Source organism: Ornithodoros turicata, chromosome 10, assembly GCF_037126465.1.
Source record: "Ornithodoros turicata isolate Travis chromosome 10, ASM3712646v1, whole genome shotgun sequence".
Classification (NCBI taxonomy): Eukaryota; Metazoa; Arthropoda; class Arachnida; order Ixodida; family Argasidae; genus Ornithodoros; species Ornithodoros turicata.
The window spans coordinates 18459453-19440822 of record NC_088210.1 but is presented as its reverse complement, the minus strand read 5'-3'; the positions used below and the strand labels follow the sequence as shown (position 1 = coordinate 19440822).

At 46.4% G+C, this 981370-nt stretch overlaps 96 protein-coding genes and 9 long non-coding RNA genes across 169 annotated transcripts; 50 read left to right on the top strand and 55 right to left on the bottom strand.

Annotated features, from left to right (window-relative positions):
- Positions 1-1767: 1767 nt before the first annotated feature.
- LOC135370847 (uncharacterized) lies at positions 1768-5575 on the bottom strand. The gene is made up of 10 exons (XM_064604723.1): positions 4910-5575; positions 4762-4851; positions 3714-3909; positions 3561-3642; positions 2863-2992; positions 2706-2767; positions 2594-2645; positions 2348-2435; positions 1986-2086; positions 1768-1899 (listed from the first exon to the last, which is right to left on the bottom strand). Exons 1-10 carry the CDS (start codon positions 5525-5527, stop codon positions 1804-1806), a joined length of 1515 nt encoding a protein of 504 aa, XP_064460793.1. The 5' UTR covers positions 5528-5575; the 3' UTR covers positions 1768-1803.
- A 14082-nt stretch (positions 5576-19657) lies between these two features.
- LOC135370846 (G protein-coupled receptor kinase 1-like) lies at positions 19658-32499 on the bottom strand. The gene is made up of 18 exons (XM_064604722.1): positions 32053-32499; positions 30597-30673; positions 30456-30529; positions 30290-30391; positions 29425-29499; positions 29307-29368; positions 29183-29234; positions 27860-27951; positions 27703-27802; positions 26891-26972; positions 26675-26805; positions 25990-26084; positions 25809-25916; positions 24485-24551; positions 24163-24426; positions 23462-23627; positions 23162-23295; positions 19658-21119 (listed from the first exon to the last, which is right to left on the bottom strand). The coding sequence occupies exons 1-18, from the start codon at positions 32163-32165 to the stop codon at positions 20832-20834; spliced, it is 2082 nt and encodes a 693-aa protein (XP_064460792.1). The 5' UTR covers positions 32166-32499; the 3' UTR covers positions 19658-20831.
- A 1078-nt stretch (positions 32500-33577) lies between these two features.
- Positions 33578-42136, bottom strand: LOC135370845 (zinc finger protein OZF-like). Its single transcript, XM_064604721.1, has 3 exons — positions 39965-42136; positions 38180-38350; positions 33578-36461 (listed from the first exon to the last, which is right to left on the bottom strand). The coding sequence occupies exons 1-2, from the start codon at positions 41342-41344 to the stop codon at positions 38183-38185; spliced, it is 1548 nt and encodes a 515-aa protein (XP_064460791.1). The 5' UTR covers positions 41345-42136; the 3' UTR covers positions 33578-36461; positions 38180-38182.
- Positions 42137-43039: 903 nt separating this feature from the next.
- Positions 43040-44356, top strand: LOC135370844 (elongator complex protein 6-like). The gene is made up of 3 exons (XM_064604720.1): positions 43040-43868; positions 43930-44079; positions 44147-44356. The coding sequence occupies exons 1-2, from the start codon at positions 43215-43217 to the stop codon at positions 44050-44052; spliced, it is 777 nt and encodes a 258-aa protein (XP_064460790.1). The 5' UTR covers positions 43040-43214; the 3' UTR covers positions 44053-44079; positions 44147-44356.
- LOC135370843 (E3 ubiquitin-protein ligase TRIM37-like) lies at positions 44076-51448 on the bottom strand. 2 transcript variants are annotated; one of them, XM_064604717.1, is made up of 17 exons: positions 51067-51448; positions 50893-50994; positions 50536-50835; positions 50227-50473; positions 49336-49667; positions 49163-49239; positions 48382-48559; positions 48168-48275; positions 47615-47669; positions 47393-47551; positions 46961-47055; positions 46716-46807; positions 46442-46602; positions 45625-45720; positions 45413-45548; positions 45266-45348; positions 44076-44605 (listed from the first exon to the last, which is right to left on the bottom strand). In XM_064604717.1, exons 1-17 carry the CDS (start codon positions 51085-51087, stop codon positions 44487-44489), a joined length of 2361 nt encoding a protein of 786 aa, XP_064460787.1. In that variant the 5' UTR covers positions 51088-51448; the 3' UTR covers positions 44076-44486. The 2 variants fall into 2 exon arrangements, with proteins under 2 accessions (XP_064460787.1, XP_064460788.1); XM_064604718.1 differs by having other exon boundaries at positions 46716-46804.
- A 427-nt stretch (positions 51449-51875) lies between these two features.
- Positions 51876-59176, bottom strand: LOC135370842 (uncharacterized). Its single transcript, XR_010415465.1, has 2 exons — positions 58750-59176; positions 51876-52090 (listed from the first exon to the last, which is right to left on the bottom strand). It is a non-coding gene; the product is annotated as an uncharacterized LOC135370842 (long non-coding RNA).
- Positions 53244-60389, top strand: LOC135370840 (glucose dehydrogenase [FAD, quinone]-like). Its single transcript, XM_064604716.1, has 11 exons — positions 53244-53546; positions 54564-54766; positions 55315-55504; positions 56250-56381; positions 56905-57029; positions 57093-57260; positions 58049-58193; positions 58315-58478; positions 58728-58911; positions 59009-59225; positions 60126-60389. The coding sequence occupies exons 1-11, from the start codon at positions 53390-53392 to the stop codon at positions 60301-60303; spliced, it is 1863 nt and encodes a 620-aa protein (XP_064460786.1). The 5' UTR covers positions 53244-53389; the 3' UTR covers positions 60304-60389.
- Positions 60390-60680: 291 nt separating this feature from the next.
- On the bottom strand, positions 60681-73537 carry LOC135370839 (scoloptoxin SSD14-like). Of its 2 annotated transcripts, none has more exons than XM_064604715.1 (11): positions 73228-73537; positions 72357-72599; positions 69160-69282; positions 67895-67995; positions 66258-66453; positions 64965-65128; positions 64611-64894; positions 63523-63728; positions 61836-62076; positions 61639-61765; positions 60681-60925 (listed from the first exon to the last, which is right to left on the bottom strand). In XM_064604715.1, exons 1-11 carry the CDS (start codon positions 73458-73460, stop codon positions 60843-60845), a joined length of 2001 nt encoding a protein of 666 aa, XP_064460785.1. In that variant the 5' UTR covers positions 73461-73537; the 3' UTR covers positions 60681-60842. The 2 variants fall into 2 exon arrangements, with proteins under 2 accessions (XP_064460785.1, XP_064460784.1); XM_064604714.1 differs by having other exon boundaries at positions 61652-61765.
- A 5861-nt stretch (positions 73538-79398) lies between these two features.
- On the top strand, positions 79399-106070 carry LOC135370838 (endothelin-converting enzyme 1-like). 2 transcript variants are annotated; one of them, XM_064604713.1, is made up of 18 exons: positions 79399-80100; positions 95217-95288; positions 95722-95844; positions 97068-97145; positions 97260-97387; positions 97732-97835; positions 99715-99848; positions 100534-100626; positions 100718-100795; positions 101213-101325; positions 101964-102022; positions 102135-102186; positions 103090-103157; positions 103233-103342; positions 103502-103567; positions 103653-103739; positions 104221-104297; positions 104401-106070. In XM_064604713.1, the coding sequence occupies exons 1-18, from the start codon at positions 79444-79446 to the stop codon at positions 104498-104500; spliced, it is 2199 nt and encodes a 732-aa protein (XP_064460783.1). In that variant the 5' UTR covers positions 79399-79443; the 3' UTR covers positions 104501-106070. The 2 variants fall into 2 exon arrangements, with proteins under 2 accessions (XP_064460783.1, XP_064460782.1); XM_064604712.1 differs by lacking the exon at positions 79399-80100 and adding an exon at positions 81778-82730.
- A 2223-nt stretch (positions 106071-108293) lies between these two features.
- LOC135369753 (large ribosomal subunit protein bL20-like) lies at positions 108294-110832 on the bottom strand. Its single transcript, XM_064603270.1, has 7 exons — positions 110728-110832; positions 109562-109619; positions 109447-109496; positions 109243-109353; positions 109071-109148; positions 108533-108598; positions 108294-108467 (listed from the first exon to the last, which is right to left on the bottom strand). The coding sequence occupies exons 1-7, from the start codon at positions 110830-110832 to the stop codon at positions 108363-108365; spliced, it is 573 nt and encodes a 190-aa protein (XP_064459340.1). The 3' UTR covers positions 108294-108362.
- Positions 110069-155967, top strand: LOC135370837 (uncharacterized). Of its 2 annotated transcripts, none has more exons than XM_064604710.1 (19): positions 110069-110287; positions 139677-142237; positions 142843-142915; positions 142982-143105; positions 143185-143319; positions 143377-143577; positions 145960-146431; positions 147236-147350; positions 147959-148049; positions 148500-148784; positions 148840-149063; positions 150374-150526; positions 151212-151416; positions 151769-151861; positions 151946-152115; positions 152543-152731; positions 152857-152936; positions 153105-153209; positions 153295-155967. In XM_064604710.1, exons 2-19 carry the CDS (start codon positions 139765-139767, stop codon positions 153477-153479), a joined length of 5373 nt encoding a protein of 1790 aa, XP_064460780.1. In that variant the 5' UTR covers positions 110069-110287; positions 139677-139764; the 3' UTR covers positions 153480-155967. The 2 variants fall into 2 exon arrangements, with proteins under 2 accessions (XP_064460780.1, XP_064460781.1); XM_064604711.1 differs by lacking the exon at positions 110069-110287 and adding an exon at positions 125060-125150.
- An 888-nt stretch (positions 155968-156855) lies between these two features.
- Positions 156856-159469, bottom strand: LOC135370265 (large ribosomal subunit protein uL18m-like). The gene is made up of 5 exons (XM_064603977.1): positions 159368-159469; positions 158951-159089; positions 158773-158886; positions 157707-157824; positions 156856-157003 (listed from the first exon to the last, which is right to left on the bottom strand). Exons 1-5 carry the CDS (start codon positions 159456-159458, stop codon positions 156914-156916), a joined length of 552 nt encoding a protein of 183 aa, XP_064460047.1. The 5' UTR covers positions 159459-159469; the 3' UTR covers positions 156856-156913.
- A 191-nt stretch (positions 159470-159660) lies between these two features.
- LOC135370264 (small ribosomal subunit protein mS23-like) lies at positions 159661-161003 on the top strand. The gene is made up of 5 exons (XM_064603976.1): positions 159661-159819; positions 159946-160110; positions 160171-160245; positions 160530-160656; positions 160836-161003. The coding sequence occupies exons 1-5, from the start codon at positions 159776-159778 to the stop codon at positions 160920-160922; spliced, it is 498 nt and encodes a 165-aa protein (XP_064460046.1). The 5' UTR covers positions 159661-159775; the 3' UTR covers positions 160923-161003.
- A 161-nt stretch (positions 161004-161164) lies between these two features.
- Positions 161165-171239, bottom strand: LOC135369752 (probable ATP-dependent DNA helicase HFM1). The gene is made up of 33 exons (XM_064603269.1): positions 171182-171239; positions 171059-171129; positions 170851-170989; positions 170635-170780; positions 170445-170525; positions 170217-170357; positions 170043-170089; positions 169283-169433; positions 169080-169212; positions 168376-168623; positions 168256-168303; positions 168153-168199; positions 167959-168092; positions 167452-167535; positions 167270-167361; positions 166958-167064; positions 166844-166891; positions 166068-166165; positions 165075-165209; positions 164924-165009; positions 164035-164118; positions 163825-163980; positions 163585-163684; positions 163431-163528; positions 163336-163372; positions 163109-163263; positions 162919-163030; positions 162766-162832; positions 162622-162710; positions 162464-162548; positions 161855-161966; positions 161560-161795; positions 161165-161340 (listed from the first exon to the last, which is right to left on the bottom strand). Exons 1-33 carry the CDS (start codon positions 171237-171239, stop codon positions 161223-161225), a joined length of 3543 nt encoding a protein of 1180 aa, XP_064459339.1. The 3' UTR covers positions 161165-161222.
- Positions 171240-171495: 256 nt separating this feature from the next.
- LOC135370835 (uncharacterized) lies at positions 171496-171878 on the bottom strand. The gene is made up of 3 exons (XR_010415464.1): positions 171775-171878; positions 171649-171683; positions 171496-171565 (listed from the first exon to the last, which is right to left on the bottom strand). It is a non-coding gene; the product is annotated as an uncharacterized LOC135370835 (long non-coding RNA).
- Positions 171879-172114: 236 nt separating this feature from the next.
- Positions 172115-182469, top strand: LOC135370833 (CUE domain-containing protein 1-like). 3 transcript variants are annotated; one of them, XM_064604703.1, is made up of 11 exons: positions 172115-172273; positions 172737-173012; positions 173196-173416; positions 173490-173757; positions 175105-175330; positions 175580-175630; positions 176782-176922; positions 177376-177445; positions 178092-178212; positions 178357-178373; positions 179544-182469. In XM_064604703.1, exons 2-11 carry the CDS (start codon positions 172884-172886, stop codon positions 179599-179601), a joined length of 1302 nt encoding a protein of 433 aa, XP_064460773.1. In that variant the 5' UTR covers positions 172115-172273; positions 172737-172883; the 3' UTR covers positions 179602-182469. The 3 variants fall into 3 exon arrangements, with proteins under 3 accessions (XP_064460773.1, XP_064460775.1, XP_064460774.1); XM_064604704.1 differs by having other exon boundaries at positions 172116-172133; XM_064604705.1 differs by lacking the exon at positions 178357-178373.
- A 44-nt stretch (positions 182470-182513) lies between these two features.
- On the bottom strand, positions 182514-191204 carry LOC135370834 (phosphatidylinositol transfer protein alpha isoform-like). Its single transcript, XM_064604706.1, has 8 exons — positions 191099-191204; positions 190308-190338; positions 189664-189827; positions 189358-189535; positions 187884-187964; positions 187619-187792; positions 186008-186130; positions 182514-184810 (listed from the first exon to the last, which is right to left on the bottom strand). Exons 1-8 carry the CDS (start codon positions 191113-191115, stop codon positions 184766-184768), a joined length of 813 nt encoding a protein of 270 aa, XP_064460776.1. The 5' UTR covers positions 191116-191204; the 3' UTR covers positions 182514-184765.
- Positions 191205-191464: 260 nt separating this feature from the next.
- On the top strand, positions 191465-209201 carry LOC135370831 (proline dehydrogenase 1, mitochondrial-like). Of its 3 annotated transcripts, none has more exons than XM_064604699.1 (13): positions 191465-192201; positions 198894-199102; positions 199195-199241; positions 200724-200867; positions 200928-200992; positions 201643-201824; positions 202568-202649; positions 203041-203133; positions 203716-203862; positions 204639-204734; positions 204818-205002; positions 205510-205598; positions 206627-209201. In XM_064604699.1, the coding sequence occupies exons 1-13, from the start codon at positions 191884-191886 to the stop codon at positions 206830-206832; spliced, it is 1863 nt and encodes a 620-aa protein (XP_064460769.1). In that variant the 5' UTR covers positions 191465-191883; the 3' UTR covers positions 206833-209201. The 3 variants fall into 3 exon arrangements, with proteins under 3 accessions (XP_064460769.1, XP_064460770.1, XP_064460771.1); XM_064604700.1 differs by lacking the exon at positions 191465-192201 and adding an exon at positions 192263-192375; XM_064604701.1 differs by lacking the exon at positions 191465-192201 and adding an exon at positions 192438-192516.
- Positions 193607-195818, bottom strand: LOC135370832 (carbohydrate sulfotransferase 11-like). Its single transcript, XM_064604702.1, has one exon. It carries the CDS (start codon positions 195410-195412, stop codon positions 194459-194461), a length of 954 nt encoding a protein of 317 aa, XP_064460772.1. The 5' UTR covers positions 195413-195818; the 3' UTR covers positions 193607-194458.
- Positions 209202-218949: 9748 nt separating the features above from the next.
- On the bottom strand, positions 218950-219522 carry LOC135369751 (alpha-crystallin A chain-like). The gene has a single exon (XM_064603268.1). The coding sequence runs from the start codon at positions 219520-219522 to the stop codon at positions 218950-218952; it is 573 nt and encodes a 190-aa protein (XP_064459338.1).
- A 448-nt stretch (positions 219523-219970) lies between these two features.
- LOC135370827 (heat shock protein 68-like) lies at positions 219971-222199 on the top strand. The gene is given in 1 exon segment (XM_064604695.1): positions 219971-222199. A coding segment is annotated over 1 exon segment (1923 nt). The 5' UTR covers positions 219971-220151; the 3' UTR covers positions 222075-222199.
- A 5233-nt stretch (positions 222200-227432) lies between these two features.
- LOC135370829 (thioredoxin-related transmembrane protein 2 homolog) lies at positions 227433-228544 on the bottom strand. Its single transcript, XM_064604697.1, has one exon. It carries the CDS (start codon positions 228346-228348, stop codon positions 227527-227529), a length of 822 nt encoding a protein of 273 aa, XP_064460767.1. The 5' UTR covers positions 228349-228544; the 3' UTR covers positions 227433-227526.
- Positions 228545-228916: 372 nt separating this feature from the next.
- On the top strand, positions 228917-230532 carry LOC135370830 (uncharacterized). Of its 2 annotated transcripts, none has more exons than XR_010415463.1 (3): positions 228917-229284; positions 229370-229621; positions 229942-230532. XR_010415463.1 is itself a non-coding variant. In XM_064604698.1 (3 exons), the coding sequence occupies exons 1-3, from the start codon at positions 229234-229236 to the stop codon at positions 230345-230347; spliced, it is 705 nt and encodes a 234-aa protein (XP_064460768.1). In that variant the 5' UTR covers positions 228920-229233; the 3' UTR covers positions 230348-230532. The 2 variants fall into 2 exon arrangements, 1 of the variants encoding a protein (XP_064460768.1); XM_064604698.1 differs by having other exon boundaries at positions 228920-229284; positions 229370-229617.
- On the bottom strand, positions 230477-239224 carry LOC135370828 (vacuolar protein sorting-associated protein 33A-like). The gene is made up of 16 exons (XM_064604696.1): positions 239108-239224; positions 238288-238353; positions 238062-238189; positions 236926-237010; positions 236705-236806; positions 235889-236005; positions 235633-235807; positions 235114-235304; positions 233755-233845; positions 233621-233695; positions 233462-233541; positions 233297-233383; positions 233095-233226; positions 231780-231948; positions 231579-231701; positions 230477-230636 (listed from the first exon to the last, which is right to left on the bottom strand). Exons 1-16 carry the CDS (start codon positions 239207-239209, stop codon positions 230545-230547), a joined length of 1815 nt encoding a protein of 604 aa, XP_064460766.1. The 5' UTR covers positions 239210-239224; the 3' UTR covers positions 230477-230544.
- A 238-nt stretch (positions 239225-239462) lies between these two features.
- On the top strand, positions 239463-278371 carry LOC135370826 (small G protein signaling modulator 2-like). 6 transcript variants are annotated; one of them, XM_064604692.1, is made up of 25 exons: positions 239463-239679; positions 254386-254461; positions 256704-256866; positions 257584-257751; positions 258115-258182; positions 258880-259040; positions 259469-259612; positions 259674-259828; positions 259940-260005; positions 260193-260260; positions 262170-262334; positions 262479-262622; positions 262686-262914; positions 263960-264024; positions 264096-264310; positions 265749-265953; positions 266142-266294; positions 266349-266417; positions 268289-268566; positions 269188-269312; positions 269387-269469; positions 269584-269693; positions 272662-272758; positions 273154-273321; positions 273996-278371. In XM_064604692.1, the coding sequence occupies exons 1-25, from the start codon at positions 239527-239529 to the stop codon at positions 274082-274084; spliced, it is 3417 nt and encodes a 1138-aa protein (XP_064460762.1). In that variant the 5' UTR covers positions 239463-239526; the 3' UTR covers positions 274085-278371. The 6 variants fall into 6 exon arrangements, with proteins under 6 accessions (XP_064460762.1, XP_064460761.1, XP_064460760.1 ...); XM_064604691.1 differs by having other exon boundaries at positions 257602-257751; positions 266142-266417; XM_064604690.1 differs by having other exon boundaries at positions 257599-257751; positions 266142-266417.
- A 2762-nt stretch (positions 278372-281133) lies between these two features.
- LOC135369750 (uncharacterized) lies at positions 281134-286778 on the top strand. The gene is made up of 11 exons (XM_064603267.1): positions 281134-281149; positions 281197-281338; positions 281409-281585; positions 281651-281711; positions 283234-283364; positions 283460-283566; positions 285113-285270; positions 285343-285441; positions 286030-286144; positions 286223-286295; positions 286706-286778. Exons 1-11 carry the CDS (start codon positions 281134-281136, stop codon positions 286770-286772), a joined length of 1146 nt encoding a protein of 381 aa, XP_064459337.1. The 3' UTR covers positions 286773-286778.
- Positions 286779-287380: 602 nt separating this feature from the next.
- LOC135370822 (uncharacterized) lies at positions 287381-294853 on the top strand. Its single transcript, XM_064604686.1, has 14 exons — positions 287381-287451; positions 287519-287658; positions 288891-289070; positions 289625-289685; positions 289748-289881; positions 290726-290838; positions 290914-291071; positions 291820-291921; positions 292017-292131; positions 292707-292779; positions 292887-292949; positions 293400-293475; positions 294112-294230; positions 294739-294853. Exons 1-14 carry the CDS (start codon positions 287404-287406, stop codon positions 294794-294796), a joined length of 1440 nt encoding a protein of 479 aa, XP_064460756.1. The 5' UTR covers positions 287381-287403; the 3' UTR covers positions 294797-294853.
- Positions 294854-295715: 862 nt separating this feature from the next.
- LOC135370823 (uncharacterized protein F58A4.6-like) lies at positions 295716-298450 on the bottom strand. The gene is made up of 4 exons (XM_064604687.1): positions 297707-298450; positions 297516-297630; positions 297296-297441; positions 295716-295942 (listed from the first exon to the last, which is right to left on the bottom strand). Exons 1-4 carry the CDS (start codon positions 298276-298278, stop codon positions 295771-295773), a joined length of 1005 nt encoding a protein of 334 aa, XP_064460757.1. The 5' UTR covers positions 298279-298450; the 3' UTR covers positions 295716-295770.
- Positions 298451-298648: 198 nt separating this feature from the next.
- Positions 298649-301991, top strand: LOC135370824 (serine hydrolase-like protein). Its single transcript, XM_064604688.1, has 4 exons — positions 298649-298942; positions 298990-299181; positions 299693-299891; positions 301399-301991. The coding sequence occupies exons 1-4, from the start codon at positions 298914-298916 to the stop codon at positions 301936-301938; spliced, it is 960 nt and encodes a 319-aa protein (XP_064460758.1). The 5' UTR covers positions 298649-298913; the 3' UTR covers positions 301939-301991.
- Positions 301992-302584: 593 nt separating this feature from the next.
- On the bottom strand, positions 302585-314643 carry LOC135370821 (bleomycin hydrolase-like). Of its 2 annotated transcripts, none has more exons than XM_064604685.1 (11): positions 314430-314643; positions 313565-313719; positions 310636-310788; positions 308568-308798; positions 306934-307026; positions 306674-306829; positions 305759-305917; positions 305620-305687; positions 304873-304993; positions 303548-303611; positions 302585-303287 (listed from the first exon to the last, which is right to left on the bottom strand). In XM_064604685.1, exons 1-11 carry the CDS (start codon positions 314437-314439, stop codon positions 303136-303138), a joined length of 1362 nt encoding a protein of 453 aa, XP_064460755.1. In that variant the 5' UTR covers positions 314440-314643; the 3' UTR covers positions 302585-303135. The 2 variants fall into 2 exon arrangements, with proteins under 2 accessions (XP_064460755.1, XP_064460754.1); XM_064604684.1 differs by lacking the exon at positions 314430-314643 and adding an exon at positions 314314-314364.
- A 5711-nt stretch (positions 314644-320354) lies between these two features.
- LOC135370820 (uncharacterized) lies at positions 320355-330786 on the top strand. Of its 2 annotated transcripts, none has more exons than XM_064604682.1 (3): positions 320355-320461; positions 321752-329340; positions 330474-330786. In XM_064604682.1, exons 2-3 carry the CDS (start codon positions 321878-321880, stop codon positions 330601-330603), a joined length of 7593 nt encoding a protein of 2530 aa, XP_064460752.1. In that variant the 5' UTR covers positions 320355-320461; positions 321752-321877; the 3' UTR covers positions 330604-330786. The 2 variants fall into 2 exon arrangements, with proteins under 2 accessions (XP_064460752.1, XP_064460753.1); XM_064604683.1 differs by having other exon boundaries at positions 320360-320461; positions 321767-329340.
- A 1233-nt stretch (positions 330787-332019) lies between these two features.
- Positions 332020-334582, top strand: LOC135370262 (uncharacterized). Its single transcript, XM_064603970.1, has 2 exons — positions 332020-332229; positions 332705-334582. The coding sequence occupies exons 1-2, from the start codon at positions 332170-332172 to the stop codon at positions 334574-334576; spliced, it is 1932 nt and encodes a 643-aa protein (XP_064460040.1). The 5' UTR covers positions 332020-332169; the 3' UTR covers positions 334577-334582.
- A 2125-nt stretch (positions 334583-336707) lies between these two features.
- LOC135370260 (membrane metallo-endopeptidase-like 1) lies at positions 336708-350180 on the top strand. 4 transcript variants are annotated; one of them, XM_064603967.1, is made up of 21 exons: positions 336708-336854; positions 336924-337062; positions 338679-338794; positions 338857-338922; positions 339160-339399; positions 339456-339658; positions 341154-341297; positions 341762-341902; positions 341962-342089; positions 343005-343233; positions 343299-343403; positions 344103-344165; positions 344225-344334; positions 344388-344443; positions 345370-345421; positions 345485-345552; positions 346223-346326; positions 346377-346445; positions 347412-347516; positions 347570-347646; positions 349955-350180. In XM_064603967.1, exons 1-21 carry the CDS (start codon positions 336815-336817, stop codon positions 350073-350075), a joined length of 2376 nt encoding a protein of 791 aa, XP_064460037.1. In that variant the 5' UTR covers positions 336708-336814; the 3' UTR covers positions 350076-350180. The 4 variants fall into 4 exon arrangements, with proteins under 4 accessions (XP_064460037.1, XP_064460038.1, XP_064460036.1 ...); XM_064603968.1 differs by having other exon boundaries at positions 341950-342089; positions 343356-343403; XM_064603966.1 differs by having other exon boundaries at positions 341950-342089.
- A 303-nt stretch (positions 350181-350483) lies between these two features.
- Positions 350484-350942, top strand: LOC135370723 (uncharacterized). Its single transcript, XR_010415439.1, has 3 exons — positions 350484-350597; positions 350656-350750; positions 350815-350942. It is a non-coding gene; the product is annotated as an uncharacterized LOC135370723 (long non-coding RNA).
- A 4643-nt stretch (positions 350943-355585) lies between these two features.
- On the bottom strand, positions 355586-357704 carry LOC135370259 (uncharacterized). The gene is made up of 4 exons (XM_064603965.1): positions 357685-357704; positions 357124-357193; positions 356625-356975; positions 355586-355931 (listed from the first exon to the last, which is right to left on the bottom strand). Exons 2-4 carry the CDS (start codon positions 357158-357160, stop codon positions 355684-355686), a joined length of 636 nt encoding a protein of 211 aa, XP_064460035.1. The 5' UTR covers positions 357161-357193; positions 357685-357704; the 3' UTR covers positions 355586-355683.
- A 3179-nt stretch (positions 357705-360883) lies between these two features.
- On the bottom strand, positions 360884-362412 carry LOC135370819 (uncharacterized). The gene is made up of 3 exons (XM_064604681.1): positions 362306-362412; positions 361775-362134; positions 360884-361226 (listed from the first exon to the last, which is right to left on the bottom strand). The coding sequence occupies exons 1-3, from the start codon at positions 362340-362342 to the stop codon at positions 360982-360984; spliced, it is 642 nt and encodes a 213-aa protein (XP_064460751.1). The 5' UTR covers positions 362343-362412; the 3' UTR covers positions 360884-360981.
- A 4951-nt stretch (positions 362413-367363) lies between these two features.
- LOC135370258 (uncharacterized) lies at positions 367364-369033 on the top strand. Its single transcript, XM_064603964.1, has 3 exons — positions 367364-367469; positions 367622-367972; positions 368696-369033. Exons 1-3 carry the CDS (start codon positions 367433-367435, stop codon positions 368938-368940), a joined length of 633 nt encoding a protein of 210 aa, XP_064460034.1. The 5' UTR covers positions 367364-367432; the 3' UTR covers positions 368941-369033.
- A 1171-nt stretch (positions 369034-370204) lies between these two features.
- Positions 370205-370914, bottom strand: LOC135370257 (acetylcholinesterase-like). The gene is made up of 2 exons (XM_064603963.1): positions 370491-370914; positions 370205-370436 (listed from the first exon to the last, which is right to left on the bottom strand). Exons 1-2 carry the CDS (start codon positions 370850-370852, stop codon positions 370265-370267), a joined length of 534 nt encoding a protein of 177 aa, XP_064460033.1. The 5' UTR covers positions 370853-370914; the 3' UTR covers positions 370205-370264.
- A 3907-nt stretch (positions 370915-374821) lies between these two features.
- On the top strand, positions 374822-376504 carry LOC135370818 (uncharacterized). Its single transcript, XM_064604680.1, has 3 exons — positions 374822-374930; positions 375085-375435; positions 376165-376504. Exons 1-3 carry the CDS (start codon positions 374894-374896, stop codon positions 376410-376412), a joined length of 636 nt encoding a protein of 211 aa, XP_064460750.1. The 5' UTR covers positions 374822-374893; the 3' UTR covers positions 376413-376504.
- Positions 376505-377681: 1177 nt separating this feature from the next.
- On the bottom strand, positions 377682-379446 carry LOC135369749 (acetylcholinesterase-like). The gene is made up of 3 exons (XM_064603266.1): positions 379382-379446; positions 377969-378628; positions 377682-377913 (listed from the first exon to the last, which is right to left on the bottom strand). The coding sequence occupies exons 1-3, from the start codon at positions 379444-379446 to the stop codon at positions 377742-377744; spliced, it is 897 nt and encodes a 298-aa protein (XP_064459336.1). The 3' UTR covers positions 377682-377741.
- Positions 379447-381245: 1799 nt separating this feature from the next.
- LOC135370817 (uncharacterized) lies at positions 381246-383387 on the top strand. Of its 2 annotated transcripts, none has more exons than XR_010415461.1 (4): positions 381246-381260; positions 381754-381823; positions 381976-382326; positions 383050-383387. It is a non-coding gene; the product is annotated as an uncharacterized LOC135370817 (long non-coding RNA). The 2 variants fall into 2 exon arrangements; XR_010415460.1 differs by lacking the exon at positions 381246-381260 and adding an exon at positions 381475-381489.
- Positions 383388-384559: 1172 nt separating this feature from the next.
- Positions 384560-388197, bottom strand: LOC135369748 (acetylcholinesterase-like). The gene is made up of 3 exons (XM_064603265.1): positions 388187-388197; positions 384846-385505; positions 384560-384791 (listed from the first exon to the last, which is right to left on the bottom strand). The coding sequence occupies exons 1-3, from the start codon at positions 388195-388197 to the stop codon at positions 384620-384622; spliced, it is 843 nt and encodes a 280-aa protein (XP_064459335.1). The 3' UTR covers positions 384560-384619.
- A 1423-nt stretch (positions 388198-389620) lies between these two features.
- On the top strand, positions 389621-391302 carry LOC135370256 (uncharacterized). The gene is made up of 3 exons (XM_064603962.1): positions 389621-389728; positions 389883-390233; positions 390962-391302. The coding sequence occupies exons 1-3, from the start codon at positions 389692-389694 to the stop codon at positions 391207-391209; spliced, it is 636 nt and encodes a 211-aa protein (XP_064460032.1). The 5' UTR covers positions 389621-389691; the 3' UTR covers positions 391210-391302.
- Positions 391303-392494: 1192 nt separating this feature from the next.
- Positions 392495-397377, bottom strand: LOC135370254 (acetylcholinesterase-like). Of its 3 annotated transcripts, none has more exons than XM_064603960.1 (6): positions 397178-397377; positions 396289-397076; positions 394037-394477; positions 393874-393979; positions 392780-393680; positions 392495-392726 (listed from the first exon to the last, which is right to left on the bottom strand). In XM_064603960.1, the coding sequence occupies exons 2-6, from the start codon at positions 397069-397071 to the stop codon at positions 392555-392557; spliced, it is 2403 nt and encodes an 800-aa protein (XP_064460030.1). In that variant the 5' UTR covers positions 397072-397076; positions 397178-397377; the 3' UTR covers positions 392495-392554. The 3 variants fall into 3 exon arrangements, with proteins under 3 accessions (XP_064460030.1, XP_064460031.1, XP_064460029.1); XM_064603961.1 differs by having other exon boundaries at positions 396289-397071; XM_064603959.1 differs by having other exon boundaries at positions 396289-397377.
- Positions 397378-400291: 2914 nt separating this feature from the next.
- On the top strand, positions 400292-405644 carry LOC135370253 (xaa-Arg dipeptidase-like). The gene is made up of 8 exons (XM_064603958.1): positions 400292-400402; positions 400570-400724; positions 400814-400944; positions 401785-401958; positions 402026-402170; positions 402954-403193; positions 403270-403528; positions 405454-405644. The coding sequence occupies exons 1-8, from the start codon at positions 400347-400349 to the stop codon at positions 405512-405514; spliced, it is 1221 nt and encodes a 406-aa protein (XP_064460028.1). The 5' UTR covers positions 400292-400346; the 3' UTR covers positions 405515-405644.
- A 623-nt stretch (positions 405645-406267) lies between these two features.
- LOC135370252 (transcriptional adapter 2-alpha-like) lies at positions 406268-410947 on the bottom strand. Its single transcript, XM_064603957.1, has 10 exons — positions 410666-410947; positions 410504-410595; positions 410353-410450; positions 410222-410281; positions 409984-410145; positions 409433-409654; positions 409172-409332; positions 407711-407792; positions 406645-406718; positions 406268-406550 (listed from the first exon to the last, which is right to left on the bottom strand). Exons 1-10 carry the CDS (start codon positions 410816-410818, stop codon positions 406356-406358), a joined length of 1299 nt encoding a protein of 432 aa, XP_064460027.1. The 5' UTR covers positions 410819-410947; the 3' UTR covers positions 406268-406355.
- Positions 410948-411212: 265 nt separating this feature from the next.
- On the top strand, positions 411213-411994 carry LOC135370250 (DNA replication complex GINS protein PSF2-like). Its single transcript, XM_064603955.1, has 2 exons — positions 411213-411817; positions 411886-411994. The coding sequence occupies exons 1-2, from the start codon at positions 411302-411304 to the stop codon at positions 411925-411927; spliced, it is 558 nt and encodes a 185-aa protein (XP_064460025.1). The 5' UTR covers positions 411213-411301; the 3' UTR covers positions 411928-411994.
- LOC135370251 (thioredoxin domain-containing protein 17-like) lies at positions 411966-413439 on the bottom strand. Its single transcript, XM_064603956.1, has 4 exons — positions 413185-413439; positions 413024-413105; positions 412148-412229; positions 411966-412077 (listed from the first exon to the last, which is right to left on the bottom strand). The coding sequence occupies exons 1-4, from the start codon at positions 413324-413326 to the stop codon at positions 412009-412011; spliced, it is 375 nt and encodes a 124-aa protein (XP_064460026.1). The 5' UTR covers positions 413327-413439; the 3' UTR covers positions 411966-412008.
- Positions 413440-413503: 64 nt separating this feature from the next.
- Positions 413504-416081, top strand: LOC135370248 (mitochondrial fission regulator 2-like). Of its 2 annotated transcripts, none has more exons than XM_064603953.1 (7): positions 413504-413815; positions 414063-414163; positions 414220-414338; positions 414410-414516; positions 414901-415001; positions 415684-415864; positions 415919-416081. In XM_064603953.1, the coding sequence occupies exons 1-7, from the start codon at positions 413732-413734 to the stop codon at positions 416006-416008; spliced, it is 783 nt and encodes a 260-aa protein (XP_064460023.1). In that variant the 5' UTR covers positions 413504-413731; the 3' UTR covers positions 416009-416081. The 2 variants fall into 2 exon arrangements, with proteins under 2 accessions (XP_064460023.1, XP_064460024.1); XM_064603954.1 differs by having other exon boundaries at positions 415684-415868.
- An 850-nt stretch (positions 416082-416931) lies between these two features.
- Positions 416932-419519, top strand: LOC135370816 (derlin-2-like). Its single transcript, XM_064604679.1, has 6 exons — positions 416932-417193; positions 417547-417612; positions 417684-417851; positions 418787-418982; positions 419066-419156; positions 419305-419519. Exons 1-6 carry the CDS (start codon positions 417101-417103, stop codon positions 419408-419410), a joined length of 720 nt encoding a protein of 239 aa, XP_064460749.1. The 5' UTR covers positions 416932-417100; the 3' UTR covers positions 419411-419519.
- Positions 419520-420412: 893 nt separating this feature from the next.
- On the bottom strand, positions 420413-431706 carry LOC135370814 (kinase suppressor of Ras 1-like). The gene is made up of 19 exons (XM_064604675.1): positions 431386-431706; positions 430541-430681; positions 430323-430467; positions 429414-429717; positions 428533-428687; positions 427790-427844; positions 427618-427698; positions 427440-427537; positions 427115-427357; positions 426392-426516; positions 426133-426234; positions 425959-426044; positions 425011-425098; positions 424838-424926; positions 424629-424725; positions 424078-424211; positions 423672-423809; positions 422841-422970; positions 420413-422218 (listed from the first exon to the last, which is right to left on the bottom strand). Exons 1-19 carry the CDS (start codon positions 431542-431544, stop codon positions 422066-422068), a joined length of 2523 nt encoding a protein of 840 aa, XP_064460745.1. The 5' UTR covers positions 431545-431706; the 3' UTR covers positions 420413-422065.
- Positions 431707-431889: 183 nt separating this feature from the next.
- LOC135370815 (protein phosphatase 1 regulatory subunit 7-like) lies at positions 431890-437111 on the top strand. 3 transcript variants are annotated; one of them, XM_064604678.1, is made up of 11 exons: positions 431890-431997; positions 432691-432819; positions 432934-433011; positions 433104-433162; positions 433779-433844; positions 433957-434087; positions 434171-434333; positions 435416-435532; positions 435629-435733; positions 436059-436145; positions 436919-437111. In XM_064604678.1, the coding sequence occupies exons 1-11, from the start codon at positions 431982-431984 to the stop codon at positions 437093-437095; spliced, it is 1128 nt and encodes a 375-aa protein (XP_064460748.1). In that variant the 5' UTR covers positions 431890-431981; the 3' UTR covers positions 437096-437111. The 3 variants fall into 3 exon arrangements, with proteins under 3 accessions (XP_064460748.1, XP_064460747.1, XP_064460746.1); XM_064604677.1 differs by lacking the exon at positions 431890-431997 and adding an exon at positions 432048-432117; XM_064604676.1 differs by lacking the exon at positions 431890-431997 and adding an exon at positions 432079-432154.
- Positions 437112-438036: 925 nt separating this feature from the next.
- On the bottom strand, positions 438037-445062 carry LOC135370247 (inositol polyphosphate 5-phosphatase K-like). Of its 2 annotated transcripts, none has more exons than XM_064603951.1 (14): positions 444919-445062; positions 444784-444856; positions 444598-444714; positions 444423-444531; positions 443374-443490; positions 443208-443315; positions 443081-443148; positions 442905-443016; positions 442729-442838; positions 441681-441837; positions 440409-440546; positions 439564-439904; positions 438205-438514; positions 438037-438146 (listed from the first exon to the last, which is right to left on the bottom strand). In XM_064603951.1, the coding sequence occupies exons 2-14, from the start codon at positions 444819-444821 to the stop codon at positions 438123-438125; spliced, it is 1749 nt and encodes a 582-aa protein (XP_064460021.1). In that variant the 5' UTR covers positions 444822-444856; positions 444919-445062; the 3' UTR covers positions 438037-438122. The 2 variants fall into 2 exon arrangements, with proteins under 2 accessions (XP_064460021.1, XP_064460022.1); XM_064603952.1 differs by having other exon boundaries at positions 444784-444851.
- A 3478-nt stretch (positions 445063-448540) lies between these two features.
- Positions 448541-450813, bottom strand: LOC135370245 (uncharacterized). The gene is made up of 4 exons (XM_064603949.1): positions 450649-450813; positions 449356-449507; positions 448936-449283; positions 448541-448880 (listed from the first exon to the last, which is right to left on the bottom strand). The coding sequence occupies exons 1-4, from the start codon at positions 450731-450733 to the stop codon at positions 448620-448622; spliced, it is 846 nt and encodes a 281-aa protein (XP_064460019.1). The 5' UTR covers positions 450734-450813; the 3' UTR covers positions 448541-448619.
- A 1283-nt stretch (positions 450814-452096) lies between these two features.
- LOC135370244 (microtubule-associated serine/threonine-protein kinase 2-like) lies at positions 452097-457586 on the bottom strand. The gene is made up of 10 exons (XM_064603948.1): positions 457076-457586; positions 456936-456988; positions 455877-456080; positions 455283-455444; positions 454851-454942; positions 454328-454493; positions 453791-453963; positions 453112-453182; positions 452927-453043; positions 452097-452870 (listed from the first exon to the last, which is right to left on the bottom strand). Exons 1-10 carry the CDS (start codon positions 457398-457400, stop codon positions 452305-452307), a joined length of 1929 nt encoding a protein of 642 aa, XP_064460018.1. The 5' UTR covers positions 457401-457586; the 3' UTR covers positions 452097-452304.
- Positions 457587-458270: 684 nt separating this feature from the next.
- Positions 458271-468611, top strand: LOC135370242 (uncharacterized). 2 transcript variants are annotated; one of them, XM_064603946.1, is made up of 15 exons: positions 458271-458377; positions 459553-459645; positions 459703-459780; positions 460481-460613; positions 460720-460838; positions 462022-462069; positions 462364-462495; positions 462577-462756; positions 463358-463381; positions 463452-463687; positions 463752-463873; positions 465859-465973; positions 466041-466205; positions 467706-467828; positions 468325-468611. In XM_064603946.1, exons 1-15 carry the CDS (start codon positions 458371-458373, stop codon positions 468496-468498), a joined length of 1749 nt encoding a protein of 582 aa, XP_064460016.1. In that variant the 5' UTR covers positions 458271-458370; the 3' UTR covers positions 468499-468611. The 2 variants fall into 2 exon arrangements, with proteins under 2 accessions (XP_064460016.1, XP_064460017.1); XM_064603947.1 differs by lacking the exon at positions 467706-467828.
- Positions 468612-470627: 2016 nt separating this feature from the next.
- Positions 470628-477310, top strand: LOC135370241 (uncharacterized). 2 transcript variants are annotated; one of them, XM_064603945.1, is made up of 14 exons: positions 470628-470880; positions 471535-471612; positions 471675-472380; positions 472765-472944; positions 473001-473216; positions 473277-473346; positions 473409-473525; positions 473590-473706; positions 475104-475184; positions 475235-475312; positions 475375-475546; positions 476330-476494; positions 476877-477014; positions 477066-477310. In XM_064603945.1, the coding sequence occupies exons 1-14, from the start codon at positions 470752-470754 to the stop codon at positions 477228-477230; spliced, it is 2412 nt and encodes an 803-aa protein (XP_064460015.1). In that variant the 5' UTR covers positions 470628-470751; the 3' UTR covers positions 477231-477310. The 2 variants fall into 2 exon arrangements, with proteins under 2 accessions (XP_064460015.1, XP_064460014.1); XM_064603944.1 differs by having other exon boundaries at positions 471466-471612.
- Positions 477311-478287: 977 nt separating this feature from the next.
- On the bottom strand, positions 478288-481165 carry LOC135370240 (neprilysin-2-like). 2 transcript variants are annotated; one of them, XM_064603942.1, is made up of 3 exons: positions 480840-481165; positions 480509-480774; positions 478288-480446 (listed from the first exon to the last, which is right to left on the bottom strand). In XM_064603942.1, exons 1-3 carry the CDS (start codon positions 481032-481034, stop codon positions 478322-478324), a joined length of 2586 nt encoding a protein of 861 aa, XP_064460012.1. In that variant the 5' UTR covers positions 481035-481165; the 3' UTR covers positions 478288-478321. The 2 variants fall into 2 exon arrangements, with proteins under 2 accessions (XP_064460012.1, XP_064460013.1); XM_064603943.1 differs by having other exon boundaries at positions 478288-480440.
- Positions 481166-483522: 2357 nt separating this feature from the next.
- LOC135370811 (solute carrier family 2, facilitated glucose transporter member 8-like) lies at positions 483523-485236 on the top strand. Its single transcript, XM_064604669.1, has one exon. It carries the CDS (start codon positions 483603-483605, stop codon positions 485112-485114), a length of 1512 nt encoding a protein of 503 aa, XP_064460739.1. The 5' UTR covers positions 483523-483602; the 3' UTR covers positions 485115-485236.
- A 1702-nt stretch (positions 485237-486938) lies between these two features.
- LOC135370812 (carbonic anhydrase 1-like) lies at positions 486939-492327 on the bottom strand. 4 transcript variants are annotated; one of them, XM_064604670.1, is made up of 8 exons: positions 492202-492323; positions 491975-492061; positions 491629-491715; positions 489437-489598; positions 489191-489339; positions 488474-488563; positions 488193-488429; positions 486939-487238 (listed from the first exon to the last, which is right to left on the bottom strand). In XM_064604670.1, the coding sequence occupies exons 1-8, from the start codon at positions 492218-492220 to the stop codon at positions 487011-487013; spliced, it is 1059 nt and encodes a 352-aa protein (XP_064460740.1). In that variant the 5' UTR covers positions 492221-492323; the 3' UTR covers positions 486939-487010. The 4 variants fall into 4 exon arrangements, with proteins under 4 accessions (XP_064460740.1, XP_064460742.1, XP_064460741.1 ...); XM_064604672.1 differs by having other exon boundaries at positions 491975-492031; XM_064604671.1 differs by having other exon boundaries at positions 488193-488414; positions 492202-492319.
- Positions 492328-494104: 1777 nt separating this feature from the next.
- LOC135370804 (peroxisomal acyl-coenzyme A oxidase 3-like) lies at positions 494105-502993 on the top strand. Its single transcript, XM_064604661.1, has 14 exons — positions 494105-494431; positions 495264-495497; positions 495586-495660; positions 496426-496515; positions 496594-496826; positions 497390-497486; positions 497575-497757; positions 497887-498009; positions 498931-499051; positions 499191-499424; positions 499877-500031; positions 500104-500236; positions 500847-501001; positions 502587-502993. Exons 1-14 carry the CDS (start codon positions 494273-494275, stop codon positions 502701-502703), a joined length of 2109 nt encoding a protein of 702 aa, XP_064460731.1. The 5' UTR covers positions 494105-494272; the 3' UTR covers positions 502704-502993.
- A 1500-nt stretch (positions 502994-504493) lies between these two features.
- Positions 504494-506052, bottom strand: LOC135370809 (bolA-like protein 2). The gene is made up of 3 exons (XM_064604667.1): positions 505880-506052; positions 504807-504901; positions 504494-504718 (listed from the first exon to the last, which is right to left on the bottom strand). Exons 1-3 carry the CDS (start codon positions 505943-505945, stop codon positions 504622-504624), a joined length of 258 nt encoding a protein of 85 aa, XP_064460737.1. The 5' UTR covers positions 505946-506052; the 3' UTR covers positions 504494-504621.
- Positions 506053-506093: 41 nt separating this feature from the next.
- Positions 506094-511748, top strand: LOC135370802 (ATP-dependent DNA helicase Q5-like). Its single transcript, XM_064604659.1, has one exon. The coding sequence runs from the start codon at positions 506278-506280 to the stop codon at positions 508936-508938; it is 2661 nt and encodes an 886-aa protein (XP_064460729.1). The 5' UTR covers positions 506094-506277; the 3' UTR covers positions 508939-511748.
- LOC135370803 (two pore channel protein 1-like) lies at positions 509967-523568 on the bottom strand. The gene is made up of 23 exons (XM_064604660.1): positions 523088-523568; positions 522637-522788; positions 521971-522147; positions 521367-521480; positions 521173-521303; positions 520926-521014; positions 519999-520033; positions 519856-519914; positions 519687-519786; positions 519437-519617; positions 518534-518643; positions 517381-517447; positions 517068-517112; positions 515355-515411; positions 514478-514549; positions 514344-514416; positions 514143-514250; positions 513545-513706; positions 513177-513274; positions 512989-513104; positions 512810-512894; positions 511319-511512; positions 509967-510694 (listed from the first exon to the last, which is right to left on the bottom strand). Exons 1-23 carry the CDS (start codon positions 523227-523229, stop codon positions 510572-510574), a joined length of 2490 nt encoding a protein of 829 aa, XP_064460730.1. The 5' UTR covers positions 523230-523568; the 3' UTR covers positions 509967-510571.
- A 653-nt stretch (positions 523569-524221) lies between these two features.
- Positions 524222-528062, top strand: LOC135370808 (large ribosomal subunit protein eL6-like). Its single transcript, XM_064604666.1, has 4 exons — positions 524222-524542; positions 524610-524753; positions 526666-526899; positions 527860-528062. The coding sequence occupies exons 1-4, from the start codon at positions 524243-524245 to the stop codon at positions 528019-528021; spliced, it is 840 nt and encodes a 279-aa protein (XP_064460736.1). The 5' UTR covers positions 524222-524242; the 3' UTR covers positions 528022-528062.
- Positions 528063-529726: 1664 nt separating this feature from the next.
- On the bottom strand, positions 529727-534362 carry LOC135370810 (mediator of RNA polymerase II transcription subunit 19-like). The gene is made up of 6 exons (XM_064604668.1): positions 534151-534362; positions 533895-534048; positions 533668-533767; positions 532431-532542; positions 532015-532118; positions 529727-529910 (listed from the first exon to the last, which is right to left on the bottom strand). The coding sequence occupies exons 1-6, from the start codon at positions 534326-534328 to the stop codon at positions 529833-529835; spliced, it is 726 nt and encodes a 241-aa protein (XP_064460738.1). The 5' UTR covers positions 534329-534362; the 3' UTR covers positions 529727-529832.
- Positions 534363-534529: 167 nt separating this feature from the next.
- Positions 534530-544623, top strand: LOC135370806 (leucine-rich repeat and WD repeat-containing protein 1-like). The gene is made up of 14 exons (XM_064604662.1): positions 534530-534731; positions 535265-535487; positions 535581-535697; positions 536691-536843; positions 538462-538776; positions 539039-539153; positions 540226-540332; positions 541050-541242; positions 541347-541422; positions 542476-542607; positions 542720-542817; positions 543460-543627; positions 544179-544327; positions 544443-544623. Exons 1-14 carry the CDS (start codon positions 534664-534666, stop codon positions 544536-544538), a joined length of 2010 nt encoding a protein of 669 aa, XP_064460732.1. The 5' UTR covers positions 534530-534663; the 3' UTR covers positions 544539-544623.
- On the bottom strand, positions 544557-554403 carry LOC135370807 (inositol polyphosphate 5-phosphatase K-like). 3 transcript variants are annotated; one of them, XM_064604664.1, is made up of 15 exons: positions 554210-554403; positions 553989-554105; positions 553755-553827; positions 553012-553074; positions 552802-552918; positions 552194-552302; positions 552013-552129; positions 550465-550572; positions 550338-550405; positions 550140-550251; positions 549884-549993; positions 549665-549821; positions 549465-549602; positions 548095-548721; positions 544557-545007 (listed from the first exon to the last, which is right to left on the bottom strand). In XM_064604664.1, exons 4-15 carry the CDS (start codon positions 553056-553058, stop codon positions 544975-544977), a joined length of 1743 nt encoding a protein of 580 aa, XP_064460734.1. In that variant the 5' UTR covers positions 553059-553074; positions 553755-553827; positions 553989-554105; positions 554210-554403; the 3' UTR covers positions 544557-544974. The 3 variants fall into 3 exon arrangements, with proteins under 3 accessions (XP_064460734.1, XP_064460733.1, XP_064460735.1); XM_064604663.1 differs by lacking the exon at positions 553989-554105; XM_064604665.1 differs by lacking the exons at positions 553755-553827; positions 553989-554105; positions 554210-554403 and adding an exon at positions 553183-553197.
- Positions 554404-555348: 945 nt separating this feature from the next.
- Positions 555349-557706, top strand: LOC135370239 (NADH-cytochrome b5 reductase 3-like). The gene is made up of 3 exons (XM_064603941.1): positions 555349-555608; positions 556278-556667; positions 557217-557706. Exons 1-3 carry the CDS (start codon positions 555363-555365, stop codon positions 557511-557513), a joined length of 933 nt encoding a protein of 310 aa, XP_064460011.1. The 5' UTR covers positions 555349-555362; the 3' UTR covers positions 557514-557706.
- Positions 557707-558504: 798 nt separating this feature from the next.
- LOC135370801 (vacuolar protein sorting-associated protein 29) lies at positions 558505-559365 on the top strand. Its single transcript, XM_064604658.1, has one exon. It carries the CDS (start codon positions 558593-558595, stop codon positions 559139-559141), a length of 549 nt encoding a protein of 182 aa, XP_064460728.1. The 5' UTR covers positions 558505-558592; the 3' UTR covers positions 559142-559365.
- A 3361-nt stretch (positions 559366-562726) lies between these two features.
- LOC135370800 (eukaryotic translation initiation factor 3 subunit C-like) lies at positions 562727-578017 on the top strand. 2 transcript variants are annotated; one of them, XM_064604656.1, is made up of 20 exons: positions 562727-562832; positions 563753-563860; positions 564601-564666; positions 564821-564897; positions 565763-565884; positions 566001-566172; positions 566895-566995; positions 567887-567996; positions 568313-568442; positions 568899-569161; positions 569237-569411; positions 570365-570523; positions 571318-571602; positions 572406-572531; positions 573602-573755; positions 575187-575270; positions 575394-575707; positions 576035-576197; positions 577708-577767; positions 577946-578017. In XM_064604656.1, exons 2-20 carry the CDS (start codon positions 563766-563768, stop codon positions 577972-577974), a joined length of 2685 nt encoding a protein of 894 aa, XP_064460726.1. In that variant the 5' UTR covers positions 562727-562832; positions 563753-563765; the 3' UTR covers positions 577975-578017. The 2 variants fall into 2 exon arrangements, with proteins under 2 accessions (XP_064460726.1, XP_064460727.1); XM_064604657.1 differs by lacking the exon at positions 562727-562832 and adding an exon at positions 563074-563092.
- A 3718-nt stretch (positions 578018-581735) lies between these two features.
- LOC135370798 (titin-like) lies at positions 581736-594825 on the bottom strand. Of its 6 annotated transcripts, none has more exons than XM_064604651.1 (3): positions 586750-594825; positions 582683-586245; positions 581736-582020 (listed from the first exon to the last, which is right to left on the bottom strand). In XM_064604651.1, the coding sequence occupies exons 1-3, from the start codon at positions 594814-594816 to the stop codon at positions 581918-581920; spliced, it is 11733 nt and encodes a 3910-aa protein (XP_064460721.1). In that variant the 5' UTR covers positions 594817-594825; the 3' UTR covers positions 581736-581917. The 6 variants fall into 6 exon arrangements, with proteins under 6 accessions (XP_064460721.1, XP_064460722.1, XP_064460724.1 ...); XM_064604652.1 differs by having other exon boundaries at positions 582683-588978; positions 589483-594825; XM_064604654.1 differs by having other exon boundaries at positions 582683-588969; positions 589978-594825.
- A 20066-nt stretch (positions 594826-614891) lies between these two features.
- LOC135370797 (AT-rich interactive domain-containing protein 1A-like) lies at positions 614892-618704 on the bottom strand. Of its 3 annotated transcripts, none has more exons than XM_064604649.1 (5): positions 618599-618704; positions 617257-617385; positions 615478-617190; positions 615189-615304; positions 614892-615111 (listed from the first exon to the last, which is right to left on the bottom strand). In XM_064604649.1, exons 3-5 carry the CDS (start codon positions 617163-617165, stop codon positions 615062-615064), a joined length of 1854 nt encoding a protein of 617 aa, XP_064460719.1. In that variant the 5' UTR covers positions 617166-617190; positions 617257-617385; positions 618599-618704; the 3' UTR covers positions 614892-615061. The 3 variants fall into 3 exon arrangements, with proteins under 3 accessions (XP_064460719.1, XP_064460717.1, XP_064460718.1); XM_064604647.1 differs by having other exon boundaries at positions 614892-615086; XM_064604648.1 differs by having other exon boundaries at positions 614892-615086; positions 618515-618600.
- A 2314-nt stretch (positions 618705-621018) lies between these two features.
- On the bottom strand, positions 621019-626680 carry LOC135370796 (proline-rich protein 36-like). Its single transcript, XM_064604646.1, has 4 exons — positions 626519-626680; positions 621402-624983; positions 621213-621328; positions 621019-621150 (listed from the first exon to the last, which is right to left on the bottom strand). Exons 2-4 carry the CDS (start codon positions 624956-624958, stop codon positions 621083-621085), a joined length of 3741 nt encoding a protein of 1246 aa, XP_064460716.1. The 5' UTR covers positions 624959-624983; positions 626519-626680; the 3' UTR covers positions 621019-621082.
- Positions 626681-628786: 2106 nt separating this feature from the next.
- Positions 628787-633881, bottom strand: LOC135370238 (uncharacterized). Of its 2 annotated transcripts, XR_010415267.1 has the most exons (4): positions 633725-633881; positions 633358-633429; positions 628990-629114; positions 628787-628931 (listed from the first exon to the last, which is right to left on the bottom strand). It is a non-coding gene; the product is annotated as an uncharacterized LOC135370238 (long non-coding RNA). The 2 variants fall into 2 exon arrangements; XR_010415266.1 differs by lacking the exons at positions 628787-628931; positions 628990-629114; positions 633358-633429 and adding an exon at positions 630455-632158.
- A 1956-nt stretch (positions 633882-635837) lies between these two features.
- LOC135370794 (histone-lysine N-methyltransferase 2D-like) lies at positions 635838-641709 on the top strand. Of its 4 annotated transcripts, none has more exons than XM_064604645.1 (5): positions 635838-636014; positions 636075-636145; positions 637518-641267; positions 641338-641453; positions 641516-641709. In XM_064604645.1, exons 3-5 carry the CDS (start codon positions 637543-637545, stop codon positions 641593-641595), a joined length of 3921 nt encoding a protein of 1306 aa, XP_064460715.1. In that variant the 5' UTR covers positions 635838-636014; positions 636075-636145; positions 637518-637542; the 3' UTR covers positions 641596-641709. The 4 variants fall into 4 exon arrangements, with proteins under 4 accessions (XP_064460715.1, XP_064460714.1, XP_064460712.1 ...); XM_064604644.1 differs by lacking the exon at positions 636075-636145 and adding an exon at positions 637134-637426 and having other exon boundaries at positions 635838-636024; XM_064604642.1 differs by having other exon boundaries at positions 635838-636024.
- Positions 641710-643780: 2071 nt separating this feature from the next.
- Positions 643781-649307, bottom strand: LOC135370793 (bromodomain-containing protein 4-like). Its single transcript, XM_064604641.1, has 4 exons — positions 649129-649307; positions 644247-647795; positions 644058-644173; positions 643781-643995 (listed from the first exon to the last, which is right to left on the bottom strand). Exons 2-4 carry the CDS (start codon positions 647768-647770, stop codon positions 643916-643918), a joined length of 3720 nt encoding a protein of 1239 aa, XP_064460711.1. The 5' UTR covers positions 647771-647795; positions 649129-649307; the 3' UTR covers positions 643781-643915.
- Positions 649308-650891: 1584 nt separating this feature from the next.
- Positions 650892-656728, bottom strand: LOC135370237 (serine/arginine repetitive matrix protein 1-like). Its single transcript, XM_064603940.1, has 4 exons — positions 656611-656728; positions 651673-654836; positions 651484-651599; positions 650892-651421 (listed from the first exon to the last, which is right to left on the bottom strand). The coding sequence occupies exons 2-4, from the start codon at positions 654807-654809 to the stop codon at positions 651342-651344; spliced, it is 3333 nt and encodes a 1110-aa protein (XP_064460010.1). The 5' UTR covers positions 654810-654836; positions 656611-656728; the 3' UTR covers positions 650892-651341.
- A 1797-nt stretch (positions 656729-658525) lies between these two features.
- LOC135369747 (uncharacterized) lies at positions 658526-659014 on the bottom strand. The gene has a single exon (XM_064603264.1). It carries the CDS (start codon positions 659012-659014, stop codon positions 658526-658528), a length of 489 nt encoding a protein of 162 aa, XP_064459334.1.
- Positions 659015-661378: 2364 nt separating this feature from the next.
- Positions 661379-661939, bottom strand: LOC135369745 (uncharacterized). The gene has a single exon (XM_064603263.1). It carries the CDS (start codon positions 661937-661939, stop codon positions 661379-661381), a length of 561 nt encoding a protein of 186 aa, XP_064459333.1.
- A 1579-nt stretch (positions 661940-663518) lies between these two features.
- On the bottom strand, positions 663519-682100 carry LOC135370792 (neprilysin-1-like). Its single transcript, XM_064604640.1, has 25 exons — positions 681981-682100; positions 677574-678019; positions 676992-677516; positions 675793-675908; positions 674635-674691; positions 674244-674276; positions 673464-673637; positions 670770-670949; positions 670632-670691; positions 669543-669742; positions 668385-668558; positions 668238-668324; positions 667439-667542; positions 667143-667374; positions 666986-667084; positions 666202-666279; positions 666030-666139; positions 665913-665971; positions 665801-665852; positions 665098-665165; positions 664904-665040; positions 664723-664791; positions 664428-664535; positions 663799-663875; positions 663519-663740 (listed from the first exon to the last, which is right to left on the bottom strand). Exons 2-25 carry the CDS (start codon positions 677975-677977, stop codon positions 663632-663634), a joined length of 3312 nt encoding a protein of 1103 aa, XP_064460710.1. The 5' UTR covers positions 677978-678019; positions 681981-682100; the 3' UTR covers positions 663519-663631.
- A 1999-nt stretch (positions 682101-684099) lies between these two features.
- Positions 684100-687367, top strand: LOC135370236 (uncharacterized). Of its 2 annotated transcripts, none has more exons than XM_064603939.1 (4): positions 684100-686784; positions 686945-687002; positions 687079-687185; positions 687292-687367. In XM_064603939.1, the coding sequence occupies exons 1-4, from the start codon at positions 684297-684299 to the stop codon at positions 687303-687305; spliced, it is 2667 nt and encodes an 888-aa protein (XP_064460009.1). In that variant the 5' UTR covers positions 684100-684296; the 3' UTR covers positions 687306-687367. The 2 variants fall into 2 exon arrangements, with proteins under 2 accessions (XP_064460009.1, XP_064460008.1); XM_064603938.1 differs by having other exon boundaries at positions 684100-686790.
- A 1404-nt stretch (positions 687368-688771) lies between these two features.
- LOC135370789 (mitochondrial ubiquitin ligase activator of NFKB 1-like) lies at positions 688772-692874 on the top strand. Its single transcript, XM_064604633.1, has 3 exons — positions 688772-688956; positions 690054-690265; positions 691803-692874. The coding sequence occupies exons 1-3, from the start codon at positions 688831-688833 to the stop codon at positions 692518-692520; spliced, it is 1056 nt and encodes a 351-aa protein (XP_064460703.1). The 5' UTR covers positions 688772-688830; the 3' UTR covers positions 692521-692874.
- A 7781-nt stretch (positions 692875-700655) lies between these two features.
- On the top strand, positions 700656-705036 carry LOC135370235 (uncharacterized). Its single transcript, XR_010415264.1, has 4 exons — positions 700656-700884; positions 700982-701093; positions 701577-701659; positions 704099-705036. It is a non-coding gene; the product is annotated as an uncharacterized LOC135370235 (long non-coding RNA).
- A 13228-nt stretch (positions 705037-718264) lies between these two features.
- On the top strand, positions 718265-734366 carry LOC135370790 (protein yippee-like 2). 6 transcript variants are annotated; one of them, XM_064604638.1, is made up of 6 exons: positions 719442-719790; positions 719877-719943; positions 721374-721606; positions 723608-723651; positions 725266-725374; positions 730319-734366. In XM_064604638.1, exons 3-6 carry the CDS (start codon positions 721505-721507, stop codon positions 730406-730408), a joined length of 345 nt encoding a protein of 114 aa, XP_064460708.1. In that variant the 5' UTR covers positions 719442-719790; positions 719877-719943; positions 721374-721504; the 3' UTR covers positions 730409-734366. The 6 variants fall into 6 exon arrangements, with proteins under 6 accessions (XP_064460704.1, XP_064460709.1, XP_064460708.1 ...); XM_064604637.1 differs by having other exon boundaries at positions 719442-719799; XM_064604636.1 differs by having other exon boundaries at positions 719442-719799; positions 719863-719943.
- A 7157-nt stretch (positions 734367-741523) lies between these two features.
- LOC135370233 (uncharacterized) lies at positions 741524-743646 on the bottom strand. The gene has a single exon (XM_064603937.1). It carries the CDS (start codon positions 743607-743609, stop codon positions 741648-741650), a length of 1962 nt encoding a protein of 653 aa, XP_064460007.1. The 5' UTR covers positions 743610-743646; the 3' UTR covers positions 741524-741647.
- A 6484-nt stretch (positions 743647-750130) lies between these two features.
- On the bottom strand, positions 750131-757727 carry LOC135370232 (uncharacterized). The gene is made up of 2 exons (XM_064603936.1): positions 757642-757727; positions 750131-752793 (listed from the first exon to the last, which is right to left on the bottom strand). The coding sequence occupies exon 2, from the start codon at positions 752766-752768 to the stop codon at positions 750837-750839; it is 1932 nt and encodes a 643-aa protein (XP_064460006.1). The 5' UTR covers positions 752769-752793; positions 757642-757727; the 3' UTR covers positions 750131-750836.
- A 15105-nt stretch (positions 757728-772832) lies between these two features.
- LOC135370231 (uncharacterized) lies at positions 772833-785615 on the top strand. 2 transcript variants are annotated; one of them, XM_064603934.1, is made up of 2 exons: positions 772833-772897; positions 782551-785615. In XM_064603934.1, exon 2 carries the CDS (start codon positions 782560-782562, stop codon positions 784426-784428), a length of 1869 nt encoding a protein of 622 aa, XP_064460004.1. In that variant the 5' UTR covers positions 772833-772897; positions 782551-782559; the 3' UTR covers positions 784429-785615. The 2 variants fall into 2 exon arrangements, with proteins under 2 accessions (XP_064460004.1, XP_064460005.1); XM_064603935.1 differs by lacking the exon at positions 772833-772897 and adding an exon at positions 778266-778622.
- A 2076-nt stretch (positions 785616-787691) lies between these two features.
- LOC135370230 (uncharacterized) lies at positions 787692-789786 on the top strand. The gene is made up of 2 exons (XM_064603933.1): positions 787692-787781; positions 787891-789786. The coding sequence occupies exons 1-2, from the start codon at positions 787749-787751 to the stop codon at positions 789736-789738; spliced, it is 1881 nt and encodes a 626-aa protein (XP_064460003.1). The 5' UTR covers positions 787692-787748; the 3' UTR covers positions 789739-789786.
- A 2221-nt stretch (positions 789787-792007) lies between these two features.
- On the top strand, positions 792008-801223 carry LOC135370787 (coiled-coil domain-containing protein 92-like). Of its 6 annotated transcripts, none has more exons than XM_064604630.1 (7): positions 792008-792182; positions 792593-792671; positions 792856-793100; positions 793164-793211; positions 793283-793416; positions 794721-795019; positions 797438-801223. In XM_064604630.1, exons 3-7 carry the CDS (start codon positions 792884-792886, stop codon positions 797823-797825), a joined length of 1086 nt encoding a protein of 361 aa, XP_064460700.1. In that variant the 5' UTR covers positions 792008-792182; positions 792593-792671; positions 792856-792883; the 3' UTR covers positions 797826-801223. The 6 variants fall into 6 exon arrangements, with proteins under 6 accessions (XP_064460700.1, XP_064460699.1, XP_064460701.1 ...); XM_064604629.1 differs by having other exon boundaries at positions 792008-792213; XM_064604631.1 differs by lacking the exon at positions 792593-792671 and having other exon boundaries at positions 792008-792195.
- Positions 801224-809039: 7816 nt separating this feature from the next.
- LOC135370786 (uncharacterized) lies at positions 809040-819962 on the top strand. The gene is made up of 3 exons (XM_064604626.1): positions 809040-809348; positions 815736-815816; positions 816093-819962. The coding sequence occupies exon 3, from the start codon at positions 816122-816124 to the stop codon at positions 818018-818020; it is 1899 nt and encodes a 632-aa protein (XP_064460696.1). The 5' UTR covers positions 809040-809348; positions 815736-815816; positions 816093-816121; the 3' UTR covers positions 818021-819962.
- Positions 819963-823128: 3166 nt separating this feature from the next.
- Positions 823129-825549, top strand: LOC135370228 (solute carrier family 22 member 7-like). Its single transcript, XM_064603932.1, has one exon. It carries the CDS (start codon positions 823184-823186, stop codon positions 825431-825433), a length of 2250 nt encoding a protein of 749 aa, XP_064460002.1. The 5' UTR covers positions 823129-823183; the 3' UTR covers positions 825434-825549.
- A 189-nt stretch (positions 825550-825738) lies between these two features.
- LOC135370229 (uncharacterized) lies at positions 825739-827658 on the bottom strand. The gene is made up of 2 exons (XR_010415262.1): positions 827310-827658; positions 825739-826028 (listed from the first exon to the last, which is right to left on the bottom strand). It is a non-coding gene; the product is annotated as an uncharacterized LOC135370229 (long non-coding RNA).
- A 3860-nt stretch (positions 827659-831518) lies between these two features.
- LOC135370781 (BLOC-3 complex member HPS4-like) lies at positions 831519-913676 on the top strand. 6 transcript variants are annotated; one of them, XM_064604622.1, is made up of 13 exons: positions 831519-831636; positions 907494-907626; positions 907997-908093; positions 908210-908350; positions 909691-909798; positions 909874-910005; positions 910083-910177; positions 910278-910347; positions 910741-911310; positions 911767-912072; positions 912862-913000; positions 913090-913195; positions 913257-913676. In XM_064604622.1, the coding sequence occupies exons 1-13, from the start codon at positions 831534-831536 to the stop codon at positions 913393-913395; spliced, it is 2139 nt and encodes a 712-aa protein (XP_064460692.1). In that variant the 5' UTR covers positions 831519-831533; the 3' UTR covers positions 913396-913676. The 6 variants fall into 6 exon arrangements, with proteins under 6 accessions (XP_064460692.1, XP_064460691.1, XP_064460688.1 ...); XM_064604621.1 differs by having other exon boundaries at positions 911434-912072; XM_064604618.1 differs by having other exon boundaries at positions 910741-912072.
- LOC135370226 (glycine-rich protein-like) lies at positions 832722-841514 on the bottom strand. The gene is made up of 5 exons (XM_064603931.1): positions 841503-841514; positions 840860-840914; positions 840676-840796; positions 834418-834745; positions 832722-832900 (listed from the first exon to the last, which is right to left on the bottom strand). Exons 1-4 carry the CDS (start codon positions 841512-841514, stop codon positions 834421-834423), a joined length of 513 nt encoding a protein of 170 aa, XP_064460001.1. The 3' UTR covers positions 832722-832900; positions 834418-834420.
- LOC135370429 (neuropeptide-like protein 31) lies at positions 844666-846021 on the bottom strand. The gene is made up of 2 exons (XM_064604170.1): positions 846010-846021; positions 844666-845016 (listed from the first exon to the last, which is right to left on the bottom strand). The coding sequence occupies exons 1-2, from the start codon at positions 846019-846021 to the stop codon at positions 844666-844668; spliced, it is 363 nt and encodes a 120-aa protein (XP_064460240.1).
- On the bottom strand, positions 850217-851455 carry LOC135370741 (uncharacterized). The gene is made up of 2 exons (XM_064604562.1): positions 851444-851455; positions 850217-850486 (listed from the first exon to the last, which is right to left on the bottom strand). The coding sequence occupies exons 1-2, from the start codon at positions 851453-851455 to the stop codon at positions 850217-850219; spliced, it is 282 nt and encodes a 93-aa protein (XP_064460632.1).
- On the bottom strand, positions 866417-877944 carry LOC135370428 (keratin-associated protein 19-2-like). The gene is made up of 6 exons (XM_064604169.1): positions 877933-877944; positions 876821-877094; positions 876707-876713; positions 875775-875784; positions 870436-870688; positions 866417-866598 (listed from the first exon to the last, which is right to left on the bottom strand). Exons 1-6 carry the CDS (start codon positions 877942-877944, stop codon positions 866417-866419), a joined length of 738 nt encoding a protein of 245 aa, XP_064460239.1.
- Positions 883405-886248, bottom strand: LOC135370914 (uncharacterized). The gene is made up of 3 exons (XR_010415472.1): positions 886133-886248; positions 884335-884544; positions 883405-883492 (listed from the first exon to the last, which is right to left on the bottom strand). It is a non-coding gene; the product is annotated as an uncharacterized LOC135370914 (long non-coding RNA).
- On the bottom strand, positions 894648-903438 carry LOC135370779 (putative RNA polymerase II subunit B1 CTD phosphatase RPAP2). Of its 2 annotated transcripts, XM_064604614.1 has the most exons (13): positions 903197-903438; positions 903001-903115; positions 902831-902929; positions 902169-902192; positions 902016-902081; positions 901267-901397; positions 898521-898733; positions 898279-898316; positions 897486-898177; positions 896516-896622; positions 896343-896423; positions 895756-895824; positions 894648-894958 (listed from the first exon to the last, which is right to left on the bottom strand). In XM_064604614.1, exons 1-13 carry the CDS (start codon positions 903244-903246, stop codon positions 894808-894810), a joined length of 1836 nt encoding a protein of 611 aa, XP_064460684.1. In that variant the 5' UTR covers positions 903247-903438; the 3' UTR covers positions 894648-894807. The 2 variants fall into 2 exon arrangements, with proteins under 2 accessions (XP_064460684.1, XP_064460685.1); XM_064604615.1 differs by lacking the exon at positions 902169-902192 and having other exon boundaries at positions 903197-903437.
- LOC135370784 (meiotic recombination protein SPO11-like) lies at positions 904264-905656 on the top strand. The gene has a single exon (XM_064604625.1). The coding sequence runs from the start codon at positions 904434-904436 to the stop codon at positions 905544-905546; it is 1113 nt and encodes a 370-aa protein (XP_064460695.1). The 5' UTR covers positions 904264-904433; the 3' UTR covers positions 905547-905656.
- Positions 913482-916352, bottom strand: LOC135370783 (telomere length regulation protein TEL2 homolog). Its single transcript, XM_064604624.1, has one exon. It carries the CDS (start codon positions 916097-916099, stop codon positions 913688-913690), a length of 2412 nt encoding a protein of 803 aa, XP_064460694.1. The 5' UTR covers positions 916100-916352; the 3' UTR covers positions 913482-913687.
- LOC135370780 (active breakpoint cluster region-related protein-like) lies at positions 916316-968259 on the top strand. The gene is made up of 23 exons (XM_064604617.1): positions 916316-917785; positions 955153-955244; positions 955622-955729; positions 956746-956931; positions 957024-957131; positions 957278-957323; positions 957983-958035; positions 958140-958259; positions 958342-958475; positions 959358-959425; positions 959500-959606; positions 959673-959732; positions 960659-960797; positions 961382-961446; positions 961542-961581; positions 961955-962029; positions 962133-962230; positions 962430-962597; positions 962729-962838; positions 963416-963555; positions 963978-964112; positions 964366-964471; positions 964856-968259. Exons 1-23 carry the CDS (start codon positions 916510-916512, stop codon positions 965091-965093), a joined length of 3672 nt encoding a protein of 1223 aa, XP_064460687.1. The 5' UTR covers positions 916316-916509; the 3' UTR covers positions 965094-968259.
- Positions 963402-968492, bottom strand: LOC135370785 (uncharacterized). The gene is made up of 4 exons (XR_010415452.1): positions 968360-968492; positions 966299-966367; positions 966063-966241; positions 963402-963533 (listed from the first exon to the last, which is right to left on the bottom strand). It is a non-coding gene; the product is annotated as an uncharacterized LOC135370785 (long non-coding RNA).
- Positions 968493-975820: 7328 nt separating this feature from the next.
- On the top strand, positions 975821-980675 carry LOC135370778 (uncharacterized). The gene is made up of 2 exons (XM_064604613.1): positions 975821-977057; positions 977298-980675. Exons 1-2 carry the CDS (start codon positions 975966-975968, stop codon positions 980514-980516), a joined length of 4311 nt encoding a protein of 1436 aa, XP_064460683.1. The 5' UTR covers positions 975821-975965; the 3' UTR covers positions 980517-980675.
- The last annotated feature ends 695 nt before the right edge of the window (positions 980676-981370 follow it).

The window sequence follows — 981370 nt, the reverse complement described above, 5'->3', positions numbered from 1 at the left end:
TCTGGCAAGCAACTCACACATGACAGAAGGGCCTTTCTCTGTCTCTTGTGCAGTGTAATGCTTCAGGAATGTTCACCAGCATGAAGTCGCAGCGTAAACAGGTACCACATAGAGAAGTGCCACATGACATGGCTAAAGGATGTTATGAAAGCCAACAAAATGTCAATGTCATGCCAACATGATTTCTCAGTGTCACGCTTGTAGGGTTCTTCTTTTCTGCAAAGCAGGTGCGTGTGCAACAAAGGAAAAGAAACGTGCTTCTCCAGAAATCAGACGTAGGTGTGTGTTTTGCTGCCCCTGTTGGGACTTGTTTGCTGTTCTTGTCACCCACACTTCTTTCACTTAAAGCAGCAACAGAATTCACTCAAGTAGAAAGAGCAGTCCATTCTTGTCAAGCGAAACCTGCGCAGAATAACTCGAAAAACAGGGATTTCAAAGGTAACGAAAAGAAGTAAGTTCATAAAGTACGGTGCTGGACAAATGTTTACGGAACAAGCTCCGGCGCATTCCTTCCTCAGTGCCACGCTAGCAGCGAGTGGGACCGTACGGACTTACGGACATATGGCTAGGTGCATACGGACATGCGAGTCACTCTGAGGAAGGAATGCACCGGAGCGTGTTCCGTAAAGTTCCGTATAGAGTCGCTACTTAGAACAGTTTCTGCATTGCAATATAAAGACAGGCAAGTACTGAAAGGCAGTTCACATATTAGACATATATGTGCTTAGTTTTCGTAGCAAAGATTTGTCCTTGTGAGTCTCTCTTGCTAGAAAGCTCTCTTGCTTTTGCGGCGGCTGTGTTACTTTGTGTGGTGCACCGAAGTCTCGCTGCGGAGTAGTTGGTGCTAAACTAACGTTTACATAATGTGCATGTTCTTTTGGTGGTCCACATTTTTCTGTTGCGTTGCATTATATCACCGTGCAAGTTGTGGTGTGCATTTCTTACCTCATGGAGCTTGCACAGTTTTTGTTGCTAGGCAATAGCGCATACCCTTTTGTATATTTTTTTTCTTACCTCACGAATCACCACATAGCTTACCCATCAGGTTTCCTGTGTTTTCTGGAATGAAGTCGTAAAGACTAAATGTTGTATTTCAGAATCTTACCGAATCTATATGTTATTGCAGTCCTCGTGTTCCACACTCCCAAAACGTTTTTTTTTTGTGTGTGTGTGTGTGTGTGAAGCGGAAGTATCGTAAAATTAATTTCTAGTTTTAAGAGGTACGTCCTCATGGGACGTCAAACCTACCCAAGCGTCTGGCAACATTGCTCCCCAAGGCAAACTTCCATCTCCTCACCACAGCTGTTGGCAGACCTCCAACGTTGAGTGGAGAGCGGAGACGCTCACGATGAGGTGACCTACTCCTGGATAGTCGGAACCTATGGAGTTTTCTGGCTTCTTTTAAAAAGAAGTTGAAACATGCTTACTGTTTACTGACAGCATGTTTTCTTTTGCGTACTACGTCTTTGACAGAGGTTAATTTATACAGTAGAACCTCTCTATATTGAAGTTGGTCGGAACGCTAGAAAAATTCACTATATCGGTATCTTCACTATGCCAATAGTTAAAAATGGGGGTTTCAACACATTGAGGCCGCAACTTTACTTCACTATATCCATATCTTCACTATATGCAGGTTCACTACAGACAGGTTCTAAATAAAGTACTAAATATAATACTACATAATCTCTCTTTTTGTTCATAGTGGGACTTTAATACAGAAAAGTGGCATTTGCATCGGAGCAGGATTTTGGTTGAAATGTTTTTATATCAGAAATATTTGTAATCTAACTACGTACAGTACTAATGTGCCGACCGTTTGCTGTTTCTCTTCGGTGTGGTGACGACACGTAGTTGCTGTTCAGTCTTGCGCACTTCTCGCATCTTGCGCTCCAGTTCCTGTAAGGTACCAAAGGCCAGGTTGAGTTTCACGTGGTACCTCGCACGTCATCGGACTTTGTGGCAATGCTCGGAGGTGTACCTACGTTTTGCATGCGTAGCAGATCTAACATTTGCTGTGGACTTCGAGTGCCCCTATGTGCAGAGTGCGCATCACGCCTTTTCTGGCTATTCCTTCCCGTAGCATCTGTGTGGGGAACCATTTGCATGACGAGAAATGGAACAACGAAGTACCACCGATAATTTACAAGTGCAAAGGCAAAGGGCTTTTTTTTTTTTTTTTTTTTTTTTTTTTTAGTTGAAAATTAACGTTGCACATTTCTGAGGCTGGATATGACATGCAAATGTGAGAACTATGTGCCTCTTGACTTTTGGATCACTAATCTAGGTGGACACTGAAATCTCTGTGTGGGAACACATGAAATGTGTATGTACGGACATCACATACCGTTGTGTGGTGTGCCGACCAACCGCGTCTGCCTGCCCACATCAGGGTGGTCCTTGTACACGCAGCCAATCACAGAGAGCTTCTCTTCCTAAGGACAACAACACACAGACAGTTTGTACGGAACGACCTCTACGTGACCTACGTTTTAACTTTATGGGGTTTTGTGTCTTAAATAATCGAAGGAAGTCAGTTTAGTAACACCCACTACTAAACACTCGAAACAAGCATGTGCAGGCATTGGCTTACCTCTGTTTGAGAGCTTAGCTTCTCCTTCTTTGCGACCCTTGATGATACTTGTCTAGTGAGGGAAAAAGCAAATGTAATTCCATTCCTTTGTCTGTGATTTCCAGAACACTACCTCTTTACGATGGCTTGCCCTTGGGTAGGGTCAGGACTGTCATCATCGCATATGCAGCCGCCCTGCAAGAAGCATGGCAGTGCATGTAAAGACAGATCCTCGAAGGGCAGCTGCGATTGTGGATTTGACTGGATCGATAGGATTGACAGGATTGTACCTTTACGCTTTCGTAATACTCGTGGAAGCAATCGCAGGAACCTTTAGCTGTGACGTGGTGTTTCGTGCGTGCCAATCGCTTCACAGTGAATGGCGATTCCCCTGATGCGTGACCTTCATGGTTGCATAATCTGCAAGGGGTTTGGGCTTGTTACTGTAAGTCGCAAAGGCTGCTGCGAACGCAGCAGCTGAACACAGTCTGATGGACATGTTAATAGCATCAGACACTGTTACAGAGAAGGTATGGGCTAGGGGGCCCTGTAGATGAAGACCAGGGAGCATGAGCCATGCCTTTGAGCCAGGGGTATCTCTATAATGTAAAAGCCCGGGTCTGGACACACTGAGGGACGACACAAACACACGACTTAAACTAGCAAAGTTTGCTGACAATGACATAGCCTGTGTTAGAAACTTCCGGGAAAATGTAATATGCCACGGTAATGTCATTACTTGATGAAAGTAATAGTGTTAGTAATGCATAACTGAGTGCAAAAAACTAATGAGCAATGTAGCACATTGCTTCACAAAACTGTAATGAGCAGTGGTAATGCATTACAACGTAAATAAGTAATATCTGCTAATGCTCTATGTTAGACTTTCGAAATTCACAGGTTTCAATTCTGTTTTTGAATGTGCTGAATTGTATCGTGCGAAATAAGAGGCACACCTGCGGATGCTCAGCTTAGTGACTTCACCAACCTGACATCTTCTGCCCTGAGGAAGCCTTCATTTATTTGGGATTCCTTGTGTGCTTTTATGGTCCGCAGCTCTTCTTGTAACGCTGGAAGGCAACAAGGCTGTCGCTGATACGCTGTCATACACCATCGCATAAGATGCATGGTCTAAAGTTACCATGGAGCTGTTGGCGAAGGTCATCAGATGCTTGTCTTTCGGCAGAAAGTATACTTTCCGTGTGCTCCATTTCTTCTCTGAGCTGCTCCAGTAGGACACGCTGCTGCTGCACGGTCTCCTGCCAGGCCTGTAGTTCATCTCGTAGTCGCCTCGATTTGCACTGCAGTTCTCGTCGTTCAGTTTCCATGGTTCCGACCTTCAAAATGCAAATAGCATGCTCTAACACTGCCTGTGGACCAGCAGCGTATTGCTTTCTTCATGCACAGGATTGACGGTCTTTCGGGAGAGGCCTACCATTCCACATACCGAAATACAATGGAATCTTATTGAATGGTAGTCGCTGAAACGGAACAGCGGCCACAGAGTTGTTTGCTTTTGTATTTGTGCAATGCAAAAAAGCAATGTGCACAAGTGTCGTTTATTACTTGTGCTCTTCTGGAAGCGATCCGAGACAGCATGTAATATTGTGCACAACAGTTCATCAACAAATGGAGCTGGGTTTCATGGTCCCTTCAGGTTCGATGTAGGGTTCCCTGTATTAGCAAGAGCGTTTCCCTGAGCGCAGGGTTGGTACTCTAAACTCTACAATTTTGAGTAGAATAGTGTGTTATGGCCGGAGGCTGAATTCATGAAGTAAAATGCGGTCTTTGCTTGACTAATTTTGGATTTCAATTACGAAAATACAAACACCATACCTACACATATGCAAACTACCGTACCGTGTAGGAAAAATGTTTGAATGTCACCCAGGAGGTTTCTTTTTACTTTTATGTAACTTTATGTCACTCGTGACCAAAGCATGAATGTTTATTATGAGGAGCAGAATAACATACATGGGTGTCATATATCTTATTGTAACCCCGTATCAAATATCAGGAGAGATAATGGCCCCTAGAAAATTTTCAAACAAGGCCGCTTGTCCCTCCAGTCCCTGTCCTTCCTGTCTCAGCATTCTGTGGTCGTCCAAACGGCAAGCCACATTTTTGTACTGGATCATACAGGATTTCCAATTTCAACATTTCAAATACAAATTACTGCAACGGTTTACCTGTGCCAGGAGTAGCCCCTCGGAGAGCCGGAGTACTTCGATCCTCTCCATTAATCCATCTGATCCGCCACGCGGGTCTTCGGCCGTGTCCTAGACGAGATAAGGTGGACCTTCCAGATTTTGCATATAATTATGCAAATGTACTCACTGGACAGAGTGGTGCTGGGTTGTCGTTGAACTCTGTTTGCACACCACGAGAACACAGCACAGGACCGACCTGAACAGAGACGTCGAATGATGCTCTGTTCTGAAGCTCTGCTGTGCGGGAGGAAGAAATCAGTCCAACGCGGGGGATAGCATATGTCTCATTGCTGATCTGTTGGGGTACCACAGTCACCTCTGAAACTTCGCACATAGGGCACGTGTCTGGGTTTGTGCATGAACCTTCGTTGTGGCCCACGTTGTAGGTATCGCTCGCAGATGATTCCACGGTGTCAATGGTGGTTGGTGAAGTCTTCGACAACACCCTCGCTGCAGATTCTGAACGACTGAGCAGCTCAATGTTTTGCAATGTTTCGATGCTTTGGATGTCAGTCGTAATGACCTCGGTCAATAAGTTTCTTCCCTCGTTTTCTTGTTGTCGTTTCACTTCACTTATTTGTGAAGTAAGTTTCATGTTGATAGTATCGCTTCTCTCTTCGAAGTGTTCCTCATGTTGAACCTGCTCTATTAGAGCATCACTGCAGCCACAAGCACCAGTGTCACCCTTTCCCTCAACAAGCTTGACAACATCAGAAGGTCTTCTGGAACTTTCAGAAACATCCATAGGTGGTGCTAGTGTACTCTGACTTGCAGAAGTATACTTGTCTTCTACCCTTACCGCAGTGCCATCTGTGGGAGCAAGGCTTTCTGTTGCCGAAATAGCAGTGGTATGTCTGCATTCATCACTTTGCTGAATGTCCGAGTCTGAAGTGCTGCCGGTCATCGGTTGTTCCCAAGTTGAAAGACTGACCCGAAGCGTAGGCGCCTGTTCAGCATAGTCCGCAGACACGTTTTCTTCCTTAGTAGTGTCTCTCAGATCTTTCTCAGTACACTGATAAGCTGCACATCCATTGAGTAGCTTTATGTCGAGCATCCCTTGCTTGGATTCCTCTCCTGATGATGTTTCTCTCTCTACAGCACCCTTCTCCTCTAAGTCTTTCGGTATGGCTTCGAAACGACCTGCATCAACCACTTCATCTATGGAGTTGTCTGATGGTATTTCGTGCTCTACGGACTCTCCTTTCTCCTCTATGACACATCCTTCTTGCTTTTCCTGATTACATTCCATTAACTGCGTGCTAGCTAAATCGGACGCATCTTCGAGATCAGGACACGTGTGACCCTGATCCTGGCTTACTGAACGAGCTGTGGTGGTAGTTTCGTCACTGTGGGATGTCGCCTTGTGTAACATATCATCCGTTAATATGTCTTCTTTGTGGATCTCTGTTAAATCAGGTGCCTGTGTCACTATGTCTAGCTCAGTTTCACTAATAAACTCGTCTTCAGCATGCAAAAGTGCAGAGTGTGCTTCTTCAACAATGTCAGATTCCAGCCCGACTTCACACGTAGGTTCAACTTTGCATTCAACATCCGATTTCCCACAGCAGGTACTTTCACTATTGCTGTGGGGTACTTGGTGTTCTTCAGGCACAACGCTGTCAACTTGCATGCCTTTTAACTGCTCTTCCCTAAGAACGGGAATTAGTTCGCTGTTTAGTTTTGATTCCACATCAATCGCTTCTGATTCCGTATATTCAACGTCACATTCCCCTCGAGTGTTGGTACATCCCTCTGTTCCAAGTTTAGTCTCGCCTGGAGGAGTGACTGACAGCGAGACTCCCTCTGCCAGGTCGCCTAGTGCTGATTCTTGATGGTCAGCGGTCAAAGTGTGATTTTCTTCCACTTGAGTGAAGACCTGCTCGTCCTGGGTCTCGCCATAAGATGCTGTCACACTTTCATATCCAGCTGCTGCCTCTTGCGCTTCTATCTGTCCAACAGGGTTCATGGCAAAGGAATGTAACGGTTCATTCTGCATAGTTGACGCAGACTGCTCTGTACGGGTTGAGAGTGCCACTTGGTCTTCAGGGGATGCTGTAATGTTATCCTTTGTCTCTGTCTCCAAATCCATGTCTTTGCTAAGGGCTGAGTTTTCCACATCGCGAGGCATAATGTCACTGCTATCAGCGAGCATTATACATGATGCCTCTTCAAGAATATGACCGTCATCGTCTGGTGAAGAATTTTTCGTATGATGAGCACTTATCTGCGTATTTGTGGGTTCTGCTCCTTCCAACTCTGGTATGCTTTCACCTAGGGTTTTGTCTGTGTGATCAGCAGCAGATTTGTCAACCTCGTAGACATGGCCCTCTTCAGGCGAGGAACACTGCGCTGGTTGTTCTATGTTCGGCACAGGATCTATGTTATTAGAAGACGTACTTGGATTTTCTGACTCTGCATTTACTAGTGTGGCCTGTTCTGTTGTACCATCATCGAAGGCATTGGCCTGCCCATCAGCATTGCCGAGGCCAGTGCCTTCAGCTGAATGACCTTCAAGCCATTCAGTCGTTTGATCATCGCTGGACAGAGATTTCCCACGCGATAACTTTTGTGCATCCAACACCGTCTCCTCGATTCTTTCTGGGGACGACTCTTCTCGCTGTTCAAGTTCCTCTTTGTCGACCAGTGCTGTTTGTTGCTGAGTCTCAGCCTGCTCTATCCTTCTTGCCATAGACTGATTTCCAGCTTGATCGTCTGTAATGTCCTCGAGTATGGTGACGTTAACCGTATGATTCTTTATATCTGTGAAAGTGTCTTCTGTTAACGTTTGGGTATTACCTTCTTGCAACACGTCGAACCCAGCCTCTGTGCGTAATTTATGGGTACCGATATCTGCTGAAGGATCCGAACAGCTGGGATCCGTCTCTCCTATGGCCAACTCTACGAGTTCATTTCTGGGCATTTCTTTTGTATCATCACCAAGGGCTTCTGTTGTAAAATCGAGTTCCAAAAGCAACGCAGGATCCTTGAAGTTACCAGAAGAGTTTTTAACCGTTTCAACTTCATTTGATAAATTTTCGTGGTGTACGTCTGGTTCAAGCCGGTCACCACCTTCGGGCTCTGCAGCTCCTGTAAGATTGTCCTCGATCACACTGGGGTCCTTGGCTTGCATTTCAAAAATACAGGGAAGAGGTGTTTTAGCACACAAGAAGGTTGAATTGCTGTTCTCAAATGCCAGTGAAACCTCGTCATCATCTTTTGCAAGTGGAATCATATCTCTATGTATTTCTGGTTCAATCACTGGCTCGCTTCCAGAGTCAGATACCACAGAGCTGTTTTTACGTGTGTAATTTTTTACTAACGTCTCTGTTTTGATACACAGACTATCACTTCGCACTGAATGCAGAGAAGATGTCAGTTCTTCCTCAGGCTCAGTGATGACTCCCTGCTCATCTGTTTCGAGAATAGATTCGCATCTAGTTTCAGCAATAATTTCAACATTACCATCCGTGTCGGTGAGGTCTTCCAGTACATGTCTACTGTCATCAAGTATACTGTCTTGAAACCGAGACACCTCATCTTCCAGATCTTCTATGCCTTCCGTTAACACCCCACTAGAACTTGCTTGCAATTCATGGGATATCGCAGCATCCAGCTCATCATTGTCTACCACTGGAATTGAAGTACTTTCAGAATCATCAATGACTTTGTAGTTATGCTTTGTGCTGATACAGTCTTCAATTTGATTCCCATCAACATGGTTGTTGAGGACACTAGACTCAAGTGCACTCGGCACATCCAAATCAGCTTCCTTTGAGTTATCGTGTTGCTTGTGTGATGCTTGTGCTTCCTGTACAGCCTCACATTCTTCAGTTGCCTCCATTGAAATGTCCATTGTTATCTCATCATGGTCTTCAGCATTATCTTGATTGTGTTTCTCTCCCTTGCATGTTATCTCATCATGGTCTTCAGCATTATCTTGATTGTGTTTCTCTCCATTGCATGTTATCTCATCATGGTCTTCAGCATTTTCTTGATTGCACTTCTCTCCATTACATGTCATCTCATCATGGTCTTCAGCATTATCTTGATTGTGCCTCTCTCCATTACATGTCATCTCATTGTGGTCTTCAGCATTATCTTCAGCATTATCTTGATTGTGCTTCTGTCCATTACATGTCATCTCATCATGGTCATCAGCCTTATCTTCAGCATTATGTTGAATGTGTTTCTCACCATTATATGTTATCATTTCAATTTTATGCTCAAGTTGTGCTTCTTTTATTTCTTCCGTGCTGCCTGCAGCATCGTTATTCTCATGTCCCGTCAGCAACATGATATGCCCTTCAGAAGCCAACACACACTCTGTAGTATCGCTAGGAGCTGATTGGCTTGCTTCCTCTGTAATCATTCCTTTCTCTGCATCTGTGAGCTGGCCATTTATGATACCAGGTTCAATGATATCAGTTCCCTGCAATGTCTGTGCGACACTTTCAGCATGGACGTCGGCGACGTCTAAGTCACAGTCTATCTTATCGGTTATCTGGAAGGAAGATCCATCAGCACTGGTGAGAGAGGTCTGATGCTGTTTAGTCAATGCTTCTCCCACCTGGATGGGTGAGCTTTGATCCGCAGTTTCAGATATCAAGACCTCCGCATTGATACCGTCCTCACTTTGTGTGTCTTCGAGTTGTTGCTGTTCTTGTGGTTCTTCTGAACACGCCATAGAACTTCCCTCTTCGCATAGGCTATCTTGGCCCTCTCCTCTTTTCATTGGCGGTACGTGCTCTGTGTGCACACAAGTGTCCAAGCATGTTTCATCTTCAGACTCTTCTCTTTCATTGTTAACTATTCTTGAAAGGAAGTCTTTGTCTATATCTTCGTTGCTGTTCAAATTAACTTGGCCCATTTCCTCCGCAGCTGCTGAAGTTTCACTATCACTATTATTGCCTAACTGACTGTGTTTAAATGCACTCTGAGAACTCGTCTCTTTGTAGTTTCTTCTATGTGTATATAATGTACCTTCTGTGAGTATGCATGATTCCTGATGATTCCATGAACATTCATGATCTTCCTTAATAACTGTCCTATCACAGTCTGTAAATGTATATGAACTGTTTTTGGTGTTAGCCATGTCTTCAGTGACTTTTGGAATGTTTGTTGTCAAATTTTCACATTCATTTTCATCGCAGGCATTTTTGCACAACATTTCCTCTTCTATGCTTCCAAGTTTTATATCAGTTACATGGAAAGTGGCACACACATCCAAGGGCCTCACATCCCTGCTTTTGCCGATTAAATCTGCATTATCAAAGATACCAGCATCAATATCCTTATATCCTCCTTCAATGTGTGGACCTGCAGTGGCATCTGTGCTGGTGGGGCTGTCGAGACCCTCGTATATATGCTGAAGAGGCAAGGAAGTATTTACTGAGTGCAAGCGCCGGTCATATTCATTCACGTCCTTCATTGGTGCATGCGTATCTGATATATTACTGACTAGACCATCTTGCAACTCAGTTATACGAAGTTTGTCATTAATAGGAATGCTGGTGTAATAATTGTAAGAAACTTCCCTACACATTGGCACCTCGTAACCTGAGACATCTTTGAAGCTTCCAGTATTTCTTCTGTTTGCAGCACTGTCGTCGAGCGCAATAAAATGTTGCATGGACACCAGTTTTTCCACAGCATCACCTACTGTCCGTTCAAGATAGATGTACTCCTTCCAAGTATTGCTGGTGTTTTCCTTCATACTCTCCAGAGCTGTATCATCTCCCATGTTACGTGGGCTGTCATGACGCACTTTATGTCGGTCGGTGTATTGATTGGCAATTTTCTCGGAACGCTTCGATGTTCTCTTCCTTCCATTGTCCTGTATCTCCGGGAATTTATCTTCTAGTGTCCGAATTCCATTGACAGTTCCTGCTGAGCCGTTGCTCGTACAGATATCTTCAAGATGGATGCGAGTCTCTGTTTCCTTTAAATATTCTTCTTGTAACATCTTTGTTCTCGACACGTCTTCAGAAATGCAATCGTCATTTGTTGAATTTATTTGGAAACCGTTTGTGGTGGGTACTACATGACTGGCTGTGTCTTCATTCGTTCGTATTGCGTCTACATCAGCAGTGTTTCCACACCGACATCCGTTCTCTAGTGCCAGTGCAGTTCGTAAGCGATGGTTAGAATGCCTTAGATGAGCCAGTGTAGTGTCTTTCCGTGTCAGATCTTTTCGAGCGTCGCTCAGTAAATCCCTGCTGAGTTTTAAGTCCCTCTTTAGTTGTTCCAACTGGGCAGTTAACTGTACGACCTCGGGTGTGACACTAACCGGGTTACTGCCCTGTAACAAAATGTATGCATCATTTTAAGAAGGACTGAAGTAAAGTACATATTTACAAGACTCATAAAGTTATCAACTACAAGTAGCCCAATTGGTGTAATCAATTTCGTCAAGGATTACTTTTCATACAATAATAGCAACATAATTACTTTTGCAAGTAATTTATTGTGTACCTGCAGTTACTTTTTTTAGGCATTCAACAAATTTTTGTGATGCTTTTGCAGCCTTAGTTCAGGCGTGCTCTTGTTTTTCCGCTAAATGTAAGTTTCTACTTATCATACTCTACCATTTCATTTCACTTCACTTCATTTAACTTCATTGGCCATTTCATCTGTCATTTCAATAAATATTTTTATATTTCTACTCAATTATATTTTTATTTTTTCTCTATATTTCTGGTTGTTCAACAACCAAGAATAAAGTCAGACATCATACATATTGAACTCAGTGCAACTGAGTCACTTTTCGGAGCAACTGTAACTGTAATTAAGTTACAATTTTTGTAACAGTATTTGAGTTACCTTTAAGAGCATGTAGTCATAATTGTAATTCAATTACTGATGTAATTCTGGTAACTGGTGTAATTCAATTATAAAAATATAATTTTTACAGGTCTGGTACTTGCATACTGCAAATGAAACTGTTCCAAAAAATGTGCACCACATAGTGACAGTTACCTGCGCTACACATGCAAAACCTCCAGGGGACAGTGGCTCCAGTGTGGGAGTGGGTGGTGATGCTTTTGCCCCTGTAAAAAAAAAAAAAAAAAAAAAAAAAAAAAAAAAAAAAAAGAGAAAAGTTATTATAGTACACCTGGACCAATGGCACGACATCTCACGTGACGTACGTCGCAGACTGTTCTTGCTCGCTTCTTCCCATGTTCCCGATGTGATAGGGAGTAGGTTCAGGTGCTTCTTCCTGTAGAGAATTACAATCCAAACGTGCAGATATTGAACTTTGGTAATGAGTACATTTCGATCACTATATTTGCACACGCTTTGCATTTTATTCACAGGTACTTTGCAAAAACGTTGTGCACGTCAAAGTGCTGTAGAGAAAAATCCCAGCTTGAAAAGCGAAACAGAAATATATTCAGAATTCTACAGGGTTATTGCTTTATTGCACCATCTTATGAGCTTCAGGGACCCCTGCAGTCTAGCACACCCTCTGGGTAAGGCCCCTCTCACACCCCCTCCCCCTTCGGAACCAGTCTAGCACAAAGATTTAGAACTACGCGAATAACACTAACGGAATATTGTTAGCGGTTCTGAATGTCCATGAGGTTTTTTTTTTCTTCCTTCTTTCTTTCATTGTGCATGGGTGCAGTTGCATTTTGCATGCCGTTTTTGCAGTAGTGCTATACAGCCCAACGGACATCCTCTCGAAAACTCATTAACTCTATAAATAGGGTCTTTCAGGTAAAAGTGAGAGTACAGAATGGGGGGGGGGGGGGTGCAATCCTCGGTGAAAGTTTATTTATTATTTACCGTGAAACGAGTGCGTACGTTGTAATGTTGATTGACAAATTTTGCGACGCGAGTGAATCCAAACCGAAAAGCGGGGATGAAAAACGCTCGTTCCACGTCAGAGGGTCACATGCTTTGGAGCGGTCGAGATGATTGGACGAGCTGCTTCTGCTGGCAAGATAAACCGTTTTGCGGCCCGATGAAGCGTCGACGGCTAAGGTGTGTTGCTGAGTCGCACGCTTTCAGTTCAGGTTCATTGGCGAATTCTGCCCATATATGTGCGCAGAATTCGAAGCAGCTGCACGTCCTTTTTATCGGTTTCGGATAGAAGTCTGTGTAGTTTTCGTTCGTGTGTTATAGTACATTGTAGGATGTCATTTACAAAGTTTGTGGTTTTGTATCGAAAATCTCGGTATTCGCTTTTCAGTTTCGTTCGCCGCTCATCTCGGCACCCTGAGAGGAATAAGCACCGCAACCCCGTTCCTGCTTTATATCCAGCCGTTGCTTTCGTTCCTCTGCAGTTGACCTTGGGCCTTCCAAGCTTGCGAACAGACAATTTTCGCAACTGCTTATTGCGCACGCGCTGCAGCGCCGATGACCTTGGGTGCGCCGAACAAGGTTATCTCAGAGTTCAATAGATGGCGCTGCATGGGAAGAACAAGAGTGGGGACAACGCGCGAACTCGTCGGCCCCACTCCAAGACCGGTTTTGTCCTTTATGCTACCCACGTAGGTTTGTTTCGGTGTGCGCCGAAGGTGGTTTGCTGGGGATCCGCTAGGAAACGACGCAAATGTGAAAAAGGTCCAACTGACTGAAAAAAAAAAAGGGGGGGGGAAAGGGCTCTGCGGAACTTCTATAATGACAACGATAATTGATGGCATTACGTCGCGCGACAACTGTCATCATGAAGGAAGCCGTAGTGGCTGGCCTGTCTTGTACCCTGCCACCCAGTTACTGGCGTCCTCGGCAGGGATCGAACGCGCAACCTTGGGATTACTAGGGACTTCCATGAGCGACATCTCATCACATCATGAGCACACGTAGCACACTCTAAGAAAAAAAAGGAGTAAAACTGGGAATAATTGCAGCTTCTACTCCCCGAGTCTGCAATTACTCCCCATTTTAGTTTCCTAACCCGACATTTAGTCCCGACATTTACTCCCCAGGACTGCAAATTGTCACTGAACTTCGCGAATGGTCTCCTGAATGCAACAGTCTACGTAAATATGTGCCCTTGGTCAATTTGAAGGGCATAAGGCTATATAGCTCAGCGTAGCAATTTTCCAGCCACACAGAGTAAGAAACAGTTAGCGCACCTCTCTTCGCAAATTGTGCCCTATGTATGGCGCAAGATTTTATATCACTCGATATATCACGGTTGACTGTTTGCTTCAAAGTATTTTCGTGCATGCACACGAATTATGTGCTTGAGACTCTTACAACAGCGCGTGAAATGCAGTCTCCACTCTGTGACATTCATTTAATCCCGTGCATTTACTCCCGAAAGGGACTATTTTTTGTGGCAATGCACTTACTCCCCCAAAAAGGAGTAAAAATACTCCTTTTTTTTCTTAGAGTGCATTTCCGGTCTGTTTACCCGTCTCGAGCTGCGTTGGTATGCGTTGTAGACTGTTCGCGTGGCTTGTGTCCCGCTGACAAAGACCTGGTGCTCCCTCGGATGTCTGGCGGCGGTGGACAGCAAAACTGGTCCCGAGCGGCATCAGCGGAAGCAGGCCTCGTCCAAGATCCTCGATGCATTGCAAGACCATTGCGCTCCTGCCTCAGCTTCCTGTAACGAAATCTCTGTGCTGCTGAGAGCGTACCATGATGGGTGGCGTTGATATATAGGGTGTTTCACCTTTCCTATTAAAAATTACTTGTCTGAACGCTATGGGGTCAATGCTGTTTACCTTGGCGGAGATTTTACCATTACCGCTGAGCACTTTTATCAATTTTAATTCGCGAGGAATGGAATTTGCCCAATTGAACTCCAGAATCTTGACGCTTTTATTTTATTTTTCTATATATTCTTTACAGAAACAAAGCGCACGTCATATTTACCCACACTGCATTGTAAAATACATTCCCTACTGCTTTAGTAATAGCTGAAGAGAGAGAGAAAAAAAAAAGCGACAAACGTCGTTTTCATGCACGCAAATAGACCTCTCCCTGTTTGTAAACAAATGACGTCATAGTGTTTGACACCGCCACCAATTTGGTAGAGTTGAACTACGTTCGAAGCTAGAGGCGAACAAGGTAGCGGCCGAAAGCCACGGTCTTGAGGGGATTACAATGGTCCCTGAAAGGGACGCATTCGTGGAACCCAGCCCTCCCCTTCAGATTTGTTTCGGTTTCAGTCTGTCTACCAACGTCATGATGACGTTTCTCGGGTAGAGGTCTATTGTCGGCCGAGCTCAGTTCTCCGTCAAATTAATGCAAGATGCGACGGAAGGCAGACTGTCACCTGCCTCTTCCTGTTTCCTTCTCGCTCTTCTTTCAGATAAATTTGCGTTGCAGCCATACGGCCGTTATCAGCAGAAGCTTGGAAAGGGGGAAAGCGAAAGGGCATGTACTGGCTTCCTCGCATTGCTTCTTTAGGAGATCTGAGCGCGGCCGGCACCTTGCGCGCCTCGAAACGACGGTTTTCGGAATTTTTATTTCGGCATTGTAGTCGTGAATGTATTTTAGAATAGAATGGGGTAAATCTGTAATGCGCTTTCTTTCCGTAAAAAAAAGAAAAGGCCCACTTGGCAAATTTCGGAGTTGAATTGGGAAATTTAATTTCTCGCGAATTAAATTTGATAAAAGTGCTCAGAAGTCATGGCAAAATCTCGCCCGAGATAAATACTGTTGACCCCATAGTGTTCACATAAGTAGATTTTTTTAAATACGATATTTTCACGTTAGGTGAAACGTCTTGTATGTATATTGTGATAGGAGACGCATACGATTCTTTGCGCAATTTATTTTGTTTCGACGTATTCGTGATTTCGTTCTGCAGCGAGCAAGCAGCGCGTCACACACGTTTGAAAGATTTTTTGCCTTACAAACAACTAAAAAAAAAAAAAACGCCTGCATCTCTTAGTACGTCGGACATGTTCTTCGCGACTTCAGAGTCAAATTTTTGGTCATTTCTCCGTCACTTCCGTAACGCCCATAGATATATGTATTTGGAAAACGTGAAATGTGTAACATCCATTCAATGTGAATTGCGATAAGCTATCGAAGAAGACCAGTATCGTGAAAATCAGTTGGCTATTTACCGAAGTGTAACTTAAAGTTTGTCCCATCATGGGACACACATTATGATGGAATACACGATAGATAAAATTACTGGGTTGTGGCCATCTCCCATTCTCGCACTGTCGTATTTTGCGGCGGTCGACTTATATTATGAAAAATCAACTATTTACCTCCCTCTCTCCTGATTCTTTGCAAACCACCCATTGCCTGATCGGAGAGAGACATCTTGTTGCTTGGAAGTATCAGGATATACACGCGATTCAGTCTTCTGATAACTTTCACGTCCCTATCGCTCCGTGCATGATCGACGACAGCAAATATGGACATCGAGCAGAAAGTTTTCACGAACTTATAGCATTTGATTCTTCTTGCCCAGTTCAGATCTGCAGAACATGACATCACACTTGGCGTCCGTCCGTAACAGCCTTCAGCGGCTAAGACGAAGGAATAACCAGGGAAGTATCCGTAATTTGCGCTCCAGAACAAGAGTGTGGTTACACCTCATAGTCAGCTCCTGTACCTCTTCCTATAGGAGCATAGGTGTCATATGGATACGTCAACCTGATTTGGTGAATGACCCAACGTTTAGAAAACTTTTTGAGACAGTTCACGCACCTAGATATGACTACCAATCGATAACAAAATAGACATTTGACGAAGAATAGTCCTTATCGCTGAAAGTATACCGATCTCGAAATTAGCTACGGTTGTGCTACGACTAATAAGCTCACATGTAACATTCAAACGGTAAAACTTTGGGAGCGCGTGGCCTCCTTATTTGTAGATACGTACCACGCAGACAGGATATTGCACACTTCATATTTTCATTCATCGTTATAGATATTGTCAAGAAGGGTCGATGTACAATATTTGCGGCTTCGTGACCCTTGGCATAATCCACGACACCGGCACCCTTGAAAACTATGTAGGGCAGCGGGTGAGGTTATTTTTCAATCTGTTGCTAAGCAGCGGACCGACGCAAATTTTACGCTTTTTGAAAATTCTGTATTTATATTCGTACGAACTCTGCTGCCTCCTCGCGCAGTACATACTATCACGATGGCATCTGACATCTAAGAACTGATATGGCAGTGGGGCACGACAAGACGTTTCTTACTTTCGAGTAATCATGCAGGAGTTCCCGTTGAAGCAGACGACACTAGACCGCAAGCTCCTCTGACACCCGTGTCCGACACTTCGTTACGCGCTAATCATAGCTTAAGCAATAAATTGCTCACCTTTCGAGAAACGCTTGGATGGATCTAACTTGGAGTCCGAACACTGCATTAGCAAGTGAAAATCCTAGTAGACGGAGCCGATGGATCTCTGTGTCGCCCGCCGTTACAACGTTGCCATGGGTAACCAAAACAGGTGGCGCACCCGCTTTAGCGCTCTCTGGACGGCTCTGACAGCTTTGTTCTGCCGGCATTTGTAGATACTGTATCGAGCGGAAAGAAGGCGTGGACAGGGAAAGCCACATTGATAGAAGAGCTGCATACACGTACGCGAAACACTCGTTATAACGAAATTTCTTGTTTCCAATTATCGCTTTAACTTTCATCACGTAAATTAAGTGGATGCCAATGTGCTCACTACTAATGTTTGTAAACTGGATGGAATGCTTGTTTCAAGGCTCCCAAAGCGCGTTTTCGCGGGGGAGTTTCCGAGGCTGCTGCCACCGTTCTCGTGGCTCCTCCGGTTATAGCGAATTTTCCTGGTCCCGTTCACTTCGTTATAACGGGGATATCGCTATAATCTGACACCATACCATCGTCGCCCACCAGGCTATGCCTCTAACACAACCAGTCTAAACCCCCCTTGTTGCATCTCCCCGGGGCAGAGCCGTAGCGACGGGGGTGCGAGAGGGGCAGCCGCCCGGGGCGTCCTCGCTAGAGAGGGCGCCGAGCGGCAAGCTCTGGCGGGTTGGTTGGACAGTACGAAGTAGGAATGAAGATAATTTGAATTTACGCACTCGGCAGTGTAAATGGGCGTTTTCTTTTCTTTACTTGCAAGGCTTGCCGGCAGTGAGGGAAGGGGTGGGGGCGCTTCAGAATTGCCCTGCCCCGGACGCAAACTCGCCTCGCGACGGCTCTGCCCTGAGAATGAGGGGAGGGGGAAGGACCCCCCCCCCCCCCCCCCGGCTACAGTCATTCACGAGACTCGGCGGCCAACGCTAGTGACGAAATGCAGCGTTTGCTGGTAAGATGGAATGAAGTTCGACTCGTGTTCCTTTATTTTTAGCGAATATCTTTCTAGGCTCGAGGCATTTCCACTAACATTTCCTTACCGGTTCGCTGGATACGGCAGGCTGTCTCCGGGGGTCAGGGGCGGAGTTTGGGGTAATATTTGAGGATGGACGTGGGTCACTCAATAGGCTTGCGATACTTCGTCCTAAGTTATGGCGGATAAATGTGAAAAACAGTAATTCACTTTCAAAATTTTACAGCAAACGTATAAAATCGGGGCTTCAACCCTCCTTGCGCGGTGGGTGGGGGCGAGCGCACCTCACCCTTACAGAGGAACGTCGCGCGTACATCATAGCGGGGCAGAGTCTACGAGAGGAGGGGCAATTCAGTACAGAATGCAGTGATTGAAAATCGGCACCGCAAATCAGTGGCGTCGCTAGGGTACGCGTCACCCGGTGGTGGGGCTCTTTGCGTCACCCCCCACCCCACCCCATGCCCCATTAACGGATCCTTTTCCGTACCAGGCGATTCACGATAAATAAACATATTACAGCGCACTCAGAAAAAAAAATAAAAAATGCGCCTCGTAGAAGGCTCCTCATGTTGTTTTTTGGCGTCACCGTGCCGCAGAGAACGGGAGGAAGTGGCAGTATTGGTGCGGCGCGTCACCCCTTCCGTCGCTTCACCCGGTGCGGACCGCACCCCCCTTAGTGACGCCATAGCCGCGAATACCGAAACGTGTCCGGCACTGCAACTGCTGGCCTCTCCAGCCTTGCGAGCACCAATGGGAATGGCCGTAGCTCTCGCCCCACAGACGTCACAGCTCGACGCGTAGGTGTGCTCGAGGGATTGCATCTAAAAAGGCCAAGCACGATACGTCAGAATTTACGTCTTTCAGGTTGTTTATCGAGGGTGACACTAAGGACATTTCACATACCGTTTCTGCATTGCAGTTTAGTGTAGGGATAAATTAATCGATCTTTTTCCAGTTATTTACTTTTATAAAATGAATTTGAATTAAAATTCCTAACGTAAGACGCATCTGGTCCTTGCTGTGAAGCGCGTCTTGAAGCGAGGCCTACGAGCACCATCTCATGGCTGTCCTGCGAGTGGATAGACGCTTCGTCCCCCCCTCCCGGGATTAGCCTCCAGGCCCACCTGTCATGCGAGAGGTACTGGACAACAGATTGCCAACGGTCTTCCTATGCAACCACCTGACTGATAATTAAGTGTTACGGGCATTACAGAATGCAAGATGAGACAATTATTGCTACGGGACGTACTCATCATTTGTAGAGGAACACATGCAGAATTACCTTCTCCCGTATATATGTGCCCAAATTTGATTGGTCTCCCGTATGGATAACACAGTTGCAAAATGTGCTCCTTTTATGCCATAGTCACTGTCAGGAGTAGATCTGAAAGGTGGTCCAGATGTCCTGACTTCTACCTATAATCCAGTACATACGATAGCAGGTGTTCAAAGCCTCCGCTTGGGCTCTGTCCTCCTCCTCGGTAACCTGGTAATTTACCTACAAATCGTGCCAACAAAATTTTATATGTGCTAATAGAAGGCTGACAAGTCCACGCCGGCCTAGCGAGTACCCTGGCGTCAAATTTGTCCACTTGCACGCTCACCCTCGACGCACGCTTTCACCACACTCTCACGGAACAAACGGATATCTGTGTTGAAAGGGTGATTTTATTAATATGTCTATGACCCCTAAAAATAAAAAATAACTTATCTAAAACTGATCTATTCCAGGCGCGATGCACTGCCAATGAAAACAAGAGACAAGACACTGAAACCACATTGCTCTACAACTCTGTACACCCAATGGCAGTCACTCTAGAAAAAGACTAGGATTGTATCCACCTGGTAACAACACACTGGTGGGTGGCAACACATGGTGAACCCTACTGCAGCAAACACTTTGAAAGGGTGCATTCTTCACCAGCCAGTCCTCCAGGATATGCTATGTACAGTGCCCGACATAATGCGTATTTACAACACCGCCCAGTTCACCTCAGGTACGTACTAACTAATCAAGAGACAACAGCTGCAAAGCTATATTGCTACATGTGCTACACCCCTGTGGCCCACACTGGTCGACGAAAAGAAGAAGAAAAAAAAAAGGCTCACTAGTGTTCCGCCGATAGCTACCCGGGACTGACCAGTGCAACACATTGGTATACACATGTAGCCACGTTTATGGGATTTCTTTTTAGAACGTTGCAGTTCAACACAACCTACGGGAGTGGATTTCAAGTATCGGAGGCTTCTACGCACACAAAACGAAAACAACACAAAGGTGTCCCTCGCATGCAGGAAGGAAGTCCCTCTCTTCCAAGCACATGTGCGCACTTGTAGGCTTGTGTGTACGCGGGGTACCCACCACATATACTGTCTCAGCGTCACGGCACCGGCGCGCAACATTTATATACACCTATATACATACATACATACAACTTTACAAGCTTCATCACGGACACTGGCAGCACCTTTTGACTGCATCCAAAAATCCACGACACACACACACACACACCCCAGACTAGCCTTGCTCCTACCAGCCAAAGTAATGCCCCCTCCACCCCCAACCCCCCCCAAGGAATGTCAAACTCAGCCCACTGCATGTACAGTGCAGATCCTGTACTGCGCAGCAAGCTACGGGGGCTGCACACCACCTGTCCACCTCCGACAGAACCCGCTGTCAATTATACACTTTCTAGACAGCAGTACAGTGCTACGACGTGAAGGCGGGCGCCTCTCAAAATCCTCTTTCCCAGCTAATGCACATCACTCACTCGCACTACCGCAGGCTGTGGCATTATGCTTACAAAGGAAGGGGGGTGCGCTCAGTTGCCGTTACGGTGCGGGGAAGGTGCTGCAGGGGCCGCCACCAGGTTGTTCCTATTGTCAGTGGTGCCGTAGATTTTGCCAGCCTTTTTCGCCATCGACGCGAGCAGCTCTTGGGAATCCTTGAGCGTAGAACGCAGGGAAAGTAGCCACTCCTTCAGGCCAATTTCGTCGGGATTGGTGAGCACTACTTTGGCCTCCCCTTTCATCTTGAGCACTATGCATTGCTCGCCCTTCACCTGCACGTAGTCCGAGCAGACGTCTTCCAGCTGGTCCATGAAGATGAGCTGAAATAGAGAGGTGCGTGGTCACGAAGACGTTTACGATCCTTCGGAGATGCTGCTGAAAATGCAGGTGTCATGTGCAAGCAGATACAGTCGATATTTTGGACACATAAAATTTTGGGCTTTACAACTTTTGTGGACAAAACTGTTGGCATCGTCAGACGCACCGTAGAACCAACGTATTTCTGCGTCCAATAATTCGGACTGTTCCTCGGAAGACGTGCTCGATTATTCGTACTCATCTCGCCTTGAACCTGCATAGTTTTTTGGGATTTACTGTCTCCCAAGCGCCAGAAATACAGCGGAACATTGTTCTTCCGCGTCCAGTATTTCGGACTGCTTTTACGAAACGAAAGCCATTCGCAGTTTCCAACATGACGCAGGCATAGAAGCGCATCGCATGTGCGTGAAAGCAGAGCATATTTGCGCGTGACCGCAACCGAATGCTCTGCTTCAGATGCATTACAAGAGCTCATATTTCAATATACGTGTCTTCGACAAGAGTATCTCTGATATATCTAGGATATTGGTGATGTTACTGCAATAGACGCGTTTAGTAGTAGATGCAAAGACGCAAATTCATCAACATCATCTTCGGCACTGACAACATCACAAAATGAAAACGGAGGCAGCGACGACAATTTCGTTGATACTCCCCGTCGGCAATGGCAACCCCTGCTGTGGTGACTATACAGATGAATGCATACAACGATAGTACAGTAGAACCTCGTTAAAGCGCACCTGGTGGTGATGCAAAGCAAGTACTTACAAAGCGGTACTACGGGATAACCGAAAGTTGCACATACACAACCACCTACTAGCCGACTGCTCAGAAACACCATTTGAGACGCAATTTACAAAACTTGCACAGTGCTTACCCTTTATTTCGTGCTCGTTAGCAGAAATCTGTTATTTTCATTTGCTGACATGTGTGTGCTGTACACTTCCGCTGCACGTATCTCCGTTTTCGTTTGCCGGTGCCGCGCGTTTTCCCATGGCTTACCCCTTTCCCAGTTTGTGAAGGCCACGGAGTTCCAGCACGACCTCACCCTTCTCCCGTGACCTCGCACTTTGAAAGGAGAAATGCTCGGCTGTACGGAGGGCCGAAGGGACAATGTGATAACTGGCCATGTGCTTGACACCATGACTCAGTCTGTAATCCAACCAAGATGGTGGCCAGTACGACGGGACAAGAAAACAGTACGGATTAACCGAGAAGTATGTGAAGAACCACTGTGGCTTAAGCGGTTATTGAATGCATTACGTTTAATGATACCTCCGTCAAGGACACGGATCAAGTACGTTTAAAGCGGAACTACCGCTTATGCGGGTACTTTTGAATGAGGCTTTACTTACTAAACTCGGTGGAATTTGCTGCGATACGTTGTTGCGAAAAAAAAGAAAAATCTATAAGTGTATGCTTCGTGCATATACGTATACATTCTTCTTTTAAGTCACTTTGAATGTTCTGAGCGCTGAGTGAAGACTTGAAATAAAGTGGATTTATGCTACTCACTAAAAATTCAGACTGCCTGATAATTCATACCGATTTTGTGGCTCCGAAAAGTATGGAAAACGCATACTTAAAAACTGAACTGCGCAAAACTTTTCTGAGCATGTACAGTGCTGGACAAAAGTTTACGGAACACAGTCCAGCGTGCATTCCTACCTCAGAGTGACACACTACACGCTAGTAGCCCGTACAGACCCATTCGCTGCTAATGTGTTATGCTGAGCACGTACAGTGCTGGACAAAAGTTTACGGAACACAGTCATTTCCTCCCTCAGAGTGACACACTACACGCTAGTAGTCCATACGGACCCATTCGCTGCTAACGTGTTACTCTGAGGAAGAAATGCACCAGAGCGTTCTGTAACCAGCACTGTACAAGTATGTTCCATGAGTAATGTGAACTGGGAAGAGAGGGAGGGTAAAAATTTTTTCTCATGGCATTCCAGTGGTAGGCATAAAAGCAGTGTACGAGAAAAAAAAAAAAAAACTGTGCCATTAAGATACGAAGAGAGCATTACTGTGACGTTCTTACCTCAGGTTTCGCACTCCCAGATTCGGTATGCAGCTCGAGTCTGTTTGGGTACAACTTTCCATATCGAGTTTGGAATGCAGAAGCGAAAGGTCCTCCGAGCTTCTTTATATAACCGTGGATAATGCAGTCAGATTCTGCAGATAAATAAAGCTTTGTTAGAAAGGATGGTTAAAAGGGCAAAGATCCATATAACAAAATATCCTTAGGTGCTTTTCGTTACAGATCTGTTCTGTGTGACTCTGACCTATGTTTGCTGGTATGACCTAGTCTAAAGCCCTTTTTTTTTCCCCACGACATCACCTTTTTCGTCCTGAAATTTAATCTTCATTTTGGCCTTCTTTTTCTGTTCGAGCTTGTCTGCTTCCAGGTTGACTGTTTCAAACACTGTTTCTGCAATCTCCTGCTGCCATCTTTCTGATATGACAACTGGGAAGTTCTTGTAGAGTATCTCGTCAGCCTCTGTAAGCTGTAAAACAAAAAGCCCCTGTCTTATTCTTCATGCACATGTTGAACCTTTTCAATTCATAGGGCAAAATATGAAGAACTCTGCAGTATTTTAAGATATTTTTTTGTGGAATACTTGCATATGCTGGTGTTTATGTCCTCACTTGTGCAACATTCCCCAGAATACTCCAGCAGAAGACGCAAAAAATTTAATACCTTGTATCATAAGCTCGAGCACACATAATCACGTCTCTTCATGCGCTGCTAACCGTGGGGAATATCGTGCTGGGCACTCACAAGATATCCTCCAGCAGATTGCACGAAAGGACGCAGATGGTGTCGTTTGCTATTTTTGCATTACGCCACTCCTGATATATTCTGGCACCGTACAAATGATCAACATAGCAAACGGCGGAACTTCTGCCCCATGAGGAGTTTTTTTTCTTCTGCTTCTTCCACTAGAATATTCTGTGGCAATGTCACAATTTTCTTTATCCGCAACCTAACATCAAACCTTTCAAAGCCCTAGTTATGCAATTAAACCTTGCGATATAAACCTTGATGCCTTTCGTGTCCTCCTCATCAAAGGAGCCAATGTCGAAGGCATCCGCAGCATTGACCTCTCCTCGTGGCGGAACGAGTGGAGGTGGGTAGCGCTGCAGGTAGACCAGCTGCCAGTCCAGACCATTGAAGAATGGGTGAGATTTGGCTTCTTCGGCTCCTTTGCCCTTGCAGCCCAGGCGCTTGTCAACGTCCCTCTGAAGCAGACCTTCCAGCAAGGACTTGAGTTCCGCGGAGAAGCTATCTGGCAGCTCCACATTCTAGAAGAGCCATCCGCACAGTTACACATCCTGCCACATGTAGCCAAAAGGTTCTCACCATCGTAAGGGTCATGCGGTCAATTTCATGCTTGTCCTTGGTTTTGTGTTGCCGAAACGGGCTGTGACTGCAAAGGTCAACACTTCTGTATTACGAAATCACAACTATGGCATCAGAGCTGCCAAGTAATTCATTACAAGCAACTAAGTTACTGTAATGAATTATACTTTGAGTAATGAATTACCGTACCTGAACACTTTTAAAAACGAGTAACTGCCGTATTTATTTGATTCCAGGCCGATACTTTTTTCAAGATTTCTGGGTACGAAACTACGGGTTCGGCTTAGATTTGAGGATGCTCTCAGCGCGACTCCGCCCGGTTCCATCCGCTTCCGCCATCTCCACGGACAGCACACGCTGCCAGTCATTAATGCGCTTCCAACGTGCAACACGTTCGCGTCGGTATGCCGCCAGTCATGCGATGCCACGACACTGCGGTATTCAAACGTGAAGTCATTCTTGCTGCCGAGCAAGCATCAAACCTCCAGCCGCAGTGAGCATTCGGCATCAATGCCCCTGGAGGAAACAATGCGCCGTTTGCAAACTTGCGAGTTGGGTAGCGGCGGCTTGGCACGAGATTCTCGCAGAGCTAATCATACGATCATTTTTTAAGTGTTCAATTTTCAACGCGGTGAACAGATCCCAAGACAATGCACTGTGGGAGGAGGACAGCAACGAGGAGTCTAGTGACGATAACAGTGATGACAACGATGGGTGGCATGCGGAGTATCGATAAGAAATGCGTGTTTCTTTGCGTTTGTTCATAACTTTGTGCAGATCGGCTTGCATTCGAGGAAGTTTACTTTTTCCACCATCGGATTTCCGGGGGTCGGCCCAGAATCGGGACCGGCCTAGATTCGAGTAAACACGGTAACTATAATTTAGTTACGTTTTGCCCGTAGCATGTACTCGAGGAGCATCTACTTTCTGCTGTAAATGTCAGTCTCTTTCCAAAGGCCGAGTCTTCTTAACTGCAATCAGTTTCTTTTTTTTTTTTTTTGCTTATAGCTACCGGTCTTGCACTGGTTTTAGCATCGATTTAAAACAGGACATACATATTCGACAACACAGGATGCATCACTTACGGTGTGGTGGACCTGTCATGTACCATAAAAGGTTCGGTTATAAGACTCACAAAAATTAAAACCCTCCGAGTCACTGAACAGAAAACGAAACGGGAATATAAAAAACGATACGTGTTTTCTTGACCAGGTGAAACGAGGAACAAAATTTTTCAACAGCACAATGGCTTTCTCGTGCCAGCATTGTCACGCTACCTTGCAGAAGCACAGGAATGACTTTAAGAAGCACAGGAATGACTTACCCTTTAAGAAGCTTGTACAGCATGCACCCGAGGGAGAACCAGTCGGCACTGGAATCGTAAGCAGTTCCCTTGGAGAGCACCTCAGGGGCCATGTACCCATGGGTGCCCCTGCAAAGCACAGTGGGTATATTGGCAGGCGACAGGCACAACATACACAAAGAGCCAGGTAAGGTGCACCCACACGCTGGCATGGGGTTTCTTCTTGGAGTAGTCACACGCCAGGCCCAAGTCTGAGATACGCACGTGGCCATGCTCGTCCAGTAGTATGTTAGCCGGCTGCATTCAAAAGAGAGGAAAATTTCGGTAAGACAAACCCTATTATAATGCACCTAAAAGAAAAGTTTTAGCTAGGATCAATACAGGTGAGCGTGGATAACATTTATAGTGTCTGCGCTTGTAAGAACCGCAAATTAAAATAGGTATATCCGCATCCGCGTGGACATTGAGTATGTCCGCGATTATTGCATTCATAGAAGACCTTACGAGACGAAAATGTTGCGATGAGAAACGTTTTTATTTGTTTGCACAAAGCTTAGTTTCCTTCTCAAGGTTCCGCGTTGAAGCTTAACTTGAATGTCTCCTAGCGCTATGTTGTGCGACATGTGACCTGCTATCAAACGACGGAGTTCAGTAGGAGCAGTTAAGTAAAATGGAACGCGGCGGATGACAAGCTCCTGCATGTCATTCTCAATTCACTCTGAACAGCTACACCACCTAGGGGATGCCGGCAGAGACCATCTGCGGATAAAATGAGGTTAGCCGCATTTTATCCGTGTGGACTTCAGACCGTACAATTTTCATATCTGCACTGATATTTAATGATTAACAGCACGCGCCAACATGCATCCCACATTATATGCACTTACTTTAAGGTCCCTGTAGACCACAAATCGCCGATGCATGTGCTCCAGTCCCAAGATTACCTCAGCTGCATAGAAGCGCATCTCCTGTTCCGTGAACACACCGTGCTGGGAAAGGTGGTAGTGCAGATCCCCTCCTACATAAATGTACGCAAGAAATTAATCGAACTCCCGTGTTCACGTTCAACCTAAGAACTGTACGTTTAAACTCCAGCAGCTCACCATTCATGAGGTCTAGAATAAAACAACACTTGTCCGGTGTCTGGAAGGCATATGTCATGCATACAATAAAGGGGCAGTCCTCCTGCAAGTATGTCAAAATAAGCGGATGTGACATCCAGATTAGCACCTCAATTGCCAGATAATTACCAATATATAATTCCTTTTTTTTTTTTTTTTCGAGATATAACTATTGCTTTCTCGTTTGGAGTGCAACTCCTACCGGAAATATAAATGAAATGCAAGCGGTACAAAAGAGAGCTTTGAGTGTGGTTGCTGGCATCGGTTCTTCTTTACGTAATGTAGATTTGTTCAAATGTTACAGTGTCGTTCCTATATCCAGCTTCTATAAGTACAGATTAACACTGATGCACTCAGGCTGTTCTCGTAATAATAACGTAAGCTTCGTAAAATCATGTAATTTAAATAAACTAGTGTCTGCTTATTCATTTTGTAATGAGTAGTGGTGTACACCTTTGTGTAGAACGAACTACGGCAAAGAATCACTACAATATACGTCTGCTTCAATCTTTAATCAGTATGTTAGTATTACACTGGATCCATTATTAATGACCAAAAAGAACCTCACTAGCTTCATTCTAAACGTGCACTAATCACTTTTATCCTCATTGTGCATTTAATTTTGTTACCTTGTTACTTTCTATATTGTTATTTTGTATTGTTACTTTGTCATTTTGTACTGCTGCTGTACGGTGTACATTGGGAGGGGGGCCTTAGTCAAGCCTCCTCGGCTTTTTGCTTCCCCTTCCAACCGAAAAGAAAAAATTGATATCTAACTGAATTGGCCTTCTCACCCCTGTGCTGACGAGCGAGAGCATGATTCTCTCATTAAGAGCCAACGTCTCCCCCATCTTCATCTTAATGCGCTTCTTGTCCAGGCATTTCATGGCGTACCTACAAGCCCACATTTTTTAGCAGACGTCCTCAACTTGAGACGAACCTAGCACTCACATTTTCCCTGTATCTGCCTTGCGGCACCCGTACACTTCACCGAAGCCACCTCGACCAATAATCCGGTGGACGCTGAAGTCGTTCATCGTCAGCTGCATGTCGTACAGGCCACATATGAGCAACACACCCTTGGATACACACGGAAACAACCAAAATATTCCTGCACAGTCAGAGAAATACGACAGACTCGGCTGGGTGCCAGAAATACTAGTGCTCAAACCAGGGCCGGACCCAGACACTCGCTTTAGAGGTGGGTGTGGGGGGTTCTTTGTCGAAGTACGTAATTGGGGGAAAACTCATACTAAACCTATCATTTTTTTGGCCCGTCTGAATTCATCACTGGCTAAAACAGTGAGTATGTCAGAGTAGGAGCAGGACATATTGGCAGAACGGGCTTCTCGACATCTCCTTGGGCATGTCAAGTTGAACAGGGCCATCAACAATACATGCCACTCAAAGCTGGCGACGCTCACATCATTATTTCGTTGTAGGTCGGGCTGATACTTGTCAGTCCCATACGTTTACTTTTCTTTTACAACTATATGTTCTTACTCGAATAAAATTTGACTGTGTAGACACTGTGCAAGCCAAACGCTGGCTTGCCACAACTTTCATTTATGTCTAAACAAATAAGTTTGACTGTTCAGTGACAAGAAAGTTTGACTGTGCCAAGGTGTATAATCATTTCAAACGAGCCTCGAACTCAAGTCTATCGCCGGGCTACTTGCATCTTCTGACATCTCCGTGTTTTACGTGAGGCATCTGTGGATAGCACATTTACTTCTTTCCATGTTTTTTACAGACATGTACCGTTATGTAGTCCTCCCTACGTCTGCTATCACAACTTCATCAAAACTTTAAAAAAGGAAGCCTTTGAGTCAGTATGTCACAAATTATGGGCAGCTTGATTTGTTCCTACTATGCAAAGAGTATGGTATATACTATTGTAAATAAGCTTCGTGAAGTACTCAAGCGCCATTGCAGGTAGCTCTACTATCAGCAGCACGCACTCAAAGTACAGCTTGCGACATACTCGTCTGGAAATCGACAGCTTGCGGTTTATCCGGCCTGGAATCTCCAGGCGTTGCAAGATTGCTCGTTTCGACTAATAAACATGCACGGGCTAGCATGCCGTACGTGTCTACTAGTCGGAAGACACATTCTTGCAACACCTGTAGGTTTAAGACGGGATAAACCGCAAGCCGTCGATTTCCAGACAAGTTATGTCGCGAGCTGCACGTTCAAAGCACATTCATTTTGCGGGACACTCTGATAAATGAACAACCAATAAACAACCGTCCACCATGCAACGAGCCCACTTGCCTGAATGTTCAATTCCAGGTTCTTCCACTGGCAAAACCTTGTGTACTTTTCACTGCAAACACAAGAACAATGACTCAACCGGCTCCGAACCTTGCCTACCACGCAAACGGCAAACGCGTCGCACCTTTCAATAAACTTCCTAAAGATGTCTCCACGTAGGAGGCTGAAAATTTCTTCGATGTAAGGCTGCGTAGGAGTAAGGATCAATACGAGACACGTCGAGTCAAAGTGAACCCGCTTACCTGAAATAAATTAACTGGCACCTCATTTCGCATGAGGTACTTCTGGACGTGACCCACGGACTCCAGAGTGTAGTTCTGAAACGAAAAAAAATAGACTCATTTGAGTGTGTTATGAGGCATGCACGAAAGATTAAGAACAGTGCTGTTTCCGGCAGACGCAGCTTAGTTTTAACAAGGGCTGGCTATTGTTGTCCAGCCTAAATGGCACTTTGCCAACGCATAAGCAAAGTGCAAGATGAGTGAGTTACCACAGTGCTTTTTTCCCCCCTTCTTTTGTGAAGCTGAGGTGTCTCCTCCACCCCACCATAATGGATACACCTCTGGTGTATACAGGGTGTATACAGGGTTTTATTTAAAGCGAGCGATAAAAGAGAAGCGAGCGCTACTTTTCAGCTACTTGACTAAGAAACAGGTGCTACTAGTGAAGCAGTACCTCCTTCTTACTCAAGTAGAAGAAACGTACCACTTGCTTTTCTTTTATCGCTCGCTTTAAATATAATTTCTGGACACGTTAGAGCAAACACCCTGTAGAAAATGGCACAAAGCAGTAGACTTTCGTAGAAGATTTCCCATTACACCGCGTTATCATCAGTAAATTACGTTAACTTTCTGGGTTTTCTTTCCCACTGAATGAATGTGGAAACGTGTAGCGACATCAAATACATTGCACACTCGGTGTTCACTGGCTCCCGTTCTTCATTACCGCCACCTTGTGTGGCATGCGAGAAGCCTGCATCTAACCTAGCCATCCAGACACGTGGCCTAGTAATAACACATTTGAAGACTCCTACGCAACAGAGAACCGGATACTTTCAAACACTTATGTGCTTTACACACCTAAAGGCGGTGTTGATTCTATACTCACGTGCGTATGAGATAGCAGCTCCTTCATTATGTAGTTGTCGTAAATCTCGCGAGCTGCCGTCCTCCGTTCCTCCGCCGTTTCCAGCTTCTCGTAGCGTTTGATCTAAAACAATTTTAGAAAGGCTCCACCTTATGCTCGCCGGCACGATGGTCGTCGCCACCATTACCTCTTCGTAGAAGCTGAGTTGAGGAACTTGCTCCTCACACACATTGTCGCAAAAATCTTTAAACAATAAATATCCTAGAGAGAAAGGCAGCTCGTGTCAGTGAAGCGGGGCGACAAAATTAGAGGCAGGACTCCACCGTACCTAGTTTCTGGTTGAAGATTTTATCAAATGTAACTTCAGCCATCTTCTCAAGGTGCTTGTGCATGACACTGCGAACACTATAACAGAAAGAAAGAAAAAGGTAAAAAAGCTGCATTTCAACCATGCCTGTCACCTGAGTTGGACGGAACACATTCAACCAATGTCAATGCGTTTGAACTTGCAGTACTTCATGGTTCCCGTTTAATTTTGGAACAAAAATTTAGGGGCTCTTTTACGGCTCAGCAGTCATCTTCCCTGGGATGTAAAAGACTGTTTACAATATTACACAATATTGTAATGGCTTCAATATTACACAAAACTATTTATAAGCTACAGGTGTCAGACGACAGGATATATGGGGGATTCACGAACATTACTGATGAGGACGGTTGATGAATACAACATTTCTTTCACTTTCAGTTTCCGCTGGTGATTCCTATTACAATGAGTGGTTACCCCTGTGGTTTCGGAACTGCAGTTCTGACACAAGATGAGCGGAATTTATGCCAACAGCTCCACGAGAATAGGAAAAAGATGCAAAATCCAGGATTTTCAAGGACTTTGGAAAATTCCAGGGTTTTCCAGACCTTGAAAACAGAATTTTCACATTTCAGGGTATTTACGTGATATTTCGGCCAAGGTAACGCAGCTATTGAGAGAAGAGACGGTGCAGGCAAGTTGGTAGAGAAGCTAATTCTGACTCAAGGCACTAATAGACATAAACATACAATCTTACAGTCACATTCTACTCATGTATGTTGCTCACTGAATATGAGTAGTAAACAGGAAAAAGGGGACTGTAAATAGGGGGCAGGAGTCATGTCACCCCTGTGCGATATATTTATTAAATTAGTACGTCGCGAAAGTGGGGGTGGCTGTAGAAAAAAAAAATTGAGATTTTACGCAATTCAATGTGGGGAGAAAGTACGTGTTGTTATCAAGTCCATCTGCCAGTTACGAAGTTGCCGACAGCAACATTTTGCTTCCGTGCCTTTATTTTCCACGATCGTGCAGCATAAACACTAACGATTAGCTTCTCAAGGCCAGAAGGCTCGAGGACTAAAATAACGTATCAGACCACATAAATGGACAACAGATGTCGTTAGATCGCTTGTCTATCGTGTCTGCTGTTTACAAAACAAAGTAACTGTCTACGAATGGGCAAACGTAAAACTTTACAAGCAAAACAAGGGCGAGGCAGCCAAGACGACGCGATGATTTGCGTGCAGTGTGTTCTCAAACTTGTTTCATGCGCGCCACTGCAGTGAGCTGCATATATACAAGATTATGTCTCGTGTGTGCAGTGTTTGGGTCATAGCAATTCATCCTGCTGTGCAAAGAGCAGCAGGTAACATTCTCTACAAGTAGTCCGAAACAAGATCGAGAGCGGTGGGAAACTGATGGTGCATCACGAGCATCGCGAGAATCCTTGCACAACTGTAGAGCAAATTCGTACCTCGGATCCGGAAGAACGATTTTCTTGCTAGCTCTGGCTGCAGGAGTAGATTTACTTTTCTCCATTGCCATCAAATAGCTCACATCGGCTAAAACTGCTTCTAAATCAGCCATCTTGCTTCCTAGGCCTAACACTTGGGCTCCAAAGAGTACGGAGGAAATCACCGAGGAGTTACGGGGGTCGCACTGCGCCAAGGAAATCAAAAGTGATCGGCGCTTGAAATCGGGAACCACAGCCGGACGTTCCCTCACGCCGACGGTGAATTCCCAGGTAGCCTGGACGCCCACATACTGCGACGATGCAGGATAGCGTAGCGTATTCCAATAACAACGTTCTACGCAAGGATGCGACCGGAGCAAGTGGACCGCTACCGGACCGCCGCCACCCGCCGCTGCTATCCTTCAAGCGCAGTTCGAAGTTTCGCGGAACGCACCGCGAGGGGGCAGAAGGGCGGATGCGGCGACTTGCGTGCGGCGCTCGGTGTGGCCTGCAGTCTAGCCTTTCGCTTTCGATGTGTGTTTACCGAGCGATCTGCCTGCCGCGCGGCAGCATGTTGCCGAGAGGCGCACTTGTGCGAGCTCCAGGGCTTCATGTTGTCGGAGATTGGAATGGTTAACGGGGTTGTGTAATGTCTAGGGTTTTTGGCATTCGTCGGAAAACTCGGAAAAACACCCCCTAAATGCGTTTTTGTAATATAATGCTCTCTATTCTGAATACATCCTTCGATTCCAGCGGTCCCTTTTCTCGTATAAAAAGGGCAGGAAAGGGAAATTCCAATTTTTATGCAAGGAAATATTCTCAGTTGTTGTGCGCAATGATACTTATGTACTCTATGCTCTCTCAGAGAATACTGCCATCTCCACTCCTTTTTTTCTTTAGCTTGCCATGCTCTCACATATAAGCATCAAATTGTCAAAATGTGTCCAGAGCTTACTGCTGTGTCGTACGACAGCAAATCAACGTACACCTTTGTGTACTCAATTTCTAAACGCTTCTCAATTTCTATGCCAATTTCAGACCTGGTATTTTCCACGGTATTAACTTCGTGCCCTGCTTACCCAGAAATGCCAACTCGTTACCCTTTTCCCGTAATACAGTGCTCGTATGCCCACCCCAATTTGGGTATCATTTTTTGTTTTAATATTGGTACATACATCTGATCCAAAATCTGATTTTTTCCTACATGGAATACATGCTGATAATCATCCCCTTGAATATCCGTAAAAATAAATAACCGGAAAGCCCTAGTAATGTCCCTGCACTCCTGTGTAATCGAAGCAATTATTTCCAAGAAAAAAGCAATGCCAGTCCCAGCCCTATTATAAATTCCATATAATTGCCAGTTAGTTTTATTTGAATAGTATTTACTACTGCCACACAGCTTTCACCATTGCCAGTAGCACTTACCCTTGAACAGAAACAAGACAGTTCCCTTTGCAACACTTCCTCCTTTAGATGAGAATTTAAAAGACTCAGCTCAACATTGGTCTGTAGGAATTGATAAAATCAAAATCGAAGTACGAAATGCCACTTGTATGTTTTTATTGGTAGCATAAAAAACTCAAGAAAAACTGATGAGGTTACACGATTTGCATGAATACAGTTCAAGAGACAATGTTTTTCGCGTCAGGTAAATGGAAATGTTGTGGATACTGATGCTATGTGACCCATCTTCCATGCTGCAAGCCACATGCTTGTGACGACCTTCAATTTACCCGACATCACATCCATAAAAGCGATTACAGAGGATTATTCTCCTAAAACGGGACACAGCAACACCTTAAAATCTACGATATGACATACCGACCTACCATTTTAAAAGTGGACCTGCTGGCATCCTAATTTGTCCCATTTTTCTACACTTTCCAGACAAACATGAGAAAGACACGCGGAAAAAATGTTTTCCACATGCACAAAACAGAAGGCTGAGAACTGCGGGACAATCACGAAACAAGTACAAATGTTGTGCAAAATTAAAAAAAAAAAAAAAAAGAAAAGAAAGAGAAAGAAATGCGGCAACGTCGAGAATACATGCAGAATGATCACACACGTACGAGGTATGTATGGGAGGACTGTGAAATGGCCTGAACCACATAAAAAAGGGTTCATCTACAAAGTAGAAACACAACAGTAAAAACACGGTTGCAGACTGCTGTCGACTGTTCAGTGAGCACCGAGGAACCAAATCGTTCTGTAACCGTTGCAAACCTCCTCCCAGGTGATCAACATCTCACCTGGGGGAAGCAAGCACATGCAAAAAAAAAAAAAAAAAAGAAACGAAAGAAAAAAAAGAAAAAAACACGAAGGCCGAATTCATCAGTGACTGCCAAGCACAGCTTGGGAGGGAACAAAATACGGAGAAGCTCCGCAGAACAGGCTACGACGGACACTAACTGAACCGATAGAGGTGCAACAAACACAAGCTCGTAAGACACGCAGTACAAAAAAGGCGCGTGCACTTCCATCAACGTCCTCTCATCTCACTGCTGGCGTTCGTCATTCAATGATTGCACGCATCGGAGCGCGTCCTCCTCCACAACTGTGCAGCAAAAATGAAAACAGCGAATTTGCATATTCACGAGATTCTAATTTGTGACGGATGAGAGGACTGACAATGTGATGGGGGGGCCCCCCTGACAAATGTGGGACCAAGTATGTACACTGCACGCACGCACACATGCACATTACTGACAATGCACTCAATTAAGTTATCTACTTGCTACCACTTGAAAACACTTTCTTTCTCTCTGTGTGTGTATTACTTTTTTTTTTCTTCCTGTTTTCGGAGAACGCATCGGAGGCGCGTGACGAACATCTAAATTCATTCCGCCTCTCGAGACTGCCGAGGCAAGAAACCGGGTTTTTGAAGAGACTGCTTTACTCAGAAACCTCGTGCGATATGGAGAAAAGTTTTTGGCCAGAGTTCACTGCTGGGCCCAAATCGGATGTCGATACTTGGCACCCGCTTCAAGAGTGGTTCTTCTTAAAGCGCTCTCCACGCTGATTTGCGGTCCCTTGCAGCGTTGAGACGCGCTGTAGTCCGTGCTTCCAGACAAGAGCTTTCAACAGAATCACTGGGGATGAGCATTGCCCGTGGGGCTAAAAACCAGGAAGAGTTACAACACAGGACATAAACATCCTTGCATAAACACTTTTGAAGCCATTCACAACACAAGGATCGGGGGGGAAAATACGATTGAGGGGGCACACCACCTTCGGACAACAGACAAAAAATGAAGGCTCCACGCTTGCACGTAACAGAAAGACGACAGTTGGAAGGGTGCAGGACGGTGGCATACGAGCTCTTCAGTCGGTCACGCGATTCAATGCAGTCCAGCGCGTCGGTCGCTCGAACACGTTGCCAGAAAGAAAAAAATAATAAAAAAGCCCTCCTGTAAAAGTTTTGTGCACTTACAAACAGCAAAGGATACACACTGCAAAAAACTGCAACTTGCAGCCTTGTCTTCAAACACAACTCCAGGCTTCACACACTCAGGTCACCTAAGGTCGCTTTACGGGCGAAGCCGCCTGCACCCACGCTGAGCCAGCAAACAAAGCAGCACGCACGGACGACGACGCGAAACGCCCGGTGCACTTCCCGGGGGCGGGGAGCATTATCCTGGGCTGTGGGGAGAGTATTCATATCGTCGCAGGTCACGGTCGAAGCCGCAGACAACAGTTCTTGCTTGTGCAGTAGACGCACGTTGCCGTTTTGCCTCTTGGGGTGCCTTCTTATGGGTACGAGGGCCCCTATGCTGCCATACAGTAACCACGTAACTCAGGTTCCTCATCACCCCGTAGACTTCAACTTCAAAGCGAGAACAAATCTAGACTACCAAGTTTTAAAACGGTGACACCGCCCCTCCTCACTTGTGTGCGCGGGAATTTATTCTCCTGTTTTTTTTTTCCTTGTCTTTTTTTTTGTGCGTCAGTCCAGGGGACAAAACGTGCTAAGAACGAGAAGAAACAGAGAGAGAGAAAAAAAAGGGGTGGGGGTGGGGGCGAAATTGTCCGAGCAGCACGGAATGGGGAAAAACGAGCTGCACGTCGTGTTATTTTTCGGAAGTCCGCCTGTGGGCCCAGCCAGCACAGGTACAAACGTCGTGGGTCTTGAAAGGCACTAACATTAACGATGTGATGCAACTGGTTGAGAGGGGGAGAGAGCCCCCCTCCATAGAAGCACCACGACAGGAAAAATAGTGGAACAGCTTGAGGTAGTCCGGTTGCAAGAAACCCGTTACACGAGGCGTAAACACTGCTCAATCGATTCCTTCTACAAAACACAGGAGGCGTGCCACCACTAAAGCTACCCGACTTGGAGATCATTTTTTACACATCCACGTTCTTTTAGATTGCCACTGTATGAGTCAGCACAGGGGTCCCGGGGTGTCTCCTGGGATGTAGCCAACCTGAAATGCAACACCCGCGTGTGTAACTTGGGGCAGTAAAACACATAGGACCATGTAATGGGTTGCAGAAAATGTGGTGAGATATATTCGTATACGTCGGAAGGCTCCCTCTGCGAGGTTCCGGGCATAGAATTTACCTCGGAAACTTCATTTAATTAATTAAAGTATGAACTAGAGAGGGGACGAATCCAGAATTTAACGAATCCGAGGAAGGTTCTGCAAATCCATGTATCTTACGAATCTCCAAACTTTCGAATCCTTTCTAAAAAAAAAAAAGAGTTTGAAAAGTCAGGGACAAAAAAAAAACAAAACAAAAAACGCTTCTACTGGAAAATGTTTTGAAGCAGAAGTTCATATCTTTGTTTAATGAAAGTCAAATTAAATAATCGTTCACTTTCAGGAGGAAATGTATCCATATGCTTCTTCTTAAATGTAATTTATTTAACATGTTGTTCATCAACTACAGGAAACACGTAAACTCTCGAGTCTGAATTATTTCCATAAAACTAAGAAGCAATGAAAAGCAAAACCATTACTTTTAACGTCAGAGCTGCATGCTGTTATTTTGGCGCGCCCCAGGGCACTCAGGGCCAATCAGGTGGAGGCACCAATTTTAAACAAACAAACATGGCTGGTGGATTCGAAAGATTTGATTCGCCGTTTCGGGGCACTGGGATTCCGATTCCCGAATCTCGGATCCCTGCGTGTTTTTCGAGTGGAAGTCGAAGTTCATTTCCGCATCGTAGTAAAATTTAAGCTACGCCATTTGTATGCATGTACAGAAAAGGGGCCCGATCTGACTTTTCATCCCATTGACACACATGCATTTCCCGTTTCTTAGCCTCACGTAGCGGGTCAACAAATTGCAATTAAATTTTCTCTGACAGCTACATACTGGTATGTAGATGTCATTGCAACAAGAAATCCTAAAAAGGAGATAAATTGACTTATCCGCTTATTGCATACAGAGGCTCAATTATGCAGTTACAAGCAGAGTTGTGCCTTTTTTGACTGCTACTTTTCTACTGTTCTGACCTGTACTATACTGTAAATGTTATAGCCATTATAATACTGCGCTTCTTTTTTCTTGGAGGGGGGGGAGAGGAAACAGTTACAGCTGTTTGGTGTTGCACAGTGCAAAAAACGTCGTAAATGTTTAGATTCTTCGAAAGCTTATCTCCCCGTCATCGTGCAAGCACCAGCTCTTTCGTTTGCTGCACCCACATTTGTAAAATGTAGGACGTTCATCTGCTCTTGGATGAGTGATGGGGGAATGATTACCACATGTAACCTGCCTGCAAGACGAAGTACGCTCTATCATAAAGAGAGGCAGGATAAATGAAACAATGCGCAACGTAATATGTGCTGGCACGCGTAGGCTCGTGTTTTAATAGAGATTGTGAATTTTTTCATTAGCCATTCATCACACCTCGTTTGCAGGACTTGCCACGAAAAACAAACAAAAACAGTCTCGTACCCGGAACAACATTATAAATGCATTTCCAGAAAAACAGCTAACACAAAAGTTCGAAGGAGCACGTTAAATTATCGCACACTGATGCAAATGACACAGTGCCTTCATCACTGCGGGAGACATTTGGAGACAAAGTACAAACACACAACACGCTAAGGCAGTAAACATTCACGCTCGTTGCCACAGGAAATGTTGCCCCGAACAGCTTGTAGAAAAAAATTCAACACAGCTGCAATCCCCTCACCTTTCAAAGGGCAGAGAGAACAGCACCCCCAGGCACCACTACTGTGGGCTTATCCGCTTGCTGCGGTGCACATGGCGCACACAGGGCCCCGCTTGTGCTGGGCCCTGGTGTTGGAGTTGAGGCCCCAGGCTGTAGAACACCCTTCAACCCTCCCATGCTCTGCATGCTTGCCTGCGGCACAAGATAACATTCCAGGCTTACATCTCGCAGCTTTCTTAGACACTGCATCACTTTAAAAAAAATCATAACTGTTTGCTGGCTAATGAAAGCAATGATGCAAGGCATTGCATCGTATGAGGTTAAACGACGATGGCTCAAAATACAGTAGAGCCTCTTTCTAGTGAAGTTCGTTTGACTGAGATCAAGAAGGTAAAATAATACACAGTCCAGCTTGATGAAACGTCGTCAAGAAAAATAATATCGAAAGAATGAAGCACAAAGTCAGAGTAACTATTTAATAAGTGAGCTTTCGGGCAGAGTCTGCCCTTCTTCAGACAAAATAAGCAGTTAAAACATTGCTTATATAAGGAGTGGGATCGGTGAGAGAAAGAATCAAAGAACAAGAGAGAAGCAAGGCAAGGATGAAATCACAAAGAACAAAACAGTAGGCTATACATTTGATAGATATCTGATGCCAAGACCGTTGGAAGAAACGCACACCACTCTGACTTCATGCTTCATTCTTTAGATATTATTTTTTGTTTGACTGCTAAAAAACTTCATGGTATCAGTATCTCCACTGTATCAGTAGCTCGTGGTCGGGGTTTCAACACATTGGGTTTACTTCACTATATCCATATCTTCACTATGTGTGGGTTCACTATATAGAGGTTCTATTGTATGTGAAATTCACTGTAATAAAACAGTGTAGTACCCCGTAAACAACAAGAATTAGCTGAGGCAGGCCACAAACATGAACGGCACAAACATGTAAGCCTCCAACAACTGAGTTATTTGATTTCAATGTAGTGCCTGTTTGACAAACTGCCAAGCCAATGTTAATAGAAGTTATTTGTATGGCTGCTCATCAAGCAAAACCCTCACAGCTCATCAAACTCTGATGTGAATGGTCTACGTGGCCTACGAATGAGTGATGTGAATTGAAATTTGTTTCCAGGTAGGCTCTAAGCAGATCTTGGCAAACACTCACACTTCATGATATTGTAGCTTCCTGTATTGGAGATTGAACGGCATACTTCGAGTCAGAAACAAAGATAGATAACCTCCGATGAAGTGTGTTTGCACATTTAAAGCACGAAAAATCTCTTGGAAATAGAAGCATTGTCCATACTGATACATGTGGAGCTGCTTCAACACGAGGGCAACATTACTAACCAACTCAACATGGCAGATTTCCTGGAAGTCTACATATCTGATTGCTGAAATTTCCATAACATAAAAACCTGAGACTGGATCTATACCACCAGCTCACTTGCTACCTCTCTATCCTCTCGTTATACTTTTCCAGTTATGGCAGTTTTGATTTCCATACAGATTTCCACTGGCAGACTTCATGGAAGTATCTAATTACTGGTAAGATTCCAGTTATGGTTATCTCGATTTCCATATCTCCCTTACACTTATGGTAAAAGTGGAAGATATTGCGTGAAGTCAGGCGATTTCTTGGCTTATGACCCTGTGCTACCTGTTCTTTTCGGCGTTCTTATCAAAGTGACAATGATGTAAATCGGGGGATGAAGACAGGTTTTACCAGATTCATCCCAAAAACACAATGCATACCTGGGGTCATATTAAGGCCTACTAGAGAACGAACGTGAATGTTACCTGTATATTGGTAAGGCTGCGTGGAGGCACCATCGTGGGCGGTGGCGACCCCGGCGACGAAGCCGCAGAAGACGTGGTGGTAGCTGCAGCAGCTGCTGCGGCTGCCGCGGCCAAGTGCTGGGGCCCCAGCGTCAGGTGAGGAGGATGATTGGCAAGGGCGGGGTTGCCCCCCGGAGCGGCATGCTGCTGCCCGTGCGGCTGCCCGTTGTGCTGGGCAGGTGCTCCCTTGGGTACATGTGTAGCCATGTGGCACTCGAGACTTGACTTCATGACAAAAGATTTTCCACACATGCCACAGAAGTAGGGCTTGTCAAGGGCGGGCGGTCGCAGGTGGATCTTCATGTGAGTCTTCATATTGCCCTTCTGGGTAAACCCCTTGCCGCAGACCTGGCAGGTGTGAAGCTTCTCGCCCGAGTGGGAACGCATGTGAGTCTTCATATTGCCCTTCTGGGTGAACCCCTTGCCGCAGACCTCGCACGCGTACGGCTTGCGCCCCATGTGGCTGTTCATATGATACTCGAGGCTGAGCTTCTGCGAGAAGCTCTTGTGGCACACCTCGCAGGCAAAGGGCTTGACGCCCTCGTGGGCCATCACGTGCGTCTTGAGGTTGCCCTTGAGGGTGAACCGCTTGCCGCACACCTCACACGCGTACGGCTTTTCCCCGTAGTGGGTCGCCAAATGAGTCTTCATATTGCCCTTCTGGGTGAATCCGCGCCCGCAGATTTCGCAGCGGAACGGCCGGGCCCCCGTGTGCGAGTTCATGTGCGTCTTGAGGTTGCCCTTCTGCGTGAAGCGCTTGCCGCACACCTCGCACCCAAAGGGCTTCTCGCCCAGGTGCAGCGTGTGGTGGTAATCCAAGCTCGACCTCTGAGTAAAGCCCTTGCCGCAGACGTCGCAGTTGTACGGTTTCTCTCCAGAATGACAGTACATATGACTCTTCAGATTCCCTTTCTGCGTGAAGACTCTGCCACAAATCTCGCACGGAAACTCGCCCCGCTTGGCGGCCACCTTACCGCTCACGGGGTGCGGCCCCCCCGCTGCACCCCCGTGGGGACCCGGCGGCTGCCCCACGGGGCTACTCTGCGTGCTCACGCTACTACTATGCACGCTATTGCCGACTGAAGTACCCACCGAAGTGCCCGGATGGGGCCCTCCGATTCCCGCACCACCCCCGCCAATACAAAGTGCTGCATTCTGCTGCTGAGGTCCTGCATTGGCGCCTTGCTGCTGCTGCTGCTGCTGTGATGAATCGCGAGGCCCGGATTCGCTGTATAGCATCGACTCTTTCTCCAAATTGTAAAAATTGAAGAGCCGGTGAGCTGAGGTGAAGAGCGGGATCTGTGTTGGCAGCCCCGACGAGAATCCAAAGGTGGGGTCCATTGTTTACATCTTGGCCGGGACCACTGCCTAGGCGCTTTGCGTAGGGCCCGGGGCGGCCGGGACAAAGGACGCAGCCCCCGAGAGGGACTCCTCGGCACCCGAGGTCCTCGCGACGCCGTGCGACGCCTGGACACAGCTATCCATCAACCGCGGCGATGGCGAAGCTTCACAAAAAACCAGCCATCCCCTGGCGTTTGAAAAAACGGCGCCCCTGCTAAACCGTGATGAAACAAACAAATTTCACGGGGAAAGAAGAAAAAAAACTTGCTCATTTCGCCGTGCCGCTCGCTGTTTCACCGACTTCCATACAGCACCAGCCGCAGGTTTTTGCCAGGGATGCCCAGAAATAACTTTGGGCAGCCCCGTTATCCCTAAAAATTTGCCCTAATGCTGTCAGCTGTCAAGAAAGGAAAGCCGAATGGAGGCTGGAAAAAATGGCCTTCTGGTGGCCGAAAACAAACACATACAAAAAGAAAAGAAAAACAACATTTCAAAAATTTTTCACATTTCTTACCTCTTGCCGCGAAAGGACTTAAATCAACGTTATTTGACAATATAAATGGTTCAGACGCGCCAAATATAAGAATTATTTTTCTTTCTAAAAATATAAAAAAATGCCGTTAAAAAACAAAACTTTCCCGCACTTTTGCTCTTCGGGGTGTAAGCTACGGTGCTGTGCGCAGTTATAGTGAAAGAGCAAGCACTGAGAAGGTATAACGCACACCTGCTGAGCGAAGTAACAAAGGGACGCGTTCACCTATATTACTTTACTGTTAATTATAAACAGCTAAAAAACCTTATGGATCGCCGTACGCAAAGATACGATTCATTGTTGCCAACAGCAATCGCTCACAAAAGAGAGAAATAAAAAGCAACTTATCGTCGCTTGTTGCCAGATGAAGTAGCTGGAACTGGTCGCATCGGTTTAAAAAAGCTACACAAGCGGGTAACAAATGTAAACTATTTTTGCCAAATAAAGTTGACACCTGCAAAATCTTCAAAATACTTATTTTGTGTGAAGAATGTGTAAACATCTGAAGCTATTTCGTGCTGTACCCTGGTGCCCTGGTGTGCACAATTGTAGTGACGAGGTGTGCAGAGCGCGAGTGTTCTGGTTTCGGATTTCGCTTCTCGAGCGGCTTCCACAGTCGAGGTCTGCACCACCAATTCTGACAAACAGCGTGCCAATATAAGTTTTGTTTTTCTTTCACAGTTCAGAAAGCTACAAAGTGAAAACGTAAATCTCATCACAATATAATATTTATGTGCCCTCTACGGTTCATTTTATGTTATATGTCATACTATAGTGACGCTGGAAAATAAGAGACCGCGGAGGCATCGATGTTTCGTCAGTGAACACGCACGGGGAAAAGCCATAGAAATCATAGTGATTTTTAAGGGGAATCCTCTCTACGAATCCCCCGGCTCCCACTCTTTCCTACTGCCCTCTCTCCATCTGTGCACATCTGTACGCCGCTCATGTAGCCACAGTTGCGTTGCGGCGCTAACACGGAACGAAAAATACATAAAAACATCGGATTAATGGTAGAACAAGATGGTGAATAGACATTTTGTCTCTGTTGTTTTGAAAACAGTAGACCGGTGAAACGGCGGCAGTGGACAAAATAAGTGTATGAAAAAATGTCACCGGCTGCGGCTACGGCTAGTTATGGCCGGTTGTGGCTAGGCATGGCGTGGACAAATGGCGTTTCGTGCGTGTGAGTGAAATGTTTTCTGCGCGGTTTTCTGTCGTTTCCATCGAAAATCTACTTGCTTGACAAACCGAGCGGTCCGATTTTCGGTCACAAATTTAACATCGCGAGTAAGGCGAGGAAATTGAGTTTGCTCAGTAAGACAAAAAGGCTGCCTGATGTTCTTAGAACTGAATTCGTTTTTAGACTTCGACGATGCACCGTCTGCAAGCAGGCTGATATTCGTGTCAAGCAGTGACGTGCCAGATCATGGCTTCGTGCTGAACCATTTGCTCATGCTTTATCTAAAAACGGGTAGAAGAGTATTCCAGATAAACTTCGTCAACCAGGAAACCTTCTATTCCAACACATGTCAGAGACTGGGTATCCGACTGACGCAGTATAAAGAAAAGAAGGCCTATTTTAACTTTGACTGCATGCGCCTTTTGAAGCAATACATAAGTGACTGTGGTGAAAATACTACACATCCTTTTGACTTCGTGTGTCAAAAGGAAAGTGAAAGGAACTTGGAAGGCTTATCGTCCGAAATTGTAAAGACCATCCTGGACTTCCAGGGGCAAAATCCGTCTGATGTGCTTTTAGTGATTGATGATCTGACAATCCTACAAACGCTGGGTGTGCCTAACAGCGACATGATTAGGTTCCTGCATCTGCTGAGGACTCGATCCAATGCACGCATAGTTGTGGGTGCGAAATGGTTGGAAGACGACCACAGTAGTAGTCAGCTGTGCTGCTATCTCGCACACTTGGCTAATATGTGTATTCGTGTTCAGGGTCTCCCTACGGGCTACAGCTCAGATATTCATGGACAGGTGAGAACAAACTAGCGCTTGTGAGCGTGGCCGTCATTTTGTAACGTAACTTGCCCTTCAGATTTCAGTGATGCACAGGAACGAAAAAATGGTGGAAAAATCCAAGAAGATGCACTTTCGCCTCGAGGAGAAAGGCGTCAAACTCTTTCCAGTTGGCCTTCACAAAGTTCCGATGAAGATATAGTAGAGGAAAGATGCAAATTTGTTATCAGTATGTTTATTTACACAAAAGCGAGCCTCTACAAATAAATAACGTGTGATGTGGAATGTTTTTCCAGGATGGTACCCACCATGCACGGAACACTGTTCTCTGATGTTTGTCGAGGATGAGACAGATGTGCTTTGTGCCACTGGAAAATTATGCCTCAACTCGGCATGGAACGCAAACAGTGATAGAAGTTAGAGCCTGTTTTTTTTTTAATATAGATAGGGTCGGAGTTTCCTACTCTTTCCAGAAATTTTCCATAAAGCGTTAACACTGTTAAACACCCCCCAGTTTTGCCAAATGAAAACACCGAAAAGTCAGAACCCCAAGTGCAGCTCAAATGGCACATGAAAGGTTAAAAGTGCTAATTGGACATGCAAAGGTTTTTGGCAGGAGGAAGCAGACTAGTGGAACTACTGGTCAGATGGGGGTTTTGAAAGAGGGGGCGTGAACGATTTTGTCGCGCTCCCCTGTTGGTGGTGTAGAGATGGGGACGCTGGCAACGAGCTCCCTCTGTTCTTGTGTGGTCGACCTGTAAGAAAAAGGGGGGTAATGCTACCATCAATACTAATACACAATAACGAAGCGGTACCTTTACCATTCTTGTGTAATAGTACTAACACATTCGTGCGCAGCATTGATGCAGTACTACATTTAGCACATTCATTCTGTGCCATACTGCGGATCTCAGCTGAATTTTTTTTTTCAAACTCTGGCACAAAAGGTATAGTGCTTCAGACTGATAGAAACATAACAAGTACCAGCACATTGGTGAGAAGCTTCTAGCTTTGCCTCAAAGAACAAGAAGGGCAGAGAACAATAACAGAGAGATTAAGGTAATACAGTGAAGCCATGAAGCTGTAGCGTATAGATGCACATTATTGGTGGCCACTATGAAACATCAAGTAATTGTTGCATAACAGGGAACAAATATATGTTTTAAGTGTTAAGGGGATTTGTGCTGCTCTGAAACAGATTGTACAGAAAAAAAAAAAAAAGTATTGTCAACTAACAACACCAGAACATTGATAGGCTCTTGCTGGCTCTGGAGGGTGATGCATGATATGATTAGAGAGCGTTTATGCCTGGACAAGTAACAGTAACAATGCTAGATATTCGTTTCACTGAGCACATAGGCGGAGGAGAATACTGTCCCCACATTGAGCACATTTAATCTCCTCGTCTTATCTACCTGATGCATGTGTTCTTGCTCCGTCGTTACTCCCGAGAGAGCCCTTGCGGGGAGCGCGAGCCTCAGCTGTCACCCGCACTTCACTGAAGATAACGTCAAAATGTTAACATTCCCAATGCGCAATCAGGTATGTTCTTGTTACTTCACCTTGTACATGTGTGGGCCGTGTGCACAACAGGAGGCACCAAGAAGTCGGAAAAAATCCCCGAAGGACGCTCACATAGCAGTTCAGGTGGAAGTGACGACGACGGCTCTTCCCTCGTTGAATCCAATGGCTGTTTTTCTGCAGGGTGTCACGATTGGATGTACATGGCATGTCACTGGACACCCGTAGAGCAGTATGCACCGAGTATACTCACCTGACCTCTCGGGGGGACTTGCAGGAACGTGCGAGCTCTCTCGCGATAACAAAGACAGGAGGAGGAGGTGCCTGCAACCGTCGCCGTGTTTTCGTCCTGCCACAAGGAAAAGCTAGAGTGAGCTTCATGTATAGTCAACTCGTTATGGAGGACTACATAGAGTTCTTAGCAGTCTTTTTAATTTTTGACAAAATATCTCGCTTAAAAATTTTTCGGGACGGTATAATGCACTCCTGCTTGTAAGATATACCATGAACTTTGGAAAGCAGTCTGTTATAAAGGCTGCAGTTTTGGCATATGTGAACTTGAGGATTTGGCATTCTCCAGCCCATCGGGTCAGCGTGATAATGTTATACACCGCAGTTCACACCACGACCTACTAGATTATAACGACCATGTCATAATCGGCAACCCCTATGAGGAGCCCGTCCGCACGATCCACTACTCATCGGCCCACAAGATCTACATCATGATTGGACAATGGAAATTTGAAGTTTGAATGCGCAGAAGCGGATGTACGACTACCGTAGCAGACGACAGCAGCAGCTCCTATGAAAACGCGTAGAATGATGATGATAATCAACTTTAGAAATAAGCATCTCTCGTGGGACACCCACCGCTTGTACAAAAATACTAAGGTAAGCTAAAGTACAAAGTATTGTAGAAATTGAGGAAGCAATAATCGGGCCGATGAGTGGCGCCACCGCTATAGCTTCCAAATACGGCGCTGGGAAGGAGTGCCTGCGACATGGTCGTTATAATGTAGTAGGTTGTGGTTCACGCACAAATATTCTTGTTTATGGTCTTAGTATCCCACCATTCACAGCTTTCTTCCAAGCCCGATGGCTGCCACCATGGCGGTCCTGAAGCTCTAAAAGGCGCAGCAGCACAGATTCATCGTCTTCCTCCGTACCAGTAGCTGTGCCCCACCAGCGACAGCAACGGGCCCTTGCCTGTTCTACATCACGATCCCCAGACCTAAAGAGTGGAATTTTACCTCCATTTGATCAAGCACGTGTTGCTTTTCCATTGTGGAAATCATGAAACCTTATTCATCTTGCTTCTGATTGAGTGAGGTTACAAAGACTCACATGGTCTCATCGTCAACGTCGTTCTCATCTACAGCTGGGGGCTCAGACGGGGTTTCTTTTCCGTTTACGAGCAAAGCCTCGCTCACGCCCTGCTGGCGAAACATTCAGAAAGTTGGAGCCATACACAATAACTATGAGTGCACACATTAATGAAAATTAGTATATATTAAGATTCATTCAAGTGTACTCCACACAGCCACACTTTACAATACAGAGAGGAACATGTAATGGTACAGCCATCTTACCTCGCTGTCATTGCTCGAGGAGTCCGCGTCGCAGCAGCCCTTCGTACGCTCTGCAACCTTAGGATTGTTGCTGCTGGCACAAAAGGCCTCCGCACCTGCAATAAGAAAAGCTACATCAGCACTACTTTCTAAGAAACATGTGAGGAACGCAACTTGCCTCTAGAGTCACTAAATAAGCTACACTTCAGGGTGTCAACACTGAGGCAAAAGGGAGAGTTGGAGCTTCCATGTTTCCGTTTGACCTCCAACACCATCCATGGAGCGCTCTTCGAAGTGTTGTCTTCTTCCACTGCCGAACGTCGTCTTCATCTTTCCACCGCCGAAGTAGAGGTGGGGCTGGAGGTCAAGCGGAAACAACGTGGCAGCTCCAACTCTCCCTTTTACCTCTGTGTCGATACTCTGAAGCGTAGCTTATTTAGTGACTCTACTTGCCTCGACAGCCGACGTTATTCCCCCCGACCGAAGAGAGCAAATGCCAATCCTCCGAACAACACTGGGTGCTGCGTGAACTTCTCGGCGACACTGGCAACTCCGCCACTATCGTAGCATCTGATGTGCCAACTGTACTGGCTGTGCTGGCTCCCAAGGGCTCTGTATACGACACAAGCTCTAATTACAGTTTCACGAGAGAAGTTGGTTAACCTCAGCACTTGCCTGCATTCTCTTGATTGCTAGAGACTGCATTCTGGGCCATTTGAATGGCAACCCGCTGGAAGCAAAAGGTTTGCTCAAATGTAGATTCTGTACACTTGTTGCGTTGGGAGGCTCGAACCTTCAATAATTCCGAGACAAGCTCGCTACCATAGCAATATGCATGCACCTGAAAGGCTGTTTACAGGGTCCGCTGCTAACAGTAGGCAGGGTAGAAAAATGTAAGCACTCTGTGTAAGCTGCATAAAAACGCAAAGCACGCTACTCTGTCATGAATGTAAACAATTTGTAAGTAAGAACAGGTAAGGCGTATGCAGGGACGGATTTGGGGGGTGGGGTCCGGATGTCCCGACCTCCCCTCAATTACAGTCGTTCCATAGAGTTTCAGTTGACCTTGGTGGTGTAATAGCACGCGGTCAAAGGCAGAACCCCGCCCCCTAAGAAAAATCCTGGATCCAGCTCTGGGCATATGTGGTTTTGCGTTCATCCATTAGAGCCGCAAACACTCGGCGGTGCAGCGAATAGTTAAAGGAATCATATCACGCATGAGGCTCACCTCCTTGAGATGTTGCACTTGCTGCAAAAGCTGCGTGTGCTGCACCTGCAGCTGTTCGATCAACCACTGCTGGTCACGACACTTATGAAAGAAAGTTGGCGGCCTCACCTAAGAAAAGTAACGGTGCTGCACTTAATCCATATCAACTGCTTTTCTTACATTTTTAATTTATTTAATTATTTTGTTTTTGTTCGTTTGTTTCAATGAGCCATACCTGGAAGCGCAAAAGCAGAGAGTCGTTAGCCAAGTAGCCCTCAGAGGCCAACAGGTCCAGCCTGAAGAAACGGTTGTAGCCCCAACATTCTCCCACCTCAAAGTCCGAGGCAAACTCCCTGACGATATTCTTGCTGGGGTCACCTCCCTGGTGGCTCATCTCAACGCGGTATTCGTACCTGAGGAACAATACCGGACCCATTTACTTTTTGCATACTCTGTCTACGTCGATTTATAATACGAAAATTAAGTAAATATCATTTTTTAATCTGTTGTGGCCCTTTAAATTTCACACTGCTATAGCTCATCGTAAACACAGCAAAATATAATACAGACGAGTTCAGGTTGCAACTTGCAAACTTGCGCTTCATTTTCTCGCAATGCATGGTAGAAGAGGTTAGTTTTGTCTCTGGTAACCTTTTCCACAACGTCACCCAGCAGACACTTTTGAGTATATTAGTATAAAATAACTATTTCAAAAATCATAGCTTTTCATTTATTTTGTTTCATCACTGATTGACAGGGACCAACGACGAAAAGCCACAATATGTGGCTCGTTATTTATTTCGGGCATATAAATAATTAAATAAAATTACACTGTACCACAGCAAGTATAGCAGTTTTGTACATTAGACAACAACGACAACAACAAAAATAAAAAAGTGCAATGGAAAGTTGTCCAAGGGTGTGGGTACTGTAAAAAAAGTATAGGGCTCCAGCAAACCGCAAAAATATAAAATGGTACCCGAACATGCACTTTCATCTAAACAAAGAGGACTCACTTCGCAGTCTCCGGTAGACCCGACGACAACTCCAGGAAAACGGAGAGGTAGTTGCCTCGAACAACACCGTTCCCATCCTGCAATGTGCCGAGCAGACAGTCCGTTTGCAAACATGAAGCACCTAAAGCTTAAAACAGTTTTTAAAAAGAATTAAATTAAATAAAAATGCATACCGGATAGACTTTGAGTCGCCAGGTCAACCCAGACACCGATAGTGGGGCACTGTAAACGGGATCTGCTCTTTGTTGCAGCAGGGAGAAGCTTCGTAGCACAAACATGCTTCCCTCGTACGGAGGCACCATCTCCGAGGGAAACTCTTCGGGACCTGGTGGGGATGGAGGACTCCCTGTAGGCCCTCCCCTTCCGAGAGCTTCACCGAGGCGGCGCAAAATGTCAGGGGCGCGCCCAATGAGCTCACTGCGGGAACATGCAGCAAGCTGTGTCTCTGCAGCTTGCAGTAACTGTTCCAACTGCTCAGTCTCTTGAGTCAAGGCATTCTTTTGTGCTGCGTAAAAGGGAAAGAGAAGAATTAATATTGAATGTCATAGTCTAAAATGAAAAAAGTTCATGTGCAGCTGTTTTACTGCAAATAATCACCAACTTGACTAATCGACATAGGCTCTCATTGGCTAGCTACTGGGCTAGCTACTAGCTTTATGGGCAATCAATCAATTAATCGTATCGGTATCGAAACATCAGGTGTCCAATAGCGTGCCACATGAAAAATCTGAGAATCTCGAATTTAGAATCAGACTTGCATATTAAAGTTGAACTATGAATAAGCTACAAATATTAGCTTATTAGTTGAGTCGTGTGGAGGTGTGTTACATACGAGCATCAACATTCAGGTATCCAACAATTACGCATGTTGTATTCTCCTGCATTTCCAAGCGTGCCAAAATTAAGGGGGGGACAAAAGCATGCTTCCCATATACTCCACAAGGACAAAACTTTTGGAAGCCCATAAAATGAACTCGCCCAAATTACACAGCGTGTCGGAAGATGGGCGGGAACATGGTATTGGTGCATAGTTATCTGTGTAGACAGAAGATCGAAACACATGCCCATGAGAGCCAGAAGTTTTCCCTTGAGCTGGGCATCCAGGCGGGCGATCATGTGTTCCACTGCATTGCGGATTTCATGAACACGGAGATCTTTGGCCCTGCGGACTGCTTCGACACTGCGTTCCACGTGAGCTACTAGTCCGAGCAGATGAAGCAGACGCCGACGCAACGCTAGCACCTGCTCTCGCACCTGGCTCACGTGCTGTGAGTGGACTTCCTCCAGAGGTTTAAATACGTGACCAAGATGCTGTGAAAAGATAACACACATTGATCCGCACATTACTACTGCAATTCTACTCTGCACCGTACCGTTCCTCCCCAGAGGGCACACTGGTGGCATATGCAGAGGCGGCAATTCCAGCAGTACACGCTCAGTTTTTCTCCTTTGTGCTGAGAGCAACGTTCCTCGGTGGATGCCGTGGATGCTGCTGAGGTAGATGCATCCCCAGCTGCACTGGGGGATGCCTTGCACCCTGTACTTGCTGCACCCAGTTGCAGAGAGTCAAGCTGTTGCGTGACCTCTTCAACCCAACGGCAGTTAACCAGTTCATGGAGGTGAAGGGCAGCACGGCAATGGGGGCACTGTGATCGCTGCTCCGTCAGCCAACGCTGCGAAATATCATCGCCATTATCAGCCACTTTCGTAGCGTTAAAGTCAAGACTCACCCTAATACATGCATAGCAGCATAACTTGGAGCAGTGGGGACACAAGTGAGCATCACGGAGACGTTCCATGCAAATGAAGCAACGGAAGACTTCTGCCAAGCCCTGTTTGAAGCGTTTGTGATGTCATAACTAGGAAGAACTGTTCTACGATTAAATGTCGATAAATCAACGTACCTCTACTCCGTGCTCTTCCATGTTCGTGAGCCTCTACCAGTTGCTCTCAAATGGTACGTATCGGCTGAGCAGGTCAATCAGTGTCCTCATTGCTCTGCGACAGCACAGAGGGATGTGACAATTTACATACTGAAGCACGAGCTACACATGACGATGAAAGGTGCCTAAATCTGTGAATTTTGACACCGACGGAGCCGAGAAAAGTCTTTTGTGCCTGAAGCACAGCCGTCTTTGGCTTGCCTGTCGTATTGGATATATGATATATCTTCACTGTCGTGTGAGGAGTACAAAACAGACGACGATAACACAATAGGGCACCTTTCCCACGGCTGGGTATTGAACGTAGCAGCAAAGAGGATCAAGCAGCAGACGTTACCATTTATTTCACCATTTTCCCACTAGGGCACGCGCTCTTCAATCAATATTACCAGTTTCGGTTTCTTTTTTCACGGTGCATACCGTACGCACGGAATACGTGCATAATGTAAAAACCCCGAGACTAGGGAACACGAAGGGACAGACACAACACGATCCCTTCGTGTTCCCTAGTCTCGGGGTTTTTACATTATGCATCATCTTCACCAGCTCGTTTGTTTCCTAGCCATTTTTTCATTGTCGTACGGAATACGTAATACATACATACATAATATGAGGACTCATCACCAAGGTATATTTTTGCCGTCTGAAAAGTACATGCAATACATTCGCACGTGTAGTGTTTCAAAATCTATGCAGAGTGCTCCAGTAGCCCAGTAGCCATGTCCATAAATTGTAATGTAAAATAAATAAATAAACACATACGCACACACTCTACGGAAAAATATGCGGTCCACGTACTACAAGAAAATTTATTGAATTTTAGTTGATAAAGAAGATTCAGTTTCCTGAATTGAAACACTGATGTTCCGGCGTGGACTTCAGCAATCCGACATCGTCGACGACTGGAGCTGGACGGGGCAGACCGGTCGGGACCAGGTGGATTTGCGGGAACGCTGCAGTGCGGTTCATGATTTTGTGCCAGTTCCTGAAAAGGAATCACGCAAACACGTTTACGTGCGATCTACAAATTTCACGTTTTATATCGTCTGGTCACACATAATAAAAAAAACTATGTATATTCAAGCAACTACTTCCGCACTTCATTTTTGGTCCACCGCGTGTCCAGTGGTTTATCCAGAATCCCAAGCATGGAGGGGTGTTCGAAAAAAAAGGGGGGGTCATTATTATAACTATGTCATTACCGACATGTCTCTAAAGCTCAAATCGCAAGGGCACCCCCTGTAGGGGGTGCACTGGTGAAAAATTTAGGGGGTGCAGGGGGGTCTGGATAAATCACTGCGCGTATCATTCGCTGAAAGCAGAAGCAAAAGGACTCCTCCTAGAGAATGCAGCTGCCGATCGTACGACAAATAGCATGCGTTTTTGCACAAGAACAGGTAATCGTAGATGACTTCTAGCGCCCGAGAGAGAATCTCTCCTCCCGCCCTCCTTTCCAGACTCCGTAAAAGAACGAGTTAGGCTGACGTCACACAACGACGCAGCAGGGTCCAACGAATCCTCACTATATGCTCACTATGCTTACCAGCTCCGGTGGCGCAGCGGTAACGCGTGCGCTTGGAGACTGGGAGGTCCGCGGTTCGAATCCGCGGGCCGGGTCTGGGGTTTTTCCTGGGTTTCCCTCAGATGTGTAATAGGCGTATGCCGGCACAGTTCCCCTGAAGTCCTCCCCCCGAGCTATCCTCCCGCTCGGTCTTCCACTTCACCGTTTCCTCTCCTCCTCTCCACCACTTTTCCCTTCCCGAGAAACATGCCGCCTAATCAGGCAGGCAGACCTCTCGGGTTCCTCCCAACGACCCTCCTCCTCCTCCTACGTCACATTTGGCTCGTTACGTCACGGCATGTCGTGCCGTACCCCGTCCAAGATCGAGGCAGCTTGACAGACAGCTGATAGGATATTTCTTTAGCGAACTGCGCATTGCGCAACAACAACCAACGGAAATATTTTGAGCAACCGCGTAAACGTGAAAACAGACACGAACATAAACATTACAAACAGACGCGGCTGGTTCGCCGCTGCCTTGACATGACTGACACGTCCGTCCATCTTCCGCATAGCATTGTTGTAGTAAAAATGTCCGCATCGTTCTGGAGAAATGGAACGTACGACAAGACGCAGTTGGGAAAGGTAACGCACGTCCTTCCTGAGCACTGTGGATTTGCACTTTCACTTCGCCCTTGTCCAGGTGCGAGGGCGGAAACACAACGTCCGCGGAGAGGCCGCGAGGTACCGTAAATCCGTGCAACGACGAACAACTGCGAGACGATGCTTTCGGCGTTGTCCTCTATCGAAGTACCCTTCATTCCCAAGTGGGCTGCGTTCCTCATGGCCCACATTCTTGCCCTGCTGACAAAGACGACCCCGCCGTCAACGAATACACTGGACACCGAGTACCCCGAAAAGTATTACGACTATGTCATAGGTAAGTCCATCCCCTCACATATGGTGAACAGTTGGAGCAAGATAACTACGACATTTAGGAGATGCGGACATGGTTCAAAGATCTTCCAGACCCGGCACATCCCTCACACTTTCGGAATTGACCGTCGCGTGGTTGCCGAAGGTTTTTGCCTTGTATCACATTGTAATGTGGTTACAATCACGTCTCTGTGTGTATTAGCCCAGTGCACCGCTCTACTTACTAAACTGTAACTGTAAAGAGGCAGCACAAAATGTCGCACCAAGCCACGAAATATGCTGGATGCCTCAGATGCAAAACCTTTTCGAGGCGAGGGGTCTGGCGTTGGATAGCATGCCACACCCACTGACTGAATTCAATTGAAGCACTCGGTGACGACAGAAATTGAGAGGGGGGTCAGGACATTCGGACAGCACCCTAGATCCGTCCGTGGCTGCATATACGACCTTCCCCACAGGAAGGAATCTAGAATAATTTTTTTTTGTTCAGAGACCTACGTTGTAAAATATGGCGCGAGGAGCGAAAATTAGGAAGACAATCATAGACAGACATACGTATGTGCACAAAAAGTACGTGTGCAACGCGCAATCTTGATGCGCAAGAAAGCTTTCGACGTCGCGCGTCAAAAAGTCTCTTCTCTTGGCTATCCGGGACTACCAAACTGTGACGTGACCTTGTCCACGTGACCTTGTCAACCCAATACCAACATTCATAAAGTATATTGTTTCTATTTTCCTTACTTCTTTTTGCTATTGTATATTTGGCGCCGCAAATCCCCCGTCTGACTCAGAGCAGTTTAACCGGTCGTCTTGCTCTGTCGCTGTAGCAGATGAATCTCGGCAGCCAATAAAAGTGCTAGTATGATCTGACGTCACAACGCTCCGGAAGGAGCTGGGAGAGTTCGCCGTCGCTCCGCACATTCTTGCAAACAAATTTTCTCGGGAAAGCGCGCTATGTAAAAAAACACGGTGAAGCACACAGCAGAGAAAAGTTAGTTTTTGTTCGCTCTCCACCACACAGTGGGAGGTGGCTCTGCAGGCTGTGTACTAGCCAACCGGTTGTCTGCGGATCCTTCAACATCGGTGTTGCTCATTGAGGCCGGAAAGGCTGAGGACGCCACCACGGAAATACCCATATTTGCCTTGATACACTCCCACGGGCCCTACGATTGGGATTTCACGACGACGACGCAGAACTACTCTTGTCTCGCTCTTCACGATCAGGTATTGTGCTACTCTGGTGAAACCACTTCTTTCTCCGTCGACAGGCACATCGAACTGTTTTCAAATTTCCATCAAAGCGTCAAATCTGGGAAGTCGATGAACGTTCAACTTCCCGTGTACTCACACGAGTGACATCCTCACGGAATATTCTGCAGTGGAAGAGAGAAAGATAGAGAGAAAAAAAAAGCTGCTCACGGTGGAGGTTTTATGGCCTCGCACGGCGGTGGAATATCGGGAGTGTCGTAGCCGACCATAGCAGACGACACCATCGGCCCTGTCGTCTGCTACGGAAGTTCTGCGGGTTTCTTCCGAAATTCGTGGAAGCGCGACGGCATTTATATTTTGCGAGCTTGAGTATTTGAACGAGGTTGATCTAGAACACGAAACAAAAGAAATAGCATATCTTTCATCCGTAGTTTAGTAGTACGTCAATCAAATCAGTGTAATTACTTGTTGCCAGACGAGAGCGCCAGAATCGACATGCACACACTGCAAATCATGATAATCATCATCATGCCTAATCTAGTGTCCCCGTATACACACTGTAGAAGAGTGTATGGCCCAGAGGAAAAGCACTGGGTGGGTCGAGTGTTATCAACTACATGATGTACGTCCGTGGAAACAAGCACGACTACAACCTGTGGGCGAAGAACGGAGCATATGGCTGGTCCTACCAAGAAGTGTTGCCATACTTCAAGAGTATCGAGACCTTCAATATTCCAGTGCACGGAGGTACAGGTAAGACTGAGTGAAGGGTGTGTGACGGGACGTCAGAGAAAAATGAGACAACCGGAGCGCTCAGTCCTGAAAGGTAGCCGCGGCAATGCATATGGTCCCCAAAAGGCTAACCTTTCTCTCTCTCTCTTTTTTTTATAATAAACATATCCTCCCTCTCAAAAGGACTAAAATTAGTTTTTTTCTTCTTCTTCTCCTTCTTAGTGTATAGTTGTTTACGGCGGGAATATTCACGCTAGCTTTAACAAGAACTTATGGGTCCCAAAGTGCATACCCAGCCTTTATTTTACTTAGAAGCCGCGGCGTTCGACAATATCCCGCAAGGCTGCTGTTTACTACAATACACATACACAATGCAGGAATAGCTCTTGGGCAAGAGGGGCAACAAACGAATGCCTAGCTGTTCTAATGAGGGCAGTCTCGAGGGGCAGGCTTCAGAATCTTGATAAGTTACAGTTACCATGGATCACCCAAAGCCAACAAAAACATCACCTAGACGATCAAAGCGTACGTGATGGTTTGTACGACGTGACGTCTTCGAGGGTCCGCCAATTACAACATGCTTTCGGCGGCCATATAGCTAGAGACAAACTTCAAAATTATTTGCGACGATTGACTGAAGCAGACAACGTTCCGACTTTACATGTCGACGTGGCGAAGGAGTAGAGGGACCTTCTGTTTATTGGTGGCGTTGGCCTGTCTCCATGCGACCAACAACTAATTCTTACGCACGAACGACATTTTCTAGAGTACCATGGCACCAGTGGCGAGCTCCCTGTCTCCTACTCACCTACGGAAACCCTACTTAGTAAAGTGTTTCGACAAGCGGGATACGAACTTGGCTTCGAGCACGTGGACTACAATGGCGCAAGGCAAACGGGTAAGCTACACTCTGAAAAGAGAAATCATTGACCTCTGTACTATGTGGACTACGGATTGTTCGGTTTGTGTGACACCGACTGCGTGCTTCGGGCTCTGGTGCGGAGTAGTTGTCGTCTGCTAACTCGGTACGAGGTACCCGAGCGGAGACAGTAGCGGAGACGCGATACTACGGCGGCGGAGGATGAAAGCAGACGCTTTTTAGAGCAGATGACAAGAATGGAATACCATATTAGGAAATGTAACCCCATTCATAATCGGAACTTTGGTTCCCAAAAGTTGCAATTACAAGATCCCGTGTAGGCTCAGCGGATCAGCCACCGCAAAAATAGAGCAGACGATACGTAAAACAGGATGTAACTTCGCTCTCTTGTCGACCAATGGAATGAAACTTGCACAACTAGAAAGCGAGTTCACTCTTTCCCTCTGATAGGATCAACGTTGGGGATCTCCATACGCGCAATCCAAGTAGTGCAGAGGTCAATTACAGAATAAAGTGCAGTCAATGACTCGGTGAATCTCAGGTTTTTCACGAGTGCAGAACAACATTCGCAACGGTGAGCGGGTCAGCTCGAGCAAAGCGTTCATACTCCCCGTGATCGACGAACGCAACAACCTAGACGTCACTCTCAACAGCAAGGCTTTGAAGGTGAAAATGGACATGCCTCATCCTCGGACGCGTCCTCATGTCGCATGCTATATCCCGTTACAGATCGTTTTCAAAGGAAAACGTGCAATTGGCGTCGTGTACGAGAAACAGGCCGAAACGTATTTCGTCCGTGCCAAACGGGAGGTGATAGTGTCTTCGGGAGCTATCGGATCGCCCCAGCTGCTCATGCTTTCAGGAATTGGACCGAAGGAACACCTCTATCACCACGGGGTATGTCGCTTAATTTGTATTCGGAATAAAGATGGAACATGCAAGGCTGTCTCCTGGGAATTGCGGAATTGATCCCGTGCACAAAACAATCTCTCACATGTGCGTAATGTAAGCATGGCCCGATGAAAAAAGAAAAAGAAAAGGTCAGAATGCACTCTGCAAGTAGGGAGTGAATCGAAACAAAGCGTGTGCCTGTCTGTTCTTCCGTTCGTGGCTGTTTCCTGTGAAGGTTGCTTTCACTGCAATGGCTGGCAGTGGCTGTTTGTCCTTTGCGCCATGACCACGTATACCAGTGGTTCCCAAACTGTGGGTCACGACATGTTCCGAGGGGGGTCGCGAAGCGGCCCACGAAGTAAAAAGAAAAAAAAAAGAAAAGAAATGCCACGCCGTGACCGCGCTATTCTGCGTAGCAGAAGACACGGAGGTTTCTCATAAATGCGCTGCATGCGGGGTGCCCGACGCTTTCATTCCTGGGCCCAGAGCGTCTGCCCGCTCTGCCGCACGGGCGTCCTGCCCGTTCGTCTGGTAGGTTCGTCTCATATTTTCATGGTCTGCGGGGCCGGCGAAGTTTGGTAACCACTGAATACAATATGGTAGAACGCATTCTACCATGTTCTATACATGATTCTAGTGCGACAACGAACGAATCCGGCGGTGACGGCTGTAGACACTGGAAGGATGTGGCACAAGGTTGTCTGACGTCTGAGCAGCGTCGTTTCTCACAAGGACATGATGCAGTGACGGAAGCGCAGCTTCTGGCTAACCAAAACTTGCGTTTTTTTTTCCAGATTAACCTGATTGCCGACCTCCCTGTGGGCAAAAATCTCCAGGACCATGTTTACGTAGGCGGGCTTGCTGCAACTATAAAGAAGAAAGCACAGATAGATCTCCATGCCGTTCAGACATTCAAGGATTACATCTTTCAGCATTCAGGTGCAGTGCGCGTAGCGACCATTGTAGCTTTGCGCGGGTTATGACCCGCGAGACTTGATTCACTGGAAGTACCTCCCAACAATGGGCATCGTGTGTATAGCGTCCATTGTTCTTCTTGCAGGTGGTCTTTCCATCCCAGCTGCCATAGAGTCCGTAGCCTTTGTTAGCACGCCCTTCGTGAATGCGAGTTACGACTTCCCTGACGTTGAGATAGTGATCGTGTCACTCGGACCGCAGTCTGAGGAAGGGGAGCGCTTTCTTACCGACCACGGGATCACCGGAGAGGTACGAAGTCAACAACATTGGACGACGTCCAACTCAGGAACGGCTACTTGAGCTTTCTGAGGGGGGTCCAGACTACATTGCCGCCCAGGGCAACTTATGTGACGATAGAAATTGAAGGTGGACATCAGGACATCCGAACCCCCCCCCCTCCCCCCTACTCTAGATCCACACCCGGTCCAACTCTATCTCACGAATGTGGGGCAACCAATTTGTCTATAGCATGTGTATAAGCTGTTTGTTTTGATGCAGGTCTACAGAAAATATTACTTACCAAAGCGGGCTGGTGGCACGAATGCCTTTCAGCTTGTACCTATCTTGAACAGACCAAAATCGCGAGGATTCTTGAAGCTCAGAAGCAGAGACCCCGATGACCCTCCCATCATTGACCCTAAGTACCTCACGCATCCTCAAGACATCAAAGTGGCCGTTGAAGGTACTAGTGACATCGCATGTTCCGCAGTTCCATTACAGTTCCTTGAGGCATTCGAGGATTCCACGAGAAACGCACGAATAAATTACTTGTCTCGCAGCATCCAAGTGGGCCTTGCGGGTCATGAAGACAAAGGCGTTCAAGAAGCTTGGGCTAAAACCGTGGAATATTCTGTTTCCCGGCTGCGAGAGGTACGAAATGTACAGCGAGGGGTACCTGGCTTGCCTCGCTAGACACAATACCATGAGCACGTGGCATCCTTGCTGCACGTGCGCCATGGGATCGGACGACTACGCTGTAGTGGATACTAGACTTAGGTACGTACTGTCCGGCCTCGGTAGTTCAGTCGGTAACGTGTTGGCTTGCTGAGCTCAAGATCGCAGGTTTAATCGAGGACGTTAGCAATATGGGGGAAATAAACATTGCTTCCACAACCGTGTGTCGGAGATTTCCGGCGCACGTCGAAAGAACCCCGGGCGGTCGAAATTATCCCCAGTTCTACCCTGCGCGGCACGTGCAACATGTCGCCATACTATAGGCAGACAAACCTTAAGTGGAACATCACGGAACATCACGGAACATCACCATTATTATCATTGTTTGGGTATGCACTGTGTGTGTGTGGGGGGGGGGGCGTCTGCATTTTTGCAGCATGTTGTCAATTCTGTCAGTTTACACAGGATGCAGGGTCGCTGAATTCTAGCTCCCATAGGCGGATATCACCGCAGGCGATGCTGCAGTTGTCTTCATTTTCCCAGACGTGGGCACTTGTCACTCCCGCTAAGCTGTGGCCAGGAGCTTTGGCCATGAGACCGGCCCTTTGCCTCCTGCTGTCATTGTATCTGTTTAGGATATCGAGACGGACCTATTGGGCTATATTGTGATGGTCCAGGACAATAGTGTGGAAAGGGATCAACTTGGTGGCACTCGTTCGGCTGATCTGCACAGCGCCCGCAAAGATCCGAACTCTCAGCTCAACTCTCCGTTCGCTCGCTTATGCTCAGCTCATTCGCCACATTGAGTATGAGCGAGGATGCTCAAGTTTTGCCCAGTATACGCACCCTACACAGAGGGAGCTATAGTGTTCAGACAAGTTAACAGCATGTTATCTGCGCCACCTGCCTGCTACACACATCGTGTTTAGGTTCTCGCGATAGTCCTCTTCCCTGCGCCATGAGAGTCAAATTACTTTTACTGTCTCCGTTTTACTCGTACAGAGTGAGAGGAGGTGTCCGTGGCCTGCGAGTCGTCGATGCTTCCGTAATGCCTAGGATAGTGACAGGCAACCTCAACATCCCCACTCAGATGATCGCAGCAAAGGCAGCGGCCATGATCCTAGAAGACTACAAAGCTTCCGAAGCGAGCAAGGCCGCGGAAACCGAGGAAGCGTCCTGACGAAGACCGTCGTTTTCATTGGTTCCCATGAGTGCCATCAACAAAACTTGGTGGTTATAAACTGAATAAGAGAATCCTCGTCCTGTCTCGGGTTTTCTCTCTTGCACCATTTCTTGGGCGTCATAGATCTACCACGTGATATGTGAGCGATTTTTTTTTTTGTGTGTGTACTAATCTAGCTTCATCAATCGTTGGCAAACCCCTCACTCCACCCCTTTCTGTTATCGACACCTCTACACCGCTCTTAGCCACAGTTACTTCGCGGCGCTAAGACGCTATCACCAACTCATCCCTTCATATGTCACTTCCTGGAGTTGACGTAGTCTAGTCACAATAGGCTTATACGAAGTAACTTTGGTGAGCATCACACATACAGATAACATCGTAAAACTGTATTGCATTCTTATAGTAGACAGTATTCAGCGTGTCATCGTTGTGGTCCGCGCCACGCGCAGTGGGTGCTGCTCTAGACGCCATCCATTCCTGTAGAACTTCTCTGGCGGTAATCGTAGGTGCTATTCAGGCTCCAAGTTGTATAGTCACGTGCAATCACGTTCACGGTGCCGTCCCAGACGATTTCTGAGAGTGTGTGGCCGCGGTGTAGTAGTCCTGCCAACACGTCCTGTAACGGATAAGGCATGACCTTTCAGACACGAAGTTAGGGCTCATTCGCGTGACCTCATCCCACGGGGGAGCGCCACAGTCGCGTGATGATTTGCCACCATGACGTTTAGGTCTTGACCTGAGGTTTCTGACTGCAACGCCCTCATACTAAATCCTGTGGCATAGTGGTTAGCCAACGCCTTGGGTGGTTAGCCAACGCGTTGGGTTAGCATGATCGCTTTCCATGCCGAGACTGGGAAGTGACGCGAGGCACAGGTTGTGCTGTCTCAGATTGTCCCTGGGTTTTCAGGTAGACCTTCCAGAGGAATGTCAGCACGGTTCCCCTGAAGTCGCCCCGGGACGCATACTAAACCCCCGTCCCCTCTCCTTCCTGCTGTCAACTCTCTATCTGTCCACGTCACCCATCCATGTGTCACCCTCATCGCATTCAACCGTTCATATTGTGTTTCCAAGTCCTTGTACTTTGCAGATATTTGTACACGGTGCAGATAACATGGAACACAAATTATGGAAGTCACCGGACTCTATGATGCTCCGGCGATCTTCATATTTTCAACGCTTATGGTCTTCTAAAAACCATACAGTAGCAACGTACGAAAGCCGATACGGAGCTTCGTCAGACCTACACCATGGCGGCAGTCTCGCCTGTTTCGAAGGTAGCGCCCTCTAGAGGGGTGACGTCAGTGAATAAACGCTAGACAAGGGTTCCACCTCTCAGACGCACATTGTCCGCTATGCGTTCGTGAAAAACTGTGCTGGGATACAATTGACTGTGAAGGCGCCCGCAGTCGATGGCCTGCTTGACAGAATGTTCCATCCACCTAATTCGCATCAGCACCTGGGATATGCAACAAACAAAGGAAACGCATTGAGACCCCAATGAACGCAGTAATCCTTTCGTGTATTACCTGCGCTATACCAGTTATGATGGTGCCAGAGCCAGTGGAAGTGATGACCAATATGACGTCACCCCTGCCGTTGACCATGATGCTCGGCGCTGATGACGACAGGGGTCGCTTACCAGGAGCGATAGCGTTAGCTGCAGTCGGTGGCAGGCCATGCTCGTTCCATTCTTTGGGTGTCGAGAAATGGTCCATGGCGTTGTTCATCCAAATCCCAGTCTGGTGCGAGAGAACAAGGGCTCCAAACCTGAACAGACAGAACAAATCAGGACAACATCTCTGCCTGAAGATTGCAAGACATGCAGGTAACGTCCTTTGTTGGGGGAAGGCTAGGGTTATCGGTCGAAGCAAAGATAAATAGATGGATAGATAGATATTTATTTGTGCCCATGAATATGACGTGAGTCTGGGTAGAAAGATAGAAAGGAACGTGAAATTCTAGAAGCTGCGCGGCATGTGTGTCATTGTGTCCTCAGTTTTTCTTTCTGAGAAAGAGTGGCAGCAACCTTATTTGTAGTAGGTGACCTTCCTTACAAATTTAAAAGCGACAAAACCCCATAGTAAACCCGACTGGGTACATAAAATCGACAACGCACACGGGCACTGAACCCAAGCAGCACAATGTACTGAAAGTCGAGTGCAATAGGGGTGGACGGTATGTGTCTTATCAATGTTCCTTAGTTTCAAGAGTCTGTTCAAGATCTTCCACCTACCCGTCCACCCCTATTGCACTCGACTTTCAGTACATTGTGCTGCTTGGGAAGGCAACCAGCTCACGTGCGTAGTGTTATACGGTGATGGCATTCCACGCCAATACTGGGAGGTGACCCGGGTTCGACTGTCCGGGTTGCATTCCGGGTTTCCATGGCTTTTCCTCGGACGCTTTAAGACAAATGTCGGCACAGTTTCCAGTGAAGTCGGCCCAGGACGCACGTTATCCCACTGCGACAATCGTGACGTTGCCCGCCTAAGCGTGGCCGACTAGGCAAGCAGTTCCATCATCACCGTGTCTCAGTGCATGCGTGTACATGTGTGTGTTGTCTCCTATGTAACCAGCACTGGGATCTTGAGCTCTTGTATTGGTCCCAGTTTTTTTTTTTTTTTTTTTTTTTTTACACGCTATTGGTGTTTGGGCATGGGCGGCAGCGCAGGTGAGAACGACAAGCCTATACGCACGGCCTCTGTTCCATATATCTTTCGAAAACACTTTGAAAGAGCGTGTAAAAGGAAGAGGGGAGTAGTAGTATGTCGTAACGTCAGCTATCCCTCTGGTAGGGCCGATCATGTGACTCGTGACGTAGGCAGGCACTGGAGAGCTGTCGAAGTCACGCGACGGGATTGGGCCGTCCGTCAAAGGCTGCCTTCTGCGAGTGTTTTTGTACATTTTCATTTACTACTTTTTTTTTATTGGAGAATCTGGAGAACATTAAATACGGGAGGAGGAGACAGAGAGAGGAATTCCCGGTTAAAGGTTCCTCCCAACAATCATAACAAATGTTATAAATATTTCACTTCCCCCATGGCACTTCCTATACGTGGCGTATAATAAAACTATACGCCACGCTTTTGCGTGGGACTTTTGATGCCGTGGTCAGTGGTCAACGAGGAATGATATGGCACTCATAGTTTCGATATCGACTGGAACGGATGCGACATGATCGCTTTACAAACTGGTGGGTCAGCGTCTACGTACTCTGTGTTGATGCTGCTGATCACGGCAAGGGCGTCTCCGTTGGGAGCGACGACGGCCAACTGTCCAGAGCCGTGGTCTCGGATGTGCTTCCCAGATATGCTATAGAATGATGGCTTGGGTTGTGGCTTGTTGCGTATTTTATTGGACGTTAATCTCCTCACGGTGTCGTGGGTAAGAGACTGTGCGAGATCCAATAAAGCTTTCCTCTGAAAGGAGAGTTTTAAGTTTCCTCTCTTCAGGATCCTGTACCGAATTTATGGCATTGCAGTTTACGTGACTCACGCTGTCTGCTGCCAAAATATTGTTTCTCCGACGTGACGCAGAATTATAACGAAAGAAAAAAAAAGAATTCGATCTCCCAAAGTGTCTGGCAACCTTACTCCTGTCGCTAGGAGACAACATCAGATCTCCGGGGTGACGTCTCATACACTCTAAATCTTTTCACACCTTTAAAGGTGTAACAACGTGCATGGCGCACGCCTTTTTAGGTGTAATTTTGGTAACATCATAATGGAGCACGGTTTCGCACAAATTTTCTTTACTCGAGTGTTGTCTGTCCTCCAAAAATTCAGTCTTGCAACATCTCAACATTGTTCAACAGTATTGTAGACACTTGCGCGTGCTCGATTATCGATAGCGATGCATATATGCATTAGCTCGTACCTACGATATCCAAGACATAATGAAAGCAAGATTTGCATTGACACTTGATCTTTAGTAATGCGTTCCAAATTTTGTAAAATATCATCCTGGAGATGCAATGTTACGCAACCAGGTTGAATGTTCATAGCGCACACCTTTAAAGGTGTGAAAAAGTTTACAGTGTACTCGTAAAGGACCCAAAAGCTGCGTTTACATGAAGGCGACACAATTATTTTATTTTATTATTTTTATTGGGCGTCGCGCCCAACGACGAAGTGTCTTCGGGATAAAAGAAGGGTACGGACGCGACCGCATTTCAAAACATCATTCAAGGCTTCGTTTTCGATCAAATGCTAAATTATCTCGGCAGGCTGCGCCGAAAAAGTGACCATCACCAAACGCGTTCGTTTGACGTCATGTGAAGACACCCTATATATACTACTAACCTGATTGGTTGTCACGTCTGGCGAGTACGGGTCTGAAAAATTAGAGCGTCGCGCAAATCCAAACTTCGAGGCCTCTATCATGCGATGCCAGGTGAATTCGTTGTCTCGTAAATAACCGGCATTACTGCGGAACTTGTCCATGATTCCGACGATGTAGGAGAGGATCGGCCCGCCCGACGGCAAAGTCGTCGTGTACAAGCTGGCCGTGTCGCCGAACTTTGTCTCCAGGGCCTTCTCTGATATGGGATAAAAGCTTCGAAAGTCATCCGCGGTAATGATGCCCCCTGCGCGTCGAAGAACATAAATGGTCCGGTGGTCATCCCGCTTGGGCTCACCTTTGGACTATATACTCACCCGCTTTCTGTATCTCGTTCGCGAGTGCTTCGGCTAATTGCCCAACGGACAGAGCGTCTGGTTTCGACCGAGCCAGATAGCGCAGTGTGTTCGCCAGGGGCTTATTAACGAACCGGTCGCCAACAGTTAACGTCCTGCCCACGGTGCTGTTGAACAGGATATCCCTGTTGAGCGGATATAAGTCAGATGCGCGAGCTTTTGCGCGTTAAAGTAGCACGGAAGTAATTTTTAACACCCTGTTTTCTTTGTATAAACTGTTAAGGCGGACTCACTTCTTAAGAATTCTAGGGGGAATTTTTGTTCGCAGGGTTCTCGTAAACCTCGCTAAATTTCTACGCGAAACAGGTACGGGCGTGTTCCCCTTGAGTTTATCCAGGTAATGACATAGTTTTGAAGCCATGATGCGATCCACTGATTTTTGGCGAATTAAAGTCTGTCAAGTTTTCAATACGTGAGGGTCTATGGGAGATGCAACAAAATCGCTTCGCTCGCCACGCCCGCCCGCGATATTTGGGCCAAAATGATGTCATTCCCTACTGTAACAGTCAGGGAATTGATTGCAATCCACAAATTTGACAAGCTTGCTGCAGTTTTCCAGATCCCTGCGAATGAAAATAATGGCTTTGTCGTTTGCTATGATGTCCTGCAAGCTGGAGCCGATTACATTACTTCCTTAAAGCGCGGGAGGAAAGCAAAGCGAAGAAAACAGTTTTGCGACGGTGCAGCCAACTCTCTCCAGAACCGAACGTTTACTAGACCGCATGAGTCCGGTAGGTCAGTGAAATGCACCCCCACAAGGTCATATTTACCGCAGTAGTTGAATTTAAAGTACGCCGGAAATAGCTGTGCACAACGGTGTTGGAGAGCAGTACGTGACCTCGCGCTAACGCTACACCGTCCGCGCTCGCTGATTGGTTCAGAGTATCGTCTGCTAGTATACGCTGTTCAGGGCCCTGAAGAAGCATTGCAGGGGAACTCCCGTGCGACTAGGTTTACCAACTACAGAAGAAGAAAGTCCTCACACACAAAATGAAAAGAACAGGCGCTGTCCTCGACTGACCGCGCGGGCATTATGCCGTCATTGGTCGTCCTTCTCCTCCTTGTTACACCCCGCGGGGCGAGTCGAGAGTGAGCGAGCGCGGCTGTGTTTGTGTAAGTTTATTTTCTTTTTTTTTTGAACAGCATGCATCAAAACCTTTTGTGTTGCTCGGCAAATTTACACATACTTTCATCAGATGTCTTAAACTGAAAATAGTTTAGATGGCCCTCTGTACTCTATCGTTGTATACCAACCTAATTTCCGCATTCATGTAGTAGCGTATTTGCAGTCGCCGAATATGTTCTTCCAGATCATCGTACACCGTGAAGCCTTTCTCCGCGAAAGTGATAGCATCTTGGAAGAGCTCTCTCCACGGCACCGTGCTCCCTGTTGTCTTCAGTAGCAATTCGTAGCCGCGTAGCTCGCCGAACACCGCGACAGCTAGACCACCTGAGCACATGCAGAGCTATATTTGTATTTGATGAACTACGCCGGCTTCACACAGCGTGAGAAAATGAAATTAAACGTTGGAGGTCTTGATGCCTATACGGGCATCAGCAGCACGCGAGCAAAACGCTGTCCTGACCCTCGCAAAGGGCAGTTGTGTTCCGCTCTAAGTGTTCTTTGACAGGACCGGGATAGCGTTTTATTCGTGCGATGATGATGGTGCCCGTATACTGTAGGCATGTTTTCGCATGTTGTGTTAACCGGCTTTTGTCTCCTGGTTAAGAGCATGTCTTCTGGAATAGCTCTCCTTTCTAAAAAAAAGTGAGAGAGGGGGTAATTGGGGATCTCTCACAGCTCGCCTCATAGATTATAGTTACTCCCCATTTTCCCTAGCACTGCGATAACTCCCTAAACGTCGCATAAACGTCCATTCATTTATTCCCGAAAGGGACTCATGGCATTGTATATGGACCTTTTTCACAATGGCCTATGCGCATGCGCATGACCTTGAGGCGCCAGAGAGGATTATCTTTGTCTTCACTAGAATGGCGCACCATGGGGACGACAGAAGTGGGGACCAGTGGAGAGACCGGACCGGTTTTGGTCAATTTGTGCTATCCACGTGGATTTGTTTCGACGCGCACCCTGCATTGGTTCGTTGGAGAACCGCTAGGATACGACGCGTATGTGAAAAAAGGTCCACTGGCAACGTATTTAGTTCGCAGAAGGTCTAAAATTGGTAACTTTTTTCTCAAAATGCCACTCCGGACTCGGAAAACAGCGTTTATTTTATTTAGTCATTAAAAAGAAGGTGCCTCAAGGATTCGATGCGCGAAATTTCAATCGTGATTACGAACGCTGTGCACTTCTGTCATTTTTTGAAGATCTGCGAAGCCTCCCACAAGTTTCGATGACGCGAGGAGCGGGTGATATAATCATTAGCCCACAAACTGCAATAATGTCATGTTCTGTAGAGGGCGCTCGTCTCCTAGCAACGATGCCGGCATCCGGGAGGGTCACATGGTGAAGTCACGGACGCTGATCGAAAGAAGGGGAAACGGGAAAGATGTCTTCTCCCTCATTGTGTTTTCTCGAAGGTTGGAGCGGTCGGAGGGTATGTCACGTGGGGCTCCGCTAACGGAGCGCAAAAAGTGGGAGACGCGAAGAGCAACCCGGAGACAAGAAGACCCCCGGAAGACGCGAAGGGCAACAACGTTGCCAGATGAGAGCCGGACGCTCCATCGGAGCCTAACATGACGTCACAGTTCTCAAAAACAAAAATTAATTTTGTCTAGCTTTCGCATCACGTAGAGCCAAAATATTTTGCAGGAGTGTAAAGTGATAGAGTGTAAAGTGTAAAGGATTCTGAAGACAAGAGGTTTCATCGACATGCAAACTTGCTACATATAGTATGTATCCTGGAGACAAGAGTTTAAAGGCTCACCGAACAGAGACTTTTCTTTTTCGACTAATTGAAACATGTCGCTCCTGGCAGCCTTTGCAGCCTTCTCGCCGCAGTTTATGGAATAGGCTTGTTTCTTAGCCCTGAAAGATCAACACGCCTCAGTTGTAGCATAGCTGCTTAGAAAGTTGTTTAAGAGATACCGAGAGCTGTCTGTATAGTTACGGAAGGACTATAGCAATGCTGATACAGCCACGGTCACTCGAATTACTGAGTGATCGAAACAGTAGAAAGCTCAAGACATTATTGCCGCTTTCAGTACCGTTACCGGCGGGATAACATCGATTCTGCTGCAGGAGAAACATGTCAAAAATATCGCACTTCAGCACCCTTCAAAAAGAACGAAAGAACACGCTGCAAATGGTTGGACAATGCTACCGTCTTTTGTTTTCACAATATCTTGCTGGGATAAACAGCAATTTTCGAGGACATTGTCTTACTCTCGGTCCTGTAGGTCCGCTGTCGCGAGTCCTACAAAAAAAAAAAGGGCCTCTTGGCCACCCTAGCCAAAGGAACCAGCTCTCCAATGATACCAATATATTAACAAGCAACGAAGACCAGCCATGAGCGGTGCATTCCAACATTGGAATGGCCTGGCCAAATGGCCAGGCCAAATCTCCTGGCGTGACGTAATGAGGTCCGTATGACGTGTATCCACCGTAACTAGCTTATGCCACCTAGATAACAAAAGGCGATGACACTTTCGATAACGTCGCGCACCTAGACCAGCTGCCGTACATTTTCAATGAGAGAGTTTTTCTCTTCTTCGCTCTTTCGGTGACGTCACAACTATCGCCAACTGCAGGGCCGAGTGCGTGCCGCCAATTGAAAGAATGCTCAGGCCTTCTGTTAGTGGTGGAATTGAACGAGCGGCCGCGAGGTGTCATTTCCCAGAGGAAATTCGTCTGCTACAGATACGGCGCGATGCTACTTGTAGCACGAACTCTCCACGTCACACTGTGACGTCAACGCCACTCACTCATTTAGTGGCTCTGTGAAGGAGGAAAGGGGGAACCTCCATTCGCACGCGCTACAGGTCAGCTAGGATTATCGTTCTTGCACAAGCGCACATTAAAATTGAGACCTTCGTGGCTCTTTTAAAACGTAGGCTTTATTCCCATGGATCTCCTCAGCCATTTTAGTGTGACCAGAATTTCAGGGTAAAAGGTAAATATATAGGAAACTATCAGTCTTTCACACTTCACGGAATACATGTGCTGGAAAGTGTTCGTCAAGCACAATATTACCTGTTGTAATAGACGGCGTAAAATCCTCCTCCGAGACCACACCTGTGAGGCATTACGACGCATATGCAGAGTAGAGTAGCGACGGCTACGTCACCAATGGTTCCGTTTCTCTTAAATATCTTTCTGGAACGCAGATGTGAGGGAAGTTTTAAAAAATCAAATACCAAAATACCACTAAAGGCAACACTTTTAATGGAGTCAGTATCACATACAATACAAAAGTATCTTCGAATGGCAACGATGCCCGAGCAGAGCCAATGCCACCTGGATAAACAAAGCCCGCTCAGTGCCCCCCAGTGTTGTACGTATCGCCGTTACAAGTAACGCCGTTACAGTAATCGATACTTTTTCGGTATCGGAGTGCGTATCGCGATACTTTCTTAAGTGGGTATCGGAAAAGTATTTCCGTTACAAATATATGGTAACGCATCGTTACCGATACCGATACTTTTTAGTGCCCCACCCTTTCTTCACCGACCATATTTCTTACTCTTATTCATTGTTATTGCCCTCGACAAGAAGCTCGTGGACACGCCTACGTGCTCCGTAACCGGAATTATGAAATTGTACCAAACACGTGTTCACCGTTTTTCTTTGAAACTGAAGGAAATAACCACGCTGTCTTCAACAAAAGAGTTGAGGTCAACGAACAGAGGTCAAGATTTTGACAGTGCGTTCTGGATTCCACTGCTAAGCTGCCGTGTCGCACTGAGTCACGCTCACATATACTGTGGCATTGTTAACTTCGGAAAGATTCCTGGGTCATTGGACTCCATGGTTTGTGTGGGCCTGACACTAACTTAATTGTCACAGTGGCCTCTGTCAGCTGCCGAAGACACCACGGCTTGCATGGATGGCAGGAGACAATTTCAAGTACCAGCTATTGATAAAAGTCAAGCATAACGTTTCCGAGCTACATATGAAATATGCTGTCTTTTCACTGCAAAACTGTTCACGTAAGCATATTTCCGTGTTGCGCCATATCCGTATTTCAAACAAAAGTATCGCCCAAGTATCGCGTTACTTTTTTTTAGTAACGGTAGCGGTACTTCGTTACTTTAAAAAAGAAGTATCGATATCGGTATTTCGATACTTTTTACTCAAGTAACGGGTATCGGTATCGCGATACCATATTTCGGTAACGGGTACAACACTGGCTGCCCCCTCTCCACCTCCTCTGCTACATACTGAATGAATGAATGCATGAATGAATTTTATTTCCACTTTAAGTCGTGGTGGGGAGCCGTGAAAAAAAAGTCGCAGTAACGACTTGTGACTTGTAAATTGTTGTGACTGTTGACTTGTAAATACTGTGAAGTCTGATTATTTTCCGGGTGCACTCATACGAGCGACATACAGCAGAATACTCCAGCGGAAGATTCGAGAAACGTCATAGCTTTCTGCTGCCACCTAAGCGCAAGTACTCATCGTCACGTCTTCTCGTGCACTGCCAGCACTGTTAACCGTGAGGAATGTTTCGGGGCGCGGCCACAGCACATTCAGTAGCAGACGACAGCAAAGGACGCGAACGACGTCGTCTGCTAAACGTGCAGTGCGCTGCGCCACTTGCGGCGCCGTGCGAATGCTTATCATACAAAAGAGGATGTGGAACAGTCCTATGCCGTGAGCAGTTTCTTTGTGCTTTTTTTTTTCTTCCACTGGAATATTTGGTTGGAATGTCGCGTGTTTGAATATAGGGACAGATCGAGTCGGGACGCCTTCTGTTTCAGCCAAAATGGCGCAGACGATTTCAAGCAGATCCTTTCCGTGGATTCAAGTGGCTGCCCATGTGGCTCATGCGACAGTTTCGTCTCCATAGCTACGGCCACCGAAGCACGGTCATAATTGGCGGACTGTTCCTGACTATGTCACGTGGCTTTGTTTGTCTAGGTGAGCTCAGCCATAAGATATTCCGTAGCAGACAACATGACCGATGGTGTGTGCTGTGAGCGCGGTACGCCACTTCCGGTATTCCGGCGCCGTGCCAACACCACCTAAATACAGAAAGTCTGCTTACTCGTCGACGTGACGTAACAACTAAGAGTCAGCCAATTAGGATCGTGTTTTCAACGACATAGTCAATCACGAACGTGCTTTCAGCGGGCGAACCGTGAAGACGAGCCACCGTCAGCTTCATGGACAGCAACTGTCGTCTGCGATACAGTAAACGTCCCCCGTACTAAATGGGAAAACAAAATAAAGCGTAACAAGATCCCATATTGCTGGGAAGCGTGTTGTACTGCAAGTTTAAATATACGAAGTTAGCTGTCATCATTTGTAAGTTTCCCTGAACGGCGAATTTATATGTCGACGTGACGAAGGAGGGAGAGGAGGCAATAAGCAGGCCTTCTGTCACAGGGGTGGCATCCAATGTATTCCTCCGTAGACGAAAGCGTGCTGGGCGAAGGCAATGCATCCTGGACAGGTCCTGGTCGCACGTCACAGCAAACGTCAAGGCGCACGTGACCTTAAAGATGGCGGCGCCCGTGATCGGCGGCCAAACCGTTTGTAAACAACGCGGTTGTTGTTTCTGGACGACGTTTTGGATGTTTTTCGATCACGGTAATTATTTTTATCCGATAATCTTGCAGTAAAACGCGCAGTTTTGCACACAAAGCCTCGTATTGTTGACTTCCAAAGATGTGATGACGACTGCGCGTTAAGATTTACCGAGCCGATGACATGTACTTAAACTAAGGAGAAATGGGCTACCATGTTGCGGAAGAAGCACCGCATAGTTTACGCTAGCAAAATGCGATAATCTCTTGGTGTTATGACGGCGAAAATATGTCGGTAAGCGGCAAAACGACATATAAACAAAGTCACATGACCTGAAAATGACGTTTTCTATGACGTGCGACCAGGACAAGATGGCAGTTTTGCCAAAAGCACCCGCTTGAGGGTAGTTACAACAATGGCGGGTTTGTGTCACCCCTGTGCCTTCTGTGCAGAATCTAGATGGCGTTGGTATTCATCAAGAAAGACGAGGCAGCACTTCCACCCCGTGAGCAGTTTTTTTCTCTCTCTCTCTCTGTCTCTGTTTGCGTTTCTTTCCAGCAGACTACTTGGTGAGGATGTCGCTGGTGTGAACAAGCTGGTGGGACCATTCCATGCCACGCTGTTTTTGTCCAGTAGCATAACTTACGAGTGCGCCTTCTATCGTGCAGCTATATTTCAGACTATAGCTTATTATTCACCTGGGGACGCCTTGGCATTCCTTGGCTCCAGAGACTGCAGCCCATTCGTAGTACACCCCCATCACGGTACGTGAAACACTCCTACGCTGTCGTGGTACTTCGGGTGGAGGTGCCTTTTGTCGAAGCAAAGCCAGGACGGTCATTCCAAGGATAAGACCCACAACGAGGAAAAAGACTGCAATTGAGCGCACCGTACGTTTCTTCTTCTCGTCTAGGTCCGTTGACGTGGTCGTTTCAACGGTCCTGCAAAGGGGAGGTTACTTTTACTCCTGCGAAGGGTGCGATCACTTACTGCTTCTTTGCACGTGTAGACACACAAATATCCATAACAAAAACAAAAATCCTGAGACTAGAGACGACATCAAAAACGTACACGAATTAAAAGTGATGACGGTGGTGACGTTACAATGTGGTCACACTGAGGTTGCCTCTGCAAACACAGATATACAAAGCGGACCGCCTTCTTAAAGTATGTACTGTAAAAACCACGTCACTGGAAATGTGCCAGTGCTCGGGAATGCCGTCGGTAAATAAAAATATATGAATATTATATATTTATAATAATATATGAATTATAAGTGAATATAAACAAACAATAAAGTCATATAAATGACGTCAGTGAATATTACATTCTTCTTATTTTGAAATCGTCACGCTCTCCACCTCACGTTGGAAGACTGCCGGAGGCGCTGCAAATTGCCCATACCATGCCGTCGTACTTCTCAAAGGTAGAAATTTCAAGTTTTAAATTTCAAAGTAGAACATGTCGCGCTTTGTACTACTTTCTATCACTGGACCAGAGTTTTTTTTCGTGGTAACTGAAAAGTTAGGGATGTAGAAGATCCGCGCGGTATTGTAAAGGTACACGTACTCAGACGTCTCCGATGAACTGGTGGAGCGTAACAAGGATTCGGTGCGTTCATCGCTTCCTTGGATGCTGTCTGCCGGGGTCCTGATTCCCCTCGGCGATTTACCCTTGTAATCAAGCTTACTCGACTTGGAATGGGGGCTCGAACTCCTGTTACTGTGCGACCCTTTCTTCAGGTGTTTGCTGTCGCTCCTGGGATGTGGAGAATTTGGTTTGGTACCTTTCCCAGAAGGCATGGACTCTGCAAGTATGGTTGTTTATGGTTCTTAACCGCAGTTTCGACGTCTCGTGCAGTGGGATGATGATGCTGTCTTCTTCTTCTTCTTCTACCAATGAGATAATGGCCGTGAGCCACTAAGGGAGATTGGCCAGGACAAAAGGGGCGTGAGATGTTTGTTTATGTCTGTGCAGTAATGATGGAGACTAAGGCCAAGTCGGATCCAAGTATCTTATGACATATATGACATGTGATGACTAATGCAGGAACTGGATATGCACGTATGTAGGAATATGCGTATGACGACTATACAGGGCCAAAAGGATGACTGTATGAATGTGTGTGTACATGAAAGTGTATGAGAGTATAGGAAGGAAGTGCCTAGAAGCGGTTGCAGAGCACGATGTAGGATACGAGACCCGCTACCACAGCCCTATATGACAGAGCGTAGTGTGTTATGCTCCGAGAGACAGCACTGACGCCAATGAGAGTGGGGCTCCTAACAAGCGCAAGGGGGTCCAGATATACCTTCTGGGGTCCTTCTTCTTCTTCTCTTAACCGGAGGACGCATTTTCTTATTCAACTCTGGCGCAATACCGAGTGGAGCCGGCGAAAAATAGCCAGAGTAGCCAGAGTATAGCGGAAACCATGTCATAACTCTTCGGCGAAAATTAGCCAGAGTAGCCAGGGAGCAACAACTCTTCTCTACTCTGCTCTGAATTAGGGTAAGCCGGCGTTATGGCGTCAGACACAAGCTAGCAGACGACGCTACACGTGTCGTCTACTACAAACCGTCCTGTTGACAGACAATTTGGGTGATGTTCTCTCTGCGATTTGGAAATGGAGGACTGGTTAAAAACTGTAGAACGTTTTCAGAGGGTGCGTTTTCTTATTCAACTCTGGCAACTCCGAGTACTCCCAGCCGGCGAAAATTAGCCAGAGTAGCCAGGGATACTCTGCTCTAAAGAAGGGTAGCCGTCGTTCTGACGTCACACACGAGCTAGCAGACGACGATGCGTCGTCTGCTACCAACCGTCCTGTTGACAGACAATATGGGTGGTGTTCAATTTCGCAATGTAGGACTCGTTAAAAACTGTCGAGCATTTTCAAAATCTGCTGGAGTGCACGCATCTGCGTCAAGTTGTTAAACAGAGTGTCTGCCAGCACTTCCACATCGTCTCGCCCGTCAGGTCAGTCCGCCATTTTGAGCGCAGAGTACACTCTTAGAAATGAACTTCACCGCATAGCACGCTCCTAGCCAACCATCATCTCGAATGATATCGTTATCCGCCCTGATTAACCGAAAACGGGAGGCGTACGCCATTTTTGTGACAATTATGAACAGCATAAGTGTCACAAAAAAGGCGTACGCCTACCGTTTTGAACCAATCAGGGCTCATAGCGATATCATTCGAGTTGATGGTTGGCTAGGAGCGTGCTATGCGGTGAAGTTCATTTCTGAGAGTGTAACTCTAGCCGTTCGAAAATTACGGTCAAAGGTGGCTACTCTGGAGTCACGTGATGATAAAGGCTCTGATGTCATTACCCAACTCCCGGCTACTCGGGTTGAATAAGAAAACACGCCCTTCAAGTGGGTGTTTGCTGGAGCTATATGGTGACTTCATATCCCCTCGCCCTTGCGACACGTCAACCTATACTCGGACGGTTTTCTCTCCAATGAAGCGCGTGTCGTCTGCTTCGCCGGAACCGCGCTTTCGCGTAATTGGCCGACGCCCTTCCGAGTAGGATGACGTTACGCGGAGCTGCGCTGGCCTTCTGTGTAGGTGGTGTTGCTCAACGTCATGTCTTTTCGTGCTCTTCAAACCATCATGGGGGATGTCCTGCGGCGAATCGTAAGATATTCCATAGCAGACGACATGGGTCAATGGTGTCGATGGGACAGATTATCTTGTCCCAGATAGGCGCCTCCCCCCCCCCCCCCCCTGTTTTGAACAAATCATGACACAGAATGATATCATTCGGAATGATGGTTGGCTATGATCGTGCTTTGTGGTGAAGTTCTGTTGTAACAATGTAGCCACTAACAGGCTAACAGGGGCGCTCTTGACCACATACATATAGAGTCACTGTACCGGGTACAGTGGCTCTACATACATAGCACGCAGTATGCCAATCATCATCGCAGATGATATCGCTCTGTCTCACGATAAGCTGGGGGGGGCGCACACCTTTTTATGTATCAGCTTTCCAACCTTTTTTGTTAATGCCCCAAAATCCACTCGCTAATTATCATGTATCCAAATTGACACAAAAGGGCGTACGTCCCCCTCTATCTTGGAATCAAAGCGACCCCATCATTCGTTCGTGGCAATGACTGGCGCGCTCATCGTGCTATGCGGTGGAGTTCTGCTTTCTTTTTACACTCTTAAAAATGAACTTCACCGCATAGCACGCTCCTAGCCAACCATCATCTCGAATGATACAGTTATCTGCCCTGATTTGTTGAAAACGGGAGGCGTACGCCTTTTTTGTGACACTTATGCTGTTCGTAATTGTCACAAAAAAAGGTGTACGCCTCCCGTTTTCAACAAATCAGAGCAGATAACGATATCATTCGAGATGATGGTTGGCTACGAGCGTGCTCTGCGGTGAAGTTCATTTCTAAGAGTGTAGTGTGGAGTATATTCCGGGAATTTGGTTCGCGTGAACCAGTCCAGTGTGCGTTATAGCCACGCCGTTAGTGACTGTATAATATAAAAGATACTCTTCGTCCCTTCTCTTGGTGCGTGTGAATAATGTAGATGCGTCGTTTTATTGCTCATACACAACAAAGTGTCTTTAGGATATCATGAACAGAACGCGAACGTGGGAGCACCAACGTATATGCCGTTCCTGCGACACGATTTTTTTTTTGCTACACCAACGTAACACAAAATCTTGGTAACGGTCTCATAGAACATGCGCCAACAAGGGGCTGCTGTTAGCCGACGTGGCCGCAGGCGGTATCAGGTAACGCGCTGCCTCGTCGTACTGAGGCGGAGGCTCCTCAAACTGTACCGTACTTCCCCCAACATCCAGGACGAGCGTGGAATTGGGAGCCACCCCGGACACGATGGGGTCACCAGAGTTCAGATTGATAACCCGAGGACGCGGTCTGAACTGCGGCAGGCCGACCTCGGCAGACTCGGAACTCAGCTGGTTCTGTCTCCGCAAGAAAGCTGTCTCTCTGCGTTGCATCCACAAACGAATAAATACGTGACACAGAGCTAACACAACTACGCACGCCACAAACATGAGGATGATATGCGAGGCCGAAATGGGCCACAGGTCCTGCTTGAACGCCGTCTGCTCCGCGTAATTCGGCCGACACCGGTACCTCGTCTCTTCGTCGACCAGCTCCGCACGGTACTGTTTCGGACAAGTGCATCGCACGGTGAAATTTCCGTACTCCAGTGTAGGCAGACATTGCATCCGGGGGTCCTCGTGCGAGCACTCTTCGTTGAAAAGGCAATGGCTCCCGAGAGCCTTCTTCTGCCAGCAGACGCGCCGGAGTTCACGGTACCCAGCTCGGCACGTGCACCGACGAGTTGTCCGGTCGCAGACACTGTACGAGTCCACGCAATGGCGATCTTCGGAGCACCCGCCGTTCAAGCTGAGGTGGGAATATGCGGCACCGAGCGAAGTGAGCGTGAGAAAAGCAAGCGGCTCCAAGTTGCATTGGAGAGCCATCACGATCGATTATTTGAGGCGTGCGGCTCGAAGCTAAATCGGGGCTGCATCATAGGTGGTTTTTTAAGACGTGGGCCTCGGCTGCATAGGTTGTGGCACGTAGGTGGTTGTCGGTATCTGTAACAGACATATGGAACATCTGCGATGGATGCGCTGCACTGTGCAGGGAATTGTTTGAGAAGCGCTGATCGTCCTCTACGAGATGCGCCAGACGCTGCAGAGCGGGTGGGGTGGCGCTGCTTGTCAGACGCATATTCGGGTCAGTCCCGTTCTCGGTGGTTCCTGTGTGGAAATTATAACGAAATTGATTTGGATGAAAGAAGCAACGACGTGTGCATAGAGTTATGGTACATTCATAAATATGCTACATATGAGCACTGGGGTATACCGTACATCTCGAGTGCATTTATTGATTAGGCCAACCTATATTTTCTTTTCTCTATTATTTTTTTTTCTTTTGTAAATCACTGACTCACATCACGCCACAAATGATGTGAAGCTCACGTAAGAGGTTAAAGTTAGGTCAGGTCTGTCGATTAGTTTTTTCGTGATGTAAGAAGCCAATGTTAAGATAAGGTAACAATGTTCCTGAAGACCTATGTTGCTTTAGCACGTCTCGTTTGCCACTTCAAATCAAGCTTCAGCACGAGTTACAATGGTGCTGATACATACACCAGGATCCATCCGCTTGCAAAGTTGAGCAAATTCCTCAGTGGCGTGTCCTCATGGGGCTACGGTATAGTGCTTCGAGCACACGTTACAGTCCTGAACGCTGCTTATAGAGCTCTGGCAAACCTATACACTGTGAAAGGGGCATTGAGAAAATTCCTCAACGTTCGTGCAAGCGGGCCCAGATCTTCAGCTTCTGGAATTCTGTTACTTAAGAAGTATACTTTATTACTTTAGTGTATACTTTGAAGGCTTAGCCAACATGTTCTCATCAACAACAACAACAACAACAACAACTACATGAATGACGATGGTATGAGGTGATTCACCGCAACAATTGCGGTACCATATACTTCAGTGCACGTGGAATAATATATGAGTGGGATGGCGATTAAAAATACTATGAGACATACACACACGACACACGCAAATGAGATATCACACACGCAGGTTGTCATCACAAACGCGTGTACATCCTGCGTTGTTGTGAAGAACCTTTGACATGGCCGACCAACAATACTTGAGAATGACCAGCGGGAGGTTGTGGGTTCGAATCTCACTGGCGGCTGTACTGTCCAAGGCTTTCCCTGGTCTTTCGGGTGTACTTTCCAGGCAGATGTCGGCACAGTCCCCCTAAAGTCGGCCCAGGAGGCGTATTAACCCCCCTCTCTCTCTCCCTCATTCCTGCCGTCCCGTGTCTACCTCCGTACGCCGCTCATAGCCAAAGCTGCTTCGCGGTGCTAAGACGGAATCAGAAAAGGAAAGAAGATACTTTAAAATGGAAACACTTGGGCGCGTATTAATCCCCCGCATGTCTTTATCTCTCCAGAATCTCCAGAGGTCACGTAATCGTGTTCCTGATGAGCTCACGTTGAGGATGAGTCCTGCGGAACTGACTGAACATACGCGTCAAGCACACCCATATTTGTTGACGGCCATCCGCCATGAGCACCGGATGGAGTAGGTGGTTGCGATGACTTTCACTGAAATCATCCGTAATGCGGATACGTGGGCTCTGCACTTAAAAATTATAGTGAAAAAATACATTCTAGTAAAAAAAAAAAGAAGAAAACTCAAAGTGCAGCATGTTTCGTCGCGTCTTACGTTGAGCATTCGCACGGCGCCGGAATACTGGAAATGTCGTACAGCGCACGTAGCAGACGACACCACCTGCACTGTCGTCTGCTACGGAATGTCTCGCGGAATTGACATAATCAATTAAAGCCTGATGGGCGCTTTCATTGGCTTGTCACTAGTTATTCCTCTGCTAACTTATGTGTGCAGCCGTTTGGTAAAAATATCGCCAATAAGTGACGTAATTAACCTTAATGAGTAATGCACAGCGCTGCGCCGTGACTTACTAACATAGAAACCCTATACCTGTTGGCCAAGTCATCGCCATTATACAAACAGGAAGCCCGTTCTCATGCGGCCACGTTTCTGCGTTGCCTTTTCCCGTATAGGGCAAAAACTGCTTATTCTACTAGAAGACGAACACATAACGCTCACGTGCGCAGGAATGTTAGCGGAAGCGATGATCCTTGGACTTTCGACGGTTGCTACTCCAGCAACCAACGCGAGCGTCTATTTAACACTTCTAACATTGATGATCCGACTTACTCCGTGGACGGTCAACACAGACGATGGCTTCCAAAGAGAAGGCCTACAAGGAGCCTACGGGCCCTTCAGCGGAGCCCTTACAGAGGCCACCCCGAGGCACTCCTAAAGAGATCAAGTTCACATTCCGCAAGGCTCCTAAGCGCTATACAGCCGCTTTGGTCATCATGGGAGTTGTCATATTCGTTCTTCTTCTTACTATCGTCCTACTCGCCGTCCTCCTGTCGCCGGACACTCAAAGAGAGGAAAAAGTCCTGGTGCTGAATCCCGATGGTCTTGCCTATGAGGTGGGACATCTGGCCCTCGCATGCAACGACTTCCACAAGTTCGCCTGCTCGAAATCTCCTCGTAAGTCGTGCACCGTTGCTGGACTGTTCGGTACCGGTGAGGACCTCATCCAGGAGAACGTTGTACGACAACTTGCCGCGGCGCTGAAGAACATTGATAAAAGATCGAAAGTGAGTGTCTTCTACGATACGTGCATGAACTCTGGAGGCGGTAGTGTGGGAGCTCTGCTGAATGCCTCGAAGCTTAACAGATACCTGGACGAATCCAGGGATGTGTTCTACCCAGATCCAGACACCAATTTGCCGGTGTTTAATTACGTCATGGCAAACCTGAGTGTGGACATCTTTATGAGATTCAGGATAGAAACGAATGCGTCCAATGGGAAAGGCATATGGGTAAGTCAGTTTGTGCTAACTGTTGCTTTAGTAGGAGCCTATAGCCGTATACAGTATATGTCCGAAACGGGGCGAAAGTACACGGATGTCTGCCACTCCGGAGCCCGAAGGCGCTCGGGCACTGAAGTGTCATTGGTTGCGTTCTGTCGCAGCTTCACCAAAACATCGTCCGATGGTGTTTCGTTCCTTAAACCGTGAATTACATTCCCACGAAACATGCTAGTAAAAGAAAAGAAGAAGAAAAAAAAAGTGCCGGATGTTTCGTCGCGTCTTATGTTGAGCATTCGCACGGCGCCGGAATACTGGAAATGTCGTACAGCGCACGTAGCAGACGACACCACCTGCACTGTCGTCTGCTACGGAATGTCTTCTGGTGCGCAGCAGGACATTCCCCGTGGTTAGACGAGCACGAAAGGACGAGACATTATGTTACGCAGAAAGTTGTGACGTTCTGTGCATCTTCCGCTGGGATATTCTGAAGGATACCGCTCGTGTGGGGCACTAAAGTGAGAAAAATTATCCTATGGCGTATTGAAAGATGATGTTACCTTGACGTCAACGCAAAAGGAACAGGATTTGTGAGAGAAAAAGCCGCAATATACGCCTTCCATCAGCGGTGACAGAGCCGTCGCGAGACGAGTTTGCGCCCGGGACAGGGTAAATGTGAAGCGCACACTGGTGGAGCCACAATCTCCATATTATTTTTTAAATCCAATCCAATCCAATACGGCCAGATCATTGGAAGGTGGTACGCGAACAGTGATCTCACTGTGGAAACGGCCAACCACGGCGAGGAGCTTTCATCTTCACCACGACGCACCGGGCCACGCCCGCCGAGAATCGGAATGTGTTATGGGGAATATTCAACTTGCTCGCGCGGCCATAAACTTCGTGTCCTCAAAAAGGGGAGCGGTCTGCTCTTCTGAGAGGAAGGAAGAAAAAATATCTAATAAGAAAAAAACAGCTGCATTTCCTGAAGATCCCTACAAGATACGAGAATATGACTGCACGTAAACTGCGCTTCACCGCATACCCATGTGTGCTGGGCGAAAACAACTTTACAACCTTCCAGACTTTTATCGAAGGACGGAATGCTTCTGACCTGTTGGTGTGCAAGTACAATTATAACGCTCACTTTGACCAATTAGATGCGTACCCAACAAGAGTACAATAGCTAAAAAAAAAAAACAGAGAAACAGAGAGCAACTGCCTAGTTTGCAAAATTTTCCGATTAACTCTTTTCTTTCCCGGTTCTTCTTGTGAAGTCAGCAATGGTTTCCCCGCGAAAAAGTCTACAGAGAGCAATGGTAATGTACTTAACGCACCGCTGGAAGTTAACGATGTAATGTCCTTAAAATTAATTATTGCCACTTAAACTTAATTACCACTCGGAAAACTACGGTTGCAGTGCAAGGTACTGACGCAGAGGACGAACGCGTTGCCCTACCACCATCGGGAACAAAAAAGTAGCCTGTTTGTTTTGTTTTTTCGTCGGTATTTCTGCTTCGCAGACGGCTGGGACGGCCTAACCGGTACCGCAACCGGCGTCTACAGGTAGACGTTCTGCACTTTTCTCCCTCTCCTCTGCCCTCTACCCGCGCGCGCGCACGCACACGTCGTGTCTATCAAGTGGCGCCCTCACTTTGCCCTCCCCCACCGCCCCTCCTTTCCTCCTTCCCGAAAAGTTTCGAGCGACTTCTCTTGGGAGTTTGTTACTGAGTGTTACCACGTTGTTGAGCCAGCGGACTTTTCGGTGTTGTTGCTTCCGTCGTGTACAGTGTCGCGTCATAGTTTGATTTCTAGGGAAGTTCCGAGTGAGTGGTTGCGAGCAACAGCCAGCGTCCCCGATAATTGTGTCTGGGGGGACCACCAAAATGTCGGCCGACAACAACAAGGCTGTGGACGAAGAGAAGGCAGAGCCCCGGGAGAACGATAAGTGCATGGACGATGCGTACGCTAGAAACCACAGGGACAAGGGTCCCAAAGGGATGTCTAAACTGGGAGCTCAAGTGACATCTGCCGTTTCGAACATCCCAGCGCTGGTGATCGTCTTGCTTTGTGTGTTGTTGTTTGTCTTCTTTATCATTATAATCGTCCTCGCGGTCCAAATTAACCAGGGCGACTACAACGACTCAACGAACAAGTGTTTCAGTGCGGAATGTCTGAGCATCGCTTCGCAGGTGATGACATCGTTGAATCAATCTCACCCGGCATGCGACGATTTCTACACTTACTCGTGCGGCGGGTTCGTGTCTCAGCATCAACTCGGTCGGCGGACTAAAGTCGACGTAGCAGAAGTACTCAAGGAGGATGTGTACCACATCGTCCGAAATGCGATCGACTTGATTCCGCAGGACGCCTGGGAAACCTCACCGCAGTCCAAAGTGAAACGGTTCTATCAGGCATGCATGGAAGATCGAAGTATTACCGCCGATGCACGTTCTGTGTTTGTGTCGATGTTGAGAAAAGCTGGGGGTTGGAGTATCATGAGAGCGTCTTCGTGGTCTGTACAAAGTTGGGACAAGGATTTCACGCTCAAGACGCTGGTGGTAGACTACGGAGTAACGCCGTTTTTCCGCATCGGTGTTACACCGGATGTCCATGGAGATCCCAGTAGGAATGCAATAAGAGTAAGTGTTCCGAGAAATATAGAATCATGCGCTGCGTTAGGGGAGAGGAACGCTTTACGGAATAATGTGCAAGTATGCATTTATCGATGAAAGTCGGTTTCCATGAACCGAAGTCCTCTTGTAAGATTATCTTCAACGATGTGTTGGGCAAAGGTCTGCAGTAGGCTCTTCAGACACCGGTCCTTTGCTTTCCAGGATAATCTAAGTACAACAAACATTAGCTGTGGTAGCTTAGATTCTCTTCTTTTTTGTTTGTTTGTTTGCCCCATTTCTGCGTTCCTTTATTGGTGTATTAATGCTACTAGCGGTTTTCAACTTGAACCACATTTGAACCTTGATGGGTAGAAATCCAGCGAACCGGTAGAGATGTGGGAAGGGAGTTGCCTCAGGACAGAAGCCGCCGATATTTCGAAACAGAGACTGTTCTTCTTCTGGGCGGCCAGAAGAAGAACAGTCTCTGTTCGAAATATCGGCGGCTTCTGTCCTGAGGCAACTCCCTTCCTACATTTGAATCTTGTGTGCTGAAAAGGGTGTGCGGAGGAATGCCGGTTGAATCACGCCTTCCATTCAGTGGAAGTCGAGGTCATCTGGTCAAATTAGTGCCAGACGAGGCACACAATGCAAGGACATCACTCCACTAGTCCTGCGGAAGAAAACTATCTGGGAGTGATTGGATATGTGACTCATTCTTTTGAATTGTTTGACATTGCGGTCACCACGGCGGTCGAGGTCTTGAAAATCTGTAATGACTCACTTGAAGCGTTGGCGTAGAGCATGCGTTGGCAAAATTAAGGTTAAAGCTCTTTATGCGTGTATACCATAAAGTTGAGTTCGTCGATGAGCAAGCTTTCTATTTCCACTCGAGAGAAACTGTTCCGTATTCACACATAACTGGTGCAGCCCATGCGATTGTTTTCAGGTATATTCGAGAAACAGAATTTCATCGTGGAGTCCTGTTTTTAGAGTTTAATTTTGATACTTTGTTGTGAGGCTATAGAAACAAGCCCTTGTCGCTTGCAACGTCACGGTATATTTTGCGTCCGTATCGATTACAATCCCAGACTGGCAGGGTGCCAAAAAACATATTTGTCTATAGGGCTATATTTAGCCGCATATGGAATCATTTCCTGGATTCAAAAGTTAACGCGGTTCATCGCCAGCGCTATTTCATTAGGTCATTCAGATGTCGAGCCTATTGCATGGGAATAGTTTATTTGCAAAGCATAATGACAAACATAACGTGGGTTGACCTTGCTGTCTCGTCCTAGCTAAAGGACGATAAGAAAAAGGAAAACGTGTCTTAGCAGCATCACGGTCACCCTGAGACAGCTTCTGCTCTGCATGAATACAATATTTCTTCTGAGGCCACATATTACAGGATGCTATCTTTTAATGGGCCAGCCACAAAACAGTTGCCTTGACGAACATCTGCGTGAAAAAGAAAAATAAGAAGCGTGTTTGCATTATCAGTTACAATCGGAGCATGACCGGACGACCTTACTGGACAGCCGGCTGGGTGTCGTCTGCCACGCTTTGGGGGCTGAGGACATTCATTCGTCCTCAGCTTAGCCGGATTTTACGGGCCGTGGAGGTATTGGATGCAGATACTTTGATAACAAGGGACTGCATACTCTTGTCCGTGGTGAAAGGGATGAAGTTACAATGTCGTTCTCATTTAAACAGATAATAAACACGGTTGGTTGGTTTCCGACAATAGTCTTCCGGTATCCGCCAATCGCGACCATGCTTTCGGCGGCCGCAGCTATGGAGACGAGCCACTGGTAGCCACAGAAAGCCTGTGTTTGAAGTCAACTGTAGCGATTGGCTCAAGCAGACGACATCCAACCACAATATATTCCGTAGCAGACGACAGCAAGAGACGCGTGCGGTGTCGTCTGCTAGGAGCGGAACGGAGCTTCTTCTCCGTGGTCTGGTATTTTTGCGTTTTCTCCTTTTTTTTTACTATACTATGTGGGGATGTCGCAGAGGGGGGACAGTTGTAGTGAATTCTTCAATCGAGATGCATAGAACGCTGCGGAGCCACTCCCTGCAGATGCTTCTTCAAGACATGCTGGAGAAGAAACTTTCATACGCAACTGCTACACAAACTGTCTGACGTTCGCGGGTCATCAACGGCACGCCCTTCCTCTGAATCGTCGCCGCTATATTCCGCGTATATTTCGATCAAAGCGTTATTTGTCTGCTTCCTATACTTCATCGACAGAGCTCTGTTGCGACGTGCATCTGTGGGTATAACGCCCCCTTCTGTTCGCCTTATGAGACCCCGTTCTTCGTGTCACCGTGGAAATTGATCGTATCTAGGGCATCATATTTCGCTTATGTCGAGCGAGTTCAAGAAAGACATAATGCCACTCGCCTCTTCCAGTCTTTGCCTTGAAGTGTGTCGAGCTGAGGTCAGTTGTGGTGGTGACGACAACTGTGTGCAGCTTACAGTGGCTGAAATAGCCGTCTGCATTTGTATCTTTGTCGGTATTCAGAATGTTACAATATTCACGTTCAGTTCACATAAATGTTGATCAGTGATTGTTATACTGGGCTTTGTTTTCGGAAATAGGCCTTTCAAAGTGTAACGTCCCCGAAAAAAATGTCCCCCGGGGAAATCGTCCCCGCAAGAAAAGTATCAAGACAAGTAGTTTTCGTCAAACGGCGCTGTGGGTAGCCCCCTGAACCTCATGGTGAACTGTCAAAAACAAGCCTAAACCGTGCCTAAACTAACCTAGGACCCGGTTCTAACGTAGGTCCCCACCGGGGACGTTTTTTCTGGGGGACATTTTCTCCAGAGGACGATTTCTCCGAATCCCGACCACAGCATTGATCGATTGGAGGTGGAAGGAAAGAGCTGTGCTACTGCCACACTGGGTCCTCATTGGGAACCGAAATTACGCCAGCCTAAACGACGACGATGTCGATGTAGATGTCGATGTAGTGCGAAATATGTAGTTGAAAAGGAGAGACTTAGATAACACGCACGATGAAAACGCCACCTTCCTCATCTTGCTTTCTCAATACGACGATGACTTCACCATTTGTTACGAATTTCGCAAAAAACTGTTTCACGACCTCATTTTGGGCTCCCTTGTAGTTCAGCGAGCGGTTTACGCAGATTTTCTCCATCCGGGACACAATATATAGTTCACGTGGACGTGATCTTGGTTGCTTTGGGCCGGCTGGGCCATCAGACGAAGCTGTTGGGACCGGTTTAGATATAAGGCGACCACCGTGGGCACAACGACTCCCTTCCTCATTTTAATAGTTAGCTCTTCAGTTCTTCTTCTATAGACTTAAAGTAATGGCTCGCAGAAGCCAACATGTCCACGTTTTGATGTATAATTGAAGTCCTTCCGATCAATTTTATAATAAATTAAGTTTAATGGATGAAGTAAGACAATTACTTTAAATTAAAAGTCAGCAAAGCAAATTCTACGCCAAAAACCTCGGAGACTACTCCACCGAAGAGAAATTTTTTTTTCTGGCTCAAACGTTCGGGTTCAGTTTCATATCCCCAGAATTCGTGCAGCTTACCAAGTGCGTAATTTAATTTTGTTTCCCTCTCTCTCTCGCCTCGCAAGAGAAATTTAGTCCTTCAAAATGTCATCTCCGTTCACTTGAGAAGGACAGAGAAAGTAACAATCCGATGTTGACGTCTACTTTCCCTTCAGTGCCCTCTCAGGGGAAACAATGCGATGATTACCAAGCTTTTGTTTCTGTTTCATGATATATCGCCAACAATAGGAACATTTCTTGCACCATTCATAATGTCGCCTTCGGAGTATTATACAAATTGGGTCCAATCACGAACCACTATGACTCAGGTTCCTGCATCGTTATTAAAAACAGCAGTAGAAGTAGCAGGCAACGGCCTTGCATCGAGAGATGCAGTATACTCTTAAAAATGAACTTCACCGCATAGCACGCTCCTAGCCAACCACCATCTCGAATGGTATCGTTCTCTCTTCTGATTTGCTGGAAACTGGAGGCGTAGGCCATTTTTGTGACAGCACTCTTAAAAATGAACTTCACCGCATAGCCCGCTCCTGGCCAACCATCATCTCGAATGATATTGTTACCTGCCCTGATTTGTTGATTGTTGATTGTTACCTGCCCTGTGTTGTAAGTTCATTTTTAAGAGTGTATCATCAACATTTCCGTTTGAGGTCTGTCCATAATGAGCCCATTAATAAGTGGATCTAACTCAATTTGAGATTTATGTGCGAAATTATCGAAATTCAGTTGATGATGAGTCGATCATATCAGATCAATCACAGTCAAACGCTATACGCACATATTACATTATCAAATACGCCTGCAAAGACGGTTGACAGCCAGTTTTTATTCTCTGCAGGAAATACACTGCATACTTTCCACTGGTACCGCGGGTGCGTGTCAGTTGTAGTACGCTGAGAAAGAGAGGAGATTAGTGCGCGCCAGGATTATTCGATCCTTTCCTTATTCGAAAGCTTAATATTCATAGTCGATGGCAACGGCTTTCGGGCGTTTATTACGGGTGCAGTTAAACAAACTGGAATTTGCTCAGTGAGCAACTGTCTGTGTGTGCATAAGATTAACGCAGACGATACAGACGCTGTCGACGATATGCCTGCAGTGTCTGAATCCAAAGTCTATAGCTATAGGATACGATAAGAGAGCGATGCGAAGCAGAGCTGTAAATACTGCAGCTACATTGGCAAGGCACGCAGCACGCAACTAAAAGAGTTATGAATGTCCTGCAGTTGTATAGGTACGCTGCATATCGGTGCAAAATTGGCTGTTTTCCGTGTATTCAAACGTGTAAAATGTCATAGCTATCTGTTGTCACGTGAGCGCGAGAGCTCAGGGTCATGTCTTTCTGTGCTCTCCTAATCATGGGATCCTGGAGCACGACCACAAGATATTCCGTAACAGAGGACAGTGCCGGATTGTGACGTCCTCTCAGTTCTGTAGTCTTCCATTGTTTCTTCCAGCGCCGTTCGGATGCTCCTGGCATTTCTTCGGCGACATTTCCTTGGCACATGTTTTCCTCCACGCTCTCCGACGACATCTCTCCCGATCAGGTCGCTCATGCGGATAAACGATGCTCGTCTGCTAGCAGCAAACGCTGCTTTGAGAGCGTTCCTTCGGGTTCTCTAGCAACTCTTCCATCGTTTCGTCCATCGTGGTTGGGATGCTCTTGGTATTTCTGCCGCGACATCTTCTTGGCGCGCGCTTTCCTCCTCGCTTTCCGGCGACATCTAGCCTGATAGGATCGCACGTGCGGATGAACGATCCTCGTCTGCTATAGTGTCGTCTGCTAGCAGCAAACGCTGCTTCGAGAGCCTTCCTTCGGGTTCTCCAGCAACTCTTCCATCGTTTCTTCCACCGTGGTTGGGATGCTCTTGGCATTTCTTCCGCGATATCTTGTTGGCGTGTGCGTTCGTCCTCGCTCTCCTTCGCCGATATCTCGCCATTTACATCGCTTGTGCGGACTCGCGGTGACACCCACTTCCCTTTCCTAAGAGCACGTTGGAGTTTTTCTAACTGTAAGACAGGTGACCATTTCACTCTTTCCACCAATGTGCCAGGGATATTTCTGCAAATGTCATTACCACAGGCCCGTGAAATTTCTTTAGTGTTGAACTGTCACTGTGTCAGCTTATTGTCGAATGCGTTTTGGTGCCGTTCTCAAACGACGTTTTTTTTTTTTTTTTTTGTCGCCGGTGATACAAGAAGGCACACTTCCGGTAACGTTAGGTACGCTCCAAATCGTGAAAAATCATTTGGGTGTACGAGGGCGCACTGAAGATGTTCTGGAAAGCAATTGACGCTTCCTGATTTGCTACTGAACCGTGAATGCCTTTGAAAAGCTTCTCGGCCTATATCGACGTTGTTAGTGATGGAACTTGAAATGGCCGGAATTTCCCAGGCGTACGTTCCTTTGTATGTGTTCGACATTCCTATGTTTCATTTTAACACATGTTTTCTTTTTCTTATAGAAATGCGCATGTACCCTCCGTTCACCTACATAGGCTGACTTTGTTTCATAATGTGCTTCTCACATAAGGCTCCAGCAATTGATGCGTACATTCAAAAATATTTTCCCTTCTGTTTCCAGAAACTGCCGAATATTTATTGACCTTAGGATTTGTTTGCTTCCCCCTCCTCTCTCTCTCTCTCTCTCTCCTTTTTTTTTTTTTTTTGTCAGAAGCGGCATTTTGACTTTTTGTGGTACGGGGTATAATACAATGCACAACACTTTGCGTGACTCCAACGAAAGTTTCCGTTACGACCGGCTGACGCTGTGGCGCACGCACACACGCACGCGGGAGCTGCCGTAGGTGTGTAGACAAGCGTGTCTTTCCTCTGTCCGGGTCAGCGGAGATGGCGGTTAGTTCCGCCCTTAGTGGCTGCGTTCACATTGCATTAGATTTGCGGAGGAGTCAGGGTCGAGGTCAATTGTTTGCTCTGGATATGGACAGAAAAAAAAAGTGTTTGTGTGTGTGTGGGGGGGGGGAGAGGGTGAGGAAAGAAGAGAATAAGACAGAACACCCTGATCCATCGGCGATCTTCTGTAACCCCTTGTTGGATACTTATTTGTTTGGTTCTGCGTTCTTCCCGCAAGGTGATTAACCTACGCTGTGTGATCGGTACAGGCTTTCGCCAGCGCTACAGCAAGGTAGAAAGATTGTAAAGTAAGCTCGGCGTTCTGTCCAAATTTGTGAATTATATATTAGTCGAGGCGGAACCTGAGGTAGACCGTGAACTCACACGAGTGACATCCCCGAGGATTATTCTAGTGGAAGAAAAAGAAAAAACTGCTTTCGAGGCGGAAGTTCTTCGTCTTACGTAATGTTTACAAATCGCACGCCGCCGGAATATAGGGAGTTGCCGGAGTTGCCCACGTAGCAGACGACACCATCGGCACTGTCGTCTGCTACGGAAGGCGTGACGTTGAGCGCTCAATGTCACGTGGCAGCAGAAAGCTATGACGTTTTGCGCATCTTCCTCGGGATCATTTACCCTAAAAACAGAACTTCACCACATAGCACAGTGAAGGTGGTGGCGGTGCTGATGATAGGGCTTGCCGTTGTCGGCCTCACAGAGACAGTGAAGGCCAACCACTGCACAGAATGATGCCTCTATCACACCCATTTTTAACCAATCCGGTGGGCAGAACGATGTCATTCGGGACGGTGATTGGCTAAGAGCGTGCTGTGTGGCGAAGTTCTGTTTTTAGAGTGTTCTGGAAAACGTCGTTCGTGTGCAGGTACGAAGTGTGGGACGTCGAATATTAGCGACAACTGAACCGTCTTCACCAATAATAAGTAATGATTGCCCGTGCCTATGGTAGACGCTACATGTCTTTGCGGTACGAGATTGTGAAGCGTTAACACGTGGATTCTTGAACGGAAGACGAATTTTCATCATTCCATTGAGCATCGCTGGATTTTTCTCCGTAGTCAACGCCCGCGCATTGTCTGGACTGGCCACGATGGCCGTCTATTGCAAAAAAAGAAAAAAAGAAAAAAAGCAAGCCCTCAACCAAGGATAACTTTTTATCTAAATATCAAATATGCACTTAATCGTGTGAAACAGGCCCCGCGATTTGCCTTTGCCTCAGGCCCCGTACACCCCTAGCACCGGCCCTGCTTACTTTTATTTTTACTGTCGCCCCCTTGATGACGCCAGTCTCCTACTCTGCCACCACTGACGGGGATAGTTTATTCACGATGCGAACAACACCAGTATCCTGCGCCAACGCGAGTAATGTCCCATCCATTCGACAGGGTGCACAATATAATATTTTTTTTTTGTTGACAACGCAGGCAATGTAGCTTTGCCGCCTTAATTTCTCAGGCAATGCGAAGCTGGTGCCAACTTCGACAGAGTCTCACTTTTAATTTTGCAGAAATACAGCTATGAGTGCAGTTGGGACGTAAGAGGCTCATGTTGTTCAGTAGATAAATTTTCTGAGATTGCACGTCTAGATCTAGAATTATGCGTTAAAGGAGTGTAAGGCCCCTGTCAGTCAACTCTTTGCAGTGACGGAAAAATTCAAAGGGCACCTGCGGCTGACGTATGGGGCGAGATCCTCATGCGGCGGAAGACGCGTTGCTCTTTTTCTCCTTGAGCGTCTCGAGAAGAGATGATTATAGAGTACGAAATATATTACATGGGCTCTCTCCGACGCGAGTATAAAAAAAAAAAAAAAAAAAGGGTGGGGAGCGGGTAAATGACTTTCGTTTCTCCGAGTCCCGGTTTTGGGGCCTCCGAAGGAACTTTCCTGAAGGATATGCACTGCAGCAATATATAATATAGTTGCAGTACTATACAGTACTATATAATGTACGTACACTGCACTTTCTCCCAACTGTTATAAGCACATCTGCCATCCATATACTCCAAGATCGTCACACGGAGAATTTTTTTTTTCACCATTCAGCGTGTCGAAGGCGTGGTATTGTACACTTTTTTTTGTTCCATAGGTTCAGCTGAGTGTAATAACAACGATGAAAATGGAACAACGACAACAACAACAACAACAAAAAAAGGCGACGTTTGAGCACTTACAAATACATCTGTCTGAAACAGTGTTTTAAATGGAGTATGGCCCCATGAGATGTTGTTTTCTGTAGAATTTGCCATTTGAAATGGTGCTTTATATAGAATACACTATTCAAAAAGGGAGTTTTAGGAAAACACCATCTTGTATGATGAGAAACTTACGCCGCACATGTATGTGCCATACGGGACAAGACATTTACACCTGAAAAGTGTAAAAAAAAAAATACTGCGTAAGGTTCCTTGATCATCATAGTTTGTCTTTTCTGTAGCCTTTTGGTTTTTTAGCTTTCTCGAACCGTTCTTGTTTCACAACGAATACCCATTGCCTAGATACAGACGTTTGTTTCAGGAATACTGAGGTTTGTGAAATTGACAAAAAAATAAAATAAAAAAGCCATAATGGATGTCGACAGGCAGACATCAATACGGCTGCGGAAAACAATGAGCTTTGACTGAATGGACGGTTCGACGCCGAGATCCATCCTGTCATGGCAGAATATGTCATTCAGCTGTCACCTCGGTGACTTCTCTGTGTAGTCACAACGATTGTTCTATATAACCCCGCCAACATGCTCCACCAATTATTACTGGTGTGCCTAAAATACTAGGCGAATTTGACGAGAATGAATTGCTCACAATATTTTTCTTTTTCATTCTACGAGGGTGCTTGCACGTTCCACGAGGAGACGCTCGAAGAAATATTATCCGGTATTTTCGAACAGCTTTAATTGGAATACCGTCAATTTTTTGGGAAGAATATTGAGATTTTGCGGCCTGAATTTTTCGCGGAACGGGGCGCATATTCGCGTCCACTAAATTTCGCGAGTTCCCGATGCTAAAATTAGCGTCTTTAGTGGCTTGCTTCGTGATGAGCCTGAGATTGCCCGGTACCGAATTTGAGAAAAGCCACATTTCACAACGCTTGCGCTGCAAACGCAGTCAAGATGCTTACCAGTCACCCGTATAGCAAACTGTGAAAATAAAATTTGTAAAATAAAATTAAAGTGTCACTATAGTGTATCAAACATTTGCTCATGCCTTTCAAATTCGCGGAATTTGGGGTCTTATATAATTGATAATTATCAAATTCCCAATTATCACCATGATGATGATTATCACCATCATCATCATTAATGACAAGTTTCAGGGAACGAGCCTTTTTGTGGAAGCGACGGAAGTGTAGTTCAGCAGAAGGCATCATCATATATACCTCACCGCCGTTTGTTGCTTCCGCAACAAGAAATTGCAGTTGTGGGTTACTCCGCAATACTTAACCTAACTTTTTCGTCTTGTCTCGAGCCTACCCAGTGACTCTGTAGCACAGGAAACGTCTTCTTCGAACGATGCGGCGAAGTGGGCGGGTCCCGTCCTTGAGGAGGAACATAGTCCAGTATGCAGGAACCTGTAGCGCAGGTTGCTCATGCCAGTCGGTCGACAACCTCTTCTTGAAGGGGGGATAAAAGCTGAATTCGTGTGTGCAACGGTTGAGGTGACTGGCCCTGTGCATTGCTTATGGGCGCGCGCCACCAGGATAAGGCTCCGTGGAGCGATACGATACCAAACTTAAAAGGGGGGGGGGGCGAACCGAAGGGAAAAACAGATTTGTGCTGACCTGGAGGAACAAGGATGTCCAACTGCAAAGGGTGCAACACGATGAATAGATGCAGCGATGGTGGACACCAGCCGTGCAGCAATGTGGACAACGGAAGCGTTCCAATAACGTGAATTGGAAGGACTGAATCAAACTACAGTCACTACATAAGCTTATATAGTGACTGTAAGTCAAACCATTTACGGCAAACACAAGACCCACCAACATTCTTAGAAATGAACTTCACCGCATAGCACGCTCCTAGCCAACCATCATCCCGAATGACAACGTTCTCGCCCCTGATTTGTTGAAAACGGGAGGCGGAGCCTATTCTGCGCTGTGCATAATGCACAAACTAGGCTCCGCCTCCCGTTTTCAACAAATCAGGGGCGAGAACGTTGTCATTCGGGATGACGGTTGGCTAGGAGCGTGCTATGTGGTGAAGTTCATCGTTGGTGGTAGACAAGATCGTGCTGAAGACTGGGAGGTAGTGGGTTCGAATCCTACCACCGGCATTTCTGGCAGACTTTTCGGACGGATGCCGGCGCATATCCCCCCTGAAGTCGGCCCAGGACGCATACTAACCCCCCCCCCGCTCGTTCCTGCTGCCATCTGCCCACGTCTGTATCCCGCTTATAGCCACAGTTGCTTCGCGGCGCTAACGCGAAATCAAATCAAATCACAACGAAGTCGAAGCTGCAACAAAACGTCGTTCAACACGCAAAACAAAGACCCCATTGTTATTGTGCTTCCCCTTAGAATGCGCTATACTTCCAAAGCAGAAGACAAAATTGTTCAACAAGAGCGGCGTTGCTGTGACGTTAAACGACTCGATCACTCTAGCAGCAACGAGACAAAAGTGGGTGTCTTCTCTCTCACCCTCTCTCGCTCTATGTATTCCAATCTGAACCCTGCTCATTGTTGTTATGGTCCTTGGCTCCTCGTTTTGGGTAAAGTGGCTTTTACTCTTGGAAGGGGCGTAGTAGCGCTTGAGGAACGTCCGTTACCGTTTGCTCTTCGTCGTTGGAAGCTTCACTCGGTCCTCGCATCACGTGTCTGTCTTCGCATATATACTCGCCACGTTCTTTACTTTTGCGTCTCCGCTGTGGAATTGGAAGAACAATGTTGTACCAGTGTTGTATACAAGATTGATAGGTGGTGGATTCGAATCGTACCACCGGCTGTGCTCTCTGAGGTTTTCCCTGGGTTTTCCGAAGACTTTTCAAACGAATGTCGGCACAGTTTCCCCTGAAGTCGGCCCAGGACGCATATTAACATCCCTGTCTCCCACTCCTTCCTGCTGTCCACGTCTGTGCGCCGCTTGTAGCCACAGTTGCTTCGCGGCGCTAACACAGAATAAAAAAAAAGATCAATGTTGCCAGCTTCTTTCGTTTTTTTTTTTTAACCTTCAGAAACCACGATACAATACAATACCTTTCCGAAAAATATTCGGGAGTGCTTTTGCTATACTAGCGAGTGAAGCGCGGCAGTGTATATAAGTATTTTTCCAGCATCCCCCAACTCCCAAAGGTCTTACAGTATCCCCCCTAAAATACTTGTCAGAAAGCTCAAAAAACGTGAAAACCCATGCGGGTGTCACATACCTCCCCACCCCAGGGGCAGATCCAGACCCTCGGTTTGGGGGAGGGGAGAGAGGGAGAGAGGAAAATCCCATGCATAAACTGACGTTTTTTTTTGGGGGGGGGGGTGCGATCCGCCCCTGCACCACCCCCCACAGACGAAATTTCGGCACCTCCCTGGAATGAGAAATATGTGACCCGTGGCGGTGTCTCGCGGTGTGCTCGCTTCGGTATCTCTCTCTCCCACCTCTCTCCACACTTCCTTCCGGCGATTCGAAATACGATCCCGCGGCGATAAGTAGAGGTGTCGCCGGTAGCGGTTTACATCCGTGGATACCGCGTGGCATCTTGATCTGCGGGTGGAAAGCGAACGTTTTGAAATTCGCGCGCCTCCGACGAGCGTACGGATGTGGTCATTTGTGGAGGACATAATATTCGGACGTAAAAACCTGCGAAAAAGACCTCTGCAAAAGTCTTGTGTGTCTCCGCGTGGATTTGATGTTATGTTAATGAATTGTTTGCCATAGATTCTTCTCGTTGCTTCACCATTTTATGTTTTTATTTCTATTTATTATTTTATGTTTTCCCCCAATTGTATGGTGTGTCAAATTTGTTCCTGTGCTTCCAACCCAAAATACGTGCACGTACATCTATTCTTAATATGACAGTCAGCGTAAAACAAAATGCTATCTATACAGTTTCGGACTGCGTGACTGCTGCTAACTTCTCCTTTTGTTCATTCCCTCTCAATAACAGGTGGACCCAGCCGGATTTGCATTTCCATCCTATGAGTATTACATGGATTCAGCACCAAAGCACTACAAGGAGGTAGGATGCGAGTTGCACTTTATGGTACTCCATGTAATATAATAATAATAGTAATAATAATAATAATAGTAATAAAATCTATGTCTCTGTGTACCATAAATTTATGTTTCAGCCATTTCAGAGACTACTTTCTATCTGATTCCAGGTGAAATTAAGTGCAATTATGTTGAGGCATTGGTGGGATGAAGGAAAGGATGCTTCGTTACCACTGCACATTACATACACGTGCCAAAATGCCGAACCCTAATAATAACTCGTAATATATTAACCTGATCTTACCCACACTGAAAATGCCAGAACCCTAATAAAATGTAACTCTTAATATATTAACCTGATTTTACCCGCTGACCTTGCACCTGCACGTTGCATGTGATCTTGCGGCACTGTTCTAAAGGTGTGGGGTTGGTTTTTATTATATGAATTGACATTGCAGCTTGTTCAAGCATATAAGGACTTCATCGAGAAAGTAGCCGACCTGATGAGAGACGAGCGACCATCACATCAGACAAGTAACATTGCAGACTACGTGGCCAGCTATGAGAGACGCCTGCTTGAGGTACTCTTTAGGTTACTCACTTTAATGTCTCGGATATAGCAACAGACTTTATTGTGCAAGCCTAACCTAGAAGCGTATTGTAGCAACGATCATTAGGCATGCACAAATAGACAGCATATAGACAATGTGCGTTAGAGATTGATGAGATAGTTCTTCTATATGATTAAGGCCTGACTTTCTAACTCTTTATGGTTCCGCCCGACTAAACCCGATATCTACCCCGACTTTAAATTAGAAAAAAAAAAGAACAGGGTTTAACCCGATATTGATATATTTATATTTATAACAGATGGACCAGGGGGATCCCTAGTCATTGCAACTAACACAGAACTTTGGAAACTGTGTTGTGAATGTGTAAATACGCTCATACAGACTGACAGAGCAGAGACCCTGCGGCCCTGCGGCCCTGAGACCCTGCTGAGCATGGAAATGAATGATTACTCTGTGTCTACTGGTTTCTCGTTAGTATTATGCCGAATAAACCGAAGATTTACACCTGAAGAATTGGGTTTAATGAAGTTCAGTTCGACCCGATTACGCACAAATTATTGAAGCAAGATATAATCCGATATTTACCCCCCAAATGTTGCCAAAAAATATAACCGGAAAAAGTCAGGCCCTATATAGTATGATATGCGGAAAGAGGGAACTGCCCATTCCCAGCGTCACGAGTTGGATAGGGTAGAACGCAAATTTGAGATGAAATACTTGCAGGAAGTTAGTGTTACTATTTTTTATTACATTAATATACAATTTGTAGAGAGCGAATGAATGAAGCTGATGTATGTTAATAAACTCCTGGAGAAGTAAATCTGTTTGAGCTTCATAAGGTACATTAGCGATAGCAGGAACATATCCTTTTCGTATAATACTGACCATAAATTTGCGTGTGATATTTTACCGAGACTCGATGACAATACACTATCTGTGATATCACAATAGAGTTACATAGAATTTGTTTAACGGACGTCAAGGGCAAATGTCAATTTTCATTTAGAATGCCCGCTCCTTTTGACACTGAAACATGTTGCTTGTACACGTCATTCGGGTTCGCGTCCTCGCACTAGCACCACCTGGCTTGCAAGGAATGAGTCACTGAAATTGTAAAAATTTGGAGAATAGCACGGTCCCTGATCCATATTCTCGAAAGTGTGTTGGTGTGCCCAAGAGAACAGTCTATCTGTTCGTTACCTTTCACTTACTTTTTCGTAACATTATTTCAGAGATTGGACACACCTGGAAACAATACTGTGATGTTTGAGAGACGGACAGTTTATAATCTAACTCACATCCTGCCTGTTGTAAGTGGTGTATTTTTTGTACATTTCTTCAGTTTAATTTTTTTATCAGTTGCGTAGCTCCTATGTATCAAATTCACCAACTTTTTTCCACGATTGGTACCATTCTTGTTTCAGATCAAGTGGCAGAGGCTTCTAGAAGCATACTTCCCTAGTACGCCCATCTCTATGGAAATGCCAATCTACTTGACGCATCCACATTACTTTGATGAGCTCGGCAAAATCATCTCCACCACCGATACACAGTAGGTCTTTTAATACGCACGCCGTAGGCTTAGCGGATGCATGGCTACTCAGTATAACATTCGTGTTGTACACCGGTACAACACCGGTAATCTTGTCACGGAGTCTTGACGGAATTATTGATTTTCCTTTCCAATTTATCTATGAAAATTGTAATGTTGTATATGTGTTTCTTGTCTCGCTTTGAAACTGCTTTCCAACTTGTGTTGCTTAAAGAGTTTGTACCAGCTCCTGTGGCATAGTGATTAGGATGACCGCTTTCCCCCTGAAGTCGGCATTTGTCGGCACATTGTTGGTCACATTGGGACGTCTATGTGTTAATGATGTGTCTTGCTGTTACTTGTAGCACACTGAATCACTACGTCATTTGGAGGATGGTGATGAAGTATGCGCCACACTTGGACAAGCCAATCCGTAGCCTGTACTACAAGTTTATGCAAAAGCTGCATGGTAAGGATGTCTAATTCAAGTGGCATCATGTTTCAAAAGCTACCATGGTCTCTGTATCCAAGTGGAATTCTTCATCTTATGATATATACACATCCATATAACACAAGTTCAGCTAGGCCTTCACTTAAGATGTGTCAGGTCAGGCACGTACCTGTTTCGTTTGGGTCCCCTCCGTGGGCAATCTGAGTCATTACAATAGTTCAGACCATTCTTGGGTAGCAGTGATCACACAGTGTTACAGTGTCATAAACTGTACGATCAGAAGGATGTAAATTTTACAGCGAAAAGAAAGCCGAGATGTGATTCACCTGCTCCAAGACCTCAACACAGATGTGCAAGATACCATATAAACAAATGTTTTTTCTAACTGCTGGTCAGATGTACCTGAAGATCCATAAAGCAAGGGTTCCTAAGTGGAGGGTCGATAGAACCCCATTACAGGCTCATTGGTGGCATTATGCGCAGGATCCATTGGCTCTTATGGGAGTGTGATGCAACTGAAATGATTCTAAATCATTCAATTCATTTGCAAACATATTAACTAGAGCGGTGCGAATATTCGAAACTTCAAATATGAAACAAATATCTGATGCTATTTGCAACCTATTTTCAGTATTCGAAATTTTCGAATATTTTTCGAGCGCTGTGCTGAAGCGAAGTATCGCTACACTGTCGCAATTCTGCAAGTCGGCTTCGCCTCATTACATTTAAGAGTTAGGTGAAGCCCACTTCATGTTACTGCCATTGTTCTTTTGGTGTACTGCTCCATTCTGCAAGTCGGCTTCACCTAATTACACTCGAGTGTTAGGCTAAGCCCGCTTTCCATTGTTTACAATATTCTCTCACTAAATCCAACAAATTTTGTGAGCTCATGGTGAACACTGTGCTCTGGGCATTGCAGGTTCCAGTAAATGTTCTCCAAACTTCCAGAGTTATGATCAGTAACAGATGGAAATACCATGTGCAGTTTCTAAAAGAAAGTACAGGCAATTCACAATGTAAACATAAAAATGAGGAGATGCATACAAAACAGGCTGCATGGAACATGTTGACTAACTCTCAATGCAGTTCATCCCACTAATGCAGTCTACCCTACACAGCACAGAGGGACTTTCTCTCACAATATCTTATGCTGGGTGAAAAGGCTCACATGTTCGGAGCAGAAAATCATCTAATGAGCACAGCACCACCAAATATTTCACCATGAGGTACTCGGAATTACTCTAAACTATTCGCAATGGAAATTTTGCTATTCGCACGCTCTAATATTAACGCTTATTTTAGTCCTAAAAAGGTACATATAACTTTTACATATAAAGTGCCACTGCAGACTAAAAAAAATGGTGTTTATTATAAATCAGCCTTGCTAAAAAATCTAAATGCCCCCTGTAAACATTACACAAATTTTTGAAAGAACCTGGATTGTTCAAGTGTAAGCGACGTCACTTTGTGCTCTGGCGTCGTCTCCTATAGCGATGACAAATTTTATATACAGGGTGTTTCACCTAATGTGGAAAAAAAAAAAAAATTAAAAATCTATTTGACTGACCACTATGGGGTCAACACTATTTACGTCAGGGGGAGATTTTGCCATGACATCTGAGCACTTTTGTCAAATTTAATTTGCGAGAAATTGAATTTTCCCAATTGAACTCTGAAATTTGCCAACTCTGAAATTTGTATCATGGCAAAATCTCCCCAGAAATAAATATCGTTGATCCCATAGTGTTCAGACCAATAGATTTTTTTATGTTTTATTTATTTATTTTTTCACATTAGGTGAAACACCCTGTATACCTTCTTAGCAGCTGCTTCTGTTGCCCATCGTGTTCTGTCTTCTGTTACCAGCACAATCTGACGAATTCCATGTATGTTCCAGGCGCTGAAGATGTGAACCTTCCTGAGGAGGAATGGTGGGAGCAGTGTGTGCGTCACACAAGCCACTACTTGGGCCATGCCGTTGGAGAGCTCTACGTTAACCAGTACAAGGACAAGGAGAAAGTTCTTGAGAAGGTCAGGGACACCTTCTGCGTTATTATCTCTGATGCTCATTACCTCATCTTGATGAGGTTTGAAGGCCGGATACATTAAGGACCTCACGTATACGGAAAGGAAAAACAAAATGTGGCAGGTGGCATTGGGTAGGGTATCGCCCCTGGCGATAGAACTCCCCAATCATCATCATCATCATCATCATCAACTAAAGTAGTTGTTGTAGCAGATTGATGCAGGCTACACGGAATGCAGAATGACTCAAAATATGCCAAAATAGCTTCACCTTACAACATTCAGTTAGTTAGGCAACGGCCCGTCTTTCTCTGTGTGATTACCAGACACATGCACATTTAAACTTGGAACGCGTTTCACGGCAAAAGTGCAGAGACGGTAGCAGCAGATACAGGTACGCAAAGTAGGTAATGTTACCTGCAGTAGTCAAGATTGATAGTACAACTGAATGTGCCAATGCTGCACTATAAACCTGCCTCGTAAAAGAATATCGACACCCTCTCTATCTTCGATGCACCACAGCTTGAGTTCAAGTGGGGCGGCCACCCCATTGCCCCTTCTTCCCAGCAGCAGACCTGTTGGAAATTTTTTTTTCTTTTACTCGCGAGTCTTTTTGAGCCTGCAGTTATGTGGTTATCCAAGCGTGAATGAGAGTGTAGGAGCTGTCACCGCAATTATGAACATTTTGCAGGCAAAGGAGATAGCTAAGAATGTGAAACGAGCCAGTGAAAAAACGCTGAGTCATGTAGATTGGATCCAAGACAAGCGGCAAGTGAAAGAGAAAGTAAGAAAGTCTTTTTAGAGCCTTACGGTTACGGCCATTAGTGAGCTGCTGGAGGGCTTTTCTCAAAATCCTTTATAATTGTATCGTACAGATCGGTGACGTCGACGTCGAGCTTGGCTATTCCAACATCATCACTGATTCTCGCTACCTCGAAGAGTACTACAAGGACGTAAGTATGCTTGAAAACTGTTTCCTGGCTGGAAGAGAAACACATTGTTTGCCAATGTACATTGATGTATAAAATACAAACGCCGGGAAGTTAAATCTTATTTCACTGAATTGTGCAGCATTCATGATGCATATCTTCTTGGTGTAGCCGTGGAAGCCGCATATGTTTTTCGTGGTAACACAAATACACGTTTCACGTCTGTTTATTTTGTATCTCCTGTTGCCAGTTATAGTATGTATTTTGATGTCTAAGGCCTACATATATACCTCCTTCTGCCTGTATGCTTGCCTCTAAGCAGGGTTCTGTTTCTCATGCTTGTCCCAATCACCCGTGGCAACATCAAGTTTGACAGACTGTGACTGATTTACACACCAGGAGGGCATGTACTCGTACTCACGCAGAAATTTTACCTTCCAGTTTATCGTAAAACTTGGGTCACACCTCGAGAACGTATTTGAAGGTGAAAGGTTTCTACGGATGAAGGAGGCTGAGGAACTGAGCCAAGCTCCCGGTACAAGCATCGACCAAGTGTATGTTCATGTTGTGTAGCTTACTTATGACCATATTCAAAGTTTTTTGTGTTTTTTTTTTCAAACTTTCAAGGTTTAGACTCATGCTCTCAAGAATATTCTGGTCCAAAAAATTTTGAATTTAGTCATGTAGCAATTCAAATTCTGAGGTACAGTTTCACTACTTCAAGTGGATGCACTAAAATAGATGCCCTTGGATTGAGTGACACTGTAGCATAGTAGCTTTCCCGGTGAAGACCATGCCAGTAAGGACAGATACACAATAAAATATCAATAAATATACACACAGATGACTAATACACACACACATAGGCGAGGAGCTCAGAAAGGTTTACAGTTTCACAGGACAGCTACACGGACATATTAACAACACATCAGCTGCAGGACACCGCATATGTAACACATACATTGAAATTGAAAGTGTTGCTGCTCTTCTCGAATTAGAAGTGCCTGCGCCGACAATGGTAATTAATGAAGTTTTCAAAAAGGATTATAGTTGGAAATGAACCCTTTCGTCTATTAGTTAACTTGCTACTCATCAAAGAGAGCTTTGCTCACGACCATGATACTTTGAACTTTTAAAGTTTGTCCTCAAGCAGATATGAGAAGTAGTTCTTAACACCTTTTTTCATATGCAGGTGGACAACATACCCTCAAAATGCAGTGGCGCAGTACATATATGAACGCAACAGTGTGTGTAAGTTAACTAACATGCTACCATGTTGCACCGTTATTTCAGAGCACACCAGTAATGTTTGCATTTCATTATCACACGCTCACCTGCTTTTCAAATGTCTCACATCGTTTAGTGGTTCCACTTGCCGTGCTACAGAAGCCCACCTTTAGTTTGAGCCAGCTAAAGTAAGAAATCGTCTTTTATCTTCTTTACAAGTTAAGGGGTGTCTAGTGATGAATATTACAATTGGTTCTGTCACCTTGTGCAACATTTATGTAGCTTGAGAAGTCGGCAGGAAGATATGTTTTATGAGTAGGGTTTCTCGCTTTTCGGTGATTAAACTTGTTGGAGACATCCTGAAAAGTAGCAGAAATGGGCACAAAACCATGCTAGTCATGCAAGTTTGAATTGGCTTATGTCAACATAAGGTAACAGGATAGCTTCTCTTTTTCACCTAGCTTTGCCGTACCTCGTAATGGCCCTGTGTTTTAGGGTAAAGCCTGTTTTTACCCCCCTCCCCCGATTTGGATAAAAAAAACAAAAAACCTAAAAACAAACTTTGCAAAGTCCCAATTCAGCCACAAATACGGACATTGGAGAACACTAAGCATTGGACATTCAGCACAGTTGTTCCGTATCTTATGTCATTCTACATTCTAAAATGTGAGAAGCGCTCCTTTTTTATTTTCAACCAGAACATCTACTTTTTCACCCGATGTCACCCCGATTTTAACCCCCCCCCCCCCCCCCAAAAAAAAAAAAAAAAAAAAATAAGTGAGGAACTCTATAAGTAATATAAATGAAAAAAGCCAGCGTATCCTGTTATTGCACAATGTAAAGGAATTTACTGTATTAATGTCTTATTTCAGTTAGTTTAATAATGGGTCACAGATTTATTTCAATTGGCAGTTGGGGAGGTTGAGGAAGGAGAAAGCAAAGTGAAGAAGACAATTAGACATTATTCTGGACGTTCTCGAAGGAAATGGATGTGTATCACAGTGTGGCTTTATAATCATAGAGTTGAAACACTACAACAGGGTTTCACGTGAATTAGCGTAGTATCATGCCCGCATGTTGATTTTCTGCAGGTCGATACAGTACGGTTCCTTGGGCAGTCTGATTGCTACGCACATATTTAAGGCACTAGACAAGAAGGGTACGTTACGTTTTTCCGTAAAGGAAAACGATAAGTTTCGTGTTACAAACTTAGAGCTTCGTGTTCTTGCTCCAGGGCTTGACATGGGGCCACAGTTGATGGAAGATTCCACCCGAAGAATCTACACAGAAAAGCTACAATGCTTGGCAGAAAGCTATCCGGACGCTACCGTGAATGGAGAAAAGGTGCAAAATGCTGTTGCATGAAAGAATGAATTCAATTTTGATAATTCTAAGAATTGATTATAGTAATGAATTTAAGAATTTAATGGCCAGCATTAAAAAGCTCTTTTATAGTCATCTATCGCTATCTGTTTAATTTTGTAAATGCCTTGTACTGTTCAGATTGACGGTTCAAGAACGTCAGGGGAGGCGTTTGCTGATATCGCTGGAGTCAAGTCGGCGTTTCTGGTAACCACCTCTTTATTCACGTCATGCTCAGAAATGCCTGTACAAAGGTCCTAACGCTCATACATACTTAATGTATGTTCTATAGGCATTTAAAGAAGCTGAAGAGTCGACTGGAGCTCTTCCTGCATTAGATCTCAGCCCTGAACAATTGTTCTTCGTTGGATACGCGCAGGTACGTCTAACTCTCGATCACCTGCATGCCTTTCGATATACATCCCATGGCTAGGATTCTCTCGTCAACTTCTAACACATGATATGGACGCTAAGCAAGTTATAACGTACCTGCGCACAATAAAGATCGCAACACTGAAATTTGTCTACTTGCATCTGTGCCTAGAAGTTATTTTTATATACTGCCAGAGCCCACTGTCAAAACCTGTGTGTTATCATTGTTGCCACCATAAGTTGTATTTATCTCATTCTGAGTTGGTGACCCTATGGACGACAAGTGATGTTACCCAAACATTTTGGTACAACACATAGTTAATTGGGTACACAATCGCATACGTGTCCGCACAAGTCTAACCAGTCGGGCCTGTGCTATCATTGCTTGTCTCTCTCAACGCTTACGCACGACGTGAAACGTGTTACGAACAGCTCACCAATCTCAAGTGCTGCTTTCCGAAATACTGACGGAATGCATTCTTTCACAGTCTATGTGCGAGAACATCAGGGACGACCGCGTCATCAACGCCAACGCCACAAGCACGTCAGCGCCAAACAGACTAAGGTATTAGACCAGATCAGAAACTATTTGTACGATAATGTTCTTCCGTACGGCTTTGCTGTACCTGATAATTCCATTTGTCTAACACTCTGGTTTTACACTTCAGGGTGCTCTTGACTGTCCAGCAGCTGCCAGAGTTCTCTACTGCCTTTGGGTGCGCGTACGATTCGCAGGTGCAGACTGCGAAGAAGTGTAATGTATGGTGAACAGTGGGTAAATTCCTGGTTGGTAAATAGGAAAACAAATTGTTTCGAAAAGAGCATGCTCCGTAGAAACGCTCAATTTCCGTAACTGCTTGCTCATGTCATGTATATGTCTTCCAAAAATTGTGCGTGTTTGTGATATCAGCTAGGAGGTACCTTGAGTGCTCACGTGTACAAAACATTTGAGGCAAATGGAGGCAGGACGTCAAAGTAGAAGTATTGTTGCATAATGGAAACGTTCAAGGTCCAGGGGAGTGTAATTAGAGAGAAAGAAAAAAAAAGGGGGAAATATGTGTGCAGTATCCTTTTCACAAAAATGCGCACAGAGAAGGCACATTCTAGTTTTAGACTCGTTTGGCTGTGGTGCTTCAAAGAAGCTTGCTTTGTACAGAAATTTCATTTGTGTAGTATTTTGACGAAGTGCACATCACAAATTTCATGACATCATCTCGCTTTCTAGATGGCAGCTTTTTTGTAGCGTGCAACAAACACATGCTGAAATGAAGATACTTTATACACAAAGTAAAATCAGCCAAGTTCGCCATGTCAAAAATCAACTGTCAGAGTGAGAGAGCGTTCAACGAAAGTTCATCCCGGTAGCACTTGCGTTCCAGCACCAAGAACAGTACAGAATAGGATATTTATTGTAAGTGCCCATTAACAGGCTACACCACTAACAGGGTACATACCACAGAGAAATAATGGTAGACTAGATATTTTCTGTTCAAGAAAATATCACTTAACAGACAGACTCAAAGCTAGTTAACAAATGGATGGGCTGGTACATACTTTGTGCTGGAGTGGCAATGATTGTCGAGTACAATAACTTTTTAACTTTTAAAATACTTTTTAAACTTTTTGGCATTATAAACTTTCAAGACTCAAAACTGCCCTGCCTGATCTGCATGACATCATTGCCATCAGGGTGTTGAAGAACTTGAAGAAGCTGAAGAATAGTTATTTGGCTGTGGAATTAGAGCATTCAATAGGCCCTCGTAATTTTGATAATGAGATGATAGTAACCTTAAGGATTTTCTCAAACTTCACAGCAAGTTTTCGGATAAAGTGAACGGCACATCTAACACAGCCCCTTGGGTACATTCCATCACATACAAAGAGTGATATTTAATGTTACTGTCGTGATGTTTAGTCGTCTGGACATTTATTTTGCACCTTTCATGCTAATCAGAGAACAGTATCTTCATATCCGGACAACTGTGTGCCTTCCTCAATATCATCTGCAGTGGCCAACAGGTTATGGCCAGTTACTGCACCGCTGCTGCTTACTGCTCAATAGTGATTGCTCTGTATATGTATATAATGACATGCGAATGGGGTGTACATAGAATGGTTCGATTTTTTTTAACCATATATTTTCATATTTGTGGTTACTGTGACTGCATATGAAAATGTCGTATTTTTCGTATTATTTTACGGGACAAGCTGCTGGCTTAGTATTTTGTACTCCCTTCCGTACCCACTTGACGTGTTGTACAAATCATAAAAATTATTGCCATGGCATACTTTGTACATTTACGAATGCTGGGACAAATTAAAGTGATTTTGTTGTGGACATTTCAAAACACTTGCTGCACTTACACTTTCGTATATTCCGTAATAGAATTTCTTGACAGTGTGTTGTACTGCAGGCATTATGGCACAGTCGTGCCTCGTTAATATGGACAATTTTTGCGAGTACCAAACTTTTTCAATGCATTATCATCTCATTAATATGAAAACTTGCTTTTCGGACTATGGACGATCCAGCAAGGTACAAACCATATGTAGCACATGCACTTTCGTCTCGTTATTATGTACGGTATTGGTATGGAGGGCAAGCGTCTATGCCCACCCCTCTACAGCCCTCTATAACAGTCCACAATAACTATAACAGGAAAGGGGGTTATTCATGCACGTGAAGGGCCTGGAGAATTCAGCATGACATCATGACTGTTCCGAACACGTCCACTTGGGGCTGACCCTCTTGCAAGGAGTTGTGCCGTTAGTTAAATATAGTGCAGTCGCTCGGCAGTTTACGAAAACAGAGGCGGTACTTTTGTCATGGCAAGTTCAGACTCTGGCGTCAATGACTTCAGCAACGCCAAGCCAATGGTTACATCTGCTCAAGCGCGACTACAAACAGCTCTTCGATTCTTTGAGGACAATGGGGATGAGCAACAGGCTCTACGTATTGCTGACATTTTGCGAAGCTTATATCGATGTGCAAGCAAGTGTACCTGCAAGCAGGCACGAATTCGGGACCTTTTTTTCAAGAAACCTCCATTATTGTTGTTGTTATTTCATTGGTATTCGATAATATGGACGATTGTGTCCAATGTTCAGCTTGGATAGTAATGCCTACTAATAGCATTTTATGTTAATAAATACACCAGGTAAGCTGTGTTTGAAAAAGAACGCGGTTACACCGCAAATAATACAAGCGGTATGGGCGCGTCGCTGTCATCCGGAAGCAGTTTGGGTTCCACAATGTTCTAAACTGTTAGAAATTGTGATAGAGCCGTAACGTAGTTCTCTACTGCTTCTGTCAAACAGGCATCGTAGAGCCCATGAAGTTCTCTATGCTGTTCTACTTTGGAAGAGCTAATGCAAGTGCACGGGTACTAATTTAATTTTGTTTAGTAGGCATTCAATACCCTTGCGAATTTGTAATTGCAAGCTATGATGTCTCCTTGCTTTACTGCCTGGCCCAGAGGGAAAGGTGAAATAAAAAAATGAATGCAACATTGAAATGATTTGCATTTTTGAGCAACTCTGTACCATCTTAACACGAAGCATAAGGCCTGGAAGATATACTTGGAAAAAATATAATGTGAACGCTTGTCAAGATTGGCTGGGTCAGTGCATGTGCGCAAAGTACCGTAATTTCACGCGTATAACCCGCACCGCAGATAAGCTGCAGGACCTGTTTTTAAGAACATTTTGCAAATTTTCTAGCAGATAAGCCGCAGGCAATATGATGCGACTGATTTGTGTGGTAAACCAGTGGTGCAGTTATAAAATAAATCAATTAAAATGGATAGCACATATTCGACCCTTCCTGCGGGTCTTCCAACAAAGGAGACCATAGAGAAGGCCATAAACCTTGTGGTCCACATTCCGGGGTCGGCACGGTGTACAACGAAGAAGGTGAGTTCTAGTGTTCTGCTAAGATCGGGTTGTGCCCTTGTTGCATATTTCTTTTCTGGATCGACAGGTCAGTGGTCTTCCACAAGACATGAATTACTATCACCCCTTTGGTTAAAGTTGTATGGGGGAACCAGGAACGTCAGTCTACTTGAATGTGAATGTGCCCCTGTTATGCATTGAGAGGGCGGTGCTGTTCCGGAGACACTGTCGGTGCTTTCGTTAAAACTGGGGTATGGGGAAAATACCCCGGAAAAATAATCCTCAGGTAAGCCGCAGAGTGTCTGCAAAAAAAAGAAAAGAAAAGGAAAGAAGAAAAAAAAAACGGAATCCCTGCATGAGCCGTGGCTATACGCGTGAGATTACGGTATGCGCGCTACTACCATATTTCCAAAGAATACACGTTACCATCACAAATTCCTTTTGTGTTATGTGAAGAATGCACCCCACCAACCAATAGGCATTTTTGAATCTGGCTTTTCCAAAACCAGAAATGAGATGTATTAGCAGCCCAGGACAGGTTATCTTATACGGATGAAAACCCGTTGATGGAAACTGCTCTCCTTCTTCGCATTTGCAATGTACAGCAGAGGCGACCATCACTCAAGACGATGTGCTATGACGTCCATCACGACAAAAAAGAGGTCAGGGCTACCCATTCATTTTATTTTATTTTTTTCTTTTGCTGGAACATGATGACACTACTTTTACGAGTTCCCTTCTAAAGCATACCCCTCGTGATGATCCCATCTGGAGGTTTCTCCAAGGCTGCCTTTGGGCCTGCTGGCTCGAGGAACCTCTTCATGCGAGCTAAGCCAACAAGGCTCTGCAACAAGTACAACATCTAGTGAAGGCACATCTGAAATACATTTCATAAGCGTATAATCTTACTTTGAATGTCCGTGGCTCTGTGTACGCCAGGTCGGACAGAACTCTTCGGTCGATCGCAACTTTGCACTAAAAGCAAACAAAAGACAAGGAAATTGGTTTGGGGAAGTTTTGGGGAAATTGGTTTGGGGATGTATTCTAATGATGCCTGCTGAAGATGTGCCAATTTTTGTGTTTTCTGGTAACAGGTTTCTTGCACTATGTATGCTACACACAATTGACTCATCACAAATGAGTCCAGTGTTGCCAAGCTGAATGTTGAAGCTCGCAAGCAGAACTTCAATGCAGCGTATACTGTCACATGTCAAACATGGCTCAATGTGAAACAACGGGTATGAAGAGAGTATACCGAAGTCACAGAATGGTAGAGCACTTAAATTGGGATACCCAGAAGACCAGTAGAAATCATGCAGGGTATCTCGTTCTGTCTGAGGCGCAAAGTAAATTGTGCTGAGTGCTTGTGCATTGGCACTAGTGTAGGTCACTAATACAATGGGAAAACCACTGCAGCAGCTTCTTCGAAACTATTTTGGTTGCTTGCCTTCGATAAATTGGTGAGAAGAGGCCCACAGGCCAGACCAAGTTCTGTTGAGGCTGCGTTGATTCTAGTCTCCCAAAGCTGGAATAGCACAATGCAGTTACAGTTATGCAGACGCTTGGTGACAAATACCGCTGTCGTGAGAAGCGGAATAAACCTAAATGATTATGTATACCTGGCTCCTTTCGACTTTCACAGCCTTCCGGCCCTGACAGGCGTGCTGAAGGGCACGATGCACCGATCTTATAGCCAGCCGATAACAGTTGCGGCTTCGACCATAGAAATGCTGAAAAATGCAGTTTGTGATTTTCGAAACGTAAATCCAGCAACGCTAATCACCGCACGTGTCCGAGGTATGTACAGGAGCACATTTACTCACGGCTGATAACTGTAAGATCCTTTTTCGTTTCCAGTACTTGTTTCCGGATCCTGTGTTCCGTACAAGATTCGCGACAGTAAGAAACACCATTACAACCACACGTCCATACACACACCTCGATCACAACTCAAAAGCTGAATGACTGTGAACGCAGACACCACAACCCACAACCACTACACGCCAAGATCGCTCACTCACGGCTCGCTTGGCTTGACCGCTTGACGGCTTGACCTGACTCGGCCTAGCCTGTGGCTGTGGCTCCCCGATCCAGAATGGCGTTGATGTCGATGGAGATGACTGTTGTCAGCTCAGCTGCTGCTGTCGAACGAATGACATGACGGGAAGAACGACGAGGGACGAACAACACCCCCTACACCCCACACGAAATCTACGCCGTGGCTTGCACAGTGCGGTTTGTTAGGTTTGGGTCGTTTTGCGAGGCTTGCAAAACGAAAACAACATGTAGGTGACGTAATTTAGACCCGTCTTCTGCTGGCTATAAGTCAAAAGCCACATCCAACACATCTATCCGAAAAGAAAAGAGAGAGCTTCCTCCATGAGAGAGAGCCACAGTGAAAGGAAAGGAGCATGAAAAGGAGAGGGGAGTAGAAAGCGCGGAATGCTACTGAATGCCACAGGAGTCGCGACCGGCGGCGTTCGTAAGGTGTGCCGTTTGTTGTCAGTGGCACGTTTTGAGTTTGGGTCTCGTTTTCGTGCACGACGTTTGCACTGTTTGGTGTGCTCCCTTGTGTTCCCGTGGTGTGTGTGGATGATATACGGTCTTGTTCCAATACTGAAGCCCTATGGGCATTGGATAATTTCTCATACAACTACTGCACATGTGAGTATGCGTAGTTGTCTTATCTCTATTCCTCTGTGGCATTTCTATCTTTTTGTTCAATGAGACTTTCCCGGTTGCTGCTCTCGCCGTCTCGAACTATTTGTTTGATATTGCGAGGAAAACAAACGCGGAAGAAACGGTGGTGTTTACTGTTACTCGTGGTCTTTGTCACGCTCGCCGGTAGTGGACGTTTCCAGAAATCTTGATACGAAGCCTGCCTGTCATTTTGTTCATATAATCCTCACGATTTCCCGCGTGATCAAACATTTTGCCTGTGACACGTGTACCAACCTTACTGAGACAGGATTGGAATACAATTTGAACCTGCGCGAACTTATCCGTACTTGGAACTCCGCTTCTCTGTCTGGGTTGATCGATTTTCCCTTAACCGCTCCGAATGAGTCATGTCTGGCTCTGGATCGTGTCAATATTATTCTTACCTGTGCCGTATCTGCGATTTTCCCACTGTCGTACTGACATTTGATAAAACATACTTTGACGAAGTTAGTTTGAAAGTTGTCCGGTGCTTTGCGCACGACTCGCATGGATTGCGCGCCTATGTAGAAAAACAATGAAAAATAAGACTGTATTTTCACCGTCAAAAGCGAAATGATGACATGCTGGTGATTCGGGTTTATTTCGCAGAAATTTTCACTTTTGTGTGTGCATTTCTTAACGCATAAGCAGAACAGGCTTGGGTGGATATAACTCTTACCCAATGCTTGGCTGACACTATAGCGTATAAAGGTATGTGGATGTGCAAAATTCATGATAATTTCCCGGCTTTCACAGATTTTCTTTTCATGAGAAGAAAAAAAAAATAACTGGCGATATGCTAACTTTTCATTCTTGTTATAAGAGCACGAACGTTCAACAGATGAATAAAAAGTGCAATACCGTGCCTAAAAAAGCGTTTTATTTGAAATTTTGACTTCGTTTTTCATAGCACCTTGCCAGAACATACTGTCTTTTATTTACGGGGGACTCGGAAATCTTGCCAATGAAAAAATGGCTAGGAAGCAAGCGAGCTGGTGAAAATGATGCATAATAATCGTGTTTGTGTCTGTCCCTTCGTGTTCCCTAGTCTCGGGGTTTTTACATTATGCATTGAAAATCTTGTGGAGTTTTCCGACGATCAGGAAAACGGCGCAAATAATTTTTTTAATTTTTCGATTCGGAAAACGCTCGCTGCCTTAAAAATCAGCCTTGTGCGGAGCAGCGTGACCTTGGAGCTCCAGCCCGATCTCCTGACATGACGTAAGGCAATCAGCGTGAGGTAGCGTGAGCCACCTGATCACTCCTGTCCATCCCAGCGCACATTATTTTCTTTCAGCGTCAGTCATGCCGCTGCGAAACATGCAAGCACAAGATTCATGCTCAAGAGTCTTGTGTGCATTTGTGTTTTCTGCGTTGCTCAGTCCAGACTTTTGTCCATGATGGATTCATGAGAGAATTTTGAACGAGCAGAAGCGGACAGGTCATCTTAGCAGACGACAGCAGCCGTACGCGTATTTCGAAGCTTCGGGACCCATTAAAACGGACGGGATTTATGATGATAATCAATGTACGAATCTTCCAAGAACCCGTGAGTTACGCAGTGATGCACTACGAAAGTCCTAACGCAAGCCTGTGTACAAAATATAAGTATTCTAGAAGATGGATGGGTGGATACTGTGACTTTTCCCTTTGGAACGGGCGGTAGCCTGCGCCACCTGCCTAGAGTTGACACATTACTGAGATTGAAATTCCTTCAGATGATCAGACCTATTCACACTGCCGATGTTTGCATTGGGAATAACTACATTATTCCTATGACCAGCGCCACGGCTAACATCCAAGGTGCGGCATAGGGAAAGCTGCAAATGACATGGCCGCCATAATCTAGTAACATATTCCGCTGAATTACACATACTCCCTGAAGTATATCTACTCCAGAGCCAGATGCTGTCTTCTACGGGAGATGAGCCACGCGCCAGTCGCGTGGCAGATGGCGCAGGCCCTTTCTTCCTCCCTCTGCTTTTTTTCCGTGCCCCTCGTGCATCCTGAGCGGTGCTGGGCTGGATGGGTCTTACATCTGCTTCCTGTCTTCCTCTAGGGCTTTTTATTCTTTTGATCTGAAACGCATATGGGGGCCCAATCCTCGCATTAAGGTAACTCTGTGTAGGCACACGACAGAAAGAGAATCAGGCAACGCAAGTGTTCAAAGCAGGTTCAAAAGGTCTCTGCTACCTTTTTAGAGCTGTATGGGACTTCCGGCTCCTTCAAGACGGGCATTTTTGGGTGTACATATACAGGGTGTCCCACCACAAAAGGGCCAGGGGCTAAAGAAAAAAAAGAGTGCTCTACACAAATTGAAAATTAATTACTACTAATTAATTGACAAGGGGCGATGAATTTTTTTTTTTTTTTGATAGACCACACAACTGCCAAGCACGTACAGTTGGTTCCATTTGTGTAGAGCACAACGTTTTTTGTGTAGCCCCTGGCCCTTTTTCTTTGGGACACCCTGAATATATATTTTGTTCTCCGTGGTTTGTTGTTCCAAATTCGTCGCTGTGCAGACCGGTAGAATAATGACGACGATAGTTTTCTTTTTTATTGCTACTTGTTTCTGTCTTGCTGCTTGTCCCTGGACACGCATAGAAGTAAAAGGCTTCCTGCTGGAGACTCCTTCAGTCAGGGGACCCGTAAAAATTACTTTTCGGAAGTGTAATTGAATTGCAATTGCAGAGACGTGCTAAAAAAAATCAAATTACTGCCACGTCTAGAGCGTCATCATTGTAATTTAATTAGAATTATGGGTACTCTGAAAACTAATTGAGCTACACCGAGTTCCGTTGATTAAAAAAAAATCTTTTTGATGTACAACTTTATTGTGCTTCCTCGAGGAACTCTTTACTAAAACGGAAATATTTATTGCGAGGACAAAGACTAGTGGAGCACAATGACTAGATGTCTGTGCTTAGCAGAACCATCGGAACATACATGAACTGAGACTACAAAAGCGCCGGAGAAATTTTCGAATCTGATTAAAAATGCCACAGTTCTGAGAAAAAGGGACTTTTTGCGCACAAAGCATGCCAAATCGCATATCCAGAAGTAATCCCGAGTGCATTACGAATTGCCTGCAAACGCAATTCGATTACGGTTAGTTATACAATGTCGAAAGTATAAACGTGGAACCAATTAATTACTTTGTAGGTCTGTTCCCTGTCGACAGTGCTTAGGGAGGTCTGTACAAGACATCAACAAATATTTTGGTTAAGTTACTGAATACCGGGCAAAAAAGTAACTGAGTAGAGCGTTGAATACTCAACATTGTAAAATATTTGAGTAGACTACTAAACACTCCTAAAAGGAACTCGTTACTTTCAAGATACTGTCAAGTTACGGTTTGTGAAGTTCACTGTCAAACAGGTAAAAACAAAATATAGAAGGGTATTCACTCCTCTCCATATAGGTTCATATAGGTGTCATCGCACGAAACAGGAATATGAAGTATTTTATATAGGAGTAACTTACGAAATGAGTACAATTTGCTCCCCCAAAGTATTTAAGTTAGAATATACTATAAATACTCAGTTTTAAAGATGTTTGCAAGGTACCAAGTCTGCGCTTAGGAAACGGGTATAATCTATTTCTGCACTCGCTAAGCTCCGTGAGCCTCTTCGCAACTCCGCGGTCAGATATCCTTCCAAGCTTCGGCTGTTAAAGTTTCTTGACGTTTTGCCGCATGAGATATACAGTATACAGCGAGGATAACTCCGTCTTGTCGTGCAACGGAGGCCGCAATAAACAGGGATGTCTGTTTTCACAGCCATGTCGTCATCCGGATGTGTTCCGGAATATCCATTCGACGCTCTGTGTCTCGTCTCGCACGTCCGCCGAGATGTTATCCACGGACTCGGGTTCCTCCTCCTCGTTGGTACTGATTCATCTGAAAGTGAGCTTTCGCGGGGACAAATCTGTTGTACGACTGCATTAAATGTAAAATGGTGAACTGGAAGTTTGGCAAAAGTTGACGCCGCTTTCTTCGAGCAACTCGACACCAATTGGGAAAACTATACGATATTTAGAAAAGTTATTGGTATACGAACGGAGATTGAGTAATTTACTGTATAGGGATACTGGGGGAGTATCCAGACAGGCTTTGTCACAACTTACGTTCTCGTGTTTTTATTTTAATCACCATCATCATCAACTGCATAATGTAAAAACCCCGAGACTAAGGAACACGAAGGGACAGACACAACACGAAGTCTCAAAAAAATCATCTTCACCAGCTCGCTTGCTTCCTAGCCATTTTTTTTCATTATCATCAACTGTGTATCGAAATGTCGTTCAGTGCAAGGTGTGTTTTGTGTGACTACGCCCTAAAATATATTCACCGACTCGACTCGCTCTCCCCGGAAAGAAATGTCACCGTTCGGTTAGTTCGCTTTTCCGCTTCCATGTTCCACTTTTCCAAAGGGAAGATCATGTAACCCAAAGTCCAACTCTTCTGAGTAATGCCTTTCATGCACTTTTCCTGGACCCAATTTTCGCTTTTATTTGAGTCCTTTTGATTGTTGTTATCTCTGTCGCATCTAGATAACAGAGGCCTGACCAAAAAGAAAAAGAAAAGCCTTACAATATTTACATGGATTACACAATCGTGACGACGTCTGCTTGTTGGCGATGATTCGTAGCTCAAAGCAGTAGTAAAAAGGCATACAGACAGCACTTGACACAGGTGACCCCTTTTGAACTCTCTACGTAGTAAATGTTTTTACGCTCTTCAGCATGCGAAAGAGGACATTTTAAATAAACACCGTTGTTTTGATTCCGCCTGCTGAATTGAAAGATGTAGTAACGATGTTGAGAAACGTATTTGCAAAACTGAAACTGTCTTTCAAATAGAATACACCCTCTTGAAATGGTGTTTTCTGCAGAATTAGCCCTTTGAAACAGCGCTTTTTGTAGAATACAACATTACCTGGGGTGTCCTTTGAAGGTGTCCTGGTGAAGCACCCTTTGGCATGGTGTGAAATTTACCCCACAGAGGTGTGCGCAGTACGTAGTATTTTTAAATACGTTTGTGGGTGTAAATGGCTCGTCCTATGGCACACACCTTTGCGGTGTAAGTTTCACACAATACAGAAAGTTCATTTGTAGAATACCATTATCAATGGTGTGTTTATACCAAAAGCGTCATGTCAAAGGGCATATTCTGCAGGAAACGCCATTTCAAGGGGGTGTATTACATTTAAAACACTGTTTCATGCTGAGAGTTTTGCAAAGTCATTTTCAACACCGTTACAACGCCTTTCAGTTGAGCATGCAGAATAAAAACAAAACAAAAAATGTGAAGAATACTAAACCACCCTCTTGTACACGCTCAAATGTGTAAAAACGTAGTAGCACTTAGGACAAGACATTTACGTGAAAAAGATGAGGAAAAAGAAACGACACTATTTCCCGTTACTGATAAACACTTCATCTTGATGTGATCCTGAATACTTTTTTTTTCCGCTGTTTTTAGCACCTTGTCCGGGGATTTTTCCCCCCGAAGACATTCCGTGTGGATCTCAGTCGATTCAGCACGTTAGAGGGGCAGACAAGTGAGAGTCTCCCCCCCCCCCCCCCCCTCTTACGACCGCTATATATTCTGCTGTTCTGCAGGATGCCTATTTTCTTCTACGACTCGTTCAGTCAGTTTCTTTCCTTTTTGTTCGAGTCGATTTAAAACGTTTCTGGCGGTGAAGAGAGTATATATGATTATAAGTCGTGTGCCACATTTCGAGTATGACCGGTTCCAGAAGGTGAGATATGGAGCGATTACTTTTTTTGTGGCCCAAATTCGGCGGACGGGACGGACTAATTAGATCCCGAGACGTATACGTCTGTAGTTCTACGTATGTTCTGTTGTGCCTGTATTATATATGTATGTGGATGGTCCATTTATCTCGTCTCTAAACTAGACTCTGTGATGGCATAATATATATGGCTGGTGATGGCGATCAGATTGTCCCCCTCACTTCAGAGCTGGGCAGCAGCAACCTCCTTACTTTTTGAGGTATAGCACGTTAAGAAGAAGTGATCTTTTATTTTACTTCTCACTTGAGAAACGTCTCTACAATAGCAGACGCTGCTGTGATAAAAGATGCAATATAGTGACGGATACTATATTGGTTTGGGGGGGGGGGGGGGGGACTCCACAGCTGGCCATATGTGTGGGTCTGTTGGGAACGCAAAACATATCTTGCTGTAAAAAACCGAATGTTATTTCTGAATCTGTAATTCGGCTAGAAATCGGGTGCTACCGTGCTTGTGATTCGGGTGTTATCGGTTTCTTCATTTTTTTTTCCCTCTGTGTTTTCAGTATCTGACCGAGTTTGTGTTATTTCAATTTACGTGTCTCACACTGTGAAGATACACAGCTCGAAGATATTGTTTTTCAAATGTGACACAACTGTAAGGTAATGAAAATTAATTGCTAGATTTGAGACCGTCTGACGTCAGGTGGTGGAAACGCGTTTGCAAACATTGCTCCTCCAAGGTCGAGTCTCCGTCTCCTCACCACAGCTGCTGGCAATCTTCCAACGTGGGGCGGAGAGCGGAGACGCGCTCTCGGTGACGTCACTAGATTCTTGCAGAATCCGAAACTCACGAAACTTTTATGCTGGTTCCTTCGAAAATTCGTGGAACCGTTTAGCCGTTGCACCAACGGCGTTTATTTATTTATTTATTTATTGATTTCCAGTACCCTGCAGCGCAGTAAGGCATTTTAGCAGGGGGTGAGTATTACACAGTAGGAAGAAGAAAAATCAAATGAGATGAGTACGAGACAGTCAAACAAATAAAGAAGTTTATATTTTGCGTAATGACCGACTCTTTGCGTGAGGTTGATTTATAATACGAACTGATAAAAAATAAGTATTTTCTTGGCCCGCAGTGACGAGTGAGAATGCTAGGGTAAATTGAGCTCGGATCACTTCGTCTTCGTGAAACTTGTTTGTTGCAAATTTCCTGTGTCCGTGTTTTTCCGTCCTCGCAAGGTGAGTGACGTCACGCGTAACTTTGGGTGCGCACGCAGCGAAGACAGTATAATGTGCACAACGGAGTGCATCCCTCGCGTCTATAAATATGCAGTGGTTAGTGCCGACGTCCATTGTTTCAACGGGTTAATGATGGGGGAGCAACCTTTGCGGGATTCTCACTTTGACCTCCGATTATATATGCCTTTCTGGTAACGGGACGGTCTCGGTGTCGCATCTAGCAGCGTCTTTCTTTCCCTTCCTTCCATTGTAACGTGTAAGGCGGTAGTACAGTTTCGCTCGCGTTTTTCCGCGTTCAAAAAGCGTAACGAAAATAAAGGTTGGAGTTTGAACGAGCGGAAATATATCTTGCGATGTACAGTATGGGCGTAGGTGCATACCAGCTGGTGGACAAACTGCATAGTGCAGAAGCTTCAGTCTGGGCACGAACAGAAGGACGACACCAACGCGAGACTGAAACAAGTGAAAAAAGTGTCGTCCTTCTTTTTCTGCGTATAGAGTCAGGCTTTTGCGCTATGGATCTTGTGATGAGTCTGGTGGACGGCAAAGCAGAGAAATTAATGTACCCAAGTCTCGTCTTGGGAGCGCAACTGCTCCGTTAAACGGGCACTAAGGCGCAAAAATTTCTCCTGGCGGGATGGGAGATGCCGTTATCCATGTATTCCACGAGTGACATTCTTCAGAATGCTCCGGCGGAACATGCGAAAAATGTCATATGTTTCTGTTTTCAAGCGAGCGCTCAACGTCATGTCTTCAAATGCACTGCTAACCATGTGGAATCTCCTGCGACACAGCCACGAGATACGCCGTAGCAGACGACAGGAAAACACGCTGACGATGTCGTCTGTTAAGTTGAGCGGTACATCTCTCTCGATCGCTCTCGTAGGCTTTTCCTCAGTGCTGCCGTCGGTAGCGTTGCCAGTGCTCAAAGAGAAGCGTCGAAGACAGTACCGTGTGCAGAAAGCAGTATCGAGGATGGCACTGAGGAATTGCCTGAACGTTCGTGCAGGCTGCCCCAGGTGTTAGGACGTTTGTAACGCTCCTTTTGTTTGGGCTAGAGATGTAGTCGTCTCGTTACGGGATTTAGAAAGTTCCAACGGTGGTACTCTGGTGTCAATGAACAAAAAAGGGCAGTGACAGCCGGGAAAAGGGATCTTCGTTTTGGTCTTTAGGTCTAGTGATGTCTGGTGATTCTGTTAGGTCCAGATAGAGACGGTCAGTCTTGACCCTCAGTACTGTACTATTTACCCATGTACATAGTGCAACATGAAGTCCTGGTAGTTGTTGCTGTTCCTGCGTTGTCCTTCGCCCCCTCTCCCTGTACGGACCCGCGTCACACCGCCACCATTCTTTCACGACGACTTCTCTTCGGACTTCGAAACCCGAGGTAGAAGGTGACTATGACAATTTGCACTTTAATGGCACAAAGCCAACAGCATTTAAATGATGACACCAGCACACACGCGAATGTAGCAGGGCAGATGCTCAGAGTTCGTCCAGTAGGTCTGTTGGGCTGTTAGAGAAGTCCTAAGCGATCGAACTGAGTCCAGCGCTGGTGTGCAGAGATTCAAGAATCATGTACTGCACAGCTTGATGGTGGCTTCTAGTTCACATATGTGTTGTTCCTTCGTGTAGCGTTGGCAGGTCATGAGGACGTGAGCCTTGGTAGATATGGGACAGGGGGTCAGGGCAATGAAACTGAGGGAGGAGCTAAAAGTGTTTGTAGAGCGCAAGAAAAAAAGTTGCCGTTGACGCTGATCCTCCTACAGGGGACATGTAAACAAGCATAGGTAAGTGAAAGTTGCTCTCCGCAGTGTGTGCACTCGGGTGGGGCCTCTTCCCGGTGTTCGAGCCCATGTGTTACGAAGGTGTGTCCCACCTTGCATGTACACCGATCACTAATCTTCCTTCTGTTTTGCCTCCCATCACCATATGTTCCAGTGGAAGAAAAAAATAAAAAGAAGAAAATTACTCATGGGACGGAAGTTGGTGTTGCGTGGAGAATTCGCACGGTGCCGGAGTTACGGAAGTGACACACTACGTACTTAGCAGACGACACACTCTGCGTCTTTTCCTGTCGTCTGCTATGGAATGTCTTGTGACAGCGCCGCAGGATATATTAGCAGCGCACGAAAAGACGTGACGTTTCGGAAGCGGCTTTTACAAACGAAAGGGAGCTGCCGTGCGACCGTTGCCGCGTTTATTGCCATTTGTAAGCAATGCAGCAACGGCGACGTCGTTATCGAGCTGTAGCCAAACTCTCGCAGGTCATTTCAGCGCGCGCTTCGAGAGAACCGGTTACGCAGCCTTGCGTAATGCCTGCCATCATCGCAATGGAATGGGACCCGTTGTTCTTGAACGTGATTTTATATACAGTCATTGACCAATATTGGTCCAAATTATCCCTCTCTCTGCACCTGGTGGTAGACGGGAATTAAATATCATCCGATGTTATCTTCCTTACGTCAGGCTGTCTCTCCTTCCTCCAACGAAAGGCGCGATCTTGAGATGGGAGGTATCTGCGCTGGCGCGCCCCGCTAAGCTTTGGGTTACAGCGAGCGATAACATGTGCCTTTTCCGGATAAGATAACGGTCGTTCTCGCGTACGTTCGCCTCAGAACGGGGAATTAAACCACACCGGTTTTGAGCCCATGGAGCATTTCTCATAATCTGTAAGAACGCAAGCTTCACATGTGTGCGTGTTATGGAGCAATCTTCCTTGCGCCAGAAAACTCCAAACCTCTATCGAGCTCTCTAATCGAGCATCTCTAATGTCGCACGGCTATATACGAATGTTTGTTTGCAAAAAGAAAAGCAAACGCAGTATACTATATATCTTAATGGTGATGATGATCTTGATTATAGGAACTGGAACAAAATGGGTGTCGTAAGCTAGGACAGGATCGGACCTACTGCTCCCAGTACCCCTACGCTATAGATTATAGCTAATGAGAATTGAATAAAGATGAAAATAAGAAATGAAAAAAAAATAGTACCCCTGTCGCACGGGCTAGTTTAGTGTCACTTTCAACGAGTGACACTTGCACTTAGCGTCACTCATGTGCTCTCATACGGCATCTTTTAGTGATAATCGGCAGGAAGTGCACTAACGATTTAGTGAGTTCCCCAAACTCACTTCACTTCTCTTCGGCAAAGAGAGTGTCTAGCCTCGACGGCAGGCTTTGTGGTACAGGTAAAAATGTTGAGAAAAAGCGAGGGGCCCCGACACCACAATACAATTTTTTATACAAGTATTTTTGACAGTGTGTTTATTCGATTTCAGTGCAGTGTGACTGTGCTGAAAGAACATGTCATTACTCTCGGTAACAACCTGTGAAAACTTGGCGATCCGGCGGCTGACATTTTCGTTACGGCGCATGTTTGAGGCAAATTTGTTATGCTAGAAGACGATTTGCAGAAAGTGTTTCTAAATCAAAGAAAAACACTCTCAGGAAGGTATTGTGGCGCACACTTAAAAATTTTGCCTTATCGTATCTATCGTAAGCAAGCACTAGTGAAAGTGACATGGTTGGAGTGCACTCGACGAAAATGACACTAGATTATCTCTTGTGAGGGGGTATAAGATATCAATCTTATCTACATCTAATCAGCTTGGCTTAACTCAAGTACACCGTATGCTTTTCACAAACGTTTTTCACAAACAGCAACAAATAAATGAAGTGATACGGAATTAGGAAATTAGCCAGCTCATTTGTGCCTCACTAACACGGGGGTCACTGAGTCGTGGTGTGATACGAAGTGGTGACGTCATGAGTGAGCATATAGTGTGTTTTTCGCAAGCTTGCTATCGTGTGGTGAAATTATAAATAGGTTTTTAGGCTGGTTAGGTTATACTACAAATACTTCTCGCTGCCCAAGTGCTGAAGTTCCGTGGTGTGGTCATAAAAAAAGAAGAAGAAAAAAGGAAAGAACTTCCGCCTTTTTGATCGAGCGTGTACTGTATACGGACTTATTAAACTGTACTGCTCTATAACAAACAGACCGTGACCGAAAGGGGATCGCCTCCTTCGCAAGCACGGCGGCCATTCGTTGTGCGTGTCACGCTGGGAAATCTCTTCACGAAATAAACGCTCTCCTTCTACACTGCCGTCTCGTATGAAACGTTCCAGCGTTGTATATGCGTTGATTCTGCGGGGCCCCAAAGGGGCCACACTTCGTTGTTCAGTGGCCATTGTGGCTGGCTCGCCGTATGTAGCAGACGGATACACGGCGGATTTTTCCTTGCCTATAGAGATAATTTCTCCGAAAAGGGTTTCGTGCGTGGTCTATTTATCCGCACTCATTTCTGTCATCTCGAAATGGAGATTATAAGGTCTCGAAATAAGCGGTAAGACGGAACTGAAAAGGCGTACAGGAATAGACTAAAAAAAAAAAACCCATCGTGTGCTACAAGTTTTCCCGGCGATTTTAATCCAAGTGCCAGCTAAATTAATCCACGTGCCATGCAAACTTTATGGGGGCATGGATTAATTTAGCTGGCACTTGGATTAAAATCGCCGGGAAAACATGTAGAAACGCTACACTCTAAGAAAAAGGAGTAGAATGGGGAGTAATTGCACCCTCTAGTCCCCTAGACTGCAATTACTCCCAATTTTAGTTCCCAAACCCCGACATTTACTCCCCAGGACTGCAAATAGTCACTGAACTGCGCAAATGGTTTTCCGAATGCAACAGTCTACGTAAATGTGTGCTCTTGGTCAATTTGATGGCATGAGGTTGTATAACTCAGATAAAACGTAGCAATTTTCCACCCACACAGAGTACGAAACGGTTAACGCTTCTTTCTTCGCAAATTGTGCCCTGTGTATGTCGCAAGATTTTATATCACTCGATATATCACGGTTGAGGATTTAATTCAAAGTATTTTCGTGCATGCACACGAATTATGTAGACTCTTAGAACAGAGCGTGAAATGCGGTCCCCACTCTGTGACGTTCATTTACTCCCGAAAGGGACTATTTTTTGTGGCAATGCATTTAGTCCCACCAAAAGGAGTAAAAGTCCTCTTATTTTTTCTTAGAGTGTAAAAACACACAAAAAGAAAGGAAGACACACATATGATAGCGCAGGTAGCAAACGTAGCCGGCTACCTGCGTTCCTAGCGGTTTTGGTACTCTGTTCAATACAGTGAACCCTCGTTAATATGACCCCCGATAATCTGACATACGCGCTTTACGACCATACTCCTGGGGAACAATTAAGTGAAACCCCCGCAAACACTCCCGTTAATACGACAATTCCGCATTATGACCAAATTTTTCAGGAACGACCATGGTCATAATAACGAGCGTTCACTGTATATGGTCGGTGATTCGTACCGCCGTCAACAAGACATGTTTAGGATCTTCTTGTCAAAAAGGAAGCACTCAACATAACTGACAACCATTCGCCAGTCACGACAAGTGTGGGAACTTGTCCCTAATGTTTCTCCGTTCGCTTTCCGAGCTGCTTTTGTTCACACGCGCGTGCGTGGGACATCGATGTGCTCCAGAAAAAAAAAGTGCTTGCCAAGGAATCCACTGAGACCCTGGCTAATCGGTGGATGCGCCACTTCGAAGAAAACATCGTCAATATCCGGGCACTTCCTCGTTGCGAAGATCCTGCTCGCACAAAAACTCCATACTGTGTTTGGGGTCAATGTGACTTTGTCTTTCACTGCGTGAGAACGACACCTCCCTCATCAGGTGTGATAATTGATCCTCCATACGACGAAGTACGCCGATCGACAACACTCGTGACAAGAGTGCCGCGCGCCGGAGGAATCATCTTGCAGGGCATTGTCGCCCACACCCAATCATCCATCCGTTATTTTCGATCGTCTCCAGATCGACAACAGGATGCTATATCGATACGTGTCCGTTCACCTGCTCGTGTGGGTATCGTTTCCTCATTTGTGGGATATCCTATCGGAAAAGAGTGTACGTTTTCGCCGAGGTGGAATGGCCGGCTGCGTAGGTGGACGGGTCAGGCCTCTTTCCTGACCGAAGGATGCCCTCGGGGGGTATCGCACCATGATTTCGGGGAAAACAATCCTTACAGGCTATGGACCATAGTGAATGGTCGACGTGGGATGAACCGGCAATTAGTTTGCCTTGGCCTTTACCTGCTCAAGGTGAACGATACCACCTTACCCGTGAAACCCATATCCAGTACTGAGAGAGGACAGCAGGAAGGTGTGGGGGATACGGGGTTAGTATGCGTCCAGGGCCGACTTCAGGGGGAACTGTGCCGACATTCGTCTGGAAAGTCTTCGGAGAACCCAGGGAGAACCTCAGACAGTCTCTGTGTGGAAAGCGACCGTCCTAACCACTATGCCACGGGAGCTGGTCATAGTCATTCCAATCCGTTCATACCTTCTTTACGGCTAACCTTTTCAGTGACTTCCATCTTTCATCGTTCTTTTCGGCTTTTGCCCCTTGGGCTTTACCTTTTGTGCATTCACTATTTTGACTGTTTGCTTCTTGTATTTCCCTATATATTTGTTCTTTTACTTGCCGCTTTTAACTTTTTACGCATGGGAACCTTTTCTGTGTGTTTGTTATTTGACTTGCCTTATCCGACTCCTCTCCTGTCTCTAGGGTTAAGGTAGTCTATGTTGAAGACAGTTGAACTATTTCGTTAATAGCAGTCAGAATAATCGCATAAATTGTGCCTCAAATCCTCAAACCTTTGAGAAATGATCCACAAATTACCGTATGGTGCTAAACTAGATATTTATTTCGTGCGAGCCAAAAATGACAGGCTACATATTTTCATCAACTTTACCCCACCCTATATGGGTAAGTTGAGGACATCAAAAAAGTAATGCCGGCTTTTAATTTTGTCTTTTGTTTGGGAAATGGTCAGCCACGAGTAGTGCAGTTGGAAACACAGGGCAATGACACAGCATCGTAACGGTGAGGTCATATTTTATTAACCGAGGAGCAGAAATGAGCAAATTGGAAGTCAGTGCTCGCGAAAGTTACAGATCGGACAAAAAAAAAAAAAAAAGGCCCCTCTTATTTCGACCACATCTGCAAAACAGCGTCTCACGGTTTCTAAAAAGCTACGTGCAGAACGTCAGCACGTTACTTCAAAGCCCAGACAACGACGGTGCTCAGGCCTGGTATAACAGACGAGAAAAATATATTCCTAAGAAAATGCCACGCGCAAAAACCCAAGCTGTCCTCAACTTGCCCCCGTCTTCAAGTAGTCCAACTTTACCCTATGCTATATATTTTGACTATACCATCATTTTTGTAACCTGATGAAGTGTAGACAGCTACATCCGGTCGCTTGACATTGTTTTTGTTCTCGTTGCAACTGCTTCATGACTGTTGAATATTTCAATTCAACTATAATTTCGAGCCAGATAGACCGTCCTGGAAACAAACTTCCTCTCTCGTAGACATCCGGCTCGTTCGGCATCCGGACACGATGTAATAAGGTTACTTTTCCGCTCGACCTATACAACAACAACAAAAATACGCGCGGCAAACGATTTGGTTGGATCGGTTCGAAGAAACAAATTGGTAGGCCATCTCAATTGGAAAGCGTCCGCAAGGTAACAATTGGTTTGTATGACACGTGTTCACAGCGCCCAAGAGACAGCAGCCAAGAGGGGCCACCTGTGTATTGGATCGTCCCGATTCATCAGTCCTTCGTGGGCACCTTGTGCACTCCAAGGGTTCTCAGTGTGGGCGCCTTTGGCCACGCCATCTCACTCGGCAAATATATCCGGCGCTTGTTGGCCTTCAGTCGGTCCTCCATCGTTTGCGTGCGTGCGTGTATGTCAAGTGGGGCGGGTCACTCTCTCCTTCCAACCGGTCAGTGTAGTCTTGCTTCATTCTCTCACCCACGCGCGCGTTCCGACTGGCTTCCTGTGTGTGATACGTACGAAAGCTGCGAATGCCCTGCTGGACATCCTCACGTTGCCGCGATCTTGGTCCGTAGAAGCGTGTACACCGTGGAGGACAGCTGTCGAGGAAGTTGAGGAAAATCATTTGGTGCTGTCCAGCTGATTTTGACGACCGCGCGGTGTATGTTGGGATAAGTGGTGCCGGGTTTATACGAATGTCGCGGTGGGAAAGTGTAAGAAACTGCAGTGTCTTAGTAGCCGGTCAAGGTGAGATGGGGCGAGTGGCAGTGTCGTTGCTCCTGGCAACCATCCACGGAAGAAACCGACGATGTTTCTCATGGCTAAAGAAGCATAATTATTTGGACAGCCACCAAGTGACTTTTAACGGACTTAATGAAATTATTTCTCTTCGCTAATCTCCACACGCTAGTCCTGTTGCACTATACAAGATAAAAAGAAGTAAGTTGGGAGTAATTACAGCTTCTCGTGGCAGTTACTCGATTGCAATTACCTTTTTTTTTATTTTCGTACCATAATCCTGAAATTTACTCCGCATCGTTGCAAATCACTCCCTAAATTTCTATGTACTTAGTCCAGAAAAGAACAAACAACAACAACAACTTTATTGCGAGATGGTGCATGGGGAGTTTCATCGCCAGGGGGCGATGAAACTCATTCAACTCACTCAACACCCATTGCTGGTGGTGATCCGGGGAATGAAATAATGAGCCCCTTCACAATAAGGGTCGAAGTCCTATGGTGTCCAGAAAGGTGAAGAGAGCTTTGAGGGTAGAGCTTTGGTGGGCTGGATGTGGCCAGGGACAAAGCAATTTTTGTGAGAGAGAGAGGGGGGGGGACGAGAGTCAAGCCGAAAGGAACAAAATTCTGGAAACACGTCTAATTTTCAAATGACTATAATTCTAATCCCGTTGCTTAGAGTGTGGTAGCTTCTTCAGTATGATCACGTGTGGACCACGCGTATACATGAATATGTTTATATTTCCGAGAAACGAATATAAACTGAAAACTGATAAAACTGATGGCAAATGGATTAAGTAAATAGCGCTATCTGTTACTCAGACCGTGTGTTCACACGGACGACATCCCCACGGAATATTCCAGTGGAGGAAAACGCAAAGAACTGCTTACAGGGGCAGGAGATTTGTCGCGTGTTTGTGTTGAGCGTTCGCACGGGGTTCAGAGTATCGGTTGTGGCCAACACCACCTGGAGAGAAAGCCTTCTTACTCGCCGACGTGACGTAATAACTAAAAGTCAGCCAATCAGGATCGTGTTTTCAACGGCGGTAGCCAATCAGAAACGAGCTCTCAGCGGTCGTAGCCATGGAGACGAACCACCGTCGTCTGCTAGCAGTGATTGGACGTCCCTGCGTACTAAATGGGAAAACTTTAAAATAAAGTGAAAAACGGTCCCATATCTTTGTGAAGACTGATTTTCTGGAAAGGGTGTTGCACTTTTTGTCTACAGATTCAGGTCTACAGGTTCCAAGTTAGTTGCAATCATTTGCGAGTTCTTGAATTCGCAGAACTGCGAATCGCAATAGCAGACGAATTCTGACTTTATATGTCCACGTAGCGAAGGAGGGAGAGGAGGCAATAAGCAGACCTTCTGTATAGGTGGCGATGTTGTGGCGTACCGTTCACTTAGCAGACGACAGCGTCTACGTCTTTAACTGTCGTCTGCTACGGAATACCTTGTGGTTGCGACGCAGAATACTCGCGACGGTTAGCACACGTAGCACCGGGTCAGTCAACCGACGAAAACGGTCAGTACAATATTTGTTCCGCTCCTCAGGTTCATATCCATCCCTTCACGCGCAAGAAAATCGGATGGAGTATACCAAATCAACGACATCGTGACCTCATGGAGGAAGTAAGCCTCAAGGTTATCGAGAATCGCTGCATCCTTTCCTTTCCTTTCTTGATGCCGGTCTGGGTGACTCGTTCTGGATGCTCAACTCGATTTTCTTCTTGTTGGAGAGAAACGTACCACATTAACCCGAGAACAGAAAAAGAAAAAAAAAAAAGAAAGTAGGCTCTTCTTGTTTCGTGCACCTTGCGCTGTCCTAGAAACTGCGCCGAGAAGAGTGAATTACAGCCGTGATTAGCGCTATTTCAAACAACATAGAACAAGAGCAGCGAGTTCATATTCTGGCGCGTGATAAATTAGCCCATTGTTGGAGGCCCAAAATTTTGTACGTTGAAAACAGACACCGCTCTATAGGTGAGTCTGCTCTCACCGATAGCTGTCGGGAAATATGTGTCAAGATTATAACGACGTCTTTCCGTTATTTTCATTTTGTGAGAACGTTTTCTCTGTTAATCTGAGGTTGGTTTGTTCACATGACATCATCCGCAGGAGAGCGCCACTGTCGCTAGCAGATTTGCCGCCACAATGTATGGGTTCGTACGTTGACTGTCCATGCCTTCACCTACTTCGCATTCACCGTACATTTGGTGTTTCAGAGTTACTGTACTCTGTGAATGTCACTTGTACCACAATCCAGGCAACTACCATGTCTTCAACGTTAATAGTCCTGCAGAAAGCGCATGGCAGTGAACAAAAAGCGTAACCAAACTTCCAGGGACCTATGCATCGTGGCTACGATTTTCGCCTTTTTTGGGCTAGCGCCCTCTGGAGGGATGACGTCAGCGAATAAACTCTATATAACTAAACAAATAATAAAATATAATAATAATAAACTATGTATAACTAAAAATAATAAAATATCATTTTAATAAATAAATTAAATAAAAAATACAGGGTGTTCAAAATTAAGCTTTCACGAGCGCTACGCAAACACAGCGATGACAGGAAACCGGATGATAACTTTACGCTACTTGTGTAAGAAACAGGTGCTGGCTAATCATGTAGCACCTGTTTCTTGCTCAGGGAACAGAAAAATAGCACCAGTTTTGCTTTTGTTCGCTTATTTATAAAGCGCTAGTGAAGGCTTAATTTTGAACACCCTGTAAAATATAATGTAATAAACTATAACTGCGCTACATTATGTGGTCTGCAAAAGGTTACGAGCAAATCCTAAGGGAAAACGGTACGATTAAATGAAAACCATCTTGAGCTCATGAATGTCACGGAGTTAGCCGCTCTGAAAGGATAGCGCGCTGTTCGCTTATTTTATCTTTGGAACTGATATCGTGGATATCTCCCGATGTTGAGAAACTGTGACTGTGTTGGGATTGAATGAGGACAGCTCTGAAGGTCCCAACTTATTACCGTGTTACCGATATGATATCCTCGCAAATCGTATAGGGAAGATGATTTCTGCATCCTCAGGATATAACTTGAAAAACTCCGTAGTATAGTACGTGTGGTGTATTTTGGGGGTACATTTTTGTACACCCATCGTGATTTCCTCAATTTAGCCTCCCCCATCGCCCTTTGGATGCCGATGACAAATAGAAACGAAAACCGTTTTGTCCCCTCTCTTACCGTGTAACATTTAGGCGTATTCTTCGATTTATCGTCCCCCGGCACATTGTGTGCTGCTATTTTGGTTACTGTATACGTCTGAAGGGAAATGTGCATTCTTTGCATTCTTCAAAGACGGCTTTCTGCCCAAACTTCCTACAACCGAAATAAGCTCAGTACAATCCAGTTAGAACGAGGAACGTGTAAGATAGACAGAGAAAAAGGACCGTCTAGTATTTATTCGCACTAAAAATAAAATAACATAATGGAAAAGGACTGGATATTAGGCAGCAACCATCATAGCATTGCCGTTCCCGAAAATGCCATATATTTTCGTTTCCTACAAGAACGGCATCGGTGCAGAGGTTGTTCACCAATGCAAGTGCGATATACAGCAACAGCACGAGCGAAAAAGTCACGCGAATCCAATAAGAGAGGATGCACGACTTTCGTGATCTCCCGTATATATGTAGAAGCAACAAGAGGAAACCACCGCGATGTTTCGTTTTTTTGGTAGCGGTGGCCCCACGGCGGCCTGGTTTCTCTCTGGATCTCGCAATTTGAGGTCTATACTGCGAGCGAGGCCGTATAACAGTTTTCGCCCGCTATAATCACATCTTCTCACTATAGAGCCCGTTCGACATCTCTGTGATGTTCGTTTCTTCTTATTATTGCTACGGGCATCGGCGTTAACGTATAAAGGTACAGAAAGAAAAAATACGTCGGCACCTATGTAACCGTGGGGCCGGCAGGGGACATTACCATGTCGCCCACGGTACGACATTCCAAAATATAGGACACGTAGTGTCGCAAGTGAAATGCGAATGACAGTTGACGGGCTATAGCTTGGGATTACGTCGGAATGCCACCAGTGCATTCTTTTTTTTTTATTTTTTTATTCCGTGTCAGCGCCGCGAAGCAACTGTGGCAATGAGCGGCGTACAGATGGAGCGAGGACAGCAGGAAGGAGTGGGGGACAGCGGGGTTAGTATGCATCCTGGGCCGACTTCAGGGGGAACTGTGCCGACATTCGTCTGAAAAGTCTTCGGAAAACCCAGGGAAAGCCTCAGACAGCACCGCCGGTGGAAGGATTCGAACCCACCACCTCCCTGTCTTCAGCACGATCTTGGCTATCGGAATGCCGCTGGATGTTTTTTTTTTTTTTTTAAATACATAAACCGGGTTCCAGTGAGAAGAGCGTTTCGTATTGGACCACACTTTGCCGATATGCCAAAGTGGAGGTAGTATGCATAAGGTGAAGGCAAGAAGGCACTTTGGAAATCGATGTTCTGAGGCTGGAACGCAGAAGAAAGGACAACACAACACGCAAGCCTCAACTGCCTAAGAACAATGAAAGAAGGAAGTCACTGAAAAGGTTAGCCAGCTGTAGGACTCCAACCCACGTCTTCTGGATTGCCGGTCCAGGGCTCTACCAATTGAGCTATAAGCTAACACACCTCCCGAACGACTTCCAAAGTTGCGTCAATTGTAAGCCAAGAAAGCCACTTTCGTAGAAGACACAAGGACGGAAAAGATAAATCCCGTGCCTCATGGCGCGAGAACTCGTGAACGATACATACTTTGATATCTAACGATATACCGCGACAATGGATAGCTGGATACACGCTATCCTGGGATTGGAATGTTCTAGAAAGATTTTTGCTTTGAATGGATGTAACGAAATTTGCCTGCATCTTTTTACGTTTCAGTATAGTGTGCTTTTACAATTTGAGTGTCAAATTTTGGTCTTTTTTTTTTCTTCTGCACTTTAGTAACGGTCCTAGACAAATGAATTGGGGAATCTAGCAGTCTAGGACGTACATTCACTGTGGATTTCGGAAAGCTATCTTACAAGATGAGTATCATGAAAATCGGTGTATGCAGCTCCTTTGGATGCAGTAGACAGTAATCCTGCACATCTCTGGTCTCCGGAGGAAGACCGCTTTATATAACACCTGCGTGCTCAAGCAGCTGACGCAGCATCTGGATGTGACATGAATATAGCGGCAGAAGGTTTTTACTGATAAGTCTTTCATTGCGTCACTTGCTTTTTATATCTCGGATGATGGTGTCACCCATTGATTGAAACTATCTCACTGGTGTACGTCATCCACGAGAGCAGAAATTCAGGGCATCTTAAAGCTCTGGAATATGTGAAGCCTTGTACACCTCACAAATGTACCTTTTTATCGGACTCAAATATCCGCGCTACATTCAAGGTACATCCGGGCTCCGATCGCAAAATTTTCGGCTTTTTCAAACCGCTCAGAAACATTCTTCACTGCTTGCCTCTGGCTCCAGCGTGATATTATCTTCCAGTGGGTTCCGGGACATACTGTGGTGTTGCAGGAAATGAGGCAGCGGATGCTGCTGCTGTCGCTGACCACGGTGACGATGGACGTGACTTTATCCCGTTTACTCATACTGATGAGCACTTCTTCCTACGGAAGCTTCCTGCAGTATAGTCGATCTGTGGCAGCTACAAATGACTACCCCGTCATGCACCCCGCCATGGAGTTTCCTGCTCCTCGTGATGTATGAGAACTCCCCGAATCGTCGCATCTGTGGCACGCTTGCAGACACGGAGCGCGTCTTTCTCCACTGCGGTGCCCGTGAACGACAACGGTCAGCTTGTCCTTTGAGTTCGATAGTGCTACTTGGTCATTGAGCCAACACAACGTTACAGTGTTTGACCATCGAAGCTCTTGGACCACGAGCGGCGTCCCTACGGAATATTCTAGTGGAAGAAAAAGAAAAAAAACTGCTCACGCGACGGAAGTTCCGCCACGTCCTCTGTTGAACATTCGCACGGCCCTATACATTACAGCGGCTATACATAGCAGACGACACAATCAGCCCTGTCGTCTGCTGCGGAACATCTCGTCTGCTACGGAATAGGTTTTCCCTATGTTTTCCCGAAGACGTTCCAGACGAATGTCGCCGCAATTCCCCGTGAAGCCGGCCCAGGACACATAGTAACCCATTGTCCTTCACTCCTTCCTGCTGTTCTCTCCCATCTGTCCACATCTGTACGTCGCTCATAGCCACAGTTGCTTCGCGGCGAAAACAGACTATTTTCTGACAGCTTACCGAAAAGCATTGGTCCCACGCAAAATATGAGGCCACGCGTTGTATACATACTGAATACACCAGAAGATGGCGACAGGCGCACTCGGGGAAAAAAAAAGAAAAACTGGTGACCAGCTATTGCGCCAAAAGTGTTTCTGGCACAGTTGCTGTTCACAACAACAACAAATAAGTAATGACGATGTAGTGGGATGTTTCGCCGCTGAGACGGCACACTATCCCATAGCTTGAGGGGGAGAAGACTGTGAATGATGAAGAATGTTCAGAGTTCGCGCGCAGGAGCCCTGTTGCTGCTAAGAAGGTGATGAGGGCTTGAAGAGCTCGTAGCTCTTACGAAGAACGTGCGATGTTTGTATTTTCACAACGAGGCAGTTAATTATGAAATCTAAATTCTCGTTGCAGCACGTGCACTTTTTTTCTGGAATGGAGCTTCTTCCGCGTGTCGTTATTCTACTCCTCGTTTATTTATGCTTATCCGACGCGATGTTCCATAAACACGCTTCATGTACGTCGAAGGCTGGACTCAGCTGTGGCTGTCAGCAGAGTTTTCACGTCCAGGTTGTCGGAGACGAGAATTTAGTTTGAGGGAAAAGGGACACAAGACCGAACACAAAGTACCGTCAAACCCGATGGCGTGTTACCTTATTCGGACCTACACCAGCCAGCTCGCATTCTGCTTTTACGTCCGAGACATGTTGCAAAAAATTCAAACTTGCGATTCAGTGGCTTCCACTGCACACTTGAAATAAACTGAGGCTTCTTCGCTCATTCTAATCGCTTCGACGTAGCATGGGTTCCACATCAGGCTTGAAACTAGCTTGAAACGGCAGCGTTTGAACGGTGTCATATTTGCAAGCACTAAATATGAACACAGAATGCAAAACTGAGAAAAATAAGGAAAGAGAAACTGGGTATGAGCGGATAATGGAACTACATCAAAATTATACCGATCATTAAAAATTGTTAGTAGTAAAACGTAGGGAAAAGAAAAACTTATCCCGAGTTAATCTATGGTCGTGTTCAACCTAAGAGCGGGCCTACGCTTGTTCCTTCTGGATGCAATAACGCGACAAGTTGAGCACCGATACCGAAACTATTGTGAGCTAAAAAAGCGGCACCTGGTGGCCCTGTAGTATAATAAATTCACTACACATCATGCCGTTCTCAGGTTGAACCAGAGATGGGGAAGTTACTCGACGAAAGGAACTCGTTGTCAGTTAAGTTACTGTGCAAAAAATATAACCAAGTTACTAACGACGTTACAGGTAATGGAAATGAACTTGAAGTTCCAAAGATACTTTGGGAAAGTAACGAGTTACTTTGAAGTTACTTTGCTGCTTATTATACACCTAGTTCATGACCTTTCTATAATTAATTCAGATCGTGCTCTCACAACGGGCGGTGCAAGACGTTTTGTGCAGATAGCTTTATTTGTACGAAAACTGCTCCAGTAACGCACCTTTATGTGCTTTTCTAGCGAGGTATTTGATGAGTTTGATCTCGTGATAAGGTTCTTCGATGGAGCACAAAGTAAACATTGAAAGTCAGTTAGGTTGCATGCATATTTAGGAGGGGGGAGGGCTTGAGCTCATGCCTTCGGTAGTAGTGTATATCGGAAAACGAAAGGGGTTTTCTCCTCTCTCTGTTCTCTTGGATACCCTTCCAAAAGTTTGTTCTTTTTTTTTTGTTGGGTGTTAGCGCCGCGAAGCAACTGTGGCTATGAGCGACGTACAGATGTGGACAGACGGAGAGAGGATAGCAGGAAGGAGTGGGGGACAGTGGGGTTAGTATGCGTCCTGGGCCGACTTCAGGGGGAACTGTGCCGACATTCGTCTGGAAAGTCTTCGGAAAACCCAGGGAAAACCTCAGACAGCACAGCCGGCGGTAGGATTCGAACCCACCACCTCCCAGTCTTCAGCACGACCTTGGTTACCACCAACGAGCGGACGCCTTAGCCCACTCGGCCATGCCGCTGGTATCCAAAAGTTTGTCTGGACTATATAGCAAATCTACGACAAGGAACGTGTTCTCTCAAAGAGTTACGGGAACTCGGAAGTAACGAATATATTTACCCAAAGTAACGGCGTATCGTTTTTAAACGGTTTCTTAGCCGCGGTCTCGAATTACCGACGCTTCAGAACGGAGAATTACACACGAGCAAAAAAAGTGCAGAAACAAATCCGGTAATAAGCAACTCAAAACACGCCTATATAGCGGGTCTTTATCAACGGTACCCACGCGCTTGGAAGTTTCTTGGGTGGAGACCAAATAGCTGCGTCAGAGCCTATGTATTTGCGTGGAAGCCTTTTCTTCCGGTTGAATACGAGATCGAAGAATCGGGACTTGCTCTGAATAAAGCTTTTTTTCCTTTTTATTTCTTTTTTTCGTTTAAGGTTGATTAGCATGCTAGCGGCACAATGGATAGCAATGCGGAAGAACTAAAGGGCGAAGACAGATATAAAATGTGCACGACGACCTTGGAGTATATTCTTCGCTGTCGTCTTTCGGCCTTTATTGTTTACATCCTCCTCAGACGTTGCTTTTTTTACTTTTCTGTCTGTTCATAACAGCGGCCACTGTGTAGACAGATGACGACCACAAAATGTTTCCACTTGAATGTTCACATTGATAATAGTGGCGGGATGCACGCTCCGCACATGGAGAAAGGTGCTTAGCGTTTAGCGCATGCGCAGTGTGAACACGTTGTTTCCTTGCTTATGCAACTAAAACTATGTATTGACAGTGTTCCGTTTCTGCCAACGTATACAGCAACGTTCTCCTGCACTTCCGCAATCTGTGATGGCATCGCGCTGTGTGTGTTCGACCTGATTCGAAATACGTTTTTTTGGGCTTCACACATTATTCCAACTTCACTCAACACTGTCCATGGTTGCGTAATTTGGTGATGAGCAATGACTGGTGAATGATTATAGTCAGATCCGTATAGAACTCAGTTCGTCTAGGGGAGGATCGTAAAACGCCCACTTCTCTTCTGCGCAAGAAATGCCGAAAAAAAATATTGTATTACATTTACATTTCGTTACACATTATTACAGTTACATATGTACTCTTCACTTTAAGCCACGCACGCATAAGCTCTGCCAAAAAATCTAAGTTAAAAAAAAAGAAATAGCAAAGTTAATTCTTTTTTTAGTTCGAATATATCACTTTATTGCTGGCGCTATCAGCCTCGGGAGCTGTCGCCCCGGCGCACCTCTAGGAAACGCGATCTAGGCGGCTGCCCTCCCCCCCCCCCTCCCGCCCCCACCGCCCCTTCGAAACGACTCTACAGTCGGACCTTGTCCCCAACAGTTGAGTAAGTTCAGGTGACACAACCTTTGACCAAACCTTTGTGATAAGATAATCGAACGTTCACCTTGTTCCTGTGAGGGTGCCCTGCACTACTATTTCTTTCCCAAATTCTTCACGCGGGACATGTTATACGTGTAAGGACAGTGACAGATGAAATATACATAGGTACCGAACTGAGCTAGACGCTACTGCACGGGGGCGTTACATGGTGCAAGAAAGTATGACCATTCCTGCACTTCGTTCCAGACAATCAACTTGTTCTTCGTTTAGCATCGCTAGCCAAGCATCACCTCTCAGTGCACAGAGAAGGACGAGACTTTTCTTTTATATTTTATCACCGTCCCTTACTTTTTTCTTGTTTGCATTCCGTGCATGATGGCTTTCGTTTTCGCGCTCAAGAGATTCCCAAGCAGCGGGAAGAAACGCCTTGCATAATGCCACTGCATTTCTCATTTTTGAGATGGCAAACTTTTACCCTCGGCAATGCACTCTCTGTGCACAAGGGTCTCCTTAATGTCGTTAAGCCTTGGGCGTAGTGCAGTGTGTTATGCACAGGGGCGGCGCAACCGCCATAGAAAGTACACGAAAAGATATTCCGTCTTCTCCAGTATATGAACGTCGTAAAATGGCATTAACCGTGTGTTCACATATGCGAGATCTTCACAGAATATTGCGGTAGAAGAAGAAGAAAAGAAAACTTCTCGAGGGGCGGAATTTCGACAGCCTCCCATGCTGAGCATTGTCGTACTGAGCAGACGACATCATCTGCCTTTGTCGTCTGCTACGGAATACATTGTGACTTGCCGCAGGATATTCCCCATGGTTAGAACAGCGAAAAAAAAAAAAAGAAAACGTGACAGTGAGCGTTCTCACGCCCACGCATCTTCCTCTGGAATATTTTGGGGAATGTCGCTCATGCGAATATTACACGCTAACGGTCGTTATCAGCGGTGTCGTTAACGTAACAGCACCGTACACATGTTCAGTGATGTATATCTCAAAACGCAAGTCAATACCCGGAGGGTGACGCTCCCCACCACCTGTGTTGTTGCTCTGCTCTGTGAGTCACGCTGGAGCTATTCCGGTCATTAAGTACACTCGGTTTAGAGGACTTTTCTTTTTTCCTAATAGGAGCAACCTTATGAGTCATCTCTAATGCCTTCAGGTGGAAACTGGTTTTTGGTCAGTGTGGTCCTTTAGTAGCAATGTGATAAGGAACTTCACGGGAATTCCTGAACATCAAGGCGACTGACCCTGAACAGCAGCAACGAAGAGTGATCCTCAGAATAGATTAGTTTCATTTAGAGGTATCAATGCAGTATGGAAATTCGAGCCCTCACTTGTGCAATGGAAACGCGGATCCCGAACGGGTTGTGGAAATTCGATCTCGCATCTGAACCGGATAGTGACCGAACGAACCTTGGATCGAGACCTTTTCCTGTGTCGCTGTATAATGTCGGAGTGGTCCACAACGACAAACTCTTCTTAGCATCACGTGACCTCGTTCATGACCAGTGTAGGACAGCCCGACTTTACTGTTCCTAATAAGTGCTCACAAGCTTCAGTCCTACCTGACATCCGTAGATGTAGCAGGAAAGCTTGTCCTAGCGAGTGCGAATAAATGTTAATCAAACCGCGCCCGTCTTACAGTCTTAAACGTACCCTGTGAGTTTAATAATGCCTGTCACCCTCTTCACAGAATGTCGCGTACGAATTTCTCGGAACTACAGCCACAATGCAATATATTGACACCTTGCATAGGATTGCCGCACGAATGCAATCACCTTGCCCTTGAGCGCATCAACCGTGTATGGTTCCACATGAACGGGTCTTGCGGTACCAAATGAAGGACTCATTAGAGCCAAACGTCCGAGTGGTGAGTAACGCATGCAGAGATGACGTCTTCAGCAGCCTTCCTGGTGCGTTCGCGGCTTGAACGATTGGAATATCTCCCGTCCGTGATTAAACGACTCTATCGACATTCCCCTGAATATTCCAGTGGAAGGCGCTTTCTGCAGCCACGTGAGCGCTCAGCGTCACGTATTTTTGTGATCTTCTAGCCATGGGGAACATCCCGCTGTCACAAGCAGACGACAGGGCCGACGGTGTCGATCGTCTGCTACGTGCGCGGTACGCCACTCCCGATATTCCGGCACCGTGCGAATGCTCAACATAAAACACGGCGAAACTGCCGCTTCGTGAACAGTTGTTTGCCTTTTCTTCCACTAGAATATTCTATGGGGATATAGCTCGTGTGATTACACGGTGCATGCATCCAGTTTCTACACAATACTCTTGCAATAGTCGTTCCCGAGCGGCGGTGTGTTATTGCGCCCTTGTCACAGTCGTGTCCTGCGAAAGTTCACCATTTACAAGTTCGTTCACCGTGACATTCCGAGGATGTGAAACGCAGGAACTGAAAATGTCTATCGAGCTTTCGTATCTAAGCTATAGTTTGTCGTTCTTACACCCTTAGTAAAGGCAGCCGAAAAGTGTGGAAAAGGTGTTGCATATAGTTCACCCTTCACCATGGTAGAAGAGTGTCAAATGTCCATCATACTTCAAGCCTGAGTCTGGGCAAGACATCTTGTGCACGAGCAGAGACTGTGCCCGGCGAGCATCTTGCAGTAGCGTGATCAGCAATAGTTATGATTTGTACTATGTTATTTCCGCAGTACTTTTGAGTGTGGGTAATATACACCATAATACCTGCAAATGAATGCAAAAAGAGAGGCAGAAAAAAAAAAAAAGAGAGAGAAAGAACGTGATTGGAGAATGACTGGTTTCATGTAGTATACAAATTTGTGCACATTTCTGCCTTTTCTTTCTTGATATGACCAATTTGATAGAGTTGAACTACGATCGAAGCTATTGGCAAACAAGGTCGCGCCCGAAAGCCACGGTCTTGAGGGGATTACGATGGTTCCTGAAAGGGACGCGACCTTCGGTCTTACTCTTCTTTCAGTAGGAGGCACCGAACAAGTGCCCATTCGTGGGACCCAGCCCTCCCCCTTCCGATCAGTCTGTCTATCAACGTCATGATGACGTTTCTTGGGTAGAGGTCTATAGGCAAAGCATGGCTCCAAACGTGTAATTCATATTGTACAATACCATTCGCGCGGAGTATCAAGTACACAAAGGCGAGCCTTTGCTTTTGGCGTACCGTGTTTACTCGCATAATTGACGCACCCCAACTTTAGCACCACGCCGCAGCGCGAGCGAGCGCCAAAGCCTCGCGCATCTTGCAGCGGAGGACAACAACGAGTAAATCGAAAACACTGAATACCGTGCGGAATACCGGAATACCGTGTGGAAAGAAAACGAAGCAATGTGTCGAATTAATTACAGCTTTTACAGATGTCTGTGGCCTTTTTTTTTTTTTTTGTTCTCGGCACTTTTCGTTTTTGTTTCTTTCTTTCTTTCTTTCGTTTTCTTTTCTGTAGTCTGATGACAAATATTCGTGGGCATATCGTCGCACCGGTTCGAGAGCAGCTCGCGCTCTACATGGCGTTTGATACTGGAATATTCCCTTCCGGATATCCCCACAAGCGTCTTTATTGGGCGAGTTGGCGGCGGAAGAGAGCGAGGAGGAAAGCAAGTGCCAGGGTGATACCGCGGAAGAAATCACGCTTGAAAGGAACGATGGAAGATTTGTTAGAAAAATGCGAAGGAGGGCGCTCGAAGCGATGCTGTGCTGCTATAGCAGGCGACACAAGCAGACGAGCAGCGTGAGAAGGAATTACAAGGAATATCTGTGGCGAGCGGATAGAATCTTCTGGTGTCGCACTGCGTACGCGAGAAGCCGTGATCATAAGGCTTGATACGTGCACCCAACTATCTCTGACGTTGCTCGTTTCGCACTCGCGTCTCTGCCGATATCTCGCCCGGTAAGATCACTCGTGCCGATACCCAGCGGCAACGTTCGACGACCGCGTGCTGAATGAATTGAGATAAGTTCTAGATTGCGGCCGCTACTGGTTGATACGTGCGCGAGTGGTCATACGTCACACCTTATATCTTCAGATATAATTTAGAAATGCTTTATGAAGACTGGAATTTCGTTAGCTCTGGACTGAACGGAAGTTGACCTCGTGTGGGGAGGTCGTTCTTCGACGACCAGCAAATGCGTATTGATTCCGGGAAAGCCAGATTGTATGTTTAGGAGCAAAACAGTACCTTGAACAGTTCCTTGAGCCTTGAGACCAACTTCCGATTGGTTCACAAGTACAACACCATTTTTTTTTTTAAATACTGGGTTATCTGATCAGTCTCTTCACTTGATCTGCGGTTGCGGTATCTGATTTGAGAATCGATGATGTAATGTAACAGCCTATTGAAGTGTTTCCTTTACACTAGATTTTTCTCTGTGTTGCATAAGCCGTGACGACATGCTGGAAAAGGCAAAATATTCATGTAGCATTGTTCTTAGTTTTAGTTTGCTGTGATGGCTCTCAGGTTTTTGTAGAAGTGTGGAGCCAAAATAATGGCTATGGAACCCGAGTTATTGTATTGTATTGTACCCATATGGTATACCATAACCAGCGTTCCATAACTGATCCTCCCGACCTGAACATTGTGCAGTCCAACCCAACGTTTCTGCTTGTGTTTGTACCTGAAACTTACATTTGTCTGTTATTTCTTCCACAGGGCCCGAAGTATGCCTTGTCACAAGATTTTGGGGCCTCAACACCAAACCACATGAGACGCTCCTGTAGGCCGTACAGTGGCACAGGAGATGTACAGGAGACATGTGACGTCAAAACAAGAATCTCGCCTCCCCGTTGGTCGGAGCCACAGGTCAAATGGCACCACTGAGTCCAGAACCATAGCACCTTCTCGTGATGCAGATTCTAGTAAACTGTCACCAAGCATTAATAGCGTGAATTTGAGTGACAGTGAGCCAGAGAAACTGGATGAAGAGACCACTAAGGCAGTAGAACCTTTGAGTAGATCTCCCAAATGGACGCGTATTAAGAACCGCTTCGAGAGGGAGGTAGCATCAACATCAAGGATTCCGAGGTCAAGGAGGTCGCCACTGCTTGAGACAGCCAGCAGCCAAGTATCGACGCTGAATCGAAGGATGCCAGTGACGAAGGGAGCGTCTAGCACTACAATCACATCGAAACTGATAACTGCAGATATCACGAACAAGAATTTTCCCGAGAAACTCTCGGTGCACGAGTTCAAGTCTGCCCAGTTGGCTGCTAAACGATTGCTCGAATCTAGGCCCAAGAAATGTAACAGCGATGGTGAGACCACGTGTTCAACCCGCCATAGACCTAAGGCACTGCGTCAAGCCAGCCCTGAGAGTAGTGGTAGGAGGCCTCAGTGTCAAGGGCCCACTGTTAGAAAGGTCGAGTCAAACTCGAGAACGCTCGTATCGTTGAATGCCAGTAGTGCTGCTGAATCGCCACCCCTCGCACCACTCTCAGTCCACTCTGATAACTCTGTGCCTTCTACTGCTCAGGATCAACTCTCTTTGCATCTTCCTGAAAGCAGAACAGGACAAGCTGTGCCTTCTACTGCTCAGGATCAACCCTCTTTGCATCTTCCTGAAAGCGGAGCAGGACAAGCTGAAGTAAATGGGCACTCGGGTGGAGTGATATCTGATTCATCATCCGTCATGCAAACATCGCAGTGTCATCTTCCAGGGAATGTTTCTGTGACAATCATAAGTAATAGCGTTGAGGACCCTGCTCGATCTGAGAACGCATCAACCGAAAGAAACGGAATATCGACTGCGACAAATGCAGATGAACCAAACCGTCCTCAGGTCACCCCGAAGAAAGTGCCCAGCAGTAATCATGTCATACAGATCAACATTGAACACCCCAAGAGCACAACCGAACAGCAGCAAACGCCGTCTGCTGCGTCAGGTCCTAGCATCAGTGGCAGAAAGAGCACGTGTGAAGGCAGCAAGTTTTCCTACAGTGCGCTTGTTCCATATCGCAGCAGGGAGCCTGTCACACAGAAGGCATCGAAAGTCGCATCATTGGCGAAAAGCTTTGAAAACCTCATTCATTTAGATAGCGCCGCTCAGGGTCCACAATACCTGAAAAGGGGAACGATATGCAACCGATCATTGCCCTCAGAAACAATTCACGACATGCGGAAGAGATTCGGCAAGTCTAGCAGCTCATCACCCTGCACAACCATACAGAGGCCTCTCTCCGTAACACTGGACAAAACGTCCGCCACAGTGTCCAGGACACGTTCCTTTCGCACCTCAAGTGAAAGCCTAGAAGAAACGCAGACAAGACCAAAAATGCAAGTTGCTGTCAAGAGATCCAACTCGATAGCGAGCCAGTCAACGGCCTACATGAGAGCAAGGGAGCGAGAGTTCAAAGATACTGTGCCGGCACAGAGCGCGCTAAGTGCGGTTACAAACAGTATAGGGCTGGTCAACTCCGTGAGTTCCTGCGCGTTATTGCAGACCGTTGATGTGCAGCCTGCTGAACGCAAGGCAGGTAGTTCAGGCTCCGCTGCCGAAAGTGGAGAGAAGAAGTTCAGCCTCGTTCAGCAGGCCGTCATGAACTTGGAAGCGAGTAGTCAGATCACGACGCATAAAAATCACTGCAGGCCGATAGATTTATCTGGTGCTCTGGCAACGAGGAGAAAAAGTGTGGAAATGTCCAAGACAGACTTTCAGTCGCTGAGGAGTAGGAGCGCCAGCGCTTCGCTCGACGATAGGTACTTTTCACCAGTAACGACGAACAGTAGTAATATAGAAAAGAAACCCGCGCTACCTCCCAAAGGGGCGGGGATTCGACAGTTCCGCCAAGTACCCCCACCGTGTGCTTCGTCATCGTCTGGAACTTCGCAGAGTATTACCGTTTCTGTGATGGCGAGCCTTGCTTCCGAAGCGTCCAATAGGGTTAACACTGCAAAGACGCGGGACTGTGCGAGGAACCGAAACGATATCTGTGCGAGTGACAATGTGGTGCAAAAAGCCGTGAGGCCCAATCAGTCTTTTCTCTGGAGGCTGGGCACAAGGCCACAAGTGCCGCCACCCGTGAACGGGTCCAAAGACGAATACGCCGAAGAAAATATTTATGACACACTAAGCAACTGCAGGTCTGCGCTGTCTTCGGACGAAGGCGTAGTGGTGTCCGAAAGGTCCTCGGAAGAGAGCTGTAAGAGCAGTCCGGTGCAAGGATCTTCGGGAAGGGCTGGTTCATTGCCGAAAACGCTACAAAACCGTTTCCAGGGTGAGTATCCTTGTCCACTACGAATGCTTTGGGTCACTGCTACTTTCCCTATACCTTTCATCAATCTGTACATAGCACATAGCTTCACAATGTTTCTAGGTGGGAATCCTCATTGTCCATGGTTGCTACTATTACTGACTTGTCTCGTTTGCGGGGTGGTAGATTGACTTCCTGTTGTCATTTTGGTCGTATACAGTGGCTCTCTGCTGTAAATGGTGACGCTTAAGCGTGGATGGATTAAGGTGGGCATCAATTGATGCCCACCTTAATCTATATAGTATAGATAGAGGACCAAGGGCCATACTATAACCTTGTAACTGCTGCTGGTTGTGCTGAGGTACCAGATGTTTAGACTACTTTAGGTTAGGTTAGGTCGGGTCTAGGAAGGTGAGGTCAAGGTAGGTTTTTCTATGGTTTCTTGAAAGTGGAGGGAACAAACTGTGTGTGTTTAGCAGACGTCTGCATAGCTTGTGGGCTATGTTATTTTTGTTAGGTTATGTTATTATATTTGCTAGCCCATAAAGTTGTGGTCCTCACGGAAGAAACACATGGACACGCATTTTGAAGTCGGTGAACCAACAGCAGTTGTCAATTTCATGCCCCAGGTCATTCTGTGGACAGCGACGAAGGATGGGCAGACGTCAGTGATTACGAGTTTGATAGTTGCAGAGGGGCTCGGTGAGTGGAACTTTTTGAAGATAACCGGTTACCAGGATGACTGCATTTTACTCGCTGTAATTGCAGCGAGGACAAGAAGCCAGCCGCTCGCAAGGATCGCCGGTCCTGGTCTCATAATCTACACGAGCTAGTTACCAATATGAATACTGACGAGTCTGATAAGGGCTACGAAGATATCACCTGGGAGCTGGTACGAGACGGCACTTCATTTCTGACAGTTCCTTCGGTGTGTATAATCGTAATATACCTTTACCTCGCGTACCTCTAAGGTGGATACTGGAGACAGCAGCTCCTCGTCTACGACGTACGATCACTTGTACGAACCCATCTACGACCTCCTCGATAAGGATGGGGTGCCCCCAGACCTTATACCCGAGACAGACAATGTCTACGCTGCGCCATTTGTAAGTGTTGTTTCAAGGGAACGTCCGAACATGGCTTCATAATTTATGATTTTGTAGGAGACTGATAGGGAAGGCCCTGCTTCTCACGCGTCATCGTCGTCATCAAGCGTGGCGCACGGATCATCTTCTGATACGTGCAAGAACGAGTCCCGATGCTCTGGCAACATCCATCTGCAGCTATCTTCACGTTTCAACCTGGTGAAGATAAAGAAAAGCACGAAGAGTGCCACAGAGATCGGAGTTGGAGTTTGCGTTGAAGTGAGTTTATTTCGTATTTATGGCTAGAGGTGTGCGCGGGCGCGGGTCGCTGGTAAAACGCGCGTACACCCACTGGTCGGGCGGGTACCCGCATTCATTGTAGTGCGGTAGACCACGAGAAAGTGTTTCCTTCGTTAGCGGGCGCTGCCGCGTTTGTGCACAGTATCCCTGCATCGAGCGCGCCTATAGTGAAAGGTCATTTTCTATGGCAGGGTATAGTCTCCAAGAGGGGAGGACAGCCCTCAAGCTTGGGTTGGGTTGCATTTTCTCTTTTTCCAGGAGGCAAGAGTCGACAGAGTGCTCTTTCACCCTCCCACATTGGGGGTGAAGGAAAGACGGGTCTCCGAAGATGCGCAATGAACAGCAACAACAAAATGTGTTCCTTCACGAGTTTTTTGCGGACGATCTACCGATCGGATTTTTGTTCTGAAAACGACTACGATATCAGGTGACCGAAAGGAACGTATGTGTTCATTGGGACAACTTCGTAGCTTTTTTATAATTAAAAAGTTAATTAACGATTTTAGGTAATTAGTCATTCGACGGTTGAGCAACACACATGACGAAGAACGTTCGCGGGCCCAGAGATGATAGAAGTGAAAACAGGATGTCTATAGCCCTTATATTTTTTTATGAAAAATCTGCGCCGAAAAAAAAAGAAAAAGGCACCCTGTATAATAATTCGATGGCCATTTTTCTCGATAGCTATGCGTGCATTTTGATATGCCAAAAGTGCAGTTTTGACATGCGTAGATGCTTTCGTGCTTTTCTAAGTTTGCTGCAGTGCTCTATTGGCTGCCACTTAGTGATGCAAAACCGTCGATAGTTTTCTCAAAACTATCGAAGTGTCGAAAAGCTATCGGTAATCGATCGAAAACTACCGATTGTTGACTGTCGATAGTGCTATAGATAGTGTTGAAAAACTATCGATAGTTTTACGGTGATTGACTATTGATAGTACTGTTCTTTTGTTTTTCTTTGCTATCGACAGATAGATTTGGTTCTCACTATCGACGTTTTCGTTCCCGTCTTCGTTTTCGCACTTGCACAGTGACAACGAAAACAGAATCAAGTTCTTTCCGTTTAGCTGTAATATATGAACGATGCACTGCAAGCAGCGAAAGAAGATGCTCATCATAAAATTGTACGCACTCATGAGACTACAGTGCCAGTCAACCCAGTGCAGAGAGCATCACGTGACCTTGCGGTTGGTTTGAGCGGCATGAGAATCTCAATGTCAGCGTCGGAGGGAAAGCTGCTCTGGGCTGTATTGTAAAACTTGTACGAGTGAGGCATTTCCATTTTTTTGTTTTTATCTGCTGCCAGATAGTTTTCCGATAGCCGACTATCGATAGTTTTGCATCGCTACTGCCACTCGCATGTGCAGTGCGGGTCCGCTGTTATACACCCGCGGGAGCGGGTAGTTCTATTAAAACTCGTGCGGGTGCGGGATGAGAGACCTTGTCTGCGGGTGCAGTGCAGGTCGGGGCTAATCGGGTTCGGAAAGCGGTTTATCTGGCCAGCAGATCGGCACCTGCGCCAATCATCTCCATCGCTCCAAATCACGTGACCCTCTGAAGTGCAATGGGCGGTGTGCTCCCTGCGTTCCCGGTCACCGTGGTTTCGGTTTCGGCTCCTTAGCATATCAAAATTCGGGGATGGATATTTTAACGCACGCACGTGCGTGTTTCAGGATTTGTTAGACGCGGAATGGCTTTTAGCGAGGATATAGTCTCTTATCCTGCTACCTCGAAGTCCCCTAATTAAGGAGTTAATTAATGAATTTTGGGCAATTAGTCATCTTGTAGTTGCACACTTTCTCTGAGAGGATGTCCTCCTGGCCGACAACTGTGCTGCTATTATAGCTCTTTTAAATAAAAATTCTGTAAAGACTAAAAACAAACATCCAGTATATTCAAAAACCTCCGAAGCGGGTGTAGAGGAATAAGGGAAGGTTTGCTTACGCAATTTTTGCTGGTTTGAGTTTCTTTCTTTCCTTTTTTTTGAGTGTGTGTGTGTGTGTGGGGGAGGGGGGGATCTTCCTTGTCTCGGGTATCGTCCTCCTCGCAGTGGGAACAAAGGACGGGATGTGGGTCGCAACCTTCCTCTGTTAGTTCTGATGCCCATGAAAGGGTCAGCCTTGACGTCAGTGACCCGAGAGTGAGACCTTCAAACCGGTCGCCGTGGGCATTCTTGTCCGCTTCCCTATCGCGCCTTTTGTCCCCTTTTAGCCAGAGAATTTGCTCTTGGGATACAAACTACCGTGTATCTACCACGCAGGGGGGACCCCAGCGCAACGCGCGCGTTATCGACAGTTATTGTTGTGAAGCTGCGATACAGCGGTGTTACTAACAAACGGATTACAAATTCTGCATCCTACAGAACTCCAGGAACAGCAAGTCAAAGAAGAAAGCTATCGTGGACTGCATTTTGCGTCAGGGGCTGCCCCATTCGTCGTCGAAACGAAACAGCATGTTCGGCGGTGCCTCCAAAAAGGAAACGGCCACCTTCTACGTTCGCCTCTCTGTGGATCGCGAGTTGTTTGACGGCGAGAAACGCAGACATAGCGATGGATCAGATGCGGGAATGCAGGGGAACGCAGGAGGAGAGCTGCAGAATTCCCATTCTGGCATTGCGCAACGGAATGCACCGAGACGACGGCCGATTCGGCGGGCGTCGTCTTCGGCGGGAACCATTCAGAGGCCGAGCATGCCACCACCTCTGCCACCCACCACGGCGACAAAAGCAGCAGCAGCAGCAGAGACCATCAAAAAGTCTTCCTCGGAGACTGAGGCTGTCGGCATGCAGCGGACGGAGAGCTCTCTGTCTTTCTTCTCTGGTTCTGCTGTGACCGGTAGGTTTTATATTAACCTTAGGTCCCGGTGTTTTGGGGTTAAGCTCTGTACATCCCGGTTCCCCCTACCCCCACCCTAGAGTCACTAAATAGGGAACGTAGTAGCTACACTGAGCCACGCAGGCGTGTTCGCCCGTCATCTTGGGTCGGGCGAGTGGGTGTACAGCTCTTACTGTTCGTAAACATCGACACAGAAAAGCTGCAGGGGACAACTGTAAAACTAGCGTCTGACCAACAGTAGAAAAATACCTGCATCTATAGCGAACTAGTGCAACGAATGATATTGTTTTTAAGTTACTCATTGAATGGTTTGTAGGTATCATTCTCCATTAAAGCATGAAAAAAAAGGAAGAGAAAACAAAAAAACTGTCTCTGAATTTCAACAAATCGGGAGAGTGAATGATAACGCTCGCTTGGTTGTGATATGTTTCATCAGCTGTCTGCAACCATGCAGGCGCCTGCGGGACCATTTTTTCCTACACCCGCATTCAGCAGAACCGCTTGGCCTGTCCTGTTCATCTGAAATGAAAGAAGCCCTCTTTTTATTTACCACCCAATATCACCCAGTGTTACCCTGAAATAGAACCTAATTTTGCAGCCCCCCCTCAGTGGCAGATCCAAACCCTCAGTTTGGGGGGGGGGGGGGGGCTTTCTTTGTCGGAGCTCGTAAGTGGGGGGGGCGGGGAACTAAGGTGCAACCTAGCATTTTTGTGGAAGGGGGCGATCACCCAACTGCCCCCCCCCCCCTTCTTTTTGCATTGCACCATGTCAGTGCCGCTGATGTTTGTGTTTCGTGTGTTCTAGAGTCAAGGCCAGGGTCCGGATCGCTCAGTCCCATATATGACACATTCCCTCCTGTCTTTGGAACCTCCCTGATGAGTGATCTGGCATCATACACTCAGATGACGGACTTGGACAGGTAACCAATATTCTTTCTGTGAGATCCTCAGCAGTAAGAGATGTAGCCTTGTAAGTGCAGCAGTAGAATTGCTGCTCTGAGCATTTGTAATTTGAGGCAATGGCAACAAGGGAATACAAGGGACGTTCCAAATGATGTCGGGTTTATTTTACCCTATGATCCCTAATAAAATACTCACTTTGGAGCATTGCTTTTATAGCAAGAACAATGAAAAACAATGCATATATTCTGGATTTTTACCGCATATTTAGAAGATTTTCAGTGCAGATTCTCATGCATATTTTGGGAGTTTTTAGTACATATTTATCCACACTCTAGTTATGTTTGTTCAAGTTGCACAGAATTACATATTAGTACTGAGTCTGCAAAAATTACATTGTGGGCCACATTGGGAATGCCAAAAGTCTCTTTGTGCATGATTCATTCAGTTGAACGCTTGTAGCAGTTCAAAATTAATGCGTAGTTGTGCAGCAGATACTGTTACGTGCTTCACTTCTTTCTCTTCGGGAGCTTAGTCAGTCTTTTGTTCCCATGCACCACGAACGATGCATATGCACTGCAGTAACTGCCCCGGTCATTTAAAAGTGTTTTTTTTTTTTCTACAACAGTACGGACAGTTCAAGTCTCGTGAATGCAGCTGATAGCAGTGCTCCAAACACAGAGTCCCTCACCAATGAGGAGTCATCTCCGGATTCCGAGGTGAGTGACAGATATACATGATAAAATGAGATTTCCAAGCATTGCTTTGACAGCCTGCTTGACAAGTTTGACATTGCTTCACATTGTATAACTTGTTCAAAATTATCTTTCACAACCTTAGTATTACCACTGGCCAAGGAATAACACTTCCTCAAAAAAGAAGGAAATTAGCAGACGACACCGTACAAGTTCAGTGCTACTTGCTGTGGCATATTCATACCTCCATTGCTCTTCTAGGTTGCTTGTGACCATGTAATGTTCCTTCCACATGAGTTGCCAATGATGTACTTCTAATATTGCTGTTTCCATGTGAACTACAACTTGAAATCAAAATGTCTAGAAGCGAAGTAAACAGCCAGAATATGTTCACAAAGACATACGCTTAATGTGCAAGAGCCAGCCACGTAGGTGCCTTCACTTTTGAACCGAATCTCTTCGTTTAAATCACAGCCACTGAAATCTCCATTTCTGGAAGAACCTTTATACCAGTTCTACCAGAAAGACCTCGTAGAAAGAGCGTGTCACTGGCATACGGCTGATGGATCTACTACGGAGGAGGATGATGGGACATCAACCGTCAAGACGACAGACGACAGTGGTCAGACAGAAGACAGTGACATGGACAGCCAACTATCCGACCAAGAGAATGGTCAAAAGCAGCAACGGTCAGCGATGGAACTGCTCCACTACGGCACAGGCATGGGGTTACGCACGCTCTGGTGTGAAGTGCCTGAGGTAATGTCGGCATTTGTGCGGGGGAAGTGCGGCTAATGTTTGTCGTATTTGCCAGGTCATCGAAAGCGGAGTCTTGGCAAACATGACACCGCAGGAAGCACGGCTCCAGGAGGCCATGTTCGAGGTGATCACCTCGGAAGCATCCTACCTCAAAAGTCTCAACGTCCTCGTAGACCACTTTGTGAGATGTCCAGATTTCAGCAAGGACGGCATTCTACACAAGAGAGAATGGCGTGCACTCTTCGCCGACATCCTCCCCGTGAGAAATGTCTGCGAAAAGTAAGTTGAAAGTGGTACTTCACAATGGGGGTGGAAGGTACGCACCACCCAGTGAGTGCTGTGATATCGGGTGGAGGGGACCCTCGGTGTCACAGCTTGCTTACCGTTCCTAGTTGAGGATGTGCATGTCAAAATTGCACGTTGCATCTGGCGACTCCCATTGATGCTGCGGAACAGGGCGTTTTTGCTCACTGAATTCTGCACAGGTTTCACATATAAAAAAAAAATGAAGGATGATTAATGTAATTAATGCCACCCACTGCCACTATCCACTAGGGGTGTGCGAAAATTCGAATCGAATATCAAACGCTCGAACTATTTGATTCGCGAATCGAATATCCAGTATTCGATTTTTCGAATATTCGACTACTCCGCGAATATGAACGACACAACCCGAAAGTGGGCTTCACCTGATGCTTCCGTGCATGAGGTGAAGCCTCCTTTACGAAATTGCCTTTGCTGCAGGACCAACACAGGCGGGACGGTGTTTAGTTTAAGACAACGTTATCCAAAGTTAGTTTTGTAGACATCGTCTGTGGAAGGGGTGGTGCCCCCCCCCCTCCCCCTCCCCCTGAAACAATTAGTCTCATCTGTATAACATGCTACTGCCTGACAACAAATTTTGAAATGGAGGTAACCACTCCAGTATGTGTAGGCTCACCTGAAAAGCAGGAAGCACTCTCATGTAAAATTAAAGAGTAGGGGCTTTAAACAGAATAATTGCACGTCTCTCTTGTGACAGTTAATGGCAGAAAAATTACACTAAAGCCATGGGCTACAAAATGGAAACTTTTAGTGCAAAAGTCACATATTGTAAATTTTGCACAAATATTCGATATTCGGAATTTTTCCTCCATTCGATTCGACTTAAAATATTCGAATTCGCACACCCCTACTTCCACTCCATGTCCTACCTTTCCTTACTCTCAACTCTCCACTGCCTTCCTCCTCTCTCATGCGGCATACTTCCCTCTCCACGTTTTGACCACGGATCGACACCGACACTTTTTCTTGGAACTTCGCTTCTAATGCTAACGCATTAATAATGTGTGCATTATTCTCACGCCTGTGATATTCTTGACTGCAAGTGGTTGAACTGGTTGAAGTGCGTTATGAGGTGACGTGCATCCTATCAAAAATCCTGAAATAGCCAAAGTTTGGAGCATTGTCTGCAGCAATTTTCTACTTATTATTTTTAATTTTCACTGGGAGTAAGTTAATCTTTACGGGAACTTCTCAGACTAATCTTTGATGTCACGGGAATGTTGTCAATTAATTAGGGATATTAAAATGACATTGTTCTTTTGCAGCTTACTTGCGGACTTCGAAAAACGGTGGAAGGAGAGCATAGTGATCTCGGACGTCTGTGATATTCTGCATGAGCACACCATTAACCATTTTGGAGTGTACATTCGGTACTGTTCCAACCAGATACACCAAGACCGCTTGCTTAAAGAGCTCAGGTATGTACAGTTGATTACGGGAAGAACACAAGTAGCTGTCCTCACAGAAATCAACACTGGCTGTCATCAACAGGCTTCGAAAACCCTACATACATAGGTGCAGCAAATGAGGTCAGGATGATCTGATAGCACATGGAATCATATATGTGTTCGGTGTATCTATAATGTTGAGTATCTGTTGTGCTAAACATCTGTAAATGCAGTCTGAACAGTGACTGTTGGTTATCAGTCAGGAACAGGAAGTGGAGGAAGTTCAATCAAAGAGTAGTTTTGTATGATCGTTTTAAAACTACTTATTCACTCTGGATTTGTTGGTAGTACTGAAAATTTGCGCTTTTCATATTAATTTAGTAATGGATGAAAGTAGGAAACTAGGAAAGCAACACCCTTGACATATTCTTCCTCCCTACTGACCCACATAAAATACCACTCGGTACCATGTTTAACAAGTTCGGACTCTTTACTGATCTGAATGCAGCTGAACCGAAGCAGAATCACTGCCCTGAGCTGACCCAAACCAATAAAACAACGTTTGTTTCATTTGATCTTTTAGAATGTGATGTCCTGGTTGTCCTTGTTTGGAATCGAGAATCTCAATGACAATTTTGCTCGAATTCATCATGAAACGTCAGATTAGCTGTTGATACAGGTTGCGGTGTCAAATATTTGTGCATTTTGTTTGTAGGGAGACCAGGCCAGAATTTGTGGAAGTACTGCAACGTCTGGAAGCAGATACCAAGTGCCATGGTCTTAACATGTATTCCTTTCTGATGCTCCCGATGCAAAGGATCACACGGTTGCCCCTCTTGGTCGATGCAATCTTTAAAAGGCTGGACATAGATTCAGCAAAGTATGACATTTGTAAAGAAACACTGGCAGCATTGAACAAGGTGACTCCTTTTTATAGCATTTCCTGAGCACATGTAGGCATTCAAACTCTGGACATGCTTTTGTACGTATAACACGTTAAAGCTTTAGACTAGAGCACTGCACGGGGTCGGGCTTACCTGAAAACCCAAGCCCGGCCCAGCCCATGGGCCGGGCAGATCATCCTGGGCCTCAAAATACGGTCTGTGCAGTGCTCTACTTTAGACATCTGAATCGAACATCTTAAAAAAAAAGCGATTTCAAGACTTTAAATGCTTCGCAAATCTTGCAGTGCAAACAGAAATATCCAAAACTGGGCAAACATGCTTGAAGCGAGGACATTGTCCTTGAGTGAGATCTGTTTCTTCCTTTTAGGTTGTATCTGAATGCAATGATGGAGCAAGAAAAATGGAGCGCATGGAAGAAATGCTGCACATCAGTCGTATTCTCGAGTTCAAGGATTGCAAGGTACATACAACACACCCGAGCCCTCCACTGCTCTAAGGCTATGTCTTAGATACTCATCATTCATGTGCCTCATGGTTTATGCAGGCCATTCCCCTGATTTCATCATCTCGGTGGCTGGTAAAGAGGGGGGAGCTTCTGCGGGTGACGTTTGATCTCAATGCAAAGAGAACTTTTGGCCGTTCGGTACGATATTCCAAGAGCTCACTCTACCTGTTCCTATTTACTGACCTGCTTCTCTTGACAAAGAAGAAAGGGTAAGAACATTTCATCCTTCATGCTCATGGTGTACGACATCTACTACATACTGTAAAACCCCTAATTCATGGCCCCTTAATTTCCGAAATTCCACAAACTGAAAAATTAGCAAATTTTTAAGGGCATGCGGGCGCTTCGGTCCAAAAATGACAGTTCAAAAACTATGCTGCAATTTGCAAACTTTTTCATTGCTGGTTTTGCAGGTTACCTGTAAGCATTCAAACTACCTTGCACCACAAGCAGGCACACTATGCCGCGTTTATCAAATTCGGTACAGGCAATCTTGGGCGTTATCACGAAGGAAGCCAATAAAGCCACATCTAGGACTCTAAAAAAGAATTGGGGTTGTGAAATTAGAGAGTTTTACAGTACCCTCTATGCCTAGCAATGCGAGAAAGCTGAACCCATTCTCACTACTTTCTGCAGAGAGGAGTACTACAGTGTGGTCGATTACTGCCCTCGTAACATGGTCCAGACCAGCTCCACCGAGGGACAGGACAGTGGCATTTTCCTGCCACCGCGGCTGCCCGACTGTTGTCGCAACCTATTCCAGATGACCATCCTCCAGAATCATGAAGGGAAGACTGTAGAAATGCTTTTGTCAACAGATTCTGAGTAAGTAAAAATGCTGCTACAACCCTTCTTACAATTACAAATGAGATTGCGTGTTTTGCCCCAGGTGTGTATGTTTTGTATAATTAGTTAGTTAATTACCTCATTAGCCATTGCATCTATTTTAGGAGTGAGAAAACAAGGTGGATAGATGCGCTCACTCCAGTGATGTCTTCAAACCCAGACGAAAGGATATACGAGGAATGGGGTAAGCAAAATTAACAAACAAGCAAAATTAAGCAGTTGCTTTTCAGTAATTAGAATAGTATCTGCAACATCGGTATGGCCATACTTTAGTCACACAACTAATACTTTACAACCTGTATTACTCAATGACTAGCTCTAAATTACTGAAGTGGCCTTGTTTGTCTTTCAGACTGCCCCCAAGTGCAGTGCAGGCATGCCTACGTTCCAAAACAGCCCGACGAACTAGCGCTCGACGAATCGGACGTCGTTAACGTGTTCCGTAAGATGTCAGATGGTAAGCCTCCGACCTCTCTCACCCTGCATGTAGCGCACACTTCATCTGCACGAGCAAAAACAACAATGTGAGAGTAATTTTCCAGGTTGGTACGAAGGGGAACGAATCCGCGATGGTGCACGCGGATGGTTCCCAGCGTCACATACAGTCGAAGTCATCAACCTGCATGTGCGATCACGAAACTTGCGGCAACGGTATCGTTTGCTCATGGCTTCACAGAGCTATCTCGAGGGACAGCTCAGAGGAAGAAATGGCTCTAAGGGCAAGTGATGCAACGAAGCTCGGTGACGGCTCAATCACCTATACGTCACACGTCAACTGTTCTCACCTAAATCTCATCTCATCTTATCTGATGTTGTCTTTGTTGCTCCTGTGACAGTGATAAGGTTTCGACACTTTCTGACTTTTTTTTGTATTAACTCGGAGATATTCGATGCATCGAAAAATGTTCCAATCACTGCCTCTTTCCAATTCCTGAAAGAAATGCCATTTTTATGTCTGTATTTTGATACTACATACTATATTTTGTGTACCAGTATATCTGTGCATTCCAAAAGCTTGCACAGCAAAAAAAAAAAAAAAAGGAAACGAAAGAAACACGGACTACAGCTGCCCTTCAGTGCACATGGGCACGAATGAAAGTTACAAAAAGATGTTCTGTAACGAAGTATAGGCAAGAGCTATTTATAGTACACTTAGGCATTGCGGAGAAATGGATAACAGTTTCATGTTTTTCATGTGTAATTGTCTTTCAGTACACTGTACGTTACACTCTTTGGTTCCTTATAGTTCTGCCATGCTCAATTTACCTCCATTCCCTGTCCCTTTCTGGGAAATGTGAATATTTGAAAAAGACAGATGTAACATCTTTTTTGCCTTAATTAACTGGATTATTTTTTTAATCCTAGTAAATGTATACTAACCACTACATTTGTTGGGGACCAATGAGGCACATCAGTGAACAACGGCATTATAGTTCAGTTAAGTTCTTAACTATCAGTTTGACGAGCGTGCTGTAAATTTTTGCTCGCTGCTGGCCGAGACATTGCTTTTGACAAAGTGTTCTTGTCCTTTTGTGCCTCGTCATGTATGTGTGTGCATGTGTACATGCAAGTGTAAATATACCGCATCATGCAATAGGGACTAGGCATACGTGTATGTACGGTGCTTATTCTAATAATGCTAAGTCATGGACGTGTTCAGCTGCATTCTTCTAGGGTAGGACATGTTACTATGTAGGTGCATCCTCAGAATTTCTAGCAAATTGCAATATTGCTTTAGTTTGGAACCAACAGATCCGCATTACAGTTGAGCTTGTTTATGATAATTGTGAGTGCAACACGAAAAACGCCATAAAGGGATCATGCAAAAGCCCGACTCTGGGCACACAGGGGGACGACGCGAATCACTGGTTCAAAGACACCAGAGAACACAAGCCCCCTCTTATTCGTTCTCAGAAGCATGTACTCATCCTTTCTACGGTTGACTGTCCCGGAGGACTACCCTTTCACTGTTGATGTCAGATAGTTTCTGAAAGTGTGAATGCATTTTTCTACTTGACTACCAAAAGAGTTGGACCGATGCCAGTGCAAAAAGTTTCCATATTTGTAAAAATCTTCAAAAGTTCCCAACGTCAGATATGTTCATGTGTACATTATCATGTTCGTGATTCTGAGTCGTGCCAATGTCGGAAGCATTGCCACTTGTGGTAAAAAGATTGGGTCATCGTTCTTTACTTCAGCTTCTGGGTGTCTTACAAACAAGCTCAGCTGTACAAGGTGCTTCTCCTAACTATACACTAGCTCACTGTAACAGCATTCCAGGTTGACACATGCAAGAGTCAAACCAGTAACAACCATCCTTCTCTCAATGGACAAGGAGGAAAAGCGGGAACAATGCACATCTTTTAGGGTTCTCTGACAACTACACATTACAGGAACAAGTCTATAAGCGATCCAATTGCGAGAAATCTACTACCAAAGTAACTATTCTGTGCAGCCTTTTGTTGCATTTGTAGTCTGACAACGACAGACCAGGACTAACAGAGTCTGCCACTTCAATGTACTGCGACTGTCCTCTACTATGTGGTCTTACCGTTGTGACTATCTTTCCTACAATTAAAGGTGTATCACGATTATGAAGGAGATAAACCAAAATCTGTAGCTACGCTTCTAAGGTTATGACATTCGCAGTAACGTCAGAGGATTCTCAAATACAGGCATCGGTCTCCTCTTGTTCTGAACAACTGCCCAGTCAACGAACAAAATTTAAGCAATGCACTTAATAGCTCGTGCACCTGAACCATGAACATTTACTGCAGCTGTTTTATTGTGAACAATTGGATATTTGGGAGCTTCTCGTAGTTATTGACGGGGCCCAGTACATCCAGGAAGAGGCTGGATTCTTTTTTTTTTTTGCCAATATCTGAGTGAGGTGTAAATGTATCTGTCGTCCCTACTCATGTTCAGTCATTCCATTTATTATCTTTGTGTTTTCATGTGGGAAACATTGTGCCACCCACTGCTAGTCATCATCACCACCACGTAAGCCATGCAAACAGCATGATACATAATGGGGGTTCATTGAGTGTCTCTTATCTTCCCCCTGGTCTGGACAGGATTGTGTGAGATGCTTTATAATTGTGCCACACAGCGGTAACATAAAAAGCTTTAGTACGTACTGCAATTCCTACACTGTTTATACAAACATTATTTATGTACGAATTACTACTTTCATAAAGAATTTTTCTCAAAGAAATTGCAGCGTTTCCTACTCTTATGGTGATGGGGCCTTATTTTCCTTCCGAGTAGAAGTAATGTTGACGTCAAACTTGAAAAGCGATAAAAAAAAAACCTGAGCCGGGAAACAAAGAGAAAGACTACACAACACACAGCACAGACTGACGAATAAGATTTTGTTGACAGACCTGCTTCTTAAATAACCTGAGCCAGCAACGCCCTCTTCTGCAAGGTTACCCCTTTTACACCCTCAAGCCAGCCTAGTGCCTTTATCATTTCAAAAGCACAGGACTTATCAAGAGGCCCTCTTGTTATCAACTTTCATAAAATCCTGGACACATCAGTGAGCAGCACTGAAGTGACACTCATGCACCTGTTCCCCGCATTTTTATCTGTATCTCTTCAGGATATAATAATGCACCGACCTTATCATTCTTATATAAAATTTTGGTCTCAAGGAAATGAGCAGCACACCCTTGACAATTTTTTAAATGTTCAACCAAGTTGCTAAAAAAAAAAAAAAAAGATAAAGGCACTAGGCTGGTTTGAGTGTGTAAAAGGGTAACCTTGCAGAAAAGGGCGTTGCTGGCTCAGGTTATTTAAGAAGCAGGTCTGTCAATAAAATACTGTTATCCCTGCATGAGATTTCTTATCGCTTTTAAAGTATGAACTACCAAACGGCCCAGTTTTTAACCATTTTGGATGTCAAAGGCGAGTAACGTAATGCATGTACATGAATCATTACTTCATGATCAGAGAGCAGTAAACATCCACCTGGAAACAGACTGTAAAGTGAAAATAACTGGCAACAGTACTGCAGCAAACTGTCATCAGACATGACCGAATCAACAGGTAACATTTGGATGGTGTACTATAAGAACCTTACTGTGACTTATACACAAACAATATTACATCAAAACTATTTATTTCACAAACAATTACCAACTAGATCAAGAATGAGAGGCGCTACGGGTCGTTAATTCTCCTCGGCAGGATGGGATCCAGCTCGTTGAGCGTTATGCCTTCTTTTTTCATTTCTTCCAGGAATGTTTGCAACTGAAATACAACAAAGAACACAGATGCGCCACAATGTAATATGCCCCCTAATGTATACAGGGGGTTTCGGTAACCATGTAAAACAATTGTAAGAAAAAAAAGGTAGGGGTGCTCTCTCCGTTGGAGAGGTCCGTGAGGTTTTGTGCGTAGGACTTACATTAGTGACTTTATATTTGTTTTACTAAATGACTAAAAATTAAATTAAATAGCAATCTAATTAATTTAACCTTACACCAAGCTGTAACACCAGTACGTTACAAAATACAAATACGTCAGATGCAGAAAAGCATTTTATGGAAGAAAGTCCAGTCAATTCATTAGTTTTCATTTTATAAAAATTTGATAAAATTACTTGCAGTACATGACAAAGATTCCCTGCAAATAAATGTGATTGATCGCATATTTACCCTTAGTATATGCCTGTCTATTAATTTTTTTTTTTTTAAACATGTTTACTGAAACACCCTGTTGATACCATTCCATAAGTGCATAAGCCACAGCGTTAGAATGCAAACAAAAACCAATCGAGAAAGTTTTCAAAATGTCCACTAAAGCAAAGATGCCATGCCCTTTGAGGTCTCATCGTAGTGTGGAAATACAGTATTTTTACAGCATTTTAAAATACAGTAATAATAGTATTTTTTAATATGAAATTCTGTATTTACAGAAATGTTCAGACAATGTTTGATAGGACAATACTTACACGTATTGATGCGAGTTCACCCGAGTCAAAAAAGGTGTGGAGGAACAGGATCCCACTTTCTAGGCACCTACGTGCTAACACCCTCGCAACATTCGCTGCTGCACTTCGGTCAATGTTACTGTAAAATAATAAAAGAAAGGGAGTAAGGCAAAAAAAAAAAAAAAACCTTTGGGAATGTTTGCACCGTGGTACACCCAGGGTACTGTACTTTCAAGTAAACTTTCTGCTAATTTATCTGGTGAAAAAAAAAAATTCCATGTGTGAATACCAAAATGTTGCGTGTACATATCTTGTGTTGAACAAGTGCGACTTTACAAGTGTGAGAAATGCACAGTGCAAGTCAGATTTGCTTGTCGCCTTTATTACATGTACTGCTCGCGACATGGTTGTCAGAAACCTCCAGCCTGTGGCTGAGTGGTGCCCTATTGGAGGTGTCGCATACGGAGGAATTATACCAATATGGTCTCCTAGGGGAGGCTATCTCCTATCCCTCTCTCTCACTAGCAGATGACACCCAGATATCTGACCATTATCTATTCAGACAGGTGACGGCTGAGCACTGCCTCCCCTGGGAGTCTGTATTGATATAGTTGCTTCAAGAGAGACACCGAGCCAATAGGGGAGATTTCAGACAACTGTGTCGTGAGCAGTATGTCAATGCTAGCAATGGAGAAGCAGTCATTATTTGCATACTGCGACAAACACTCACAGCCAACATCACAGGATAAATATGCTTTTGGCTCTCAAGAAACTATGCAAGTAGGTCAGCTTTCTGCACAGCTCCATGGTCCCCTCTTTCCCCTGTTGCCCATGGAGCAGCATAAGGGGGTAGCAGCTCAAGGTGAGGAGCATGTGGTTTCCCCTTATTGTGGCCTTGCAAATGGACAGACACTTCGTTATGCTGCTGCTAATGTTTTCAAAATGGCTTTCCTCAGTATCAGCCTCAATTCCTACAGTTTGTGTGGCAGGCACTGATGGTGACTTTTTTTCTTTTTTTTTTCACATATATTCATTGTTAGTAGAGGTGCCCTTATGTGTAAACAAAACAGTGTGTCTCAACATTTACCTAAATAACTGCTTCTGGATGCCCCACTCCGTTGTAGACGCTGTAAGAACAATCTTCCCAGTGTTGTGAACGACTGAGGCAGTGATGTGTTTCTGAGTACGTTCTACCAACAGCCTGAAACGCATACAATTCATCATGGCTTCGATTGGCAGCAATAGTGAGATCGAATCATCCTTACTTGTGCCAATAATTGCGCGGTGGATTGTCCAGCGCATATCCAAGTGGTTTTGCAGCTAGTAGCATCTGCTCTAAGTTACGTGGGTTCCTGTTCACAAATTGCCTTGATACGCGGTCATTTTCACTCAGGGGCTCACTCGCTGCGAAACAATATAATTTTTAATTATTTTCTTTTTCCTGTTCGTCAATCTGAAAACCATATCACGAGGCAGCACCTATTTAGTCACAATTGTCACACTCTGAATAAGATCGTCTTAGCAAGAGTGTGAAAGCAATCACTTGAACTCAAATAATCCTAAGTTTCTCGCATGCGACTTCACAGCGTGACTGCAGCTACATGCTCAATTTTCCTCTGACATGACATATCGCATGAAACTCCTGATTTCAGAGAGTGGTGGAAGACACTGGCACACTATACCTGCTACTAACGATGCAGTATGTCTGTTAAAAGCATCAACACAGACGCGTTTTCTGAGACAAACTGAACCACAACACCGCGCTAACGCCATATTTGCTGCAGTTCCCGTTTCGTTCTTGTTGCATTGACCGCAGTTTCGCATCACGGATTCACAGAACCTGCACCGTTGTTTTGCATCCTGTAGAGTATCCTAAAAATTAAGTTGTCGACTTCCTACAGAAAATACACATATTTTTTTTCCCCATTGACATAAGCCTTAAAATTAATACACAGTGGTTCGGTTTCCATGGTCACGTTGGTCACGTGCTCACGTTCACCGCGAAAACGACAAAACTGTAGGCGAGGTGTACTACCGGACCGCTACTACTGAAAATATCCTGATTTAATTCCTCCCTTGTAAAGTAAGAAATGGCTGGGAGTAGGACACACAAATTGGGCACAATTCTAACCAGGTAAATAGCTTCTAACTGCTCCAGTTTGCACCGTTGTCCGGTGCTTACCTTGTGCTTGCATTTCCAAATTTCCACTCTCTTCATACAGAGTTTGTGTGTTTGAGATGATCTATTTGGATATTTCAGAGTTCAAGGTCTTATGAAAGCTGAGGCATTAAAATATGAAGACAGGCCTCTGTGGTACGATGTTTATGAAGCCTTCCCTCCAATAGATGAACCAAACTATTACAGAGTACCACAGAACAGCACACCTATACGTAATATATTCTACTCGGAAGACGTCATTCGTGCGTAAGTTGATTTCCACTAAAGGAGCTTATACGTGTGCTGAGCGCTGCTTCTTTTATCCAGGAGGTTTGTGAAAGAGTTCGGGCAAGGTGGTGTCATTGATCTGGGGAATCCCCAATCAGTTTCTAACTGTGAGAGGTAAGCATTGGGTCTCTTTGATATTTTGTGGTGGTGTTCTATGGACCAAATGTACACTTACCTGTAATGAAATCGTTGACTATATTTTATTGAAAAACACAGATGTTGAGGTCAGTAGTGTAGTCAGTTTTTCTCTTCGTTTTTTGGGCCATTGATGGAAAATCCGATGGAGTTGGGGGAATCCCGAAGCCCCATAAGCACTTCTTGCCACTACGCCCCCAATCTGTACATCTGTATCTGTATCTGTACATCTGTACTGTACGCCACTTCTGCTCTCATGACAGGTTTGTACAGAAGTATCAGCATATTAAGAAACACTCGTCCCAAATGACAGAAGATGAACTTTTCAAAGCTGCAGAAGATGCTCTTAGTGCTGAAGGGTTCCGTTTACGTCATGCGATACGCCCCATGGTAAGGCACAAATATGTTACATCATCTTATCTGATCCCTGTATGTAGTTTCTCCAACTTGAGTTCCTTGTGCCCAGCTTGTTTCCACTGTGGTGGAGTCATTTTGTATATTCTTTATTCTGTGATTGCTATTTTATTGTGTATACTCCATTGCTCATTCCCTTTTTTTTATTCTTGTAGCAAGGGCAAAATGAAAGTCCCAGCAAACAGGCACCGCTCTCTGAAGAGTATGCTGACATGCAAAAAGATACAGCCACAAATCAGTGAAGGTACGTTAGTGGAGAACATGTACATAGGAATAGGACAACATAGTCACTGGCAAAAGATTAAAGACAATACTGACCCTTACTATTTGTTGTGTTAAGATAATAAGGTGGATGTGACGGAAGCATAACTGCTCTGAGTGCAACTTTATTGACTTTTATCTTCAGCACTACAACAATCTTGTGCTGTTTAGCGACATCTTAGTTGACATTTCAAGAAAGCTTAGCGTTTGCCAGTTGATGAAGATGAGTAACGTAAGATACATGAATGTGGCACATAGCCTTGAAGCACGAGCGAGATGTGCTAATCTTCTTCTGCGTTGATGTCGAAGTAACCCTTCTTGCAGTATCGCTGGTTGACAATGCTGATTACTCTTCGAAGCTCTTCTTCGGGGTCGCCAAAATATTTTGAAATAGCATCCCTGCAAAGATGATGTGGGGAGAAATTAGCTCGTGCAACACAGTGTGTCGGCATACACTGTACGTGGTGCAGTGCACAACTAAAAGTGCATTTAGGCAGTAGAATTGAAATAAGCATTTGTCAGCAATATAATGCTTCCCAAAAAGGTGCAATAAAATGATAAAAAAGGGGGAACAGGCATTTCCTTAAATCTCCAGCATCCAGCCATTAGATTTCTTACTCCAATGCTTCAACACATTCTCGCTGTACTGGTTTTCTTGTTGTAGAACAGCCTGCAGCACTTTGTTCGAGGCCGTTTGAGAACCACGGTGATGAAATGTAATTGGAGGATGAAGGTCCACATCCCACACGTTCACCTCCGCCGATTCCATGTCGTCTTTGAGTCTTGGGGCTCACATTAGGAATGTTACTGGTAGACGCAGAACCTTTGTTCTGAACATGGTTGTCCTCATGATCCTGCAAGGGATGTTGTTCGTTATTTTAAATGCATTGAATGATGACCAGGCATGTTGTACCTCAATGTTGGCTGTCTCAATTATGCATTCATCTTGAAGTACAGCACTGTCTATTAAAAAGCTGTTGTCTACTTCACCAAACAGGTCGTCTACTTCTAGGCCATCCAGTGAACTAGGAAAGATTGCAGTAACTTATTATTAAGGGAAAACATTGGTGTCTAATCCATGTTTCAGGAAAAAGCTATAGCTTTCACATATGATGAACAGCTTTTTTTTTACATCTCGCTCATAACTGTTTTTCGTTAAAGTGAAGAGACATATCCCTTGGTCTACTAGCATGACAACTACTATTATTTTCGTTGATACTACTACACGAGGTGTTTGTTTTCATCTGTTAGAGATTTTTTAATAAAAATGCTATGATGTCAGCATAGATGTTGTTGGCTCTAGCTCTATAAGAAAATTGAACAGATAAAAACAAATACCTTGTACGTATGTTACTACACGTCGGTTATTACTACAACTACTTTGTCTAATGATACATAAATCATCTCCCAAATCAGCATCATGACCTACATAAACACCCATATATGATGCACTGTATGCCAAGAATCAATATTTTGGTTAAAGTGCTACCCCCAAAGTTACACCCAGTGCATGTAAACCTACTCATCAACTTCGAGGTCAAAATCTTCCCTGTGTCTGGTTCGTTTTGATCTTTCAATGCTGGTGGCAGATGAAACATTGCTCGCACCTGCAGGCATTTGAGAAAAAATGGCATCGACTCTCTTGAATAACTAAAAGTGCTACAGTGTTGTCAGACATACCAGACAATAGAAGCTTATCCTGTACCACTGAAGGCTGCTTTACATTAACATTCGGGCGCGGAGGCACAGCACGGGCACGGGAAGCTTGGCTGAAACCGCCTTCTCGTTTTAGACTCATTACAGCACACAAAAAATGGAGAATACCTTGAAATGTGTATCTCTCTCTCCGGTTTATGGTCCGCAGTAACTTTCGGTTGCTTCAAGGTGCTCTCTGGGAGGACGCATCTTAGTCATCTCATTTCCACATTCATTTTATGTTTATGTATTTAACTTTTTTCCCACTCTGACATTTCCTACCTCCTACAGATTCCTGTGCTGCTCCCGTTCCATTTTCTTGCACTTTCCTCTTTCTCTGTGAGAGGCTGTGGAATATGGGAGCAATGTGATTGGATGGCTGGGGTGCTCTGCCCTGTAAGATATTGCATACACTGTGTAAATGAAACGCTCTTGTAGCGGTAGTTATGCGTAGGTTAAGTTGTATTAGTACTTTGAAGTAAGGGGAGCGAAGAGGTACGTCTGTGTGCGGTAATGAGTTCCTCACGAACTCCGTCTGCTTAGTTGGTGTCCACTGTGCCTTGCAGCAGTTGTGCTTGCACGCTGTCTTGTCATTGCACTTGTGGCCGCAAGTTGATGGCGTGGCACCTGCGTTAGTATACCACCATCCGTGTCAATGACTTAAACTAATCCTTTTCTCGATTCTTTCACGGCTTATACCATTGCTTTGAGCGGGCTTCGGAGTTGATGACCTTGCCTGTAATAAGTGTTTTCGGAAGTTTCGTGTAACGTAGCTGCTGTCAATCTTGACATACCTTTGGTGTCTTGCTAAAGATGCCTTGCTGATCCGTCTCAAGTTTCTTGAGAGGCGTGAGGTACTTTGGGGTGAACGTCATCCGTATGTCCACCCCAACTGTGGGTGATTCGTAGCTTATGCAAGAATACACTTAAATACTAACTTAAGCTTACCAATCTTCTCATTGACGACATTTACTGTCAGTTTTTCCCCGCTGGCACTTCGTGTCACAGTGAGTGTGCGTTTCCATGGTCCACAAGAAGTTAGAACACGCTGCCTAATGAAGTACATGAGTTAGAGCATGTATAGATTTTTTGTAAATATAATTGGTAATTAATTTATGAGATTATCATTAGTATTAATTAATTAATCAATGGTAAGCGATAGTAATCTAGAAGTCTCTAGTGTAAGACTTGCTCAATGCGCTGGTTTAAGACAGGTTTGTCGTCAGCATCGCCAACAAGGAGGTGTACGGCTGGCTGAAACATGGCGTTTCCCTGGTTGTCCTCAGCATTAGTCAGCCTCAGCGTGACACAAATTGCTGCGCGATTGTCTTGTACCGGTAACGCCTGACGGGAGAGTGGGTCAGTCAGATCTTAATGAGTTGATTGCTGGCTCGTTACCTGATCCACTGACACATCATATCTCGGGAACCTGCGGACAGCCTCGATGATTTGTGATCCAAATGGAGGATTTCTCTTGACAATCTAAGATAGATAGATAGATAGATAAGATAGTGTGTGTACGAGAGATGGAAGGGTTCATGGGTTCATATTTGGTCTCTGTGAATAGTCTTTCTAAAACTGAAGCGAATAGGTAATGTAACTGAACAGGGGACTCACGCTGCACATGTATGGATATAAACATTCATGCTGCGTGCTTATGCAGCATGTACAGCTCATGTCAACCTTAATAATAACACTGGAGAAAAAAATATGGTCTTGTTCGCGAGCGCGATTACTGCAACCCTTGGGGCCGTGAGGAAAACTTAATCGAACAAAATTATTCTGTCCGTTTCACACAAGGATTTCGTTCACTTAACATTCCCCCAGTGCCCCCATGGGGGCTGTTATAGCGCTCGGAATTTTTTTCTCGGAAAAAACAAATTTTTTACAGTGTTGTTATTAAGGTTGACGGGAGCTCTACAGCGCTGGACAAAAGTTTACGTAACACACACAGCACATTGCTTCCTCAGAGTAACTCGCAAGCGTGAATGTGACTGTACGGACCTAGACATGTGCCTGGGTAGCCCAGCCACATGCTGTTTGCAAGTCCGTACGGTAGCATTCGCTGCTAGCTTGTCGCTCTGGGGAAGGAATGCGCCGGAGCGTGTTCCGTAAACTTTTGTACTGTACATACAGATCATACGGTCTTAGAAAAATTAAAAACATCAGAAAAAAATTCATTTAGAAAAAAAAAAGAAGAAAACAAATAGAAATATTCACACGACCCTGGTTCTTATAGCATGCACTCATTTGCACTTAAAAGTAAGTGTGCAAAGGTTTGACTTGCCAACTCTAGCTCCCTGGGATTGGAGCTCATGATTTTTTCCAAGCTGGTGACGCCAGCTTTGACAAACGCATTTGACAGAGCTACACCTGCGAGCAGAAATATATGTTTTTGCTCGCATCAAATTTATACGGGCGGAACTGTCTGGACTTACCTATTTTGTTTATCTGTCGGGCGACGTGATGCGAGTTCTCCCAGAGCTTGGCTTGTAGACACTTGCACAAGGTCACTGCATTGACTATGCTGCTGAAGGACTTCTGCTGCCTCTGCAGTATGTACTCGAGCAGGGCTACATTGGGGTTGCATACAATGAGGCTGGTGAAACAGTGGTTAAGTTGGTATTCCTGAGCTGAATTTGTCAACAAAATCTGATGGCGATTTTTGGGTTCTACATCACATGTAAAGATGTGCGGGTAAAATTACTAATCTACGAAAACAGTGGTATCAATACTACTTGGATCAGCTAGCCAATGTTTTTAAGCACATTACTGGAGCTGGCTCTCTCTGGTGGTGCTTTCAAGCAATGTGAATGTTTGACCCAGAACATGAATCTTGTTATAAACGAAATTTCTTTAGCATGTCTTCATGATTGAACACAAGTGAGGGTGAAAGCAAATTTGTAGTAGTATCTAGAGCATATCTGTTACTCCTCGAAAAGCTTTGAATTCAGTACAGTGAGTGTTTCAGGTTTTATGGTTAAGATTTTCGTAGTTTCACATTTGTGGTCGTTTTTCGTTTACACTTTGCACCTATTTTATGTCGATCTGTTAGTTAACCTGTCGCTAACCTATTGGTTATACAAGTAAATATGATAATTGCACTCGTAGCTAGGTGGGTTTCATGGGATCCAACTCTCCCCACCCCCAAAACTCGTACCTTTGAAAGTGCACTTAGTCCCTGTTTGTGGACACGAGCTGCCCGCAAACAGTGGGCCTTTGTTTCGAGAGGCAGCAAATAGTAAACACATTAAGTTAGATTAAAATTATTCTGGTAGCCGAGTTGTGGGGGGGACCAGTCATAGCAAATACCTTTGTTTATGAAATGGTACCAAACTGTCGAAGTGAAACGACGACGTTAGTGGAATGCCACTTCGTAGATAACAGGTGAACATTGCAAAAGGAACGAGATTCATAAATTCATAATCCACCTTTGGAGAGACGTTGGCCAACCCGCAGGATGCGTGATACATCTTGTCCTAGAGATGGGTCTGCTATTGGGAGACAGCCCAGAATGGCTTGCAGTAAGCTGCATAGAAATTTAAAATGTCACTAAAATTATAACTAATGCTATGACTTGTGATGTTTCCACTTAAAGAGATTTGAGCATTTACTTTACTAGTACCACTTACTAGTACTACTACTTTACTAGTAGTTTTCATGGATTTCAATGTGTTTAAAAAGAGATTGTTACAGCCTCATGGTCAGAAAGTCACCCTTACAATATTGAGAATCAAACAGAGTTAAAATTGTACATGAAACTTGTAACACCATACATAAACTAAGAGGCTTATTACAATATGCACGTGTTACACTGCATGCAGATGTGTTGAGGGGAAAAAAGATTCTACGGGTTGTACTTGGCGATATACGGACCCTTGAGCACGCACCTGCGTGAAGCTCTGCCGTCGGAAGGGTGAGGGTTACGACAATACACATTGGCTCTCATACGCATGTGACTTCCCAAGATGCATTGCATACATGTATCATATGCTTCTTATCCGTATCTCTCTGAACACATGCTCAAAGTCGACCAATTTATATGTGCGATTCTGTTGCAGTAATTTTGGAAATTGGAACGCTTCTTATTTGATTTTATTCTCAGTCAATTCAATTCCGCACAATAGCAGGCCTGCCTAAGTCCAAGGACTTTATAACAGAGGCTTTATAACACTTTATAAAAGGACTGCTATAACAATCAGCTTACCAGTTCACCTTCATGTCTCGTGTCTTGATGCGGCCTTTTAGAGGGAATCTAAAAATATGGTGTGAGCTTACGTGTGAGCTGATGCACTGATATGATCAGATCTCCATTGGTTACCGTATTGTTGTGGATGACTTGCTGCTGTTTAGTGCATTCAGAGTCATTTTTTCACTCGTTCTCAGTTGAATGTCACTGTACTCCGCACATGTAGACAACATTGTCACCTGTCAAATTAATGAAAATAGTCTTCAGGTGTGTTTCTTTACCTTACAGATAGCACAGTTTCTGGAGACGTATGGAGACAGATATTGCATGCAAAAATTGAGAAATGTCGTCGAAGCAGTAATGGAAATTGAACGTTTGTTCAGTTCAGTATGCACAGTGGAAAATATAGGATCTTCCGAAAATTCTGTGATTAGAAACGCTTACAAGTTCACAAAGGGTGACTCTCTGTGGCATATCAGCAAACTTCTTCATTGTTTCGAATGAAATGCTGTATCGAGCCATAACACGGCCAGCCTCTGGAATGAAATATGGGAAGGCAACTTAGTTATGTTTGTAATCAGAATTCTTGCTGAACTTGTAGCTGGTAACAAGCCAGGTCCATTTACCTGTTGGTGTCAGCTCTGTTGAATCAGCATTCATATTTACAAGCTGAACAGCAGCAAGCGCATTGATTCCTTTGAGACAGATTTCTAAAATATAATTTAAGAAAAGAAAATTGTAAAAATTGTGTAAAAAACACACGTGTGCAATGTGTTTCAGTGGGTGGTGTTTCAGTTCTTTGGAGTTCTGTGAACCTCACGTTATGATCACATCCCCTGTGGGTGGTGTTACACTGGTGTTACACTGGTGTTACACTGGAGTTACACTGGAGTTACATGCTAGAGGAGCCATTCATTTGGCCAGCACAAGTGGACTGGTGGCTCCAGCATTATATGCATAAATATAATTTTTGTTCTTACCATGGAGTTTGGTTTCAATTTTGTCAGTGCTGAGGCCACTTGGAATACCTGCTAGGTTATACGACGAAACGCTTAAGAATCAGTTGTGTGTGAGCCGTCGCTTGTGCTACATAGGCAACTCCTATACAAGTCAAATTGTACTTTCGCACTTGCCATAGTACGTAGGGTTCTTCAAAACACGAGTGTAAAAAAAGGTAGACTTTATCCATTCTACGCTTTCCGATAGGTCGGTTATAGTATTAAGCACAATTTCGGCATTCAGGTGCTCCACGATGCTCTTGTGCAGGCTGAAAAGTAAACATAACTTTAAGCATTATTAATGAGTTTCTGTAACACGTTAGTATTACCTGCTTTCGACCATTTGTGTTCCGTGCAGGAAATTTTCATACTTTTCCTAGATTTAAATTCACCGTGTATCACGCAATCCGACACACAAGTTAGACTTACTACCTTTAAAGAGTCCTTTGTCATGATGACCGCTGTTCCAGATGTGTCAAACTGAAAAAATATGAAATCTGTCTTCTGTGCTGCCACAAAAAAAAAAGGGGGGGGGGGGGGGCAGTTGCTAACCTGCGGTCGTCCTGCACGACCGATCATTTGAGCAACCTGGTGGTCGGGGTAGACTGTGCTCTTCCCGTGGCTGTACGTCGTGGTAGATTTTATGATGACAAGATGAGCTGGCAGATTAACTCCCATAGCCAGTGTACTGGTCGAAACCAGTACAGGGAGGTCACAAGACTGAAACATTTCTTCGATCATTGTCCTGTCGTTCATGCCCAGTCCGGCGTGGTGGTACGCTATTCCTGCTGACAGCAGTTCTGCAGGGGGAGACGTACATAGTGGCACACACAAATTTACTAGACATGTGCAAAAAATTTTTTTTAAAAGTGTAAATTGTAAAAAAAAATTGTAAAACTGAAGTGAATCATGGCAGTGAATACGAAGCAAACAGACACATAGCCAAAACAAAATGCGAAGTGAATAGTCATATAACTGGACTGAACACACATGCAGCATGTATATGTAATAGTATACATATTCATATAGATCAAAATATGAAGTGTTGTTCACTTTGTTTTATGCCCTCTCTTGTACAGGTCTTGACCTTATGTGCGCAGGTTCGGAACAAGTTTAATATATTTGGTTAGGGAAAAACATTGCTTCGATTCGAAATACGAATATAGAATTTTGTATTTGCTTCGTAAAGATTCGAATGTTCGCACGTGCCTAAAATTTACGATTATATGTAGGCATTTTGTTGAGGGTGTGCATACCCTTCAGCTTGCTGTCGTGAAGTAATGCAGCCCTCTCTATCAGACGTTGCAGTTGAGCAGCGCTAGCAGCAAAACGGGAGCACTTGGCAATGGTCGTGGCTGTCTGCACTACTCCCTTCCGTGTCGAGCAAAACTAAGACAGACGGGTTGGCTTGTAAGCTTTTTCAGAGTAAGGACTATGTCGCCTGTTGTCTTATACTTACCACAATGGTGGGTTTGCCCTCTGAGTACGAATTAATTATTGCAGGGACCTTGTAGGAGAGTGAAATATCAAACTTGAACTCTCCTCCCTGTCGGTAGGGGTACCCGATGACAACTTTCTTCAGTTGGACTGGCCTATGGGATTCACCAATGCTGGTGGATAGGAAGTATGTTAGCTCTCTGCCAGTACACAGATATCGGACTTATGTATACAGTACTTAGTAAGTCACCTTCGTGACCTCACAGTATATACAAGGACCAATCAAGAGGTATCCACAATGGACTTATGTTTTAAAAAAGTAAACCGCTTACGAATTTGAAACTCAGTCACCATCGAGGTAGTTCCTTTTGGAACCAACACACTTAGTCAGGAGCTGTTTTCACTGACTAGTTTTAATGAAGAAATTAAATAAAATTATTTAAATAAAAAGAAATTAAGTAAAGTTATTTAAATAAAAAATTTAAATTAGGATATTTTAAAAAATTATTTTTAAGAAATTAATATGATTTCAAGGTGTTTGGGAGATTCACATGTACGAATGCAATGAACCAACAAACTGCAACGTTTGGCAACGAGTGCCAAAGTTCTAAAAACGTATCAGACACTGAAAGCAGCTCTAGGCTAACTGTGTTGGTTCCGAAAGGGACTATCTCAGTGGAGTCCAAGTTTCAGACTTGTTTTTGCTTTAGTAAATATAAATTCATTACGAAATTTTTTTATCGGTCCTCGTATGCGTACATCGTACTGGACACACTACTTACACGTAATGCTTTCCTGGAGAATCTTTCGATCCAAGCCACTCTGCTACCTAGTAAAAAAAAAAAAAAAAAAGGCGAAATATTTGGAACACAATGCAGAATGTGATTACGCGCTTCCCTCACAGGTGCAGACCACACGAGTTCTTAAGGTTTTGTGAGGTTACTACGGTAACTCACATCATCCGCATTAGGTATTGTTGCAGAGACACCAATGAACCTGAGACCTGACGCTGATTTTTGAGCTGACTGCATCGTTTTCATGCGACTTACAACAGCCTCTAGAACGGGCCCACGGCTGTCGTCGCTTAGCAGATGGATCTGAAACAAAAGCTCCTTCTCATTGGGCTTCCTGCATATGTTTCCTATTTCATCCTCGTGGAGAATTCGAGAAACTCGCGAGAATACCTCATCAATAAGGAAGAGTGAGACAGACTTCATAAGAGTAGGATGATCCCTCCAGCGGCGGGTAGCACTCTCCCACTTTTCCTATTTACAGTATGAGGCACAGTGCGTATAGTGCGTAGGCCGCTTGACGGCTTCTAATGCGGAGCCTCGTGACCCTCTGCTTATACTTCTAGAATGTGTTGTAACATACCGGAGTAGTCAGGACAACATCGGCGCTTTCCAGTGCTCGGCTGTCATCGGTGTCTCCAGTGAACTCCGCACAGGAGATGCCATGCGGACGAAACTTCTCTTGCCAATCCTTGTAGCGCTCCGCACAGATCGCCTTCAGCGGTACCACTGCAGTGATTGAAGTCAAATTTTTATTTAGAATTACTCCGATAATTAAGCACTGAACTGTGTGACTTACTATGGATTGCTCTGCTGCTTCTATCAATTTCTTGAAAACTTTTCCGCATCAGAAGGCGTATGAGGGCCAGTTCAAAGATAACAGTCTTTCCAGACCCCGTGGGGGCAGCTACGACGAGGGAACTGTCCGAGTTCATCACCTGTTCGAGACGACATTCTGGTATTGACCTTTTGCCACAGTCTTACTGTACATAGAGCTTGTTTCTTACATCATCAAAAACTTCAGACTGCACCCTGTTGAAGTAAGGGAATTCCTTGAAGATGGAGCAATATTTTTCAGCTGGAACGTTAATGTCAAGGTTTGTGCATTCAAGGCAGTATTGACGTAGTACTTTCTAGCATGTAGCGAAGGATACGGAGCTCATTGACAGCCTTTAAGCCTCTGGGCATCTTCGGTGCATTTCCTGTAATGGGTAGGATAATTTTTTAATGCCTATGAACTGTGTGGAAAACTTTACTTTGCATTACCGGGTTGGCGAGGGTAACCACCTGTTACAGTGGTGCCAAAATTAAGTGATCCAGTAACATCACCTTGCAGACGCTGCCTGCATGATACAAGTTTCATGTGTGTTGCTATCCCCAGCTCAGTACATTCTAACCTTGGAAAGTTGTCAGATTTTTAATGCATAGTTATGTTTACCATTGAGGCAGTTGGGGTGTGTGAATATCACATTGGAACCTCCCTGCATTCTCATTTTCACTAAATTCTTCAATGTCTGGAAATTGTAATATAGCCGCGCGAATAATTGGCATAGCTATACTGCGAAAGATTTTACAACATTTGCGGGACCTTCATTACCTGCGGCGTCAGATAAACTTCCATCTGTTGGTGTCCTAGAAAAAAAAAAAAAAAGAAAGAACAAAACCATGCAGTTAAATCGTTTCTGTTTGTACTTTGTGTTTCTCCCATTTGCACCCCAGTTACCCATAATTGACTAGAGAGTCCTCATTTCCTTGTTGAAACGACGTAAAATATGGAAAGTTGGACATTTTTGTTTCTTCGTGTTGCGTGTGACCGGTCGATGTAGCCGTAGCAGACGACACATTTTGCGCTGTCGGCTGGCTAACCGACATGCAAGAATTGGAATTAGATTTCGAAAGAAAACGATAAGCCTTGTCGTTCTTTGTCCGCGATCATTCTTATTTCTCGAAAGTAATTTGGCACATCCAAACAAAACCAACAAAATATGTAATGTGCGAAAGAGGGAGAGAGAGGCAGAGAGCGTGGGACGTGGGACCTCGGGACCCCTGCCGTCATCTCTTTGAATCACTTCTATTGCGGAGGTGTGGACTCCATGTAGCTTCTGCCGTCGGGGAGCGGCTCAGATATTTGTGTTATTAGTGGTATTCGTATTATCTTGACACTTGTAACAATGTGCCATTGAGTTATCGTGTCCGGAGAAGATAAAGATAGTTTGCGCTTTGTAAGTGTTTCCTTCTGAGCGTAATTTGGAACGGATACAGTCGTGTGTATCTCAGCTGTGCATTTTCCTGCATGAAGACGTTGTTTACAGGGCGACGAGGATATCGTTTGCAACCAGTCTTTGGGACCCAGACATGTGTAATAGTCCGAGCTCGCGAATGTGTTATGTTAAAACACTTAACTGGCGACCTTTCAACATGTATGCTGCGTCATGCACGGAGGTACAAATACGAAGTACCTAATGTGCAACGTCTGTGAGATCTTTTGCCATTCCTGCGAATTGCAGACGAAGTTAATCCTGCCAGTTTTTACTTGATGCGTAGTAATAACTGATTAGTTTTTCTGAAAGTACTTCATATATGTATCTTGTGCCTTAGAAAGGAAGCGCTCGCAATAAACGGAATTGAATGCAATTGCTAGTAAAAACTACTGAATAAAAAGCCTTGTGTCGCATCTGTTTTCAGAGAATGGCTCTACCGCAATGACCAAGAAAGTGTTTCCATAAGATGAACTGCAGAAGTCGAAGCATGTCTGCAGCTGTGGGACACATAGATAATTTATTTGACTGCTGGCTCTATTACAATTTTACACAATATATCTAAGGCCACAAAATGACCACCGAGGTCCCGTCGGACCTGAACAGTACAATAGGACAGCAGACACCCCGGTCTGCTTCTGCGGAAGAGCCGAAAAATGCGCAGCATGCTCGACCCCCAGTCACACAACTGGAGTTTCGTCAGGTGGGCAGATAACGTGTCTGACTTTTCTTTGTTGTCTGAAACTTTTTTTTTTATTCGAAGAGCATTATCTACTGTGCAGAATCAAAGCAGATAATTCTACCGAGTGTGCACTTTGATCTTTGATGTATTGATGGATGATCCTGCAGTGACTGTACAATAACCGAGACTGAAATGACTCGGCAGGCTATGCGTGACTTCCGGAGCATGTTCCCGGAGATGGAGGCTGCAGTCATCGAAGCTGTGCTGCGTGCTAACGGTGGTGCAGTCGACGCAACAATCGACCAGCTTCTGACAATGGCCCAGGATAACGATAACGAACGTTTGCGCACTGAGTTAGAGGCCACTGAAAATGCAGCTCCTCCACCTTCGTATCAGCAGGCCACTGTGGGTCCCATACAAAGCAGGTCAGTGTCACGGTCTCACGTGTAATGCTCGTGGGGCCCTGTGTCGTTAATGCGCCACGGCTTTCCGCCGCAGTGAAAACCCGTCACCCGTTGTGGATCCTGCGCCCCGTAAATCTGCCCCTTCCCGCAGCAGCGTTCAGTCATCGCAGGGCATGAGCCCTGCCAGAGCGAATGAATCAAAGAAGCGCAATTGGAAGCCAGCCATTCTTGGACCTCTGCCACCTTCCTTTCTGCGCCTCGAGCAAAACCCCACATCTCATTCATCCCATGGCCAGCACAGACGTATCTCATCAGCATCATCCGTATCCTCCGCAACTTCACGCTCGCAGGGTCGGGTTGAGGTATGCCTTTGTTGTAGTAGTTGAAGAAGCCGGCGTATTTTTTACGTATTTGTGGTTTGATTGACAGGACCCCTGATTTGTTGGAAACGGGAGGTTCAACAAATCAGGGGTGAGAACGATGTCACGGTGAAGTTCATTTTTAAGAGTGTGCGGTTCCACTGGCGTGTCAACAAAATGCCGCCGGGTGGCAGATTTCGTCCAATGGGAGAGCGGCGCTCTCAATGTTGCCAGACGGCTGTTGGCATAGTGCCGGTGAAAAGGAATGCAATACTCTGAGCGAAGCTGAAGCTATTCAGTGACTCTAGTACATAATAATTAGAGCCTGAAGATTTCGGGAAATATTTTTTTCTAAATTCGGGGGGTAAAAATCGGGTAAATAAACATGTGCTCGAAATTGGTGCGAATTCAGGTGGAAGAACTTGCAGTATGCTATATTCGGAGAGAAATGGGCCTCATTTTCTCAAGCTAACAGTACTGGCTTGGTACAAACTGTGATGTAACTGCATTTTCTGCCAAACAAGTTAGTGTGCATTCCTACAGACGTCTCAGTAAGGGCAATTTGACGGGTAAAAATCTGGTTTCACCCTAAAGAGGCAACCTTCAATTTGGGTTGCAAGTTCGGGGAAGAATCGGGTTAAACACTAAAAACCTCAGGCTCTAATAATAATGCATAGTGGGTACCAACAGGCATGCACATCAATGAGATTAGGAAAATGGAACCACATTAATGCTTGAGACAAACTCGTGAGTGGGAGGAGAAATGTCAATGGTGTTGCTGCGACACATTGTTTAACATTAACAAGGAGCGGTTGATGGGACCAAGCTCGACGAAAGAGTGAGGATAAAAAATGAGATGACACCTCAGCATACGTGAGGGCACATGAAACCTAATAGTACTTGGTAGTAAGTCAGGAGAATCAATGATGGCATGGCAATGAAACTCAACATTCATCGTCTCAAAATAAAGTTGTTGTTACGATGAGATAAGGTTGTCTATAATCTACTGGGTGTACGGCAACATTGGTTCCTCGACGGTCGATTTCCGCAACCGCTGTAGATGCCATAGCACGTGGAAAACGTCACCTATTCTTGAAGAATCGGAAGCTGTAAAGTTTTGAGAACCTCTAGAGAATTCGTGGAAGCACGTATGTTGACCAACGGCTCTTATATTTTGCGTGACAAGTCTGAGTGAGGTTGATTTGTAGGGTGAAAGAAAATGAATATAATTTTTCTGGAACGATGGTGTTTTTGAGTCTTTAGTGGCACTTTAACCTGTAGTAGTAATACCTTCCCTGAGGTAGTGGTCGTGTGATTGCAAGACCAGTGAATACTTTGTCCTCTTTTCAGTCTCTTGGTTCCGAGCAGCAGCAGCAGCAGGTTCAGGGCGTAAGCGTGCTTAGTACGGCAATGCTGCAACAACGCATGGAAGAAAATGAGCGGCAGCGACGTCTAGGAGCTACAGAGGAGTTAGCGCAGTATCTTGAAGATGAACGCATTGCCATTCTGCTCCAGAACGAAGAATTTGTCCGAGAACTGCGACGCAATCAAGAATTCATGTCCACACTCGACCGAGGTATGTATTTATAATACCGTGTACTGCTGCATGCAAGAGCAAAAACTAGGCGAATCATGATGTGACGCTTTTAAGCGCCAAGGTTATGTACACCGCGGTTGATGCGCACCAACCGAAAGCTAGACATTCAAAATAAAAGTGTGGTGCATAACTAATACGCGATTGACTTAAGTATAGGAAAGGTTTGATTTTGTGTTAGTTATCATCGAGAAGTGGGAACTGAAGCTTGTTTGACTTTTTCGTTTTCAGATATAAAGGAGAGGACCTCAGAAAGAAGTGGCAGCTTAGTACCAGACGATGGTAAGCATATGTCTACAGTGTAACTTCACTGCTATGCTCCTGCTTGGTACAATCGTGTTTTCCTAGTTTTTCCCAGTTCTCCTGTGAGAACAATGTAGCACACATTTAGACAGACTTTTTTAAGTAGCACAGAAGCCATTTTTAACACCATATACACCCATATACACCCCACAGGGTCATAATTATCGCAGAAATTGCATTTAAAGTACGCCGCAAAAAGCGACCATGCGCAACGGTGGTGGAGAGCAGCACTAGCCTCTGATCTGCCTGTGACCTCGCGCTGTGACGCTACACAGTCCGCGCTCGCTGATTGGTTCAGAGAAATGTTGTTTGCTATTCGGCTGTTCGGGGCTCTGAGAAGGCATTGCTCCTGGCTCGGTCATGATTCGGCCGCTCCTTCTATCCTCAATTCTCCGGGCAAACTGGCAAAACTGGTGTACGGCGGTAAAGAGAAAGGGCGCTCACCCCCATTGGCCAACGAACCAGAACGTGCGGACCGTCATCGGTGACGTGCCATTATGCTTCTCCTCCCCGTTACACCTGGAGTGGCGAGTTAAGGTTGAACGTGCAGAGCTATGTTTACGCGAGTGTTTATTAGCTTTTTCTGGGAAACAAACTGCGCACATCAAAACCTTTTGTGCTATTCGGTAAATTGACACACACACTTTCATCAGATGTCTTAATCTGAAAATTTTTTGGATCGCCCTCTGTACTCCTTTAAGCCCTGAGCTCCACCCAGCCCTTTCTGGGACACCCTGTATATTCCTTCCTTCAATACTGCACGTGTGTGTATTTTTTATTTTTTTGGTACTAAGTGATAGAAGGATAAAAACATTGAAACTACTACTTATTATTGTACAAGCTTTCATGCAGTGGTCTGCATTTCATCGGGTGCCTTGACTCAGTTTCGACGTTCAGTTACTAAACCAAAAAACATATATTCGCAGTATAATCTGAAAAGTAAAAGTATACTCACAGTAACATCACACAGGTATGACTTGTACAGTGACATAGGGGTGTGACTAAGGACACGATTGACTTGTGTGCTGAATTGTACGGCAGTTAAACTTCGTAGTAAAAACCTTGCAAGTTGCAATGTTGTTGTTCAGTGGCGGCCAACTGTAGCATGTTTTGTTGTATGCTTTGTGCAGCTTCGGAGTATTCACATCAAGATGATGATGATGATGTACCACAACTACCTATGGATGCTTTTCCGTACACACGTTCAACGGGTGAAGGCGGGGAAGATTCAGATGCAGCATTCAAAGAGAGACTTAAGAACATGGGCAAAGGTACTGGAACTCAGGAGTTTACTTGTTGGAATAGTCTGGGGAGTAGGTCTGTTCTTTGTTCCTAAAAAATGTGCTACCTATGGTACCTTTTGCTATTTTTGGTACCTTTCTTTGATCCTGCTTTGTTATTATCCAGCACAAAGATAAAAGACAAAAAGGACATACAACAACCTTTCTATGGTTGCGTGTTGCCTTTGTGCTGCTCAAAACTCGGTAATATCAACCCAAGAATGGGTCCAGAATGAAACCATTAGCACTTTCTTAGCATGTATAAAAATTTCTTTTGAACTTAAAGACATTAGGAAAATTTTAGAACACAATAAAAAAATGTATGCACTGATATTTTACTGTTAACCGTAATAAAACTTCAGTGCAGGCTTTTTCAAATTTTCTAATCTTTTTATTTTTCTTTTGTAATTGTTTTCTAACATCTTCCTTCTCTCCCTTTTTCAGCATCTCGTCGAAAGTTTGCGCAGCTGGCTCGTCTCTTTTCTCGAACAAAGAAATGTAATTTTAGGCAGATGTATCCTTTTACCACAGACTGATTGAGAACTCAAAGTTGTTCAGTGCAGAGTGAGTGAGGGTAAATGCACGTATACACACAGTGTCATGGTTAAAGCCCCTAGCTTTTTGCAGTGGAAAATAACATTTCTGTGAGGTGTTGATTACAAATCTGCGGGTAAGAGAAAATTAACACACACACACAAAAAAAATGATCCCAGATTTTTGCTTACCGACTCATCCCGAGTAGTTTTCCAGCCTTCCGTAACTGCGTGCGAAGTGCACACTCGTTCAGTGTGCAGAGAAAATTATACTCATCTCTGAGAATTCTTCCCCAGGCATTGCTGTCGCTAAGTTTTCTTCTGGGGCAGATTCAGCCGTGTAAGTGTCTGCAGTACCAGTCGCGTCAGGCAACCGATTTAGGTTTAACCCACGAAAATGTCACAGATCGATTGAATATTTCGCGAAAACACGTGCAACAGTTCCACAAAATTTCTCAGAGTTGCAGAAAGCCAGGGGCTCTAGTCAATGTAATAGCCTGCCACACATTCAAGATTTGAGAAACCTCTGGACCCACGGATTTGCTGTTCTTCTGTTCTGGGCCAATTATTTCGGATGCGAGTTTCTGTGTGGAGCAGTGTTGTCTTCCTTGACTTTGTGGCACAAAGGTTGGGAGACGGTGCCAACCCCTCGAGAGACAACCTTCTACTTCATGAAGACAACTATGGGGAACTTTCAGAAGAAGAACAGGAGGGCGATACTAAGAAGGAAGAGACGTGGAACAGCCACGTAAGTTGTTCCGTTCCTGAGACTCTTGTTCCTTCCCTGTAGCATGACATGATGGTTGCCGTGGCCTCCAGGCCGTCAGCCTCTGGGCTCTGTCATTCACATTGTGGATGCAACTTTTTTCTCTCTCTCCCTTTTTCTCCATAGCATGTTTGCTTTACTAGGTAAGGAAACATTCTCCCTATCCAGGTTTGCAGGAGTGTTCGTTCAACGACTGCTTTTGTTACATTTAGCTGTTCTCAGACGAGTATGCACTACGCCTATCTTTCCTAGGTACCCTTCCGGCTTACCAGGGTAGTTCGATATGGTAGTCCTGAATGGTAGCCATAGCTGTGCGATAGTCTCGTATGGTGTCTTATAGTGCACTGCGTGGGCCACATTCTGTGGCTCGAGGCCCTTCCTTTAATCCACCTGCCTTGGCCTGGCCTGAAGAATTTCTAGGTTTCCGAGCCCAGGTCCTAACTGAGGCACGAGAAATTGGCTGAGCCCGAGGCTGTCCAGCCCAGCCTATATAGTGGGTTATAAAAGTTGATTATGGTTAAAGGGGCGGTCACATCTGTTCCAGTCGAATATGGTGCTTCGTTTTCAGGTTTTATGATTTTTCAAATTCAGGAGAGGAGCGATGTTAAATGTCACCTCGTTGCTCCTTTAATATCCAAGCACTCTTCGGACGAAAAAATTACCCTGGTAGACTGTCGGTCGAGGACAGACATAGTGGTACGGGTTTCACAGAAGGGTTTCCGAATGCGACCGTCTTAACCAAAAGCGGCGTCACACAGGCGCCCGATCGAGGGCCCGTCAATGTGTGGACCAGGCCTGGACCCACAATGATAATTTCCAGCCTGGCCCAGGCCAACACCACCCAGATACAGAAAGCCTGCGCACTCGTCAACGTGACGTAACGATTAAGAGTCAGCCAATCAGGATCGTGTTTTCTACGGCCGTAGCCAATCACGAATGTGCTTTCATGGAGAAGAACCACCGTCGTCTGCGAGTTGTGATTGAACGTGTCCGCGTACTAAATGGGAAAACCTGGAAATAAAGCGCAAAACGGTCTCAGTCTTTCTCAAAACTGATTTTCGGGAAAGCGCGTTGCACTTTTGCACGTTCCAGGTGTGCTGCCAATCACTTGCGGGTTCTTGAATTCGCAGGACGGTGAATCGCTGTAGCGGACGAATTCTAACTCTTAATGGAAAGAGGGAGAGGAGGCGATGCGCAGGCTTTCTCTATCCAGGTGGTGTTGCCCAGGCCCATGTATAGGCTTTACCTTTTGGATTTGTCAGTCCACCCTTCTGTGGTTTCACGATATAACATGTGAGACTTTTATTCGCTAGCACGTCGCCAGCCGGGATGGTACATCGCCCAAGAGCGATCGTTGACCCAACTGTCTAAGTTGCACGCAGCAGCAGCAGCAGCTTGCTCACGTGTCTCCAACAAGAAATGCTGAGGTGCTGCGAGGTGATTGACTCGGATTCAAAGCTCATTACCACATCGCTGTACATAACCTTTGTAGCTCAGCCTCTAATGTTCCTGAAAATGCTGTAGCAGCAACCCTCTTTTTATTTTCGAGAATCAAATTTTCGAACAGGAACGATCGTTCTTTTTAAAGACACAGAGAGGTCTACTTACTGAGATTTTTTTCAAACGGAGAAGTTTTTTTTAGAAAACGGATTCAACTGCCACCAGCTGAATATCGTGTCAGCAACCGATATTTGGGGTTCCGCGCTTTCGGTCTTTAGTTTAGGGCGGATTCGGTGTATGTTTTTCTGCGCTTATTTATTTTCAGGAAATCGGCATCTTTCTGCAATTTTTCTGCCGTGTACACTGTTTACCCTGAAGTTATCGGCGAATATAAATTGCAACGTAACTTCGAAAGTACGAATTTCCGGTACGAAATTAGCCCCTGTGAGACATCTCAAAAGGAACACTTTATTGCTTCACAGCAAAATGGTGGTACCTAAATCGTGAAAACAGAGCTTTCTTTTTTTTTTTTTTTTTCCATGAAATTTAACTTGTGCAGCTATTAATCTCCCTGATCTTTCCTGGGACATTCATTTGTATTGGGTGTTTTTTTGTCCAAAACCAAAAACTGGGAACCCTGCTAATATTGTAACGACAACAGGAACGTGACACGTGCATGTGCAGATCTTTTGAGAGCCCTGCAGACAATACTCAGGTTGCTTTATTTCAGTGTCATACTGTGTAGAGTGTTGTAGATTACATTGCTCGACATTAGAATGTACAACAATGACAGTTTTTATCAACTTACACTGCTATGTATTTTTGTGGTTCCTAGTCAGTAGTGCTGTACCTTTTAGCATGCTTGCCTACGTGTGTCATGACATAAAACACACGACATAAAAACAGCTGTAAAAACACACAGTTTTCTTTACAATTCTGGGAAGCAGTAGAAAAGCTGTAGTTCTGCTTCTGTTCCGCCACAGATGTGGCACTGTATCAGCAAGGCTTTCATCTTCCCGTTGCTCTTCAGGCGATTTTTTTTTCTTCTTTTTTGTCAGATCTTGATAGCCTATGATATGACGGATTCATAGGCACCAAATGTGATCTTGATCCGCCACATGGTCCGCGTGGTTCTGGATAGTTTGCACAGCAAGATTCGACTGCGGATGTTTCAACGCTTGTGCTCATTTCACGGCTCTCAATGAGGATTCCCTCCCATTCTGCTTTACCCAGAAGCCCCTACTTAAAGAGTTAATTAATGAGGTCTAGGTAATGAGCTGTCTAGTAGCTACGTATTCTCTTCAAGAGAATGCTCGTCTAGGCATAACCCACCTGCAAAAAATGGTATCTGTGCTGCTCTCATAGATTTTTCCTTTTTTAAAATCTGGTGCAGCTAAAGAAACCTGTATATATTACACAAAGCCATACTTGTCTCTGGGGCACGCTGTTTTTTTTTTGTAATAACATTTACTAATGGGGAATTTTTCTGCGGTGGAGTGGACATTTACCATGGGAACAGGTACTCCCGGCACCTCCCCACGAAGAGGCGCGGGCATCATTTTCTATGATAACACTCATTTTGTTTGTGGGTGGTGTGGGAAAGAGGGACGGAGTCTCTCTCGAAGCACTGGGTTTTAGGAGTACGATAACCTCTGAACGCAAGATCGCATTAGTGTACGATGTCGCTTGGCATTTTTAAGGAGACAAATCTCACCCACATCTTCAACCTGATTCATCTAAAAATGGGATAATCGTTTCACAAACCCTTTAATGATATTAGTGTCGAAATGGAACCTAAACTTTTAGTTCTTGTGATTTTCATGTGGATAGCGAGAAAACTCATGTTTTGAGAAACGCAGCAAATAATGCATTGTTGCCTTAGTTAATAACACCCTACCTTAGGCTTTTACCCTAAAACATGGGGCCCTATGTATGCACTGTACTAGAACAGTGAGTGCAAGTTAATTACGAAAATTGTTGAAAAGTTATCAAAATAACTAATCATTTCCTGAAGTTTTTTCTGAAGGATTCTCACCATTTTTGACTACTCAGTGTACAACAAAATACTGTCTGTCTAGAGAGTCCCTGTTGTCTGTGGGAGAGGGAAAACTTGGTCAGTCGATCTTTTATCCACCCAAATGATGGAGTTTACCTTTGTAGCGAGCTTGATGGAAAAACATGATAATGTGGTCGACTGACAATTAGCAACTGCTTAAAATTATTGTAAAAATAGTGACTGTTTGACATTGCATCATTAGTAGGAGTCTCCAAAATTCTCTAGCAAGTTGAGTTTTAGCAAAAACATCCAATATATACTCGGAGCGGAAATGTGCTGCATGCCATGCCATGCTCCGCGACACGGGCTGGGTATTTCAGAGACAGTGCATCTTTGATATGGTAGCAGGTGCCAAACAAAGTCTTTTGTGTGAACATGCACCTATCTCTGTACATTGTGATGTTTGCACAATGAAACTATTAGGTAACTAGACATGTTACAACATTCAGGTTCTGTTTCCTCAAGTCTAGCCTAGCAGGGCTACTCAAACTTCCAAATGGCAGGCGAGCGGTGTCCCTTTAATTTCAGCTACATATTTATTGAATTTTCCAGGTACTACTCAGAGGGAGGCATAGCTATTTACAAATGTATAAATACTTATATCAGAATGCCGAGTGCCACATGTTTTGCCCTTGACAATTTCCCCTCCCCGACTTTTGTCTCCATTGGTGTGCTTCTTTAAATGTGTTCGTGTGCTTTTAGTGCATTGTAAACTGTGTATATTAAATGTATGCATCACCTAAGTTGTGAAGATTTCTAACGAGCTGGCAGAAACAGTACACACCAATGACATCTTGGCCACATTTATTGCTTTTGTTTGACAGATATCAACGCTTGTCTGTTCTCGTCAGTACCACTCGGTAGGCCCCTACATCCAGCGTACACAACAGTTTTTCTTCCTTGTTATCATGCCTTTGCTTGTTCATAGATGGTTTGCTGCCAGTCTATAAAGTTGACATTGCTTTCACCATTAATTGACCTCAAAATAGAATGTATCTGACAGTCAACAAGGGCAGGTCCCGTATCGCCCATCGCGCTTTAGGGGCGTCGGAAGGTAGAGGGGCAGATTTGTTTGAAAATCTTCTAAACAAAAACACATTCCACACACCAAGCAAAAATCAGAGAAAAGCTGGCCATTGCCAAATGCTAGTAAAGTGAAGCTGCTCCAGCATATTTTCAAGTCATTCTGCACTGCATTGTAACTCAGCATGTTTCATTTGTTTTTTTTTTAGTTATTAATGTACCAATTGTTTGAACTTCAGCCCCCCCCCCCCCCCCTTTTGCGATGACCTTCCGACTTCCCTGTCGTGCTTCAAGTACGGATGGCAATGGCACCAAAATGTGGCATTGCTATTTCATTAGGTTGCCTACCTTGGTGCTCATTGATTAGTTAGTAATCTCTATTCTCTGCAAAGCCCTACTCTAATGGGTGCAGGGCCCACCAATATATTCGACAGTTGAGAAACAGCAAGAGGCCCTGTGCTCTGCACGGTGTTCCCTCTGTCCATGGAAAAGGCTCCCTAACATATGCAGTGGTTAGTCTGCTCCAGAAGTGACAAAGCACACCAAACATGCAATCTATTTCTTCGCCCTAAGCATTTTTCGAGCGGTCCGAAGCACTCGAGAAATGCGCTATTCACAGAATGTGCATTCCCTATTACATGACATTGAAGATATGCCTTAGTACAATAACCAAGACCTGGGAAGATCGGGGTGAATTCTTAGGACGTTACCAAAGTGCCGTAAGACCGCTATAAAATAACTAACATCTAAGGCCACTTCCTAAACATCAATGGTCACACCGTTGAGCCCCAACAATCCATATAGATTTTTAACGAGAAAAAAACATTTCTGTTCCGTAATTTTGGCTTTCCCGGGGAGGCAAAATACAATATGGCACAGAAGTTGAGTTTGATGTGTGGAAACAGCAGCTACTGTTGACATGGATGCTAGCATACTGAGTAAAGATATTGCTGTCTCTGGGCCAGTCAAACACTCTTGTACAGCAGTACAACTATAGTCACAACAAGCACCACCATGCAAAACGTAGCCACTGAAAACAAGATTCAGGGGTGACATTTATTCGTTTTTTTTTTTTTTTGCTTTGGTATTCACAGATGCTCAGCTAATATCAGTTTAATGTCTCGCTAAATAGCTGTGTTGCGGTGGAAAGTTTCCCAGCATTTAAACAGAGAAAAGAAAAGTACACATACCCGCGTGACATTCTTTAATCTCCGAAGGCAGGTAATGCCAGATCGTTAGTCGTTTACCAGCTAAACACCTTACTGAAGTATCACCTTGCAAACATTTAGAGATTGTCAATGAACTGTTACACAGAGAGGGAAAAAAAAAACACGCAAGGGAATGTGAATTTCCAAACATTCAATATGGCTACCTCTGCACGCTATGTACACGACGGTGATAAGCAACACCATGTTTACGTATGTATATATCTCTTACACTTAAATCCATTAGCCTGTATGATGAGACAAACTATGGTTCAACATCCATGAGGCAGTTACCATACTCTGGTACTGAAGAGCAGAGACGGAAGTTTAACAGAGCCAAGTTTACTCACTGTTAGACGCAGTGGACAATAAGTCCTCATTACTCCTTCACAACTTTCACCTGTACTAGTATTACCATAATACTGTCCACTAGTAATTCTTTTATCTTTCGTGTGGCGTCCAGTCCTGGAATGTTTGCAGGCAGCAAAAAAAAAACAAAAAAACAAGAGGGTCCCAAACCAGACACTGCAAGCAGACCTCCCCAGTTCTTTTTCGTTTGTTTTCGATATTTTTAATTTACAACGCATGCGCACTTCTTAAGTTAGCAGGACTAGTCTTTGAGATGCAAAGAGGCAGGACAAAAAAATTTCCCGTTGCTGTCTCAAAATCTTAGCCTGGTTTTCCACACAGCATGAGCACAATGTCCACATGAGGGCAGTGAGGTTCACCCCGTGCATCACATTTGCAGTGTCTGCTGAGGGGACGGGGTCGCTGTACCCCGGTCCGGCAGACATCTCCTTCGGCCACGAGCTCACTCTTCCCCTCGGGTGCCTTGCACTTGGCCCTTCTGTCGTTGCTAGAGTGGGGGAAAATGGGGGGACCCATGTTTCAGTCTCATTGAGTTGCTGTTGTCTTACTTGTCACACTTAGAAACAAAGCCTGGTCGCTTAAATGGCGTGACGTAACAATTAAAGGGAGACTTCGGATCGATCGGAGAAAAAATTGCTGCACATCGTAGTTTGTGCATAACATCCACTGTGTACCTGCCATAAACTGTTTGTTTGTTTGTTTCTCATGTGACGAATTATGCCTCAAATTGGAAAGGAATCAAACCAAAACAGGAACGTGGAGAGGAGGTCGCAGGCGTTTCTCCCTCTCGAGGCCACCGCATTGACGTCATTTTACATGGAACGGACAAGTGCATGACTGCACCACGCGTGTCGCAGGCGCTGTGTTACGCTCCCGAAACAAAACAATGGACGGAGATTCGTAATCAGAATATTCAGACACCAATGGAAAGAAACTGTGCTCAGCTGCTTCCCTGAGAGTCAGGAGACAGCGCAGGAACGGTATGACTAATGCTTGGAGACCAGAGAAAGAAAGAGGCAGCACCTCCATCGACGCCAGCCTTTCTCAAATTTCGAGTCCTTTTTATGATCCCCCTTAGTTTTCAACTGAGATATTTCGCAACTGTGTCCTGTTTGCGTAAATGTTTGTGGGAATACCGCAAGAGTGAAATCCATTTGGTTGCAAAGTCTCCCTTTAAGAATCCGCCAATCGCAGCTGTGCTTTCATCGGCTGTAGCCATGGAAACGAACTGCTACTGGCCGCATGCGCCGCAGCAGAAAGACATATATTTGCAACAGTGTTTTATGCTCAAGTTTACGCATCCCGTTTTGATGTCCACAAATTCAGTGGCCTTGTCTACAGTCAACGTTTATCACACTAACTTTACTATAGCAGTGTTCAACTTAAGAAGGAAAAGAAATCTAGTCCGTCAGCTCAAAATATTACTGCGCTGCAGATACAAAGGCTGGACGCAGAGAGGTCACACTCTCTCTTCCGCCAAATAATGTAATCCATCATACTCACTCTGCTTCCGTATTGGCTGTTTAGACTGGACACTATGCTGCGTGGTGGCGCTGCAGTATTTCTCCTTGCGCAATATTGAGTCTCCCTATCCCCAACGGCGGACTAGATTTCTTTTCCTTCTTAAGTTGAACATGAGTATAGCTGTGCTATGTTGAAGGTGTGCAGCGGAGGCAGTACTTACCTCATCCAGTTCTCGCCGAGTCTTTTCCTCCAGTTCTCTGATGTCATGTAAGGTCAGCCCATGCCACCGATCAATCCAACAGAACACCTGACGGTGGAAGTTTGTGAAGATTCTTCGTTCAGTCTGTGGAGGGCAAATAAATTATTATTATAAAGAAAACATTATGTAGTGAGTGTGTTCTCCCAACATCCATTCATAGGCCACAAAGTGAAGCAAAACAGTGAAACATTTCATGGGTTCATAAGCTGGTCGCTGGTGTTAGTCGCAGTGTTCAATTCACCAAGTCGAAGTTGAAGTTAATGATGGGATATGATTAGCGTTCCAGGTTCTCGGATATATCCGAAAAACGTGCGCGAGTAAGATTTGAAGCAATTCGGATTTATTCGAAAAGCTCCCCATTTGTGGTTCATACGGCAGTAATCGAGAACTGAACAGGAAAAGTCATGCCTTGATGACTGGTTAGATCGTTTTTTTTTTTTTGTGTGTGTGTGTGTATGTGTGTGTGTTGAGATTACCTCACATCTGTGCACCCTGCCAAAAGCACGACATAGAAGGGTGGCTCTGTTAAACCAAATTCGCCGTGCAGTTGTCTTTCGCAATGCATTGGTGTAACGCGGTGAACCCCATCCGTGCATACACGTAATCCGCACTTCTAAATATTCAAATTCTAAATCTTCTAATATGTGATAAAGCACTGTTCTGGCACAAAGCACTGTTCTGATGTGTTCTCATCTGATGCGGTCTGTTGCCTGAAATCATTTTATACCTGCTGAAAGATCTTTGAGCATCTACAGACTCTATAGGAATGAGTTTACAATACATGCCCTGGGGAAGTTACATTTTTAGTACACCCCTTTTTTTGTTCTTGGGCTGTAGCCATTACTTAAAGGCCTCAACTTCTTGAAGGCAACCTCCCAGATATCAAATCAAAATCCCCCACTGCTACCGCTAAACTGCATACGGGAGGGACGCCGCCCCTTCCTCAGGTGAAGTGTACACAATAAACTTGGGCTAATGTTATCCTAAGCTAAACTACAACCTGTCTGTTTTGTCCTGCATCATAAACAATTTCGTAAAGCAGGCTTCAATTTTGTAGGAGCGGCTTCACCTCATGCAGGGAAGCGTCAGGTGAAGCCCACTTTCGGGAGGTGTCGTTCGTATTCGGCGAATAGTCAAATTATCAGGAAGCCTGAATATTGAGTATTTTGATTCGCACGAGTGATTGATATTCGATTCGAATTTGAGAACTCTAATATCCACACACCCTTAAAAATAAATGATTCCGTGAAACTCTGCGATTCTGCGGAATCGCGGAAAACGAAGGGCCTTATCCATCGTCCCTGCTTGCATTCTAATATCAGCTGGATAAATGTATGAAGTCTGTACTCTGTGGTGTAATGGTCATGATGTGGTTTATAACGGATATAGCAGTACACTTTTGTCTCCTGGTTGCTCAAAAATGTCTGTACTGTGCAAAAAAAGAAAAGAAAATGCGAAAGATTTCCCTGCCAGGAAAGGTGGACGTAAAGCTGCCAAATTTCACGCTTCAGCTGCACAACATATCGGGAAACGAAGTATAGGTGCGGGAGACAGTAAAACAGCCCGGTTTACCTTCATGATGTAAGACTCCACACGGGTCTGCAGCCCGAACCACTTGAATTCGACAGTGACTAGCTTGTAGGCACACATGACTGGTGTGCAGTCCTTCATCCACTCCCCTTGTAAGGGCCCTCTGCCCGTCTTTTTCGACTTAAATTTCGTTGGATCCTCATCGTCCTTGTAATCCTGTAGAAAAAGGTCCTTTGATAGTTCTGCAATGGACCTAATTTTGGCATGACACTAGCAGCCATTTCTCAAAGACATTACTTGTCCTCACCTTCGCTGCGACAGGATCGTTGGCTATGTCGATGGTTTCTACTTCTCGAAGCTTGAGTTTCTCTGGTGGGAGCTCATGCGCCTTGAAACGAAGAAAATAACTTTAAATCGCATCAACGTGGGGGTAGGGAGAGTGTCAAAGACTAGGGTGTCGAACCGAAAGGCTTTTCGTTTAGGTTCAAAGAAAAAGGTCCAGTTCCGGCTCACCTCCGGTGTAAAAAAAAAATAATGGTTCGAAACAGGTTCACTTTCACATGGTGTAAGGGGAATTGGTTGCAGCAAAAATAAACCGCTTCATTCTTTCCAACAGAGGGAGAAATGAAGAGAGGTTAGAAGGTCCCACCGTGTGACTTATAGACAAAAACAAGGAACCAGTCTTGCGCTCCGGCACATCGTTGTAATGTGAGGTTTCTGGAGTTTCCTACCCGAACACTGATGGATGCCATGCATTGTGCACTTGGTCTTGCATTACGTACGCTCGAGGATTGAGTTCAATTTTCCATTTGAACCGAAAACATATTTTCGGTTTCCTTCCGGAGCATAAAATTTTATTTCGGTTTTCGTTCTGTTCCGGTTTGCCCAAAAATAGGTTGTTTTTCGGTTCGCTCTGGAACCCTGTTGGGGACACATCCTCTACGCAGAATATGTCTGTCATTTTGCGACAGCGTCGTAGGAGCCGCACCTTTGCAAACCCCCTCTCCAACGCTGAGCTTGTTCAGTGCATTTTGTCTGTTATCTGTAGGGTTCCCAGTTTTAATTGTGGTTATATTTTTGGAGGTATTACGAGATAGGGCAAAGATAAGAGACAAAGGGAAGTTATAAGCCAATTCAATCTTGTACTACTGTAATTTGTTTGGCATTCATTTTTGCAGTATTTTGGGAGGTCTCGGAAATTATCGAAAAACCCTAGTTATCTGTTACTGTCTTATCTTATCTGTTATTAGGGGAAGACCCTCGGGACAGCCAATATCTTGAACACAATAACGGGCCCGCTTGCGCAAAAAAGCTGTGCGAGGGAAATGTAAGGAATTTCATTAAAGTGCAGCTTTGCAAACTGCTTGAGCCACGTGCTGCTCCCCTAAACTTTGGTCAACTTTGTCCAGCTCATGCCAAACATGTTGTCAAAGCCGTGGCTTAAAGTTTTCCTTATGTTGGATTCCTAACACAATTTTTTTGTGCAAACGGGCCCTGTTCTACTGTTCTGGTTCTCATATTGTTTCACATGCTATAAGGCCCTTTGATTTCACTACGTCAATTTTTTTTTTTGTTGTTTTGTTTCCAAAATTGGAAACAGGCACGTGTCTTCACCATGTTGTCACCACTAAATTTGGCGCAAATGGGGGCACTAAAATTTGCGGGTCGATCGGCTTACTTTGCGATTTAGTGCGATTTAGTGCTTTGCGATATAGTGCATTTGATCAAAGCGATATTGCATGAGCTTGTGAGGAATGGTGACGAATGTAGATATCACATACATTTTCTTGCGTGCCGTTATCAGGTGCGTGCATGGTTTCTATGCACAAGGTGAAGTTGTTCTTCATGTAGTCTGGATTAGTGAGAACTGTCCTGCAGTAAGGATAGGCATTCCATGCCTCTTCGTGAATTTCAAGAGACCCTTTTGGAGCAAGGAGTCGAAGGAAAGCTGGGACCTTGCTGTAACAATAAGTCATGTTGTTCTTGATAAGATTCACAAGGATTCTTACCTCACTATGTTCACAATAAGTCGCACGCTTAGCCTATTCTTGATAAGATTCACGACATAAGATAAAGTGGACTCTTACCTCGCTAAGTGGTAAATCTTGTACGTGTACTGTCCTCGCGTAAATTTCCCACCGAGCAAGGGGAAGTTTTCAAAAGGCTCATTCTTGAGCACTTCAATTCCTTCTCCACCACCGGTCTCATTTTTACTTGCTTCCGCTACAGAGTATAATTGGCCAATCTGGTACTGCAGAGAGAAATGTCAGCCTTGTCAAGAATGCCATTGGCCGTACACGAGCCAGTAGCGTGGACAGAAAAGTGTTTTAGATGAGGTTCCACGCGAGTTTTAAATGGGGAAGATGATTTCATCCCCTTTCTTCCCTACGAAAGGACCTTTGGTAGTGTGTCCGGGAAAGAGAAACAGGTGAAATCCTCCTCCCCAAGTCAAGATCTATTGGAACTAAAAGACGGTAGCTGCATTGCCATTCTAAGTCGCATTGTAATGTGGGATCCTCTGAACAGCACCATGTGCTACATAATTCTAGGGTCCTACATGCTTGCGCTGCAGAGTGCCATTCATTCGCCGGACTACTAGACAGCCTGACTACATCTCAGCATAAATCAAGGTATTGCATCAAAAGATTTTGCTCCTCAATTACGTCTCTGAAAGTATGTGTGTCACTTCACTAAACAGTATGCAACAGGAACAAGACAGAATTGTATTTACCTCGGGAACTGTGATGGGTAGGACTACGCGACTGCAAATGAATGAAAAATTGCGGTTAGAACTGATTTTGACACCGTACTTCATTGCATATCACTCATAACTTTTACAAACCGGTAAAATCCGATGAAACGACAGCGATATTAGGCACCGAAACAGCACATAACTAGAGAAATCATCAAACGTCGCCCAAGTCATATCGGCTGCAAGAAATTCTAATGAGACTGGGTCCCAAAAGCACATGTCTTTTTTTTATCCCCTGCCGATTTTATGTCCACGCCTCCTGGTTGATCGATATTAATTTATCTAATAAAGCCGTTTTTCCGTGCATGTTTATCGTTGTTAGAAATTACGAATCGTTTATCGCGCCTTATTTTACCATGAAACCGCAACCGTGCCACGACTACCGTAGGCGCTGGGAGAACCCTTCTTACGGAAAGTGTACGGTTTCATTGCAGCTTGCAGGGGACACTGCACTCTCCCCGACAGGCACAGCTGTAATGGTGTCTTTCGCCTGAGGTGTGTCACTATCTTTCTCAATTAAAAAGAACTCGCTATGTTTTTGCCGATACTGCACAACAGGCGGGATTCCGCACCCACTAATTCGGTTCGTATCCCATACATAGCTTTGCAGAAGAATCCAACCCTACAGAATGCACCTATCACGCCGGTGAGCCGGCACTAACCCCAACTGTGCATTCCACACTGAGCGCTTTCCTCCGAGGTTGTTCCGTGTAATGGCAGTGTTCCCTTGGGTATACAACTGTGCAAAACATAGAAGTATTTTTACTCACAACTCCTTTATAAGCATTTCGACAGTTCCTGTTCCTATCACTTTCTCATAGATCGGGTGGAGGGGACTTACGTCACAGTCAAGTGGGAAAAGAACCCGGCTGAATGCAAAATGAATTGTGATTCGACCGAATAAGAAATTTCTCGCAACTCGCCAAAAACAACATTATGTCCTTTTGGTTACAGTTGTTTAGTAACAATATAGGCTTGTTCACAAGTAGGGTGTTTATTGTTTATTTATTTTAGGTTTGTAATCGTTGGACGTTATTATTCACGTTTTCAGGGCGGACTTGCGGCGGAAGTGCGTCACATATACGTTGCCAACTTACGTCACGCAGGATAGTGCGCTGCGCGTGCGCTTTTTTGTACGACACGTGCGTTCTTGCTTTGCCCGATTGTACAGTGCCTGGCCATGAATTAATTCGGGAGCAGCTGCTCACACTTGAGGCTACAATTCTATTCCGCTTGATGAGCAGTTTCTAAACCACAGCCCCATTATCCCAGGGCCGAAATATAAAATGTGAGAAGTCTGCACTTCCGTTGCACATAAAGACCAAGACCGTTCATAATTTAATCTGCACAGTTCTCCAAACGTCCTTTTGTTGTTTTTCACTGCATATAGATCAAGATTGTACCTTGTACACCGCTCGTGCCACAGAAGTTCCCGCCTGCCGCCTTGAATGGGGCTGTGCGGCTTGCGCTGCCATTGGCTGTTAATGTAATTGGCATGAGCTTGCGGTAGCCACGGGCGGGCATCTCACAACAAGCGCTTCATCGTTCAGTGGATATGGCCGCGCTCAGGGCCCTTCTTGAATTGTCGTCGAACTGTGCTGTTTACAGCAGTGTGTATCGAAACTGTCGCAGCTCGGGGAGATACTTCGTCCCAGTGAAATGGAAATCGACAAGCGCTGCGGCAGTTGAAACGTCCGTTTCGGGAACCGAATCTACGCAGCAACATTTGGAACCGCCACAACGGGATCCATTGGACCTGAGCTTTACAGACGCTAAAGCAGCGTACAAGAGTAAAACAACGTGGGAACTCATAAGAGCGTACATAGTGCTCAAACTAACCTCAAACAATCATATTGTAAATAACCAAGAACGGGTAAGTCGTATAGCGTTTATCATATGCGTTCGGTGTGTGTGTGTGTACGTGTTCTGCAATACCTGCTGGAATGCCGCTGCTGTTGAGTCACATTTTGCGTGTTCTTACTGTGGTTCTTACCCTAATTAGCTCGTTGCACGTGCAGTGAGCGTGGTGTACCGTTCTGCGCACATGGTGAGCAATTATTGTGGTACATATCGTATGTTTTTGTATGGTACATTATCACCATCTGAAAGCTAACTAACGTCCCTTCCCTCCGAATGCCCGACGTACTCTTTCTTTCTACAAGTCTCTCTTTAGAAACAAATTCTTTAGGTAAGTTTCAGACCTTCGTATTGCCTGCTCACGGTTTGCCCGCTGCGTGCTGTGCACGGAGTTGCCTTCATGTCTTTACCCTATACTGCGTGACCCGTGGTGTTCAGATGGGCTGTACCAATCATAATTTGAGGATCCCAGCGATCATTAACATTCTCCTTGTAGCAAACTCTTCATTTTTGGGAAGTGGCAGCTGTCCAAAACACGAGTGCCACACGACGACAGTGTAGCCAGCATTGCTAGTTAGAGGCACATCCTGGTTTTGTTATGCTCCTGTTTGTTCTGCGTAAATGGCGATAGCTTTTGCGATAAGGCTCGCCTTGACTAGCCTTGACTGGATGGCAATGGGACGCAATATTAGGACAAGGTCATTGCGGCACTTTACACTCGATTGTTGTGCAGTGCATGGATTCTATTGTAGTTTACTTGGTGGTCTTGGGCTGTTCCTTTTTTAGTGTAATTTGTTGTCTGTCTAGCTGTATAGCACATAGGTGTTCCGATTAAATTTACAAAATGCTGCTGACTGCATACCATAAATCTTGAGGTTACATTGCTACGGCCACACAGCACTGTAGAAGTGCTGTTGCTGTAGAAGAACCGAATAGATAGTGTGATCAACACTGCAGTATCTACTGTAAGCCTTGGGACGATTGGCACAAAGTTCTGAGGGGGGGAAAAAATGTGTCAAGAATTTTGTTCCCAGACACAAGATAACACACAGGTTGTGGTGGTGTTGTGCATGCAGGATTAGCCAAGACTAACAAAACGTGGGTATTCCTGGATGCAATCCAGGTATTGGCACTGGTATGTCAAGCAGCAGATAAAGTTTTACGTTTCACTGAAGCAACAGCTACCACTATTGCACAGTGGCCTCTGCTTGTTTTGTTCGCTCGTATTTGCAACAGCGATAAAAAAAGGGGGAAATTGCTAGCCGGCTACAGACAAATAGGTATTTTTGCTTGACATTGGGTGCCATTTGTGACATTTTGTCAAACCAGAGTTCCTAAACATCTTGTATTGTGGCACAGTTTTGATTCAGTTACAGCAGTCAAATATGAAGTAAAAAGTAGAACATACTGATTCCAACACATCTTAGAATGGTCCTTTATTATCTGCTAAGCATTTTTTTTTTAATCGATTTCAAGTGTAGGACGTAGGTAGTTGTTATTGTAGGTCACATATCTTGTTGTGAAAATTCGAAGCACCTTGTAGGATTCTCGGGTTTCACTAACATGTTTTGTATGCAAGGACTATCAATTTTTTTATTTGTACACTGAAAAGCTCCCTCGGAAAAGCCGCTTTTACGATGCTAAAAATTTGTGCTCTGTAGACTCCTAAAAAAGTGTAGATAAATCGTTGTAATGGACTTTATTACTGTAGACGCATTGACTATAAAACGGCAAAAAAGCAGGCGAGCCGGTGGTCTTCGATGTTCCATTACTGGAACCCTGAGATTGTTGAGAGTTTGTTCATCTTGCGCCTTAATTTTGTTCCCAATTTCAGGGTGCAAGTAACGAAACATTGACTGCCACCAGTAAATCAGGCCGCAATAGTATAAAATTGCAGGGCGCATGAAATTGTAAAATAAAGCTCGGTTGTACCAAAATTGTGAGTGTGCAAAAAACAAAAAGGATGCTCTGATAGCAATGAACCTGCCTGAATTTTCAGGCTACAAGGTGATACCAAATACACTAGAAACAAGGAACCATAATTGTATCACAGTTTTACAGAGGAACTTCCCTCGTTTGCATCAAAGCGACGACACGACTAACAGGTGTGTGGAATAGCAATAGGGCTGATCATACTCAGCCTAAGCATTCACATAGTATTGTCAGTGAGAGTTCAGAATCCAAACAATGCACAACCTATCCTTGTGTTTTGGCCTGTCCAAAAAGAAAGCAGAATTCGTGAAGTGATAGCACCCAAACGAAGAGCACCGAGGCTATCCGTCTTCAAAGAGGCCGAGATCCATCTCATAAACTTTCTCCAAGCGTCGAAGTGTGTCCGTGGAGATTGAGCTGTAATACCGCGCCATGAGGGACCGTGTTGGCTCCGACGAGTACGTCGCGTTGCGGGTCGGAAACGAGACGACATCGTGGAGGCGTGCCAACCACAGAACGTAGTTCGAGTCGTCTTCCAGCGTGTTGTACGCGCCGATAACGTCGTAATGCAACTGACACGGGAAGCACAAATCGCTCACCGGTCGCCAGTGTTCATTGAAGGCTGCGGAATCGTCGGACACGTCGAGGTCGGACACGTAGCTGAGAAACTCTTGGAACGTTACGTCGGCGCCGGACTCCAGCGATTCCGCGGAAGGATCGGATCTGTACGTCCGCACGATCTTTCTCCCGAACCTCTTCGGAAAGTAGTCGCTCCAGGCGTGCTCGAATTTGTTCCTGTACGCTGACAAAAGGCGCTCGTACGGATGGCGTATGAAGAAAAACTTGAGATAGTGCTGCAATCTGTAGCGCACGTCCGCAGACGACAGTTGACTGAGCGTGCGAAACGCATGCGGGTCGTGGCTCTGGTTGGCGAGGATCGTCAGCGGACTGGCGCGGTTCTCGCGGAGGGACAGTAGAACACGTTTCCAGTTTGTAGAAGCTACTTTCGGCACAAAACAGTAGAGCAGCTTGTGTTCGTCGTCCACAATGACGTGATCCAATTTCTCCGGAGGGAGCTCCCGGTCGTTCCCGTGGCGGCAGGCTGCCTGTAATAAGCGTTGCCGGCGAAATTGGATGTGCCCAACCCGTGTCGCCAGCTCGGTGATGTTCCGACGGCGAGCATGGCGTTCGGGACGCCAAGGAAAACGCACTCTTATTAACCCGACGATGGTGAGCGCGAGAAAGAGGGACGAGATGAGCAACAGAATCCTCTTTCGTGAGAAGGGGTTTACCATTTCGGCTTGTTCGGCAGCACTTCCTGTCAAGTATTCGGCCGACGAAACATCTTTGCTCTTCGTATCATCTCAGGCGATTCGTAGTAAACGCCCGGTGAACAGGGGCAATATGAAATCCAGTAGCGAACACTCGCTTTGTTGGCGTAGGCATGGTCGTCTTGCTTGCCGCAGCGCCGAACTTTTATTTTTTCGGAGAGAGGGTAGCGAGCTTTCGGGGGAGACGGCTTGAAGCATTTTGTCTGTCTTCGTGCTATCCGTGGGTGTGTGTGGCGAGGGGGGGAGACGTCTGAAGGACCTGCGGGGATCGTCGTTCCTGGAAGGCCGCAGTTGAAAGTGGTGATAGGCCTCCAGCGGCAGACAATTGGCGAGTTTCTGACGTCGGATGATCACGCGGTGCCCCGAACGACCAGTGTGAAATGCCGCGTGCCTGCGAACGTCCATCAATCTTCTCCTTTTATGAAGGAGAGAGAAAAAATAAAGTGACTGGCTGTGAGAGGGATGACGGGCTGATAAACTGGGCTGAAAAAAATGCATGGTTATGTTGCTTGGTGCAATGAACTATCTGCTTTGCATTGCGTTTTGAAACCAGTTGGAGCTGTAGGGGGACCCTCTGTCCTTATTCTACACCATACAAATGGGGCAGGTGCATTCTGTGCAAGAGATCATTTTTCTAGTTATCTGCCCAGCACACAGCAGGTTGAAGACAAGAGATAAATTCCAATGGATTTTCATCAAGTTATTATTGCTACTGTGCCTTGTTTGTGCTCTTTCATGCCATATATAATTTTTGTTTGTTGTCTCATGTAGTTCAATATTCGATGCAAGTACAGGGTGTGTGCAGAAAAACGTGACCCGCATTTTTACATGTAACTCGTTGTCTACATACCCGAGGAACTTCCGGTGGCGTATTTATGCGTGCGAAAGGTAAAAAAAAAATCCTGGAAGCCATACTCAGCGTAAAAAAAATAAACAGAGCGCGAAAACATGGGCTTCTATGATTAGAATAGGGCGGTCATCACAGTGCATGGTAGCGCATTTCCGTCTCAGGGGAGTTATGTGGAGGCACCGCTAGGGGTACTGCCGATGAGCATCCATGTTTGACATCTTTCGATTTATGCACCGATAGCTCCCCTAGCGGTACCTGAACACAACTCTCCTACGTCCACCATGTTGCCCTATTCTGATGCACGGAGGCCGACGTTTTCCACAATCTTTCTGCAGATTTCGCACGAATAAATGCGCCATCGTGCGCCACAGGAAGTTCGTTAGTTAGGTAGACAACAAGCTATGTGCCTAAATGCGGGTCATGTTTTTCTGCACAGACCCTGTATATCTCGATCAACGTCGTGCCATATTGTGTGGGCAACAAAATGAACGTGCAAGTTTTGATCTGTCTGGGTACCCTATCAAAAATATTGCGCATTGTCTAAAAGAAATCGAAAGGTGCATCCAGTATAGGTAATTTCACTACAGTTATGATTTTCCCACATTTCTGATCCAAGAACCTGAAGATCCAAGAAATAATTTAATCGAAGTCATATGGAACAAAACAAGACGTAAAGGCATAAACTAACATTATGTCAGAAAAATGCAACCGTTCTGAAATGGATAAACAAACAAATTGTCTGTGCGACGTCTTCACATTCAAACGTATTGAGTATGTTCTGCTGAGCTTTCTTACACAGCAAGCCATCATTATTCTACATCTTATTTCAGAATTATGCAGCTTTTTTTTTAACAGTTCAAGTACTTTAGCATGAAATTTGCATAGGGTGGATTTGTATGGATTGTTTGGCGACAAAAGCTCTGGTGCATTAAGGCATACTTCATTAGGTATGACCTGCCTATAAAGCATGACATGACATGCTTAAAATATGCAGTGTTTTTATCACTGTAGAGAAAACTTTATGGGACTTATCTCCTTGTACATGTTATTGACGTGGAGGGCCTCTTTGAGCCATTGTGCTGTCCTTCTTGAAACTACGAGATGACGCTGGCTGTTATTGAGGTCACCATAAAAGTTGGATTGGATTCAAGTTTGACTCCTCGCAGCTCCCAAATTCACTGTAGTATTGGTATTATATTGCTTGTAGAGATTGCACTGGCATATATCTGAGAACTGGAAGTGCACCGATGACAAGAATGATTGCCAAGTCACAAACTTGCACGTGCTGTGAACTGTACTTCTGCTCTCACACAAAGAAGCTACAGTCCACCTTTGTGCACTGTGTCTTCATTAGTGCAGCAACATAATATTTCGTATTTATTAACTTTTACTCCACGTTATAATGTTAGACATGAAAGCGACAGGGGCGGATCCAGACCCTCGATTTGGCTGTTTTGTTTAAGAGTCATATAAGCATATATATATGGAGGCCCATGCACTGTTTACGATCTTCCTGATGACATACAAGAGGAATTCTTGGAGCTCATCAACAAAGCAACCAAAGAGGAGTTCCAAGAATAACAACAGTTCAGCAACTCTAATTGCTGTGCCTAAATCCTTTCCGCTTGCCCCAAGAGCAGCAAATTCGCCCTGAAAATTATTCCCTTCTCATCAACCTACATCTGTGAAAGTGGTCGCTCGACTCACCTGGTATTCAAATCAAACTCCAGAAACGGGTTGGATGCTAGAGCTAGGATGTGATGTGCCTTGAGCCACACAGACCCACGTATCGATTTGCTTGTATCAAGAATGCAAATACATCCTTCGCATTAAAATACATGGTTAAATCAAACCTTCTTAAAAGACATTAATAAGCATTTTTGGTAGCTTTCTCTGCTGTGGTTAGTGTCTTTTAAATAAATTAAAATGTAAATGTATCCGCGTCATTGAAAAACGTAAATTTTCAGAATGATTATCAAGGTGGGGGCTCATGGTAAGTTTGGTACAACTAAAAGGGGTCGTGTAAAAAGTTTGAGCAAACACTGCTCTACGATGTGAATGTGCTTTATCCGACGTGCCAAGTGCAGAATTTATTACAAATCAGTCCAGTACAATGTTCATACTGAGCATGTCACGTGTTGTTCCAGTCAGAGCAAAAGACCTTTGGCAAAAGGGTGCGAAACAGACACATTAGCCACACATACACACACACACACACGTACGTACATGATAGCAGGTCTAATAACAACTAGGTTAGAATCATGGTGAACCACTGTAAACATATTTTTATTCGCGATGTATTAATTTTCGCGAATTTCGCGTCCGCTAAAAAATCGCGAAAAATTGTACTCTCGAACACAGCTTGACGTTTACCCCGCGAAAGGAAATACTCCTGGAATCGCGAAATTAAATACTCTCGAATAACTTCGCAAATGACTGAATGCACGATTCACGAAAATTAATACATCGCGAATAAAAATACTTTTACAGTATCTTGCCTTCCAAAATTCTTTTAATATACTGTATGCACTGAGCTACTGGTTGCTTTCTTCCTTTTTTTTTTTTCTCCTCATTCTGGATTTTGTGTCTATTCAGCTGATGGAACTGGGTCAAAAAGTGCTCGGCAAGAGGCTGTTCAGACTTCTCATGAAGCATACCTTTTACGGCCACTTTGTGGGTGGCGAGAGTGACACTGCCATCCAACCCCTGATCAAGAGGCTTCGCTCGTTCGGCGTCAAATCCATCCTGGATTACAGTGCAGAAGAAGATCTCTCCGCCGAAGAAGCGAAAGAGGCAGAGATGGCGTAAGGAAGTTTTGGAGAATAGCTGTTGCTGGCTCTGTGACTGTATGCAGCCCTTTCTACACTTTTCTAACTTGATATTAACTGCCTTGCAGGTCTTGCATTTCTGCGGCTGCACACGATGTGGAGGGAGAAACAGCTTGTGAGAGTTACTTGATTTTATTTATAAGCATGTCTACACACTTTACAGCATAGTGTACGGATGCTGCTTGCTCCTCGTCTTTTACGGCTGCAACACGCTCGTTTTCCTGCCCTCGTGTGTACTGATTTCTTTCTGACTTGTCAGTAATTTATTGCGACAACACAGTTTTCCTTCTCATGCTTTCTGTGTAGTGGGGTTGAGCTCTCGGCAGGCATAAACATCGCTCAAGCTGCATGTTCGAACGCTTCCGGAATTGGGCTCCTACAGCTCCAAGAGTAATACAAGTGACAATGATACCGTTGTAGTGGATGGGGCAGTTAAACACACAAGGACAAACAACACAGACCTCATAATGCCCATTTGCATACTTCAATTGATTAATGGCAGTTGAAGAATGGGTATCGGCCAGTGGGATTTGAACTCACACCCTCTGATTGGCGGTCAGAGATATTAGCAATTACATCGTGCTAGCTACCATCTCTTCAATGTAACAAGCCACGCTATATACCTCGTCGCGTTACTCTCAAACCACCTGTCCCTGTGGCCCCGTAGCCTCTTTCCCAGCGACGGCACAATAGAGGTGGTCTGCCAAAATCGTCTGCTTCCGTTGGGATGAATAACTGTGGCTGCCGTCTTTAACGTGTATGACTGACGAGACCGTCGACATTCCATATAACTAGTCGTCCGGTCATCATCCGAGCAGCTTATGAATGTTTGAAAGATCGAGGAAAAAAGAGGATCTCTTGCCTCCGCGTGCGACAGACAGACAGAGAGAGACAGAGATAGAGACAGACAGAGGAAAATGAAGGAACCCTGCTAGCCCATATGCACACAGTTCCTATGACTACCACGGGGTGGCAGCACTAATGGCAGAACCCATTCGTTGTTTCGCGATTTTATGTATAGGAGACGATACGACATGCACTAACCCTCAACACATTCTCTCTAACATTGTCGCCAGTCACTCCCACATTCACGCAGACACAACACAACGCAATCGTGGTGGGCAATCAGAGTTTGTGGGTTCAAATACCACTGCTAGTGCCTTCTCTTCAACTCAATCAATCGAAGTGGACAGTAATACACCTGTCGGGTTGAGCGCCGCACCGCCTTTGATCATAATACTCGTATCTGAACATTTTTGTTGATATATGGCGAGACAGCATAAGAGCCGCTGTCCCGGAGGCATATCTCCGCCAGCAGATAACGTAGTGCACACGGTACGAGTGGGGCATATGAGATGATGGAGGACAGCAGGGAGATGCAGGCAGGGAAGCTGACTAATGGCAAATTCCGCCGGTCGTCGTAGTGCAGAAAAAGTTACACTGGCTGGACAGCGTTCGATTTCTGGAAGGAGCTGACTTGTAGCACCTAGCTCGTCCCAAAGTATAAACAAGTTACTGAAATAGTTACTGAAGTAATTACGATCTGAATACTTTTGAAGTTACTGTAAACCCATTCTTTTTGTTGACTATGTTTCAGCCCATCTAAAGCAGTTTCAGACGTCTGAGCAATTCGCCGACAGGCGCTATCCCCACGTGATGGTGCGCACTTACTTTTACCTAAACGAGGCGCAGTGTGAAAAGAACATGGCCACCTTTCTCAAGTGCATCGACGCTGTCTCAGGTACACAGTTAGGCTATTCACGTAGACGCGTGATCCACAGGGGGTTACGTTTGGTTTCAGGTGCGACGAAAGGTACGGGCCTGGCTGCCATAAAGCTTACTGCATTGGGTCGTCCTCAGCTGTTGGTAAGTACAACTGCGACCGTGGTCCTGGCTTGACTACCTAGGTTATGCCCAGGGGAATCAAGTGCCTTTTTTCCCTTTTTTTTTTTAACTGTATCGGATAAGTTGCAGTTAATATACGGGGCACCCCAGAAAACGTGTCGTTGAATTATAATAAACTACGCCACCTAGAATCATGCGACCAACGGCATTTGTTTTTACTACGTTTTTGCCACCTTCCAATGTGAATGTCATCTAACTTGAGGGTCGCCTTTTAACCCAGCAATGTGAAGCATGTGCCGAATTTACTCTAGTTCATGATAATCGACACCGATATTGAGGAGCTATGCGCTCCCTACCTGCTATGGACCGACCACGCAAATCGTTCAAATTTGAGGAGAAAATATTATATGGGGGGACCAGTGTGACGATCGCGAAAGTTCTTGCAGTTCAGGACGTCTATCTAAGCAGCACTCCTGAATCGTTTTCAAAGTATGAGCTTTTCAAAATACTTCAAATCGTGTGACACCACCTCATTGGTCATGACAGCCTACATGTAATCGTATTGTGAATGCCCAAATATATATTTTTTTGTTTTCATCCGCATTTTGCGATGTGCACAAGTATTTGTGTGTTGCTAAGACAACGTGTGGTCCTTTTTCCTTCGCTTCCAGATGCAGTTGAGTGAGGTTGTCGTGCACACCCGCAAATACTTCCAGGATGTGACTGGTGCAGACAAGGCGATGGCACTCTTGGAAGTCACTCCCACAACACTGGAGAAAAAGTTGAAGGTCTCCAACGAACACAAAGACGCCTTCCGGACGTGGCTGCAGCGAATGGACTATGACCGCAAGGGGTGAGGCGAAGCCACTCGATGAAACACAAATCTCCTGTGTGGCATGTCAAGGCCACTGCTAGGCATGACTGAAGATCATGGCATCATCAAGCTGCAGTATTACGACCCACGTGATGGACACCGGTACTTTACGGCTCCTTTTTGAGAACTTTTGGGCTATCAAACTAGGCTTTTACAGTCTTGAATTGGCTCTCGCAGAGGAACAGAGTTCGAGCAAATTGCGAGCGTCTACCATCGAACAGGTAGACGGTAGGATGGGACGAGCAGCGTGAACTCGCCTAAAATGAGTCGTTTATTGAGCATCAAGGATAAGAGGTAATCCTCTGTAGAGAATTCCGTGTGGAAGAAAGTGGAAGAGCCACAAAGAAGTTTTCTCAAATCTGAACTCGGGGGGGGGCTATTGTGTGCTAAAGTTTCCACCATAATGCCACGTCGGCAGTAAACACGCCAGAGTGCGATTCGTTGCGTTGCGAGCAGCTGCATATATCTTCGTAGCATTTTCCGTTAGCTGCCTGTGGAAGGATAGCTGAGTTGGAAGTGACCCTCAGCACAGTTCGTAGCGTTATTTAGGAGTTGGCTTCGGTTGAGGCAGATCTCTCGCACCATGTACATACTACGTTCTGTACGTTCAGTGTGTTGTATTGTTTGCAGATGAATGTGCACACAGACATTAGCCATGGTGCCTGTCAAGCCCCATAGATTAACTATGTGTTTCCTGGTTTTGTTTCGTTTTGTCGCAATAGACTGATGAACTTGTTCTCCTGGAGTGGACTTGTGGAAACTGACTACTTCATCTCTGATCTATTTAAGGTTCCCAACTTGAAGGTGTGTTCACGTTTCTGTCACATATGTTGCAAGACGAAAGTAACCTGCTTACTTTATACGTGTGTTGTGAATAGCCAATTGCTTTTCATAGCTGCCTGCAGGTTGTCATAAAGTAAACAAAACAAAAAAGCGAGATTAATTTAATAATTCAATTGGATTAATCGATTAATTCTATACCCTATCAACATTTTGGTGGTTCCGCATGAGCAAGTTTTTCACGAACGGAAATCCGTCACTAACTGATATTGCTGTTGTTTTTTATCGTTGTTGTGGAAAACTGATTGCCCTTTCTACGACTCTAGGGTACAGAGCCAAAATATTTTGTATGTTAAAAGGACGTTCGCTGTGCCTGTGTGGTATTGTAACTGCGTTATTACACCTTTACGTGCAGACGGGGAGGATGGAGCCCATTATTTCTGCCCTGACAGAAGAGGAGGAGGAGATGTTCAAAAACATGATGAGAAGAGTCCACACTATCGCTCGTGTGAGTAAGATTGCAACATGTAAACTTGGAAGTACCGAAAGTTTGACGAGGCTCGTTCAACCTGCAAACCGAGCACATATCTGGATAACACGGTGGTGCCTCTTATTGAGTGATTGGCAAAGTATACCTGAGAATTTGTTCTGGCGGCAGAGTATGTATAGGGTTCTTCGGTTTCGGGTTTTATGATTTTTCGAATTCGGGAGGCAAAAATCGGGTGCTATTTACACGCGAGAATTCCGAAGGCGAAGATTTACATCAGATTTAACCAGAATTAGGTTGAATGTGGTGCAGTTCAACCCGATTACACCCGAATTATTGAAGCAAAATATAACCCAATATTTACCCCCCGGTGCTGCAGAAAAATGTAACCCGAAAAAGTCGGGGCCCTACCTATCAATAGGAATAACTTTTCCTATGAAGAGGAAATCGATTAGTAACTGTACTTCTTACACCTGTTCTCCCTTTAACAACATGCCCTTGTTTTATACTGATTACATTTTCAAATGGTCTCTAATCTCCATACGTGCAACATGTGGCTAATTGTTTCTATAATAATTGTTTCTGTTATATTTTGCAATTCAGGCAGCCCGTGACAAGGACGTGCGGGTCATGATCGATGCAGAACAAACATATTTCCAGCCAGGCATTAGTCGCATCACGATGGAACTGATGCGGAAATACAACAAACAAAAAGCAATCATCTTCAACACATACCAATGCTATCTCAAGGTGAGCGCAAGCTACAATGCCCAAACTGTCGTTCAAAGGGGCAATAAACAGATATACAAGGTGCACTTTTTTCTAATGCAGTGTGATTCGTTGCCTACGGTGAAGGTTTTCAAAAAATTGTTGTCGCAAAAAAACTAAATATAATGGCTCTAAACCGACCGAATATTCACTGCACTCTTTCGCGCTCATGTCCTGGCGACAATAGCCGCGTGACATTTTGACGTCACGCACCATCAACCATTCAAAATGTGGGAAGCTTATACATGGACTTTGTTGTAATATCGGGAAGTGAGGTCAATTCTAAACATCTGTCCACTTGTCAATCCCAAGGAAGCCAGATCAAACGGTACCAAAAGCCCACAATGTTCCATTTCATGTGCGCACTATGTTTTCAGTGCTGTATTTCTCTGCGAGGTCACCGCGATGCTCCCGCAACCGGTTCCTTCACGAGCTGCAGCTTGCCTCAGTGGGGGTCCGTCATTGGCTAGGAAAGCAAAATCTCCCCCACCTCCAGCACCCGAAATGCGGTGTTGCTATACGTTGTGACGTGGTCCGGTTCCAGGGATGAAGGAGAGACTCGCGCGGATTATGTTCTTTGAATGGCATTGTTTCGTGGTAAAGACGCTCGCTCGAAGTAAATGAATTCCATATTTGGATATCGTGAGCCACGTTCTTTCATGTAGCATAATAATTGGGAAATGTTTGTCGAGCTGTTTAGTGCCCCTTTAAGTATGCAAAACATGTAATGCTGATTGTCTCTTGCGTGCGTCTGGCAGGAAGCGTACAACAATATTGTAAGAGACTTGGAGCTGGCAAAAAGACAGGACTTCTATTTTGCTGCTAAGCTCGTGCGTGGAGCCTACATGGAACAGGTGAGGTTGGCAGGGCGTTTGCTCTATGTTGCAGGTAAATATGGCGTCTGTAATAATTTTGCTGTCATTACCGATGCTTCCAGGAACGGCTTCGTGCGCAGACCCTGGGTTACGAGGACCCCATAAATCCATCTTACGATGCCACAAACGAAATGTACTACAAAACGCTCACAGAGTGTTTGCGGCGCATCGCTGAACAGTCGGACCGAAAGACGTCCGTCATGGTTGCCTCCCATAATGAGGATACTATCCGTTTCACTGTTAAACAGTAAGCGGCTTGCCATGCACCAAAAGGCAGTCTTGCATGTCAAGGCCACAACCTACTAGATTATAACGACCATGTCATTCGCACCCCTTCCCAGCGCTGCATTTGGAAGCTAGCGGTGGCGCTACTCATCGACCGGTTATTGCTTCCTCAATTTCTGCAATACTTTGTACTTGTGCTTTCTTTAGTGTTTTTGTACAAGCTGTGGATGTCCCACGAGAGATGCTTCTTTCTAAAGTTGATTATCATCATCATCCTACGCGTTTTTCATAGGAGCTGTTTCTGTCGTCTGCTACGGTAGTCGTGCGTCCGCTTCTGCATGTTCGAAATTCAAATTTCCATTGTCCAATCATGATGTAGATCTCACGGGCCGATGAGTAGCGCCCCTAGCGGATCGTGCGGACTGTCTCCTCATAGGGGTTGCCAATTATGACATGGTCATTATAATCTAGTAGGTCGTGGTCAAGGCAGCCCGTGTATGTATGATGCATTTCTTTTTCTCCCTTGCAGAATGAAGGAACTTGGTATTGGCCCAGGCGATAGGGTGGTTTGCTTTGGCCAGCTGCTTGGGATGTGTGACCAAGTCAGCTTTCCACTTGGCAAGTATTGTTTTCATATTAAGGCATTATCAAATATGATGTTTGAAGTACAGGGTGTTACCCTATAAAAGTCTAACCGCGCCGGCATGCCGTGCTCGCCAATTACTCAATGCAGTCAGTACAATATGTTGCCTACGTATATAACTCATAAGGACATTCCATCATGGTAAATATCGAAGTGATTGAGCACCGTAACGCAAAGTTATAGCGCAAAACGTGAGGTTCCCGTAGTCAAAACAGCCAAGATGGCGCCTCTCAGTCAGCAGACGACATCTCTTTTGGGTGTCGTCTGCTGAGTATGCGTAGGCATTTTTCGTTCCTCACGTTGCTTACTTCTGAGCGAAATGAAAACTGCAGTTCCATCCGGCTGGCAGGATATGCGACACGTTGTCGTGTGGGAAGCAGCATGTCAAGTACTCTTCTCAACGCCGCCATCTTGTTTGTTTTGACTATGGGAATTGCACGTTTTGAGTTATAACTTCGTGCTGCGGCACTCAATCCCTTTGAAATTTACCAAGATTAAATGTCTTTATGAGCTTTATACAAAGATCGCACAACGTGCCACCTGCATTGAGTAATTGGCGAATACGGCATGGGGGCACGGGTAGACTTTTATAGGGTAACACCCTGTAGAATGTTATGATCACAGACATTATAAGTGCAAAGACATTAGGTGCGTTCTTTTAAGCGGGAAAAGCTCAGCTCTCACTCTGCACCTGGATTAAAGTGCACGTGAGGCGTAGATGCAGTTCAGCAGCACTGTTACCTGGTAACAATACTGCCAACTAGAAAGAATGAGAAAGTGTAAATAGCAGGCCTTGTCGTGTGCTGCGGAATGCTATGCGGTTTGCTATGCCCAAATTTCAGTACCACAGCAGTTAGAAAATAGCGAATTTGTCGCAGAGTAGTCAATTCTGGCAATCTATTAGGCTTTTAAAAATTAACCCAAGATAAATGTGCCTTTTCAGTCACGTAACTTCATTCTGTCGCGATTAATTCTTAAATATGCTGAACCATGTCTCTTTCAGGTCAAGCAGGCTACTCTGTGTACAAGTATGTGCCATACGGACCGATTGACGAAGTGATGCCGTACCTGTCTCGCCGTGCAGTCGAGAACAATAGCCTTTTGCAAAAAGTGGGCAAGGAAATTGGACTCCTAAAGAAAGAGATTGTACGCCGTCTCCTCAGAGGGAAGATATTCTATAAACCGCAAGGAAAATACACTCCTGTCTGAGCTAAGCTACGTTTTAGAAAGAATGCGCACAAGTGCTGTCTTTGAGGTTGTCCGAGCGCACCCTTGTTTTACACACATTTCTGCTTGTACGGATATGGGAGTTTCCGAAATCGACGCTGCAACTGATCTGAATCGCCACGTTTCTGTTTTTTACCAGGCTTTTAGCTTCGTTGCTCGTGTGCATGGGATGATGGGATGTGTGGCTGCTCTTTCATCTTCAGTTGCATTCTGTGACTGCGGAAAGCCAGTCGAGTTACACCACCTTAAAGAATCTCGGAATGCTTTTTCAAACTGTACAAATAGTCCGAGCCTTCTGCGTTTCTGTAGTCACCGTGCTTGCTGGAAAGGTGTGTGAAACTTCAAATTGTAATGGTTGTGTGGTTCCGTACCAAGAGAGCATCCCCTCCCTCTTTAGTGTTGCATAGGGCGTACCGACAGTGACTATCGCAGCAGTGATGTTTTTGTTTTTATTAAATCCACGCCCGAAAGTAAGGTGTACCACATTATGTTCATCGTTCCTTTGGAAGTCCATGTTTTAGTGTTGCTGCATTTCTTCCGTAGTGCTGCATAATTGCAGGTTTGAAGGACTAAGCAGTTGCTTCGAGCAAACTTTTGTTGAGAATGTATTTGTAAGTTGTCTAAACACTTTCTTTTTCCTTTTTTTTTTTCTTTTCTTCTTTTTTTTGTGTGAGTATGACTCAACTCGATGTGTTTGTGTAAAATTGTCGGTCAAGGTTTAAAGCTGTACGTCTCTGTGCATCTTTCGTTGGATTATCATATAATGTTAGTTTGCAGACCCTTTTGGAAAAGGGCTCGATGCGTACTTTTGCGCTACACTCTTTATTGCCTATCTACCTACTGTATTGTATAGTGCCTTGAGCAGCCTGTTCAAATTTGTGTTCAGTTTGATCTGTTCTAGTATGTTGTTCCAGTACGCAGTGTCATGCTCGACTGAACAGCTGTGTTCTGGTGAGGGCATTCTTTTCCTGAATTGGCTGCGTCCAGTTGCGGTGTAGCAGGCAGTGAGCTCTTGTTGCGTTATCCTGTCGTCTGATAAACTTTGCAGAGCTTTGCATTTACCTTTGCTCTTAATTTATGTTTCTGTTGCATTTGTTTTTCTAAGCTTCCTTTCACAGACTAGTTAAGCGTTTATTTTCTAAATAATGTTTATTTATCCCACTCAATCGAGCAACACTTGAAAATTCCTTCTGTGCAAAAACCGAGCATTAAATGTGAGCAGACATTCCAAGCCACGCTTAAGATAAAGAGGTAGCGGTACATTATAACTAAACAGAAAAGAACTGTTCATCCTGTACATTTATAAGTAGAGCCTGAAGTTTTTTAAATATTTTTTTCTAAATTGGAGTAAAAATCTGTTAAATAAGCATGTGCTCTAAATTCATGCAAATTCGGGTGGAAAATCTTTCAGTACGCTAAATTCGGGGAGAAATCTGGCTCAGTTGCTCACACTAACGGAACTGGTTCAGTACAAAATGGTGACGTAACTGTGTTTGCTGCCAAACAAGTTAGTGTGCATTCCTACAGATGTCGTAGTGAGGCAATTTGCGATTTGAGGGCAATTTGCAGGGTGAAAATCCGGTTTCACCCTAAAGAGGCAACTTTCAATTCAGGGTGCAAATTCGGAGAAGAATCGGGTTAAACCCTAAAACTTCAGGCTCAACTTATCAGTCGGGTGTGCTGTGAATGGGTTACATTTGCAGAACTCTGCAAGCAGTGGTCTGCACTTTAGTACCTCTTTCACATGCACTGCATCTTCCTATTTCTTCTTTTGTTAGTTGACACATTTACACACATTTTACATCACCTTTGTGGCAGAATGTAGGCTACATTTATCATTAGTTATTAGTTACCATTTATCAGTTAGGCAGGTCTTGGTTGCGCCCAGCTTGGTATGTACATATGCCGTAATGCTTCCAAAGACATGCGGCCTCTAGCACAAGGCACACTTTTCTTCAGTTTTGGAGTTCAGCATGGTCTGCTGCGATTTGTTCCCAACGGTTTTCCAATGTATGTGTCGAGCTTTGGGGCAACTTTGTTCTCTCATTTACGAACATCCTCCTCAGTGGGCGGAGGCAGTCTTTTAAAATATACCTGTTCGGCTTATCTGTAGTTGACCTCAAGGAACACGTACATTGTTTCTCCTATACTTTTGAGTAGGTTTCCGCAAACACACAATGGTTGTGGCAAGCGGCTGTGTGGAAGGCCCCGACCCATGTACAGCCACTCTAAATCTGGAACCTTGACATGATGCATTATGGTGATAACTAGAAGCATCCACGACTTAGTCGCACAATTTTGCAGTGTGCCTGTCTGAACTGTGATGAAAATAAAGATGTGATGTTAGACACGCATACTCTCAATACTCTCATTGTCTCCACGATGTGCTATTTTTGACATTGACAATGTGCGCCTGCGATATTGCGGGGGGGGGGGGGGGGCTCAAGTAACTTCATGAGGTGTACTCAGATCACCTTCCCTCTCCCCCTCTCTGGCATCACTGTTTGTGTTCGTTTACCCTCGTAACGTCATCCCGACTCCCGTTCTAAAATTCCAGGATTCAACACGGCGTGCTAGAGGTTAACTCCCTTCGATGTGGGTCGCTGGAGTCAGTGACATCAGTGATTTATCCAGACCCCTCCTACACTCCCTTAACACCCCAAAGTATATGTGAATAATTCCAGCTCATTCTGAGCACTTTTATTTTTTTGTTGAAAATTGAAAAAAAGGTAAGGCTAACCCCTTGGTGTTTTCTGAGGCCAAATTTCCAAGGTTGTTCTACCCCTGCCATTCCACGTGCAAAATAAAGAGCACTTTCTACTGAGCATGTGTGCATAATTACAGATCATTCTGAGCACTTTTATTTTTTTGTTGAAAATTGGAAAAAAGGTAAGGCTAACCCCTTGGTGTTTTCTGAGGCCAAATTTCCAAGGTGGTTCTACCCCTGCAATTCCACGTGCAAAATAAAGAGCACTTTCTACTGAGCATGTGTGCATAATTACAGATCATTCTGAGCACTTTTATTTTTTTGTTGAAAATTGGAAAAAAGGTAAGGCTAACCCCTTGGTGTTTTCTGAGGCCAAATTTCCAAGGTGGTTCTACCCCTGCAATTCCACGTGCAAAATAAAGAGCACTTTCTACTGAGCATGTGTGCATAATTACAGCTCATTCTGAGCACTTTTATTTTTTTGCTGAAAATTGAAAAAAGGTAAGGCTAACCCCTTGGTGTTTTCTGAGGCCAAATTTCCAAGGTGGTTCTACCCCTGCCATTCCACGTGCAAAATAAAGAGCACTTTCTACTGAGCATGTGTGCATAATTACAGCTCATTCTGAGCACTTTTATTTTTTTGCTGAAAATTGAAAAAAAGGTAAGGCTAACCCCTTGGTGTTTTCTGAGGCCAAATTTCCAAGGTGGTTCTACCCCTGCCATTCCACGTGCAAAATAAAGAGCACTTTCTACTGAGCATGTGTGCATAATTACAGCTCAATCTGAGCACTTTTATTTTTTTGTTGAAAATTGAAAAAAGGTAAGGCTAACCCCTTGGTGTTTTCTGAGGCCAAATTTCCAACGTGGTTCTACCCCTGCAATTCCACGTGCAAAATAAAGAGCACTTTCTACTGATCATGTGTGCATAATTACAGATCATTCTGAGCACTTTTATTTTTTTTGTTGAAAATTGGAAAAAAGGTAAGGCTAACCCCTTGGTGTTTTCTGAGGCCAAATTTCCAAGGTTGTTCTACCCCTGCCATTCCACGTGCAAAATAAAGAGCACTTTCTACTGAGCATGTGTGCATAATTACAGATCATTCTGAGCACTTTTATTTTTTTGTTGAAAATTGGAAAAAAGGTAAGGCTAACCCCTTGGTGTTTTCTGAGGCCAAATTTCCAAGGTGGTTCTACCCCTGCAATTCCACGTGCAAAATAAAGAGCACTTTCTACTGAGCATGTGTGCATAATTACAGCTCATTCTGAGCACTTTTATTTTTTTGCTGAAAATTGAAAAAAGGTAAGGCTAACCCCTTGGTGTTTTCTGAGGCCAAATTTCCAAGGTGGTTCTACCCCTGCCATTCCACGTGCAAAATAAAGAGCACTTTCTACTGAGCATGTGTGCATAATTACAGCTCAATCTGAGCACTTTTATTTTTTTGTTGAAAATTGAAAAAAAGGTAAGGCTAACCCCTTGGTGTTTTCTGAGGCCAAATTTCCAAGGTGGTTCTACCCCTGCAATTCCACGTGCAAAATAAAGAGCACTTTCTACTGAGCATGGGTGCATAATTACAGCTCATTCTGAGCACTTTTATTTTTTTGTTGAAAATTGGAAAAAAGGTAAGGCTAACCCCTTGGTGTTTTCTGAGGCCAAATTTTCAAGGTGGTTCTACCCCTGCCATTCCACGTGCAAAATAAAGAGCACTTTCTACTGAGCATGTGTGCATAATTACAGCTCATTCTGAGCACTTTTATTTTTTTGCTGAAAATTGAAAAAAAAGGTAAGGCTAACCCCTTGGTGTTTTCTGAGGCCAAATTTCCAAGGTTGTTCTACCCCTGCCATTCCACGTGCAAAATAAAGAGCACTTTCTACTGAGCATGTGTGCATAATTACAGATCATTCTGAGCACTTTTATTTTTTTGTTGAAAATTGGAAAAAAGGTAAGGCTAACCCCTTGGTGTTTTCTGAGGCCAAATTTCCAAGGTGGTTCTACCCCTGCAATTCCACGTGCAAAATAAAGAGCACTTTCTACTGAGCATGTGTGCATAATTACAGCTCATTCTGAGCACTTTTATTTTTTTGCTGAAAATTGAAAAAAGGTAAGGCTAACCCCTTGGTGTTTTCTGAGGCCAAATTTCCAAGGTGGTTCTACCCCTGCCATTCCACGTGCAAAATAAAGAGCACTTTCTACTGAGCATGTGTGCATAATTACAGCTCATTCTGAGCACTTTTATTTTTTTTGTTGAAAATTGGAAAAAAGGTAAGGCTAACCCCTTGGTGTTTTCTGAGGCCAAATTTCCAAGGTGGTTCTACCCCTGCCATTCCACGTGCAAAATAAAGAGCACTTTCTACTGAGCATGTGTGCATAATTACAGCTCAATCTGAGCACTTTTATTTTTTTGTTGAAAATTGAAAAAAGGTAAGGCTAACCCCTTGGTGTTTTCTGAGGCCAAATTTCCAACGTGGTTCTACCCCTGCAATTCCACGTGCAAAATAAAGAGCACTTTCTACTGATCATGTGTGCATAATTACAGATCATTCTGAGCACTTTTATTTTTTTTGTTGAAAATTGGAAAAAAGGTAAGGCTAACCCCTTGGTGTTTTCTGAGGCCAAATTTCCAAGGTTGTTCTACCCCTGCCATTCCACGTGCAAAATAAAGAGCACTTTCTACTGAGCATGTGTGCATAATTACAGATCATTCTGAGCACTTTTATTTTTTTGTTGAAAATTGGAAAAAAGGTAAGGCTAACCCCTTGGTGTTTTCTGAGGCCAAATTTCCAAGGTGGTTCTACCCCTGCAATTCCACGTGCAAAATAAAGAGCACTTTCTACTGAGCATGTGTGCATAATTACAGCTCATTCTGAGCACTTTTATTTTTTTGCTGAAAATTGAAAAAAGGTAAGGCTAACCCCTTGGTGTTTTCTGAGGCCAAATTTCCAAGGTGGTTCTACCCCTGCCATTCCACGTGCAAAATAAAGAGCACTTTCTACTGAGCATGTGTGCATAATTACAGCTCAATCTGAGCACTTTTATTTTTTTGTTGAAAATTGAAAAAAAGGTAAGGCTAACCCCTTGGTGTTTTCTGAGGCCAAATTTCCAAGGTGGTTCTACCCCTGCAATTCCACGTGCAAAATAAAGAGCACTTTCTACTGATCATGTGTGCATAATTACAGATCATTCTGAGCACTTTTATTTTTTTTGTTGAAAATTGGAAAAAAGGTAAGGCTAACCCCTTGGTGTTTTCTGAGGCAAAATTTCCAAGGTTGTTCTACCCCTGCCATTCCACGTGCAAAATAAAGAGCACTTTCTACTGAGCATGTGTGCATAATTACAGATCATTCTGAGCACTTTTATTTTTTTGTTGAAAATTGGAAAAAAGGTAAGGCTAACCCCTTGGTGTTTTCTGAGGCCAAATTTCCAAGGTGGTTCTACCCCTGCAATTCCACGTGCAAAATAAAGAGCACTTTCTACTGAGCATGTGTGCATAATTACAGCTCATTCTGAGCACTTTTATTTTTTTGCTGAAAATTGAAAAAAGGTAAGGCTAACCCCTTGGTGTTTTCTGAGGCCAAATTTCCAAGGTGGTTCTACCCCTGCCATTCCACGTGCAAAATAAAGAGCACTTTCTACTGAGCATGTGTGCATAATTACAGCTCAATCTGAGCACTTTTATTTTTTTGTTGAAAATTGAAAAAAAGGTAAGGCTAACCCCTTGGTGTTTTCTGAGGCCAAATTTCCAAGGTGGTTCTACCCCTGCAATTCCACGTGCAAAATAAAGAGCACTTTCTACTGAGCATGGGTGCATAATTACAGCTCATTCTGAGCACTTTTATTTTTTTGTTGAAAATTGGAAAAAAGGTAAGGCTAACCCCTTGGTGTTTTCTGAGGCCAAATTTTCAAGGTGGTTCTACCCCTGCCATTCCACGTGCAAAATAAAGAGCACTTTCTACTGAGCATGTGTGCATAATTACAGCTCATTCTGAGCACTTTTATTTTTTTGCTGAAAATTGAAAAAAAAGGTAAGGCTAACCCCTTGGTGTTTTCTGAGGCCAAATTTCCAAGGTTGTTCTACCCCTGCCATTCCACGTGCAAAATAAAGAGCACTTTCTACTGAGCATGTGTGCATAATTACAGATCATTCTGAGCACTTTTATTTTTTTGTTGAAAATTGGAAAAAAGGTAAGGCTAACCCCTTGGTGTTTTCTGAGGCCAAATTTCCAAGGTGGTTCTACCCCTGCAATTCCACGTGCAAAATAAAGAGCACTTTCTACTGAGCATGTGTGCATAATTACAGCTCATTCTGAGCACTTTTATTTTTTTGCTGAAAATTGAAAAAAGGTAAGGCTAACCCCTTGGTGTTTTCTGAGGCCAAATTTCCAAGGTGGTTCTACCCCTGCCATTCCACGTGCAAAATAAAGAGCACTTTCTACTGAGCATGTGTGCATAATTACAGCTCATTCTGAGCACTTTTATTTTTTTTGTTGAAAATTGGAAAAAAGGTAAGGCTAACCCCTTGGTGTTTTCTGAGGCCAAATTTCCAAGGTGGTTCTACCCCTGCCATTCCACGTGCAAAATAAAGAGCACTTTCTACTGAGCATGTGTGCATAATTACAGCTCAATCTGAGCACTTTTATTTTTTTGTTGAAAATTGAAAAAAGGTAAGGCTAACCCCTTGGTGTTTTCTGAGGCCAAATTTCCAACGTGGTTCTACCCCTGCAATTCCACGTGCAAAATAAAGAGCACTTTCTACTGATCATGTGTGCATAATTACAGATCATTCTGAGCACTTTTATTTTTTTTGTTGAAAATTGGAAAAAAGGTAAGGCTAACCCCTTGGTGTTTTCTGAGGCCAAATTTCCAAGGTTGTTCTACCCCTGCCATTCCACGTGCAAAATAAAGAGCACTTTCTACTGAGCATGTGTGCATAATTACAGATCATTCTGAGCACTTTTATTTTTTTGTTGAAAATTGGAAAAAAGGTAAGGCTAACCCCTTGGTGTTTTCTGAGGCCAAATTTCCAAGGTGGTTCTACCCCTGCAATTCCACGTGCAAAATAAAGAGCACTTTCTACTGAGCATGTGTGCATAATTACAGCTCATTCTGAGCACTTTTATTTTTTTGCTGAAAATTGAAAAAAGGTAAGGCTAACCCCTTGGTGTTTTCTGAGGCCAAATTTCCAAGGTGGTTCTACCCCTGCCATTCCACGTGCAAAATAAAGAGCACTTTCTACTGAGCATGTGTGCATAATTACAGCTCAATCTGAGCACTTTTATTTTTTTGTTGAAAATTGAAAAAAAGGTAAGGCTAACCCCTTGGTGTTTTCCGAGGCCAAATTTCCAAGGTGGTTCTACCCCTGCAATTCCACGTGCAAAATAAAGAGCACTTTCTACTGATCATGTGTGCATAATTACAGATCATTCTGAGCACTTTTATTTTTTTTGTTGAAAATTGGAAAAAAGGTAAGGCTAACCCCTTGGTGTTTTCTGAGGCAAAATTTCCAAGGTTGTTCTACCCCTGCCATTCCACGTGCAAAATAAAGAGCACTTTCTACTGAGCATGTGTGCATAATTACAGATCATTCTGAGCACTTTTATTTTTTTGTTGAAAATTGGAAAAAAGGTAAGGCTAACCCCTTGGTGTTTTCTGAGGCCAAATTTCCAAGGTGGTTCTACCCCTGCAATTCCACGTGCAAAATAAAGAGCACTTTCTACTGAGCATGTGTGCATAATTACAGCTCATTCTGAGCACTTTTATTTTTTTGCTGAAAATTGAAAAAAGGTAAGGCTAACCCCTTGGTGTTTTCTGAGGCCAAATTTCCAAGGTGGTTCTACCCCTGCCATTCCACGTGCAAAATAAAGAGCACTTTCTACTGAGCATGGGTGCATAATTACAGCCCATTCTGAGCACTTTTATTTTTTTGCTGAAAATTGAAAAAAAGGTAAGGCTAACCCCTTGGTGTTTTCTGAGGCCAAATTTCCAAGGTGGTTCTACCCCTGCCATTCCACGTGCAAAATAAAGAGCACTTTCTACTGAGCATGTGTGCATAATTACAGCTCAATCTGAGCACTTTTATTTTTTTGTTGAAAATTGAAAAAAGGTAAGGCTAACCCCTTGGTGTTTTCTGAGGCCAAATTTCCAACGTGGTTCTACCCCTGCAATTCCACGTGCAAAATAAAGAGCACTTTCTACTGATCATGTGTGCATAATTACAGATCATTCTGAGCACTTTTATTTTTTTTGTTGAAAATTGGAAAAAAGGTAAGGCTAACCCCTTGGTGTTTTCTGAGGCCAAATTTCCAAGGTTGTTCTACCCCTGCCATTCCACGTGCAAAATAAAGAGCACTTTCTACTGAGCATGTGTGCATAATTACAGATCATTCTGAGCACTTTTATTTTTTTGTTGAAAATTGGAAAAAAGGTAAGGCTAACCCCTTGGTGTTTTCTGAGGCCAAATTTCCAAGGTGGTTCTACCCCTGCAATTCCACGTGCAAAATAAAGAGCACTTTCTACTGAGCATGTGTGCATAATTACAGCTCATTCTGAGCACTTTTATTTTTTTGCTGAAAATTGAAAAAAGGTAAGGCTAACCCCTTGGTGTTTTCTGAGGCCAAATTTCCAAGGTGGTTCTACCCCTGCCATTCCACGTGCAAAATAAAGAGCACTTTCTACTGAGCATGTGTGCATAATTACAGCTCAATCTGAGCACTTTTATTTTTTTGTTGAAAATTGAAAAAAAGGTAAGGCTAACCCCTTGGTGTTTTCTGAGGCCAAATTTCCAAGGTGGTTCTACCCCTGCAATTCCACGTGCAAAATAAAGAGCACTTTCTACTGAGCATGGGTGCATAATTACAGCTCATTCTGAGCACTTTTATTTTTTTGTTGAAAATTGGAAAAAAGGTAAGGCTAACCCCTTGGTGTTTTCTGAGGCCAAATTTTCAAGGTGGTTCTACCCCTGCCATTCCACGTGCAAAATAAAGAGCACTTTCTACTGAGCATGTGTGCATAATTACAGCTCATTCTGAGCACTTTTATTTTTTTGCTGAAAATTGAAAAAAAAGGTAAGGCTAACCCCTTGGTGTTTTCTGAGGCCAAATTTCCAAGGTTGTTCTACCCCTGCCATTCCACGTGCAAAATAAAGAGCACTTTCTACTGAGCATGTGTGCATAATTACAGATCATTCTGAGCACTTTTATTTTTTTGTTGAAAATTGGAAAAAAGGTAAGGCTAACCCCTTGGTGTTTTCTGAGGCCAAATTTCCAAGGTGGTTCTACCCCTGCAATTCCACGTGCAAAATAAAGAGCACTTTCTACTGAGCATGTGTGCATAATTACAGCTCATTCTGAGCACTTTTATTTTTTTGCTGAAAATTGAAAAAAGGTAAGGCTAACCCCTTGGTGTTTTCTGAGGCCAAATTTCCAAGGTGGTTCTACCCCTGCCATTCCACGTGCAAAATAAAGAGCACTTTCTACTGAGCATGTGTGCATAATTACAGCTCAATCTGAGCACTTTTATTTTTTTGTTGAAAATTGAAAAAAAGGTAAGGCTAACCCCTTGGTGTTTTCTGAGGCCAAATTTCCAAGGTGGTTCTACCCCTGCAATTCCACGTGCAAAATAAAGAGCACTTTCTACTGAGCATGGGTGCATAATTACAGCTCATTCTGAGCACTTTTATTTTTTTGTTGAAAATTGGAAAAAAGGTAAGGCTAACCCCTTGGTGTTTTCTGAGGCCAAATTTTCAAGGTGGTTCTACCCCTGCCATTCCACGTGCAAAATAAAGAGCACTTTCTACTGAGCATGTGTGCATAATTACAGCTCATTCTGAGCACTTTTATTTTTTTGCTGAAAATTGAAAAAAAAGGTAAGGCTAACCCCTTGGTGTTTTCTGAGGCCAAATTTCCAAGGTGGTTCTACCCCTGCCATTCCACGTGCAAAATAAAGAGCACTTTCTACTGAGCATGTGTGCATAATTACAGCTCATTCTGAGCACTTTTATTTTTTTTGCTGACCAACCTCAGGAAGTTGACAACAGGAACAATCGCATGTCGGCTAGCGCGATACCGTCAGCATACGGCGCATCACAACGGGGATATCGGAAACGTCAACGGGGAAATCGCCCACGCAACTCATGTTCGGGCGCGATCTGCGTTCTGTACGTTCTTCGTGATATGCTACCTTCAAACCCTTCAAGCAGGTCTGCCCATGAACACGCCGCTCAACGCGTCAGGAATTTCGATGCTAACCAGCGAGTCACAATAAGGAATTTCCTCGGCAAACCACATTGGATTTCCGGAGTCATCCTGAGCAGGTCGGTCCTCATTGGTATCTTGTACGCACCGACGGCGGCAACATGCTGCGTACATGTCAACCACCTGCCTGATTTCACCGGCCCACCGACGTCCGCAGCTGATTGCCAAATGGTTGCTGTTTACGCGCCAACCTTCTTCCCGCTGCCATTTCTGTGCGTACAGCACCAGCGGCCGCCAACAAAGCATACGGGCACCACCCCGACGAAACTCATCAGCAGCCAGGACACTATCGAAAGAGCCTGTCCTGCTTACCACGTCGATCAACCCGAACAGCAGCCGTGCTTCAGAGGTGTGCCCAACACTTCCTCACCGACCAAGACCCACCACGGGAAAAAGAAAGCTTCCCAAACGACTTCAAGACTTGTATATGTGTAAAAAAGAAAAAAAGAAAAAACCGAAGGGGTGTGTTATCATCCAAAAAAAGGGGGGGTATATGTGTATTCTGTCTGCTGGTTGTCTATTTAAACATCGCGTCTATCCAGAGGCGGATCCAGGATTTTTCTGAGGGTGGGGGGCATGCTATTACACCACCAAGGTCAATTGAAACTGTATGTAACGACTGAAATTGAGGGGAAGAGTCAGAACATCCGGCCCCTCAACCCCCCCCCCCTTGATCCGCCCCTGCGCCTATCCTTAGGTTAGCTGTAGCAGCATTGTGCGAGACCCCCGAGAGTTAGCGATTCTCAAAAACTCCATCTGTGACAGCAAGTTGGACGCTGGTCAAAAGGATAACGTCTGTCGTGACACTTTGCAAGTACGGTATTATCTGTATTGATCCTAACACATGTGAGGACCAGGAAGAATACAAACACATACTAAACGCGCTGTAACAGGCTTGCAGCCCTATCATGAGCAAGTTCCACCAGAACAGAAGTGATGGGCACCAAGATTTTCGATATTATTGACTTCTTTCTTTTCTTCAGCACACCTCTTTGTGGTTCGAACACAGTAAAACACAAAAAATATCAGACCGTGACTTAAAAAAACTATGGCATTTATTTATGACGATAATTTCATAAGAAAGCACAGTAATGGTGATGAGGATGATATTATACACAATGCCTATGAACTTCAAAAGACATAATTAAGACGTCGGTTTGGGATCATTTTCAACGGCTCGCTTCACATGTTGAACAGAAATGGGGACAGTCCTTTCTTTGCGCTCGATGGCTTTCTTCCGCGGAGCCAGAAGCTGCAAGGAACCCTTAGCAGACATAGTGCAGGTGATTGATTCTGGGTCCACGTCTTCTGGCAGAACGATACGTCTGGTAAACTCTCGATGGAAGTAGCCACGATCGTCTGACTTCTCTTCGTGCTTTGCATGGATCTCAACGCAGTTGTCCACAGTCTTCACAGAAATCTCTTCCGGAGAAAAGTTCCTCACGTTCATGTTGACCGAGAACTCTCCCGACGTAACTCCGTTCGATACTGCTGACTGGTCCATTTCCACATTTTCTTTGTCATCCAGGTATGCTTTTAGCGGAGCCAACCAGCGGTACATGTGTGGAGAGGATATGTCACCGTCGTCGGTGGAAGGTTCTCTGAAAAACTGTTCGGCGATGCCCATTGCGTCAGAGATATCCCTCACAATGGCACGCGGACAAATGGCCATGTAAGGGTGAAGTCGCTTACGCAGAGAGCTAACACTCTTCGGCATCTTGCAGTCAGGTTTCAAATTGTGGCGCTTGGACAGCGCGCCTCGCCTTTTATACTCGTCGCCAACCTTTCTGAAAGGGCGGAGAAGATTCCAGAAGCGGCTGTTCGTTGGTTGTAGAGGGTCACGTGCTCATAGGGCGCGCTTCGCAAGTGCAGAGAAACTTCTCGAATCTTCTCGGAACGCTGAGACTCGTCTCGGCTATTATAGTTTCATTCCGTGCAAACTCTGTTTGTAATACCACTTTTATTGTTTGATTCAGTGACTATTATGTAACATAAATGAAACTGTGCTATTTTATTAGGGATTTCAGTACATGTGATGCGGACACTGACGATTTTCTACTTCTGCGACCGCTAGCAGACGACGCGGAGACAAAAGGTCACGGGGTCACGGCGCGCGGATCATTCAGGAACAATCTAGCGCTTGCTCGTCTGCTCCTCGTGACGTCAGCGAGTAGGCGGCATGTGGTTCGTCGATTCCATTCTGGGCGGTTGCCGACGCTTCGCGAAGGCGAGAGCGCCGTATAAATAGCGCTCGCTCGCGCTGGTCAGCAATCATTGAAGCTTCAACGCAACGCTTTTCAAAGCAAGTTCAACGTTCTCTTCGAGAGAATACACAAACGCTACAGAATGCCTTCACGAACCAAGAGTGGAGCCCCGGCTATCGGCATCGACTTGGGAACCACGTATTCCTGCGTCGGTGTCTTCCAGAATGGTCGGGTGGAGATCATCGCAAACGATCAAGGCAACCGGACGACGCCGAGCTACGTCGCCTTCACCGACACCGAACGGCTCATCGGGGACGCTGCAAAGTCACAAGTCGCCCTCAACCCCGAGAACACAGTGTTTGACGCCAAGCGCCTCATCGGACGCAAGTACGACGACCCCAAAATCCAGGGTGATCTCAAACACTGACCCTTCAAAGTTGTGTCAGACTGTGGGAAGCCAAAGATAGCGGTCGAGTTCAAAGGGGAACAGAAGAGGTTCAATCCCGAGGAGATCAGCGCAATGGTCCTGACCAAGATGAAAGAGACGGCTGAAGCATACTTGGGTCAAACAGTGACTGATGCAGTCGTCACCGTCCCAGCCTACTTCAACGATTCCCAACGTCAGGCGACGAAAGACGCGGGAGCCATAGCTGGACTGAACGTACTCAGGATCATCAACGAACCAACAGCTGCTGCTCTGGCTTACGGTCTTGACAAGAACCTCCAGGGCGAGAAGAACGTCTTAATTTTCGACTTGGGCGGAGGCACTTTTGACGTATCTGTCCTCACCATCGATGAGGGGTCAATGTTCGAAGTCCGCTCCACTGCGGGAGACACTCACCTCGGAGGAGAAGACTTCGACAACAGAATGGTGACCCACTTTGTCGAAGAGTTCCAGAGAAAGCACCGCAAAGACCTTCGTAAGAGTGCCAGAGCTCTACGCCGTCTACGAACTGCCTGCGAGCGAGCCAAGAGAACTCTATCCAGCAGTGCGGAAGCGAGCATCGAAATCGACGCCCTCTTCGAAGGCATCGACTTCTACAGCAAGATCACCCGCGCTCGCTTCGAAGAACTCTGCATGGACCTCTTCCGCAGCACGCTCGAACCGGTGGAGCGGGCCCTCAACGACGCCAAGATGGGCAAATCGCAGATTCACGACGTTGTCCTCGTTGGCGGCTCGACCCGAATTCCCAAGATTCAGAAACTGCTCCGCGACTACTTCAACGGCAAAGAACTGTCGATGTCCATCAACCCGGACGAAGCCGTCGCCTACGGAGCTGCCGTCCAAGCTGCTGTCCTCAGCGGAGACAGCAGCGAGGCGATCCGAGACGTTCTTCTGGTTGATGTCGCCCCTCTTTCCTTAGGCATCGAGACTGCCGGTGGCGTCATGACAAAGATCGTCGAGCGGAACAGCCGCATCCCGTGCAAGACGTCGCAGACCTTCACAACCTATTCGGACAATCAACCAGCAGTCACGATTCAGGTGTATGAAGGTGAACGGGCCATGACCAAAGACAATCACCTCCTGGGAACCTTCAACCTCAACGGTATCCCTCCAGCTCCCCGAGGAGTTCCGCAGATCGAAGTAACGTTTGACCTCGACGCTAACGGTATCTTACACGTCTCTGCTCGGGACAAAAGCACGGGAAAGCAAGAATCCATTCGCATAACGAATGACAAAGGGCGGTTGAGTAAGGAAGAGATTGATCGGATGCTGAGCGAGGCTGAAAAGTACTCCCAGGAAGACGAACGGCAACGGGAACGTGTGGCTGCCAGGAACGGACTGGAGTCCTACGTGTACTCCGTCAAACAGGCTGCTGAAGAGTCAGGAAGCAGGTTGGACGCGGCTGATCGGGATAAGGTCCTGTCAATCTGCAAGGACGCAATCAGCTGGATCGACTCTAACACGTTGGCTGAGAAGGAAGAATATGAGCACAGACTGAAGGAGTTGCAGCAGGCCTGCAGCCCCATCATGAGCAAGCTCCACCAGGGCGGTGGAGATGGCCCGAAGCACTCAAACTTCAGCAGTCAGAGATCCGGACCAACTGTTGAAGAAGTTGATTGATGAGTACCAGGTCCCTAGGAAGTTCATTTTGAAAATCTGGAGGACTCTACCGTTAGACAAGTGGTAGTAATTTATTTGTAAATATGTACATTTGTATAAAGTATCTATTTGAGCAATAAATACCTGCTGTTTACTGCTGACGTGGCCTTGTTAAGCTCATATGCACTACAAACAGCGTGCATTCACTTCATACGATTGCACGTAGCCATTCTGTTTATCCATAGGCAGGGGCGGCGAAGCGCTTGAATGCATGGGGACTCCAGATCCCAACCGTCGCCCACTTCCATCTCCCATAGCCACCACCATGCCCGGGTCCCAAAAGTTCAGGATTCGATTCATGAAATTCGCATGCGGCACTTAAGGTAACACTTTGGCGCCTCACCTCCATGGGAATTTTGGGCCCCCTTCACAAATTCAGAGGTTCTACAACTCACCCACCGCTTCCGCCACCCCAGTCCATAGGGCAGAGCTATCCGCTCACACTGTGTACTACTAGGTGATGGACCATTTCTAAACGTTTCTAATCTCTAAACTGGCTCTAAAAAAGAAAGAAAAGAAAACACGCGACAACTGCCGTTTCAAGGCGCGGAAATTGTCGGCGATGCGAAGGGGGGGGGGGGGGGGGCATGTACAGCTCCCGTCAACCTTAATAATAACACTGGAAAAAATTCGGTTTCATTTCCGAACGCGATAAGAGCCACACTGAGGGAACGTTAAGTGAACAAAATCCTTGCGTTAAATTAACCGGATAATTTTGTTCAACTAAGATTTCCTCATGGCCCCAAGGGTGGTTGTAGTCGCGCTCAGGAACAAGACCATACTTTTTCTAGTGCTATTATTAAGGTTGACGGGAGCTGTACCTGCCCTATCACTCTGCCTAGCTTCTGCTGATAACGGCAGCATGGTTGCAACGCAAAGTTATTTGAAGAGCGAGAAGGAAAAGGGAAGGGTCGGGTGATCGTTTTTTCTCCGCCGCATCTTCAGCTCGCCTGCCTGGCCGAGCACCTGAGCTCGGCTCAAAACGAGTTTTTTTTTTTTTTTTTTTTTCAGCTATTGCCAGAGTAGTGGGAGTGTATTTTGCGGTGCAACGGGGGTAAAACCGACGCGCTCTTTCTGTTTCTGTGAAAAGAAAAGGAAAAGAAAACGTGATGGTGACTGGGCAAATTTCGGAGATCAGTTGGAAAAATTCAATTTGTCGCGAATTAAATATGATAAACGTGATCCCATCTAATAGCAAAATCTCCCTCGAAATAAATAGCGCTGACGACATAGTGCTCGGACCCGTAGATTTGTTAATACGATTTTTTTTTATCACGTTAGGTCTATAGGTATGCGTGAGACGCGGAGGAAAAATTTCGACAGCTTTCCTTGACGATATCCTGGCATACAGATGGCATAACCGTGGTGGGTATTGTGGAAGGGCTCCGCGGGATGAACCACAGGCTCGGGGGGAGGGGGGTCGGCAGGGGACCCGCGGGTATTACTCAATATACCCACTTTGTCGGCGTAACTCCGTTCGATACTACTGCTGCTCCTGCACAACATCGTCTTTCAGCGGAGACACTGCCCAGCAATATGTACGTGGAGAGATTGATTGATTGATTGATTGATTATGTGTTTAATGGCACAAAGGCAACAAAGGCCATAGAGCGCCAAAACTATGGTGAGTGTGTCGGAGACGATTATGGGAAAGATGATGTGAGAGAGAGTGTGGTAGTTAAAACCTATCTACAGGTATGAGCGATGAGCGATGATTGATTGACCAGGATAAGAGAGAGGGGGATGACGATAGCAAGCGAGCATGGCAGTTAAAAGCTATCTACAAGTGTGACAATGAGATATTTACATGAGGAGTTCGGTGATAATGGATAAAAGCGGAGCAATGCTTATCATCTACATCTGACTAAGAAACCCACACGTGGTCAAAAATTTGATTACGTTATCAAACGGCACAAGAGGGGTGTCACCCAGTAGAAGGGCTGGGTGGAGTGGGACATGGTATCTGTAGAATGCGGTGAAATACTGTTGGCGTTGGTGTTCGAAGTGAGGGCAGGATGCCAGTACGTGCAAGACAGTCAAGCTGTCACCGCAGTGCGCACAAGCTGGCGGATCCTGACCTCTGAGTAGGTGGTGATGCGTGAGCCATGTGTGTCCAATCCTCAATCTCGCGTAAAGAACTTCGGATGATCTGTTGATGTGTTCAGTCCGATGCGGGGGAGAAACGTGTGGCTGTGTGAGGTGTAGCTTGTTATTTTCTTCCATGTCCCACTCCTGCTGCCACTGTGTGCAGACAGCTCTCTTTAACACTGGCAGGATGTCTTGGTAGGGTAGTCCTAGAGCTGACTCCTCTTGTGCCAACGCTCGCCGAGCCTCACGGTCGGCTCGTTCATTCCCCGGGATCCAAGTGTGGCTGGGGACCCAGCAGAGACAGATTGAAAAGCCTCGGGAACAAAGTTGGGTCGCAAGCGCTCGTATACTCGCTTGACGAGGTGATTCTTGCTGTCATAGCATGAAAGCAGCGCACGCACAGAGCTTAGCGAATCGGAATAAATCACTGAATTTTGAAGGTCGTTTTGTTGAATGTGCCGCAGAGCCAGGAGAATCGCGTAAAGCTCTGCGGTGAAAACTGTGGCGTTCGTGTTCAGGCGTGCCGTCATAATAGAATCACCTTCAAGGGCAACGGCCGCCACACCATTGCTTACTTTAGTCCCATCAGTGTAGATTGCATGGTGGTTCCCGATGGTGAATCTCCAGGAATTCCTGGAGAATGACAGTGTGTGCAGTGGATTGTTTGTCAAACTGTGTCATTTTTAAATTGGATTGTATTAGATGTCTCTGCCAAGGCGCAGCATCGAGGACTGCCTGCTGCAAGGGAACGCCAGAGGGGCTGAATCCCACACGGGAACTCCACACGAAGCGGGAACGAGGGTACAACAGAGGGCTTTGCAAGGAAGAGTCGCTCCAGAGCGGGGTTCACACTAGAGTGTACAACTGGGTCATCGCCCTGGCATCTGTACCTTAGCGCAGCCTTCACATGTTCAAATTGTCTCCGTCTCTCGAGCGACCATTCATTGCCTTCAACATACAAACTCTTCACCGGGGACGTCCGGAAGGCACCGGTGGCGAGTCGGATGCCTTCGTGGTGGATGGGGTCCAACACCTTCAATGCCGAAGGCCGCGCCGAGCCATACACGACACTCCCGTACTCAATTACTGATCGTACAACCGAGTCATAGACCCGCAACAGTGTGACTTTGTCGGCTCCCCACGATCGATGGGATAAAACTTTGCGTATGTTGGAGGATTTCAGGCACTTCTGTTTTATATAGTTTATGTGTGGCACAAAAGACAGCTTCTTGTCAAACACCACCCCCAGAAATTTTTGCTCATCAGAAACTGGTAGTGTGTTGCCACCGAGGAGCAGCGAGGGCTCAGCAAATGTGGCTCGCTTCCTAGTAAAGACAACACACGCTGTCTTTTGTGCGGAAAACTTGAAGCCGTTTTCATCAGCCCACTTAGATAGACGGTTGATCGTGAGCTGCACCTGCCTCTCAGCTGTTGAAAGATTTGATGCCGAGTAGGAAACCTGGACATCGTCTACGTACAGGGAGTACTGGACGCCAGGTGGGATGGCTCTGGCTATCGAGTTCATTTTCACAACGAATAGCGTAACGCTCAGCACAGACCCCTGTGGAACCCCGTTCTCTTGTACGAGAACGAAAACCGCTTTGGTGTTTGTCAAAGATGCCTGCCTCTTCCAAAACATATACGAGCCTTGCATTTACCATGGAGAGAGGACATCGTCCGTCGTCGATGGAACCCAAGCAGCACACAATATTGAACCAATATGGGCTGGGCATTGGCGATATGGGTCCAATACGGGACCCGTTTTTCCAGGATTTCCCCCATATACCGGATCAAACGTGGCAATATGGGCCCCGTATTGCCAAGTTTGAACCAATATGGGGAAAATGTCGGCAATATGGGCCCCATATTGTCCGTGTACACCCATATTGACTGAAGGTTCGTTGAGGAACTGTCACGTGGACGAATATAGCCAAGGGGATGAAATCGCTATAGCGCCGGGAGCAAACATTATTAACAAATTGTGGCGTTTCCAGAGCCTCAATCGATAATTTTGTCCAAATCCCCCCTTTCTTTCTGTCCTGTACAACCCCTCCAGGAGTGCCGTCATTTCAGGTATAGACACACGTCAGCAACGAACACATGTCGTTAACATATGCGAGCTCTTTCAGACCCAGGTGGAAATACTGAAGTGATTCCAGTTGCAAGTGGAACCACTTGCAACTGGGGAAGGGCCACCACATGTCGCTAACACCCCACTCCCTAACTTTCTACAACTTACTCCCGTGCGATAGCGATTCTGGAGACACTATGGCCTCCACCATCTACAGCAAGTTGGACGCTGCTGATCTGGACAAAGTCGCGCAACTTTGCAAAGACGCAGTTATATGTACCGCGCCGAACACATTGGCAGACGAGGAAGAATATGAGCACATACTAAACGAGCTGCAGCAGGCTTGCAGCCCCATAATGAGCAAGTTCCATCAGCTCGTTCACGTTCCTTCCACCCGCAAATTAAAGGGCACCTTCTACCGAGTAAGTGTGCTCAGTTTCAGCTCAACAGACACACTTTTAATTTTCTTCTGAAAAGTCTTGTCCTGAAAAGCCTAACGTCTTGATGTTTCCTGCACAAAATTGTAGCGAGAGACTGTGCTGTACAGTTTCTCGGACGTTCCTTGCTGCAGCTCCTCCTGAGTGTCTCTGCTGAATTCTGGCTCCATTTGAGCACTTTTATTTATTTGTTGAACTTGTAAAAAAGTGTAAGCCTAACCTCTCATTGCTTTTAGGGTCAAAAATTATTTTTTTGCTACAATTTTGTGCAGAAAACATCAAGACGAACTGTGCAGCACAGTTTTTCGGACGTTCCTCGCTACGTTGCTTTCGGTGCTAACTTTGGACTGAGCAGTATAATAGTGCTCAGTCTGTGTCAAAGGAACCTAAGATTTGTGATACACGTTATTTGTTCTCCTTGGCTGGTGTCAATCAGTCACGCATTAGATACTGAAAATTTCTATTGAAATATATGTTGAGTACTGCTGCTCTAAATAGAATAAAAACTGCCTGTAATAGACACAGACCCTATTAGCATGTTAACATGCAGAAAGAAACGTGTACAATTTTTCCTTTGCAGTGATAACATGAATTTTTAAAAAAATTTTTTCTATCTTTTCATAATAATATGTTGTTGAGAGATAATGAAGTAGGGTACACTATCTATGATACACCCTGTAGTTAATCAGCACATCTGCATTGCATCCTTGGGCTACAGACACAGCCTGGTAAATGACGTTTTAATATACTATATATCCACAACGAGGCCTCGTGGCCATGTCAAAACTAGTGTCCACAGTATCTACACATTTTTTTGTTACTCTTCCTTCTTCTTAGCTTCATCTCCAGGTTGCTTCTTTTTCTTGATAGGATTTTCTTTGCACTCATTGTAGAGATTATTGAGATCGAATGCATTGATCACATTTTCTGCAGAGAACGCAAAGCGGATCAACTTTGAGTTGCTGTCAACGGTAGGTCTCCTCCGAATCGGCTTTCCGCCCTTGAACAATATTACCGTGGGCAGCTGTCTTGTTAAAGTTGAGGTGCTTATATGATGTGCCTCTGCGACCTTGGGAAATCGCGTAACGTCCACTTTCCCGAACCTTAGGTTGTCCAGCGTGTACTTGGCAGCAAGCTCCGAGAAGATTGGAGCAAAGTTAACGGACGATGGGCTCCAGACAGCGTAGAACGTGATCAACCAGACCACTCGCTTGTCCCGCTGGATCTCTTCGTCCAAATCGGTCTCGTTAAAGTAGACCACATTGTCTATGCCTTTAAAACTGGGCTCCGGCAATACCATCATCTGCACCAAGCATATGACACTGTATAATATTCCCAAGCGTGGATCATTGTAGAAGAAGAGCAGGATGTTGGCAACTTTAGTGTACATGCACGCCGTCGATATGTAGGGCACGAGTCGAGTGACTCCGGTCTTGCGAGTTCGGAAGAGCACAATAACTGCGAGGAACGTGAGGATTTCAGTTTCTCTGAAATCAAGTTCACAGCTGTCTGTGAGGAAAAGCATGGAGCAGAACGGCCGCACGAGTCGAAGCACAATGTACAGGACAGCCAGGATTATGTTAACCAGGTAATGGGGATGGAGAAGAACCTTCAGTTCTGCGAATGTGACGACAGCCATTGCAATACTGGAGACGGTTGCGTCGATTCACTCGAAGCACGAAGGATATTTTGGAATTTGGCTGAGTCGGAGATAAATAAAAGCACCACCACCGCTGACCACACGAAGCGACAAAAAAAGCTGCACTGCTGCTGCTGCACGCTGTACTCGATTGCTGCACCTGCAGCACTCACAACTTTGGATTTGGATTTGACTGGCTTCGTAGCCACTTGGTTCCTTGCCGTCGCTGCAGAGTTCTGCTAGTGCCGCCAATCAGAGCAGAAACTGTCGAAGGGCAAAATTATAAATAACAACATATTATTTACGAGACACGTTGGTTACCTTTAATGAGTTACGAGCTCGCATTGAGCTGAGGCAAGACAAATGAACCAAAAGACTGCAGACGCGGATGGTTTCGGTTTCACATTGCACCGATCCGTTTAGCCTCAGAGAACAACGTACTTCAACTGAAAACATTCGCAGATTGGAGGAGCCTTCCTTCAATATCACCTATTAGTCAAATTCACCAGTGGTTGTGGCGAAATCTCCCTTAAAAGCATGCATTTGGAGAGTATTTTAGCATGCAGCTATCGATTGGCTACGAGGGCTACCCGGCTATTACAAGTGTGTCCTTTCTTCAAGAAACTGAAACATGGACTTTCCCGTTTTACAATTCCTGTATGGCCTTCAGATTGCTTTCTGATAAGGAAAAGGCGACACGAGCACACTAGAAGTCACTAGAAACAACAGAAATAAGCGTCAGATGATAACGAAGAAGTGTGGCGGTAAGGTGGGAACACGCTCCCGAAAGCAAGGACCGTCTTGCGTAGGAAGAGGGAGGGACACGTCTTGAGCAGGGAGCGTTTTTTTTAGACCGAACTTCAGAGATGTGAACCCTACAGTTGGATGGCATCATTGCTGGTTGCCACCTTATTGGCTTCTTTTCTGATGCCTCAGGTGGGGGAAAATCATACCTAATCGTTTGACAATGCAGAAGAAATTAGCATTATACTCATTTCACAATGTTTCTTACTCTGCAAAGGACGGACTGGCCAACGGTAATGTCACGGAATTGAATGGTACCATGGATATGACACCCACTGGTCACGTCCTACCACACAGAGCATCTCCTGGTCTTATCAAGAATAAAGCTCTCAGCATGCTCTTTAACATGTTTTTGAAGCTCCACGAAACTTCAGGAGCGATGAACCTCCTTCCAAGCTATGCAAGTTCACAGAACACTGCAACATCTCCAGTAAAAGAAACAACGCCGCCCAACGAGGAGCCGAGGCAGGTACTTGTTCTTGTACTTTGCAATCTGAACTGGGTGTTCAAACGTTAGTGTAGACAGAAATGGAAAGCAGGGTAAAAAGCTGTAGGTCTTGTACTCGATACCTGATCGAGACTCTGAAAAGATTATCGAAAATATATACCTGGCCATATTATCGGTAGCAGCAGCTGGAAGGAAATTAGATATGTATATGACAGATGTATATGTATACTTTCTGGCTTTGCACTGTGGACCCCCCACAGGTGCTGCTAGCAGAACAGTAATGTATTGTTGCAAACGAGGCAATAAAGGGAAAGTGCAACGCATCAACCTCATACGTGCAGGTCAGACCTCCGCCATGTAACCCTGGAACACGAGTTCGGAGCTCCCCTGACGACCAAGTTGCCAGAGCCAGATGCGAATGACTTGACAGTCATCCTCTCGGTTGGGCTAACGACGGTCATCATTCTTATGTGCTTCGCCTTCTTACTCATCATGCAATGCTGCGCGGATATTATTTGCATCGACCTATTATACTACTTTTCAAAGTGCACTGGCTGGAAGCAACGTCAGCGCCATCCTCGTCATTCGCGTCACCATCGTCGACATCACCGGCCGTTCACAGATGGCGTGGTAGTGCCGTACTCCCCCTCTACAGAAAGACTGTTGCGTGGCAAGTCAAATTCCAGGAGCCCGGAACCGCGTCAGGAAGCAGTACGTATGGAACAGCCCGATGTCAGGGGCACGTGAAGCAAATTCAAACGGCACATCTTCAAATGTAACAATGTGAACTATGCTGATTTTTAGAGGTGTTTACCCGTGAAGAAGTGTGGTTGTGATTGTCCCCGTGCTAGTGTGCAGTCACAGATCTGCATTGCACTATTTACATGGAAGATTTAATATACATGCATACAATTTATATCTAACAATGTAAATTGGCTTTGTAGTCACTGCGAGAGCTTCACTGGCTCGATGATGGACTTAAGGAATGTGGTTCCGTTGATCAGCTTAGTTGTGGCTACAATGTATTCGACTGGTGCTACGGGGAAAGAGAAGAGAGTAAAACGTTACATAAATATATACACGTAGTTTTTTAACATAACAGCAGATACGGAAGTGCTTGTGCACTTCCACATGGAACGTGTGAAGTTCCTACGGTGCTTTTTTTAATAGAAGTTCTGCTTGTGAACTTATTAAAGCTTTGTAACAAGCAGAATGAGGTATAAGCCAGCTGGTGTGAACTATGACCAGGTATATTGTTTCCTTGACAGTACACACAGCTTGACAACACAGCTAGACAGTATGGCTACACCCTGGTGTTGTCAGGTTTTATGTATTTTATGTATGTATGCTTTATGTGTTATGAAGAAGAGAGAGAGAGGGGGTGGGGGTTAAAATTAGATGACTGCAGAGTGCTTAGCGTTCTCCAGTACCCGCATTGGTGGCCGAATTTTTACTTTAGGCAAGTTCGTTTTGGGGGTCTTTCGGGTTTTACCACAAGTGATGATAATGCGAATCAGGGGGGGTAAAAACAGGTCTTAGCGTGTATAACTTTAAAACACAAAGCTCCAAGTATGGTGTGTGTGTGTGTTGTGTTATGGAACTTGGTTTTAGCTCATTCTAAAGGGAATTTTACCTAGACATCGAAAAAGTTGTTTCAGACAACATTCCTACACTGTACAATTGAACCTCTGTATGCAACGAGGGGATAAGTAAAAAAATCCCAAACCGAGAAAAGGGGCCTGATCTGGTTGTCAGTCCCATTGACATAGACGCATTTCCCATTTCTTACCTTCCTGTAGCGGGCCAATAAATTGCGATAGGGTCCCAAATTTTCTTTGGCAGGTACATACTGGTACGTAGATGTCATTGCAGAAAAAAAAAAAATAGCAAAAAGGGGATAAATTGACTTATCCCCTTATTGCATACCGAGGTTCGATTTTGGCTCTTAATAACGCAGAAGTTACGCAACAATACAAACCGTCATCTTGCTGAGACAAGAAACGAAGCGCAGATATTTCGGCAAACGTACATCCGCCGAGGAAAAATACGAGGGTCACCTTCTGCTCATCCGTGCTCGACTGCAACGACGAGATTGACCCTCCTAGAACAAAGACAACGTACGTTGTTACTGGCACGACAAGAAGCATTCCTTTTTCCAGAAAGCTGTAGCCACACTTACGCCTGCGCCTCATCCCCATGGGCTTCTGCTGAACTTCAGTGAACGTGGGGCCAGGGAGTAGTTTGAGTACGTCGTTAATGGCACGCCATCCCGGCTGAGCAAGGAACTGTGCCAGGCGAACGCTCAGAGGGGCGTACCCACTGTGCACGTAGGAGATGTCGTTGGGAGCCTGTATAGCGAATGCAGAGGCGTTAGTGGGGAGTGCGTGTGGGCTTGTAAAGTTTTGTGAATGTCTACCTCGTTCGAAGGTAAAATATAAGCGGCTCGTGCTACGTGAATATTCAGATTTTTTGAATAATGTACACTCTTAAAAATGAACTTCACCGCATAGCACGCTCTCAGCCAACCATCATCTCGAATGATATCGTTATCTGCCCTGATTTGACGGAAACGGTGGGCGTACGCCTTTTTTGTGACACTTATGCTGGTCATAATTGTCACAGAAAAGGCGTACGCCTCCCATTTTTCAACAAATCAGGTCAGATAACGATATCATTGGAGATGATGGTTGGCTAAGAGCGTGCTATGAGGTAAAGTTCATTTTTAAGAGTGTAGAAAATAATTGTATATTCCATTCAAATTCCGAATCAAACAGGGAATTCTATATTTTTCTATATTTGAATTTCTATATTTGAACTTCGACTTGAAGCACTCTCTCTCTTCCAAACCGAATAATATATCTGAACTGTTCAAAGCTGTCCGCGTGAGCCCAAACACACAACAAAAGGTGTACAAAATCAAGCGGAAGGCTGCTTCATATGAAGGTTCATATTACATACAGGGTGTGTCACGTAAGACTGAAATTGCATCACGTAAATTCACGATTTGTCTTTCTTTCGGAAAAGTCGTTGAATATATCTATTCCCCGATGGGGCCTACTTTGAGGTGGTGGTGTATCAGTAATTAGTGCAGCTGTTAATTAGCATTCATAATTAATCTTCATAATGAGTGAAAATTGTGCAGCAGCTAATTATGAAGATTAATTATGGAAGTTAATTCACGGCTGCACTAATTACTGATGCACCACCACCTTTGAGTAGGCCCCATCGGGAATAGATATATCCAACGACTTTTGCGAAAGAGAAACAAATCGCGAATTTAAGAAAATTCTGGTAAGTCTTACGTGACACACCCTATAGATTAAGTACATATGCTACATATCCACATGCATACTGTATGCGTGTTTGGTTCGGTTAGGTCACGATTCGCATTGGGTATTACATAACTATCCTCTCGGTTTTAAAATGACTGTTCGCACAGTCCTATAAAATGGCACATGGAAAAGGACCAATCAGAAAGCCATGGATATGCATACCTGCTCATTCACATCCTCGACTGTGAGTTTTAACGTCTTGCGCGTGACTGAGTACGTCTTGGTCCCCTGCAGGTAAAGCAACCCTGCTCTTTCGAGGTCCTTCAAACACAGTATGTACTGGAACCCGTATGTCTGAAATGCAATTTCAGAGCTAAGACAGATATGCTTTTCGATTAAGTTCTGCCGAAGCATTCCGTCGTACCTGCAATATTTCCTTTTTATAGTATTCCAACACCTTCTGTTTCAACCCATTATTTGCAAAGCACTGCATACAAATCAGCCTGAGGACCTGCAAAGCAGACACAGTATGGGTATTACATGTAACATCCCATTTTTTTTTGTAAAACTAGTGTGTACATATGCTCACTTTATAAATGCTTTCCTCTCTCGCAATGCATTCTTCAATGTGAGGATTTATCTTGTCAGTGTCTATACCGTTCATGAACTCTGTCACAGACAAAGATTATCGTTATCGCTTATCACTACATCATTATCTGCCCTTGTCGAACACAAATGTTAACCCGACCTTGTTCAACAGCGAGCAGGTCGAAGAATGATTCCTTATCAGTGACTTCTTTTATAAGTTCCGCCATGGAAGTGTCTGAAGAACACAACAATGCATTAGTGTAATAGAAAGAAAGTATAATATGCGACACGTACGGTTCGCAAGCCATCTCCTTTTCTGTTGCATTGTCGGGAGACGGTCTACAAACTGTTTTATCTCTCCTATTGTCTTTGCTTCGTGCCGCACCTAGAGAAGACAGCACCTGCTTCAGCAAATGTTATTCTGTAGTCGTGTTCAACCTAGGAACAGTACGTCCAAGCCCTGTTCCTACTCGATGTAATAGGTAGCTGCATCACACTATGCCGCGACAACTGGCACAGCTAGATCAAATGCAGTAAATATAGGCAGAGGTAAGCGCGGACAAGACTGACAGTATCTGCGTCTGCACGGTATCCGCGCGTGTGGGATCCACGTCTGTGCAGAGACTGAGTACACTCTGCACATCCGCGGTCATTGCATTTCTAGCAAGAAGTCTCCATGACAGAAATGTTATGTTAGAAACCTGTTTAATTTTCAGCATAGAAACTTCTTCAGGAACGCTACGTCGACCACAGTTGTCCAGTAGTTAAAGCCAGAGTAGATAACATATGAGTAGGGAGTGACTTTTTCGGGTTAAACCCGATTCCGCCCGGTTATTCCCCCCCGAACTGACCTCCGACCAATTCGGGTTAAACCCAATTTCTCCCCGAATTCCACTCACTATGAAACCCTCAAGTGACATTTCCACTGAAGACGAACAAAGGTCGTCACGTGTAACACATGTAAGAATGGGTCACTTATGTTCCCAGCAATACACCCATGTGTGTTAACACTGTCTATGTCTTTGGGGATTACTGCTGCAAGGTCAGGATCCCGCAAAAACAAAAACAAAAAACAAAAAAGAGAGATTAGGAAATGACTTAATAGACAAGAGGAGAAACAAAAACACCTGATAACACCCGAAGGCACAATTATCACCCGATTTCTCCCCGAATTACAGATTTAAAAAATAGCGCCCGATTTATACCCCCCGAATCTGCGAAAGGCATTCAACCCGAAAAAGTCACTCCCTACATATAAGCAAATAATCAGTGCTGGCAATGGCACACTTCGACACCATTTTTGGATTCACCTATCCTGCTCTCAATTACGGATTCACCTATAGGACTTCTACAGAGACACTAATGCTTATCTGTGGATAAAATGTGGATATCCGATCGTGCAGCTGAGGCTGGTGGTTTCATCCGCATTCTATCCATGCAGATTTTCAAGGCATTACATTTCTATCTGCAAACAAGGATGTCGTGCTGATAACCGTACCTGCACACACCTCTAACTATAGGTCTCCTACAGGCAGCATCTCGTGGCGCTGCGGTATAATTTCTCCCACGGGGTAACTCCGTTAGGGCTGATGAAGTACATTTCGTGCCATTCTTAGGACGAACAGGGGTCTACGAATATACCACTGAGCTTACCTCAAACTGTGAGGAGAGATTCCTTGCTTCCCAGCTGAGCATGGGCCCAACCGCATTAAAGTTCTTATCTCTCAGCTCCGCAAAGAGCGACTCTGACGAGTTGAGGCAGAACTGTTTTCGTTCTGGCTGAATTTCGCGTGCCTCTCCCTCAGATTGGTCTTGGAACTTATGTGGAGGAAGCTTGATGATATCTGTAAAATATGTTTTGCCTGGTTTATCACAGAGAAATCAGCAGATGTAGGATATTTGTTAATAGCCCACTTCTTGTTTTGCGTGCAAATTTAATTGGGAATTGCAGCGCTCTAAGTTGATGGAGGATGCCTAGCTGATAGGAAAACCGATCCACATGCTTTCTTAACATGAATATTATGCGTGTTTGCTTTAACAGCACGCAAATGTGCTCGAAGTGTGTCATCTCAAATGAGTGTTTCCATAACATGACAAGTAGGTGGTTTGTCTACTATGATGGTGTCTATTGCCCTGGATATTCCCCTGTGCTGCGGCAACGAAAGCACATACTGTTATGGATTCCAAAGATCTCGTCGAGAAGACCTTCATAAGTGAGCTGTGTAGCGAATGGTGTTAGCAGGTCGATGGAACGATCGATGAGCAGAAGGGTGTCTATCTGTGGAACAATCTGCGGTTCGCTTCCTGATAATTCCTTCCTCATTCGTAGCATCATGTCAAACACCATCTGTAGAAAAGAACTGCAGTTAATGCATATCAATGCCGCATGTAGTACAACAAGTATATGACGAAAACGTGCTGGGCACACCTTTGCATATTTTCCTTTTCCGTGGACGTTTGGTATAACACCGTAAAGAGACTGGAGAGTCATAAGAGCTTTGGCAACATGATACAACGCCGTTGTGTCATTTTCGATGTGGCATTCCTACGTAGTTAGTGTAAAAGGATAATTCAATATAGGAGGAGCACACGGACAAAAAATGAAGAAAAATGGAACACAAAAACTGGCTGCATCATTAGGCATTGTGCTGAACGTGTTTAAATACTGTTTATAGGCTCACCGATGGTGGTAAATTTTGGGTGAAATTCTTTTTGAAATGCTATTAAATTTTTATTGAAAGCCTCTTAATAATTTGTTTTTCATTTTCTATTTTGCGATATTTTATTCATTTAATTATAATTTAGCTTCACCGTTCATTTTAAATTTAGTCTAATTTATTCATTTAATTTTTAATTTAATTTAGTCATTCAATTCATTAATTGGTTAATTTATTCTGCATAAACTCACCGGTAAAGATAGAGCTTCTAAAATTTTTGACCAGCTACGATTACTTCACAATCAATAACTTTTTCCTATGTAGGCAATAATGCAATGCCTCCTTCACGTGAACTTCACATGCATTTATCTCGTCTTAAACTTTGGAACGCTTTTTGAGTGTTTGCAATCACAAACACTGTCAATCTGGCAGCAAACCGCCGAGTATAAACAGGCCCTTCCCTTTGCTGTGCACATGGCTCCTTCATGCAGTGGCGGATCCAAGAGGGGGCGGTTGGGCGAATCCCCCCCCCAAATGGAGGGTCTGGATTCGCCCCTGCCTCCATGTAACAAAGTGAACATTCTTACCCTGTATGCAAAATCCATTTCCATCGAAAGGACATCGCTGTCGACTGGAAAAAGTTCTAAGGCATATTCCTCAAAATGAATGGCTCCGTATACGCCACGTTCCTACATAAAGTAATACTTAATTCAGTAAGTAATTCAGTGAGTAAAGTAGTACTAAGCTTTATGAGGCATGCATACGTGCATAGCGTACGTGAGAGGGTGAAAGGGAGTAGGTTTAGTACCTGCAATTTTCTCATGCATATGTGACTTTTCCGTGGTACAAAGAAGATGTAGAACTCCTTTTTGGGGTTCCTCGATTTTTCCTCCCTAAGAAAATAAGAACGGGCAGTGCAACATGCAATCACCGTAACATGTGTCTCGATTCACTTATGAGCCAGAGAACAGGAAGGCCAGAACAGCAGCAAACTCTGGACTTTTGTCAAAAAAGCTGGCGAGAACAGCCGTACCACGTGTTCACATAGGCTAATGCCCAGGTCATACAGAGAGTCTGAATGGTCATTGAAATCAATGGTCATTGAATGTGCATATGGCACCACCCAGTGCTCTTCAGTGCCGGGTAGGCCGGAAATTCCTGGGGCACAGGCCATGCCTGGGCCAGGTATACATAGGGTCCTTTGTTTTCGGGTTTTATGATTTTTCAAATTCGGGGGGGAGAGGGATCGGGTGCTATTTACGCACGAGAACTCAGGGAGAAATCGGGGGGCCACGATCTCTGTTTAATATGTCATCAGGGAATTTTCGGGTGAGACGAAAGGCATAGGAAACGAGCCACTGCGGCAACACTGGGACGAGAAACAATAATCTTTATATTTCCGCTCGGAACTGGGGCACTGAACGACTGCAGTATTCAAACACTTGTCCGAGCTCCACAAAAGCTCACCTTTGACTCGTGTAGGAGGGGAGTATAAAAGGAGGACAAATAGGATGTCACGAATAACCCTCTTTGCTGGTATTATGATTCACTTTTCCGACAGTTTACCTAGAACGACAAGTTGAAGGACCGCAAGGATTTTGGGTAGATACCGGGTTTTACCCAAATTCTTGAAAACTTGTTCGAGGGAAATTGTCGAATGAAGGACTCTAGGTATACATAGGTCCTCACTTTTTTGGGTTACATTTTTCAGCAACATTGGAGGGGGGGGGGGTTTAAATATCAGGCTATATTTTGTTTCAATAATTCGAACCGAAGCTGATTCAACCCCATTTGGGTGTATACAGCCATCCGGCTGGACTCTGGCGGGTGAACCAAAGGAATGCCGACCTCGGGCCAGGCCTGGGCCTAAAATATGCGATCCATGCCGTGCTCTACTCCGCACACCAAAATGTGTTGAACTGAGACAAGGTAGTGTTGGCTTACACGAGTACATGCTCTGCAATGACATCCATGAGCTCAAGCTTTGGTCGAACCATGAAGATTATGTGCTGCGCATCCGTTTTGATAGAGCAGTTTGGTAGAAGGTGGAACATTTTCCTGACATTGTGTTCCTGTAAAGCACATGGAATAAGCTATAACGTGTCTGCAGTGTGATGCTGCAATGTTAAAAGGCGTTGCTCCGTTGTGAGCATGTTTCGATGCAAATTACCTGTAGCAACATGTACTCTGAGATGAGGCCAAAGGGCTCCTCTAGGTGTACATCCCATACAATAGCCTGAAAAAAGAAACGTACAGAAAGACACACGTTAGCGGCCTGTTGATGAAACGATTACGTATAACTATCGCCTCGTCAAAAGTGTAACGATCCGCACATATTTCATCTTGTTTGTCCTGGTGACTCATGATCAGTGTTTATCCCCTAATGACTTCCCAAAATACCTGCGAGAAAGGCTAAGAAAGGCAAGGCAGCACCTCTCGATATGAAAATCCTGGGAAAATCCCTGCTCGCGATTGATCGCAATCGTGGCAGAATGGATTTTTGCTGCTGGCAGCATTGATAGAAATATATATGTCTCAAAGTGGTTTCGGTACGGTAGGTTATAAACATATCTATGGTTTCAGTTTTCAGTAACCATCACAATAATGGGAAACATTCTCTTACACTTAAAATTCAGACGCACACTGCACATTACGTCAGATTGCACGATAATTTACATTCCAGGAAATTATTAAACTGACAAATACATAGTTTAAGAATCTGAATATAATGCTATTTGACCGGTGATTAAGTGACTTTGACTATATTGACGATAATATTTAACTGTAGTCGAACTATCACCACTAGTGAAATTTCCTTACAGGTTGGCGACCTGGCGAAAAGACAGCCATACTATCATATTTAAAATACGACATGCACAGAACCGTACACGCCTCAAACACGCAACAGGTGACCGAGAGATAACTCCTTGTGACCGATAACGGTATGCCTTGCCGCTTCTGGTGTGTCTATGAAGGGAATATGGCTTTACCTTTTCTCCTACATATTTGTCTAGTAATTCAAACAGTCCTTTCCGCGCTTTTTCACGCAACTGTAACAAATTCACTCTACCCGAGCTCAGGTGAGAGGCCATTTTTAAACAACAATCCCCCGCTTCCGTTTCGCCCACTTCCGGTTTAGCAGACACCCGTGTACTTGCGCCGGCATATTGCGGCCTGGATAGAGCGTCATTCCTCATATAACGCAATTAAGCGCTCATAGCTTCAAAGGAGCACGTAGAACCCATTCGAATAAGCGCGACAGAGCACGATATCCTGCGCCCTGCGTATTGCGCCATCTGACGCACTATTTCTTTTCGCGTACTCGTACATCGACGGGAGCAACACATGAGCGCGCGCTGGGAAGCGGAGAGCAGCCGGAGTCCCGTTAGTACGGGTGGTACCCTACAAAATGGCATCTACCGCAGGATCCGTGTCAAAGTGTGACTCTCCGACTCGGATAATGACGGCCTTTCGAAGCAAAAGCGAAACGAGCGAATCGTCCAGCTCCGGCCTCGTCGACAATGAATACACGGAGAAGCTCCTTCGGATCGTCAAAAAAGAGGTGAGTAGCTCCGGTGGTTTTCGCGCATATTGCAACTGTACTTTCGCGGCTCGGTAAAGCTAACGCAGCAACGCACTGTCTATATATCACTCGCATACTGCATGTGCAACAGCTATAGAGACGATGCGTCGAAATATGGATTCGGATCTGCGATGTTATAATCCCTGCTCCAATATTGCAACCATGTTTGCTTCCCGGCGGGCGGGATTATAATTTCATTTCTGTGTCTGGTCATGCTGCGCATCCAGTTTGCACGGCAAGAAGTCCTTCAAGGTGCATAGTCAACAGCCTACCGCGTACGACGCGAGAAAATCCATCCCGCATCGCAGTTGAGGTCCCGCTTTTTCGATGATTGCTTCGGGAGCTAAGCCGGTCGGCGTTCGTTAGCAGATGACGATGGGTACGAGCCAGCAGAACCTCGCGGGAGAGATCCGTTGTCTCGTAGTTGAAGATGCTGCAACACAAATCGACTTATTGGGGAAAGTAATCAATGAGAAACTCCGTACCACTCGTTTTCCATGGGAGCCCAGCCGTGTGTGTGTCTGCATGGTTACATCGCAACTTTCACTGTCCAATGACTTTGCTCTCAACCGGAATCCGTGTGAACCTGCTCCCGAAGACTGCACCAAATTATACGCGCGAGTAGCTTTTATGCGTGTTACATAGTGCGACTACTGGCATTCATAAAGGTTCGTGTAACAGGTGCGTCATCTTCGAAATCTCCATGTACAGTGCTTCAAAAACTCAGCTGCACATCATAAAAAAAATTAAAAAAACTGCATTTCCTATCGTATTGTAATATTGCCTCGTGCAACAAATTTTGTGCAGCTCAAACGTTCATAACGTATGCTGCCTAAATGAACAATTATATTTGTACATATGTGCCTCGTTCGGAAGATGCTTCAGCTCTTCAGTATCCTTGGGAAGAACACCCATATTTTTTCCTATCGCGATTGTGCGCACATTTTTTTAAATAAATACGCATAATAATCGGTTAACATATTACACATAATAATAATGCGCATAATAATTGGTTCTTTCATCACGAGGTCGATCTCACCAAAGATTCTCCCACCGTTCTCCCCGTCGTTCCTCATAGATTTTGTAATACCCATCCGCCGCCCCATTGACTTCCAATGTGTTATTATGTGACATTTGCTATGTGAATATGCACATTCCCTCACAGAATTCCAACAGCCGCTCGCCACCTCAACAGAAAATCCCCGTGCCTCACTCTGCACCTCCTCGAATTATGCATGATTTTTATTTTTATGTTTTTAAAGGATTTTGGAAAAAAAAAAAAGAGAGATAGAGAGAAAGCTGTAACGTATTTCTTGTCGAAATGAATGCGAAAATCAGTTTAGTGAGGAGGACTTCCTTTTTCCTTGCCTTTCTGTACCTTCTTTCTCTTTTCTGAGAAATGAGTGGCGAACGAGACTGACAGAATGGCGTAAATGCAGGCAAGCTGGTGGATAAATTCCATGAGAGGCAAGCCTGAGGGATGGGCAAGACACGTAAACAAACACAAACACGAAGGCTCAAAGTCAATTTAACACCCACGCAGTTTCGCGAAACATTCTGCGAGATAGTTTTCTTTTTTTTCTTCTTCTTCTTCTTTTTCTTTTATGCAACCATTTTGCAACTCCGCGTCTAACAGCAGGTAAGCGTCCTCTCCCTGACAGCCTGTCAAGAAGAGAACACATTCCCTCTTCTCGTGGGAACGCTATATATTAAAAGAAGAAAAAGCGAACAGGAAAATAGCGTGACTACACATCCATACTGAATGCAGCCGCATAGTAGGACACTCAAATCTGCTCTTGCCTCAATGACAGCGCAAAGGCACACCCTTCTTGTCCACCTGTCAGACGACAGAAAAGGGTAGCCATTGATGTTATGGACTTATATATATATATATATAGGTACTAACAAAATATGAGGCAGACAACGAAGATGTAGGAAGTAGAAAAAGGGGGAGTTATTTATTTACTAGTGGAATGTTAAGGGGGAAGTCAACGTTGCGGCGGAAGCTCCGCCTTCGTCAGGACTGGCGAAGGCGGAGCTTCCGCCGCAACGTTGACTTCCCCCTTAACTTTCCACTAGTAAATAAATAACTCCCCCTTTTTCTACTTCCTACATCTTCGTTGTCTGCCTCATATTTTGTTAGTACCTATTTAATTTCGCGGTCGCCCGAACCCCTTTCTTCCAGCATATATATATATATTTTGTGAATGAATTTCGCTGAAAATTTCGCGGCAGCATGACAACACGTGACAACGTACTATATGTCCTTCCTACTTCCTTGTCTTTCGTAACAGAGGTGGTGGTGGTGGTGGTGGTACTGCTGGTGAAAGGGCCGTTGTCGACCTCACAGATGTGGGCAACGTCACGACTGACGCCCTGTGGGAATGTGCCAACATATGTCTGAAAGCGTCTGAGGAAAACCCAGGAAAAACCCGAGACAGCACAGCCGGCACCGGGATTCGAACCCGGGTACCTCCCCAAACTACACCGCATAGCACGCTGTGCGCCAACCATAGCCAAGAATGATAGGGTTATCGCTTCTGATTCGAAAGACAGAGGGGAGCGTACGCCTTTTTGTGTCAGTTTGGGGACACGTGATAATTGGCACAAAAAGGCGCACGCCCTCATCTGTCGCGCCTCTTGAGATGGAGCGAGAAAAGGAAATCGCAAATTGGCGGTTTCCAAAGACGCAACGGTCGAATACCGTGTTTCACTCGCTCGCTGTTTATCAGTGCTCGCAAGTTTTCCGTGCCAACCAGTGGGTTGTCGACTCGTCACGGTCAAGCCACTCCGATGTGGGGCTTCCTAATCTGTCCGGCCGTCCCACTGACTGTTCTTTGAATCTCTACCTCCGCGTTAGATATTGCCCGCATGAGAAATTGGAAATTGACGTAGACAGTTCGTGCACAAAGCGTTCGAGCTATTTAAAGCAACTCATCAAAGGATGTGCGTTCATCCTTCACGTTCTCATATTTATGTTGCGTCCATTGACGTTTTCTCTCTGCTCTCATTGGTGGTTTACACACTGCAGTGATTAGTGAGTGACGCAAAGATAGAAAAACATCCTGTAATCTTAGAAATGAACTTCACCGCATAGGACGCTCCTAGCCAACCATCATCTCCAATGATATCGTTATCTGCACTGATTTGTTGAAAACGGGAGGCGTACCCCTTTTTTGTGACACTTACGAACAGCATAAGTGTCACAAAAAAGTCGTACGCTTCTTTATGTTTACCCGAGAATGTCATATATATCGTGTTTCTTACTCTGTTTTGCGGGACCGTCGATCAACATTTCAATTTGTCATTGTGTAAGAGGTGGGTGCCCGACTTATTGTGTGCATTAAGTCGGACACGGCTATCGATACGGATCGTGTTTTTTTTTTAAAATTAGTATTATTGTTATTATTATAGGACGGTGGTTATCGTGGCGCCGATTATTTTTCGAAACTAACTATATAGTAAACCCTCGTCATAGCGAAATTGTTTTTTTTTTTTAATTATCGCTTTACCCGGAATCTCACACTTGTCCCGACCCAAATGCATGCCTTTCGAACCCGATTACTCGAAGTGTCCTTCCAGCAGAACCCGCTTAGTGCGAAGAGCGAACCATGCCGGAGCAACCTTACGCCTTCTTCTTTTGTTTTTGTCTTTTGTTAACTACAAATCTACGGAGGTGTTCACTATCTTCAAGGTTTTATCTGCTAGCTTGAACACTTTTTCAAGGCTCCCGCACTTGTTTGCGATGCGATGCTATACTGTCACTGTTTTTGCGGCACTTCCGCTTATATCGAACTGTCGCGTCCCGGTCCCGCAGGGATTCGTTATAACAATAAGAGTTGCCGTGTAACAATCGATAGCCGGTAGTTTCACACCTCCAGATATATACGTAGAGGCATGCAGAAAAGGAAGTCTTCCGACACATCCATGTGCAACTCCTCTATCGTTTGCTGAGACGGGAAGTGTGCGTTCCGGTGTCGCTATTCTGAAGACGCTTCTGCGACGCAAGTCTTATGGCGCTCATTCAAACCATGACTCATCCGCCAATCGTTCTGTAAATAGCCAAACGTTCTTCATTGTCGACCAATTGATGGAGACGTTTTGTGTGGGCGCTTGTCGAATCGGGCGCATGGGCGTAAACAGTACCTGGAATTCGGTCTGTTTATGTCAGATGATTGAATGGAACCCTATTGGTGGCCGGTTGCTATGTTAATCTTGTTTACGACCCACTAGATTATAGTGACCACGTCATTTGCACCCCTTATTCGCGCCGCAACTTGGAAGCTAGCATGGGCGTTCCCAGGATTTTAGAGTACAAACGCAGAAATTGAAATAAACTGAAATTGAAATTGAAACCCCACCCCCTTAACACATCTTTTTCTGGAGGCGGGCGTTGCGCACTGTGTGGGTGTTCAGAGGTTCCTATCGTGACATCTGAGAATAATCATTACGACCTTTATCACTAAAGAGCGCACTATTTTCACAAGCGACCTTGGAGTTCCAGGGGGGGGGGACGGCCCCCTTTGCTTCCATCTCGGTAGCTATGGAAGCTAGCGGTGGCGCTAGTCATTGGCCCGTTCATTGTTTCACTATAACAGCTTACCGTATAGGGTTTTCGTACGATGGGTGCTTGTCCCACGGGAGATTCTAAACAGGAGACGGTCTTGCTAAAGGTGCAAAATAACTAATATGATCATCCTTCTATTCGTCCTGATGGGATTGGTGGTGGCAGCGGTGATGGAGCATGCTTGCCGTAATCGGCCTCGGCGGCTCAGGCGGGCAACGTCGCGACTATCACGGGGTTGTGCGTCCAGGGCAGACTTCACAGAGAACCAAGGGAAAACACCACAGCCGGCTCCCGGATTCGAACCCGGGTCACCTCCCAGTCTCGGCGTGGAATGCCAAGATCGTATAACCACTATGCCACGGGAGCTGGTCGTTTTGATGGGAGCTGTGCAGCTGCTGTGTTGCTGTCGTCTGCTACGGCCTCGCGTCTGCACTCGCAGAAATGAACTTCACCGCATAGGACGGTCCTAGCCAACCATGATCTCGAATGATACCGTTATCTGCACTGATTTGTTTAAAACGGGAGGCGTACGCCTTTTTTGTGACAATTATCAACAGCATAAGTGTCACACACACACACACAAAAAAAAGCTTACGCCTCCCGTTTTTAACGGGCTGATAACGATATCATTCGAATTGATAGTTGGCTTGGAGCGTGCTATGCGGTGAAGTACATTTTTAACATTGTGCCAATTCAAAATTCAAATTTGCACTATGGCTGGTGTGTAGCGCCCCTAGCGGATCATGCGGACGGGCTACAGGGTCGCTATAACCTCATTAATTATTATTCTTATTTATATTTATTTATTACTATTATTAATCTTATTAATTATTAGTATTGGTATTATTACTATTATTGTTATTATTATTACGATCCTGATGTCGGCATGTCGTCTGCTTCAGAAAGTTGCCGCAGATTTGAAACGCAGGCTTTCTGTGACTACGAGTGGCGGCTTGTCTTCATAGCTAAGGTCGTGCAAGCACAGTCGCGATTGGCGGCCGTTAATAACTACAGCACGTCGTTTTAAGAGATCAGAACCCCAAAACCCCAGCGTCAAAAGAACCTCAGGTGGTCGAAATTATCCGCAGTCCTAACCCTGCGGCACGTGCAGTATGTCGCCACACTAGGCAGACAAACCGTACGTGTAACATCACGGCACCATTATTATTTATTATTATTATAAGAGATCAGAATTTGACTCAAGCCCCGTCAATTTACTCTGCTGTTGAAATTGTACTGCAGCGCCACCAGATGCCGCCTAGAGGGCTTCTATAGTTTCGGTTTCGGCGCACTACTTGTCGCGACGCGGAGCGCCTTTGAAGGATGAAGCTGCGCACGGTTGAGGAGAAAGGATGAAGATGGCGCGTTCTTCTTAGTGCAAATAAGCTTACAGGGCTGTACAGATATTCCGATATTTCGAATACAGAATCGGATATTTGTATATATTTGATTCGAATGTTGAGAACTTTATATTGGAAACTGGAATCGAAGCAATTTCTCTTCCAAATTTGGCCCAGTACTGGCTAGATGTCGGCATTGCTAGTTCAATACTCGACCAATGTTAGGCCCTAATATCCGGCCAATATTTGGGCACAATGTTGTCCTGTTAGGGGTGATGCTTCAGTGCTGCGGATACGAAGATCCTTGTACGCATACATACATGGTGTTTCAGTTAAATCCCTGGGCTAAATATTAATTCGCGAACCGCTGCACCAATCGAAGAGCACCATATTTTTGTCGCGGCTGGTCGCGGTGAAGCGCAAAAGGACGCTCCTCCACTCCCTTATCCACGAATGAATTACGTCTTTTTGCGCTTCGCCGCCACCAGCCGCGACAAAAATATGTAAACCGAAACCAATTAATTACTGCAACAAATGACCCGCTTCGGTGGCAAATTTGTCTCGAAAAGCTGTCCACTGAAGGTTCCAATGGGGCTGAATATTCGCTCGTACGCTGTATTTTGTGTTAGGCTGAGCCCCATCGCATCATTATTTCTGTATGTATGTATGTATGTATGTATGTATGTATGTATGTATGTATGTATGTATGTATGTATGTATGTGTGTGTGTGTGTGTATGTATGTATGTATGTATGAATCATGTATGTATGTATGTATGTATGTATGTATGTATGTATGTAATGTACGTTCGTGCGTGTGTGTGTGGTGTTAGGTTCAGATATGTGACTTTTCGCTTGATTTTCTTTCTGTTCGCACTGACCCACAAGTAACCATGTTTTTAACAGCGTTGGAGTGCGGGCCGGTGTAAAGTTCCCCGGATTTTTGTCTCGACCCTCTCTCACGAAGGTGACAAATAATAATAATAATAATAATAATAGTAATCGTCGTCATCCTGACTACACGGCTGCAGTCACAAGGTTTCCTTCTCGGCCCAGCTGGATACGTGCCGGAAGGCCAATGCCCTACTGCGTAACGAGAGGATTAATTAACGTCGCAAATTGAGTGGCATCAGCGCTGGGACTTCGTCAACCGTTTCAACATGCTTCGGTTGCGTTAAATTTGGCAGTCGCCGAAGTTCCTTATATCCGCGAGATTTAATGTACGCTCGCTGTCGTCCTTTGTGAAGAGAGCGAACGGAACATGCCATCATTCTTGAACCGGAACTTCCTTACATTAACCTACTGCAGAGAATGATATCGCTGTCGTCCCCGATTAATGGAAAGCGGGGGAGGGGTAGTATACTCTAAAAACAGAGCTTCACCGCATAGCACGCTCTGCGCGTAACCACACTGTTAAAACAGAACTTCACCACATAGCACGCTCCTAGCCAACCATCATACCGAAAGATATCATTCTGTGTCATGATTTGTTCAAAACAGGGGGGAGGCGCCTATCTGGGACAAGATAATAATCTGTCCCAGATAGGCGCCTCCTCCGATTTTCAACAAATCAATGCACAGAATGATATCATTCAGAATTATATGGTTGGCTAGGAACGTGCTATGTGGTGAAGTTCTGTTTTAACAGTGCATGGCCACGAACGATAGGGTTATCGCTTCTGATTCGAACAGAGAGGAGGGCGTGCGGTGAAGCTATGTGGTGAAGCTATGTGGTGTGGCTATGCGGTGAAGCTCTGTGTTTGGAGTGTATGGCATTTTTGTGACAATTAACGTGGCTACAGATGTGAATCGGTATGATAGTTTGACAAGGGGACGTTATACGGTGAAGTTATGTTTGAAGAGTGTGCTTTCGGTCCCATGCACATGCATTATTTGTAACTGCGTACATTTTCTGTATATTCACACGACATTACCCACAATACTTCAGAGAAATATGCAAAAAAAATAAATAAAGAAAAAGCCACGTATGTTCGTGTTATTCTGACCACTTGAGGCTCAGTCGCGAGATAGTCCGCAGCAGACGACAGGTAGAGACGCAGACGGTGTCGTCTACTAAAGTAACTAAAGTGTGCAGTACGCCGCTCTCCATATCGCGGCGCTGTGCGAATGCTCAACATTCCCGCGGTGGAATTTTCGCTCGCGAGCAGTTTCTTCCTTTTCTTTTTCTTCAACTAGAATATTCCGTGGGAATGTCGCTCGTGTGAAACTATATACGTGTATATACGGTTTCTCACACTCAAGCACTCTAAGCCCATGGGGGGGGGGGGGGGGGGGGTAATGGCAGGATCGGCTCGCCGTTGTTGGCCACTCAGAAGTGGGCGTCGTCACGACTATAGAAAAAAAAAAAAAAGAAAGAAAAAGACGGATGAAGGATTGAGGATGAAGGGTGGAGATGTGTAGAGGGTGCTTGTCTTCTAAACCCATGGTGGTGGTGGTGGTGTTGAAAGGGCTTGCCGTTGTCGGCCTCACAGAGGTGGGCAACGTCACGACTGACGCCCTGGGGGAATGTGCGTCCTGGGCCGACTTCTAAGGGAACTGTGCCGACATATGTCTGACTGCCGTCTGAGGAAAACCCCAGACGGCACAGCCGGCACCGGGATTCGAACCCGGGTACCTCCCAGTCTCGACGTGATATGGCCAGCACGCTAAACCCATGACTACAGCACACAGCACGCTCTTAGCCAATCACCATCCCGTATGACATCGTTCTGCCTCATGATTGGTTAGAAACGGGAGGCATACGCCATTTTGTGGCATTGTGCAGTTCATAATTGCCATATAAATGGCGTACGTCTCCCCCCCCCCCCCCCGTTTTAATCAAAATCAAGGGAATTTTTTTTAAATTCTGTGTTACCGCCGCGAAACAACTGTGGCTATGAGCAAAATCAAGGGAAAGAACGTTGTCATTCGGGCAGATGATTGCATAGGAGCGTGCTATACGCAGTGCACTCTAAAAACAGAGCCCTTTCAGAAGCACCACCATTACCACTACCACCTAAAAACAGAGCTTCACCGCATAGCACGCTCCTACACTCTTAAAAATGAACTTCACCACATAGCACGCTCCTAGCCAACCACCATCCCGAATGACAACGTTCTCGCCCCTGATTTGTTGAAAACGGGAGGAGGAGCCTATTTTGTGCCGTGCATAATGGGCACAAAATAGGCTCCTCCTCCCGTTTTCAACAAATCAGGGGCGCGAACGTTGTCATTCGGGATGATGGTTGGCTAGGAGCGTGCTATGTGGTGAAGTTCATTTTTAAGAGTGTATATATAGCCAACCATATAATCTGTAATGGCTATCGTTCTCTGCTCTGACTTGTCGAAAACGGGAGGCGTACGCCTTTTTGTCCAACTGTCACGAAAAAGGAGGGGGGGGGGCGTACGCCTCGCGTTTTCTACAAATTAGAGGTGAAAATTGTATCATTCGGTGCAACGGCTGGCCTTCGTCGTGTTATTGGTGAAGCTCCGTTTTAAGGGTGCTGAGCGCGACAGTTGTTGCATGAGCGCACATTAACATTGCTGCAGGAAGAAGCGTGTGTAATTTAACTGCCCCGTCGTTTAATCCAAGAAAAGCAGCAGGAAACGGCCGATCGTATCGCGTCTCAACGACTCTGTTTATGTTCATTGACCGGAATGTCGAACAAATGCGGGACAGTCTATATACGCGTCTTTACCCGGCATCCTGAGCGGGTATGACTCGACGGTGCCTAGCAACATCCCTACTCGCTTTAAAAGCGCTCCAGTAATCCGTGCATATTGGGTAGTTATCACCATCGTGGGCTTCCCGTCCACTTTTACTCGCCTGCACTCTTAAAAATGAACTTCACCGCATAGCACGCTCCTAGCCAACCATCATCTCGAATGATATCGTTACCTGCCCTGATTTGTTGAAAACGGGAGGCGTACGCCTTTTTTGTGGCACTTATGCTGTTCATAATTGTCACAGAAAAGTTCAACAAATCAGGGCAGGTAACGATATCATTCGAGGTGATGGTTGGCTAGGAGCGTGCTGTGCGGTGAAGTTCATTTTTAAGAGTGTGGTTTGGCCACTATAGATGCCACGTTGTAAAATATTTCCCTAAATTCCGCCACAGGCAGGATAAACGGAGCATCATGTAAATGTGCTAGTCTTACTAACTTACTTGCTAATGTGTAATTATCACATGTGCTCAGGCAGTATCACACGAATGCGACGTTCCCATTGACATACGCACTCTTAGAAATGAACTTCATCGCATAGCATTCTCCTAACCAATCATCATCTCGAATGATATCGTTATCTGCCCCGGTTTGTTGAAAACGGGAGGCGTACGCAATTTTTATGACAATTATGAACAGCATAAGTGTCACAAAAAAAGGCGTACGCCTCACATTTTCAACAAATTAGGGCAGATAACGATATGATTCGAGATGATGGTTGGCTATAGGAGCGTGCTATGCGGTGAAAACCATTTTTAAGAGTGCGTGAGTCTGTTTATTCACTCTCCGAACAGAACTTCACCGCGTAGCACGTTGTGCGCCAACCGCTGTCACGAATGATTATGGGTTATCGCTTCTGATTGGGAGGAGAGAGTGGCGTACGCCTTTTTGTAGCAGTTATATCATATATCCAAATTGCAACAAAAAGGCGTACGCCCCCCTCGCTCTTCGAATCAGAGGGGGTAACCCTGTCATTCCTGGCAGTGCACTCTTAAAAATGAACTTCACCTCATAGCACGCTCCTAGCCAACCATTATCTTGAATGATATCGTTATCTGCCCAGTGATTTGTTGAAAACGGGGGGCGTACGCCATTTTTGTGACACTTATGCTGTTCTTAATTGTCACAGAAAAGGCGTACGCCCCGTGATTTCAACAAATCAGGGCAGATAACGATATCATTCGAGATAATGGTTGGCCAGGGGCGTGCTATGCGGTGAAGTTCTGTTCTGAGAGTGAATATGAATGCCGCGCAGTAAAGAAACAAAATCTACTCATTATTTTATCAATAAGCGGTACAAAAAACTGTACGCTTTGTTGCCGCTGAAATGTGGTGTTGCTAACGTTACGCTATTGTTTACGCCCTTACTTCCAAAAGTTACTCCTTTAAAGTATAGGTTCAGGAAGCTCTCGCGTGTCCCGCTGGGAGCACGGAGCGTAAGAGAGCGACGTATATTGGAAGACATATTCGAGATGGGACAAACGGCAGCCTTCACGCTCAATCGATGCCTTTTCTGCACTATAGGCGTCAGCTCTCTTTACTTATTCTATTCGGGTATACGGACGCCTCGCCGCTCAATGCCTATACGGGAAAAGATTCCCAAAGGTGGTGACCCTCTCGCGCATTTAGCTATTGAGGCCCCCCTGCCATCCACTTGGGGCGCTTTTGCTCCAAGATAAGGCCACTAGACGCTTTCGCCGAGTGTTTTTCGTATGGCTGTCGTAAAGTCCGGGTTTACGAAGCAGCGAGCGTGATGGAGTAATGACGCATATTGAACGTAAAAGTAATATGCAGGCGAGCGGGTGTTTGACACTGGAAATATATTCCTGAGATTGGGGGAAAAAAGCCTCGTCTTGTGCTGTTCGTTGTGTGCATTTGTCTTTTTCCCATGCACAGGGATATGCGGCAAACGTTAGTCAGTTAATGTTAGTCAGTAAAGTTAGTCAGTTAACCCGTTAGTCAGTTAATGTAAGTCAGTAAAGTTAGTCACTTAACCAGTTAGTCAGTTAATGTCAATGCTGTCTTACAAAAGGCTTGTCTTGTGCTGTTCGTTGTGTGCATTTGTCTTTTCCCCATGCTCAGGGATATGTGGCAAGCGTAAGTCAGTTAATGTTAGTCAATAAAGTTAGTCGGTCAACCCGTTAGTCAGTTAATGTCAATGCAGTTATGCAATGCTGCGTTAATCCATTTCCTCTTTCTTTATTTTTTATTTTTTACTGTTCCGTTATCATTTTCATTGAAGTTATGCTTTCTCCATATTTCTCTTATTTTTACCGTTATTCTTCGTTATCTACCATTAAATACTTCGTTTATTCGCCATTGTAACTCATTATATCCGCATAACCGAATAAAAAAATGAGCAACGTTAGTGTTATTTAATGCTCCGTTCCTGCCGTTGTATTCCGTGTCTTCTATTGTTTTACAAAAATGACCGTTGGGAGCTTCGATCCAAACGTTTATGACCGAATAAAAGACGTTCTTTCAGCCGTACGTCCAGGAAGACGTTGGCAAAGCTCAACATCTAATTATAAATATACAGGCTGTTTCAGTAAGATCCCCGGGGTTAAATAATTCGCGAACGGGTGCACCAATGGAAGAGCTTTCTTTTTTACAAGTATCTTTCCGATACCACATATACAAGCTGCGCGCCGTGTGAATGAGTGGGAGGCGCTCATTATTTAAATAAAAATTCAAATGAGTTTCTTGAAAAACTTGAACTTCTAAAGCAGGGCGCCGTCGGCATTAAAATGGGTACTATACCCCTTTTGGGACCTCCAGTGGACACCTTGTAGAGAAAAATCTGCCCCCGAAGCGGGTCATTTGTTGCAGTAATTAATTGGTTTCGGTTTACCTATATTTGTCGCGGCTGGTCGCGGTGAAGCGCAAAAGGACGCTCTTTCACCCTCTTATCCACCAATGAATTACTTACGTGTTCTTGAGCTCACTTCGAGACTGCGGTAACGAGACTGCGAATGCTGCTACGCGCCGAGCACTTCAACACGGTCACCTACAAACAAAGGTCATTTATTTCACCATCGGGGACGCAAAGAGGGTGCTACGTGAACTGAGACAACAAATGTGCAACTCTTCTTGGCTGACGGGATCTGCTCGATCTTCGCTGCTGTGTACAGGGTCGACCCCTACGCTACGCTTCCACACTCTTAAAAATGAACTTCACCACATAGCACGCTCCTAGCCAACCATCATCCCGAATGACAACGTTCTCGCCCCTGATTTGTTGAAAACGGGAGGAGGAGCCTATTTTGTGCCGTGCATAATGGCACAAAATAGGCTCCTCCTCCCGTTTTCAACAAATCAGGGGCGAGAACGTTGTCATTCGGGATGATGGTTGGCTAGGAGCGTGCTATGTGGTGAAGTTCATTTTTAAGAGTGCAGGTACCCTCGTCGTTTCCTCGACAAGCAGCGTGTCTCCTGCACAGGCTCCGGCCGAATGTCCCGTACAGCGGTCGGTTGCTCTACAAACTGGCCAAGTCCCCCATCTCCAAACTGCAGTGAGTGCGATGTTGTCGAGGACACGCAGAGCACATCCACCTCAGGTGCTCCAAGTATGCCGACAGTCGCAGGGCACTAGAAGCAAGTCTAGCTCGCCTGGATGCCCGGCCATTTGACCTTGTAAAGCTCCTGGGTCCACAACCATTCAATTATCAAGCGGCTGCATTGAAAGCGCTCCTATATTTCCTTGAAGAAACGCATCTGATTGACATTTTGTGACACTTTCTGGTTCCTGGTTTGTGACAACTTACAAGTGTACCCACAAGTTCGGGATGTTTGTCTCCCCTCCCCCCCAACTACTGGGTTTTCTGCCTTTTTTATTATTTATTTCAACTAACTGCGGCTAAGTGGTCTGGGGTAGCCAGCCTGACTTTATCGTGACTTAAATCCCCATTTTTTTCTTTTTCTCTCGCATCACCTGACTTCGCAACGGGGAGTGCTGAAGAAAAAGTGGAAAACGCGTGATATCAAGGTACTATGTGATTAACTGTGTTTCGTCCGTGCGATCATAACACGGAAAGGGCGCATATCAGTCAGATGAGCGGGGTGGGGGACTGGCTAAGCCTGTCTGACGCTATTACTTCTTCTTCAGCACTCCCCGTTGCGAAGTAAGCTCAAGAACACGTAATTGATTGGTGGATAAGAGAGTGGAACAGCCTCGTTTTGCGCGTCCCTGCTTAGAATTCACGTTTTTTTCACGAAGCTCATTTGAATTTTTATTTAATAATGAACGCCTCCCACTCATTCACACGGTGCGCAGCTTCTAGTTGGTATCAAACAGATACATGAAAAAAAAAAAAAAAAGTCCTTCGATTGACGCACCCGTTTGCGAATTATTTAGCCCGAGGATTTAGCTGAAAGACCCTGCATGTAAAAAGGAAGGACTAAGAGAAAACGCGCTCCCCCTGTAACGACGCTCTGCCTCAGCGACGCTCTTTATGGGGGAAAGCACCCTTTGCAGGCACCGAGTGCGTTGTACTTAACGGGACGTGATGGAGGAGATGCCGTTCACCGATGGTGCGGTCTTTGGCGCAGCATATAATAACGAAGAGCCACGATGAATAATGGTGAATGAATGATGAATAATGAAAGATTCTCAGAAATGAGACGTTTCTCCCTTGACAAAACGGAAAGTAATTGTGTTAGCGTTGAATAGCCGTTAGCTGCATCGATAGATGCAATATTCAGTGTGTTCTTTGAAAAAAAGGAAACGAAAAAAAAAAAATATCGGCCCGCGTACATCGTATATGTGAAGCATCAAAGCCTTTTTGTCTTCTTTTCCTTTTTCTTTCTTTCAAAGATGAGTGCATCATATATTAGTGCTTTCCCGATACTTCGATTGTATGCCTAGTATAATGCCCGGAATAGGAAAAAAATGATCGATTGATTGACAAAACAAAAAACAAAAGTGAAGTTATGTTGTCACGTATGTGAAGTTTGCGTCATGTATTCTCTTTCTGGGAAGACAAGGGCTCAGAAACACAATCGTGGGATATCTGCCAGTTGAATGTGCGTTTCATTTCTCTACATTTTTCCGATGCAGGTAAAACAGATTATGGAAGAGGCTGTGACGAGAAAGTTTGTTCACGAAGAAAGCAGCAGCATCACATCACTTTGCAGTGAGTATCGCGTTCACTCGTTTGTTCAGATATTATACGCGGTCCGAATTTAAGGAGGTACATATATATATGAAAGGCAGGGTATTCGGAGCAGCCAGTCAGTGAGTTAGAAGCGAAAGCGAAGAGCTTGGCTGTTACGAAGAAGGTCACACGATATACTTCAGTCGAGTACGAAGGAAAATCAAGAAGACAAATCGGCTGCGTCTTTATGGGCGTTGTGCCAAACGCGTTCCAACGGAATATAGCTTGATAGAACCGCCGCTGACAGCTTCATGATTTCAAAATTCAATCAAATCCCATTGAAATCCTCTTAATGTTTTTGTGACATCGTTTAATGTATCTTGCGTTGTTACACTCTAAACATAGAACTTCACCACATAGCACGGTGAAGGCCAACCGTTGGACAGAATGATACCTTTATATCACTCCCGATTTGTGGAAAGCGCGGGGCGTACGACTTCCGTTTCTAACCAATCAGGGGGCAGAACGATGTCATAGTCCGGATGGTGATTGGCTGAGAGCGTGCTGTGTGGTGAAGTTCTGTTTTTAGAGTGCAACCACCGTTCCGCTTTCTCATGATTCGTTGAGAACGAGAGGCGCACGCCCATTTTGTAACACTTATGCAGGTATACTAATTGTCACAGAAAGGCGTACGCTCTTAAAAATGAGCTTCACCACATAGCACGCTCCTAGCCAACCATCATCCCGAATGACAACGTTCTCGCCCCCAATTTGTTGAAAACGAGAGGCGGAGCCTATTTTGTGACACTTATGCGGTTCATAATTGTCACAAAAAAGGCGTACGCCTCCCGTTTTCAACGAACCAGGGCAGATAACGATATCATGGTTGGCTAGGAGCGTGCTATGCGGTGAAGTTCATTTTTAAGAGTGTACAAGCAAAAAGGGAGTACTAAACTAGGGAGTAACTACATCTTCTACCCTAGATTGCAATTACTCCTCATTTTAGTCCCCTGACCTGATGTAGTCCGTATTATTCCTAATATATATAGGTATATATATATATATACAGGCTGTCCACGTAACTATGGAAGTAATTCTTAAAAACTATAAAAATCACTGTTTCCCAGTTTCAACAAACGGCGATGTACTCTACGCCTAAAGGCCCACCTTAAGAGAGCACAGGCAAGCTTCTGTGTCGATGCATTAGTTAACTTTCGTTCATTAAAATTTTAATTATCAAAGATATGAGATTGACCCAATGAGAACATCGAGTCCCTTGGGTTCACTCTATCCACAACCGTGGAGGACAATGTGTCAGTTGGTCTCCTCAACAAAGAAATCACTTATCTACACGACCGGTCCTCCTCGGGGGCCTCTCAGCGGCCTCCTTGACCTGGTTTCACCTGCGTCTGCGTTCCCCTTTCTTCCGTCATTCTTTCCGTCTTCGCCTTGGGAGATGCATAAAACCCTCAGTTGTTAGTCAGCGCTCCCTGTGTGTACATGTCTCTTCTCTTTGTCCAGTCTTCACACTGTTTTTTCCCATTCGAGACGGTTATAGCGCGAGGAAAGGGCCTGGAAATAGGGCGATCTGGTGGTCTTTTCTTTTTACCCTCAAGTAGAAGCGCTCCCGTTTTCCTTTCCCCTGTATGCGGGGAAGGGAAAACGTTGTCGCAGCAATCTGTCCCCTCTGCGACATCTTTTTCACTCCCCCGCATACAGAGGAAAGAAAAACGGGAGCTCTTCTACTTGAGCGTCGAAAAATGATCACCAGATCGCCTTATTTCCAGGCCCTTATTGTGACACCGGTAACGTTACCAGTGACCCCAATGGACTCGATCTTCTCAGTGGGTCAATCTTTGATAATTAAAAAGTTAATCAACGAGAGGAGGAGGGAAAAAGTAATTTTTATATATTTAAAAATTACTTCTATAGTTACGGTGGACACCCTATATATATATACATGTGTGTGTTTATTTCCACAAATAATAATCAAATAGCTTCAGTCTATCATTCCATGGCCATGCGTCTACTCCCTGAAAGGATTAAAATAATTCTTTCCAAGAGTGTGGTTTATACACATTTTCAGAGTACCGCAAATATAGTCTGGCCATCACGATGCGACGGTCGCATGGTCCTGTGAAGCTGTCATGGACGGACATACACGGCTGTCGACTTTGGCGGGCGGTTATAAAGCCGTCGATGGGAACATATACTCCGGATACTCGGAAATTTAGAAAACGGATCCTTGAGATGGGTGACGCTTACACGAACATTTTTCCAGGTGCGGTTGACGCATGCCTATCTCACGGGCTAAAGCGTCGTGCGCTCGGCCTTTTCAAGACAAATTCCACGACTGCTCTCCTCCAAAAGGTCGCTAAAAATCTGGAGGTCGCAGCCGTCATTGCAAAGATGGTGTCGGACATTGAAAACGCAGATCCGAACAAGTAAGTGAAATGCTCATCATATCGGAGGTGCAGACTGAAAAAAAAATAAAAAAAAAATAAATAAAAACAGTTAAGGGAGCGATGAAGGTATATTTTCCCAAATTTTCAGTTATTATTCCCGCAGTTCTTGAGAATCAAGGAGATTAATGCTCACTGTTGACACACGAATGCTTCGGGTTCGGGTACACAGAGGATTAGCAGCGACTGACACAGTTCCTCAATCTGTTCGCTTCAGCCTGTTCACCAAACGGCTTGGCATGACAGCACGTGATGCTGTTTTCGAGCCCTTATGATTGATTGATTTGTAAAAAAAAAATAATAATAATAAAGATGTTAGTCTCGAGCCACTCGGGACTGGCTACTCCAGGACGCGTTATTCAGAAAAGAAATGGAAATTAGACAAATAAACTCCTCTAGGTTAGGTACATTTCGTGGCATCGAAACTTTCAATTAGATTTAGCCTATTGCCATAACTATAACGACTAGGGCGATATGGCGCAATGAAAGTCGTTCCAGTGGATATAACACGTAAAGGGAAACGCACTTCTATACAACTCCCTGTACTCTTTAGAACGTTACCAGGATAAGTAGCAGCGGATTCTTTGAATGTAATGATTGTTTGCGAATGCGACGATGCACCGCGTGCTCAACCCATTCCCTGGGTAGTGTCACAAAGCCCGCGTCATTGAGGCGCTCCCCCCGGGTACTTTTACCTAGGCGGTCTTCTTCCAGCAGCGACAGTACAACGAAGCTCAAGAGTCAGACGTCCATCCCTGCTAGGAGGCCTCCAGGATCTGTGCAGAGCATTCGCTTTCTTTGGATTCGTTTGGCTCTCTTTGAAAAGGTGCTAGCCAGGATTGTGGACCATCTAGTCCAGAACAGTAGGTGAGCGTCCGTTTGTGTCTTATGGTGCTTTAACGATGCCTGAAGACCTTATGACTTGCGGACTGTCGCCATACCCATTGAATTAATTGGATAGGCTTTATGACGAAGTAGTTTTTTGGCTGCTATGGTCTTGCTAACCAAGAGCTTCCCTGATTCGGTGCACTCTTTTCCAACCTAACATGCATGTAAAGCCTTGCACTGACAATGAATCCGAAGAGAGACCTTGGGCGAAGTTGTTGATAAAATAAAAGGGTCATTTCTGCTGTAGTGTCTTTGCACGGTGCATGTCGTGCTGTGTACTAACCTTTAGTGCTTTTGCTCTATTAACCATACTAACACCGTTTATGTACTACACTCATGAAGCAAATATTACGAGAAGGACGCCCTCGTGTCCGATCCAGTTTCCGGCCAAATCCTGGCTTCTTTACTTGGTAAGCTCCGTTGTCTTTTATCTCAGCTCTGAAGGCTAATGCTCTGAAGCTGTAAGCTATAATGAAGGCTCGGGTACTAATGATATTGCGACGACGATGGAAATTTTCTCTCATTTGTCAATTGTGATCTCGATAGCTGTACCATTCTGATTGGTTAAAAAAAAGACAGGCAACAACAACAACAATAGATGATGACGATGAGTGTTTCATCGCGCTGGTGCGGTACCTTACCCCATTGCACGTGGAACATAATATGATGAGAATGAAGAATGGATGAAAGTACGAGAAAGAATTAAAGCGTCTGGATCGAGCAATCCAGTGGACGACAGGACGTCCATGAACAGGTGAAGAACCCGACGATGGAGCACAGGATCTTCATAGGGGCCAATGAGTGCAGCTAAATTGAGCGGTCTCTTGCTGATACGGGCAAGCTCATCACACAGTATCCGCCTTTGCGAAAAATAGGTTATTCCGTTCTAACACTGGTCTGCTACTTTTACAACAAAAGCTGGGAATTATTGCGTTACTGAATGGGCCCTCGGAAACTTGGCTTATACTCAAGACATAGTATCCCGTGCTCCCATACAATGCCATATCCGGTCTCCAAGTCCCCCTGTGCGGATAATCTGTCACACACTGGCGCGCAGTTCCTGTCGCTCGCCTGGCCAACATCCCAAAAGCATAATTTGATTTTCAGTTGGGCCGTGCGCGCTGGACTATTCCAAGATGAAAACACAGGACCACTTCTGGACGGATCCTCCAGCGGACGAACTAGTCCAGAGGCATCGACTCTCGAGCGGCTTACCGCAGTCCAGCAGTCCATCCACACCTCCGTCGGTTCGTAGGCCTGGATTGCACGTAAGATCGGAGGCACTTTCCAATGAATTCTACATGTGAGCGATGGCTAATGCACTCGAGAACTACAGTTCTTCCCATCAAATTTAATCCTCGTGCCACCACTTTTAATCCATGAACCGTGTAATGTAATCTTATTATCACCATGTGATTTTAATCCTAAGTTCCCAGCATCCTTTCTGCATTCACCTATTGAGTTTAAAAGTGGTGTCACGAGGATTAAATACCACGGTACACGGATTAAAAGTGGAGACTCGAGGAATACGACAGGAAAAATTTTAGTTTGCGTATCAATACGACATTTTTGTTCACATTTTTTCCCCCTCTGCTTTCGTAAAAGTCCCCCGCCCATTTTCCCTTCCGGCATATCTTACCGGCTCTCCCTTATTTCGTTTCGTGCGACGAGTAATACCTCTAGTATACTCCACTAGTACCGGAGAGACCTGAAGGCATCCGGAAGTTCCGAAGAAGGCCACAGGAACATTCCACTGGTGGCAAGGGATTACGTCGAGTCTCTGCATCAGAATTCCAAGTCGACGTTACTCTACGGCAAAAACAACGTCCTAATGCAGCCGGTAAGTTCCCACAAGTGCTAGATGCAGCAGTGTTGGTAATTGGCTCATTTACATATACCAGAGAGGGAGCTCCGAGGCCATGCCTGGCTATCTGTCGCTTCACCACGCGAGCGAAAGCCTTATAATCAAGTGGACCCCTAACCAAATTATGAACGGGTGCTACAGCAACAGTGACAACTCTTCGGGAGATTCTGTGAGCAGCGGCCAGGACAAAAGGTACATTTCCTAACACTATCACAACCTGGCTTCCAGAGACTGTGGGAGGCAGTAACAACGAACGACTTTACTTTGCTTGCCGTCTTATGTTTTGTTTGTTTTATCGGTCAGAGCATCTAGGAGCATGTCGTATGAGTCCCCTTCATTTTTCCGGCAAAACTCGGGCCTTGATTCTCCGTGAGTGAGGTTCTTTTTGTTTCATCTAATACGTTACGTAACGCTTATGTAACGTGTTTTTGAGTTGTGTGCAGCGCTTTCTGCTGAAGAAATTGTATAGCGTTCAGGTGTGTCATTGCAAAGGCTTGTTGGTCAGATTAGCCGACGCGTGCACTGTTTTAATGCGATTTCTTTTTTTTTTTTTAAGCGTTTTCTGGGATTATGCCATGAGCGTAAACATGGAGAGCATCGTGTACCTTCATTGTCATCAACACTGTAAGTTACGTCCGCTGTTGTGGCTTTACCGCGTATTCACACCAGCGGCATCCCCACGGAATATTCCAGTGGAAGAAAAAAAAAAAAAACTGCTTAGGGACCATGAAGAGATCCTGTAATGCATTCCTGGCCGCTAATGCATTCACCATGTAGAGAACGCATATATTGGCTACAAACCACAGCCAAAAACGCGATTGCTGCGATCCGACCTTTGCCGGCGCGGCGGAGAAACTACATGTGACGTCAGAAGCAGGTGACCTTCCCCGCTGGCAGGCTGGCTTGGTGCAACCTCGGAATGAGCAAATGATGCAAGTGACGTCAGGCCGCTTGTGGAAGTGTTGCTCGACTCTTTTTTTTTTTTTTTGCGCGAGAACTGCGCCCGCGTTGAACGCAACATGACGTCACTGAGCCTAGGGTTGCCACCTGTCCGGATTTCACCCGAACAGTTCGGAAATTCAAGTCTTGCGTTCGGTGTCCGGATGGGGTGTATCCCGTTTGAAACCATTAAAAATAACCTTTCACAAATAAACGCGTAAGCAGCCACTGTTAGAAATAAATCGCCAACAATATACGCTTAAAAACCAACGCACAAAAATAATCGCTGAAATATCCCCGCGTAAATGAAAACGCTAACGAATCCACGGTTAAGAATATATCGTTAAAAATAAATCGTTTCAGAATCCCCTCACGTCTGCCCTACGGTTGCTACAATCACGTGATATGGCCGCGAGTGAAATGGACAACCCGCTTAGAGAAATAGTCCCGCTTAGGATTTAGTCTTAAAGATTTATTAGCGTAACCCCCCTTATGCCTGCACTGCCCAAAGCAAGGTGAACTGCAAACAAGGGACTTAACTAACCTCACAGGGCCAAACTAGCCTAAGCTGTCCAAAACTAACCCCAACTTAAACAAAACTAACCTAACATAACCTGACCTAACCCGAGGCAGAATGCAAGCAATCCGCCTCAGCGCTGGATGATGAGGGGATTTTGAAACTTTTTTTTTTAATGGTGGATTCTTTAGCGGTGATCTCTGGAGATTTATTTTCAAACATGTATTTTTTAAGCGGTTTATTCTTCAATGTTTTATTCTTAAGCAGTTCATTTAAGTTTAAGTTTTCAGTTAAGAAGTTTATTCTTAAATGGGGGATTTCGGGTACCCCCTTCCGGATGAAGGTGTAATCCGGACATAAAATGTTCGGGAATTGGCCAAGTCGGAGTAAAAACGACTCGAGCTTTTCGTTTGCGTCATCGTCGCCAAAGATTGAGCGATAGCTAAAATGAGCAATCAAAGCTACGTTGATCCATATGAAGATACTGTAGACAACCTGGGGTATATATCTGACAGCGTCTGAGGACAGCACCAGACAGCACCGGGATTCGAACCCGGGTAGCTCTCAGTCTCGATGTGAGATGGCCAGCACGTTAACCAACTGAGCCACGTTATGGGACGTTATGCATTCTAGCCGGCCAATCAGGGGCTTTCCTGCTTGTGACGCCGTTCAGCGTGTCCTAGCTGCCATCCGGACTTCTACTGGTTTTTCCGCCTGACGCCCAGTAGTCTGAAATAACTAAATAAACTTTTGGTGAAACAACGTTTCATACATCGTGTTGATTTCAAGGTCTATGTACACAAAGCCCATGGCGTTACGCTTGCAACCCCCCCCCCCCCCCCCCCCCCCCCGGTGTCCGGTATTTGCCGACGGGAAAGGTGGCAACACTAACTGAGCCGCTGGATGTTCCCCATGACTAAGAGCACGAAAACAGATCAGGTTGAACACTCGCATTCACGTGACAGTAGAGAGCTATGACGTTTTACGCATCTTCCGCTGGAACATTCATTCTGGGGAATGTCGTTCGTGTGAATATACGGTTAGCATACTGTTCTATGGTGAACGTGTTCTTCCCAGCTGACACCGATGGTACGATCGTGCTGGTCGGCCACGATGGCGTACAACAGCCGCCAATCCATTTTCCAAAGGGCGGCCACATGTTATCTTTCCTCTCTTGTTTGGAAAACGGCCTTCTACCTCACGGTCAACTAGATCCACCACTATGGGCCCAGAAAGGCGCAGGTTAGTCGTGCATCTCGGACATACACGTGGAACGGTGTCTTCTTGTCGACGGACCAGACGCGCTGTGTGGTCGAGCCCTTGACCGCGGTAATCAAGAGGTGCCGCTGTCTGCCTTGTTGACTCGGCGAACTCCATTTACTGCAGGTAAAGCGCTCCCCAAAGTGAAACGAAAGTCCAAGCCGAAAGTAGATGCTAAGAAGACGAGCGAAGGCGAGTCCACTGGGGAGGACGGCGAAAGTACGGACTTTGTGTTCCGCGTGATCACGTCCTTGAAGCCCGAAACCATCGGTGAGATATTTGACACGGAATAGATTACTTATTACTTTCTAACCGTTTACTTTTACCTCGCAGCCGAAGAACTGTTGGAGCCCAAGCTATCTCGCGCACCATCTTCGTGGCAACAACTTCCGAAGGACAACACCGTAGGAACGGCGCGGATGTCGCGCCTCAAGCATTACTCTTCTTCAGGATCTTCTGCCTCTACAAGCGAGTGCCACTCTATCGCAGAGGATAGTCCAGGCCCGACTGCTACTGTTCCGCAGGATGAACTCAAGACAGCGGTTGCCACCAAGTCCGCTGGGTATGACGAATTGTAATTTGGGGTTCTGTTTTTCTTTTTTAATCCGAAGAACCCCACCTTTGGAGGTTCCAGTGACCGAGAACTCAGCACGAGAAGCCATGCCCTGATGATTGGTTGATAGGGTTCGTTTCCTTTTGTATGGAGATTGCCTTCCAGCGCAGGTTGTCATCCCTCGCGACAAGCGGGGCTGGCAAATCCACCGTGCGGCAGTCTTTCACGGAACATTGCGCGAAGCATCTAATGCGGCTAAACTCCTAGAGGCACCTGGACGTTGGAATCACTGAGTAGGGCACTCTATCTCGCGACACTGTACGACATGAAGGAATTTTGAGGTCATTTCGGCCATCTTTCGGCCATCAATTGCGACTATGTCAACGAATATCCCGATTTCGGCACGTTCATGTCGGCAGGTTGTTGTCTGCAATTTTTGCCGCATAAGAGTAAGCGTCATTGCGAGGCAGCTTATCGTTCCTTTTGTGAGTATGTCGTTTCAGCCATCGCTTCTCTCCGAACTTCAGATAGTAACTCAACTAACTTGTGAAAATATAAACGACGAAAAACTCCGAATACTCTGAATTCCTGGAAAATAATACAGTGCGAAAAACGTTCTCCGGACGTGCTAAAAAAATAAACTTCGAAAACCCGGAACCCTAGCTATAGCTAGGGTTCCGCGTTTTCAGTTTTAACCGAAAAACACCGAATACAAACGAATGTTCGAGGAAAGATTAGGAGGATTAATCGCTGCGCATGTCAAATTTAACGAAGAAAAAAGAGCTCTGCTTGTACGATTTAGGTACCGCCACAGCAATAAAGGGCGAAGCAAAACACGCCAGAAAATCACCGGAAAACGCCGATTTTATGACAATAAATAAACACCGAAAACCATACGCCGAATCCGCCCTAGAATAAAAACCGAAAGCGCGGGACCCTAACTATAACCAACGGCGGACATTTTCCGCGGTGCAACGGTTCCGTCTGTAATCCTGTCCAGGAACTCTGGGCCTTTTTGAGGAAACATTTTGATAACAATTTCCTGCTTTTACAGACAGTCCATACAGCTCCTGTGCGATACCATGAAGAGGCAGATCATATCGAGGGCGTTTTACGGATGTGAGTAGATGAAGCTGGAGTCAATGCCTTGCAGACGCTTCTAAGTGCTCATTGGATGTCGTATCACACAGGGTTGGCGCACTGCCGTCATCTTCGCACTGTCCGCACGCATCTCTCCGGATTGGTGAACCCTGTGATTGTGTCGGCCACCGAGCCCTCTGATGCTACCGGTGGAGTTACGCAAGAGGTGTGGGCAGCTATGGCAGTGGACGGGAGGATCGAGAACGCCACAGAGGTCTACCGTTTGGTGTACTTCGGAGGAGTGCAGCACTCTGTTCGAAAACTCGTGAGTCCATCACCATTACCAATGTGTTCGTCCACGTTCATTCGTGTTCCAAGGCTGGTTCATTAGTCAAACAGTGTCTCGAGCGATCTTAAATCTCATTTCGCTGCCCTTCTTTAAAGACTGTAGACTCGGCAGATTAGCTATAGAAAAGCAAAACGTTTAACCCCAATGATAATGTGCATGTATGGACTGACATGAAGAAGCTGTTACCCCAACACTACCCTGGGTTTTAGGCAGCTCGTTCTTTCGGCCGACGCAAAAGTCAAAACTATCGACGAATAGCTCATGGCAAGCAAAGTGTCCCAGTACTATGGCTCCGGTGTGGTTCGGTGAAGTAGCGGCTACACGTCCAGTCGCTACGTCGCCATACGTATATCTCCCATGCTGGGTGCGACAGCAGAGAAAAGTGGAACCCTGCTGCGATGCCGAGAGTAAATAGGGATAAAACAAACACGAAGAGTCTAATATAGGCGTGCCGGATTCTGCTAAAAAAGAAAGAAAGAGAGAGAGAGGTCGGCGGGGTATTGAGCGCAGAATTTACTTTAGTGATTTACAAAATTTTATTTTATTAATGGATGATTAATTTAACTCTACACCAAACCATAACGCCCAAACGTAACTCATCGGAAAGACGTAATGCTAACGCCATATATGGACAACGATGGCGTGGCACGGAGACCACAACAGAAGCAAACTTTCGTCACGCGGGAATAAACTTCATGTTAACAATTGGCTGGTGGGAACACCAACGTGTTTTGATCGTATTGTCCTTAGGGGAGTTCTTCCCAAACTCTGCTACCCTGCGACCCCCCCCCCCCCCTGTCTTTCCGGGATGCAACAAGCTTGTCGATTTCACTACGTGAGCAGCAATATTTAAAATTGACGCGGCTAGGACACCGTCGCAAATAAAATTTAAAAAAAGAGAGAGAAAGAAAGAAACGCATGGCAGCAGGGCTGACTGTTCCTAATGACTGAAGTGAGTTTGTTTGTTGGGGCGCAGCTTGTGTGTTAGGGCAGGGCTTGTTTGTTAGGGCGGAGTTTGGACACAGCAACTCTCAGTTCCGGCTCGATGTTGAGCTGCGATCTGTACTTTGTTTTCATCGACACCACCGCGGTAAGCCAAGTTCGCATAAGTATGTCGTGGCAAAGGGAAGGAGGGTCCACATGGCTTTAGTGCTCAAGAGCCTGGCCAAAATTCGGGGAGTGACTTCTGAAGTGAAGTTTGCTCCCTGCGTCGCTGTCTTTTCTTGCCGCTTCGCGACTCCCCGCTGAACCTATCGCAACCCACAGTTTGGGAAGCACTGCCTTAGGGTATTCTTTGGGGCTGTCAAGTTACATGTAAGAGGAGAGATGGTTGAACCACATACCTAGTTATACCTAGGCAGGCGGTCACGAGCCTCGTCATCGCTAACATGAACCATGGACTGAACTTCCCCAGGTCTGGCCTTACTTGTTAGGCCACTATCGCCTAGGCAGTACAGAGGAGGAACGCATTGCTCAGGACAGTAGCTTTCAAGCTGCCTACGAAAACACCATGTCTGAGTGGTTGGCCGTCGAAGCAATCGTGCGGCAGAGGGACAAAGAAGCCGCGACATTGGCTAAGCTGTCGTCCGAGAGTACCACCAGTGAAATTCCACTAATTGGCAAGTATGTCTTACAATGGTATACACGACACGTATACAAAGCGGGCCAACTCATATGAAAGAAACTATACCAAAGCGACACAGGTTGGCATGCATGGCACCTCGAACATACATTTTTTTTACCGCGTGATATATGAACAGTGATGTGGGCATCGGTCACGCCTAACGCCTTGTTTGTCGGCCTATAGGTCCGAAAGATGCCAACCTAAGCAACGATGTCTTTGAAGACGTGAGCAGTGACGGTGGCTCGTTCGACCAACCAGATGAAGGTCCGGTGCAGAACGGAACGGAAGGAAAGCCCCAACGCAGAGAAAGCAGTGCGGATGGTGATTCTGAATCAGGTACCACAACAGCGGGTGTTGCAAACGGCGAATGTTCTCAGAACGGTTCCGTAGATGCGATGAATGAAGACGAACTGAGCACGACGCAGAAAGCACAACGTAGGCTACGACGGCATAAGAAAGGTAAGTATGAGGGGAAACTGAAAAGCTTACCGTACTAGGCCCGCACGTTAGTAGGTTCTGTCACGGCTTCCGCGAGGACAAGGGCAACGTTCGCAGTTCACGTACCCGATCCATGTCAGGAACGCTGTCCGCGTCTGTCCGTCCATCTTTTGCGCTCGTGCGTCATATTTCATGTCATCCCGTAGGCTTTTGGACATGCGTATTGAAACGTGGACCACGTTCAAATTCGTTCGTCAAGCGAGTACGAGCGCTTGCGACCCAACTTTGTTCCCGAGGCTTTTCAATCTGTCTCTGCTGGGTCCCCAGCCACACTGGGATCCCGGGGAATGAACGAGCCGACCGTGAGGCTCGGCGAGCGTTGGCACAAGAGGAGTCAGCTCTAGGACTACCCTACCAAGACATCCTGCCAGTGTTAAAGAGAGCTGTCTGCACACAGTGGCAGCAGGAGTGGGACATGGAAGAAAATAACAAGCTACACCTCACACAGCCACACGTTTCCCCCCCGCATCGGACTGAACACATCAACAGATCATCCGAAGTTCTTTACGCGAGATTGAGGATTGGACATACATGGCTTACGCATCACCACCTACTCAGAGGTCAGGATCCGCCAGCTTGTGCGCACTGCGGTGACAGCTTGACTGTCTTGCACGTACTGGCATCCTGCCCTCACTTCGAACACCAACGCCAACAGTATTTCACCGCATTCTACAGATACCATGTCCCACTCCACCCAGCCCTTCTACTGGGTGACACTCCTCTTGTGCCGTTTGATAACGTCATTAAATTTCTGACCACATGTGGGTTTCTTAGTCAGATGTAGATGATAAGCATTGCTCCGCTTTTATCCAATATCACTGAACTCGTGTAAATATCTCATTGTCACACTTTTGTCACACATTGTCACACTAGCTTGCTTGTTGTCGTCATCCTCTTCTCTCTCTTATCCTCGTCAATCTCATCGCTCATACCTGTAGATAGATTTTAACTACCACACACTCTCTCTCACATCATCTTTCCCATAATCATCTCCGACACGCTCACCATGGTTTTGGCGCTCTATGGCCTTTGTTGCCTTTGTGCCATTAAACACATCAATCAATCAATCAATCAACGTTCAGATTCCTATGCCCCACTGTTACCGTCATTCTGTGCGCCTTAGGTACGCCTTCACAGATAAGTATTCGAGCGCGCACTCCAATTGCTTGCACGGCACGAAAGCTTTTTGACAAGTGTGTATACTGCAGTAATTTACGAACTTACATTTTTAGATAGTCCGGCGCGTAGAATTCTTTGGCGCATCACACAGTTTTGGTTCGCAGACGACATGCAGAAGAGAGTGTCGTCTGCTTTGAAACTCTCTGTTAATTGGCGGGACACCAAACGCACGTAGCAGAAAGCGTGTAGCACGCATCGCGAAGTCTGCATTGCAACAGACTTCGTGATGTGCGCTTTCGTTGACGTCCAGGAGCGTCGGAAGTCCCTCACGGCAGTGAGCCCTAACCTAACAGAGGAGCCATTGATGTGCTTATTAGAAACGACTCGTCCGGTGCAACCCGATGACTGTGGAAGGCGTAACGCATATGGGAAGGCCACCTCGCGTTCTTGACTACCCATAGGCGAAAATGAAATTGGCGCTTGAGCATCGCAAACTAAAAGATTGGTTTATTGTTTCATTAAGTGCGATAAGACAAATAGAAGCAAGCGAGAATTTCGTATTCGACTTTTTAAACGGGTGTTCGTTTTCACTCTGCGCGGTAACAGAGCGACAGAGCTAAAGCGAGTCTGTCCCTGACGACACGTACAGATGAAAAATGGGTTGGCGGGACCCTCAGAAAAACCTGCAAAGTTGATGTCCGTTTGCGTTCTAGTTGAGAGCCAAAGCAGCCAGGGAATCATAGTGACGAATCCATCCATTGATATTGCCGGCTCTTCGCCTTCTTCGAGCTCGATACCACCAGAAGTAGGCCAGCAGGGAGTGCTGGAAAATGTCGCAGAGGGCGAAACAGGAGAAGATCCCTCCGAGACCGGTGAACAGAAACCAGCAATGGACGAACTCCTCCCGGGAGACCACGGAGGTGACCAGCTCTCAGTCGATTCGCGCTCCAGCTGCGTATCTCCAGCTTCGTCCAGCGGGGGAGTGTACTCTGTAAGTTATTTTCTTTTTCTTCTTTTTCTTTTTTTAATACGAATTTTCAGCATGAGAAGAAATCATGGAACGCCCATTTTCAGTTCTGGTTCGGGTTCATTTTTGTTAAAGTTCACCCTCGTTCGAAGAGTCGGTGCGCAAGATATAGATATACCATCAGTGAACATTACGCTCCCTTCCACGAATTTTCGAAAGAACCCACAAAAAATAAAAACGTCATACTTTCGGATTGTCCGACAGTATTGGTGACGTCACCTGGAGCCCTGGCGTCTGACTCGTAGCAACAGCGCGCGTCTCCGCTCTCCGCCCCAAGTTGGAAGACTGCAAGCAGCTGTGGCGAGGAGACTATGAAATCGACCTTCCAAGCAATGTCAACAGACACGTGGTATAGATTGGGTACCCCGTGACGTCATATTTCTGACGTCGCTGTGACGTCACTAGACATTATTGTTACGCGATCTCCACGTCACATAGTGCAACGATATTTTGGAAGCGTACAGTGTGTGACACGCGGATTGCAATGACGTCCATTCGGTGCTATATTCTGAAGCCACGATGTTCTAGTCCGCAATGGTACTTCAAACACTGGGTTCTAATGGTTTTTAACTTTACTGGTTCCAGACCGACCTACTGGACCTGTTTTCTTTGAATCTGCACCGCATCGATAAAGACGTTCAGCGGTGTGATCGAAACTACTGGTACTTCACCAGCGAAAATCTGGAGAAGCTGCGGAACGTCATGTGCACGTAAGAGAAGTGTTTGCAATGACACAATTATCGCGGTAATTGTTGTAACGATTGCGATTATTCCGTGATTCTAGGTATGTGTGGGAGCACCTCGATGTCGGCTACGTACAAGGAATGTGTGACCTGGTTGCTCCTCTTCTTGTGATATTTGACGACGGTACGATACGTCTGCATTCTCTTTGCCGAGGAAATCTGCTAAACAGAAAAATATAATTTTCGTAATTAGAACGTCCGCGAATAATTTTACATCTGTGTCTGTTCAATTACCTAGAGGTCCTAACGTACAGCTGCTTCTGTGAACTCATGAAGAGGATGGCAGCCAATTTCCCGCACGGTGGAGCCATGGATCACCATTTTGCAAATATGCGCTCGCTCATTCAGGTAAGCACTATATTACGAACTTTTCGATTTACGAGTGCCTTTTTAAATAGAATTTTGCAACGTGACTGCCGTATACTTTCCCACGCGTCGGATAAGTTGGCAATTAGGATAGAAGCAGGACAGACGGGATACAGAGAGAGACAATGGAAGAAGTCTTCCTCGGCAACGGAAGACGGTGTGCGTATTCGATATTGATACATAGCGGCAAGTGCCACGGCGCACTGCCCTGAGTGGGCGACAGTGACGTAGAACTAAAGGTATAGATACAGGGACGGTTGTGACGATATAGTACCATCGCATGTACCGCGGTCGTACTACCACCAATAACGTCGTCTAGCCTGATGGCACTAAAAGAGGTATTCAGCAAAGGTCTTAGGTTTCTTACGGAAGCCGATAGCAATTAAAACTCCTATTCCTATCTTCTTCACGATGCCGGCTTTATTCTCATCTTTGCTTCTCGCATTTGCGGCTTCCATGTCTCCGCATGTCTTCTGATTGGTGAAAAAAGCAGGCGTACGCCTTTTCTGTAACGCTTTACGTATGTACGCCCCTCTCGTCCTCAGCGAATCAGTCGATAGAACGATATCGTTCTGAGTGCTGATTGGCCTCGAGCGCGTTATGCGGCGAAGTCCTCCATTCTCTTCCAGCTGAAGACAGGCCTTGCTGATCGACCCATCTAATACTGTACTCTCCCCGATGAACTCGTGCACCTCACCACATCCCCATCCTTCAACCTCCTCTATCCTCCATCCGTCCGTCCTTCCTTTGTGTTTTGTTTTGCTATGCGTTTTCCTTTTCTTTTTTTGGCTATAGTCGTGACGACGCCCACTTCTGTGTGCCCAACAACGGCGAGCCTATCCTGCCATCACCCCCCCCCCCCCTCCTTTCAGAGTGCATGATTGCACGACCCATGAACTATCCCAAGCAGCACAACATCTTGGTCCAATATTGGGTCAAGTCAAGATGTTGTGCTGCTTGGGATATGACTAGAGCTGTGCGCGGGTGCGGTGGTGTCCACGCGGGATACTCGCTTGCGGATAGCGTTTCGAGATCCACGCGACTCTGCGGTGCGCGCGGATGTTCGCATTTTAATCCGCAAAGAGGTGTCTCTACAGACGTCCTCTAGGGCGAGCCAAAATTGAGAACACGCATTGAATCCTAAGTGGCGTCGAAGTGTGCCTTTAACTGCTATATTGTTTGCTTATTAACTGCTGGCCTTTAACTATTGAACAACTGTGGATGACACAACGTTGCTAAGAAAGTTTCTATACTCAAAAGTAAAAACGTTTGTAACATATAACATTGATAGCATTGCTGTCATGGAGACATGGAGATTTCGTCCATACATTGAAAGGTTAAACGCACGTGGTGTTTCCAGAGAGTGCGACAAGCGTGCAGGTACATAAAGGACAACCTGCGCTGTGCGCTTTTTTAAATATCGATCGACGGCGATTCCCAGAGGAAGCGTCTGCCGAGTCATGCACGGCGCATTACTAATTATCTAAGTGAGCACTGGGAGGAACGGGGCTTTGGTGGGAACTTGTCTGGGTGGGGTGTCGAGCTGGAGCAGGATCATATTAGGTGTCTTCGATTGGGCGGCACTTCGTGAACTACCGTAAACTGTGAAGGTTCGCGCGTTATAGATTCAGCGGACGTGCAAGCCTTCGCGCTTCACTCGAGCATTCGATTGGAAAAAAATGCCGCGGGAGTGCAGCACCAGTCCATAAAAACGCTGCACCTCCGCCGACGTCTGTGCAACGTCTCGTGCGCCGTGCAGCAGACGACCCACATACTGTTGCTGCGAAACATATGGTTCGACGGTATTTTATAATTGATCCGATGTACATAGTGGCAGGCAATCAACTGTGTTGAAGGAGACCAGTTCTTGCTCCCTGTGTTAATTAATATGACAACAGTCACTCAAAACACGCGACACAGAGAAGTCTAGCACAGAGCCATCTAGATACAGAAAGTCTGATTCGAGGGACGGCCGCATCCGTTCCATTCGATTTCGAGACTATACATGACATTCTCGGGCAAACATGCATAAACAAGCCTCCGCCACAACTTCCGGTGCCACGAAGACTTCCGGTCCTTCCGCGACTAAGGACGCTCGGAACCAGCCGCCATGCACAATTATATCTTTCGCTTTCCTGATTTGTTGAAAACGGAAGGCGTACGTCTTTTTGTGTCAATTTGAATTGCCACAAAAAGGCGTATGCGACCCTCTCTCTCCTGAAATCAGGGTATCAATCGGCACAGTGGTTGGCGCAGAGCGCGTTTGCTGTGAAATCGGATGTCATCTTGGCACCAAACCGGAAGCGGTGAAAACGGCATGTATAGTGTCATTTTATTGCTCCTGGACCACCGGTCAGGGTAAATCCCGCGCGAAAGAGTGGCGTAGTTCGACTGTTATTCGACGGAATACATGACATGAGCAGACGCTGGGATGCTGAGAGTATGCCGGAATTTCCTCTCTGTAAAAAACGAGTAAACGTCACTCCCTAAGAACCAACGAGGGCGCGACCTTGAGAAAAGGAATGCGACGGCAGTGCGGGCGTCTGGGCGCCGCCTTTCCTCCTCTGAGCGCCGCCCTCTCACTCCTCCGCTTAGGGAGTGACGTCACGCCGCCGGAGCTTCCGCGCGTTCAAAATTCAGATTTCTATTATTCAATCATAATGGAGATCTCCCGGACTAGGGGGCCTCCATGGGTTGCTGGTGCTTCGCACGCACTTTGCTGCTACGCACATGGAGGCTCCCTATCGCGGACCAGAGCCTGTCGCGGACCGATGTGTAGCGCCCCTAGCGGTGGTGTGGTGTACTTTCGCTTGCCTTCCTTTACACTCTCCAGATGCACTTTTTGATGAATCGAAGCCAGACCTATTGACAGTGGCTGAAACCGACATGAAATTCGTTTGGGTTTGTCGTTCTGGCCAACGAAAGAACACCGTTTCATTTTATTTTCCAGATCCTCGACGCAGAGATGTTTGAGCTCATGCATCAGAATGGAGACTATACTCATTTCTACTTCTGCTACCGATGGTTCCTTCTGGACTTCAAGAGAGGTGCGTCATACATGGTTACACATGGTATTCACACTAGCGACATCCCAACCGAATATTCTAGTAAAAAAAAAAAAAAGCAAAAACTGCTTACTGGGCGGGACTCCCGCAGCATCTTATATTGAACATTCGCACGGCACAACAATATCGTTTGTGCACGTAGCAGACGACACCACCAGCCCTGTCGTCTGCTACGAAATATCTTGCGGATGAGCTGCAGCATATGCCCCACGGCTAGAAGAGCACGAAAAAACATGAGGTCGAACGCTGGCCCTCACGTGGCAGCAGAAAGCTACGACGTTTCGCGCGTCTCCCGCTGGAGTATTCTGACGAATGTCGCTCATGTGAACGTACGGTATGTACGTTTTTCTCAACTCATGACGACGTGATACTTTCAGAATTGGTGTACGACGACGTGTTCAGCGTCTGGGAGACTATCTGGGCAGCTAGGCACGTGGCTTCGAGTAACCTTGTCCTTTTTATTGCGCTTGCCATGGTAGAGTATTATAGAGACATTATTCTGCAAAACAATATGGACTTCACGGACATCATAAAGTTCTTCAATGGTAGGTGGTCGGAAGACATTGTCTTCCTTTGTTCTTAATTATCTTCCAACGTACCGGTACAAGTCGCGTGGTTCAGAAACGTCTTTTCAAAGCGGTACCTTTATCCGGCCGGCCCGGTGTAGGTCTGTCTGTGGGCCCTATAGGGCCAAGCTACTTGTCACGTGATACCACCGCGGGGTCCCGGACTGCGTTTGCGGTGCGCGGAAATTGTGTAACCACCACTGCAACAATGCAAAAAAAAAAAAAAAGGGGGGGGGGGTGCTCTGACCGTTGGAGAGGTTTCGGGCATAGAATTTTTCATGGTGACTTTCAATTAAATTAATTGATAGTTACTTCATTAATAATTAAAATTATATTAATTCAACACCACACCGAAACCTTACATGAAATTTCCTAAGTATCAGCCCATAACCGACCGTAAACACGTAAATTCTACGTCATAAAATAAATAAATAAATCATACGATTTCACAGAACCTTAAAAGACTTTCAATAAAAATCGAATAGAATTTTAAAAATGAGTTTTACAAAAAATGTGTCACGTACGATGGCAGTATAAAACTATCGTATTTAAACGCGTTCGGCGCAACAAGACACAGCCAGTCCTGCCCTGTAGGATTACTTTGCAGTGCTGTCCCTTCCACCAAAGTAACGTGTCTCGCGTTATGCCAACAGAAATGGCGGAACGCCACGATGCCAAGGCTGTTCTCAAGATCTCTCGAGAACTCGTCCTCCAAATACAGACTTTGATCGACAACAAATAAGTGGCCCCTGAGGCGAGGGAACTCTGAACCGTTGGCTTGCTGGACAATCCACAAAATCGAGCCAAATTTCAACTGTTGTGCTACCACAATTGTATTGTTGTTTCGTTGTCGCCCTTTCGACTGTCGTTATCAAGTTTAACACCCCTGTCACACGAGGACTCTTCGATGACCGTTGAAACCAATGACAATTGAACAGCGTCATCAAGCGTGCAACGTGTGAACTTCTCAAGGGGCATTGGATCTAATGCTCCTTGACACGATGGCACGCCACACGCTAGGTGGCGCTAAGCGCATGTTCAATCTGGTTCGGTCCAGAGTTCAATCCTGGTTCAATCTAAAGTCACTGGATTGGGGAAAGTAACACCATCTTCTCCCTTTCCCGCCGCGACCTTGGGGCGAAAATGGCGGCCACAGCATGGGTTGGTATGCTACGGCCGCTATTTTTGCTCTAAGGTCGCGGCGGCAAAGATAAGAGGATGGCGGTACATTTCCCAATCCAGTGACTTTAGTTCAATCGCCATTTGTTTCAACAATCATCGAAGACTGCCCTAGTGACACGGGTGTTAAACTTGAGTGGGATTATGTTTTTCCTAAAAGAGTGACATTATAGAAGTATAAAACGCTGTTGCTGCGAGCTTCGCCGTTGTGTAGACTATGAACTGTTGCTGTGCACGTGGTTTGCTTCACACGTCGAATGTTTGTTATGGCTACGGTTATACACATGGCATATTTTTACGAGAGAAAGAATGTATTTCTGTTGTTTACTTATTATGGCTACGTATTATGTACAGCGTGACATACTGACTGTGGCCTGGATAGTTTAAATTCTTCGTGCGGCTTTCCCGTCGAGATCGGGCACTACTTTCGATGTTACGCTTAGACATTTTTTTTTTTTTTTGTTTTGCTGTAAAAAAAAAGTGTAAAAGGTGTAAATACGACGTTAGTCACACGTGAATGGGTCCTCCGCGCAGTTTGGTTGCTTCTGTAATTCCCAGAGTTATATATCAGGAACAAGCAATGCAATGTGTGAGTCTTTATGTGTGCTGTATGCCAGTCAAAAACGGGAAAAGACCGGGGGCGGAGAGGTAACGTTGGGTAGACGAGCGGTCTGCCTGGCTTTGCTCGGGGAAGAGGGGCCTACGGGAGACTGTTGTGCAACGTTCATTATACGGCGGTATAATGGGAGAGATGCACCGTATACACACTTGAAGGGGCGCTGCACTCTTAAAAATTAACTTCACCACATAGCACGCTCCTAGCCAACCGTCATCCCGAATGACATCGTTCAGCCCCCTGATTGGTTAAGAACGGGAGACGTACGCTATTTTTGTAGCATTATGCAGTTCAGAATTTCCACAAAAATGGCGTATGCCCCCTCCCCCGTTGTAATCAAATCAAGGGGAAAGAACGTTGTCATTCGGGACGATGGTTGGCTAGGAACGTGCTATGCGGTGAAGCTGTGTTTTTATACAGGTGTCTCAGTTAAATCCCCCGGCTAAATAATACGCTCTTCCACTCTCATGTCCACCAATTAACTACGTCCTTACACCAATGAATTAGTTCCTTTTGCACTTCGCCGCTACCAGCCGCGACAAAAATATGCAAACCGAAACCAATTAATTCCTACAACAAACGACCCGCTTCGGTGGGAGTTTTTTTCTCTAAAAGGTGTCCACTGAAAGTCATAAAAGGGGTAGTACCCATTTTAATGCCGACGGCGCCCTGCTTTAGAAGTTATGTTTTTTCACGAAACTCATTTGAATTTTTATTTAAATAATGAGCGGCTCCAACCTATTCACACGGTGCGCAGGTTGTAGGCGGTATCGGACAGATACTTGTAAAAAAAGAAAGCACCCGTTCGCGAATTATTTAGCGAACTGGGACACCCGGTATAGTGTACGCGCACGTACGAGAGTCGTACGCCTTTTTGTGAAGATTAACATAACTGCGTAAGTGCCACAAGAAAGGCGTGGGTCTCCCGTCTTCAACGAATCAGGGGAGAGAACGATGTTATTCATGATGGTGGTTATGGATTGTGTTATGCGGTGAAGTCCTGTTTTAAGAGTGTATTGGATTAGCGGTTTCTGTACCTCGGTGGTATATACGTGCATTGCGTGTCATTGTTACATGATAATGTTGGCTATGCCTGTATTTACGCACATTTATGGAAACATATCATTCCTCGAATCTTTTACTATTGCTGCGTATTTTGTCCCCCGTGTTTTGCTTTCCTGATTTTGTCGCGTATTTTCTCGGTATAAAGCCGGTCCACCGTTTTCTAACAAGAGTGTTGTCCTGTTGCCGGCTTTGTTTGAATGGTGACGAAGCGTTCTTGATAATGCTTCTAACATAAGGGTTCGATACTCTAGTGCCAACGTGGTGATATGCTTGTGCTTGAGTCAGTGATAATATGTTCATGTTATAATACAGTGTGTATAGGGGAAAAAAAATGCGTGTTGCAAAGTGCGAATTTCCACTATTTCTGGCGTGCGTTCGAAACAGTGATATTTTGTGCTTCTGCATTCCGCTCGCCGTTTCTTAACGTGTTTACTTACAAAATGTTCTTATCAGATGTGATTTGCTGGAATAGTGGCATATGTGTATGCTACGGCTTGTGATGTACAGTTACTTTATTTTCATTGACTCGTCACTCTTTGGGTGTTACGTCTCGTCTGCAGGTCATGAGAAGTTGACTGACGTTTATTTCCCCGTGGAATGCATCGACTCCATTCAGCCGTGTGTTAATTGTCTTTCGTCTCGACAGTATTCAGGACGCTTGAGTTGGGACAGTTAGTTGTCGGAGTCTGGTGTATAGTCTACAGAGCGTCAATCTTATCGTAACGCTTTAATGTGCGGTAGAACGATCAACGGTGCCTTTCTGAAAACTAGACAGTCATTTCATGACGGGCACTGTGAACTGAAAATTGGCTAAAATACGGAAGGAAATTATGAGGCAACATGTGGAGCCAAAGAGAGATTGCAGAAGCGTTTTGCAACCCAGTCCGACGCATGTGGCAATGCCTCTTAAAAACTGAGTTACAGGCAGGGTCCTTCAGAGCCTAGACTGTTTATGTGCCACACGTCAAATTCTACCGACACTGAACTGAAATCGATACGTGCATTATGCTCTGAGAAGCCTTTCTTTATGGCATATTCGGTTGGCGTCGCCATTTTGCAAGTGGGCTTCGCCTCACGCTTGCGAGCGTCAGGTGAAGTGCGCTTAACAAGACTGACATGGAAACAGCAAGTCGGCTTCACCTTATACTTCGAAGCGTTAGGTGAAGCATGCTTTACAAAACTAGAAGACAGACAAGTGCGCTTCGCCTTACGTTCCCAAAAGCTAGGCGAAGCACGCTTTACAGGGTTGACCTACAAACAGCAAGTTGGTTTCACCTTAGGCTTGTAAGCGTTAGGTGAAGCGCGCTTTACAGGACTGGCCACAAACAAAAAGTCGGTTTCACGATACCATTGCTAGCGTTAGGTGAAGCGCGCTTTACAGAAAAAAAATAGAAAGCTGGCTTTGCCTCACGCTTATAAGCTTTGGGACACAAAAATAGCAAGTAGACTTCACCTTACGCCTGCGAGCGCTAGGTGAAGCGCGCTTGCTGAATGGCGATGCTAACCAAAATATTTCCCCGGTTGGCTTGAGACTAACGATTGCAGAGGCAAAAGACCACAACGTGCGTGAAACCGCGTTTCTGCTTCGTACTTACAAAAATTTTTTCACGTGGTTATGCACTTAAAGCTTTTCGGGGCAAACACCTTACTAAAGCCCTACTTGTTTTACAACGTTTAGGTCAAGTTATACGTGAAAGCACTAAACTGTACGAAATAACGCCTTTTTGGTATTTTCTTATAAATACTACCGGCTAATCGCTTTAACGTCGTTTTGTGGATGTGATCATATTTTAATGCTTCCATCTTCATCTTTTATCCCTTTTGCGTCTCTGGATTTTTGAGATCATAAAATGTGCAATGCTTTGCGTTGTTTCATCGTGACAAATGGAATTTCCTAGTTGATTTGAAAGCAATGTATATTAAGTATTCCTTCGACGTGCGAGAATCTAATGTAAACGGACGTTTATTTCGAACACCACAGGTGTGGGTCGCCTACAAATGACGAGATAAGCGTATTTTTGAAGCCTATATTTTTACCTTCGAAGGGCTGTGTAGTTGGTGAGATAATGCGATGCAGAGTGAGTGTGTGCTGAATGAATATACGAGAATGTAAGAGAGACAATTTGGACGTTGAACAAATTTTTTCCTTTCTCAATAAACGACTGACCAATAAAACTGGAACTTCATTGCTTTCGACAACATAACAGCATCGACACTGCAATGTTTCTTCAAGTTAGAACGCTGCATTGACGAAACTATAGATAGAGTATGCACGATAATTGACGGAATGCTCCCTTTCTTTTTTTATATATTCTTTTAGACAAATACTTGCGGGGGGAAACGATCTCGAAACAGTTTCAAGGTGGTGCAATCGATATCCTACGTGAAACGTGCATAGCGTGCTCTAGCCGCGCCATTGGGTCCGATCGAATTAATTTATTTGTTTTGATAGCCTCAAAGCAAAGTGGAAGGCGTCACGCAATCCACAGTCACCGCACGCAAAGCGTCGGAATGGTGGAACTGGTGTGACACCTAATAGGAGCTGACGCATTTTCTTCTTCTTCTCTGTATGGGATGAGAGTGGTCAGCCGATTTTTTTGGCTTGCTACTCTTACACTGACGCCTTTTCGGTATTCTGCCCGCTCCGAAGTTACCTTGACGTCGGAAGAAGAACAACAAGAAGAAGAAAGTGACGAGTTAAGTACCCTTCTGTTGAAATTCATTCCACCACATGAGTGCCGCGCAGTCCTTGGAAGTAAATTATAGCTGGAAGTAATATCCCTTACTCACCAATTAGCCAATCACTGTAATTAACAACTCTTTCTCGGAGAGTAGCTTTCATGTTGAATACCAGTCCGTTGACAGGTACTCAACGAAGATGAGACTAGTTTCTGAAATTGGAGAGACAACCCGGAGGTTCTACAAAGTAACAGTAACTAGAAGTTGTTGCAGTTACTTTAGAAGTTCCCGTTTATTTCCCCAATTTGATAAACTGGTCGTATCTTCGTTTACCACCTTTCATCATTGTTGTGCTGTACTGACAAAAAAAAAAATCAATTTTCACTCTAGATCGTTCAGGAGACTCAAATTTATTTCTGCATTGGATCTGAGGCCCACTTGAGGAGACTCCTCGTTCTTCCTTAGTAGTGTCAGTAGTGCTTCGGACGCGCGCTACAGTCCTCACCGCTGCTCGTGTATACAGGGTGTTTGCTGTAACGTGTCCCTGAATTATATTTAAAAAAATCTAGACATTGTACAAGGATGCCGCTTGCTGCTTTGGTCTTTGCGGCACTTTTGCCACCAGGGAAGACTGCTTTTGTCAAATTTCAACTGCAATAAATTGAATTTTTAAAATTGATCTCGCTAATTTGCCAAGTCAACCTCACGTTTTTCCAACGGAAATGGAAAGCGCATGTTCGATTTATCCCGAAACATCACTGAAGGCGTCCAGCACCACAGCGGGAACACATGAAAAAATATGCAAAAAGCGCCGGGACTCACAAGTCGCCGCAAAGGCCAATGCAGCAAAGCGGCATTCTTGTAAAATGTCTAGATTTTTTAATATAGTTCAGGGACACGTTACAGCAAACACCCTGTAGAGCACTGCCAATGCTGGTGAGGAATTTGCTCGACCAATTTGCCGCGAATTGCGCATGTGCGGCGTCGAGGTTGTGACGAGGCTTCCAATTCCGCTTCGTGAAAAATGACCAATGATTGCTTGTTCTTGGTCCAGCTTTCTCAAAGTCATTGTAAAGCAATACAGAGTTGCAGTCTCAAAAAATGCAACCCCATTACTTCTACATCACAATTTTCGTCGCAATTGCGCTCGTAGTTTTTTTAAAGAAAATTTAAATTTAAAATAACGGGCAACACTGTGTCGAAGTCGCCACCATCTGCGCATTGCTCGTCAAATACGGCGGCGAACCTACATTGCATGCACATAACACTGTGTATAAATAAAAGAAGTCCAGGATCATCATCATCATCATCAAGTCGGCTACATAGTCATCATGAGCAGCAAGCCAGTCGGGAACATATAGACCACTGTTGCTCGACAAATCGGGGATTGTTTCCCACTAGACGTCGCCCAGGGCAGTTTTACCGCAATTTTGCTGGCAGATCAAAAATATTTAGCGTTCTCTGTCACACGTATAACTTGTGCTCAGTTTACAAGCAACGACCTGTTAAACTATGCCGGCAACGAAACCGGCCTGACTGCTGCATTACGGTATCTTTAAAGAAACATGGGAGGGCTGAAAAAAAAAAAAAAAACTGTTTCAGGAGGAGTAGCTAGAAATTAGGAGTACAGCGGTGCAGCCATCCTGGTGCACAAGAGAACTTTTAAATCTCGTGCGTCAGAAGAGCTGCTTCGATTGATTGCCAGTCTGCGACGTCACGCCACCCGCCCAATATGCTATGCAAGTTGGTCGTCTTTCTGCGCAGCTCCCCAGTTTCGCTCTCTCCTCTATTACCCGTGGAGCGACATCATTGGTCCTTCTCCCAAATAAGAGGATACCATTATAAAGTTGAGCCGCACGTGGTTTCTTCAGTGGACTCATGCCGGCCTACCAATACCGCCTCATTGCCGCGTCGTGATTGGACAGTCATTTGGTCACCTGGTTTCTCCAAACATTACCCTGTCCCTCGCCTGTCCCTGTCCTGTCGTAGCGCGTATGTTTTCCTTTCTTTCTTTCTGCGGTAGTATTTGGCGTCACCAGTCACCCGTCTGAAGCAGAGCAGACGACAGGTCGCCTCGCTCCCGCTCCGCAGCAGACGATTCTCGGCAGCCAATAAAAGCGCTCAGCTGATTTGACGTCACAACACGACAGAAAGAGCTGGAAAGCTGCCGCGCACGCTCTTGTAATCAAATTTTCTCATAAAATGCTCGCTTCCAAAAGAAAATATTTTACTCGACAGTTCCAGAGGGCAGTATGCTCATACCACGCGGTAAGAAAATGTGGTGTCACGCTAGAATGCATGTTCTTTACACGCAGTGCTAGAGTCAGAGAAACGCGAGACATGGGACGAACCATTCCAGGGCCCCATCACCCTTTCTTCTGTCTCCGTCATTCGTGTATTCGAGTCCGAAAAGAAAGCACCTGTGAACGCTGAGCTTATAGCGTATCGTAACAGAATGTAAGTGAACAGATTTTCTCCTGCCTCGCGCGTGCTATACGACGAAGCTTTCGTGCACCTCTTTTCCCAGAAACATGAAGTCCTTCTACTGGCGAGCCGTGATGTTCGTCGTCTCGCTGGTAGGATGCGTCTATCAAGCGTCCGAGATATTAGAAGAGTACCTCGACTACAGGAGCGCCGTCGATCTCAGAATCGAGGGTGCCGGGACTCTAATCTATCCCGGCGTGTCGTACTGTGTCACCAATTGGTACGTCTCGCTGTTTGACAACGCCTACTGATTCATAGCAACGTACACGATCTTGTTCTTGACAGGATCAACAAGGAAAAACTGTGCTTGCGATATCCAAGATACTGCAACTTTTCCGACAGCATGGTGAGTACACGGCGAGAAGTTAATCCAGTTACTTCACGATACGTAACGCTTTCATTCATGCACGCTCCCATTGGTAGTGGTGTGTACGGTAACTTCACGGTGACGTTATCAGCGGCCTACTTCTGGCCAAGCCACTGCACATACATTAGTGAGTTTCAGCATACCGTTGATAATGTTACCGTCTCTATCAGAACCAATCGCACTCGTGCGTGACTCAGAATCTTATCCACTGGTTGGTTCCGGGTGATACGGTGAGGCGCTAGCCACGTGATCAACGGCCTGCTAAAACTCTCTATTAGTGAGCTTCAGTATATCGTACGCTATCACCTGTGCGTACGTGAGGGATAGCAGTGAGCTTCAGTATATCGTATGCTATTACCTTTGCGTTCGTGAGGGATAGTTTCAGTATATCGCATGCTATCCCCCTTTGCACACGTGAGGGATAGCAGAGAGTTTCAGTATATCGTATGCTATCACCTGTGTGTACGTGAGGGATAGCAGTGAGGGTCAGTATATCGTATGCTATTACCTTTGCGTTCGTGAGGGATAGTTTCAGTATATCGCATGCTATCACCTTTGCGTACCTGAGGGATAGTGCTGGTAGTTCTGCGCACGCGCAGAACACATAAAGAGAGCTACGAAGGAGAGAGAGAGAGACGTATAGGAGAGAGTACATAAGGGATAGCGTGGTTGTTCTGCGCAACGCGCAAAGCTCTGCTTGTGTCTTGCGCGTGCGCAGAACCGCCACGTTATCCCTTACGTACGCAAAGGCGATGGCGTACGATATACTAAAACTCGCTAGTGTTGGTGGTTCTGCGCACGCGCAAAACACATAAAGAGAGCTTCGCACACTGCGCAGAACCACTACACTATTTCCTACGCACGCAATGGCGATAGCGTACGATGCATTAAAAGTCCCTATTATGATAACTATTCGCTTCGGGTTTGCAACTACTCTTCGCGCAGCCCTGCTTTCACTAGCGAGCTTAGTGTGTCGTACGCTATTGCCTTTGCGTACGTAAGGAATAGCGTGTATTTCTGCGCACTGGTTCTCTATGTTTTGCGCGTGCGCAGTACCACCAACGCTATCTCTTACGTTTCCAAAGGCAATAGCGTGCGATGCGCTATAAAACTCTATTAGAGAGTTCTAGCACATCGTGCGCTATCGCCTTAGCATACGTAGGGGATAGCCTTGGTGGTTCTGCGCAGTGCGCGAAGCTCTCTTTCTGTTATGGGCGTGCGCAGAACCATCAACGCTATCGCTTACATTACGCAAAGGAGATAGCGGACGGCGCGCTAACGCTCACTATTAGAGAGTTTTAGTACAACGTACGCTATCGCTTTTGCGTACGTAAGGGATAGCGTTGAATGTTCTGCGTACGCCCATAACAGAAAGAGAGCTTCGCGCAGTGCGCAGAACCACCAACGCTATCCCTTACGTACGCAATGGTATAGCATACGATGTACTAAAACGCTCTATTATCTGTGACTTTGTCGTTATAATCTTCTTTTCAAATAACAGATACCGGAACTACGAGCGTTGCTCGAGGTCGATGGCTACCTCACCGAGATTGCCACCGATGGCAACATGATGACGCAGGCGGGGTTCGTCAACCCACCCAATTATTTCATCGATTTCTATTTGGAGAACGGGTAAACTTTACTTTTGCACCGACACTTGGGATAAATATCTGCGCAGATTTCCTGCAGCGAGATTCACGCGTGTACGAATACTGTCGCGTTTCTAGGTCCATCGAACAATCGTACTCGATGCTGCCAAAGTACATGTGCTACACTTTGAATTGGAGGAAGTATCGTAGCATGGAATACGTGCACCAAAACCCGCTATACTTTGGTAAGTCAATACATATTTATATCCCCGTACGTTTCGTATAGATACGGTTGTCGACGCAGTTCCCCCTGAAGTCGGCCCAGGACGCATACTAACCCCCCTGTCCCCCACTCCTTCCTGCTGTCTCTCTGTACGCCGCTCGTAGCCAGCGTTGCTTCGCGGCGCCAACACGGATTCAAAAACGAATAAAAGTTTCATAAATACTGTACCCGCCCACATGTAGTGTAGGGATACCCTTCCCTACCTAGCTATCCTAGAGGTATCGACCGTTCCGGACTAAAAGAATATGCTATTTTTTTCTATTTCGTGTTATAAATCCACCTTGCTCAAGGACTGATATAAACAACATAAATAGTTTCGGATTCTCCAAGGTTGGTGACGTCACAGTGAGTTCTTGTGTCTGTCTCCTAGCAACGCAGCAACCTTGGAGGAACAATGTTGCCAGATAAGTGGCAAATTACGCGCATAGAGACGTCGTACTTCTCAAAAATAGAAATAATGTTTTGGATAATACAATGCGAGTCACTTGACCCCTTTTAGTAGTACCAAACCAACCATGACCCCCACCTTTATAATCCTTCTGAAAATTTACTTTTTTCGATGACGCAGATACACTCACATTTTAATTTATTTAAAAGAGGTTAACCACAAATCCAAGACGTCTGTGGTTGGTTTAGGAAGGCGCATGACGCTTCCGAGTCACAACGTAGAGTGCCCATCCGTGTCAAAATGTTGCTTGTACAGGGTGTGTGCAGAAAAACGTGACCCGCATTTAGGCACATAGCTTGTTGCCTACCTAACTAACGAACTTCCGGTGGCGCACGATGGCGCATTTATGCGTGCGAAATCTGTAGAAAAATTGTGGAAGCCATACCCAGCTTAAAAAATAAACGGAACAACGAAAACTTCGGCTTCCGTGCATCAGAATAGGGCAACATGGTGGACAACAGGGTGTATGTGAAAGGGCAACACGGTGCACGTAGGAGAGTTGTGTTCAAGTACCGCTAGGGGAGCTATCGGTGCATAAATCGAAACAATGTCCCACATGGACGCTCATCGGCAGTACCCCTAGCGGTGCCTGCACATAACTCTCATGAGACCGAAATGCACTACCATGCACTATCATGACCGCCCTATTCTAATGCATGGAAGCCCATGTTTTCGCGCTCTGTTTATTTTTTTACACTGAGTATGCTTCCAGGATTTTTTTGTAGCTTTCGCACGCATAAATACGCCGTCGTGCGCCACCGGAAGTTCCTCGGCTAAGTAGACAACGAGTTACATGTAAAAATGCGGGTCATGTTTTTCTGCACACACCCTGTAGACTGATAATGAAATGCAAGCTCTCGTCGTAGACGATGTACTTAGAGCATGTTTTGCACGCTTTCAAAGCAAACACGTAAAATAGTAGTTGCGTTAATAAAACATGTGCATCGGCTTCTCCGTCTGCCTAGCGTGCGCACATTCCCCGCTGGCGGGAATATACCGCCGACTGTAGCTCTTACGCTGTCCCTGAGTGTAGTGTCTTACAACTGTCATTTATGCGCAGAACTAAACCTGCTAATAACATGGGTACAGGACTCCGTCATTGAAATGGATCCTTACGAGTTGAACATGGGTTTGCATCACGTTGACACGACGAGTGCGGGACAAAAGCACGCCCTCATCGTCGAACCCAGCGGCTATTATACGGTGACCTTCCAGCAGGTAAAATACATATTATAGCTCTCTTGCGCGTCAGCGCTCAACTTTTCAAGCTTGCATTGCGTTCCTATGCAGAGAGGTGTGATGGGCCTTCCACATCCGTACGATACCAAATGCACAAATTACAGCGAATTCGATAACCTCGAAATCTACCCTGTGAAAATGACACGACAGGTAGGTTGCTGCATGTGCTAGTTATCAATGGGTGACCAAAATGCCTACGTATGGCTACTGGACCACAAACATTTCCAAAGTTTCTGCCAGAACTTGTCTGACGGTTCGGCACAGCAATGAAGGATGCCTTTTCTTGTACAGCCGCCGTCAGACTTAACAGTAACGCGCTGGCGCGTGGCCTGCGCATGCGCCAGCGTCCGCGAACGAGACGTAGGTCGGAGACTGCATGGGCTGAAACTGCCTGAATGGGCTGAACACTGCCTCACAACAGCGGCACGGAATGCTCGGGTGAATCGGTCTCTGCTTCGCAAATGACGCTCACCACCAGCTGTGCTGCATGCGAACTGCGACCGAGACTCAATATCAGAGGCCAACGCTGCGTCTGCTCAGGTCACGCGCTCGGGCGTTACAGTTAAGTCTGATGGCGATTGTGCATGCATTGCCATCAAGCGTGCACCGACATGGTAGAATTATAGACAAAGATTCCAAGCAGATTCCAGACCGTCCTGTATTTTGTCCAAGATGTACTTAACTGAAATGAACTGTCTCGACGGCATGGAACTTGACCACGTTCTTTCTGTCTCACAGATTTGTCTCGAAGAATGTCAGATGAACATAACGAGAGCCATATGCAATTGCATTGACCAGGGATACGCGTTTCGAAGTCGGATTAACGAATCAGGTTGCACCTCTGCGGAAATGGGTGAGTTCCATTCACACTGTCCTCCATATCGCATTTTTTCCCCTCACTATAATGATACCCTGTGTTTCTCCAACGCAGACGAGTGTGTGCTACCTAAAAGCAGGCCAGTGTCGCTCGTCGAGTGCGAAAAATTATGCGGTTTCCCATGCGAGTGAGTCCGCGTACCCACACGAGCGACATTCCTCAGAATAATCCAGCGGAAGATGCGTAAAACGTCATAGTTTTCTGCCGCCACGTGAGCGCGAACACTCAACGTCGTATCCTTTCGTGCTCTTCAAACCATGGCGAATATCCTGCGGCGCAACCGCAAGATATTCCGCAGCAGACGACAGGGCCGATGGTGTCGTCTGCTATATGAGTGCCATACACCACTCACGATATTCCGCCGCGTGCGAATGTTCAGCACAAGACGAGGAGCAACTTCCGCCCCGTGACCAGTTGTTTGCTTTTTCTTCCACTAGATTATTCCGTGGGCATGTCGCTCGTTGGAGTACACAGAGCAAAGCGGTGCCAACGGCGGCTACCATCAATGACGTCATTTTTTTCCCTTTCTATTTTCAGAGAAACCATGTACGATATCACGCAATCCTTTTCAAAAACTTATGGGTTAATGGCTGAAGAAGGGTAAGAAAACGAAATATCCCTATCCCTATCGTACGGACACGCTCAGCTGCTGTTGTAGTCAATGGCAGCTGAACCTCCCAACGGCCATCCAACTGAATGGCACTTCGCTGTGCTTATGACTCTTTCCGCGCATGACTGGGTTCAGCTTGCCTATCATGTGATCCTGCCACGTGATAGTTGCAGCTACGCTTCAGCTTTTCATTCCTATTTATCGTGATTTGCTTAAAATGTGTTCTGTCATAGACGGTGCACTTTGAGGGCAAGTTTCTGTTCCTTGCATCCAAAAAAGCACACATCCAGGCCACATTAAAGCAAGAAGAGATCATTAGGAGGCGCTAATCCACTTGTTGAATGCATGGTGCATCTTAGTGGTTGCCTCCATCTTGATAGTTGATAGGATCAACTGAGACCGCGAGTTCCACTCCAAATGAACTGCCGTTGAAATATCAATGACAGCTGACGTTGCCGTGCAACATCAAAAGTGTAGTTGGGCCTAATCAGTCAATTGACATTGGCTCAACGGTAGTTGAAAGTGTCCGTGTAACGCAGCTTTTCTTAAAAACTTCCCGGAGCTCCGTTCCCATAAAGAATAATCTCCCTACAACAGAGTCTACTTTCTGAAGCTCAAGTTACTGATGACGTCTAGAAACGTCGAAGTCGTGCACTTCATTCCTGCAGTTACAGTTAAGTTTGTTCGAGGTAATCCCTCGCGGGTCCACTGTTTGACTGTAAACCGCGGTCTCCTTTCAGTTGACGGAAGTCCTGGGAATAATTGGCGGTTACATGGGGTTTTGGATGGAAATGTCCACGTTTAAGTTGCTGTGGAAGCTGCTGAACATGGTCAGAGACGGTTTGTCCAAACGGACGCGCGACCCCTTGCTGCAGTTGAGGTAAGTAGACCAAGTAGACGTTAGCATGGACACCAAAGGACTCACGCCGCCGACAATCTCGTCGGCGGGAGGTCACCTTCACGTCGCGAGCTGAGATGACCATAAGCAAAACTCTTGCTCGCACTAAGGTTCACTAGGCTATGCTTCGCTGTAACGGCTCATCATGTGGCCATGTCAGTCAGCATTCGACCAGGAAACTGGGCAGCTTTCAGATTCTTCAAAACCGTAGACGGAACCCAGGTCCTGCGCGCATGAAAAGTAACAGGTGGCAGATTCGATTCTCGCAGCGCTTTCGATGGCTCCCCTATTCCAGCCTTTCATACATGCGTCGTGACCACGATGAACAGGAACAGCCACAGCCCGCGGAGTCTTTTATCAGATAAAATACTAGAGTTTTAGAGCATCGTACGTTATCCCTCATGTACGCAAAGGCCTTTACTGAGCCCTAAGCGGTGGAGGCGCTCGGAGGAGGAAAGGCGTCATCTAGACGCTCGCGGCGTTCCTTCTCTCAAGGTCGCGCCCTCATTGGTTCTTAGGGAGTGACGTTTTCTCGTTTTTCCAGAGAGGGCATTCCGGGATACTCTCGACATCCGTCGTCTGCTCTGGTCGTATATTCAATCGAATAATAGTCAAACTACGCCACTCTTTCGCGGGGGATTTTCGATACCGTGGCTCACGAGAAATAAAATGATCCTCTGGTTTCGAAATCGACTGAAACAGACTGATGCGACAGTCCCTTCGGCACTGTATTATCACTCTGTACGTGAAGCGGAAGTAACATAAAATTCGTTTCTAGTCTTCAGAAGTATGACGTCAATGAACCTGCAATGCGTGTGGCAACATTGTTCCCAGAAGGCTGATGTCCGTCCCCTCACCACAGCTGATGGCAGACTTCCAACGTTGGGCGAAGAGCGGAGACGCTCCCGTTGTTGATTGGTGAAAGACATCAGCCCTCGATGACGTCATCTACTCTTGGTGAACACGAATCTCTGGTGTCACGTGGCTTCTTTCAAAAATGCGTGGAAGCGCGAAACGTTTCCTGCCGACATTTTGTGTACTGAGACTTTAAGCGACGTCCGTGACACTGTAGGGGCCAACCACCACGTGATACACCCATAACCACGTGACGTGATATTGCCACGTGATGTTCTTAACAACGCCCAAAGATGCAGCCAGTTTTTTTTTTTTTTTTTTTCTGTTCTCTCTCTCCCATTTGATGGCATTCGTTTCAGGATCAGCTTTGCGTGTTCCCTGCTGCTGAGCGTGGTAGCGGGCTCTTGCGCCCTGGTGTGCATTACAAGTTCCATCTGGGACGTCAGGTCGTTTCTGCAGTATCACACGACCGTGTTGTTCGAGCAACAGAACATGCACGGCATTACCTTTCCTGCCATGACTGTGTGCAACGAAAATGGGTTAGTTGGTGCTCAGCCATTTTCATTATACTCATCAGTCACCTGGTGAATGTACATTTCTTTGTCCTCGTCACCACAAAGTGGGTAAAAAAAAAAGAAACACAGAAAGCACAGTCAGCATGCATCCAATTTGTCATTATCACATATTTCTCCTAATGTACAAAATATATTGTAAAAAATTTGAGAAACTTTTTGACATACAGATGTGCAGTGAACAGCCTATCTAATTTGAATATATTTTCTCGCATTATGAGGGAGTATGTACTCTCATAATGTCAATTTTAGCATAATTATACTCTTAGGCGTGACTTTGAGAATTCGCCTAAGTCAAGCATATGCTTCCCACAAGAAAATTTGCAATGTTCCACTCTAGAGAAATAGATAACATGAAAGCAAGCTTTTGCAGCATCACCTCTACCTACAAACACTTTTTGTTTACCCAATGTATAGTGGCGACTACACGTGTAGTCGCCACCATGTTCTGCGTTTCACCTACAAGAATTCTGGCCTTTTTGCGAAGGCACTGTTCTAACTTAAAACGTGACGTTTTGCAGAGTTAACATCACCAAGCTATGCATCGATGCAGACCGTGCAGAATGCTTCAACGCGTCATTTGTAAGTCTAGTGGTCGTTGCCATGCCATCAAGCTACGTGCTATATGATTTCTATGCACATAGGCATATGCTGTTGGAACAAACATGGCACTAATGAAGAACATGCTCAATTACTCTTATCCTATTGGCTTCATGGTGGAGTCATGTTGGATGATATCCTCTGGGGAAACTTGCAACAGCTTCAATTGTAATAACATGTGCGTATCTGTTTCACCTCTCCAAAGCTGGTCCAGCTCAACAGTTTCAAATAATGCCAAGAAAAATGTTGCAATTCCTCTAGAAAAAGTTGATCAAAATGTAACATTGCTTTCACCTGAATGCTTTATTTGGTACAGCAAAGTGAATCAATTAACGAAGACACACATTCAGGTCAATCTCCACACATCATGCGATACGAGTCTTTTTGAAGAAACTGTTCAGGTGGATCACCTTGAATTCAATAATATTCATGAATTCACACGAGCGACATGCTGCTAGAATATTCTAGTGGAAGAAAAGGCAAAAAACTGCTCACAGGTCACAAGTTCTGATGCGTGTTATACTGAGCATTCGCACGGTGCCGGAATATCAGGAATGGTGTACCAACCAACTTATTTATTATTTTATTTTATTTATTTATTTTTACCAATAAATTTGGTATGGGCTTACAGACAAAAAGCTGCAGCTTCACGAGGTCTGACCCCCATGCACTTGACATGACAATGCATACAGTGTCCAAAACAAGAAAAATATCAGGGCACGGTGCCTCAAAAAAATGTACTTAGCAGACATCACTGCCTTTTCCCGTCGTCTGCTAAGGAATATCTTGCGACTGAGCCGCAGGATATTCCCCACGGTCAGCAGTGCACAAAAAGGCATGACGCTGAGGGCACGCGCTTACATGTCAGCAGAAAGCTATGACGTTTTTCGCATCTTCCGCTGGAGTATTCTGTCGAATGTGAACATGCCGTACGTGTCAATGAGACGTCAATGATGTGTATTTTGCTAACACTTGAGGTGGGTATTATGACAACTGGCTCATTGAAAGGTCGCTCTCTGCAGGTGGAGGTTAAGTTATACGTCCAATTGGAAGGCCATGTGTTTCACCTTTAGTCTCACTGAGAGCACTAACCAAAGCAATGTCTACGCAAATTGCAACGAGCCTTGGAAATACAGTGAGTAGCGCTTCATCAACCAGTCACGATGCATTCCAATCTGCTGTGAACGTTTTGCACAACTTCTCCTGGTAGGGCTTGAATTACGATTGGCTGTTGAGCGAGAAAGGGTGGAGGAGGAAGAAGTCGCCCCGCTATCAGCACTTCTTCACGAGCAGGGACTCTTCACAGCAGGGATGCTCAATCCGTTCATCTTCACTTACGGAGAGAAGTACGTTGTCTCTGTGCTCGAGGTACGTTAGCCACCCCTGGGGAATGCGTTCCTACTATCCAGTCCTGTCTTCAAGTTCACTTCGAGTGCATCATATTAGTTCACTGCTGTACACAGGAATCACTAGCTTTTCTTCCTGATCACGCGCTGCATGCCGTATGTAGCTGAACGTGACTGAATCTCCGATTGGTCGCTTTCAATTGGATGCATTTTTTTAGTAACTTTCTTTACATCATTGGTAAAGCAAATCTGCCATATTGCTGTATATGTGGAGAACTCAACATAATTCCAATCAACATGATCTCCCTGTCACCCGTAATCATCTTTAACACCCTAAATGGCCTTTAGTGTGAGGGAGCTGCTGAGGAACTGGCCGGATAACTCAAGGTGATCACAGTCTGGAGCACTTGCCAAACTTCACGTGGACAGCTAAGCTCCTTACACATTTTATAGCCAGCTTTGCTTTTCTACACGCACACGATTTTGAGTGTCCAGCTCCTCGTTTTCGGGGAGGTAACATCGCCAAATACGTCATAGCTGGACATATGTAGTACCCTGGAACAGGGGCAATTCTGTACAGAATACTCCACATTTTTCAAAGCATGTCAGAAATGACAGATATCAATAATAGTCCGCCGCCCTCTGCTTTTACTATATCTTTCCATCAGCACCGCTTCTCACAGTATCTTCATTCTATAATGTTTTCCTTTCATGCAAAAGTGTGCTGTTCTTGAGGCTGACTTTTACATGTAAGACCTTGTTGTTCGTAGCACGAGATCTTTTCTCTACCGCCCCCATACGAGACAATGTGCACAAAGTATGACGAGAAGCTGGATGAATACAGCTATGCTGATGGAGTTGTACAGTCAGAAGTAAGTCCTTCTTTGTATTACACAAGATACAACACATTATTCGCGCGCATGAACGTCTCAGACGACCGCAACATGAACTCTGCATTTGCCATCAGGAATGTAGCAGCAAGTGCATAGCAGACAACTGGCAGAAGAGCTGCAACTGCTTTTCAAAGCTATACTCTGTCAAACACAGAAGAAACGGACCAATATGTGAATATATAGACCATCGTAAGTGTGCCCTAAAATGTAATGATATTAAACAGCGTTCTGTGTGTGTACTACGGCCACTGTTCGTATGCCATTGCAACATGCCAAGTTGCAAAAGCATTATTTTTTGTAAGGGAGTAAGCTACGTGTGTGGTTGCCATAGCATCTTTAATATTTAGATTCATGAGAAATTTGATTACATTCATCTATGTAATTATAGCGAAAGAACAATGTTGATAACAGCCGTAAGTACTGGGATAAACACCCGGTAAATTTCAAATGTGCTGCCAGTACATACTAGTTAGTGCATAACAGAATCACGAAAAGAAATAGCCACTTACTTGAAAGAAGTGCTAATTTGTTGGAAACTTATATCTTATTCTACTTATTATTATTATTCTATAATATTTATAATCTATAAAAATATAAAAATTTTTATATCATTTATTCTATTTATTATACTTACTTCTAAAAACTAGGTCCCCTTGTATGTTCTGACCCCAACGGTTTTCTGTATTTACAAATTTTGTGATTGTTTCGCTCTTTCACTGAAAGAAGACATTATTACAGTCACTAATGGGGTGTTTGCATTGCAGTGAAATGCACAGATAAAATGAAGAAAAATCTTTGGCTCCATAGTTGCCAGGCATCGTGTACAAGACCTTGCCGGTACGTATAATATGAGCCATAGGTTCCTTATCAGTAGTAAAAGTCTCTCCGAGACAAAAAGCCAATGCAGAGTCTAGTGAAGACCTCCGCAACATTTTTTTTTACAGGGAAGTCAGGTACCGTGGTATGGTATTTCGCACGGGAGTTCTTCCAGAAGTCTCTCTGGACAAGTAAGTTTCAAAACAAGACCATCCACATGATGCTTCACACATTCCTTCGATATTCTATGTCGAAGTCCATGTGTCTAGTCCCTGTATACTATTACACAGAGTTTCCGAGTTGACTTGTACTTGGAGTAGATAAGAAAATTGATAAAGAAGCAACAGTTAGCACGGACTAAGTTTAGGCATGTTTTCGCCACCTCCCGGTTGATTTTTATTTTTATTTAATTGTACTAGAAGCACATCGTTGGGTCATGATAGCGAAGACCTCAACACCGCACTCAAAAAAAGGTAACAAAAGATGGAAAGTAACGCACCTACAACAGGATCGTGAGAAAGTTATTTACGCTACCTAGGCTGGTTTCTATTTTATTTATCTCTTTTTCTTTTTGTCTTTTCATTCAACCGGTGGAACCATGGGTCAAACTTGTATCGCTCATGTTACGCTTTGCCTCCCAGCCGTTCCCATGTTCAAGTGACAGTTGTCCTCGGATCGAGCAAGAAGAAAACTATCTACACCTTCCCCAGAATACCGGTGAGTTATGGCAACGGGAGGACAAGGACAATGACATGACGCAACAATTAAGAGTCCGGCAACCACGACAGCTTTGGCGGCCGTAGCTATGGAGACGAGCCGTCATGAGCTGCAGGGGCAGCCACTTGTGGCCACGGAAAGCCTGTGTTTGAAATAGTCGGAATGTGTGTTTTAAATCCATATACAAACGGACGAGAGGAGGCACTAAGCAGGCCTTCTGTACCTAGGTGATGTTGGCTGTACCCAATTTGCGTGTGGGCACGCCAGGATGTGCCACCGTCGCACACACATGTAGAACATGAATAATGAAAACAAGGTTATGAAAACGGTGTTGGAAAAATACGTACATACATACATTCATCCATTAAAAAATAATTATTATTAATAGTTAAATAACAATAATAACAAGACCTACTTTTTAACGGATATTTAAAAACAGCTCTCACAAATGAGTGCAGCAGCGTACCAATAAAAGTGTGTTACTTAATTTCTTTATCGATAATGCCTGCATGGTAGCACAAGGGTCAGCAGTGCGCTGCGTAAGGAAGAAGTGACAATCACGCAGATAAAACTGCACGGCCTTCCCACGATATGCCTCACAGGCACATGAATAGGTTTCATTTGCTCTTTTCACAGTTTGAAGACTTGGTGATCTATATTGGTGGTCACATTGACATGTGGCTAGGCTTTGCTCTCATTGGTGTGTGCACCATTTCTCTGGATCTCGCAGTCAAGTACAGCAAGTTTTTCAAAGGGTAAGTGCCTTGAACCTGTAGTGGAACGGAGTGACTACCTAGAGATGTCACCAGCTCACATACTCATGCAGTTACACGCATGTGTGCAACTGAAGCACCTTGCATAAGAAATGTTCTCCACGACACTTCACTGTAGGTGCTTTGTAAACATGGAAAGATTTACAGGAGCACTCATGGTTGGAGAAGACTAAGGTTTTTGGTGTAAAACTTACTTGAGTGGTCATTTAAATTATCTAAATTTTATTGACTCACGTAATTAAAAATCAAGTAATAGGAATCCATTTTATAAAATTTAACTGGCAAATAATGAGAAAACTAAGTCCATTAATTTGATTAGCTTAACTCCACACCAAACTGCAACAAGTATATGTCATATAAATGCCTACAAAGGTGTAAATCCGATGTCAAAAGGTGACACAGAATAAAAAATAATGGCAAACCCCATACATCAGCATACAGGGTGTGAATGCATAATCTAATTTCCGCGTGTTCCTTTAATCTTTTTCAGAAAAAGCTCTTCAATCAACCTGATGTTGGAACCTCCGTACAAAACAGCGCAAGACTAACCAAAGGCTCCGTGATCTACAGTAAAGCCAATGTACAGAGACCGAATAAAAGGAATGACAGTTCATTTGTATTCCACACTACATACGTTCGGGGTCTCAGCCACGAGAAGCAGGTTCGGATGACACCATCGAGGGAAAAAAAAAAAAAGAAACGTAACACGACTTGAAACGAATGAAAACTCTGATAAGGCACCCAGTTTCACGTATCACTAGAGGTGTGCAGTTACACCTGTGGATCTGTGCAGGTACCCACACAACTACTGCTACTACTTTATTTGAATGGCGATGAGTGGGGAGTTGCATCCCCAGGGGCGATACTCTACCCCCGGAGTTCTCAAACTGGGTACCGTGACGCCATGTCAAGGGTCTCGCGGGCAGCTCCCCCGAGCTACAGAATAAGGAAAACGCCCTCTAGAACGTTACAATCGCGGCTAAATCCCCACTGGGGATGTCCCAGACGTATTTAATTGTTTGTACGTTGGAATAAAAATAACTGTGTTCTCTATTATTAGTTTTGTATGATCCCACTTGTGTCCTTTCAAAAGATCTGGCCAGCCTGGTGGGGGTAGGGGTTCCTCCAGGGTACCCACAAATGTGCAGAGGTTCCATGGGGTCACAAAGTTTGAGAACCCCTGCTCTACCCCACTGCTGGCAGTAATGCGGTGAAATGGAGTAAAGAGTCACATCACAGTGAGGACCAAAGTCCTAGGGTGTCTAAAAACTTTTCAAAGGTGCTTTTAGGGCAGACTTTTAGTGATTTAGGGCTTTTGGTCTGCACAACATCATTGTTTGCACATGCATAATGCAACACTTTTAAATCTGCACTGATGAAGTTTGAATAAAACTGCTGGGGTAGCAGGCACAACACTACGAAGTAACCCACATCATGCACTTCCAGCAGCCACACGGGCACACCGTAAAGAGATCCATGTCCTTTTATTTCAACGCTTGCTGGCCACTAATATTCTTGGGCCTCATCCTTCTGCCAGCTGCCTTTCTGGTCGACTTGCAGCGTGTTGCTTATGATGACCGTGCGACCTTCGTAGAGACCACAGATATTGCATCCGTACCCACACCGATTGACACATCTTTGCTAGCCGAGGATCTCCTCTCCCGGTACGAGACTTCGCGAATTCGTACTGCTCTCTGGAAGCAAACGATATCCCCAATGCTCAGATATGGAGAAGCTTCGCATAAAAAAAGTTAGAACCTTATTGTAAAATCTGCTGTAGCATCAGAGTGTAAGTCATTATTTTCAGGTTAGCTGATGCTCGATAATGGTGTATTATTAGGTATGCATATAAGTGCGTACAAAGTCATGCTCATTTCATCCGCTGCAATGCTCCTGCTGCTCTGATTGATAACAACGTGTTGTTCTCGAAGAACACTAAAGTATGAATCGGTAGTCAGGAAATTAAATACAGCAGTGTTTCACATTATAAGGGGCAATTTCATTCTGTACTCCCCTCTTGCAAGGACATACCTGATACCAGTGCCTATGCTTTTTGTTCTGTCTCTGCTTCTAAAACCATAAACATTGGTGTATTCATAGGTACAAGATATGATATGTGTTATTTGTATACCATTTTGCAGAATGCACAAACACATGTTAAAAAGGGTCACAAAGAGCCTGTGCATGTATAGCCACCGCCATAAATACTAATAAAAATCATCGCTAAAATTCAGAATATATTTTACGCTTAGGGAGTGAAGTCTGACACAGTATGAACCCGTGTGACCCATCTCCTGTGAGACGTGCTTTCAATGGCGCAGTGTACGGAGGGGAAGCAACCTGCGGCATGCCTCTCCCTGGCTCCATTAGCAAGCAGACGGTAACGCAGCTGCACTGTTGTCATGGTATGACTACAAGGCAGGCTCTTCACACGTGCTTAGATCCCCATTTGGGGATGGTACTAATGAATCACAATTCAAAACGGAAGCTGAAGCCTGATCTTGAGCCCATCACGTCACTTACTTCAGTCACCATAAGCCCACTCTCTCCACCACCAGTTCAGACACCCCCAAAGCAGGACTGACACAGCACCAAGTGGATACCAAGAGTGACGGTAACTCTCACTAAACTGATAGCTACTTTTCCCATCTCCAGTAAATTGTGCGAGCATCTCTTGTGTAATACTCCACTTACTATCCTACTTATAATAGGGGTGTAATGCAACAATATTGAATACCGGCACCTGCAACTGAATCATTACTTACTCATCTCAAAGTAGCGCATGTTACGTGTCTCACGCATATGGCTCTCATGCATGTGGCAGTATGCACCAACATGCTAGTGCAACCTTCTCTCATACTGAAAGAAGGGGGAAGAGGCACTCAAAGCAGCAATACTAACTGGGTGCACTTCGCGACACTGGTACATCACCGAATGGCACTGGGTGATCAACCTCTACAACAATCGCAGAAGGCTGGAAGTTCTTCCTAATACTTTTGCGTTACTCGGTGGAACTTAGTAGGTAGGTTCATCTCTACATACGTTACCTGACTAGTTTCTTGCATGCCTTGAAATATCCTCTCTGCAGAAGGCTCATGGCTATGTAGATTCGACATCTGCACAGTGTTAATGGGTCTCCAATGCGCAGGGCTAGACGCAACTGCTGGAATGATACATGACTTGCAGCTTGAGCCTGTAGAATGAAGAACAGTTTACACTGTGCAGGAACGTGAGAACTTACGACGAACAGACCAAGCATGTACTTACAAATTTGGCATCATAATCACCAAGAGCTGAGTAAGCACCACCTAGTGTTGACAACCATGCCATTGCATTCTCGACTTCTATTTGTTCCGCAAGAACGCATCCAATCCTTGCCTCCCTGAAGAGAGAGACACACAGCTGCAGGCACGAAATACAATCAAGAATGCAGTGAGGTGAAAAAAAATAAATCATACCAAAGCTTGTCCAGCACAGCTTTCCATTGTTGAAGTTCTACACGAATCTGCAGCATGACAACATGTTGACTATCGAAATGACATTGTCTCAAACTACTCGTGCATTTCTCTTCTATAGTTTTAAACGCCAAGAATCGATAGCAATGTGATACTGAAAGTTCAAGCAGCATAGACCAGAACAAGCGCTCGTCTATACTTGTGAAGTACTGTCCTGGACTTTTCTTTTTTCCAAGAGATGCGTCACTGGCACAGCCCACAGAGCCTTTCTCGTGAGGCGAAGTGTCTGATGATGCTGGCAGCCCACTACATACATTCGCATCTTTAAGTGCGAATACAAACCATTCGCGCGCTTTGCACAGACGATGTTCATTGTCTTCCATTGCGTTGCACTTCTTTGTAGGCGGAATGAACTCTATAATTCCAAAATCATCTTCGTGTGACAACACGCAATCCCGCGAAACAAGGAGGACGCGGTTTATACTTGGCACCGTGAGCACGACCGCGTGTACTGCAACACCACATTGCATTTTATGCTTTTGTCGACGTAGTAGATGATTGCACGACATCACCATTGCAATAGAAAGCCATAAATAAAGGTTAGGTGACAAGAGCTTTCGTTTTTTCAGAGAAACAACGTAAGAAACGCAAGCAGTGCAAACGAGCGACACAGCCAACACGTACTCGAACCGGATTGGATTGGATTGGATTCTATGCACGGAGTTCTGTCGTTCCGTGTGGCCCTGCGCCCTGCCCTACGGCCTTGTACAGGGATCTCTGCCAACGCGAAAAAGCTACTCAAACGTATCAAACGAGAAACCGAGACACCCTCGAGCACCAGAAACCGACAAGGCCGACAAGATAAATTGGATAAAATCCCAGTGAGCAATGAAGGGCAGTGGCCAAGCCCAAGCCGCCCAAGCCATGGGCCAAGCCAAGCGGATCCCATCCACCGGAAAACATGAATCACCGAAACTCCTAACAACATGCGCTTCTGCTCCTTATTTCTTGATAAAAAATTGCCAGTCAAGTTGTATTCCGCGATCACCATTGATGTGCAAAAAATGGCGACAATAGCTTCAGAAGAAAACTATCTGGTATCAGTAACCTGACCTTCGATCCATAGAAATAAATCATGTGCTTCCTTGAAGCCATGAAGAAAGGAGCTAAGCATGCTTGGAGCAGTTGAGGGCTGCTGTGCTTGACGGTGATGGCCCACATTATTCTACGATCTGCCTGGTAAGCGTTGTCCCATATTGTGGATAGCATCATCTAACGCTTTGCAGGCGCCCGTCGAGGATCCATTGCAGGTGCAATGCAGGATGGCAAGCACACGAGCTACGGATTCCTACACCCTACGGTTTCCTGGCGGCTCAGGAATGGACTAAGGGTAACGGGGAGAAAAATCTATTGATGCTGCACGGGTATCAAGATAATGCGTCAAGCTTCGACAACCTCGTTCCGCACCTTGATCCACGGTGGGTTATTGGCAGTTACGATGAGGAACTCGTGAAACCAGCGCCGGATTTTGGGCGGTATGGGTCAGACGGGGCGTATCCCCCAGTACCCCCTACCTTTACAAGATCCGCTTTTTATGAATGAAAATTTTTCTAGATCCTCTCAAGAATTATAATACTTTTTATACAGTACAATATTTGAGCAAACTGCAAAATAGAGAAATAATAGCACATAACAAACAGTCGGAATCGCAGCTGTCTGAAACTTGTTGTGGTGCCAATGGTGCCAGTAAGTTGAAGTGAGTGAATTAGTATTTTTTGACAACATCGAGAATCAAATACTTCAACTTATTGTGGACGTCAATAATGGGTGTATCATACAGTAATATGGTAGTAATGTGCTCATGCACAGTACTGATCATGCCTCCACAGCACCGTACTCCAGGGCTCCCCACCGTTGTAAATCCGGCACTGCACGAGACGCTTACATAATCCTTTGGAATGTTGTAGTAAGTGCCCATGTAATTGGCAGGTGGCGCATAGTGGCCCTGGACTTCACCGGTCAGGGCCTCTCATCCCATCTTCCACGTGGCTCCATCTACAGCACAGATGTTTTTATGATGGATATCCGACGAGCCATCACCTTTTTAGGTTGGAAGGAATATTCCCTACTGGGCCACAGCATGGGGGGTCTCACTGGGCACCATTACGCAGCTACTTTTCCACGAGAGGTCAGTAAGAAGCGTGATTGGCAGACGCAGGAAAAAACACGGACAAGGTGCACGTTCAACTTCAACTGGCACTTTTCTGACTCCCTAGCAAGATTCTGGAGAGGTTTGTTTAAAAGAGGAGCTCTGTTCTTGCAGGAAAGACAACATTGCTTCATGGTGGCCAAAGAGTCGCCCGAAATGTAGCCTACAGCAGTGTTGAGACACTCTGTCATTTAAAGCTTGACCTGTCTAGCCAGTGTACTGTTTTCCACACGAGAAGAGAATGGAGTACCGTAATTTCACGCGTATTAGCCGTGGCTTATGCGCGATTTTTTTTTTCTCACGGGCGCTCTGCGGCTTATCTGATGACTATTTTTCCCTGGTATTTTCCCCATACGCTGGTTTTAACGAAAGGGCAGACAGTGTCTCTGGAACAGCACCGCCCTTATAATGCACAAACAATGTGTAACAGCGGCGCGTCAACATTCAAGTAGATTGACCATCCTGGTGCCTTCCCCCAAACAGCTTTAATGAAAGTGGTGACAGTGATTCACGTCTTCTGGAAGGCCACTGACCCGTTGATCCATGAAAAACACACAACAAGGGCAGTTCGATCTTGGTAGAACACTAGAACTGACCTCCTTTGTTGTACACCATGCTGACCCCGGAGTATGGACCACTAGGTTTATGACCTTCTCTATGGTCTCCTTTGTCCCACAAATTAGTCGCATCGTACTGCCCGCGGGTTATCTGCGAGTACTGCTTATCTGCCCGAAAAGTTTCAAAATGCTCCTAAAAACGAGTCCTGCGGCTTATCTGCGGTGCGGCTTATAAGTGTGAAATTACGGTAGATTATTGTCCATTCATAAAGCAGCACACAGTGTCAGCCGGAAATTTCTGAGCCCGTTTTCGAACACGGTTACCTTTCTTGCTGCAGAACGCGACCTACTAGATTATGACGGCCATGTCATAACCGGCAAACCCTATGGTGAGACCGTCCGCATGATCCGCGAGGGGCGCTACTCGTCGGCCCTCGAGATCTACATCACGATTGGACAATCGAAATTTGAATTTTGAACGCGCAGAAGCAGACGTACGACTGCCGTAGCAGACGACAGCAACAGCTCCTTATGAAAACACGTAGAATGATGACGATGATCAACTCTAGAATGAAACATCTTCTGTGGGACATCTACCGCTTGTACAAGAATACTAAGGTAAGCTTAAGTAGAAAGTATTTGTAGAGGTCGAGGGAGTAATATCTGGGCCGGTGAGTAGCGCCACCACTCGCTTCGAAATGTGGCGTTGGGAACGGGTACCCATGACATGGTCGTCATAATCGAGTAGGTCGTGCTGCAGAATTGGGAACTTACTCCCTTGCCGGGATACATTCGTTGAAGTTGAACACTGTGCCTGGTGTTTCTCCTGTGCTTGTCAACTACGTTGCAGCTTAACCAACACACTCTGCTTGCTTAATTATTAGTGAGAAACATTTTGTTGTCCATGAGACATTCCTTCTGTATTCCAGGTAGAGAAACTGGTCGTCCTCGACGGATTCTGCCCCATGCACGTCCCTCCGAGCAAAGTTTGCGGCAATTTTCGGCGGATAATGTCGGAACACTTAAGATTAGAGGGTAAGGGAGAAAGCGATGCCACGTCATACACAGAAGAAGAAATTGTGAAGCTGTACACCGACTCTGCACTTGTGCCTTACCTACCAGAGGACGCGAGATGCCTCATGAAACGCGGATGTAGGAGGACAGCGGATGGAAGATACGTCTTAAACCGAGATTATCGAATCAAGGCCACCTACTGGAATCGCGTGGGGCGGCTGGCGATGATTCCCTTTTTTCAGAACTTCAGGAATGAGATGCTGGTAGTGAACGTTGTGCCCGGGCTGGGCGTGTCCCCAGTTGGTCTGAGGAAGCTGGCCAGTGCCTGTGAGACATCGTGTTCCAAGTTTGTGTTCACAGTGATTGAAGGGAACCACCATGTCCACATGAACAAGGCCGCTGAAGTGGGGGAGCATGTTAGAAAATTTTTAGAGGGGACAACAAAAATTAAGTGAGCAAACTTATCTGTAAGAAAGTAATTAAATAGTTTGCATTATGGCAAACGTCACTAATTGGTGAATTTTGTTCTTTTCCCATCCAGTCTTTCTAACATAAAGCATGACGTAATTTTTGTGCTGCTTTTCCGACACCTGGTAAGCCAGAGGCATCTGTGCAGGCATGTGCCGGTCTAGCTGCAGAACAGAAGGTGGGCAACCAGAGCAATGTGTGCAGTGGCGTATCTAGAGCTACCTGCGCCCATGGCAACATGGTTAATATGATGTCCTTGGGGATGCGTTTTCGTGTGGTCCGCACTAGGTTTCACACTACAACCTCCCTAATGGCGGGTGCTTTAGATCATTTATGAATGTGCCAGGTTGAGTGCCCGACCTGGCACATTCACACCCGACCACATAATGGCGCCCCTGTTCACCTGGCGCCCATGGCACCTGTCCACACCTGCCACACCCTAGATACGCCACTGAATGTGTGTTGGCCAAAGTTATGACTAAGGTTATGACTAAACATTTATGTCCTTCGGTGACATCCTCAGGATGAGTGAGGGATGTCAGCATGTTCTTGGGGATAAGGACAACGTTGTACTTGCTACATTAGCACTTCCTGTTCCTTGCCACACCCTGAACAGGATTACACCACAAACAGTTAGAAGCTCGCTCCAGTTTATTCAGGAAAACCCATGTATGCCCAGTGTCCAGTATATTGACACTGCATGTAACCATCTGCATACCTGCATGGTTAGTTTTCAGCCTAATGAAAAGCAAGATGCTGCTGGTCTCCAGCCCTGGCCAGCCTTTATGCATTGATCACGTAGCCTTTCAGGATGCTGAACGCACACTACAGTTTGTTAAATGCAGGAGTAAAAAATTTGAGAGTGTAGCCAGAATAGACTAGTGCTTAATAATTGCACCAGAAGATGAAAAGGTGCAACATGAGATTCCTCGGTCATTTTTTTCTTTTCTTTTTGCCAGAACGTGTTGAAATAATCGTAACACATGCAGGTCGCATACACTCCCAAGCTCAACCACGTTCTCATACACGCACAGAATAAGGTCCGATAGACAAAGCGTGCTGTACGGAGACGTTCACACAAACGTAATCGTAGTTCAGCAACTAGAAATCCTTTAGGAGCACAAGGGGAGGAGCCAAACGACCTGTGGAGAACAGATCTCGAGTTCACAGCTTGCTCAACAGAGTCATGCCGCAAGAGCACCCATAGGGTCCCATGCAGGAAGCACTTTTGGGTCCTTATTGGCGACAGAGAGCACACCGGGCGAGACGAATTTCTTGTCGACTACAACTTCAAACGTGAACTCCTTGAACCACTCCTGGGTCATGGCAAGGTACCCTGTAAGTGCCACCAGAGCCAGAAAAATTTAGGCTTAGAAATACGGATATAGAAAGAGTGAAAGTTCTGAATTCTACGGTGAGAATTTTAGCAACTCAATCCAATCAATAGTCTATTTGGTATACTGCCTGTATACATTAGCCTGATTACTGCAAACCACCCCTCTACTATTAATTACTACTATTATTAGTACTACTACTTACTAGTATTACTACTACTATGTACTACCCATTCTTTTATGGCACACCATGTTTACTCACCCTTGTTACCGATATCATCCCCCCAAGAGTTTTCCACACGGAACTTCACGGGATTGTTGTCATCCTGCATAACATATTACATGCATGTGAAAAACTAATATGAGCGCTACAGAGGAACAAAGTGCATCTGTAAAGTCTGCTAGTCATGACTGGGGCACAACCAGCACAAGTCACAGCTTGGGTCCTTTCTTGATATTTTTCTTTTTTGCATTCCATGGCGCACTGATCTTGCTGCTTCTAAGGAATACTTAGGATTCATGCTATATGACGTAACAAACTTTTTCCAACACAACTGGTTAACAAGTATGGAATGCAATATGGTAGGACCTTGTTATTGTAACTCCGCCTTTAGGGAAACCTAGCTACTGTAAATGCAAGCGCTGGTCCTGAGTGAATTATTGCGCACTCTATGGCTTAATGTACTGATATAAAGGGTGTCTACCAAACTGCTGCCTTCAAATTCCCTTACTTTTCCAGGTTTTCACTGTCTATTTCAAACGAGTTCCCTGACCAAAACATAAGGGAAGTTGGTGCCTGCTGCTACATTTTGATACCCCTCCCAGATCCCTCATAAAACGGATCATATATTGAGTACTAATGAGGCTGCCCCACTTTTCTGCCTCCAAGGTTGTCGTATTGGCGAATTGCTATAATCACGGCAACGTTGCTGAGGCGTGGCCGCTCAACCGCTGATCGGCACTCGCGGTTCACTGTGCATCATCGCAGCACTCGTCTGCGAGTTTCCCTGACTTCAGCTGCTTTTTTTGCAAGTTCCCTGACAATTTCCAGTTTTCCAGGTTGGTGGACATCCTGATATAGTAAACCAGGACAACTCAGTACACTGGTTATAGTAGCAACCTTTTATGCTGTGGTCGCTGCCACAAGAGGCATGGGAGCGGGAGGAACAGACCCAATCAACTTCCAAAGATAGTTGATCCCCTCGAAAGCACACTGCATTAACGCTCGTACAGAAAGTAAGCTTGCTCGAAATGATGGACGGGAATGAAAGAAGACGAAAACAAATCGTCACTGGCTCGCCCGCGATGATGTCAGTTCTAGTCAAGACCTAGTCAACCTGCAGAGCATTTTGCAAAATACGAGTCGTGCTACAAACCAGACGTCTACTTCTGCCAGCTCTACAGTCCTTGTCCTGAGCCCAATAAACCTTTCACTGATTTTCACTGCCTTTAAGTACCATTTATGTGGACTTTAAAGGTTTTTTAGGATGCTCCCGATATAGTAACACTTCTGATATGGTAAATCTATGGCTTGGTCTTGACCAGTTTACTATAAAAGGTTCTACTCTACCAGATGAGTTCACTTACGTCAAGTGAAACCCCAGTGAAGACCATAGCGTGGGACATCATTGACTCTCCATAGAGAAGTCTCTCTGCTTTACTCAGGCCAAGAGTAACACTGGTCCCAAACATTAAGTCATACTCATGCCTGGAAGAAATGAGTATGATGAATGATGATGAAACAGAAATGAGTGATGTAACAGAACCAGGGATCGGAACCGGTATTTTTTTGGGTGCGGTTCGGGTTCGGGTTCAGGCATATTGGTTCGGTTCGGGTTTAGCTCCGCTCAACCGAAATTATTAGCTTGAACCGGTTCAGGTATATCGGTTCGGTTCGGGTTCGGCTCAGGGAGAACCCCACCCCCACACACAGACAAAAAAAAATCTGTCAGCGGTCGGGGCATTTACAGGGATTGGAACAGTTACTTTTTTCGGCATCGGTTTAACCGGTCCACGGGCAGTAATTTTGCTACATGCAAGCAAGCTTACACTCACCGTACACGATTGTAGGAGAAAGGTGTGAGATAACCGTTCAGGTGAGCAAAAAAAAGGTCGGTCAGTAGTACAATTAATTCACCTCTGAACCGATTCCCGAACCGGTAACCGTATCAATTTTTTTCGGTTCAGTTCCGGTTCGGCTCAGGACAAGCAAAAAAATCGTTCGGGTTCGGTTCGGTTCGGTTCGGGTTCGTCAGAAAATAACGTTTTTTTCCGGTTTTCGGTTCGGGTTCAGTTTCGGTTCCGATCCCTGAACAGAACTGCTAAGTAGCTTACAAAGTGAGGTCTTGTATACCACGCTTCCTGTCAAACCGCTTCTGAATTTGGCAACCAAACCAAACAGCCTGGGGAATGAGTACAACATGAACATGATCAGTCACAGAATCAGTCACATGTTTCAGCGCGTGTATAATACCTCATTTTCTTTTATAGAGTCTACGACGGCCTGCATGAGCACCTCGATTGGTTGATTGACGTAGAGGACTTCTTGTCCACCAACCATATTTCCCAGGTACTCCACCGTGTACGTGTTTTCGTAAGGGCACGTAGGCCGAGGGTCGTTCACCAAACAGATCTGCAAGTCGAAATTTTGTTGCGTTAGCAAAATAAGGAGTTATGTAGGCCAGTGCGAATAGTAAGCTTGAAATCGAAGCGAAGAGTTACATGTCGGAAGCGAACAGTTATCCAATTGAAGCATACATCATATGTACAGCTCGAATCAGAGTTAACTTGAACGCCATTCCTGCCTGCGGACCCCTGCGGTACTCATAAGAAATGACGGCGGAGGGCATTACAAAGGCGATGTTCCAGAGACGTACCAACAGGGGTGCGAGAGGGGCAGCATAAAGTGTACATGTATATTTTGTGGGAGAATTATTAAACGGGCATTGTTAAAAATGGGCATTTCTGGCGTCATGACAAATGCTGCTTCCCCTTAAGACTTTCTGAACGGATTTTATTTGGACATCTCTCCGATTCTAGATTTGGATATACTGTATACAATCGCATATTTGATTTACAATTAGAATGGACTACACAATTTGGTATTTCACACAGCTTTGTGGTGTCTACGCCAATATCGCAGTGATTAGGCCAACATTTAAAGAAGTATTCAACAAAGTTATTCACTTTTACGCACTGCAAATCTTGCATTCTTGTCGTTCTAGGAACCATAATACAATTAGAGCTTCGTGTTTCGGGATTAAAACTGGTACATCCCTAATTTAGAAATAAAAAAATAGAAAAGGCTCCAGAATTCCCCCCCCCTCCACATCCAGGAATGGCGTTTAATCTAGAAAAGTCGGACACTAAGCAAGGTCAATCAACTTGCCTTATCATCTACGTTAAAATGTTGCTTAACGTACTTCTCGTAGAACTCGACAGGTGTGATGGGGCCCACTTTGCAGTAGGTCTTGTTCTTGTTGTAGTACTCCCACGTAAAAGTGGAAGGTGGGGAACCCAGGCAGATTGACACTATACGGTAACACTGAAAATGCAGGAAGAAGCAACGATTGTCAGCAGCAGCAGCAACATCATCATCATCAACAATCATTATCATTGCAATGACGCGCAAAAGGTACGAGTACGTACGGTTTCCGTCATGCCTTTGATCCGTACTGCTATGTCTCCATCTGAAGCACCGCTCTCCACCATCTGCCTCAGGTCTCTTGCATACTCCCGCAGCTGGAAATATTGGCAACCTTGAAAGTGGAGCTCCACTGATCTGCGAGCGGCACTAAAATGGCTCCGTGTGCTCCATGTGAAAAGCATAGACTTGCAACCTATTTCCCTTCAAGGGGCATTTTAACAGTGACACCAAAGCAAAAGGAACTGGAGTCATCTGTTGCGTCATCATGATTCATGAGTGGACGGACCTGCTCTTTATGCTCCTCTCACCTTCTCATGTAGGCCAACAACTTAGAGCTCTCTCTCACTGGTTCCCGCAAACGATTTGTCCAATCACAGTGGGAGATCATTTGAGGAAAGCAATTGGAGGCCTCTCTGCATTCTTGAGGAGTAGAGGGAGAGGGAATGCTTAAATTGCGGATTCTCGGGCGCATAAACGACGAACGCGTTGCTGTTCCTTTCAGGAGAAGAAGTTCTCAAGAATGGCAGCAGTGTGGAGCAGCCTCCGATTGGTCTCCTCAAAAGATTTGCCCAATCATTGCGGGAGATCATTTGAAGAAACCAATGGGAGGCTGCTCCACATTTTGAGAAGGAGCGAAGAGGGAGGGTGTCCGGACAGGTACTCTTGCGTTGGTGTCGAGGTAACCGCACCTTTCATCGTGAGGGCAGCATCAGATGGCGCTGAGAGGTGGGTTTGATTTTTGGTTTCAATTTTTCGTTTGGTCACCTCTCTGGTACAACAATTTCACATTTTTCAGTTGAATTTACTCTACGTGTGCGGCTTTAACGGCTCAGTGGCGTTGCCGCTTGTGACAAGCCGACTCTCCTAGATGCAGTCACTGCGGTCACCCTTCTTCATTGACTGCACTACCACCCTTTCCGATCCACACTTTCAGTCTTTCTCAGTCAGCTGGACTCTCAAACTGCCTGGTCTGTGGTGAAATCCAGCCCACCAACGCTCCGCCCTAAATGCTCTTCTGAAGTTTTTGGACAATGTAGGACTTCGGTCCTCACTGTGAGGAGACTCAACATTCCATTTCACCACATTATCGCAAGCAATGGGGTACATAAACAAAATACAGAAAACGACACTGAAGATTTTAGTTTAAGTTTAATTTGTACAAGCTTTCGCGTGGAGAACGCGAAAGCTTGTACAAATTAAACTTAAACTAAAATCTTCAGTGTCGGTTTCTGTATTTTGTTTATGTGATCTACAGGACTTGACTCCCCTCTTCGTATAAGCAATGGGGTAGCGTATCACCCCTTGCGATGAAACTCCCCGCTCGTCATCATTTAAATAAAGTTGTTGTTGTTGTTCCTCGATGTTCTGAAAATAAGTACCGCAATTTCACGCATATTAGCCATGGCCTACGCGCGATTTTTGTTCCCGCGGGCGCTCTGCGGCTTATCCACCAGTGCGGCTTATCTGATGCGTAATCGTGCATACGCCGCGGCTAACACGCAAGAAATTATGGTAAACGCTTTTCGTACAGAACATCAATGTCACGCAACATATGATTGGTGAACCGCCGGAAACATGTGCTCGTCAAGGTGAGGAAATACGGCAACAGACTGCCCGTACAGCAAAGCAGACATACTTTACTCTTCAAGGTGGCATTCATCTGCATTGTACTTTCAGAGCAGAAACTCTCCGGGAAGTTCTTCTTTGGCACAAGGCCGTACTTCTTGACAATGTTGCACAGCATATGCCACTGGCCCCCATCTTCTGTGGGATTATACAGCAGAAACGACACGAGACGGCCATCCACGGGTTCTCCCTTTCGAGCAGTTGTAACCATGTTGTTGAGGAAAAAGTTGCATCTTTCAACCTGGAACAGAAGAGTAGCGCAAGCTATCATATAATTCTACTTCACACAACAAGGCGATGCATACCGTAGTTTGTTCTCGAAGCATCAATGCATCGATATCTGTTTGCATACATCCCAATCAGGGTACCTACCAAACTGCATCCTCCAAATTCTCAGACTTTTTCAGATTTTCACTGACTACTGTGTAGAGCCTGAAGTTTTAGGGTTTTACCCGATTCTTCCCCGAATTTGCACACCGAATTGAAGGTTCACCCTTTAGGGTGAAACCTGATTTCTACCCGACAAATTCCCCTCACTGGGATGTCTGTAGGAATGCATTATCTTACTTGTTTGGCAGCAATTGCAGTTAAATCACCGTTTGTACCAAACCATTACAGCTACTTTGAGTAACTGAGCCCGATTTCTCCCCGAATTTAGCATACCGGGAGTTTTCTCACCCGAATTCGCATGGATTTAGTGCACACGTTTATTTACCCGATTTTTACGCCCCTGAATTTAGAAAAAAATATTTCCCGAAAACTTCAGGCTCTATGTATAAGTGGTTAAATATGCGTGCTCAATAATTCGCGAACTTGTGAGTGGTCAGGATGAGGCAATAATTCGCGGAACCTTAAATTTGTGGTACCCTGACTTTCGACCCTGCACCAGGCGTCGTAGGAGCCCTCCACCTCGAACTTCCGGCAAGAAGTTAACAAAACGTATCACAGCTGGGCGGTAACCCGTTCCATTTGTCTTCCTCTAGCGCCCTCCCGACTCAGAGCTGCGATCTCCTTACTCGGCTGGTATCTGGTGTGCGGAGCAGGTACGATTGGCATACGATAGTGAGTCTGATTTGCGTGCCTGCATGCTCAAACTCATATATGCTGGCTGGATGATCCAGGCTTACAAAGAACTGGAATCACAGGATGCAGAAATCCGCATGGGATTCTTGAGGGGATCAGATTCAGATCAGATTCAGATTTTTTGGGGATCTCTTCGGGGACCCTTTAAGAGAACCAATTTTTTTTTCCCCCTGCAGAAGGGAGACTTCGTATACGGTGCCTAATTTATAACCCTTGTCTTTTTCTTTTTGTTAAAGGTCACTTATTAGTGAGACTGCCGTACTTTTCTGCTTCTGAGCTTGTATCGGCGAACTGCCAATCGCAGCACCGTTGTTGCGTGGTCGCTCAACCACACTGATCAGCACTTGCAGATGCAGATGCGATGCAGATGTGATTCGCTGCATATCGTCATGGCACTTGTCTGCGATATTCCCAGACTTCAGCTGCTTCTTGACAGCGTCCTTGACAATCCCCTCACTTTTCCTGTCGCATAAAAATTCCCTGACCATTACCGGTTTTCCAGATTTTCCAGGTCGGTAAACACCCTGCCAATTTACCGAATTTCAGTTTCACTTTTCGTCAACCTAAGCTCTATAGCTTACAGACGGCATTGTAAATCACTGGAATCCACACCATTTGAAATTTGCACGCAAAGAGATGTGTATGTGTGAAGTCAGGTTGGAAAATGAGGCCACGGCGTGGCTTCTCCTTTTCCAGGGTTTCCCACGGCCCGCCGAAGAGTGTGTAGAGGAGGGGGAGAGTATGTGAGGAGGGGGAAGAGGAGGAGGAAAGGATGGCAACATGTCACGAAAATGTTGCTCCCCCACTGTAGGTGCTGGTCCCTCTGCCAACTGTCAGGACAAAAAACTAGTAACTGTGGAAACATGTTGGTTCCAAGCTAAGGAGCTCACAGGAAGTGTTGTTTGAAGTGAAATGCTCACAGACATACATTATTGCAATGATGTGAGGTAGTTAACTCTTCCTTTGAAATAGACAAAGCGAAAAGTTTCACTTACTTTGTCCCAGAAGAAGAGATATGACTGACTGAATTCGAATTCTTCCAACTCGTAATGGCGCATCATAGGTATACGGGTAGCGTTCAGGTAGGCAAAAAGCCAACAAATGCCACTGCTTTTCTGGTTTGTACCTGGCTTGCCCTCTGGGTCCACCTAGGTTGACACGACAGAAAGAGACAACTTTTACTCGACATTCTACAGCACGGTAAAGCAGCTGCAACTTACTAGAAATGTGCCTAGCTCAAAGCAGCGTTGGGGGAACTCGTTACTGTAACAAAGTTACCTTTTTTTTCAGTAACTTTTAACAACTCATTACTTTTGAGTTCCACTAACTTCATGAGGAACCCGTGTTGTCTTTTAGGGAACTTGGTGCAAATTCCTTTTATTCAATTGTGGTGCATAAGTAGCAAGAGCTGTGTCCCCATCTCTGTTGAGACAGCCATGTGCACACCAGTTGCACGTGCACAACACCAATTAGTCTTCGTCTGACTCTGCACCTTTGTTGTTGGGCAGTGAAGGCTACAAATTCAGGTTTGCCCTTGCAATAGGTGACACAGGTGGAGTCCATCACAGTGGCCAGTAGCCATATTTTCTATTGGTGGAGGGCACTGTGTAGCTATATAAATGCCACACTTCGTTCTACGAAACATTTGCAGGGATGACAACTCATCCAACTTAAGAAGCTGATCCTTGCTTTGTTCTCCACTGAAGAAGTTTATTAGGACACCAAAATCGTAGAGCACCAGCCTAAGGAAGTACGTAGATTTACATATTTTTTTTTTTATCATGTTCACAACAGGTACAATTCTGATGTATCAAAACTATTCTAGAACATTTTGCACCACCCGGTGTGGCATCGAGGTCTGGAGTAAAGTAATCATACAAAGGTAAACAACAGAAGCGTCCTCATTACGTAGGAAGTAACTAGTTACCATTTTAAAATAACAAACATCTCTCCATTGAGCAACTTCTTTATCTCAAGGTTAGAGCAATAGCCTGGACTAACACCAAAGCTGAAACAGTTTCACATTTTCTTACAATGCTCAGAGTCACAGTGAAGAATATTTCACTTAAATTTGCAGTCAATTATTTTCAACTGAATGTTAGAGCAAGGGCTCTTGCTGCTGTACATGTAGTCGCCATAAATAGCTTCCTGTTTTAGTTTCGCAAAGCTGTCATGCCTAAACATCGGAGACAAAACTTGGCGATTCACGTTTTATAATACCTCAAAACCAACCTTATCTCGACTGCACACGCTTGTGGTCCTAGCTCATAGTTACGGCACCGTAAAACCTCAACAGGATGCAAACATGTCATTTCATTCTTCCTTTTTATCTTTGAAATGACCATGATCCTGTCAATAAAGTTGTGCAAATAGCGTGGTGCTTTAAAGCTGGGTGATAAGACAAGAAGCGAATGAGCAGCGTGACTCAACCACTACTGGCTTTTTTTTTTTTTTTTTGCTGTTTGGCATTGTGCAGATCAATGCTTACCAAATATATTTGCGAAAGGTAGCTTTCTCAAGTTAAGTGGCATTACACATTGGTGGTCGCCTTCAAAGTGAGCGGCCTTTGACGACTTCTCCACAGAAACCGGCTATTAGCCACGGCTTATGCACGATTTTTTTTTATCTCACGGGCGTTCTGTGGCTTATCCACCGGTGTGGCTTATCTGATGACTATTTTTCCCTGGTATTTTCCCCATACGCTGGTTTTAACAAAAGGGCCAACAGTGTCTCTGGAACAGCACTGCCTTCGAATGCACAAACAATGTGTAACAGGGGCGCGTCAAATTCGAGTACACTAACCATCCTGGTGCCTTCCCCCAAGCAGCTTTAACGAAAGTGGTGACAGTGATTCATGTCTTCTGGAAGGCCACTGACCCGTCGATCCATGAAAAACATACAACAAGGGCAGTCCGATCTTGGTAGAACACTAGAACTGACCTCCTTTGTTGCACACCATGCCGACCCCTGCCTACCCCGGAGTATGGACCACAGGGTTTATGGCCTTCTCTATGGTCTCCCTTGTCTCACAAATTAGTCGCGTCGTACTGCCCGTGGCTTATCTGCTCGAAAATTTTCAAAATGTTCCCAAAAACGAGTCCCGCGGCTTATACTCGTGAAATTATGGTACAAGTGCATCCTGGTGCACAAGAGTTATTTCGAGGCTCAGAAAAGCAGCCGGACTGCTATGTTGTGCCTGTAGCTACGGTCAGCATGCCTTTCTGTTTTTCTCCTTGCGGTTGTATTTGGCTGGGGGAGTTGGCTGCTGCTGTGCACATCCATGTAATTTTCTCGGGAAACAGTGACAACAAGAAACAAACTGTGACAGTTTCTGGAGGCAGTATGTCCATATCATGCGGTAAAAATATGTCCAACATGAAAGGTGAAAGGATTAGCCAGCTGTAGGGATCGAACCCACATCTTCTCGATTACCGGTCCAGGTCTCTACCAATTGAGCTAAGCTAACACGCCTCTCCAGCGACTTTCGGGGTGCGTCATCTGAAGGGACGACAAACCAGCCACTCACTCTCATTCACCCTCCTTTCACCCTTACATTTTTTGCTCACTCATACACACATTCATACGACAGAAATCAACGCAAGCGGCACCTGTTGAACGAGAGAGAAACTGATGTTCTGAGGCTGGAACAACATCCAGCAACATCCGGTAATCCAGAAGATGTGGGTTCGATCCCTACAGCTGGCTAACCTTTTCAGAGACTTTCATCTTTCATCGTTGATTTCTTAGGCAATTTGAGGCTTTGTTTGTATCTGTCCCTTCTATGTTGTTCCAGCCTCAGAACATCAGTTTCTCTCATGTCCAACATGCCATCCATGCTCCTTTGAACACAAAATGTGCTGAAAAGGAGTTGCGCGTTTTGCCTCAGATCGTTCATGCAACTCAAAGCACAGTTTTTATGCTTACCTTGTGACTGAACACATGAGCTGTGTTCCTAGCACCTGCACAGGAGACCAGGACATCCTTGAGATCCACCTTGGTACAGACATTCTGTGCTAGCCTGTTCTTCGGATCCTTGTCGAAGGCCTTCTGGAAGTCCTCCAGGGCATCCTTAGTCAGAGCTGGAATAAGAAGGGTAGCCTCGTTGCACACTTAGCAACAAAAAGAAACCTTTTCAATCATACTTTAGGAAATAAATAAAGCATCGTGAGCAATTCCTGGGGCGGTGTTAGGGGGAGTGGAGGGGTGCTGGGAAAATCACTGGTTATCCGTTAGTAACTTTGAAAAGAAGTTGTTCATGCGAGCTAACAAAGCTTTTTGCTGATGGCATTTTCAACTTCAACTACACGCTCTTCGCATTTCTTTGATAGCGAATTCCAACTAAGGCGTCATATTATCATGAAAGTAACGAGTTCCTTTTGAGAGTATTGAATACTCTACCTTAAATACTAAGGATTGGGAGCAGTGCCCCCGAGATGCTGTCAATTTTGCATGTCATGCCGTAGTGTTGACTGTGATGACACATAGGGACGTGAGCTACTAGGCAAATCCTAGTGAGCCGCGTTGACGGGGGGGGTCACAGCTCCATGCAATTTACCAGTTGCAAGTCGCCCAGCCTGGATTCCATTTTGACAAAAGAGCTAATAAGATACCGGGGATGCTTAGAAGACCCTTGCAGCAAGAAAAAGAAGAAAAAAAGATAAGAAAACTGAAACCTGAATATGGAACGGTCACTGGACCCATGCTGATGAATGTTGCGCCTTGCATGCATAGTGCATAGCGCACATTTCATACAATCCCTCCCCAATGAAGACAGCAGCGCTCGTCTCACCGAAACTCATTCCTCTCTTCTGCTGTGGAGTAGTATGAGTAGCCTGAAAGTTTTCTCCCAAGAACAGCAGTTTCGGATGACCGTACCAAGGACTCTACGCTGTAGTTGTACTGACAGTACTCTCACTGTACCCACAGACTGCGCCAAAATGACCAATACAACCAAGAACCAAGACCTGACAGTTGACACGACTAAACGAGTACAGCACTCTTCCCATATCGGGCACTCCACCTGAGAACGAGAGTATTGCTATAAACCGGAAGTAGAAAGCCGTCTCGTTGAGCCTGGGGTGTTCTACTGGCTGTACCAATCGTGCGCTGTACACTATGGCTTTGAGGCGCAGGTTCTAAGCGTTCTAAGACCAACCATTGCGCAGTTCCCCTTCATTCATGTGTACTATTGTGACACATCCTTGTGGAAAGCTCGTAAAGTTTATTGCGCGTTTTTCTAGACGATTCATTCGGCAGATTTTCATTAGTTTTTTAAGTCGACAAAACTTTTCTGTCTTCTGACCACGCCTGTCCATTAGAAATTTTCAAGAGATTTGGTCATTCACTTGATTTAATGTGAACTTTCGTAATCGCCACTTGTCATCCATGCATGGCCAAGAGGAGCGTACATGACGGGTTCCAATCTTTCAGCTACTTCCCCTTAGTCGTTCACGGTTCCATTTTCTGATTGTTGAAGGAAGATTAAACCTGCCAATTTGAAAATTTCAAAACGATTCGTGAATTTCTTGATTTTCTGTGAATTTTCGAAATCGCCACTTGCCATCCGTGTATGGCCAAGAGGAGCGTGCATGACGGGTTCCAATCTTTCGGCTACTTCCCCTTGGTCTACGTTGACAGTTCCACTCTCTGACTGTTGAAGGAACATTAAACCTGTCAATTTGAAATTTTCAAGACGATTCATCAATTCCTTGATTTTCTGTGAATTTTTGAAATCGTCACTTACCATCCATGTATGGCCAAGTGAAGTGGGTATTCCCGAATGTAAGTATTTTTCGCAGGAAAGACCAGTTCGCGCTCTGCATATGTGCATGACAATGTTCTACAACAAGTTCAAGTTGTAGATGTTCAGCTGCAATGAATCTCATGGGAAATAAAGAAATTTGAACATGCTTCATGTATCTCGCCTTGTTCTTGCAGCACATAACGTCATCAGCAAATATTTCGCCGAATACCGCCGGTTCTTGGTGTTAGGAAAATTGGCATTTTTTTTCCTGCCGTATTTACGCTTGACCACTATACAGTCCTGTCTCGATTATCCGGACACCTCGGTAGTCGTCCCTTTTCGCCTGTGGGTAACAATAGTTCAGGATAACCGAATCAAGCAGACTTCCGGAGAAACCCGAAAAATCTGTGGGGCATTTTTATAGCTCCAGAAAACGAAACAAAGAAAAGATCGTTACTTCAAAGCATATATGCTTCGAAGACGCATGCGAAAGCGAGGTGCTTGAAATTACTAGGCACGAGTGTGACAAAATTTTGGTCCTAGCTAGTAGATGCGAAGCCCCGAAAACTCCCCGGAAATTTTGGGGAAAAAAACGTTCTTTTTTCGGGTTTTTTCCTCGTCTCCGGAAAAATTGCCAAAAATTTCCAGGCGACAAAATTCAAAAATATAAAGTTTCAAGCCTTTGATGCATTCCAACCCGCCAACAGTGCCTTAGATGCCTCTAATCCGCCAATAAGCACCAACTTAGAGCACCGATCACCATCGCGTTCACATAATGTCGGAGTTCTGGTTCTATCTCTATATCTCTATGTTCTGGTTGGAGTGGACCATGCGCATATGGTCCACTCGTCCATCGACATCGTCCAAAATCATCCTCTAAACGAATCATCTAGAACAACGCATAATAAACTTTACGAACTTTCAACAAGGATATGTCACACTAGAACATGAATGAATCGGAATTGTGCAATGATAGAACCAGCGCCACAAAGCCACATTCTACAGCCCAGCCCATGTCGTACATACATCGTACCACAGCCGCCACAGCAATCCCCAGAGGCAAAGCGAAATGTGAAAAAACCAGCGAAGCCTTGTGCTGCTTGAAATAGTCACAAGCACTTCCGGATGAGCTCGTAATCTCGTTCTCAGGAAGAGGGCCCACGACTGACGTCGTCAGAATTGTGTCGATGTCGTCGGATCGGATGAGAAATGTAGATACGGTAAATTATGATAAACTGTTTTGGTGCTATAACATCGCAGTGAATAGTGCGCATTTTGATCATTTAGTTTTGGCGATACATGGAAGGTATCACACACGCGTGTGGTTGAGGAAATGTGATAACAACGGCTGGCGTGGCAAGCGTCGTCTGCTACGACATGGCATGGCCGCGTAAAATAGCGTGGGCAGTGTCAAACGTGTCGGCCGACTGCCGGCACTCAGATCATTTAAAGTTTACACAAGATTTAGATCATTTGAAGTACACACAACCACAGTGGCTGAGCTGGAACGGAGCTGTGTAAACAGTAAAAATAAACGACTCTGAGCTGGAACTCGCTTCCAGGGGCCATGTGCTAGGTCAGTGCCAGGTTTAAAGGGGGTAGGGGCAGGCGGGGCGTATGGCCCCCACCACTGCAATTGTCACTGTTTGTTCTGCAAACGATACGGCTTTAGGTTCTCGCCAAAATCACATGTGCAACAATAGCTTTCGCATTTAGAAAAAGAGACCTCCCTCTACAGCTCAGGAAGCCCCAGCGATAGTAACATCATGGTGACGTCGGCCAGACAGGCGATTGTCTTCCGAGTTCGTCTGCTTCACGTTCGCAACGCAATATACTATGTGCAAAGACTCCAATATGCCCCCTCTCCCTAGTATTATTCTTAATCAATATCAACATCAACATCCCCAATAAATACGCTGACTTCCGCTTACTAGAGTCACTGTACCGGGTACAGTGACTCTACCGCTTACCCGTGGGAGCTCTGACGCGACCAATGTCGCGTGGAGCACAGCGTTAAGGGCGAAACGCGTTGGACGTCGTCTCCGCGTCAAAACGTGGCGCGTACGCCATGGCCTTGCACACGCGGTGAAGAAACGCCTGTGAGGCGACCACCCGAAACGCATGGGACGCATACGGGGCGAGTGCCGCGCGCCGCTGTTGCTATATTCATTGACCACAAATATCCGTTATAACGTGCCGATGCTCTTCTTTCCTGTGGTTCCTGTGTTCCTTCATTCATTCACGTAAATTTAGTGTGTTGAATAATGTCCCAAAAATTTATGCGAGCTGCTCGTACGCAACCTTGTCTGCCGCACAACGGCCATCGTTCTGTCTACTTCTCGGAGAACGCGTCCAGACGCGCGCGAATATCTGTAGTCTGTCGCGAAATCTTTATCTGAATCTGTTGAACAACTGTTTTTTACGAGGTCACACGCTCGCCGACCACGCTCGCATCCTGAAAACGTCGGAAAAATGCTCCAAGTGTTTAGACCTTTATGCTCCTGGCTGCGCGAGCACGTCCGACGCTCACCCAGAAATGACACATTCCAAAACCGATCACAGAATGTCTGCGACCTGCAGACGCCGTCACGAGTGGCCGCCGGTCGGTAGCCAGAGGCTCTCCCTGATTGGACACGTCCGCACAAAAGGGCTCTCCCTGACTGGCCTTGTCCAAGTGACGTTTCTCCAATTTCCAGAGATGGAATTCCAGAATACTCTCAACGTACGTGGTCTGCTTTTGCCATATGCGTTACATCAAATAGAGAGAGAAAAAAAAAAACTATTTCATTAATACACGTCGGATTTTCGACGTTATTGTCGGTGACGAAGGAGGAGCAAAACGGCATTATAGTTTCGGAATCGACCGTGACGGATGCGATAGTCGCAAAGTTGTCAAAAATGGCATCTGCTATAGATGGCTGGAAACAATGGCGTTTCACTTCGTAACAGGGTGGTAGCTTGCGCCACCTATGCTAACTTACGTTGTATACGTAGCTCTAGAAAACACGTCCCATTGTACGCCATAAAATAATTGACAATATTTATTTTTGTCCCGCAGTCTCTCGATCCTGCCAAGACCTATTGCACGTCCCATCTACGGCTCCTATAGATATTTGCAAATATCGCGAATATGCCAAACATCGGCACATCAGTCCCCTGTGAAGTCGGCCCACGCAACATGCCGCTACACCAGCAAGCAGGTCGCTCGGCAATAACACGCCCCTTCAACCAACCCCACCTTGCGTATTTGCTTTACATATATTTCACGTACACGTACCAAGTAATGCTTCCGTTTGCATTTTAGTCGCCAAATGCCTACACAGCCAGCTGCAGTCAAGGATCAGTGGATGGATGTAAGAGAGGATGAGGGGATGAGTTTGAAGATAAAAAACGATCAGGCCTACAGAACCATATTTTTCTCTATCGTCGTCGTCGTCGTTATCATCATGGTGTTAATATGGCGTAGTGGTAATAACAGTTGGTAGTATAGCTTTTGACCTAATGCTTTTCTTCCCAATTTCTTTGCCGTAAGCTAAATACTTGGTAGGCTGACCACTCGACGTTGCCTAATGCTGACATCGAGTGTTCATTGGAACGTTGTCCCATAGTCCTGAGGAGCGCATGACTCTTTTCTATTTTTGTCTCGTTCCTGTCCGGTCCCCCCCATCTGGCCATCATACACATTACTGGGAAAGGTACCGGTGGGATCCGCTCGACGCATTACCTCCCCCCCCCCTCAATCACCCGGAAATGGACGTGCGCCGATGGAACTTAGACCGGCGGCGGCGTCATCATGCCAATTTTCACCCACTGGCGGCGTCAGCGGAGCAAACAAACACAAGTCAAAAACAGCGCAAAGCCGCAACGACCGCAACCTATACCATTGCGTACGTAATGGACAGCGTTGGTGGTTCTGCGCACGCGCAAAACATAAGGGGAGTCGCGCATTGTGCAGAAAAACCACGCTATTCGCCTTACGTACGCAACTGTCGATAGCGTATACGATGTACGGCTTGTGTCAAAGTGAACTTGAACACCGCGCCAACCTGCGAAGCGGGCCACCCTGGCAACGCCCAGCTGAAAAACAACGCCTTAAAGAGTCACCCCCTCTGACTGTAAATAGATGACAGAAACACCCTCGCCGTTGTTTCTACTAAGCGCCACCAGGGTCTTGCAGGCCGGAATGGCGTTCAAGTTAACTCTCATGCGAGCTGTACTAAAACTCTCTAGTGAATCGGCGAATACGTGAGTGAGCGAGACGTGTTTCCGTCGTGCCTTTAAATTTCAATAGTTCCCGTGTAGTTACAAGCAGACAAAAACAAGTCCGACGTTGCGAGAGGGCTGCAAAGCGCGTTTTCGCGGTCGAAAACATTGCGAAAAGTGGCGAAAAGGCCCTCGGCGCGCCGGTTTGGAAACGGTGGCAGCGCACATGTCTACCTCCGGAAGGAACCCCCCCCCCCCCCCCCCCCCCCCGGTGAGCGGGTCTGTGATTCTGTTGTCCCAGTCTAAGCGCATAAGCCTCTCTGTGACATTTAACGTAAACAGTCACAAAAAGGCGTAGGCCGATCTCATCGGGATGATAGTTGGCAAAAACGTGCTATGTAGTTAAGTTCTGAGAGAGAGTTAGAGAGAGTTAAGAACCAGTGGTTCCAGTACAGGCAGCATCACAGAAAGTTGGGGTAGTCGGTAAAGATTCAGTGCACGCAGCCGACAAGAGAACCGGAGATGCTAGCGGCGTTGTGGAAGGCAGGTTAATTCCGCAAAGATACAGACATTCATTTCGCGTATACTTCGCAGTAATCTCTTACACGTAATGAACTGAACGCAGAACTCGGATATATTATTCCTGCCTAGTGACACAAAGAAAGACAGGGACCAAGGCAGGCAGCAAACATCTACTATTGCAGTCTTGGGGCTTAAAGACGAGGTAATGGTTAAACTTCGCGATTCAAATTTCACCGTAGAGCGCGCAACCTGGCCTCGTGCCCATGGCGTAAGGTGGTTTCGCGCACGTGATTGGAAGAGCTGCCGTTCTGAATTACATGTTGTGATTATGGCTCCAGCTTGACTATCACCAGGTATGTATTGATTGTCACATTCCTTCAATGTGTTTCCCAGAATTGGCGCTCAGACCGAATGTTGAGCTGACGAATGCCTGTTGATGGAGCGACATATATCTTTTTATTTCGGGCATCATGCGGGTTAGTAACAGGCAAGAGGGGAGTGGGTATAAAATGACGTTCAGCGTGGCTTATAGACAACGACAGTTGTAGTTGCAGTTTCCCCTACAGAGCCCAAATGTGCAGATACAGTAGAACAGAGTAGATAGGGGAGATATACGTATGGAGTGTGAGCTTGTAACGTCCTGAGGCTGTGGGACGTAACGCCAGTAACGCCAGATAAATGCTCCCGATAAGGAAAGTTCGTTTAGTTACACTTCAGGTACACAACTGCTATGAAACGCGAAGGAGAATAAAAATTATGACTCGAAATAACGCTGGCATCGCACAGGGTCATGTCATTTGGATCCTTTCAAGCGCCGCATTTGGAAATTTGGGCTAGCGGTGGCGCTGCTCATCGGCCCGTTTATTGGTTCCTTAACTGCTCTAATACCTTGTACTGCGGCTCACTTTAGGATTTTTTGTACAAGAAGCATGTCCCACTGGAGGGTGCGTTCTTGCCGAAGTTATAAATGATAATCATCACCATACTATGCGTTTTCATGGGAGCTGCTGCTGTCGTCTGCTACGGTCGTATGTCCGCTTCTGCACGTTCAAAATGCAAATTTCCATTAATCAATGATGGAGATGCCGCGGGCCGATGTGTAGCGCCCATCGCGGATTGTGCGGACACGCTCCTACATAGGAGTTCCCGATCATGATACAGGGCGTTTATGTTTATTCACTAGGAGGCGCTCGGGCTCATAGCGAATAGGGAGGCTCCATGGGTTGCTGCGGCTTCTCCGCACGGAGACACACATGGAGGCTCCCTGTAGCGAATGCAAGGCTCGGAGCGCCTCCTAGCGAATAAACATAAACGCCCCTAGTAGGTCGTGGGCAACATTGTTCCCCGGAGTCCGATTTCCGTCTCCTGACCGCAGCCTCTCAGCTGCTGGCAGCCTTCCAGCGTTTGCTGAAGAGCGTTTGGAGAGAGACGGGAAACTATCGATGACGTCCCTACTCTTGAAGAATCGATGGGGTTTGGCAACACCTTTGGAAAATTCGTGCAAGCGCGTTACGTTCACTGACCGGCAATTATATGCTTTGCGTACAGACCCTTTGGTTGATTTACAATGCGAAATAAAATATATTTTTTATAGTCTGCTATCGTTGAATTTCGACCACTTCTCAAGAGTGTTTGTCTCACAGGAAAGAGTAATGTAGGTTGAAGCAACCGGAAGAATGAAGTCTTGGAAGATCTTCGTGCAGTGACCCCCGTAAGCCTGTTCACCGCTTACACAGGCGCGGTTTTGTTTCACCCTTCCGTTTGAAGATATGGCGGATAAAAAGGAAGATGCCAAGAAAGAGGAGAAAAAGGTGGGAGAAAAAGAGGAGGAGAAGGGGAAAACGGACTTCGCTGCTGGCATCACAGACAACAAGGAGGGCGTCACCAACCGGCCGAAAGAAGTCGCAAAAGTGCTTGAAAAGGAAGAGATCGCCTATCAGAAGGATATTATGGGCCAAAAGGATCTCCCGGATGTCCACGAGGAACCCACAAAGAATACCGAGATGTCACGCATGATTCGAAAGGAAGAAAGGCGACTGAAGAATCTCGGGCAGAATCTAGATGACCCAGAGGCCCTGCACAGGAAGCTTCAGGAGGCCACGACAAGAAGCATGGCCCATTCCGAGTATGCTTCCTCAGCAAACATCAAGACAGACAACAACATGAGGTGGAGCGACGAACCGAAAGGAGAACGAAAGGGAATGATGACGGCCTCGAATGTGTACACGAAACTGGCTGGGGAAAAAACGGAGGCCGCGGCTGGGATCGGCGGGGGCGCGGGAGGTCGTACGACGATGAACCAGCTCGGTGAGACCGTGGTAAAGCGCATCCAAGACGAAGAGCGAGTATATGCGCGTGACTTGGCCATAGGAAAGATGGTGAATGCTCCGGGTGAAGTTCCACGGGCTCGTGCAGGAGCTGGGCCGACCGCTGCCAACACGAAGGCGTATGGTTATATAACAGACAACAGATCAAGAATGTTCGAGCGGGGACATTCTACCATGCAGCGAATGGCTGCAGAGGAAGAGTCCTATGCGAGGGATATGCGTATGCATCTCCAGAGGGATGGCCAGCAAGAAAACGTGGAAGCTCCAGGGAGGGATGGCGCGCCGTCTTCGGTAAGACGAGCATCATTTCGCGCGGAGGAGGGAGAACAAGGCGTTGATATCCAGCAACGTGACGGCGTGGAGGAGGGCCCTTCAGTACATGAACAAGGGCAGAGACGTAGGTCGTCTGCAGCGCAAGCAGAAGCTCGGAGGGAGTCTGCAGCGCAAGCAGAAGCTCGGAGGGAGTCTTTGGCACAGGCAGCAAGACAATATCGGGGAGAATCTGCAGCGCAAGCAGAAGCTCGGAGGGAGTCTTTGGCACAGGCAGCAGGCCAATATCGGGGAGAATCTGCAGCGCAGTACCCAGCTGGCCAGCAGTCACCAAGGAGAGTGGGACCTACCGTCCAGCCACAAGAAGAGATTTCCTCTACGGAATCATCAGAAGACCAAGGGTCCTGCTGGAACATGCCTGATGCTGTGCAGAAGGTAATGATGAAATTTCGCGGTCAGACACCAAAGAAAAAAGAGCGCCCGCCTATTCTCGAAATGGAAGTCGACGAAGATAACTATGACCCTTACTACCATCGCTTCGAACCTGAAGAGTCCTCTATACAGGTGGACATAGATCGCCGGGTAATTTACCCGTCTAAGCAGGATGTTCGAGTAATTTATCCATCGAAGCCCGTTGACCGCCCACCGCCCGAAGAGCCTCGGAAGCCATTGCGAGAGAAAAGGCATCCAGAAGAGAACCGCCGTGAGATTTATGTAGAGGACAATTTTCGCGTAGCGTACCCTGACGATGAGCCTTGCCAAGTCATCTATCTTGACGACGGTCGCCAGCGCGGGCCTTACGGTGGTGAGGAGCGACGGATTGAGCAAGGGATATATGCTGATGACAGACGTCGCTTGGCGTATCCCGAAGATCGCCGGGCACTTGCGGTATACCAATCTCGTGCCCCACAAAGCTTTGACTATGACAGGCGACGTCCTAACAGGGTAACCGCGGTGCGACAATCTGATCGTTACCCCGGTCAGGAGTCCTATTTCGAAGTTAGTGTGTCTGACGACGAAGTCAGCGTGGATTGGGAAAACGTGTATCTTGTGCAGTGCCCAGCCTCCAGCCCTGGCCCGGAGCCAAGGCGACCCCCGCCGCAACAATTAAATGCCCCCCAAGAAAGTTTTGCATTTATGCAGTCACCAACACAACATGAAATCCAGGGTGGGCCGCAGTATGTGAACCCTCAGATAGTTCAGAGCCCGATGCAGGGGGGGCCTGCGTTCATTGCAGCCCAGATTGGGCAGACAATGCAAGGGGTTGGTCCGTATCTAGACCCTCAGACTGGACAGCCAGTACGAGTACACTCTTCGCAGTTCTTGCAGGCGCAGATGCAAATGGGTCAGCCATCTGGACAAATGGAACAACTAATGCCCGGACAACAGATTTTTGGCCAGCATATGGGACAGCAAATGGAACAACAAATGTTTGATCAGCAGATGACTGGACAGCAAATGTTCAGTCAACAAGCTCCAGGTCAGCAAATGACAACACAACAAATGCTCAGTCAACAAGCTCCAGGTCAGCAAATGACAACGCAGCAAATGCCAGGGCAGCAAATGGTCAGTCAACAAGCTCCAGGTCAGCAAATGACAACGCAGCAAATGCCAGGGCAGCAAATGGTCAGTCAACAAGCTCCAGGTCAGCAAATGCAAGGACAGCAAGTGCCCAGTCAACAAGCTCCAGGTCAGCAAATGACAACGCAGCAAATGCCAGGGCAGCAAATGGTCAATCAACAAGCTCCAGATCAGCAAATGCAAGGACAGCAAGTGCTCAGTCAACAAGCTCCAGGTCAGCAAATAGCAGATCAACAAAATCAGATGCAGCAGACATACGGGCAACAGATGCATGATCAACACCCGCAAGCGCCTGCACAGCAGACACAGGAACAACAGCCCCAGGGTCAAGTACAAGGACAGCAACCGCATGTGCAGCAGGCACCCGTACAGGACATACAAGGAAAGCAGACTCAATGTCAGTCAGGACAGGGACAACAGACACAGGGAAAACAGTTGCAGGGCCAACCGCAGATGGTAGAACAGACTACTGGGCACACGCAATTGCTCGAACAGCGACTACCTGGCCAGCCGCAAATGCTCGGGCAGCAGGATCATGGACAGCAGATGTTCGGACAACAAATTCCTGGGCAGCAGATGTTCGCACAACAAACGCCTGGGCAGCAGACGTTCGCACAACAAACGCCTGGGCAGCAGACGTTCGGACAACAAGGTCCTGGACAACAGGTGTTTGTCGGTCAGCAGCTCGCATGTCAGCAAACGCCAGGGCAACATATGTTCGCACCGCAGCCAACTGCGCAGCAATTGCCCAGCCAGCAGCTGAGCATACCGACACAACAGCCAGCCAGCCTGCAGATGCCAGCGCAACAAGCGCTGGGGCAACAAATGCCATTCATGCAAGCGCCCGCACAAGTGAACGGGCCACTTCTGTTCGGAGCGCCCCAGTACGTGCCACCCCAGATTATACAACAAATGCAGGGCGAACCTCAATACACGGTATCACGAATGTCACAACAGATTCAAGAACACCCGCTTTACACACAGCATCAAATGATGCAAACACAGAGCCGTCAGCCACAGCCTCCACCTCCACCACCACCGCCGCCGCAGCGTCTGGAATTGGAACTTGGGCACCGATCTCAAATACGGCTCGAACACCAGACGTCAAAACCAACTCACGGCCGCGATTCACGGCGGCGTGGGAGGAAATCTAAACCCCTGTCGGACGACGACGATTACGACAGTGAAGAGGACATCAAGCGTTCACAAAGGAAAAGTAAGCGAGACGCGTCGGACAGAAAGTCTAGGGAACGTAAGGCTGCCGAAGACAAACCACCCATGAAAACCATGGCAGTGCAGACTGTCGCAGAAGGACCCGTCGATCAAAAATCTCAGACGGACAGATGCAAACAGGATGCGAAGGGCGTATACGCCAGAGCTGACACGGACGACCAAGGAACACAGCGGAATAAGCCGTCCGAGAAGGTTGTTGACACGCAGACCTATTCTACGTTACCATACGTCGGCGGACCAACAGTGTCTTTCATCAACTTGTATTCACAAGTCTCTCCCATGGTGCAGCACGGAAGTCAAATGGGTGGTCCCGTAGGACAAATGGGCCCACCCATGGGACAAGTAGGAGGTCCTATGACTCAAATGGGTGGCCCAGTGCCTCAAATGGGTGGTCCACTGCCTCAAATTGGTGGTCCAGTGCCTCAAATGGGTGGCCCAGCGCCTCAAATGGGCCCTCCTCTTTGTCAGATGGGTGGCCTCATGGGTAGTCAAATAAGTAGCTCTATGGGACCCATGACAACGGCCATGGGAATGGCGATGATACCGCCTGTGCAGCAACAGCAGCAGCCACCACAACCACCGTGCGACGAATGTTCCCCAAGGTCCTGCTGCGAAGACATACCCTTCGATGAGCTTAAGCGCAACATCGACGAGGACATTGCAAACATTGTGAATGAAAATTTAGACGTCAAAATCAGCGACGAAGACACCAAGATCTTGGTGACGAGACCGGACTCGCCGTACAAATTGGTCTACCTCATTCCACAGCGTCCTCAGATTCCCAAAGATGAAAAGTCTATACAGACTGCGAAAGAGCCAGAGAGCAAAAGCATTCAGACGGACGAGCCCAAACCGAAGGAAGAGTCCTCAGAAGACGAGGAGGAAGAAAGGCCTCAAGTTTTAGTTTGTGAAGTCAACACTAAGGAATGTCAAGTAAACGGCAAACGAGTCCGCACAACAAAGTCGTTCCGAATTACCCAGTCTGAGGAGGAGCACACTCCGTCCGAAGACGACGCCGACCACGAAGCAGAGCATACATCGAAGAGCCGTGCGGCCAAAGATGGGTCACGGAAAGACCGTCGACCATCGACGAAAGAGCGCACACAGAAAGACCGTGCACCAAAGGACCATCCACCGAAGGAACGCACGTCGAAAGATCACAAAGAAAAGGATCGCAAACCAAAAGACCGCCAAAGCAAACGGAAATCCCGTTCCGCGGCCAAGCGAAAGAGCAGTTCAAAGCGCGGGACTTCCGAGGGAGCGTATCCTCGCAGCCTGACCATTTCTATCGGACGTTCCAGTTCCACCAACGCGCGGGGCGCTTCACAGACACCGTCCAGAGTTCAATCCCGCAGCCAGTCTCACAGTCCTAATCACGGCCTAATACATGCCCAATCACGTACGTCCCGCACCCAGTCTCGCAGTCCAACAGTGGTGCAACGACGGTACGCCCAAGTGGATGTCTCCTCAAGCCTCTCGCCAGCCAGTAGCCAGACAAACGTATCGATTATCGGTGGCGTATCTTCCAATGCGGACACCGCCAGTACAGAACAAAAACACTACTACGATTCCATGTCCCAGCAACCATATCAAGACCGCTCCATGACATGCATAGCGTCTTCGTCCCCTTACAGGAGATCTTACTCTCCCACGACCACATCGAAAGCAGCCAGTTTGCATCGAGTGTACACCAGCGGTGCGCGCGAGCAACATGATTTTGGCTACCACGATGATCGTCCTCCTGCAGCCCCAGTATCGCGCAAGAAGTACATGGAGCGAATCTATCCGTCCATGCCACAAGATCACCATCCGCCCGTGGCGGATCGACCGCGATCTGTTTCTTGCGGGAGGAGAAGTTACCCAGCTCGCAGCTACTGCGCACTTGAGATGTCGGATTCTCGCTACGACAGGACGGATCGTCCTTCAAGTCCAATGACACAGGAATCCCGCAGGTACAGAGGGAACGATGACATAGCGACCCAAATTGCTATGCAAATAGCCCCTCAACTGGCCAGGCAACTATCTCCCGAAGTGACTGCACGTTACGCTGCCCAAATGCAGTGTCCAGTGTCCATGCCCAGTGAGGTATGCCGTCCGCCGCCTCAATACGCGTATCACGTCGCACTCCCTGCACCGCAGCCCATTCCGAGTACCGTGCAACGCCAAGTCTCCCTCCAGGTGGTAACCGAAATGCACGGCGGATATCCGTCCCCTGCTGGCAGTCGCGTACCGTCGCGATCGCCTTCCCCAGAGGTGGCCCCTGCAGTGGAAAATAGCAGAAAAGTTCTTCCGGAACCCCCCGACATTAATGACCTTAGGAATGTTGTGATGGGCCATATGAGGGAAGGAGGTTCCCGACGCTCAGGAGCGGCCATGCCTGCAGACTCGTATAGTCCGTCTCAGCCAAGACCGATGCTGCTACCTAGCGGAACCGAGCGGTTTTACCAGAGGACGATGACCTTGCAAGAACAGGAACAGCAGCAGCAACAGCTGGAACGACAGGCTGACGCGCACATAGACAGGACACCCGACCGAATACATGATCGACTGCAACAACGATCGAGGTTACCCGAAGACACGCGCAACACACAGTCCCAGAAGGCAGAAGCAGTCAGTCAAGAGCAGCAAGACGGGACGCAGCTGCAGATGGTTGTGCAGAAAGTACTCCAGGACCCGCATGTAAGATCAACAATTTATCAAGCGGTTGCTGAGCAACGGGCTCCAACAAGGACCTATCAGGAAGCTGCTGAAAGGGTCCCAAAAAGTACCCACCAAGAGGCTGACCGGACAGAGGCTCATCAGGGAGATACCGACAGACAAGCAGCCTCATCTCAGCAGTCTCCTGGCGATCGTTCACCATCAAGGCCTAGTGACCAGTTGCCGCCAAAAAATTATCAGGAAGCTGGCGACCGAACAACAAAGGTTTACCGAGAAATTGATGTGCGAACTCCAACGATGTCAACAGTAATGCAAACCACGCAGAATATTCAAGAAGGGTCAACACCTGTGTATCCTCAAGAGACTCAGGAATCACGTCCAGGGAGGGAAGATAGCAATTACTATGCGAGGTATCGGAATCACAAATCAACCGAAAGGCTCATGGCTCAAGACGCAAATTACAGAGTTCAAGAGACTAAGATGGTTCAGCACAACCGCAGCGTAACCCCCACACCGAGTCAGGCGCAGTACGCACAAAGATATCAAACGGTACACGGTTCAGTTATACAAGCACAGCCCTCCCAGAATTATCAAGTAGTTGCATCAGTGAGTCAGGCGTTGCCCACCGACAGATACCCGGCAGCAACCATGTCATTGAGCCAGCCTTTGCATCCCCAGAGATTCCAAGCACCGGTTCAGTCGGTGAGCCAAGCTCTTTCCAGTCAGCGATACGAAGCGCATGCTGAACAACCTAGCCAGTACTACAACCAAGCTATGGTCAGCGCTTCCGTCAGTCGGACCGCCATTCCGCCTGCCTACCAACGTCAAGTCGCACTCACAAATTACCCGAGTTACATGAATCCACCCGGGCCACCTGACATCCAACCAATCCCTCGGTTCATTCTACCCATTCGACTTCAGGTAGCAGGCAAGCACAGTACGTCTAAGCCGAACATCTCTGCGTCGTACGGTCCGCAGGGAGGAAGTAACATGATGGGCATGCCGCCGCCTAGTGCATCCCCCATTGGCAAAAGCATGATGGAGGCAGGGGAAACGAATCTGCAACGTGAATACGTCATGCGTGCCATGACTTCGACAGAAATGCCTTCTCCGACGCCACAAACTCCCTGCCGCGGTGACACAAAGAGAGCTGCCCATAATAGGTGAGGTTCCTCTCAACTTCCTCTAACACTGTTGCAGTAAACGCGAGAAACGCCCTAGCCTTCTGGTGCCACGTAAGTGCGAGCGCTCAACGGTCATGCCTTTTCATGCGCTACAAGATATTCCTTAGCAGACGACAGAAAAAGAATCGGACGGTGTCGTCTGCGCTAATTGCGCACTAGCCACCCGCAGTATTTCGGCACCATGTGCATGCTCGACATGGCGCGCGGTGGTGCCCTGTGGGTAGTTGCTTTTTGTTATGCTATAGAGTATTCTGTTGGGATTTTCACTCGTGCGAATGCATGGTTACTTCCTCTCAGTTGAGAGAGAAACTCTACACGCAATGTAGGATGAGTATTGCTGAGGATCGAGAGGGTAGGAATTTGCAGCAAATAAGTTGCTGACACGATAAACACTATGCCGTGCTATAAGGCGCGTTCACACGGCCTGCCGGGACTCCGGAACGGCGAGCGCAACGGCAGAGGCCCCGCGCTCCTTGCGCTACTGACGCCGTCGGACGGGTGATGAGCAACCAGTCGTGGCGAAGGAGAGCAAGGCGTCTGCTTCCCGCTCCTGAAACTGAGAGCTGAGCAGCTGGCCAGCTGGCCGGACAGCGGATATGGAACTGGCGCAAGTCTCGCTCTCGTCGAGATACCTCGAGATTACGACTATCGTCGGGAGCCTTGAGTGTGGACACTCTTGCCGCTCTGCGGCCGTCTTTTCAAGCAACGGGAGTGTGCAGTGGGAAACCTACACTCTTAAAAATGAGTTTCACCACATAGCACGCTCCTAGCCAACCATCATCCCGAATGACAGCGTTCTCACCCCTGATTTGTTGAAAACGGGAGGCGGAGCCTATTTTGTGACACTTCATAATTGTCACAAAAATGGCGTACGCCTCCCGTTCCCAGCAAATCAGCGGAGAGAACGATGTCATTCGAGATGATGGTTGGCTAGGAGCGTGCTATGCGGTGAAGTTCTGTTTTAAGAGTGTAGCTTTATGCACGAACGAAACGCACGATAGACGCTCGAGTGCCCGTTTCCAGAATCGTCCTTGTGCGAAAAAAAAAAAAAAAAACGAAATAAAAAAAAACGGATGTGTGGAATGTGTCTCATTGCTTTTAACGTTTTGCAGGGCGTACCGCCTCCGCATTCCGGCACAAGAAAAGCAGGTGCTGACGTACGCCCTTGTGGCCCTTGTAGCACTCATCAGCATCGTACTCGTCATCAATACCATCACCAAGAAGCGGCACGCCAATGAATAACGCGGGAGCACAAAAGCCAACCTGGTCCTTGGAAGATCTCGATCACCGTGAAGCAGTCGGTTCTGAGTGTAAATAGCTGTGCTGATGGTCGTGGTGGTCGATCTAGAAATTCTACTGCTGCTGCAGTCGTACTATAGTTCAAATGCAGCCTCTATTGAAATAATAAAAAAGGCGGAACCTCTGTCTGAATGTATTGTGGCAGTGGAAGCACCGGGTTTATGTAGGAAAATGTGAAGTGGGGTGATCTGGATAACCCCCTTCCTGGACCATACGAAGCGTCCTGAACCATCGTATACACCGTCCACCTTGCGTTCCTGACTGATACGTTGGGCTGCGACACGTACAAAATAGTATGCGTAACCTTGAAAAGAACTAATTTCACGCGTATAAGCCGCACCGCAGATAAGCCGCAGGACTCGTTTTTAGGAACGTTTTGAAAATTTTCTGGCAGATAAGCCGCACTCGCAGATAAGCCGCGAGCAATGCGAGACTACTGATTTAGGCGACAAAAGGAGACTATAGAGAAGGCCATAAACCCTGTGGTCGGTACTCCGGGGTCGGCATAGTGTACAACAAAAGCAGGTCAGCTCTATAGAGTTCTGCCAAGATCGGATTGTGCCCTTGTTGGGCGTTTTTCGTGGATTGATGGGCCAGTGGTCTTCCAGAAGACGTGAATCGCTGTCACCACTTTCGTTAAAGCTGCTTGGGGGAATGCACCAGGAACCCGTCCCCGTTACGCACTGTTCGTGCATCGGCAGGGCAGTGCTGTTCCAGAGACACTGTCGAACCTATCGTTAAAACCGGCGTATGGGGAAAATACACTAGAAAAATAGTCATCAGATAAGTCGCACCGGTGGATAAGCCGCAGCGCGCCCGTGAGAAAAAAAAAAAGAATCGCGCATAAGCCGCGGCTAATACGCGTGAAGTTACTATAATGGTAGGGATCTGTGCTGCGTCTTCGACATAGCTCTTGCGCGATCGTTGATTAGATTCCTCAGAGGTGTCCTCAGTTGCTTTGGTACTGCTATACGGGCACGGGCTACAGTCCTCGACTCGGCTCGTGCGCGCGTAAAGCACCGCAACGTTCGTGCAAGCCTGCCTGTCCTTATGGACGACAGCCAGAGGGGGAAGAAACTGTGTCTTTTTCTCCGCTTCCCCCTTTATTCGACCGTCCGCCTCCAATTTTCAATGATCCCTTTCCAAATCTTTTCCGTCCCCTTATCCCTATCCACCATTTTGTCTTTCGGTCACACCGTAGACAAAGGTGCGCTAGGGGCGATACTCTCCCCCATTGCTGATGGTGATGTGGGGAATGGGGTAACATCACAGTATAACATCACCGTGTAACGAACATCACGGTACCGTTACCATTATTCAGTTCAGCATGCGGCCCTGGTATAGCTCAGGCTCACGGCCATTACGGTGAGTCCATGCATCATACGGCCATCTTTTGACTGGACAAAAAGAAGAAAAAGAAGCTCCCTTGGCGGCTCAAGGCCATCTTTTGATTGGAAGAAGAAGAAGAAGGAAAAGGAGGAGGAAGAAGAAGAACTGAAGAACTCTGTCATGAACGTATTTTTGAAGAGACCGTTCCGAAGAGTTGGCAATACAACTATCACCCTGAAGGTAATCTGCATGGTTTTCGGGAGTCGGGCGCTATGTTTAAATCTGTAATTCGGGGAGAAATCTGGCGATAATTGTGCCTTCGGGTGTTGTCGGGCGTTTTTGTTTTCTTCAGTTCTTTCTTTCTTTCTTTTGTGTGACTTATGCCGGCGCGAATCCCGAAGGCATAGACAGTGCTGACACACGCGGGTGTATTTCTGGGCGCGTAAGTGACGCATTCTTACATGTGTTCGACCTTTGTTCGTCTTCAGTGGAAACGTCACTGAGGACTTCACACTGAATGGAATTCGGGACGGAATCGGGTTTAACCAGAAAAAGTCACTCCCTATTATATAATACGTGACAGTGCGGTATTCAGGGCATTTCGTGTGCTACGGATTCGGTGGACAGAACAGGTGGAACGGCACGTCTTCTTTCGTCGCTTGGCCGTGCTAGAGATAATGCTACTTTATACAGCAGCGTTTATCTTTACTTTCAGGTACCATCTTTATGCGTTCGGTACACCAAACCTATCCTGTTTACGACAGCCACCACCTTCATTCTGCTGTCAGTGATAGCGTCGAACGAGGAGGCGTTCCCCAAACTGAAATTCGTGATGGAAGGCCGCCAATTGGAACCAAAGGTGCGAGGATATGTCGTCGATACTGAAGGATGTAGGATTCCAGATTTCGATCCGTTCGATGACTCTGTTATAGACTGTTACAAACCCGTATCTCCTTACAAATGTGACGCGAGACCCTCATTTATTCAGCAGAAGGGCAATGTCCTCCTCCTCGACACGCACATTCTCAAGATTCACTACAATATCACCCCGGAGCACTTGCGTTGCACATACAGCATTATCAAGAGGAACGACTCGATAGGCAATTCAGACTACGTCACCGTTTACGGCGGAAGACGCATCCTTCAATTTGGCAGGCCCATACGCGCGGAATACGTCAGGGTACGGTGCAAGCACGCAGCAGCAGCTACACTTGTCGACGATTTCTTCATGTTTCCCGTTCTGAAAGCCGACGTGGAACACCGGTGCGAGAATGCCAAGCCTTCCAAAGACCACATGAATATCGTTTTCTTGGGCTTAGACAGTGTCTCGCGACTAAATTCACTCCGGCAACTTCGAAAGACGAGGAAGTACCTTTACGAGAACCTGGACCCAATAGAGCTGTACGGTTTCAACAAAGCTGGTGACAATTCCTTCCCGAATCAACTCGCCATGCTCACGGGCCAGTCCGAAGCAGAAGGTAACGCGGTGTGTCGCAAGGGCTTTTACGACGACCAACAACTCATATGGAAGACGTACTCGCAGATGGGATACCGAACCATGTTCCTCGAAGAGACTCCCAGGTTCGGGCTTTTCACCTATCTCTGCAAAGGTTTCCATCAGAACCCGACCGACTACTACCCACGGCCTTTCATGATAGCGCTGGAACTTTCGGGTGTTCAAGCCCACAATATAAGCTCGGGGCCCTACTGTGTTGGATCACGCCTGCAGTCCACGATGTACCTCGAGTACACTACGTCGCTGCTAGCACTGCTTCGAGATCGACCTTACTTTACTTACACGTGGTTGTCGGACTTATCGCACGACGAGCTAAATTCGGCGGGCTACGCCGATCAGCTCTTAAGGAATACGTTGGAGACGCTATCTAATACGGGAATCCTGAACAGGTCGCTCGTTATACTGTTGAGCGACCACGGCCTCCGCTACGGAGCCATTCGTGGAACACTCATGGGGAAGTACGAAGACCGTCTTCCATTTTCTTTCTTTCTTTTCCCGCCGTCATTCCGAAAAGAGTACCCGGAAGTTATGCAAAACCTTCGCATTAACCAACACAGACTCACTACGCCCTACGATGTTCACGCCACTTTGCTCGAACTAACAACATTCCCGAGAACTATGGCCGAACCCCAGTTTCCGACCGAGCGGGGCTTGAGCCTTTTGCACGAAATTCCGCGGGAACGGACGTGCTCTTCTGCCTCCATTCCTCCGCACTATTGCTGTTGCAGGACGCACGAAGACAAGAGCATATGCAACGCTTTGGCATGGAGTATAGCCAAGTTTCTCGTCCGCGACGTGAACGAGAAACTGGACAAGGATGCCCCCGGACTGTGCGAAACTCACCGACTGGTGGCTGTCCTGGACGTCCGCAAGATATCGACTGGCGGTGGAACCGACTACTTTCTGGTGACTGTATCGACCACGCCAGGCGAAGTCATCATTGAGGGTACCGTAGGGGTTGTGGGGAACGGGAACTTCACGGTAGATAATATTAGTCGGTTGACCCTGTACAGAGGCCAGTCTCACTGTGCCCGCACGAGGTTAGCAATAAAGCTATGTGTGTGCAAATAGCATCGCCTCTTCCAGCGCCAATTTCTCAAAAGGCGTCGGAAAGAACTTATAGGACCCGAAAGAACTTTCTTCGCACTGAACATGTGAGCACACTGTTAAAACAGAACTTCACCACATAGCACGCTCCTAGCCTTTTTTTGTGACAAATATGAACAGCATAAGTGTCACAAAAAAGGCGTACGCCTCCCGTTTCTATCAAATCAGGTCAGATAACGATATCATTCGAGATGGTGGTTGGGTAAGGGCGTGCAATGCGGTGAAGTTCATTTTTAAGAGTGTGGAGAAAGATTAGGGCGGTTCTGCGCTTTATTTCGAAGTTTTCCCATGTAGTACGCGGGGACGTACAATCGCCACTCGCAGATGACGGTACCACCGTTGAAAACACGATCCTGATTGGCTGACTATTAGTTGTCACGTCACGTCGACGAGCGCGCAGGCTTTCTGTGTCTAGGTGGTGTTGGTCGTACCCGACCCGACGCTGTTTCACGACCTACTAGATTATAACGGCCATGTCATAATCGGTAACCCCTACGAGGAGCCCGCCCGCACGGTCCGCTAGGGGCGCTACTCATCGGCCCGCGAGACCTACATCGTGATTGGACAATGGATATTTGAAATTTGAATGCGCAGAACTGGACGTACGACTGCCGTATAGCAGACGACAGCGACAGCTCCTATGAAAACGCGTAGAATGATGATGATAATCAACTTTAGAAAGAAGCATCTCTCGTGGGACATCCACAGCTTGTACAAAAACACTAAAGAAAGCTCAAGTACAAAGTATTGCAGAAATTGACGAAGCAATAACCGGGCTGATGAGTAGCGCCACCGCTATCGCTTCCAAATGCGGCGCTGGGAAGGGGTAGCTTATGACATTGGTCGTTATAATCTAGTAGGTCGTGCGTTGTTCACATGAACTCGCTCCAGCCGGAGGCTATCGTAGCGGCGCCTAGCGGGTCGAGTACCTATACCTTTACTCTTCTCTACTGTACCTGAACCTGAACATACCCCTTGCTGTCGCATTGACTCGACGCGACGCGGGATCAACACTACCCGACAGCGTTCACATGTGCGAGTCGAACGCGACAACCCAACTCGACCCGGTGCTGTCAGGCTCATGTAAACGCGGCGTATGTGACGCGGAAGAATCGAAATTATAATTTCTAGTTTTGAGAAGTATGTATATGACGCGGTGTGTCTACTGAATCTACCAACACCCGACAAGAACCAACCCACAACGCGTCTGGCAACATTGTCACTGGAAAGTCATTTTCCGTTTCTTCGCTACAGCTGCCAGCAGGGGAGCGGACGAGCTGTTGCTAAGAAACAACCGTCAGAACTCCTAGTGACGTCGCATACTTTCGAAGAATCTGAACGAAAGTTCCGAACGCTCTCACAGCTTTTTATAAAAACTCTGTAAAGGCTAAAAATAAACACCCTGTATATAATGAGAAATAAAATACATATACATATATTTTTAGTTCGTATTGGCACTGTAAGTATTGAAATCCGCACACAGACAACATGTAGAGCGTTTTAGAATGTTCGTAGTTGCAATGTATTCCTTTCACGTCTTTACGGGAGATGCAAGCTGTACCAGCCCAGGAACAACAGCGCAGGGTGCATGAATACTAACTCCCAGGCACCCTACAACCTACCACCCTACAACACGGCACCCTCAGGCACCCTACAACAGCGCATCCTACACCCTACAACGCCCTACAACAGCGCACCCTACACCAGTGGCGTAACTAGGGTGTGGCAGGTGTGGACAGGTGCCATGGGCGCCAGGTGAACAGGGGCGCCATTATGTGGTCGGGTGTGAATGTGCCAGGTCGGGCACTCAACCTGGCACATTCATAAATGATCTAAAGCACCCTCCATTAGGGAGGTTGTAGTGTGAAACCTAGTGCGGACCACACGAAAACGCATCCCCAAGGACATCATGTTAACCATGTTGCCATGGGCGCAGGTAGCTCTAGATACGCCACTGCCCTACACCCTACAGGCACCCTACAACAGCGCGCCCTACACCACACCACATCACCCTAAAACAGCGCACTTTACCACGCCCCCTTGGGCCCTTTATGAAAAGTGAATTAAAAATGCCGTCCACTCCGTGTCACGAGGATACCTGAACGTGCACGCACTTTCATTCCATTCCGTGCGCACAGCTATTACAGGTCGAACCATTTTGACATCAAGAGCCATTGCTTTGGACATCACATCTGTGCTACGATGAGGCGGAAGCCATCGTTCCAAAAGCCACTAGGGAGCAGTAAGGAATAATCCCAAGTGCTCTTATAGAGCCTGAACTTCTTACGCACATGACTAATTTGTATTCCAGCCTTGCGGGAGAGGGTGAAACGCATTTCTGCGGCTGCGCAGTTCATCCATACGACCAGGGCTCCCAGCGTTTCCTCGCTGGACGAGATTCGGGACTACGCTGCGAAACAGGACAGCATCGTACAACGACCCGTACTGGGGTATGTCTACCGTATGTGCTTTAGATGGGATTGAAGGGTCTATGAACTCTACCAAGCTAGCCCGCCGACTGTGTTGACTCCAAAAGGCGATTTTATCTTGTTGGCTGTGACACCTTTTGTATAGATGAATCTGATCGGTCCGTATCTTCACCACGTATTGCACGCTGCTAGCCAACCATCATCCCGAATGACAACGTTCTCGCTCCTGATTTGTTGATAACGGGAGTGGAGCCTATTATGTAATGATTATGCACGGTATTATGGCTACAAAATAAGCTCCGCCTCCCGTTTTCAACAAATCAGGGACGTTGTCAGAGCGTTGTCGCCACAACCTCATTTTTAAGAGTGTATATAGAGCAGAACGTTGTCATGTGTACCTCCACGTTGGCGTCTGATGGGATGCTGCAATTCTTCAAATGACGTAACAATGGATGGAGGTATCTGGATGGCGGTACGTCAACTCGCCGGTATCCGAAAAAAAAAAAAGAGCGTCTTTGTATTTACGCTGCACACGTTATGAAGGAGAGGTATTTAACAATAAATTGTAAATAGAATTACGAAGCGTAGAAGAACAATATTACACCTATTACACCCGTAACTAAATAGTAGCTGTACCTAACGCGTTACCAGGAACGCGTTATTCGGTAACGCGTTATTATTTTTGGTAACTAAGTAACTTTAACTAATAACGTACTTAGTTACAAAAGTTGATAACGCGTTACTGCAAGTTACTCGTTCTTTTTTTTTTCCTCACTGTCATCTACCACCACTGCCAGTTGTGGTTTTTCCCGCGCACATGACGTCATTCGAAGAGGCTGAAGCACGTGGAAATATCCACAGCGAAGAGCAAAGGATACCAGAGGATACCAGAGAGCAACGCCTTTCTCATTGCTCTAGTGGCCACAGTGTTCCAGAGAACTTGCTGTGTTCTTTGAGTTTCTCCTTTCAAGGATTCACTGCTCTCAGGGCGTTTAGTGCTTTGTCTCTCTGTCCCCTACTTGGGAACTCATATCATAACTAATTTATACTGCCAAGATTTTGTTACACCAACTACCCCAACTTTGGACTTTGGTAAACTCATGTCAGCCAGCTTTGAGTACCAGTTGCTACTGAAGTGCAACTCATCATGGATCAGCTGAAAAACAAAAATAAAAATAAAGAAAGAAAGTACGCGATGCTTTCGTATTTCTGCTGTCTTGTATGCAAATGTAACGTATAGAAGTAACTCGTTACCTCCAAGTAACGAGTTAGTCTTTTATTTGTCTTTATTTGTCTTTAGTCTTTTTATTTGCTAGTAACGGGTAACGTACTTAGTTACTATTTTTTCGAAGGAACGAGTGACGTATTTAGTTCCTTTTTTTGTGTAACGTGCACAGCTCTGCTAAATACCTGAAGATAGGAGTTAAATACCTGCAAATAGAAAAATTATGCGAACGCGTGCTCCCGTCCTGTTTAGCATCCCTCACCTTCAGTTTCATCTCGGCTCTCCGCTGCTTTAGAATCTGCTTGCAAACATTGTATAGAGCACATTATGGCACGGCGACTACTAAGCTATCTATGACACAGAGTCAAACTAACACAAGTATTATTATTATTTTTTTTTTTTTTGCTTATAGAGCGGAGGGCGCAACCCAACTGGAAGTGACATTAACTGGCACATGTTTCCTACTCACTGGGGTCTTCTTCACCCTATCACTCATCACGGCCTACTTTTTCATTGCCCATGAGCAAGGTAACAAGCTGTAGCTCACTATATATGTTCCTTTTGGTTTACATCTATTGGTTCGCATGCAGTTCGTCGCTGGCTCCGGCAAACAAAAGAGTATGAACCATGTCCAACAGATTACTGCGCCAATCTCGGTAAGTATATACATGCATCTATACAGCTGCCTACTCAGCGAAACATACTTGACGAAGACCTGCTTACAACCCTTAGTTTAGCCTTACTTAGCCAAGGTGTGCAGAATGCTATCCCTTTGCACGGACTATAATGCATACCATCTACCCCACGGTGCACAGCGGTCCATACCGAGATGGCCTTCACTTCAGTGGTTGTGCCCTTCTTGCAGCTTTTTGTACCGACTCTTACCCATGCAGCTCAAGAACTGTCCTCTGCTGTGGAGACAGATGATGACCTTTGTGGCAATTTCTACCACTCCATGTGCGACAACATCTGCGCGAAAAATCTAATGCGACCTCAAGATGGCACTTGGAGCGTCCAGGGCAGCGTGTACACAGAAAGGCTCCACAAGCTAATGCATTTCCTGGATTCCACGGTAGCAATAGATCATCCTGTCAGCAACACCCTGTCCGCCATGTACATCTCATGCAAAAATGGTCGTTAGTACCTCATGGTCGTTTATCCGTATGCGAGACGTCTGCAATACCTGCAGGTGGAGGACCAGAGACAGAAGCAGTTACAGAGCTCTTGTCTGTTCTACGAACCCTCGAGATCAGCGATTGGCCATTGAAGTCCACCAGGAGCGTAGATGCAAGCAAAGTCATAGCCCAAGCCACGCGGCACTACAACCTGCCCATGGTTATCACGCTCAGTACCAGGGACGACATCTTTGACGCCAGCAAGCCTTGTATCTACGTGAGTTCATTGCATCAGAGTCCACATTGAACGACCCTCAAGCTTCCCGTTGCTTTGCCTGCTAGTGCAATTAAGTATACTATACTGTCCTGTATCGTACGGAAATTAAACACACGCCATATTAGAATTCATCGACAAGAGATCGTGAGGTCTGTCTGACGCATGATCGCTGCTGCAAGAACCGTAGCCAGAAACAATATTTTGGGAACAGTTCTATGGGTACTTTACATGTGGGGTTGGGGGTGGGGTGTAGGATTGAGGAGGGTACGGGTTTGTGGTGAGGGGGTTGAACTTTCGTCCTTGGCTGCACGATATACTGGCTACACTCCAAAAACTGAACTCCATCGTTCGTAGCCATGGTTGGCGCAGAGCGTGCTATGCGGTGAAGTTCAGTTTTTGGAGTGTATGCCACCGCCTTCTTTCCACTTCCTCCTTCCTTCCTCCTCCTTCTTCCTCTTTCCTCTGTCGCACATATCATTGTGTCGTAACGCCTTAATTATTTCACGACCCCAATACATGACATTCTCGGGTAAACATAAACAAGCCCTCGCCTCAACTTCCAGGGCCACGAAGACTTCCGCTCCTTCCGCGACTAAGGCCGCTCGGAACCAGCCGCTATGCAAAATTATATCTTTCGCCTTCCTGATTTGTTGAAAACGGGAGACGTACGCCTTTTTGTGGCAATCTGAGTTGCCCCCAAAAGGCGTACGACCCTCTCTCTCCTCAAATCAAAAGCGATAACTGTATCGATCGGCACAGTGGTTGGCGCGGAGCCTGTTTGCTGTGAAACCGGATGTCGTTTTGTCCCCAAACCGGAAGCGGTGAAAAAGCTATACGTATAGCTCGCGCAAATGACACGAAATTACACGAGAACGATAGCGCTATCTACACTGTTAAAACAGATCTTCACCACATAGCACACTCATAGCCAACCATCATTCCGAATGATATCATTCTGTGTATTGATTTGTCGAAAATGGGAGGATCGAGGCGCCTATCTGGGAATGACTATCTTGTCCCAGATAGGCGCCTCCCCCCTGTTTTGAACAAATCAGGACACAGAATGATATTATTCGGAATGATGGTTGGCTAGGAGCGTGCTATGTGGTGAAGTTTTGTTTTAACAGTGTAGGAAGCGTTGTTCAACTAGATCTTGGTCGTTCTCAAGTTTCTCACTGATAGGTGATGACGTTGACTTGTCTCACTCTCTTCAAAATGAACTTCACCGCATAGCATGCTCCTAGCCAACCATCATCTCGAATGATATCGTTATCTGAGTTGATTTGTTGAAAACTGGAGGCGTACGCCTTTTTGTGACACTTATGCTGTCCATAATTGTCACAGAAAAGGCGTACGCCTCCCGTTTTTAACAAATCAAGGCAGATAACGAAATCATTCGAGATCATGGTTGGCTAGGGGCATGCTATGCGGTGAAGTTCATCTCTAAGAGTGCATGTGTTGCCATCCGTACAGGGCGCCCCTTCCTTTCTTTCAGGTAGAAAATCCGAGGCTCTTGCTACGGTGGTCAGTCCAGCTTCATCCGGAATGGTACCCCCTGGCGAGAGACAGTTATCACACTTATATCGTCCAGGTTACAACATACATTCTCGGCTTGTTCAACAGGACTTCTAGAGAGGATGTAGGTCCCACCGTACTAAGTCACTCTAGGAAAAAAGAGTAGTTTTACTTCTTTTGGGGACTAAATGCATTGGGGAGTAAATGAATGTCAGAGTAGGAACTGCATTTCACGCGGAGTCCCAGGAACAAAATTCGTGTGCATGAACTAATATACTTTGAATTAGGACCGTCAACCGTGATATGCCGAGTAATAAAAAGTTTTGCGATATATGAATAGCGCCAAATTCCGCAAGAACGAACCTCTACTTTTTTCTGCGTGGGTGGAAAATTAAGTTATACATACATCAAATTCACAAAGACCGTAGACCGTTGCATTCAGGAGACCATTTGCGAAGTTCAGTGACTATTTGCCAGTCATAATTACACTCCAAGGGACTGCAATTGCTCCAATTTTACTCCTTTGTTTCTTAGTGCGCACATTAGAATGCACCTTATCTCGAGCGGCCGTTTTATGCCCCCGTATAGGACATTGCCGAATTCGCCAGCCAGATTGCAGAGTTCGAAGGAACTCTTGCAAAACAGTTGGCACCGGGGGACGAGGTTGCGGCATTCCTGATACATTTCCACCGTTACACCCTTACCGACTTGCTTCAGATGAACGACATGGTTAGTTGCATGAAGATAACTGCGCAACGCGCAAACCTGAAAGACAGTTTATTTTCCAGGACCAGTGGATGGCAGCTTTTGCCTTGGCGTACAGGTGGAACGAGACCGTTAATTTTGCCGAAAAGATTCCAACGTTTATTGACAACGTGCGCTACCTTCAGTTTCTGAACGGCGTAATGTTAAAATTGTAAGTACGACGCCCTTAAACAAGTCTTGTGCAGCGGTAAAATAACCATATAGGTTAAGAGCATTGGGAAAGATTGGATCTAGACTTGTCTTAGGCCCATGTCACACCACCGTATTTGTCGTCCGTTTGCTTCAAAAATAGAACCTAAGGACAGTCGAGCCCCCGTACGTTCCAAGGGGTCTGTTTTGGCTCCGTCAACGAGAAAAACGTTAGTGTGAATCGCGGGCCTTCGCGGGCCTTCGCGAAGGGCCTGGTTATAGGGCCTGATTAAGGGCTGTGTGCATCCGATTTCATTGTGAAGCGTTTTTTTATGTGTTCTCACCCCGACCATGTCATAGGCACCCCTTCCCAGCGCCGCATTTGGAAGCTAGCGGTGGCGCTACTCATCGGCCCTGTTATTGCTTCCTCAATTTCTGCAATACTTTGTACTTCAGCTTTACCTCAGTATTTTTGTGCAAGCGGTGAATGTCCCACGGGAGATGCTTCTTTCTCAAGTTGATTATCATCATCATTCTACGCGTTTTCATTGGAGCTGTTGCTGTCGTCTGCTACGGTAGTCGTACGGCCGCTTCTGCGAGTTCAAAATTCAAATTTCCATTGTCCAATCATGATGTAGATCTTGCGGACCGATGAGTAACGCCCCTAGCGGATCGTGCGGACGGCCTCCTCATAGGGGCTGCCGATTATGACGTGGTCGTTATGATGTAGTAGGTCGTGGTTCTCACAGCTTCGGGGAACCCTGTGCCTTGTTACGGAATTTTACTAAATAAATCGTCTCCACTGTTCTGGAATGCATGAGGGACGCTTCCCTCATCCGTCCAGGAATTCTGTACATTGCTGTAACGTTGCGGCCGTGGATGTTCCCGCAAACGGGCTATTCGCCGTGCATCTGCAGAAATATATCTTGTTGTTCAGCCCGGTCAAGGTGGTCAACTACATCGGGTGGCGCATATTGGAATACTTTGCGTGGACGCTTTCGAAGCCGGCCTTCAGCTTCCGGCAGGAGTTCCAACGCAAGAGCGTCGGTGCTACAGAACCAGAGGACCGCAGTGTGCACTGCATGAGACACGTCATTACTGTCATGCCGTTCACGGCAAGCCGGCTGTACCGCTTCTCCGTCGCGGAACCCAACACTCCCGCGTTGGTACGGATACGTTATATGCTTGCAAGTTAGAAGTAGTAGGTTATTACGTTGTCTCTTGTTTACAGCGCCAAGTATCGCACATGGTAACTTCTATAAACTTGGCTCTAACTGTGCTCTTACAGGAAGCGCCTTGGATCGATAAAATAACCACCAACATCGCCACTTCCAAGGTACCCTCTATGCGTGCAAGAAACGGCCCTCTATCGATTGAGTGTAGAAACGTACCGAAAGCCCCAAAATGACGGCAGGCACATGCAGATGCAATATTTTGAGTACCTGAAATGCCTAAAAAGGCGAAAATATTGCGAGATATCGGCGCGGTCGGAGCAAATAACCTGAAGAAATGCGCACACTATACGCTTTGATGCACATCTCGCGGCACACGGCGAAACTCTAGTTGGGATACCGTTCCTTGATGAAACGCTGACGCAGGGATATACATCATAGCTCGGCGAGACAATACCCACCAAATGCACGGAAGCTTACATACGGGTTAGGGACTATTCGCAGTGCTGGAGACTAAATTTCAAGCTCTGCCTACTCTTCTAAGATGGGGAACAATCGCAATCAATCGGACTAGTGGCTGTACTTACAGCTTCCTCAAGTTTGTCCACCGTCAGCGTGCCCTGGAGCTTTTCCATCTGTGTAGAAATAGGGAAGCTCCATGACAAGCTCTGGCTTGTCTCCAAAGCTTCAGTGCACGCATGTGCCTGCGCCTATATATGGGCTCACTATGGGACGTCACTGGGTCCGAACTAGGGAGAGAAAGTTCAGTGGCGATGCTACGCGTCTTTCCGTGTGTCTCAACATCCACGCAAAAAAGAAAAGAAAAAGTGTGTGGTACCTGAACTAATTTCGTCTTTCTCTAGGTCGCCCAAATATCTATGAGCTTTGGCGCTGGAAGGGTACCACAGGAAGAGGATATAGACGATGTGAGCACACCTTTCTTCGGCATAGACTCTTGTTATCGTAACGAATTCCTTCGCCCTAGCGCTACACGGTCCAAGTTCCAACGTACACGAGGAGGCTTTTGGACGTTGTAAAACAGCAAGCAATCGCGCAAATGAATAAGCTGGTCTTACCTAATGCTGTGCTCTTTAGGTATGTGCCGCGTGGTGATTATATCGACTCTCAACTTTGCTTTCTGCACACAGGGACGTCGACCACATGGGATTCCAGCCGCTGTACCGCCCATATCACAATGTGCTGCGTACGTAACTGAATATCTGTTCCTTTCAAATATCAACCTGAAGTATTGTGTGCAAAGTACGTGACAACATTGTACTCTGTCCAATCAATGACGCCGCTGTGCGCACGCCACGTCACAAGCACGGTGATGTCAAGATGCGCTGGATTAGCCTTCTCGCATAAATACTTTGACAGCGTGCTATGATGGCGTAGCTTTATATTGTGCAGTACCGAAGCATGTATCTTCATTCGTCTCGCAGACCTGCTCAACGTATACCAGGATATCTAGGAAACTTTCCTGGTTTTCCCTCAGTGACTTTTTAGATCCAAACGGGATACACATTCACTCGCAGTCTTCAACTGCCCCCGTGTCGGAGGCACTCATTGGCATCCTTTGACATTCTGGCTATGTTCCGATGTTCCTCGAAGCGAGGAACTGGGTAGATGTCTCAGACTTCCAAGAGATTTAGCGCTGGAACTTCCTCCCACCTTCCCCCGCCCTCCTGCATACGACTGGTCATTCAGCCACGAGCTAGAAGTGTGTGCAACCTAAACCCATAAGACGCAGATCCGCATGGCTGCATGGTCGGCACCGCCGCGGACTACTGTTAAAACAGAACTTCACCACTTCACCACATAGCACGCTCCTAGCCAGCTACTCCTAGCCAACCCTAGCTAAGTCATTCCCAATGATATAATTCTGTGTCCTGACTTGTTCAAAACAGGGGGAGGCGCCTATCTGGGACATGCATAATGTATCCCAGATGGCGCCCCCTCCCATTTTCAACAAATCAGGACACAGATTGATATCATTGGGAACGGCTTGGCTAGGGTTGGCTAGCAGTGGTTGGCCAGGAGCGTGCTATGTGGCGAAGCTCTGTTTTCAGAGTGTAAACGTTGCTTGTCTCGGTATTCTGGCCCTAATGGTCGCCTCTTGCACATTTTCAGATTTGCCAGTAGGTTTGACGGAATATCCCTTCTTCTCTCCCAAACACCCAGCGTAAGCTTCTCGTTCGTCCCTCTCTTACGAACTGTGAGCCTTGTCCGTCTCTTTGCATTACAGTAGCGTTAATTTTGCGCACACGGGGTTCTTGATTGCTGAAGAGCTCATGAAAGCGATTGTTGGACCCGGTGAGTGACTTGTTTCTGGTTATGCTCTCTGACACGAGGCACGATGAGGCGTACACTCTTAGAAATGAACATCACCGCATAGCACACTCCTACACCCTAAAAACTGAACTTCACCTCATAGCACGCTTTGCGCCAACCATTGCCACGAATGATAGGGTTATCGCTTTTGATTCGAGGAGACAGGGAGGCGTACGCATTTTTGCGTTAATTATCATGTATCCAAATTGACACAAAGGCGTACGCCCCCCTCTCTCTTCGAATCAGAAGCGATAACCCTATCATTCGTGGCAATGGATGGCGCAGAGCGTGCTATGCGGTGAAGTTCAGTTTTTAGAGTGTAGCCAACCATCATCTCGAATGATATCTCTATCTGCCCTGATTTGTTGAAAACAGGAGGCATACGCCTTTTTTGTCAGTTATGAACAGCACAAGTGTCACAAAAAAGGCGTATGCCTCCCGTTTTCAACAAATCAGGGCAGATAACGATATCATTCGAGAGGATGGTTGGCTAGGAGCGTGCTGTGCGGTGAAGTTAGCGGACCAATTTTCAGTGCAGTGAATCAAACTGGAGCAAAATTGGATTGCCTAGTGCAAGCACAAGCGGATGTTGTCCCTTCCAGTCGGTAGTCACTTTAGGAACTAATCTACGTTTTCCTATTACTTCGTGCAGGTCGCCTTTATTTGAACATGACCTTTACAGACGACTGGTGGACCGAATACACTCGAAATAATTACAAACCTACAATGCTATGTTTCCGTCACATTCACAAGAATGTAAGAATGTAAGATTTGGGCGGCCATATGTTTACGCAGCCTTCTTTCAGCTCAACCTCGATGAACGCGAGACGAACCTGTTGGTTCGACGAAACGGCGCTTTTCATCTTGCATATAAGGTAAAGGTATAAAGTATAATTAATAAGGTATATTATGGTTCACAGTTGATAGAATATAATCTTCCACGACATATCAGTTTCCAGTGTCCAGAGAAACAGTAGCATTACATGCCCTTCCATTTGTTCCAAAGAGGCTCTGTATGTTCACTACGATATTGAGTCTTGAGTGTGTGTATGCGCCTATATGGCTTTCGTTGTACTGCTTTTCTCTTTAAAAGGCACTGTGCTCTGATATTTTTCCTGCTTTCGTGCACTGTGTGCATTGTTATATCAATTGCAAGGGGGGCAGACCTCATCAAGCTGCAGCTTTGCAGGTTTTTGCAGAGTTCGAGATAACTCGTTACTGTAACTAAGTTCCTTACTTTTGCGCCGTGGTAACTTTCAGATGAACTCGTTTCTTTTTCAGGTAACTTTGCCAAAGTAACTTAAGCCAAGTTCCAAGTTACTTTTAATTCGCTCTTCACCCACGTCCTCATATTTTCTTGCGTTCTCTCCTGTTCTTTCATGGCATTTTATACTATAAAGCGTGATATTGAATCAATGACAGTATTCTATTCAGGAAGTAAGAGCCGCTGCCATTTAAATGAAGCTGAACCATTGTGCGCCTACAGCGAGTAACATACAACGCATTCGAATTGTTGGACATAAAAAAAAAAAAAAAGTGTATTGCACTCCTCCGCAGTCAACTCAACTGCTCCGATTTGTCCGATGCTATTGTCGACTGCTATTTTGTCCGATGTAACTCGAAAGTAACTCGTTCTTTTTTTCAAGTAACTCCGTAACTGCGAGTTACATTTCAGGCTGAAGAACTTCGTTATTAACTTAGTTACATTTTTTACACGGTAACTCGTAACGAGTTCTTTTTTGACGGGTAACTTAACGATCTATGGATTTTTTTCTGTATCCCCATACCAGATTGTATTGGTAAAAGACGCAGCAAAAGTAACCATATTCCCGCTCATTCAGGCATTCAAGGTGTTCTTGGGCCAACAGGCTGAAATGGTTCAGTACAGCCAGCTGCCTCGATTGGACTACACCCAATCACAATTGTTCTTTTTTTTCTTCGTGCGGGTAAGTGCGTGTGCTGCCACCTCGCGGGATATTAATCTGCGTGGCGCCTGCAGAATATGTGCGTAAGCGTCCGCAAGGGGTACCTGCGGGCATCTGTCCAGTCCGGATCGGGCACGGCGCTTGACGACCCGTAAGTGTTCCCAATGCAGGCGCGGTAATGTTTTTGTCGCTTATATAGGAATTTTGTTTCTTCCGTATTAATTTTTACTAGAGATGAGACGAATCCAATATTTTCCAATCCGAATCCGAATCCACACTCTAAAAACTGAACTTCACCGCATAGCACGCTCTGCGCCAACCATTGCCAGGAATAATAGGGTTATCGCTTCTGATTCGAGGAGAGAGCGAGGCCTTTTTGTGTCAATTTGGATATATGATAATTGACACAAAAAGGCGCACGCCTCCCTCTCTCTTCGTATATCAGAAGCGATAATCCTATCATTCGTGGCAATAGTTGGCGCAGAGCGTGCTATGCGGCGAAGTTCAGTTTTTAGAGTGCACTGAAGGTTCTACGTATCCACGAATATTACGAATCTCGAATCTTTCGAATCCTTTCTTTAAAAAAGTTTAAAAAGCCGGAAAAAAAAGCACTTCTAGTGAAAAGTGTTTTGAAGCAGAATATGATGCCTTTGTTTAGTGAAAAACAAATTAAATAATGCTGCAGTTTCAGGAGAAAATATACCCATCTAGTCCTCCTTAAACGTAATTTATTTAACGTGTTGTTCATGGACTACGAGAAATGCATAAATTCTCGAGTCTGAATTATTTCCATAAAACTAAGCAACAATCAAAAGCAAAACCAGGTTACTTTTAAACTTGTAATGTAACAGTTCCTGCCTGAACTCTTTCAGAGCAAAATACACAGCTGTCGGCCAATGAGGGCTTCGGCGGACTCCGGAGGCGCCAATTTGAAAAAGAAAGGAACAAACGTGGTTGGTGGATTCGAAAGATTCGATTCGCCGTCTTGGGCACTGGAATTCGGATTCGCGAATCTCGAATCCCTGCCTAGGATACGAGGATTCGGTTGGCACATTTTTGGCCTAATTTTTACCGGATATTTATAAAGATGTAGGTTCGTTGCTGGGTCTTGTAATTGCTTCTTCATCCCCAATTTATTATGAAATGGATGACTAAGCACGTGCGCAACATATAGCCAGTGATGGCCACTAACTACTTCTAACTACTTTGTGATTGAGTAGTTTTAACTAGTAGTTCAACTACTTTACAGGGGAGTAGTTAGAACTACTTTTTTAACTACTGCAATTTAGTTTAACTACATCTATAACTATACTTAACGTTGTCCACCAACACCAATCCCTTGTAATATTATTGGACACCTAAATATGAATCACAAGCAATAATGAACTTTGGCTCAAGCCATTGCTACGATCGTCAAATACAAAGCTTGCGGCGGGATTCTTTCTGTGCCTACGCGATAAACTAAGTTGCAGAACTATTTCGCAGCAAATGGGGCTTCCCTAGACAAGCATTAAAAGTGAAGATTTAGTACACATGCACGCACAATTGCTCTGCACCTCCGTTCTCATCAAACAAGTAGCTCAAGGTAAAAGTCGGAAGCACAATCGTGCCGTAAAGCTGGCGGCAAAATCGGAAGTAGTTGGCGCCTTCAGTAACGTAGTTAACTACTTCAAATAGTAGTTTAACTAGTAACTACAATCAGGTAGTTTAACTAGTAGTTTAACTACATGTAGTTAACTACTGGCCATCACTGCATATAGCGGTGTGTAGAAATATGAATATTAATATCGTTTTCAATGGTATCTCCGAGCTCTGGTTCATCGCACGATATCATCTCGAATGATATAGTTATCTGCCTTATATAGTACGCCTTTTTTGTGACAATTATGAACAGCATAAGTGTCACAACAGATCAGGGCAGATAACGATATCATTCGAGATGATGGTTGGCTAGGAGCGTGCTATGCGATGAAGTTCATTTTTAAGAGTGATGAGCTCTTTCTTTTAGGAGATATGAGCTCTTTTCTTTTTTCGGAAGTGTTTATTATGATGTGCCCAAGTGCTGTAATCAGAGCCGTTTCGAGGGGGCGCGATAGGGGCAGACTCCCCGGGCGCTTTCCCAAGAGGGGGCGTCAAGCAGGAGGGATGTCTGCGCGTTGGTTAGTAATTCATAAAGTGAAAGTGAGGATTTTCGCTGGAGAATGCAGGATAGGATTTTTCCAATTTTCCGTAGAGATTGGACGTGTAGGATATTTATGCGACATGCGTGTAGTGAAAGATGCAGAGTGCAGAATGTAAATTACACGCCCAAAGTACTACTTCTGCCCGTAATGTGTAATGGGTGCTCGAGCACTGTTCCACAGGGACTTGCACCCTATACGTAAAACGTTGAACTAAAAACATTTTTGACAAACAGCTACCGCCTACAAAAATGAATTGTAGTTTCACTGTACTCACAGGGCCAATGTGAATATGCTGCTGAGTCACTTCGAGCAGTTCCGGAGGTCCTTCAACTGCCCCAGCCTCTATTCTTGCACCTTCTGGAGGCTCGAAGATAGCGATTGGTTTAATTTGACCTAGACCTTTTTGGTATAAAATATGCACCACAAATAGTAGTTGATTGCTATCTGTTGCTTAATTGTCTCGTAGTTTGTCAATAAAAGTGCAAACGAAATCCAGCTTCAAGTCATCGGGGTAGTTGGGGGGGGGGGGGGGGGGGGGTGCTGGCGGCTCGGCGCACCGAGGAGTGGGGTAAGGGAAGGGTAAGATGTGAAAGAGGAAGGGAAAGATGATGATACGGGAGAGGGAGGGTCGTCCACCCCCTCACACCTGCAGTGTGCTCCGGGACACGGGAAGTCTCTCGGTGATCACTGGGATGCCACGGTAACCTACAGAATGAAGTTATTCCATATAACGCTGACTAATAGTAATGGTCACTACTATCTCACGATAATGTCACGTGATCATCGTCACGATAGAAGAAAAAAATGAAGGTGACGAAGTTGTAAGCACAACAGAAGCTGAAAGAACAAGGAGTGGAACAGCAGCTCTGCCATCGCATCGTACCATGACCTGCTGCTGCTGGATCCTGGACGAATTCGAGTACACCCCAGGTACTACAAAATGAAATCATTGGAGTAATACTGCTTCCTCTGTGTAGGCACCTCCTTCATAGGCTGCTGAGCATCGCTATATTGGTGGTACTGATTTTTCTCCTGTATCGATACGTTATCGAGCCAGCATTGTATGGTCATGGTACGTAACAGCAGAAGATCATGGGAGAAGCTCCTGTACGTTTTATTTTCTTATTTGCTTTCAGAAGACGAGTCTGCTCGCAAAGTGATGATTGCATGGAGAGCTGCTGCTGACGAAGCGAGGGCCCATGGCAGGCGTCTACCTGGGTAGCAAACCAGGACTGATAAAAGCTGATAAAACTGATAAAAAGCACTGCCAGCGTTCATTGTGTTTTCAATCACTGTCTGGCACAGAGGTGCACCGGGCACGCTTCCAGTCCAGTCCACTAGCATTAACTCGCGAACGTTATCAATCGAAATCACGGTTGGCTACGAACTCCATAGTGTAAAAGCCTGAGTCTGGCACACAGAGGGACGACACGAACACACGACTCAACAGCAAAGTTTACTAATCACAAGAATACCATGTACATATATAGTGACACAGCACGTCGTCCCTCTGTGTGCCCAGACTCCTGCTTTTACATTATGGAGTTATCCACCACTGGCCTGCATATACGCTATCTTGTCAGTTGGCTACGAACGTCTTCTGAGGTGAAGTTTAGGGTGCACACGGCGGCGGACTAAGAAAAGAAAAGAGAAGAAGGAAACGAAGAAAAAGATGAAACTAGGAACGTCATATTCGGAATCTTACGTAGCGGCTGTTGAGGCCAATGCTACGTAAAAGGATGAACATCGGTGCATCTCTCACGGCAAAGTTCGACTCCCGCCTTCTGGTGCCTTTTCGTGAGCACCTCTCTTGAGGAAACGGCGCTGGTTGTTCCAGGAACAAGGCATGCCCATGAATATGCAGCCCCGCAAGTACGATCGCTATACGTTAAAAAAAAAAAAAAATGTCGCGCATCAATGTTATCTGCCGTGACTCGAAGTGTCAGAGGAGTAGTATTCGTGGCGCGACCGTTCCGCCTTCGATAGGTTGGCTCAATACTAGCTCCCTCTGCAGAGGGAGCTAGTATCCAATCATGATGTACATCTCGCGGACCGAAGAGTAGCGCCCCTAGAGGATCGTGCGGACGAGGTATTGCCGATTATGAGATGGTCGCTATAATCTAGTAGGTCGTGGTTCAGACGTGTACAGGTGAACGTCGTCAGGAATGAGAAATTGCCCGTGTATTCATCACGAGCGACATTTCCCAGAATACTTTAGCTGACGCTGCTAGGAACGTCATAGCTTTCTGCTGTGACGTGAGCGCGAGCCCTCAGCGTCGTGTCTTCCGTACTCTGGGGGGTACTTCTTGCGACATAGCCACAAGGTATTCCGTAGCAGACGACAGGAAAACACGCTGACGGTGTCATCTGCTAAGTGTCATCTGCTAAACCTGCAATACGCCTCAGCCAATATTCCGGCACCGTGTGGGCGCTCAACATAACACGAGGCGGAACTAGAGCTTCGGCTCCGTGAACAGTTATTTGCTTTTTCTTCCACTAGAATCTTCCGTGAGTATGTCGCTCGTGTAAAACACTGTGTCGAACGCCTGAAAGTCTCACCCCAATACATATTACTCTCATATTTTCCTTTTCCGTTTTTTTTTTTTATCTTATTGGTCTTTAATCTATCTCATCTTCCTTTCACCTTTTATTATGTCATCCTTTAGTCCCTAATGCTATCTTTTCTTTTTCTTTTTTGTGGAATAGCAAGTCGACATACCGTTTGGCTGACATTTCCTCCTTTTTTTCCCTCTCTGTCGCAATAAATGTATCCCGAGCCCCACTGCTCGGAAATCTGCACAAATGTCAAAGGGCGTTGGTGGGATTATCGATCGCGGTATTTTTTTAGCATGACCAACAAGCAGACGCTAATCCACTCAACCACGCCGTTTTTACTTAGTTCACAGCCATTTTCATTTATGTGCAGGTGTGTAACCATGTTCTGAGTTAAAGTGAAATAAAATTTTATCGGCACATTATTGACCATATTAGTACCTTATGAGACCCATACTTTTTACTGTTGCCCGGCGCCTTCTGACAACATCTCCGTGCAAGGAATAGCAGACACTTTTATCGGAAAGAACTTATCCGGATGGCGGGATATGGCGGGTTATAGTCAAAATTATCACGCATCAGTCCATACAATGACTTCGGTCGACCGAAATAAAAATGTTTGAAACAAACATGATTGATGATAACCGACTCAGTTGATGGAACTCTATTGCATTGATCTCCGCGGTCTCCTGATCAGCTTCTAACTGATACTGAATTATTTAAATTTTCATGATTATCTTTCTTTCTTTTTTCTTTTTTTTTTGTACTACTGTGCTTCCGGACAGTCTGAGTCGGACAGTATTGTACAAGCCAAGGCCGAAACCCGGCGATAAGGGTCCCGATGTAGACTATACGGGGACCTATAAGTGCAAACCTCGGGACACATCCTAATTCCTTGAACGCTACTAAGGTAAGTCGATCGAGATAACCTATTTTACACACCGGGCATTCTAAACATCTCTCTTTGTGTTTCGTGCAATGATGCTTTCGGATGTTACAGCCTGCATACAATTCAAGATGTGTTGTGCCTATTACCGTGCCTCCGTCAAGACCTTTGGCGCTTTCAAAGCTGTGCAGGCCCTAGTCACTGAGTCACCGCGTTTGCTGGACTTGAAACGAATGGTCCCAATATGCATGTTGAGGAAGTAATGAGGAATAACAGTCGGTATAAAAAATATGTATAAGGTACGAGTAATAGCGACGGTTCAACATGAGAGCTCATCGTTAAACCATCTTACGGATATCTCCCTCAGCAGCAGCTCTGTGACTTGAGCTGGAGTCCCCCTGGACTTCTCGAGGTTTACTGATAGGAAATATTCTATATGCTCCCTAGACCACCAGCTGGACCGCTTAAAGGTCGAGGTTCCACAATATTAAGCGATTTCAAGTCATTTGAACTCAACTTTGAACTTGAAAATACTGCAAAAGACAGTGCAAACTTTTTCCTCCCAACAGATTTCCTCTCTGAGGCAAACCCCAAGAGCGAAGATGCGTCTCGTACGGATACTCGCCACTAATTATTATTATCGCGTTTGAATACCACTCGGACACATCGAACAACTACTTCTGAAATGCCTCCGAGGTCCTCTTGCAGACGAACATTGGATATGTTTTATATTTTAACCCTGGTGTCCCCGCGGGTGCTCTGGCAGCGACGGTCGCTCCACGGGAGACGCCATTCGAGAAAAACCTTCGACAAGAGGTGAAGGCTGTTAACGTGGAACCTCTCTCTGTGCCCGACCTCGAGTTGAAGGTAGATGAGACCAAAGCCAGGGACGCGAAGCTCACCCGAGGAAAGGCAGAAGGACTGAGCAAGGTGGTCACCCCCTATGGCCGTTGCTTCCAACGCAACGATGACCTGCTATGTCACGTTACATTCAGCGGCCTTCGCGTCACCTACGAGGCTACGAAGGTACTGTGTTAGGGAAAAGACGTCCAAGTGGACATGACACACAGCTTGTTCGAAGTGCTCCTCGACAAAACCTCGGATACAAATCTTTTATCTCTTCGTGCAACGGCGAAACAAGTTACTCCTCTTGTGTACGAACGCGGCATGAACCGCACTTGTCTGTAGACCACTATTGAGTAATTCTCCTGTTACGCGTGCAGTCCTCAATGAGGATTCCCCATCGTTAGATAAACAGAAAGCTATCTACTCTGCGTGAAGGTCACGTTGTATTTATACTATGTGGGGCATTGTGTAAGCGAAAATATTGAACGGTTGCCATCAGCGTGCAAATCCAGCCACTTTTATCTGTATCTGGCAGATAACAACATTGTGTTCGTGAAGTGTGTGGAGTGCCGGGTACTGCACATGTGAATGTGTTTTGTAGTACATCCTTTAGTGAAAAGGTTTATGTCTGTTTAATGAACTTCACTGTGCGTGGTCTTTTGCAGACGGAAAGACGGAACTGAAGGACGTCCGTGTTCAGGCTCTGCACCAATACGTTAGGGAGCCAGTAAATGGCAAAAGCCAAGGGTGCAGGCCAGCCGGTACATGGTGAAAAAATTTGGAACCCGAGAAAGGGACAGAGAATGGACGACACGACACGTTCTCGAACACAGCAACCCGTTAATAACAGCAACACCTACGTACCCAACAACTTCCGAATTGGTGGCGAGGGAGCAACCGACGCCACGCTTACACAAGTCCCCCGCGTGACAGTCTCTTTGTACTCGTTTAACAGTCTGGCCACGGGGTCCCGAACAGAATCTAGGACACTTGTCTCGTCGAAGGCCGGGGAACAATTATTACAAAGTCTAAGATGGGCGACAAGTTCGGTATAGTTTTTGCATATCAAAAATATTATAAAACGTCTTGCACCGGCCATTGTGAGATCAATATCTGAATTAATTATGGAAAGCTCACGAACCAAAAAGTGCACTATATTACGTAGCAAGTAACACTATCTCGTTACTTTCAAAGTAGTGTAGGAACTTCAACTTCATTTTGATTACCGGTACTTTGTTAATAACTTAGTTACAATGTTAGCGCAGTGATTTAACTGGTAACGAACTCCTCTGTCGAGTAACTTCCCCATCTCTGTAGTATACAATATTAAATTCAGCCTGGGGAAGGCTCCTTGTCAAGGACGGAAAACATGTGAGCAGACTCGCATACCAAAGGTGATCTTACACTAACTTGGTCGAAACTTTTGAACTACATGTTGAACTCCATCGTCATCATCCCTGTTTATCTCTGTTCATCATCTCTCATCTGTTTGTACTTTCTGTGTGTAAGCGTACTGGGGTAGCCAGTTCGACTACGCCGAAACTCACATCCCCATTTTTTTCTTTATCACATCACCATGACCACCACAGAACGTGGTTACAATGACTCGGGACAACGGCGCGTCAGAGAAGAAATCGGATTCGTTTTATTTACTTGCACCATTACACGTGCTTGCAGGCCATCCTGCGTCCTTTTCACCTTTCATATGTACAGCGTAACTTCATTCAACGACAACGTAGAAGCTAACGCTTTCTTCTTTTGTTGGGAAGGGTTCTTGAGCGAATGCCTTCTTCAGGGCTTCTTTGAAAGGTCCTGTGACAGCGACCTTGTCGAGCTCCTTGACCAGAGCAGCCTTGAGTGCATCGTCAAAGAGAACAGTCTCCTCCCTGCTGTCGCCGAACTCCACTGGCTCCCTAACGTATTGGTGCAGAGCTACAACACGGACGTCCTTCAGTTCCGTCTTTCCGTCTGCAAAAGAACACGCAAGTTAGGGTCTTCCGTCCCTATCGTAATGCTCATTAAAGAGGAATATTGCTTTCGAATAAAGGATGTACCCCAAACGTATATTCACATGTATACCGTATACCCGGCACTCCACAAACTTCACGAACACAATGTTTTTATCTACCAGACACAGATAGAAGTGACTGGATTTGCACGCTGATGGCAACCGTTCAATATTTTCCTTTACAGAATGAGCGTGGCCTACACGCAGAGAAAACTTTTTTTTTTATCTGAGGATCCGGGATTAATGACTGCCCGAGTAACTGGGGTATATAGACGACCTGCGCCCCTATACGTCATTGATTACGTAACGCCACCACGCAAAGCATGCTGGTGGGCATTATCAGCTTTATCAGCCTATCAGCCGACGCGTTTCTTCCGCTTCCTCCCCACCACAGCAAAATATAACCTCGAACCAGTCTTCTCGTGACGTCACATGTCTGTAAACAGAGAGTCCCAGCAAGAACGTCCCGGCCAGGAGACGCGCTCAATCACCGTGTACGGCGCCGCTGGCGGCGGTGACCCAACTAAAGTCACGTGACAGTCGTTCCTCCAACCTAGAAGCGCGCTACCCTAGTAAATTGTGGTCTACAAACAAGTAGATGCTGCATTCGCACATGTTTCGCCGTGGCATGAACAGTGCATAAAGATTTATACCCGAGGCTTCCCGAAGGTGTACTTCGAGCAAGCTGTGTGCCGTGTCCACTTGGACATCGAAGGTCTTCTCTGGCTTAGTAGCTTCAGCCTTGTAGGTGACGTGGAGGCCGCTGAATGTCACGTAACATAGCACGAAATCGTAGCGTTTGTAACAACGACCATGGGGCGCGACGACTTCGCTCAGTCCTTCGGCCTTTCCCTGGGTCAGCTTCACCTTCGTGTCTTTGGGCCCATCTACCTTGAATTCGAGATCGGGCAACGAGAGAGGGTCCAGGTTAAGATCCTTCACCTCCTGTCGGAGGTTCTTCGCGAATGGCGTCTCCTCTGGAGCGACCGCCGCTGCCAGAGCACCTGCGGGACAACCACAGGGTTACAATATACAGCATATCCAATGTTCGTCAGCAATGGGACCTCGGAAGCATTTAAGAAGTAGTTAGATGTGTCCGAGTGGTATTCAAACGTGATAATAATAATCGGAGAACGCGTGTCATTCACTTACCTGCAACCAGAGTGGCGAATATCAGTACGAGACGCATCTTCACTCTTCGCGTTTGTCTCAGAGAGAAAATCTGTTGGAAGGAAGAGTTTGTACTGTCTTTTGCACTGTTTTCAATTTCAAAGTCGAGTCCAAATGAGTTGAAAGCACATAGTATTGTGGAAACCGCGACCTTTAAGCGGCCCCGTCAGCTGGTGGTCTAGGGAGCATGTGAAATATTTCCTATCAGCAACCCTTGAGAAGTGCAGAGGGTCACCAGCTCAAGCCACATAACTGCTGCTGAAGAAGTTATCCATATAACGATGAGCTATTTTGCTGAACCGTCGCTATTACTGCGGTACGCTCGTACTTAGGATGACATTTGCTCAGTGGCTATACGGCCTTCACAGCTTTGAAAACGACAACGGCCTAGACGGAGGCAAGGGTATCGACAAGCGAAAAACATTTAATTCTTGAATTTAGCTGTATGCATGATGGAATCATCCCAAAGCATCATTGCACAAAATACGAACAGAGATGTACAAAATGTCTGGTGTGTAAAAGAGGTTACCCCGACTTACTTACCCTAGTAACGTTCGAGGGACTATGATGTGTTCCGAGGTTTGCATCGCTTTTATAGGCCCAAAGTCTGAATCGGGACCTTATCGCCGTGTTCCGGTCTTGGCTTGTACAATACTATCTCACCCAGACTGTCAATAGGCACAGTAGTGGTCAAAAAAGAAAAAAAAAAGAGCAATAATTCAGTACCAGTTAGAGGCTGAGCAGGAGACCGCGGAGATCAATACAATAGAATTTCATCAGCTGAAGCGGTTATCAACCATGTTTGTTTCAAACATTTTGATTTCAGTCGACCGAAAGCATTGTTCATGGAAGCGTGACAGTGTTGACCAAACTGACAGGCTCCTATACCCCGACATCTTGATAAGTTCTTTCCGATAAAAGTGTCTGCTATTGCTTGCATGGAGATGTCGTCAGACGGCAAAGGATGGCAACAATAAAAAATAATGGACCTCATGGTGACAGGCACCAATATAGTCAATAATGTACCGATCAAATTTTATTTCATTTGAATTCAGAACATGGTTTACGCTGTACATAAATGAAAATGACTGTGAAGCGAGTAAAAGCGACGTGGTTGAGTGGATTAGCGTCTGCTTGGTGGTCATGCTAAAGAAATACCGCGATCGATAATCCCACCACCGTCCTTTGGTTTTTCTGCAGGCTTCCCAGTCAGGGGTTGGACACACCGTGTATTTCACGCGAGCGACATGCTCACGGAACATTCTAGTGGAAGGATAGGCAAATAACTCTTCACGGAGCCAAAGTTCCACCCCGTGTTATGTCGAGCATTCGCAGGGTGCCGGAATATCGGGGAATGGCGTATTGTGCTCTTAGCAGACGACACCGAGAGCGTCTTTTCCTGTCGTCTGCTACGTAATATCTTGTGGCCGTGTCGCAAGATGGGTACCCCACGGTTAACAGTGTACGTGAAGACACGGCGTTGAGGGCTCGCTCTCACGTGACACCAGAAAGCTACGACGTTTCTAGCATCTTCAGCTGGAGTATTCTAAGGGAATGCCGCTCGTATGACTACACGGACAGATCCTCCTTCTTGCCTATGTTTACCTGCCTACGGCTGAACATAGCCAGAGGTACTATTTCACCTTGCCGAATTTCCTCCTTATTCACGGCGAATTCCATTTGTTCCGCAGTACAATATGCACTTATGTGCTTGATATCCGGCGTGAGAAAAACAACCACCTGTATTGTGTTTCTACTGGTGCCGTCAGTGGATTCTGTCCGCCGGTACTTCGTGAAGGGAAAAGATAAACAGGAATTAGTAGGTTCAGCCGAAAGAGCATTGTGTATAGGGCGTCATTTCTTCGATGTTTCCTTCAACATTAACAGCAAGGCAGCCGGAGACGCACCGTATCTGTTGAAGATGGTCGATCTTTCAAAGCAGGAGCCCGAAGCCTCAACGAATTCTGTGCAAGCTAGTAATATAAAGTTGGGGCGCTAGTATATAAGTCTAGAGCGGCGGTTATGACGACTGTAACAGCAGTGTCTGGCCTTAGACAGGTCAGTGAGGCGTCAGACGCAGCATTCGCTAAAGACTTCGATGCATGGGCACAGTGCTCCCTCCTTTTACACGCCATGCTAGACTCTGCCGGGAGGATCAGCTGGTGCTATAAGTATGTATTTACGGTATTTACTCTGGACGATCCGTATAGGTCGTGGTCACTGGCTGCAGTTCCTGCCGTACATACACGCCTTGTAGATGGAAGAGTGAGGACCCCCCAGCTGACACATTCCTGCTCTCGTTTCGCTATAAGTGTCAGTGAACTGCAAGGGAAGTAAAGGCAGCCGATACTTCCTTTCTTTCCCCAAAGCACACCCTACTTTTAAGAGTCTGGGAGGTCTAGAGCACATAATTCTTCATTGCTCGCACCACCACCGTTTCACAACCATACTTTCAGTGTGTCTCTAAATGAGGTGGACTCTCGTCCTCTCACAATGTCATTTTGCTTGGTCGACGGCCAAAATCAGCCCACCAATGCTTAGTCCGATAGAGACACTACAAAACTTTTGGGACACGGTAGGATTTCGGTCCTCACTGTGTAGGGAGTCACTATATTTCATCATATTCTGCCAGCAATGGGGTAGAGTATCGACCCTGGCGATGAAACTCCCCGTCACCATAATTAAAATACGGTTGTTTTTTAGTGTAGGCATCAAAATGTACAGATAAGTATAGCTTCAAATGAGAGTTGGACGTGCCGTGGTATAGGTCCCATGCAAATATTCTTGATGTTAGTACGGCAGTGGAGAGAGCGTTTTTCGGTTAAGTCCTTTGCACTTCAATCGAGCAGTGCAGTCGTCGGGGCAGTATACAAGAAATGCGTACACTCTCCATTGGGGTGTCACCCCAATGGAGAAATGCGACACCCCGGTGTTCCGTAAGCTTTTGTCCCAGAATACTCTACTGAATATGCTAGAGACGTCATAGGTTGCAGGTGTCACGTGAGAGCGAGCACTCAATGTCGTGTCTTCACGTGCACCCCTAACCGAAACATCCTGCGACACAGCAACAAGATTTTCCTCAGCAGACGACAAGAAAAGACGCCATAGAGGTGTCGATCTGCCAAGTGTCGTCTGCTGAGAGCAGCTACGAAACAGACACTAGAAGCATGGAGAGATGACCGGCACGTTGCACAAGGCTTGCATAAGCATGCATCGGCCCATCAGACTCGGGATCGCAGGCGCTAGTTGCTCTGGAAACTAGCGTTAAGTCACACGCAGGGAAAAGGAAAGCATGAAGAGGCCTTATGTTATCTAGATGGTGTTGATCAGGATCGTGTTTTCAATGGCCGCAGCCAATCACAAGCGTGCTTTCAGCAGTCGTAGCCACGGAGACGAACCGCCGTCGTCTGCGAATAGTGATTGAACGTCCCCGCGTATACTAAATGCGGAAAACTTCAAAATGAAGCGCAAAACGGTTCCATATCTTTCTCAAGAGCCGTGTTGCACATTTTGACTACAGATTTAAGTCTGCATGTTCAAAGTTAGGTGCAATCATGTGCGAGTTCTCGAACTCGCAGAAAGGGGAATGGCGGAAGTAGCAGACGAATTCTGACTGTGTTCACGTAGCCAAGCGTATAGCGTAGCGTAACGTAGCCGCGGTACGTACGCGGTAACGTAGCGTACGTGCAATGGCGGGTTTGTGTCGCCCCTGTGGCTCACAATGACTCGTGACAACGGCGCGTTAGAGAAGAAATCAGACTCGTTTTATTTACTTGCAACATTACACGTGCTTGCAGGCCATCCTGTGTCCTTTTAACCTTTCATATGTCTAGTATAACTTCACTCAACTACGTAGAAGCTAACGTTTTCCTCCTTTGTTGGGAAGGGTTCTTGAGCGAATGCCTTCTTCAGGGCTTCTTTGAAAGGTCCTGTGACAGCGACCTTGTCGAGCTCCTTGACCAGAGCAGCCTTGAGTGCATCGTCGAAGAGAACAGTCTCCTCCCTGCTGTCGCCGAACTCCACTGGCTCCCTAACGTATTGGTGCAGAGCTACAACACGGACGTTCTCCAGTTCCGTCTTTCCGTCTGCAAAAGAACACGCGAGTTAGAGCCTTCCGTCCCTATAGCAATTTTTCATTAAAGAGGAGTACTGCTTTCGACTAAAGGGTGTTCTCCAAAACATATATTCACATGTACGGTATGCCCGGCACTCCACACACTTCACGAACACAATGTTTTTATCTACATAGACACAGATAAAAGTGGCTGGATTTGCACGCTGATGCAACCGTCCCATATTTTCGTTTTCACAATGCCCAACATCGTATAAATACAACGTGGCCTATACGCAGAGTAGATAACCCTCTGTGTATCTGAGGATCGGGGATCGACGAGATCGAGGAATGTCCGAGTAACAGGGGTATAGGCAAGAACGCCTCTGCCAGGGGACGCGCTCAGTCACCGTGTATACGGAGCCGCTGCCGGCGGTGACCCAACTAAAGTCACGTGACAGTCGTTCCTCCAACCTACAAGCGCGCTACCCTATTAGTCAATTGCAGTCTACAGACAAGTGATGCAGATGCTGCATTCGTACATGTTTCGCCGTGGCGTGAACAGTGCATAAAGATTTATACCCGAGGTTTCCCGGAGGAGCACTTCGAGCAAGCTGTGTGCCGTGTCCACTTTGACGTCGAAGGTCTTCTCTGGCTGAGTAGATTGAGCCTTGTAGGTGACGCGGAGACCGTTGAATGTCACGTAACATTTCACGTCATCCGCGCCTTGGAAGAGTCTGTAACAACGACCATGGGGCGCGACGACTTCGCTCAGTCCTTCGGCCTTTCCCTGGGTCAGCTTCACCTTCGTGTCTTTGGGCCCAACTACCTTGAATTCGAGATCGGGCAAAGAGAGAGGGTCCAGGTTAAGAGCCTTCACCTCCTGTCGAAGGTTCTTCGCGAATGGCGTCTCCTCTGGAGCGACCTCCACTGCCAGAGCACCTGCGGGACAACCAGGGTTCAAATATAAAGCATATCCAATGTTCGTCAGCAATGGGACCTCGAGGCATTTCAGAAGTGTAGTAGTTAGATGTGTCCGAGGGGTATTCAAACGTGATAATAATAATTATTATAAATTAATTAATAATTAGAGGACGCGTGTTATTGACTTACCAGCAACCAGAGAGGCGAATATCAGTACAAGACGCATCTTCAATCTTGGGTTTGCCTCAGAGAGAGAATCTGTTGGAAGGAAAAGCTTGCATTGTTTTCAATGTCAAAGTTGGGTTCAAATGAGTTGAAAGCGCATAGTATTGTGGAAACCGCGACCTTTAAGCGGCCCCGTCAGCTGGTGGTCTATAGGGAGCATATAAAATATTTCCTATCAGTAACCCTCGAGAAGTGCAGAGGGATAGCAGCTTCAGTCACGGAACTGCTGCTGAAGGAGTTATCCGTAAGATATATAACGATGAGCTATTTTGCTGAACCGTCGCTATTACTGCGGTACTCTCGTATATAGGACGACATTTGCTCAGTGACTCTACGGCCTGCACAGCTTTGAAAGCGACAACGGCCTAGACGGAGGCAAGGGTGTCGTATTGCCAACGTTAGACTGGGACAAGCGAAAAACATTTAATTCTTGAATTTAGCTGTATGCAGGTGGAATCATCCGAAAGCATCATTGCACAAAATACGAATAGAGATGGTCAAAATGCCTGGTGTGTAAGAGAGGTTACCCCGACTTACTTACCTTAGTAGCGTTCGAAGGATTATGATGTGTTCCGAGGTATGCATCGTTTTTATAGGCCCCGAAGTCTAAATCGGGACGTTATCACCGTGTTCCGGTCTTGGCTTCTACAATACTATCTGACCCAGAATAGGCACAGTAGTGGCCAAGAAAGAAGAAGAAAAAAAAAAGAGCAATAATTCAGTATCAGTTAGAGGCTGATCATGAGACCGCGGAGATCAATACAATAGAATTTCATCACCTGAGTGGGTTATCAGCCGTGTTTGTTTCAAACATTTTTATTTCAGTTGACCGAAAGCATTGTTCATGAAAGCGTGATAGGGTTGACCAATCCGACAGGCTCCTATATCCCGACATCTCGATAAGTTCTTTCCGGGAAAAGTGTCTGCTATTGCTTGCACGGAGATGTCGTCAGACAGCAAAGGATGGCAACGATAAAAAATAATGGACCTCATAGTGATGGGCACCAATATAGTCAATAATGTACCGATCAAATTTTATTTCATTCGAATTCAGAACATGGTTTACGCTGTACACAAATGAAAATGGCGGTGAAGCAAGTAAAAAGCGGCGTGGTCGAGTGGATTAGCGTCTGCGTGTTGGACATGCTAAAGAAATACCGCGATCGATAATCCCACCACTGTCCTTTGGTTTTTCGGCAGACTCCCCAGTCAGATGGCCGACACGCCATGTATTACAAACGAGCGACACGCTCGCATAACATTATAGTGGAAGAAAAAGCCAAAATCTTCTCGCGGAGCTGAAGTTCCGCCATGTGTTATCTTGAGCATCCACACGGTGCCGGAATATCGGGAATGGCGTACTGCGCTCTTAGCAGACGACACTAGGCAGATCGACACTGCTGTAGCGTCTTTTCCTGTCGTCTGCTACGTAATGTCATCTGGACGTGTCGCAGGATATTCCGGTTAGGAGGGCACGTGAAGACACGACATTGAGCGCTGGCTCTCATGTGACACCAGAAAGCTATGACGTTTCTACCATCTTCAGCTGGAGTACTCTGGGGAATGTCGCCAGTATGTATGGCGCCCGATGTTCACCTGTTCACGTCTGAACATAGCCGGCAGTACTATCTCACCTTGCCGAATTCCCTCCCTATTCCAGGCGAATTCCATTTGTTCCCCAGTACAATATGTACTTACGTAATTGATATCTGGCGCGAGAAATATAGTACATGTGCGGATAGAATACACACTATATACAATGCAATATACATACAATAACAGGCTGTTTCATACAATAACAGGCTGTAAAGCGTCCCTTGCGGCTGCTCCTTATTTTCCGTCACCCCCGTGTGTCAACCAGGCGGATGAACACGAAATTGACGGCTGGATAGCTGATCCAAAGAGCGCATTAGTGCACTGCTCCGCGCAAGAAATATGTAAACCGACACAAATTAATTACTCGGAAAAATCACTAAGTATCGACGCGATTTTTTTTAAATATTTTTCGCTGAAGGTCCCGATGCGTAAATCAGAGTTTCCGTAAGTGTGCGAAGTAAACGCTAAAAGTTAGCATGTTTATTTAATTAGTGAGCGTATGCAAATGAGCCGCTGACTACTCAGTTCGTGGCTGATGTCCCAAGCATCCCTACCAAAAAGAAATTTCTTCGATGGCGCCCCTTGTTCACGAATTATTCAGCCGGGGGATTTTCCTGAAACGCCCTGTATTCAATACAGTGCCGGTAGACAGATAGAATCTCTAGATTCTATCCACCGGTACTTTGAGAAGGAAAAAGATAAACAGGATTAAGTAGGTTCAGTCCAGAGAAGTATCATAGAGCCTTCTGTATATAAGGAGTCATTTCTTCGATGTTCTCTTCAACATTAACAGCACGACAGCCGGAGACGCGCCCTATTTGCTGAAGATGGTCGACCTTTCAGAGCAGGAGCGCGAATTTTGTGCAAGCTAGTAGCCATTCAGATAAAAAGTGGCGATAACAGAGTGGCGACTGTGACGACTCTAGCAGCAGCGTCTGGCTTTAGACAGGTCAATGAGGCTCCAGGCGCAGCGTTCGCGAAAGACTTCGATGCATGGGCACAGTGCTCCCTACTTTTTGCATGCCATGCTGGGCTCTGCCGGGAGGAATACGTTTTTATAAATCCCGGGATCAGCTGGTGTTATAAGTATGTAACTACGGTATTCGCTGTGGATGTTCCACACAGGTCGTGGTTACTGGCTGCAGTTCCTGCCGTACGTACATGCCCTGCAGCTGGAAAAGTGAGTGTCTACACAACCGACACATTTCGGCTCTCGTCTCGCTACAAGAGTACGTGAACTCCAAAGGGAGTAAAGGCAGCCGTTACCCCCTTTCTACTCCCAAAGCACACCCTTTTGTTTAAGAGTCTGGGAGATCTAGAGCACATCCTTCTCCATTACTCGCACCACCAACGTTGCAGAACGTCTACGTTGCGTTTCAGTGTGTCTCTAAATGAGGTGGACTCTCGTCCTCTCACAATGCCAAATTGCTTTGTCCATGGCCAAAATCAGCCCACCAATGCTTAGTCCGATAGAGACACTACAAAACTTTTGGGACACCGTAGGATTTCGGTCCTCACTGTGTAGGAGTCACTATATTTCATCATATTCTGCCAAGCAATGGGGTAGAGTATCGACCCTGGCGATGAAACTCCCCGTCACCATAACTAAAATACGGTTGTTTTTTAGTGTAGGCATCAAAATGTACAGATAAGTAGCTTCAAATGAGAGTTGGACGTGCCGTGGTATAAGTCCCATGCAAATATTCTTGATGTTAGTACGGCAGTGGAGAGAGCATTTTTCGGTTAAGTCCTTTGCACTTCAATCGAGCACAGCAGTCGTCGGGGCAGTACAAGAAATGCGTACACCCACAAATGCGTACACTCTCCATTGGGGTGTCACCCGAATGGAGAAATGCGACACCCCCTGTGTTCCGTAGGGTTTTGTCCCAAGCTGTACTTCTGGCTATGTTCAGACGTGGACAGGTGAACATCGGCAAGAAGGCATTCATACGAGTGGGAATTCCCCAGAATACTCCAGCTGAATATGCTAGAAACGTCATAGCTTTCAGGTGTCACGTGAGAGCCAGTGCTCAATGTCGTGTCTTCACGTGCACCCCTAACCGGAATATCCTGCGACCACGGCAACAAGATTTTCCTCAGCAGACGACAAGAAAAGATGCTATAGAGGTGTCGATCTGCCAAGTGTCGTCTGCTGAGAGCGCAGTACGCCATTCCCGATATTCTGGCATCCGTGTGGATGCTCAACATAAAACGGGGCGGAACTTCAGCTCCGCGAGCAGATTTTTGCTCTTTCTTCCACTAGAATGTTCCGTGAGCATGTCGCTCGTGTGAAATACACGGTGTGTCGGCCACCTGACTGGGAAGTGTGAGCGGTGAGCTTGAAGAACGGTGGTGGGATTATGGATCACCGTATTTCTTTAGCATGACCAACAAGCAAACGCTAATCCACTCAACCACGTCGCTTTTACTCGTTTCACAGCCATGTTCATTCATGTCCAGTGTAAACCATGTTCTGAATTCGAATCAAATAAAATTTGATCGGTACATTATTGACTATTTTGGTGCCTATTATCACTATGGGGTCCATACTTTTTACTGTTGCCATGCTTCGCCGTCTGACGACATCCCCGTGCAAGCAATATGCCAGACACTTTTATCGGATAGAACATATCGAGATGGCGGGGTATGAAAGCCCGTCGGTTAGGTCAAAACTATCACGCTTCCATCAACAATGCCTTCTGTCGACTGAAATAAAAATGTTTGCAACAGATATGACTGGTAACCGACTCAAGAGACGGATTTCTATTGTATTGGTCTCTGCGGTCTCCTGATCAGCCTCTCACTGATACTGAACTATTGCTTGTTTGTTTACCACTACTGAGCATCCGGACAGTGAGTCAGATAGTATTGTACCAGCCAAGACCGGAACCCGGCGATAAGGTCCCGATTTAGACTATGGGGCCTATATAAACGATGCATACATCGGGACACATCATAACGGTACTAAGGTAAGTAAGTCGGGGTAACCTGCTTTACGCAGACCATACATTTTGAACATCTCTGATCATTTTTTGTGCAATGATGCCTTCGGATGATGCAACCCGCATGCAGCTAAATTCAAGATGTATTAATCATGCTAACGTGCCTCCGTCTAGGCCTTTGTCGCTTTCAAAGCTGTGCAGGCCGTAGAGTCAAAGAGCAAATGTCATCCTAAATACGAGAGTACCGCGTTTGCTGGTATGGGTAATAGCTACGGTTCAGCAAAATAGCTCATCCTCGATATCTCCCTCGCCAGAAAGTTCTGTGACTTGAGCTGTGTGTCCCTCTGGACTTCTCGAGGGTTACTGCTAGGAAATATTTTATATGCATCCCTATAGATCACCATTGACGGGGCCGCTTAAAGGTCGCGGTTCCACAATATTAAGCGCTTTCAACCGATTTGAACTCAATTTTGAACTTAAAAACAATGCGAAAGACAGTGCAAACTTTTCATTCCAACAGATTTTCTCTCTGAGACAAACCCCAAGAGTGAAGATGCGTCTCGTACTGATATTCGCCACTTTGGTTGCTGGTAAGTGAATAACACGCGTCCTCTAATTATTATTATCACGTTTGAATACCCCTCAGACCACATCGAACTACTACTTCTGAAATGTCTCCGAGGTCCCTTTTCTGACGAACATTCGATATGCTGTATATTGTAACCTTGTGGTTGTCCCGCAGGTGCTCTTGCAGCGGCGGTCGCTCCAGAGGAGACGCCATTCGCGAAGAACCTCCGACAGGAGGTGAAGGCTCTTAACCTGGACCCTCTCTCTTTGCCCGATGTCGAATTCAAGGTAGATGGGCCCAAAGACACGAAGGTGAAGCTGACCCAGGGAAAAGCCGAAGGACTGAGCGAAGTCGTCACGCCCCATGGCCGTTGTTACAAACGCAACGATGACGTGCTATGTTACGTGACATTCAGCGGCCTCCACGTCGCCTACAAGGCTGAAGCTACTAAGCCAGAGAAGACCTTCGACGTCCAAGTGGACACGGCACACAGCTTGCTCGAAGTACTCCTCGGGGAGACCACGGGTATAAATCTTTATGCATATGTTCATGCCACGACGAAACATTGTACGAATGCAGCATGGGCTCCACTTGTCTGTGGACCACAATTGACTAATAGGGTAGCGCGCTTGTAGGTTAGAGGAGAACGACTGTCACGAGACTTTAGTTGGGTCACTGCCGTCAGGGACGCCGTACACGATGATTGAGCGCGCGCCACTGGTCGAGCCGTTCTTGCCTATAGACGACTCTCTGTTTACAGACATGTGACGTCACGAGAAGAGTGGTTCGAGGTTATATTTTGCTGCGGTGGGGAGGAAGCGGGAACAACGCGTCGGCTGATAGGCTGATAAAGCTAATAGTGCTCACCAGCATGCTTTGCGCGGAGGCGTTACGTAATCAATGACGTAGGGGCGCAGGTCTTCTATACCCCTGTTACTCGGGCAGTCATCAATCTCCGAACATCAGATAAACGGGAAGTTATCTACTCTTTGTGTAGGCCACGCTGTATTATACGATATGGGGCATTCCGTAAATGAAAATATTGAACGGCTGCCATCAGCGTGCAAACCCAGTCACTTCTATCTGTGTTTGGCAGATAAGAACGTTGTGTTCGTGAAGTGTGTGGAGTGCCGGGTACACTGTACACCCGAATATATGTTTTGGAGTACGCCCTTTAGTCGAAAGCAGTATTCCTCTTTAATAGAACATATAGGGACGAAAGACTTTAACTTGCGTGTTCTTTTGCAGACGGAAAAACGGAACTGAAGAACGTCCGTGTTGTAGCTCTGCACCAATACGTTAGGGAGCCAGTGGAGTTCGGAGACAGCAGGGAGGAGACCGTTCTCTTTGACGACGCACTCAAGGCGGCTCTGGTCGAGGAGCTCGACAAGGTCACTGTCACAGGACCTTTCAAAGAAGCCCTGAAGAAGGCATTCGCTCAAGAACCCTTCCCAACAAAGGAGGAAAACGTTAGCTTCTACGTAGTTGAGTGAAGTTATACTAGACATATGAAAGGTTAAAAGGACACAGGATGGCCTGCAAGCACGTGTAATGTTGCAAGTAAATAAAACGAGTCTGATCTCTTCTCTGATGCGTCGTTGTCCCGAACCACTGTTGCAACCAGAGGAAGGCCCGAAGCGATTGAAGTTTTCCACCATTGATCTGCGAGTCTGCTCACATGTTTTCCGTAGTCCTTGACACCCCACGCTCACGAAACGAACTCGTTAACAAAAAAAAAAATTACTGTGCAAACATTGCAGCTAAGTTACTAACAAAGTACCGTTAATAAAAATGAAAGTTTCTGAGCCTACTTTGGAAAAGTACCGAGTTGCTACGAAATATACACCTTTTAGTTACTGTCGTTTCCATATTTAATTCAAATATTGATCTCACTATGGGCGGTTTCAAGACTTTTTATAGTAGCTTTGATAGACCAAAACCATAGCAATATCGCATATGACGAAAGGATCCTGCTTTTATGCACATTTTTAGGAAGGATCTCGTAAGAAGGCTCTTGAACGGAGCACACGGAGTTGTCCTTTACCCGAGTTTTAATCCTGTCCCCTCTGTCATTATAAACACACTGCTCGTCGCTATGATGAGCATTACCCCGGGAATGTCCACCAAAAATGTCCAGGATTTGTAACATTTACCGCGTAACAAGGGAGTCAGATGTGCCGTGCGTGTACATCCGGCGACCATGCAGCTCCCGTATCAGTGTAGGGCAGCGAAGAAAAAGGAACTTTCCCCAAGTTACTTTGACAAAGTTGCCCCCCCCCCCCAAAAAGGAGAGAGTTCAAGAAGTTCCTGGAGCTCAAAAGCAACGAGTTAGGTTCGACGTGAACAGACGTGAAGTTTTTCTCCGCAATTTTCCCCAGCGAAGTTTTCTTCTACAGTCAGACCAGACGCCATTGCATATAGACTGCGCAGTTGCAGAAGAAGTTTGCTTGTCGCCCGCACGCATCCTGGTGGATACGCAGTTGTGAGCATGGGAGCCCACAGCGTAAGTTTTTGTAGCTGTCTCTATGGGCAACGTGCTAGGCCTAGAAACCAGTGCTCTTCACATTGTTTGAGAACGGGTGGGAACGACGGCACTGGTGCGGACTGCATCCCTTCCCCCACAGGTGACGCCACTAGTGACGCCGCTGAGCGAGAGGAAAGGCAGCGTGCAGAAAAGCGTGAAGATTGAAGATCTGTATGTTATCATACTTTAGGATTACGGTTGTACCCGAAATGAGTTGAGGCACAGACTTGAGATGGAGAAGGGGAGATTTCTAGTGCGCCCGTACATTATGATGCGCCTTTATTGGATCCGATTCATTGGAGTGTTTGCCAGGAATGCAGCTCTTCCATGACATCGCTCATGGTTTTGCAGGTGTGCTTCTTATAATCCGAAATTATCTCGAGCGGTCCTGTGGTTATTCGGACATGCTGCTGCTCGGCAACAGTGAAATACGGCCAGGGATCCTGCCGGATGTTAGGGAGACTCCTGCAAAAAAGAAAACTAAATTCGCTACTTTCCAATCAGGACCCTGTCTCTTACCCTGTCTTGGCAAAGCCCGTCCACATTTCGATCATCTTCCGGCTGAGGATCACTTCCGCCGCGGTCCCGTCCAGGGAGGCGTTGTGTATCGGGGTCCCAAAAACGAAGTCGAGTTCCTGAAACCTCGGTGCGCCGATGCATGTATTGAAGGTGGAGAAGGTCGCCTTGTGGTCAAAGACATACGTCCGTACGTGGTTGCCACGTGAGGCAAGATACTGGGCGAAGCTCAAGACGGGGCAGTCGTATATCATGTCCGCCACCATGTCGTAGACCCTCGACATGTTTGTGCCGTCCCTACCGTAACGGCTCAGCAGCTTGCCACCTTCGTCCGCCCTGTCGATCTTGTACGCGTCGAAGATCATGTTGACGGCGTTCCTGACAGATTCTGTGCCCTGACCTACTTCCACTGATATGGTGGCTAGGAGTACGCAGGCTTCGCTGGACGTGCTGCCGATGAGGACGTCCTTTTTGTTGATGTCGGTCGTTCTCGCCAGTATCCAAGGCGGCTCCAGCAGAGGAACGGTGCCGTAAGATGGTCCGAAATAAAGTTTGAAAGAACGGCCGAGATCTACGAGGCTTTGTGCTGGAACATTCTGCAGGCACTGGATTAGATCCGTTGTCAGCGTATTTGTGCACTGCTCCGCGCAAGAAATCTGTAAACTGAAACCAATTAATTACTCAAAAACATCACTAAGTGTCCATGTGTGTTTTTTTTTTTTGCAATATTTTTCGCTGAAGGTCCCCATGCGTAAAACAGAAGTTCCATAAGCGTGCGAAGTAAAAGTTAAAAGTTAAGATGTTTATCTTATCTTATCTTAAAATTATGAAGGTACAAAATATTTACGATTTCCTCCTGCTAAAAACATACCTTAAGGCTGTAAAATATAACAATACGTTAATCTTGTCAATATGCAATCTACAACGTCGAATAGTTAGCAAAACACGTCAGGATCTATTTTGGAAAGTCCCAAGGACGCGAACAATATGCGGAGATCAGTCGCTACCCCATAACATCGCAAAGCTGTTGAATTCTTATTTAAAAAAGGGAATTGATCTTAACTCCATGTCGGCTGTTGCACTACGGGCCATGTTTATGCTCTAGTGTTATGTTTATTGTTCTAGTTAATGATGTATCTTATTTTGCTTTTTTTTTTCTATTATGATGTCTAATTTTCTATGACGTATATATGTATTTATTCCGTTTCCTTGCTACACTATAGTATTTTTCACGACTAATATTGATGTTCACAATTAGTATATTCCGCTTGCTGTTGCTGCACTAAATCAGGGGGATGCGCCCTCGTCAAACAGCATGATGCTGTTTTTTGGCCACCCCTATGTAACTCTGACTTGTATTGAAATAAAGATGAATTGAATTGAATTGAAAAAAAATCTAATTAATGAGCGTATGCAAATGAGCCGCTCACTACTCAGTTCGTGGCCGATGTCCCAAGCATCCCTACCAAACAGAAATTTCTTCGATGGCGCCCCCTGTTCACGAATTATTCAGCCGGGGGATTTTCGTAAAACACCCTGTATTCAATACAGTGCCGGTAGATAGATAGAATCTATAGATTCTATCCACCGGTACTTTGTGAAGGAAAAAGATAAACAGGAATTAGTAGGTTCAGTCCAAACATAGAGCTTTCTGTATATAAGTAGTCATTTCTTCGATGTTCTCTTCAACATTAACAGCACGACGCGCCGATTTGCTGAAGATGGTCGACCTTTCAAAGCAGGAGCCCGAAGTCTCAGCGAATTTTGTGCAAGCTAGTGGCCCTACAGATAAAAAGTGGCGATAACAGAGTGGCGACTGTGACGACTCTAGCAGCAGTGTTTGGCTTTAGACAGGTCAATGAGGCGCCAGACGCAGTTTACGCGAAAGACTTAGATGTATGGGCACAGCGCTCCCTCCTTTTTGCATGCCATATGCTGGGCTCTGCCGGGAGGAATACGTTTTTATAAATCCCGGGATCAGCTGGTGTTATAAGTATGTAACTACGGTACTTGCTGTGGATGTTCCACACACGTCGTGGTTACTGGCTGCAGTTCCTGCCGTACATACATGCCCTGCAGCTGGAAAAGTGAGGGTCTCCACAACCGACACATTTCGGCTCTCGTCTCGCTACAAGGGTACGTGAACTCCAAAGGGAGTAAAGGCAGCCGTTACCCCCTTTCTACTCCCAAAGCACACCCTTTTGTTTAAGAGTCTGGGAGATCGAGAGCACATCCTTCTCCATTGCTCGCTCCACCAACGTTGCAGAACCTCTACGTTGCGTTTCAGTGTGTCTCTAAATGAGGTTTGCTCTCGTCCTCTCACAATGCCAAATTGCTTGGTCCATGGCCAAATTCAGCCCACCTATGCCCTGCCCTATAGAAGCACTACAAAACTTTTTGGACACCGTAGGATTTCGGTCCTCACTGTGTAGGGAGTCACTATATTTCATCATATTCTGCCAGCAATGGGGTAGAGTATCGACCCTGGCGATGAAACTCCCCGTCACCATAACTAAAATACGGTTGTTTGATGTTTTTTACTGTAGGCATCAAAATGTACAGATAAGTAGCTTCAAATGAGAGTTGGACGTGACGTGGTATAAGTCCCACGCAAATATTCTTGATGTTAGTACGGCAGTGGAGAGAGCATTTTTCGGTTAAGTCCTTTGCACTTCAATCGAGCAGTGCAGTCGTCGGGGCAGTACAAGAAATGCGTACACTCACCAATGCGTACACTCTCCATTGGGGTGTCACCCCAATGGAGAAATGCGACATCCCGGTGTTCCGTAAGCTTTTGTCCCAAGCTGTACTTCTGGCTATATGTTCAGACGTGGACAGGTGAACATCGGCAAGAAGGCATTCATACGAGTGGGAATTCCCCGGAATACTCCAGCTGAATATGCTAGAAACGTCATAGCTTTCAGGTGTCACGTGAGAGCGAGTGCTCAATGTCGTGTCTTCACGTGCACCCCTAACCGGAATATCCTGCGACACGGCAACAAGATTTTCCTCAGCAGACGACAAGAAAAGACGCTATAGAGATGTCCGTCTGCCAAGTGTCGTCTGCTGAGAGCGCAGTACGCCATTCCCGATATTCTGGCATCCGTGTGGATGCTCAACATAAAACGGGGCGGAACTTCAGCTCCGCGAGCAGATTTTTGCTCTTTCTTCCACTAGAATGTTCCGTGAGCATGTCGCTCGTGTGAAATACACGGTGTGTCGGCCACCTGACTGGGAAGTGTGAGCGGTGAGCCTGAAGAACGGTGGTGGGATTATCGATTACGGTATTTCTTTAGCATTACCAACAAGCAGACGCTAATCCACTCAACCACGTCGCTTTTACTCGTTTCACAGTCATGTGCATTCATGTCCAGTGTAAACCATGTTCTGAATTCGAATCAAACAAAATTTGATCGGTACATTATTGACTATATCGGTGCCTATTGTCACTATGGGGTCCATACTTTTTACTGTTGCCATGCTTCGCCGTCTGACGACATCCCCGTGCAAGCAATATGCTAGACACTTTTATCGGATAGAACATATCGAGATGGCGGGGTATGAAAGCCCGTCGGTTAGGTCAAAACTATCACGCTTCCATCAACAATGCCTTCTGTCGACTGAAATAAAAATGTTTGCAACAGATATGACTGGTAACCGACTCAAGAGACGGATTTCTATTGTATTGGTCTCTGCGGTCTCCTGATCAGTCTCTCACTGATACTGAACTATTGCTTGTTTGTTTACCACTACTGAGCATCCGGACAGTGAGTCAGATAGTATTGTACCAGCAGAGACCGGAACCCGGCGATAAGGTCCCGATTTAGACTATGGGGCCTATAAAAACGATGCATACCTCCGAACACATCATAACGCTACTAAGGTAAGTAAGTCGGGGTAACCTGCTTTACGCAGACCAGACATTTTGAATATTTCTGATCATTTTTTTGTGCAATGATGCCTTCGGATGATGCAACCCGCATGCGGCTAAATTCAAGATGTATTAATCATGCTACCGTGCCTCCGTCTAGGCCTTTGTCGCTTTCAAAGCTGTGCAGGCCGTAGAGTCAAAGAGCAAATGACACCCTAAATACGAGAGTACCGCGTTTGCTGGTATGGGTAATATAGCGACGGTTCAGCAAAATAGCTCATCCTGGATATCTCCCTCACCAGCAGTTCTGTGACTTGAGCTTTGTGTCCCTCTGGACTTCTCGAGGGTGCTAGGAAATATTTGATATGCTCCCTATAGATCACCACTGACGGGGCCGCTTAAAGGTCGCGGTTCCACAATATTAAGCGCTTTCAACTGGTTTGAACTCAATTTTGAACTTAAAAACAATGCGAAAGACAGTGCAAACTTTTCATTCCAACAGATTTTCTCTCTGAGACAAACCCCAAGAGTGAAGATGCGTGTCGTACTCATATTCGCCACTTTGGTTGCTGGTAAGTGAATAACACGCGTCCTCTAATTATTATTATCACGTTTGAATACCCCTCAGACACATCGAACTACTTCTTATTCTGAAATGCCTCCGAGGTCCCTTTTCTGACGAACATTGGGTATGCTGTATATTGTAACCTTGTGGTTGTCCCGCAGGTGCTCTGGCAGTGGCGGTCGCTCCAGAGGAGACGCCATTCGCGAAGAACCTCCGACAGGAGGTGAAGGCTCTTAACCTGGACCCTCTCTCTTTGCCCGATGTCGAATTCAAGGTAGATGGGCCCAAAGACACGAAGGTGAAGCTGACCCAGGGAAAAGCCGAAGGACTGAGCGAAGTCGTCACGCCCCATGGCCGTTGTTACAAACGCAACGATGACGTGCTATGTTACGTGACATTCAGCGGCCTCCACGTCACCTACAAGGCTGAAGCTACTAAGCCAGAGAAGACCTTCGACGTCCAAGTGGACACGGCACACAGCTTGCTCGAAGTACTCCTCGGGGAGACCACGGGTATAAATCTTTATGCATATGTTCATGCCACGACGAAACATTGTACGAATGCAGCATGGGCTCCACTTGTCTGTGGACCACAATTGACTAATAGGGTAGCGCGGTAGCGCGCTTGTAGGTTGGAGGAACGATTGTCACGAGACTTTAGTTGGGTCACTGCCGTCAGCGACGCCGTACACGCTGATTGAGCGCGCCCCACTGGTCGAGCCGTTCTTGCCTATAGACGACTCTCTGTTTACAGACATGTGACGTTACGAGAAGAGTGGTTCGAGGTTATATTTTGCTGCGGTGGGGAGGAAGCGGGAACAACGCGTCGGCTGATAGGCTGATAAAGCTAATAGTGCTCACCAGCATGCCTTGCGCGGAGGCGTTACGTAATCAATGACGTAGGGGCGCAGGTCGTCTATACTCCTGTTACTCGGGCAGTCATCAATCCCCGATCCTCAGATAAACAGGAAGTTATCTACTCGTTGTGTAGGCCACGCTGTATTATACGATATGGGGCATTCTGTAAATGAAAATATTGAACGGTTGCCATCAGCGTGCAAACCCAGTCACTTCTATCTGTGTTTGGCAGATAAAAACGTTGTGTTCGTGAAGTGTGTGGAGTGCCGGGTACACTGTACACCCGAATATATGTTTTGGAGTACGCCCTTTAGTGGAAAGCAATATTCCTCTTTAATAGAACATGCAGGGACGAAATACTTTAACTTGCGTGTTCTTTTGCAGACGGAAAAACGGAACTGAAGAACGTCCGTGTTGTAGCTCTGCACCAATACGTTAGGGAGCCAGTGGAGTTCGGAGACAGCAGGGAGGAGACCGTTCTCTTTGACGATGCACTCAAGGCGGCTCTGGTCGAGGAGCTCGACAAGGTCACTGTCACAGGACCTTTCAAAGACGCCCTGAAGAAGGCATTCGCTCAAGAACCCTTCCCAACAAAGGAGGAAAACGTTAGCTTCTACGTTGTTGTTGAGTGATGTTACACTGAACATATGAAAGGTTAACAGGCACAGGATGGCCTGCAAGCACGTGTAATGTTGCAAGTAAATAAAACGAGTCTGATCTCTTCTCTGATGCGTCGTTGTCCCGAACCACTGTTGCAACCAGAGGAAGGCCCGAAGCGATTTAAGTTTTCCACCATTGGTCTGCGAGTCTGCTCGCATGTTTTCCGTAGTCCTTGACACCCCACGCTCACAAAACGAACTCGTTAACAAAAAAAAATTACTGTGCAAACATTGCAGCTAAGTTACTAACAAAGTACCGTTAATAAAAATGAGCTACTTTGGAAAAGTATTGAGTTGCTACGAAATATACACCTTTTAGTTATTGTCGTTTCCATATTTAATTCAAATATTGATCTCACTATGGGCGGTTTCAAGACTTTCTATAATAGTTTTGATAGACCAAAACCATAGCAATATCGCATATGATGAAAGGATCCTGCTTTTATGCACATTTTTAGGAAGGATCTCGTAACAACTTGAACGGAGCACACGGAGTTGCCCTTTACCCAGATGTTGTATAGAATCGCGCCGAGTTTTAAACACACACACACACACACACACATTATAAACACACTGCTCGTCACTATGATGAGCATTACCTTGCGAATGTCCGGCGAAAATGTCCAGGATTTGTAACATTTACCGCGTAACAAGGGAGTCAGATGTGCCGTGCGTGTACACCCGGCGGCCACGCGGCTCTCGTATCAGTGTAGGGCAGCGAACAAAAAGGAACTTAAACTTTCCCCAAGTTACTTTGACAAAGTTGACCAAAAAAAAAAGAAGAGAGTTCAAGTAGTTCCTGGAGCTCAAAAGCAACGAGTTAGGTTCGACGTGAACAAACGTGAAGTCTTTCTCCGCAATTTTCCCCAGCGAAGTTTTCTTCTACAGTCAGACCAGACGCCATTGCATATAGACTGCGCAGTTGCAGTAGAAGTTTGCTTGTCGCCCGCACGCATCCTGGTGGATACGCAGTTGTGAGCATGGGAGACTAAGTTTTTGTAGCTGTCTCTATGGGCAACGTGCTAGGCCTAGAAACCAGTGCTCTTCACATTGTTTGAGAACGGGTGGGAGCGACGGCACTGGTGCGGACTGCATCCCTTCCCCCCACAGGTGACGCCACTAGTGACGCCGCTGAGCGAAAGGAAAGGCAGCGTGCAGAAAAGCATGAAGATTGAAGATCTGTATGTTATCATACTTTAGGATTACGGTTGTACCCGAAATGAGTTGAGGCACAGACAGAGATGGAGAAGGGGAGATTTCTAGTGCGCCCGTACATTATGATGCGCCTTTATTGGATCCGATTCATTGGTGTGTTTGCCACGAATTCAGCTCTTCCATGACATCGCTCATGGCTTTGCAGGTGTGCTTCTTATAATCCGAAATGATCTCGAGCGGCCCTGTGGTTATTCGGACATGCTGCTGCTCGGCAACAGTGAAATACGGCCAGGGATCCTGCCGGATGTTAGGGAGACTCCTGGAAAAAAGAAAACTTAAATTCGCTACTTTCCAATCAGGACCCTGTCTCTTACCCTGTCTTGGCAAAGCCCGTCCACATTTCGATCATCTTCCGGCTGAGGATCACTTCCGCCGCGGTCCCGTCCAGGGAGGCGTTGTGTATCGGGGTCCCAAAAACGAAGTCGAGTTCCTGAAACCTTAGTGCCCCGATGCATGTGTTGAAGGTGGAGAAGGTCGCCTTGTGGTCAAAGACATACGTCCGTACGTGGTTGCCACGTGAGGCAAGATACTGGGCGAAGCTCAAGACGGGGCAGTCGTATATCATGTCCGCCACCATGTCGTAAACCCACGACATGTTTGTGCCGTCCCTACCGTAACGGCTCAGCAGCTTGCCACCTTCGTCCGCCCTGTCGATCTTGTACGCGTCGAAGATCATGTTGACGGCGTTCCTGACAGATTCTGTGCCCTGACCTACTTCCACTGATATGGTGGCTAGGAGTACGCAAGCTTCGCTGGACGTGCTGCCGATGAGGACGTCCTTTTTGTTGATGTCGGTCGTTCTCGCCAGTATCCAAGGGGGTTCCAGCAGAGGAACGGTGCCGTAAGATGGTCCGAAATAAAGTTTGAAAGAACGGCCGAGATCTACGAGGCTTTGTGCTGGAACATTCTGCAGGCACTGGATTAGATCCGTTGTCAGCGTATTTGTGCACTGCTCCGCGCAAGAAATCTGTAAACTGAAACCAATTAATTACTCAAAAACATCACTAAGTGTCCATGTGTTTTTTTGTTTTTTTTGCAATATATTTCGCTGAAGGTCCCCATGCGTAAAACAGAAGTTCCATAAGCGTGCGAAGTAAAAGTTAAAAGTTAAGATGTTTATCTAATTAATGAGCGTATGCAAATGAGCCGCTCACTACTCAGTTCGTGGCCGATGTCCCAAGCATCTCTACCAAACAGAAATTTCTTCGATGGCGCCCCCTGTTCACGAATTATTCAGCCGGGGTATTTTCGTAAAACACTCTGTATTCAATACAGTGCCGGTAGATAGATAGAATCTATAGATTCTATCCACCGGTACTTTGTGAAGGAAAAAGATAAACAGGAATTAGTAGGTTCAGTCCAAACATAGAGCCTTCTGTATATAGGTAGTCATTTCTTCGATGTTCTCTTCAACATTAACAGCACGACGCGCCGATTTGCTGAAGATGGTCGACCTTTCAAAGCAGGAGCCCGAAGTCTCAGCGAATTTTGTGCAAGCTAGTGGCCCTACAGATAAAAAGTGGCGATAACAGAGTGGCGACTGTGACGACTCTAGCAGCAGTGTCTGGCTTTAGACAGGTCGATGAGGCGCCAGACGCGGTATTCGCGAAAGACTTCGATGCGTGGGCACAGTGCTCCCTCCTTTTTGCATGCCATGCTGGGCTCTGCCGGGAGGAATACGTTTTTATAAATCCCGGGATCAGCTGGTGTTATAAGTATGTACCTACGGTATTTGCTGTGGACGTTCCACACAGGTCGTGGTTACTGGCTGCAGTTCCTGCCGTACATACATGCCCTGCAGCTGAAAAAGTGAGGGTCTCCACAACCGACACATTTCGGCTCTCGTCTCGCTACAAGAGTACGTGAACTCCAAAGGGAGTAAAGGCAGCCGTTGACCTCTTTCTACTCCCAAAGCACACCCTTTTGTTTAAGAGTCTGGGAGATCTAGAGCACATCCTTCTCCATTGCTCGCTCCACCAACGTAGCAGAGCGTCTACGTTGTGTTTCAGTGTGTCTCTAAATGAGATTTGCTCTCGTCCTCTCACAATGCCAAATTGCTTGGTCCATGGCCAAATTCAGCCCACCTATGCTCTGCCCTATAGAAGCACTACAAAACTTTTTGGACACCGTAGGATTTCGGTCCTCACGATGTAGGGAATCACTATATTTCATCATATTCTGCCAGCAATGGGGTAGAGTATCGACCCTGGCGATGAAACTCCCCATCACCATAACTAAAATACGGTTGTTTGATGTTTTTTAGTGTAGGCATCAAAATGTACAGATAAGTAGCTTCAAATGAGAGTTGGACGTGCCGTGGTATAAGACCCACGCAAATATTCTTGATGTTAGTACGGCAGTGGAGAGAGCGTTTTTCGGTTAAGTCCTTTGCACTTCAATCGAGCACTGCAGTCGTCGGGGCAGTACAAGAAATGCGTACACTCCCAAATGCGTACACTCTCCATTGGGGTGTCACCCCAATGGAGAAATGCGACACCCCGGTGTTCCGTAAGCTTTTGTCCCAAGCTGTACTTCTGGCTATGTTCAGACGTGGACAGTTGAACATCGGCAAGAAGGCATTCATACGAGTGGGAATTCCCCAGTATCCTCCAGCTGAATATGCTAGAAACGTCATAGCTTTCAGGTGTCACGTGAGAGCGGGTGCTCAATGTCGTGTCTTCACGTGCACCCCTAACCGGAATATCCTGCGACCACGGCAACAAGATTTTCCTCAGCAGACGACAAGAAAAGACGCTATAGAGGTGTCGATCTGCCAAGTGTCGTCTGCTGAGAGCGCAGTATACGTCATTCCCGATATTCTGGCATCCGTGTCGATGCTCAACATAACACGGGGCGGAACTTCAGATCCGCGAGCAGATTTTTGCTTTTTCTTCCACTAGAATGTTCCGTGAGCATGTCGCTCGTGTGAAATACACGGTGTGTCGGCCACCTGGCTGGGAAGTGTGAGCGGTGAGCCTGAAGAACGGTGGTGGGATTATGGATCACCGTATTTCTTTTGCATGACCAACAAGCGGACGCTAATCCACTCAACCACGTCGCTTTTACTCGCTTCACAGCCATGTTCATTTATGTCCAGTGTAAACCATGTTCTGAATTCAAATGAAATAAAATTTTATCGGTACATTATTGACTATATCGGTGCCTATTATCACTATGGGGTCCATACTTTTTACTGTTGCCATGCTTCGCCGTCTGACGACATCCCCGTGCAAGCAATATGCCAGTCACTTTTATCGGAAAGAACATATCGAGATGGCGGGGTATGAAAGCCCGTCGGTTAGGTCTAAACTATCACGCTTCCATCAACAATGCCTTCTGTCGACTGAAATAAAAATGTTTGCAACAGATATGACTGGGAACTGACTCAAGAGACGGATTTCTATTGTATTGGTCCCTGCGGTCTCCTGATCAGCCTCTCACTGATACTGAACTATTGCTTGTTTGTTTACCACTACTGAGCATCCGGACAGTGAGTCAGATAGTATTGTACCAGCCAAGACCGGAACCCGGCGATAAGGTCCCGATTTAGACTATGGGGCCTATATAAACGATGCATACATCGGGACACATCATAACGGTACTAAGGTAAGTAAGTCGGGGTAACCTGCTTTACGCAGACCATACATTTTGAACATCTCTGATCATTTTTTGTGCAATGATGCCTTCGGATGATGCAACCCGCATGCAGCTAAATTCAAGATGTATTAATCATGCTAACGTGCCTCCGTCTAGGCCTTTGTCGCTTTCAAAGCTGTGCAGGCCGTAGAGTCAAAGAGCAAATGTCATCCTAAATACGAGAGTACCGCGTTTGCTGGTATGGGTAATAGCTACGGTTCAGCAAAATAGCTCATCCTCGATATCTCCCTCGCCAGAAAGTTCTGTGACTTGAGCTGTGTGTCCCTCTGGACTTCTCGAGGGTTACTGCTAGGAAATATTTTATATGCATCCCTATAGATCACCATTGACGGGGCCGCTTAAAGGTCGCGGTTCCACAATATTAAGCGCTTTCAACCGATTTGAACTCAATTTTGAACTTAAAAACAATGCGAAAGACAGTGCAAACTTTTCATTCCAACAGATTTTCTCTCTGAGACAAACCCCAAGAGTGAAGATGCGTCTCGTACTGATATTCGCCACTTAGGTTGCTGGTAAGTGAATAACACGCGTCCTCTAATTATTATTATCACGTTTGAATACCCCTCAGACCACATCGAACTACTACTTCTGAAATGTCTCCGAGGTCCCTTTTCTGACGAACATTCGATATGCTGTATATTGTAACCTTGTGGTTGTCCCGCAGGTGCTCTTGCAGCGGCGGTCGCTCCAGAGGAGACGCCATTCGCGAAGAACCTCCGACAGGAGGTGAAGGCTCTTAACCTGGACCCTCTCTCTTTGCCCGATGTCGAATTCAAGGTAGATGGGCCCAAAGACACGAAGGTGAAGCTGACCCAGGGAAAAGCCGAAGGACTGAGCGAAGTCGTCACGCCCCATGGCCGTTGTTACAAACGCAACGATGACGTGCTATGTTACGTGACATTCAGCGGCCTCCACGTCGCCTACAAGGCTGAAGCTACTAAGCCAGAGAAGACCTTCGACGTCCAAGTGGACACGGCACACAGCTTGCTCGAAGTACTCCTCGGGGAGACCACGGGTATAAATCTTTATGCATATGTTCATGCCACGACGAAACATTGTACGAATGCAGCATGGGCTCCACTTGTCTGTGGACCACAATTGACTAATAGGGTAGCGCGCTTGTAGGTTGGAGGAGAACGACTGTCACGAGACTTTAGTTGGGTCACTGCCGTCAGGGACGCCGTACACGATGATTGAGCGCGCGCCACTGGTCGAGCCGTTCTTGCCTATAGACGACTCTCTGTTTACAGACATGTGACGTCACGAGAAGAGTGGTTCGAGGTTATATTTTGCTGCGGTGGGGAGGAAGCGGGAACAACGCGTCGGCTGATAGGCTGATAAAGCTAATAGTGCTCACCAGCATGCTTTGCGCGGAGGCGTTACGTAATCAATGACGTAGGGGCGCAGGTCTTCTATACCCCTGTTACTCGGGCAGTCATCAATCTCCGAACATCAGATAAACGGGAAGTTATCTACTCTTTGTGTAGGCCACGCTGTATTATACGATATGGGGCATTCCGTAAATGAAAATATTGAACGGCTGCCATCAGCGTGCAAACCCAGTCACTTCTATCTGTGTTTGGCAGATAAGAACGTTGTGTTCGTGAAGTGTGTGGAGTGCCGGGTACACTGTACACCCGAATATATGTTTTGGAGTACGCCCTTTAGTCGAAAGCAGTATTCCTCTTTAATAGAACATATAGGGACGAAAGACTTTAACTTGCGTGTTCTTTTGCAGACGGAAAAACGGAACTGAAGAACGTCCGTGTTGTAGCTCTGCACCAATACGTTAGGGAGCCAGTGGAGTTCGGAGACAGCAGGGAGGAGACCGTTCTCTTTGACGACGCACTCAAGGCGGCTCTGGTCGAGGAGCTCGACAAGGTCACTGTCACAGGACCTTTCAAAGAAGCCCTGAAGAAGGCATTCGCTCAAGAACCCTTCCCAACAAAGGAGGAAAACGTTAGCTTCTACGTAGTTGAGTGAAGTTATACTAGACATATGAAAGGTTAAAAGGACACAGGATGGCCTGCAAGCACGTGTAATGTTGCAAGTAAATAAAACGAGTCTGATCTCTTCTCTGATGCGTCGTTGTCCCGAACCACTGTTGCAACCAGAGGAAGGCCCGAAGCGATTGAAGTTTTCCACCATTGATCTGCGAGTCTGCTCACATGTTTTCCGTAGTCCTTGACACCCCACGCTCACGAAACGAACTCGTTAACAAAAAAAAAAAATTACTGTGCAAACATTGCAGCTAAGTTACTAACAAAGTACCGTTAATAAAAATGAAAGTTTCTGAGCCTACTTTGGAAAAGTACCGAGTTGCTACGAAATATACACCTTTTAGTTACTGTCGTTTCCATATTTAATTCAAATATTGATCTCACTATGGGCGGTTTCAAGACTTTTTATAGTAGCTTTGATAGACCAAAACCATAGCAATATCGCATATGACGAAAGGATCCTGCTTTTATGCACATTTTTAGGAAGGATCTCGTAAGAAGGCTCTTGAACGGAGCACACGGAGTTGTCCTTTACCCGAGTTTTAATCCTGTCCCCTCTGTCATTATAAACACACTGCTCGTCGCTATGATGAGCATTACCCCGGGAATGTCCACCAAAAATGTCCAGGATTTGTAACATTTACCGCGTAACAAGGGAGTCAGATGTGCCGTGCGTGTACATCCGGCGACCATGCAGCTCCCGTATCAGTGTAGGGCAGCGAAGAAAAAGGAACTTTCCCCAAGTTACTTTGACAAAGTTGCCCCCCCCCCCCAAAAAGGAGAGAGTTCAAGAAGTTCCTGGAGCTCAAAAGCAACGAGTTAGGTTCGACGTGAACAGACGTGAAGTTTTTCTCCGCAATTTTCCCCAGCGAAGTTTTCTTCTACAGTCAGACCAGACGCCATTGCATATAGACTGCGCAGTTGCAGAAGAAGTTTGCTTGTCGCCCGCACGCATCCTGGTGGATACGCAGTTGTGAGCATGGGAGCCCACAGCGTAAGTTTTTGTAGCTGTCTCTATGGGCAACGTGCTAGGCCTAGAAACCAGTGCTCTTCACATTGTTTGAGAACGGGTGGGAACGACGGCACTGGTGCGGACTGCATCCCTTCCCCCACAGGTGACGCCACTAGTGACGCCGCTGAGCGAGAGGAAAGGCAGCGTGCAGAAAAGCGTGAAGATTGAAGATCTGTATGTTATCATACTTTAGGATTACGGTTGTACCCGAAATGAGTTGAGGCACAGACTTGAGATGGAGAAGGGGAGATTTCTAGTGCGCCCGTACATTATGATGCGCCTTTATTGGATCCGATTCATTGGAGTGTTTGCCAGGAATGCAGCTCTTCCATGACATCGCTCATGGTTTTGCAGGTGTGCTTCTTATAATCCGAAATTATCTCGAGCGGTCCTGTGGTTATTCGGACATGCTGCTGCTCGGCAACAGTGAAATACGGCCAGGGATCCTGCCGGATGTTAGGGAGACTCCTGCAAAAAAGAAAACTAAATTCGCTACTTTCCAATCAGGACCCTGTCTCTTACCCTGTCTTGGCAAAGCCCGTCCACATTTCGATCATCTTCCGGCTGAGGATCACTTCCGCCGCGGTCCCGTCCAGGGAGGCGTTGTGTATCGGGGTCCCAAAAACGAAGTCGAGTTCCTGAAACCTCGGTGCGCCGATGCATGTATTGAAGGTGGAGAAGGTCGCCTTGTGGTCAAAGACATACGTCCGTACGTGGTTGCCACGTGAGGCAAGATACTGGGCGAAGCTCAAGACGGGGCAGTCGTATATCATGTCCGCCACCATGTCGTAGACCCTCGACATGTTTGTGCCGTCCCTACCGTAACGGCTCAGCAGCTTGCCACCTTCGTCCGCCCTGTCGATCTTGTACGCGTCGAAGATCATGTTGACCGCGTTCCTGACAGATTCTGTGCCCTGACCTACTTCCACTGATATGGTGGCTAGGAGTACGCAGGCTTCGCTGGACGTGCTGCCGATGAGGACGTCCTTTTTGTTGATGTCGGTCGTTCTCGCCAGTATCCAAGGTGGCTCCAGCAGAGGAACGGTGCCGTAAGATGGTCCGAAATAAAGTTTGAAAGAACGGCCGAGATCTACGAGGCTTTGTGCTGGAACATTCTGCAGGCACTGGATTAGATCCGTTGTCAGCGTATTTGTGCACTGCTCCGCGCTAGAAATCTGTAAACTGAAACCAATTAATTACTCAAAAACTTCACTAAGTGTCCATGTGTGTTTTTTTTTTTTGCAATATTTTTCGCTGAAGGTCCCCATGCGTAAAACAGAAGTTCCATAAGCGTGCGAAGTAAAAGTTAAAAGTTAAGATGTTTATCTTATCTTATCTTAAAATTATGAAGGTACAAAATATTTACGATTTCCTCCTGCTAAAAACATACCTTAAGGCTGTAAAATATAACAATACGTTAATCTTGTCAATATGCAATCTACAACGTCGAATAGTTAGCAAAACACGTCAGGATCTATTTTGGAAAGTCCCAAGGACGCGAACAATATGCGGAGATCAGTCGCTACCCCATAACATCGCAAAGCTGTTGAATTCTTATTTAAAAAAGGGAATTGATCTTAACTCCATGTCGGCTGTTGCACTACGGGCCATGTTTATGCTCTAGTGTTATGTTTATTGTTCTAGTTAATGATGTATCTTATTTTGCTTTTTTTTTCTATTATGATGTCTAATTTTCTATGACGTATATATGTATTTATTCCGTTTCCTTGCTACACTATAGTATTTTTCACGACTAATATTGATGTTCACAATTAGTATATTCCGCTTGCTGTTGCTGCACTAAATCAGGGGGATGCGCCCTCGTCAAACAGCATGATGCTGTTTTTTGGCCACCCCTATGTAACTCTGACTTGTATTGAAATAAAGATGAATTGAATTGAATTGAAAAAAAATCTAATTAATGAGCGTATGCAAATGAGCCGCTCACTACTCAGTTCGTGGCCGATGTCCCAAGCATCCCTACCAAACAGAAATTTCTTCGATGGCGCCCCCTGTTCACGAATTATTCAGCCGGGGGATTTTCGTAAAACACCCTGTATTCAATACAGTGCCGGTAGATAGATAGAATCTATAGATTCTATCCACCGGTACTTTGTGAAGGAAAAAGATAAACAGGAATTAGTAGGTTCAGTCCAAACATAGAGCTTTCTGTATATAAGTAGTCATTTCTTCGATGTTCTCTTCAACATTAACAGCACGACGCGCCGATTTGCTGAAGATGGTCGACCTTTCAAAGCAGGAGCCCGAAGTCTCAGCGAATTTTGTGCAAGCTAGTGGCCCTACAGATAAAAAGTGGCGATAACAGAGTGGCGACTGTGACGACTCTAGCAGCAGTGTTTGGCTTTAGACAGGTCAATGAGGCGCCAGACGCAGTTTACGCGAAAGACTTAGATGCATGGGCACAGCGCTCCCTCCTTTTTGCATGCCATATGCTGGGCTCTGCCGGGAGGAATACGTTTTTATAAATCCCGGGATCAGCTGGTGTTATAAGTATGTAACTACGGTACTTGCTGTGGATGTTCCACACACGTCGTGGTTACTGGCTGCAGTTCCTGCCGTACATACATGCCCTGCAGCTGGAAAAGTGAGGGTCTCCACAACCGACACATTTCGGCTCTCGTCTCGCTACAAAAGTACGTGAACTCCAAAGGGAGTAAAGGCAGCCGTTACCCCCTTTCTACTCCCAAAGCACACCCTTTTGTTTAAGAGTCTGGGAGATCGAGAGCACATCCTTCTCCATTGCTCGCTCCACCAACGTTGCAGAACCTCTACGTTGCGTTTCAGTGTGTCTCCAAATGAGGTGGACTCTCGTCCTCTCACAATGTCATTTTGCTTGGTCCATGGCCCAAATCAGCCCACCAATGCTTAGTCCGATAGAGGCACTACAAAACTTTTGGGACACCGTAGGATTTCGGTCCTCACTGTGTAGGGAGTCACTATATTTCATCATATTCTGCAAGCAATGGGGTAGAGTATAGACCCTGGCGATGAAACTCCCCATCACCATAGCTAAAATACGGTTGTTTGATGTTTTTTAGTTTAGGCATCAAAATGTACAGATAAGTAGCTTCAAATGAGAGTTGGGCGTGCCGTGGTATAAGTCCCATGCAAATATTCCTCATGTGAGTACGGCAGTGGAGAGAGCGTTTTTCGGTTAAGTCCTTTGCACTTCAATCGAGCAGCGCAGTCGTCGGGGCAGTACAAGAAATGCGTACACTCACAAATGCGTACACTCTCCATTGGGGTGTCACCCCAATGGAGAAATGCGACACCCTGGTGTTCCGTAAGCTTTTGGCCCAAGCTGTACTTCTGGCTATGTTCAGACGTGGACAGGTGAACATCGGCAAGAAGGCATTCATACGAGTGGGAATTCCCCAGAATACTCCAGCTGAATATGCTAGAAACGTCATAGCTTTCAGGTGTCACGTGAGAGCGAGTTCTCAATGTCGTGTCTTCACGTGCACCCCTAACCGGAATATCCTGCGACACGGCTACAAGATTTTCCTCAGCAGACGACAAGAAAAGACGCTATAGAGGTGTCGATCTGCCAAGTGTCGTCTGCTGAGAGCGCAGTACGCCATTCCCGATATTCTGGCATCCGTGTGGATGCTCAACATAACACGGGGCAGAAATTCAGCTCCGCGAGCAGATTTTTGCTTTTTCTTCCACTAGAATGTTCCGTGAGCATGTCGCTCGTGTGAAATACACGGTGTGTCGGCCACCTGACTGGGAAGTGTGAGCGGTGAGCTTGAAGAACGGTGGTGGGATTATCGATCACGGTATTTCTTTAGCACTACCAACAAGCAGACGCTAATCCACTCAACCACGTCGCTTTTACTCACTTCACAGCCATGTTCATTTATGTCCAGTGTAATACCCCTGTCACACGGGCATTTTCGATCCTGCTCGACCGAACCTGCTTGAACCCAATGCAGATCGGATGGTGCTACACGGCCGCTTCCAAGCAGGATCGAACTTTGATCCTGCTTGACTCAAGACAGTTCCCATAACAGGATTGAGAATTTGAAGAGGGCTCGACGGCCGCCATTTGCATCCTCGACCCCGGTGAACTGTCATAACTTAAGACGGACATGCGCGCGAAGCTACAAATGATGCTTACATCGGTTTACGATAAATTACCACTAATATCACCGTTATATAGGAAACGCGAAATTAATGAGTCCCGTTTATTCATTTGCACAAGTCAACCATTCAATGCGCATTGAAAGTGGCCGCGTAGCAGCGTCAAAACTCGAGCGTGCTCGGGAAGTTCGATGCAGATCGGATTCGAGAAGGATCGAAATGCCCGTGTGACAGGGGTATTAACCATGTTCTGAATTCAAATGAAATAAAATTTTATCGGTACATTATTGACTATATCGGTGCCTATTATCGCTATGGGGTCCATACTTTTTACTGTTGCCATGCTTCGCCGTCTGACGACATCCCCGTGCAAGCAATATGCCAGACACTTTTATCGGAAAGAACATATCGAGATGGCGGGGTATGAAAGCCCGTCGGTTAGGTCAAAACTATCACGCTTCCATCAACAATGCCTTCTGTCGACTGAAATAAAAATGTTTGCAACAGATATGACTGGTAACCGACTCAAGAGACGGATTTCTATTGTATTGGTCTCTGCGGTCTCCTGATCAGCCTCTCACTGATACTGAACTATTGCTTGTTTGTTTACCACTACTGAGCATCCGGACAGTGAGTCAGATAGTATTGTACCAGCCGGACCGGAACCCGGCGATAAGGTCCCGATTTAGACTATGGGGCCTATAAAACTGATGCATACCTCGGGACACATCATAACGCTTCTAAGGTAAGTAAGTCGGGGTAACCTGCTTTACGCAGACCAGACATTTTGAACATCTCTGATCATTTTTTTGTGCAATGATGCCTTCGGATGATGCAACCCGCATGCAGCTAAATTCAAGATGTATTAATCATGCTACCGTGCCTCCGTCTAGGCCTTTGTCGCTTTCAAAGCTGGCCGTAGAGTCAGAGCAAATGTCATCCTAAATACGAGAGTACCGCGTTTGCTGGTATTTGTAATAGCGACGGTTCAGCAAAAATAGCTAATCGTGGATATCTCCCTCACCAGCAGTTCTGCGACTTGAGCTGTGTGTCCCTCTGGACTTCTCGAGGGTTACTGCTAGGAAATATTTTATATGCTCCCTATAGATCACCACTGACGGGGCCGCTTAAAGGTCGCGGTTCTATAATATTAAGCGCTTTCAACTGATTTGAACTCAATTTTGAACTTAAAAACAATGCGAAAGACAGTGCAAACTTTTCATTCCAACAGATTTTCTCTCTGAGGCAAACCCCAAGAGTGAAGATGCGTCTCGTACTGATATTCGCCACTTTGGTTGCTGGTAAGTGAATAACACGCGTCCTCTAATTATTATTATCACGTTTGAATACCCCTCAGACACATCGAACTACTTCTTATTCTGAAATGCCTCCGAGGTCCCTTTTCTGACGAACATTCGATATGCTGTATATTGTAACCTTGTGGTTGTCCCGCAGGTGCTCTGGCAGTGGAGGTCGCTCCAGAGGAGACGCCATTCGCGAAGAACCTCCGACAGGAGGTGAAGGCTCTTAACCTGGACCCTCTCTCGTTGCCCGATCTCGAATTCAAGGTAGATGGGCCCAAAGACACGAAGGTGAAGCTGACCCAGGGAAAGGCCGAAGGACTGAGCGAAGTCGTCACGCCCCATGGTCGTTGTTACAAACGCAACGATGACGTGCTATGTTACGTGACATTCAGCGGCCTCCACGTCGCCTACAAGGCTGAAGCTACTAAGCCAGAGAAGACCTTCGACGTCCAAGTGGACACGGCACACAGCTTGCTCGAAGTACTCCTCGGGGAGACCACAGGTATAAATCTTTATGCGTATGTTCATGCCACGACGAAACATGTACGAATGCAGCATGGGCTCCACTTGTCTGTGGACCACAATTGACTGATAGGGTAGCGCGGTAGCGCGCTTGTAGGTTGGAGGGACGACTGTCACGAGACTTTAGTTGGGTCACTGCCGTCAGCGACGCCGTACACGGTGATTAAGCGCGCCCCACTGGTCGAGCCGTTCTTGCCTATAGACGACTCTCTGTTTACAGACATGTGACGTCACGAGAAGAGTGGTTCCAGGTTATATTTTGCTGCGGTGGGGAGGAAGCGGGAACAACGCGTCGGCTGATAGGCTGATAAAGCTAATAGTGCTCACCAGCATGCTTTGCGCGGAGGCGTTACGTATTCAATGACGTAGGGGCGCAGGTCATCTATACCCCTGTTACTCGGGCAGTCATCAATTCCCGATCCTCAGATAAACAGAAAGTTATCTACTCTTTGTGTAGGCCACGCTGTATTATACGATATGGGGCATTTTGTAAATGAAAATATTGAACGGTTGCCATCAGCGTGCAAACCCAGTCACTCCTATCTGTGTTTGGCAGATAAGAACGTTGTGTTCGTGAAGTTTGTGGAGTGCCGGGTACACTGTACACGCGAATATATGCTTTGGAGTACGCCCTTTAGTCGAAAGCAATATTCCTCTTTAATAGAACATATAGGGACGAAAGACTTTAACTTGCGTGTTCTTTCGCAGACGGAAAAACGGAACTGAAGAACGTCCGTGTTGTAGCTCTGCACCAATACGTTAGGGAGCCAGTGGAGTTCGGAGACAGCAGGGAGGAGACCGTTCTCTTTGACGACGCACTCAAGGCGGCTCTGGTCAAGGAGCTCGACAAGGTCACTGTCACAGGACCTTTCAAAGATGCCCTGAAGAAGGCATTCGCTCAAGAACCCTTCCCAACAAAGGAGGAAAACGTTAGCTTCTACGTTGTTGTTGAGTGATGTTACACTGAACATATGAAAGGTTAAAAGGACACAGGATGGCCTGCAAGCACGTGTAATGTTGTAACTAAATAAAGTAGTAGTAAAATAAAATAGTAAGTCTGGTTTCTTCTCTGACGCGTCGTTGTCCCGAACCACTGTTGCAACCAGAGGAAGGCCCGAAGCGATTTAAGTTTTCCACTGCTCACATATTTTCCGTAGTCCTTGACACCCCACGCTCACAAAACGAACTCGTTAACAAAAAACATTACTGTGCAAACATTGCAGCTAAGTTACTAACAAAGTACCGTTAATAAAAATGAAAGTTTCTGAGCTACTTTGGAAAAGTACCGAGTTGCTACGAAATATACACCTTTTAGTTATTGTCGTTTCCATATTTAACTCAAATATTGCGATCTCACTACGGGCGGTTTCAAGACTTTTTATAATAGTTTTGATAGACCAAATCCATAGCAATATCGCATAATACGAAAGGATCCTGCTTTTATGCACATTTTTAGGAAGGATCTCGTAAGAAGGCTCTTGAACGGAGAAAACGGAATTGTCCTTTACCCAGATGTTGTATAGAATCGCGCCGAATTTTAATCCTGTCCCCTGTGTCATTATAAAGACACTGCTCGTCGCTATGATGAGCATCACCCCGCGAATGTCCGGCGAAAATGTCCAGGATTTGTAACATTTACCGCGTAACAAGGGAGTCAGATGTGCCGTGCGTGTACATCCGGCGGCCACGCGGCTCTCGTGTCAGTGTAGGGCAGCGAACAAAAAGGAACTTTGAACTTTCCCCAAGTTACTTTGACAAAGTTGCCCTAAAAAAAGGAGAGAGTTCAAGAAGTTCCTGGAGCTCAAAAGCAACGAGTTAGGTTCGACGTGAACAAACGTGAAGTCTTTCTCCGCAATTTTCCCCGGCGAAGTTTTCTTTTACAGTCAGACCAGACGCCATAGCATATAGACTGCTTGCTAGCATATAGTTTGCTTGTCGCCCGCACGCATCCTAGTGGATACGCAGTTGTGAGCATGGGAGCCCACAGCGTAAGTTTTTGTAGCTGTCTCTATGGGCAACGTGCTAGGCCTAGAAACCAGTGCTCTTCACATTGTTTGAGAACGGGTGGGAACGACGGCACTGGTGTGGACTGCATCCCTTCCCCCACAGGTGACGCCACTAGTGACGCCGCTGAGCGAAAGGAAAGGCAGCGTGCAGAAAAGCATGAAGATTGAAGATCTGTATGTTATCATACTTTAGGATTACGGTTGTACCCGAAATGAGTTTAGGCACAGACAGAGATGGAGAAGGGGAGATTTCTAGTGCGCCCGTACATTATGATGCGCCTTTATTGGATCCGATTCATTGGTGTGTTTGCCACGAATTCAGCTCTTCCATGACATCGCTCATGGTTTTGCAGGTGTGCTTCTTATAATCCGAAATGATCTCGAGCGGCCCTGTGGTTATTCGGACATGCTGCTGCTCGGCAACAGTGAAATACGGCCAGGGATCCTGCCGGATGTTAGGGAGACTCCTGCAAAAAAGAACTTAAATTCGCTACTTTCCAATCAGGACCCTGTCTCTTACCCTGTCTTGGCAAAGCCCGCCCACATTTCGATCATCTTCCGGCTGAGGATCACTTCCGCCGCGGTCCCGTCCAGGGAGGCGTTGTGTATCGGGGTCCCAAAAACGAAGTCGAGTTCCTGAAACCTTGGTGCCCCGATGCATGTGTTGAAGGTGGAGAAGGTCGCCTTGTGGTCAAAGACATACGTCCGTACGTGGTTGCCACGTGAGGCAAGATACTGGGCGAAGCTCAAGACGGGGCAGTCGTATATCATGTCCGCCACCATGTCGTAGACCCACGACATGTTTGTGCCGTCCCTACCGTAACGGCTCAGCAGCTTGCCACCTTCGTCCGCCCTGTCGATCTTGTACGCGTCGAAGATCATGTTGACGGCGTTCCTGACAGATTCTGTGCCCTGACCAACTTCCACTGATATGGTGGCTAGGAGTACGCAAGCTTCGCTGGACGTGCTGCCGATGAGGACGTCCTTTTTGTTGATGTCGGTCGTTCTCGCCAGTATCCAAGGGGGTTCCAGCAGAGGAACGGTGCCGTAAGATGGTCCGAAATAAAGTTTGAAAGAACGGCCGAGATCCACGAGGTTTTGTGCTGGAACATTCTGCAGGCACTGGATTAGATCCGTTGTTGGCGTTACCGGACAGCCGAGCCGGTCTGCGATCATGGTGGCGTTGTGGTCGAAGTACCTTCGGAAAGGTGACTCGCTCTGAAGTATTATTCGGGAGAAGTGCTTCCTCCAGTATGGGTTGCTGCTGAGAAAATGGGCGCCTACAGACCAGGCTCCGGCGGCACTTCCCATGAGCACGACGTTGTTCCTATCGCCGCCGAACTGTTCGATATGGTTGAGGATCCACTGTATGGCGAGTTGCTGGTCGCGGAGCGGAAGGTTTCCTGGAAATGTCGGAGCATCTGTGGGAATATAACAACGGGATGGAGTAGATTAGTCTGCCATTGACCTAGTGATGGAAAGGCCCTGAGGCTGGGACACAGACTGGGGCGGGAAGGATCCTGACGAGACCAGAGCGCTACAAGGGCTGGCCGAACAGAAAATAGCAGGGCGTAGATAATCCGAAGCAGGTATAATGATTTTAATGGAACGTACCAAAATTGAGAAATCCGAAGGCCCCCATTCGAAAATTTGGAACCACCAAGACCACGTCGCCGAGCGCAGAGAAATAGCGGCCGTCGTATCGGTTGTTGTCTCCAATCTACAGTCAACATAATGTCATTTGTGGAACACAGCCCCATCGGTTCTGTAGTAGTACCTGAAATTCGATGCCGAAGAGAAATACTACGACAGTTTTCCTGCAGCCTTTCTTTGATACAGACGTGCACGGCGTCCAGATATTCAGATGCAGACAGTCCTCAGAAGACTTGCCCTGAAGGTCACTTCGGAGACTGAAGAGGACTGGGGGTATCTGGGAACAGCCTGGTTTCCGTACCGTAGCGTCAATGACCTTGGTGAAACGTCCAGTTGGAACGGGCGCTCTAAACCTGTGCTCTCCTGCTGTGGAGTCTGCGAAGCTAACTCCAGAAAACGCAAACACTGATCTTTCTTCTACGGTGAAGGCTACTCCTCGGACAGTCCCATAATCCGGAACGTGCACTTCGATATGTTCGTTGGAGTAGAAGAAATGTTTCGACGCCATTATGAAAAGCACAGTTATGCCAATGCCTATGAGCGGAGCGATTACAAGCAGGGTTACCTGCAAAAGAGCAACAGCATCGGTAAGGGAAAGTCTCAGTGCCGTGATGCAAACCTTTGAGTGAACATGCTTCCTTCATTTAATTTGCGCAATTCGCTTTAACCCATGTGCAAGTGCTCTGCCCTAGTTCTGTGTACCTACGGCTTCGTCTGGGAGACTGAATGTCAATATTTCCCAATTTTTCATTCGTAAGTTGGAACAGTGGATGCACCGCTTGCGACGATTTTACAATACCGAAGACATGACTCATGCGGTTTGTAAGACAGCCGAAAGTTCCTGCTCATGTTTACCTCACGTGGTAGAGAACTCATGCAGCATTGATTGCTCCACCACTTGAAGTATAAACATTAGCAGACTATAGACGCGCGGAATTTACAGTATGCAGGGCCAGGACCTTACGATCTCTGCTCAGGATTCTACTCGGACCCTACACCAGTTGGTCTGTGCTACTGTCGGTCCCTGTCTGTATATCGTACCGAGATTCGCGTGCCGGTGACCAAATACGCTCCCACTCTTAGAGTCTGATTCTAACCACCATTGACCTTACGTTCAGTGAACGCTCCCGGAGCTCCCCTGAGCTCCCGGACGATACCGCGCTATGTTACCGCAGGCTACAAACCCACTGACATTTTTCCGAACGAAGCCGTCGATGTTTTCTTAAAAAAACGCAATTTGAAAGGGCGTCACTCGCAACAAGATAATTGGTACCGGGAACGTGTCTTAATTTTGTCGTTCATATCCGGGGACCGCATTGAGCCATACAGGAACTACGTGAGCCGCCTACCACGCGGTTTTTGGGTAGCCTGTTTCTGATATGGATGACATAGCACAGAACTTAAAACGACATAAGGCATCTATGCTTGGGTTACTGAGCGTCGCTCAAGCACAGATCCACGTCATGCGTTCACGTGATTTCAGCTTCCATCAGAAATACGCGGCAAATCACGCATCGCGCTTCCGAAGGCTTCCACTCACAGTCCCGTTTATTATTTGTTTCCTTATACAGGGTGTTTCAGTTAAATCCCCGGGCTAAATAATTCGCGAACGGGTGCACCAATCCACGAGCTTTCTTTTTTACAAGTATCTGTCCGATACCACCTACAAGCTGCACACCGTGTGAACGAATTGGAGCCGCTCATTATTTAAATAAAAATTAAAATTAGTTTCGTAAAAAAACGTAACTTCTAAAGCAGGGCGCTGTCGGCATTAAAATAGGTACTACCCCTTTTGGGACCTTCAGTGGGCACCTTTTACAGAAAAATCTGCCACCGAAGCGGGTCATTTGTTGCAGTAATTAATTGGTTTCGGTTTACGTATTTTTTTCGCGGCTGGTCGCGGCGAAGCGCAAAAGGGCGTATTTCATTGGTGTAATTCATTGGTGTAAGGACGTAATTCATTGATGGATAAGGGAGTGAAAGAGCGTCCTTTTGTGCTTCGCAGCGACAAGCCCCGACAAAAATACGTAAACCGAAACCAATTAATTACTGCAACAAATGACCCGCTTCGGTGGCAGATTTTTCTCTAAAAGGTGTCCACTGAAGGTCCCAAAAGGGGTAGTACCCATTTTAATGCCGACAGCGCCCTGCTTTAGAAGTTGCGCTTTTTTACTTAACTCATTTGCATTTTTATCCTAATAATGAGCGCCTCCCACTAATCCACACGGTGTGCAGCTTGTAGGTGGTATCGGACAGATACTTGTAAAAAAGAAAGCTCGTGGATTGGTGCACCCGTTCGCGAATTATTTAGCCCGGGGATTTAACTGAAACACCCAGTATATGTATTCCTGAATAACAGGTCTCAAAGTAGCTCACCTTTCTCTTGCCTTCCCAGTCTTGCGACGGGCCCGGTATCCCGCTTTGGTTCCCGAATTCTGTAGCACCACGTAGCAACTGCAGTGGCCGTGTGTCTTCGGTAGGGAGCGTTACGATCGCTGACGGCGCTCCGTAGTCTTCATTAAGCTGCCCTGAATTTTCGCCAGCTGTTGTGCCACCCTCAGTTGCTTGGGCCTCCTTTCCCGAATTCGGTTGGCCCTTCTGAACTGCCCATTGCGGAGCGTACTTCAATGAGGAGATACCTTCATCGTTCTTCTCTTTGGCTTGTAATGAACCTTGACTGCCGTCCCGCGTTCTAGAAGCATTCCGTGGTCGTTCACCGGTATCTTCGAACATGGTTTTCCTCGGTAGAACTGCTTCGTTGCCCTGCGGTGGCTTTCCGCGATCTTGTTCCCGCTCCTGCACGTCCAAGCAAGTCTCCGTCGAAACCGTACGTTGTAGATCGCGCGAAGACACAAGTCTTTTGTGCACCGGGGCGATGTCCTGCACTTGTTGTTCTGGTGTCGTAATGGTTACGGAGGCCTGCCGATCCGGATCCAGATCACCCGCCGTGGAATCGACTCGAATGCGGGGTGTACTTAGTGCCTCCGGCGATGCCGTGACAGTCGGACGCCTTGAACGTTTGGGGAATCTAACAGACTCCGTGGGGGAACGCAACTCGGACGGCCTTGTCGTCGATGGTTCGGTTCCTGACGAAGCGGTCGTATCCTCGGTGCCTCTTCCCCGGTTCTTCCTTTCTTTCTTCGATTTATTGCGATCCATCTATACTGGATGACGACGGAATTAAATGCGACTCTGTGGGCTTCAACCTGGTATATAGCTTTTACTATATCTCCGTTACTGTAGCCTTTGAAAAGTGCTAACTTACATGAAGGCAGATCAACAGTGACAATCTTGCGTTGAGAAAGTATTCAGCGCACCCCGAACGGACATCAAGGCCCACACAACAGCCTGTTCAGCTAAGCTCGTGAGGCTTCTTCTGGTGTGATTCCAACCTCGTCATGTACCTTACTGATGCTGTCCCGTGCAGCGTGCAAAAGAAGGTCATCATCGTCGTCGAACTAAAGCCTGATAAGTTCCGATTTCCCCGAGGATGAAGAAGAAGAAGTTCCGAGTGGCTAACAGCCATTGCTCTGAGGTGGAAGAAGTAGTAGTTCTCAGTAAACTTACCTAGCACCGCAAATGCTTTGAAGCTAGCTTGAGACATTGAGTGTGCACATTGCGAGGTATTGAGAACGCAGGCCTACGAGGCAGGCACCGGCTCGGATGCTCAGTCGGTAACGTTCTGGCTTGCTGAGTTCAAGATTGTGGGTTCGATACCGGCCGATGACGGCAGCGATGTGGGGGAGGTAAACATTGCTTCCAGCTGCGTCTACCGGGGCACGTCAAAAGAACCCCCAGGTGGCCGAAATTACCCGCTGCCCTACCCACGTGCGGCATGTCGCCACACAAATACTTCCCTTACTGTGGGGACGATAGCCAGAAATGCGTTCGCGTTATCTTCGATGCTGTTGTTGACGTTCATAAAGGGTTTGCTCTCCAGGGTGGGGAGGATCAACTGGGGACTGGGGACGCTCGCGATAGTCGTCTGGGGGACTCGGCTGGAAGACGCGACTGGGAGACAGGGCGCTCCTGGGCTAGTGGCGATAGCGCTGCTGTGCGCGGCATTATTGGCTCTGGATCTGACCGGGATGTAATAACGTCTCTGGATTTCCTATGTTTGCTTGGAGTGTCGTTCCTCGGAGGCAGAACGGAGGGCCTTCCCCCGGATGGGTTTCGCGTGCCTGGTGATGGCAGTAGGATTCCCACACTACAAATACTTACTAATACTTTACTTAGGCCCGGTTTCACCAACGCTGGTTAAGTTTGCACCGAGATCAAGCGTTGCTAAAACTTGAAGTTAACGCTCAATTCTTTTTTGCATACGCTAGTTGGTGACGTGATGAATGTTTCAGTAATAATAACTGCCTTTTGTGAAGCACAGTTAAGCGTCAAATTCAAGTTAAGGGACCGTTGACCTCGGTTCAGGTGCTAACCGGCGTTCATGAAACCGGGCCTTACAATGGCTTACCAGCACGAGAAAGAAGCACGACACAGGCTGGTTCTCCACATGGGTTGCAGCCAATTTTGGTGTAGTGGGGAATGAACAGTCTGACAGCGTCGCAGAAGCATATCTCACATCCAGGAGACCTATGAAAGTCTTCCTGCGTCGACTGTAGCTACTCGTATCGAGTGGGGAGTCAATGGATGGGAGGAGCAGGAGCGGAGACGGACATAACGTCACGAGAGCTCCGGCGCGGAACTTTGGACCACCAAGGGTCGACTCTTTCGACTCTCGAGTTGCTCGAGCCCATAAAATGAACGCACACGAAAAAAAAAAAACGCAACTGAGTACTCATGTGAAGAAGATCAAGGAAGGTGGGGGAGCAAATCAAGGCAAGTGCGACGGGAGGAATAGCTTGCGCCTGGGCGCTTTCGTGCCCTCTCCAGTACTTTTACGCGCCTCCGATATGAACATTTCGCTTTTAAGTGGCTCTAAGTGGCATCCGAGCTGCTGCACCTCCTGCATGAAGTCTACCTAACACGCGCTAGATGCCTAGCTCTATAGAGTAGCGTGGATGCAGGCTAGCTGGTGGATAAACTCCACGATAGACAAGCCTGAGCGATGGGCAAGACACGTAAACAACACAACACGAAGGCTCAAAGCTTGAGCCTTCGTGTTGTGTTGTTTACGTGTCTTGTCCATCGCTCTTGTCCATCGCGCCGCCTTCGTCGGACCTGCATATACACGGCTCTAACCCGGATGAGAGCTACTGCGTCGTTACCGGCAGTATATTTATTCTCTTTCGGAGCGACACATAATAGGAGGCGGAGTAGCTCCGTTGCCGCTGGCGTTCTATATTTGATACATCAAGAACTCCGTTTTTAGCTTTGTCCAAAGAGCACAAGTGTGTGTTTTGTTCTATATGTACTTAGAACCCTAGTGGTTTTGTATAGCACGAGCCATGGCCAATCTCCCTTTGCGGATCAAGGTCAATGGACGAGGAGGAAGAAGAAAGGGGAGGAAGAAGGCCCGTGTCCCATTCTAGCCCACCATACATGTCCCAGTCAGCCCTCCTTTCATTTGGAGTCTCTCGCACTTCCAGTTGGGATAGACCTGTGACAGCGGGTCTTTCGTATTTTCTTTCCCACTCGCGCCACTTTTACGCCCTCCCTGCATCATCCCCAGTCCACCCACCATCATCCCTGCTCCATCATCCATTGAGTGTTATCCAATCCCGAGTATTAAACGAAATCCGATGGTTGAAACGTAGATTTATGGATACCAAACATATGCGTCGAAACCTCTGCACGCTGCGCTCCCACGTCACGGAGTTATGGCACTTTAAATACGAGGAGATCCTTTCACTCTTGGCTCGCCTCCCCCTCACCCGATCTCGGTATGACGTAGTACCGCAGGGCACAACGAAAGTGCGTAGTTCCCCATCCTCATCACGACGTCTGTAAACAGGGACGCAGCCAACGCTGGGACGCGGTACGGCGATGTGCTCGGAACGCAAACGAACGGAAGCGCTATGACGTAGAGCCATAGAGCAACCGGTCAAAGCGTCACTTCCCGCCTATTTCATGGAGCTGCTCGGCAGCGCTTGGTGGGGGACTTGCGAATGGGAGATTTTTAAAACTCGGTAGCGTAAAAAAATAATAGGATGTGGGACCTCGCGGACGACGTGCGTGGAGTGAGGCGTACAGACCTTGCCAGAGTTCTTGCAAGTTCTTTCCGTGTGGTTTCTCAACCCTTTTCAGTAGCCCTCGTTCGCCACCTCCGTTACATTCTCCGTCCAGTTTTTCATAATCTACATACTCAATTTCAATTCCACAGCCCTGGCCAATCTCCCTTCTTGCTAATGGCCATTCTCCACGGAGCAGCAGAAGAAGGAAGACGAAGAAGAGAGGCTGACTAAGGCTAGGCTGTTTTAGGAAGAGGAGAAGAAGAAGGTGAGAACCCTAGCAGATGCTCAACTGTCCTCACATTCGACATGTCTATCCGAGAATTGGTGGCGAGGTCGTTCTCCGGACGCGATACAATACTGAGGTAGGACACCAGACGAAAGCGTAAACGTGCAGAGTTGATCAGGGATCCACTCTTGTCCCAAATACCGCATTCACGCCTGTTTAGTCCGCACGTACAAAATAAAAAAGAGCACTCGATACGGTGGTACGTGCTCGTCCTCGGAAGCAAAGGCCCTTCTTGTTTTGCAGAACCGTTAGCAAATCCCTGCGTGAACAAAGCCGATTCCAGCTACCAGCATCGCCGCATCGCTTTCTTTGCGAAATTCTCGAAAACGAAGGTTTCCATGTGCAGTGGAGTCACGCTGAACCAGCCGCGTTCCGTGCTGAATACGCTTCATCCAACGGTAAGGTTGTCTCTACCATAAGACAGCCACTTCTTTACAGCACATTCCCGGCTCTCTAACAAAGTACCATTGCGAACACACCTTCCCAGGAGATGAAGGACCAGTCGTTGCAGTAATTTGTGAATACGACTCGGAGGCATCCACAAGACACCAGTACTGCTACGACCTCATTGCTGTTGGTGGTCTAGGAACGGCGTTGGCTGTCAAGGACGCAATGGTGGTAAGTTGCCATCCTCGTGTCTCCCAAGAAATGGTTGCAAATTTCAGATGAGCTGCTCCATGCTCCGCCTCATGAAATAGAAGCACGGGGGGAAGTTCTTTCTCCGTGGACAAAAGTTGTCTACAGTTAATCACAACCACGTTTCTGCAGAAGGTCGATCACGACGTGTCACACCTCATGAACGCTAAAAAAGAAAAAAAAAGAATACCGAACGAGCCTTTCTGGCTTACTCCGATTCAGCTTGGCGGCGCCGTCTCGTACCCTAAGCCTCTTTTCGCCGTCGCTCCTTCGCACAGCTTTCATAATCCATGGCGCGCCCACGCAACACGTCTGAACCTGTCGACCACCACAGCTGAACTGCCGACGCGCCCACTCCTTCCCTCTTCACTCACCGCGCAAACCCTCCGCATCGTGCCTACAGACAGACCACGCCGCGATTCTTTCATGGCGAGGACAATAATGCTGACGCATTAAAAGGACAACATCTGGATTGAACGAGAAAATGAAAAGAGATTCACAGTGCGTATACACACCACAGCGTATATATACCTGTTGTGACTCCTAGAGGTAGTGCCCAACCTCTCCGCTCCCTACATGCGTCCACTCACACGAGCATTGACGAAACTCCCCAATACCGTCCTCAATAGCCTTGGCAGTGCTCAAAGCAGGAGCACCGTTGATGACTGAAGCGCGTGCCAGACGCACTACCGAAGCTGCTGAGGGCACCGCTGAGGAATCTGCTCAGTGAAAGCGAGTCCCGGTTCGACGCAGACAGATCAGTTGGCTAGCTTTTATAGTACCCACCCCACCCCAGTTAACGAGCGTACTGCGTACTTTCAGGAGAACAAGGAGATCGCTGGAAGAGTAGCCGTCATTGGGTGTGCCGAAGACGGACATGGAGGAGCGAAAGTGAAGCTTCTGACAACGGGCGCCTTCGTTGACATCGACGTCTTGGCCATGATCCACCCCACCAGAGAAGGCGCCCTCTTCGCAACCACTCTATGTAGCGCGACTGTGTGTCCAATGTGGTCGACACACAGAACCTTCCTCTAATTACATATTCTCACGGAATGCATCGCAGGTCGATGTAACCGTGCTAGGACGAAGGCGTTGTGATACGGACCTCTACTACGACATGTCTGCAAGTACAATGGACGCCGTGGTTGCCATCTACAACAATTTGTCGCTACTGCGTTCGCACTTCGATCCTGCTTGGAAGCTGAGCGGTAAGTTTCGGTGGTGGCGAAATTCGCCGCATCTCTGCACGTGCAGCAAAAGTAGAGGTGTGCGCGGGCTTACATCTGCATATCCGGGTAGACATTCTGGTTTGCGGAAGTGAGCCAATCACAGACGATTTCAAAGCTTGTTTCCATAGTCGACAAAAGCACGGTTGCGATTGGTGGACTTTCTTTCATCATTAATGTCTTAGGCACTTGAGGCTTTGTATGTATTTGTCCTTTCTGTGTGTTCCAGCCTCAGAACATCAATTGCCATAAGGCCCTTCATTGTTGCCTCACGTCGTCTAAGCGGTCAGGCTTTGTTTCTAGGCGGCGGTGAGCTAGCACAGCGCCACAAGGAGTCCTACGCCCCTGTAGCATTTACAGATAATCAAGTGGATACCGATAGCTTCCGAGAACCCTAGACTCGAACCCAGACACTCCCCCTAACATTTTGAGATTACGCCATATTTTTTCCAGGAGCACAAAAGTACACTGAAGTATCCTCCTGCATGTTGTGACGTCAACCCCCCTCCCTCCCCATCCGTGTAGAGCCTGCCACCCCCCCAGGGACGAAATTCAGCGTAAACCAGTTCGAATATGGTGCGATGCCCCCCATCAAGCGACATGCGAGATATGTACTCTGCCAGCCCTATGGTGAAATACAGGCAGGGTTACTTTGTACATTGAGACATTCCCATGTACAATCTAGGGATATTTCAGGGGAAATTTCTGATATGAGTCAGTGAGTAAAGGTTACGACCCTTTTATTCCGTTGGCACTTTTACGCAGCCATCATAAACAAATGCGGCACACCGGGAGTGATTCCGGAAGAAATGGCAATGCGGGTGCTCTACAGAGCCCACAAAGGAAGACACATGCCCTTATTATGCGAGCGCATAGTCCACTGCGTTCACATGGCTGCTTCTTCGCTTGGCTGTTCGGTGGAAACGGACACGTCCATTCCCTACTACGACATGTGGAACAACCACGCCCTCTGTAGGCGCTTCCTGGCTTACACAGAGCGCCCTGGTAAGTGAGTGCTCGTCTCCCCCTTGTCAGTATTCTGTCAAACTGACGTTCACTTCAAACTACGTTTTCATTGAAGAAGAGCTCTTCACTAAGGATCTAAGCAGGGAGTACGTCATCGCTGGATCTACAGACATGGGCAATGTGTCACAAGAAATCCCCAGTATCCAAATATTCTACAGCGTGCACGGTAGAGGCGAGGTCGCGGGGTCCTCTGTAGCCGACACTGTGCTGTCCACAGATGGCGCATACTACCGTACTCTCTCCTGTGCCCAAGCCCTAGCTCTCACGCTCTTGGACATTTGCGTGGATTCCGAATTTTTGGAAGAAGTTCGTAGGTAAGGCTTCCGCTCAATTGGATATGACCACTCTTTCAGGATGAAAATGTGCTGTCGTTTACGCAAATTGTATGGGAGTATTTCTATTTAAATCCAATGAATGTGAGTTCGGCGCCTTGGCCCTTCTCTGTGCCTGCTACTGACCGAGCACGACTGCCATTTGATATACCTAACCCAAAGTCTGCACAGGCTGTGACAGATAGAATGGTGGTCTACACCTAGATCTGGAGCGGCTATTTTTTATTTATTTTTTATTTTTTGCACGGGGCAGAACGCACGTTTCACCGGTCGATCCGGAGCGGATCCATTTGGTCTTTTCACATCGACTCGCTCCACGACGGAGCGCTCTATCTTGCTTTGCTTACGCCGAGTTCGGATGGCCGATCTGGAACGCTCTTTTTTCTTTGATCCGTCGTGCTTCACTCTTCGTTTTAGATAAACTCGCTTCACGACGGAGCGCTCTTTCTTTCTGTGCTGAGAAAGCTTATGCGGTCGATCTGGAGCGGCTTTCTTTGCTCCGCGGCAGAGCAAACATGTTTCACTGGTCGTTTTAGATGAACTCGCTCATAGGGGAACTTCCATAGGGGAACTGAGAACAAAAATTTTGGAAGTTGTACAGAAATCGTTTACATGCGGCAGCTTCATCGAAGTATTTGGTATTTGTATGCAATTGCAACGACCACGAGGTTGTGTCACTGTCACGTGACCCTATAACTACGGACTATGGCTACGGACAGCCCTACACGGTGGTTGGCGCTACAAAGCCGTATTTGCTCACATAATTGACGAACCTCCTAACCAAAAACACAGTTACATATCGTGTGCGCCAATAGACCTCTCCCTGTTTGTAAAACAAATGACGTCATAGTTTCGACAGCGCCACCAATTTGGTGAAGTCGAACTACGGTCGAAGCCAGCGGCGAACAAGGTCACGCTCGGAAGCCACGGTCTTGAGGGGATTACGATGGTCCCTGAAAGGGGTCCTACTTTTCTTGCAATAGGAAGCAGCGAACAAGTGCCCATTGGCGGAACCCAGCCCTCCCCTTCTAATTTGTTTCGGTTTCAGTCTGTCTGCCAACGTCACGATGACGTTTCTCGGGTAGAGGGCTATTACGCGGGGAAAACGGGAGCTCGCTCAACGCTACGGTGCCAGCCACGCTGCTGAAGTCATTCTACTTGGAATACCAGAAAAAGTTCCAGTACTTGGACGTCCAAGTTGGGGCGCGTGAATTATGCGAGTAAACATCATACTGCTTCAAAGTCAGGAGCAGTCAAACTCGGTCTACAAAATCCATTGATTTGTGAACAATTTTTCAGGAACTTTAACAGTTCGTAAATCGATGGGTGACTGTTCACGACAGCTTCAATGATTAAAGGAGGATGTTCAGCTCACGTCAACCTTAATAATAACACTGGAGAAAATACGGTCTCATTTTCCGAGCGCCATTACAGAAGCTCTTGGGGCCATGAGGAAATGGAGGAAATTGTAACTAAACAACATTATTCTGTTAGTTTAACACAAGGATTTTGCTCACTTAACATTCCCCCAGTGCCCCCAGGGTGGCTGTTACCGCGCTCGGAAAGAGACCGAATTTTTTCCCAGTGTTGTTATTAAGACTCACGGGAGCTGTACCAGAGGTGTTACTGTGGCACCACATCCCGTAGGTGATTTGTTACCGGCATGCACTGAGGTTGAACACTGCACCTTATGAAGGCTGTAACATTGTCATTGCATGTAAATTTTGTACGAGTGGCAGTTGTGTTTCTTAGCTGCCGTGCTTCGTCAACGTGCACCCTCTGTGAATACACCAGTCAGTGTTGTCCACTGTACACGTCGACATCCTCTGATGATAATGTATATGTTAATAGCTTTGTCATTTACCAGGAGGGGGTCCTTATTGTTTTTGTACGTAATGTGTTGGCAGCGAGTTCCAAAACAAGCGTGGTCAGAGCCTGGCGTCGCAGACTTCGAGTCCCATGTTGTGAAGCAAGCACTTGGGCGTTGGATGAGCTCCGAGGAGGACCAGCTGCTACAACTACCATTATATTTGTGGACTATTATTCTAATATATGTAAATTAAAACGTGGATTTATGTACTAAAATGTACGCAATGTATGCTGCCATCTAAGGTCTGTACCAGGGCAACAGTGTCTGTAGCCTGTGTTAAGCTGTGGATGATGATGACGCTAAGGACGAGAGAAAAAAATGGCATTAGTAGCAGCAACTGCCACAGTTCCCCTACTATGTAATAACGAAGAAACATAGGTGAGCGGAGGACAGATTCATTGCCTCGGTTTGCTGTTTTTGTTATCCTGATAGCGTGATAAAACAGGAAATTGAATTTATTATCCTGATCTGTCCGTCATTTCCTTTGTAGCTCCGTACATAACATATTCCACCACAATCATCCACAAAAAATTGTAGACAGCAGGCGATGTGGCATTATGTACAGCTCTATACACACCACGTAGGTTGCCGACCAGCCGGTTATTTGATGCTTGTGCCGGCTCCCAGTTGAAAGGCAATACCAACGGCGTTTCACCGGTCTTTTACCACGGGCAGTGTTTCGTGAAATTTTTTTTGGCAAATTCCCCTAGTTCCTTCGAAGGAATTTGGAATCGGACCAACTCTGCTGTAGTATTGCTCCTCCTTTCCCTTTTGGTCTCACTGACCCAGCTGGCACTTTTCATCTCAACCCGACAGCCTCGTGAAATCAATTAACACTAGTCAGGCTACCAGAAGAGTCAAAAGTTATAATTTAATAAGAGACTGTACACAATGCAATGAATGCAATTCACATAAGAGAATGTCTCGTACATCCCCAGACTACAATGAAAATCCCTTCTTTACGAGACCTTCCGACAACAGGAGGTCGTATATCTTTCGAGTTTTATTGACGTCAATTTTAATAATCGCTCGAGCATTCGCTAAACGGAGGGAACCCAGCTTCTGGTACTCGTTGATCAGCATTGTCTTAAAGTTCAGGTACATGTCGGGAACCAGCCGAAGGCTCGCACACAGCTGAAACGTGGAACAATGCAGCCACGTTAAATTGGTGCGAACGCTCTCTTGCGAGTCGTACACGAGTACAAGCAAAGGCCAGAGCTTCAGTTACCTCTTTCTCGCGATTAGTCAACTTTTCATATCCAGGTAGGCCAGTGATGTCTAATGGAGGCGCCATTTTCCGTCCTAATACAGAGAGCGGGAAAGAAAGGCGGGAAACAGACAAGAGTAGGTTTCTTGTGCTTTGTAAACAATTTTCAATTTGCACAAAATAAATCTGACAACACGTTTTGTTTTGCGTCTTTCATTCCTTCCCTTCGTCTTGGAGGCGAACGAGGTACCTACGTGCAGGCCCTGTTAAAAGGCATGGAAGACACCTCCGACGGATACCTTTCTTACAGTGTGGTAGTACGAGCGTATGATATTCCGAAACTATCGCGCAAAATATTTCTTTTGAGAAGCCAGCATTTTGTGAGAAAGGTGGTCTACAAGAACGTGGGCAGCGGCGTTGAATCCTCCCAGTCCTCCTGGCCTGTTGTGACATGAGATTATGAGAGCACTTCTACTATGTGCCAAGAGTCGTCTGCTATGGCGCGGGAGCAAGGAGATCGGTCAAATACAACGTCAAAAAGAAAAAAAGGCGCAGAGCAGCAGGTGAAGGTAGAGGCTTTTCTCTACCAGCAACATTGACAGCTCTCTTGTGCACCAGGATTCCACTCTTACTTTTTGTGTGAATAATCCTAGTGCTTGTAATCCTAATTTCTACTGCTCCTGGCATATTTTTGTAGAGCGCCTCCGTGCTGCTTTACAAAGATGAGGCAGAGGCGGATGTGAAAGGAACAGCATGATAATAAGATATGACCGCTAGTGGCATTTTCCACGTGCCGGGCATTCCAACTGCCTCACACTACACTGAAAATGCGGGGCTTTGTTGGTCACTTAGCTAAAGGGGCAAGAGCAGGATCGTTGCATCATTAGGATATCGAGGTTGCCATTTCAACAAAAAGGAGAGAATTTTAAAACGCACACACTGCAGATTTCAAAGACAGCATGTTGGATGTGAAGGAAGGAAAGAGGATCATCCCAAAGTACACATCTTTGCACAAAGGCTTTGAAGAAAGCTTCACAAAGCTCACAATCGTTGAAGACAAAAAGCATACGTAAATGTGAAAGCTCACCTAGTGGCTTCCTCAAGTCCAGTGCAGTAGAAGAATCTTTGATCAGCTGTTTATGCAGCCATACATGTGCCGCCTTTTCATTCTGGAAATAGATACGAGCAATGCGGAGAAAAGGAGTGGTGTCATCATGCAGGATTGCAATATTGTTCAGAACGCAATCTACTAGATTATAGCGACCATGTTGCTTGCTTACATTACATGCTCACACTTACACTTACTTACATCACTTGACATTATTGCTTGCTCAATTTCAATACTTTGTACTTGAGCTTACCTTAGTATTTTTGTACAAGCGGTGGATGCCCCACGAGAGATGCTTCTCTCTAAAGTAGGTTATCATCATCATTCTACGCATTTTCATAGGGCTGTCATCTGCTACGGTAGTCGTACGTACGCTTCTGCGCATTCAAAATTCAAATTTCCATTGTCTAGTCATGATTTAAGTCTTGCGGGCCGATGGGTAGCACACCTAGCGGATCGTGCGGATGAGCTCCTCATAGGGTTTGCCGATTACGACACGGTCGCTATAAAACCTAGTAGGTCGTGGTTCAAAGCGATGACCTATTATTATTAAACAGTGCTCATACAAAATGCAAGGCTTGTGCGATAAATAAGGGTGGTCCCGAGGAAGGCAGGGGTTCTGCTGAAGCTTCGATTTTTGTACGGTTACCTTCTTGTGTGTTTAGGGTTCTATAAGTACAGTCGCCGACCGATTTTTCGGACATGCTCGATTATTCGGACTCGTTCACGGAACGGCCGCGGGTCCCATAGAGGTGATGTATAAGAACGTCCAAAATTTCGGACGCCGTGCAGCTCCGTCGCTCGATATTTCGGACTCTGTTTGCCCAACCCGCAAATTTCTCTCACGGGGTGACGGAAAATATTGGTATCATCCGAAATTCGTATCAAAAGAAATCAACCAACTAAAATATTGAGGCAAAAAAATAAGCAGTGATGATTGTTGATTTTCCATTCCTCTGAGTAGAAGAGGTCTGTCGTAGCGCTTTTGCGTCTTCATTTTTGGCCAACGGCCCAGCACGTGCCGTCCGCCCGGGAGTCGCGCGACAGCACTGTAAAGCGAGCTTCACCTAAAGCACGCGTGCGTTAGGTGAAGCCGACTTGCGGACTTGATGACGGCGGTGCCTCTGTCAGTGTACCTACAGTGACGAAATGTCGCTTCGGGAAATAGAAGCTGATGCTATCAGGCAGAGCTGGAAGCGCGTTAGGAAAGCATCGACAAATTTTTCCAGCCTACTAGGGCTTAGTAAAGTTTATTTTGAAGCGAAATCCGTTTTTTCGGACTGCTCGATTATTCGGACTCTTGCGCGATCCCCGCCGAGTCCGAAAAATCGGACGGCGACTGTAACAAGCATATTACCTCGATGACCGGTACAGTCGCTTTCTACCAGTGCACTGTGCACCACGCTCTTAAATAAGACGTCTGCATCATGTACTCCTCACCTTCATGTTATTCAGCAACTCTGCAAGACCTACACGTTTTGAGTGGTGCGACATTCTCCAACGACTACACTGCTTGTAAAGATGTATGCTGTTGGTCCTTATCAGTCCGACCGACCTTGACTCTTGGAGCAACTTCATCTGCTGTTTTAGTAACTGTTCACCTGCATTGGAGGTGTAGACCCACATTAGAAGAATTTATTCTCGTGTCGAAACACAACACATTATACTTCATTCCTCCTTCATTATCGCGGCAATACTCACCATGAAGCCCCTCAATGAGAAAGTCAAAGTCCTCCGGCGGCAGGAGTTGCATGAACCGAATCAGAACGGAGCAGGTGTGCTCTCCTAACGTTGCACTGTACCTCCGCCAGAATTGTCGGCTCCTCTGTTGGCTGAGCAATCCATGCTTTCGAATAATCCATTTGCGTCTCGCTCTTTCCAAGAGGCGGGATCTGTAGATGCGCAAGACTTCGACCTGCAGGTCTACAAGTGGTGCAGCAAGTGTCACACTCAGCAAGAACAATACTGTAATCTTGTGGAGCTCACTGACTGCAATATGGCACGAAGGTTCTATAATGGGGAAGCCTGTACAGGTCAATACAATCATGTGCTCTCATAAAACAGCTGTTCTGTGAATAAAAAGTCTGTGCAGCTGCGGGTACAGGAGTAAGCAGTGCGATAAAACGACGTGCTTGAAATCTGGTGAGGGAGGCAGTTTTCGTGCACTGCATTATCGGCTCTTATAGTTCCAGACGTCTAAATTACACCTGTCTCGTACCTTCCAAAATTGGCCTTCTACACTTCGAACTCACCTTTGTCTGCTTGGTCTTCACACGTAGTAAAGTCGAGCTCAGCCACATCTAACTCTGCATAGTTGTCGAACTCAAACGAGAAGTCTCCACGGGCTGCCATGTAACCGGCCATATCAACCTGCTGCTGCGAACAGAGGACAGGCCGTGGCGGGTCCCCTGAAACTGCAAGCATTTCAATACCATTAGCATGCTTCAATGGGGCAAAGTTTCAATGGGATGATGAGTAAATTCTTCAAACCTTCATAGAATACTGGGGATGCACAGCACTCATTCTCGTAAGACGGCACTGGCATCACATCTGTAAAATATGTCACACCATGAGAAGCAATAGCAGCAAGGAATCCGCGCGGTTGTCGAATTCTTACATACCTCCAAGCTCATGATTCGATGCATAAATGTAGTGATGTAAAAAATGTGATTCGCATTCTTTAGCTGTTTTACCGGCTACCTGTTTTGCGATATCGCTCCTGGAAGGAAACACCTTGAGCTGGTTAGGGGCTCTCACTTGATAATGTCATACCAGTTGCCGATCCCGTGGTCCAAAATTGCATCGAGAAGCCTCAATTCTTCTGTCCCCGTCCACGAGTTGGAAATGACGGGGAAATCCGTCCTCTGTTAAGTAAGTGATGTCTGTGGTATCAAGGGCTCCGAGTTTATGAATTCGTATGAAGCTTGGCCTCACCACAATCGTGTACGGGTGGTCATTCTGGTGCGTGGAAGATTCGCTTCCCTTAGCGAAGCAGCGGACACATATCGGACATTTCGGTTCACACGTTACACACAACACGTACGCTTCTGAGAGCAACGTGCCACAGAATGAGCACAGCTGCTTCATTTCTTGAACAGTTCACTGGATCACTGTAATTATTACTTAACTTTGTAGTCTATTCTGCTTCAACACATGTAAACAGCATGACTATGGCCAAAGCATGACGTTTGCTTGGAGGCTACGGCTATGGCTTGGATCGACAAGTCCATACGGTATTTGTCTAGCATGGTCGCATGGTCAACTCCAGAAAAAGGAGAAAAAGCATCGAAGCGGCAGAATAACTCGGCAACAGAGATAGGGAGAAACAATCAGAAAAAATGAGAGATAAGTTACCAATTACCAAACATGACGAGTACGTTTAGGTTTGCCTAATCCCTTTCGTACGGTTTAGGTTTAGGTTTAGGTACGAGGAAAATGTCCGCCAGGGGAGTTCCCGCAATTCACGAATCCACAGTCGGTTCATATTCCAGTCCAATCCATGACAATCCAATGATTTTCCCGCGTTTTTGCGGTGTTTCCGGATACCTTCCGGGTAACCATTTGTAAGGTATGGACTGCGCACAGATAGAGTTCATTGCAGAGCAGACAACTGTATCTATAATACCCAACTTTCGACACGATAGATTGTATCTAATTTCTGGCGATGTGGGCCCATTTGAGCCTAATATGCCAGTAGAGGTGCCGCTGTGGATCGCAGTGCATCTCAAGCAGAGGCAAAAGTGTCATATCATTCCACCTCCTTGGATGAATTCCAGCAGCCTCGAGGAAAAAAAGAGAGAAGAAGTCGAGTCTCCGTTCTTCACGAAGATGCCAAGCGATCATTACCGTGAGGTCACTCAGATTTTACTCGATGTAGCCGCCGATGACATTCCTGAAGCTGACAGCGTCCAAACCCACGTGAAAGATATTTGGGACATTCGCCTGTCGAAACTGAGGACCTCCATTGACGCTTTTATGAAGAACGACGAACTGTATGCAAAGATTGACCACCTCACGGTCATGGAAATAAACACCATTAGGGGATTCCTCACCACTGCTCTGGGTCACCTAGCTGAGTTGAGGGAGGTAAGTGTTGTCTACTCAGTATGCATAGCTCAACGCGCCTCACCAAATGTATTTTTCCTTCCTTATAGAGAAGAAGCGGCATCAACGAGTCAAGAAGTCAGCTGCCTTAGTTCAATGTTTAAATGATGTACATAGTACAAGATGTAAATAGTCGTTAAAACTTGTTTATTTTGGTGATGTCTTGACGGAGTTTACTCTTCTTCAAACAACATTGCTATGAGAGAAGGATTCTCACACTGGGCACCGTCAAGTTTCTTCGGCTGCAAGGAGAATCGGTCATGTCAGGCACATGCATGTAATAAGGACCAGACATGGGAGGAGCTTACTTACCGATCCCCAGCGCAACAGTGTTGGGACGCTCTGGATGTTCAGACTTGGTGTCGTCCTGAAGGGATTTCCCACATTTTTCCAGCTGGAATTTTATATTTAGCGCATCAGGCATTACATGAAGTGGAAGTAGGTAATAAGACAACCTCATACGTGGGACAAGATATTACTCATGCTTAATACATGCAGAGAAAATTCTCAACATCCAATGAAATGTTATCTCAGAATTCAGATGAAACATTTGAGCAGCACGCATATCCAACCTTGCACTCTATGGGAATGTGGCTTTCTAAGTTGCCAATCATCCTCCCTATTTTCTAGACCTTGCCCCATGAGGAATTTTCTTGTTCAATTCATTTGATGAAGCACACACAAGGATAAACTGAATGAAGGCGTTGAATGTTTTCACTGATGTATGTTTGGGGGGTATGACAAATTGTTCTCTTGAGGAACCAAAGAACTAGTTAAGAGATGTGCTATAAAATATGTTGAGGTTCATGTAATTGTGTTGAAAAATAATTTTTCTGTCCCTATGTTGAAGTTCAACCTGTGTTAGGCACTTAGAACTTAATGGACACCATTCAAGTGACTCTTCTGGCACCATTGTAGGGTTGATATGATTGAACTGTGCAGGTGGTGTCAGGCATACTTTAGTGTATGTGCATAATTTACAGAATTCACATTTCTCCTGTCAAAAAGGTGCGATACTTTTAGGTGGGTTCATGAAGATTTCACATATGATCCATTAACTCTGGTGCAATAATGCCTCCTGAACAGAATGGCATATACAACAGCGAAGTGCATGTGTGCGTGGAATGCGACGACACAGAACCACCTAGAATCGGCGTGGCATAGAACGACATGGAATACACGGCTTACTATGCTCTGTCACCAACTTCACATGTGATAAACGTGGCATTTGCAGGAGCGGATTTCAGGGCTTCTTGAATGAACGGTTTTGCTAGGAAAAAATTAAAAATGGAGGAGTTGATTGAATCTTGATATCTATCACTTTACTATCTATGCTGAGAAAAACATACCTGCGACGCAATCGGGGCACCAGTTCTTACCCGCACTATCTTCAGCCCCAGTGAACAAGCATACTGCCACATCGTTAGATTTCAGTGACTTCGTTACGTTCTGAAATTCATCGAAGCCTTTGACGTGAATTTGCTTAACCATGTCTTACAGAGCTGGGTAGAGACGCCTTGGATATCGGCGATCACAACAACCGTAGAAAAGTTAGATAAACCAAGAACAGCCGCCCCTTTTGACTGGCTTGACTTGTAGTGCTCGTGGCTCGGCGCTCGGCTTCCTCCATCATCGAAGCCAAGCCCAAGCCAAGTCGTAGTCGTAGCCGGAACTAATCGTTGACGATCTCGCGCCATGGCTCGAATGTGCTCGTAGCACTGACCACACTGACGGAAAGTATTTATTTTTTCTGCCCTCGTCTCGTCTTATGAAAGTGGCTTTCACTTTACGTATGACGTCCACTTCATTATACTGGTGGTAAAACTGGTTGTCCATACAATTCTTACAAGGCGATCCGCGTACTAGAGGTTGCCTGGCCAGTTCGCCCTTGTCAACATGAGTGCCAGGACGACGTCCAGGTTCGACAGCTTTGGCTACAGATGTATGACGTGGCTCGCCGAAAAATTCCAAATAGCTCAGGTCAGTGTGACGACCAAGTTCGTTATGGTCATCGTATCGCATTTAACGCACGCACTTTCAATGAAACTTCCATTTGACATGTATCAGGGGCGAATCCAGGTCCTGACTTTGAAAGGGCGGTTTCTTTCTCGAGGAGCGTAGTTTTGGAGGGGAGAGAGTCAAAGTTTCCGGGGTGGGTGTGTCGCCCCCCCCCCCCTCCCCCGACCATCACTAACATGTATGCGCGATTATTTTCCCCCTTTTGTAGGTAACTCTCCGTGTACTGTTTTCACGCGATGACGAAGACAGCTTTGAGGTCCAACAACCAAGCCTCCCAGAGCCCAAATTGTGCGACAACGTGCCCTCAAGGTTTGTGTATCTTTTCATTTGGTCACAAAACAATACATATCTTCTGCTGTGTTCAGGTGTCATTGCAACACCGTTTGCACCCTTCCGCCGGCTGCAGAAACTGCATTGATGGTACTGCAAGAGGAAGTAGCATCACTGAAGCATCAAGTGTCAATTCTGTTTGCTGACAGAAATGGTGAGTTCCGTGCCTGTCTGTCTGCCTCGGTCCGAGGCACGTGGTATTTAATGTTCTTTGAACCATTGCAGCTCGCGTCACAGTCTCAGTGCCGCCACCGCCTCCTCCTCCTCCTCCCCCCATGGTTTCTATTCCTACTACGCCACAGCATGCAAGTTCTGAAAAAAAGAACTTAGCGGTAAAGTACTTACTGTACAGTACGGAACAGGTTGGGGTTACAAACATTGTGAAACAAGAGTAAGGCTGAAAGCTGGAACAGTTCTCCCTGAAGTTGGCCAAGGGTGTACGCTAACCCTCTCCCAGTTTCTCCAACCCTTGCTTTTCTCAGTGTGTGTGTGTAGCACTCAGTCAGAAAGGGGGGCAAGGGGCACCCCTCCCCCCTCAGTGCATTAAGACTGGTGTCTGGTATTCTGTCATTCTGTGATATTGGTATACATGCAGTCATTCTGCACTGCATGTATTCTTGTGTAGACGCGTGGTATTTTTACTGCATGTAAGCATTCCGTTGAGAATTCCTGCTTGTAGATTTCATGCAATTCAAGAAATACAATTTCAATTTCAGCGTGCTTCAAGTTCTAGATGTGCGCAGGAAGCTCGACAAAAAAGCGCGCTCCTGGAGGTACTCAAGGACTTGGGAAAAGTGACGTTGAAGAAAGTCGAAAAGTATGTAGAACTTTCAAAGGGGTAGAAGATTGAACTGGTTGGTATGGCACTGTGAAAAGGGTTGCACGACTTAAAAGACACATCCTTGTGAGAGATGTCTCGGGGGATCAAAAACTGGAAAATTGGGGGAAAAGATTTTGTTTTTCCTTGGCATCAGAAACGTTGCCCAAAATTTTGAATCCTGAATATAAAAAACGACATATCAAACATAAACGAGGCCAAACTTTCCTCTTTAGTCATTCTGGTCAGCTTCAGCTGTAGTACTTATTCTTCTGATATGAGTTGGTCTGTTGTACCCTGTTATTTCACATTTTTTACTACTTCTCTAATGTTCGCTTATCAGTCTGTCATGCTAGAGCGAATGTTTTTTTTTTTTTTTACATGATTTGTTTTTCAGATGGTCAAAATTTGTGGAAGTTTTGCATCCCTATATAGAACTACTCCATTCTTGTGCCATCTCCACACGATGACACAGCACACTTGGCACTTGGTGTTGCATAATGTAAAGGGACGAAGGGACAAATACAACACGTGTTGTGTCTGTCCCTTCTTGTTCCCTAGTCTATGGGTTTTACATTATGCATCATCTCCACCAGCTCGCTTGCTTCTTAGCCATATTTACACTTGGTGTGGCTGCAAGAAAAACTGATGAGCAGAGTGCATACAACTGGTCATTTCTCAGGTCACCCAGTGGAACACCACTGAAAAGCAAGTCCTCTACATGCGAGTCTCTTTCTGCCGACCCCAACACTCGGCTCACTGCGGCCCTGCGAGCCCGCTATGCATCGCTTCACCCTGGCGATAGTTCAGATGAAAGCACCACTGAACCATGGAGCCCGGCTTCTCCCAGATCACCTGTGCATGTGGGTTGCACAAATGGAACAAATGGCAATGGTCTAACTAACATTCATTTGCAGATCTATCAAAGAAGACGTCTTCCATTGCGAAAAAGCAACAACGCTTTCACTCCTGACCTGCAGTCCCAAGCCCAGAAGGTCTCTGCTTAACGTGTGCGTGCATGTACAAACTCCAATGCTCATATTTTATGTACATAAATAAATAATTTTATAGTTCACAGAATGATACCTTGCGATGCTTGTAGGGTGCTCGACAGAGTGAGCTTGTACTCACATGGGAGTTGGTTGTAGTAAGCCATTGTAGTAAGAGGCATGCATATCTCTGCATGCAACTCTCACTACAACCAATTGTTTTTTGCTGATATGTGACATTGATCATTTTGATTTTAGGTACTTTAGTCTGTTTCATACACTACTGTTGGGCACATTACAGTCAGTTCCAAAGTCAACAATCAGAAGACGTTTTGTCCTAGAAATATCAACAAGCATACACAAACATAGCAGAAGCAGTGTAATGTTCGGGCCGGAAGTTTGATTTCTGATCACAACAGTTCTGAAACTATATAGCCGTGCACTTTTACTAAACGAATACAAAAGCAGAGAGGGCTCGTGCGCAATTGCACGAAAGTGTCGCACAGAAGCCTTATTGCTTGAGTGAAACACTCACTGAGTGTTTGGCATGGTGGAGTGGCATGAACTGGTGCAGTGAATGCAGCCAAATCGAAGAGTTAAAATATGGCAGCCATCTATGGGGGTCTACTACGCACTTCGCTCTCGCATTCTCTTCTACATTTTTTCTCATGTTTCAATTGTGTTCTTAGGCACCTTGAAGATACTTATACCGAAACTAACCTCACGGCCGCTCGACCCGACCGCTGCTCTGCGCTCCACTGAGCGGCCGAAGTAGTAAAATCCATTCCACTGTTTTCTATTCTTTACATAAATCTTAAGTCCTGTCTAGGTTTCGTCTGTGGTATATGCTCGGATACCTGTCCTGATTCAAAAAGGATTAGGCGAACCTGAACCCTGAACCGCCTAAAATCAAAACTGGAGGACTGGCGGCGACAAATAAAAACTAGAGGATAGAGGTGTCCGTTAACCGCCTGAGGCTGAGTCGCTGAGGTGACTGAGCTCGCTGAAATACACGTGTAATACACTTTTGGCACGTAAATTATGGACAGTAAGCTCCACCCCGGCGTGCACGAAGAACTGCTCTTTCATTAGTAGTCACGAACTGACATCATGGCTCTCCAAATGCTGGTACAAGAGTTCTTGCAAATCCCGGTAGTGACGCGAACATATACTACAGCATGTATTCTGACGACAGTCGCAGTGGTAAGTACAGTGCTTACTCCGGGATATAATCAGAAAACGATAGCTGCGTATCTGCCTATAGTCTGTTGGGTACTTATACCGTGAGTCTGATTCTATCGCTATCTTTCACTAATAGGAAGTAAGGCTAGTGTCTTACATCATGAACCCATAGCTTGCGATGAGACGTTGCCGTTTTTCCTTGCTGCCTCCTTCATATTGCCTTTTATATTGGGATAGTCGTTTATTGCTACACGTGGATTGACGTTAGATTCCAAGCGTTCATTCACGTGAATACCTGCTATGATAATATGTGTAGTGATGCCAATACGATATGTCAACGTGAACTCATTTGAGCTTCTATTTTATGTCCACAGCAACTTGACATAATCTCACCCTTCCAACTGTACTTCAACCCAACATTAATTACAAAGCATTACCAGGTAGGTGCTGCAGGTCTATTGGTCTGCTCGCTGTAATAAGTTGTTTCATTTTTTGCCTTCTTGTCTTCCAGCTATGGAGACTGATGACAACATTCCTGTTTTTTGGAACTTTTGGTTTCGCTTTCTTCTTCAACATGCTGTTCACAGTCCGCTATTGCCGAATGCTTGAGGAAGGATCTTTCAGGGGCAAAACAGCTGACTTTTTCTTCATGTTTCTCTTTGGTGGATCACTCATGATAGTATCCTACTTTGTGCACTACTGCTACGATGCGTCTTTACCCGTAGTATTCACACGAGTGACATTCCCAAGAATAGTCCAGCAGAAGATGCGAAACACGTCATAGCTGTCTGCTGCCACGTAAGCGCAAGTACTCAACATTATGTCTTTTGGTGCATTGCAAACTGTGGGGAATATCCTGCGGCTCAGTTGCAAGGTATTCCGTGGCAGACGACAGGAAAAAAGATGGTGTCGTCTGCTAAGTGGGCAGTACGCCATTCCTGATACAGTAAAAGTATAAATTTTCGTGAGGACTTAATTTTAGCGAATTTCGCAATCGAACTTTTTTCGTGAAATTAAGGTTCCGCAAAATATCGGTACATAGCAGGGATGAAAAAGTATGGGTGCTGGTATTCGCGATGATATGAGCTCTGCAAAGGCAAATCGACTTGTTTGACGTATGTCATTGTCACAGAATTGGAGTTCATGGTAAGCCTCTATAAGCCAGCTGGCATGTAGAGGCCGGTTAATTCTCGTTTACTGCCGGCGGTGTCATGAACCCCCGATTTCCGCTTCCGTCCGCTTTCACACAAATTCGCGACTTATTAAGGCCGCGAAATTAACCACTTTTACAGTATTCCGGCACCGTGCAAGTGCTCAACATAACATGCAGTGGAGCTTCTGCCTCATGACCAGTTCTTCGCTTCTTCTTCTACTACAATATTTTGCAGACGACACATCGATCCTGTCGTCTGCTACAAAATATGCTGTGGTTGTGCCACAGGATATTCCTCATGGTAAAAGAGCACGGAAAGACAGGTCGTCTAATGCTTTTTTTTTTTCATCTTCTACTGGAACATTCTAGGGAATGACGCTCGTATGAACACACAGTATCTGGCATGTACCATGACCTGTGTCTGCATCATAAATACATAACCTTGACGATGATCACCACAGATCATTGCAATCTTTGTAAACCAGCTGTTTCTTGGTCACGCATTCACCACAATGTTGGTGTACATCTGGAGTAGACGAAATCCATATTTCAGGTTAAATTTCTTTGGACTCATCAACTTCCAAGCCCCGTATCTTCCCTGGGTTCTTTTAGGTTTTTCTTTGTTGCTAGGCAACTCTGTGGTTGTGGACGTCATAGGTAAGTATGAATTCTGTAATTAGCGTAGTTTGGCCAAAGCCAGATTAAAAAGCTAGATGGTACAAGTGATGCGTTCAATGCAGGCGTGATCGTTGGGCACATCTATTATTTTCTGGAAGATGTCTTCCCAAACCAAAGAGGTGGTTTTCGAGTACTCAAGACACCACGTGTAATGTGAGTTTGTGCACATTTTTATGTGCTGTATCTCTACAAGACAATTTACATAAAAGCTAAACTCAAAGGCATAAATGCGTTGAGAGCTGTGGTAAGAAACGTGGCACACTATGCTGCAGAATAATTTTCTTGCTTCTCTTCCTCATAGAAAATACATCTTTGAAGAAGTACCGTCGGATCCAAACTACAATCCACTTCCTGAAGAAAGACCAGGTGGCTTTGACTGGGGCAACAATGATAACAGGGGTGGCTAAAAGGGAGATTTTAGTTAAAAAAAAAAAGTATTTACAAAGGAAAGGAACCATGATTACCCCACCACTGACAGTATGAAGTTTTTTGTTTAAATAAATATTTGATTTAATATCCAGTGCTTCCCGACGCATAAAGGCTTCAAAGTAATTTGTAAGAAGCAATTATTAACCCATATTCTTTTGCTGGGCGCTTTGTACTTACATACATACAGTCGTTAAAGAAGTACTTGCAAAATGGAAGATGCCATTACTTTCACATCAATACAAAAGGAACAAGATTAATCCATTGTGTAATTTGTGATCCAAGCGTGAAGGAAATCACTACATACCCTTTCTCCGCAAGAGATTTACAGCGATGACCCCCCCTTGTATCACCCAAAACCTGAACACACCCAAAATGAACGGAAAACACAACACAACCTACTAAAATGAGTGCGCAGTGTCATGTCGTATTTTCTCTGCACCCGTGCTCGGGCTTTGAGATGAGGACGTAGCCCGCCAGATCCTCAGCTTATCCGCCAGAAAAGAAAGCAACACCTCTCCTTACGCTCAGGATTCAACTTACTGTTTGACTTAGTAGTTTGCATACTTAGCATGCATAGAATTTTTAATAAATCTCTATGCCAGGTCTGCATCTCCTGAAACAACTTTTGTTCAACAACTACAGTCTGCTTATTTTGTTCAAACTTTTTTTTTTTTTTGATTGAATGAGCAGGGTACTTCCATTAGAGCAGTGCGCAGGCCCGTAAAAAGAAGGCTTCACCCAGCCGGGCTTGGGCCCTGTGCAGTGCTCTAACTCCGATCTGCCAGGAGGCCAACTGGAAAATTGGAGCACTGCTCTAGGATGCATCACTTCGTTCATTTTGGCCATTGGTGCCTGCTTTGCACCAATCTGCTAATTTGATCAATATCGATTTTCCCACAAAGGCACGCATTTTAGTTCTAGGATGCACGATTGATATACAGCTGTGACAGCGTGTTGATTCTACGCACTACATCATGATGTAAAGACTTTCCCATTTATTCGTTCCAGGACACAAATGCACAACATAATTTCCTCAGAGACTGACATACACTTTTACACCAGTGTCACATTCAGGAGAGAAAAGCATTTTAGAAGTTCCCTACAGTCCTGATCATACCCTAACAATCCATAGGAAGAAACAAAAGGTTGAATTCGTTTCTTCTGTAGCACATCTTCGAGAGACAATTTACTCGTTAAGCCTGACTATGTACAGAGAGAGCGTCTGCTTGGATTTGGGACGATAATCGTGATGCATAGGTTTCTCTAAGTAAATAATATTTTATACTATTAACTATCATAAATAGATGTTACATGTTCATATCCACATACAAAGCTCATACCAGAATATACATACCTGCATAAAACTTTCACACTATACTATGCAAACTCTGAACTACTTTGGCATGATGCAGGCATAACAACCAGAAAGTTTATGTAGTACAAGTAAGTATCAGTTCAGAATATACATGTCGACAGTGTTAACTGAGTATGTACACCCCCTCTCTGCTGGACAAGTACTCCCGTCGTGGGACTCCAGCAACTTCAGAGCTTCCCGTGGGGGCATGCCTCGTTCAGGTGTATAGCTCCCTTGCTGAGAGCTGTTGCAGGAGCCTATGTTCCAACTGCAGATGGGGTACTCAATTACGAAGTCTTAGGTACGCACATATTTATGGCTTAGCACCATTCTGTCTCTGCAAATAAATTAGGAGCACTGCTATACATACTCTGAAGCAACAGTAAAAATTATTATACAATGCTTCCTGCAAGTCGCTACACGAAGATCAATAATTTATACAATGTGTTCTTCACACAGAATCTGTCTTCTTTGTTGCACAAATGCTTACAAATTACGCAGCTTGATTAGGTAGTGTGTCATGTGAGCAAAACGATAACCAAACCTAGCTGGAAAAAAAAGTCCTATTATATTACCAACTAACTTTCCACAAATTATTACACATAATTAGGGCCCGGAATTTTAGGCACTTTCCTATAAATGCCTATAAACGCCTAAATGCAACATTTGGGGGGGGGTTGCCTGCCTTTTGATCGACTCTCTTGAATTGTAGCCTTTTTGAACATTTTTAGATGCCATAACAGCCTTTTTTAGAGGTGCAAGTGTGAGTGTGCCTTTCAGTCATTTCATTTTTTTGCTTTTTTTTTTCGTTTGGTTTCCTTCAGTACCTTTGGTTTACTAGAAGGGGTTCATGTATACGTGATCAAAAGATTTGACCTTGTGAGATCTTCGAGGGCGGAAAACTAAAAGTAGTATTCAATATCACGTGGTCATAGGCCTCCTCAGCATTCATGTACAAGTCAAAGCTTGTACCGGTACTGTAGCCTTTTCTTCCTGGATTTTTGTGTTTTATTGCCTATTTTGCCGTTTTTGAGGGCCCAATTGCCTGCCTATTTCCATCGCTTTTTGTGCCTAAATTTCCGGGCCCAACACATAATATATTCAAATCCTACAAAAAAAGGTTCTTCAACACTTGTACTGAATCTTTTTATGCTTTCGAGATACCACAAAGTACCTCGAGCAAAGTCAATACGAAGTACGGTAAAAAAATAATAATAATAATAAACACCAGGTAGGTGTCAGGGAAATGAACGAAGCAGGAGAACTCGAGGGCGGCACCCTAGAAAGCAGACTCTGAGGAACGGGACAAGTGCGTTGGATGGGACGGGCTTCGTGCGAGCCGTTTCTTTGGGAACCTCTGCAGCTGCAGCTGCAGCTTCGAAAATGCTGGTCGATCTTGAGGTCTGTAGGACCAGCACAGCATCAGGAAGTCCTGCACATATCAATATTTATTTAGTTTTATTTATTAATTACACGCTGATTCCCAATAAGGGCCTTAGCAGATGTGAGCATACACAGCTATCCATTTACAAACTGAGTCATAATTAGAGCCTGAACATGAAAGAACTGATGTTCTGAGGCTGGAACAACATAGAAGGGACAAATACATAGAAAGCCTCAATTTGCCTTTTATTAAAGGCATTATTTGCCTTATTAAAGCCTCAATTTGCCTTTTTTTTTGCCCCAATTTGCCTTTTCGCCTCAATTTGCGAGTCCTACAACTTGCTAACCATTTCAGTGACTTTCATCTTTCATCATTAGAGCCTGAAGTTTTAGGGTTTAACCAGATTTTTACCCAGCAAATTGCCCTCACTGAGATGTCTGTAGGAATGCAAACTAACTTGTTTGGCAGCAAATGCAGTTACATCACCGTTTCACCAAACCAGTACTGTATGTTTGAGTAACTGAGCCCGATTTCTCCCCGAACTTAGCACACTGGAAGCTTTTTCACCCGAAGGTGAAAGGTGATGAAGTGCAGGTGTGTACACCTGCATGGTGTACACACATTAAAGCAGACACTGAAATCATTTCTGCGTATAGTGGTTCATTCGTACCTTAATATCCTGTGAAGCCTGTATGTTGGCCAGAGACTGCTTGATGCCTTTGGCGACCTGCCAGATAATGGACTCAGAAGGCTGACCTCGAAATGGCCATTCTCCACAAAGGAGCTCATACCAGACAGTGCTGAAAAAATTACACGGTAAGAGACACACATCAATAGATGCACTGCCGAGAAAACACATAGGGGCAATGCTGTTGTAACACTGTACTCGATAAAAGGGTGTTACCAGGTGTCAGCTACAAGACAGCTATGCTCACCACAGCTCAACGTTTCGTATATTATAGAGCTGTGCGAATATTCTAAATTTCGAATATGAAACAGATATCTGATGCTGTTCGACTGCTATTCGCAGCCTATCCGTAATCGAAATTTTCGAATATTTTTCAAATAGTAATGAAGCGAGGTATCGCAATCGCCATTCTGCAAGTCGGCTTCACCTCATTACACTGAAGCGTTAGGTGAAGCCCGCTTTACACTGTTTGCAATATTCTGTCACTGAAGTCTACAACATCTCGAGAGAGCACAACACCACAAAATATTTCACCATGAGGTATTCGAAATTATTAGAATTGGGCCTTTTCTGATTATTCGAATTAGATTCGCCATCTGAAGAAACTATTCAGATTCGATTCGCAGTGCAAGTGAAATATTCGTAAACTACTATTCGCAATTGAAATTTTGCTATTTGCACAGCTCTTGTATATTACTTGCGTATAGTATAACTAAGCATGATGTTCTGCGGGTGGATGTTACGCATACATCTGACATACTTCTACTGCGTTCTGCCTTTCTCACAACTCAGTAACATCCAAACAGCACTCACCCAAATGCATAAATATCAGAGGCTGTAGCAAATGGCAAGTCATCAGCATCGTGCTGACTTCCTGCCCGTAAACTTCTAACAACTTCCGGAGCAAGGTAACAGAGCCAACCTTGAGGAATTGTGAGCCAGTCACCTTTCCTGTAGATTGTGTAAATACGCATTATTATTATTATCATTAATTTAATTTTTTCTATTCAGTGTACAACAAGTACAATTGTTCGTAAATTGAAGAACATAGAAGCGGAATGCGAGCAAGCTGGAGTAGGCCAGTCGTTGGTGACATCCCCCCCCCCCGATTGTTTGGAAGTACTCACGGGGACAGTCTCGTCCCGCCATTTGTACGTAGGTACTTCCTCGGACTCGCGGGAAATGTTACCAACAACTGGTAAATTGGTTTAGCTCTTACCTGTTACCATGACAAAGTTTTGTGACTGAGAACAAACCAAAGTCTGTTATGACCACTTTGCCATTTTCGTAAAATATATTCTTCGTCTTCAAGTCCTTATGTACAATGCCGCGTGCGTGCAGGTAACCCATTCCCTGGGAAAGGACAAAGTGTGTTAGACAAGTATGTAAGTTACTAAGCCTGTCTAAGGAAATGTGATGGTACATTACACGCTTCTGCATGTCATGTTTAGGGTCCCTAGCAGGTGCCTTACTTTTAATTAAGCGGAAACAACTACACCTCGAATACATACAAGTCTGTGGTTTTGAACTCAATTTTGCCAGAGGTAATTTTTTTGTCGCCAAGCACAGTGGGAAAAAGCCAACAATTAATGAACTCGGAGAGCGATTTTACGAAGGCTGTGGGGACACTCGAAACCTCAAGTATTAATCAATTAGTATTAACCAAGTATTAATATTGAACCTAAACCGAACTGTAGCTATCTGCTTGGAATTTTACCCTGTGCTCGTTGAACTACAGCAAAACGATCAGCAATTCAAACGCTCACATACCTGACATATCTGAAGCGCAATACCGCTGATCCTATTCAAATTGAACTTGTCTTTCCTCAGGTGTATGTGCCTGTACAGTGTCATTCCTCTGCAAAGGCTACATAGGAAGCGCACACAAATTATGCACTAATTACATTCACCGCGATGAGATAATAGGTGACAGAAACTCTACAAAATCTCATAACAAGTTATTTAAAGGCGTTACTAACCTGGTAATGATCGCCAGCTTTGGTGGCTTCATGCAAGCGCCCATGAAGAGGACGAGATTTTCGTGCCTGGTCTTGCGAAACGTGGCAACCTGCGCAACAACAGCGTGCATGGTTGTTGTGGATGATCACATGTTGTACATGAGGAGTTACAAACTATAGAGAATTCCACTAACTTCTTGCTTGAACGTCTCCAGGGTCTTCTTGTCGTCCGTATGGTCCATGTTGAGCTCTTTTACGGCAACGCTGCCGTGCCAATTTCCTCTGCGGAAGAGAGAGAGAGAGTCAACAGTAAACTTTCAGTGGAGTCTACAAAGAAGTAGACACAATGCGTTCCAGTACGGTTGAAAAGTTAGAGGGGCATTAAAGTACAAACAGTTCTCGGCGCGGAATGAATTCTGTTACAGTTACGGCAACACAAAAGGAACGGAATTCATTCGTTGCATTGTTTGTGAATTTTCGCTCCTCCTCTCTTTCTCAAGAAGGCTGACAATGTGGAGCGGGCTTCCATTGGTCTCCTCAAATGATTTGTCCAATCATCAAGGTTGTTTGAGGAAGCCAATCCGAGGCATCTCCGCATTGTCGCTCTTCGTGAGGAGGAGAGCGAAAGCGAAAATTGAAGTTTCTTTTGCTGATAAATTCCTAGCTATGCAAGCGGTGAACCCCTGATACTTCTGTGTTTTGTAACAGAATCTTTCATTTCACAATGAGAAATGTTAGTACTTCAGTACCCCTTTGATTACATATTTGTAAGTTCATGGATAAGACTAAATTCTCTACCCATAATGCTCCAAACAGTTTTATCCACTTTGTATTTATTACCTAAGATCACCAAATAAATTTTGTGAATATACACAAAACAAAATCAAGCAGACAACAGTCTTGTGAAGCAAATAGTGACTTGGATGAGCCTATACTTCACACAAGAAAGAACTATGCCCTCACACTTTCCTAAACAATTGTGAAACCATACATGATACACTAAATGACTCAATGCTAATTTATTCATGATCATTTTAGTATATATATTATACTGATTAATATTTATTTACTTATATGTTAAGCAGGCACGGACCAATGGAGAAAATCTGACTGCACTGCTTACACTGTGCAGAATTTCTCACCTGTAAACCCTCCCAAAGCGCCCTTCTCCTATTTTCTCCTCGATTTGGACGTCATCGAAGGGAATGTCCCATTCTCGCAGAGAAAGCTATAATGGAAGTACGAAAAAGCAAAACAAAAAAACATGTCAATGCAGCACTACCAACGAATTAGAGACTGCTAGGTCGGACACTTACACTATTTTGACGTGGCCAAGCCCTGTCACTGGGATCAATGTCAGAGACTTGACTGTCTTGTGAGTCTACCCTCGTTGAAGCCAGCGTTTTTTCGGAGTCCGTCTGCAAAGTCAAGTTAGCACGTTGGAAAGGGTTGCGATCCCTGTACAATTCAAAGTTGTGGCAACCAAATGCAAGTGAGAGCATAAGGAGGGTCATGCCGTCTGCAAGTTTTCCTTACGCTCGAGCGCCTTGTCTGGATGTCTGGATTGCTACTCACACTGATGCTTCCAGAACCAGATGTGCCAGAGACGGTACGGTCGCTGTCTGTAGACTTTTGCGCTTCAACTGAGCCGACAGTGACGGAGGACTTTGAGGACATGGTTAACTCGGAGCTACTGATATCTGGAAGGATGCAGAGAAAGTGTCAGTGCAGTACTGTCATCGTGAGACAGTTTACCTCTGTTAAGCGATCATACTTACGAGGTTATCTTCCTACAATGCAGAGTATCATATTCAATGTACTATAAATAGGTTCTGAGGTTTTCAGATTTTACCCGACTCTTCCCCGAATTTACCCCCGAACCGCACATTTAGTGACTCGGGTAAAACCCCATTTTTTCCCCCGAACAGGGAGTCCTTCTGTCGTGCTGTGCGGAACCACGGTGCACGCCTGCGATAGTTGGAAGGGATCACCGACGGAAGGATGTGATACTGCAGCCGTGAGTGCGAAACGCATAAGATGTTTACGAGGAACATCCTGCAGCTCAGCAACATGGCACGCGTTCCATAGCAGACGACAGAGCTTTATATAGTCATCTGCTACGGACACTGTATGCCACCCCCGATATTCCCGCGCCATCTGAAAGTATATAACGTAAGACGCGGCATAATTTCCGCAACGTGAACGGTTCTTATTTGTTTCTTCCACTTAGAGTACTCCGTGGGAACGTCACTCGTGTAAATACGCAGATCATCTCGCACGTGTGTTGCCGCCGCTCACCTGGAAAATGGAACTGCTGACCACGGGAGGCCGAGGAAGGTGTAGCCTGATGGGAATGAACGATGAAAGCCGGAGAGGATGGCGTGGAGGAATTGCATGAAGATGTGTTCGAGGAGGAGTCCGGACCATGGTATGACGGAAGACTAATCACTGGGTGATGGCGTGCTTTCTCACGGAGTGTCTCGATCCGACTGCTGTTCAGGGAACCCACTATGTGGTGGCTGTGGTTAGGAGACTGGATGCCTAAAACGGAAGTCACGCATTTGTGCATTATAATTATCTGTTTCATGGCGCTGCATGTAACATCAGGAGACATACGACTCACCTCCCTTTTGATAGTGCTCAGCAAATACATCCACCAGTTCGTTCGGTAAGCCGCAGGACGGTGGGACTTTCTCCATGCAGTCTTTATGGCATCTAAACCTGTAATAAACGAAACATTTGCATCGATGTGGGATGGGCGGCAGAGGTAACACGCAGATACGAGAGTGTTTTCTGCTTACTTGCACTCTTTGCACTTGTACCCGAAAAACATGGCCTTGTCACACTGCTGGCATGTAGTGACCTTTACGCTTGAAGTGAACCTAATGAGCAGAGTGAAAGCAGAATCAAAGCAAATTGGTGCATATTTTACGCTTAGAAATAATAAGTTTTTTTTTGTGACTGTAAGCACACCTATGATGAATTGCGTGAGCCATTCCGTGCATCCTTGGTGACCTGGGCACGACAGCTGCAATAAAGCATTTCAAATTAGCTAAGCATTAATGTGGGAAGAGTGAATGAATCGGAAATGATGCTTCTCGTGTTCTACATGAACACGAGATGCGGAATGTTGCATCTTCTACAGGTTTTCCCGCCGATTTTAATCCAAGCGCCATCGAAATTAATCCATGTGCCAAACTTTAATGGGCATGGATTAATTTAGCTGGCACTTGGATTAAAATCGCCGGGAAAACTTGTAGTGCCAGTATTTGTGGCTAAGTTTGCATTTTGCCAAGCTAGGTTTCAGGTTTTTACTGGTTTTACCCTAAAACACAGGGCCCTAAATATTTAGAGCCTGAAGTTTTAGGGTTTAAAACAATTCTTCCCTGAATTTGCACCATGAGTTGAAGGTTGATTCTTCAGGGTGAAACGCGACCTTTACCCAGCAAATTGCCCACACTGAGACGTCTGTAGGAAAGCACACAAACTTCTTTGGCAGCAAACGCCTGCCCTAACTGAGCCCGATATCTCCCCGAATTTAGCGTACTGGAAGCTTTTCCACTCGAAATTTGCATGAATTTAGAGCACACGTTTATCTACCCAATTTTTACTTCCTGAATTTAGAAAAAAATATTTCCCGAAAACTTGAGGCTCTCAATATATTCAGAGCATTTGCGACTTCCTGTGAGTGAACAGTGGTACGAGTAGTTTCTTACGCAAAGCAGCTGGCTCATCAACAAAACAGGCATCTCCCTGCTGATCGGGAGAAACAAATGGTGGCGACCTGCTCGGAGACAGAGGAGAACAGTTGGCCAGTTCCAGTCCCGGCTCTGTTGCCAGCCTGCGGCGTGGTCCGCCTTCCGTGCTGCTGCTAAAATTGTATAAATTTCCATATCGTTGATGTAGCTCTCAATAAACACAGACCTTTTGCGCTGCATTAATGTGCATAATTAGTTTTAGAATCATGCTCCGGAATAATTACTCCCTTTTATTACAATTTTTGTGTTTGAAAATCGGAGGCAGGAAGCGGGTTTTATTTTAGAAGCTGTAAAATATGGTAAAATTGAGTAATATGGTGGAAAGAGCAGATTTTTGGGCGGAAAATAAGAAGAAGAAGAAAAAAATATTGCCTGTCCGATGAACATGAGTGAGATAGTGAGAATTTGCTGAACAAATGGAAAAACTGGTTGAATCAGACACAGTTCGCCAGAGTGAATGCTGTCACGTAGCAGCCATTGAACGGGAAAAAAAAAAGAAGAAAAGAAAAGAAACTAAAAGAGAATGGTCAGGAACTTCGTTGTCTTTTCTCACTGTCATTGATTTGATTGTCCATCTGAATGCATGTTTGCTTCTTGACAATGGACCAAAACAGTTTCAACCATTGATGTTTGCTCCTAGTTGTCAGAGAAGAAAGACCTGCTTCCAGTAAGAGGCTCGTGGGAAGGAACCAATCTGAACATTTGTTGCAGTCAGAGCGAATAGCTCTCCTCTGACTTTTTCTGTACGTTGCATGGCAGTCAACAATTTCGGGAAACCAAATTACTGCTGCAGAATCCAATACCGAGCTAGCGAGTGTCTTGTACGCGAGAAGGCTTACGTGAGGCACTGGGGCTCGCTGTGTTCCACACGGTTCTCGAGGTGCTCTTCGTGGGACTTGCTCTTAGTTAGAGGCAGTGCATCGGGCATAATGAGATTAGACTGGTGGCGCTTCACCGGAGGAGGCGTTGTGGGGAAGCGACCTCCTGGGAAGTTTGAGCGCACCCCAAGCGTACTCCCACTGCACAACTCATCTGAGGGGACCGACGTGTGCGTGCGACGGGGGAGGAGGTTGACACTGCTCCGATCCCACGAGTCCCAGTGGAGGTCTCCCTCTCCGGTCGTCGTACCCTGGAGTTGGCGATCTGCAGCGGTTGTCAAGCAATACATAAATGCATTTCAGGGCACCAACACTTGACAAAAAAGTTGGAAAGTTGAGGGTGGGATCTGTCCGTTGGAGAGGTCTGCAGGGTTCTGGGCGTGTAATTTACTTTGGTGACTTTGAGTTTAATTAATTTTATATAATCAATTATTAATCGATTAATTATAAACTGGTCAGCATAGTTAATTAATGAATAATTAAATCAAATTAATTGCATTAGTTTGACCCCACACTGAACTGTGACACCAACATGTTACATGAAATTTGTTAGGCGTTACCCACGTAGCAAATGTGTATTTCTATGAGCAGTCGTAAATGAGAACATATATGTTCAGAAGTCCGATTAGGTTCTGGTAGGAAAGGTAAATGGAAGAGTTTCTTGGTCAAGTCCAATGTCCAGAGTAAGTGTCCACGAATCATTTCAATTTGTTTTTAGCATTAGCACTTTAAGTCCTAAAGTGCCATAAGTCCTAAAATGTGGTACCACTCAATAGAGAAAATGGTCACAAAATGTCCTAAAATGTCGTACCACTCAATATAGAAAATGGTCACAAAATCACAAAATATTGTGGTTCCGGTCACACGTACCTGTATAAACTTTGAGGTTACGCAAAGCAATGAGGAATCTTCTTTTCTCTTCTTCACATGCTTTGACATCAGTGAGGAAACGCTTGAGCTCTTGTTCCGACTTTTCTAGCACCTCGTCAAAATTCACTAGTCTTCCAGACAGTCCCTAGAGGGCAGGGTAATCCTTCAGTCTGAGCGATAACCCAACCAGAAGCAGCCAGAACAGAAGTGACAAGTACCTGAATGGATTGCTGTGATAGTCCAACTACCTTGAGCCATAGTAGTAGTTTTGGATATTGTTGAAGCTCGTTCACGATCTCATTTTTACAGTACTTCCGTTTAGCGATGACTTGACGGCTGAACAACTTGATCAGTTTCGTCTGCAATACATGCGCCCAGAAAGAATGTGTTACCTCATTCAATACGTTTTCCTTCACCTTGTTTTGTATAGTCACTTTTCGTGCCAACACTGTGAGCAAAGCCACCTTGCAATACACACACAATAATGCCAGAATGGTGAATTATCCCAACCCTCCAACACCCCGATAACATCCCCAAATGTTTGGCAACATCCTTCAGTAGTTCAGCTTTAGACACATGTCTGCAATGATACATAAAGCGGTTACAATGTAACTATAATAATGCCTCTGCCACTAAATTTTTTTGGAACATCCCCTGTGCTTGTGATTCTGGACAAACCACTTCAGAGCAACATGTCCCATTTACAGAGCAGCACTTCTGCCATATGTGGTTGTACTGCACGTTTATGCAGCCTATACCTTTCCCCTGCAGAGGCACAATGTAATAATAGCATCATCACAGGTTTCTGAACTGTATTCTCTCTGATGCCAAGCAAAAACTACGGATGCATATCGAAATGTAGCGCAGTTTCCCGTAACACACCAGACATTCCGTGATGTCTGAAACCATTGTGCAGGACCTTAGCACCTAGAAAGCAAGCACAAAACAGATATTCTCGTCTCGATGCTCCTCAAATCAGTGGTCGCTCTGTTTCCTCTCACGTTAGCTCATTTTCAAGCGAATCAAGGCAGATGCACCCAACACCTCTCACTGGTGCACTTACTTCAAGTGCTCTGATTTCGTTCTGTGTAAGTTCCACACTCGTAGCGCACTGTGTTCGCAGCCCATCTAAATGTTCCGCATTGATATCTATCATTGCTTGAGCTGTGACGCAGGCTTCAACTGCAGTTTTTATTTTGTTTTCTTCTTCCAAATCTGCCATAGTATTTGTGGGCTACTGATGAAGCATAAACAGCACACAGTGATGCACCATAATCGCTATCTTCTGTCACCTCGACGAATATAGCAGCATTACTTGGTTCTCCCATCATCACTTGCCGCACCACTAAAGCACCCCCGCCATTACAAATGTGAAGGCCTATCGAGAAATCGCGAGAGTGAAAGTGAAAGTGTGGTACGTCAGCATATCTGAGCTCTGAGCCAGACAGTGTAATTGAATTGATTATTGATTGAACTAGAGCTCTGATAATTTTTTGCTTCGTGATATTTGTGCGAAATCAGTCAGTTTGTAAACTCTAGTCATGACAATCGGCGCTCTCCGTGGTCTGCGAACAAATTGATGAAATCTGCCAATCCAAGCCAAGCCAATACGATGTTTCACGGTACTTTTGGTATTTTGTTCAGCGACAGAAGTTGAAAATGAGCCAAGCTCCCGGTATTTATTGCGCTTGCTAACTTTTGTACGAGCTGTTGCACTGGACGATTTATACGTTATTTGTTATGTCGTTCGATTCTAGGCGGAAGTGTAGCGATGATATCCGATCAAGTCAGTGCAGTATGCTATGCGTTCTGTAGAGAGGGAGGTCCGCAAGGTAGATTCAGACTGAAACGTAGTGAGGCTGGGTATCAATTTCATCGTCCGTCCCGTACTATTCTGCGTCTCGTGTCTTGTCACTGCATAACAGCACAGTGGACGAATATTTAAAATTTGTGAACTGGCGGGATGTGATTGATGGACGGAATGGAACAGTGCCGGCTCACGGATGTTCCATCCCACTTGTTTTCTTCTTTGCTGTGCGTGTCGATGTCACGTACAAGACAAACGTACATGCACGGATTATTGTTGTTTGCGTATAAGCCGTGACACGCTGTGCAGGCTGTCGGTGTCATGTACACAGAACAATGCAAAGCACGGATGACAGTCTGCCGGCGACCCCGCTTGTTCTCGTTGATTTCATTGGCTACTGGGCCATCGTTAGCAGTTATTGTAGGAGCGCTCCTTCCATTTACAGCATAAATCGTTCACAGATTGCTAGCGCACAGAACCAAGGAAATGACGTTTGACGCTGCCATTCGACGCATCCTGATAAATATCTATTCCGTTTTTAACTATGTCTGCGTTTTCCAGTCGCAGATAAAGAGGTCAAACCTCTGTTACCTGGTTCCCAACCAGCACTGGCCAAGCCCACTGATGCTGCACCAGAGAAGGCTGAACAAGACAGACCAACAGAGCAGAAAAAATCTGAAACAGCTCCTAGTACGTGTCATTATTTGAAAGTGTCGCATTTATTTATTCGTCTAGCATGTTGTTATCTATACATATCAGCAGTCATGACTGGTAACTGTATGTGATGCGTAATATTGAAAATAGCTCAACAGCAAGCTACAGTACCGTCTAAGGACCCAGTACAGCCAAAGGTGGAAGTGGTGCACGCCCAGCCACCACCAGGTGAGGATGTACTCGTATCGCTGTACAGCATGTGCCGAAATAAAGCTGCATTTTTTTAGAACGCCTTTTACAGATTATTTGTGCATTTCTAGAACAGAGAGGCTGTGTGGAAACAGAAATATCAGTGAAGGACTTTGAACCCGATCAAACGGTAAGCTCCTCTACGTTTGGTAACTTTGGAAACTGTACTGTCTCAGGGCCCCCACGGCTAGATTAAGTAAGTCCCTATGAGCAGTGTACCTTCACCTGCAGTTACCTGCCAGCATTAGCTAACCCCTGCCGCAGGCAGTTATCACCCCTCGCCCCACTGGGGCCCTGAGCGAGGCAATGTCCAACCCCTGGTATGCAGTCTGAAAGGATGCCCTGAAGTGAACTACAGGCCAGTAGCTATGTGCCTTTATCTGATGCAGTATTGACGCATCTGAGCACTTGTGGGTGCAGAATTTGTTTGGAATAAAACAAAATCACAAAGCGGACGATGCGGAATATTTGGAGTGTGTATTGATATCCGGATGAGATAGGAAAAATGAGTACATTTGGTGAGCCGTCCAATGACAGTCTGGCAGCAATGTACATGTCATTAGCATATCATCAACAGCTTGAACATTAATATTTCGTGCTGAAAGAGTGCAGTGACTGCTCTTGAGTACCATGGCATGTCAGGGTTGACCTTTCGTACAAGACACGGTATCACGGTTTACCCGCACTTCCCTGTATATTGAGGAATCTATGAGATACTCACTTGAGGAAATAAATCTTCATTTCAGGAAGTTGACTTCAATCATTACCGCATCGGAAGGATAACCAACCTCGAAACATTGCAGGCTCCCATAGTATGTTACCTTCAAGTTATGTCGCATGCCTTTTTTTTTTCTTTTCATCTTAATTGATGTGTGCTGCTTGGAAAAATGGAGCTTGGAGTTTCTCTCTCTCTCTCCTTTTTAGTTCATTTGTTTCCGAAACAACCTCATCAAAAAGATCGAAAATCTCCAGCACCTCACTACCCTGAGAGAACTTGAGCTTTATGATAACCTCATCACAAAGATTGAGAACTTGGATGCGCTTGTGAACTTGGAGTAGGTTTTCTCTCGACGTTCTTAGCATCCCCGGTGTTTGTGTGTGTGTTTGTTTACTAAAGTGTTGTTCATTTGCGTTGCAGAATCCTGGACGTGTCTTTCAACAGGATACCCATTATTGAGAACCTCGATGCCCTTGTAAATCTGAAAAAGTTGTTTCTGGTCAACAACAGGATCACGAAGATCCAGAATTTGGACAAGCTCGTTAATCTGGAAATGTTGGAGCTGGGCTCAAACAGAATCAGGGTATGAGAGACCCTCATGTGCTTATACTATACTGTTTTCCCCACCCAGTTCCCAGTGAGGGACTACAATGAGTTCATAAGTCACACACAGTATGTACAGCGATTGTGAAGAATTGGTGTGACTATAACAGTACGACTCAAAAATTGGGAGTTCCTAGCTAGTTCCGTAGACTTCCGATGAAACACCTAAGATGAACCAGGCACATGGCGGGATCCTTGGTTGAGTGCTTGGCCTGTGATCTGCATGCCAAACTTGGACTTAAGTACAAAAGACGTTCCATATGTGCACAGCTGTGTCATGCTCAACATCGTTGCTCGACACCTACAACTGCCTAGTTCATTGCCTGTTTAATATAGTTCTTTGTGGGTGTGTACACTAACAGATATTTCAACAGGGAATGCTGTTTAACAGTCCATACAAGGTTTCTGACTTGGGGACTTGGGATTTTTGCTTGTGAATGAAGTAGTTTGGCTCATTGGCGCGGCTTTGGTAGTTTAGGTGAGCAGTGTGGGCTGACGTAGGCCACATATGACAGCACGTCGGCAGAGGCTTGGCTTAACATTAATACATAACAAGCTCGTTAAGGTACAGTCATACGTACCACGACCTACTAGATTACAACGACCATGTCAGGCGCACCCCTTCCCAGCGCCGCATTTGGAAGCTAGCGGTGGCGCTACTCATCGGCCCGGTTATTGCTTCCTCAACTTCTACAATACTTTGTACTTCAGCTTACCGTAGTATTTTTGTACAAGCGGTGGATGTCCCACGGAAGATATTTCATTCTAAAGTTGATTATCATCATCATTCTACACGTTTTCATGGGAGCTCTTGCCGTCGTCTGCTACAGTAGTCGTACGTCTGCTTCTGCGCGTTTCAAATTCAAATTTCCATTGTCCTATCATGATGTAGATCTCGCGGGCCGTTGAGTAGCGCCCCTGGCGGACTGTGCGGACCGGCTCCTCATAGGGGTTGCCGATTATGACGTGGTCGTTATAATCTAGTAGGTTGTGGTACGTACACAGATCAGAAGGTAAGCTTGTCTTGTGTTCAGAGAGGGGTAATTTGACATTTTGAATTAGGTGATTGAGAACCTGGACAAGTTGAAGAGCCTCAAGCATTTATTTGTGGGAAAGAACAGGATATCAAAGCTAGAAAACCTACATCCACTAGAAAACTTGGAGCTTCTCAGCATCCAGGTATGATGACGTGAAAAGATTGGTGTACTTATTCGACTTCTAATGCAGTAATGCAGAAGTGAGTGGGTACAGCAGGCGAAACTTTGCGACTTTCAGAGTAATCGTCTCGTGAAACTAGAGGGCCTTCAGAACAACAAGAGGTTGAGTCACCTGTACATGTCGCACAATGGCATTGAAGCAATTGAGAACCTGGATAACAATGTAAGTCTTGCCTTACTATTATTCTCCAAAGGAGACTGCGCATGCTTCCATAGTGTTAATTAAGCTGTCGAGGAGGACCTTTATGGTCAAAGGAGGACAGTTATGGTTGCCATGGAAGTCGATAGCACAGTGTCGACCTCTTTCCCGTTTCCTAGGTTTGAGTGGCTTAGCTAATATTGACGTACCCTAGACGTAGAAAGAATTTGGTTTGGCTTCCTCATGAGGTACGACCAAATTCTTTGGCAGCCTAGGCAGCATGCGTTATGACTAAGGTTTAGTTGCGTGCATGTCGTCGTGACTCACACTGACTGTTTTTCTATTTCAGGTTATGCTTGAGACTCTGGACTTGGCTGCTAATAGAATCAAGCATTTGAAGAACATCGACCATCTTGTGAACGTTGAAGAGTTCTGGGTACGTACAAGTCTCTTTTTAAAAAATAACTGTTAAAGAAACAGTGTCGAAGAATTTTGATGATTGAGGTGTGTCCTTACCACGTAAGCATTTGTGCCGATTTGGTCCGAGGTGACACCTTAGAGGAAATTGTGGCAGAAATGTGTACCTAATGGTGAATTCGGGTGGTCAAAATGTGGCCACATGGCATAGCGCTCGGAAATTGCTAGCCCTGCGCCCGTGCGTGATCACGTGCTCAGAAGGAGTGCTCAGAGGAGTGCTCAGAAGCTAGTGGTCTTAGACGCTTGGATCACGCTAGGGCCATCGCGGTCGCTCGTCCTCAGGTTTCGTCGTCTGCTAATGGATGTGAACTTGGACGTGGGGGCCAATGCGGGCCCTCGCCACCCTTGCGGTGCGGATGTGACGACACCGAATGTAGTTGGGCGACCCGCTGCCCGGCTGTATCGAGGCCAGGAGAAAAAAGTGATAGCTGGCAAATTCCTGCTTTTCGAGCGACACGCAAACCTGCAGGATTGCTGAGTTGTGACCAAGCGAACATAACTGCTGGGCACCTGGATGACCACCCGAATTTGCTATATGTTACTAATGCACATAGTTTTTTTCAAAGTAATTATGATGTTACCAGTTTATCGGGAATTGAATTATCGTAAGCCTAAGTAATCTCAAGTATTCATTAATACTTTTGAAGGGGAGTGTGCCCTTCCCTTCACGACTTCCAAAGATTGTATCGTCTATATTCTAGCAGGTTCCTCATATGTTTGCATACTTTTCAGTTCAATGACAATCAAGTTGACAACTTTGATGAACTGGAGGTCTTAAGGAAGCTGCCAAAGCTGGTAACTGTGTACTTTGCAAGCAACCCCATCGAGAAAGATCCAATGTACCGGCGAAAAATCATGATGATCTGTCCGACTGTTAAACAGATTGATGCCACCATGTGTAGGAAATAAATGTTCTTTTTTTACAGTTTATTGTTTCTTGCTATCAAAATGTTGAATGCTGATCTGTAAATAGCAGCAGTTTGGGCATATTGAGTTTCTGATACATGCTGAATGTGATGAGAGCTACGGGCATGGATTGGCATCTGCCTTCCAGGGGACAGTGATTGGGGCTATGCCTAGTAATGGCGAATTCGGGTGGTCATTTCGTGGCAACACTGCCTAGCGCTCGGAAATTGCTAATCTCTTGCCCGCGCTGCATCGCGCGATCGTTACCACCCGAACATGAGTGCCGAGAATCTAGCGGTTTTAGTCTCTTGGGTCACGCTAGGGGCATCGCGGTCGCTAGTCTTCGGGTTTCATCGTCTGCTAACCCACCGGACGACACCGTCGCAACCGTGCTTATCCCGGCGCCGGCTGTGCTGTCTGGGGTTTTTCCTGGGTTTTCCTCAGACGCTTTCACCCAGTCGGCCCAGGGCGTCAGTAGTGACGTTACCCACCGACAGCGGCGAGCCCTTTCGTCGCACCACCACCAACAGTGCTTCAGCGACTGTAGCCATGACAAGCCGCATGAGCCACCGGTAGCCAAAGCAAGCCTATGTTTGAAGCCTATGAATATCCACGAACGAATTAGTGAGAAGAGGCATCAAGCAGGCCTCCTGCAACTAGGTTGATTGAGACAACAGAAAAACGTCGCAGGCAGTGGAGTCACGCCGCAGAATGAGGGTGACGCGACGGAAGTGCCCTGGTCACTACCGTCGCTTCCTCCCTCATTCTGCGGCGTGATGACTTCAAAAACATAAAGGAGCCACTTTTCCAGCACGCGATTTTTTTACTACGTGCCGTATATTTACTGTGCCTATCATTTGTAGAACACCGACATAGCATTAGCAGCATGTCGAGTACCCAGACCAGTTCCTGGTTACATCATACCATTAGTTCTGCCTAAACGGTTTCATAATACTCGAAATTTATTGGCGCTGAATACATTGCATATGGGTCTGTTTCCAAACTGAAAGGATTCTTATCGTAGAGCAGCCTAGACAATGAGCGGCGTCTTGACCTGGAAAAGGGTAGGGTTACAAAACAACGCCACACCAAGCCAAAACACCAATGCTCACCTTGAAAGAACCGCTCATGCCTAGCACATCAGAGTCGCCCCTGAGATACAGAAGACGATATCTGCCCACCAATAGAAGATTTTGGCTGCCAAATAGCACCCGGTAAAAGGTAGGCCCGGACGAGGGTCCTTCGTTCCGGACCGAACAAGAGCTCGCCGCTAAAACCCAGGGGGACAGGGCTTCGGCCTTGTAGTCAGGGTGGTCACAGGGCGATGGAGTGTCACAGGAGCCGCCGCTTAGAAGCACAGGTTTGCGATGTGTCCAAGCGCTGTTGGGACGGGTGCTTGGCTGTTGCCGTTCGGAATATGTCCTGCAGAACGCAAAGTTCGTAACTCTTCGCTCTGAGAACTGAACTGGCTTCAAGGCTTTCGCAACTCGGCTGTTGCCCGATATAATGGCTTGGCGCTTCTGTCAATAGTACTTCACTGTACTGCGCTGGACAAAAGCTTACGGAACAAGTATCTGGATTACTCTCCATGGACTGTTCCACTGCTCTGGACGGGTGCGAGGGTGTTGCGAAGGGAGCGAATCACACCGCTTCCGCGTTAGACCAGCACTGTACATTGGATTTCTGAAGGCTTTCTGCGGGGATTTTTGTGGATGATTTTCATCCCAAGGGACAACTTGGTCTGCTGGATTTTCGGCCCTCTCTTTCCCTCTGTCGAATCCTTTCATGTGTAACTGAGAAGCCCTCACCGACGGGTACAAGAACATCACCTCACAGAAAGCAGTACAAAACAACTTTTACGAGGTTCACCTACCCAGGAAATTTCCATTCCTTGCAGGGTTGCGCTATGGAGCAGGGTTACAGATAACCTTCCCAGCGCCTCGCCATACTAGGTTACCCAAATTTTCAGGAAACGACCACATGGCTTATATAAGCTCTTATATACACTGCATGTATTTTCTATTAAAATTTGTGGCTGGGTTAGTTTTTTTTTTTTTTTTACTAGGTTACCGATCTCAGGTCCCGAAATCCCGGGATAATGAGTATCGGCTTTTTGAACAACGAATATGTAGTGGTCGAAAGAACGATGTTTTACCGACTTTTGGTTCAAGCGGCCCTCCCCAATATCATTTCCAATCTGAAACCCAATCAACCTTATCGTCGAACCACGCAAGCTATATCCGATAACGAAATCATGAGTCTTCCTGTCCATAAAGGTAAGAATTGAGAAATTATGCATTCGGTAATGACTGCAATGCTTTTTTTACATACGTACGTATATTTTGCTTTGCTCAAGTAGGCCGTTCCCGTTATTACGAAGGACAAACCCCTGTGCGGTATACGATCTACCTAAAGTGACGTTCTGTGAACGCTGCAAGTGCCTTGTGCTTTAGACAAGAGAAGTTTCATACCTGACCGACTCCACCGTTTCTTCGCTCTCAAGAGACTTCACGTCTTCCCTGAACGTTCGACATGTAGATACATGCTTCAGAGAATTCCGGTCGTGGAGCCTGCAGACCTTGGTAGTCCCTTGGCAGGGTACGGGCTCCACAGCGGAGTGAGGTGGACGACGTCCCAGCGGAGGAGAAGGTGGCGTGGGAGGACTTTCATCGCCGCATGTACAACGCGGATGGCTCGAACACACAGAGTACAGTTTTCGGGCCTCTGTCATCAAGTGGGCCGGAAGGCTGTCTACAGGGTGCCGCGACGCCCATACAAAGCAGATGTGGTCACCCAGGCTGGTGAAATTGTCCTACGTTTTGTATGCCGTTCCTTCAGATTAGTGCTCAAAAGCATGAATGGCACCTAAAAGATGCATCTTTGTACCGCGTGATATGAACATGCTACATTCAGAAACGGTCGCGCGAAATATTTCCTTTAAGAAAGCGCGCTCCTCCTGGCGTGACGTCAGCCCATCCGTTCACTTTCATTGGCTACCGAGAATAGTCTCCTACGCGCGTCACTATTGGCTGTATGAGATGACGTCAGAGACTTGCAGCCGGGGAAGAGGCTTTACTCACATGCGAGATTGAAAGGCCTCTTGCACGCCAGGATTACTCGCACACTTTTTGTGCGGATAAATCCCCCACCTTCCCTCACAAAGGGGGGGGGGGGGTGCTTGTTCTAGTGCTCTTTTTCGATGGTAGCGCTTTGCTATGGGTGTGCACGAGCGCGTTCAAGCCACGTATTGGATGTTGATGGACTGACAATGAACAATGATATATGCTGCACATATTAAGTGTTCTTTCACACGAACCTTATATAAAGCAACCCAGTCCGACGGAAGCACGTCCATGTCAGCGTTCGTGTAATACCAGGCAAAGCAGTCATGGCTGATAGTCCAGGGTCCCACCGGAAAGAAGAATACAACAGGCTGCTCTGGCCTTGCAAACACCTGCAATTAATACGCGGGTTAGGTCTCTGAATGCGGTAAAGAACGCGAACAATACGGTACTACAGTTTGGAGGAACCACGCGACGACGTGTTTGTCCAATCACTGGGCAGCAACAAAGGGGTATTCGTGGACCGGCATGGGTTCAGAGGGACCAAAGAGGTTTCTTTATGGGCAGTAGGGGAGAGGGGGAAGTGGGGAGCTGTGCAGACGACTGACCTACTTGCATAGTGTGTTGTAGATGCATTTGCTGTAGATGCAAACCGAAATAGAAAGGAAGGAGGGAGGGTGTGATTTTTACCCTAATCGTGGACAGGTCAGCTTATTTTACTGTTCGACGTCCTCAAGGAGACTGCGATCAGCCCAATCTTCAACGTGTCGTTATCCCATAACGTGATTCGCCACGAGCTCTTGCGCGAGCCTACCACAGCGGCTTTGGAGCGCACGAACTTTAAATATAACGATCGCTATGTGAAAGTTGGAAGGTCGGATCGCTGCTGCCGGTGATGCTCAGCGGGAGCAGCCGGTTTGTCTACCAAACCAGCACGCTGGTCTAGTAGATGGAAATTAGCCATTCGCTTGCAGCGGCGCTGCGCTAGTAGACAACCGTAGAATGCGGCCCATCGCTGTTACCATTACACGGACGACTGGTCCTCACCTTCCATTGGATCGAATTGCGGGTATCTCACCGTAGGATGGATTGGTTGTGGTTGTGGCACTTGCTGATCGGAAGCAGAACGCGCGGTCGAACAAGCTCGTGATATAGTGTCCACCATCAAGGTTCGAATTTATTGTCATTTTGAACGCAAAACGGGCGCTTTCACTTTGCTAATAACGTTGCCTACGGTACGTAAAATGGCGAATGGAAGAACTTCGCGAAATCAACGACAGGTGGCGCCTACATATGAACTGCGATGATCGCCGGTCTTCGATCGTTCTTATTGGGTTTCGACTGAGTTTGGACTCTAACGCCTTTGTATGAAACTGCAGTTGAGGTGCATCTTCTTGAGCGCGCAATTGTTTTCCTCGCGTAATTGACGCACCTCCTGTATGCGGACATTATGCGAGCAAAGACGGTATTTTCCGTTGAAGCTCGGGTTCTTCACCGCAAACATCGATATTTACTGGACAAAGTACCTTGATTGTGAAACTTCCAGAGACAGGTTTGTGGTCGCTTTGGATATATAGGTCGTGGCTCTGGTAATGGTGTTGTTTTACGTCCAGGACTACGTTCTCGTAAGCATCCCTTGTGAAGCGGTACATGATCCTGTCCGTCCACGCGGGCTTACGGCGACTGAAAGGGCACGGAAGTAAGCGAATGTGTATTCAGGGTGGTCCATCAACCATGATAGAAATTCATAGTAAAAAAACGAAGGCCCCGTAGAGACATGCGGTCAAGGGATTTTTTTCTGCCAATAACTTGCCATATATTGGTAACATTTTAATTTTATTTCAATTGACGGAAAGTTAATTTCTTGAACTGAGCCCCGAAATTTCCCAAGGCAACCTAACGTTTTCTTTGCGGAAATGGGTTCCCCGTGGTCATTTTACTCCGTATAGCACATAATCCCACTCGTAATGCAATGGCAATTGCTGAAATAAATTCGCTGAAAATTCGTGGAAATAAGCCCTTGGCTTAGCCTCTTTTTTGACGGCTCGTAGTTTGAGCGCAAAGCTGCGAAGAAATGAGGTTACATTGACACGCCACTCGGGGGAAAGGGTTACAAATCTTATCCACGGAACAACCAGGCGCGATGAGTGCGGGAATCAGAGCTATCTTATCAAAAATGAGGCCACCCGACGGCTTGTAACCCTATCCCCCCTCGTGTGGCGTGTCAATATAACCTCCTTTCTTCGGAGCTTTGCGCCCAGACTAGGCGGAGCCAAGGGCTCATTTCCACGGATTTTCGGCGTATTTATTTCGGCAATTGCCATTGCATTAAGAGTGGGATTATGTGCTATACTGAGTAAAATGACCACGGGGAACCCATTTCCGCAAAGAAAACGTTAGGTTGCTTTCAAGAAATTAACTTTCCGTAAACTGAAATGAAATAAAAATGTTACAAATATGTGGCAAAAGTTATTGGCAGAAAAAAAATCCCTTGACCGCATGTCTCTCCGGGGCCTGCGTTTTTACTATAAATTTCTAACATGGTTGGTGGACCACCCTGTATCGTCACCGTACCTGAAATTGTAACCTTGACTGTCCACGAGGTACTTGTAGGTGGGTAAGAAAGTGATCTCATGTTCTTGGAAGTGGTGAAATGCTTTTTTGGCCCTCATGGCGTTTCTTAACTGTAAGAGTTGACTGCAAGTGTAGGAATCACTTGCGTAGAAGACCGACCTGACCGAGAAACTGACCTGATCTTTCTGTAAGAAATTGTGTACTGTCCCCTTTCCTATGGAGAGTTGCAGGTCGTGTATGGTGCAGTCATCGATGCGAAAATTTAGGTCTCCAAACCAAAACGCGTAACTGGAAATGCCAAGCTCCCATGAGTCCCGTTTTCCTTTCACGATGAGCGTGGACAGGAACTCACTTGTGGTTCAAAACACTGGTTGCATTCAGGTCGTCGAACGTCTGCTTCTCAATTATAGTGTTATACTCCTGAAATTAAAGCAGCATTTTATCAGTACAAGAACTGCCGTACGTGAACTAGTACATGCATTTATACGCTGTGCGAGTTCACTTTCGTGAGCGGCGAGGTGGCAGTCGATGAAGCACGTTGAACAGCCGTACATTATCATTCGAACAGTCACTCCGCCCTTGTTGCCCTGAAATGATCCAGAGAACCTCACTAATGCGGAAGGGATAAAATACACTGTTGATTACCCAGACACCTCCGAGACCAGTCCTTGTGTACGTAGACTGGACCCCGCGCAAGTAAATCAGGTGTTTACGCTTGAGGAAGATGGCCAGCACGAGACCTTGTAGCCTTACGTGCTTCACCTAGGGGGTAATTTCGTCTCATGCGGTATAGGCGGCATGAGTGACAGTGTTCTCCAGTGCGTACGAGCGAAGGTGGTCGATATGGCCGTGTACTGCTTGCGACGCACTCGACTGTAATCTCCAGCTCGCGGCGCAGCGATCCCCTGTCGGCAATATCGCGCGCGAAGGAGCTGTACCAAATTCCGCGGGGAGGCCAGTGGCGAATCCAACGGGGGGGGGGGGCTATCACCCCCCCCCCCGCCCGCCAACTCTAGGTCTCCCTGTGTCCCCTCCCCAGTTACGCGCTTCGACAAAGAAACCGCCCCCCCCCCGAAACACAGGGTCTGCACCAGGGTTGCGGAATGGGATCACCCATTCCATTCCGAGGAATGGAGATTTGTGATAATTCCATTCCTTTCAATTCCTCGGAATGAAAAGGTATGGCCAATTCCCACTCCTGGAATGGCTTGGCAACCCCACTCCATTCCTTTAATTCCATCAGTAAAAGAAAAGGGACCGGTAACCGTGCTGGGTAGCCCATCAGCGCTTATAGAGAAGATTGACATTACCCATCACGGAAAAAGCAAAAAGACGAGGTTATTTCGCCCTTGACCGTGTAGCACCCAGACTAGTCCATTCCAATTCCATTCCACCTGCGAAAAAAATGCCTAATTCCATTCCATTCCAAGGTCAGTTTCCGCCATTCCTATTCCATTCCGGGCTCTGATAAATGTGGAATGATTCCGGAATCATTCCAACCCTGGAGTGGCAACTCCCCAACTCTGGACTGGATCTCCAGCACCATTGATCGAGAGATGTACTTCGGCATCGTCTGTCTGCAATGCCATTCTTGTCTTCTGGCCTCGGAAATTTTGGTACACTTCCTTCGCTAGAGGATCGTTCCACCGCGAGCTGAAGGTTACAGGTCACGTGTTGTGTGGCAAGCCGTATACCTTAACGTAACGGTACTTGCGCAGAGCAGCTCTAACAGCTTGTATCCATGGCTCTTCAAAAAATGCTTGTCGCAAAAGGCACTGGGGTCGAGCACTCACTTCTTGAAACCTGCAATGGGCGTGCAATGTAAGGTTACGTGTCTACGGTATTCAATAAATAAATAATGGTACTAACCCTACAGCGTACAGGTCTGGTAAGGCACTTCTGTTGACCGGGTGGTCAAGGCCCAACGCAGAACACAAGTCCTCGATAGGCCCCCGGCAAACCACGTTCCAAGTCATGATGTACACTCTGACAAAGGAGAAGACACTGTGCATAACAAAGCGTATCGTTACGTTACTTACTGCAAAAAAAAATTACTTAAAATCCTTCATTTGAACTTCTGGTTCGGAGGACATCTGTCACGGCTGATGCATGTATGACCAGGACTACACTTTGGAAACAGGAAGGTACAGTGTAGTCAAGTCCCAAGGGTGTACTAGACGTATGCATTACCTCGTCAGATTCAGTTATAGGACTTGGCGGTAGCTCAACTGTTTGGAATGGCAGCGACTATGACGTCTGAAGCTGTTCGCTGGCAGTTCAGATGATCTGGGTATCACGAATGATAGCGCGAGCCAAGAACGTCATGCGGTTACCGTGACGTAATCGCTTTAAAGCACCCCCAGCGTGCAACAAGTTGACGTCGACATTTCTCGTGGTTCCCTAGTGTCTACAGCCATTCCCTTAAACGCCCGGTTGCCTGGCACGCACCTAGTATGCGAAGGCCCCGCGTGCACCAGGTCATGCATTGTGTAAATGTTTCCGGAATTATTATTATTCATTATTATTATTATGCATCGACTCCTCTTGTGTTGTGTTGTTTTGGCAGCTTTCGATGCTCCCAAATTCAGTGAGCGCATAACATTTGAAATCAGACAGAACCAGACTCTATGAAATGGGGCTTGTGGATTTGTCTGCATAGCGAAGTTTGGTTAGAATTTTGTTTCCTCTGAAGTAGTCGCGTTGAATCACCGAACCAATATCATCTAGAACGAAAGCTATTTTCAAAGCCCTTGCGTTTTCTTTGTCGTAGCTGCTGACATCATTGCGAATGTCGCCCTATCGCCTTTAATTGAAGAAGTTTCTGTTGAAGAGCATCCGTATACGACTACCACCCATTGGATTTCATGGCGCTTTAGATACCTAAGCTGTGAATCCAAACTACGCGCATGTGGCAGGGTGTGGACCATACAGAAGTTGGAGCCGCGTTTTATTTACATGTGGTGGCTGATACGTCATATGTCCCCGTGTCGCGCATGTAACATGACTGCTGTAGAGCCACCGGTTTCCGGTTGGAACACACGGGTGCTCAACGTGGAACCGGCCTCACGATATGGGTTGAGCGTCGTTTGGCCTTGTTGCACCGAACGCGTTCAACACTTTGGGCGCGTTAAGTATCGGTTCCAGAGCGCACGGAGCGCGCTCTTTTTTACTAAATGCTATCACTCCTTTCCCGGAGCGTGGCGCTCTCGATGCACTCTCACTAAAGTCACGGGATTGGGAAAGTACCGCCATCCTCTGATCTTTGCCGCCGCGACCCTTGGAACAACAATGGCGGCCGCAGCATACCAACATGCCAACACGTGCAGCGGCCGCCATTGTTGTTCCAAGGTTGAGGCGGGAAAGGGAAAGCATGACGTTACTTTCCCCCAGGGAAAGGTAAAAGAAAAGGATATTGCACAGTTAGAATACCTGAAACACAAACGGAAACGACTTCAGGACGTAGAGGGTCACAGTCTCAATGGTCTTTTTTCTTAAAAAAAAGGGAAAGAAAAGAAAGAAGGAAAACAAAAAGCTGGAGGTGGGGCGGTACCGAAACGGAAACGTAACGGAAACGAAAGCAACGATGGTGGTAACCGAAACTGAAACAGAAACAAATAAGGGCCAGTAACGAATGTGGTAACGGAAACGAAAAAGATTCCGTTACCTTTCCCTGCTTTCCGCAATCCAGTGACTTTAACTCTCACACTCCAGCTTGCAGGTCGGGGCACGTAAGTGCTGCTCTGACTCCGTGACGTATGGAGGAAGGGGACGCCGTAAAACCAATGAGACGTCTTGGAAACTTCGCCGGGGCGCGTATCGCGCTCTGTGGCTCTGAAATTCCGTTTAGTGGAGACACCGGAGTACGAGGGACAGAGTACATCGAGCGCGTTGGGTAGAGCCGCTACTTAACGCGCCCACCTGCTTGTTCAACCCCAGCTCAAATCATTAGATGCGGAACTCCATGGAGGAAAAACAAAACTGCACGTGGCGTCAAGCACCGAAAACTGTGTGGTCCCTCCGGCTGTCGCTTGTTTCGAATTCGACTATTACGTCATTCGCGTCACGTGACCCCTGTGGCATTTTGGTTTTCCCCGGCAACCTTTTGCAGCTATGGCCTTAAAGGAGCATTAAAGTGGTATCTAAGATGGCCAAAAAACTGTTGTCATCTTGTCATTCCCACAAAATATTTCTGTCCAAAGTTGTTTCACCACGGTGCAATTAATTTGGAAAATCGCTGCCGCGCTCCAACTGCGGACCACACCCACTCTACTGTAACGTTGGTGGTAGAGAGCCCCTCATTCGTTCGTAGGAAAAACCGTCTGCTACGAACATTGCGAGCTGTTTCTTGTTGGCTTCTATTCTTTATATGATTTATATCACGTTTTCTAAAAAAAAAAAAAAGAAAACAAAGCATATATGCAGCCTGAGAAAATAAGATTACGATCACAAGAGTAAGGCGATGGCGGCGGTATTGTGGCGCCACCTGTTAGCCACTGACCTAACTGCGCAGTGAAAACGGTCGGACAGGCTGCACACTGTCGGTAAGCACGGAGTTTTCGCTGTACAAACGCAGTTAATTTCGGGCTGCACCACTCGTTCTTCCCGTGGTATCTGCGGTCCCAAAAAGTCGTGGTTGTGTCGTGGACAGCCTTCAAACCCTCCGTTTCGGACATCACGTAGCCGGAGAACGCATGGCGTCTCCGAAGCGGTAGCAGACGCTCCGGACTGCGCGATGTTGCTCACCTCGATCATGTGATCACAGGACCAATGAGGAGCGTCCTTTCCACTTACGTCACATAGTGACGCGCGTGGTGACGCTCATCACGTGCCTATCGTGAAGGCGAACAGGCGAAGGAGGGTGTTTCGCGCACGGGAGGTTCGGGGAGCTATTGCAGGCGTCCCAATTTCGCTACGGTTGCACTAATTGTGGGAAAACTGTTTTCGGCCGCCTAACATTCCATACTGACCAAAAACAGAAACAAAGTTGTGGTCCTCTAGACTGCTCCTTTAACAAAATCACCACAAAGGTTGTGGTATATGCGTAACCTTTGGCATGTAAAAAACATGCGTACGAAATACCTCGGTCCAACACTGTGCGGGTTTTACTGAAACGAATTATTACGAAGCGAGCTCTTCGCCTCTGTGAAGCGAGAGGGCGCTAAAAGCAACACGGTACTGACATCACCGGGCATCCGGCAAGGGAGAGAGAATGCAGGCTTGGAACCAGACAACGGAATCATCCTCCGGACGAACCGCCGTATAGTATGGGGCTGTTTTCTGCTCTTCGCATTTCGGTTCCGGTTTGCTATTGTAATCATTTATGAATTACTCGCGCAGAATGAATGCGAATGTTGTATTCGGTATCGGGGGATGGTTGGCGTTGGGTATGATGCTCACTTTTTTTTCGAATCCTTGCGAAGTCTTTCTTTAACTCATGTTTGTTCCGCAACCACTCCAGGCTCGTAAAGAGCAGCGGTTCGCGGTTACACGGTTCGTATTTCGAAAGTGTCTCTGGGGGGGTCAAAACGTGCAAGCTTTTTTTTTTGGAGGCAGGCGCTGGAGACGGCCTACGAATAGGGTACACATTTGGGGCTCCAGGGAGGGCACGGCACAGAACCCCACCCCACCCTCTGTACACCCAAAGCAGGATAGGGGAAATAATGCGAAGATTGTTTGTGGTAGGCCCCAGTGGACCGAAGACTGGCGGATTCGACGAGTTACTTACCTCTCTTACTGCAAAAGCAGTACTGGCATGACATATTCGCCAGCTTGCTAGCAAACTCCCTCCGTACAGAAATACCAGGACACAGTATATACTTATACAGTATACTTTCACTTATATTCACTCATCGAACGCTGTATTGCTATAAAGTTGTTTTGACGTCTCGTATTCACGTCTCTATATCTGCAGCAGTCGATTTGCTCAGAATATTCGCATCTGTAATTGCAGTCTCGTTCAGTTTGCTGATCCTGAGACGCTTCTGACGAAAGGGCGAACACGCCACGACGTTGATGGTCACCTGGTTATTGCCCGTCTGCAGCACACGCATGACCTCATCCTTGGAGAGACCGTCCAGAGACGCACCGTCCACGTGTGTCATCACGTCTCCAGGGAAGAGCTTCCGGTTGTTCACGGGCGTCGAATTGACGTGCTACAAGAGAAAACCACAACTGCGGTGCAGGTCATGCAATAGGCGTCTCGCTTACCATCAGCACGAAGACCCTGGTGTATTGTTTGGTGTCCTCGTTCCAGACCTTCACATCAGCAATGTCCAATCCATAAGGTTGGTTGCCCGTGCACAGCGTGGGTACTCCAGCCAGTACTACGGTATCTTTGGCAGCCATCTTCAAAACGCCCATGACATCTCGACGTGTAGTCAGTAGCCGGTAGACACTGGAAGCCATCACCGAAAGCACAAGCTGGTCTCCCGAACTGCCGATCATCTTTTGCACTCTTCCGAGCGGCACATCGTCCACTGGTGTGCTGTTCACGGAAAGCACGACGTCCAATGGGAGTAACTGCGACCGGTCGGCCGGACTATCGGCGGTTACTTTCTGAAAGTACGAAGCAGTTCCTTCGAACACGGGAACTATACGTGGTGCAAGTGCGTTAGGGCTCAGACTCACGTCCACATATACGAAGTAACTGTTGGCGGCTTCACCCTCAGCCCTTCGCAGGGAAAACCCGAAGCTCCAGTACTTGTTGAACTTTTTCTTTCTGAAGAGGATGAGGTCAATCTTTTCGGCACCGGGCGGATGGCCATCCTTCCCGTCCATGGCTGTAACGCAAGTTTCCAGAGTGGCTATATAAATAATCCGCTGCTGCTGAGTAAGGTGAAATAAGTGAAGGGCAGGACAGACCACCATTAATTGCTAGTCCATTTGCTGGTTTTCGTCCGTCCTATCCGCAACACCGAATATCCTTTGGATGTACGAATAATATCCTAACGGATTCGTATGTCTGAGGACGGATATCTGAGGGATATCCATCGGACGTACGAATTCGTTACGACATTATTCGTACATCCACGGGATATTCGGTGTTGTTGGGTATCCGTTCCGTGCTCCCGTATACCTCCCCTTATTTCGCCCTGAGGGTATATGTACACACCAGCTGGCTTGCCTCCGCCCACTCATGTAGCTAGAGGGGAGGTTCAACCGCCCCTCTACCGTACCTTTGCTAGTGCTTCTGGAAAGGGAAACGAGGGTGATATCCTCCTCCGCCATATGAGGTTGCCATAGAACCCCTCCCGAAATATTTTTCTGGCTACGCTGCTGCCTCCGCCTACTATGTTCGTCAATAATATAGCCTCTTTCAGTTTTGTCGTGTTTTCCAACATTGCTTTTAGCATGCTCGCGTCCGTCGCAGTCTTGGATAGGACTGAAACCCGCGTGCATGCTAAAGGATCCAAAGGGAAGGACACGTCAGACTGGGACAAGCTCCCGTGGCATACTGGTTAGGATGATCGCTTTCCACGCCGAGACTGGGAGGTGACACGGGTTCGAATCCACCGGCTGTGCTGCCCGAGGTTTTCCCTGGGTTTTCCGAAGACTTTCCAGACGAATGTCAGCACAGTTCCCCATGAAATCGGCCCAGGACGCATACTAACCCCCCCCCATCCCCCACTCCTTCCTGCTGTTCTCCCTCCATCTGTCCACGTCTGTACGTCGCTCATAGTCACAGTTGCTTCGCGGCTCCATGGAAGGCCCCCACCCATGAACCTTTCCCATCACATCCCAGACTGGCTTTTGTATTTCTCCATGAAATCACTCAACACTCCTCGGCGCACACAACCATTCGCACGGACAGGCATTTTCCCAGCACACCCCATAATGCCCTCCACCCAAAAGAAGAGAACAACACCCCAGTCCCTACTCCTGGAGATGAGTCTTTGGAAAATTGCTGTGTAATGGACTTACAGCTGAATGCGGTTTGAAGGGACGATTGTCCTGGTGTAGTGGCCTGGTAATCGATCCCAGAAGTTGTCATCCCAGAGGTGTTCATGAAGGAGTCGCTAACGTTTACTTGAGTCTTGCTTTGCTTTACCTGTAAGAAATTCCACGTAAGCGCTTTATTTTACAGTCGAAAGAGGTCCCGTGAAGGTCCGGTACAGTCAGGTAAGTCAGAGCCGGTATGTCAGAAGAACAACCTGTGTTCGTGCCATCGGTGGCCCCAGCCTGAGACATTTGCAAGTAAAGGGTTTATTACATGACGTCATCCACAGGAGACCGCCACTGGTTAGTAGGCAAATGTGATGCCATCGACCGCCATATTGTAGGTCCCATCCAAGCCGTTACCCATATCGCACTCACCGTATATTTGACCTTTCAAAGTTATTGTGCTATGTATGATTTGTATCATATCCAAGTAAATTTCATGTTTTCGGCGTTAATAGTCATCCAGAAAACATACGGCAGCGAACGAATGCGAGAACATAACTTCGAGGGACCTACAGTATGGCGACGAGGTGACGTCAGTGAATAAACCCTATACAGTGCTACATATAGTGAACCGAACTATATGGTGAATCGACCACAAAATACACCATGGCGCATTCCAGCAAGTCTTCCGGGTGTCGGGTATGTCGGATAGCATAGATACAAATATAGCCACTGATAGTCACAGTGAAACCGAAACAGGGCGGACGGAGAGCACCGCGGCGCTTCAAAACGCCATATTCCTTCGCGAATGGCACACACAAATGAGGTCACGTTTTAGTCGCGTTGGTGTCTTCATTCGCGCTCCCAGTCCACAGCGGAAAGAAAAGGCGGCTCCACCTAAGGGTTGCATTCTCAATGTCGTAATCCCGTGCGGAACGTGGTCGCTTTATCGCTCGCGTTTGCTTTGTATACAGACACCACGTGCACTTAGGGTTGCCACCTTTCGTAGTGAAAAATACCGGCCGAGGGAGAGGAGGTGGAATAGAGGGAAAGGAGGAAATTGTTCGCGGGAAAGGGAAAGTAAGTGAGGGGTGGACAGTATACAGAGAGAGAGAGAGAGAAAGAACGAGCGTACTGGCTCAAGACAACAACAATAATAATAGTGTATAACTAAGAAAACGACTGGTGACTACGGAGTTGGGTCTGTGCTCGATTTATTCAAGCTGCAGTGGAATGCTGAGAGCCACAAATACCGGCAAAAGGCTGCCGGTATCACCTTCCTACCGGCAACCGGCAGAGAGAGCAAATAACCGGCCGTGCCGGTATAATACCGGCCTTGTGGCAACCCTACGTGCACTCCTGGAGAAACCCGTGCCCTTCAGGCTCCTGAAGAGCACGGTCTTCGGTAGCCATCTTCGGAAAGGGCTACCGAAGATATAGGGCTATACCGATAGAATGAAGCAGAGCAATGCCATACAGCTAATATGTAAGGAATAATAACTGTAGTAACTGTGCCCGGGCTGTTTCGGTTTCACTATGGCTACAATATGAAAAGCTATATTTGAACGTAGCTTTCTTGCGCCTTATTGTTTGTTATAGTAGTTCCAGTCTAACAGGGAGGGGTCTGTTCTTTATGTTGCGCGTCCACGAGCACATATGCCTTATGCTGACGCGCATGGCTTCAAGACAGGGACCTCACGTTCTCCGTGCATAACGAACCGGCTGTAAGCACATCAGTCTCTGTACTAGACAGACGTCAACGTTACGACGAACACTTGCCGTTAGTACTAGCTTCTTAAAGGAGGGTGCTGCGTAGCAGAGAAGGGGCTTCTGATTGCTGGAACTGATATCCGTCATGTCCTCCATCTGCAAATGCTTCCGCGAGTCCTGAGAGTCTGCACCACTCTTTCGGTCGCGTTCCGCATCGGACGACAGGATCTCCTTAATGACCGGGATGTCGCATAGTTGAGTCTTCTCGTACAGCTGCTTCCAGTTGAAGTTATCAAAGAACGGGTGAGTCTTGAGACTGGCGTAAGTCTTAGATCCCAGCCGCTCGACCGGGTTCTTCTTCAACATGCGGTAGGTCATGTCCTTGGCGGTCGTCGTGGCCGAGTGCGGGTGCTCTTCAACGCGGGGCCACTTGAGTGGAGCAGTGATGATCCGCTCTCGTAGCAACTGCTTGGTCTTCCCTCGAAATGGGACGCGGCCAGTCATCAACTTGTACATTACGATACCTGATGACCACCAGTCCGCTGCTCGTCCTGTTCAAATGGGAAAAATGTCGAAAAATCGTTTCGTATACGTGATGACGGCTTACCATAGGGCCGCCTCTTCAGTATCTCCGGGGCCATGTACGGTATGGTTCCAGCCGACTCACCGTCGTTGAATTCCAATGGCGTCCTTCGGAAGTAGCCGCGGAGCATTCGCTTTGCGACTAGAATATCGATAACGGGCATAGCACGATTGCAAACAGATTGTGGAGCACTATCGTTTGATGCTTACAGTGACCGCTGCAGACTTTCGTTGTGTCAAAATCGATCACTTTGACACGTCCTCCAGGGAGTATGAGCATGCTGAAAAATAGGGTACATTTTCGTCGGTTGTACATCTAACGGCCGCATTCTTAAACGGTATTAGATTCCTTGGGGTGCCCTTAAGACTTCAATGGTGGCGCGCACGGACGGTACCTCCAGCGAGGAGCTCCTCGTGTAACCATCCATCCTTAATATCTCCAGGCTTCTTTCATGCCACATCGAGAGCGTAGAATGTTATATTTAAAACACAGTAGGTTCTTTCATTTAGAACATGTTTTGTGTTGTCGTAATTCTGTTCGCCGACCTGTTAAACAAAGTCGAGGAACTTCACGAGCGACTCGAGCTTGACGCTCGACGAAGCTCTGGCACTACCTCGAGATACTCGAGGAAAGCGTGGGGGTTTCCTCTCCATCGGGGGCGCTCCGGGTGGACGTCCATTCATGAATGGCAAAACCGACTTCGTGAAGCAGCTGGAGCTGAGGATCATCTAAGAATACGGCCGTAACTTTGTGTTTGGCTTTGTCTCAGGAGCGTGTGCGCGGCGAATCGTAACAAGTGCCACCACCAAACAATGTGCTCAGATCAATCCTGAAGTTGTCATCGTAAACGCGACACACCGACAGCAACGTGGGTTGCTGAGCACTTACTTGGAGACCTTGATGTCCCTGTGTAGAAAGCCACGCAGGTGCATGTGTTCAATGGCAAGGATAAGTTGCGCCATGATGATCTGTACGGCGTCAATCTTCATATATTCCTCTTTCGTCACAACCCGCATGAGGTCCAGCCCAGGGACATACTCCATTAAAGTGACATACGCTTCCTGAAAAGAGGTGTCATTCATGTAGTTCCTACTGTAGCAAGAAATGTGTTTTGTTCCTACAACCGAAGAGCTGCATGTCTAGATAGGGTTTGATCATTTTAGTTTATTTCGCTGCGTTCAAGCTTTCACTTGAAATGACCAGTAACTACAGGGCGACCAGGAATGAAAACTGGCCTGAACCAGAAAGCTGCACGTTGTGCTTCTAGGGATATAGTGCCTGGACATAAAATACTGGCTCCACAACGAACTGCTGCGATATTTATACAACGTACAAAAATTTATTCATTCTGATATTTGCATGGTTAATCAGTGCTGTGTATCACTATGCATCTTCAGCCTTGCAAGCGACGTGAGGAATATTCACCTTCACACAAAAACAGCAATAATACTTGACCAAGAATGGGTTTCGCACGACAGAGGCGACCACTTTGTCCATGGCCGCCTGCTTGTTTCTGCTGAAACGGTCCATGGCCACCAGTTTAACCGTGGCTGTGAAGTTCGCTGGTTTGTAGTTGGCGAGATATACAGCTCTGCAGAAAAGGTTATTTCGCCGTTAAAGACGCCGCCGCACTTTGCGTTGTAACGTTCGTGCATCTCCGCTTCGACATTTATGTACTTGCAGTTCCGTATTCTCGGAGAGTTGGTGACGTGGGTGGGTGAGGTCCACAACAGGGTATGACCCTGCAAGCTTGCACAATATTGCAGACTTGCATTTCTCGTTGCACAAGAGTATAGACTAAGAGTGAATGATAGCGTTATAACGCGAGCTGCTACCATTACTCAGTATCTGTACTTGGAGGTACCTTCAGGACCAGGACTGCGGCAGCTGTCAATCGCTTACGGGAAACGACAAGGCGGTTGCGTTGTCTTTGTGGCTACATGCTTACCCAAAGCCACCTGCGCCCAGCATTTTGAGGCTCTCGAAGTCACGCATTTTTGGGATAAACGTGGAGAAAGCGGGTTTCGGTGGAACGTCCAACTGCAAAGGAAACGCGCAAGCAAGTGAAAGGTTGACAAGCTGTAAATTTCGCCAATAGACGACTTCAGAAAATCCCAGTGCGCTTTGCGCACGCATTGCATCCTGGGCGCTTGATGAGCGGGAGAACGAAGAATAACCCTTCACATTTCGCTTTCGCTGACCTTGACACGTCGTGGACAAAATGGTCCGGTAGGGGAGAAATCAGAACAGCTTGGAGGCCACCCGTTTGTTTCGTATTAGTAAACTCCCACAGTTCCAAGCGGCGCTATGCACTCTGGGATTTTCTCAACTCGTCTATTAAGCGGTTGTTGTCGACCGTTCACTATGGTTGTAGTCTCACCCGATCGAGTTTGTGAACGATGGCGTCCCCTATCCCCATCCAGTCGGTGACAGACACTTCAGCTATCTTCTCCAAGGAGGTTGCTACTTCGCCCACAATAATGGTAAGCTTGCGGATGGTCAACGCCAGTGCCTTAGCAACATCGGGATCCTTTTTCGTACACTGAGCAAACAACACCGCATGTTACACTCGCTTCTCGTGCCATTTTGTCACACGAGCGGCATCCTGACGGAATATTCCAGGGGATGGAAAAGCTCATGTAGCAGAAGTTCCGCCGCTCGTTGCCGCAGGGTGCCTGAATATCGGAAGTGACGTACCGCGCACTTCGCAGACGACACCATCAGAGTGTTTTCCTGTTGTCTGCTGCAGTATACATCTCGTAATAATGGTATATGATTGTATATCGGTGCATTCCCCACGGTTATAGCAGTGCATGAAAAGATAAGGCATGCACAAAAGAGTACTAGTTGTGATGTGGAATCATGAAGCTTTACTTTTTCTTTTTTTTTTCTTTTTCATCTTTCGCTGGAATATTCTGTTGAATGTCGCTCGTGTAACTATACACGGTGAATGTCCTGTCTCGTGTTGACTCACCATCGCGTGAAGGCCGACGAGGTTCTCGACCATGTCGCGCACGTCCTCGTAGTTGATTACCTGCTTGTTGAGCTTGATGAGGCATTCCTGAGCGTGAAGAACAACTTCCTCTTGGCAAAAGTGAGACAGAGGGTCACGCTGAAGGGACACTTTGCTTTCGCGCTTTATGAAGAACTCCAACAACACTCCCGCAGTTTTGGGAATCTGCAGAGGATAAACCCGAGAATCTGAAGTAATTGGATAACGAGGCATAACTTAACAAACGGCAGCCTGAGTGGAGAATTCTCTAAGCCATTACGCCAGAAGCGGGTTCGGGCCCTGAAGTTGGCAGTCTTGAGGGTCTAAGGGTGCATGAACGCATGTAGGTTTTACTTGGTCATGCCGACCGATAGGATAGTAGCGGTTGAAGCATCACATCAGAAGTTCTGCTAACGGTGCATGTGAACCGATTTCTATTGGCGAATTCGGGTGGTCATTTCCTGGTAACAGGGCCTAGCGCTCGGAAACTGCTAGGCCGGAGGCCGAGCCGGATCACGTGACCGTTGCCACCAGAACATGAGTGCTAAGAATATAGCGGTTTTAGGTACTGGGGGCATCGCGGTCGCCTCGCATTCGAGTTCTGTCGTCTGCTGAACCGCGTGATTTCAACCTGCGAGCCAATGAGGGCACTTGCCACCGTTGCAGTGCCGATGTGACGACACCGGATATAGTTGAGCAATCCGCTGCTCGATCGTTTCGAGACTGGGGGAAAAAAAACGTGCTAGCTGGCGAATTCCGAGCGCTCGGAAAGCGCCACGTGAACATGCGAGATTGCTTCATTTTGACCGAGCGAACATGACTGCTCGGGATCTGGCAAAAAAAGTTGCCACAAAATGACCACCCGAATTCGCCATATACATCAATGCAGAACGACATTACAGGTCCTCGCACACATCGCAGGACGCGTACTCATAGATCCTCCGTGAATCTATTCCCATTCAAACGGTTCCCGTCAAATGGCAAGTGAAGAAGCTTAACAGTGTACAGAACATGCGCTAAACGTATCCAACGTTATCTTACTCTGGGGAACAGCGCTACGAGCATCTTCGCCGAGGTCTTCCGCTTGTCAGAAGCTGCAATAGAATTTTCAATATCATTAGGCTTCATCACGGCAACACGAGGTACAACGACGTTTTAGGAAGCAGTGCTAGAACGTTTACCTGTCTTTTGTTGCTGCTGTTGTTCTGTGGACGACATGGTCGCGGATTTACCTCGTCGGACACAGAAGCAATATGGTCCCACAGATCGCAATGGTTCAAGCGGCGCGATGGTTCCACTGGGAGCTGGTGAACAAGAAGAACAATGCTCTATAACTGCTCGTGTGCACGAGACAGGGCATCCTGTAGCACGTGCTGTTCTCAAGACGTCATTGTCCTCATTTTGAAGCGTCACCGTGTCACAAAGCAAATAGACGTGAAAGGAAGTAGACCCGCCATCCCGTCTTTTGGTACCGCGGACTCTTCCGCTCCATGAGCCATCTGCCATGCAGTAGTATCGTTCATCTCGTCATCCCATCCATTTTAGTCATTTGTTCCATCGCTTCATCCTCGCTTGCTCCGACCCATTGACACGTGGCCTATTGCCTTTGGCTGTGTGCCGGCTGACTCGCCGCTAGCTCTTTAAGCACTACCACACGCACTACAACACCATCACCTGCCCTGGCCAATCGCCCTTAGTGGCTAGCGGCCACTGCCCCCCCCCTTCCTCGCTGGAGAAGAAGAAGAAGAACGATTCCTCACCACTATACGACCACCATACATTTGCAATTAGAGAATGGAAATCCTCATTGCAAAGACACTTTTGAACAGTTTTGGCCCCTTCAATGAGCTCCTAACGTAGCGCAGTCAACTGGCAAATATATGCAACACCTAAGACAAATATACCACCTAAGAAGGGCCCTTTGGGGCTCTTATCGTTATCTGAACGTGCAGTAACATACAGTGGCCTGGAGAGTTCTGGCCCTATCGGGATCTCATCGTATCGGGCCCTGGAGCGTCGCAATTGCTATGCGGCGCTCGGTTTCTCACAATGCTTGTGATAAAAGATCGATGTAACGTACTGCTACAACGAGCAGCGAGACTTCTTGCAAGATGGTTTGACGAACATAAAAGTGAGGTTGAGCATATATCATGGCAGACACCTTGAGGAATTGCAGGTCAATTGAGAAATCGTCAGGGCATTATCGCCAAAGGAGACCCTGCGCCCTACTAATAAATAACTGTGCTGTAAAACCTACGGGTGTGACTTGCTGTGCGACTCCTGCACGTTTCTGTGACATGTGATACGTAGGTGAACATGATATTTCGGAGAAGAGGAAGTGAATTCCAAATAATGTACTGTTTACAGAGAGCCAATCTCCCTTGAGGATGCGGGGCCATGGTATGACGGAGGCGAAAGAAGAAGAAGAGAGCGAGACAGCTGTACATTTCCTTCAATAATAGCCATCCAAGCTATAATGGAAGGTGCGTTCCAACTCTCTGTTATTCCATTATATAGGCAACTTGATATTGGAGACGAGGTGATTGATTGATGTGAGACTGCGCGGCTGCTTCATGCTGGTCCTCCCCGTTACTTTTCTGGGGACAATCAGCATTCACGCTCTCGTACCGGTCGCGGTACTGTCGCATACTCCGCAACGCACTCGCTCAACAACAATCAACGCTCGGCAGCAATCACTCAACGCACTCAACAAGGGCTCAACGCACTCAGCAGACACTCAACACAATCAGCAACCATTCAAGCATCCAAGCAGTCAAGCACTCAGCATTGACATCTCATCACTGGAACCCGCCGGGACCGCAGCGCTCTTGTTCCCGCCATCCCGCTGCTGCTGCATCAACATCCACAATCACAAGCCGTGTGTCCAGTCATCCACCTTCCACGAGTCGTCCTCATTCTTTCGCTTCATGGCATCGACGCGGACCTCAACCGCATGCACCGCTCCGCGTCGGAAGGGGGGAATGATGTGGCGCCCCGTGGAAGACGGCGACGACGCGCCTCTGCTGACGCGCACTACCGCGCCTGGCAGCCAGTTCTACCGGCACCGTCCTAGCGTGAGGCCACGTCCATCTTCCCGCTGGGACATTCCATCAACGCCGGTCAGGACTCGTGTAGAGGAAGACCACCTCCTCTACAATGTCATCCTTTATGGACACCCTTTAAAGCCTAGCGTATACGCTACCTGGACTTTTCAGAATGATGTTCTTCCTTCTTGGTTAGCGGTCCTTTTTGGTGATGTCCATACCTGGGTACGTTTAGCGGAACAGTGTATGACTAGCCCTGTAGGCCCAGTGTAGCGGCTGGACTGACAGCACGCCTTCAGGGCATTCAGGTAGCACTGTCAGGTTGTTTAATACTCTCCGCCACATGGGCACGTCCCCATAACTGCATGAGTGCGAAAGCTCGTTCACCTGTTTCCTGTGATGGTTGACGTTATTATTGATTACGTGTTCTTGTTAATCCACTGTGCTGCATGGGGTGCACCGTAAAATTGTTCCATGGGCTTCAAAAAGGTACTGGTTTCAAGTATGTACCTCAAATGTTTCCACCACATTTAATGCACCTTTCTATGTTCTTTTCTGATTCAATGTCATCCCATTTCCGTACGGACGTCTGAGTTATTTCCTTTACCACGTAGGATTTCCAACACGTGCCGTTTCTCTTTCCGAGGGCTTCCAACCACATACAGATGCGTCGCTGGTTCGGCTTACAGAAGCCGATGCATGTGCAGGTTCGCTCTCGGTGCACTCCAGAGAGATTTAACTCGCACTATATTGTTAATCCGCAGCCGAATGGGACAGCGTCATGAGTCAGCCAAGCCTGCATTCTGATCGTATCGAGATGGTGCCTCAGGACATACTCAACCGTAAGTCGTAACTCTGTATCACGTGAGCACATTCGTTGCCACAGACGTAACAAGTTCATAGGAAACCAAGGAAAGGCAAAGTACTGAGCGACTACAGATAAAGCGCCACCTGGCGACCGCACATACATTTTTCACCTGGTCCCTTGAAAATCACACTGCATGGATCACATTGCACCAGTTCCCGTGGTATAGTGGTAAGGATGGCCGTTCTCCACGCCGAGACTGTAAGGTGGTGCGGGGGTTCGAATCCCCGCACCGGCTGTGCCGTCCGGGACTTTTCCGGCAGACTTTCCAGACGAATGTCGCCACAGTTTCCCCTGAAGTCTGCCCAGGACGCACACTAACCCCCTTATCCTCCCTCCTTCCCGTTATCCTCTGTCCACGTCTGTACGGCGCTCATGGCCACAGTTGCTCCGCGGCACTAATACGGAATAAAACAAAGAAGATCATATTGCATGCGTGCACTATAAAAACGCAACTTAACAGGAAAGCTGGTCGTTGAAAACGGGGGCGTACGCCACGTACTATATACGAGGCGTTACAAAAATAAAATTACGTAGGTCCCTTTTCAGGAAACCAGAAGACGTAGACACTCTTGTATTCTTTAAATTTTCTATTTACATCGACCTTATAATTGCACCAACGTAGAGGTCAAAATAGAAGCAGCCCAATGACGACGCATGGGCATCCGGTGTTCCAGAGTTATCACCAAGGCAAGCAGAACATGAAACCACCGCAACATACGCGTATATGGAGCAGCGAGACCTCACTACACCACAATTCGTAGCGGCAGATCATAGCGCTCCTGTTCACAGCCGTCGAGTTGTCGCGAGGTAAGTCCCTCGTAGCTCAGTATGTTTCGTATAGGTTAGTGCAATGGGGCTGGAGTAGTTGCGACTGGATACAACTGCACTGTGCTTGAATCCTCCTGCCACGCAGTTCGTTCGGTGACCAACAACTGGAGCGTTCTACATTTCGTATGGTGGGGACAATCACCATGTTGCTTGTGGTCCTCCTTGTGGTCGTCGCCTGCGTTGTCTTCATTGTGCGACCATCAGGTTGGCTGCGATCTTTTACTTTTAGCCTTTGCGGTGTCATGATAAACTGTAATTTAGCCCCTCTGTACAGAACCGCAGACCCGCCCTGTAGACCGAATAGTAATTTAATAATCCGTATAGTTGACGAGTACAGTTGCATGGTCGCTATGGAGTCTGTATATCTTCTTCGGCAAACTATAGATTATAGTAACGATAACACAACGTGTGGACGTAGACGCCTCGGTGTAGAACAGACTTCTCCTATAGTCCTATGTGTCGATGCATAAGATTGTAGAGACTTCGACCAGTGTCTTCTGCAAGAACTAGGTGGAGCTCGTCCCCATGCTGCCCAAACTCAGTAACAGAGTGCCCGACCCTTTTTTCACTCAAAAGCAGCAACCATGGCTGCCGACACTAACGTTCTACAGCCGTCGATTTTGGAATGCCCCAACTTCAGGCTTAACGATCGCTATTCTCGATACGATCATCGCCCAAAGTCTCGACTAGGCACCAGTCTTGTTCTTTCATTTCACACGCTGGACAAACGTAATAGCATGTGCATTGAAATAGAAGCATCAGGTCATGAAGCACTGATCCTTCTACTCGACAAGAACACTCTGCGTTCGAAATAGCGGCAAGGCTCTCGTCCTTAGATTTCTACTTGCGTTCACTTGCACCGCAACGCAAGACTTTCCACTCTTTCATAGCATGTGCGTTTGGTGAAGACCTACCGGATCAGGTTTTTGTCCGCGACCTTTTACTGGATCATGTTTGCTGTGACACAACCGCGAGTCGGAAGTGAATGTGTCGGCCCCCAACAACACCGAACATCCTCTGAATGAGAGGATAGAGAGGTAGCAAGCGAGCTGGTGGTATAGATCCATAACTTAAAAACCCGAGACTAGGGGACAAAAAACGACAAACACAGACAAGGTCTCAACTGGAGACCTTGTCTGTGTTTGTCGTTTTTTGTCCCCTAGTCTCGGGTTTTTAAGTTATGGATCCTCTGAATGTACGAATCCCTTAGGACGTTGTTCGTGCATCCAGAGGATATTCCGTGTTGTTGGGTGGTAGGTTGCTGTCAACAAGTGACATGATAAGGGTAGAAACGTCGAAACGGGTCATTCCTATACTTCAAAGTGGCCATAACCAGGGAGCTGCCGAACAGTGTAACCAGATATATTAAGCGACTTTATTAACGCAGGCGTCAGCGGAAGGATGGCTGCCGAAAATGACGAGAGAAGCTTGAAGGGTAAGGGTACATCATATAACTTTCATGTTATTCCTTAAAACAGTCTAAGACGGTGTTTAATTTATCGTGTTTCCAATCTTTGTGCGACTGCACGCACCTGCGTGCACTACCACCGCGCATGCGCAACGGCTGCAGCGCCGTCTTGTATAGCATACGCAAATCGGTAGCATACAATCTAAAAAAATCTATTTGAAGAACACCAGCGAGTCACCCTATGGAACCTTGTAGAGGTGGTGACTGCAACGTATATCTCACTCTGTGAGCACAAACAACCTCATTGAAATTCATTTGTAGATGGATTTTTTGAGGACCAAGCCAAACATTTCAACAGCCCCATCCAACATGAAACGGACTGGCGCATCCCACGAGACAGACCACGTCGACGAACCCGCGCTACCGCGCCGTCCACTGCCCATCCGACACGGCGTACGTATCATTACTGCAAATCACCGAACGGTAGCAGGCGACATTGGATGAGCCTCAAAGATATGCTGCTATGAATCGCAGACGCAGCCACGAAGAGCAAAGAAGCTGTGGTGGCTGCTCGTCCGGAGACAAGAAGGCAGCTAGCCTGCGTCTTCACATTTGGAGAAGCTACGGTAGAGAACTACCCGGATGATGGCGTCTGCGACTATTCCATATACGTTCAGCTGTTCTATAGAAGGGGTGGAATCCAACGTATGCATGGTAACCTGCTGGTTGTTACATAACGAACAAACGCAGAAACTTTTGCGGCTATAGTATTGGTCTGGGGCTCTTCCAGTCTCGTGACATTGTGGCATAATAGGATAAAACAGCCTCGTCTGAATAGGATAAGAATGTGCCCCTTCTATATCTCGAAAATCACCCAATGAAATTATCCATCCATGAGCGTACCGAGGTGGGGGGTGCCACCCCCCTGGAACTCCAAGGTCGCTTGTGAAAATAGTGCGTTCTTTAGTCATAGGTCGTAATGATTATTCTCAGACATCATGATGGGAACCTCTGGACACCCACACAGTACGCAACGTCCGTCTTCAGAAAAATATGTGGTAGGGGGGGGTTGCACTCTCCCCCCCCCCCCATGGACGCGTCTTGCCGCGCGTTTCGCTTTGAAAAAATCCTGGGAACGCCCCCATGACTAGTCATCCTGGACTAGTTCAAAAACTACGATTATCCACGCATTCAGTACACTTCCACATATTGTTAACGCTCTATGTCTTGCTCCTTCCACTATTTTCCACGTTTTACTACAGCATTTCCCGCCTCCTCAGTGTTTTTTGACACATTTCCACATTTCTTTTTTTAGGCCCGCACAAGAAGGCGCTGAAAGGTAAGGCATCACCCTCGCTCGAATAGATATTCGAGCAAGAGCTGAGCGTGCAAAAAACTACCGAATGCAGACTCCGGACTGCAGACCTTCTTGAAGAAGTCTAAAGAAGCCAAGAAGACAATCTTCTTAGCGTCTTTTTCTTCGGACATTTTGAAGCAAGTGTCGGAAGTGAGGTCCCGCGAATTTGCCGTCCAGATGTACAGGATGAGCAATTCGTCGAATATTCGGGGATTCGGAATTCTCAACGAGTACCTTTCCGGAGGCTCCTTCTACGACCATCGTCACGAACTGGCGGACTTCCTTGCCGTAAGTTTCGGTTCTGCAGAACCTCCGTAGCCTGGTTGAAGTGCACGTGCTCCTTCTCCCTTAGGCTTTGGGAAATCATCTGCAGGGCATCGCGGGCTCCCTAATCTTCTTCGGCGCGAGGCTTTATCGGCTGCATCAGCTGGTGGACAGTTCCCAGTACATACGTGCTTTAAAAGTCGCATTGCGGTAAGTATATTACGTTAAACATAGGAATATTACATTTCACGAAAGTGTTACCCCAATGAATGTTGGCGTTACTGTACTTGTGCTTTAAAGGGGTTGTGTATCCAGTCCCGAATATTACGCGAAATCATGGTTGAAATGTAGGTTTATGGGTGCCAGACATCTCCGTCGAAACTCCTTCACAGTGCGTTCCCGCGTCACGGAGTTGTGGCACTTTGAATATGAGGAGGTCCATTCACTCTTGGTTGACATGCATCCTCCACGCCCGATCTCGGTATGACGTAGTACCGATTACGCAACGGAAGTGCACAGTTCCCGTCCTCATGACGACGACAAGGACGCGGCGAACGTTGGGACACGGCGAGGCGAATAGTGCTCGGGACGGAAAGCGAAAATGAGCAGAAGCGCTATGTGTCATTATACGGACAAAAAAATCTTTATTTTGTTTCGTACGAAAAATCATCCTTGCTCGAAAACACTGTACGCGAAACAAAAATTCCATCAGTGAACATTGAGCGCCTTCACGAATTTTCGAAAGAATCCGCAAAACTTGGTAGTTTCGGTTTCTCTCAAGAGTAGGTGACGTCACCGGGAGCTCTGGCGTCCGTCTCCTAGCAACAGCGCGCGCACCTTCACAGTCTGCGCATTCCGCCCCACTCCAGCATCCTGTGGAGGCAGCGTTGCCAAATCTCATCCACAGGAATTCGCTAGTGGCGTCCCGAAAAGTCGCTAGAAGTCGCTAAAATTGAAACTGAAGGTCGCTGAAAAAGTCGCTGCCGCTACTGTGCCTTTTTGTTCTCAGCGAATGAGCGCGCTAGACGACCAACAGAGGTCATGACAAAATGAGTCTGAGTGGCAGTCAGCACCTCTTGTCCGTGAGTTGTTTAAATTCGGAACCTTGAACATCTTCTCCCGAACTTTCTCTGCTTTGTCAACGGAGGCACTGAACGTAATGGTGTTTTGTTTATTGTTTGCAAAAGGCTCCGACTCCTTCTCGTGTTCCTCCGACTTACTATACTTCTTTATGACTGACAGCCTCGCATAAATCTCGCACTAGCATATACGCACTGGGTCCTTGTTTCTCGTCCCCTGTGGCCCGGTGTCGATCCGGCCAAAACGTGGAGAGGGAAGTACGCCGCGTGAGAAAGCAGGAGGGTAGTGGAGAGTTGAGAGTGAGGGAAAGTAGGTCACGGAGCGGCAACGGTCTTGGCGGCACGCCAGATACTCCAACGAGTCTGAACTTGCGGGTGTGCAAGGCGCGTATGGGCTGAATTCAAGTAAACAGTGGAGTGTGAACCGAGTATGAGTGCCAGCAAAACTATCGAGAGTCGTATGAGAACCGAACTATCGATACTAAGAAAACTATCGATAGCACTATTGATAGTCGACTATTGATAGACAGTCGATAGTTCTATCGATAGTATACTATCGATAGTCGGCTATCGGAAAACTATCGGGGAGCAGATCAAAACAGAAAAAGAAATTAAATGCCTCACTCCTACAAGTCTTACAATACAACTCACAGCAGCTTTCCCTCCGACGCGAGTTTTGCATCACTAGTGCCGGGCCAAGTAGGGGCCGAAAGAAGACGGATTCTGAGCGAAGGCGACGAGCTACCGAAACCGAGAAACAACGCAAGCAACGTCAGGCAGCGGATGCCGCTGCTCGACGCCGAAAGCGGGCGAAGGAGACGTAGGAAGAGCGAAAGCACCGTTTCAAAATACGCCGCCGGAGTGGAAGAAGGCTTGCGTCGCTGTTGTGGCTCTGTAGTTAGTAACAGTTAGCGATAGTTAGGGATGGATAGTGGTAGTGGGCGGGTCGGCTGAATGCTAACGCATTTCCGACGCATTAATTAAATTGATCATCATTCCAATTTTGCGATACCTTTTCCAAATTCAGTAGCATTCTGAAGACACGAGGTTTATTCCGTAGTGGCACTTGAGCATGAAGAAACAGGCAGTAAACCACTGGCGAATTCTTTTCCGCAGCCGATCTTCTCTATTCATTATGGTCACGCACGTCAGTTCGCACCATCGACCAATCCCGGAGCCCACTGCAGCGTGGACAATAAATGCATTCAATGACAAGGATACCCCTAGCCTGGTGAGTTTGCCCTAACCGTGGTAGTGGCCTCACCCCTTCGTAACCCCGTGTCATTGTTGCTAAACAGGAATTAGCCTTGGCGTTCCTGAAGGTGCTTCATCCTCCAAGAAATGTCACCATTTTTCTAAGCCTAACCTTAGCTGTTGTGCAATACCACGACGCCGACAATGATGAGAATCCCCCGTCGCTTGGTGGTACTTGCAAGGGATCGTCACTTGCTGTCTACAGAGAGGTACCGTTCTGTCGTTATCCTGCATGTGGCTGTGGGCCGACGAGAGAAATTACGGGGGCCAGGTATGACTTCGGATGAGTATACTGTCCGGCCCCCCCTCCTCACGTCTCCTGGTGCTAACATACCGTCGGACCTTGAGTCGGACGAGCCCCTGAAGAGGCTCGGCCCCGGGGCTCCATCCCCGGCTGCCTCCCCCTCTCGCCGGTCCTGGTTATGACCTATTCATAATCCTGTGTCATGGTGTGCGTATCACTATAGTTTATTAACGAACAGAAAGAAGGCGTCAAGCACTGCTTTGAACCATAAGAGCTATGACAATACCCAGTGACCAACAGGGGCAGATCCAGACCCTCGATTTGGGGGGGGGGCAGTTTCGGAGCGCGTAGGGGGGGAGGGGAGAGAGGGAAATTTCATGTGTATACTGACGTTCTCGGGGGCGATCGCCCCCCCCCCTTGGATCTGCCCCTGCTGTCCAAGATGGCGAAGAGTGACATCTCAAGAACTGAGCTGCCATGATACATATACGGTACCCCCAGTTGTTACAAACTGCAGGGTGTGTGCAGAAAAACGTGACCCGCATTTAGGCACATAGCTTGTTGCCTACCTAACTAACGAACCTCCGGTGGCGCACGATGGCGCATTTATGCGTGCGAAATCTGCAGGAAAATCGTGGAAGCCATACTCGCTTAAAAAATAGACAGAGCAACGAAAACTTCGACCTCCGTGCATCAGAATAGGGCAACATAGCGGACGCAGGAGAGTTGTGTTCAAGTACCGCTAGGGGAGCTATCGGCGCAGAAATCGAAACGATGTCCCACATGGATGCTCATCGGTAGTACCCCTAGCGGTGCCTGCACATAACTCTCCTGAGACCGCCATGCACTACCATGCACCGCCCTATTCTAAATGCATGGAAGCCGATGTTTTCGCGCTCTGTTTATTTTTTTACGCTGAGTATGGCTTCCAGGATTTTTTGTAGCTTTCGCACGCATAAATACGCCATCGTACGCCACCGGTAGTTCCTCGGGTAAGTAGACAACGAGTTACATGTAAAAATGCGGGTCATGTTTTTCTGCACACACCCTGTATATCTCAGGCAAGCTGTAGTAGTCGCAGTACTTGCAATGCCCTTTTCTTACAGAGTCGGTAGCAACGCAAGCACCTCACACCTCACGTCACAAGACCCCTCCAACGCGGAACTCACAATAAAAACGCGACTTTGATTGAATTGGGTACCAGGAATCCGAGGCGAGGTGGCGTTCTCGCGTTGAAGGGCCATGGGGCCATGGCCGTATCTGTCATGGCGGCCGTTTTGAAATGTCATCGTTTCCTTATACAAATCCTTTGCTTTCCACCATTTCTTTCTCTCTCTCTCTCTCTCTCTCTCTCTCGGGTGTCTTCTACCCTTTCCCCTTGTGATTTACATGGCTGATTAACAGACGCAATCCAAGGGACCACGATTAAAATACGTCACTCTAACCTACGCCTTCCTGTATGTAGGACTGCGTCGAACCTGACTACATTCTCAACGACTACAATCGAAATGACATGGTCGTCTTTGAAGTCAATACCCAGACGCGAGTGGACCGTTGTTATGAGACTGCGTACTCTATTTCTGACAAGGTAAGCGAGCGTCATCGACGAGGGCTGTATGCGTAGCAGACGACTCCCACACGCCGCAATTTCGCGCTTACGTTAGGATCTTCGCACAATTAGTGCCTGTATACAGAGGACCTGCTTAATGCCCCCTCTCACATGCAGGGCATAATAATACGTAATTGGAGTAGATTTACAATATAGGGTATAGAGAACCAGGAGTCGTCTGCTACGACCAATCACCGCAGACGATTTCAAACACAGGCTTCCTGTGGCTACGAGCGGCTGCCCATGCGGCTGACGACGGCTTGTCTTCATAACTACGGCCTCCGAAAGCACGGTCGCGATTGGCGGCCGCTTAACTGTTACGTCACGCCGTTTAAGCGATCAGGCTTTGTTTCTTTGTGATGTTAGCCAGGTTCATCAACTCGAGGCGTACATGTGGGAAAGGCCTAAGTCCATTGTAAAAGTGCGTATATGCAGGACAGTCACATAAAAACGTGACTTTTATCTTTCTTTACAGATGGGCCGCGTCCAATCTGAAGCAGGATCCCTGAATATTGGATGGGCTTTATTCAACGCCGAATTTGAGGACAACTCGGAAAACGGCTGCGCTCGTGACCCCAGTCCATTCCGTCGTCTCCTCGCTGTACGAATGCGTCTCGATTCCAACGTTTCGAAAACGTCAGGAGCGTAGCTTTCCTGCAACGCCGGTTAATCTGCCATTATTTCGCTTCGCTGCTAATATTTAACGATCCGTTTGGTACTGCGCAAACCGCAACATCTAAAAATAAAACTATATTGCTTCTTCGTTCGTGTCTGGTAATGACAGTTTCAGGTGTAGCATGATGGCGGATATGCTTCTGTTGCTGCGATGGTTCACGTCAAACCACCATCATGATGAAGATCCCACGGGCCGATGCATAGCGCCCCTATGGAGGAACGAGCGAACAAAAAGTTGCATAGGAGTTGCGGATTATGACATGATAGCTATAATGTAGAACAACAACAACAACAACTTTATTTTAAGATGATATTAATGGGTGGTTTCATAATGTAGTAGGTCTTGCGTAAGGCACTAAAACACACGACAAACGACATCGGTGCTCAGTATACAGGGGAGATTCCGCGGAAGGAATGCTAAAGGGCAACGAAAGTCTTCATATTCTGCGAGGAAACAGGACGTAGTGAAACCTACGTCTGTGCGCTATATGTCATGCATATATTTACCATATTATAGACTACAATTAACCGAACAAACGAAATCTCAGAGTAGCACAACAGAGATTACGATGTACAGGGTGTCTCACCTAATTCGTAAAAAAATACTCTGTCCGAAAAAGATGCCGCTGACGGTATACTTATCTTCTGGGAAGTTTTGCCACGACTTGCGTCGGTTTTAATTCGCTTTTTTATTTAGGGAAGTTTAATTTTCAGAATTAAACTCAAATTTTTGCAAAGTGAAGGGAACGTTTTTTTTTTCTCATGCTTCTTTATTTTATTTTTTTTCTGAGATAGACTATATCTGCCATGTACGGAATACCCCAACCCACTCAAAGACCCTCTTCCACTGGTAGCAGCTACAATATATATATTCGAAATAATTCGTCGTTCTGAGATGCACAAAGTGCCTGCCACGCTCATTTTGCAGTGGCTTGAAGCACAGTGTGAGAGGGAGCCCTGGCCCACCCCTTCAGCCTCCCCTCTCGGTGTCACACTAGCCGTTGCCGCTGATAATACGAGTAGCATCCCTGTGCCACCGCGTATCGTTTCTCTTTCTGTTTTTCCTAAGGGCTGGGGCACAACACTTCATGACTGCGAAATGAGGGTGGCCGCCGCATTGCGCGTCTCAGGACCACGACCTACTATAGATGTTAACGACCATGTCATGATCGTCATCCACTATCAGGAGCCCATCCGCACGATCCGCTAGTGGCGCCACTCATCGACTCGCGAGATCTGCATCGTGATTGGACAACGGAAATTTGAATTTTGATTTTGAACGCGCAGAAGCGGACGTACGACTGCCGTAGCAGACGACAGCAACAGGCCTGGAAACGCGTAGAATGATGATCAACTTTAGAAAGAAGCATCTCCCGTGGGACATACGCCACTTGTACAAAAATACTAAGGTATGCTGAAATACAAAGTATTGCAGAAATTGAAAAAGCAATAACCGGGCCGATGAGTAGGGCCACCGCTAGCTTCCAGATGCGGCGCTGGGAAGGGTGCCTCTGACATGGTCGTTATATATAGTCTAGTAGGTCGTGCTCAGGCCGATGGCCGAATCTCGGTGCCGGCTGTGCTGTCTGGGGTTTTTCCTGGGTTTTCCTCAGACGTTTTCAGACATATGTCGGCACAGTTCCCTTAGAAGTCGGCCCAGGACGCACATTCCTCCAGGGCGTCAGTCGTGACGTTGCCCACCTCTGTGGGGCCGACAACGGCGAGCCCTTACACCATCCACCACCCACCCACCACCACCACCACCGACGGTTTTCGATTTTTCTTCCACTAGGATCTCCCGTGAGTATATGTCGCTTGTGTGACTACACGGTGAGGGGTTTGGGGTATCCCCTACATGGGCTGTCGGTTCCAGACAAAAAGCGTTGTCTTCACTTGCAAAATTTCCAGTTTAACTCTGAAAATTAAATTTCCCGCGAAGAAAAAACTAATTGACCGACGCAAGTCGTGGCTAATAGTTCCCAGAAGAAAAACAGCGTTGACCACATCTTTCCCGGACAAGTAGATTTTTTTACAGGAATTAATAACACGTTGAAGCACCCTGTAGTTGCGTTACCCCCGGCAACAGCCTGGTGCGCTCGTGCATGAAGGCAGAAGAAGTTGTATGTCTCGCGATCTTCCACTCGACATTCTGTTTCCTCATCAGTGGCAATTAAGACTACAGTAGAGAGAACCCTGACTGCATCACGGAACCATCAGAACCGAACCAATGCCCGCTCGTCCCAAGTCGCCTACAGTACGCCAGTACGCCTACAAGTGGCTGCTTTCCCTTGGGCTGTATCTGATCGGGACCGGCGTACTGGCCATCCTCATACCTTCCATATTACAAGACAATACGGTACGTGACGCAATAGTCGAGTGTCGCGCAGTGGCGTATCTAGGGTGTGGCAGGTGTGGACAGGTGCCATGGGCGCCAGGTGAACAGGGGCGCCATTATGTGGTCGGGTGTGAATGTGCCAGGTGAGGCACTCAACCTGGCACATTCACAAATGATCTAAAGCAACCGCCATTAGAGAGGTTGTAGTGTGAAACCTAGTGCGGACCACACGAAAACGCATCCCCAAGGACATCATGTTAACCATGTTGCCATGGGCGCAGGTAGCTCTAGATACGCCACTGGTGTCGCGTCGTACTGAGACGTTGCAAAGACACTTCGGTGGAACAGTTTGGTGCCGGCACAGCCCACATAGTCCTGTCTCCTAAATTGTTCTTCCGGCTAACCGAGCGTAACCTAACCTAACCTAACCCAACCTGACCCGGCCCAACTTGATCTGGCCTAACCTGACCTAACCTAATCTAACTTGATCTGACCCGACACAGACTCACAAACGCCTCCTCCACCCCGCTACCGCCGCTGGTATAAGTGTCGTTGTCGTTTAGTTGATTCCCTTTTCTTCAGCCTTCTAACGTTGTCTCTTTGCAGGCTAGCGCTTTTAGGAACTGCGCTATTGCAATGACAATCATGTACATCACTAACGTGATCCCCGTGCAGCTTACCGCCTTTCTGCCTCTCGTATTCCTCTCCTCCGACTCAATCCGAACTGACAGTATTTCGCCGTATTATTTTTCCGTGAGTACACCCGGACGTCATAAATGTGGTCACACGTCGCTGACTAGAACGTTTCCTTTCAGATGTCCCAACTACAAGCACTCGCATCTTTGATCATAGTGGTATCCGTGCAATCCACCAGCCTGTATTCCCGTTGTGCCTACAAGATAATCCAACACGTAGGCACACGTGCACGTTTCCTTCTTTACAGCCTCGTGGGAATGTCCTTCATTGCTGCGTTCTTCCTCGAGTCACTCGCTGCCATGCTCGTCTTGTTCGCGGTATGCGAGAAAATCGTTGCCGTGCTGAAGATGGACGAAATCCAGCGTGTGCAACGTAAGGTTCTCTTTGACACGGCCACTTGCCACATGCCGACGAGATTGCGCAAGAACCTGCAGGATTACGTGCTGTGCGAAGAATGTGCACTGCCCGAAATGGAAATGCCGTGCGACATGGACATAGAAGGCGGGGTGTCCTCTGAGGGGACAGGTGATGTGCCCGGTGAGGCCCCTGCCGCGTTGTCCAGCTTAGCAACAACCCTTCAGCCTGAATCGGTGGACGTTCCGATATTCCTTACTCGCAGTGATTTTCCCGCCGATGGCTTTAGCGAGGGACACGGTGAACAACGGGATGCACATAAAGAACGTCACGTCGAGACTGTCAACGAGATCGAAACTATTTCATCCGGGTTCTTAAAGAGGCGTAAATCCTGCAGCGAATCGCAACCGGAGCAGGCACAGCAGAGGGAAACAGCGCCTCAAGGACCAGTCTCAGAAATGGCATCAGCGAGTAAGTAATCCTGTTAGGACAACAACACCTTATTGTAGTGATGATGATTGTGGTGTTGTGTAATGTGTGGTGATGTGACAGATGTCAACCCCTCCATACTATACTAAGAAAGGGCACACACCCAGTCCGCGTCCCGCAGGTTTCTCCAGTTCCTGAACTATGATCGTGACTGACTTTAGGCATTCAAGACTCAAGAGGACTGATGTGCACAAGCTCTAGAATCCATTTAGAGAACGATATCAGAATAACGAGCAAGAGAACGAAGGACAGTACCATAGAACTATTTGTGAAGTGTAAACTAGACGTATCTGCGAATATTCAAAATTTCTAATGTAGCCTAGTTATTGTTCAGAGTAACATATGCAGCTCTCCTTGCGAATGCAGCGTGTAAGATCACCAATCACGGGACAAAAGCTGTGGTGAGTGACAAACTCGACCAAGCTACAAAAACGAGTCTGCAACGGCCTGCCACGACGTTAGAAACGGAGGAAAAACACTCTGAAGGTAACAGAGCAAAGCAGGAGAAGATCGACGACGCGCCATCCCATGAGGCCCCACTACATGGTGAGTATCGCTACTGATTGGTGAAAAAAAAAAAAAAACATGATTGTCATCAACAGACGTAAAAAAAATTGGCACACAAGCCAGCGCGCGAGGAGTCAGCATACAAGATGATGCCGTGAGCCAGAGACATGACCTGATCACTGAGGCTGCGATGATTCTCCCCACTTCATCCAGCGAGACACTGAAGTCTAGAAGGAAGACCCGTATTTCACTCGACATAAGTCGTTCACCATCGCCGCCGCCGCGAAAGAAACCACCTCCTTCGCAACACTGTACGTTACCAAAAGCACGATACTTGAGGGAGTTGTTCCTAACTGAAACTATGTATTCAGGCCCAGAGTTCCTTGAAACATTCGTGAAAGAAAGCGTGATTTTGCACAGCATCGTGACATGGAAGACCTCGTAAGTCAGGGCCCAAGTAAAGGGCACCTTTGTCGAAGATTCACTTTGTAAACACTTTGCAGGCGGTACGTCGTCATGCAGGGCCATCTGATGTATGGCATCGTGCTCCTCAATGTTGTCGCCTCTATAGTTCTGCCGAGGAGCCCGTCCAACACCTTCTTTTTCGAATACGCAAGCAGGTGAGTGAATGTATTGTCAGACACATCCTATACGAGTCGCGTGCATTTATTCGTTCTTTACCAGGACGTTCAACGTTACCGATATTCACGAGGGCAAGTGGCTAATACTGTCGCTTCCAGCTGCGCTCTCCGCCGTAGCTGTTGCTGTGCCGTGTCTCGAACACCAGCTCTACCCGTTCTTGTAAGTGATCATTAAATATCTGGACTAAAGGTACATGAATAAAGTGTGCAGGACATCCAGATCTCCCACCCTTAGATCCGCGCATGCTTTCAGCAGCGACACGGTACATCCTCTTATCATCTATTGTCCTCTTCAGAGACTGCCCCTTGGAGTCTATACTGAGTTTCCTCCTAGAAACTCCGCATATAGCTAGATTATTCTGCATAGTCGAATACACACTGTGGCTAGAAATGAGGGTTCGGGTTATGCCGGTAGGTCGGGTCGGGGGTCTGTGCATTGAATAACTATTGTTTTGATTGTCTACAAACAGCACGTTGACTCCACGATGAGCTCAACTGGCGTTATACGTAATAATAATGGCGGGGTAAACAGCGGACATTGCACGGATGCGCCCGCCCGTATAGAGACCTCGAAGGCAGGTGGGAGGGTGACTCATTTTTCACCCAAGAGCGGTAACGACATGCTCACGAAGCGGCGAGACCTCTCAAACGGGACGGCAAATCTAATAAAAGCTGGGCTGACATGGGGAATTCGTTATCTTCTGTCGTTACCATTGTGATGACGCGGGACACACAAGGCGGCTGGGGCCTGTGCTCTGAGTAGGTCAGGACAGTGGTCAGTAGGTCGGATTCAAACATGCATTTTCATTTTTTTTTTCGTTTTTCGAGGGGGGAGAGGGAGGGGAGAGGGGAAAACTTAGTGCAAAAAGTGTGCAATGAAAGCTTCCCCTCTCCCCCCGGATCTGCCACTGGATCAGGAGAGCAATATCGTTTGTCTTCAAATTTGATGAAAGATGGAAGTCACTGAAAAGGTTAGCCAGCTGTAGGACTCGAACCCACATCTTCTGGATTGCCGGTCCGGGGCTCTACCAATTGAGCTAAGCTAACACGCCTTCTCCGCGACTTCCAAGGGTGCGTCCCATCTGAAGGGACAAACCAACCACTCTCTCTCACTCATCCTCCTTTCACTCTTACATTTTTCTCACTCGTACACACATTCATACGACGGGATCGACGCGAGCGGCATCAGTTGAACAAGAGACAATTGATGTTCAGAGGCTGGAACACACAGAAGGGACAAATACATACAAAGCCTCAAGGTGCCTAAGAAATTAATGATGAAAGATGGAAGCCACTGAAAGGGTTAGCCAGCTGTAGGACTCGAACCCACATCATCTGGATTACCGGTCCAGGGCTCTACCAGGTAATCCAGAAGATGTGGGTTCGAGTCCTACCTTTTCAGTGACTTCCATCTTTCATCGTTAATTTCTTAGGCACCTTGAGGCTTTATATGTATTTGTCCCTTCTGTGTATTCCAGCCTCAGAACATCAATTGTCTCTTGTACACCTTTGAATTTTCAAACCCAAAAAATAGACCGCTTTCGCTAACAATTGCAGCGACGCGAAACCTGGACCTGACGCAGAGCGAGAGATACGGGAAATAATTGCTGACAACGAGATGATCATGGGACAAATAAGGTAACAACTTCGATAATCATGTCGTATCCCAACGCAAATGTCCTTTTCAGAGTCCCAGAGAAAGCCCCCATCGTCTGCTTCGCAATATGGCTATTGCGCATGAGCAGTGTGTGGCGCATATTAACAGGGTTCGTGGACGTTTAGTGGCGTGCACAGAACCGCAGGTGCTGACTACGAAACTTCCACGCAGGGAATCGGAACCGCATCTGGCCATTGACTACGGTCTTGTTGTCATGCTGTTTCTGTTGCCCGCCAGGCTGAACGAAGCGAACGACCAGACGGTGATTAACATCATAAGCAAACTACCCTGGGGCGCCGTGCTTCTCATCGGAAGTGTCTATGCGTTGAAGTCTGGATGGGAGGTGCGTGAAGCCGTTACCTCTAGGGCCATGCTAGGGCGAGGCGGTCGCGTTTGTCCCGGCAACTCCTGCGATAAAGAACACTGCCCCAACCAGTGATGCTCACTGCCCAATGCTACCAATGCATATAACCGTAAACATGTCTCATGTACATATAGGGTTTATTCACATAACGTCATCTGCAGAAGAACGCTACTGTCTCTAGCAGATTTGCCGCCATAACGTAGGTCCTCAGGTTTTTACTGTAAAGGCCTGCACCCACATCGCATTCACCGCCAGTTTCCATGTTTTCAACGTTAACAGTCCTCAACCTTCGAGGGACCTACATCGTGACGAGTTCGCCGTTTCGATGCTAGTGCCCTCTGGAGGGTTGACGTCAGTGAATGAACTGCATAACTCGCCACCCCGTTGGAAGATCGTCCCCTCCGCCCAGAGGTCAATTTCTGGGGAAATCACTGGCCACAACAAAGAGTAAAAGAGCCCCCCATAATATAGGATGAGCTATGTCGGTTCGACCAACACTCAGTTCTCTAAAACCACAATGCCGCGGTTACCCATGCCCCGCTTGGGGCCGCTGCTTGACGTGGTCGAGTGACGAAATTTGGGCTTGTTAGCGCATGTGTTGTGTTCCTTTCTTATGTCCTCGTCTTTATAGCGCTCAGTAGCAGAATTGCGCATGTGTTGTGTTCCCTTCTTATTTCCTCGTCTTTATAGCGCTCAGCAGCAATATTTGACGTGGTCGCCGTGACCCGATGTTCCACGTATTCAGATTCACTTTTGTTTCAGGAAATCGTAGAGCAGAGTTGGATCAAGCAACTGTTGCGGACCCATCTGAGTGGATCGAACCCGTTGCTGGCGCAGTTTCTTCTCATATGCACCTCCTGTCTATTCACCGAGTTCATCAGCAGCGTTGGGACTGTCTCTGTCTTGCTCCCCATTGTCACTGAACTTGTATGTTCAAAAGCTTTGTTCACGTTTTAGGGTGCAGCATAGATATAGCATACAGCGGATACAAAAAGTTCACGCTTCAAGACTTCGGTAGTACAGCTTGGGAGGAAAGTCTACGGAAAGCGGCACTGGCGTATTTCTTCGTCCGAGCGGCCCCCTGCTGGGTAACAGAAAGCTGTCGAATAAGAAACGGGTGTCTGGCTGTTCTGTGCACCTATCAGTATGTGTCCGCTCCCGTTTGCCGCTAGGGTGTCGCTCCAATGAAGAAATTCGAGGCAGGCACAAAGTGTTGAACCTGCGTCCCCCGATTTCCAGTTAGAGATCCTAACGTTACACTATTGGAGAATATGGGTTCTAGATTATCCTCTTCCTCCTCTTCTTCTAGGCGCGCGATATCCCTTGTCACCCAATGTACCTGGAGGTACCGCTGACGCTAGCGGCATCCACGACTCTGATTCTGCCCACCTCCAGTATAGCCATGGCCCTTCTGTACGACATGGCCGACGTGGGCCCGCCAAGCACGGTAATGGTGACTCATACTATTCTTCGTGCAGTGCTAATTGCGTCATTGCAGGTGTTTCCCGGCCTCGTTGTAAAGGCGACGACTGCTGTGGTCATTGCATTGACGACTAACTTCGCTGGGTGGTACGTCTTCCAGTGGAACGTTGCCTATGAGAACAACTCAACGTCCATCAACGGTACCTTGCCGCTGTCCAGGGCGCCATTGCACCAAAGCTGATCCAAGTTTATTGTGACGTCGAAATGTTTTGACACGAATACCATTTGGGAAACAATTGTTTGAATATATTCTCGAACAACTTTATTTTGAAGATGATGAATGGGGTTATCGACTGGGATTACAGTAAGGCAATTGCATGAGGCTTACCTTACGGTGCGGAAGTTGTCTATTGGAGTCGCCGAGGTAATGCGATGTTAAAAATGCGTTACCTTTTAAACCCTTAAAACCAGCATTAAAACGCTTTGGGAACTCTCCTTCACAACGATAACTCAGGACAGCATCCGCAGCCAAACGAGCCTTTCGGGCTTCCTTCGATTCAGCTTGGCGTCGCAGCCTCACCTGCCTTTCGCCGCCGCTCCTTCGCACAGCTTTCATAACCCATGGCGCGCCGACGCCGCGCCCCCTCCTTCCCTTTCCACTCACCGCGCTTGCGCCGAGGGCCCGAAACTCGCGGGTTCCTTTGCCGGATAAAGTGAGGCGCTTCATGCGTTTCACGTCATCGGATGTCGGTGGCTAGTGCTTACTGATTGGTTCCCATGAGGATGAATTTGTTTTCCGAGTGATTGGCTGTTTTCAAATTTGTTCGCGGGCGCTCGAACAGGCGGCAGCGCGTCGTCTGTGCCGGCTGCAACCGGCGTCCACGGAGCAGTGTCGCCAGGTCGACAATTTCAGTAATTCTACTGGATTTCAGGTCGGTGTACTGAAAAAAGATCAAGAGAGACTTGCTGACACTGATTACATTGTAGTTCGCGTACTAGCGGGAAAATCATGTCGTTCGTGCTGGGAGCACTAAAAAAATCCCAAAGAATTATTTTTGGTGCAGTGAGGTGTCTACGTGTTATGCGGCGAGCAGCTGCCCAAGTAAAACATTGAATACATTACAGCAAATACATTGAAGTAGTATGCGCATATTCCGTAAAACTACGCCACATAGAATCATGCCGTCAACGTCATTTCTTCTTTTTCGTCTTTTTCATCATTAGCTTTTCTGTAAAACCTAAAAATAAACACTCTGCCGCCGCACGTCTACACGTCTACTCTACACATTACCGTCGCATGAGCATATTGAACGGAGTTTATTACGATAAAATTTATCGACGTTTTCGCACGAGGGGACACTTGTGTATCGGGTTCATAAAAGTGCCAGAGCGGCAACTGAACGCCCTCGCGAATTCCCACGTGTTCATGAGGGGACCATTTACTGTGTACCAGGCCGGACTGCTGGAGTCTTCGCTTCGCTGAAGTAAGGCTTCCACGTATCTTGGATCGCTAACCTCGCAAAGGTTTCGAGCGTATTCGATGAAAAACACCTGGGTGGAGTCGTACAACTGGAGGCCATTCAACCGGTACGTCTTCTGCTTCTCAGAAACGTAGGCGCTGTACGCGTCAGTTGCCGACCCCAGAGCCAAAGCGTCGAACAGGTCACTGTAAGAACGCCGAGTAGCGGTAACGCTATCCGACGTGTTTCCCTGCTTCCACTGCATGCCCGCGTACTGGTCTGCCAGGCAGTCCGCCGTGTCATCGAAGAACTGTAACGGACTCCATGTGACGTTCTCGAGCGCCATGTTGGAGCTGGCAACGTAAAGGGCCTTGTACACGGCGCGGTATATCCTTGGAGCCACACGAGGGATTCGCAAGTGTCTAACGGACACATCGCTGCTCTTCTGGAAGTTGAAGACAGGAAAGGGAATCTCGAGAACTCGGGAAGGAAAAGGAAGGTTAGCTGTGGTACGAAGAATGCCGCCCCACCAGTGTGCAGCTAAGACGTCGCTTGTTGATTCACGCCTCAACTGGGACGTTGTCCGGATGAAGTCTAGCAGTCCTGTCTTCGAAGCCTTGAGCTGCGTGTACGCTGCAACCAGCTTCTTAAAGGTCCAGGAATGTTCCAGAAGATCCGGCTCAAAGACTTGCCACGCGACGTCGTCCAGAAATGCAAGAAGACGTCTGACGACGTCCGCTGTTACTGCAGTGAACAAAAGGGAGCTGGACATTAGGCACGCTTTAAGTTCCTTGCGCAAAAAATTGACCAGGTCATTCACGTCTCGTCGGTCGCCGAGTTTGGAGACCACTTGTGGAGCATCTTCTCGCAGGCGACGCATAGCAATTACTGGTTCCACCTTGTCCATAAACCGAATGCACGTTTCGTATTCGTTTAAGCTGAACGGATAAGAGGTATGGCGCGCGTAGGCAAGACTAGCTGGTGAGTTCGCGTCGTCGGCTGTTGTGGCGAAGGGCGATAACAGAAGCAGAATCCTAAATCCCAAGTAGTTCGCCATTTTAGTTTTGGACGATTGCCCGCGCAGCAGCATACTTTCATTGAACCTTTTGAAAAGAGATGGGTCTGGCAGGAGCACAGTTGTTTCGTTTATGTCCAGCTGATTCCCGGCTGTCAATTGTGAGAACAGTTCATCCCATGATATGAAATCCAAATTTGGCAGCTCGCTGACTGACGACCGCGTGCAGTTCCTAAGTTTCACAGCGATATCATTTGGCGTCTTGTCCACGGCCAAGACAAGTTGGCGCTCTGTCTCAAGTGGGTCATAGAGGGACTTCTCATCCAAAGCATCAACGATCTCCTCGTAAGCGAGACGAATGAACGTATAATCCCAGTTATCCTGCCAGCCCTCGTTAATAATGGGGGCCGGTCCCGTAAAGGCGTACGCTCTTCGAAATCCCGTCGACGATGCCGGGTCAGGTACCTCTCTCAAACCGAAAAGTGGATCGAACGAGAAATCTCGTATCATGCGGCCGATTGTTGCCGAGATTGAAAAATTTCCCGCACCGTCGTATGGCCAGCGGTCCAGCCCCGCAGTCACGAGGGCACTTCTTGCCAATGCTCGGAAATCTTCGTCTCCCGATATGGCGCAAGAAAGAAGAAGCGAGCGCAGTTGCTCGTATACCGGTTGTGGGGACGGCTTAGTGAGAGCATTGAAGATGTCCAAAGTGAAAACATCGAGGAGGTCGTCGTCCACGGACGACACGGCATGCCCGCTGGGCAGGGGCCTTGCATGTGTCCAGCGGGAACAGGCGTACGCGTAGAAGTCGTCGCAGGGATCCAGCGCCAGTTCGGTCGCAGCTCTTATGGAAGCGGCTTCCTCCATACATGCTTCAGACCAGCACGTTGAGACGTTCCACTTGCGGCCAGCCGTAACGCGTGGGGATGTTGTAGTCAAAGTGCGGCTGAGAACCATGTGAAACAAGTTGCCGGCCCTGCGACTAACCACAAGTGTCATCACACGAATTAAATTAAACTATACATCCCTTTTAAATACGCATACCTGGTCTCTGATGTGGCGGAGGTGTTATTGAAGTAGAAGTCGGACGTTTTCCTTGAGGCGGCCGTCGGTAAGCTGGACGGTTCCTTCACAGAGCTCCTCGGCGATGGTCGTGCGGGCTCCTTGTGGGACTCACTTCCGATGCCGACACGTAAGGTGCTTGCAAACACAGCTAGCATGCACGCAAGGAACACGACCACCGAGCCCATGATGAAGACTCTACGCTTCGGACCGGCGCGCGGATAACCATCTCCATCACCGTCATCCAGCTGCAATGAAATATTCGCAGGTAAAAACAATAACAAATAGAATGCGAATTCTTCCGAGGCTTTACCCTGACTGTAGAACGACTGCTCTCTCCACTATTGTCACCCCTGGACTGCGCTGTGGAAGTGCCAGTGATTCCAGGAACCATCGACGTTGTAGAACCTGCGGATGAACTATGCTTCGTTTCAGGGCACAGGCCTGCGTCTGCTGGAAGGGATCTCGTCTTCATGGGTAAATAGCGCGGAGGAAAGCTTGGATACATTTTAGTTCTACAGGTGATGCAAAAGGCAACAGCAAATATGGGATAAGGGAGCGAGACGAAAACAGAACGTATCCTCCTCCTCCTTCTTCTTCGTCCAATCAAAAGATGGCTTCTTCTACCCCATCGATCCTTTAAATGACGATGACAATGACGCTAATGTCCACATATGTGCACGCACGGGACTGGAAAAGCATTAAAAGAGAGAGAAAAGAAATGGCTCCTAGTCTTGTTAATTGGTACTTCCGAGGCTGTGAAAATAGTTTGGACAAATGTCGTCTAATTAACCATGATGTATAATTACCATTTCGGCGCGAACACGATGGATATCCCCGATTGGCGCTACTAGCAGACCATGATGGCAGTTGCGGTAGTTTATCAATTTCAGGTTCGACTCACAATAAGCTGAGATCTTCGAACAGCTGTAAACGTCGTATAGCGGTTTGCGACTGACAGGGGCCACTTCGGTAGGGGCCAACTCTTCGGTAGCCACTGCATGTGTTGTCTTGAGCTCTGTTGATAAGTTTAGTGGTCTTGTCTGACGAGTTACGAAAATAAAATGAAGAACGAACTACAACAGAAGAAGTAGCCCACGCATATCCCTACGCAGCGCCGCTGTACGAAATAAGAGTTTACAATCCTACTGCAGCTGCGCCTCTGACATCCTGTGACGCCTGCCACTCTCAAGTGGCCGACATGAACTTGACACTCCTGACATTTATAATTATAAAATAATAAAATAACGAAGTGTCTGATTGGCCTTCTCTATGTCCTTCGCTAGTCTACACTGTGTTTGCGTTGTAGCTAAAATGACAAACCGCTAACTTTCTAATTCTATTCTGTCTGGGGACTTCGTAACAAAATCACTACAAAGGTTGTGGTATACCCGTAACCTTTAGGATATCAGGAACGTGTGTACGAAATATCTCGTTCCAAAACTGCGCATATTTTATTCAAGCGGATTTATTACGAATCGAGCGCTCCGCCTCTGTGAAGCCAGAAGGTACTGAAAGCAACACACTGCTGACATCATCCGGCATCCGGAAAGGGAAAATGCAGGTTGGGATTGGGAAGCAGACGACAATGTTGGATGACGTCACGGTATTGCATGGAGCTCCGTTCTCTGCGCTTCGCATTTCGGTTTTGGTTTGCTATTGTCATCATTTACGAATTAATTACTGGCGCAAAATGAATGCGAATACTGGATTCGGTATCGAGGGGGTGGTTCGTGTTCGGTATGATGCTCACCTAATTTTTTTCGAATCCTTGCATGAGCCTCCCTATAAGTCTATTCTGGGACCGGAAACGTATCAGCACCGAAGCCCCCATCTCTATTACCAGTATTATGTATCTTCCCACATACTCTACTCACCTTACTTCGAATGTTCTGTGATCTCAGCGTTGTGCGACTTTAGCTTCGCCTCCATCTTTGATACCAGTAGACGCCTCCGGGGTCATTATGTTCAAAAATTTTCGCCACAGCCGTACACATGCCAACGTGATCTATAAGATTATAACACACATGCAACGCCCAAGTAATAAAAACTTGAAGGACGATTAATGTAATTAATGCGGCGGATATGCGTTAGCATTCAGGATCCGCCGAGCAGCGGCACCCGCTGCCTGACGTTGCTTGCGTTGTTTCGTGGTTTCGGCAGCTCGTCGCCTTAGCTCACAGTCCGTCTTCTTTTAGCGCCTACGTGGCCCGGCACTCGTACCCGGTACTTGAATTCAGCCCATACGCGCCCCTTGCACACCAGCAGGTTCAGACTCGCCCGCGTATCGGGCACGCCGCCGAGACCGCTTCCACGTATGTGCTCCTCTCCGTGACGTCACCCGCCGCGGGACGCGTAGATTGGCTTCCTCTCCGTGACGTACTTTCCCTTACTCTCAAAACTCTCCACTGCCCTCTTCCTCTCTCACCCGTGAAAGGTGAAAGGGCTCGCCTCACAAAGGTGAGCAGCGTCACGACTGACGGCCTGGGGGAATGTGCGTCCTGGACCGACTTCTAAGGGCACTGTTCCGACATGTGTCTGAAAGCGTCCAGGAAAAACCTCAGGGATTTGAACCCGAGTACCTCCCAGTCTCGACGTGACATAGCCAGCGCACTAACCACTGAGCCACGCAAGCCGGTACACGAGCTGGTATAATAATGGTGCCGTGATATTGCACGCCAGGTTTGTCTGCCTATAGTATGGCGATACGTTGCACGCAGGGGGTAGGACCGCTGGATAATTTCGACCAGCCGGGTTCTTTTGACGTGCGCCGGAAATCTCCGACACACGATGCTGGAAGAAATGTTTATCTCCCCCACATCGCTACTGGCCTCAGTCGGGCTTGAGCCCGCGATCTTGAGCTACTTGAGCTCAGCAAGCCAACACGTTACCGACTGTGAATAACCGCTATATTCGAAGATCGAAGAAGAAGAACATGATCGGCGTCTCCGCGAGCTTGTGCAGCCACGGCCATTTCCCCGAGGATGAAGAAGAAGAAGAAGCTTGTGCAGGCTTTGGGCTATGCGCCGCCCATTTTAAGCAGAAGTAGTAGAAGAAGAAGGCTGTGGGTACGCAAATGGAGCTCTTCATCATAGCCGCTTTTGCGGCATGGCTTGGCTCCGTAGGAATGGGAACAAACCTCGGTTACTCCTCCCCTGCCATTCCGAGTCTGCAGAAAGCCAATGCCACCGACGCCCTAACCATCAACGACGACGAAAAGAGTTGGTTTGGGTCCCTCCTAACCATTGGAGCCCTTATTGGAGGACTCCTAGCTGGCTTCCCCACCGACATCTTCGGTCGCAAGAAAAGCTTAATACTTTCCGGCATCGGCCTGTCGTGCGGATGGGTGGTCATCGCCACAGCGAAGTCCGTCGTCATGCTTTGCAGCGGCAGAGTCATTGCAGGGTTTTTCACCGGACTCATCTCGCTCGTGGTACCTGTCTACGTGTCGGAGACGAGTCGTCCTGACGTGCGCGGCAGCCTGGGAGCAGGGATACAGCTGTCGGTGACGATCGGCATACTGGCTGTGTATATATTTGGAATCTTTCTGAGCTGGAGTTCCTTGGCGCTTGTTGCCACGGCTCCGACGTGTCTGATGGCTGTCATGATGCTGTTCATGGTCGAGTCACCACGCTGGCTGCTAATTCAAGGCAGGCGAGAAGACGCCCTTAATGCGCTGAAATTTCTGTACAGCCAAAGCCAAGACCACGAAGCGGAATGTCGAGCGATAGAAGACAACATCAAAATGAACCCTGTGGAAAAATTTAAGATGAAAGAACTCCTTCAGCCCTTCATATACAAGCCCATTTTGATCAGTGTCTTCCTCATGGTCAGCCAGCAACTGTCCGGTATCAACGCCGTCATGTTCTACGCGTTATCAATTTTCGCGGACGCTGGCACCGACATCCGCCCTGAGATTTGCATGGTCATCATTGGTGTCGTGCAAGTGGTAGCAACATTAGTGGCAACCATGGTGATGGACAAGGGTGGACGTAGGGTGATGCTTCTCATATCCGTCGTCCTTCTCGGAATCAGCCTGGCAGTGTTAGGCGGATATCACTACATGAAAAAAACAAAAGGCGACGCAGCGGTTAACGACATGTCCTGGCTTCCCCTCTTGTGCCTTTCAGTGTTCATCATCGGTTTTTCCTGCGGTATGGGCCCCGTGCCCTGGCTCATGATGGGCGAGCTCTTGCCAGCGCGAGTAAAAGGAATCGCGTCTAGTATCTGCACGGGCGTCAACTGGGGTATGGCCTTCGTCGTCACGAAGGAGTTCGATCGTATGCTCAGCTTGTTCGGGGCTCATGGGACGTACTGGTTCTTCGGGGTCGTCATGGCACTGTCGTTCATTGTTATTTTCGCAGCTGTCCCAGAGACGAAAGGTAAAACGCTCGAGGAGATCGAGATGCAATTCAGAGGGATCACGTACGAGCCGCTCAAGCCGGAGTCGCCTCCTCCTGGACCCGGTGATCACCCCCAACTGCTAGAACATCCAGCCGCTGCCGGAGCTCTACCTGTGGCTGCAGGACCAGGAGTCGTGGCTTTGAACGTACAACAGCCGGTATTGGGCGTTCCGCTGCAGCATTGACAACGCGCAAAGTGAGAATGTGGAAGACTTGAGACGGGTCACTTGTTCTGACTTATATCTGAAATATTTTATCCTTGTATCTTAGCGGTCGTAAGCGCGGAATAAATCGACGGCGTGAAGGATATAGTGGTGCAGGTCAAGTCAGGAGGTCGCCCTATGCAGCTGTGACGTATCCCAAACCACCTTACCTGCCGTTTTCAAATTACAAGACTTGGGATACATATTCCCACGGAAAGTACGAGTGCAGTGCGCAATCCTTGCGCAAGAGAGCTTTCAACCTCGCGGGTCGAAGGCTCTCCTTCCGAAGAGTGAGGCGCGCGCCTTTTTCTTCTTTCCTTTCTTCTTGCTGTTGTATATAGCGCCGCATATCCGACGTGTGAAGGTCCGAAAGCAAAGGAGTCGACCGGTCGTCTTGCTCCCGCGCCGTAGCAGACGATTCTCGGCAGCCAATGATAGTGCTCGAATGATCTGACGTCGCAGCACGCCAGGTGGAGCTGGGATAGTCCGTCGGCTAGGGTGCCTGAATGCGCGCTCTCTCTCCTCCGACGAAGGAGGAGAGCGCGCGCATTCAGGCACCCTACCGTCGGCGCTGCGCACATGTTTGTAAACGTGTCTTCTCGGGAGCTACTTTTCAGAGCAAATGTTTTGCGTTACCGTACGAGTGTTTGAGGAAAAAAACTACAGTTCTTTCCAGCTTCATATTGAATCTGAATCATATTTTTTGCGGGTATGAAGATATGCGTAACGGCCTTGCTCCCCCAGTCTTTGTTGACTCAGGCTTCAGAAAATGTGTGTGTTGTGTGTATTTGCAGCTCTTTTTATTGATTTATTTATGGACGTGATGAATTGACACCAACAAGCCCAAAGAAACTCCTAGAGGCAGAAACCTGCCATTGCCACGCTGGGACTGTATGGTTATCCCAAAGGCCGGACATACATAAAAGCCATCTTTTACGCTTGATACTTTGTATGTCATGTATTGCACATAATACATTCCTCAAGACCGTATAACCGTGTCTTATGCAGACAGACACTCCGAATTACAGCGTGTGTCGCCACAATCTGCACTGCACGCCATCGTTAGGGGTGGGGGGCAGTCACAACATTAAGATTGATGGTTCGCAAATCATAGATTGAATAACAATTAAGTCACCAAGAAACACAGTTCATTTTGCACTTTTCAAATTGTATTGTCACATAGGACTTCGGTCCACACTATCAGGGTTGCAGGGTCCACACTATCAGAGGAGCAGGGTTGCAGAGTTGCCACTCCGGAGTTGGCATGATTCCGGAATCATTCCAGATTTAGCAGAGCCCTGAATGGAATGGCGGAAACTGTCCTAGGAATGAGAATGGAATGGTCTGGGTGCCCCGGTGGCAGTTTTGGTTTCAACGTGCTGGTTTCTGCCCTCGCACCCTTTGCACCGCAACTGCACACGGTCAAGAGTGAAATGACCTTGTCTTTGTGCTTTTTCCGTGCTCGGTAATTTCAATCTCCTCTAGCACTGCTGGACTTGCCGGTGTGATTACCGGTCCTTTTCTTTATTGAGGGAATTCACGGAATGGAATTGGGTTGCCAAGGCATTTCAGGAGTGGGAACTGACCATACCTTTTCACTGCGAGGAATTGAAAGGAATGGAATTATCGCAAATCTCCATTCCTCGGAATGGAATTGGAATGGAATTGGTGGCCCCATTCCGCAACCCTGATGAGGAGACACATTACCGCAGGCAATGAACCATGAAGATGACTGACGAGTTGTTCCATTCTGCTAATAGGATCATCGAAGCGCTTCTTTTCACGTGGTACTCCCAAAACGCATCGCCTACTTATCACGTTACTGTATTGTAACGTGCTTTTATTGCGTTTGCATCACGTCAGAATTTCGTGTTGACGTTATCGGCCAAGGGTATATCGCAAGAAGACGCTAAGCGTCCATAGTGTCATCCAGACCACCTTGTTGACACTACTACCAACGACGACAGTCGCACCACTGGTATCGATGAACTTGAAAGAGCGGTAGACGACGCGGTTACTGAGGTTCCTCGTCTCTCGCAGGTTTCCGTATACCACATTCTTGCAGTTGTTCACATACACAACGAGGTTCCCTCGTAGCTTCATCAACTGGAATGAGAGAAAGCTCCTGGTTATTTCTGGGGTGTTCAGCCGCGGCGCATGCTCCTGACAGCGGATTTCGGAGTGAGGCACACTCCTGTGTTACGCTCATTAACCCGTTTCGCATTATCAGTGATATGACCTAGTGACAATTTGTCACTGGATTACACGTGACGCATAGGAATCCTGGCTTTTTCTCTTCAATCGTATTGTTTGTTTAGGCTTCAAATGATGTGGTTGGCTAGCATGGGAAGATACATCGTCATGCACTCTGTGTCCGTCACATGAAGTACACACTAATCGTCATTGCGTGAGATACTCTCGAATGGACAATCCTTTTTACACATATCGCAAAATACCTGTGATTCTCGAACCCCAATAATTGTAACTTCCACTGTTCCACAAGCAACTGTGGGAGAACTTGCTCCCGAAAATACGAACCACGTTGACGGCTCAGGATTTTCCAGGGTTCAGTATTTCAGATCGAGAAGAGTAAAATCAGATCTGGGTTCAGGCCCCGATGAACACACATTGGCACTCGTTCGGATATTTTTCGCAACGCTTTCCAGTGAAATGGAAGGCGAAATTTATCAGTGCGATTTCTCCGAGACTATGCCGAAGGCAGGAAGGATTCCTATGCAGGAAGGAACTACGAAGGTTCTCCCTCGGTTTTCCGGCAAACTTTCCAGACAAGTATCGGCACAAGCTTGCCCCCGAAGTGTGCCCAGGACGGACAGTACCCTCCCCACCTGCGTCCTGCTGCCCTCTTTCCATCTGTCCATGTCTGTACAGCACTCAAAGCCACGGCCGTTTCGCGGTACTAATTAAGAGAACAGGAAGGGAGTTGCCTCAGGACCTGTTGCCTCAGGAGTTGTCCTGAGGCAACTCCCTTCCTACATTCTATCGGTTCGCTGGATTTCTACCCATCTAATTAAGAGAACAGTTCTTAAAAAATTAAATTACCTGCGAGTCTCCTATGGGAACTGGAGTGCTGAAGACAATCACAGTGATTCCGCTCGTGCAAGGAGGAAATGTCAGAGAGCCAGCATAGAGATAGTAGTCGAGAGTTGTGCTGGGCAGGAAATGCGACAGCGGCATCACCATTTTTGTCCAGTTCCCACGGTACTGAAGATTATCGGTGGCGTTGATGAACGGGTCCAGCCATGGGTTGGACTGCGAGCGTTGCTGAAAACGGGAACACTGCATACATTCGCCTTATACAGTGAGGGGCTTCTTATACTTACTTTGAATAATATGACAAAGATCGCCACTCCATTTCCTTTGAGGAAGCAAGAACCAGACGTCGGCTTCTCCGAGCTGATCAGGAGTTGCAGCTGCAAGAACAAAACACTGAGTTGTCCAGCAAGGTACACGCCTGCATTCTTAGAAATAGTAGAGTATTTTTTCTTAATCATTTAGGGGACTAAGTACGGTGCCACATCCACGATCCAGGGACGCGCGGAGCCAGACCCTCGCTTTGTGTGTGTGGGGGGGGGGGGGGGGGGGGGGAATTCGGTTTCTTTGTCGAAGGCCGTAACTGGGGAGGGGGAAAGCTAATGTGATAACCTAGAGTTTGGGGGGGATGGGGGATCCCCCCCGCGCGGCTTGGCTCCGCCACTGGCCGTAACCATTAGTTCCTTTCGGGATTGAATGTGCGGAAGTTTATATGAAGTTTACAGACTACTTTGCTGGGGGAGTAAATATCAGAGTCAGGGAAGTAATTGCAATCTAGGGAACTAGAAGGTGTAGTTATTCTTTAATTTACTCCCACTCTCCCCCTCTCTCTCCAACCCAAGGACCATTCATTTTATTACTTTTTCTCTGCAACGAGAAAGATAGTTATTTGACATTGACTGTTCAATTTGGACCACTGCTCCTCCCCAGGCGCCCTTGGACATCATAGACATTACAAATGCTGCCTTGTTAACGCAGGGCTACAAGTCACACACACGGAACCGTACCTCTGCAGCAAATATTTCGTTGTCTATCTTGTGCTCGGAACCGTGGCCCGTTCCGTTTCCGAAGTGAAACACCGCTTTGGAGAGATTGTAGCGCACTGACAGAGGTCCTCCGTAAGATTCCAGGTCAGCCTCTTGTGGCGTTATGTACACTGCAGGCAACAAAACTTGAACTTACTTTCAAACGTAGAAAGCAGACGACACAGAAATCTGGCGTTCGAGGACCAGAACAGCGCTTTTGATGCTCACAAGCATTTCCTCCATTCTCCACGAAGAAAGTGAAGGGCACGTCGTAGCCGGAAAACTGGATTGGTTCGAAATTCTTGAAACTGGTTTGCATAAAGCTAATCTTGATAGGAGATTGGAGGTTATCACCGCACTGCTTGTACTTGGAATCCCATTCACTCGCCTCTGCATGGCACATGGTACAAGATTAACAGTGAGGTGGCAGGACGATCCACTTGAATGCTTTTGAGACGTAGGTAAGAGTTTATAGTGGTCGGTTGAAGTTGATAAAGTGCCAATATTGCTCCTGGTGAGATGGAAGATGTCGTTACTTTAACACCAACACAAAAGGAACGCGGTTCATCCGTTGTGCCGTTCGTATAAGCGAAAGAAATCGCGATGCACGCGCTTTCTTTCTTTCTCTCCTTCTGAAGAAGCACGACAGTGCGGAGAGGACTCACTCAGATTGAACTCCTCAAATAATCTCTCGCCATGATCGGGCATATCGTTTGAGGAGACCAATGGAAGCTCCTTACTTTTTCTTCTTCAGAGTTTAGCGTAAGGTCGTACAGAATCACGTCTGCATTGTGAGGAGCAAATCGCAGACAATTGCCCTTTTTCACAATTGTTTATGCGCATGCACTACGGCACCAATGACCTTCTGTACGGCGGACAATTGGTGGTGGTGGTGGTGGTGGTGGTGGTGGTAGTAGTAGTAGTAGTAGTAGTAGTAGTAGTAGTAGTAGTAGTAACTTGTATTTCAGTATATGCTCCGACGTCCGGCCATTTCGTCAAGAGAGGCCACTGCGAATGATCTGGTCTCCCTTCAAATCCGCGCTCGCTCTGGAGGGGGCAAAAAGGGAGCCTGCTATTTTTTAGCGTTTTTTTTTTTTTGGGGGGGGGTGAGAGCATTTTTAACAATAACATCTTAAATAATAACCTTGGGCTATGATACTATAATATACTTACTGATCAAACTACACACAGTTTCAAAACTACTGAATTACGGGGTTTTTATACTGGCACCGTACAATATCCACATCATATCCACATGTCCATGAATGACTGTCTGGAGATTCCTAGGATCAGAAAACAGGGGTAAAGTCCAGCTCCCATGGATATCCAGTGGATGTAAGTTGGACCCTCACGAAAATCCACTGGATATCCAAATATCCATGTTGCGACGTCTTATGCACGTCGTGTGCAGTCGGTGGTTTGCTGGGAGGGTTACCTCCGTGTTCAATAGAAGGCGTTAGATGGACGACAGCAGTGGGGACCAGTAACTTCCCCAGAAACCGACCTCTAGAGAGTACCGAGCTTACAGGAGGGGGGGGGGGATGTGTACAAATGTTGATGTTACAAATATACAGGGTGTCTCTTATTCGTTACAGAGCTGTGAGAGCAGCAAAGATGCCATTTTCGCAGGCGGGTTATGCGGCCGAGCGGTCGTCCTTGTTGAACACCCTGGGAAGCGAACGTACGTTGACATAGAGAGAGAGATTATGCGTTTAATGGCACAAAGGGCAGGACCATAGTGCGCCAAAACTATGGTGAGCGTGTGAGATATACATTGCCAAATTTTGCTATGCAAATGAGCCGAAACCAGAGCTATGCACGCGCACAAAGAGCGACAGGCATTCCATGTGGGGGTCCACGTGCTTTGGAGCGAGAGAGCTGATTGGAATAGGCGCTAATTTGTTGGACCGCTCTCCGGCCCAGATAAGGCGAATGTCGTCTCGTTTCCATGACCATCTCTAGAGAGATCATGGTCGTGGTCGTTTCTGCGCTCGAGAAGAACGTAGTTCTGGTTTCGGCTCATTCGCATAGAGACATTTGGTATCTCAAAGTGCGTTCGCTTCTCAGTGTTCTTTCAGTAGGATGCAGCGAACAAGTGCCCATTCGTGGAACCCAGGCCCCTCATTCCGATTTTTTCGGTTTCAGTCTGTCTACCTTCGCCATGATGATGTTTCTCTTCTAGAGGTCTATTCTGCTACTTCGCATTTCCCAGAAAACATCTAATTAATTAATGAGTTTTAGCGAATTAGTCGTCCAGTATAGTTGCATACGCTGTTCTGCAGGATGTACGCCCTGCCGCAAAGCTCGCCTGCCAAAATGGTATCAGCGCTGCTGACGTCTTTTCTATATATTAAAAAAACTAGAACGAATAAAATAACACCCTGTATAGCGTATCGCCGGTGTTATCTTAGCTTGCTTACCTTTAGTTGTAGCCATGTCACCTTGTTTTGCGCACTGCGGCTTCGTATATGTCCAGTCGCTTCCATCGCAATAGTCCTTTCCTTTCCCTTTTAAGACGGACATCAAGAAGGACGGACAAAGAGCGAAAAGAACAAGTTTGTAGCGATTGCTGTAGCTTACTATAAACATAAGAGTATATAATATATAGCATTAGTATAATAGCATATGGTTAGTGGCAGCAAGGATGGTAGCAGGCGGCTCAAGGACGACCAATGTGTGCTTGCACCTGCTGCGAAGCTCAGGGAGCGCGGATATATATAGCAACCTCAATAGTACTCTCTGCGTAATTAAAGGAACTCCACTTACAGCCCAGGAATGGCAGCGATTGGTGGAGACCGCTCACGTGTGACAGATCAGCGGATACTGTGAAAGTCATACAGAAAAACACGCAGCCTGTAAAACCAGAAGCTGTTTAAACAGAGCCCTTGACAGGGCAGTCGCAAAGGGGGAAGCAAAGTATACGCTATGAGTTACTACTGAGTTGCTTGAGTACCACTACGGTGCGATTCGTTTCGCGTACAACACATCCATACCGCCGAGAGCCGCAAACATAGCCAGTGTTCTGGGACCAGGTGGCTTCGAGCGTGCACGTGCTATGCAGCACGTATTTTCGCTCGTGCGGATTTCGTACACAAGAAGGTGGAGCTACGCGGGCTTCTGATGAAGAAGAAGAAGTTGTCTTTGGTTGTGTGCCACACTGGAAGAAGAAGAAGAAGAGGTGACCGTCCTCGGTAGCTCAGTCGGTAACGTGGGCTTGTTGAGCTCAAGATCACGGGTTCGATCCCAGCCGAGGGCGGTAGCAATGTGGGAGAGGTAGCTTCCAGCAAACTGTGTCGGAGATTTGCGGCGCACGTCAAAAGAACCCCAGGTGGTCCAAATTATCCGCAGTCCTACCTTGAGGCACGTGCAACAAGTGGTGCTAGTTACGGCTACAGTTACCACATTATAGAAACGTATAGTTACTTTTACCTTTTGAAAAAAAAAAAACGCATTAAACGAATCAAATATAACTATAAAATGCTTTGTTTTGGCACGTTGTGCTGTCCATGCATATAGCTATACGATTACACGTCACTTTTGTAGAGAAGTAACTAATTACAGTTACAAATTAGTTTTATAGAAAATTCACTGCATAAAGTATAACTCGATACAGTTCCTTCTAACACCCAAGAGTGCTTACAACGCGTGCATGATGTACTGGCGGTGGTGCTGAAAGAGCTCGCTGTTGTCGGCCTCACAGAGGGCATGACTACGGTGGGACTAGTCCCACCATAGCATGACGATGTACTGACCACATCTTCTTCTTCTTCTTCTACCAATGAGATAATGGCCGTGAGCCACTATCGAAGTGAACGCAAGCATACCAGGAAGAAGAAGAACGAAGCACAGACATAAACAAACATCTCACGCCCCTCTTGTCCTGGCCAATCTCCCTTAGTGGCTCACGGCCATTATCTCATTGGTAGAAGAAGAAGAAGAAGAACGAAGCCGATTGCGCGCGACGCTAATCACGACGCGTGTTCTTTTCAGCACGTAGTTCGCACCCAATCGAAAGATCAAAAGGAGCGACTGGAGCTGCTGTCATGTTCGAAGGTTCCCAGGCATCCCTGATGAGAGCAGAAGGCGGCGGTCAGGCCCACAACCGGAATAAGCCGCTCATTTCCATCCAGAGCATGTACCTCTGCGTCGGCGTGGGCGTCATTGTTGGTATTGGCATGCTTGTTGTCATTGGATTCGTGCTCGTCCAAAAGAGGGTCGTCTGAGTTCACCAGCTCGACGAGAGAAGGACCTCCATCATCGAATGCTTCTGCTGTGACGTCACAGTTGACGAACTGTTCCTGGTCCCACGATGTAATGTTCCCTCTGTGCGGCCCCTGACGAATGTCTTCTGCAGTAAAATGACAGTTCTGTCTCGAAGTTGCCGTTCTGTGTTTGCTGTTTGGACTTCGACAGGTAGAGCAATCTAGTCAATCGTTTCATTGTCTAGAGTCCAGATATTGTCTACTACGGTGTAAGCTATATGTCGCTCTAAATATTTGCATGAGGTCCTCGTATGATTTCGGACACGATAGAAACACATCAGGAAACTATATCGAATCTGAACGCATCCATTCTCTGAGTTCTGACCGTTTCTGGAAGAATAACTCAATTACTCGCCTAGAAAACGCGAGAGCAGTATATGCGCTGCTATAGTCATGTCGCTACTGAGGTGTCAGGTAGACGCTACGTTGACCCCTATGAATTAACTGAGTTGCAGACTACATATATATATATATATATATATATATATATTGTTGGTGACTAGAATCACATTCTGCGCAGCGGGCTTATGTCTGGAGCGGGCGCAGCGCCTAGCAGCCGCCGCCGTACGCGCAACTCGGCGGCAGAAGCGGAAGCGCGGAGGTTGCCATGGAGAGCTTATGTAGTATGGGAGAGCGCTAAAGTGGAAAGAGGCGATAGGGAGGTCAGCATGAGAAGTAGGTGGTCTGGGTAGTCGTTGCAACAGGGAAAACTTCGACGCTTTTAAAGCCATTGCTCGTTGTTTTCCTTGTGGTCTCTTTGTTCTGTAGTGTCTGTATGTAAAACAGCAGCGTTTCAATCAAGATGTCAGTCCAAGAGGAAGGCCGTGCTCATTCTTCCTCGATGGACGATTTCATGCCCCCTTTTCCACCTGGACCTTTGGATAAGTATCGCAAGCTTGCATCCTTCGACTGGAGGAAGTTGAAGATTGCATTAGAAGGCGAAGACATTATTAGATTTAAGGTATGCACGTGTATAACTTGTGTAGTATACACGATGTCACGTTGAGGTGTTGTGGTGTACGCAGCTGTCAATTTGTGAAACGCGTTGCAGCGTCCACTACGTATGTGGATCCCAGAAATTCGCATGTGGAAGTGAGTGAGCGACATTTTTGCAACGATGGCATGAGAAACCACTGGCTTTTATGCGTTGTGTGTACATCAAAGGTGACATGTGTACCACTGCAGTCATCCCCTCTACTACGTAGAGGCTCCACGCATACTCCCTCTTGACATGACGTTCATTATAGCCAGGTGAAGATAATGTATGCGTACATGGCTGGGGATGGGCAGTATTTAAGCACATTGTTTGTTTGTTTTGAATACAAGTATCTACAGATTTTGTAATAAAAATATTTTACAGTATTTATTTTCTCAAATATTCTGTGAATATGGTGTGCATAAGACAGATGTTGAATATATTGCAGCTTGAAAGTTTAAAGACTGCGCAATTTTTGGTTATTCAATTCGCTTTTAATTTTGCAAGGCACTCCTGTTAAAGTTTTCTTCCTAGCATTCGGTCACGGTGCTATGAACTGAAGCGAAATAAAGAAAGAAAGAATCCTCTTTGTAGCAGTATGTTTCCATTTAACCTAGAAAGTGAAATAGACATGTTACAGGGAACCAAATAATTTCCAATGCTTTTCTATCTTTTGCCTTTTTATTTAAATGGCTCGTAATCACTGTTTCAAATTTAGCACAAGACTGCACGTGATAATATAACATGAGCAGTAACAGTATATGTGTGATTGATATATATAACTGTGCAATAAATGCCTCTTCCCCCTACATTACAGGAGAAGGTTTTCAGGACGCTAGAGAACGATCCCCTGTTTGCGAGACAGCCATTTGACGACGTCACGCTCGAAGAACATCGCCGCCTGTGCTTCCGGCGGATGAAACGCATTTTTGAGTACCAGTTTTACAGCCAAGAAGAGTTTTTCCAGAACCCATTCCTCTCCTCAGCATGTAACAATTCCATCGGGGCTTACGACTGGTCCCTGGCTGTGAAAAAAATCCTCTGCTTTGATGTAAGCATATTTGCATGGCCGCTTAATGAGAAGAGAAAAAGGCAGCGACATCCCGCATCAAGATTGGCACTGTTCTTGTACATTTCAGATGTTTATAGGCTCCGTGAGAGGACTTGGCACCAAGCGACACATGAGAATCTTTGATGACATTTTGAAGTTTGAGGTAACGTATGGCTCATCACGTTCAGGATACGTTACAGAGGCATGAACAATTTTTAAAGAATGGTAGAAATAACGATCCTGGTGATGGTACGCAACATAGATATGGCTACTACTGAGCTTTGCTACTACTTTACATAACCGACCGTTGCCTCAACTAGGAAAAAAAGAACCCCAGAAAGAACATATAGTTGCATGTAACATACATTCAGTTCACAATGAGTTGCAATGGTACCTGCTGGAAATGAGCCCACAGAACACAAGTCTGCAGGTCTATGGGCATAGTGCGATCATTATTTCACTGACATTTTTGTGCATTGCAAACAGACACTTCAATGTTGAAAAGACATTCTCTCGGTTAAGATTCACCTAGAAAGGTTGAAGTTTACGCCTTTGTGGGAACCGTTTGTATATGTCACTTTCATACACATGCAGACACAGAACATAGCCACTGAATAAGTAACCACATCAGTGAAGAATTAGTCTGAATCTGTGATAACAACCTTCATTTCTTTTTTTTTTCAATGATCGATCTTGCATTTACCTTCCCTTCCCTCATTTTCTTTGAACAAACATATATTCCCTTTTTTTCTTCCTGCTATAATCCCTAACGGTACTGCAGAGTGCTCCATACAAATAGCTGTAAATAAATGTTCACATAAATATCCTGAGCTTGTATATCTTGCAATCTGCTTTAGAAGCCATGAAAGTAAGTCATATCTGCTCATACAACATAATAAGTCTAACAGAACTATATCTTGTCCCTCAGGCTGCAGGATGTTTTGCTTTAACCGAGCTGAGTCACGGAACAAACACGCGCGGAATGCGTACGAGGGCCGTTTACGATCCGGCAACACAGGTAATGACTTTGCAAGTTTTTTTATAGTACCGTTCACCAAAACAGCCCTCTGTCGTAATGCGTTATTTGCCGTTCTAGGAATTTGTGCTCGATACTCCCGACATTGAAGCGACGAAGGTGTGGTCGGGCAACATGGGACAGACAGCAACAGATACTATACTCTTTGCGCAACTCTTCACGCCCGACAGCCAGTGTCATGGCTTGCACGCCTTCCTCGTTCCCATCAGGAATCGAAGAACGTTGCTTCCGTTCCCTGGTGTGGTTGTTGGAGACATGGGTCCAAAGCTGGGCCTCAACGGTATTGACAATGGGTAAGTGAGGAGGAAGGCCACTGGATTTGGATTCGTGGGAGCACGAGATAACCTGTAGCAGACACTGGTGTCACACCCCCACTATGCAAGTTCCCCCCCTGAGATGAAAACCGTTGAGCACATTATAGGTGCTAACTGTAAGATCTGCATTTATTGCACCAGTGTGGGAAGCTGGGGTAGTCGGTACTTTGGCATACTGGGATGTAAACAACAGCTATGACACACACACAGGGAGTAACAAGCAACAAACAGAACAACCGTTGACTCTCAACGGAACGTTTAAAAACACACCGCAAAAAAACAAATAAAATAAAGCTCTGCAATTTTCCACACAGGGAATAACAAGCCCCAAACAGAACAACTGTTGACTCTCAATGCAACGTTTAAAAGCACACACCAAAAAAGGAAGAAGAAAATGCAAATCAAGCCACGTGATTTTTCTTGCGTCTTTTATTTTGATGGTGTGTGCTTTTAAACATCGCGTCGTCGTTGCTTGTTCCTCCTTGTGTGCGTAATTGCTGCTGTTAACATCCCAGTATATCTGTGTTTATGTTTCCTTCTAGGTTTCTAGCGTTCCATGGCTACCGTATTCCGCGAGAGAACCTTCTCAACAGGACTAGTGACGTTACGCCAGAAGGTCAATATGTGACACCTGTGAAGGCAAGCATTAGCTTACTCCGTTTTGTAAATATCTGGACGTAAAGGTGCTTACCATTATTTATATAAATCCTCTCTCTGTGTATTGCAGGATCCCAAGAAACGGTTTGGAATGACGCTCGGCTCTCTCTCCATGGGTAGAGTCGCGATCGTTGGAATCTGCACGACAAACCTTATCAAGGCCATGGTGATCTCAACCCGCTACTCGGCCGTGCGGAGGCAGTTCGGACCCGAAAACGAAGAGGAATTGCCCGTCATTGAGTACCAACTTCAGGTAACGTAGAAGGATACACACGCCCCCTATCGATATGTGTGTGAGGAATATCCAATAGCTATAACATGAGCCCCTTCCAATAAAGTTTACGCGCTTTGTTTCCAACTCTGTGTTTGTTTTCAATTTCAGCAATGGCGTCTTTTACCCTACCTGGCAGCTGCTCACGTTATGAATTATTACTCTTCTGCTCTCTACAAAGAGTTCGTCAGTTTTCACATTGCGGTTATGTTTGGAGAAAAGTCTCCGGAAGTTGTGAGTGCGTCTTTTGCTTCTTTTTACTAGCTATACTTAGGGCCTGACTTTTTCGGGGTTTATTTTTGGCCAAATTCGGGGGGTAAATATCGGGTGATATTTTTCATTTGAAAATTCGGGTGTATTCGGGTTAAATCCCGTTACGGCATATTATGTCGTCAGGAATTCGGGTGTATTCGAGTGATTTTTTTTTGTTTAATAAAAATTGTCTTAACATGGAACTAATGTTTAGCAATGTTATCAAACTTTATTTTAATGCACACTTATGAGTGTGCCACGCGACCCGGATGTTTTCGGGTAGATTCGGGTTAAACCCGAATTTTACAGATTTTGTTCGGGGGTAAATATCGGGCGGATACGGGTTTAACCCTAAAAAGTCAGGCCCTAGCTATACCGTACCAGTCATCTTGGTTCCTCCCTTCTATTGTCCCTATATTCCTGCCTTCTATAGCAAATTTTTTATAAGTATCGCAGTGAAGTATGCAGTTTTGACAGTACACACCCAAACACAAACTGCTATATCTTTCCATATGGTGCTTAAATTACTGTGCAAAATATTTTTTAAAAAATGTTTGCAGCTAAGTATTTATATAGATGTAGGCTTTTTTTCAGCGATGCCTCCGTCAGCAGCTTCCACCTTTTTTCTGCGAAATATAGGTGCCCACAGACATGAGACAAACGTGATTGTGTTTGAGTAATTCTCAGGATACTACTTCGTTGCCTTTGTTTTGATCCCTGTGACGTCCATAAAGCTTTACGGCTCTTGGACCAACAAAATTTGAGAGACTCTAGTCTACAATGAAATTAAGGGCTTCTAGTATACTTATGTGCCAGTTAAGTAAATATATTTCTTCTTGCAATGAAACTCCCCATTCATCAACTCACAATAAAGTTGTTGTTGTTTTTCTTCTTTTATTTTAGTCTGAGCAAGGTGTAGAGCTGCACATTCTATCATGTGCCGCAAAATGTAAAGCTGGCTGGTTGGCCAGGGATGCTATCCAGGAAAGCCGTGAAGCCTGCGGAGGACATGGATATCTAAAAGGTAACAGCTTTCGTTTTTTTTTTTTTTTTTCTCCATTAATATCTTGTTGCAAATCATCATCATAGTATAAATAATGTAAAACACGAATGTGCAAGATCCTTCCTGGCTTGAGCTGAATAGGACACCCGTTCTCTTTTAGCATCGGGACTCGGCGACCTCCGCAACGACAATGACGCAAACTGCACTTACGAGGGAGATAACAACGTGCTTTTACAGCAGACGAGCAACGCGTTAGTCATGATGATGCAAAATAAGAAAGCGGGTCAGAGCCTACCGTCGTCTATGGCAACCATACAGTTCCTCAACAACATGGATTCCATTCTGCAAGAGACGTTCTCTGCAAGGACTGTCGACGAAGTGTTAAACATTGATGGTAATTACTGATTACCATAAATCACTTTAATTTCACTGCCACAATGTTTTCTGAATCAGGTACAAGGCACATATTCGCAGCCACTTAATTTAATAAATTTTGAATACTAAAATTAGTGGCTTGATTGGTCTGCTTCACGATAAGCACAGGATCACATGGACCACATATGATAAAAATGGCAATGTGCCTGCTTATTTATTTATTTGTTTTCATTACTCTACTGCACCACGTGAGTGGTATGCTTGGGCCGCAAAGTGGTTCAAATGCTTTCTCGTAACCTGCACGAGCAGCTATGAAAGGAATATGAAGAGCAATTCGTGGTCAAAATCTTCACATGCGCTTCACGTTCGCACATTTCTCAATTAACGAAATGGACAAAAACTAAGTGCTCATGAACACTGAGGGTTTTGCAGTATGTTTCGAGAGTCGCTCAATTTTGCTTCATTTTACAGTAATCTTGTCCGCGTACAAGTGGATTGCTTGTTATCTTCTGAAAACAAGTGAAGAGAAATATGCAGCATTGCAGTCTGAGGGTCAGTGTCAGTTCACTGCAAGGAACAATTCCCAGGCGTTCTGCATGCGAGAACTTGCCCTGGCATACATTGAGGTAAGGTCAGAGTTTAATGCCCCGTTGTGGTGTACGTATATCAACATGTGAAAATATCTCCTTACACATCAGCATACCATAGTGGAGAAGTTCCAGGGTTTCATCAACGACGTCAAGGACCCCCAGCTAGCTGTAGTTTTGCAGAGGCTCAACACCTTATTTGGACTGTGGAGTTTAGAGAAGCGCCTTGGAGATCTTTACGGTGGTATGTGATTTTTGACTTCTCGACTCTGCAAAGTAAGCTAATGCCATGAGCTGTTATGACCAAAATGAACCTGCTCACATCCACACAACATCCTGATGATATCTTGATTGTGATATCCCAGAAACTGCCACGCAGAGATTCGTACTATACTTTGTACATTGGGGTACTTTTTGCATTGCAGAAATGCACCATAAACTTAATTTGCAAATACTGACAAGTTCATGAGGTGTTAACAAATAATTCTGGATTAATTTGCCATCCTCAACACACACACAGCAACATGGCAGAAGACAGAAGTCAAGAGAAATGGTACTTCATTGTAGAGAGGAACTATTGCGCCAGTACAAGTAGTACCAGGTTGTTCCTTTTGCAAGAAATTAGCTCACTGAAATCTGCATAGAGGGAGCTTAGGTCCTACTGAAGAATTTTTGCCGCCTCGTGTGTCGCCAGAGGTGTTTGCAACAAATTTTAGATATCTCTGGCATATTGGTGATTTGCTGGAGAGTAACCTTTTCCTTTGCGTTGTTCAAGCATAAAGCGAAGTAATTTACATTTATTGGATAACATATGCATAAGATAAGACATCCTCTGCTGTTTTTGTCTGCCATAGGCGGGTTCTGTACTGGCGAGACGCCAAAGGTCCTCATACGGGAAGGAATTCTCCAACTCTGCAGTGACCTGAAGAATGACGCTGTTGCGCTGGCTGACGTGATAGCGCCTCCCGACATTGCCCTCAATTCCATTCTTGGATGCTCAGATGGGCAAGTAAGTATATACTTATTCCTGCACCTCTCACTTTCTGTGATAAACCCAGCGTCTTACCAGTACTATCTGGAGAACTTCCCCAGCTTATTCGTGTCTAAATTGGGCTAGAGACGAATTCGCTTTCGATGTCACAAATTTTGCTCGCAAAAAAGCACCGTTGCCAGCAGCAGCAGCTTCTGCAACATTCATCAGTCGTAGGCAACTCCAGGTCGATTCGTGAAAAATCTTACTGTGCCTTTACAACGCTGAAACTGTATCCAGAGCACATGTGCAATTTTTCATGTGTGTGTGTCTGGTGTCAGTGTATGGTCTAGTGTGATGTTGACAGAAAGTTTTGCGCTTACCCCAAATTTATGAGTTGTGGCGAGTTTAGCCCCAACTTATCAATTAAAATATATCTGATTCTTACCTCCCTAAAAGGAATTTAGAGAGTCAGGCTCCACATATGTCTCATGTAACAGCGAGCATATCTTTGCAGAGTAGCTTATTGGCTGTTCCCATTGTGGCCAGAGCGCTAAAGTTCCTGATAGAAGGCCCCTACAAGAATACTAACAATCATTGAGCAAACTGCTTTATTTCATTTTCATTAAAAGACATTCCCTCTATTCATCATACCGTATCACTGCGCATTTCTCTGCATGCTGAAATAAAACAAGGATGACCAGCGTGCCGAGAAAAAAAAGAAACATGTTTTCCAGCATGCCGAGATATGAAACCAAAGGTGTGATTTCAAACGTATCAGTGAAATTTGAGGAGAGGCAACAGCTGAAATGGCATTTAGCCTGCATACAGGGTGTGTAATAGTTTACAGTACCGGCACTGGTTGTATCCGTATCAGAGCAAACGGCAACAGACATGGAGACCATGGAGGCTTGTAACTGAAGCTCCCCCATTTCACATTGTCCATACATAGAGCCTGAAGTTTTAGGGTTTTACCCGATTCTTCCTCGAATTTGCACCCCAAATTGAAGGTTGCCTCTTTAGGGCGAAACCCGATTTTTACCTGGCAAGTTGCCCTCACTGGGATGTCTGTAGGAATGCATTAATTTACTTGTTTGGCAGAAAAATTCAGTTACATCACCGTTTGTACCAAACCACTACAGTTAGTTGAGTAACTGAGCCCAATTTCACCCCGAATTCGGCACACTGGAAGTTTTTTCACCCGAATTCACATGAATTTAGTGCACGTTTATTTACCCGATTTTTACCCCCCAAATTTAGAAAAAAATGTTTCCCGAAAACTTCAGGCTCTATCCATACACAAAGAGGCATTTCAGACTAGTAGTGAAAGTACATCAAGGTGCTTAAGTCTGGTTCAGATACAAATAGTATATCAGCTGAGATATGCAGCATACCCATTGCTTGCGACATACTTGCCTGAAGTCATTGAAGTCAGTGATTCAGCTCCTTGAGGGGCAACCAAGCCAATACGGGCTGCCGTACCTTCGAATGGCTGTTTCAGACAAGCGTGCCGCAAGCAGTACCTCTCTTTACTATTTGCTACAACAGTTACAGATAAGGTCCTTGAATGCTTGTTGTACCCTGAACTGTGGAAGTGATATAACTGATAAACTTTGTTTGACAGGTGTACAAGAAGCTGTATCAATCATTCCTCCATTCCCCAGGGAGTATGCAGAGAGCCCCATGGTGGAAAGAATTTCTGGACAAGCCTGTAATGGGCTCCCTTTTAGCAAAGTTGTAAGGTGCCATTTAATGAAGAGACTACATGGTTGTGTTGTAATATCCTTTTTACGGCGCTCAGAATCCATTTGCTGTGGATTCTGGGCAAGGCGCAATAGTGCACCATCGTTTTTATGTCAATATATTTTACACTATTATTGTTATAAAGCTTTTATAGCATCGTATACGCATGGTGATGGCCACGGTATACCTTGTTTGTTATCACGTGTTACGTACACACATGTTCACCTCAGACAACCTGTGATGTAGTGAATATTCGAGATTGGCAATATATTTCAGTACTGAACCGTGTGCAGCTTGCTGTATTTCTGTCGATCGCTGGCACCCTGAAGGCAGAAAAGCTGTTAGCGATCATGTATTGTAGTCGCCAGTATTTTTTTTTGTTTCATTGTGCGCAATTAACAACATAAGACTAATTAGCTAACTTTCTAAAATGGTGGTTTGGGGGATGAGATATCAATTGGGAAGTTGTAGAGCCCCTTGAGAACTACACAACTTTTCCGATGTTTCCAATAAGGTGCATTTTGTGTGGCTTTTTTCCTCTGGCATAAACACAAAAATGCTGTGGTAAAAAGTACCATGGGACAATGCAATCGCAGTGCATGGACACTGTCACAGTTTTTCTTGTTTTGTCTTATCTGATTAATTATGCACAACGAAAAAATACTGGCAAAAAAAAAGAAAGAAATGCAATGACTTTGTTGAGATGTCCAAAACATCAAAACATATTGTGTGGGGAATGTCTATTAATTGATCAAACATGTGTCGATTAAAAGAGCAGCGCAAGTCACCCTCATTTTTTTAATTTTTTTTTAGAATTTGGTTTGTGGCGGGATACTCAACAGCTGTCGTGCATTTTCGTGCAAGATAAGTGGCTGTAGCAAGCATGCAGCAAGAGATATATAAAGTAACCAATTACTGTATCTAAATGTTCTCAGACATGAGTAGCTATAATGTAATTATATCTTGCCTGGGACTTGTACTCAAGGAACAATCACGTTTTGCCGTATGTTACACGAATTAGTTTTAAATTTTTGTCTGCAGTATTTGCGCATACACAAACATTTGTCATACAGCCTATTGTGTCGACTATGAACTACTGCCACGAAAAACTGTGCCCATTACTTTGTGGAAGTGTAATCTGTGGACACTTTAAACAAGCACGACCAGAAGTAACTCAACAGTAATTTAACCTTTGACGAATAACTAACTTAATTGCACTTTTCGAGTGACTTACACAGCTCTGGAGGCCTCTCACCACCACACACCCAAATTTGTTGCCACCATTAAAAAAAAGGAGGACCATGTCGCCTGGCATGGCGGTTAGGATGGTCGCCTTCCACGCCGATACTGGGAAGTGACACGTGTTCGAATCCCGGCGCCGGCTGTGCTGTGCTGAGGTTTTCCCTGGGTTTTCCTGGCAGACATTGCAGACGAATGTCAGCACAGTTGCACCTGAAGTTGGTCCAAGATGCATATTAACCCCCCCCCCCCCCTCTCCAATTGTTCACTTCACGTCTGTACGCGGCTCACAGCCGCAGTTGCTTCGGTGGCGCGAAATTACAAATTAAACGAAAATTACAAATAAATTAAATAAATTAACAAATTAATTAAATAATTAAAATTACAAATTGAGCAAAAACACGAAATTAAAACTAATAATTAAAAAGGGAGGGAAGGGAGGTACCCTGTAAACTGTTTTCCAGCCCCTCCTTTTAATATTCATACCCCGCGTCATTTAAGATCCCGGTAAGTTGCTTCTCCTGAAGAACAGGTTTCTTAACTTCAATATCTCATCAAGAATGCAGTCATATTTTATATTATTCGGGTGTGTCATGCAAGTGGCTGGTCATATCAAACAGCGATATACAGCAAGGCGAAATGAAGATGTCGACTTTGGGATGATCAATTTCTCGTGGTCATGCTTTCTTGGCCTGCCACTGTTCAGGTGTCAGGGTCTTCTGTGAGAAGGCATGGATAACTGCAAGTTCTTTGCTCAGCACCGTGTTTACCATCCTGCATGGACGGCAGTCAGTTAGCACTTTGGAGAGTGGGTCTTTCTTTCTTTTCTTTTTTTTTTCTACAAAGAGGTCGGAAGTCATACCGGTGCCTCTCAAGTAATGCCTTTCCTTCAAACTTCGGAGATACGATGACTGCATTGAATTTGGCACCACATCCATCAGAAATGTCTTCAAGTTCCTGTTGAGTAAACAAAGTTGGCAATGCATGGAGACATTTTATGCATCAAGATGAAACAGACAGGTGGCAGCACCACTGCACTGAGAACGAAGATGTGTGGACTAGAGCACTGCACGGTCCGCATTCTTAGGCCCATGCCCCGGCCCTCCTTTAATTTACCGACATGAACCCTGCCCTACTGCTCCATACCAGGCCCGGCCCAAGCCCGAAGAATTTATAGGTTTCCAGCCAGAGCCAGATAAATTATAGGCTACCTGGTGCAGTGAACCGGGCTGTGAAAGTTGACCATGGCAAACTGACAGTAGGGGTAACACAGGCTCTAGCCCGACATAGGCCTAACAATATACCGGCCCAGGCCCACAATGTCCAACCCGAGCCCAGCCCAGGCCCATAAAAAGAAGGCTGTACCCGGCCTGGCCTGTGCAGTGCTCTAGTGTAGACTTTCATTGTTGGACATACAACAATGCATTGCACCTGTATGTCCTGGCATGCTGAAAGCCACGTTGTCCAGCAACTCTGGTCTAATGGATCCTACCCATGCACAGACAGCCTGCAAAGTTCTGAACGCACCGTACGAGTAGCATACATTGTGCGACGAATTGTCTAAGGTCACTTTACAGGCTGAACTGCGTTGACGGAAGCCGATTTATTACGTCTGTCATGATGTTCATGTTTCTCGTTTTCGTTTCTGGCTTCCGTTCCTTTTCCTTCATTCTTGCACGCAATTTTTCCAGTTTAACTTTCTTCCACGGACGTGCATTACTGTGCGAGGCTTGTCTGTGCACCACAACTTTCTCGAAACTGGAAAATTCGCAAGTCCCCCTCCCTCCTCTTGTATTGTTTATATTCAAATGTGGGTTACATCTGAAAAAGTGGAAGCACTGCCTGCGAAGGTAACTCAAGTGCACTCGTTTACCGAAGTGTGACTCCAGCCAAGAGATGTGAAGTATCAATATTATTTTTAAAAAAGTATCTTACAACGTGGATCGCGTCCAATTCTTTCTGCAACTTATCTTCTAGATATTCTTTCGTGTACCCAGACATTGTAGTTTAAGCAGCGCTGTAGAATATGGTAGAATGTGCTTCTGTAACAACAAACGGACACAAACGTGCGCTGTTCACTGTTTAGAACTACCGGATCCGGATTTGACTTTTTTGCCTCCCAGTGTTAGAAACATGAACGTATGTTGTAGCCAGTTGTAGCCGTTGTAGCCACACATGGCAGCACGCTTGTGCTGTGAAGCGCCAACACACACAGTCGAGATAGCTTGCAAGGCAAGGCTTTTTGCTAGGTCTGCAAGAGCTACGAATACATGGTGGCCACTTCATACGTAAAAAATATGTGGAATATGTGTCTTTCGTTCTAGCAGAGAGTCATGGAAGATGTTACAGATGCGTTGGAGTGCACATTGCACACCGTATTTCGGCACACACGTTTCCGAAATTCCCTACAAAAGAGCGCTGTCGAGGCCGTGGCACAGCGATGCCAAGATGTTTTTATATCTATGCCGACTGGTGCAGGAAAGTCGCTCTGCTTCCAGCTACCGGCAGTGTCTGGTCCTAGCGCGGGTGTCACAGTTGTAGTATCACCTCTAATTGCCCTTTTGACGAACCAGCTACAGGCTCTGCGAGAGCTTGGCATCGCTGCAGAGACGATAAATTCGACCATGGCACAGACGGAGAAACGGAGGGTCCAAGATGACCTGATGTCTTTGAAGCCAAAGACCAACCTGCTATACGTCACTCCTGAACAGGTTGCCACGGAAGGTTTCCGAAACATTCTGCAAGCCCTGAATGGAATTGCCGCATTGGCACGCTTTGCTGTAGATGAGGCCCATTGTGTCTCGGAGTGGGGACACGACTTCAGGCCCGCTTACTTGAAGTTGGGCGCGGTACGAGACATGTTCCCCGACGTTCCCTGGGTTGCGCTCACCGCTACGGCTTCTGAGAAGGTGTTCAGGGACATAGTCAAACAACTGCGGCTGCACGAGCCTGTGCAGTGCTTCAGGTCCAGCAGCTTCCGACCTAACTTGTACTACGACGTCGAATTCAAGGAAAACCTCGACAATGCCTATGAAAACGTGAGAGATTTTGCCATAAAGGCGCTCGGCAGCGACTGGGAGTACGAGAAGCCGGAGAAGAGGGGATGCGGCATCATATACTGCAGGACTCGGGAGATGTGTGAAGAGGTGGCCCACAAGCTGAGCGGTCTCGGCCTGGAGACGAAACCGTACCACGCCGGCTTAAAGCCGCAGGAGAGGGAAGAAAATCAAGTGCGGTGGACGAAAGGCCATCTTCCGGTCATTGCAGCAACAATCAGCTTCGGGATGGGGGTTGACAGAGCCCCGGTGCGATTTGTCATTCACTGGACGGTGTCGCGGTCGGTGGCGGCCTACTACCAGGAATCTGGACGAGCGGGGCGCGACGGCGGCAAGTCCTACTGCAGGATCTACTATTCCCGTAGTGACAGGAAAGCGATTTCCTATCTGCTTCATTGTGAAGTGCAGGAAGCCAAGAGCCAGCAAAAGAAAGTTGCAGCCGAAAGCTCAATTAAGAGTTTCAACAGCATGGTCACCTACTGTGAAGAGACGCTGTGCAGGCACCTTGTACTTTCGCGCGAGTTTGGGGAGGAGATTAGGAAGTGCGAAAAGTTCTGCGACGCCTGTTCCAAGCTCAAAGCTCTCGAGGCAAAACTGGCTTCCTTTCGGGGCAGCATGCTCACGACGACATCGAGAAAGTTTTACAACGATACGGGGGACGGCGAGCTGTACGGAGGCGGACGCCGTGGACAGCTGCGCGAGACCAAAGCGTACGGCAGCGACGACGATTCGGGAAGCGCGGAAGACTCCTCGCGTGCGCTGTCGAACCTGATCCACGACGAACTAGAAAAGCGACGAGGCTCCAAAAAGCCGGTCGGAACGAGGAGATCCGTACCGCAGAATTGCCCCGTGTTGGAACCAAAGTGTGCGGCGATAAAAGAGGTCTCTGTTGAAATGCGCGTCGAGTATCTCACGAAGCTCCGCGTCGAGATGGAGAAAAACTATGCCACTTACGCCGTGATTAACGAGAAGCCTCTCCTGACGTCGCTGGATATCAAGAACTGTGCGGCCGAGGCCGAGCTGAAAATCTTCAAGACAAAAAAGAATATTCACATGTACAGACGAGAGCTTGTCGGGTGGTTCAAGTCCCTCAGGGACTTGACGAACGTGGGCGACCTCCACGAGGCAATCTGTACTTACAGACCCAGTAGGGATGTAAGATCAGAAAATGCCGACTTCCGAAACCAGCGTAGCCTTTTAGGCTTCCTCAGAAGCAATGGTGTTAAGGAGGAAGTGAGGGAGCCACCAAACGACGACGAACTGCGAAATAGCGTGGAAAGCGACAATCCAAAAAGCCACAGTAACAGCGTTAACTCATCACCGGAACTGAAGCTGCAAGACATCGAGCGAGAAGATCCCACATCACGCAGCACTTCCGACAGCATGTGTCGTCAGAACGTGAGTTCCAGTCTCGAAAATTCATCGAGCTGCACAGTTTCACCCGAGGCAAACAGTAGCACGGACACAAAACAAATAAAGTACTTCTTCGAGCTGTCACCCGCGAGAACGAAAACACCGTCCGCTGGGAACGCGACGGCTGCCAAGCTCGAGTGCTGGGGTGAAAAGTCGGGAGAGCGACGGCATTCCGAGGCCGGTATTTCAGGGGACGCTGCCGATAAGAAGCGGAGTGCCGCGGATGAGTCGAAGGTGCCACACTCTAAAAGGATGTGCACAAGCGACTGTTCCGAACCCGCTCAACACTGTGATTCCAGGGAATCCACAGTCTCGGAGAAACACGAAAGAGTAAAAGAACTCGAGAAAGCAGTGCAGTGCGTCAACAAATTTTTGTACCCCATGTTCAAAGACGGCAAAATAACGAGGGAACAGTTCAAGCAGATATGCAAGGAGATGTCGCACAAACTGGTAGAAAGTAAGGCTGTCAACACGCAAGCTGCAAAGGAGCTTCTGCATAAGTATTTTAAGGACAACCAGAAATAAGGTTAAGTTTTGTTTCGTCGTTTTGGTTGATTAGTTGTATGTTGTTGCAGAGTGAGTGGTGACATGTGGAGTGGTCGCCTTTACAGATGGACGGAGGACGATATTTTCCGTTATATGACGCCGTACGTGCTTGGATTTGGCACGGTGCTTCTGTTCGTGCGCTCGTATGGGGCACTTCTATGTAGTGTATGAAACTATGCGAAGTTGCGAGCCAACTAGAGCACATAAACGAGTAATTGCACATGCCTGCCTTCACAAGTAATTTAGGCACTTTTCCATTACACAAAAATTTGAGCAACGGTAGTATAATTGAGTTGGCGATAGAGGCGTTCTGGAATTCACATCTTCTGATCCGCCACGTTTCACTATTGCGTTGGGAAAAAAAAGTGCTCTTCCACAAGTGTGTGTCACGTGTCCCGCTGAGCATTATACAGCGTCGGAACAGCTTCAGGGCCCCCGTTTGCACAAAAATTGTGCTAAGGAAACTATGAGGAAAACCCTTAGCTAGAGCTTTGAAAGCGTGTTTTGCACGAGCTTCAAGACAACAAAGTTTAGGGCTGCAGTACATGCTCAAAGCAGTTACAAAGATGCGGTAAAGGAAGTGCGAGTGGGCCCAGAAGACTGTGAGACATGGAGATTTTACACTTTCATAGACAGTGGAATAGTAAAAGCGCCATGCCCTGAAAATTTCCAATTGCCTTGGTGCTATAGATAAGTCACATTATAGATAGGAATGTAAACTTCAAACGGGTTAGTGAAAACAGCACGCGAAACATTTAATTTCATGTCACATCCTATAACGTATCGTTCCTAATCTGTTTAAATCTATGTATCCACACGGCATGCATTTAGGCTTCATTTGGTCACCATGCTGACACCCTATGCAAACATGCACACAAACTCACATTTATTTAATAACTAATAATGGGGTTATAATGACTATGCTATGAAGCAGTGATGGTGAAAGGATTGAAATACCTTTATTTACAGCACAGGGGGCCATCTGCATCTTTATGGACACAGCACAGCACTGGGTGACATAACTTTATTTTCATTTCTTTTCATAAATTTTTGAGAGCGTATGCTAACAGTGTAAAACAAACAACTGTATAAAAATAAATGATATAATGTAGCAGCATTATTTGCTAATATATGAACACAGTTACGAGACAGACACTGTAAAAGTGCATTCTGTGTCTCAAAGTATATATTGCATTTGCAACAATATGTCAAATTGAGGTACTCTAACGTTCTATGGCGCAGGAATCACTTTCGATAGAAGCCTCCGCTATAAATATGTCCCGCGATTCTTCCTTTTAAAAATCGTAGCTTTACGGATTATACTAGTCACTGATAGCATAGTCCTTTTGCAAATCACACTGACAGCACCTTAGCATATGCACGTTGTCAACTTGCATCCCCTCTTGCCTACAAGCAACGGGGAGTTTGTGGAGGTGTAGTTTGATCGCTGCTGCTGTAGTGCTTCCACGACTGGGCCTACATGCTTCTATTCCTTCTTTCTTCGGATGCACTGCACTGCAAGCATGACTCCTTGAACACACAAATATTAAATTTTTTGCCAGTCTTGCGATCACCAGAGAGTCGTGGTTATATCAACGAACGATGACAGCACTCAAAGGGTGAATGTCCGACGAAGGTTGCTGATCTGCAACGAGTTCCCATCAGACGTTTGCGGATTCAGTGTGGCCCGCTCGGACGAAGACGCTTCTTCATATTCTGCACGGTCGAGCCATTCCTAAAAAAAGGAACGCATTGAAAGATGTGAGCTCTGAGGAAGGTCTTCTGGTTTCGGTTGAAACGGGATTCTGATGAGATTCTCTTATTAGATTAATTTATTGAATTATTTATCATTAGCTGAGATGCCCAAATTAGTCCACGAACTACCCACCGGGACATTGCTTTCCTACGTGCTATAATATCATGATTTTGACTAGGCTTCCACGTAGCGATGCGCTCTGCCACAAGTGCGAGGCACGTCCAGAAAGTAAGTTCCGACTGGCTTAAATATTAATAAATAACAACAAATTGTTTTCAAACTTTTTTTTTTTTTTTTTCACTGGGTTCCACATATTGCAAACTACATTTCTGTGCAGTTCCCACCATTACTGAGATGCTTGTCGGGGCGGGGCATCAATTTTTCCGTCCCTGCATCATAGACCAATGCTGCCTGTTATGAAACTAAAGTATGGTGGGCTGGTTCAACAACTCGCTTGCAACGCCGACCGCAGTCCTGCAGCGCCAATACATGCCGGCAGAACTTGCGTTCTGGGTGTACCTCATAGGTAAAGTTTGTTGCTGTATTAGAATGATGAAGCTTGTCATGGAAATTATCACGATGCAAGACAAACGAAGTACATACCTTAACCTCTTCTGCGTACATCTTGAGACAGAAGGAGAACTTTGTTCTCCAGTGTGTTCCTCGAAAGCACAGTGTGTCTTGCTCTGCGACACTTGGATAAACAAGAGGCCCCAATAATGAAGACCCTCTGGGTTTTGTGCAGAACGCAATCTCTGCCTTTGATAGCCGCATTTCTACTTTGATGAGACTATCCTCTGGAACAGAGCATTCAGCACTTTCAGTTACGCCAGCAGCCGGTGAGAAACTAGAGGCACGTGGCACACAGTGTTTGCCAACCTTTAGTCATGTCTGAGTTTGTGTGACCTCGAACATTTTTTTACAATGTTATTCAAGTGACTAGAAACAACACATAATGTATGTGTGTGTTTGTTGCAGCAATTGTGACAAGCTTTTCAAGTGCAGAAAAATAAAACTTACAAAACTCGACAAATTTGGAAGAATGAACAATCATTAAAGGGGCACTAAAATGCAAAAACAACTCTCTCTCAAATGAAAGTCTGTGTTTCAATTAGTATAACGCAAGCAAAATTAGTTCACACAGCGCTACCGTTTAGAAGAAAAAACGTAATGAAAACAGAGCCGTCTTTGGCGGCAACAAGTGGGATACCCAGGAGGCAAAGATTGGCGGCATCCAATGAGACAGCGGGAGAAGCGCGTGCATACCTATCGTGGCCACGTAGATTTGGAACGGGCCCGATTGTAGTGTTCCGTATATGCGTGGCATGATGCGCACTGCTGCATTTTTTAATACCGGATACCCTCAATTGTAGCCCACAACAGTTCTCGCGAATGTTCCGCTGACAACATTTATCTTCACGTCCTTCGGACGGCGACACCAGTCCACTTCACAACGCGCACTATGGCTTTCACTGGGACTGCTCCATGGCGTGACATCGACCCAAAACACTGATGCACGAGCTGAAACGATGCTCACTGCTTAGCGCCGAAGCAAGAAAGAGCCCGGTATAATTTCGATTGTAGCTCTGTGACGGAATCAAAGTTTTGAATCGTGATGACAAGTATGAAATTAACATAGCGTGGAACGTAATTTGAAGTGAACTTGGTTTTGCATTTTAGTGCCCCTTTAAGCACCGGCTATCACTGATCTATGACTTTCTTTTTTTTTTTTTCACATTCCCAGCGATATCAGTGTAAAGGGACTTGACCATATTGGTAGCTTACTGAATAGAATTAAAAATTCAATTGGCATATCTCTCATAATTGATTTGTCTTTTTTTGTTTGTTGTTCTGTTTTTTTTTTTTTAATTGTTGGTCTTAAGATATTTTGCACGTCGAAGGAACATCAACAAAATGTTCAGAAGGCATAAGTACTGGCTTTTCCTTATCAGGCATACACAGAGCGTACATACAGCATACAGAGCATAAACATCATGCTGTTTTTGTTTTGTTTTTTTGAATAAAACCAAATACAACTCTCAAACATATTCAATTCAAGTGCAAACTTCAAAATATCTGCACAGGCTTACAGACCTCGTTTGTCTCCAATTTTCGTCTTGTACTGGATCCTGAATATGAATGCTTCCAAGACAAAAGCCACAACAATTTGCAGAACAATCTGTGGAATTATAAAAAACAATATTTTCTTACCACAGTTCACCAAAAAAAGAAAAGACTCAACGCTGACCGGCTGGTTACGAGAAGTGACCTACCATAGTAATGAGGTAGAAAGACACAAAAAACAGCCTGCTGAACTCTGATGCCACAGCCGCATATCCGTCCATGATGATAAACCAGTTGTTCACGGCCATTAGGACAAACAGTGTCACTGTAACATGAAATCGGTGTCAGAAGCATCACGATCAAATGCTTGTCATGAAGAGAGCTCCAGGGAACCTACCATAACTGTTGGCGATGTTGTCAAAGTTTGTCAGATAATAATAACCCGCGCCAGAACTGTTGCTGCTGGTTGCGTAGTACAACTCTACCGTTGTGTTTCTAAAGAATTTGGAGCGAATTTATGAGCCATAGTACATACACGCATTGGGCTATTTTTGTCGCAGAGAAAATTATGTCTCAAAGAGAAGCAGAATTAACGCCCCTGCTTCCCTACAAACGTGCAAAACTCTTAAAAGAATCTACGGTACTTTTTGTTTCTTTCTTTGTTTGTCACACTCAGCACCAAAAACAGCTGACGTGACTGTTTCAGTTGAACTCCAGAAAACTGCCACTTTGGGTGCAAGGTAACGCAAATGTCTCACGACTGACCTGCAGCAGTCTTCCATCCTGTACCCAGCGAAGCACTCGATTCCAATGATGGCAAAGAAGTAGTAAACAATAATGAGCACTAGGCTGACACTGGTGAACCTTGGCATCAGGATAAAGACAGTTCCTAGGACGTCATGGTACCTCTTCCTTAGCTTGAAGAGCCTCCAATGAAAGAAATAAGGGCCAACTGTCAACTCACAGAGATGCATTATTTTTAGAGCCTGAAGTTTTAGCGTTTTACCCGATTCTTCACCGAATTTGCATCCCAAATTAAAGGTCGACTCTTTAGGGTGAAACCCAATTTTTACCCGGCAAGTTGCCCTCACTGGGATGTCTGTAGGAATGCACTAACTTACTTATTTGGCAGCAAATGCAATTACATCACCGTTTGTACCAAACCACTACAGTTGGTTTGAGAAATTGAGCCCGATTTCTCCCCAAATTTAGCATACTGGAAGTTTTTTCACCCGAATTCGCATGAATTTAGTGCACATGTTTATTTACCTGATTTTTACCCTCTGAATTTGGAAAAAAAAAATATTTCCCAAAAACTTCAGGCTCTGATTATTTTGTGTGTGTATAATGACATACTCCTCACCTCAGCAGCCGCAGAGACCGGATCACGACGATCCGCAAGAGATTAAGATTAAGGAAGGTGCCGATACAGCCCACTACAATAGTCACCGTGATGATCACAAAGTCAAATCTGGAATGGTGGAGTAATTTTCCAAGTTGTCAAGCTCTTTTTAGCTTATGTTCTCAGTATATAGATATAATTATCGTTTCTGATCGAGCTTACTTGTTCCAGCTGTGATGAAAATATTCGCCAATACCAAAAGCAGCCATTTTTAGGAACATTTCAAGGATGTAAACTGCAGCGGGCAAAATCGCATTACTACACTAATGTCTTGCCAAAGAAAGAACAGTACTTACATATTAACACTCCTACCAGGACCCAAGCTGATAGGCCACTTTTTCCTTCGCCAAAGAATGATGTGTGACCACCTCCAGAAAGACATGTAAGGAAACTGTATGTATCTCCATTTCGACAATCAACTGGCTAACAACTTCTTCTCTTAACTGTCAGTTGAGAGAGTACGCTATAAAGCATTGCGTTGCATCAGAGAGATGAAAACACAAGCACGAAACAAAGATATGATAGGGTCTGAAGTTTTCTGGAAATATTTTTTTCTGAATTGAAGGGGTAAAAATTGGGTAAATAAACATGTGGTCTAAGTTCAGTTCAATTCAATATTTATTTTCCTTAAGTTTAAGTAAGTAAGTAATATTTATTTTTGCATGAACTTATTTTAAGTTCATGCAAAACTGTGTGGAAAAACTGGATGTCGTCGTCATTACTTTGAGGCTTACCCAGTTGTTCCTCTGCACACCAGAGGTTTTGTTTTTCTATAGGCTGCATATTTAATGTCTATTGGCCTAATGTCTATTTGCTGCACTTTTCGCCCCCACCGCTACCATGGAACCTCTCCTGCCCTCCGCTGGGAAAAAAATCCTGTGAACGCAGACACAGCTAATTGGTTAACGTAGGTTGAACTGATAAAACTAGTAGCACTTCAAACAAGTCTTATCAGAGTGATTTTATCAACAAACTTGCAAATAGGCAAACTATCTGGCGATGATTTACGGGCAAGATTAAAGTGCTAAAAAACGCAGGACTAAGCTTGCATGTCGTTCTGTCTTTTTGGCCCATGTTTTTAATAATGCTTCAATCAACCAAGTATGTACCCACACGCTTGTGTTCGTGTTTCTTCAAGGTGGTTCACAAGTTTTAACGTTCATCAAAACCTACTTGACATTTCTGCAGCTTCTATGATGTGCCAAGCAAAACTTGCAGCAATCACTGTATCTGCATGGGAGAGTACACACAGCAAAAGTTGAAAGGAACCTCACTAGAACATGCAGCATGAGAACACACTGTACTTACATGTTCTATCCTAACTGCTTTGTATGCAAAGAAGGATAACGGAAACGGTGTTGTGAGGAAATTAGAGCGGGCTATGGTAAACATTATACATATTGCTAGATAACTAGGACATGATAGCTATGTAGTACGTATAGTAATTCATTATACTAAAATTGACATGGATAAAAAACATTTTCCAATATATACAAACAATTTCCTGGAAAAAAAGGGGGGTCTTTTTTGTTACCTCTAATTGCAAAGATGTCTGGATCTTGGATTTTCCCAAAACTTCTGATTAATTATCCTGAGAGATATTTTATTTTCACATTGGAGAAGTACGAGCTTGCTGATTTTTTTTTTTTTTTTCTGTGTGTCATGTGGACTATGACATGAAAAAAATCTTTCCTTCTTCCACAAGAGAGTGTTTTTGACATTTTTGTGGCATGGTTCTTACATAAATGGGGTAGCAAAAAACTTTCGCAAAAAGGAAAAAAAAAAAAAACAGACGTGTTGCTAGCATTGGTGTTGCAATTGACATTTTTATGTAAAGTACCACATATTTCAAAGAAAAGTATGATTAGCGCGAAAAGTGCGATCCTACAAACCTAAGGACTCCATAAGAGAAGATCCACAGAAAAGTGTAGTTGTCTCACGACGTGAAGCCGAAAATGATATTAATTGTCAACAGAAATGCGCGTGATCTCAACAATAACGGTAACACCTTACCTAAATTCCCTCGCATTTCTAGCAACATATTTGAAACATATGAGGTCACCATTATATCTAGGGCCTGACTTTTTAGGGTTAAACCCGTATCCGCCCGATATTTACCCCCGAATGAAATCTGTAAAATTCGGGTTTAACCCGAATCTACCCGAAAACATCCGGGTCGCGTGGCACACTCATAAGCATGCATTAAAATAAAGTTTGATAACATTGCTAAACATTAGTTCCATGTTAAGACAAATTTTTATTAAACAAAAAAAATCACCCGAATACACCCGAATTCCTGACGACAGAATATGCCGTAACGGGATTTAACCCGAATACACCCGAATTTTCGAATGAAAAATATCACCCGATATTTACCCCCCGAATTTGGCCAAAAATAAAACCCGAAAAAGTCAGGCCCTAATTATATCTGTAGCAATTTTCTGCAGCTCAGCTATTGAAAAGGGGCAATCTTAGACTTTATTTATTTTTTTGTTTTTTGTGCATTGGGCATTACGAATTTGATGGGACAAAACGGTTTGCTTTGCCTGGAATTGTCAACAAGAAATTCTTGTTAGATAACCCTAGTTGCCTGGGTATGGCAGACAGGTATCATTCCTTTCAACTGCTAGGCATATTTTTGCCTTTGGTATACACAGCAGATAAGCGTGCGTGCAGACCATCATCATATTACGATAACACTGCGGAGAAGCAGCATGGACGTGTCCAAATTGGAGATTAGTAGATGGGTAACTAAAACTGAACTCACATGCAGCTCGAACATTCTCTGGATGTTCTCTGGACGTTTTTTTACATATTCGAACTAATTTTGCTATTTTTGTCTGCTTGCTAATGTCCATATGAAGACTTAAAAGAAAATAAACTTACAAATAGTCATGTGTGTCCATTTGCAGGTTGCCAGTTTGTAAGCACCTGAAATTCAAGATGGTGGTACACGAAATATGAAAGTCAAGAACTGATTCCTTCTTTATGTTATACAGGAGACACTTGTAAAACTATTGACTTTGGTACTGTACCACTAACCAAAGAAACTGTACCAGAAACACACGTGCATAAAAAAAAGAAAAAAAGAACTTCCCCAATTGGGCTCTGGTATAGACAGCGTGTAGGTACTATTACACATGATATTGCGAATACGAGGTCATGCAAAATTAGATGCGATGTCCGGGAATTAGCTTACCTTGAAACAATTTTCTCTCAAATGGTCTTTTCAGCTCACAGAACCATGGCGAGTCTGACCACTGCCTCTGATAAGTGAATGATGATAACTGATTAGTAAGATTAATACGGCAATAAGTGAATGATATGCGAGAAGCCTGATTTTTTTTTTGTCAACTTCTGAGCCCTGCAGAAAATTTTCAAATGTCCAGTTCATTAGAAATCACTGGAATCTACCAGCCAACAACGATTTATGCAAACTAAACAATTCCTCACAGTGCTATACAATTTCAAAAATGTATGTTGAATATCATAGAGGCTGACTGATGCCACGTCCCCTTTAAAGGGACACTAAAATGCAAAAACAATTTGGTCTCAAATGAAAGTCTGTGTTTCAAATAGTATAATGTAAGCAAAATTAGTTCACACAGCGCTACCGTTTAGAAGAAAGATGCAACGGGAACAGGGCCGTATTTGGCGGCAGCGAATGGGATTCACAGGAGGCTAAGATTGGCGGTATCCAATGAGACAGCAGGAAAAGCGTGCACATACCTATCGTGGGCGTGTGGATTTCGAACGGGTCCGATCGTAGTGTTTCGTATATGTGCGGCGTGATGCGCACTGCTGCATATTTCAATACTGGTTCACTGAATTGTACCCCACAACAATTCTCGCGAATGTCACACTGACAACAGTTATCTTAACGTCCTTCGGACAGCGATGCCAATCCCCTTCGCGACGCACACTTTGTTTTTCACAGGGGCTGCCCCATGGCGTGGCACGCGCAGTATGGACTAAATTCACAGATGCACGCGCTGTAACGACGTTCTGTGCTTAGCGCCGAAGCAAGAAAGAGCCCGGTATAATTTCGATTCTAGCTCCGTAACAGAATCAAAGTTTTGAATTATGGTAACACGTACAAAATTAACGTAGCGTGTAACAAAATTTGAAATGAACTCGTTTTTGCATTCTAGTGCCCCTTTAAAGAATGAACCAATGGGTACTCGGAACCACTGGAAATTTGAAATTGAACAAGCCCACCCAAGGAGAAGTTATTGGCTGAATGTTTGTAAGATGACATCCATACAACAGAAACATTCTAAGAGTGGGAACACTGGGTGGCTGCTTATGACACATGATGAGAAACTAAAATGCTAACAATTGCACAACTTCACCTCCCAAGTTAGAGTGCACGCTCCGTAAATTTGGAGGAAGTCATCCTTGTTGAGAAATCCTTTTCGGTCAACATCCATAGTCTTGAACATCAGATACACGTCTTGCCTTTCTAAATTGCAAAGAGACGAAAACAAATTGCAGCATTTGCAGGTAATAAGCATTTGCGAAAATTCTGGTAAATCTGGTTATCCCTCCAGCAACGACTGAATGATGTACCCCAGATGTTTGAGTGCAAGCCTGTCCTTTTACTTTCAATATACTATGATACCTTTTGAGGTACTATGTATAAACAGTTGCAGAAGCAGCTTGGGTTCCGTGCACAAGGCGAGCACATTAAAGGGGCGCTAAAGGGGCAACAATTTATTCTCGCGGAATGAAACATGCTGTTACATTGACAGCAATACAAAAGGAACGCGTTTCATCGTTCATTCACCTATTCCATCTGCTCTCTGAGTGTAATATGTACATACCTTACATATATAGGTACACTTATTACACTTACACTTATAGGTACATACATTAAAATGCAAATCTCTCAGACAAACCATGCACAGGTGCTACATGCACGACCCAATAGCTTGAGGAAACATGTTGAGGCGTGCCACTGTATCGGCTCCGATCGGATTGCGAATTGACTATAATAAGCAAATGTGCAGTGTCGTGAATGTTTGTGAACACCACAATGTACACCATGGTGGCGGGCCAGATGCAGTGCCAGCTGCCGTGCAGTAAGCCAGCAAGGCTCACAGAATGACACTTCAAGTACTTTAACAGAAAGTACAGCAAAATGTACTTCAAGAAAAGTAGAAAGCATTACTCAGCAGAACTACTTGAAGCAGCGTAACTTTTCACTAAGCAGTAGCGCTTACTGATATCGAGGATGTGTGTGAAAGGCAACTTACTTGCTCTGGGTTTCAGGTATTTCATTAGCCCTTCAAAGTGTACAAAGTACAGGGAAGACGGCGTCGCACGGTTGACAAGGAGGCGAAACGCCTGCTGACAGGCTTTCCTGCGGTGCAGCAGGAGTTTCCGAAACTTCTCTTTTTCGAGGGACGAGAAACGTTCGTAGACCACCGCCAAGAGCTGCGAGGATTCGGAACCAAGGCATTCATAAAAAGAGTACGCACAAAGAACTTACACTGAGAAGCTTACCAGGTTCATGAGGAAATAAAGATGAACCAGGAGGAAAATGACAAAGAAAAACGCAGCCCACTTTGATCGCGCATAATAAGGCATCATCACATCTGGAAAACTGGACAGTGAAACAGAGCATGTGTGTAGCCCCGCTGGACACCTTTTCTGCACAGTATATGTCACTCACTTGGACGTAGTCAGCAACACAAACAGGTTGACAAAACTGTCGTAAAATGTGTCGAAGTACTGAAATGAAACATGCAGGTGTCATCAATTTGTTATTCAAGAACGAGAACGTAGGATTAAAAATATGCCGGAGTTTATGCTCACCAGTGCAGATTTGTCTGCTGTGAAGATGTGAAATCCTGTAGGGACGAAACAACACTATTGAAATACACAGCGTCTGCACTCAAGCATGTGTGTACAGTCAGTGTGTATGTTTGAGCACTTGCAAGCACACACACACACACCACATGCAGACAAAGAGCTTCGGCTATTTTTCTCCACTGTGTGTACAGGTTATTCCAGGGTTACGTGCACCACTGAGGTATGCAGCATCATCATGAATAAATATTTCCTGTTTCGAAATAACCTACCAAATCATACGAGCATTCAGCAGCATAAACGTATGTTCTTAAATACCCAAATACTATGCTAAAAATGCTAAATAAATACGCTATGTGCAGTGCTTCTATGGGTTGTGAGTCTGGTTATATCTTATTATAACGTGGCACGCGGTTTCATTTGTAATTTAGCGGCAATGTCAGCTATTTTTAGTCATGTTCCGTTAATATGAAATTCAGATACAACGAACAAATTTGTGGCTCCCATGCGACTTCGCTACAATGAGGTTTTGCTGTACTTTCTTTTTTCTCAACAAAATCTGAATTAATGTGATTTCTTGATTTTCTACACCAATGTAGTTGTATGCAGTAATGAGATTTGTTTTCTGACCAGTTGTTGCCTTTTCTTGCTACTATTATTTAAGCAAAACAAAAAAAACATCAGTATTACATTAATATAAACTAAGATTAAATTGAATAACATAACATAACATAAACGTAATTACATAACTTAAACGTAAATACGTGCTGTTGGAGGGCACGTGCAAAGCAAATAATAAATAAATATGAAAACAAATGGTGCATGAAATTGCTTTCTCAGTAACTGCGGCTGAAACTTGATTCCGTTTTGGACATCCCTTTCTAACACTCCCTGTTTTGTGAACGTTATAACATCAAGGATTTTAAAACTTACCTAATACTGCAAATATGGACATAAAAAAGAACAATATGACGAGCATGTCAAGTACAGGTGGGAGTGATTGTAGGATTTGTCGAACAAGCCTGAAAAGGACCACAATGACAACATAAGCATGTCGCGCTGTAGCCGTGGTAACAATGACTCATCACTTGAACAGTCCTGGTTTGAAAGTGGACAGTGCCATGGACAGTTGCAGCTAACCTGTTCTCACTTCAAGAAAACAGATATTTACCATACTTACCTTCGTACCCCTCCTAGGTAGTAGTTGTCAACGAGAAATATGGGTCGTAACGCTCTCACAACTCTTATGTGCGTCGTCTGCCGCGCTGCCACAACAATCGCTTCGACGAACATTATGACGAGCACCATCAGCTGCAGCACATGAACGAGTGAGTGACGAAACAACTTTATTATCGGACTACACGTGTTCCCTACCTTGAACAATGTTCTCTGATGTGAAAAGAACGGCCTGACACCCATCCAGCGCATCTTCATGAACAGTTCGACAGCTAATACGGAGAGTGCCAGAAGCTCCACAGAAACGTGTAACTGCAAAGAAAGAAGAAATTAATTTTACGAGTTCATTCTGCATCCAAGGGCGCATAAAAGGGGCACTAAAGTCTAAAAAAATTATCCTCACAAAAGGAAAATGACATTATGTTGACAGCAATGTAAAAGGAACGGAATTCATTTCTTGCGTCGTTCGTGATTTAAGCGAGAAGGAAACCGCAACTTGTGCCTTCCCTTTTCTCTCTTCCTCCACGACAATGTGGTCCCATTGGTCCAGAGGAACAATTTTTGCACTCTGGTGTACCACTAAATGGAAAAAAAGGGGGCAGGCACCCCCTCGCCCCATCTGCTGATGCCCTTGTACACGGCTTTCTCTTTTATGCGTGGTACTACCCCTCCAGACCTCCCTCTCCTCCTCCTAAGGCTACTACCTTTTTTTTTTTTTCCTTTCGATCACTTTCCTGCTAATGTAGCATTTTAGTACCGCCTGTGGTTTCTGCTGTGAATAACCGTTATTTTTCATACTTACAGCAATTGACACATCGAATCCTGTAACTGCAGGTTTCTCCATCACTGCCAGTGACATGAGCACTATTGCTGAAAGCAAATCCAAGCAGTAGAAGAGCGTGTTGTGCACAATCAAATAGGCTGGCAGTGCCTCTCGGTTGCATGGGTGGAAGTTTAATTTGTCGTTGTTCCGTCCTTCCTGGTATAGGAACAAGCAGAAGAGTATTTATTACTCGTACATAGTACTTTGAAACATATTTATGTGGAAACAAAACAGAAAATACTGTTAAGTAAACCAGATGACATTAAACACACCCACCTTAACCTTAAAAAGAAAGAGATGAACGTGATTTAACGTGCGAGCTCTTCATGCTTCGAGCTCATGCACAGGGCTTGCTATTTAGATCATGTACCTCAGCGCCCAGCCAATGTAGGGAGCATGTAACACATAGTCCGAGACAACTTAACTACATGTCTTGAATGAGTGCATATTAATTATTTGTTGTAGTCGTTCACAGACACATTCTACAGAAGTGGCAGCATCGAGGACCTGTGCTTCATAAATACTGATTATTTGATAAACTCAATACTCGATGACGATTTTCTCAACAGATCTTCGGGTGTTTCGATTATTTGTGGTGACCTACAAAGTGAGCAAATGGGAACAGGAGACACCATAATGAATTACCTCTATAAATATCGCAGCTTCGTGGTAGTTCAGTTGCCAGCATCTCTGTACACTTGTATAACTGAGGGCTTCGCACCTGTGGCTGAGTTCAATAGGCCTTCGCGGGTCGGTCTCTTCAGAGTTGCTCAAGTCGTAAGGTATGTCATCGGACGCTGGAAGCACAGTTGCCTGAATTTGATTATACGGTGTACACAGTAGATTGTTTGTTTTGATACGAGCTACTCCGCCTTGAGGTAATGTGGCAATGTGATGTAGTTGACATTTCTTTTGTCATACATTGCAATGGATCAGTGTACAGGATGGGTGCAGATAAAGTAGCCCCACATTCATGCACGTATGACATTGTGGGGCTACTTTATCTGCACCCACTCTGTATATGGAATTCAAACTGTTGCTCAGGGTTTATATTTACGCACGGTTTTCCAAGATTGTTGGTTTGATTCACACTCACCAACGACTGTCCGAGCTACAGGAGATACTGGTGGATCAGTGTCAGTGCTGTCGTACGTTTCATGTATCTCATTATCAATTAACGTGCCCTCATCAACGTCCCTTCGGTTAATTCGTGTACGCCCCGCAATTAAACGCGACATGATTGTTTTTTTTCGCGCAAGGTTGCCAGAACTGTATAGATGATCAGAATATTTGGTCGACAAGTTTGTATGTAGATTTACGCATAAGGTGATGTGCTCCTAGTGCTCTTCCCGTTCACATCGCATGTTCGTTTGAGGCAGCGCATGATACATTCAGAACTTGCTATTAATTTTACAGTTACGGAATTCAGACTGGTCAGGATGCATCTTTTGCTACAACAGCAAACAGCTTACAAACGCTTTGCTAGCTGTGTCTGGCTTCGTTTCTGTTTTGTTTTTTAATGGTTTATGAATGTCATAAATCATAAACTTCTGCTACAACATCGCACACTTGACTTGGCTCGCTTTGGCTAACATCCTAGTGGTCCTAGTCCTACTCGCTAAGGTTTCTTTCAGCATGGATTCCAGCATTTCAGCGGCAAACGGTACGGCGAGTTCGGCAACCATGTAGCTGGCAACCTTCTCTTTCTCTCTCTCCCTTTCTGATCGTTTCGCCGAGGTAGGTTTACGTTTCTTTCATGTATGTGCAATAAAATCCAATGAAATCTTCATTAATTACCGCTGATAAATTAAAGTAGTTACTCCTACAGTTGTCGGTGACCCTTATTGCACATACTCTTTATATATTTCAGCTCAAATCGAAGGTGATTTGCATTCGTTTCCGCTTCGAGCTGCATGATTGTCGCACTGTTTGCGTGGTTGCTTGTAGCCGGGAAACGTTAACTTCATCTGGCGGTTGATTTTCGGCAATTCTTCGTGAGTTAGTTGTCGAGCGGACAGACAGGATGTTACTACTCTCTAAAGCGTTATGTCATGCTAGTTTTGGATGTTGACTGGGCTAGCACCAGTGACAAACGTTGCAGAATTGTGTAACTGTGGTACATAATGTACCCTGAGAGATATTTATTGGCTGCTGAATACAGAGAAGTCGTGAACGAAGGAAAAGCCTACGCGTATTTTGTCGCGTTCAAGCCACTGTTACACAGACGCATATCAATGTATTGCTGTTACAGATGAGCGATACAAAAGCTGCAAAGCCAGGGGCTCCAAAGCAGAGCAAAGCCCCGGCAGCGTCAAAGGGTGCGTCGAAGGGTGATGCAAAGGAAAAGAAACCCCATCACCCGCGTAACGTGAAGTTGCCCGGTGGAGTATGGCTCTTCTCACGGTCCCGAATGTACCACAAGAGGGGCCTGTTCAAGGTCAACCATGCACCAGGACAGAAGGAAAAGCGTCAGCGGAAGCGGACCAAGATTGTAAAGAAAATCCGGGGTGAAAAGAATGGTGGAACCCGTGTCGTTAGATTTAAGAAGGCTGTAAGTACGGAAGTGCCGTGTGCCTTGTCGTGGTAAATCTGATGCAGTATTTATTTTGAATGCACAGAGGAACTATTATCCAACCGAGGATAAGCCGAAGCTCAAGAAGACCAGGAAGATGAAGCCGTCTTGCCTGCATCCAATCTCCCTGCGCAAGAGGATTACGCCGGGCACCGTACTCATCCTCCTGGCTGGTGTGCACCGCGGAAAGGTGAGACATGATGTCGCGCTCCTATAGGCAGACATTTAACGCGGAAAAAAGGTAGGGTTAGCCCAACGACCCTACCCTGATCCTGCTGACAGGCTGCTTGATAGGCCCAGCAGTTTTGAGCCATCTCAAATTTCATGAACTATTGAAATATGACAGTCGTCAGAAAAACCAGTCAGTGACAGGAATTGAACCAGGGTTGCCAGTTGAGAGTGTTAACCAATTGTGCTACGCTGGCATCTGCTTCCTGGTGACTTTCCAAGGGCTTCATTCGATTACACACGCTCACTCTATTCACATCTTCCCATGCATACATGCAACACAAGTACGAGGCAGCAGCATCTAGTGAACACAATGAAATGTAACTGTTCTGAAAGTGAAAGTGACAAACACTGGCTGGTGCCAATGGCGACATGCACGGACGGCTTCCTTTGCTTGGGATGACCAGAGTGTGTTGTCGCACAGTAAGAGAGTATATATCCTTTCGTCTAGACGTACTGCCTCTCTGGCCGGAATGGAAAGTACTCGGACATTCTATTCTTGAAAGTAGGCCCCCTTTGCACTTGTTCCTTTGTTAGCCAGTAGACCAACAGTGTTTGAGTTGCAAGTAAAACTTAGCACTGTGGACATACGGAGTTGTTGGTGACACTTTGCTCCACCACTCCTGCCTCCTCTCCCCACACTAACGTTCGCCATTTCCTGCTGTAAAATTCTCCAGTTGTGAGTTTGCATTGGTCGCGTCTTGTCTTCTATGTTGTGGCCCTCGTTAAATTGCTGTCATATGTCTACGCCATGCAAGTAAAATGACTGCCATATTTTTGTTGTTCATGTTCTTGGGCACCTTAAGGCTTGCGTTGTGTTCATTTGTGCGTTTCGACCTCTGAAAAGGTAATTTCACGGCCTTCGTAGTTGACAGTCGATGTGAACCACAGGTTCAGGTTCGCCTAATCCCTTTTACAACAGGGCAGACATCCATAAAAAGAGTCACAGGCGAGTCTCCAAGCTCTCATAAGAGGAGCGAGGAATTTTAGTCAATGCTGGTGGGTTCGTCTTGCGGAGGCGCCACTTGATGGCTCTGGCTTCGGATGGCCGTCCGCTGTGTTTAGCCGGTTTCGGTTTCGAGACGGGGTCTGCCGGCTGTCTCGTGGAGCACCCTTGATTTTATTTTGGAGGCCTTTTCCCACTTGAGGAGGACTTTCTTCGTGTCGTTGATCTGGGGTTGGGGGCTGGGTGATGCCTCGAAGCCCAACATGATGGCGATAGGGACTGGTGTCTTGGGCACTCCGTCTTCGCGTAAGGCCGGGCAAGTTTGCAGGATGTGTTGTATGTCCTCTTCTTCTCCGGTGTTACATAGGGTACATGCTGGGTTTGCGTTTCCAAAGAGTCGCTTTTGTGCACAGCTTTGCTGACTGCTAGAGGGCTCTGCTTTTCTTTCCATAAACAAAAGTGCAACAGCCAATTTTCAGATTTCCACCGGTTGCCTAGCTTTTTCTCCCGCTTGCAAGGTACTAGTTTACGTGAGGGCCTTGTGCTTTAGGGTTCAGATTCTGTAAAATCCGTTTACCTCCGGGTTTGCATTAAGGTCACTTGCAGTAAAACCTGAAAAAAAAAGTTACCAAGAACATGCAAATTCACTATTGGAGGCAGTGCAGCCGCTTGGCATCTTTTGTACATCTAAAACGTGAACCACACTTTCCTTCTTTCTTTTTTCATTGTTATGTCCCGTTTTACCCTCTACAAAGACAAAACTTACTTTAACGAGAAATAGAACCACAAATATACAAGACCTTGCAGAAGCGACTTGTCGGCTAGCTCCCATAAGCCTACTCCTGCGAGCCTATTCCTTGGTGCTCTAGGTGTTGCACGGCCGGCAGCGAACTTGCGCTTGCCATAACGGGAAATCCTTCTCTCGCAGCGTGTCGTGTTCTTGAAGCAACTGAAGACCGGTCTGCTCCTGGTGACTGGCCCCTACACCGTCAACGGTTGTGCCATGCGCCGTGTCCACCAGACGTACGTCATCGCCACTAGCACCAAGATCGACATATCCAACGTCAACGTCCCCGAGCACTTGAACGACAGGTACTTCCGCAAGCCCCGCCACAAGAAGCAACGCAAGGACGATGGGGACATCTTTGAGTCCAAGCCAGAGGTGAGTGGCCTCCTGCTGGCTGGTGCCAACGGCGACATGCACGGACGGCTTCCTTTGCATTGGGATGACCAGAGTTGCGTTGTCGCACAGTAAGAGAGTATATATCCTTTCGTCTAGACGTACTGCCTCTCTGGCCGGAATGGAAAGTACTCGGACATTCTTCCGCCGCAAGTCGGTCCCCTCGCATTTGTTCCTTTGTTGGACAGTAAACTGTAGTGTTTGAGGTGATAGAGAAATGAATACACGGTGTACGATTTGACGTGCACCAAGGTTTCAAAAATTGGTCGCACGCTTGAGTCAAGCGAAACCAGCTGAATCCTTTTTGTGATCTGGCTTCCTGGTCGACAGCATCTTTTCGTGTTCAATAAGGTGAGATTATTTAGCTTTTAAAATATTAGTGTAAGGGCAGAGTGTGTTCATGGTACTGTACAATTTCCATTTCCATGTGACAATTGTGTACATGTTCATGTTCATGTACATGTTCCAATTTCCATTTGACACGTCGGGTGTCTTCAAGCAGCATTTTGAAAAGTTAAGCAATTAACTTTGTCTAATTAATAAGACACAATGAAAACAGCATTGGAGACTAGGGATCAGCACCACAAACATGATTCTTTTTTTTTTTTTCTTCTTCTTTTTTTTACATTGTCGTGGTATTTGTTGGGACAGCATGTAGGTACGGGTACAGTAAGGTGAACCTGTGGTCCCAGTGTCTTGTAACCCCAACCATGATCGATGTACCGATGTATACCGATGTATATTGGTAGTGTTCTAGTGCATGACCGGCTTCACGATAAAGAAGTTATATGATCCTTGGTAAGAGAGTCCAAGCTATACGATGTAAGCACGGAGCGAGGGTTTCCATAGAAAAATGTGCCAAGGTTGGAATCTTGCCGTCTGCATTGCATATGTTCCAGTAGTTCCTGAAAACGAACACATTGTTATCTTTTTGTTGTTCAGGAACCCGTTGTGAGTGAACAGCGCAAGAAGGACCAGATGGATGTGGATAAGCAGGTGCTGAAGGCCATTAAGGCTCACCCTGAAAAGGGCATGATGCTCCACTACCTGGCGTCGACTTTCTCTCTCCGCAACCATATGTACCCGCACAAGCTCAAGTTCTGAGCTCTTTGAAGTGTACATATGAGAATAAACTATGGGCCTCGGATTTCCAAGTGCTGGTGACGTATTCTCGAGTGTTCTAACAGCATTTGGAGCAGGGAATAAGGGGTATTCGTAGAGCAGCGTGCATCCGCAGAAGAAGCCACGTGTGCCTCAGCCTTGATTTGGGATAAGGACCAATGAGGTCGCTCCACTGGTAATAGGGAAGAGAGGGAACCCGGGGAGCTGTGCAGACAGCTGACCTACTTGCATAGTGTATAGCAGCAGTAGCAGTACAGGGATTTGGGCGACCAAATGCCTGCATCGTTTATTATTAAAGTGTTATACGAATGGTCGCTACCATCCTTTGTGTTCTCGAAAAAAGTAACCAGGACATTATTGTGTCTTGTACAACTGGAGACCTATCTTTCAGTGCTGTGGCTATGCGATGTCATTGGTACGCTATAGCAGAGATGTGTAGGTTGCAGGGCCCAGCTTAGTTTTGTCTCTCGTTTCTGCTCTTTCTACTGTCCCTGTTCATAGCAGTTTGCTTGCAGAACAAAAGCAGCATCTGGCAGTCATTCTGGACAGATGCCAACAGTGGGGTGCTTTGTTGAAGGGATGGTCGTGCAGATTGAGTGATTCCTGTTCACTAAAAATTCGCTCTCGTACTGTAGATACACACCACTGAAAGTTTCATTCAGAATAATGCAGTAGTTTTGGAGAAATCTGCCGAATTGTCTTGGCGCAGTATGGCCAGAGCTGCTCTTGTGCCAAAAAACCCCAAATCAATCACTCAATCTGCCGAAATATATGGCAGCATAAATGTCGTTTCTGCAGTTGAGTTATGTGGCCAGGTGGACGTCCTCTCTCAGAGTATGTCACTACAAGATTACTAATTACCTAAATTCACTCCTTAATTTAAAGGATTTAGGGCAAGAGAGAATGGGTGACAATCCTGATTTAAAACCGTTCTATATTTTAAAAATCATGGAATGAACGCATGCTATGAAATATCCAGTGCCAAATTTTGCTGTGCAGTAGATCAAAATATAGTACAAAAGAAAGACATGGACAACAGAAGTGGGAGTATTAATTTTAGAAGGGATATTCTGACTTGAACATGAGAGAACTGATTTTCTGAGGCTGGAACAACATAGAAAGGACAAACACATATAAGGCCTCAAATTTCAGTGACTTCCATCTTTCATATTTCAACTTATTACTTAAAAGGTATTGAGGGATGTCTACATTGTGACGGTGGCTCTGCCTTCGTCAGGACAAAGAAGGCAACTTTTTTGTGCAGATGGAAAAGTGGAACCTCTGCTGCAATGTTGACATTATTGTAAAATAATGCCCTGATGAAACATCGATTTCTTAGGCATTGCTTAGTTCTACCACAAGCACACCACAGCAAAATGTGAGGGTGTCTTGTCTTCAATGTCAGTCTTTTATAAAACTGGTATTGGACATGAGAGAACTGGTGTTCGTCCATCTTTCACTGGTATTGGAGTTTCTCATGGAGACCACCTTGGAATCTCCATTGTCGGAACAGTCAGAAAAAACAGGATTTGAACCCATCATACTTCGCCATGGCTGCCACCATTATAAAACCCCTGTTGCTAGTCAAAATATGCTTCACGTGCCAAGAGGGATTTTTTCTTTCTTTTTTTTTTTCTGTTTCAGTTTTCTCCTGGGATGTTGTCATCCAGTAATGACTACCTTGTCCCGTTTCTTTCGGGTAGTTGCTTTATTTCTGATATTGATTTAAGGATAAAATGGAACATGTACATGCACCATGTGTGGTTAAGAACATATGTGCTAGCAGCAGTGAATCAGAGAACCCTTTGTGAACCGTTTGGTAGTGGTGCTGCAGTGGGAGGATTTGCTGGTGTAGCTTCAGGGCTGTGTTTCTGAAAAGAAAAACAAATATATAGTTTGTGATCAGTGTCATGTAATGAACCACAAACCTCATTGTCGAACCAGTGTAAGATCCCACAGAACTGTTATTATTTAATGTTTTGTAGTGCATGCTCTGTACGGTTGCACCATGGAAATCATCAATCACTGGGAATTAATAGAGCCTTGTGGTTTCGGGTTTTAAGTTTTTTGAAAATCAGGAGGTAAATATCGGGTTTTATATCAGGGGCTGTTAAAACAGGGTAAAATTGGGCTATATGGGTATTTATTGGGTGGAAAAGAAGTAAAGAGAGCACCTCTCATTTCATAATGGGGAGGGGGGTAAAAATGGGTTTTGTTACATTTAACACTAATTTCTAAACCTATTCTTGATGAAATTAAGTTTGGAAGTGATGTTCAGTGGTTGAAGATGTTGCCAGGTGTGCTAAATCAGTAGGTCGTACTGTGCTAGGTCGGTACAGCAACAAAACTGCTGAAGGTAAATTTGCTTCTTTACGTTAAGCAGATAAGCTTTTTACTGCAACTTGGTAAGTGGTAGCAGCTCAGCCTTATCTTTTGACCACGCCTGCTCAACATGAGTCCGGTCCGAACCCATTCTCCAATGCCTTGCTCACACCAGCAAGCAAAAGCAAGCTTTACCTGGTTTCCTCCTAATACCTACTTTACTTTTAGGTATATAATACCCCTGTCAGACATACCGTATTTTCACGCGTATAAGCCGCACCGCAGATAAGCCGCAGGACGCGTTTTTAGGAACGTTTTGAAAATTTTCCGGCAGATAAACCGCACTCGCAGATAAGCCGCGGCAATACAAGACGACTTCTATGTGCAACAAAGGAGACCATAGAGTAATGCCATAAACCCTGTGGTCCATACTCCGGGATCGGCATAGTGTACAACAAAGGAGGTCAGTTCTAGAGTTCTACCAAAAATCGGATTGTGCCATTGTTGGGCGCTTTTCATGTATTGATGGGTCAATCTACTCGAATGTGGAATGTGTCGAATGTTCGTGCATCAGCAGGGCAGTGCTATTCCAGAGACACTGTCGACCCTTTTGTTAAAATCAGTGTATGGGGAAAATGCCTAAAAAAGTAGTCATCAGATAAGCCGCACCGGTGGATAATCCGCAGAGCGCCCGTGAGAAAAAAAAATCGCGCATAAGCCGCGGCTAATACTCGTGAAATTACGGTACTAATTTAGTGTCACTTATTTGAAGTGCACTCCGTCCCGTAATGTCACTTTCACTAGGCTCCTGCTACACGGCATAAGTAAGTGTCACTAAGCAGTCATGGTGATGACGATGGGCGAGCTTTAACTCCCACCTAACATCGGGGAGTGCGCCATGCTTTCTTGGTAAAATCATTTTTCTTACGTCCAGAAACATTTCATAAAGATTTTCTTCGCAGTTGAAGTCGATTGAACGTCATAAATATAATTGTTGCGAACCAAGACAAGTATATTTATTTGACAAATTTTCAATCTTCTTCTTCACCTCTTTGGTAGTGTTTACTATGTCTTGCGCGTGCAACTGGCCCGCGATGTCAGCATACACTTTCGCGTTTCGCTTGGTCCTCCCATGTTCTGATAGCATAGGTTTCTATCTCAGACCACGATGCCCTGTCTTTTTTGTCTTCCATTATTCAGTGCTTCACTGCGAGTATTTCGCGATTTCGCCGGTAACACTTAACCACCGTGCAATGTCAACAAATATGGATTGCCGCGAAGTTGATTACGAACTCTACTGGGCAGTCTGTGAACAAGAGCACCGGTAAATCACGCCAAAAATCCTTACGTCTTTCTTATACAAATAAGCGCTGTCTTAACAAATTTGTCCAAAAATAAATTCCGATTGGGTTGTTTCTTTCCTTTTCCAAAAATAAGCTTTTTGTTACGCAATCGCCTGCCATGGAGGCTACGTACTTGATTGTCGCAGGCAAAGTGAAGTGAGTTTGGCGAACTCACTTCATCGTAAGTGTACTTTGCATTTAGTGTCACTAAAAGATGCCGTGTGACTCCGAAAGAATGACACTTACTGCAAGTGTACTCGCTGAAAGTGACACTAAATTAGTACATCTGACAGGGGTATAAAAGTCTTACCTTCTTCTTCTTTTTCTCTTTCTTCTTCTTCTTCCGCTCTTTGTCATCATCATGGCGCTTCTGCTTCTTATGTTTCTTCTCGTGTGAACCGTCAGCAGCACTTTCTGAAAATGCAAATAAGAGGGCTTTCAGTCGCGCTTGACATGTAAGTGTAACGTAGGAAAAGCATCAGCCTGCTCTTGATTCTAATCTGATTCCACGTTCCTGCTAATTGTATGGTGCTTAGAGAAGTGTGAAATCTCTCCTTTTTGGTGTAGATACATTGGCAGAAGTCGTGTGTCTCTTTCACAGTTGTACAAAACCTCTCTAATCCTGAAGGGTGCTCCTAGATTGTTCTTTCTGCTACTTTCCTTTTGTTGTGTTCATTTCAGAAAATGAAGAATAAGATTGTAAACAGCTGAGAGAGCTTCCAGTACCTTGCTGCTGTGACTCTTGGCTTGGTGTGTCACCCAACTTATGCTTGTGTTTCTTGTGCTTGTGCTTTTTCTTCTGGGGCTGCTGGCTCATCATTCGGTACTGCTCCGGAAGCTGCAGCGCAAAGAAATATTGAGATTTATATTGACTCCCGCAACAGTCGGAGTTCCTCATTGGATACAAAAATTTCTTGCACACATGAGTGCGAGACCAAAAAAACGAAGACAATCATCGATTGGTTAGAGAATTGCAGGTATATAATGAACTCTTCTTTCAAGGCCTGTGGCTCGAATGTCTCACAGAGAGAACGACGGAAGCTACTGGCGGAGAAGTCTGTGAGGCGGGACCATCAGCAACAAAATGAAACTACGAATACTTTGCCGTAAATTTGTGTTAAATATTCTACTACGTGATTTTAAGCACCATAAAGGTTCGTGGTGCATCTCCTGCTTTTTAGTTTTGGTCTTGATAGGTTTGGGCTCACTTTACCACTTCCCTGCACCACATTCGCTGATGCAGAAATTTGTTACCCAAATGATAAAAGGGGGAAAACAGGGTATCTGGATAAGCGAAGCATGACGGCACAGGATAGCAACCTAAAATGGACTCCGCTGGGCTGACACGTGTGCTGTGTATGTATACATAGCTTGCACGGCTTGCAGCGGCCCTCCAGAAAGAGGGAAAAAGCAGCATGCGTATAGGCGGGGTGCGCCGGACCACCAGAAAGAGGGAAAAAGCACTGGTAAAGCTATGGTGTGACGTCACGTGCAAGCCATCTATAATGTATATAGGACATTGTATTGCGCACCTATAAATTTGTGCAGGTGGCTAGATGCCAGTAAATATTGAGGTTACTGAGCATTATAGCACAAAGTCATAATGCAAAACGTACAAATCCTGTAGTCAAGACGCAATGCAAGTGGCTTCATTGCGCAAAGCAATTGCGCTGCTACATCCCAGACTGTGATGACATCAATCACTGCAGTCAACAGGGTGGTAATGTCATATCCACAGGTAGGATTCGATTTCTTATCTTGCGATGTGATACTTGTTTCCCGAATGCTTTCTGAATTGAATTGCCTGAATAGTTTTGCATGTTCTACACAATGTTTGTCTGCGATGAGTAATTTCTGGGCACCACAGGCATGCCTCGCCTATTAACCCTTGTAGGTCGCTATCCTGTATGCTTAGAAGGTATGTACTGTTGTTGCTATCTTCTTGTGCACAGCATAAACTTACCGGGCCAGGGTGAAGTCTGAATCCTACTAACTGGGCTCCCATCAACGGAGCGAGCTCCTTTCCACCTACGGGCGGCTTCTCGATTAAAGAGCGCAGAGAGCTGTAAGTAAGTAAATAAATAAATATACAAATAAAATAGCACATATGCATGCAAATTCTGTGGAAGCCCCGGCCTTGTGCCGTAACTGTTGGCACGTATTTCCTCTCCGCACGTGAAAACCACACACCTATTGTCTTGGTCTCCCGGTGCATCAATATTGCCAGGAAGATTCGGGAGAAAAGCACTCAGCTGATCTTTCACTTTCCGTCCACTGAACTTATTGTAAGAATGCTCCAACCCATAGGATACCATCAAATTTGTGGCTCCAGTAAGCTCACTTTCTGCAAAGGGAAGAAAAACATGTTTTTCGACAGTCGGTCTCTATGTGACCAACTTAATATGATCCGTGTAGAGTCAGAGTTATTCCCGTTACGTCCACTCACTTGGAGGTTCTTTCATCAAGTAAAACGGCCCACTGTGGACAATAGCTGGTGTTTTCCCCAGTGATATTGTAGTTTTCAACGTCCCAGTTGTGTCCTGACGAGACACAACTGGAGAACGAGACCCCCGAGGGCTCGATTTTGGTGAGTATTGGTCTGGCCGCCGTACAATATCACCCATCGTGCGCCATGTTGTTGTTTGGTTTGGATCATAGTTTGGTCTGGCCTGGTTAGCAGCAAGTCGTCCACATCCACAACATCAGGATTGAATGCCCTGTTATACTGATCGCATATATGTATTACAGTTATATTTCAATAAATGTGACGAAATAAATACTAATTTGGACGATGTTACCTTTAAAAAGTTTGCAATTATCGAGTGGTTTTGTCAAGCTTTCACGTGTGCCGCGCATTTCAGTTGAGGTGACAGGTGGTGATATGTGATATTGTTGTGTTAGTAATAATACTGGTACTCTTATGGTTATGGTGCTACTGTGATCCTGTACATGCACAAGAATGATAACCGCCAGTAATATACTCTCAATTATTGGCCATAAAGCTCCGTCAGAAATACGGAAGTTAGAGTAAGTTTGCATGGTCATCCTAGCGATTAATTAAAGCACTTTCAGGTGGTGGTGGTAATGGAAGAACACGCCGTTGTCGACCTCACAGAGGTGGGCAACGTTACGAATAGCGCTCTGGGGGAATGTGCGTCCAGGGCCGACTTAAGGGAACTGTGCCGACATATGTCTTACAGCGTCTGAGGAAAAACCCCAGACAGCACAGCCGGCACTTTCGGGGCATGACCTACCCTGTACAGACGCTTACTGTTCACTAGAAGACAATAAGAGCAGAGCAACAACAAAAGTTATTGTATCTCACGAAGTTATGGATCTTCCTCTTCCTTGTCTGATCGTAATCAATATTGGTATTTCCAAGTAAATCGAGGAGGAAGCCTGACACAGTCTAATCCACGCTAACACCTAATTGTTAATGTTATGATGCTGCAGCCTATTCATGTATACACATGCTTTTCCTTTCTTGCTTACTGAGTATGTCATGGTACTAGCATGATGCTTGTAGTGATTCAAACTGCAGCACCTGTACTTCATTTCAGCTTAAGTGGCAGGGGCATAAAATGCCTAGACAAGGGTGAATTCCAGGGTCTGGAAAATCTTACTGAATTGGATCTCTCTCGAAATGCTCTGAAGACAGTGCCTGACCTAAACCTCCCGAGTCTCAAGAAGCTCAACATCGAGGAAAACTTAATCCAGGATGTCACATTCTTGAAAAACTATCCAAGTCTCACAGAATTACTGCTAACAGGGAACCCCATCTTGGTAAATGTTTCTCAATAATGCTAGCTTTCTAATTAATGAGCAGTGAACTTGGAAATGTTATGATGTTGACATGCATGAGTTATGTTTTTGCAGTTTGCAGATCGGAATATTGCAGTTTCGCTGTTGCCAAAGCTGAAACTCATTGATGGAAACGATTGTCAATCTTTACGAATCCTGGAAGCAAACGGGGACAAAAAAATTATTCCGCAGGTATTATGTTATATTTTTCTCTTTGCTATATAAGTAGATCGAGAAAAATGGTTCAAAGAGAAAAATGGTTATAACCTGTTCTGGTTGGTGATTCATAGTCAAAACGGTAAAACCCTCAGCGCATTTTTTTTGTGTGTGTTCCGTCCTCGTCTTTCCCTGCACTGAGGGTTTCATCGTTTTTAACTAGTACATCTAGTTTGGTTGTACCTAGACTTACCAACAAAGTTCTGTGTTTCTTGCGCCTATTTTTATGCAGCAATCTGAATAAAATCTAATTTTTGAAAAAATTCTGATCTGAAATCTTTTATTATTTAGTCCTTGGCGAAGGAAAAAAAAAACTACTCTTTCTATTGTTGACTAAGTTTTATTTCTGTATCCTGGGAATGTATGAAATACGTAGTACTTATTGCAATATAAGCACGTGCACAGGATTGTCTACCAAGGTGTCACTGCTACCAGATCATTTGCTGTGCTGCCATGACAGCAGCGACACAAACTTGCATTAAACGCATGCGTCGACAGCGCAAGTTTTGAGGAATTCCTCCTCTTCTTCATTCCTGGTGTGAATCTTGCTGTACCCCACCACTAAAATGTATTTCAACTGCACGGCCGAAATCATACGTCAAGTTGATAACAAATGCACTATAGATCTGGAAGCTGTTTCTGTCTCTAGTTAAACATTGTGCACAGTGTACTGTAGAACAGTCAGCTGCAGGTTTGAGTATTCTGTAATTCGTGGATTCCTCTACGCGCCTCTAGCAATAGGTACTGCCCAGGACATTGTAAAGACAAATAGAGGCACTTTCTCGACTTTTGGCAAGTGCGTTGGATAAAAATTAGTAATTCTTAGGAACGTGTCCAAAGTTTAAAAATAAATATTTTTGTTGATTTTTTTTTTTCTTTTTCTTCTTTTGTACGTGCTGAAAATCTCAGCTATCATTCACGCAAGCAGTCTGATGTTCTCAACGTACATGCTGTGTTTTTCACCTACAGGTTGCACGTATTTGGAAGTCATATTTCAAGGACAGTTTGACTTCGAAAATGAGCGAGGATGACGTAAGAATTCTAAAAGCAGATTTTCTCAGACGCTTACGACAAGCATTCATAGAATGCAACGAGTTCCCGCAAAAGTTTAGGAAGTTTAAGGTGAGTAACTTCTTACTTGTATCTTGGTATAGAACGCAAAAATATATAGATAACGCGAACGGAGGTGCTGTTGCTTATCACATTTTGACGTAGGATTTACGTCTTTCTAATCGTTTCTGTTGCCGACGCTCAAGAAATTTCCTGTGACAACTTGCCGTTACATTTTGGTGTGAGGTTAACTCAATGAAATTAATGTGATTACCTTTAGTTTAGTTTGTAATTAATTAAAAGTCATCAAAGAAAATTCTACACCCAACCGAATAAGGAAAAAACAGCAGGTATTGACGCAGACAAGACAAGAGAAGATGGATGAGAGCAAACATTTTTTTTTTTTTTCGTACCTAGTTTTTCCTTATTCAGTTATATACCAACAGGCCGAACTTATGACTCTTTATACCCAAGGCCTTGCAGACCTAAAGTTTAGCCCCCCTCCACACACACACACACAAAAAACTGTAAAGTAGTATTTTAATAAAATAAAAAATGTAATAACATAAAATAAAAGTCCCTGCACGCACGCACAAACAAACAAAAGTGAAATTTTAATAAGATAAAAATGTAATAGCATAAAATGAGAATCCAATAAATCATCCCCAGTTTGTGTGTGTTATGAGATTACAGCAGTGCTCCATATACATTTTTCTTTTATTTTCTTTTTTACGTTACAGATTATAAAAAAAAACGAAAAACAGCTGCACTGATCTAATTTTTGCCAGCGGCCAGGCAGATGTCCTCTGAGAAAGAGCATCTAACAACATAGAGATATTGTAACAACTGGAGGACTACTTACCTAAAACTCATTAATTAACTTTTTAATTAGATGTTTTCATAAGACAGCAGAATTTGAGACGGCCATTATTTGAATCCACCTTCTTTCCCCCAAATCCTGAAACCAGGCACATACTTTGAGGTGCATGAGCCACCATACTTGAGTATGCAAATGAGACGAAACCAGAACTATGCTCTTCTCGATCGCAAAAAGAGGGAAAGGGCATTCACGTTGGAGGGCCACATGTTTTGTACCGATCGAGCAGATTGAAATAAACGCTGATCTCTTGACCAGATAGGCCGCTTTCCCACGCAGATAAGCCGAAGGGATGTCGTTTCTGTGCTTCTTGTTTGGCCTCATTTGCATCCCAAAGTTTGGCGATTCATATCTAAAAGTATGTTCTCGTTTCAGGATTTTTTAGAAAAAAGGTCGATTCAAATAATTGTTGCCTCCAATTCTGCTGTCTTGCGTTGTTGTGAAAACATCTAATTAAAAAGTTTAACAACTTTTCTAATCTAATCTAAAGTCTAATCAAAAAGTCTAACTAATCTAATTAATCTCATCTATTCTAATTAACATACAATTAAAAAGTTAATTAACTTTTAAATTAGACATTTTCGAATTAATGCAGGACAGAACTTGAGATGGCCATCATTACGACCACTACTGCTCTAGGTAATTAGTCATCCTGTAGCTAGTGGTCTTTCCCACAAAAAAAAAATGGCTTCAGCGCTACCCTCACAGCTTTCATCGTCTTTCTTTTTTCCCTTTCTTTTTTCGCTTAAAGCGAGCATAATTAATATTATATGCTGCTGACTATACATTCTGCTTTTGCATGCTTCTATGCAGGTTGAAGCACTTGGAGAAGAACTATTTCAGGAGAAGGTGAGACGTCAAGCATCACCTGGTCAGACAACACCACTGAAGCAACAGGTGAAAAGACAGGACCAGGCAACACGTACGTCCCCGAGGACGCCAGTTAGAAATAGACAGACCCCATCCAAGGAAGCCACGCCTCTAAAAAATTACCTATCCACAAAAGCTGGTGTCAGGCAGGTCTTGTTTGATGGCGACCTACCCTCGCCGCGGAAGAGGATAGCGTTGACGAATGAAATCAGCGCGGCTACATCGCAAAGGAGTAGTCCTCGCAAGGCTTCTTCAAAAGTGAGCGGCGGATTCTTAACGTTGTGTTTGCTGCATTTCGTGCAGGCATGCAGCGTGGGAAGGGATTGTAATGCTTAGTGGCAACCAATGTGTTAATGTGGATGTAAGCGTATAGTCAAACCTCAGCTTATGAACAACGAATGTTTTGAGAAAAAAAAGCGGTTACTAATGATGGACTGCTTGATTGATTAAGCAGGCTTTTGGGCAATCCTGAATGTGTTTTCAGTGCTCATTTAATATGTGGAGGTGTTATGATTTTCAGGGTGCTGTGAAAGGGGCGGAAGTGATTGCTTTCCTTCGTTGTCACTCAGCGGACCCAGACGACTCCAACAGCCAAGTGTGGCACGCTGCCTTCGAGCCTGACTGTCTAAAGCCCGGTATGCTACTTAGTTTGAACAGCCGGTTTCACCTACTGAGGCATGTCCGAAGTGTTTTTAGCTATTTTCTGCGCGCATTATGCTAGCAGACTATAGGACGATCTAGCAGCTGCACATTTATTCTGCCTATTACAAATTTCCATAGAAACAAAGGGGAGCAAGAGGACTCGCTGTTGGGCACGTTGGTGACTATACATGATGATCCAAAACATGTGTCTTCTTGCGCTGTGTTTTGGATCTTCATGAAAGGGGAGCAACACGTGTCGTAGTTTATGGAAGTGTGGGAACTTGTTGCAGACGGTACGAAGCTTGCTTCATTTTTTCCAGTGGGGCATTCCACCGCTCAGACAGTGGTGTAACCATGGGTGAAGGGGCGTTTTTTGGGGCGTTCACCGCCCCCCTCTCGCCCCCCCCCCAAATCTTACCTTTGATAGTGCCTCTGGGAGAGGGAAATGAGGGGGAAATCCTTCTCCCTTATGTAAAGTCCCCATAGAACTCCTCCGGAAATATTTTTCTGGCTACGCGACTGACTCCAGACGATCCAGTCAGGCTGCTTGACTGCCTCAGGCTAGTCTTTACAAGATTTGTGCACACGGAATGCCTAGGCATATCAGCAGTAATGGAGGTCACAGCTCAGAATATGTTTGCTTCAAGGTTTGGACGGACCTAATAGGTAGCGCGAAGTTGGGGGGAAAGCGACAAAGTGACATTTTTGCCATTACTCGCTCGTGCTTTATTCGATAAACTATATTTTGAGTTCGGATCTGCGCAACTGTTCATCTGCCTAGTTTCTCCATACGCAGAAAAAAAAAAGATGGTCGCAGATGGTCGTGAGGCCCGATTCGATAAACTGGTGTGGAATGACACAGTTACCATGGAAAGTACAGTGCTGGGTAGCTTGGACGACTCGGTTACATCAATCGTATAGACCAAGCAAAATATGCAATGTGTCCACGAAAATACTGATGTGTGCAAAACGTCATCATGTACACGGTGTCTTCTAGCTGAGCGGAACTTGATCTGCATCTTGCTGTAGCTGCTCATCGTCATCAATACTTCTTCAATGTTTCAGGAAAATCAACCAGCACGGTTGCTACCTGCGGAGGCAGTGTGATCAACTTCATTGACTGCAGCACGGCGAGCGTGCTGAAACGTTACAAGCATGGAAACCTAAAGGAGGTAAGGTTGATCTTGTGGCATACATTCCACTCTTGGTAGAGAACTTGAATTTTGCTAAGAGTTTGCATCTCTTGGATTGAAGCGTAGCCGAAGGAAATTATTAAGGCCTTCTGTTTTGGGATTAAACCTGGTCAGACCTGTTTTCGCTCCCAGTTTGCATCATCATCGCTTAGGGTAAAACCCGAATACCCCAGAAAACTAGCTTTTTTAGCTGACATCATCTAATTTTACCCCACTTTACGCACCTGAAATAAAATTCCAATTTTCACCAACGATTTTCAAAAACATAAAAACCCGAAAACACAAGGCACAAGTCGTACTGATGTAAGCGCAGAAAGTTGGGCTAGTTGGTGAGACAGCATACCGCAGATGTTGGGACGCGGAAGACAGGGACTGAGTGTTTGTGTGCTTCCTTCAGTCCCTGTCTTCCGCGTCCCAACATCTGCAGTATGTCGTACTGATGTGGCTCTGTAGTGCCAAATGCAGACTTTGAGAACTTTGAGACTGAGTTAAAGTTAAGTTAGTTCTCCGAGCATTAATTTGCAGATTTTTTGTTCCCGACCTGAGCAGTACAATTTGTTACCGGCATTGTAAATCATTTGAATCCACATGGTCTAAAATTCCCACACTGAAGAGACATCTGCGCGACGTCAATATGACAATATCCCTGAATCTTTAATGGTAATGATTTACCTTGAATCATGTGAACCCTTGCAGGAATTCTTTTGTGTGGCATGGTCTACGTTGATAGTTGAAGGGAGGCTTACCACAATATTGGCCGCTGCTGGAAAAGCTCAGGAAATATCGCTGATTCACCCGGAGCAACTAGTCTGCTATAACACATTTCCAGCCCACACTGGCTACGTAAACTGCCTCGCATTTTGTAGGAGTCAGCCAGCGTGGCTCTTTAGTAAGTATTCTTCTTTCTACATTCATGTAACAGAGTGTGCAAGTATGTATGTAGCAAAGTTATGGTGAAAATATGTAGCGTATAAAACTTTTCCCATGTTCTAGGTGGGGGCCTGGATCAGAAAATCTTTCTGTGGGACATTGGGTGTCCCGTGATCCCGAGCTACAAGACAAAAATTCAGTATGTACCTTACCAGTGCAGCCTTTACTGAGTATCATTGAAGCTGAGCATTGAGCTAGATAGTGCTTTTATCACACCAGCAAAATATGATACCACTTCATGCGCATATCACATGGGCGTGTCTGTTTACGACAGGCACCTGCCGTTCTTGGTTACTGTTGTGCCCAGTTTTCTGTATATGATGCACAACCGGAATATATTCAGAGTTGAAACGAAACTGCTGTAACTGACTTTGAGTTTCAAATTGTCCCTCACAGCCCACTTTTCATTAATAAAATGAGATACCTACTAGAATATGCCAATTTTGAACAAGAGCATATTGAACGCCTCCAGCCTGATGACATGCCATCTCGTATTTTTCCCAAAGTCTGCATGAAGTTGTCATTGTGACACACCAGGCCATATAGACTTTGCAGGATTCTGTACATTTCCCTTTGGAAAGTATATTCCAGAGATGTGGTGTGCAGTTGGTGTAGTTGATGGGCGTGCTGCTGCCATCTTTCTTCAGGCCATCCCATTTGCATTGCACCCTCAGACGTAGTAATGCACTGCAACATCATCTGCCTCTTCATAGCCTGCCATGATTTCTCTCCACTTTTGCCTTTAAAAGCAAACCATCCCCTTTTATTTCTAACTTTTTACATGTACCTTAGCTTTTTAAAGATTCCAACTACCTAATCAGATGTTTGATTTTAGATCCAAAGCCCAAATAGTTACACTGCTTCCACAAACCTGCTTGACCCGCTCCAAGAACGTAAACACAATGTCCAACGTGAAGTTACGACATCCCATACTTATCACCCCCCCCACATACAGACAGGGTGTCCTTTTGTTCACCACATACCGTTTTACTCTCTCCTTTAGCATCCTTGTTCCCTTTCCAATATTTGCATTATCTATCTTCCTTCTAGCAGTTGCCCTCAATACCACTGAACCAGCGTGATTGAGACCTAACACTTTGGAACATAATGTTGAGTTCAGTCTAATGCCGGGCAACAGTAAATAAAAAATACAGTACTGTGGTCCAACTCTGGCTTGATGGCTTCATTGCAGAAAACTGCTGTGCTTGGACCCAGGCAGTGAAGTTCTCCAAATACAAATCAGCACGAAACACAACCACCTCCTTGCCGCGTGCCATAGTGGGCTCTATGGATGGAATTTTGATGGTGTCATAAAAACAAGCAGGTACTGAAGTCAAGCAACTTGGAACTGCAAATGACATCATTAAAATGGAACCTTGCATGCACACCTGAATCCTTCTACAGTACTTTGAAATTCACTTTGATGCTGCCCTCAGGTCACCAAATGTGGAATTCAAACTTCCAAAGAAGGATGGTAGAACGCTGGATGAACCTCTGGTGGACGGGTTGATCATCTTGCCAAACGACACCGTTGGTGAGCTGATGTCATATGAATGCAGAACGGATTTGCTGGTGTAGGCTTTTCAGAAATTTGGTATTTCCTCTTTAAAAATCTTCATTCACCAAGCAGGAACAACGGTCTTTCAGTTTTAAAGTTAAATGCCTTTTCACAGAGCTACGGAAAGGGCTCTTCTGTTTTGCCAACAATCTCAAGTTTATTTGCATACTTAGTGCACGCCCTCTTTTCCCCGTTTCTTTTCGCGCCACATCCGAAGCAGACCAGTCGATCGTAGCAGATGGATCTCGGCAGCCAATAAAAGTGCTTGGCTGATCTGATGTCACAACATGGCACCGCAGTGCATGGTCTCGTAAACCAATTGTCTCAGGAAATTCATGCTTCCTGAAGGAAATGTTTTGCATAACAGTTCCTGATGGTAGTATGCCATATCATCCAGTGGGAAAAAAAATGGGTTTTGTTCAAGCCTTCCATGCTTCTTTAACAGTGTAAGCCCTATGCAACCGAACTGCACAATACTGAAGACTACGTTTGATGAAAACATAATTCCATAAACATGTTACAGAGCAACAGCATCCTGCAGTAATGAATGCTTTTCTTCTTCTTCTTTTTTTAATGCACGTGCTGTGATATATGAAACGGTCTCTGCATTGATTCCAGTGTCCAAGTGTTCAGGAAGTCAAATGATCGGCACATGGAGCTTGTCTGCCAGTTTGAAATCCAAGGACAAGCACTCGTACCAAAGGCAGAAGGTACTCGTGAAGTATGACGGTATATACGAGTGGAGCACGACTCAAGTGGACTACCTCTATCCTGCAGCAGCAGCAGGTGAGCATGTGCTTGCGACGGCTGCATAAATAACAGTTTAAGCCCGGAAGTAATCATTTTCTAACAGTGGAAATATGGACTTGCGATGCCCCTGGGGGTATGTTCAAGTACATCCTAATCTTAGAGCAGGGCACCAAATAAAGCCCTGGCTTCATAGTGACGTTTCACATGCTGTGCACTTACAACACCTACTGAGCTTACTACATTTATTGTGTGTCCCGACAGTCACGATAGACCTTTTGTTCGGAGTTCGCATATTCTAGCAGATATTTCATTAGTGAACGTGGGCTGAGACACACGGCCGAATGGCTATGCCCAAATGGCAGGAATTGCATGAATATGGATAATGGCACTGTTCACGTTAACCATGTTCTAACGGCACAAGGTTGTTTTGGGATGTGCAAAGTACCATAGCCCGAAAGCGCAAAAGGTGTGCCTCTCATAATGTAAGAGTTGAAAGCTTGGTAACTCGTTCACAGTTTGAGCACAGATGTCTGATGCTTGCATAGCATTCACATATTTTGATGTAGTACGCACTCGAAACATTTTAGGTACTCTGGCCTGTGGCGATGATGCTGGATCGATATGGATCTACAATATGGCTGCCACCACGGGCAGCATTTCTCAGCCTGTTGAGGTTCTCAAATGGCCAACCACCTTAGAATGTGACGGTTTTAGCGTAAGAAAGAAAGACAATAAGGTGAGCATTTTTTTTATTTTTCACCGAGACACTGGTGGCTGCAGCAGCTGATAAATATTTACATCAGAACTGCTGCAGCTTTGAAAAAAAGTTCACTGATATGTTTATCTTCCAGATTAACATTAACTCTGTGGCACTGAGCACTGATGGAGGCTTCTTGGTTGCTTGCACAGACATCAACATCATTTGCATCTGGAAGTTACATTCTTAGTCACAGTCATGGCAACCATTATCATGTTTGTAAATGCTTTTATTCATCCCATAAGTACATACTAAAGTTTCTTTCCCATAAAGTGGATTCATGTATTGAGTTATGTTCATCCATCACCCAAAATGCTATTGCTGCTTACGATTGACACAGCAGATTATCACAGATCCGAGGTAGACCAAGCTAACCTGACTGGCTCAGAGTAAAGTACAGTGTGCGTTGAAATTGTATTAAGAAATGAATGAGCCATTTAAATAATGTAGGATGTATTACAGCAAGTTTGGGATGTCATGCTGTGAAATCTCCGCATTATACATTAGGCACACTAATGGATAATCTCAAATCCCTGCCATGGAATGTCGTAAAAAAAAAATTCTGACACGTATTTACATGCATAGTATAAAATATGAGGCTGTCCAAAGCTGCCTGGATGAGGACGTCAAGAGAAAGATTGGATGGCCGACCCTTTTATCTGGAAAATGAGATAATACATGTTTTGTTAGTTCACATGCAAGCGCGTGCAATTATTGTGGGCCTAGTTCTACGAAACGTAAATATAGTAGAGTATTGACCATGAAGTCAAAAGCAGTAACTTTTTGTGACCATCCAAAATTAGTCAGCTGGATTTACTTTTGAGGTACATAAACAGCCGCCATTATAAGCAATTAAAACTGCATTGTAATTCGTGAAGGGGTAATTGCACATTGCATTGTTGCCATACCATAAATGCAGCACACTGCTTACTATTTCGCAGGTGCCACCACCTGCAGCCTATTGTGCAAATAAAAATAAAAAGAAACTGCCACTCAAATGGTTCATATGAAGACAAAAGCAAAACATTTTATTCATCCGATAAAATCCAACGAACTGCAGTAATTTGTTCTAAAGGTCACTGAAACTAGAAAAATCCAAATGAAGTTATGAGTAGTGTTTGAAGCTGCAAAACAAAGGTAAAATCAGGTGATTCCATCTGAGACAGCAGATTTTTGGGTGACAAAGGAAAAAAAGAGAAAGAAAACAAAACACAGGAGAGAGGCATAAGTGTGAAGCATCATTCATTGTTCACCTGAGCCCATGTAGGTGGCTATATTTACGATTTTGTTTGGATCCTGGGGTTTCCCAGGTTTAACCCCAAAACACAAGGCTCTAAGACAGAGAACATAGAGGTGTGCGAATAGCAAAATTTCGATTGCGAATAGTTGATGAATAGAATCGGAATAATTTCTCCGGGTGGTGCATCAAATTCAAGTAATCAGAAAAGGCCCAATTTAAATAATTTCAAATACCTCATGGTGAAATAATTTGTGGTGCTGTGCTCATTAGATGATGTTCTGCTCCGAACATGTGAGCCTTTTCACCCAGCATAAGATATCGTGAGAGAAGGGTCCCTCTGTGTTGTGTAGGGTAGACTGCATTTGTGGGATGAACTGCATTTAGAGTTAGTCAACATGTTCCATGCAGCCTTTTTTGTATGCATCTCCTCATTCTTATGTTTACATTATGAATTGCCTGTACTTTTTTTAGAAACTGCACATGGTATTTCCATCTGTTACTGATCATAACTGGAACCTGCAATGCCCAGAGTATAGTGTTGACCATGAGGTCACAAAATTTGTAGACTTTAGTGACAGAATATTGTAAACAGTGTAAAGTGGGCTTCACGTAATGCTCGAGTGTAATGAAGTGAAGCCGACTTGCAGAATGGAGCCGCACACCAAAAGAACAATGGTGGTAGCGTTAAGTGGACTTCACCTAACTCTTGGATGCAATGAGGCGAAGCCCACTTGCAGAATGGCAAAAGCGATCCTTCGCTTCAGTTGAAAAATACTAGAAAATTCTGAATACTGAAAATAGGTCGCGAATAGCATCAGATATTAATGTCATATTCGAAATTTCGAATATTTGCACAGCTCTACACCCACGTCACATGGGCAGTCTAGCCTTCAATAACCAATGAGACCAACATGCATATCTTTGAGAAGTTGACATATTATACGCCTGTCGCACAGCAATTTAATGTCATTCACAGCAAATTGTATTCCACCCAACACGGTGACACCAGATAGCATTCCATTTCAGGGAGCTCATTCGCTTTTCCCTCTCGCACCAACTGCATACCCTCGACAGCAGAGGCAGCAAAAAAAACAATGTTAACTAGCAAAAGAAACGTGTTTCTTTATTTCTGATATATTAGGGAGGAGAGTCTTTACGCAATTTTCTTGTTCCAAGTCAGCTCATTCAGGGCAAAGCTGATTTGTGCCAAACACCATACAGCCGTACTAACAACCATCTTGCCTGTCCATTGGGATTCAGTTGCATACCTGTGTCTAGGTTTGTGCCTTCCACAATGATCAAAGCTAAGCAAATAGTTTCGTTGGTCCTGTTGTGACAACTACGTCCATAAGTAGACAATACATTTATTAAAGAAAAATGCCCACAAATACCCACACACAACACTGTTAAACTGTTTCGTGGATCGTCGTCATCAGCGACTGACATCTTTGTTTGCGTGTAGCTCCATCTTGCTCAAGCGAATTACTTCTGACGTGACAGCCATTCGTTGGGAATGACATTCACTTTGCCGTGTGACAGGGGTCTCATACCCGTAACACACGGGCAGGCTAGAACTCCTTTGGAAGGCCGCTTGGAGAAAGAAGTTCGCGCTGCTGGCACAATGGCGATCTCGCTTTAGTCTTAGCGCACTTCGGAACTGCTCAACGCCTCGGCGATACGGGCGTAGACTTCCCCACGCAGGCGACCTCAACTGTCTTCCCGTAACTTTATTACTGCCCATGGATCCCTTGTACACGTGGCATTTTGGACACGAGATTCTTTATCATCACCCGAATCACCCTGAGTAAGTTTGGAAAATTATTTTAATGATTGATAAAAAACTTGAAGATGGGCATTTTTGTGCTATATAATCGGGATCTGCCAATCATCAATAGAGCCTGAAGTTTTCGGGAAATATTTTTTTCGAAATTCGGGGGGTAAAAATCGGGTAAATAAACGTGTGCACTTAATTCATGCGAATTCGGGTGGAAAAACTTCCAGTATGCTAAATTTGTTGAGAAATCGGGCTCAGCTACTCTAACTGTAGTGGTTTGGTACAAACGGTGATGTAACTGCGTTTGCTGCCAAACAATTAAGTTAGTGCCTTCCTACAGATGTCCCAGTGAGGGCAGTTTGCCGGGTAAAAATCGAGTTTCACCCTAAATAGGCAACCTTCAATTCGGGGTGCAAATTCGGGGAAGAATCGGGTAAAACCCTAAAACTTCAGGCTCTAATCATCAAGCAGCTTTCGAGGCTATGCCTTTCATGTCGGAAAGGAGATAGTCGATCTCCTTTTTTCGAAAAGGCCGGTTATCTAAAAAGAGAATCTCCGTTATCGTGTGTCAACGGGCAAAAACACCATCCCGGTAGGTGTCTTCCTCTGGAAAGGCCTTTAGAGTGCCCACATGTCAAGGGTGTCACTTACGCCACAGGGCCCCGAGAAGGGGCTGCTGTGCACAGCTGCTCAGCCACACTATTCTACGTCACACAGCTAAATCAGTCTCACCTTAAATGGTTCACTCATGCCTAGCACATCAGATTCCCCTCGCAGGTAGAGCAGTCTGTACTTTCCCGACACAAGAAGGCTGTGGTCACCAAACAGTACTCTATAAAAGACGGGATTCACCAGCTCCTCGTGCGAGTGGCCCTCCGCACGCGGCACGGCGTGCTGCTTGCGCCCCGCCGTCCCAGACGCTTCCTCGGGACTGCACTTCTGCTCCAACGGCGAGGCACTCCCGGTGTCCGCGTCCCTCGAGCCGCCCAGCAGCTCTTGCGAGGCGCGTCGTGCGTCGCACGAGAACGCGTAGTCCCTGCGCGATGCGTGAGCTTGGTGCGTGGAGCTGGCCTCGCCGCTCGCTATGGAGGTCGAACCGCGGTGCTTGCGCCTCGGAGCGTCGGTGTCCGAGGTCGTCGCGGGGTCGGAATCCTTGCGGGACCGTGTGGCAGACATGGAACGCAATCCCGAGTCGCAGTCCGGCGGAGAGTGCGTGCGACGGCCGGAGGCTGAACGGGATTGTTTGTCCCTGCAGACACGATTGCGCTGCAGGCGCATGCCGACGGTGGGATGTACGTCGGTGGGCCGTGTAGATGCCCACACGTAGCCGATGTGGTCGTCCAGGCTCGTAAAGTTGTCCTGCGAATAATTAAGGCGTCTTCTAAGTGGCGGACAGATTACTTCAGCGTAGGGTTTCCGATTTTTCGGGTATTGAAATATATTGGAGAAAGTAAATACGCATCGGAAATCACTGGAATAGGCACTTCTCTGTCACTTGATGTTGAACTGCTTAGAAACGGACAGGGGAAATGTGGTCGCTTGCAAAAAGATACACGATCTTCCCCCTGACTCCACGCGGTGTCCAAATCTAGCAAGTAGCCTGGATACAGTTTTGGTGCTTTGTACTGTCACGAAAAAAAATGTAGGTAAAGCGCTGCATTCATTGTATGCATAATTAATTCCAGTTTAGTTCATCGTCGATTCGCACCGAGTGTCCTGACGTTTACAATATTACTGAAAAATTAAACACTGTATACCGGAAACCCTACTTCGACGTCACAAATAGAAAAATACGCGAAAAATTATCTTCGGCACTCCTGCAAACAATATCTGACATATACTGGGTGTGTGCAATGAAAATGTAATAAAATAACAAGAAAAAGACAGTCATAGCAGAAAAAAAAACCTGCTACAGCGGCAAAAGTGTTTAGTATTCTTAAGAGCACTTTTGAAAGATCTATTTTTCTGGGCTTTCCGGGTTGTAACCGAAGTGACAATGCAAATCAGCGGGTAAAAACCGGTTTTTACTGGGTCTTACCGCAAAACGGAAGGCTCCATTCACCTTCCTTTGTGCAGCGTACGTACTCCAAAAACATGCTTACCCTGTATAGTGCAATCCAGTCCCAGGATTGGACTTCAGTTCCAGGATGTGTGTAGTACCAAGCAAAACAGTCCTGGCTTATGACCCATGGTCCAACAGGCATAAAGTATATCATGGGATGCTCAGGCTTTGCAAATACCTAAAAGGGGAGAAACATGCTGTCACGTGCTGTAATGTGTAACAGGTTATCCTTTTAAGTACCTTTATTGTGAAGAACCCGGAGACGGGTTTATGGTCGCTTTGAATGTGGAGGGTGTGACTCCCGTAATGATGCGTTTTCAGGTCTAAGGTTGTATTGTCATAAGCATCCTTTGTGAACCGATACAGAATACGGTCGGTCCACGCCGGTTTGCGGGTACTGCAAAATTTACGGAAACCCGTCAAACATTGTCCGAAAAGACTCATATATCCGGGACGGACCTAAAATTATATCCCATGCCGTCTATTTGAAACTTGTAAGTCGGGGGAAAGGTTATATCTTGTTCCATGAATTCGTGAAATGCTTCCCGTCGTACCCGCACCCTCAGCAGCTGAAAGGGAAAGAAATTCATCTATTCAGTTTCAAAATAGTTCATTCCTGAACTTGAGAATACAAGCACGTCTGAAATTTTTGTTTTGTTTTTGTGAAACATTCTTAACATCTTCATATTGAAATCACATGTGGGATATCACCAACCTGGTCCTTTGGAAGCATTTTCTGGAAAGTGCCATCTTCAATTGATGATCTCATCTCCTCCATCGTGCAATCGTCAACACGAAAATTGAGGTCTCCGAACCAAAATGCATAGCTGTAATATTATTAGCATGTTGTATTAATTGATGTTAGCTTTAAAGTGCAAGTGTCGGAGAGAGAGAGATGGGAGGGGAAACATACTCGTGAGTCAAAATATTAGTCGCTTGAGAGTCGACGAAAGTCTGCTTTTCTATGATGGTGTTGTATTCCTGAAAATTATTAAATTTGGGTTACAGGAAGCGACTGCGTTCATATTTCGAGGCCTTACATTAATACGTTGCAGAGTTTCGCTGTCATGAGCAGCTAAATGAGTGTTCACGTAGCAGATTGAGCAACCGTATGCACAGAGACGAATGGTTACGCCACCTTTGTTACCCTGGAAAAGAAAGGCACTAAATATGTAAGACAGAACTGTGACACTCCAAATAGACAGAGCTTCAACACGTACAGTCCATAAGTTGAATTGTATTAAATATGTGCAGTGTAGTATTCAGTTATCGAATCTGAAAGCTTTCCTATACAGGGTGTTTCCTTTTATGTACAACAAATTTTCATAAGAACGGGAGTTTCCTTAGGGCAGTTTTACTTGTGGCATCCGATTACTCGACGGTGCTGCTACTAGGAATTTTTTCCTCGGTGGGGAACTAATTAACAGATATTTTAATCAACTTTTTAATTAGTGACTTTAGGGAGCACATTGCAATTGCGATATTAAAGCCTGATCACCACGTGATCCGCTTGAACCTCTGATGAGGCACTGAAGTAATGTCAGCGCGTGCCATAGACCCAAGTATTTCACTTCGGCCTTCCGCTGGAAAGAAAGTGATCACAAAAAGAGAGACGGTGACGTCGATATCCCCACCCTCAGAAAAACGTCATACTCGATGTTGGCAAACCCTTCACGCGGCATGTTTCACTATCTTTGTTTTGATTTTTCTTGTTCCTTCCTTTTGTTCTTTCATGTGTTCGCAGTTGCTTGCCGGATCAGTCATTTCATTCTGCCAAGACACAGCTCTTGCCCTTCCCCGGTACGATAAGCGCTGATGAGTAGTGGTGATGCGCAAAGTTCTTTGCAAGCAAAAAAGAAAACAAAGATCGTGAAGCATTACGTTTTTCTGTGACGGTAAGTGAGGGCGTAGATATCGATGTCACCATCGCTCTTTTGGCGATCGCTTTGTTTCCAGCGGACGGCCGAGGTGAAAAACTCTGGTCTATAGCACGTGCTCAGACTACTGTCAGTGCTTCATCAGTGGTTCAAGCGTATCATGTGGTGACCAGCCTCTAATATTGCAATTGCAATGTGCTCCCTAAAGTCACTAATTAAAAAGTTGATTAAAATATCTCTGTTAATTAGTTTCCTAACTGAGCAAAAAATGGGTTTCCTAGTAGCAGCCCCGTCGAGTAATCCAATGCCAAAAGTAAAACCGCCCTAAGGCAACTCCCCTTTTTATGAAAATTTGTTGCAGATAAAGGGAAACACCCTGTATATCTGCCGAGCCATTATTACAAACATTGGTTTGGACAAGATGAACAAAGCTAGGTACTCTTCATATATGCGGAAAAAAATCGCACGCTTCAGGGTAACGCTGACCATGCGCTGACCATGCGGATTTTTCCATGTTTTCTATTGACTAGTTCGAAGAGCTGCCCACGTCGAGCATCATTTTTCACACCATAGCTGAGGCAGACTTGTGCAATACTATAAACAACATGGGTAACCAGTCTAACTAGAACTTTTTCATTAACATGGACTTTTGGAGTTCTTTACAGTCCTGGTACCCAGCAACAAAGGAAATGTGTAAAAACACAAACCTACCCAAACTCCACCGAGGCCAGTTCTTGTGTAGGTCGACTGAATGCCCCTCAAGTGAATCAAGTGCTCACGTTTGCTGAAGATTGCTAGTACCAGACCCTGCAGTCTGACATGCTTCACCTACGAGTCAGAAGTAATGTGATGCAACTCGGCGAAATGGACACCTCGTAGAGAACATGCATACCTTCACATAACAGTACTTCCGTAAGGCATCCTTGACTGCTTGTATCCAAGGCTCTTCGAAGAAGGCCTGCGTTATTAGGTGCTGAGGTCGAGCGCTCACTTCCTGGAACCTGAAGGAAATGGGTAAGGTAAAAATCTTGGCAGTAATTATCTATTTCAATTTCTGCTGGGTATGCAAAAACAAGTGAACAATTTCTTACTGGGTATGCAAAACAAAGCAAGCGGTAACTGTTGATGAGCATGTATCAAAATGAAGGTTAGAGTGAAGAAATGAAATTTACAACAGTGTCAGAGTTGGTGGATAGCATGTGACCCTCTGAGCCTTGTGAGCCTCAGATCATCTTACATACACCCGGTGCTTTGGGGAGAGTCTGCTCTCCACAGAATATTCCTGCATCTGCTGCTCATCTCCTTATCTGCTAGCAGCAATTCAGCACCCTCTTTCGCATTAACCGACAGATCTTCCACACCACTGTTGTTCCGATAGTCTTTACATTTCTTCCGCGACATCTTGGCACGCGCTTTCCTCGTCGCTCTCTTTTGTTGACATTTCACTCAACAGAGATGCTCGTGCAGATAACCGGTCAGGGTTTGTACATTTCGACTTACCCAATGGCATACATGTCAGGAAGAGATTCCACAATTATTGGAGGTTCGAGGCCAAGAGCACAATGCAAGTCCTCTATGGGGCCACGGCAGACTACGTTCCACGTCATGATGTAGATCCTGTATGGTATAGTTGGTATGGTATGGTATGGTATGGTATGGTATAGCTTGTGCTTTGTACCTTTCATTGTGCCGCCGATCTCAATCACGTACCTGAAATCTCTCATGAGTGAATCTCCTTCCTTGCAGTCCGACGACATCAATGTTCAAGTTCACCTGAAAGAGGACTGGAAGTTAGCTGCAGTCACTTCCACACTGGATTTTGTGTTGAGACGTAGAACTCTACAAAATGCTATAAAGTACCTCTCGAGAAATATGGATTACCGTTTTCTCGATTGTTACTATTATGTGGGAGACAAGCATAGCTACTAAGGGCAGCTGGAGTATTGAGAATACTGCGTGGCATACAAATCAGTCATCTCGACATTCACAGCTGCTCTTAGGCATCATGCGACCGAACAGATTCGTTAAACACTGTGATGTAATGTGGTATAGTTGCAATGTCCACGCATTCTGGATTTCAATTTTTTTTACCCCTATATGATTCTCGGACGTGACATGTGTAAATATGGGTCAGTTGTACCTGAGATATATATATACACTACAAAAAATTTGTCACAGAAGAAAACGTACTTTTAGTCATGCTACAGTAAAAAAGAATTATACATCATCCAAGACTTAAATATGTGTCAGAGTGTGTTCTGGGTATCTGTACTGTGTCTCAATTTTTACCATTTCAGCCATAGGTACTGTTGTCCTGTATCTGAAGTATAAGCTGTTGTAAATGCTACCTGCAGTAGTTTCCATCACCGCCCGCCATAAAAATAAAAAAAAAACGTCACGAAGGCAAGTATCTGCTAGCTTACGCTTGAGGAAGAGTTAGCAGGAGTACTTACTAAATTACATTGCTTGTCAAATCCAAAGACTATGTTTGGTCCGTCTCCAAATTTACTATAGAGCCAGAGGCACCTGCGAAAGCGAAACGCTTGACGTGAAAAGTGATCGTGAGAAAAGGGATCTTCTCAACAAATGTTACGTAAAGATACGTAACAGCTGTTTAGTGAGAGACCTACCCAACTGTATTCGTCATAGCGGTTACAGATGGGTCAAAACGCGGAAAGTCAACTCACGTCGAAAAAACGTCTTGAGGTCAACAGCGAGTCCAACGTTTGCAAAAATATTTGGCATGCATTCATTGTTTGCCCATTCTCCGTGCACTCGTCCCATGTTGTCCTTCGTTACCATCGCTACAAAACCGCGCAACTTAATTGCACGACACTTTTAACGTGCTTAACATATTCGACAGGAGGAAAGTAGTACCGATTACCACATCGTAAGTGATTCTAATCACCTGACTTTCGTTGCTCCACTTGGGCGCATTAGTCGGTGCCACCAACCGCGCACTCCATTTTGTGGTCCCAAGGTTAAAATAGCTTGTCGAAGTATTAAAACAGCGCACCTTCCTATCCGTGAACTTCAATCCTTAAGATAACCCCCTGGCCCTGGCATTCATCTGCCTGTCCGCTCATTGCACTGACCTGCTGCCGTCACTGCCGTCTCGCGCCACCAATCCACCAATACGCCTTGAGCTCATGCACCGTGCGAGTGAGCGCGCGATATTCAAACATGATACAACCACGCGCACTCTTACAAAACAAAACCAGCAAAAATAATGCTTAGTATCGTTTCATTTGTACCGCGATTGCCTCTCTAGAATCAATTGTGGTTTGGTTTGATTCCAGACTGCAGGGATAGTCACATCAACCCCCCCCCCCTCCACCTCCTTCACTACCCCGAAATATCTGCCAAAAGGGAAAATAAAACAAATAACTAGCAAATAAAACGAACAGCCAGCTCATACAGGTAGCATTTGGGCAGATGGAAAACGATGGTGAAATCCTGCTCATCCAAGGAAATGTTTCGTATAACACTTCGCAAAATGTGCCAGGGACTCATGCTGACCCGCTGGCCCTCACTCATTCTCCATCTGGCCACGTCTGTACGTCGCTCATAACCACAGTTGATTCGCGGCGCTGACACGGGATTTTAAAAAATGTCAAGGGGGGTTGTTGAAAAAAAAAGAGCAGGTGGCGTACTCCCCCCTGAGACCGCGTAGGTGAATCCCTGATCAGAAGAGAAGCCAAAGAGTGCTAAAGAGAGTGGTGCTAATGAAAAAGCTCGCTGTAGTCGGCCTCACAGAGGTGGTAAGCGTCACGACTGACATCATCTTCTTCTTCTTCTCCTCAGGAAGACGGCCGCGAAATCCACGAGAAACCCCAGATATGATCCAGACAGCACAGCCGGCACCGGGATGCGAACCCGGGTACCTCCCAGTCTCGACGTGACATGGCCAGCACGCTAACCAGTCAGTCATGCGAGCTGTTCGAACTGTTCCGTGGCCAATGCGCCACTTTCCTGAAGAAGAGGAAGAAGAATATTGTTCCAACAGTGCGTGGGGCGCGGATAAGCGAATAAGAAGAAGAAGTTCTCGCCATTGCTGTACAATGACGTCGTTTTTGCACGAAAAATGGCCCACGCTGTTAGGACATCACCGGCTTCTAACGGCCCTTGCATTCAGTGGTTTTGGACTATTAATGACGTATTGGGGTTACGTGCGCTACCAACGTCGAATCAGGACAGGGCGGCTGCTTCTCATCCCAAACAGTTCATACAAGGTGACCTTGTTGGAGAGAGAGGTGCTCACCCACAACACCCGCCTTCTTCGTTTCGCACTGCCTTACCAGGGACAGGTACGGTTCACTGTCTTGTCACACGAGATGCTGCTGGGGTGGATTTCTCCTTATTCTGCTTCGATAACTATTTGAATTTAATTCCGCGTTAACGCCGCGAAGCAATAGTGGCTATATCAGTGGCGTACAAACGTGCAGAGATGGATAGAGTAGGACAGCAGGAAAGAGTGGGGGAGAGGAGGGAATTCATTTATTGAATTTCAGTTGAAATAATCGTAGGAACTCTTTCCGCGACGGAAGGCAGTTCTGTAACCGAATGATAAAGGGCTATCTGGAAGGTTCTTCCTGGGAAGAAAATACCATGAGGAGGACTTCGACAGACGCCGGAGCGCGCTCTCGGTGGCGTTCTCCGCTCCCCAAAAAATCTGAAACTATGCAGGTTCTTTCGGAAATTCGTGGATTATTTGAGCAACATTGATTTATAATCCAAAGTAAAATATTTTAGTTCGTAGTTTAAGGACATTGATCTCGAAGTCCAAGATTAATGTCCAAGGTCAAATACCTGGTATCGGACGCGAAGGCCAATGAACTGTGGTTGAGAACTACGTACTAGAAAGAATAGGACGCCCCTGGACCTGGACCCCCCCCCCCCCCCACACACACACACACTTGGATCCGCCTCAGCCCATGTCTATCCAATTTAACAAAGTGCCTCGTGCTACTTGACAGACGTTGGGCCTCCCAGTGGGCAAGCACATCTACGTGCACGCCAAGATCAAGGGTCGACTCGTGGTGCGTCCTTACACTCCAATCAGCCATACGGACCAGCGGGGCAGCTTTGACATCATCGTCAAAGTGTACTTCAAGGAGACTGCCCTACAGTTTCCTGGCGGAGGCACCATGTCCCAGTTTCTCGACAGCCTCCAGCCCGGCGACTCCGTTCATATTCAAGGACCCAAGGGCAGTATGGAGTACAAGGGCCGAGGGGTCTTCTCTTTTAAAGATGGTCTCATTGTGCACAAAGTCGCACGTATCGGCATGATTGCTGGTGGCAGTGGCATAACTCCCATGCTGCAGCTGCTTCGCTGCATTTTCAATGACACCGAAGATAACACACAGGTGGGTATATAATCATGCAGGAAGTTTCTACCCCGAGCTTTTCGCTGGGTACTTGTTAAAGTGGGATGGAACTGAAGTCTGAGCCCTAGCGAATAGCGATCATGCACCAACCAGAAATGGAAGAGGTGCGGCATTGGACAGTATATATGCTACATGCGCTGTCTGAAATCATTTCAAACACACGGTGACGACAGAAATTGAGAGGGAGGGGTTCAGTACATCCCCACCCCTCTTAGATCCGCGCCTGGCTCCAAGCACCTGAGCGACAGATCATCCCCGCACAATATGCAGTCGTTCATCCCGCACATGTGGACCACATGTAAACTAGCCCTCAAGAGATGCGACTGCGGCGGTGTGTCACCTTCGAGGCCCACTAGAAAAATACGATATTTTCCTAATGAATTGTCTGTAAACAAATGACGTCATAGTGTTCGACAGGGCCACCGGTAGAGTTGAACTATGCTCGAAGCTAGGGGCGGACGAGGTCGCGAGAAACCCTTATCAGAACGCATCTTGGATGGGCGTTGAAATAAGGTGTCTCTATGACAGGTGAACTTGATCTTCGTAAACCATACTGAGGACGACATTATCCTGCGGTACGAGCTGGATGACCTGGCGCATTCGTATCCCAGCCAGTTCCACATTTTCTACGTGGTCAACACGCCTCCAGCTGGCTGGCGCTATGGCAGTGGTCTCCTGAATGTTGGCCACATCAGAGAAAACCTTCCTCCCGCTGGCCAGGACACACTCATCTTGCTCTGCGGTCCGCCTCTCCTTGTCAGCAGGGTCTGTCGGCCTGCGCTCTCCAAGCTCGGCTATACTGCAAGCTTAGTGTATGCCTACTGATGCGTCCGTGCCATGCTCGTAGTGCTATATAACAGTAGCGAAGCTACCGATATTCATCATTTCATACGGATTAGTGACAGATTTTGACTTTTTTTTTTTACCACGAAGCCACCATCTTAGAGAGTTGCAAATTGCATTAATACGAGAAACAACCTGTTTATAGTGCTGTAAGAAGTAAAGCTTAGTTCGCATTTCTGCGTTCTTTCGGTCGTTCTGTTCTTTACTCAGTTTTTCTTTTGCATGTGACAAAGCTACGAGAAAGCATATATGCATCGCTTTCGCGGTGTATTTTGATTTCTTCCTTTTTGATTTTTGGGACTCCTGGAATATCGTATGGACCTTTGCGGGAAAATCCTGTGAGAACTCAAGCGTTGTAGCACTGTATTGTCAATATGAGGAGCAGTGGTGTACCCAGAAAAAAACGTTTCGGAAGGAGTTCTACGGGGACCTCATATGGGGGGAGGATTTCACCCTCGTTTCGCTCTCCGAAATGCACAGCCAAATGTGCGGTTTCGGGGGATGGGGAACCCCCGAATAACCCCCCCCCCCACTGGCACATCCAGTGGTTTATCCAGAATCTCAAGCAGAGAAGGGGGGGGGTCAGTATCAGTTACGTTCTATAAAGCTGAAATAGTAAGCCCCCCCTTGGTGCACAGGTAAAAAAGTCGCCAGGGGGATCGCCAAACATCCGGGGGGGGGGGGGGTCTGGATTTTTCAATGCCCGCATCGCCGTTTTTCCACATGCTATTGAAAAATCTTTTTGTGCCATTGCCGACTTGTGCCTTCTGCCAAAATAATAGAGCCCCTTCACTGTAAAACCACGATAAATAAAGTAGGGAAAGAGGGGGGGGGGGGAATCTGGCTACGCCGTGGGTTACACCAGGTACATCCTGTTGACATCAGATTACGCCTCTCCCGATTGCCATACTCTTCCTATACGGGGCTCCGAAAAAAAATTCGGAACGTTGGTGGCGTGCCCTGGCGGTAAGCATTGAAATCTTTTACCATTGGAACACGCATTGCAATCGAGGAGGCGGTGTTCGGAACTCTGCTGTTTGCGCTGGAGGTATTGTATTAAAATGTTGGTCCTCGTTCTTGGAGACTTACATGTGCCCCATAGATGCCACAGCCTACCAGCCAAGTTCAAGAAACTCCTCGTCCCCGGAAGAATTCAGCACATTTTGTGCACCGGCAATTTGTGCACGAAGGAATCGTACGACTATCTGAAGACGTTGGCAAGTGACGTACATATTGTTCGCGGGGATTTCGACGAGAACCTGAACTACCCCGAGCAAAAGGTGGTAACAGTTGGCCAGTTTCGAATTGGGCTTTGCCATGGCCATCAAATTGTGCCGTGGGGGAACCATGACATGCTGGCCCTGCTGCAGAGACAGCTGGACGTTGACATTCTGATATCTGGTCACACCCATCGTTTCGAAGCGTACGAACACGAGAACAAGTTCTACATCAACCCAGGATCTGCAACGGGTGCGTACAACGCTCTGGAAAGCAATGTGGTACCGTCGTTTGTTTTGATGGATATCCAGTCATCTACTGTGGTAACCTACGTTTATCAACTCATCGGCGACGAAGTGAAGGTGGAGCGAATCGAGTATAAGAAAGCGTAAGCCGGAATTACGACCTCATTGCTGTGACACTTCACGTGCTCCTGTAAATAAATGCAGGTTTATTTGCCCCCCCCCCGTAAACAAATAATTCTATGTACCATTCCATTGCAAGTGAACTTCTCGTGTGTAAGAGAACTATGTATGCAGTGCTGTCAAGTGCTTTTCAAGATGATGTAGCATATGTATCCAATATTTGTATAAATTTGGGCAGATTATGAAACGATTTCCACTTTGTAGTATTCTCTTCATCGCTGAGAACACAGTATTTACATTTCATGTAGCTAAACACAGTATTCAGTGATGTGAGCAGGATTTTCCCACTATGAAAATTATAAGGTCTATCGATGATAATCATCAAAGTCTGAGGAGCTTGCAGCTGCAAGGGGCAAAGTTATCTAACATTGTGGATGTATATTCAGTCGAGCAACCAGCTCTAGGGCATGCTGCGCTTGGTTTGGGAATTATTTGTTCAGCGCACCAGCTTTTCCTCACATTTGTTGGGTGCAGACACACCAGCAGCTCGCCTACGATATAAGTGCCATAGATATCGGGAATGCTGTACAACGCAGCTTGAAAAATACAATTCACTATATTGTACATTTTTCATTTCTCTGCAAACTTGTTATGCATTGTATGTTCTACATCACCGAGCAATACAGAAGAGGAAAATGTATTGAATTCTGCCGTGGTGATATTGCAGTATATGATAGCACGAACTGCTCTGTTTATAAGAAACATGACTACGGAGAATTTAAGGATCGTCGTTAAGTCGACAGTGTAACTGCTTTTTTTTACAATAGCTACTGTTTTTATTATGGCACATTTTATGGCTCCCAGCAACACCTTTTGATTTGATTTTTAGTTCATTTCCATCATAATTTGTCATGTAACATCTCTTCTGAAGCAAAACTCTGCAAGGAAGATTCACTTGAAAGCATGTCGCATCGAATAGTCTTTTGGGCTGCCATGCCATCAAACACTGTGGCTACAATGTGGCAGGCAGACGACAGCCAGACCATCACCTTGAGAATGTTCTGCTCTTCGCATGCATCCATGTTATGTCCCTCCCAGGCAATAATATGACCCAAGGAATCTGTAAAACCTTTATTTTTGTCTGAAATGTAACCAAACATATTCGATACTGCTAGTGACTTACTATATGCACTATTTATTACTAAGAGAAGAAAATAAGTTGAACATAAAGAAACAAAAGGAAAGTAAAAAAATTTGGCGGAAAGTTGCATGTGCCATGTGAAATTAACCAAAAATTCACGTTCCAGTTAGTGGTTTCAGTAGTGGATCAAGTGCTTAAAAAAGAAAACATCTTGTAGGTAAAATGGTATTGCATGAGTGTTGATGTTCCATATTTTGGTAGGACATTATAATAAAAATAGTATTGAGAACCATCTACTGTGCACACATGTGGTGAGGGCTCTCTCAGTGAAGTAGTGAAGCAAAAAGAATGAAAACAGAAAGGTGCAAGCAAAATGAAAACGCATTATAAAGGTCCATTCCAGAAGAAAAGTACTGCACCAGTTCTTTAATGCATGCGAGGTCTATGGCAAAAGGAACGTGAGAGGGTTGTACTCCTTGAACTAGTTCGGGAGGTGCAGGCGAAAAAGATGGACCTTATAATTAGATGCATGTGAGGAAATATTTTGTTATTGGATATCAGAAATGTAAATGTACAACTACATATTGTAAAGGTCAGTTGTGATTACTAGATACATCCAAGACAACAAATTGTACAATGGTTCATAGCGTTACAGGATGTTTAAAACTCTATATAAATTCTCCTTGTTGTGTCCTAAGTTAAATGGCATTTTTTCCCTCTCTCTTTACATCCTAAAAATAAAAAGTGTTTCAATTATAAACTTGGGTGTCATGGAATTCATGGAACAGTGTTTCACAACATATTTATATACACTCCCAATCCGTGGCCCGGCCCTCGTCTGGGGCAATAGCCATAAAAAAATACAGTGGTATAAAAAATTATATAGGACAGTTTCCATATACAGTTATTATCGTTAGCTACGTAGACATGACAGCTAAAAAGTAAAATATAGAAATTACTCAAAATTTTGCACTAAAAATTCTTTCGGCTATCACTATATTGCACCATAGCCTCCTATATAGGAGGCTATGATTAGCTATGATATGATTGCACAAACGGGACCTCTGCCGGCCGCATGGCGCCTCATCTGGGGAAGGCGTCCGGGCCGGTTGACCCTCTGGAGCACGCCTCGGGACGGCATTCCGAGGGACAGACCGGAAAATTATATGATAGAACTCAAAAGTAATCATTATTTTTCCCATGTTTAGGTGTTCGCAGATAATTAATAACATTCAAAGGAACGAGCTTTGCGTGCACGTGCATGCTGTCTGCGAGTCCTAGCAAGAAGACCAGCAAATATATACGTATCGTGTCGGCATGGATCTGGAAATGGATGATATACCCGAGGTTCTTACGATTCACGAACAGAAGCCGCCGCCTGTGGTACCAGACCTCGTGGTGAACGTCTTCACTGTTGTGGCAGTCTTGCTTGTGTCTGCAGTTCTGGTGGCCATCGGACTAACCTTCGGTCGGGACATGCAGCAAACAATTAGGCGAGCGGGAGAGATTGCACTTGAGAGCACAGCTATACGCAGAAATATGACGTTTACCGGCTGACTACTACTGGACACTTTGATTTGGTGCTTCTGGACATGGAGTTACTTTTGGAGGAAGTGCATTTCGCGCTGACTATAGTATTCAATGCTTTATATGCTGGTGTTATTTTGCGTCAGAATATTACTTTGTAATACACATGAAAGAACGAGAATGCGGTGTATCTTTTTTTTTTCTTTCTTCGTTTCTTTCTTGCCTGTGGTTTGTACTAGCATAGAGGGTTAGAAAGCTTTCCTTGTACAGGGTGCTTTTTATCCCTTCCAGAATTTTTATAATAAAACTACGACAGCCAGACATCCTGTGGGAAAGCGTATGTCACTGGACGACTACCTACCTAAACTCGTTAATTAACTTCATTCGGAGAGCAGAATTGTAGCCAGTCATTATTTAAATCCGTCCCCTTTTTAAATATACTAAAACGAGCCCGTACTTTGAGATATAAATCGCAAAATCGGCCAATTAGCAGAAACCGAAACGCTTCTCGAGCGCAAAAGGAGCAGAGGGCCACGTGTTTTGCAGTGATGGAGCTGATTGGAGGATTGGAGCAGGCGACAAGCCGAAGGATGTCGTTTTTGCGCTTGAGAAGTGCGTCGTTCTGGTTTCGGCTCATTTGCAAGTTTGGCGATTAAAATGTCAGACTACGTGCTCGACTCAGGATCTAAAAAAAGAGAGGGTGGATCCAAATAATGATTGTATATCCAATCCTGCTGTGTCGCATTTTCCCGAAACGAGCCGCGGAAGTACAGCGGTTCGCGATGAATGATACGCCACATTATATTTGACTGGTTCAGGTTCAGATTCGCTCAGTTTATTATGAAACAGGGCACTGGCACACGGTGTCCACTGTTGGGGGCGTTGACGGCGAGGCATCATGTCTTCGTGTTTCAGGTATATCGGTATATCGCTGTATCTGTCGTGGCGTCGTGGGCACGTCTGGTAACTATGTGACTATATTTTCCGCCCTCTGGTGAAGCGAATCTGCACGACTGTGATCGTGCTGTCTCCCGTCAATTAATTTAGAAGGTACTGTTGCAGATAAAATTTATTCATAACGCTAAATTTATGCGCTGGTCAGTAACAACGCATCACATGCATGTAACGCTGGTCATTGTCATAACGAGGTAGTTGCAGCTGTCACGAAACAATACACATGTTCGTGTAGTGCCGACTGCCGCCTTGCTACAGCCTTCGTTTCTGAAACGTTGTATCAATGTATTTACGTTAAATATTTGCCTACATCGCACATTCGTCGTTTGTCTGTGTGAGGTCGACAGTTTCAGCAGGTAGTTATGTGCGAGAAACATCAGTGAGACTGTTCCGCGTGTTCATTTGCTATGGGTGGCCATATTTGATTTGATTTCCACGACGTTTGCATATGGTCCCGGAAAACTGAACGTTTCTATAATACTATGCTTTCCGCTAAATAATATTACGTTCTGTAACGTACTGCGTTTCACATTCTGCCTTGCGTTGTAATTTACCGTCACTCGTGTAAGTTATTTCCATTGTAGTGCACTGCCTGTAAGCCGTCAATGAGTTGTCGAGTGGAAGTTTACGTACGTTCACAGGGCGATGCCGAAATACAAAACACGTACTGTGTGTCCAAGTGCGCGTTCAACGTCTTCCCGTCATTCACACTCATTTAGACAGACAGTCGGTTGACTTAAGTCAATGTTTCATCTGCGAACATGCTGCACAAAATGTCGTATGAATGACATAGCGGCTGAAAGCTCGCACGAAGATAAAAACGCGAGACGGTCTACGAATGGTCTTACAATGGCATTGTGTTGTGTGTACCAGGCCTGTGTCCGATCATGCACCATTCTCTCAGTTGCTGCGGTTGTGTGTTACGAGGCCTCAGTATTCTCAGTCATTTAATGTTTGTCTGACATCCACTATTTATGGCATTTTTGTACTTACATTACTCTCTCCCTATCTTCCAGGTGATAAACGAAAATGAGTAGGTTCTTCGACACAGGGTCAGACTCCGAGTCTGAGACAGAGTCATCTGAGGAGGAGCAGGTGCCCCAGAAGGCAGCAGCAATCACCTCGTGAGTTTTGTTTTGACTTGGGTTGTTTTAGGCTCAATTCCTTTGCTCGTATGTCACAGCCAGGTGGCAATCGGTCTTATGTCCTTGTGGGTAAATATGAGAGATATCCAGGAAGTAAGTTTCCATAGGCTATTAAACAAACGCAAAAACATCTTTTGAAGATGTTCTGTTTGTACTGGGTTGTTCCACATATTTTAAATTAAATTTCTACACTGTTTTCACTGTTGTTGAGGCGATTGTCATAGCCGGGCGTGATTTCTTGCATCCGCTATTGTCGGAATGATGCTGCCTGTTACGGAACTATAGTATGGTAGGCTAGTCTAAGCTTCGATGGATACGACAAAAATGTTTTCGTCGTCTGCTCCGTCGTCTGCTCTCACGAATTGTTCGAGACCTATCCCTTGAACCACACACAGCAAATAGGAGAGGCAGTGGGCCACTCTATTGCCTTCAACATTTTAAATATACGAAGAAAGATGCTTCAACACCATCTTAGTTCCTCAAACTAGTGTTTGTCACGCGCCAGGGGACAAATAAACTCTCGCCCATCCCCACAGTGGTGACAGCCATGCATGAGTGCCAATACTTGCAGTCGGAACTTACTTTATGGGTGTGCTTCATAATAACAGTAGACAGTCAGCAGGCTACTTCACCCATATTTTGAAATTGCTTAAAAGAATTGTGATACGATGAACCTCAACATAACTACACCTTTGTGCTGTTTTCTCTGACCTCCGCAGGGCCTATGCCTTCAGTGACGATGAAGAAGAAACGAAACGTGTTGTTCGCAGCACCCGTGAAAAGAGGTACGCTTTCTTGTAGTAGAATTTCCATGCTAGAGAATTTGGTCTTTTGTGGACTACTAAGATTGATTGATTGATTTTATTTGGTGCTGCTTTTCGTCTTTCTTACATTTGCCACTGAGGTCATCGAACAAATTTTTGTCATTGCCTCCACAAGGTATGAAGAGATTATGGAAATTATCAAGCAGATAAAGAATCATAAGAAGATCAAAGACATGAGTAAACTTTTAACAAGTGAGTAATCTGTTTGCTTTCCATTATTACAAAGAGATCAACCTGCCAATATGGCCAAGAAATGATATTTATTTTATGCCATATTATATAAATCGGCCTGACTCAAAGAATAGCTGCACTAAATATAAATGTTGTCAATGATCATTACACGCTTCAACGAATTGTTGAAGGAACCCCCAAAACTCCATAGATTAGGATTTTGCAAGAGTAGGTGATGTCGTCGAGAGTTGGCGTCCCTTTCGTAGCAACAGTGTGAGTGTCTCCGCTCTCTGCCCAACGTTGGAAGTCTGCCAGCAGCTGTGGCGACAAGGCGGAAATCAACCTTCAAGTAGCATGGTTGCCAGACGCATTGCCGGTTGTGTCCTCTATCACGTCATACTTCTCAAACTGGAAATTAATTATTTTTTTGCATTTGTCGCTGATGCGCCATTAAAACCCGAATCATCATCATCATCATTTTGTTACTTCAGCATTACGTTGAGGAACAATAACTTTATGAGAAGACAGTGTGAGGTACGTGAATTGCAATGGCATAATTTCAGTAAGATTCTGAAGACACAAGGTTTATTCCGCAGTGGGACTTTATTCCATAGGTTTATTATTCTGTAGGTTTACTCCGCAGTGGAATGTATCACTCCCGTTCGAAATTCCACGTTTCAACAAAAAAAGCGGTACAGAGTTTGTCACAGGTGGTAACGCCAAGCTTGTGTTGGCGAGCAGGCAGGAGCCGTTGATATGAGTTGCAATAAAAATTGGCCATTGTGAATGTAAGCGGGAGGGCCCATTGGTACTGGCTCCCCCTCGCAGCACTTGACCTGTCCGTGTCCACTGTGGAAAACTCTTTTATGAAACATTGAATTTGTAGGCTTTGAGAACCTCTCTAAGGCATACCAGAAGGCCAAGGTGGTCATCGAGAAAGAGGAAAATGGAGTGGTTCCCAAGTTCTATATCAGGAGCTTGGTGGAGTTGGAGGATTTTGTGTCCGAGGTATGTGTCCTCTCTTTTTTTTCTTCTTTGCGCATCATAAAGGGGGTTCGTTTTCATTTGTGGTCGTAGAATTTGTGCGAAGCAATGTTAGGGTAATCCGTGTCCTCTCCGTGCAGTGCTGGGAAGACCGAGACGGACGCAAGAACATGTCGAAGAACAACTCGAAGTCGTTGGCTACTCTGCGTCAGAAACTGCGCAAGTATAACAAGGATTTTGAAGCGGACATCCAAAAGTACCGCGAGAACCCTGATCAGGAAGAGGATGAGCGCGAAGAGGAAGAAGACAGAGGTACGTCAAGGTTTCTTTTGTGGTTACATGTGGTTACAAACGTATGAATGATGTCCCTTCCTTCTGCAATACAGCTGCGTCTTTCTCAAATGTGTTGGCATGCTGCAGTGGTGGGTGCCTGCCTAATTATTTTGCTCACATTTTGTTTCACTGTACGGGGTATAGCTGGGACCCTGTGTCTTTGGGTTTTGTGCGTTTTGAAAATCGGCTGGGGGGGGTGGGTAAAAATCGGGTTTTTCATTTCAGGAGCCGTACGGCAAGATAGAATCGAGTTATACCAAGAGGAAAAGCAGATTTTCGGGTAGGAAAAAATAAAGAGCGGTTTTTGCACTTTAGATGAGCACAAGATGCGAAACAGCCATGCATACATTTTACCGTGTATGACGGTGGTGCCAATTTGAGGGGGGGGGGGGGGGTAAAAACGGGTTTTACCCTAAAACACAGGGCTCTATGTATAACAGTCTGGAGACTGTACACAAAAAGGGCACTTTAGTCCACCCATGGTTATTAGTTCTCCTTAATCTATGTTTCTGTGGCATTGGACTGAGGCTGTGTTCCTTTTTTTTTTACCAACATCAGCCAGTCAATCATGATGAAAGAGCTCGTTTTTAAAAAGTACAAATCCCTGTGTTAGTGGGCAGTAGGGAATGTTTCATCACCGTTTCATTTTTCCCTGTTGGTGCAAGATTTATGGGATATAACCCTCGATGAATCCCTTGTAGAATCTGACGATGAAGACACAAGTTTCAAGAAGAAGCCTCCCACCAAGGCAGAGAAAGACGAGCCCAAGTCGAAGTTCATGAAGGGAGGATCAGATGATGAGGTAAGATCTTTTTTTAATGACACACAGTGTGACTCAAATAACGCGGAATATCGTGTAGAAAGTTTATAACCACCATCATGGCAGTTGTGGGAAAGTTACTGTAGCTGTGATTTGAATGTTAGCAATAGCAGAATGAGATGATCAGATAAGGTCACTGATCAAAGATTGATAAGGAGTTCAGTGCTGAAATTGACACTACGGAATGCAATACAGTACTTGCACGTCTGCCAGTGGTTTTGCAAAATAACATTTGTTGGCTTTCTTGCTTTCTGTTGTTGACTGTGGAGTATCGTGCTTAGTCCATTAGTTTCGAAAACGTCGCAGTGGGATGTTCACCTTGAGAATAAGCTGACATTTGTAAACTTAAATTATGCGTTTTAACTGCACATAAAGCAGGCTATATGCTGCAGGACAACCTGATGACATAAAATGCAATTGCATAAGATTGTGTTTGCATGTAGCAACATGAGAGCTCTCCATTTCTGTTTCTTGTTGTTCTGAAGCGCTATACTTCTGTCCGTTCGTGCTGTGTATACTCGGGTACAAGTAAAGTTTTACGATAAAACGTGACGAAATATGTCAGTATGTTCAGTAATATTTAAGAAAAACTCCAACTGTGAAGTTGCTTACAGACAGCAGTGTGGTTTGTATGTTTGCGAACATGTAAATGCTGCCATCAGAAAAGAAGTGTACCCATCAGCTGTTGGAATGAGAGTAGCCTGAGAGCAACTGCTAGTCTATGCTGCTAGTTTATGTGCAAAGGTTTCCTGCTATAACACAGGGAGAACAACCGAAACGGAGCAGTGGAATTTTGTTGCAAGAATGTTTGTGTCACATATGCTACGAGCATTGTATATGTTGTGGCTGTACCTTTTGTGTTGCACTACACAGGAATCAGATGATGATTCCATGGACTGGGGATCTTCTGGAGAGAGTGAAAGCTCCCTTTCCAGTGACGACGAAAAATACGGGGGAAACCTGGCCATCAAATTCTTGAAAAAGTGAGTGCATCTCCTGTGCAGTGATGCATGCATGTACTGTAATTTGATGCAGGCTGTTTTGCAGCGGAGATCGGATGTAAAAAAAAAATCACCCCATCAGCTCTCATTAGACAAAGCCATTACCACAGATTCTTCATTGAAGTGGTTCATTCGGACGCCTCGTGTCATGGCAGTCTGCTGTGTCCCGACATTGTCATATTATTAGTGTTTTTCCTTAAACTAAGAGAAAATCAGGATGTGCCGAGAGGATCAGGCCCTGCTCATGGTACGCCGTTGCGAGACAATAATCTTGCCTAAATAGTGACATCGTTCCTAGGTCTGGGGAGAAAGACGAACAAAAGGAACAGAAGAGACGTGAGAAGAAACGTGAACAGAAAGCAAGGAGCAAGGAAGAAGATGAAGAAGAAGGGTGGGAGGAAGTCAAGGGTGGAGTGCCACTCATCATGGTGAGGATTTTTTTAGGAACGACACGATGTAGGTCCTGTCATTCTTTGACCGCAACTGTTATTCTCTCAAACGAGTTGATATAGGTACTATGTAGGTATATATATAGGTACTATGTAGGAACTATGTACTCCTACTTATGTAGGAGACTCAATGGCAAGGCTTATCCTAACCGCTCATTGTAGTCAAAGTTAATGTCCCAGCTATTATGCTACCGTAATTTCACGCACATTAGTCACACAGTTGAAATCAGTGGCGTAGCAAGGAGAAGGGTTTTCAGGGGGTTCAAAACCCCCGAACTCATAGCTTTGGTGATGGTAAGGGTAAATGGGGGGGGGGGTGAGATCCTCCTCTCCATGTAAAGTTCCCATACAACCCCTCCCAAAATTGCTGAATTACAACTGGACAACGGAATTTGCTGTCTGTTCTAGACTGACAGTATGTATTTCTCCACTTAGGAAAAACCTAAGATGTTTGCAAAAGATGCCGAAATAAACCACCAAGTAGTGCTGAAGAAACTGAACGAGATCCTAGCAGCTCGTGGCAAGAAAGGCACCGACCGCTCTGAGCAGATTGACCTACTCTGCGAGCTTCTTGTCATCTCGAATACCCACGACCTGGGTCCGGGGTTCCAGCTGAAGATTGCGTTCTCCGTGGTGTCGGCCATCTTTGATTACAACCCAAACATCGCGACGTGCATGAAATATGACATGTGGCACAAGTGGGTACCCTACATATTTTCCTTTATATAGTTTGCGGGGTTGTTGGAAGTGACCCTGATCTTCCTCGCGTCCAGGTGCCTGGAGTACATCAACATGTGCTTAGACGTGCTCTCTGACAACGCAACCGTCTCGGTTGGTGAGCACGTGGCGGAGGAATCCGAAGCTCTGACGGCTGCACCCTACAAAGTGAAAGGATGTATCCTGACCGTAGTCGAACGTATGGACGAAGAATTCACCAAGATGTTGCAGGTAATGATATGCAAAGCTGTGCCATTGATTTTTTAAATGATTCTACTGTTTCTGTTCAAGTCGTGTGTATCATCAAATGCATTGCGTTGATGTAGGGGTAAAATTTAGCTGGTTGGTGATCCATTGAAGTGGATAGAAGTCCTTATGCTGGAGACGTCGTCAATGTGAGATAACAGGGAAATACGAAAATGGAATTATCACAGTTTGTGTGTACCTCATGTATGACATTGAGTGGGCATGCATAACTAAAGCCCCTAGCTTTCTGCGGTGAAAAATTAAATTTTACGCGAAGTGGGATTTACAAGTCCGCGGGCAATGGAAATTAGTCAAAAGCTAAAGTTTCTGCATTCTTCCAGGATCACACAAATGCGCAGAGTATAAGCGAATCTCAATTTACCGTAAGAGATACATACACAGTGTGTGTGCAAAGAGGGATTTGCACACGCAACTCGTCTATGGAACTGGCAAACTTCTGGTGGCACATTTATGAGTGCGAAAGCTATAGAAAAATCGAGCTGTAATAACAAACTAACCAACTCCAGGAAGTGTGAGGTGAAGCCAATTTTCAGAATGGTGACACCAAGCAAAGAAATGCCCATAATTCTGTGATAAACCGAATATTCCGCAAAAAAAACAAAAAGAAACTGACGATTCTGCGGTAAACGGTATGTTCCGCGAGACATGGCCAATTCGACGAGATTTCGCGGAAATCTGGGTCCTCTATGCATAACATTCTTGAGTGGTCTAATTTCCCCTTTTACAATGTGAAATAGTGAGACGGCTTTGTACAGCTGCTTGTTTGTTTGCACGGCCATTGCATGGAATAGGCACAGGTGTAATGATCATTTCATAAAATTCCAAGGAAGGTTCGTCTTGGTCAGGTCTGATACGTATCTGTGTTTTGAAGTTTTGTTTTAACAAATTCACAGAAAATGTGGCCATATTTCTTTCAGGGCTGCGATGCTCACTCTCCCGAGTACGTAGAGAGGCTGAAAGACGAAAAAGAGGTGTGCAAAATAATAGAAAGGCTGCAGGCATACCTGGAAACCCGTGGTTCCTCTTCGGAGCTTTGCCGTGTCTACCTCCGTCGCATAGAACACCTTTATTATAAGGTATGTTGTGTCTGTGATGCGTTTTTTTTCTTTCCCGTTTTTGTCAACATACCGTATTTACTCGCATATTTTGCGCCTTCGCATAATTTGTTCACTCCTAGTTTAGCACTAAAAATGACAAGAAAACAAAAAAATCGCTTAATTTGCGCACCCGCGGTTTTTCACGCGCGGATATCTGGCATGCGCGTCTCAGCGACTGTGGCAACTGCTGTTCGCAACACCTTTAGTGCTACCTCAGTTATTGCGGTGCTTTTGTTTGATTTGCGCGCACTTTTGGGTGATGGTCCACGGACGCAATGGACGATACTGTCACTGGAACTACAAAACGCGGAAAGAAACGCTATGCAAACACGCTATCACAAACCTTACCTTACAGCACAACATAAAAAAGTTGGCAAACACAGCGTGCTTTCGGTTATCAAGTGAGACTAGTGGCGTCTTCCAGCAGCGTCTCGACGTATTTCACAGGTATGTGAGCTGTAGTGGGCCGGCATTTCGCCTCCCCACCATCGGCGGTTGCGCGGTATTTGGTACTTCTTTCGCGCTTGTGCAATGCAGTGACAACGTCAATACCGGCTCTGTTGAGAGTCGATGTGACAGGCGTACTAAAATTTTTGAAATATTGTGTCGTTTGAATATCGTAACGAACGTTCCCACGAAATTTGTGCACCCCCAACCTTCCAGATTCTTTTTTTGGGGGGGGGGGGGAGAAAAAGTGTGCAAATTATGCGAGCAAATACGGTAAGTGGTTCATGGCAACGGCACTCATCCGCTTGAAAACCACCTTCGTGCAGTTTGATGCATCAGTGCTGAAACGGAGGCAGGCAAAGAAGGCCGAGGTCCAAGAGGGAGAGAAGAGCGGGGACTCGCCCGAGATTCCCCAGAACACGAGCCTGGAGGAAATGGAACAGCTGTGCAAGTACATATACGCGAAGGACAACACAGATCGTATTCGCACACAGGCAATCCTGTGCCACATCTACCACCATGCCCTACACGACAACTGGTACCAGGCGAGAGACCTGATGCTCATGTCACATCTTCAGGAGAGCATTCAGCACTCAGACGTCCCCACTCAAGTGAGTGGCCCATTTTGCTGATTGTGAAACGGTACAGGGAATGTTTAAGGGGTACAAGACAGGTCGACGAATATTCTCCAATTATTATGCTCGATGAAAGAACGTAGCTCACAATGTCCAAATATGAAATTATTTCGCTTCTAGCGAAACAGTGCCATTCAAAGTGTATAATGCACGCGAGTCTCTCCTTGTCCTTGAAACCGGGTCACGTCACCGTGATCCGACGTGTGGCAACACCGAATTCTAGGCGCTGGAGGTAGGGGAGATTTTGCTCTCCTAGCCAGTGACGGACCCCACTGACACAAGCTCCAGCTCGCGAGGGAACCGGTTGCGGGAGCATCGCAGTGAGCTCGCGGAGCAGTGCGGCACTGAAAAAATAGTGCGCACGTGAAATAGAATGTGGACAGTTTTTGGTACGGTTTGAACTGGCTATCTTGGATTTGACAAGTGGGAATACGTTTAGAATTGACTTCACTTCTCGATTTTACAACAAAATTAATGTATAAGCGTCCCGCATTCTAATTGGCTCATGATGCTGCGACGTCAAAACGACGTGTCGCTATTGTCGACAGGACATCGCAAGGCGGGGCCTAAGGGCGAAAGAGTGCAGTGAATATTCAGTCGGTTTGGAGCCATTATTTACTTTTTGCGACAACAATTTTCTGGAAATGTTCACCATCGGCAATGTATCACGATGCATTTAAAAAAAAGTGTGCCCTGTATATGTACCTGTTTATTGCCCCTTTAAGAATGGTTCCGTGCCTTTATGCTGAAAGTGTCGCTGTCTTCATCTTTCGTGACAGATCATGTACAACCGCAGCTTGGTACAGTTGGGACTCTGTGCATTCCGCCACGGAAACATTCGAGATGCTCACAATGCCCTCCTTGATATTCAGAGTGGTGGCAGGGCAAAAGAAATGCTTGCTCAGGTAGGCTTTTTATTAAAACAGTGCTATTGCGGATTGCTTAAATTTGTTTTGTGCACTTCTTTGCCGGTGTTACAACACCAAGTTTCCATTCGGTTACAAACTTAGTCAAAATCGTGCTGAACTCTTAATTGTCTGAGTGACCATGACTGCTACTGAGTGACCATCGCAGACATATGTGCCCCACTGCGGAGTTCTTTCACTTTAAAGAAATGCTGTGACATATAAAGTAAAATCGTGGCGGTCTCTGGCACCTGCCGGGGAATCGTTTCGATAATCTGTTGCATCGGAACATTTCTCATCAATGATACCAATGATGGTTAAATTAGTTGTTAAAAACAAATGCAGCGTTGTGCACGATTTGGTGTACTCATACAAGACCCCGGACGGACTACTTCCAAAATGCACAGATAAACAACATGCTTGCCAGCGCTTATTCTCTGCTGCCGTTTCTGCTTCTTCGAGATTCCAGTTTTTTCATGATAAAGTAGCTGGCCGATTTTTTAGACGCGATTTTTCAGAGGTTTTCGGACTGTGACCTTCGCCATATAATTAATACATTTATACTGTTTTTCCGTTCGGATTGAAGCCCGAAAGCACGACTTTCCGGACTAAAACGCTTCCGGACAGGCACCAATATGACCATTTTGGGCACTACGGGGTAACTTTGAATCCACCATTTTGGATTGTGCCATTGGATTGGATTGGGAATGGGAATCCTAGGCGAGACTTCTCTAAGACTTTTGAACTGTACCGCTAGGTGACGCATTTTTTAGTGCAGTCGAGGCGATATAAAGTTAAGTGATCGTCGAATTTCTCAGACTACTGCATTATTCTGACTTCTTTGCGGTCACCGCCAAGTCCGGAAAATCGGTCTTCTGCTGTAAACAGGTGCACTAAGCAACGTAATTTTGGTTGTATAGTGTTCGTTGAAGCTCTCATCTGAGAGCACGTTGTTTTTGAGTTTTTGTGTTTCTGTAAGCATCATCATGGAGGGGAAAGGAACCGCCTGCTTCACGCCCAGCTGTCATAGCACACTGTTACGTTCTACATGTGTACGTTCTGGATTCCAGGGCCTTCTGCCACAGCGACAGCATGAGCGTACATCAGAGCAGGAGAAGATTGAGAAGCGAAGGCAGATGCCTTTCCACAAGCACATCAATCTGGAATTGCTCGAGTGTGTGTACTTAGTTTCAGCCATGCTACTTGAGATTCCTCAAATGGCAGGTGAGTTATAAGAGCTGGGCTGTCTTAGAGTCTTTAAAGAAGGACAGAAAGCACTTCGGTCACTATCCACCCATCTCTTGAAACGAAGCGGTTAAGCTGCCCATTAAAATGCATTGTGCCAAGTGATTCATTCGATGCATAAATATAGCAGAATTGGTTTTTTCTGTTTAAATCACGGCCGTGCGCAACAGTGGCAATGCCCGCAACTAGCCGCCCGAGGTGCTTTGACGTCATTACGGTACAGCCCGGTGATTGGTGTAGAGGAATGTCTGGTTGTCTGAAATGTCTAATCTACAGGTGTCATGCTAGTTGTATGATGATATTTGTTTCCCTAAACTATGAAATATGTTTCCACTATATCACATGTACACTGCAGTATGCAGTAGAGCCTGAAGTTTTCGGGTTTAACCAATTTTTCCCCGAATCTGCACCCCGAATCAATAGTTCCAGGTTAAACCCGATTAATACCCGTGAAACGGCTCTTCAGGAGGAAGGGAGAAAAAATATTGGAATGCAGCGCCACCTGTTGACGAAGTCTGCAGTCAGCAACCGTGCGAGAAGACGTTTTGAGAGAGTGGCTATATACAGCACGACTCTCTGGATGGTGGTGAACACTGAGGAGTGGAAACCGAAAGTAGCAAGAAGGGATTACTTTGACGCTCGCAGCAAAGAACAAACGAAATGGGGGATTGAAACAAGTCAGCCGAGGTCTCTGCTGCGGATATACGGACTTTGAAGTACTAGTCAGACGTAAAAAAAGTGGAACTGGTGCACCTTCGACTCCGTCGACTTCATCTGCCATGGCAGCAACCGTATTCTTTGTTGCAAGTACTGCACAATTGAAATCTCTTCGAAACGAGACAGAAAGCCGTATGACCGCTTCCATAAACACATTGCGTCCCAAAGGCACCTAAAGCTGAAATCAGGTGCAGAAAAGGCTAGCAATGAACGAAGACAGCAGCCCATGCTGATGGACACGGTCGTTCGCCAGAGAAGAATGCGAAAAGCAGGCACAGGGCGTGATCCACGATTTTGTCAAAACAACAAGATCTACGTAGGTCCAGCATGAATGATGGACTATTACAGATCAGCACCATGCTTTTTGTGAACAAGGAGCTTAGGTAAAACATGTTGGTTGTGCATGTTATTGCTTTGAGAAATAAAGCTCGATTTCTCCCTCAGCTTACAATGCTGGAAAGGTTTTTCCACCCGAATTTGTATGTTTTTGGGACATGAATTTATTTCTCCGGTATTTGCCCCCTGAATTTTGAAAAAAATATTTTCCGAAAACTTCAGGCTCTAAATTATGCACTGCAGTTTGATCTCGTTTCTACCAATTCTGAGCTACACCTGCAGTAAGTTGCAGCGTAGCTGTGGCAGAGAAAAAGTATTATCAGACGTTCTTATCAGTCAAGTTCCTCCCTCCTGCAGCTCATGAACTGGATGGTCGAAAGCGAATGATCAGCAAATCTTTCCACTACCAACTGAGAAACACAGAACGCCAGCCACTCGTTGGTACGTAGCTTTGTCTGCAGCACTATTTTCCTCTCCAGCTTAAAAATCTACAAGCTTTCTTTGTGTACGCAACACTGTGCAAGGCCACAAGGGAAACGGTGACGACCTACGTAATCCCCGCAGGTCCACCGGAAAGCATGCGTGAGCACGTGGTGGCGGCTTCGAAGGCCATGCGTGTGGGCAACTGGCATGCCTGCCAGAACTTCATCATCAACGAGAAGATGAACGCCAAGGTGTGGGACCTGTTTCACCAGGCTGACGATGTGCGTGCTATGATAGCGCAGAAGATCAAGGAGGAATCTCTGCGCACCTATCTCTTCACCTACAGCTGCGTCTATGACTCGCTGTCCATAGAAACTCTGTCGGCAATGTTTGAGCTGCAGAAGTCCGTCGTGCACTCGATCATCAGCAAGATGATCATCAGCGAAGAGCTCATGGTGAGGACCTGCATTCTTGCTATTGTGGTACTAAAGCCTTTCACGTGAGTTGCTTCAACCATCCTCTTCTTCTGTTCATTAGTACAACTTCATCCTTGCTTTGCACGTTCATTGTACCAATAATGTTTTCCCGTATGCCTTCAACAACTCACTGTGACCACTGGTAGCAACTCTGCTTTTATAAGTTGGGCCGACTGTTCTTTGACAGCTTTCGCAGGCAAATGCCTCGCAGTCCTATGTTAAAACTTGCTTATTTATATATGATTGAAGTACAATAAAATGAAATGACATTTTCAGCAGTATGATGCGATTTCATTTAATTTCTAGGCATCGTTGGACGAACCCAACTTAATGGTGGTGCTTCACAAGACAGAACCCTCACGTATCCAAGCCCTGGCCCTGCAGCTGTGTGACAAAGTAACCAGTCTGATCGAGTATAACGAGAGACTCTGGGAACTTAAGCAGGGTTCATTCTTTGGCCGCAGTGCAGGTAGGAGTGAGTGCTGTGACCAGCGTTAATTAGTAGTATTGAGTAGTAATTGTAGTAGTTCTGTTTACTTTATGGGCAGGCCTGTGCATACTTACTAAATGCCGTAGTACAGCTTGGGACAAAAGTTTACGGAACACCGGTGTGTCGCATTTCTCTATTGGGATGACGCCCCAGCGGCAAGCAGGAGCAGACACACCTACTAGGAAATCGATAGATTTAATCGATCGATTAAGATCGATTTAATAGCTGATAATAGCCGAATAGCCCATTTCTTATCAGATCTCTTCCTGGTAGCTAGCATGGGGCCGCTTCACTGAAGAAATAGGCCAGTGCCGTGTTCCGTAAACTTTTGTCCCAAGCTGTACCAATAACTATAAAGGAACAGGGAAGGCCCTCCCCTACTGAAAATTGTTCATGTTGTGCAACAAGATTCGTGCAGGCTTGCACAAGACTAATGTTGTAGCCGGAGGTTGGCAAATGCCTTCACTGTCTTTTCCCACACCCTCAGTTTTTTCCAACAGAGGGTTCCCCCTCGCTTCCCCTCACATTTGCTTCTATGAACCTCCCTCATTTCAAACATTTTTCTAAACATTTTTCTCACCCAGCCTGACCTCAGCTTCCGTGGGGTGAATATGGGGTGGGGGTGCCGTCACTCTCATCTGCCCCTCGTGAGGATGCCCAGCTCCGATTGTAGCTTACCTGTTGCACACACGAGAGGTGTGATCCTCACGCCCTCTAGCCACACCCTCCTCCCCCTTCTTTCATAGAGTCGCTAAGTGAAAGACTGATGCTGGGGCTGCACTGTGTAGTGGAGAGTTCGCTGCATGTAGATTGGACCTGCTCGCTACAGTGATGCTACGTGACGCCAGGCGACCGGGCGGGACCTCGAGTTCACGCTGCGCCGCTCATTGACAGGGTTGCCAGATTTGGCTACTTACTTACGGTCGTCGTGCCGAGATTTGGGCAGTGGCGGCTTGCTTGGCTGTTTTCTGGCTACTTTTGTGAATACTTCTTCACGGCACCCATGAGGCTCCTGTGCACCAAAAGCAGGGTAGTTTTCATCGTGCACCATATAATGCCGACGTACACACACAGTGCATCTGTTCCTGTTTCCTTCGAGGATCGGCTTTACCCCAGTTGGTACAATGTCCTTCGGACTGTTTTGTTTGTGTGCTGGGGTTTTAACGCTCGATGAAGAGCTCTTCATTCAGTTCAACATGATGCTTGCACACAATTTCCTACTTTTGGCTATTTTCACTTGGCATGTTGGCGACTTTCCAGGATTTTGTCCTGGCAACCCTGCTCGTGGCCGTGTCTTCAGGGTCTTCAGGGTCTTCTTGTAACCTTAATTGTGCCATGATGAGACACCATGCCGTAAATATATTATGCATGGTGGCTCCTGACAGGATGCTCTTTGAACGAAGCCAGGTTTTGAGCAAAGCCAAAAGTCACTTTCCCAATCCTTGAGCACGATGCATTGAATAAGATACTGACTCTGCTCTCTTTTTAGGTGGCATACAAAGCTTCAGGGACTCTAAGGATGGCTATGGCCAGCGTGATAGGAATTGGGGTAAGTAAAATGACCACTGCCACCAGCAGTATATTTTTGTTAGTACCTAATAAGCCCGTATGCTGTAACACCAAGGCCCTCGAGGCTGTTCTTGGGCACATAATAGGTAATAAGATAAGCTAAGATAAGATAAGTAATAAGATAAGCTTTATTCTTATTATTGTTCTCTTCATTTCAGGTCGACGCCAGGGGCAGAGGAATTATTAGCTTCTACTACATGGGGAACAATAAAATTGAAAGACCTCCTGGAGTGCACTGCTGGTATCGTTTATTCGAACTGCGCTGTACAAACCTCGAAGAATGAGCAGCGTTAGTATGCAAGATTTTTGACAAAAGCCTTCCAGCTGATTGTTTGAATAAGGGTGGTTGGCACGGCGTAACTTTTTGATGCGGTTAGCTTAGAGGTTGAGAGCTTTGCAGGCTTCAGTAAAGTTTTTATTTAACGAATTAAAGAAAATAATACGTTTACAAATCAAATGGTACAGAATAGTAATAGTATAGTACTGGTAATTTTTTAATCTCTGCCTTTACTTTAGTATTGTATGCTATTTTCGTGCTCTCTCTGCAGAGCGAGGGATCCTGTGACAGTGCTCCCAGATGTAGAGGATAAGTGTTAACCTATCAGTCTCGTGGTTGAAGCCTCCAGGCAATGTTGGGTCACTTTCAAAACTATGAGAAAGTTCCCACAGCCTTTAGCATGGATATGCTTTTCTTGTGGCTTTCTTAAATATTTTTGAGTGTTTTACATATTGGAGATCAGTTCATTTTCAAACCTTTTGTGACTTGCGAATTTAAATTCAGTTGTTTTTGTTTATTCTTTTTCTTGACTTCTGTACATGTTTGTGCTTGTGTCAATGGCTCTTGCTTGCACATCAAACGATTATTACTTCTCGTTGACATCTTTTTGTCCAGGTTTTAATGCTACAGAATGTCACTGCCCCACACACTTGCTTTCATTAATGAATTTTGGTCCTTCTGTGACATTCTGTGAGGCCCGTCTCATCACGGTGTAGGCCGTTTTATGTAACCGGTAAAATTTACATAATTTTTATTAGTTAACAAAAATTACGTTATTTTTTCTAGTTATATGTCATTTTTGCAAAGCTAGTCTTTCTTTTGGAAAATTTTGTGGGATAAAATTGTTTGATATATTCAGCAGCTGCCTTCTTTGATTCCTGAACTGGATAGTGTAGATATATAACTCCATAGAGTTAGAGAGTAGAGTAGAGATAACTCCAGCGCAGATATTTGTTTACCGAATTCCTTGCTTCACATTTTCCCACCTCGAGCTGTATAATTCATCATTATAAAACGTTGGTTTCCACGCTGTTTGAAATTCGCGCGCGGAAAGCCGTATGCGCAACGTCAGTGCGAGGACATGTGGGCGTTTCCTCGGCCTCCAGCCTCGCTGCAGAGAATATCTTAGAAAGAGGTGTGGGGGAGGAGGTACACACGTGACCACCCGTCATGCGGGGCCGATGACGAGATAATCCAGTTTTCTCCTCCCCGGGTCTGCTGCGGGAGCTAGAAAAGGGACCTTTTCGCACAAGGTTATCTCCGTATTCAATAGATGGCGATGGCTCCACTTCAAGGCCGGTTCTGGTCCTGTATGCTACACATATGGGTTTGTATTGGCGTGCGTAGAGTGTGGTCGTGTGGTTTGCTGCAGCGCCGCTAGGATACGACGCGAATGGGACGCCAGGGGGCGAACTTTCCCTTTCACTTGATTCCCTTTAGTCCAGTGGCCAATGTGCGGTGGTTTGCCCCCCCCCCCCCCCCCATGCATTACGCGGCATCAGTACAAAGCCACGTCTGAAAGGAGTGAAAGATGGCGTTACCTTGACGCCACGGATCGGGTTTCACGCCATAAAACGCCATAAAAGGAACGGGTTTCATATCCCCGCCCGTGATTTATGAGCGGAAGAACCCACGATTTACGTTTTCTCCCTCGTTCTCCTTCTGAAGTAGCCCGACAATGCGGAGCGGACTCTCATTGGTCCAATTTTTAAATTCCGTGTTAGCGCCTCGAAGCAACTGTGGCTGCGAGCGGCGTACAGATGTGGACAGATGAAGAGAGGACCACAGGAAGGTGTGGGGGCGGGGGGGACAGTGGGGTTTAGTATGCGTCCTGGGCCGACTTCAGGGGAACTGTGCCGACATTCGCCTGGAAGGTCCTCGGAAAACCCAGAACAAACATCAGACAGCACAGCCGGTGGTAGGATTCGAACCCACCACCACCCAGTCTACAGCAAGACCTTGGCTACCGCAAACGAGCGGGACGTCTTACCCCGCTCGGCCATGTCGCTGGTCATTGGTTCAATCATCGCTGGAGGTAGTTTGAGGAGACCAGTCCCGAAGCCGCTCGGTCGCGCTGCTAGAGAAGGAGAAGGAAAGGGGGGGGGGAGGCGAAAATTGAGTTTTTTTTTTCTATTAAAAAAAAGGGAAATGCATGTATGTCATTTGGACGGACAGTCGGATCAGACCCCTCTTCTACACAGGCATACAAATGGTCCACCTTACATTTTACACGTTCTTACCTGACGTGACCGAGTCAGCAGTGTTGCTGACCGTTGAAAAAAAAAACTAAAAAATAAAGATAAACAGTGAGCACTAAGCTAATACACGTCCCGCTCATTGGTGGTAGCCAAGGTCGTGCTGAAGACTGGGAGGTGGACCTTCGTCAATGACCAGTGGGACGTCAGATCCTTCGCTTGCTGCGTACGAGCTCACCTCCTCTGGGAGAGGTTCTACAGGTGCATTTTCCTCCCTTCCCGGGCCTGCTTCTGCAGACATTTCTCCTTCGCGTACTTGAGAGGACGCGATGGCGACCTCACTGGATGGCTGTTGAAAAACAGAAGACTCGGTGGTCTTCTCGTTGGGTGGTAGTAGAACTTCAGAGGACGCAGTGGCGACCTCAGTAGGGGGTTGTGCGAGCCCATGCTCTTCCTCGGCTGCAGAAACTGCCTCGGTTGTCAGGGCAACGACCTCCCGGGGGTCTAGAAGATATCAGTCCCCGACGATTTCAATGACGTCATCGCCTGTGATGCTGGCGTATGTCTTTACGCGGAAATGACCCTCCTGCCCACAACGGCGGCACACCTTTCTCATTCCACTGTACAGGCACATAGCTTGAAAACCCCTCACCGATATGAAGTTGGGCACCTCCTTTGTGGCATCCAGGAGCACCTTGCGTGTGCCAGTCTCGACGGAGGGAAAATCCCTGTACCTCTCCCTGTGGGTTCGAATCCTACCACAGGCTGTACTGTCTGTTTTTCCCGGGTTTTCCCGAAGACTTTCCAGACGAATGTCGGTCGAAGCCGCACCACTAGCACCCCTCTCCAACCCCCACTCCTTCCTGCTGTCCTCTCTCTCCACAGCTGTACGCAGCTCATAGCCACTAAGCTAATAAGTTTTATTATGCTCGTCATCTAGGACATTTTGATTGTACATGTTTAGCAGGGCGATAAGCCCGATCCACGCTGCTCCACTACGCACACGGGTGACCTGGCATCAGCATTGTTCAGCCATCAAAGTCAGACTCGTTAACCCCGTACATGCGGTGTTAACCAGTGTGCGGATGTGTCATACTCCTCCATGAGTCATGTGTCGCACACCCGAAAACCATGCTAACAGGGCATGCACGCATGCATGCAGGACATTTTGCATTTGAGTTATTCGAGGAAACCCAGCTGCAATTACTTTACCAAATACCAACACTTTCTTGGTTTCGGGGGTCCCTGGAAGCACAGTGGAAGTCTCGGGGCTGAGAGAGACTACGTCATGACACCGGACATTGGATTGAACACGTAATCAAATGATTGATTATGTGTTTAATGGCACAAAGGCAACACATTGGAGGGGAGGGGGTCAGTAATCCCCCTATATCCGCCCTTGCGCAGGGAACTCGTGCGTAACTGTCACTATCTCGTCCTAAAAATAAAAATAGAAACACACACACACACAACGCGCTAATATACAAATATATTTATTTTCCGAATGGCCTGTGCGGATCTGCAGTTGCTTCAACAGATCTTTGGGGGTCCGCAACAGAAAAGGAACGTCGCAGTACATAAGCGTAACTGTTTTGTCGCCACGGACAGCGGGAGTATGGTGAATAAATAATGAATGGAACCAGAGGCATACCTCACTATTAAGTCGCGAAGAATATGACTACCGCAATTATTACCAGACCTAGTGAAGCAGCGACCACTAGAATAATTCCTACTGATCTTCGTTGCGTCCTGGAATGTGTCCTGAAAGAAGAAAAAAAGGAAGGCATGTCTCAGAGATCCTTTCGAGAATAGGGGTCTCAGTTTAGTGGCCGTCCTTCCGATATAGTATTTGACCACATTCACCGAGTTTAGTTATAGCTCAGCATTTTTTCATCGCCCCTTTACGCAGGTAACAACGTGGCATAGTTGTGAGGATGATCGCTTTTCCACGCCAAGACTGGGAGGTGACGCGGGTTCGAGTCCGCGCACCGGCGGTGCCCTGGGTTTTTCGTTCAGTCTTTCCAAACGAATGTCGGCACAGTTTCCCCTGAGATCGGCCCAGGGCGCATGGTAACCCCCCCTCCCCCCTGTCCGGCACTCCTTTGCGGTTTTCATCTCTCCATCTGCCCTAGTCTGTACGCGGCGCTCATAGCCACAATTGCTTCGTGGAGTTCGCACAATTCACCATGGAGTTTAAAAATATACTATTACGATAAATTCCTGATGTTCTGCTTCCCTGCAAGCTTCACGAAGTTTCACATCACAGCAACGTTGCCTGACCTTATCTACAGGGAGGATTGGCAGGACGCATTCATTACTGCTTTAAAGCACAGTTTGGGCTATCCGATAATATCTGCTTACAGAGCTATCATGATCTCACTCAGAGCTCGTGCTTACCGTGCACACTCTAAGGCATTACTTACACTGATTCAGTTGTTTCAAATTTCTGGACCTTTTGCTTCTGATGTTCTGGGATGTCTCCAATGCCATTGTATCCGGACGTGGAAGGATGACAGGACTCAGTCCGTTCACTGCAATCGAGCAACGAAGATGGACTCTCAGCCCCGCTTTCAGCGACTTTCTTGATGGTGTTCACTGGTACAAATGTGAGCACATCCTTCCTGAGACGGTGCGTCAATGGACCGAACGTGTCCAGGGACACGTGGCCCACTGTGAATTCTTGCAGCACACCGGACGTAGTCGGTTTTGGACCTCCTCTATCTCTCCTCTCTTCAGTGTCTGATTTTGGCTTCATCCGTTGAGCACCTAGCGCACTGCTCGCTGGAGTGTACTCTATCGGTATGGCCTGCTGCTCAGGAGGAGGTACGACCTGCTGCGGAGGGGTAGGTATGGCCTGCTGCTCAGGGATCGGGACGACACTTTGAGATGCATTCTCCATTGGTTGACAGGTGACTATCTGCTCTGTCGCTGCTTGCCTCATCATGTCGTCAATATGGGACGTGATACCTGAGAGTTCCGACAGTGCTTCGGTATCGCAGTGTCCCGCGTCATATTCTATGATCCAGTCGGTCGCAAGCTCCGTCGGCGCAAAGACATACTGCGTGGCATCATCGTTCTTTCTGAGGATGGCTTCTGTAGTCTCACTCGGTTGTTCCGAAAGAACGTTCATGACGCCTGTGGCACGTGCTGCAGTTCTTCCGCCCTTTGAAACCCGATCAGTGCTTGCTATGTCGGACCTGTTGCTTTGCGCGGAGAGTTGGCTCGACACAGAGGATTCGCTGTCGGTCTGCGATGCTGCTTCATCGTCGATGCTCCCGGCAGCTTCCAGTGTGCCCCTGAAATCGCCAAGCAGCGTAGTCAACACGTGATCTTCGGTTAGTTGGCTTTCGGTGTGCGAGCTGTCTTCGGACCGCAGTATTCTACTTGTAGCGACCTGAAAGTTTCGCTCCATTCCTAGTATGTCTTCAAAGCTGTTTCTCTGCATCGAAACTGCTTCCTTGTGTTCCCCAAATTTTCGTTGTCCTTTGATGGGAGGTATAATAATTGGCGTTTCCCATTCAGTTGATGCTCTGATTAAATGCAGTTCGTCAGTGTCGTCTAAGGAAGAAAGCGTTGCCAGGCGAAATGAACTGTACTGTCTGGCCGCTGGCTTCGTTCCGCTTCCCTTGGGAAATAGACTGTAGTCCTGGCTATACCTGGTTGACGAGAGCTCCGGCGCTACGTTTGACTCAGTTATATAGCCTATAGGCTGACCTGACGCTGTGATCGCTGGAGCACTCCACTGACGTTCCTTTGGTAACAGTTGACATGGCATCATCAGAATACTGTCTGCTTCGGCTTGCTTCTCGCGCAGCCCTGGGATCGTCCGATCGTCACTAGTAATAGTGTCTCCTATGCTGTCACCCATGAAGTCATGGTATTGCAAGTCAGATTGTTGTTTCGTCTCTGAATGCGATCCCAATCCGGGTGTGCGAGGTGAGCTCATGCGCGAATGTCGTCCATCGAGCACGTTCTCCGTCATATCGATGGTAGCGTCCAACCTCGTCATCGCTTCATCTGTTGCAGTGGTGTCATAATTCAATACACGCTCTAGTGAACTTCCTCTAGCTAATGTCTGTGCGCCTTGCATAATTTCAAAAACGTCGAAGTCCGTGGAAGCGGTCTCCCTCGCGTAACTTTCATAGTTGGGTTTCAGACATTCCGGTACGGTATCTGTGTACGTTGTCTCCTTCCGTTCTGGGTCGGATGTCTCACCGCTGTCCTCTAGCTTTCGAAGGGAGTAACTGCCCTGCATGCTTTCAATAATAGTTTTGGGCCGCACCGCCCTAGCCTCTGTAGGCGATATGCTTGTGAGATTCCCTTCATGATAGTCCACTGGTTTTCCGTTTTGATCCTCATCACTTCTTACTTGAGCGGCTTCTCGTAACTGCCCGTGCAGAATGATGGTCCAAAGATCTGACTCCACTGTTTCTTCCTCCTTCACCATAGACTCCATATCTTGCTCAAGGTTTGGTACCGCCCTGGATGTCGTACCACTTGCTTGTTCTCCAACATCGTGTGTTATTCCTTGGCCGAAGCCGGGGTCTGACTGTGCTTGGGTACCCGATGTCTGTTTTGACTGTACTTCGTTGTCACTCACGCGCTGATTCTGCGTCCCATCATATCCTGTTGTGCCTTTGCTTAGGCTGACGTTGCTTCCAGATTTTCTGGCCTCGTCTTTCACGTATTTTCTTTTCACTTTCTCCTTTGTAATTTTACTCGGGCATCCATTCTCATTTATGCCACCCATCTTGTACTTTGATCGCAGTGTTTCAGCAAGTTCCCGGTCAAGTAACTCTGTCACTTCCAGAACTTCTCTACACGACGTTTCTCTTTCGATGGTTGTTACTTTTGTGAACCGGGACGGAAGTCTTCTTGCCAGAGACGTCCGAGCCTCTGAAGCGCTGACAGTGATGTCCGCATCTTCCTGATTGCCGCCTTTATTCCTGTACTGAGATACGTCCCTTGATTTCATCTGTTTTACGGTTCTTCTTGTGATATAGTCTTTCGCTTCACTATAGCCTGTCTGTGTTTGTATGGTCACACCTGGCGTGATCCGCATTCCTGCTTGTTGCGGAACGCTCACTTCGATCCTTGCTGCTGGCGACCTCTGGTCCATGTGGGTAATCGTGCCTGCTCGCGCAATGGCATCTGGTGCAGCTGGCACGTACAAATGCTCTTCAAAAGCTGGCACGGTGTGTCTATGGGAGACAACGCTTGGTATGATTGTTTGCGTTGGTATACCTTCGCGAAGATGAAGAGGCACCCTTTCTGCCGCCATCGGCCAGGAACCCATGTGCGCTATGGGACTTGGTGGTATCGCTGGTAGCTTCGACAAATCAGTCTCTACAGGTGCTGGGATGTGAGAAATGTCTTCAACAGCTGGAACGCGGAAGACGATAACTTCATGGGAGACAATGCTTGGCAAGCCAGTGTGCATCTGCGGAGCTTCATGAGGCGGAGCGGCCAAGGATTCCAGTTTTTCTTCTGCTACAGGCTGACGTAGCATGTAGATGCACATGCTTGATCTTACCTTGGACACCTCAGACACGTCGACTTCAGTGAACACTGCAACGCGTGAAACTTCTTCCAATGCTGCAACGGGATACGCGACGGCTCTGTGTGCGACGACACTTGGAAGAAAGCTGGGTGTTGGCGGACCTTCACGTGGAAAGCTTGGTATAATTTTTGGTTTTTCTTCTGCACCTATAGGCCGATAGATCTTATGGGCTACCATGCTTGATGTTATCTTTGTTACGTCTGGCACTTCGGCTTTTGGTGGAACTTTTGGTTTTTCTTCGACAGCTGAGGGCCGAAGGACCTTGTGCGCTACCATCCCCGTTATTTTTGGTACCTCTGGCATCTCGGCTTCAAGGAATGCGGGAACCCGTGCGACTTCTTCCAGTGCTGCAGGGACATACTTGAAGGCTTCACGTGGCGGGCTTGGTAGAACTTTAGGTTCTTCTGCAGCTATGGGCCCATAAACCTTGTGCGCTACCATGCTTGATGTTATCTTTGGTACTTCTGGCACCTCGGCTTCAGGGAATGAAGGAACTCGTGCGACTTCTTCCAGTGCTGCAGGGACATACTTGAAGGCTTCACGTGGCGGGCTTGGTACCACTCTAGGTTCTTCTGCAGCTATGGGCCGATAGACCATGTGCGCTACCATGCTTGATGTTATCTTTGGTACTTCTGGCATCTCGGCTTCAGGGAATGAAGGAACTCGTGCGACTTCTTCCAGTGCTGCAGGGACATACTTGAAGGCTTCACGTGGCGGGCTTGGTACCACTCTAGGTTCTTCTGCAGCTATGGCCGGACAGACCTTGTGCGCTACCATGCTTGATGTTATCCTTGGTACCTCTGGCATCTCGGCTTCAGGGAATGCGGGAATCCGTACGACTTCTTCCAGTGCTACAGGGACATACTTGAAGGCTTCACTTGGCGGGCTTGGTAGGACTTTAGGTTCTTCTGCAGATATGGGCCCATAAACCTTGTGCGCTACCATGCTTGTTGTTATCTTCGGCACCTCTGGCATCTCGACTTCAGGGAATGCGGGAACCCGTGCGACTTCTTCCAGTGCTGCAGGGACATACTTGAAGGCTTCACGTGGCGGGCTTGGTACCACTCTAGGTTCTTCTGCAGCTATGGCCGGATAGACCTTGTGCGCTACCATGCTTGATGTTATCCTTGGTACCTCTGGCATCTCGGCTTCAGGGAATGCGGGAACCCGTGCGACTTCTTCCAGTGCTGCAGGGACATACTTGAAGGCTTCACTTGGCGGGCTTGGTAGAACTTTAGGTTCTTCTGCAGCTATGGGCCCATAAACCTTGTGCGCTACCATGCTTGTTGTTATCTTCGGCACCTCTGGCATCTCAACTTCAGGGAATGCTGGAACCCCTGCGACTTCTTCCAGTGCTGCAGGGACATACTTGAAGGCTTCACGTGGCGGGCTTGGTAGAACTTTAGGTTCCTCAGCAGCCATGGACCGATAAGCCTTGTGCGCTATCATGCTTGTTGATGTCTTTGGCACCTCTGGGACCTCGGCTTCAGGGAATACGGGAACCCGTGCGACTTCTTCCAGTGCTGCAGGAACATACTTAAAGGCTTCACTTGGGGGGCTTGGTAGAACTTTAGGTTCTTCTGCAGCTATGGGCCGATAGACCCTGTGCGCTACCATGCTTGGTGTTATCTTTGGTACTTCTGGCATCTCGGCTTCAGGGAATGAAGGAACTCGTGCGACTTCTTCTAGTGCTGCAGGGACATACTTGAAGGCTTCACGTGGCGGGCTTGGTACCACTCTAGGTTCTTCTGCAGCTATGGTCGGATAGACCTTGTGCGCTACCATGCTTGATGTTATCTTCGGCACCTCTGGCATCTCGGCTTCAGGGAATGCTGGTACCCCTGCGACTTCTTCCAGTGCTGCAGGGACATGCTTGAAGGCTTCACGTGGCGGGCTTGGAAGAACTTTAGGTTCTTCTGAAGTTATGGGCCCATAAACCTTGTGCGCTACCATGCTTGATGTTATCTTTGGTACTTCTGGCACCTCGGCTTCAGGGAATGAAGGAACTCGTGCGACTTCTTCCAGTGCTGCAGGGACATACTTGAAGGCTTCACGTGGCGGGCTTGGTACCACTCTAGGTTCTTCTGCAGCTATGGCCGGATAGACCTTGTGCGCTACCATGCTTGATGTTATCCTTGGTACCTCTGGCATCTCGGCTTCAGGGAATGCGGGAACCCGTGCGACTTCTTCCAGTGCTGCAGAGACATACTTGAAGGCTTCACGTGGCGGGCTTGGTAGAACTTTAGGTTCTTCTGCAGATATGGGCCCATAAACCTTGTGCGCTACCATGCTTGTTGTTATCTTCGGCACCTCTGGCATCTCGACTTCAGGGAATGCGGGAACCCGTGCGACTTCTTCCAGTGCTGCAGGGACATACTTGAAGGCTTCACGTGGCGGGCTTGGTACCACTCTAGGTTCTTCTGCAGCTATGGCCGGATAGACCTTGTGCGCTACCATGCTTGATGTTATCCTTGGTACCTCTGGCATCTCGGCTTCAGGGAATGCGGGAACCCGTGCGACTTCTTCCAGTGCTGCAGGGACATACTTGAAGGCTTCACTTGGCGGGCTTGGTAGAACTTTACGTTCTTCTGCAGATATGGGCCCATAAACCTTGTGCGCTACCATGCTTGTTGTTATCTTCGGCACTTCTGGCATCTCGACTTCAGGGAATGCGGGAACCCGTGCGACTTCTTCCAGTGCTGCAGGGACATACTTGAAGGCTTCACGTGGCGGGCTTGGTACCACTCTAGGTTCTTCTGCAGCTATGGCCGGATAGACCTTGTGCGCTACCATGCTTGATGTTATCCTTGGTACCTCTGGCATCTCGGCTTCAGGGAATGCGGGAACCCGTGCGACTTCTTCCAGTGCTGCAGGGACATACTTGAAGGCTTCACTTGGCGGGCTTGGTAGAACTTTAGGTTCTTCTGCAGCTATGGGCTGATATACCATGTGCGCTACCATGCTTGTTGTTATCTTCGGCACCTCTGGCATCTCAACTTCAGGGAATGCGGGAACCCGTGCGACTTTTTCCAGTACTGCAGGGACATACTTGAAGGCTTCACCTGGCGGGCTTGGTAGAACTTTAGGTTCCTCTGCAGCCATGGACCGATAGGCCTTGTGCGCTACCATGCTTGTTGATATCTTTGGTACCTCTGGGACCTCGGCTTGAGGGAATACGGGAACCCGTGCGACTTCTTCCAGTGCTGCAGGAACATACTTGAAGGCTTCACGTGGCGGGCTTGGTAGAACTTTAGGTTCTTCTGCAGCTATGGGCCGATAGACCATGTGCGCTACCATGCTTGATGTTATCTTTGGTACTTCTGGCATCTCGGCTTCAGGGAATGAAGGAACTCGTGCGACTTCTTCCAGTGCTGCAGGTACATGCTTGAAGGCTTCACGTGGCGGGCTTGGTAGAACTTTAGGTTGTTCTGCAGTTATGGGCCCATAAACCTTGTGCGCTACCATGCTCGATGTTATCTTCGGTAGCTCTGGCATCTTGGTTTCAGGGAATGCTGGAACCCCTGCGACTTCTTCCAGTGCTGCAGGGACATACTTGAAGGCTTCACGTGGCGGGCTTGGTAGAACTTTAGGTTCCTCTGCAGCCATGGACCGATAAGCCTTGTGCGCTATCATGCTTGTTGATGTCTTTGGCACCTCTGGGACCTCGGCTTCAGGGAATACGGGAACCCGTACGACTTCTTCCAGTGCTGCAGGAACATACTTAAAGGCTTCACTTGGGGGGCTTGGTAGAACTTTAGGTTCTTCTGCAGCTATGGGCCGATAGACCCTGTGCGCTACCATGCTTGGTGTTATCTTTGGTACTTCTGGCATCTCGGCTTCAGGGAATGAAGGAACTCGTGCGACTTCTTCCAGTGCTGCAGGGACATACTTGAAGGCTTCACGTGGCGGGCTTGGTACCACTCTAGGTTCTTCTGCAGCTATGGCCGGATAGACCTTGTGCGCTACCATGCTTGATGTTATCTTCGGCACCTCTGGCATCTCGGCTTCAGGGAATGCTGGTACCCCTTCGACTTCTTCCAGTGCTGCAGGGACATGCTTGAAGGCTTCACGTGGCGGGCTTGGAAGAACTTTAGGTTCTTCTGAAGTTATGGGCCCATAAACCTTGTGCGCTACCATGCTTGATGTTATCTTTGGTACTTCTGGCACCTCGGCTTCAGGGAATGAAGGAACTCGTGCGACTTCTTCCAGTGCTGCAGGGACATACTTGAAGGCTTCACGTGGCGGGCTTGGTACCACTCTAGGTTCTTCTGCAGCTATGGCCGGATAGACCTTGTGCGCTACCATGCTTGATGTTATCCTTGGTACCTCTGGCATCTCGGCTTCAGGGAATGCGGGAACCCGTGCGACTTCTTCCAGTGCTGCAGGGACATACTTGAAGGCTTCACGTGGCGGGCTTGGTAGAACTTTAGGTTCTTCTGCAGCTATGGGCCGATAGACCAGGTGCGCTACCATGCTTGACGTTACCCTTGGTACTTCTGGCATCTCGGCTTCAGGGAATGCGGGAACCCGTGCGACTTCTTCCAGTGCTGCAGGGACATACTTGAAGGCTTCACTTGGCGGGCTTGGTAGAACTTTACGTTCTTCTGCAGATATGGGCCCATAAACCTTGTGCGCTACCATGCTTGTTGTTATCTTCGGCACTTCTGGCATCTCGACTTCAGGGAATGCGGGAACCCGTGCGACTTCTTCCAGTGCTGCAGGGACATACTTGAAGGCTTCACGTGGCGGGCTTGGTACCACTCTAGGTTCTTCTGCAGCTATGGCCGGATAGACCTTGTGCGCTACCATGCTTGATGTTATCCTTGGTACCTCTGGCATCTCGGCTTCAGGGAATGCGGGAACCCGTGCGACTTCTTCCAGTGCTGCAGGGACATACTTGAAGGCTTCACTTGGCGGGCTTGGTAGAACTTTAGGTTCTTCTGCAGCTATGGGCTGATATACCATGTGCGCTACCATGCTTGTTGTTATCTTCGGCACCTCTGGCATCTCAACTTCAGGGAATGCGGGAACCCGTGCGACTTTTTCCAGTACTGCAGGGACATACTTGAAGGCTTCACCTGGCGGGCTTGGTAGAACTTTAGGTTCCTCTGCAGCCATGGACCGATAGGCCTTGTGCGCTACCATGCTTGTTGATATCTTTGGTACCTCTGGGACCTCGGCTTGAGGGAATACGGGAACCCGTGCGACTTCTTCCAGTGCTGCAGGAACATACTTGAAGGCTTCACGTGGCGGGCTTGGTAGAACTTTAGGTTCTTCTGCAGCTATGGGCCGATAGACCATGTGCGCTACCATGCTTGATGTTATCTTTGGTACTTCTGGCATCTCGGCTTCAGGGAATGAAGGAACTCGTGCGACTTCTTCCAGTGCTGCAGGGACATACTTGAAGGCTTCACGTGGCGGGCTTGGTAGAACTTTAGGTTCTTCTGCAGCTATGGGCCAATAGACCATGTGCGCTACCATGCTTGATGTTATCTTTGGTACTTCTGGCATCTCGGCTTCAGGGAATGAAGGAACTCGTGCGACTTCTTCAAAAGCTGCAGGGACATACTTGAAGGCTTCACGTGGCGGGCTTGGTAGAACTTTAGGTTCTTCTGCAGCTATGGGCCGATAGACCAGGTGCGCTACCATGCTTGACGTTACCCTTGGTACTTCTGGCATCTTGACTTCAGGGAATGAAGGAACTCGTGCGACTTCTTCCAGTGCTGCAGGTACATGCTTGAAGGCTTCACGTGGCGGGCTTGGTAGAACTTTAGGTTGTTCTGCAGTTATGGGCCCATAAACCTTGTGCGCTACCATGCTCGATGTTATCTTCGGTAGCTCTGGCATCTTGGTTTCAGGGAATGCTGGAACCCCTGCGACTTCTTCCAGTGCTGCAGGGACATACTTGAAGGCTTCACGTGGCGGGCTTGGTAGAACTTTAGGTTCCTCTGCAGCCATGGACCGATAAGCCTTGTGCGCTATCATGCTTGTTGATGTCTTTGGCACCTCTGGGACCTCGGCTTCAGGGAATACGGGAACCCGTACGACTTCTTCCAGTGCTGCAGGAACATACTTAAAGGCTTCACGTGGCGGGCTTGGTAGAACTTTAGGTTCTTCTGCAGCTATGGGCTGATAGACCATGTGCGCTACCATGCTTGATGTTATCTTTGGTACTTCTGGCATCTCGGCTTCAGGGAATGAAGGAACTCGTGCGACTTCTTCCAGTGCTGCAGGGACATACTTGAAGGCTTCACGTGGCGGGCTTGGTACCACTCTAGGTTCTTCTGCAGCTATGGCCGGATAGACCTTGTGCGCTACCATGCTTGATGTTATCTTCGGCACCTCTGGCATCTCGGCTTCAGGGAATGCTGGTACCCCTTCGACTTCTTCCAGTGCTGCAGGGACATGCTTGAAGGCTTCACGTGGCGGGCTTGGAAGAACTTTAGGTTCTTCTGAAGTTATGGGCCCATAAACCTTGTGCGCTACCATGCTTGATGTTATCTTTGGTACTTCTGGCACCTCGGCTTCAGGGAATGAAGGAACTCGTGCGACTTCTTCCAGTGCTGCAGGGACATACTTGAAGGCTTCACGTGGCGGGCTTGGTACCACTCTAGGTTCTTCTGCAGCTATGGCCGGATAGACCTTGTGCGCTACCATGCTTGATGTTATCCTTGGTACCTCTGGCATCTCGGCTTCAGGGAATGCGGGAACCCGTGCGACTTCTTCCAGTGCTGCAGGGACATACTTGAAGGCTTCACGTGGCGGGCTTGGTAGAACTTTAGGTTCTTCTGCAGCTATGGGCCGATAGACCAGGTGCGCTACCATGCTTGACGTTACCCTTGGTACTTCTGGCATCTCGGCTTCAGGGAATGCGGGAACCCGTGCGACTTCTTCCAGTGCTGCAGGGACATACTTGAAGGCTTCACTTGGCGGGCTTGGTAGAACTTTACGTTCTTCTGCAGATATGGGCCCATAAACCTTGTGCGCTACCATGCTTGTTGTTATCTTCGGCACTTCTGGCATCTCGACTTCAGGGAATGCGGGAACCCGTGCGACTTCTTCCAGTGCTGCAGGGACATACTTGAAGGCTTCACGTGGCGGGCTTGGTACCACTCTAGGTTCTTCTGCAGCTATGGCCGGATAGACCTTGTGCGCTACCATGCTTGATGTTATCCTTGGTACCTCTGGCATCTCGGCTTCAGGGAATGCGGGAACCCGTGCGACTTCTTCCAGTGCTGCAGGGACATACTTGAAGGCTTCACTTGGCGGGCTTGGTAGAACTTTAGGTTCTTCTGCAGCTATGGGCTGATATACCATGTGCGCTACCATGCTTGTTGTTATCTTCGGCACCTCTGGCATCTCAACTTCAGGGAATGCGGGAACCCGTGCGACTTTTTCCAGTACTGCAGGGACATACTTGAAGGCTTCACCTGGCGGGCTTGGTAGAACTTTAGGTTCCTCTGCAGCCATGGACCGATAGGCCTTGTGCGCTACCATGCTTGTTGATATCTTTGGTACCTCTGGGACCTCGGCTTGAGGGAATACGGGAACCCGTGCGACTTCTTCCAGTGCTGCAGGAACATACTTGAAGGCTTCACGTGGCGGGCTTGGTAGAACTTTAGGTTCTTCTGCAGCTATGGGCCGATAGACCATGTGCGCTACCATGCTTGATGTTATCTTTGGTACTTCTGGCATCTCGGCTTCAGGGAATGAAGGAACTCGTGCGACTTCTTCCAGTGCTGCAGGGACATACTTGAAGGCTTCACGTGGCGGGCTTGGTAGAACTTTAGGTTCTTCTGCAGCTATGGGCCAATAGACCATGTGCGCTACCATGCTTGATGTTATCTTTGGTACTTCTGGCATCTCGGCTTCAGGGAATGAAGGAACTCGTGCGACTTCTTCAAAAGCTGCAGGGACATACTTGAAGGCTTCACGTGGCGGGCTTGGTAGAACTTTAGGTTCTTCTGCAGCTATGGGCCGATAGACCAGGTGCGCTACCATGCTTGACGTTACCCTTGGTACTTCTGGCATCTTGACTTCAGGGAATGAAGGAACTCGTGCGACTTCTTCCAGTGCTGCAGGTACATGCTTGAAGGCTTCACGTGGCGGGCTTGGTAGAACTTTAGGTTGTTCTGCAGTTATGGGCCCATAAACCTTGTGCGCTACCATGCTCGATGTTATCTTCGGTAGCTCTGGCATCTTGGTTTCAGGGAATGCTGGAACCCCTGCGACTTCTTCCAGTGCTGCAGGGACATACTTGAAGGCTTCACGTGGCGGGCTTGGTAGAACTTTAGGTTCCTCTGCAGCCATGGACCGATAAGCCTTGTGCGCTATCATGCTTGTTGATGTCTTTGGCACCTCTGGGACCTCGGCTTCAGGGAATACGGGAACCCGTACGACTTCTTCCAGTGCTGCAGGAACATACTTAAAGGCTTCACGTGGCGGGCTTGGTAGAACTTTAGGTTCTTCTGCAGCTATGGGCTGATAGACCATGTGCGCTACCATGCTTGATGTTATCTTTGGTACTTCTGGCATCTCGGCTTCAGGGAATGAAGGAACTCGTGCGACTTCTTCAAGTGCTGCAGGGACATACTTGAAGGCTTCACGTGGCGGGCTTGGTAGAACTTTAGGTTCTTCTGCAGCTATGGGCCGATAGACCGTGTGCGCTACCATGCTTGACGTTATCTTTGGTACTTCTCGCATCTCGACTTCAGGGAATGCTGGAACCGCTGCGACTTCTTCCAGTGCTGCAGGGACAAACTTGAAGGCTTCACGTGGCGGGCTTGGTAGAACCTTAGGTTCTTCTGCGGCTATGGGCCGATAGGCCATGTGCGCTACCATGCTTGTTGATATCTTTGGTACTTCTGGCATCTCGGCTTCAGGGAATGAAGGAACTCGTGCGACTTCTTCAAGTGCTGCAGGGACATACTTGAAGGCTTCACGTGGCGGGCTTGGTAGAACTTTAGGTTCTTCTGCAGCTGTGGACCGATAGACCATGTGCGCTACCATGCTTGATGTTATCTTTGGTACTTCTGGCATCTCGGCTTCAGGGAATGAAGGAACTCGTGCGACTTCTTCAAGTGCTGCAGGGACATACTTGAAGGCTTCACCTGGCGGGCTTGGTAGAACTTTAGGTTCTTCTGCAGCTATGGACCGATAGACCATGTGCGCTACCATGCTTGGTGTTATCTTCGGCACCTCTGGCATCTCAGCTTCAGGGAATGCGGGAACCCGTGCGACTTCTTCCAGTACTGCAGGGACATACTTGAAGGCTTCACCTGGCGGGCTTGGTAGAACTTTAGGTTCCTCTGCAGCCATGGACCGATAGGCCTTGTGCGCTACCATGCTTGTTGATATCTTTGGTACCTCTGGGACCTCGGCTTCAGGGAATGAAGGAACTCGTGCGACTTCTTCCAGTGCTGCAGGGACATACTTGAAGGCTTCACGTGGCGGGCTTGGTAGAACTTTAGGTTCTTCTGCAGCTATGGGCCGATAGACCATGTGCGCTACCATGCTTGATGTTATCTTTGGTACTTCTGGCATCTCGGCTTCAGGGAATGAAGGAACTCGTGCGACTTCTTCAAGTGCTGCAGGGACATACTTGAAGGCTTCACGTGGCGGGCTTGGTAGAACTTTAGGTTCTTCTGCAGCTATGGGCCGATAGACCGTGTGCGCTACCATGCTTGACGTTATCTTTGGTACTTCTCGCATCTCGACTTCAGGGAATGCTGGAACCGCTGCGACTTCTTCCAGTGCTGCAGGGACAAACTTGAAGGCTTCACGTGGCGGGCTTGGTAGAACTTTAGGTTCTTCTGCGGCTATGGGCCGATAGGCCATGTGCGCTACCATGCTTGTTGATATCTTTGGTACTTCTGGCATCTCGGCTTCAGGGAATGAAGGAACTCGTGCGACTTCTTCAAGTGCTGCAGGGACATACTTGAAGGCTTCACGTGGCGGGCTTGGTAGAACTTTAGGTTCTTCTGCAGCTATGGACCGATAGACCATGTGCGCTACCATGCTTGATGTTATCTTTGGTACTTCTGGCATCTCGGCTTCAGGGAATGAAGGAACTCGTGCGACTTCTTCAAGTGCTGCAGGGACATACTTGAAGGCTTCACCTGGCGGGCTTGGTAGAACTTTAGGTTCCTCTGCAGCCATGGACCGATAGGCCATGTGCGCTACCATGCTTGATGTTATCTTTGGTACTTCTGGCATCTCGGCTTCAGGGAATGAAGGAACTCGTGCGACTTCTTCAAGTGCTGCAGGGACATACTTGAAGGCTTCACGTGGCGGGCTTGGTAGAACTTTAAGTTCTTCTGCAGCTATGGGCCGATAGACCGTGTGCGCTACCATGCTTGACGTTATCTTTGGTACTTCTGGCATCTCGACTTCAGGGAATGAAGGAACTCGTGCAACTTCTTCAAGTGCTGCAGGGACATACTTGAAGGCTTCACGTGGCGGGCTTGGTAGAACTTTAGGTTCTTCTGCAGCTATGGGCCGATAGACCATGTGCGCTACCATGCTTGATGTTATCTTTGGTACTTCTGGCATCTGGGCTTCAGGGAATGAAGGAACTCGTGCGACTTCTTCCAGTGCTGCAGGGACATACTTGAAGGCTTCACGTGGAGGGCTTGGTAGTACTTTAGGTTCTTCTGCAGCTATGGGCCGATAGACCATGTGCGCTACCATGCTTGATGTTATCTTTGGTACTTCTGGCATCTCGGCTTCAGGGAATGAAGGAACTCGTGCGACTTCTTCAAGTGCTGCAGGGACATACTTGAAGGCTTCACGTGACGGGCTTGGTACCACTCTAGGTTCTTCTGCAGCTATGGCCGGATAGACCATGTGCGCTACCATGCTTGATGTTATCCTTGGTACCTCTGGCATCTCGGCTTCAGGGAATGCTGGAACCCGTGCGACTTCTTCCAGTGCTGCAGGGACATACTTGAAGGCTTCACTTGGCGGGCTTGGTAGAACTTTAGGTTCTTCTGCAGCTATGGGCCCACAAACCTTGTGCGCTACCATGCTTGGTGTTATCTTCGGCACCTCTGGCATCTCAGCTTCAGGGAATGCGGGAACCCGTGCGACTTCTTCCAGTACTGCAGGGACATACTTGAAGGCTTCGCGTGGCGGGCTTGGTAGAACTTTAGGTTCTTCTGCAGCTATGGGCCGATAGACCATGTGTGCTACCATGCTTGATGTTATCTTTGGTACCTCTGGCATCTCGGCTTCAGGGAATGAAGGAACTCGTGCGACTTCTTCAAGTGCTGCAGGGACATACTTGAAGGCTTCACGTGGCGGGCTTGGTACCACTCTAGGTTCTTCTGCAGCTATGGCCGGATAGACCATGTGCGCTACCATGCTTGATGTTATCCTTGGTACCTCTGGCATCTCGGCTTCAGGGAATGCTGGAACCCGTGCGACTTCTTCCAGTGCTGCAGGGACATACTTGAAGGCTTTACTTGGCGGGCTTGGTAGAACTTTAGGTTCTTCTGCAGCTATGGGCCCACAAACCTTGTGCGCTACCATGCTTGTTGTTATCTTCGGCACCTCTGGCATCTCAGCTTCAGGGAATGCGGGAACCCGTGCGACTTCTTCCAGTACTGCAGGGACATACTTGAAGGCTTCACGTGGCGGGCTTGGTAGAACTTTAGGTTCTTCTGCAGCTATGGGCCGATAGACCATGTGCGCTACCATGCTTGATGTTATCTTTGGTACTTCTGGCATCTCGGCTTCAGGGAATGAAGGAACTCGTGCGACTTCTTCCAGTGCTGCAGGGACATACTTGAAGGCTTCACGTGGCGGGCTTGGTAGAACTTTAGGTTCTTCTGCAGCTATGGGCCCATAAACCTTGTGCGCTACCATGCTTGATGTTATCTTTGGTACTTCTGGCACCTCGGCTTCAGGGAATGAAGGAACTCGTGCGACTTCTTCCAGTGCTGCAGGGACATACTTGAAGGCTTCACGTGGCGGGCTTGGTACCACTCTAGGTTCTTCTGCAGCTATGGCCGGACAGACCTTGTGCGCTACCATGCTTGATGTTATCCTTGGTACCTCTGGCATCTCGGCTTCAGGGAATGCGGGAACCCGTGCGACTTCTTCCAGTACTGCAGGGACATACTTGAAGGCTTCACGTGGCGGGCTTGGTAGAACTTTAGGTTCCTCTGCAGCCATGGACCGATAGGCCTTGTGCGCTACCATGCTTGTTGATATCTTTGGTACCTCTGGGACCTCGCCTTCAGGGGATACGGGAACCCGTGCGACTTCTTCCAGTGCTGCAGGGACATACTTGAAGGCTTCACGTGGCGGGCTTGGTAGAACTTTATGTTCTTCTGCGGCTATGGGCCGATAGACCATGTGCGCTACCATGCTTGATGTTATCTTTGGTACTTCTGGCATCTCGGCTTCAGGGAATGAAGGAACTCGTGCGACTTCTTCAAGTGCTGCAGGGACATACTTGAAGGCTTCACGTGGCGGGCTTGGTAGAGCTTTAGGTTTTTCTGCGGCTATGGGCCGATAGGCCATGTGCGCTACCATGCTTGATGTTATCTTTGGTACTTCTGGCATCTCGGCTTCAGGGAATGAAGGAACTCGTGCGACTTCTTCAAGTGCTGCAGGGACATACTTGAAGGCTTCACGTGGCGGGCTTGGTAGAACTTTAAGTTCTTCTGCAGCTATGGGCCGATAGACCGTGTGCGCTACCATGCTTGATGTTATCTTTGGTACTTCTGGCATCTGGGCTTCAGGGAATGAAGGAACTCGTGCGACTTCTTCCAGTGCTGCAGGGACATACTTGAAGGCTTCACGTGGAGGGCTTGGTAGTACTTTAGGTTCTTCTGCAGCTATGGGCCGATAGACCGAGTGCGCTACCATGCTTGATGTTATCTTTGGTACTTCTGGCATCTCGGCTTCAGGGAATGAAGGAACTCGTGCGACTTCTTCAAGTGCTGCAGGGACATACTTGAAGGCTTCACGTGACGGGCTTGGTACCACTCTATGTTCTTCTGCAGCTATGGCCGGATAGACCATGTGCGCTACCATGCTTGATGTTATCCTTGGTACCTCTGGCATCTCGGCTTCAGGGAATGCTGGAACCCGTGCGACTTCTTCCAGTGCTGCAGGGACATACTTGAAAGCTTCACTTGGCGGGCTTGGTAGAACTTTAGGTTCTTCTGCAGCTATGGGCCCACAAACCTTGTGCGCTACCATGCTTGGTGTTATCTTCGGCACCTCTGGCATCTCAGCTTCAGGGAATGCGGGAACCCGTGCGACTTCTTCCAGTACTGCAGGGACATACTTGAAGGCTTCACGTGGCGGGCTTGGTAGAACTTTAGGTTCTTCTGCAGCTATGGGCCGATAGACCATGTGCGCTACCATGCTTGATGTTATCTTTGGTACCTCTGGCATCTCGGCTTCAGGGAATGAAGGAACTCGTGCGACTTCTTCAAGTGCTGCAGGGACATACTTGAAGGCTTCACGTGGCGGGCTTGGTACCACTCTAGGTTTTTCTGCAGCTATGGCCGGATAGACCATGTGCGCTACCATGCTTGATGTTATCCTTGGTACCTCTGGCATCTCGGCTTCAGGGAATGCTGGAACCCGTGCGACTTCTTCCAGTGCTGCAGGGACATACTTGAAGGCTTCACTTGGCGGGCTTGGTAGAACTTTAGGTTCTTCTGCAGCTATGGGCCCACAAACCTTGTGCGCTACCATGCTTGGTGTTATCTTCGGCACCTCTGGCATCTCAGCTTCAGGGAATGCGGGAACCCGTGCGACTTCTTCCAGTACTGCAGGGACATACTTGAAGGCTTCACGTGGCGGGCTTGGTAGAACTTTAGGTTCTTCTGCAGCTATGGGCCGATAGACCATGTGTGCTACCATGCTTGATGTTATCTTTGGTACCTCTGGCATCTCGGCTTCAGGGAATGAAGGAACTCGTGCGACTTCTTCAAGTGCTGCAGGGACATACTTGAAGGCTTCACGTGGCGGGCTTGGTACCACTCTAGGTTCTTCTGCAGCTATGGCCGGATAGACCATGTGCGCTACCATGCTTGATGTTATCCTTGGTACCTCTGGCATCTCGGCTTCAGGGAATGCTGGAACCCGTGCGACTTCTTCCAGTGCTGCAGGGACATACTTGAAGGCTTTACTTGGCGGGCTTGGTAGAACTTTAGGTTCTTCTGCAGCTATGGGCCCACAGACCTTGTGCGCTACCATGCTTGGTGTTATCTTCGGCACCTCTGGCATCTCAGCTTCAGGGAATGCGGGAACCCGTGCGACTTCTTCCAGTACTGCAGGGACATACTTGAAGGCTTCACGTGGCGGGCTTGGTAGAACTTTAGGTTCTTCTGCAGCTATGGGCCGATAGACCATGTGTGCTACCATGCTTGATGTTATCTTTGGTACCTCTGGCATCTCGGCTTCAGGGAATGAAGGAACTCGTGCGACTTCTTCAAGTGCTGCAGGGACATACTTGAAGGCTTCACGTGGCGGGCTTGGTACCACTCTAGGTTCTTCTGCAGCTATGGCCGGATAGACCATGTGCGCTACCATGCTTGATGTTATCCTTGGTACCTCTGGCATCTCGGCTTCAGGGAATGCTGGAACCCGTGCGACTTCTTCCAGTGCTGCAGGGACATACTTGAAGGCTTTACTTGGCGGGCTTGGTAGAACTTTAGGTTCTTCTGCAGCTATGGGCCCACAAACCTTGTGCGCTACCATGCTTGTTGTTATCTTCGGCACCTCTGGCATCTCAGCTTCAGGGAATGCGGGAACCCGTGCGACTTCTTCCAGTACTGCAGGGACATACTTGAAGGCTTCACGTGGCGGGCTTGGTAGAACTTTAGGTTCTTCTGCAGCTATGGGCCGATAGACCATGTGCGCTACCATGCTTGATGTTATCTTTGGTACTTCTGGCATCTCGGCTTCAGGGAATGAAGGAACTCGTGCGACTTCTTCCAGTGCTGCAGGGACATACTTGAAGGCTTCACGTGGCGGGCTTGGTAGAACTTTAGGTTCTTCTGCAGCTATGGGCCCATAAACCTTGTGCGCTACCATGCTTGATGTTATCTTTGGTACTTCTGGCACCTCGGCTTCAGGGAATGAAGGAACTCGTGCGACTTCTTCCAGTGCTGCAGGGACATACTTGAAGGCTTCACGTGGCGGGCTTGGTACCACTCTAGGTTCTTCTGCAGCTATGGCCGGACAGACCTTGTGCGCTACCATGCTTGATGTTATCCTTGGTACCTCTGGCATCTCGGCTTCAGGGAATGCGGGAACCCGTGCGACTTCTTCCAGTACTGCAGGGACATACTTGAAGGCTTCACGTGGCGGGCTTGGTAGAACTTTAGGTTCCTCTGCAGCCATGGACCGATAGGCCTTGTGCGCTACCATGCTTGTTGATATCTTTGGTACCTCTGGGACCTCGCCTTCAGGGGATACGGGAACCCGTGCGACTTCTTCCAGTGCTGCAGGGACATACTTGAAGGCTTCACGTGGCGGGCTTGGTAGAACTTTATGTTCTTCTGCGGCTATGGGCCGATAGACCATGTGCGCTACCATGCTTGATGTTATCTTTGGTACTTCTGGCATCTCGGCTTCAGGGAATGAAGGAACTCGTGCGACTTCTTCAAGTGCTGCAGGGACATACTTGAAGGCTTCACGTGGCGGGCTTGGTAGAGCTTTAGGTTTTTCTGCGGCTATGGGCCGATAGGCCATGTGCGCTACCATGCTTGATGTTATCTTTGGTACTTCTGGCATCTCGGCTTCAGGGAATGAAGGAACTCGTGCGACTTCTTCAAGTGCTGCAGGGACATACTTGAAGGCTTCACGTGGCGGGCTTGGTAGAACTTTAAGTTCTTCTGCAGCTATGGGCCGATAGACCGTGTGCGCTACCATGCTTGATGTTATCTTTGGTACTTCTGGCATCTGGGCTTCAGGGAATGAAGGAACTCGTGCGACTTCTTCCAGTGCTGCAGGGACATACTTGAAGGCTTCACGTGGAGGGCTTGGTAGTACTTTAGGTTCTTCTGCAGCTATGGGCCGATAGACCGAGTGCGCTACCATGCTTGATGTTATCTTTGGTACTTCTGGCATCTCGGCTTCAGGGAATGAAGGAACTCGTGCGACTTCTTCAAGTGCTGCAGGGACATACTTGAAGGCTTCACGTGACGGGCTTGGTACCACTCTAGGTTCTTCTGCAGCTATGGCCGGATAGACCATGTGCGCTACCATGCTTGATGTTATCCTTGGTACCTCTGGCATCTCGGCTTCAGGGAATGCTGGAACCCGTGCGACTTCTTCCAGTGCTGCAGGGACATACTTGAAGGCTTCACTTGGCGGGCTTGGTAGAACTTTAGGTTCTTCTGCAGCTATGGGCCCACAAACCTTGTGCGCTACCATGCTTGGTGTTATCTTCGGCACCTCTGGCATCTCAGCTTCAGGGAATGCGGGAACCCGTGCGACTTCTTCCAGTACTGCAGGGACATACTTGAAGGCTTCACGTGGCGGGCTTGGTAGAACTTTAGGTTCTTCGGCAGCTATGGGCCGATAGACCATGTGCGCTACCATGCTTGATGTTATCTTTGGTACCTCTGGCATCTCGGCTTCAGGGAATGAAGGAACTCGTGCGACTTCTTCAAGTGCTGCAGGGACATACTTGAAAGCTTCACGTGGCGGGCTTGGTACCACTCTAGGTTTTTCTGCAGCTATGGCCGGATAGACCATGTGCGCTACCATGCTTGATGTTATCCTTGGTACCTCTGGCATCTCGGCTTCAGGGAATGCTGGAACCCGTGCGACTTCTTCCAGTGCTGCAGGGACATACTTGAAGGCTTCACTTGGCGGGCTTGGTAGAACTTTAGGTTCTTCTGCAGCTATGGGCCCACAAACCTTGTGCGCTACCATGCTTGTTGTTATCTTCGGCACCTCTGGCATCTCAGCTTCAGGGAATGGGGGAACCCGTGCGACTTCTTCCAGTACTGCAGGGACATACTTGAAGGCTTCACGTGGCGGGCTTGGTAGAACTTTAGGTTCTTCTGCAGCTATGGGCCGATAGACCATGTGCGCTACCATGCTTGATGTTATCTTTGGTACTTCTGGCATCTCGGCTTCAGGGAATGAAGGAACTCGTGCGACCTCTTCCAGTGCTGCAGGGACATTCTTGAAGGCTTCACGTGGTGGGCTTGGTAGAACTTTAGGTTCTTCTGCAGCTATGGGCCCATAAACCTTGTGCGCTACCATGCTTGATGTTATCTTTGGTACTTCTGGCACCTCGGCTTCAGGGAATGAAGGAACTCGTGCGACTTCTTCCAGTGCTGCAGGGACATACTTGAAGGCTTCACGTGGCGGGCTTGGTACCACTCTAGGTTCTTCTGCAGCTATGGCCGGACAGACCTTGTGCGCTACCATGCTTGATGTTATCCTTGGTACCTCTGGCATCTCGGCTTCAGGGAATGCGGGCACCCGTGCGACTTCTTCCAGTGCTACAGTGACATACTTGAAGGCTTCACTTGGCGGGCTTGGTAGAAGTTTAGGTTCTTCTGCAGATATGGGCCGATAGACCATGTGCGCTACCATGCTTGATGTTATCTTTGGTACTTCTGACATCTCGGCTTCAGGGAATGAAGGAACTCGTGCGACTTCTTCCAGTGCTGCAGGGACATACTTGAAGGCTTCACTTGGAGGGCTTGGTAGAACTTTAGGTTCTTCTGCAGCTATGGGCCTATAAACCGTGTGCGCTACCATGCTTGATGTTATCTTTGGTACTTCTGGCACCTCGGCTTCAGGGAATGAAGGAACTCGTGCGACTTCTTCCAGTGCTGTAGGGACATACTTGAATGCTTCACGTGGCGGGCTTGGTACCACTCTAGGTTCTTCTGCAGCTATGGCCGGATAGACCTTGTGCGCTACCATGCTTGATGTTATCCTTGGTACCTCGGGCATCTCAGCTTCAGGGAATGCGGGAACCCGTGCGACTTCTTCCAGTGCTGCAGGGACATACTTGAAGGCTTCACTTGGCGGGCTTGGTAGAACTTTAGGTTCTTCTGCAGATGTGGGCCCATAAACCTTGTGCGCTACCATACTTGTTATCTTCGGCACCTCTGGCATCTCGACTTCAGGGAATGCGGGAACCCGTGCGACTTCTTCCAGTGCTGCAGGGACATACTTGAAGGCTTCACGTGGCGGGCTTGGCACCACTCTAGGTTTTTCTGCAGCTATGGCCGGATAGACCTTGTGCGCTACCATGCTTGATGTTATCCTTGGTACCTCTGGCATCTCGGCTTCAGGGAATGCGGGAACCCGTGCGACTTCTTCCAGTGCTGCAGGGACATACTTGAAGGCTTCACTTGGCGGGCTTTGTAGAACTTTAGGTTCTTCTGCAGCTATGGGCCCATAAACCTTGTGCGCTACTATGCTTGTTGTTATCTTCGGCACCTCTGGCATCTCAGCTTCAGGGAATGCGGGAACCCGTGCGACTTCTTCCAGTACTGCAGGGACATACTTGAAGGCTTCACGTGGCGGGCTTGGTAGAACTTTAGGTTCTTCTGCAGCTATGGGCCGATAGACCATGTGCGCTACCATGCTTGACGTTACCTTTGGTACTTCTGGCATCTCGACTTCAGGGAATGAAGGAACTCGTGCGACTTCTTCCAGTGCTGCAGGGACATACTTGAAGGCTTCACGTGGCGGGCTTGGTAGAACTTTAGGTTGTTCTGCAGTTATGGGCCCATAAACCTTGTGCGCTACCATGCTCGATGTTATCTTCGGTAGCTCTGGCATCTTGGTTTCAGGGAATGCTGGAACCCCTGCGACTTCTTCCAGTGCTGCAGGGACATACTTGAAGGCTTCACGTGGCGGGCTTGGTAGAACTTTAGGTTCCTCTGCAGCCATGGACCGATAAGCCTTGTGCGCTACCATGCTTGTTGATGTCTTTGGCACCTCTGGGACCTCGGCTTCAGGGAACACGGGAACCCGTGCGACTTCTTCCAGTGCTGCAGGGACATACTTAAAGGCTTCACTTGGGGGGCTTGGGAGAACTTTAGGTTCTTCTGCAGCTATGGGCCGATAGACCCTGTGCGCTAAGATGCTTGGTGTTATCCTTGGTACTTCTGGCATCTCGGCTTCAGGGAATGAAGGAACTCGTGCGACTTCTTCCAGTGCTGCAGGGACATACTTGAAGGCTTCACGTGGCGGGCTTGGTACCACTCTAGGTTCTTCTGCAGCTATGGCCGCATAGACCTTGTGCGCTACCATGCTTGATGTTATCTTCGGCACCTCTGGCATCTCGGCTTCAGGGAATGCTGGTACCCCTGCGACTTCTTCCAGTGCTGCAGGGACATGCTTGAAGGCTTCACGTGGCGGGCTTGGCAGAACTTTAGGTTCTTCTGAAGTTATGGGCCCATAAACCTTGTGCGCTACCATGCTCGATGTTATCTTTGGTACCTCTGGCATCTCGGCTTCAGGGAATGCGGGAACCCGTGTGACTTCTTCCACTGCTACAGGGACAAACTTGAAGGCTTCACCTGGCGGGCTTGGTAGAACTTTAGGTTCCTCTGCAGCCATGAACCGATAGGCCTTGTGCGCTACCATACTTGTTGATATCTTTGGTACCTCTGGGACCTCGGCTTCAGGGAATACGGGAACCCGTGCGACTTCTTCCAGTGCTGCAGGAACATACTTGAAGGCTTCACGTGGCGGGCTTGGTAGAACTTTAGGTTCTTCTGCAGCTATGGGCCGATAGACCATGTGCGCTACCATGCTTGATGTTATCTTTGGTACTTCTGGCATCTTGGCTTCAGGGAATGAAGGAACTCGTGCGACTTCTTCCAATGCTGCAGGGACATACTTGAAGGCTTCACGTGGCGGGCTTGGTAGAACTTTAGGTTCTTCTGCGGCTATGGGCCGATAGACCATGTGAGCTACCATGCTTGATGTTATCTTTGGTACTTCTGGCATCTCGGCTTCAGGGAATGAAGGAACTCGTGCGACTTCTTCAAGTGCTGCAGGGACATACTTGAAGGCTTCACGTGGCGGGCTTGGTAGAACTTTAGGTTTTTCTGCAGATATGGGCCCATAAACCTTGTGCGCTACCATGCTTGTTGTTATCTTCGGCACCTCTGGCATCTCGACTTCAGGGAATGCGGGAACCCGTGCGACTTCTTCCAGTGCTGCAGGGACATACTTGACGGCTTCACTTGGCGGGCTTGGTAGAACTTTAGGTTCTTCTGCAGCTATGGGCCCATAAACCTTGTGCGCTACCATGCTTGTTGTTATCTTCGGCACCTCTGGCATCTCGGCTTCAGGGAATGCGGGAACCCGTACGACTTCTTCCAGTACTACAGGGACATACTTGAAGGCTTCACGTGGCGGGCTTGGTAGAACTTTAGGTTCTTCTGCAGCTATGGGCCGATAGACCATGTGCGCTACCATGCTTGATGTTATCTTTGGTACTTCTGGCATCTCGGCTTCAGGGAATGAAGGAACTCGTGCGACTTCTTCCAGTGCTGCAGGGACATACTTGAAGGCTTCACGTGGCGGGCTTGGTAGAACTTTAGGTTCTTCTGCAGCTATGGGCCGATAGACCATGTGCGCTACCATGCTTGTTGATATCTTTGGTACCTCTGGGACCTCGGCTTCAGGGAATACGGGAACCCGTGCGACTTGTTCCAGTGCTGCAGGGACATACTTGAACGCTTCACTTGGCGGGCTTGGTAGAACCTTAGGTTCTTCCGCGGCTATGGGCCGATAGACCATGTGCGCTACCATGCTTGATGTTATCTTTGGTACTTCTGGCATCTCGGCTTCAGGGAATGAAGGAACTCGTGCGACTTCTTCAAGTGCTGCAGGGACATACTTGAAGGCTTCACGTGGTGGGCTTGGTGGAACTTTAGGTTCTTTTGGAGCTATGGGCCGATAGACCGTGTGCGCTACCATGCTTGACGTTATCTTTGGTACTCCTGGCATCTCGACTTCAGGGAATGAAGGAACTCGTGCGACTTCTTCAAGTGCTGCAGGGACATACTTGAAGGCTTCACGTGGCGGGCTTGGTAGAACTTTAGGTTCTTCTGCAGCTATGGGCCGATAGACCATGTGCGCTACCATGCTTGATGTTATCTTTGGTACTTCTGGCATCTGGGCTTCAGGGAATGAAGGAACTCGTGCGACTTCTTCCAGTGCTACAGGGACATACTTGAAGGCTTCACGTGGAGGGCTTGGTAGAACTTTAGGTTCTTCTGCAGCTATGGGCCGATAGACCATGTGCGCTACCATGCTTGATGTTATCTTTGGTACTTCTGGCATCTCGGCTTCAGGGAATGAAGGAACTCGTGCGACTTCTTCAAGTGCTGCAGGGACATACTTGAAGGCTTCACGTGGCGGGCTTGGTACCACTCTAGGTTCTTCTGCAGCTATGGGCCGATAGACCCTGTGCGCTACCATGCTTGTTGATATCTTTGGTACCTCTGGGACCTCGGCTTCAGGGAATACGGGAACCCGTGCGACTTCTTCCAGTGCTGCAGGGACATACTTGAACGCTTCACTTGGCGGGCTTGGTAGAACTTTAGGTTCTTCTGCAGCTATGGGCCGATAGACCATGTGCGCTACCATGCTTGACGTTACCTTTGGTACTTCTGGCATCTCGACTTCAGGGAATGAAGGAACTCGTGCGACTTCTTCCAGTGCTGCAGGGACATGCTTGAAGGCTTCACGTGGCGGGCTTGGTAGAACTTTAGGTTGTTCTGCAGTTATGGGCCCATAAACCTTGTGCGCTACCATGCTCGATGTTATCTTCGGTAGCTCTGGCATCTTGGTTTCAGGGAATGCCTGAACCCCTGCGACTTCTTCCAGTGCTGCAGGGACATGCCTAAAGGCTTCACGTGGCAGGCTTGGCAGAACTTTAGGTTCTTCTGAAGTTATGGGCCCATAAACCTTGTGCGCTACCATGGTTGGTGTTATCTTTGGTACCTCTGGCATCTCGGCTTCAGGGAATGCGGGAACCCGTGTGACGTCTTCCACTGCTACAGGGACAAACTTGAAGGCTTCACCTGGCGGGCTTGGTAGAACTTTAGGCTCCTCTGCAGCCATGGACCGATAGGCCTTGTGCGCTACCATACTTGTTGATATCTTTGGTACCTCTGGGACCTCGGCTTCAGGGAATACGGGAACCCGTGCGACTTCTTCCAGTGCTGCAGGAACATACTTGAAGGCTTCACGTGGCGGGCTTGGTAGAACTTTAGGTTCTTCTGCAGCTATGGGCCGATAGACCATGTGCGCTACCATGCTTGTTGATATCTTTGGTACCTCTGGGACCTCGGCTTCAGGGAATACGGGAACCCGTGCGACTTGTTCCAGTGCTGCAGGGACATACTTGAACGCTTCACTTGGCGGGCTTGGTAGAACCTTAGGTTCTTCCGCGGCTATGGGCCGATAGACCATGTGCGCTACCATGCTTGATGTTATCTTTGGTACTTCTGGCATCTCGGCTTCAGGGAATGAAGGAACTCGTGCGACTTCTTCAAGTGCTGCAGGGACATACTTGAAGGCTTCACGTGGTGGGCTTGGTAGGACTCTAGGTTCTTCTGCAGCTATGGGCCGATAGACCATGTGCGCTACCATGCTTGTTGATATCTTTGGTACTTCTGGCATCTTGGCTTCAGGGAACGAAGGAACTCGTGCGACTTCTTCCAGTACTGCAGGGACATACTTGAAGGCTTCATGTGGCGGGCTTGGTAGAACTTTAGGTTCTTCTGCAGCTATGGGCCGATAGACCGTGTGCGCTACCATGCTCGATGTTATCTTTGGTACCTCTGGCATCTCGGCTTCAGGGAATACGGGAACCCGTGCGACTTCTTCCAGTGCTGCAGGGACATACTTGAAGGCTTCACGTGGCGGGCTTGGTAGAACTTTAGGTTCTTCTGCAGCTATGGGCCGATAGACCGTGTGCGCTACCATGCTCGATGTTATCTTTGGTACCTCTGGCATCTCGGCTTCAGGGAATGAAGGAACTCTTGCGACTTCTTCCAGTACTGCAGGGACATACTTGAAGGCTTCACGTGGCAGGCTTGGTAGAACTTTAGGTTCTTCTGTAATTACGGGCCCATAAAGCTTGTGCGCTACCATGCTCGATGTTATCTTTGGTACCTCTGGTATTTCGGCTTCAGGGAATGCGCGAACTCGTGCGGCTTCTTCCAGTGCTACAGGGGCATACTTGACGGCTTCACTTGGAGGGCTTGGTAGAACTTTTGGCTTTTCTTCTGCAGGTATGGGCCGATAGACCTTGTGCGCTACCATGGTTGATGTTATCTTTGCTACCTCTGGTATTTCGGCTTCAGGGAATGCGCGAACTCGTGCGGCTTCTTCCAGTGCTACAGGGGCATACTTGACGGCTTCACTTGGAGGGCTTGGTAGAACTTTTGGCTTTTCTTCTGCAGGTATGGGCCGATAGACCTTGTGCGCTACCATGGTTGGTGTTATCTTTGCTACCTCTGGTATTCCGGCTTCAGGGAATGCGCGAACTCGTGCGGCTTCTTCCAGTGCTACAGGGGCATACTTGACGGCTTCACTTGGAGGGCTTGGTAGAACTTTTGGCTTTTCTTCTGCAGGTATGGGCCGATAGACCTTGTGCGCTACCATGGTTGGTGTTATCTTTGCTACCTCTGGTATTTCGGCTTCAGGGAATGCGCGAACTCGTGCGGCTTCTTCCAGTGCTACAGGGGCATACTTGACGGCTTCACTTGGAGGGCTTGGTAGAACTTTTGGCTTTTCTTCTGCAGGTATGGGCCGATAGACCTTGTGCGCTTCCATGCTTGATGTTATCTTTGCTACCTCTGATATTTCGGCTTCAGGGAATGCGCGAACTCGTGCGGCTTCTTCCAGTGGTACAGGGGCATACTTGACTGCTTCACTTGGAGGGCTTGGTAGAACTTTTTGCTTTTCTTCTCCAGGTATGGGCCGATAGACCTTGTGCGCTACCATGGTTGGTGTTATCTTTGCTACCTCTGGTATTTCGGCTTCAGGGAATGCGCGAACTCGTGCGGCTTCTTCCAGTGCTACAGGGGCATACTTGACGGCTTCACTTGGAGGGCTTGGTAGAACTTTTGGCTTTTCTTCTGCAGGTATGGGCCGATAGACCTTGTGCGCTTCCATGCTTGATTTTATCTTTGCTACCTCTGGTATTTCGGCTTCAGGGAATGCGCGAACTCGTGCGGCTTCTTCCAGTGCTACAGGGGCATACTTGACGGCTTCACTTGGAGGGCTTGGTAGGACTTTTGGCTTTTCTTCTGCAGGTATGAGCCGATAGACCTTGTGCGCTACCATGGTTGGTGTTATCTTTGCTACCTCTTCTATTTCGGCTTCAGGGAATGCGCGAACTCGTGCGGCTTCTTCCAGTGCTACAGGGGCATACTTGACGGCGTCACTTGGAGGGCTTGGTGGAACTTTTGGCTTTTCTTCTGCAGGTATGGGCCGATAGACCTTGTGCGCTACCGTGCTCGATGCTACCTTCGGTGGCTCTGGGATCTCCGCTTCAGGGAATGCAGTAACCCGAGATACCTTTTTCACTAGTGCAAGGGGTCTCTCTTTCCGAGGTATTACGTCAGCCGGCGATTCTGTACCATAAATACGATATTTGGGAACAGCAACTTCTCTCGATACCTCTGCTGCGTGCTCCTGCGCAGGCACGTGGACTAGCGAAGTTTCTTCCGCAGTGAGAAACGTTATGTCGACATCACTCTCTTCGCGGGGAACCATACTTGATTGCTCTGAAGGTACGTATACATATTCTTCTGGGAACTGAAAGGGTTGCTTAACTATATCTGAGAGAAGCATAATTTCTTCTTCAGCTGGTGACCCGATACCAAAGACTCGAAACTTGGGGACAACAGTAATTGTTTCTTCCGGTACTACGCGTTGGTAGTCTACAGCCGGCGCAATTGGTGGTTTGAATAATTCTTGCACCCGCAAGGCTCTTTCTTGACTTAAAAATTGTTTATCAATAACTGCATCCTTGCTAGCAACTGTAGCAGGTTGCTGTACATGTTCATCTGTGAAGGGAAGAGCTTGATCGACTATTTCTGACAGGCGCATAATTTCCTCTTCCGCTGGTGAGTCGACGCCAAAGACACGAAATTTCGGAAGAACCTCACGTTTCTGCTCCGAGTACCCTACGGCAGGTGTAGTTTGTGCTTTGAGTGCCACGTCGGGCTGAATGCTCTGTAACGAGACGTCGACATGTTCTTCAGGACTTGGTGTTTCGCCGCCGAAAACAGTAACGCCACGACCAAGGGAACTAGGGAGGCCTGCTGAAATACGTTGGTATTCCGCTTGTGAAACGGGTTCCTCTTCCACGTGCAGCATTTGTTCTTCATCTATGCGTCGTTGGACATCAAACACATGGAACTTCGGAACAGTTACCGCCTCCTCTTCCTCCGGTACCCCTGCGTCCCATGAAACGAGAACAAGTGGTTGCTCGAATATTTCGGACGTAATTTCCTTTGCAGTTCTGTAACCTGGACAGAAAACGACTACCTGGTGCGATACCGTGCTTGGCAGTAGTGTTGATACATCTGCATATTCTCCGGCGAGCGGGGCCTCTTGCCTGGTGATGTCCTGTACATATCTTGCATGTTCTTCACCTAGATACCCAGTACCAAATATACGAGATGGCGTTATATCTTTCTTTTCAAGTAACGGAACTTCCATTTTGGGAAGTCTATAGATGGCGTCTACTTCAAAACTGAAAAACGTCTCTTCCTCCGTCATCCTGCCCTCGGCAACGTCTGCTTCACGCTCGTATGCTTCAGTCACTTTTTTTTCGTCAGAAAGCCCAGTTGCATATCGATCGACAGACATTGCCGATCTCTCCTTTGTATCCAGTTCCGTTAGCGACAAGAGTGGTTCCGAGGAGGTTAGCTCTGATTCGTGGTCCATTGGGGGTCTCCCACCAGTCTGACTTTGAAGCTTATCGATGGCACCTCGTGGCATAAAGCGCTCCCTAGCAGCTCGTGGCGGTACTTCCAATGCTGGACCCGTGGATACTTTTGTAATCTTATTGCTGAGAAATCGTACTAGCTCAAGTATGTCGTCACCATCAACGGGAGCCGTCTCACGTATGCTCCTCTCTTTGCCATCCAAGATGTTATTGCTATCAGGTACAACTGGTTGTGCCAGGTTTGAATCGGTCTCCTGGGGGACATGATTCTGTGGCGCCTGTATGACACGGTCGCTTGAGGTGCTGGTATAAGAAGGAGTGTCTTCCTCGTGCGTCCACTCAGGTTCTTCCTTAAATGCGTCTAGTTGAATATCAGCTATAGGGGTAGGTACTGCGTTTAGGAGAACTATTATATTAATTTCGCTTTTTATCACTCGGGGTTCAGAAGACTCGCACGCTTCTTGCAGAGATTGGTCCGAACCTCGCAGAAAGGTCGCCGTGGTGGTGCTGCTGCCAGACATGGGTTGTTGTGCCGCACTCCGGATTGAGCTTCGTTCGTTCTTCCGTGCCTCCTGTGTCTCAAGCTGAGTTGTGGTCGGAGGCGGTATAGTGGAAGCAACGTGCGCTTTGCCAAATGAAAGTAGGAAATCTTTAAGGCTTCTAGCAGGGTTAACTGCTCCCCTTGATTTTACCTGGCATCTTTTTGACACGGAGCAGTTCACTCCGAACGGCGTTCTTTGGATCGATGATTCTGGAGTGAGGGCTTCCATGTGTGCAGCCACGTTGGACGCGGTCTCCCGTAAATTACTAACATTTGTACCACTTACATACTCGGAAACGCTCGACCTGTAGTCCGTGTCCGCTGCCCTTGATGGTTCCTGAACGTTGTTGTGCCCAGTATTATCCGGCTCCGGTGCCGACTCGTAGAGGCTGACGGCTTCATGACTGCTTTGAGACAAGACGTGCAGGTCGCGCTCGTCCGGGATGCTGTGCTCCGAAGTTATGCTTATTTGCCCGGGTCCTGCGGCAGGTGACCGACTCTCACTGCCGAGGCCAGTCTTAGGGGAATGGTTCTCTTCCTGCGATTTTTTCATGCTGTCGGGTAGAGGGACATCGCAATGCACTTTCAATTTGAAATGTGAACCGTAATCACGAGGGAATTTAGACTGGGCTGAAGCGAATCGAACCACCGGAGAGAATTTTGATGATGTTATAATGCCAATCTGGCCGTCGAACACTATGACGTTTACCTTTGTTGCCATGGTAATCCTAGTGTGCTGTCGCGTGGACATCGTGCGGTAAACTTTCTCCTCCTTCAGATGCTTCTCGGATCCAGCTGTAATGCGGGTGGAACCTATACCGATATATTTTATGAACGCTTGCCTTTCTGGTCTTGTCCGTACGTTTTATCGATTGGCAGATAAAGTAGGACGGTATAATGCGAAACTGGAGAGAATGCTTGCCACTCTGTTATCAAAAGGTGTTCTGTAATAATGAGCATCTGGTTCTTCGCCAGTAAAATCATCAACAACAGGAAAACAAAAATATGGTAACAAAAACATGAATAGCCCAGGCAAGACCTCTCGCCACACAGGGTGACTAAAGGGGACAAAAATGAAGAATGAAGTAAAAAAAAGTAAAAGAAAAAGAGCAAATAAAACTGCCTTTCGGTTCGGTATTCCAGTCCATTTCGTTTCCTCAAGATGTCGCATGGGTGATTCACCTTTTGAAATTAATCTGGCTTTATGTTTTCCATTTTGGTGAAGGAAGTCTGTCACTCAAGCACGTGCCACAAAAGCCTATGAACTCGACGCCGCGGATGATATAAGACATACTAGGTAGAGAATACATTCCTGGAAAGTATATATACACTCGCAACACAGAACACCATCGTACAGTTCTTCCCAACACAGAGAATTCTGGTTACGTAATATATATTGAACTTGGACGATCCTGGTCAGGTCTGGTCTAAGGCTAGTCATTGTCTATACACATGGGACCTTTGGAACCTTTCGGCAATCGAGCTAAAAAATAATAGCTTTGTTTATTAGAGACCTGAGACCTTACATTATTTCCTCAACGTTGTATTTCAGTTGATATGAGGGCTCTTGAATCTTGCATGCTTCTTTTCTTATTTGCCTTTACCTTCCTTTTTTTTACACCACGTATTATGGGTGTCGTTAACTATAGCTATGCTATTGAACCCCTATGAGAACTTGCTGCGAAGTTTTCATCGAACATATCTATCGCTTTCACGTGTAATAAGGCCAGCTTGTACCGGGGATATCTCTCGATGTATATGGGTAATTGGAGCATGTTTACACGTAAGGTGTGTCAGCCTAGTGTGGCGACATGCTGCACGACTACTGCTCTCCACCTAGCGGACCCCAGCGGAAGCACTGAACGAATGATGGTAACCACAGACGACCTCTATGTTTCGTAACCGCCCCTTCCCCCCCCCCCGCCCCCCGAAACTGCCACAACTTACAGAACTAAACGCTTACAGTTCTAAAACGACAACAGCACTGCTCGATGCAGCAGTGCAAAAATACTGCGAAGAATATTCAATGTAGGGAATTCAATTCAAGGGAAGAAAAGATACTATCCCAGTCATCACAGGAGCAGCGTGAACGAAAACAACGAAACATTTTTTAAAGCGTGTCTCGTGGAAGAAACCATGAATCACATTGATTCATTCATTCGCAACCATTCTTTCCTCCGCCATCTTGTGCTACGCGAGCGCCTCTACAGGTAGTTGGAGGGGCGGATATCTTTCATTGCGCAGGGTAGTTCCTTTAGCACTGCTACTTTAGGCACTTACAATCGTACGTCATGTTAAACGCACTGTCAAAGCCGCGGCAAAGATGGTGGCAATGTCAGTTCGTTGCTGCCAGGCGTACCAGCCGCAGAGGTCTGTGGTGGCGGTTTCGTTTCACACGTACCCTGCATACCGTGTACTTTTGCTTCGCAGCTAACCACGGTGACTGTCCACAATTCATTCATCGAAGCACATGCCTTCGGTTTCTTCTTTTGATGTCAGTTCAAACAGTATAGTATCGATTGCACATTTCGGAAAGGTTGTGTCATTGAGATGCCACCCTTCTCTCCAAGTACAATTACTGCTACTAAAAGGAATGACCCCCGCTGAAAAGTGTGACCCTTCAGCTTTATTGAGCTGCAACTTCAGGAACAAGCGCTGTACTACCATCGGCGTAGGTGTAGTGTTTCATCTGCAAACAAGACAGTCTAGCTGGTGCGTGCTACTTCCTTGTTGTGACATTCATGGGTGGCCCTGTCTTGTGAAGGTACGGAATGTTATGGCCGTCGTGCTTCGCTTGAGCTGTAAGAGAACAAACGTGGGAACACTTTACGATGAGTTAGCAATTTTCCTTTAATCGTCCACGCGCGGTATACACAGTTAAGGGTAGTACGTATTACTCACGTGGGTAGGAAGATCCCACCACGGACAGGACTACGACCATGGCTACAAAGATGAAGACAACAACTAGGAGAATAATCAGGGACCTCTCTGGGTACAGTAGTGACCTGTCGTTGTCGCTGAAATGGGAAAAACAATCCCTGTTCAGCATCACCCACTTATCTGCACGTGAACGTGCTCCCCAGCACTGGAGCCATGCCGAGGAACTGTCAGTCTTACTGCCCACGGGCGTCGTCAGCCAATAACTTTTTATCGAAAATATCAATTGCTTCTCGCAACGGGAAGTTTGTACCTGGGGTATCTGTCGATGTACATCTTTTTCATGGCCCTCTCCATGGAGACCAGGTCTTGATTGCTGCTAGGCATAGCGGTCATGTAGGGCTGTTGCGGCATTCCGGATAAGTAAGCCGGTTGCATGGCTAACTGTGCTTGCGATGGCTGATACACTGCAGTCCTCGTGAGAAGGGCCGGGGCTGACGGTGTCTCAAACGCGGAGGACTCTGACGGCGAAGAGGAACTGTAATGGCTGTAACGACTACGACGACGATGCCTCTTGCGCGACCTCGACCTCTTTCCGCGTGATCTACGTCGACGCCTGCGATCGTCGTCGTCGCTGTCGCTGTCTCTGTCTCCAGACCGCTCAACCATGTAGATAACCTTCTCTCTGTTCGAAAGGACCCCTTGAGGTTGAGATAAAGGCGGTGGACGCGGACCTTGCATCATGGGCGGGTACATCATTTGAGGCACCATTTGTGGCACCATCTGTGGCATCATCATTTGTTGCGGCATAGCAACGGACGGTGACTGCATGGGCATCATTGAGGGAACTGACTGAGGCATCAACGGTGAAGACGGCATGGAGTGGATCCGACGTGGCCGCCTCATCATAGGGTACTCGGGCTCGGCAGAAAAGTCCGCTTCGTGGTGTATGATCAGGGGCTGTGAGGTTTGTGCGCCGGGAAGTGATTGAGGAATGGAATGTGTCTCGTGGTGGATGATCACTGGTTGGGGCATTTGGGCCTGCTGGTGATGAATAATCACGGGTTGCTGCGGCATCAGCCCCTGAGACTGTTGCTGCGGCATCATGTACATCGGCTCCCTGCTCCGACTGCTCTGGTAGGTGGTTTCACTCGGAGATTGTGTTACACTCCTCATGTACACAACACGGGGATAGCTACGCCCACTATCGCCACTGCTTCCGGTAACTTCGCTGACGCTCGGTCGGCGCTGGTAGTAGTTGGCGGAGGAGTCACCTACGCCAGAGCTATAAGAGTCCGAAAGCCTTGGTCGCCTCTTTCTCCGGCATTTAACGTCGAGTACAACGCCCTCTCCTTGTTGCACGAGAGACGTCACTGAAGTCTGTACCGTCGCGAACCTCGGTGGATATCCCATCATACCAGGCTGGGAAGCCGCACCATATGGCATTTGTGCCATCATTTGTGGGGGTCCCATCATACCTGGTTGCATCCCTCTCTGGTACACTGACACGCTCATAGGAGAAGATTGGCCAGGTTGTGGAGGCTGCATGCCCGGTGCTTGTGGGCCGCCAGCCGGTACGCTCGTACGTTTTATGGCTGGGGCCGCCTTCGAAGGTGACGTTGCTCCAGGGGAAGGCTTCGCAGGTTTCGCAGGCGACGCAGGGGATGCCGCAGGTGTACTTTCCGTACTGGATGTCTCAGTTTTTGAACTATCTGCTGGTTCGGGCTCTGCCGCCTTCTTCTTTCCTTTCTTTCCCTTCTTTCCCTTCTTGCCTTTCTTTCCCTTCTTGCCCTTCTTTCCTTTCTTGCCCTTCTTCCCTTTCTTTCCTTTCTTTCCCTTCTTGCCCTTCTTCTTCTTGCCCTTTTTCTTTTTGCCCTTCTTTTTCTTCTTTCCTTTCTTTTTCTTCTTATGCTTCTTCTTTTTCTTATCATCCTCCTCCACTTCCTCTGCTTCAGCCTCTTCCTCCTCCTCCTCTTCCTCTTCGAGCACTTCTTCAGGCATGACTACGGGTTGCGGACAAGGCCCTCTGAAATGGAAACAATCTTGTCACGTGTGCGCACTGGCTTGATCGCGAACAGTGGACATCACGAACCTCTGCGAGTGAAGCTAAAATAAGACAGACTTGAGCTCGCTTTCCACCGAACCAATATCGGCAGAGCTGGTCAGTCGATATTCCGAGTTACTGCGCCCGGCTGTCAAGCACGACGAGCCTGGCCGCCACCTAGTGTTGAAGTGAAGGTAGCCATTAGTTCACACGTGTGTGTCCCTGCGTACGAACTGTAGCAGGCACCTTGTGCAGAAATAGTCGCAGTGCCGCAAGCAAATGCGCTTCAGAAACTGCAGAAACTGAAGGTGCTTCATCTGGGCATGACTAGCAACTAGGCGACTGACGGAAAACCCTTGCCACAGTCCGCGTGAAGCATTTTCCTACTTTGCTGTCCGACGTCAATCACGCAGTGGCGGTGAAACCTCGTTATACTTCATACTACTTCAACGTCTCCGCAAAGAACGTGAAATTTGCTATCACGCCTATCCTTCGTTTCTGAGGAGACCACGATGGGGCACCATGTATGCTGCTGTCACCCCACCCGTGAGAAACGCGGCTCAGTCATTAATTACTGTTGGCGACCTCGGTGAATGCAAAGGAAGAAGAACCTGGTGGCATATGGTACATGTTGCTGGCACTTGCCCCGCGAGGAACATTAAATACGGTGCGCCGTGCGCCAGGACTTCAGCAAACGTTAAAGAACCACACATTGTGTAAAATTAGTCCACGGAGAGACGGTCACTTCGTAGGGTCACCAACCGGATAACTAACAAAGTATCACTTAATTGTAGCCCTTGGACCGATAGAGCAGCATGATACTGTCGAGACGCTCTCGGGGAAATGATACATGCCCGTAGCCCTGATAGTTCCCTCGGAACCGACAAGAGTAGAAACTACTGTTATCGTTAACATTGTGGCGAACAGTCTGTGTGCACTGAAGCAAGAAGCTCAGCAGGGTCTGCCGATATTCCGAATAGACACTGTAAACAGAATAACTTCTGTCCGAAGAATCGCCAGCTCCCGATTCGAGACTTTTGCTATGATATATCCGTTCACCGTGTCATCACTGGACTTTCCACGTTTCGAGTCTTTGTATGCAGGATTCCGTGGCATGATAAGCCCACACTACTCCATCAACCCTTCTAGCTTCAACAAATGAGATACAAGAAAAGCTAAAATCCCATTCTACGGCTAGGTGTTCCTCGCGGTTGCACAAGGTAGCTGTGCGCGACCAACTGCAGACAGCCTAATCCACAAACATAACCACCTAACTGTCGCAAACGGTCGTTGAACATCTACTCACACTCACTAATGTCAGCGACATAGCTGCTTTCTATTTAATTCTGGGGGATGGGCCAATGGTCATGTAGAAGAACGACAGGCTTACCCTGATGGTCATACTGTGCGGGCAGCTCGAGGATACTGGCACGGGAGCACGAAGGGAAGCGGGCCAACTTCTTCATCTCATTACGATCATTGACTTTTACCATGCTGAATTAGGGGAGTAGGTTCCCATGCTGAATATGGACCATCGGTTTTACGTTCACTGGAAAGGAAAGCTATGTTAGCAAAGTTGTGTGGCTCAGCGACATTCCATTGTGGAAGCGTTCTGCCACTGATGGTTTTTTAAACGAGGAAAACGTAGCGAACCTGACGGCTGACTCGGCCGATCTTGATGACTATACAGGGCGCTTCACCTAACGTGATAAAGAATCGTATTAAAAAAATGTACTTGGGAGAACGTTATGAGGCAACGCTATTTATCTCGGCAGAGATTTCGCCATGGCTTCTGAGCACTTTTGTCAAATTTCATTCGCGAAAAAATTGGATTTTCCCAATTGCACTATGAAATTTGCCAAGTCAACCTCACGTTTTTTTTACACAATCAGAACGCGCATGCCGAATGTACTCCATCCTATTATAAAATACATTCACTACTACAACGGTAAGAGCCGGAGAAAACTTGCGAAACCCGTCGTTCCGAGGCGCGCACATTGCGGGCCACGCTTCGATCTCGCGAGAGAAACGATGCGAGGAAGCCATGTACCTGCCCGCTCACTTTTCCTCTTCCAAGCTTTTGCTGAAAACGAACGCAAAGTTATGTGCGAGAAGGAAACAGGAATGGGCGGGTGACCGCTTTTCTTGCGCCGATTTTTCCTTAACTTGACGGCCCCCGTTTCCTGAACAGCTGTCGGCTGACAATATCAAGCTTGCCCAAGAGAAGCACAAGTCCTTCTTCGACAGCCATCCAGTCCGCATTTTGATGCGCTAGCATTAGAGTCCTCGCCGCGAAAAAATCACGGCGTGGTATATCTGTAACCACGGCGCGGCGCGCATGCGCGGTGAGTGGAGAAGGAATGAGAGGGCGCGTGGAGAGCGCGACACGTCGGCGGCAGTGCAGCCATGCAGCTGACGTGGTCGACAGGTTCAGACGGGTCTGCGTGGACGCGCCATGGGTCACGAAAGCTGTGCGAAGGAGCGGCGGCTAAAGAAGGCTGAGGCTGCGAGACGGCAACGCCAAGCTGAATCGTAGGAAGCCCAAAAGATTCGTTTGGCTGAGTATGCTGTCTTGCGTTAGCGTTGTGTATGGCCGTGTGAAAGGTTGTGTAGCGCTTGTGAAAGGTCGTTGAAGGCTTGTGTAGCGTTGTGAAGGGGAGTTCCCAAAGGGTTTTTAAGTTTTAATGCTAAGGCATTCCGTCGGTAACACCAATGGATCGATCATGTTTTTTTTTCTTTTGTCACTTGACAACGAGAAATAGAAGGATCTTACACCTATGGGGACATAATTAGTACTGTGTTGCTATCACTTCGTCCTGTATTGTCACAGGTCAGTTCCTGATCTTTCTTATCTTTGAAGCCAGCTCCGGGGAAAATGTCGCTTTGGCTCTTCTTGTTTACTTGCTCGTGGTTTCGCAATCGTCACCAATCGTCAGGCTGAAAGCGAAATCGAGAGTCGCCCGTACATATAAGCATCACAAACACCGTGCTCTTTGTCGTTGTAAACGTTATAACCGTAGTATTTGTCTTGTGTTGTTCTCAAGCCCACAGGCGTGTCTTTTGCAATAGCTGAGTACGTGCAGTCCGTGAAATTGCTTTGTTCTTGAGATATCGAGGCTATTTCGGAACCCGTAAGAGCAGGACAGCAAGCCGCATTTAAAGAGCTTAGTGTCAGTTGATATACCATACATTCGATCTTTGTGGAACTTCAGAGGCAGCCGGCATGAAAATCGCCCGGTTATGAAGTTTGCTTCAACAGTTCGTAAATGTAAGCGTGCTCGGAACCTCTATTTTCAAGGTGATGTTCATGCATCTGTGCAAGTCTTTTTTATCGGGTAAAGGATGTCTTACTTTAAGGGCAGTTAGTCTTCGCAATGCAATCAACAGTTACCACAGAGCGAAGGGAAGAATCGTTGGTCTATACCGTGGCGTACAGAGTTTACATTTTTTTGACACATTTTTGGTGTATTATTGCCACGTGCACACCGACATTTTTTCTCATTTTGACAAATTTTTGGCGTGGTATGATGTACCGGAGATGCGCCTTCATGGAAATTTTGTTGGACAATTTTTGTAAATACGTGTTGTCAGCTATGGAGGTCTCAACAAGTATAGGTTTCCCGAAGTACCATTGTAATTCACACGACCTCCGTATAACGACAGCGGCAGGATATGCAGCATCCTAGTTACGAACACATTTACCGTTCATGGTAGATCGGACTGTTGCCATTGCTGGCACTTCATTTCATGGACAGCGTCACGACTGTGTAGGCTGCCTTCATTGTTTCCAGTGGTGGCAATACGCAAATATGATGCACGAGACTTTAATAGATGATAATCATCACGTTTACGCAAAGCAACTCATTTCTCTCTCTTATGTCTTCGTTATATTTCGCCAAGGACCGGCTGTTGTGAGCGAATGGGACTCTGGTTTCAGAAGGGCTGGAAAGAAAATCCCATGCGTCAGATACATCCTCACTGATGCACAGCGTGCACAAACTCACATGGAAACGAGGACCCTATGATGGCCAGCACAACCACCATTGCCGCGAAGATGAATATCGTTCCCAATATCAATATCAACGACCTCTCCGGAAATAAGGATGGTCTCGCCATGTCACTGAAAAGACGCGAAGCATTTTAGATAACCTCTTGGTATGCAACGAAAGCTCGAATTATGAAACGTGGCGCACCTGGGGTATCGATGCATGTAAAGCTTCCTTATGGCCCTCTCAATGGAGCTCAAGTCCTGCTGGCTGTCTCCTGTCTGCGCGAGGAATTGACCTTGGACGTTACCATATCCCACGTTTCCTGCGCCTCCGCCCTGGACTGGAGAGAGCAGTGGGTCCTGTGGCGGCTGCTGATATGCCGGTGAACCTATGGCAGATTCCGCCGTAGACGATGAAGAACTTGACATTTCGTCGTATCTTCTGGACCGCCTGTCCCTCGACTTGTACCTTCGGCCTCGGTCATTATCACCTCTATCGTAGCGGCGTCCCCTTTCTGTTTGATAGAACACCTTCTCAGAAGTTGAGACTTGAGGCTGTGTTCTCGGCAGTGGTGGTTGCATCATTGATGAGGACATTATGGGCGGCATCATGGGAGACGCGACCTGAGAGTAGGCCGGAGGTATCATTGGCATCATCATGTTTTGCATCACGTTCGGCATCATCCGGGGCATCATGAATGAATTTGGCCGCGCAGCCATCATCATTGGTGGCGAATCCATCGGCATGTAAGGGGGAGCGGGAGAACACATGAATGGTGGAGACGGCATAGACTGGAACCTTCTCGGTTGCTGCATCATTCTGTAATCTGGTTCAGGTGACTGCGTCTGATGGTAAATAGGTTTCGAGGACTGATACGGTAAAGGTGACTCAGGAGACTGCAGCTGTGTTTGAGTGTGTATTATTACAGGTGGTTGCATAAAGGCGTCATTCGGAGCCTGGTGGTGGATTACCACGGGAGGCGGTGGAGATTGTCCGGGAGGAACTCCTGATGGCTGGTGATGAATGACCACCGGAGGTGGCGGAGATGCCAGCCCTGGCTTTGATGAACGCCGCCTGTGCCCGCTATTTGAACTGCTTCGGTGGCTTATGCGCGGATTGCTGGGGGGACTTTCACTTTGGGAGTAATCGACTGGGCTTACACTCCCGCGACCACGACTCCTCCTTCGGCGTGCTTTTTCTCGACTACCACGCCGTCGTTGAACACGGGCGGTGGATGCCAATCCCTGGTCTGCCGTTATGACGAGAGGATTCTGCGGTTCTGGCATTGCATTTTGAAAGACCATAGGGCTTTGTGGTGGAACCAGAGGCGGCTCATGCGGTACGTATGAAGGCAGCTGGCTCCCACGCTGGTAATCGGGTAAAAGAAGTTGCAGTAGTCGCCGCTGCGGAGGAGGAAGCACCTGCATCAGCTTATCCACGTGTTTCTCAAGGAGGTATCGGTGCGATGATGAAAGCACGATGTTCTGTTGCAACAACTGAAGTTCAGATGGTGGTAACTGCAACTGCTGCAGAACCATCCGCTGCTGAGGCGTTAGCGCCTGATTTTGTTGTAACATGAGATCTTGTGGCTGTTGCAAACCCATCAGATCACCAGTCTGCATTTGTGGTTGTTGAAGCTGCGCCTTCTGAAGGAGTAATTGTTGCTGTTGAAGCTGCTGCTGTTGCAACTGAAGTTGAAGCCGTTGCTGGTCGAGCTGCTGCTGCACACTCGACTGTTGCAACAAGGGCTGTTGTAGAAGTTGTTGCAGTTGGTTTGACTCCAACTGGCGCAAAACGTCTTTTTGCGGCCGGCCATAATCTCGTGAATCTATTGAGGTGCCTGATACTGCCCTCGGTGAACGTTTTCGACGTCGGATCTGGATACGCGAGTCTTCATCTCGCGGCGGTTCCACAACAAATATCTCTCGTTCTACAAGGCGGGGTTGCGAGGGACTCTGTTGAACTTGCTGTGGTTGCTCTTGCGGGAATAATTGTGGCGGACTTTGTTGTGGAGGTTGAAATGTGTATTGCTGCGGCCGAGGGAGTTGTTCCTGAAGCTGCTGCGTTGCCTGTAGTTGTTGCTCGTCCTTGTCTGCCATACGGGTTTGTACTTGCAGCTTGTACCGTTCATCAGACGGCGACAATGGAGCTCCATACGGCATCTGGGTTGCCATTGGCTGCTGAGGATACGGCGTCTGTTGCTGCCGAAATTGTGATTGGTCCAGAAATTGCTGCCGCTGGAGTTCTCTCTCAAGCGCTTGTTGGTTCGCTTTGAGCATCTGCAGTTCTCCTTGCTGAGCCGCCAAACGTTGTTGTATCATGGCCTGCGTCTCGGTTCCTTGTGCCAGCATTTGCTGCATTGGGCTGACCATAAATTGTGACATATCTCGCGGTGGCGAAAAGGGTGGCTGTGTTTGGGTATGTATTATGATGGGTTTTGGGGACTCTGCGTCAGCCGTTAGCCTTGATCTTCGCCGGTGTCGTTTATGCTTTCTGAGTCGCTTTCGCGGAGATAACTTTGACGCGCCTACGTCTTGAGATGCTGATCGCATGAGACGAGGTTGCTCCTGTGGCGTTTGTGGAAGCTGCTGGTGGTGAATAATGATTGGTTTCGAAGGCTCCTGGTATACCTGCTCTGCTGGTGGTTGCGTGTTGATCTGTATCTCCGGAGGAAGGTCGGGATACTGTGTGTTCGCTAGGCTTTGAACAAACTGCTGCATCTGGCTCATGCCAGGCGCTCTATATAAGAAGTCACTTGACACAACTGGCGGCCTTCCTCCGATTTCAGTAATCACTGTGGCTGAAATACTTTCGTCGGCCGAAGTCACATCGTAGTAGGTCGTCGCACTTTCAGTGTCGCTGTAGTAGCCCGCCCCCGACGGATACGTTCCTTGTCTGTAGTACTGTTCCGGTGCAGCACTGGTTTCAAGCGATGTATAGGAAGGGGTCTCAAATCTGGGCCTGCGCCGATACTTGACGTCAACTACCACGCCTGGTCTCCTGGCCCCGAGAGTTGTGGCTGATGACGTGTCTTCTGTTCCATATGCCCTGGTGTAGTCAGTGATGTTCGAGCTTGTTCCATATGGCGCCACCATTTGTGGTTGGAAGCCTACGGTTTGCCCCATGGCTTGTCCCATGCTTTGTGGATACATAGACAACGCTGGGTATCCCATTGGATATCCTTGTATGCCTCGAGCCATAGGTTGCATGGCTTGCGGAGCAGCAGTCCTAGGCCGAGCACCTGCCGGAGGACCTGGTGCTGCTGCTGTGGATTTTTGTTGAGGTGCCCCTGCTGTTGCCGGAGGAGCAGGTGACGCAGCTGCAGGAGGTGCAGGAGCTGGTGATGCTGCTGGAGGTGGCTGCGTGGCTCCATCTTTTGGTTCTGGTTTACTCTCTTCTGCTGGAGGTGGAGTTTCTTCAGCTTCAGCTTTCTTCTTTCCCTTTTTTCCTTTCTTGCTGCCCTTTTTGCCGCTTTTCTTGCCTTTTCCTCCTTTTTTCCCTTTCTTGCTGCCTTTTTTGCCTTTGCCCTTGCTTCCTTTCTTTCCTTTTTTGTCTTTCTTCCCTTTCTTTCCTTTGCCTTTACTACCTTTCTTTCCCTTGCCTCCCTTCTTGCCTTTGCCCTTGCTGCCCTTCTTTCCCTTGCTTCCTTTCTTCGACTTGCCACCTTTCTTTCCTTTTCCTTTGCTGCCTTTCTTTTTGCCTTTCTTCTTTTTCTTTGCATCGTCGTCCCCCTCACTCTCTTCAACCTCTGCTTCCGGCATGGTCAGGCCTTAGCCACGGTTCCCACTGCAAACAGAAGTAGGTATCACGTCAAGTTGTCAGTCTCATTGTGTACGTCACACAGTCACAACAGTGAGCAAGCTGACAAATTACTGTCCCGATCACAGTAGAGACTGTACAGCGGTATAGTCGGAAATGAAGGCGCATGAGGCGCTCTTGCATTTTTTTCTCGATAGAATAGGAGAGGTTCTGCAGTGCATAGATATGCGTCATGATAGAGTTCATGTATTGCGTTTGTGTCTTTGTATCTCTTGCGCACAGGTCGCACTCAAAAAGCTTTCGGCTCGCAATCAGAGGGCACTAGTAAGAGATATAATGTAACGTTGTGACGTTGGAAAGGCAGATGTTTACCGCGCTATCTAGAAGTAACGACGCAGCTAGTGCTTCCGTACTCACGCAAGGAAAGCTGCCAACAGGAACACACAAGAAGCACTTTGCGTGACGCACACAACCCTTCGAGATTAGCGTGCGCACGCGACACAAAAAGTGTTACTGTGCGCAGTGTACACCCACTATTTCTTGGCGCACTTTATGCCATACTGACTTTATGCCATACTGACTTTATGCCATACTGAAACTATTGACCTAGGTAGGTCACGTTCACGAGCCCATAGTTATTGTGACCGTTGCCGCGCTCCCTGTTAGCCGCCTTACACAATATTTCATGTCACGAGAAAGTAGGACATTACTAAAAGGAGCATCATCAAGAGCACAGCATGGGACATGTGCTGTATCTCCCATTCGGAAACGGGAATGGCATGCATTCGCCATTTTTGTAACTACCCTGTTGCGGTCGCTTGTGGCACAATCATCTTGTCCGGGCCACATGTCACAGCCAACAACATTCCGTTTTAGCACTGACCCTGAATGCATCGCATCGGCGGTGAGGCGGCTTCTTTAGTAGTTGTCAGCATTACGCTGCCTTATTTCCTGATCTGCGCGATTTAGTGCAAGGACATCCGATCAAGTAATAAAATTAAGTTATAAAATAAGTTATACAAAATTACGTACAGATACAATCGCGTTGGTCGCAAACGGTTTGTTCGCTGACCATGGGTGCGGCCATTCTCACGGTCGTATATGTTGACATTTGCAATGACGAGTGGGCGGGGCCTGTCCAGAGTAAGTGCATTGTGTTCGCATAGCACGTTACCGTTTATGAACCGGTACGGGGCAGCGCACCCCAGTGATTTTCGGGAAGGCTTTGCGTTGTAGAGGCAGCACTGTCGTGCAGAGGGAGGATATGAGGGGAAGGGGAATACCAAACCTTTTGCATTTCTGTATTTTTCACATCACAAAAGGCCATGAAGATACCGTATCGTAACTAGGAAAGCGAGAGTAAGTCTCCATAACACAATACACAGGAGCACCGTAACGCGGCACTGGCTGCATATCACGCGATAATAGAATACACCTCAGTTTTCCTTATCCTGTTGTGTATCCTTTGGGCATTGACATGTCCATGTACGCGTGTCATGCCAGAACTGCAAAACACGTAATACAACATATATCCTATTAAAAGCGGTCAACGTGGACAATACCTGAGGATACCGTTGAAAGAGCCTCTTGCCGACACAACACACAGCTCTGTTCCGCAACGAAAACCCCTGGGGCGGGTTCCAGGCAGCGCGTGTGCACTGCAGCAGCGCAGCCGATCGCGTGCTTTTGCAATGAGCGGCACGACGATGATACTGTGCTCACGGGCTGCCCTGCAGCCGCCCCAGAAATGGCGTCGCTAAATGGTGCACAATATTGCCTAGTGCAGCAAGCTTCAAGTGCGGACAGAGAACGTGCCATATATTTATTTTATCGCTATTACAGTGACGTCGTCGTGAACAACGAAGAAAAAGAAGTGTGGATGTCTGGCCACATCGCAGCGACCTCAGTAGACCGTTGTTTGCCCTGGGTTTTCCTCGGACGCTTCAAGACAAATGTCGGAAAAATTCCCAGTGAAGTCGCCCCAGGGCGTACGATCCTGCCCCCCCCCCCCCCCCACACTCGACGAACATGCCGCACGGCTGGGCTGCAGAGCGCTCGGACATGGCACGCTGCCACCGCAACCGCCATCAGCACCACCACAGTGGACCACAGAGTCTTGTAACGTGAGCAAGCACGTCTGCAATCTTTTGAGGCTTCAGTGGTCCATCTGCGGTGCTGGATGCAACCGGCAAAGTACCATGTTATCGGCTCGACAAAAAAAAAAAAAAATGATATTGTTCCTCGGACGTGTCTGAGGACGGTTCTCTCAAGCACACTTCTTCAGCTAGACGTCCGAAAAGCTGCATATCGTAACAGCACCTTCTATCATGGTAAAGCAAATATATTAAAATGATGCGTACTAAATCATTGATTAATTGCTTAATATGATTGATGGTACGTTAAACCATTGTAAGGACGTCTTCTCGTTTCGCCGTTTATGTGAGGTAAACAATTGAGGCAAAGAGAAGAAATAAGGGAGGCCTTGCACTCCGTATGATCAAATTTTACCATGAACTCTGTGCATGAATGGCGATATGTATTACGACGGTGGATCAAATATAAAGGAGACTTTTGTTGTTGAGCGCGTTCTATCAATTGGCGCGCGCTGCCACGTGAGAAGCCGCCCGGTCTTGTTACGTTTCCTCTGTGGTCCGTCATACGATGCCTGAGAAAGAGGTACACGGGTCGATTGCGCAACGTATTATTATAACGTTCCTTGCTCGTGAGAGTGTACACTTCGAAAATAGTACTGCTCTCGCTCTAAAAACGAGGAGCAGGGTCAACCAATGCTAGGCAGGCAGTCCCACGCATACCTTGTATCGCCAACTGTAGGATGGGACAAGCGTTAGCTTGTAGACCTTTTTAGAAACGCAAGCGCCACTGTGTATTGGCATCGAGGCGGAAGACCAGTCACAAGGACTGGCTCCCAAGCGCCTTATATATATATATGTATTGGCATCATCGTGGAAGACCAGTAGTGTGTGGGGAAAAATTTATTCATGGGTGACCTAGGCTCACTTCCAAATGTTCATATACAGTAGTAGCACGTAAGGGTTCATAGGAACTTCGAGCGCCTTGAAGCATTACGAGACGACCAGGGGCGGAGGTAGAAGAAGAACAACAACGTTACCGGTGTGCGCAGAAGCAGCCTGAAGCAGACGACAGAGCAGTGTCCTTCAAAGTTCCCACGCTGCTTTGCGCCTCGCGCATAGTGGCGCGCGCATCTTATTAACATTGTCTATTGACACCCGGGGGAAGCGGCGTGCGGGAAATGAGACGGGGGAGTCGGGACGGGGGAATCGTGCCACCGCCACCTGGTTGCGCCTTCTCAGACTCATTTATTTCTTGAAGGGACGCTTTTGACAAAACTGCCGATCAATAGCAAGCTTGGGGTTTGGTTAGGGTCAGTCAGTCCACTCCTTTTTCTGCTATCTACATTCGTAGAGTTGGGCTCTATGTAGAGTACGCAAAAATTGGCTGCTTAACTCAGTTTTTAGTGGCTTACAAAGTTTTTTTTGCATTTTATAGACGTCTAAACCCAACTTTTTGTCATGCCTAAACATGCAGGCTCTAATCATCAAACTGGCTGTACCTTGATATGATTGGTGGTCATAGACAACCACTCGTTGATCAATCCCACTCATTTCTGGGCCAGCTCACAGTTCCCCCAAATTGCTTGTTGGTCCAGGATGCCTTCTTATTCGGCCTGAGTGGCTCTCCGCAATGGTTGAGACACAAAAACAGGGGAAATAGTTTTTCTACATTTATTGAGTACGTCATGGCAGTCTCGGAGATATTGTACTTCTCTCTGGGGCACTTCCAGGCACACTGTACATCTCCGCCAACATCCATAGCGTTCTTCACATAGGTGTGAATCACCCAGGCATTCATCCTTCTCCATCCATGGTAAAGCGGCAAACCGTACGAGAGAACAGTATATGTGACAGAAGCACTAATTCTCTTCCTGCACATCTTCTGAAGCGATGAAAGAACATTATAAGCTTCACTATTTATATCACTCATGTAGACTTACCACATTCGCAGCTTCCTAAGGGTAGGAGCCGATGTCATTGCAGAGGTATCCCTTGTCGTCGTACGCCATCAGACTACACTGCTTCTTTCCAATGATTGACTCGTTCGATATGCTCAAAGAGAGATCTAAGAAAATTTATTGACATGAGCATCATGGAATGCACAATGCAAACAAGCTAAAAGTGAATACAGCAATCAATGAATCAATGGCATGTTTACTACAAAAAGAAAGTACCGGGTGGGTGAATCCCAGCGAATGACTTGTATCACCCACTGAATAAATTGTAGAGTAGACGGTGTCGCTCTATACATTTGGTGACCCGAACGTGATTGTCATCGTGTACAATAAACACATACAATAACACTGTGATATCTACTTTTCCTTTTTGTTTTCCGCCGAAGTGATCGAAAGCACATTACTTAACGGGAAGTTGGGTGAAATGATTTATTTGCTGTATTAATTCCCAACAAGTCAATCATACTAATTTTTTTTTATCGCACTTGGAATCACAGTTTCCGTATTTTGGGTTGCTTACATTTCGACCTTTCGGTAATTCGGTTTTCTGAATTTTCGGCCTTCTCATTGTTCGGTCTTCTGATCTTTCGGACCTAGGGTTTTTGGCCATATGGTTATTCGATGTTTTAATTTTTCGACCTTTTGAGTTTCGACCTTCTGCTAATTCGGCCTTATGAGTTTCGACCGTATGATTGTCACCCGGGGGAAACGGCGTGGTGGAAATGAGACGGGGGTAACCCCTGTCCAGGGGTATTGTGCTACAGCCACCGCCAGCACCTCAAATTCTTTTATTTTCGAAATCAGACAGGGGATTGCACTGAAGTTTTAACATGTGCTGCCTAGTCTTTGAGAAACCTCGAACACGTTGAGGGAAAGGTTTTACGGCCATAAATCTGATATTGTTAATAACCATCCTGTTTCCACACATTTTAACCTTCCTGGACACGCTTTAGGTACAGACCTCAAAATCCTTATCATTGAAACGGAATATAACAGTGACACGAAGCGTAAAAATCGCGAATCCTTTTTAATTCCAGGAAAATTCCAGTCTCTGAAGCCTTACGGTTTGAACACCCACGGCAGCCCACTACAATTATTTAACCAGTAAATGCTTTCACAAATATAATTTTTCGCATAAAATACACGTACACAAACTGCAAAACAACTCTCCATTTTGCTTTCCATATTTCCTCCGGTTCTCACGGTCCACTGGTCACCTTTGTACTCCGCACCTGTGTCCTTATTCCATCGCCATAGCCCCCTTTTCATCCTTAATTCCTCGAACGTCACCTACATGTGTTCTCGCTTCTGATACCCCCAGCTTTTTGTTCCATGTTCCATGATCCATGTACGTACCAGCCTGTAACATGTTCATATTTTTGAAACCTGAAGTGCAGTCTCTTGCACGAAAGTCTTGTTTAGCATGTATAAATAAATAAGTTGCTCCTGCTATGTAATATTACTCTTTAATGAAAAATATATAAAATATAACTAAATAGATAATAAATAATAATATTAATAAATAATAAATATTAATAAACAATAAATATTAATAAATAAATAATATTAATAAATAATGAATAATATGTAATAAATATATATAAATATAAGTCTTGATTATATTTGGTCCACCAGCAAGGAAGCGCATTGCCAACTGAAGAGGATACGGCGTTTGTTGCTCCCAAAATTGTGATTGGTCCAGAAACTGCTGCTGCTGAATCCCTTGGTTTGAATCTTGTTGGTTTGCTTTGAGCATTTGCAGTTCCCCTTGTTGAGCTTGAGTTGTTGTATAATGGCGGGCGTCTCGGATCCTTGTGCCAGCATCTGCCGCGTTGGGCTGATCATAAATGGTGACATATCTCGCGGTGGTGAAAAGGGTGGTGGCTGTGTTTGGGTGTGTATTATGATGGGTTTTGGGGGGCTCGACATCAGCCGTTAGCCTTGGTCTTCGCCGGCGTCGTTTATGCTTTCTGTGCTTTAGTCGCTTTCGCCGTGGTGACTGACGCGCTGAGGTCTTGAGATGCTGATCGTATGAGACGAGGTTGTTCCTGTGGCGGTTGTGAAATCTGCTGGTGGTGAATAATGATTGGTTTTGGAGGCTCCTGGTATCCTGGCTGTGCTGGTGGTTGCATGTGGATTTGTATCGTCGGAGAAACGTCGGGATACTGTGTGTCTGCTAGGCCTTGAACAAACTGCTGCATCTGATTCATGCCAGGCGCTGCATATAAGAACCGGCGACATCCCTCCGATTTTACTAATCACTGAAATACTTTTGTTGGCCGTAGTCATATCGTAGTAGGTCGTCGTACTTTCAGGGTCGCGTTAGTAGCGCGCACCCGATGGATACGTTCCTTGTCTGTAGTACTGTTCCGGTGCAGCACTGGTTTCAAACGATCTATAGGAAGGGATCTTGAATCTGGGCCTGCTCTGATACTTGACGTCAACTACGACGCATGGTCGCTTGGCCCCGAAGGTTGTGGCTGATAACGTGTCTTCTGTGGCTGATAACGGTTGGAAGTCTACGGCTTGCTCCACGCTTTGTGGATACATAGACATCGCTTGGTATCCCATTGGGTATCTTTGTATGCCTCGAGCCATAGGTCGCATGGCTTGCGGAGCAGCGGTCGTAGGCCGAGCACCCGCCGGAGGACCTGGTGCTGGTGTGGATTTTTGTGGAGGTGCCTCTGCTGTTGCCGCAGATGCACGTGACGCAGATGCAGGTGGTGCAGGAGCTGGTGATGCTGCTGGGGATGGCTGTGCGGCTCGAGCTTTTGGTTCTGGCTTACTATCTTCTGCTGGAGGTGGGGTTTATTCAGCTGCAGCTTTCTTCCTCCTTTTCCATTTCTTGCTGCCCTTTTTGCCACTTTTCTTGTTTTTCCCTCCTTTTTTCCTTTATTGCCGCGCTTTTTACTTTGGCCTTTGCTTCCTTTCTTTTCTGATTTGTCCTCCTTCCCTTTCTTCCTTTTGCATTTACTATCTTTCTTCCCCTTGCCTCCCTTCTTGCCCTTTCCCTTGCTTCCTTTCTTCGACTTGCCACCTTTTTTCCTTTTCCTTTGCTGCCTTTCTTTTTGCCTCTCCTTTTTCTTTGCAGCGTCGTCCTCCTGACTCTTCAACCTCTGCTTCCGGCATGGTCAGGCCATAGCCACGATTTCCACTGCAAACAGGCCTACATTGTGTACGTCTCATTATGTACGTCACCCAGTCACAACAGTGAGCAAGCTGACAAATTACTGTCCCGATCACTCTGGACCTATGAAATTGATTTGTGATAGTATAGACTGTACAGCGGTATAGTCGGAGATGAAGATGTACGAGGCGCTCTTGCATTTTTATCGATAGAATAGGAGAGTCTTCGACGTTCTGCCATGCGTAGATATGCATCATTATAGAGTATTGCGTCTGTGCCTTTGTTTGTGCCTTGCCTCTTGTGTACTCAAAGGGCTTCCGGTCCGCAATCGGACGGCACGAGTAACAGGTTTAATGTAATGTTGTCTCCTAGGAAAGGTAGATGTTTACCGCGCTATCTGGAAATAACGACGCAACTGGTGCTTCTGTACTCACGCAAGGAAAGTTGCCGACAGGAACACACAAAAAGCACTTTGCGCGAAGCACACAACGATTCCAGAATAGCGTGCGCAAAAAAAAAAAAAAGAAAAAGAAAAAAAGATGTTATTGTGCGTTTTTACTGTCAGCTCTTGCGGTTTTCCCTGTGCGCAGTGTACATCCTCTATTTCCTTGTGCACTTGATGCCATACTTTAAGCCCCGACTTTATGCCATACTGAAACTATTAACTTTGGTAGGTCATGTTCACGGCCCCATAGTTATTGCGACCGCTGCCGCGCTCCCTGTTAGCCGCCTTACACAATATTTCATGTCACGAGAAACTAGGACATTACTAAAAGGAACATCATCAAGAGCACTGCATGGGACGTGTGCTGTATCTCCCATTCAGCAATGGGAATAGTGGGCAGTTTTGTAACTGCCCTATTGCGGTCACTTGTGGCAAAATCATCTTGTACGGGTAACATGTCACAGGCAAAAACATTCAGTTTTAGGGCCGCCCCTGAGTGCATCGCATCGCCTGAGTGTCACTGAAGTGTCTCTTTCTAACGCTCTCTACGCTCTGAAGTGTCTCTAATTCTCTTGTTACGCTTCCTTATTTGCAAATCTACGCGATTTAGTGCAAGGACATCCGATCGAAATAAGTTATACAAAACGACGCACGGATACAACAGTCGCGTTGATTACAAACGGTTTGTTCGCTGTCCATGGGTCGTGTATATTGGCATTTGCAATGACGCGTGGCCGGGACCTGTCCAGAGCAAGTATATGGCGTTCGCCAAGCACGTTACCGTTTATGGACCGATATGTGGCAGCACACCCCTGTGATTTTCGGGAAGGCTTTGCATTGTAGAGGCAGCGCTCTAGGAGGGAAAAGGGAATACCAATTCTTTCGCATTTCTGTATTTGCCATATCACAAAAGGCTATACAAAGATACAGTCGCATAACTTCGAAAGCGACAGTAAGTCTCCATAGCGCAATACACAGGAGCACCGTAAGGCGGTGCATGCTGCATACCACGCGAGCGCATACACATCAGTTTTTGTTGTTATCCTGTTGTGTATCCTTCGGGCGTTGTCATGCTCATGTATGCGCGTCATGCCATAGCTGCAAAACACGTAATATATGACATTAACCCCGGTCCACGCGGACAATACCTGAGGATACCGTTGAAAGAACCTCTTGCCGATCCACACAGCTTTGGTCCGCAACGGAAACCCCTGGGGCGGGTTCCAGGCAGCGCATGTGCACTGCAGGAGCTCACTGCACGACGATGCTACTGTGCTCGCGCGCTGCCAGGCACCCACCCCTAGAATGGCGTCACGAAACGGTGCACAATGTTGCCTAGTGCGGCGAGCCTCGAGTGCGGACAAAGAACGTGCCATATATTTATTCCATTCTTCTTCTTCCCACGGAGAATGGCCATAGCTGTTCCATTGCTATTGCGGTGACGTCGTCGTCAGCAACGAAGAAAGCAGGGTGTGGGTGTCCTGCCACACAGCAGTGACCTCAGTAGGCGGCTGTTTGCCCTGGGTTTTCCTCGGATGCTTTAAAACAAATGTCAAAATTCAAATGTCAGGCAAACACACGCGAGCTTGACAGTGTTTGATTCCCGAATTGTGCCGTCAATCTCTACAAAATTCCGGTCGTTTGTAAACTCTTACGAGCAAAACTTTAGGTACGTTAGCTATAGTTACAGTAACGTAGTTACGTATAGTTACAGTTACGTTAACTACAGTACATTGCGTAACCGACAGTTGTACCGCTTTCTCAGACATCGTATGACGGACTACTGAGGAAATGTGTACCACACCGGCAACTACTACTGACCCACCTACCTAGCACGTGCACAAGCGGCGGCGCGCACCAATTGATAGAACGCGCTCTACAACAAAAGTCTCGTTTATATTTGATCCACCCTCGTAATATATATCGCCATTCATGCACAGAGTTAGTGGTAAAATTCGATCATGCTGGGAGTGCAAGGCCTCCCTTATTTTTTCTGTTTGCCTCAATTGTTTACGTCACACAAACGACGAAACGAGAATACGTCCTTTCAACGGTTTAACGTACCATTAATCATATTAAACAATTAATCAATGATTTAATGCGCATCTTTTTGCAACATTGTTTTATCACGATATAAGGTGCGGTTACGACATGCAGCCTTTCGGACGTCTTGCTGAAGAAATGTGCTTGAGACACGCCATCAGGCACGTACGATGGAAAATATCGTTTCTTTCTTTTTTTCTTTTTTGTCGAGCCGGTATATGGTACTTTACAGGTTGCATTCAGCACCGCAGATGGACCAGTGAAGCCCCAAAAGATCACAGACGCACTCGCTCACGTTACAAGACTGTGTGGTCCACTGTGGTGGTGCTGGCGGCGGTTGTGGCGGCAGCGTGTTACTCGGCAGCGTGTTACTCGGGTGGTGGGATCCTGCGTCCGTGGCCGACTTCACAGGGATTTTTGCCTACATTTGTTTTAAAGCGTCTGAGGAAAACCCAGGCCAAACAGCCACCTATTGAGGTCACTGCGGTGTGGCCAGACATCCACATCTCCGTTGTGACGCCGCCATTTTCACGTGATCGCTGTGCGCATGCGCATCCCGCGTCTCTGCTCTTCTGGTTGAAAACAGTGGAACCATAGCTGGAACCATGGCTGAAAACAGCCGTAGCCATTACTACGTTAACGCTGCTATACGCCATTTCCCCGTTCCTGGATTGCTTCCGTCAATGAGTGAGGCTACGCTTCTCGGCACCAGAAATGTGAAAGGACCCAGGAACGATAACGAATAGCTTTAGTGCTGGATGACTGCACTGCACTCAAGAAGCGCCAAGAATCTTCTTCTTCCTCTTCTTCGAAAGAGTTGTGCACAGCTTATTGGTCCGGCATGTAATGACACGGACATGGTTTGCTTCAGGGTCATGTTGCATACATCAAACGGACAGTTACATTTTGTAGAGGGAGAAGAAGCAGGAATAGGCCTCGAAGCCTAAGATGGATACTCAAAAAGTTAATGCACGAAGTATGCTGGAACGAAAGACACAACCGCAGCGCTCCTCACGTGCATTTGTTTTCAGCCAGTAGCAGACGACATTCGAGAGGGCGCCACATCTCAGGAAAATGGTCCATAGCAATAAAATAAATATATGGCCATTCTCCGCGGGACGAAGAAGAAGATATGGCACGTTCTTTGTCCGCACTCTGGCTGCGGAGGAAGAAGAAGAAGAAGAGGCTCGCTGCACTAGGCAACATTGTACACCATTTCGCGACGCCATTTCTGGGGCGGTTGCAGGGCAGCGCATGAGCACAGTATCATCGTCGTGCCGCTCATTGCACGCGCTCGGCTGCGCAGGTGCTGTGCACACGCGCTGCCAAGAACCGGCCCCGGGGGTTTCCGTTGCGGACCAAAGCTGTGTGGATCGGCAAGAGGCTCTTTCAACGGTATCCTCAGGTATTGTCCACGTGGACCGGGGTTAATGTCATATATTACGTGTTTTGTAGCTACGGCATAACGCGCGTACATGAGCATGTCAACGCCCAAAGGATACACAACAGGATAACAACAAAAACTGATGGGTATTCTATTGCTCCTGTGGTATGCAGCCTGTACCACGTTATGGTGCTCCTGTGTATTGTGCTATGGAGACTCATTGTCGCTTTCGTAGTTACGCTGCGGTATCTTCATAGCCTTTTGTGACATGAAAAATACAAGAATGCAAAACGGGATGGTATTCCCCTTACCTTCCTATAGCGCTGACCCCGCAACGCAAAGCCTTTCCGAAAATCACAGGGGTGCGCTGCCACATATCGGTTCCTAAACGGTGACGTGCTAGGCGAACGCAATGTACTTACTCTGGACAGGCCACGGCCACGTGTCATTGCAAATGTCAACATACACGACCGTACGTGCGAATGGCCGCACCTATGGTCGGCGAACAAACCGTTTGTAACCAATGCGATTGTTGTACATGTACGTCGTTCTGTATAACTTATTTGGATCAGGTGTCTTTGCACTAAATCGCGAAGATCTGTAAATAAGGCAGCGCAATGCTTACCACTCCTTAAGAGACACTTCACTGCCGATGATATGTAACCTGGACATGTAACCCGGACAGAGGATTTTTCAACAACGACGGCAACAGGGCAGTTACAAAAATGGCATTGCCGACTGCAGGGCATTGCCGAATGGGAGATACAGCACACGTCTTGATGTTGCTCCTTTAGTAATGTCCCAGTTTCTCGTGACATGAAATGTTATGTAAGGCGGCTAACAGGTAGCGCAGCAGTGGTCCCAATAACTATGGGGTCGTGAACGTGACCTACCAAAGTTAATAGTTCAGGTAATAGTTCAGTATGGCATAAAGAGCACGAGGAGAATGTGGGTATACATAGCGCACAGGGAAAACCGCAAAAACTGACATTAAAAACGCAGACTAACGTTTCTTTGTGTTGCGAGCGCACGCTATTCTGGAAAGGTTGTGCGCAAAGTGCTTTTGTGTGTTCCTGTCGCCAACTTTCCTTGCGTGAGTACGGAAGCTACAATTGCATCGTTATTTCCAGGTTGCGCAGCGAACACCTACCTTTCCTAGGAGACATTACATTAAACCTCTTACTCGTGGCGTCTGACTGCGCAACAGGCACCCCCCTCCCCCCCCAAAGGCAGAAACACAACACTTGAACTCTATAGTGACGCATATCTACGCATGGCAGAACGTCGAAGACTCTCCTATTCCTAAAAAAAAAAGAAAACTCCTAAAAAAAGCAAGAGCGCCTCATTCGTCTTCAATTCTAACTACTCTACCGCTGTACAGTCTGAAGTAACGAAATCAACGTCATATGTCCAGAGTGATCGGGTCAGTAATTTGTCACCTTGCTCACTGTTGTGACTGGGTGACGTACACAATGAGACTGACAACTTGACGTGATACCTAATCCTGTTTGCAGTGGAAACCGTGGCTAAGGCCTGACCATGCCGGAAGCAGAGGTTGAAGAGAGTCAGGAGGACGACGATGCAAAGAAAAAGAAAGGCAAAAAGAAAGGCAGCAAAGGAAAAGGAAAAAAAGGTGGCAAGTCGAAGAAAGGAAGCAAGGGAAAAGGCAAGAAGGGAGGCAAGGGGAAGAAAGGTAGTAAAGGCAAAGGGAAGAAAGACAAAAAAGGAAAGAAAGGAAGCAAGGGTAAAGGTAAAAAGGGCAGCAAGAAAGGGAAAAAAGGAGGAAAAGGCAAGAAAGGGAAAAAGGGAAAGAAGAAAGCTGCAGCTGAAGAAACTCCACCTCCAGCAGAAGAGAGTAAACCAGAACCAAAAGCTAGAGCCGCGCAGCCATCTCCAGCAGCATCACCAGCTCCTGCACCTCCTGCAGCTGCGTCGCCTGCTCCTGTGGCAACAGCAGGGGCACCCCCACAAAAATTCACAGCAGCACCAGGTTCTCCGGCAGGTGCTCGGCCTAGGGCTGCTGCTCCGCAAGGCATGCAACCTATGGCTCGACGCATGGGATACCCAATGGGATACCCAGTGATGTCTATGTATCCACAAAGCATGGGGCAAGGCATGGGGCAAGGCATGGGGCAAGGCATGGCGCAAGGCATGGCGCAAGGCATGGGGCAAGGCATGGGGCAAGGCATGGGGCAAGGCATGGGGCAAGGCATGGGGCAAGCCATGGGGCAAGCCTTAGGCTTCCAACCGCAAATGGTGGCGCCTTATGGAACAGGCCCGGACATCACTGATTTCACCAGGGGATATGGAACAGAAGACACGTCATCAGCCACGACCTTCGGGGCCAAGCGACCAGGCGTGGTAGTTGACGTCAAGTATCGGCGCAGGCCCACATTCGAGACCCCTTCCTATACGTCGCTTGAAACAAGTGCTGCGCCGGAACAGCGCTACAGACAAGGAACGTACCCGTCGGGTGCGGGCTACTATAGCGACACTGAAAGTACGACGACCTACTACGATGTGACTTCGGCCGACGAAAGTATTTCAGCCACAGTGATTAGTGAAATCGGAGGAAGGCCGCCAGTTGTGTCAAGTGACTTCTTATATGGAGCGCCTGGCATGAACCAGATACAGCAGTTTGTTCAAAGCCTAGCGAACACAAAGTATCCCGACCTTCCTCCGACGATACAGATCAACATGCAACCACCAGCAGAGCCGGTATACCAGGAGCCTCCGAAACCAATCATTATTCACCACCAGCAGCTTTCACAACCGCCACAGGAAGAACCACGTCAGATACGATCAGAAGCTGAAGACCTCAGCGCGTCAAAGTCATCTCGGCGAAAGCGACTTAAGCGCAGAAAGTACCAACAACGTCGGCGAAGATCAAGGCTCACGGCTGATGCGGAGGCCCCAAAACCCATCATAATACATACCCAAACACAGCCACCACCCTTTTCACCACCGCGAGATATGTCACCATTTATGGTCAGCCCAATGCAGCAAATGCTGGCACAGGGATCTGAGACGCCCGACATGATACAACAACGTTTGGCAGCTCAGCAAGGAGAACTGCAGATGCTCAGGGCGAACCAACAAGCGCTGGAGGGAGAGCTCCAGCGGCAGCAGTTTCTGGACCAATCACAATTTCGGCAGCAACAGACGCCTCCGTATCCTCAGCAGCCAATGGCAAGCCAGATGCCGTATGAAGATCCATTGTCGCCGTCTGATGAACGGTACAAGCTGCAAGTACAAATCCATATGACTGACAAGGACGAGCAACAACCACAGGCAACGCAGCAGCCTCAGCAACAACTCCCTCGGCCGCAGCAGTACACCTTTCAACCTCCACAACAAAGTCCGCCACGACAATTCCCGCAGGAGCAACCGCAGCAGGTTCAACAGAGTCCCTCACAGCCCCGCCTTGTAGAACGAGAGATATTTGTTGTAGAACCGCCGCGCGATGAAGACTCACGTATCCAGATCCGCCGTCGAAAACGTTCACCGAGGGCAGTATCTGGCACTTCAATAGAATCACGAGATTATGGCCAGCGGCAAAAGGACGTTTTGCGCCAGTTGGAGTCAAACCAACTGCAGCAACTTCTACAGCAGCCCCTGTCGCAACAGTCCAGTTTGCAGCAGCAGCTCGACCAGCAACGGCTTCTGCTTCAGTTGCAACAGCAGCAGCTTCAACAGCAACAATTACTCCTTCAGAAGGCGCAGCTTCAACCAGAAATGCAGATAGGTGATCTGATGGGTTTGCAACAGCCCCAAGATCTCATGTTACAACAAAATCAGGCGCTAACGCCTGAGCAGCGGATGGTCCTCCAGCAGTTACAGTTACCACCATCTGAACTACAGTTGTTACAACAGAACATCGAGCTTTCACCATCGCACCGATACCTCCTTGAGAAACACTTGGATAAGCTAATGCAGGTGCTTCCCCAAGCGCAGCGGCAACTACTACAACTTCTTTTACCGGATTACCAGCGTGGGACTCAGCTGCCTTCGTACGTACCGCATGAGCCGCCTCTGGTTCCACCACAAAGCCCCATGGTCTTCCAAAATGCAATGCCAGAACCACAGAACCCTCTGGTCATAACGCATGAAACATCATCGTTACTGGACTTGGGAAATCCCATCGTTGTTCGCCAAAAGACCCAAGCTACCGTAGATGCTTCCCAACCTATTATCATTAGTCATAAAGCCCAGGCGGCAGATCAGGGATTGGCATCCACCGCCCGTGTTCAACGACGGCGTGGTAGTCGAGAAAAAGCACGCCGAAAGAGTCGTGGCCGCGGGCGATCAAGCCCGGTCGATTACTCCCAAAGTGAAAGCCCCTCTAGCAGCAACCCATGCCTAAGCCCGCGAAGCAGTTCAAGTAGCGGGAACAGGCGGCGTTCTTCAAAGCCAGGGCCGGCATCTCCGCCACCTCCGGTGGTCATTCATCACCAGCCCTCAGGAGTTCCTCCCGAACAATCTCCACCGCCTCCCGTGGTCATCCACCACCAGGCTCCGAATGACGCCTTTATGCAGCCACCTGTAATAATACACACTCAAACTCAGCTGCAGTCTCCTGAGTCACCTTTACCGTATCAGTCTTCGAAGCCTATTTACCGCCAGATGCAGTCACCTGAACCAGATTACAGAATGATGCAGCAACCGAGAAGGTTCCAGTCTATGCCGTCACCACCATTCATGTGTTCTCCCGCTCCCCCTTACATGCCGATGGATTCGCCATCAATGATGATGGGTGCGCAGCCAAATTCATTCATGGTGCCTCGGATGATGCCAAATGTGATGCAAAACATGATGATGCCAATGATGCCTCCGGCCTACTCTCAAGTCGCGTCTCCCATGATGCCGCCCATAATGACCTCATCATTGATGCAACCACCACTGCCGAGACAACAGCCTCAAGTCTCAACTTCTGAGAATGTGTTATATCAAACAGAAAGGGGGCGCCGCTACGACAGAAGTGATAATGAACGACGCGAAAGATACAAGTCGAGGGACAGGCGTTCCAGAAGATACGACGACATGTCAAGTTCTTCATCGTCTACGGCGGAATCTGCGATAGATTCACCGGTATATCAACAGTCGCCACAGGACCCACTGCTCTCTCCAGTCCAGGGCGGAGGCGCAGGAAACGTGGGATATGGTAACGTCCAAGGTCAATTCCTCGCGCAGACAGGAGACAGCCAGCAGGACTTGAGCTCCATTGAGAGGGCCATAAGGAAGCTTTACATGCATCGATACCCCAGGTGCGCCGCGTTTCATTTGAGCGTTCGTTGCACACCAGGAGGTCATCTAAAATGCTTCGTGTCTTTTCAGTGACATGGCGAGACCATCATTATTTCCGGAGAGGTCATTGATATTGATATTGGGAACCATATTCATCTTCGCGGCAATGGTAGTTGTGCTGGCCATCATAGGGTCCTCGTTTCCATGTGAGTTTGTGCACGCTGTGCATCAGTGAGGATGTATCTGACGCATGGGATTTTCCTTCCAGCCCTTTTGAAACCAGAGTCCCATTTGCTCACTCCTGTTCTACCAACAGTCGGTCCTGGCCGAAATATGACGAAGAAATAAGCAAGAGAGAAAAGAGTTCTTATTTTTTTTAACGTGTGCGTGTACTGCCACCACAGGAAGGCAGCTTATACTGTCGTGACGCTATCCATTCCATAAAATTCAATGCCAGTTCGATCTACGGTGAACGGTAAATGTGTTCGTCCTTTACTGCCGGTGTTGATTTTCAAAAGCTAATGCACGTCGTTATACAGAGGTCGTGTGAATTACGATAGTACTTCAGGAAGCCTATACTTGTTGAGACCTCTATAGCTAAAAACTTATTTACAAAAAAATACCAACGAACTTGGCCCATGAAGCCCCATGTCGGAGGGGGGAGGGGTACATCATACCATGCCAAAAGTCATGTCAAAAGTGTGTATGTGGCAATAGTTCGACAATTCTTTCCTTTCGCTCTTCGGTTAGTGTTGATTGCATTGCGAAGGCTATAACTGCTCTTCAAGCAAGACATCCTTTACCCGATGAAAGACTTACACAGATTCATGAACATCACTTTGAAAATAAAGCTTTCGAACTGTAGAATCAGTATTTATGGGATGGTTTGCTATAGGTTGCCATTGTCGAAACATGTTGATACCACCGGCCGTAAAGGTTAGCCAGCTGTAGGGCTCGTACCTACACCATCTGCATTATATTGGAAGAGCCCTGGACCGGTAATCCTACCGGTTCGAGTCCTACAGCTGGCTAACCTTTTCAATGACTTTGGCAATTATACATTGGCGAGAGAGCAAGCACCAGATACAAGAACAAACAAGATGCTTACATGACTGCATACATGGCTGTTGATAACTCAAGGGCAAGACAAAACAAAGAAATAGAAAGACAAAAATAAAGACGAAATATACTGCACAGTACAAGTACACAGTGAAAGTGTAATTATCAGAGATATCTTTGCTTCCCAGTGGTCCACATGACCAGTGCAGTCATGCGCCACAACACGTTATACAACCACTGAAAAAAAGAAAGGATTATGAGTTGCTTGCATACATCATCTGGCTACGTCATTATTACATCTGGATATTAGTTTCAGGAGTCAGGTTACTTCTAGTATCAATGCACATTTCCTCACATTTCAGAGATACTGTAGCTTTACACGTAACACAATTTTATTGCCATAGAGTACTGCCATATTACCATCAAGTGGACAACAGAAAGGGTTCAGTGAACGTGTACAAGCAGTCTCATACCTAGAATTTTTGGTTTTCGGCATCTCATCCGCCATCAACGAACGAACAAATACGAGTTTTCTGTGCACATGGAAAACAGTACTTCTGGTTCTCTAGTCGTTCGAACTATATGAGGCGTCAGGGAGAGATTAAAGGGGCTGGAACGCTTTCATAGATGTGGTTTGTTACATCATGGGTGTATGTTTTCCACACCATAATACTGGCGTAGCACAGCTCGGTTGATAATACGTGACGTTCGCCATGCTCTTCGCCAGTTAGCCGCAGGCCGGCGCACAGGTGGTATCAACAACGTCATTGGCAAACCCTCCCACAAATAGTAGTAATAAACACTGCAACCAAGAATGCTACGCAGGTCGAGCAGACGCTCCCTGCCGCCATCGCTTGTCTGCATTCCTGTGTTGTCCGTAGAGAGGGAGGAAAGTGTAAGAACAACACTGGGTACCGCTTACGTCAGCGGCACAGACCGCCTAAACCAATTCCGTCATAAAAATGGTGTCTCACATGTGTTTCGGGATGGTTAATTTAAGATTACTAAAAATATGGAATCATTTTGCATGGTTTAGACACATGGGCGTTCAAAAACGTTGTAACACTAGTATTTGTCTCGTGCAATTCTCAAGACCACAGGAGTGTCTTTTGCATAATGGCCGAGTACGTGTAGCCTGTGAAATTGCTTTGTTCTTGAGATATCTAAGCTATTTCGGAACCCATAAGAGGAGAGAAAGCCACATTTGCGACCATCCAGGGTCTGCACTGCAGGATCTTCAGGCTTCGCAATGCAATCCACAGTTACCGAAGAGCGAAGGGGAAAAATCGTCGGACAACTATTGCCGAATACACACTTTTGACATCACACTTGACATGGGCCTTCATAGAAATTGCTTGCTAGCTCAGCTATGGAGGTCTCAACAAGTGTAGGTTTCCTGAAGTACCATTGTAATGGTACCTCTGGCGGTGGGATATGCAGCATCCTAGTAATGAACGAACACATTTACCATTGATCGTAGATCGAACTGTTGCCATTTCTGACATTTAATTTTATGGACAGCGTCACAACTGCATAAGCAGCCTTGATCGTTTCCTGTGGGGGCAGTACACGTACACGTTTAAACAAAACAGCTTTTCCATCTTTTTTCTTATTTCTTCGTCATATTTCGGCCAGGACCGGCTGTTGGTAGAACAGGAGTAAGCGAATGGGACTCTGGTTTCAAAAGGGCTGGAAGGAAAATACTATGCGTCAGATACATCATCACTGATGCACAGCGTGCAGAAACTCACATGGAAACGAGGACCCTATGATGGCCAGCACAACCAGCATTGCTGCGAAGATGAATATCGTTCCCAATATCAATATCAACGACCTCTCCGGAAATAATGATGGTCTCGCCATGTCACTGAAAAGACACGAAGCACTTTAGATGACCTCCTGGTATGCAACGACAGCTCGAATTCTGAAACGCGACGCACCTGGGGTATCGATGCATGTAAAGCTTCCTTATGGCCCTCTCAATTGAGCTCAAGTCCTGCTGGCTCCCTCCTGTCTGCGCGAGGAATTGACTTTGGACGTTACCATATCCGACGTTTCCTGCGCCTCCGCCCTGGATTGGAGAGAGCAGTGGGTCCTGTGGCGACTGCTGATATGCCGGTGAACCTATCGGAGATTCCGCAGTAGACGATGAAGAACTTGACATGTCGTCGTATCTTCTGGACCGCCTGTCCCTCGACCTGTACCTTCGGCCTCGTTCATTATCACCTCTATCGTAGCGGCGCCCCCTTTCTGTTTGATAGAACACCTTCTCAGAAGTTGAGACTTGAGGCTGTTGTCTCGGCATTGGGGGTTGCATCATTGATGAGGACATTATGGGCGGCATCATGGGAGACGCGACCTGAGAGTAGGCTGGAGGCATCATTGGCATCATGTTTTGCATCACATTTGGCATCATCCGTGGCATCATGAATGAATTTGGCTGCGAACTCATCATCATTGATGGCGAATCCATCGGCATGTAGGGGGGAGCGGGAGAACACATGAATGGTGGAGACGGCATAGACTGGTACGGTAACGGTGATCCAGGAGACTGCAGCTGAGTGTGTATTATTAGAGGTGGTTGCATGGAGGAGTCATTCGTAGCCTGTTGGTGGATGACCACGGGAGGCGGCGGAGATGCCGGCCTTGACTTTGAAGAACGCCGCCTGTTCCCGCTACTTGAACTGCTTCGGGGGCTTAGGCGCGGGTTGCTGCTAGGGGGGCTTTCGCTTTGGGAGTAACCAAGCGGGCTTGATCGCCCGCGACCACGACTCTTTCTTCGGCGTGCTTTTTCTCGACTACTACGCCGTGGTTGAACACAGGCGGTGGACTCCAATCCCTGGTCTGCCGCCTTGGCTTTATGACAAATGATAATAGGTTGGGAAGGATCTACGGTAGCTTGGGTCTTTTGGCGAACAACGATGGGATTTCTCAAGTCCAGTAACGATGATGTTTCATGCGTTATGACGAGAGGATTCTGCGGTTCTGGCATTGCATTTTGAAAGACCATGGGGCTTTGTGGTGGAACCAGAGGCGGCTCATGCGGTACATATGAAGGCAGCTGACTCCCACGCTGGTAATCCGGTAAAAGAAGTTGCAGTAGTCGCCGCTGCGCTGGAGGAAGCACCTGCATCAATTTATCCATGTGTTTCTCAAGGAGGTATCGGTGCGATGGTGAAAGCACGATGTTCTGTTGCAACAACTGAAGTTCAGATGGTGGTAACTGCAACTGCTGGAGAACCATCCGCTGCTGAGGCGTTAGCGCCCGATTTTGTTGTAACATGAGATCTTGTGGCTGTTGCAATCCCATCAGGTCACCAATCTGCATTTGTGGCTGTTGAAGCTGCGCCTTCTGAAGGAGTAATTGTTGCTGTTGAAGCTGCTGCTGTTGCAACTGAAGTTGAAGCCGTTGCTGGTCGAGCTGCTGCTGCACACTCGACTGTTGCAACAAGGGCTGTTGTAGAAGTTGCTGCAGTTGGTTTGATTCCAACTGGCGCAAAACGTCTTTTTGCCGCCGGCCATAATCTCGTGATTCTATTGAAGTGCCTGATACTGCCCTCGGTGAACGTTTTCGACGTCGGATCTGGATACGTGAGTCTTCATCTCGCGGCGGTTCCACAACAAATATCTCTCGTTCTACAAGGCGGGGCTGCGAGGGACTCTGTTGAACCTGCTGCGGTTGCTCCTGCGGGAATTGTCGTGGCGGATTTTGCTGTGGAGGTTGAAATGTGTATTGCTGCGGCCGAGGGAGTTGTTGCTGAGGCTGCTGCGTTGTCTGTGGTCGTTGCTCATCCTTGTCAGCCATATTGATTTGTACTTGCAGCTTATACCGTTCGTCAGACGGTGACAATGGATCTTCATACGGCATCTGGCCTGCCATTGGCTGCTGAGGATATGACGTCTGTTGCTGCCGAAATTGTGATTGGTCCAGAAACTGCTGCCGCTGGAGCTCTCTCTCCAGCGCTTGTTGGTTCGCTTTGAGCATCTGCAGTTCTTCTTGCTGAGCCGCCAAACGTTGTATCATGGCGGGCGTCTCCGGTCCTTGTGCCAGCATCTGCTCCATTGGGCTGATCATAAATGGTGAACGCGTGGTGAAAGGTGGCGGTGGTGAAAAGGATGGTGGCTGTGTTTGGGTATGTATTATGATGGGAGTTCTGGGCTCCGCATCAGCCGTTAGCCTTGACCTTCGCCGGCGTCGTTTATGCTTTCTGCGCTTAAGTCGCTTTCGTCGAGATGACTTTGACGCGCTGAGGTCTTGAGATGCTGATCGTGTGAGGCGAGGTTGTTCCTGTGGCGCTTGTGGAAGTTGCTGATGGTGAATAATGATTGGTTTCGGAGGCTCCTGGTATACCGGCTCCGCTGGTGGTTGCATGTGGATCTGTATCGTCGGAGGAAGGTCGGGATACTGTGTGTTCGCTAGGCCTTGAACAAACTGCTGCATCTGATTCATGCCAGGCGCTCCATATAAGGCGTCACTTGAAACAACCGGCGGCCTTCCTCCGATTTCACTAATCACTGTGGCTGAAATACTTTCGTTGGCCGTAGTCACATCGTAGTAGGTCGTTGTACTTTCAGTGTCGCTGTAGTAGCCCGCACCCGACGGATACGTTCCTTGTCTGTAGTACTGTTCCGGCGCGGCACTGGTTTCAAGCGACGTATAGGAAGGGGTCTCGAATCTGGGCCTGCGCCGATACTTGACGTCAACTACCACGCCTGGTCGCTTGGCCCCGAAAGTTGTAGCTGATGAGGTGTCTTCTGTTCCATATCCCCTTGTGTAGTCAGTGATGTCCGAGCTTGTTCCATATGGCGCCCGCATTTGCGGTTGGAAGGCTACAGCTTGCCCCATGCTTTGTGGATACATAGACATCGCTGGGTATCCCATTGGGTATCCCGGGCCTCGAGCCATAGGTTGCATAGCTTGCGGAGCAGCAGTCGTAGGCCTAGCACCTGCCGGAGCACCTGGTGCTGCTGAGGGTTTTTGTGGAGGTGCCGCTGCTGTTGCCGCAGGAGCAGGTGACGCGGCTGCAGGAGGTGCAGGAGCTGGTGAAGCTGCTGGAGATGGCTGCACGGCTCCAGCTTTTGGTTCTGGTTTACTCTCTTCTGCTGAAGGTGGAGTTTCCTCGGCTTCAGCTTTCTTCTTTCCTTTCTTTCCCTTTTTCCCTTTCTTGCTGCCCTTTTTGCCGCTTTTCTTGCCTTTTCCTCCTTTTTTCCCTTTCTTGGAGCCCTTTTTACCTTTGCCCTTGCTTCCTTTCTTTCCTTTTTTGTCTTTCTTCCCTTTCTTTCCCTTGCCTTTACTACCTTTCTTTCCCTTCTTTCCTTTTCCCTTGCTCCCCTTCTTTCCCTTACTTCCTTTCTTCGACTTGCCACCTTTTTTTCCTTTTCCTTTGCTGCCTTTCTTTTTGCCTTTCTTCTTTTTCTTTGCATCGTCGTCCTCCTGACACTCTTCAACCTCCGCTTCCGGCATGGTCAGGCCTTAGCCACGGTTCCCACTGCAAACAGAAGTAGGTATCACGTCAAGTTGTCAGGCTCAGGTCAGGTTGTATTTTTTTTCTTTTTCTGATAGAATAGGAGTCTTCCACGTTCTGCCATGCGTAGGTGTGCGTCATTATAGAGTTCCAAGTATGGCGTTTGTGCGTTTGTGCCTCTTGCGTACATCTCGCACTCAAAGGGCTTTCGGCCCGCAATCAGACACCACGAGTAAGAGGTTAAAAACATCCCGCAGTAAACACCTATGTTTCCTAGGAGACATGAGAGCGTGCGCACGCAACACTAAGAAACGTTACAGTGCGTTTTTAGTCTCAGTTTTTACGGTTTTCCTTGTGCGCAGTGTACACCCACTATTTCCTTGCGCTCTTTATGCCATACTTTAAGCCCCGGCTTTATGCCATACTGGAACTATTAACTTTGGTAGGTCATGTTCACGTCCCCATAGTTATTGTGACCGCTGCCGCGCTCCCTGTTAGCCGCCTTACACAATATTTCATGTCACGGGAACTAGGACATCACTAAAAGGAGCATCATCACGAGCATAGCATGGGACACGTGCTGTATCTCCCATTCGGCAATGGGAATGCCCTGCAGTCGACATTTTTGTAACTGCCTTGTCGCCTTCGCTAAGTCACCTGGTCGGGGTCACATGTCACGGGCAATGAGACTCAGTTTTAGCGCTTCCCCTGAATGCATCCCATCGGCAGTTATGTGGCTTTGAAGTGTGTCTTTAGGAGTGGTCAGCATTGCGCAGCCTTATTTGCAGACCTGCGCGATTTAGTGCAAGGACACCTGATCCAAATAAGTTATACAAAATGAGGCACAGATACAACAATCGTGTTTTTTACAAACGGTTTTGTTAGCCGACCACGGGTGCGGCCATTCTCTCGGTCGTGTATGTTGACATTTGCAATGACGCGTGGCCGGAGCCCCTCCAGAGTAAGTGCATTGCGTTCGCCTACCACGTAACCGTTTATGGACAGACATGGCAGCGCACCCCTGTGATTTCGAAAAGTATTTTCCGTTGTAAAGGCAGCGCTGTAGGAGGGAAAGGGGAACACCATCCCCTTTTGCATTCTTGTATTTTTCATATCACAAAAGGCTATGAAGATACCGCAGCGTAACTACGAAAGCGACCGTAAGTCTCCATAGCACCATACACAGGAGCTCCGTAACGCGGTACATGCTGCATACCACGGGAGCAATAGAGTACTCATCAGTTTTTGTTATCCCGCTCTGTATCCTTTGGGCGTTGACATGCTCATGTACGCGCGTTATGCCATAGCTTCAAAACACGTAGGATATGTCATTAAAACCGGTCAACGTGGACAATACCTGAGGATACCGTTGAAAGAGCCTCTTGCCGATCTACACAGCTTTGGTCCGCAACGGAAACCCCTGGGGCCTGATCTTGGCAGCCCGTGTCCACAGCAGTAGCGCAGCCGAGCGCGTGCAATGAGCGGCACGACGATGCTACTGCGCTCACGCGCTGTCACGAGATGGTGCACAATGTTGCCTAGTGCAGCAAGCCCCGAGCACCTCGAGTGCTGGCAAAGAACGTGCCATATATTTGTTTTGTTGCTATTGCGGTGACGTCGTCGTCAACAACGAAGAAAAGAGGTGCGGATGTCTGGCCACACCGCAGTGACGTCAGTAGGCCGCTGCTTGCCCTGGGTGTTCCTCAGGCGCTTTAAAAGAAATGTGGGCAAAATTCCCTGTGAAGTCGGCCAAGGACGCATGATCCCCCCCCCACACACACACACAGCACCCGAGGAACATGTCGCAAGGCAGGCTTGCAGAGCGCTAGGACATAGTACGCTTCCACCGCAACCACCGCCAGCACCACCACAGTGGACCACACAGTTTTGCAACGTGAGCGAGTACGTCTCTGATCTTTTGATGCCTCTCTGGTCCATCTGTGGTGCTGAATGCAACCTGTAAAGTATGATGTTACCGGCTCGACAAAAAAAGAAGAAATAAGGAAGAAGAACAAGAAAAAAAAACGATATTGTCCATCGCATAGGCGCCGACTGCGAGGGGGCTTGGGGGCCTGAGCCGCACCGGAAATTTCCCAGAGGGGGGTGGGGGGCACGCCCCCTCCGGAAAGTCTACCCATCTCACAGTCAAGATGGAAATTTCGAGGAATATGCTAAGAATCGCGTGTTTCATGCAAGTCATCATGAAAATCCTGTAAAAGTTTGCCTCACAACGTCGCAACACAGAATTGCCGACATCCTGCACGAGCTGTGTTCATGAAAGGGGGGAGGGGACGTTGTGTCCCGGCCCCTTCCGGCAGATTCAAAACTCTCCTCCTATGGTTCATCGTACGTGTCTGAAGGCTGTTCTCTCAACCGCCTTGGTCTACGCTTCTTCAGCTAGACGTCCGAAAGGTTGCATGTCGGAAACGCACCTTCTATCGTGATAAAGCAAACGTTGCAAAAGGATGCGCATTAAATCCTTGACTAATTGTTTAATACTACGTTAAACCATTGAAGAGACGTCTTCTCGTTTCGCGGCTTATGTGATGTAAACAACTGAGGCAAAGAGAAGAAATAAGGGAGGCCTTGGCACTCCGAGCTTGATCGAATTTTACCATTAACTCTGTGCATGAATCGCGATATATGTATATTACGAGGGTGGATCAAATATAAACGAGACTTTTGTTCTAGAGCGCGTTCTATCAATTGGCGCGCGCTGCCGCTACGTACGTAGTACGTAGCGGGATTTGGGGATGGTTAATTTAATATTTAAAAATATGGGGCCATTTTCTGGAACTGAAGGGTGCACGGTATCAAGCAGATGTGGGCTTCCAAAATATCATTAGTTAAGATACCCCCGGAGCTGACCTTTAAAAAACGTAACAGTTGTATTTGCCTTGTGCTGTTCTCAACCCTATACAGGAGTGTCTTTTGCATAATGGCCGAGTAGGTGTAGCTATTTCGGAACCCGTAAGAGGAGAGCAAGTCGCATTTAAACCTGCACCGTAGGATTTTAGTGTCAATTGATCTACCATGCATCCGTCCTTTGTGGACCTTCAGAGGCAGCCGGCAACAAAATCGTCCTGTTACTATGAAGTTTGCTTCTACAGTTCGAAAATGTGAGCATGCTCGAAAGCTTTATTTTCAAGGTGACATTCATGCATGTGTGGAAGTCTTTCATTGGGTAAAGGGCAGTTATAGGCTTCGCAATGCAATCAACAGTTACCGCAGAGCGAAGGGAAGAATCGTCGGACTATTATTGCCACATACACACTTTTGACAACACTTGTGGCGTGGTATGATGCATCCGACATGGGCTTTCATATAAATTTTTTGTAAATATGTGTTGTCAGCTATAGAGGTCGTAATTCACACGACCTCTGTATGACGAAGCGCAGTGACTTTTGCAAATCAACAGCGGCAGGATATGCAGCAAGCTAGTAACGATTGCCATTCCTGGCATTTCATTTTATGGACAGCGTCACGACTGTATAAGCTGCCTTGATCGTTTCCTGTGGTGGCAGTACACGTACACGTCTAAACAAAGCCAACTCTTTTCTCTCTTTTTTCTTATTTCTTCGTCATATTTCGGCCAGGACCGGCTCTTGGTAGAACAGGAGTGAGCGAATGTGACGCTGGTTTCAAAAGCGCTGGAAGGAAAATACCATGCGTCAGATACAACCTCACTGATGCACAGCGTGCACAAACTCACATGGAAACGAGGACCCTATGATGGCCAGTATAACCAGCATTGCCGCGAAGATGAATATCGTTCCCAATATCAATATCAACGACCTCTCCGGAAATGATGATGGTCTCGCCATGTCACTGAAAAGACACGAAGCATTTTGGGTTACCTCCTGGTATGCAACGAAAGCTCAAATTATGAAACGTGGCACACCTGGGGTATCGATGCATGTAAAGCTTCCTTATGGCCCTCTCAATGGATCTCAAGTCCTGTTGGCTCCCTCCTGTCTGCGCGAGGTATTGACCTTGAACGTTACTATATCCCACGTTTCCTGCGCCTCCGCCCTGGACTGGAGAGAGCAGTGCGTCCTGTGGCGACTGTTGATAAACCGATGAACCTATCGCATATTCCGCAGTGGACGATGAAGAACTTGACATGTCGTCGTATCTTCTGGACCGCCTGTCCCTCGACTTGTACCTTCGGCCTCGTTCATTATCACCTCTATCGTAGCGGCGTCCCCTTTCTGTTTGATATAACCCATTCTCAGATGTTGAGACTTGAGGCTGTTGTCTCGGCATTGGTGGTTGCATCATTGATGAGGACATTATGGGCGGCATCATGGGAGACGAGACCTGAGAGCAGGCCGGAGGCATCATTGGCATCATGTTTTGCATCATGTTTTGCATCATCCGGGGCATCATGAATGAATTTGGCTGCGAACTCATCATCATTGATGGCGAATCCATCGGCATATAGGGGGGAGCGGGAGAACACATGAATGGTGGAGGCGGCATAGACTGGTACGGTAAAGGTGACCCAGGAGACTGCAGCTGAGTTTGAGTGTGTATTATTAGAGGTGGTTGCATGGAGGCGTCATTCGGAGCCTGACGGTGGATGACCACGGGAGGCGGTGAAGATTGTCCGGGAGGAACTGCTGAAGGCTGGTGATGAATGATCACCAGAGGAGGCGGAGATTCCCGCCCTGGCTTTGAAGAACGCCGCCTGTGCCCGCTACTTGAACTGCTTCGCGGGCTTAGGCGTGGGTTGCTGCTAGAGGGGCTTCCACTTTGGGGGTAATCGAGCGGGCTTGATCGCCCGCGGCCACGACTCTTTCTTCGGCGGGCTTTTTCTCGACTACCACGCCGTCGTTGAACACGGGCGGTGGATGCCAATCCCTGATCTGCCGCCTGGGCTTTACGACGAATGATAATAGGTTGGGAAGGATCTACGGTAGCTTGGGTCTTTTGGCGAACAACCATGGGATTTCTCAAGTACAGTAACGATGATGTTTCATGCGTTATGACGAGAGGATTCTGCGGTTCTGGCATTGCATTTTGAAAGAACATGGAGCTTTGTGGTGGAACCAGAGGCGGCTCATGCGGTACGTATGAAGGGAGCTGACTCCGACGCTGGTAATCCGATAAAAGAAGTTGCAGTAGTCGCCACTGCGCTGGAGGAAGCACCTGCATTAGCTTATCCATGTGTTTCTCAAGGAGGTATCGGTGCGATGGTGAAAGCACGATGTTCTGTTGCAACAACTTAACTTCGGATGGTGGTAACTGTAACTGCTGGAGAACCATCCGCTGCTGAGGCGTCAGCGCCCGATTTTGTTGTTTCATGAGATCTTGTGGCTGTTGCAATCCCATCAGATCACCAACCTGCATTTGTGGTTGTTGAAGCTGCGCCTTCTGAAGGAGTAATTGTTGCTGTTGAAGCTGCTGCTGTTGGAACTGAAGCCGTTGCTGGTCGAGCTGCTGCTGCACACTGGACTGTTGCGACAGGGGCTGCTGTAGAAGTTGCTGCAGTTGGTTTGACTCCAACAGGCGCAGAACGTCCTTTTGCCGGTGGCCACGCGGCCACGCTTGTTGGTTCGCTTTGAGCATCTGCAGTTCTCCTTGCTGAGCCGCCAAACGTTGTTGTATCATGTCGGGCGTCTCGGTTCCTTGTGCCAGCATCTGCTGCATTGGGCTGATCGTAAGTGGTAACATATCTCGCGGTGGTGAAAAGGGTGCTGGCTGCGTTGGGGTATGTATTATGATGGGTTTTGGAAGCTCCGCATCAGCCGTTAGCCTTGATCTTCGCGGGCGTCGTTTATGCTTTCTGCGCTTAAGTCGCTTTCGCCGAGATGACTTTGACGCGTTAAGGTCTCGAGATGCTGATCGTGTGTGACGTGGTTCTTCCTGTGGCGTTTGTGAAAGCTGCTGCTGGTGAATAATGATTGGTTTCGGAAGCTCGTGGTATACCGGCTCTAGTGGTGGTTGCATGTGGATCTGTATCGTCGGAGGAAGGTCGGGATACTGTGTGTTCGCTAGGCCTTGAACAAACTGCTGCATCTGATTCATGCCAGGCGCTCCATATAAGACGTCACTTGACAGCGCAACCGGCGGCCTTCCTCCGATTTCACTAATCACTGTGGCTGAAATACTTTCGTTGGCCGTAGTCACATCGTAGTAGGTCGTCGTACTTTCAGTGTCGCTGTAGTAGCCCGCACCCGACGGATACGTTCCTTGTTTGTAGTACTGTTCCGGCGCGGCACTGGTTTCAAGTGACGTATAGGAAGGGGTCTCGAATCTGGGCCTGAGCCGGTACATGACGTCAACTACCACGCCTGGTCGCTTGGCCCCGAAGGTTGTGACTGATGACGTGTCTTCTGTTCCATATCCCCTGGTGTAGTCAGTGATGTCCGAGCTTGTTCCGTATGGTGGCCTCATTTGTGGTTGGAAGCCTACGGCTTGCCCCATGCTTTGTGGATACATAGACATCGCTGGGTATCCCATTGGGTATCCCATGCGTCGAGCCATAGGTTGCATGGCTTGAGGAGCAGCAGTCCTAGGCCGAGTACCTGCCGGAGGACCAGGTGCTACTGTGGATTTTTGTGGGGGTGCCCCTGCTGTTGCGGCAGGAGCAGGTGACGCAGCTGCAGGAGGTGCAGGAGCTGGTGATGCTGCTGGAGATGGCTGCGTGGCTCCAGCTTTTGGTTCTGGTTTACTCTCTTCTGCTGGAGGTCGAGTTTCTTCAGCTTCAGCTTTTTTCTTTCCCTTTTTCCCTTTTTTGCTGCCCTTTTTGCCGCTTTTCTTGCCTTTCCCTCCTTTTTTCCCTTTCTTGGAGCCCTTTTTACCTTTGCCCTTGCTTCCTTTCTTTCCTTTTTTGTCTTTCTTCCCTTTCTTTTCTTTGCCTTTACTACCTTTCTTTCCCTTCTTGCCTTTTCCCTTGCTCCCCTTCTTTCCCTTACTTCCTTTCTTCGACTTGCCACCTTTTTTTCCTTTTCCTTTGCTGCCTTTCTTTTTGCCTTTCTTCTTTTTCTTTGCATCGTCGTCCTCCTGACTCTCTTCAACCTCTGCATCCGGCATGGTCAGGCCTTATAGTCACGGTTTCCACTGCAAACAGGTGTAGGTATCACGTCAAGTTGTCAGTCTCATTGTGCACGTCACCGATCACTCTGGGCCTATGAAGTTGATTTGTGATTGTAGAGCGGTATAGTCGGAAATTAAGACGTATGAGACGCTCTTGCATTTTTTTCTGATAGAATATGAGAGCCTTCGACGTTCTGGCATGCGTAAATGTGCGTCATTATAGAGTTCAAATATTGTGTGTGTGCCTTTGTTTGTCCCTTTGTGCCTCTTGCGTACATGTCGCACTCAAAGGACTTTCGGCCCGCAATCAGACGCCACGAGTAACAGGTTTAATGTAATGTCTCCTAGGAAAGGTAGGTGTTCGCTGCGCAATCTGAAAATAACGATGCAACTGTAGCTTCCGTACTCACGCAAGGAAAGTTGGTGACAGGAACACACAAAAAGCACTTTGCGCGAAGCACACAATCCTTTCAGAATAGCGTGCGCAAGCAAACGCAAAGAAACATTACTGTGCGTTTTACTCTGTTTTTTTTTTTGCGGTTTTCCCTGTGCGCAGTGTACACCCACTATTTCCTTGCGCTGTTTATGCCATACTTTACGCCCCTACTTCACGTTCACGGTCGGTAGTTATTGTGACCGCCGCCGCGCTGCCTGATAGCCGCCTTACACAATATTTCATGTCACGAGAGAATAGGACATTACTAAAAGTAGCAACATCAAGAGCACAGCATGGGACCTGTGCTGTATCTCCCATTCGGCAATGAGAATGCCCTGCAGTCGACATTTTTGTAACAGCCCTGCTGTTGCCGTCGCTTGTGGCAAATCATCTTGTTCGGTCACGTGTTACAGCCATAAGATTCTGTTTTAGTGCTTCCCCTGAATGCATCGCATCGGCAGTGAAGTGGCTTTGAAGTGTTTCTTTAGGAGTGGTCAGCATTACGCTGCCTTATTTACAGATCTGCGCGATTTAGTGCAAGGACATCCGATCCGAACGACGTGCATGGATGTCTGGCCACGCCGTAGTGACCTCGGTAGGCCGCTGTTTGCCCTGGGTTTTCCTCAGACGGTAAAATTCTCTGTGAAGTCGGCCAAGGATCCTCTTACCCCGCCACACACCACTCGAGTACCATGCCGCAAGGGAGGCTTGCAGAGCGCTCGGACATAGCACGCTGCCGGCACCACTACAGTGGACCACACAGTCTTTTAACGAGAGCCAGTACGTCTGTGCACGATGGTGCACAATCGCGTTGATTACAAACGGTTTGTTCGCTGACCATAGGTGAGGCCATTCGCACGGTCTGCAGTGGCGGATCCAGTTGGGGGGGGGGGGGGGCGATCGCCTCCTCAAAATGTCAGTTCATACATTGGATTTCCCTCTGCTCCTCCCCCGCTACGCGCTCCGACAAAGAACCGCCCCCTCTCCCAAACCGAGGGTCTGGATCCGCCCCTGTGTGGAAGCGCACCCCTGTGATTTTCGGGAAGGATTTGCATTGTAGAGGCTGCGCTGTAGGAGAGAAAGGAGAATTCCAGCATATTGCATTTTTGTATTTTTCATATCACAAAAGGCTATGAAGATACCGCAGCGTAACTACGAAAGCGACAGTAAGTCTCCATAGCACAATACGCAGTACCACCGTAACGCCGTATGCTGCATACTACGAGAGCAATAGAATACACCTCAGTATTTCTCATCCTGTTGTGTATCCTTTAGGGCGTTGACATGCTCATGTACGCGTGTCATGTCATAGCTGCAAAACACGTAATATATGCTATTAAAACCGGTCAACGTGGACAATACCTGAGGATACCGTTGAAAGAACCTCTTGCCGATCCACACAGCTTTGGTCCGCAGCGGAAATCCCTGGGGCCGGTTCTTGGCAGCCGAGCGCGTGCAATGAGCGGCATGACGATGCTACTGTGTTCATTCGCTGTCAGGAGATGGTGCACAATGTTGCCTAGTGTAGCGAGCCTCGAGTGCGGACAAAGAACGTGTCATATATTTATTTAATGCTATTGCAGTGACGTCGTTGTCAACAACGAAGAAAAAGTGGCGTGGATGTCTGGCCACGCCGTAGTGACCTCAGTAGGCCGCTGTTTGCCCTGGGTTTTCCTCAGACGGTAAAATTCTCTGTGAAGTCGGCCAAGGACGCAGGATCCCCTTACCCCGCCACACACCACTCGAGTACCATGCCGCAAGGGAGGCTTGCAGAGCGCTCGGACATAGCACGCTGCCAGCACCACTACAGTGGACCACACAGTCTTGTAACGAGAGCGAGTACGTCTGTGATCATTTGAAGCCTCTCTCGTCTATCTGCGGTGCTGAATGCAGCCTGTAAAGTACCATGTTACCGGCTCGACAAAAAAAGAAAAAGAAACGATATTGTCCATCGTGCGTGCCTGAAGCCGATTCTCTGAAGCGCACTTGCTCAGCTAGACGTCCGAAAGGCTGCATATCTTAACCGCACCTTCTATCGTGATAAAGCAAATATTGCAAAAAGATGCACATTAAATCATTGATTAGTTAGTAGAATAAAGTAGACCACGGAACTTTCAGCAACCCGCCATGTGTGCTACTGGTTCTACTGCAAAAACTGTAAAGCTGTTACACAACCTGAATCAAAATCCTCTCGGCAATCTAAACAAATCACAGCGAGATCCCTGACATCCTCACGGGAAAACAATATAGCACACACTACAGATCTACAAAATACGGTGTCAGCAGTTCACACACGAGTTCGCACGTAGTGTTCACGATACAGTTGTGAGACGAGTCTCACTCCAGGAAGGCTACCAGCAGACGGATTGCCTTCTGTTGATTGCGCGGAGTATGCCAAGCACCCAATAAATGAGCCAGCTCCACTGGGCGGTCCGTCATGCGTAAAATGCCAGCAAGGAGTGACCGCCGTCATCTACCGCATTACACTCGGGGCACAACGTAGACTGAACCAGACCCATCCTGTGTAGTAGAAAACGGCAGAACGGGACGCCAGCTCGAAGACGGTGAATAAGAGTATCAGCAGCTCGGGGTACACCGCGAGGTATGAAAAATCTTAGGTTGAGGTCCATATCTGTCGTTGAGTATTCAGGTTACGGCTACTGTCTGCAAACCACAGTTGACGAGAAACGTCGTACGTGACGCTGTGTAGTAGCCGGCGGGCGTCGTACGCCGTGAATGGGATAGCACGAGATCGACGCATACTGTGCGTGACGCAAGGCCAACAGACAGAAGGAATGACCTGCTACACGGAAGGACAGGATGAGAATGATTGTTTATTGAGGCGCGCGGGTGATGCGAAGGCACACTACACTGCTCCCCCACCCCCCTGGTGGAAGAGGTGAGAGGATGAAGCATCACGACGGAAGAAGGCTCGAAGCCCTAGAGAGCTCCTGGGTTTAGGCTTCTGAGAAGACTCGCAAACGTGCGTTGAACACAGGTCGGTGTCATCAAAAGACACCGGTGGGCAGGGATGCAATGAACGCTGGCTTTAAGTGGTCGACAGACATTGTCTGATGGCAGCCGTCGATGTTGACGAGGACGTGTTGACGTCGATGTTGACGAAGTTTTGTGCGACCGGGATATGACGCGGTAAGGACCAGCGTATGGGCCACCAGGGATTGTGAGGGGTCGGTAACTGTAGGAAAACGTGCGTCGCAGTGGATAGGTCAGAGGGTACATGGCACGGTCTAGAAGATGTGTTGCGTGTGGGCACAGGCTACAAAGACTTGAAAACGCCGCAGAGGAGAGCGAGATATTCGGGAGCATAAGGTGGACTGGCTTGTGGGCTGACGAGCTCGGCTGGAAGTCGCAGAGGGGTTCCGAAGACGAGCTCGGCGGCGGAACAGCCGAGGTCAGGCTTGAGGCAGGAGCGCAAGAACAGGAAGTATGAGTGGCAACGCGCGGGCCCAGTGAGGGGGGTTGGGGAGGGCCCGGAGGCTGGAGCTGATGTGACGATGAAGGCGCTCCACGAGCACGTTGGCACATGGGTGGTAGGCGGTCGTTCTAGTGCGTTTAGTACGTACGAGACGGCAGCAAACAGGGCTGACTCGAACTGAGCTACGCGGGCCGTGACTACCTCGTCCGGAACGCCATAACGGCTAAACCAGGTGCGCAAAAGAGCATCAGCGACGGTCTCTGCGTGACCGTCTTGCAATAGAGTTGCTTGTGGCCACCTGGTGAACCTGTCGATGATGGAAAGTAGCATCGAAATCCGGAAGACATCGGTAGAGGACCGACGATGTCTATGTGTAGAGTTTGAAAGCGACGATCCGGAGTGAGGAACTTGCCGGGTGGCGAACGAGTGTGCCGATGTACCTTAGACTTCCTGCAGCCGATGCACTGCGTAACGCACAATTTAATGTCCTTGTACATATCGGATCAAACGTAGCGCTCGGAGAGTAACCGCTTGGTGGCGCGAATCCCGGGATGGGCAACGTCGTGAAAAGCGCGAAAGGCTTGGTGTCTCAGTGCCCTTGGAACGTATGGACGCTGGATGCCAGCTGACGTGTCGCACGTGAGTGTAAGCGGGATGTCAGGAAGCGCGACCTCAATAAGCTGGAGCGATGTAGACGCGGATTGCTTTACAAGGCGAAGTTCCTCGTCATCTTGCTGAGCACGAGCAAGATGCTGGGGTGAAAATATTTGTGGATAGAAACGAAGATATTCGGCTGAAGACGTCGACTGGTACGTTTTGCACTTCACTGATTTGCTCAATAGTCGCGGAAAACTTGGCGAGGAAAGCGAGATGGCAAATTTCCCGCGGCGAGTGATTCTGATTAGCGGCACGGAACGCATGGACAAGAGGAAGGTCGTCCGTATGCAGGGTGAAAATCCGTCCTTCGAGGAAATAACGCGCCGCACCGCAGAGTAAGCCGCTAAAAGTTCACGACCAAAGACGCTGTACCGTTGCTGGGCGGGGGACAGCTTTGCGGAAAAGATGGCAATGGGCCTCCACTGTTGTCCGATACGCTGCTGTAGCACGGCTCCAATGGCAGTACTGGACGCAGCAACGGCTAACGACGTGCCAGAGGTACAGACCAGACCAGAGATACAGAACTACGACTCGGCCGCGACGTGCATGTGAGGGCTTCGAGTGGCACCAAGATGGATGCACTGTTAGGAATAAATCGGCGGAAGAAGTTTACGAGCTCAAGGTAGCGACGGAGTTGACGTTGTGACTCTGGTGTCGGAAAATCCTGCACAGCCTTGACCTTGGATGGAAGCGGCTGTATCCCGTTGGAATCAAGATAATGGCCCAAAAACTCTAGGGCTGAAACTCCGTATTCGCATTTTTGTACCTTAATTAGGATGCCGTGTTCTTGCAGGCGAAGAGAACAGCTGGCGAAGATACATTCGGCGCTCCTCTGGTGTCTCGCCTGCAACAAGAATGTCGTCCTTGTGAGCAAAGACGAAGGGCAAGCCGTGGACGACAGAGTCTATGAATTTTTGAAACGTTTGAGCCGCGTTCCTCAAGCCAAAAGGCATGCGCAGAAATTCGAATAAGCCAAATGGTGTCGTGACGGCTGTTCTGGGGATATCTTCGGGTACCATGGGAATTTGATGATACGCCTTGATCTATTTTGGAAAAGAGGGTGGCGCTATACAGTTTAACAGCGAAGTCCTGAATGTTAGGAAGAGGGTAGCGATCGGGCACAGTGAGGAGATTGAGGGATCTGTAGTCACCGCAAGGTCGCCAGTCCCCGGTCTTTTTCGGGAGGGTCGGGTCGGGTTGGAACTTCTGCATGGCGATTGCGAGCTTCTCAGGTGCAGGGCGACGACATCGTGAAATGACTGGAGGGCCTTTGGTGATGATGCGGTGCACAACGTCGTGTTTGACGGGCTTCGACCAGTCGCATGGTTGAGTTATTGAAGGAGAGTCTCGGAGGATGTCAGCGAACAGGGACTGTAACGCCGTGATGGGCATAGTTCGTAATCCTCTAGAATTGTCCACAGGTATTCCGTGTACGGCAAGAGACGTGGTAGAGTCTTGTAGCCGGCGACGGGCAATGTCAACCAAGAGCTGCCGAAGTGTTCGAGGAAATCGGGTTCCCAGTATTGGCTGATTCACCGCAGCGACGGTCGAGATCCATCGAAATCGACGACGAAGACCGAGGGGGCAAGGTGAGGGACTTTTGGCCCAGGAATTCCTGTATTGTTGACCGCCGTGACATGCCAAATAGGATTCTGGCGGCGTTGGGAGTGGATCGCTGGAAGAACGGTTACAGCGGCGCCAGTATCGACGGGTAGTTTTATCCTGGTCTTCAGTTCTGTAAGGTAGAAAAGGCGACAAGGTGCAGAAGGCAGGGCGCCGGGTGTCGCCGTTATCGGCGCGAGAGACCATTTCCCGGCCATTGGCATGGTGCACTACATTTCCTCGCTAATGCACCGAAGTTGAGATGATACCAGAAGTACGGGAGAGAACAGTCTTGCGACCGTTCCTTCTGGGAAGAGTCTGGTGTGGATGAACGAGCAGAACGGCATCGGAAACGGTCTCGGGAGGCACGCCGTGCGGGAGACCGAGCACGAGAGAGTAACGCATTGCAAGAAGTGGGCTCTTGTTCCATGCTCTTCAATTCCAGAACTTCCTGTCGGAGAAGAGATACGCGGTCGGGATCCGAATTGGCGGCGGTTTGGCATTGGTGTTTAGCGGCACCAGCTCGGACGCCAAAGTCAAAGATGGTGCCGGTGACGAGTGAGCGATGGTTGGCTGAGCTACTGCGAGGACTTTATCAGCGACGTCAGCAAGAGCCTCTAGTGTTGTATTCGGAAGGGCCGCGAGTACCATGCGGGCTTGAGGGGGGAGGCGAGTGAGGAATAATTCCTTGAGAAGCACATTGTCAAAGGTACGTAGTCGTGTACCTAGAAGTCTGTTCATGAGTCGAAGCAGCTGGGAGGGCCGACGAGCCCCAAGTTCCTCAGCCGCTGACAGCTGGCGCAAATGCTCTCGCTCAGATGCCATTGTTCGATCCGTGATAGCCTTCCGTAGAATGCCGTAAGGGGCGGTGCTCAGAGGAGTGGTGAAAACATACATAACCTCCACGGCAATTTCTGGGGGAAGGTTGCTGACGACGTGATGAAATTTTGTAGCTCGCTGGGTGATGCCAGCCAGGGCGAACTGGCTCTCGGCCATCTATAACCATATGTCGGGGTGGGCCTCGTAGAATGGAGGCAGCTTCATGCCCACGCGTCCGATGGTGGCCTGCTGTTGCAAAGTGTTGTCACCGACAGACATATCACGTCCGGGTCACCAATTGTGGCGCAAGGCCAATAGACAGAAATAACGACCTGCTACACCGAAGGACATGACTGTTTATTGAAGCGCGCGGTGAAGCTACGGGCTTGACGATGGTGATGCGAAGGGACACTACATTATGTGCTTCTGTAGCGAGACAGCAAGCCTTTTCACTACTAGGGATACTGCAGTGGCTGGGTACCCACTAGAACCTAACCTCGTGACCGTCCTGGACAACAGCGTCGTGAACAAGGGCGTCATGCACCATCGAAGCGCACGATGAGTATGGGTCGCGGCTACGTAGCGCAGATAGAGCGACTTTGCTGTCGCACTACACGACCCAACGATTCCAATTGTTTAATTGCGCGATTGCAATTGATTAATTGTTTAATAGGGTATATGCTACGTTAAACCATTGAAAGGAAGTCTTCTCATTTCGCCGTTTTCTTTGTACATGACTTAGAGATTCCTTTGCAGTGGCTTCTTGCTCTTGCTGAATGTCTAACTGAATGCATCCGGCCTAACTGCGTGCGCACCATCTTGGTTAATTATCTTACGGCAGGAGAGTATGATGGCTTGAGCGTTTTGTTTTGGAAGTTTCCTTCGAATTGACCTCGACATCCACTTCTTTCGACACAGTTCACAGCTCACCATGGACTGCACTTTTTATGATAACGGTACCTTCACTCTCTCCCCTTTACCAGCGGTATTTCCTCCAGATGTACTGTCATCAGTAAGTGTACCCGGGGAGCTTCTTACCTTTCCCGTCTGGGACTGTCCATAATTCCTTTCGTAACGGTGAGTCGAAGCAGGAGATATACGAACTACACGGTAAGGGCTGTTTTAAGGGCATCAGGGTAACGCTCACCGGCAACTAGTTTCCCCACTTGCTTTCCCAGTTAGTGTTTCCTCGTGCATTTTATAATCCACAATCCACTACCGGAGGAACGTCATGACGTTGATACAGACTGCAACCGAAACATATCGGGAGAGCTCGGTTCCGCGAATGGGCACTTGTTCGCTGCCTCCAATTGAAAGAAAAGTAGGACCGAAGTTCGCGTCCCTTTCAGGGACCTGAAGACCATGGCTTTCGGGCACAACCTCGTCCGCCCCTAGCTTCAAGCGTGGTTCTCAACTCTACCAAATTGGTGGCGCTGTCGAACACTATTGAGGTCTTATTCGTGGGCTGTACGTTGCTACCCGCAGTGCGAGATACTGGTTATCGCCATCACCACCACCACCACCACCGCGAGATACTGGTACTTTTTTTCGCTGCGATTTTATTCACTTGCACAGGGTGAATACGAACGCCCTAGAAAGGCACCAGTACGGTTTCGCAGACAATCGTATGGCCTACACCAACAGTTCTGTCGCCTCTTATTACCTTAGCGTTACGAAACTGCTAAATCAAACTCCGCAGTGCTTCAGGGGCATTACGGAGGGGAACCAGTCATGCCACTCGCTGTTTCGCATTCCATGTAGTTTTCTCCACTGTGAGACTTTATTCTGTCCCTCTAAGAACGTTAAAATGGACGAGTCTTGAACGTGGCCGACATGGAAGCGAGGCACCAGGTGGGATTGCAGCAATGCTTAAACGTCCCAAATATTGCATCTGACGTTCGATGGATTCATCGGTGTGTTTGCAGCACACTGGAAAGTGTCCGCGAAGTACTTTGTGTTCTTCAGTGCCAAGTTGACCCTGCGAAAGTTGACAAATGTGTTCGTGGCAAGCGTGCGGTATCAGACATGTCATATACCTCTGTTTCGTGAGCGCCATGTTTGAGGAAAGTACTTGATGCTCTATGTAGGCGTCGTTCTCTTTTGCGCAGTTGTCCTGCAATAGGAATTGCACATTGTTTTGTGTGAGGTAAACAAGTGAGGCAAACAGAAGAAAAAAGCGAAGCCTGCACTCCGAGCATGATCGAATTTTACAATGAACTCTGTGCTTGAATGGAGATATATATTACGGGGGTGGACCAAATATAAACGAGACTTTTGTTGTAGAGCGCGTTCTATCAATTAGCGCGCGCCGCCGCTTGTGCACGTGGTAGGTAGGTGGGTCAGTAGTTACGTGAGAAGCCGACCGGTCTCCGTTACATCTCCTCAGTAGTCCGTCATCCGATGTCTCGGAAAGAGGTACACCCGTCGATTAAGTTTCTTCCTCGTCAGGGTGTAAACGGGACGCCCAGTTCCTAGGTATCGTTCGCTATGTGAATACGGACTAGGGAATGCTGCAGGCACTACGTGGTACTTTTACTAGGCTGCACTAGGACTGCTTGTCTTGACTGTTATCACGGACATCGCTCCGTAGCACGAACTTTATGTCCTTCGCGTTCGACATAACATACAAGGTATAGGCCGACGCATACCAAACATGTTGCCTTACCAGCATGTAGTAAATGAAGAAGAGCATGTCGGCTGTTAACTGTTCCGCGTTTTTGAGTCGGAAATCGCGCTGCCAGATTCGGAAGATGTTGAGCAGTTGATGAAATGCCTGAAAAAAGAAAAGGGGAAGGTTGAGTTCTGGAGGAGACTTGAGTACGCCACTTCCTTATGGACAGCATTCCGCCGTGTCGTAGCCACCATTCGGTAAGAAATCGACATAGTGCTATACAGGGGCGCCTTTTTGCCCCTCGAGTTCGTAACAGGCACCGTTTCCAGCAGTCCCCACTTTACCTTACCTTAAAAGCCGGGATAAGTGCCGCGCTCTCTTCCAGGACAGACTCGTAGACCGACGCTCCATCCAGTTTCTGCAAGCGGCAGATAAAACATAGGCAGTTTTATCCTTTGGCTCAAATGGTCAGGAACTGTACGTGCTAGCTGTTTTTTTATCGCTTTTATAAGAAAACTGTGTAGGCTTGCCTGGTTCCTAACCGCGGGGGTGCCACTCATCTGGTTGTACTGATCGACGAAACATTGCCGTTTGGTTTCAAACTGCGTTGCCGTGCTTTGACTCCAAACCATCTCTGGGAACATCTTCCCCGTGTCGTAGAAGTAATCTGGGAACAAGAACATTCAACCTAGGCGTCTCGAAGGACCTCTGCGCTCCAACGTACTTTTCTCGTACATCATCTGTGTCATAGCCTTCGCTAGCCGAACACCGTATCGCGCCGAGTGGATGACGCTGAAAAAGATGTTTTTATGAAATATATCAGTGGCTTCTAATAGAGCGCCACCTGTCGCGCGCGTGGGCTCATGGGAACTTAGAGGGCCTTAGAGCATTATGAAACAGCCAGAGACTGAGGTGGAATAACAATATTTCAGGTGTGCGCAGCAGCATCGCCAGCCGGGATAAACCGTAACCGAAAGAGACGACGCTCAAAGCTCCCATGCTGCTTTGCGCAGCGCGCTTGGTGGCGCTCGCATCTTTGTAAAATCGTCTAGTGTTCGTGTCCAGGAGGTGATTCCTTGCCTAACAAATAAAGCACACTACACTCTGCGCATTGCGTAAGTGTATGTCAAAGCTTCCTTGCAACGCATGTTCCAATGCATATTTCTTCCACGAAGTTTCATATTGCAGAAGCATCTCATTATTCGAGCGTGTGACAGGAAGTTGATACATATGTATGTCAAGCTCAGTCACTGGAAAGTTGTCGCCAAAAGTTGGCAACCACAAGGACAAGGTGACTCCACCAGAGGGTACCTTATAGTAGCGTACATACCCGTCGGCTTCAACATGATATACCACCCGCTATATTCTCTACTGCGCAAAGTGGTGCGACGCGTCCATAAGACAGCTTGTTGACTGATCATACTTACAATACTGAACTGTTTGTTGGAACAGATATGTTGAAGAGTCCCATTGGCACAACTGAAAAGGAAATACGCACGCTATGCAACTTTTACGTGCCAGCTACACTGGGCCACCTACAGACTGTTTGCCTGAGTATGTCGTATTTGGCATGAAGGTCGAAAATGCTCCCGGGCCACCTGAAAAGTTGGGTTTGCAAATGGAAAAGGTCACCGCAATGAAGCCGTATTCGCTCACGCTTTGAGGTGGGCCCGATTCGTCGTATAAGCCTCCACATAGTCTTTCCGGAAATGTTTCGTGCACGAGAAGTACACAGCTAGGCCATCGCTGCCCGTCATCGACGGGAGCTGAAAGAGATACCAGGGTGAAAACGGCGTACAGAAAGAGGGGAAGAAGAAAAACACTACACCTGGTTCATGTGTGCCTGAAATTTGTCTTTGATTGTCACCCACACGGGATAGAAGTTGAGAATCTTCTGAGATGAGATCTATATTGTGAGGATCGCGGTAAAAAAACTGATGTACAAGCAGCTATAGGAACATCCTCAAGAAAGAAATCTTCAGTTGCCCCGAGGAGCCCTCTGTGAGCACGGGATCTTTTTTGTGTGCGCGCGCGCGTGTGTGTGTGATCCTGTATTTATCCTGTATCGCCTTGTGTGAAAAGGGTTCCATTATTGGGGGGAGTGGGGTGACGCAAAGAGCTCCCGCTCCGGCTGACGCTACCCTAATGACGTCACTGGACTGGACCGCCCCTCCCCAAGCCGTTCATCCCGCGCGGAATTGTCGCGGAACGGAAGATGTCGCCTTTGGTTCCCGAATCGTAAACCTGGACGCATCCGCATCATTAATCTCACACGAGATATTGCCTGTCAAAGACACGCAGATAGAGGTGGAAGGTAACGGTGGAAATGCTTACCTAGAGACTGTTACAAAATGTCATACGAACTGTCTATGCACCGGATATGCGGGGGGGGGGCAGTGAGGAGATTCAGGGATGAATTGGGAAGATGGGATGGGATATCAACTACACCCATTGACGACAGGCCTAACTGCAGTGCGTGAGAAATACAGGGCATGCGTACAAGTGCAGTTCTCGTAGTTCCCAGACGTCCTGATACAACTTGCTTCTTTAAGCTCACTTAGCTACACTTGAGCTTACTGTGCGAAATACCCGTCCTGCGAGTATATGCTCACCTTTTTCTCGGCGATATACCTGGTAAAACTGTCCATCCACGTCGCGTTCCGAATATTTTCGATGAATACTCGGGATATCTTGTCGGTGGACATTCTAGCCTGTTTAGAAACACCCATCCACTGTAGACACGTCAACACGTTAAAGGCGGTTACTTACAATGACTTCCTTGAAGTGAGACTTGTTGATGTGTTGGGAATAAACGTTTAACAGGTAGAGAGGTATGAGATTGTCGATGCTGTGCAAGCACGCCCTCCATCGGTCCAAGCTTGGCCTGTACGCACCAGTGGCATGCTGGTACCACAACACGCGTAGTGGTTTTAGTTCAGTTGGCAGATATACAGAGGCCTCTACCATCGCCCAAAATCCGATGTAGTTGAGCACAACGAACCTGCGTTGGATAGCATCAATGAAGCGACCTCAAGGCCTGTCCTGCGACACTGGAAACGACGTACGCTTGTTGACGTTGTAGAAGAGAAGGCAGATTTGTAATGTAAGCTGGGGACTTGATCAGTATCCTCGTGGTGCCAGCCAAGTTGTTGAAGACAATGTCCAAGAGCTGGGGGAAGAGTGGTAGAACAAAAGGCATAACTGCTGTGAGGAACATTAGCCTTATACTCGGAACACATTATGACGACCCAGAACCATGCTGCAAAAAGAGCCTTCCACCCAACCCCTTATAGATAAGGTCAACTACACGTCGGTTAGCGTATCCTTGACGGTGACTCGGGATCTCGCTAATTACTTGTGCAACAGATAATCGGCAATGGAATAACTGTAGCAGGAACTGTTGTATTCACCAGCGCACACTAACAAGAACACGCCAACCGGTCCACGAGAGGTGCAAATGCGCCGATGTCCCCCCGCTGATGCGCTGATGCTGAGGTCGTCGAGCAAACTGAAACTGGGAGTCCGGAAGCGGACCTCAGTGCGACAAGGCATGCCTTGCAGTCAACACGAGTCTGGGCGGCGCAATGCCTTGAAATCAGGGGGACCCCAGATCCCAACCGGCGCCTTCTTCCATCCCCCCCCCGCCACCCCCAGTTCATGCCCAAAAAGGCATGGCAACAGCTTATGGCATTTTATTCGTATGCGGTACCTGAGATAACACTTTGGCGCCTCATCTCCATGAGAATTTTGCATGCCCTTCACAAATTCAAGTGGTCCACAGTAACCCTTGTAACCCCCACTTCTGCCGGCATTATAACGACAGACGCTTCCGTAGACATTTAAGGACTCTAGAAGGAAGCTTACAGTTTTGTAATCCGCGGGGAGCAGTTGCAGCTGCGTTATCTTGAACCGTGTGGTACCTTTGGCAGTGTCTGCGGGTCGACTGAGCGCCTGGTGGAAAAATGCGACATAAACGTTACATATGAACTTTTCGCTCGGCATATACCTTACGTTGACGATCTCTTTCGCGAAGATGGTGATACTGGGCGCCTGGGCATTCAGGTTGCCTCTGCCCGAAACGGTGCCCCCGACTTCAAGGGCCTTCTGGACTGCATCATCAAAGTAGTTCACTTGTTGATTGCGGTACACATCGCTCTTTCGCAGGAGTACATCAGGCTCGTCTATCTGTAACAGAGAACTTGGCTAAGACAACATTCCAAGAAGTGAATATCAACGGTCGCCGACAAGCATGGATGCACTTTTGTGGTGTCGCCACTAATGTGCATGTGTAAAGCACGAGCGCCATCGCCATCATTAAGTGTTCTTGAACTGGTTGTGGTCCGAGCAAGACACGACTACTTTCCGTACATATATCATCTGGGCACGCAACCCTGGGGGAGTCTTCGCAGAATCACTTTAACCCAGTAGTTCTCAAACGGGGTTCCGCGAACATGATGATGTCGATCTCACGCGAGTGTGGCTCGGGCTGGCTGTGGGATTGACATCGAAATTGCTGGACCATGTGGCTGTGGTTGGCGCTCATAGTAACGAGCAGAGATAGTAGCTATCGTCATTTATCGTTGTGTAGTAATAGGGTCACAATCACGGGCTCCATAGCCCTCCCACGCCCCCACCCAAAATCTTACATTTGGGAGTGCAATTTGGGGAAGGCAACAAGGGAGAAGTCCCCATAGAGCCCACCCCTCGAAATATTTTCTGGTTACCATCCTGGTCGAGGACCACTGCTCCAACCCCGTTTGTTCGGTGGTAACCACCACCGCGCCCAGTCAAGCTTCGGCTTGTACAGTGCTGGACAAAAGTTTACGGAACGGGCTCTGGCGCATGCCTTCCTCAGAGTGAGAGGCTAGCAGCGCATGGTACCGTGCAGATGAATGGGTTACCTAGGCACCTGTCTGTAAGTCCGTACGGTCCCATTTGCAGATTGCGTGTCAATCTGAGGAAGGCATGTGCCAGAGCGTTTTCCGTAAACTTTTGTCCAGCACTGTACCATCGCTGCCAATGACCACGCCGTCCTATCACCTTCGTTGCTATTTGGTCTCAAGAACGTTCTAGCCAGTGGCTGTGTAGGAGACCTCTTTACCGCTCCCCTGCAGTTGTTCCATTTGTTCGCGTAGACCCCTCATAGCCACGGGTGACCCACACGCTTACCGCGATGATGAATTTGTCAACTTCTTCTGGGTCCGGCTCGATGGTGACCTTGACGAGAGCGTGGATATTTAGAAGGCGGGAAGTTTTTCCTGCAGCTGTCCATATCTGCGTGCCCGCGGGTGCCGTGAAAGGCCAGCCGCTGAGTTCACACTCCTGTAGAACAGTCTTCCACGAAGAATATCCGTGCGCAGTTGATGAACCTGCGGAGCGTGTCCCACCATAAAGCTGTGCACGTGGAAATCTAACTGTGATACAGGCATAGGCAGGCATAAGCAGGGGACTGCATTAGAACAGAAACGGTATACGGTCGCCACGCACTTGCAATGAGAGCACGAATGGGATCACGCTGCTGTACCTACGCCGCCAGCTCCCATCCCAGTGAAGATGGTTGAGCACGATTGTCAACCCGAGACACGCTCAACCGGACTGACTGACACCCAGTCCGAGTGGCCATAATAATCAGGGCTGCCGCTAGGAGCGTGGAGAGCAAGGCAACCTCCATCTTGCTGTTACGCAAGGTGGAGATTTCATGCTTAGGAAGCCCCTGCGCCCACTACAAATGTCTACGCTGTAGGTACGAACTGATATTTGCGTTTGTAGCTTAAAGACGGTTTCCACTGACTGCAACAGGCAAGGATTTGAGCAATCAACCAGGACATGTCACACTGCCCAATCAGGTTACAGCTGTTGAAACAGGTACTGTATCAGGACCAATCACGCTAAATATTATTGCTAAATGGTGTCTGAATGACTATATGGATGGGTGTGCCATGGGTGGATACTGGATTCGGCAAACACGGCACGCTTGGTGACGCTACTTCGAACATCGCGCACCTGGAACACACTTGTCTGTAATCTCGCCAGCAGTGTCGTACGGCACACAGCGCCACCAAATTGGGACATTTACGTGAGCGCAGTCTTCCTGTAATGCTCGCAAGCTCTCCACTCTGCTGGCATCCTTTCAGCGTCGAGTCGAGGGGGATCGTCCCGCCACGAGCAGGAAATTACAGACAAGTGTGTTGCAAGCAGCACCTAGTGCACAGAACTGCGTGTCACTACATGCTGTACTATACAACGTCTGCTCCTTACTCTCATCTCTGCATTGATTGTAGAGTTCGTACAACTTGTCCGTGCCCTGCAAAGATGTATCTGGAAACGAAAAGGAAAAACAGGAGCAAAACAAGCAGCGATACATAATTTTGTCAGAATATGTTCTTCTGGCCTCACCAGTAATGCTTTGGTATATCGCGTTCTCCAACTGCTCGTAGAAGAGGGTGTCTGGTGTCACGTGGTCTGGTCTGAGACCTGCAGAGACTGTATGATCCTTCTGGAATGCTGTGCAGACGTGGTCATAGAAGTCGTTGCAGGGATTCACTTGTCTATTGAGGATTTCGGTTAGAAACCTTCCTAAAGGAAACGGATACAGATAGTGTGCATATATTAGGCTGCAACCAACTGCCGGGACGCCAGTTTCAAGACTAACTCGCACGTACCCTAACCTGTTATACCCTTTGTGGGGGGCTACTCTACGGACGCAGCACTGTTCATTTACCACCGACTACGAATGCTTGCAGTGGTAGCCAGAGGTACTGTGTACTTTTTAAGAACTGAGTAGAAGCTTCAGGACGAGAGCTGCAGAGATTTTGAACAGGGTCTCCTGTTCTGCTAATAGAGAAGAGAGCCGTAGCGACGGGGGCGCGAGAGGGTCAACCGTCCCGGGCGCCCTCGCCAGAGAGGGGACCGAACGGCAATCCCTGGCAGGTTGGTTGGACAGTATAAAGTAGGAATGAAAGGAGCTTGAATTTACGGTCTCGGCAGTGCAAATGGGCGTTTTCCTTTCTTTGTTGACAAGGCTTCTGACGGCAGTGAGGGATGGGAGGCTCATCAGATTTGCCCTACCCGGGGCGCAAACTCGCCTCGCCACGGCTCTAGTTATGCTGGACTCAGTAAGAAGACTGTCTCCGTTCAGAATATCTGCTTGTCCCGACCCGGGGCTTCTTCTCCAATCTACCTTCACCGTATACCGCTAGACTTCCTACTTTTCATATCTGTGACGACAACGGTCCGCCAACGAGCGATAACAATCCAGTCAGCAGGCACCCGAATAACCATTCAAAGATGATGATGAAAACCCTTTGCTAGTTGACAATCGAGGGGGGGGGGAATAATGGATGCATCTTTGGACATTGTGGCAAACGTGTTCAGACGCGCTAACTTTATAGGGCCACCGGTGACAGCAAATTTTTGGCGAAAATCTTCTCGAAAGGGCAGCTAGCTCAATGACAGTTGAAGAAAAGGCACAGTCATTCAATTGAAGTATGCAACTGGGCGTTGTAAGGTTTGTGTTGTGTTTGTCCTTATCCGCTACAACGTTATATGGGCAGCTAGTTGTTGCAAACGCAGACAGACGGGACGCAAGCGAAAACTACCTTGCAACCATGTCAAGGAGCATCAGGATTTCGAGATGTTCACGCCGCCACGGGATCGTGATACAGATGTCGTTTGGCTCGGTCCGCATACAAAAGTGTGCGTGAAAACCCCTTGCATCAGGTTGCCTTCAGACGGGATACGAGTTAAGCCTCGATTTTTATTTCAACTGGTTTGTTCGTTTAAAAAAGCTTACTCGATCCCAGAAGGTTCCGAATCTTCGGCGAAACAGTCCGAGCATTCCAACGTACGTAATCCCAGTACGTATCTTAGTATCGAGATCAAAATCCAACAGTCCCACACACCCGTTCAGTGCAGTGTTCTGCTAGGGGCTTCATGGCTGGTGGTATATCTAAATGCCATATTGCTATTACCAACGTTGTGACACAGGATAAAAATTAAAATAATTCAAAACAAAATTATTCAAACGTATCATCAAATTTAAAATAAAAAAAAATGGCAACGACTTCCAGTCTTTCGGTCAGTCTTTCTGACCTCCACTTAAGCTTGTATCGCATTAATACTAACAGAAAACAAGCTCTGGCTTTCTTCCTTGTAAGCCTTTCAGTTACCGCTCCGCATTTTTAGTCGCTTAATCAATTAATTTGATTTGATTCGGGTTTTATTGGCGCATCAGCTACAAAGGCCATAATGCGCCAAATGCCACTGAAGACTAGCTAGTTAAAAAGTTCATGTTCAGGAGTAAAATTGTTAGATTAGTATTTAAAATCACATATCTTTAAAAAAACCAGTAGATGGGTAGAAATCCAGCGAACCGGTAGAGATGTAGGAAGGGAGTTGCCTCAGGACAGAAGCCGCCGATATTTCGAACAGAGACTGTTCTTCTGGGCACCGTCCTCATCATTGGGATGGTATTTAAAGGATTATGTGTGACGTGTTTAAAGGTTCATGCGAATTGTGGGTCAACAGCCCGGAGGGAAGAAAGGGTCCGTACGGGCTTCTACGGTCGGAGTATCTTTAAAAAACCTATACACGTTCTCAAAAGGAATAAAACTGTCATCACCATATAGTTTCTATAAAAGAGAGCAAAGTGATGTTGACGAAGATGTTGGTACACTGAACACGTGATGAGGATGTGAATGATCGAAAGCTGTTCCCCACAGTGGTTGCATTCCTGTGGGTACGTGCGTCCCAAACGAAGGCGGGAGGATAGCACTTCGTACAGTCGACTGGACATACCAAAGTAACTGGAGCCTACATAGGGCTTGATACTATGTAATTTATTATTGGTTTGCCGGTCCCAAGATGCTTGCCAGCCGTTATTGATGCATCTTTTTAGACATAGTTTGAGATCTTGTTATGGAATTTAGAAAGGGGTTATGTCACTTGTTAACGCAGCCGTAGCATCATGATCAGCTCGTTCATTGCCAGGTATCCCAACATGACAGGGTACCCAGCAGAAGAGTAACTGATAGGCCATGTTAGCTATAGTGCTTAGTCGTTAGTTAACTGAACGTGCAGTAATAATCGTACCTTCATTAGCACAGTATTCGGTATTACAGATGTAATAATCTGGTCCTGAAGGACCAGGCGGTACAGGCCCAGGTGGTCCAGGAGGTCCTGGAGGTCCTGGAGGTCCAGGTCCTGGTCCTGGTCCTGGGGTTGGCCATCCCGGCCCAGTCGGCGGCCCCGTTGGTATTTCGTCAGCTGAAATGTAATCGGCACTTTGTCACAAACCCCTTTCTGAATTTCACCGGGGCAATGACCGTTCATTGCACTTGTATGCCTTCTCAGGTTCCTTCTGTTCGCACCGGCCTCAGTGTATCAGGTGTTAGAGCATCCGCGTGCTGGTCCCATGGTTGCAGGTTCGATTCCGGTCGGTACGCCAGCAACTTTGGTGACAGGGTAGAAGTTGTCTAGGAGGACAGTTTTCGCGAGGACAGTTATATCGGTGTGCTGAGCTTTGGGCGCGCGTTCGTTGGCCAAAATTAATTCCACAGACCGACCACTGCGGCGTCGCTCATGATCATTGTTTTCTCGCGACGCAAAGCCTTGGCCAATCAATTGGCCTTCTGCTCGCCTTGTATTTGTACAGCAGCATGAACATTGTGATGGTTCGCAGCGCTGTCAGCAAAATACATGTTCCGTTTTCAATGTCCTGGCTCAGACAAACAGATAAGACCAATGAGGAACGGTATATTTATTTGAAGGTTCACCGAAGAAATGTAATTAAAGGTGTACTCGCACCGAATGCAACGCGGGCTGTTCCAGCCCATGTCCCGAGAACAAATGCTGCTGATGATGTTCACTTACTTTCTGTCGTTTTTCCCCCTGCTCCGCCAGTGCCTGAAATGAAAATAGGGAATTAGAACTTCAAAATGCTGTTACTGTGTGTATTCACACTAGCGACATCCACGTGGAATATTTTCAGTGGAAGCTCCGCCTCGTGTTATGGAGAGCGTTCACATGACGCTGAGATGTCGGAAGTGGCACACATAGCAGATGACACCCTGTCGTCTGCTACGGAATATCTTGTGGCTGAGCCGCAGGGATATTCATCGTTGTTAAAAGAGCACGAAAAGACATTAGAAGACATTGAAAAAACATCGACATGACGTTGTGCGAGTCTTCCGCTGGCGTATTCTGGGGAATATCGCTCGTATGAATGGGGGCACGGTTAGCGACGTTATCCCTCCGCACGTACCTGTGCCTCCGGTACCTGTTCCTGTTCCGTGGCCTGGGATGTGAGTTGTCTTGTCAGCTGCGAATGTTTTAGATACCTTATTGGTCGACCTTCCGCACAATGCATGGTATGAGGTCATTCAGATGCGCGAACCCAGACAGAACCCATCATGGATAGCGACAATTAAATGATGTGCCATTTACCCCTAGGAACACTTGCACCCTACTATAGCCTGTTTTGCAGTGTTCCGATAGCTTCCAGTTTTCTAAAAGATTTTGCCAGCGTATCATGAACTGTATCAGGACTACGCAGCACATACTCTTACATCAAAAGCAGATTCTAGGTTGGGACTGCAAGGGATGGCGTGGGATGCGTAGAGTCACTAAATAGGGGTACAGAGTAACACATTCCTTTTCCGCGCCGGAGCCGCCACTCGGTGCCCCCGATAGGGCCGATCGTGTCACGTGGTCTCTTCCAAGAACGCGCCATCCATGTTGAGTCTCCTCGATCCAAAACCAGTTTCCTCGGTTGTAAGCTGGCTCGACTGCGCGCTGTTCTCCGACGGAGAAGGGGGAGATTGGCGTCCCGTTGCTAGGCGACGAAGCCACGCCGGACCCAAGATGGCGGTCCCGCTCGCCGGCCTGGCTGAGTGTCGCTACTCTGCTTCCTATTTAGGGACTCCAGGGATGCGGTCCCACACAAGAATAACAATAACAATAATAAAGGTTTTTTTTCGTTCGACGCAATTTTTTTTACGAAAAAAAAGAGAAAAAGAAAGAAGCTAAGACTGGAACATAGATGCAGTTTTTGGAGGAAGGTTTTACGACCAGACGGGCATTTTGTCAAAGAGCATGTAGCTAGGCTAATTACTTGAAATATAATGAGAAACCTAACCATTCCTTAGATTCACGAGACGGCTAGTAGTGGCACGCGACAAAAAAGCGGGGGGCTTCTAACGCGCGTTGTTTCAAATAATGATGTAGCCAGTACAATATGCTGTCCCGTCTGGACACAGTTCGGATCCTCGGATCCTCGTATATCACGTCGTCACGCTTCACTCCGGAAGATATCAACAGACACATGTCACAACAAGATGGTATCCCTCTGAGGCCCCGTCGCGTTTCTATTTTCTCTTTTTTTTTACTCGTCATTCTTTTGAACGAACCTGCATACACGTACCTGGGAATGTAGATCCAGTTACCGATATAATTACGACGATAACGACAAAGATGAAGATGATGATCAAAATGATTATTAACGATCTCTCTGGGAACAATGTCAACGTGGTGTCTTCGCTGAAACGTAAAATACAACACTTCTTAATGCGGGTCATTCATATGAACTCATGTTATTGTCCGAGAAAGCTCTTTGTATGACATACCTGGGCGATTTTTAGTTTTTGTTTTCTTTTGTTTTTACACCCCACCCCCAAATGTGCGTAGGATACCCGAGGTCAGCGCCTGCAGCTGTCGCTACTTCGATAACCTCCTTCGTGCGTACTCAGCTGCAAATACGCCTAAACCTTGAGGGAAGTGCTGTGCTAAACTAGAGAGATACTGGAGGAGCAGACTAGCAAGCAAGTTCTCCTGCTGGTTCCTCCTGCGCGCCGTCTAATCCATGCACAGCATTCAATAGTATTCTTGTCATGTCGTCTGCCCTAAAGCGCGAACGTCGAGCTTATTTAGCTGTATTCCTGTTAAGCTGTATTCCACAGCTCCCTGGACAATACCTGAGTGGAAAAAGTTTACCATCCTTTGTGGTCATAGCAGATCTTTATGTCTCATATTTTGTAACTCAATTTTCGTAGTGGTATGCGGGGTTATTAGTGCTAGGCATGGTTTGTTTTACTCCCCCTCATGCAATGCCCTTTGAGGCTCCTAAGGTATAGTAAATAAATGAGTAACGTAGTGTAACGCTGTCAAACGGAAGTCCTTTGACAAGCTGATATCATATGCTACCAACCATGTATTAATAGACCTCTACCCGAGAAACTTCATCGTGACGTCGGTAGACAGACTAAAACCGAAACAAATCGGAAGGGGAGGGCTGGGTTCTGCGGATGTGCACTTGTTCGCTGCCTCCTATTCAAAAAGAAAGGCAGGACCGAAGGTCGCGTCCCTTTCAGGAACCATCGTAATCCCCTCAAGATCCTGGGTTTTGGACGCGACCTTTGTTCGCCTTCCTCCGTCGACCTTCGAGCGTAGTTCGACTCTACCAAATTGGTGACGCTGTGGAACACTATGACGTAATTTGTTTACAAACCGAGAGGTCTATAGAGGATATTACACAAGTTGTACAAAAGAGCAGACGTTGGGAATGCGAGTATCGGAAGTGAGGTCAGCTGACGGCTTCTCACCGGTTTCAGCAGGGTTTCTCACCTGGGGTAACGATCATGATACATCTTCCTCATGTCTCGCTCAATGGATGACATTTCTTCGTGGCTTCGCTCCAGTGGTAGAGGTGGAACCGGAGGGCCCGCAGGAGGTGGGCCAGATGCCGCGAGGAAGACGGGCACAGGAGGAGCTGCACCTAGTTGCGGGACGCCCCCTGGTGGTGCCGCCGTCAGCGGTGCGACAGCAGCAGCTTCCACGTCCGATCTCTTTTTGCGTTCTCGCCTCTCCTCTACGTCGTAGTAATGTCGCTCCGTAGACGACATAACGCTTTGGACGTCCCCCGCGGCCACGTTGACCTGCGAGTGAAAGGACGGCGAAGACACCCTGATGTGGGTCACTGGTTCTGGTGGCGGCATCTGGCCAGCGTAGTCATAGTAGCCGTCGGGAGCAGACTCGTAGTACTGTACGTCCACGTAATACCGGTCCTGGTCGCCCATTACTTCGTCGGGATAGTATCCAGCAGGTGGGGGCGGGTACCCTTCTTCATAGAAGCGGCGCTCCTGTGGGAACCTGAGGAACGGTTGCGAAATAAGTGTGAGCTGCGAGGAGAGCACTGTTGGTACCTACTTTCGGGACCACTCCAGAGTAACATCGGGAACCAACGGTGCCTTTGTCGTCGGTGCCTTTGTCGTCGCTGCGGCCGAAGCTGGAACCGGAGCTTGTGGGGAAGGAGTTGACTGCTCGCCCTTGGAAGATGCATCTTTTGATGGTTCCTTTGAAGCCTTATCTTTTGATTTGTCTTTTGATTTGCCTTTTTTCTCCTTGGACTTGCTTCCCTTCTTTTTCTTGCCTTTTGATCCTTTCTTGGATCCTTTCTTGCTCTTGGAGCCTTTCTTGCCCTTGGAACATTTCTTGCCCTTGGATCCCTTTTTGCCCTTGGATCCTTTCTTGCCTTTGGATCCTTTCTTGCCTTTGGATCCTTTCTTTCCCTTTTTCTTCTTGGCATCATCGTCGTCCTCCTCTTCTGGCATGTTGGAAGTTGGACACTACCCTGTTCTCCACAGGCACTTGTTCTGCATAAGCACAGGCATTAATGTGAAAAGATGGTATTCCGTACCCGGACCACTCGATTTTTTAACGAAAGGAATTACACACAATGAAATAAACACTTTTACCTGAAAGAAGTGAAAAAAAATTAACAAATGGGAAGAAGAACAAGAATCGAATGCTGTCTGAAACATGTACAAGATTGAGTTTTATTCAAGGCGGTCCGCCATGCTTACCGAAGAGGCATAAGCACTTTGGGGGGCACAGTTTTATGCCGATACGATGTTAACGGGCGAGGATGTGTCTGATAAAACACGTGTATGTAAACAACGTACTAAATAAAATACACCATGAGAAACAGATAGTACACGCGATACATACAATACGTAAGAGGTACACCCGTAAGGTAGGATGTCTTGTTTACATCCGGCTAGCTGCGTGATGCATGATTCAAGCGGCTCCCCGCGATGACGCAGCCACATCCCCTCAACACGATGCAGTACCTGTATAACGATAGTAATAATGTGTTTGACTGCACCGTATATTATCAGAATGTCCGCGGCCTTCGTACGAAAAACGTTGAGTGCCTCCACAATGTCATTGATCTTGATTTTGATGTCCTTTGTTTGACTGAGACGTGGCTGTGGCCAGGCATACCAAGTTCCTCGTGTTTTCCAGAATATTACACTGTCTTTAGGTCCGACCGTTGTGAGACGCAAGCCCAAAGGGGTGGCGGTTCGCTTATTGCTGTGCGGTCCCGTTATAGCTGTCGCCGTCGTTCCGATCTTGAGCTAGTGCCCGATTGTGTTTGGGTTGAGCTCATCCTCAGTGGCAATGACCGGATACTAATAGGCGTGCACTACTTTCACCCTGGATTTAGCCCAGATGCCCTTGAAAGGTACTTCCTACTTCTGGGAGAAAAATTAATTCGACTGCAATGTAAAATATTAATTTTGGGTGACTTCAATGCTCCTGGTGTCGACTTTATTAGCAATAACGTAACAGCGCATAGCTCCTGCTCAGTCCGTTTCTGCCATTCACTTCTTGACTTTGCTCACTTTCATCAGCTCGTGCAACTGAATAATGTCCCTAACAAGGACGGTTACACGCTGGACTTATGTTTTTCAAACTTCAGTGCCTCTGTCGAGCGCGCGCTCTCGCCTATCGTTCCTATTGATGGTTATCACCCCCCTCTGTCCATTGTACTCCCACACGTACGGGCCGATGTCACGCGTCCCCAGTCCTCCAGGTTGGCTCTCAATAGAGGCGACTATGTCGGCCTCTATCATCATCTTGATTCATGTGATTTCTCGTCTGTACTTAGCTGTTCTGACCCCAACGACGCCGTATCTCGCTTTACCGAAATTTTTGTTGACAGCATTACTGAGTATGTTCCGCAGTATACACCTCGTCGTTCAAAGTATCCACACTGGTTTTCCCCTGAATCGCGTCGCTATCTCAGTAAGAAAAAGTATTTTCACAGGAGGTATAAAAAACATGGGAACGCGGCTGACTACGAACAATTTGTTATTTTTCGCGCACGTTTCAAAAAAGCCGTTGTGCACGACCGCAGGTTGCACTTGAGCACCGTCGAAGCGAATGTAAATGATAATCCTCGTAACTTCTGGAAGTGGCACAAACTTCAGAAACGCGGTCCGGTCATGTCGCCTTCTCTCAGTGACGGTCACGCCTTGTATTCTGACCCTCCAACCGTTGCAAAGATGTTTGCTGCGCAGTTTAGTTCGGTGTACGACGGTACCAGTAACACTACTGCTTCCGCTGATTTCAAGACCGCACCGTACACTGATGATTTGCCCACATTTGTTATCACTGAGAGTGATGTAAGCGACGCGATCCGCAGGTTGAAACCCACAACAACACCCGGCCCCGATGGAATTCCAGCTGTTTTTCTGAAAGCTTACTCTGATATTGTTACACCTGTACTATCGTTTATTTATAACTTGTCACTGAGATGCAATAATTTCCCTAGTCACTGGAAGTCATCCGTTGTGATTCCTATCCACAAGTCAGGAGACCGGCACATTGCGACCAACTACAGACCGATCAGTATTCTATGTGCGCCTTCCAAAGCGTTTGAGCACATCATATATACGCACTTGTCGTTCTTCAAACGCAAGCTCGTTGACTCTCAACATGGCTTCATGACAGGCAGATCTACGGTAACAAATTTGGTATCCTTCATGTCCTCTGTTGCCCCTGTCGTCAGTGCTCGCGGTCAGATTGATGTTGTCTACTTCGATGTATCAAAAGCTTTCGATTTAATGAGTCACGGCGTCCTACTAGATAAGCTACGTACATCCGGTGTTTCTGACCCGCTTGTTGCATTCTTCGAGTCATACCTAAGTCAACGTTCCTGTTCTGTTTTTGTCTCGGGCGCGTACTCAGATGCATATGTCCCCACATCTGGGGTTCCTCAGGGATCCAACCTAGGTCCCCTGCTTTTTAATATTTTTGTGAATGACATGTCATCCTGCCTCAAACATTCTACTCTACTTCAGTATGCGGATGATTTCAAATTAATGAAAGTGATCTCTTCGGTTTCCGACTGCTTACAGCTACAGGCAGATATATCCAATATACTGTCATGGTGCAGTGCCAACGGTCTCAAAATTAACAGCGCAAAGACGAAAGTTGTCTCGTTCACACGCAAGACAAATATCTCAGTGTTTCGATACTTCTCCGACATTGAAATATGTCGTGTTGACAGTATCCGAGATTTAGGAGTTATTTTTGATGCCAAACTGCTATTCCATGAACATGTCACAGCGGTCCGTTCTTCCGCTCTTCGCACGCTGGGCCTCCTGTCATATACATGCAAGGAGTTTCAGACTCCTGCTGTCTTCGTTAAACTATACAAGTCCTATGTTCTTCCTAGGCTTGAATATGCCTCTGTTGCTTGGAACGCACTTTCAGGTACTGATACAAAGCGTCTTGAGGCTGTACAAAAACGAGCGCTTCATATCATACACAATGGCTTTTTACGAAAAAAGTTATTGTATGACTATGACACACTACTGCAATATTTTCACCTTCACCCACTGGCCACACGTCGCTCTATCGCCGACGCCCTATTTCTGTACAAATGTGTCCATGCCCGTGTTGATTCGCCACTCCTGCTGAGCCTCCTAAACTTTTGTATTCCTCGCGCGGCTTTTCGTAATCCACCAGTCTTCTACGTTAAACGCTTCTGCCCCAGCGATCCGATTACCCGAAGCCAAATTCTTCTGAACTCGCTTCCCCCCACATGTGATATTTTCCACACCTCAAGCGCATCCCTTAAACGCGACGTTATTTCTTTCCTTCAGCAGTGAATTTTCAATCGTGATATTCTTTCCTTTGTTTTGTACAGTATATAGTCTCATTCCATCTTATCACTTATGTGCTGCGCGTAATCTATGTATTGTAGTTTTGTTGCTGATATGTCATTGCATGTACTGCGTGGTATACTTGTCTGTAAATATGTAAGTACGTATGCCTGTTATGTTTGTAATGTACCTCTGCTAGTATCCCACTGTATATGTATCATATATATGTCTGTACATAATTATTTGTGCGTTTATGTCTGTATTGTATCCTCTGTGAGTTATGTGTATTGTGTGCGCCAACACCATGGCCTTAGCGGCCGTTCTTGGGCACTAATAAAAATTATTATTATTATTATTATTATTATTATTATTATTATACACCGCTGGAGATACACAGCTAGAGTAAACATGGACTGCGCACCGAAACCTGACGATACGTACTACGGTAAGACCGTGTGCAGCTACAGACTATTGCAAAGCACAAACACGGCATTCATTATTACATTCCATTCACTGCAGACTTTTACGCTACACGGGTAGGTCTGACTTTCAGAGGTCGAATCAAGTCGTCTTTGACCAACCCTTCAGCAAAGCTATGCTTATCAGTCTGCGCACAAAAACATAATCGATTTTTCGCGTGAGGGTTTCATAATTAACTCACCATTCGGGACGAAGTTTGAAAATCCCTTTGCTTCGACGAGCGCCTTCCGCTAGATGCTGCCGTTCCTTGGCGTGACCCAGCGCGTGGGCCACGTTCTTCAGACCCGTGCTTTCACCTGCACTGGCTACGTCATTTCGCGCGTTTATTAAATGTTTGTTTTCATCGACACAGGACGAAGCCACGACCCATCAGTCCAGGTCGTGGACGAAACCTGTGTGCAAGGAATAGCCACCCTTCCAGTCGTACTAAACATTCCTACTGTCACGCCCAGAGCAAGCCGCCAATCGGATCGACATTGCCACTGGAGCGTCGCAGGGACAAGCGCATCGCTAAGGACAACAGGCGAACTCTCCCGGAACCCTCCGTCCGTCCGGGAACCTTTTCCTTGTGCCTGGACGTTCGTTCCAAACAGGCCGACCAAGGGGCACCACTCTCCATCCATCCCGGGCCCCGGCTTGAGACTTACTCAACACCCCTCCCCTTAGGGAACTTCAGCACCCCCTAAAAAGGAAAACCCTACTCAAACATCTGGCCGTGTACTCTGACCGAACCATAGCTTAAAGAGACAGGGGCATCAATGTGTGTCAACGCCATGTCTGCGCTAAACGTGTGGCCCGCGAAATACTCCCTTTTGCAGTGAGCAAACCCTACCCTACAGCATCTATATCGCCACGGGTATCTGTTTCAGCCATGTCTGATGCCTTCTTCGTCGAGGTGCAGAGAGACATCATCATCATCTTCTGGAGCGATTAATTCCCGCTCTTTCGTACTCCAATGGCGAGTTCGACTGGCTGGCCGGTCCGAAGCGGTCTGTTTCATTAGTCCATCCTGGCCGGATTCGCATGCGTCGCTTATCGTTTCCCAGGATATTCGGTTTCTTTGTTCGTCAATAAAGTTACCTATTGAACCATCCTCGTACAGTGACACAATCAGTGCCTGACAACCGCTGTTAAACTTCCGTTTGTTTGAGAAACGAGATCATGGCCTGTCATACGCAGTTTTACTTTAGGCTGACACAGGAGCGTCGGAAGATGCGTGTACCGGGGAAGGGGGGAACTTCCTCTCCTACAGGGGCCTCGCCTCCCTCTGTTTCATGCACAGAGATCGGGCGGGGAGTATTTTTACAAGATATTTACAGAATTTGCATGTTCGCTTGCAGGAGCTTTACTTTGCTTACTACAGGTAACATTTCTCTCTCTCTCTCTCTCTTTATATGTGTGTGCGGCAAGAAAAAATTGTTTCTTCGCGTAAACGTAATCAGTGATGTGGTCACTATCGCCGTATGGCAAGCACACTTCTGAGTGACTGCTTCCCTGCTTCTGACACGCCATCTCTAAGGATTCACTACTGATTCATCTCCGTCATGCCTATACATGGGCAGGCACAAAAGGCGAGCCTTGCGACGGAGCTCACAGGATGATTTCAAACAACGGAAAATACTCCACGAAGCCATGAACGCGTTTAAACTAAGTTTAAAAACTTTTTTCCTGTACATTCTTACAAGATGTGTGACAGTTTCATAGGAGAGACTCCTTTTATCGTGAACGCATTGTACTACGGGTCAGATTATCGAGGTGACAATGAATTACTGTTCTAGTTAGCGAGATATAGATCCCTGAACACACCTCCGCGTCTATATAGCTATGACGTCAGAGAAGGGAGAGCGTCCGCCATTCCCATTGGTTCTCGTAAGCGCGCGACGTTACCCGCCTGAGCGTGGCCCACTACGCTATAAGCCGTTCCACTGCAGACTCCGGTTGAGTTTCGGTATTGGCGGTGCCAGTATTTTCTACGCGTCTCAGGTATTTGAGATGGAGTACAAACAGCTCTCCGAGATAGTACTGGGTGCTAAAATACTAACAGAATTATTTATAATACCGTAATTTTGAGTACGGTATACTGAAGATCCGTACAAGTCTGCTGCACGTGTCGTCAATCAGATGATGTGTTGTCTACAAGGCGCTTTGAAAAGATGAAAGCGTTCAGAATGAAAACATTTTTTCATCAAATTTAAGGGATCGAAGCGTTGTGTGTATACGAGTTAGAATAATATGTTTGTCGCCGGTGCGTTAGATGAGCATACCTCTTTCCTTCCTCGCGAACGACGAGGACGAAGAAGTTCATTCGGTATTATGGCGCCGGACTGATCGGCTCAGTTCGCCAAATAAATTCGAGCTTTAGCTCCACCAGTAGCATATCCTCCAAGAAATGGCGGTTCGCCGATACCGGGAGCTGCGTAACACCATCGCCTCTACTAAAGATGTCGCCGGCCGGAAAACTTTTATGTAGCTACGGTGCACCCGTCAAATTGTGCAAATGTCTCTGGACAAGCATGTCGGCAAATCAGATCGAAAGGCAAGGCGCAGCAGCAATGCATCAAGGACAGAAATAATTGCCCTTAGACCGTTGTCCGTCGGACCGTCGCATGCGATGAGGAAGGTGTCCAGGAAGCAGTACAGTAAGCAACAACGTGTGTCCGCGAATTTGCTCCACATTAAACAGATCGATCGTTCGAGCTTGGCATCGGGAAGCCTGACCCGCGCCAAGTACGTACTGTCTTCAGAATCTCTGCTGCGTTCTTCAGAAAGCTCCGGGACAAACTCTGCGTTGAGCAACGAGTGCGTTGCTTCTGGCTCGCGTGCCAAGGAAGGGGCTCGGAAAAAAATAAACCAGGTTGTGTCCGAGAGCTCGCTGACCCTCAGTCTTCCGAAGGACATCACCACCTCCTGGTTGGAGAGGGACACCGTGCAAGCTTCTGAGTCTGACGCGAAAGGTCGCCAAAGGCCTCCTCTATGGGATCCTGGCAGCAAGACGACAGCAAAGAGCATATTTAGCACCAGGTCCCTGACCGGAGAAAACAGGCGAAACAGCGCACCGTTTGCGTCGGGTCTCACCGCTTTGGACATCCTATCCAGACCGTCAGAGCGTCCCGCAGAAGCCACGTTAGAAACATCAGACTGCGAGGACGTCCACCTGTTCCAGTCGTTGGATGCATCGAGGCATACTCAATCCGAGTTTCGAAGCGTGCCTTCAAAGTTACGCAGTACGAAAGACGCCTTGTCCGATACGCGACTGCAAGAGGAACTGTCAGACACATCGTCTGCAAGTGGTCAGCGATCCTTGGGTGAACATGCTGTGTCAGAATCTGGAAAAGTGTGTTCCTGTAAACATCCCGTGCTCCTTAGCCTCACAACTGATCCAAAGTGGGAACCTACGCCTAGTATAAAGACGCCGCTACAGTCGTCGAGGAATGTTGCGGACACGTCGAAATCTGACGCCAAGTATCCGGGATACATTTCACGAAAGTCTTGGAGCGCAGAAGCGCTACCCGCAGACACCTTCCTGCCGGGCAAGGAAGATTCCAATGAACTCGTCATCACAAGGGACGCAAAACCGCATTCGACATTAACCTTGTTTAAGCGATCGTCTGGTGAAAACAATGGATGCTCAGTCGCGCGGCTCACTATAGATGATATGCGCAACGAGAGAAAAACGATTGCAGCCGAACACGCTGACATAATGGTACACGATAGCCTCAACTTACTTCGAACGAAGTCCAGAGCAAGCGGCACTAGGGTCCTCAAGGTACCGGTGAAGGACGCTGGGACGGCTACGACGGACGTGCGCACAGTACCATCACAGTCACGTCTGTTACCACCAGACATGCTCGAAAGCAAGCGAGACAAATTTACACAGTCCTCAATTCCACAGCTCAGTGTAATGGCAGTAGCCAGTGATACTCCAGACGGAGAAAAGGTTAGGTGTAATGCGAAAGAATACAAAGCCGAGTTCCCAGCTCCCACAGAATCTTCAGCGGTCCAGACCAAAGCAGACGACGAACCGCCTAGGAACTTTACTAGGAACGTTGCAGTCCAATCTTCCGCACCAGCGGCAAGCAAAGCGTCACTTCATTCCGAAACGACAGACACGTTTAGAACTGCGCAGGAGAACATCGAAACAGAGAAGTTGTTACAATCGACTGGGACAAGCCGTCCAGCGGGCAAAATGACATGGACCGCTCCAGGTAGACGGCACAATGACTTCACTCTAGATAACCCCGTCGAAGGTGTGACTGAAACACATCTGTCGGATTCGAGGGGTTTCCAACCTTCGCTCACAACTGAGACATGTCGCAGAGCGAACGAACTGTCGAGCGTCCTCGAAACGTCCGTTGGAGCGTTCAGCATTGAAGAGGAGAAACGCCCCAGAAAGTTCGCGCCAAGCAACGATGGTCACCTCATACTAAGATTGACATCGTCGACACCACCGGTGCGTGAGGACGATGTCCCTACTGTCTTGTCATTTTCTGTTGACGACCTGAGAGAATCGCCTCATATGAAAAGCGACGAGGACGATATGGAGGATGGAATTCTGCTTTCGAAGTTGCTGGAATACGTTGAAGAGAAAGCTGACAGTTCCTTGGAACGGAGCGAACCCGGAGAGCTGATCAACTTGGGCAGGCAAGGGCAACTGCCAAACCTCGACTCTTCGAGGGATCAGCACCTCCCGCAGCAGTCTTCCGTAGCGGATTGCCACGTACCTGAAGTTTGCCAAATCGTGGATCTTTCTGTCCTACGTTCGCTGTCGCAACCAGTTCTCTCCACGGCCCTCGTGCCGCTACTGGCTTCCACGGAAATTGTTCCAATGTATTCCCAAGAACGCTTGCACGATGGCATTCCTGTGACGCTAAGACAAAATAGAGCCGTGGTCGAACTGGATATGACTCCCGTGGTCGCCCCGCAAGGAGGAGTGCAGCCATCAAAGAGAAATCTTGCGCTTGACGGCAGTGGAAAGCTTCGTAGAGGTATCGATCGAGAAGCATTATTATTCTTACGTACCCATTAACCGCGCTTTTTTTGTTTTGTTTGCTTTGTCACGGGGTACTCGTAGTACGGCATATGTGTAGGGGACCTCGTATAGTGACAGGAGCGTGTATACTCTTGACATCTTACTTGTATTCATAGGGACTCGGCACAAAGAACAGCAGCTTGTACTGAGAACCGCCAGTCACACTGTGCTTGAGTAAGTGTTGTGGACCGGATAGGAAAATCACGACGGACCCGCAGCACAGCTGACACACTCTCTCTTCCCTTTGTAGAAGGACACGAAATGGCCTGGACACTGCGGCTCCAGTTATTGCATTTTCATTCGCAGTCTTGGCTCTGGTGGCAGCTGCAGCTATCCTTCTGCAGAGAGGACAGCAAGGTACGCGTGTCGTAGGCCTCTCTTACCTTATGCGCAATGACATGATGGTGAGCTAAATGTCATGTCCAAGTTCACTTTCCTCTCTCTCTCTCTCTCTCTCTTGCAGTGTCGGACATGTGATGCGTCTGGTCATGGCGCCGAAATAAAATTATCGTGGCGAACCCCGCCTAACTATAATATCATTATTTGCTTGTTGCTCTTTCGGCTTTGGAATCTGAGCTTCCTGAAAGCTAGTTCCCTGCCACACTCTAAGAAGAAAAAAAAAGGACTACTTTTACTCCTTTTGGGGTCTAAATGCATTGCCACAAAAAATAGTAAATGCACGGGAGTAAATGAATGTCACAGAGTGGGGACTGCATTCCACGCTCTGTTCTAAGAGTCCCAGGTACGTAATTCATATTGGTGAATGAAAATACTTTGAATTAAACCGTCAACCGTGATATAAAATTTTCCGACATGCATAGGGCACAGTTTCGCGAGAAAGAACTATCTTTTTCCTCTGTGTGGGTGCAAAATTGCTAAGTTAGCTATCCTGATCTCATCAAATTCACGAAGAGCACATATTTACATATAGACTGTTGCATTCAGGAGACCGTTTGCGTAGTTCAGTGACTATTTGCAGTCCTGGGGAGTAAATTTCGTGGTTATGGGACTAAAATTAGGAGTAGTTGCTGTCTACGGGAGTAGAAGCTGCAGTTGCTCCCCATTTTACTCTTTTTTTTCTTACAGTGAGTCGTGCGACTCCTTTCTCCAGTGTTTGTGGAGTCCATGCAGTCGCGCAGACTTGGGCTGGTCGAAATAAATAATTGGCGATATCAGCCTATTACCTACAAAAAATGTTCCATGAAACTTTCGCGGGTTATTACCCAGGCAGAAATTTAAGCTGAATTCCAGATGAAATTTCTCCATGGGTTGGCGATTGAGTTGAGTTGAGTCGTGACTGAAAAAACGAATGCAAGCGCGTATAATAGATTATTTTCTACTCTGAGATGTTTGATGCCTGCCTGTAAATAAATACTTTGGAAGGAATGAGACTCTTGAATGAATGTGTGAATGAACGAGACTGAGAATGAATGAGACCGGGGGTTTCGCGTGAACATGCGGCAAGACCTAGCGAGCCACGACGTAAGCACTCAATCGCAGCAGCTCGCTTTAGTTCGAACTCAGCTTTATTCGTACAAATTTTCAGTCCCCTTCGAGTTCGAATTGACGGAATTGCACTGTATTCGCTTCTTCTAAGCAATATGAAAGACGAGAAGCAACATTCGAACATGGTAAAAGATAACACAATAATTGTTTGAATGAACACGTTTGTCATTTGTTGTGCCTTGTCGCCAAGCGCATACGCTTCCATTCAGGAAATCACAAAGGAAACGTAAGCGGGTATACCCACTGATCTCTATGTATAAAGGCTGGATCGTGCATGGGAGAGGGGCTCGTGGGCATGGAGGAAGCACTCTATGCGCGATCCAGCCTATACCTATACTATAGAGATCAGTGGTGGGTATACCCACCACGATGGGCGTCATGGAAGGTTTTGTGCTGGCAACGCCGTGCTGAAGAAAGGTCAGTCATTCAATCCAATCCAATCCATTACCAATCCAATGTTTTCGTGTTCTTGTGTTCCTAAATTTCTGTCCGGAAGATGCCTTTTGAATCGTTCAATCAGTATATTACAGTAGATAACGTGTGTCTTGGAATTAACGTTGTCACTTTGAGTGTCCTATATAAAATTTACCGTTCCAAAGTGAAGAACTGCGAAGCTGTGCAGGTAAACGAAAAATCTTCAATGCTTAGTAAGATGCTTCATGCGTGTAGTCGCGAACGTCGCTGACGATTTCTGATATCGCTCATCAACCGCGATTCGAATTTACAATGGTTTGAAGAAAATAAAAGAGGAATGTTCAAACTTGCCGAAAAGATGGCAGGTTCTTCGACCCATTCGAACCCCAAGGTTCGACCTCACACTTTGTGGTTGAAAAAAACAAAAAAGCTCTCGGCATCCCTTCCCGTGAAGCGCCCTAGTAGTGTCCACATATATGCATAGCTCTTCGTGCTTCGTCTAGTTATTTTGCCAGATCGAGTTGTTTTTAACCAGAATTTATTCGAATAACTTTTGCGGTTTTTCGGATATTCATGAGCATAGGCGGAGAGTTCTCAATCTGCCTGAGGGAGCCGGGCACAGCGCTGACCTCCCCCCTTTTTTCATGCACAGAGGTCGGGCAGGGCGTCGGGAATTCAATGTTGTGACGTTGTGAGGCAAAATTTCACAGGATTTTAATGGTCACTCGCACGAAACACGCCATTCTTAGGATATCCCTCAAAACTTTCATCTTGAGCCTGCTAGGTAAAACTTCCTGGAGGGGGTAAGGCCCCCCAACTGGGAAAGTTCAGGGGCGGCTAAGGCCCCCAGGCCCCACAGCAGTCGGCGCCTATGTTCGTGAGAGTGATGGGTTTGGCAGAGGCATTGCAGTAAAACAGTTCCGTAGATTGGAATGGAAGTGGTCGTGTCGCGAGATTTATAAAAGTTGGGAGGGCCTAATTTGACTTCTAGTGCAATGTTTTATACCGAATGTGGTTACCTAGTGCTGCACATAAAAGCTTCGAGTGCAAAGTAAGACTCCGAGACAAAGGAATACAGAAAATTTGTCTGTACACCTTGTCTCGGGTCCTTGTCGAGTCTTCTCTTGTCGGGTCCGTCTTGTCTTGTTGGGTTTTTAAGTCATGCACCAGCTTGTCAGCACCATTTCGCTTTTCTCAAACATAAAAGCTTCTTGTTTGTATACACCAATCTAGTGAAAACTCAAGAATGCATATTTCTTCCACTACACAAACTTCATGCTAATACTTCATTTTGCCATTTGCCAGACAGCACGGCATTTTGAGATTGACAAGCACCTTGCTCAAAGGCTGACTGAAGATTACCCAAATGGCACAGCAGTTCATGCCATCATTAAAGGAGAAGTCAAAGCTATAGGCAAAAGCTTGAAGAGCCGACACGTTCCAGGAACATCTGCAGTTGTTCAGCAGTGTTGCCTGACAGAGCACAAACTACAGTGGAGCCCACTTTCACGATTCTGGTAATCACTTCATACCATTCTAATAGGCGAGAAAAATGACATTATCGTCCACTGTCATTGGGATCTGAAATGCCATTACTTACGAAGCTCGTGTCTCACATTCTTTTTTCTAATGAGCCCACTACCTAGGGTAACTGTGTGTTAAAACTTTGAAAGTACTGAACATGGCTTACAGGTTTGAAAGTGCATTTAATGTTTTCTGAAATGTAATAATTTTGTGTTGATTTTCATGTGGACCTGTTTTCATATGTGCTACCTGCATGCTCATCTCTTCAACTTGTAGCACTAGTTCATCATTTTTGACATTCACCGACTCACCTGATTCATGACCGTCGTTCGATCTGTACACTTAGCTAGATTCACTTCGTTCACTGCACGTGCTCATCTAGAGCAAGACCCTCGAACAAGGGAGTAACGTATCGCTTTTCTGCCCCCACGTGTTGCACACAAAGCAGGTTGTTTTCAATTATGCACCTTATTATTGCAATGCATAAGACATTATCGTTAGCCGCTCTACCAATACATGGAATAGCACTACCAATCTCAAATGACCAGCTCCTGTGGCATAGTGGTTAGGATAATCTCTTTCCACACAGAGACTGGGAGGTGACGCGAGTTAGAATCTTGTCACCGGCTGTGCTGTCTGAGGTTTTCCCTGGGTTTTCCGAAGACTTTCCAGACGAATGTCTGCACAGTTCCCCCTGAAGTGGGCCCAGGACGCATACTAACCCCCTGTCCCCCACTTCTTCCTGCTGTCCTCTCTCCATCTGTCCACGTCTGTACGTCGCTCATAGCCACAGTTGCTTCGCGGCGCTAACACGGAAATTAAAAAAAATTTAAATCTCAAATGACATTGACCCGTACAAACCGAGTCAAATCTGTCAAAGAGTTTGAAGGTTCATCGAACCGTTCGAACCCTCAAGATCCGACCTCGCCACTTTGCAGTTTGAAAGCAGTTTGTGACATCCCTACTAGACAGAGGCAACTGGAAGGCTCTGTCGACGACAGATCAGGTATAATACGGTACTACCTTCCGCAGAGGTCAGCACTTGCCATGTCCGCTGATTCATGTTCACTCGCGCCCCACTTAGATCTCACGAGTCGCTCGTTGGCAGCTCGTGATACACGAGCGTCACCCAAGTTCGGTTATGCTTAACTCACAAAGCTTGAGCATCTCTTCAGTTTACTCATGCTCGGCTCATGGTTGCAAGGAGCAAGTTTTGAATTCACGAGCAAGTTTCGCGAAGGTATGCCCCCTACGCTCTTCAGTGGTTGTTGCAGATGTGGACGTTGTTAAATATGGAATGACAATTAAGCTTGGCAGCAGGACGGATGCAGCGGAAGGTACTGCTTACGATATGAGAAGGAGAGGAATGCTAAGGGCTTGAAGACTCGCGCACCCAAACCGACGATGACGATCGTGATGATGGAGGGTGCTGATTCTGTCTCGCAGTATAAAATAAGGGGTATATCCGCTCTTGTCCGTAGAATAAATCTGAACTTGTTTCTCAGCGCTTACAACATGCTCCATTCACAGGTCACACACCCAGCGTGAAATCCAAAGGATTGTCAACGCTGTTCCCTTTGCCCTGTGCACGAAGCACAAAAGTGGCGATGTAGCTGTGGAGGTTGTGGATCCCACCGACTGTGAGGAGCTGCCTCTGAAATGTGTCTACGACCACTTTATTCCCAACAGCGAGGGACTCGGCGGTGCTTTTTTCAGTTGGCTCCGCGGCGAACAGACCAAAGGGTTACAGGAAGAAGAATTCCTTCTGGAAGAGGGCACAGTGCTCTCTGGGTTCGGCACCCTCGTCTCTGACGGCACCTCGACCAAGTTGGTGCCGCCGGAAGATGGCGTCAGCTACCACATCACGACGCTCAGCCACTCGGCCCTGCTGTCGAAGCTCAAGTCGGAATTGGCGATCATACGTATCGGCTGTCTCATCTTCGGGGGGACGGCGGCGTTCCTCACGTTTTACATCCTGTTCACGTGGTGGCGCGCACGACAGGCTCGGGTTCAAGAGGAAAAAGACGCTATCCGGAAGGAGGAAGTGAGAAAGGAACGAAGGAAACTGAACCGGGAAACGCAATCTAACCACCCGGCCTGTGTCGTGTGTCTCTCCCACCCCGTAGAGGTGATGCTGTTGGAGTGCGGCCACGTCTGCCTCTGCGCGGACTGCGCGGAACAAGCGCTTCCGTCGTGCCCTGTCTGCAGGGCTCCGATTGTGAGGAGTGTAGCAGCGTTTTTACCGTGATGCCTTATTCTGTCAGGACAATTCTAATGTAAACGAATTGCGGTTTGTCGCCCGTTACAATGAAAGCAATGTTTTTTATGGACCAGGTACGTCAGCTCTATGTTACCAAGCTTTTGTGTGAGAAGGGAACCGGCCACGCAGCATCAGATATGCCCGCAGACTTTTACAAATTCCCTGGTGCACACTAGGTAAGAACTGTCGCCTGTGTCATGATTTTACCGGAAGAAGTTCCAAAATGCGGCACATATGGGCCTTAGATCGATATGTAACAATGGGGAAGTTGTGAACAGAAGCTTTATTTTGATGATTGGTAGTTGAAAGCTGAAGTAAATGCTTACAAGTTTTCACTACAAACATTTCATTGGTGGTATGTATATTCCTTACAAAATGAACTGCAAAGTAAGAGTGCAGGGTGGGCCTTTTTCTGATCATTCATTCTTTCCTCCTGGAGCTAACAGGGGACCAGAAGTGTGTTGATCTAACCCTAGATAGTCTCGCAAATCAAGGAACTACGATAGAAAATGTATTTTACCTTACTCTGGCGGCCTTTCCCTTTTTTCTTACACGCCCCCTAAATGCGACATTTCCATTTTCAGAAGGGCAAAATGTGACAAATTCAGGTCCATTGTAGGTACAGTGGATATCCACGGTGGATGCAAACGGGCAGTAGTAGGGACGGTTCATTGGCATTTCATGGTTTTGCTTTGAACCTTTGTTATGCTTTAAACATATTTCACAAAAGGAGTCATAGCCGTTTCTTTTTTAAGTCATTTCGTTGAACACGTATAGGTGTACCATCTTTCTCTTCTCTTACAGCTGTGCACACGTTTTCAGTAGAAATCGGCATCTATCTTTCTGCCTTTTTTTTTCTTCTTTTTTTTTTCATCCTCGGCCACCACACATTTCATTTTTGGCTGCTCTTGTTTGTCCAGGACCACTAGGTCGAAACAGCTTAGCGGCATTTCCTTCCTAAAAAGAAACAGGTACTATACATTGCTTGTCATACGAACGTCCGCAAATTCGAGAGTCCTGTCAGCTCTGAACCGAGATGAAGGGTGAGGTGTCTAAGTCTAATTCGATTACGCAGACAAACGCTGAAGTGAGGAATTGTTTGGAGTATTAAATCGCCATCAACATAACGTCCGTGTTTCATACTGTTTTCGGTTTGAGACGTTCAGTAGGTCCCTAGAAAGCCAAACTTGTGCAGTACGCCTTTGTCTCATTCGCAATAAATCCACCATGTAACATCCCGTCTGGGACCTGATTCGGACTGTTCTTGAAACGGCCGACACGGGACACCCTGCGGATATACGGCCACGAACGTCCATCTATGATATCTCCCACAGATGCCCGACGGACGTCCATTTCCGGATATAGACGTACGGATCTATCCTGTACGTCCGACGGACGTTGAGTGAATCCTGGCGACAACTATAGAGGGACAGGACAAGCACACGACTCGCCTGTCCTAGTTGTCGCCCAGACTCAGGCATTTCACATCACGGAGTTTGTCCACCAGCTGGCCTGCATATCTGTGCCATACTCTCGTCTGCTAACTGTGGGGATGCCCTGTCCAGAGCCGTAGCGACTGTGGGGCGAGAGGGGCAGCCGACCCGGGCGCCCTCACCAGAGAGGGTGCCGAACGGCGGGCCCTGGCAGGTTGGACAGGATAAAGCGGGAACGAAGAAAATTTGAATTTACGATCTCGGCAGTGCAAATAAGCGTTTCCATTTCTTTGTTTACAGGGCTTCTGACTGCAGTGGGAGAGGGGGAGGCGCTTCAGATTTACTCTGCCCTGGACGCAAACTTGCCTCGCTACGGCTTTGGCCCTGTCATACCTTTGAAGTCATGGGGGCCCCAGGTGCCTATTCCGAACCACTGTCGAGCGCCACCGACAGTGTTGATACAGGAGTATCGGTAGGGGAGCTCTCCCTAGTAGCACAAAACGTTTTTTGAACGTCGAGGAAAGGTCTAGCCACGACCACATTTTCATCCAAGAGACGTCTTCAACCTGATCTACATAACGTCTTCCCGGGATAAGTTGACGGTTTCCCGAGTCTTGAAGACGTGTTTGTGGTCGTATTGAAGATGTGTAAAAAATGTTTAAAACACATGTTTGAATGTCAGAAAATTCAGCCCTGTGGATATCCACCGGGTATAGTTTTGCGGAGATCTGCCTCTTTTTTTCTTTTTTCAACCTCAGTCACCGTCCCCACACGTTCCATTTTCTGTTTCTCCAAGCAGAACTGTAAGTAACACTACCACGTGACCTTTCGGCCAAAATCGAAGACTCGGTTCACCAAGGCGGACCGCGTTAGCAGAGGTGCTCCCACCGTAAGAACAGCAGGCTTCCTTTTTGCCGCCCTCCACGGCGTACATGTAGGAGGACCAGAGCATGGAGGTCGTCTATTCCCTAGCAAAGGGAAAACAGATACTATCCATTGCTTGTCTTAGGAACTCCAGCAAACTCAATTGTCGCATAATGTAAAAACCCCGAGACTAGTCTCGGGGTTTTTACATTATGCATCATCTTCACCAGCTCGCTTGCTTCCTAGCTATTTTTTCATTGTCAATTGTCGTGCTCGCCTCTGAGTCAAAATGGAGGGTGAGATGTCTAAGTTGAATTAAATTACGCACACAAACAACACCGAAGCGGGATGTTGCTGGGAAACTCACCATCAACACACCGTCTGTGTTTTTTACTGCTTTTGGTTTAAGTAGGTCCACTTAGTGCACACATATCGTCCTCCTTTAAGGTACATTTTGAACAGAAATGGTGAAGACGTATTATAAACGGAAAGTTGGTACGTCGTAAACGTGAACTGAAGATGTTTACAGGAGGTCCTCCTTTAGGATACCTCTCCAACAGGGATGGCGAAGACGTATTATAAACGGAAAGTCGGTACGTCTTGCAAACATGAACGGAGGACATTTGCAGGAGGTCTTCCTTTAGGATACCTCTTGAAGAGAGATGGCGAAGACGTATTATAAACGGAAAATCGGTACGTCATATAAACATACCATAAATGATGGCTTCTAGACGTCGCGTTTGGCGTCCTGGTCGTCTTCTATCCTAATTTGACCAAATAAAGACGTTTTTGCGACGTTTTGTGCTACTAGGGCTACGACCACCGGGAGCGATATCTGCCAGTTTTGGTATTTGTTGACTTGGCTGCAGAGTTGAGCCAGAATTTAACATGGAGCAAAAGTCTCGCCCAAAGCACGACCAATATGAAAATGTTGCAATTCGTGACCGAGCACCGCAGTTTATTCAGGACCGTTTTATGGCCGTCCTACATGCAAACGGAGTGGACAGAATTAGCCGCGACATTGCACTCCAGCGGAGTCACGACAGTTGACAAGTGGAGAAAAGTAAGTTTTAGGCTCCTCTCACACAAGTCCCAAGCTGCTGCCTTGGTGAGTCGAAAAAGTTTCGCGGGAGACGTTGTCATTTAATTCAAGACGCATTGTGGCGCGGTCTAAACACCGACGCCGACCGTGGCTGTGTTGATAGGTGCCACGCCAAGTAATTACTTGCAGCCATCTCGACAGCTGTCGCTCCGCTTAACGACAGGGCCGAGACCGCTTCCGCGAGCGACACACCGTCGCATACGGGCGACGCGTTTGGGACGCGGGGAATACCAAATTCTTATCGCCAGCGTTACGTTGCGTCACAGGCCACGTGCGCTCGCTCCAGAACGACACGTTTTGCGCTACCGCCCCTCTGGGGCCCTATTGCGATCCCTGTCGGTAGCGCGAACGTGTCGTTCGGGAGCGAGCGCTACGCTGTTCTGTATGGCAGGCGACACTGCTTTCATCAACGACTTGGTGATAGCTGGTCATAACTAACACCAAATAGATAAACAAAGCTCGATCGCCTAAACGACATGACGTATAGGCGATTGACCAAAGCAGACAACGTTCTACGTGGCGATGTCATAGCTCAGTGTATCATTTATGGAATGTATTTATGATGTGCAGCTTTAGTTAGGCGCCTACGCTCCACACCAGCAATCTGGTTTAATGTACAGTCGACAGCAAAAGAAACTTTTTGATCGTCATGCACTGTGCGATGTTTTATTTGCTGTCGACTGTACAACAGAGCGAATAACACTTTTCTTTTATCATGCGCTTTACAATGTTTTATTTTCTGTACAACTGCGAAGGACCAGCTTGCTGTCGTCGAGCGTGGGCACCTATATGTGACACCTCGCCAAAGCCACATTGCGCAGTTGAGGCGTTCTCGTCGTCGCAGCTGGTCATCAACTTCGAGCATTGCCCAGTGATCTGCCTGCTTGGCCGATGTGTTGACGCGTTGCTCGGGGGGCCTTGCGTCCTGGGCCGACTTCGTTGGGGACTGTGCCGGCATTCGCCTTGGAGCGTCTGAGGAAAACCCAGGGAAAACACCCAGACAGCACAGCCGGTGCCAGGAATCGAACCCGGGTCACCTCCCAGTCTCCACGTGGGAGGCGGATATCTTAACCGCTCGACCACGGGAGCTGGTGAGCAACAGCACAATACATCGGAATACGATATTGCTTGGAGAATGCCAGCGAGATATGCTTGACGCTATGGCAACGACGATAGGCGCACCGTGTTATCTGGAGCCCGCCCATCCATAAAGAACGCCACCTATGTAAAGAAGGGCTGCTTAATGCTTCCTGTTTCTCCTTCGCTACCGCTACGTGGAAATATAGAGTCGCGATGTCGTCTGCTTCGGCTAATCGCCGCAGACGACCGGCACACAATCCGTTTGTGCCACGTGGTCTGTACTGTATAGCGCTGGAACCGGGAGGACCTCGATATTCCTGGTTACGAAATCCCCGGTCTCGAAATTCCCGTTCCCAAAGCAAGGAAAATCAAGGAGAATGCTCCATTGCTTCGTAAGATGATATGCCGCGTTTAAAAACAGGGTAAAAACGGGTTTTCGATGTCTGTCGAAGTCGTTTTAGCAAACGAAAGCCACGTATTTTAGCAACCCGGTTAGGCTTACCAGGGCGGACACGACGGAACAGAACGTTGGTCAGATTATTATTAGATTAGTCCAACTTCGGTGTTTGCGTCTACATGTCCAGGTTAGTCTGCGTTCGCTGTTGGCAGTTTCCCGCGCGTGACTACATTTTATCGATGTACTCGTGCTGTGCAATGGAACGGAAGACCCAAAGGCTGAAAGTGTACCGTTATTCATCGCGCGCCAGCGAACTGCTGCTCCCACACCATGCTCTGTTTAACGCACATACATTATGGGAGAGAGAAGCGTAGGCAGAAGGGCAGTTACTCGGTCGTGGACCCGACAAAGGAGAACCTACGAGAACGTGTGTTGGGGGAACGACTTTCCGGACCCTGACACTGTCACCTTGAAAGCAAGGAACGTCTTGGCCTCCCCGTTGGCCTTGGGTGGCATCGCAGTCTCGTATAATTAGGGAAAGGCGGTGGTTGTCGGGTGTTGATGGTACAACGGCTGGAGTTGTGCCAATTTCGCGCCCAAAAGGATGTCTGCTTTGCGAACAATAACGCAACTGCCCCTAGGCCACCTGTACCCGACGGACATCCGAGCAGTTGCAGAATGTCAATGTTGGGATATTACCTGGTTCTATCTTGTACACGTTTGTCGGCAGCACGACGTTTTACTTTTCTCGCTATGACATCACGTACTTGCATTTCCAAGCGTACCTCACTACTGTGTCTGCCATATGATATTTCTGTAGTGTGTTATTGGCGATTTTGCTCCAAAAAGCGACGCTTGCTGATAATGACGGGCAGCCATTTTCATCTCTCTCTCTTTCTATCTCTCCCTGTGGCTCTCCGCAGTGAATTCTTCGTTCCAATCTAATCAGTGCAGTTGGAAATTAGAAACTTTGCGTTACACTGATGCAGCGTATAAGGTTGGCCATATTCCGTCGTCTTGCAATGCCAGTCTCCCGCTAGTACCGTACAGGGAGCAGCTACCATGGCAGGGATTTTCCCAGCACCCCCCCCCCCTAATGCCTCTCAAAATGATTGCGACACCCCCCAAATACCTGCCAGCAAGGCCAAAAACGCAACAGCAGCAGCAGCAGATATGGGCGTCACGCACCCCTCCTACAGGACACCAACGGCACCCCCCACCCCCTCCGGAGCCGAGATCAAATTCGAACATCCCTGTACCATGGTACGGGCTACAGCGAATGATAACGGACGGACGATATGATTGCGCGTCGGCTTTTTTATTGTCTCACTGATGGGGATTGTTACGCGGGTCGTTGCTCCCAGGTTCCGGACCCCAAGAACGCTGTTCTGGGTTTGTTCAGGAATAAACTTATGAAACTGCAGTCAAACCTCGCTTTTACAAGGGGCTGGAAAGTGTGCCGGGAAACCCGAGGAATACCTCGGACAGCACAGCCGGTGAAAGGACTCCAACCCACCACCGCAGAGTCTTCAGCGAGACATTGGCACTTATAAGACGAGGCGACACCACACTTGGATGCCGATGGCTGCAGGACTTGCCTCACGTCAGGAGACATTATATCCTGAAGATTTGTTCATTGTCTCGAACCATAGAGCGTCGCTATTATGGCCGCTTCCGCATACATTGTGTCTGTCTCTTCGTGCACGTCGAGTTATCGCTGGGACAGGTGAATGTGTGTGTATGCCTTCCGAAAGCAGCAGCTGGTGAGCTATACGATTCGTACGCTGAGCGGGTCATCCTGTGTGTAATCCATTGAGGGTCCTTTACGGTATATTGGTTTTAACAGAGCCATGGGGCATAGGAATATATAGGAAGTATATAGGAAGCATAGCAAGGAAGTATATATGGGACATAGGAAGTATATAGGGATGAGAGTGCAGGAATGGGAAACATCATTTATTGCGTGAAATAAGTCACGAGTCCTGACCCTTAGCAGACTGAACGATATCAGAAGGCCCCTGATATCGACCGTAAGTACAGCGAAAACTCTCTGCAGAACAAACGCGCACATTATAGCCAATAATTTGGGTTTCCCAAATGCGCATCAAAACTGTAGGGCTTGGATACTATAGATGGGGACGGCGTCATCGCCTCGATAACTGAGGAAGGTATGCATTCATATATGCTGCCGAGAGACATCTGCGACGTCCATCAGGTTGCCTCAGGGCAGGTGGCAAAGGCACCTGCAACCGACACCCAGGACACATCACACGACCCCTCACATACCCCTTGGAAGGCATGTAATTAAGACAACGACACTTCTTGGAAATAATGAACTTGGCATGTCACAATCTGTGTGTACTTCTATTGCTTTTACTCGGGAAAGGTCTCGGCGAAGCTCAACAAGCGTTTATCGTAATGGTCATTCCCGTGCAGTACATTGCGCTCAGAGTTGCGTAGTGGTGACTGCAAGGATCTTGGTGCACGTAGCTCCTGGTGGTGGTATCTTTATTACCTAGCTGTTTGCCTGTTTCACGTATAGCGGCATGCTGCTTGGGTGGTGGTGGTGGGGGTATAGGAAAAATCGTCCCCGGAGAAAATGTCCCCCGGAGAAATCGTCCCCGCAAGAAAAGTATAAAGAAAAGTAGTCTTCGTCAAACGGCGCGTGCCCAGCTGTGGGTACCCTCTGAAATGCATGGTGAACTGTCAAAAACAAGCCTAAACTAACCTACACAGTAAATTTTTTTACACCCAGTTTTGCACCAAATCCGTGTTTTTCTACATAAGCACCCCTTTTTACTCCCTTAGGTGTAATAAAAGGCGTAAAAAACAGCGTAAGAAAAGGTGTTCTGAAAATTACACGGATTTCTACACCTACAGGCAAATCAAATGGTGTTACTAGAGTGTGAAAAAGGGTGTAAACACCAAAACACCCTTGTTACACGATTTTTACTCTTTTTGCGCGAGTTAAGGGTGTTAAAATGGTGTTAAAAGACGTCAATGATGGTTTTGAGAGAAAGGCTATACTACCATCACTGGTGTTTTAGAAGGCACGAAGGAAGCACACACTGATGAGATATAGTGTTTATGACAGGCCAAAGTCAGATGTTTGCAATTAGCTTCGTTTCGTTATTTTTCTTTTTTCCAAGAGGTAAACAGGCGTCGGTCCCCTGGCGGAAAACCCCGCCAGGGGACCGACGCACGTTGGAGTCGGTGGGCGGCAGGCCAAGCCAAGTCAAGGCCGTCGGCGCGGCGTTCGTTTTGGTTCGTGTGGTATGGTGAGGCCGCGTCCGTTACAGTGAGATAGAGCTTGTTTTTCAGCAAAGATGACAGACGTAGCGTGCCTAGTTGTGGTGCTTCATGTGGACATTAGACAAAAGTGCCTGCTTGAAGAGGACACTCCAACTGCTTTGAGGAGTGCTATCTCGGCTTGGAGAATTTTGGCGTCATACGTGAACGCCACTGACAGGATTCAGGTATGTTGCTTCTTGTGCCATACGCTTGAAGTAGAACACAGAACTACACATGCAGAGCGTTGTGATGACTTAGTAACAACATTGCTGTCACCTCTAGGTTCAGGATAGCGACTTCAGTGGGTGTTGAATTCGCGGAGGGCGATGAGATAATGCATACGGCGACAGTACCCGTCTTGCAACCTCACCGCCAGGAACGCTCGAAGGATTCAGTACGTATGAGTCGACTGTTATCCTATCTCTGCAATTTAAGCTATATTGTGATCATATAATAGTAGTGTTGCTCAGACTCTCATGCGTCCCTCGGAGCCCGCTACCATGTGTTGAAATAGCTTGTTTGGAAACTTGAAATTGCGCGTCGTTGTCGTCGCCAATGTCATATTCCTTTTCTCTCGCCACGGCATTGTTCGACATTGTGCAGAAAAGGAATGTCAGGCTCCCTTCTGGTAATTCATGCTGGTAGTTCATGGTGAACAGTAGGATTCAAGGGGAAGACGTCGAGCACTGAAGTGTTGCCTATCAAGCAAAAGCTATTGTTTTCTGTTGGAAAATCAGTGTGTATTGGGTACATATCTGCTGTGCTGTGTGCACTTGGTGTTTTCTCGCTGAAAACCGTAAAAATTCAAATTGGGATTATATTTACATGTAAAGTTACTGAAAACAGTAAGTTGTGTTCCCTGTTGGGGCTTTTACAGACCTCCTTGCTGTCCACGCCCTGCGAATACTGGGTTCGAGCGTGAAGGGTTCCGAAGCAATTAAGAACATGTTTGTGCATTATGTAAGTATATTCCACTTATAATCATGATCATAGTCCTGCAATTTGGTAAATTTAGAGAGTACGCAGTGGTACCAGTGAATCTCATGGTAATTGAATTACTGGGTCGTGTAAGAGAATATCTATCACTATTTTTATCGATATTGAAATAGATAAGCTATGTATATAAATATTGACGTTTTGTCGGTCCAGAGACAGATGTCTTAGAGGTAGAAGGTCGATAAGGCATGGTTATGCCCAACTAAGCGCAACGTACAAGTGCAATTTATTTGAAGGCTGATGACGTCGCACAAGTATCTCAAAAGCTGTAGATCTGGTACCGATATTTTTCATTGAATGTCCACTTACATATCGATGTACTAACAATTTACAATATCGATGTTTGATTGTGTTCATCAATATTTTTATCGAATCTCGATAATGATATATGTGGAAATTTTTTTGATATCTTTGCTCCTCTACAGGTTTTCCCGCACATTTTAATCCAAGCGTTACCCAATTTAACCCACTGGTCCACCACATTAATAAAAATCACCAACCAATTTAATCCAAACGCTACCCGATTTAATCCAAGCAACGTGTGTAAATATATTCCTTCATGGAAATAGACATGACTAAGAGTTTTGTGATTATGCCAATGTACCTGATATCCGTTCTGTTAATGTATCCTGAGTTTAACACCTGATCTGTCAACCCCTGGCTTTTGCAGTGTCTTATGACTGCTTTTTGTCGTTATGAGTTTTCATGACTATTTTCAGGATTTGTTCCAATAATTTATTATATCGGATTACTGTTGCTTCAAACAGTGTCATACAGTGTTTTATGACTGTCGACGGTCATATTGACTTTCCATGACCATTTCCATGCCATGTGTCATGAATCGATTTTATGGGACTAGCGCTGCGTCGAACAGTGTGATAGTGTTTTATGAGTACCGATGGTCATTATCACATTCCATGACTATTTTCATGATATGTGTACTAAATCAATGTTATGGGACTACCACTCTTTCAAACAGTGCGATACAGTGTTTTATGACTATGGATGGTCATTATCACGTTCCAAAGCTATTTGAATGACATACCATGAATCAATTTTATGGGACTACTGCAGCTCCAAACAGTGTCATATACGTGTTCTGTGACTACTGACGGTCATTATGACATTCCATGACTATTTTCGTATGTGCCGCCACGAATCAGTTTTATGGGACTACTGTTGCTTCAGTGTCATAGCTCTTTTCTGACTATCAATGGTTGTTATGACACTCCATGAGTTTATTCATGAAGTGGGTCATGACTATGCTTTGTCCGAACACCGTTTTCCATGCCGTGTTGTAAGTGTTTTATGACTTCAGACGGCTGTTATGATATTCAATGGCCATTTTCATGGTTCTGTGTCATGAAACGTCGTTATGGGGCTGTTGCTGCTTCACACAGTGTCATATAGCGTTTATGACTACCAACAGTCATTATGACATTCCATGATATTTTCATAATATCACAATGGCCTGACTCAATGCAACTCAGCTTCTTCAGATCATGTCATGCAGTGTTTTATGACCATCTACTAACATCTTAGTGACCATCGGCAGTCATAAAAAAGTGCGTGACACCGTGTGAAGGACCAGTATAGCTGCATAGAGTCATGACCCGCATTATGAAAATAGTCATAGAATGTCATAATGGACAACTGTAATCTTAAAACAATATATGGCAGCGTTTGAAGCCGTGGTAGTCCCATAACATTGTTTCATGGTACATATCATGAAAGTACTTATGGAATGTTATAATGACCGTCGTTAGTCACAAAACACTGTATGACACTGTTTGAAGCAGCGGTAGTCCCTTAAAAGCAATTCATGGCACCATATCATGAAAATAGTCATAATGACAAAAAGCAGTCATAAACACCGCATAACATGCAAAAACCAGGGGTTGTTGGATCAGTATTCATAAACTTGTGATACATTGGCGTAACCATGAAAGTCTCAGTCATTACAGTTACCATGACGGAATAACACAGAATACCTTTACACATGTTGCTCGTATTAGACTACGTAGCGTTTACATTAAATTGGTTGGTGTTTGGATTATTTTGGTTGTCCAATGGATTAACTTGGGTAGCGCTTGGATGAAAGGGAGAGACCAGTGGATTAAAAAGAGCGAGAAAACCTGTAGTAATTACACAACAGTCGTACAAGTATGCAGTTGAGGCAGTGTTTCCATTTGGAAGGCACAGTCTCTTTGCACATGGGAGCTGTATGAACATCTCAGACAACATTTGTCCTAGATGATAACAGTTCTGAAATTGTTATGCAAATTCCCTGAGCAGTGAAAGAAGGACGGGGTCATATATTTGTGTACTACAATTCTATCCAATGTTCAAGGCCACACTATTCACACCATACGCATTCCTAAACCTGTGTTTCCCCTTTCATAGGATACACCTGTGCCGGTGACACCGCGCATCATGTTCACTGGGAGCAGCATTGAAGAAGCGGAGCATATGGACCTCTATGTCGGCGAGTAGCGCCTTCTCAGAACCATCGACCTTGAAGAGGGCTGCCATTCTTGCAGCTTTTGGTTAATTCATATTGTCTACAGTGCAAAGCCGCACCGTACATTTTGAAGCCTGGAAGAGCGGTGCCTGAAAGTGAGTGACTCTCGTGCAAGAAGCCCCGTGGATCAATTTTTTCAACAGTTACGGAAAAGAGCTTGTGGATGCTTCGAACATCTAAAACATTTGCTACTTTAACTGACTTGTAGTGAGCCCTGCATCCCCCCCCCCGCCCACCTCCCAAACAGGCAGCCATTTCATCAAGGAATTGGAAATTCTTCGGAAGCACGGGTGTGTTCTTTCTTGTTCTTTGGCACTGAACTCTCATAAGCATGGGGGATTACCATTCTTCTGGCAATGTAGCCGTCCATTTGTCAACATACCTGGCACAGCGCATTACATTTAGGGAAATTACTTTGGGTATTCTGTGCTTCCATTTCTAGTCTTTAGTATGTGCTCTTGTTAAGAGATAGTCTTCTATCCGTTTTCTTTTTTCTGCTTGCCAGAAAAGCTGTTTTCTTTTGTAAAAGCTGTTTGCTGGCTGTTTTCATTACCCTTTCGCATCAACGCTATTTGCAGTAGCTTCTTATTTGGTGTACTGGATCTGTAGTGGTGCCTTATGTGGATTTAAACATTTAATATGCCTTTTCATCTTATTTTTTGTCTCATTGCTGCTGTTTCAATTAGTTATGTCATCAAGAATTCAGTTCTGCTTTGCCTTTTTTCCACATACTGTGCATATTGTTCCACTCTGGGCAACGTTATAAGGAATTTAGTTTCACATGTGTACATGCACTTGTAGTTCGCCAATAAACATAACTTTGTCGTCATACATTGTTCCAGGCATATTCCTCACATTCAGGCACGCTGTTGAGCTGGTCGGGCTATCCTTCTTTTCCAATCTGCGGAACACCAGTCCTCCAGTGACCTGCCATAATGGCTTTCTATTGCTCGTCTGGTGCGCCAAAAATCTCAGATTATACAAGGTGACAAGCCGAGGCCTCGCAAGATTTCCGTAACCAGCATGTGCAGCTATGCAACAACCAGCTCAACAGCGGAGGTCCGTGCAATGCTGCGTCCGAAACACTCCATTGTAAGGGTGTTTCTTCTGCAAAACACCCCTTTCAATCGGTGTTTTTGGCAGCTTACACCTTATGGAAGGGGTGTTTTGTGCACGTTACACCTTTTGAAAGGGTGTTTTGTGCCGATTACACCCTTTTACAAAGGTGTAAAAAATTACACCCTGGTGTATGGTGTAAAATTTACACTGATATGAGGTGCGCTATGGGACAAACCATTTACACTAAAAAGGTGTAAAAAAATTTACTGTGTAGGACCCGGTTCTAACCTAGGTTCCCACCGGGGATCTTTTTCCGGGGACGATTTTTCCGGATACCGGCGGTGGTGCGGGGCGGGGGGATTGTAGTCCTGGTTCGACTTCGCGGGGCACTGTTCTGACACCCTCCAGCAACCGTCGGAAGCAGAGCTTCCGACGGTTGTACCTCGAAATAAAGTGACCGAAATCCCCGTTGCAAAATAAACTACTGCAAATAAATGTGATCTGACTATAAAATGCGCAATCGCGCGCGGGAAGCTGCCAACGGCGAACTCACCTGGACATACAAATGCAAACACCGAACTTGGACTAATCTAATAACGAACTAACAACATCCCGCAACGTCGTGTCCGCCCTGCTCAGCCTAACGGCTGCTAAAATGTGATTTTCGTTCGTTAAAACGACTTTGACAGACATCGACAACCCCTAAATTTGAGCGGTGAAATAGTGATGTCGTGTTTTTAAACACGGCATATAATCTTACGAAGCAATCGAGCATTCTCCTTGATTTTCCTTGTTTCGAGAACGTGAATTTCGAGATCGGGGATTTTGTAACCGGGAATATTGAGGTTCTCCCCTTCCGACCCCTGGAAAACACCCAGAGGACACAGCTCTTCAGTGGCATATACTGCGTAGACGAATGACGAACATGGTATTTCCCCTCGATAATTATACATTGGAGCTCTGAGAATAGTATATTCTTCTGCTTCGGATGCCTCCGTTCTCTTTCTCTCTCGCTCTCCCTAAGTAAGTGGGAGAGGGGTTGTCTTCTGCGTCGAAACGGTCACCCGAATTATGTCTCTTGTCGCAGGTATCCCCCCCCCCCCCCCCCGATCCTTCCCCGTTTTTGATTTATCAAATTATTCTGAATGGTTGACCTCAGCTGTGCAAAGTGTTAAAGGGGCACTAAAATGCGAAAACAAGTTTAATTCAAATTACGTTACACGCTATGTCGACTTGGTACGTGTTATCATAATTCAAAACTTTGATTCCCTTACGAAGCTATACAATCATAACTATACCGGACTCTTTCTTGTTTCAGCGCTAAGCAGTGAACGACACTTCATGCTCGTGCATCGGCGTTTTTACCCCATGCTGCGCGTGCACGCGCGTGTGTCACGCCATAGAGCAGTCGTGGTGAAAAACATAGTGCTCGTTGCAAAGCCGACCGGCGTCGCTATATCTGAAGGACGTGAAGATAAATGTTGCCAGTGGAACATTCGCGGAGAACTGTTGTGGGCTACAATTCAGTGAATCGGTATTGAAAAATGCAGCAGTCCGCATCATGCCGCGCATGTTGGGAACGCTATACGATCGGACCCGTTCCAAATTCACACGTGCACGATAGATATGTGCGCGCTTCTCCGGCTACCTGATTGGATGCCGCAAATCTTTGCCTCCTGGCTCCTGGGGATCACATTCGTTGCCGCAACAGACGGCTCTGTTTTCATTGCGTTTTCTTCTAAACGGCAGCTTTGTTTGAACTAATTTTGTTTGAATGGTATACTAATTGAAACACGGACTTTCATTTGAGAGCAAGTTGTTTTTGCATTGTAGTGCCCCTTTAACAAACGTATAATAAGAGAAAGAGAGAAAGTGATAAAAAGGCGAAAATTTTCGCGCCCTGACAGGCGGCTAATTTGCGCGAAATACGAAATAAAATTACAAATCACTGTCTGTCGTGTATTTTCATGCCCTTTCGATGCCGCTGAGAAGTAAATTAAATGCTTCGAAAGTAGTAAAACCAGTGGCATGGCCGAGCGGGTTAAGGCGTCTCGCTCGTTGGTGGTAGCCAAGCTTGAAGACTGGGAGGTGGTCGGTTCGAATCCTACCAGCGGCTGTGCTGTCCGAGGTTTTCCCTGGGTTTTCCGGAGACTTTGTCGGACGAATGTCGGCACATTTCCCCCGAAGTCGGCCTAGGACGCATACTAACGCCCCTCCTGTCCCCTGCTCCTTCTTGCTATCCTTTCTCCGTCTGTACGTCGCTCATAGCCACTGTTGCTTCGCGACGTTAAAATAGAATAAAAAAAGTGATAAAGAAATAGAAAAAAGTGTGTAACGGAAACCTCTCACTGATATACGCTAGCACTCTGGCACATTTTATATAGGCGGGCACCAACGGGACATTCTAAGTACTATGATACATGCGGTGTTCGTTCAAGCAGAGTGGGGATTCATTTATTTAGAACCGTTTATGCTATACGAACCTATACGAAGAACTTCCAGTGAATGAACCTCTCTCCCCCTTATACCTCCTCTCTCTGGCATTTCCTATTCCTCGCGCGGAGACGCGGCTTCAAGCATAGAGCCATAGCTCCGCGAACGAACCATTTGAAACTTGTTGTGAGCGCAAAACGTCTGGTAATGGATGAGTCATGAATGCCCAGAAGAGGGATTGCCGCCAGCTGTGAACGGAAATTACAGTCAGAAGGACGCGTGACCGTTGGCGGGAAAAAACGGCTGAGAATCTCATGGACGCTTTTGAGGAAATGTTCGTCTGCAGTTGTTGGAGACTCGTCTGCGATCGGAGATTTCCGGCGCACGTCAAGAGAACGGAACGGAACCGAAAACCGCTTGGAACCGAAATTTCTTCAAGAACCGGAACCATAACGTAACTGCAATTCACCATCGGCAATTAACCGAAACCGTAACGCGAACCGAAAATTTTGATTTCGGTTACCGGTTCATATGAATCGGCTCGAGCGTGAACGCGAACAACTTTGGATGCGATATTTGTATCGCTCTACAACTCTGATTAGTGGTGTAGTGTGTGCGTATGTTAAAGTAGTTCTCTTCGTCATACCTGTTTTTCATTCAGAAGTTGTGTAGACAACATACCATCAAATGCGCTTAGACCCATAATGGGATGACATACGCGTCGTATGACATGTATTGCGTACGTCCCTTATTTATGGGTTATGAACTGTATTATTGCGATCATTTAGGATACCACGCGTTACGCGTTGCTTGACCGCTGGACGCTCGCAGTTTTTCTTACCTCCGGCTCCGAATCCTACCACCGGCTGTGCTGTCTCAGGTTTTCCCTGGGTTTTCTGGCATACTTTCCAGACGAATGTCGGCGCAGTTTCCCCTGAAGTCGGCCCAGGACGCATACTAACACTCCTGTCCCCCACTCCTTCCTGCTCTCCGATCTCCGTCTGTCCACTTCTGTACGCAGCTCATAGCCACAGTTGATTCGCGGCGCTAACGCGTAATTAAAAAAAAAACGTAATCACACTGGTCACTTCATTTGTCCTTTCAATAAATAGTGCCATATCTGTGCTGCGTCCCTCAGAGAACAAGAACAAGTTTTCTTTTCTGTTTTTTTTTTTTTTTTTTCATTAAACTAATATGTCTTGAAATTCATGTAACTCGGCGTAACTCAATTTTTTTTCCGAGTAGCTGTAATTTATTTATTTACACCTCAGGGGCTCAAAGTTACAATTATGATTTTGTAATAGTAATTGCAATTTAATTACTTTTATAAGCATGCGTACTTGTACCTAAGTTACCTCAGGAAAGTAATTTGTTGAAGTCCGTCACCTCCTCGCTTGACTCTCGGTTTGGGTCATGCGCACAAGAAACCGGAAGTGCACTTTTTTATTTTTCTTCTTAACTTCCGTGTCCGCAACGCGAATCAATCAATCAATCAATCAGAGGACAGCAGAAAGGAACGGGAGAGAGAAGGGTCAGTAACCACGACATACACCCATTCGCATTTCGCAACCGCTCTCTCGGTTCCGAACTCCGCGCAGACACGAAAAGCCACCGGCGAATGAAGCCTGTTGCCTTACTTGGCGTTAGCATAAACCGAAAGCGGCTAAACAGGGAAACGGCAGCCGAGGCGGGCCTTCAAAGCTGCGTCTTAAATAGCCCTCCCTGTATATACGGCTTTGAGTTCATGAAGCTCTTTGGGGCCATAGGGGAACGTCAGTAGGGTCGCGGACTATATCGGGTTAAATGCCTCGGGGAGGATCGGGTGCTATTTTGGAATTTAGAATTCGGGTACTACAGATCATGGATTATCTGTAGTACCCGGAGATGTTATCGGGTTATTATTCTTCCCTTCTGTCCAGCATGCCGTTCTGCATGAAACATGCATACCTCGCAATTTACAGTGTCAAGCACCCCGCAGGTCGTAACATAAAACGTGATTCGAATAATTTATACTCTGAGGAATATCAAGCCGTCTTTTTTCTGGCTGTCTTTTCCCGCCAAATAAATAGAGGAACCCCCAACAACAACAACAAATAAATCGTGACTATGACCTGGGGTGATTTATCACTGGAGAGCACTACACTACCCCCATTACACGCGAAAGTTAAAGTTATGTGCAAGTACAACAGTTGAGCTGTCCTCCACTGACTGCCGCAAAAAGGAAGGTGAAGAAGAAAGAAAAACATATACATCAAAGAAGCACCAATGGTCATTGAGATCCAGAGCATGACTCTATACAGCGTCTGGAGCAAACCGGTAGACAAGAGGAACTCCAAGAACATCAGAAAACATCGACGGTGTTGCCCGTGGCTCTGACATATGGGCCAAGAATTGCAGCCAGGTTAAAAGCTGTGGGAACCGCGCCCAACTCTCAACTCAACTGAGCACAGAGTTGCCGCTTCTCCGTTTCGTATATAGAGGCACATTCTGGTAGGACGTGCTCAATGTTCGCTATACGACGCCACATTTGGATCATAGGCTGCTGTCACAGTATCCGATCAGGGAGTTGAATTGTAGTGAAGGCTATAGTTGGAAAGTAATTGTAGCCTTCACTGGGGAGTGAAGGCTACATTGAGACGAAGCCTGTGCAGGGGGGGCGTAAAATAGCGTGGTAAACGGTCAGGAGAAAGACAAAGTTGGATCCACCGAATACATGAGAGACCTGTCAGTGATGTCCTGACTCCACTACTGGCGAGCTAGTGGCTGGATGAGCTCAATCAACCCCCAACCCCCCACCAACCCCCCAACCCCCCAATGAACTATGAACTGCTCCTAAACTGATTTCGAGAGAGAATAATCGGGAGGAATCGGGTTGAACCCGAAAAAGTCGGACCCTATACATTGAGTCGGCTGGTGTATTCGTGTTGTGAATGCAAGGCGCTGATAGATCATCGGAACTATTTTGGGGACTTCTGAGATGTACTGCTTGTGACACGCTTGGTCTGGAATCAGCACCGTGTGGTTTATTCCATCTCATATCTCCAGGTGTTGTAAGGTCGTTTATTTTGAGTAATAAACGCGTGCAGCGTATGGTATTTCTTTAAATACAATATTGGAACAACATTTCCGGGGGCAACCAAGGAAATATGGGCTGCAGAACTACTGACAGGCGATTCCAGACAACCGCGTGCCGCAAGCAGTACCTATCTGCGGCGCTGCATTGTAAACTCTGAAGCATTCGAGGAATTCCGGCATCAGGCAGTTTTTATGTAAATTTTCAGCGCCTGGAAGCCGGCTAATAATATGAAGCGTTACTCAAGACAAAAGTTCCTTCCGCTCAGTAGAAAATATACCACAGGAACGGCAGATTCCGAAACTCTCATCGACAGTGTATAGTATGGAGCAGGGTTGCGAAATGGGCATAAATAAAGAAAAGATAAGAATTAAAGAAAGAAAGAAATAGGAAGGAATAATAAATAAATAAAGAAAGAAAATTAAGAAATGAGAAATAAAGAAAAAGAATTAGGAAACACCGAAAAACTACCAAACGATGAAAGAAGGATGAGGTAGATTAAAGACAAAGATGACAAAAAAAAAGATGACTAACAAACGGTGAAAGAATGATGAGATGGATCACAGAAGATGACTTTAAAAGGAAAGCATGAGGTTAATGCGTTGAGGGTGAGAGTGGGGCACCAATTCCATTCCAATTCCATTGCGAGGAATCGAGATTTGTGATAATTCCATTCCTTACAATTCCTCGGAATGGAATGGTGTGGTCAGTTCCCACTCCTGGAATGGCTCGGCAACCACATTCCATTCCTTTAATTCCATAAGCCCATTCCATTCCAATAAAAAAAGAGAGAAAGGAAAAGGTAACTGTACTGGCTAGTCCAGCAGTGTTAGAAGAGTTTGGCATTATCCAACACGAAAAAAAAAAACACAAAGAGAAGGTTCCGGAAGGATCCTAACATCATAACAACATCGATACATACACTACTAACTGTGATGATAACCTTTTTTTTAAATTTTAATTCGGACATGTGAGCAATCTTGCTGATCAGGGATATCGTGTGTTCAGGTTCACAAACATGGCCCAAGCAGCACAATGTACTGAAAGTCGAGTGCAATAGGGGTGGACGTGTGGGTGGAAGGCCTTGAACAGACTCCTGAAACTAAAGAACATTGATAAGACACATACCGTCCACCCCTATTGCATTTGACTTTCGGTACATTGTGCTGCTTGGGGGGGGGGGGGGGGGGGGGGTGCTGGAATGAGGTGCCTGATAAGATAACCAACTTCGCTGTGCTGTCATAATATGCGAAGCTGTGCAAAATACTCTTTCTACGTCTGCTCAAGCTGCGTGGAGTGACCGCGGAGAGCGCCCATGTATTATTATTTTCGAAATGAACGAGAAAGGGAGCCCCGTTTATACATGTCGAATATTGAACAATATTATTATTAATTGTTATCGTTGTCGTTGATTTCTTCCGATATACTAAAACTCGCTAATTCTTTTTTCACGAAGCAGAAGAAATACCGTCGATGAAACGGCCCTCATGGTTTAAATATGAAAATAGAAATACAATGATTTATCTTATGGGTAACCCCGTATACACACAGAATGAGAACTGCATATATGATAAGAAGTGTACGTGATTATGGCCGGTCATCCCAGCGGGCAACGGCCATCTGATATATAGGAAGCTGCGTGTCAACATCTAGTTTCGTGGTAGACAGATTGGTACGATCACAGATTAGGACGTTTCCTTAATGTCTGTGTTTACACTTACAGAGGTTTGTTCTGTTTCCACTTGGCATGAAAGACAACAGACGACAAACACTGGCCAAGCAGTACAATGCACTAAGAGATAAAGAGAGAGCGCGCTTGTCTTCTGATCACTGCGTGGAACTGAACCGCTGCAAGGATAAAGTTCGTCCCCACTTGAACTTGCAGTAGTGCTTATTTGTTTTGGTGCTGTTTGTCTATACAATTCTCGACCCTGGCGGGAGTGTTTACAGTTTAGAAAAATTCCAAATTCCATTACGTATAGTGTGGCAGACAAAGTAAAAGAAGGCCGTCACTTAGCGGCGCATTTTAATGCGTATATTGTTAATGCTTGCCGCACAGATCTTATAGACAGACCCCGTATAGTTAATGTGAAAATCTACGCTATAATCTACAAGGATATACGGTATTTATCGCGGCTGTAGATGAAAATGAAACGTATTCTGATATCTTTAACCTAAGTGACAGCGAGAAGTCTAGACGTATATAATATGCAAATAAGTAAACGCGAAGCGCCCCCCCCTCCCCCCCCCCTCCTTCACTGCCGTCAGAAGCCCTGTAAACAAACAAAAGAAAACGCTCATTTGCACTGTAGAGATCGTAAATTCAAATTCTCTTCATTCCTGCTTTATACTGTTCAAACAACCTTCCAGGGCCTGCCGTACGGCGCCCTCTCTGGCGAAGGCGCCTGGGGCGGCTGCCCCTCTCGCCCCCCATCGCTACGGCTTTGTGTTCGACCAATGCTCCGACAGCCGACGGCATTGTTGCAACACGTGGAATACTGTCCTGACTCCCCGTCGAAACCCTTGTCGCCCCACGTGCTTCGTGCTCTTGCGCCAGGCAAATCATGCGTCTCTGTGCACCTGCGTTGGGAATTGGAGTGCGTTACGCAATTATCTCCCTGAATGACAATGCTGAATGAGCTTGTGCTGCCTGCGTCATATGCACAGTGCTGATATCTTGTGCATGCGTGCGATGCGCGAGATGAAAAAAATTATCAGAGTTGTCGCTAACAAGCACAAAGAAAGAAGGCCGTGAAGCACACGGAAGGCTAAGTGAAAAAAATGCGAAGTAGTTGTCCGCCCATTTCATCGAACGCCGTTTCATCGACGCCGTTTTATCGAATGTCATTTCATCGAACGCCGTTTCATCGACGCCCGACCAAGGTTAGGTCAGGAGAGCCTTTTACGTATTTCACACGTTGCCGCAAGAAAAAGCGGCGGCCACCGATTCGATGAAACGGCGTTCGATGAAATGTCACGGAACCGTTGTAGCCCGCCCTGTAACCTAACTACTGTAGTTAACTACAATATACGCGTAAAAATAGAAAGTAAAAAATAAGTTGAACTATTACTTGTAACTACCATATTTGCAAGTAGTTTCCAACCACTTTTTAACTAGCACGCAGTAGTTTAACTAGTATTTTAACTACAAGTAGTCCACTACTGCACATCCCTGGGAGTTTCCATTGATCTTCCCAGAGCCTTCGACACTACGGACCATAAAATTCTAGCATACAAATTATATCGTTATGACATCAGAGGAGTTGCACTTTCGTTGATGATATTGTACTTAAAATACCGGTACCAGTGTGGTGTAATAAATAATATAATGTCTAGTCCTATGAAAATTGAACGCGGGGTAACGCAGGGCAGCATACCGGGGCCTCTCATTTTTATCGTCTATATAGATGACATTGTTACTGATAGTTCTGATGCTGAATTTATAATTTATGCGGACGATAACGGTATTCTGCTCTCCGGTACCGAAGGTGATGCTCTGGTAACGCAACCCAGTATGCTCTTCCGCAAAGTACGTTTATGGGCGGAATCAAACTGTTTAAAGATAAATGCGAGAAAAAAAATAATAAAATAAAGCGGTACTATTTAAACCGAAAAATAAGAAAGTTGTTTTGACGTCAAATTTCCAAATTGGAAACGGTGCCATTCTTGTAGCGTGGTTAAAACTATAGATATGTATTTTACAGAATCGATGTCCTGGTTATGTCACTTCGAACAAGTGAGACTAAAAATATCAATGATTATTGGTGCATTACATAGACGTAGATACTTACTCACTCCAGAAATCATTAGAATAACATATAACGCTTTAATACAATCATACCTAAATTACTGCCATTTGGTTTGGAGTGAACATGGCAGCCTAAGCTATTCCTCGCAAAAAAAAAAAAAAAATTAACAGAAGAAAAAAGAAAAAAAAATACTCTGTATACTAGTAGATATTCCATTTCGTCATACCACAAAAAGTATCTTTTAAAAATATTACTATTATCCCCTTCGTCTTGGCCGCGGCTGGGCTAAGTTCCCCCGAAGCAATTACTTTCAACAAGTGTTTCTTTTTAATCTTTTTTTAATTGCAATTAAAATTTACTGTGTCTGCGCTTCAACTGAAGATGTCGATATTGACGTTGTTTATAGTAAGAAGGGTGACATTGTCGATTATTTTTTGTGTTCTTGAGACGTCTTTTTTTTATTGTTATATGCTATCGTGTGAGTTACATAGCGATTATATTAATGTGACCACCAGTTACTTTCCGCTGCTGCACTGCTGTATGGGAGGTGAGCCCTTCAAGTCGATTTTTACTCACTTCCATTTCGCGCTTTTGTGAATAAAGTAATACTATTTCAGCAACATCCCTCTGAGTAAACATACTAAATTTTATATTAAAAAGTGGCGGCATCTTTGGGTATTTTATAACACACGTTACCTTTATGGGGCGACAACATGCGCTATCTTCATAGGGTCATCTTCGGGCTACTTCCGGTTGCGACTGTAGTTCCTTTTCTTCCTTCTCCTCCTCTTCTCTCTCTTCCCCTCTCTCTACACTGCTATACGCACGGACCTATACACAGGGGTACAGATGTGGACAGGTGGAGAGAGGACAGCAGGAAGGAGGAAGTGACAAGGGGAAGGGGTTAGTATGCGTCCTGGGCAGACTTTAGGGGGAACTGTGCCGACATTCGTCTTGGAAACGTCTGCCGAAAAACGCAAGGGGTTCGAACACGCATCACCTCCCAGTCTCGGCGTGATGGAAAGCGATCACCCTAACCACAACGTCACCTGAGCTGGTCTTACACGGCTTTGGATGTTGATCGTTTGTAGTGCATCTGGGGAAAGGTATGAAAGATGAGGTGGACGAAATCCTCCTCAGCCCTCCCCATTGCAAAGTTTCCATGAAGTACCTCCCAAAATATTTTATGACTACGCTATACCGCTTTATTGTACGCAAATTTTAAAATTTTAAAATGGCTTTATTTTACGAATAAAAGTACATTAGCATTTTAAGAAAAATGCTGCGGGGTGGCCAGAAGCTCTCACACAGCCACCATAAGGGGGATACTTTTTTCTCCTCTTTCTCTGGGCGTCACGTTCCCGTCATCCTCCCTCCTTTCATGCATTTGCTCCAATGGGAAAACGAGAAGTGGAAAGAGGGGAGAAAAGGAAACCCTGGTACGGTTTTACGTAACCATGCGTACCATGTAACTTGAAAGTAACGAGTTACTTTTAGAAGGAACGCCGATCGCCCACTCGTTGGTGGTAGTCGAGGTCGTGCTGAAGACTGGCAGGTGGTGGGTTCGAATCCCACCACCGTCTGTGCTGTCTGAGGTTTTCCCTAGATTTTCCGAAGGCTTTCCAGACGAATGTCGGCACAGTTCCTCTTGAAGTCGGCCCAAGACGCATGCAACCCCCCGTCCCCCGCTTCTTCCTGCTGTCCTCTCTCCATCTGTCCACAGCTGTACGTCGCTCATAGCCACAGTTGCTTCGCGGCGCTAACACAGAATAAAAAAAAAGGAACGTCGATCAGTGCCCTACTTCGTAACTGCTGACTCCGTTAGCTTAGTATATATCTTGGCGATGTTTTTGACGCAGATGCTTATAACCCATTAGCAACTACTCTATCTGTTCGAGTAACTTCCATTGGCTCAACCACCACGCCAAGAAGATCCTCGCGATCGCTCATATTTCCATTGTTTAGCTCCGTTGTGTCAGAGGAGCCTCCTCTGCTCTGTTGATAATTGCAGAAGCGTGAGCCAGACTAAGAAAAAAAAGAAAAGAAAGAAGAAGAACATGAAAACAAAAGTAAAACGCGCGCGGGAAAGTCTTGTCTTTGACACACCTGCTCGAAGTGTTAAATGCTGAGGCACGCAAAGCCGTCTCTGCCGAAGTCGTTGCTCATTTCCACGCCTTGCCTGCCGTCAATGAAACACAAGAAGAAGTCCGGGACACCCCCAAATCCACATTTATGCCGTCTCTGTGATGTGAGGTGTACTCGAATATATTCCGCGACTTTCGATCAAAATGCTTTGATTTGTCACTTTGCGGTCACTTTGTTTTGCTTTACCAATTAAACGGCTTCAGCTGTTCGTGGGCACTGAAAATAAACGCTGAAATTTGAAAATAAATTATTACGTATTATTCGTCAATTAGTTTTAGTTTACTAATTTAACTAGTCGAAAAGGACTTTTTGTTGCTAATTAGATTAACCAGTTTTCCTTATTGTACAAATTAAATTAAGTTGAAGCTATTTTACTTCGTTAATTAAGCCAATTACATTAGTTTCGTTAATTCAACCCTGCGCCAAAGCGTTGACATGAAATTCCTCCAGTGTCAGCTTCATTAACGATCGGAGAGGATCTATTAAATTGTACGTCAAAACGAAAGTCCCAGCGAAAGGAGTTTACGATATTGCATAACGCACGAAAAAAATCCTCTTCCGGTAAAAAAAAATGTTCCAGGTACAAATCCTATTTCCTCATCATTCACGCCTCATTTTCTTACGCTGATATGGAACACGACTCCATGAAGCGCTCGCGCGTGCGATAATGAAGAAAAATATCGTCGGAAACTTCGAATTTCGCTCATGTCACTTCCGGTTTCCAAGAGCGCCCGTCATCCGCGTGCAATCTCTTTTGCTGCGAGGGATTAAAAATAGCTGTTCCGAGCTTTCTGCTTATTGTAACAGGCCCTCTTCAAGGGAGAGGGTTGAGTTCTGTTGACACGAACTGGTTCAGAACGAACGAAGCCCGCTTTCTATTGCACCAGGCAAGGGTTGCTTTCAGAGAAACAGATGATGTGCAATACTGAACTGGATGTTTTCTCGAGAAATAAATGGAACACGTAATTGAAGTCGTGTTTTTATCGAGAATCCAATATCTGAAACAAAACACTATTTTGGAGGGTGAATAATCATATTTTAAAAATATATGCAGGTACACCTACGATTACGATGTCGATTTCAGGATATCTCGATCGACTTCAAAAAATTACGACGTATATCTTGCCGGCGATATGCACTGCTTCGTTTGGCGCCAGCTTCTATTCCGAGAAAGAAAGGGTTTCTCCTGCCATAGGGGAGTAAGTATTGCCTCATAGGTGGTGTAAACTGTCATTGAACGCCGCGCAGCGTACCGCGAACATTGAACTCTGACTCTGCAAGTTGTTCCTCTCCCTTGCTTTGAGTATCGGTGCGCAACAACCAGGAGCGTGTCGCCTCGAATAGTCAATCAAGTAAAACACTGGGGTGATTCACCTTCGAGGCGGGGAGATGCATACGTTTCAATCCCCCAAAATAAAGAAGGCTTTCTCTGATTCAAATCGTCACATGCCTCTTTGTTTGGCCTTCGAGACGCGAGGGCCAGTGCCCTGCGCTGCGGATAGCAGAAACCGAGAGCAAAGATCCGATTGGCTGTTGCGTCCGAGAAAAAGTGTGAGGCCGCCGACTGTTGGCTGCGCAAAGCGAGCCCTTTCGAGCCCAACTGCGCAGTCTCTCGCTTGCAGAACAGCTGGTTGTCTCGCGATCAAAACAAGCGTGAGCCGTTGTGAAACAGCCTTTGTCAGTGCCTAAATCTGCAGGATATTACTGCATTCATCTACAATTCACATGCAATTCGACATCCTACACATACGGGTAAGCGAAAATTTACTGTATAAGGCGCTGTGAAAAGATAGAGGGTGTTTTTCTCTGTAGTGCGGTCAGGCCTTTCTTTGTTTTCGTTTCGTCCACTGCGATGTTGCATCTCTTGTGGCGTGAAAACCCTTATACATACTGAGGGTGTCATTTATTTGAGCAACATGCGAGTCTCTGCTTTCCTGTTTGCTGTAGAGGGATTCATGTTACGAAATGTGCCCATTCTTCATCTACACAAAGGACCGTAGTCGTTTGCTTGAAAAAGCAAAAGATGTCGCAGTGCAAAGCAACTTGCAGTAACTTCTGCTGCAAAAGATGTCGTCTGAGTGTAAATTCACTTTCTAGCCTTTAGGATGGTGTCAGTTCTTGTCTGACTTTGCATCTACGTAGCATCCGCATGCTTACTGCCTCGTTATGGTCACCACCTAGGATCTCTGTTCTGCCTAGGATAACATCTGAAGTGTTCTCTTTACCGGACTGTGACTACTTGGCCGTGCTTTTCGACGTGCTTCGAAAATAATGCGTGCCTTTTCTCAACTGCGCATCCTGATGGAAAAGGAACAAAGAATAAAGAAATAGGCGTACGATTCCTATTTCATGAATGGTTGTGTAACGTTTAAGTTAGACGATCGTAACGTGTAGATTAACGTTCATTTAATAATGCGAGAGGCGCTATTTCAAGTGCTGCTCAACGAACAGCTAATTCCAGTCCCGTGCTTCAGACAGCTATGATAAACACACCATTCGTCCCCTGCATGGGAAGGACGTTATCACGAATGTGTATCCCACAACAATATGTCTTTAATATTACGGTAATGAGTACTGGCGTTCGCTTTTCAACCTCGCATGTCTACCACCATCAGTGCCTAGTATTTTCCGCGCCGCTCTCGACCCATACGCTGTGGATCGTTATGTAAACACAAACATAGCATTCGATCTGTCGTGCATGCGACCACTGTCATTCCGGGGATTAGACACCCTTGGTATTAGCTCGTTGTCTCCTCTCACAAGTGGCGACTGATGGTCTCAACCGCTTTTTTGGTTTAGCACGGTTCTACGGTTCTGCTCGGGTCAATTCATCTGGCAGAACCTGTTTCGTGCAGCATTTGTCTAGGCCTAATGATGATCACTTCGCAGTACTGCTTCGCTCAGCGCAGTACAATCTCTTGTTGACACTCCTAACGCGGTTCATTTTTTGAGCTGGGAATAAATGTTGCACAAGGATACGTAGACATGACTTCGTGCGATTCATGCCCATGACTTCGCGTCGCAAGTGTCAGCCTTCGCTGCGTTGTAGTAAACATGTCGAAGAGCGATGTGCGTGCTAGCGGAACGGCGATTACTAGCTTACTTGAGTGAAAACGTGAGTGAAGTAAGTCTGAAGGCACATTTTGGCATAAACGAGCCCTGTCATTTCTAACTGTTAAACGCGCAGAAATGGACATGCAGGTGTTCCCGCCTTTTCGCTGGTTAAATGCGTACCGTGCAGTACAGTACACAGAAATGCTCCACGCAGGTAAGACAGTTACAGAAGCTGCATTCGAGTGATTGTGAAAGTCGGCTGAATGAATTTGTGCTTGCGCCATGCTTGCTCTCATTTCCAACTTTCTCTTGTCGTTCGTGGGTCAAACTGACGAAGTGGCACAAACTGTCGTAATTCAGCAAATAGGACACATGAAATATCTTGGTTTAAAACGTCAAAATTACGTTAGAATGTTGAAAAAAATGTCAGCAGAGGGGCATCTGGGTATTTGCTGTTTGTGTACAACAAAAGGGATGAGCAACGTACTGAATTGGGAAGCACTGTGCTGTATCGCTGTAGTAGTTTATACCTGCTTCAGCGTTTACCGACACCACAATATCTTCAAAGGCTGCACGATGAGGAACATCCAGAACTCAGAGTCAGGAGTAACGTTTTTGACTAGTATCGCTTGTGTGTATGCTCGTGCTTTTGTGGGGCCAAATAAATCGTATGTTGCTCAATCAAATCTGTAGTGATATGGCATTTTCTTTGGCGGTCAACCTCGCTACGTTGTTTGGAGCATCATCTGTATAGTCGTAAGAAATGAAATGAAAGAGTAAGAAAATTAAATTTTTTTTTGGCTCATGAGAACAAACAACAAGCAATATTTGATCCAAGCGGAAACGAAATGGCCGTTGTAAACCATTTTGCTTGCGTCACACAATGCGAACTTGATACGGTGCAATGGAATTTATGTAGCTTAATTAGCCTCTTCCACGAAAAGAAACCACAGCAGCTAGAAGAGACGCAACATACGCACCTGTGACAGCACATGCCGATGTGCCCCGATGTAAGCCTTCCATGCTCTTGCACATCGCACTAGCACATGTGGCATTGCATACAGTATTTCATAAGTCACGCGTGGACATGACAATTGAACTTGACTACGTATCATGCTCATACTAAATCTGGGCTGGGACTCTGCTGTGTGTTCTCGATCGAGAGAACAGTTTGGGAGGGGGGGGGGGGGGGGATGCTGATGCCAGGATGCCCGGCCCGACGGCTCCATCCTGGGCCCGGCGAAAGCCCGAAGAATTTCTAGGTTTTTCGGACTGGCCCGAGAAATTTGTGGGCTACCCGACCCATTGTAGCGGGCTGCAGAAGTTGACTGTTGCTAACTAACAGTGGGGTAACACGAGCTCGAGCCCAGCAATGTATGAGCCCATCAGGCCCAAACCCAAGCCCAGCCCAGCCCAGGCCCACAAAAAGAAGGCTTTACCCGGCCCGAGGCTCGGGCTTTCGGGTAAGCCCGTGCAGTGTTCAAGCCTTAGGTAAAGGTCAGCCTCAGGTCAGGCCTACAACCAACCACGCTTTTTCGCTCGAATTTGTTTTACAGGCATTGGAGGTTCATGAGTTTGTGTCGCCCTGTTTGTAGCTTGCCTCGGCTAATTCTCGCTGTTTACATTGACTGATTGGCGTTGCAGGAGTGAGGGCCACGGAGTGGCTATCGCGTGGCAGGAGCGTGGTCCTGGGTGATCAACCCTGGCGTAACCCTGGCTGGTGAGGAGACATTGGTGCTTCCTGGCCCTTCAAGCTGACCAGAGGCCCTGTCAGGATGGTGAAGACCTTCCAGGCATACCTTTCCAGCTGTCACCGCACCTACAGTTGCATCCACTGTAGGGCCCACCTGGCAAATCATGACGAGCTCATTTCCAAGGTATAATAGTTTTATCTTTCTTTTGTGCACTCTGCACAGCAGCCTTTTCAATGCTAGTGCCCAAATAATGAACCACTGTGCTAATGCAAATTGTGTCCACTTTGCAAATCGCATGCCCCGTCAAAAACTTCATGTACTGTGGTATATTGTGTTGTTCAGTGAAAATGTTTCTTCTTAGTCTGTGCTATGCATTAGAGTACTCATCACTTGTTGCTATACTTCTTTGAGAAGTTAATTTCTACAGGCCAACTCTGCCTACAAATCTAAAAACAGCCGTAATTAGCCTATGCGTGTACATGATGCCATCGAGTCGCAACGTAGTGTGCTCACATGCCAAGAACTGTCGTTTGTGCACCGATCAAAGCCAACATACCTCGATTACATTTACATTCTTTTAAGGCAAACATGTAAATCTGCTTTCCTCCCTGCGTCGTCTGCCATCTTCTCGCGTGACCCATTCTCAGTGTGTGGACTGCAGTATCCACTGACGGAGATATTCCTGTGCTCTTACTTGGTCTCGGAGTGTAGTTGTAGCTAGAGTTTTGCGCTTGTGGGTGACATAACATATTTTGAAGAACTGAACCTATCAGACTGAACTTCTCCAAAGAGCTAATTTCCTCAGGCTACTAGTTATGCATGTATAAGTTCCACGTGAACTGGTTGTTCGTTCCTCAGTTAAATTATTTATATATTTATATATATCATAACATATAATATGTATTACATGTGGCTTCTGAATACCGGTTTCTGAATACGGTTCCTATCAGACAGAACTTCTTCAACGAGCTAATTTCCTCAGGCTACCAGTTATGTATAATAATAACTGGTGTAATATAATAAATATAATAAATAATGGGTGTGTAATATTTTATGCAGCGTAGTTCACTTACAGTTAACCTTGTAAGAGCTACATTTCTGAGAGTACTTGCTAATCAAGCTGAGGCAGCATTATTGGATACAGACATCGTGCGGCCACAGTGTCAAACAAGGCACGTAGTGTGGACTGCCAATAATGTCAGGGACATTACGTTGAGCGGCAATGCGTCGATGATAGCCTTTTCAACGTTGTGTTGCTGTAGAAGTGTGTTGTTGGCAAACCTGCTCTGTTCAATATAAAGTTTTACCTGTCCAGTACACTGCAAATGCTCCAGCGATGTTACACATGCAAGTTTATTTACTTCTCGTTGCACCTATGCTGACACTGTCTGACACCAAAACATTCCAATGTGCCACAATCATGTCCCAGTCCACCTTGATCTCTGTTGAACCATCACTTTTATACATAAAGATACGGGCGCATCAGTTCTGACATAATTATCGTGTATTGGGCATTTGTGACCATTAGCTGCAACAAAATGTGTCAAAAGATTGCGTACACTAGCGTATGTGTATCTAACGTTGTACGAATGTTGCACCAGGACTTTCCATTCTGGAGAAGACATCATTTGCCCTTCAGTTCCTGTTCTGTTGTTTGTTTGGGATTTCAAGAATGAACAGTTAATAGGTGACTTTTTGTCACCTACACCATTTGTATCCTCCTTGTCCACTGTCTGCTTTTTTGTATCGTGCTTTTTTTGCTAAACAGAAAAGAAAAATGACAGTTGGAATCATTTGTTGGAGCAGTATTTTTCATTAGTTCCGTTTGGGTTCTGTTCCAAGATGGTGGAACGATATCGGTGTAGTTCAGTTCTGGTGTGAGAAAAACGTAGTGGTACAGTTCCGACTCAATGGGGCACCCGTATTTCTGTTATTTATTTGCACAAATACACACTGAAATACTACGACAGAGGCCATAAATTATAATTCTATAGCCGTTAAAAGATGCCAATTTGGTGAAAGCATGCTAGGCCTGCAATACCACATAACCAGCAGTCATTTGGTACGCGTTGACAGGAGCTGCAAATAGCGCTTTCAATGCACGTTATTGTGCCAGCAAGAGAATTTTGTGTTATTTCGTTGTGATGTGTGCGAAAACTCACGGGGAGTTGTTTTTGATTTTAGTCATTCCAAGGGAGTCAAGGAAGAGCGTACCTCTTCAACTCAGTGTAAGTGTTTTGGTATAACTGTCTTGGCGTATGAATGTCATGGCCATGTATTTCCGCTGGTTTGTAAGATTCTCACGAGATGACGCTATAACACAGCAGACAGACCAGACCAGAAGACAGACGTTAGTCTCTCAACTTCTGGACAACTTCTGTATGTACATACGATTGAATGGTGTCCAACTACGAACTTAGGACGAACTTGTGAGAGTTGGACACCTGCCATTCTGAGCTCTGTGCTAGTGAATCGACGAGGCACTAAACATGATGTTCTATGAAATTATCCTGAAAAGCTTCAAGAAAACTGCGGTTCCTTTCTCGCATTCCACCGAAGAGCGGACACTCTTTTGCGATAGGATCATGACTCAGGTGATGATGATTAGAGCCTTGAACCTGAGTGCAGATACTCAGATGTTCAAGGATAGAGCAGTAGAACGTGTCTAGCATTCTTCATCTTTTCTTTTCTTTTTTTTTCTGATGTAACTGACGTACACCCCTTTCGATGGCCCAACTTTTTCAGGCAAAAGAAGTGCGCTAATTATGCAAGTAAACACAGTAGGTGCTGTACGAGACTTTTACTAGCAGTTGCACGTTTACATTCCATTTGCAAGACTTGTAAAAGCACTTCTTGGGCTGGTTCCAGGTGTTATTGTAGTTGACTGTTGGTTATTACTGTAGACACAGACAGTGGCAAGGCTCAGTTTGTAATGATTAGAGAGCGGATTTTCAGGCACTAACGGGAAACGCTCTTCACCGCATAACACACTCTAGGCCGACCAACGTCTTCCGATTGGTAGGAAAGTGTGGGCCCCCCGTTCTCAGCTAATCGGGAGACAGAGCGATATCACCCAAGATGCTGATTGGCCTACAGCATGCCATGCAGTCAAGAGCGCCCCCTGTTAGTGGCCAAAAATCCGCCCTGTAGTAATGATGCACTCTCGCGCTTAGGTCGAGAAGAGGTTTGCCGAGTTGTTCAAATTTGAGTGACTTCAGTGTCAACACTGATATGTGGGAATACACATCGAATGTGGTACATATACACAGAGGGTGTCTCAACTAACTATGGACAAAATTTTTGAAAAACAGGGACACGTTTGCAATAACTGGCGGCGTATTCTTCGTTAAGTGTTCCACCTTTTGGTAACAGTAGTGTCCTTCTGGGGTGGTGCCTTAATTAATTTTGGCCAATTAATTTGCAGCTAAAGAACAAGCCACAACTCGCGTTCTTCCTCCCCATTTAAGGGGAAGAGAAAAGCGCATTTCTAGGGATGTGACAAAAATCAGCTCAAAATCTGCGGTTTTTCCGCAGCCATTTCCTCTCGCTGTATTGGCTCGATCCTCTCTGTGAAAACAGCAATGGCATCAATGCATCAAGGGGAGTAGATTCTGTCATTGTGCCGAATTTCCGTTTTTCATGAGGTTTCAGGAGGTCGCTGACGCGGACATAAGGAGGACCACTTAACACACGATACGCCACCAATTATTGCAGTTGAAAAGAAAAAAAAAACATGCATTTCCCATGTATTTCTTAAATTTTGCTCGTAGTTAACCGAGACGCCCTGCATGTTTGTTTTGCCTCATCACGATTCGCTCTACATGAGTCATTGTTCATTTCAGAGTAAACGTTGGCTGTGGCCCTGCGGAGGAGCGGTACTTGTTAACGGGGCTTCACGCTGTGGCCGACATCTACTGCGAGTGTTGCAAAACAACACTAGGCTGGAAATATGTAAGTAAGGACTGCTGCTCTGCCACCATCTCTGTAGTGCAGCGGGCTCGCATCAGGACCACGACCTACTAGTTTATATCTAGGGCCTGACTTTTTAGGGTTAAACCCGTATCCGCCCGATATTTACCCCCCGAACAAAATCTGTAAAATTCGGGTTTAACCATAATCTACCCGAAAACATCCGGGTCGCGTGGCACACTCATAAGCGTCCATTAAAATAAAGTTTGATAACATTGCTAAGCATTAGTTCCAAGTTAAGACAAATTTTTATTAAACAAAAAAAAAATCACCCGAATACACCCGAATTCCTGACGACAGAATATGCCGTAGCAGGATTTAACCCGAGTACACCCGAATTTTCTAATGAAAAATGTCATTTACCCCCCGAATTTGGCCAAAAATAAAACCCGAAAAAGTCAGGACCTAATTATATCCACCGTGTCATAGGCACTCCTTCCCAGCACCGCATTAGGAAGCTAGCAGTGGCACTACGCATCAGCCCGGCTATTGCTTCCTCAGCTTCTACAATACTTTATACTTCAGCTTACCTTAGTATTTTTGTACAAGCGGTGGATCTCCCATGGAAGATGTTGCATTCTAAAGTTGGCTGTCATCATCATTCTACGCGTTTTCATAGAGCTGTTTCTGTTGTCCACTAGACTAGTCGTACGTCCACTTCTGCGCGTTCAAAGTTCAAATTTTCGTTGTCCAATCACGATGTAGATCTCTCGGGCCGATTAGTAGCGGATCGTGTGGACTGGCTCCTCATAGGGGGTTGTTGTTTTTGACATGGTCGTTATAATCTAGTAGGTCGCGATCGGGACATACCCTGCTGAGATTAGAGTCACTAAATAGGGAGCAGAGTAGCGACACTGAGCCACGCCGGCGAGCGAGACCGCCATATTCGGTTCGGCGCGGCTGCGTCGCCTAGCAACGGGGCGCCAATCTCCCCTTTCTCCAGTGGAAAACTGCACGCAGTCGAGCCCGCCCGCAACCGAAGAAACCAGTTTTTGGATGGAGGGGACTCGAGATGGACGGCGTGACTGCACGTCCTTGGAAGGAGAAATCACGTGACACTTTTGGCCCAGTCGAGGGCACTGGACGGCGGCTCCGGCGCGGAAAAGGAATGCGATACTCTGTACCACTATTTAGTGACTCTAGCTGAGATGAGCCGTCTGATAGCACAAATAAATTACACTCAGTGGCGACTGGCAAAATGACCGAATATTACGTGAGCCTGGAAAATCGGACGATCGCGAAATTAAACTTATTTCGTCACAGCTGCACTAAAAAAGCCTGTAATTGTGCACTGCCGCATGTGGTACCTGCATGTGGTGATATCCGTCCCCACACCCAAAAGTGCTGGCGCCGGAAGCCCCCTGTGCACGCGTGCTGCCGCCGTGGCGTCACCCAGTGGTAGGTTCAGAAGTCTCGGAGCAATCTTGCCCAGGATTCCAGTTAGCAAGCCAAATGGCGGTTTCGAAGCTGTTGCCGTAGAGGCATTTACTCGCATAATTTGCGCACCCCTAGTTTACCGCTAAACGTGACAAGAAAACAAAAAAATTCGTGTAAGTGGCGCACCCGCGTTTTCGCGCGCGGATCTCTAGCACGTGCGTCTCGGCGACCGTGGCGATTACTTTTTGCAACGCCGTCAATGCTACCGAAGTTCGTTTGATTTGCGCACATTTTCGGGTGATGGTCCGCTGACGTGATGGACGATACTGGCACCCAGACTGCAAAAATGTGGGAAGAAACGCTGGACAGACGTGCTATGACAAACCTTACAGCACAACATGACAAAGTTGGCAAATATAGCGTGCTTTCGGTTGTCATGTGCGCAACGTGTGGCAATGGTGCGATGGTTTTGGATTTAAAAAATGTGCGTCTTATACACGAGTAAATACGGTATTCCGTAAAGGGAGACTCCGTACCGAAAACGTGTTAAAGTAACAGTGATAACAGACACCAATCCGTACTGTATGATGTTTCAGTGGACAAAATTTCTCATCCCCAGGTGGCACAGGTAGTTAGAAAACGAAAATTTTCCTTCGAGTGATTCGGCACTCCTCTATGGAAGAGCAGTCGAGCAACACTGGGCTTCACCTCACCGGTATTCTTCGTGTGTGCCTTTCTGTAGGTCCTGTTCTAACAGTAGCGAGTACTTTACAGTGAAATTGAGGAAGCAGATGACTCGTCATCCATGTCGCACCAAGAAGTTACCGAGCGCGTGCCCGAAACTGAGTAAACAGCCGACGGCCCACACGAGACTACCCGTGACATCACGCGATGTCCAGGAGAGCGCCTTCTGGAGTTTCATTTTCAATATAGACCTCGTCGCGTTACTCTCAAACCCCCAGTCTCCGTGCGCTCTTTAGCCTCGTTTTCAGCGACGAAACAACAGGGGTGGACTGCCAAAATCGCTCTCCCCATTGGGATGAATACTGATGGCCGCCATCTTTTATGAGTATGACTGACGATAATGTAACACTCCATATAACTAGTCATCCGGTAAACATCTGAGTAGCGTAACAACATTCGAAAGATGAAGGAAAAATAAGATTGCTTGCTTCCGCGTGCGATATGCGCAGTTGTCCGATGCAATGTCTTTTCCACACCGGTTCGAGAGCGGGAGAAGAGGAACGGACACGAAAGTGAACGAGAACACACACGGGAAAATGAAGGAACTCTGCAAACGGCAGTCCACAGGGTCACAGTTCCTGTGACTACCACGGGGTGGCAGCACTAATGGTGGTGCCAATTCGTTGAATCGCGTTTTTGCGTATAAGCTTCCCAGCTCTTTTGGCAACTAACGAATCCCCAACTGCCAAACCAGCTTTGTTTCTCATTCCTGAAGAATGTACACCGCACTTATTTACACAGTCACTATAAGAATTTTGAATTGTCCCGGAGTGTCCCTTTAAGTATGAGGAGCATCCGAAACCGCGTGCTCGTCCTTTTGTGTGTTCTGTTCCTCCTCACACTCGACAAATATGTTGCAAACAAATCTATTACATGCACTTGCTTGTCTTCTGCCCCTGTGGTTAACAAGGGTTGTTTGATAGGTACGTCAAACAGCGTGCAGGTGGCGATACAATAAAGAAAAGTATTCCTTTGCCATCTTGTTCCATCCTTAAGAATAACGTCATTCCCATTGCGCTCTACTGAGCAGGGCACAGGGTAACGGGCATGTCTTCGTTATTGCTGCAATGTTGCCGTTTCCTGTTTGCGATATCAGCCATTCAATTTAGCTTCCATTACCATTTCAGCTGATGGAACAGCTGTTATGGGGCTGCAACTAAACAGCCCTTTTCAGCTATGTCAGCACCCATTTTTGCCTTAGTGTTGCTTTGGGGGTCACGCGTGCACACAGGTAATGTCGCTCTCCCAGGATCCAACAATTCTGTCGAAAGATGTTTTCAACCTGTAGAGTGCCCTGCTAAAATTGAGTCTGGCAACTCTAGACGGATTAGACCTGCTTCCCTCGTCCAGTGGCAGGCGCTCAGTTTTGAACAGTACTGCCATCCCACGGTGATGATGAAAAAAATCCTAGGTTTGGGTCCTCGTGCTGTGCCGTCGAGTCCGTTGTGTAGATATCTCTCTGCGTGTGTTTGCTCGATGAGTTGTGCTGTCTTCTACGAGTGAGCAGTGGCTGCACACGTCATCTGCTGCAGCCAGTTTTGACATTTTCGAACAATTCTTCCTGCCCTGTCTTCCACCATCGTTTGGACACTCTTTCACAGTATATTATATTGGCGCGTGATTTTCGTCACGCTCTCGTCTGCAGGCATCTCGCCCATATGAATTCGTTTGTGTGGACACACAGTTCTCAGCAGCATATCCACTACATAAAATAATAAATGTGAAGAAAATATTTACCAGAAATGAAGTGATAGTGATGGGAACACAGCATTGTAGCATCATGGCATAATTAGAGCCTGAAGTTTCCGGGAAATATTTTTTTCTAAATTCAGGGGGTAAAAATCGGGTAAATAAATGTGTGCACTAAATTTGTGCGAATTCGGGTGAAAAAACTGCGCGTATGCTAAATTTGGGGAGAAATCTGGCTCAGTTACTCAAACTAACTGTAGTGATTTGGTACAAACGGTAGTGTAACTGCATTTGCTTCCAAAAAAGCGAGTTAATGCATTCCTACAGGCATCCCAGTGAGGGGAATTTACCGGGTAAAAATCGGGTTTCACCCTAAAGGGTGAACCTTCAATTCGGGGTGCAAATTCGGGGAAGAATCGGGTAAAACCCTAAAACTTCAGGCTCTAGGCATAATCTCCTCCATACTGTTTCAATGTCTTGTTGGACAAGACTGCTGCACCTTCCACTTCGAGCATGCACAGCGAGATAGTGTGCCATTGGGAAACAATGATCCTGGACGGTCCAGGAACTGTGTATTCAAGTGTGCAGCATTCGCCAGGATACTGGAGTGGAGGACGGACAGAACGTCGTAGGTTTTTGCTGACACACGCTCTTCTAACCATGGGTAATATCGTGTGGCTCAGCCACAAGATATAGCCGTAGCAGGCAACAGCACTGATGGAATCCCAATATTCTGGCACCTGTGCAAATAGTCAACGTAAAAGCGGGGGAACTTTTGCCCCATGAGCAGTTTTTGCCTTTTCTTTCACTGGAATATTCCATGGTTATGTCGCTCATGTGAGTACATGGGAACTGCATGAGGATAGATTCCTATGCTGTCACCAAGATGGCATATAGCTGATTGAACTCTATCCCGTTTGTTGCCCATACGCTGACTTGTCTTTCAAGAATCGTGTTAGGGTCTGCCCACAATGCGTAGCGACACAGCTGTCTCTGTATTTCAGCTGCGAGTACCAAAGGTTGAGCAACTACTCTGAATTTTTTTCTTCTTCTTTGTGCTAACTGAGGGTGGAATTTGAGGGAGGTGTAGTGAGCTCTATCGTTTTGTTTTTCCAGGAACATGCCTTTGAATCAAGCCAAAAATACAAGGAAGGCAAGTACATCATTGAGCTGGCACACATGATCAAAGAGAATGGGTGGGATTGACAACACGCCCCCCAGGGAGGGGAAACATCCCTTCCTGCGTCTCCCATTGGAGGGGAGCCCGGAGATGGAGCTCTGCAGCAGTTCTTCCCTCCTTTCTAAGCATCTGGCTTCCACACGCAGATGCCTCGCTGGCGATGTTCCGTACGTAATGAGGACTCGCGACTTCTCTGTGCCTCAAACTGTGTTACGAACGACTGTGCTAGCAATGCCGTGCATTAAGTACGAACTTGCATTAAGTACGAACTTGCATTACTCATCCTGGTCACAATAACTGAAGTGTGACGCGAGCACTAACCTGTGGCAACACTTGGCGGTGCAGATCTTCTAGTCCATGGGCTGGTACTGTCCTGCTACTGCAAGGATGCCCCTCTTCCCACTGAGAAGAAAGGAAAAAAAAAATGTTATCTGTGATGATTATAACTGTTACCTAGCGTAAGGGTTGTATGTGGTTGTCCTTGGGCATGTTGTGTTCAGCCTGTACCTATATTTCTTCTGTCCTTTATTTGGGATAGTTTTGCAGTGAAAGTTCTCCACAGCTGGTTCTTTTGAGGGTACCTATTTATTCGTCGTGTCTCGCACGGGTGATCGCGCGGGGAGGGGGGGGGGGGGACGACGCTGTTCCATGACCGTGTCGGTGCACCCGTTGAGCGTGGCAAGAGAAGTTGCACCGTGTCTACCCAACTTGTTTGTAGCTCAACGAGGAGTAGCTTGCGGAGGAGCCTTTGTTGAAGGATAGTGTTGACGACGAGAGTACACATCGTGGTATGTCTGAGTGTTGCTGGTATGAAACGGCGCTTGATGGTCCGAGAAAGAATGGAAGTTAACGGGCACCCTAAGTTTTTCTATGAGTTAGAGGTTTTACGTTACTGGTCGTAATTTACAGCTATCCTTTACCGGACAAGAGCTTTAATATTTTTTTGTTGGTAGCTACGTTCATTTGATGTGCAGGATGTACATTGTCTTCTCGTTACATGCAGTACAGCGACTGCGGAGAAACTAAGGACTGAAAATTTTTTCCAGGGCATACCTATGCTAAAAGGAATGCAATGTTATTACTGTATTACCCCAAGTAATGCAGAACACATGCTCAAGTACTGTGCTGGCTGGCAGCAGCTGAAACATTGTACACCCTGTACTTTTCATAGACAATCACTGACAAGCAAAATTGCTAAATACATGCTTCTGCGTTTTCATGCCCACTCATTATACCACTTGACTGACATAGTCGACTTACAATACAGCACAGTGACAAAGAGTTGTGATAGTTGTCCGAGGCGGTACTGCGCTGGACCTGTGTTATAGAGATGTTTTATTTCGATTCTCGGTGCATGCTAATATGCTGTGTACGTGTTACTATACTTCTGTTTGTGTGTCCTGTTCTGGTGAATGAAGTTGTGGATGTATTTTTGCACAAGTACAGATGGTCTCTGCAGCTTTAATGTACCATGGTGTGCAGAACATGTATATTTTATATAGGCACATCTATCAGTCATTATCTTCATGACTTCGCACTTTTTCATTCGCAGTGTCCGTGACAGTCTTTTTCTTTTTTACCCGACACACCCGCACGGGTTTCAGCCATCACCATCGCTCTTGTATGGAAGTAGCCAGATTTAGGCTAACTTAGACTTGATATATGTACGTATAACATTTTGAGGCACATTTTTTTTGCTGCAGACTTTTTGGTAAAACGTTTCATTTCCAGTAGTTGAGTGTCTGTGGGAACGTGAGAAATTGCAACATGCGCAGGAGTAGCGATAACTTTTCGGCCACATATTTAGCTCGAAGCAAAGAATTATTTGCACTTGGTTGACTTACCTGTGTCATGAAAATTTGGTATTTAATCGTACTTCTTTTTTCGTCGCTTAACTCTTCAAACCTCTCTCATTCCTAGTGAGGTGTAAGTAGACCCTTGTGTTTTCAGGATCTGAGCTTTTCTTCCTTTTTGTCAGGGGGATAAGAAGCGGGTTTTATTCCAGGAGCAATTTTCCAAAGCAAATTTCCAGGCAGAAAACCAAACATGAGCACTTCTTGCATTTCAAATGAACACAATATGCCAATCAACTCTGCTGCATGCTTTTGAATGTTTTTTTCGGGTTTTACCGCAAGTGTCGATGACGCGAATCTGGACAGGAATAAAGACAGGTTTTACTGGGTTCAGCCCTAGGACACAAGGCTCTAGGTTGAAGCTATGGTTATTGATAACATTGATAAAATACGGCCATTGATAACAACACGCATGGGCCAGTGTAGTTGAAGAGTGAAGCAGTGATTTACAACATGGGCGTTTCATACACTTTGACAGCGTGTCTGTACCTCTTGTGAACGCACACTATGGTATGGGTGAACACATACTATTGTGGAGACGGCCAAACAGACCAGCTGGAACTTCTTTCTGCAACGGCCCACAATATTTTTTTAAAAGTAAAACAAGTTGTCAAGTTATCTTCGAGAAAATGTGTGCGGATGGTTTGTCGAGATGTGCCTTTCTCTGTTTGGTCTCAATTTTTTTGCACTATTCGTTTGTTGAGGCTCTTCGGTTTGGTAGTTGTAGTGACCACCGAAAAATTTTTTTTTTCCTTTGACAACAATTAACATTAATTCATGTAGCCAGAAGTGTCTAGCTTTGAAGGTCACAATACCGGATCACAGATGGGAGAAAATTTTTTCTTTTTTTTTATTGTGACTTTCAAATTACTTGCCACACATTTTGCTTTTGTTTTGTCAAATGCATTATTCCTCACCAAAGAGAACACAGAACAGGATGCTTGAGCACGTTACAATTTGTGAAATCCAAGGCACGTCGGAAGTACTGTTGGTGACCCACTGTTGTGAGCATAATTCTGCATGTGATTGCTGTGGAAATGCATGGAAGCAACTAACGTGTATAGACATGGCCTGATTGTGTATAACCTTGAATATGAGTCCCGGAAGACTAGCTGTCTGTACACAAGTGGTGTTCTGATATTGCACTGTGAAAGCACACGTGGGGTAGGCATTTCTTGTGGTATGTGAGCAGGTCCAGCGCCACCTTGAGCAAACAAGGCCTGATCGGTTCAACGACGTGACGTAGCCATTAGGAGTCTGCCAATCACGGCATGCTTTCGGTGGCTGTAGCTGTGGAGACAAGCCGCAATCAGGTGCATGGGTAGCCACTGGAAGCACGCAGAAATCTTGTGTTTGGAATCATGTTGTAGCGATTAGCAGAAAGCAGACGACATCAGAATTATATGGTGACAGTAAGCAGGAGCAGTCGACTGATTTTGATATTATAGTTGTCTACCACATTCCACCGTCATTTAAAAAAACAAAACAAAAAAGCACTGGTTCATATCTGGTTCCGGTTTCACTTTAATGAAAATGTGAGCTAATGTACCTTTGCAGAAACTGAAAGTGATGTTGTGGCTATGCAGTTGAATTTGTGGTGGTTCGGAATATTCTTCACTGTGGCTCTGAACAACATGCGAAACTATGTGACAGCATTTGTATATCCCTTTGTGTGTGGTTGAGCAGGCTTTCTGAGCCTAGGTGGCGCTGGCAGGCTTCGTTACGTGATATCTTGTTTGAGATGCTCTGAACTGCAGGAAGGACACTTCACACGTTGTAGTACAGATTTTGTGGCTTTTACTTAGTAACCCGATTATACTTAATACGTACGACATGCAGCCCTTCCTGGTGCATAAATGGAGGCTCAAAAAGCTGATCTAGAATAGCGTGGCTCTTTTTTTTATGCTTGTGCCATGCAACCAGAAGTCCGTTGTGTTTCCTTGCGAGCAGTGAAGGAGGAATTGTTTATACTGTCATATCTTGTCATGTCATTAACATGCCTAGGCTCTCATGTCAACTAAACTTTGACACAAAGAACTTGTGTTAGGTATGGCACCTCAGTGTGTATATATGCATATATTTATTCTCATGCTGGAAGTATTCATCAATAAAGTGTGTTTAGTTTTGTGAATCCTTTCTGTGCTTCGGATTTGCAAGCAGGGTAAACTGCCGTAGCCCGACGGTCCTAACCAGTTAACATTTTGAGGAGCGGGAGAGATTTACGGACGTTTGTCACGTGTGTCTGCTATATGCAATGGAAGTGGGTCAGTTCTCTGCCCAGCTTCCCTCTTTCCCCTATTGCGCGTGGAGAAACCTCATTGGCTCCTCCCAGATAAGGGGGTAACATTTCACGGTGAGGCACACGTGGTTTCTCCAAGCTTTACCCTCTCCTCTGCGCTCTGAAAACGCATAAATGACCTTTGCTTAGTATCGTTTTTATCAGTGGTGCAAATTAGCATAACCGATAAATAGCAAACTGTGTAGGAATTGTCCCCAGTGCGTAACATACGTTCCAGGTGTAAAATGTCTGCAATCCGAAATGGTTTATGAAACAATTTCCAGTTTAAATGGAAAGAACGAACGTATAACGTACGAAAAAAAGAAAAAAACGTACAAAGTGGTTTACCAGGAGAACGTTATTCGTGAGTACAATGCAGAAAGTCGAAACCGACTGCATTCACCTAATCCCAGTTTTGCGTCCAGGTATGCTTTTGCAAGATTCTGAGGAAACGAAATAAAAGTTTGTTCCAACAACCTGCGTGACATATTGATCACCGCCATGACATGCGCGTGAAGATAAGCTGCACGGCTGCGTGCCTCAACATCTTGCTTCGCGGCTTTAGCCGCTTCAGCAATTCGAGTTGGCAACATTGCACTGATTATAGCAGAAAAGTGGAAGGCGCCAAATGCAATATTTACCTTGCCAAATGTGCGTGTGAAGTGTGTGAGAAGCAACGACCGACAAATGAACTGATATCTCGTGCACCAGCGACAACAATGGGGGCAACCGGAAGAAAAGCGAAGCGCAGTAAGTTTTCAACGTTCAAGCCTGAAACGATTGCTCAAATCTGCTACGTCGCTGGCGGCACCTTTGGTACATCTGGTAAAGGGACCACGGCTCTGCCATAACTTTTTCCCTGTTGCTGATTTGGCCCCTTACTAACAGGGTGTGCGTTCTACGGAAACAAGATACCCCGGCCATTCTGCTGCTTTCACTCCGCGGGGATGCGGTGATTTGCACTGGAGGACCTCGATAATCCCGGTTGCGAAATCCCCGGTCTAGAAATTCACTACGACATAGCCATTTAGCCACTCAAATTCACGGGTTTTCAATGTCTGAGCAAGGCGTTTTAGCGAACTAAAGCCACATTTTAGCAGCCGTTAGGCTTAGCGGGGCGGACACGAGGGACATTTCTGCAAGACATTTCGTAGCAGACGACAGCGCCAATGGGGTAGTCTGCAATGTGCGTAGTATATGCCGCTCCCGATATTCCGGCATCATCCGGATGCTAGCGGCGGAACTACCGGGATGGCGAGGCACTTCACCTCCGTGGGAATGTTCTAGCAGAGTACTAGGTTCAGGCACATACCGCGGGGTCTTCTCGCCTTCGCTTCATGGCCTCCGCTCCCCGTTGTCTCACCTCTAGGTCTTATATTCTCGGCACCTCTGGCTTCTCGTTGTGCTACGACGACACTCACGAGCAGCAGCGACGCGCAGCGCTTTCCAACTTCACAGGATGTGCGTACTTTGTGCGGCCGACCCACAGTGAGGAGTCTGGTACAGTGGTGACAGGTGCACAAGTCAAGGTTTATTTCCCTCTCCCTGCGCTACTAAAGGACTTATGCGCTACAACTGGGCGCGTTAATTTGATGCTCCGGGAACGTTCCCTCTTTCAGGGGAACACTTAACACCTCCAAAGTGACTTCCGGTGCGCGTTCTCGTGTGCACCGTGAACCGAACCGCAAGCATGGGGAGGGGGGTGCAAAGGAATTGGGGGTGCAGTTAAATTGTAACAATAGTGCACAGGGAAAAAGTTAGGGGATGTCGGGGGGACTGGATAAACTACTGCCCTCGTCTCATGCTAGGGACAAGCGGTACCACTACCGGCTCGTGACGCATGTTCCGGCGTACGCGCCGTTCCGCAGGCGTGATTGGCACTTTCAATTCTCCCCTTTTCGCCATATTTACAGAATACAGACGACAGCAGAAAGCTATGTGGGGCGCGTGCGGAGCACTCGGCTTCCGGATAGCCTCAGAGGGGTGCTTTCCTCTGGGAACCCTGGAAAGGACACTCGGGAGCCTGCTTAACACGGCCTCTGACTATTGTGACGGCCAATGGCGGTGCTGCAGGTGCTGTGTGTGTGTCTGTGATGTCACTGGTGGCATTCGCTGCACCACTTAATGTTGTGACGACATGGCGCGGTGACGTCATTTCGGTGCTGCTACGCTCGCCATATTCTCCCAAAAGAGTCCTCAGTCATTTTTATGTCGGCTGCATACCCTTATTATGACATCCGTAAGGGGTATACGCGGTGTCTCATGCATATACCTCACGGTGTTAAAAACCGAAACCGGATGTGAACATGTCGTTCGTTTCTCTTGTTTATCTCATGCTCTTGGTGTTCAAATACCAATATACTTCGCTGAAAAAAAAAAAAATTGATATCGTAAAGCAAAACTGATTTGTTATCGTCAATGCTTTCGGCCGTTTGCAGACGACACCAGCCATCTTTGGAAACCAGAATAGCGTGCACACCACAAAAATTACAGCGAACCGAGAACCCAAGGTTCGGGTTTTAGGCATGCGCAATGACGAAGATCTTCTCGAAAGGGCTTGGGTCCCCTATGCTAAAGCTTTCCGATGTCCAGCCTGCACATATCTTACGATGTGTAAAATTCGAGGATCGTTAGGAGAGCTGCTAGGCGCACGCGTATTCTATATCGATACTTCACCCTCCTGGCATCTGTTGTTGTGCTGAGTCCACTCCAAAGGACGTGGTGGAAATATGTCTGCAAGCGTTCTACCGCGTCCGTCCCACCAGGCTGAGCATTGCCATTGCCTTGAACGCTTTGCGTGGCAGGCACATTAAACTGTGCGACAACCGCATTCGTATTCCATCGTCGGCCACGAGAAAATTGTTCCTAAAGTGGACAGTACAGTGCGGACCCCTGTATTGGTATGCTGTCGCGGAAAAAGGAACAATAGGGACATTAATCGCCCCGAACGTGAGTCAAATATTACATCCCAATATTTATGCATGAATGGTGTCAGGAATAGTACGGAGCGTGTACCCGTTAGGGCTGTTGTATATGTGAGGCTTTAGACTGGTTGAGTACACTCTTAAAAAGAATTGAAAATCGAGCCAATATCGACGTCCCAGCTAGCCTCCACCCTCTGTTTTGCAAGTACACGACGTACAGAATGGCGTTTCGTGAGACGCCCTTCTAAAATGTGTATTCTACAAAATGCACGATTTCAAAGGGCATATTCGAGAGAAAACGGCGTGTCATTGGCCGTATTCCATTTAAAACATTGTTTCGGTTGTGCGTATATATATAATCTGAAACTATGTTTCACCATATTGAACGGTGTTACTGCACGTTCCGGTCGAGCCTGCTTAATAAAAAAAAAAAAAAATGTTTATGTATAAGAACACTTTTTTTTTTACGCCAGGAATGTAACGTCGAGTTTCCCGGTATTAGGTCTGTGATGTTCCTAGAATCACTAAATGGGCTCTCCAGATGTGCCCATCGAGCGGGCCAGTCGTATACTTCTACGAGCATCTTCTTTGTGTGTGTATGAGCACCCCTGGAGTGACAGCGGCCGTTTGAAAGAATGGACAACACGACATTGTTTGAACGCCCCCAACCAGAGCTATGTCAACTGTTGACGAACCAACGTCTAGCACGAAGATATAGTGCGGAGAAAGCTCTCTTTTTAGCAATTTCCCTGTTTTCCCGACTCTTCCCAAAGCAGGGAATAGCCGTGGCCTGCGGAGGCTAGCAGGGCACGTAAACTGAAGAGACAGATGGGAAGAGGGAAGGCGATCACGACTTCACACGAAACCGCTGATTCCATGAAGCCGTTTCATTACTTTGCCGGCTTTTCCCTAAGCCAGGGATGTGAGTGGGAATGGCGACCGGAGAGTCCATAAAAGGGGAGCAGCTCCATAACCAGGGGTTAAAGAGAAGTGAGGGCGGACGACCACGACTCGACACAGAACCGCCGGGAGCAACAAGTCATCGCTCGGACGGGCAACCCTCAACAACTGGTGTCGCAAGGCCCGACACGGACTTCAGACGGTGCAACTTCTCAACAAGCAGCTCGACTGCGTCCATCAACACTGTGCCGTCACAGATTGTGCCCCAAGGACAACGTCCAATTGTGGTGAGCCGGCAGCCTGTGCACAGATCTCTTGTGTTAGATTAAATTGTGTGCCCATTATTTACTGGTGTTGGCCTCGTTCCTTCCACAAACTACCCCAAAGGTACCCCTATCTCGTGTGCTGTCGTTGCTACCAGGAGCGGTCATCACAGGTTGTATACGTTACGCTGCGCCAAAGTACAAAAAATCCAACTTCCCGATGAAGCGGTTAGACCTGTCAAATCGACGAGGCTGTGTTGTGCTTTCCACTATATCCTGGTCCGTCGCTTATTGACTTCCGCAACCTTCAATGAACGCACATAACAAATACAGCGATTAACGGAGCTGAGAAAGAGGTCACTTTATTCGACTGCTTATCAGTTGCTTATGCAGGTGACAATTTTTCGAGCTTAGAAAACGGCCGTAGGTCGTCTCACGTGCTGTGGTCTGCTATGGCAATGTGCCTGCTACTGTCCTTTAAAACTGCGTATTTCCCATTCAACCATACGATGCAGGCTGCGTGGGCCTGTGGCACCCGTGGGCTGTCCTGAAGAGCCCCTAGCGGATCACTCTCGTGGAACTTCCATAGGATCAGCAAAATGTTACGACATGATCGGTATAAGCAAGCGCTCTGGAGCTTCATTGTCCGTACCGGCAACGGCAGTGGAAGTCTTGCATAAACCAAGGTGAAGAGAAGATGCATTCAATCAGAAGAAAGAGTTATGACGAAGATAAAATAAAAAAAAATACATATATATTTCATCTGAAGAGTCCTCTAACGGGACATCTTGTTTGGTTCCCTTTCAAAGGTTGCTTCTGATTTATTTGTACAACTTCAATGCGGAATTAGTGTGTCTTGTGAAGGAGAACGTAGTAGATACACACATACAAAGCAAAAAATAATTATTTATCCTGCACCACTTGGTGCTGCATTCGTTTTTAAGCTGTCTTGAAAGTAGATTGCTGGCATGTGCAAACTGTAAACAGGACAATATTTTCTACATGGATGTAACATGTGCACACGTTGCCATAAATTGCAAAAACGAGACAGCAGCTTGCACTTTTCTTTGACACACCTCAGTAGGAAATGTCTGAATTCTCCTGGAAGGTGTTGTTGCATATCGAGTGCATACATTCATACTAATGCCCACTTGGAAACGCACCACTGCACGCCGCCAGTGCCAACGCCACCTTGACACAAAGACCTCGCCACCTATCGACGTGACGTCGAAGGGGCCACCAATCATGACCATGCTCTCAGCTCCCGTAGCCACATTGTCAAGCTGACTTGAGCCGCATGAGCAGCCATCCATAGCCAGAGGCTTTCTGTGTTTCATGGTTGCGTTAAGTAGACGCCCCTCTTTTGGCGCACTCGAATCGAGTGCATGAGACACCCGGAGCGGCCAATAAACAGAGAAAAGCAACTTTGGAGCGCTCGCTCGGTGCTCGCTCCCTGATGCCACGTCCTGTTGTCTCGCCCAGAATATATGGGGCCGGTAGGTACATCACTTGGAGCGAGGCGACACACTGGAAAGGACTACACAGGACTACAAAGGACTACACAGTCTGCGTAGTCCTCTCCCATGAGTCGCCACGCTCCAAGTCCTGTTGTCTGCCCGTGCAGTGCACAGGCGGAGGACACGTTGGCTTAGTTTGAACCTATAGTAACGTTGGAAGAGACGACTACGGTTGCGAAGACTTGTCCTTGTAACAGCAAATGAAATGGAAAAGATGGGAATTTGTAACAGACGTAACTAGGAGCTGTTTGCTGTGAAGACGGCTGCATGGCGTGAAGATGTCTAGATTTAAAGCACCGCATTTCCCGGGAATAACCGCCGATATCGGTGTGTCGTCCACCAATACAAAAGCATGGTAACAGTGAAATCGGAGCATTTGGGTAACATAGAAAGTCCGTATCTTGCTTCCGAGCCCACACTTCGAAGGTCCGTCCCACCGGAAGTACGTCCGGAAGTACCAGGAAGTACGTCATGGAAAATCTCTAGCACCCGGGCGCTTGTCTTCTGCTTCCATGCTCTCATTTGAAACGGGAGCTCAAAGAGCGCGGCACGGAGTCTCACACTCTCGGGTGCGCGAGAGGCGCTAGCGTCGCGTTAAGTGAGTGGAGTCTGAAACTCGCTTTCAGGGGCGCCTACTGGACGCACTCGATGTCGTCTGCAGGTGCAGCGGACGACATCGCCAGCAAATTACACGCCACCATGAATGCACTGATGGCATGATGGTGATGACATTCCACGCAGACACTGTGAGGTGTCCCGGGTTAGAATCCGGGCGCCGACTGTGCTGCCCAGGGAAAACGCGATTTCTCTGGGATTTCTTCAGATGCTCTAAGACAAATGTCGTCACAGTTCCCCGTAAAGTCAGTCCAGGACGCCCCTGCGATAGCCGTGACTACGGTGGTCGTGGCGTTGCCCGCCTAAGCGTGGCCGACTATGGCAAGCCGTTCTATCGTCACCACCACGCCACCATCCAACCTAGCAACATGTGAACATGACGAAAGGGGGTTAGGAAGCTTCGGGAAAGCTTTTCATCGTCTAGTCTGTAGCCTGGCAGACGTACCCAGCTTCACTGGACGCTACATTATTAAGCGCCACTTCGATCTTAGTCGTTCCCATCACACATGCTGACAAGGAGTCTTTAAAGACGGACTGTCAAAGTGGTTGGCTGCACTATCCAATAATTATGCCTGCTGTCGCTTGGGCTCACATGGGCGCTGGTGTACCGCCAGGACAAACTGAGTGCAACAGACCTCTACAAATGAATGAGAACGGGGAAGCATCAGTCAGCTCGCCGTCCATTGAGCTGACCAAGAAGGTATTAGATTTTTTCGGTCATGGGTTCACTTCGACCTAAATACCCCTACGTTGTCAGTCTTGATGAAATAAACTGAACCAACCAGTTCATAGAAAGCGGTTGTATTGAGTAGTGGTGTTCGAAGACGGTGTCATGATTTCTTACAGTAATCATACATTGCTAAATAGCTTTACTTCGCACACTTTGCGTGAGAACTATACCAGTCCATTCTGTCACTATTTCTTACAGTAACAATACATTGCCAGAGGGTTTTCATTCGCACACACTGCGTGAGGACTATACCAGTCAATTCTGTCAGGTGGCTGGACCATGGTAAACTTGGATGCCTTCCAGTCCACATTATGCCTGACGGTGGCTTCGAAGAGGCCTCCATCCGGACTGGCGGCTACACGGACCCAGTAGTCGGTGATTGTCTTGTTCGACGACTGTTCGTCTGGGTTATAAAAGCGTACGCTAACCACTTCTTTGAGTTTCCACTTCTCGCATTTTCCTTTAAGCTCCTTTCGTATCATCGCGTTCACTTCACTCAAAACAAAGCTAGCCATCAGGCGTGCCAGAGGGTGGGATTCGGGGAATGGTTGTGAATCCAGGCAGGCGCAGAAAGGGCGGGGTATAGAGGCGCTGGCGCATGTGCGGTTCTCGGGAACCTCGTAGAACAGACTAAGCCCATGTTTGGTGTTCGTTTGGGTCATACGCGGGAAGCGGAGCAGCTGAAGGAAAGTGGCGTGCATGTCGTAGTGAGTCGTCAATCGTTTCTGGTTGATACTTAGGGCCCTGGCATAATCCGGATACTGCCGCAGGAACCACTCGGGAAACGCGAGGAACGCGAAGGGCAAGTTGTCCTCGAACCGACCGATGTACGTGTTACGGAGGCCACCGAAGCGTAGTCCGTGGTCACTCAGGAAAGCGAGTACCGTATTGTTCAGAACACCGCGCTTGTGGAGTGCTCGGAGGGCGTTGAGGAAAGGAGTGTCGCTCTGGCCGGCTCTGTTGAGGTAGGAGTGCGTTAGTTCGCACATCCAGAGGTACGCGAAGAAGGGACGGTCCTTCCACACTTTCGTCAGCCCCAGGAGGTAGTCCAGATACAGCGTCATTGGCAGTTTGGGCCCAACGCAGTAACCTTCAGATTTGTTTTTCTTCAACTCAGACCTGTCGATCGCCATCACTGCGTGCCTGGCATAGTAGTCGGTAGGAGCACGCTTCAAGCCTTTGGCGTTGAAATAGTACAGGCCGTAGCCGGGCATCTCTTCCAGGAACATTGTCCTGTATCCGCGCTTCTTGTAGTCCTTCCACAAGAAGTTGAGTCCGTCGTAAAACTTGTTAGCTGAGAGGTTTTTCCCCTCGTCTCCCGATTGACCGGTGAGCAGCGGAGTCTGGTTGGGGTACGAGTTTCGGCCGACCTTGTTGTAGCCGAAGAACTCATACGCCTTCAGCACTCCGCGTACGAACTTTCCGGAAAGAGGTAGGTGACGGTTGAAGTTCAGACGAGACAACGAGTCCATACCAAGGATTAAGATACTGAGGCGTGGAAGCGTCGAGTTGAGCTTGGCCTCGATTTTCTTGCATCGTTTCTCAACGTCCTTTTTCAGTAAGGGTACCAGGAGGAACTCCTCGTGGAACACCTTGCGTGGACTACGTTTCTTTCGTTTCGCATTGCAGCTCACGTAACCGTACTCGGATTTAAGTGGCGAGCCAAAGACAAGAGGTATCTCTTTGGCATTGAAATACCCCTTGTCTGGCACGTCCAGCGATTCATTGCGGTAGATTTCCGAGTAAGTACACTTAATGTCTTTGAGAGTGTACCCGAAGTTTTTCTTGAGTACCGCTTCGTCAGCTACCGGCACCTTGAGGTTGACCATCCGTATAAATGATGCTTTGCCAGGGCACTTATATCGTCCGAATTTTTTGTAGAAACGTTTGACGCTGACGTCGAAGAGGTCAAAGTCCGGGATAGAACAGCCGCTGGTTTCTACGATTAGTTTTCTTAACTGGAGCGCTTCTGCAGCGTTCCGTGGGGTGATGGATTTGGCAGTGTCGTTTTGAGGCGTCAGGAAGAGATGGGCGAATTGTACGTTTGCCACCTTCTGAATGCAAATGAAGGTTCCGATGGCGACACATCCCATCAGAAAGGCACGGTATTGTCGACTGGTGCAGCGGAGGAAGGGCAATGTTGTCATCAGACGTGCACTCCTGTAATCCGGAGGAGAACGAATACACGCGCCTCCTAATCCTTCTTCTTCTTCCCATGGAGAATGGTCAATAGCCACAAGGGAGATTGGCCAGGGCTATGGAACTGACTAGCTACAATATGACATGATTATGATAATCTGGGCGGAGAATGTCATGATTGAGGTGAGGGGGGCTATACTTAAGTTTCTTGTATGGCACAGGGGCAACTATTGACCTAAGAGTGCCATCACACATGTCCCATGCCTTCTTCTTCTTTGACCTCAGATGCTGGCCGTTATCCACTAAAGGAGATTGGCCAAGGCTAAGCTAAATGGTTACATAACATGATTGACTGCCGGAACGGCGAGCCCTTTCACCATCACCATCACCGCCTATGATTGATGACGTTAGTCGTGACGTTGCCCACCGCTGTGAGGCCGACAACGGCGAGCCCTTCCGCCAGCATCACCACCACCATCACCACCACCACCACCACCACCACCATCAGCGCTATGATAGATGAGGACGATGAATTTGAATTAACAGAACGGCGGTAATGCGTGAGAGAGTTGAATGTGTGAGAGAGAAAGAGAGAGAGAGCGCGAAGGAATACACAACCAAGAAGAAAGAAAAGGTGACAGCAAAAAAATAAAAATAAAATAATAACAATAATAAAGTCCTCCTTGCCCGACACATTCTCCTTTCTCGTCCTCTCAAAAGATGACTATGAGCCACTGGCTCAGTTTCGTCAACTTCGATTAATATTTGAACACAGATCAACGGTCACTTAACTTGAATCGCTTCGGGTAATCAAGAAATGAACTTCACCACATAGCACGCTCCTACACTCTAAAAATGAACTTACCACATAGCACGCTCCTACACTCTAAAAATGAACTTCACCACATAGCACGCTCCTACACTCTAAAAATGAACTTACCACATAGCACGCTCCTAGCCAACCGTCATCCGTTCTCTCCCCTGATTTGTTGAAAACAGGAGGCGCACGCCTTTTTTGTCGGGATTATGAACTGCATAATTAAAAAAAGAAAGAAAAAAAAACTGTACGCCTCCCATTTTCAACAAATCAGAGCAGAGAACGATGTCATTCGAAACGACGGTTGGAGTATAGGTGAAGTAACGGCCGTTCCGCTAACGGCCTTAGGTTTGCCGTGTGACTGGGGTAACTGCTGGACGACTATTTAGATGTTTTCTGGGATATGCTAGATAGTAGAATTGGAGCCTGTCATTATTCAAACCTATCCTTATTAAACACGCTGAGAAGCGAGCGTATTTCGAGATATGAACAAATTTGGCTATGCAAATGCGCCGAAATCAGAACTACACCGTACCTGAGCGCGGAAAGAGCGACAGGAAATCCCTTTGAGAGGGCACGTGGTTTGGTGCGATGAAGCTGATTGGAGTAGGCGTAATCTGAGATCGCTCACCGACCCAGATAAGGTGAAGGTCGCGTCGCTGCTGCGCAATAAGGTTGCTAGATGGCCGTGCACTAACGCTTCGCAAGGGGACGTATTCGTCCTCTATTTCCCCATCTAGGGAATCTTGTCACCCTCTCTTTAGCATGATACACACACGAGAGCGTGGTCGACCGTCTCGTCCCTGAAAGCTAGGGCATTTGCAGAGGTGGAGGGGGAAGCCATCTAACCTCCGGGAGAACAGCCGTGATGCTAGTGAACAGAGGGTCTGTGTCGTGCGTACTCTTTAGGAAGAGAAAGGAGGAAAAAAAATCCAACTGAAGAAAATGTATAACAATCGCCAGATAAATATTTCGCGAAGACGGTTATTGACACCCTCGAAGTGAAACTGCCTAAATACCGTGGTATACGCGACCGCGGTTAAAGTGCCACTATACGGACTAAATCTCGTGTCCTCAGGATCCTACTAAGGTTATGTTACTGAAATCATGTCTCACTTTACATTCCTACAAAATATTTTGGCTCTGCGTGACGCGAAAGCTAGGCTTTTTTTTTTGTTGAAAACTTTGACGTCATTGTAGGTTCCGACGGTGCGCCCGGCTCTCATCTGCCAACGTTATTCCCATTCGCGTCTTCCGGGGGCTCACTTTTTGCGCTCCATTAGCGGAGCCCCACGTGACATACCACCCGACCGCTCCGACCTTCGGGAAAACACGAAGGAGGGAGAAGACATCTATCCCATTTTCCCCTCTTTCGATCAGCGTCACGTGACTTCTCCACCACGTGACCCCCGCAGACGCCGGCGTCGTTGCTAGGAGACGAGTGCCCCCTCCAGAACACGTCACCCGCTCCTCGCGTCATCGACACTTGTGGAGGCTCAGCAGACCTTCAAAAATTAGCAGAAATGCACGGCGTTCGTAAACAGGATTTAAATTTCGCGTATAGAATACTTGATCACCTTCTTTTCATTGACTAAATAAAATAAACGCTGTTTTGCGAGTCCGAGAACCCTCCATTGTTCTTGTACCACCCGTCACCCATGTAATCGGAACAGAGACTCTGCAGGCGCTGATCAAGTCAGACTGTCCCGGAGCGCACGCTCTTTTCTGGTGGCACGTCTGCTTCCCGTCTTGGAATCGTCACTTTTACGGTGGTCTCTTCTTCGCTACCCGGCGTACGCCTCTCGTTTGCAATAACGATATCATTCGAAATGATGGTTGTCTAGGGGCGTGCTATGCGGTGAAGTTCGAAGAATGGTAGTGAATCCACATAGGTGCACCGGCTCATGTGCTGTTCTCCGGAACCTTCTATACAGCTGACGAAGCTTATGCTTCCTTTGGGTTATACGCGGGAAATCATGCACCTGATGGAGCAGCTTCTGTGCCCGACGTCTTCTTCTTATAAGATGTCTAAAATGGTCTCCTCAGCAGTCCTGCGTCGCATCAGGCTTGCGTGGACAGCAGCCACAAGCTCTCATTGGCCACTTGAAAGTTGGTCTCTTGCGGTGTTTCGACACGAGCCACCTGATCAGCCCTCCCATCAGGAGTCTGAATACTAACAGCCAGTCCAACCGAAGATGCGTAAAACATCCGGCACTTCCCATCGTGATTGGGAATACTCAAGCTGAAGATGCGTAAAACACCATAGCGTTATGCTGCTGCCACGTGAGTGCTCAGCGTCATGTCTTTCCGTGATCTTCTAACCACCGGGGTGTGGTTCAGGTACAGTGAACTAGAATAAGACGTGAGTTCATCGAATGGAAGAGTGAGCGCCTTGGGACGCCAGCTGTCACAGCAAGTGCCGAAAGTAGCGGTGTCGCTGCTATCGCAACTACAGTGCGCATACAGTGGTCGGCATAGAGCAGACGCCCATAGATTTCTATGTTACGACAGCTCTGACGTCACTACCCTTAGCTTCCTCCATTTGGTAGGGAGTAGCGTTAGTCGATCCAGAGTAGCTACCCTTGGGTTGGTGATCCCGTTTCAGGAACGCGCGTCGTGACGTAATCAGGTATATACTCTGGACAGCACCACCTCTGAAGAGAAGGCCTCTCCTATATGCCCTCGCGATACGTCAGCCTTCTCGGATGGTTTTTCTCCAATGAAGCGCGTGTCGTCTGCTTCGTCAGGACGCCACTTTCGAGTAATTGGCCGACTCCCATCCGAGTAAGATGACGTTACGCAGAGCTGCACTGGCCTTCTGTCTAGGTGTTGTTGTTCTCGAACGCGAAGAGTATAGTTGCCCCTAAACTCTCAGGTCGACCCGGGTGAGTTCTCGAACGCGCCATAGTTATCGCTGTAAACCGAAATAATTATGAACCGTAACCAAAGCCAAAACAAACTTCGTCACGTGACTTCTTAGCATACTCGGAGTCAGCGTGGAAAATATTTCGATTAAATTCGCGGCTGGTTATGTATAATTGGATATTATGATCAGCGCTTACGCAGTCTTTTACGTCACTGTCAGTGAACTGCGGTTGCTGCTGTATCAAGCCAGCGACCAGACAAAACTTCTTTCCCATATCTCAAGACAGTCCTCAAGAACCCTTATGTAGGTCACATACCCTTGTGACGTCCGCAAGGGCCTTGTGCCTACGTCACGGCGAAACCGAAACCGCATGTGAATACGTCTTTCTTATCTATCTTCTCATCACGTCTTTTATTTATTTATTATTATTTTTTTTTCTATCTCACGCTCTTGGCATATGATAATTCCAACATCTGGTTGACAGAAGAATTGGTATTGCCGAACAAAACCGTCTTGTTGTCGGTCGTCAATAGACCTTTTTCATAACGCTTCTGCGCATGCTCTGGGACCCTGACGGCGCCGAAGAAGGTTCCCTAGATATTCAATAGCTGGCGCCATCTATTGAATGGCGCCATCGTGTTTCGCGTCGATTGTGGTTTGCTGGAGATCCGCTAGGATATGGGAGTGTGAAAAAGGTTCATCCTCTGGACCGTTTGCGACGACACACTCGCGTGAATTGTTGTGGGCCGCGAGAGCGACGCGAGCTAGATTTGTGAGCAAAAGTGGCGTACACACCCAAAAACTGCAGCGAACCCAGAACCCAAGGTTTGGGTTTTGGGCACACGCAATTACGAAGGCGCGCTATTTTCTTTGGGACTCCAAAGTGCTTGGGTACCCTATTCTGAAACTCCCTGGTGTCAGCATGTATTATGGACTATGGTGTATAAAATTTGAGGATCGTTCAGAGAGCTGTTAGACGCACGTGTGTTCTCCATCGATACTTCGTCCTCGCGTCGTCTGTCGTTGCGCCAATGGACTACAAAGGACAATATGTGGTGGAAATATGTCTCCAAGCGTTCTGACGCGTCGGTCCCACCCGGCTGAGCATTGCCATTGCCTTGAACGCTTTGCGTGGCAGGCACATTAAACTGCGAGACAGCCGCTTTCGTATTCTATCCTCGGCTATATACGAGAAAATTGTTCCTAAAGTGGACAGCACAGTGTGGACCCTGTATTGGTATGCAGTCGCGAAAAAGGAACAATAGGGCCATTAATCGCCCCGGACGTGAGTCAAATATTACAACCCAATATTTATGCATGAATGGTGTCAGGAAGCATATCGAGCACGGAGCGCGTACACGTTAGGGATGTTGTATGTGAGGCTTTAGACTGGTTGAATACACTCTTAAAAATAATCGACAATCGAGCCAATATCGACGTCCCAGCTTCCACCCTCTGTTTTGCGAGTATAGACAACGTATATCCCCAACAACACCGAATATCCTCTGCATGTACGAATAATGTCCTAACGGATTCGTACGTCCGATGGGTATCTGAGGGATATCTATCGGACGTACGAATTTGTTAGGTCATTATGCGTATAGATATTCGGTGTTCTTGGGGATAGTGTTTCGTGAAACGGTCCTTCGAAAAGGTGTATTGTACAAAAAGCACAATTTCAAAAGGCATATTTTGCAGCAAACGCAGTATTATGGGGCCTATTTCATTTGGTGGTGGCGGTGCTAGTGTTTTTCAGGTGTCATCCAATCTAAAACACTGTTTCAGATGGACCTCTGCAAACACCATTTTGAACGCTGTCTAGTACCACACGTTCCGCTCGAGCCCGCTGAATAACAGGTGGCGTATATGTACAAAAACACCTCTTTTACACAGGAAGGTGTGTGAGAACGTCGTGTTTCTCGGTATTAGACTGTACGTTACACTGCACCAAAGTACAGTGCTGGACAAAAGTTTACGTAACACGCTCCGGCGCATTCCTTCCTCAGAGTGACATGCTAGCAGCGAATGGTATACCGTACGGACTTACAGACAGGTGACAGGGTTACCTAGGTACATGTCTAAGACCGTACGGTCCCATTCGCTACTAGCGTGTTATACTCTGAGGAAGGAATGTGCCGGAGCGTGTTACGTAAACTTTTGTCTAGCACTGTACAAAATCCAACTGCCCGATGAAGCGGTATGACCTGTAAAAGCGGCAAGGCTGTGTCGTGCTGTACATTGTAGTCCATCACTTATTGACTTGAAGCACGCGTATCACGTCCGCAGGCTTCCATGAATGCGCATAATCAATACGGCGACTAACGGGGCTAAGACAGAGGTCGCTTTATTCGACTGCTTATCAGTTGCTCATGAAGGTGACAATTTTACGAGCTTTGAAAACAGCGGGAGGACGTCTCACGTGCTGTCGTCTGCTATGGCAATGTGCCTGCTACTGTCCTTTAAAACTGCATATTTCCCATTCAATCATGCGATGCAGGCTGCGTGGGCCAGTGGTACACCTGGGCGGTCATGAAGAGCCTCTAGCGGATCACACCGGTGAAACTTCCATAGGATCAGCGAAATATTACGACATGATCGCTATAAACAAATGCTCTCGAGCTTTTCTGTACCGGCAGTGTAAGTCTTGTAACGAAAGGTTTAAGAGAAGATGCATTTCATCAGGAGAAATACGTTATGACGAAGATAAAAATTATATCATCTGAAGGGTCCTCTAACGGGATATCCTGTTTTGTGTCCTTTCAAACGTTTCTTCTGATTTATTTGTACAACTTCAATGCAGAATTAGTTTGTCTTGTGAAGGATAACGTAGCAGAGAGACACATACAAAGCAAAATATAATGGTTTATCCTGCGCCACTTGGTGCTGCATTCGATTTCAAGCTTTTTCAAAAATAGATTACTGGCATGTACAAACCGTGAACAGGACAATACTTTCTTCATGTATGTAACATGTGCACACGTTGTCAAAAATTGCAAAAACGAGAAAGCATTTTGCATTTTGCTTTGACACACCTCTGTAGGAAATGCCTAAATCCTCCTGGTAGGAGTTCTTGCATAACGAGAGTACCTTCATAATAATGCCCAGTTAAAAACGCACCACTGCACATCACCGGTGCCAACGCCACCTTGACACAAAGAACGCGTCGCTTATTCACGTGACGTAGAAGAGCCCGCCAATCACGGCCATGCTCTCAGCGGCCGTAGCCATGGATCTGAGCCGACTTGAGCCATATGAGCAGCCACTCATAGCCAGAGGCTTGATGTGTTTAATGTCGTCTGCGGCGATTGGGTGAAACAGACGACATCACGTCCTTACTTGTTTACAAATTACACGCCACCATCCAACCTGCCAACATGTCCACGTGACCAAACGGGGGTTAGGTGGCTTCGAGCAGGCCTTTGTTGAGTCAAAGAGGCATTGTCTAGTCTGTGGCCTGGCAGAGGTACACAGCTTCACTGAACGCTGCCTTATTAAGCACCACTTCGACCTCAGCCGTCCCCATCACAGATACTGCCAAGACGTCTTCACCTGTCACGATTTCTTACAGTAACAATACTTCGCTAAAGAGTTTTCTTTCGCGCACTTCGCGTGAGAACTATACCAGTCCACTCTATCTGGTTGCTGGACCATGGTAAACGTGGATGCCTTCCAGTCCACATTATGCCTGACAGTGGCTTCGAAGAGGCCTCCATCTGGACTGGCGGCTACACGGATCCAGTAGTCGGTGATTGTCTTGTTTGACTTCTGTTCCTCGGGGTTATAAAAGCGTATGCTAACCACTTCTTTTAATTTCCACTCCTCGCATTTTCCTTTAAGCTCCTTTCGTATCAACTTGTTCACTTCGCTCAGAACAAAGGTGGCCACCTGGCGTGCCAGAGGATGGGCATCGGGGAATGGCAGTGGCTCCACGCAGGTGCAGAACTGGCTCGGCACAGAGGCACCGGCGCACGTGCGATTCTCCGGAACCTCGTAGAACAGGCTAAGCCCACGCTTGGTGTTCGTTTGGGTCATACGCGGGAAATCGCGCAGCTGAAGAAAAGTGGCGTGCATGTCGTAGTGAGTCGTCAGTCGTTTCTGGTTGATGCTTAGGGCCCTGGCATAATCCGGATACTGCCGCAGGAACCACTCGGGAAACGCGAGGAACGCGAAGGGCAAGCTGTCCTCAAACCGACCGATGTACGTGTTACGAAGGCCACCGAAGCGCAGTCCGTGGTCGCTCATGAAAGCAAGAACCGTGTTGTTCAGGACACCGCGTTCGTGGAGTGCTCGGAGGGCGTTGAGGAAAGGAGTGTCGCTGTGTCCGGCCATGTTGAGATGGTCGTGCGCCAATTCGCTCATCCAGACGTACGCGAAGAAGGGACGGTCTTTCCACACTTCCGTCAGCCCCAGGAAGTAGTCCAGATACAGCGTCATTGGCACTTTGGAACCGACGCAGTAGCCTCCATTTTTCTTTGTCTTCAACCAGGACTTGTCGATCGCCATCACCGCGTGCCTGGTATAGTAGTCGGTAGGAGCACGCTTCAAGCCGTTGCCGACGTATGAATACAGGCCGTATTTGGGCATCTCTTCCAGGAACATTGTCCTGTATCCGCGCTTCTTGTATTCCTTCCACAAGAAGTTGAGTCCGTCGAAAAACTTGTTGGCCGACAGGTTTCTCGCTTCGCCTCCCGACAGACCGGTGAGCAGTGGAGTCTGGTTGGGGTACGAGTTTTGGCCGACCTTGTTGTAGCCGAAGAACTCGTACGCCTTCAACACTTCGCGGACGAACTTTCCGGAAAGAGGCAGGTGACGGTTGAAGTTCAGACGAGACACCGAATCCATGCCGAGGATTAAGACATTGAGGCGTGGAAGCGTCGAGTTGAGCTTGGCCTCGATTGTCTTGCACTGTTCCTCGACGTCTTTCTTCAGTAAGGGCACCAGAAGAAACTCCTCGTGGAACACATTCCCTTTCGACTTGCATCCCACGTAGCCGTACTCCGATTTAAGTGGCGAGCCAAAGACGAAAGGTACCTCTTTGTTGTAGAAGTACTTCTTGTCCGGCACAGCCAGCGATTCATTGCGGTAGATTTCGAAGTAGGTGCAATTAATGTCTTTGAGAGTGTACCCGAAGTTTTTCTTGAGTACCGCTTCGTCAGCGACTGGTACCGTCAAGTTGACCATCCGTATGAATGACACTTTGCTAGGACACGGGTACTGTCCGACCTTTTTATAAAAACCTTTGACGCTGATGTCGAAAAGATCAAAGTCCGGGATAGAACAGCCGCTGGTTTCTACGATGAATTTCTTTATATGGAGTACTTCTGCTGCGTTTCGTTCCGTGGTGGATTCGGTAGCGTCGTCTTGAGACGTCTGGTCCAGATGGGCAAATTGTACGTTTGCCCTCTTCTGAATGCAAATGAAGGCTCCGAAGGCGACGCATCCCAGCAGAAAGACACGTAGTGCTGGCTTCGTTGGTGTCGACATATAGCGTGCTCATGAAGATTGGTGCCTGCGGAAGAAGAACATGCAGTCATCACCATGCTCTTTTTAAACACTGAAGTATACGCTGTTACATTGTTATTTTTTTTTTATTGGGCGTTAGCGCCGCGAAGCAACTGTGGCTATGAGCGACGTACAGATGTGGGCAGACGGAGAGAGGATAGCAGGAAGGAGTGGGGGACAGGGTGGGTTAGTATGCGTCCTGGGCCGACTTCAGGGGGAACTGTGCCGACATTCGTCTGGAAAGTCTTCGGAAAACCCAGGGTAAACCTCAGACAGCACAGCCGGCGGTAGATTTCGAACCCACCACCTCCCAGTCTTCAGCACGACCTTGGTTACCACCACCGAGCGGACGCCTTAGCCCACTCGGCCATGCCGCTGGTGTGTTACATTGTTAGATCACAGGTTTAGTGAAAGCACGCCCCATATATACAGGTCTTGCACTGTTTCACTGTGGCGTTATCGCAGGCTAAAACAACGTTCAGGCAGCGTGCGGATACGGCTTGGGTAGACTGGTATAATGTATAACGCGAGGAAAAGTTCTCACACTTTGGCGGCCCTTTAATGCGCAATACATTAAAAATTACTCCAACAACAACGTCACTTTTTTTTTAACGATGAGCGAGATGTCTTATCATGATAGGCAATGCTCTATCCCACATTTCTGGAGGTAATTTGGGAAAATGTTAAAAGCTCGGCGAAAATGAAAAGTAATGGACCTTTTTCTCATACGCGTCGTATCCTACAGCGGCTCTCCAGCGAACCACGCTCAGAGCGCGGCAAAACAAATCCACGTGGGGGTAGCACAAAGGACCAAAATCGGTCCGGAGTGGGACCGACGAGCTCGCGCCGTTCGTGCGGTCTCCCCACTGGTACCCATACTGCGCCATCCAAGGAAGACGGAGATAACCCTTTCCGGCGAGGTCATGCGCATGCGCATAAGCCGTTGCGAAAAGAAGGTCCAAAAGGACTAAAATCCTACATTATACGTTACACCTTCTTTACACGTTACGTTGTATACAAAAGAGTTCCCTATCGCCCAAATGGAAAGTGTAATAAAGCGCCGAAATCAGTTTACTTCCGGTACGAAGGACGAGATCCTGGTATGCGGCCCGTCGTGACATTAGAGAGTTTTAGTGTATCGTACGCTATCGCCTTTGCGTACGTAGGGGATAGCGTAGTGGTTCTGCGCAGTGCGCGAAGCTCTCTTTATGTTTTGCGCGTGCGCATAACCACCAACGCTATTCCTTACGTACTCAAAGGCGATAGCGTACGATCCACTAAAACCCACTATTCACTCAAGAAGGGCCCTCCCTGACGCTATACTTGTTTCCAACGGCTCATATTATCCAAATGCACGCTATATCGGCACAACGACAAGTCTCTGCTTTTGAACCTCACCAGAAGGGCGCATACGTCTGCAGACCATTTCAAATACACTTCCAATATCATATACGACATCGCTAAACTCCCCGATTTGTTAGGAAAGGAAGCCGTATACCTCCTTTCACGACACTTAGGGAGTCACGTTAATCGTCACGAAATGGCGTATGGTCTCATTCTGTAGCGACTGTTGCCATTCACAGCGTGCTGTGTGCTGAAGTTCCGTTTGAAGCGTGTACGACAACACACGTTTGTGAACGACCCTTCATATATACAGTGATAGCCGATCACGAAGCGGTAATAATTTATTGTGCTCCCCCCGCCTTTCACAAGAGTGCCTGAGGTACATTTGTTGCGTGATCCGCTAGCAGACAGACGCTTGTCTATTCAGGCTTAGTTGTATGCGTGTGTGCGTTTAGTGCGTGCGTGCACGTCCTTTTCGCGGCTTAGTCCGTAGCAGGAAGCGATTCGGAAGTAGAGAATGAGGGTGCAAAAAAGGAAAGGAAACAACTACATAGTACACGGAACGCCTGCATGCTTGCATGTGAGTCTATTGCAGTCACATCTACAAATAACTCTTGTATTACAAGGTTCTAGAACTGAAGGTCTTGTTTTGTTTTCTTTCTCTCTGTCTACGGATTAACTTTACGTGCATGTAAAAGACTTGGACAAATTTCAGGGTCGATGCTGCCGCCTCATCTGTATGACGTATACCCTACACTCTTAAAAATGAACTTCACCACATAGCACGCTCCTAGCCAACCATCATTCCGAATGACAACGTTCTCACCCCTGATTTGTTGAAAACGGGAGGCGGAGCCTATTTTGCGTCTATTATGCACGGCACAGAATAGGCTCCACCTCTCGCTTTCAACAAATCAGGGGCGAGAATGTTGTTATTCGGGATGGTGGTTGAGTAGGAGCGTGCTATGTGGTGAAGTTCATTTCTAAGAGTGTAGCCACACGACAAACTTAATGCATTAAACGGAATGGCATTTACTTCACCTCCTCACCAACCATAATCACGAATGACATCGTTCTCGTCCATGATTTGTTGAAAAAAGGTGGCGTACGCCTTTTCTCTTACAAATATGTTCCGCATAATTTTCGCAAAAAAGGCGTACGCCTCCTGTTTTCAACAAATCATGGCCTAGAACGGTGTCATTCGAGATGATGGTTGGTTAGGAAGTGAAGTAAGTGCCATTCCGTTTAATGCATTAAGTTTGTCGGGTATTAAACTCTTCTGCTTTAACACTGCATGTACAATTTCGTAACTGGACGTCTTTGTTATTTCTACTTAACTGTATCGGAAAAGTTATAGAAGCGTTCATAGCGGTCTCGCGCTTGTGGCCTATAAATTCACTCTAACAACAGAACTTCACCGCATAGCACGCTCTGCGCCAACCATAGCCACGAGCGATACGGTTATCGCTTATGATTGGAGGAGAGAGGAGGGCGTACGCCTTTTTGTGTCAGTTATCATATGTCCAAATTGACACGGTGGTGGTGACGAAGAACCGGCTTGCCGTTGTTGGCCTCGCGTATGTGGGCTACAAAAAGGCGTACGCGCCCCTCTGTCCTCGAATCAGAAGCGACAACCCTATCATTCGCGGCACTGGTTGGCGCGGAGCGTGCTATGCGGTGAAGCTCTGGTTTTGGAGTGTATAAAGGCAATAAACTATGTCCAATTCGAAGAGAGAGAGAGAGGGGGGGGCGTACGGCTTATGTGTGAATTGTCATATATCCAAAATGACGCGCGCGCGCACAGACACACATACACGCAAAGGAGTACACTCTTAAAAATGAACTTCACCACATAGCACGCTCCTAGCCAACCACCATCCCGAATGACAACGTTCTCGCCCCTGATTTGTTGAAAACGGGATGAGGAGCCTATTTTGTGCCGTGCATAATGGCACAAAATAGGCTCCTCCTCCCGTTTTCAACAAATTTAGGGCGAGAACGTTGTCATTCGGGGTGATGGTTGGCTAGGAGCGTGCTATGTGGTGAAGTTCATTTTTAAGAGTGTACGTCCCCCTCTCTCTTCGAATAAGAAACGATAACACTATCTTTCGTGGCAATGGTTTGCGCACAGTGGTGCTTATGCGGTGAAGTTTATTTTTAGCGTGTTTTGGATACTGAGTCGAAGAATAAGGGGAAAACGTCGAATGGAGCTTGCACACGTTTTTTTTACGAAAACTCCACCGTCATCGTTCGACACCTCCAAACAGCGCACTCACCCTGATACTGTTCCTGCGGGCCCGGCTCTGTTATCTCAGAGTATACGCTATTGCTATAGCGTGCATATACTACAAGGCCGGAAGATTGAGTATATTTCTGTCAACCGCACTATAATCAATTGAGGCCACTCACAATACCGATCCATTCACTTCCTCGAACTGACGGGATATCCTGCGAGCCGGTATACTTACGTCCGAGGAGGCGACGTCGCACAATTGTTGCCTTTCCCCGGCTGGACACGAGCATCGATTGCCGCGCGGAGGAAAAGACGGCGTCGTATTAGACCACGTTTCTATTCAAGGGTTTCAAAGTCAGATTTTCTATACAATGAAGAAAGCGAGCGCGTTAGAACGCAACTTCCGTTTAGGAGAGGATGGTGTGCTTCAAAGTATTGTGTAACCTGGAGGGATGTGGGCAGTGACGTATCCTGCCCGTTACACAAAAGTGCGTTTTAAAGAAGACATAAGTGCTACAGTACCTCGTAACCCGCAGCCTCGCGTTTCTTTAATTATTGTTGTTGTGTGTCCTTCGAATGATTCGTCGGTAAGCAACTCCCAATTCTTTTGCTGAGTGCCAATGCAAACGGATGTGGGAGGTGGTTCCTCCAGAAAGGGAAGTGGACGTCAAAACTTTGTTGAGAAGGGGGGGGGGGGAATGGGCTTATTCGCCTGAAATATCAGCTCGTGATCAGCTCATCAACGTGTTGACAAATTGTTGAAACAAACATTTATAAATCCTGGAGAAGGCACAAAACAAAATGCAGGCTAGCTGGTGAATCGTGACAGCAACGAAAAATCCCCCCTTTTTTTGTTTTTTCTAGAATTCCTTTGACTGTGGAATAAATATTTGCGGTGCTCGAAAAATCAGTTGTGTTTGTGTTCCTCTGACACGAGGATTTCGTTTCGATCATTGCTAAAAAAAACACACACAAAATAAATGTCGGCGAACCCCCAAACACTGTTCCAGTTTGGAAAGTAACTACCGCACGAGGCTGGAACGCACAAAGTGACAAACGCAACTCGAGCCATAAATTTCGATCTGTCACCGTTTATTAACCCACGTATTTTTTTTTTTTTTCATTCCTCATAAAATCCGGCATCCCCAGCATTATGAAGCCTCCAGTGAAATAACGTATGAAGTTTCAGACAGACCCTGTGCAGCCGGCAGACAGCATTGATCAATACTACTATATATGTTCGAAACAACAGTGTCTTGACTGCATGAGCAAACTCACCTGCGAGGTCATACTCCCCCTGCAAGCCGCTTATAGCTCCCACAGTGGTCACGGTTGCGAGCCGACAGCGTGCGACGCTGTCCGTGAAATGCGTTCTTTCCCCTTCTCGTTCCCGTACTCTTTCGTATGTCGCTCTTTCTCTCTCTCTCTCTCTCAAACTTCCTTTTTGCCCGCCCCCTTCGACGATGCTTTTCAATATCGCGAAAGCTCGGCGAGCCCAAGGTGCAACTCCCATTGCGTTGCAAGTTGTACGTGCGTGCCTCAGGCACTCAGTTCCGCATAAATTAGCATATATACGTCAGTGTCTCATTCTGAGGTGTTCATGAGTTTGAGTTTGGTTAAACTCGAACTCATGATACTCGTGAGATGTTCGTGTTTAGCGTGTACAGGAGTTGTTTCATGTCGTACTCCGCGCGTTTGATGCGTCGATTTTGAGGTTGTTCGAAAATATTTTTGCGACGGAGTGCAAAAAATGCGGAGTTTGCCATCATCCCGAGTGGTAGCGCTTCCCTTCCTGATTCGTTGAAAACGGGGGGCGTACGCCTTTTATGACATTTGCGCAGTTACAGTAATTATCGCAACAAGACGTACGCCACGCGTTTTCTACAAATCGGGAGACGATAACATTCTGTGCAGTGCTTTGCCTTCCGTGCGTTATGTAGTGAAGTTCTGTTTTTAGAGTGTACTTAACCGGGTATTCTCATGATCCAGTATCTCCCTTGGAATATTCTAGTGAAAGAAACAAGCAAAAAACAAAAAAAGTGCTCACGGGGAGGAAGATCCATCACATTCTATGTTGAGCGGAGTATTGGTAGTGACATATGCAACACGGTATCGTACTGCAAGACCTTCTGACGCCATGCACCCACACGTCGCCCATCCGCGCACTGCTGAAAAGGTCCAAAAAGGCCGGAACAGCGCTCCAGTGCTGGTGCGGCGACGTTTGGGACTTGTAAACACACGTTCTACTGCTCCCGTAGCAGACGACACCATCGGTCCTGTCGTCTGCTACGGAATATCTTGGGTCTGAGTCGAAGGATATTCCCCACGGGTAGAAGAGCACAAAAAAAAAAAAAAGTTTTTTTTTTTTCTCAAAAAAAGACGTTGAGCGCTCACGTGGCAGCTGAATGAAAGCTATGACGTTTTGTGCATCTTCCCCTGGAATATTCTAGGGAATGTTGATATAGTGTGAAGGCACGGTAAGAAGCACAGCAGGAGTAACGCCATGAAACATCGTACGTATGGGCACATAAAAAAAAATGGAGATCTCATCGTTGTCCGCATAATACGCGGACACGCTGAATGGTTCAACACGCATGATGAGGTTTCAAGGTCTGTTATGTCACGGTGCCTAACCGGCAGCCTCAAATTTCGCGGCAGTGAATCCACTTGAAGAATATATTAGAAAGTTTTTTTGTTTTTTTTCTTTCAGTGCTTATCAGAAGTATGGAATAACAAGATGGTTTCTTCTCAGTTTAGCTTCTTCGTTGGACTGTAGAAGGACAGGTCAACGTAAATGAAATATAGTTGGAGGTATCGGATTTAGAATTATTTTTCTGGCGTTAATGCGATTAGAATTTGCCCTTGAGTCATCTTTATGTTGTGAGTGATCACAAAAGTTAACGAAGAAGCTAGGAAATGCTTTTTTTTTCATCTTTTGTAGAAGAGTTTCTAAGACTCACATCGAAAATTGAGCCTGATTTAGGCACCACTGACATCTATCAGCAAATCCTCATAGAGTATGAAGGAGGGGGGTACGACACCCCCTTAACTTTTTTATTTCGCGCCGCGAAGCGAACTGTGGCTATGAGCGGCGTTCAGACGTGGACAGATGGAGAGAGGGCTGCAGGAAGGAGATGGGGGGCAGGACAGGGGAGTGTTGGCTTGCGCCCTGGGCCGACTTCAAAAGCGGAACTGTGCCGACATTCGTCTGCTGCATGCGGGAAGACCCAGGCAAAACAACGGACGGCACAGCCGGCGGTGGGGGGTTTGAACCCGCCACCTCCCCGTCAACGTGGCCCTCAACGCCACAGACGTAAATATATATTCAATTCGAGAGGCCGGTAAAGCCTCCTCCCAATGAGTCGGGACAGGAGGAAATTCTGCCGACCTGTCAATGATCGTTTTCGTTGAAATTCCCAAAACGTCGTTTCTGCGTAATTTATGGGTTTCTTTTTTTTCTTTTTTTTTTTGCGCACGGCACACATGGTTTTCTAATAGGGTGTGGGAGCGGCGTGACTGTACTATATCAACGACGTGACAATCGCTGTGATTGCCGAGCGACACCGAGAGGCAAATATGTCGCCATTATACAAATTGCTATTGCCGTTCTATCACTAACAGCAGTTTCCGCGGGTTGTCGCGTAATTTGTCAACGTGAGCAAGACGTTAGAGGAAGAAAAGAACTGCCTTTTCTTCCCTTTTTTCTTTTTTCTCTCTCTTTTTTTTTTTTTGCGGTTTGCATGACTGGGATTAATGGGTCAATAATAATAACAACTGCTCGCGCTCCACAGCACTATCACAGAGACACGCCTTCACATCTTGTTGACAGTCAATAATGCGTCTAAAAAGTGCCGTAAAAACTCAAAGGATCATCATCACCGTCGTTATCACCACATCTGGAGCCGTCCAAAAGGAGGTGACGCGACAGACATTGATGCACACTCTTAAAACACAGGTGGTGGTGGCGGAAATCAGCACCCTCATCTGCATGCCCTGATTTGTTGAAAACTGAAGGCGTACGCCTTTTTAGTGGCAATTATCTATACCGCATAAGTGTCACAAAAAGGGCATACGCGCCTCCCGTTTTCAACAAATCAGGGGAGCGACAGAACGATATGGCATTCGAGATTAATGGTTGGCGAGGAGCGTGCTGTGCGGTGATGCACCTACAAATTGGGAGTTAAGTCATAACAACGTCACGTGATGCGGTGTCACGTGATGCGTTTGTTTCTATTCCCCTCTCCACTTCTCCTTTCGGCCGTGGGATGTGATTGTGCAATATTTTTTTTTTCTTTCAGGCTTCAAGGGTTGCCAACACCGGCATTTTTTTTTTCTATTCAAAGCCAAAATGGCTGCTTCCTTGTCCGTGTGGATCCTAAATGTTTTGGTTGCGTTTGACAGAAAATCAAGTTCTTGATTATCAAACGCGGGTGTTCCCCCCCCCCAAAAAAAAAGGGAGAGAGAGAGGGATGGAAATTGTTGTAGAGACACTGTTCTCAGCCCTAACCGCTGCACGTGCACTCTTAAAAATGAACTTTACCACATAGCACGCTCCTAGCCAACCATCATCCCGAATGACAACGTTCTCGCCCCTGATTTGTTGAAAACGGGAGGAGGAGCCTATTTTGTGCCGTGCATAATGGGCACGGCACAAAATATGCTCCTCCTCCCGTTTTCAACAAATCAGGGGCGAGAACGTTGTCATTCGGGATGATGGTTGGCTAGGAGCGTGCTATGTGGTGAAGTTCATTTTTAAGAGTGTACACTGTTAAAACAGAACTTCACCATATCGCACGACTCCTAACCAACCATCATACTGAATGATATCATTCTGTGTCATGATTTGTTCAAAACAGGGGGGAGGCGCCTATCTGGGACAAGATAATCTGTCCCAGATAGGCGCCTCCCCCCTGTTTTGAACAAATAATGACACAGAATGATATCATTCGGTATGATGGTTGGTTAGGAGCGTGCTATGTGGTGAAGTTCTGTTTTAACAGTGTACACACACACAAACAATCTTTAGGGACAGAATGGGAACTGACCCGGATCTCCCGGCCAGGATTGCGTGTACTGGACGAAAAATATGGAGATGTTGATCTGTATACCAGTATAGTTCCAGTTGGAAACGCCTGCTTCTCCTACATACATGCAGTATTCTTATCTTTGCTGCGCGACGCATAGGTCGTAAGTAGTTTGCATTCATTCTCAAAAAGTGCGCGCTTCCTCTGAGTTCAGCTCCACTTCCGACGGAACCGTGCACCCGGCACAGCTTTAAGACCTCGGGTCACGTGATACGTGCTGCTCCTGCTATGTGCCCGTATATTCCTGTCGCGCGTCGACACGCCAAGTAAACATAAGGGAAATTGTTTTTGTTTTCTTTTTCCAGATGTCCATCATGGCTACTTTCAGTCTAATTCAGGGATGCCAGATACGCACAGCCGTTCTAGTTGTTCCATCGATATATGTACGATTTACGCGTACGATTGCAATCGATTCCGCTGGCCAAGAAAAAGATGTACATGTCGGAAAGGGTGCATAGCGTGCGCGAAGGCTAGCATATAGCTCAGTTTGACTCGACTGCGTTGCAACAAAGCTCCTGTCTGTTGTTGTTGTTGTTTTCCTTCTTTTTAATTGACATTTCGAGGAGAGAGAGAGTGAGAAATACATGATGACGATGATATGGGGATGACTTCCGCTCATTGAGCAGAATGCATGGGCGAAATAGCACGCCACGAAAAAAAACATGCTTGCGCGTGCACTCTTAAAAATCAACTTCACCACAAAGCACGCTGAAGGCCAACCATTGTACAGGGTGATACCGCTATCACTCTTGATTCGTGGAATGCGCGGGGCGTTTGCCTTTTTGTGACAATTAGCATTTCTGCGTAAGTGTCACAAAAAGGCGTACGCCTCTCGTTTTCAACAAATCAGGGAACGAAACTTCCCTTAGGCAGCGTTCACACGGGCCAACCTTTTCCAGCAACCATGCATGAGCAACTCCTTTCCCCCGTTTTTTGTTCCCTTTTCGTCTAATAAATATATCCCCCCCCCCGCCCCCCAATGAGCAACTTCCGAGGTGCTGGCAGTCGGCCGACACCGGCAACCTCCAGCAACTTGAGTTGCTGAGAATCGCTCCGGCCGAAATCTTGAGGAGTTGCTCGTGCACCAGCCAATCAGTGAGAGGAGCATTGCCATGTGACTCCCGATGGCGCGGTGTGATTTCGTTCATGGGTTTAAATCCTGCAGATGCAGCTGCGAAATGACGTTTCTTTTCTATTTTTTTATTTTTTACTAACGCCACACAAACATATCAATAGCCATTTTTTAAAGATAATGGTGATATTTTGGCGTAATAAACTGACTAAGATTTGATGAACACATGATATTCTCGGGTAAACATAAACAAGCCCCCGCCACAACTTCCGGTGCCACGAAGACTTCCGGTCCTTCCGCGACTAATGACGCTCGGAACCAGGCGCCATGCAGAATTATCTTTCGCTTTCCTGATTTATTGAAAACGGGAGGCGTACGCCTTTTTGTGGCAATTTGAATTACCACAAAAAGGCCTATACGACCCTCTCTATCCTCAAATCAGAAGCGATTACTGTATCGATCGGCACAGAGCGTGTTTGCTGTGAAACCGGATGTCGTTTGGGCACCAAACCGGAAGCGGTGAAAACGGCATGTATAGCCCCTAAAGGAAAGATAAAATCTGTTGGATTCGAACCTACACTCCCCGGTTGCCGGCTGCTTGTGTGTGTGAGCTACCGAGTTGCTACGTGTGAACGCGGTCTCGAAATTGCTCATAAGACGTTGGTTCGAGTTGCTTCGAGTTGCCGGAAAAACTTTCCCCGTGTGATCACATCCTTAGAAGAAGCCTTGCCCTTTCCCCCGCTTGGTTGGTTTCACTCTCTCAGAGCCGTTCCGAGGGGTGTGCGAGACGGGCGGCCGCTTCGGGGCCCATTCACGAAAGAGGGGGCGTCGGATGGTAGCGGCGCCGCAGACCCGTAAGGTTAGGCAATAAATCTAAATATCTGAAAATCTGGTCAGAATCTTCGCTGTAGAATTTATAGAATAGAATTTTCTTAATTTAGTTTTCGCAGGTTCACTTTTTCCAGCTAGATTTTTTCTGTAAAGCTTCGAAGCGTATAGCTATGTATATGAATTGGTGATGGTGATGTGATAAAGAAAAAAATGGGGGGGGGGGATATGTTTATTAAGAAAAAGAATGGGGATGTCAGTTATGATGAAGTCGAACTGGCTACCCCAGTACGCTTACACACAGAAAGTACAGATGCGAGAGTTAAAATAATTCAAACAGAGATTCAACATGTAGTTCAAAAGTTTCGTACAAGTGAGCGTATAAAATGTCGGAACCGCTGGGGGCACACATAGCACACATTCAGCGATTCCCTGCGACTGATTTTTGTGTGTTTGTGAAAAAAAAATTTTTGAAGAGCAGCAAGCCAAATATTGGCTCACCTCTCTCAACACTTGCAAACAACAACAACAACATTGAGCGAGTCATAGAATGTCCATAAGCCCGGTTGTATGTAGCAAGTCGGCCTACGCCTGACTAATCTGTCCTCCCCCTTTCTTTTCTTTTTCTTCTTCTTCTTCTTTCTTTTCTTTTTTTTTTTTTTTTCAATAAACATATATCCCCCCTCGGGTATATGTAGAAAATCTTCAAGTGCTTCAGCGCCTTGTCGGACGACGGAGGAACTAACAGTTTCGCGAATTACTGGTCTAGTCATGTGTGAGTATAGAAAAGACGGTGAGCAAACCTACATTTTCTTTTCTTTTTTCTTTTTTTCGCTGCAGTACAATCTCTAGACAGCGCTTTAGAGAAAACATCATAATGACTGGGGAGTTTCATATTAGCCTCAGGTCAGCCCTGCACATAGCATTGAAAATAGGAAAGGACGGAATCGAGAAGCACATGAAATTCGGCCGTTTTGATCGCCGTAAATAAGCGTGCGTCAGTGCTGCTTGGCAAAGTTGGCAACACAACGATGCGCAGCGTCCACGAGGGTCTCGATGCTGTCCATCACCTGGCGCATCTTTCGCAGGCATTTCCTTGAAGGCCTCAAAGACGATGCTGAGATGCATGAAGTCATGCTTCTTGTTTAGCGCGTGCGGAATCCCTCATTACGAAACCTTTATTGTGTCAGTATGGCCTGCTGGGAGCCGGAAGTTTATTTTTTTATTTTTTGTCTTGCATTGAAGGTATTACGCAACTCGTACCCCAGATTAGGTGGCACTGACACTGATGACTTTCACTCGAGGCGTTTTTCACGTTTTGAAGGCCTTTCGGTTCGTGGCATTTTACAATAAGAGAAACGTTAGCTTCTCAGATGTAGTTTGAAAAATGCATACTTCCGGGTTCACAGAGTGCTTGCCTCATGTTCCCTTTGACAATACATATATCCTGACGGGGTATAAAGGGTGTGACGAAGGGTATAGACGGGTAACGGGTGTTATGTACGCCCGTTGCTGTGCCTTTTCCACTGTGCTTTTTCTACTAATGGTGAAGCCGCACCTGCGCCACTTTGCGCCAAATGAGATTTCCAACGACATCCTGACAAAAGAAACAAAAAAAAAGGAAAGAAGATATCTGCAATATTGCGCCATGCTGTTCCAAAACGAGCGGCTAGGAATTGTACCATAACTTAAAAACCCGAGACTATAGGGTACAAAAACGACAACGCAGACAAGGTCTCTCTATTGAGATGTCTGTGCTGTCGTGTTTTTTTTTTTTTTTTGTCCCCTAGTCTCGGGTTTTTAAGTTATGGATCTATACCACCAGTTCGCTCGCTATACCTCTCTATCCTCTCGTTAGGAATTGTATAGATTGCGGGCAACGATCGTATAGAGCACCGGAAGGACCGAGTTGCAGAATAAAGCCTTCCTTTTACGAGGGTGGCGCATATTATTTTCTTGCAAACACAAGGACATGTATAGATTGGTCGCACGTCGCTTCGTTCCGCGAGGGGCCGTTTTTTTTTTTTTTTTCGCACTGGCACTGACCGCCAACAAACGCACGCTGACGCGCAGCGCTGTCCCACCAAGTGCTTTCGCTTACTAATTAGAGATCTACATGTGTGTTTTTGTGCTACAGAAAATCTTCCTCACGCGTAATCACACGCGATCTACGTACCAGGCAGTGGTTACTACCCGATGCCCGAAGGACATTAGAGACAAGCCTCTCTCGTGTGGACTCCCGAGCCTCCGACATCACGAAACTGTTATGTCCTCCTTCGTCCGACAAGGCGCTAAGGGCACTTGAAGACTTTTTGCATGCAACCGGGCTTATGGACATCCTATATGACACGGTGAATGTGTGATGTGTCCTGTGTGCCCCCGGCGATTCCGCCACTTTACTCTCACTTGGGCGCAGCTCTTGAACTTTTGACCTACATGTTGAACTCCATTATCACCTCTGTTCGTCTCTGGACATCATCCCTTTGTGTTTTCATCATCTCATCATCGGTTTGAACTTTCTGTAAAGTGTACTGGGGTAGCCAGTTTGACTTCGTCGAAACTAACATCCCCATTTTTTCTTTATTCACATCACATCACATCACATCACATCACTACCCGGTGAATCACATAATCCCATCGACATTCATCGTCATTTGTTGTACCCGGCCCTAATTACCGCATATGCCCGATGGAAGGGAAACTGCGACGTTCCAGGTCACGCGAAGCCAAGCGAAGGCTTGGTAGTACTGCTACCAAAGTACTCCGAAAATTGGTATTTGGGTGCTCCAAAGTACATGTTTCTGTGCTCCAAAACGCATCACTGCGTGATGATGTACCAGGAACTGGTGCCCAGACCCATACACAGTGGGCTCCTCCTGTTCCTGGTGGCCAAGAGAAAAGCCCTGAATGGGCCAGTCAGGCAACACCAGGTCTACTAAGCCGTCTGCCCTTTGAGTTCTGCCGTATACCGTACTTTGAGCCGTATACCCTTTGAGTCACCTACACGATTGCACTCGGAACTACAAGATGTTCCTCTGCACATCCGACTCATCCCTGGTATCTGTTCTGATATCCATTTTCAGGCTTACTTCCTCCAAGATATAAACTTGTCAAGCTGCTTCTTCGAAGGAAAACTGTTTGTGGAAGTCAGATAAGAAACGCGTAGTGTCACGCTTCTATTTGGAATGGTAGAAAACCTTCCAAACGACACGAAACAGTGTTTTATTCATCACGCAGTGTCAGGGTCTATAATGCCACCATACAGGTTGACAAGGGTGGCAACGCCTGCTATTCGTGTCACCCCCTTTGCACTTTCATTTGCCTGCCCGTCACTTACGTAAAAGAAAACTGAATGGAACCTGCACGGAGCGGCTGTCGCTATGCCGCATTGTCATAAGAAAACAACTGCATTGTTTTCTCAGGGGCCGTATACGTTATTATGATTCTGTCACAGCGCTTTGCTGCGTGCTTGAGTGCTCACTGCGCGGTTCTCGTCGGTCAATCAATTGGTAGCCCACTCCCTTTTGCGTTGGGAACGTGAGGTGACTTTGTGAATACAGAGCTTAGTAATTTAGGTGAGGCTGTTTGTGCTTTTCGGGTGCCGAGTAGTATATACCCAGGCAGTTGCATCGTGATCTTGCTGCGCGCTGTATACTGAGAAATCCTTCGCTTGGCTTGACTCTGTTGGCTTGGAATGCAAGATTCTCGCTTGTGACTTATGAAAGTAAGTGATATTGTACGACTTGCGAGGCTTGTCTAAAGCTAGAGGGACTGAACGCATGTTCTGGACCTCGTACGATGACGTTGCTCCGTTGATATGCAGTTTATAGTTGAGCATTGAGACCGATTCTATCACTTCAACGAGCAGAGACCCGGAGGGCCCGGAGGCATTGGGGTATAGAATGGACAGCACCATCAACATTTTGAGTAAACCGCTTAAACGACGTGACGTAATCGCATTAGTCCGCAAATCAAGAGCGCCGCCAAGTGCTTCGGCTGCCGTTGCTATGGAGATAAGCCGCCATCGGCCATATGGATAGCCACGTTTAGCCACCACTGGAAGTGCTGTCACGTGCGCTGCCCGAGTGTTTTCCTTGTGTTTTCCTCATATGTAGTTTCCTTGTGTTTGCTCTGAGGCAAATATTGTCCCAGTTCCCAGTGAAGTCGGCCCATGACGTATGATCCCTCTGATCGATATCGATCAGTCGATCAGCAGTAAAACGCCACTACCCTCCCATTATCAAAGCAAGCACAGACGTTCGTAGTGAAGCACAAGCAACTCACTGCACCAAAAGAAGCCTATAGTGGACAAATAGGAAATTAAAAGTAAATTGTAACCGTAAATTATATAATAAGTAAAATGCACTTTATGTAACAAGTATTTATATTTACTTATTGTACACACACACACACACGCGCGCGCTGATTCATGCTTATCATTTAGCAATTTGTGTAAACGCTAGCTTCCGTAATGCCACAATCATCCATGCCATTTCTTTTTAAGTCAATCCAATCCAACCCATAATATTATCCCGTCTCTCTCTTTTTTTTTAATCCTTTCACTTTTAAGTCCTTTATACGGAGCAGCGACAACTACAGAGCTAACGGGGTTTTCCTACATTATTATCCTTGCACACCGGACTTCGTCAGATCTTTAATGTCAGTGTACATCAATCGGTCTCTCAATACTCATGAGGAGAGTCCTGTTTGCTGCTTCCGTCTCGCCCTCGAGAATTTCTTTTTTTTTTTTTTTCACGTACATGCGCCGTCATCTGTACTTCTTTTGTTTGCATTTGACCTTCGCTCGGCGACGTGACTATTGTTGATGTCTCGTCTAAGAGAACGGGACATTACGTGGCGACGGTAGCAATAATATACCATCATGTCTTGCATCCGTGATGTACGTAACTCTGTCGCTTGCAATACGTGTAATTTTATTATTGACCCTCGTATTTATAAGTGGACATCGAAAGTACCAGGTAAGGTAGTATACCAGGGCTATATAGTTCGGAGCTGGGCAATAAAGTCTGACGTTACTTCAACGAATATTATGTGCAGCGTTGTCCGGACGATTATCTGTGACCCGGATTATTGATGCGCACGTGAAAGTGACGTTTTATTGCCATTGCAGGAGACATTCTTAGTTTCGCATCCGCATCATCTGGGTTCCGTATCTGGATCCGTGTTTGACGGTCCGCCACTTTTCAGGTACAACTGCAGAAGGAGATGTTAATGTTGAAGACGCATGTTATGTGCCCAATAAATGTAAAAGGCATACGTATACATGTAAATGTGATATTTGCATCGACGTGAGTCTGCATTCCACGTTTTACGGCGAAGTGGGCAAGAAATTGGACAAGAGAGAGTTCAGATGACGCACCCCGAAAGTCGCTGGAGAGGCGTGTTAGCTTAGCTCAACTGGTAGAGCCCTGGACCGGTAATCCAGAAGATGTGGGTTCGATCCCTACAGCTGGCTAACCTTTTCAGTGACTTTAATCTTTCATCGAAGAAATTGGAACCGCGAATACCGAAACGTATGACCTCACGGCAGACGTCACGTGTTTACCGGATCCAATAAGGATGGTCGAGGCTCTCGGTCAATGACGTCAGATCCTCGACGTTGAAGCTTGTTCTGGGCCCGCTCTCACCAACGTTGATGAGATTCCTCAGTGGCGCACTTAGTACAGCGTCGGTGGTGCTTTGGGCCGCGTTACAGTCCTCGACGCTGCTCGTGCGTAAAGCACTTCCAAAGCTATACTGAGGACGTCACTGAGGAACTTCCTCAACGTTCGTACTTTCTCTTTTTCGACACTCTGGCGTGGAGTATACAACGCGGCGTGATGTAGCGAACCACGTGTGCCAAAGTGTCGCAAACGCATTGAACGATGCCGTTACCTTAACAGCAGTACAAAGGCAATGGAACAAAAAGAACGTTGCGCCGTTCGTGATTTATGCGTGAACGAAACCGCAAGTTTGCCTTTCTGTGCACGTATTCATACGACCATGATCCCCAAGGAATATTCTAGTGAAAGAAAAAGCGAAGGAAAAAGAAAAAGAAACGCTCACGGAGCCGAACTTCCGCCCCGTCTTACGTCGAGCATTCCCGCATTTCCACGGTGCGGGTATATCGGGAGTGGCGTACTGCGCACTTAGCAGACGACACCGCCCGCGTCTTTTCCTGTCGTCTGCTACGAAATATCTCGTGTGTATGTCGCAGGATATTCCCTGCGGTTAGCAGTGCCAACACCACCTAGATACAGAAAGCCTGCTTACTCGTCGACGTGACGTAACAAGATCGTGTTTTCAACGGCCGTAGCCAATCACGAACGTGCTTTCAGCGGTTGTAACCGCGAAGACGAGCCGCCGCTAGCTTCATGGTCAAGCAACTGTCGTCTGCGAGTAGTAAACGTCTTCCGTACTAAATGGGAAAACAAAATAAAGCTCAACATGGTCCCATAGTTTTCTCGAGGCTGGTTTTCTGGAAAGCGTGTTGCACTTTTTTGTCCACAGGTTCAAATTTGCGAAGTTAGCTGCAATCGTTTGCGAGTTTCGCAGAACGGCCAATCACGGTAGCAGACGCATTCTGACTTTATTTGGTGACGTAGCGGATGAGGGAGAGGGGAAATAAGCAGGCCTTGTGTATCTAGGTGACGTTGGCAGTGCACGGGAAGGCACGACGTTGAACGCTCGCGCTCACGTGACAGCAGAAAACTGTGACGTTTTTCGCATCTTCCGCTGAAGTATTCTGGGGGAATGTCGCTCCTGTGAATACACGGTTTCCCTCTACTCTCCTTCTCGAGGAGGGTGGTAATGCGGAGCGACCTGTCATTGGTCAAACGATTTGCCCAATCATCGCAGGAGGTCCTTTGAGGAGACCAATGACAGGTTGCTACGAAAGAAGAGAAGATGGAAAGCGTAAATTGGCGATTTCGTTCACGCATGAAATCACGAGTGACGTATGCAACGGAGGAATGCCGTTCCTTTTGTATTGCTGTTAAGGTAACAACATATTTCGTCTGGCAAGGACACGTTTTTGCACTGTACGTATCTCTTTAGCGCGCCTTCTAGACAGCCTTCACTGATCTACAAGCTACATTCTTGAGACTTGTGGATTTTTTTTAAAGTCCATGTTAGCACCGCGAAGCAACTGTGGCTATTGAACCTTTGTGAGACTTCAGTCGCAGGAATTCCTGGATGCCGCAGTCCTCCCGCCAATGAGACAATGAGCGTGCAGGTCCGCGTCCTCCGCCATGAGAGTCACACATATCTGTAATAAACAAGTCCTCCGCAATGAACAACACGATTCCATCCTGGGACAGGTGACAGAAATGAATTACTATTCACAAGCCGTGTTCGGAAACGATCGTCCCATTGTCCCATACACCCTATACAGCTAATAAACAGACCGTGTGCGCTGAGTAAGCTATATGCTTCCTTCCTTCAGCACAATAAACTGGCTGCATAAGCACAAAGACGGAGCTTGAAAGTCGATGCGCAAATGTAGGGCTGCGTATAGTCTAACCTTTTTGTACACGTACAACACGTCGATCAATTTCGAGGCGTTGGGCGTCTTTCAGTCTTTGCCAGCGAGATCGCTTGAAAGGGTTTTTGAATGTCTTGCTGCAAGACCGACTAGTATATTGGCATGATGACCTGAAAGGTTATAGCGTCCGGAAGAAGTCTACTCTGACGGTATTGGTTCTTGGATAGTCTTGTGTCGCTTGTAGTGTTCGATATTATGCTTCACATTGAAATATCATAGTTAAAAATAGTCAGAAATCAAGGTATTAAAAGACCCATCAACACATCCTATAGCCGTGAAGTGTACGGGAATTCGAAACCGCTTATCGGTGACCACCAAAGTACGTACATCGGCACATCAAAACACATGTGTTCTGTGGCCCACGACAGCAAACGAATGTGAAGTATGTAGTGGGCATGTAAGAATCCGCAAAACTTCCGAATCTCGGATGTTCCGAGAGTAGGTGACGTCCATGGAAGCTCCGGCGCCCGTCTTCCAGCGAAAAAGCGCGTCTCCACCCTTCGCCCCACGTTGGAAGACCGCCAGCAGCTGTGGAGAAGAGACGGAAAGTGACCTTCGAGAAGCAATGTTGCCAGACGCCTGGGTAGATTGGATACCCGATGCCGTCATACTTCTCAAAACTCCAAATTAATTTTATGACATTTCCGCGTCACATACGGAGAGAGAATATAGTTTGGAACACACAGTGCGAGACGATGGGACTGCAAGTGGCGTCATTTCGGTGGTATTTAATTTCATTTCACGTTACACGAGATTTAGTCGTCTGTGACAGTTGTTAACCCAATTAAACGAAAGGTAAATACACGCTGTCACAGCTTTCGTGACGTCACAGTGTTTGCAACTTTCGGTTTTCGTTCTGCCGAGCAATCACGCCACCTATTGGACAGAAAACGTGACGGCTGGTTTCAAAACGTCCAGTTTTATCACTTTTATCTTGGTCGCACACACAACCAACACCACCCAGATAGAGAAAGCCTGCTTACTCGTCGACGTGACGTAACAACTAAGAGTCAGCCAATCAGGATCGTGTTTTCAACGGCGGTAGCCAATCACGAACGTGCCTTCACGGTTTGCAGCTATGGAGACGAAACACCGTCGTCTGCGAGTATAGCGATGGAACTTCCTCGCGTACTAAATGGGAAATCTTTAAAACAAAGCGCAAAACTGTCCCATATTTCTGGAAAGCGTGTCGCACTTTTTGTCTACAGATTCAGGTCTACGGGTTCCAAGTTAGCTGCAATCATTTGCGAGTTCTTGAATTCGCAGAATGGCGAACCGCAGTAGCAGACAAATTCTGACTTTGTATGTCCACGTAGCGAAGGAGGGAGAGGAGGTAATAAGATGACCTTCTGTATCCGGGTGACGTTGACACAACTGAGACGTCACCACGAAACCGAAACTGGATGTGAACAGACAGTTAGTTTCTCTCGCTCACCTCAAAACCTACGATACTAGTGAAAGATGAAACATGGAAGTCACTGAAAAGGTTAGCCAGCTGTAGGACTCGAACCCACATCTTCTGGATTACCGGTCCAGGGCTCTACCTATTGAGCTAAGCTGACACACCTCCACAGCGACTTCCAAGGGCGCGTCATCTGAAACCACTCTCTCTCACTCATCCCCCTTTCACTCTTACATTTTTCTCACTCATGCCTCATGCCTCAGAACATCAGTTCTCTCATGTTCTACGACACTGTGCCAGATGAATGTCCGGATCTTGTATTTACACTTAACTAACAATTAGCGAATGCAATTCTAACTTCAACACCAGTCAACAGCTCCAGAGAGTCCGGATAAAACGCGAATTTCACATAACCCTTTACATTTTCGAGCGCGTGCATGCGTGCTGCTCACAGAACCAGGAAGCAACAATACTTCCCCACCTGCTCTGATAATAAACAAGACCGGTTCGTGCTGTCCGTCCCCTGGCAGGCTGCCCCCTCTCGCGGCCTGCTTCTTTCCGTGAAGACGTATAAGGTTCCGTCGCTTGCATGGACACTCTGATTTGTAAGTGAAGCTATCGTGCACGTTATGTTGCCCCAGAGCAGCTGTTTTCTGTCTCTGCACGACATGCACACTGTCCCGCTATTGGTCGCCCGAGTGCTGCTTTGCTTCACTCTTGAAAAGCTCTCGCTATATACGCCACACGCGTTGTAGTAATGTGTGACATCCGGGTCATTCTTTCGATGCGGTGTTGTGCTGCGTGTTCGGTGTTGAATCAGTGGTAGAGTTATGCAAAGAGCACTTCCCCTGCGTTTTCTAAGCGGTCCCAGTTGCAGATTGTGTTGGCAAAATGCTATCGACATCTTGCGATGGATTACATACATGTACGTTATATATGCATGTATGCGCTACATGTATAAGCACTCCTCGGTATTCTGTACGGTGCGTTAGCCCTGTCACTCACGGCGTATGGCTGGTTAGGAAACATGGGAAAAGCATTCGTCTGCGATCTCGTAGAAAACTTGTTTGGGATAGTGAGAATACGCTCTCACATTCAGAAGTAGAACTTCACCGCGTAGCACGCAGCTAGCTATCACTGATCAGTCGCCCCGGATGAAGCATCGTTCTCTGTTTTAAGAGTGCGGCGTAACACATTGCTTCTCTTCCGTTGTCTTTAGCACACAAAAACGGAACTCGAACGCGGGAAGGCCCATGAGATACACCAATGTCAAAACTGGTATCTAGTCATGCGGTTTCCGCGTGTGTATGCTGTCGACGGTTGCAACCGTATTTGTAGGAAAACTTCCGCCTCAGATGCATGTTGAGTAAATGAAGGGAACCATTCAGAAATTTGGAATTGTACTTCTGTGGAAGAGGTCCATTAGGTTTTTCCGATATCTTCCCCGTAGAACACGTAGATTTGAAAATGAGGCCTCGTATCGCTCTAAAAACACAACTTCACCGCATAGCACGCTGTGCGCCAACCATTGCCACAAATGATAGGGTCATTGCTTCTGATTCGAAGAGAGAAGGGGTGTACACCCTTTTGTGACAATTTGGACATATGAGAATTTCCACAAAAAGGCGTACGCCCTCCTCTCTTTTCAGAAGCGACAACCCTCGTGATTGTTGGCGCACAGCAATATGCTATGCGGTGAAGTTTTGTTTTTAGAGTGTAAGACGCGGTGCCTACCCCACACTCTTCAAGCAGAATTTCACCGCATAGCACGCCCCTAGCCAAGCATCAACCCGGATGGCATTGTTCTCTCCCACGATTTGTTGAAAACGGGAGGCGTACGCCCTTTTGTGACACACGGTTATAATAATTGCCACAAAAAGGCGTACGCCCCGTGCTTTCCACAAGTCAGGAGTCATAACGGTATCATTCTGTGCCATGGTTGGCCTTCAGCGAGCTAAGGTGGTGCAGTTCTCTGTTAAGAGTGTTTAGCACTCGTGCCCCACGGGGAAGTCTCAATAATCTTTGAAATGAACGGCCATTGAAAATGCGTATAGCGCCACCTAGTGCGTAACATGTCAACCACTCAGGTAGCATGGGACCCAATGCCCCCTGAGTGGTTGACAGGTTACGCTGGGTGGTGCAATACGCCTCTTCAATGGACGTTGACTTCAATGACCACTGGGGCTCCCCGTGTGACCTGGATATGAGAGTCACTCAGCCGATACGATGCAGTCGTACTTTGGAGGAATAAGCTACCGTGTCGCGTAAGGGGCAACGCACAATTTACATTGTCGAAAAACGTGCATCTATCGGTTTTATGCTGGTGGAAATATGTCTGTCCGCCGTAAAAAGGAACATAAAGTCACGTGACTTCAAAATGATGTTGCCTGTCTCGTCTGACCAGGATAAGATGGTGATTTTGCATCACTTGGCCGCTTGAGGGCAGTTGCAGCATAGCACGCTGCTAGCCAACCATCATCTCGAATGATATCGTTATCTGCCCTGATTTGGTGAAAACGGGGGGCGTACGCCTTTTTGTGACAATTATGAACAGCATAAGTGTCACAGAAAAGGCGTACGCCCCCCGTTTTCAACAAATCAGGGCAGATAACGATATCATTCGAGGTGATGGTTGGCTAGGAGCGTGCTATGTGGTGAAGCTCGTTTCTAAGAGTGTAGGGCATCATAGCGAGGAATCCGCCAAATTGGTTATCACGGCGTCCCCCCCCCCTCCCCCCTGTAGCGTCGGCCGGTGCGGACCGCGTCCCCAGCTCCCCCTAGTGTAGCCAATGGGTGTTAAGGGTATTCTCGTGTCAGCTTCTCCTCGGTGCGAACGCGAAGGGAAACTTCGGCAATCGCCTGCGTGGACGATATGAATACCGTCGATCGAAGGAACGGCAGTCATGGATGTCACCGCCGCCGTCATTAGTGTGCACGACGACGACGACCGGCGCCCGATTTAGCGTTAGCGAATGGGAGCGTTAGTGGGGCAACCTTCCGGGTGGAGCCAGACAGCGTATGTGGTCGCACGCGTCACATCTACCTGTATCAGTCATGTGCATCAAATTGATCACATATACCTATAGTACACACGCCATGGGAAGAGCATTCGTAAACATGTCTCACGATAATTCTTGTGATTGACAGTCGGGGATAATATCGTCTCTCAACGAGAGAACACGCAGTGAGGACAAAGGGAACCTTGTACTCGCCTATGGTATCGCCTTACTTGTATTGTCAAGCCCTACACTCTTGCCCTCGTTTGTTAGTCATCTTTTTTTTTTGTCATCTTTGTCTTTAATCTACCTCATACACTCTTAGAAATGAACTTCACCGCATAGCACGCACGGGAGGCGTACGCCTTTTTTGCGACAATTATGAACAGCATAAGTGTCACAAAAAAGGTGTACACCTCCCGTTTTCAGCAAATCAGGACAGATAACGATATCGTTCGAGATGGTGGTTGGCTAGGAGCGTGCTATGCGGTGAAACTCATTTTTAAGAGTGTACTTCTTTCATCATTTGTTAGTTTATCCTTTATTTCCTAATTCTTTTTCTTTTTATTTATTTCCTATTTCTTAATTTTATTTATTTATTATTCCTTCCTATTTCTTTCTTTCTTTAATTCTTTTCTTTTTATTTATTTATTATTTCTTAATTTTCTTTATTTATTTATTTCTGGAGTAGCAAGTCGACGTCTCGTTTGGCTGACCATTCCCCCGTTTTTTTTTCCCTTTTTCGTCTAATAAATATATCCTCCCCCCTACACTCTTAAAAATGAACTTCGCAGCATAGCACGCTGTGCGCCAACCATTGCGGCGAATGATATGGTTATATCGCTTCTGATTCGAAGAGAGAGGTTTGCGTACGCCTTTTTGTGGCAATTTGGATATACGAAAATTGCCACAAAAAGGCGTACGCCCTCCTCTCTCTTCGAATCAGAAGCGATAACCCTATCATTCTTGGCAATGGTTGGAGCACAGCGTGCTATGCGGTGAAGTTCTGTTTTTAGAGCGTATGTGGACGCCACCCCCCCCCCCCCTCTCTCTATCTCTCTCTCGCACAGGCGCACCTTCGACATAAAACAGAGATCACACTTTCTTGTTAAGTGAGCTCATTGTCTAGTCTCTCACTCTCAATCCATTCCTCGGTTGTGTTCGCATGGTCGGTTTGAGTCCTTTCGGAAGGACCTATACGTTGTCCTCCGTAACCCTCGAGTTTGACACGTCTCGCTCTGTTTCGTGCACGTGCGTCTAGTTGGGCCTGCTTTGTCCAGTTGTATAGAAGACATTACTACACGCAAATTATCTCTACAACCTTTCCCCTGCTGATGCAACAACATCCATCCCCTTCTCCAAAATCTTTGACCTCCTATAGCTAAGGAAGGGCACAATCTGGGATGTCGCGAACACTATAGTCTCGAGTTCCTGCTGCTTCTTGAGTAAGTTACGCTAATAAACCCATGGTGGTGGCATATACTCTTCGAGGGACACTTGGTGGAATTCTGCCAATTTAGGCATCGGACAGCTGCGCAGTATACCCTCCGGGAGCTTCGTTCCGTCGTGCATGGTTGTTTACTTTGATGGCCAACGCGCTTCCGTTAGCTAGAGTTGATAAGCTTGCAACTTGAAGGGTATGGAAAGCAATATACGGGATAAAAGGTTGCGGTAACTCCACCAACGAAGTGGCCGCCGCCGAGGTCACGTGCTTTCCAGAACCAATGGGGAGAACCGGGGCGCTTGGTCCTGTGAAAAACGTGGAAAACTAGCTCCTTTTTTCCTCAGCGCTATTGGGTGTGGTATACACCTGATGCAATGAACCACATCTACCGAAGTGTCAAAACCCCCTTCGTTGTTCTAGTACACACATACAGTTTTTTTTTAATTCGTTAGAGAATTTTTATTTAAAAAACTAGCAGAGCAAAATAGATGCCGTTTTTGCAGTTGAGTGACGCATACTAACCCCCCCCCCCCGTCTCCCACTCCTTCCTGCTGTCCTCTCACCATCTGTCCACGTCTGTACGTCGCTCATAGCCACCGTTGCTTCGCGGCGCTAACGTGGAGTTAAAAAAAGAAAAAGAGAGAACCATGCACTTTTCGTGCGCGGAAATGAAGGGACTTTCACCTTATCTGGGTTGGAGAGGGGTGGTGGTGGTGGTGGTGATAGAGATTGCCGTTGTCGGCCTCACGTATATGTGGGCAACGTCACGACTCACGCCCTGGGGGAATGTGCGTCCTGGTCTATCTGCCCAACAGAGTAGCTTCTACACCAATCAGCTCCATCCCTCCAAAGCACGTGGCCCTCTCACGTGGATTGCCTGTCGCTCTTTCTACGCCCGAAAAGCGCGTAGTTCTTGTTTTGGCTCATTTGCATGGCGAAATTCAGCAATGGGGGGGGGGGGGGGGGAATATGTTTATGGATATTGGAATGGATATTTCAACGCACTTGCGCGTTTAAGGGTCTTTTAAACAGGGAATGGCTTTCAACGCGGAATATCTCCCGTTCTGTTAACTCGCTTGTGCGTGAAATCCCCTAATTAATGAGTTAATTGCTGAATTTTAGGTGATTAGTGGTCTTGTAGTTACATACTTTCTTCCAGAGAATGCTCGCCTGGCCAAATAACTCAAACTGCAAAAACGGCATCTATTTTGCTCTAAAAAACAAAAACACACTGTACAGCCGCGCAGCCTCGAATCTGTCCTTCAACCAACGCCACCTGTATGAACAGTCGCCTAAACGACGTGACGTCGTCAATAAGAGTCTGCCAATTACGACCGTGCTTTGGCTGGCGCAGCCACGCAGAAGAGCCATCACGAGCCACACGGGAAGCCAGTTGTAGCCACAGAAAGATCGTCTGCGGCGACTAGCTCAAGCAGACGACATCACGGCGCTACATGTCCACGCAGCGAGGGAAGAAGGGCATTAAGGCGTTGCTCTAACCTACTTCCTTTTCCGTACCCTTACGAGTCCCGATCGATGTCGTGCGTCCGTTTGAACTTTCACGCGAACCGCTCGTCGCGATCGAAGCTTTGTCTTTCCCGCCGACGTCTTTCTCAAGGGACGGAACGAGGCGTGTCTCGTGCGACGTCGCTGTGCGGGCTTTCATAAACACCGACCCAGTGGAGTAATGCTTCCCTCCCTTTGATCGTTGGAGTAACCTTGGCGCCATCGATCTCGACCCGACATGCGCTGGCGGTCGCACTTACATGATCACGACACACATTGCTGCTTCTCCGGAAAGTACAGCCGCAAGCTATTCGTTTCCGTACTGCGTTGTGATCACTGCTGTTCACTGCGTGTTGGATTCTCAACTGGATTCTCCGAACCGAAGTGAGCTTACCCTGTTACTTCCTTAATTCGTCTGAGCCGTTTTTTGGAGTTGTTTCGAAATCATCGCGTTTTCATTTCTGAGGTTTTAAGATTTCTTTAAGCTTCGATGATTTAGGCCTCATTTTCTTTGTTTCGAGCTAATTGAACTAAACAGAAACCTGTGTGACGTTCGAGAAGTGAGAAATGACATCACTAGTAGAGAGAGGATGAAAAGAAACGACGCGAACTTCTCCCTCTCACTCATATAGTGTGCTCCTCGTAAAGCCTTCCGGAAGCCAACGCGGGCAAAAGAGAGGCAGAGGGAGCGCAAAGATATCCTGCAACGCTGTCTGGGAACTCAATGATGACCAGATAGTGACGTCACTATTTCTTTCAGTGGTAAAATTTATTCGTCGACACTGTTTTATTATTTTTTTATTTTTTGCACGTTTGTGTTTGCTATATGCTTACTGACTTGAATGTCCTGCTGTTGTTCACCGTACTGAAAAAAAAAAAAAAAAAAAACAACTTCCACGAGGTATGCTGTCGAAAACGTAGAATATTCACAGCACTCCACGCACGTAAGAGAAGTATTGGTACCGTAAGAGAAGTGACATGTTAAAGCATATCACTTCTGTACTGTAGGCGTACCAGCGTATAAAGGGTACTGCCGCCTAGCAGGTACATCCATGTAAGGGGTACTGCCGCCTAACAGGTACTGCCAGACAAAAGGGTACGGTCGTCTAAGAGGTACTGCTGTCTAAGAGGTACAGTCGTCTAAAGGGTACAGCAGCCTAACAGGTACGCCCGTCTAAGGTGTACAGTCGTCTAACAGGCACGCCCGTCTAAGGGGAACAGTCGTCTAACCAGGTACGCCTGTCTAAGGGTATACAGAAGTATACAGTCCACACCAAACGGAGAGGAATATATTTGCGGTGACATAATCCGCACGTGACGTATCGCACACACAGCAAAATGCACGATGCGCATCATGTATTGTGCGTTTACGCTTTCGTATCGGTAGTGGTGGTGGTGGTGGTGGTAGTACGGACTCGTCGACATGTGCATCTGTAAAGTACGCGAAGGTGACCAACGTGTAGCAACTACATGTAACAAAGACAAAAGGCGATCTAAATACTGAGCCGCTCTTTATTTGACCTTTAGCGATTTCAGCAGCTGCGAAAGCCGTGGCTTTATATACGGCTTGGATAATTCGTTGTCGCGCACAACATATATTCGCAGCAGGCCTGTAACAACAGGCCAGAAGCAGCTTGGTATGTGGGAGTCTTGTTTCTTGCCCCTTTACCATTAAGGGGCAAGACAACCACAACCGGACCACCGGAACTGGTTCAGGCAGTGCAGGCCTAATCGAACGTACCTTATATTGGAAACAAACGCATACAATTTAAACAAAAGTACCACGGTTGAGGCTCTCTAGCTGACGACATAGACAGAAACGTTTTATCAGCTGCCGTGAATGAAACGATCATAGTTGTAAATCAACAGCTAATCTTTATCTCCGAGCACGTACGATGCACATGCATTATCTGACTGCATCGAACCCTTTGGGGCGTTACCTGAACGCCAGAAATGCTGAAAGCAGCGGAAAGCACAACAAGGTTTTGCGCAAGAGTTACTGCTTTATACGGTACAAGTATCTCATAAACTGACCGTGTACCCCATAAATATGCTTGCACCTCATACACACAAAGCGAAGGAAAACCACTGATGTACCTTATGTTTACCAGGTACAGCTCGATATAAGGCACGTTATAAGGTACCGATTTTAGAGTGTACAGAGCGAGCGCTCAACGTCACGTCTTCACGTGCGCTGTTAACCGCGGGGAATATCCGGCGACATAACCACAAGACATTCCGTAGCAGACCACAGGATGAGACGCTCACGGTGTCATCTGCTAAGTGTCGTCTGCTAAGTGGCACAGTTCGCCAATCCCTATATTCCGGCACCGTCTGAATGCTCAACAGTGCACGGGGCAGTACTTCTGCTCCTTGAGCAGTTTTTGCTTTTTCTTCCACTAGAATGTTCCGGTGAGGATGTCATTCGTGTGAATACACGGTATAGCGTACGCTCTTAAACAGAACTTTACCGCACAGCACGCTTCTATAACCACAATCCCGAACTCCCGTTCTCTCCCCCGATTTTTTTTAGAACCAGAGGAGTACAACTTTTCGTGACACTTATGAAATTGCGTTAAGTGTCATAAAAAGGCATGCACTCCGCGCTTTCCACGAATCAATAGTGATGACGGTATCGTTTCGTAGACACCACTGGAGAATTTTTTTGTTGCTGGCTAACTGGTTTATTAATATCCTGGTTATACATAGTAGAACGCATTTACTATGAATGATGCCTCACTTGCATCCTCACGAGTCGCCGCCCAGAACACGACTGCCTGTTGCTGAGGGCCTCCGCCCTTCCCTTGTTTTCAACGCAGGTGCCAACCACCATAAGAAAACACATACACATAAAAGCTATCCCTGAGAAAAACATACTACTATAAAAACATTAGAAAAACATACACTAGGAAAACATAAAACTATTTCGGGTATCCCTGAGAAAAACAAAAATGTGGAGAACTGGAAGATCCTCCACTCACGTGTTCAATTCCACGACCTACTAGATTATAACGACCACAGTTGCGGAATTAAAATTCCGGGATTGGAATATGATTCCGGAGTGATGCCCTGTTTTTAGCGCACCGGAACGGAATGGGAATCATCAGCTGTTGGGAATGGAATTTGAATGGAATTAGACCTGCTTGGGGCCGGAATGGAATGGCCAGCGAATGGTGTTAAATTGCTGGCCTCCAGCACGCTGGGTTTTGAGCGGAGGCCACTCAAAGTAAGTGTATGCAACCATTCAACCGAAGGTCGTCTATAGTTTCGTGAGTTTCGGATTACAACGCAAGAAAAAAGTCCGCACTTCGGACGCTGTACGTGCAGGCAATCTTCCTCGTAAACGCTCGTCATGGCGCTGGTTCCTGTTTTATGTTAATGTTGGAAACAGAGGAACGCAAAATTCATCAAAATAAAGCAGTATACGATATTTTGCGCGTTGGCTGTTGGTGGGATATCTAGTATTCCGTTAAATGTTTTTTTTTTTTTTTTTGCGATCAGTGCACCAGTTAATAACTTATAGTGTATCACGTTAGCCCCGGAGTGGGAATGGGAATGTAGCCAACCACCATCTCGAATGATATTGTTATCTGCCCTGATTTGTTGAAAACGGGAGGCGTATCCTTTTTTGTGACACTTATGCTGTTCATAATTGTCACAAAAAGGCGTCCGCTTCCCCCCCCCCCCCGTTTTCAACAAATCAGGGCAGATAACGATATCATTCGAGATGATAGTTGGTTAGGAGCGTGCTATGCAGTGAAGTTCATTTCTAAGAGTGTAGGCGGCGTTGGTTGTACACTCTTAAAAATGAACTTCACCGCATAGCACGCTCCTAGCCAACCATTATCTCGAATGATATCGTTATCTGCCGTGATTTGTTGAAAACAGGGGGCGTACGCCTTTTCTGTGACAATTATGAACAGCATAAGTGTCATAGAAATGGCGTACGCCCCCCGTTTTCAACAAATCAGGGCAGATAACGATGTCATTCGAGATAATGGTTGGCTAGGAGCGTGCTATGCGGTGAAGTTCATTTTTAAGAGTGTAGGTGCTGCACTCATGCTTTTTGTGGGAATATTTATATCCCAGGACTCGCAATCCTAATTTCTACTTCCCCTGACATATGTTTTTCGAACCCTTCCACGCTCCTTTAACAGTATAGTGACTGCGTATTTGATTTTGATTTGCGTTGATTTGATTGGGTTTGATTTAATTGCTTGATTTTCTACGTTGCTCTGTCATCCAAACGATAACTGAGAGTTACGCGAACCACAGCCGCACTCGTTCTCACGTATTGCATTTTGTCTTCCAGCCGCCCAGAATGCACGCAAAGAAGATGTTGGTGTTCATCGTTCTCGGCGTAGGAGGAGCGGTCCTTATGTGTCTAGCGTACACGTCACAGGGTCACCTCTTCTGGATACAGTCCTTCGTCGACGGGTCGTTTTCCGCGCCGCGGGAGTATTATGTCCTGAAGACGAGCGGGTGTAAAATTCCGAACTTCGACCCCATGGACAAAACAGTGGAAGGCCTGTACCGGTACCGCTCCTTCTACACCTGCAGTGGCAGGCCCTCGTTCATCGTGCAGAAAGACAGCACACTCCTCGTGGATGCCAAGACACTGAAGAAGTACTACCACATGAAACCAAAGAACGTCATCTGTTTCTACAAACCCATCTTTCGGGACGAAAAACAGGACGTCCCCGATGAAAAAATAGTGTTTGGTGCGCGTACCCGTGTACGTTTTGGTCTGCCATTAAGTGCCGAGTACATAGTACTGGAGTGCATCCACAAGGGACAAAAGTTCCACGAAGAAATCCTCCTTGTTCCGATTCTGAAATCGGAAGTGGAAGATCGTTGCGAGAGAGCGGCCGAGAACCTCGATCCGAGCGTTGAAAGGCTCAACGTGGTATTCTTAGGCCTGGACTCCGTCTCTCGCCTTAATTCGCTTCGCCATTTAAAAGAGACGAGAAGGTACCTGGAAGAGAACTTTGATCCCATCGAGCTCCTGGGCTACAACAAACTGGGTGATAACTCCTTTCCTAACCAAGTGCCTTTGCTGACTGGACGCTTAGATAAAGAAGTTATGGCTTCAAGCCCTGATAGGTTTTTCGATAATCAGAGCTTTGTTTGGAAAACGTACGCGGACTTAGGCTATCGGACGCTCTTCATGGAAGAGAGCCCTCGATACGGGCTATTTAACTATCTTAACAAGGGCTTTCGTAAAATTCCCACAGACTATTACACTCGGCCCGCAATACTTGCCATAGACAGTTCGCGAGACAAGAGGTTCGTGGGAATGGGTCAGCCTTGCGTTGGAGCGAAACCTCAAACTGTGATGTACCTCGACTATACTCTGTCCTTGCTATCCCTGCTCGGCGACCGTTCGTACTTCACGTACACTTGGATCTCTGACGTCACTCACGATGATCTTAACTCTGCGGGCTACGCCGATATCCCGTTCAGAAGAATGTTCGAGAACCTCGACGAGGCTGGTGTGATGAACAGCTCTCTAGTCATCTTCCTCAGTGATCACGGCATGAGGTACGGACCTCTTCGCACCACGCTCATGGGGAAGTACGAAGACCGGCTTCCGTTCTGTTTCCTGATGTTCCCCGCATCTTTCAAGGCGAAACACCCGGAAGCCATGAAGAACTTGCGCATCAACCAGCATCGATTGACAACGCACTTCGACGTCCACGCTACGCTAGTGGAACTGGCAAATCTACAGCTACCGAACGCAACCTACACGACGAAGCACGGAACTAGTCTCTTGCATGAAATTCCCGAAGACCGTACTTGCGAGGACGCGTCTATCACCCCCCACTGGTGCTGTTGCCACGAGTCTGGGTCGCTACCCACGAAAAGCAAGCTGTCCAAGAGGTTGGCAATATTCCTTGTAGGTACAATTAACAAGTGGCTGTCCGATCAGGCACCTGGCAAGTGTAAGGCTCTCCGTTTGAAAAGCGTAACAGATGTCCGGAAAGTTCTCGGTGGTGACTCAGCGGACGTAGACTATTACTGGGTGACCATTACAACGTTGCCTGGTAACGCAATCCTGGAAGGTACCGTCGGCGTGAATGAAACGGGGACGTATTTCGTTGACAGGGTCAGCCGTCTCAACTGGTACGGGGGCCAATCGAACTGCGTTAGTATTCATGCTCTAGAGCTGTACTGCTACTGCAAGCGATGACATAGGCGAAGCCGCATGAATGCTTCACGCTGAACGTTTCTGCCGTCACACTGCACAGGATGCGCTGTCTGACAGGTAGACCTGGCAGGACGGTCCAAGAAACCGTGACTCGATGTCGGTTGTTCACAATGCCGCTGAGATCCACGACGAGCTTCTGTTCAGACTGACCCACCGCTTGATGTCAGAAGAAGAGTGACGGGCTAAGGTACGACACGAGGTCACGCTGCTTGAGTACTATGAGCAAGGAGGTGATGCCCCAAGTGCTTGATCAGTGTTCTATACAGCTATGCAAAGAGCTTCCTCTACAGGGTATTTTAGCAGCGTTGCACGTAGCTTGCCTTATATGCAGGTTTTCTTGAGTGGTGCGACCATTTTGGACACCCTAGAACCATCGCCCATTTATCATCGTCCATGAACCATCGTCCATCGTCACCAAGACCGCAGTGAAGACCGTCAGTAGGTCCTCGTTATAACGAAACCGCTTTATTCGAAGTTTTGCGCTGTCCCGCGTTTTGAACCTCCCAAAATGGTACCGTTGGTGGTGCATTTGGGAGAGCGAAACGAGGGGGAAATTCTCCTTCCCATCTAAAGTCTCCATAGGACCCTTCCCGGAATATTTTTCTGGTGTCCAGCGCATGTCAAAAGAACCCAAGGTGGTCCAAATTATCCGCAGTCCTATACACTGCTGCATGGTGCAGCGTGTCGACACACAAACAGGCTGACTCACCTTACGTGTAAATCTGCAACTAATTACATTATTTTTCGGACTAGCCACTGAACCCAGCTAATGTCTTTTTTCTTTTTCGCGCCTCAGTTATGTATAAGGGTTGCCGAGGTGCTTATCACCAATATTTGTTTCTTCTCGCGCATTCTTTACTGAAGACTCCCACAGTGTCTCTGCGCGCCTCCGCCGCCGCAGCTTTTGTGGGACATTCGCGTGTATCGAACTGCCGCTTCTATCGAATTTTCCCCCGGTCCCGTTCGCCTCGTTATAATGAGGCTCTACTGTATTTAGGTGTCGCGACCCATTTGTCGAACCAAAAAGTTTTGCTGCCACGCTGTCTGCGATCCGTGTCCTCGATGCAAGGCCTACAACGTCGCCTGGTGCCTCTTGCTTTTGCACATGCTCCTCTTCGTCGTGGCAAGAGTCAAAAAGAGAGGTCACGATAAAATTTTCTCTCAACCTGTGTGTGCATGTATGTGTTCGTTCTTCGCTTGGGCCGGGTACATAGAACACCTTCGTAGTCTGAGGCGCGTCCCGCAACAAAAAGTGGGTGATGTCTAGCGGCAGTTGTGTCTGTAGCTCAATGTATGATCCAGATGGCCCACTCCCCTGGTAGCATTACGAACGACGAAGACTTCCGCCGAAGTGTTCCGGTTTACGTTGTATAATGTAAGTATGAATTTCAAGTACATATCACCCAGGGGCGGTACCAGAGCCTGGGTTTAGAGGGGTGGACGGTTTCTTTGTTGAAGCGTTGGATGCGTTTCTCCACGGAGTGATTGGGTGGTCGACACCTTTTATTCATCATTCAGTTGCATCTGCCATTCGCTCTTACAAGGTGGATGTCAACATTTTTTTTTTGTATCTCAGTAATCAACCAATTCCTCTGATTCTCGTGACAAACCGTATGAAGCTTCTTGAGACCCTGGCTCATCACCTTTCTGACCCGCGTCATTAACTCGGGACAACTATAGGTCAGTCGTGTTATTAATATTTTGAATGAAATCTACTCATGGGCACGTATAATAAAGCGATACAATGCCGTCGTGAAACGGATATGAAATGGTAAGTCCAAGCACACAAGGTATGTATAAATAGTAGGGCAGAACTGGAAGAGCAATCGTTATGCGCAGAGGGTCATATACTGCGATCCACTGCGAAGATCAGGAGCCGGCAACTTAAGTTATATTTTGTGAAGGCTTCCTGAAGCTTTCCTCGTAGTTATACAAATGATATGGGAGTCAAAGACACTGAAAAGATCGATAAATGGTGCATCAACCCGACCAGACCTCCAGCATACAGGGGAACAGTGAAACGGTAACCTAACAATAATAATAGTCTTGCCGCTGCAGAACGATCCACTGTCACAGCTATGCAAAAAAAAAAAAAAATATTGCGGCCGTACGTCCCAGTTCTGCGGGAGAAGCTTTAATGCTGGTGCCATAACATAAAGATGCAGCCAAGTGCACATCATCATCTGATACATGACGACCAAAGCACCAGTGGGAATGATAATTAAACAAAAGGAATAGTGTATTGCTGTTCATGCTGTAGTGCCCAAGATGGTGGACGGGTGTAGACGAACCGAAGCTTGTAGCAGTTCCAGGCCGGCTCGTGGTCAAGCGAAGAGTCCACAGAGTTTCGACGAATGCATAGTATCTGGCAGAAACCAGATTCCGATTCCATTCCCTTCTTAGCAATGCACAGGTCTTGTGAATGAGGCGAAGCTTGAAGAGCGACCTGCAGAGTCTCTGCAACGCCAGGTGAACCAGCGACCACCCAGCTCATACCAAGGCAGCTCATACCACTCTGATTTTTCTTTTGTCTTTTTTTTTTTTTTTTTTTTTTGAGGGGGGGGGAGGGATTATTAGGGCATCTCGAAAACAACGCTTGGAGAAGCGTACCAAAGGACACCTTCTAATGGTATTGTAATGGGCTGGAAAACGGATTAAGTCCACTGACAACATATTCAAAGGATTAGTGTTCCATGCGACGGCGAAAATGTGGGACACATTTTCTATTTGGCTCCTTTATAAAAAATTCCGTATTTCCCGTTACAACTGCAGTGCGCTTTAACTATCCTTTCAGTGTGCATCAGCAAATGTCATCTATGGGATTCGTACATTTCCTTCAGTATAAGTCGCATTCTGTGACATTTTTTTCCTGATATGGCCTTTCTCGGCGTGACTTGAACTTGAATGGTAAAAAAAAAAAAAAAAGTATGAGTTCGCTCAGTATGAGTTGTCCGCGTATGAGCTGGGGTAGAACCGGTGAACCATAACGTAGACGAACGATCACTGTTTTACATCTGTCCTCCTCCTCCTTCGTCCTCGGAGCAGTGGCCGTTATCCACTAAGGGCGATTGGCCAGGACCAGATGGTGGACATCTGTCCTTCGCACTCACACGAAAAGCACGTAGTGATACAGTGGTCGAAGTTTGAGTTGTTGTTCCGTAAGCTCGAGGGCTACGTGCCACATGGTTTACAAAAAGAAGAAGAGTGCTCGAGTAGGTAACCATTCTCCGTGGGAAGAAGAAGAAGGTGGCTGTAGCCCACCATAGTGGCTGCTCTGGCTCGCGTATCCTACATCACCGATTATGTCTAGAAGGCGAAGAATGGCCTCATATTGGGTATGTCGCATTTATCTGATTTTATTTCCGTCAGAAGACTGGGAAAGGGAATCGACTGACTTCATTCGTCTTTCTTCTGTTCCTGATGTGGATTGTTGCCTCTTTTCAGAATAAGCCACACAGAAAGACAAGCAAGTTGAAACTCACAATATACGCGTTTACTCTCGTCCTCGTTCTCCTCCTGTACGCACGGATGACATTCGATGAAAAGCCTGCACTGTATGGATTAGCCGTCGACACAGAGGGCTGCCGAATACCCGACTTCGACCCATTTGACGCAACCGTGCTCGAACACTACGACCCGAGGATGCCCTACACTTGCGTCGCGCAACCATCGTTCATAAGGCAGGACGGCAACACGTTTTACGTACTTTCCGATGTCTTGAAAGCTTATTTCAACGTATCTGTGTCAGATATACGATGTTCCTACCGCGTCATCAAGAACAATTATTCGGCTGCAGCACCAGATTACGTTCTGATCTACAGTAAGAGCTACGAGCTCGTCTTTGGTGCTCCCCTGTCCGCGGAACACATCCAGGTGGAATGCAGGTACAGGGGCGCCGTAATCCACAGAGAGTTCTTCATCGTGCCCTTGATAAAATCGAAAGTAGAACTCCGATGCCGCCAGGCGGCACGTCGCAGAAACGTGTCCCGCGATGCTCTCAACGTCATCGTTTTAGGCCTGGATGGTGTGTCTCGTCTCAACTCCCTGCGCCATCTTAAGCAGACGAGGGCTTACCTATCCCGGGCTTTCCACGTCGTGGAGCTCTTCGGGTATAACAAGGTCGGCGACAACTCGTTTCCGAACCAGCTGGCGATGCTCACGGGTCGCTCGGAGGAAGAAGAAGCGAAGGTCTGTAAGGAAGGGTACTTTGACGACGAAGAGCTCATCTGGAAGACGTACGGAAGGATGGGGTACAGGACCATGTTCCTGGAAGAGACTCCACAGTGGGGATTATTTACGTACTTTTGCCGTGGGTTTCGACGTCGTCCCACCGATTACTACCCGCGCCCCTTCACGCAGACCGTGGACTTTGCGGGCAAGCGCAGAAGCCGAGATAACGAACCGTACTGTGTGAGAACCAAAGCTGAAACTGAGGTACACCTGGAGTACACGACGTCGCTGTTAGCTTTGCTGGGCAACCGTTCTTATTTCACATACACGTGGATATCGGAAGTGTCGCACGACTATCTCAACTCCGCGGGGTACGCCGACGCGCCGTTTTTGAAGACCTTCCAGACACTGGCCTCTACGGGCGCGATGGACAGGTCCGTCGTAATCTTCATGAGCGACCACGGGCAGCGCTACGGCTCAATTCGAAACACCCTCATCGGGAAGTATGAAGACCGTCTACCCTTCTGTATCTTGCTTTTCCCACCAAGTTTTCGAGCGAAGTTCCCCGAAGCTGTGAGGAATCTAGAGATCAATCAGCGCCGGCTTACCACCCCTTACGACATCCACGCTACACTTATGGAACTGGCGAACTTTGAGCGCTCGAGGAACGCGGGAGGATATCGCACGACGCGTGGGGTCAGCCTTCTGCACGAAGTCCCTCCGAACAGGACGTGCACCGGGGCCTTTATTCCGCCTCATTATTGTAGCTGTCAGGACACGCAGGTCATCAGCACCGCCGACTCGCTCTCGTGGAGGATGGCCGAGTTCGCCGTAGAGAGAGTGAACCAGCGGCTTTCGAAAGAGTTACCGAAAAAGTGTGCGACCCTCCGTTTGCATCGTGTAGTGGATATTCGGAAACTGTTGACGAGCGTCCGTGAGCGTACTGAACACTATTGGGTGACGTTCGTGACGACGATCGCGAACGTCGCTATAGAAGGTACCGTAGGTGTGAGTGGAGAAGGAAATTTCACACTGAACGATGTCAGTCGAATTACGTTTGCGAGGAATCAATCGTATTGTTCTGTGAGCAAATTTACCTCCTTGTTCTGTGTATGCATATAGCCGATGGAGTCCATACAAAGCTTTTCATTAAAAACCTCTCTGCATGTCTGCATTGTTTCAGTTTGAGTAATGTACAAGGGTCGTCAGTTTTTCGATGTATTCACCGCCAGCATCTAGGAGACACCGCTGCCATCGCTGTGGCAACTCTTGGGTACCTTTTGGGTTTATAGAATGATGAAGCGGGCTGCTGTCGTAGCCACTGCAGGGCATCTCTCTGGAGGGCTGCTCCTGTGCGGAACGTCTTTCCACTAACACATGTTAATGGATTGGGACTAAATGCGGGCTGTAAAGGGCATGGGCCGAAACATCCCAGCGCTGCTACCGTCAAATTCGCCATGTGTGGCCGGGCATGTAGAATACCCTTCCTCGCAACATCTCTGCCTTCTCTTGCGAATTAGTACGTTTCGCACGGCACTCTTTATCAGCGTGCACTAGTACTTGGCATTAATCGTGACCCTTTTCTTCAAATGGATGATACGCCCACATGTCTCAGAAGACAGTTCCCATGGCCTTCCCAGCAGTCGTCTGCAACCTGCCGTTCTTTGGTGGCGGGAAAGACTTATGTCGCCATTGTGTGCTGCTAACTTTTTTGTCTCTAGGGTGAAATGATGCATCCAGGTTCATCTGTGATGACTGATTGCAAAAAATCGTCCCTCTCTGATTAAAACTGGTTCAGCAGCTGCTCAGAGACTGCCACGCGCGCACCCTTCTTGTCACAAGTGAAGTGTCGGGGGGGGGGGGGAACCATGTTGCACAGACTTTGCGGAACAGTAAGTGCACGAGAATGATTGTCTCCACACTGCCCACACTAATATTACGCTGGGCTGCAATGTCCCGAACTGTTACTCGCCACTTCTCGAGGATGGCTTGCTCAATGCCTGCGACGTTCACTGGCGTGACTGCAGTCGTGCGAACATGTCAACGGAATTCATTCGTCACCATATCACGTCCTTTGCCAAACTATCTTCACCGTTCGTACACTCTCCCCATTGACATAGTTTGTTCCCCGTACTGCTGCACGTGCCCATGACCCGAGAACGATTGCACTTCGTCCTCCGAAAGTTTTATTCAACGACATTTACTTACAGATTTGAGCGACCCTTGAATTAGGGCTGCTCAGTTTGACTACGTGACGCCGATAACATGCCAATTTAATTCACGCCGCCACCGACAAAATGGACGCCGACACACCTGGAACGTGGGTTTCTATCTAGAACACCGGGCTCACCTAGGGTTGCCACCTTTCCTAGTGAAAAATACCGGCTGAAGGAGAGGAGGTGGAATAGAGGGAAAGGCTCATGGGAAAGGGAAAGTGGGTGAGGGGTGGACGTATAATATAAGGAAGCATGTTCCTGTGTGTGGCTGGATCATTGATGCTAGAAATTGCTATAAACCGGCATGAACGCTACACTGGATCGTATTGGAGCAACTGGAGTGGACTGCCACTTTGAAAAACGCATCGACGCAGACAAACCCTTTTTTGCAGGCAGATATCTCAGGAAGGTTGTACACGGCCTAAGTTCTAGCTGGCTCGACACAACCACCAACAGCTTTGCACAACCACTGCTTTTGTCCCCTCCGAACACAAGACTTAATGAATAACAATGATAATAATAATAACAATGAATAATAATAATAATAATGAATAACTAAGAAAACGACTGGTGACTGCGGAATTGGGTCTGTGCTCCAGATTTATTCAAGCTGTAGTGGAATGTTGAAGGGAAAACTCCGTAAAAGCCCTTCTGAAAGGTCTTGAGCCACAAATACCTTCCTTCACCTTCCTACCGGCAGAAGGAGCAAATAACCGGCCTGGTGGCAACCCTAGGCTCACCCCAAGGCCACAAAAGTGCCGTGGACGACTGTGAGGGAAACGCCACGTACTCATTTTTCTGCCTCAACGTTAATCATTGATCACTTGTGTCATCTGATCACAATCATTTCTGTAGAATGTACACCTAAGAAGCAGGGATCGGAACCGGTATTTGTTCGGTCCGGTTCAGGTTCAGGTATATTAGTTGGGTTCGGTTTTAGCACCGCTGAAACAAAATTACCAGCTTGAACCAGTTCAAAAAATTGTTCGGTTCGGTTCGCGTTCGATAGAAAATGACGTGTTTTTTTTTTTTTTTTTCGGTTCGGGTTCAGTTCCGATTCTCATTACTGCTAAAAACCAAGTTCCGGTTTCCCTTCGTTCGCTAAAACGAAAGCGAAAGTACGTTCACCGTCGGTGGCGTTCGGCAGAATCGGCGCCGCCGTACGCGAAGCAGCCGTAGTCGCCGCCGATTTACTTTTGCGGTCTCCATGTCAACCGCGTTCTGACACCATGTTGGATGAAACATCATACGGTGATATTTCCGCATTATTGTTGTGTTTGGGCTGAAAGGATGTGCAGATGTGGTCATTCACAGAGTGCATTCAAATCCAAGCGCCCTGAGATTCGTCCGGTAGGTCCTCAATGTTAGTACCAACGACATGGTTAGTACTACCAACGTACTTCCTACACTTTCCTTCACTTTCTTGCGCATTCATTATTTGCACCTGACCTGACGATTCTGCCTAGCTATACGTATATGCTTGCCGTGAAGTTCCTGAAGTGTATGCTCTCTCATCAGAGAAAAAAAGAGAGCGTATTTTGAACTGGCAAGGTGGGAAAGTGCCGTTGTGATTGTTCATTTGGACAGTATACACATGTATTCAACGGCATAACCGAAGTAATGAACAACGAACTTCACTCATATACATATACACACCCACACACAGGAAAAAAGACACAAAGCACTTTGCTTAGTATGACGAACGCGATGATCGTATGCGTCAGGTCACTACACCCATGGATCGATTTCTTCGAGAACAGGTTACAAGTCTCCGAAGGCCTTTCTAGCCGTTATGGTTTCTGCAAAATCCGTCTCGGCAAAACAGTATGGAACATGCAGGTCTGAAATTATTGTGGGAGCGCCATTTTTCGTCGTTTATGCTGAACCATTAGCGTAGCCAGAAAACTATTTCTGGAGGGGCGCTACTGGAATTCCCCCTGGCTTTGCGACAATGGTGAACATATTCTTCCCTCGTCGTCATTCCTTCTAATAGCAAATCCTGTATTATTTATCTTCCTCGCAGTTGCCGTGGCATAGTGCCTGATGTGTAGATGTCTGTATCAATCATGGCCACAGAGGCCATGGAATCCGCCGTAGGAATGCAAAGTGGAGGAGAGCCTTTGGGAGGCTGTGGATACGAATCATGTGCATCCCTGAAGTCGAGACTGCACTCCGCAAAGAGCAACATCTTATTTCTCCAAAATGAGCACCGTCTCACTCTGCGTGGTCTGCATGCAGAAATCGCAAAGCTCCAGAAGACCATCAAAGGTGAGAAAAGAGACGCAGTTGGCCACTTCAGATTGCAGATGACAAGAACATTCATCATTTCAGAGCTCCAATTTGCCCTCATAAATAATGGCATACCTCTAGTCGATGAAGGTACGTTTGTAACTGACTTGTTTAGTTGAGTTGGGGTTCTTAACTTGTTGATTCGATTTTTCCCCCCCTAGAGTCATATAAAAAGCGAGTAGCCAGCCTCGAGGATGAATTGGATAAATGGTGCTGCCACTGCCGCTACTTGACTTCACAACTGGAGCAAGCAAATGGAGTACTGGTCTCACTCAACCAAAGGTTGCAGCTTCAGGTATGAATGGTTTCTGAATGGTATGAATGGTTTCAAAGGCAGTACATCCCAGATGATTCAACCAAGAAACCCTGTACCTTCCCCTTTACCTCAGATATAAAAATTACAGCTGTATTTTAAAACGAGTTGCGAAGTACATAGTTATATGGTTCCTAAAGCAAATAAGGCACAAATAGTCAGGTAACTAAGTAGTATTAACTTCTCTAATGCATGCAATAAGGTAACACACTCTCTTTAGCTTCATAAATTGCACAATCTTGACATCGACGATAACATTCTAGCTTCGCTCACAGTTTATCTCCATCAACGCTAACGAATCCAATCTAATGGTAGCAGAACAGAAAGCAAAACGCGATCACCCGAAAACACCAGAATGTATCAGTAGCACCCGTAATTTCACCCAGAATTGAAGATTTCAAAATAGACCCAATTTTTCCCTCCCGAGGCATTTAACCCAAAAAAAAGTGAGACCCTAGATATAGGTATGCATATATTTCTCTGTATAGAACAGCACTCCCTTTCGTTTGGTCATTTTTGTGATTACGAGTGCATCTTCAGAACTATTCGGGTATATTTGGTGTAGAAGAGACATTGTTTCAATTTGCAATTCCAACATGAAATTCCATATTCGATTCGGAACTTGACTCGAATGCATTACCATAATTATCTATTCGCCTCTGCATTAGGAAAAATAGAAATGCTCGTACTGTCACAAAAAGACAAATGTCCAGATGTGCATGGTAGCTGCTGCTGCTGATGATTGGAGTTTAATGGTGGTGGTGATAATTGGGAGTTTAATGGTAAAGGGGTTAAGACCCATAACACACTTCATTAACTCCATTAATGGTGGTACCATTAATGGAGTTTAATGGTAACAACAAAGCTGCCTGATACATGCAGGCTTTTTGTTTTGATTGCAGAATAAACAAGTTCTATGGGAGACGTTGTTAGGGGCAGTAGGCCCAACAGCAACACACATTACTACGTTAGCCACACACTCTTGATGTCCGCATTATAGCAGTGTTCTGCACCAACAACACGTAGATATGAGACTCAAGAACAGTTCTGTGTGTAAGGGTCTAGTTGCTATTGGTGTTTTACAGGAGGATGTTGAGAAAGAAGTGTAGGTAACATCAGCACCAGCTTGCAGGAAGTTAAACCCATTGTCTAATGCTAAACACGTTCACAACTCACTGTCCACACACAACGTGTAGCTAGCGACGCAAAAATTATGCCCGTTAACGACAAGTGTCTTTCCCAGTGGACTTTTGAAATACTTTTCCAATGTGCATACTATATTCCAGGATTGGCAGCACCAAACGGAGATTGCTGAAAAAGATTCGATCATTGCAAATCTGCAGCGAGAACTGGAGTGGAAGTGCACTGCTTTGTCTGAGCTAGAAGCTGGAACACGACGGCGATCACTTGTCTTACGGCTTCCACAGGGAGGGCCCCCTGGACCTTCAGCACAGAGTACAAAGTCGTCAAATCCTGTCGATCATGGCGGTCGTGAAGCTAACCCAATACGTGCACAAAAAAGGCTGCCTCTGAACAAGTCGAGTTCAACTCCTTTACAACGCTCAATGTCAAGTGGTGAGTCCAGGTGAGCATTGTTTGCATTTTCTCTCCAGCATTGCAGATAGGTATTGAGGGCTGTTCGAAAAGTATCCAGAATGGATTCACATTTAAAAAAAGTAAAATACTTACAAATTACTTACATAGTGGAGTTTCCTTTAAAAACCACACACTTAGCCCAGCACTGTTTTCACTGTCCAAAAGATTTTTGGAATTCTTGTTTGGAAACCGCAATGAACTATCCTAACACATTTGTTTGAATCTACTGAACGTCCTGAAATGTTTTTACTTATTTATTTTCAGCAGTCTAAGTGCATCTAGCACATTAACACATTTATCTTAACACATTTGTTTGAATCTCCCGTACATCCTGACATCTTTTTATTTATTTATTTATTTTCAGCAATCTAAATGCAGTTGAAAGTCAAACTAAAACATGTTTCGAAGATCCACACTCTTAAAAATGAACTTCACCGCATAGCACGCTCTTAGCCAACCATCATCTCAAAATGATATCGTTATCTGCCCTGATTTGTTGAAAACGATATCATTCGAGATGATGGTTGGCTAGGAGCGTGTTATGTGGTGAAGTTCATTTTTAAGAGTGCAGTATGGAGGTATGCGAACATTCGAGCTCTCGAATTTGAATTGAATATCAGTCACCCGAAGAACTTGATTCACGAATCCGAGTCGAATATCCGGTATTTGGTTTTTTGAATATTTGACTATTCCATGGATATAAACGACACCTACCGGCCTCGGTGGCTCAGTCGGTAGCGTGTTCGCCTTCTGATCCCGAGATCGCGGGTTCGAACCCGGCCGAGGACGCCAGCAACTTGGTGGCAGGGTACAAGTTGCTTAGACACGCCGTCTTCCGCGAGGGACGTTAAATACGGGGTGCTGTGTGATGAGCTTTCATTGCACGTTAAAGAACCCTCAGGTGGGCAAAAGCAATCCACAGACCGACCGCTGTGGCGTCGCTCATGATCTCAGTTGTCTTGCGACGTAAACACCCAATTATTATTATTATTAATAAACGACACCTCCTGAAAGTGGGCTTCACCTGACTCTTCCCTGCATGAGGTGAAGCCTGCTTTACGAATTTGCCAGTGCGGCAGGGCCATTACAGATGGACCGATGTTGTTTAGCTTTAGATAACTAAAGCCCAAATAAAATTTGTATACTACACATGAGGAAAAGGTGGCGTCCCTCCAGCATGCATTTTAGTGGTGCCAGCGGGGGACTTCGATTTATCTGGGAGGTTGCCTGTAAAAGGTTAACTGTTACATAATGCCTGGAGCCCAGGAACAAAAAGGGTGTCTTGAAGATGTCCATTATGTTCAGAATTTCAGCAACACAGCTTGCCCAAGCGAGACGTACACACTCCAGCAAACCAAAATCTGCTGTGGTGCCCTCGAGTTTCAACTAACGAGGTTCTACTTTACTAGTATTTTTGGACGAAACACTGATATCTGCACGAAACTTCGCAACCGGGCATTCTGTTGTCATAACTACAAAGCTAGCAAGGAAGTGTCACCTGTGTGGAGGGATAACTGCAGCCAGAAAAATATTTCGGGAGGGGTTCTATGGGGTCTTTACATGGGAGAGGAGGATTACCCCCTCGTTTCCTTCTCCCAAGTGCACTACCAAAGGTACCATTCTGGGGGTTGAACACCTAGAGCCCACCCCTCCCTCCCCTGACTACACCAGTGACTGCAGCGACAGAACACAATGAGATAGGGATGTGCACAGCACACACTGGTCTTCTCAAAAGTGAAGCCAGTGCCTGTGCTGCACCAGAACTGTTTGTCCACTCACTACAACAAAAGAATAGGCAAAGTGGACAAAATGGACAAAAATCAAATGTTGTGTGCTCCAAAAACTTCACCCACGATGTGTTTAATCCTGCAACACCAAATAACTCTACCTGTCCGAAATATTGAGCACTCCAAGTTTGGCAAATAACGAAATGAATATTAATTGGTTTTGTGCTGTTTGCACCACAGAGATGCAGATTTTACTGTTTCAGTAAAAATCATTGCAAATGAACTTCATGCACCATTTGGTTAATGTCACCGATGGCAATATAGATTTTTTTAAAGAAATGTGACAATGAGCGTGATACAGCATACTTGTGCAACACCACGGACGGGCTAAATTTTGACACAGGTATAACAAAACATGCTTGCTTATTCTGCTGCCCGATTGGTTGCTGCCGTTCCTGCTTCTTCGAGATGCCATTGTCCGCTGCGAACGATGTCGTTTTTCGTGCATGTTTGAGTCGCATTTCCGTCACAAACAGTAGCACAGTCGTAAGTCAAATAATCTTGTCTTTGCACGTTAGTGCTCATTCAGGAGATGTTTGAATGTTGGGACACCCACTATCTCATTTGGTGCTTACATTAACATCCACTGTATATTTCATTTTTGCCCATACCCCCCTAAGGCTCCCCGAAATCAGCCAATCTGAACAAAGTCGCCCACGTCAGGGAGAAAGGAGACTCCCTCAAACCTGCGTCGTATCTAGGCCGGCCACCAGCGGACAGACATTGCCAAAGAACGTGTCCTCGGCGGCAAAGTGTGCGCCAAATGCAACTGCCCACCAGAACTCGCCCCGAGGCACAACGGTGCGGTTAGGGGGACACCTTCCTCCGCTCGCCGACGGTGGACGCACCTCGCCTTTTCCAACACGTTCTCTAGTTCGCCAACAGCTGAGAGTTCACTGTGATGCCGGCGTGGATATTGACACTCACCTTTCTATCGATCGAATCCCCTCACCGGAGCTTCGACCGAGGAAGGTCACCGCAACCGTGCTGGAGGTGTCAAGTAAATGATGGGGTGTAGGTGTACAGCTGGATAGTTTGTACACCACGTTTCGTGATAGGCATTACATAGATCGTCTCTGTTTAGCCCAATCGTGTGCACCACAATGCATTCACTGTCAGGTTTAGCTTTTAACATATTTTTTTTTTTTTTCCGCTGAGGACAGCACCACAGAGTACCACATTCTTCCAATTGCAGTTCTTTTTCATCCACATCTGCCTCTTCACCTCTCCTGTGAACACATGATGCTGAAATCTTGATGTGTGAAAAATCTTTGGCTGAGCTGAGCAGGTTCCGTAGGTTTTTATGTTAGATGCCTTTCCACAAAGCTTGGAATGGCCTGCTCTATATGGTACTCAGTATATCTGGAGCGTGAGATCAGAATTGTACACGTTACCGAAAACAAGGAAGTACTAAATACCGTTACTTGTTACCTCGGAAAAAAGGTACTAAGTACGTTACTCATTACTGAGAAGCGAAAAGGAACACGTTCTCATTACTCGTTAGTAGCCAGTTACTTTTCCATTAATACATTTATTTCCGTCAAACATTTATTTTCGTCGTGTAACTCGAGTTAAGGCGTAAAGCTGTGTGTCATCCCAGTCAGGTTCATGGCCGTGACAGGCTCATAGAATGTGCTCATAACATCATAATACCGCCTTTGCAATGTCTGGAAGGGGGGGGAAGTAACCAGTAAGTTGCAGTAACGAGTTACTCATTTTTGTAATGAAATCTATTGACGGTTCCAAATTTTAGAAAAGTAATGAAGCTGTTACTTTGTTCCTAAAAAAGTGACTCGTTATTCAGTAACAAGTTACCTGTAACGAGTTAAGTGCAAGTCTGCCTGAGGTACAGGGTGTCATGCATTCACAGTTTAGAACCACAATACTGTAAACTCTACAGTCACGTCTGACAAAAAGATATATCCTTTGTACGTATAATACAATTGGAAGTTGTCAGATGTGGGGAACAAAGTTGCCGTGTGTTAATTTTTTGGCATTAGGAAACTGGCGCTAGTAAGACATGCTATGAATTGCGTTTTCTGGTTCAAACAATGAGAAACAATGCAGCACAAAGCTTTTTCATTGCATCACTTCTAATCTGTGTTCTCTCATCCTCCACGGCTTAGATTCTCAGTACGTTGTCAGGTCACTGTGCTGTTTTGTGCGAACTGTGGTGTGCAGTATAATGGTTGTGTTCACGGTTGAGTCCAATGAATGTGTTCACAGCACAGACAACACTTACGTTTGACCAATCGACACTCATTGCCATTGGTCATGAACAATGTACCGAGCACTCTGCACTGACAGTCAAGTATAGATACGGTGAACAGGTAATATGGTGTTATCAGTGGAATAAGATCCATTCAAAGGTGTATCTGTGGAATATTGAGCATGCGAATGGTGCTCCCCGTTGAAGGCGTTGTTGCTTTTTCGTCTTGGAAAAGCAACAACAACAACAACGGAGTGCGAGGCGCTTCTTGCTCATTGGTCAGCTGCATGGAACAAGCAAGAAGTTCAGTCTGGACCATCTCTTCTGTAGCGGGAGGGTTTTGGTTGACCATACTAGCGTTGTACTTTAGTTTCGAAAAAACTCAATTTGGACCTCAGTTGTGTTAGGCACAATTTTTGGCAGTCCTACTTTTATTTATCCTACCTCAGAGATCAATTTTATGAGACTCACATTATTACAATAACTCATGCAAACATTCACACATGTCATCATGTTCCATTCATATCTGTAGGCATATTTTAGTTATGCATAAGATGGCATATCACATTTATATTGAGGCATGCCTCGAGATAAAGGTTTCAGTTATACAGATTTGTATACTGCACCCATGGGGTTGCTTTTGGTGGGGTGAGTTGAAATGCACATAAGTGTGAGCGAAGGTGTTAAAACTTCCATGATTGCAGTGAGGAATGTTTTGTTCTCTGGTGACCCTTCAATATCCCTAATTCCCAGCACTGGCCGTGGTGTTCTTGTACACTTAAGAATATGGAACACAGGAGTCGAACTGAACAGAGGTACAGGGATTGTTAATCTCTGGCATTCTATTTTATTTATTTATTTTATTTAAGAGGTGCCCTTCAATGGAGCTACACTCTATACACTATATTCTGCTACACATGTGGGGGAAAGGTTTCAGCTTGGTCTAGGAGTGATCTGGGCCATATTTCTTCTACTACAGATCTTGTGAAGAGGCAGCAAATTTTGTTGTTGGTAGTTTTGCCATTGAGTATACATGGAATATAATAGACTAAAGAGCAAAGCCCAGTCATGAAAAAAAAAAAAATTGTAAAAGAATCATGTTAAAACTGGTTTTGTTAAAATTTGTTTTGTTTTTAAGGTAACAGTTTTTCATGTTTAAAATGAAGATTTAAAGTAAGGTACAACACATGTTTAACACAGACATACATACATACACGAATATAGCATCAAAAAGAAACATTTTGCTCTGACTAGCCAGTTTTTTATTAAAGATAGTTTGTCCTTGGATATTTTAATAATTTAATAAGTAATATTTTAATATGTACCTGAAGTTGGTGAAGTGCTGCTCTGAAATTGGCAAAAATTTGCAAATTTTTGTGTAGGACAAATGGTGGCAGATGGTGGCACGATGTTAAGTTCGTCGTTTCACTCTAAAAATTTCTCTCAGGCTGCTGACGTCAAATGCACAGGATCAATCTAAAATTTGCATATCATGTGTCTATCTGGCCCATCAGAAGTTTTTAGAAAAGTCTGGGGTGGTGACAGCTGGTTGAATATGGCTGAAAGAAGCTTGATCTTACATTACACCAGTTCCAGCTGAAATGCTGAAACAAAGAGGAATGTCTAGTATGTAACAACTGTTTGTTACTATATGTACACTCTATGAGGAAATGTTTTATACTGTTCATGTAGATCTGACTAGTCATTAGTTAATACTCATTATACAGCTCCCTTGCATTTCGAAACCTTTGTTGCTGTCTATGGAACCTGGTGGCAGTGCACTGCTCGGTCAGAAGGAGAGCGTGTTGTGCTCATAGTTAAAAAGATAAAAACCCCAGTGCAGGGAAAGACGACGACGAAACACAAAAAAGATGAGGGCACAGCACTGACACATCACTACCTGCTCTGAGTTATTGCACACTGAAAATCTGGCTCTGTGAGAGAGGCGCCTTCACTCTTTCCTTCAGTCCTCACTAATTCGCGCGCCTCTTTGTTGAAAAGTGCCAGGCGTACCTGTTGCCATGGTAACTGGCTGCTTCTCTGCAGGAAAATCCACCGTCTGTCATCGCGCTCTGTCTACCGGGATTTCGAAGGCACATTCTTTTTGTACATGTTTCAAAAATAGCGTGCTCCGGAGACAAGTATAGCTTTGTGTATTGAATATGTAAACTACAATATTAAAACAGCATTAAACGCATGCAGTTAGCGATGATTTCTTGACCTCCTTGGCAACTCTGCTTGAATTCTTGCATTTCCTTTGTTTTCTTTTGCACTTTGATTCGGAGCGGTTGTGGCAGTGTAGATAGAAAAAGTCTTGTCCGTCTTGCAGGCACTGTGTTTCCAGAATTCTGCAAGGTATGAGAACAGGACAGGCCACAGCTGCTCACCTTACTGAAATTGACCGGTCAGCTAATAATAGACTAATCTAGCACGGGTGATATGCCTGTACCTCGTCATACTCACAGGAACTTGATAATATATAAAGATTGTTTGCGGACCCCTTTCGCCGAAATTTACCGCCTGTAACCCGTCGGGTAGGTTCGATGTGGAAGAAAGTGCAGCAAAAGTGAGAATAACTTGGCTGTCTGTTGTTAGGGCAATTCCTGACTTTTTCTTTCTTTTTTTTTTTTTTTGGTTGGGGGTGAGTATGACGCATGGGGGTAAATCTAAGAGATATTAAAAGGAACACTCAAAGAACACTTGTTTCTGCGTAGGAAGGGAGTTGCCTCAGGACAGGAACCGCCGATATTTCGAACGGAGACTGTTGGGCACCGTCCTCATCAAGAACAATCTCTGTTCGAAATATCGGCGGCTCCTGTCCTGAGGCAACTCCCTTCCTATTTCTCTACCGGTTCGCTGGATTTCTACCCATCTACCTTATTTCTGCGTGTTTTGTGACGCTTGAGTTTTATAAGTTTAATATGTGCAAGCTTCCGCGTGGTGGACCACGCTTCATGAGGTACAGCACCGGTCAACCTTAATAATAACACTGAGAAAAAAATGTGGTCTCGTTCCCGAACGCGATTACAACAACCCTTGGGGCTATAAGTGAATCTTAATTGAACAAAATTATTCTGTTAGTGTGACGCAAGGATTTTGTTCATTTAACGTTCCCCCAGTACCCCAAGGGCGGCTGTTGTCGCGCTCGGAAATGAGACCGAATTTTTTCCAGTGTTATTATTAAGGTTGACTGAAGCTGTACCTGATGAAGCCTGATGGCACAGCTGGACAACGGTTTACGTAACACGCTCCGGCATATTCCTTCCTCAGAATGACAAGCAAGCAGCGAGTTGTACCGTATCGACTTGCGAGCAGGTGACTGGGTTATCCTGGCGCATGTCTGTAAGTCCCATTCGCTGCTAGCGTGTCACTCGTGAGGAAGGAATGCGCCGGAGCGTGTTCCGCGAACTTTTGTCCAGCACGGTACCTGATGAACCTTGGTCCACCACGCGAAAGCTTGTGCATATGAAACTTAGAAAGCTTCAGCGACATTCTTTGAGTGTTCTACAGCCATCGTGGACTTGACTTTTTTTGTGTGTACCTGCATCTGCTATCGGAAATTAAAGAGGCAATAATACTCTCAGTACACCTGTCAGACAGGCTAGATCTGCTCCGATCATCGATGCATTCCTCCGTGACGAACCAGTATAAGAACATATTTTGAATTAAATACAGTGAACCCTCGTTAATATGACCCCCGATAATATGACATACGCGCTTTACGACCATACTCCTTGGGAACAATTTAATGAAACCTCTGCAAATCCCCCCGTTACTATGACAATCCCGCATTATGACCAAAATTTTCGGGAACGACCATGGTCATAATAACGAGGGTTCACTGTATATAGCGTCATCAGGCAGGCAAGCGCATTTTGTTGCCAATGCGCTCTTATAACTGCGTTTACATGATAGTTGACTCCCAAGGTTAAAGACCACTCTACGGATCCTTAGGGGAAGCCTTAGGTGATAAGTTCATTCGACAGTTGTGGTCTAAACTACCTCATCCTAGCGACTTGTTTTGTAAGTGAATATACGCCCGTTTACACGCGGAGAACAAATGGACTTCTCCCGTCCACTCGACTTTTGCCGCCTTCGTGTAAACGTGCCTTATGTGTTAGGTTCATTTCATACTTGTTTAATTGGATCTTCGTTCTTTATGACGGTTGAACCAGGAAACTGAGTCATCAGGATAAACAGAACATGACTGTATATAGAAACGTGCATGAAGTGAAATCTCTTAGTTGAATGCCTCACGTTACATTGTTTGCGTGTTGAACATTCCGTTATCTCGGAGAAGGGGTTTGGGATAGCAAGGTGCTCGCGAAGCAAACACATGTAGTACATGAGACGTTGGATAACTTCTCACGTTTATATAACGTATGCAAATGAAAACTTACAGGAAAGAACAACATGAGTCAGTTAGAATGAGGTGACTGTTGTGGTACTGGAATAGTGCAAATTACGTTTCTACCTCTACCTCCTCCGTCTGGCTGGAAATAAATGAGTCACAGAGTGTGAAAGGCGTGCGTTTTGGTGAGAGTCCGTGGTTGAATAAAACGAAGCGCACAAATCAAAAACAGATAACGCAATAACAAATTATGAGTCTAAATTGCGAGGCTAGAGAGTCCTTAAAGAAGCACTGAAAACACTTCAAAGTCACTCCCCCTATTTTAAACCAAACGGTTATCCTGCCTATCAAAATGATTCAATCAACATACGCATAAATATCGCAGAATTCGATTTCAAAAATCACGGCCGTGCGCAACGGTGGCAATGCTCGCAACCAGATCCGTTTTATTGGCGAGTTCTGTTGAGGGAGCAATTTTTGCCACGCGCGGATTGGGGTTTTGTGCATGCTCCAGGCGGAGCCGCGCGGGCTTGCTTTGTCAGTGGAATGCTAGCATTCAATGTTACAGCTTGGGACTAAAGTTTACGGAACACTAAGGGGTGTCGCATTTCTCCATTGGAGCGACACCCTATAGTAACAAGCAGGAGAGGACACACAAACTGAGAGATGGATAGAATAGCCGGTCAATTGTATCTTATTCGATCTCTTCCTGATGGCTATAGCAGGGGGCCGCTCCGATGAAGAAATACACCAGTACTGTTTTCCGTACACCTTCCCCCTACATCACAACCCCCCCCCCCCATACACACGTACGCACACGAATAAAAAGGAAAGAGCCATTATAGGCGTTTTTCGATGTTTAATCGGAGTTTTACGCATTTACGCCGGAATAGGCATTTATAGTCACTGTCAAATCGATACGGGAGGTTCTCCAGCACCCAGTTGATGTTCCTGTATTTTTTTTATTATTTTTTTAAGCACTACCGTATTAGAAACACGGGAAAAAAAGGGCATTTGCCTAGGAATCCCGGGTGTATACCCCCTTTAATACGTTGTCACATGTTTTGCATAGAACTGATTACTGATTTTTTCAGCGAAGAAGTAGCGCTAGCAACGCAATGCAAATCTTGCAGTCTTGAATATCTGAACATATGCAGTCTTGAAAATCAATGCAGTCTTGAATAGCTTACAATCATCATCATCATCATCATCGTCATCAAGATAGTATAGACGCAAAAATTTAGAAGATGTAAACGAAAAAGCTAAGGTTAAGTACTCTCTTTGGAAAACTGGGCAAGGCCTTCGTCTTCTTGCGGAGTACTTGCGCTCCACCTGTCTGGTGACGGATCTCTGAAAGTGCTGTTTCCCATCACCACCCCCTCATCCGTTCCCAGTGCGCAATAGGGCAGTGTACCGCGTCAGCGGCGGTGAATCGCCCACCTCATTATCATCCAATGTATGTATGTGTGCGTTGGAAACTGGGTGGTAGCAAGCTGACGAACTACTGTACATTGAACGTTTTCCATGTATACATCGCACGGAATAGTCGCAGGTCAGGCATCTCTATGGACTTGGCCATAATAATCTATTCTTATATGAATCACCATGAAAACTACTGACCAGGCAGAAGGGCCCCCATCATGAAGGCTGCCCCGGGCCCGCCACTGTAAATCCGGCACTGCGTCCAGCACAGTATTCTTTCTGTAAACCTACCCTCTACGTATTGATATTCTATTGGTATTTATTTGTACTACATACTGTTCATTTCAAGACGTGGTCCATTTCAGTATACGTGTTGTCTCTATACGAAACAAACCACATTCGGGACAGGATTACGACTTTGACCTTCAGACAATGCAGCTCTTGGGATGAAGCCTTCTTTTATTTCCGCGGTGGACGGGGTAGGCGAATGAAGACACGAAAGCGGCTAAAAACGTCACCTCATTTGTATGTACCATTAATACAAAGAAGCCACCCGTGACCATCGTGAATGAAATACGGCTTTGTGAAGCGGTGGTGTTCTCTATCCGGGCTGTTTCGGTTTCGATATGTCTACCAGCGTCATCATTACGTCACGGTGACGTTTCTTCGGTACCGCCAATCAAGCCAGCAGAACGGAGCCACCTGAACATGCGTCACGGGCCGTACGTGGTACTTCTTTTCCCAGGCGTGAGACAAGGGGGGCGCGCGGAGTGCACCCGGGAACGCGCACATACGAACCGGGAAAAGACACAGACAGAAAGCCTGTTCCTGTCTCGGGATTATATCACCATCTCGCTTGATTCTTAACCATCCTTTCATTATATTAACCGAACACTGCGCAGCTAAAACTGCATGGACTGACAAGATCGTCTTACCTGTACTCTACGGTGGGGAAAGATGGTCGGCACTTCGCCGACTTTTCGACGCTTTTTCTTGGGTGGTAGTCCGAACCTGACTTTGAGGATATCGCTGCCCAGGTAGGTATGCGTCCTCGGGGAAGTGCAGCGAACACACTCGAGGAAGCGTTTTCATTGCAGTCCCTCGCGGATTGCGGCTTTCAATGGCAACTTGCCACTTCCGTCTCGTATCCTCATCACGAGGAGGATGAAACGAAACGTCCGGATTTCTCGCCGAAGTGTTCTTGCAGTTGGGCACACTGCAGCGGTTTCCACCAGTCATTTTGGAGAATACGCCGCTTGCGACAACCAACGAAACCGAAGCATTGCAGCTTCTTATTTGAAAGCAGACGACAAGCAGGCGAAAATCCGGCGCTAGCAATGTCGTCGTCTACCCGTACACCCGGCAATCAGCTGCTCACCCCGACAACCAATGAGCGAGAGTTCTGTAGAACGTCACGGATGGCTATTGTTGCCAGCAGACTTCCGCGTTCGACAAGCAGCCACGAATAATTAAAATTTAATTTCTTTGTTAAAATGCCGATTTTTCACGAAATAATTTACTAACCTCCATTTCAGTCTATGGCAATCGAATGGTAGTACCCATATAGGCTCGCTGAACGCTACCATCCCTTTAAGTGATTCCCTGAAAGAGGGAACGTTCCCGGACCACCAACTTAACGCTCCCATGAGGCGCGTTGGGGTCCCTGGAAGCTACGGCTACTTTGCTCCGCCCTCGTGGCATCCTTTTCACCTCATTATCGCTCGCAGCAACCATAGATGTCAACTAGCCGCCCGTCCTACAGCTGGCTAACCTTTTCAGTGACTTCCATCTTTCATCATTAATTTCTTAGGCACTTTGAGGCTTTGTATGTATTTGTCCTTTGTGTGTGTTCCAGCCTCAGAACATCAATTTCTCACTTCTCATAGACGCCCGTGTCGTTTTGACGTCACCATCACCATGGTACAGCTCGCTGACTGATTCATAGAAACGTCATCTGCTGCAATGGGAGAAATGAGAAGGATACGGGGGGGGAGGCGAGAAACGTTGACTGCGATTGGAGTGCTTTCGTCCTTGGAACCGTAATGACATCACCAGCGGCATTTTCGTCCTCCTCCTCCTCGTTTCGCCCTGCACGCGCCGTCGCGCTCAAGTTTGGTCTGGTGACAACAGTGCCCATCTGAGCCCAAGCGGTAGCAGGCGCAGTTAGTGGTCAGTTCCGCCGGTCGCATTAGCTGGGTATGCGTGCTGCCCGCACGAACGGCGTTTGCTTTAGTTGACAACCACTGACCGGCAATCGCAGCGGCAGTGTGGCTTCATGGGATACGTAATTGCCCCAGGAGAACCCTGAGCAAGCATGACAAAATTTCTGCTCAGTCACGTTAACTGTGTTCAGCATTTTCTTCAACGCACGCCCTATAAACAGCGCTGCACCCCGAGCGGCATTACCACTTAGGATAGACTTGCGTTATTCCTTATGACTCGCAGGCTTGGATTAAGTTTTATAGTACTTTCTTCGTTATTTGGTATTTGCAAAACAATTGCCTCGCGAGTTTTCAGGTACACCTTGGAGATCATAAGCTTCACGTTGCACGAGTGGGTTTACACACCGTCACGAGATGCAATCATAGACACGATTCCAGATTTTTGAAAAGTACGTCACACTAGTTACACATGTACGAAATCTTGACTGCACAAAAATTAAAACCGAAGCTCCACAAATCCCGAGTAGCAGCATTTCTTTATTCCCGTTATAAAGTTTACTTGGCGTCATGTCCTCATAACTCGCGTTTTTCTGTATGTAATTGAGTCCGGAGGTGTAATTCTCAGTGATGAGGGGTTTCCGAATATTATGACTATTGTTGAATGTCGTGATGCAGTTGTGATGCCACCCATGCGGAGCTAAAGTGTTTGGGAATGGGCCCAGGTGGAGCCCATTCATGTGGAGCCCAAGCGCTTGAGCTGGGATGGCAAGAACGTGTAAAAACAGCAGGCTCCGATGATACGTAAAAAGCGAACAACATGTACGTAGGTGCAGTGACCGTCAATTTGACCTGGCTGTGATGATCCAGTATAGTCGTGATTCAAAGACAAGTGTGCATGGCTTTTATTGCGGTCTCTGTTCATTTCCCCATAATAAAATTGAATCTTGTCGTTTGTCCTTTTCACCATTTGTGATCCCACGAGCTGCTGTACTTTAATTTTCGTTAAAGGTGCCGTTAAAATTTTTTGCAGCCATGTCTTTACGGAACTTGAAACACACAGCCAGGGCCGGCGAGAGGGTGGGGCAGCCGGGGATGGCGCCCTGGGGCCCAGGCCACTTCAGGGGCCTGCGGGTCCAGACGTGTCGTTGTCATATATAAAGAAGAAATACTTGGACTGTGTTATTGAGACGTGGGGAGGGGGCCCGTAATTTCCGTCGCCGGCCCTGCACACACCCTGCCTTTATGAGAATTTTATTCCCGTCTGATCCCGTATTCCCGTCCCTTCGACGTCAGCTGAATAATTTCACGAATAATTGGCCTTTCGAAGTATTTAACAACCCAAGAAGTCGCTTGGGAACTCCAGCTTCTCAAAGCCGAAGAAAACGCGATAGATAACGCCGCACTGCGACACGCTGTATCTGGCTGTATTGGAGGTTGTGAACTAACCGGTAGTTTAAATTTTTTCCCACACACGGCACTGACTCCCACTGACTGCAGCGCCTCCTGGCCGAGAGCTACGAGCCTTCATACCCAGTGCGTTCTCTGGATTCGCCGATCTGCCAAAATGAGGTTATAAACGCAATCCACAATTTCGGGTGTTGACACCATGAGAGGTCTCCCTAATCCTCCAGCCTCAAAATCACCACGCTGAAAGTTGCCCACACCACTTCTTCACGGTTGAGTATGATGGGCATTCGTCACTTAATTCGGGCACCTTGCTCTCATAGGTTTCCCGTGGATTTTTCGTCTGCATGAACAGGAACTTTATGACAGCCCGAAGTTCAACCTTTAAAAATCACCATCAAATCTCGCTTTTTGGTCTCAACAGAGCTTCTTCACCCTCAAGATGCTCGGCTTCTTGAATCGGCGGCAAGGTCGCATATTTGTCAAGTGACGCAACAATTCTGCGTGCATTATTCTTCATCTCCACTCTCTCACCGCTTCTGATCAATCCTCCGTGCCGCACAACAATTTGGCGCAACCCGCGTTCTTTCCACACGTCTCTACCGTGTCTACCCTTCTGTTCCTTTTATTGCCGCGCTCTCCCCTCTTCTTTCATTCTCCCTCTCCGCACGCAAGCGCAGTGGCGGGAGTCGCGCGGTCCGCACGGTAGGCAGGAGCCAAGCTTGGCGGCTTGGCTTCATTGTAATCTCCCGTGTCCTTTGCTGGGTCGAAGACGTTCCAAATGCGTGTCAGCTCCGCTAAATATACTCTATGGACCGATGCTACACCGAGTAGATGCGAGGACGACGACTAGGTCCATTATAAAGAGGGTGGAATCGCCGTTTGTGTGGTGCTGCAACCTATGGCTGTCTTTCGTGACCACCGGGAGCCCGGACGCCGGTCGGCTGGCGTGATTCGGCGTCGTTTGCTGTTGACTGTTCTCCGTAAGTCCCGCCCGATTTGAGGAGGATTGTGCTAGCGCAATATTTTGTCGGTGTGTGCCTTCAATAGTGGGAAGATTGTGATTGCTCCACGTTGACAGTCGGCCGTAGCTGTCAAGACGTCTATCTCTTTCTTTTTAATTTCGCTAAAAGCACGAATGCGGTGCTACGTTGATGGATTACGGTTGGAAACAACGCGTGCTTCGCGGTGTGCTGTGGAATGTCCACTCATAATGAAAGACATCGTGTTTCAGTGTAATAGTACACCATCGTGAGGTACGTGTACACTGCGTGCTGGACATTCTGCGTCGCCTGCGACAGTCGTTTTCGCAGGCGCGCACTTTTCGCGACAAGGCGTTGTTAACGTAGCGTTCGCGTTAACGTCGCGGAAGACCGCACGCAACTTGTATCTTGGTGAGATCATACAGCAATCTGGCAGTGGAAGTGTAGGGGTGGGGGGGACATGTGTTGTCAGAAGATGCTCTCCGAGTATCCGAGGGCATGCTGTGCGAAAAAATACGTTTCGTCTCTCAAAACTACTCTTTTGACAGGTTTCCACGTTGATGACAGACGCGAGCTGCCCCTCTATTTGATTTGGAGAATATCCGACTGACGTCCACATCACTGATTATTACTCGTTTGACTTCTTGATTAGTTTTAGTCCTGTGGTAGAGCGTTTTCCTTTTTGCTATTTACATGATGGATAATTCGATAGGATGCACACGTATTGATTTGAAAACATGCTGCCTTCTAGCGAACTACTTGATCATAATTTATGCCTGTCATGCCGGCGTTCCCTCTGATTTAGCAAGGGATCCAGTGCTCTTTAGGAAGTTGACACGCTATCACGCGTGGTGGCGCTGCGCGCATGGTTCAATGGTTCAATGTAGAGCAAAAACTTGTTTTTCTAGTGCTCTAGTTCAACGGGTATTGATTTCAATTATCATTGATGGCTGCCCTTGGACGTCTGTGGCAAGCGCGGGGAGTACGCCTTTTTTTGTGACAATTGACGTAACTGCTCCATAACTGTCACAAAAAGGGGTACACCCGCCGCTCTTTCACCAAATCAGGGGAGATAGAACGATATCATTCGGGATTGATGGTCGGCTATGGGCGTGTTCAATGCTGTTCCGTTTTAAGAATGCACTGGATTCACGTCGCATGCTCGACATTTGAAGCCTGCCTGTCGAATCGATGGGTCCGTCAAGTTTATCAGATGTAGGTAGAGGTTCCGATTCTCTTCTTTCCTGCAGCCGTGCACTATTAAAACGCAGCTTCATCGAACAGCGAGCTTCTATAGCCAACCACCATCCCGAATGACATCGTTCTCTCCCCTTATTTGCTGAAAACGGGAGGCGTACGCCTTTTTGTGAAACTTATGCGGTTACGTTAATTGTCACAAAAACGTGTACGCCCCGCGCTTTTCACAAATCGGGTGTTATATAAACGTGTCAATCTGTGCCATGGTTGGTCTTCAGCGTTTTGTCTGGTTTTGTCCTGTTATTATAGGGGGCGCTAATGTGCCAAAATTTCTCCTCTCGAAATGAGAGATGCCACGTTAACTTGACCGCGTATTCACACGGGCGAAAATCTTCACGGAATATTCTAGTGGAATAAAAAGCAAAACACTGTACACGGATCGGAAGTTCCGCCGGGTGTTATACACTGAGCATTCACATGGTGCAGGAATATCGGTACTGCGCACTTAGCAGACGACACTTAGCAGATGACACCTGTCATCGTCTTTTCCTGTCGTCTGCTGCGAAATATTTATTTATTTTTATTTATTTATTATTCCAAAACCCAAGGGACCACTAAGGGTCATTACATGGGTAAACGATAAAGAAAAAAACTAACAACAGCCTTTGCACACTATTAGTTTAAAAAGAGAACAAACAAGAATTATAACAATAATAACAATAGTAATTCAATGCAATAACGATGGTACACTGGCCACAGTAGACCTAGGGAAGGAGGTCTATGTGACAACAGAGTTATTAATGAAACAAATGGGAAAGTAAATGCCTGCGGAAGGTTAGGGGATCTGCGATGTCAACAATGTTCTGTGGGAGTGAGTTCCACTCGGTTTCGGCGAGCGGTATGAAAGAGTGTCTGAGGGACTCGGTGCGAGAGATAGTACGTGATACTTTCAGACTGTGATCGGTGCGATGAGAAATATACCGGGCCCGAATGATGTATAGCTGACTCAGGGATGTAGTGTAGAAGAATTTGTGGAATAAGCAGATCCGAAGGTACTTCCTCGTTAATGTCAAAGAGGGAAGACCTAGATTAAGTTTCATTAAGGACACACTTGATTGAATGGAATAGTCCGATAGGATGAAGCGGACGCACCGGTTCTGGACTGACTCAACAAGTGTTTCCAAATATGACTGATGGGGATTCCATATCGAGGCTGCATACTCCAACTGAGGTCGAACCAGAGTATTATATGCAATTATTTTAACTTTTGAGGGCGCTTGTCTTATGTTGCGTCGAAGGAAAGCAAGTGAGCAATTGGCCCCCTTACAGATGGCTAAGATATGGTCCTTCCATGAAAGGTTAGATGAAAAGGTAAGGCCCAGGTACACTCTTAAAAATGAACTTCACCGCATAGCACGCTCCTAGCCAACCATAATCTCGAATGATATCGTTATCTGCCCTGATTTGTTGAAAACGGGAGGCGTACGCCTATTTTGTGGCAATTATGAACAGCATAAGTGTCACAAAAAAGGCGTACGCCTCCCGTTTTCAACAAATCAGGACAGATAACGGTATCATTCGAGATTATGGTTGGCTAGGAGCGTGCTATGCGGTGAAGTTCATTTTTAAGAGTGCACTTGCATGATGCGGAAGGGAAAAGAAAATGATTGGATATAGAGTAGGTAACAGTTACAGGTTGTGCGGAACGGGTGAAACGAACAAATACGCACTTCGGCAAGCTGAGTTCCATTTGCCAGACTTTGCACCATTCACCAATTAAGTTAAGATCGCGTTGTAATATGACCTGGTCTGATATACCCGATATTGCTCGGTACACCACACAGTCGTCTGCGAAAAGCCGAATTTTTGAAGTGAATATCTTGCGGCTGTGACGTTTTTCGCATCTTCCGCTGGAGTACTTCGGGGGATGTCGCTACACGGATAGTGCCTTTAAGCGTCACAAAAGGCGCCCTTTCCACGGGTCTGGAGTGACAACGCTGTCATTCTGTGCAATGGTTTGCCTTCACATGTGGTGAAGTTCTGTTCTAAGAGTGTAGATGCATTATAGAAATACCGTATATACGACGTTTTTTTTTTTTTTTTCTTTGGTTACGAGCCACAGCAGCTGCGTCACGAGCGAGGAAGCGCACATTTTGTTCCCACGACTGTAACTCATTCTCAAGTGTCGGAGCACATGTTCCCTCTAGAGTAGATTACCCGAGGAAGAATGTTCAGTCTGGAGAGGGGACCTTGCAGGTTGATTGCAGGCTGATGAATAAGCGCCCTGCCTCGTTTCCTGGAAGCGTTTTTATAGAGCGAAACTTCCTCTTTGATACTGCCTTGCCAATATGTGTATCGATGATATGATTTCTCTCTCTCTCTCTCTCTCTGCGCATCCGGACGCACGCTTTTGTGTCAGCTTATAGCGCTAAGTAATTAAGTTATAATGAATAGTTGTATATTCTAGGTCAAGTGGCGGCGGCGGGGGGGGGGGGGGCATTTAATGGCAAGGGAGAAAGTATCGCAAAATCTTACATGGTCCTCCGCGGCCGACAGAACTCCTGCAAAAGTTTCTTCTCTGTTTTCTGAAGGTTGAAGTGCCCTGACCAAGCGTTTGCGTGGCAAGGCTGAAGAACGTCTTCCAGGTACAGCTGCGGAACTATGTCACTTTACTATCTTCCTTTAGCCAGCTATAGGGACCTGTTGATTTGCTGATCCCTCAACGTCTGCCTATCTACCCGAAGATGATTTGTGAAATTGTGCGCAAGTTTCAAGCCTTATCAAAAGGCTCCCGCGTTTGTCTTCTTAGAGAGGTCAGACATTTCCATTTCAATCGGAATGCAAAACTGGCTGAATCTCAGCAGTATTCGATAAGGGACGCAAGAGGATTGTGTAGGATCTTTGTATCTTTATGCTTGACGTCTTCTAAGCATAACTTCCAAGCGCACAGACAGGCAGCGCAGGCGATGCAAAGAATGACGAAATAAAAGTTATAGAAGGCGAAGTCGAAGAAGAAAAAGAATCCGTAGCTGTATACTATGGTGAGCTAGAATGTATACTCTTATATGTATATGTATATATATATCTATATGTATACTCTTTAGCATCAGCCGTATAACTGGCTCTGTGTTTTTTGTAGCTTCAGACGCGACAATACGGGGTAAGAAATTTAATTACATTCTGAAAGTAGAACTTGAACACATAAACGCGCTCCTAGCCAACCATAATCTCGAATGAGATCGTTTTCTGCCCTGATTTGTTGAAAACGGGAGGCGTACGCGTTTGTTTGTGACACTTACGCTGTTCATAATTGTCACAAAAAAGGCGTACGCCTCTCGTTTTCAAGAAATCAGGGCAGATAACGATGTAGTTCGAGTTGATGGTTGGCTAGGAGCGTGCTATGCGGCGAAGTTCATTTCTAAGGGTGTATACAGCCGACCATCACTCTTAAAAATAACTTCACCGCATAACAATCTCCGAGCCAACCATCATCTCGAATGATATCGTTATCTGCCCTGATTTGTTGAAAACTGGACGTGTACGCCTTTTTTGTGACAATTATGAACAGCATAATTGTCACAAAAAGGGCGTACGCCTCACGTTTTGAACAAATCAGGGCAGATATCATTCGCGATGAGGGTTGGCTAGGAGCGTGCTATGCGGTGAAGTTCATATTTAAGAGTGATCGTTCCGACTGTTATCGATCTCTGTCCTGATTTGTTGGAAACGGGAGGAGGCGCTTATCTTGGACATAGAAGCGCCTCCTCCTCAGCAAACAGAATATGTTATCATTCGAAATGGCGATTGGTTGGAAGCGTCGTAGACGGAAAGCGGTTATCATTGGAATGACTGTTGGCTTCGAGTGGTGTTATGCTGTGCAGACCAACCATTGCATAGAGTGATGCTGTCATCTATCACGAGTTGTGGAAAGCGTTGGGCGTACGCCATTTTGTGACCACAGCTAAGTGTCATAAAGTGGAACACGCCTCCTGTTTTTAACCTATCAAGGGGCAGCACGATATCATTCGCGATGATGGTTGGTTATAAGAGCGTGCTATACGGTGTAGAGGCTCCAGATAATTTGACGTATACGGGGAGGCACCAGCTCGCGTGGCTGAGTAGTGATTAGCGTGCTGGCCATGTCACGTCGCAGACTGGGAGGTATATCCGTTTTCGCATCCCGGTGCCGGCTGTGTTGTCTGGGATTTTTCCTGGGTTTTCCCCGGGCGCTGTCAGACATATATGTCGGCACAGTTCCCTTAGAAGTCGGCCTGGGACGCGCATTCCTCCAGAGCGTTAGTCGTGACGTTGCCCACCTCTGTGAGGCCGGCAGCGGCGAGCTGTTTCATTGGCACCACCACGTATACGGAGGCGGGTTGAGATTTTCGATGTCGACAAAGTTCCATGTTGAGAAAGCCCGAGCGATGAGCGTCAGAGAAGAACAAACACGACACAGCATCTCAGACTTTCTGTTTTTCTGCGCACTCTTAAAAATGAACTTCACCGCATAGCAGGCTCCTAGCCAACCATCATCTCGAATGATATCGTTATCTGCCCTGATTTGTTGAATACGGGAGGCGTATACGCCTCTCTCGTGACAATTATGAACCGCATAAGTGTCACAAAAAAGGCGTACGCCTCCCGTTTTCAACAAATCAGGGCAGAAAACGATATCATTCGAGATGATGGTTGGCAAGGAGCGTGCTATGCGGTGAAGTTCATTTCTAAGAGTGTGTAGCCTATCGCGCAGGCTTTCTAAAGATGGACAAGGCTCCATTCGACCATCCTACGCTATCCATCTCTGTTGCACTATACCTTACAGTTCCCGTTAAAACTGTCAGACAACAACCACTTTATTTGAATGACGACTTAACGTTTACTTAACTAATGAAAACCGCCATCCCCACGACGAACGCCTTAGTACCGCTACTGATCACTCCCCCATCGTTTAGGCTAAAGCGGCCTGAAGTTGAACTCTGCATTGCGTGCTCTATGTCCGCTGCAGGAAGACCAACATGAAGCAGCGAATGAAAGCCTGCATGTGTTGCGCCCGGGATCTCGTAATCTTCCCACTATTGATCCTTTCAGCGCCACTACAAGAGCAATAGCATATCTCTCTTCTGGTCAACATCAAAACATATTGGTCACGCCTTTGTATGTTCCCGCTCTTTAACCGATTATCTTGTCCAGGTCTTCGCCTGGAAGAGCTCCTGTCGCCAGATGCAGCGGATTCTGCCAGAACATGCGTACGAGCTTTGGATGGCTTATGAGGTATGCCTATCCGATACCGTCTACATGCTGCTACAAATCTGTCATATGATTTGTACATATTTCTATACTCTCCCTCTTTTTTGCTTCCTGGTTCCCGATTTGTGAATTACAAATTGCAACAGATCTTAAAAGCTCAAACGGATCAGCCCACACCTGTTCTTTTGTGACAGGGAAAACATCCTCGAACCGTTAACCACTGAGCATTCGGCGGTGTTTGCTATAATGCACAAGGGATGCTTGCCCACATAATCTTAGTTCATGCTCTTTACACTCTAGGCAACAGATGAAGAATCGAAGAGGTGACGATGAGAAATCCCTGGAAATGCTTCCAAGCTACGCTGGCTGCAGTTGTCACGCTCTACCTTTTAACTTGGTACAACATAACGCAGCTCTGGAGAGTCAACAGCTCCACGGAGGACAGTGTGGCCCATGTCATTCCGTCGGGATACCGCATCCGCACGCCTGGCTGTTCCTTAGCGAAGTACGACGCCTTCCATCCCAGTATTGCGCATCTCTACCAGAAAGTCGAAGACTACCAGTGCCCTGGAAAGCCGAACTTCATTACAACGCGTGATGAACGGCCAGAGGTAGACCTTGGAGCCCTGAGCGTGCACGGTCTGTCGGCTGTTGAAGAACTGCGTTGCACCTACCGCGAAATCTACCGGAACCTGTCGCTTCCCGTCCCTGACGATCAGTTTTTCTTCGGTCCGCAGACACCACTTGAGTTTGGTAGGCCCTTGAATAAGGAGTTCTTGTTTGTGGAGTGTGCAACTGCTTCCAAACCTGACGTGGTCTTCCATCAACAGTTTCTATTCAACCCTATCTTGAAGCCAGCAGTGGAAGAACGTTGTCGCCATGTCCCTGAAAGAACGAGTCATCAGCTCAACGTGCTGGTGCTTGGTGTTGACTCCGTGTCGTATCTCAACTTTGACCGTCACCTGCCGCTCTCGGCCGACTTTATCCGCAACCACCTCGAGTCCTTCGAACTGCACGGGTACAACAAGATAGGGGATAACTCGTTTCCGAATCAGTGTCCGCTCCTGATGGGCCGGACGTCCGCGGAAACGATGAACCTGAGTGTAAACAATTTCTTCGACAACCTCGATTTTGTGTGGAATCTCTTCGCCGACCGGGGCTACCGAACGATGTTTCTGGAGGAATCTCCAAAGTACGGTCTTTTCAATTACATGCTCAACGGCTTTCATTCCCCTCCGACGGACTACTATTTGCGGCCTGCCATTATGGCCATGGACAAGTCCGACCTCAAGAAGTTCGTCACTTGCGGCCTTGCTTGTCTGGGTCCTACTACTCCGATAGAAATGTTTTTAGACTATCTCGCGCGTTTCATCATCCAAATGGACGACCGCCCGTTCTTTTCTTACACTTTTCTAAGCGAAGCAAGCCACGATTCTTTCAATTGCGCCGGGTATGCGGACGCGCCTCTGAAGAGGTTCTTCGACAAAGTAGAGATGAGCGGAGCCCTCAACCGGACGGTACTCGTCTTCTTGAGTGACCACGGCATGCGCTATGACGCCATCCGGGCAACGTTCATCGGAAAGTTCGAAGACCGACAGCCCTTTGCGTTCCTGGCGTTTCCCCGTTGGTTCCTGAACAAACACCCGGACGTGCGGAAGGCCCTCAAGACCAACCAGAGACGTCTCACGACTCACTTTGACGTTCACGCCACCCTCGGGGAACTCGTTGACTTCCCGCAGAAAACACGGCCTCGAACAAAACACGGTATCAGTTTATTTCACGAGGTACCCGGTAGCAGGACATGCGCAGACGCCTCGATATCCCATCAGTGGTGCAGTTGCGAAGCGAAAGGGGAGCCACTGTCGCCGCACGACCCCGTGTCCGAGGCGATGGCGCAGAGCCTCGTGGGACAGATCAACGTTTGGCTTCAAGTGCAGCCTCGGCAGTGCTACCCGTTCAGACTTCGAAACGTCATCGACGTCACAATGGTCCAGAAGTCCGAAGAAGAGAGGCTGAAAAATATCAGTCATTATTGGATCACCATAGACGTGTCTCCGAGTGGAGCGATCTTCGAAGCGACAGTCAGGTTGGACGAGACCAGTGGGAACGTCACAGTACTCGACCAAGTTAGCCGCTGCAATTTCTACTACAGTGAGTCGTACTGTATCCGAGATCATTGGTTGGAGAAGTTCTGCTTTTGCAGGCGGGGCTTCGGAATCGATATGTGATAAAGTGGTGGTGGGCAGCGTGTTTGATGGGACGTGCAAGATTGTGGAACGTGCGAAAGGCATATGGTTCTCTTCACATCTCGTTGATATGTTCTGTGATAGCTAACTGCAAATGCGTGGGAAAAAAATGAAGTACGTAGGTGTAGCGGTGACATGAGTGGCGCAGAGCAAGCTCATGGGCTGGCATCGAGGAACACGACGGGTATTGCCCAACAGTGTCACCTATGTAACGGGATTTTATTTATTGCAATCGCCGAAGAAGAAAGGAAGAATGCCAAAAGGAACTGATCCTTCCCCTTTGCTATATCCATACACTCTAAGAGACAAAGGCGTAATTTTTTGTCATTTTGTGGGTTAAATGCATTGGCACAAACATTAGTCCCTTTCGCAGCTAAATGCGCGAAAGCTTATGTGAAGTTTATGGGACTTTTGCAGTGCTGCGCAGTAAATTTCATGGTCGGACTAAAATACAATGCGCTACACATTCGCATGCAGCCATTGCTTTTTTTTTTCTTTCTTTCTATAGTGCCAGTTTAGATTTGCTTTGTCTGCCCTGCCATGTGATATGTACGGCCGCTGTCAGACTAAACCGTAACGCGAGTGGCCTACACTCTTAAAACAAAGCCTCACCACATAGCACGCTGAAGGCCAACTCTTGTACAGAATGATACGTCTATCACTCTTGATTTGTGATAAGCGCGTACGCCTCTCGTTTTCAACAAATCAGGGGAGAGAACGATGTTATTCGGGATGATGGTTTGCTTGGAGCGTGCTATGCGGTGAAGTTCATTTTTAAGAGTGTACGCTGACGCCAGCGCCGTGGAGCGTTCGCAACTGAGTTTGGACCTGAGCCCGAACCTGTACGTCGCCGCACGCAGGCGGTGGTGAGTGCGAGCACGAAGCAGACACTGACTGCAGACTGTGCGAGTCGCCGCCGAACCGAACATGCCGAGCTTCTGTCGTGAAGAGGCCCATGTCTCAACGACAGACCCATGTCATTGGACGCAGTCTCAAACCCAGAGGTAACGCTCCGCGGTGCTTTCGTCTCACGGAGCTAGCGCGTTACGGTTAAGCTTGACGATGACTGTGCAAGTTTTTTTTTCTGTATCTTTTCAATTCTTTACCATCAATGAACACTCGTTCGCGTCTTTGATCAACCGAGCCTTTCAATGCACACTCTTCTTGTTTCTGGTGGACATGTAATAGCTTCCGTTTACCAACAAAGCAGCAGAAAGTCAGTTTCAGTTTCGTTTTCTGAGTTTCTAAATATCTTTTATTGTTGTTTTGTTTTGGTTTGGTCTTCTCGTGCATGCATGTGGTAGTTACACAAAGCAGCATGCAGGAAGTGAGGAAAACGAAATTCTCCGGCGCACCGGCCGTTGCGCAGAATTATACCGTTCGATTATATTGATTTGTGGAAAGCTCGGGCCTTTCTGTAACACTTTTCTTTAGGACTTTTCTGTAACACTTAATGTAACTGCACAAGTGTCAAAAAAAGGTGCACGCCTCCCGTTTTTAACGAATCAACAGAGAAGGCTATGTCATTCGCAACGGTAGTTGATTAGGACCGCGTGTCATATGGTGAAGTTATTTTAAGAGATGGAAAGACGGTGTTTCCGACAGGTGTTTTCTCGCTTTACTTTTCTTTCCTGAAATACGATGGATGGGAAAACAAAGTGTTTGACCGTCCCATTCGTTCCAGCCACATATAAATATTTCGTGATTACATGTGATAGCAAATAATATATTACGAAGCGCTCCCACACTGTGCCCGAGGTGCCTTCTTTGGTATAGAGCACAGTCATATACATGATACTTTTACTTGCACTGCTTTAATATAAAGCGCTTCTTCCAGTGCGCAGTGCTTTTCTTCCCTTTTACTTGAGTGTGGTGATGAACAACATCGCGTGACTCGTTTCCAAATAAAATAATTCTACCAATCCAGATAGTTCCAGACCCTCTTGAATAATCAAAAAGGGGGTATGTACATCGTTTTAACTCGCTATTGACGTTGGAGCTGTTAGCTGGCCTTCTAGCGTTAATTGTTATATTGCAGTGACGCCAGCTCCCGTGGCATAGTGGTCAGCGTGTTCACTTTCCACGCCGAGACCCGGAGGTGACGTAGGTTCGAATCCCTGCGCCGGCTGTGCTGTCTGCCGGGTCTTCCGGTACACTTTCCGGACAAATGTCGGCGCAGTTCTCCCTGGAGTCGGCATAGTACGCATACTAAACCCCCTGTCCAGAGCAGTATATTAAAAGGGAGTCTGGCCATTAATGGGTCATGCCTATACCTGAAGCTCCACCCACTTTTTCAGTTTTCCGACCAATGGAGTCTTTAAATATTGGGCGCTATCAATCAACCTATCCTCACTATTTGTCCCCTTATCCAACATGGGCCGCGCCATTTTGGATCGCAAGTGGGTTGGGTGGGATTGAAATGGATACTTCTCGCCATCTGCAATACTAGTGGATTTTTGGTGCAAATTTGATGAACACCGCCTAGGGAGCGTAATGCACGTCGGAAATTGTCGTCTGCTTCCGTCGTTGTACCGCTGCCGGCAGAACCACCTGCTGGGACACATTCTGTCGTCGGTACGATTTGTAAACAAACTCTACATGAATAGTTTGAATATAAAAGGCAAGAATGTTTATATCCATGAAATCCAGCAACTAAATATAAGATTGTACAGCGCTGTGGCGTTTTTGTTATGATTTCGTTGCGATTGCCGTGTTCGCTAGGCCTAACACCAGCGAGAAAACGTATTATTTTCGGTGAGATATCGATCGATGAGCGTAAATTGAAACTGATTTCCGAGAAACGTGTATGAGGATATGCATTTGCAGCATAAAATCAGACTAGTCTGTGAAAAATTTTTGTCACGAAATCCCCGCTTCACTGTGTTTGTTTTCGTCGCCATTTTGGGTGGCAGTATGGTGTCATGGCGACCCCCTGGCTAAAAAGCAAACCAATCAGAGGAGCAAAACTGTGATTGACAGGTCGAGCCTCTTTTTCTGACTCCTCCCAATGGCAAGACTGCCTTTTAATATACGGCTCTGCCCCTGTCCCCCACTTCTTCCTGCTGTCCTCTCTCCATCTGTTCACGTATGTACGCCGCTCATAGCCACAGTTGCCTCGCGGCGCCAACCCGGAATTTAAAGAAAATAACAATCTTTATTCACTAGCATTTTAGTTTTGTTGGGCGGTGATACGAGAGCTAATGAAACAGGTGGTACGTCTTCCATCTATTTCATAGTCCCTCCCATCGAGGGGAAGGATACGCTGTGCAAGTGTGTCAACAGTTTACGCAGCTCCGCAGTTTCTCTCTTTCACCTAATGACTGGGGTGCGACCTCATTGGTCCTCTTTCCCAAATAAGGTCGTAGTGAGACGCACGTGGCGTCTTCTGTTTCTTGAAGTGACGCTTACCCTGTGAGTGGACAGGTGCTTTGTCACGTGGTTACTTCATGGTTTACCTCCTCTCATGCCCAGAGACGCCCCGTCATAGGGTATTGGCAGCAAACATGATCTCCAAAAGTGAACCAGGGTCTAAAAAAACATGGCGCGTCATGGGCGAGTGAAGACTGCAGAATATCGTGCGGAATCGCGTGTTCTGATCTCCTGAATTTTTTCGTGGTGACCCATTAATTAATTAGGCGCAATTAATTAGTTATCTTTTTTAATTGTTCGTGCTATGGTCGAGATGCGAATTATACAGTTGTAGGGTGTGCCGAGAAATACCCATCGCAAATTTTTCCTACAGCGTGCGCCTTGCGTGAAGTTCCTTTTTTACCTGGCCCCGCGAAACACGAAAACGTACCACGTGACATGAGGCAAGCGCCTCGATTTCAGAGCTCTCAAGCGAACAGGAAAAGAACTACGTCCGTTATCTGCCAGAAACTGACCTTCGGGTAGGCTCTATCCTGAAGATTTGGGCCACACCTACCTGTTCGGCTACGGGCCGGGCCTCGGTTGTTCTATGTATTGTGAATATTCTTTATTCCGAAAACAAGAGGAGCACTGGCAGCACAACAAATAAAACAAACAGTAAATAAATTAAACAGTTTAGAAGCAGATAAAGAACACAAGACGTCCCTGGACCCAGGCCGGGACCCGATTCCTATTTATTAAAGAGAAGCGCGTAGGAGTCGGAAGTGTAACAATGTTTTACCTGTTTTAAACTGCCATAATCATTACACAGTCAACAAAGGTCGTAAGTGTGTTGGATTGTGTGTGCTTGGACGGTGCCCCTGCTAGATATTCCGGAGTGATTTTTCCGGGAGCTCCTAGTGGAACGGGCGGGGCACGGGAGGGCCTGGTAGTTCTCTGATGGACTCTGACGGGACCGGGCCGGGCCGAAAAATAGCGGCCCGTGCCAATCTCTAATACAGTTGCAGCTGCTTCTCCAGGGAAAGCCATTTCACTTCTCTAGGAAGTCAATTCCCGTCACACTATGAAGAAGTTTCGTCTAACCACAGGTAGCTGAGTTCGTTTGGAGAGACCTCTCCCTGTTTGTACACACAAAAAAAATGACGTCATAGTGTTCGACAGCGCCACCAATTTGGTAGAGTTGAACTACGCTCGAAGCGAACAAGGTCGCGCCCGAAAGCCACGGTCTTGAGGGGATTACGATGGTCCCTGAAAGGACGCGACCTTCGGTCCTGCTGTTCTTTCAATAAGAGGCAGCGAACAAGTGTCTATTCGTGGAATCCGTCCCTCCCCTTCCGATTTGTTTCGGTTTCAGTCTGTCTACCAACGTCATCACGACGTTTCTCGGGTAGAGGTCTATTGTGTGGCGTTCGTTCGCTGACACTTGATGATGTAGCCGCATAGTTCCAGTGCTTATGAAAATATATAATCGGATGCCATGACAGATCTTGGCAGGCCGCGGACCTCGGCCGCCGTAAAGCCGACCCTCAGGACTTGTCATAGCTCTTCACGACTTCTTGTATTGCCAACTGTAGGTGGATGGACAAGCGCAATGATTGCCCACGTCAGATCTAAAAATTGTACTGCCCTCGCCCTAAAAACGACTTTGACACAAAATCTCTGGTACGCGACCGAAACGAAGAAAACTGTGGCTCAGTTCCGCGCGCTCACGTGAGGCGTTGTGCACGGTTTCTTGTTCCTAATCGAGTCGCATAGTGAACAGCGCATCTCGTTGCCATGTCTTCGAAGGCATCGAAATTCGCGGGGTCTTCGGATTCCTCAACAAATCAGCCCGTTTCCTACGACAGGCCTGCTGGCAGAGATCACTCTCTGCGGCATTCGAAATGGTCCGGTCGCCTCACACAAGAACCATCGACTCCAGAATCTTCACTTGCTTTGCTCTCTCAGCCTCTGCAAGCGAACGTTAGAACCACTCTGCAGCACAGCGCTTCCGCGACGCAACTTGAAACCAAACCTAGGACAGCGCTCGATCGATTGGCCATACGATCGTCGCAGTCATTGCCAAACCTTGCAGCCGCAACCGAAAGACCAGCTACTGAAGGACCCACAGAGCAGCCAGCGACGCGCGAAGACACTTTCGGCAGTCGAAGATCCGCACCCCGAAGCTCATCTCTACAATACGGTGCGAGTACAGGATCCAGTCTACGCCTGGATGAGTCCGGTGATGTCAGCGAAGTTACCGTCTACGGCCACGGCTCTTACCAGCACGCGATCCTTTTCTGCAGCACATTGTCTCTAGTGGTACTCCTCTGTCATAGCCTCGCCTTCCAAGTCATTGCGAGCAACGTTGTCTTCTGGTGCAAACCCCCCGCTGTCTTCCAAAATCTTAGCACAGCGCAGTGGAAGAACATCGCTATCCCTCAAGAACAGGACGGCAGCTACAGTCGTTGTAACGTCTACGACCGTCCGTTTCAACCGAACAGAACCTCCATACCATGCACTGCTTGGGATTATGAACATCCATATCCTTCCCTCTCCATCATCAGTACCTGGGACCTCGTGTGCGGTAGGGAATGGTTGCTGACGTTTGCGGCAGTGATGTACATGGTGGGAGCTTTGGTAGCAGTGCCCCTTATGGGCATGGCCGCTGACCGTATTGGACGTCGCCCTGTCATCTGCATCGGCGTCACTGTACTCTTGTTCGCCAGTTTCGCGACCTGCTTCGCTTCCACTTTCACCGTGTTCGTCTGCGCACGCTGCACCGTGTCAGGCTGTGCCAGTACCATCTACATAACGGGCTTCATCCTGCTGCTTGAAGTGACCTCCATCGAACGCAGAGTATGTTACGCTATGGTCTCGTCATCCGTTGGCGTCATTATCACAAGCCTCCTCTTCCTTGAGTTGAAAAAACTCGCCCTTCCGTGGCGCATATCGGAGACCATATTCGTGGTGATCACCTGTCTTCTCATGGTCGCATTCTACGTCGACGAGTCTCCACGCTGGCTGCTTGCAACGTGCAACTTTACGGACGCCGAAAGAGCCATTCTTTGGGCCGCGAAGATGAACGGCATGCGACACGAGGGCGTCCGGAAGCGGTACGCGAAGTTGAAGACAGCATTACTCAAGAAACAGGAATGCTTGAAGGTGACACCGATTCAACTGTTCACCAATCCGCTGATGCGCGTTCGCTGCGGCCTGCTCTTTATCTGCTGGTTCGCCATATTTTTTTCCTTCTACGCGCTCAAAATGACCACCACCGAAGGAGAGGAGGAGGACTGGGCGAAAGTCGCCAGCGTCGTCGCACCAGGTCCACTTATCGCCGCGGCTTATTACGCTGTACTCTCGAAAGGGCGGAAGATCACCCTCGCCGTAACCTTGGGTTTCGCCGGCTGTTGCGGCGCCGCATTGATCGTGAGGTTCCCTCCGGACCAGTCGCATATCGCGCACGCCATTATAGTGCTGGCCAGAGTAGCAACGCACGTCGCAGTCGCTGTGAACTACATCTACACTGCCGAGCTGCTCCCAACGGTACTGCGTTGCGTTGGTGTCTGCAGCGCGTACGGTGTCGGTAGGCTGGGTGCTGCCACCGCCAGTTCACTCACGACTTGGAGGGCCGGGATCTCTCCCCGTACTACAATGGGGATGTTGACAATCGTAGTGCTACTGGCGATGCTTGCTCTGACACCATTGCCGGAGACTCGATCCGAACCTCTAATGAACACCATAAAGGAGCTAGAAGGACTGGGCTACAAGAGGTTCTTGCAAGAGTCGCTGCCGGATGATTTGGGCCGAGGGACCAGGTCTCGTGAATCTCCACGAGCGTCTCGACGAGTGCCTCGGGCAGGGCCGGTCGAATCCGTCGGACCACCGCAGTCTGCTTCAATGGCTACATCGAGACGTGAACAGCAAGTCGCGCTTTCCCGCCGTAGCAGCTCCAGTAGCTCAAGCAGGCATTCTTTGCCTCTTCCAAATGCAGATACCGTGAGAAGCTCACGGAATAGGCTGAGCAACCCGACAGCCGTGTAATTATATATATATATATATATATTTATTTATTTATTTAATTTTTTGTACGTTAGATGTCATGTCTTGCACGCCGACTAATAGATGTCGTCTTCGACAAAATTAAACCAATGACTTCAGCAAACAATTTAATCTCGACTTCTGTCTTATTTGATGCCTTCGTTTATGCCAGGCTTGCTCTGCTAATAAGGGGTGCTTGACGTAGAGCACGAGATGTTACAAAGCCTGACAAAACGGGTACGCAATGTTTAAATGTCCGACGTAACAAAACCGTACGTGAGTTCAGTCAGTGATATCCTCTCTCTACATGTAATATTAAGCCAGATTTATTGGGTACTGAAAATGCTTTTAGTCGTGCCGCAGTCCAGGTTGAAGAGCCGTGTAGTAGTTTTCTGTGTTCTTGGAGGGCATGGTGGCGTGGTTAGCGGCGGAAGTAATAGCCAAGACCACCGTAGGCACCGTATGCGTAGGGGTTGTAGGCCACTGGTGCGTAACCGTAGGAGGCATACGGCACGGCTCCGTAACCAGCCCCGTAAGTGTAGGGGCTGACAAGAACTCCGCTGGCGACTGCTACCAGGGCGACGAGGACAATGGCGAACTGCGGGCAAGCAAGACAAGAAGGTTAGACAAAGGAAGAAGAAGTTTGCAATGGAAGGTCGAATGGTGTGCTAGAGTAGCATGTGTGGTTGTAGTAGTAGCACGACCTACTATATTATAACGACCATGTCATAATCGGCAACCCCTATGAGGAGCCCGTCCGCACGATCCACGAGGAGCGCTGCCCATCGGCCCGCGAGATCTGCATCACGATTGGACAACGGAAATTTGAATTTTGAACGCGCAGAAGCGGACGTACGACTACCGTAGCAGACGACAGCAACAGCTCTTATGAAAACGCGTAGAATGATGAGGATAAGCAACTTTAGAAAGTAGCATTTCTCGTGAGACATGCACCGCTTGTACAACAATACTAAAGCTGAAGTACAAAGTATTGTAGACATTGAGGAAGCAATAACCGGACCGATGAGTAGCGCCACCGCTAGCTTTCAAATGCGGTGCTGGGAAGGGATGCCTATAACATGGTTGTTATAATCCAGGAGGTCCTGAGTATGGTGGGCGTGGGTTGTCCGCCATACCCTAGTAGTCTGACAGTACGTTAGAATGAGGCAAGCTTGAGTGAAGATCCAAAAGCCACAAGAGGATTGAGCTGTCGAAAAAACGTCGTGTGTTTGGTATAGCTCTTACGGTGCGGCGCGTAAGAGTTAATTTTTTCGCGAAAATATCATATAGGTGCTGCTTAGTAGGTTGTAACTTCATGCGTAAAGTTTTTAAAATTTTCCTGCGCTACATGAATAAGGGTGCATATGAAGAGATCGCTTCGACAGTAGGACAAATCGTATACATGTTCCACGGACGCGCACTTTCTTACAGTCTGTGCGACAGAAAGTTCTTGAACGAATGGTACAGATTCGTTTGCCCCGTCGTGCACGGTCTAGTGTCTTGTACGCTAGACTCCCTATAGCTTTACTGCGTACGACTATAGGCTATAATCAACAGGAAAGCTTCGATGGTAACTCTGCCCAAATATAGCGTGAAGTGCTGTGAAAGATTTTAACAAAAAAATCGTCGAAGGAGGCACACAGAAAAGGTATGGAGTGCAGGCAAGCTGTGGTGTAGATCCATGAAGAAGACCGAGAGACACGGACACAGAAAGATGCAGGAAGATGATAGAACTTGTGTGTACCGTCTTTCTGTGTCCATACCTCTCGGTCTCCCCCATGGAGGTACGGGAACGTTGTTTCCTCGTGGGTTAACGCTCAGCAACGCAAATAAACGCTATGCAGAGAGAGGAGCAGGTAGAGCAGCACCGTTCACTTACCAATGCGTTCATGGTGATTCGTTTCTTGCTCTGCAGGCGAAGAAATTGCATGTTACGAGCCACGGTGGGGTCGCTTATATACTGCGGTAAACTGTGACGTCACATGCACGTTTCGTATGTAGTCCCTGAACGGTACATGGCAGCTGACTCTGGGGGCATCTTCAAGGACGACGGTATAAGACACGCGCTGTAGATCAGACGCTGAATTGGCCTGCATATCTTGCATATTAATAGTGCGCCCTTGTCCTTGGCCTTGATCGAGGCGTTGGCTGAAAGGTTGAATGGGAAACTCTTGCTACATTATACGGCGTATAGTAGCAGACAACTATTATTATAGGCGAGGTATAACTTTGGCATCACATCGGACGGCGGTAATATGATGGAGGAAAAAAGCAAAAGTGATTAATGTTAGAGGCGTAAAAATATGCTCGCGACAGCGTGTTATCCTGATTGCTTGAAAAATGAGCCGCTCTTATAGAGACGGCAAGAAAAAAGGTAAAGCGATACCTTGTTGTCTGCTGGCACCGTTCCTTGCGTTCCTCCGAAATAGCGTTGTTCAGCTTTCACTGCAATAAAGTCGCGTCTGTACCCGAACAAAAAAAAAAAAAAGCACGGTGAGGAAAAAAACAGCTCCCTCCTCCCTCTCATGTTCACGATGCCCCGAGGTGTTCTACCTGCTGCTTCGGCTGCATCCTAGCTAGACACAGCACCATTAGGCTTTTTTACTCATATTGGACGCAAAGAGATAGGAGATTGTTGTTGAAATATTATTATTATTATTATTGGTCACCGTTTTTTATTTAGGCATAGGCATTATTGTCTCGTTGTAGGTGCTGCATTTCACAGTGTTTGTGAGTCATCCTTCTTCTCCTTCTTTGAAAAATAATCTCGTTAATTAACGAAGTGGTTGATTTTTCCACAAAGCATTGAAAAGAAGGAAAAGGCAATGGAAGCAAGGGTAACTTTGTTGTGAAAATGAACACAGTGTGAAAACAAACAGACAGACAAAACGTAATTAGAGTATAGTGAATATGAAATACTGAAAAAAAATAGTGCTAAATAGCTCTAAATAGTGCACATATTTACTCTTTCGAAGAGGTACACAGTAATAAGCACTGAGATATTAATAGTGGTACGTAAAATACAGCATTTAGAGTAGGGTACTCAAGACACATGTCTACTGTTTTTCACCGCGCAAGTGTTGGGCAACCTTCGTAGCGTTATGTTCCGAATACGACTCAGTATGTCACAGTAGCGTGAGCGTCATGTCAATAGTCGAAGACGTTATCTACTGAACGCTGAAACGGAACTTACTACCCGCGAGGCCGCTGTCAAGTGATTTAACTAGTCCGTGCAGATGTACGGAAGAAGGAGCGTACTAACAAATACCGGAGAATCCCCTGTGGGATTCTCCCCTATTTTACTTGCTAACGTGTGAGTTGTCCTCTGACACGTCAGACATAAAGACGCCAAGTGCCTGTGTTTGCTCTCATTGATATGTTGATGTTGGTCATAGGGATCGCGATACCACAGGCGAGGGCACGCTTCTCCGGCAGGGTGGCCTGTACGTGCCCAACGCAGCGTATCGTGGCAAGTCTGTTCCTGAAAGTACTGTACTATCTGAGGTGCCATCGTGCATGCACCGTGCGTCGTCGCAGTGTTTCGGCGAGGAGGATGGGTATATACCGGGTGTCTCAGTTAAATCACCGGGCTAAATAATTTGCGAACGGGTGCACCAATCGAAGAACTTTCTTTTTTACAAGTATCTGTCCGATAGCGCCTACGATCTGCGCACCGTGAGAATGAGTGGGAGGCGCTCATTATTTAAATTCAAATTCAAATGAGTTTCGTGAAAAAACGTAACTTCTCAAGCAGGGCGCCGTTGGGATTAAAATGGGTACTACCCCTTTTGGGACCTTCAGTGGACACCTTTTAGAGAAAAGTGTGCCACCAAGGCGGTTCATTTGTTGCAGTAATTAGTTGGTTTCGGTTTACATATTTTTGTCGCGGCTGGTCGCGGCTAAGTGCAAAAGGACGTAATTCATTGGTGGACATGGGAGTGGAATAGCGTCCTTTTGCGCTTAACCGTGTTCAGCCGCGACAAAAATATGTAAACCGAAACCAATTAATTACTGCGACAAATGACCCGCTTTGGCGGCAGATTTTGCTCCAAAAGGTGTCCACTGAATGTTCCAAAAGGGGTTGTACTCATTTTCATGCCGAAGTTAGAAGTTATGTTTTTTCACGAAACTCATTTGAATTTTTATTTAAATAATGAGCGCCTCCCACCCATTCACACGGTGCGCAGGTTGTAGGCAGTATCGGACAGATACCCGTAAAAAAGCGGTTCCACCACTCTTCGATTGGTGCGCCACTTCGCGAATTATTTAGCCCGTGCATTTAACTGAAACGCCCCGTATGTGTTGAGGCCTAAACGACGCGTCACCTATTTAGACCTCTATAGACGTGACTTATGTCTGTATTCCTTCTCATGATAAATTTATTTGTGCTAAACTTGGGACGAGACACCACAACACGTCTAGGAGGAGAGGGCACGGCTGGAACTCCTCCACCCCCTTATACACAACATCAAGGCCAGACAGAGGCAGCACAGCCGTCTTCTTCCTTTTCTTTTGCGTTCACGATGCATTCATTTTTGGCCGCCTAACCTCGAGATGCATACTCCTCCTTCATTTATCTTCGCTGTTTATCTAATGAAGATGACCGGACCTTGTTGAAAAACACTCGAGCATCACGGCGCAGATTTTCAGCCAAGGATGTCGCAAACTTTTTGTTTTTAGAAACACGAAGTTCGAGCTTGCACAACTGTCTACGAAGGGTTCGACGAACTTTCGAACAACAACAACAACACATATATCATGACTATGGACTGGGGTGATTCACCGCTGGAGAACAGTACACTACCCCATTACGCGCGAAACAACAACAACGCGAACTTTCGAACATGTAGACAGATACCAGCATGAACAAGCGGTTGGTTGGTATCACCCCCTTTATTGTCGACTAGCTTACAGGTTCGGATTGTTTAGGTGTTTCAGGTGCTTCAAGGCTTATGACATGCAGCCTGCCGCTATTTCTTTAGGTAATGTGCGCCATTCTGTTGGCTAACGTGCCGTCCCCTCTGCCGTGCGTCTCTGATGTTGAACGCTTTGTATACAAGACATAGTGCCGTCCAGATGTGTGTATAGATAGCAGAAGGTGTCAGAAGCGAGATTTCAAGCAAGGCCTAAGAAAGCTAGCGTTCAAGAAAGAAGTTAGTTCCAAGTCATGATAATCATAACTGGCATTTATGTGTAACATTGCAGCCTGTGTATATAGTCGTGATAAGACAGACAAGTTCGTTGTGCTCTGTAACTTCCTTCACTTGGACATGCTCAGAGAATATGGCTGATTTTCATGCTAGACGATTTATCAGACATTTGTGCCTCAGCCAAGCAACTAAAGGTAAAGGATATGCTCAAGATTGCGTGAAGTATATATATATCGATTCGGAAAGCTCGTTTAGATTTATTTTCTACCCAGAAACGAGACGCAACTGTTACGTGTTTGCCTGTTTGTAATATGACGACGCCTCCTGCGTTGCAGTTCCATTGTCGAAGTCGGCCCAGGACGCACATTCCCCCAGGGCGTCAGTCGTGACGTTGCCCACATACGTGAGGCCGACAACGGCAAGCCCTAGCTTTCACCACCACCACCACCACCACCATTGTCGAATATATCGCAGAACTTCAACTTCATGCGACCTTGAGGACAGGACAGATCATCTGATAAGAGATAGGATTGTCCTGTGCGTTCGGGACACTTCGTGGACGCGTGTTTCGGGAGGGTGATCACACGCTGGAATATTATGCAGTTTGACAAGGCAGACAGCATTTACGAGACACTGAGGCAATGGAGAGAGACAGTAGCAGGTCCATTAGCAGTTATGTCAGAACGAGCACGATAAGGCCAGCAGAGGCTTCGACACATACTAGGGCATTGCGTTGCTGAAGGAAATCGGTCATAGCAGCCAGTTCCCGCACATCATGGTTATCGCATTGCGAGTCAGCTTTCTGATAACGGTCGTCGGCAATCTTGTCACCCTTCGCAGCATCGCCCCTTTCCCCAAAGGCGTATCAGCAATTCACTGTAGGACAGACACAATTCGCGCGGTGTGGTTTGAGGCCATGCCTTTCATGTGGAACACGTGGACATTTTCTTAGAATGTGCTTGCAGAGGGTAGCAAGTTCAAGCGTCCGACAGGTCGCAGCACTGGACTATGGGTGCACAGGACGAGGAGACAGAAGCTTTGACGAAGCGCTTTTTGGTGAGCTTACCGTTGATTCTTTTCTGGGGTCAAATTCGTCTGGATGGCTACAAGCTGTCTGGCTTGATGGCAAGCCATCAAGCTGATGGCTACAGATGCAAGGTCGTGACTTTCGTCTCAAATTTGATATCGGGCCTAATCGTAACACGTTACCATTGCGATTGTAAACTAATGACTGCGCCAAAACTATGCAGACGAGAGCCTTTAGCGAAATTGTTTAAGCTGTGTAAGAAATTGTTGGCTGAACTGTGTCGTAGATAGAAACTGTTTTTTCTTAGGACTTTTGCTGGTGGATGCAAGTGCTGTTTTGTTGGACAAGGCCGTGGTGATCCGAAATTAATTAAGCGTGTTAGGAAAGGACAGTCTAGCACCTCAAGCAATTGGCAAGGTATTTTCTTTTTGCAGAGCAGTGTTGCTGCTATAGTTCACTGTGTGTAACGAAGGCACAGAGTAGTATCGCACCTATGTACACCAGGAGTGGTTTATGCAGAATCGGTAAACAGGCGTGCAGGTATATTCTAAGCTCGTCGAAGAATTGCGTCCTTTGGGAGTTTCTGGTGGCCATGACGAATTATTTCAGCCTTCGGTACAAGTTTTCGTGCGGGTCATTTAATGTACTCATTATTGAAACACGATTGAAACATACGGGTATGATATGTGTGCAACCATTGCAACTTGGAAGGCAGCGCTCGGCCCGATCTCCTTGCGTGACGTAATAAGATCAGTGTGACGTAGCGCCAACGAAAATTTGTCCGCTGCGGACACGGCGGTGCGGTACTTGCGCCAGACTCTAGAGGCCACGGAGTGACGTCAGCACCACTCATTTTCTTACGGGCTTTCTGAAGGAGGGAGGGGGTTTCTCCTGGATGTGCAGACCAAAGACCTCTCTCTCTCGCGCGCGCTATAGAGTTCAGCGCAAGAGAGTATGTTGCTTGTGCAATCCGGAGCAGACTAAAGCAAAACGTTTAGAGGGCCTTCACTGACCCTTTACCGCTTGCCTGCTTTCTACGTCATCGCACTGTCGTGACCGCGTACGAAACGTCGTACGGGTCCTTTCTTTGTCGTGTACAAATACGATACCACAGTTTCAGAAATAACACTTTTGCTTTATTAGATGTTCCTTGTAGAAATAAATACCTCGATCGACCCCAGCAGCCGTTCCTTTGGCAACAGAGGCGCGCGACAACGCGCCTGTCTTGTTAACGGCTGATCTGTTGATGAGGTGAGAGCTTCTTCAACATTGACACGCAGTATTTACTTCCATCTGAAATAATATACAAAAGTATATGAATAATACTGCGTGCGTGCTCAAAGTAACACGTGGAACATGCCATACAACAGGTATATAAATATGTTTCGGTGTGATGTAAACTAGAAATAAAATACTTCTTGCCCAATTTTCCTTACAAAGGGAACGGACAGGCTCAAGAGTTAAGACAAGCTGCAGGGGGTGCCTAGGTCCAGGAATTCCCTGTGGGGAAAAGACACGGCCTTCCTCCCACAGAGATCTATACGATGCTTGCTCTACTTGCTAGACCTACCCCACTTCATCGTCAGAATATATCTGTTGTTGTTGTTGTTGCTAGATCTACATATCTTGCTTGCTCCTATTTGGAATTTGAATTTGAATTGGAAATGAAAGAAAAATATGCAGGTGTTAGTCGACCCAGTCAGGACTGGCTACTCCAAAACGCGTTTGTGGTTGGAAAAATAGAGCCTTTATTTGGAAAGTTATCCGTCGACGTATGGCTCCAACATCAGTTCAATTTCAATCCGATGTCAAAAAGTGAAATCCCTCTATAGCTGGTCAAGGACGGTCATCCATGGATTTTTCGTTGATCGCTCATGGAACCAGAAATGTAAGAATGCTACCGGTATATCGCGGCATGCAACTTAGCTCACGGATTTTCTAGTCTTCGGAGAGGGCAAAAACGACCAAAATGTCTGATTGTGCACTGTCGAACTAAAGCAGCAAGTGTCGCAATACTCATGGACAATACGCATGTTTATGTACTTAGACCTATATCCGCGATTGACTACTTGTTTCACGTAATGTGTCCAAGCCTTCAAGCATATAGGTCTTTAAGCGATGTTTGCAAACAGCTACCACGAAGGGCAGTTGACGTAAAAAAAAAAACTGACTTGTAACTCTATATCGCGAAAGGATATCGACGACTTTGAAGTTGTGCTATATCGACGTGCCACAACCATTCCCTGTAACCTGCGGTGGCAACCAGTCTTTTGAATGTCAAGCAAGTTTTCCTTCCTCATCTCTATTTTTTTCTTTTACGAATCAATCAATCAATCAAGTTTTCCTCATAACAGCGTACGTAATAGGCATGTTCCGCTTTTTGGACTACCTTATATTTGGTTACAGCGGGACTTGTACTCCAAGACAACATAAGAGCTACAGTCACAGAGGAATATCTCCGCCAGCGGAAAACGTAGTCCGCACATTGAGAGCGGGACATACGAGAAGATGGCGGCAGCCAATCAGACGCGAACACCGGTTCACGTGGTTTGTTAATGCGAATATTATATACGTGCTTGCTTTAAGCCCATGCAAATGTGCTCCAAGCACATGATGTTTCGGAACATGGTCACTGCACCAACAGTTTGAAACATGCGGGCGCACTACGTTGCCGTTCGGAGGCGTGATGCGCCCTCCTACGCCAATCACACACGACTTTAGATTCGTGGGAGAGGTTGACCTGTCTGCGTTAACGTATCTCGAAGTGTTGTATAAACGTCAATGCCCGCGGCTCAAACCTGACCACTCACCCTCTAGCCGTGGTATCCATGACCGCCGTAACCTCCGTGGCCGGCAAGTACGACTCCGTGACCGTAGCCTCCGTAACCATGACCACCGTAGCCACCGTGACCGTATCCGTAACCGACGACTGTTGGGTGCTTCACGTGGGTGCCATAGGAGAATGCGCGGCCTACTGGGTATCCGTAGCCGCCGTGTCCGTAGCCGCCGTAACCTCCGTGGCCGTAACCGCCGTAACCGTGGCCGTAACCGCCGTAACCGAGGCCGTAGCCGTACCCTCCGTAGCCACCGTGACCATAGCCGCCATATCCAAGGCCACCACCATAGCCGCCGTAACCACCAGCAGCCACCATGGCAACGAGGGCGAAGAAGAAGAGTGCGATCTGGCAATAAGAAGACAGCAAGAAAGACATTGCCTACCTTTACAAAGATCGTTCGTGGCATGGTATCCATTGCGACCTCAACGCATGATGTCATTATTTCAACCCCGTGTTGAGCAGCATGGTACAGAAGCAGTAGGTCCGGTGGCAAAACGGTTTAGTAGCCTTAGTTACGTGCGAGACATAAATACTGCAATCATCATCATCAGTATGAAGCTTGGAAGCTGACCAAGATTGCTGACTTTCTATGTCTCGTGGGATGGTATAACGTCTTTCCGTTGAGGTGTACCGCTGTTATGGTTCGCTAAGGCCCGTATTCGAAATGCTACATTTCCGTTCACTTCCGTAATGGGTTGAATTTATTGTAAGCGCCCCCATAGTAAAGTTTAAGTTCCAGTGTCTTTTAGCCTATTCTTGAATTTGTTCTTTAGTGGCAGTTTGAAATACTCCTTATTCAAGTCTTATCAAGGACCCCGTGGGAGATACCTGATGCAGGACCTTGTTCTTTTAACCAGGGGCTACAGTGGCAGTTCACTAGGCCAATGATATTATCATAAACCTTATATATGATAAGGTTTATCATAATATATATATATATATATATATATATATATATATCTCCTTTGATAACGTTACGAGGAGTATTGAACGCGCAATCGCCGGAAGTGGCAGAAACTCGAGATTGCGGTGTCCACGAATGCTCATGTGGGACTTGTGGCGTTAACTAGGAGGGTCAGTACGTCTCTGGCAGGAACGCGAACACTTACCATTGACGACATGTTGGCTGGAGTCTCGATCTGGTGGAACGTACGCAAGCACCGATGGTTTTATACCGGAACGCCCTTAAAAAGAGGTCAGTAAAAGTGAGAGACTCCGGAATAGGAAAACAATGAACGTCGTTGCCGCAACGTCATCAAAAAGGCCCCACCTACCGATTTTTTTTCTTTTTTTCTCGTCTTGCGTGAAAGCCGGAACGGCACGCACATAATCGCGAGCATGACGAGTAGAGATGGCAAGATAAAGAAAGGGACAATCGCACCTAAAAGGCTGGCAACAATGGCGGGCTACCCTTGCCGCCTTTGGAATGCGTGACAGTTTCACGGGCTCCGGATAGGCATATCGATACATGTATAGGCACAATTGTGGTTTCCTATGGGCACGATAGGGGTTGTAGCGGCCTTCGAACGGCAAGCCCAACCGATTAGGGAGCGCCGTTAGTCGCGGCGTTGTGTACTATAGTTCACCATTGTTTACTTTTAAACCAACAACGTGTGTCGATGGTCAAGGACAAACTGTGTATCAGTAATTAGCAGCGGCATGCGTTTTGTTGGAGTTGGAGTTAGGAAAGAGAAAATATGGAGATGAGGCTCCTACAAAACACAGGAGCCGGCTACTCCAAAACACTTGAAAATAAAAATCAGTATGTCGAAAAAGTAAGAGGCATTGCTCCTTTTTGTAATTTTTGTAATACATAGTAGTTTATAATGGCTGTGGCTGTGTCTGTCTGTCTGTATGTATGTATGTGTATCTGCGTGTGTGTGTGTGGTTAGCATTTATCGTTAGTATAGTGCACAATACGAGCATGATGATCCTATGCTCATGGCACATCACCGCGTACGTTATAAACATTTGTATACATAGCTCATTTTAATATTGCATGTATTTAACCAGTCCGTACATTGTGTTAGTTACAGTGTAGTGCGGTTATAATGATTCGGCGTCGTTATAGGGGAAGCATATATGCATTATATGGGTGGTAATAGTATAGTGTCAGCCGAGATATTTTGTTACTGTACCCCGCAATGTCCGCATGAGTTACTTTTGAAATGGACTGTGCTTCCAAATACTGTTACACGAGTAAGAAAGCAGATCAGTGAGAGTCACCGTCGCACAGAAGGAACTCATCGTAGTTCTGGTGTAATTGTACTTCTCCAAATTAGATACAATGCATTGTTCAATTTTAATCTTGTCAAATTCTGAACTGCCGATATTCCGGCGCCGAGCGAATCCTAAACACAAGACGTGCCGGAACTTCCACTCCGTGAGCAGTTCTTCGCTCTTCCTTCCACCAGAACATTCCGTGTGGATGTCGTTCATGTAAATACCAGTATACTGCATTTGCTTTTAATAGATATCGGCATTCACATTCTACACCACATTTCCAGCATTATAGAGGGAACAAATCGGAGCGCGGTAGCAAGAGCATGACACCACTTGATAATTCCCTCACCACTAATTCTTCATAGTTCACCACCCGATACTTCTCAAGCAGCGCAATGTGTTGAGTCATTCCGAATATTTGCCCACGGAGTAAACAACCTTTACCTGTTCAGCCATGTGCACTCGCGCACGCAGTATGACCTCTGTTGTTGTTGCACCATTAAACATCAAATCAATGAATCAATCAATCAACCTATGCCTTTAAAATAATCGTTGCCATCGATCCCTTTATTAATCATCAATCAATCAATCAATTAATCTACGCACTCGCACTTTCAGTACACCATGCTACTTGGGTTGCAACGTTTCAGAGCTCCAAGGCCGAGGGGTGATCTCGGATAGCAACAACGGCAGTCACCACCCGGAGGCACCACGCCCTGACTTAACCCGTTGCTTCACAGCTGTCGCTTTGGGGGACGGCCGTTAATTCCACGTGTCTCATGCAACGTTCAGTACATGAGCAAGCGCTTAATTGGTACTGCTGGGAAATTGTGGGAGCTGTGCGTGGATCGGGTTTGATGCGTATAGAGTGTGGCGAGACTTCACGTCGATGATTATCTAACGGAAGCATTGAAACTAAACAGCCTTGGGGACATCCCGCCTGGCGAAGTTCGTTTCTGTATAGTCTGGCTTGTTGTAAATTCACGAGTGCTGGCCTGCTGCTGGGGTGCCTCTGTGTCCATACTGCTAGTGAGGATGGGGTGCATTCCTTTTTTTTTTTTTGCGATATATGCCTCCCCCATTAGTGTGCGGATACGTTTTATAGGAGGTTTAGGTTCAGTCTGTACTCAAGACGTGTAGCTGCTATAGCTAACGCTTATATAGTTACCCTTTTTTTATTTTGTGTTTCCTTTTTATTTTTATGTATATTTTTCTTTCTCTGTGACAAGTTCCCTATCTTGTTTTTGTATCTGTCTTACAAGTTCTTGCTTCATGCTCTCTTTGGTACTTTTACCCTCGAGATGTGGTGTCAATGTCGATAGTTTTCCAGCTTTTGTTGCGGCGTTAGAGTAGATGTATATTGTAGCCGTTACGTTGCTTTTTTAAAATTCCGTTTTAGCGGCCGCGAAGCAACTGCGGCTATGAGCGACGTAAAGAAAGGACAGATGGAGAGATAACAGCAGGAAGGAGTGGGGAAATGGGGTTTGTATGCGTCCTGGGCCGACTTCAGGGCGAGCTGTGCCGACATTCGTCTGGACGGAAAACCCAGGGAAAACCACAGCCGATGATAGGATTCGAACTCACTACCTCCCAGTTTTCAACACGACCTTGGCTACTACAAACGAGCACGTGCTTTTACCCGCTGACGTCTTACGTAACTTTTGTTGATGTCTATATGCCATTCAAGTGCAATGCCGTATATATGTCAGCAAGCATGCAGTACTATATTGTCCATTCCTCTAGTATGTGGCAGTTAGTAGGCCTAAATGACGAATAGAACAAACGTCTGCTGGAAAACAGTCGACACCAACTTTGGTCCACGAATTTCAAGATAGAAACAGGTGTCTTTTTTTTTGTTAATAATTCAGTGCGACTTTTCTTATAATAATTGGGAGTTTACTTGCTTCCTCAGTTTGTCGTGAAAAGCCCCCTGGATACCGAAATAACACGGTTCTAAAATAAATTCCCGAAAGGACTGCCCCGAAATTACACGTTCCCGAAATCCTCGTTTTTGCGTAACAAATCTCAGCTGCACATGAATTAAAAGTTACAGTGCCGAAATAACACGGCACCGAAATAAAATCCCGAAATCCTCGTGGGAAAATAACACATTTCCCAGAATTTCCTTTCATAGTACACTTTAAGTACCTCGTTCTGCAATTACCTTACATGTGACTGGGGCCGGCGAAGGGGTGGGGTCAGCCGGGGATGGTGCCCCGGACCTCTTCAGGAGCGCGCCATACCCAAGGCCTGGCGGTTGCTAGCACCAGGGATTAATCCGATACGTGCTCATCGCTTTACTTGCCTCTTCTTTTGCAACTGCTTTATTTATTACATTCTTGGGCACTAATAAAAATAATTAGGACAGGTCAATCAAAGCTTCATTCTCTGAGTTGGCTGAGGAGGAAAATGAACTTTTGGCACCTGTCGAGACTGACCAAGGTTAGGTCAGGAGAGCCTTTTACGTATTTCACACGTTGGGGAGTGGGTCAGTTCATGTAGAATATGCACCCGTCTCGGTCAGGAGAGTCTATTACGTTATTGATGACCGTGGACATAAATGTTCCATTTTAAAAAGAGGCGGGCGGGGACACTGGACATAAGGACACTGTACGGCTATGATACCCGTACATTGAACTGTAACGCCCATGAAACTTGCAGGATGTGCTATCACGGCCATTCCCGTAGGAGCATAAAGAAAAAGGAAAAATCAGATGACTCTTGTTGGAAACAAAACCCTTGTTTGCTATACCGTAAAAATTGCGCCGTATGTTATTTTGGCACGGTCATTCGAGCTAGGATTTCGCCGCTTGTTATACCACTGCGTGTCATTTCGGCACGTTTATAGTGACACTGGGTAATGTTAACACATGTTATTTCGAACTCGTGCATATCGCAGGTGAGATTTCAGGAAGTTATTTGGGGAATGTGTTACTTCGGTCCACAACCTATGCTATGACATACTCCTCTCGTTCCACGTTCATCTCATCGTCTCTCTCTTTACGGCACCAACAACATCTTTATCCGAGAGAGCACTGATGCGAGCGAGATAGTTTGAATCAAACGCGCATGTCTACGTTTGAACAACTTATTTTGATTATGATGACTTCACGGCATCTCTTTACGGCATTTTGTCAGCATCTAGAGAAAGCAGCTCTTGCTCTTTCTGTGGGCTACGAAATATTTTCATAGAGGAACAAATAAAGAGAAAAGAACGCCAGTTGATATCGCATCCGCACTAATCGCGGGAAACAAAGAAAACAAAAATTAACTCGGCGATTTTGAGTGTGTATTTCTTGCTGCTCTGGTCACTCCCGTAGACGATAAGGTCGTCCTTCGTTTTTGAACATCGGCTCCTGAACCTTCACCTTAGCTTCGACATTACGACCTTTTTTTTTTACATCATAGGCACCTTGGAATACTTCACTTGGGACTCAAGGGGCTGTTACGGCTAGCGCACTTTCCGCCTGAACCGAGCTGTAGGTGTCGTCAATCATAGCGCCTCATACGTCTTGCATAGCGCCTTTATATAGCCTATCCATTGTGTTGGTCGGGTTGTAAAGGGACACGTGGCGTACGCCTACAGCGTATGCATAACCAGCCATGTGAATGTGAGCCATACATTTAATTCCTATGCCACACCGTTTTGGATACCATAGGACTTCGATCCTTACTTGTGAAGGGGCTCATTATTTCATTCCCCACACATTACCACCAGCAATGGGGTAGAGTATCGTCCCTGGCGATGAAACTTTCGTTCATCATCTCGAAATGTAGTTGTTGTTGTTGTTGTTCTATGCCGCACAATAATCTTCATGTAGTGGGCTAAGCTGCTACAACTCCAGCGGTGAAGCACCTCATGTCATCATGATAACATATACTTGTTCTTATTTGCCTTAACGGTCTCTAATCTTGACCTCCTGAAACAGTGTTGTGAAAATTAATTTATTTAATAGTTTGTACAGTATTTAACCGTAGAAGCCATGACCGTAGCCTCCGTAACCGCCGTGGCCACCGTAGCCCCCGTAGCCTCCATAACCGTGCTTGATGTGAGATCCGTAGGCGAAAGCGCGGCCCACTGGATAGCCGTAACCACCATAGCCGCCGTATCCGCCGTAGCCACCGTATCCTCCATGTCCTCCATATCCGCCGTAGCCACCATACCCTCCGTAACCACCATATCCGCCATAGCCTCCGAAGTATCCAGCCATGGCTGTGGCCACAACGGCAAAGAAGATGACTGCAATCTGCAATGTACAGAATGTGATGCGCTCACGTGGCAGCAGAAAGCGATGACGTCTTGTGTGAGTATGCAGTGTATCTCACAAACTACGACACGCGGAACAATAACCTTTTTTCTTCTGCAATTAACCTCATACGTAAAATTGCATGTCACAACCCTTTCAACTGACCGTGCAAACTTGACGATACCATACCATATATCGCTTACCATATGTATTCGTACCAGCGGCATTATCCCGAATACTCCAGTGGAAGATGTGAAAAATGTCATAGTCACATAAACATGGGTGGTCAATATTATGCTTTTCACGCACTGCTTACCATAAGTGATATCCTGCGGATTGGCCACAAAATACCCCGTATAGCAGACGACAGAAGAAGACGTAGACAATGTCGTCTGCTAAGTTCGCGGTACGCCACTAGAGATATCGTGGCACATTATGACTAATGTTCAACATAACACGTCGCGGAACTTCTGCTCTGTAAGCAATTTTTTGCTTCTTCTTCCACGAGAATATTCCCGTGAGGACATCGGTCGTGTGAGTACACAGTTAGCTCACTCTCCATACAGGCCTTGCCGTTCATAGACTTACCATAGACTTCATGGTTTTTGTGTATCCGATTGAACAGGAGTACCGGTATGTTTGCTCGACGGGAGAGGTCGACTTATATAGCCAAGACCGGTGCTAGCAGAGCGTGTCCGTTTCAATTGAAGGTGGTGCAAAGGGGACACGTTTCGAATTTCTTTCTTTGTTTTTTTTTTTCTTGCCATTCGTGGATTTTGATTCTCTCATTGGCTTTTAGGCAGGCGCGAAGGCCGAAGGCGTGTTTCCTTCTTACTTTCACTCGTGGGATATATCGGATACAGAGAACACCTTTTGACTGATACCTTTGTTCAATCCTTTCGGTGGCGTAGCCAGAGGAGGGGGTTGGTGGTTCAACCCCTCCCCCGCACCCGAAATTGTACCTTTCGTAGTGCATTTGCGAGGCCCTACCTCAGTGCACAACAACAAATAAATCCTGACTATGACATGGGGTGATTCACCACTGGAGAGCAGTACACTACCCCATTGCACGAGAAACATTAGATGTGAGGTATGAGAATCAAGTTAAAATTATGTGCAAGTACGACAATTCAGCTGCACAATGCACGCACGTGGGTGCTCCAACCCATACCTGAACTGTGTTAATTCAAACTAGATAGATAATTTCGGCTGCCACTGATAGGTAGAATCTTTGTTCTTTATTGCTATTCCGATATGTGTCCCCGCTGCATCTCCCAATGTTAAGCTGCTCGGTCCAAAACAGAAACACTACCGTCGGTTCGCGGAAAGTATTCTCGCAAAACTTGCGTGTTTTACTGTATGTGCCGCATTTGCTTGATGTACCGTTTTTTCCTTTGCAGATAAAATGTATCCTTCATTAGCATGACATCATGTACTATTTTCTAGACTATTTCCATATTAGTGATCTGCTATATTAAAGATTTCGGATAAAATTTATTGGAGAAAATTTATTCCGTGAACTAAGGAAAAATGTATTGGCATCAGTGTGGAAGGCTCCCTAAACTGAGTGGCCCATACTTAAAGTGGGACTCCGCAACAAAATCATCAGAAAAGTTGTGTTATACCCGTAACCTTTTGATGTCAGGAACATGTGTACGAAATATCTCATTCCAAAACTGCGGAGAGTTTATTCAAACGAATTTATTACGAAGCGAGCGCTTCGCCTCGGTGAAGCGAGAGGGTGCTGAAAGCAACACACTGCTCACATCATCCAGCATCCGACAGAGAGAATGCAGGTTTCCAGTGGTTTCGAAGCAGACGCCAATGCTGGGTGACGTCACAGTATCCTCCTCCAGACAAACTGCCGTATGGTTTCTGCGCTTTGTATTTCGGTTTCGGTTTGCTATATTATTGTCATCATTTACGAACTCGCGCAAAATGAATGCGGATGTTGTATTCGGTATCGAGTGGGTGGTTCGAGTTCGGTATGATGCTCACCTAATTTTTTTTTCGAATCCTTGTGAAGTCTCCCTTTAACACAATCTTTGCCAACCCTCGCCAACCCTCGGTCAGAACGTATACCTGCTCAGAGGTTGATGTACGCGCTAGTTGTCTCCGAGCAACCAAGGGGGGACCCAGACCCTCACTTTTAGGCAGGGATCGGAACCGGAGCTAAACCCGAACCGAAAACCGCCAACGGTTATTTTTTTACTGAACCAAAATTGAACCGAACCGAAATTATTTCGCTACCGCCGAAACCGATCCGGAACTGAACCGAAATAATCTGAAGCGGTTCGGTTCAGATCAAATGTTTACTTCAGCAAGCAGGCCTGCAGTGTTTCCATAGCAAATCATGTAGCGGACCTTCAACCAGTTCAACCACGTTTGGAACACTCAACGTTCAACGTATTGGAAACTTTATTTCTATATAAATCAAGCGCTTTCACGAAGTCATGACACCACATGAGCGTGGGTTCAATGTGGTACTGATTTCCTTACATTGCAGCGTATCATGTTTTCGTCGCGGGGTTTTTTTTTTTTTTTTAGACACCTTGAGCTTTTGCCCTAATAAGTAGTACTCATTGTTCGTCAAATGTTAAACGTATGTCAAAACGTAAATGTCGGACGTACAATTTCCGCCAGCTATTACAGTCTCCCTTTCATTTTTGTCCTGTAACTTATACGTGCCCGAAGCTACAATGCACTGATCGCTTGGCCGCTGTATTATACACCTGTCAGCCAAATTTCTTCTTGCAGGGTATTATGAAATCACCCTTCGGTGAAAGAGAGTTCTATTTTGTGTACTTGATCCGTCCTAAATCACGTCTGAATTCCAATATCCGCAAATTAAAACTTTCAGCTTCAGCGAACCTGTTGAACCGGTACAAAACGGTTCGAACCTTATTTTTTTGTGCTCTAAACCCAACCTGAACTGAACCGATATGCATGAACCCGAACCCGAACCGTACAACCAGGAGGCTGTTACGACTGCCCTCTTGAGCTCTCTTGAAGCCCCCCTTTTTTTTGCTTTTGTGTGTGTGTGTGTGCGATTTTTGTTTTCTTCTTTTTTTTTAAGGAATAGCAAGTCTGCCTACGCCTGACTAACCTTTCCTCCCTTTCTTTTTTTCAATAAACATATCCCCTCCCCACCCCCGAACCGTACCCCTAAAAATAACGGTTCTGATCCCTGCTTTGTGGTCGCGGTTCCCTTGTCGAAGAGCGTAGTGAAACAGGGGCGAAGAGAAACCTAATAACCTAATTAACTTAATGTTTCCCTAATTAACATAACCCTGTTAACCTAATGGAACGGCTATATGACAACAAGTAGTGCTACTGTCCAGTCGCCCAGTAGGTGGCAGGTAGTACGTGTAAATAACAAATAAAACAAGCCATTGAGGGTTTTGTTTTGAGAAGTAGCGCAACATGGCATGGTAGTAGCTGGCAGACAGTACCGACTTTAGTTTGTGGACTTGATGAGCTGTGCACTGAGATGAACAGGTGACTTTTTGGTTGCGAGTTCGGTGCGACCTGACCTAACCAGCCATGTGTATGTGTATGGGTGCCGTCTATTTGATTCCCATTTCATATTTGTAATAACATTCATAGTGGGATAGGCTACCATATCTCCTGCGGTGAAACTATATTCATGTCATCATGACCATTGTTGTTGTTTGGCATAACGTTGTCTAATATTGACTGCTGAAAGCATGTTGTGAAAATTGATTTCTTTAATAGTTTAATTGTACAATGTTTAACCATAGAAGCCATGGCCGTAGCCTCCGTAACCGCCATGGCCACCGTAACCTCCATAACCATGCTTGATGTGAGATCCGTAGGCAAAAGCACGGCCCACTGGATAGCCGTAACCACCATAACCGCCGTAGCCACCATATCCTCCATATCCTCCATGTCCGCCGTAGCCACCATAGCCGCCGTAGCCACCATATCCGCCGTAGCCACCATATCCACCGTAGCCACCATATCCACCGTAGCCACCATATCCACCGTAGCCACCATATCCTCCGTAGCCACCATATCCTCCGTAGCCTCCGAGATATCCAGCCATGGCCGTGACCACAACGGCGAAGAAAATGACTGCAATCTGCAATGTACAGAATGTGATTAACTCTCACCTTACCTCGGTCCATGCGGCATTTCATCAGCATCCCAAATATGTAGTCCCAAAACTCTTTCTCGGCTTCAATTTGTAACGTCATATATGAACGTCGTACGTCATATGACATGAATACTGTCCGTGACCCTGACGCACAGCCAGTTAGTGTTTCTTCCTCAAGTACAATGTATTCATGTAACCTTTACCTCTTTACACACTTATGGTGAGAATCCGCACAGCGCAGGAATATAATCGGGTCTTGCCACGGTGGGTCTAACGTATTGTACTGCGCGCGTACCAGACGATACCATCGGCCCTGCCGTCTACTACGGAATATTTCTTGTGGCTGAGACACAGGACAACCTCATCGTTAGAAGAGCGCGAAAAGACGTAACGTTGGCAGCAGAAAGCGATAGATAGCTCTCCTGCTTGATGACAATACACAAAGCGATGACGGTTTTGCACACCTTCCGCAGGAGTATTCTGAGGAATGTCGCTTGTGTGAATGCACAGTGTATCTCGCAAATTGCGACAAGTAGGATAGGTTTTTTCCTTCAGCACTGTGGCCTATAGTACGATGCCTGCATGATGCAAACTTGACGATAATATGTCGTTTACCCTATGTATTCGCACCAGCGACATTCTCCCGAATACCCCAGTGGAAGATGCGAAAAATGTCATAGCCACGTAAGCTTGGGTGCTCAATGCCATGTCCTTTCGTGCACTGCTAACCGTATGGAATATCCTGCGGAGTAGACACAAAATATTCCGTAGCAGACGACAGAAAAAGACGCAGACGATGTCGTCTGCTAAGTTCGCGGTACGCCACTAGAGATATTTTGGCCAATGTTCAACATAACACGCGGCGGAACTTCTGCTCTGTAAGCAGTTCTTGCTTCTTTTTCCACTGGAATATTCTCGCTCGTGTAAGAACACAGCTTGCTCACTCTCCATACGGGACTTGCCGTGCATTGTACTTACCATAGACTTCATGGTTTTTGTGTATCCGAGTGAGTATAGGAGTACCGGTATGCTTGCTCGACGGGAGAGGTCGACTTATATAGACAAGACCAGGGCTAGCAGAGCGTGTCCGTTTCAATTGAAGGTGGTGCAAAGGGGACACGTTTCGGAATTCTTTTTCTTGCCAATCGTGGATGTCTTTTATTCTCTCATTGGCTTTTAGGCAGGCGTGAAGGTCGAATGCGTGTTCGCCTCTTACTTTCACTCGTGGGTTCTATCGGATATAGAGAACACCTTTTGACTGAAACCTTTATTCATTCCTTTCAATGGGGTACCCTAGTTCAGTGACTGTAGGGTAGCCAGAAGGGTGGCGGGAATTTGGAGGTTCAGCCCCACCCCCGAAATCGTACCTTTGGTAGTGCACATGTGCGAGGCCCTACCCCAGTGCACGGACGTGGGCGCTCCAGCACATACCCGAACTGTGTTAACTCAAACTAGATAGATAATTTCGACTGCCACTGGCAGATAGAATCTTTGTTCTTTATTTCTATTCCGACATGTGTCCCCGCTGCATGCTGCTCGGTCAAAAATGGAAACAGTACCAAGGTTCGCGGAAACTTTACTCGTAAAAATTGCGTGTTTTACCGTTTCTAGTTAGCGCATTTGCTTGATGTACTATTTTTCCCTCGCAGATAAAATTTATCCTTCATTGGCATGGCATCATGTACTGTTTTCTGTAATAACGATTTCCATATTAGGGTGATTTCAGGCAGAATCAGGCAGGGTGGTCCGGTCTATACCTCTCAGATTTTTTTCGTTCCAATATATATTGAAGCCTAGTGCTTAGGAAGTACGTTGGCGGAGGAAATAGCTGAAAATATCCTATAGGTGTTTTTTTTTTAAATAATGTTCAACACCGACCATTTCAAGCACTGCGGTTTTTTCGCAATTTTCAGGCCTCCTACCTTCGTAACCATTAAGGTCATGCAGTTAATATTTTCCACGCTTGTTGTCCATGCATGTGCTGCTGTACTGTTTGCTCTATCTTTGAGGTTCTAGGTTTTGCAGGTGTCCAGATAAAAAAATCACGAAGTCGCCTCATTTGCAAAAAAAATCACTTTTTTCGGCGCGTAACTGCTTTTCTGCAAATGCCAGGGGGTTAACATGGGTGACATTATTATGTTCGTCCTCAAACGCTCTGTCCATTCATATAAAAGAGGTTCTTGGAAAATCTCGGGCATACTTCCTGACGCGCGTTTGGTGAGGGGTAGTAAGGCATAAACGCGCCACTTCGGTAGCGTATTTCCCATATTCGCCCACTCGTGACGTTGTTCATATTCATCACACATGTTGTTCATGACAAGCTCGCATAATGAAAAAAATTTCACTTCAGAAATGGCCGAGGTTCCGTTGCGCACACTCAGAAGTAACCCCATCACAGCAACATGTATGGCACGGTGTCGAAGCAGCGGTAGCGTTTTATGGCGCCGTAATTTGACGAAGGTCACACACGAGGTGCGAACTAAGAAACTACGCATTTCCTGCAGGATGGATGAGATCATGTGTCATAAAGCAGTGAAACGTAGTCCGCTTTCCGAGTAGTTATTGGAGAGGTGATCGACAGAACTGGAGAAAGCGCCTCTTTCCGTAGCTCCTGTTGTCTTCATGCCACTTTGTCTAGGCAGAACACATTTTATTCCTGCTGTGTGAGAGAACACAAAAACCTCAGTGCTCCCTTGTAAGGGCGTACATTGGACAGAGCTCATTGCCCAGACCGCGTGTTCTGTGAGCACTACGGCGGTAAGCAGTGCAGGTGGTAAGAACTATACGAAGCAAAAGCTACCTAGTACAAAGTGGGTGTTTACTGCAACGGGAAGAGTGGATGCGATGGTGTCGGTGACGTAGTTAAGCACAATGCCACACTGTACAACCTGAGATGTACGGCAAATAAGATACTTAGAAATGTGAAGCTGTCGGCGTAAGGCATCGCAAACTATCGTATAACCAGAAAACGAGAATGGGAACACTTCCAGCGCGTTCCTGGAATACACGCATCACATGTTTGGGGAAAGCAGAATGAACAGGTATTGGCGTTTGTGAAGTGTACACGGCAAAACTTCGAAGTGTGCATGGAGGAAAGCAGCCTTCCACTGTAGATTTTGTCCCCTTTTCTGTTTGTCATCAATTAAGAACCGTACGTGCTTCCAATTTGTGTTTTGCGCGTATGCCAACGTTCATGCCGACCTACGGAGCCTAACTCCTGTCTTTGTAGATTGATATTTGAACTTTGTTTCGTATTAAACCTTATAAACCAGACCTTGACTATCTCAAATGTAATATGAATCCACGAAGTGACGAAACTCCGCTGTCCATTCTCGCTGCGCCCGTCACGAACCAGCCATGGCAGGTGTGGGGGGAAAGCCCGAAAATGAACTTCAGACATTTCTGAAGTGAATTTTTTTTTCACTACGCTATGCGAGCTTGTTATGAACAATATGTGTGAGGAATATGAACCACGTCTCGATTGAGCGAATATTGAAAATACGCGGCTGAAGTTGCGCGTTTTTGCCTTACAACCCCTCACTAAACGCGCGTTAGGAAGTATGCCCGAGCTTTTCTAACGTTCTTTTATATGAATGAAAAGAGTGTTTAAAGACGAACAGAACGATGTGACCCATATTAACTTTTTGATATTTGCAGAAAAGCGCCTACTCGCCGAAAAAGTCAGATTTTTTTGCAAATGAGGCGGCTGTGCAATTTTTTATCTGGACACCTGCAAAACCTAGAACCTCAAAGATAGAGCAAACTGTACAGCAACACATGGGCAATAAGCGTGGAAAAAATTAACTGCATGGCCTTAATGGTCACAAAGATACGAGGCCTAAAAATTGCGAGGAAGCGTAGTGCTCGAAATGGTTAGTCTTGGGCATTGTTTTTTAAAGAAATAACTAGAAGATATTTTTAGCTATTTCCTCGGCCAATGTACTTCCTAAGCACTAGGCTTCAATATATATTGGAACGAAAAAAATCTGAGAGGTTGACCGGACCACCCTGCCTGATTCTGCCTGAAATCACCCATTAGTGATTTGCTATATTAAAGATTTCGGACAAAATTTCTTGAGGAAATTTTATTCGGAGAATTAAAATGTATTGACACGAGTGTGGAAGACCAGCCACAGGGGCTGACTTCTTCCTAACTCGTCTCAAGAACGACTTATACATACAAAACAAATAGACAAGCCATTGAGGGTTTTCTTTTGAGAAGTAGTGCGACATCTGCTGGCAAACAGTACCGACTTTAGTCTGTGGATTTCAAGAGGGCGGCAGGTGTCGTTTTTATTGCGAATTCAGTGCGTTTCTTTTTTTTTTTTTAATAATAATTTTGAGTTTACTTGCTCACTCAATTTGACGTGATGACACAGTAACATCATACTCATTTCGTTTCACAATCATCCCAACGTGCTTCACTTTACGATAACAATAACGTTATGTTGATTATGATGATTTTACAGCATCTCTTTACAGCATTCTGTCAGCATCCAGAGAAGGCCGTTTGCTGTGTACTTAATGCAACTCTTTACGAAGGCCACGATAGGGGATGCAAATAAGAAGAAAATAACGCCAGGAGATCAACGTGTAACGCACCGAATGTCGCCTCCGCACTTTAAAGAATCGCAGGGAGAGACAAAGAAAGAAAAATCAACTCGACAATTTTGAGTGTGTACTTCTTGCTGTTCCAGTCTCTCCCGTAGACGATAAGGTCGTCCTTCGTTTGTCAACATCGGCTCCTGAACTTTCACCTTATAGCTTCGACTTTACGTCCATTTTGTTTAGCTGCATATAGGCACTTTGGAACACTTCACTTGGGACTCGAGGGGCAGTTACGTCTAGTACACTTCACGTCTGGACCGAGCTGTTAGGTGCCGGCAACCATAGCGCCTCATACGTGTGCATAGCGCCTTTAGCGTATCCACTGTGTTGGTCGGGTTGTAAAGGGATACTTGGCTTACGCCTACAACGTATGCCTAACCAGCCATGTGTATGTGCGCCGTCCATTTAATTCCCATATCATATAATAACCCTCATGTCGTGGGATAGGCTACCACAACTCCAGCGGTGAAGTACCTCATTTCATTATGATCAAATAATTGTTGGCTTAACGTTCTCTAATGTTGACTTCCTGAAATGGTGTTGTCAAAATTGATTTATTTAATAGTTTGTACAATGTTTAACCGTAGAAGCCATGACCGTAGCCTCCGTAACCGCCGTGGCCACCGTAGCCCCCGTAGCCTCCATAGCCTCCATAACCGTGCTTGATGTGAGATCCGTAGGCGAAAGCGCGGCCCACTGGATAGCCGTAACCACCATAGCCGCCGTATCCGCCGTAGCCACCGTATCCTCCATGTCCTCCATATCCTCCGTAACCACCATATCCACCATAGCCTCCGAAGTATCCAGCCATGGCTGTGGCCACAGTGGCAAAGAAGATGACTGCAATCTGCAATGTACAGAATGTGATCAGCTCGTACCTTATACGTCCTTCCATGCGGCATTTCATCAGCATCCCAAATATACTGTAGTTCCAAACCTCGTTCTCGGCTTAAATTTGTAACGTCATATGAACGTCGCAACGTCGTATGTCACATGACAGGAGTACTGGGCGTGAGCCTGACACACAGCCAGTTCGTGTTTTTCCTTCAAGTACAACATGCCTCTTTACACACTTATGGTAAGAATCCGTACAGTGCAGGAATATTGCGACTGGAGTATATTGTACCAGGCGACACCATCGGCCCTGCCGTCTGCTACGGAATATATCTTGCGGTTGAGACACAGGATAACCTCATCGTTAGAAGGCCGCGAACAGAGATAACGTTGAGCTCCCGCTCTCACGTGGCAGGAGAAAGCGATGACGTTTTGCACATCTTCCGCCGGAGTATTCTGAGGAATGTCGATTCTGTGAATACACAGTGTATCTCGCAGACTGCCATCAGTAGAATACGTTTTCTCCTTCAGTACTGTGGCCTGTAGTACGATGCCTGCACGATGCAAACTTGACGATAATATGTCGCTTACCATATATGTATTCGCACCAGCAACATTCTCTCGAATACTCCAGTGGAAGGATGCGAAAAATGCCATAGCCACGTAAGCGTGGGTGCTCAATGTCATGTCCTTTCGTGCACTGCTAACCGTAGGGAATGTCCTGCGGAGTAGTCACAAAATATTCCGTAGCAGACGACAGAAAAAGACGCAAACGATGTCGTCTGCTAAATTCGCGGTATACGCCACTACAGATAATTTGGCACATTTTGACGAATGTTCAACATAACACGTGGAGGAACTTTTGCCTGTGTGAGCAGTTTTTGCTTCTTTTTCCTCTGGAATATTCTCAATCGTGTGAATACGCAATCAGCTCACTCTCCACACGGGCCTTGCCGTGCTTTGTACTTACCATAGACTTCATGGTTTTTGTGTGTCCGAGTGAGCAGGAGTACCGGTGTGTTTGCTCGAGGGGAGTGGTCGTCTTATATAACCAAGACCAGTGCTAGCAGAGCGTGTCCATTTCAATCGAGGGTGGTGCAAAGGGGTTATGTATCGGACTTCTTTTTTTCCTTGCCGATCGTGTATTTCGTTTCACTCGCTGACTTTTAGGCAGGCGTGAAGGTCGAAGGCTGTCACGTGTGTTCTTATGGTTTCACGGCTGGGATCGATCGGATACAGAGAACCCCCTTTTAATTGATAGCGCATTCATTTAGCGCTGTCAGTGGAGGACAGCTCAATTGTTGTACTTGCACATTACTCGAACTTCATTCTCATATCTCACATCTAATGTTTCGCGTGTAATGGGATGGCGTACTGCTCTCCAGTGGTGAATCACTCCAGGTCGTAGTCACGATTTATTTGTTGTTGTTCCTATTATATATATTATGTACATTTCCTTCTAGGAGTGTTATCTAAATTTGATAGCCCCCGTTAACCGCACTGAAACCTTCCCATTGAGATTGTTTTTTTTAAATGTGTTGTTCATAGTCTTAACCTTTTCCTCTCAACCCACGTTCGTACCATAGCTGGGTAAATTACTTCTGAAATGTAATTAAATTACATTACTCTTTACTCCAGCTAGAATTTAATTAAATTACATTACTCATTACTGCAATTGAAATGTAATGAAATTACATTACAATTTACTACAGAGGAGTAATGACGACATTACAAAGTCATTACTGCGAGCTTAATCGTAACTGTGTTGAGGATGTGGAAATTCATTGTGGGAGTCCGAATTCTTTTAATTCGCCAGTTGCAACCTCTCTTTCTGACAAGTGCCAACACAGAACACAGGCTCGATTCTTTTGCGTAAAGTAACGAGTAATGTCATTAAAGTTACTGACAAAATGTAATTAAATTACATTACAAATTACAGAATGTCAAAAGTAATGCATTACATTACAAATTACCAGAAAAAGTAATTCATTACTGTAATTTCATTACACTAATGACATTACTACCCAAGTATGGTTCGTAGAATAGTAGCTGGTAACATTTCTCGATCTTTCTCTGCCCCAGTTGACGTCTTCATGCATTACATGAGCCCTACAGCAACAAGAACAACTGAATGATGATGGGGTGAGTCTCCGCTTAGGCCTTGAGGTCGTCACGGGTGCTCCAACACAAACCTGAACTGTGTTAATACAAACCAGATAGATAATTTCGACTGTCACTGACAGGTTGAATCATTGATCTCTATTACTCTTCCGACATGTGTCCTCGGGTCCAAAATAGAAACAAAGGGAGCTTTAGGTGGTAGCGTTTCTGAAACAGCCCGCCGTTGTCGGCCTCACAGAGGCGGGCAATGCCACGACTAACGCTCTGGGGCAATGTGCGTCCTGGGCCGACTTCTAAGGGAAAAACCGTCGGCTGTGCTGTCTGGGGAGTTTTAGGAAATCAATCGTATAAGCGCCATCCAATTCCGACTCTGTATCGCTGTCAGCCAATCAAATATCAGCAACGTGATGTCACCCACTCCAAACGAATCATCTTTTCGAAAACGTTACCATGAAACTTCTACCTTTTCCTAAAAATCTATAGTATCACAGGTTCGCGAGAATTTTACTCTCAAAAACTGCGTGTTTTACCTTTTCTATTTGCCAGCAGTGGCTTCATGTACTGTTATTTCGTCGCAGGTAAAATTTATCCTTCACTGGCATGACATCATGTACGATTCTCTACTATAATAATGATTTCCATATTAGTGATTTTCTATAGTAAATATTTCTATAATAAGATTTCGGATAAAATTTCCTCGGGGAAAATTATCCCTGAATTACATCAGTGTGGAAGACCAGCTATACAGGGGCTGTCTCCCTAAAACGTCTCGAGCGGACTTATATACTAACGCAATATCTGAATGTCAACCCTCAGTCAGACTGTATACCTGCTCAGAGGCAGTTGTCTCCGTGCTACCAGGGGCAGATCCAAACCCTCACTTGCGGGGAGAGGGGGGCTCTTTGTCGAAGCGCGTAGCGCAGAAGGGCAGAGGGAAACATAATGTTTAACCTAACGATTGGGAGGGGGTGATCGCCCAACAGTCCCCCCATCCTTGGATCCTCCACTTTGTGCCAACAGTTCATAACTTCGGAGAGCTGCAAACGGGATAACGACAAAGAACAGGGTTATACGATTCAGAAGTTAGTGTAAAACAAACCGTGGTCCGCTTGGAAGAGGACTCTGGATGTCACCTACCACCGCTCGAACTCTACTGTGCCCAGAAGTTCTCTCTCTCTCTCTCTCTAAAGAACTCTGCGGATGCCGGTGTCAACGCCGTCTAATACAGCTGGGCTGCAACACATTGTCCATGGCCACCCTCATTGGTCTCGTCCCTCGGCCAACTCGACGATTTTCAGTGTGTACTTCTTGCTGTTCCTCACTCCCGTAGACGATAAGGTCGTCCTTCGTTTTTGAACATCGGCTCCTGAACCTTTACCTTAGCTTCGGCTTTATGTCCATTTTCTTTTACCACTGCAAACGCACCTGGGGACATTTCACTTGGGACTCAGTTACCGCTAGTGTACATCTCGGCTGAACTGAACTGTATGGGTCGGCAACCATAGCGCCTCATACGTGTGCATAGCTCTTTTATATCCATTGTGTTGGTCGGGTTGTAATGGGATACGTGGCGTACAGGTGCAGCGTGTGCCTAACCTGCCATGTGTATGTGTATGAGCGCCATCCATTTGATTCCCATGTCATATAATAACCCATATAGTGGGATATCAGCTACCATAACTCCTGCTATGAAACACTTCATGTCATATACTGATCACATATTTGTTGTTGTTTGACTTAACGTTATCTAATGTTGACCTCTCGAAAGCATGTTGTGAAAATTGATTTATTTAGTAGTTTGTACAATGTTTAACCGTGGAAGCCATGGCCATAACCTCCGTAACCTCCGTAGCCACCGTAGCCACCGTAGCCTCCATAACCTCCATAGCCTCCATAACCGTGCTTGATGTGAGATCCGTAGGCGAAAGCGCGGCCTACTGGATAGCCGTAACCACCATAGCCGCCATATCCGCCGTAGCCACCATATCCTCCATGTCCTCCATATCCGCCGTAGCCACCGTAACCACCATATCCTCCGTAACCACCATATCCACCATAGCCTCCAAGGAATCCAGCCATGGCTGTGGCCACAAGGGCAAAGAAGATGACTGCAATCTGCAATGTACAGAATGTGACTAGCTTGCACCTTACGTCCGTGCATGCGGCATTTCATCAGCATCCCAAATATGTGGTCCCAAACCTCTTTCTCAGCTTAAATTTGAATATGCAACCAAACACCCACATTGCAGATATAGGAAGACATAAAAGGTGACACGAAAGAACTGATTTGCCAAAACTCTGAAAGTTAACCTGCTTGGTAGCTGGGAAACTTCTCTGAATAAGCCCAGCTAACAGGAACAAAATTGGGATATACTCTTGCGATTGTTATTAATAGAGTTACAGGAATCTGACTTTGTAGATGGGCGTGACCGTGAACCTGACACACAGCCAGTTCGTGTTTCTTCTTCAAATACAATATATTCAAGTAACCTTTACCAGCGATCCTTACCCACTAATGGTGGGAATCCGCACAGCACTGGAGTATTGGGACTGGCGTATTATACGGATGCGTATTAATGCGGACGACATATCGGCCCTGTCGTCTGCTACGGAATACCTTGTGGCTGAGGCGCAGGATATTTCTCACCGCTAGAAGAGCGCGAACAGACGTAACGTTGAGCTCTTGCGCTCACGTAACAACAGAAAGCGATGATGTTTTGCATATCTCCTGCCGGAGTATTCTGAGGAATGTCGTTCGTGTGAATACAAAACGTATGTCGCAAACTACGACACGTATAATACAGTAACCTTTTTTCCCTCATTACTGTGGCCTATAGTACGGTGCCAGCATCATGCGATGAACCTCTTATGTAAAACTGTCACAATCCCTTCAACTGACCGCGTAGAATTTACGGTGATATGTCCTTTACCATATATATTCGCATGAGCGACATCCTCCCGAATAATCCAGTGGAAGATGCGAAAAATGTCATAGCCTTCTCCTGCTACGCAAGCGCGGGTGTTCAATGCCATGTCCTTTCGTGCAAGTGTATTCCCTAGCAGACGACAGAAAAAGACGCACACGATGTCGTCTGCTAACTGCGTGCCGCCAGTTAGCGCCACTATATTAAATAACGCCACTATATTTTTGCACATTTTGGCGAATATTCAACGTAACACGCGGCGGAACGTCTGCTCGGCGAGCAGGTGTTACTTCTTCTTCCACGAGAATATTCCGGTTGGGACATCGCTCGTGTGAATACATAGTTAGCTCACTCTCCATACGGGCCCCGCCGTGCATTGTACTTACCGTAGACTTCATGGTTTTTGTGTATCCACGTGAGCTCGGTTACCGATGTACTTGCTCGACGGGAGTGGTCGACTTATATAGCCAGGACCAGTGCTAGCAGAGCGTGTCCATTTCAATTGAGGGTGGTGCAAAGGGGACACGGTTCGAAAATTTTTGTCTTGCCAATCGTGAATTCCGTTTCTCTTGTTGGCTTTTAGGAAAGCGTGAAGGTCGAAGGTTCTCACGCGTATATGCCCTCTTACTTTCACTGCTGGCATCGACCCTATGTAGAGAACACCTTATGAGCGATACCTTTATTCATTCCTTTTATAGCTATTACGTAACTTTCCTTTTGAGAGTGTTATCTTGCGATACAGATTTGATAGGCCCATTAACCGCACTGAATCCTTTTTACTTGCATTGTCTTATGAAATTTTGCTCGTAGTCGTAACCTTTCCCACCATGTTAAGCCACGTTCGCTGGCAATATTTCTCAGTGTCTTCATCTTTCCCAGCCTCAGTGCACTACGCCAGCGCAACATCAACAAAAATAGAGGCCACTAATAGACTGTAGAATGTTTTCCGCTACTCTATTACTTCTCCTGTATGTATGCCAGATGTATCTTCACACGTTAAGCAGTTCAGTTTAAGAAGTTCAAAATAGTTCTTGTAACAAAAGACCAAACGTATGTCTGGGAACCTCTTACTCGCTAAAATTTGCGTGTCTTACCGTTTCTATTTGGCCGCACTTGCTTGTACTGTTTTACCACAACATTTATCCTTCATTGGCATGACATCATGTACAGGGTTAGTCTAGCAAACGTTACACATTTCGATCGCATCGTAAAAATAGTAGACTGGGTTTAGCCAACCCAAATATTTGATGATTGGTTGCCATTTGACTGAAGTTTTGAAGGATTTTTTTTATTTATTTTTGTGGGCGTTGTGGTCATGTAGATGAAGAATTAAAAATCAAGCAAAGTCTCCCTCCATGCATTTTCTATGACCCATATCTCACTCAATATGCGCCACATTCTCCTGTGTGCGCTTCGTTTTCATTTCACCACATACAGAGGAAGATGATTAGTGCATAAGGTCAGTATGCGCATGTCGCATCGTTATAGGCAGCGCCACCTGTGTGAGGTTATCTAAATGTGAAGCAGACACAAGAAAATGGCGGTATTTGTGTGGGATAGGCCATCGAAAATACATTGGACGAGACTTTGCTTGATTGTTATAACTCTTTTTATTTATGATCATAACGTTTGCAAAAAATTCCAATAAAACTTTCGACAAATCAGTTTGCAAAGTTTGGGATGTGCCAAACCCTGTGTTCTATTTTTACGATGCGATCGAAATGTGTAACGTTTGCTAGACAAACCCTGTATACTATTTCCTAAAAACACGCCTATCCTCTTGATCGATGTAACAAAAATAGTATTAATTCTTCTCCCTCCTTCCGGTGTGATCTGGCGACGAAGATTTCTTACCATCCGTTTCTCTGTCGATTCTTTTTCTCAGCTCATACATACGTATTTTCTGATGCTGCTTTCCACAATAATCCTTGCTTCATACTGTAACGGTGTCATAAAAGCCGCCACCAAAATTCGTCGTCTAATTGGTTTACTTTGTGATATAGCCCGAGACTGTCACGTCTGCACTGACACGATTCCTTCGGGAATATAAACTCTTGGGCACTCTTCTCTCTCTAGTTCTCTTCGTGCGATAACTTCCCTAGTTGTCTAGTAGAGTAGTTAGACAGTAACTTCGTAGTCGATAACTTCGGAGAGCTGCAGGCATGGTTGTGACACGAGAACAAGGGATACGGTTCAGAATAATACGGTCAAACTTGCCGTGGTCCACTCGGAAGAGGACACTGGATGGTGTCACCCACTGCTGCTCGAAGTGGAACGCGCCCGTAAGTACTTTCTCTCAGTCTCTCTCTCAAGAACTCTGCTGGTGACGGCGTCAACGAGTATGAACAACACTACCTAACAGAGAAAGCCTGCTTACTCGTCGCCATGACGTAACATAAGAATCAGCCAATAAAGATGGTGTTTTCAACAGCCGTAGCCAATCAGGAACGTGCTTTCAGCGGTCGTGGCCATGAAGACGAAGTAGAGCACTGCACGGGCTTACCCGAAAGCATGAGCCCGGCCCGGCCCGCGGGTCGGAACGGGCCTGGCTTGCTTTTTTATGCGGGTCTGGGTCGGTGCAGTCGAAAGTCACGCGAAGAATTTTGTTCTCCGGTCTCACTGGAACCCCGAAAGGAGCCTCGCAGGAAGGTCGGAGATTCAAAAACAGTGCTGCACTTTTTGATCTGCTCAGTCGATCTTGCCCCTAAAGCAGCTCCGTAACCCTCAAACGCCTTCAGAACAGGCCCTAGGGAACACTCGCGTGAAAGGATCACAGAGACGTCATCCGCGAACGCAAAAACAGGTGGAGGGCATCCATTGGGCAGTGCCATGGTAACAGGAAGCGAACCCAGTCTCTCGAGCAGAGGGTTGATGGCGATGGCGTACAAGGCGGGAGACAGAGGACGTCCTTGGCGGACACCACAAGTTACATCAAAGGGCAGCGACAGGCCGCCAGCAACACAGACAACGCTTCCTGCGCCCCTATAGAGCGTTTCCACATAGCTGACCCACGCAATGGCGAACCCGTATGCCTGCAGTCGAGAGAACAGTTATGCGTGTATGATCTTTAGAAAAAATCTTCCCGAGAACAGCAAGACCGCAAGCGATACTGCCCCGACGACCGTTCATGACCGTAAATATATGTATTGGCATAACGGTGGCATGGTGACATTGGTCGTTCGTGACTGCACTATGTGCGTGTATTGGCATCGAGGCGGAAGAATAAAATTCTTTCCCGGAACAGCCCCGCAGCAGTACTATAGTTCGAGTATTTGTTACAACGAAGAACCAGCCATGGCGAGTGAGGCTATCTCTGCGCGTTGCATGTTAATATTAGTGGTGTCCTCACAGTGGAAATTTGGTCGTAGTGTCGTAGTCATACGTAGTCAACGGAGATCGAAAACAACACCGGACCTCAGCTCAGAAGTGGTGTCGTTTTCCTTACTTGATGACAACACGCACACACACACGGTAGCTGGAGGACAACATTTGAAGCTGGGCATTATCGTGAATACGTTTGTCCTGCAGCGTGAGGCAATTTCATCACATCAAAGTCTAAAAAGGGGGGGATGTTCGTGGAGGCTTGCGTCAGCCTGCTGAGGGGTGGCGGCTCAGTGCACCAAAGGGTGTGGGAGAAAGGTAGCTAAGTGGGGTAGTTGGTGCATATCCACATCATCCACTTCAGGAAGTGAGAGAAGTTAATCCTAAAAGCGATAAAACCCCAGTGCAGAGGACACAAAGACAAAACAGACGAAGCACTGTTTTGTCTCTCTGTGTCCACTGCACTGGGGTTTTATCTCTCTTAGGATGTACCACCAAACAGCCTGGTTTTTATCGCTTTTTAGAGAAGTTAAGGTGGAAAGAGGGAGGGGTAAGATGATGGGGGCGCAGCAGACTGAGGGGTCTATAACGGCACTCACTATTTCTAAGGACTTTATCAGGGATTCAGCAAACAGATGTAAAGCAAAGAACTAAGAGGCAAGCGAGCTGATATAATGAACTTGCAGGTAACATTTCCAGGTGTCTCCAGGAAATGTTACTTACAGGTAGCAAAGTAAAACAGTAATACAAGTAATATAGCATTAGAAAAATTAAGGAACTGGATATATGTGGACAATTAATACCGAATTACGCGCCGTTACTTTTGGACCTTGCCAGTAGTAAAGCAGCATGGCAAAATGGCTAAAGATGGCGTCACTTCGGAGACGACTGCTACCTGAAGAACTTCTAGCTTCACGTAAACGGGCACTTGGTGCGCCGCGTAAACCATTACAGGTTCCTGTGATGTGTCCTCGACCGCGGCCTGCCGTGGAGAGCAAATGAGCGCTGCATAAAAGAAAGAGCGGAGTCCCGGCTCAACGTTGTACGATGCCTCTGTGGCTCCCGCTGGGGAGCTCACTAGCAGGGCACTTTTCGATTTACATCGATCCCTCCTCGTGCGTCAGATTATGGCATATCATATTCCCCCGGTCGCAAAACGTATGCGTCTAATCAGAACCCCAGCTCCCGTGGCATAGTGGTTAGGATGATCGCTTTCCACGCCGACACTGGAGGTCACCGGGTTCGAATCCTCGCACCGGCTGTACTGTCTGGGTTTATCCTTGGGTCTTTCGACAGACTTTCCAGACGAATGTCGGCACAGTTCCCACTGAAGTCAGCCCAGGGCGCGTACTAACCCCACTCCTTTATGCTCTCCTCTCTCCATCTATTCACGTCTGTACACCGCTCATAGCCACAGTTGCTTCGTGGCGCTAACACACACACACACAACTTCAGAACAGACGTTGAAAACCATCCCGGGCAAAGAGCTCCATGATGTGCCTTCTTTCGCTTTCAGGAGGAAACATATACCCGTACACTTCTTCCTAAATGTAATTTATTTAACACGTTGTTCATCGACTACAGGAAATGCGTAAAACCTCGAGTTTGAATTTTTTTTCTGTAAAACTGAAACAATCAAAAGCAAAGCCACGTTACTTTTAAACTTGTAATGAGAGTTCCTGCTTGAACTCTTTCAGTCCAGAGCAATGTAAACAAACAAACAAGAAAACACCGGCAGGCCAACCAGGCTTTCGGTGGGCTCCGGAGGCGCTAAAAAGAAATTCTAAAAAGAAATAAACAAACGCGGTTGGTGTATTTTAAAGATTCGATTCGCCGTTTTGGGCACTGGGATTCGGATTCCGAATCTCGAATCCCTGCCTAGGATTTGAGGTTCGCGGATTCGGTTAGCCCATATCCCTATAGTTACAAGCATTGGGTCAGATTACAGAAATAGCCTCCCTGTCTTCAATGGTGCACGACGTCTGCGTGTACACTTCATCAGTCGCACTGGGACATGACGTCCAGCTACAGTGAGTTCCTGGCCACAGCGGTGTACCCGGCAGCAGACGCAGCCGCAAGGCGAGCTCACACGAGGACCGGGGTCCGGACATGCTACGCATACTTTAGTGAGGGTGACGCAAACTATCAGTGCCCTTGTGAAAAGCGTATGTTATGACCACTGGCGAAGAAGCATTCCACATGCCTCACTCTTGCACGGAGTTGACCCTGAGCTCAAGTTTTGAATGCTATCAGGACTGCCTCGGCGACTTGCATCCATCCATCTATATATAGGCTGCGCCTCAATATTCTTACAGCGGCCGCCTCCTGTTTATCTCTCAAAGGTTCTGGTAAGTGTCTTTTCACAGTCCACGGCGATGGGGACTGAGTAACTTGTGCCCTGCTTGTCATGGTGATACATAGCCAAGAGACGCTCGTTAAGAGCGTTCCGAGAAACAGAGACGGGTGAAAGATGAAAGTCACTGAAAAGGTTAGCCAGCTCTAGGGATCGAACCCACTTCTTCTGGATTACCGGTCTAGGGCTCTACCAATTGAGCTAAGCTAATCTGTCCCTTCTATGTTGTTCCAGCCTCAGAACATCAGTTTCTCTCTTGTTCAACAGAGACGGAACCCCGATTTTAGGAACTTCAAGGGACGAACCGCGACCTGGAAATAGGAACGCGGGCAGATGCTCTCTGGACGCCACTGATATAAGGCTGCTCCGGGGCTTTTGGAAATAAATGTAACTGGTTGCTAGTCGTACTCTATTGTAATGTGCCGATAGTATCTACATCATCGGGACGGACAACACTCACCGCCCCCGAACAAACTTAACTGGTTCCCTCGCCGAATCGTAACGAATGCGACGTCGTATAGAGGACGCTGCACACAGCATTCAAGATTGCACTAAGTACAGAGGCCATCGCCGCATCTTAGAATCGTCGCTGGCACCCCTGTAGATAACCGCCTTTTCAGCACCGAAAAAGTCCTGGGTGCTCTCCTGTGCCGGCTCGCCAAAGTGCCGGCCAGATACACGCAGTTATATGATTTTTTTAAAATCATGTGACCTTCTCGGCACGCTCTGAAGGTTCCGTGTTTCTTGGCTACTGTGTTACGGGCAGAGTACAGCTCGCATGAGAGTTAACTTGAACGCCATTCCGGCCTGCGGACCCTGTCGTGGTGCTTAGTAGAAACAACGGTGGAGGGTGTTTCGGTCATCCATTTACAGTTAGAGCTGTGACTCCCATTATGAGGGCGTCGTTTTCTGCTAGGCGCTGCCGCAGGGTGGTTCTCTTCCGCAGGCAGAGTTGTTTATGAGAAGGTTTGCCCATTCTGTGATCTTTTGCCGCCCGGAGATAGGGAGCCGCCGTGACGTCAGAGCCGTCATCGCTCCGCCCACTGACCGGGATGAGAGGCGACGAGGGAATTTCAAGGCTGTGACTCTGCTCCAAAATGGCGGAATGGGAGATATGAAGGCGATAGCTCTGATTCGGAATTGTGGCACTGGCCTTGGCGCCGCCCATCGTGTGACGCCAAATGGCGCACTTTGAGACAGGCTCCTCCCAATGGCCAAACTCTCTTAATAAACGGCTCTGATCGCTGGCGGGAGCGGTGTTCAAATTAACTTTGACGCGAGCCGTACATTGTGAGGTACGTTGAGGACCACCGGTGTAGTTAGACTAGTGTCATTTTAACTATTATAACTCATTCATTAGTTGGACCCCGATTTTTTTTTTAAATGCCTCGGTCATCTTGGGGTTGGTTTTATTTTTATACTTTCTTTTGTAATCGCATGTTCTGGAGTCTCGCATCTCCATATTTGTTATTTTTTCAATCAATCAGTCAATCGGAGAAGACTAAACTGTATCCTGCAATAACATACGGTGGGAACTTGGGACCCAACTTACAAGGTCCTTCACTGTAAGAAAAATATCCGTACATTTACTGCACAAGTGACTGCTAACTGTGTTGCAGGCCTATGCGTGACGTCACCTATATGTACCGCGTTTTCGGTTTCAATCGAAAAACACCGAAAACATACGCCGGGTAAATTTCCCCGACTTGGCTTTAATCGAAAAACATCGAATACAGAGGGACGTTCCACGAACGATGAGAGAGATAAACTGCTGCACATGCCCAGCAAGTTGTTGATACAGATCGGAAAACCATACAGAAATACAATGGCTGTGAAAAATATCCGTTTACGCCTCCCCAGCGAGCAACGCCACGTTGAATGAGCGTCGTGCGGAAAGTACATTGTGATTTCTATTCGCCGATAACTGTCGGGTAAACCATGTACGCGCCAGGAAAAACATCGAAAAACGCCGATTTCGTGAAAATCAATAAACACCGAAAAACGTACACCGAATCAGCCCAAAAATAAAAACAGAAAACGAGGAACCCTACCTATTTGCTGCAGAAAATTCGTTTTGAGTGCACACTGCACAGTTCCGGACTGACTTTGCTTTTCTTCTCTTCTTTTTTTTTTTTTAGTTTAATATTTTTAATGTAAGTAGCTCTCTTTCGCTTAAGGGAGCTGTGCAGTGTGCTCACCACCACCACCACCTACTCTAGCGCAGTGTGCACTCCAAACAAATGTTTGCAATAACTACTTTACTGCACATATGCCGGCAACTGAGTTTGCAGTCACTTGTGTGTAAAATTATTATTATTTTTTTACAGTGTTCTGCGTTGTGTTTCGAATACGATTTGTTGATGCGTCAGGTGTTTAAGCTGCCTCCACAAAATAAAGGTGCACGCTGTAAGAAATATAATAGTAACAAACTGAGTCTCTCTGTCCTTCGCAAAACGGTACCCGCTAAGTAAAACGAGTGCCATAAAAATATACGGAACACCCTTTGCTCGCGACAGCAGTATAGAAGAGGCAGGTATTTGATTTGAAGCTTGATCGGGGTTTTAGATCAAACTGGAAATGGTGTGATCACCGAGCGTGGTGATCTATAACAGAACAGGAAGGATGCCTATCTATTCCCCTTCGTTAAAATACATTCACCGTCTTAACACACTTTATGATTCCGTGATCTGTATCTATTGCGCAAATCGAGTGGAATAAACCGCGGGTTGTGGCAATCTCAGAACGGGACGCAATGAAAAGCACGGGACCGAAACCAATTAGCTTATTCTTAAAGCGAAATGCCAGCGTCTTTGGAATGGTCCGGTCCCGTTTTCTGGTTCACGCATGACCGGTGCTGCCTGAACGTTTCCGCTCGTGTACTCGGTTACGTTGCCGGTGGAAAGTTGCATCGTAAAAAGAAACAGTCCGTATCCATCATTGGAGGATCGAAGGGATGTACTGCTTGCGACACACTTGTCTCAAATAAGCACACTGCGGTTTATCCCGTCTCAAATCTCCAGGTGTTGCAAGATCACTTATTGTGAGTAATGAACACCGTGCAGCACATAATCTTTCTTTAAATACAATATTGGAGCAACAATTCCGAGGACAACCATGGAAATATGGGCTGCAGAACTATACCTGACAGGCGATTTTAGACAACCGTGTCGCAAGCATTCATTTAGTGGGCACAAAAATTATTTTTCCTCGTGGAGTGAAACATGCCGTTACGTTGACGCCAACATAAAAGGAACGGGGTTCTTCCGTTGCAGCGTTCGTGTAATTTATGAGGGAAAGAAACACGACAATGCGGAGCGACCTAGGATACAAGAAGACTGAATCGTGCAACTCAGCTTAGCAACGTACAGGAGCGCAAAGCAGCACACTGGCATTTTATATCGCCGGCGTAATTTATTGCTTATAAATTTATTTGTAAATTTGTTGTTTGTAATTTATTGGCTTATTAATTGTTGCTTGCACAACAACTAATACACGCGACAGGGAACGCTAAATATTTCTAATCTGCAAGCAAAATTGAGGTAAAAAGGCACGGGGAAAACAGTCCCCAATTCGTCAGGCAACAGTGATATATGTTCCCGACTTCCTGGTCCTGATGGCTACGTAGCCGACTTGTTTACAGAAGACCCAGTGTTGTCCGCACGCAATGAAATTTTGCCGCCGTATTTGATGAGCAATGCGCAGTTGGTGACCACTTCGACACAGTGTTGCCCGTATTTTTTTATTTTAATTTTCTAACAAAAAGGTATGACTGTAATTGGGATGTAGGAGTGCCGAGGGCTCAGGCTATCTAATGGATAAATCTTCCGAGATCGCACCTCTGCTGCTTTTCGATGCGTCGTTGTCGGTGCGAAGTTTGGGAGTCGCCCCCTGGTGTTCACTGAACGAACCGTGTCGTGGAGATATTCCCGGGCAGTATTCGCACATTGTATTGCGTATCAAGGCATTGCACGGGTAAGGGGCTGTCCAGCTTTGATCTTTCCTGATAATGCACGACGAAAGCGACATATGTGTTCGAAGTAAGTCACATTTTCATTCCAATGTGACATTTTTTACTGTAAACAACAGAAACGAAACCGAAACAAGGATCCCCACCTAAGAAGCGGCACAGTGGCTCTCGTAGTGAGGGTCTCGCCGAGTGGTATCCTGCCCTTACGAGACATTGGAATATCATGTCCCTTTCGACAGTACGCGATTTCAGCACTCCCTAGCAGGGATTGCGTTGTGCCTTTATTAGTGGAAATTAGTTTCCGTTATATCCTATCACGTATAGTATCGATCGCTCCACAGGACCAAGCTTTCCGAAGTAATAGTGCAAATGTACCTGTATAGTGGGCGGGTTGAGAGTCAAACCGCTGAAGACGGCCCGACTCTCAGTCCCGTAGAGGGACCCCTAGACAGGAGCTGAAGATGCGAGGATAAGATATTTTTAGATATATGTATATGTAGATATGTGCGTGCTGAACGTCCCATAGGGAAAGGCTCGGCAGGTCATCCCGTACACTTCGCCGTTACGTGTCCTTCATCACTGGAAAATACGCTTCTGTAGTCGAGGGTCACGGCTTTCTGGCAATCACCAACTGCAACCGCGGTCGCCTCTCTTACTTCCTGTAAAGCAACGTTGTGTTTTCTAAACCAAGACAAGCATTCTACTTGGTTGGAAACGTAACTATTTCTTCCCAAAGCTGGTCGCATGCTGATATGCAAGGCTATGTCTGCGCGGAATACTTCTACTTCATGGTAGTCAAGGTGCTGGTATAAGACCTACATTTTTAGCGTTATATAATAAATTTGGTAGCGAATTAGGATCTACAAGATTGATGCACAAATCACAATGGACAGTTCGCGGAGGAGTGGATGTGGGAATTCTTATGCTTCCTATACACGAGGAGAAAAGTCTATAACAATTACATGTTCTCTCGTTATTCTCCCTGATAGCCTTTAGAACGTGCAAGATGCACTCGTGTAAGGTGCACTTACTGTTATTAAATCTATACATGACTTACATGTGTGAATTAAGACCTGAAACATAGTCCTCTCAAAGAACACAGGATGTGAACGTAACATTAGTTTATTTACACAGTATCGTCATACAAGTCACATGACACCGCGACTTGTCATTTGATTCCATTTCCGGGAATGATACCAGCCGAGAGCGGTTGACATCAGTCATGATATGAAATCAAAACTCAATTTCATCGGATCCTCAGCCGTAGAATCCGTGCTTGAAGCCTCCGAAACCTCCATAGCCTCCGTAACCTCCGTGGTTCACCTTAGTGGTATAAGAGAAGGCACGGTTGACAGGGAAACCGAATCCGCCATAGCCTCCATAGCCCCCAAATCCGCCGCCGTATCCTCCTCCATAGCCTCCTCCGTAGGCGCCGGGTCCTCCGTACCCACCGCCATAGCCACCGAGGCCCCCGCCGTAACCGCCGAATCCATGGCCACCGAAGTATCCCGCAATGGCGGTTGCCACCAGGGCAAAGAAGACAGCGACGACCTGAAAGGATCAGTGCTTGTAATAATTGTTTGTCAAAGTAAACCGGCATGGAGCAGGCTGGTTCCATGGGACACGCTCCTATACATTCAGGTTAGCTCAGGCTCCTCTATACTTGTAGAGGGCACAAGCTTATTCTTACTGCCTGATGCTTCCTACTGCCTACACATGATGAACTTTCAAGCTAACATTATGGAGTGGTTATGGATTCATATCCCAGATCGGTACCACCAGGTGGAGGACCTGTACCCAGCACACCAAATGGATACTTCTCTCTGAAGCTAAGAGCTTGTATTGCGTTATGAGGCGCTGCCTGGTCATGTATATCCGAGAGCGCGGCAACCTATCCAGCTACACGGCAAGCAGTTTCACTATCCGCCACCAGGACCTCGTACTTCACAGCTTCATGGAACTGGCTGCAAGCACATCCGTTGACGCCTCTGTTTCGCCTTCGGCGCGGTCCGTACACTTATATGTCCTTACCGTGCAGTTCATGTTCTCTCTGTTCCGTTCGAGAAGTGATGCTCGGTCTCTGTCGCCGAGGGTCTTATATACTGGATTTCCAAATTGCTGACTAGTTATGACGACACGCTCACCCCAAACCACATTTGTCGTCAAGAGCAACAAAAGACGACTTCTTTTCTGCAAATTCTATGCCGATTTTATTTTTCTTTCTTTTTTTTTCTTTTTTTCGTCTTTCGCACTCAGGCGTGTTCGAAGGTCGCAAGAAAAGAAACGCCAAATTCCGTCACCTCAAATTATGTTCGAAGAAGGCGGAACGGGCCAATCAAAATGTGTCAGTACTTGGTACACAAATGCGACGGGGAAGCAGACAACCAATCTAATTACGTGGAAACGCACAGGGGGTGATGTTATGGGGGGGGGGGGGTAGATACGAGCACGTGAGAAAAGGCGACATTGGCACTACCTGGCATCTCTGAGGGCGAACGGAACGAATGTCTACCATTCACAATTACAGGGTGGATGATTACGTAACTGTGTGAACAGCATAAAGGAAGCGTGTTTAGAAGCTGACTTCGACGCTTTTTTTTTATTAAAGCATTTAGGAATACTCTTTTTTAAAAGCGAGTTACTGGTCGGCTGCGTCATGGAGCCAATTGTCACTTTACCCCAGTGAGTGTTGAACTTTCATGAGCGGTATTTTTGCGAGTGGTAACTACAACTGTGTGAGTTGCTGGGCATAAATTATCCGTAAATATGCCGTATGACGCTGGAGTGACGTATTTAATCCTTTTCCGTAATTCTTTGTTTGTCGAATTAACGTATACGTACACTTGTGCTCACGTATTTCCATATTTCGGTACTCGGTAAACGCTGAAATATACAGGGTGTTTTTTTTTTGTTTTTTTTAGACAGATTTTTCATTAAAAAACTATAAGGGCTAGAGACATGCTGTTTTCACTTCTAACATCTCTGGGCCGGCGGATGTTCTTGGCCATATGTTGCTCAACCGTCGAATGACTAATGACCGAAAAATCGTTAATTAACTTTTTAATTATAAAAGCTACGAAGTTGTCCCAATGAGAACATCTGTTCCTTTCGGTGACCTGATATTGTAGCCGTTTTCAGAACAAAAATCTGTCCTGGAGACACCTAACGTGAAAAAAAAGTCTTATTAAAAAATCTATACTTACCTGAACACTATGGGGTCAACGCTACTCATCTCGGAGGAGATTTTGCCATGACCTCTCAACACTTTTGTCAAATTTAATTCGCGAGAAATTGAAACTTGCCAAGTCAACTTCACGTTTATTTATTTTTATTTATGTATTTTTATTATCTTTACGGAAACAGAAAGCGCATGCCGGATTAACCCCACTGTTTTGCAAAATGCATTCACTACCACAATGGCAATAGCCGGAAAACAATTGCGAAACCGTCGCTTTGAGGAGCGCAAATTGCCGGCCGCATTCAGGTGCGAGGAGGCCATGTACAGCTCCGGTCAACTTTAATAATAACACTGGAAAAAAATTTGGTCGCATTTCCCAGCGCGATAACAGCCACCCTTGGGGCACTGGGGGAATGTTAAGCGAACAAAATCCTTGCGTTAAACTAACAAAGTAATTTTATTCAATTAAGATTTCCTCATGACCACAAGGGTTGCTGTAATCGCGCTCGGGAACGAGATCAATTTTTTTTTTTTCGATGTTATTATTAAGGTTGACCGGAGCTCTATCATGCTCTTTCACTTTCACTTTTCCAAGCTTCTGCTGGTAACGCCAGCATGGTTGCAACGTGCAAAGCGATCTGAAAGAAGAGCGAGAAGGAAGCGGAAAGGGGTAGTTGATCGTTTTTATTCCGCCAATTTTGCCGTGATCTTTTTCTTTCTTTTTTTTTTTTCCAGCTATTACCAAGGCTGTAGGGAATGTATTTTACGATGGAATAGGTTAAATTCGATGTGCGCTTCTCCTTCTGTAAAAAAAAAATCGTGAGGTTGACTTTGCAAAGGGTGACTTTTCGGAGATCAATTCGTAAAATTAATGATAAACGGAACGCAGCCAGGGACACGGACGAGGAAGTGCACAAACGAACTGCTACGATTGGCTGCGTTCCGTTTATCATTATGTACAGTTACCAACTACCCCGCATTTCTACGCCCGTTTCGTAAAATTAAATTTTGCGAATTAAATTTGATAAAAGTGCTCAGAAGTCATGACGAGATCTCCCCAGAGATAAATACTGTTGACCCTGTATTGATCAGGCCAATGTATATTTTTCATGCGATTTTTTCCCTTGCGTTTTTTTTTTTCTTCTTTTTTCTTCTTCTTTTTTTTTCCTCTCCCAGTCCGGTGAAACAACCCGGTGTATAGTGCGCATGTCGCAATAGTGATCGGTGATTGATATGGTCGCTAATTGAAAAGAAAGCTAGAACGCGTGTGCACGTTCTTCGTAGTATACAGATTTGCATTTGTTCTCCCACATCAGTTTTTGCGTTCCTTGCGATGGTCGACCTTTAACCAACCTTTTCTGCTTGACTTTCAGTTGCGGATGTTGAACTGCATAGCTTTTGTCATTGCAACGAGCGTGACTTGGGTATGGATTGCGGTAAAGCCCATTGTGAATGCCTGTAGATAAGCGACTCCAGTGCGAGTGTCTCGCAGCTGGAGCTGGTCGAAGAGCGGCGTTGATTATATATTCTCTAGTTAATGGCCCCAGGACGACATGTCGCTTAGAGGAAAGCTACCACACCACATAGGACTATCTTGTCGACGGTCTTGTACAGCAAGTCAGTGAAAGACAAAAGTTTCAAAACCGGAGATTTTTATTTACAGTGCATAAAATTACTGGTGGTCTGGACAGGAGAAACGACCTCTTTGGCCTCCTTGGGGGAAATAATAGACGCGGGGTTGCCTGGAATATAAAGTAAATAGCAAGATCATCAATTCTCTTCTATTGGATTTGGAAGATTAAGTAGCTGCACAGCAGTTTAGTTCTGCACATGAGAACAAGCACGACGCAAAATTATTAATGCCGAACTGTCTTTTATCTCCACGATTTTGCTTGTAATGATAATAGGCACAGCTCTATTTCTTATACGTCACGGGGTAGCCTCTCTCGCTTCCGTTCATTTTTGTTGGCTCATAACTGCCACTATGCAAGGGCCTGTTATCTGTAGCAGTAGGTCGTGAACGACACTTACATCTAGCCATAGAAACCAAGACCGTAGCCGTAGGTCGTGAACGACACTTACATCTAGCCATAGAAGCCAAGACCGTAGCCGTAGCCACCGTAACCGTGACCGTAGCCATGACCGTATCCGTGGCCGTGATTGATATGGGATCCATAGGCGAAAGCGCGTCCAACGGGGTATCCGTAGCCGTAACCACCGTAACCACCGTATCCACCATATCCACCATATCCGCCGTAGCCGCCGTAGCCACCATAGCCGCCATAGCCGTGGCCGTAGCCAAAGTAGCCAGCCATAGCACTAGCCACGAGGGCGAAGAAAACGGCAGCAACCTGCATTGAGAAATGCGGAAATTGAGAGGTTATACATTTGACAAGATCTTTTCTCCTCTGGCTCGTGCGGTGCGACTGGACATGCATTGAAACTCGACAATGACGTACGTCGCCAAGACGTGTGTATTTGAGTCATCTTGGCCCAGTCCTGAGGAATAACGAAACTTCCATTACGATTACGGTGCCGACTGATGGTGACCTCATACATTGCGCTTGCCTAGCGTTGCATCCTGAACGGGTTAGAAAGGCTGGTTGGGAAATAATATTGCTTTAAAAAGCAAATGCAACTTGCTATAAAAAATAGAGGGCCAGTACATGTATATAGCAGAGCTTGAATGGAACCATGCTCAAGCTCGTTTTTTATGGACTATTTAAAATCCACGGATGAGTTTACATATATACATGTATAACGGAAACATAGTTCAATGTAACCTAACTTAATCGGCTCATTTCACAAGGACTACTCTGAACTACCTGCAATCTGCACTCATATCTTCGTGTGTAAACTACTATCAGTGCAGGCGAGCTGGCGGAGAAATTTCATAACAATAGGAGACTCCGCCTGAACACACAAAACCGCTCAAGCCCACACTCAGGAGTTCGTAATTTGCCTATGAAATAGTTTACTAATTAGTACACTATAATCAGAACTTCACATGTCGCATCTACTTTTCATAATCAGAGTTAGAAGGATTTCACAGAACGATTGCAACAGGATCCGAAATGCAATGAAAAAAAAAAAAAAACAAGTACACACAGTTGTCTTTAGGTACACCTGCTAGATCGTAAGATCCCAGAAACTTACGCAGGTCTTCATGGTTGTTCTGTCTTAGCAAGACTCGATGCTGAGACGAGCGCCTGACCAGCTTTTATACTCGACGCGTTCGTTTGGGGTGTGGCTTACGGATTCTGCTGTCACTTTCCAGTACTACCGGCTATCAAACCGTTGGTTTCCAGGCAATTTTCCTCTGTGCTGTTTGCCGTTTATTGGGTTTTCGAAGGCCAAGCACGCGTGAAGGCTGCTACACACCGCTTTTTTGTGAACGAAAGCCAATTAGGAAATTATTATCACAGGCTTTGTGTCATGACATTAAAAAAAAAAAAAAGTGCAACGGTTATCGCGCCTCATTTTTTTCTTTTATTTCTTCACTGATTGATTGATTGGTTGTTTGTTTGTTTGTTTGTATGATTGATTAAAAATAAAAATACAAGGAACTATTTGCTGTTTTTGTGTGTACAATAACTTTTGCTTTTGTATTAGTGAGGAAGATTGTGAATAACGAAGAAGTCCTATAGAGCAGAAGATGGGCTCTGATGTGTATGAGAATGTACGTCGTATCTGCCTATATATCCGTATCTAGACCCTACAGAAAAAAATGGAGTAATTACGGAATCTCGATCGCTATTACTCCGCATTTTAGTCCCCTAGACCCGAAACTTACTCCCTTGCACTTCGAGTAGCCACTCGTTCGCAAATTGTCCCCTGAATGCCACAACCTACATGAATATGCATCTACTCCGCGGGAAGTTAAGGGGACAACGCAATATACTTAACAAGTTGAAATATGGCAGTTGTAGAAAAAGCCAGACAGCGGCGAAAATCAAACCCGTGCCTCTCGTGTCCATGTTTTCAGGCAGAGGGTTGTGTCGCGTTCATCTGTTTGTCTGTTTCAGCTTCAGAACGGCTACTTTCCAGCATTATAATTAAGCAATTTTTCTGCCTATACACAGTAAACAAGTAAAGTTGGTGGTTCTTTTTTTGACAAATTGTGCTAGCATCCGCGCGTTAGTCCCGTAGCCAAGGTCGTACTGAAGACCGGGAGGTAGTGGGGTCGAATGCTACCACCGGTTGTGCTGTCTGGGGTTTTCCCTGTACTCTATTAAAACAGAACGTCACCGCATAGCAGGCTCTAGGCCGACCACCGTCCCAAATGATGTTCGTTCTACCTCCTGATTGGTTAAAAACTGGAGACGTATGCCTTTTTGTGACACTGGGAGGTACCTGCGTTCGAATCCCGGTGCCGGCTGTGCTGTCTAGGGTTTTTCCTGGGTTTGCCTCGGACGCTTTCAGACATATGTCGGCACAGTTCACTTAGAAGTCAGCCCAGGACGCACATTCCCCCATGGCGTCAGTCGTGACGTTACCCACCTCTGCGAGGCCGGCGACGGCGAGCCTTTTCACCACCACCACCACCACCACCACCACCTTGTGGCACTTGTGTAGTTATGTCAATTGACACAAAAGGTGTACTGCCCGTGCTTTCCACAAATCAGGAGTGATAACGGTATCGCTCTGTGCAATGGTTGGCTATCACCCGTGCTACGTGATGTTATGTTTTTGAGAGTGAGGTTTTTCCGAGAGACTTTCCAGACGAATGTCGACACAGCTCCCCCTGAAGTCGGCCCAGGACGCATACTGAACCCCCTGTCCACCACTCCTTCCTGCTGTCCTCTCTCCATCTGTCTACGTCCATACGCCGCTCATACCCACAGTTGCTTCGCCGCGCTAACATTGTGCCCTATTGCGCAGCTGCCGCTCCGTGGCATTCATTTAGTCCCATCCCGGAAAGGACGGGACAAATGGTTGCGATGATCCATCTATTTCCCAAAATGACTAAAATCACTTTTTCTTCTCTATCTCGTTTTTGTATACATAAGGGGCGTCCTCACTATTGGCATACTGAGGACGCACCTTAAGATATCATGAACGTGTCCGTTGAGCTCTGTGTTTGTCATCAAGAAGGTCACAGCAGGTCCTCTCCGCATCCCACATCACGAACGCCAAATCGGCACTGAAGGTTGCGACAGCTGTCCTGGGTCTACTAGTCCCAGGCATCTTCCAAAGTGAGCAAATATTCGCGGGAAAAGGAGATACCGCAATAATGCAGACTGGCTACTCAGTAATGTTGTCATCAATGGCAACGAGGACGCAGGCTGTGCTTCGCGATGGGCTTGGCTGCATGTGACACCAGTGCCTGGTCGTTATGGCCTCGACAGTGCCTGCAGGCAAAATCTGTTCTGAGTGTCAGCATGGTGACACCCTGCCTGTATGCTGTTGATTCCTCTCTGTCACTCAGCCTCTCACGACTGTCTTCCATGGGAATGCCTCAATGAGGTAGCACCAGTATATTCAAGCAACCGTCTAGGTTCTCATGACTCTGAACGGTGTTCCGGATATGTGTAGGTGTGGGTCGCGGATGTTGTCAGCGACAACGAATTTCCTTGAGGAATGCAGTGCAGAGCATGTTCACCATCGCCTGCTAGTCTATCGCGACACTTCTAAGCCGTTGGTCCAGTAGAAGGAGCAGGGAGTGTAGCACCTTGGCAAGGTATGCTGATGGTGGTGGTGGTGGTGGTGGTGAGGGTGGTAGCGTGCTATTCCTGAGCGATCTGCTTGCTGCCTCCCTGGCGGCATGTTGCTCCTGGGGACGGATCGTGTGTCCTGGGCCGACTTCACAGGGAACTGTGCTAATATTTGTCTTAAAGCGCATCAGAAAAATCCCAGGGAAGATACCCAGACAGCACAGCGGGCAGCCGGATTTGAACTCGGGTTATTTAATTCCCAGTCTCGGCGGAATGCCTTCACCGTAGAAGTTATGCTGGCCTGGTGACCGCGGCATCGCGGAACTTTTTCCTCGTCAATGAATTTCTGAATTTTATTTGGGCTGCGGGCAACCTAATAACGGTCAAGAGGCCGAAATTATCGACATGTATACGTTGCGTGTGTGTGTGCATGTTTACGAGAAATTCTACGAGAAATAACTTCATAAGACTTAATAACTTAATAACTTCATGTCTGGTGTCAACGAAACGTTCTGGCTTATATCTGCTTTTGTCGGGTGATATATTTTGTGTGGTGTTCCAGGTGTTCCAGCTAACGTGAAAAAAAAATCATATTAAAAAATTACTTGTCTGAACACCATGGAAGAAACGCCGTGTATCTCGGGGGAGATTTTGCCGACATTTCTGAGCCCTTTTATAAAACTTAATTCGCGGTAATTTGAATTTTCACAATCGAACTCCGAAATCTGCCAAGTCAACGTCACGTTCTATTGAAAAATGCATTCACTAATAGAACAGTAACAGCCGAAAAAAAGGAAAAGAAAAAGAAAAAAAAGCAATGCGAAAAGCGTCGTTCGCAGACGTCAGAGCTCCAGTCAAGGTTAATAAGAACACTGAAAAAAAAATTCATTTCTGAGCGTGATAACAGCCACCCTGGAGGAACTGGGGGATTGTTACGTGAACAAAATCCTTGCGTTAAACTAACAGAATAATTTTTATTTCAATTAAGATTTCCTCATGGTCCCAAGGGTTGCTGTAATTTCGCTAGGGAACGAGACCACATTTTTTTTTTTCCAGTGTTATTATTAACTTTGACAGGAGCTGTGCCAGCCCATACAGTTTCCCTTGTCGAAGATTTTGCTGATAACGACGGCACGGTTGCGACACAGAGTTATCTGAAAGAGCCAGAAGGAAACAGGAAGGGGGCGGGTGACCGTTTTTCTTCCGCCGCATCTTGCATTCGCCGACAACTTTTGGGCCTCGAAACAATGATTTCGCTCTGTTATTTATTTATTTATTTATTTTCAGCTAATACCAAAGCAGTAGGGAATCCATTTTAGGTAATCCATCCCCACAATGCAATGGGGTAAATCCGACGTGGGCTTTCTGTAAAAAACGTGAGGTTGATTTGGCAAATCTCGGAGTTCAATTGGGAAAATTCGATTTCTCGCGAATTAAATCTGATAAAAGTGCTCAGAAGTCATTGCTAAGTCTCTTCCGAGGTAAATAGTGTTGATCCCCGATAGTGTTCAGACATGTACTTTTTTTCGTTCCTTTTGCTTTGCTTTTTTTTTTTTTTTTTTTCACAATAGATGAAATGCGGTGTATGATACACTTAGCTTATTGTATATCATTATTGCTGCTAGCATGCGAGCAACACTAGACACGAAATAAATACTTTTGCACAAAAAACGTTTTAGTGGAACTGTCCTTCCAGGAATCATGTTCCATAGACATGCGGCGTCCTCAACGCGATAATTTGTACGCTCTTTTTACCTTTCAGTAATTATACAAATGCACAAACAAAGTGCTGCCTGAAGAGATTAGAACGTCCATTTAATAGCACCGTTACGAACTTTTAGGGCTAACATTTGGAGGACGGGGGTGGGGGATCTATTTATTTTAGCAGGAAATGTCAGCCAGAAAGGATAGTCAAGTGTGACTATTGGATAGCTGCTAAGGGAACAAAGTCAACCGGCTGGCAGGGGGTTGTGCTAACACTTTCCATCCCGTATCCTCTTTGATGACTCAGCCAATGCCAAGATGTGTGCCAAGAACCGAGAAGAACTGTTAGGAAGTATGGGAGGATCCGAGCAGGAGATGCATGTTTCGCCAGAAGGGTGGGCTCTGATAGCGGGCTTGACCTGCCGATGGCATCGCTTGACGAAATCGTTTCTAATGCTGTGGTGTGCATTCGCTTCGAGCTGCGTGTCGCATCAGGAAAGGCCGTGAACACACATATGACCGAGTCGGTCGAAGCGTCCGCTCGCTCGTGGTAGCAAAGGTCGTGCAGAAGAATGAGAGGTAGTGGGTTCGAATCCTACAACAGACTGTGCTGTCTGAGGTTTTTCCTGGGTTTTCTGAAGACTTTCCAGACAAATGTCGGCACAGTTCCCCCTGAAGTGGGCCCAGGACGCACACTAACCCCACCCTGTCTCCCACTCCTTCCTGCTGTCCTCTCTCCATCTGTCCACATCTGTACGCCGCTCATAGCCACAGTTGCTTCGTGGCGCTAACACGGAAAAAATGACACATAGACCTGAAATATATAGCGCAGTCATGCAAGCTTTCAATGCAGCTGGCCAATCTGCATGTTTGTATGATTTTCCGCTCACACAACATATTGAATATTATTTGAACTAAATAAGAACAAGATAAAAGCCTCGTTGCCCTAGACATCATTTTATTTACACTGAGTTTCACACAACGTTGCTTGCTGCGTTTCATGGAGCTCACATAAGATCTGTAAGGATTTCGGAAGACGTGAATTAAATACAGAAGTAAGAGCACATATTATGTGCACGAACTCACCAGTTCTTAATGTTTAGCCATAGAATCCTTTTCCGAAACCGCCGCCAAATCCGCCGAAGCCGCCGTAACCAATACCGATGGGGAATCCGTGCTTGATGCTGGATCCGTAAGTAAAGAATCGTCCAACGGGGATTCCCCTGTATCCGTAGCCAAGGCCGCCATAGCCCAGTCCGCCATAGCCCAATCCGCCATAGCCCAGTCCGCCGTAGCCAAGACCTCCATAGCCAAGGCCTCCGTAGCCCAGACCACCGAAGCCCAGACCACCGAAGCCAGCCATGGCGGCGGCAATGAGTCCGAGGAAGGTGATAGCAATCTGTGGCAAAGTACATTATACTAAGTGAGAAAGATAGATTTGGAGCAAATGCACCCGACGAGACAAACAAGTCTAGATTCTCCCTCTTCACCTAAATTAAACTAACACACGCAATTTCGGAAGGAAAGTTTGGACCGTATTAATTGATTGATAGGAAAAAGAAAGATGTGTGGAGATGCGAGTCTCGACACAGTCGGGACTTGTACATAGAAGAGAAGTTACACGAACAACGCCAAAAGCCCAACGGAAAAAGCAAAACAAAAAAGCAACCCAACATTTCCAGGAGACATAACAAGAAACAAACAGGGGCGGACTAATGAGTGAATCCAGTTAATGAGACCGTATAGTTGAAAAGTCCGTAGACCAAATACAGCAATGGCCTGGACAGTATTCTTTCTTCCCTGTCTTGTAGCTTCCGTAGAACGACCGTATCATGGCCATGTCTTCCGTTTCACGCAAGACAGTTAAATTATCTGATAATCTTGTACCATGCCGAAGTATTCGATTCACGTGCATAAACCTTAATGGTCATTCCCTACAATCCTGTCGTGCCTTCTCTCCCGCCATGTGGTTGTACCGAGCGACCTGTCCATCAAACGACGGCATGCCGCTCCAGGGGAGGAACCTTGCGTCCTGTGCCATCTTAATGGGGAACTATTAAGACATTGAAGTCAGCCCACGACGCATTCAATGTCCACCCATAGGCACATAAATCATATATCCATCGTCACATATCCTGGTCGCCTTGCCGTCCATGCTGCCGTTGTGCGTGTATCCACTCCAACTGCACGACCTGTAGCGCTCGAAGCATAAGGCTATTCCACCTCGTGTCTCTTACCATGGACTTCATGGTTGAAACGTAGATCAAAATTGAATCTGCGAACTGTGCTTAGACTGGGACATACAAGAGCTTATATACTCCGTGGTCCTCGTTCTATGGGTGGAGCTTTTCTGTTAATACCGTGTTTGTTTATCATGTTTTGATTCAAGCATGCGTGAAGGTTACAGAAATAGTCTGGTTTATTATACTGTCTCCATGCTACCATTACTCGCATATGTCATAAGCGTATGAGAGTTCAAATTTGAATCGGTGCTTATACCGTCTAGCAGGAAGTGGTGCAATATCCCTGTTGGACATTTTGTAAGTTTTCGAGGTCGTGTATCTTACATTTTTCCGGCATTATTAAGAACACGACGTTTCCGCATGTATGCAATAAAGCAGTTATCTCTCTCTCTCTCTCTCTCTCTCTCTCTTTATGTCCACTTTTCTCAGCGTCATAGGTCAAGTCGAAAAATGCGACATTTATCGGTCCCTGGTGCGCCATTATGCGCCATTAATGTGCTGAAATATCTTGGCTAACGTTAGCAGATACGTTTGGAACTGATCAAGATGAGTTGTATGTTTTAGGGAAATTGAAGAAGATCTTACTATTTCGAAAAGAGCCTAAAAGCTGGCTTAGGCGGTTTGGGTTTCAACGGGCTCAGACGTCCATTGCCCTATTCACAATTTAAACAACAACAACTTTATTTTGATCTCGATGATTCGGGTTCGTGTTTCAGCGCCACAGGTGGTACATTACCAGTTCAGTAGCCACCTACTTACTGCTTTCGAAACTAAATAAGCGATGAAAAAACGGCTACGAAGCAAGCGAGCTGGTGAAGATGATGCATAATGTAAAACCCCGAGACTAGGGAACACGAAAAGACAGACACAAACACGAAGTCTCAAAAAAAAAAAAAAAAGACTTCGTGTTTGTGTCTGTCCTTTCGTGTTCCCTAGTCTCGGGGTTTTACATTATGCATTAAATAAGCGAGCAGCGTGATATATTGTAATTCTTGAAACAAAGCTCATGTAATCATGATTCCATAAACTTATGCAGAAAAATGTGTGGGCGATTTTATATAAAAAGGCAATCTGATTGTAGCGTGGTAGAGCGTTACGACTTCGGGTGATACTTGGGATACCCCCGTACCCGGGATATCATGCGGACAGCCGGCCGAGGATATAACCAACACGGTCATTAATTACGTACAACGGCATGCCAGGAGTACCAACGATGTATGACGGAGAATGATTGAGCCACGAAGGAAAACGAAGCGGAATAGATTTGCTCGGTCCCTCTGAAGTGGGCCCAGGACGCATACTAACATCCCTGTCCCCCACTTCTTTCTGCTTTCCTCTCTCTCCATCTGTCCAGGCCTATACGCCGCCCATAGCCAGAGTTCGCGGCGCTAACACCTAATTAAAAAAAAGAAAAAAAAAACATTCCCGCCTCTACTCCAACACATACGACTGTCCTTCAATGTGTGCTGGCCGAAAGCACCAAAGTGCGCTTAGGTGTTCACTGATCTACATCAAATAAGTTGGCATACGAGGAAGCTGACGAGTTACCGGTGAAAGCCCTTCGTGTTGAAATGTCCCTTCGACATTTCATCCACCTGTCCACGCGGCATCACAGGCGCTTCATTATTTCAAGCTCTACGTTGGAGAGCCAGGCTGTTCTGCCATACCGTGGCCTCATCCAAAGTCATAAGCGTATTCCCGAGTTACCTTTGCCCTTGTGAAGTGATGGCGATCCGCAGTATACCCTATGGTCCTGTTGGACCTAATACCTATTGAACAACAAAGTGCGGATCCAGGAAGTATATTTTGAGCCGAGAAGACGTGCAACTCAGAGAACCTGGTATTGGTATGTGTATACGTGTCCGATGTCATGTCTGAAATGATACTTCGGCTCCTAAAAAGCGTTGTTCGCCCGGAAGCAAAACGGAACCATTCACAGTGCAATAATAGCTAGTAAACAAGAGAACTGCCGATTAGGGGTCATCCGGTTCCTCGTCGTCTGAATCTCGCCTGAGGGGAAGCTTTGAATGTCTGCGAATTCCATGTCCATTGTCCTTGCATGTCTGAAATTGCATACCACACACTAGCACGGAAGACCTGTCCTGGACCCAGATGACTATGCGTGCAGCTCCCTTGCCAGGACGACGCATTGTCTGGCTTCCTTTAAGTCTTGTAGTTCTTCGTCTGTGGGAACTTTCGCACTGCACTTCGCGGTCATCGTGATATTATACCTCGCAGAAGAAACATTTTGATGACTGTTCTCAGTGCCGGATTTAGGGAGGGGCAACCGGGGCGTGTGCCCCGAGGCCCCCACCAAAAGGGGGCCCCACCACTGCACTATAAATCTTTTTTTTGTGTGTGTGCGTGTAAGTGGTAGTTGTTCTAGGAATAGAGGTTCTGGCCAAAGTGACGCTCACAAGAGGCTCAAGCAGTAGATCAAGGGACAAGATGCTCCCGCAGAGCAGATACTGTGGGAGCATTATTCAATGGCTACACATTTTTCTTAAAAGCGCTGGATTCTATTGCTAATAATGAAGATGGAACTAGTGAAGCGCGCTTCAAGGCCGGCAGCTTCGCTGACAGAATGACTAGTCTTGAAAGAGAAATTGTTTTGTTTGCTTCCGCACATTTAAACCCGGGAAAAAACGAAACCACAAGCCATAGCAACCTCGAACCACTTCACGCTTGAAACGCTTTCAAGAAATGGAGCAGCAGACCCCTCATGGGTGTCACTCAGCTCCAATGTTTGTAAATAAACAGGTACGTATTCTCTCTCTCTCTCTCTCTCTCTCAGTTGCGTCTTTTTCGACATGCTACAACTTCCTCATTGACATCTGAGAGCTAAAACCGGTAATTAAAAAGTTTGAAAATTAATTACCGCTAATTAATTGTGAAGGGGCGATGAAAAAGTATTTTTGGATAGACCACACAACTGTCAAGCATGTACGGTTGGTTCCATTTTTGTAGAGCACTCCGTTTTTTTCTTTAGCCCCTGGCCCTTTTTCGGTGGGACACCCTGTACATCACAGGCAGTAGTCGCACCATGCAAAAGCACTACTGTGGAGGGCAGCACAATTCTTCCCTATGAACGCCCACGAACCGTTCTCAGAAGCCAGAGGGGCCCCTACCGAGTAGGCTGCCCCAGGCCCCCACCACTGTAAATTCGGCACTGACTGTTCTTTAGTACCTAGCCACCCAAACACTATCAGTAGCCTGTCCGGGTCTGTTTGTATAGAAGCTGAGTATGAGTCTCAGACTCCTTCTCAGTGGCCTTGGCTGCTCTTCCTGCGCGAGTGCCAAGCGCGTGCTCAGTGTCCTGTAACGGCTATTGAGATTGAGCATGAGTACGAGACTCATACTCAACTTCTTTGTTTCCCTGGGGTCATATGTCTCGCTGTTTCTCTCATGCTGTGACCGCTCATCAATCCCTGTCGACGTTCTGCTTCTGCTTCGAAAGCTGACGAAGATCCGACTTTGTTGTGGCAGTTCAGGATCAAAAGGTGCAACAGACCGACAGTGACGATATCTAAGTAGGGGACATCTTCCGAGTGTAAAGGTCGTGCCTTATGGCACACAAATTTCACAGCACAGAAGACGGGTGTTTTGTAAAACACCCTTTTTAATTATCATTAAATTATTTATTGACTTAGTCAATTACTTGGTTGCTACTTGACATACTTATTACTATATTAATATGCTTCATTACTTGCTCTTCTGAGTCTCATCTTATGTGTCCACTGTCCCTCGTCCTGTCCTCAGACTGAAGAGAATGCTGTTCGCCGTTCTACTCAAGAAAGAGCACATCATTTCAAAGGGTATATTCTACAGAAAGCGCCATGCCATGTGGGTTTATCCCATTTAAAACACTGTTTCAGATGGGTGCGTCGAAACCACTATTTCCAAGACTGTTATTACACTCCTCAGTGGAGCCTGTGGAATAAACAAGGGCGTTTGTTTATAAAACCACCCCTTTTACACGCTGGAAAGAGCGTAAGAAAGAGAGTAAGAAAAATGCTGTGTAAAAGCGTTACACTGTATCAAACATAATGCAATGCGGCTCACGATGTGCGCTTGGCGTGATGCAATTATCGTGCACCTCAATGGCTTCTGACTTGATATGCCTCCAGCTTCCAGGCTCCATCCATCCGGCACCCTCCAGGTTCCATCCGGCTGGGTTTCGGAGAATACAGGGTGTCCCAGAAAACGTGTCATTGAATTATAATAAATAAACTACATGACCTCGAGTCATGTGGTCAACGGCATTTGTTCTTACTAGGTTTTTGCCACCTCCTGATGTGAATGCCACGTAACGTAAGTTTAATTATGTAAATTTTTCGAACTGCATGAACTCAGAAATTTGCCAAGTAAATGTCACTTCTTTACCCCACCAATGTGAAGAGCGTGCCGAATTTACTCAAATTAATGGTATTTGACAGGGATATTGAGGAGCTATCCCATCGGGAAAAATAGCCGAACATCATGCTCTACAGAGCTCCCAGAGGATAGCACACGACCAATTTTTCAGCGCAATCGTCGTCAGTCCGACGAAAGGAGGTTGGAAACCCAGCCCACACCGGCATCGTAGAAAAAGATAACACAGGCAAGGATTATCATGTCCGGCTTCCCGTGAGATCATGCCTCCCCTCTCCCAATCTCAGGAACTGTCACGTTTTCTACTACCACTCTGTGGGCTGGGATTGCGACCACCTTTCGTCGGACTGACAACGATTGCGCTGAAAAATTGGTCGTGCGCTATCCTCTGGGAGCTCCGTAGAGCATGATGTTCGGCTATTTTTTCCGATGGGAGCTCCTCCTAGCTCCTCTCAAAAAGTCGTCGCGCGTTATACTCGGGTGCTCCGAAAAGCACGATGTTCGGCTATGTTTTCCAATGGGATTGCTCCTGAATATCACTATCAATTATCATGAATTTGAGTAAATTTAGCACGCTCTTCATATTGGTGGGGTAAAAAAAGTGACCTTTACTTGGCAAATTTCCGAGTTCGGATCACAAAAATTTACATAATTAAACGTACGTTACATGACATTCACATCGAGATGTGGCAAAAACCTTGTAAGAACAAATGGCATTGACCGCATGATTCTAGGTGGCGTAGTTTTTTATTATTATTATTATTATTATTATTATTATTATTATTATTATTATTATTATTATTATTATTATTATTATTGTTATTGTTATTGTTATTGTTATTGTTATTATTCAGTGACACGTTTTCTGGGACACCCTTTATATGCTTGCGAAGCTAGACCGCCTCTTTCGAAAAAGCGTCGATTTTCCCATTTCAGAATGTCCCCCGTGGTCACCACCGTGTATATTATATTATACTGCACTCGAATTGTATTTCCAAGTGCACCGCTATTCTTAGAGAATATTTACGCAGACGGCGTCATAAATAGAGATAATTTATTCCGTTATCTACATTGAACTAATTCTGTTATGGGACTATTCGACGTCTGCCACGGCTTTTTTGAGTTCCACTTGGAGCTTCTCGAGCGCAGAGGTTGAACAGCAGCCATCTATCAAGGCGCTACCCTACAAAAAAGAAAACGTAGTCTGTAAGCAGCTGTAAGTTGTTAAGTAACACTTCACTGTACTTTTGGCGATAGTGACGAGGTACGTTATTGTTATCGTACCGGTGTAAGTCTGAAGGATGTACAGGCGCAGTCAGTCTTAACTGTAACGCGCTAGCGCACGGCCTGCAACAGACGGCAGCACCGCACGGGCAGCGGTGTGCGTGAGTGCGAAGCAGAGGCTGACTGTAAGTGCGATAACTGAATAATGGAGCATACCAAGCCGCTGTCGTGAGGCGGTTTGTCGCACACCGGTCTCGGACCCATATCTTGGACGCAGTCTCAATATTGCCAGGGGATAGCGCTCTGCGGCGCTGGCGTCTTCGCGCGTCTTCGCGCGTCACTGTTAAGTCTGACAGCTGCTGTACATCCGATCTACAAACGTCACGTTTGGTCACATGACTCAGGAAAACATAGTCACAGTAGGAGGGCATGTCGGTGGTTGTTGCGGTACGCGTGAATTACGAGGGGATATTGTAAAAACGCATCACCATGTTTTGCCCAGTCACGTGGCTCGAAGACTGCGCGTGACGTCATGCGCGCGAACCTCATTGCACGCTGGGGTGCTACTCTTTGGCTTTACCAGCTCACCCCTAAGATATGGCCGTTTCAGTGTCTCGTAATGCTAGCTAGTACTTCCGGCATGCATTTGATAATTGCCGTAAATCGTTTCATTCCATTAGCAACGGGCATCCATTTTATATTCATTTTCTGATCTTCCGGAACTACACGCCCTGGTGGTCGCGACCCACAGTTTGGGAACCACTGGCGCAAGGCATAGTCAGCATGTGTATACGTATTCACCTAGCCGTGGTATCCGTAGCCTCCATGTCCGTGGCCGTGTGGATGTTTAACCTTAGATCCATAGGCCCATTTGCGGCCAACGGGATGATGGTAATCGCCGTGCCCTCCTCCATAGCCTCCTCCGAAGCCTCCTCCGAAGCCTCCGCCGTAGCCTCCGTGGCCGTATCCAGCTAGGGTGGAGGCGATGAGTGCCAATAGGGTAACGAAGCACTGAAAATCGGATAAAAACACTTAAGGGTACACTTGCTCCTGAAATGTTCCCTTACACTTTTCTTATCGCTTTCTTATCGCTTTCGCAATGTTAGTCTGTACAAGGCATTGCTCCACGATCGGAGCAGCTCATGAGCTATGCCACAGTGGTCGCGTCGTAGATAGCGCTTGCCAACTTTAATGTAGTTTATGTTCTAATAAACGTGTACCATGCCACTGCGTTGTTTGCGTCGGCGGCCTGGATCGAACATCTAAACTTGGGGATCAGTTAAGTGATACATCACGTACCAATCCATCATGGCCGTTTCAATAGGTCGGTAGTTCGATCGACTGCACTCCGCAGTGACTTTGAAGCAAATTGCCCGCGAAAGGCCAGAGTCCAGCTGGCCGGCAGCGTCGGAGCAAGCCGTCCATCAACCATACACCGTCTCCTATCGAGCGCTGTCATTAGTCATTAGAACGTCACTTCCTCACTCGATTGACGGGCGCGCGATTTGAGCTTATAATTGTAGGTTGTATAGTTCACCTGCCGTACAACCCGATCGAGCCAATTATATATTCTGCCGACGTCACATACGGCGATATCTCGACACAGGCAGGGCAGATTTATTGTTTATTTTTCCGCGTTTGGTGTTTCACTCAACCGGATCATTCAACTTCACTAAGTTCACCAATATATTTGATGCAGTCGCGACACCTTTGTTCTTTAAACTTACGAAAAAGCGCGGGGGGGGGGGGGGTTCTTGGGTATTGGTATTGTGGCAACTTCCTCGAAGATTTGGAGGTAGCCTTAGAGACCGTAGTTTGCTATACTGGACATTTGTGGACTACAACAACGGCGTCAGCGTGGACACAGTCAATGCCACCTAGATACAGTAGGCCTGCGTATTGCCTCCTCTCCCTCCTTCACTACGTGGTCATATAAAGTCAGAATTCGTCTGCTACTGCGATTCGCCGTTCAGCGAATTCTAGAACTCGCAAATGATTGCAGCTAGGTTGGAACCTGTAGACCTGAATCTATAGACAAAAAGTACATCACGCTTTCCAGAAAATCAGCCCTGAGAAAGATAACCGTTTCGCGCTTAATTTTAAACTTTTCCCATTTAGTACGCGGGGACGTTCAATCACTACTTGCAGACGACGGTGGATCATCTCCATGGATACGACCGCTGAAAGCACTTTCGTGATTGGCTACCGCCGTTGAAAACACGATCCTGTTTGGCTTGACTCTTAGTTGTTACGTCACGTCGACGAGTAAGCAGGTTTTCTCTATCTAGGTGGTGTTGACACAGTACATCCATGAAGACAATAGCCTGAGCCTGGATGGGCAGAAAACATTATAAAAAATCCGAAATGTCAAATCTGAAGCTTTATGAGCTTTCATCCGTGTCGTCTTTTTTCTGTGTTTACATCCCAAGCTCAGGCTGTTTCCTTCATGGATCTCGTCCACCATCTTGCCTGAGTCTATACCACCTTACCCGAGGCAACCTATCGATGCGTAAACGCCATTAATTGTGCATAGCAGATACCGCCGTATCGCCCGTACACTCTGGAAACTCGACGGTTTCAAGCGAGAAGCTTCACTTACCAGAAGTTTCATGTCTGCTTTTGGCTGAATCCCGAACGAGAAAGCTGTCAGACATAGCACCTGCACAGCCCTTATATATACTCCATTCTTTTCGGGTTCCATGGACCGGTTGGGAGCTACTGGACCATACGTTTGAAGAGTTGCAATTGGGTCAAAATGTTTAACCGAACCGTTTACGGACGATTGAACGGACGGGAACTGGTCAAGAATTGCTATAAGCGCTTTCCGCACCACCTTTCGCTTATTTCCAGTAATATCTTCGAACACTCATATTACGTGACTGGTAGATCGCAGCAAGTATACAGTCTGTCAGCTTCAATACAGAATGCAGTTCTCGTCCGTGCTTCCTAATATACGCGCAGTGTGCTCTTCTGTGACCACAATATCTGTGTTCTTACACCACTACAAGAGTGGCGACCAGCTTGGTATAGCTCGAATTACAATCCTTGCCGTTGCAGTTTCTGTCTGTGGTGTCGTTAAAAAAAAACACACTGGTTCTCCCGCAATTGCACTCCCGCTGCTTTATAGAACAGATATTTAGTCGTCTAACTATCCCCAAAGTGATATATGGACATACGTTTATCTTGCTGCTCCCTCACGATTGAAACCGCAGCGAAATTGCAGGGCAAGGTTGCCCAAGAAGGTACATCGATGACCCGTCCCCGCTTACTGAGTCTTTCCTTGTTATGTGATAACATGACGCGTCAACGTGTTACGGAAGTTGCAAATACTGTTTGTTTAAAGATCTTAATATACGTGGATGCCCATCAGTTGTGCGCACTAGGTGAGTTGGAATACCTGGTGGCCACTTGACGGTGACAACGTGGCACTGAGTTTGGAGAAAAGAGAAATTGGCAGAACGCAGAGTCTTGTCTTGTGCTGTTCGTTTATGTGTTCTGTCCGTTTGCCTTTGTCCTCGGGGATATGTTGTCAATTGGCAATATGTTGTCAATTGGGATATGTTGTCAATTGTTAAATTGGCTAGTTTCGTGCTGTATAACAGTATATTTGAACCTCCGGTAGGACATCAATGTCCTCCGATGTCTTCCACTTACAGACATGTACTAAGCAAGGCCTGACCATAGTTAATGTTTACTAAAAAGTAGACATGTAGTTCCACGCACAAAATTCTTTGCTATAGCTGCTCATGAATAAAACAATATCGATGGTTAATTCAACTTCAATGGCAGGCATGTGGCTATCCACGCTGGAGCTTTTATTAGATACGTCTATGGTACGGAAATCCTCCGTAATGGCATTCTTTCTTCCCCGGGAAAATTAAGATATTCTGTAGGCCCCCAGCATCGCGCACACGATTCCTGGGCGACGGACATGACGATCGGGCGTTAGAGATTTTGGGAAGGTGGTTTTGAAGAAGTATAGTTGTCTTATGCTCGGGAAACCGAGAAAAGATTTCTGTGACACGCATTTAGGAAAACTTGGCTCCATCACTAACTTGGACATAGTCCCATAACTTAAAAACGCGAGACTGAGGGACGAAAAACGACAATACAGAAAAAGGTCTATGGTTATGGATCTATACCCACCAGCTCGCTCGCTACCTCTCTACCCTCTCGTGTCACATAGTGTTTGGGACAATGTGAGGTGTCAATACTGTTCGTACGAGTTCAGGGGTGTTGTTGCTTTGTGACTAGTAATTAGTGTGATGATGATGTAGTGTGATTAGCATGATTAGTGTGATGGTGATGTGGTACGATTAGTATGATATGCACAAGGTTTGCCTATTACAATACACAATCACAACAACTGCTAGTGCCCATCTCTGAGAAACGCAGAATTGCTGTTTACTACTATATTGTTGTTTGTTTTATTTATTTGTCTCCGTTGTTTTATTTTGGTCAACGTGTTGCATGTTTGAGAGCGTGGGAATATAGTCACAGAAGTTTTAATCGCAGCGTTCGTCGAAGATCCATTCGTTGCAGAATTTGTTTTGACGCTGAGGTCTATACAGGGTATTTGCTCTAACGTGTCTAGAAATTATATTTAAAGCGAGCGATAAAAGAAAAGCAAGTGGTACTTTTCTGCTACTTGAGTAAGAAACAGGTACTGCTTCACTGGTAGCACTCGTTTCTTAGTCAAGTAGCTGAAAAGTAGCGCTCGTTTCTCTTGTATCGCTCGCTTTAAATAAAATTTCTGGACACGTTAGAGCAAACACTCTGTACAGTCATCGAAATTTGTATCCAGTCCAGTGCTTACTTAAACGAGCGTCGGTGCAGCTGCAAAGAATATCAACCACCTCACCCGGAGAAGGAAACCATCCCATACACCCACTCCACCCCTCCTTAGCTTGCTTCGAAAAATTAACTCCTAACTTACTTAATAATTAATATGTCGGGACACGATGTCGCTAGAGAATGACAAGCAGTTCAGACATTTTCATAAACAAAAAAAAGATATCCATTCCGTTAGTACGCCGCCGTATTCAGGTAGGTCCTATACAGGTACGCGCCAGCCCAGCCGATTTCTACGTCCCCCTCCCTCGAATTCTATGGGCGCCCGTCTCGTTCCGCTTGATACGGTCTCACGCTCGGCAGCAATCTCACGTGTAAGCACGGCTGTTACGAAATAGGGGCGCGCTCGAGCTGTTTCCGAGACAATTGCGGAACTTTGTTGGAAGCACAAAGAAACCGAGAGTACAACTCGCCCTCATTCGATGCTAGCCATGGCGGAAAAACTGCAGAAGGAGGGGTGTAACCTTTCCTGGGCAATCTGCAGCTGGGATCTGGAACATATGCGACTGAGACAACGGCAACTGGGGTGCTCTATGAATTAATTATGCCCAATTATGGGAAAATGTGGTCTTGTCACGTTGTCAGTCCTCGTCTGCAGACATCTGCGTACAGGTGACGCGTTTTAGAAGATTCCGGGACAGGGACCGCGTTAGGGATACGCACTAGGTCTGACGAGCAAATAAAGCTCACAAACGTCCACAAGATACGAGATTGGTTGCGAACGGAATCAAAGATCATCGTATAGAAATTGCGAATTCTGTGCTGTCCTGTGCTTTTACAGCTGTGGAGGCGCTCTTTCCTGCGAGTAAGCTTGCTTACCACTGAGCTTCGGTACTTTCCCTCCTCTTCATTTTTTTTATTACGACTTCGTGCTCGTATTCCCTAAATGAGACATTAAAGCCTCAAATACAGTCGCTTTCACTACGTGCGAAACACACTATCCCTGGACAACACTGCTAATCTGGTTCCATAGAATTATTCTGAAGAAATCAACGTTGCTCGAATGCTTGTGTGGTAGCAATGTAGGCTTTGACACGTATGAAAATGTCTGTAGTTCTAAATGTTTTGATGTTAAGGTTTTTTTTTCTTTTTTTTTCTTTTTTTTTTTGAAGATAACGAAAGTATTCCTGCAGATGGCTACTCGGACATTACCACACAGGAGTGTTCCTAGCCGCGATGTGGTGTCACATTACTCTTTAGTTACTTTTTTTTTCTTTTTTCTACTCATATTGATTACCTGCCCGATTCATTAGCCTGCCCAATCAGTATAGGGACAGCGATATTACCCTGCCATTTTAAGAGAAACAGTTGTTTTATCCCAGGTAGCGGCTACGGATGCGCAGCGTGCCTGTCTGGGAACCTGCGCGGTTTTTCGACCGCGAGCCGCAGACATTTCGGACAAGCGCGTCAACTTCCTTCCATCACGCTCAGTTAACCTTGACATGTTTGTCGTACGAAAGACTGTCCGCCATACCCTTAATCAGACACCCAAGTTTCGATCGGCTGTTCTCCCCTGCGTCCGCGTGAGAGGCGGGCGGCGTAGTGGAAGTAGGGCAGCCAGAATGGGCGTCCATTTTTGACCTTGTTGCCGCGCGTTTCCATTGTTCACGTCCTTTGCTCTTGTACCTCGTTAAGATTCTTGAGCGAAAAAAAGGAAAAAAAGAAAAGAAATATGTGTTTTGCTTCCGACAAAAAAAAAAAGAAAAGAAATGCACCGCTTAAGTTGCGAGCGCGTGCAAAAACAAACACCCACGTGTGCCTCATATTCTTAAATGTACAGATGACGAAAAGTATATTAAAACGGGGGTACAGAAAGAGAAGAACAAATGTTGACTTGAATTGTTTGTAAAGTTATCCTCTTGCATTATACTAGTGCGTTTGACCGTCTCTCTGCTGCCGGATGCATGCAGTGCATGGTTGCTTCCGTGGTTCCGCCTCGTGAAGTTGTACGTCCAGTTGTCCATCTGTTGGGTGGTTTGCTTCTGTCTTTGTTTTACGCGGTCCGTAGATGTGAGTTAATATAGATAACATAAATGGAGGCTGATGTCGTGTCGATAATCGTTACCCGGATGATAAGACCCGGATGAACTGGTGGATCATGGTGTCGGGTCTTCGGAGTTTATTTCTCGGTACGTTCGGAAGGATGTTTCTCTGAGTTTATTATTTTCCGAGAATTCGGAGTTTTTCGGAGTTTATTTTTGTAACTGAGTTTACAAAAACCAGCTGTTCCATGACGCTTGATGTGTGAAAGCACTGAATGATTACTGAATGAAGCACTAGCATGGACTTCGGCGGAAATGGGTAATATGTTTGTAGAATACGGTAGCAGTAACGTGGGAAGTACCTTGATGAATTAAAAACGCTCACGATTAGGCAATGCGCAGAGATATTACAGTAAGGGCTGAAAAGATTATTTGGACGGACATTTTGGTAATGGCGACCGCTCTCTGTCACGCCCCTGCGGTGAACTATACAGTGGGGGAAACGTGCAAGTTATGATGCCCTAGGTATGATCCAGATTATACTATGTCTCAGGTATTTCTCTCTGCGTGATTTTTGAAAGCACATATAACTTGAATTCTTGACACGGGCACAAGGGACTTTGGGCTAAAAGCGGATCAAATGTCTATTTTATCAATTGCCGATATAATGGACAGGCCTGATGATTTACTTACGGACGGCGGCCGTCGGCATAGCGTGGATATATGAGTGTAGCATTATGCTCGTATACATAGTTTTGCGGCACAATGTCCAGTGGCGTAGCGGGAAAATTATTTCGGGAGAGGTTTATGAGAATTTTACATGGGGAGAGGAGGGTTTCACCCTCGTTTCCCTCTCCCAAATGTGCTACCAAGGGTATGATTTCTTCTCCCCTAAAGGTTGGATTGCTACACCAAGACCGTTATTATGGGATATAACGCTCGTTCACTGCACATCTACGTATACTACCTCTCTGTCTGTCCTCTTTTTCTCTCTTTCACTCTCTCTCTACAGCGCATGAAATTGTTTCAGCCGGTGTTCCATATGATTGCTTTCTTTCTTCTTCTTCTTTTTTTTTTTTTTTTGTTTTATCTCAGCTTAAATGCATCTACAACAGTTTATGTTAGATTTTTTTCGCCCAAATTTTGTCTCTGACTGTATTTGACATATAGAAACATAACTCGCACAACACCTAGAAGCAAGACCATTCCATCCAGTTCTGAAACATTTCTGCGGAGGCAGCGAACCCCATCGGACCCGAAATCCCCCCGCACGCCATCATGATTCTCCGTTAATCCTTGAGTGTAAAGACTCACTGAACCTCCTCCGTTCTCAATCAAGGTCCACGTGCGTCTGGCCTCGCTCCACTTGTGCTCTGAAGCGTGCACACGTCTCGAGTTATCGCACCGGAAATGAACCTGTTACATGGGACCGCAACAGGAAGCGGTCTTGTGTCAGTCACTGCTGTCTCCGAGATTAGTTTCAATTTACTCTCTCCTTTCACGTTGTTCGCACGCACGATAGCGATCTGATGACAAGCTAGTCCACCTTCTTACCTGCTGGGTGTGGCCACGTCGAATATCTGGCCGAGATGGTGATTCATTCTCACCTGCGAATAATGTGCTAGGGGAGGGTGCTCTGGAATCTATGAGAGGTGACACCGTAGAGAGAAAGATTCAAATATGGCAGTCATCCAGGAAGTCAGACGACGCTACCCAGAAAACCACTAATATCCAATGGATGTCCAGAATAGGTCGCGAACGTCGCGAATATCCGCACGTCCATGGGACATTCATGATATGACCCCGAATACGTCGCAGACGTTCCAAAATTCCAACGTCCTATGATCATCCCTGGGACATCAGAATTGTTTATTTTCCCTGTTTGTAAACAAATGACGTCATAGTGTTCGACAGCGACACCAATAGACCTCTACCCGAGAAACGTCATCATGACGTTGGTAGACAAACTTAAACCGAAACAAATCGGAAGGGGAGGGCTGGGTTCCACGAATGGGCACTTGTTCGCTGCCTCCTACTCAAAGAAAAGTAGGACCGAAAGTCGCGTCCCTTTCAGGGACCAACGTAATCCCCTCAAGATCTTGGCTTTCGGGCACGACCTTGTTCGCCCCCTATAGCTTCGAGCGTAGTTCAACTCTACCAAACTGGTGGCGCTGTGGAACACTATGGCGGTATTTGTTTACAAACAGGGAGAGGTCTATTTGGTAGACTTGAACTACGCTCGAAACTAGGAGCGAACAAGGTCTCGCCCGAAAGCCACGGTCTTGAGGGGATTACGATGTTCCCTGAAAGGTACGCGACCTTCGGTCTTACTTTTCTTTCAATAAGAGGCAGCGAACGAGTGTCTATTCGTGGAACCCGGCCCTCCCCTTCCGATTTGTTTCTGTTTCAGTCCGTCTGCCAATGTCATGATGACGTTTCTCGGGTAGAGGGCTATTGCAGACTGCCAACCATCGGCAAGCGACTTAGTTGGCCACTGCACCTTGGACCAATGTCGGTATAATGTCGCTTTACTGTGGTTTGCAAACGGCGTTTTGCGGAGAATGTTGGGCTGCGGGCGTGGTATTGAAAGCTCGGCATTATAAAGGTGGGAATTATAGTTCGGGTCTGCTACATTGGCCCAGTGTTGGCGGTATTAAGACGGCCCGAGTAAGGCCAATATGTCAATCCCCAAGCTTGACCCAACCTTTTTTTGCAAGCACGGCCCAACAATTTTTAGGTTGGAAGCTTACGTCCGCTAGGCATTTTGCGGACGTTGTTTTTCCCCTTGGGACCTCAGTCTCGGCACTGCCTCCAGAGGTGACCGCACAAGAAAACAGCAGCCGTGTGCTCGACGAGGTCACGGAAGGTCGCCGAGTCGACGGCCGGCAAATCAAAGGCATATCAAAAAGCACAGTTCGCGTATTTTCACCCGACATGTTGACATGGGCAAGGTCCCGTTTTTTTTTTTGGAGGACCAAACTTCCGATGGACTTCCAAACTCCAAGAGGATCCAAGCACTGGATGCACCGGAGCATCGTTGGGCGACTTGTTTGGACGTTGGGGGTTAGTAGCTAGTATGCTGAAAAGCAACACTAAACACACTAGTTTGTTCACCTCCTTTTGGGTCTTCATCATCTCACAATAAAGCTGTTGTTTGTTCATTCAGGGTCACAGTGAGAACTTATATGCGGCTCAGTTCCACACGAAGTCGGCCAGGGACGCATTTTAAGCTCATTCCTTCGTGGAGTGCTTTCCCCACCAGTCCACGTTTTCGTCGAAAAAGTCGCAGGAATCGAACACCACGCACATCTCGATTGCCGGTCGAGTGCGCTGACCACTACGCATCTGCTTCCTCCTCCACACACACACACATATACAGCACAAGGACGATGCGGTAGCATCCAGTGACATGAAACATGACGGGGAGTAAAAACAAATGTGGGAGAGAATGTGGAGATGGTGAATGCGTGTATCGTTTGTTGAATGGGGTCCCTTGGTAAGTCGTCGTAAAGCAGACGCCGGCGAAGCGTAGTGGTTAGCGCACTCGATCGCCAACCGAGAGGTGTGTGGTACGATTTCCACCACTCTCTCTGTCTGGCTTTTTCAACAACTGCCATATTTCAATTTCTCATGTTCTTAGGGACCTTGAGACTTGTGTTGGGTGTGTGTCTGTCTGTGTCTTTCACCCTCAAAATAGTCCACGTTTGCACACCGTTCGTAGCCACAGGCGCTTTGCAGATCTAACACCGAATTTATATTTAAAAAATTAGCTCTCAAGGAGAAACCAGTGTATCGCGGTCGTCCCCTGTTTGACGCTCTCGGAGCTTTGAACTGACCATGATGTCATCTCTGATGTCATGATGTGGCTTCCTTCGTCCTTAGCTCACGAGAGGTGCAACGGATGAATCCGGTTCCTTCTGTATTGCTGTCAAGGCAGTGGCATCTTTCATTCTTCCACATCCTACCTCCGGCTGTGCTGTCTGAGGTTTTCCCTGGGTTTTCTGAAGACTTTCCAGACGAATGTCGGCACAGTTCCCCCTGAAGTCTGCCCAGGTCAAATACTAACCCCCCTGTCCCCCAACTCCTTCCTGCTGACCTCTCTCCATCTGTTGACATCTGTACGCCGCTCGTAGCCACAGTTGCTTCGCGGTGCTAACACGAAAGTTTTGCACTTTAATGCCCCCTTAATGCCGTAAATTTTAACAATGAATAGGAGCAATTGCTTTGGTGCGCTCAAACATATCGGTGAAAAAGCATGGTGGCAAAGCACGCAACGCAGTGTAGACTATTTCTCTATTCATATAGAATAAAAACTTTATTCCCTTCCAGTAAACAACAAATGTTTTAACCTCCTGCATAACCTCCCCTCCCCCCATCAGGATCGCTTTTATCGGTACATACATATATACATAATTTATACAAATGCTGTTAACATCCTATGTTAAGGAATATTAGGAAAACTTAACAGGCGTTCTACCAGGTGTTCTGCATCGGTTAACGTAATGCCAATGTCGTCCAGGAATGGTTCCAAGAGGCTTCTCTGTCTCCTATCCTGTAGGGCCGTTTGTAGAGCCTCATTCTGCTTGCTTAGCCTAAAAAACGGGGAATGGAATAATGTCGAGAATAGTGGAAAAGTTTGACAGTACGTTTCGAGTGCAAATACATGTGTTGGATAACAGCGAGAACATGCCTCACAAGGCCTCCCCTCAAGTACAGGAGAAAGAGAGAGAGCTGCCGGGCAAAGTTTGTCCAGGGCTCAAGAGTGCCAAAAAGGGACATTCAAACTGATGAAAGGATTGTACACGTACATGTGTATTCACACGAATGACATTCCCCAGAATACACGAGCACAGGATGTGCAAAGTACCCAAGCTCCCTGCTACCATCTGTGCGCTCAACGGAACGTCCTTTCCTGCTCTTCTAACCATGGGAGCATCCTGCATCTCAGCCACAAGATATTCCGTAGAAGATGACAGGGCAGATCATGTCGTCTGCTATGTGCCCAGTAGGCCACTCCCGATAATTGGACGTTGCGCCAAGGCTCACCACAAGACGTGACGGAACTTCCGCTCCGTGAGCACTTTTTGCTTTTTCTTCCACAAGAACATTCCCTTGGGTTGTCGCTCATGCAAGTGCGCAGTAATTGTGGCTTTACTGTAATCAGTTTAATCGCTGTAACCAATGTAACTCAACTATACTGCCTATAAAATTCTATAGACTGTCTAGTTTGGTTACATCAATCACAGCAATTAAACTGATCATGTCAATACTGTTAATCAATGACTGAACTACAAGGAATGGTGACTGCTAAAGCTAATCTCTTCATTCTCTACTGCCACTTCAAACAACACAGGGTCAAGTTTGCAAAGTGCAACAAATGACAACTTACATGAGTACAAGGCAGAGAGCAATCACCTTGCATGCCTGCATCTTGAATATGACGTTTTCAGCAGTTAACCTGCATGGAGCAGTATATTAGACACAGACCATCCAAAGCCCATACCCCGTAAGCAGGATCCCATTTTTTTCTTTAGTAAAATATAGACCTGAAATCCACTCGCAGATTAATCTTTTGTAAGGCCACATTTCTCCGAAAGACTTTTACCTTTTCACAGTTCCAACCATTTTTCTGTTCATGATTTTTTTAACACTAACAGAGCATTCTGAACATTTAATGCACCGATTTTTTCAAAAGCTGTGCCATTTTGTCATTCTTGTTAAACCCAAGTGTAGAGAATTCAAAATTCTACGTGGCACCAATATAACATGGATGCAGTAAGGAACACAATACTCAAGGCACAGTACAGTAAGGTGCTGCAATCTGGGTTGGTCTAGAAGGTAGATAATGATACAAAAAAATTAAAATACTATAACCTTCAGCTTTTCAGTCAAGAGTAAATATTTCCAAAGATCCCAAACCTAGCCAAAAATATTTTCCGAAGACATGGTACCCTACCTGAAATACAGCACTCTTACCTAAATGATGAGACAAGGTCTCTGAGGTCAGACGATACTTGTGCCAGCTCTACGTCAATGAGGTCCAGGATATCCGGGAGCCTAACGTGAAATCGGCGTCATGAAATCATTGTCAATCATCAAAACTGATGCATAGGTACAAGAATTTCTGACATCTCCATTTGGCCACTTACACTTTTTGTATTCTGTCAAGCAGAATCCTGCACCTGAGCAAATTCTGAGCATGGCTGTCTACCACAGGCAATATAGGATCCTTTACGTCACGTGGAATCTCAGGAACCTGGAAGGTAAATAGAATGCGCTTTTGTTTCGTACATCCTAAAGGCAGAAATAGTAGTTGAAATTTTGAGGTTCCACTTAGATCTACCGTATTTACTTGCATATTTTGTGCCATCGCATAATTTGCGCACCCCCAGTTTAGCACTAAAAATGGCACAAAAACAAGAAAGTTGCGTAATTTGCACACACACGTTTTTGCGTGTGCGGGTATCTGGCAAACGCGTCTCAGCGATCGTAGCGACTGTTTTTGGTAGCGCCTTCTGCGCTACGAAGGTACTGCGGTGCTTTTGTTTGATTTGCACACACTTTCAGGTGATGGTCCACTGATGCGATGGATGATACTGTTACTCAAACTCCAAAACACGGAAAGAAACGCTGGACAAACAGGCTATGACAAACCTTACAGCACAACATGACAAAGTTGGCGAGCAGCGTGCTCTCGGTTGTCAAGTGCGACTAGCGGCGTTTTTCCAGCAGTGTCTCGACGTATTTCACCGGTATACAAGCGGCAGTGGGCCGGCATTTTGCGTCCTGACCGTCGCCGTTTGCACGGTATTCGGGTACTTTTTTCGCACTTGCGCAACGTCGATGCAACGCAGCGATAACATCAAAATTGGCTCTACCGAGAGCCTACATAACTGCCATACTAAAAAGAATTCTGGAATTTTGCGTTTAAAAATTTGCAATTTGCGCACCCCCAACTTTTCCAGCCTTTTTTGGGAGGAAAAGTGCCCAAATTATGCCAGTAAATACGGTATGTAGCGTCTTCAATCTTGCACCACACCAAGATTCCATGGCCACTTTCACATTTGCTTTCACAATTTATGTTCTGCAGACCTCTAAGCATTTGAAGATCAAACTCACTTTACTTTTTAGCTTTTTCTTCTCAACCTTCTTCGCTGTCTTCTTTGTCGTGTTCTTTTTCTCACCTCCACTCTCTTCTGCACCCGTTTCGTCATCAGCTGTGTCCAACTGCCCCGCATAGAAGCCGTACACTCTCAGCTGTGCTTGGTCAGCATCGCGCTTCAATTCTGTCATCGAAGGAACAGTGGCTGTTGGCACTGCTTGCACCTTGCTATCGTCGTCGTCATCGTCAGAATCTAGCACCTTACTGAAGTACTGCTCTTCTTCGGCTTCTTCTCTGTCGAGCTTTCTGCAAATCCTAGCATACAGGGTTCGGAAATGGTCAGCTCTTCTCTCGGCCTCACAAGACATCCCTAAACTAGGGTTCGAAGCCTTCATCCGGTCAACAGCCTTTTTGCCCAACAGAAGGGTCAGCGTCTCTATTGTTATCCAATTGTGGAGTGTCTTCTCTGCGTTTTCTAGTGGAGAAAGTTCAGGTTGGGCTTGTGAGGACTGTGGCATGATCTTCTGGTGTTCACTTTCCAGTGCTTTCATCCAGGAATTGAAGCTTCCCGAATTGGACGTTTCACATAAACCCGTAGGTGACTTGGAATGATGAACTGAGGATGTGGAAAGTTCTGGCTTCTGTTCAGGAAGCACTCTTGGTGATGTTGACGGCTCAGCTTTAGGGGTCTCACTTTTTGAAGGCTTATCTGCGTAGAATTAGACTCTGTACAAATCAGAGTGACATCCTACATCTTCTCAACAGAGCATGAAAGCCATAACAGAAGATATATCAAAACAAAAGGGTTACCTTCTTGACGTGGTTGCGTATGTCCTGCTGCTAGTTTCCTAAAAATTCAAATCACATCAGAAAAATTTTAGTTCTTCACAGCCCATTTCGTACAGAACACAAAACAAAGTGAAACTATCTGTTCATATCACGCCAAAATATCAAATAAAGAACAAAGCAATAATTTTGGAGTGTGCGTGATAAAGTAAGGCAACTTATTTCACTTAAAACATAAAATTTACTTTTTCTTATTTTTACTCTACCTTGCTGAGCTTGATGTGTCGGCTGCCTCGGAAACACTGAGACATTCCACGCGTGCTGCAAGCTTCTGAATGGCTCCTTCGGTCATGTACGGAGAAACTTTGGCGGCGTCAGGTTTCAGGTATTCCTTGGATTTCTCTGACTTGTTCAGAATCTCCACCTCTTCTTTACTTAGTCGACGCCATCCAAAGTCTACCTCTTCGCCGTGACTTCCTCTTGGACCACGAAAGAGACAATCAACTAATCAGTGAACGATACAGTTAGTACAGGTAGACATTTAATTTTTTGCTATGTCATATTTTGAATGTCATATTTTGAATGTCATATTTTGAATGACCAAAAGTTGCTTGTCATGATTGTCATTCGCAAAAGGTGCAGTGTGAAACTGAGGGAAAACAGACTGTACAGGATGAAACAGAGGTGCACGCTAATACTGTACTCTTCGTTCACTAATATGGTAACAAACGCGAAGAAACACGGACGGACAGAGGATGTGTATCACGCTGTCAGTCCATGTTTCCTACCATGTTCATGTGACATGTTCTCTAACATGTCATTAACATGTTCCTCAACCAACACGCTTAACATTTTCTCGCACTTCATTCCTTTTCAATTTCTTTAAAGGTAGGGTTAATTATAAAAATTATTTCTAGAATGCTCTCCCAATGACAGGTCCTCTTTCATTGTCACGCAATTCCCTAATATAAATAGTGTGTACCCCACATACCCCATTTGATTTTCCAAGCACACCGTGTCTTCCGGTATTTAGTCTTACGTCGTATGGTCATATGTAGTGACATGTATATAGTCACTTAACGACTACAATCATGTGTTTTTCTGATTCTTGTGACTACTATAGACAGTCTCCACTGCATAAATATTGGCATAAATTTCATCTTTTCAACGATGACCAAGGCCCCCGGTTTTCCACGATTCATCGCGGAATCCTTCGTTTGGCACGGAATTTCACGGAATCCCAAATTTTTAGGGGTGTGCGGATATTAGTGTTGTCGAATTCGAATCAAATATCAATCACTCGAACCATTTCGTTCGCGAATCGAATAGCCAATATTCGATTTTCCGAATATCCGACTATTTGCCGAATACGAACGACACCTCCCGAAAGTGGGCTCCATCTGAAGCTTCCCTGCATGAGGTGAAGCCTGCTTTACGAAACTGCCCACCAGCACAGACAGATCGTTAGCCCAAGTTTATTGTGCATACTTCGTCTGAGGAAGGGGCGGCGTCCCTCCCATGTGCAGTTTAGCGGTGGCAGTGGGGGACTTTGATTTGATGTCTGGAAGTATGCCTTTAAAGACTCTTAAATAATGCCTACAGCCATGAAACAAAAAGGGTGTCCTGTAACTTCCACAGCGCATGTATTGTAAGCTCCTTCCCATAATTTTCCTGCAAAGTTCCTATAAACTCTGTAGATGCTGAAAGATCTTTCAGCAGGTATAAAATGATTGCAGGTGACACACTGTCTTTTTTTCAGAGAACACAAGATATCATGTATGTAATGCTGAGCCGCAACAGTGCTTTCAATCTGTAATTTTATAAAATATTTTTGTTCCTACATTATTCGAGAAAATAAAGTGTTTCCCATTTCGCGGAAAATCGCAGAATTTACGAGTCGGTGCTGCAGAATTTGGATTTGCCTCAGCAGAAAACCAGGGGTATTAACAATGACAACAAAACAGCAATACCTAATGCTTCACAGAAGCACGTTGCACTGGTGGTCATGCAATGCCAACAGTTCTATGCAGTGTTATAACCCTTTAGAATTAGATTACAGTAGCAGACTGATTTTTCGGACACCAATTATTCAGACTCGTTCGATACTTCGGACTCACGTGGGGAACGGTGACCTTTGCCATAGGATTAATACTTGCGACTGTTTTTCCAGACAGACTAAAGTCCGAATGCTCAATTTTCGATACCAAAACACTTGTAGAGAAGCACCAACATCACTATTTTCGACACTGCGGCGGTGGCAACTTTTAAACCACCATTTTGGATTGTGCACTTGGATTGGATTGGATTGGATTGGAATCCTAGGCGAGACTGCTCTAAAACTTCTGAACCGTACCTCGAGGTGACGCCACAGCGGCTCCGCGGCTCTGGATGTCAGGATGCACTCCGCAGTTTCTGTTTGTGCACTCTGTACGCTGTCGTTCTTCGTCAGCTTTCGAGGCTATGGTAACGTCTGTTCAGTAAATTGTGCAGCCGGAAAGTGAGTCAGGCTCTGCAACGGATCTCCCTCACCGTCCACAACCATCGACCACAGTCATGCTTGCACGCGTTGTCGCTATTGTCGAATATCTGCGACGAACCTATGACGCCTGTGCAAATGCAAGCGAATAGCATGACGCAGGTTCCTGATGTGGCAGGGCACAATTATAGGCTTCTTTGGTGCAGCTGTGGTAAAATAATGTTGAATTTAGTGACCGTCTGGTTTTTCGGACTGCCGCATTATTCGGACTGTTTTCCGGTCACCGTCAAGTTCGGAAAATCGGTCCACTACCGTAATCACAATATCACTTAATCGCTCCAGCAGCTGTGCCATGGTATGATTATGTTCTTATGTGCAGACAATGTGCAGCAACATATGCATACATGCATGCATATGCAACATAACCGTATACTCTGGTTGTATAATGCTACAAGATCGTAATTCTTCGTGCACCATGTCTATGTAGTGTAAGGGGGCCTGTATAGCCTAGCCGTAAAGTTAATGCATCATACTACCTGTGTTTCTCTTTCTCCAAGAGCTCATATTTCGCTGGTGCCTCCGTCTCATCTCTAAGCCAAAGAGGGCCTTCGTAGAGCTGCTTCTTGAGAAACACAGAAGCGTGGTAGCAACTATCACTGCAGTAACGCTGAAGACAGAAACAATTATCAAGTTTGTTACTGCTATATTTGACAAAACACTCCCGTGCCAGGCTTTTATGAATGGAATAGTTATAAAGTAATCTGAAACATGTCTCACAAGCACACCTCGGTGAAACCCGCTCATGAGCACGCTCACTCGTGCTCACTGTGGCCAACGGCCTGAGCATGTGTGAGCATGTGAGAATGAGTGAATGACTCAGGACTGGGCTTCATTCGCGAGCGAGCACAGCTTATGTTAACGGTTCAGAGACAACAGAGAGAAAGTAGACTTTGCCAACATTGAGCACCAGTCATGTGTGCTCATGCTTCACCCTCACAACATGTTACCCTCACCTGATCCCAACCACATCAGCTCATCTGTCCCTACATCACCTTTACGCTTTGGCAACATAGGGATAATCAAGATAAGATGGAAAGCAGGGAAACTGAGTGAGGAGGAGAGTTTGTAGGGGTGAGCATGAGCATCAGGAGAGCTGAGAAAAGAGTGAGTGAGAATGAGTGAGTGGGTGCCACAAGTGCGGACTACTGCACGCAAGACACAAGAAGTTCTGAAGGTGTCAGGTATTGACAACAGGTCTTACCTATGCATGATATGTTCTGCTTACCTTTCTCGACGTAATGTCGAAGACCCTGTTAGTTTTGGCACAGATGTGGTACTTCTGAGGGGGCACCTGTGTAGAAAGAAATTTATATCAGTGCTTTATTTCGTAGTAGGGCAGTTACTTTGGTTCACGTATTCTGACGTCGTGAAAACTTACACGCGCACGGTTCAACTGTAATACCTGGCAAAGACATGAATAGTAAATCAGTACTACTTGTGGCATCAATTATCAACTTGTATACTTTAAAGCTCTTGTCTCATTTACGTCAGAGGGTAGTGAACATACAACGTTGCACATTGCTCATAACATTTTATTCTCAGTATCCAAGGTGCTAACTGCTTGACTCTAAAATATTACACAGCGGCCATACTGTGAAATTTCCCTGTTAACTTAATTGGACTGTTAACGGTAAAGAAACATCCAAATCTCTGTGACACCACAGTGGCCACATGCAGACCTCTGGAAAGCAAAAGTATTTATATTGCTATCAGTACTCTGCATAAATTACGCCACGGTATGTCAATCCTACGTATCATTGTAATTAGACCCGATGTACTGCAAGTTACGGACTATTTTTTATTACAGAGTGCAAAAGCAGTGTCTATTTTGTTTTTAAACGTTTTGGATATTATCAGCGTAGTCCGTGAAAATAAATCATTGCCTTCACCCTGTTGTTGCTGCAACCTATATCATATTCATATGCTAAATAACTTCTTTTCGGGGGAAAAAAAGTGATGCGTACGGTATACTATACCAGCGTTGCGATACATGGAATAAACTTTGCAGATTTCTATGATCGAAGAGGCATTATACCGTACCCGTGAGATCTTGTTTTTGCAAATGGGGTATCCACATTGCAGAACGATGGCCCTTTCCTCAACGGCATCCTCGTAATCCTGCTGAGACAAGCTGCGACACTGTTGGTGTGGGGGTGTTGAAGGTGAGTAAAATGATCTTACAGAATTCTCGCAAAGACGTCTGTACTCACTGCATCCAAGAACCATTCGTGCGACACATCATCTTGCAGCATTTGCTCCACAATTTTAGCAGCCGCCTTTCTGCATGCTTCTCGTCTTTGAATCGTTCTCCTGGCTGCCTCTCGTCTGTGAAAATTCGATGTAGCCAATACAAAACGCTCTGAGAAGTAATGACGTTGCCTAGACCTCAAACGTCTGAGAACTAACCTTTCAGAGCTGCTGCACTTGTCCGCTTTCGCAACTGCACTGGGCGACATTTTTACCAAGGATCCTGATCTACATTTGAAGCCCTTGACTCGCGCTACAGTTACAGATGAACTTCGTGGATTTTCTTCAGATTCTTCACGCAATATTAACAAAACATCACCTTAAACGCATTTTCACGAGTACTACTACCGCCATTGCCTGCTTAACCAGCCAGCCAAAGCCGGCCACAGCCAAAGCCCGCCAGAGCCAGCATCCTTCAACCATTGTTGCCGTTCCACGAGGTAGAAAGTACTATATGTAGATCTGACTAGTTCTTGACCTGTGATAAAATGGCACCACGGTGCTGTGTGGCCGAGCTCCAAATGATGCTCAATCTCGAAAACCTGAACATAAGTGAACTTGAGTGACGCGAGCATACATACTTGAGCAGCAACGCAATGGGATTCCTTGATAGATCTCAGCAATTGATCTGGCCTTTGCATATAACGCGTGACTTAGCGCTGCTTTTTCCTGGTGCACATAAACCGAAGTGATACTGTGTAATTTTTATCCGCCTAAACACATGGTACGAAAAAAAATCCGCAACACTGTTCATTTACTTGCAACACCGGCGAATTTTATGTTCCTCTCGGCATGATATAATGATAGCGGCTATCTTTCTTTTCTCCATATCTAATTCGTCTTGCCAGTGAGCGAACTAGCAACATGATATCCCTCGTGGGATATCGAAAGTTGATTCCACGCGGGTACAAACCAGATATTACAGCTGCATGCTAGAAGAATAAAGATAAGCGTCCCTTCATGGCACGAGTGCACAATGCTTGAGTGAGTCATGGGTTGACTTAGCTTTGTCAACAGCAAACGTTGAATGCGCCACAAAGGTGCAATCCGATATCATTGTGCCGTTACGTTATTGGTTAGAAAGGCCATGGAAAGGCAATCTGAAGTATAACGTAACATGACTGCGGCGAAAGGTTCACAGTTCGCCCGGAAGTGCGCGCAATGTCTGCCGCATGCCCCTTCTGGCCGCAGGGACATGTCCTGCACTGGGGTGAGTCGATATGATTTATTCCTATATCTGCATTTGTTTTTTCACCTTTTCCCGAATTTACCTCAAAGGGAGAGGGAGAGAAAAGACGCGGAAATGCTTGTTTCCGTAAAAGCAGTTTGCAGACGATCGTCCGTCACGCGTTCATAGCAGACGACAGGTGCGCTCCCCTTGAACGACGCTTGCAAAATGTGTAGTAATTCGTTGAACGATGTCGCGAATGTTCCACTGCTGTCCGCTGCTCCACCGAAAGAAAATACTGTCATAGGAAAGATAGAGGGCCTGATTTTACAAATCGTGCAACAGATAATGGACGAAGAACCGCCAATCTTTGTTTACGACCGCCGCTCCTCGTGGGATAGCGTAGTTTACTCCCACGGAAAAGGACTTTCCCGCAAACCTTCGCATTCAAAGACGGTGACTGCGTTTGGAAGCGTTTCATCTCTGAGGAAGTTTTCCTTAATGCTGCATATATTGTCTAAAATACATTACCTGTTATCCACCGGCACAAAAAGTACCAAGCGGCAGATCTACTACGAAGACGTTGTGCTGTTCGGCTCGCAAGGGATAGTGGACAGAATAGTCGAAGACATCGCGTGCATGCTTGAAGTACAGAGACACGCTTTGAATTTGCTTGCCACATCCAAAGGTTGTATTGCAGGTAACGTTGCTTTCACGGATAGCGACGGCAACTTTATTGACTGCGAGTCGAAGGACGTATTAATACCTTCGGATGTCCGAGGCATCCGTGAAGTACGCTCGCCCGCCAAGTTCATCTTGGTAATCGAGAAAGACGCGACGTTCCAGAAGCTTCTCGACTCCCAGATCGTTCGGTTGCTCGGACCTTGTGTACTGATAACTGGGAAAGGGTTTCCGGACGTAAACACACGTGAAATGTTACGCAGGCTGCATGACGACCTAGATGTGCCTGTCTACGCTCTCGTGGATGCTGACCCGTACGGGATCGAAATCCTATGCGTCTACGCATTCGGATCGCTGGCTCTCGCAGATGAGACTCTGGCAGTGCCGCGGATAAGGTGGTTGGGAATTCACCCGTCGGACATTGAAACATTCCAGCTCGAAGGTAGCGCAGTCGCGAGTCTGGGAACGGGCGATAAGCTGAAATTGAAAGAGCTGATGCGAAGACCGTACATTCTGAGAACTCCTGCTTGGAAGAGACAGCTCGAGATATTGCACCGGCTTCAAGTCAAATCTGAAATTCAAGGTCTCTGCTCGGTGAACGAGGTTTTCCTGTCTGATGTGTATATTCCGTCCAAGATTAAACACAACGGGTGGCTATGAAATGAAAAGGAAGACTACGTATACGAGAAAGATCGGTGCAGCCACTGTGATCGTGTGTGGTGTATACGTCTTATTTCTGTAGGGCTTGTTGACTGTAATGTTGGAACTTTACGGAAAAATAATTTTGAGTTAAAAATAAATTGAGTCAACATGTTTTCTTTGCCTACTTTTCGCATGCATATTCGCGAAGATTTCTCAATGTTCTTTAAATTTTTGAGGCTTCTTATTTGCGTTTTTTTGTTTTTTCGCGTTTCAGCATGTAAGGGGGTCACGTTTGCAATACACTCGTCTAAAACAGCGTCGTAAATGAGATGCACCCATATGAAAGGGTGTTTTCTATAGAAATGGTGTAGAGACCGCAATTTGAAATTGTGTAGAATATGTGCTTCGAAATTGTGCTTTTTGTACAATACACACCATTTGGAATGGTGCTTTGCAGGACACATTTCTGTTTGGTGAGAAACTTACAGCACAGACGTGTAGGACAAGACATTTACCCCAGAAATGTGTAAAAAAAATTACTTCGTTTGGAGAAGGCGCAGAAGATACTACCATCGTTACTTTACGCTAAATTCACTTTCTACCACCATGTAAAAAACAAAAAAAAACGAACATAGTAAAAAGTCGGATCGCAACACTTGCCCACCCAAATCTGCACTGCCAGCCAGTACATTGAACTACTTCGAGTCCTGGTCAATATTTGAGAGTCACTCCAGGACGATCCCTCTCGCAAACTATCACAAACCAAACTTGCGACTTCCATACAGCTACGTATAGAACCCAGACGGTTCTGGCCACGATTGTTTTCCTTATCTTGCACAATCGCTATCGATGCCGCTATCGCTCCCGTGTGACACCTCCGACTGGAACGTCCTCTGCTCCCGCCTCGAGATTAGAAGTGGAGTGGCTTGTATACCATGCCTTCTTGGCCGCGAGCATGGATTGGCGCCAGGTTTCCCCCGGTGTCGCGTGACAGAATTTTGTGTGACCCACGGACCCTATGGTGAAACGTCCTTCCGAGTATACGGCGCATCACACGAGTGAGTAAGGTCTGCGTATCCTATTGAGATGATTAATTGATTATCGACATAGTAGTGTCAGCTCTAGGCCACGGCGTAATTGGCTCCTGGAAGTGGGTATTTATTAGGGATTGGCCAATCGAATATTAGAATCCTATAGGCAGGGATTCGAGATTCGGGGATCCGAATCCCAGTGCACAAAACGGCGAATCGAATATTTCGAATCCATGAACCACGTTTGTTTGTTTAAAATTGGCGCCTCCGCGGAGTCCGCCGAGAGCCTGATTGGCCGGCCGGCGGACACCGGGCCCATTAATTTAAAACTTTCAGATGTGTGTTCTTGTTTGTTTGTTTGTTTACATTGCTCTGGACTGAAAGAGTTCACGCAGGAACTCGTACATTGCAAGTTTAAAAGTAACGTGTTATGTTACACACTGCTGTGTCATTCCAACAGCCCCTAAAGTAAAAACACTGCACGAGTCCCTGGACACGTAGCAGACCTGCACTTCCATCCAGCCATTGTTTTTTTTTTTTTTTTGTCGCATGAAACGCAAACTGTGTCATACGCCTAAACGGTTCGCAATGGTATCCGAGCATTATTTTGCTGACACACATGACAGGGCAGACACACTTGAACCAATACTAACCCCCCTGGTCTCACACTCCTCCCTGCTGTCGATCCTCTGTCCACGTCTGTAGGCCTTTTGTATAGCCGCAGTTGCTTCGTGGTGCCAATATCGAGCCAAGGAAATCACATTACCAGCAGTAAGAACCTGAACCGGAAACTTTTTTTTTCTTTTAATGTCTTGCGTACTATTGACCAAAGCACGTAACTGGAAGTGTTGTATTCGTATACCATGACAAAACTCGCGTGCGAACTAGTCATTGTATGGGGATACAGCTTTGTACTCACTGTCCTTTTCTGCAGTGGATGATCCTCTAATGACGACTTCGTGGGATCTTTCGGGAAGCTGGAATTCCTTTTGGAGACGACTGTCAAGAAACCGTCGTGTCGAAGAGCGACATGACAGGCCAAAGCAGCTTCCAGCACCATACACATAGTAGGTGGATACTTCTGCACAGCGTAGCGAAAGGAAGGTCATCTTCCATGCTCAGGCTTGTTTCATCGTTGATTTCGTCCACCAGTTAGGCTGCGTTTCTGCTATTTTATCATGAAGGTCAACTTGTTCGGCATTAGCATAAGTGAATGACAACCAGGCGGTAAATTCAGTTTTGGAAACTATTATGGCGCATATTTTGTCACGTGGCTATATGGTGTAATTGTGGGTTGGTGGGAGAGGTTAGCTGGAGAGAACTGCTTGCTATCCCAAAATAGTATGATGCTGCACGCAGCGATACGGTCGGTGTGCGGTCACGTCGGTGCCGTTGCACTCGTGGATATTATCGGCTTAGTGCTCTTATCTCTTTCAGCGCAAGTAACCAGATATTCTTCGTGTATGACTTGCAAAAGTGCACCAGCGAAGAAAGTGACCCGGATGATGGCATCGTTTATTTTTATCCCCCGCAGGTGCGTGGATGATATCCCCATATTGCGATTTTCATGTATAGCTGTCCCATATAACGTACCTCCCCGACAATTTCTGAGATAAGTAATTTGTAATAATTTTTCTGCCGGAATTCCAGACAGACACAGTCGACAGGTACCACCTTTGTCTGCAACTCGTTGGCATGGCTCACTTCTTCGACGAAACCTTCAGCGTTCCTGAAGTTGTAACGACGATAAGTGGGAAGTATGCGTTGCGCAGGCTTGAGTCTTATGTACTGGTAAGCTATTGTTTCCTCGAGAAGAACCTTAAGGCTGGTTCGTATTGCTGCGTATAAGCTTGGTGTGCAGCGGTTTACGTTTACGCGCGTTTCCTCAAAAAACGTGCTAATGCTTTCGCGCGCGTTGCCGCATTCACATTTTTGCGTTCGTTGTGTTTCTCCAAAGAACTCTCTGTTTGCTTCTCTGCTCGACGCAGCGCGCATTTCTTGGATTCCATTGGGCAGATGACTTGCGCTCGCGTCCATCTGCTTGCATTGCGTCGGTGAAGTGACCTTTGCGGAAAATGTCTCTCCGTTCCCATAGCAACGATGAGCCGTACGCGCGCGCAGCACGGGAGCGCAACGCTGCAATATAGTGAGTGCACCATACGCTGTGGCCTTTACGTACGCAAAGGAGAGCGTGGTGGTTCTGCGTACCACGCAAAGCTCTTTGTTTTGCGCGTGCGTAGAACCAACCAGTTGGTTTCGGTTTACATATTTTTTGTCGCGGCTGGTCGCGTCGAAGCGCAAAATTACGTAATTCATTGGTGGATAAGGGAGTGGAAGAGCGTCCTTCTGCGCTTCACCGCGACAAAAATATGTAAACGGAAACCAATTGCTTATTGCAACAAATGACCCACTTCGGCGGCAGATTTTTCCCCAAGAGGTGTCTACTGAAGGTTCCAAAAGGGGTAGTACACATTTTAATGGCGACGGCGCCCTGCTTTAGAAGTCGTTTTTTTTTTCTTTTTCACGAAACTCGTTTGAATTTTTATTTAAATAATGAGCGCCTCCCACTGATTCACACAGTGCGCAGCTTGTAGGTGGTATTGGACAGATACTTGCAAAAAAGAAAGTTCTTCGATTCGTGTACCCGTTCGCGAATTATTTAGTCAGCGGATTTACCTATAACACACTCCCTTATCCCTTACGAGACTCACTTACTTCCACTGTGAGCTTCTTAGGTCGAATATTTTGTCTCGTGCAAACTTTGCATTGTATTTCGGTAAATAATGTACAAATTTTCACCATACTGGCGTTGCACGAAAGCTGTTTGAAGTCCACATTGAATGGACACATTACTTCTTTCTTTCTTTGTAATTCCCATTTCTAGAGCTTTACGAAATTACAATTAAAATAACTAAAATGTGACGCTAAATTGCGAGGCGTATCACTAAAACATTACAACAGGAAGCTAAACTTTGTTCATTGAGGAGGATTTTTCATACTTTACTACCTCTTTAATACCAATGAAGGCGGGAAGTACTGGAAGTTTCTGAGTATAGCCTTTCATACCGGGTAGTACGGTGCGTTCAGCCAATCTGTAGCCCTAAGGTGAGATGATTCATCCATCCTAACAGGTTGTCGGTGGAGCAAGGGACCTGCATACCTACATACTGCAACAACAGATAGACTGCCTTCTTAACATGTTCAAGTTCTATCACAGGGACATCATCACACTGAAGGAAGTAAGAAGGCAAATTTGATTATCGCTGCCTCTTGCTCTCTGTACAAGCATTTACGCTGTACTTTCTTCCACCTAGGCATGCCTCACAGATCAACATTTCCTGCGGGCACAAAAAGAATTCTGGCAGTGCAGCTTACCACTAAGTCGTTGTTTTGAGGACAAGCTTTCGAGGATGTTCCGTGCTGTGACTGTTCTAAAACTGCCAGAGGTAAATTATTTTGTCCCAATGTTGCAGCTTGTATAACGCTATTTATAAGTACAACTGCATTTTGTACCGTTACACAGTGTGCTTCCTCAATATATGCCAAAGGATATAAACTTCTTGAAAAGTTCCAAGAGTATGATACTGTTTTGGCTGGAAGCATTTTCTACAAAAACAAGTGAGCATCGGTCTAAGTATATATACATCCATTTTACCTTGTGCGCATTGTGGTGTGCTTCGTACATTTACGTCAAATTATTTTTTTACGTTTATGCAAGGGTTCTGTCAAGTCAACTGACTCCGGAGGTAACGCAACTGGTCCAACTAGCAGCGGTCACAAGCAGCAGGGTAGGCACGACAAATTCAGCGAAAGAAAAAAAAAAAGTCATTTGAGGAATCATGCTCATAACTTGCCATATTTTTACGCTATAGTGTCATCAATGCAGCCTCATACCAAGTTTTACAGATCTGTTGATGACCAGGACACACCGTGCTAGTAATCGATTTGAGAGCTCCGTGATGATGCATTTTGTTGCGCAGGAAGTTACTCCACTCAAACAATTCCTTCTGTCACCAATTAACATGATATGTGTCGGACTTCCACATACAGAAATGTATTTAAAAAATCCACAGTGCTGATAGGACCTCCCATTAGGTTCCGCAATTACTAGTAGAGCATGTACTTATTGTTACATGTTTTCTCTGCAGATATTACTAATGAGTGATTCATAATTATTTCAGTTTGCCATGCAAGATGCCGAACTGTACAACAACCTTCCGCCCGGAACACAGCTGGTGTACGTGTATTTACCTCGACACGCCCTTGCCAAGTTGGCAGAACTCAATCCACAATCTCAATCAAGAGACTCTGGGCTGCATAAGTACAAAGATGAAAGAAAGTCCAGCAGCGAATCCGTAGCTGGCTATCTACTTAAGCCAAGTACAAGCATGGAAACTCCTACTGATTCTGGCCACAGAACAGAAGGAAAAAGTGGGTGCGAAAGTGCATGTGCTTCACCATTGCAGCCGTTGCCTCAAAGTAGCGAGTTTAATGAAGAGAGCACATCTCAGGAGACCACAGTCGTGGGAGCGCAAGGCACTGTTGACAGCGACTTCATCTCGGACTTTGATTCGGAGAAAGATTTGAAAGTGAGGACTGAAAGGCCCGTTCTCTCACCACACATCTCTGAACTCAGGCGCTTGGCCAACGAGTGTCTTCGGATAACGGAAGAAAGGATGCGGCAGCAACAGTTAAGGAGAAGGATGCGTCATAGAAGAAGAAAAGTGCCGAGGAAAGCGATCTCGTTGCAGGTACCATCGCACGTACAAGATGCAGACACTAACCTTAACTTACGCCACAAAGTGCAGTCCTCAACAAATAACAGAGCTGAGAACTGTTTCGATACTAATCCATTCGCACTCATTCTAGAGCAGCAAGAGGGCTTTCCTTCTTTGTATCATCAAGACTTCTCTGTGTGTTACGGTGGTCTCTGTGACAACGCTAACGGCTCAGAAACTGGTAACAGCGGCACCCCGTGGAAGAGTAACGTCTCCAAGCTAGGGTGCGTTCTTTCAAAACTAAGGGACTTTGGTTCGGCCGTGATGAATGTGCGGCCGCGTGTTGTGACTAACCCAACAACACTAACCGCGTCGTCGAGAAAACACTCCGGGTTCGTTGACGTTGCAGACGGCGAGTTAGACATTAAAACGGCACACGAGGCTATAACGAATAGTTCCGACGAACTCCCACCTATAGTTCCTTTCCAGCTCCTTGCGATGACGGATGAACCGGCTGCATCATCTTCAGCGCAAGACTTCATGCCCATGCACGAAACGAGCATCAGTACATTACACAGGCCCTCGAGCCGGACACTCCTGTCTGGGGAAGCTGGGAATTCAAAGAGGTTACGGACAGGTCTTAATCGCGCTTCAACATTGCGGCACTCTGCTGGCAGTGAACTCGGTCATGATGTCTGTAGACTCCTTCTGTATGTGCAGAAACACTGCCAAATGGTCTGCGTGGCTCTGCTAGAGAATGATGACAAAGTCGATCAAGCTCTCATAACCACCTTGGTGAGTTCTCTCCGTGTCAGCAATATTAGTCCAGTGATGACGATTGATGTTTTTCAGCACGCGTACTGACCCGCTGGTGTTGTCTCTGCATCCTTTGTTTATTTCTTGCAAGCCATTACACTGAAATAAGCATGGCCAACAGGATTTGTTATCCTACTGCTTGCAAGCACTATTTAAGTGGTTTATAGGGCCAGAAAATATTATGAAATGCTTGTCTATCTCCGAAGCTGTTCCAGTTGACCACGGTTATGGAACATCAAAATGCGTGAGCTCTTGCTGTTCACCTTTATCCCAATATGTAACAACACTCCCAGAGTTAAAGTGTGTGGTCAGTGACGGCCTTTGTATTGTTTTGTGCTGTTAGCATAGACTACCGTCTTGTGAGTATGTTGAAATGCATGGCATAAAGGAGTAGTGCTAGACTACCTTCTTGTGAGTATGTTGAAATGCATGGCATAAAGGAGTAGTGCTAGACTACCTTCTTGTGAGTATGCCGAAATGCATGGCGTAAAGGAGTAGTGCAAGTCCCCCCCCCCCATAGGTGCTGATATTTTTGCTGCCGCAGGTTGTAATGCAAATACCACAATTTTTTTTTGCACAAGAATAACGTATCCAACCTGCAGTACGAGAGTGGTTCTTGATTTGCTTGCGCACTAGAGACTCCTTGCATTCTTTCCCAGAATGTGCAAGAGAGGTAGATACACACATGAGGTTAGAAGAGAGAGTAGTTGCGATAGAGGCAGTGGTACCACGGACTTTCTTGAATGCTGGGGTCAAAATCTCACGCAGTGGTCCACAGCGCTCAATCAACTTGGAGGCATTGAAGCTGAAATAAGAGGATGCAAACTCAGTCAAAAAGATTCGAGTCCTGCCGAAGATAACGATACTACAACACTGCTCTTCAACAAGCAACTTCGTAGCTTTGGAGGTACTAAACCTGCTGTTACTACCGGCTACAGATTTACTGGTTTAGTAGCATACCACAATTTGATTTTTTTAATATCTTTCCCGTATTAGATGCTCCTTCGGCAGCCTGGTGCAGCAAACCATCTCGCGCACGTGCCTTGGGTTCCTTGCACGGAGACGTTTCTACGAATGCAAACTTGCATGCTGTATCTGTAAGGTAAAGAGGTGGGATGTTATTTATGCGAGTCATGCTCCACATGTGCTTCTGTTGTGTGCAGGAGCTTTGGAGAATGGATAAGAAGCACACAAGCAGACGTGCAAGAGACGTACAGAGTCACGGAGGAGCGCAAGGCCCCACAGTTCTTATCGCCGGGTCAACTGTGCAAACATCAAAATATTTATTTTACTTCCACGTAACTTATTTCTCATCTTCATGTCTATTCATGTAACATAGTTTTAGACTTGTATTTTATGGTTGCATGTCTGTATAGAAACACATACTGTACCCTTTCTGAATTTATTGCGGGACAAAAAGCTTGTTTTACCAGAAGCAGCTTGCATTTAAGCATGCCGTAACGTGACGTAGTGATTTTACCAGACGTCAGTTTTAACATGTTTTTTAATAGATTATTGCGAAGAGCTATGACGCCCGGGCAGGAGAATGAACTAGTACGGTCAATAAAATAGATACAAAGGTGTTCCAGTTTGTTCATTCCCCTAGTGCTGGTGCCTGTTCGCGCATCACTGCACTCAACAGGTGCAGAACTTGCGCAGCTCGCATTTTACAGGTCTCGCTGGTGTCATTCTCAACGACCGACCCTAACCAGCACTGCAGCTCTTGCATTTCACTCCACACTTCCGAAACCAGAACACTTGGTGGGATATTGATGAATACCATAGACAACGAAAAGAGTATCGCCTCACGCACGTAGGCTTCTACGTGGTACCGCAGGGAATTTACGAACTCCAGCAGGCACCTCGCCATGTGGCAACTTCTCGGAGAATGCACCGCGGAACTCTGGATGATTCCGAGGGTGTAAATGAGGCGCGCTAACACGAAGCTGTCGTCACCCAGGAGATCAAACGTATTCTGACCCCTGTCGTAGTATCTCATGAGTGGGTAGAAAAAAAATCCGGCAACATCTGCAAACCTATTCTTGGCTGGTGTTTCCTCCCTTGACCTGCCCTTGCTGAAGTGCCTGGTCTTTGCAGCTATTCGTTCACGGACTACAACCTCCCAGTGCTTCTCTGCGATTCTAGAGACGGAGGTGTTCTGCGGAGGTTTTTGAGCAACAGGTGTGGAAAGCTCGTGGCTCGCCAGGGCAAGCACTTCTAGGATATCGAGCCTCTGCCTAATATTCAGGTTTCGGTCGTAAAACTGCGCGGTGAGGTACTCCGCCACCTTCTTCGGACACTGCACGGTGAGCACTACTAAGCTCCGTTGTCTCGAGCTCACGAAACCGTCTGTAGAAAACTTGTCCTCAAGGTACAGCAATATCTTTGCAAGTTCTGCTGCAACGTCTCGAAGCTCGTCTCGGCATTTCGTAATTAGCTCCTCGACGCTCTGGAGGCAAGACTCGAACCATTCTGGCTTCTCGCCTTCAAGCAGACCTTCCATGCAATCCCTGAGGTACCTTGGCTTCTTGTTAGCCAATGGTGTGTCATGTGACATATCGTACGGTTCAAGGTCGTCATCACTATCCAAATCCTTGTACTCTACCGTTGGTTTCGATTCTTCCGACTGTCTTCTGATTTCCACGACATCACTCCCACAGACAGGCTCTATGCTATCCGTTTCGGATATGTTCGTCAGGGATTCCAGATGTGCGGTCTCGGGATTGCTTTCATACTCAAACTTCAGCTTAGGTCCATGAGGCTGGAGTACAGAACTCAAATTTTCTGCCACGACCATACCGTAGTGCCTAATCTTCTCTTCCGGTGACGCTATGTGGTTCTGCACACCATGCAGGAGGACACGCACGAGGTCGTCAGATTTTGGGCACCCGTGCTCCCGCAAGTGCCCGACCGATATCATGAGTGCTCGCGTGAGATAGTTCTGTTGTAGCTCTCCCTGGTGCGTCATGAGAGTCTTGTCACCCCAAGCACAAAGGACCTCACGAAGTAAGTCTTGGAACAAGGGCCTTCTCCGCTCGGAAGATGCCAAGTGTCCGATTACGTTCTTCAGCACGTCGTCCTTTTCAAAACTGCGCATTAATGGCAGTTTCATAGTGAAAATGTACTTTAATGAGCTGGACGTGCACACGCTATCGCCGCATAACCAGTCGACTTGGGTGTAGCAAGTAAGGTGTGCTAGAATAGCTGTCATTACACTTTCTAACGAGGAATCCGGAACGTTGGTGACGAGTGTGTGGCATAACCGGCGAAATATGAAGTCTTCTTTGGCGTGTTTCACCAGTTGGGGTAGCAATACTCTTGCAAAGCAGAGAGCATTTCCTGTTGCGCATAACCTTCCCAGTAAGCGGCTTAAGTAGGTTACGTTGACATCAGTACCGACCCGTATTTTGTCGCAGAGATGCAAAAGGGTCAGATGCAGTGATCGGTATATCGTCTTGTAGTAGTTCTCGGAGGTGAGAGAGCTTTTTACGTTTGTTCCACAAACGTTTGCGAGACGTTCTGGGATGGATATCAAAACAGTTTCTAGCTCGTTCCACGAAGCGTCTTTCGAAAAGCCCTTGCACTCACAGAAGCCCTTCAACAATTCTTCAACGTGTCCGTTTTCTATGAATTGAGACAGAAGCAGCACTATCTTATCCTGTTTGTAGCTCCGTTGTGTGTTTCCAAGCGTACTTGTCAATATCAGTAACACGTCTTCGGGTGCCCCACAAAGGATAAGCTTGCTGAACAATTCCTCTTCTTCAGAGGTACGGAGAGAATTTGCGTTTAGGCACTCGAGTAATGCGCTTATGAGGTGACAATACGATGAGGATACTTTAGGATCGTGTGACGCTTCATTTTTGAGAGCAGTGCGGCATTCTAAAACATTTTCAATGATGTCTAACTGATGACATTGTGCAGATCCCGACAGAATTCTTCTCACAAATTCAATCACATTCGCCGTGTTTGTTTCAGGAGCCATTATCTTTCCTCCCCTTTCATACATGCATCAAGAAAAGCAAGCCGAGCGACGACAATACAAATCACATAATCAATATCCTTCGCATCAACACACATCACATCGTAACGAAATTGTAAACATGCGGCAACACCAATGACCATTTGATTACACAACCACGAGAAACTGGAACCTTTCGAAAGAGTGCAAGAGAGGGCACTACATCCGTCGACGCTGGCGACGCACAGCGTAGGTGGGCTGAAAATCACATCAGTCGCTCCTCAAGCGTTGGAGCGTTTCGCTGTGTCGTCATACTGTGTTTTCGGGGTTCATTCGGCGAGGGAACTATGGATTAATGTGCATCCACGTATTTGGATATCACTCGGTGAAGTGTCAGTGTTCGTGTCTTCTGTGTATGTGAATGTTTACGTGGTCAGTAGCGGCCTGACAGTGCGGTCATGGAAACTTTCAACGACTTACAGAGGAACTGGGCTGAACGATTTCCGCACTCCAAACTTTCTCTGATATGGGAGGAGGACGTTCGTACCTTGCTCGCGACTCATCGACAGCGTGTGGCCCAACTGAAAGAAGAACTCGAGCAGGAGGAGTTCCTTGTGGGGTACTTCGAAACATACTTGGCGGGTGCCGGTCGGGTAAAGAAGACGTCGTCGAGCAAACTGAACCAGTGCGAACGTCAAAATGGCGACACTCCTCACAATAGCGACGGCGTCGCCGCTTCGAATGGGTTGTCAAACTCGCTCGATGCTTCTGTCTTAAAATCCGATAAATCACTGGCCAGTAAGCAGTCCGATGAAGACATTCCAAATGTTTCGGACACCACGAAGAAGTCGCAGGGCGCTAGGAACAGCACTGGTGAAGTGGATAAACCCTACGTGACAGTTATCGCAGTAAGCGGGATAAGCCGGTCGTCCAGCTGTGACAACGCACCCTCTTCGTCGACAAAGGATAAGGTATTGCCAACTTCGCAATCTTTGGACAGACCCGACCATCAAGATTCTCCACAACCGCGACGCAAAAAACCTCCGACACCGCCACCGAAACGCTGCAAGTGGCCACCTCCATCTGGAGCTGCGACTAGTGAGTACGTATCTCCACGAGAAGGACAGAAAACCAAGGAAAGATGTGACAAGACAGTCGAGAAACACGAGGCAGACACAGTGGAGGCCCAGACCTGTAAACAAACCGAGGCGCCGATGGCGTTCAGTACATTCCGTCCGCCACCGACGGAGGCCCAGGTGTTTCCGTCAGCGCCAGCTGCTCAAGATGCAGACGAGGGGTCTGCTCTTCATGGCAGTGCGGAGTTTACAGACGACGACGTTATTTACGATACGGTAGCCTTCGACGAAGAAGCGTCTTGGAACGGTGCTGGAACGGAAGACGACGAGGCTGTGGATCCGGACTACGTGGAGTTCGGAAAGTTCGTCGGTTCCACGTCGCAGGCAAGACTGTCGGATGGCGAGCAACTGGATGTCGTTTCTGCTCTCAACACAAGGAGCTTCGCCACGTATGAGAATATCGCCCTGTTAAAGGCGTCGGATTCTATGGATTCAGAAGAAGAGGACGGCTCCATGCTCCGGTCAATGTCCAGCGACGCGGATTTAGACCACGACGGCATGGGGACGGGTACAACGAGCAGCGACCAGAGCGCAGGGGCTCGCAGCGACCGTGCCAATGGAGAGATGACGGTTGAAGAGATTTTGGACGCCGATTCAGGTCAGTTCGTTACAACTCAACTAACAAACTAGCAAAAAAAAAGAAAAGAAAAAAGGATGCTTCTGTTGGATGCTAGGTCATAGATCGGCAAATGATTATCGCTGGTGATGGCGGCCATCATGCACCATCACGTCATAGAGCCGTGTGACGTTGAAGTTGAATGATGATGTTGATGTGATGGGCTATGGGCTATGAGTACAAGGTGATGTGATGGTGAACGAATATCTGGCGAAGTGCCAACCTATGGGTTAGATGTCAGTGTTTAGTTTGCCTCTTTTTGTTCTTGTTGTCATTGACTCAGGCTTGCAGATTTCGTTTTGTCTGCGCACTTGAACGTATTGCTTTTGGTTTGGTTTTCTTGTTAACTCGTATCTCGTATCATTTGAAAGTTAGTCCAAGGACCGCGAGGACACGATGGAAGGTACTGAAGCTCATGCAGAGACTAGTACGAAACGTTCTTCTGTTTTTCCCCACCTTTGGTCTTTCTACATACTGCACCTTGTGTCGTGCTACAAGACAATAGTCGTGAAAGAGAATGCGTAGATACGCGTTGGTTGTTGTGACTCATACGCAAGAACAAAGTTCGTACCGGTAGGGAGGGCCGCCATGACGGTGCTATCGGCAACGACGGTTGCTGTGGGGATCGACACGGAAATATAAGCACAACTGGTGGGAACGCAGCTTCAATGCTCGCCGCACTTCTTCACTGCAGTAACGGAACCAATATTTATCCGAATCACAATGCGTAATACTGTCACAGTTTCTGACTCGATTCACACACAGTTTCTGACTATGCCATGCTAAGTGGCAACAAGTGGTCTGGGTGACCATCGGTTTAAAAACGCGCATATAGCTTCCAGTTCATCAGTTGGGCTCTGCGTACGTTTTGGACGCTGGCAGTGCAATCTTGCAGTAATTAGGAAAACAATTCAAGTAGGGGTCATCTGAAAATGTGAAACCGAACTAGCTTTGTCAAACATTTCATTTGTTACACCTTAAAGGCCCCGTGGGGCGCATTGCAGTGTACTGCTTGCGACATACTTGCCTGAAATCGACAGGCTTATAGTCTGCCCTATCTGAAATCTGGCTGTTGCAAGGTTATTGCTCCTGAGTCCTGACTAATAGGATCCTGTGGCAAACGGCCCACCTTCATACACAATATTGGTACAGCACCTTCGAAGTCGACAAAACCCAATACGGGCTGTTGAAGCGCTGACTGAAGATTTCATACAAGTGTGTCGCAAGCAGTACACTACGCAACAATACGCACATTTGCATGTAATGCCCATAATAGCGTGACTAGAAATACATAACTGTCTTTTCCTTTCGTTTTGCTTTCCCTGTCAGTCACCCTACGTGATGTCAGTCGCGATAACTCGTTCCCATAATCTCGTCTGAACCATTTAGAATCGGACAGCCTTCAAATAGTCGTTAGGAAATCCACCCACAAATTGATTTCTGCGGAATAAACGCATTACTACGTGCGTTCAGGCAAATGAATTCCGCCCCACCCTGCACGCTGGCGTCCGAAGGTCCCGTACGGTGGCCGGAGAAAGTTTCCGGTCGATTTTCCCGTCGAGGTTTAATGCAGCACGAGGAAAATGTCCAGGAAATTAACCGTTACGGAGAAACAAGAAAATGAAAGAAGATGCGAGGCTATCGGGCGATGCTTGTCTGACTGCCTTCCATCCCCCCCACCCCGCCGCTCCTCCAGGCGTATGCTGGCGTTCAACCTTTTTGTGTACGCCATGCTCAGGCTGCTGTGTTTTCACAGCCTGCTTCCGTGTTCGTGCAGAGAGCTATTTTCGTTTTGCACCGTCCGCATAACCTTTTGTGAACACTGCGTACGGTTCGTTGCACAAATGTTTTTGTTTGCGTGGAACTTCTCGAGTACGGCTGGCCCTTGCCCTGGCTTTAGGGGGCGAAGAACCACGTCGAAAGTGAAAATTCGCGAATGACACAAGGCAGGACCGTCGACTCGTTGATGCCCTACTGGCGAACAACCGCAGTAGCTGACTTATCTCTGCGTAGCATGTCTAACTAGTCAACCTTTTCTTGTAAGGTCTTTTGCCTCTTGGGAGCGTTTTTCAAAAGCGGTAGAGGAGCACCACGCTCTGGACCCACAATTTCCAGTCTCGTTGTCTGCTATACCTGAAAGATACTGGGAACAGCTTTGCATACTTCTGTAAAACCGAAAGCGGAAAAAATCGCGAATAATGAAGTCCGCAAAAGCAGATGGACAACTGTTTTCGAAGGCGTGGACTCAGCTATCCGATTGCGTATGGTTGATATGGCGTCCACATGCAGCAGGTGTTTGCTGACTCAAGATCGTCGTAGTATTTCGTTCTCCTTTCCTATAAACTCCGCACCTCGACAGTACCAGCAAAGGCGAGTTTATATATCGCGTCCATCTTCTTGAGTTATGTCCGCATCTCATGTTGCACTCCCGAAAGACAGCGTTTCGTCCGTGACAGGAAACGGAACGCTTCTGCAACCAGGGCCTGCTGATTCTGTTGCCATGCGCACATGATGCAGAAGCAGGGCGACTATATAGACGAGGAAGACAAGAACAACAAGTTTCGTTCTTGCTTGAACTTAATTGGCATCCATGCTGCTTCTGAGTGCAAAGAACGCCTGTCTTTCAGACGTTGGTGGTCTGTTGGTTGCCCCCAATGTCAGGGCTTTATGTGCGTGCATGAGTGCATTTGTGCAACCGCAGTCGAGGATGCCACTTTACAAAGATAAATGCTTGTTGACGTGGGCCTGTTTGGCCCCTTTGGTCCTGCTTCACCGACGGATGCTCACTTAGAGAAAGGGTTGCGAATGATACTTCATTCTGACACCATTTTATTCCAAAAGGATCACTTCTATAGCACTCGACCGACAGCTAGTCGCGTCTGCCACTCATAATCAAGGCACGGCGTATTTCTAGTGAACCAGTCGTCTGCGTTTGAACGGGGAAATGTCCTCGGGTGGAGATATACCACGGCAGTGTGGGAGGTTAAACAAGGACGACCGCCGGAAATCGGGGTCGTCTAGGAATCGTGGGCAGGCCGTACGGTGACGTTCAGCTTCCTTGACAGACGACGACATAGAAATGCGCTGACCTGAGGTAGAACGGTATACAACCATAAAGGCTGGTCCTTGTGGTTGCTTGCCTTCTGGTACTGGATGAGTGGGCGTTGTGACGGGTTTTTGCGTGACAGGTTGTATAAGCAGCACTTTACTCGAGTTTTACTTTCGTTCTGCGAAAGATATAGCAAGCCTAGATAGGGTGCTTTGTGTGTCCAAGCTATAGGTTGTCCGAAGGACATTGGCTTGGAACTGGGGCGAAGGCCAATATAGCTCGACATTTCGCTTGTTTCTTTTTTGTTTTTGTTTTTTTCAAGCAGGGTTTTGGATGATTTTTGTGCTGCGAACGTCTCTGTGTAGGTCGGACCTGTACTCTAGGTGTGGTTGTGGTAGGTCTGGTGGATTTGATTGTGGCTTCGACCCTCCTTCTTGAGTTGCTTCACTGACTCACCAATAGTGAATTATGCTTCAGCGAATCACAAAAGGCCTTTTATTTCGAAGATCCATCTTGTTTCTGTTTGCTTTAATGACCGCTGCTGATGCTGACCGTTGCTGATGCTATGGGGGACCGTGGTTTTCAGATGCATATATGAAATCTCAAAGGCTACCTGCTCGTGGACTTTTTTTTTTGCGTTCTTCAGTTTTATCGGGGCACTTTCCAATACTCCTTCGCGCGTGCTATACCACTTAAAGACTCGCCCACAAATATCTGACGCTTTACTTTATCACGAACAGCTGGTTTTAATGGGGCGCGGCTATAGCTCATGCCATATTTATAGCAGACGACGCAGCCGTTTTGAAGCAGCGCTGCTCTTGTGGAAGTCAATACTCCTACGAGGGCTATACCACAAGGTGCGTTTTCGAGGCCGTTAAGCCTGTTTAGCACCACATTGGGAATTAATGGCTTTTCTTATTCTTTCACAAAAGGGTTTAAGCAATCTGCGTTATCGCTGCGGTAGAATAGAATAAATTACGATAAAGAACGGCAATCACGTCTGTAAATTAGTATCGTCCGTATATATAGTTGTCAGAACCAATATTGATTGCTTGCGTCATGCGTTAGTATATAAAAATATGGTTTTAGTCCTGGACAGACCGCTAATGGCCAACAATACAAGGACGTCGGCGATCGAGCCTCTCTATCGGGGTCAACATCCTCACGTAGTTTCATTGCTGACCATTTATGGAATACTCCTCGGTCGGCGGCTGTTCTCTCTCGCAGATGTTGTCTCCCTCTGGCCCGATATTGACGGGGCTGACTTGCTCGGCTGTATATCGTCAGTCCCCGATAACGGTTGAGGGGCGAAGGTTGCTCCAGAGGCCCTTTTATCGCAACTGTATGTATATACACCTGCCAAGTTCTCCGAGATTATATACTGATGTGTACGGCTGGCTTCGTGCGTGGAGTTGTTTCCAAAGAACACGTTTTGCCAGTGAGAGCCGCCATCAAAAGCTGTCCCGAAATTATTTTAGAATGCTGAGATGGATTTATTTCGGGATCTCCCAACATGAGTGGTAATGGTGGCAGTAAAAAGGACGTGGAGATGGTAGATGTCACGTGACTGAGATAAGCCATTCGCGTTGTAATATATAGAGAGATGCAGCTATCCGCTTAAAAACAGAACTTCGGTGACCGATCATCATCCCGGACGTCGTCGTCCTCCCCTCTGATTCGTTGAGAAAGCATCCGTACGCCTTTTTGTGACACGTATGCGGCCGTGCTATTTGTCACAAAAGCGCACACGTCCAATACGCTGAAGAAGCCAATCATTGCACAGAATGCTATCGTCGACCACTCCTGACTCATGGAAAGTGCCAGGGGCGTATATAGTACGTCTTTTTGTGACAATTAACTGCGTAAGTGCCACAAAAAGGCGTACATGATGTTGGCTACACTCTTAAAAATGAACTTCACCGCATAGCACGCTCCTAACCAACCATAATCTCCAATGGTATCGTTATCTGCCCTGATTTGTTGAAAACGGGAGGCGTACGCCATTTTTGTGACACTTATGCTGTTCGTAATTGTCACAAAAAAGGCGTACGCCTCCCGTTTTCAACAAATCAGTGAAGATAACGATATCATTCGAGATGATGGTTGGCTAGGAGCGTGCTATGCGGTGAAGTTCATTTCTAAGAGTGTAGGGTTCTGTTATGCGGTGAAATTAGGGCCCATCAACGCAGTTTTCTGTCTGTCGGTAGTATTCCCTATAGCTAGAACTGCATTCGGCACCCTGTCACACATTCCTGAGATGCCTGCTCGAAACAGATGGGTAGCGGCGTTAGCCTTTTTGTTTTTAGGGTAATTGCACGCGCACGGAGATTAGAATTCTTCCTCGTTCCTGAAGCCTCCCATTCGGAATGCGCTGCTGCCTGCATCTCATCGAGGCCGGAGAAGGAACCTAATGAAAGTAACCGTTAATGGGGAACGCTGGAAGTGAGCAGGTTTCCCGGCACAACTTGCGCATTATGACACCAGTTACGACGACGTCGTAATGCCGGTAGCTGCTGTGCGAGACTTTTGTTTGTTTTATGTTAGTACCGCGAGGCAACTGGGGCTATGAGCGGCGTAGAGACGTGGACAGATGGAGAGAGGACAGCAGGAAGAACTGAGGGACAGGGGGGTAAGTGTGAGACCTGGGCCAACTTCAACGGGGAACTGCCGAGATTCATCACTCAACCGAGGAGAAATTTTTGCACTTGATGCACTTGATTCTTGCACTTGAAGTTGAGTAAAATATCTTTGTGTTTGTTTCGCAAACTGAAAAACAAAGAGAGTTGATATTGGATGGGATTGATTAACAAGTTCTTAAGACGAGAGAGAGAGAACCAGCGGGGATACGTGAGCGTGTCGTCGACAGTTTTTCAGCTGACTGCCGATCCGAAAAGTAGGGTACTGTCACGGTTCATGACCTGCTTAACAAGAAGCTCACCTGTGTGAAGAGAGAATAAATTAAAGCTCTCTAGTGGTCGGTTGTACTTGCTCTGTCTAGCTTTTATTTTCCGCTGACGAAGAAACTGTCCGGGGAGCCATTGTGTATGCTTTGGAGTCCCGTCCGTCACCTATACGCATCTGGTCCGCCGTAATTTCATTGTTCGTGTTATCACCATCTGTGGAATTGCCCCAATGAGTCGATTTTGAAATTCTAGCTGATGTGTGCGTTTTGTCCTTTCTGATATTTTCTTCATAATTTTTTGGGGGGATGGGATTTCCCTACGGAATATTCTAGTGGAAGTAAAAAAGAAAGACACTGCTCTTCGGGCAGAAGTTCTGCCTCTTGAGCATTCTCACGGTGCTGGAATGTCACTAGTGGCGCACTCTACACTTAGCAGACGACAGGAAAAGGCGCTGTCGTCTGCAAAGTGAGGAGTTTCGATCTCGACGCTTCATGGAGGCCTTATCCGGTGATTCCCGAGTCGCTTGTGCAGCCACTCGACCTTGACGGCGGTTTGATACATGTGTACGTGCCGTAACGAACCCGCCCTGCTTGATTTAACATTTGGGATGTGAATCTGCGGCCTCCGTGGGGAGTCTTGGCCGATGCGAGCATGTTTTTCGCTCGTAAATCGCAGATGAGGCCTCCGATCTGCCTTTCCTTCGTAATAACGCGGAAAGTCGGTGAAGGTCGAGGTGGATGTTTTCCGTACATCCGTAAGACTATATTCTTTGCTTGGCATTATGAGTATTACGAGATCCGCATATCAAGTTCCGGCACCGTATCGTGTCACGAAAGCATTTATGATTTCTTCTGACGTTATCGTCGCTCTTGGAGCATACCGTAGAGCACACTGTCGACAACAATGGTGGCAGAGGAAAACAGCATGGATATTTCCCAGTTCCCAATCCAATCCAATCCAAGTAAGGACTTTTTTTTCTTTGTTTCCGGTTTGTATTCGGAGATGATTTTCCTTTCCCCGTGGCCTCGACCTTGCATTCTACTTTTGTGTTTATTACTGAAGTTACTGAATGCCCTTCGTACATATCCGAACTCATTTCGAAGCCCGGTACATTTTTCTACCTCATTTTCAAATCCTTCAGCGGTCCAGCAACCGATTATCTGGGTTTTGTACGGGTTAATAATAATTCCCCGGGGAAGCTACCTATAAATACGTGTGGTGGCGTGCTCGCGGTGTTCGCACACAGGACCTCCCGCGGGTGTTGGACTCCCGCGCTCCGGGTTGTTGCGACTCGGAACCCGTTCGGGATATACCATGCTGTGCATCGGTCGGAAATGCGTGCATTCAGGTGAGCCGTTACATATACTAGTATGCTTCTTTAAGGAAGCCTGGTATAACACCGGGTCCATATTTGAAGGCATTGAATGGATTCCGTGGTCATCGTTCGTAGTCAGCGTTAGCGAAAGTACAGGGTGTGTGCAGAAAAACATGACCCGCATTTAGGCACATAGCTTGTTGCCTACCTAACTAACGAACTTCCGGTGGCGCACGATGGCGCATTTATGCGTGCAAAATCTGCAGAAAATTGTGGAAGCCATACTCAGCTTAAAAAATAAACGGAACAACGAAAACGTCGGCTTCCGTGCATCAGAATAGGGCAACATGGTGGACAACAAGGTGTATGTGAAAGGGCAACACGGTTAACGTAGGAGAGTTGTGTTCAAGTACCGCTAGGGGAGCTATAGGTACATAAATCGAAACGATGTCCCACATGGATGCTCATCGGCAGTACCCCTAGCGGTGCCTGCACATAACTCTCCTGAGACCGAAATGCACTACCATGCACTGTCATGACCACCCTATTCTAATGCATGGAAGCTCATGTTTTCGCGCTCTGTTTATTTTTTTACACTGAGTATGCTTTCCAGGATTTTTTTGTAGCTTTCGCACGCATAAATACGCCGTCGTGCGCCACCGGAAGTTCCTCGGCTAAGTAGACAGCGAGTTACATGTAAAAATGCGGGTCATGTTTTTCTGCACACACCCTGTATAGGAGCGCGGAACCAAGCCATCGAAATATAATCTGCGAAACTCGAATTTGGGAAACTTTGCTTCTTAGTCGCGTACTTTTTGGTATATCTCCCTGGTTGTGTGTTTATCGAGTGATCTATACCTGCCACGTGGCGGCGTGTTGCTGAGGGGAGATGTGGGGGAACCGCGCATCTTGGGCCCACTTCGTAAGGAACTATGTTATGTGTATATTTTTTCTTCGACTGTATGTGAGAGATGACTAGAGTCTTAGGGAAACGTGCTTGCACACTTGTGTTTCTTGCTTTTCCCCCCTTCAGTTTCTCAAAGATATCGGGGGATTCAACCTCATAGTTCATTATGCCTGCATACATAGTAGGTGGCATCCTAAAGGTGGTGCTCGATCTAACATGCATTCACAAAATTGTGACATACTTTAGTTCTGCTTTCTTGTTTTGTTTTCTCTTCCTTTGTGTGTGTGTGAAAATAATATACTGAACGGTGCGTAGTGACAGAACGATAAGTAACTTCAGTGCGCATGTGTCAGGGCCTCATAATTTTACCTGATAACAATGTAATAAAAAGCTCTCGACCCGAAGTACTTAAGCGACGTAGCGATAGTTCGATACTAGTTACATCATCAGTGAAACAATTCGTGTTCGTAACCGTTACGTATATACAAAGCGGATGCACGAGGTTTGTATCGATGTACACCCGCAATCCAAGTTCTGCAGCAAAGTCGCGCAAAGAACTACGCATACCACGAATATACCGAAACAGCTTTACGGCGCGCTCTCCCTGCCGTCAACTCCAACTGCCTCGGGAGGGGTCACGTGCATCTGATGACCAATAAAAATGCTGGAGGCTCGCGCTTCGCTGACGCCATAGCTTGCGGGGGCTGTGTATCCATGCGATGATATTTCGCTAACTACATAGCATAGCAGAGTCTTTTTTTCTTTTTTCGCTCATTACTCTGGGGAGTATAACAATTAATGCACCCGTAATTAACCTCAAGTATGATGTCACTTTAAACCTTTCAGACAGGGATGTAGTAGGTAAGAGGCTCCTGTACGCTACCTTAAAAGCAGTTCACTTGCAAAACGATAGAAGAAAGCTAAAAGGACCATTAACCGTCAATGGAACTGTACGACCCCGTCATCCTGACTGATAGCCCTTTGTTGCAGGCACGATGAAACGACAAAGCAGCGGCCCTGGAACAGTTTGGGCGATTCGCGGCTGTCGTTTCATACGTGACAGACATTCCACTATGAAGGCCTCGGAGACGTTGTTGAAGGTCCGAGACATATTCAGCTGACACTTTGGTTAAGGTTATCTGTTTGTACGGTGCTTGAATGAAGTCCGTTTGTAATGGGCCGGCGGGATATGCCGTGGGATAGGCAGTAGACAATGCGAATGAAAGAGCGGGCCCTTGCTGAATGCTAATGGGTGCGCTTCGTTCGAGGTGTACGTGTTGAGGATCATGATGTTGTGAAGGTGTGTTGCAGGAGTGGGTGCAGTAATGTGACGTGCGACACCTATAGCAGTGCTAATGACTTCTCGGTTAATTGATCTGGAAATAGACGTTTAAGACGTGCAATCCAAATTTCCGATTGACAACTCGGCCCTCATTATTTTAATATTTTGAAAGTTAAAGCTGATTAGTCTTATCTAATTAATTAAATGGGCACTATGAAAAGGATACTGGCGATGCTAAGACAAACGACTGCTATCAACATTCAGGTGGCTTCCTTCGCGTACAGCACTCAGTCTTTTTAAAGTGTTTCATTGGGTGTAGCTGGGACACTATAAAGGCGAAGAGGGACATCGGACGAGGAGCTGAAAAGCGTGGATAGCTGCTGGTTGCATACTCGATTCCTATATAATAATTCGTGAGCGCATGTCCATGAGGGATTGCCTTCTTGCAAGAGAATATATAATTACGGTTCTTTTATTCGTCTCATTTGTTTCTTTTTCGGCTCGAAACCTCCTATAAAAGACTTGTGAATGCAGTGCAGCTGTCGCCCTCACACTTGCACGAGCTCGCCCGCCCAAATTAAACGTCCGCTTTCGCCATGCGAATCGAACCCATATTGATCGTCATACAACTTTTCACCCTCCTATATATATGGGTATTGACGAGGAGCCAGCCCTACATATTGAAAACTGAGTTTTTAGAAGAGAATTTGCCTCGGACGAGAGTATATACACTTCGTTGGATAGAATATTACAACGCAGTGTATATGTGACTGTTCACGGATGCAGCTTCCCAGGACAGGTGGATACTGGGAGACTCAAACGACGCATCTCCAAACTGTAATTAATTTATGAGTTGATGTGTTGAACTGAAAATTGTCTGATTCGATTTATTTATACATGTCAATGACACGAAAGTAATTAAAGAAAGAGATTACACGTTTAGAAGCGTCTGCACTTTTTTTTAAAGAAGTGCAGTCTCACGCACGAAAGTGTGTTTTAAATAAATGCGGACACTCCTAGGCGTCTAACCTCTCATTTGAAGTTGTATAAGACGAGAACACTATGCGCCCAGCGCCCTCAATCCTGGCGCGCATTGCGTCGGGTCAACGTGTGCTGTGGCTTGACTTGAATCCGTTCTCGCCTGCTTTCGCTTGGTCGCCGATTTGGGTTGACGGCCATTGGGGAACCGCTGCGTCCAAGGGTTCTTTCGTCTCTCCCCTGAAGGCTCTAATTAACACGTACGGAGTGTGTGTACCAGATGTGAGATGTTTCCATCGAAGCAGAACATGGGCGTTACTTTTCAACTAGGTCTTGCCATGCAGTTACTAAGTGCGTACAAACATCTTCACCAGTCTAATACCGTATATTCATACGAGCGACATTCCTCAGAATATTCCAGCTGAAGGCGCGCAAAACGTCGTACTATGCTTTCGTCCTTTTCAACTCTTGGGGAATATCCTGCGGCTCCAGCCAAGAGGTATTCCGTAGCAGACGACACGGCCGATGGTGTCGTCTGCTACGTGCACCGTAGTCGCGCAATGTACCGTCTATGAGAGCATTTACGAGTGTGTCCTTATTCGTGTATCCACACGAGCGACATCCCCACGGAATATTCTAGCAGAAGAAAAAAAGAAAGAAAAAGAACTGCTTACGGGGCAGAAGTTTTGCCGCGTCTTCCGAGTGGCGTACACATATAGCAGACGACACAATCGGCACTGTCGTCTGCTACATGCAGCGTACTCGGAAGACGCGGCAAAACTTCCGCTCCATGAGCAGTTCTTTTTATTTTTTCTTCTTCTTTTCCTTCCACTAGAGTATTCCGTGGCGGTGTCGTTCGCGTGAATACACGGATAAGGACACACTCGTAAATGCGTTCGTAGACGGTACATTGCGCGATAAGGAAACTTGGAGGAAAGTGTGAGGGACGCCTTTTAATTATTTCCGGGAGCTGTCCATAAATCCGCGTGACTTGCTTTGTAGTCTATAGTGTGCGTACGTAATAGGCACTTGCCATATAGGGCGTGCCAGCCGGACCTGGCTTCAGACGGAGAAGTCAGCATAACTCGGGTTTATTGCAAGTGTTAACAGGAACGTGCCTCTCGTTCAGCAGCCGTGCCTCTCGGACCGACAGAATCGGACAGTCTCCAAAGCACTTTAGCCTCGCTCCCAGCAACATTGCTCAGCTGCACATCTCGCTCAAGAGAATCAATCCACTGGGTCATCATGCACTCTGAGAAAAAAAGGAGTCGAACGAGAGTATTAGGCAATTTTACACCCCTTGATGCAGTTTAACTCTCACCAAACACCATTGCAACTCCCTGTTTCTGCGTTTCTATGTTTTCATGCTCTAATAACTCCATTCAACCAGCGCTTTACTCCGTGGTAAGAGTTGAGCGCGAGGCGTCTTCATATTCTTGGACCGTTTTCGTTCTTTTCATTGCGTAGTCTAGCAACACTGACATCGCGCGGTCGTTTAGCGGTTGGCCGTTGTCGTGCGGGAACTTGAAACTGTATGTATTGGCGATGTTCTCAAAGATGAATAAGATTATCTTCGAAGAACAACGTCGGCGTGCTGAAGTGCAATGAATGCCACAACTACAAATCATGTGTCTGAGTGTCGTCCTGTATGTACTTCAGGTAAGTATGCGTCCTGTGTTACGTACACGAATTATGAAAATGTTGTAGCTGTTCACAGTTATGCTTCTTCAAGAGAGTTTCTTTTCGTAAGTGGACCTTTGTATCCTAAGAAGTCTAACTTCTTTGAAGAACAGGAACTTCAAATTGAGGATAAGTGAAATCGTATTTTGGATAGGACGCTTTGTTAATTAATGTTAACAGCATTGCAGAATAGTCTGGCTTTGATGGAACGCACTGCAGATGACGAAGGTGGCAAGTTACCTAAAGGCTAGCATCACTCGGCATGGCTCTGGAATGAGAAGTCAAATGTGCAGGTTGTGGTAAGGAGGTACCCTGCACTGGTAAGTTTCAATGGGGTAGGTATTACCGCCGTTCTGTATTATCATTCACGTGTATCCTGCCGACGACAAGTGGTGTCAGTGCAGGGTCGGATCCAGTCCGTGTCGCTTTTGTTGTTGTTGTTTGGGGGGGGGGGTTTGTTTGTTGAAGTCCCTAAGTGGGGGGGAGTGGGGGACACCGCTGCCAAACCTACTGTTTTGAGCGGGGGGGGGGGGCGATCGCCCAACCGTCCCTCCCACCGGATCCGCCACTGCATCAGTGTTGAGTTCCAATGCTGTTGTTACTGTTTCAGATTTACGAGTCGTTTGCACGGCACATTGGGCAGACAGAGAAAGAAAAAAAAACTCCACAAAGGATCGATGGATGCACATTGCAAGGAAGAGAAAGGGACTAGTTAGAGTAATCATCAGCTCATAAATGAGAATATTATTGATGAACAAGATAGTAAGTAACCGACATAGCACCAATCACTTTTTGCACGCACAGACATGATTCAAACCATTCATTTTCCTACCATAGTTTGTTTGGCACAAGAAATTGTTAGTTATGAAAGTATTTGACTTATCATAACGTAACATATCGCCACTGCTCGGACTCCATTACCTATATTTATGTTGCAGATTATTACCCAGCATGAGTAATTCATGCCCTTGCTCATCTGCTGAAGGAGGTGCATCTGACCTTATCACTTGTGTAAGTGCTCATCTTATTACAGGTGTTTTACAATAGATATATTGGGAAGTGTATACACACATCTATTTTAGGCAAGATATTCTTGTAGGCTCCAAATTCTGAATTACATATGACAGCAGTTTCTCATATAAGGCAACTACCCTTCTGCCAAGAAAAAAGAAAAATCTAAAGTACATGTACTGCACTTTATGCCTCAGCCAGATGCACTTCAAAGGCGCGTCTCCCCCTGCTTTCTCATGAAAAAGCAGAAAAGTGGGTGCCGATATGCCAAATTCCTATGCACTGATATGTTAATGTATAGTGACAGATGAACTTCGAATAACTGTTTTGTTTCCTGTTTGTAGGAGTTGGAAGTATATGCCAGGTGATTGTTGCATTGGGTGTGTGGCAACCTTATAATGCAAGAATGTACTTGTACCTGTGGCATCTTACCAGTTGTTTTCATAGGATCATATTAAGCACTGAAAGCTTCCTTTTTCTGTTCTTGCCATTTTGTACCAGAGACACAATAAATGTTTCTTATTTAGATATACTGTTTTGCAACACTTATTTGCATGATCTTCGAGGTGAGGAGACGACTGGAGTAATGTGCACTCCAGGTGAAGGGCATAACTTTTATGCCTTATGTAGCATAACAAGAACTCCCCAGTGGAGTTACGCTAGCCTCATGAACGGAGTTACTTTTACACCCAATATGCTGGAGTAAATAGGGAGCTGTATGGGAGTAACTTTTACTCTGTACCATAGGAGTAAACTTTACTCCGTAGTTCCCGGAGTTGCAGATACTCTTCAAAAGGGGTGTTATTTTGCACCCCGGAGTTAGCACGTTTTACCCCCGTAAAGGAGTCGGTACGACTCCTTTTTTTTTCAGAGTGTGGTTTTGGAACCGTTATTATCTTGAACACCTTCCTATTTATACAGTGAGACTCACCACTGCAGACAGATATGATAACGTTGCACACATTGAAATTGAGCTAAACTGCAACACACGTTATCGGGAGACAGGCAACATATCTTTGAGTCATATATCTTGAGTCAGAACTTGACGTAGCAGCGTCTTGTTAACTTCCTGAAATCTTATCTCCCTGAAAAATGAAAAGAATAGAAAAGCTATATCCTTTCTGTATATTAGGTGCAGTGTAAAGTGCTATAAGGGCCTTCCTTTCTGCTTTACTGATTTCGGTAACGACTTCCGCCTACGATACCTTGGATGGTATACTATTTGTATAACTTGTTTTTGTTTTGTTTTTGTGTGTGGGGGGGGGGGGGCTGTTTTTTCTACTTATCTGCGAAAGATGCGCTAATGAGATCCTTCTTTTCCCCTCTTTTTTTGCCCGTGTTATGCAAACCCCCCACCCCACAGTCTGTTACCTGTACTCAACCTCCATTTATGTGCGGCGTATTTATAGGTGAGCCCGAAATGTCCCGCTAATTGGTCCTCCTAGCGCGGCGTCGAAACTGTAACATCCCGAGCCGGGGCCTTTCAATTCCTCGTCTTCATCCTGCCTGGCGAGGAAGAAAATTACCCCTTCGCCATCGTATGCCTCGGTGTTGAAATATATGTTTAGAAGAAGTTATGACGCACTTCTTCGGCTCTGAACTGCGGTGTTTATACTTAACCCTCCGAGTAATAGCCACACAGTGAATGTTTTGCACCCTTTGGGTGTAAACGCCTTATCAGGTATGGCGCACACCTTTGTGGTGTCAGTTTCACACAAGGCAGAAAGTGTAAAGTAGAGAAAACGTAATTTTAGGGTGGTGTATATTGCATTGAAAACAGATGGGTGTTTGAGCACTGTTTCAGATCTGTGTTTTGCAGACTGCACTTTCAACACTGTCATTACGGCTTTCAGTTGAGCCCGATCGAAATAAAATAGCGTGTATATTCACAAAAACACCTCATTTTACACGCTGAGACCTGTAAAAAAAATACTGTCGACAATACAAAAAATAAATAAATAAATAAATATTGTGCAGCTTTATTGCTGACCCTTCACCCGACAGTTCCTTACGACAATTACGTTCAGCAAAGGGTGAAATTGGCTTTTTGTCACGTGGTTGTACCTTTACCAGCTCCCGTGGCATAGTGGTTATAGGATGACCGCTTTCCACACCGAGACTGGGAGGTGACACGGGTTCGAACCCTGTCACCGGCTGTGCTGTCTGCGGTTTTCCCTGGGTTTTCCGAAGACTTTCCAGACGAATGTAGGCACAATTCCCCCCGAAGTCGGCCCAGGACAACCCCCTGTCCTCCACTCCTTCCTGCTGTCCTCTCTCCATCTCTCCACGTCTGTACGTCGCTGATAGCCGCAATTGCTTCGCGGCGCTAACGCTGAATTAAAAAAAAATTACCTTACTTTTTCTTTTTGTGCTGTGCCAAAGTGAGAGCGCATATAAAATTCAGGAAACTACTATCGCATCTAGGAAGTCCGAGGCCCCTTTCACGTGATTGAAGCATAGGCCCGTCCGCTATTGAGGTCGTTGTTGTCAACTCTATACCGGCGCTTGTCAGGAACAAGCGTGGTGTTTTCATGTATATGCAAATACGGTCTAAGTGAGGCTGGAAGCCAACGCACCATAATGAGGATAACGCCGCGAATTGTTGCGAAAATGATGGACATTTTAGTTACACGCAGTGACAGGGACCGAGGGCGGGGATAACTTGGACGGGCTGAAGGAATGTAGGAAGTAGAGGTATATAGCTAACCAATCTAATAAGACGAGTGTCAACGGATCTCAGACTGACCTGGCGGGAACACAGTTTTCTTTTCTTGTTTACACTTTCAATGCGTGGAAAAGGGGGCGTTTTTGTAAACATCCTTTTCTCTCTCTCTCTCTCTCTTTATTTCGCAGGCTCGACTGAAAGCGTGTAACAACAGCGTTGAAAAGAATTTTTGCGAAACACCCGTATGAAACAGTGTTTTAAATATTGAATACATCGCCCCCGAAACAGTGTTTCCTGTTGTATATGGTCCCTTTGAAATGGCGGTACCTGTAGAATACGCCACGAGATAGACACCATTCAGAGCAGGGTTCGGACTTAAAGTAACGCTGACAAAATTGTGGCAATGCCTATCAAAGCACGGGTGGTTTGGTCCCCTTTCGAAGAACAGTCAGATAAATAAACGAACAAACAAAGCATACACTGGGGGGAGGGGAGAGGGGGTCGGAAGTAGCCGAAGCTCTTTGGCTGCACGTAGAACATGTGTTTACAAGCCCCAAACGTCGTCACACCGGCAGTAAACAAAGCAGTAGGCTGCAATTTAATTGTAGCACACACCATGCTGCGATGGAGTTCGTGATAATCGGAAACAACAATAATCTACCAGTTCCGAATGACATACAGCAGACGTGTCTCCAGAATAAGCTTCCATGGCGAGTGTACCCATACAGTGGTTGTACGATGAGCCCAACTCTCTCATCTGAGAGGTCGCCGACCTCGCGTGGATCCGAAGCACCCTCTCATCGAGGGGCCTTCCACGGAGCACGAAAGCAGAACTAGTCTTAGCGCTACAGGAGGAAACGTTTTCGTTTTCTTATATATATAAGACATGTACGAAGGCGTGTCACGTAACACAGGCCGTTCCTTGTGCTCTTACACGGTTTGACAAACGTTATTTTTCGCGTAAAATGGTAAAAGAAAAAGTCACCCACCGAGAAGGCGGAAGTGTAGTGCCACATGTGCTTGTTCCTCGTCTGTGACTTGGGAGACAAGTTGCGGTGGTCCAAGTTGCGTTTATATGCAGACATACACGTTTCTGGTTTCTCCCGTAAAGTTGTCTCCTGTGGTTCCATTTGTTCGGGGATTAGCTTTCTTGGAGGCCCGCGGCGAGACGTGTAGTCCCCCGCGCTTGGTACGCGATATACGTGTCCAGGTTTGTCCGCGATAAATATGGAGATAATTTTATGAAATAAATGAAGGCCGTCTTCTTTTCGATTATAACAAATGGCGAAAAATTTTAGGTTAGGCTGTTATCCTAATTCGTTTTGGCTAATGAACTTTTTTAGATAATGATAATTAGAAAGTGGGGTCGGTGACAACATATCTTGCTCTTCGCGTGCTGATCCGTTATCATAAAACAAAAAAAGAGAGGGAGAGAGAGAGAAATGGCAGATTTCGAGACCATTTCCGTCGCTCTTCCAGAAACACGCTTTCTCCCTTCCCCTTAAATGAATAAGAGCAGCTGCTTTTTTCCCCCACACATTTAAGGGCAAGGGAGAAGGCGAATTAACGGGCAACCGTGATAACAGTGGTATCTCATCATGGCAGATACGATGTTCACTCATATCTTTTAATAAGGTCGTAGAGAAGGAAACATCATACTAACACCTTATTGCTGTAGCGAGCTTTCTTTTCAAACCGGAAAAGGACACTTCCGTAAGCCACGACCATGTCTCTGACCTGCCCGTTTTGCAAGCGTTCTGTGCAGCCTCAGCTAACTTCTTGCTGTCAGATGTGTGTAGAAAGCAGATTAAATAAATTGAGGGGGAGGGGGCGAAGTATATATTCTGCTGACCTATTCTTCTCCCACGAGTAAAAACACAGGCTATAGTACGGTGCAGATATCTGGACACGGGGAGCAAAAAAAGTGTTTATTAATGGATAAGCGGAAGTAGGCCCTCTTGACCTTTACTCCGTGTTGATATATACTCTCTCGTTCGCAGGAGCTTTTATTTATGTAGTTTCACCGTACGCACATTTGGTATTGATCATTACATCGGCTATATAGGATACGATGCAGTTTCAGGAGAAGACCTCGATATTCCTGGTTGCGAAATCCCCGATCTCGAAATTTCCGTTCTCCAAACAAGGAAAACCAAGGGGAATGCTCGATTGCCTCGTAAGATGATACGCCGTGTTTAGAAACGCGACGTCGCCATTTAACCACTCAAATTCGCGGGTTTTTGATGTCTGTCCAAGTCGTTTTAGCGAACGAAATCCACATTTTAGCAGCAGTTAGACATTGCAGGGCGTCACCGAGCAGCATGTTGGTTAGTTTATTATTGGGTTAGTCCAAGTTCGCCGTTGGTAGTTTCCCGCGACTATAGTGCATTTTATAGTCAGGTAACATTTATTTACGGTGTTTTATTTTGCAATGGGGATTTCGATCACTTTATTTCGAGGGCGATGTTGCTCAGCTTTGCGCTTGAGCAATGTATATCTTGCGCGAATTACTTAGTCTTATCTACTTTTTTTTTTAACTTAAGAAGTAACATTTCGTCTGCCCTTCGCTCTGCCTCCTCAGGGTTCCATGTATCCTAGCGGTACGTGTCACGCATAGCCTTCCGGGTCCCGTATTGTTCCCGTACGTCACATCATGCCCTGGTCATCAAGAGTGGTCCTTATCCTATCTATCACTGCCACGTTATCGTTCAGGGTCACAGAACAAATGTGTCTAATTCAGCGAGCAAGATAGTAGAACGCAATGGAAAAACATTGAGAAACTCAGTGACAATGGAATGGGAGCACATGATATCAGTTGATCTTTTGTTGTTCAAAATAACACCATAAGAGGTAGTTAAACTTTAGGAGATACATTGACTATTTTGGGTGTACGGCAAGACCAGGGATGGGAATAAATACATATTAATGTATTTAAATATAAATACGAAAACACTTTGCATAAATATATATTTTAATACTTGACATAAATACTTGTAAGTGCAGAATTTAAACACAAAATATAGATACCGTATTTAAATACCTCGATATATAATAAATATAAATACTTCGATAAATACCTTGAATGAGCAAATATCTAAGATCAGTATAGGCTGAATAGCTGTTTATGTGAACATTCATGCTTGAAGAATCGTTCCGTGCTCTCTTTCGTATGTGTTTACCGAGCCCTCTGTCTGTCTGCCACGCAGCAGCATGCTACTGAGGGAGAAATCTTATATCATGTCTCTGGGTCGGCTTCACAGGGAAGTTATCTTATATAATCTGAGGAAAACCCAGAGTAGACGTCAAGGGACTCGTGCCACGGTTCGAGCCGTGCCACGTCCCAACCAATTCGTGGGAAACTGTTACTTATAATCGCATGGGAGCTGGTATTCTTCCTAATACAGTGTTGCATAAGTGTTGCCTATGTATCGCTTAAACTTATCACGTATCTTCCAATACAACAGGAAGTAGCAGAGTACATTCAGTTGACAATGCTCTTGTACGACTCTCATCCTGCCTGTACAGGCCCTTGCACAACGGCAGTGAAGAAACCAACCCTCCAAAATTGTAGGCTGCGTTGCGGTCATCGTGCGCTGCGGTTGAGCTTGAAGCTGATGTCTTTTAGCCGAGCAACAGTGCCTTTTGTCAACCATTTACATACAGTTTTGTTGAAGTGAGGTCCTCGAAATTGAGATTTTCCTTCTCTCTCAAAAGTTTCATATTTGATACTGAGTGCTGTATTGGTAGAAATAAGCCACGTTTTCGATGCCACTCGAATGCTGACAACTTCTAAACGCGCAGTGATCTTTTGAACCAGGTGATTACTTCTACCCTCTAAGTAAGGTCTCAGTCACGACAGTAAATGTAGCTGCTAAATTTGAAAGCATGCGCATTGGGTGTATTTACATTTATTTACAAAGTATTTAAGCAAATGAATACCCCCAAAGCAGTATTTAAATATAAATAAATTTTTCTAGATTGGATTCAAACACAATATATAAGGACGTGCATCTATATTGTAAACAGTTTTTTAAATACAATGTATATAAATACATAGTGGTTGAATGCAGCGCAGGCACGAAGACAATAAATGTTAGAACGAGAAGTCAGCACGCCTGCAGACTCTCAGCTGGTGAAAATTTAATGGGAAAGGACACATTCATACAAAACGAGTAAAACGTAAATATGTTCTTTCCCATTAAATTTTCACCAGTTGAGAGTCGGCAGGCGTGCTGTCTACTTCTCGTTCTGGCATTTATTGCCTTCGTGCCTGCATGCGCTCCATTCAACCACTATGAATATGTTCCAACTCCCCCTCCACGGCCCTCTTGTATTTCAATACTGCCCATCCCTAATGAAGACTATAAAAGCGCTGTACATGCCTTCCACCTCTAGTTATTTTTACGCACATGCAGTCGCCCTTTGTCTCACGTGTTGGCTCGTAACAACTTGCATCTGCTGGACGACACCTAAAGATGCATCAACGAGCGGAGTTTTTTTGTCGAGTTCCATTTGACAGTTCAAGGCCTTTGCATCTCAGACACCAAAGCAAGGTCAGACACAAGGCAAGTGTGGCAAGGCCACACTCTCGTTTTGTTGCCTATATGTTGTTCGCTGTCATACAGATACAATGTTGCCGGCATCTTTCTACGAACTGCTGATGACTGGTGACCGTTGCCGTGTGCTGGACTTGCATTGTGTTAATGAGGATGGTGGTGGCCACTTCTTCCGAAGGTTACTGTATGACTTCACACAAACAGCTCTACATACAACGCGATCTGTCGTGGCTTCTGAGAACTTCTGCTTCATGGATGGCCGCCTGTTTCCCTTAGTGGAGTCGGAAATGGTTTGGTGAGCACCACGCAGCGACGTCGTTTGCTCAATGGAAGATGAATATCGCAAGATATGTAATAATGGAAGCTGGAAGGGCGCTTCTTAGTCAGACACCACGATAATATGGATACTTTGCTGGGGTTATTTCGTTGATATAGGCTGCGCTCGTGCACTGCAATTTGGGACGCGTCTTTCCAGTCGTACACAAAATCGGCATCTATAAGGTGAAATAAGTCTCGTCTGCGGAACGTTAACTACGAATTAGGGAACTACTTCAAACAGAGCATCACGGAATCCGGGCTATTGTATTCCGTTGGATTCGGTTGGATCTATACCTGTGACGTGTCTCCAAAGAAATCTCTCTGCAGCGCTCACCAACTCGCTGCTGCACAAAATAGACATCTCCCTGTTTGTAAACAAATGACGTCATAGTGTCCGACAGCGCCACCAATTTGGTAGACTTGAACTATACGCTCAAAGCTAGGGGGCGAACAAGGTCGCGCCCGAAAGCCACGGTCTAGAGGGGATTACGATGGTCCCTGAAAGGGACACGACCTTCGGTCCTACTTTTCTGTCAATAGGAGGCAGCAAACAAGTGCCCATTCGTGGAACCCAGCCCTCCCCTTCCGATTTGTCTCGGTTTCAGCCTGTCTACCAACGTCATGATGACGTTTCTCGGGTAGAGGTCTATTGCCTCCGTGGATGACGTACACAGCAAGCACAGCTTTGGACCATTGAGCACGTCCTGAGGGGCGACTGGGCACATGATGCATTGCGCAAAAGCACCTAGCAGACAGCAAATACGATACCCTAAGTGCAGCGTTCTCCGGTACTGAGAGTGTACTCCAGAGGTACATTCTCCGAGAGACGCACACGTGTCCAGAATTTCGAACGCGTCAATTATCATGAAACGAGACTATATAGCTTGGAGACCTTATCGGGTGCAAGGTCAAGGTTTCGGACCTCTTATATATACTGAGCATACTAGTCAACCGTCGAGCCTAAATACAACAACAGCAAACTGTTCGCATCGCCATCAGGACGCCGACGGTTTTTCTCATCAGTATATATATATGATGGATGACTGTGATGTAGTAATACTGGCGTGCCGAGCAGCGACACCCTGCATGACGCTGAACGCAGCTACCGAAAGGCTGTGTATAAAGCTGGCCAACGCCTACCTTACCTCCCCGACCGCCTCGCCTCGTCCATGGACACCGATGTCGTTACACCCGCCGTACTACGTGGGAAGACGAGCTCAGTTTCTTTCTTTTTTTTCTTGTTCGTCTCATTACGTATGTCGAGTAACGTGATAGTGGAATGGAGCTATTCTTGTCCCCATGTCGTCGCGTGTACGGAGCGTCGACCTCGAGGGATCGATGTGTCCGTCCTGCTGGGCATCGACTTTGAACCCGTGTCCTTGCGTATATAGCGATCGTCGTGCAGGGCAGAAACCTGCGTGTGTGGATTGTTGATCAGCAACGGAGCCGAGCCGAGCCGAGTGTACGGGAGCGAACGTGTATTTGTGGCGGTCATCTAAAGAAATTGGGAACTGTGCATCTCGTCATATACTGCATTTCCTCCTTTCTCCGTTGATCGGGTATCGGCACGAGTGACTTTACCGCACGAGAAGTCGGCGGACGAGGGCGAGGAGGGAAGCACGAGCCAAGAAGATGTCGCGGAAGAAATGCCATTCGTTAGAATTCGAAGATTCGTTAGAAAAAGCGAACAGGACGCTCACAGCGGTGCTGCTAACAAACGAGCCGGGGAAAAAGGAATATTCTGGGGCGAGCGGGACACAGTCTTCCAGTGACGTAACAGGGCATATATGCTCGAGAATACGTGACGTACGTAAGATTCAGATGGTCAAGTGCAAGTCAACTATAACGCTGACGTTGCTCTTTTTGTACTCGCGTCTCCGCCGGCACCTCGCCCGAAAGTCGCCCGTGCGGTGGGAGAGGGAATATGTTTAATGGTTAGATGAGAAAAAAAAAGTTAGTTCTTCACTCTTCTACGCATTCTCTCTTGTATATTTCACATTCACCCAAACGAACACAATCGAGGCGGGCGGCATCTTTCCATGTGGTTCCGCCTAGTGAAACCTAGGAGGACGACAACAGTAGTGGAGGCCCAACGACGCCCAGTTCCATAATTCGCATAAAGGACGCATTAGCATTAGCATATACGCTTGTCAAATGACTTGCGGATGCACCTATAGGAACCTTATTATGCTAATTTATTGGGTAACTTTTATCACCGTGCTTCTTTTTGCTTGTTCCATGTGTGGGGCGACACTTCCTGTTCAGGACCACTGACCACTTCCGTAATTCCTGGTGTCAGGATAGAATGACTAGCGAAGAGGCTTTTCCAGTCCAATGAGGACTTCGGTCCTCACCGTGAGGTTATCAATATATATTTTTTAATCAAATTACTGCGAACAGTGTGGTAGGATATCGCCGGTGACGATCAAATACCCTAGTCATCACCATCATTAAAATGGCGCGTTGTTTTTCCAATGTTCTTTGTTGTGAAGAGCTCGAAGCAGTTGGTCATCATGTCCTACTGCCCAGTAGACGGTTAAATAAGTTTCCTGATGTCCCATGACCCTCATAGCCATTTAGTAGGTCTCGTTAACTTTGTAAAAACTTGAAGTTCTTACAACTTGATGAGCGTTTCACATGCCCCTTTGTGAGTAAGCTTCTCAGTGAGAAATCTTATCGATACGAAGCATCGAAGTGACAGAGAGACTGGCCCCAATGGCAAAGGAAGGAGTTTCCTCTGTTCAACGCGGATATCGGCTTCTATTCCATCGGCAAGATAGAAAGCAGCCGAGGTATACACGTGCACTGCATGCTAACAAGGACACGAGGACGCAGCTGCTGCATTGAATCGTTACGGCGATCCTTGCGTCGATTGCATAATGAGCTCGCAGTGAAAACGGACTCTTCCCGGAAATAGCGCGGGGACGCAAAACTAAAAGTGAGGGTAAGACGAAGAGTAATATATACATGTTCGGAGTCAGCATAAGAGCTACAGTCGCAGAGGTGTATGTTTGAAAGATAGCTGCCGAGATCTGAAAGAGTTCGCCGTTGTCAGCCTCACAGAGTCGTGGACAGCGTCACGACTAATGCTCTGGGAAGTGTGCGTCCTGGGCCGACTTCTAAGGGAACTGTACCGGCATATGTCTGACAGCGTCTGAGGAAAACTCAGGAAAAAAAAAAAAAACAGCACAGCCGGCACAGGGATACGAACCCCGGTACCTTCCAGTCTCGACGTGACGTGGCCAGCACGCTCACGACCTACTACTATACTAGAGACCTGGCCATCCGCAAAGCTCCCAGCACCGGGGTAGTAGTTCTGACAATCGCCGCTTGGCTATGGGGTTTGGCGCTAGCTCGCACTATTCGTCACCACGTGACTTGGCGAAACCGCGGCAATACATGGCAGGCTGTGTTGACGACGACGAAGTAATAAGCGTAGCGCGTGCTTAGCAACAGCCTGTGTAGCATGAAAGACGGTGGCAAGAGTGACAGTGTCATTCCCTCTCCCCAATAATGCTATGTGGCGCTTGCAGTGGCTACTACCGTAACTATCCCATGACCCGGCTCTCCCAGTGTCCCATAAGCGATCGCCAGTTGTCCAGGTCTCTAGTATAGAGTAGGTCGTGAGCATGCTAACCTCTTAGCCACGCCAGCGTTATATGCATCACCTGGTTCACTGCGAGCTCTTGCGCGAGCGTACCAGAGCGCCTTTGGAGCGCGCGAACTTTAAATACCGTATAGCGACCGCTATGTGAAAGTTCAACATCGGGGCCCATTCGTCGACTATTTTACGTCTGGGCTTTCAAAGCATGCAAATCCGTTCCAAGTACATAGTCACCGACAAGTGTTTTTGCAACGTGATGCGTATGCAAGCAACAGTTCGAAGTATGCGGGCGAGCTATACGTTGTGATCTCGGTGGCGTCACGCGCCCTCGTGAGCCAATCACAGACGTCTGGCCCGACGATTTGTGGCCTATTTCGTGCCTATATATCCGGTGCAAACACCTTGCGTTTTTGGTTTCTGTTCCGGTCGTTTTCGGTGTCCTCCATCTCAGAAAGCAGTGTATGGCGCACTCGTCCGTGGACCACATTGCGCAATACAGGTGGCAGGAAGTTTCCAGGTCAGGAAACGACCGTTTCCCGCGCCGTATAAGACACGAAGGCCACAGGGCCATCGATGGAGAGCCGTCGAGCAACGTGTTATGGCGTCGACGTGTCAGAGGTCGACGCTTTCTCACTGGTCTCATCAGCATTCCATTCCTCTCACAGCACGATGCTCTTCTTCTTTGTGAGGAAGATTCTCCTTTTCTCTGTCTACACCATGCTGCCTCGAGCTGTTATGGCCTCGTTAGATATGGCGTTCTCAAGACGATTGCGTAAGGCTAGCAAAGAGAAGGGCCTATATACTGATAGGATCTGTTGAAACGAGAGTTTAGCAGCGTTGAAGACCTGGATGGGGAGTGGTCAAACTAGAACGCTTCAACGCATGAACACAACGTACTCAGAAGGCGAGTGCCGTGGGGTGGACAGCTGTGTGAAGCGAAGCACCACGCTGATAAGACACGTGTCATCCAGCCCCGCGTAGGGTAGAGCCTCTCGGTATAACGTTAACGGGGTCCGGAAGAAATTCGATATAAGCGGAAGTCGTACAAAGACAGCGATAGGAGCCTAGGAAGCGTTCGGAAGCGACGCGGAAGTCTTTAAAAAGGTATTCGAAGGAAAGAAATGTTCGTGGTGAGGTTTCGGCAGCCTTTTAATTTAAGCAAATAAGAAAGAGTTTGGTATATACCGTACGGGCTTCTGCATGTCGCCTTTCCCTTCGCAGTAAAGTCGGCTGGCAGTGCAACTCGAGCAGTCGGGTTCGAAACGCATGCATTCCTCCAGGTAATAAAGCTTCGAATACAGGCGATCCCGTTTTTTTACGACGGTTTAGTGTACTTTCATTGCATTGCGCTACTTAGGAAGGTTTTCTGGCCCGCACGCGAAACAGTACGTCTATTCTGCCGCTACCTCGTGTCTTATCTTATTATCCCCTATAATAGAAGATAACGACTCTTATTTACGTAACTTGTACGATAACGGTACCTTACCGTCAGCATGATCTCCACAAACTCCAAGGGTCATAAGTGCAGGAGTTAGTCTTTATTGGCCGTGGCATCAACCCTACTTTTATCCCTCTACATGTGTCGTCCAAGTATACGACGGGATCGATCGATAGCATGTATACAATACATAACTGTGTAACTCGTCACCTGTGTATCATGTGCCTTCTTTTCTAGCGCTTTATTCTTGGCAAGGCCGGCGTCAGTAACGTCATTGGAAGCCTTCCAACGTTGTCGAGCTGAGAGCGGCAGTTTACCCGTGATCAGTTGCGCAAAAAAGATATGTCGATTGAGTGACATTTCACCCACTCCCTCTCACTTTCCGCTTATCAGAACGGACACCTGGGTCACGTATAAGAGCAACAGATGACTGATCTATAAATAAACAAGTTGCAGCTGTACCATATGCGAAGAGAGAAATGCTTTCGATACTGTACGTGGTACATAATTTTGGCTCCCGTGACGGGACACCGACGCACAGGGTCGGGACGTCACAGGCGACTTGAGCCCCTACGTCATCGGTTACGTAACACCCCAGCGCAAAACATGGTGGAGGGCACCTATATCAGCCTTATCAGACGACACGTTCTTGCCGTTTCTTGCCCACCACTGCAAAGTATAACCTCGAGCCGGTCTTCCTCGTGACGTCAGGAGAAGTAACGCTCTCATTTGCCGCTGAAGATTTATCTGATACGGACACATCGTGGCGAAGTCGACGTAGCGCTCCCGCCACCTAGATTGGACCGGCTGATGTCACGTCACGTGCCACCCTGATTGGCGCTCCCGTAGTCGTCACAGAGTGACGTCAGGTCATTGTCGTGGGGGTCTCCGAAAGTGTGCGAGGGACTGCAGAGGGCGTGCCGTTCTTGTGGAAGGACATTTTGCGAGGCTTATCGCATACAATGCGCCGCAATCAATGACGGAAAATTTATGGAGGGGGGCCATGCCTGAATATGTGTGGTGATGCTAATGACGTCAGAGCTCTATGACTGTACTGCAAAAAAAAAAAAAAAAAACACGTACACTGAAGCTTAACTAAAAGCTTAACTATAACTACTTAACTAAACCTTAAACACCTCAGAAGACTATTAGTCGTTTATTTCAATCACAGAGATGCTGTGAAGAAAAGGATGCTCATCAGGCTTAATCTGCGAGAATGTTTTTTTTTTTTTTTTGTATTGTGTGTGTGTTCCCGTAGAATTTGTCGACACGTTACCGCTGGTCAACGTGTGCTCAGTCATTGACAATACATTGTCGATATGTCTCAACAATAGTCCGACAATAGTCGACAGTGGAATAGTAACTCGCGATTAAGACTTTAATAAATGAAGTAACTAAATGCGTCCACCTTTCCAGGAATTTGAAAAAAGTAAAACTCTCATTACACAATGCAGAGGAGACTGTCGTCGTACAATATACGTGTAAATGGGCAGGAGGCCCCTCCGGGGGCTAACTTGTAAAGCAACTCGTATACGTGAGACGCGTAAAGCTAATCACCAGGCCTGCCTCCCCCTTTTCTCTTCTTTTTTTTTTTTCGAACAGCTCTAGTGCTGCTATATGTACGTATATGTATACACTTGCAAAGGGCGTAGGCCGAGTTGCCCCTTCGCCAGATGCCCGAATGGCTGTACCGCGGCTGCGTAAAAACGTCTATACTCGTACGTGCTGTCTGCATTGATACGACGACACGTATAGCACTGTCGCTGTATCTTGTGCGTCGTTATGATCCTAAGGCAGGCTAATGTTTGTGAAAAAAAAAAAAATAATTGGGAACAGTTTTACGCGTAAGGTGAGATCAGCTCATGTTTTGTGTGGCGACACCCGCCGTCTTAAAAATGAATTTCACCACATAGCACGCTCCTATAGCCATCATCCATCATCCCGAGTGACATCGTTCTGTTTTTTTTTTTGTTTTTTTTTTTCAGATTTGCTGAAGACAGGGGGAGGCGTACGCCATTTGTGTGGCATTATGCAGTTCATAATGCAATTGCCACAAGAAATGGCGTACGCCCCCCTGTTTGCATCCAATAAAGGGAGAGAACGTTGTCATTCGAGATGACAGTTGGCCGGGAGCGTGCGTTACGGTGAAGCTTTGTTTTTAGAGTTTTTTTTTTTTTTTGGGGGGGGGTTTCCTCAGACGCTTATATGTCGGCACAGTTCCCTTATAGAAGCCGGCCCAGGACGCATATTCCCCCAGGGCGTCAGTCGTGACGTTGCCCACCTGTGTGAGGCTGACAACGGCGAACCCTTTCACCATCACCAGCAACACCACCCATCTGTTTTTAGAGTGTGCTGCACGCGCCACACGGCACGACTGCGAATAGTTTGTGCGGCCCTTGTACTGATGTAACCGCGCTGCACTGCCCTTTATACAGAGCTCTATAGTCTATAGTCGTGTCCAGCCTAAGAACCGCCCAACAATCGTTCCTATTGGCTGCAGGAGCTATATAGCCGTCGAGACTCACACTCTAAAAACAGAGCTTCACCACATGGCACGGTGAAGGCCAGCCATTGCACAGAATGATACTTGTATATCACTCCCGACTTATGGTAAGCGCGGGGCGTGCGCCCTTTTTTTTGAACTGCATAAGTGTTTCCAAAAAGGCGTACGCCTCCCGTTTTTAACCAATCAGAGGGTAGAACGATGTCATTTGAGAAGGTGACTAGCTAAGAGCGTGCTATGTGGTGAAGTTCTGTTTTAGAGTGCAGTACAGTAGTAGTGCACTGACGCCGGAACTACACTCTTAAAAATGAACTTCACCGCATAGCACGCTCCTAGCCAACCATCATCTCGAATGAGATCGCTACCTGCCATGATTTGTTGAAAACGGAAGGTGTACGCCTTTTTTGTGACACTTATGCTGTTTATAATTGTCATAAAAAGGCGTACGCCTCCCGTTTTCAACAAATGAGGGCAGATAACGATATAATTCGAGATGATGGTTGGCTAGGAGCGTGCTATGCGGTGAAGTTCACTTCTAAGATTGTATACAGGCTATAGTTGGCGCTGCAGTTTAATTTCTCCTGCTCGGTTGACTGATTCCATTTCATGCGGCGCGTTGGCTGAAGAAGGATATACTGATATTCGTAATTATATATCAACGAAATGAGAACCAGAACCATGAAATGGGAAGCCTCGTTGACTGACTGACCTAGATGGGCATCGCAACAGCAATACGGATACCCCTTGTAGCGATAATAGGGCTTTTCCTTTTGTTATTTTTAGCGGTCCTTGTAGGCGCGTATGTATTAATGTGGTCGTGGGTATTGTTTATAAATCGTGGTACCAGCATTGTCGTGTGAACTTTGTTCACTTTGGGGGCATTAGGTGCTCGGGAGGCATATTGTATGAACTCGTTTTGGGCGCGTCCGTCATGACAGGGGCCGAGAGGTCGCTTCCTGTGAATAACGAGCGCAGTTTCGTCGAACGTGTTTATTTCGGTGCCTGTTTGTATATTCCGTCGTACAATCGATGGAGAGAGTGCTCTTGAGTGCTGAGCACAGCTCGAAAGCTGTTATGACGAACGGTCCATTACGGCGAAGTCCTTGTTGCCAACACGGCTTGCAGTAAGCTGAATGCGGAGCTTATCAGTTCAATTCGTTTATTTAATAGCCACGCCGTCGGGAGAATTAACGCTGGTGCGTTGTTGGCAATTGACAGTGTAGTATAGTTCTACAAGTTCATTTCCATACGAGTGAGTCTGTTTAATTCTCGCGACGGTTTGTTGGGAGGCGGCCAGTGCACTCAGGAATGTTGCGCATGAATAAGTCAACAAGGGCCTATGCAGAGAACAAATTAAATAAACTATTACGCACTGCTATTTATAATTTAACTAAGCACTCTCACCACATAGCCGAGACGATTCACTCGCCCGTAACTTGACCTTGACAACGTATCTTTACGCAAGTCGTACTGTGCTTTCAAGAAGCACAAGCCCGGAGTTACAGCGAAACTAATAGACCTCTACCAGAAAAACGTCATCATGACGTTGGTAGACAGACTGAAACCGAAACAAATGGGAATGGGAGGGCTGGGTTCCACAAATGGGCATTTGTTCGCTAGACCGTGGCTTTCGGACGCGACCTTGTTCGATCGCCTCTAGCTTCGAGCGTAGTTCAACTCTACCAAACTGGTGGCGCTGTCGAACACTATGACGTCATTTGTTTACAAACCGGGAGGGGTCTATTTCATTTAAAGTATATTAAGTGCGGTTTAGGAATATTGTTTGTAGGATTAAAGGTTCAAAATCACAACTTATATAAAAATACGCTTCTTTGAGCAGGCCCTCGTAAATCAGCCCGGGTGCTACATTTACATAGTGATAGAGCCTGGAGCTTGCACTTTCCAGCATTCCTGCGTGCAAACGATTGCGCGTGGGTGACTGTGCATGAAAGCTAGATTGCATATTTTGCGTAGCATTGCAGCAAAATCTCCCAAAAATTATATCACTCTCTGACTTTACGCACGAACCTACAGCAAACGAGCCTTGGAGAAAATAACGGAAAACTTTCTGCTTTTCTTCTTTCTTTCTCTCCCGTCTTCCCCAAAATTAGAACAGCCATAATTCGCAATGTCACACGTCTTTCGTTTATTTTTTATATACACTTCTGCCTTTGGAACGAGTTCTTTTCCCTTCCCTTCCGTCTCACCCCACCCCGTCTCGTGTTTCCCGGAATACTTTTTTTTTTGCTTCGCGGCACGTAGTATTTTTTCCTGGTAGTATCATTTTTGCCGGTCGGCCTGAAACATTCTTTGACCGAATGTTTTCTTAATGTGCTGCTCGTGCCATTCTTGGTGGAACGGCTGAGCGGTTTCTGGGATGAGCTCGATGAGAGATATTTTGCTTGAAAAGACGACGCCGTCTGCCTCGAGCGTAACCTTGAAGACCGCTAAAGGAGGATCAGGCTGAATCAGCCTCTTCACTCGTCATACGAGTTCAGTAAATAATGTTCACATCTGTTCTAAGTTGTGAACTGACGCACGGGCATGTTTGAACTCCTGTCCATTAGGGGTCCTGTACAGCTGCAAAGGACACCTTCGCGAAAGGAGTTTGTGCCCGTGACACACGGCAAGAGCGAACTCCTTTTGGCGTTTCATTTGAAAAATATACCCAAAGATATAGGAACCAGCATACACGTATGTAAACATAGCAGTACAACCAATAAATTCAAAATACGCACTGCAACTGCAATATCTGCACGCAGAGTCTATCTCCTTTTCACCTGTAAAGGCGTATGGCGTAGCCTCGAACAAAGGACGATACGACTACAATACTCTCGAACGAAGGCTAGACCGTGTTTTCATTTTTCAAGTACTCGAAGTCTGCGTGCAGATATTGCAGTTGGAGTACGTATTTTGACTCCAATTGTCGTATTGTTATGTTTACTGTTACTATGTCGTACGTGTAGGCTGGTTCTAATGGAAATATATAGGAAATATCTTTGGGTATATTTTTCAAACGAAACACCAAAAGGAGTTCGCTCCTGCCGTGTGTAACCGACACGAACTCCTTTCGCGAAGGTGTCCTTTGCAGCCGTATCGGATCCCTAATGGAAAGGAGTTCAAACGTACCGGTGTGTCCAGGGTATTCTCGAGTACTACTCGAAAAATGAAAACACAGTCTAGCCTTCGTTCGAGGGTACGCCATACGCCTTTACAGATGAAAAGGAGATCACCGATCTCAGCTTCCCAAAAGGACCACTTCGTAAAAGGAGATTCTCCTTTGCCGTGTCACGTGTGTCACGTCTCGCAACGCCTTTCCGTTACGTGTCCCTCTCTGTAAAGGAGTTTAAACGTGCCCGTGTTTCAGCAGGGTATATGTTGCTAACATTCTGCTTCCCTGCAAGCTCTCGGAGCAGGATCTCCTTACGTCAGTTCACATAATTGAATTCGATAATACGATAGGTCTCCCATCCCGTTTGCAGTGACCGCTCAGAAAGATCTATACATGTATACGAGTGTGTTGGCAGCCAATAACCGAAAGGATGCTGCCGTAATGAATAAAGAAATAAATGACATCACAAGCCGTCCGGTTTTTGCTTGCCGTCGATGTTCTCACGGATGCCCGCGCTGTTGGGAAGGGGGACGTAAAAGTCGCGCGGGAGAGTCATAGACGAGTTTCCGGTAAGGATGGATGCGCCACGATGCGACCGTTGTGTTTCTTTGGAAACTGAAATTTCCCAGAAATATTTCTCCGCTCCGCTTGCGTTTTCGTTACTTTTGGTTTATGTTGTGTGACAGGAATGCTGAGACGTCGCTTGCCGCCGCGGTGGTGGTTCCCCCCCTTTTCTTTGGCTTTCGCGCTGATGTGCCATTCACGCACAGGCCGGCTTTAATCGAAGAATCCATTGTACGTCCCTTGAAATACTGAACTGTACTACGTTTAAACGCGTATGCACGTCAACTCTTCGAGGTAGTCGGGTCTCGCTATGGCGAGTAACTTTACAAATCGGACAGGGCACGTGCATCTACTAATCCACCAGAAGGTCTGGAATGCTTGTTGTGGACGAAAGCTCTGCCATAAATGGTAGATTTGGAGGTCTTCTCTTTTTTTTTTCTTTTTCCGGGGGGGGGGGGGGGGAGGTGGCGTATATCCTCGAGCTATACTAATTCGATCCATTTTTGAGGTGATTTTGAAGTGAGGCTAAATGTGTGGCTAGCGCATTGGTGGTGGGTGATCCTCAAACCGTGATGACGTTGTCCATCAGGATACCTGTCACTTGCCTGGCATGGTCTGAAGATGTTGCGTTTCATTATAAGCACTCTAAGAACAGAATAGAATTGCACCCGCATCTCAACTTCACGCACTCAGGCTCTCGCAAAAGAACAATGTCCGCCGTCTATCGTCGTCTTAAATTTACATTTCTGGCTACATACGTCCTCCATCGACATCACACTTTAAGGAACTAAAAAAAAAAAAAAAAAGATGAAATAAAAATGCCGCTAACTTTGAAGGGAATACGGCAACAGACAACACTTGCAGCAGTCCACGAAATGTCCCCAACATAAATCGCAATGATCTGGCGGCCGGCTGCCGCCTTACAAATGTCCGTAGTAAATCTTTCCTGGAGGAAAGAACTCGAGCTATACGCCTCCGTGCCTTCATTTCAGTTTTCCCGCACTGAGCGGGGGATCATGCTCGAGTGGTCTGTGCCTGGTGGGGGATCGTTTGTATATCGAGGGTTACACAATGCGCGGGTGCAGCGGAGCAATAGACATCGATAGACGTCGGGGTTGTAGCGTTCTGTGTGGGATCTCGGTTACCGGAAGTTGAACAAAAATAACGAAGCGCGCGCCTTGTGGCGTCGTTCTGAGTTCTGAGTTCCCCTGTTCTTGCTGCGACAACTATACACGTTGTTTGGGTTTCTGGGTTGTTCTTTCTCCGAGTTTTGTGTCCGAGATGCAACTTGATTTTTCGTGAATCAAACGCTTCACTACCGTAGCTACATCCGAAAAATCTCAAGCGTACCCCACATCCGTAGTTTATCCTGAACCGCAGGCTCGCGAAGGGGAAGGAAGGGGGGTTGCAAAAAAGAAAGAAAAAAAAATTGGGGTGCAGTTACATTGTAGTGCATAGGAAAAACAGTTGGGGTGGGGGTGTTGCCAAACATCCGGAAGTTGTTGGGTCTTGATAAGCCAATAAACCACTGCCCAACATAATGCTTTATGAAACAGTTTCATGAAACAGGCGAGAGAGACATGTGAACTGTAGTGAACTCCAGAAAACTCGGAGAAAACCTCAGACAAGCACAGCCTGTGGCAGGATTCGAACCCACCGCCTCCCATCAGCTCGACCGCGTCACAATTCGCAGTCCAAGCGCGTCGTGGAGACATCGGGTACAAAATTTATGCACGTCCCGATTTCCAGCCCACGCAGCAGTACAGGTCGGGTGAGCAGCATAGCGGGACGAGCGACAAACGTGTTCCGAAGGACAAGATGCTTCTTGTGAGAGCCTGGTTTGCCTTGTGGCCAATCACACTTGGAGGTCACAAAGTGAGCAGGTCTGGGAGCATCAGCGCGAGTAGTACTGCTGTAATGGGCCCAGTCCGCATAACGACCCCGTTGCATGCAGCTTTCGCATCGAGTCATCAGCTTTAAGGTAGCCTGCACTTAATGACCGTTTAGGCTCCGTTACTGGCATCAATTGGACCCCATTGGCATAGTTACGAATAGGTCGGTACGCAAACATAAGTCCAGCAGTTTTATTTTCTACTGGGGGAAACCCTCGGAGACACGTTTATCAAGGGCTCCCCCTTCTATGCCCTACACACTCGCAGGGTCGCGTTGAGCTCCCACTGCGTCTGCGAAGGTCTACAGAGCCGTTCAGAGGGGGGCGCCTCGGGAGCGGCCGCCCTTCTCGGACGGTAGGGGGTCCAGTGAGCTCGTAAGGTTGAATAATAAGGCGAGAGTCGTGAGAACATTCACTGTACCACTGGGAATTTTCCACGCACTTCGCGGTCATCTTGCCGCAGGTGGAAGTTGACCCGAGCACGGCTGTTGTCTGGCTTGCGTTTTTTAATCCGTTTTCAAGTTTGGGAGCTGAACACCATTGAGTGTATACAGTTTTCTTTCTTCAAGGGGAGTTGTTTGTTTGTTTTGTGTGGGGTACGAGTGGTCAGCCTAGGATATCCTGGCTTGCTATACTGCCTTCTATTTCCATAACATGCGCGAAACAACAACAACAACCTTATTTTGAGATGATGAATGTAGAGTGTAGAGTAGAGTAGTGAGCACCTAGGAGTTTCACCGCCAGGGGGGACACTCTACTCTACCCAATTGCTGGTGGTGATGTGGGGAATGAAATAATGATCCCCTTCACAATAAGGATCAAAGTCTTATGGTGTCCAAAAATGTCAAAAGAGCTTTGAGGGCGGAGCGTTGGTGGGCTGGTTGTGACCAGGGACCAAGCAATTTTGGAACACGCACGAAAGAAAGAAAGATGTCTGGAGGCTGGTTTTCCATGGTAGAATACGGCTGCCGCTTCCAGAGGCTCGTACCCGGTGACCTTGATGGGCACACCTCTTTTTCGATGCGTCCACACCCACACACAAGTCAGGTTAATCTATTCGCGGATTCGGGCATTAGCGTGGCTCGCAGGGCCGCCGTCCTGCTGTTGACCGGGCCTTCGTGGTATAGAGGGGCCCCCCTCACGAAGGAATACCAGGCTGACGTCTCCTATCGGGGGAAGGGCGAGATTAATTGGGGTCGTTGGACGTTGCCATGGGACGACGAAAGTAACGTTCTCCCGTGCACGGCCTTGGCCTCAAAGCCTACGCGCGCCGGTGGAAGGTTGCAGAACAGGAAGTGCACAATTTCTTCGTTACGCGTTTCACATATTCAGATTTCTTCACGTGAGGTAACAGGGCACGGGAAAAAAGAGACTGGGGAGGGGTTTGTTTGGGGTTCCACTGCTGTGGCCTCAATGCCGCCGAGTAAGGGGGTGCCTAACTCAGTCTGGGCTAAAGAGAAGACGAAATTCGGAATGCTGGCGGTTAATAAAGAATGAAAAATGTTGTTACCTTGACAGAAATACAAACGGAACAACAGTCATTCGTGAGAAACGAGTGAAGAAACCTGCAAGCAGCAGAGAGACATGTTATGTTGGCCTCGTAGCACAAGTTATACGTGTTATACAAGTTATACAAGTTACAAGTTATACAACCCAGCACAAGTTATACATGAGACACGGAACGCTAAATATTTTTAATTTGCCAGTAAAATTGCGGTAAAGCGGCTCGGGGCGACATCTGGTGGGAAATAATCCTCAATTTGGCAAGCAACAATGATCTATGTTCCCGACTGAATTGTTGCTGCCCCGGACGGCTACGTTGCCAGCTTCTTTTGTTTTAGACACAGTGTTATGCGCATGCAATGCAGTTTTGCCGCCGTGCTTGACTAGCGATGCGCAGTTGGTGGCCACTTCGACACGTTGTTGCCCGTAACTTTCAGTTTTATGATGCATAATGTAAAAACCCCGAGACTAGGGAACACGAAGGGACAGACACAACATGAAGTCATATGCATCATCTTCACCAGCTCGCTTGCTTCCTAGCCATTTTTTCATTTTCAGTTTTAATTTTCTATATATATATAAAAAAAAAAGAACCATGAGCGAAAATGGGACGAAAATTGTGGCGTAAGACGACTGAGGGCTGAGGCTGTCGAATAGATAAATTTTCTGAGATTGCGGCTCCACTGCTTTATAGTACCTCTCTTTCATTGGTCTCCGCAACCGATTTGTTCAATCGCCAGCGGAGATCGTTTGAGGAGAACAATCGGAGGAGACCAATCTCGTTCCTTTTTGGTTGTTGTCAAGGTAACCGCATCTTTCATTCCGTGAGGAGAGTTTTACACTTTAGTGCCGCGTTTAATAATTCGACAGTTCGGTACGAGGCATGTTTAGAGGACACGCAGTGCGTGTTGCTTGCTGTTGCACAACGGAGCTCTTCTGGAAGCGGACCTTCGCGTCAGTGTGATGAAGCCCCACATGCTGGCTGGCTCATGCTTCCGTACGCAGAACTCCACGCGCCGGAGCTTTGCCAGAGCTGGCATCTCCGATGCAAGCGTGCAGGAACGGAAACAATGAATGCGGGTGACTGAAGTGATCAGCGTGCGTGCGTGGAACTGGTGTTCTGAAATGACTCAGTAGCGTTAAAAAGTTAGAAGAGCGCAATAGATTGCGTACATTGAGCTTCGATTCCGTGCATCTTATTTGCTACAAATTGCAATACCGGTATTTTCCGGTCATCGTAATCGATCACTTTCGCGGGGTTTTACTCTCGGAAAAAAAAAAAAAAAATGGCGGCCGCGAAGTTTGCGAAAACTACTACTTTTACAATATTAACAGAGAGACTGTAGTGGTTGCTTTCCCCCGATTTCTTTTTGATTTGCATTGCTTTTCCTGACTTCTAGTGCTTTCTATTGTTCATTCACACTATTCATTCACTCATAGTGTTGGTTGTAAGTCAAAAGCACGACCATCTCAATAATATAATGGATTATAGAGATGGTGGTCAGAAGTAGAGTCCTCCGAACTGCAAACTGTGAAAATATAACGTAGCGCCACGCCGAGCAGTCGCATTTTCAATGTGCAATGACAGCTCATCTTGTAATGACCCTGGCAGCAGGTGCACAGGCGGTTTCGGGATAAGGCCGTTTCGCTCGTTGCCGAATTTTCAGAGTATTATCGTAAGGTCTGTTGCGCAGTGATAAAACCTCGTTCAACGAAAATATGGCGCGTTATCGCTCATATCAGACCGCTTCATCAATCAAACAATGAATCAGAACAATGTCACTTCCTCAGCCCTTTGGGTTCCGCGAAAGTGTGGAATTTATTTGCGGATTTTTTTTATTTATGGAAATGGCAATACGGATGGCTGAGTCACTCTGAAGTCATTTATTTTGCAAAGCCTGTGGGGAAACTGCTGACAAATGAATTATTATCCCCTATTATATCCTAGTGGTCGTTTTTGGGGCACCTTAGCAAAAATAAAGTTATTATTATTATTATTACATACTTTTTTATTGTGGCACTATAATTACCACAAAATCTGTCTCTGAAACAAAACCCTTCTTGTTGCAGGTGTCTACAGCAGTTCAGTTGAGTCTGCATCGTTCTTGAGCTCTGGAACGCCGCCTGTAACGAGGAAGATCAATAATGAAGCTGAGCAAAATGTTAGTATCTATCACTGCCAAACAATGACAGACCCCCGCCCCTATGTCATGTCGTGGTTATATGACATTACTTAGTCCTGTACAGATGATGCAAGCCTACAACAAATATAAATGTGCAGCCCTCTTGTCGCTTTTAGTTTGTGGAAACCTACATTCCCATATGGAGATACAATATTTGTCTAGGTGTGAACTGGACATGATAACACAAAGTAAAATGTGGCAACAAAGATCTGAGAAAGTCTGTCAGTTTTGAAAAAAAATAAATAAAAAAATCATGATTTGGGGACGGGAGCCAAAGGTGCACCTGTAGTGTTGTACTTTTTCGGTCTTGTTTGTACAGTAACAGTGACGTACAGTATCCTTTGTTTTGTTTCTAGGGAGTCCAGCATTCAGAAGATGAGAGGACGGCAATGTGCAAACGGATCGTCAGCAGTATTATTGAAAGCGAGACAGCCTATGTCGACTGTCTTGACACGCTTAATCAGGTATAGTTTGTTTTTTCACGTCACATTTTCGGTGAAACGATCCAAGGCTAAATGAAATGTATTAAGAGAGTTTCCTTACATGTGGTAGGTACAGTGTGGAAATGCATTTGTTTTTTTTCTGATATAACTCACTGAGCTCATGGCTTCTTCATGTTATGTATGGTGCCCCATTTTACTATACTACTAGTATACAATATGACAGGTTTCGTTGCAAGTGCTACTTCCAGCTATATGTACACAAACACACAAAAAAAAGGAAAGAAATAGCAATAGAAAGAAGCTCATTTTGTTATTACCTAGAATTTACTATTAACTGTCCATATGGGCAGCAGAAAAATAAATACCTGAGAGTGCTAGCAAATATAAGTTTAATGATTGAATGCAGTGATAAATTTATATCAACAGTTGATGGACATTGGAGTCCCTCAGAGAAACCACAGTTTGTGCACGTGATGCAGTGCTGAAATAGATAAGAAATCTCTCTAAATTGGTCAGGTGACTGTGCATGCAGAGACAACAAATCAGTTGTGACTCTTGGAGGAGATGCGTTAATAATTCCAGTGCCACAAGTCTGGATATTTAGGCTTTCGATACTTTGGTACTTTGTATGCTCAGTTACATTTAATACTGATTACTGAAAAAAAAAAAAAAAGGCAAAAATGAAATAGAAATATAATAAATAAAAATAATATAATAAATATATAAATAAAAAATACAGTAATATGATATGTGCTAGAAAAAAAACCTTGCCAAATCCTTCATACTTAACTTATAAGTTATAACACAACAATACCTTCAACAAATTTTTCTGTTCTATAAGTAGACCATCTTTATTAGAGATATTTTTGCGTGTCCATATATTCGTTTTGCGTTTTGTGTATGCATTTGAGACACAGTATGTACTGCGTATCTGCGAAGAACACCTCTGGCTTTTGCTTGTGTAAAATATGCTTTACGACACTCGCAAGAAGCAAAGAAGACACGTTTTTATTTATATATCTCATCTGTTCCTACAGTATGCAAAGGCACTTTCAAGTGCCATTGGGACCAACCAATCAGTGTTATCGAAGGAAGAGATTGACGTTATCTTCTTCAAGATAGAGCAGCTCCACGAGACGCATCGCAACTTTCGCGATGGTCTGCGTAGGAACCTGGAGAACTGGGATTCCAAGCCAACAATAGGCGAAAACTTCAAGTTTCTTGTACGTATGGCCCTGAAATTTTCTTTTCTAAATAACGAGTTTTATTGCATCCCCGAAGAACCTCGTGCTACAGAGTGCATGTCCTCTTACAGGCAAGTCGTCTTCAAGTGTACAAGCTCTTTTTGGAAAACTACTCCAAGGCCATTGAGACTGTTCGCCACTGCAACTCTTCCAATATCAAGTTCGAAGAACTGTTCAAGGTAAGCCTGAATCCCAATCTTCATTGTGGTGCTGAAGTATTGTGCTTACTATGAAGTTGGATAAATACTGCTTTCTGCTGATGGCAATTACGGTGTTTAATATTCTTTATAAATGGCTGACGTTTCTTCTGACATTTTGCTTGCAGAACATCAAATTGAACACAGCAAGAGGTCAGGCAGCAACGCTAGAAGGTAGCAAGACACATCTTTCTTTTCAAATATTTGTATAATTTTTATATTTGCGATATTTTCCCCGTGTTAAGAGGGCTCAGCTTGCTGCTTTTAGATGTGAGCCTTAGTAAAGAAAATTTGCGAAAAAGTTGCATGAGGGTGATGTTGTCATCATGTTGAAGTCCTTTGCTAAAAAATGTGTACAGTTAGGACATCAGAACATGTGGGGGCGGGGATAATGTACTCTTTTGCCGTCTTCAACATGGGCCCTGGCTTTTATTTGCAATAGGATGGCCAAATTTAATATCAGTGTAACAGATGATCTTTCAGACATTGGCAGTCATTGAGTGTAGACTACCTACGACCATAAACATCTGTATTTCCCTTCTTTTTTCGAATGGACCGTGCTGGTATTGCGAGCTTCCTTGGTATTAGATGTCCTGAAGCGAATCATAGGTACTGCCTCAGAAGATTTGCGTGGAGATCAATAGTGGTGCACTAAATGACATTCACATTTTTTTGTAGAGAATGCAATCACAGCGTTGAGCACACGTATTTTCCACCTTACTCCCAAGAATATCTGAGATACTTTGATTTTACGCATGATATTACACTCAGTGACTTTGTTTAATTGATCTGGTTGATAACAAATGACGAGATTTGTGACGTCTCTCCTTCAGACCTGCTGCACAAGCCAGTTGCTAGGGTACAAAAGAATGCACTCGTGCTACATGTAAGTGTTTTCGACTTGCATACCAGGGTCAGCCATGTTGGCGAGAAACCAAAGAGCAACACTCTTTAACACCCAACGAGCTAAATACAATTTGCGCCTTTCAGGACTTGCTCCACTATATACCGAGCAGTCACCCTGACTACAATAACCTGAAAACTGCCCTGAAATTGACGCAGCGTTTCCTCAACGAGCTGAAACTTAATTCAGCAGAGAGCATGTTCCCGGTAAGTGCAGTAGCTTATTCTCCGCTTGACAGTCTTGAGAAGCAGCCACTGATTGTTCCAAAAAATGTACACCATTTTCCAGCACCAAGACCGTGCTCCGAGGCATGTTGTGAAGAACAGCTTTATTGTGGAGTATTCGGAGGGCCACAGGAAGCTCCGGCATCTCTTTCTCTTCAACGACGTTATTGTTTGCGCAAAGTACAAGCCGTCCTCAAGGTATGTTTGACACTTACCTTGGTTAAAAGGAACAACTGAATGCAACGTCGTGTAAGGTTCCCATGTTCCCGTTGCAGTCTTACATTGTTGACCTATTTGTGACGCACTACCCAGTTGAAAATCACAAGCTGCAACCATTTGGGAACTCAAGTGGTTCCATCTAAGCTGGTTTATGGAACAAATCCTAGGATAGAGCAGCTCAGATGGATCCAGCTGGAACCGGTCTTAGTGGATCCAGCTGGAACCCTTTCAGCTGGGTATTATCCAGCTTGAACCAATTGTACATGGACTCCAGTTCTGCTGGGGACCTTTCAGCTGGATATTATCCAGCTTAAACCAATTGTACATGGACTCCTGTTCTGCTGGAACCTTTTCAACTGGATATTATCCAGCTTAAACCAATTGTACATGGGCTCCAGTTCTGCTGGAACCATCTCAGCTGGTCTCTCGTGGTAAGCTGGAACCAGTTCAAACCCACAAGAACCATTCAGAACCGGCATAATCCCTTAACTGGTTCCAGCTTATGATTTTCGACGGGGGTAGCCTGTGTCAAAGTTAAAACTGGTGACATTCCAGACATTTGAGATTCAGAAGCAGAACAGGACAGAAAATGCTATGGCAGAATTTCTTATTTTTCATCTTTTCCTTTTGTGCCCATATTTTGGTTCTGTATGTGCAAAAATTTAGAATAAGGTATTGAGCAAACTGCTGTTAGACTGCACAGTTTAGTGTAAGTTTCATGCAATCTTGTAATGTGCATCAAAAGTCAACTTCAAAGGATTGCATCTTGGGAAATGCAGTTCCTCTTCCTCATAATGAACGAGTTTTAACAGGAAACGATGCTATCTTGCAACTTCAATTTCCCCTTTTGTGTCTTTACAGACAAAAATTTACATTTGAGGTGAAGTGGTACATTCCACTAAGTGATGTGACCCTCATGGATGCTGAAGGTAAGTTCGTAACTTTTGTGACAAGACTCATTTTCATTGCGGATGTTAGAGAAAATTGTACTTTTTGCCACCAGGTGAAGCAGAGCCAATTAGGGAAGACAACAAGATGAACATATGCCAGCTGAGGTCACGTGCCAGCACGCTCAGAGACCTGGTGATGAAGGAAGAGAGAGATACAGCTGTATGAAAACCGCATATGAAATACGAATTCTTAGTGTTCCTTACGGTTGCCTTTCTCTCTTTGCAGCGTGCAGGAAAGGCACCACCTCGGAACTTGGAGAGGAACCGGAAGAAACTAAGTGAATTGGTAAGCTCAAGTTACCAGTATGGGTTTTTTCTTGTTGCCACTTGTGTAGGGATAGAAGTTCTAAAGTTTACAGTAATCTTTACCTATGAGTAATCTAGTGGAATCTAGGCTGTGGGTAAACTGTAATAAGGGTTGGGATCTTTGCAGTTTCAATATTTTCCTTCATTTTTTAAGGTTTAGCTACATTGAATTTGTGAGAAATATTATATACTTTGACATGAAACGATCTAAATGGATCGGACGACATCTGTAATGACTCAGAAACTGAAATCTTCTGTGCTGGTCAGTGCTGGAAGCAGCCACAGGTATTCAGCATCATTACATACGCCACCATCCAAGTCTGTAGATTGGACATGATGCAACAAATATCAGGATTGCTGTCCACTATTGTACCAGGTGCAAAGTGGCAGAAGCAGTATTGCAGTATGAGATAAGTAGGATAGAAACCTGCATCACATGTCCACAAAGCAGCAATGTCCTTTATCTTCCGTTCCTGTCACTTTGTGATATGTGTGTGTGTCCACATCGACTTGAACCTTGTTCTCTGTGGCAAGAATGCAGAAAACAAAATAGTGAGTGTGATTGCTAGCATTGCTTGTTTTTTGTTTTCTTTTCTTGAGTCAGTGCACTTTCACATTTTGAATAGAACAGTAAATTTGTTTAGCCACCTATTGACCTTGACATAATTTTTATTGATCATGAGAAACACAAGAAGAGTTTTTATTCTTATATCATGCCTTAAAATAACGAGCAAATTCTGTATGATTTGCTACAACTTTTGGCCATCCTGACAAGGAAGAGACATGTGGTTGGGCTACCGACTCTGGCAGGTCCCTTGGCAGTCATATTACTTTGTTTTCTTACTGTAACTCGGTAATATATTTTGACATGGCTACTAATATGGGTACGCTCTTTACTTTTACTAGGAAGCGCAGCTGGTGCTCCACTCTCCAAACCTGCCTTTCAAAATTGGGTACAGGAGTAGCAAGACGTACGCTTTCTTCCTGTCATCCGAGTTTGAGAGAGCCCAGTGGATTGAAGCCATCAATGTCCTGCAGTCTTCAGGTAAGTTTGAATTGTTGGAAACATTGCTGGATTCTTATATACATATTTTTTTAATCACCCCTGGTGTGGAAACTCTCCACTCATTATCATTAAAATAAAGTTGTTGTCATTGTTATTTTTTTTTTGTGAATGTCATTGATTTTATAGTAGTTCATCTTGGTACCTTGGTCTTCGTGTACGGTCACCTAACCTGAGATAGGGAGCATTTTAGGTTAGATAAACATGATGTGGATTGAATGGTTGATTTAACCGGCTATTTCTTAATAAATAAATGATTATTCTGATTTGTAGTCTATACGGCCTACGCGTGGGCATTCCAGCACCCTCTGCCAGGATCGTGCTGTGTCCATCATTTACAAGACTGTTCTGCACATTAGTTTCTGCCTTCAAAATTAAACTGTTCCAACATGTGAATGTTTGCACATACTAGTGTCCCGTAATGATACACTTCATCATCGTATTCGTTGTCGCGCTATGCACTTCTTCGTAATGTCTGGGTTGACATGTTGCAACTAGCTACTCCATATATTACTATAAGTTTTCTACTGTTTTGGATTGTCTTGTAACTTTATCATTTCCTCCAGCTCCGCAGACCGCGTCAACACCGAGCCTTTTGGAGCTTCAGAGCTGCATCACATCAACGAGAGGGGTGAGCTTGATCACTTAGTTGTGAACTGTAATTCATGCAGTATTGATTACTGTCGATGCATTGTGCTCACACCTTTCTTTTGTTTTTCATTCAAGTGCATGGGGACCAACATGGGATCTTTCTTGTCCAGAACAGGTAAACAGAGAACTGTTCTGTTTTTGCAAGCTTATTGTGCTCTCCAGTTGATGTTGTAATATGCTATTCTAAATGGCATGGTGCCAGCTCCAGTGAAACGTGAATGACGCAATAACAGATAAGATTTGCCATCGTCATATGACTTTTTTTTCGTGCCTTGCCAATCGACTCGTAGAAAAATTTTTTCTTCCCATTTTTTTCAAGGTATTAGTACAGTATGTCCGTTAGTGTCTTTCCATTATGATTTATTGTGCTATGAACTTTTGCACACACGCATTAACCTAGTCAGGGTTGAGTTGATAGCATATTGCAACTGGAACCCACAAAGACCCCTGCTAATTTTACTGCATGCTTTTTTTTTTTTTTTTCACAGCGAAAGATGAAGACCTTCTGGTGGGGGACCTCCACATCATGGTTCATAACCTCCAGGGCCTAACGCGACCAACAGGTTATTTTCAGCATACTTCCTATGTCTATCTTATTCTAAACATGTTTGGGGACATATAATTGGTTAAGTTCTTTATCTTCATATATGACTGTTTCTTTCACAGATATCTTTGTCTGTTTCGAAGTAGACTCCTATGGGCATTTTTTCAAGAAAGGAAGGACAAAGACATGTCACAACACAGTGGAGCCTATTTTTAGCCAGGTACTGATCCATGCTTGACTGCGAATGCACTTCACATAGTCTGCTGTGTGTTATTACACATAAGTTGGTAGTGTGCAACAATCATCTCTCTCCCTCTGTCTCTTCTAATTCCACTTTGGAGTGCAGTCGTATCTTGCAAGAGCAGACGTAAGACTTAAGATGTGAGACTAAGAACAGATTAAATTCCTTGCACTCTTAGGAGGTTGTGATCGACCTGGATGGATCGCAGACCTTAAGGATCCTGTGCTACGAGGAAAACGAAGACGAGTCGACAATGGGGCCCCTCCTGCGAGGCAAGGCCTCCATCGAGATGAGCCGATCTTGGCTCACGGACAAGTATCAGGAAAAATCAATCAGTCTGCAAGAGGTGAGAATGTCTACCAACACGTTGGAAGTTGCATACATCAGGGAAACCAGGAGTGCTCTGAAGGCAGAGTTTCACCGTGGTTGATATTTTAGTTATCTCACGCTATTTACTCCACACAATTTTTCTTTCAGTGTACGTTAAACATCAGCATTAAGTACATCTCATCAGAGATAACGTTGCACAGGGTGCCTTCGTGTAAACCGATAGGGACCTTTGGAATGAAAGTGCAACAGGTCTGCAAGTAAGTTGCGAAGTTTTCTTATCATGTAGACTGAATTTGTGTGTCTGGGTTCCACATACAATACATAATGTCGAACTCTTTGTATCAATATGCAATAATGAAAGCTATGTGCTTAATGGAAATAATGCAAACTCTGTGTGTGCTGACATATGGGTTTGCCATTCTATCGGTAAACAACGAATAACAAGTGTGTAATAATATCTTGATGAGCTTTTAGAGTCCCTCGTGAACATGTCAACATCATGGTAAAAACATCGACAGACTTTGCAGACTTTTTGTGGGACTGCATTGGAGCATGACATGCGATTGCCAATACGATAAAGAGGAAAACCTATCCGGAGGAAATGTCATTTTTCAAAAATCAGTGTCTTCCAGCTTCCTTGGCTTTACTTTGGAATTCAGCGCCGAATTACGAGTAATGATTAATGATTCAGCTAATTACGATACGCAATAGTAATTCCTTGCCAACCAAGTGACACAAACAACTTTATACGATGCACAATATTGGTGTGTCCATCTTGCAAGAGGTCTACTAACCCTAGTGGCTATATATACCATACGTATTTTGTACTTTCAGAAAGGAGAAAAGCAGAGTGCCATTCGTAATAACCTGCTGCGTGCGAGAGGTTGAAAGAAGAGGCATAAATGAGGTTGGCATCTACAGGGTGTCTGGCTCCACATCAGATGTTCAGAGACTGAAAAGGACATTTGAGAACGGTTAGTGGAAATTGAATTAATCACTCAAATTTGCGCGTTTGCATGGGGCATGCATGTGGGCACTCTCAAACACCGAATTGTTTTCAGCCACATTATGCCCATCGTTATACCGTATGTGTCAGGATTTGAAATTCGTCTTATATATAACGTCTGCATCAAATAGAGGAAAAGTATTTTGCGAGAATACAATGTGAAACATGTAGTTTCCAGCGTCTTGGAATGGGTGGGGTTCTGAAGACAGTCCCGAGTGGTGTTTCAAGTGCGACGTTCCTCAGAACTCTGTATACATACATATTCGAAAGTGGATGAGGTTAGAATTAGTAACAGGAGCTTATTATCAGGAATCCAAATTCACTAATTTTATGTGGGAGGTTGTCACCTATGTAGGTCATCACAGAACCATGTAATACCATTTACTTCAGATCCATATGAAGCTGAGCAACTGATGAAAGAAGTTGATGTCAACAACGTAACTGGCCTTCTAAAACTGTACCTGCGTGAGCTACCAGAAGCGCTCTTCACAGATGCCCTCTATCCCAAGTTGTTTGAAGCGTTCAGTAAGTGTAATTTCCATGGTTTTCCGTCGGTGCCTCATTCCAGGCAGCTTTGTGTTTAAGAGATCTCTTGTATGCTCTGTGTTTGTCAAAATGTGTAGGTTAATCTCACTCCCAAGGTGGAAATATGAAATAGTATTGAAAGTAGCTCCACTTTGACCCCCCTGGGAAATATCCTGGTGTCACTGGTCACAACACAAAGCTCTTATACTTTTCGCAGATTCATTGTGTTTACGCTTCATCCTTCTGCTTTCAGACAAGCACGACCAGGAGGAAAAGCGACAGATGCTACTGGGGTTATTCGCCAAGCTCCCAGAAATCAATCAGAACGTCACTGTGTTCCTTATTGACCACATGGTGAAGTAAGTGCTCATCAATTCAGTTATGTAGGGCATAGCATGAGTGATGTGAGGCAACCACATTGAAGGCTGCACGACTTGTACTGTGCTCAACTTGCACACAGACAGGCAGCACAATGCTAAGTACCACTGTGCTGTCTCTGTGTTGTCCATGATTTTAGTGGTTTTAAGATGAGTGAAGGACAGTGTTTTGAAGGGTTGAATTATGAGTGTGAGTTAAAAGTACGAGTACAAGAAAAAAAAAAGTTGTCGGAAACCAGCTGTCACATTGCATATGTCGTTCGTGCTACAAAAAACTGGTGATGCCACTAGAAAATTTATCCACATGTTGCGTTTCTCTCTCGTATATATTAGACGAGTAAATTCCTACAAAACATTCTTTTAAAGGATTAACAGCAACGAAGCGCAGAACAAGATGTCACTGCACAACCTCGCGACAGTATTCGGGCCGACCATCATTCGTCCGGCCAGCCATTCATCCAATCACAACCCGAGTGACCTTCTCACGACCAGCACAGTAGACGTGATGGCTCAGGCTGGCATTCTGTACTTTTTCCTGCGACGCAGGGCTGCGGGGATGCCCCTTCAGCTCGAAGCAGAGGCCGCTCCAGCCTCAAATCATTAGGTCGATGCAGCATTCAGTTTTGTAAGCGTTGTTCATTTGCACTCGAGCACTTGTGGTAAGAGACCACACACTGGCAGTTGTCGCCTGCACAGTGTGTGTGTGCGTGTGCCCGTCGCTGTTTACATTGTTCACCTAGTCTTCTTCAGAATGCCTCTCATTTTGTGTCTCAATTTTAGTTCTTTAATTTTGTGCGTTCTCTTACAACGAGGAAGAGGGCTGTCCGTCGTCGTTGATTAGTCTAAGTCATATCATGACGTGTACGGTTTGATACGCAAGAGCAGCTCTAAATGTTCTTTGTCGTGGTATTTGTTTCTCCTCAAAAGTGGAAGGTGCTCACTACATGATATTATTTTTTGTTTTAGTATTTTAGCTGAGTTTATTGTTTTTTTTTCCTTTCTCTTTCTCTTGATTCCCTCTGTCATGTGCAGTGTTTAATGAATGCTAACGCCACTGTATGGGTGATGGGACATTATAAATGAAGCTTTTTATCAAAATGTGGATGTAGTCAGAATAGAGATCAAACTGTTAGGAACAACAGCAGCAACAACTTTATTGCGACTATGATGACTAAGAGCATCTGGTTTGAAGCTTTCGTCCAGAGTCTGCACTGCATCAAGTCAAGGCCAGCTGGTGATGTGCTGACTCTGCACAAAAGCTTGTAAATTAATCTAGACTCTCCTGACTGTTTGAGTACTATTCGGACTACCTCCTTCATGGACTTCACGGTGCTTTTATATTTTGTCTGTTTACAAGGAATGAATTAAGAGAAACTGCAAGATTCATTCTAAATGCCCAAATATCCTTTATAACTTACACCAGAGCTGCATTTCCTTAGTCGGTCACTCAAGTGCACACATTGAGGTAGTTATGCACGCTGGATGCACTGTTGAGACTTTTTTTTGCGTTTACGTCTTAGGAAAAGCCACAGAGACTTTACGCCACTTTTTATATTCCGATCTTTACTCTCACCTTTCTGAAATGTGCTCCGCTTTTCTGATGGCTTTAGCTTGGTGACTTCACCTTCACCGGTGACTCACACAAGTTGGGTGGCTCTCTCGGGCCTGAATTTATGGCCTGTGTACTTGTATATTCGGACCACCACTTCGTGTGGTCGGCAAGTTGTCCAGCATCTACTGCAATATGAATGCCTGTAAATAGTCTATTTATTAATATAATTTTTAATGCTTCTCCAGTGTGCTTGCTACCGTAGTATAGCAGGTCTCGTCGTAATGCAACGATGTGTGACACTTCAGCACTTTTTAACCGACTTTTCTCTAGAGAAGGGGGCAGGTAGTAAGGTTAGAGACGAGACACCGTTTTTACCACAAAAACTAATTTTTGCAGGTTGTGATGCACATCTTGGCCATAATGCCATAGGGCCTATATTTTGTGGACATGTGATGAAGGGCAAGGGAAGCTGTCACACGAAAACATAAACGAGTCAGACTTGTGTAAGCAGTGAATAGATAAATGGTTAGCTATCATTTTGATATTGCTCTCTGGGGACATCACAGTGACAATATGCATTGTTCTATACATTGTCTATGTAGACAAAACATATTGTCTACATAGACAATATGTTTTGTGAACTTGCAAAAGTGAGGCATTATTATGGTTGTGCACACAATGGTTGAAGTACAGAGTGATGATGGCTGAAGACATGCATTGCTGTACCAAAAAAAGTAAATTATAACTTTTTTCTTGCAAGATTTGTAGTTTTGGTTCGTGGTCAGTGAGGGATCCAGTTGCTTCACACTTACTGCATGAATAAAGTAAAATCTATCGACATTGCTTATAGATATGTATTGGCAAGGCAGTGTCCAAAAAGTGAAACATACATCAAAAAGTGTAATTTAGACACTTGTCTTGTTTGAAGCATGTGACTGCAGCCACAAAACTCCTTCTCAAAGGACAAATATTTTATGTAAGCAGGTAATTTTTTAATCCTCTATAGAATAGTTCTGAATCAGTCTTCCAGATTTCATTGAGCTAGATACCATTGTTTAAATAAATTGGACTTTCAAGCAAACCTGACCCTTAATATACAAGAATTCCATACTGAGTAAAAAGACCCTGAGGTTTTGCAGTTTGTAAAATTTAGCTATAAACCAGGCTCTACATATGCTTGTGTACCTAGAGGCAGCTATACTGCATAGCACTCATAATGATATGGGTTCAAACTAGAGGGATCAAGCTTTCAGGTGATATGCTATTCCCCATATGCACAGAGTTTTTCTTTTCTTTTCTTTTTTTTTTTTTTTGTGCAAACTTATTTTGTGGTGGGAATATTTACTTCTGTGTAAATAGGTGTTCACACATCAGTGGTAGCAAAACTCATCTATGCAATCGACCCATTTCCAGTATCATATTTTTTTTAGCATGTCTTGAAAATTTCTGTAGGGTAGTACCCTTACCATATGTGTACATCTTCTACATTGCACTCTGGGACCAGGCCATGCTTGAGCTGAGGGCACCTAAGATTTGGATATGGTTCATCATGGCTCTTTTTTTTAGCACACGTGGGTTACAAAGATGTAAATGTTGGCATTCTGCTTTTCCTTCTTTTCTATGAGTGAGTGAACTGCTTTGGAGACCAGTCTTTTTTTGCAGTTCTTTGGAGTGGTAGTGTGTCTTTTGTTGTTGTTGTTGTTTTTTTTCCTGCAACATGAACATGCCTTACATAGCCTTACTTTGTTATTGTGTGAAAATTCACAAGTTCACCACCACTGCCATTTTCATCACCACTAAGTCATGTAGATATAATCTGGCATCTATAGGAGAAGAAGGCGTTAAATGGTGCTGTTTGTTTCGAACAGCTTATTTGGTAACAGCTACATATATTTCTTTGTATGGAGTTTCATTCATCATTGTACACATATTACTTCTAGTTGGTAAGAAAATTTTAGTGGTCTCCACCTTTGCCTTTTATATTAACTACATTCATCATTGTGTTGCATTGCAATTTAGTTGCTGAACAGTGCAGACAATTGTCTCTGCCACATTGTAGGTTATCTCGAATAACTTTGCCCTCAGATTTTCCATTATATTCACTGTGGTGTGTAAGTTATCTGTAAATAGATGTGATATATGGCTTTTGTATGTGTCTGGCCACAGATTTGGCGCTCACTGACAGTTTGTACAGAAATAAAAAAATTTTGAAATGGTACACAGCCTCATCAGTCATAGTTATTATTATTATCATCATCATCATCATCGTCAGTCAAGTTCGATTAAATTAAATGCTATTTTGAGTAATGTGGCCTCACCTTGAAGTCGCTCCTGTGAGCCATATCATCACCACCATTTTCCCCGTGTACTGGACCAACTGGGCTCTAGAGCACTAATAAGCATTTATTTTGCCTGATTCGATCCCTCATGTTACTTATGTTAACACCTTGTCTGGCTAAACTGGGATGCCAGCAGGGCCACCGCATTTACCATCAACGACCAGCAGAGCCACGTCAACATCGTGCAGTCGACCGGACCAGCTGAAGATTCTTCGAACGACAAGGCAAGACAATTCCTTTTCTGTTTGGTCCATGATCATTCCGCTGTTCCATTTCCTTCGTATTCCACACATAGTTAAGATTATTCCGTTCAGTCACTCAGTTCCTTGGGGAGTTGCTCGAGGACAGTTTTGAGCAGGGGTGGACACGGACCATCACTTTGGTGGGGGAACCAGCTGGTCCCGCTTGCACGGACGTTGAGGCTAGTCCTGCTGTACTCCGTAGCTTTCGCAGCGCCAAAGTACTAAAAGAAAGACAAAAGCATCAAGGACAGTAGCTTGCGCAAAGAGCACTAGCGAAGCCACAGAGTAGAGCACTGAGTGTTCGCTCAAGCGGGCCTGGTTAGGTATGACTACCTCCCACGCCGAGACAGGGAAGAGACACAGGTTCGAACCGCCGCACCGGCTACGTTGTCTGGGGTTTTTCCTGAGATTTTCTGGCAGACTTTCCAGGTGAATGTCGGCCCAGGATGCACACTAACCCCACTTTGTCCCCCCGCTCCTTCCGGCTGTCCACTCTCTGTCTGTCCATGTTTGTACGCTGCTTATAACCACAGCTGCTTCGCGGCGCTAACACGAAATTCAGTACAGTATTAATAAATAAAATAAATAAAACTCCGTAGCTTTTTTGTCGAAGCGCCTGGTGGGGAAGGAAGGAGAGGGCAACCCAATGTATAAACTACGGGTTTGTGTGTGTGGAGGGGGAATAACAGTGCTCATATTGAGCACACAATACACGGTAGAAAGTGCACTTTATTCTGCAGGAGGTACGAGAAAGAAACAAGGACCTCCAGAATCTGGCCTAGGAAGATGCCAAGGGGTCAGCCATACAGTTTTTACAATTTATGTAAAAAAGCAATATAGCGCCTGAATATAGCGCTGAAATTTAAGCACACGTACCGAGAAGAAGATGCTCTTCATATTGCACGTGGAATTCGACAGGAACAAGTACCTCCGGAGTCTGGCGTTACAACACAGGTGAAAGAGGAAAGCCTCACATATTTTTATGATTTTTGAAAAAAAAAAGCAAAGTGCTAAAATTGAGCTGAAATAAAGGGGTCACGACAGGTGATCCCAGATTATTCCAAATAAACGTAGTTCTTCGCACCGATGTCAACCTGCACTGAGAGTTTCACTCTGTGCAAGTTCAATTTTTGCGTACGAGAGGGTAATATGGGCGGAGAAATCACATTTGCAGCGTTCCTCCACTCACCGGTCGGCGCGGAGTAACCAACGTGCTCGATGTTGTGGTCGCGGTTACTTCGTTGCTTCCTTCCCACGTGGGCCCTCCTCGGTGGTGGTGGTGAAAGTGCTCGCCGTTGTGGGCCTCACAGAGGTGGGTAACGTCACGACTGACGCCCTGGGGAATGTGTGTCCTCGGCCGACTTCTAAGGGAACTGTGCCGATATATGTCTGAAAGCGTCTGAGGAAAACCTCGTCCTCGCCCAGTCTGTTGTGCTGGGCGGCGGCCAATCATGTGCCGCGTACGTCAGAAGCTGGGGGAAAAGGGGGAAATGAGGAGATATGCGGAAGCGTGACCCACTTGCAGAGCGGTAAAGGTAACCCCTTGGTACTTTCTGAGGCCAAATTTCCAAGGTTCCTCTATCTTAGCAATTCCACCTGCAAAATAAAGAGCACATTCTACTGAGCATGTGTGCTTAATTTCAGCTCATTCTGAGCACTTTTATTTTTTTGCTGAAAATGGAAAAAAAGGTAAGACTAACCCCTTGGTACTTTCTGAGGCCAAATTTCAAATGTTCCTTTATCTTAGCAATTCCACCTGCAAAATAAAGAACACCTTCTACTGAGCACGTGTGCTTAATTTCAGCTCATTCTGAGCACTTTTATTTTTTTGCTGAAAATGGAAAAAAAGGTAAGACTAACCCCTTGGTACTTTCTGAGGCCAAATTTCCAAGGTTCCTCTATCTTAGCAATTCCACCTGCAAAATAAAGAGCACCTTCTACTGAGCACGTGTGCTTAATTTCAGCTCATTCTGAGCACTTTTATTTTTTTGCTGAAAATGGAAAAAAAAGGTAAGACTAACCCCTTGGTACTTTCTGAGGCCAAATTTCAAATGTTCCTTTATCTTAGCAATTCCACCTGCAAAATAAAGAGCACATTCTACTGAGCACGTGTGCTTAATTTCAGCTCATTCTGAGCACTTTTATTTTTTTGCTGAAAATGGAAAAAAAGGTAAGACTAACCCCTTGGTACTTTCTGAGGCCAAATTTCAAATGTTCCTCTATCTTAGCAATTCCACCTGCAAAATAAAGAGCACATTCTACTGAGCACGTGTGCTTAATTTCAGCTCATTCTGAGCACTTTTATTTTTTTGCTGAAAATGGAAAAAAAGTAAGACCCCTTGGTACTTTCTGAGGCCAAATTTCAAATGTTCCTCTATCTTAGCAATTCCACCTGCAAAATAAAGAACACCTTCTACTGAGCACGTGTGCTTAATTTCAGCTCATTCTGAGCACTTTTATTTTTTTGCTGAAAATGGAAAAAAAGGTAAGACTAACCCCTTGGTACTTTCTGAGGCCAAATTTCCAAGGTTCCTCTATCTTAGCAATTCCACCTGCAAAATAAAGAGCACATTCTACTGAGCACGTGTGCTTAATTTCAGCTCATTCTGAGCACTTTTATTTTTTTGCTGAAAATGAAAAAAAAGGTAAGACTAACCCCTTGGTACTTTCTGAGGCCAGATTTCAAATGTTCCTTTATCTTAGCAATTCCACCTGCAAAATAAAGAGCACCTTCTACTGAGCTCGTGTGCTTAATTTCAGCTCATTCTGAGCACTTTTATTTTTTTGCTGAAAATGGAAAAAAAGGTAAGACTAACCCCTTGGTACTTTCTGAGGCCAAATTTCAAATGTTCCTCTATCTTAGCAATTCCACCTGCAAAATAAAGAGCACCTTCTACTGAGCACGTGTGCTTAATTTCAGCTCATTCTGAGCACTTTTATTTTTTTGCTGAAAATGAAAAAAAAGGTAAGACCCCTTGGTACTTTCTGAGGCCAAATTTCAAATGTTCCTCTATCTTAGCAATTCCACCTGCAAAATAAAGAACACCTTCTACTGAGCACGTGTGCTTAATTTCAGCTCATTCTGAGCACTTTTATTTTTTTGCTGAAAATGAAAAAAAAGGTAAGACTAACCCCTTGGTACTTTCTGAGGCCAAATTTCCAAGGTTCCTCTATCTTAGCAATTCCACCTGCAAAATAAAGAGCACATTCTACTGAGCACGTGTGCTTAATTTCAGCTCATTCTGAGCACTTTTATTTTTTTGCTGAAAATGGAAAAAAAAGGTAAGACTAACCCCTTGGTACTTTCTGAGGCCAAATTTCAAATGTTCCTTTATCTTAGCAATTCCACCTGCAAAATAAAGAGCACCTTCTACTGAGCTCGTGTGCTTAATTTCAGCTCATTCTGAGCACTTTTATTTTTTTGCTGAAAATGGAAAAAAAGGTAAGACTAACCCCTTGGTACTTTCTGAGGCCAGATTTCAAATGTTCCTTTATCTTAGCAATTCCACCTGCAAAATAAAGAGCACCTTCTACTGAGCACGTGTGCTTAATTTCAGCTCATTCTGAGCACTTTTATTTTTTTGCTGAAAATGGAAAAAAAGGTAAGACTAACCCCTTGGTACTTTCTGAGGCCAGATTTCAAATGTTCCTTTATCTTAGCAATTCCACCTGCAAAATAAAGAGCACCTTCTACTGAGCTCGTGTGCTTAATTTCAGCTCATTCTGAGCACTTTTATTTTTTTGCTGAAAATGGAAAAAAAGGTAAGACTAACCCCTTGGTACTTTCTGAGGCCAAATTTCAAATGTTCCTCTATCTTAGCAATTCCACCTGCAAAATAAAGAGCACCTTCTACTGAGCTCGTGTGCTTAATTTCAGCTCATTCTGAGCACTTTTATTTTTTTGCTGAAAATGGAAAAAAAGGTAAGACTAACCCCTTGGTACTTTCTGAGGCCAGATTTCAAATGTTCCTTTATCTTAGCAATTCCACCTGCAAAATAAAGAGCACCTTCTACTGAGCTCGTGTGCTTAATTTCAGCTCATTCTGAGCACTTTTATTTTTTTGCTGAAAATGGAAAAAAAGGTAAGACTAACCCCTTGGTACTTTCTGAGGCCACATTTCAAATGTTCCTCTATCTTAGCAATTCCACCTGCAAAATAAAGAGCACCTTCTACTGAGCACGTGTGCTTAATTTCAGCTCATTCTGAGCACTTTTATTTTTTTGCTGAAAATGGAAAAAAAGGTAAGACTAACCCCTTGGTACTTTCTGAGGCCAGATTTCAAATGTTCCTCTATCTTAGCAATTCCACCTGCAAAATAAAGAGCACCTTCTACTGAGCACGTGTGCTTAATTTCAGCTCATTCTGAGCACTTTTATTTTTTTGCTGAAAATGGAAAAAAAGGTAAGACTAACCCCTTGGTACTTTCTGAGGCCAAATTTCCAAGGTTCCTCTATCTTAGCAATTCCACCTGCAAAATAAAGAGCACCTTCTACTGAGCTCGTGTGCTTAATTTCAGCTCATTCTGAGCACTTTTATTTTTTTGCTGAAAATGGAAAAAAAGGTAAGACTAACCCCTTGGTACTTTCTGAGGCCAAATTTCAAATGTTCCTCTATCTTAGCAATTCCACCTGCAAAATAAAGAGCACCTTCTACTGAGCACGTGTGCTTAATTTCAGCTCATTCTGAGCACTTTTATTTTTTTGCTGAAAATGGAAAAAAAGGTAAGACTAACCCCTTGGTACTTTCTGAGGCCAGATTTCAAATGTTCCTTTATCTTAGCAATTCCACCTGCAAAATAAAGAGCACCTTCTACTGAGCTCGTGTGCTTAATTTCAGCTCATTCTGAGCACTTTTATTTTTTTGCTGAAAATGGAAAAAAAGGTAAGACTAACCCCTTGGTACTTTCTGAGGCCAAATTTCCAAGGTTCCTCTATCTTAGCAATTCCACCTGCAAAATAAAGAGCACCTTCTACTGAGCACGTGTGCTTAATTTCAGCTCATTCTGAGCACTTTTATTTTTTTGCTGAAAATGGAAAAAAAGGTAAGACTAACCCCTTGGTACTTTCTGAGGCCAGATTTCAAATGTTCCTTTATCTTAGCAATTCCACCTGCAAAATAAAGAGCACCTTCTACTGAGCTCGTGTGCTTAATTTCAGCTCATTCTGAGCACTTTTATTTTTTTGCTGAAAATGGAAAAAAAGGTAAGACTAACCCCTTGGTACTTTCTGAGGCCAAATTTCAAATGTTCCTCTATCTTAGCAATTCCACCTGCAAAATAAAGAGCACCTTCTACTGAGCACGTGTGCTTAATTTCAGCTCATTCTGAGCACTTTTATTTTTTTGCTGAAAATGGAAAAAAAGGTAAGACTAACCCCTTGGTACTTTCTGAGGCCAGATTTCAAATGTTCCTTTATCTTAGCAATTCCACCTGCAAAATAAAGAGCACCTTCTACTGAGCTCGTGTGCTTAATTTCAGCTCATTCTGAGCACTTTTATTTTTTTGCTGAAAATGGAAAAAAAGGTAAGACTAACCCCTTGGTACTTTCTGAGGCCACATTTCAAATGTTCCTCTATCTTAGCAATTCCACCTGCAAAATAAAGAGCACCTTCTACTGAGCACGTGTGCTTAATTTCAGCTCATTCTGAGCACTTTTATTTTTTTGCTGAAAATGGAAAAAAAGGTAAGACTAACCCCTTGGTACTTTCTGAGGCCAGATTTCAAATGTTCCTCTATCTTAGCAATTCCACCTGCAAAATAAAGAGCACCTTCTACTGAGCTCGTGTGCTTAATTTCAGCTCATTCTGAGCACTTTTATTTTTTTGCTGAAAATGGAAAAAAAGGTAAGACTAACCCCTTGGTAGTTTCTGAGGCCAAATTTCAAATGTTCCTCTATCTTAGCAATTCCACCTGCAAAATAAAGAGCACCTTCTACTGAGCACGTGTGCTTAATTTCAGCTCATTCTGAGCACTTTTATTTTTTTGCTGAAAATGGAAAAAAAGGTAAGACTAACCCCTTGGTACTTTCTGAGGCCAAATTTCAAATGTTCCTCTATCTTAGCAATTCCACCTGCAAAATAAAGAGCACATTCTACTGAGCAGGTGTGCTTAATTTCAGATTAATTTCAGCGGATACCACACGGATGCGATACTGCTAATGTTATCCGCGCTCGGTTCCGTAGTCATGACCTTCTGCTGCACTTTTACCCACGTGTAGCGTGTACTGCGTGTGACTTTCTCGTATTACAAATTGGATCACAAACGCATAACTTGACCAAGTCTCTGGACTCCTAAGTATGAAATAACCCTTCCTGATCCACAAGGCGGAGAAGACGCTTCTCCGTATAATATTACTGAGTGTCCAGTTAATTTCTGCAATCAACGCTTTGTAGACGACCCAAAACATCATAGTTGGACCAGGGTGTGCCTCCTTCGCTGGGGCCGTGATGGCTGAGACTGCGTCGTGCAGCGTCGTGGAGGTATCAACTCGCGTGAAGGTGTCCGATAAGAGATCTTCGCGGCAGCCGAAAGCGTGATGCTGAGAGTGGAACAGGGCTGGTATAGAGCGACGGTCCCTTCCTGACTGTAAAATGAGGGCGGTCGGCAATTTGCGCGGCTCTAAACCATTATTCTCGCTCATTTTTTTTAAAGAGCTGTTAGCAATGCAACGGCGAATTCTTTTTTTTTATGGTTTCGGGTATGTCCTGCAAGGGCTGTCTATTTTTTGCACAAAAATGTTACCTTGACTTGGTAAAATTTCGAGTTGAATTCAGAAATCGCAACTTCCTGCTAAAGAAAGCAAATTAAAGTAGCCCTATAAGTTCTTGGCAAAAGTACGTTCCTCGAAGATGAAAACGTTGACCCCGTCTTTTTCTTTTTTTTGTGTGTGGACAAGTTGATTTTTTATAGGGATTTATAAAACCGTCAGGGGGGAACTCCCTGTATATAGTTACTCATAGGGACATATCCATTCTACGTAGTTCCGTATAGCCCAGCCAAGTCTCCATTCGTGAATCACGGACACCGCGTGCGTGAGGAAAGGCTGGTGCCTTTCATACGGTCCTTAAAACAAGTTTCAATAAGCTCAAATAGAAAATACACCTGTCGAGTTACGACTGTTCACTTGCCCCTGGATCTGTATTAAGAGAAGCATGTAGTCAGCATTTGCTGACTAACCGTCGCCAGAGCTCCGACCCTATCGAGCGACATCCCGTGCACGCTCACACGCGAACTTCCGCCGCGCGCATTCCCAAACATGACTGCGGTTCGCTCCGTCTGAATTCGGCTACTTACCACCAAGCCCGCGTAGCCCCCGAGCCCAATGCCTTGAAGCTAGGGAGAAGCATGGCCTCGCAGCCGCCGCCGTCGCCTGGGCCGGCGAGGGGTCCTTGTTTTCCCGGCTCGAAGGAAGAGGGCTACGGTTACGAACAGTGGGTCTCCATTGGCGACACCCACGAGGAGCAGTTCTGGGGTGACGAATTCCTCAACCCCAAGAGGAACCTGCGCTTTGAGCGCGACATCCGTGCCCAGGAGTATCCAAGACGAAGAACGCGAAGTCAACAAATAAAGGGCATTGAAGGACGGCACTCTGTCCAAGCCTCAACATGTACGGAGACATGTATGGTTCGCTCTCGACGTCAGGCGGCAGAATTTGACCGTACTTACAATCATCCAGAATGGATCACACAGAGTTCACACAGGATCACAGAAAGTAGTGTACAGCCTGTCGCCACCCAGTGTCCTGCATCCCAGTTTCCTGGCTTGGGTGATCGAATGGAGGTTGCTGTCCAACGACCTGGGCTTAGTGGGTTAACTTCAACCTGCACTGCCCTGGAATCGATCACTGGGACGTTGCAAGACACAATTGCGAAGACTCGTCAGTTGTCCATCGGAGATACGTTGCGGCTGGTACCTGCTGGAAACGGGGACGTCGTTACCGCGTACGTGGTTGATATAATCGAAGAGGCAGCGGAGTTTGACGATGATCGGAAAAAGAAGAAGAGGAAGAAGAAGAAAAAGAAGAAGAAGAAGAAAAAGAAGAAGAAAAAGAAGAAGAAGAAGAAGAAGAAGAAGAAGAAGAAGAAGAAGAAGAAGAAGAAGTCGAAGAAGAAGTCAAAAAAGAAAAAGAAGTCTAAGAAGAAAAAGAAGAAAACGAAATCTAAGAAGAAAGGTGAAGCAACAGTAGGAAAAGATAGCAGTCCCGCAACTGCTACACCGTCTTCAGGAAGCATGGCGAGCACTACCACTACAACCAGCGTGACAAAGCCAACAGAAAAAATCGGAGACGTGAAGTCCGATACAAAGACTGCTCCGGCAAAGCGAGAATTGAAAGTGCTGATCTCGAGGCCATCGGTGTCCAATATTGCTCCTGCCCCGATGCCCCCCGCAGCTTGGGCACGGACATCGATAATGAGATTGGCACCCGCCATTTCCCAGGTAAGTTCGCAATCACTCAAACGTCAAAACTTGACGAGAAAAGGCAGATGCGTCGTTGAGCACTGCAAGCGGCAGCGGAAGTTAGTTTTTGAAATTGAAAGCGTTTTGTAACGCACGGTGGTACTTAACAGTGAGTTTACCGCTCTTCCTTCAGCAAAAAAAAAAAAGCAAGGAGGAAAGGAGGGCGCTTTTCAAAATGGTGCCCTTCGCCGTCAAAGTTAATAAACTTTATCCCTGCAGACCTCGCAGTGTACCAACTGCGGTAACATCGTTCCTATGCCGCCTGCTATTGGTCAGCCGCCTGCCATGACGTTCTCCTCTCCTCAACAGCCCGGATCACAACCATCGTGGTCGTCCAGGTGGGAAAGTCGTGGGCGCTCTCCTCTCCAGTCTCCGCTACGACTGGTCGAAGACGAGTGGCCATCACCGGAAGTGTTGCCAGAGCCTAGGCGCCGACGGTCTCGTACCAGTTCCCGCAGGCGCCGGCGATCTAGATCGTCCAGGCGACGTTCCAGATCACGTTCATCAAAGCGACGCCGCAGAAGGTCACGGTCCTACAGTTCGAGCAGCTCTGAATATTCATCTTCGGATGATTTTTCACGCCGACGTAGACCGTACGATGCTGATCCACCTCCACCGCCTCCAATCGACCCCTTAGAAAGATACTACACGGAACCTGAGATTATTGGAAGACCAGGCAGACCGATGTATGCCAGTCCATTACCTGGTCTTTGGAAACGCGCAGGATCTTATCCATTTCGGAAAGCACGTTCCTACGACATAAGCCCTCCCAGTTTCCCGTGCTACAGAGAAGGAACTGGTGCTCGCACCGCGTCTCAAGTGCAAATGCCCGCCGTCGTCGAATCTGAAATTACGCTTGTACCTCAGAATTTACTTCAAGACACAGCTGTTCAGCCAGTGCCCCCACCCACTGGAGCCTCAGTGCAGTGTATCATGCGAAATTCTTTGCCCCAAGCAGCGCAGCTACAAGTTATACAGCCACAACCACCCCAAATTCCTTCAATGACACTAGGGACTCTGACCGCTACTGCTCTCCCCGTGGTACAGCCATCTCCCATAGCTCTTGCACAACTGTCAATGCCTGCGACAACCATATATTCGCAGCCACTCCCCGTAACACCGTATGTGTCTTCCGCACCCCTACTCGGTAGCGCGGCGTGGAATCCAAGCTTGCATCCCAATACGACGTCAAGTGCCACATTTTCCACGGATGACACGTGTGTCAAGGTGTCCGTGGACACTCAGCCGTCTTCTTCAAGTTACATGTCTTCAGGTCCTAGACCCATGGGCCTGTACACAAAACAGTCCGGTGACCCCTGGTGGTCACCCTATGGGTACATGAAGAAAATGAACCAACAGGGAAGCGCTGCAGTTACCTTCATCTTCCTTGTTGGCATTGTAGCATGCGTTGTAGCTATCCTCACTCGCTTCGGAGGCGTGCGGCCCCACATCCTACGGGAGTCGGTCGGTAGGGTGGATGAGGACTCTCGCGTCATGCACGGTCCGTGGACCAACCAAACGGGCGGCGGAACTCTTATGGAGCCTTACGCACTCTGTCGGACGTTGGAATGCCGAAGAGAAGGCTTGTTCCTGAAAAGCCTTGTCGACAACGCGGGAGCTTGCACGAACTTCTACGATTATGTGTGTGCGCGCCCCTGGAAGAAGGTTCATAACGAAGGATTGTCGTCCGCTGACCTTATGGTGAGGGACGTTGAGTCGTCCATTATTAGCTTCATCAAGGCCGGTAACCCAAAAGACGGGATAGCAGAAGGAGCCAGAGGCTTATGGAAAGGGTGCATGGATGTTGACACCATCAGGAAGCTCGGCAAGAAGCCGTTTACCGAAGTTCTCAAGAAAGTTGGGTTGGATGGATGGCCATACGGGCTTGCTGCTAATGTCACAGGGAAAGACGTTTGGAATGTGTCTGGGGCTTTGGTGCGTCTGTTAAGTCTGAGCACTTTTCTAACTTTCGTCGCCGAACCGATCACCACCAACAACGCGGCTCTGGTAACTGTTCGGGAACAGACCCTGCAGACATCTACTGCCTATTTCCACGACAATGGCACAATCGGGGAGTTATTTAAAAGAATCAGAAGTAGACTAAGTTTTCTGGGTCCACACAACGAAATGGATGAAATTGTCAGTGACATCGTGGCATTTCTAAGAAGTATTTCCAAACCGAGAGACTTTGAAGGTGACAAAGTAGCTGTCGACAATCCAACTGACTTTCAAACTTTCGTATCATCCGCTTTATCGGGCATTTTAGATCTCAGTAATGGCACGATCATCAACATCCGCCACGGGGGAGCTGTGCAGGAGTTATACCAGAGGATACAGTCGACGCCACCCAGAGCGGTACTTAATTACCTGGGCTACGCTGTAGTGGACAATCTCTGGCTGTTCTCCCCGCAAGGACATTTATCACCGGAACAGATAAAAGCTAGAGAGCACGACTGCATTCGTATGGTTGAGCGGGCATTGCCGACACAGGTCCACTACCTAGGCTACGTGTCCATGAAGCATCACCTGGATATTGTTTTTTTCACTGATTTAGCCCACAATATAAAGCACCAGGTCATCAACTCCATACGAAATCTGTCCTGGATGGATACCAACACAAAAGCTCGCGCCGTGGAACGATTGTCAAGCACACGGGTCAAACCCTTCTTTCCGCAATGGATTTTACACAACCACACGCATACAGAAGCATCTCGTCCAAGCTCCACTCCACTGGAAGCTCTTGTCTCTTATCAATCAATAATGCAAAGCGCCTTCGAAGAATCCGTTAAAGCTCGAGTCATCAAGGAGGACGACCTCTGGATGGGATCAGTGTTTGACCAGGACTGCACATATGACGAAGAACGCAACGTGCTTTTCCTACCACTGTCTATGGCGAACACAACAAAGGGCGTGACGAAACTCTTCCTCTATTTCCACATACCACATGTAGGAGTACAACTTGCAAGATGCCTTCTTGACGCCGTAGGCTCTCCGAAATACGCCAGTGTTTGGCCACAGCCCACTGCTCAAAAATTCGCGAATGTCCGCAAGTGCTTTGAAGGGTCTCACCCTTCTGGCACCGTCCCAGTCCAGGACCCCAGGAAAGGGCCGTCCATTACTGCTGGTGACATCTTCGAGCACGCCGCAATCATTCAAGCCCATAATGTTTTCACGCGCGGTATACGTAAGCTTAGCAAGGACTTTCAAGACTATCGATTAGAGAATGCCAAAGACTTGTCCGCTGAACAACTGTTCTACATCTACTACACCAGTGGAAGGTGTTATCGATATGGTGCTAAGTACGAAACATCCCGGCATGAAAATTCGCAGCTGGTGAACCTAGTTCTGTCGCACGACAGCTTATTCCACAAAGCGTTCAACTGCCGTCAGAATGAGACCATGAACCCGACGAAGCAATGCCACTTCTGGACGCGGTAACACTGGCAGTAAAAGTACTTAGTCTAGTGCCAAAGGTGTCCCTATGCAGCGGCAGTGGAATTCTTATTGGTCAGCGCCATTGAGAGTAACGTTCACACACTGTACACACACATTAGCGCAATAACGCAACGGAATGAGAATAAACCCCTAAGATGTTCATTCTTCTGGCATTATTTATTTACTCACAGGACCTGAGCATATCTGAGTGGCTTTGGTGTGCAATGAAGCAGGCACGTCATAAGAGCGGGTGCACATTTCCAGTACCTCAACGTCAAAAAGAGAATCGTGGATTGCAACGATAAAATAGCTTATATGTAGTTATATGAATATAATAATCGTCGTGTGCGGTGCATTTTTCACACTATGCTCCTCCGAGACGTCTCGGCATCCTGCTGCGGGCTTCGTGCAACCTGTGTCGGACGCCGAATCTGCCTACAGATACAGCGAATTAAACCATCTAAATCTTCATTAGGTGACTGTAGAAGCCACACTTCCACCCTATAGGTAGATCGTCTCTCTGAAATATATGGCCGAGGACTCTCTTGCATGAACTTCACCGAGGGAGAGAACTGTGACTGCCGCGTGGTGAATAAGACTTGGCCTGACGACAGGTGACTACGAGGGGATCGGGTCGCTGTCTCTTCTCGCGCCCTCGTGGTCACGTGATTCCACATGCAAGAGGGGCGTCAGTCGTGACGTTGCCCACCTCTGTGAGGCCGACAACGGCGAGCCCTTCTACCAGCACCACCATCAGCCCCCGTGGTCAAGAGGCTTCGACGGTGGCGTTCCACGCCAAGGCTGGGAGGTGACCTGTGACCTGGGTTCGAATCCGGGCGCCGGCTGACAGCCAGACA

What these genes read in the sequence shown, in the direction of transcription:
- LOC135370786 (XM_064604626.1), top strand. Translation starts at nt 816,122, where the DNA reads ATGAGAAATCCCTGGAAATGCTTCCAAGCTACGCTGGCTGCAGTTGTC.
- LOC135370258 (XM_064603964.1), top strand. Translation starts at nt 367,433, where the DNA reads ATGCGTCTCGTACTGATATTCGCCACTTTGGTTGCTG. An exon ending in ATTCGCCACTTTGGTTGCTG is followed by an intron (nt 367,470 to 367,621) that starts GTAAGTGAATAA and finishes GTTGTCCCGCAG; the next exon opens with GTGCTCTTGCAGCGGCGGTC. An exon ending in ACTCCTCGGGGAGACCACGG is followed by an intron (nt 367,973 to 368,695) that starts GTATAAATCTTT and finishes GTTCTTTTGCAG; the next exon opens with ACGGAAAAACGGAACTGAAG.
- LOC135370816 (XM_064604679.1), top strand. Translation starts at nt 417,101, where the DNA reads ATGGCTCTCCAAATGCTGGTACAAGAGTTCTTGCAAATCCCGGTAGTG. An exon ending in TGTGGTTGTGGACGTCATAG is followed by an intron (nt 418,983 to 419,065) that starts GTAAGTATGAAT and finishes CGTTCAATGCAG; the next exon opens with GCGTGATCGTTGGGCACATC. An exon ending in CTCAAGACACCACGTGTAAT is followed by an intron (nt 419,157 to 419,304) that starts GTGAGTTTGTGC and finishes TCTTCCTCATAG; the next exon opens with AAAATACATCTTTGAAGAAG.
- LOC135370253 (XM_064603958.1), top strand. Translation starts at nt 400,347, where the DNA reads ATGTCTATCCGAGAATTGGTGGCGAGGTCGTTCTCCGGACGCGATACA. An exon ending in TGAATACGCTTCATCCAACG is followed by an intron (nt 400,725 to 400,813) that starts GTAAGGTTGTCT and finishes ACACCTTCCCAG; the next exon opens with GAGATGAAGGACCAGTCGTT. An exon ending in TTTTTGGAAGAAGTTCGTAG is followed by an intron (nt 403,529 to 405,453) that starts GTAAGGCTTCCG and finishes ATGTGTTGGCAG; the next exon opens with CGAGTTCCAAAACAAGCGTG.
- LOC135370797 (XM_064604647.1), bottom strand. Translation starts at nt 617,165, where the DNA reads ATGCCTGAAGAAGTGCTCGAAGAGGAAGAGGAGGAGGAGGAAGAGGCT. An exon ending in TACATCGACAGATACCCCAG is followed by an intron (nt 615,305 to 615,477) that starts GTACAAACTTCC and finishes TTCCCATTTCAG; the next exon opens with CGACAACGACAGGTCACTAC. An exon ending in GGTGGGATCTTCCTACCCAC is followed by an intron (nt 615,087 to 615,188) that starts GTGAGTAATACG and finishes GTTCTCTTACAG; the next exon opens with CTCAAGCGAAGCACGACGGC.
- LOC135370809 (XM_064604667.1), bottom strand. Translation starts at nt 505,945, where the DNA reads ATGTCTGGGTACACGAAAGAATATCTAGAAGATAAGTTGCAGAAAGAA. An exon ending in AATTGGACGCGATCCACGTT is followed by an intron (nt 504,902 to 505,879) that starts GTAAGATACTTT and finishes TTTACTCAACAG; the next exon opens with GAACTTGAAGACATTTCTGA. An exon ending in GCATTACTTGAGAGGCACCG is followed by an intron (nt 504,719 to 504,806) that starts GTATGACTTCCG and finishes CCGTCCATGCAG; the next exon opens with GATGGTAAACACGGTGCTGA.
- LOC135370808 (XM_064604666.1), top strand. Translation starts at nt 524,243, where the DNA reads ATGAGCGATACAAAAGCTGCAAAGCCAGGGGCTCCAAAGCAGAGCAAA. An exon ending in TCGTTAGATTTAAGAAGGCT is followed by an intron (nt 524,543 to 524,609) that starts GTAAGTACGGAA and finishes TTGAATGCACAG; the next exon opens with AGGAACTATTATCCAACCGA. An exon ending in CTGGTGTGCACCGCGGAAAG is followed by an intron (nt 524,754 to 526,665) that starts GTGAGACATGAT and finishes CTTCTCTCGCAG; the next exon opens with CGTGTCGTGTTCTTGAAGCA.
- LOC135369749 (XM_064603266.1), bottom strand. Translation starts at nt 379,446, where the DNA reads ATGTATGTACGGCAGGAACTGCAGCCAGTAACCACGACCTGTGTGGAA. An exon ending in GAACGTCCACAGCAAATACC is followed by an intron (nt 378,629 to 379,381) that starts GTAGGTACATAC and finishes AATTGGTTTCAG; the next exon opens with TTTACAGATTTCTTGCGCGG. An exon ending in ACGGGCTTTGCCAAGACAGG is followed by an intron (nt 377,914 to 377,968) that starts GTAAGAGACAGG and finishes TCTTTTTTCCAG; the next exon opens with GAGTCTCCCTAACATCCGGC.
- LOC135370802 (XM_064604659.1), top strand. Translation starts at nt 506,278, where the DNA reads ATGGAAGATGTTACAGATGCGTTGGAGTGCACATTGCACACCGTATTT.
- LOC135370845 (XM_064604721.1), bottom strand. Translation starts at nt 41,344, where the DNA reads ATGGACCCCACCTTTGGATTCTCGTCGGGGCTGCCAACACAGATCCCG. An exon ending in GCAGCCTTACCAATATACAG is followed by an intron (nt 38,351 to 39,964) that starts GTAACATTCACG and finishes CTTGTGCCGCAG; the next exon opens with GCAAGCATGCAGAGCATGGG.
- LOC135370256 (XM_064603962.1), top strand. Translation starts at nt 389,692, where the DNA reads ATGCGTCTCGTACTGATATTCGCCACTTTGGTTGCTG. An exon ending in ATTCGCCACTTTGGTTGCTG is followed by an intron (nt 389,729 to 389,882) that starts GTAAGTGAATAA and finishes GTTGTCCCGCAG; the next exon opens with GTGCTCTGGCAGTGGAGGTC. An exon ending in ACTCCTCGGGGAGACCACAG is followed by an intron (nt 390,234 to 390,961) that starts GTATAAATCTTT and finishes GTTCTTTCGCAG; the next exon opens with ACGGAAAAACGGAACTGAAG.
- LOC135369750 (XM_064603267.1), top strand. An exon ending in ATAGCGTATCGTAACAGAAT is followed by an intron (nt 281,339 to 281,408) that starts GTAAGTGAACAG and finishes CTCTTTTCCCAG; the next exon opens with AAACATGAAGTCCTTCTACT. An exon ending in ATACGGTGACCTTCCAGCAG is followed by an intron (nt 285,271 to 285,342) that starts GTAAAATACATA and finishes GTTCCTATGCAG; the next exon opens with AGAGGTGTGATGGGCCTTCC.
- LOC135370815 (XM_064604676.1), top strand. Translation starts at nt 432,094, where the DNA reads ATGATATCCGATCAAGTCAGTGCAGTATGCTATGCGTTCTGTAGAGAG. An exon ending in GATGCGCTTGTGAACTTGGA is followed by an intron (nt 434,088 to 434,170) that starts GTAGGTTTTCTC and finishes TTTGCGTTGCAG; the next exon opens with AATCCTGGACGTGTCTTTCA. An exon ending in TGGGCTCAAACAGAATCAGG is followed by an intron (nt 434,334 to 435,415) that starts GTATGAGAGACC and finishes ATTTTGAATTAG; the next exon opens with GTGATTGAGAACCTGGACAA.
- LOC135370834 (XM_064604706.1), bottom strand. An exon ending in ACGATCCTGTCGCAGCGAAG is followed by an intron (nt 187,793 to 187,883) that starts GTGAGGACAAGT and finishes CTTTTTCTACAG; the next exon opens with GATTACAAGGACGATGAGGA. An exon ending in CTCGGCGAGAACTGGATGAG is followed by an intron (nt 184,811 to 186,007) that starts GTAAGTACTGCC and finishes CCCCCACTCTAG; the next exon opens with CAACGACAGAAGGGCCAAGT.
- LOC135370250 (XM_064603955.1), top strand. Translation starts at nt 411,302, where the DNA reads ATGGACTGCGCACAGATAGAGTTCATTGCAGAGCAGACAACTGTATCT. An exon ending in ACCTAGCTGAGTTGAGGGAG is followed by an intron (nt 411,818 to 411,885) that starts GTAAGTGTTGTC and finishes CCTTCCTTATAG; the next exon opens with AGAAGAAGCGGCATCAACGA.
- LOC135370818 (XM_064604680.1), top strand. Translation starts at nt 374,894, where the DNA reads ATGCGTGTCGTACTCATATTCGCCACTTTGGTTGCTG. An exon ending in ATTCGCCACTTTGGTTGCTG is followed by an intron (nt 374,931 to 375,084) that starts GTAAGTGAATAA and finishes GTTGTCCCGCAG; the next exon opens with GTGCTCTGGCAGTGGCGGTC. An exon ending in ACTCCTCGGGGAGACCACGG is followed by an intron (nt 375,436 to 376,164) that starts GTATAAATCTTT and finishes GTTCTTTTGCAG; the next exon opens with ACGGAAAAACGGAACTGAAG.
- LOC135370260 (XM_064603966.1), top strand. Translation starts at nt 336,815, where the DNA reads ATGAGGCGGAAGCCATCGTTCCAAAAGCCACTAGGGAGCA. An exon ending in TGCTTCAGATGAACGACATG is followed by an intron (nt 341,903 to 341,949) that starts GTTAGTTGCATG and finishes CCTGAAAGACAG; the next exon opens with TTTATTTTCCAGGACCAGTG. An exon ending in GGCACGGCGCTTGACGACCC is followed by an intron (nt 347,647 to 349,954) that starts GTAAGTGTTCCC and finishes CTGTACTCACAG; the next exon opens with GGCCAATGTGAATATGCTGC.
- LOC135370787 (XM_064604630.1), top strand. Translation starts at nt 792,884, where the DNA reads ATGTCTGTATCAATCATGGCCACAGAGGCCATGGAATCCGCCGTAGGA. An exon ending in GCTCCAGAAGACCATCAAAG is followed by an intron (nt 793,101 to 793,163) that starts GTGAGAAAAGAG and finishes TCATCATTTCAG; the next exon opens with AGCTCCAATTTGCCCTCATA. An exon ending in ATGTCAAGTGGTGAGTCCAG is followed by an intron (nt 795,020 to 797,437) that starts GTGAGCATTGTT and finishes TACCCCCCTAAG; the next exon opens with GCTCCCCGAAATCAGCCAAT.
- LOC135370832 (XM_064604702.1), bottom strand. Translation starts at nt 195,412, where the DNA reads ATGGTAAACCCCTTCTCACGAAAGAGGATTCTGTTGCTCATCTCGTCC.
- LOC135370829 (XM_064604697.1), bottom strand. Translation starts at nt 228,348, where the DNA reads ATGGCTGTCGTCACATTCGCAGAACTGAAGGTTCTTCTCCATCCCCAT.
- LOC135370820 (XM_064604682.1), top strand. Translation starts at nt 321,878, where the DNA reads ATGGCGGATAAAAAGGAAGATGCCAAGAAAGAGGAGAAAAAGGTGGGA. An exon ending in AAGAGAGCTGCCCATAATAG is followed by an intron (nt 329,341 to 330,473) that starts GTGAGGTTCCTC and finishes AACGTTTTGCAG; the next exon opens with GGCGTACCGCCTCCGCATTC.
- LOC135370784 (XM_064604625.1), top strand. Translation starts at nt 904,434, where the DNA reads ATGTGTAGTAATTCGTTGAACGATGTCGCGAATGTTCCACTGCTGTCC.
- LOC135370257 (XM_064603963.1), bottom strand. Translation starts at nt 370,852, where the DNA reads ATGATCTTCGACGCGTACAAGATCGACAGGGCGGACGAAGGTGGCAAG. An exon ending in ACGGGCTTTGCCAAGACAGG is followed by an intron (nt 370,437 to 370,490) that starts GTAAGAGACAGG and finishes TCTTTTTTGCAG; the next exon opens with GAGTCTCCCTAACATCCGGC.
- LOC135370844 (XM_064604720.1), top strand. Translation starts at nt 43,215, where the DNA reads ATGTTCTTAGAACTGAATTCGTTTTTAGACTTCGACGATGCACCGTCT. An exon ending in GCTCAGATATTCATGGACAG is followed by an intron (nt 43,869 to 43,929) that starts GTGAGAACAAAC and finishes CTTGCCCTTCAG; the next exon opens with ATTTCAGTGATGCACAGGAA.
- LOC135370262 (XM_064603970.1), top strand. Translation starts at nt 332,170, where the DNA reads ATGAACGTATTTTTGAAGAGACCGTTCCGAAGAGTTGGCAATACAACT. An exon ending in ATACAACTATCACCCTGAAG is followed by an intron (nt 332,230 to 332,704) that starts GTAATCTGCATG and finishes CTTTACTTTCAG; the next exon opens with GTACCATCTTTATGCGTTCG.
- LOC135370823 (XM_064604687.1), bottom strand. Translation starts at nt 298,278, where the DNA reads ATGGTGATGTCGTGCAATCATCTACTACGTCGACAAAAGCATAAAATG. An exon ending in GTGATTATGATGCCAAATTT is followed by an intron (nt 297,442 to 297,515) that starts GTAAGTACATGC and finishes TTCATTCTACAG; the next exon opens with GCTCAAGCTGCAAGTCATGT. An exon ending in GCATGCAAGAAACTAGTCAG is followed by an intron (nt 295,943 to 297,295) that starts GTAACGTATGTA and finishes GTTTGCTTCCAG; the next exon opens with AGAGCAGTACGAATTCGCGA.
- LOC135370264 (XM_064603976.1), top strand. Translation starts at nt 159,776, where the DNA reads ATGGCTGGGAGTAGGACACACAAATTGGGCACAATTCTAACCAG. An exon ending in TCGGAAGACGTCATTCGTGC is followed by an intron (nt 160,111 to 160,170) that starts GTAAGTTGATTT and finishes TCTTTTATCCAG; the next exon opens with GAGGTTTGTGAAAGAGTTCG. An exon ending in TCAGTTTCTAACTGTGAGAG is followed by an intron (nt 160,246 to 160,529) that starts GTAAGCATTGGG and finishes CTCTCATGACAG; the next exon opens with GTTTGTACAGAAGTATCAGC.
- LOC135369751 (XM_064603268.1), bottom strand. Translation starts at nt 219,522, where the DNA reads ATGCCGAAGAGTGTTAGCTCTCTGCGTAAGCGACTTCACCCTTACATG.
- LOC135370800 (XM_064604656.1), top strand. Translation starts at nt 563,766, where the DNA reads ATGAGTAGGTTCTTCGACACAGGGTCAGACTCCGAGTCTGAGACAGAG. An exon ending in ACTCAGACGTCCCCACTCAA is followed by an intron (nt 571,603 to 572,405) that starts GTGAGTGGCCCA and finishes CTTTCGTGACAG; the next exon opens with ATCATGTACAACCGCAGCTT. An exon ending in TCATCAGCGAAGAGCTCATG is followed by an intron (nt 575,708 to 576,034) that starts GTGAGGACCTGC and finishes TTTAATTTCTAG; the next exon opens with GCATCGTTGGACGAACCCAA.
- LOC135370789 (XM_064604633.1), top strand. Translation starts at nt 688,831, where the DNA reads ATGCCTTTTGAATCGTTCAATCAGTATATTACAGTAGATAACGTGTGT. An exon ending in AGAACTGCGAAGCTGTGCAG is followed by an intron (nt 688,957 to 690,053) that starts GTAAACGAAAAA and finishes GCCATTTGCCAG; the next exon opens with ACAGCACGGCATTTTGAGAT. An exon ending in AGCCCACTTTCACGATTCTG is followed by an intron (nt 690,266 to 691,802) that starts GTAATCACTTCA and finishes CTCCATTCACAG; the next exon opens with GTCACACACCCAGCGTGAAA.
- LOC135370811 (XM_064604669.1), top strand. Translation starts at nt 483,603, where the DNA reads ATGGAGCTCTTCATCATAGCCGCTTTTGCGGCATGGCTTGGCTCCGTA.
- LOC135370812 (XM_064604670.1), bottom strand. An exon ending in TGACATGGCTACAACTAAAG is followed by an intron (nt 489,599 to 491,628) that starts GTAAGCAAGCTA and finishes TGTGCCATGCAG; the next exon opens with AGGCGAGTGAATGGGATTCC. An exon ending in GGAGAATGGAGGAAATGCTT is followed by an intron (nt 489,340 to 489,436) that starts GTGAGCATCAAA and finishes TGTTGCCTGCAG; the next exon opens with TGTACATAACGCCACAAGAG.
- LOC135370244 (XM_064603948.1), bottom strand. Translation starts at nt 457,400, where the DNA reads ATGGCAGATGGCTCATGGAGCGGAAGAGTCCGCGGTACCAAAAGACGG. An exon ending in ACAGCAGCAACAAAAGACAG is followed by an intron (nt 456,989 to 457,075) that starts GTAAACGTTCTA and finishes ATTCTATTGCAG; the next exon opens with CTTCTGACAAGCGGAAGACC. An exon ending in ACTGAAGAGGCGGCCCTATG is followed by an intron (nt 452,871 to 452,926) that starts GTAAGCCGTCAT and finishes CCATTTGAACAG; the next exon opens with GACGAGCAGCGGACTGGTGG.
- LOC135370819 (XM_064604681.1), bottom strand. Translation starts at nt 362,342, where the DNA reads ATGCGTCTTGTACTGATATTCGCCTCTCTGGTTGCTG. An exon ending in ATTCGCCTCTCTGGTTGCTG is followed by an intron (nt 362,135 to 362,305) that starts GTAAGTCAATAA and finishes GTTGTCCCGCAG; the next exon opens with GTGCTCTGGCAGTGGAGGTC. An exon ending in GCTCCTCCGGGAAACCTCGG is followed by an intron (nt 361,227 to 361,774) that starts GTATAAATCTTT and finishes GTTCTTTTGCAG; the next exon opens with ACGGAAAGACGGAACTGGAG.
- LOC135370781 (XM_064604618.1), top strand. Translation starts at nt 831,534, where the DNA reads ATGTGCTTGCAGAGGGTAGCAAGTTCAAGCGTCCGACAGGTCGCAGCA. An exon ending in GGCTTGAGTCTTATGTACTG is followed by an intron (nt 908,351 to 909,690) that starts GTAAGCTATTGT and finishes CCATCCTAACAG; the next exon opens with GTTGTCGGTGGAGCAAGGGA. An exon ending in TTGCATGCTGTATCTGTAAG is followed by an intron (nt 913,196 to 913,256) that starts GTAAAGAGGTGG and finishes TGTTGTGTGCAG; the next exon opens with GAGCTTTGGAGAATGGATAA.
- LOC135370828 (XM_064604696.1), bottom strand. Translation starts at nt 239,209, where the DNA reads ATGGCCTCTCACCTGAGCTCGGGTAGAGTGAATTTGTTACAGTTGCGT. An exon ending in ATCTCTCCTCACAGTTTGAG is followed by an intron (nt 233,846 to 235,113) that starts GTAAGCTCAGTG and finishes TGTCTTCTCTAG; the next exon opens with GTGCGGCACGAAGCAAAGAC. An exon ending in CATGGGGATGAGGCGCAGGC is followed by an intron (nt 231,702 to 231,779) that starts GTAAGTGTGGCT and finishes TCTTTGTTCTAG; the next exon opens with GAGGGTCAATCTCGTCGTTG.
- LOC135370241 (XM_064603944.1), top strand. Translation starts at nt 470,752, where the DNA reads ATGCCCGCTCGTCCCAAGTCGCCTACAGTACGCCAGTACGCCTACAAG. An exon ending in CACCAGCTCTACCCGTTCTT is followed by an intron (nt 473,707 to 475,103) that starts GTAAGTGATCAT and finishes TAACAATTGCAG; the next exon opens with CGACGCGAAACCTGGACCTG. An exon ending in CGTTGAAGTCTGGATGGGAG is followed by an intron (nt 475,547 to 476,329) that starts GTGCGTGAAGCC and finishes CTTTTGTTTCAG; the next exon opens with GAAATCGTAGAGCAGAGTTG.
- LOC135370792 (XM_064604640.1), bottom strand. Translation starts at nt 677,977, where the DNA reads ATGCCAGAAGAGGAGGACGACGATGATGCCAAGAAGAAAAAGGGAAAG. An exon ending in AACTGGATCTACATTCCCAG is followed by an intron (nt 674,692 to 675,792) that starts GTACGTGTATGC and finishes AAACATTCGCAG; the next exon opens with CTGACAAGACAACTCACATC. An exon ending in TCCCCGCGGATTACAAAACT is followed by an intron (nt 667,543 to 668,237) that starts GTAAGCTTCCTT and finishes CTCTTCCCCCAG; the next exon opens with CTCTTGGACATTGTCTTCAA.
- LOC135370824 (XM_064604688.1), top strand. Translation starts at nt 298,914, where the DNA reads ATGGCCCACATTATTCTACGATCTGCCTG. An exon ending in GTTCCGCACCTTGATCCACG is followed by an intron (nt 299,182 to 299,692) that starts GTGGGTTATTGG and finishes TGTAATTGGCAG; the next exon opens with GTGGCGCATAGTGGCCCTGG. An exon ending in CAGCTACTTTTCCACGAGAG is followed by an intron (nt 299,892 to 301,398) that starts GTCAGTAAGAAG and finishes TCTGTATTCCAG; the next exon opens with GTAGAGAAACTGGTCGTCCT.
- LOC135370830 (XM_064604698.1), top strand. Translation starts at nt 229,234, where the DNA reads ATGGCATCATTGCTGGTTGCCACCTTATTGGCTTCTTTTCTGATGCCT. An exon ending in CTTCTTTTCTGATGCCTCAG is followed by an intron (nt 229,285 to 229,369) that starts GTGGGGGAAAAT and finishes TACTCTGCAAAG; the next exon opens with GACGGACTGGCCAACGGTAA. An exon ending in CCGCCCAACGAGGAGCCGAG is followed by an intron (nt 229,618 to 229,941) that starts GCAGGTACTTGT and finishes TCATACGTGCAG; the next exon opens with GTCAGACCTCCGCCATGTAA.
- LOC135370231 (XM_064603934.1), top strand. Translation starts at nt 782,560, where the DNA reads ATGCACGCAAAGAAGATGTTGGTGTTCATCGTTCTCGGCGTAGGAGGA.
- LOC135370821 (XM_064604684.1), bottom strand. Translation starts at nt 314,341, where the DNA reads ATGGGTCCAGTGACCGTTCCATATTCAG. An exon ending in ATTTTAACGTAGATGATAAG is followed by an intron (nt 305,918 to 306,673) that starts GCAAGTTGATTG and finishes TTCGACTTGCAG; the next exon opens with ATCTGTTTGGTGAACGACCC. An exon ending in GGTATACAAGACCTCACTTT is followed by an intron (nt 304,994 to 305,619) that starts GTAAGCTACTTA and finishes CATTTCTTCCAG; the next exon opens with GCATGAGTATGACTTAATGT.
- LOC135370790 (XM_064604634.1), top strand. Translation starts at nt 721,505, where the DNA reads ATGGTGAAGACCTTCCAGGCATACCTTTCCAGCTGTCACCGCACCTAC. An exon ending in ATGACGAGCTCATTTCCAAG is followed by an intron (nt 721,607 to 723,607) that starts GTATAATAGTTT and finishes TTTTGATTTTAG; the next exon opens with TCATTCCAAGGGAGTCAAGG. An exon ending in CAACACTAGGCTGGAAATAT is followed by an intron (nt 725,375 to 730,318) that starts GTAAGTAAGGAC and finishes TTGTTTTTCCAG; the next exon opens with GAACATGCCTTTGAATCAAG.
- LOC135370237 (XM_064603940.1), bottom strand. Translation starts at nt 654,809, where the DNA reads ATGCCGGATGCAGAGGTTGAAGAGAGTCAGGAGGACGACGATGCAAAG. An exon ending in TACATGCATCGATACCCCAG is followed by an intron (nt 651,600 to 651,672) that starts GTGTGCCACGTT and finishes GTGTCTTTTCAG; the next exon opens with TGACATGGCGAGACCATCAT. An exon ending in CATAGGGTCCTCGTTTCCAT is followed by an intron (nt 651,422 to 651,483) that starts GTGAGTTTGTGC and finishes TTTTCCTTCCAG; the next exon opens with CGCTTTTGAAACCAGCGTCA.
- LOC135370826 (XM_064604689.1), top strand. Translation starts at nt 239,527, where the DNA reads ATGGCATCTACCGCAGGATCCGTGTCAAAGTGTGACTCTCCGACTCGG. An exon ending in AACTCGGGCCTTGATTCTCC is followed by an intron (nt 260,006 to 260,192) that starts GTGAGTGAGGTT and finishes TTTTTTTTTAAG; the next exon opens with CGTTTTCTGGGATTATGCCA. An exon ending in CAGTGAAATTCCACTAATTG is followed by an intron (nt 265,954 to 266,141) that starts GCAAGTATGTCT and finishes GTCGGCCTATAG; the next exon opens with GTCCGAAAGATGCCAACCTA.
- LOC135370252 (XM_064603957.1), bottom strand. Translation starts at nt 410,818, where the DNA reads ATGAAGCAGCTGTGCTCATTCTGTGGCACGTTGCTCTCAGAAGCGTAC. An exon ending in ACCACCCGTACACGATTGTG is followed by an intron (nt 410,596 to 410,665) that starts GTGAGGCCAAGC and finishes CTTACTTAACAG; the next exon opens with AGGACGGATTTCCCCGTCAT. An exon ending in ATCCCCAGTATTCTATGAAG is followed by an intron (nt 410,146 to 410,221) that starts GTTTGAAGAATT and finishes AAATGCTTGCAG; the next exon opens with TTTCAGGGGACCCGCCACGG.
- LOC135370840 (XM_064604716.1), top strand. Translation starts at nt 53,390, where the DNA reads ATGCTTTCGGCGTTGTCCTCTATCGAAGTACCCTTCATTCCCAAGTGG. An exon ending in GTCTCGCTCTTCACGATCAG is followed by an intron (nt 54,767 to 55,314) that starts GTATTGTGCTAC and finishes TACACACTGTAG; the next exon opens with AAGAGTGTATGGCCCAGAGG. An exon ending in ACCACGGGATCACCGGAGAG is followed by an intron (nt 58,479 to 58,727) that starts GTACGAAGTCAA and finishes GTTTTGATGCAG; the next exon opens with GTCTACAGAAAATATTACTT.
- LOC135370837 (XM_064604710.1), top strand. Translation starts at nt 139,765, where the DNA reads ATGTACAGGAGACATGTGACGTCAAAACAAGAATCTCGCCTCCCCGTT. An exon ending in GAGTTGGAGTTTGCGTTGAA is followed by an intron (nt 143,578 to 145,959) that starts GTGAGTTTATTT and finishes TGCATCCTACAG; the next exon opens with AACTCCAGGAACAGCAAGTC. An exon ending in AAGGATATACGAGGAATGGG is followed by an intron (nt 152,937 to 153,104) that starts GTAAGCAAAATT and finishes TTTGTCTTTCAG; the next exon opens with ACTGCCCCCAAGTGCAGTGC.
- LOC135370831 (XM_064604699.1), top strand. Translation starts at nt 191,884, where the DNA reads ATGGCCGCGCTCAGGGCCCTTCTTGAATTGTCGTCGAACTGTGCTGTT. An exon ending in CATACCAATGCTATCTCAAG is followed by an intron (nt 203,863 to 204,638) that starts GTGAGCGCAAGC and finishes TGCGTCTGGCAG; the next exon opens with GAAGCGTACAACAATATTGT. An exon ending in GTGGAGCCTACATGGAACAG is followed by an intron (nt 204,735 to 204,817) that starts GTGAGGTTGGCA and finishes CGATGCTTCCAG; the next exon opens with GAACGGCTTCGTGCGCAGAC.
- LOC135370814 (XM_064604675.1), bottom strand. Translation starts at nt 431,544, where the DNA reads ATGGCAGATTTGGAAGAAGAAAACAAAATAAAAACTGCAGTTGAAGCC. An exon ending in AGCGAGCCCCAGTGCCTCAC is followed by an intron (nt 428,688 to 429,413) that starts GTAAGCCTTCTC and finishes ATACAATTTTAG; the next exon opens with CAGCAGCACGGAAGGCGGAC. An exon ending in TCTGATATTTATGCATTTGG is followed by an intron (nt 422,971 to 423,671) that starts GTGAGTGCTGTT and finishes TAATTTTTTCAG; the next exon opens with CACTGTCTGGTATGAGCTCC.
- LOC135369752 (XM_064603269.1), bottom strand. Translation starts at nt 171,239, where the DNA reads ATGCCCAGAGGCTTAAAGGCTGTCAATGAGCTCCGTATCCTTCGCTAC. An exon ending in TGACAAAGGACTCTTTAAAG is followed by an intron (nt 168,200 to 168,255) that starts GTAGTAAGTCTA and finishes ATTTAAATCTAG; the next exon opens with GAAAAGTATGAAAATTTCCT. An exon ending in TTCGCTCCCCTTACTTCAAA is followed by an intron (nt 163,031 to 163,108) that starts GTACTAATACAA and finishes AATATCTTACAG; the next exon opens with GGCAGAGCACCCCAGCCATC.
- LOC135370801 (XM_064604658.1), top strand. Translation starts at nt 558,593, where the DNA reads ATGTTGGTCCTCGTTCTTGGAGACTTACATGTGCCCCATAGATGCCAC.
- LOC135370822 (XM_064604686.1), top strand. Translation starts at nt 287,404, where the DNA reads ATGACGTCTAGAAACGTCGAAGTCGTGCACTTCATTCCTGCAGTTACA. An exon ending in ACTTCATTCCTGCAGTTACA is followed by an intron (nt 287,452 to 287,518) that starts GTTAAGTTTGTT and finishes GTCTCCTTTCAG; the next exon opens with TTGACGGAAGTCCTGGGAAT. An exon ending in ATGGAGTTGTACAGTCAGAA is followed by an intron (nt 291,922 to 292,016) that starts GTAAGTCCTTCT and finishes ATTTGCCATCAG; the next exon opens with GAATGTAGCAGCAAGTGCAT.
- LOC135370236 (XM_064603938.1), top strand. Translation starts at nt 684,297, where the DNA reads ATGTCTCTGGACAAGCATGTCGGCAAATCAGATCGAAAGGCAAGGCGC. An exon ending in AAAGCTTCGTAGAGGTATCG is followed by an intron (nt 686,791 to 686,944) that starts ATCGAGAAGCAT and finishes TTGTATTCATAG; the next exon opens with GGACTCGGCACAAAGAACAG. An exon ending in GCCAGTCACACTGTGCTTGA is followed by an intron (nt 687,003 to 687,078) that starts GTAAGTGTTGTG and finishes TTCCCTTTGTAG; the next exon opens with AAGGACACGAAATGGCCTGG.
- LOC135370265 (XM_064603977.1), bottom strand. Translation starts at nt 159,458, where the DNA reads ATGGCGTTAGCGCGGTGTTGTGGTTCAGTTTGTCTCAGAAAACGCGTC. An exon ending in CCGCGCAATTATTGGCACAA is followed by an intron (nt 158,887 to 158,950) that starts GTAAGGATGATT and finishes TATGCGTTTCAG; the next exon opens with GCTGTTGGTAGAACGTACTC. An exon ending in GTGAACTCGCATCAATACGT is followed by an intron (nt 157,004 to 157,706) that starts GTAAGTATTGTC and finishes GTTGTATTTCAG; the next exon opens with TTGCAAACATTCCTGGAAGA.
- LOC135370251 (XM_064603956.1), bottom strand. Translation starts at nt 413,326, where the DNA reads ATGGTTAAGCAAATTCACGTCAAAGGCTTCGATGAATTTCAGAACGTA. An exon ending in GAAGTTGGTGACAGAGCATA is followed by an intron (nt 412,230 to 413,023) that starts GTAAGCCGTGTA and finishes ATAAAATTCCAG; the next exon opens with CTGGAAAAATGTGGGAAATC. An exon ending in CACTGTTGCGCTGGGGATCG is followed by an intron (nt 412,078 to 412,147) that starts GTAAGTAAGCTC and finishes TTCTCCTTGCAG; the next exon opens with CCGAAGAAACTTGACGGTGC.
- LOC135370230 (XM_064603933.1), top strand. Translation starts at nt 787,749, where the DNA reads ATGTCTAGAAGGCGAAGAATGGCCTCATATTGG. An exon ending in GAAGAATGGCCTCATATTGG is followed by an intron (nt 787,782 to 787,890) that starts GTATGTCGCATT and finishes GCCTCTTTTCAG; the next exon opens with AATAAGCCACACAGAAAGAC.
- LOC135370233 (XM_064603937.1), bottom strand. Translation starts at nt 743,609, where the DNA reads ATGACAACATTGCCCTTCCTCCGCTGCACCAGTCGACAATACCGTGCC.
- LOC135370833 (XM_064604703.1), top strand. Translation starts at nt 172,884, where the DNA reads ATGACCACCGAGGTCCCGTCGGACCTGAACAGTACAATAGGACAGCAG. An exon ending in GTGGGTCCCATACAAAGCAG is followed by an intron (nt 173,417 to 173,489) that starts GTCAGTGTCACG and finishes TTTCCGCCGCAG; the next exon opens with TGAAAACCCGTCACCCGTTG. An exon ending in CAGCTTAGTACCAGACGATG is followed by an intron (nt 175,631 to 176,781) that starts GTAAGCATATGT and finishes TGCTTTGTGCAG; the next exon opens with CTTCGGAGTATTCACATCAA.
- LOC135370245 (XM_064603949.1), bottom strand. Translation starts at nt 450,733, where the DNA reads ATGAACACCTCTGGGATGACAACTTCTGGGATCGATTACCAGGCCACT. An exon ending in GTTACTTCGTATATGTGGAC is followed by an intron (nt 449,284 to 449,355) that starts GTGAGTCTGAGC and finishes TCGTACTTTCAG; the next exon opens with AAAGTAACCGCCGATAGTCC. An exon ending in CCAGGGTCTTCGTGCTGATG is followed by an intron (nt 448,881 to 448,935) that starts GTAAGCGAGACG and finishes TTTCTCTTGTAG; the next exon opens with CACGTCAATTCGACGCCCGT.
- LOC135370254 (XM_064603959.1), bottom strand. Translation starts at nt 397,071, where the DNA reads ATGGATCGCAATAAATCGAAGAAAGAAAGGAAGAACCGGGGAAGAGGC. An exon ending in ACTGGGAAGGCAAGAGAAAG is followed by an intron (nt 394,478 to 396,288) that starts GTGAGCTACTTT and finishes GCTCTTTTGCAG; the next exon opens with GTAACCCTGCTTGTAATCGC. An exon ending in CTTCGGATTTCTCAATTTTG is followed by an intron (nt 393,681 to 393,873) that starts GTACGTTCCATT and finishes ATATTCCCACAG; the next exon opens with ATGCTCCGACATTTCCAGGA.
- LOC135370810 (XM_064604668.1), bottom strand. Translation starts at nt 534,328, where the DNA reads ATGGGTGATATTGTACGGCGGCCAGACCAATACTCACCAAAATCGAGC. An exon ending in CTTGATGAAAGAACCTCCAA is followed by an intron (nt 534,049 to 534,150) that starts GTGAGTGGACGT and finishes TTCCCTTTGCAG; the next exon opens with AAAGTGAGCTTACTGGAGCC. An exon ending in CCAAGAGTCACAGCAGCAAG is followed by an intron (nt 532,119 to 532,430) that starts GTACTGGAAGCT and finishes TTGCATTTTCAG; the next exon opens with AAAGTGCTGCTGACGGTTCA.
- LOC135370807 (XM_064604664.1), bottom strand. Translation starts at nt 553,058, where the DNA reads ATGTCGTCGGACTGCAAGGAAGGAGATTCACTCATGAGAGATTTCAG. An exon ending in ACTAATATTTTGACTCACGA is followed by an intron (nt 550,252 to 550,337) that starts GTATGTTTCCCC and finishes ATAATATTACAG; the next exon opens with CTATGCATTTTGGTTCGGAG. An exon ending in AAATGCTTCCAAAGGACCAG is followed by an intron (nt 549,994 to 550,139) that starts GTTGGTGATATC and finishes TTTCCCTTTCAG; the next exon opens with CTGCTGAGGGTGCGGGTACG.
- LOC135370240 (XM_064603942.1), bottom strand. Translation starts at nt 481,034, where the DNA reads ATGTATCCAAGCTTTCCTCCGCGCTATTTACCCATGAAGACGAGATCC. An exon ending in GCAGTCGTTCTACAGTCAGG is followed by an intron (nt 480,775 to 480,839) that starts GTAAAGCCTCGG and finishes ATTTCATTGCAG; the next exon opens with CTGGATGACGGTGATGGAGA. An exon ending in TCCGCCACATCAGAGACCAG is followed by an intron (nt 480,447 to 480,508) that starts GTATGCGTATTT and finishes ACTTGTGGTTAG; the next exon opens with TCGCAGGGCCGGCAACTTGT.
- LOC135370798 (XM_064604650.1), bottom strand. Translation starts at nt 594,816, where the DNA reads ATGGTCTATCGGTCCACAGCTGCAGAAGAACCTAAAGTTCTACCAAGC. An exon ending in TTTGAAACAACTGAATCAGT is followed by an intron (nt 582,021 to 582,682) that starts GTAAGTAATGCC and finishes TTCTTCTTTCAG; the next exon opens with GACACATTCCAGGACGCAAC.
- LOC135369753 (XM_064603270.1), bottom strand. Translation starts at nt 110,832, where the DNA reads ATGCGAGTCGTGCGCAAAGCACCGGACAACTTTCAAACTAACTTCGTC. An exon ending in AAATCGCAGATACGGCACAG is followed by an intron (nt 109,620 to 110,727) that starts GTAAGAATAATA and finishes CTTGGCGTGTAG; the next exon opens with TGGTTGTGGGTTGTGGTGTC. An exon ending in CAGAGCCACGGACATTCAAA is followed by an intron (nt 108,468 to 108,532) that starts GTAAGATTATAC and finishes TACTTGTTGCAG; the next exon opens with AGCCTTGTTGGCTTAGCTCG.
- LOC135370783 (XM_064604624.1), bottom strand. Translation starts at nt 916,099, where the DNA reads ATGTATGAAAGGGGAGGAAAGATAATGGCTCCTGAAACAAACACGGCG.
- LOC135369748 (XM_064603265.1), bottom strand. An exon ending in ACGGGCTTTGCCAAGACAGG is followed by an intron (nt 384,792 to 384,845) that starts GTAAGAGACAGG and finishes TCTTTTTTGCAG; the next exon opens with GAGTCTCCCTAACATCCGGC.
- LOC135370248 (XM_064603953.1), top strand. Translation starts at nt 413,732, where the DNA reads ATGAGTGCCAGGACGACGTCCAGGTTCGACAGCTTTGGCTACAGATGT. An exon ending in CTGAAAAAAAGAACTTAGCG is followed by an intron (nt 414,517 to 414,900) that starts GTAAAGTACTTA and finishes TTTCAATTTCAG; the next exon opens with CGTGCTTCAAGTTCTAGATG. An exon ending in ACGTTGAAGAAAGTCGAAAA is followed by an intron (nt 415,002 to 415,683) that starts GTATGTAGAACT and finishes GTCATTTCTCAG; the next exon opens with GTCACCCAGTGGAACACCAC.
- LOC135370803 (XM_064604660.1), bottom strand. Translation starts at nt 523,229, where the DNA reads ATGTCGCGTTTAATTGCGGGGCGTACACGAATTAACCGAAGGGACGTT. An exon ending in ATCAGAGAACATTGTTCAAG is followed by an intron (nt 521,304 to 521,366) that starts GTAGGGAACACG and finishes CATGTGCTGCAG; the next exon opens with CTGATGGTGCTCGTCATAAT. An exon ending in TACCTAGGAGGGGTACGAAG is followed by an intron (nt 521,015 to 521,172) that starts GTAAGTATGGTA and finishes GGTCCTTTTCAG; the next exon opens with GCTTGTTCGACAAATCCTAC.
- LOC135370247 (XM_064603951.1), bottom strand. Translation starts at nt 444,821, where the DNA reads ATGTCCTCCGAACCAGAAGTTCAAATGAAGGATTTTAA. An exon ending in ACTGGGTTGCTTTATATAAG is followed by an intron (nt 439,905 to 440,408) that starts GTTCGTGTGAAA and finishes TACAAAACGTAG; the next exon opens with GACAATTTCACCAGCCTGGG. An exon ending in GCATGAGCGGTTCTTTCAAG is followed by an intron (nt 438,147 to 438,204) that starts GTGAGCATTGGT and finishes ACCCTTTTCCAG; the next exon opens with GTCAAGACGCCGCTCATTGT.
- LOC135370428 (XM_064604169.1), bottom strand. An exon ending in TGGCTACGGCTACGGTCTTG is followed by an intron (nt 866,599 to 870,435) that starts GCTTCTATGGCT and finishes GTGGGTACGGAG; the next exon opens with GACCCGGCGCCTACGGAGGA.
- LOC135370806 (XM_064604662.1), top strand. Translation starts at nt 534,664, where the DNA reads ATGATAACCGCCAGTAATATACTCTCAATTATTGGCCATAAAGCTCCG. An exon ending in TCAGAAATACGGAAGTTAGA is followed by an intron (nt 534,732 to 535,264) that starts GTAAGTTTGCAT and finishes ACTTCATTTCAG; the next exon opens with CTTAAGTGGCAGGGGCATAA. An exon ending in CTCGCAAGGCTTCTTCAAAA is followed by an intron (nt 538,777 to 539,038) that starts GTGAGCGGCGGA and finishes TATGATTTTCAG; the next exon opens with GGTGCTGTGAAAGGGGCGGA.
- LOC135370226 (XM_064603931.1), bottom strand. An exon ending in CATGGCTGGATACTTCGGAG is followed by an intron (nt 840,797 to 840,859) that starts GCTATGGCGGAT and finishes GAGGACATGGAG; the next exon opens with GATACGGTGGCTACGGCGGA. An exon ending in TACGGGGGCTACGGTGGCCA is followed by an intron (nt 834,746 to 840,675) that starts CGGCGGTTACGG and finishes GGTGGCTGCTGG; the next exon opens with TGGTTACGGCGGCTATGGTG.
- LOC135370793 (XM_064604641.1), bottom strand. Translation starts at nt 647,770, where the DNA reads ATGCCGGAAGCGGAGGTTGAAGAGTGTCAGGAGGACGACGATGCAAAG. An exon ending in TACATGCATCGATACCCCAG is followed by an intron (nt 644,174 to 644,246) that starts GTGCGTCGCGTT and finishes GTGTCTTTTCAG; the next exon opens with TGACATGGCGAGACCATCAT. An exon ending in CATAGGGTCCTCGTTTCCAT is followed by an intron (nt 643,996 to 644,057) that starts GTGAGTTTCTGC and finishes TTTTCCTTCCAG; the next exon opens with CCCTTTTGAAACCAGAGTCC.
- LOC135370778 (XM_064604613.1), top strand. Translation starts at nt 975,966, where the DNA reads ATGGCCTCGCAGCCGCCGCCGTCGCCTGGGCCGGCGAGGGGTCCTTGT. An exon ending in TGGCACCCGCCATTTCCCAG is followed by an intron (nt 977,058 to 977,297) that starts GTAAGTTCGCAA and finishes TTATCCCTGCAG; the next exon opens with ACCTCGCAGTGTACCAACTG.
- LOC135370839 (XM_064604714.1), bottom strand. Translation starts at nt 73,460, where the DNA reads ATGCCTTCTGGGAAAGGTACCAAACCAAATTCTCCACATCCCAGGAGC. An exon ending in AGTTCATCGGAGACGTCTGA is followed by an intron (nt 72,600 to 73,227) that starts GTACGTGTACCT and finishes TCCCCTTTGCAG; the next exon opens with GACCGTTGAAACGACCACGT. An exon ending in AAAAGAAAAGTCTCTGTTCG is followed by an intron (nt 66,454 to 67,894) that starts GTGAGCCTTTAA and finishes GCATGTGCTCAG; the next exon opens with GTGGTCTAGCTGTCGCGGTG.
- LOC135370796 (XM_064604646.1), bottom strand. Translation starts at nt 624,958, where the DNA reads ATGCCGGAAGCAGAGGTTGAAGAGAGTGAGGGGGACGACGATGCAAAG. An exon ending in TACATGCATCGATACCCCAG is followed by an intron (nt 621,329 to 621,401) that starts GTGCGCCACGTT and finishes GCGTCTTTTCAG; the next exon opens with TGACATGGCGAGACCATCCT. An exon ending in CATAGGGTCCTCGTTTCCAT is followed by an intron (nt 621,151 to 621,212) that starts GTGAGTTTGTGC and finishes TTTTCTTTCCAG; the next exon opens with CCCTTCTGAAACCAGAGTCC.
- LOC135370794 (XM_064604645.1), top strand. Translation starts at nt 637,543, where the DNA reads ATGCCGGAAGCAGAGGTTGAAGAGAGTCAGGAGGACGACGATGCAAAG. An exon ending in TACATGCATCGATACCCCAG is followed by an intron (nt 641,268 to 641,337) that starts GTGCGCCGCGTT and finishes GTGTCTTTTCAG; the next exon opens with TGACATGGCGAGACCATCAT. An exon ending in CATAGGGTCCTCGTTTCCAT is followed by an intron (nt 641,454 to 641,515) that starts GTGAGTTTGTGC and finishes TTTTCCTTCCAG; the next exon opens with CCCTTTTGAAACCAGAGTCC.
- LOC135370232 (XM_064603936.1), bottom strand. Translation starts at nt 752,768, where the DNA reads ATGTCGACACCAACGAAGCCAGCACTACGTGTCTTTCTGCTGGGATGC.
- LOC135370779 (XM_064604614.1), bottom strand. Translation starts at nt 903,246, where the DNA reads ATGTCGCCCAGTGCAGTTGCGAAAGCGGACAAGTGCAGCAGCTCTGAA. An exon ending in TCGACATTACGTCGAGAAAG is followed by an intron (nt 901,398 to 902,015) that starts GTAAGCAGAACA and finishes TTCTGTCTTCAG; the next exon opens with CGTTACTGCAGTGATAGTTG. An exon ending in CTTGACAGAATACAAAAAGT is followed by an intron (nt 896,424 to 896,515) that starts GTAAGTGGCCAA and finishes ATTTCACGTTAG; the next exon opens with GCTCCCGGATATCCTGGACC.
- LOC135370259 (XM_064603965.1), bottom strand. Translation starts at nt 357,160, where the DNA reads ATGCGTCTCGTACTGATATTCGCCACTCTGGTTGCAG. An exon ending in ATTCGCCACTCTGGTTGCAG is followed by an intron (nt 356,976 to 357,123) that starts GTAAGTGAATGA and finishes GTTGTCCCGCAG; the next exon opens with GTGCTCTGGCAGCGGCGGTC. An exon ending in ACACCTTCGGGAAGCCTCGG is followed by an intron (nt 355,932 to 356,624) that starts GTATAAATCTTT and finishes GTTCTTTTGCAG; the next exon opens with ACGGAAAGACGGAACTGAAG.
- LOC135370239 (XM_064603941.1), top strand. Translation starts at nt 555,363, where the DNA reads ATGACGTCGTTTTTGCACGAAAAATGGCCCACGCTGTTAGGACATCAC. An exon ending in CACTGCCTTACCAGGGACAG is followed by an intron (nt 555,609 to 556,277) that starts GTACGGTTCACT and finishes GCTACTTGACAG; the next exon opens with ACGTTGGGCCTCCCAGTGGG. An exon ending in ACACCGAAGATAACACACAG is followed by an intron (nt 556,668 to 557,216) that starts GTGGGTATATAA and finishes TCTCTATGACAG; the next exon opens with GTGAACTTGATCTTCGTAAA.
- LOC135369747 (XM_064603264.1), bottom strand. Translation starts at nt 659,014, where the DNA reads ATGCTACTTTCCATCATCGACAGGTTCACCAGGTGGCCACAAGCAACT.
- LOC135370846 (XM_064604722.1), bottom strand. Translation starts at nt 32,165, where the DNA reads ATGGCTGATTTAGAAGCAGTTTTAGCCGATGTGAGCTATTTGATGGCA. An exon ending in AACTCAGCTTCTACGAAGAG is followed by an intron (nt 30,392 to 30,455) that starts GTAATGGTGGCG and finishes AAATTGTTTTAG; the next exon opens with ATCAAACGCTACGAGAAGCT. An exon ending in ACCGCATGACCCTTACGATG is followed by an intron (nt 24,427 to 24,484) that starts GTGAGAACCTTT and finishes TGGCTCTTCTAG; the next exon opens with AATGTGGAGCTGCCAGATAG.
- LOC135370843 (XM_064604717.1), bottom strand. Translation starts at nt 51,087, where the DNA reads ATGGAAGAGCACGGAGTAGAG. An exon ending in AAAACTTCTGGCTCTCATGG is followed by an intron (nt 49,668 to 50,226) that starts GCATGTGTTTCG and finishes CCTTTTACGCAG; the next exon opens with CACAAAAGAATGCCTTGACT. An exon ending in GGCGACTCAAAGTCTATCCG is followed by an intron (nt 49,240 to 49,335) that starts GTATGCATTTTT and finishes GGCACATTGCAG; the next exon opens with GATGGGAACGGTGTTGTTCG.
- LOC135370780 (XM_064604617.1), top strand. Translation starts at nt 916,510, where the DNA reads ATGGAAACTTTCAACGACTTACAGAGGAACTGGGCTGAACGATTTCCG. An exon ending in AGTTCGAAGAACTGTTCAAG is followed by an intron (nt 957,132 to 957,277) that starts GTAAGCCTGAAT and finishes TTTTGCTTGCAG; the next exon opens with AACATCAAATTGAACACAGC. An exon ending in GAAAAGGACATTTGAGAACG is followed by an intron (nt 963,556 to 963,977) that starts GTTAGTGGAAAT and finishes CATTTACTTCAG; the next exon opens with ATCCATATGAAGCTGAGCAA.
- LOC135370228 (XM_064603932.1), top strand. Translation starts at nt 823,184, where the DNA reads ATGTCTTCGAAGGCATCGAAATTCGCGGGGTCTTCGGATTCCTCAACA.
- LOC135369745 (XM_064603263.1), bottom strand. Translation starts at nt 661,939, where the DNA reads ATGGCCGAGAGCCAGTTCGCCCTGGCTGGCATCACCCAGCGAGCTACA.
- LOC135370838 (XM_064604712.1), top strand. Translation starts at nt 81,975, where the DNA reads ATGTCGGCCGACAACAACAAGGCTGTGGACGAAGAGAAGGCAGAGCCC. An exon ending in AGCGGCAAGTGAAAGAGAAA is followed by an intron (nt 100,627 to 100,717) that starts GTAAGAAAGTCT and finishes TGTATCGTACAG; the next exon opens with ATCGGTGACGTCGACGTCGA. An exon ending in TCGAAGAGTACTACAAGGAC is followed by an intron (nt 100,796 to 101,212) that starts GTAAGTATGCTT and finishes TTTACCTTCCAG; the next exon opens with TTTATCGTAAAACTTGGGTC.
- LOC135370804 (XM_064604661.1), top strand. Translation starts at nt 494,273, where the DNA reads ATGTCAGTCCAAGAGGAAGGCCGTGCTCATTCTTCCTCGATGGACGAT. An exon ending in AAAAAATCCTCTGCTTTGAT is followed by an intron (nt 495,498 to 495,585) that starts GTAAGCATATTT and finishes TGTACATTTCAG; the next exon opens with ATGTTTATAGGCTCCGTGAG. An exon ending in TTGGATGCTCAGATGGGCAA is followed by an intron (nt 501,002 to 502,586) that starts GTAAGTATATAC and finishes TTTGTTTGACAG; the next exon opens with GTGTACAAGAAGCTGTATCA.
- LOC135370242 (XM_064603946.1), top strand. An exon ending in CACTGCCCATCCGACACGGC is followed by an intron (nt 462,496 to 462,576) that starts GTACGTATCATT and finishes TATGAATCGCAG; the next exon opens with ACGCAGCCACGAAGAGCAAA. An exon ending in GCTTTAAAAGTCGCATTGCG is followed by an intron (nt 463,874 to 465,858) that starts GTAAGTATATTA and finishes TCTTTTCCGCAG; the next exon opens with CCGATCTTCTCTATTCATTA.
- LOC135370847 (XM_064604723.1), bottom strand. Translation starts at nt 5,527, where the DNA reads ATGGATGTTTCTGAAAGTTCCAGAAGACCTTCTGATGTTGTCAAGCTT. An exon ending in ACCCAGCACCACTCTGTCCA is followed by an intron (nt 4,852 to 4,909) that starts GTGAGTACATTT and finishes TATCTCGTCTAG; the next exon opens with GACACGGCCGAAGACCCGCG. An exon ending in GGGCAAGCCATCGTAAAGAG is followed by an intron (nt 2,646 to 2,705) that starts GTAGTGTTCTGG and finishes TTCCCTCACTAG; the next exon opens with ACAAGTATCATCAAGGGTCG.